Genomic DNA, 1,153,433 nt, shown 5'->3' with positions numbered 1-1,153,433 from the left:
TTCCCTGGTGGAGGAGCAGTGGTTGAGAGTCCGCCTGCCGATGCAGGGGACACGGGTTCGTGCCCCGGTCCGGGAAGATCCCACATGCCGCGGAGCGGCTGGGCCCGTGAGCCATGGCCGCTGAGCCTGCGCATCCGGAGCCTGTGCTCCGAAACGGGAGAGGCCACAACGGTGAGAGGCCCACGTACCGAAAAAAAAAAAAAAAAAAAAGTGCCTCCCAGGTTTCTGGTGGTACTACTGGGTGGTACTAATCAGGGAGAGGGGAAACACAGGAGAAAGGGCCGGTAGAGGGGAAGAGAGCATCAGGAGAAACAACTTGGATATGTTGAGTTTAAAATACAATAGAGATCCGTGTGGGGAACTCCTGAAGGGATGCTAAGGAGGGACGACTCACCCAGAGGGTGTATTTAATATTCTTTCAGTATTTTAAGAATTTATTTATTTTTTGGCCTCGCCACCTGGCATGCAGGATCTTAGTTCCCTGACCAGGGATCGAACCCGTGCCGCCTGTAGTGGAAGCGTGGAGTCTTAACCACTGGATCGCCAGGTAAATCCCCCAATACTCATCAGCATTTTGATGGTAACCAAGTCAACGGGATATGATGATTATTCAGGTCTTTGGCTGGAGCACTAGAATCTACTCCTTTAATCAGTGCCCCCAAGATGGTTCTAATAATCAGATATGTTTGAGCAGCACAATTTAAAATCATTTGAAAGGGTACCTGTAGTAACATAAGGCTGAAGCCTATCTTATTTTCCAATTGTATTACTCTTCCACAGCATATTCAGAAATTAGAAAGCAACCACAGTGCAGCGTACTGTAATATGGGCCTAGTTCCATTCAATTGGAACTAGGCATACTCAAGAAGAGAAAATTAAAAATTCTTAAGTCAAATGCAAAATCCAAACTCCAAAAAATAAACCCACCTAGTCCCAGACCCCACACAGCTGAACAAATATATTTCAGAAACAAATACATGTCAAACAAACATATCCCGGGATCTGGCCTGTAACTACTTCTATCCTCTCTGTTGGTCTCATTAAAGACTCAGGACTCTACAATATATACGCTAATGATTGAATGAAAATTTCACAAGACACAACTAAATAAATTAAGTAGTATTAGGTATCAGCAGAAACTACTCCACTGTGTTAGGCTCCATGAAGGAAAAGAGAAATAAATGATTTATGGTCCTTAACATCTGGTGGGCATGTTTGACATGCGCCCAAATAAATTTGGGCCAAGGATGAATAAAGTACGTGTCATGATGATGGCACAGGAAGAGGATACATGGTCAAGAGAAGAGAGGAAGCTTGACTTACACTCAAGAAAGAGTGAAATGATTGCATAAGAGGCTTAACATTTAGTCCTGAGGAATGAGTTAGATTTGGAGAGATGGTAGGGATCGTGAACTCCAATTTTATAATCCAAGGAAACTGGGGTTCATGGCATTTAGTAAATTTTCCAGAGTAAAATCAGAGATAAGATTTGACTCTAGGACTATTTGACTCCATACCCATGTTTTTCAACCAGGAGGCTAAAAAGGAAAGTGTGTTTCAAGGCTATGCCAATGCAGATCGAGTCGCAAGTTGGGGCTGATGTGAATGCCTGACTAAAGAATCTGGACTTTACTCTTTGGGTTTTTAGAGGGAAGTGTGGGAGCTTTGAAAACAGATGAAGTGACAAGATAAACAGCCAACGATCAGATCCTCCTCTAGGCAATGGAGGATAGAAACTGAACACCGGAATATCTGAGGAAAGTGGAGAGAGAAGTAATGAAGAGAAGAAATTTTTTTCTTTTTAATGAAACTATTACTTAAAAAATGTCTAACCATTGCCCCACAGTAAAAATTCTGAAAACTCTGATGTGATTAAACACAGACTTTAGAATAAATGAACGTGTTAACACCAATCTTCTAAATCTCCCAAATTCTTATGGTTCAATGAATATACTTTAAAACTGCTTGTAAATATATAACACATAATACACAAAGATTCTTTGAAATGTCGAAAGTATTTCTTTAGTCCACCTAGGATTCTGGGGGCAGTTATAGTCACAACTACTGATTAGGAGGAAGGGAAATGTCTACTAAACAAATCATGTAACAGTAGTTAAGAGCAATCCGACTGGAATAAATCATTCGCATTTTCATTGCCACCTACAGACCAGGTTTCTTTGTGGAGCACAAAGTAGGACAAGATTGTTGACTGTTTAAGTATCAAATAGCTATCCATTTACTTTTTACTAGGAAATTTGTAATAGTTCAGGGATAACTTCAATAGCAGAGATAATCACTCACTGTAATTATTAGATCTCTCTCCCTTACCTCAAATATATCTCATGCATTTGCCAGAAGTTTAATTAAAATGAGATGACTGGAGTAATTAATATCATAGTAAACATAAGACAAACTAATAAAATTGTAATTCTTCTTCTTTCACTCTTTCTGGCTATGCTAAAAGAGGCCATTTCAGTTTTCAGTAATGAGTTTCCTAAAACAGTTTCTATGATATTAAAAGTCTTCTTGATATTTGTCTTAAAGAGGAACAAAATTTGATGTGATGTAAGCTTGACCAGTGTGGAAAAATGACACTATGTGATATGGAACTTAAAGATATTTCCAGTAAATGAATAAAGCAATTTCTGTCCCAAGTTACTACAAATTCTTTATAAGGTTTTATTTTTAGCAAACTTTAACTGACTAACCTAACTCTCTAAACTATTCAAAGGCATATATATATATATATATATGTGTATATATATACATATATATGTGATATATACACATATCACTTAGAAATATATACAGTCCATTTCAAGTTAAACAAGAATAAATGAATATATATTTAATGTATGCATGCTGAACTATTTATAAATAACATATTAAAAATACAGAGTTCCAAATGGTCCCTTTTAAGATAAACTTATTAAAGCAAAAGCAGTTTGAAATACAGTATGTGCACCAACTTTCTATCTCCCTACTTCTCTAAGAAAGAATGAATAACAGTCAAAAACAAGAAGTCATTGAAAATATAATGTCACTCTCACAAGGCCATTCTTTGGGAATCCTGGTTTGTTCTCTTCACCTCTCCCAGAACATATTAAACCATAAGATGCAGTACATAAGAACTATCAAAAGGGAGCACTTTTGAGCCACCAAAATTGTATGTTAACCTAAAAACCACAATCTCCTAAACTACAGACAATGATACTATCTCAGGTATTTTATGTGCTAAAATGATCATTAAAAATTAAGCACCACATATAAGCTGCCATTTAGAATATTAATTTACCTTTGCTAATCATCTTTTTAACTTGAGGCTAAAAGAGTTCACTTACCATTTGGATATTCAGGCTCAGTCCAGGAGATGTTAAAGGAGTGAGGTGAATCCGGGTGCACTTTGGGGGCTGGCACGCCTTCGGGGGCCCTCTCCTCAGTCAGGGCCTGGCTGGCCTCACTCACCGTGCATCCACCCCCGGTGCAAGCCTGGACAGAGAGACAAAAAGAGCACATTTCACTTTGGGGTCCCAAAGTTTAGATGAGCATTGAAGAAAGAGAGTTCACCATAAAGAGCTCCAGATCCTTTAAAAAAATGCTCTCTTTTTTAACCTCCCATCCCCCAAATAAATTTGTTTCATTGCTGAGGTTTGACATTTAATTCGTTTGCTTTTTAGGACACGAGACATCCATCTCCAACAATCAAGCAATAACCCAGAATGAAAGAATGTATGGATTATGAATACATCTAAGTTAGAGCCTAGAGATGGGGCATATATTGACTGTGTGAATAGCCACGATGAAGTTATCCTCACACAAAGGTCCTTAGAATGAATTACACACACACACACACACACAGACAACTGTGTACACCATATGAGAAAAGTACTAGAGATTGAAGACTACTTCAGGACAAAACAAGTGATTTCTAGGGAAAAAAAGAGCACAGGAAGTATAATCGCTTTCTACTTACTGTAGCGTGAGCAACACGTTTAAAGAACACAATGTGAAATGGAATAAAACCGTATTTCTCATAAATTGACAACAAAGCAGCTGTTGAGTGAATGTTTATGGGCTTTAAGGGTCAAGTCATTTACTTACGTGCCGGGGAAACTGAGCTTCAATACGTGGCCAACAAACTGAAAATGCTCACAGAACCCCCAAATTCCCAAAGGAGGGAGGTACTACTAATTCCAGAAATGGATTCATGGATATTAGGGATATTCAGAAACTTCTGTGTACATTTTCATCATAAACTGCCAACAATTCCAAATAAATGTTTCAGTATATGAGGAAAATATCACCCCTACCTATGAGATAAGCACTTCTCCAGGAAATTGAGACATGCACACAGTTTTTCCAGCCTATGTCTGCTAGTAAATATCAGCAATTATGTCTTTACATAACACAGCTATTTGAAAACTACGCTAAAGCTTTGTTCAGTACCTCTTTAAGTTACAACTGTAATTTACACAATAAGATGTAAAGATCTTTCAAAAAGCACGAAATTTTACCACGAGCATTAAGAAAATGAAGCGAAATCATAGGACAGTGTAAAAGGCAGGCATTTTCATGGAAGGTAGATATGACTAATAGTAAAACACCGAAAGCCCTCTCTATTTTTTCGGGGCTGTACCAAGCTTTCCAGTTTGATACTGAAGGAATGACCTTTTGATACTTAAAGCAGTTAGTATTCTTTTTCCTAAAGACAGAAGAAAGCTGACCGATTTTAAAGGTATTTTCTTATACTGAAGTACACTACCTGTAAAGTTGCCGCAAAAGAGCTTCAAATTCTTCGCTCTAAGTAACAATAAATGGTCCGTAGACTCGGAGATCAATTTTACCTCTTATTGTAAGAAGACAACAGTAACCCATGTCTTCAGGATAATTTCTCAGCGTAAGCAAGTTTCAGATGGGCTAAACTGTGGCCTGGGCATGAAACTGCATTAAGATTGGGGACCTAATTAACCTCTGCGGGCTTCCTCTAATGCTCAGCTGTGGCACGTGCATATCTCTGTAAGAGATAAACCATACTCATCCTGAGAACAGAATCTTGGCAAATAAGGAGAAATCAATTGAGCTCCTGATTCGAAGCCCTAGGACATGTTGCTATTAGCCCAAGAAATAACTACCTGAACGTTAAAACAGAATAAAAAAAAAAAAAAAAAAAATTTCCAACGTGCTAAAAGTCCACCAGAAAACGTGGCAGGAAAAGAGGCTGTATGAGACAGCTGAATTATCGAAGGAAAATGCTCAAAGGAGCATACTTTCCAGTCCTTAGAGACAGATAAATCCATCCACTGGCATTTCATAGACTTTTTTTTCCTTAGGAGGGGAAAAATGTTGTGGCATGTTATGCTGAAACTCAAACCACACTGGGATGTAATTCTGATAGTCTCTTTGTCACTATTGTTTTTCTTATTTGTGGCCTAAGAATTCCCCCCGCCATCTCTCCCAGAGAAATACTGTATGTACTATGTGACATTTCACTATGCATTTTTTTAAAACAGAGCGTGAATTAAAATTCACTTCGTTTTGAGAATTTTATGGAATGGGGAATTCTGGAATAAATAAAGACATCCTCTGGTTTGGAAGGACTGTTTGTTGGGCTGTGTCATGGAAGACCCATAAACTAGCAACTTGATAAAAAGCCTCTTAAGGGTCCAAGGAGTTTATGAGAGAATTTTTCTTGGAAATGAACCCGAATTTACAAAGGGGTTGCTGAAACAACAGAATTACCTGCAAGATATTTTATTCTGTTCTTTTTCTCCCACGTTCTTTCTGTATGCGTTTAGAGGCGCTAGGTGAGTGGGGTATCTTAGTTCCTTTGATAACGTAATAAATGTTCTTAAAGTTGTTTCTGGGTATAGCTTTTATCAATTACAAATATACTGTTTTAAACTGAGAAGTCATACTACCATCCTGAAGTGATGAGTAACTGGTCCAAATAGGAGATTCAATTTTGGTACAGTAAAATGCATAACTAATAAAAGCGTATCAATTATTTTTGAAATCATGACTATTAAGAACATCTAAAACTAGCATTCTCTTTTCTAAGAGGTTGTTTTCAGATAAGTAGCATCTGACGATGTTAAGAACGCAGCATATCTTTAAAGTATGAAGAAAAAGAAGAAGGCCATGTTAGCTAGAAATGATCTTTAGAAAATTTAAAGCTCATCAGTTCCAAGAACCTTTCCAGGAAATATACTTAACATTCATCAAGAGGCAAATGTGACTATTTTTAATATGAATTTATCAAACTATCAAAGTAATATGAATATTATCAAACCATACATATCTCGATACCTGTCTTACAAGCTTCCTTATTTAATTGCTGGCTTATTATCTTAACCAGGAGCTACCACACTTTGCAATACCACTTGTTGAGTGGAACAAAATATTATACTGCTTCTTCTAGGACAAAGAGCTTGTATTTTGAACCACACAGTCCCTAACTCTGACATTTTACAGCAAGTTATTTGATTCACATCGGAAGTCTCAGATTCTTTATGAAATAAATGTACTCAGTGTTCACTCATTCATTCATTCTTTCAAGAACTGTTTGCGAGCTTCCAGTTTCCCGACACCTTGTTTAACTCCGCTGATATATGCAGTCTCTACCCTTTAGGAGTTTCTAATGCAGGCAACAGGGGAAATTACACGAAACCACATGAAGTAACATACCTGCTCCAGTCTGGAGTAAATCATATGGAATGCCCATGTATTTTTCTCTAATGCCTGCCTAAATGCTTTGTTATCTGTATGTGTTGTTCCTTAGCACTTAGCATGCTAAGAGGCAACTCCACTTGGCTGAGAACCTGATCTCCACCTATTAATCTCATGACCTTGAAAGCCAGTTATTATGTTGAAACTGTAAATATACACGAGTTCCTCAATTAACCAAGATGAACCTAAAATGTTCTGGTTCATTAAATTTATGGGTTAACAGAGTTAAAGTAAAAAACCTTTTAGTTGAATACTTCCTGAAGATGTATCAGTGTATTTTCTGCCCTAACAAATACAGTGAAATCAAAAATAAGATGAGCAAATTTACTTCCCTAACAAGAGTTGGGACAAAGACTTCCACGTCTTTATGACATCTTGCACCAACATCATTCAGTGGCTGACAGGTCTCCTTTGACTTCACAAAATATTATTTGGGGTCACCTTTTTAGCATCATAGAATTTTAGGGCTCAAAGAGACATTAAAAATCATTTAATTCAAAGTCTTACTTTTAGACTTGAAGAACCTAAGACTCAGTGCAGTTAAGTGAATTTGTCTTAGGTCATTCAGTTAGTGGCAAAATCTGAATTAAAACTCAAGAGAGCAGACTCCCAATCTAGTGGTATTTATTTTTCAAGGTATTACAGATTTATAAAACATAGGAGATTCAGGTGGATTTTCATTGACTGCGCAGAATATCCTAAAAATCGCCTTGAAAGTAGAAATTTGTCTCCTATCCTTTGCTTCCTTCTAAACAAAACCAAGAGTGACACAATTCCTATTTAATTTTAGCTGCTTCTAAACCATAGGGACTTTTCTTATTTTGATATCACCACTGTTATGAAAATAGTGTGGATTTCTGTATTAGCTTTTGAAAAGCAGGTTCATACACTTCTTATATCTTGGGTAATAAAGCTAAGTAATCCAATCGCTGATTCAGAAACCCATCTGCGTGCTGAACACCTAGGCACATGAAGCCAGTTCTGAACAGGATTTTTAACATTGTCTGATTGCCCTTGTTTGATGGTGTCAGGTCAGACAGCAACAGTTGAATGCAGTTTATTTTCTTGTGGTATAATATTTAGAGCATTCAAGAGCATGTTAAGTGAAATGAATGCATACACAGTGTCTACATAAATGTAAATTTATTCATAATCAAGAGCAGAATATTTTCTATGGCATTTATCAAAGCAAATATCCTTATATAGGTATTACTATAAAATGAAGAGTGTGTTTAAAACAAATAGGGACAATCTCATGTTTATATTCAGTTATTTTCAGATGTGCTATTAAACTTAAAAAAGATTATATTTCTTCAAAAAACAAAAGGAACTACTGAGTATAAATCCCACAGTAATATCAAGGTCTTTTAAAAGACCTTTGTGTAAATGTGCTGTTTTGCATTAAAAAATGCTATCGCCTGTCTAAACTGTGTTGATTCTAGGGTTTTATTAAGTGACTGTTCTTTTGAGACAGAAGTGTAATGTAAACCAGAATATAATAATAATCAAGAATATCTGGGGGTCATTTAAACCTTCATTTAAAAATATAAGACCTATATTTTCATACTGCACATCGCTTTTCAAATGAGTACAAGCCCCATGGGGAAATAACTTTATTAATCCAAGCATTTTCTAAAAAGCCCTCAACAATTATGACATTCTACAAACAATAAAAAAGAAATAATTTCTGATAATCCCAAATTAGATTTGGAAAAACCTACTGATTCAGATGGTTATTCTATTGTTTTGCATAATATAAAATAAATATGTAGGTATCAGATCAGCAGAATTTTCACTTTGTATTTGAAGTGAGATTTCAGTGTAAATAGCAATACAAGAGAATTTTGGTTTCTTTTTTTTTAAGTGAGGCATGGAGAGAAGATGAGACAAAAGAAAGGGAAGCAGCAAGGGGAATGATGGCGACAGAGAAACTGATAAAAGTAAAGTGAACTTACTCCCAGCTTGATGAAGTATTTATTACCAGGGAAAAGGTACTGTAGCACATGATCCTGAAAAAGTTCTGTACTATTATAGATGACATCCCAAATTGTAAAATCATGCGTGTGATTTGAAATATATAGTATATAGCGCTCCAGAATTCCATTTACTTTTCTTGGTTGTTTCCACCTAGGAATGAAAAAATATAGCATTATTATCATCATACCTTCAAGTCCAATCTGAAATGTGCGGGATTTTTAAAGGACACATATGAACTTGGATTTATGCCACTGTAAAGAAACACACTGAGAGCTCAAAAGTGATTCACTTAAAAAACCCAAGTAGTCATTAAATGTCTATTCTGAATGGTATAAAAATATGACGTAGTACCTGCTCTCTAGTTATTTATATTTTTAATTAGCTAATAATACAAAAACGTATGAGTGAGTACTTGATTTTGAGCTTAAGCCACAGAACAAAAATTGGGAAAAGTACTGAGAACTTCTGAGAAATGAGAGGGAGAGATAATTGCATAATTCAAGCCATAATTGTCTTGAGAAATGCAGCAATCTAACACAGAGGTAATATGCAACTATAGAAGAAAAGCTGAAATTGGAAAGGCTGAAGTACTCAAATAAGACTTCTTGAATGAGGTGACAAACTGCCTGGATACATACGATTGTATACTTGATAGATGGATGGGAATTGGTAGGCAGAAGGAAAAATATTCCAGATGAGGGTTACAAAGTGTCAGTGGGAATGAGTAGGACAAGTCGTGGAACAGACAGGAATTGGTAAATTGAGAAATAATTATCATAGTGGGAAATCTTTTAAGGTAAATAAAGTGGGCTCAGCTTGGGACGCTCTGAAAGCCAATGGAAGAGTATAGACCTGGAACAATGGGATATAAATCACAATGTTTTTCAGCTTAAATGAATATCATAATCTCTTCAGTTCAAACTCTTTTACCGATGAGAAAACAGAGACTAAGAGCGATGAAAAGTAAACAAGTATTAGCTAGTGGGAAGAGAGGTCTACTGAGTTTTAATTCAGTACTGCAATATACCTTGTACCTCACGTATTAGGAAATGGATCAGTAATATCAAAAATAATCTGAATGTGCCAATACGTGAAAGCTTCTCTCTGACTTCAAATGCTGGGGAACAAGATAGTCTTAGTTTGTAATCAAAAAGAAGAAATATGGGTTTCCCTGGTGGCGTAGTGGTTGAGAGTCCGCCTGCCGATGCAGGGGACACGGGTTCGTGCCCCGGTCCGGGAAGATCCCACATGCCGCGGAGCGGCTGGGCCCGTGAGCCGTGGCTGCTGAGCCTGCGCGTCTGGAGCCTGTACTCCGCAACGGGAGAGGCCACAACAGTGAGAGGCCCATGTACCGCAAAAAAAAAAAAAAAAAAAAAAGAAGAAATATAATTATGCTCTCTAATTCCAAATCATTGCAAATAATGCCTCACATATAAAAAGCCCAAGGTAAGTAAGTGGTCAGTTTTTCCCTTATTGAAGTTTGCACAGAATCTGCATATGTGTGTAGCTCAGCCTGATTGCATAAAGACAAAATGGAAATTAAGTTGGCAAGTGATAATCAAAGGTTCCCAGAACCACTGAACTAATCACCTCTATGCATTTAATCACAATAAAATTAATTTTATGTCACAAACCCTTCCCTTGATTGAACTCACTGGGATTCTTGCATGAACCAGTGTGTGACAGTGACAACATTTCTACTTACTGTACGGATATAGTTCTAGAATCCAGGACGGTCAGAATTGGGGGATCCACATGGTCTGGTGGCAGCTGTGCCGTGTACAGTATGACCACGGAACTGTTTGTACATCCCACATATGTGCAAGCACTGAGTAGAAACTGGTGGGGCGTAAAGGCCACTAAATCTAGGGGGTGGAGGAAACAAGAATGTATTTACCATCATAATTTTGATTCAGGAGATCTCACTTATTCTCTACTTTCCTACTTCTTAGAACTGTTAAAGTTTAAAATAAGAATTAATAGACATACAAATCAATAGAAATAAAATATAGGCTGTTTTATCCTTTAAACATACTATGGTCAGCTGTAAATAGAGAAGGGTCAGTCAAACTTTTTCTTTTAACAAATTTGACTGTTTTCTTGATTGTCTGCGACCAGGTAAATCATTTTCTGAGTTTAGAGTTAGTTCAAGGGCTCTGTTAAAAAATAAATGAGTCATTTAAATTATTTTAGAGACATATTTGAAGACAACAGGTCTGGCTTTTGAAATGCAAATAGATAGCTTGTAAGAGTGACTTTGCTCTTGTAATTCCTTTTGTTGAATTTTTTTCTTCTCCTGTCCACCTGACCAACTACATATTATTTGACCCTCAAGTTGTCCAGGCTCAGTGCAAATGATAATTTCTTTCTTAAGATTTCCCAAATGCACTGGGCGTGGAGCTATCATCCTCTCCTTTGTCTCCCAGGGTTTCGCTTTTGGCATAGCGCTTACAACCCTGTGTCATAATGATTTGTTTCCATGACTATCTGATCCATCAGACTGGACACTGTAAAGGAAGCAATGGTGCTATATTCATTTTGCATTCTCAATATCTAGCACAATGTCTGGCGCATTGTAGGTTCGAACATATGTGTGAATAAATGAAGAAAGAATTAATGAATGAGATGATCTAGATATAGTTGAGCTAGGTATAGTTGATCAAGAGAGTGGGTTAGTACCCGAGCCAGCAATAATCTCTCCCTCCCCTGAACTTCCCTGGTACTTTATACCTATCTGCCTCTCTAATGGATACCATATTCCCTTGCGTTAAAAGAAACTAATCTGTAATTTACTAATTTAATTCTAAAATACCCCAAACACTTCTTTCATAAAGGTACACAATAAGTAGTTTGTTGAATGAATCTAAGCAAAGTTCAGTCAACTTTACCAAGATTTAAACATCAGTCACATTTTTATACTACTAGAAATAATCATTATTTTCTGGAATACTTTTGAAATAAGGTAGTTACAAGTTACAAGCAACACATCTTCTTTAAAGATCATTAACCTTGAACCATTACAATTTCATGTTTAAAAGATGAATGAAATGCAGCCTAATTCAGGGAAATAGATACTGCATTGCACTGACAGCAAAAGTAAACTGGGAAGAGAACACTTTGATTTTCATGCAAAGTATAATCAATTGGTTAAACATGTAGGCCATCAGAAGAAAGGCAAAAACATTTTTTACACTAAATATAGTTACTCTAGAACAAAAGGTGATTATCAAGAAGAGACTTGCAATGCTTTGATTAAGGCTTGTTTGCTTCACAACTTTATCCTACAAGTACTTGATGGTATCAAGTTAAGGGGGGGCACCCTCAGGCAATGGGGTCAGAAGATAAGTTATAAGGACACTTTGAAGTTGGTGTTAAAACTTTGGGCTTGCCAGGGACTTCTGAGAGATGGCAGGAACAGCTACACCCTGTGTGCACAAATCAGACAGAACTGGGGTACTTTCATTTGGAGAAACAGTCTATGAAACTTATAAAGTTAAAAATCATGAGAACAGTGGCCTCAGATGCTACAAAGAGAGCAAACTATTATTTACTGTGGGATAACTTCAGGCACAAAACATGTCCTACTAGCAGGTCCAATCTTGGCCAAAACTATAATGTGTTAATATGCTAACATGTTATATCTGTCATTTCCCTGTTTTCGTCATCTTCTCTTTCTGATTCTCAGGAACTTGGTGACCGCAGCCTCTCGTCCCTCCCACTTGTCCGAATTCCTTGCATTCCTGAGAAAGGGAAGCTGGGGATTTGACTCAAAAACCAGTTTCAGGAGCAAAACCAAGGAGGACACAGAGCCTAGAGGAAGGGGGAATCCCAGATGGGTAAGTCAGTGCAACTAGGGAAAAGCTGTAGTATTTGAACATGAGAATACAACAATCTCCTCTGAAAGGACATGCCCCAGCAAGAAATTGTATTCCATGGGGCTGATTCCAAGTGACTTTGGAATATATTACATGAGAATCTCTCCCAGCCATACCAGAGTGTCTTGGTCAGCTGCAAACCTGACTGGATGCTACAATGCTCTTTTGCCAGTGAACTCTTTGTGGTGGGCAGTTTTCTTGCTTTCTTGCATTCTAGCTTGTGGAGGCAGAGATCTGGCTACCTAATTTGCAGGTGGTGAAGAAGTTGTAGCGTTCAAAGGTGCCCTGAGCCTTACCTGTATGTGGGGCAGACTTGCGTATCTGGGAGTCCTTAGTTATCTTGAGCTGGTGGGGTCAGAAGGCATCATCATAGTATCACCATATCAAGTATCTCCTTATCATAGAATGCCCCATTCTCTTTTACACTACAGCCTCCATGCTTTGAAGGTGACCTTAATCAAGGAACTCCTAAACTCACCCAGAATGGGAGTAACTTCCTGTATTAGTTCCAGGATTACTGTCTGTGCCGGGATTCTACTCTGACAAAATAAGCTCCTCCATAGATTGGGAAGCATCCATGTATGACAGTCAGGACTGGGGGAGACCAGGATGAGGAAGTGAGCATGCTTAGAAGGGTCATGTTGCTAGAGAGAGCCGGTATGACTGGTGACCCAGGATTGAAGTAGAAAATACCAAATCTTGTCAAGTCCTCCATTCATAGTTAGGGTTTACCCCAGACTACTTATGGGTGAGCAAGTTGTTGCATTTTCGGCGATACAGAGTGAAGTAAGCCAGAAAGAGAAAAACAAATATCGTATATTAATGCATATATGTGGAATCTAGAAAAATGGTACAGATGAACCTACTTCCAGGGCAGGAACAGAGATGCAGACATAGAGAACGGACATGTGGACGTGGGGGGGAAGGGGAGGGTGGGATGAATCGGAGATTAGGACTGACATATATACACTACCATGTGTAAAATAGATAGCTTAGTGGGAACCACTATAAAGCACAGGAAGCTCAGCTCGGTGCTCTGTGACAACCTACATGGGTGGGATAGGGGATGGGTGGGATGGGGGTGGGGTGGGAGGGAGGTCCAAGAGGGAGGGGATATATGTATACATATAGCTGATTCACTTCAATGTACAGCAGAAACCAACACAACATTGTAAAACCTTTATACGCCAATAAAAAAAATGGCTTTAAATTGAATGTTGACCAGGGTTTAAGGCTGTTCCTGCTGTAAAATATGAAAAGTGCCACAGAAAACAAAGAACAGACAGAGAAGAACCAGGAGTGCTCAGTAATTTTAAAGGTAAGAGTCAGCGGTGTTAACTAAATTTATTGTCATAATCATTTTGCAATACATGTAAGTCAAGCCATTATGCTGTATACCTTAAACTCATGAAGTACTGTATATCAAGTATATGTCAATAAAACTGAAAGAAAAAGAAAGGCAAGAAACAGTGGAGGCCACAGCAGCAAGATGATATTTTTGGCAAAGACTTGGAAGGAGTGAGGGTAAAAGTTGTGGGGATTTTAAGCAAAGGACCATTCCAGGAGAGGAAACAAGGATAGCAAAGACTTGAAAGGAGGAACATCCCCAGAATGGACATGGCAAGGAGGTCAGTGAGGCTGGAGCAGAGGCAGAAAGAAGAGATGACATCAGACAATTAATAAGGGACCTGATCACATGAGCCTTATAAGTCTTTGTATGGACTTTGGGTTTTAATCTGAGATAACCTTCTTAGGAAGCCACAAGACTTTGAACAGAGCAGTCAGATATAGACTTTGTGAATATCACTCTGGGTGCTGGGTATAGATTACAGTGAGCAAAGAGCATATACATTCTTAGTGTACAAAAACGCAACTGCATTTTATATACTGATTTTGTATCATGCAACTTTATTGAAGTCGTTTACTAGTTCTAATAGTTTTTTGGTAGCATCTTCAGGATTTTCTACATATAGTAGCATGTCTTCTGCAAACATAGACAATTTTACTTCTTGCTTTCTAAGATGCCTTTTATTTATTTTTCTTGCTTGATTTCTTTGGCTAAGACTTCCAGTACTATGTTGAACAAAAGTGGTGACAGTGTGCATCTTTGTCTTGTTCTGATCTTAGAGGAAATGCTTTCACTTTTCACCATGGAGTATGATGTCAGTCTTGAATTTGTCATATATAGCCTTTACTATGTTGAGGAATATATCTTCTATACCCAATTTGTTGACAGTTTTTGTCTTGTTGAATTTTGCCAAAATTTTTTGCATCTATTGAGATGATCATATGATTTTTATTTTATTAATGTGGTGTATAACATTTATTGATTTGCATATATTTTGAACTATCTTTGAATCCCAGGGATCAATCCCACTTGATCATGGTGTATGATTCTTTTAATGTGCTGTTGAATTTGGTTTTCTACTCTTTCGTTGAAAAATTTTGCATCTATACGTCAGGAGTATTGGCCTATAATTTTCTTTTCCTGTAGTGTCCTTATTTGGCTTTGGTATCAAGGTAATGCTGGTCTCGTAAAATGAGCTTGGGAGTGTTCCCATCTCTTCAATTTTTGGAAGAGTTTGAGAAAGACTGGTGTTAAGTCTTCTCTAAATGTACAATTCACCAGGAAAATCATCTGGCCCTGAGCTTCTCTTTATTGCAAGGTTTTTGATTACTGTTTCAATCTTCTTACTAGTAATTGGTCTGTTCAAATCTTCTGTTTCTTCATGATTCAGTCTTGGTAAATTATATGTTTCTAAGTTATATGTTTCATCTATTTCTTCTAAGATGTCCAATTTGTTGGTGTATAATTGTTTATAGCAGTCTCTTATGGTCCTTTACATTTCTTTGGTATTACTTGTAATATCTCCTCTTTCATTTCTGATATTTCTTCTTTTTTTATTAGTTAGTCTAGCTAAAAGTGTGTCAATTTTGTTTCTCTTTTCATAAAAGCAGCTCTAGGTTTTGTTGATCTTTTCTACTGTTTTTTAATCTCTTTTATTTTTATTTATTTATTTATGCTCTAGCCTTTTATCTTTCCTTCCTTCTGCTAACTTTGGGCTTAGTTTGTCCTTGCTTTTCTAGTTGTTTAAGGTGTCGGGGGAGGTTGTTTATTTATGATAGTTCTTTTTTCTTAATGTAGGCATTTATCACTATAAACTTCCTTTTTAGAACTGCTTTTGCTGCATCCCATAAATTTTGGTAGATGTATTTTCATTTTCATCAGTTTTGAGATTTTATTTGATTTCCCTTTTGATTTCTTCTTTGACTCATTGGTTGTTCAGGAGTGTATTGTTTAACTTCCACACACTCGTGAAGTTTTCAGTTTTTCTCCTGTTATTGATTTCTAGATTCATACCATTTTGGAGAAGAAGGATATTTGGTATGATTTCAGTCTTCTAACATCTTCTAAGGCCTGTTTTGTGACTTAACATATGCTCTACCCAGGAGAATGTGCACTCGGTAAGAATGTATATTCTGCTGCTGTTGGGTGGAATGTTCTGGATATGTCGATTTGGTTTATTTGGTTTAAAGTGAAGTGCACGTCCAATATTTTTCTTTCGATTTTCTGTCTAGCTGGTGTATCCATTGTTGAAAGTGGATTATTGCAGTCCTTTACTATTATTGTACTATTGTCTATTTCTCCCGTCAGATCTGTTAGTATTTGCTTAATATATTTATGTGCTCTTATGTTGGGTGCATATTTATTTATAATTGTTATATTCTGTTGATGGATTGACCCTTTGTCATTGTATAATGACCCTGTCTCTTGTTACTGTTTTTGACTTAAAGTCTATTATGTCTGATATTGATATTATTTGTCTGGTATTGTCTGATATTCTCTGATAGCTATTCCTGCTGTCTTTAGATTTCCATTTGCATGGAATACGTTTTTCCATCCCTTCACTTTCACTCTATGTGTATTGATGTGTATCCTTAAAGCTGAAGTGAATCCCTTGTAGGCAGCATATAGTAGGATCTTGTTTTTTAATCCATTCAGCCACTCTATTCCATTTACAGTTAATTATTGATAGGTAAAGACTTACTAATACTATCTTATTAACTGTTTTCTGGCTGTTTTATAGTTCCCTTATTCCTTTCTTCCCCTTTTGCTGCCTTTCTTTGGGAGATAATGATTTTCTACAGTGGTATTCTTTGATTCTCTTCTCCTTAACTATTGTGTAACTACTCGTGTGTTTTTGCTTTGTAGTTACCATGAGACTTACATAAGACATCTCATGACAGTCTCTTTTAAGTTAATAACAAGTTAACTTCAATCACATACAAAAACTCTACCCTTTTATTACCCACCCATATTTTGTTTTTGATGTCTCAATTTACCTCTTTTTTTTTTTTTTTTGCGGTACGCGGGCCCCTCACTGTTGTGGCCTCTCCTGTTGCGGGGCTCTGGATGCGCAGGCTCAGTGGCCATGGCTCACGGGCCCAGCCGCTCCGCAGCATGTGGGATCTTCCCAGACCAGGGCATGAACCTGTGTCCCCTGCACCGGCAGGTGGACTCTCAACCACTGCGCCACCAGGGAAGCCCTACCTCTTTTTATATTGTGTATCCATTAAGAAATTATTGTAGCTATAGTTATTTTTTAAACTTCTGATATTTAAACCTTTATATTAGGGTTAAATGATTAATGCACCACCATATCACAGTATTAGGGTATTCTCAATTTGACTATATACTCACCTATACCAGTATGTTTTTTCATATATTTTCATGTTACTAGTTACCAGTTTTTCATTTCAACTTGAAGAACTCCTTTCATCATTTCTTATAAGGCAGGTCTAGTGATGATCAACTCCAGTTTTTGTTTGTTTGTGAAAGTTTTTGTGCCCTTCATTCCAGAAAGACAACTGTGCTGGCAAAAATATTCTTGGTCAGCATTTTATTTTTCTTTCAACACTTTGATTATATCATCCAACTCTCTCTTTACCTATAAGGTTACTGCTTAGAAATCCACTGGTAGACCTATGGAAGTTCCTTTATTTGTGAGAATTTTTTCCTCTTTTTGCTTTTAAAATTCTTTGTCTTTGATTTTAGACAGTTTTATTTATAATGTCTCAGAGAAGATCATTTTGGATTGAATACTTGGGGTGACTTATTACCTTCATAAACTTCTATGTTCTAATCTCTCCCCAGATTTGGGAAGTTCTCAGCTATCATTTCTTTTAATAAGCTTTCTGCCCCTTTCTCCCTCTCTTCTCTTTCTAGGACTCCAGTGATGTGTAAATTGATTCTTTCAATGGTATCCCATAATTCATGTGAGCTTTCTTCACTCTCTTTCATTCCTTTTTTGCTCCTCTGACTAGATGATTTCAAATGACCTGTCTTCTAGTTCACGAATTCTTCTGCTTGGTTGAGTCTGCTCTTGAATCTCTCTATTGAATTTTTCAGTTGAGTCATTACATTCTTCAACTTTAGGAATTCTGTTCATTTGTTGTTGTTGTTGTTGTTTTAATGATTTCTATTTCTTTGCTGAGCTTTCTATTCTGTTTATCTAATTTCATTTAGTTTTCTATCTTTGTTTTCTTGTAGTTCATTCTATTTCCTTAAGAGGATTATCCTGAACTCTTTGTCAGATAGTTCATAGATCTCCATTTATTTAGGGCTAGTCATGAGAGTTTTATTAGTTTTCTTTGGTGGTGTCCTATTTCCTTAATTATTCATGATCCTTATGGATCACGGTGTCTGCTCATTGAAGGAAGTAGGCATCTCTTGATTACCTAGGACCAGCCTAATGCCTGGATCCACTGGGGCAGCCCTGGCACATGAGTCTGTGGTGATGGCCCTGGGACCTGTATCTATGTGAGCTGACATGGATCCTGGTTCCAGGGGGCCAACCAGGTGCCATGAACTACTGGGTGGGCCCATCATCTGGGTCTGTAGCAGCTGATCCAATATTTGGATATTCCACGAGCCTGGTATTGTGAGAGCAGACCTGGAGCCTGATGGCATGAGGGCTGGTTTGGAGCTAGGGCAAGCCTGGACCTGGAACTACATGAATCAGCCTGTGACCTGGGGCCTCAGGGGCTGGCTCGTAGTCGTTGGGAGCTGGTTTTGCACATGGTCAGGCCAAGGACCTGGGTATGTGTGCTGGAGCTGGACTTAAAACTGGGGCTGTAAAGGCTGGGCCTGGTAAACGGGATCTGCTTGGGACCACTGGAGCTGGCTAGCATATGGGTGGGCCAGTGGCCTGGTTTCCTGTTGGACTGCTGAGAGCCTGGAGCTAGGAAAGACATCTGGAACTGGAGGAGTCACCTGGGGCCACTGGAGCCTGGTGCAGGGTTGAGCTGGGGCCTTGGGTTTGCAGGGGCCTGCTAGGAACCTGGTATTGTAGAAATTGACTAGTGCTACAAAACCTGCTTGGGGCTACTGGAGCCAGAAGGTGCAGGGTAAATCAGGGGCCTGGATTCATGGGAGTACACATGGAGCTACCTGGGGCCTTAGGAGTCAGCCTGGTGCTGGGACAGACCAGATCTATGATCTGTGGTGAAGTCAGATGCTCACTTTACTCTCCTTCTCCCATGGGGAGAGTGTCTCTCTCCATGCTGGGCTGCTTGGGCTTGGGGGAGGAGGGATGGGGATAATGTGAATCTATCTTTCTTACCCTCCCCAATGCATCTTTCTTATTTCTGTGCTTCACCCATATGCTATAACCCCTAACCTGGAATCCTTGGCTCTTATGAAGATATTTCTGTGTGTGGATAGTTGTGATATTTCTTGCAGGGGGAAAGGCAAGAAAGCCCTGTGCCACCATTTTGCTAACATCACTTCAAGAGGATCTCTGGATATGTTTTAAAGGCAAAGGTATTAAGATTCCTCAGTGCATTGTAGGTAGAGGGCAAGAAAGAAGAGCCAAAGTTGACTCCAAGTCTTGTGGCTTGAGCAAAGACAAGGACAAAGTAACCATTTATTGGGTTGAAGATCAAATACAAAACAGGTTTTGAAGGGGAAGATTAAAAAGTCATGTTTTACGGAGCTGAAGGAAATCAGGCTTACTGACTTCAGACTATACTACAAAGCCACAGTAATCAAAACAGTATGGTACTGGCATAAAAAGAGACACACAGCTCAATGGAACAGGACAGAAAGCCCAGAAACAAACCTACACACCTATGGTCAATTAATCTATGACAAAGGAGGCAAGAATATACCATGGAGAAAAGACAGTCTCTTCAATAAGCGGTGCTGGAAAAACTGGACAGCTACATGTAAAAGAATGAAATTAGATCATTCTCTAACACCATATACAAAAATAAACTCAAAATGGACGAACAATCTAAATGTAAGACCAAATACTATAAAACACCTAAAGGAAAACATAGGCAGTACAGTCTTTGACAGAAATTGCAGCAATATCTTTTTGGACCTTTCTCCTAGAGTACTGAAAATAAAAACAAAAATAAACAAATGAGATCTAATTAAACTTAAACGCTTTTGCACAGCAAAGGACACCATAAACAAAATGAAAAGACAACCTACAGAATGGGAGAAAATATTTGCAAATGATGCAACTGACAAGGAAATAATTTCCAAAATATACAAACAGCTCATACAGCTCAGTATCAAACAAACAAACAACCCAATCAGAAAATGGGCAGAAGATCTAAATAGACATTTCTCCAAAGAAGACATACAGATGGCCAACAGGCACATGAAAAAATTGCTCAACATTGCTAATTATTAGAGAAATGCAAATCGAAACTACAATGAGGTGTCATCTCACACCGGTCAGAATGGCCATTGTCAAAGAGTCTACAAATAATAAATGCCGGAGAGCGTGTGGAGGAAAATAACCCCTCCCACACTGTTGGTGGGAATGTAAATTGGTGCAACCACTATGGAGAACAGTATGGAGGTTCCTGAAAAAACTAAAAATAGAACTACCATATGATCCTGCAATCCCACTCCTGGGCATACATCAGGAGAAAACTCTAATTCGAAAAGATACATGCACCCCAATGTTCACTGCAGCATTATTTTCAATAGCCAAGACATGGAAGCAACCTAAATCTCCATTGACAGACGAATGGATAAAGAAGATGTGATATGTGTATGTATATGTGTGTGTGTGTGTGTGTGTGTGTGTGTGTGTGTGTGTGTATGCGTATATACATACACACACACATCTCTATATATATATAGTGGAATATTAGCCATAAAAAAGAATGAAATAATGCCATTTGCAGCAACATGGATAGACCTAGAGATTATCATACTAAGTGAAGTAAGACAGACAAAGATAAATATCATATGATATTACTTATATGAGGAATATTAAAAAATGATACAAATGAACTTATTTACAAAACAGAAATAAACTTGCAGACACAGAAAACCAACTTATTGTTACCAAATGGGAAAGGTGGGGAGGGATAAATTAGGACTTTGGGATTAACATATACACACTACTATATATATATATAATAGACAACCGACAAGGACCTACTGTATAGCACAGGGAACTATACTCAATATTTTATATAACCTACAAGGGAAAAGAATATATATATATTTAACTGAATCACTGTGCTGTACACCTGAAAACTTACACAACACTGTAAATCAACTATACTTCAGTTTAAAATAATTCATGTTTTAGACATGGCGAGTTTGAGAAGTTGATTAGACAACCAAGTGAAGAGGTCAATTAGGTAATCTGAATACAAGTTTGGAATTTCAAGAAGAAGTCATAGCTTGAGATGGAATTTGGGAAGTCATCATCTTATAGATGGCATTTAGAATGGATGAGAACACAAATAGAGTGAGTACACACAGAAAAAGAAAAGGTATGAGGACCCAAATCCTAAGATATCAACCTTAAGCTGTTAGGGGAAAAAAGCAGAAATCAACCAAGGAGACAGAGGAAAAGCAATCAGTAAGCTATGAAGATATGATGTCCTAGAATTCAAGTGAAGCAGATGTTTTATGGGTGATAGGTCTAGTAAGAGGAGGACTAAAAATTGATCACCGAGTTTAGCAATATGGCAGTCACTGGTATTTGTGCGACAGAAGTTTCAGTGAAGTTATGGGTGTCGAAGCCTGACTCCAGTGGCTTTGTGAGGGAATGAGAGAAGAAGAATTAGAGACAGTGAATATAAGCAACTTTTTCAAGAAGTTTTGTTGTAGAGGAAAGCAGAGAAGTGAAACAATAGATGGAAGGTGAGTAGAGCCCAGAGGGGATTTTTTTAAATAATTAAATGAGATAAAAATTATGTTTCCTGATGGGAATGACCCGACACAGAGTGCAGAATTGGTAATGGATGTAAGAGGGGAGGGCTGCTGGAGCTTTTTCCTTGACCATGTGAAAGACTGGAACCAAGTATGAAAGTGGAGAATTTGTACTTAGAAGGAGCAGGGACAGATAACTTATGGTAACAGGAGGGAAGGCAGATTGTGTGGGTACAAATGCTGGTAGGTAGGAAGATGGTGGTGGGGGTGGGGGTGGATTTATCTTATAACTGCTTCCATTTTTTCAGTGAAGAAGGAAGCAAGGTCATCAGTCCAGAGTGATTTCTTGATTCCCCAGAGTAACACCCTGCAGTGGCCACCTGTTGCTCTTAGAATGAAACATACTTGTGGTCAATGAGATCCTACGTCATTTGACAAATGCCTACTTCTCATGCCTCCCATACACTGGACGTTTCTGTTCCTTCATGTTCCTCCAACACCACAATCTTGCACCTCCAGGCCTTTGCAGGTGCTGTTTCTTGTAACTAAAATCTGTTTTCTCCTTCTTTGTACTTGGCTGAATTTATCTCATCCTTCAGGCTCATCCTCCTCTGAGTGGTCTTTCTTGATAATCTAACAGCATGGCCACCACAATCCATCCCCAGGTACTCTCTGTCATAACACCTTGTTTAGTTACCTATTATTATTACCAAGACATGTCAGAAATTGCCTTGTCATTGATTTCTTGATTTATATCCCTCCCAGGGGAAGGTAAACTCCTTGAGTACAGAAAGATATTTTCTATCATGTTCACCAAGATGTCTTCAGGAGTGATGAGAGCTAATTAGCACAGTTTTACTTGTTGAATAAATGAATTGGGCAAGACCAGAGGGAGACCTCTATCTATGCCCCTTACCCAGATTGCCAAATTTTCTCAGAAATAGAGTAATATCTAAAAGTCTCCAAGAATCTATTGAATACAATTTGTCAGACCAATGTAAATGTAAGATGGAGATGATTCACTATTAAAAGACAAGAAAAAGGCAAAGTTGTACTTGTTTGAATGCCAAAACATAATTCTCAAACATGAATACTTCATTAAAAAACCCAGAAGATAGAGATACACCAAAATATTAAAGAAGATGTGGTAATATATGCAATGGGATATTACTCAGCCATTAAAAAGAATGAAATAATGCCATTTGCAGCAACATGGATGGACCTAGAGATGACCATACTAAGTGAAGTAGGTCAGACAAGGACAAATATCCTATGATGTTGCTTATACGCTGAATCTAAAAAAAATGATACAAATGAACTTATTTACAAAACAGAAACAGACTCACAGACTTAGAGAATGAACTTATGGTTACCAGGGGGAAGGGTGGAGGAGTGGTTTGGAACTGACATGTACACACTGCTGTATTTAAAATAGATAACCAACAGGGACCGACTGTATAGCACAGGGATCTCTGCTCAATACTCTGTAATAAACTAAATGGAAAAAGAATTTGAAAAAGAATAGATACATGTATATGTATAACTGAATTACTTTGCTGTACACCTGAAACTAACACAACATTGGTAATCAACTATACTCCAATATAAAATAAAAATTTTTAAAAACTACAATCGATTATGGAGAAAAAATTTTAAAAATATATTAACAGTGGTTTTCTCAAAGTGAGGGCATGCAGATCAGTTAAGTTTTTTGGTTACATATATTTTTCAAATTCTGTGATATACGTGTATATATTAGATGGAGAAAAGACAGCCGTAGTTTACCAGTATCAATTCATTATTTAAGAAGATGTATGCCCAAGACCTAGTTGACATATGCTCTATTACACTTCCTGTGTCATCATGCTTCTCCTTTCCTCAATGACTTCAGCATTGGCTCAGTTTTCTTTTCAATCATAATCCCTTTTTTTGGCAGCTCCAACATCCTCAAGGATGACTCATCTCTGGACCTGGCTGCACTTAACTTCCTTAAATGTAATGCCCTTCACTTCTGCTTCATTTATTCAACAGGCAGCATAGTTATACCCACTCCTTGATCATCTTTGGAACTATCTCCAAGATTATTAACCTAAAATATGCCCTCTCTGACCACAGATTGTTAAATTCCCGCCTCTTCCACTGGTCATATCCCTACAGTCACTCCTTTGCCACCACATAATGTACATACAGCCTCTTAGTATCTTCTTATTTCCAGAGTATTCGAATATTTGCATTCTCCTTGCTATGACCTTTGATCACCCATTTGAAAGCCACTCTCTTGGGTCCCTAGAGGTTTCCACCTCCCCAATCCTCTTCTGTATCTGCTTTCCCAATTCCTAGCTCTGGATAAATCTCATCATCTTATTTCTCTAACACTTCTCATGTCTCTGAGATGTGACTGAGAGGCACTGCTGAAAGAAGCTACTATAATTCTAGGTTTTCCAATTTGAAACGGATCCTTGTCACTCCTCAGCAGTAGCTGTCTTGTTGCCTTGTTTCTCCCTTCATCGTATTGACCTTTTATTTTTCTCCTTTCATGGTTTGGCCAATTCTCTGGAGGAACCAGTGGGGTCTAAAATTGGAGCCCTCAGGGATAACTTCCTCCTCTGAGCCTCTGTCATGCTTGGTATCTGTACCACAGGAGCCGAGATCAATATGGTTGCCATCCTAACCTGTGTCTTTTTTTCTTCTGCTCTTCTGTACCCCTGACCCTCATTTAAATTCTCATTTAAATTTTCCTCAATCAAATTATACCTTCAGGGGCTTCCCTGGTGGCGCCGTGGTTGAGAGTCCACCTGCCGATGCAGGGGACACGGGTTCGTGCCCCAGTCCGGGAAGATCCCACATGCCACGGAGTGGCTGGGCCCGTGAGCCATGGATGCTGAGCCTGCGCGTCCGGAGCCTGTTGCTCCGCAACGGGAGAGGCCACAACAGTGAGAGGCCCGCGTACCGCAAAAAAAAAAAAAAAAAAAAAAAAAAAAAAAATTATACCTTCAGAATTTATCTACAAAATAGGAACTCCTTTATAAAACAGAATGTGTCTGCTCAGGAAGCAGAAAGAGAACCCTCCCGGACAGAGAGGAACATAGAGGGTTCGAGGTTCAGATATAATGTTTGGGAGATACAAGAAGTGCATAGACCCTCCTCTTCTCCAACTTGGGTTCCCCATATTGATGGAATAAAGATAGAAGGAAGGAGAAATAAATGTGCAGGCTCTTGGGAAGAGGGGCTCTGATCCCTGTTTCCAAGGTAGAGTTCCAGGGTGGAGACAGACCCCAGCCAAAGTAAAGAAAACACTGCAGACTTCAACTTCCCAGGTGTGACACAGAAGCACTGAAGATATGTGCTAGATCTGAGCGGGTAATATCAATAGTGATCCCTTTGCATAGAGGAGGAATGCACCAGGTATGGTCACACTCCAAATGCCAAGAAACTATGGAAGACCCTGGAAGGTTTCACACCATAACAGGAGGGGAGGGGACCCCCTGAGAGTGACTGTGTTTCATTTGCTACTAATTGTATGGGAGTAAGTCAGATATTAAGTCGAGCTATAGAAATAAATATGTAGATATTCACAGAAATAGAGCTATATAGGTAGATGTCTTATCAACTGAGATTTATAAAGCTTCCACACTCAACTGGCACTTCATTTATGCCTATGACGACCATACAGCTAAGATTTTCAAACCTACGCAGAATTAACATTTTCTCCATTTTTCTAAGATATATTAATTCTCACACACAAAATAATTTGTTAGGTCATATATCTGCTTTGGGAAATATGATTGCTATGTCTTTGCTACAATAGGAACTGAGGCTTTTATTTTGATTCTGAAAAGTTAAAACATATCAACTCAATAGTACAAAGAGAGCCAGTCTGATTAAACAGCTTTTTTGACTTTCCAGTCATTTTTATGCTTGTCCTGTCCACCCCAAAGTAGATTATTCTCAATGTATTTCCATAAGAAGATGAAGTGTCACTAGTGTACTTTGTATGATGAGGGATGACAAAAAAGAAGGAGCTAGAACCTACCATGATACATGGTAGAAGAAGCTGCCCAGGTGACCTGGTTGGGAAATCCTTGGTGAAATGGGAGGAGATGGTGAGGATGAGGGGAAAAAAAAAATTAGAGAAAGAAAAAAGGAGACAGCATCAGGTGGGGGGAAAGAGTAGCTGTGTGAAAAAGGAACAAATGGAATGGGGGATTTTTATAAAAGGAATCAACTAAAAAAGTGAAAAAGTTCCCGGGGAAGCAGACTAAGGCATTCTTTGGGAGTGAAGCCATAGACAAAACCACCAATTTAAAATTTAAAGCAAAGAGGAATATAATGATAATTCTCTCCTCCCTGCGTGACTGCAGCTGATTTGGTAATACGTCTGTAGAGATGTGAGTAGGTCTTTCAAGGGCAACGTAATGGATCAATGGATTCAAACAATTGCAGGTATGTACACAAATCTGAGTCAGTAAATGGAGGGTGGGGGAACCCTAAAAACATAAGGCCACTGTTTGTCAGAGCCCCTTAGCAACAACATCTTGTTTCCCATTTGCTTGATTGCATCATTTGCATGAGATCAAACACAGGGAGTTGTGGACAGGGAAAAACAGACCACTCTACTATGCATTAGAAATGGATCCACAGGCATTATCCTGAGACGTGTTACAAGGCAATGCATCCTGGTGCATGGAAGCCTCGCCGATTACTGTCAAGCAAACTATAATTTACAATACTGGCCGTGAATTATATGCTGTTTTACCACTGATTTCATGCTGTTGTTCGGAGAATTTCATTGATCTCAATTTACAAAATGAACCAATAAATAGGCAATGATTTGAACTCCTGGTGTAAAGTGAGGAATTTCTATCTTCTCATTGGTTTCTCCCATCAGAAAATTAAAGAGCAGTTTTTGCTTATCATCTGATGCGTGTTCTCTGGTTCTTTTTCTGAGAACTTCCTAGTATTATTTCACAGAGGAAAAATGCAACTTTTCCCTGATTTTTCTCTCTTCTTTCTGTGCATCCTGCCCACAGATCATCACCTGGATGCTGAAAAATGTGGGAACCATCTAGGTAGTTACTGACCACCTCTTCTTCTGTCATTTGGTATTCCAACTTGAAAACCAGCGCTAGGGCATCGTTCAGTGAGAACACATCTTAGGCAGCAAGACCTAAAAGGTGCTGTGTTTTCCACAGATGCCTGCAAAGCAGTGAGCTACGCCAGAGCGCACGTGGTATATCAGGGTGCGTGCATCTCTGCCAGTGTATAGACCCTGCTCCACTCCTGCTTCTTTTGATTCCAGAAAAATCAGATTCTGACCTTATACTTAATAAAAAGCAGAGGCTTTCTTTAGCCTGAACATCATTGCTCTTCTGCTCCTCATAGAAACCTTAACTTGAAACACGCTTCTCTTTGGCCGGGTGAGCAGTTAACCACGATCAACATCCAGTGCTGTGCTTTCAAACTAATTCGCAGAGCTGGAATCATTTCACCCTGGTAATGACTCAGACATAAGACCACACCCAAACGGCATTATTAAGCTCTACACATTTTCTATATGTGCTTCCAATATTTCCCACTTCATCAGAGAAATGCACATCCCTCCCTTTCATCAAAACCCTATTCAAAGATTATATTATTCATGGAACATCTCCTGATTCTCAGCAGGTGCTTTGTTTACACTCTATTTGCCCTTTTAACAAATCTCTGTTGTGAGCATCTTTATCTCAGTCATAGGTATTCACAGTGGCGGGGGGTGGGGTGGGGGGTGGGGGGTGGGTGGGGGTGGGGGGTGGGATTACACTCTATTGGAGAACAAGGCTGCATCCCCTTATGACTCCTAATACTTTGGACATTCCTGATGGTTGAAGAGTGAAAACTTCATCGCAATAAGACAACTGGAAATGAACAGAGGAAGACCTGGGCTCTCCCACCACATGCCGTCAGGATAGCAGCAGGTGGCATGTGGTGGAGGAGCCCAGCTTGCTGGGAGTTGTCAGGCACTAGTTTGTCTATGAGGGATGATGCGTCCTCATTTTCCTCTTTCTCTCTAGCTGGTTGGAACAAAAGGCTTCCATGCAAAACTCCTTAGGTTGACAGATCTGAGTCTCTCTACTACTCAATTTGTAACAGATTACAGTATATTTAGCCCAACGTTGTTTTTCTTTTTCTTGTTTTGTTTTTTTTTTTTTGCGGTACGCGGGCGTCTCACTGTGTGGCCTCTCCCGTTGCGGAGCACAGGCTCCGGACGCACAGTCTCAGCGGCCATGGCTCACGGGCCCAGCTGCTCCGCGGCATGTGGGATCCTCCCGGACCGGGGCACGAACCCGCGTCCCCTGCATCGGCAGGAGGACTCTCAACCACTGCACCACCAGGGAAGCCCCTTGGTTACTTTTATAAAAATATAACCTAGAGCAGAATCACCTCCCTGCTCCACACTAACATCCCACCCACTCCTCTACTTTGACTCTGGAGAGTGAGAGACAGAATTAGGAAGTCAGTATCTGGCTTTCAATTTTCATAAATGCTTTTAACTCACAAACCAAAGAGAGAGACTTGAGATAAGATTCCAGGAATATTATTTGAAAAAGTTTAGACATATAACATCTAAATATTTCTTGCAACACTGGGGAATTTCCCCCCAGATTTAGGTGGAAATTTCCTACTCTCATATTCTTTAGTAATGCGTGTGGATTCGTTTTTGGGAAGCAGAGATCATCTATTCGAGGTGAGGGCAATGAACAAGAGAAATATGCGTATTACAACTAATGAGACTTATTTGTATATTCAGATTAATGAGATCTATGAAATTTTGAGATAAATCTATCTATATCCATCTATTTATCAAAAAGGAGATAGCATTTAAATTGGTTTTCAAGCAGTGGGGACAGAGGGAGAAGACATCCTGGATGGGAAGAGTTGGCAAAAGGCGTTGTTGTAGAATAATTCAGCACAAGCTTGGTGAGAAATGTTTAGCTTAGGTCAACAAAGTTCAGTTTAGCTCAGGCGCAGGACACACGAAAGAAGTAAAAGAAATAATGCTAGAAAGACAGGTTGGGGCCAGATTGGAAAGACCGTTGGATTCCAGGTTGGTAACTTTGCAGTGATGATGCAATGGACCCAAATATAATGGAACTGGGGGTTAGGAAATCTTTATCTAGTTCTTAGTTAAAGAACTAAGAACTGCCATTAGTCTGCATGAACTTGGGCAAAACACTTGCCCTCACTGGCTCTTGGTTTCTTCATCTGTAAAGAGAGAAGTTTGTGTTCAGTGCTCTCAGAGGTTAAACTCTCTACTGAATGTCTATTTTTCTAAGAAAACTGACATTCAGAAAATTGTGATAAAAGTTTTTCCTTCTTGGATGTTTGCTGTAATAGTTACAGAGGCTTGGAGAAGATCACCTGTTTAATTCATCATAAAATGCTCTTGCAATTTCATTTGGAATGAAATACTAAGCAAGTTATCCTGCATATAAGAAGAGAATGTGTAACATGAGCACAATGGATTCCCAGAACGTAAATTGTAATGTTAGGGTGCAAATACCTTATTAAAATTATGTTTCAACATCAACTTGTGAAAATACAATGCATCAAAAGCAACCACTGCATTTTTAGAAGCTGATGAAGTCTTCAATGAAGTCTAGTCTTCACAGCTAGAAGTAGTTTGGCCCATTATAAGAACTGTCTAAATGTCCTTTGGCCCATTTTCCTGAACTGTCTATCCTTGAATCACTTCCATACCATGACAGGTTTTTCTCTTTTAAAACAGTAATTTTCAAAGAACAGTCTTTTGACATTCCTTCAGAAAAACACTTACGTTGCAAGTGTTCACATTATGACAGCGTCTAACTTTTTCCCTAAATTAATTGATATTTTACTGATGATTCCTTAAAAGTTGTATATCTGTGATGATTAGTTTAATGTGTCAACTTGGGTAGGTTATGTTGTCCACTTGCTTAGTCAAAGACTAGTCTAGACGTTGCTGTGAAGGTATTTTTTAAATGGGATTAATATTTATAATCAGTTGACTTTAAGCAAAGCAGATTACCCTCCATAACGTGGGTGGGCCTCATCCAATAATTCGAAGGCCTTAAGAGCAAAGACTGAGTGTTCCCAAATGAGAAGGAATTCTGCCTCTAAACTGCATCATAAAAATTCTGCCTGAGGTTCCGGCCTGCCGGATTTTAAACTCAAGACGGCAACATGAACCCTTCCTTGGGTCTCCCACCTGCTGATCTGCCCTACAGATTTCAAACTTGCCCACAATCACCTGAGCCAATTCCTTAAAATAAAAATGTATCCTCCTCTCTCTCTCCACCCCTGCCCCCTCTCTCTCCCTCCCTCCTTCCCTCCCTCCCTCATTCATTTTCTCTCTTTTTCTCACCCTAATACAAAGAGGGCCTCAAATGGAGTATAAGATACATTTAGATTTCTCTGGATATATCTGGCCAAGCGGGTAGCCAGCACTCCATGAGAACATTCCCAGCACTAGAGGTGGGTTTGGCAGTCATGGAAAGAGGGAGCAAATGTGCGTGTACTATGGATTCAGATATATCAGAGAATTCAGAACAGCTCATGTGATGGCCCAACAGAAGTCTGTCTGTATTGAAAACTGGGAAACATTCTGAAGAATTTACCATTAAAGAAGAGGCTGGGCATGCTTTGGTTCTCAGAAGAGAGAGAGCATTTTAAGAAGAGCCTTGTGTTTGTTTACTCAGATGTCTTCCAGGTGAGAGTAAAAGCAAAAAGACCTATTTTGCTAAACTTTTTAAGATACTGGAATGCATTCAGTATTCCTTTAGGACTCAAGAAAGAGTAATGCAAGGAAGCAAGCCATTCTTTTACCACCACTTTGGTACCAGGAGGATGGAGAACTTCAGCAAAGTACAGTAGTAGAGGGGTATAGGATCCAGCCGGGACAGCCCAACCTGGAAGAGCAATCCTAGTGCCCACCTGGCCTGGGGGAATTTAAGGTGGTCCCTGATGGGAAACTACCCGCCCTGGCATAGCAGTGGGAGGGACTCAGGTGCCTGGTAGAAGAGCAGTGGAAGAGTAGCAGTGTTCCTGATGCCTGGATATGGGCATATGGGATATCTAGATCAGGGCCATGGAAATGTCTAATGGAGTTACTATGGCACTTGACCAACTGGTGTCAGGCTTGATCCTAAGGGCATGTGAGAAAATCCATATGGCTCCATAAAAACGCATGCGGATTACTTTGCAGGAGGCAGAGATCATCTACCAGAGGTGAGGGCAATGAAAAAATGAAATATGAGTCTTAGAACTAATGAGAATTATTTGTATATTCAGGTTAATGAGATCTGTGAAAATCTGAGCTAAATCTATCTATCTACCTATGTATCCATCCATCCATCCAATCATCCATTAATCTATATCCACTTCAGAGTATACTCAATGGGTGCTCACTGTGTCAAACCTTGTGCTTTGGGAATCTGTATGTTTCTTAGATGGACAATGTCTTTAGAGCATGGATTCAGGAGAGGAAAGTGAAAAATGGTACAGTTTACAGGTGATAAAAGACAGGAGAAATGGATCCCTTTCCTTCTTTTATATAACCCCCAAACAACCTTCTCCCCTTTTCCTCTCAAAGACTGTTCAAAACAAACGAAAAACCAAACCAACCAACCAACCAAACAAACAAACAAAAAAAACCAGGTTAAGACATGGTTATTGACCTTGAGGAGAGAAAATAACAAAACCTTATTTGGGTAATGAGATAGATAGACAGACAGGCAGACAGATACAACTTAACCGTATTTTATAAAAGTAAGAAAATATGATATAGTGATACAGATGCAAGGCAATATACCTGAATCCAGGATGGCTGGGCTATACCTAATATACCAAAAACATACGTTAGTATTACATTTACATGTTAATCATTTAAAACAATACCTGACATAGAATAGTATTTATTTGATAATTAGAAATAATGTTAATAAACATGATTATGTCCTTATTTATATAATTTGCATTTTCCTAGTTTTTTTCATTGAACTAGTTATTTACATTTTGGGGGTAATTGTATGTATTCACACATTAAAAAGTTAAACTAGTACACTGCAAAAGAGTACAACATGAAAAGCGAAATCTCCCTCACATTTCCAATTCATAGTACTTAAAATTTTAAACACTGGGATAGGAGACTTTGGAACAAACCAAAATTGTTATGGTGGATTTCACAGATAAAGCTGGTATTAACTGTACCTGAGTTTGGTTAATAATCATCTGATCAATTTCTTTTTTTGTTTGTTTGTTTTCTTTGATATAGTTGCTATTGTATAAAGCTAAAACCCATTACAAAAGCAGGGAGGCAAAACTTGGAATACTATTGGATGCATCATGGTGCAAGGAAACAAAAAATAGACAGAAAAGAAATCAGCAAAGACTTGGGTTTGAGTTTACAGTCTTGATTTGTATAAATATGAGTGAATCACTGAAGTTTTGGCTTTATAGTATATTTTTGTAACATCTCTACCTACAATTATTTAAAAGATACAATAAGACAAATAGCCACAAAAGCATTTTATAAAGGACAATGCATTACACAGGTAAGACCAAACAGTTTTAAACCATCAACAACAGCAGAGGCTAACAGATTCTTTTAATTTAAATGCACTTCCACTAACTAACTAATGCTCATATATACTGCAAATAATGTACTTTAAAAATGTTTATCCTGTAGTTATCTAAAGGTCAGATAAAAATATTCAGCTAAATCTAAAACATATAGTCAATTTTGGGGAAAGAAAGTATATTTATATGACAATATACACCTTCAGAAATAGCTTTTGTGTCATTTCTTTATTCATTCCATAAATTTTTGTCGTACATCACCTGCTATGTGCATCTACTATGTGTTTTATATGCTGACAAACAGCAGATAAGATGTGTATAAGATATTTTCAGATATCTCTTCTGAACTACACATTGCTTTGGGTTATGTTTTTCAAACCTCAAAGATGCTGTGATTTTTCTGGTGTAGATATTCATTATATACCCGTGATTCCAAACCACTTTTTTATTGCTTCAATAAATTACAATATAAAACGGTGAGTGATTTGAGAAGAATATTTGTGCAAAATTATAAATGATAGTGTCTCTCTTGCGATGAAGACAGATACTTATAAGAGGAACTAATTTAGGGAAGAACTAAAATTCCACTGATTAACAACAAATTACAATGAGGATATTAGCACCAAAACACTTAGACACAAAATTGAAGATAATGTATTAGCATTAATATTTTACTATTAATTCCCAAATGCTCACATTTTCAGGCTCTTAATTTTTCATATTACACAGTAAATCACATATAAAAATTAATTATGAGAGTATTGATAAAATGTAAATCCAGGTATTTGTTTACTCATGCTACTATACCCATCAGACAAAGGGAAAAAATAAATTACTATGTACCTGTTTAATTTTTCTTAGAGCCATCACCTCCTTGTCTCTTTATTTTGGTGAACAGCTTCGCTATTACTGAAATTATAATGAACTTTTCTTAGACTTTTCGTGATAGTAATTTTACAAGATTTCTATTTCCTTAATTACGCTCTGAAACGTTCCTTAAGTATCTTGATTTTACGTTTGGTTAATGTTAGTATCTATGAGCTAATTTTATTTTCAGCACATCTTTTAAAATAGTCTAGCTCTTTAAAATGATAGATCAGAATACTGTTGTCATTAAAACAAAATAATGGCAAAAATGAGAAAGCCAAAGTTCAATTTTTATAAAATGTTTTTTCAGAGGAAGAATTCGATAGATGCTGAATTTGTGGAATGTCTACTCAAAAGTTTGTGGTAGTTCAGTTTACACTAAAAGTATGTAGTTTTATGAAAAACATTGATTTATATTTTAAAAACCAAGCTTAATTTTTTTTTTTTTTTTTTTTGCGGTACACGGGCCTCTCACTGTTGTGGCCTCTCCCGTTGCAGAGCACAGGCTCCGGACGCGCAGGCTCAGCGGCCATGGCTCACGGGCCCAGCCGCTCCGTGGCATGTGGGATCTTCCCGGATCGGGGCACGAACCCGCGTCCCCTGCATTGGCAGGCGGACTCTCAACCACTGCGCCACCAGGGAAGCCCCCAAGCTTAATTTTATAGCAGTGATTCGGCTGCAAGGGAGCTCTCTTAAAATTATCTATATAGTCTTTTCAACACCCCGAGTTCCAACCTAATAGAATTTATAACAAGCATCCTCTTGATTTTTGCGTAATAGAGCTACACAAGTGGCAGAAAGTGACTTTCTAATCTCCCCACATGAAATAGATATCCAAATATTTGCATATTTGGTAGTATATCCCTAGGAGGTGCTAGACTTGTACACATTTCCACAGTAGGGTGGAGAAAAAGTAGAGAGGGCAGTACAAGGATATCAACTTTGCAAAACAGTCTTTAAAAGTTGGGATATATGAGACGAACTTCCCTAAGCTATTGGAATTATTTTTTGGCAATTTTTTTCCTACGGTTCTAGGTTTGAATGCAACTGGGAAGTACAGTAAACACAGGGATGGATGGGATTTTTAGTCAAGCAAGCAGGATGCCTTTGTTGAAGTCATAGGTCATTTACTGACACTCATATGAAGTTTCACACTCATAGTAAAACAACAATTTTATGTTTAAAATATATATCCGTCTTTTGTTGTGATTACATGGAACTGAATTGCATAACTACTTCAAAGGTTTAAAATGATGGATTTTTACATCCTCTAATATAAGCAAATGAGTCGTATTTATAGCCATGGGATGGCACCTCTCAGGGGTTTTGCACAAATTGTGTACTTATGAGCTTTGCATAGTCTGTGTAGTTGTGTGATACAGTGAAAGAAGAAGCAAATATTTACCCAATGGATGTCAAGCACTGGGGTCATGTGTCACTTCTCTGATACCAATCAGCTTGTCTGGCTGTCAGTTTCAGATAAATTAGTCTGTCTCTGAACAGCCCTCTGAATACCAGTCTGGTATCCTGACACATTGTCTGCATAATCATATCTAGTTTTCATATAAATGAAAAAATTGATTTCTTCACCCTGAAAACAATGTTTATTGTTCATTTACTATATGTTGATAGCCTCCCATGTCTTCAGGATAGAACATGAAAGATAGAGTTCCAGCACTCACAATCTAGTGAGAAAGACAACTAAGTCAACCAATAACTCCAGCAGAGTAGGAGAAATGATATGAGAGACGGGAACCCAGAGAGGAAAACTGTACGTTACATGTCTATATGTGCCAGGTCAGTCCTTAGTCAAACACTATTTTGTTGTCTGGGTCTTTTGCATAAATGGATGAATGAATGAATAAATGAATGAAAGAACCACAAATCAACAGCCTTGAAAATATTTTGTTCTAATATTCTTTAGGTTTTACTTCCCAAAAAAAAGAAGGAAGGAAGGAAGGGAGGAAGGAGTGAGGGAGGAAGGAATAGATATTTGTCTGTTTAATTTTAACTACCTTGGTATGCAGTTGTAATACAATCATTGCAAAGTATACGTACTGTTATGGGCTGAATGACATCCCTCCAAAATTCATACACTGTCTCCCTAACCTCAGTAGCTCAGAATGTGAATACATTTGGATACAGGGTCTTTAAAGAGGTGATTACATTAAAATGAAGCTGTTAGTGTGGGTCCTAATCCAATTTGACCAGTGTTTTCATAAGAAGAGGAATGTTGGACACAAAGACACCAGGGATATATGTGTAGAGAGAAAAGACATGTGAGGACATAGCCAGAAGGTGGCCATCTGCAAGCCAAGAAGAGAGGCCTCAGGAGAAACCAAACCTGCTGACACCTTGATCTTGGACTTCTAGCCTCCAGCACTGTGAGAAAATAAGTTCCTGTTATTTAAGCCACCCAGTCTGATATTTTGTCATGGCAGCTCTAGCAAACTACCATTTCTGTGAGTGGGTTAAAAGGATATATTATTCTTTCATGACCATAGTTAACTGAAGCAGGAATGACATGAGGTCACGCAGCAGGACAGTCATAAAAATCCCGGTTTACATCGCGTAACTTTTCATTACTGACTTTGAAGAAATGGCCCCTCTCTTATCAATACTACACTCTGCAGACCTATATTTTCTACATTTATCTCCTCAATCCATGAGTCCCCAAAATTAGTTCCCATTTAACATAAGTAGGCTTGCTTTAAACTTTAAAAACTAAAGCTAACATCTGATGACACATTTTAATTGACATGCTGTCTTTAAGAATACATTGATGATGTGATAAAGATATGAATGTTGTATTAATATTTTGACACCACTGAATATTATTAATAATGTAAGAGAATTTCCCATCATTCTCTTACTTTAAACTTAGCTAGCTGAGATTTGTGAGCTGGGAGTCAGAAAGTTACAGCACCAAAATTTTAGTCCTAGCTTTGTCATTAACTAGCTTTATGATTCCAGGCAAATCAATTCAGTTTTCAGAATCTCTATTTTCTCATCTGCCAAATGGGAATAAAACTTTAACCTTTATACATCATCAGGTAATTGAAAAGGCTCATAGAAACTGGTACATACAAAAATATTGAGAAAATATAAACTATCAAGAAAAATATCAGGAAAAATTTATCTGTTCTTGGGATGAGGAAAATCTATCTAGTTTTCTTATCTAAGGAAGAAACTATGAAGGAAGGTATTTCTAGATTTTACTACAAGTTCAAGCAAAAATGACTTCATTGAAAAACCACCATAAATGAGGTTAAAAAAATATGAATGATAAAAATACAAAAAAAAAAGAATTATAGTGCCATGAAAATGGTAAGCACACTTAATGTATGTTAAAAATATTTACAAAATATGAAGAAGAATCTTTAACTTTAAGCAACGCACAAAACATTTGAGGAATCAATTGTAAGAAATTAGAAATGCACACATACAAAATGTTACATAAAAGGATGTTGAAATTGCAGTGTTGTTTACAATAGAGAAAAATTAGAAATAATCCAAATATTGTAATGATTTACTTAAATACATTGTGAAATATGTAAAATTACTGTGCAGTCATTGAAAGCATAATTTAGAAAAGAATTTAGTAATTTGGTATTATGATCACTATGTATTATAGTGGTAAAAGACTATAAAACAGTCTGACCCAAAGATATGTGTATATATGTGCATTAACAAAACAAGATTAGAAGATAGCAAATATATAAGTCAAAATGTAATTAGTCATTGTCTCTGGTAGGTGAAATTGTGGGCAAATTTTCTTTTACATTTTTTTCCAAAATTTTTTTTAGTATTTATAATTTACCATTTTGTAATTATTTTATTTTTGTATTATACTTAATTTTGAATGTTATCCATTCATATATATGCATGATACAAAATCTAAAAGATGGAAAATAGCTTATATCAAAATTGTCTCCCTCTACTCTTGTTTCCCAATTATCCACTTCCTTCCAGGAGCTTAGCAATTATTACACATCTATGTGTACCTCCAGAGGTAGTCTAAATATATAATCAAATATACAAATGTTTGTATAGATATGCTTTTCTGCATGAGTATTTCACATTATACGTTGAAGAAGCTACCCTATTGGTAAAAATCTGCTCTTTCCATTAAATGACCATACAATATAACAGTGTACATATTATTATTAGCCATAACTTGTTTAACTAGTCTTCTATTGATGTTCATTAGGCTTTTCATGTATATTATATTGTGTTGCATTATGTTATGCTATATTACATTATATTATATTAGTATGTATGTCTGCATGTGGCTAGAAAAATCCGTAACCTTGGAACAATGTGGAGCATAATAAAATGTAAAAGTCGTCAAGATGTTTTGGAGACTACCTATTACTATGTTTTGATTACTTCTATTAGTGTTATATAGCCACTAGGTTTAAACTAGCTAACTGAAACCAAAGTTAAGGCAATGTATAACTGAGAACTTAAAGGTTCTGTGAAGTTTACCACTCTGTCTTCAGCAATTCTTTTAGTGCCAGAAAAAAGTAGGCGACATTTTAAAGTATATACATTGAATATACACGAATGGATGGAGATAGGGCATCTAAGCTTTTTAGACTTGAGCTACAAAACTGATAACACAGGTGTGATGCTCTGTTACTGGTACTAGGAGGGCTCTGAGATGTCCTATGCAGATGATAAAAATCAAGAAACGAATGGCCTTCCTTCAATACAAAAATGATAGAAAAATATTCTAAAAATTCACTTCTTATTTTGGAAAAAAAATCCACGCACTGACGGATTTGAGGGTCTCAAAAATGGGAGGAAATAGATCGACAAAATAGAGATTCAATTTTAAGAAAACAGACAGGACTTCACTGTTGGCGCAGTGGTTAGGAATCCACCTGCCAATGCATGAGACACTGGTTCGAGCCCTGGTCTGGGAAGATCCCACATGCCACGGAGCAACTAAGTCCCTGTGCCACAATTACTGAGCCTGAGCTCTAGAGCTCACGAGCCACAACTACTGAGCCTGCATGCCACAACTTCTGAAGCCCGTGCACCTAGAGCCCATGCTCTGCAACAAGAGAAGCCACCACAATGAGAAGCCCTTGCACCGCAACGAAGATTAGCTCCTGTTCACTGCAACTAGAGAAAGCCCATGCACAGCAAAAAAGACCCAATGCAGCCATAAATAAATAAACAAAGAAACAAAAAAACAAATAAATAAATAAAAATTAAAAAAAAAAAGAAAATAGAATTTTAGGGAAATTCTCAAAAGGAAGAACACAGGAAGACAGCAGAGCTGAATGATTTCCAAGGAGACAGACGTATTACTAACTGCATTCACACCAAAATTACTGGCAGTAAGATTCTAATATTTGTAAGTACAACAAATATCGGAGCCAAATTTTAGAGTTATTAAGAGTCAACGTTTCGGGTAGTGCTCAAGCTCATAATGATTTCCCCTGCGACTGTTTTTTGTGGTTTTTTTTTTTTGTGGTATGTGGGCCTCTCACTGTTGTGGCCTCTCCCGCTGCGGAGCACAGGCTCTGGACGCGCATGCTCAGCGGCCATCGCTCACAGGCCCAGCCGCTCCGCGGCACGTGGGATCTTCCCAGACCAGGGAACGAACCCGTGTCCCCTGAATCGGCAGGCGGACTCTCAACCACTGTGCCACCAGGGAAGCCCTATGGCTGTATTTTTCTTTCTTCTCTTCTTCTAGTACCCATAGCCTGCCTCTTTGGTCCCAAAGTTGGACATAGGATCCAAGATGGAACAACCAGCATCCTTCCTCAGTATTTTTCAATCTGGTCAGGGAATTTCTCCAGGCATTATGGTATGAGCTCAGAGCCGCTGCTGACTATGTTCTCTAGTCCATGGAGAAAGCCCACAGTTACAACAGGGAAAGAATCCCATTCCAGAAAGAAACCAAAATGAAATAGTTGGACTTCTATCATTTGCAATGGGAAGACTCAGGACTCAGGACTCAAGTATATACTTACTTTGTAAAACCAAGAATGAATAATAATCACTGTTTTTGAAACAGTCAAACATTTGCTGTGGATAAAATCAAATATATTGTAAAAGGCATTTCTTTTCCAACTTAAGATAGCTATCAAGCACTTAGGAGAATGAATAAAAGCATTTTCTTTCCAGTTGCATCACTGAGTCATTCTTTTACTAAGAGAAGTAACGTTAAGCTTTCCTGGGCATTAATTTTTTGTATCTGTGATACAAAGATACTATTTTGAAAATAATTTACAAAATTATTAAGGGAATTTTATCCTTTAGGGAACTGAAGCATTCATATAGACAGTGAAAAATATTGACGGAAGTACAATATGAGGAAAGAGTACTTTGAATTTAATTTCTGCCTCTTTTTTCTTAATATGTATTCAATACAACTAAATTCCCCTAATATCCCCGATGTCTGTGTACTGGGTACTTCTTTATAGCATTTACAGCTTTAGAGCTTTTAATCCCTCCTGGTCTCTATTTTTAGAGAAAGGACACCCTAATAATCTGAGAATGTAGTGTCTGTTAATAGAGGTATTCTCCCAGTTTGTTGAATTTTCTAAATCGGATAGAAAGACAAAGACTCTAAAGCTTATCCAGATGTGGTTTTATAATGATGTCACTAGGCTTTATTCCATAATCAGGCCCCTAAAAATATACAGTTTTAGCCTTTGTATCAGCAACAAGGTTAATGGAAATATGCACCAAGGATAAATACTTTAGCAGATTGTGTCATCAGGAAATAAACACCATTTAAAAGGATTTAAAATAAGTAGATTTTATTTTACACTGACTAATGCACAGAAATATAATACAATAGAGCTGTTAACAAATAAACTTAATGCTTTTCTCTTCTCCTCATCTTTTGCCATCTGTATTGTTAAGACCAATTAGCTTTTTGCATCTAAAGTTCTAAATTACTAGTTCCTTCACCTACTGAACGGAGACAATGGTTGCATAGGTTCAGCTGTGACTATTTCAGAGTAAAGTCATATTTCAATCATTTACTTTCTAAAATGGGTTAGCTCATCCTGTATCATTACTTCAATGGCTACAGCACCTCTGATGATCTGACTGCCACCTTGCCTCTCACTACTCTTGATCACTTACCCAGGGTGCTCAGTCATATTAAACTGTGGGCTATTTAATTTTCATGAGGTGCACATTCACAGCTCTGTGTCACTGACTATTCCACTATGGTTCTTAGGTTTGCCTGTCCTTCAGCTCTGAAACGCTACTCTAAAGCCTGCAAAAATTCACCTCCTCCATGCTACTTTATCTTCCTGATGAATTACCTCTTTCTTTGTTCTCACACCTGTTACAGAAAATACCACAGAGTGAACAGCTTCATGTTTAGTTGAGTATGTTTCCATCAAAGCAATTGAACTGGGAATGTTTTGAGGGAAAGATGAAAATATCTTAATCACGTATGTAACATCCAACCTCCGATGTAGCAACTTGTACACGGCAGATGCTCAACTAATATTTCCTGAATTAAAATGAATATGTACTGTAGAGACATGCCTGCAAGGGATGTTTGGTATTAAGAGTCCTTATTATGATTTAACAATACTTGTATTATTTCTACAACTAAAAGCACGTGTTCATCGATCATTTGCTATTTCCACAAAAGCGTTGTGAGCATTAACCATTTTTTGCATGTATTATCACACATAATTCTCACACTAAGTCTCTGAAGTAGGTACTGTTATTTCCATTTCACCAGGAAAGTAAGGCTCAGCAAAGTCACACCTGCATGATTAGGCCTCTGAACTTTGCTGTAGGAATTCTAAGGATGACTCTCATTGACTCTCACACTTGTAGGAATTCCTCTCCCTTGAGTGGGGGTGGAAGCTGTGAATTTGGGGAGATACCACTCCCATGATTACCTCACCTTATATGGAAAAAAGAGATGATCCTGGTGTGCCCAATCTCATTATGAGCCCCTTTTAAAATCAGAGTTTCCTCCAAATGCTAATAGTGGAAGCCAGAGAGATTCAAAGCATGAAAGGGATTTTATGCAAGAGATGATCTGCATTACTGAGATGAAGGCAGCCAGGTGAGTGCGGCCTCTAGAAGTTAAAAGCAGCCCCAGGCTGACAGTCAACAAGGAAACAGCGACATCAGCCCTACCACTGCAAGGAACTGAATTCTGTCAACAACCTGAATGAGCCTGGAAGCAAATTCTTCCCCAGAGCCTCCAAAAGAGAGCCCAAGCTGCCCAACTCCTTGATCTTGGCCTTGTGAGACCCTAGTTAGAAACCCAGCTAAACCCACCCAAACTTCCTACTTACAGAACCATGAGCCAGCAAATGAGTTTTATCTTAGGCTGTCTACTGAATGTCCCTGTCAGTTAGGTGCTGCTGTGAGACTGAGTTATGGCCGTTAGGATGTGGGCAGAAGTGAAATATGTCACTCTCAGGTCTAGCCCACAAAATTCTCCAACTTATTATCCTTCATTCTCTTTCCTCACCTACTACAGCAATGGAGAGAACTCCAGAGCGTCCTTGGGATTCGTGTTAAAGATGGCAGAACCTTCATCTGCCTGTGTCCTCTAATGTGTAGAGCGAGGAAGCTCTAGCAACCAAACTCTTCGGCTGGTAAGTGAACAAGAAATAAATTTCTATTGTGTTTCTTCTATTAGAAACTAACGTGTGTGTGTGTGTGTGTGTGTGTGTGTGTGTGTGTGTGTGTGTGTGTTTACATCATCTAGGGTTATTCTAACTAATATAGAGAAGGTTTTATCTGATCTAAGAACTCAAGGAGAATGATCCAGACATATAAAGACCTGGAAAAAGAGAACTCCAGTCAGAGTAAGCAGCCAATTCAAAGGTCCGGAAAAATAAGAAGGCTTGCTGTATTTAAACAAACAAATGTAAACAGAAAGAAAACCGACGTAGCACTACAGATATAAATGGTAGTGGGAGAATGATCTGAAATAAGGCTAAGAAAGTAGATGAGAGCCAGATAAGTGTTGTAAGCCAAGAGAAAGACTTTGGATTTTATTTTAAGATTGGATGTGAACCTGCGGTACAACACAGAGAGCTCAGCTCTGTGACCACCTAGATGGGTGGGATGGGAAGGGGAGGTCTGAGAGGGAAGGGATATAGGTATACATATAGCTGATTCACTTCGCTGTACAGCAGAAGCTAACACAACGTTGTAAAGCAATTATACCCCAATAAAAAAATAATTAAAAAAATAAAGATTGGATGTGAGAGATGAAAGGAGTCCAAGATTCAATCCAGGTTTTTATTTCTGGCAAAAGGGTGAGGAACATTATTGTTAGTAACACTGATACTAATAGTGTTTATGTTCTCAGTAGTGTTTCTGAGATGGGAAGCTCAGGCAAAGGAATGCATTTTATGGGAGGTGGTAGATACAGTGAATTCAGTTTTCAGGAGTTGAAGTAAAACGCCTGGAGCAGGAGGGTCCGATATGTGGATAGAAAAAATGTCCATGGCTTAGGAAGAGTGTCTGAATTGGAGATGAGGACTGAGTCATCACAGAGACATTGTGCAGAGTATTCCAAGAACAGCCCTGAGATAAACCAACATTTGTGGGTGGAAGGAAAAGAAGAGGCTAACACACCAGAGCTTGAGCAATAAGAGGGAAACTGAGATGGTGGGTGTCACAGACATCAGGAGAAGAATGTTCTGGGATGGAAAAATGATCAACAATCTGTCCAAGTGTCATGAACTGTATGGCCTTCATGTTGGCCCTGAATTGGCTCTACAAGAATTTGGATAGCCCAGCAAGAATGGTTTCAATTGCGTGGTGAAGTCATTGTGGAGTCAATGGAGGGGGAGAGGGTTGCGCTTTGTTCCCCCCAAAGATATGTTCAAGTCCTAACCCCTGTACCTGTGAATGTGACCTTGTTTGGAAGTAAGGTCTTTGCAGATGTGATCAAGTTAAGAGGAAGCCATACTGGATTAGGGTGGACTCTAAATCCAACATGGCTGGTGTCCTCATAGGATAAGAAAAATCTGGACACAGGGAGGGCCCCGTGGAATGAGAGAGGCGGATACTGGAGTGAGACAGTGGCAAGCCACGGAATGTCACGGATTAGCCACTGAATAACACCAATTAGCCACAGAATGCCACCAACTGTAGTGACCACCAAAAGCTGGTGTGGGCTAGGAAGAAGCCTCCCTTAGAGTTCTCAAAGGGAGCAGAGCCCTGCTGACACCTTGATTTAGGACTTCTCGCCTCCAGACCATGAGAGAATAAATTTCTGTTGTTTTAGGAATCTGATTTGTGGTATTTTGTAATGGTAGCTCTAAGAAATACACAGGAGGTTAGGAGGCAAAGCAAGTGAGCCAGTGGAGGTAGGGAATGTGACCGTGAAGGTGAGAAAGGCAAGGCTGGGACCATAAGTGGGAGATGAAACTCAAAGCCTGTTTTTCCCATGTTTTTCCCTCCACATGTAAGAGTGTTGAGCCTATCAAATGCTGATGGAAGGAGTTAGTGCAGGAAGAGAGAGAAAGACACAGGAAAAGTAAGGCTGAAAGAGAGGTCCTCACAAAGGTAGGAGAAGATGATCTAGAGGGGGAATTAGTCCTCGACAGGGGAATGAACACTCCTTTGTTTCCTAAGAGAAGGAGGGAAACACTGGTTCTAATGTAGGAAATGTTCCATGACAGCAAACTGAGGAACCCCATCCAAGAGCTTCAATTTGAGGTGAAAAGCCGTCATCTGCTGAGATTCAGGGAGATCAGAGCTTGAAGAACTGTGGACAATGACTGAAGAACTGGCACTGGCAAATGTGAGACTAGGGAAATAAAGAAAGGTTGAGAGCAAGTATTTAGAAGCCAGTTGGAGATTGGAGAACACTAGCTATCAGAATGGCACCCATCTGTATGCTTAACCAATTCTCTTTGGCAGAGCTCAGGAAGCCCCAGTGTGGGTGTCAAAAACACAGACAAATATATTGATCTAGTTTGGGTGGGTTTTCACTTGAATATATTGTAATAATAATGGGGCAAGAAAGTCGAGAGAATTGAAAAGAAAACAATTCAAGCTCTATACTCTGGAGCTACCTCAGAAGGAAAAGAAAGACAGGGTCTAATAAAGCAAAGAGATGGAGGGGTTAAGAAACTGAGAGTTTCAAAGAAGAACCACAGATATGTTCAGTGTGAGTAAATGAGTGAAAGAGCTGGAAAACGGTTGTTTGTAGTGGAATAGTGGAATATGTGGATTTAATGTGTTAGACATGGAGCATTTCTAAGTGATGGCAACATCCAGAGTACCAAAATGAAAGCAATTAACTTAAGACTGCGATTAAGTTTCCTATAGATGAGAAGGTAAAGGATCTGAGAGGCTGAGTTGCCAAAGGATTGTTCCCATGACAGTTGAAACAGCACAGGATGCTGGCAGATTTGGGGTGGAGAATGAAGAAAGGGGAAAATCTAAGTGCTCAAGTCTTTACTGAATCAGGGAACAAGGGTAAGATGTTAGTAAAGATGATCAAAACAAAGAAAACTTCTACAGCCAAAGAGCATGGGTCTCATGGATCAATGAGTATTAAAGGAAGGTAGAAAAGCTGGGATGATGTTTGGTAGGAGAAGCAGAGGATGCCGACCCTGTCCCCTTGACTTCTGCATTACATGGGACATCAAAGACTGATTCACACCTACTTAAAATGGCTGAAGAAGAAATTTCTAGCTTTAGGGGAGGGTCAGTTTTCATTTATTTCAAGAAGATATAATAAATATAACACGAAGAGTATGAAGCCTTCTCTAACCGTTTCCCACTGAAATAGAATCTCCATGAGGGCAGGGCCTTTGCATCTTTTGTTATCTATTGGATCTTCAATGCTTAGAAAAGTATTGAGTGTCTACATAGTGTCTACAGAGTAATATTCACAATAATATTCAATAATATTCAACTAATGGATATTATTATGAATATTACTCAATAATATTGAGTAAATAAATGTCCATTCCAGATAAAAGTGATTATCTCCTTTCTAAATAATTTTTATTACTGACATGGGATATATCAGTTTCTAAACTGATTTTGAACAGATGCCTTATATTTTCTAATATTTTTTAGGTATTTGAGGAAAGTTTTATAATGCTATTAATCGCAGCATCAAATAAATAGAACAGAATTACAGGATGAATTGTGTACTGTCAAAATTCATATGTTGAAATCCTAGCCCCCAGTGTTTGAGAACATGACCTTATTTGGAAATAAGGTCATACTGAGTGAAGTAAGTCAGACAGAGGAAGAGAAATATCGTATGATATTCCGCTTATATGAGGAATCTAAAAAAAGATATAAGTGAACTTATTTACAAAACAGAAACAGACTCACAGATTTGAGAACAAACTTATGATTACCGGGGGGAAGGGTGGTGGAGAGGGGTAGTTAGGGAGTTTGGGATTGACATGTACACACTGCTATATTTAAAATGGATAAACAGGAGATTTGTTCAAGATGGCAGAGTAGAAAGATGTGCGCTCACTCCCTCCTGAGAGAGCACTGGAATCACAACTAACTGTTGAACAATCATCGAGAGGAAGACACTGGAACTCACCAGAAACTATATCCCACATCCAAAGACAAAGGAGAAGTCGCAATGAGATGGTAGGAGGGGGCACAATCACAATAATTATACCACAGAAGTCCACCCACTGGAATGAAGCTTCTGAGCTCCACATCAGGCTTCCCAACGTGGGGGTCCAGCAACGGGAGGAGGAATTCCCAGAGAATCAGACTGTGAAGACTAGTTGGGATTTGATTGCATGACTTGGACAGGACTGGGGGAAACAGAGACTCCACTCTTGGAGGGCACACACAAAGTAGTGTGCGCATCAGGACTCAGGGGGAAGGAGCAGTAACCCCAGAGGAGACAGAACCAGACCTACGTGCTAGTGTCGGAGAGTCTCCTGCAGAGGAGGGGGGCAGCTGTGGCTCACCATGGGGACAAGAACACTGGCAGCAGAAGTCCTGGGAAGTACTCCTTGGCATGAGCCCTCTCAGAGTCCACCAAAGAGCCTGCAGGCTCCAGTGCTGGGTCGCCTCAAGCCAAACAACCAACAAGGAGGGAACTCAGCCCCACCCATTATCAGACAAGTGGATTAAAGATTCGCTGAGCTCTTCCCACCAGAGCAACATCCAGCTCTACCCACCACCAGTCCTTCCCACCAGGAAGCTTGCACAAGCATCTTAGAGAGCTCATCCACCAGAGGGCAGACAGCAGAAGAATGCAGAATTACAGTCCTGCAGCCTGTGGAAAGAAAACCACATTCACAGAAAGAAAGACAAAATGAAAAGACAGAGGACTGTGTAGCAGATGAAGGAACAAGATAAAATCCCAGAAAAGCAACTAAATGAAGTAGATAGGCAACCTTCCAGAAAAAAGAATTCAGAATAATGATAGTGAAGATGATCCAGGACCTTGGAAAAATAATGGAGGCAAAGATTGAGAAGATGCAAGACACGTTTAACGAAGACCTAGAAGAATTAAAGAACACACAAACATAGATGAACAATACAATAACTGAAATGAAAAATACACTAGAAGGAATCCAAAGCAGAGTAACTGAGGCATAAGGATAGATAAGTGACCTGGAAGACAGAATGGTGGAATTCATTGCCATGGAACAGAATAAAGAAAAAAGAATGAAAAGAAATGAAGACAGCCTAAGAGTCCTCTGGGACAACATTAAACACACCAACGTTCACATTATAGGGGTCCCAGAAGGAGAAGAGAGAGAGAAAGGACCCAAGAAAATATCTGAAGAGATTATAGTTGAAAACTTCCCTCACATGGGAAAGGAAATAGCCACCCAAGTCGAGGAAGCACAGAGAGTCCCAGGCAGGTTAAACCCAAGGAGAAACATGCTGAGACACATAGTAAACAAATTGACAAAAATTAAAGACAAAGAAAAATTATTGAAATCAACAAGGGAAAAACAAAAAAATAACATAAAAGGGAACTCCCATAAGGTTAACAGCTGATTTCTCAGTAGAAACTCTACAAGCCAGGAAAGAGTGGCACAATATATTTAAAGTGATGAAAGGGAAGAACCTACGACCAAGATTACTCTACCCAGCAAGGATCTCATTCAGATTCGATGGAGAAATCAAAAGCTTTACAGACAAGCAAAAGCTAAGAGAATTCAGCACCACCAAACCAGCTCTACAACAAATGCTAAAGGAACTTCTCTGAGTGGGAAACACAAGAGAAGAAAAGGACCTACAAAAACAAACCCAAAACAATTAAGAAAATGGTAATAGGAACATACGTAATGACAATTACCTTAAATATGAAAGGATTAAATGCTCCAGCCAAAAGACACAGGCTTGCTCAATGGATACAAAAACAAAACCCATCTATGTGCAGTCTACAAGAGACCCACTTCAGACCTAGGGACACATACAGACTGAAAGTGAGGGGATGGAACAAGATATTCCATGCAAATGGAAATCAAGAGAAAGCTGGAGTAGCAATACTCATATCAGATAAAATAGACTTTAAAATAAAGAATATTACAAGAGACAAGGAAGGACACTACATAATGATCAAGGGATCAATCCAAGAAGAAGATATAACAATTATAAATATATATGCACCCAACATAGGAGCACCTCAATACATAAGGCAACTGTTACCAGCTATAAAAGAGGAAATCGACAGTAACACAGTAACAGTTGGGGTCTTTAGCACCTCACTTACACCAATGGACAGCTCATCCAGGCAGAAAAGTAATAAGGAAACACAAGCTTTAAATGACACAATAGACCAGATAGTTTTAATTGATATTTATAGGACATTCTATCCTAAAACAGCAGATCACACTCTCTTCTCAAGTGCACACAGAACATTCTCTAGGATAGATTACATCTTGGGTCACAAATCAAGCCTTGGTAAATTTAAGAAAACTGAAATCATATCAAGCATCTTTTCTGACCACAATTCTATGAGATTAGAAAAAAATTACGGGGAAAAAAAGTAAAAATCACAAACACATGGATGCTAAACAATACATTACTAAATAACGAATATGTGACTGAAGAAATCAAAGAGGACATAAAAAAAAATACCTAGAGACAAATGACAACGAAGACATGATGATCCAAAACATATGGGATGCAGCAAAAGCAGTTCTAAGAGGGAAATTTGTAGCAATACAATCCTACCTCAAGAAACAAGAAAAATCTCAAATAAACAATCTAAACTTACACCTAAAGGAACTAGAGAATGAAGAACAAACAAAACCCAAAGTGAGTAGAAGGGAAGAAATAATAAAGATCAGAGCAGAAATGAATGAAATAGAAACAAAGAAAACAACAGCAAAGATGAATAAAACTAAAAGCTGGTTGTTTGAGAAGATAAACAAGATTAATGAACCTTTAGCCAGATTCACCAAGAAAAAGAGGGAGAGGACTCAAATCAATAAAATTAGAAATGAAAAAGGAGAAGTTACAAGGGACACTGCAGAAATACAAAGCATTCTAAGAGACTGCTACAAGCAACTCTATGTCAATAAATTGGACAACCTGGAAGAAATGGACAACTTCTTAGAAAGGTATAGACTTCCAAGACTGAACCAGGAAGAAAGAGGAAATATGAACAGGCCAATCACAAGTAATGAAAATGAAACTGTGGTTAAAAATCTTCCAACAAACAAAAGTCCAGGACCAGACGGCTTCACAGGTGAATTCTATCAAACATTTGACAAGAGCTAACACTCATTCTTCTCAAACGCTTCCAAAAATCGCAGAGGAAGGAACACTCCTAAATTCATTCTCCAAGGCCACCATCACCCCGACACCAAAACCAGACAAAGATACTACAAAAAAAAAGAAAATTACAGACCAATATCACTGATAAATATAGATGCAAAGATCCTCAATAAAATACTAGCAAAGAGATTCCAACAACACATTAAAATGATCATACACCATGATCAAGTGGGATTTATCCCAGGGATGCAAGGATTCTTCAATATATGCAAATCAATGTGATAAACCATATTAACAAACTGAAGAAGAAAAGCCATGCGATGATCTCAATAGATGCATAAAAAGCTTTTGACAAAATTCACCACCCATTTATGATAAAAACTCTCCAGAAAGTGGGCATAGAGAGAACGTACCTCAACATAATAAAGGCCATATATGACAAACCCACAGCCAACATCATTCTCAATGGTGAAAAACTGAAAGCATTTCCTCTAAGATCCGGAAAAAGACAAGGATGTCCACTCTCACCACTATTATTCAACACAGTTTTGGAAGTCCTAGCCATGGCAAACAGAGAAGAAAAAGGAAATAAAAGGAATACAAATTGGAAAAGAAGAAGTAAAACTGTCAGTCTTTGCAGATGACATGATACTATACATAGAGAATCCTAAAGATGCCACCAGAAAACTACTAGAGCTAATCAGTGAATCTGGTAAAGTTGCAGGATACAAAATTAGTACACAGAAATCTCTTGCATTCCTATACACTAACAATGAAAAATCAGAAAGAGAAATTAAGGAAACAATCCCATTCACCACTGCAACATAAAGAATAAAATATCTAGGAATAAACCTACCTAAGGAGGTAAAAGACCTGTACTCAGAAAAGTATAAGACACTGATGAAAGAAATCAAAGATGACACAAACAGATGGAGAGATATACCATGTTCTTGGATTAGAAGAATCAATATTGTGAAAATGACTCTACTACCCAAAGCAGTCTTCAGATTCAATGCAATCCCTATCAAATTACCAATGGCATTTTTTTACAGAACTAGAAAAAAAATCTTAAAATTTGTATGGAAACACAAAAGACCCCAAATAGCCAAAGCAATCTTGAGGGGGAAAAAAAAAATGGAGCTGGAGGAATCAGACTCCCTGACTTCCAACTATACTACAAAGTTACGGTAAACAAGATAGTAGAGTACTGGCACAAAAACAGAAATACAGATCAATGGAACAGGATAGAAAGCCCAGAGATAAACGCATGCACGTATGATCAACTAATCTATGACAAAGGAAGCAAGGATATATGATGGAGAAAAGACAGCCTCCTCAATAAGTGGTGCTGGGAAAACTGGACAGCTACATGTAAAAGAATGAAATTAGAACACTCCCTAACACCATACACAAAAATAAACTCAAAACAGATTAAAGATCTAAATAAAATCAAAACGGATTAAAGACACTATAAAACTCTTAGAGGAGAACATAGGAAGAACACTCTTTGACATAAACCACAGCAAGATTTCTTTGACCCACCTCCCAGAATAATGGAAATAAAAACAAAAATAAACAAATGGGACCTAATGAAACTTAAAAGCTTTTGCACAGCAAAGGATACTATAAACAAGACGAAAAGAGAACCCTCAGAACGGGAGAATAATTTGCAAATGAATCAAAGGACAAAGGATTAATCTCCAAAATATATAAACAGCTTATGCAACTCAATATCACAAAAACAATCAACCCAATCAACAAATGGACAGAAGACCTAAATAGACATTTCTCCAAAGAAGACATACAGATGGTCAGTAGTCCCATGAAAAGCTGCTCAACATCACTATTTACTAGTGAAATGCAGACCAAAACTACAATGAGGTATCACCTCACACTGGTTAGAATGGGCATCATCAGAAAATGTGCAAACAACAAATGCTGGAGAGGGTGTGGAGAAAAGGGAACCCTCTTGCACTGCTGGTGGGAATGTAAATTGATACAGCCACTATGGAGAACAATATGGAGGTTCCTTAAAAAACTAAAAATAGAATTACCATATGACCCAGCCATCCCACTACTGGGCATATACCCAGAGAAAACCATAATTCAAAAAGACACTTGCACCCCAATGTTCATTGCAGCACTATTTACAATAGCCAGGTCATGGAGGCAACCTAAATGCCCATCGACAGATGAATGGATAAAGAAGAAGTGGTACATGTATACAACGGAATATTACTCAGCCATAAAATGGAACGAAACTGGATCATTTGTAGCACTGTGGACGGACCTAGAGACTGTCATACAGAGTGAAATAAGTCAGAAAGGGAAAAACAAATACCGTATATTAACGCATATATGTGGAATCTAGAAAAATGGTACAGATGAACCAGTTTGCAAGGCAGAAATAGAGACACAGATGTAGAGAACAAACGTATGGACACCAAGGGGGGAAAGCGGGGGTGGGGGGTGATGGTGGCATGAATTGGGAGATTGGGATTGACATATATACACTAATATGTATGAAATAGATAATAAGAACCTGCTGTATAAAAAAGTAAAATAAAATTCAAAAAAATAAAATACAATCGATAACCAACAAGGACCTACTGTATAGCACAGGGAACTCGGTTCAGTATTCTATAACAACCTAACTGGGAAAAGAATTTGAAAAAGAATAGACACATGTATATGTATAACTGAATCACTTTGTTGTACACCTGAAACTAACAACATTGTTAATCAACTATACTCCAACGTAAAAGCTAAAAAAAAAAAAAAGATGAAGTCATCAGGGTGGGCCCTAATCCAATATGACTTGCGTTCTTATAAAAAGGGGAAATTTCCACACAGGCCGCACACAAGGAGAATGCCATGTGAAGAGGAAGGCAGAGATCAGGGAGATGCTTCTACAAGTCACAGAACACCAAAGATTGCCAGCAAACCACCAGAAGCTAGGGGAGAGGCATGACACAGATTCTCCCTTACGGCCCCTAGAAGGGACCAACCCTCACCAACACATTGATACGGAACTTCTAGCCTCTAGAACTGTGAGACAATCAATTTCTGTTGTTTAATCCACCCCGCGATACTCTGTTATAGCAGCCCTAGCAAATTTACACAAGTAGTTTAGCCAAAAAAGAATTAGCTACATATTGGATAATTAAAAGAAAAATTCTAGGAAGCTACAGGAACAGCCTACCTCATTAAAACTGTTTACCACATTTAGCATATTAATTACTTCTGAATTATGCATCGGTGTTTGTTGTCATTTACTTTAAAATATTAATTTACTGATTCTCAGTGTTCGTCAATTTAATTCATTTCAACTCAATCCAATAAGAGATTATTAGAGGCCAATTGGGTTCTTATTCCTAGGCTACCTACTATAGCGATCATGAACATAAATAACATGATAACTGTACTCAATGCACCTACACTCTTATTTGGAATCGAGATTTATCGCCTTTAAAATAAGTTAATACCGGAGCCTCTGCTCCGCAACGGGAGAGGCCACAACAGTGAGAGGCCCGCGTACTGTAAAATAAGTTAATATTGCAAGACAGAATGTATTCAAGTGACAAATTTGTAGGAAAATGATAATCTGTGGATCAAAGGAAGATGTGGGAATTGAGCTAGACCATCATATATGGGTAACATTTTAATGGGGGTAGATCGTGTTAGAGGTATGGAGAATACCACACTTGATACTGGCTAGAAGGAAATGAGTAAGGTGATCTACCTGATTAAATATCAAAGTAAAGAGTAGAGAGAACTGACAGATAAGTACTGATAGGTGAATGTAATCAGATTCCTGAAATATCCATTGTACCAATTATATATATTAAAATTGGGAAAAATACTACAAAAATGCAGATGATATCCAAACTGTAGTAAATTTAAAAGATAAAAAGACCCCTTCAAAAAAAGGAAAGTAAACACTAGAATCCCATTACTGGGAGATAAGCACTGTTAAGACTTTGGTGTATATCCCTAGACATACATATTCATATACGTACGTATTCACATCCATGTATACATACACATGTGTACACACATATATTTTACTAAAATAGATTCACATATTACGTGCTGTTGAAGTGTTTGTTTTTAACACATTTCCACATTATTAACTATTCTTCTACAGCATCCCGAGTTGTATGGCCACACAATATTCCATTAGTGGACACTTAGAAGTTTTCTGCTGGTGAACACAGGCCAGTGATTCCATGTGCTAAGTTCTAACTTCATAGATGAAGCTTCTCTAGAGTTAGTTCCCAGTTCTGGACTTGGAGAAGGAGGTAGATGGTTCATTTTACAAATATTCCAATGGCTTTCTGGAAGGTAGCACTATAACAGCTGACACTGTCATAGCAACAGTTTGGAGGTCAGAGGGTTCAGGATATATGTGCAGGAATACAAAGGATTGTTCCACTGATTCACTCTCCCTCCTCCATTCTCCAAAAGAAACCAGTGAAGAAAGAACACACTGTCTGATTCCATTCATATTAAATACAAAACAGCAAAACAAACAAAAAAAATCTATGCTAAATGATCAGGAAAGCAGTCACCTGAGTCGAGAGATAAGACATGAGGGCAAAAACGGGGGGCCTCTAGGGTGCCAATAATGTCCTGTGTCTTGATCTGGGCACTGGTTCCATAGATGTGTTCAGTTTGAGCATATTCATCAAGCTGTATACTTAAGATATATTTTTGGTGTGAAGTTATCATTCAATTAAGAAGCTTTAAGAAATAAATTTAAAATAATGGCAGTTCTTAATGCTCAAAGTAGCAGGCAGGTTCTATTTGTAAAGCTCTCCATGGAAGTAAGACTCATAAGTCAGACAGAGAAAGAGAAATATCATATGATATCGCTTATATGTGGAATCCAAAAAGAAATGATACAAATGAACGTCTTTACAAAACAGAAACGGACTCTCAGACTTAGAGAATGAACTTATGGTTCCCGGGCGGGGAGGGTAGAGGGAAGGGATACTCAGGGAGTTTGGGACTGACATGTACACACGGCTATATTTAAAAAGGATAACCAACAAGGACCTACGGTATAGCACAGGGAACTCTGCTCAATGTTATGTGGCAGTCTGGATGGGAGCGGGGGTCTGGGGGAGGATGGATACATGTAGATGCATGGCTGAGTCCCTTTGCTGTGCACCTGAAACTATCGCAACATTGTTAATCGGCTATACTCCAACATAAAATAATGTGTTTTTTTTTTAAAAGAAGACATCCCATCACCTTTTTCAGGATTTAACTCCACTACTTTTCTAACTGGATCTGATTCCCACTATTCCTCTGAAATTCCTTCAAATAGAGAGCCTTTTCCTACCATTTAAGAGTATATAATATTCATCAGCTGGGTTAACAGATCACAGGTAATATTTGAGTACAGATCTTAAAATATAAATTTAAACGTATTTAAGTTCTTCACATACTTGTGCATTGCAGAAGCATCTTAGAGTAAGAATGACACTTTGGTTGTATTGTTTACAACCACAACTGATATTTAAACATTCTGTACAAGTCATTTCACTTCACTTGACCCTTTGTTAGTAAGTGAACAGAGCTTTTTAAAGTAAAGCATCCATTGTTTATTAACCCAAGGATCAGGGCTGTGGCTAAACCTTAAGCAACTCTTCTGGAGTCTTTGATCACAGAGTTAGCAGCCTAGTAACTTGGCCTCTGAAGGCTTTCACTTCTTTCCATTATTTGGACTTTTTTCCTTGTATCCTCAGGTTTCTTAGACTTTGTATAATTTAACGCTATATGTCAGTGACATCAAAAGGGCACAAAGTATGAATTAGTTTGTAATAGGGAGGCACCATCACTCATAGATGAGATCACTGCCTTCCCTGAAAACCGTCACATGCTCTGTCTTATTAATACTCTGCCTTATGGGTTAGAACACAAGCATGTTAACAGCATTCCCCTCAGTAACATTACTTCATGTAAGAAGAGTGATTTAGAATCACTGCATTGTGGTATTCAAAAATGCAAAATGAGGGCTTCCCTGGTGGCGCAGTGGTTGAGAGTCCGCCTGCCGATGCAGGGGACGCGGGTTCGTGCCCCGGTGTGGGAGGATCCCACGTGCCGCGGAGCGGCTGGGCCCGTGAGCCGCGGCCGCTGGGCCTGCGCGTCCGGAGCCTGTTGCTCCGCAACGGGAGAGGCCACAACAGTGAGAGGCCCGCGTACCGCAAAAAAAAAAAAAAAAAAAAAAAATGCAAAATGAAAGAAAATATCAAGGTTAAAGTGAAGTTTTGTCTTGCTAAGAAAAGATGTTTTGTAAGCCATCAGTGTGAATGAATACAATTTAGCTCAAATTTGTAGTGTTGATAAGGTTGCTTATAATGCTTGGTTAGAAGTACCTAGCCTTTGAACACTTTCTTTTATTGTGCCATAAGCAATACAGCTTCTTCTATCATAAATGTCTCATCGTAAGACTTAAGTGTTTGGAAGTTTCAAGATGAACATTTCTATTTTGCTGTTTATACATGGTTCTTTCTGACCTTGGCAAATAAGACCAAAAAAAAAAAAGTTTTAGCACTTTTAGTGGTTAAAGATATAAATACTTACTATCTGACTTTACCAGAAATTCATCTGCTTTTCCTCTGTCTCTCTCTGCCTCTGCCTTTGTCTTTCTATCTGTCTGTCTCTCTCTCATACTCACACACACACACACACACACACACACACACACACACTCCTTATACCACTATTATCCTCGTCTTACTGGCTCAGTCTTAGTGATAGAATCTCAGGTCCTAATGGTGATGGGAAGATGCCACCAATGGTGCTAGAAATCAGTCACTCTTATTTAATCATAAGACTACTATAGATTTATGAGATAATACACTTGAAAATGTTCATGTTTTAAGGTTTGGTGTCAGATATAATTTTTAGGGAATCCTTTTTGACATTTCCCCCTTTGAAATTTTCACATTCGTAAGCAGCAAAGGTATAGGTTGGGTTACTAAGAACCATTTACATAGTAAGAAAAGAGTTGTCCTGAGGGAACCCTATTCTTTCTTCACTGGTCAGCACAACTCACATAAACCTCCTTGTCATGCTCGTAGTATACTTCTTCAGGTTACCACCATCTTGCTATCCTTGCTTCCAAAAACTTTGTAGGCTTCTGTGAACTATCTCACGAACTTCTTAAGGATTGCCAGTTTCTAAGTAGGGTTCTCATTTAAAATGAGAATCATCTGGTTGGCTACAGTTTGGATGGTCATCATCAATCAGGAATCTATCTAGCCTGAACTTTGAAACAATCCCAGTATGTTGTGAACAGACTCACAAAAGGTTTCTTTTTTCCTCCCCGTTTATGAACATACGGTATACACACATCTTAAGTGGCACCACAATAGCTCTGCTGGTGATATCAATATAGGTCCTTCAATCTTTCAATAATGTTTTTAATCATAAGCTTTAAAGCACAATTGTTTTTACCTTGAAATTCTTAAAAATCTGTTACGAGACAGAAATAAGAGATTAATGGAGATCTTGCAAAAAAAGATAAATGGCACCACCAGAATACCACAAAACTGGGGGGAAAATTAATTGAACCTATACTTTTGATAAATATTTATTTTTTGCAGGAGAAAAATGCATACTAGTTTAAGCTGTCATTATACTAACCTACAGCCTATTTTTCATATTATTAGTAATACATAATGTGGTAGTTTATATTCAAAAATAAAACTAGAATGTATATACCTCATGTATTTATCCAGAAATACCCCAAGGTTACTATGGTTACGAAAAATCCATTACCTTTGAATACAGAATGAAAAAGTTTGACTTCAAGTGTGTGCTATTTATTATAGCGAACATCAACAGCCTTCGGGAGGTTCTCTAACTGGATTCATTTTTCAGTGTCATAACTGACCCACCATTTTACTAGCTTATGGCCTATGCAAGGCAAAAATTTGAACTGTATGCATTTTTAAATATATTTTGTACTAACTCAAGGTGCAGCACTGCCTTTGACTTTTAATGCTTCATATTTAAGAGGAAGAAGAAAAACATTCCAGCCACCTAGATGCTAAGTGGCTTTTGAATTGAAATGCATTTACTTTGACCTGTATCCACCATGGAGGCAAGATCCATTTTTTTACGCATAACGGAAAAATGTTTGTTCTGTGTGGAAACTTAAAAGGAAGCTATGAATAAATGGAGTAGGAGTGAGAAAAGAAAGGTTGACACCTTGAATATTTAGGAGGGGACATTAAGCCAAGTCATTAAAGAAGTTTTTGATGGTGTAGAAGACAAAGAACTGTAAATAGGGCAGGTGACTGTAGCCAGGAAAAACAGGGTATGAAACACAGCTCTTAAAGTAGTTTCAAACTGAATCCTTACCCCTATTAAACTTTTGCTCATCCATACTATGATCAGCTGAATCATATAAATCGCTAATCATCATACAAAAGTATGCAGTAAACTAGTAGCTAAACGTGCAAATAAAAATAATATTTTCAGGCTGTAAAACTGTCAAAGATGTAAGGATGTAACATTCACTGTTTATGAGCTTTTCTGGAAAACAATGCAAAAAATGTATATCAAATATTCTGAAAAAGTTTGCTACTTTGATTTAGCTATTCCCCATTTAGAGATATAGCAAACAAGCATTTATGTACAGTAATATTTATCATAAAATATTTAAAATGAGATAAATTAGAAATTTTGAATTTTTAAGTGGTTAAATGCATTAATGTACATTCATAAGATGGAATATAACATTATTAAAATATTTCAAGATACTTTTAGAAAAATCCTTGTGGTGTGAGATATATTCATAATAAGGGAATATGCAAGGATTCCAAATTATACATTATAGCTCAGTTTTGTTAAAATGAATAAAGTGCTGGAAGGAATTACATCAAATACTAAGAGTTTCTATCTGTAAGGTGGGATTATCAGGTATTAGATATCTGCATATTTTAAATTATCTTCAGTAAGCATATGTTACTTTTATAACTAAAAAATGCTATCAATTATTTCTCTAATAGTAGACTATATCTTTCATTTCTCAGTCTCTCTATGAATTGACATTTTAGCACTGGAGAGATCCATTTCATTGACCCTAAACTCTTGCTATTACTGACAGCACCAGCTAGAATAGAATAGAATAGAATAGAATAGAACAGAACAGAACAGAACAGAACAGAACAGAATAGAATAGAATAGGATAGAATAGAATAGAATAGAATAGAACAGAAGTTCTATCCACAAGCTACTCAGAATGGAAAGGACATTATGCCACAAATATCCTGGCACAAAGACAAGCAACGAGTACCAATAGCATCGTGGATACATTTTATGATGAAAAGGGGCAGGATTTAAAGTGTCTTTAGAGGCTAAAGTGAGACCCAATGCTAGAGCAGTTTTCTCCATCAGTTTTCTCTGGGCTGACTTCAACCAGCCAGATTCCCCTTCCCATTCTTCTTTTCTGTGATTCCTAGTGGACAGGTGAATTCTGAAGACATAAATGACCTAAATGTAATGTATATCACAGATACAAAATCTTGAAAGAGTTGAAAGAGATCTAAAAGACCATTTTATTTAACCTGCATGCCATTGGAGAATCTCAAGAAAAGTGGACATTCAGAAAACACTCACTTTTGGGTGCTGTTACAAACTGAATTGTGTTCTCCAAAATTTACATGTTGAAGCCTTAACCCCCAATGCGACTACATTTGGAGATAGGGCTTCTTTGAAATTCAATTTTTATTTTATACTGGAGTATAGTTGATTTACAGAGATAGGGCTTTTAAAGAGGTGATGAAGGTTAACTGAGGTTACAGGGATAGGGCCCTAATCCAATGGTTCTGATGCCCCTAAAGGAAGAGGAAGAGACAGCAAGGGTGTACACATAAGAAACACCACGTGAGGATGCAGGGAGAAACTGGCTGTCTGCAAGGCAAGGAGAGAGGCCCCAAGAGAAACCAAACCTGCCAACACCTTGATCTTGGACTTCTAGCCTCCAGAACTACGAGAAATAAATTTCCGTTGTTTAAGCCATCCAGTCTGTGGTATTTGGGTATGGCAGCCCTAGAAGATTAACGTGGGTGCTCTGGGGTTTGTAATCAAGCTTCCATATCCCTTTCAGAGTTGTCGTGAGGAATAATAAAATGTGTTCAATAAGTAGCATGTGTAGAGATGAAACGTTTGGACTTTGAGGCCAGAGAGACCCAGATTTGAATCAGTTTTTCCAATTACCGACTAGGATTTCTTGGCATCTCTGGGCCTCAGCTATGCTGGCTATGACACTTGAATCATCATGTACAACTCTGAACCCCATCGTAACGTTTTTGGCTTAGCTCCTCTCCTTAGTGACCAATACCGTATTCCTTCTGTACTTCACATCTTCTGCCATTTGGAGATAAAAGCAACAAGAAGTATAGTTGCCTTTGAGATGCCAAGGAGGACACAGGAAAAAATGTTATGAGTCTTATCAGAGAAATAATCTTTAAAAATCTACCTGAAGGATGAACACCACCGAAGAAACCATTATCACTGTAGTTAGAGAAGATGGTTAAGGACTCTATAAAAATATTCCACTTTCTTTATATTTGGGGCATCTCTTATACTATGCTAACATTTGCCATGATCTTTCAATGCAGATACTATAGTCACATGGGTCTGTTAAGGATTTGAGTCAATGGAATACAGAATTAGTTTCATTTTTTAGGTGGCATGAGAAGTCAGTGTGAATTCTAGCCTCCTCTCCTCCCCACCCTGTTCTTTTTCTGGCTTTGGAGTGTCACCTCATTGGGCATTCTGCACATTTTGGAAATCTTCAAGGTCCACACTTTTTTTTTGGGCGGGTGGGGTGGGTACGTGGGCCTCTCACTGCTGTGGCCTCTCCCGTTGCGGAGCACAGGCTCCGGACGCACAGGCTCAGCGGCCATGGCTCACGGGCCCAGCTGCTCTGCGGCATGTGGGATCTTCCCGGGCCGGGGCATGAACCCGTGTCCCCTGCATTGGCAGGCAGACTCTCAACCACTGCGCCATCAGGGAAGCCCAAGGGGTAATCTATTTTTAGTTTTAGTATTTATTTTTTAGTTTAGTTCTCTCTACTAAGTTTACTAAGAACGTGCTAGGTGTTTTTCTAGTTCTAGTTCCCTTCAAAATCCTGAAAACTGCAGTTAATTCTATTTTACTGTTTCAGAAACTAAGTCTCAGAAGTTAAATAACTTGTTTTAAGACCGCATACTCATCATTAGTCAGAATACTTGAGATGGTATCAAAGTCTACCTCTCACAGGCTGTGTGGCCTGAAGGAAGTCGCTTAACCTTTCTGTGCCTCAATTTCCTCATTTATAAAATGGGGGTAGCGGTAACACCTACCTCACTGAATAAGTATTACAGAATTCTATCCAACCATGATGAATGAAATACAGAAGTAATAGTTCTTGTGCTTTGAAGCCTCTCAGACTAGAGAGGATACAAAAAATATAAATTCAGAGAACTCAATTAGATGAATGCCATAGCCCTGTGCCAATATGCCTCATTCCTGCATCTTTATGTGTTGCCATGAAATCATGAGCATCAAGGGGCTGAGGGGAGGCGGTGTCTGGCTGGTTCTCTGTTACAACCTTAGTACCTGGCATTAATGTGAAGGAGTGAATACATAAACAATTAATCCTGTCTCTGACGCTAACCTGTTACGACCTTTCATGAAGAATTTAAACTCTCTAAGGCCTCAGTTTTTCATCAATCAATATTTGATTAATGATCTCTCACCTAATAGTCACATATAATATCTAAAATATCATAAAATATATAACCACTATTACCATACAAATGTAAACACCATTTAGGCACCAGACAACGTACATAATACAGGCCTCGTGTTTCACAAGGTTTCCAACAATTCACTTTTCTTAAGTGTCATGACACTTTATAATATGATCTAGGCAGATATACTATGTTTCTTCCCAAATGGTCTCAAATTCAAACCACACTGAGTCACACTTCTGAGTCTTAAGCTTATTCCACATTCATGAGGATTTTAAAGTGGTTAATTCACGTGCCAGTGGCATTTGTTTGAAATGACATCATCGCCTCAACTGGATTGACATGACATCAACTGAATTGAAATGACATCACTGTACTGCGAGCACGGCTGGGGAGCACACTGGGTCCCAGCTTCAATCTTGTGATCAGTTAGAGGCAGAGGAGTCATATGCTGAGCTGTCTGTGTTGTTATCATACATTTCCAAACCCCCCTCTGCACCTGTGCAAAGGTATATTAGTAGAAGGATTCAGGTAAGGAGTGGTGGGACAATGGTAGAGAACATGCAGTAAGACAGCCTTGGGGGAGGGGGAAGGGAGCCAGCGTGAGCCCTTTTCCATTTTTCCAGCTTTGACTTCACTGTAAGTGTAATGTAACCACAAAAGTCATGGAATTCTAATGATTTAACAGGAGACAAAACTAAGTAACCCAACTTTCGAAACTGCATTCTCAGATAACTATTTATATATATATATAAAATATATATATAATATATATATACTGAAATATGTATATTAATTTTTAGTATATATAATATATACTAATATATAGTCTTTAATATAGACTATAACTATTTACTGATACCTATAGAAGTCTTACCTGTGACTGTGTAGTTCTCTCCATTGCCTGAATAAATTCGTATCCCATCCATATATAAGGAGTACTGAGTTATAATACCATTTGCCTTTTTGGGTGGATTCCAGGAGAGTAACAAAGAATTGGGAAGGGATTTGGCTACTGGTGGCTGAACCTCTTGCGGTGCTGTGGGAAAAATTAAAAAGATATATAGAGTCTAATTTTAGTTTACTTTTCTAATTCAAACTTTTCACACCCAAACCAATAAATCATGGAATAAACCAGAAATCCCATGCATGGGAATGTTCCTGATTCGTGGGCAGCTTGTCAGTAATTGCTTTAGGAACAGTACTAAATACCTGTCCTGAATTTATGAGAATTTGCCTCAATGATGGACGGGGAGTATTTACACTAGTTCACTTTACTGATGCTTGTGTTACTTCATCACAAGTATTATTAACCCATAATCCCTACTTGGGCTGTGCCTTTTAAAGCAAATTAGACAGAATCCCTACCCTTGAGGAGCTTTTGATCTAAGATAGGCAATGCTAGGGAGAGCGGTTCATAATCGATTTAAAAAGACCTATATGTAGCCATAGAAATAGCCAGAAGATACAGAATTAATTACATATGAAAATTACAATGTATGTGACGTTTTTTTTTTTTTTTTCAGTAAAGGGGGCCTGTTCATTTTCTGTAATGGTCAATGAACTGGAGTCACAGGAACTAAAAAAACTTTTAGAAATTGATCTTAAACACACCTATCGTTCAGTAAATTAGTAGTAAATTTAAGGGAAAACTAGAAATTGGGAAATCCTGAAATAATGGGAAGAAAATGGTGAACTGAATGAGCAGGAATCCCTCTGGGGTTGAGCTGTGAAGTAGGTTTGGAGGGTACCAGGCAAGACATGGACAGAGGGGAGAAAAGAGTGAGATATAGGACAATCTGTGCCATATGGAAGTTGGTGGAAGTAATTGGAAAAGGGAATAATGATATATGTCTCAGCAGAAGCAAAGACACAATAAGAAGGATGGAGAGAACATTGAGAAAACACGGAAGATGGGTCGCCAATGCTGTAGCCCAGGTGAGGGTGGTCTGGTGAGGTCAGGTGCAAGGCATGAAGAACAAATTGTCACAAGAAGGATTTTACAGACTCTTGTTTTCTGTCCTGGTTTCATCAGATGAGCCGTTGTCTTCTTTTTTTTTGGCTACCTGGTGTGGCATGCGGGATCTTAGTTCCCTGATCAGGGATAGAAGCTGTGCCCCCTGCACTGGGAGCGCGGTGTGTTAACCACTGAACTGCCAGGGAAGTGCCTCCATTGTCTTTCTTTACACATTTTCTGTGCGAGTGGTATTTGCTTTAAGGATTTAAAAGAAGGAAGGGGGAAGAAGAGGAACTGGGTAAGGGGGGTGGAGGGATAGTGAAAAAGAGAGAGACTGGCAGACTCTTTTTCCCTAAAGATCAAGGTTTTAAGTCTCCTGAATAACTTTACAACCAGACAGTAAGAGAAATGTGTTAATCCCTCTCATCCAGGAGGGAGAAATACGAAGTAACAACACTTTAAATGTTTTGAGAGCTGTTATTTCTTGAAGAGATGCATTCTGATACTCGAGCAAAGCTTTCGCTTTACAGTGCTAAAATATTTTCTCTTTCCCACTGCCTTCCTAAATGTATGCTTTCTGAAACATTAATTTATGCCAACAGTTTGTAAGTTCCAGGTACAACAAAAGTGCGACTTGAGGCGGAAGGAAGCAGGTCGTGATTAATAACGCCTCGATCGGCGTTTGGAGGTTCTATCACACTGAAATAATTGTTGCTCACGCTGGGGTTTAGCAGTTAAAAGAGACCGTGGAAATCAACCGTTGGATTCTCAATTTCATACTGTGCCATACAATCAATTCTTTTTAGTCAGACTGTCTCTAGATTTACTTCTGAGCCACAGTAAAATGAGGAAGCTTTCATTAATCTTTCAGATGTTTCATATTAATGACAAGGCTCTTGCATGAACAATGTAACAGCAATTAAAAAGCCCATTAATCTGCATTACAGCTATTAAAGATGCATGTCATTAAAGGGTATGGAGTTTGATTCATTTTCACTCCCCCCCCCCCCAAAAAATGGAGCAATTATGGCCTGGCAATGCACTTTGTCATCAAATTAGGTTGGGGTTTTGTAGCAAATGGCCTTGCAGCATTTAGCTCTTCTCCTATTTTATTATTCATGACTGAAATGTGGAAGTCAAGACCTTTGAAATTACTTTACCTTCTTGTGGAGTAGAGACGTTCAGTGCGTGCGAGCTCTCGGTACAGCCAGCCAAAGTGCAAGCAGCTAGGGTTACTGCATAGTTTTTGAAGGGTAGCAAGCCTGTCAATATGCCTGTAATAAAAGGGGACAAAAAGAGGTTTGCGTGTTTACCAGAAGAAGCTATACAGAGTATTGTGTGTGTGTGTGTGTGTGTGTGTGTGTGTGTGTGTGTGTGTGTGAGAGAGAGAGAGAGAGAGAAAGGGGGGTAGAGACACAGAGATATAGAAAACAAAAACATATGCTCCTTTAATTCATTTTCCTGCTTGTGTGCTGATTGCAGAATGGTGTGACTAGCAAGAAAAAATTTAGTCAGAAAGAAACAGATATCGTGTCTTAACACATATACGTGGAATCTGAAAAAACTGGTATAGACGATCTTATTTACAAAGCAGAAACAGAGACACAGACGTAGAGAACAAACATATGGATACCAAGGGGGAAAGGTGGCGGGTGGGAGGAATTGGGAGATTGGGATTGACATATATACATTATTGATACTATGTATAGAATAGATAACTAATGAGAACCTACTGTATAGCACAGAACTTTACTCAGTGCTCTGTGGTGACCTAAGTGGGAAGGGAATCCAAAAAAAGAGGGGATATATGAATACGTATGGCTGATTCACTTTACTGCATAGTAGAAACTAACACAACATTGTAAAGCAGCCATACTCCAATAAAAATTAAAAGAAAAAAAGAGAGAGACCTGCTTATTGTTAAGACAGCTCTAAATAGCATTTTCCCAAATGTGCTTCTCAGACGCTAATGCCCCTGAGATGTTTCCCCTGTAAAAATGCGGGATTCCACATATAGTTCGTAAAGCAGAGCCCAGTGTACGTGATAGTGAAGACAGCCATCATCCCATTTCAGGATACTAGACCTCCTGCAGAAACAAAACTATCTCATTTTCTTTTACCTCACAGTTTTCAACCTTATTTAACTAGAGAGTCCTTCTTATGCGACATGTATTAACACACATTAGGAGATGCTACTCCCAAGAGTTACTTCAGTATTTTAACGGTAGGGTACACGTATACAAATTATTTATTCACGTTGCAGCTAACAAATATGCAAATCAACATAGTTGAACAATTAGCCAATTAAATAATTATGCTTTTGTACTTCTTGCAAAATTATTAGTTTATTTAATTAAGACACCTGTCTTAAACAGAAGCACTGCCCACGGAAGTGTTGAATTAACCTGACTTGGTGGTGGATATGTAAGATTTGTTCCGCAATTAAAGGTGCCTGCAGAAACTAAAACACATTTTGTTTACTGGTGTTTATAATCAAGTCAGAGGCTCTTTATTTAGTTAATCCTGTGAATTAAAGAAGTATCAAAAATATAATTTGTGTATTTGCTCGCCATTGTTTTCTGTTGCAGGTTTTAGAGCTGTTTTAATCCCTAATCACATAGACTGTCATCGTTCTTATAAAAAGATGGTCTTACTCGTAGTATCCCTTTATCGAGTAAACCTTGATTGTTTTAATGAACTGGTATTGATGACAGCTTGCATCATTCAACAACAAATTTTAAAATACATGTTTGCCTATTCCCTTTCCCCAGGAGAAAGGATAAAATATTAAAAGAGCAAAGATCAGGATGAAGCAAAGACCACAGCCCTTGTTTGTTTTGGCCCTTCTCACTTGCCCTCAGTTCCCAGTGTTGCCTGCAAGTCTCTATTCTAGCAGCTCCCCCAAGCATCCCCCTGGGCTACCCAACCCTCTCGGCTGCACCTGGCACCAGCATCTTAGCCCGCGGCCAAAGAAGACAGCAAGCCAATGAACTAACACACATACACGTTGGACCATCTCATGCCAAATGCAGCTCTAATTTCAAAACGCCTTCATGTTGTCACCTTCTGCTTTCCCTCACTCCTGCCACTGTGACTGTCATTTCCTCTTGAATCTCCCAGATCATGACCCACATTCTGAGCTCACTTTTTAAAAAGAGGTTATTTCTCCTTCCACTAAAAGTCTTAAAGGAAAGCTTACAGCATCACACATGCATCTTCATCATGTAGTGATGTCGTGGTTAAGAGCAAAGATGCTCACGCCAGATCGCTCGGGTCCAGATGCCAATTCTACTACTGATTTGTAGTACGGGTCGGGGCAAGTTGCTCAGACCTCTGTGCCTTAGTTTCCTCATCTGTAAACAGATAATGATCGTATCTATCTCGAAGAAGAGGCCTCCCAGGGATAATATAGTATCATGGGGATATGAGAGGGGGATACTACAGTATTCACCTTGAAGTGTTACTATCAGGATTAAATGAGTTTGGGACTATAACATGCTCAACGCAGAGCTGTGTAAGGGGAGAACTCTGGCACAGAGCCTTGGTAGCCCAAGCTATGCTACCATTCCGACTCAGTTTCTGCCTTCACTGTACAATTAAATATTGATTTTTATCTTGTCAAGATCGCTAGTGATCCCTTCCACACCAGACCAAGTAACCCTTCCACGGTCCTTCTTCTCCTCTACTTACTGGATCTTGCCTTGTTCAGCTGCCGTCTAGGCCACAGAATTTTCCCAAGGAGTCCTCCTAAATTACTGAGGGCTCCTTGCTTTTCTTGAACAACTCATCTTCCTTTCACAGTCCCTTAAATTTTTTTTTTTTTTTTTTTTAACAAGGTCGGGTCCTCAGGCTTCTTTCTTCTTCTGAACACTTGCCTTTGTTAGTTCACTTCTTCTAAACATTTGCCTTCATTAGTTCATCAAGCCTCATCTCTCATTTATATCTGCAGACTTCACATCTCTCCTCCAAGCTCTGGTTCTGCATTTCTACCTGCAGGCCGTGCATCCCACGTGGATGTTCAGCTAGCCCAATCCAGACCCAACAGTCAAAACTATTCTGTGAACTTCCCTCTTCCTATTTCTTTTTTTTTTTTTTTTTAATTTTTATTGGAGTAGAGTTGATATACAATGTTATGTTAGTTTCAGGTATACAGCAAAGTGGATCAGTTATCCATATACACATATCCATTCTGTTTTAGATTCTTTTCCCATATAGGTTACTACAGAATATTGAGTAGAGTTCCCTTTGTTATACAGTAGGTCCTTACTAGTTATCTATTTTATACATAGTAGTGTGTATATGTTAATCATGGATGGACCTAGAGATTATCATATTAAGTGAAGTCACTCAGACGGAAAAAGAGTAATATCACATGGTATCACTCATACGTGGGATCTAGAAAATGGTACAAATGAACTTATTTACAAAACAGAAATAGAGTCACATGTAGAAAACAAACTTATGGCTACCAGAGGTGAAGCGGAGGGAGGGATAAATTAGGAGACTGGGATTAACATATACACACTACCATTTTTCCCATTTCTTAATACCTCCGTCATGATCCCTAAATTCCGGGTTCAAAACTAACATGTCCTTGTGAGATTTATCCCAGCCATTTTATCCTTTGAAAATCGTTGGCGTTTGTCACGTCTTTCCTATCGCCAAGTCCAAATCTGTCAATACTGCAAGTCTAAATAAGATGGGTTGCATGTCTGAATTAGTATAATGCCATGTTAACAAGTAACGAATCAGCCCCCAGAAAATAAAATTTTTAATCCTACAGTGAGCAAGGAAAATATGTTGGGACATGAAATGTTTCCTTCGTTCATCACCTAAAAACCTAGGTGGCATTGCCTCTCATAGGTGGCCCTGACCTAGCTGGGGCACAGATATATTGTGTCACAAAAGGCACAGTGGCTGTACACAGTTTGATGCTCTGCAATCTTTAGCATGAGGGTGTATCATACATCCAGATAATTATCATTGGGAAACATAAAAAGCAGTTCCATTATGTTACAAAATACCTTCCCTGAGACATTCTTTGTTTCCAAATCATAGCTGAAGTGCAATGTTGGAATTGTGACTATTATACCAACTTAACAAGAAGGTTATTAGTGGAGACTTTAAGAAGGATCATGTCAACCCAGATACTGAGTTCACATTCACTAAACGGTCTTTGGTGTTTTATTTAACCTTTCTTGCCTTCATTAAATGAGGCACTTTGTGTGTATAGGTTTATCATGAAACTCCTTTGCTAATTTCTTCCCCCCTTTAACCTTAAGGACCTTAAAAAACAGGCAATATTCCTCTCAGCAAACTTGCATTCTTCAGTTTGTGCTTTGGTAGAGAAGTTTACCAAATTGCATTTCATAGAAAAATCCCAATATTCTGAAAGAAAGATGCTGGAGAGAAACCGGATCATCTTCCAGGCCATTTATCAAAGTGCTCACATTTCCTATCTCCAGGCAGGTGAAACAATAATAATAAACACTGAGAAATGAGAGCTGCAAAATAGAAAACAGAAAAGGAGGAGAAGAAAAAGCTGATGTTTGGGCTCTTGCCAACTTCGAATCGCAGGTAGAAAGTTTGGGGTGGCTTGTAAATCACATTTTCAAAAAACGTGCCGTACTTTCTGAGTCTGAGGTGGCCTTTCTTTCCTATGTGCAGTGGGGATCTTGCTTATAATGTTGTGTCTCAGAGACAAAGTTTGTCAAACCATTGCAATAATTTCCCCTAAATACAGGTTAGTATCATCGACTTCAGTAAGAAGAGCAGTGTAAAGATTGAGCATTTTCTCTCCTCTTGTCAGGTTACACTGAGGTTGGGGTAGAAGGGGCTGGTCAACCAAGTGGTCCTCACTAAATCAGAATAACGACCAAGTCATCCTATTGCCTGAGACATGCGGTTTCTCTCTTTTGTTTCTCAGTATGGAGAGTTTACCAGGATGGATTAAAGTTAATGCTTATAAAAAGTTCTGCTATTACCAAAAAATAAACATATTCTCCCCAAGACTAGGCAAGGTAGCCTTTCTTTCTTGGATATATCCCTAGAGACCATTGAGTGATTGGCCAAATGGTCTTCCTTTAAGTGTCAGAGTCAGACTTAGATTATATACTCTCCAGAAGAAAAAGTGGTACTACTATGACAGCATATCATTACCAAACAATTATTTATCAACTTTCCTTCTATATGCTTCTGGGAAAGGTGCTATAGACTACAGCTGATCTTTACAAGGTTTCTAATCTAAGAAAATATTAGAGCTAGAAGGACCCTAATGATAACGATAATACACACATTAAATACATAAAGCAAAATGCTTGCATACATGTCAAGTGGACAAGGGCATTTATAAGATCCATGGCTGCCAGTCCAAGATAATAGAGGATCTATATTTAATTAAAGGCAAAGAGAAAAAAGGGATAATCATTGAAAGTATATTTCAGTATTATACTTAAAAGAATACTGAAAAATGTACAGAGTGACATATTTATAAAGGAATCCCAGAGAGAAAAATATGGCATATACACCATATTCTGTGTCCACAGAAAACCCAATAAGGTAAAATGGGGTCATCTCCTTGATGATCCTTAGGGTGTTTAAATTAAAGAAGTATATCCTGACGGTGAAAACTTTTAAGATTGGTTTGGATATGAGCCCCTTTTCTCTGGCAGACCACACAGAGGAGTCTTTTTACCCTTTGAATTTGAGACTGTTCCTACCTCGAGGCAGGCCAGATGACCTCTCCAATTCCCTTTCAGCCGCAAAACTCTGTGAAATCAGAAAATGGTCCCAACCATGTCAGGAAACCTGCCAGTCTCTTTTGATAATGGAAGAGGGTGAGCTGAAAAAACATTCCATAAGCATAAAGGAAGCATTATTGATGTCTTAAAAGTGTTAGGATCCCGTGAAACACAGGAGTATCCGGATTAAAATCATTGGCACCAGCCCGACCAGGACTCTCACTGCTAAGCGATAATGCATTTTGCATTAATGCTTAACATTGAGAAATCCTGATGGGCCACACCAAGGGAGTTGGAAGTAAAGTAAGTATAGTCCCTTTGAATTGCAGTCCTGTGGACCTCGGCGGGTGCAGAAAGCCCAAGCCGAAAGAGCAGGGACAGGAACGTGATTTAAGGGGTGGCAGCACATCACAGGAGGAAATTGAAGAGCCCTAGTGCGTTAGGTTCCAAACTGTGTGCTCTGAGGATTTCTGCCTAGCAGAGGGGAAGAGCCTTCTCCTCGAGAATCGTGCAGTTTAAAGCCCCTCGCAACGATTTTGGGAGCTCCTTGAATGCAGAGGGTATGACCTTTTGCTTCTTTACTTGTCCTATTTTCCAGCAGTTATTACGATGGTTTACCAAAGGTGGACCCTTGACGTTTGCCCAAAACATAAAGACCTTTCATCCTCTTAGCTCACTCAGCTGTCTGCCTCACGATAAGAGATGCTCACTCCCGTCCTACCCTTTCCAGGGAGCTAGCAAAGGAACAGACACGGTTTCTTTTGACTGATAGATGATTATTTCCAACACTTGGTTTCCCATGCTCTAACCTCGAGTTTTAAAGGAGCGGAAGAGAAATATTAATAATTGGAGGTGGCCTGACTACCTAAGAGAAAATCATTGTGGAGCGGACACCAGCTGTGCAAGCTTTTGTGCCTCTAATAAAACTGTATGCTGAGATGCAGCGAAACAACAGAGGAGTCGGCTTTGACACTGAGATTTTTATGATTAACTCTGACTCAATGCAGACAAGTATAAATGCTCAGCCTGGAAACCGAGCCTGAGACACAAGACAAAATGGCATCCTTTTCAAAGCCCAACACGTTTTGGAGAAGAAAAAGTGACTCTGTGTCTATTTACATCCTTGAGCACACTCCTCCCCCCTCCTCCACCCCACCCTCAGCTGCCAACCTAGGTGTTTGGCTGGCATCCACTGTAATCTGTTCTCCTTCATTATGTTAATCTGTGGGCGGAAAGATTTCTGTCATCTTCGAACCGCTTGTACAGCAACGGTAAACACCTTGGCCTGTCTGTAATTGGACAGGTGTCTGCATTGATGTCACCCAGCTTTTAATTCAATTAAAGAACTGGCTGCTCTGCTCTCATTACCCACCCATTTCTGTTGCACTCTGAGTCTGGCGGTGAAATCCGCACACAGCCATCACCTACCCCGCGTCCAAAGTCTGTGGTCCCCATGCAAAGATCACACAGAATATTTCAAACGGACTCCAGCAATCCAAGTGTACTTTCCTGTGAGCAAAGGCATTTGGAATAAGATGGAGAATTTGTTCTCTCTCTCTCTCTCTCTCTCTTTCTTTACCTTTAAATTCTCTGTTGTCTAAACGGTGTCTTCTACCTACTGGCCAGTAATTAGGAGCTGTCCAGCAAAAAGAAAAGCAGTCTCTAGCTTCCCCTCCCCAGGGCTTTCCTCCGTCTCAAGAGAACTCATCAGAGTACAATGTTCTTATTTATTTGCTGGCATTTCACATTTGGATCAAGAAAGTGAGGGTGGGGAAAAGCAAGGCATTTATTAAGAGGGCCATCTGGTAAGGGATCCCACACAGGCAGAGCTGAGACTGCTACCTAGGGACACAGTAGAAGAACCCACTTTTAACAGAAAGCCAGCCAGGGGAAGGAGAGCTGAAGAGAAGGGGACTTTTCTGGCTTAAGATTCTGCTGCAGTGCTGAGAAATCCTAAATTTTAAGTGTCCTACATCTCAGAAAGAGTTTTGAGCCACAAACTAACCCAGTGGATGGATGAAAGAAACTAAAATCAATCCAACATGCCGTGATTTCTGCCCATTTAAAGGAACCTCTGAAAATAAAGTTCTAACACAGACATTGTGACACAGTAACCTCATGAAACTGAATAATGGCATTTGTTAAATATGGATGAAAATTCAACGGTCTAACAGACATCTGGAAACGCACCCAGGATGCTTCTCCTCTGGTTCTTAGTAGCCTAGGAAAGTGGCATTTGTTGTTGTTGTCTTTGGGGTAATGGTTTAAATAAAAATAAGGATCTCTAGGATTTATAAAATGAAAGTCAATTTTAATCAAAAGGTAGAACAGCAAATGAGCTTACCCCAAACCTAACGTAACCCTTTGGAAACTAAAACTAATGTTTTACATATAATTTCCTGCAAATGGATTTTCTGACCTTACTTAAAATTTCTAGTACTAGGGAACACCCTGGATCAAAGACTAAATGGATTTCAATGTTTACAAATGGGAGAAACAAAATTGTTTATTCTTTCATTTTTTAACATAAAATATAGGGTCTAATCCTAGTCTTAGAGAATGGTTGAAACAGTGATTTTAATTGAACTCAAAGCATTATCCAGTTAAGATTCTCTCAGTAGGCTTATAGCTAACCTCACATTTTTCATCAATGCCTTCATGGTTGGTAAGAACTACAGAGTCTCTGTCATTTTCCTTCTAATTCTGCAATTGATTTGAAGCCACCCACTCATGTGAACTCTTTAGGGAGCATAAAGGGCCGTCACTGACATCATTAGAACTCTCCCAGAAAATATCAGACTTGACTAAGCAGGGAGTCAGGCAAGGAGACAGGAGGAAAAGAAAAATAAATGAGAAGGGAAAGTCATCCCTTATTGACCAGTGTCCTAGGTCCCCTGCTGAAAGCCTCCGATAGGATGAGCCCCTTGTACAGAGGGGGCTGCCGTTGGGCAGAGTGTAAAGGTCACTCAAGTCCACAGCAGAGCCAAGGTCAGAACCTACATCTTCTGACTCCAAGATCACTGATCCGCTTACTAGACCTAAGCCCCAGTTCTAGAAGAAGAAAGAAGGCGTGTTGAATAAATATTACTAAAAATAATAGCACACTTTTATACTAAATACTTGATTTAAATATATCTGAAAACGTGTTAATAGGTTCAAAGTTATTACTAAAACCTACTGTATACAAACAGTAGTAAAAGTAAAGTAAAGTAAAGTAAAGTAAAATGCTTATCCCTCCAAATGAGTGAGCGTATATGCCTATAGTATTCCCTTACAAAAACAACTGATTCATAAGAAACTCTACATCAGTGTATATGTGCTTCTGTGTGGTACTGAGCATAACACTTTATATGTATATATATTTGGAACTAATCAAAAACTTTATATATATATAACACTTTATATATATATATGTTTTCGATTAGTTCCACATATAGATACAATACAAATATAAAATGGTCATAAAAGTGAGAAAACAGAAAACTTGAGGTGACTGTTCCCTTTCTTTATCAAATGTGAGTAGTAACCCTTAAGTATTTATATCCAACACTATAGCATGGCCAGCATGCCCAGTTGATTACTACACTACAGCAAAATTGATGTATTACCATCATTTTTAACCACCACACAACATGTTACCAAAAAGAAATCCAAATCCTGCACCGCGAATTCTTACTGCATAAAATAAAATGAATAACTTGTAAAAAGCCCCATCTGAAGCTTTCACAATGTACCAGGAGTTCAGGCACATTGTATATTCAGGAGAGTTAGACAAAGCTATTAACTCATCAACAGTGCATTACCTGATGAAATTCTTCTACATTAGCTAAGCAGGAACATGACATCATTTCTATTTTTACTATTTATGTCATAGGCCATATTTTTGTCCTGTAAGTTTTTTCAGAACAATTTCTTTCAAGATTTACATTTAAAGAAATAGTTTGTAATAAACCACAAATACGGAATATTAATCTACGGGGTACTGTGAAAAATAGCAGAGACTTCCTCAAAATTCATCTTTTAACAATACCATCAAAACGAATTTTTCAAATTTACCTCTGATGTTTGCCTATTGTGACAGAGACCACTAAATGCCCTCTCATTGTATATTCTCTTCCTCCACAGTAAAATAAAAAAACCCTTTTAGCTGGGCAAATGGCCACTTTGAATAAGGACATTTCCAGCAATCTGTGTAGCTAGGTATAGCCATGTGGCTAAGTTCTAACCACAGAATGTAACCAAAGGTGGAGGAATAACTTCCAAAATATGTCATTAAAGTGAATGTGTACATCCTTGTTCAACCATTCCACCTTCCTGCTGAACGGAAACCAAACTAGATGGCTGATGCTCCAGCAGCCATTTTGGACCATGAGGCAGAAGTCTTGTCTCTAAGGATAGCATAGCAAAACGATGAAGAGTGTGGATCCCTGGCACTGTGAACATCTACCCCTACAGTGACCAACTGTGAACACCTATTATCAGAGAGAGAAAAACTTAATTTTGTTGAAGTCACTGTTATTTGGGGTTCTCTGTCTCTCAAGAAAAATATAATAAAAAATGAAAAACTTATCTCTACTGCTTTTGCCCCATAAAACTCATTTTTAATATAATATTATACTTTAGAGAAAGTACCGCTTGTTACGTATATTTTACCATTAATTTTAAAAATCAGGAAAAAACAAAAGCAGATTGTAACAGTAGGATCTAGCACTAACCCAGAACATAGTAGATAATGGTTTTGTTTTTAATAAATGAATAGTTTCTGCTCTGTGTCATTATCAGCTTTGCAGCAGCATGGCTTCCATTATTTTAAATTGCAAATATATAGTCCCTGAGCTTCATTATGAGGTGTAAGTTTTGGAACTAATTTTTAGATTCTATTCATCCTATCAACATTTTTTCCCCGTTGGGAATATGTATGTTAAGTTCCAAATATATATCTAAGTTGTGGTAGTTCTGCATATTATTTCATAAAATTAGAGAACTATAGAACTGCAGAACCAGTAGTTCAAAACTCAACTCAGCATGGTAAGACAATAGTAACATTACGTTAACTACAGGGTTAGCACCAAAACCCTGCATTTGTTTCTTTATCTCTTCCTTCATTCCTTCAAGAAAAGTGTATGGATTACCTACCTTGAGCAAGTTACTAAACAAGACTTAAATATAAACCATGATACTTGTCCTCTGGGAGCTTACTGTCTAATGCAAAAATAGAATGGGTGTACAAAGAGCAGCCATAGGCAGTTTTAACAACTGTGGAGTAAGACTTCTCAGCTGAATAGAAAAAAACGTACAGGGCAGGGAAGTTTTTATTAGTTATCTCTCTACAGGCTTCTCAGGCAAGTATAGTAATTATACATATATATAATATATAGCAAATATAATATATACGTATATGTGTGCATATACATACACATAGAGTAGAATCTTACTTATGGATGGACTAATGGTTGGGGTTAAGTTCCAAAGTCGGGCATAAGGCAAAAATCACTCATGATTTAAAGTCCCCTTGACAACTCCTTATACTGCCCATAAAGTACAATGCATTTGACTTTGTGTATGCCTCTAATTCTTCATTAATCAATGATTCTCTATGGCTCTTAGTTCTTCATTCTTTTTGTAGACACCCCAATGGTGTCTACAAACAAGAGTTTCCCTTTTCTGTCAATAGTTGGGAAACCCTAAGATTATTCACACATTCTTTCCTTCTAACAGGTATTGATAGTTTCGGGATTGGATAGCATCCTTTGCCTGTAAGATTACTTTAAGAGTCTTTTCACTCTTTTTTTTCATGCCTTCCCCACTTCCAAGGTGTGTGGTTAAATGTATGTAACTGAAATACACAGATGAGACTTCACTACGAGATTAATTGTATGCGCGGAATTGCACTGGTCTCCTTCTTCTCTGGATCTAATGGGCATTTTGCATTTTGTACATAAATAGAGAACTCTCTGCCCTTCTAATGGGCATCGTGGCCTGGGGGCTGAGAGGGTTGGGTTTGTTAGAAATGCAGAATCTCACACCACAGTCCCAGACCTACCGAATGAGAATCTGCAGTTTACAGAGATCCCAAGTAATTCTCACTTCCTTTGCACTAGCAGCTTTCAGAAGCACCACCCTTAAGGGTCAGAGGCCCTACTTACACTGCCTCTATTTCTTCACTTGCCCTACCACCGTTCTGCCCACAAAGCTAATGCTGTTGGAACAAGGGGCAGGAACAAACAAAGCAGGAGTAAATTCAAGCCCAGCAGGTGAAAATGATCCCTTCTCACCTGGCCACGCCCCTCACCCCAGTGGTTTTTAATATGTGGTCCACTGACCTCTGCAAGAGCATGGACTAGAACACTTGGTAAAGGCAGATTTCTCAATCCTAGCCCAAATACACAGACTCTTGTGCACGGAGCCCAAGAATCTGCATTTTATAAGCAATCCAGGAATCCCCTTATGACCAGTAGAGCTGAGACTCACTAATTATTACTACTAGCTGTGGAAGAGACAGAAAAATGAGAGACTTTCAATACGGAACCCACTTGTTTCAGGTAGAAGAAAATGATGTCTACTGTATATGAGGACTGAACCAGTTTTCACAGCAAAAGCTATATTATCAGTTGCATGATAAATTAAAATGTCTTTCTTTTTTTTTCCATAAATTTAGATTTATGTGGGTCATCTGAAAGATTATTACTACTGGTTCATCAGCTAAGCTATAGTAAATAATAAATATGATTATCATTACCCGAAGAAGGAATATAACTCCTAGAGCTTAGCTCAATGTAATGTGACAATAAAACTGAGAAAATATCTTCTGCGTACCAAGTACATTCCTAGCACTATGCCAGGTGCTGTACTAATCATGCCGATAATTAAGTCTACATGTTTAAGCATCTTCAAGAAAGAAATTAAAAAAAAATTGTATATGTGCAAATTCTTGAATGCATTCATTCTTGATAGAATTTCAAATCAGATTGGGAAGGGTCTTTCTGAGCAGCCCTGGGTTTGAAGGGAAATGCCAGGGCTGTCTCTCTGGGCAGCAGCTTTGGACGTTGAAAGTGCTGGAGGGAAAACCAGCAGGAGCTACGCAGAGTTAATTGGAGCCCTTTGCAACTAGTCTAAAGATACACTGGAGTGATAACTGCAGGGCTTTCTACCCTGAGGCTCCAGCTGAGAAAATGAACTTTCAAGAACTCCCTGCTCTGAACCCTGGCCTTCCGAGGGCACAGAATCCAGACTCTGTGGCCCAAAGGGGCCCATTTGTACCTCAGTGGGGCTGTTAACCCTTGGACTCTCCATGCTACTGGGATTTATCACATTTAATCCTCCAGTAGCCAAATTCATGATTGGTAAATATTCTGTCTCACGCTTCTATTGTTCCAGCTCTCTTAGTTAATATTCATCTTTTTATTTTCTTTTGCCTTCTGCATTTTGTAAAGTCTGACCATAATTTCCCACTTCTTCCCAAGAATCATTTCACTTAATTTTTTGTTGTCCTGTGATTTTCCTTTGCTAATTTTATTACTTACTTTTAATAGCTCATCATTTTTTTTTTTTTTTTTTTTTGCAGTACGCGGGCCTCTGACTGCTGTGGCCTCTCCCGTTGCGGAGCACAGGCTCCGTATGCGCAGGCTCAGCGGCCATGGCTCACGGGCCCAGCCGCTCCGCGGCATGTGGGATCTTCCTGGACCGGGGCATGAACCCGTGTCCCCTGCGTCGGCAGGCGGACTCTCAACCACTGCGCCACCAGGGAAGCCCTCATCATTTTTATATAAGCATTTCTCTTTCTTTTTTTTTTTTTTTTTTTTTCCTGTATTTGCAAGTTGCAGTTGGGAGGTGGAAGTTGTCATAAGAACTTCTGGTTAAAATAGAGACTTGATCACTGGTGTCAAACAGTGATCAGTGTTTGAACAGTGTTTCCCAATGCTGGCTGTACAACAGAGTTACCTGCTGACACTTTTAAAACACCAATACCCAGGCTATTATTCTAAACCAAAACGTCAGACTCTTCAGGTGAGACCTGGACATCAATATTTTTTAAAGCTCCCCAGGTGGGTCAGTGTGCACCCATGGTTGAGAACTACTACCTTATAAGAATACCAAGGAGGGGCTTCCCTGGTGGCGCAGTGGTTAAGAATCTGCCTGCCAATGCAGGGGACGTGGGTTCGAGCCCTATTCTGGGAAGATCTCACGTGCCACAGAGCAACTAAGCCCCTGCACCGCAACTACTGAGCCTGAACTCTAGAGCCCGCAAGCCACAACTACTGAGCCCACACGCTGCAACTACTGAAGCCTGCGTGCCTATAGCCTGTGCTCCACAACAAGAGAAGCCATCGCGGTGAGAGGCCCGCACACCACAACGAAGAGGGGCCCCCGTTCACCACAACTAGAGAAAGCCCACGTGCAGCAACGGAGATCCAACACAGCCAAAAATAAGACAATAAATAAATTTTTAAAAAAAGACTGAAGTAGAAGAATTAAGTACTCATCTCAGAAGATTCAAACAGCAGAATCAATACTGCCAAAATCAGAAAAGGAAAAAGGAAAAAAACTGTGAAGCAAAAACCCAGAATTCAGAAACTGAATAGTATAAAGATAACAATTAATTCATTGAACATTTACTATGTGCCTGTTTATCAGCAAAATATTCTATGGAGGTAATTCATTGTTTTTTTTTATCTTTGCAACAATTCCATAACATGAAGAAGGTTTTTACCCCCAGTTTATGTATGAGGAAACTCCAATATAGTGATATGTTTTTAAATTTGCCTGAGATCAGACAGTTGATAAGTGACATAACTAGATTGATTTGACTCTGCAAGCTGTGTCCTGGACTGCTAAAATGAGGACAAACTGGGAAGAAATATACAATATTGGAAACTGTTATTTCTTACCAGAAGTAATGATGATATACACAATAGCAAACTTTCCAAGCCAAAGAAAGACCCAATTGTGAAGAAAGAAGAGCTCATTATATAAAAGAAGAAAAATGTAATGAAAAGAAACCAACACATTTTATGATCACTTACTTGGTTAAGGACCCTATGTGAACCAACAAACCTAAATTGTCTTATACATCCAATATCAGTATTGTTCATTCAAATAAATACCACTCAAACAACCAAAAATTAAACATAAAAATCTCAACAAATGTCACCTCAGAAATGCTAAACGGGGATTACTTTCAAGATCAATAGCAAAACTACTCATGAACTACTTTATTGTCCTCTCTCTTGGTACCCTGTTATCTCAACTAATTGGCAAAGCAGCTGCCACCAACCAATCTCCACACTCCTAACATCTCCACCAAATCCAGGTTTCTGGCTCTCTACTTTCTCCCCCCTCCCCCCTCACTTTCTAGTATTCTTTTTTCTTTACTGTGAAATCTCTGACTTTGATACTTACTCAGCCTGGCTTTGGGGCTTTTCAATTCACACTCCCCTCCCTCAATAGACTGATTCGTCACAATAAAAGTCCACCTGGCAGTACCAGAGTTCTCCACGATCTTTAAGATTACCTCCTATGTACTTCCTTGTCTGTTCATTTCACAACTGTGAGCAACAGATACATCTTTAAAACTCTTTGGGGGAAAAAGTTGAAGAATTCATAGTCCACACAGGCCAGAACAGAAATAAAGGAATAGCAACAACAACAAAAAGTACTGAAACACAATAACAAACAAAACTGGAAAGCATGAAATATGATGACAGAAATAAGAGCAATCAATTGTATAAATCATAAAAATAAATGTGAGTTAAACTCCTCTACTAAAGTACGGAGAATTTTAAGTTGAATGTAAAACTAAATCAAACTAGATTCTATTTACAGAGATACACTGAAAGCAATGTGACTTTAAAGGTTAATATACAAATGATGAATGTAAACGTAAAAAGAAAAAGAAAAATACAAACAAAAAGCAAGTTACCAAAGAAACTGATAATTGACAAATCCAAGAAATTGACCGAGTTGCAATAATTGAGAGTTTTTCCTTAGTTTTTTACACATTGGGTATATAAAAATAAGTAACAGGTGGTCAGTGGTACTCTAATTTCCTTCTCTGTACACCATTCACATGCTTGAAATATCCTACAGTAACATCCAATAGTTTACCATACTGGTTTTCAATCTCAGGGGTACTCTCCTCCAGAAAGATACCCTTCAGAATCTGGGCAAGGCTGGTGTAATGTGAGAAGCCTCCCTGCCCCGTTTCTGATTTGATCTTACCTCAAATTTAGAATTACTAATTCAGAGAATATGCATCATATGTATGTATGTATATATATATATAATCAATATGGTTTATATAATCATAATATATATAATATATATTATTATATTATTATATATAATACAATATAATTAATAATATAGTAATTATATAATTATAATATAATTATAATAATATAATAATTATTATATTATTCTGATTTGATCTTACCTCAAATTTAGAATTACTAATTCAGAGGATATGCATCGTATGTATGTATGTATATATATATAATTTATATGGTTTATATAATAATATATATATAATCAATATGGTATATCTAATATAAACAAATATTAGTCTACCCTGAATGGCAAGGATAGGCTTTTTTTTTCATATTACCCATAGAAAACCAACAAAAACATTTAAAGGTGTTATATTAACTATAGAAAATGTTCTTTAAAGTCTGCACATAAAAATGTAAATCAAAATAAATGAAAAACGGGGGCATTGCCACACATAAAACAAACATAAGTATAATATTCTTCATATGTAAAGAGATATTTAAATCAATGAGAAAAATGTGACTCCTCCAATAGAAAAATTGAGGGTGAAATGTGCTACGTATGTCATAAAAGAAGTACAAATTACCAGTAAACAATGAAAATACTTAATGCCTCTAGTAATCTAAATTTGAAGTAAGATCAAATTAAAGTAATATTCTGATATATTTGGAAAATTTACAAAGTTTCTTTTACCTGTAAAACTTGTCAACTAGGATGAAATGAAAAATAAAATCCTGCATTCTGCTTGCTGGTGGGAGTATATTTGTACAGTCTTTTTGGCAATTATTTGGCAACATAAAAATAACTAACCTTTGTTAAGAAATCACCATATGTTAAGCACTGTGCTACATGCTTTAAAAACATCTGATATTTAACATTTATACAGTGCGATCCGATCCGTGTGTCACGTGCTGTCCTGTGTGCTTTACATATACATGGATTCATTTAATCCTCACAGATATGCTATGAGGTGGGTAGTTATTTCATTCTCAAATTACCCATATGGAATCAGAAGCACAGAGATGTTAATTAATTTGTCCAAGTTTGCACAGATGAAAATTGTTAGACTTGGAATATCATCTCACTTAATACCTTTAATATTCTTCTGAGGTTAATATTATTCTCCATTTCATAGGTTAAGACACTAAAAAAAGATCCAGGAGAATACATAATTTCCCCAAAGTCACAGGGAGGGTAGGCAGCAGAGGTTTGCATCAATGTGTGCTTGACCTCAAAGTCCAAGACTGACTAATGCTTTAAGAGAATTTGACCTAGTTGTTCCATTTCAAGGGGTTTATCCTACCGTCATTGTCAGGAATTCTCCCAAAGATTTACATACAGACTTCTAAAAAATCATATTAATTATAACAGCAAAAGTTGGAAATCCAGAAAATAAGAGGAGACTGAGACAAAATGAATTTGGGAGAGAGGCAGTGGAAAGCAACTGAAGAATTCTAAAGAGAGAGCCATGATGTTTGGTTGTGCAGTGGATTAGAGTCATGGGCGGGGGGTGGGGGGGGTGGTGGTGTTCATGAGATAGAAGAGTACTGTAGTTGTCCAGGTAAGAGATTGGAATGGTTTGGCTTGGACAGTAGATAGGGGAGAGACGGATCAATTTGGCACATAGTTTAGAAAATAGAATCAATAAACAACATGGATATATGAGGTATGAACAGAATTTAAAAGTTGAGAAAAATTCTCAAGCTTAATTAACTGGGTGGCTGGAGGTGTCATTTATTGATATTGGGAATGCAGGAGGAGGACTTCAGGTTGGAGACGGTAAATTTAGAGATTACGAGAAATCAATTGGAAATGTCAATTTTTCCAAATGTCTGCTGGATACACACATTTGGAAGTCTGGGTAGGACGTGGCTTTAGGAGTCAATAGTGTTTGTAGGATACTGGATGCTTTGTGAGTCAATGATTTTCCTGGAGCAAGATTGTAGGCAAAAAAGAAATTAGCAAAAGAGAGAGAGAAAAGGTCCCAGATCTAAACCCTGCGGTTCTCCAAAATGCAGAGTTAAGCTTCAGAGGGAGTGGGCAAAGGACACTGAGAAAAGGGGGCCCAGAACCAGAAGGGTCAGAGAAGCGAAGAAACATTTCAAGAGACAGTAAAAAATCCACAGTGTAGAATGCTATCGAGCTGTGGAACCAGGACTGTAAAGTGTTCTTTGGATATTTAAACATGGAAGTTGTTGGTGTCCTCAGCAAGGCAAGCGAGTGGAAGGCAGACCGCGTGAAGAAATGGGAACAAGGCCACAGATGCTTCTTGGTAGAGGCATGTTTGGGAAGAGGAGAGAAGGCACAATAGCTGGATGCGACTTTAGATCAAAGGAAGATTTTTGTCACTGCTTTGGGTTTGTTTATGTTTAACAATGGGTGTTGACAGATGGAGTCTGAATGACCTTGGGCAGAATCCAGCTGGGCAGTGGCTCTAATTTTGGCATGCACCAGCATCACAAGAGGAGGGCTTGTTAAAATGGGGATTGCTGAGCTCTACCCCACAGCTTCTGATTCAGCAGGTGTGGGTGGCCTGGAGAATTTGCATTAATAAAAAGGTCCCAGGTGAGGCCGTTGATACAGATCCAAGGACCACACTTTGTGAACGACTGCAGGAGACAGAGGTTAAAAATATGTGAGAGGAAGAGAGACCACCAGTAACAGGTCTACAAAGGCAAGAGGAGTTGGGGTCCAGAGGACTTCTGAAGATTTTATTTTTGATAGGATAAGGGAAGCTCTGTGAAAATAGGAAGGACAAGAGAGGAAGGTAAAAAGTAAAAATAATAATGATGGCAGGGGGGGACCTTGAAGATGGCGGAAGAGTAAGACGCGGAGATCGCCTTCCTCCCCACGGATACACCAGAAATACATCCACACGTGGAACAACTCCTACAGAACTCCTACTGAAGGCTGGCAGAAGACCTCAGACCTCCCAAAAGGCAAGAAACTCCCCACGTAACTGGGTAGGGCAAAAGAAAAAACAGAGACAAAAGAATAAGGACGGCACCTGCACCAGTGGGAGGGAGCTGTGAAGGAGGAAAAGTTTCCACACACTAGGAAGCCCCTCCGCGGGCGGAGACTGCGGGAGGCGGAGGGGGGAGTTTCGGGACCGCGGAGTAGTGCACAGCGACGGGTGCGGAGGGCAAAGCGGGGAGATTCCTGCACAGACGATCGGTGCCGACCGGCACTCACCAGCCCGAGTGGCTTGTCTGCTCACCCGCCGGGGCGGGCGGGGCTGCGAGCTGAGGCTCGGGTTTTGGTTTTGGACGGAGCTCAGGGAGAGGACTGGGGTTGGCGGCTTGAACATAGCCTGAAGGGGTTAGTGCACCACGACTAGCCGGGAGGGAGTTCGGGGAAAAGCCTGCACCGGCCGAAGAGGCAAGAGACTTTTTCTTCCCTCTTTGTCTCCTGGTGCGCGAGGAGAGGGGTCTAAGAGCGCTGCTTAAAGGAACTCCAGAGACGGGCGCGAGCCGCGGCTAAAAGCGCGAACCCCAGAGACGGGCGCGAGCCGCGGCTGAGGGCGCGAGCCCCCGAGACGGGCGCGAGCCGCGGCTGAAAGCGCAAACCCCAGAGACGGGCGCGAGCCGCGGCTGAGGGCGCGAGCCCCCGAGACGGGCGCGAGCCGCGGCTAAAACCGCGGACCCCAGAGACGGCGGGAGACGCTAAGGCTGCTGCTGCCGCCACCAAGGGGCCTGTGTGCGAGCACAGGTCACTCTCCACACCCCTCTTCCGCGGAGCCTGTGCAGCCCGCCACTGCCAGGTTCCCGGGATCCAGGGACAACTTCCCCGGGAGTAGCGCACGGCGGGCCTCAGGCTGGTGCAACAGTCACGCCGGCCTCTGCCGCAACGTCACGCTGCCTCTGCAGCCGCAGGCCCGGCCCCGCACGTAGTGCCCCTCCTTACCCCCATCCCCCAACCCCCGGCCTGAGTGAGCCGGAGGCCCCGAATCAGGCGGCTCCTTTAACCCCGTCCTGTCTGAGCTGAAAAAACAGACGCCCTCCAGCGACCTACACGCAGAGGCAGGGCCAAATCCAAAGCTGAGCTCCTGTGAGCTGTGAGAACAAAGAAGAGAAAGGGAAATCTCTCCCAGCAGCCACAGAAGCAGCGGATTAAAGCTCCACAATCAACTTGATATACCCTGCATCTGTGGAATACCTGAATAGACAAGGAATGATCCCAAATTGAAGAGGTGGAATTTAGGAGCGAAATCTATGATTTTTTTCCCTTTTCCTCTTTTTGTGAATGTGTACGTGTATGCTCCTGTGTGACATCTAGTCTGTATACTCTTAGCTTCCACCATTTGTCCTAGGGCTCTATCCGTCCATGACTTTTTTTTAAAAAATTCTTTTTCTTAATAATTAAGTTTAATTGTAATAACTTTATTATACTTTACCTTCGTTCTTTCTTCTTCCTTCCTTCCTTCCCTCCTTTAGACAACGAATCACCCCAAATTGAGGAGGTGGTCTCAGGGAGCAGGATTTATGATATTTCCCCCTTTACTTCTTTTTGTGAAGGTGTATGTGTATGCTTCTGTGTAAGATTTTCTCTGTATAGCTTTGCTTCCAACATTTGTCCTAAGGTTCTATCCGTCCCTTTTTTTTTTTTTTCTAAATATTTTTTAATTCAATAACTATATTATACTTTATTTTATTTTTACTGTATCATCTTTCTTTCTGTCTTTTTTCCTTCTTTCCCTCCTTCCTTCCTTCCTCCCTCCCTCCCTCCCTCCCTCCTTTCTTTCGTTCTTTGCTTCTTTCTTCCTTCCTTCCTTTCCTCCTTTCCTTCTTTCTTTACTCATACTTCTACTAATTCTCCCTACTTTTTCTCCCTTTTATTCTGAGCTGTGTGGATGAAAGGCTCTTGGTGCTCCAGCCAGGAGTCAGGGCTCTGCCTCTGAGGTAGGAGAGCCAACTTCAGGACACTGGTCAACAAGAGACCTCCCAGCTCCACATAATATTAAACGGTGGAAATATCCCAGAGACCTCCATCTTAACACCAGCACCCAGCTTCACTCAACGACCAGCAAGCCACAGTGCTGGACAACCTATGCCAAACAACTAGCAAAACAGGAACACAACCCCACCCATTAGCAGAGAGGCTGCCTAAAATCATAATAAGGCCACAGACACCCCAAAACACACCACCAGACGTGAACCTGCCCACTAGAGAGACAAGATCCAGCCTCATCCAGCACAACACAGGCACTAGTCCCCTCCACCAGGAAGCCTACACAACCCACTGAAACAACCTTAGCCACTGGAGACAGACATCAAAAACAACGGGAACTACGAAAGTGCAGCCTGCAAAGAGGAGACCCCAAACACAGTAAGATAAGCAAAATGAGAAGACAGAAAAACACACAGCAGATGAAGGAGCAAGATAAAAACCCACCAGACCTAACAAATGAAGAGGAAGTAGGCAATCTACCTGAAAAAGAATTCAGAATAATGATAGTAAGGATGATCCGAAATCTTGGAAGTAGAATGGACAAAATGCAAGAAACAGTTAACAAGGACCTACAAGAACTAAAGATGAAACAAGCAACGATGAACAATGCAATAAATGAAATTAAAATCACTCTAGATGGGATCAATAGCAGAATAACTGAGGCAGAAGAACGGATAAGTGACCTGGAAGATAAAGTAGTGGAAATAACTACTGCAGAGCAGAATAAAGAAAAAAGAATGAAAAGAACTGAGGACAGTCTCAGAGACCTCTGGGACAACATGAAACGCACCAACATTCGAATTATAGGGGTTCCAGAAGAAGAAGAAAGAAAGAAAGGGACTGAGAAAATATTTGAAGAGATTATAGTTGAAAACTTCCCTAATATGGGAAAGGAAATAGTTAATCAAGTCCAGGAAGCACAGAGGGTCCCATACAGGATAAATACAAGGAGAAACACGCCAAGACACATATTAATCAAACTGTCAAAAATTAAATACAAAGAAAGCATATTAAAAGCAGCAAGGGAAAAACAACAAATAACACACAAGGGAATCCCCATAAGGTTAACAGCTGATCTCTCAGCAGAAACCCTACAAGCCAGAAGGGAGTGGCAGGACATACTGAAAGTGATGAAGGAGAATAGCCTGCAACCAAGACTACTCTACCCAGCAAGGATCTCATTCACATTTGATGGAGAAATTAAAACCTTTACAGACAAGCAAAAGCTGAGAGAGTTCAGCACCACCAAACCAGCTTTACAACAAATGCTAAAGGAACTTCTCTAGACACGAAACACAAGAGAAGGAAATGACCTATAGTAGCGAACCCAAAACAATATATAAAATGGAAATAGGAACATACATATCGATAATTACCTTAAATGTAAATGGACTAAATGCTCCCACCAAAAGACACAGATTGGCTGAATGGATACAAAAACAAGACCCTTATATATGCTGTCTACAAGAGACCCACCTCAGAACTAGAGACACATACAGACTGAAAGTAAGGGGATGGAAAAAGATATTCCATGCAAATGGAAACCAAAAGAAAGCTGGAGTAGCAATTCTCATATCAGACAAAATAGACTTTAAAATAAGGACTATTAAAAGGGACAAAGAAGGACACTACATAATGATCAAGGGATCGATCCAAGAAGAAGATATAACAATTGTAAATATTTATGCACCCAACATAGGAGCACCTCAATACATAAGGCAAATACTAACAACCATAAAAGGGGAGATCAACAGTAACACATTCACAGTAGGGGACTTTAACACCCCACTTTCACCCATGGACAGATCATCCAAAATGAAAATAAATAAGGAAACACAAGCTTTAAATGATACATTAAACAAGATGGACTTAATTGATATTTATAGGACACTCCATCCAAAAACAACAGAATACACATTTTTCTCAAGTGCTCATGGAACATTCTCCAGGATAGATCATATCTTGGGTCACAAATCAAGCCTTGGTAAATTTAAGAAAACTGAAATTGTATCAAGTATCTTTTCCGACCACAACGCCATGAGACTAGATATCAATTACAGGAAAAGATCTGTAAAAAATACAAACACATGGAGGCTAAACAATACACTACTTAATAATGAAGTGATCACTGAAGAAATCAAAGGGGAAATCAAAAAATACCTAGAAACAAATGACAATGGAGACACAACGACCCAAAACCTATGGGATGCAGCAAAAGCAGTTCTAAGGGGGAAGTTTATAGCAATACAAGCCCACCTTAAGAAGCAGGAAACATCTCGAATAAACAACCTAACCTTGCACCTCAAGCAATTAGAGAAAGAAGAACAAAAAAACCCCAAAGCTAGCAGAAGGAAAGAAATCATAAAAATCAGATCAGAAATAAATGAAAAAGAAATGAAGGAAACGATAGCAAAGATCAATAAAACTAAAAGCTGGTTCTTTGAGAAGATAAACAAAATAGATAAACCACTAGCCAGACTCATCAAGAAAAAAAGGGAGAAGACTCAAATCAATAGAATTAGAAATGAAAAAGGAGAAGTAACAACTGACACTGCAGAAATAAAAAAAATCATGAGAGATTACTACAAGCAACTCTATGCCAATAAAATGGACAATCTGGAAGAAATGGACAAATTCTTAGAAATGCACAACCTGCCAAGACTGAATCAGGAAGAAATAGAAAATATGAACAGACCAATCACAAGCACTGAAATTGAAACTGTGATTAAAAACCTTCCAACAAACAAAAGCCCAGGACCAGATGGCTTCACAGGTGAATTCTATCAAACGTTTAGAGAAGAGCTAACACCTATCCTTCTCAAACTCTTCCAAAATATAGCAGAGGGAGGAACACTCCCAAATTCCTTCTACGAGGCCACCATCACCTTGATACCAAAACCAGACAAGGATGTCACAAAGAAAGAAAACTACAGGCCAATATCACTGATGAACATAGATGCAAAAATCCTCAACAAAATACTAGCAAACAGAATCCAACAGCACATTAAAAGGATCATACACCATGATCAAGTGGGGTTTATTCCAGGAATGCAAGGATTCTTCAATATACGCAAATCTATCAATGTGATAAACCATATTAACAAATTGAAGGAGAAAAACCATATGATCATCTCAATAGATGCAGAGAAAGCTTTCGACAAAATTCAACACCCATTTATGATAAAAACCCTCCAGAAAGTAGGCATAGAGGGAACTTTCCTAAACATAATAAAAGCCATATATGACAAGCCCACAGCAAACATCATCCTCAATGGTGAAAAACTGAAAGCATTTCCACTAAGATCAGGAACAAGACAAGGTTGCCCACTCTCACCACTCTTATTCAACATAGTTTTGGAAGTTTTAGCCACAGCAATCAGACAAGAAAAGGAAATAAAAGGAATCCAAATCGGAAAAGAAGAAGTAAAGCTGTCACTGTTTGCAGATGACATGATACTATACGTAGAGAATCCTAAAGATGCTACCAGAAAACTACTAGAGCTAATCAATGAATTTGGTAAAGTAGCAGGATACAAAATTAATGCACAGAAATCTCTGGCATTCCTATATACTAATGATGAAAAATCTGAAAGTGAAATCAAGAAAACACTCCCATTTACCATTGCAACAAAAAGAATAAAATATCTAGGAATAAACCTACCTAAGGATACGAAAGACCTGTATGCAGAAAATTATAAGACACTGATGAAAGAAATTAAAGATGACACAAATAGATGGAGAGATATACCATGTTCTTGGATGGGAAGAATCAACACTGTGAAAATGACTCTACTACCCAAAGCAATCTACAGATTCAATGCAATCCCTATCAAACTACCACTGGCATTTTTCACAGAACTAGAACAAAAAATTTCGCAATTTGTATGGAAACACAAAAGACCCCGAATAGCCAAAGCAATCTTGAGAACGAAAAAAGGAGCTGGAGGAATAAGGCTCCCTGACTTCAGACTATATTACAAAGCAACAGTAACCAAGACAGTATGGTACTGGCACAAAAACAGAAAGATAGATCAGTGGAACAGGATAGAAAGCCCAGAGATAAACCCACGCACATATGGACACCTTATCTTTGATAAAGGAGGCAGGAATGTACAGTGGAGAAAGGACAGCCTCTTCAATAAGTGGTGCTGGGAAAACTGGACAGGTACATGTAAAAGTATGAGATTAGATCACTCCCTAACACCATACACAAAAATAAGCTCAAAAGGGATTAAAAACCTAAATGTAAGGCCAGAAACTATCAAACTCTTAGAAGAAAACATAGGAAGAACACTCTATGACATAAATCACAGCAAGATCCTTTCTGACCCACCTCCTAGAGTAATGGAAATAAAAACAAAAATAAACAAATGGGACCTAATGAAACTTCAAAGCTTTTGCACAGCAAAGGAAACCATAACCAAGACCAAAAGACAACCCTCAGAATGGGAGAAAACATTTGCAAATGAAGCAACTGACAAAGGATTAATCTCCAAAATTTACAAGCAGCTCATGCAGCTCAATAACAAAAAAACAAACAACCCCATCCAAAAATGGGCAGAAGACCTAAATAGACATTTCTCCAAAGAAGATATACAGAATGCCAACAAACACATGAAAGAATGCTCAACATCATTAATCATTAGAGAAATGCAAATCAAAACTACAATGAGATATCATCTCACACCAGTCAGAATGGCCATCATCAAAAAATCTAGAAACAATAAATGCTGGAGAGGGTGTGGAGAAAAGGGGACACTCTTGCACTGCTGGTGGGAATGTGAATTGGTTCAGCCACTGTGGAGAACAGTATGGAGGTTCCTTAAAAAACTACAAATAGAATTACCATATGACCCAGCAATCCCACTACTTGGCATATACCCTGAGAAAACCAAAATTCAAAAAGAGTCATGTACCAAAATGTTCATTGCAGCTCTATTTACAATAGCCAGGACATGGAAACAACCTAAGCGCCCATCATCGGATGAATGGATAAAGAAGATGTGGCACATATACACAATGGAATATTACTCAGCCTTAAAAAGAAATGAAATTGAGCTATTTGTAATGAGATGGATAGACCTAGAGTCTGTCATACAGAGTGAAGTAAGTCAGAAAGAAAAAGACAAATACCGTATGCTAACACATATATATGGAATTTAAGGGAAAAAAATGTCATGAAGAACCTAGGGGTAAGATAGGAATAAAGACGCAGACCTACTGGAGAACGGACTTGAGGGTATGGGGAGGGGGAGGGGTGAGTTTTGACAGGGCGAGAGAGAGTCATGGACATATACACACTAACAAACGTAGTAAGGTAGATAGCTGGGGGGAAGCAGCCGCAAGGCACAGGGATATTAGCTCGGTGCTTTGTGACAGCCTGGAAGGGTGGGATGGGGAGAGTGGGAGGGAGGGAGACGCAAGAGGGAAGACATATGGGAACATATGTATATGTATAGCTGATTCACTTTGTTATAAAGCAGAAACTAACACACCATTGTAAAGCAATTATACCCCAATAAAGATGTTTAAAAAAAAAATAATAATAATAATGATGGCAAATACCTCTTATATGCCCAAAACCCATTAAAATGTCTTAGCATTCATTAATTCACTTAACCCCTAATAACAACCCTGTCAGTCAAAAAAAATGCAATTAATGCATATATTTGGTAGTAAGAAAGTGACAGAAATTCTTTATGATAGATTCTGGAGTTTTTTTGGTATCTAAGATGATCTAGTATATAAGACTACCAGCTGAGTGTGATAAGGAAGACAGGTTAGCATTTAGAGAGTTTGAAAAAATATAAAATATTTAATGAGGAGAATGGGAGAAGGCAATTACAGACATATGGTAGGACTGGTGTCATTACTGAGTGTCCATCTGAAAATGGGGATTGAGACATTTTAGTGATAAATTGCTCATTGTTTTCCAGCCCACTTAGCTGCAATGCACAGCCTGGGCAAAGGCTTAATCAGATTGGGTTTTTATTGGATGGGTAAAATGAGGGAGGAAGGAAGTGAAAGATACCAGTTTGTTTTTTTTTTAATCGGTTGTGTATTTGGGCTGTAGATTCTAAGGAATCTAAAAAAAACTGAAGTAAAGTTTGAGAGAGTTGACCGATAGATGTGTTAGAAAGACAATTAAGGCTACTTTATAATCCATCAAATTTGTCAAGTTATGAAAGCCTCTGACAGAGGAAAAATACTTTTTTCTATTAAATCTGTTGATGCATTTTACTTTTTTTTTGGTCAAAGGCTTAAATTTGACTTTCCATTTAAATGGGCCTTAACATTTCATGAGGTTGAAAACTGCTGTCTTACTACACGTGCGGGACTTCGAGCACGGCACCGTGCCACGCCGTGAGAAATTGATTCGCTGGTTTGCCCGTCAAACTGCCGGTGCTCTAGTACTCCTCTACCTTGACATAATTAGGTTTAATCAACAATTTTACAATAAATAACAGTGCTGTGAACTTGGGCTAGTCCCAACGAGCGAACTTTTGCATGGTGAAATAGGTCGCTGGCCCCATGTGTACACGTAGGAATGCTAAAAGATACATCTTTTTAGGATGTATAAAGATCCTAGGTACAAGGACCTGATTAAGGGCACGAGGGCCCTGTGACCTAATCTTTTGGGGATGGCGAGAATATCATCCTTGTAATGAAGCTATCCATAAGAGCCCATAACCATTATAGAATTATCCTTTCCATCCGAGATGGATAGAGGTGTCCATATCATTAGATGACCCTTGTTGGTTTTTTGTTTTTTGTTTTTTTTTTGCGGTACGTGGGCCTCTCACCGTTGTGGCCTCTCCCGTTGTGGAGCACAGGCTCTGGATGCGCAGGCTCAGCGGCCATGGCTCACAGGCTCAGCCGCTCCGCGGCATGTGGGATCTTCCCGGACCGGGGCACGAACCCGTGTCCCCTGCATCGGCAGGTGGACTCTCAACCACTGCACCACCAGGGAAGCTCAATCCTTGTTGTTTTGAATCAGGCAAAATATAGGAATCTTTAATGCGTTGGGGAAAAAGCCTTGAAGGACGCTTTTACTTAAAGTCAAACCAAAAAGAAAATTAATAAGACTTACTCCCTTGAGGAGTCGCCTTTACCTGTGAAGGTGCTGGTATCAACAAGCTCAGAGCTGGCAGAGGGCAGGCGGGGCGGACCGGTAGCATCTTCACTGTAGGCTCTCAAAATGTACTTCTCAATTACACCTCTAACCACAACAGGTTCATCCCAGGTCACCTCGATGCTATAGCCGTTTATGCTGCGGACTCTTGAGGGAGTTGGCACACTTTGTGGAGCTGTGAAAGGATAAAAGAGAAAATAGGGGAAACGGCAGTTCTGAGAAGACTATTGCTCGTATTCTTCACTTTTAATGGCCGCAGTAAATCAGACTCGACCATTAGCATAAATACAATTTATTAGAGTTGTAACTTTTCAGCACTGATTTAATATGACTGCACATCTTGAGCCATTCAGTTTAAGCGATATTTCAAAACCATCAAAACTCCATTGACATCATGTTCTTTCAAGCCCAGTCCAGGTTTTCCAAAAACATTTAATGTATCCGACATGTTTTAAACATCACTCATAAAGAAGGAGGTGGATGGTAGGCAGATAACAAGTTCAAACAATATAATTATGTACTCCTTTGAAGCAAGATAATTAGACTGTTATTATACATAGTGTTTTGACACTTTTATATTGTCGACGTATTAGCCAAAAAATATCACAAATGTGGTGACTGTATTGTACTTGAAGGTCTGATCCTGTTTGCCAAATTCAATTGTTTTTCCAACTAATTTTAAAAAAGCAAAGTTCTACCAGATAGGATATATTCCTAATTGCATTTAGGCGGGGTAGAGGAGCTGGTGCCCTTGAGATTCTACAAAATCATTTTCCTTGGAGCATCACAAAATAACACCACCAAATATTGAGGCAAGTTTAAAGGAACTTGCTGCAAAACCTCACTTATAAGCCAAATGCCCTAATTTTAAAAAGCTATAACCCTTAATTATTAATTAGATATTTCTACGGTTCTGATCAGTAACGACTTCAGCACAGCTGACTGCACTGGGAACACTGAGAAAAAGCCCAAGGAACTTCAAGGCAGGATGATGGATGAGAGACAGGCTCTGACCGCTCCTGGACTCCTGAGCCCTGTGGATGGAGGATCACTCTGGTTTACCCCCATCAAATAGCCTCCTTCTCTGCCTTTACTGTTCAGGCCAATAAAACAGGACAGTTTTAAGGGAAACAATGTGACCGTAAGGGATATGAGGAAGCACAGAGGCGGAGAACCACTGTCTGAGCAGGTAAAACACCACAGGCACTTCTGGAAACACACAGGCTACACAATCAAGTTGCAAGTAATGGGACAATGGGAGTGATTTTGATTTTATTAGTTCTGAAATGTGGTACAGAGCAAAGTAGAGTCCTGTCTAACAGATGGTCTTCTCATAAGGGACAGAGCAAAACTGACTCAAAAATAATTAAATAGTGCAATTATTCTCCAACCCATGGGAGCAGGTAGCTGCTTGGTGCTGTGGTCAGATTGTAAATATGAATTTATGGCATAAGACTTTGTGGTCAGATCATTGCTATAAATTCAGAGCTCTATTTGCATACTTTCTCGGTGGTACTCAAAATGGAGACTATTAAGCTATGTAAGTGATGCACTTTCTAGACACCTATTTACGTTGTTGAATTAGACTGAAAGCAGGCTTTATAGTATATTTGTTAATAAAGTAGAGAAGTGTGAGATAGGGGCAGAGGACATGCCAGTAACGAATGAATATTTTACATCAGAGCTTTTTCCAAGCTCTAAAGTTGAAAAGGATTTTAAGGGATCATTCCGTTCATTGTCTTGCCTATAAATAGATGATGATTTAAATCATCCTGGAAAAGTGTCAAGTTGGCCTCTTCTGGAAAATCTGTAGGCAGACAGCTTTGAAAATTCTTATTAGTAGCCCATCTCAGTACTTAATTATCTTTTAGATTAAAAAGATTCCTCAAAGGATGCCTGTGTTAGTAACCCGTTATTGATAATAAGTATGAGAGGGTATCGTGGTAAAAAACACATCTTTATAGACAAATCGTGACTTGCTAAGGATAATCTTCTTCAAGAGGCACAAGTGTCAATCATATGGAAATGTATTTGTCTTTCTGACAAATAAATATTTTCTCCAAAATGGTAGAAGGCTACTGATCTCACAAAACTTTTTTTAACGCATGCCTCCCTGTGATGGTAATATGTGAAAAGATTCTGTGGTCACTGTCAGAAGGACAAAGCACTTATAAATCACTTATCTGAGATTAGCTCTAATATAGTAGTCCGTTTCCTCTTTGTTTCCCCATTCAACTCAAAACAAACAAACAAACAAAAATTAGACCACTCAGCAATTTCTATCATGGGAGAGTCATTCTAAGACCCTAATAGTAAGCACCAAGGCAAACACCTGCCATGATGTGATAAAAGACACATCCGCTTCCAACCAGTGTGCAGGTTTCAAATGTGCTCTCCACTGGGGAGGCAAGGGTCTATCACCCCTACCTAAAGGTAATCCTGATTTTAGCTTTTCGGGGTCTGAGCAGTTGGTAAAGATTTCCTATTCTTAGATAAATTACAGTCGATGTGGGCCCATTTCATCTTTAAGAGCAACCTGAACTTACTTTCTTCTGCATCTGAAGAGGAAAGAATCAAGCCTGAAAAAATCCTTATTAAATACTTGAAAAATCAAAAGCAAGGATCTGCTAAGCATTTTTACCAACGACGGGTGCCTTTGCAAACCAGAGCGTGCTCTGTCACAAGATTACAAACGTACTGCTTGCTTCACGGGTGAGAGCCCTTCCTTTTCTTTACGTGCACCGACGTGTGCATTTGTGTGCACATACACATGTTAAGATAAGTGGTATTTACCTGCTCCTGTTGTACGGCCCCGACTCCAGTCGCTAGGTACTGAACCTCCTTCATGGGAGGCTATTACTCGATACAGGTATTCTTAAATGGAAGTAAAAAGTAGAAGGTTAACATATGACTCGCGTAGGCTAGTGGTGGGCTGGCAGGGAGGGAAGAGGGGACGAGGAGGGGACGTGGGACATCGAACGTGGAGCATTTCCACATTACCTGTGAAAGGCTGGAGACCACTCTCGTAAACGCTCTGCTCTTCTCCCCGATAAACCAGGATGGAGTCATTTCCCCTGCAGTTAACGGCACTGTCAGTTGACAGGCACCCATCCAGATTGACTCTGATAGCACCGCTGGACACAGATGCCAAGTTAACGACAGCACCCTGTGCAAACTGCACATCTTTCATGCAACCACCGAAACCTAGCAAACAGTAAGGGATGAATGTCACATAACGGGCTTGAATCATTAATTACCAATCATTTTTTGCCTCCTGTAGTACTACGTTTTGATGAAATTGTGCAAGGGGGGGCTTTAAACACAATTTTTAAACTTCCAAGCCTCGTTTGGGAGATCCTTTATGCCTCCCCCTGCTTTTTTTTCAGGCTAAGCCGTTGCAGGAAATAGTTATATTTATGTTATTTTGAAAAAATATATAAGCTGATAATTGTAATTTGACTGAATTAGATTCAACTGAGAAGTATGTATTATATCTCTTTAGGAACACATTTTTATGTTTATTCCCATGAAATAAAATACACATTATCGTGAGGGGGTATCTACACGTCCCTCAATCCTGGAAAATTAAGTTACCTGTATAAGTCAGTGTCTAAGTGCCAAAAAATAGTATTTTAATGAACATGATTATTCAAGAAGCTTACTGGAGAAAAAAAATAACATTTTGAGGTTCCTATGAATAGTAGGAGGAAGAATATAGTCTCAAAATACACTAAAATCCTGAGATATTGCTATGAATTCCGTAACGATCATTTCATAGACAGAGAACGAATCCCAGTTAAGTCAGGGAACAAGGGGGCTACGACTGTGCTCTACCGTTTTCACTGAGTTCCATAATCTCGACTGTGCAAAACGATCACCAGTTTTAGGTTCACGTTCTCGTGACAGGGACCAAATTCAGCTCTGGCAACAGCAACACGGGAGGTTTCCTGGAATGTGTATTCTACTCAGTCAACTTTAGAATGACCATGGGGCATTCAGTTCTGGGAAGTTTAACAGAGAATGTGGAGGAGGTGGGTTTGAAGTGCGCACTGCTTTTTTTTTTTTAGAGAACCATAGGGCAACCTGTCAGCCGGGGAACAGCAGTGGCTTTGAATAACTTGCTATTTTGTGTAAACAGAGATCAGTTCTGTGCGGTTTGGCAGTACTCTGCTCAGAAAACTGCCCACAATTGTCAAAGAAGGGACAAACAGACTGTGTTTGAGATCGCTGGAGCACACACTCTCTTTCTTGAACAAAACACTGTCAAGTCTAAAAGGCCCCAAACACACGATTAGTTCTTTTCAAGATGAAAGCACGTCGGCAGGAAATGGAAATAAAACATAATGCAATGCCGAACAGTAAAATGAGTTAACGGTAACAATGACCATATTGTTCTCTTCAGCATTTATATGGTGTGTTATTCTGTCTTCTAACACTTTAAGTCGAAGCCTATTTCCTTTCAAATGCCTTTGCTATTATTCACGTTCCTTTAGGCCCGACTGACCAATACTGCTAGTCTATCTTCAACACACAGTAGATACTCAGTAAGTTGGGTGAATTGAATCGAAAGCAATGAAGCTCAATATAAAAGCAACTTCTTGAAAATTCAGATGCTAATTTCTTTACCAGTAGTAATTTTCTGATGGCCCAGAGCTGAGTCACCTAACTTCTCTGTCCTCGAGTTTCCCTATCAATAAAATGTGAACAGTGGAAAGATAGCTTTGGCAAACGTCAGTGTGCCCTTATAAGAAATGTCCCATTATGGCTCAAGAGGTACAGAATTTCAGGTTCGTAGGATGAAAAGAGTTCTAGAGATCGATGGTGGCGATGGTTGCTCAAAAACGTGAATGTACTAGATGCCTGACCCGTACACTTAAAAATGGTTAAGATGGTAAATCGTACGTTAGGCGTACTTTATTACAAGTAAACATGTTAAAAAGATTTTTTTTAAAGAAATGTCTTAAACATTAATACACAAGATGCAAATTTAAATTTGGGAAAGGTCACAGAGGTAGGCTTCCTTCACGCTGGAGATAAAGAAAAAAAGGTCCAGAAAGTGACAGGATGAGGTTTCTAAGTAGGAATCCTCCTTAGGAAATGGGACTCTGGCCTCAGGCCTTTGGGGGTACAGATGCCTGGGCTCTAGTGTGGGGTCCTCACAGTACTACCCTCAGGGCAGTCAGAGGGTTTGGTCAAAATTTGCACCATTCTTCCAACTCTGCACCGTCAGAAACCCTCCCACCGGAAATACTCCCCAACGAGTATATGAATGGGCTGCGAGGATAAAAACAGGGGAGACGGCCTGTCTGTGGGAAGACTAGGGATGCCTCCTTTTCTTGCTTCCCTGCCTTTGGGAAAATCATAAGCGACTTCCCACACCTATCCTACCCCCAGGTCTCTAAGTAGCTGGAAGGTGGACAAGAACCCTGAGTTGACAGATCAGAGAGACAGTAGCTGTTCAGGGGGAAGCGGTCCAACGATGGGACACTTGGGCTCACAGGATGGCTGACTCTCAGCCCCACTCCTGACCTCTCTGCTCAGGGCTTTGGACAGACCATAACCTGGGAGACCACATGCCATGGCCTGCTCACTTTCAACCCAGAGGTGAGTGCTGTCCCAAGTGTTAGTCCTAGATAAATGCCCATGATCTGAGGTGGTACCTCTTCAGCAAATTATGTTGCCCAGCATCTCCAAAACACAGAGGAAAATTCATTTGCATTGGATTTAAAGGAAGATTGCAACATTAATGGATATAAAAAATAGCCCTAGTAGGACCACAAAATAGAGCCTTTGAAAAAGGATGCTAATGGAGAAGTGTAGAAAGGTTTTTATGACTACTGATAGTGGACTGAAAAAGCTACAGGTAAGTGAACATGACTGGTTTTAATTGCAATTTACTACGTGCATGAAGCACCTCTATATTGTGAATATTCTCCTGTTCACTGTATAAAACATGCAGTTAGGGCTTCCCTGGTGGCGCAGTGGTTGAGAGTCCGCCTCCGATGCAGGGGACAGGGGTTCATGCCCCGGTCCGGGAAGATCCCACATGCCGCGGAGCGGCTAGGCTCAGCCATGGCCGCTGAGCCTGCACGTCCAGAGCCTGTGCTCCGCTGCAACGGGAGAGGCCACAACAGTGAGAGGCCCGAGTACGGCAAAAACAAAAACAAAAACATGCAGTTATTTACATAACTCTTACTATTCAAAACATCTGAGTCAGAATCTTAGAGGATAAAGGCATAAAATCTGCATTTTAAATAACCTTTCCATGCAATTCCAATGGATCCTGAATAGTAATAATAATAATAGCTAATTTTATTGCGTTCTTACTATATTCCAGCTACTATACTTCAATATTTTATAAGTGGTTTGAGAACCACTGATATGGATGATATTGCAATGATAAAAATTTAGTATTATCCATAAATAAAATATCTTTCAGTATCACAGTCTTAGTCATAGTGTAGATTTTGTTGTTCGCCTTGGATCTATGTTGATGTTTTAAACTTCCATCATTATCATCTTATAATTCCAATTTTAGCCCTGTCTCTAGGACCACCATAACAATGGGTTTTGGTGTACTTTGAGAGTAAAATGCCCAATATACAGGGGATTTTTCCTAGATGTAAACAGAATCAAGTAATTTTGCTCCTATAAAGAGTTTTCAAGCTCTTTCTAACCTCAGAAGCCTGAAAACCAGAAGAAGCCCTTATATGAATGTAATATTTTTAGCTGCTGTTACATCTTAAGTGCCTTGAAAATGTCATTACTGTCTTCCACCCCAGATATTCATTAACTCCTACTAGTACCCTTCTAAACGTCTCCTTAGAGCTTGCCATATATTTTCTATTCAAAGGCATTTAAATCTTTATGTACTTACCAAATAGGCAGAGACTGCTTCGTGGAAATTTTAACCATTCAGGGTGCATAGATTTTGAAATACAGAGAGAACATTTTCTACACAGGAACATGCTTGGTGGCAAGCTGGAAGTTTCTGTACTTTCCCCACTTGATAGAAAGGAACATTGGCCAATGCCCATGAAAGAGAGCACTTGACTATAATAAGAAGAGTGGGCTTTGACACCAGGCTGCCCGAGATGGGTAGGCTTGCCACCTGCTTAGTGGTCATTGACCTTGGGCAAGTTACCTTCCTCCCTGCCCCCAAGTTTCCCCATCTGTAAAGTGAGGATACAGATAATAATACCTGCCTCATGGGCTTGTTATGAAGAACTGACCCACTTATTCCCACATTAGGCTCTCAGAACCATGCCTGTCACACAGTATGAACTCACTGTTAGCCTTTTTTAATCAATAATTTCTCTGATTACGTTCAAACTCCTTACGTGAGTTAAAGGCTTGCTTTGGTTGTAGGTCACACATTCACATACTTTTCCTTTCCTTGATGGTTATGGATAATAAATGACACACAGACTTTTCACAAGTGTGTTTGAAATTCAAGTAAACCCACACTTTCATGTGCTTTGCTGCATGAGAGCTCCGTGGAAATGCATGGAGACAAACAGCATTTACGTCAGGAAAAAGCCCAGGGAATTGAAGGCCATTTTTCTTGGCTGTACACACCAACCTAATTTATTTTTTAATCTGTAAATACAGATAATGATCAGTATTTAAAAGAACCAGAACCACGTGAGTTCAAGAAAAACATGAGTAAATATATTATATATATATAAGAATTATAATATATAATTGTAATTTATATATATACACATGTGTACACACATACATACATATATATAAATTACAATTATATTTGATGAAGATATGTTAGAATAAATATATTGATTATAAATACAGATGAGAGCACACCCTTAAGGGCAACATACAAAACTATTTGAAGAAGTGTTTTTTTTATTTTTTATTTTTAGAGCTTAAAATTCTTCCAGAAAAGGGGTGAGTAGGTATTGCTTTCAGCCTGATTTGACTGCTTTGTCTTGAAACACAGAACCACCAAGACCCGGTAGGACCAGGGCTGTACTAACTTGGGAATTCCTCCCGATGGAGTTTACCTTGTTCCAGCTTCAGGTGTTTATAAGAGTCGTGCAGCTCCTGTGGGGTTCCTCCCACATAGACGGGGGAATTCACCATCAGTGGCTGAGCTCTGGATTCTGACACGCGCTCTATCAGTTCATTCATACTTGTTGATAGGACGGAACCTTTTTTTTTAATGATCACTTTATTCCACCTTCCGTCACAATAGGACAGCCCCAGCCAGAGATCCACTTGTGTAAAGGTAAGACTAGTATTTAACCGGAAGCTCAATATTCCACTCTTCAGTTCCATCTGTATTTCATATTAAAAAGAAAATAGGTATATAAAAGGACTGCAGAATGGCAGTTTGGAAGAGAACAGAAGGTCAACTTCTTGAAGAGAAGCAAGAAATTTCCCTGAAAGAACTCTATAAAAATGTCCCACTTTATTCTAAGCAGAACTGGAGTAACACATAATGAAGTACTCTGCAAGCTTATAATTGACATGACGGATGTTGTAATGAGTCAAACAAATTTATACCCAGTAACGATGATACGATGTAATGCAATACTACATAGGCAAAACCATTTTTTTTTCTTTTTGATGCAGCATAGGTAAAAGATTAAACCCTAGCATAAGTGACTGAATGACTGAAGAGAACAGTTTAAACTATGACTCTATTTTTATTTGAATCTTTAGAAAATGAGAAAATACTACTTCATATATCAACTTAATTTCAGGGAAAAATATGACAAGACAATAAGAAAATGAAATGTCAAGCCTGATTAAGCTTATTTTAACTGGCTGGTGAACTCAATTTCAAATTTGTAAAATGTATTTTGATTCAATATTTCAGTGTTACTATTCTAAATCTCTAACTAACCTAATTGCTTCTATGTCTGTTCTTTCAGGTTAAAGTGCCATTTTCTAATACGAACATATTTTACTCACATTTGCATGGCAAAGGAAATGCCTCCATGTTTTTCTTCAAAATTTTACTCAATAATTATTTTACCTACTATGCTTTTATTTTGTTAGAAGTCAAATTAGTGACCATAAGGTACTTAAAAATTTGAGATCATGTCAATGAAACAAATTAAATAATATATTAAAATTATTACTTTCCTATGTAAAAATCATCTTTGTGAAGTACATCGGGTAAACAGTCATTCACTTTTTTATCCTTTCATTCAATAAATACTGATTCCCCTACTATGGTCTGTAAACCTGCTACTACAAGAGAAATTGCCCCCAAGAATTGCACTGCCTTAATAGCAGAGGCAAACATGTGCGGTAATATTATAAACAAGATGGGGATGGGGTACAAAGAGATCGGAGAGAAGAAACACATTTTGTTCCCTGGCAATTGGCAAAGGTTTGAAGTAAGGTTTTTGGAAGTATGTAAGATTCATGGAGAATCTCCAGCAGGAAGATTAACACATTCAGTGGCATGGGGACATGTACGAGCACATTAGGTTTAGAAAAAGATACAAAATTAGATAAAAGGATACATATGGGGGAAAGAAAAAGAAAGGGTTCTGCCGGATATGGCAGAAGCAAAATTTTGGAGGAATTTGATGATATGGAAAAATAATCATTTTTCTCTTGTCTGTCTGATGCCAAAAGCCCATATTCTTTCTACTAATATCTTACACTAAAAGTTCACCCTGCTGGTCATAAGAAGTACATCCTATAAAAATGTTCAGAGTAGCCTTATTCACCATGGCAAAAACATGGGAACGACCACTACTTCGTTGAAAAGAGAAGAGATATATTATTACCCAGCCATGAAAAATACACGGAGAACATGAATAACTCAGAAACAATGTCAAGGGCTAAAGCAATTGCCTAAAGATAGAAACTTATACAAATTTCTAAAACTAAGATTTTTAGGCATTCACTCATGATGTTCAAACTACAAAAATGCAAGGAGATAATAAACACAAAATTATGATTACATATTACCTCTAGAGGGAGACAGGGAAATGGGCTAAGAGATGGCCTGGAGGTAGATGCAAAAATTTGATAATATTCTAGTTCTTGGGTTGGGTGGTAGGTTCATGAGTGTTCCTTGTACTATTATATTTTATTTTATATGTGTGTGTGAAATATTAAATATATAATATATATTCTTTCAACACTATTATATAAAAGATAATGAAGGAACATTTTTCATATACTGGGAAGGTAAATTGCATTTCCTCAATTCCTAATAATTAGCCTGTTTTGTTAAAATTATAATTTTCAAAGTATAATGGTCATTTAAAAAATCATCATGGTCCTAAAATACAAAATGTTTCACAGGATTCCAAAAGTGAAAGTGACATGGGGGTAAAAATAAAAGCAAAAGTGAATTTGGAAAGAAACCCTAATTAAGTATAATGTAAACACATGGTTTATTGATTTTAAAGTTGGATCTAACATTTTTAAGTAAATTAGTTAACATACAGCAAGAAAATCAGGTCCATCTTTGTTGTAAATGAAAAGAAGCAATCCATTCAATTGGTCAGTTCTGAACTTAAAGGAAATTTCAAAGTCCATTCCACCATGAAACAAATATGGATAAAGTTCCAGGAACCCTTTAGAGAAAAAAACATGTACAGATTAGCATGTGCAAAGCAATACTGTTAGCATCATAAGGGTGTCATGAGACAACCTTAGGACATATTCTGTCGTTAAATAAATCTCTCACAAAAGAGGATGCAGATCAATGTTAAGAAATTCACCTTGTAATGTACGGAAGTAGCAGAATGAACTTGACATACCTTTTAAGAGGAAGCAAGTTACTAAGTCATGGATACAATTAAGACTATTACTAGTTTATCTAAGTATTAACAATAAGTAGTTGCAACTCTGGATAATGACAGTGATGAGGAAAAGCAACGAAAAAGTGCACAGGGTATAATATTATTTAGCTTTCTGTTCTGAAGGTAGTTTAACGAACCTAATATCTAACCAACTGAGTTATAAATGTAGCAGGCAATAGTGGGCCTTTATTCCAAAAACAAGCCATGGTGGCCAAGTCACCATATTCCCTTCCACTCCTTACCCTGGGTGGCCGCTAGACAGGGACTGTAGGTGCCACGTATGCCGGGCACACTATGTCTCACCTTTGCCACAGCCTTTGGAGCAATGGCAGTGATGGTGGTCATATTCTCTAGCTCTCCCTTAAGGCCCTACTTACCCCATCACGCAGCTGAAATTTTACTCTTAGGAACGCTGTCAGTCTATATCATGGGATAAAACAGATATTGTGTGGATTAGCCTGACAAAACTCCTTTGACACATCTGAGTAAAACTATATTCTAAATAAAAAAGTGGACTTACAAATGGACATTAGTGGCACTACCATAGGTAAACCCCAAACTGCCAGAGATCTTACACATGAATATGTATTTATGAGTCTTACTACTTATATTATATATTCAGACGTTGAGAATATATGTATGGGCATCATGGCATAACTAGGTATTTCTGAGATAGCAGGTTCATATGAGGTCAAAATAATTGTATCAGGAGAGATTAAATTACACCAAAGATAGAACATACAAGCTAAGCAATGACCAGTGTCTATTTTAGAACCTTACCTGTCCCTAGGAACTGAGCTCCCTCTTGTAATGAAGTGGGGCATCCCTCCCAGTTGTTATACACGTTGATTTGCTCTTCAGAACTCTGCCAAACCAGACGCCCCCAAGCAGCAGAGGGATTATAATTCTTCATAAAATATACATCCTTGAGACAGCCCACAAAACCCTTTCGGATTATGTCTGCAGGGGTTGAGAGATATCAAGAAATATGTATTCTGAGAAATTCTTTTCAAGCAATGAATTTGATGTGCCATTAAAATCAAAGAAATAGTCAATAGCTCTCACTACCTACTTACTACAAATTTTTTAAAAATTTCTTCTTTTAAGTTTTTTTTTTTTGATGTGGACCAATTTTAAAGTCTTTATTGAGTGTGTTACAATATTGCTTCTGTTTTATGTTTTGGTTTTTTTGGCTACGAGGCATGTGGGATCTTAGCTCCCCGACCAGGGATTGAACCCGCACCCCCTGCATTGGAAGGCGAAGTCTTAACCCCTGGACTGCCAGGGAAGTCCCCAAACTTCTTAATAACTCATGTAAACACCACACCATCAGCTAGGGTAGGTGGTAACAAATGTAATGTTTCGCTCTGGTTCAGACTCATCTTATCTGCAGAAACAGTTGTTTGCACAAAAACCTTGGTTTTATAGTAATAGCAAGACTATTGCCTCTTGAACTAACAAGGGGATCTCATCTGCCACTGGTCTTAAAAATAAATGTGCAATAACACATTTCAAAAGTAAGATTTAAAGGAAGTCTATCTATTAAATCTACAGTTTATAGTTTAGTTCCCTCGCCATTTTGACCTAGTCTGTTACACAAGTAAAGCAATAATTTCATTTCATTTTTAGGAATTAATGTAATGTTAAGCTTAATTTTTGAACTCCCCAGACCAGGTAAGTGTGGGGCTTATGAATACAGTAAGTAGGGTGGTCATAAGAGGTTGGGAAAGAGAGAAAGTGAGCAAATGAGAGAATTAGAGAGCAAAAAAAAAACACCAAAAAACGCAGAGAGGGCGAGAAGGCACCTGTAGCTGAGGTTGCATTTCATATGGCAGTGTCCTTACAGGTCAGTGGAAAGCTTAGCTCTCAGCTTTTGAGTTCATGACCTGATGTCAGGGAAGGTATTCACCAGCAATCAAAGTTTTACAAGGTCAATTTATATGCGCAATGTCCAATTATTTATTTATAATGGACAGATGTCATCTACAGGAGGGATACTTGGTATTGGGGTATACTCTCCTCCTGATGCCTGGATATACCAGAGACAAGAATTGTGCTTGGTGGGCAAAGAACTAGGACAAAGACTCTCTTCTCTTTCTTTCAATCCGTGCGTGTGTGTGTGTGTGTGTGTGTGTGTGTGTGTGTGTGTGTGTGTGTGTGAATGTTTTCAAGAGACTTCTCCACCAGTCTACAGTAGCCAAATGAAAGCCGTCTCTTCTCTACAGGTATTTCTAAGGAGGTAACTATAACCAGTCTTGAGGATTTAAATATATCCTTCTCAAAAAATTCACTGAAAGTTTTTGATCCCTAAATAACATAGCTTTGACTGAAATTAGTATAATTCATTTCAGCAAAAGTTTAATGAACTGCTTTTACATATCAAGAACTGGGTACTAAAAATTGAAATACAAGTAGTACATGGTTCCTTTAGAAAAGAAGATACCTAAAGGAAACTTTTGACATACAGATGTAGGAAATACAGCATGAGATAGAAAATAATACTATTACCCATACTTTAAAATAATGCAACTTGATTCTAAAATGTGGTGACAACATATAAATTCTATCCCTTTCCCAAACTCACCAGAATCCTTCCTGAGGATGGTATAACCCTGCGGCAGCCCTCCCACAAACACTCCTGTGTTCTCTCCAATAACAGTACTACCATTCAGGGTGGCCGAGGAGCCTATGGATGAAAAAGGAGATGAGAATTCCAACTTCAGCAGGATAATCTATTTCTACTAATTTAACAAATGACTAAACCCTTCCCTGGGCTTCTAGACACCACTCTTTCTTGGTTCTCTACATATCGGTTACTTTTCTTCACTGGTTCTTCCTCATCACCCCAACATCTTGATGCTGGAATGACCCAGACTTCCTCCGTTCTCAGATCTCTTTCTCCACCTACACAGATACCCTAATCCCCTCTAGAAGGATGAAGAGAGGGCTGGGTACCTGTGCTAACTCCCAGGACCAAAGATCAGAAGGGGCCTGGGTCCTTGACTGTGTTGCATAACAATGCAAATCTGTTAAAATGTCTATCTTACTCCATCATTTTTTGGGAGAAGGGGGATTTTTTTTTTCAGAGCCCAAACAACTCTAATTAGCCCTACTTATATCTGGGACCTTGGCTTTAAATACCACCTTTAGCTGACAATTCCCAATTTTTTTATCTCTAGTCTGGAACTCTTCCCTGAACTCAGATCCAGGAATCTGCTTGATATTTCCACTTGGATGCCTCATAGGTAGCTAAGACTTAACATGTTCAAAATGAAATCTGAAAATCTCTCTTTGAATCTGCTTCTCTCACTAACTTGCCCACCTTAGTTATGGTAGTTACAGTCTAAAGGACCCAAACATTGCAGTCATGCTCTACATCAGGGGTTAGCAAAAGTCTTCTGTAAAGAGCAAGGTAGTATGTATTTTCCTCTTTGTAGACCACACAGCCTCAAGCAGCCATAGACAATACCTAACCAATGGGTGCAGTTGTCGCCAATAAAGCTTTATGAACACAGGCATGGGCTGGATTTGGCCCACATGTGGTAGTTTGCCAACCCCTGCTCTACCTCAATCAAATTCCTTAACATTTACAATACATCCAGATTTCTCATTATATCCACAATTCCTTCCCTGGTTCAAGAAACGATCATTTCTTATCTGGATTATTTTAGAATTATTGCAGAAGCCTATTCACTGGTCTCCATGCTTCTGTAACAAATTAATAAGCAGAAACCTCAATTAAATAGAGTTGGGAGACCAGAAGGTAGAGTTCTCACACCTTGTAATGAAGGCAAACCCCACAGGAAGAAGAAAGACTCTTCTTTCCTGGCAAGGACTCAGCCAATGAAAAATCATGAACACTTTGTTTACTATAGTCCTCCCAGCTTCCTGTTCACCCTCTGTAAAAGTTTTCTCCCTCCCTTGCCATGTGGGACTTGCACTTGGCTTGCCATGGTTGTAGATCCTGAATTGTGATTCTCTGCTGATCCCCGATAAACCCATCTTTGCTGGAGAAATATCTGACAGTCCATTTGTTTTAGGTCAACATTTTGGTGGACCCTATGGGGATCAGAGAAAACCCCTGAAGGCTCCAGTTCTGGTGAACAAACAGGTGTGGTACCCACAAAGAAGCCCACTGTGCTCACTGCTTACCCACTGTGCTCACTGCTCTTACCAACTCTGGAGTTTGAAGGTAAATCTTTCTCCTGGATCTGAGTTCACACCCTCTTTGCGTTTGAAGCTCTCCAGCCTTTATGCAAGTTCTGCTTAAAGGTTTTTTCTGGTTAAGGCCTTGTTCTGTACCTGAGTACTCATTTGGAACTTCAGTCTAATTTTGAGATCAGACTGTTTCAACCAAGACTGGCTGAGAAGTCATCAGCCCGTTCCTTCAGGATCGAGGCTGCTTCACTGAAACTCTGCTGGTTTTTCAGGCTTCAGCCCATTCCTTTGGAATTAGGGCTGTTCTTTGGAAATGACTGAAAAACCTTGGGCCTGGTTTCTACAGGACCAACCTGTTTCCCTAGAATTGGCTGGTATTAATTTGCATGCTGTTTGAGTTGTGAGCAGTTTGATTTGAACTGTGAGCTGTTTAAAAATTATTCTTTCACTCTGGAGACAAACTTCTGAGTAATGAGATACCAGTTATCTACATATTTTGAGCGAGCCCCTGCCGACAGGGACTCTGGACAATTTTGTTTAAAAAGTGTGGTCTTTCCTCATGTGCATTTCCAACTAAATGGACCAAACTGACCTAAGGCAATTTAGCATATCAATGGCCATTATGGGGAATTTTTGGAATCCTCAAAGTTAATTGGACTACAATAGCTCAGAAATTCCCAGAACTGAATAGTATGCCTATTTTGATTGGCATGTTGAGATTTCTAAATGTAATTAGGAGCTTAAAATTGTCTCTCAGCAAAATGAGATTTTAAGATTAACTGAGGCAAACGTGGATAAAGAAAGACAAAGTGGCTCTCCACACCTCAGGCTTTTCTTCCTTGGCTTCTCTGTCTCAGGCTCGACCTCTGATACCATCTTGTCTCTCTTTCTCAGCTCCTCATGGCCAGACTCATCTGGAACCATCTTTCTCCTTTCCTTCTCTACTGCCTATGCCTCCTCTAGACCCTCAGTCCCCCCCCCCCGCAATAATTCTCTCACCAAACTTCCCCTTTCTCTGAAACTTTCCCCACTCCCTTTTCCTCTGAACTTATCAGAACCTGTCCCTTTAAAATTAAGCCTTCTAAGGTTCCAGAAGCTAAACCCTTAATTTCTTATATTCCCTGGACTAAAGCTGAACTGCAAGCCACAGTCAAAAATATCCCCAAAGTAACTGAAGATTGTCACAGATTTGATGAGGAATTGAATGTAGTCATTCAAACTTATCAACTTGGTTTCTCTGACATACCTTAGCTAATTCATGGGTTTGTTGGTGATGGCCAGACCCAGCACTGGATCAGAACTGCTAATTGGGAAAATCCTGAAAGGTCTCTAGGATAACAACCAGGAGATCAGCCCTCTAACTTACTATATGATCAGGCTTGAGCAATCACTAGGGGACTTCACTGAGCAATTCCTAGGGTTTTTCCAAAGACTGTCAACTGGAACAAAGTTCAGTCTTGCACAAGAAACTCTGATGAACCTGTTCATTATGATCACAACTGAATTCAGATTATTTTTATGCAAAGTTTTGGTCTTCTTCCAGATGTTGATTCCACCTGGGTAGCTTTTAATTCCATGTTTATTAATGGGCCAAACTGGGATCTCTCCTTTCTAATGAAAAGGACCAGGATGGAATGGAAAACTATGTCCCATCTAGTTTTGATTAATCTGTCAAAACTGCTCTCTCACACTATAGCTGAATCACCTAAAAGGAAGACTGTCTAAATTCTTAAACTTCAACTACGCAAATGAAGGCTCCTAAATGAAACTAAAATCCTCCTAGTTTCTGGTATTATTGAAAATAGCCAGGATATTGGAAAAGAGACTGTTACAAATTTAAGTGCTTTCAGTGTCTTCAGCCCTCTGACTAACCTTTCCAATATCCGCCAACTACTCAATGACAGGCTCTGAGGAACTATAGGGGCTCTTCCCAATTCTCCGTCTTAATCAGCTTAAAGAAATGTTTCTCAAGATTGGGGTTGAATCTCTTCCAGTCCTAATGGTCACACACTCAGTGCTCCAACCCATTACTAAAAAGCAGCCTCTGCCTCCGAGTACCAACACAGTTCAAATAGTGGCAATCTCTAACGAATCTCAAGAGGCTCTTGTCTCTGAACCTATTCCCTGTCCTTTAGGCCCTTTGAGAGACACACATGTATTTTTCTCCTTAGTTCCTCTGCCCCTACCCATTTATTAGGCTGAGACTTCTTGGAGAAGTATCATGCTGGAAATTCTTTCTTCCAAAAGGAGGAGATAATCTAGAATTTGACAGTAGCCATCAAAATCACCAACCAGGTAAATTAAATGACCCCTCTGACATCTTTTATTTGTTCTGTCTCCGACAGTTCTAGAGCGGATTTTGGAAACACTGATCATGTGTCCCTATTGAATCAGCCACCACCATCTTTATAGGCAAAATCTCCAACTGATATTGGCAAACTTCAAAGAGCACCCCTTCCCATCAAGATTCAAATAGATCCCTCAAAACCTCTTCCCAGAATTAATCAATACCCTATAAGTAAAGAAACCCTTCAAGGCATAAAGCCTATCATAGAAGATTATAAGGCTCGAAAGCTCATTATGCCTGTACTAATTCCTGTGAGGATGCTATTTTACCTGTGAGAAAACCTAAGGGCTGAGGGTAGAGGTCTGTCCAGGACCTCTGAGCAATAAGCAACATTGTTACCCCTAGATGCCCTGTTGTTCCTAATCCTCAGACGTTCTAACATCCATTCCCACTGGAAGCAAATTCTTTACTGTAATTGATTTATGCAGTGCATTCTTTAGTATTCCACTTGATGAAGCTAGCCAACACCTTTTCACCTTTACTTGGGAAGAAAAACAATTCACCTGGACAGTAATGCTCAGGGTTTTACTGAGAGTCCTTCTTATTTCTTGTAAATCCTGAAGGCTGACCTGGATGATATAAAGTTTCCTACAGGTCTACTTTGTTGCATATGTGAATGATTTGCTTCTTTGATCTTCTAAAGCCTACTCACAGGAAGACAGCATCCACTTTCTAAAGCTTTTAGCCTTAAAGGGACATAAGATTGCCAAGGAAAAAACTGTAGTTTGCCCAAACCCAGGTTTGATATTTAGGGCATCTGGTATCAGAACAAGGGCTACGCTTTGATACAGATGGACTTCATAGTGATTGAGGAACCTGTTTTACTGGCCAGGTACTTCAACAAGTCTGTGGCATCAATCCTCTGATTTAGTCGATCACAGTAATGGCATTATTAGACCCAACTGACACACTGTGTAGAGGTCATACAAATACCTTGGCCCAAAGCATTGCTATTGGTCCCTCTAAATCTCAGATCCACACTTTTTGTAACTCAAAAATTCTCACCCATTGAAACAGTCACAGGACACCCAACACACTTGGTTACTGCTTTTTTTTTTTGACCTACAACTGAAAAGAGGAGAGATGCTCCAATAACACAAGGGCCAAATTGCTCCTATTAAAAATAACCATGTTTTGGTAGAGCAATCTCTTTACAGTACACTCTCAGGAGACGAAGACCTTAAGCATCACACCTTGCAACCTGAAGGCTTTATTTACTGGAAAAGACACCTCCAGAGGAACTTTCTTCAACCTTATTGGAGAGACCCCTATCAGGTACTGCTAACCAACCCTTCTGCCGCCAAAGTCCAAGGAATAGATTCTTGGACTCATGTGACATGCCTAAACAAAGCACCAAATTCTGAAGGGACTTCAAAAAGTCTGGTGAGCTGAAAGTAAATATTTCCCAGAACTGAAGCAGACAACACCTGGTGAGGCAGCTTTCTGAAGATATCTGGACCAGGTCTTTAGGAAGTGTATTGCCAAACCTTGGACAATGACATATGTCCATAATGACATAATGCTTCAGATGATCTCCAATGTCTATGATCTTGATAACATATGGAATTGAGACAGAAAGTGTCTGAGAGTTCTCCGTTCTACCTTCCCTTGTTACTCGAATATGACCTCAGTAGGTTTCCAGTCTGTGCATTCCCTTCTGATATGAGACCCCCCACACAGGAAAGGTCCTTCCTGGCACTGAGGAACAAAAAGCCATTGAAATTAGAAAAGCTGACTCGATCAGTGATGCTCTGAGAGAAAGTTCATGATCAAAAGGGGGACATATAAAAAATTAATAAACAGAAACCTCAAATAAATAGATCTGGGAGACCAGAAGGAGGTCTCATGCCCTGTGGTGAGAGCAGAGCCCAACAGGGAGAAGAAAGACACCTCCTCTTTCCTGGCAAGCACTCAGCCAATGAAAAGCCATGGACTATTTGTTTACTACAGTCCTCCCAACTTCCTTTTGCCCTCCATAAAAGCGTTCTCCTTCCGTTGCTGTGCGGGGACTTACAAGTGGCTCATCATGGTTGCAGACCCCGAACTGCAGCTTTCTACCAATCCCGAATAAACCCATCTTTGCTGGAAAAGCATATGGCAATCTATTTGTTTTAGGTCAACACTTCCATCCTTGTTCTCCTTAAAACTTATCTCCAAAAGAGCAGCCAGAGTGTTCCTTTTAAAGAAAGAAGTCATGTCATGTTACCCTTCTCTCAAAATTCTCCAATGGCTTCCCTCTTTTCAAGTAAAAACTCACAAAGCCCTATGTAATACAGCCCCAGTGGCTTCTCTGATTTCACATTGTAACACTAGCCCCTTCAACCTCTCTTTCCCACATTGGCTTCCTTGTTGGTCCTTGACATGGCACATATCGTATGCTCCCATCTCAGGGCCCTGGGACCTACTGTTCACTTGACTTGAAACATTCTCCTAGACATTTGCCTGGTTTGCCCTTTTGTCCCCTTTAGGTCTACACTCATATGTCACCTTATCGGAAAGACCTTCTCTAACAGTCTTTTGTAAAATCAAAACATCCCTTCCCCAATACACACACACACACACACACACCCCTTTTCCTCTTATCCTGTTTTATACATTCTCAGAATGTACCGCGACCTGATATTTGTTCAATATTTATTTATTCTGTTTCCTGCCCCTCTCCCACCTAAAGTGTAAATTTTTCTCCTTGTTTCCAGAGTTCCTAGAGCAGTAGTAGGTGCTCATTAAAATTTCATATTTTCTGAATGAATTAATAAAAGCCTGCATCATCGTACTGTAACTTTTACAATTACATGGGGATGGTAGATAGGGAAGGACAGAAAGAAAAAGAAACTTAGAATTGCAAAGAAAAAATACATGTCCCAGAATGCTGCCTACCAACTGTCTTAACTGGAAGAAGTTTACCTTTTGGAGCCTTAGTTTCCTCATCTCTAAAATGCATATAATAACCGAGGTCATAATAGAGGAACATAAGGAGAGAACATAAGTGAAAGGGAAGTAAAAGCCCTTGCAAATTGTAAAGACCTGAAAAAGATACAAAATTGCTATTGATGACTTTACTCTTATTTTTGCTTTACTGAAACCCTGCGTAGATGAGAAGATAGTTGCCAAGACTTCATCATTTTAGGAGCACCCCAAAGGCAAACTCAACAGCAATTTAGATGAAGTTGAGTGGAGATAAAGGTGAAAGAAGAGACGAACAAATATAAACAACAGAAGAGTACGGTAACATCAGCACATCAATAGAGCCCTTCATATATGTCAAAGAAGATCTTACCTGTATATTTCCCATCAAGTGTGATTTGGCCGAAATCCTGATGCCTAATCGCGATTATCTCATGCCATTTGCCATCACTATATTGTTTACCATCATCATTAGTTGTGGTAACTTCTACTGCAGACCCCTGAAGGGAATGAATGAGGGAAAAAAATCAATGAGTGAATATACATGTTACATACACACACATATATATTTGTATATTTGTTAAAAACCAATTGGCAAATTTCAACATGATCCAGATGCAAGCATGCACACATTTTAAACAGAACTCAAAATTAAAGTTGATACATCCTTCTGGCTTTTCTCTGATGTGCTTCTGTGTCACCTCAGTGCTCAAATCTGAAAAGAGCTTCTCTTTGGAATAAAAATCTCTTAAAAGTACCCTTGGATTTTGAGTAACTATACTCATCAGAAAGGTAATGAATTTTCTATTCTAATATTTTAAATTTGGGGGCAGAAATATAAAAAAGAGAAGCATTTAAAACTAATAAAATACTATTCAAATAATATTGTTCTAAAGATAAGGAAATGTCTGGCAAGTTATTTTCTTTTACCTTCACTACACTACGTAAAGCAAGAAGGAATAAGGTTCACACTAAAAATTAGTCAGTTACTAATGCCTTGAGCACAAGTATAGCGGTTAAACTTAACACTCAATGCTTTGTAGTCTAAATTCTAACATTTATACTTTTGCCTAAGGTAACAGTATAGTTAAAAATGAGTTCCTAAGTGGATAAGACTAGGAAATGGCAGATATTAAGAACAGATACTAGCTAAAAGGAGGTGAGGATAAGGAAACAAAGAAAAGTAGAAAAGAAACATTTCATCTTAACACTTTAGTGGTATGTATATTCTGGTTAGCACAATGATACTCTTTTAACGTTAGTGAACACTTAAGACTAAGTAAAAGATATTTCAACTTTGTCACCATCATCATTTGCTACTACTGTGGTTAAAATAAAAACAACCAGAAAATTACTCTAAACCTTCTAAATGAAAACAATTTTTTTCTTTCTTTCTTAATAAAGTAGATCTCTTTAGCAATACTTAACTTCAATCAATAAAAATTTTTTAAAAGCTAAAAATAAGATTTGGTAAAATATTACAAAATATATTTTTCAATTACTTGGACTGTTTCACCAAATTCTAATAATCTTGGTATACTGTTTTTCAAAAAAGACAAAACTGACAATTATCTGATGCAATATGGTGAAGATTTATGTCACAAAAATTGCAACGTTAATCACACCACCTTCAGTAAAACATTTCTGTTTATATTTCCCTAAAATAGCTTCAGCAGTATACCATGTCCATTCTATGCATTTAATTGGCTCCTGTCGGCCCTCATACAGAGCATGACAACATGTGTGACATACAGAATTTCATATTACCAAAAAAGAGCTTTTAATTTCCCATGAGTAGGAGTGGGTTGCTTCTCACGTGGACAATATCCCAACTTTTACAGGCAACTCGATCAGCTAGAAAGATGACCATTTTGGTAAGTCCTCGATTCTTTGTAGGTTGATTTTCCTTCTACCTCTTTCCTCTACATATTCTTTTATTTTCCTCAACCCTATTTCAACATTTTAATATTTTACAAACACACATTACATTATCGTAGTTTAATAATTAAAACCAGAACTGGTGTCGCGCCCAATTAATGTGCCCTGGTAGCATGCCCATTAGTTTTTCCATTAGTGAATTCAACAATACTAATGGGATTACTAGCATGGGATGCTAATTGGGCGTGACATAAGAAACTGGCTTACTTCTTAGCATACCCTTGCTAATGATGAAATTAATGAGCATTTTATTAAATGCTGTCTCATCAAAGTGTACTTAGTTAGCGTTAAAATTGTTACAGACGATGCTGCATTCTAAAGATCAGGTGTCTGAGTAAGTGGTTCTTCGTATCATGCTTGGCGATAGTCTGAAGCATTAATAGTTCTCGACATCGAAATCACATTGACTGGCGACACATTCAAGTACATAACACACAGCCTCAGTATGCCAAATTTTCATCATACTTAGAGGAACTTAGTGTATTATTCTTTGATGATCATTTTAAGATTATTTTACCTCACCAATGTTAAGAGAACAATTCTGTGATCAATTCTGATGTCATATGATGCAGTTTATTTTTTCCATCTGGAAAATATCAGACATGTTAAATAGATGCTATTCGGAATTTTTTTTGAAAGCTTTCACTTTCACCATTTCCCTGAGTGAAGTCAGAATGTTATGTGCATTTCCTGTTAATGTCACTGAACATAAAAACATTTAACTGAGAACCACGAGTCATTACTGGTCAATAAAATATCATCTGATCAAGTATTTCCAAATTGAAATTAATCTAATGAAAATAGGAAGACTCTAGCTAATTGTTAGAGAGAACAAAAACATACAGCAATTAAAAAATAGAGTAACTTTACTGACTCTTAACAATAATTCTAAGTGTTCAGTTTATGATAGGCAAACATATGCCCTGTTTTAAATATTATGAAGAATCTTCCTCCTTTCCCCCAAATATTTTTTCATAGAATGAATCGGATAGTTGGAAGGAATGCCAAATAAGTTTTTATGCCTCTATGTAGAATTATATTGTTATGTAAAGAATTCGTTACTTAAGTTTATTAAGATATTTTAAAAAGAAGAAAGTACACAATGACTTCAGTTATTTTGAAACTACGTGTTAGAGAGTAACTTTAAATTCCTACAAAATGCTCTTTCCACAACTCAAAATTTAATTATTTTGAATGGATTCAGGAACACTAATTTGAAAATAACCATCGGTATAAATCAAAGTATCTAACTGACAGATGAAAACAAATAAGTTAAATTGTTAAATTATCATTAAAGAACTGGAAATTTTATCCTAGAAATTGGGTAATTTCTGCAATTATGAGTACTATTTTTTTTTTTTTTTTTTTTTTTTTTTTTTTTTTGCAGTATGCGGGCCTCTCACTGTTGTGGCCTCTCCCGTTGCGGAGCACAGTCTCCGGACACGCAGGCTCAGCAGCCATGGCTCACGGGCCCAGCCGCTCCGCGGCATGTGGGATCTTCCCGAACCGGGGCACGAACCCGTGTCCTCTGCATCGGCAGGCGGACTCCCAACCACTGCGCCACCAGGGAAGTCCATGAGTACTATTTTACCAATAGCTATCAAGCCACTCAGTCAACCAATCAGTCAACGGGCCTTTATTTATTTATGAGTATAGCTACTATGTTCCAAGGACTGTACTGAGCCTCAAGGGTGTATGTGGGGACTAATAGACAGACCTGCCCTCACTGGATTGTACACTCAGATAAGAAAGACACAAAGAGCAAATAACTACTTGTCTGATGAGTACAAAAAGGTGTTCATTAGATAATCTCGTATCCTTTAAAGACAAAAGGAAAGAAAACTGGCTTAAAGTGGTACCTGAGTTATTTAAAATATAAATACTTTGAAATGTCAATGGGGGACATATAAAACAAACTCCTAAGCTTCTTTAAAGTTGGGGTAGCTCTAACTTTGTTCAAGAAGTTGTATTTATGACACAGAGTACAGACTTGTGGTTGCCAAAGGGGTGAGGGATTGGGGAGGGAAGCATTGGGGGTTTGGGATGAGCAGATGCAAACTATTATATATAGGATGGATAAACAACAAGGTCCTACTGTATAGCACAGGGGACTATGTTCAATATCCCGTGGTAAACCATAATGGAAAAGAATATGAAAAAGAATGTATATATATGTATAACTGAGTCACTTTGCTGTACAGAAGAAACTAACACAACATTGTAAATCAACTCTACTTCAATAAAAAAAGAGAGAAAAAAAAAGCTGTATTCATATTCCTACCCCAAAAGAGAAAAAAATGGAAGAATATTCCAAATATTCTCCATTCCTCAGTTTCAACAGTCTCTTTGCCTGATAATATGTTGGGCTTTCATTAAAAAGTTAGCAATATGTCCAGTTAACCTGGATAAATTCCTTTGTGGTGAGGAAGGACCAGTCCCAGCTAGCTTGAGCTCACGGACTCATGTATAGACAGCATCACAAGCACTGTGATACATCTGATCACATTTTCTCAAATGTATCTTAAGGCAGTCCGGCTCAACCAACACCTTACTTTCTTTTGTATAGATTAATTATCACTTTCCTGAAAATGCAGGTAACTTTTGCTTTATTAGAGGGATATTATTATTCCAGGTAAAAATGCACTTGTAAGCATCATTAAACCCTCTGCATTCCCCTGGTCCTCCAACTTTGGCTATAACAATTTCATTAATGCTTGCCTAGCAGGTACCAATTTTGTATACAGGTTACGATTTGGGTATATAGGGCAGGGACAGGCAGAGGGAAGCACTCTAGGCCACTGTCTGAGGGAAGAGGGGGAGGAAGTGGTTGGCAATGCCCTTGTGAATGTTTCCTTGAACTCTGCTCTGGTCTACACCAGCCTGTCTATCTGATCATTGAAAAGGCGATGAAAAAGATGAGATGGAGGGAGTCTTCTGGCAGCCAGTCTCAGGATCATAATGGCAATAATGGGGCTGAGTGGAGTTAAGCATTATTTAACTTCTTCCCCTTCCTATTCTGCAGAATCTGAAGCAATCACATCTTTTAGAAAGAGAAATAACAAAGAGATGGCAGTCATGTTTCAGTGCTGGTGGAATCATTTTTGGAGTAGTTCTGCAAAGACTTTGCCCCATATGTTTAGAGTATATTGTGGGTGTGGGGGGGCGGGAGGCAGGCAGGGCACATTTATTAAATACTCAAAACCTGTGAACAAACCCGTGGCCACTGTATGATTACAGACGTAGCTCTGGGGTGTGAATGGTCATCTGGAATCACACTCACAGACACCAGGATGGATGTTTATGAGGGTATGACCGATTGTATTGTAAGTGTGAGGCAGCGTGAAGCCACCCTGGCACACTGCCCTGTTCAAGTCCAGCAGGACTCTACTCCAATCTTGGAAGGGGGGTTGTCTAGAGAGAGGACGGCAGGAGCGGCATTTTGTTCATTTCTCATTTCCGTGTTTCCAACTCATAACTGCCCAGCACAGTGCCTGGAATATGACACATTTTTAACAATGTTTCATTGAATGAAATAAACTAAATCCAGTGCCAGTTCTATCACTAGATCGCTATGTGACCCTAGTTAAGACACTTCATCTAAAGCGGGGAAAAAAACAATACCTACTTCAGGTGGCTACTTCAAGAATGAAATGAGACAATCAACATGAACCCACTTTGTGTACTTTGAAAACTCTATGAATAAATGGCTATATGATTAAAGTTTTTCTCCATCTGGCTTGATCTCAAATATACCTAGATATTAACAGGTTGAGGTAGAAGCAGCAGAACCAGATTTTTTCTTTCTCATTGATATTCTTCTATTTTTCTGGATTGTTTCCTTTCTTTTATGTTTTTTGTTGATATTTACAATTTAGCATTTAGTCTTTTTTTTATCTTGTTAATTGTTCTTGGAACAATTAACAATTTTCGTTCTATTAGTAATTACTTTCTGTTGTCACAACATTTAAAATCAAATATTTTTGTCCATTTATTTTATGAAAACAAGAAACCAATATAACCTATACCCTTAATGCCCCCTCTACTAAGTTGATACCTTTAGAAACTTTTAAGTCACTCATTTTTCCCCCCCTCCTTCAACTCTTAGTAATTTTAGCACCAAACAATTATCAGGGCTTTTTTTTTCCCCCTTTGCTGTGTGTCTCTTCTATGTCAAAGATTCTTTGGCACATAAAACACACTTCTAGTCATTTTGTCATCAAATACTTAGGTTGAACTTAATATCCTTAGGTTTATTATTTACCACTACTTCTCCTCTATATTTCAAATTCTTTATTTTTTCCTTCTGATTAGAAGCCTTGCTGAAATATTTCCTTCCAATATGGCGCGCGGATGGTATTTAAACTGAATCTCTGGACATCAACAAGCATTTTTGTTTCATGTTGAATAGCTTGGTCACAGATTAGCTGTATAACTTTGGGAAAATTAATTTAACCATGATTCAGATGTTCACCTGTAAAGTGGGGATAGTGAGTACCTGCTTTATAGAGTTGTTGTGATGTTTAAATACGTGTGTGTGTGTGTGTGTGTGTGTGTGTGTGTGTATTTATGTATAGAGAGAACACTTAGAATAATGGCTGGCACACAGAGGTCCTACAGAAGAACAAGCTTTGCTTAATCTTGACTAGAACTTGATGAGCCCTTTCAATAAATTTATAATCAAGTCTATTAAATCATATATTCTCTCCTATTTTAGATTTCATTATCTTCTCCCATCCTTCTTTACCTTGTTCATGTGTTTTCTGTTCTCCTTTTGAATTTCTTCTTAATATTAGCACCTTCCTTCATCTTTATGTTTTCATATTTTTGTCATGTATTTTGACCTAGCAATCTGAGGCTCAGCAGTCTCTCTTCTAATTAATCTACTTAAAGGATTCAAATGAAAAATAATATTTTCAGTTCCGTAACTGAATCAACGTCAGTGTGCTGTTTTTGTTTTCCCAATGCCATCTGCCTTGCCTTTGGAAACAGCTGCTTCTCAGCCCTTTCTCTCTGGATGCTGGATCTGCTTAGGTGTGATGCTATTTCTTTTTGCTTACTCATTGCCCACCTCTTGGCATCCCTTAAGAAGGTGCAATTCTAGGGGACACCCAGGGGTCCTTGTGCCTGAGGACCTATAGTGGTCAGGCCAGGGGGTTATCAGGTCGCTGTCAAAATACCAGGAATAAACCTTTCTTTCCCTGGTCTTGTCAGTAGCCAATTCATGGCTCTAACACTTCCTAACACAGGAACGACTCCGTCTGCCTCTTGAGGGCTTCTGCAGGGATCCTGGGTGATGCTCAGACACACTTGGTCCAGCAGGCCCTGACTTTCCTCTCAAAGGTGAGTGGGTCTCCAGGATGTAGGAAGCTCGTGGCCCATGATCCCTTAGATACAGAGGGGAAAAGTTGTGCCTCCTTTAATAATATAACATTAAACATTTATTTGGCAAGCATAATTTATGTCTTAGATCAGCAGTTTGAAGTTGAAAACCTGAGAAAAATCTTTGAGGTAGTCTTATATTTCAGTTACTCACAGGTTCAACACAGCGCTTAACAGCAAATGTTTACGAACCTTCCTTTAACTAAAGTGAAGACAACTAGGCAATAGTTTCCCATTGTCCTCAGGAAGAATTTAAATCCTCTCAAATCCTTCCCAGGTCCTAAGTTACTTAGTCTCTACCCAACTTTTCAACCTACCACTGTTCTCTTTGTTCTCTACGCTACAGCCATATTAGACTCATCTCAATGTATTGAATATGCCACGTTCTTGTCTAACTCAGACACTAAATATTTGCTGTTTGCTCTGCCTGGAAATTTTATTACAGATCCTACCCTCATCTCCCATCAGTATTTCCTCTGGCCTGCCCCACCTCAAACACATGTCTTCTTGTATAGACATATACTCTTGTCCTGATCAACTTTTCCTCATTGTTTTGCATCTCAGTTAAATATCACATTTGCAGAGGAGACAGACAACTTAAAAGAAAGACTTTACTTTATTCTCTCATAATACACAGCATCATACTTGTCTTTCGTAACAGTCGTGAATATTTTATTTTTTTTAACTGTATACTACCTAGATTGTTTCATAGGGGCATGGTCATATTTGACTTTAAAACTAGTGGAGTCTGCAATACCCAGCCCGATAGCACCCGAAAGATGCTTAAATATTTGCTGGTGAAGAAAGGAAAAGAAAGAAAGAGGGAGAGTGAGGAAAAGAGAGAGAGATGGAGGGAGGGAGGGAAGGAAGGAAGGAAGGGAAGAAGGAAGGGGGGAAGGGAGGAAGGAAAAGAGAAAGAGGAAGGGAGATAAAGACACAATTTTACTCTCAAGGAAAATAAAAACAGATCTATTCAAATGCATTTAAAAGTTTTAATCCTCATTATAAGGTAGCATATGGTTGTTAAGCATGTAGATTCTCAGACTATGTGATTTTGAAGCTCTGCTATTTTAGCTGTGGGCAAGTCAAATCGCTTTTGTAAGTTTCTTTTTCCTCATTGGTAAAGTGGAAATAATGAGTACTCACCTCTAAGGTTTTGGCGAGGATTCACTGTGAAAACATAAGCACTTGGTACCTGGTAAACTCTCAAAAATATCAACTCTTATGATTACTCATTTACCTGAGGATCAAAAAGAAAATAAGGGCGTCCATTCTTCAACTGAATTGCGAAATACTCTTCCTGATTGCCAGGTGATGCCGCAAAGACAATCAAACCTTCAGGCACCCTCGTTCGAAAGCTGGCCTTAATGCCTGGGGAGACAAGTGCAATCAGCGAATCAGTGCTGGGTTTTGTTGATTCTTTCTGATAAACGTACATTTACTTTCATTATTATCTATGACGTAGTGAGTACAGTCAAGGAATTATACACAGCAATGCACTGGGATGGTCCCAGCCATTTGGTTTTAACTGTATCCCATTAGGAATGCCAACCCACACTTGGAAACTCAAGCCTGCACTCCGCTAATCAATATATAATGAAGTTTAAATATATGCAAAACTCATCAACATAAAAAGATATGTTGTCAACCCAAAATTGGACACCAGGGGATCAATGTGGTAATATTATCAGAGTCATAAAAATAAATGCGTTTTTGACATGAGTGAAAGAAACACAAGGAGCTTTGTTTAAAATACTTATGAAGTTTAAAGAACTTGTCCAGAAGTAGAAGCTAAAAACGAGAAAAATCTGCTATGAAGTGGTCCACAGAGCCAATTTTCTGGGATGCCATCCTGTAACCAAATGGTCTGCAGCCTTTAGAATTCCAGGGGCTCCACTCACCCTTCAGATCACCTACCAGCACTGCCCATGACACACAGTGCTCCTGTCTCTCAGAAATTACCCCTGCTCAGGAAGCAGGGGGAGCATGCAATAGTTCTCTATGATGTCTTCGCACTACCACCACCTGGCCCAACCTCCATTCTACGGGTGTCCCACCCACTCAATGCGTACTATCAAGCTCTTCCTCAGTGTAAGACATTTTGTTAATGTACTGAAACTTGCAAAGAAGTTTAAGATCTTTGTTCTCAAGAGTGTCCAGTTTAGCTGGAGATATAAAATGTGTGTGTCTTAACAGACACGACGTACAGGGAGAATCAAATAAGGTCAAGAACATACATGAGAACCAAATGACAGCTCAAGAGCACAAAACTGAATAATTAATGGCTATTGATTTGATTAGTAATATAGTCAACCAGGATTGTGTAAGTTGGAAGGGGACAGAGCTGCCTTCATGCTGGGCTGGTAACCAAAGTTCCTACGTAGCTGAGGGATTTACCCTGGATTCAATAGACTACAACAGGTTCCTGCAATCAGAAACCACGTCTGATTCATCTTTCTACCCCCAGAAATCACATGGTGTCCTGGTGTACTTAGTAAATGGATGTGAAGAAAGGAGGTGGGAGGTACAATAGTGGTAAGGAAGAAGTTTTAACACAGGTGTGGAGGCAGGAGGTCAGAAATCATTTTGTGAGCATCCGATTGCCATTTTATAAAATACGTTTTCTGTGGAACATTAACATTTGTTGAGTACTCTGATACACAATAAAGAAGAAAAACTAACAAGCCAGTGCCTGACATTAAATTCTAGTTGGTGAAAAAGAATTAAAAAAAAAACTGTGGTGAGGTGTGATAAGTGATACAGACCTGTTTACAACATATAATTTGATTCAAAGGGGTTAAGAAAGGTTTCACAAAGAATAAGATGCTTGAGCTTGTTTTCAGAGAATATGAAGGACTTTGGATGAAACTGTATAAAGGCCTGGAGGCAGGGAAAATATTAAGGAAAGCTGGATGTGGAGGAGGCAGTTAAGAGATGAATCTGGAGAAATAGGCAAGACCCCATCTCAGGCCATCTATAGAGTATCTGGCTTGAGAAGTTTGAGTAGAAGACAAAGATGGAAAGGAAGATTGTGTCATAACTATCTTTAGAGTGAATTATTTTAATACCAGCAAAGGCAAGTCTGGCATGTGGGCTTCAGACTTTCCAAAGAGGCAACTCAAACTTCTCCTGGCCTTCTTAGCTTCTGCGTCTTTGTCTTCTAGATTTTATGCTTTTGGTCCTTTTCAAACATACCTGTCCTACTCATTTTGATATTTCATTACTTCACACTCTCTGATTCTCTTTATCCCACCTTCTAGGATATTACATTCTCGCTGTTAGATTCAGTACCTGCTCCATCCCGGAGCCTCTGTCACTTCCTAGAATAAGATCGTTTGTCCCTACACATCACTTTTCAGTATCCAAACTCACTAGAACCCCTGATACTAGCTTTATTACTCTCACCTCTCCTACTAAGTGGACTAAAAAAGTTGGAATTTATCCTGTAGACAAAAGGAAGGCTTTAAAATTTGGGTGGAGGAAGGGAAGAAGATGCTCAAAGTCAAGCTAACAGTGGAATGTCTGGAGGATGTAGATAATTTAACTACAGAAGAACCAGCTGGGATACTGCTGTGCTTTGGGGGTATAAGATGATAAGGATAATTAAGGACTGACACATAACTCAATGTATTGAAAGAATGGAGTCTATATATTTCAGAAGAGAATCCTTAAAACAAGTGGTTATGAGGTGATGATGGGGGTAAGATGGTCAATTCTTTTCACCAATTACTGAGGGAAAAGTAGCATTATTAACAGAACTAGAAAGGTCAGGTACCGAAGACAATATGGGGTTGAGGATATAAGCTCCATCTGGGGCACAGTGAGTTTATATTAATGATGTAAAGGAAAAAACTATCCATCGTTTGGAAATGAGAAACTAAATCTCAGAAGAGAAAATGGGGCTAGAAAAATAAATTGGCAATCACCTGCCAATAAATCATGTCCCTGGGAGACAGAGCAAGGACCACTGTGAAAAATGCCCCAGACTTAAGGAAAGAATCGGTCCAATAATAAAGTTAGAACAATCAGGATCACATTGTGAACTGGAAACATAGGTAGGAGAGAACGTTAAGAAGGCAAAGTTAGTTAACTGTGTAAACATTTCCTATAGGTCCAGAATAATGAGAGCTGAAGAAAAGCTCACAGAGCTGGTAATTACTATCTTTTTCAATTGAGTAGAACGAGCAGAGTCCAAACTGCTGGGTGATCATTTTTCATGGAATGCGTGAGTAGGCAGTGGGTATCGAGGTCTCACTAGAAAAATCTGGTAGAGAACGAAATGAGAGACATAGAAACAAATTATTAGGGTGGCGCAGTCAAATATAAGGAGGACACATCTGCCAACAAAAGCACAGACATGGCCAAAATCTGGTGTACCTTCTGACCAGAGAAAAATCATATTTCTATCAACTCTTCTTCTCTTAAGTGTCTCTCCTTTTGGTTCAGAGTGGCTCTCTTCTACAGATGGCTTACCTTTCTGTGACCATTTTAAAATTTCATATGTGGTATCAAATCCTATAATTAAGATTATTGCTTTAAAATTAAACAACTGAAGGTTATTTCATAAAAATAGCTACGATTCAGAAGACGAAGACAACAACACTCTCTACCAGGGTGCTGTAGGCATCTACATGGTGGTAACCAGGGGAGCAAAAGCCAGGATTTGAATGAGGGAAGAAAATAATAATTGCTCAGTCTGGGAATACAACTACTCGTCCCCAGTTGAAGGGAAATTTGATGAATGAAATTATGAATCACAATAAGAATTGCAGAAATATTTAGCCAAGTTATACTTGGGGAAAAATCAACTAATATCATATGTTTTTCAAGAATATGCATGTGTTTTTCAGACACACCATTTAATTTCCAGCTTTTACACTTCCATAACACAGAAATGTTAGATAAAATTTAGCCCAACTAAAATAGAATACACAGATCAAGGGGTATTTCTTGTGAGAAATGAAGATTTAGTAAAGTAACTTGATTTGCTGTTGTATGGTCAAATTGTTTCCTTACATTACAAAGATTTATAATGAATGAGGGGTTTTTTTGCAAGTAAAGAAATAAAAATATGCACACTTCCATTGAAACATCATGTTCTTGACAATTAATGCTGTAGACACTGATAAATCCTATCTTTTGAGACAAATGCCTTAAATCATGTAGTCAGTCATATGCTTATACATCCCCATCCGCTGACTTTAGGCTCAGCCACGTGATTTGCTTCGGGCAAAGAAATGGAAGCAGACATGTGGTACCATGTTAGAGAAGAAACTTTAAATATATGCTGTGCGACTGATCTTGACTCCTATTTTCTCCTGTGCCTCACGAGTGTGCTTTCATCCTGGGCTCAAGAATAAGAAGACATGTGGAGCAGAGCAGAGCAGTACCAAAGCATTTTTCTTTTTAGAGGTTTGCGTTAAAAAGCCATGCTGGGGCTTCCCTGGTGGCGCAGTGGTTGGGAGTCCGCCTGCCGATGCAGGGGACACGGGTTCGTGCCCCGGTCTGGGAGGATCCCACATGCCGCGGAGCGGCTGGGCCCGTGAGCCATGGCCGCTGAGCCTGCGCGTCCGGAGCCTGTCCTCCGCAACGGGAGAGGCCACAACAGTGAGAGGCCCCCGTAACCCAAAAAAAAAAAAAAAAAAAAAAAAAAAAAAAAGCCATGCTGACTGAACTGGGCAGAAAAATAAATATTTCTCACTTGCTAAAATTTAGATTTTGATGCAAAGAAAACGGGAGATGTTCTGAAGTTCAATTTTTTGCTTCAAGTATTTGGGGAAATGATAGAGCATTTTTCTATCTCAATAGAAAAATCTATTCATTCATCCAAGGAATATTTTTAGGAAAATATACTTTGTGCAGCCACCCTTCTGGGCTATTGGGATACAGAGATATATAAAAGAGACATACATCCATAGTCTCACATTTTTAAAAAACCTGAAAATCCAAGATCCACATGGAAATACTTAGCTTTATGTAAATGTGTTTGCAACTTTAAAATTTTAATCATAAAAACAGTACAATGACAAGCCCATGGAATAGGTAAAGAGTTCTTAAACAATACAGGTGAAAGTATAATAGAAAGGGAAATGGTTATAAATTGTATTAGGATTAAGAACTTTTGTCTAAGAAAAGGCACAAATAAGAGAGTGAAAAGGTAACTAACATAACAGGAGAAGATATTTATAAAATATATTTCTGATAACATACATATCCAATAAAAATATATATAATTCCTAAAAGTAAATAAAAAAAAGATGAATGACTCATTAAAAGAATGGGGGCAAATGGCTCTTCAAAAAGATGATGTCCAAATGACAAATAAATGTATGAAAAAGATGCTCAGCATTGTCAGTCATCAAAGAAATGCAAAATAAAATGCAATACCACTAAACGCCCACCAGAGTGGCTAAAATAAAATAGAAAATACTAAATATACTCAAGTACATAGAGCAACTGGAATGCTCATAACTACTAGTGGGAGTATAACTGGCACCACCATTCTGAAAAACTGCTTGGCAGTACTTATTAATTTATATCTCCTAAATATATGCATACCTTTTGGTCTAGCCATTCCACTCCAAGTTATATATCCCACCACACACACACACACACACACACACACACACACACACACACACACACACACACACAAACACAGCTTCAGAAAAATATACAAGTATGTATATAGAAATACTTATTATACCATTAAAATGGAACATACACAAATGCCCACCAACTGCAGAAAGGATAAATAAATGAGGTACAATATAGCAATGAGAATGAACAAAATAGAGCCACATGCAACTACAGGCATGAATCGCACAAACAAAACATTGGATAAAAAATGCTAGGCACAAAAGAATACATACTGCATGATCCCTTTTACATCAAGCGTAAAACCACGCAAAATAAATCTATGGTTTTAGAGGTCAAGATAGTGGTAATCCTGGTTGGGGTTTAGAACAGGGCACAATGCAGAGGTTCTGGGGGATCAGTACTGTTCTATCTAGTAATTTCATGCTGGCTACATAAAGCTATTCAGGTTTTGAAATCTGTCAACCGGTACACCTATGATTTTCGCACTTTTCTGTTTGTATGTTAAACTTCAATACAAAGGTTTGCTGAAAATGAAGAAATAATAGAATTACATAAAATTCAAACTATAAAAGCTGAAAGTTTAAATTCTCTATAGGTTTACCTGTCACCCTCACAGAAACTACTGCCAACAATTTGGCAAAGTTTTTCTCAGAAATATTTATACACATGTATGTCATTGTTTATCTGTTTTTTCTTTACTGAAATTGGATTACATCACGCACACTATTCTGTAAGTTTTTAAAATTTTTCAAAATAAAATTGCATATATTTAAGGTGTTCAACACGATGATTTATACATAGTGAAATGATTACTACAGTCAAGCTAATTAACATACTATATCCTCACATAGGTACTAATTTTTGTGTGTGATAAGTGCATCTGATATCTATTCTCTTAGCACCTTTCCATTCAGTATTATTATAGTATTATTAAGTGTAGTCATCATGCCTATACATTAGCTCTCTAGGCTTTTTCATCCTACATAACTGCAACTTTATAGTCTTTGGCCAACATCTCCCCAGCCCCTGGTAACCACTATTCTACTCCCTGTTTGTATGAGCTTGATTTTTTAAAAAAAAATTTATTCCACATATCAGTGAGATCCTACAGTATTCATCTTTCTCTCTCTGGGTCATTTCACTTAGCATAATGCCCTCCAGGTTCATCCATTTTGTTGCAAATGGTAGGATTTCTTTCTCACGGTTGAATAATATTCCGTTGTACCTGTTTGTGTATGTATGTATATTTTCTTTATCCATTCATCCACTGATGGACATTTGGGCTGTTTCCATATCTCAGCTATTGTGAAAAATGCTTCTGTAAGTGTTTTTCACTTTGTAACATAGAGAAGATATCTTTCCACTTTAGTTCACAAAGATACGTGATATTCTCTAATAACTAAATACATTTACATACTTTATTTTATAATTTTATCTTAGATAACATTTAGTTGGTTTCTGATTTTTTGATATTAAAAGTAGTATTGCAACAAACGGTTTTGCTTGCATATTGGTAGGCTCTAAGGTAATGTTCAGTCAAAGAGATTAATCTCTAAAAATTCTACTCATATTGCCATATGGTCTTTGAAAACTAATAATTGATTCAAATACTGGGTTGGCAAAAAAATTCGTTTGTTTTTTTCTGTAAGATGGCTCTAATAGCGCTTAGTTGTCTTTAACATCATTTGAAACAATTTTGTTAGACTGCATGTGACAGCTGTCATATCAGTGCGTATTTAAAAATAGACATCAAAATTGGTGAATTTTTATGTAGGCATTTTAATGTTGAAGATGGAAGAAAAAAAGCAACATTTTCTGCATGTTATGCTTTATTATTTCAAGAAAGGTAAAAATGCAACTGAAACGCAAAAGAAGATTTCTGCAGTGTATGAAGAAGGTGCTGGGACTGATCGAATGTGTCAAAAGTGGTCTTCGAAGTTTCATGCTGGAGATTTCTTGCTGGATGATGCTCCATGGTCGCGTAGACCAGTTGAAGTTGATAGCAATCAAATAGAGATATTAATTGAGAACAATCAACGTTATACCACACGGGAGATAGCCGACATACTCAAAATATCCAAATCAAGCGTCGAAAATCATTTGCACCAGCTTGGTTATATTAATCACTTTGATATTTGGGTTTCACATAAGTTAAGTGAAAGAAACCTTCTTGACCATACTTCCCATGCGATTCTGTACTTAAACATAACAAAAATGTTCCATTTTAAAAACAAATTGTGATGGGCAATGAAAAGTGGATACTGTACAGTAATGTGGAACAGAAGAGATCAAGGGGCAAGCGAAATGAACCACCACCAACCACACCAAAGGGCGGTCTTCATCCAGAGAAGGGGATGTTGTGTATATGGTGGGATTGGAAGGGAGTCCTGTATTATGAGCTCCTTCTGGAAAACCAAACAATTAATTCCAACAAGTACTGCTCCCAATTAGACCAACTGAAAACAGCACTCGACAAAAAGCGTCCAGAATTAGTCAACAGAAAACGCATAATCTTCCATCAGGATAACGCAAGACCAAGTGTTTCTTTGATGACCAGGCAAAAACTGTTACAGCTTGGCTGGGAAGTTCTGATTCACCTGCTGTATTCACCAGACATTGCACCTTTGAATTTCCATTTATTTTGGTCTTTAAAACATTCTCTTAATGGAAAAATTTCAATTCTGTGGAAGACTGTAAAAGGCACCTAGAACAGTTCTTTGCTCAAAAAGATAAAAACTTTTGGGAAGATGGAGTTATGAAGTTGCCTGAAAAATGGCAGAAGGTAGAACAAAATGGTGAACACGTTGTTTAATAAAATTCTTGGTAAAAATGAAAAATGTGTCTTTTATTTTTACATAAAAACCAAAGGAACCTTTTGGCCAACCCAATACTTTTTCAGAGTTTGAATGACCACATCCACATACTCTGGTCAATAATGGATATTTCAAAATCTGAGACGAAAGAATGAGAATTCAGGTTTGTTTCAATTCACTTTTCATATTATTGGTGATAGTAAAAACTTCATATATATGTTAGCCATAAAGATAGCCATATACATTTATGGGAGCTGTGCACGCAAATGTCTCTTGTCCAATTTCGAAGGTCTGTTTATTGGTTTCTACTTGACTTATTTGAGTTCTTTTTTTTTTTTTTTTTTTTTTTTTGCGGTACACGGGCCTCTCACTGTTGTGGCCTCTCCCGTTGCGGAGCACAGGCTCCGGACGCGCAGGCTCAGCGGCCATGGCTCACGGGCCCAGCTGCTCCACGGCACGTGGGATCCTCGCGGACTGGGGCATGAACCCTTGACCCCTGCATCGGCAGGTGGACTCTCAACCACTGCGCCACCAGGAAAGCCCTTATTTGAGTTCTTTAAATATTGTGGGTCATCATATATTATGAGTCACCATTCTCTGTCTCCTGGATTATTGTAATTATCTCCCCTAACATTTTTGACCTCCCTTTTTCCATCCTTGCTCCATGCCCCCCACACAACACACACACACACACACACACACACACACACACACACACTATAGTCTATTCTAAAATAATAGAGTCATCCTATCAAAGGACATTTCTGGTCACGTCTTTCCTCTGCCTGGTGACCACCAAAGGCTTCTTGTCTCACATCAAGTAAAAGCTGAAGTCATCCTAATAGCCTACAACATCTTAAATAATCCAGCCTTCACTATGTCTCCCATTTCCAATTATGTTTCCCCTCCCTTTCTCCACTCTGGCTACCTCAGTAATTGTTCTTCCCTCTGCCTGCAAACATCTTTCCCAGGTATCTGCATGGTTTGGTATCTCATTTTTTTAACAGGCCTTTTCTCAAATTCAACTTCTCTGAGAGACCCATTAAGACTGGTTTATTAACGATTATAATCACCCGTCTGCTTTGCCTTTCTGCATAGCACTCACCATCTCCAACCCACAGTATATTTTCATCATTTATTTCATTTACCTCCCTTTATCTCCATCCCTTAAAATATAAATCTAGAACAGTGCCTGCTTCATTCTAAGCCCTCAATAAATTTTTGAAAGATTAAATGTTGATCCTTTTTTTAAAAACCCTTGTAATTTATTCCTCCCCTGCTCCCCTTGGTAACCATAGCTTTGTTTTCTATGTCTGTGATTCTATTTCTGTTTTGTAAATAAGTTCATTTGTATCCTATTTTTAGATTCCACATATAAGTGATATCATATGGTATTTGCCTTTCTGTGTCTGACTTACTTCACTTAGTATGATAATCTCCAGGTCCGTCCATATTGATGCAAATGACATTATTTCATTCTTTTTTTTTTTTTTTTTTTTTTTACAGCTGAGTAATATTCCACTGTATATATACACCACATCTTCTTTATCCATTCATCCATCAATAGATATTCAGGTTGTTTCCACGTCTTGGCTATTTTAAATAGTGCTACAAACATCGGGTTGCATGTATCTTTTCTAATTATGTTTTTCTCTGGATATATGCCCAGGAGTGGAATAGGAGGATCATATGGTAGCTCTAGTTTTAGTTTTTTAAGGAACCCCCATACTGTTCTCCACAGTGACTACACCAATTTACATTTCCACCAACAGTGTAGGAGGGTTCCTTTTTCTCCACACTTTCTCCAGCATTTATTATTTGTAGACATTTTTGATCATGGCCATTCTGACCAGTGTGAGGTGATACCTCATTGATCCTTTGTCTAGATAGATGTTTCAAATACTTTCTCCCAGTTTGCTGTGTGCCTTTTAACCTTATGTTGTTGTTTTTCATTATTCTATAGGCTAAAATAAAACGACTCAATATTTTAAAACATTTTTTCTTAATTTCTTCTAGAATTTGTGCTTTAATTAGAAAGTACTTCCTTCCTCACAAAATAATAAAAAGTAGTCTTTAATAGTTTCTTTTAGCATATTCATGACTATAACATTTAAAATTTTAGTCCAGATGATTCAGCTTCCCATTGGATAATGATAGCAGCCTAATATTTCCACATTTTTCTCTAAAAACCATTCTGATCATGAAGGAGAACAAATATAATCACCATAACCCAAGCCACTAGGGCCATAGAGTGGCCACTAGGGCCAAGCCATAGAGTCACTAGGAGACAGAGAATTCTAAAAACTTCAATATGTGAAATAGAGAAATAAACATTCTAAACCAGAAGAGTCAGCACCAGAGTTCACACTGGAGTTGAGAGTGGAATAAAGAATGAACAGAAAAGGGCAGAGGGCAGCAAGGACCCAGCCATGGCAGAAGTCAGACAAAATCACCCCCTGAAAGTCAGTTCCTCCCTGAGTTAAAGAAACAAGCAAGCAAGTAAACAAACAACAACAACAACAACAACACTGAGAACAAAATATTGGCTACTGAGATATTCAAAGAAAGAGGCCTGAAAGGGTCCAGGAAAAGAAAGAGCGATCTGTGGAAGGCACTGCTTCCAGAAGAAAGGGAAGGCACTACAAGGAGCCCTATCTCTTAGCAGCAGAGAAGGAAGCAAACAGGAAATTAAGAGTTCTGAATTAACAAAAGAGAATCTCAGAAAACGCGCAAATCAACACAGAGCGCACCATCTATCACCATTCACAAAAACAACAGGATGTGTCTCTCTTGAACCAAAAAACCTACCCCAAACCTTCATCCTAACTGATACACCATTGGTACTGCATATTCAGCAAAAGGTAAGACATTTCAAAATGACTGGAAATTATCATATAACATCCTTATACAGCTACTGTAAGAACAAAATGAAATTGAGAACCAAAACATTTTAGCTGAAGAAAATTCTTCCCTCCAAAATCCAAGCACAGAAACTATAATTAGAGGAAACTATAACACAGCTCCCCAGCATGAATACAAGAGCTGCTAAAAAGCAATTACAGATATGAAAAAAAAATCTTGAACCAGAATTTCAAATTCTCATAACTGACATGGATATGCAGAATATATAAAGAAATCCTACAATGAAATCCTACAACTCAATACATTTTTTTCAAAGAGGAAATGAAACTGGCCAAGAGGCAAATGAAAAGATGCTCAACATAGCTTAATCATCAAGGAAATGCAAATCAAAACCACAATGAGATATTACCTCACACCTGTCAGAATGGCCATCATCAAAAAGAACACAAATAACAAATGCTGGCCAGGATGTGGAGAAAACGGAACTCCTGTACACTGTTGGTGGGAGTGTAAATTGATGCAACCACTGTGGAAAACAGGATGGAGTTTCTCAAAGTACTAAAAATAGAACTACCATATGACCCAGCAATTCCACTCCTGGGTATATATCCAAAAATAAATAAATAAATACATATATAAAAACACTAATTCAAAAATATACAAGCACCCCAATGTTCAAAGCAGCATTGTTTATAATTGCCAAGATACTGAAGTAACATAAATGTCCACTGACAGATGAATGGCTAAAGAAGATGTGGTATATATACAATGGAATACTACTCAGCCATTACAAAGAATGGGATTTTGCTATTTGCAGCAACATGGATGGTCTTGGAGGGCACTGTGCTAAGTGAAATAAGTCAGAGAAAGACAAATATTGTATGATATCACTTGTATGTAGAATCTAAAAAATACAAAAAAACTAGTAAATATAACAAAAAAGCAGCAGACTCACAGATATAGAGAACCAACTAGTGGTTACCAGTGGAGAGAGGGAAGAGGAGCTATACAGTGGTGGAGAGTGGGGGTACGAAGCGTATAAGATACGCTACAAAGATACATTGTACAACACGGGGACTATAGCCAATATTTTGTGATAACTGTAAATGGAATGTAACCTTTAAAATTGTATAAAAGAATTTTAAAAATTAAAAAGTTTAAACAGTCATGACCAACAAACCCTGATATGTGAATAATAAGGTTCACAAGGAAGATGCTCAGTTTCATCAATCATCAGGGAACTGCAAATTAAAACTACAATGAGATACCATGTTATACTCATTAGAATGGCTAAAATTAAAAACACTAAATTCTGCTGTATGTAAATGTAAGATGGAACAACCATTTCAGAAAATTGCTTGGTATTTTCTTACTAAAACATAAACGTAGCCTATGACTCATTCTGTGGCTTGTCTTTTCATATTCTTAGCATCTTTTGAAGAAGTTGAATTTATCATTTTTGAATGGATAGCGTTTTTATATCCTAAGAAGTCTTTACCAACATCAAGGTCACCAAGATATTCTCTCATTTTTCTCCTAAAAGCTTTATAATTTTAGCTTTTATTTTTAGGACTTTGACTCCATCTCAGATTAACTTGTATGTATGATGTGAGGTAGGGATCCAGCTTCATTTTTTCCATATCACTCCAGATTATGCAATATCATTGGTGAAAAGATTGTGCTTTCCTCATTGAATTGCCTTAACTTCACCAAATTTAATTGACAATGGAAATTTGGGTCTATTTCTAATCTATTTGTCAGTACTTCACAAATAATACAATCTCTTGATTTTTGTGGCCTTATTTTAAGTCATGAAGTCAGATAGCATAAGTCTGACAAATTCATCAGACTATATTCAATCTTGTTTTCAAATATTCTAGACCTTTTGAATTTCCTTTTAACTTGTAGAATCAACTTGAGAATTTCTTTTAAAAAGCTTGCTGGGGCTTCCCTGGTGGCGCAGTGGTTGAGAGTCCACCTGCTGATGCAGGGGACACGTGTTCGTGCCCCGGTCCGGGAAGATCCCACATGCCGCGGAGCGGCTGGGCCCATGAGCCATGGCCACTGAGCCTGCACGTCCGGAGCCTGTGCTCTGCAACAGGAGAGGCCACAACAGTGAGAGGCCCGCATACCGCAAAAAAAAAAAAAAAAAGCTTGCTGTAATTTTGATTGAAATTACATGAAGCCTATAGATTGACTTGAGGGGAAGGACTGTTTTAACAACCTTTTGTTTATCATCCACAATCATGATAAGTCTTCTCATTTATTTATATTTACTTTAATTTTCCTAAGTCATTTTACAATTTTGGGTGTAGAATCTTTTCACTTATTTTGTTAAATTTAAGTATTATGTTTTGGATGCTCTTTTAAATGCTACTTTTATACTTTTTTCAACTATTGTTAGTATATTTGATTAATTTTATCTAAGTTTCTTTCTTTTTATTTAATTTTGTTTCAGTAATTTTTACTATAATATGTCTAAGATGTGATTTTCATTGTATTTATCCTGTTTGAAAGTCACTGAGCTTCTCTGATCCATAGGCTGCTGTTTTATCACAAAATCTGAAGATTTATCAGCAGTTGTTTCCTCAAATATTTTTTTCTGCCTATTTTCTCTTTGTCTACTTCCTGGAACCCTGTCTCCACGTAAGTTAGAACTCCTGATATTATCTCACAGGTTACTCATCCTGTTTTTCTTTCAATCTTTTTTCTCTTTGTTTTCATATGGTTATTTTATAACTATCTATGTTCAAATTCATTAATCTTTTGTTTTGCACTGTCCAGCTGCTGTTAAGCTCATCCAGTAAAGATTTTGAACTTCTTTTATTTTATTCCTTTTAGAGCAATCATTTCTCTTCTAAAATGCTGTATTCTCTTTATCTACTACATGTATTTTTACCTTTAAATTCTTTAGAATATTTATAATATTTGCTATACTATTTTCATTCTAATTTTAATAATTTGGTCATCTGGAAATATGCCTCTACTGACTGTGTTGAACTGAAATTGGGCTCTAATTACATTGAGTTCACTTGTGATTATCCCAACTCCCAATGACTGGTGATGTCATTGTTTTGATTTTATTCATATTTAAACTGGCAGGAGACTGTAGATTTTTTAGTTCAAATTTGGATTCAATCCTTTCATATCTCTGGAATCAATCACTGGAAGAATGTGTAGGAGTCCATTTCTAGGCCCTCTTCAGCAGATACTTTCTTGGCAAAATATGAGTGGAGAGCATAATAGGATTTGGGAACTGAGCTACTTGTTTTGGCATTTGGACTTCTTCTAGATCTCATGTCATGTCACCAGGGCACACTGACAGTTGACAGCTGATTTCTTCTTGACTCTGAAGATTTTCCCTATATATATATCAGGCTTATACCTCTGGGACCAAGTACCCACCCTCAGATATAGAAAGTTCCACAGCTCTCTCTTCAACTATGAAACACTTGTTTCTTACTAAAATTCAGTTTGTCCAGGCTTTTCTGCATTACCTGCTCTTTGATAGCCTCACAGAAAAGTATGATATTTATTTAGCCTAGATTTTTCTTGTTGTTACCATGGTAGTGAAAGTCCTTCTCACTCTTCTACCTCCAAATTTGAAGCAGAAGTTTCTATTAATTTTATAAGTGTTTTTGTGGGAACAGTAAAGCAACTGATTTACATATAGATCCAGTCACTTGTAGACTGTTCTATTAGTGACATATTTTTAGCAGATTGTCTTGGATTTTATAGGAGATAATATTATCGGAAAATAATGATTATTTGATCATTTTAAGTCCAAGTTTTATAATTCCTATTTCTTATTGCATTGATAAGACTGCTAGAACAGTGACATGTGACAGCGACCATAGATCTCTATCTTTTTAGTGCTACTTCTATATTTTTCTAAAGATTGATATATTTATCCACTTATTTGTTCAACTGGTGAATCACCTTTATATTGAAAAATTTTCCTTGTGGCAAATCCTGAATCTCTCTTGCTTGAAAGTATGCCTATATTTTCTAAATCTATACTTTACGTATAGATAACTATGGTCCTCTCATAAGAATCCTTCAAAAATGCAGAATAGCTTTTAGGTCAGACATATTTTCCTTTTAACCTTCAATTATAGCGGTAAACATTTTTTTCCCTTTAGAAATAGATATTGATCCACTGGTTGAGAGAAGTCAATCAAATTTTACATTAAATTTAAAAACCCCAAACCAATTAACATGAGATAACTTTTAGCAGGAATAAAAGAATACGAAAACAACAACTTACTTTAAAATATTTTAACTTGTAAACATAGAGAAAATTAAATAGACAATAATTTAAACATAACTTGGTTCCATTAATTTACCTTTTCTTTCACCAAAATATACTTTTTTTCTGAGAAATAAAGATAAGAAAGACATAATACTCATCTCATATAGAACTTATTCTACAGTAGATGGGCCAAATGAATACAAAACACTACAAATGACATACTTAAAGAAGGATATGCAATTCACAGATGTTAAATAGCAAAAAAAAAGAAAAAAGAGAGAGAGAGACTAACTGTTAAAATGAGGGCAGAGCAGCATATGTGAAAGTTCACAGAAGCTGTGATGACTGAGCTGGATTGTGAAGGATGAATTATAAGTTAGCTGGTGGACAACGTTGTAAAGAGCACATAGGGCTTCTAAAGCCAAGTGACAGATATAGATAAACGTTCATAAAAAAAGAAGATATTGTAGTAGAAGACAGGCATTTTCCCGAAGCTTTTTAAACTACTGTCACAACCAGTATCTCTCTTTCTTGTTGACTTTAAAAAATATCTGCTAGAATTTAGCTTTTACAGTCTGCCTAGTGCCCCTTCCTTGTATTGTAGAAGGAAGTATCAAACCAAAACACTGAGATGAGGATGAAAGGTACTAGAATCCGGTGTCATCACTAAACTCTCCTTCAGATGCATCACTCAACCAAATCCATTGATCCCGATGCTAAGGATGTGACAGTCAACAATTTTTTCAAATCCTGCTAGGAGCCATATGAAAGAAACAGGTATAGCCTGGGATAAGAGTTACTTGTCTCTGACATAAGCCACATTGTTCATCTCTCATTCAATAGAAAATTCCAATAGAATAAACAAAGATATGACTCAGTTTTAAAACAAATCTATGAGAGATCAAAGGCGCCTTATAGATCAGTATATTAAATTGGCCAAAGATTTATAAAGAACTGCTGTAAAACAACACAAATTAAATATGTTAATGTAATAGTCAAGGTGTATTTTGTCAGGAAATTTACTGGGGTGTGGAGAATGGAGTCTTGATGCATGAGCTTCTAAAATTAAAATAACTCTTCACATTTAATGCATTCTATTACATAGATATTTTCTTATCTTTGCCCTCATAAAGAAAGCAAAAATCCTTTGGCTTCATTCTAAAATATCCCTTCTGCTTCATTCCCACTCATACCACTTGCTTGGGGATGGATTTCTAGTTGCCTGTTTGGTACATTAGGGAATGTAGAAGTTCAGTTTCATATAGAAGCAACTCTAGCTGTACAGCTTAATTTGAATTATGCAAATAAGTTCTAAATTGGAAAAAAGTTTTTCTTTTTACTTGACTGCCATTAGATGGTGCTAAAAATGTCTCCATTCATAAAATATTTATGGCTAACCAGCCCTATAAATACATGAATAACAAAATCTTCATTGACTATAGTTAACAAAATAACAATTGAAAACTAATCTGAAAATAATAGAAATGGCCTGGAATTAATCCCCAAACGGCTAACTCTTTATTAGAATGCCAAATGTGTTATTTATTTAAATATGTATTATTTCTTAATTTTTAAACTTAAATTGTTTTTCATCTGCTTACTACTAAAGAACTTGGGAAACATTAGAGCAGCATTCTAAAAATTACATTGTAAATGAAGATTAGGATAAAAAGTAGGGAAATACTAGAGAAAAATAAGAATAAAGAATTTTACTGTGTAGGAAGTTTTGAGAAACAGTAGCTAACCCTAATCTTTATAAAACAAAGAATGCTCTCTTTCATCTTTTAAAATAATCCTCCAGGGCTTCCCTGGTGGCGCAGTGGTTGAGAGTCCGCCTGCCGATGCAGGGGACACGGGTTCGTGCCCCGGTCCGGGAAGATCCCACATGCCGCGGAGCGGCTGGGCCCGTGAGCCATGGCCGCTGAGCCTGCACGTCCGGAGCCTGTGCTCCGCAACGAGAGAGGCCACAACAGTGAGAGGCCGTGTACCGCAAAATTAAAAAAAATAATCCTCCATTTCAACCTAGGAACAATTAAAAACTGTGACTGCCTGAATGTCACTGTTATAAGGACCAATCATGCTTTACAATCTCCAAATGATAAGTATACAAGGAAGAATTATCACCAGATACTTTCTGAAACATACATAAGCCAGGATGCTTATTTCCTGTACAGAATAGGCCTCAGTTAATAGATGTACTGGATTAGGTGATCTCTAAAATCCTGTAGTAGTGTGTGACTTTATAAATTAATGAACTAGAATTTTCATCTAACTGCCTTTTCAGTTCTGATTTTATAGCAAGAGACTTCTCAAGTTGCTTATCTTCCTTTCCATTTCGTACAGATAGTCTTGCAATCACTGTCAGGCAACTACTTCCACTGCCTTAGATACTTGGAATCTTACTCTAGGTTTTTGGGGGGGTTTTAACATCTTTATTGGAGTATAATTGCTTTACAATGGTGTGTTAGTTTCTGCTTTATAACAAAGGGAATCAGTTATACATATGTCCCCATACCTTTTCCTTCTTGCGTCTCCCTCCCTCCCACCCTCCCTATCCCACCCTTCTAGCTGGTCACAAAGCATGGAGCTGATCTCCCTTGCTACGCGGCTGCTTCCCACTAGCTATCTATTTTACATTTGGTAGTGTATATATGTCCATGCCACTCTCTCAGTTTGTCCCAGCTTACCCTTCCCCCTCCCCGTATCCTCAAGTCCATTCTCTAGTAGGTCTGTGTCTTTATTCCTGTCTTGCCCCTAGGTTCTTCATGCCTTTTTTTTTTTTTTTCGATTCCATATATATGTGTTAGCATACGGTATTTGTTTTTCTCTTTCTGACTTACTTCACTCTGTATGACAGACTCTAGGTCCATCCACCTCACTACAACTAACTCCACTTCGTTTCTTTTTATGGCTGAGTAATATTCCATTTTACATATGTGCCACATCTTCTTTATCCTTTCATCTGTTGATGGATACTTAGGTTGCTTCCATGTCCTGGCTATTGTAAACAGAGCTGCAGTGAATATTTGGGTACATGACTCTTTTTTTTTTTTTTTTATTAAACATCTTTATTGGGGTATAATTGCTTTACAATGGTGTGTTAGTTTCTGCTTTATAACAAAGTGAATCAGCTATACATATACATATGTTCCCATATGTCTTCCCTCTTGCGTCTCCCTCCCTCCCACTCTCCCCATCCCACCCTTCCAGGCTGTCACAAAGCACCGAGCTAATATCCCTGTGCCTTGCGGCTGCTTCCCCCCAGCTATCTACCTTACCACGTTTGTTAGTGTGTATATGTCCATGACTCTCTCTCGCCCTGTCAAAACTCACCCCTCCCCCTCCCCATACCCTCAAGTCCGGTCTCCAGTAGGTCTGCGTCTTTATTCCTATCTTACCCCTAGGTTCTTCATGACATTTTTTTCCCTTAAATTCCATATATATGGGTTAGCATACGGTATTTGTCTTTTTCTTTCTGACTTACTTCACTCTGTATGACAGACTCTAGGTCTATCCATCTCATTACAAATAGCTCAATTTCATTTCTTTTTAAGGCTGAGTAATATTCCATTGTGTATATGTGCCACATCTTCTTTATCCATTCATCCGATGATGGGCGCTTAGGTTGTTTCCATGTCCTGGCTATTGTAAATAGAGCTGCAATGAACATTTTGGTACATGACTCTTTTTGAATTTTGGTTTTCTCAGGGTATATGCCAAGTAGTGGGATTGCTGGGTCATATGGTAATTCTATTTGTAGTTTTTTAAGGAACCTCCATACTGTTCTCCACAGTGGCTGAACCAATTCACATTCCCACCAGCAGTGCAAGAGTGTCCCCTTTTCTCCACACCCTCTCCAGCATTTATTGTTTCTAGATTTTTTGATGATGGCCATTCTGACTGGTGTGAGATGATATCTCATTGTAGTTTTGATTTGCATTTCTCTAATGATTAATGATGTTGAGCATTCTTTCATGTGTTTGTTGGCATTCTGTATATCTTCTTTGGAGAAATGTCTATTTAGGTCTTCTGCCCATTTTTGGATGGGGTTGTTTGTTTTTCTGTTATTGAGCTGCATGAGCTGCTTGTAAATTTTGGAGATTAATCCTTTGTCAGTTGCTTCATTTGCAAATGTTTTCTCCCATTCTGAGGGTTGTCTTTTGGTCTTGGTTATGGTTTCCTTTGCTGTGCAAAAGCTTTGAAGTTTCATTAGGTCCCATTTGTTTATTTTTGTTTTTATTTCCATTACTCTAGGGGGTGGGTCAGAAAGGATCTTGCTGTGATTTATGTCATAGAGTGTTCTTCCTATGTTTTCTTCTAAGAGTTTGATAGTTTCTGGCCTTACATTTAGGTCTTTAATCCCTTTTGAGCTTATTTTTGTGTATGGTGTTAGGGAGTGATCTAATCTCATACTTTTACATGTACCTGTCCAGTTTTCCCAGCACCATTTATTGAAGAGGCTGTCCTTTCTCCACTGTACATTCCTGCCTCCTTTATCAAAGATAAGGTGTCCATATGTGCGTGGGTTTATCTCTGGGCTTTCTATCCTGTTCCACTGATCTATCTTTCTGTTTTTGTGCCAGTACCATACTGTCTTGGTTACTGTTGCTTTGTAATATAGTCTGAAGTCAGGGAGCCTTATTCCTCCAGCTCCTTTTTTCGTTCTCAAGATTGCTTTGGCTATTCGGGGTCTTTTGTGTTTCCATACAAATTGCGAAATTTTTTGTTCTAGTTCTGTGAAAAATGCCAGTGGTAGTTTGATAGGGATTGCATTGAATCTGTAGATTGCTTTGGGTAGTAGAGTCATTTTCACAAGGTTGATTCTTCCCATCCAAGAACATGGTATATCTCTCCATCTATTTGTGTCATCTTTAATTTCTTTCATCAGTGTCTTATAATTTTCTGCATACAGGTCTTTCGTATCCTTAGGTAGGTTTATTCCTAGATATTTTATTCTTTTTGTTGCAATGGTAAATGGGAGTGTTTTCTTGATTTCACTTTCAGATTTTTCATCATTAGTATATAGGAATGCCAGAGATTTCTGTGCTGTGCATTAATTTTGTATCCTGCTACTTTACCAAATTCATTGATTAGCTCTAGTAGTTTTCTGGTAGCATCTTTAGGATTCTCTACGTATAGTATCATGTCATCTGCAAACAGTGACAGCTTTACTTCTTCTTTTCCGATTTGGATTCCTTTTATTTCCTTTTCTTGTCTGATTGCTGTGGCTAAAACTTCCAAAACTATGTTGAATAAGAGTGGTGAGAGTGGGCAACCTTGTCTTGTTCCTGATCTTAGTGGAAATGCTTTCAGTTTTTCACCATTGAGGATGATGTTTGCTGTGGGCTTGTCATATATGGCTTTTATTATGTTTAGGAAAGTTCCCTCTATGCCTACTTTCTGGAGGGTTTTTATCATAAATGGGTGTTGAATTTTGTCGAAAGCTTTCTCTGCATCTATTGAGATGATCATATGGTTTTTCTCCTTCAATTTGTTAATATGGTTTATCACATTGATAGATTTGCGTATATTGAAGAATCCTTGCATTCCTGGAATAAACCCCACTTGATCATGGTGTATGATCCTTTTAATGTGCTGTTGGATTCTGTTTGCTAGTATTTTGTTGAGGATTTTTGCATCTATGTTCATCAGTGATATTGGCCTGTAGTTTTCTTTCTTTGTGACATCCTTGTCTGGTTTTGGTATCAAGGTGATGGTGGCCTCGTAGAAGGAATTTGGGAGTGTTCCTCCCTCTGCTATATTTTGGAAGAGTTTGAGAAGGATAGGTGTTAGCTCTTCTCTAAACGTTTGATAGAATTCACCTGTGAAGCCATCTGGTCCTGGGCTTTTGTTTGTTGGAAGGTTTTTAATCACAGTTTCAATTTCAGTGCTTGTGATTGGTCTGTTCATATTTTCTATTTCTTCCTGATTCAGTCTTGGCAGGTTGTGCATTTCTAAGAATTTGTCCATTTCTTCCAGATTGTCCATTTTATTGGCATAGAGTTGCTTGTAGTAATCTCTCATGATTTTTTTTATTTCTGCAGTGTCAGTTGTTACTTCTCCTTTTTCATTTCTAATTCTATTGATTTGAGTCTTCTCCCTTTTTTTCTTGATGAGTCTGGCTAGTGGTTTATCTATTTTGTTTATCTTCTCAAAGAACCAGCTTTTAGTTTTATTGATCTTTGCTATTGTTTCCTTCATTTCTTTTTCATTTATTTCTGATCTGATTTTTATGATTTCTTTCCTTCTGCTAGCTTTGGGTTTTTTTTGTTCTTCTTTCTCTAATTGCTTGAGGTGCAAGGTTAGGTTGTTTATTCGAGATGTTTCCTGCTTCTTAAGGTGGGCTTGTATTGCTATAAACTTCCCCCTTAGAACTGCTTTTGCTGCATCCCATAGGTTTTGGGTCGTTGTGTCTCCATTGTCATTTGTTTCTAGGTATTTTTTGATTTCCCCTTTGATTTCTTCAGTGATCACTTCATTATTAAGTAGTGTATTGTTTAGCCTCCATGTGTTTGTATTTTTTACAGATCTTTTCCTGTAATTGATATCTAGTCTCATGGCGTTGTGGTCGGAAAAGATACTTGATACAATTTCAGTTTTCTTAAATTTACCAAGGCTTGATTTGTGACCCAAGATATGATCTATCCTGGAGAATGTTCCATGAGCACTTGAGAAAAATGTGTATTCTGTTGTTTTTGGATGGAGTGTCCTATAAATATCAATTAAGTCCATCTTGTTTAATGTATCATTTAAAGCTTGTGTTTCCTTATTTATTTTCATTTTGGATGATCTGTCCATGGGTGAAAGTGGGGTGTTAAAGTCCCCTACTGTGAATGTGTTACTGTTGATCTCCCCTTTTATGGTTGTTAGTATTTGCCTTATGTATTGAGGTGCTCCTATGTTGGGTGCATAAATATTTACAATTGTTATATCTTCTTCTTGGATCGATCCCTTGATCATTATGTAGTGTCCTTCTTTGTCCCTTTTAATAGTCCTTATTTTAAAGTCTATTTTGTCTGATATGAGAATTGCTACTCCAGCTTTCTTTTGGTTTCCATTTGCATGGAATATCTTTTTCCATCCCCTTACTTTCAGTCTGTATGTGTCTCTAGTTCTGAGGTGGGTCTCTTGTAGACAGCATATATAAGGGTCTTGTTTTTGTATCCATTCAGCCAATCTGTGTCTTTTGGTGGGAGCATTTAGTCCATTTACATTTAAGGTAATTATCGATATGTATGTTCCTATTTCCATTTTATATATTGTTTTGGGTTCGCTACTATAGGTCATTTCCTTCTCTTGTGTTTCGTGTCTAGAGAAGTTCCTTTAGCATTTGTTGTAAAGCTGGTTTGGTGGTGCTGAACTCTCTCAGCTTTTGCTTGTCTGTAAAGGTTTTAATTTCTCCATCAAATGTGAATGAGATCCTTGCTGGGTAGAGTAGTCTTGGTTGCAGGCTATTCTCCTTCATCACTTTCAGTATGTCCTGCCACTCCCTTCTGGCTTGTAGGGTTTCTGCTGAGAGATCAGCTGTTAACCTTATGGGGATTCCCTTGTGTGTTATTTGTTGTTTTTCCCTTGCTGCTTTTAATATGCTTTCTTTGTATTTAATTTTTGACAGTTTGATTAATATGTGTCTTGGCGTGTTTCTCCTTGTATTTATCCTGTATGGGACCCTCTGTGCTTCCTGGACTTGATTAACTATTTCCTTTCCCATATTAGGGAAGTTTTCAACTATAATCTCTTCAAATATTTTCTCAGTCCCTTTCTTTCTTTCTTCTTCTTCTGGAACCCCTATAATTCGAATGTTGGTGCGTTTCATGTTGTCCCAGAGGTCTCTGAGACTGTCCTCAGTTCTTTTCATTCTTTTTTCTTTATTCTGCTCTGCAGTAGTTATTTCCACTACTTTATCTTCCAGGTCACTTATCCGTTCTTCTGCCTCAGTTATTCTGCTATTGATCCCATCTAGAGTGATTTTAATTTCATTTATTGCATTGTTCATCGTTGCTTGTTTCATCTTTAGTTCTTGTAGGTCCTTGTTAACTGTTTCTTGCATTTTGTCCATTCTACTTCCAAGATTTCGGATCATCCTTACTATCATTATTCTGAATTCTTTTTCAGGTAGATTGCCTATTTCCTCTTCATTTGTTAGGTCTGGTGGGTTTTTATCTTGCTCCTTCATCTGCTGTGTGTTTTTCTGTCTTCTCATTTTGCTTATCTTACTGTGTTTGGGGTCTCCTTTTTGCAGGCTGCACGTTCGTAGTTCCCGTTGTTTTTGATGTCTGTCTCCAGTGGCTAAGGTTGTTTCAGTGGGTTGTGTAGGCTTCCTGGTGGAGGGGACTAGTGCCTGTGTTGTGCTGGATGAGGCTGGATCTTGTCTCTCTAGTGGGCAGGTTCACGTCTGGTGGTGTGTTTTGGGGTGTCTGTGGCCTTATTATGATTTTAGGCAGCCTCTCTGCTAATGGGTGGGGTTGTGTTCCTGTTTTGATAGTTGTTTGGCATAGGTTGTCCAGCACTGTGGCTTGCTGGTCGTTGAGTGAAGCTGGGTGCTGGTGTTAAGATGGAGGTCTCTGGGATATTTCCACCGTTTAATATTATGTGGAGCTGGGAGGTCTCTTGTTGACCAGTGTCCTGAAGTTGGCTCTCCTACCTCAGAGGCAGAGCCTTGACTCCTGGCTGGAGCACCAAGAGCCTTTCATCCACACAGCTCAGAATAAAAGGGAGAAAAAGTAGGGAGAATTAGTAGAAGTATGAGTAAAGAAAGAAGGAAAGGAGGAAAGGAAGGAAGGAAGAAAGAAGCAAAGAAGGAAAGGAGGGAGGGAGGGAGGGAGGGAGGAAGGAAGGAGGGAGGGAAAGAAGGAAAAAAGACAGAAAGAAAGATGATACAGTAAAAATAAAATAAAGTATAATATAGTTATTGAATTAAAAAATATTTAGAAAAAAAAAGGGACGGATAGAACCTTAGGACAAATGTTGGAAGCAAAGCTATACAGAGAAAATCTTACACAGAAGCATACACATACACCTTCACAAAAAGAGGTAAAGGGGGAAAAATCATAAATCCTGCTCCCTGAGACCACCTCCTCAATTTGGGGTGATTCGTTGTCTAAAGGAGGGAAGGAAGGAAGGAAAGAAAGAAAGAACGAAGGTAAAGTACAATAAAGTTATTACAATTAAACTTAATTATTAAGAAAAAGAATTTTTTAAAAAAAAAGTCATGGACGGATAGAGCCCTAGGACAAATGGTGGAAGCAAGAGTATACAGACAGGAGCTCACACAGAAGCATACACGTACACATTCACAAAAAGAGGAAAAGGGAAAAAAATCATAGATCTCGCTCCTAAATTCCACCTCTTCAATTTGGGATCATTCCTTGTCTATTCAGGTATTCCACAGATGCAGGGTATATCAAGTTGATTGTGGAGCTTTAATCCGCTGCTTCTGTGGCTGCTGGGAGAGATTTCCCTTTCTCTTCTTTGTTCTCACAGCTCTCAGGAGCTCAGCTTTGGATTTGGCCCTGCCTCTGCGTGTAGGTCGCTGGAGGGCGTCTGTTTTTTCGCTCAGACAGGACGGGGTTAAAGGAGCCGCTGATTCGGGAGCTCCGGCTCACTCCGGCCGGGGGTTGGGGGATGGGGGTAGGAGGGGCACTACGTGCGGGGCGGGCCTGCGGCTGCAGAGGCAGCGTGACGTTGCGGCAGAGGCCGGCGTGATGTTGCACCAGCCTGAGACCCGCCGTGCGTACTCCCGGGGAAGTTGTCCCTGGATCCCGGGAACCTGGCAGTGGCGGGCTGCACAGGCTCCGCGGAAGAGGGGTGTGGAGAGTGACCTGTGCTCGCACACAGGCCCCTTGGTGGCGGCAGCAGCAGCCTTAGCGTCTCCCGCCCGTCTCTGGGGCTCGCGCCCTCAGCCGCGGCTCGCGCCCGTCTCTGGGGTTTGCGCTTTCAGCCGCGGCTCGCGCCCGTCTCGGGGGCTCGCGCCCTCAGCCGCGGCTCGCGCCCGTCTCTGGGGTTCGCGCTTTTAGCCGCGGCTCGCGCCCGTCTCTGGAGTTCCTTTAAGCAGCGCTCTTAAACCCCTCTCCTCGCGCACCAGGCAACAAAGAGGGAAGAAAAAGTCTCTTGCCTCTTCGGCCGGTGCAGGCTTTTCCCCGAACTCCCTCCCGGCTAGTCGTGGTGCACTAACCCCTTCAGGCTATGTTCAAGCCGCCAACCCCAGTCCTCTCCCTGAGCTCCGTCCAAAACCCTACATGACTCTTTTTGAATTATGGTTTTCTCAGGGTATACGCCCAGTAGTGGGATTGCTGGGTCTTATGGTAGTTCTATTTTTAGTTTTTTAAGGAACCTCCATACTGTTCTCCATAGTGACTGTATCAATTTACATTCCCACCAACAGTGCAAGAGGGTTTCCTTTTCTCCACACCCTCTCCAGCATTTATTGTTTGTAGATATTTTGATGATGGCCATTCTGACCAGTGTGAGATGATATCTCATTGTAGTTTTGATTTGCATTCCTCTAATGATTAATGATGTTGAGCATTCTTTCATGTGTTTGTTGGCAGTCTGTATATCTTCTTTGGAGAAATGTCTATTTAGGTCTTCTGCCCATTTTTGGATGGGGTTGTTTGTTTTTTTGATATTGAGCTGCATGAGCTGCTTCTAAATTTTGGAGATTAATCCTTTGTCAGTTGCTTCATTTGCAAATATTTTCTTCCATTCTGAAGGTTGTCTTTTGGTCTTGTTTATGGTTTCCTTTGCTGTGCAAAAGCTTTGAAGTTTCATTAGGTCCCATTTGTTTATTTTTGTTTTTATTTCCATTTCTCTAGGAGGTGGGTCAAAAAGGATCTTGCTGTGATTTATGTCATAGAGTGTTCTGCCTATTAGTTTTTAATTTTATTTCTAGGATGAACCCTGAAGTTGAACTTTCATCAAAGTTCTTCATCTGTGTATTTCAAAATTCTTCACCGTTTTTTTTAAAGTTGGGTAGTTTGTCTTTATTATTGATTTGTAAATTCTCTTTTCATACTAAGGGTATTATTTCACTGTCTGTCACATATGTGACAGTCATTTACTTTCTTTTCTTACAGATTTTTTAAATTCAAAAATATTTTACTGTGGACAGATATTTTTAATGTTATTTCTATTATAAAAATTGTGTAAATTTTTATGTATTAAAATTTATTCTTTTCCAATAATGGTATATCCTTTTCTGTTGCTTTTATAATTAGGTTTCTCAACTAAAAATTTGTTACTTAGTTACATTTTCCCATTCATTTCCTATATTTACCATTATATTCCATTTGTAATCTATTTTGACACGTAGTGTGAGATAGCGATATATCCAAGTTTTGCTTTTTGTTCCTGGACATGTAAAAATCATGCATTCCATGAGGCAGGAACTTTGTGTTATTTACTTCTGCATTTCCACCACCTTGAACAATGGCTGACACATAATACATGCTCAAAAATATTTGCTGAATAAATGTTTAATGGCTGCAATCCCACCTTTAGCATATTCTATTGACTCAATATCTGTACTTTCTATTTCGTTCCACTGATATATTTTTGTAGCAGTAGTATCTGATAATATTTCTAGTATCTGACAATTTGTTCTTCCTCTCAGTATCCTTCCCTTCTGTTTTTTAACTACTTCTCCATTCATTCACTTTTTATATTAACATTAACATTTTATATTAACATTATTATGAGTGTGTTTTCTCTTTTCCTTAAACTGATCCTGCACATGTCCTTTTAACTTCGTACAAGATTTTATATATTTTATTCGCATTATGAATAAGATCATTTTTAGATTCATTATTACTGAATCACAGAAAAATACTTAGTACATTTGTTTTTAATCCACCATCTTATTGTAATGTTATTATCTATAATAAGTTTTGGCGTTCTCTCCTTTTTTCACATATATGCTTATATTTTCTGGAAAAAAAATAATTTTGTCTACTCCTTTCCAATAATCCTACCTCTTAATTCTGTCTTAATACGTGGGCTATATTTTCCAAAATAATATTAAAAATCAGTATAGATGATAAACATTATTTATTGTTCCCAACTAAATAAGAATTGATACAGTTTTTTAACCATTAAGGTGAATGGTGAATGTTGGTTTGTCCAGTTATCACCTGTTTTAGATTACTATGCTTCTTGCTGATTTTTTAAACACTTTTTATTCCTTCTCTCAAATTATATTTCTTGAGTTACTCTGTAGAAGGTAGATGGACCTAAACATGAGTATGATGCATCTGAAACATCTAGGAAACTTTAGGCTAACAGAGTGTGTAAGAGCAAAGAATGTTTTCCAAAGGAAGAATCGTTTTAGGTGACTAGTAAACCACAGTTTCTTGGAATTCTCATGGAATGCCCCATGGAAGGAACCACCAAAATAAACACTCTATTATCGAAAGCAATTAATAAGTCAAATGCTGTAAAATGTAACCAATGTCACCAAAGAACATCTAAGATGATTTCCTCTTCTGAGTAGCTTTATCTTAATTACAAAAATATAGACCTATATTGCATGAAGTTTTAGGTAAAAATGCTTATACACATACAGAAAAATAGATCTATTTATATAAATCTATCTGTCTACATCTGTGTCTATTTATCCATCCATCCAACTCCAGATTATTCCCCCAAATTGCTCTTGCACACCAAAATATTTACATAATCATTAATAAAAAATCAGAAGTTTACAAGAAAGATAAGTATATTATGAGGAAGATATCATTCTTAATTAAAAAACGCTTCCACTAGTAACCAATAATTGTAAAGTATCATCCCTCCTCTTTATACATACTATATACATTCAATTCCAAACACCTTAAAGTTGTATTTCATCTACTACATAAATACACTCCACTTTGAGCTCATTTTTGAACATTGTTGTGTGTTGGATTGAAGTCAGATAATGCAAAATATGACTGAATGCCATTTAATGATAATTGGACTGTGAATTATAATCAACATAATACTTAATCATTTTATAGAGCAAAAAATAGAAAATTCAGCATGTATTTTGGTTTCCTGAAACAAATAATATGTTTTACCTTGACCTCTTGTAAAATGGTTGACATTTTAACAAGTGACTCTAGCAAATAAAGTGTTTAAACTTAGGTTAAAGTAAAAGGTAGTTATGAAAATATTCTTTAATAAAATGAATTTGTATCTTTTTTTTTTTTTTTTTTTTTTTGCGGTACGCGGGCCTCTCACTGTTGTGGCCTCTCCCGTTGCGGAGCACAGGCTCCGTATGCGCAGGCTCAGCGGCCATGGCTCACGGGCCCAGCCGCTCCGCGGCATGTGGGATCCTCCCGGACCAGGGCACAAACCCGCGTCCCCTGCATCGGCAGGTGGACTCTCAAGCAGTGCGCCACCAGGGAAGCCCTAGTTTTTGTTTTTATACAACTGAAAAAATAAACTTTTGGACATATATCTATAAAGCGTATCAGTTCTATTTTCATATATTATACCTCACAGAAGATCTAGGTGCATGCATATACATATATAATTCATATATACAGTTGCACATATACATGCACACATATGCATACACGTTTCATTGAGTTACATTTATATTGATTCATGTCAAAAAAAGGGATTTCAAAAGTTTATTTTAATATAAGTATACAAAATGTACTGAAATATGCTGTTTTATTTTGTAATACAAGCATCAGGATAAAACAATTAAATTCCACTCACTTGCAGCATTAGTACAATTTCTGAGTGACCTTGACCTTGAAGTGATTTAGTGTCTTTCATGTCAAATCTAACGGTTGAAAGTGTTCAATGACCCCAAGCAGCACTAAAAAGAATCTGCTTTGGAAATTCTACACCGAAGCCTTTCTGTACTAACAATCTCAGCTGATCCAAGCAATTGGACCAATATTAAAACATATTTCAGGCTCCTTTGGAGCAAACTAGAATCCTAAAATGTAATCAAATGAGAACATTTCTCATGTTGCACTTTCAAATAATACATTGTTAGCTCAAAATGAAATCAAAACATCTACTTCTGATTCTGACCCTACATTTTGAAGAGAACGCTATAACCACATTACGGTTCTTCAAGAATCCTGTCTTTAAGAATAAAGGAATCCAAGAGGAAGGAGCTGGCTATACTTCCAACTTTGTGACAAATGAAAAACAAAAACAAACAAACAAGAAGCATCCCAAGGGCTTAGGGGCCTCCTGTAGATCAACACTTAAACACACATCTAATTTTGGCATAATCACTGATTATGGAATCACAGTCACTGAAGGTTCATGGAAGCCAATTTAGAATAACCATGAAACCCATGGCCATTCCACCCCTGTCCTACCCCACTTTATCTTTCTTGTCAGAAGTAGGGCAAGGGTGGGGAGCTCTGCTGGCTGCCTAGATTACCTTGTCTTTGGTAATCTTCTACAGCTTGGGCAACCATGGTGTGTTAAGGATCAAGTGTTTTCCTACAATGACATTTTGGGGTACTTTCCAGAGGGAAAGGATATTTTACTAAAAGGGACCAGTCTTCTCCTTCCAGGCCAAGGAATAGCTAATGTACAAATGTGATCAGATTGCACTATTTATTGTCTCTAAAAATGTGTTTTGAAAATACTAGAATGCCTATAAATGCATGCTGGATGAATGAAAGGGTAAAATTTCATAATCCTCTTAGCAGTCCATGTCATTGTATAATCACTCTTACTGTCATGAAGTGAATCCTTATATGTAACTGAGTCCATTCTTACCACAACTTAATTCCATTTTCTTTAGTTCACACTATTGTAGGAATTGAGAACAACAGATTTGCATGGTAAAGATGCATGTATTTGAAATTGGTTACTAAATCATTTCTAATACTTTATCACCATAAGACTAAAATATGAGGTAAATTCAATTCAGTAAAAATAAGTTAAACTTGTTTTTAAAGTCAGAGAAATGTTTGCCTGTGTGCAGACAAACCTGTTCATGAATGAACATTTTTGCTTTAATCAGGTAATATAATTGCATAGCTTCTCAATTAAATCACCAAAAACATACTAACCACTTTTGGAGAAGTATTGAGAACATCAGAGGGTAAAAAGGAACTGACGGCATCTGCCATGTACTTAAAAGAGGGTTCAAGGTAGGACCCGTCCCTCTCCCTGGCTAAACAGGAGGCAGCTGCCTGGCCTTCACCCTGTTCTCCAAGTTAACAGCATTGCAAGAGTTAAAACAATCTTTCTTTTTTTCCTTCCAAAGGTCCTATATCATTTTGTTAAGATATTTCTTTGGTGTAACTCCAAAGAAGGGGAATTTGGTATTTGGCTTAGTGATTAAAGATAGATGCTAGAGTGTACTGCCTGGATTCAAATACCAGCTCTAGAACTTAATTTATATGTGACCTTGGACCTTATTTAACCTTTCTGTACCTAATTTCTTCATGTACAAGTGGAGATAATGATAGTTTCTTCTTTCACAAAATTCTTGGGAAGATAAAATAAGAAGTTAAAGTGTATAAGGTATTTAGAACCATTTGGCCCTGTATAAGTACTAGCTATTATTATTATTATTATTATTATTAAAGTCCATTGATTTTTGCTTGCTTTGAGATGCCCTTGATTTGGTATTAACAACAGAGGGCTATATTGTACCTTTATTTTACAGTTTACAAAACAGAAAGCTTGTAATTAGACACATCTTGAATACCTGCCCAACTCCAAGAAAGAAAGTGTCTTACAAGTTGAGCAATCTCAGGGCTTCTCTGGGAGAACAAAAGTCTCAGCATCCTCATCGTACAAGCTTCTCAGAGTCTAACTTCTCACAAGCACACACAGTCCTTCATTATATGGAAATATATTTCTGTGTAAAATTACAGTAAGTTCTTACTCTATTTAAGAAATGTATATTGATGACAGCCACATGTAAAAGAATGAGATTAGAACATTCTCTAACACCATACACACACAAAAAAACCTCAAAATGGATTAAATAACTAAATGTAAAGCCAGATACTGTAAGACTCCTAGAGGAAAACATAGGCAGAAGACTCTCTGACATAAATTGAAGCAATATTCTTTTCGGATCCGTCTCCTAGAGTAATGGAAATAAACAGATGGGACCTAATTAAACTTAAAAGCTTTTGCACAGCAAAGGACATAATAAACAAGACAAAAAGACAACCTACAGAATAGGAGAAAATATCTGCAAACAATGTGATTGACAAGAGAATTAATCTCCAAAATATACAAACAGCTGATGCAGCTCAATACCAAAAAAAACCCAAACAACTCAGTGAAAAAATGGGCAGAAGATCTAAATAGACATTTCTGTAAAGAAGGCATACAGATGGCCAAGAGGCACATGAAAAGATACTTAACATCACTCATGATTAGAGAAATGCAAATCAAAACTACAAAGAGGTGCCACCCCACACCAGTCAGAATGGCCATCATCAAAAAGTCTACAGATAATAAATACTGGAGAGGGTGTGTAGAAAAAGGAATCTTCCTACACTTTTGGTGGGAATGTAAATTGGTAAAGTCACTATGGAGAACAGTTCGGGTCTTTCTTAAAAAACTGAAAATAGAGCTACCATATGATTCAGCAATCCCACTCCTGGACATATATCTGGAGAATACCATAATTTGAAAAGATACATGCACCCCAATGTTCATAGCAGCTCTATTTACAACAGCCAAGACATGGAAGCAACCTAAGTGTCCACTGACAAATGAATGGATAAAGAAGATGTGGTATATATACACAATGGACTATTCCTCAGCCATAAAAAGGAATGAAATGATGCCATTTGTAGCAACATGGATGGACCTAGAGATTATCATACTAAGTGAAGTAAGCCAGACAGAGAAAGAAAAGTATCATATGACATCACTTATATGTGGAATCTAAAAATAGGATACAAATGAACTTATTTACAAAACAGAAATAGACTCACAGACATAGAAAACAAACTTATGGCTTCCAAAGGGGAAAGGTGGGGGAGGGATAAATTAGGAGTTTGGGATTAAAATACACACACTACTGTATTTAAAACAGATAACCAACAAGGACCTACTGTAGAGCACAGGGAACTATACTCACTATCTTGTAATAACCTATAATGGAAGAAAATGTTAAAAAAGAATATACATATTTATATATATAACTGAATCATTTTGCTGTACATCTGAAACTAACACAACATTGTAAGTCAACTAAATTTCAATAAAAATTTGTAAAAAAGAAATGAATACTGAGTGTCTCTTACAGACAGTGCACATTATTGGGGACACTAATATGGAAAAGATGTGACAACTGATGAGCCCCCAATAATTTAGAGTTTAGAGAAAATGTTTGTTTTTTGTTTCAACCTTTAATCAACGTGTTTCTTTCTTGCTTTCCCAAAATCCAGGCCAAAAACCATTCCTGACCTCCACATTCTAATGGGACATCCCCTTGCTACCTATGACACCAAGCTTTAATAATGAATGAACCAGTTCATCCTTTTACCACTTTTTAAGGACCTCACCAACAGGTCCCTGGAGTATAGCTACAGGAAAAAAAAAAAAATCTCTACATGTATTAGAGTCTTGGCTGTGTTCAATTCAGGACAAAACAAAAATGTCTCATTTCTCCATTTTTCTGAACCAGTGATTGGAAACACTATGAATGGTGGTATGAGGATAGGATACCCAAGCCTGCATACCTTCTTAGAAAAAAAGGTCTGGCTACAATCTAAAAAGACTGGTTGTTTCATCACTATACAGAAATAAAGAAAAGACTGAGATATTGTGTAGCAAATAGATTCTGTTCCATATTATTTATTAGGATGGTCTTATACAAACTATTCAAAGAAAGCTTATTTATAAAAAGCTCTCCAAAACTCCATCACTGAATAGTCCAGTAATCACTAAGTAGCCATTTATTCAATTTGGTAATGGTCTGATTAAACAGTTCTCTAGTGCACTAAAACCCACAGAGGTGAAATAAAATATTAGAGGCAAATGATTTTACCCAATGATGCATTTTCTCTCTATTCCTAGGTCTTCCCTTTAAAAAATAAATAGAAAGCTGGTATACTTCAGTAGAATTTACTTGCTTAGTTTTGTAAGTACCAGTTGGCTAGACTAATATAATATTGTACAGATTATATATAAAGACCATTTTTTCTCTAAATATGTTGCTTTAAATTTCTACTACAACTTAATTTCACACATGTCCATTTGTGTGAAAGATGACATATTTAAATTAAGTGAAATAGTCTACATACAGGATTTTAAAGAAATCTTAGAGAGATTTTGACAAGACTCCTAGTTAAAGAAAATTGAGCATGAGTACCGCTTTATTGCATTTATAGAGGCTTTTCTCCTTAAAAATAGACTATCCTGTGAAAGTCTTTTAGCAAATCCACTTGTCCCACAAATAGTCATGATTCAAGCCACTAACAGTGCCATCTGTTGGTAGCAGTAATTCTGATTTGTTTTCTACAGTGCTATTTTGTTCCTAACTGTTGAAATTCTTAGGTGGAAAAGAGCTTCTCTACAACATGGTCATTTTCAAGTCCAGATACCACAGGACGGATTCACTTTGCCTCCTCAAGACCTAGCCAAGAGCCTGGTACCTAGTATATATTCATTTGATTTTTAAAGAAAAAATAAAATCATAAACATTTTCTTATTGCAGAGGAAAACAAGCACAAGAAAGCTGATATACACCATTTTTCCCCAATCTTTCAAGATTGCTTGACCTGAAAATGCAAGTTTTGTTTCAGGTATTATAAATGACTCCTGACATTTGACTACAAGACGGAGAAATAAGTCATTTAAAGTTTAGAACATGGGCTTCCCTGGTGGCGCAGCGGTTGAGAGTCCGCCTGCCGATGCAGGGGACACGGGTTCGTGTCCCGGTCCGGGAAGATCCCACACGTCACGGAGCGGCTGGGCCCGTGAGCCATGGCCGCTGAGCCTGCGCGTCCGGAGCCTGTGCTCCGCAGCGGGAGAGGCCACAACAGTGAGAGGTCCGCATACCGCAAAAAACATAAAAATTAAAAAATTAAAAAAAATAAAGTTTAGAACAGCTAATAAAGCAGACTGTATCAAATAGAAAAAAAAAAAGTGCTTCAATATGACTAAATAAGAGGGCAAGAACGACAAACAAGACTTTTACAGTTGTACCTCCCAAAAGACTATTGACTATTCAATTATCTAACGTGTAATATATGGCAAATAGGTCGTTTTGTTGAAATACATGGAATTAAAACGATAGTATCTTATAAAGTATTGAACATTGACTTAAGATGGTAATACAGTGAGAAGGGGGCATAGTACGCAACTTTTACGTCATTAGCAGCAGATCCTTTAATTATTTGTTGAAGCCAATAGTGTATATTTGCTTCAAAACAAATGTGTAATGTACTGGTCAAAGATTGGTATAATGTAAAGATTTTTCATTGTAAGACTGATAATATTATATTAAAGCTGCTGAAAGATTAACTAGGTTAAACTAAAAGGCTGAAGGAACTTACCTTTCGTAATGATAAATTTATGAATAAATGAATAAATGGAAAAGTAGAGAATATTTTATGCCCTAAATTTTAGGGTTAAGTGAAAGAGGAAGTCACCTTGATTTAAATTTTGCTGTTTTTTCCCCTATTCTAAAACCACTAATTTGATACCTGTTTTTATTTTATTTATTCTTTTGCCACCCTATTATACTTACCACTGGTAAAACAAACAGGACATTTTAGCTTTAATCTTCTTACTACATAACCCAAATAACTTCAGTCATGTTTGCATTAATGCTGCATTAATCATGTGGTTGCGTATTAATGAGTTTTCAGGCTATGCTAATTACTGTCATAGATTCTGCAGCAGCCCATTAAATATACAAATTACAGAATTAAAGAGCCAGAGCTCTTCATGATTAATCTCTAAATGGAGAAAAACTAATGATGTCTGTACAAAGTTTCTCTCTACTTTTGGCTGAGTGAGCCCAATGAACAATCAATTAGGCTATTTAAGGAATAAGAATAACATATTATAGAATTTTATGTAGATGCTTCATTGTAACTGTGGACATTGCTTTAGAGTTCATAAAAATTCGGCACCCTTTATCTGTCCTGTTCTAAATATGGGTTACCATGTTGTTCCATATTGAACACGGTTTGGAATAAGGTAAGTTCGTACTGAATCCATTCTGATGAGGATCTGAAGGACCCAGAGGGCTACATGAAAAAATATTTTGATCTAAAAGGGCCTGTCACACCAAAAAGCCACAAACACAAACATAAAGAAAATGTAGGGTTGTCACAGAGCAAAGCCATAATGTTACATGAAGTCTGCATGAGATAATGGAGTAAAGCTGCCCAGCACAGCAGATCAGATCTGGAATGAAAGGCAGAACCCGATGTAGGTGTATTTACATAGGTGGGTAGGTAGTCTGAATACCCAGTTGAAAGCTCAGGGAAAAAGTACGTTCTAATTGTATGGGTTTGTATGGGCAGGGCATAACGATAAGCTGGTACTCAAAACATGCCACAGATACATCAGAGGGGCACAGGCTAAAGGAAAAGGAAAAAAAGATAAGGCTGGAATAGAGAGATTTGGACAGACCGACAAGAACAACTGGGTTCATCTGTGAATAGGTAGAACTTGGAAGGCCAGACAAGGTAGCACAATTCAACACAAGGGCCTTGTGTATAGTAAGAATCTAAAGTCCCAAGAAGAACGCAGAGTAGGTTTTAGTCTCGGAGGGCAGCCTAGTAAGAGCCAGACAGCAGCACAGGTTTCAGGGTACCGGGCAAGTTTCCAAGAACACAGAGGAGTCAATTACCAGCATTAAGAAAGAAGACGAGAGTGGTGGGTGTGAGTCTTGGGAAGGTGCTAGGAGGTTCTTTGTCAAAAGTATGCACAAAGTCAAGGTCAGATTCTTTAGTAGGATTGACTTTCTGAGAATCTTAACACAAGAGTCTGCATCTCTCGTAGGTGAGTTCAGCACTGGCCCCAGGGACTAGGGGATGGTGAGCGTCAAGGGAGAGGTCATGTGGCTCCAGCCCTGGCAAGAGAAGGGCCATAGGGTATAGGAAGCAGAGAATTTACCGGTGTACTGCTAGGCAATAAACTAAGGAAAATCATTTTCTATCAAGGTCAAGTGTGCTAACGTAATATGTCATCATAATCTTGGCTATGAAATAGATCAGAAATTTAGTTTTATTTGATAGAGTGAGACGATTGATACTGACAAGAGGAAAGCAGAAGGAAAATACCTTTCCCTGACAGAGCTCTCACCCTGTGACACATTCTGATCTGAATGCTTTGGCAATGTTATGTTTTTTTTCCACATTTCAGTTATCCCCATGATACAGGTGAGAAAATTGAGGCCCAGAGAAATTATCCAGTACGAGAGAAATGTTCTTACCAAAAAGGAACTGACATTTTCTAAAAAAAATTTTTTTTTCTCCTTAGTAAATGGCACAGTTCTCTTGAGCACGGGGGGCTCAACAACAGATCACTGTGGGAAATACAGTATGATATAAACAGAGTGAGTGGAGAGTAAGTTCTTGTGTATGTGTGTTAAATACCTGTAAAGCGGAACCAAGCAACTGAGGGGAGAGCACACTGGCTGGTCATATTCAAGGGCCAACTGATGACATTTATCTATAACACTTGTTCGGGCAAGCCTGTAAGCCTCTGCCTCCAAAGCATTTCCGAGCACTGTTGCAATGCCTGTAGGAGGTGTGCAAATTAAACCCTAGAAATAACCAACCATGGATTTATTGTGCTGCTTCCCCGGCTCTACTTTCAAAGCTGTATTTCTCATATGCATTCCCCTGCTTTCCCCATTAATGGAAATTTCTGAAAACAGGAAGAGTTACCATGTTTCCCAAGTCATTTGTTTTTCCATCAGTTGCTATATCTCCGTGCATACAACGGAAACTCAAGCAATGCTTCTGACTTACAAACTCAAATGCAGAATTATTAGAGAAAGACCGAGATTCAAACCCAGGAACTTAGAGATGATGTATATACCCACACAGAAAGATGAGAGCCATAGCTTGGGTAGTCAAGTTAAATATAAGTTAAACACTTAAGAAAAAATTTTTTTCCTGCTGTAAGGGCATGACTTGTACAGAATAGAAACTGGTTATATATTCTTTTCTTACAAGGAAGCAGTACGGTGACCTCATAGTCCTATCTTCATCTCCTACATTAATGACTCCATGGCTATAAACCAGGCTTGACTAAGTTATATAAAGAAGACCTTCTCAATATTCTAGATTTCCTTTCCCTCACAAAGGTAAGACATCAATCAGAGGTGTTCCGTGTATCTTTTAGACTGAACTGCTAATGTTCTGGGTGGTAATTTAAATAGAACCCTTTTGTCTGCTTTAGCAGCAATTGTATAAACACAATGTTGCCGGGGCAGAAAGTAATTAAATTCATAGAGGAAAGAAACATGACTTGACCTGGATAAAATACAAATACATCAAAATTAAAGTCAGTGTAATGAGCTGAAACACTGCAAATTTAGACAACAGCACATTGGCCAAAGCACAGAAACCCCTCTCAGGCAGTATCAAAGCCGACAGCAAACACAATAACTTGGAATTCCTGCAGCAAGCAAGGAAGTTTATTGATTAGGTACTGCATATACTAAATAGGAAAATAACTTAAAAAAAAAAAAGCTAATGAATGGCCCAGAGAAATACAATAGGCCAAACTAGAAATATAACAAGAAGAAAGGGGGTAGAGGAAAGCACTTCCAGATAGGACTACAACAAGACAAAGCAAAGCTCAGCAAAAAAAAAAAAAAAAAAAGAAAAAAGAAAAAAAATAGAGCAATTCAAGTCAGAAACTCAGCAAGAAATGCAAGTCATGGCAGAAATATAAGATCAGGATAAGAGCATATTCAACCTAACCCCAAGTTCTCAATCAGAACAACAAACTCAGCAACAAATCTGCCAAATGCTAATGATTCAAACAAGGAGACAATAACTGAAAGTAGGAAATACACCACGTCTCACCCGGTAATGTTCACAATGCCATTTCCCCTCATTATTCTGGACATGGTGACCTTCTCCTGAAGAGACACACCAAAAACTCAGTATAATTAAGGGTGACCAGTGTAGAGAAGGGTTTTTCTCGTCTCTACGGAAAGACTGTGGATAGTAAGACCTCATTTATCTGGCATCACCAGGTTACAAGGCATTCTGCCTACCTAGGTTTCCAGTTAGCAGGAGTTCATTCCTTTAAAAGCAAAATTATTGTAACTCTGGCACTAAAAATTTTATAAAATGTGTCACAAATTTCCTTGTTTTCTAGAATATGGCAAATATGCTTTAAGCTTTCTGTGATTCAACGTGCTCACATCTAACCAACTATTTTTATACTGTCTCGGATTAGAATGGTATCTTCAGGAAATCTTGAGCCTTAATATCAAAATGGCTTCAGATATGTAAGAATTAAAAAGGATATCTATGTTTTCTGAGGATTTGGTACCATTGAATAAGGTTTTACTTCAACCAATAAACAAAACAAAATTCATAGAGTCTGTTAGGCAGAAAGATCATTAAATATCATCTTGCCTCTAGGCAATATTTGGGTCCATTCTCCTACCAGCGAAGTCCCTATTAGCTCTCTTCTCTCCACCCCTGGTACCATGAACTTCCAATCTGCCATGTTCTGGAAATAAGATGTTAGAATTTTCACAAAAGTTAGAGAAAATTGGGTACACACATAGAGAAAATTAGAGTAACTGTAAAGAACAAAATGAGTGAGGAAAATTACACTGGGTCATGTAAAAGTTTTAGTAGGTGAGATTCAAATATCTATTTTGATAACTCAATGGCCTTTTTGCCTCAAACCACATTTTTCAACCATATTCCAAATAGTCCAAGTTGTTGTAGAAATAGCCTCTGATAAACACATTGTTAACTTATCGGTGATTTTTTTTTTTTTTTTTTACTAATGGTTTCACTTCTTCAATCTTATAGCCATGGGAAATCAAATATCAAGACAAAGAGATGTGGTAGAAAAATCACTAGACTGGAAATCCTGACTATCCACGTGGATTCTACCCCTGATGTAAATAAATCACTGTAAATAAATCTTGGCCTCTGTTTCCTCATCTGGGGAAAGAGGGGTGGGACTAGTTGGTCTCTACCACAAGGCTTAATTCAACTAAATGTCTGGCGTCCGGTAGACTTCATCTGAGAAGGGCTTAGGTCTTTCATCACTATGAGACAGCTGCCAATTCAACGGATTCAAAAAGCAAATGTATTGGGCTAATTTTTGCAACTTTGGAAATTTACATTAAAAAATGTGTTTGGATTAACAGATACATGCTACTGCATATAAAATAAACAACAAGTACCTACTGTATAGCACAGGGAACTGTATTCAATATCTCGTAATAACCGCTAATGGAAAAGAATCTTAAAAAGCATACACACACACACACACACACACACACATATATATGTAACTGCATCCCTCTGCTGTACACCTGAAACTAACACAACGTTGTAAATCAATTATACTTCAATAAAAATTTAAAAAATGTGTTTTGGTGCCTTTCCCCTTGTTAAATTAAAAATGCAATGTAATGATTACAAATACATATCTATTTTTAGAAGACTTCCTTTCAGAGTCCTGCTGACTGCTCGTAGACCCATACTCTTACAGAAGAGAGTGACTGCATGCACGTGGAACAGTTGTAGGAGGTCTTCTTTCCCCACATTAGTAGCTGTTGTGTGTCAGACATTAGTCTAAGCATACGTATTCTATCGTCAATCCTATAATAATTATTTTATCCCCTTTTAATGTAAAAGAAAACTGAGGCCAAGAGATTGTCTAAGTGAAATAAAAGTTATTGCTTTTAACTAGCCTACAAAAAATTCTACAAAAAAATAATAATGCCATGTAACACTCATAATACATGTGATCCATGATTATCTTACCAAATTTGGTTACCCAATTTTACTTAAAGTTGAAACCTTTATTCCAGGCAGTATTTAGTTTGTCTAATCTGTGGGGGTAGTTATCATTTACAAAACTATGGTTTCTACTATAAGAGATGCAAAGTCACATAGGAAATGCATTTCATGATCATGTGATTAGCTGGAGTAAGTTCTGATTCTATAATGTTTGAAACGGTGACTCCATACATTATAGCCCTTACCACGCCAATGATTACCAACAGCACTGCAGAGAAGCAAGTGCAATAATTTTCAGATGTAATGACCTTAGCTATGGATACATGTCACTATAGAGGCAGTTTGCATTAAGAAATATTTTAAATGCTTGGGTCTCTTAACAGTCCAAATTATTACTGTGAACTTTCTGAGAAGCACTGAAGGTCATAGTATTTTTTTTTTTTTTGTATGAACAGTGTATTTCAGAAGAAATAAACGGGTGAGGGTGAAAGGAGGGAAAACGTTAGGCTATAGTTGAGTCCTTTATAATGGCATGAGAATTAGAATTCTGTTTTCCTAACATCAGCCAGTCTTTTCACAAAGTATTTATTGGATGACCGAGATGCAGAGAATAGTGTTCCCTTCCAAGGAAGCGAGTGGGGAGTGGAGAACGATCTTCTCGGCATCTCGTTGGACTATGTTTCCTGTGAGTGAGTTTGAAAGGAAAGGTCACACCATATTGAATCATCTATACGTATTCACTGAGATGTCTGTTATTGGATCCACTTCATCTGTCGTGGCCAGCCTTGGCCATACTTTCTCTTCTTTATCTGATTTGTTTCATGAGAAAGCACTTAGGACAGTGTTACCACCTCTATGGCTGGCACTTATACAGAAACCTTCTAATATCCATCTGTGCTGCCTGCCACTGACAAAATAATAAAGGTGATTCTGGAAAATTAGCCAAATGATATATCATTCCTCAATCTAAAACTAGGAGAGAGGATGCAAACAAAGCATCAGTGAACCTAGAAATCAATGAGTGAAGAATAAGTATGAAATAATTCAAATGAAATGCTGTTGTCGCAAAACTGTCAATTACACCCTGCCTTCTTTTATTAATTTCGCTTTTATTTGTAGGACGGTTTCTGTTCCTTTCTCTGGAGCCATTAGAGAGCATCAGCACGGCAGAAGAAGGATTGGAAAAAAAACTGCCAACCAGATTTGCTATCTACAGTCTAAGAAAAATATGCTGATTCAGAAGTCAGTGTATATTTAAACCTTCTGTAGTTGTTAGCCCAAAAGATGCAACTCAGGATGAACATACTCAGGGACTCTGGAAACTCTGGAGAACTTCACTGTAACCTAGAAATGAGATGGGGTGTTTAATGTTGATAACTTTGGGTCCAAAAATTTGAATAGCACACTGAACAGTCTGGTAAATTGTCATGAGGAGAATTATTTAGATTTTATTAGGGTGGAGACCTTACAGTCAAATATTTTTCCAATTTTATTCTTCATTTGTTTTGATGAGATAATATTACATAGTTAAAAACTGAGTAAATATCTACCTGAGCCCAGTACTGCAGTGGGTCCTTTTTCAGCTAATTTATTTAATCCTATAAACAACTGTGATTTAGACATTGTTCTCCCTACTTTAAAGATTAAGACACTGAGGCTTCGAGTGTTTAATCCTAAAGGTATAAAGTATGGTTCTGAATCCATGTCTTCTGACTCAAGTCCAGGGATTTTTTTTTTTCTTTTTTACTGTAAGACAATTGGCTATTTACAAAAAATTAATGTAGGGAACTATTTTGAGATTACACTTGCAAAGTTACAGTGCCTTTCAAATCACCCTCCTGTGCAAACATTGACTAAACCCCATTTGAAACAAAGTTAGATGGAAACACCTCTTCCTATCTTTCAAAAACGTACAAACCTTACCTTTCCCAGAATCATCTCCTACTGTTTTCCCACAAAATGGGCAAAACGGCCAGTAAAGGACCAGTGCTTCATCCAAACTGATGGGTTTGCTATTTCTCAAACTTGCCCTTTGATTTCTCATCTTGAGGTCTTTATGCATGGCTGTCCCTCTCCCTAGAACACCAGGCTCAATCTATTTGTATCTTTAAAAATTCACCTGTTTACAGATTATCTCATTGCCATTTTCCTTCTGAAGCCCCCTTTGATCATTCTCATTGGATATAAGTTGTGTTAATAATAATAAACACTATGTTTGTTGTCATATGTCAGATACCCTTCTAGATGCTTTACACATGAATTTCTCTCATCGTCACAATGGCTCTACCAGACAGGCATGGCATTTACCATCATAACCACCATTTTATTCATGACAGAACTGAAACGCAGAGAGGGTAAGAGAGAGTTAACGTGAGATCACGGGCTTAGTGGGGTGGTAACAATGGAAATTGAACCCAGGGAGTTCAATCCAGGAATCTGGACCAGAAACTCTAGAATCCAGGGCTGTAACCCCTCTACGTATCACCTCTCATTCCTTTGACTATGATATGCCATATTTTATTTTCTGTGTTTATATATTATTTTTATTATCTTACTTGTCTTTCTAGCCCTTTGACCTGGGAAGACTGACCTTTCAAAAAAAAAAGAAGAAATAAATTTTCCTCATTACTCTCATACTTACAACATTCTGTTTTCTTACAATGATCCATCCAGTTGCTTTATCTTATGTCCAACTCCGTTGCTTAGAGTCAGAAGCAAAGGACATATACTGTACACGTCGTGTCTCTTACTAGTATTTGTGGTCACTATAGCACTGAGCATCTGACAAATAGCTTTTTGTGAGATTGGGCTGCTTTGGGAGATGAGAGCCATGAGCTCCTGCAGAGCCGGCCTTAGACAAACCATCACTGATGCACCATCCGTTTCCAACCCTGCTTTTTATGGCCTCCACCCTTTTACTTCACTCGGTCCCCACCCTTGGCTATCAAGGTAACCAGATTCACTGAAATATTAGAGCTAAAAAGTTAATGATAGCCACTATCTAGTCAGTTAATTTGTTCTCATTGAAGGAACTGGAGCAAACATAATTTCCAATATAGTTAATGTCAGTGGCCTGGCTATAGCCCTACACTGTACCATGTTGTCCTCTGCTGGCCTGGGAATGTTCATAATGGTACTCCACTTGGAAATCCCCTGGGATGTATGGCACTTCAGAGCATCTTTTCCTCTCCCCTTAATGAAAGCCTATTCTCAACTGCTTATAATCCAGAAAGAGCAAAACGTCTAATCCATGTTAAGATGTTAAAGACTGATAAAAGCTTAGTGTGTTTTCTCTCCCAGAGGGCTAAGAATTCAGTTTTAATGGGGAAAACATATCTTCTTCCTCAAATTCCCAAAATGCTTATATATAGGACCCTGCTAAATGCAACATTCAGATAAATGTAACGGTGGGGTTAGGGGGGAGAAAAAGAGTTCCAAGGTTAATGAAGCATAGAAAATACTCATTCTTTTAAATTCACGGTGACTATCTACTTGCATGTTAAATAACCTAAGAAATCATGCAACAGCATTAACAAAAGTGACAATAACAACATAAATCAGGCTACCTTGATATAACACAATGCGTTCCAAATTTATTTCAGCATATTAAATCTATTTTGCATTCAGACCACTGGAACAGCAGTTTGGGAAGCACAAAATATACTCTATTGGCTAAACAGCTTGTGTCAGGAGACCAGCTCTGTTACCCACTGAAATCACGCCCAGCTGGGAAGTCTCAAGTCTGTCTATTTATAGGGGTAGCTGAACTTGGGGAACTGACACAAAAAAAGACACAGATGGAAGTCACCAGAGATGGGGGTTTGTGATGACCCTCCAAATAGAGAAGCTCTATTAAGCAAAAGGGTTTCAAGGCTCAGGAAATCACAGTATAGGATACACGGCTCCTCGACTGTGATTGTAGACTGATGATCTCTTCCCCCAGCTGAGCAATCAGAAGCTGAGGAAGGAGGAAGATGGGCTCAGGCATGAAAATACAAGGCAAGATTAAACATAAGCCCTTTTCTAGGGCTCAGGCATGGAAATGTAGGACAATATTTATTCCTATATAACGCTCTAGAAACCTATTATGTTGTTAACTTAAAAGAGAAATTAGCACATAGGTCTATTTTTTTTCACATCTTAGAAAAATGAAAACACTCTTCCTTTCAGGGCTTTATGTTGATTTTCATATTATTGCTGAAAATATGAATGATTACCATGTATATGTCTGACTAATTGTGAATGATGATAATCAGGAAATCTCTTTTCTTTTTTCAGTAAACTCGCTGATAGCTTAATTCCTTCTTTCTTATCCCTTTCACAGAATTGTGGATTTATGGAACACTGAATATTATGACTGATTACAATATTTGTATTACAATGAATCAGATGATTGGATCTATCATGTTGCTTATAGGATATCTGCTCCGTCTTGCCCATGAACACTAAGGCAGAGTTGTTTTGACTCAGAAATACTGAGAACTATAAACAAAAACAGTTTTCTGTGCTTTGTAAAAACAACTTTTATGAGACTCAAATTATAACACCTAATATAGAGAGCTAGTCATTTCTAAACCAAAACGAAATACGTAGAACATAAAAGTTTTGAAAATTCCTCCCATATTTTTCTATCCTTTATGAAAAAAAATGAAGTCAAATTACACATACAGTTTGATGCAAGAGTGATTTCACATGAGAAAACCTTTAAAATATATCCTAATGGACATAGGCAAAAGTAATGAAGAGAACAAGAAGGCAAATTTAGGAAACAACATCAATTAATTAATATGGAGAGGCTAGCAGTGTCTCAGGGAGCAGAACAGGGCAAGAAATACTCACTTTAAAAAAGTGAGAGGGAGAGGCCACAACAGTGAGAGGCCCGCATACCGCAAAAAAACAAAAAACAAAAAAAAAACAACTAAAACAGAAAACCCTGAAATTCCAGTTGAGGCAACTGTATTAGTTTGATAAAAGGATTTCATGGCAATTCGTAATTAAAGGTTTTCAATATAGTGCATGTGGTTTCCTATGAAACCAGTTTTGTCAAAACAATTCAAAATCTATCCTTGAAGGAGGAATTTTAAAAACTAGATAAAAATTGTCCACCCAGGGCTTCCCTGGTGGCACAGTGGTTAAGAATCCACCTGCCAATGCAGGGGACATGGGTTGGAGCCCTGGTCCGGGAAGATCCCACATGCTGCGGAGCAACGAAGCCCGTATACCACAACTATCAAGCCTGCGCTCTAGAGCCCGTGCTCCGCAACAAGGGGAGCCACCACAATGAGAAGCCCGTGCACTGCAAAGAAGAGTAGCCCCTGCTCACCACAACTAGAGAAGGCCCGTGTGCAGCAACGAAGACCCAACACGGCCAAAAATAAAAATAAATAAATAAATAGTCCACCCAGTGGACAAGCTTTTTATACGGTACTTTTTTATCAACGTTGAATGCAACTCAGTGTCAGTATTTGTGGCTGAAAGGCGACATTTTGTCCATAAAATGGATTCTATTGCCTTCAGAAAAAGCCAAATATGTTCACAAACCACTGCTTGACTTTATTGCAATGAAACAGACACTGTGTTTGTAAGAATTCTGTAAGAGGGGTGTCAAGAGTGAAGTAAGTCAGCCGGAGAAAGATAAATATCATATGATATCGCTTATATGTAGAATTTAAAAATATGGTATAAATGAATCTATTTACAAAGCAGAAATAGAGTCACAGATGTAGAAAACAAACTTATGGTTACTAAGGGGAAAAGAGGGGGCAGAGGGATACATTGGGAGATTGGGATTGACATGTACGTACTACTATATATAAAATAGATAACTAATAAGAACCTACTGTTTAGCACAGGGAACTTGACTCAATACTCTGTAATGACCTATACGGGAAAAGAATCTAAAAAACGAGTGGATATATGTTATGTATAACTGATTCACTTTGCTGTACAGCAGAAACTAACACAACATTGAAAATCAACTATACTCCAATAAAAATCAATTTTAAAAAAAGAATGGATAACAAGTAAAGAGCTATGCTAAAGTGAGGTGGTGATTAAGGGTGATCCCAGCCCAATAACACACAGGCATATGACTTTAAATGACTTAGTTTAGCTGTGGTTCTCTGGCCAGCAAAGGTTGTATCCTGAAAATGGCGAGTCACAACCTAGCCACTGGGATAGCTGTATCTGATTCAAAAAAAGAGATAGAGTAGTGAGAAGATGAAACTCATAGTTGTATACCATTGCCATAGTTACATAACAAAGGCAGTCTACCATGAATATACAGCTTGGAGCCTGAGATTTAAATACCCTCCTCTAAAATACACTACCTGTATGACTTTGAGCAAGTTACTTATCTTCTGTGAACGTATCTTACACATTTGAAGAGGGGATGAAATTAAAAAGTGCAAGTGAACTGCTTAGAAGATTGTTGGGAAGGAAACTAAGCTATTATATCTAGCATAAGATTTCCATGATCAAGAAACTGCAGTTTACGTCCAGTGACTTGCTGCCATATTAACTCAACCCTTTTCTCTACACATAATCAATTTCACTCTTACTACGATTTCCGATCTCAATGATAATAAACTCATGCTGACTAAACAGTCACCGATTATCATCATCAACAAAAACATCATAGATGTTAGAGCTAAAGGGGAATCCTAGTGATTATTTAACTGTAACTCTTACATTGTGCAGTTAGAAAATGCACCAAAAGGGAAAATGACTACTGTCAAGGAGCGACTTTTCCACCGGGCTTGCACACATATGAAAACAATTGAACAAGACTGGCACTTATTCAATATTAAGCCTTATCAATAAAAGCATAACGAATAGCATAAAAATAAATGATTAGAATTTTTACTTGTTAGGATTCAGCATTTATAGTCCAAGATTGATCTTAAGTTTTGAGCAATGAGTTTCTGTCGAAGCTACTATTAATGGTTAGCTTTTAGGATATCCATGAAAAAAAAAAATCCACAAAGTCCAGCATTCTATGTATTTAAGGGATCATCAGACTGTAATAGCTGTGATGACAACTGTGTATCTTTGATTAGTATAAAAAAATGCTCTTACGTATTAGGACAACCATAAAGTCACATAAAAGAATGGCGAACAACAGCTCAAGTTGGTGAATTTGGTTGTTGCTATAAATGTACTAAAATCAGCAGGAGTGGATAAGAAAACCATTATCTCCACGCTCTTAAGGTCTCAGCTGAACCCAAGCATTCTGAGAGAAACTTAAAGCAAGACTGCTATGCTCTCTCTACAAATATAAGAAATGTCATGCAAAGATAAATGGTCCAATTAATTATGTTGCATTTTCCAGGATCAATTTTAAGTAAAAACACACATCTCTGATAAAATATTAGTTACTAGAGTTTTTGACTGGTCATTCATTTGCTTTGGTTATCATACCATGCCACACTATGTTTACAAATTCATAATTTTCTATTAAATAAATTAAATGTGAGGAATTTGGTGGGGGGGGGGGTTGTATCTCTTTTTGATTAGGTTATCTCCTCCTAGACCAAATCATTTCTTTACTTTCTCATCAGTTATGCAGAGTAATTGTTAAGGGTTGAATTGTATCCTCCCAAAATTAATATGTTGAAGTCTAACCTCCAGTGTAACTTCAGAATATGGCCTTATTTGGAAATAAAGTCTTTACAGACATAATTAGTTAGGGTGAGCTCATATTGGAGTAGGATGGGTCCCTACTCCAATATGACTGGTGTCCTTATAGAAAGGATGCCGTGTGGAGACAGAAACAGGCACCTAGAAAGAACGTCAGGCGAAGACGGAGTCAGAGATCAAGGTGAGGCACCAGAAGCCAAGGGTTGCTAAAGCTTGCCAGCTAACTACCTGGAGAGTACCTAGCTGGGGAGAGGTCTGGATAGATTCTCCCTCACAGCCTTTAGAAGAAACCACCCATTCTAGCATCATGATCTTGGACTTCTAACCTCCACAACTGTGAAACAATAAATTCCTGTTGTTTAAGCCACCCAGTTTGTAGTACTTTGTTATGGGAGCCCTAGCAAACTACTGATAATACCGGACTAATTATAAGGATAAATACTAAGTTGTGTCAAGTACTGCCACAAGTGCCATAAGGTATAACAATATGTTTTGCACAATAAATTATTTTTTAATTTAGAATGTTAAGTTTTGAGATACATTTATGTACGTCCTGTAGCATGTGATGTACATACGCATGTATATCACATGCTACAGGACGTACATATAGAACACAAAGTTTAAAAAACAAGGGATTAGTCAATGCAGAGTCATGCCAGAGAGAAATTATCATATAATTTATTTTGATTACGACTTGCATGTCTATTGGATGAATGATCCCACTGAGAAGTGAGAAAGAGCTAGATGTAGAATAATAATGTATAAAAACCTCAGAAACGACAACTCTGACTTCTTAAAGTTGCTGACCCAATTTTTACAACACTCTTTGTTGGCATGTAAAATATGTTTCTTTGAACTGGGAAATTATGATCATTTGGAGATATGAGAGGGTCAGACTATTAACTCAAATTTAAATAATGAGTGACTATTTTGCCCTATTCATTTTATGTACAGCATTTTATTCAGGGTAAGAAATTATATGTTTATAGAATCAAATGGCAATCAGTTTACCAGAGCGATCTGTCCTCTGTTCTCACATGTGGACAAATTTTGCTAATGTGGTTGGTTTACATCAATTAAAGATAACATATTTGGGATGTAAAGAGGAAAAAGATGAATGTTTTAATATAAAGGGGGGGGGGTCAAATCCACTGGTAAAACATTGATGAAAGCCTTACAGGTTTATTCTAGTTTCTTTTAAGTAATTTCCCAAAAGAAAACTTTTTGTGTGTGAGATATAGAGAAAACGTGATTATATCAGAGTCAGATTGTTATAAGCAAATCGTATGAAAATTTTAATCTTATACTGTTACCAGACGATAAATGTTTTGAAAGCCGCTAAGATATATTACTAATCTTTGTATCCCGGTGTTTAGGATAATGGCTTATACTTAGTAGACCTCACAACAGATTGTTGCTCAAGTGAGCCAATCAACACTTTGTATTGCTCAAAAATGCAGCATCAGTTGAATAGAGGCAAAAAAATCAACAGTTTTGGCTCAGCATGTTAAAAAGCTCCAAATCTAAAACAAAAATCCATTACCTTTGTCTTCAGTTAAAGAACCACCACTGTTATGTAGTCAGTGCAGCTACTGCTCCAACTGTAGCCCTTTTTCATGGGTGATGAGCTTCAATTAATTTTATCATGCACTTCCCCAAGGCCACAGGGAGAAGATCTCGCCACAACGTTTGTTTCTGCCTTTTATTTTTCCTGGCATTTTCCAGCATACCAAGTCCTCTCTTTCGGCTCATCCTGTGCTTTTTATTGACCCTTTTATTGACTTCTACCTGATCACTTGATGGACTTTTAATTTTTATTCGTCTGTTATAGCAATAACATGTAGATGTTATATAACCTTATTTTCTCCCTGCTTGTGACTCAGGGCAGAATACCCTTCTTTGATGAAAGGAATGGGCATGGCTTCAGTGCAGTCATCAGCCCAGAAAGGTTTCAGAAAGACCACGCCAGGCTGGGATGGCAAAAGGAGAAAAGAGGCAGGAGACCAAAACAGTTGATGAGTTTTCCTCGTTAAAATTCAATATAAGTAAACTTAAAAAGAATTATATATATATAAATATATGTCACAGATAAATACAAATATTTTGAATGAGCATATATATATATACATACACATATATATATACATATATATATATATATATATATATATATGTTCTGCCTCTTGCTAAACCAAACCTACAGCCACCATATCCCCCCATCACCTTAACACAAATTGTAGCCCGCTTCGTCAGAAGCACCCCTACTATGTTTGCCCCATCTTCTTATCTATAATATTCCTTATTATTTACATATCTTCTAATTCTGATTACCCTCCCTCTTTATTCCTTCTTCATCTTCTCAACTTCAGTATTCCTTTAATTACCAACTGCTGAGGTATATCAGCCAAGGTCAGGAAGCAAGTGTGGGAATTCCATCTTCCAATGTTCTGTCCATTTCTGCTTAGATCAGACTCTCAATGTGCCTGAAATTGCTCCCAGGGGTTTACCCTTGCCCATGTCACCACTTTGGAACAAAATTCATCTCCCAAACCCCAGACACGGGCTTTTAAAAAATCTTGAAGTTATAATGGACCCTTGAGTCACAGCTGATTCAAGGTGATGATTTTTTTTTCCCTCTCTATAGAAAAAAAAAAAAGATAAAAATTCATTTTATTTCCTTCTAGTCCTAGGACTGCATGCCTGTGTATCGCTGTTAGCTTACAGATTGTTCAATATGCTTGATGATAACACTAATCACAGTCAGTGTTTTATCACCTGGAAAATAGACAAAGCAAGATCCTGACTTAGAACAGGCCACAGTGTTGACGTTTATTTAGTCTTCCTAAACTGTACTTCTAAATAGATTCAGCTCAGTGACTTCAAAACCTATCAGCCAGATTTTTGATAGTATGATCCTGCTGTTCAGTACTTTTCCTGAGTTCTAATGTACACGAGCATGGATCTGATTACATGCTTTACCTTAAAAAGCTCTGCAGAGTCATGCCCTATCTCTTTACTCTTCTCAACTTTGGGGAACACATACACAAAATTAATTAGAAGGTAATTAACTCACTTTATGAAAAATTCAAAACCAAATTCCTTCAAATAGGGCTGCTTTACATGTATTCCAAATAACACGGAAAAGTTATTCTAACCCATATCAAACGTGATCAAAGACAATTTGAATTTCTTAAGATGAGGTTTAAAAATGATCATTTTAAAATAAACCTAAGAAGATATAATTTCATTTTGGTGAATCAACAAATAACATGGATTCCTGCTCACCTGCTGAGCCCTATTAGAATGTAGTCCCCATGAAGGCAGGGATTTTGTTTATATTGCTCCCCAGAGCCATACACAGGGCCTGGCACATAGTAGATGCTCAATAAATATTTTGAATGAAGTTGAGTGATTTACATGAAGTAATTATACAGAGTATGTACCTTCTTGACTCAAAGTCATGGATTATACCTTGTTTGCTTCGGCATCTTTATGCTCTAACACAGTGCCTGGTACTTTGTTACTGTTCAACAAATATTTGTTTTTTTAAACAAAGAATGAAACTTTCACATGTGGGTGGAAGCATAATAATAATAATAATAATAATAATAATAATAATGCCTGCCAGTTCAAAACCTTGTCTCCCACAGAGCTGCGATGTGATCTCATGTGTTCACTTCTATAATTATCCCTAGAAGGCCTCTGAGTAAGTGCACACACAGTCCCGGTGAGGGCAAGAGGAGGCCACAAACAGGCTGCTTCCATTGACATCCTAGCAAAGTGACATCTGTCAGATTAGCCTACTGTCCAGAGCAGGGGCCTGAAGGGATGGGGCACGAGACAGGTACATCTCAGCTGAAGAGAGGCAGGCAACTCCCCCAAGGTGATCAGACTGAAGAGTGGGCCTTGGGGAAAATCCTCAAGAAGATGCACCAGCAGCCTTGGGTGGACACTGTGTCTACAGGCCCCATAGAGCAAGGGCACTGAGCTGCGTGGTAGGGATGCCAACGGCAGAGGGCCTATTTCAAGTTTTTCCTGGGGTCGCTCTGCTTCTACAGCAGAGGTTTCAGCAGTAACAACTTCTGTCTTTCCTCCACAGATGAAATAGAATGGCCCCCTTAGGAAATTTACTTCTTGCATTTTAAACTTTGCAACTGACTTAAAAAAAAAACAATGGGGGCAGGGGCAGAGATCTCATTTTCTCAAATTACAGTTTTCATTCTCCATCGGCCTTCAGAATTTGGCAAGTAGATTCCATTATTTGGTGTGCTGGAAAAGCCAGTCGTGGGGCATATGATGCAACTTCCTGCAACTCATTAAGATTCTTACCATTCCGAACTGGAAATATACACACGTTAATCTCAGGAGGAAACAAAAATTAGAGCTTCTTTCAACACTACGCACAGGGGGCCATTCAGCTTTCTCATATCCTCCTAGTAAGCATCCCTGCTGCAGCCTTCCTGCAAGAAAGCTGCCGGGTGTACTCTGGGCTCCGTGGGGGAGGATGGCACCCTAGTGAGCATCGTAGGAGCCTACAGAGGCTGGAATTATCCCGAAAACTCCTTCCTTCCCTCCAAAGCTCAGAATACATACTAAGAGTCTTTCAATGCCTGCCTCCTGGATTACTTCTCTGTGCAATTTGTATGCAAGGTTCAGAGAGTCCCAAAAGTCTTTTCGGACTCAGTGAAGTTCTTGGCAGCCAATCAAATGGTCCTCCTTTGGTAAAGTTTTGGTGTTAGCTACCTCCCCTTGCTGGGAAAACAATTCTACTCATACAAAGTAGTGTAATGGTCTGCAAGTCTGTTTCCCCTACTGGATTTTGAGTTCCTTGTATTCACAGGATCTGAGACTCTGACATACAATGGTATTTATATTATATATACTTATTATATATATTATATACATATATAGTATGTATATATAATCATTAGATCATTAAGGAATACATCAAGATTATTACATATAGTACTATTAACCTCTTGTTCACATCTCAGCATCCTAAACATCTTTATTCAACCATTCCTTCGTTCACTCACTCACCACACAATTACTCAATGCCTACATTAGGCTAGTAAATTTTAAATGCTAGAACAGACACTGGCTTTGACCTAAGGGATCCGAAATTAGAAAAACTAAAAGATAAATAAATAAAAAAGAAAGGTTTGGTTGAAATGAAAATAGAAAAAAATTACCAAATTAAAATAACCACAACACGCCAAAAACAGTATATATTTTCTCCTACTCAAAGTTAATGCTAAGTTACAGCCTATAGTTTATTTCCTTGAACAGGTAAAGGTACTTTGACATCTATTTTCTCATTTGATCCTCATTGTAAGTCTGGAAGAAACCAGAAGATATTATGGTTTTCATTGTATAGATGAGGAGTGTGACATTCATGAAAGATAAAATGGAAAAGTCTCCACTAGTAGGTAATGGTAGAAACGGAGTCTCACCATATCACACTACCTCCAGAGACTGTATTTGCTTTGGCAAGGATTTGTCAAAACTTAAAACCAAAATGTTGAATTCATTCCACAATTGTAAATACAAGATATAATAGATATAAATAAAATAGATGTAAGTTCAATTATATTTCTTGTCCCTTTATGTAATCAAAATTGCTAGTTGGTCTGTAATTTATGTATTGCTCAATTCTCACCTTAGCTAATAAATATGCAAAAAAAAAATAGGAAACTTATGGGACATATTTGACACCTTAAAAGCCAAACAAACCCCAAAATCCAAAAGCTCAACTGATTCAACAATAATTCACCACAATGAAAATCATATTACAAATGGAAAGGTAGCAAGATTTGATGGGAAACATATTGACAGAATCTGAAGAACTGCCTTCTATTCCTGCTTGTCTAATCGCAGACCACTTACCAGTTTGGTGCAATCTGGGGCTTGGGAGTGGAAGTGGGGGGAAGGAGGTGGGAAAGCAATGATATTTACCTCTCTGAAATTTCATTTTCTCAACTGTAAAACTAGTTGATACTCCCCCAATGACTTCCTAAGATTGTCGAGAGATCAGTAAAATGATATGCATGAAAGTATTTTAAAATATGTTATCATTTTATGCAAATATCAGCTCTTTTAATTATTAACCCCCTTCATTCAGATCTGATTTGTTTTCACTCCCACATTCCTATGCCAACTCTAACTTGATTTAGTCTCCACAGTTTAATTGTGCTTGGAATCCAAAATTTTTTAATATTTAAATTTCACCTAATTTAATCTAATATTTAACCTGCATTTTCCCCCTCGTGTTTTAAATCCATTACTTCTTGAAGTGTCTTTGTTGACTAATGAGAAAAATTGGTCCCTCTCCTCTCCATAACACCTCTTTATGCATCTGTAAACAGTTACCATGTGTCCCCTCTGTCTTCCTCCTTAAGATTGAACATCCTCAGGTCTCTTAGCCTTTTCTTAGAGGCCCTATTTTCAGAGCCCTTCATCATTTATTGTTGCTCTCTTTTGAAACCTCTGGCAAACGTGTCTATGTTTTAAAAAGTGTGCCATCCCAAATGGAACATGGTACTCCTATCAAGGGCTAAGGATTACCAAGCGGAGTCCAATAATCACGTTATTTATTTTGTCCTTGACAATTCTGCTAATACAACACAGGGTAGCAATTGCCTTTTTTCCTTCTTTCTTTCTTTTTCTTTTTTTCATAACAGCATCACACTATTGACTTTTTCTAAGATGTTACTAGCGTAAATTAGAGCTCCTAAAGACAAGAATTGGTAAAATTAACTTACTAATCTTTCTTTTAGTCACATTACCTACAGCGGCATTTCATAAATATTAGGTGCTTAATAAATATGGAGTGAGCCAATAAATACTATTTGTACCTACAAATGGTAATGTTTAAACATATTTTGATTTGATGAAACATATGATCCTTTCATTTATGACTGAAACATACTGAAGAGTAAAAAATCTGCATCTGACCCCTATGGGATTACTTAACACAATTAGATTGAAATGGGTAAAAAAAGATTTTACTGCATTTAATTTACATAAAACATCTCTTCATTTACATGAAAGTTTCTGGAAACTCCACCAGAAAACCAGAAGCACAAACCATGAAACTAATGACCAATTAACTTAAAATCAATTACTGTATGTAATATAATAGAAGACCTTATAGAATTTAACTGGACTGTCAAACTTGCTTAATATTTAATTTCACAGGACCAAATCTAGAGAAAATATTAGAGGATTTGGCAAAGTCAGTGACTAGAATGCAGGAAGCCTTGATCTTCTAAGCCAGTAGCTCTATCAAGACTTCCTTTTGGGGGAACTGGTGAATGAGAGCAAATAAATGTAATCTCATGCAGCTCAGGAGACCGGACTTAAAGGGATCTGAGGTAGTGATGATACCCTTTTATCCTCTAAGTATTATGAACATTTTATCCTATCAGACTGGCTAAGAATCTGTTGCCACAATGCTACACAGTGAGAAAATATCAAGTGCATCAGTAACAATGTAGCTAATCTTCCTTGGCTATTCAGATGAGAAGTGACCCATAGTTTAAATACAGCACTTTCAGAGGATAAGGGAAGAAAGAGCAAGGAACGAGCAAGGGATTCTTCTAGAATACTAACCATTGGAGAATAAATGATGCCTCTTGGACTGCAGATTTTTTTTAATACTTGGCAAACATATCTTTGGGATGGATGTTCATGGAAAATATACAGAGCCAAACTAACCCGAACACCTTTCATAAAGCTTAAAGACTATCACTGGCTAAAATAAATACATATCTTTTGAAAATAAGTCCCAAGAGATTACGACTGTTCAGTTATCAAGTATGTATTGGAAATTCACATTATACTGGAAATTTCAGGAAGGGCCTAAAAATTATAAAATACATTTAAAAGATAGTTTAGTCAGGTAGCAGGACATAGAAATACAAAAATGATAAAGTCCAACCACCAATTTCAGCTTTTAGCCTACTTGACTTGACCACAGGGCAACATTTTATACTGGTGACTGTTACATAATTCATGAAAATTTCCTAGATTCTCAGGCAGTTTCTTCACCTACATATCTGGCTAATCCTTCTTGGTTGTCTTGTATTATCCATCACTGAATGCCTTTCATCCCCACACCCCACCCCGAGGTGTATCCTTGACCCTGGGTCTTTTAACCCATTCTCATGGCTCCAACTTCCATCCACATGCAGGTGACTTCTTTCTTTCTTTTTTTAAATAATTTTATAACTTTATTTTTTTTAACTCCTTTACTGGAGTATAATTGCTTCACAATGTTGTGTTAGTTTCTTCTTTTTAAGTTAAGAATCTCTGGTTGCATATTCAGACTCAAGCTCCCTTGAACAAAGGAAGGAAGTTATTATCCAGAGATAATGGTACATTCTAAATTCAAGTCTAGGGACACAGCCCAGACTAGGGAAAGTCCTTGGATACAGAGGGAGTGGGAAGGCCTTCAGGAATTTCTCTCTCTGCTGCTTTCTGTTCATATGCCTTAATTCTCTCTCTCATTTCCCCGTACCCCTGCAGCAGTACACCTCTATCTGCTTCTCAATTAATGTATATGTTTCAACTAATTTGCACATCTTATTCAAGAGATAAGAGAGGCTAATTGGTTATCTCTGAATTTCAATTCCAAATTCCTGTGAGACCTGGATCAGTCCTGCTCTGGTCAGACATTCATTCTTGTCCTAACTGTAACCAGTGGAGCAAGGGTCCATGGTCCAAAGAATGTGACTTCAAAGAATGTGACCTCAGACTTCTTTTTAAGGTTAATTCCTTTTTTTTTTTTTTTTTTTTTACTTTAACTGACGTTAGAATTTATTTTAGCTTTTTGTTTTATGTTGGAATATAGTTGATTAACAGTGTTGTGTTAGTTTCAGTGTACAGCAAAGTGATTCATTTGTACACATACACATATCCATTCTCTTTCAGATTCTTTTCCCATTTAGGCTGTTACATAATTTTGAGCAGAGATCCTTGTGCTACATAGTAGGTCCCTGCTGGTTATCCATTCTAAATATAGTAGTGTGTACATGTCAATCCCAAACTCCCTAACTATCCCTCCTCCCACCCTTCACTCCTGGTAACCGTAAGTTCGTTCTCTAAGTCTGTGAGTCTCTGTTTTATAAATAAGTTCATTTGTATCATTTTTTTAGCGCCTGCCTATAAGTGATAAATATGGTAGTTCTCTTTCTCTGTCTGACTTACTTCACTTAGTATAACGATCTCTAGGTCCATCTGTGTTGCTGCAAATGGCATTTCATTCTTTTTAATGGCTGAGTAATATTCCATTGTATATATATACACCACATCTTCTTTATCCATTCATCTGTCCATAGACATTTAGGTTGTTTCCATGTCTTGGCTACTGTAAACAGTGCTAGTTAATTCCTATTCCAGTATTTGATGATTTTCAATTGTTGTTGCTGATTGTTTGGTTTTGGCTATCACACGCTATTGGGCAGAAAACAATAGCAGTATATAATAATGGTTAAGGATAGTCAAACGGCTATGGGTTCTATTCCCATAAGGCTTGTGAGAGCAGGAAACAAGTCTCCTGGATTCCAGCTATGTCCTCAGAGTGAGTGTCTCATGCGTAACAGACATTAACAACAGCCGCAGCAAGAACAAAGCAAGTGGAGAAATTAATCACTTTGGAAAACAACTAACACACTGCTAGTATCCTTGCCTGGGATGTGATGTTTAAAAAGCTTCCATTTCCTACATGTGGTTTAGAAGAGTATTCCTAACTGTACGGTCTTACACAGTCCCACAAAATGGAGATACTGTTGCATATTAGACACAAGGAAGAAAGGAAACTTCAAAATAGGTTACTCGCTGAAAGTTTTTAATGAGGCATTAACAGCTCTGTAAATTAAAGTTCTAATTTGCGGTTTTATGGAGTAAACAAGGAGAGAACAGCATCAGATGTAGGCTGCTGTTGCTGCCTCCTCTCAACACGTCTTAAGGGAGTGTCAAATTGATTTTGCAATCCTTAATTATATTTCTCTAATTTTTTTTGGACTACTGAATTTATCAGTATGCAGAAACAATCAGTTTTCAGCAAACTATTTTTCTCAGTTAAACTTAATAACAGAGCATATTAACTCCAATTATATGAGCTATGAAAAATATATTATAGAGGTACAACAGCATCACAGCAAGAATTGGTCAACTGAGTATGCAAATGTGTATTTCATATTTTAACTGATTAAATTCTTTCCTGTGAAAAAAAATACCTGAACAATAGAAAAACTACAGCTCTCTGTGTTATAAAAGTTTCTGTCCTAATGTGAATGAGTTCCAAAGAAACCCTATTCTGTAGAGAAAAAAAAATGTTATTTTGTTGACATTATAGATTTTTGCTGTTAACATAGTTTAACATAGTTTAGTAAATCTCGTTTTTCCTATGCTTTATAATATGTAGTGGATACCAATTTATTTCAGGTAAAATTGAGCTTAAATCTAAAGTATATACATTGCTTAAGTCTCTATCTAAAGGAGTTCAGGACCAGTAAATTAAATAAAAGACAAATTGATTGATTTTTCTCTACATAAAGCCGTTTTTCCATCACAATGTAGATCAATGGTTTTCATGCTAGAATGTTGCAAGAATCACCTGGAGAACTTTTTCTTTTATCCATTTTATTGAGGTATAATTTACATGCAATAAACTGCATCCACTTAAAGGGTACAGTTCAATAAGTTATGAGAAAATCAAAAACACAATGAGATATCTCATACTTGTCAGAATGGCTTTCATCAAAAAAAAAAAAAAAAACCCACAAATAACAAATGCAGCCACTGCAGAAAACAATATGGAGGATTGGCAAAAAAACTAAAAATAGAGTTACCACATGACCCAGCAATTCCACTCCTCGGTACACATCCAAAAAAAAAAGAAATATACACACACCCCAATGTTGACAGCAGCATTATTTATAATTGCCAAGATATGGAAGCAACCTAAGTGCCCACCAACAGGTGAACGGTTAAAGAAGATGTGATATATATATATATATATATATATATATATACACACACACACATATATATACACATATATACATATACACATACACACACACACACACACACACACACACACACAATGGAAAACTACTCAGCCATTAAAAAGCATGAAATTTTGCCATTTGCAGCAACATGGATGGACTTGAAGGGCATTATGCTAAGTGAACTAAGTAACACAAAGATAAGTACTGTATGCTATCACTTATATGTGGAATCTAAAAAATACAACAAACTAGTGAATGTAACAAAAAAGAAGCAGACTCACAGCTATAGAGAACAAACTAGTGGTTACCCATGGGGAGAGGGAAGGGGGAGCAGCAATATAGGAAAACAAAGTTATAAGGAATGTATACCTCTGAAGCCCCCATTATGAGTACTACACAGCACTTCCATCATCCCCTCTTCCTCAGCCCCAGGCCATCATTGACCTCTTTTGTCACTAGAGATTAATAATTTAAAAAATTTTTTATGTCAATGGAATGATAATTAAGTAGTCTTCTGCTTTCTTTAGTCAGCATGTCAATTGAGGCTTGATCCATATTGTTGTTCATATCAGTAGTTTATCCCTTTCCATTGTTGAGTAGTATCCCACTGTATGGATATACCACTGTTTGTTTATCCATTCATCTATGGATGGATATTGTGTTGTTTCCAGTTTTTGACCATACTGAATATAGGTGCTATGAATATTTATGTGCATACTTTTTCTGTGGACAAATTATTTCATTTCTCTTAGACAAATACCCCTGAGATGTATAGCTGATTCTTATAGTAAGTATATGTTTAACAGAGTACATATGGAGATCTTGTCAAAATGCAACTTTCCAGCTATTTCTCCAGCTATGTGGTGGGAATCAGAGTTTGCTGCTTTCTTTCAACCACTTATCCAGGCTAATTCTTACAAAGACAGGTCTTCTAACATTTTGTGAGACATTGTGTAGGCAAAACCAATAGATGACTGAATAAAACGGTCACTTTTAAAGAGGCAATCTATAAAAATACATACATATAATCTTAGTAAAAATATCTATTTAATTTAGGAAACCCAGTGGTCTTATAAAGATGACAAAATTAAGATCAAAAACCTTAACGTGGTGGTCTTAAAGTGCAAGATTTGGCCTCTTCTTATATATCAACTTCATCAAGCACCATTCTTGATTTCTGTGCTCTGGCTTTATTGAATTCTTCCAGTTTTGCTTGTTGGTTCATGTTTGCTTATTTATATACCATGTCATCTCTCACATCAAGGCACTTATACATGCTACTTTCTCCACCTGAACTGCTATACTTCCTATTTTTTGCCTAGCTAACTCAAATTACATTTTTCAGATTATAAAACTCTTCCTCTGAGAGGTCTTCATGAATCCTCTAGACTGGGTTGAATCCTCCTACTATCCATTACAACAGTTTTCTACATCTTATTTTCAGACTTATGGAAATCTTTTTTTTTTGTAACTTTTCAAATTGAGGTATAACATAACAATAAAGTACACAAATTATCAGGGTATACTTTGATGGACACACACAAAGTAAATCCACATGCATTAACACTTTTCAGACTAAAGCATAGACTAATTCCAGACTCTCAGAAGGCTCTGTTTTGCTTTCTTTCACTTATTATCCCATCTTCTGCCTTCCATCATCACTGATTCATTTTCCTGTTCTTGAAATTTATATAAGTGGATTATTAGACTTTTTTTGCTTCTAGCTTCCTTTGCTCAGTAATAGGTCATGAAATTTATCCATATTACTATTGTGAGAATAGCTGGTTCATTTTTATAGCTATACATAGTTCATTGAATTAATACATTACAATTTGTTGTCTATTTTTGATGGAAATTTGGGTTGTTAACAGTTTTTGATTATCAAGAATACAAAGTTCCTAAGAACAACCTTGCACATGATTTTTGGTACACATATAGATGCATTAATTTTGGATATCTATGTGGCAGTATATCATTAGTCTATTTTTGTTTATGCTTGTGCCAATGTTATACTGCCTTACCTACTGTAGCTTTACAGATAGTTTTGATATGTCATAGTGTAAATCCTCCAGCCTTGTCCTTCTTCAGTATAGTCTTGGCTACTCTTAACTCCTGTCCTTTTCCATATAAATTTTAGAGTTAGCTTGCCAATTTTCACCAAAATCCTGAGATTATGACTGGAACTACATGGATTATACAGATAAAGTTAGAAAGACTTGTTAATGATATTAAATCTTCAAATCCATGAACATGAATATCTCTTCATTTATTTAGGTCTTCTCTAATTTCTCACAGTAATACTTTGTAGTTTTCAGTGTAGAGGTCTTGTATTTTATTTTATTTTTTTTACTAGATTTGTTTCTAAATCTTCTATGCATTTTGGTGATATTATAAGTGCTACTTAATTTTTTTTTTCCTTTTCCACTTGCTTTTTGCTATTCAACAGAAACATTTGATTTAGGCATATTGATCTTTACCCAACATCTTTGCTAAATTCACTTATTAAATTGGATAGCTTATATATTATTTTGATTCTTCTATATATATAATCATCACATCTGCAAATAAAGACAGTTTACTTCTTCTCTGACATTCTTAATGTATTTATTTTTTTGCTACATTGCTCTGCTAGTACTTCCAATACAATGTTGAATACAAGTGGTGATAGTGGACTTCTTCGTCCTATTCCTGACATCTGGGAGAAAACAGTCAACATTTTGCTATCAGTAGTTTTTTATAAAAATATATTTACCAGGATATTTCATTCTTAGTTTGCTGAGAATTTTATCAAATATATTTATTGAATCCATAGAGATAATTTAGGAGGGTTCATCTTTATTAGGTTAATGTGGTAAATTACAGAGATATTTTGGCCTTACTTTCTTCATTATTTTTTTCATGTTCTATTTCATTAATTTTTGCTTTTATTTGTATTACTTCCTTCTTTCAAGTTTGGAGGGTTTTATTTGCTTTTTTTTTTTTTCTGGTTTCTCCTTGAGTTAGAAGCTTAGATACTTGATTTCTAACTCTTCCTTTTATTTTTTTTCCTAATATATGCGTTCAAACGTTCATAGCTTAAGATTACCATTTACTCCTACAGGGACGGAATTGAAACTCCACCTACTTAGATCCTAATTTAGCTATTATTTTAATTCTAGAACTCCTAATACATTCTAATTCTCTGTTTAAATTCTGCATCTTTTCATTTATTTTATTCACAATTTTAATCACAGTTATTTTAAAGTCTGTGTCTGGATATTATATATATATATATTTCCAATATGTCTAGATTACTTGAAGATCTGTATTTTTGTATTTACTAGATCCTATTTTTTGGTATTTCTGGTAATTTTGGATTGAATAGCAAACAGCGGGTATTGAAAACAATGTAGATTCTTGTTGATGTTACCTTCTTGCAGCAAATATTTAAATTATTCTGGCAGACAGACAACTTTTACTCCACCAGCAGTTGAGATGGGTTGAGGATTTACTTCCTGCTTTGGGATGACCGCTCTACTTCTCATTTGCTCTCACTGCTAGAGTTTCAGCTGAATGCCTGCCATATTTACCAGGGCCCCTCCTCCTTGGGCCCTGAACTCTAATTTTTTTTTTTTTTTTTTTTTGCGGTACGCGGGCCTCTCACTGTTGTTGGCCTCTCCCGTTGCGGAGCACAGGCTCCGGACGCGCAGGCCCAGCGGCCATGGCTCACGGGCCCAGCCTCTCCACGGCACGTGGGATCTTCCCAGACCGGGGCACGAACCCGCGTCCCCTGCAGCGGCAGGCGGACTCTCAACCACTGCGCCACCAGGGAAGCCCTGAACTCTATTTTTTTTTGCCTTTCAAGCCATGTTTCCCCTCTGCCCCTAACACTGAAATATAGGAAGTAAGAAATAAAACAGAAGGAAAATGCAAAGATAAATAAAAAGCTCACACAAATGGTTTTTCTTATTTCTGTGATCTTGATCCCACCAGGCCTGGCACTCCTAATTACACAGTAATGTCTTTAAAGTACCATATTTTTAAGAAATTTTTATCCAACTTTTAATTTTTTCTCAGCAGGAGGATCTTTTGAAATACTTCACAGCTGGAGTCAGAAATCACTTGTAATTATTTAATTACATGTTTGATGCCTGATTTCATTGCAAGCTTTCAAGCTCCCTAAGGTTAGGGACTGTGTCTGCCTTACTCAATACCCTTTCTAAAACACCAATCATAGCACCTGGCAAATGCAGTGCAATTGAGAAAGATTCACAATACACCCACTAAGTGACTGCGTCCCTCCACTTAAAGGCAGAAGTAGACAGCAGAGCCAAAAGGTTTGAAAAAAATTTGCAGAAAATAGAAGGGGAAGCCTGTTGAGAAATATTTAGTTTCTTTGTATGTTTAAAAAGATATGATAACACTACTGTTTAGGGACACATAGGTTGAGGGTTAAGAAAGCGCTCTTGTTTTGAAAATTATTGATAATCTTGAAGGAAGCATTTACAGGAAAGAAGTGGGCAGAAAAAAATGTAGATTGAGGAGTGATTGGTAGATGAGAAAACCTGTAACCATTGAGAAAGTCTTCTTTTTTAAGAGGACTGATGATGAGGAAAAGATAAAAAATAGATTTAGATTTAGAAGCACATGTTGAAATGTAAAGGTAGCCACCAGAAATGCAGAAACGAGAGGTAGAACATCTAAGCCTCTAGACAGAGAAGAAAGGCAACTAAAAAAAAAACCAAACAAAGGTCAGAACTTCATAGACTGAATAAAATAAAGTGAACGATCGGAGGGATATGAGGTAGAGGTTATAAAAGAATATCATCAAGATTTATGTGGTTTAGGCATATAAAATATATGAATGAATGGAACAGCACATAATTCAAAATCCCAAATTTTAAAATGTCAGCCATAAATGCATATATAATAATGACCATTATGATATTGTGTGCTAATTCCTGCATTGAAACTTTACAATAATCCATTTTAGAGATGAAGAAACTGAGCTGGAGAGCGGGGAAGTGACTCATGCAAAGTTAAACACCAGCGTGTAGAGGAGCCAGATTTTAAACTTGGGGAGTCTGACTCCAAAACCTGCACTCTACCACTGCCATTGCTGCCTTCCTTCTGAACTAGAAGGTCGACGTCAATACCTCCATTGCCCTTGAAATAGAATTCAATCAATTTGGTGCTGTTAATCCATCCATAGCATTGATCACTGCTGTTTATAAAGCACTTTCAAGATTAAAAATGTTTTTTATTGTACTATATATGTTTATTATGACTGTCATCCTAAACCTATCGCAATAAGCCCTAATGATATGTATAGGTAAAAGTGTCAAAATATTCATTAACCTCAAAATTTAATAAGCCTAAGGAGATCCTGTGTCTAAGACACGTGCAACATCTTGTTTCCAGCAATACCATGTGACAGCTGCAGTGGGACAGAAAACGACTCTAGCTATAATAATCGACAGAGAAGTAACTTCACCAGCAACTAAGGGTCATTAATAAGAATTTTTTTTGTCTCTAATACTATATAGCTTAAAACATACTTTCTTACACATCTGAGGCCAATAGAGACTAAACAAATTGAGTTATCACTCTAAACTGTCAATACTTCCAAAAAGGTAGCTCTCAACATTTTGTGGTGTATTCTAACGCATTGCAAATCTCATCATTAAGTAATTCTCATAGCTAAGCAATCTTTCTTATGGATTTTTCATTTTCTATCTAACTAACTCCTTTAGTTAATTCTCTATTCAACATTTATTGAACATCTAGTACGGATCCTATGATGTGCAAGGCACAAATGTTATAACTGAAGAAAACAGTCATAACTTCAGCCTTTTGGGGATATAGATAAGTGAACAAACAATTGTAACGGCATGCGATAAAGGTTAAAACAGAGATTCTTGGTTTCTGTGGTAGTAAGTTAGAGAGGCCCCTAACCTAGGTTTGGCATGGAGTCGGGAGAGGTTGTTGGGAGGCTATTTAAAGGAATAGCTCAGTTGACACTTCACTGATGAGTAGGAATTAGCCAGGTAACAGGAAAAAGAAGCACTTGCAAGTAAAGGCAGGCATTTCAGGGAAAGGCATCAATATCTTCAAAGACCTGGACATTCAAGAGAGTGTGGTAGATTCAAGCAGCTGGGACCGAAAGATAGCTGTAGAGCTGGAAAGTAACACAGGAGGTATATGAAGGGGTGAGGCTGAACGGTAAGCAGGGAAGCAGAAGAGACTTCATGCAGGGCATCTTTACGAGAAACTTTTGAAAGGTTTTTAGCAACACGATAAGAAACATTAGTAGTTTAAAAAATAGCCTGTAAAAGAATGAAACTTTTGATTTAGAGACCCACACATAGACCTGGACAAGGAAGTAGCTATAGGACTAGTGGATATTTCCAAGACATGTATCAGAGGCATAATGGCTAGTGGAGGACCAATTGATGGAATGTGAGGAAGGGAGTGAGAAGTGGTATTCAGGGACATCTCCCAGGTTCTGTCTCAGGTACCCAGTTATATTCACTTTGGTAAACACAGCAGTAGACACAGAAGAAGGAACGTATCAGGGGAAGGGGTGGATGTGAAGAGATGCAGAAGCCAAGAAAGAGGCATCTACAGTTGTTTTCCATTTTCTGCCTTGGTGGATGGAAGGACCATTATTCATTCTCATGAACTTCCCATAAGTCCTTATCTTTCCTTCATGAGATTCTCCTAGGGCCCATTTTATTTGTGGGGATGACATGGCCACCACTGCCAGAGATGACTTAAATGACCCGAATGATTAAGCAGGCATTTCTTCCCCCTTCGGCCTCCTCCTGCACACCTTTAGAGGTTGCACTTAAGGTCAAAGAACCTCCAAACAGAGACTGTGCCTCAGTCAGGGGAATGTACGTAACTGAGTTTCCTTTCTTGAAACTCCAAACCAGCCTGAGGGTGATGTTTGTGAGCTTCCTACAATGTACACACCTTAAATAAGGTCTTCATAATATTTCTTGAAATGTCCCCACTCCGAAGGAACTCTTAGTGCATGATCTCATAAAACATTTCTTCAGGCCACTAGAATTCGGTTTTGAAAGATCCAGAATTTTGACAATGATATTACTGGAATCCTTTCTATCTGACTGGAAATGGAGTTAATCTTTGTTTTTTTCCCCAAACATTTTAACGTAAAATTACATGTGTGTTTTTTTTTCAAATTTCTTAAATTGATGTATAGTTGATTTACAATGTTGGGTTAATTTCTGTTGTATCACAAAGTGATTCAGTTACACATATACACACATTCTTTTTTATATTCTTTTCCATTAGGGTTTATCACAGGATATTGAATATAGTTCCCTGTGCTGTGCAGTAGGACCTTGTTGTTTATCCATCCTACCTATAATAGTTTGTATCTGCTGATCCCAAACTCCCAATCCTTCCCTCCCCCACTCCCCTCTCCCCTGGCAACCACAAGTCTGTTGTCTATGTCTGCGAGTCTGTTTCTGTTTCGTAGATAAGTTCATTTGTGTTATACTTTAGATTCCGCACGTAAGTGATATCATATCGTATTTGTCTTTCTCTTTCTGACTTATGAAGTTAATCATAATACTTTTTTATGGGTGTTATATTTAACCTAACTGATACAACATAGTTGTAACTATAGATCTTTAAATATTTTAGTTATTTTTTCCCAAGAAAATGTATACAAAATTTTTCACTTTATTAAATCAAAAAGCAATCAGCTTCATAGGTGCTAGTTTCACTATCACTGCTGACCACTATGATTCTTTTTCTGCTTGAAGTTCCTCTTTCTACTCATTTAAATTGGATGAAAGGAGAACTAAAATTAGTCCTTTTTTTGATGCAGAATGTCATTAAGAGACAGAAACATTTTTCTTTCGCAACAAAGCCTTAAATGAGATTCCAAAATGGCCAATGTATTGTAAGAAAAAGACACTGGGTAATTTAAGTACCGTAGGTAAATTTGAGACTACTAGGAAACCCAGGGACAGGGTGGAAAGCCTGTGTTTGACAGTATGGCACGAGTGTGTGAGAACACACGTACAGTTGTATAGCAGGCAACAATACATCTTTTTTTGGTAATAAAAGAGATGGGGAAAGCAGATGCTTTAAGCTGGTTAAAAGAGTGTTAGCAGCTAACAACAGTTTGTTTCAAGGAAAAGATTATTCTATTGTATTGGCATGGTCAATGTTGGGTTGACTTTCTGGCCACCTAAGGCTCTGCTGAGCAGAAAAGATGCTATTTCAAGACACTTTCACTTATCAAGCATTACCACCTACTTTGTTGTGTTGGTTTCTCTCGTTTATTTTATCTGAGCTCCTTTCTACTTATCTTTAGGCTTCCTGGCATTAGGGCGGGAGAAAAATGTATCATTAATGATGAAATTATGTTAATATTATTTTTTAGAACTAGACTTTAGACCAGGGATAGGCAAGCTACCAGTCTGTTGCCCATTTTTGCAAATAAAGTTTTATTGGAACCTGGTTACCCTTATTTTTTTTAACATATTGTCTATGGATGCTTTCATGCTACCATGACAGAGCTGAGTAGTTGTGACAGAGATCTCTTGGCCCATAAAGTCAGAAATACTGTTTGGACCTTTAAAGGAGAATTTTGTAACCGCTGCTCTAGATTGACTTTGTGAGAAGTTTACAAAAAGGAAAGGGTTCTTCATGCAAAGGCAAATTTGCAATTGCATTCATTTTGACCACCTGAGCAATATCAAAGCCCCCAAAAGGTCTAAAAATTTTGGCGAGAGAAAAATCCCTGTGCTGAAATGATTATTTTGTGCAATCTGAGATAAAATTCCAAAGTGAAACAACTTACTTCCAGACCAACCCGACCATTAACTTTCCAAACACAAGGCAACATTACAGAAATGTGCTTCAGAATTAGTCACCTTAAAGATGCAAGGTTAAAACAAATGCAGCCCTTGTAAATTGGCCTTTCTGATGAAGTTGATGAATGCGGAAAAAGCACGGTCCTCTGCCACCCTTCAGTGTCATCTGAAAGCATTTCCTAAGAACTTACTTGGACCTCTCTACTAAAGGTAATAAAAACTAAACAATCTTAATATTCACTTCTGAATATCTCTAGCTATCAGAGGTTAGTCTGACTTCTGTTATTCTAAGAAGATATGTATTTGGATCCTTGTCTCTCTCAGTCCATAAAGGCGAGCTCAACCAGACAGTCACATCTCTTCTGATTCAGTTGCATCAGAAATACCCATGGATCCTCGGCATTGCCCAAGACCCACTTCTTTACTTTGCGCTCAAGTTCCGTGTTCTTACTCTTGCCTTTGTTTTTCTATATCATTATTGCCTGTTTGTTAAACTGCTAGGCCATATAGTCGATTCATAGAGCTGCTTTTCAATAAGTGTGGCCAAAATCTAACATCAAAGCTTAAAGAACTTTGTGGTTTAAATGTGCTTTGAAAAGACTTGGCGTTTTATTTAGTGGTTTTTTTTTTTTTTTTTCTAAGTACTTTCTGGCAAAACTACTTGCTCCCAGTCAGAGGAAAACAAATAGTGGGACACCAAGGGTGTTGAAGGTCAGAATTAATATGCTTTTACTAATTAGTGTATCTGAAGGAGTTTGCCCTACTTATACCTGTACTGTAACTGCTTAGAATCAGCTTTCCTTTAATGCAGTGTTTTAGTGCCTCAGTTCACTAAAAATAATACAAAAATAATAAAGCATAAATATCATACAGTAAAATGTAAAATATACGCTTTTAAAAGATATTGATTTGGGGGGTTGCATTTCTCTTTTCATGGGTCGGTAATTAATTGTATTTCTGGATCATGAGGCATTTTAGTTCAGCCATTTTGGGGAAGGCAAATACGAAGAGACAAAAATGTAAGACAATCATTTGGTGTCCTTGAACGGCATTATTATGAAGAAAGTGTACAGAGTTCTCATCTGCAAGATATTCAACATCAGTCATCACATTTTTCATGAAGACAAATAAAAGGGAATTACATCCAGGTGCACATGTGTGTTCATCTCCCCAGTGGGTTGCTACAAAGATCTCCGCAAAGGCAGTTCCTGATTTCTGGGCAGGGTCACCAGTAAAGGCAGTTTAAAAGGCTGGTGTGATTGGCGTCCGGATACTACAATAGTCAAACCTTCCCCCAAATTATCATGGACCTGTTTTCCACTAATAGGAAAAACAAGTGACAAGGAGAGAGAGGGTCACCTTTGGAATGCCAAACTGAGCAGTAGTTTAGTTTGCTGTTTTTACCAGCTTCCCTTTGATTACTAGCGAAATTCTTTGTGTACGTGGATTTACTCTGCATTCCTGAAAATAATAAGCAAATTTTTTTTTCTCTCCAGAAACAGGGTGATAGCTCCTTCCTGTTGTAGGTGGGAGGGATGCTCTATTTGCTATTCCTGTTTTGGAAGGACAAAGTACTGTTAACCCCGTGTAATCAGGGGACTATTTCATTATGAGTGTTCACATGATTTTCTAGTTCCAAGATCATGAAATTATGTTGAACTTGTGTCTTCTTTACACCCTCTGACACAACTCAAGAACTGAATATCCATTTTATATTGAGTAATTTCCCCCATATCACTTAAGTTATCCCTAGAAGTTAACTTATTCCCATAAATTCTTCAGATTAGTAGAGAGAAAGCTTACATTTCTGTAAATCTTAAATTGTGAATATATTATATGAAAGAATCATAAAACAATTAAAAATCTAAGTGTTTTTAAACTCACAGATGCCTTGGTGATAACTTCTATTTTGAAATTTTGAGGCTGCTTAAATAACCTGTGCTAACTGATTTGGAATTTTAGAAGTTAAAGGAATTGGCCATTCAGTACAAGCCTCAGTTTCATAGATGAGCATGATAAGACCCAGAGGAAAGTAGTTTATATAGTGTCTCAACACTAGGTAGATTAAGTTAACTGTTTTCAATAACAAAATTAAATATCACATTTTAATATAGAAATTGCATATTACTCGTACCCCAGATACAACATTTAGGCAAACATATCTTGTATGTGCAGCAGCAGACGAATTAATAGAATGTTGATTTTATGAATTGCAGAAGACTTTTAGAAAATCTCCTGTCTCATAGTAGGCACTTAAATAAAAATAAATATTGAAAAATAAATATTTGTTCAATGAGTGATAGCTGATAGCTAATGTTTAAAGACTATAAAGTAATCTGTGTGGCAGATACTGTGCAAAGTTCATTAGGTGAGCTATCTCCTTTAATCCTTACCTACCTGCTAGATATCAATATTGTAAGTCGTATCATTATGCCAATTTGAAAGAAAAGGAGACAGAGGCACACAGTGATTAAGTGGTTTGTCTAATTACATTTAACTAATAAATAATGGGGCATAGATCTGAAACTCCTGTTAGTCTGTTCCCAAAGCCCTCATCCTTAATCATAACGAAATGGGGGAGTTATTTATACTATGATGTAAATGACTGATAATACACCCTTCCTGGAAATTAGATTTTTGAAAGAACACTCGTATCAGAAAGGAAAAGCGATCAAACGTTGATCCCACAAAAGATTCACCTGGTTCATTTTTCGGTCCCAAAAGTAGATTTTGACAGAGTACATTTATAATACTAAGCTTACTGATTTATACAGTAAGCGACATAGACATATATTCATATGTTTGAATTGTTTTCATTCTATCATATGAGGTAAAATATTTAAAGCAAATATGGAAGAGGGGGGAGTTATATGAGAGATTCTTTTCTTGAACTGTAATAATGAGATAGTTTATACCTAGACTTTCAACATATTGCTGTGACCATGGAATGAATGTATTTACAAATCCTGTCATTGATGGGTGAACTCTCACATTTTTTCCTTACATAAAATATGCATAATAATACGCATCACTGTATATTTGTTTTTGAGTCATTTGATATCTCCATTCATATTTCAGGAATCATTTTTAGTTAGAGTTTGAGATTCTGAAATGAATCAAAATAAAAGATATCTTAGTTCTTCTTATAACTATTCATTTTAAATATAATTCATCATCTTAGAGATGATCAGGATTTGCTCATTAAATTTGCCTTAGAATATAAAAACTGCATGAAATTTATAGGAACGTGAGTTGAAAGCACTGTCTGACACACAGCACTTCAGCCCACTTAAAATAATTTTGTTTGATGTTAAAAATCTAGCTTTAGGCACACTCTAGATTTAATTGCTACAGAAAAAAAAATCTTATCCCCAGATGTCTTTGGAGATGCAAGTAATAAATAATGCCAATACTATTTCTGTTTGCTACCTGAAAAGCCAAAAAACCGAAAGACAAATCCAAAAAGTTTAGCAGTGTCGAGTAAGGTTTATTTGGGTGATCATTATTTCATCTTCCATCCTCACTTATTACTTTTAGATACTTATTATTCCACAACTTCCAAACTACTGTCCACAGAATTATCCCTCCCGCTCTGTGGCAAAGCACCAGCTTTTGAACCAGAAGCTTCCAAATTCACATTTCACCTCCAAAATTCAGTAGCTGTGGCACCATGTGGCAGCCAGTTATTGGAAACTCACTTCCTCATGTTCCATGAGGGGGAAAATATCTACCTTCTGATGCTGTAGAGGGATTGGATGAAAGAATATACAAGTAAAACAAATGCATGATGCTAATAATACATTTACCTTTCTACATAAGAAGATCCAAGTTGAAGGAAAGCTACTGATTGAGTTGGTTTTGTAAACTTGTCCTGGTTCATTAATTGGGGAAATTTTGTTAAACCATAACCTGGCTCAATAAAAGTATCCAGCCGAATCTGCCAGGTGAGCCAAAGGGTCAGACCAATAACTTGATGGAGACCTGGTTACTTTAACAGTTAAGAGAGACTCGAAAGTAAGCCAAGCTTCTCATAAAAAGGAGGTAGCGAGGCCCCAGAACATGGCTGAATGCAGAAGAACTGCTTATTCTCCAGGAATCGCCAAAGCTCTAGGGAGTCGTTCAAGCCCAAACTGTGATCTCCCTGTCTTGTCCTTCAAATGCTGTGGACTCCAAACACATTTTCTGTGCAGCTGGAGGCTTTGTTATAGACAGAAGGATCCTGCTTAGTGAGGCCAGTGTTTACGGCCTAACTTTCTTAAAGAGGAATTTGGAAAACTTCCCAGACCCTGCATCTGCCCCTAGCCCTTGCACCTCGGAGTCTGAGGCCGGCTAGGGAGACAGCACAGACGACTAAATTTATTAACAGCCGACGGGCCACTCTATCTTTCACGGCAACAACAGTAGGTGATCCCATCAAAAACCTGTCTGCTGGCTAGCCAGCAAATCCGAGCTGACATGCCTGCCGCAGCGAGACCCAGATGAATGGAAATGAAGGCTGTTTCCTCGAAGAAACACATCACAAGCCAAATGTTGGACCAGGAAGTCAGTTCTAGTTCCAGTTGAGAAAAAGTCTTTGACTTTTTATCCATAGGTTCTTTCTCAGATACTTATGTTTTCTTTTCCTCCCTTTCTTTGACTTTTACGAATATTAAGTAGAAGTCGAGTGTTTTAGGGGAGCTCAATGGCTGAATTTCTAATACTCAGTGAGGAGTTGGATATACTAGTCCAGTGGTTAAGCGTGCATTAATCTTAATATATCACAGCTAGAACATAATCATGATTCATTACAAATATACATCAGCAGCCAGCCTCACTTAAAAGCAAATTATTTACCATTTTAAGTAAAAATAAAATATGTGAGCTACGTTTTATAGTTCAAATTCCATTTCATTGTCCTCAACATATGCAGCATTGGAAAGACTAGCTATTTGCTCCAAAATGACTTTCTCATGGATTAAATTAATATCATTATGAGTTTACAGAGTAACATACTATATACTTAAAAATTTTTTTAATGGGAAATAAAGTGTGTATCATGAATAATTAGAGTTTTCTATGTCTGTAGTGAAATAGTGCTTTAAAAAACTGTAATTCATAGAGATAACTGGACTTCCAGAATATTGTAATACCAGTCAGACCAGAAATTGAGTGAGACGTGTGAGGTTGGCTCACACAGTGAGGATCGGATCCTGTCTTTATTTAAAATTTTTATATTTTACTGGGGATTTTTTTGCATTGATTTTTATTTGAAAAATATTGTATTAAAATATTATTTACATGGATTACTGAGTTTTGGGTGCCTTTAAATTTTGTGCCTCACTTGCCTTACTCTACTCCTGACCCATAGAAGGTATGCTTTCCCTGAAATTACTTTTTCCCATAATGCTCTCCATAGAACATGGGGTATTAACAGTTTTTACGCTTTAAAAAGAAAAAAGCTACATCAAATAAGTGTTAGGAATAGTTAAACAAAGTTAAGTAGCTTTCTTATAATTCTTTTCAGAGACCGGAATAAGCTGACGTGTACTGAGAATCTCCAATAGCATGGGGGCATTTCTCAAACTCATTTGCCCACAGAACTCTTTTCCACAAAGGAAGTGAGGAATACTCCGAGGAACACATTCTGGTAAATAGCGTCCAAGCGTCAATTCCAGCACATACTTTGATCTAATAAGACTGCCTTTTCAGGGAATTCCCTTGTGGTTCAGTGGTTCAGACTCTGTGCAGGGGGCACGAGTTCGATCCCCAGTTGGGAACTAAGACCCCACACACCACGCAGTGTGGGCAGAAGAAAAAAAAAAACCAAAAAACAGCACTGCCTTTTCACATCTATTATATATATATTTTTTTTTCTTTTCTTTCCTCCACTTACCCCACTTATTTTTTTCAGAATACTGAAGAGATAAATATGTCGACACAATCAAGCTAAAGTTATAAAAGGGCTACATTAGTATCTCTATAAACAGGTGTAGTAAAAATTCATTGTAAAGACATATCAAAAGCATTAAAAACACCCCAGGGCTGAGTGCCTCATAAAGAAAGTGATATCAAGCACACTTACCGGTAAAGTCTGTATTGACTGGGTGAGTGGAGCTGGGAAATCTATAATATCCATTTCCTATGAAACGAGTTCCTTTCATCATTGTGGCCCTAGGAGCTGGTAGAGCTGCCTGTCTCCTTTCCAGCTGATATGTAGGAGAGGGTCCATTCTGTTCTTCAGGTGCCTGCCACCTAAGATGGATGGTTGTACTGTTGATTCCTTCAACCAGAGGTGGCCTCAGTTGGGCTGGTGCTAAATATTAGAAAACCCTTGTTACGTTCAAGAATTTGGCTCCTATCTCTAGACACAGATATGCACACATATGTTCACATGCACCTGTGTACATTACACTCAAAATCAAATCAATTATGGTCTCCAGTATTTCTATGGTCTAGGAACTGAAAACAGAGTTAATATTAAATGTGACTAAACGAAATTTTGAATTTTGAATACACTCTTATCATTAAACAAAGTTTTTTTCTTACAAATAATTTCTCTATTCTTTCTGGCGACCTGACGGATACTACATATTATAGTCTGTTGGAGCACCACCCAGATTCTCTTTACCAAGCAGATGCTTCATTGCTCTAGCTTCTGTGCCTGTTGGTCTCTAATGGCTCATGGATTCTCCATTTTCTAGAGAATACCCCTGTCCTACCCAGGAGCTACAAGATCCCTTGTGAATCTTGCAGCCGGTGACTACTAAGCTAGCAGCTACCGATCACAAAGGGCAGAGTCCCTTGTCTTAACATGGTATCGAGTCAGGGCTGCAATTCACAGAGGCCAAGCAGGAAAAGGAAATGGTTGAAATGGGCTAGTTAGGGAGACAAGAGAAAGTGGGGTTTGAGAAAAACCGGTGAGCGGGGCGGGGGTGAACAGTCACTAATTCGCGCCAGCCCACGGATGATTCAGGAATGACAACCCAATGTTGTCAAATCTTTTATTTTGTTACCTAAAAAAAAATCATTTTATGTGTAATTTTCTGATTTTTAAAGCTTAGCTACTGGTCTAAATTAAAACAAACAAAAAAACAAACACCACTCTGAAAGCCAAAGCATCCACGGGAAGGAACGAGCCTGTGATCTCAGTGGTTTGCAAACTCCTGTCCAGGCACAACAGACTCAGGCAGCCTCGGGGGCCCTGGAGTGACCACAGCACTCCCAGCAGTGGCCTGAGCCTTGGGCAGTGAGGGCCCAGGGCTCACACGCACACTGGGGCCACGGTGCGCCTTGAGGTCCAGGGACACTGGCATTTCTTTGGAGCCTCCTGGGAAACCCCAGGAGTGACAGCTCTGAGACTTCCCCTAAAACCTACTGGAAACAGATCAGATTAACAACTGAGTTGCTGAAAATGAAGACCTGTTTCGATTTTCATTTTCTTAAGCAGTTGGGTTTGTAGGACGAGATTCATATCCACTCGAAGTGTGTCACCTGGGTTTGAGGGGTGAAAATGAAGAAAGGAACACATGTCATAATCGCCAAGTCTATTTATTGAGGACCCAGACTAAGGCTGTGGATCTTAACTTACACCTGTGTTAACACAGCCTTGTGCAGACACAAAGTTTTTGCCTGTTTCAGTAAATGTAAGATAAAATGGTGTGAATACAAAAACTAATATTCTTAAACCAAGAAAGGCAATTCACCTTAAATCAGCTTCGAACAATGACCATTTGTTACTTTCTAGAAAGCTTGGCCAGCTTTCCAAAGAGAAACAATTCATTGTGATTCTATTTTCATTTTTAGTAAAGAAGAGAGGGCAGTGAGTAAAAAGTTCATCAACTAAGAAAGATAATTAACAATTCTGTTCATCTTCCGCCAGTGTGAGCCATGTGATATTTTTATTCTTATATATACGGATCTGTAAATTTTATGCATGATTTCCTTTAGTATTCTTTACCAAAAATTAGCTAAATGCTGGGTTCTCAAAGATTTCATTCTACAAGCTATGATCCCTCTTCAGAATAATCCAAAACAAAATAAAAAGCTAAGCCATGCAGAAATTTCTTCTCCCACTAAGCACATCTCCAGAGTTTGGAGTTCCATCTTTGTAAAATTTCAGGAAGCCATCACTGGCTATTAGCTTAACTGGGGAAGGAGGACTGCCAAAGATTTCTGAGTCTTGGGGTCAGAGAAGCAAGTAATGGAGGACCGATTATATTTTTTTCATTTGTTTAAAATTTTCTACTTAGGAGCAGACAACAGGAATTTTGAGCTTTTCTGTCACTTTCCTGTATTCCACTTAAGATTCCCTAGTGATCTGGCACACAAAGACTTGAACTTTTTAGTTTGAAGAATAGCATCTATTCCAGTGATATCCAAATATCATATGATATCGCTTGTATGTGGAATCTTAAAAAAATGACACAGATGAACTTGTTTACAAAACAGAAATAAAGTCACAGGTGTAGAAAACAAATTTATTCTTATTTAAAAGCAGCTACTTTCTCAAGGTCGCATTTGTTTGACATCTAATACTCTTTCACTTTACTCCAATCACCCATCTGGATGGGGATAATGAAAATTTGTACCACTACTGTATTCAGAATCCTTTCCCCATTGATGTATCATCGAAAATCACTTCTTAGTCAGGAATATGATTTCAGAGTCAAACAAAACAAAATCAAAGGAATTCCAGCAACTCAGTAGGTTTGCTTGTTTATTTGTTTTGTTTGATTGAACGTCTACTAAAAGTGAGAGCATGCAATTTTTAAAATATGACAAAATGATTATAATCAATGAGGACACATGCATTGAGAATCCACTAAAATTAATGCTGACTATTTAAAGTCTAACAAGTCGTGGAGCGCTTCTAGATTCACAGGGGAATTGCTCTGCTGAGCAATTATACCATTCTTAGGAGGTCAACCACAGAGAACGAGTGGAACTAGAGTATGTACATGTGTGTGTGTTTGTGTGTGTGTATTTTATTTACTTGCTTAAAAAAAAAAAAAAAAAAACAACTCTCAGCTGGTGGGTTACAGTTTCACTTTTGAGTCAACCCAGCCCACTTGAAAGGGTGAGTACCTACTCAGTCACTACCTTCAGAGTTCCCCTAAGACCAGAGAGGAACTTTCAATCAATTAAATGAGACTGGTCTCATATACATTCACAAGTAGAATAATGATAAGAAAAACAGATACTCCTGAACTATTAAACACATACACACAAACACAGACTCACTAAGAGACAGGTGAATTAAAGATTATGGCTCAGATCATCAAAGTGAAGGGATTATAGGTATACATTTGTTCATCACAAGACAGTACATTAAGAGACAATATGGGGCTTCCCTGGTGGCGCAGTGGTTGAGAACCTGCCTGCTAATGCAGGGGACATGGGTTCGAGCCCTGGTCTGGGAGGATCCCACATGCTGCGGAGCGAATAAACCCGTGTGCCGCAACTACTGAGCCTGCGCGTCTGGAGCCTGTGCTCTGCAACAAGAGAGGCCGCGGTAGTGAGAGGCCCGCACACCGCGATGAAGAGTGGCCCCCGCTTGCCACAACTAGAGAAAGCCCTCGCACAGAAACAAAGATGCAACACAGCAAAAATTAATTAATTAATAAACTCCTACCCACAACATCTTCTAAAAAAAAAAAAGAGAGACTATATGGAATAATGTGAAAGTCTCTGCAGACTTCTAGAGATATAATTTTCACTTTTCATCCAATTCTGTATGATTTTACAAAAATCACTTCAAACCTATATGCCTCAGTTTTCCCATCCAACATGAGGATAAATTTTCAGTGGAACACTTTGAAAATAACTGCTTTTAAAAACAATATAACTGCGTTAGGTTTTACAAAGCAAACTTCTATTCAAATACAGGGCACTATTTTTACTAGCCAATAAAGCATCTTTCAAATTGCGTATTATAAAATGATTCAATTCATCCACATTTAGAATCTGTGTTTACTTAGAAAATCCTCTTATAAGCATAAAGTATAAAATGGATCTTCATAGGATACTTAGGCTTTTAGATTCAAAGACTAACAACATACAAAGTCTGTTTCCACTTGGAATAAAATTACGGTGCTCTTGTATTTTTTTGCATTAGCTCTGCGATCCAATTTCTAGTCTCTCCTATTTACAAGCATTCTTTTATACAACACTGTGTAATATACATTCTTCTTTATGCAGCATTTATTACTTTATAATCTGATTAACAGCATATCATAATGCATAAGTTTACACTTGCAAAATTTACGTAGTGTGGAGTTTGACCATCTTAGGATAAGAACTGAAGACCAAATGAGCAGAAGTCCTTGCTGACAGGTTTTTAAAATCAAATCTGTTCCCAAGGAAGAGTTCGTTGTCTATGAAGACTGCATGGCTGTGTCAATATCGTAAAGCATCATCAACCATTAGGAAGACAGCAATCTAGGAACACACATCGTTTCCTCATTTCAGGGGTGTGAGGGGGGGAAAGACTAATATGAGACATCCTCAGGCATCTTGTCAGTGGAAAATGATCCTGACTTGGTCTCAGAGATGCAAACTGTCACAGGAAATGCGATTTGCCAAATGCCGTTAGGCCCGAACACCTGTGAAAGGGCCCTGGAACTAGGACTCAAACGTACAATCCGGGCTCACGAAGCCATGATTTCCCAGTTGGCAAGCGCTCTCCATTCAGCGTCTGGAAGAGGAGAGGATTCTCCCCTCAGACTCTCAGAGACTTCTCAGTGCTTTCTTGTTGACTATCTATTCTCTGACTGAGGAAAGAACAACATCAATTTTCCCATTTTCTTCTTTGTTTAATAGTCCCCTTCAAGAGAGAGGATATATAGTGGAACTGATCTGGAAAGGAGAAAACTTAGGTTCTAGACTGCTTCTTTAGGACCCTACTTATAGAACATTGGCTAATCCATTATTTGGCCTCTCTGTTCTTCAGTATCTCCCTCATTCATTTATTTTTTTTGAAAAAAAAAATTTTATTGAAGTATAGTTGGTGTACAATATTATATAAATTACAGGTGTACAACAGAGTGATTCGTCATTTTTAGAGGTTATGCTCCAGTTACAGTTACTGTAAGATACTGGCTATATTCCCTGTGCTGTACAACATATCCTTGTAGCTTATTTTATACATAATAGTTTGTACCTCTTAATCCCTTACCCCTATATTGCCCCTCCCCCCTTCCCTCTCCCCGCTGGTAACCACTAGTTTGTTCTCTATAGCTGTGAGGCTGCTTCTTTTTTGTTGTTGTTGTTACATTCACTAGTTTGTTGCAATTTTTAGATTCCACATACAAGTGATATCATACTGTCTGTCTTATTTCACTTAGGAAATACCTTCCAAGTCTATCCATGTTGTTGCAAATGGCCAAATTTCATTCGTTTTTATGGCTGAGTAATATTCCATTGTGTATTTATATACACCACGTCTTCTTTACCCATTCATCTGCTGATGGACACTTAGGTTGCTTCCGTATCTTGGCAACTGTAATAAGGATGCTATGAACGTGGGGGTGAATGGATCTTTTCAAATTAGTGTTTTCATTTTTTCCAGATATGAACTCAGGGGTAGAATTGCTGGATAATACCTCATTTACTGAAGAGCACAACAGACCCAATTGTGCCTAGGGTCTCTTCCATTTTCAAAATTCTGCTCGAACATTTTCAAGCAGTTCCTCTCCATAGTAAACCAAGAAGGGATGCTGGATACATAGATCCCCTCAGCCCTCCAGGAAGCCAGCCAGCTTATCTCCCACAGCTCTGAGCCATCTTGTTCTTTACCCCAGCACGGCAGATACATATTATGATTTTTCTGTGTGTTCTATGATATAAACAAGGCCAGAAAGCAGTGCTTTTAGAGAATTTAAGGGGAATCACCTCCTTGAGGAATAAACACTACCTTAACCAGCTGTCATACAGGTGATCAATAATTTGCACGCACCTCACGTCCAACACATAAACAGTGTGAGGATCCATGATTTCTGAACTGTACATATGGCAGCAGCGATGACAACACGTACTGTTCCCTAAAGTCCCCTGTCAATAAAAGGTAGTTGCTTGGACTGTAATTATGGCATCCTTGCTACCCAAACTTGAAGCTTTTATGGGGCTTATACAATTAACTACTTAAATACATAGTAACACTTGCTTCTCTGACAGAAAAGTATTGATTTTTTAATCATTTTCAAGTCTCCTCTAGCACAAATAAATGTACTACAGTTACAGTTAATGCACTATGTACATGCATTAAACGTTGGTGTGACAAAATTTATTATTTTGTGATATATAGAACTGAAGTCGGGCTTCTCAGAAAGTAGCATCATGGATCCAACATCAGTGTGGAAACTACCATTGTCCTTGATACTCCAAATTCTCTAACTTCTACAAGTTAGAGATCTGCTTTCATAGGATACTTAGGCTTAAAATAAAGGAGGGGATGCTGAATATAAATCTTTCCTATATGTCAGTGTAGGAGAAAATTAGAAATAGTCCAACAGAGAAGATAACAGTTTATTTTTTCCCAAAGCTGTGGGTGTATGGCAACTCTGTTCAGATGAATTTTTGTCTATTTAATTTTTTTCCCCTTGCATTTATTTAGGGCACATCTATCAAAATATTTTGCACACAATAGTCTTTCTAGTTCAATTCTTACACATTTTAATTGTGTTGTTTTAATGCCTTACTATAGTTAATACATCGGAAAACTAAAATGGTGCTTTAAAAAGTGTGATTTCTGCCATGACAAAAGGTGAACAGAGGCCCCGTGAAAGTCACATATCTAAATACAGACCTGGCAACAGTGTATGAACAAGGGTTTACCTTGGGTGCATCACACATTCAACATTAAAGTGGGTGAGTAAAAAGCAGTTAATTTTGTTTTGTTAGAAATGATATCATTTTAGTTTTAGCATCTAAGACAGATGCCAGCATTTCACTCTGAACAGATGGTAATTCCATCTAATAGTGCATCTCTGTATTAGTAAGGTCTGTTGTGTATACAAACAGTAATAAACAGTAGGTAAGGATCAAAATAAATTTTAATTGTTGACATTAAATTCTGGCAGCCACAGTTCTAAGGCTGCAGTATTCCTTTTTCAAGTCTGTCAGGTTTACTAATGCTACAGAAGCTTTGTCGAAAGCTGCCAGATTCCAGTTTCCATACAAAGATGTTGCATGCTACCAGCTGTTGGTCTGCACCAGGATTACCTGTTTTCCTACACTGAAATAATCCTTCAGGAATAACATGGGATTGGTGCTACCACTGATGCACTGGTCCGCCATGATTTCTTTTAGAATGCTCCTGAAGGACTGAACCTTTAATTAAGAGGTTGATTTTTAAAATGTTGTGTCCAATTGTTACAATTGGGGTCATGGTGCTGTCACAGCCACTTTCCTACCCTGCTAAGTAAGGGTCTCTCATTCAGTTCACTCTATTCTCTTTGCAAATCTGGGCATTCCTGAACGTCTATGAAACTGACATCATCCTTTTCATTTGGTTGGCCTTATCAGGAGTCTGAAGGATTTCCCTAACAATTGCAGCTCTCGTCAGCTGAGCTCTTCTGTAGACTTTGCTGTGGATCAAGCCTGCCAACAAGCACCAATCTGGTTCTCATAATGTCTCCTACGATCTGGTATTACAAGTAGTAGCCGCTCTATATTTGGGGAAGCTGCCATGTCAAAATCATTATAAAAAACCCCAGTTTGGCATTCAAGTTCAATAACAAACACGCTTTGCCATTATATTTCCTTAAAAACAAGGATGTATTTTTTTGAATCATGAGAAATATATTGCTTCCACCATATGGGACAACCAACGACTCACCAACCGATCTCAGATGCAGCATATTGAGCTGACCATATGTTACTGTGCTGTTGAATGGCTGAGTGATTCATGCCCGTCACATTCTAGTATATCAATTAAAGCTCCTTGAAGTCTGCATGATTTGTGTCTCTGTTATTAAACCCTGCTAATTCATCCCACTTACACATCTGTTATAAATCTCTAGGAGTGCTGCATGATTCATGGCAATCTGTGAGCATGCTACAGCAAATTCTTCTCCTTGTAATTAACAGTAAATTGTTTTACTGCCATGCAATGAATTTTTCAGTTATATTGCAAATGAACTCCTAAATGTGCGGTTCTTTCCTAAGAACTGACTTATATCATTAGGCAATTAAAAAGTACCGCTTTGAACCAAAAGCTTTTAATCAAGAGAAATACAACTTCAACATTGCCTGAGAGCCACGGAAATTTGACACGGTGGTTAGAAGGGCAAAATAATTTCTGTTGTCAAAAGAGCAAAACAAACAAAACCAACCCTTCCGCGTACTCAGGACTTCCCTGATGCTAAGACGTGAGAGCGTTGCCTGAAAAGACTGGGTGAGACAAGTGTGCACAGATACTGTTTATCTTAGAAGTGACTTAAGTCATCTGTCATTACCAAATTTCTCAGAATGACTTACACTGCTCTAATTGTAAAACAGTGCCTTTATTCTTGAAATAAATAATTGGATAATTAGCCAAGTTGAATCCGCAGAGGATTTCACTGCTGTTCAAGTGCTCCTGTCAAAGGTGAAGCAAATTCATTTCAGCTCGCCTCTGCAGCTCTTCGAAGAGGCTTTGATTTTTTTTTTTCCCCACTTTCCTGGCAGCAGCCTGAGATTCATGAGTCCATACATCAAGTCGATAGTTTAACAACAAATGGAATTAAATTCAAAGAAGGGAAACTAATTGAAGGACAGCAACAAAAGTGTTTGGCAATGTGCTTTTTAATATGGCATGCCACATTTGCATGATAATTTTTCCTTTTTAGCATGGAGCAGAAAGTGACTAGCTTAATGAGGGATTATTCAAGACAGGAACGAACAAAATACATTCATAACTAAGAACAAAGACTGTATTATGAAACAAAAACAGGCAACCTCAGAGAAGTAACTGGATGATTGGTTTATGCATTATGAATAAAAAGGTAGAAAAATATTTATATTAGTATTCACTAATGACTATATATACAAGATTGTTGTAATTAAAATTATAAATTAACATATTAAGAGTGCTTGTTTAATCACTCTGGGTCCTATTCACAATGAAAAGACTTATGTACCTGCATACAAAACAATGTGTATTTTCAACCCAGCCGCAAACATACATTCTACTTCGGATTCAGACAAAATCTTAATGCACCACTAATTACTTGCTTAATGGGAGATGGGCACTTCTAAGCTTGTAGTGTAGAGGTCATTTTATGACAGGTAAAGGAAACAGGACATTTTTCCTCCAGGAATGGATCTCCAAAAGGAATTTCTCTGAAGGAAGGTTTAATTTGTACTTAATTCACAAAGGGCGGAAATGTACAAAGTTATTAGATTAAAAGGGTAATCTTCAAGAAAAGTATAAGAAGGGTGCCCAGTCCATCAGTTTATGACCCTTATATACCCAGAAGCAACTCCAAAGCCACCCATGACAGTTTCCTGAAGATTTTGCAATGGAGATGCAGCCGCTCCTGGGAGAATACCTCTCTCACATCAGCTCTCAGACTTTTTCATGGGCACCAAAACTAAAGGTGTAAAGCAATAAATATTCTGGACGAAATGTGTAATTCTAATAATATCTAATTGAAAAAATACTTCAAAGAGAGCAAATTATAATTCCCAAGCTTTTCAATGAAACATACATCTTTACAAGTATGTTTTTGGTTTCTGTGACTGAGATTTAAGGGAAAAAAAAACATGTTTAAGTGATTCAGTGCTTCAAAAAGGCTGACTACTAATTTTAATTTTGGGTGCCCTTCTTCAAAATTTTTAAATGGTCGCTGGCTTCTTCTGATTCCTGACACTTCACTTACATGAACTACATTTAGACTTGAGTTTAATTTCTCACAAATCCAAATTGTAACTTTATTACTAGAAGAAACAGAGCAGGAAGAATCATAGCTGCAACTTAACTTTTATTCCTTTCCTACAATGGTCAACAAACCTGTTGACCATTCAAAAGAACTGACCTTCTCACTGTTTATTTCTATGACTCAATATCTATCAGTTACACACAGAGGTTTAATCCTAGGAAAATTTTAGAAAAAAAAACCCTTTTTCACCCATTAAAAACAAAGGAGTTAAGAAGGATATTGGATCTGTAATTGCTGGGGTTTTCTTTGTATTCTAATAAAAACAAGTCCATTCTCCCTGATCCAAACACCCCTGAAAACGGTATATTTTATAATAAATCCAGTGGCAAGCAAAAATTTTTTTTTTATACTTTTGTCATGTAAGTGACTTTATTCCCTGCTTGGCAGATGAAGAGTCAGAGAGTTCTGACAAAATAAATTAAGGGATAAAGAAATAAAAAATTTCCCAGAAGAACGCTAAAATAATTTTTCCTTCAGAAAAGAAAGGATTTCACATGTGAACAAAGTTAATATGTTCTTTTTTTAATGTAAATTGAGTAGAAGGAACATTTTGGCAAAGGACAAAAAACTACACATTTTAAAATTTACTATCCCATCTTCTCCTGCAACTGTTTAATTTTTTACCTTCCAGCTTCTGCTCTAACCATGTTAATCAGAGTGCTGCCCAGAGAGTCATCAGTGACCCCACGTTCCTTGCAGTTTACATTTTTCCTACTTTCCCTACAGCATGTGACCCTACTGACAACATTCTCCTTCCAGAATTCTCTCTCCCCTTGAGGTTTTGGATACTGCTTTTTCTAGGTTCTTTTTCTAACTCTGACCACGTCTCTGTTCCCTTTATTCCTCCTGTCCTCTTCCTCCCAAAATGTGAGCATTCACTGCGATGTAAACTTTTATTTTGTATTTTCTCTGCCTTCACTAATACATTATCATCCACAGTTTCGCCTCCTTCTACATGCAGGTGACTATAAAACCCGCATCCTTCTTAAGCTCCAGATTTGCATTTTCTGCTGTTGGCTGGTTATAATTGTCATGGATGTGTTTCCATCAGATAATCAAACTGAAACTCATGGTTTTATTTCTCCCATATGTTCTTTCTTCGTCTTTTGCATTAGATTTAGTGGCATCACCACTGTCTAGGATATTTACTGTCATCTTCAATTTCTCCCTCTTCTTAACCTGTGGATTTCCCTTCCTTGATCTACTCTATTCCTCTCTTTTTTTTTTTTTTTTTTGCGCTTCGAGGGCCTCTCACTGTTGTGGCCTCTCCCGTTGCGAAGCACAGGCTCCGGATGTGCAGGCTCAGCGGCCATGGCTCACGGGTCCAGCCACTCCGCGGCATGTGGGATCTTCCCGGACCGGGGCACGAACCCGCGTCCCCTGCATCGGCAGGCGGACCCTCAACCACTGCACCACCAGGGAAGCCCCTATTCCTTTCTTTAAATCTTTCCTCCTATTTATCTGATTTACTTTCTCACGGCCCCCTTGGAATGTCTACCAGTCTCTATTTCCACACTTTAATCTATTCTACACTGTACTGACAGAGACATCTTTATAAACCTCAGCTTTCATCATGTCAGGATGGAACAGTCCCTCAAACAGCGACACATGGTATAATAGCTGGAAAAATCTTTACCAATTCTTTATAGTCCATTTCAAGTGCCATTTAACCTGAGCTCATTCCCCAGTCTCCTAAATCAAAGCTATCTATACCGTATTCTCCGTTCCCATAGCTTTCTTTTATCCTTTCCCCCAAGGTGTTAACCCTACCTGTTATTTGTCAGTACCTTAGTGCAGACACCATTAAGGTATCCTTGAATGGATTCTACTAGAATCCCCTCCACCCAGGGCTTTAAATAGTAACCTTAATAGATGCTTACTGAATCGAGCACTCAAACACAGCAACAATATGGTTAGGACACATTATTAACTCTATATTGCAAACAACAAACTTGAAATGTGTAGTTTTTGATCAAAATCCTGAAATGCATGCCATAATTCTGAATAACATGCTCCTTACAGAACTGAAAAATGATGCTTTTCGATGTTAGCCCCCCTACAGTTTACTTTTGCCATTCAATCCTTAGTTTTAGGACTCTCCATTGTTATATTTATGTTATAATACTGTTACGGAAACAAAGTTGTAAAATAAATTGCATGACTTCGATAACATTCGATTAGACATTCTATAACATCTACATTGTGACTGAGAAAAGTATTACAAAACAGTTATGATAGAAATCTTGATTAAAAATAACCATTTTTTTTTTGAGGATTTACTCTGTGCTGGGCACTGCTTTAAATACTTAACGTGTATTTACTCCTCGGGAGAGCCCCATGTAATAGGTTATCCTTATTTATAAATTGGAAAACTAAGGCACAGAGATCATATAATTTACTCAAAGTCACAAAGCTAGTAGATGGCAGAGCCCAAATTCAAGTTGCAGCATTCTGGCTTATCATTTTCCCCTAAAATACACAAATAAACTCTTATTTGAAAAAGTCAATTCACTTGCACATCTCATGGCTTTCGGAGACTATGAGAGGTTTCCAAGTTCTGTTTTTCAGGGATAAAGAGGCAGGGAGAGGACTCAGAGGGCCTAGATGAGTTCTGCTCCACTCAGCTTCCATTGGATGGAGTGGACTTAAGCCTCCTCACCAGTGACTAGAAGAAGAGCACATAGCACTGGGGCGCAGTGAGTTCCACGCCACAGTAACTCTTACTGCAACCAATGAGGATGATATTCACACAGACGTGATCATTGGTCCATTAAGCAGGGAAGATGCCATTCTATAGACATTTTCCCTGCTTTTCTCTTTCCATGTCCAGGGTCTGTCTAGTCTCTGGGGACCGGCATGTCTCCGTTCAGTTCTTTTACTTTGTGTCTATGAAAAAACAGAGTAAATCCTATCTAAAGGAGAGAAACTGTCCTAACAGTGCTGAAAACTAGGGCATGTGAGGTGCAGCTGGGAGGTCCCTCAGTACACAGCCGGGAGGAGAGAAGACTTGGCTGGGGGTATTGTTACTGAAGATGTTATTGGAAGTGATGTCATGAGGAAGGTGAATTAGAGTGAGGACAGCCTGCAAGGGAGTGGAAGGAGAATGTTCAGTAGGAACCAGAGGGAGGTATCTTGGATTAGTATCACCTTTGAAATTGCGTTTCAAAGAGGTCTCTGAACATGGTAGGATTTGCCAGAGAGGTGTAGTTCCCTCAACACTAAAGGATCAAACACAGGTCGGACAAACACTTGGAAGGAATGTTGCATAGGATACATTAATATTGGCTAGACAGTCACCCTAGGTGACACTGAAATGTTTTACAACCCTAAGAAGCTGTGATTTCAGTTCTGCTTGGTCACATCATCGGAGTCCCTTTATCCTCCCCTAGATCTCAGGCCAACCTTTGGTTTCTGTGGTTTCTGTTTTCAATTTCTCCAGCCCCCAGGACAGATTCCTCTTTTAATTTTTATCCTCTAGTCCCAAATTATGTCATTTTTTCTAAAAGAGACAGGGAGTCTTCCCCTGTTATCCACACTCTGTAACTCTCTAATAACATAGTATATAAAAATAAATAAATATTCTTTTAGGAGCATGGCGTTTTTTGTTCAAGCTAGGTACTCTATAAATACTTGTACATATAGGTTAAATATGTAAAAACGCAAAGAGTTCAGTCAGAGATAATAAAACATAATTACTTGGAACTTTGGAGTCATTCTCATTATTGAAAAAAAAAATTTTTTTTTTTTTTGGCCGTGCCACATAGCACGTGGGGATCTTAGTTCCGCAACCAGGGATTGAACCCGTGCCCCTTGCACTGGGAGCACGGAGTCTTAACCACTGGACTGCCAGAGAAGTCCCCATCATCGGTGGACAATTTGAAGAAACAAAATTACTTGTTATATTTGAAGTTTGTTGTATATTGATACAAGATAATTTGAACCAAACAAGTTTTTCCAGAACGAAAACAAAATAAAACAAGACAAAAACTATGGAATTGTATATGAAGACAGTAAGGAAGAAAGTCTAAGGAGTATTTTCATAGCTAAACATGTTTGCATGCTATCTGTCATTCGCCTAGAAGTCTCTTAACCTCCTCACATCTGGACATTTCCTTAAAGAGCACCAGGAATCTAAGCCTTGTTGGATGCTGACAGAAAAACTGATTTGAAAATATCCTAAATGGTAAGTCATTGGGTTATATAGGTGTTAATAATACCTGTAATCAAGTTTGTGTGAACCTCATTTGTCGTAAGTGAAGGAAGCAAAAAATTATACAAACTATTTCCTGGTAAGATTATACTTCATAACAAGTCGTTATTTTAATTTTATGTACTTAGGAGCTTCATATTCATAATAAACAGATTAATAAGCACACTACTGCCTATCCAATAAAGGCAAAATATGACACCAGGGCAACCCAGTAATTTCTGGATGTCTGCTGTTAGCTCCATGGGGCAGGAGGGGATAGACCAAATCCCACACAAAAAAAGTTAGGATTGAGAGGAGGAGTATTGTGAGTCCTCAGAAGAAGCCTGCCAAACACTTCAAACAACTGTTGGGACACCTTTAGGACTTAGGGTGGTGGGAGCCCTGTAGTCACTCTGCATCTAATTATGTTTCTTATGGTGACACAGTTGCAACTCAGGAATGTTCAGGGCTCTTAAGTTTCTTTTTCTGTGTCATCTTTTTCTATGTCAAGGTCAGTAGCAATAAGGGCTAGTGAGGGAGAAGGAGAAAGCAGAAAAGACAAATATTAAGTCCAAACTAAAGAAGGTATTGAGCTCTGTAGGTGTTTTGTTTATAAATACACAATGTATTTTTCATGTCCTTTAGAACTTGCTTACCTGCTGCTAAAGTCCGTCCTCCTCCCGAAGCACTGGTTATACAACCAATTGAATTGCACAGAGAAATGGTAAAGTTGTATATCCTATAAGGTTGTAGTCCTTTTACAATGTAAGACAGTTCTTGGGATTTAGCAGTGTACAACACCTGTGAAGCAAAAAAAATAGAAGTCAGATAATAGATAATCCGTGTGAAATATTAGCTTGACAAGCAAAGTTCCAGGAGTTCTGACAGGGGGAATTATTGCCAACCATGATTAGGAAAAGGAATTATTTTTGAAGGGCCTCACCAAGCTAGGATTTAATTGATAATTGTACAATCACACTGCTTTATGAGGTAATAATCCAGTTCCTGAGTGGATAAATGAGGAAACCGAGTTATTGCCTCATAAAGCAGCATGGTGGTGCAGTTCGTGTCACTGATGGTACAGATAAAGAATGGTGACACTGTCATTGTTATCATGAAAAAGTCCAAATAAAACCACGGGGCTTGGCCAAAACGAACCCAGTGCAGTAATGCCCACACGCTAGGTGATGGAGCTGGTACAGAAAGATGTCACTATGTTCAATCAATCCCATCATTTGTTTTTTTTAAAAAAAAGCCACAGGAAGGAAAAGGGGAAAAAAGGAAAGATTACTGAGCACCCACATGAAGTCAATTCTCAATTATCTTTCTTGTACAACTGAGCATAAGCCGATTGATCAGCTACATTTTTTTTTGAAATACTGTCTTTATCACACATTTTCAAATGAAAATAGCAGATTTGAGCAAAGGAGACTCTATGGTCCATAAACAAGTAATTAAACAATAAGCACTGAGAGCTTGTCCTGTCATTATAACTAGAATTGATCAAAAGCAACCATGTAAATTTGCTTAGTCTGTAGATACAAAGACCACTGGTGATTATATTCAGGAAAAAAAAAAGTCATTAAAATGGATAGTCTGACAGCAAGCACGAGTACGAAGCTATTTTTCTAAGGGATACTGATATACATTCATATGAAATAATCTTCCATAAATATAAATACTACGGCTAACTGTAAAGATTAATAACATTTGGAGTCAATTTCTAGATTTTTGTTTTCCCTTTAGGAGTACAATAAAATTCATTTGGAATATGTGCCTGGGTACTGACTTTAAAATTTCATAAACTGAGTAGTTCTAGAAAGCAGTGTGTTTGGAATATAAATTATATTGCTTACATAACATTTTTCAGAAATAAAGGTGACTTTGGAGATTCAAAATATCTAGGAATAATTTCAAACACTGGCACCATTTTCTTGCAATTACATTTAGAAATCAGAAAAGCGTCAAACACTGAATTATTAATCTTTTTTCCAATTTTAAAATGGCTACTTAGGTTTTGAAGATATAAACTTTTTTCTTTTGTGCAATGTGATTTAAAATTTTCTAAGAAAAATAAAACTTTGAAATGAGTAAATCTTACTTAATATTGCTATAAGATTTATCTCATTTAGCACAGTCTTCATGGGATTTAATGTAGATTTTTAGAAAATGAAATTGTTTTTAAGATAAAATACATTAAGGTATTTCTTATTTAATTTAAAAACTTGAATCATTTTTAAACAAGTTACTCTTTGTCTCAAGAACACATCATGAGGGAGGGGATGAACAATATGGAGGTTCCTTAAAAAACTAAAAATAGAACTACCATACCACCCAGCAATCCCACTACTGGGCATATACCCCGAGAAAACCATAATTCAAAAAGAGTCATGTAGCACAATGTTCACTGCAGCTCTATTTACAATAGCCAGGACATGGAAGCAACCTAAGTGTCCATCAACAGATGAATGGATAAAGAAGATGTGGCACATATATACAATGGAATATTACTCAGCCATAAAAAGAAACAAAATTGAGTTATTTGTAGTGAGGTGGATGAACCTAGAGTCTGTCATACAGAGTGAAGTCAGAAAGAGAAAAACAAATACCGTATGCTAACACACATATATGGAATCTAAAAAAGCAAAAAAAAAATGGTCATGAAGAACCTAGGGGCAAGATGGGAATAAACACACAGACCTACTAGAGAATGGACTTGAGGACACGGGGAGGGGGAAGGGTAAGTTGGGACAAAGTGAGAGAGTGGCATGGACATATATACACTACCAACTATAAAATAGATAGCTAGTGGGAAGCAGCCGCATAGCACAGGGAGATCAGCTCGGTGCTTTGTGACCACCTAAAGGGGTGGGAGAGGGAGGGTGGGAGGGAGAGGTAAGAGGGAGGAGATATGGGGATATATGTATATGTATAACTGATTCACTTCGTTATAAAGCAGAAACTGACACACCATTGTAAAGCAATTATACTCCAATAAAAAGGTTAAAAAAAAAGAGGGAGGGGCTATGGGGACGTGTACGCACAGGGCTGATTCACTTTGTTGTGCAACAGAAACACAGTATTGTGAAGCAATTATACTCCAATAAAGATCTATTTAAAAAAATTTTTTAAAGAACACAAAATGAAACGTAATAAAGATAAAATGTAGACTAATACTAATTTTGATGAAATTTTACTTCTTCTCTACATATAGTTGTTATAAAGTACATGATTTTTAAGAGACACTTATCCTAGAGCTTGGGGCATGTAAAATCATCACTCAGATAAACTGTGTCTTTATCGTGTACATAGACTCATCTTAACAAGTCTTAAAGGATGTACCTAATTGAGAGTTTTTTGTGGGATTAATCTTTAAAGAGGTGAGAAGAACTTTGTAGGAGTTTAAAATACTACAATGATAATAGCATCACTTCTATATATGTCTTCTACCACATTCTTAGGTAAAGATCCTTTAACAGTTATTTTTACAGTAGGCTTTCCCCAGAAATTTTGGCTATTTATTTACCAAGATTATAACAAGACATGCTCAGGTCAGTGTGGATACAAATTTAATTGTTGAGAACATAAAAAATTTGACTTTGCCACTTGTGATTTCACTTTCTTGAATATATGGTTAGGTAGATGAATATTTGCAGGAGAGGGTATAAGAGAGAGAATAAAATGACATATCTATATTCTTATTTTAATTCAGACACAAAGAAAAGACTTTTAAACAAACAAAAGATTTATATACATAAATTTTGTCAATATAAAAATTTTCCTGTCCCATTGAGTAATATTTTATAAAATGTAATGTAGCCATATCCCGTTAATAATCACTAATAATAACAATATCTAATATTTGTCAAGCTCTACAAAAACTGTATAGATAAGCAGAAACCGTTTTCCCATTTTACACATGAATAAAACCTGAAGCACAGAGATGTGTGATACGGCAAGTAATTGGTAAAAGCGGGATAAAAACAAGTTGATTTCTGGGATGTGTTGTATAAACTATGTTTTGTTTTTTTTTTCCTTACCTTAGTTCCTTGGAATAGAACATTATAATACAAGTAACAGCCAGAACGCATAATATGCTGTGCTAGCTGGTAATCCAAACCCACATGTCATCCACCATTCTGACACTGCTGGCTCAATCTCAACTCCTACCTATGACTCCTCGGAGGAACCTTAAGACTTGTGAGAGTAGAAAAAGGTGGTTTGGTTTGCAGTTGGGTTGTCTTAGTATGTGGTTAATGAAGTCAAAAATGGGTGCTGGCTGCTCTATAGCTCCATTCAGGGATGGTCCTAAAACCCAGCAATAAAAAGAAATCCTTTCAATGGGCAAAACTTTAGGTAGTGCACCTGGTGATTTATTCTGTGTGGAAAGGGAAGGGTCCCTGAATTATATGGCTGTGGTTTGGTTGTATTGAACATGGCCATAAAAGAAAAAAAGACTAGAAAATCAGGAACTAGGATGTCTAGGGAAGAAGAATGTGGATAGGCCCACGGGACAGGGCATCAAGTAAGTGCGAAGATCTTTCCATGTCCTGTTAATGTCTTCCAAAGAGCATCTTCCTCAGAAGAGATGCTAAACAGCCAAGTATGCAGAATGACTTGTCCAGTTGACATCAGCCGGTCTTTGTCATTGGTCACTCTTATGCTGATAGAAAGGACACTGGTCACACCATAAACTGGAGGGTAACAAGAGCCTCCCATCCTCCAGGATTATTATACATATCAAATGAATTAGTCTATGTACACAGTAAAGCCTCAGTAATCTTTACCTATGATCATTATTCTCATTACTGCTGGCTGGATATAACTCACTAGAAGGAAATATGTCACTACATATCCCAAACCTTGAACATGTTCACAGCCTTTGCTATAAGCTGTGATAAACTGCATCCCTCAGAATTTATTCTTAGGAAACAGAAATATGCAAAACGTGCATATAAGATGTTCTTATCAATGTCATTTAGATTTCCAAGAGTATTAATACAATAGACATTTCAATTGATTGTGGATTGGCTGAATCATTATTGTGTACCCATATGATAGTACACAGCTACTGAATGTCAGCTTCCTGCAAGATATTTAAGGATATATGCTAAGTGGAAAAAGCAGATTTCATGAAACAAAGTTATGCCAACTTTATTTCCATATACCATTATATTAGGAAAAATGAGTGATGTAAGTATTTAGAGGCTTGTATATATAAATATTATATTAAGAAACGAATTGCCCCCTTTAAGGATTGTATTGGGTTGGCCAGAAACTTCATTCGGTTTTAAGTAAAAATAAGACATATTTTTCATTTTCACCAAGAAATTTATTGAATGTATTCATTAACTGAGCAAACATTTTGGCCAACCCAATATAAATGAAAATTCTGTCAGAATTCTGCAAATACAGAAAACGTCAATATGAAGACATAATTCAATTCTGAAAGGTCGTTAGTTGAAAATAACAATACCTGTGAAAACACCACCGGACTAGATTGTTGAGGTGATTGTTCAGAAACCATACTGACGTTATACCCCACAACTTTTCCTCTTGTCACATTATCTGCTGGCATCTCCCAGGACACATTGAGCGAGTATGGTGAGAGGGCGGAGACTGAAGGAGGGGTCATGAATATGGGCGCTGTTAACAACGACAATAACAACAGCCAAGACAATGAATGCTGTATTCACAGGTTTTCAACCTGAATTCACACATTTATCCTAGTTTCTGAAACACCTCACTCCTTACGTAATATTCTAATTTTTAAAAATCAAAGAAGATGCTGGTGTGTATAAAAGCTACTCACTCACTTATTTTTATATCTGCAAGGATGTTCTCCACCTTCACATTACTAACAAAGATATTTTCCAGTTACAAAATTAAAAAATAGGAATTTGCTTGTGTTCATAAAGGTAACTAGTAGATAGCTGGAGAGGAAACCATAGGTCTCATGACGTCTTTGAAAGGAGAAGCCACAAAAACAATATGTCTCAGTCCACAAAGTTTAGAACAATGCATAGTGACATACTGGACTTCTTATGTAGAGAAGTAATTCACTGAGCTCCTGGGAGAATATTACTCTTTAGAGAGAGGGAAATCGAAAATGTTCTAAATAACCCCGAAGAAATTCGAAAAGTTTTCAGTAAATCTCGATTGAAATGTTCAGGGACATACACACATACATTCTCCCCCTGCCATCCTTGAGATCTTAATATGGATTTTAAATGTGCTAACCAAAGGTGTATTATCAAAGGACCTCATTGCACTTTCATTAGCCAGTGACCCATACGATTATGAGGGTCCAGTATTGCTGTTTCATCCATTACCTTTCATTTCTGACCTTGACTTTCCCCTTCCGGAATGCCATGGCTCATCACTTGTGCTATCATGGCCCTATTATTTGGACAAGATGGCTGGGAGTCATTAAGAGATGCTCAAGCACAATGCACATTTTATTCATGAAGTGATTCCCTTGGACATCAAACTTGAAGCTACACTCACCCTCCACAGTCCGAACAGATCCAATTTAAAGCGGGATGTGGGTTTCTTTGTATATCTATAGATTCAAAGCATAACAAAAGTGTAGTTTTCTTGTCAAGGGCTCATGAAATTTGAAGTGTTTATAATATAAAGAATGAGGTGGAGGATTAAAAATATCTCATTTGCCTTAGTAAAGCTATCTTAAGAAAATTAAAACTTTTCACCATCTTTCCTTACCATATTGCCAACTGCTTATAAACACACTTGTGAATTATAGATTTTGATGTCCGGGATTATATTTTAAGGTACAATTTGGTACCTAAGCTATTTGTTTTGGAAAGAGAAAGAAAAACAAAAACAGATTTGTGAAACTGGTAACAGTTATATCTTTCACTGAACATAAATTGTACTAAATTTGGAGGAAGATGGGACATATGGCCAGCCCACTTCAAGACTGGAAACCAATTGCTATTTTTGACAAGCATTCCCAAAAGACTATAACTACAGTTAAGTCATTTTGGCGCCTTGAAGTAACAACTAAAACATTATTTTTTTCCCTAGAACTTACTGCAAGAACTTTGTGACCTTGAGTTATCTATGGAACCAATCTATGCATTCAATATTTCCTTGGTTTATGTAAATGTACAGCTCTTGATTTTCGAAAGTATTTAGTGCTGTTGACTTTACTTTGAGGCAATATTTTCATTCAGGAGTTTCCAAAGTAGAGTTCAAAGCATTAGTCTTCACCTGATTCTCCCGTTCTTCCTGTGGTCCAGGCAGAAGACACACTCCCAGCCATGTTCACAGCTAAGACTCTAAACTTGTACTTGGTGTACGGCTCCAAGCCAGTGATGATTGTGGTTGGTTCGGGAGGTTCTAATGCATTTTCATTGGCTGATTCTGCAAGTGGGTAAGGACTGAGCCAGCCACTGCTCTGAAAAACTCGACTTTCTGCTGACCTGGTTTCTCCATTAGATCTCAGTCTTTTCATGTATAGTTCATATCTTATAATTATGCCTAGAAAAGTGAAACGGTGAACAAAGAGGACTTATTAGACAAATGGGCTATTTAGGGGTGGGGTGATGTTAGGTTATGTAACGAGTCCTGGCTTTCCTTGTGCTTCTGACTCAATTACCTGTCTATTTTCTTGGTAATCCACATGATAGGTACTTATAAAAAAAAAAACAAACTACAAGTTGATAGCTACATGAATGCATATTACTGAAAAGCATATTCATGGAAAATGAAAACTGAGTGCAAAAGGTACAAACACAAAATAACTATAATTTATGATAGGTAAATTCAATATTTTTCAGGATGATTGGTCATAATTTATACTAAGAATGGCTATCTCTTCAGAAATTTGATCACTGTACCTTCAATTTGTATAGTTTCAAATTTGGGGATTTTGATTTGATTATCTGCTTAACATAAGCCTTGTTTACATAAATATTAGGATATTACAGTTCATTTCCACCTAGTTTTATCAAGTAACTTAAAAATCCTAAGAGAAAAGCTTTTGTTATAATACGTACATGATATTAAATTACTAAAAATCTACGAAGGTGTGCTGGCCTGTATAACCAAGGGTTCAATTATATAAGCCCAGAAATTAACTTAATGGAGTCAGCTAGCCTATATACATATTTTTTGTATTATTTCATACCTTCTTCTTGCTTAAAAGAAAATTTACTGCTTATGGGTGCCCTCACTTGTGACACAGTCAAATATAATGCATTTCCTAAGTGAGTTTCAAATTAGAAACATCATTTGTGTTATGGCAGATGTCACTAAGAGCAAAGATAATATTAGCCTTCTAGAGGGCAATTTAAATGAGTGGAATTTGTTATTAGATTAAAGAAATATACTTATTCTACTAACCAGGACAAATAGTATATCTTTAGAAATTGTTTCCCAATTATGACATCATGCAGTTATAAAACTGAAAATGGCTGTCAGAATCTTATTGCACAATTCCAAGTACCCAGATTCTCCTTCGTGTTTTACCCAAGAATGGGAAATCTCGGCCTTGAATTCCTACCATTTGGTTCCACCGGTGGAGCCCATTCTACGTGAAGCTCTGTGGAACTGATCTTCCGCACCTCGGGTGGACCCAGCCTTTGGGGAGGTGCCTGGGCTGTGGTCACTGTCAGAGGGGTGCTGTGTAAACAGCCTCCACTAGTACACGCCTGTACAGCAAAACGGTATTTGGTGAATGGAACCAGATTCCAGATGGTAGCGGTTGTTTCAAGACCTTCATAGGGAACACAGGGCTGGATGCCATCTAGAGGAGCACAGGACAAAATATATTTCTCGATAGGACCAGAACGATTTGAAGGTACAGCCCAGGTAAGTGTCACAGAGTCTGAGCTAATAGGACTGATATAACTTAAGTTCAGGCTTCCCTCTGGGGCCCCTGGTTTTGTCCTGTAGGTGACAGCTGCACTCCTTGTTGAACCACTCAAGCTGCTGGTCTCGAGGTAATAGGAATAGGAGGTATATGGTGACAGCGCAGTGTCTAAGAAGTACTGAATATCTGAAATTAAAAAAAAAAAAAGAAAAGAGTTACATTCCACAAATTGGCAAGGAAACATTTCTAATTATTCTTCTGTTATATAACATAACTACATTAAACTACACCAATCCACTCTTTTGAATAAGAGTATGGTTCATATTTTTAAAAATTGAGATGAAGCAAATACTGGTTACTTTTGTTGTGCAGTACAATATAAGAAAAGTGCCTTTTGTAATGATGCATATTTAGAAGCTAAAGCTTTTGTTTTGTTCTTTGTATGATACAGCGTCCTTTTTTATATGCTAGAAACCTAATGCCCAAGGTGATGGTATTAGGAGGTGGGGGGACTTTGAAAAATGATGACATCATGAGGGTGGAGTCCACACATGGCATTAGTACCCTTGCAAAAGAGGGCCCAGAAAAATCCCTCATCCCTTCCACCGTGTGAGGACACAGCGAGAAGTTGGCAGACTGCAACCCCGAAGAGGGCCATCATCAGAACCCAACCGTGCTGGCACCCTGACTTTGGACTTCTAGCCTCCAGAACATTGAGAAATAAATTTCTGTTGTTTAGAAGCCACTCAGCCTGTGATATTTTGTTATAGCAGCCTAAACAGACTAAGACAGTGACCATCTGAGTGAAGGGTTATTTTGACATTCTGTTACATATGTCATTGCAAATTCTTCATGAAAATATGTTGAATATCAGACTAGAGTCCAGTCAGGTCACAGAAAGCACAGAGTAATCTGAACAAGGAAAGCGGAACACACAGAATGATTGAGTACAAAAGGGTTTTACTTACTTAGGGGACCAGAAACCTCTAAAGAATGCAGGAAGAGAAGAGACAGAGATAGGGAAAAGTCACTACCCCCAGGGCTGAAGCAGAGCACCCAGGGAAGGAACAGAACTGGAAGAGATAAGACCTGGGATGAGATCAGACTTCGTTGGACAGGGTGCAACCGTGACCCACTTGACGGTGAAGTTTGCTGAGGTTCCATGAAGGCAGAACTCCCTTGGAATCTGGCTTCTAGCACCTCAGGTGCTCTACCACAGAACTTACAGAGAAAAAAACTTACTGGCAGAGTGCCAAGGAAAGCTGCCCATGATGAGAGCCTGTACCATGGAACTCACTGGAAAGCCACCATCTGTGGTACGAGGGGAAGATGCCACCTGGGCATCAGAAGAATTTACTGGGACTGCCATGCACTGTCTTCCGGGGTGCATCTTGTAGAACTCACTCTTATGGGGCCAGAGCTTGGGAAAGCTGCCCTTTGGGGTCCCGGGGAAAAGCTGCCCAAGGGTAGCTTGGCAGCTGTGTACGGCTGAACATCACTTGGTGAGTGATCTCCTGAGAGGGGTGCACACCAGAACCAGGAAGAGAAACCTCCATCTCCTGCAGGATCCCTCCAACACCCTCTACTGATAGAGTAAAGGAGAAATGTTTACAGGTTCCAGCTCCATTACCACAAAGCAGGCAATGAAGCCAAGGTTTGAAACGGAGAGGCAACAAATTGATAACTTGTACAAGTATACACTAAAAAATCTTTTATGAGACCATGATCTTTAGCCATATTCTTGGGAAACATTTCCTTGGGAAGCATATAAAATGACTGATGTGTTATTTATAATAGGAAATGTTTAAATAAATTAAAGTTGAATTTCTTAATGAGTTATATTAGTCTAATATTACATTAATAGGATTCTAATATTATTAGTTAGTTAAAACAATAGTGATGAAGACCATACAGCAATATGAGAAAAAATATGAAATGTAATACTGCATAGACTTGATTATTATGCAAAATAAACTGAAGTACATATTCTCCCAGAAATTTTCCAAAATGAAATTCGTTTTTGCACTAGAATGCTGGAATTGTGACGCTTTAATTTTTTTTCCTTTAAATTTTCTTAATTGGATATACCACTTTTATAATAAAAAGTTACACAAATTCAAATCAAAATCAGGTGTTTAGAGAAATTATTGCACAAGAACATCATGAAATTCCTCTTTAGAGATGCACTGGGTCACAATATTGGCTGACCCCAGCCCCCGTGTGTGGCATTCTCACCCACCAGAGCTACATGGAGCTGTGCAAGTTGCCTGAATTAACCTTATTTCCTCACACACACCTTCATGCCTTGTCTTGTACAATTTCTTCCATGAGAGTAATTCTTCCTCTACTGTGGTATCTGGTTAATTCACCTCACATCACCCGCTTTTGTGGAACTTTCAATGGTTCTCAATCACTATCTCTGCCCTCACAGGCATGGTTGCTTCTTACCCCTCCTCCAGTTATAGGATACTCAGAAATATTCTAAAAATATTTCTTAATACTCTTAAGTCTATTCTGGTACAATATTTAATATATTACTTTGTAATCTTGGTTTATTTATCTATATCTCTTTTCAATAATGAGAACTGTTCCTTCCATCCTTGTATTTCTAGTGGCTGGTACTGTTCCTGGTCTGCAGTAAGCAATGAACAAAGCAGTGAACAAAGAATGAATGAATGATTCTTCATATACATATTTTTTTTCTAGGAAATAGTATTAAGACCCTTATAATAAAAAACATTGATTTTCATCCATTCTGTTTTCATTCTTATCCCCCTGCTTATATTTTCTGGGTTTTTTAGGTTTATTTCTCTCAGAGGTAACTGAACCATCTTACCCTTGTTACACTGATCCTTTGATGTGGTATAGAACAATAAATGATAATGACATTAAAGGTAGAAATGAAATCCCAGAGTTCACTAAGATACAGTGTTGTTTAAAACTCTCATCTTAAACTATGTTAATGTCCCTAGTGACGTAAGCAATGGTCACACGTAGACATAATCTTCCTCTAGTTTCCCTGTGAAAGCATTTCCCTGGAGTAACATTTAAGGACTATCTCCCCACTCATGGTGACCCAAAGGAGGAAAGATTTAACCGATTGTGAATTTGGGGGGGGGGGGAAGGAAAGCATCCTCAGCGCACTGATTTCTTTTCTAATCTGTCTTCCTGCAGGAGAAAATGAAAATACCGGTGTGTTATGATCTTAGGTTGGAAACTACTGCCCTGGAGAATCCCTTAGTGCATCAGGCCAGCTAGGAAAAGTTTTATTCTAACAAGGAATTCTATAATGGTCTCAACCAAATGGTCAAACTTGCTTGGAAGACACACTATTAATTTTCTTTGAAAAGTTCAATGATTCTCCACCTATAATTCCAAATGCCTTCATTTAACCCAAAGGTTTGTGTTCATACGACTGGATATAAGTACTGTTTCCTCTTCATATTACACATGCTATCCACACACTGGAAATAGAGTAATAAACATGAGGGTATTATTAGAATGATACAAAATTCTGAGAGCATTAACCAATTGTTCTTACTGTTCAAATGCCATCATGCAGATAATTTGCATATCATTAATTATAGTGATTGTCAAGAAATGCCAGAAGTGGCATTTTTTAATGAAAAATAAGGATTTAAGAAATAATACCTGTTTAATAGGATTATATAAATTTCTGATTAGTGAACAAGCACACATTTATTGTGTAAGAAACTGTTATTTGGATTCTGTATTAGTGCAATCATGAAAAAGAGCCAGAGTGTTGTACTCACATGTAATGTTCTATAAAATAGATCACTATATGTTACTATGTAAAACATGCCTCTGGGTTGAAGGGTATAATTGAGGTTTAATTTTACTATTGAATTAACCTATATGGAAAATAGAGTGACCCTAATATACAACTTAAGAAATAATTCAACCAGTAATAGTGCCATCTTCAAAATCACTTTCAATATTTTAATAACTCTCTCTTCTTCTATCACAAAAACTCAAGTTTCAGGACACCTGGATCATGCTGACATTTGGAAGAAAATAAACATTCTAGTAGCAGGTTTTTAGGATGCTTTGCCAACATGGCAGATGTAGACAGATGTTCCTTTCCCTTTGCAATCTGCATTATAAAGTTCAGAGCTTCCATTAACTTCAAAGAAGACTAGAGGCACTGAAGAGACATTTAGAGTTAACACAGAGTACTGAATGTAATAACATAAGTCATACAGAACTGGGTGCAAAATGTAACCTACTATAATATACACAAAATAAAACTGTATGCTATGCAAAAGTTGTAACGCCAATCAATATGTCAAAACAAGGGCACCTTCCTAATCTTTTTCAGAAAGATTATGGAACTTCAGTGTTTTTACATAGCTTTATATACTTTTCTAATTAATTAATCATGTTAAACTAGAATTTGGAAAACTGGGTCTTAAACAAAGAGAACAGCATGGAAACCTGAATTGGAATCACTGTTTCAATGTTTCTTAAACTAGTTTCTTTTAAACTAGTTTCTTAAACTAGCTTGTAGCTAAACATGACCAAAGCAAACATCAGAGAAGACAGGGCTGGAAGAAAATTTCCAAGTTTTCCTTCTGTCTTTAGGGAAAAAAGTATCTAAAACATCTGAGTAAATCTTTTTAAGATAATGTGTCTAAATAGTTTGATTTCTACAAGCTCCTTCAAAATCTTCATAATAGTTTCAGGTGCAAAGATGGTCTTCATGGTTTGTTCACATCCTTCTCTCAATTTAGTTCCATGTTGCTGGGTTTTACCTCTGTGGAAATGGCAATGTATGCATATAATTATACTATTTGCTTGCATGTTAGGACTCTGATTTCCCTTTTTGAAAAGTCCATTTTTCAACCTGAGAATTTAAAATGTGAACCCCTTATAATAGAAATATTTGATAAATTTTCTATAATCCTTATACCCAGAAAAATGATAGACCAGTTTGTTGTAAGTCTTCCAGTATTTTTATATATTTTAAATTAAAATATAATTCATAGATTATTTTAATATCTTTTAGTTACCTTAAACAGTATTTCACGGACATTTCCCATTCATTAATAACTAAACTAAGAGAGTACTTTATAGGTGACCATAGTCTACAATTTACTTAATAATGCACCAGATCCTATTATGTCATGTACCATGATTTACTGAAAGTTTTTTGAATGTCTGACTTTTTCCAATATTTTGCAATTACAAATAGTGCAGGTTTGGACATATTTTGTGATTTGGTGTCCCTTTATGACTATTCATTTGAGATACATTTTCTAAAGTAGGTTTGCTGAGTCAAACGGTTTGCAAAAGGTTTCTCATATATTTTAACAAGTTAGCCCACGCGAAAAGTCATACCAATGAACTCTCACAGATAGCCCAGCAGTTTATGTAAGTTCTAGCTTCTCCATATCCTCATTAATCCTGGAAAGGGTAATTTGTTTTCATCTTTGAGGATTTGATAAGCATTCATGTCTAACAAATAATAAGCATCTCATTTTCACTGCATTTCTTTGATTACTAGTGAGATGTGTAGTTCTCTCTCTGCTGAAACACTCCATGCTAGACAACAACACGTCTCCTCAATGTCAAAGAACTTAACTAATGTATCAATTTTCAGAATATTATATCTTTCCATCACCAAACCTTGAAACTCACTGTATGGGTATTGATCTTCAATTGTGTAGATTTCAAAACCATCCCTGAATAAACTGTAAGTGAGCCAGTGGGCATTTGGAGAATCAGGTGGACTCCAGGAAACACTGATAGCAGAAGAATTTTGAACTTTTCCTCTGGGTGGAGGTTGCTGGGATGGAGCTAAATTACAATGGAGAGAGCATGTATCAGCAAAGGCAATCAATAAGGACACAAGTAAACTTAAGTAAGATATCCAGCAAAGAGGTCTTTCTGATTCAGGATTACTTTATCAAGAAGACATGTGGTTTACCAAGACATTAATAAACAAAGGGCATACATCATGAGTTCTCTAAAACAAAGCTTTTTATCTATAAACATAAAATACGTTTGTAGGTCAATGCAGCTGACATGAATATGGTTGGGGGAAAAAAACCACAGAAGTTTACATAAGCACTTTTTTTTTATTGAAGTATAGTTGACTTACAATATTATATTCGTTTCAGGTGTATAACATAGTGATTTGATACTTGTATAGATAATGCACCATACAGAGCTATTACAGCATTATTAACTATATTCCCTGTGCTGTACACTACATCCCTGTGACTTATTTATTCTGTAACTGGAAGTTTGTACTTCTTAATCCCCTTCACCTATTTCACCCATTCCCCACCTCCCCTCTGGCAACCATTGGTTTGTTCTCTGTATCCATGAGTTTGTTTCTGTTTCGTTCTATTTGTTCACTTTTTTTTAGATTCCACATATAAATGAAAACATACAGTATTTCTCTAACTCTCCACCTCTTTCTTTGAATTTTTCAGAGACACTATCCAAGGATGCATAATATTTATTTTCTACTTAATTAAATTAAAAGTTGATACACATAAATTGTGTTGAAACTTGAAATAAGTCGTGTAATTTCTGGATTTTTTAAAAGGAAGTTTTCCATTCCATTAAGCACAATGTGTCATCTTGCTTCACAGAGCACAGTGTAAAAGAAAGAGTAATAGCTGATGATACAGATAGCTGTGGATGCTAAGGATGTTAAATAGTCTAAATATTAGCCAGAAACAAATTAAATGTATTACGTGAACACCAAGCACCTGTTAGAGTTGCTATGATTGTTTATAACACCTGTTAACAATGCTGTGATTGTAACATAGAAAACAAACTTATGGTTACCAAAGGGGAAATCAGTGGGGGGGGGAGGGGGGAGAAGGGTTAAATTAGGGGTTTGGGATTAAAAGATACACACTACTATACATAAGATAGATAAACAACAAGACCTACTGTTTAGCACAGGGAATTATATTCAATATCTTGTAATAATCTCTAATGGAAAAAAATCTGAAAAAGAATATATATAAATATATGTATATGACTGAAGCACTCTGCTGTACACCTGATACTAACAAAACCCTGTACATCAACTATACTTCAATTTAAAAAGTGCTGCGATTCAGATGTAGAGAACAAACATATGGACATCAAGGGGGGAAAGCAGGGCGGTGGGGGGGGGGTGAATTGGGAGATTGGGATTGACATATATATACTAATATATACAAAATAGGTAACTAATAAAACCTGCTGTATAGCACAAAAAATATAAAATAAAAAATGCTGTGATTGTTAGAGATAATATGTTTGCTTCCATCAGGCACGTAAGAGCATTCACGTCACTATTTTAGTGATGTTTTTAGAGCATAAATATATACTATGAACACACTGTTTCTTATCACTATATTTTTCATAGCCTCCCTATTTTGGAGAATCAGTCTACATTTTTTTCCCCAGAAGATAGAAAGGTAAAGGAGAAAAACAATATCTAACTATATTTTAAGGGCAATCAACCACCAGTTTATTTACCCGTCTCTGGTTTAAGATGCATAAAACCTTCATCCATTTAGAGAAGCATAATGTAATCGGACTTTCTCACTGAATAAAATGACAAAGGCACAGTTTGCTGTGTTAACTTATTTTGTAAACCATTAATCTTTCTGTTGAGAAAAAATTTTAAATCCTGAGTCGATCATGAATCGATCAATTATCAATATTATTATATGAAATACCTGCAGTCACTAGGTGATAGTCAATGTTTCAGAAGAAAAGAAAGTGCACACTCAAGTGATTTAACAAAGAGCTTAATAAAGAAACTCTTTTCAAAAGGGTGGGGAGAATGTAAAGGAATCAAAAGACATGGAGCAGTACTCTGGGCATGGTAATAGCAGAGCTCTTCTACTACTTCTGTCACGGGTCAAGACCAATCCCAGGCTCAATGATTCACTAGAAATTCATTCACTCATTATATAGTCCTACTCACGGGTAAGATTTATTACCGCAAAAGGATACAGAGTACAATCAAAGAAGGGAAAAGGTACATGGGTAAAGTCTGGGGGAAACCAGGCACAAGCTTCAAGTTACAGAGGATGGGCTTAATTTCCCTAGCAACATATAAAAACACACGTGAAATGTTGCCAACCAGAGAAGTTCATTAGAAACTCAGTGCCCAGTGTCTATACTGGGGACTGTTCATGTAGGCAGTCTCTGCCTGGCACACACCAAAATTCCAAACTCCCAGAAAGAAAGCAGGTGTCAGGCATTGTATGGTCAGGCCACTCAAGAGGGCTGTCCTCTTGCTCTCTGTACATCCCCTGTTCAGCCAGCGCCTGCTTCACCTACATCCTACTCAGAGGACTGACCTTCCTACATACTTGCCCCAGGTCCCAGCTAATGATTGTTCTTATCAGAGGCAGTGAAGGGCGTGGTCCACTGCTGGTTTCCTTGGTAACCGAAGAGCCAGCCAGAGGTAATTCCCCCTATAACTGGCAATCCCTCCCACCCCCCAGTGAAGGCCACAGCCATGTCCTGCCTGCTCTCCCCTGCATACGGTCGGGTGTCACTCCAGGACCTTGCTTCAGACATGTAAGCTTTCCCATCCATTAAATCATTCATGTCTCTGTCATTGACTCCAGACTCCTTCTTTGGTCTCAAAACTGGGGAAATGGAGGCCAGTATTTCCTGTGGGTTGCAGCCCAACAAGCACAAACCATGTAATCTGTACAAAATTTAAGGGACAGTGAGCCCTTCTTAATAATTTTCAGGATGGTGGGAGTCATCACACAATCCAAATCCCAGATGCCAGCCAAAGGCCAACTTTGTAAGCAGGTCTTTCTAAAGACAAGCATTCAGGCCTGCTATGTTAAGTTTTTCTCACACGTTATCCCTAGCTTGAAGGGGCACAGCACTCAGAGACGGAAAGGGATGTGTGGAGAGCATCATCTGACCACTCACTGAAGGACAGAGCCAACTCCAGGCCAGCCTCACACTGAGACAGGGAGCTGGGGACTAAAGGCTCTGACTTCCCTTTCTGCCAGCCCTCCTCCAGATGACCAGAAGGTTCCTACTTGTAGCTGAAGCCAACCGAGAGTCAGGGCACAAGAGAGCCTGCTGACACAGAACATACAGAATCTCGGGGAACAGAGCAGAGTGAGAAGTATGGAGTAGTAACGTGAAGTTATCCTAACACACCAGGCAAAGACTTTCAACTAAGAGCTATTACTAATTCATCAGTACTCATGAATGATATACTCCATTTTAAAGACATGAGATAATCCAACAAAAGCATTTTAAGAAAGTATATCAAGAGCACTGAATTTGAAATATATAAAATTCCGTATCTTATGCATAGGCTTCCTGAAGACAATGTCTCTAAACCTATGGTAGATAATATTAAAGTCACGTTTTTCAAGAAGAATATTCAACCTAGATACATTCTCACTCTTCCCCTTTATCTTTTTTTTGGAGGGGATTTTCATCGTTATGTTAAAATTCTAACTGTCCATATGCCTGTTTAGATATAGGATAGTGAGTAATAACAATCTCAAAATGACACATGAAGAGAGAATTACTTCCAAACAGCACCTTATATTTTTGAATTCAATGATTTGCCATATTTTGCTATGGTCACTTTGGTTGGTTGAATACTGACAGTACATTTGATCTTTCAGTGAATTTTAATTTAGGGCTCTAAATCCTGTTATGCTTAGTGGAACTTCAAAGACTCATAAACTGTCTCATCTACAGCACTCTCAAAGAGCCTCGTAATCCATGGCAATTTAATGTTTTTTAGTGAATATTAGTGATTACATCTAAAACTCCTCATGCTCTCAGGAACACAATAGATTTCAGAGTTAGAGCCATCAAAACTGACCATTAAACTATTTTCTAAGATGGCAAAATACTTTTGGGATGATTGAAAAAGAAATAGATGTTTCAGTCCCGTGTCAAAGGATGTAGAAAATGATTTGCATTATGTGAAAATTTCCTTGACAACAAACACAATCATACACATATATACACACATAGGCTCTTTCAAATGTTTAAAGTTGATTACTTTTTATGACCATCTCTAACCACAATCTTGTCTGCCTTCACAGTGTGAATGAATAGTGCTTGTTTGACATTTAATGAGAGTTTTCTAAGACCTGAAGGTTTAGATAGTTCAATACCACTCTAAGAATAAATATTTTGAAATCCTGGGCATGAGATAACTTGAACCCACTTTTATGTGCTGAAAGTAGGATTCTGAGAAAATGGTCATACACGCATTAATCAAAATTGCCAAGAATGGTCTTTGTATAAGACTCTCTTTTAAGGAAGCAAAGTATAATATTGTGACTACATCCATCAGTTTGGGATTACATCCCAGCTTGGGAACTTTGGTAATTGTATGATTGCAGTCAAATTTCAGTTGGATGCTCTGACCCTTTTCTCATTTATAGTAAGAAGATGATAATGTCTACCTCTGAAAGCCAAAGCAACTATTATAAGTGTGTTCTAAAAATTAAAGAAAAGTATGATAATTTTGTTTCAACAAAAAGGGAATTTCAACAGAGAAAGAGAATGTATAAAAACACCAAAACCAGAGTTGAACAGTATAATAACTAAAATGGAAACTTCTCTAGAGAGGGCTCAATGGCAGATTTGAAATGAAAGAAGAATCAGTAAACTTGTTATAAAGCAACAGATGGAACTTAAATATACAACAATATGATTTATCTAATCCAAAGAACAGAGAAAAAAATTTAACAAAAGTGAAAACAGCCTCAGAGATCTGTGAGTAAATGTCTTATGTATAATGTGTCAACATACGTGCAATGGGAAGCACAAAGGAGAGAAAAGACAGAGAAAGGGGAAAAAAAATATTTGAAGAAATATTGGCTCAAACTGTCCAAATTCAATGTAAAACACTTATCTCCAATTCCGAAAAGCATAATGAATTCAAGTAGGATACACACAAAGTGATTCAGACCTAGACATAGTGTAGTCAGACTGGTGAAAGACAAACTCTTGAAAGCAGTAAGAGAAAAAACAACTCATAACACAGTTGAAGGGAAATACAATTAAAGGTTTACAGAAACAAAGGAGGCCAGAAGATAGTAGAATGACATATTTGAAGTCCCCAAAAGAAAAAAGAATAGTTGGTACCAAGAACTCTATATCTAGAAAAATTACTCATCAAAAGTAAAAGTTAGGGGCTTCCTGGTGGCGCAGTGGTTGAGAGTCCACCTGCCGATGCAGGGGACACGGGTTCGTGCCCCGGTCCGGGAAGATCCCACGTGCCACGGAGTGGCTGGGCCTGTGAGCCATGGCTGCTGAGCCTGCGTGTCCGGAGCCTGTGCTCCGCAACAGGAGAGGCCACAACAGTGAGAGGCCCGCGTACCGCAAAAAAAAAAAAAGTAAACATCTACCACTACTAAGAAATGTAGGCCAGGTTTCCAGTGACAAGACCATCCACTTTTGCCTGAGGTGTAATTCCTAGACTGTGTCTCAGGTGCAAGAACAGGTAGCAAAAAATGGAGCAGAAGCCAATATTTTCATACAGCATTAGTGGCAGAACCTATCAAAAAATCTCTAAGATTCCATATGTGGTATGTAAATCTGTCACAATTCTATTATAAACAATGATCCACAACTGACATCCAAAGAAATATGCTGGAATTTCTGCTGCACACAAATCAATCAACTATATAGCTAACCAGTGAACAAAAAATATTAATTAAATGTTCAATGAATCCAGATTGGTGTTTAGACTGCATTTATACACAAAGGCAATTGTGACAGTCCTTTCCCAAGAGTAGCGTAAGTACCTACAATTTTACTTTTCCTAAAATCCAGAGAGACCAGTGAAACACGGGATACTGAAGATAAAACACACAGGTACAAAAGCTGAATATGTCTTGTTAATCGTTAGCTACATCTTGCTTTCCACTACTTCCAAAACTAGCACAGTTGCTGTGGACCCCAATATTTTATTACTTCTCTCTCTTCCTTAAATATAGATAGCACTGCTCCAGGCATGCTTACTTATGATGATGTGTCCAGACTTGTGGCATTTCCTAACATTGTGACTCATGACAATCTCAGGACACCTCAAGGAGGAAACGTATTGTACAATATATTATAGAGGGCTCCTTACCACATGTTCTTAGCAGGCATTTCTTGGGAATTCTGGAAAAGGTAAGGATAGATGATCTTGAAGTAGATACAAAGAAATCATCAATATGCCATGAAATTGTAGGGCTGCAGGTGACCTTGAGAAGTCAGTTCAAGGCCCTCGAGAATAGTGTTGAGAAGTCAAAAGACACTATGATGTAACCTTTGGCTTCCAAGAGTTAAAAATGTGAGAGGTGTTGAAAAAACTAATGCAACTTAAAGTAGAAAGACAGAAATATCAAATACAGGAGTAATATGTGGTGATAAATCATGATAATAACTGCTACAATATCAATAAACAACTAATAGTAGCATACTGTCCATATAATGGTGGGGGCGGGGTGGAAGGACACAAATCCCACAATAATCTTCCATTTGCTATAGAAATTACCTGGAAATGTTCTTATGTGGTGAGGCGACCACGCACTTTGGCTTAACCAATGTTGTCCTAAATTTTACACTGACAAGTCCCACATTCTGGGAAAACCCTTAGTCTGGGGTAAACCAGGACTTTGGTCACCTTGTTAGTGATACCACTGCAACAAACGATTGTAAATTTCCCACTACTAAGGTAATCGTATAACCAGGTTCAATGATCCAATCAAGGGAAAGAACCCAAATTTCATTTAGTGTAATTTTTTTTCCATTTCTCACTTAAATTCTCCACATTGTACCTAAGTCTTTCTGATGAGTTCTCGGTGGAGAGAGCAATTAAGGAGACAGTGCCCTGTATGATGTTGCCTCCTATACCAGTATTGGGCCAGAGGTCACTTACTTTTGCTGCAGCCCAATGGATTGTTGATATCCAAATGGCTTGCACTGGGAACACAAGTATCACACTTTGAGCCAGTGACAAATCGTTTACAGAAACACTGGCCAGTGACTGAGTGACAGGTTTCATTCAAGGCTCCTGAGAGATGACAACTGCATGGCTGACATCTGAAAAGACAAATAAACCATCAAAGAGAATAACGTTTCGATTAGTAATTCACAGTATAAGTTACATCTATCGATAACACTGTGGAATAAAATAGTCTGTTTTAGCCAGTGTATTGAAAAGGATTGCTGAGCTAAAAAACACAAAATACAACAAAACAGAAAAAACACCTTTATCAAAATGCCACTCACTATAAAATCTCTATGAAGCCATCTCTTTGTACACGAATTAATGCCAAGAAAGTGTTATATTGCTTTTTTATATGCCATGATGCATCTTATGGTTTATTTTCCATACACTAGTTGCTCAATTAAGAACACTGTAAACTTTCCATCCTCACAGAAGCAGTTCTCCTGACAGCTAAAAATTAAGATGAGATACCCATAAAATTATCTCTTCAAGTATCTTTTAAGTTGTGAAATACAAAACTGGGTACGATAATTATTGCTCCCCCTAAAAATCTTGTAATCCTATAGTTTTATAAAGAGTAAAAATTATATAGCTTTCTAAAGACTACATTTTGCTAAGGAAACAGTTTGAGGAATATATGCTCAAATACTGTTGATGCTTTAATATATGTTATGTTTCACTTTTTATTTTATGCATTAAACTTATTCACCCAAAATAATTAAAGAATAGAGCATTATTCTGATCTATGAAAAGATACTGTTGATATAAATATAATGAAAGAACTTCATTTTGACTTAGATTTCCTGAACCCAAAGTTGATCGTAAAAAATCACTGTTTTGGCATTGTGCCATGGTAGAAACTAAAACCTGTTTTCTCAGAGTGAATTATTCAAACACTCACTCCATGTCAATGTCACAGATTAGGATAAGCAATTCGGGCACCATGAAGCCTCAGAGAAGCAAAACAGCACACGTAAGAAGACTACCACCTTTAAACAGAGACTTTCCATAGGGTACATTTAAAACAAAAGTATGGCTTCCCCTATATTTTCTAATAAAGATGCTGGGTGGATAGAGTTACTTCATCTCACTGCAACTTTTACGGTGTGATCTCCTGGGTAATCATTCAAGACCCTTTAAAAAGCCGATAAAAGCTAAGGCTACTAAATAAGCTGCAAATTTGTTTTATGGACTAATATCACCTTGGGAATAAATAAAGTACAGTTTGTCCTGAAACCCACTATACTGTAGTTTGCCCTTTTTATGTCATGATAAAAGGACATGTTTCCCTCCAAACAGCTATACTGTATCCTTTATGTATAGACACTGCAGCAGAACTCCATCTCAAATAGATATTTGGTTTAGGTGTTTAAGGATTAGATCCGAAGAAAATTATGCATGGAAATTAAAATGGAATTACAGAAGCAACAAAATATTTAATTTGCTCCTAACTTCATTATATGCTATTACTTAGAGTATATTGTTTGTCGGCTTTTAATGTAATATTGGTAAGCAGAAGCAATAAGAGACAAGCTTCTCTCAATGCATATATATATCACTGCACCACTCATGAATAAGTGTGTGTCAAGTATTTCAGCTTTATTACCATTCACTCATGGAGACAATTCACATCTATTTTACATACAGTACATTTAGAGTAATAGTTTCCAGTGTATAACATAATTCCTTTCCTTGATGGAGATCTATTTCTTCACGCTAACTGCTACATGCTTAACTCCAAGTCAGCTCTGTCAATATACATGGGATATTAAGTTCCAAATCCAAACGGAATAAACCAGTTCTTAGGAAAGCATGCAGTGTCTTGAGTAACTAAATGTGACTCTTCCTGATTTCATAGTCTTTTTTATCCCAGCCATTGTTATATGCAACTTCTCTGACTTCTTATAATGGCTTAACTTTAGTAAGAGAGATTTTAACCTGGGGTGAAGTTCATAGGCGACTTTTCCTGAATATCATAGTTGTTTCTAGCCTAAAGGACGCTGGGGATAATTCTGTAATTAAGGTTTAAGTAAAATGATTCCTGTAAATTTCTCAGCCATTCAAATATAATTTTAAACATTTCCAAGACTCTTTAGCAGATAAGCTACAAGTTTGATGTCATTTTATTTTATAAGTTATCCTTCCTCAAGAGCATCTCCTAAATGCAATACATTTCACGTTTATTAAAACAAAATTATACATAATGAAGGAAAAGACATTTTAAGCTTAGAAAGAGAAACACCAAACTAAGATGAATTGTGATATTGATTTTGTGAGGATAAATGGTTTTTGTAATATTAATATAGAGAAACCTTTATTACACTGGCTCTCCTGGTACAGCTAGGGCTTCTCCCGCAATCTGTTTAAAATCTTCATTTTTCATCCTTATGGGAAAACCTCACTTGCTAAATGGATTTCATAAAGAGTAATCTGTCAAGATTTATATAGATAAACAATTTGTGATGTTTATTGACCAGTTCATTATGGTTACCATTACAGTTCTGTTTGGGCCCTTACATAACTTAGTGTTTACTGGATAGAATGGGAAAGAAGGTAATTAGCTTCTGTCTCTTAAATCACAAATCTCATATATTTTCCTTTCCAGAGAGCTTCTTCCAGTTGTGCAAACAGTAAGAGAAAGAGTTATCCTACTTATTACTATTGTGGAAACATCACTATGAATGAAGGGAATGAGTTTCAATAGTGCATCTCATTGTCAGAAACTTCATCATGTGAGGAAGAGCTACCACAATAGGAGGCCCACGGATACGGTCCAGGATATAGGTAACTTTACTGACGTTTCTCTTTGGACACCTCTCTTCTGTCTGGAGCCTCAACTCATAGGTAACATCAAATTGAGTTAAAGATATTGACCAACATAGGTAACATTCACTGAGGGCTAATTATGTCCCAGGACTGGACTAGGCACTGAGCACATAAAGATGAACAAGATAGAATTGTCCCTGTCTTCAAGAGCCCTCAGTCTAGTGAGAAATGAAACAATGGAAAGAGCATTAATAAAGATGTGTACAGACTCTTTGGGAACAAAGAAAAGGACCAACTACCTACTCTGGTGGAAAAGGATCGGGGCAGGGAAAGGAGTAGTAAGTAAGAAGGAATCCTGGAAGAGGATGTTTGGGCTGCATATTAAAAGATGAATAGGAGGGCTTCCCTGGTGGCGCAGTGGTTGAGAGTCCGCCTGCCGATGCAGGGGTGGCTAGCTGATGAGAGGCATGTTGCCCTTTAACCCCATCACCCTAGATAAGAACTAGCTAACAAAGAGTCATAGAGGAGAATGAATCTGTGAGGAACATTCCCCAACATTCCACTGTGATACCACCAACGGACAAGAAAGTTATCTGCTTCCCTTTGAAGTCATTGATCTGGTTCTCAGAAAAAGAGACCAATTGAGATCCCTCGGAAATATGCATGTGAAAAGACTGCCAGACCAAATCTTTAACTTAGTGGTGAAATGGAGAACTTGTGCAGTAAAACCGAAAGTAATCTGGTCACAGAAGAATTTTACTTTATGTTTTAGAAGTCTGAGCCTTTCGATTCCCTGGCCAGCCTAGATCCCAATTCCCTGCTATCTGAGGGAAATCATAGTTCACTGTATGTCAGCTGGTCAGTAGAAGATACATAGTGATACTTCTCGCTCCTTAAGGCTAAAAAAAGACATTATACCACTGATGAATGTAAAGAAAAGAAGTCATTATGGAAAAAATCTTTAGGGGATTGTGAGGTTTGGATGGTATGTGAGAAAATGGTGGTGCCCCAGATGAACTGGAACCGTCTTGTGGGCTGTGAGAAAGAGGACTCGTAGTTACAGGTCAACTTGCGGACAGTGCTAGGGAGTGCACTGTGTCAAATATGGGTCTCAACTACCCACTGAGACAAACTGAATGTGGCCCATTTCTGTCTCACTGTTTTTGGTTTAGACAAATATGATATATTTTTATTCATTTTTTTTGCTTTATTGATTTTTTCAGTGGGCAGACTTTTTTTTGCTTCATTGTTTTCAATACTGATTAAATCACATTTGCCTTATGTGTCCAAGGTAAATGGAGTGGTTTTTGCCCTTGGATCAGCTTTTTAAAAACACATGCCCTTTTTTGTGATAGGGAGCTTTTGAAGAATGGACAACTTGGATGAAAACAGGCAAATGATTTTCCAGCTTGTTACTGTTGTGTTTGGGGCATTTTTTGTCACTGTTGCTGTAGTTTAGGGTCAGGCCCTATTTTATGTTATTTATTTTGCCCTTGGGAGTATTGAAGAAAAGTATATAAAATAAGCCAAGAGAAAAATATAGCAAACACAGCTGTGCACAATAAAAGAGAAGATGGAGCAGGGTAAGGGATGTGTGTGAACTTCACGGAGGGGTTAAGTAAAATCCCCTGAATATATAAATGGAGAAAGCAGATGAGAAAATCAATTTATTTTCAAAATCAATGAAGAGATACAATGATACTTGTATCTTCTCCTTGCTTAAAAATAAAATACTTATAATCTTTGTAGAATTCTAGAAATTAATGAAATAAATTTATACTTATAAGTACCTACAAGGTACATTCAAATGATCTTAGATGATTCAAGGTACAGTCAAATGATTTTAGATGATTTTCTTTCTTTTTTAAAAATTTTAACATCTGGGCACAGTTATTTTCCTAACTGCATGTCTGTATACATTTAGACTATGAGTGGATTTTTTCCTTCAGAAAACAAAAATTCCTTATACTAGATGGAATCCCATATGTTGTAGCCATCTTTGTACACATCTTCAAAATAGTCAGTGTTAGTATATATCCACAAGAACAACCAGAAGTCAACAAACAGATTTCAATATCATTCAGGAAAGGAATGGAAAACATAAAAAGAATAAAATCCATTTTTATCTCTTTTCAGTGATGAGCAAAAGTATACATTCAAGCAGTTCTCATTGTCACATTTTGAAACATCTTTCTCTATGACCTTCTGTGCTAGAGGATTTCTTCTCTATCATCGATGTTAAAGTGAAATGCGACAGTAGAATTCATCAGTGGAATAGAAGGGTCAACTCTAGACAAGGGCATTCCAGATGACTGATTTAACAAGGGACAAATCCTGCTGATTTCTTTGGGTCTTTGTGGTTAAGGGAGGCTTTATTTGTTTCAGAGAAGCTGCATTACACATGGTGGCTCTTGCTTTCAATAGCTCTTTCCAGCAGCAGCGTATGCTAATATCAAGAGCCAACCCTGCCCAATCTGAGAGCATCCTGAGTCGCACGTGGGTGGTGCAGACTTGAATAGTTATTTTAAGATTTATATCCCTTTCACTAAGATGATGACGGCATGAGACTTTTATTTTTTTAATTTTTGGCAGAGGTGAGGAAAGTAATGCAAATGAGAATTTTTTCTGTGTTGGTTATATTAAGAATGGGATGCATGAGAGGCATGCAGATTTAAAACTCAGAGACACAACTAGCCATAGGCCTAGAGCCCATGATGGAGATCTGAAGATGTGACAATATATTTGAAAGTCATTTACAGGCATGTAGAGGTTGAAATCACAGACGTTGATATGTAAGTTGAAGGGCCAGATTAAAGAGGACTAATCATCAAAAGAAATAGAAAACAAATCAGAGAAGCAGAATCTTGGGAGTCAAAGGAAAAGATGATTTTAAGAAAAGTGCAAACAATAAAATAATTAGCACACTGGAAAACCATTAGTCATAAAAAGCAATCATAAATTAATTTTACTTTCATCTTTCACTGATCCTTTAAATATATCATATGGGGCTAATTCCCCTGTCTGCCACCTGGATATAAAGTGAGTCAACTGTACGGCGTTTCTGGTCTTTCTTAGGTAACAGAAAGTCCTACAGCTATTTTAAGTTGCAAAGCATGGGTTCAACAAGAAGAACCAAACTGGAGGCATCAGATTTCCTGGTTTTAAAATATATTACAAAGCTATTGTAATCAAAACGGTATGGTACTGGCATTAAAAACAGACACACAGACGAATGGAACAGAATAGAGAGCCCAGAAACAAATCCATGCATATCAGTCAACTGATCTTCAAAAAGGGTATCAGGAACACACAATGAGGAAAGGATGGTCTCTTCAATAAATGGTGCTGGCAAAACTAAATATTCACATGCAGAAGAATGAAATTGGACCCTAAATCATCATATACAAAAATCAACTCAAAATGGATTAAAAACTTAAAGTTAATATCAGAGTCTAAAACTACTAGAAGAAAACATAGGGAAAAAGCTTCTTGACATTGGTCTGGGCAATGATTTTGTGGTTATGACACCAAAGCTCAGGCAGAAAAGCAAAAAGAGATGAACTAAAAAGCTTTTGCACAGCAAAGGAAGTAACCAACAGAGTGAAAAAAGACAACCTACAGAATGGGAGAAAATATTTGCAAACCATCTATCTGATAAGGGGTTAATACCCAAAATATATAAGAAACTCATACAACTCAATAGCAAAAAAACCTCCTAATTTAAAAAAATGAGCAAAGGATATTTATAGACATTTCTCCAAAGAAGACATGCAAATGGCCAACAGGTACATTAAAAGGTGCTCAACATCATTAATCATCAGGGAAATGCAAATCAAACCACAATGAGATATCACCTCACACCTGTTACAATGGCTATTATCAAAAAGCTAGGTGTTGGTGAGGATGTGGAGAAAAGGGAAGCCCTGTACACTACTGGTGGGAATGTAAGTTGGTACAGTCACTATGGAAAACAGTATGAAAGTTCCTTAAGAAACTAAAAATAGGACTATCATATGATTCCAGCAATCCCACTTCTGGCTATATATCCAAAGGAAATAAAATCAGGATCATGAAGAGATATCTGCACCCCTATGTTCACTACAGCATTATTCACAATAGCCAAGATAGGGAAAAAACATAAATGCCCGTAAATGGATAAAGAAAATATGACGTGTGTGTGTGTGTGTGTGTGTGTGTGTGTGTGTGTACTTCCTTACTTGACTCAATATAATTATCAGTCACCTAATATGTAAAGATATACAATTGTATTTATATGACACTTGTCATAAGTCTTTTGGCTTTGAACTCGCACTTGTTCTGGATTTTTTATGCTATAGAAGCTACTAGCTTTTCAAACTTGGCTCTATCTCCTAGACTACAGCCTGCACTCATCCCTTTTATTTTACTGAGTTCTGCTTTCCTAATTTTAACCTTGGCACCTTCTAATAATGTATTTGTTGTTGTGGTGGTGGTGGTGGTGGTGATGATGATGATGTATTTTATACCTACTTTTCTGGCTCTTCCTATTTATTCCTCATCAATTTAGGTTAACATTTCAAGCCAGCTTTTAACCCAGGGAGTCTGATTCCCACGTTAGCCAGCCCAACGGCAGGGTGATAGGTGATAGAACACTATCTGTAAGCAATTCTTGGCCCTGGATTAGATTGGGGTGGGTAGATAAATGAGGGAGAAACAGAATGGGGTGAAGGTCAGCCTGAGTTTACAAACACTGAAGGGTACGGGAAGCCATGTAATGAAGGGAATCAGGTTTCACTTAAAGAAAGTTAAGTGAAAAAGCCAAGACAATTAGACAGCTTTTGGTCATTAAGTAGGGGTTTTGGTGACAACACTGGCAAGAATAACAAGGGAGCTCAGTAGAGGGGAAATGGGTAAGCGACTGCTGGCACAAAATGTCATAGATAGGCATGAGTATTCCAAGGACAGCTGAGTGGGGAAGATATTTTTCTCTTGGTAATTAAGTGTTGTCAGAAAGACTATGGAAAAGACAGGAAATCTAAAGACAGAGGCTGTCAGTAGTGAAACAAACCAACCCCAGAGTTCCAACTGGGAAATTTGTGAGATGGTCTTTCAACAAAAAGTATGTAGAGGGGGTGGTAGGTGCAATAACTGGCCCTGATTTTACTATCAAGATCCTGGTAATACTTTTTATTTAACATCTACTGTGCCATGTGTTTTCTATACTCATTCAGAGTAATTTCATATTTGTACAGAAGAGTAGTAATGCTCTCAGACTAACCGAGATGATAGTCCAATGGTAACAGAAGTGGAGCAGCATGGATTTGAAATATACGATATGTAATAAGAACATAAAGTTGTTTTGATAAATATTTTAAATATTATATTAAAGTTTTTAATCAAATTGAATTTTAGTAGAAAGCCAAATGAACTAGCTTGATTTCTTTTTCAATAATTTACCCCGTCACACTGTCCACACTCTAATCAAGCTGCTAATGAAGAGTGTAACAGCCAAAAGGCAGGCAGCAGGGTGATGATGAGTTGAAAAAATCATCTCAAACCCTTGAGCACTTAGCCTTTATATTTATAAACACACACAGACACATATTGAGAAACAGATTTGGTTGGTGTGTGCAGACACAACACTAGTTTCTTGGGGATAGGAACGTCAAAGAATTCATGGATACAGTCCCAATCCTAGACAGATTTATTACCTGACCAGACCAAGAAAACACACATGGAACTGGCATTCCAGCACACCTTCAAAAGTACAGCAATGAACACATCTGCATGAAAGCAAATGCCCACAGATACACAGGAAGTAAGAAGTAGAACATTAAAGACAGTGTAACTTTGAAAAGTGGTTAATTTACTTTCAGAAGGTACTTTACACACTGGGAAAAAAAAATCTTATCACTGAATTCAAAGATATGTTTCTCACCTGCCAGTCTTTAAACCTAAATTAGAAAGGCAAAAGGAACATAAATGAATGCAGTAATAAATTCAGGGGCCATGTAGAACAAAGTATATACACACATATGATACCTGTCTTAGCCTGTGTATGTGCTTGTGTATTTGCTTTTATGGATATTTCTTTACCTGTCTTTCTCCACAACCAAAATTTGATATTCCCAGGTCCTAATACTGGACACATTTATCAATGTACAGCAACCCATACATTGGAACTCTAGGAGATATGCAAAGATTACTATTATGTTTAATAAATGCAGACATCAATGCATAAAAGAATATATCCACAGACTAAGGGGGACAGAAAATATTCCTTTTTACAGAAGATACTGCCAAAAAATCACTGTTAGTAAAAAAAAAAAAAAAATTACAAATATAATTTAGTAAAAACATTTAATTATTAATTCTTATAAACACTTACCTTCCAGCTAGAGGATCAAATCCAAAGTAAAGGTCTTTACAATGGTCACAACTTTGCCCGGCAATGGAATCATCTTGGCAAACACACTGACCAGTCCAGCTATTACAGATGTGATTAACTGCACCAGTCTTGTGGCATGAACATGGCAGGCAGCCAGTGGCATTGCCTGGAGAAGTATAAAAACCTGGAAATGAAGCAATGAAAAGTTTTTATTATACTTTCTACCCAGTCTTTTCTTTAAAAAATAACATTTTGATCACATTGAAAAACAGAACGCTCTAACACGGCACTATCTAAGTCCCTGTACAAACGTGGCTGTAGCCGTTCTTTATCAGTATGTCAATTACGGCCAAAGAAAAGCTGAGTTGTAACTGGGTGTCTTCCTGGCACCTACGATTCAGTGTATGCAAAACCTATTTCATGATCTTTCCACTAAAGACTGGTCCCTCCTCTAATCATCTCTGTTTCAGCAAATAGCACCACCATCTATTGCTTCAGTTGCTTCAGCTGGAACTCTGAGACATCTTTGGTAGGATAGCCTAAAATACAGGATGCCCAGTTAAATTTGAATTTCTGCTAATCAATGATTATTTTAGTAAAAGTATGTCCCATGTGATATTTGCTTGTATTAAAAAATTCAAATTTAATTGAGCATCCTATATTTTGCTAAAACTGGCAACTCCTGAGTCCTTCACTTCCCTGTGCCCCTACATATAGCAAATTACCAAGTCGTATGAATACTGCCTTCTAAGAATTTTAAATCTTCTACTCTCCATCCCCACTGCCACCTCCCTGGTTAAAGTCACTACCAAGTTTTCTATAGTTAACACTATGTACCAGAGGCTATGATAAAAGCTTTATATTCACTGTCTCATTTAGTTCTCACTGTTAGCAATGTTAATAATTCAGGCATTATTATGTCCATTACATAAATTAGGCAACTGAAGGTTAGGAAGGTTAACAAACTTTCCTAAAATGATAGAGTTGACAAATAGCAGATTCAAACCCAGGCATCTCAACCACAGAGGCTGTCTCACCTCCTAGCGTCCCTCTTGTCCTCCTCCAACCTATTCTTCATAGTGTAGCTGGAACCATCTTTTTTAGAGTGTATATTGAACACCTCATTGCTCTGTTTAAAATTACTTCATAACTTCCTATTCCCTTTAGGAAAAAAATAAATCCTAGCACAGCTTCCAACCATCCAGTAAGGTCCTGCCTATCTCCCTAGCTTCATTTTACAGCTCATCCCATCTGCCCCAGTCATACTTCATTCTGTTCTTGATGCCTAAATGCTTTTCCTGGGCAGTTCTGTCTGCTGAAATGGTTTGGACCCACCTTTCCTGCTTAGCTCACTCTATGCATATCAGGTCTTGTGACTCTTCCTCCAGTAACCTATTCTGGGCTAGTTCAGGTATGCCTGTTAGTTTCACAGCATTCTATTTCCTATAGAGTGCTGAGGAAAGTTACAATTAATCTCAGTTCCACCAGACTGTAACCACCCTGAAGGCAGGAACCTCATCTGATTAATTCATCACTGTCTACCCAGCATCCAATACAGTGCTTGCCACAAAGGAGGCACTCGAACACTGGAATTCACAAAACTGCACCAAATTATTAGGTAGGCGTTGATCCCAACAAGTACTATATTAAAAAAAAAAGACAAAAACAGAATTTAGATTAATTATAAAATCTGTATTTTTTCTTATAGAAAAAGAAGGGAAATAAAATATGATTCAAAAATATCTTCCAGTTACTTAAAATTTCTTGGACCCAGAAGGTGGAAATCAACAGTTATAAAATTAGAAATGCATTGGACATTTGGATGATGAAGTAGGCATATGAGGGAGAAATGGTTCTGGGTGTGGTGTGATATGTGTTTGTGCATGTACATGTATACACACATATATACGCATATTCACATATATACACACACAAGCGTGTGTACAATGTTACAAGGAATTTTATTGAAACAATGAATGAAGCTCTGGCGAACGAAAATAAGTTGTATAGTTGTCAGGATCACTAACTTACATTTATAAAATATCAGTGATATGAAAGAGAGAAAAAGCGTGAGCACCAAGGGAAGCACCATGTGGTATCTCTTCTTTAGGGGAAAAACCAGAAGTAACTGGAACACTGTAAAATTCATTTGAGGCTCTAGTTGAGAACAAGCCATTCTTTTACAGCTATCAACAATTAATTTGTTATTCTTCTCCTAGGCCCTGCATATTCTCTCTTAAAACGTTTCAGGAGGAGTAAAATGAAAAGAAAGAAGCTCAAAATCTGTGCCATTCAATTGGAGAGAAATAAGACTATCATTTTTGATAATAATTTGCAACGAGATTCTGCCCTTTGCTTCTTTGCATTCACCAACAGCGATTTGCTTTATACGTGTTGCCAGAAATAGAGTATGGCCCTGACAGTTATTACATAGTTTCCTATCTGACTCACCATGTGATCAAAATCACAAACGTAGAAGGCTTCTATTTTAGACTCAAGACCATTGTGGCTGGGATTCTATGTATTTTCCCTTGTGTGAAGGTACCTAGGTCCTTAAGGTTCATGATGATGGCATCATTCATGTACTAACAGCTCTCCAATTTGGATAAATTCCCCATTAGCACAGATACTTAGAAGTAGAATTAATTTGGACTTTTTGCAATAGGTTCAAGCCACAGAGAAATCTAGAACAGCTAGGAAGGATTTTTACCAAAAAAAAAAATGATTTGTTAGGTGAATCTGTAAAGACCAGGAGTGTAGATTTTGGTGCAGAAGATTGGGTTGCCCAAGTTTGGGAGACTAAAGAAGGGCACAGAAAAATCAGAGGTATCAGCAGAGGAGAACAAGAAAGGTAGTAAAGCAGCCAGGGAGGCTGCAGCCTGGAGGTTAGGGCTTCAGGGAAAAGACTACATCGGAATTTGTCTTAGGATTAATTCCCCTCCTCCTCTCAGCAGCACGATTATAAAGGTTAATCCCACCAGTATTTCAGCTGTCCTATTTTTAAGCAGTTCTGATCAGGATGACTCAGGTACTTTCCTGCTCAACGATTACTTCCTGCCTTACTTGAATGTGCCAATTCTAGACCATTACCTCTCCTTTTATGACTCCTAACTACAGAAATAGTTCTGTAGTTAGAACTTCCCTCCCACTTAAACTTCAGCTCCTGAGTGTAGCTTAAAGATAACTGACGTTAATTTTTTTTTTTTTTTTAAACAATAGATTTCTGATCTCCCTCCATTAGGTCCACTTCATCTTCCCCAAGTACGTGTCTGCATCATTTTAACTGGTCTTTTGGAGATTTCTTTCCATGGGTGATTTTGTACCACAGTTTAAAGCACGGTCATCAGGACAAAGGTATTACCTTCCATTATGCAGGGCTGAGAGCTCACACCCCCAAATCAGCCCACTAAAGTTTCTTCTTTTCTCCAGTTTTCTTTCTAACTCCAGTCCCAGACCAGACAAGTCTCATGTGGGAAACAATGTGTTATACGGCTAACGCAAAAAGTCACCCGTATCATAAAAGAGTATTGCTTTATCCAGGAGAAGGCTTACAGCATCCTTAGAGTTCAAAGTTATTAGCCAGGCAGCTGGTATCCTCTCCTATAGTGGCTATTTGCACAGCAGAGTACCTGCCCTGGGCATAAAAGAAGAGCCCATTTCCTAGCAATGTCCCTCCTGAGGACCGTGAACAACTAGGCTTTGCTAGGGTTTGGAAATGGGAGCGAGAAAACAAGTTTAACCTCTAGGCCTTATTCAGAAAAGGAGGGCAGAGCTGAGGCTAAGCACTGATTATGAGCCATTTAGAAGAAACAATTCTCATCTTCAACCAGAGAATGGACACCACGTTAAGAGAAAAGTCTAGGGAGGAATTTGTGGCTCACCTACCCCAGGCAACAAAAGACTATTTGAGAAATGGTTTTGCAGGTCAATCTTTTCAAAATGAAGTGTAGGAGATGATGCTAATTTTCAAATTAAAATAACAATTTTCCTCCATTTGATGGTTTTGTATAAAAATCATGCTAAAATTATTATTCATAGATTTGACCAAATGTTAACAAATGCTAAATAAATATGATTATTCATCTCAAGCTATCATTTCTCTTTAAACATTTGAAAAACTCGTTTTCGACTAGTTTAGATGTATTTTAAATGCCCTCCTCCTCCTATTGCTTCTTCCTGGACTGCTTCCCGTTTGAATACCTTGCCGAATCTTATTTGTTTTTAAAACCCAGCTCAGGAAACACTACTAAGTTCTTTATGTCTCCCAGCCTTCAAGAAGTAATCAGTCCCTTCATTTTACTACTTCTCTATCTTGTGCATTTCTAATACTGCACTTATTACAAGTATGTTGTATTTGCACGAGTCAGTTTCCCCTACTAAACTGTAATGCCTTAATATATTTCTGGTTGTATATCTTACAGCAGCACAGGCTCTGGTGTATAGTAATTTATTCAATAGACGTTAACTGAAAAAAATGGATATATGAAGGAAATGGATAGATGGCTGAAAGGATGGATGAGCAGACGGATGGGAGGATATCTGTTACTCTTTACAATGATCAGATGATATCTCTAATACTGAAAAGAAAATGGTAAACATAAATCTGTGAGTCATGAGAGTGGTTAGAAGAGGTAGGGTATCAGGGAGGATTAGTAGGAAATGTATATGGATAAGCACGATAAATTCAAAATGTAATCCTTGCCAGATCAACGGATGGAACAGGGCTTCAGAAAGAAAATATCACTCCAAAAATATGTCTCCAGCTCGTAGAATGAAGGATAGAATAAGATGCTTATATGAGGGAAATTATCCTATCGGACTTTCTGTTTTATAAAAAACCTGGTTTTCCTATTGGAGTATCCGTGAGGAGCCTTCATAAGTATATTCTCTAAGAATCAAATCCAGTAACAGCAATGAATATAAAGAAGCACCGCTCTGATTATGTCTTAGAGATTACGGTGTGCAGATACACATGTACACGCATAATCCACGGCACAACTTTTCCTTTGCTCTCACTTTTCTCAGCCTCGATACTTTTCAGACGCATGCTCTAAAGTCTCTGTCCTATGCCGCGGCAAACACCTCAAACGCTCCTCTAACTTTGTCCGTGGAGCAAGCCCACGTCTAGACCTCTCGGTCGGCTCTCCATTACTTGAGCACTGTAGCCGCTCACAGCTCTGTTCATTGTTATTTTGTAACTATTATTCAGATTCAGCACAACAAATGAAATATCCCAGGACCTGAAGCAGTAGCGAGAAACATGGGTTGAGATGAGTTTGAGCATCGGGGGGAGGTTACAGACACTTGGAAGAGTCTCTATTTCAACCCACCCTCAAATATTTGTTAAGTGAATGTTTATAACAAATAAAGAGTTATTCAGAATAAGAGTTTCACTCTTTCAGAGTGCAGATTCTGGGGTCAGATGGACTTGGATGTGTAAATGGCCCTTCTACTTAATGAGACTGCATTTCCCCGAAGGAAATAATACTGGTCCTTCCATCATAGAAATAGTGTGTATATTAAATGGAATTTTTTTAGATAAAACACTATTCCAGGGTCTGGCATACAGTATACACTTGGTAAATAGTATCTATTATCATCATTGTCATTTTTACTAGGCAGTTTTCAACAAAGTGGGATTTTCCTAAAATTTAGGTAATGACCTGTCAATATCCTTTTTTTTTTTTTTTTTCCCCCAGATGTGAGTAGGATTGTGATCCGTATTTCCTATGACAAGATTCTTTCCTGGTGGTTCATTAAGGAAAAGGCTCTTACTCTGTGGTCCTTCTGTGAAAAACATGCTAATCTGGAAAAGCCGTTTCACCGAACACTGGGGCATGTGTCATAATCGGATCTCAATTTTGATGCACTGATTTTTAATGGAGTATCGGCCATCTAATTCCAATTCCATTGGCAGGGTCTTGCATGCAATGCTGGTTGATGAGCTCATTTCTTGACAAATACGATACACTTCTTAATGAAACAAGATACTTTATTTTCTAATGGTCTGCATGAGTTACAAAAGCAAACCCAAAGTAAATACCAGAGGGAAGCATGAGGAATTGTCCTATTAGCGCGAAATGTGTCACGTGAAGCTGTTTTCATTATAAATTAGCCTTTATTTTATTCCAAAGCTGCAGGATCCTCAATAAACCCTCTCTGCCTCTAGTTCTCAAGGACAAGGGTGGGTCACTGGCTGGGGACACCTTGACACCTTTCTCCGCCCGGCCTCTGATTAAGTGCCTCCTGCCAAATGTTATGAGGTCATCCAGTCCTGAAAAAACGAACCGGGAAAACATATTCAGTGCTCTATTTATGAGTGTAGGTATGTGTCCATCCATATATGTACACACACTCCAAATAATTTTAAATTAAAGCATTTTAAAAATACTTAATGGAGGTTAAGCAGCATTCTTAACCTCTTTTCGAGTTATTGAATGGCATATTAAAACCAATGTGGCTCTAATGTACCTTCTAATGTGCACTGCTGCTTTAACAAATTGCCTATAAATTTTTGTTGAATTAAGCCTATTCCTTGTACATTCCTAGTAAGGTTAAGTTAATAATACATGAGGTTTCATTATATGCACCTTCCTTAATAATGCTTTTTACGAAAGTAGGACAAGAGTCCATGTGTACTAGTCTAGGATGGTCGGTGATATTTACAATCACGGATGAAAAAGGCAGGCTGGAGTCCTTCGGCTCCTTCGTTCACCACCACTATCCGTACTGCTCCCTCCGCGGCTCGATGCTCGCACACATCGGTGTGGTGTTCCCCCCTGTAGGATATAACCTAGTTCTCTCAGATGTGTTTAAAGAAGTAGAAAGAAAGCTTCCAATTGCAGCAGTGCATTTTAATGTGCCCATTGCCATGCTGGCTACCATGAAGCATCCGTTTATAATAAAGATACTTCAGGATCAAGGTTTCTTTTTTTCCATCTAAGTTTCAAGGGCAGAGACGATAAAACCCAGAAAACAAAATTCAAAGTAGTTTCTGAAGCTAGAACAATGCAGAACAGGAAAAAAAAGAAGAAAAAAAAAAAGAGGTCCACAAACACACTTTGACTTTTCCATAGGCTATGCATATGTGTACAGAATACCTTGTGCTGTCCATAAAATGCATCAGGTCCTTAGGCCACTAGTGTCTTTCCTCCCTTGCAAGGTAGAATGCCATATCCTCCCTATGTGTAGCTAAAGAGACACTCACAGGCTTGCACTATGCCCATGCCTAAAAAGAGGAGAAGGGCATTGAGATATTCTTCAGTGTAAGTCATTCACTAGTTCAGGAAATATATATGGACCCCCCACTATGGTGATGTGCTCCATGTCCTGGTATAGAGCACTGAACAACCTGAGAAAAGCAATGAGACTTGTAGGCTGGAGAGGAACAACCTATGTCTGGAAATGAAGTCATGGAGGTCATGGGCATTATAGATCATGGGGGCCATTAGAGTCCATCAACTTTGCTGTTTCCTTACAATGATGGAGAGCCAGTGCAGGGTACGGTGGTATGATCTGACCGAAGTCTGAACACATCACTTTGCCTGCATGTTGGAGAAGGATAAAGGGGAGAAACAGGGAGTTCACGCAGCTATTGGGAAAGTCCAGGAGAAACGTGACCACGGCTTGGACCAAGATGGGTAAGTGAGGCGGGTGAGAAGTGGTCAAATCCTGGATATATGTGAAACCAACAAGATTGATTTTGATAGAAGAGACAAGAATTATGGGAAAACTCAATTTTGACTGCAAGGATTTGATCTGAAAAGATTAAACCCAGAAAATACTAGGGTAACATTTTCAGTTAAGCTTGGTTGATTGGACAATTTTTCCCTTCTAAGTCTAAAATATTAAATAAAAGGGAAAAAAAAAGAACAGAAGAGGAAATTGTCACTCAGGACAAATGTCTACAAGTAAAAGCCAAGCACTTGCAGGGGGACAGGCCAACCATAAGCTAATTGACACAGGTTTTCATAACTCTGGGAAAAAAGTGAAACTGAAGGCTTCAGAGATTTCTGAAGGCAGGTGTGACTTTCCCCAAACAGAAGGTTTTCCCTCTCACACTTTGGGAAAAGGAAATGAGTTTTCTCTTTAGAAATTATGCCAGAGGGGGTCTGTACTCAACAGGTACAGGGATGAAGTGCTACAGTGAACAGGGGGATTATATGAAAGGGTACCTGTGATGGTTAATTTTGTGGGTCAACTTGGCTAGATTTGTTGTCCAATTGTTCAGTCAAACACTGGTCTAGATGTTGCTATGAAGGTGTTTTATAGATTTTCCCAAAACATAAGAACATTAATCTACAGACAAAATGCCCCACTGAATTACCAGCGAAAGTATTTATCAAAAAAGCATCTCATCATGAAATTTTCTGAAATGAAGGATACAGAAATGGTAAAGCTTCTGGAATGTAAAAAAAATGAAAGAAACAAGAATCTAGTTGGTACTGCTAGAAGATAATGGTGAAATAAATTTATTGAGTGAAAAGGATTCTATATAATGGTACAATTTCAAACAGCTATGAGTATGGAATAAAGATAATTTCAGGTGTTCAAAATTCTAAAAAAAAAAAAAAAAAAATCACTTTCCTCCCTGTACTCCTTTTCAGAAGCTACTGGAGCATTTGCTCTACCAAATACACAAATAAATCAAGAAAAAAGAACACATAGGACTCAGGAAACAGGGGATCCACCACAGGAGATGTGAAGGAAATCTTCAGTAAAGCTGCAAAGGTAAGACCTAGGATACAGCATGCGACAGAACTATAGATCAACAGGCTTAAATCAGAACAGGAGGGTCAGGAGTTCAGATCCTCCCATGGACTAGTATATTCAGTGGAAAAAAAAAATACATATATATATGTATGTATGTATGTATATACACACAGACATCTCCTATTGGTTCTTTTTCTCTGGAGAACCCTACCTAATACAGATGTCTCTGTTAAAACTCCTGATTATTTCTCATTTCAGTTAAACAAACCACTTACTGACTGCATGCACTATACAAGGAATTACATCAATATTGTGGCTATGTAAGCTGCATAATATAATCCTTACTGTCAAGATATCAAAACTCAAAGGAAATAAGACAACTGCACTAGTAAATAAAATACACGGTAACTTTAAATATGATAATTACTTTCATTAACAGTGATGGTCCCCATTCTATATCCTCCTTAAAAGAGAGGACAGTTTGCCATACACCTTTGGAGAGGAGTTTTGTGTCATCTGTACTTAGGCAAATAGCTACTGAGAAATTATCCTCCTAAAAAAACAACACTCTACCACATAAATCCCCAAGCGAAAAGGGGTCAGGAGACCATGAGAATTGAGTATGATTTTTCCAATAATTTTTAAATTTTATTTCTATCAAAATTTACACGCAGATAGTTTTTAAATCAAATAGAACTTAAAGACTCAGAATGTAAAGTGGCAGCCTGCAGCTTCGTCTTCTCCCAGGAACTTCCCTGCCTAGAGCAATCACCTTCAACTCCTATAGATGTTTCTTCTGGCTTTCATTTCTCGATTTCTGAATAACATGCATGTATTGTTACAATCTCAACGCTTAAAATTCAGACTACTGTCTTTCTACTATAGAAAATGAATATTTAGCTCTTTCTACCTCCTCCTCAATAATCCCCTTAGTTGGTTAAATCACTTTTCAGAGATTATCTTATTACGACTACATAAATCTATTTCACAGTTATACCCTATAATATGCTTGATTATATTTCCTTTCTTGAAAAATCTGCCTCTGCTTAGTTTTCTAGGAATCTCTTAGATATTTCTAGGAATCAAAACTCTCCAATAGAACCCTATCCAAGCAACATATCAGTTTCTTTTTTCCACCCCTGGTCCTCCTGTTCTGATTTGAGCCCACTGGTCTCTAGTTCCGTGGCATAGCTATATTCTAGGTCAGAATGAAACACTCAATAAATTTTAACCATGGATAACGACTCAAAAGCATATAACATTTGCTCTATTAATTTTTGCTGGTTTATTTACAAAGTAGGTTATACACATCATGGTTATTTGTGCAGGAAACTGACTACTTACTTTCCAAAATTAGAGATATTAATAAATAGAGAAAAAAGTCATCTTAGGATATAAAAAATAGTAATTGATTGCAAATTTGGAAGGATAAATCTGAAGCTGAAAGAACGCAGTACGTTGCAGCTGTCAACACTCAATGATCTTCCTGTTTTCTGGGATACTTACCACCTTGCTCCTACCTGAAGGAGTGGTCCCTAGAAGCCATGCTTATGTTATGTGATCCTGACACCACTGGCCACAGTGAGTTGGCTCAGACACGGCCACCCCGACAAAACTGAGTCAATTAGAATCTCACTCTTGGAATTGTAACCAAGCAGCAGCTAATGTCTCTCTGTATAGCTGCAACTAGAGCTGTAAGCAAACTCAGGAGACAGGGGTGGCTATATAACCACGCAGAGAGGAAGAGAGAAGCAGAGTGCCCTTCTGCAGAAAGAGACGGAGGGTGGGAATCAATGAATGAATATATACCAGTGAGAGTTTTCTAGTTCCTGAGTCCCGACTGTGTTGCTCCATATAAGGTTTTATGGGACATTCACTGATAATATAGCCTCCGTTTATGTTGAAGCTAGTTCAAATTTTTTTCTGATATTTTATCTCAAAGAGAATTAACCATTCATCATTTCTTCTCTGTCTCTTTGGATTTACTTGTCACACTGACCAATGCCAAGGGAGAGGTTTGGTTCAATTCTACTAAGCTGAATTCCTTGTTATGCAAAACAAGACTTTAGTCCTACCCTTCCCTGGCAGGCAAATCACCCTTTCGAATTTGCATCACCCTCGTTTTCACAGGTTCAGATAACTCAGAGCTGATATTGCTAGACAGGACAACAATTAGTACAGCTGTTAAACAACCGATATTTATATTTATCATAACATCACGATGAATGTATTATAAAGGAAGTATATTGCTTTAGTTAAATCATATAAAGTCAAAGAGAAAGTGATGGATAGGGTCCATCTTTCTTCCAACTGGGAAACCTGGAAAGATGGGTACAGTAGGACTAAACAGTAGCCTATTTTATTAATTTAATGGCATTTAAAAATTATTTTAGATGTTTCTATTTGATGCCAGAACATATAGCTCATTTAGTAAAAACACTTGGTCAGCTTTTATTCAGAAAATCAGTTCATCATCTGAATATTTGGCACTGTGTGGATGATCAACTCAAGTTTCTCTTTCTCTAGAATATAAAAATGTATTCTTGCTTTTCTTATTTTTTTTCAGTTGTTAAAAGGGGGACTTACTTCAAGTTGAGAAATTAAATAAAAGTCTCAGTTATGAAACGTCTGATTGGCTGGCATTCATCTAAAGGGTCACTCTCAAATACAGCAACACAAAGATGCCACATAATCTTAAATAAACTAGTTACACCTCATTAGATAATGATATAAATGCAACAAAGGTGTTGGAGATTGATGTTTTAGAAGTCCTGAAAGAGAAGCAAAGAGGAATCACCTGATATGGGATAAAAAGAAAACCTTCGTGTACTGAAAATGTAACACATTTCTCTCTTACCTGGTTGACACTGATTACACCTTCTTCCTTGACGACGCGGCAAACATAGGCACTGGCCACTGATTGGGTCACAAATGGTCCCAGGTAACGTCCCCCAGGGGTCACACTCACACATCTGGCAGCCTTGAAAATTGCCAACGGTCAGATGATACCTGTGAGGCTCACACTGATTACAGCGAAGACCTGTTACTCCTAATTTGCAGAGACACTGTCCTGTTGATTTCTCACACAGCAGAGAGCCATTTACTGTCCCAGTCCTATCACAGTTACAAGGCAGACAGAGGAAGGAATTGTTTCGCTGCAGGTAGAAGTATCCCTCCAAACATTCACTGCATCGTCTGCCTCCAATATTGGGATTACAGATGCACTGTCCTGTTCGAGCATCACAGATGGTCCCAGACCGGGACCCAGCTACGTCGCAGTCACAGGCCTTACAACCGGTGGTGTCCAGTCCATAAAAGTGTTCTCTGCAGGTATCACACTGAAGTCCTTTGACTTCTTGTTTGCACTCACACTGCCCAGAAAGAGGATTGCAGAGTTTGTTCACTGAGCCGTGGAGGTTACACTGGCAGGGCTCACAGCCGTCGTCATTAACACTTTGGAGAAATTTAAATCCAAATCGCAATGATCACATCTAAGCCCTAAAGAGGAAAAATGTGCAGGCACAATAAAACGCTGAGTGTTTTTTTTCACAAGTAATGCCAAAGAGGGGCTGATCATATACTCAAAATACAATGGCAATTCTTAACTTGCACTCACGTACCACTTTATTTTTGCGATGGGCTCTATACAATTTTATTCACTACTTAATGCGAGGAGAAATGCTTAATGCAAATACTGCTTCTGTTGCACATACTGGAACTCTTTTCCTCTTTAACAAATATCAGAACTATTATTTTAAAATTATTTAACTATATTAAAACCATTATTCTTAGTTATGTCATAGTAACAAAGTATGTTCGTTTAAAAGTTGAGAGTGAAATACATTTTCAAAGCCATACAGAAGAACTGCATATTACCACATAAGTTATTTTCCTACAAATCAGCATCCTCCCAAAATGTTTAATAAATGCTAAGCTATAACTATTTTTGTGAGAACAGTACACATATTCACTTCTGAATCTCACACAATTAAATAATTAATATAAATAAAAGTTATCCAGAGCAACTGCATCTCAATGCTTTTATACACTCCTATATTTTATCATTTTCAATTAATATAAATTATGCTCTCCTCGGCTCATAAAGCAATCACATCGCTTGTCATATTGTGTGATTCAGAGCATACCTCTTTAAACACGAAGTAAATTCTGCTGTTTACATGACTCCTACTTAAAGGAGCACAAACATATATACATTTTACATACAGAGAAAAATGTTTTATCACCTACACTTAAATCTGACAACTTTCTTTTGTTTCAAAAAAGTGCTACAAGGGAAAGGAATAAAAAAGAATTGAATAGTAAATGTTGAGAGGCAAAATACTTTCTTTAGCTAGTCTTCACATATCCATGAATTTAAATAAGTGACTATGTGAAGTTGAATCCATTGAAACATTTATTTCAAGCTATAATAGCATTAAAAAAAATTAGTCAGGAAATAACAGTCAAAAACACACTCAGGAAACCATATGCAGAAAAGCATTTCCTAAACTGGAAGGAAACACCTAATATATATGTATACATATGGATAAAAATTCAAGAACTCCAATGGAAGGCAAGTTCTTTAACAGTGATGAATGACTCACCTAAGGCATATCATTTAATTTCAATAAGGAAAATAAAAAAGGACCACTATTGCTGCAAATTTTAAAAATAACTGTATTGTTAACAAGAATTATGACTCATTTTGAACTATTAAAATTGGTCTACATGGATTCACATCATATCAGTTTTAAAAATATGCGCAGTGCTTATTTGAATATGCCATACATATTCCTGACAGGTAATCTATTCCTAACCGTACTCAGGAAGGCCTACAGGGCATCACATTCGGTGTTAAAAAGTACAGGCGAGCTAGCACACTTGGCATTTAATTCACATTCTTCTCCCTTTTTATTCTAGATGAATGACCTACTTTAATAAAATTATTGGTGCTAATGTATTTTACTGGTGATAGAATCATTAGTAAGCTTTAACAGTTTTGTTAAATCGAACAGTTTGCTTTCTGAAGCACATACAACATATACTTGTATTTTCTGTTGTTTTTTTAATCATACGAACAAGGTAAAATTGAATAAGGTTACTTGCTAGCCCCATTAGGAAAAGAAATACATATACATATCAAGTTTACATTTCTATTAAAAAATACTGTATGTGCAGAAATCACTCTAGAGATGGTAATATTAAACTGATGATTTCATCTTCAAAAAGTATGTATTTATATTTTCCCGCAGAAAACTACCTGGTCAACCAATAACACAGGTAAATGGCAGGGAGGCCATAACAAATTTTAAGTAAATAGTAAAGTTTGATTCTTTGATCCTTCCTTAAGCTCTGGAATCTAACTACCACAGGAAAGATTTTATTGATACAGAGCTGTAACCATTTGATTGTCCCTAAAGCCCTTTCTTTCAATTTTGTTTTCACAGCTTGAATTTAAAGGATATTTTATATCAAAGAACAAAGGATGCTGTATGGACTGAACTTGGAGGACTTCATTCAATATCACAGATAAACTTATACAAAAGTGTGCTTCTATTTATGTTAGTTGTTCTTTTCTTTTTGTCCCCGAAAAGTTAGCTTTTGTATGCTTAAAATGCAAAAGGGCAAGTTTTGGTAAAGATTTTGATTTAATCTTCTTTAAACCAGAGAAACCTTGTGTAATACCATAAATTGTGTAATACTATAAATCTTGTGTAATTCCATCAATATGTGCAAGCCCATATTCTTTTCTATTAAATTAAATGAAATGCTTGTCTAGCTGAATTGTACAAAATGATGCACGAGTACCAACATATATAAAAGATAAAGAATTAGCTTTAGTGTTATATCACAGAAATGAAAATGTTACTCCAAATGATATGTTCGTATGTTTGTGTATATGCACGTCTGCGGGCACGTGTGTGTGTGTGTCTGCCAGGCATGTTTTTATTATTATAAGGTTCAGGTCAGTGTTAGAAAAACCATGGAAGACTTGGTGTCTTGAATGACAATAGAAAGGTAAAGGTCTTTTTGAAACTTCTTATATGAACCAAGACGTGTTCAGTTACAAGGCTCACTTTATCTGGAAACTTTCCTCTCATAATATTCTCATATATCAAAATTTCAAAGTGCATTATGTACATAGTGCATTTTGGGCACTTGATAAATTTTGTCCTTATATGGCTGTGGTTCCCCTCAAAAATGTTGGATGTAATAAATTGCTATAATCAAATCTAATTTCTGAAAAATACCTGTGGGAGTAACAAACAAAAAAAGCACGTCTTGTATAAAAAAAATGATAAATAACACCAAAGGTAGCTGTTTATTATAATCAGCTTGGTGCTGAATTACAAAATTAAAATTATGTGGCCCTTTATAACTAACCCTAGCAATATACATGATCTGTGGAATTATGTTGACTTATTTTGCATTTCATAGGAACAGTTCAAAGAAATATAATAGAAAAAAATGGAAAGATTTATCACAAAGGACCCTGCAGCACAGAATATTTCGGAAAAAATCCATTTATTTTGGTCTGTTAAGAAAACTAGCATGGAAATGAGTTGCTTAGAACTCATTAAGTGTAAAGCATTTTGAAAAAGTGCTAATTTTCTAAAAGAAACATCTATGCAGTAAGCAAATTATATTTTTCTATGACTTATTAGTGTGGGACCATGTGAACTAATGCATCTACGGAATAAAGAAACTTCTAAAGGGTTGATTAAACTAAGCTTCAAGCTGTAGTTTGAGAGAATTATTAATTTAGTCATTTTTAGACAGTTAATTTCATCCAAATTTTTTTTTCCCAGCCTGCCTTGAGCAAGGAAATTTGCTTTACTCTTCAGAGAAGAAATCAAATAGAGGATTTTATTCCAGATGGTAATAGAGATGTGACTGCAAACTTTTGCATTACACATACCAATAACATTTGCTTTGCACTTGCACTGGCCTGAATTTGGGTGACAGGTAATATCTCCATCCACTGTCCCAGAGGCATTACAGTTGCACGGAATGCAGCCATCAGGATCCCACTCTTGTAGGTTGTAGAATCCGTTCTGGCACTGATTGCACTGTCTGCCAGACACATGTCTCTTACAATTACACTGGCCTCCGATCTAGAGAAGATACAACATTTTGTAGGGTGATGAACATTTCTATTTTTAGATAATTTGCTCATTAGGTACAAGACAGAGAGGGCAGGGAGGGAAAACACTTTAAATGTGAAACAGACAAGAAGGTAATAAGGTATTTCCCCTCCTGACACAGAAATATGGGAGAGCTTCAGCAGGGTGAATATATAGAACTGAATGGAAATAAACCGCATAGAAGTCAGTAGTGTATGACTAAAAGGGAAGTGGAATTAAGCCTTAAGCACCATATAAAGAAATCAAAATACAGTCATGGGGAGACTGAAAATAGAAAAGGGCCAGCCGTTAATTTAGTCTTTAATCTCCACCTCTCTGTTTCACTCCTCTCATTTACTCCTTGATCCAAACTTGTTCTGCACATGCCCAGTGCTTCAACTGAGGAAGAATCTTTCTATAATAATATCATCCCACCAAGGTTTTAACAATGTTTAAATAAAGTTCTTAATAGTATCCATTTATGCCTCCTGATAATGACCCTAATAACATTCTTTTACACAACTCTACTCTTAGGAATATTTCAGCATATTTATGGTTCATTTATATTATGAATTAATCACATCAAGTATATTTAACTGACTTACATTGTGGTAAAAAAAAATGCAAAAAAGTTACTTGTTTTAGAGCACTGTCAACTAAAATAACAGCTGAACAAAGGAGAATATTTCCTCTTCAAGCTGCTGTTTGAGAATGAAAATACATAGACTATATAATGCTTATCTACTCTATGCACAGATAATGCTATGTTGGTTAAAGAAACAGCTAAAACCTTTCACTAGGGAATATATACATATAACACGTGAAATAAATCTGAGAAATTCAATAATAACTTCGGACTTTCACAACAGATGTGAATACAGACATCAGATCTCTCATAAAGTCACTGGCCTGTCTCCCCATGATTTCCTTACACTCAGACTGAATCCAGCATGCCACATTTGGAGGCAAGGTTATCACAAGGGAAGTTACCTACCTGTGGAAAGGCACAGTTTGATTTACCTTTAATCTCAGGGATATCCAAAAATATCACATGAGGTTGGGATTCAGTTACAAAGAGGTAGAGAAGGGTTTTTTAATTAAATAGTTGTTAAAAATCTATCACTGCCTCATTTTTCCTCATCTGGAAAATAGGAACTCACTGGAATCATTACTTAAGGGTAAGATAATGATACAAAATGTCTAGTACTCTGAAAAATAAAGGTTTATACACGCAGGACAGAGTTGTAGACAATAATGCACATCAATATCAAAGACACATACAGGTCAGAAAGATATGCAAGGACTGTGACTTGCCCCACAGTGTCTGGCTTTGTTTCACACCCACACTCTTACCCCACCCCATGGAAACCAGATTATGACTCAAAACAGGTATTGGATTTGGTCTTCAAAAATAAATGGCATTTATTGACGGGTATGTTACTTACAGCCATGAGAATCGAATAGACCTCTGATTACATACATATAACACTTCAAGTCCATTACCATTTAATGAATCCCCTATTTTTTTGTGTGCTTGTTTCACATATATTAGTCTTGTTCTCCAGATGGCAAGCACCTTCAGGAATTAGACATACTTTATATTTCTCTCAAAGAGTAACCTTGCATACACCCCACATGTAAAATGTACTCTTTCAAAAATCTAGAGCAAGAAAGAGTGAAAAGGCTGAAGAGAAATAAAGGTGTATTCTGTGCTAAAACTTTATCTTCTATTTATTTTGTTATATTCTTATTCAGATGTAAGGCATGTATCACCTGGAGCTTCCCTTCCTCTTGAAATCTAGATAAGATTGCCTGGAACCCTCATTCCACTCCTGTTGAAGGACAAAAGTTCTCCTTCAGTTTTTAAAACTTCTATGTGTACTGATATTCTCATGGCCACCTTGACCCTAAATTTCTGCTTCTTCCATTTGGGAATCTTCCTGCCACCTGAGAGCTCTGCCCTGTATCATTCTAGACACGAAACTTGAAATTTCAGAAGAGGAGCTCTCATTTTTTAAAAAGTAATACATTTTACTAAAGATTTGGGGTGAAAGAAGAGTGAGAACTTTACTTGGCAATTTATAACATCTATTTAGTTTCCCCTAAAACTAGACATCGCCAAAGGCTTCTGCACCCCAGTTAGTCACCATTTAACTGTCTTGTCTCTCCCTACTCCTCACTCCTCCCTAATGTGTGTCTACTTTTCCTCTTTACACCTAACTCTTAGTCATCTTTTACATAGATCTAAAAAGTGTTCATTATTGCCTTGATTTGTGCAACATTTTGGTCTTATGGGATATTTTTTTCAATAAAATGAAATGTCTCCATATGGGAAACTCGGCTGCAAATAAGATAACACAACTTTACTCTTATTTCATTAACCTAAATGTTTGCATAACACATATAGCCTATAATTTCTCTATATTAGCCATACCTTAAAATGTGGTTTAAAAGTAAATGATAAAAGGCTTTATAGTTTATAAATGAGTTCATTGTAATCAGTTTCTCAAAACTCACCTGAAAATACATGTTCACTTCTGTACAACTCACTGTAGATTCTCTCCCTTTTATGTGAGGGAATATAAATCTATTCACACTCTAAGACCAATTCTTGTCCACCAAGAAGTAGAGAGAAGAGTGTGACTCCCTCCCTTTAAAAAATACACTTCCAAAAAGTCATATACAACACTTTTCTGTTTCCATGCTATTTGATAGAATACGTCTAACCCTAACCCTCGGCTGACTTATTTGATTTTATCTGGCCAGTAGTAAGTCAGCAAATATGATGCAAGCAGAAGTTTGAAATGCTTGCAGACTTGGAGTTCTCTCTAGCTGGGCTTAGAACCCTGAGACCACCTTGTAAAACAGGCTCAAGCTATCCTGTTGGAGGATTTGAGGACATGTGGAAGAGAATTAGAAGCCCCAGCTAATAGCCTCTCCTATCACCCCAGTTAACCTTCTGCTTGACAACCACTAGACACGTGAGTGAGGCCTTCCTGGATCATCTGACTGCCAGCTGACAAGCTAGCTAACCACATAAATGAAAGAGCTCAGGCACGTTCAGCCAAGCTAGCCCAGACCACCGCTGAGCCAAACCATAGAATTCTAAACCAAGTAAATGGTTTTCGTGGTTTTAAGCCACCATTTTAGAGGCGAAAGTTAACAGAAACAACACCACTGACCAGAACTTAAATTACGTTTCTATACATAACTGCCAGGGAGGCTGAGAAATACAGTTTATTCTCTATGATCGCATGGCCAAATAATATGGAAATTTCTATTAGTAATGTAGAAGGAAAACAAATAATGAGGTACAGTTACTGTTTCTAACAACAAACAAACATGTTCATACTTTAAGCCAGAGAAATTTTCTAGCTCTTTAAGGCTTAAAACACAATCTTGGTTTTGTAAGTTTTGGTCTCGCATGCTTTCAGCCACATGAACAATGAGGGAAAAGGGATGCCCCTGTGAGCTCTAGTTAGAAACTCGAAAATAATTTTGATTAGCCTGGCTTGGGTCGTTTCTTTTCATTTTCTAGTTTCGTAAGGAGAAAGGTTTTTCTCTGAATTTTTTTCTTTTCTAATATAGACAATTTAGTGCTTTTAATATCTTACTAAGGACTGCTATACCAGCCTCCCACAGTTTTGATATGTTGTGTTTTCATTTTCATTCAGTTCAGAATACTTTCTAATTTCCCTTTCATTTCCTATTTGACCTTAGGTTATTTAGATGTGTGTTATTTAGTTTCCAAATATTTAGGGATATTCCAGAGATTACTCTGTTATTGCTTTCCAATTTTATTTAATGATTATGGTCAGATAACATACTCTACATGACCTGAATTCTTTTCAATTTACTGAGGCTTGTTTTATGGTCCAGAATTTGATTCATTTTGATAAATGCTTTGTGTAGACTAGAAAAATATGTGTATTCTGCTGCTGGAGTGCTCTGTAAACATCAATTAAGCCAAGTTGGTTGACAGTGCTGTTTTAACCTCTATACTTATGATTTTGTCAGTTTGTTCTATTAATTATTGAGAAAGGGGTATTGAAATGTTTGCCTACAATCTCGGATTTTTGTATTTCTCCTTTCATTTCTATCAGTTTTTGACTTGTAGAGCTGCACAGACTCTGTGGTTTGGTACATAAATGTTAAGAATTTACGTACCAAACCCTTTTGATGAATTGACCTGTTTTGCAATGTGACCATCTTTACCCCGGGAAACACTTTTACTTTAAAATCTATATTTTCTGATATTAATAAAGTCACTCCAGCTTTCTTAGGATTAGTGATTGCATAGTATATCTTTAATCATCCTTTATTTTTAACCTATGTGTGTCTTATATTTGAAATGTGTTTCCTGTAGGCAGCATATAATCCTTTGGCAGGGTCTTACTTTTTTTTAATCCAATCTTCCAGTCTCTGACTTTTAAATGGAGTATCTAGAACATTTAAATTTAATGTGATTATTGACATGGTTAGTTTTAAATCCATCATCCTGCTATTTTCCTTATATTTGTTTCAACTGTTTGTGTTCCTCATTTCTGCCTGCTTTTCTTTATTTTAAATTTTCTAGATTCCATTTTATCTTACTTTCAGTTTATTAGCTACAGCACATTGTTTTATTATTTTTAGTGGTCTCTTTGAAGTCTATGGTGTATATCTTTATCACAGCCTACCTTGAAGTGATTAGCTTTGGTAATAAGAACCTTACGATATTATAGTTCATTTTCTCTCTTCAAACATTGTGCTATTGTTGTCATACATTTTAATTGTAAATGTATTATAAACATTTTAATACAGCATTATTGCTTTTGTTTGAACTGCCAATTATTTTTAAAGAGAATTAAATAATCAGATAAATCTTATATAATTACCCATGTAGCTACTCTCTCTGGAGCTCTTCAGTTCTTTGTGTAAATTCATGTTTACATCTGGTATCATTATACTTCTGGCTGAAGGATTTCTTTTTAACATTTCTTATACTGCATGCAGGTCTGCTTGTGATGAATTCTTTCATTTGTATATATTGTAAAAAATTTCTACTTTCCCTTTATCTCAGAGAGATATTTTTACTAGGTATAGAATTCTATGTACACCATTTTTTTTATTTCTGTGTTTTAAGTATGTTGCGTCATCGTCTTTTTGCTTGCGTTATTTTTAATAGGAAACTCTTATCATCTTAATGGTTTTTCCTCTGTAAATAATTTATCTATTTCCTCTGGCTGCTTTAATATTTTACCTTTATCATTAAAGAGAAAATTATCACTAGTTTGAAGCAATTCAATTATGATGTGCTTTTTGCAGTTTTCTTCATGTTTCTTCTTCTTGGCTTTTCTTGAGTTTCTTGGGTTGGTGGTTTTTTTGGTTTTCATTATACAGTATTTAGAATTTTTCAGTTATTATTTCTTCAATTTTTTTTCTGTCTCTATCTTCACTCTTCCTCTTCTTTGGGCACTCCAGTTATACATATATCACAACTCCTGAAGTAGTCCCACAGCTCACTGATGTTGTTTCAATTTTTCTAAATTATCTTTTCTCTATATGTTTAATTTTAGATGGTTTATATTGTTATGACTTCAAGTTCATTACTCTTTTCTCCAATGTACAAGTACCATTAATCCCACCCAATTTATTTTCATTTTACACATTGCAGCTTTCCTCTCTAGATTTTTGATTTGTATCCTATTTGTACCTTGTATGTCTCTATACAACTTTTTGAACATCTGGAACATAGTTACAATATCTGTTTTAAGGTACCTGCCTGGTAATTCTAACATCTGTGTTAGTTCTGGGTCACTTGTGATTAATTGATTTTTGTCCTCATTATAGGTTTTATTTTCCTGCTTCTTTGCATGCCTGGTATTTTTTTTTTTTTAATTGGGTGCTAGATTTTGTGGACTTTCTCTTTTTGGGTGCTAGATATTTTAGTGTTCCTATAAATATTCCTGAGCTTTGTCCTGGGATGCAGTTAAGTTACTTGGAAACAGTTCCTTTGGGTCTTGCTCTTAAGATTTATTAGGTGGTCCTGGAGCAGTGATTAGTCTAGGACTATTCTCTACTCTTGAGGCAAGATATTTCTGTGTACTCTATTGGATATCCTGTGACTCATGAGGTTTTTCTAGTTCAGCTAGTGGAAACAGGCACTATTCACAGCCTTGCATGAGTGCTTAGCACGATTACATTTAATTCTTTCAGGTTCTTTCCCCAGCCTCACACACACGCAATAACTGATAGTCAGCTGAGGACTTAAGAAAGATACTCTATAGAGCTCTGGGATTATCTCTCTGTGCTGCTCTCTCTGCAAACTCTAGCCACTTTGGACTCCCCACACTGTCAGCTCCACCTCTTCAACTCAGAGAATCCCCTGAGCTCTACCTCCCACTCTGTTCTTTGGCCTGGAAATTCTCTCAAGGTAAAAAGCCAGAAGATTAAGCATGTGCCTATTTCCTCTTTTCCTGATATTTTACTAAAATAGGAATTTTAAAAATTGTAATCCATAATTTTAATGATTAATTTAAAAATTATAATCCATAATTTTAATGATTAGAGAGAGCAATAGAGAACAAATAAATTTTCCCAAAAAGTTTCAAAGACAGAGAATGGAAGGAAGAAATATAAATGAATATTGACAATACTCTCAACTAGTAAGAAGCTACAATATGGTTGTCAGGTGAGTTGTATTTCTAAAACAAGAAAACTGATTTTTCCTACAGAAAGGAAAACCTTAGCCTTAAGGCTCTGAAAGCCTTAAGGTTTACAAGTGATAAAACACTGAAAAAAGCAGGATAAGTTCTGAAATCAGAACAGTGGCTCTCACCTGGGGGTGATTTTGTTCCCCAGAGGACTTTTAGCAGTGGCTGGGGACTTTCTGGTTGTCACAATTGGGAGAGGGGTTCTACTACCATCTGGTGGGTTGAGGCCAGGGATGCTGCTAAACATCCTACAATATACAGAACCGTTCCCCACAACAAAGAATTATCCAGCCAGAAATACCCATCGTGCTGTGGTTGAGAATCCTGAATTAGAAGAGTTCTACAAAACAAGTATTTAGAGTTCCAATTCCCTTTTTAATCCTACACAGCCAGGTACACTCCTATTCCATGGCGATATTGGTCTTATTGCCAAAAAAAATTAAGATAACCAGCTCCATTATATTAGACCATCAGCAGTGGGTGAACAGATAGGACAGAAATTGGAGGATTAAGTGAGAGTGTATGTACACCCTCACCCCTTGCCACCACTCCACTTCTCTCACACTGCCTTCTAGAAAGCCAGGAGCCAGACTTATTTTCCATTTAGGACCAAGGAAAAAAAAAGGGGGAAGAAATAATAATCTATAAGGGAAAGGAGGAATGCAGAGAAGAGAAATATAAGAAGTCATCAACCAATAACAAATAAAACACTGCTATAACTATTATCCCCAGAAAGTTATGGTAAAAGTTGCATTCATTTAAAAACATAGAATGGGACTTCCCTGGTGGCGCAGTGGTTAAGAATCTGCCTGCCAATGCAGGGGACACGGGTTTGATCCCTGGTCCTGGAAGATTCCACATGCCATGGAGCAACACCACAACTACAGAGCCTGTGCTCTAGAGCTCACGATCCACAACTACTGAGCCCACGTGCCACAACTACTGAAGCCCATGCGCCTAGAGCCTGTGCTCCACAACAAGAGAAGCCACTGCAATAAGAAGCCCGCGTACCACAACGAAGAGTAGCCCCTGCTCGCCACAACTAGAGAAAGCCCGTACACAGCAACGAAGACCCAATGCAACCAAAAATAAATCAATAAAAATAAATAAATTTATTAAAAAATAATAATAATAAATAAAAACATAGAACAGAAAAAGCCTTAGGAAGCAACCTGTGAAGGAAAGAACTATTGAATATTAAAAATACAAGAGGCAAAATAAAAATCTCAATAAAAAGACTAAGATAAAGTTAAGAAAATTCTTCAGAAAGAACAACAATAATAGAAGAAAAATGACATAAAAATATAGAATTTCCAGAAGGACAAAAAAAAGAAAAATGAGGAAATTATCAAAGCATTAATACAGCATAAATGTTTTTCCTTACATGAAGCCACAGTTTAAAAAGGCTCACCATGTGCTAGCAAAATTAATGGGTAAAAAAAGAAACTACAGTAAGGTACAATCTCATGAAGCATTCAAATATCAGAAATAGAAAGAAGACACAAAAATTTCTAGAAACCAATAAAATAAGTCACATATAAAAGAAATATAGAATATCATTGAAGTGTTCTGTAATATTGCTGCAACCCATAAAACTATATCCTACCTTCCAAATTATAAATAAAATTGTCTTCAAATTATTGGACACGATACCTTCTAAATTATGAATAAAATTATTTTAAATTATTGGAAGCAATACCTTCTAAATTTAACTCCCATTCTCAGGAAGGTACTGGGACATAAGATACCAGCAAATGAGAAAGTCGACAATAATAGCAACAAGAATGCAAGGCATGGGATCCAGGAGATGGAGATTCAGGTATGTGGCAAGTCCATGCTAATAGCTGAGCAGGTAGCCCAGAGGGCCATTGGTCCAGACTAGGTCCAAAAGATGGAACATTCTGAGAAGAAGGTGGGGCTGTACAGATGATGTCATCTGTTATACCTGAGCATGTCAAAAAAATTTGTTTTTATCTTGTAGATATGCAAGCAGCAGAGATGTCAGCATCTTGGGGGAAAAGAAAAAACTAGTGGTATATATAACTATTACTCTGTATATGTCACACTGCTAATGATTAAACAGTAGGTAGTAAACTCATCAAAGGATTGACCATCCAACTTTCTTCAACCTTCTAAAGCACCTAATGGCTGCGTAGCAGGCACTGGCAAAGTGGAAATGCCAATCCTTTGCATCCCAACCCAGGATTTCCAAGGTTCTGGATGTGCCTTCTCCTCTCTTTTGCTTCCACTCTAGCCACATGGCCTCTTTTCTGTTCCTTGAACACAACAGGGATACCCACAGCTTAGGGTGTTTGCATAGGCTGCTCTCTCTGCCTGGGTCCCTCCCTACAGACTTCCAGACAACTAACCCCCCTCACCACCATCAGGGCTCAAATCAAATGTCCCCTTCTTAATGAGCCCTGCCTTGACTATGTATCTAAATGGCAGCTCCCTTCCTTCAAATGGCACTCCTGAGGCCTTTTACTTTGTCCTGTTTCTTCCATATCAATTAACTTAGTAAAGAGATTTACTTATTTTTACATTGACTGATGATTACCTTCCCCCTCTACTCCCCAAACCACCTGACAATGTAAAGTCCATAATAGCAGCAGTTTTAGTCATTTTCCCATTTGGGAAATGAATGACTCTTCATTTCACACAGCAGAAGAAACTGGATCTTAGATCAAGTTACTTCTTGAGGGCCAGACAGTTAGCTGGACAAATCCATGCTCATAACCACTGTGCTAAGTTCACTCTGCTTGTGATAAGCTACAAACGTAACAGCAGCAATGGCAAGAGTGCTAGACCTAAGGAAGGTCAAGGCCATGGCCAATACCTGTGAGGAGCTGGACCCACAGTGGAAGAAGCAGGTTAGCAGTCCAGTTACTAATTTGTAAATTTCTCTGAACTGCCCCGATGTTTGCTAATGGGTGCTGTCTACTACCCAGTGACCACGCTCAGGATCTCTCTACTCTGGACCATACTGCAAAAGTCTGCTGTCCCAGGCTATGTAGCAGTGGTGGATATGCACAGTCAATTGTGTAACAATTGCAACAACGAATTTGGCAGGAAGATTAGTGACAACACGAAAGAGTAAGACTGCAATCATTATCCTAGTCAGCTTTCTCACCCATCCTCTACATTAAGAGATGGAGTTCTATCATGGTGACTCGAGGCATCAGATAATCCATACGTGATTTCTTTTATGTGTGTGAAAAATATCACTTAGAGATAATGACGTACGAGTTAAAGATGAATAAATTAGGTGAGAACAGTCAATATGTATTAGAGGTTCTCGATGTAATAGACACTACATTTTAAGTAATTCAAAGCAACACTTTTAAAACAGGAGAAATATCTGTCTTCTTAAGCACTCATTTGGCTGGTGGTAGAGGAAAATCTAATGTTCTGTAGATTACATCTCCTCACAGAACTCACTAAAAGCCAATGAGGTTATGTGGACGTTGCCAAACAAAGTAAGAATTTGAAAAGCAAACTCAAAAGTTTAAGAACGGGAAGTCTGCCCTGGAAATTAAATTAGATTTTTAGGGTTTTGTTTGAACAGAAATACAAATGAGGGCAAAAAATCTTTTAATTAATGAGTAGATTCTTTAGAATAATCTTTTCTTTTATAGAGATGACTACAGATTTTTTTGAATAGAAATTCTTCAACTCCTACTCCTCCTTGCTGGAGAACTCATTCATTCATGCTGTTATCAACAAATGTTTGATCACATACAACCACACACTATGTACCCTGTGAGTTGCATGAGGTCATAGTATGCGAGCAATACCTCTCAGTTTCTACCAGTTCTTCCCTCAGAATTGCCAGCATTGCCCAGGAATTGTATGCAGAATGACACATGAATTGATCACCAAGTACTAGCAGTTCTAAGCAATGCCTGTAACGCACTGCTCTCCCCTGACTTGGCACACCACCATGCCACTTCCGTGCTCAAAGATATTCAAGAGCTCCCTATTGCCTACCGAACAAAGTCCAAATTCCACGATGTGACCCCAATATGCCTTTCTAGTGTCATGTGACACTACTACCATACCTCAGTGATAGCCCCAGAGTCTCTACTGGAAGGGCTTGATGGCAGCAATCTGGATGGCACTGCTGCTCAGGGATTGTTCTGTAGCTACATCTGCATAGCAGAAACACTATTCTTCTTTAGATTATTAACCAATTTTTAATGGCCTTATGGAGGACAACGGTAGGAAGAGAAAAGTGATAATATGGGGTGAGGGGCTTGATGTCTGCGCCCCTCACCCCACAGAAGGCAATGTCTTCTGTCTCCACTGTCCATCTAGTATCATGTTTCCTGCAAATAACAATAGTTTTGCTTCTTTTTTGACATCCGTGATTTTATTTTGTTCATTTTGTACTCCTTTCAACCTCTGTTACAGCTTTGAACAGAAGTTATAAGAGCAAGGATCCTTGTTTTGTTCCTGATCTTACAGGGAAAATGTTTAACATTTATTGTTACGTATGATGTTAAGTTTCTTTGAAGATGCGCTTTTCAGATTGAATAAGTTTTCTTCTGTTTCTAGTATGGAGAGGGTATTTATCATGAAAGTGTTCTGAATTTTTTCAAAAGTTTTTCAACACTTATTGAGATTATTATGAGATTTATGTTGTTTATTGCACTAACTGATTTTCAAATGTTAAACCAGTCTTGCATTTTTGGAATAAATGCCAATCGGTCATGATGCATTACCTTTATTATATATTTCTGGATTCAATTTGCTAAAATATTGTTAAGATATTTTACATCTATGTTCATATGGAACATCTGACTTGTTCAAATGGACTTGTTTTTAAATGTTTTGTCAGGTTATGAGATTAAGGTTAAGTAGCCCTCATTAAACACTCTGGAAAGTACACATTCTTCCTCAGTTTTCTAAAAGAGTTTACGTAGGACTTACATGATTTATTCCTTTATGCTATTGGAGAAGTCACCAATGAAGTCATCTGGGCCTGAAGTTTTCCTTGTTGAAAGGAAATTTGAATTCTGATTACAAATTCAATGTCTTTATAGGAAGCTATTTAGGTTTTCTATTTTTTCTTCTGTTAGGTATGTATTAATGTTCTGTTTCTTTTTGTGTTCGTTTTATATTAATTTGTCTACTTCACTTAGGATGTCAAATTTCTTAGGAGAGAGTTTTTCATAATATTCATTAGGATCCTATATAGGTGTTTGTAGAATGTGCTGTGATGTCCCTTTTTTTTATTTCTGATATTGGCAACTTGTTTTTCTCTTCTTTCTACTGATCAGTTTGTCAATGTTATTAATCTTTATGGAAAAAACACGACTACTGAGTTTTTTCATTTTCACTATTGCTTGTCCAATTTCTATTCGGCTAATTTTGTCTTTTCTTTTCCCTTTTGCCTACTTACTCTGTGTTTAGTTTGTTCTTTTTTCCTCCCCATCATCAGTCTTCTGGCTCAGAAAACAATCAGCTTCTCTCAGTGCCTGGCTGCTACTTGCTGATGCAGTCATTTTGCTGTTCATCCCCACTTGTCTTTATTGCCTCTCTTACCTGTTTCATAAGAGACTTAAACTATCAGAAAATAAGTGGGTGTGGAGTGGGTGTAGGGAAAGTTGAGTGAGTACAGTTGAATATTGTGGTGAGTAGGTGAAAGTGGAGGAAAGGACAGTCACTGACGGTGAAATAGGTTGAGAAAGAAGGAGAAGGAGAAGGCATCACATAGGAAGACAAACAACAAAAGAGCTTGGGCTTACACTTCTGCCATGTATTCTATATATTCAGTTTAGGTTAGGCAATACAAGTCAAAAGAGGCTCCAGGGGAATGAGGGACAATGATTACATGGCCACAGAGTTTGTGAATTTCTCCAAATCCCAAAATAAAAACACAACTAAAAAGCAAAACCAGAAGAAGCCAAGAAAAATATTTATAACAGAACTAGGTGACCAACTATCCCTAGAAACCCCCAAAGAGAAGCAAGTGCAAAAAAACCAAGTCACAAGACATGTATGGCATCAGTGTCAGCGTAGGACAAAGCAGATAGAAGTCAGAGGGCATCTGACTTTTGAAAGACCTGAAAACTCGAACCCCAAGTGCAGTACACTTGAGAACGTTTGGAGAACGGGTGACTACAAGTGGGAGGGGTACTGCTGATCCAAAACAAGTGATGGCGAGCAGTCTACAGTGGGAACTGAAGGGATTGGAGTAGCCTAGCTTCTGGGAACTCTCAAAACTGATGGACCAGGGCACACATCCATGGCAAGACCCCACGCTGAGGAGACACTATGGAAAGTGGATGGGCAGAATGCTGTTTAAAAGAATATGCTTAAAGACAGAAATTCTGAGGCTGGGGTGGGTTTATCACTGGCAATGAAAAAAATTCAATCTTTCCAAAATTTATTCCTAGATAATATTAGTAAACAATACATTTCAGGAAGGTTAAATTTTATTTACCAGTCCCTGAGTGATTCGTTCATTCACTATTATGTAACCTTGATTAGCACAGTGCCAAGTACATAAGGGAATCCCCTAAATACTTGTTTATTGACTGGATAAGTTATTTAAAAGTAATTGTTATAGCATTGAAATGTGCTCAGGAGGTACTTCAAATATTAGAGAACTATAAATCACAAGTTCTACTCGGTTTTGGTAGATTTAGTAATATCTAGAATAGGCTCTGAGAAAATATTTACTCCAAATTCTCCTTCATTCAAATGTAAAAATAAAACATATTCAGTTTTAAAAATACTTGTCTCAAAGAAGGATACATACCTTTTTGAAATACTGAAAATTTTTGAATATACAAACCTATATCCAACATATGTTTAGTATATTCCAAAGTTGAGTCCTTTGACTGCCTATGACCAAATCAATCAGACCTATAGAAATAAAAGTCCCTGAAGGACAAGCCCAGGAATCTTCATTTTTAAAAATTTCTATTGGTGATCCTTATGAACACTAAGATTTAAGAATTAGCTCTTTAAGTACTTGCTACCTATTTTGTCACTGCATTATCAGTTCCTAGGGACTCGCTGTTACTCTCTTTTCTTCTTAGTCTTGTATCTCATCAAATTATTGATAGGTCCATCACTGAGCATCAGAGAAACACGGTCTTTCTGAACCGATTTAACACTGGAGCATTTATATTATTAAGCATCTAAATGTAAGCTCTGGAAATAGCCTGGTTTTAGCATTTCAAAAAAAAAAAGCATCTATGAAATACCTAATCATTTGCAGCTGCTGGTGTTTCTAAGGAAAAAATGTGTATATCTCTATTTGTCTATGTATGTATCTGCCTATCTACTTATCTACCTGTCTATCTATTTATCTATCTTTATACAGTATATTCTCCCTGCTAGGAGCTCATCAGCCCTAAGAAGTGGACCCTGAGAATTACTCCATATTTCTAATATAGACACAATGACTTCTTTCCTTAAGCTTCTGCCTCTCTAGAGAAGAAAAGTCCACATGAATGTAACAGGCTACCTTTGTAAGGTATTCATCCCACTTCAAAATTAAATGAATCTGCAGTGGTTTCTGCCTCATATAAATGTCACAAACTGGAGAATGCCAGGTGAATAATGTACATCATAATACTTGTTTCCGTTTAAGTGTTTTGTGATACTGCTGTTTATCACCTTGCTCCGCTATCGAAAATATTCATTAGAGAGGAAAAGCTTCCACACTGGTGTAAAACCAAGATGTCTTTTCTTTTCCATTCTACAATGCCTGTCATTTGGCAGGCTGGTATATTTTTATAGCTCCCCTCCCCCTCCAAAAGGCATTTCTGAGAAAGTGCTTTCCAAACTTCACCACCATAATCTCTAAGGAGAGTGCAGAAAGGTAAAGTTCTGAAGTATGCTCAAACAAAGTGATAGTAGGAACGGAATACTTTTTTTTTCTCAATCTTTTGAGTATTCAAGACGAAAAGTGTGTAAAGAGATTCCCCACGTACTGCTCTTCCCAGCGATGGTTACATACTTGAATGGGGTAGTCCTTCTACTTCGCAAAGGGGTATAATTTCATATTGCATCATCCTTTCCCCCGCTGGTTTAGGTCTACTTCACTCAGAGATTATAAGCTATAACTTGTAAAAGATGCATATGATATACGTCACACCATGTTAAATTAAAGCATTCCATAAATGTCATCTGAATGGCACAACTGTACAGTGTGGTCTTATTGTAATTTGCTGCAAAATTACTATAGTGGTTATTAACGGGATGGGGTTTTGACTTTATCAAAATGAAAGATCTCACAGTAGCATTTAAAAAATACTTCCAGCACGAAAAAATACATTCTCCACGTGTTTAGTTAATTTTGTACAGAAATAGGCTTTTAGGAAAGTTAAATCATTTGGTTTAACAATCTTTTTTGTTTTTAGTAAAAATGATCAAAGTTGCTGTGAACCTATAGAGTAGTATGCTTGCCTACTGTACTGTTAGCTTATTGAACCAGTGAAAATGTGAATTCCAAATATATTGAGATGTTTATCTGAGATGATAAAGAAACTAAGTAAATCAGGCTTGTAGAAGGTGCCTTTACAAAATATTCAAATTAATTTATGTGTAAGATAATAACCTGAATCCTTGGTACACATGAAGCACCAACGGGGCTACATTAACTCGTCAGTATCACCTGAATCTCCACTGGAGAATTGTATTGGTTCTAAGAAATTAGTTTGCGACTGAATTATATACACATTGTTATTTCCTAAATATTTAGGATTTTTTAATAGAATTAAATTAATAAGATTTGGAATAACAAGCCTAAAACAAATGGATGTTTCCTTTCTACTTTTGGATAGTGTACATAAATATCCAGTTCAGCAACCTGTTATGGATTTCTTTTATGCGCCAGGCACTGTAAGAGCCAGTGTTTCTAACCTCAGGTTGGACTCTGGAAACAGATAATACAAGTTTCGAATTTCTGCTCTACCCCATTATTACTTGTGTGATCTTGGAGGTGTTGCCTCATTTCTCCGAGGTTCATTGTCCTTAACAACCCAATGGATAAATCGGTAACTACTTTACCAACTTTGGTAAGGACTGAATTAATTGACCAAACATCCTTGGCATAATACTTTGTACATGGCAAGTGCAAAACAAATGGAACCTATGAGATTCTTACTGACTAGTTTCTGTCCTCATGCACTTTTAGCAGCATGTCATCTGTCTGCCAATCTGTCTTACACATTTCACAATGTGGCACTCCGATGCATGGCACCTAACCCGCATGTGGGTAGATCAAGGTAGAGACCAGTTCTGCGGCACACCGGGATCTGAAACACTCCCCAGTTCTGCAGAAGACTGGAGGGCCTAGTGCCCTTGCCACGGGTTTGCCCTTGATCCTGGGAGCACACCTGCCTCTGGAAATGCTCAGCACATTGGGTTGGTGTGCCAAGAAGAAAGGAGTCTGGCTATGTTCTGTTCCTGAATAAATCAGTATCATCAAAAACACATAGAAAGGGTCCTTATGATGCACTGACTAATATTTGAAACATACTTACTATATCTATATCTAAATAGATAAATTCTAAGTGAAGAAAGTCAGACAGAGAAAGAATATCATATGATATCATTCATATGTGGAATCTAGTTTTTTAAAATGATACAAATGAACTTAGTTACAAAACAGAAAAAGACTTACAGATATCGAAAACAAACTTATGGGACTTCCCTGGTGGCACAGTGGTTAACAATCTGCCTGCCAATGCAGGGGACACGGGTTCGAGCCCTGGTCCGGGAAGATCCCACATGCCGCGGAGCAACTAAGCCCGTGCGCCACAACTACTGAGCCTGCGCTCTAGAGCCCACAAGCCAAAACTACTGAAGCCCGCGCGCCTAGAGCCCGTGCTCCGCAATGAGAAGCCACCACAATGAGAAGCCCACGCACCGCAACGAAGAGTAGCCCCCGCTCTCAGCAACTAGAGAAAGCCCGCGCGCGGCAACGAAGACCCAATGCAGCCAAAAATAAATTAATTAATTTTTAAAAAAGAAAACAAACTTATGGTTACCAAAGGGGAAACGTGGAGGGGATGATAAATCAGGAGCCTGGGATGAACATACACACACTACAATATATAAGATAGATAACCAACAAGGACCTACTGTAGAGCACAGGGAACTCTACTCAATATTCTGTTATAACCTATATGAGAAAAGAATCTGAAAAAGGATGAATATATGTATGTGTATAACTGAATCACTTTGCTGTACACCTGAAACTAACACAATATTGTAAATCAACTATACTCCAATAAAATTTAAAAAATAATAAAGATGTACTTTTTATTTATAATCCCAAATAAATAAGGTTTTACTTTTTAATCATAATGTACATATGTATACATTATATCTATCCATATATACATACATATACATATATATGTATCGTATTGTGGCTATCTCGCTAAAAGCCTTAAAATACTCCTAGTTTGAAATTGCCTTCAAGATCTATGATCCCTAAGCTTCATCCATGCAGTTTTGCTCTTTGCACTTGGGAGCACCTAGAGGGGCAGTGATTATTGTCTCACTTGCTTGTCCCTGGGGCCTCTCCCTCATAGGTGCTCATGAACGAGACTTCCACGTTGCATGCAAGCTGGTTCTCCTCCCACCCACGTCCAGGCCTCTTTTGCTAACACGTGCTGACACGGTTGAAGCAGACCACTTTCCACAGCTGCCTCTGCCACTACACAGGATCCACCCCCAAGCAGGCACTGCCATCAGTATTGGTCTGGTAACCCCAAGGTGCTGAGGAGGTACTATATTCTCAGGGATTCTCGTTAAAGAGAAGCCACTCTGTTGTGAATGTATCAATAGAAGAAAACATACTTCTCACTGTTGGGCTACCTTCTGTCACATGGGCAACGAGCAGAGATGACAGGTTCTGCATCCTGATCCATTCTCCTCTTCCCTAGTCCACAGCTGTAGCTAGAAAGTGGCTCCCTCACTAGGGACTACCTTTGTCCAGCCCTCCATTAAATTAGTGTAGCCATGTGACGTGCTCTCCCCCAACAGGATCGTATCAGAAGAGACATGTGCCTCTTTTGGGCCAAGACCTTTTAAAAGGCGGGAGTTGTTTCTCCACATTGTCTTGTCCTTTCCTAGTGAAAGGCAGAGCTACGGAGTGGAAGAGGCTGTGCCCTGAATTGTCGTATGGAGAAGAGCCACCAGGCAACCAGGAACAGCTGCCTTGGAGGGGTTAGAGGAACAAGGAATAAACTCCTATATTGTTTGGGTCACTAGACATCTCGGGGTCTATTCATTACATGCGCTTAGCTTATCCTAACTACTGTCAGGAGCAATGCAGTTGCAAACCTTGTTATTACCTCATACTTGTTAGTTAAATCAACAACCACTTATTACCTAACATGTCTGCCCAAACTATCAGCACTGTTGAATCTGACCTTAAATGCCTGAGGTATTCTTACTCGGCCAAGTTTGTATATCCTGGCCCTTGGGATGAGTTCATTCCCAAGGAGGTGCCAGATGTATCCAAATATGTGGTACTCAACTTAGGCTGAGGCTGGGAACGTCACCGTGGTCGCAGCTTCATCTATTTTACCTTCAGTTTACCACAACTTTGAATCTTGGATAACGTCTTCAGAATGAGCCTTTCCACCAAGCTCAGCTCCATTTCCTCCTTCTCTTCGCATGTGCACCCCAGCACCTTTATCCCTATCTTTGTATCTGGCCCTCTACACTCTCAGGTTGATCACTTATCACTCAGCTTACCAGCTGCAAGAGAAATGTTACTACCCATCTCTCCTTAAGCCTCTGAACGAGGTACCACATGACTTATGACCAAATCTTCATGTCTTTCTTAAAGCTCCACATAAACTCCTCACCTTTCAAATCCTTCAGCATCCTAATGCTTACAGCCAATACCCATACATCATACTATTCAAGGTCAGTCTCCTTATAGGTCGAAGAAACCTGTGCATTACTTCTCTTTGTACACTTTAATATTGGGGTAACACAAAATACAAGGCAATATGTTTCTGGACTTTTAGATATGTTGTGGTAATTAATGACAAATACTTAGTTCTGAGCAGAGGAGAGAGTTGATGAATTGCAGGAGACATTATGCAGAGAAAGTATATCCTGCTCCATTTTTTAATGTATTTCCTTGACAATTATCACCCTGGCAGATCAATCAATTTTCACAAGTAGGATTCTTATTCCTTACGATTCCATCTTCCATGGGTCAAATCTGGAAATACTTCCGTCACTGATGCCTTTCCATTTCATCTAATTCATCTCAACCACTCGACTCCTGCCTTATTAATTTCTTTTTTAATGTCTCTTAATCATTTCTCTCTCTTCTGGCTCTATTACAGCCGTTTATTGATGCCTTCTTGAGTATTGCAATCAACCATTCTTCTCTCTTTTCATAAAATTACAACTATATTTTGGTTTTCAGCCAACTTTTAGATTCCTTCATTCACTGTTTTTTATTTCCATTGTTTTAAAAAAAATGGCTTAGGTTAAATCTTCTGATTTTGAGGACATAGTTTAGGGTACACTTTGATTGCAATTTAACAGGGGCTCAGCATTGTGGAAAACTTAGAAAACCAGTTGGCTTTAAGGTGGAATTCAGAGGATAGGAGAGGGTGAATCCACTCCTGACCAAGTGTGTGCAGAAGGACACACTCACATTTACCACTCCCCAACACAGGTCCACATCCAGATTCTTTTCTCTATGCATCTTTGATAGACAGTTTTCTAGCAACTTGGTTATTAAAGACTGGTCCACATACAGCAATGAGGCATCACCTGGAAACTTTCACAAATATGGAATCTCAGTCCCTGCTCAAGACTTTCTGAATCAGAATCTGTCTTTGAAAAAGCATCTGAGAGATTCACATACACATTAAAGTTTGAGAAGAATTGCGCTGGCCGACCTCCTACATCTTGTCTGTTGTGGCTTCACTCTCATGGTTTCCTCAGCCAGGGCCAAGAACACGGCAAAGTAAAGGAGAAAGAAGGGAAGAGAGATGGAGAAAATCCCAGGCAGAAAAGCACTCAGACAGCATTGCCTGAATGCCTTCTGCATGAGGCAGGCCATACGTTAGGGCCTTTCTCTCGAATGTCCTCACCACATCAGCATCACCTGTGCACATAGGTCAGGAACAGCCTGGGATCTCTACATAAATGTACTTCAAGTAGGACCTTCATAGGTCCTTCCCCAAATACCTCAAAAGAGTTTTTTAAAGCATCAGCCAGGCCTGGGGCTCTATCTGGTTCCTTCTGGACCTAAGTCACACTAGATGAGGAAAAGGGAAAGAACGTTCAACCTCCAACTCAGGATATATATCCAACACCTCAGGCACTGAGTGCAAAGGAAACAAGAAGTGCAGTGACATTTTGGGAGACACATTATGTGTATCTCTACCATTAGCCAAGGCTGCTCATAAGATGAATGGATTTATTTTCCCCAGTGCAGTAATTTTTCTTTTTTTTTGGCCCCGATATATCTTTTGGGTACTGAAAGCTCTCCCTTTAAAGATACATAAACAAAACAAAAAGTACACAGATACACTCCCACATACAATCTAAAGGTATATATGGATGCCCTAAAACTCATCCATGGTAGCCCTAGGGATCCCAGGACTCTATATTAAGGAATCCTCAATAATAATAACGACTCTTCTCCATTGTCTCCTAATAATATTAATATTATTATGTGCTTTAGATGATCTATGACTTTGATGGTCTTGACTTTGGCATCAGCAATTTTAGGGTTTAGTGACTCAGAGCATTACTTCATGCCATTTTCAAGATCTTGGCATTCACAAGAGGAACAATTACAATATTTCTTATGGAAGAATACGACAAACATGCCATACCTTATGAGACTGGATGGAGTTTCAAATGACAACTGCCAAAGGGGAAGTTTCCTTTCAGAACACAGAATGCACAGCACAGTCACTCAGGCCATTTGGGGCTGGCTTGGTTCCTAAGTTATTATAACAAAATGAGACTTGAACTACTGCCTAATTTCCTTGTATGCTCCCTAATATTATTAAGGATTGTAATTGCATGAATTTTTAAAAATGGGCTTGAATTTAATTTTACAGTTTATAATTCTGACATTGTTGACAGCTTTTTTAGGGTGTATTCTGTTGTCCCACTGAAAATGACGGTAAGCAATTTTAGAAATCTTTTATAACATTATTTAGGCAAAGGTGTACTTGACGCTATATTTCCACATATAATAGTAATCCGTATAATTTGTGTCTGTACGTGGAGCATGAGAAAACAAAATAAAAATTAGGTAAAATGTAAATGTGATTTAGAGGTGGAGAATGTGGAGGTTTTAAATTCACGAAAGTGTTCTATCACTGTATCTACCTTCAGATTCCTATATGTAGCTCTTTCTGCCTACATGTCAGATTTCATGAAAATCCTCTTTATTTTTTCTGAATATAAAAATTATCAACAAAGCAAATTAGTCAGAAAAAAAGAAAAAAAATGTTTTTAAAACAAGGAAAAATGTTAATTTTTAAAAACATCTTTCCTTTCATGCATTTTTAAATTAGATTTTTGTACGTAGAAAATGACACACAGAAGCCTCTTTTTATTTTTTTTATTTTTGCAGTACACGGGCCTCTCACTGTTGTGGCCTCTCCCGTTGCAGAGCACAGGCTCAGGCCATGCAGGCTCAGAGGCCATGGCTTACGGGCCCAGCCGCTCCGCGGCATGTGGGATCTTCCCAGACCGGGGCACGAACCCGTGTCCCCTGCATTGGCAGGCGGACTCTCAACCACTGCACCACCAGGGAAGCCCAGAAGCCTCTTTTTAAAAACGCCTTTTCTATTCTTGTCTCTCTTTTTCTCCTATTCTCACTCCTGAGATCAAAGTCCATGTTGTAATATATACTTTGTACGTTGTAATATGTCCGTACTTTTTTCCTCTTACTACTGAATAAAATTCCACTGAGTGGATATATTACATTTTATTTATCCACTCATCAGTTAATGGACATTTGGATTATTTCTACATTTTGACTATTATGAATAAAGCAGCAATGGACATTCATGAATAAGATTGTATGAGGATATATTTTTTCTTTTTGCTTGGATATATAGCAAGGAGTTAAAGTTGCAGAGTCGTATGGTAACATACGTATGGTAACAGTCGTATGGTATTTAATATTTTGAGGAACACCAGACTTTTCCAAAGTGGGTGCACATTTTACATTCCCACCAGTAGTCTGTGGGAATTCCACTTTCTCCATATCCTCATCAAGACATGTTACTATCTGTACCTTTAATGATAGCTATCTAAGTGAGTTTGAAGTGGTGTCTCATTGTGCTTCTGATTTGCATTTCTCCTAAGACAATCTCCACAGCATTTTTTCATATGCTTATTTGCCATTTGTATATCTTCCTTGGAGAATTGTCTATTTAGATCCTTTACTCATTTTTTAATTGAACTGTCTTTTAATTATTGAGTTGTAAAGTTTTTCTACAGACACTAGAGACAAGTCTCTTATTGCCTATACGCTTTGCAAATATTTTCTCCCATTGTTTGGGATGTTTTTTCATTTCCCTGATAGTGTCCTATGTAAAACAAGTGTTTTAAATTTTAATGAAGTCCTATTTATCCATCCTTTTGTTCCTTGTGCTTTTGGTGTCATATCTAAAATGTCACCGACTAATCTAAGGACATGAAGATTCACATCTCTATTTTCTTCTAAGACTTTTATGGTTTTAGCTCTTACATTTTATTCTTTGCTCCATTTTGAGTTAATTTTTGTATAAGGTATGAAGTAGAGAATCCAACTTCATTTTTTGCATATCAGTATCATTTATTGAAAAGACCATTGTTTCTTCATTTGTCTTGGAACTCTTGTTAAAAATCAACTGACTGTAAAAGTGATAGTTAATTTCTAGACTCTCAACTCTATTACAGTGATCTGGGTATCTCTCCTCAAGCCACATCACACTGTCTTGATCACAACATTATAGTAAATTCTAAAATTGAGACGTGTGAATCTTCCAACTCCCTTCTTTTTCAAGACAGTTTTGGCCTTTTTTGAGTGCCCTGAACTTTAATATGAATTTTAGGATCATCGTATAAATGTCTGCAAAGAAGCCAGTTGGGCCTTTAACAAGACTGTGTTGAATCTATAGACCAGCTGCCATCTTAGCAAAATTAAGTCTCTGATACATGAATATAGGATGTTTTTCCATTTATTTAGTGCTTCTTTAATTTCTTTCAACAATATTTTGTAGTGTTCAGAATAAAAGTTTTGGACTTATTTTATTAAATATATTCCAAAGTGTTTTAGTATTTTGATGCTATTTAAATAAAGTTGTGTTCTAAATTTCATTTCAGATTGTTCATTGCAAGTACATAAAAATACCACTGATTTCTGTGTATTGATCATGTATTCTGCAAACTTGTTGAACCTTATTAGTTCTGACAGACAGTATTTTAATAAATTTGATAGGGACAGAGTAAAGGGACAAAGTAGGTGATGAAATAGCTAATAGCTAAGGAGAGAAAAAAGTATGGGAGACATCTGTAAGTTAATGATCACTCAGGAAAGCTGGTTTACTTAGCCACAAAACCAAGCAGGCTTGCTAGCAACAAAACCATGCAACAGAAGCATGAAACATGCCCCCCACAAATAAAACAGTGGTGGCATGAGACCCACATCCTGCCCAGTGAGTTCAGTAAGTTCATGATTCCTTGGACATGCTCCTCTGTGCACACTGAAGAAAATAAAAGGAAAAGGTGACGTCATACTAAAACCTGAGATGATTTACCATTTTTAGCATATGTTACCGCCTTTTTGCTCATTTCCATTGCGCCATGACAGTCCCGGCTTGACCATGTAGGGACAAAAAAAGTCCCCCACCTGACATGGAGGAGGAACTGATGATGGAAGCCTGATGTCTACCCAAGAAAAAGGAAGAAGGTGGTCTTTCCCCCACTTCTCTCTTTTCCTTTGATTGTAGAACCGTAGCCCACTAAGTTCTTGGGGCACGGCACCCTCTCATTAGCCCGCTTGTAAGCCTCACAAGCATCCTATTCTAAAAATTCCCTTATCTATCACTTTGCCTCTCACTGAATTCTTTCTGCACTGAGACATAAAGAACCGGAGCTCCTCAGAGCCACCCAAAACACCACCTATCGGTTTCAGATTCCTTGGAATCTTGGGATTTTTTAACCTACAAGATCATGTTATATACAAAGACAGATAGTTGTACTTCTTCCTTTTCAATCTGGATGACTTTTTTTTTTTTTTTTTGCGGTACGGGGGCCTCTCACTGTTGTGGCCTCTCCCGTTGCGGAGCACAGGCTCCAGACGCGCAGGCTCAGCAGCTGTGGTTCACGGGCCCAGCCGCTCCGCGGCATGTGGGATCTTCCCGGACCGGGGCACGAACCCGCGTCCCCTGCACTGGCAGGTGGACTCTCAACCACTGCGCCACCAGGGAAGCCCTGGATGACTTTTATTTCATTTTCTTGCCTAATTTCCCTGGTTAGAACCTGCAGTACAATGTTGAATAGAATATTGTTGTCTTATTCCTGATCTTAGGGAGAGAGCATTAAGTTTTTCACTGAAAGTTTTCATTTATAAGTAGGAGGTCAGTTGTAGGTAGGTACTGTGTAGATGCTTGCTTTCAAGTTGAGGAAATTCTCCTCCATTACTAGTTTTCTGAGAGTGTTTATCATGAAATGGTGTTAAATTTTGTCAAATACTATTTCTGAATACAGTATTATAATCAGGTGACTTTTTTCTTTAGCCAGAAAATAAGGTGATTGTATTGTTTGATTTTCAAATATTGAAACAGAATGCATTCCTGGAACACAACCACCTTAGTCTTTAATTATTTTAAAATACTGCTGAATATCTATTTGCCAAAATTTTGTTTAAAACTTTGGCCTCTCAATTTATGAATGATATTGGTTTGTGGTTTTCTTTCACGCACTGTTGCTGGTCTTGTTTGCTATCAGGATAATATTTTTTTCATGGGCAATCTTTAACTTTCAATTGGTTTATCAGACCAGTTACATTGAATGGTATTATTGCTATATTAAGGTTTAATAAGTCTGCCATTTTATTTTTTTGGTTTTTATTTATTCTATCTGTTTTTCAGTCTCTAGCTACTTTCTCCCTGTATTATTATAGGTCATATGAACATATTTTATTTTATTATATCTTTATTTTTTTTACATGAACATATTTTAGAATTCCATTTTGATTTATCTGTGGTGTTCTTGAATACATCATCCTTATAATAAGCCTTTTTAGTTGTTGTCTAGATATTACATTATATACACAGATATCAAAGTCTGGTAGTTTTTTTATTTTACCAATTCCAGTTAAGTATAGAAAAATTACTTCCCTTTACATTTCTTACCCTCTCCATTTCTGATATAATTGTTTTAAATATCTCCTCTAATATATTGAGAACCACATTAGATAGTGATGTAATTTTTCAACCGTCAAAAAATTTTAAAAACTCAAAGAGGGCTTCCCTGGTGGCGCAGTGGTTGAGAGTCCGCCTGCCGATGCAGGGGACATGGGTTCGTGCCCCAGCCCGGGAAGATCCCACGTGTCGCGGAGCAGCTGGGCCCGTAAGCCATGGCCGCTGAGCCTGCGCGTCCGGAGCCTGTGCTCCGCAATGGGAGAGGCCACAGCAGTGAGAGGCCCGTGTACCGCAAAAAAAAAAAAAAAAAAAAAAAAAAAACTCAAAGAGAAGGGGGAAAACGTGTCATATTTAGCCATATTTTAACTCTGATTTTTTTATGCCTTTCTGATGTTTCAAGATTCCTTCATTTATCATTTCCTGTTTAGCGAAGTTTCTTCAGCCAAATTTTAGAGTAGGTATATGCTGGAGACAAATGGATGGATGCTTTAAAATCTTTGCATGATAATTCTTACATCTATATCACCTTGATGCTGGTATTGTTGATTGTCTTTTTTCATTCCATTTGATATTATCCTAGTTCTTGTAATGATAAGTGAAATTTTATTGGAACCTGGACATTTTGGTGTTATGAGACTCTGAATCTTACTTAAGTCTTGCTTTAACAGTCAGGCCTCCTATGAAACTCTTCTGGTGAGTGAAGAGAGGATGTTGCCTCACTATTGCCTGGTGGGAATAGAAGTCAAGGTCCTCCACTCTGGCTCCACTGACTCAGTAGGCAGGACTTGGGGTTCTGACTCTCCACTAGGACTCTGAAAACACTGGCCCTAGCTGGGAGGGGAGAAACACCTCCATTTCAAGGAGATCTCAAAGAATGTTTACCTATATTGATGACATCAATGATCAGAGAGGTCCTACCTTCTGAAATGTCATTGCCCTGGGTATGTTCATGTACAATTCCACCCTAAAATTAGATCCACCCCATGAGAGCTGGAGAAAGAGATCCAGAGCCAGTAGTGTACTGGAGCCATCTCCACTGTATAAGACTATTCTTCCCAAATTCATATTTGGTGACATCTCATTGGTAGCTTAAAATTGATGATGTGGGCTTTTAATTTTTCTCAGATACCCCAATGTTAAATATTTACAAGCACAGAATTACTAAAACTGTCTCCTACCCTAATAAAATGGACTTGAAATAGGAATTTGAGAAAAATTAGGTTTTAATTTCTTGCATACTTGAGTTGTAGAATTGAGGGACAAATCTGCTACCCTTTACTTCATATGGGTAATGACATATAAATGAAACTTTGGGAGCTGTAACTTTAGTTCACAGTTTTTCAGTACTATATACCAAAATTACTTTACCTTAGATCTTCAGGGAGAAAATGTATTTAAGTGAAAAATTTATGTAATGCTTAGATTATTACAATAACCATTCTAAATGACCATCCGACTATGAGATTAGTGCTCAGACAGAACCTCTCTTCATTTACTTAACACTTATTAAATAAGTATTTATGGGGTGCTTATTATGTGACTGAAACTGTACTGCTTGTGTTGGACAGAGAAAAGACAATGAAGTAAATAAGTGAATTTATTTAATTTGCTGAAGCAAACAAATGAATTTATTTAATTTGCTTAATTAAATAAAGGCTACAATGAAAATAACATGGGATGATGTAAAATACAGTGATTTGAAAATGTTCTACAACTGAGTGATCAGTGAAGAAATCTCGAAAGATATATCAATCTTTGAATTGAGACTTGAATAACAAGCAAAAGACATCCATGTTGAAAATTCAGGGCAAATGTGTAAGGGTGAAATGTGTAAAGACAAATTTTACTAGTCAACACATATAAAACTGTAATATGACTCTCAGAAAATAGTGCCTCAATATCACAATATAAAAACAGTAGAGATTGCCTTTTTAGTCATTTTTCAACCTCCCAGCTTTCCAATGAAGCATATCACACACTATGGTTAATCTGAAGGTCTTCAAATCCATATTAGCTCACTTTACATTTGGCTTTTATTTGTTAAAACAGTTTTTAATACATGCCCCAAGTTATATGACAAATATATTTTGCCTTGGAATAATTATCATTCCATTGTAACTTAAAAGAATTTTTTTTTCTTTAACCAGACTGTGATTTATGCTCTTGGCCACTGCATTCTCAACTATTTGCAAGAGAATATGTAATTATTAAAAATTAATACAATCATTGAATTGATTCTCCAAGGTAAATTTGCCTTTTATCTACTTTCATGTGGTAATATTATCAGAACAGGTAAAAAGCTCCAGCTGAAGACAGCACATTTAAGTATGGAGCTGCTTTTCCTGATGTATAATACAGTTACAATCTGTGTTCATATAGGTCAGACATCAATATTTGTGATGTTAGTAATTAAAATTAATAAAATGATAAAAACCCATTGTACTGTTAGATAGAGAAAAGGTTAAAAGAAATTTAGACCAGAGCTACCATAATTTCCATTTGGACCTACGTGTAAGTGACTTTTGCTATACTATCTTCTATGGAATTTGGGAGGAAAACTGTTCTTGTTTACTTAATATCACTTATTAATATTAATTCACCAGTTATTCCAAGACACATACTTAAATTACTTCATTGTTTACTTGGAACCCCAAGCTTCCACGTTTTTTGTTTTTTTTTGCGGTACACGGGCCTCTCACTGTTGTGGCCTCTCCCGTTGTGGAGCACAGGCTCCGGATGCGCAGGCTCAGCGGCCATGGCTCACGGGCCCAGCCGCTCCGTGGCATGTGGGATCTTCCTGGACCGGGGCATGAACCCGTGTCCCCTGCACTGGCAAGTGGACTCTCAACCACTGCGCCACCAGGGAAGCCCCCACGTTTTTTGACAACTGTAAAATGGACCACCCAAGTAGCCTTATATTTTATATTCATATTAAAAGTTGCACAGAAACACCCCGAAAGCAACCACCTCTTTGAAATGTAAGCACACACACAGAGGACTTCCTGATATAGCCCTCAGTATCACTGATAGACCATCTCCTAAATTAGTTTCTGGAAGAGAGCAGTTCTTTACCTTCAATAGTGAGAACTTACCTGATCACACAGGAAGCTATTGTTTTTAGTGCCAACTTTATCACAGTCACAGGGTTTGCAAACATCTATGGCTGAAGGATCTGCACCAACTTGTCGGAAAAAGTAATCCTTACACAGCTCACAGTTCCTCCCTGCATCGGGGAAAGGTTATGCATTATGACTTCCAATTCATTAAAATCAGCTGCATAATTCAAAATTAAAGACTGTATTCCTTTGAGGGAATTCTATAATTTTAGGGATGTCCATTTTAATGCACCTTTCATCTCTACCTGCCAATTTAGTGATCCACAGCATATGAAACAATGAACCTGTTACAAACTGTGCTCTACTTCATTAAACTCCCATCTGTTATATAATACCACACTTCTAAAAAGCTGTGCTTTGTAGGGGCCCATACATTTTGAAAGAGCTTGTTTCCAAACTTAAAATTCTTATTTCTAAGACCAGGTACTGAATCTAAATCAAATATGAGAAATTTCTACATTCGTGGCAGATGATAGCTCTACAGTTGGAAGCAAATAAGCATATATTATTCAAATATTTTTCCAAAACTAAATCTTATAAAATAGAAGACTGCTTTTAATGTAATTTATTATTTCATAGTTAATGTGATTAAAAGCAAATGCTTCTGTTAGTACTTATGGCCATTATTTTTCATTTCAAATATCAAAATAGAATTTTATATTTAGCTACATCAAATAAATTTCATATTAAATATTAGAATATCTTGACACATTAGAAATATGAGGTAATTCCTATTGTTTACAATTTATTATTCAGAAAATTTCCCTTTCCATTTTATATAAGAAAGTAATCTAAACTACAGGGAGTTTCTAAACTAAATGTGAGTAGCATATCAGATCACTGAAATTGAAATAAAACTGAAGGCTATCAATTCCCCCTTTAAACATGATGCACTCTTCCTCAAATATTGCTGAAACTGGCCCAATATTAGAAAACTATGAAAACAACTTAATCAAATGAAAAACTCACACTCTAATGGATTTTGGCTGTGGACAAATTAAATGGATTTATAATATGTCTAGAATATTTCCATTTCTATATGCTGAGGACTCCCAAATTTATATCTCCAATCTGAAATCTCTCCTTTATTTATCATTCAATGAATATTTATTGAGTGATTACCATGTTCCAAACTCTGTGCTAAGGGCTGAGGAAAATACAAACTGCACCCTTTTCACAGAGTACCTTATAGTCCAGCAGGTAAGATGAATCCTAATTAAATTATTACAGGAATAAATATATATTTACAAACTGTGATAACCATAAGATGCCACTAAAGTATATAGATTATACTGATCCTCTCTGAAGCATCATGGAAGTCCTTTCTTTAAGAAAGGAGCTTCAGAACTGTGTTTCTGACTGCCCCAGAGAGAGTTTCTTCTTTGTTTCTTGGAAACACACAGTGAACTTGTCCAGAACAGAACTTGCCATCTTTTCCTTCAATTTGATCCTCCTGTATTTCCTATCTCAATGGCTGGTACCAAGGTTGATCGTGTTGCTCAAACTGGAATGTTAGGCATAAGTCTTGACTCTTCTTCCTTCCCTTACCTACACTCTGCACCTTGCTCGGAAAATGCTGTCACTGTCTACCCTAAGTGTCTATTGGATCCGCTCATCTCTATCCACACCACCTTAAATGTTTTCCCGCATTATTTCTCATCTGGACCACTGCAATATCTGACTAACGTTTTTTCCCAAAACACTTCTGACCCTCTTCAATCCATTCTCCACTTTATAACCAGATGGGTCTTTAAAAAACACAAAATTCCTTTCCTTGAGTGCCCTGAAATGGCATCTCCTTAACCTTAGGATAGAAGCCAATCTCTTTATCATGGTTTAGAGAGCCCTCCAGTATCTGGGCTCTGCCTTTCTTCCTAGTGCCTTTTCTAACAATCAGCCATTTGCACTTTCAACAGTTCTTCAAGGGCGCCATGTTTTTCTCTCCTCTAGGCCATTGCACAGCTGCTTCTCTTACTGGAAAACTTTGTTCACGCTCCTAATCCCCAACCCCGCTCCTTCACCTGGTTAACTCCTACTATACTTCCCCATCTTAGCACTCATCAGGCAACTTTTTAATTGTTCCTTTAATAGGGTGCCTTTACCACCATGTAATAATCCATACAAAGACAAGAAAATTCATCATCTTGTTAATCCTTATATTCCCAGCACCTAGCCAAGAGCCTGTCCCACTTTAGGTTACCAGAAATTATCCAACAAATTCATTCATGCTTCAGAGTAGCACACTTTCAAACCCATCAGACTTGGGCCATTATATTTTACAAATTCAGACATTGTCTATTTCTGCTTGTAACATATCAGTCTTTCAGAAAATAGTAATTTTTCAATGACTAGTCAAAATGCTGGATGGTTTTGGGGACAAGACTCTAATAATTATTTTATGCATTTAATGAACATTTTTAAAAAGAGTATTCCCTGATTACTAGAGTCCATACCAAATCTGAATGATTGTAATCCTCTCTACATGGGAATCCAGACATAATGGAAGATCAGAGGTCACACAGAAAACTTATTTCAAGGATATATATACTCAGAATAATACAGTAATTCCTGATGTATCCAAAATATATTCACGATCTAATCAAATGATGTGAACTTATTTAAAAAGAAAAAAACATTTTCCTGAAAATATATAGTCTAAGACTAGAGTGTTATATCTGAAAACTACCTAATCATTTGGAACATGAAGATTCAGTAAACCAGAGTGGTTTTCAAGCTTCATGGTATGAAAACACTTTCTTAAATAAGATAGCAATAACATAATTTAAAATAATATGCATTATATATAGAAGCACAAGGGCTTCAAGACCAAGTCAGCTTCTCTTATTTGTGTTATTTGCTAGTTACCTGTAGTGTTATGCTCACAGTCATCACAAACTCCTCCACCTCCTCTGTGGTGTTCAAATGGAAAGGGATCCACTGAGATGTTGTAATGGCAGCTTCTGGAATGGCTGTTACATTCACAGGGTTTACAATTGAAGGCGTGAACTTGATCACTTTGGCGAAAAGGCTTGTCATTATAAAGAGGCAGGCAGTGATCACACTAGAACAATAAAGTAATATCAGAATGATAAATATATAAAGTTGTGCTTTGTTTCTTCTTATTTACATATCCGGCACTTTCACTAGATAGAAAGCTAATATCAAATAGTTGAAAATCAGCAACTATTGTATTTTTCAAAGTACTTTATAAATCATAAATTAGCATATTACAGTCATGGTAGTGCAGAATTGTTAAAGTGACAATGCAAGCTGAAACCATTTAAAGTGATCTTAATAACCAATGGGGAAAATTATGATTGTTCCACAATCTGAAATTTTTTGTGAAAACATTAAAAGCTTGACTTCCAAGTCCTGCTTCCACAAATAAAGAGCTTGGAATTGCCACTCCATCATAACAAAAAATAAAAAGTTGAACAGACTGAAAAATCAGCAACTCTCCCTGGATCCCTAAGTGGAGGACACAGGGCAAACATCTGTCCCCAAGATTGGAGAGACAGGCAAATAAAGGGAGTCTCAGCTATAGGATCAAAGACTCACTAGCAGAAACTTCCATGGGAACCAATGCTGGGGTAGAAAATCTGAATTATAAGTGATATATTGCTGGAAGTTCACCATGAACAAGTCTGATAATTGAAAACTCCAGGGTAGTGTAGTTATAAGGGGCCCTCACCATTCTGTGAGATTTTCTTCCAGCGGCTTGACCAGGTTCTCATAGTAAATGAACTCAGGGGAAAATCCCTGGGTGCTTCTGGCAGAGGGAGAAGAATGGAAGCATTTCGAAGTACATCAGAGCACTCTGTTCTTAACGATATCTCCCTCAGGATAAATTACTTAACCAGAGCCTAAGGGACCTAGAGAAAGGAAATACTCAACTCCAGCCCCCTCTTGTCACTCTATCCCACCTAAAGGGGAGGTGGGCAGAGGGGACAAGGAGGCACACATGAAGTTCACAGTCCAGAGGCAAAGGCTTACTAAAAGACTGAAAACTAAAGGGAAATAGAAAATAGTAAAACTAACATTTAATAATCATAAGACTATAGAACACTTGCCCTCTCCTCACTCCTCACCAGCACATTGCTAAAAACCTATTTACAGCAGTTCCTCTCACCTGGCACATCATGTCTGGCTTTGAAGAAAAAAATTACAAGGCATACCAGAAGGCAAAAAACACAATTTGAAGAGAAAAAGCAAGCATCAGAACATGACAGAGATGTTGATGTTAGAATTATCAGGCAAGGAATTTAAAATCACAGCATGCAAGAACAGATGGGCAATATAAGCAAAGTGAATGGAAATTCTACAAAAGAACCAAAAAGAAATGCTAGAGATCAAAAACACTGTACCAGAAATGAAGAATGCCTCTGATGAGCTTAGTAGTAGATTGGATAAGGCTCAGGAAAGAATCTCTGAGCTAGATGATATATCAATAGAAACCTCAAAAACTGAAAAGCAAAAATAACTAAGACTGAAAAATCAGAACAGACAATCCAAGGACTGTGGAACAACTACAACAGGTGCAACATATGTATAATGGGAAGGAAACGAGAGGGAGAATGGAATAGAAGAAATATTTGAAACAATAATAATTGAGAATTTCCCCCAACTTAATGTCAGACACCAAACCACAGATCCAAGAAACTCAGAAAACACCAAGAAAGATAAATTCGAAAAAACCCACTATACCTAGGCATATCATTTTCAAACTACAGAAAATCAAAGATAAAGAAAAAATTCAGAAAGAGAAACCAAAGTTAAAATACACCTAACCTATACAGTAACAAAGAATTATATCTAACTTCTCCTCAGAAAACATGCAAGCAAGAAGAGAATTGTGTGAAGTACTTGAAGTGTTGAGAGAAAAAAAACTACCAACCTAGAATTCTGTACTCTGCAAAATTATCTTACAAAAGTGAAGGAGAAATAAAGACTTGTCAGACAAACACAAATTGTGAAAATGTGTCGTCAGTAGACCCTACTTGCAAGAAATGTTAAAAGAAGTTTTCTAGAGAAAAGGAAAATAATATACATCAGAAACTTGGATCTACATAAAGGAAGAGTATCAAAGAAGGATAAGTGAAGATAAAACTGTAAAAACTTCCTATCAGTTACAAATGTAAAGGGAAATAGAAAATAGTAAAATTAACATTTAATAAACTGTAATTTAATATTAGAAACTTTGAGAATTATTTTCCTTGTAAAAAAATCATTCAGTATCTTGAATAATGCTTGCTTTCTTATTCTGTAAATTTCCATATTGAGCAAGCATCTTTTCTAAGCCTTGAGAATTGTCATACTCCTTTCTAAGTATGGATCAGCCTGCTTCCATCATTTTCATGTTTTTGCTTTCACTGACATGCAATATCTCTGAGATTCCTTTAATGTAAACTTTTTGTTGGCATCATTTCCTCTAGGACATCATTACCTATTCATCACAACCAATGTCCTCATTTATGCTAAATTCACATTCATTAAGTTGCCCTGGCTGCATATATAAAGTATTCCAAATGGTGACAGTGTTCAGCTATCTGTTCTCTAAAAAGAAATGTTTAATTGAAATTTCACTCCCAAAACATTCTTTCTTTCCATCTTTGTTGGCCAATTCTTCTTTTTCCAATATTCATATTTATAAAATATCACATGGGTTTATCACTTAAAAAGAGGTTAGACCACTACAAGCTTCTCTGTGAACGAACTGATTAATGGATGTGCACTGACCAGTCACCAATAGAGTGAAAGAAGCTGCGTGATTGGTCACTGATCATGATGTGCAACAGTTATACATATAATTTGTAGACTGACAAGCCAGCAGCAAAATTTGTATTTTATGAAGTTACTTACAGGTTATCATGATAACTAATATTTGAACCATGTTTTTAGAGGATTGGTGTTTAACTAAAACAGACCTGTTATGTACTGGATCAATTAAAGGCTAGAATTTTTTTAAATTAGTGCTTTTAGCATCTAATATACATAGAATTTATGGAAAAAGCAAAATTTATTCCATAGATTAAGGAACTATTCATGGGAACTGTGTTAAACTTTTAGCATAATTATGTACTTAAAGTAATACTATCCTTTTCATAAAATAAATAAATGAAGTAGAAAATAAAAATCACTGCTAATTCAACTGCCAAATGATAAGCTACAATATTTTAATGATTTTTTCAAAACTTATGTGTATTTTTTTCCTTTTTCTCAAAATTAGGAATACACAAAAACACACATATACACACTTATAACCCATACTATTACATAGTCTCTTATCATTAAATATCATGAATTTTATTGCATTACTTATCATATTGTTCATAAAATAACTTATTTAGCCAGTCTGCAACTACAGCAGAAACATTTTGCTTCTTCTAATTTTTTGTTTTTCTTGTGGATATTACCTTAACAAAATTATAAGTGATAAAGTTGTATCATAAGAATGTAAATATTTTAAAAGATTTTGTGAAATATGACCACTTTCTTCTAGAAAAATTAAACTAATTTATAATCCCACAAGTAGTATCTGAGAATGTCCATTTTCTTGTGTTCTGCTCAACTAAAGTCTATGATTATCTCTTCACTATTTTGATTTTAGAAAAGTATCAATCACTATTTCAGTATGTATGTTGCTGATTACTAGTAAGGTTTTATATTTTTCATCTAGTTTTGATAAAATATAGTATTTTTGTGAGAAAATTGCTCATTTTTATTTTGCATATTCATTTTTTCTTATTGCTTTTAAATATCTTTTCATACATTAGGTACATTTTTCTTTGCCTGTCAAATAGTGAGGATTTAGTTCATAATTTTCAATATATACTTATATTTTATTTTCTTTTTCTACTTCACTTCTACATTAATGGCCAAAAATTTTAGCACCATAGTTAATAAGCATGCCACAGTGGTGAACGTGGATATATTTGTATTATTTCTGACTTTAATGAAAATGTCTTTAATATTACAACTTTTATAATGATGTTGACTATTGATTTTAGGTAGATGATCTTTATCACTTAAAAGGAGAAATCTCTATTCCAAAATAAACAAGGTGATTTTATATAAAAACAAAATATTGTCAATTTTATTAAATGTTCTGAATCAACTGACCTGTTGAACTGAAAAATTATGTTACAGGTTAAGAGGTTAATTAAAATCTATGCTTGCATTCTTAGAATAAACTCAACATCATTAATGGTAAATAATGGTTAAAGTTATGTAGGATTTCTGCATTTATAGTCATAAATTCTATTGCTCCATGTTTTTATACAGACATTAAAATAAAGCCTTAAAGCTTTAATAAGGAATAAATATGTATTTGTATTTATCAAGTTAATTTCAATGTCTGAATGAACAAATTTTCATTTTGTACCTAAAACCTATTATAGTTTGTCAAGTTACACTGCATTTAAATTATGATTGATTCTAGATAAGATTTGAAATAAATATGTACATACCAATAAATATGTACATTCTTACCTTTTTTTTTTTTTGGCTATAAAACACTTAACGTGACTTCTGAAAGTACCCAACTTTTTCCATAGTCACATACATAAATTAGGAACCAGAAGAGTCAAACCATGTAAAATAAAGTATCAAAAAGTCTCCCCATATGTTCACAATAATAGCCCTTTGTTTTTTTTTAATTAACATTTTTTAAAACTATTTTGGACAACAAATGTCATTCCTTTTTCTATTTTCTGCAATAAGTATCTACTATTTCAGAACAGTTTGACATATTTCATAATTATCATTGGAACAAACTCTAGTCAAAAGCATTTTTTTCCAGTATTTATTTTGCCCTACTAGTTCATGGCTGAACAATTTCTTCCCTTAATATTTTTAAATGTAGAAAGAAAAAATATAAGAATTTAATTGTCCAATGCGCTGTTCTTTTATGGTATGCTGAAAAGTTTAGCATGAAAATGCATTGAGTCTTTCTACTTAGCTGAGGAGGAAAAGAAAAAAGACAGAGAAGAGAATGTAATATTAAGTCAGTTTTCATGTCAGGTAAGGCTGCATTCTAATTATTGATAAAGTATGCACGCTTACATTTTGGCCTATTAAAAAAATCGGTATCATATTTGTCTTGGAATGAAGAAGACTGTTTTCCGCAAGATCATTTATAACCCTTTGGGCTGGACAGCTGTCCCTCTTCTCTTCTCTCCCTGCACTCTATTAATACCTTGACCCTGCTCCTATCACTTTGAACTCAAATGATCGGTTTGCTTACATGTATCTTTCAGGAAATGCAAGTTACTGATTTTTATACTCCTGTAGTCATCCTCACAGTAGGAGTTTAATAGACAATTGCTAAGCTGCTAACTGAAAATTCACTTCTAATGATACTTATTTCGAAACAAAGTCATTCTTGAAAAACTTTAGACAGGGGTACAATGGGAACAATTAATAAACAGTAATGTTTATGTAAAGTGTTCACAATTGCATGGTATTTGATGACTTGCAATAAACCACCTAAAAATATAAAATGAAACACATTTTGTAAAAGATACGTAGCATTCAGTAGGGTATTGTCAACTACGGGCCTTTGGCCAAAAAAAATTAAAAGTGGGGGAATTGACCTCTTTAAGTTTTCTCTCATCAGCAATAACCATTTGTAAATCAATTTATCTTGTATAGTCAAAAGTTAGAGATTAGGCATAGGCTGAAGTCAGACATCTTAGATCAATTATTGGTACTGCCACTAACTGTGAAAAGTAACATGAACTGCATACTTTCTACGTTCTGGGAACTATATTAAGCATTTTAAATGAATTATTACATTGAATCCTCTAGGCTTTGTATTATATGGTATCCCACATCTGATTTCTGTTCTTGATTTTGCTAGCCCTGTGTTTTTGTATAATTAATTCCAACTCTTTAAGGCTTATTTTTCTCATCTAACATGGGGGGTAATAATTCCTGCCTCTTAGAGATGTTGTAAAGTCCAAGTACTTAGCAGAGTGTCTGTCACATCATAAGCCCTCAGTAAACATTGTCTACTACTTTATTATTAGATTAGCAATTGAGGATCAAAGAGGATAAGTAATGTGAAAACTATCATTGAACAATAAGTCCCTGAGTCTACTTTAACTCTGAATCTCAGATTCCTCATCTCTAAAAGGAAGGCAATGTAACACAACACCTTAACTGTTACTGACTCAAAATAATCTGAGGGTAAGTGGCAATATTTTAAAAATGATCTACAGCAGACAATAACACAACATTGTAAATCAACTATACTCCAATAAAAATAAATAAATAAAAAATGCTCAACACAAAGCCTGGCACATACTACGCTTTCAAAATCTGGAAGTTACAAGATGGAGGAGGAGGAATGAGAAGGACAAGCAGGGTAAAAATCCAACAGAGGTGTTGATCTCAAGTTCAAATGACACCAGCAGCACGTAAGACAGTCCCTATGTAATATATTGTCTACAACCATTGATAGGAGATTTTTGTGATCATAAACGTACTGGTCTGATTTAGACGATGTAGCCTACAGAGTGGACCAAGGAGCAATTTATGACCAAAATGCATTTCTGGTTTATCATCTGTAGCTACAACTACTGAGGAGGTCCCATCTACACTTCATTCCTAGTAGCCATCAGACATCACCAGAATATCATTTCTAGTAGCCCTAAGTGTGGATAAGAAGGATAGATGAATACTCACTCTGACCTCCTGGCTTTGGAGAAGAGAAATGCGCTTATTACATTTTCTTCCCCACGTCAATTAGCCATGCAATTAACCTCATTCCCAAAGTTTTAAAAACTCTATCCCACTGCAAAACCTTGGCCAAATGCAAAATTTTGCTTCAATGCCTGAAGTCTATTTTTTTTACTTCATTTAAAAGTATTCTTATTGACGTCTGTGCTCTCCCAATGATGGTGTTAATATTATTCAAGTTACGCTTTCTTGCATAACTTGGTGGAAGTGATGATATGCAACCTGTGGTCCTGTCACACTGATTACAGATGCAGTTTGTCTTCAACAAAGCAACTGCCGGCTGTTGGAGTTTGGGACGTTGCCTACATGAATTAGTGGAGTGAATCCAGCAAAAGCATTCCTTTGATATTCTTACGGACGTTTATGCTTTTAGACTGTGATCTAAAAAGATTCCTTTGAGATTTCATCCTTATTGTCAACTTAGAAGCCATTATCAAAAAGCCTTTTTGTAAATGATACTGAACTAAATACTTTATTGATATTCTAAAGATACAGTCCTCGCTCCTTTAATGTTTAAAAACAAAGAGGAATTTGCTACTAACCTAATGGGTTGGTTTGGGTCTGACCAAATAGTTGTTAGGTGGCTAGCCTTCTTTTTATGGACAATAAAAAACCTACATAAATATTGGTAAGATTTTAGCCTTTTCTAGAGAAAGCAAGCATAGCTATCATTTTTCAACTCTCAAATTTTTTTTGGAAAAAAAAAATTCTAACACTAGGGTGCAAGAGTTTGTAGAAAGGGCCAGGACAGACAATATTTTTAGGATGGGAGTTTGTCCACAGCTTTCAGGACAGCATATGTGTACATTCCACTGGACCCAACAATTCCACTGGGAATTCAGAAAAGTACATTTTTTAAAACTATTTGAGAAAGAATTTTTTATAATGTGGTCTTTATAATAGGAAAGAAAAGGATACAAGATAAATGTCCAAAAGTAAAGAAATGGCTGAAAAATATCATATATCTGTGTTTTTATAAGCTGTGTTTTTATCATTTTATGTAGTTTACAAAGACAGATAACAGAGGAGGAATACTCTGTAGTCTATTTTTTGGTTACAACATTTCAAAGAAATATAATGCAACCATTCATAAGGACAAATGTAGATAAGTATTTATAATACAATTTGAATTTAAAAACCAAGTGAAAAGTAGTACGTAGAGTATAAGCCTATTTTCTAGATAAAGGTAGACTCATCTGTGAATATGAATACAGAGATAAAACTTTAAGAAGACAGAGATAGATGACACAGATTTCTTTAGTAGAATATCAATAATAAAATATCTGAAAGGATGTAAACTATTTGCCAAGGTTGTCTAGGGGTGGTAGGGTTACAGATGACTTGCTTTTTATAACATTTCTTTCCACAGTGTGCATTTATTACTAATGTATTAAAAGTTGTGTTCAAGTAAAATGCAACTGCATGTATGAATACAGGAAAATTATACATTATTTGCATCATTTGCATGTACCATTTTGCTAAGAAAAGCTAAGAAAATTTAAATGTTCTTATTTTAAATTACACACAGATCAATAAGATACTACAGAGGAAATAACTCTTTTTGAGTATAATGTAGGCTGAAAGAGTACATGAATTACCAGTAAACAGAATATGATTTTTAAACGATAGAAAATTTTCAGAATGATGAGATTAACATATAGAAGAAGGATTTTGAGAAATGACAGCTTAAATTTCTGTTTTAAAGTTTGATTTAAAACATACACAACTATGGCACCTTGACACACATTTTGGCCTCTGATATTAAGCATGAAGCTGTGTTTTTATCATTTTATGTAGTTTACAAAGACAGATAACAGAGGAGGAATACTCTGTAGTCTATTTTTTGGTTACAACATTTCATAAAATTGTTACATTTTTCATCTTATAATTCTGTTTCTCACAACTCTTTTACGATAATACAAAGAATATCATGACAAAATGGAAGAAATAATAATTAAGGGCATGATGAGTAAATGTTTGAATTCTCACAATTATTTCTATCTTTTCGGTTAATGACTTTTAAAGTTTCATTTAACATCTAGAAATAGTTGTATATCTTATATTTTGGTTCTGAACCAAATGTTTTTCTACCTAACATTCTCCCAATCTCCAGTTGATCATTTGTCACTTTTGATTATGTTTCAGTTTCTTCTGTACCAACTGGATTCCCCCTGATATGTCCCTGGTTGTTCAAATTATAAGGTTAGACACTGGTTATATCAGGGTGAGGACCTTTATCAACTGATTCATTTCATTGCTTTCATTCTGATAGCATCTTAAAGGCTACTAATCAACTCCCCTAAGTTGCAGCCAAATACTTTGACATGTTCAGGTAGACAAATCACAGAATAATCATTGAATATAGAAGACACTGATGACATTTATTTTACTACATTATGTATTAATATTACACAATGACATTTCTCTCTTCTAGACCATTAAACTGGAATAGTGTTCTTTTGTTACTATTACAGACTAGCAAAGACAGTCTTTCAAAGATTATCCACAGGTCCAAAAGCACTTTTATCAACTCTATTCCCATCAGTCTCAATTTTGATCTACTACTGCCAATATTTCAAATCTGATCCAAATTTACAGAAAAAGTACAAACATACATACAGTCCCATTTTCAAAAATATAACTATAGCAGCAACACATTTCTTCAGTCACTTATCCAGCAATCTTAAATGCTCATTATGTCTTTGAAGGAAGGAAGAAGAAAATGTCCTCTTAGCCAAAAATACATAAAGGCCATGGGAAGATGGGAGGTGGGTGGGGTCATCCCACAAGTTACTAACAGAAGAGTTCAACAGACTCAACCGTCCAACAGACTCAATGCCCTGTGAAAGCTCAAGTTCATAATGATGACCATGAGTCATCAAAAACAACTTGTCTTTAACAGTCACAGGTTAAGAAAACGAGGAAGTGAACAATTTGTTTTTGAATGATTTCAAAAAACAGATTAAAACTTCTTTTAATGTTCATTTTAAAAGATCACATCTGGAAAATTTACAAAAAGTAGTTAATTCCACAATTCTGGTAAATAAATGAAATAATCCTTTTTTTAAAGTCTAGTGCATACCACACAAGCTAAAATTTTAGAGGTGCAAAGAAGAACTATGGGTACTGACTTATCTCCTTAAGCACGCATAGAGAAAAGAGCATTTTGTCTATGCTTTTAAAATCACTGCAATTATCATAGAATATTATAATAGTACTTAACTTCTCTGTTGTCCTTGTTAGATTCTGAGCTTCCTTAAGCAGGAACCAGATTTTATTGATCTAATGAATCCCAGCATAATGGCTGGAACTTTGTAACTGCTCAATAAATGCTTACTGGGTGAGGGAATGAACAAATGAATGTATGAATGAGTGAATAAATCAATGAACGGTTGATGCAATGAAAGCTCATTTCTATCAGTGAATTCATTTCTTTCATTCCTGGCTCTAGCAAAAAAAACAAAAGTGAGACAAAATTATTTCCCTTTCTACCCTCAACAGTAAAATGCCCACAGATGTCTTTATCTAGGCAATGCTTCCCATGTACTAAGAATAGCTAAGGCTTATGGTGTCAGGCCTAAGTGCTTCATATGTATTTGATGACTAAATCTCTCCAACAACCTATGAAGTAGGAGTTGCTATTACCTCCATTTTACAACTGAGAAAACTGAGGAATAGGAAAGAAATTGAATAAATTTCTAAAATCATCCAGTAGAATGTCAACTAGTATAAACTAGAATGTAAAAATTTCTAAGGGCAGAAAAGTTTGTTGGTTTTTATTCATTACTATATTTCCAGGGCCTAGAGGAAGCCCTAACACATAGGAGGTATTCAATTTAGATACACAAATGATAGATACATATGTACATACATACATAGGTAGATAGATAGCCCTTGCTCCTAATCACCATGCTAGACTGTCTCCAGGGATAGAAAATGACCTCTGAGGGAGGGAGGTGTTGAGTGGATTCACTATGGCTAGATGTCCATTCTTACCTCCTTCTGTTCAGTGTCTAAACAGGATGGCAGAGCCCAGGAAACCCAAACTAGGAGTCACCCCACTCCTGGCTGGAAAATTCAGAGGTATGTAGGCAGCCCCTGCCTCTATGGGAAGGGAAACAAGGCAATCTGTTTCAAAGTGAGAGATTATAAACTGCTCACTTTTTAGTCAGTATAGTACTACTTACTGAGCTAAAAGAGGTTATTTGTTACACTATTCCCAAATGGCCTAAATGAATTAGAGATCTTTGGAAGGTCTGTAAATTGCTCCTTTCCCATCAGTAGAAGCCAGACCAGTATGTTGGAAATTTTGTCTTAAATCTCTAATAATAATAATTGTCCTCAGGCCCTACTCAAGCTTCCTCTTTCCTTTGAATGTAGTGGTAGTTGTAATTCAAATGATGCCATTTCGTGTAATTTCTTTTGTCTACTAGATAGAGAAATCATCTTTACAAACATAAAAACTTCAGGGTACTCATGTAACTATTTTTTCCAATAGAAGTTTCTCTAGGTATCTCTAACATTCCAATCATAAAGGTATTGTTACACAAACTTGTTAATTTATCATCATGTTAGATTGGGTGGGGTGGGTGTGGAAGCAGAGATAAAACTTCCAACTCTGGAGAGAATCTAGACAGAAAATGGCTGAATGCTTTGCACACAATAAGTGATCAATATATGTTTGATAAATGCATGAATGTATGGAGGAATGACCTAACAGATTGCTTACATTTGTAACATGCTGCTGGATGGTACCTTAGTATGTGCAGTATTTAATTAAATAGTAACATAAAAGGTTTCAAGGTAAATGCAATATTTTACCTGCAGAATTTTACCTATGGATTACTATGTAATCTTAATTAGCAAATTTAAAACAATTACCACGCTTCACCATTGAGAAGACAGAAATGTTCATGTATTTAGCCTTCAATGATATATTCCTTTCTCGGTAATTATCTTTCCCCTAGTTAGAAATTCTCATATAATTAAAGTGCCCACAGAAAAATTGTACTTACCTGCTTTCTAGGTGCCAAAATTAATAGCATCAATTAAATAACTACTAATACTATTCGACAATACTCATCAGACAGTGGCGGCGATACAATGATTGTGAATACTTAATACACAAAGCCTGTCTGGCAATTCAACTATTAATATGTGGTGGCTACTTTTAGAAACTTTCTAATTCATGCAATGCGTTGTCTGTACCTCTACAGGCACTGTGCAATGATTAGAAAATCATCCAATAAAACAAATTTTAATAATGTGTGAAACAAAATCTACACTTGCAAAAGTAGACTGTAGGCAGAATTATTCAGACAACTGATTCAGTTCTACACATCGTCTCTGTATAAATATAACTGATAGCCTACGTACTTTTAAGCACAGGGTTCTTTACCATGTGATTTGTGAATACAGACCATCTAACTACGGCTAGTCGTTGAATGAAGCAGAAGCACCTGGATGATGGGCTCCAGAGTTTTATTCATTAATTTTGAACACTGATGGTGTTTGATATTTGATTTCTCCCTTGAGCTTTCTGTTCTTTTTCTCCCCCTTTCTTTTTATCGTGTGACTTGTTCAGTGCACTAAAAAGACACATGTGAAGATACAACAGGTTCCCCCAAGAGTCCAGAAGGAGGACTTTAAGATTTGCTCAAGTTTGTGGGTAGTGGCCAAGCCAAAGCAATTCTACTGTGTAATATAATAATTTAACCCTGTTTGTAGGCCAGAAAATATGGCCGGGAGTAAAGAACACATTTGTATAGTATAAACTGCATATTTTGAAAAGAAACTTAATGAAAAGGAAATGGATTATATTAAAAATGTTCTTTACATGCAACTGTTCCAAATAATATACATAATACAAAATATGGATTCATATATTAAGAAGCATAATCCATTATCTCTGTCGTTTAATGAGTAGACATAAAAATACATTTGAGTTACTATTTGGATATAAAGCCAACTTATATTCCAAATTTTATCTAGTGCTAGACACGAGTACTACATTAGTAAATTAAAAATCCTTTTATTAGTATAGTTGCATTTAATTTTTCCTTTTAAGATTTAAAATGTCAACAATATTTGTTGACAAATTGTCAGCCTGAATCACTTGTTGTATTAAAGTCATCTCTATTTATTATAGTAATTAGTGTCTTCCAGGGAATCTTTTTTGAATTTCATAAATGAAAGTCCGTCAGTATTTTCAAATACTTGCACCTATAATCAAGATTTTTATGGTTGTACTCTAGCATAAGGCTCTACACATAGAAGGCATTTCATAAATATTTGTTAAATGAAGAGAGCAAATGATGAACCTTCACTTTAGAACAATAAGGGTACACAGTAATCATTAATTTTGTAATGGTTATTCCATGCTGAAGAGAGTAGCATCACCTCCACTGTCTTTACCGATAGGATGAATACTTAACGTAGATAATATGTTCCTAATAGATTAATAAATCAAATTATTATATTTTAGGAAAATTATGTTGAGATATTTAAGACATGCAAAATTTATAAAAACAGCAAATAATTGTGTTCCTTATTCACCACCTGACGAAAATAAAATAAAATGCCGTAGACATTCCACCCTACCAATAACATCTGAAATTAGTAATATTCATTCACAAGTATTTCTTGATACTTGTACTTTGTATTTTTGTATTACTTGTAACATAGTATTGTTCTACGTGGTTTTAATTTTACATAAATGGTATACTGTATGTATTATTCTAAAACAAGCTTTTTGCACTCCATTGTTCGAGAAGTCCAATGTTGACACAATACTTATATTCATTCAGATCCACTGCTGTATTTCATTTAAATATTTGCAAATTGTTTTTCCACAGTGGTGGCACCTTCCCATCAGTGGCGTATCAGTGCTCAGTACGTAATTCACATCTTTGTCAGCATCTGAAATTTTCAGATTTTTTCATCTTTACCAACCTCATGGGTAATAAACCGTTATCTCATAGTTTTGGTTACTTTATCAACAACCAGTAAAGGTTCAGATGTTTTCATATGTAGATTGACCATTTAAGTTGCCACTTCTGGCCTCTTCTGTGAATTACCCATTCCTTATTTTACTAAGTTTTTCAATTAGTTTGTATGATTTAAAAGTTCCCTTTGTTATATGCATTGTGTTGCCAATATCATCTGCCAGTCTGTAGTTTTTCTTTCTTTTCTTAAAAAGGTAGCTTTGGATGATTAGAAGTTTCTAATTTTAACATAGCCACATTTACCAATTTCTTCCTTTGTTAGTTTGTGCTTCATGTGCCCAAAAGTCCAAGGGAAAAATGTTATTTATCTTCATAATAAGACATTATTGCGAAGGGCAAGACCCTACCACTATCTTCCCCAAATTTATTTCCACTGTTTTCACTCCTCTAATCATCTTTACGCTAGAATAAGTTTGTCAAGTCACAGAAAAAAAATCTGTTGTAATATTTTGATTAGAATTAAACTGAATTTACATTATGATTGGGGAGAACTGACATCTGTTATATTAAATCTTCCTCTACATGAGCATGGTGTGCTTCTCCAATAATTTAGGTCTTTTAAATATTTTTCAATGATGTTTCCACCATACACATCATTTGGTAGGTTTTGCCTTGGATATTCCTATTAGTCTGATCCACCAAAATATGTACTCCTATATACACTTATAAAATATCCTCCCACAGTTGGAACCAAGTGGTCTGAGAGCACACATTGTATGATTTCTTTTAAGGTTGTTCAGGTGCGTTTTATGGCCCAGAATGTGGTTAATCTAGTGAATGTTCCAAGTGAGCTTGAGAAGAATGCATATTCTGCAATTGTTGGACAAAGTAATCTACAGGTGTTCAATTATATATCCAGTTGATTCAAAGTGTTGTTGAATTCAACGATGCCCTTACAGATTTTCTGCCTACTGGATCTGCCCATTTCTGAGAGAGGGGGTGCTGAAGACTCTAACTATGACAGTGACTTCATCTATTTGTACTTCCTCTTCTACCAGTTTCTGCCTTGTGTACTTTGATGCTCTGTTGTTCGGCACAAGCACATTAATGATTGTTATGTCTCCTTGTAGATCTGACCCTTTTACCACTATGTAATACCCCATCTTATCACTAATAATTTTCCTTACTCTTAACTGTGCTCTGTCTGAAATTAATATTTCAGTATTTACTCTAGTGTTCGTTTGATTAGTGTTAACATGATATATCTTTCTCCATTCCTTTACTTGTAATCTATATGTGTCTTTATATTTAATGTGGGTTTCTTGTAGACAATGTATAGTTGTGTCATGTTTTTGATCCTCTCTGACAAACTTTTTTAATTGATGTTTAGGCCATTGATGTTTAAAGTAATTACTGACATATTTGGAGTAATGCCTACTGTATCTGTTACTCTTTTCTATTCATTGCCCTCATTCTTTGATTCTATTTTTGTCTTCCACTCTTTCTGCCTTTTGTTGTTTTCACTGTGCATTTGATGTGATTCCATTTGCTCTCTTTTCTCAGCATATCAATTATCCTTTTTTTTTTTTTTTTTTTTTTTTAATTTTTAAAAAAGTGGATGCCGGGCTTCCCTGGTGGCACAGTGGTTGGGAGTCCGCCTGCCGATGCAGGGGACACGGGTTCGTGCCCTGGTCCGGGAGGATCCCACATGCCGCGAAGCGGCTGGGCCCGTGAGCCATGGCCGCCGAGCCTGCGCATCCGGAGCCTGTGCTCCGCAACGGGAGAGGCCACAACAGTGAGAGGCCCGCATACCACAAAAAAAAAAAAAAAAAAAAAAGTGGATGTCCTAGAGTTTGTAATATGCATTTCCAACTAATTTACAATAATTTACAACTAATCTAAGTCCACTTTCAAATAACACTACACCACTTCATGGGTGGAATAAGTACTTTAACAAAACAAAGCACCCCTGGATCCTTTCTGTCCCTTGTATCACTGCTGCCACTTGATTCACTAATACATAAGCTATAATCATCAAGTATGGAGTTGGCCAAAAAGTTCATCCAGGTTTTCCATCTTACTGAAAAATCTGAACGAACTTTTTGGCCAATCCAACATATCGTGCAATTATTTTGAACAAATTTTTATCTTTTAGATCAATTAAAATAAGAAAAACAAGTGTTTTATTTTATCTTCACTTATTTCATCTCTAAGTCACTTCCTTTCTTTATGTAGATCCAAGCTTCTGATCTATATCATTCTCCTTCTCTCTGAAGAACTTCTTTGTTCTCTGAAGAACTCTCTGAAGAATTTCTTGCAAACAAGTCTACTGACAACAAATTCCCTCAATTTTGTTTGAGAAAGTTTTCACTTCTCCTTCACTTTCGAAGGATAATTTTGCAAGTTACAGAATTCTAGGTTGGTGGGTTGTGTCTCTCAACACTTGAAATATTTAATTTTCCTTGTGTGCATGGTTTCTGAGACGTCAGAAGTAATTCTTATCTTTATTCCTCTATAGGTTAGGTGTTTTTTTTTTTTTCTGGTTTCTTTTCAGGTTTTTTCTTTATCTTTGATTTCCTGTGGTTTGAATATGATATACCTGGGTGTAAATTTTTGGAATTTATTTTGCTTGGTGTTCTCAGGCTTTTGGGACTATTGGTTTGGTGTCTGACATTCATTTGGGAAATTCTCAGTCATTATTGCTTCTTCTTTTCCATTTCTTTCTTCTCTTTCTAGTATTTCCATTATGCATATATTATACCTTTTGTAATTGTCCCACAGTTCTTAGATATTCTTCTTTTTTAAAATAATTTTTCTCTTTGCTATTCAGTTTTGGAAGTTTCTATTGACATATTCTCAAGCTCAGAGATTCTTTCTTTAGCCGTGTCCAGTCTACTAATGAATCCATCAAAGACATCCTTCATTCCTGTTATAGTGTTTCTGATCGCTAGCATTTTTTTTTTTTTTAGAATTTCCATCTTTCTGCTTACATTACCCATCTGTTCTTGTATATTATATCATTTTCCCATTAGAACCTGTAGCATATTAATTATAGTTGTTCTAACTTCCCAATCTGATAATTCCAACATTTCTACTATATCTGAATCTGGATCTGAAGTTTGCTCTGTCTCTTTAAACTGTACTTTTGGTCTTTTAGTATGCCTTTTAATTTTTTTTTGAAAACTGTACATTATGTACTGGATTAAAGGAACTCCATAAAAGTACGCCTTTAGTGATGTGGTCTAAGGTGTGGGGTGTGGAGAAGTGTTCAATAGCCCTATAATTAGGTCTCAGGCTTTTAATGAGTGTGTAACAGTCCCTCAGTCTGACCCCTTAGACACAGCAGGATGACTAGAGGGGGCTGGAGTCGAATATTTCCCTTTCCCTTAATTGTATTTTAATGTCCATTTTAGGAGTATCTTGCTATTTTATACACTCCACCATCTATAATGCTATTATTAATAGAGTTTACATTTATTATTAAATATATCATTATTAAACAATATTATTATTTAATACAGCTTATATATATTTACTGGTTCACTTGCTTATAATTCCTTCTTGCACATCAGGCCTTTTTTTCTGAAATCATTATATTTCTTTATGAAGTACAGCCTTTAAAAATTCTTTCAGTGAATCTACTGGTGGTAAAGTTGATAAATTTTTGTTAGACAAAAATGTATTTTTTCTCCCTTGTTGTTAATTGATAGTTCAGCTACAAATACAATTCTAGGTTTGTTGGTTACTTTCTCTTTGGAATTCAGAGGTATTGCACTATTCCACTGTCTTCTGGCTTCTATTGTGGATTGAGATATCCAATGTCACAGTTTCTTATAAATTCAGATCTATAAGTAATTTATCTTTTTCTCTGGTTACTTTTTAGTATCCACTCTTGGTCTTTGATGATCATCAGATTCATTATATCTTACCTATGTATTTTTTTCATAGTCTACTTAGGATTCAGAAGAATCATGCCATTCCTCAGCTTTGGACAATTATTTACCCTTATCCCCTTAGATATCATATTTCTTCATTTGTATATGTTCATCATCTCTATTTACTTCTTGTATAAAGCTGTCTCAATCTATCCCCCTTTGATCCTAACCTCTTTTTCACGTATTAAACTTGCATTTTAAAGACATTTATGTATATACCTATCTCAGGGAAACAAGTATAAGTGTTTTTCAAAGATTAATAATATCATCCACGTGTAAGATAGGAAATGAAATTCTTGACCTTGACTCACTAAATGTACATCTAATGGAGATTCTATAATACTAACTGCCAGAATGCTAGTTACATGAAAATGAATTAATTCATTAGTGTTACAAAACTATCATATAAAATGAAATACATTTACAGTAAAAAAATTTCTGTGAGCAAAAAGAAAACATAAGAAGTCATAAAGTTTGATGTGTAATAAAAATATGACACAAGTTAGTCATGATGACTCATACTTCTGGACTTCAGTGCTCTAAAGGAATACACTCTCTCAAATAACAGGAAATATCCATTTACATAAAAAGCAATGTAGAGTGTGACGCTGGCACCATTCAAATTATTGAATGGTAGGAAAGTTTATTATATAAAATGCTTTAAGCTGGCTCTGCTATTTATAATACTAACAAAAATGCATACTGATGGTGTGATTTTAGTTAAAATTCATAAAATCCATGATTAATGTTATAAAAGGGTCACAAATCAGAGCCACAGAATAAAGGAAGTATTCATGGTTCCTAATAAATTGCTCTGTGAATGCCTGACCACCCCTGCAGACAATGATGTCACACGATGATGAAAGACTAGTTAAGTAGCCAACAAAGTGCCCGTGCTTGGCAGAGGCAGTGGTCAGCGCATCATTCTTGGCCCAGAGCCCTTGAAAGGTGCATGCAGCTATTAAAAGAAAATGAAAAATTCTAAGGATGCAAGTTTCAATGGGTAACACTTTTCTTAAAGCTAGATTCTATCAATACTTGAACTCTTAGACCAGGTAAAGAAAGTGCCAGACAGGAGGAGAAAAGAAGTAAGACCTATATTGTAGCTATGCCACCATGTTAGTTGACATAGACTAGTTAGTTCCATATACAAGCTTCCAATTCCTAGGTTGTATTCTGCCATGATCTTAACACATATTTTTTGATAGTTATAATGGACTTCCTGAGCAGGTGGACCAGAGGTACTTTATTACAATAAAGCTAATAATACGACTAGTTAGGAAATGATCTATAAAGTACAAAGGAGTTGTGGGGATGGGATGTAGAAGCTGTCAATGACAAATTGGCCCTTGCCATGGGCACTGGCCATCTACCTCCACAAGGATTAAATTATGTGCTGCTGCAGCTGCTGACTTTCAACACCCCCCTGAAAGGAGCTCAGGTGGAGAACAGCAATGAGGCACTCTGTGCTCTGGGAAAAATGGGTAGAACAGGTCTTCAGATAGGTATTTTCAGGAGCCAATTTTATGAGCCCAATTCTTGTATCTCCTCATATCTAGAAAAGCAGTAAAATCTTTCATGGTGATGTCTACCCCTCGTGACTAGCAGAAACCTTCTGCAAAACAATATGCGCTTGACTGCATGTACTCCCCCTTCACCAAAATCACATATATACTGACCTACCTGCCTACCTCTTTGGAGCAGTTTCTCAGAGCTATCTGGGATGCTGTCTCCCAGGCTGCAGTCCTCATTTTGCCTCAAATAAAACTTAACTCACAACTCTCATGTTGTGCATTCTTTAGGTCGACAAAGCCTATGTACCAAAATAACACATATTGAATAACTCCATGATATGAAATTTTAGAACAGGCAAAATTAATCTACAGTGACATTGAACAGATTGGTGGTTTCCTGGGATTGAGGTTTGGGAGGAGACATTGACTATGAAGGAACACAAAAGAGTGGGGAGAGGAAAACATTCTATATCTTGATCCTGGTGGTTATTACATGAGGGGATACATTTGCCAAAACTCATCAAACTATACTTTTTTTTTTTTTTTTTTTTTGCGGTACGCAGGCCTCTCACTGCTGTGGCCTCTCCCGTTGCGGAGCACAGCCTCCGGACGTGCAGGCTCAGCGGCCACGGCTCACGGGCCCAGCCGCTCCGCGGCATGTGGGATCTTCCCGGACCAGGGCATGAACCCGTGTCCCCTGCATTGGCAGGCGGACTCTCAACTGCTGCGCCACCAGGGAAGCCCCAAACTATACAATTTTAAATGGGTATACTCTATTGTACTCAAATTATACTTCAAGAAAGTTGATTTAAAAAGGAAAAACAGTAGTTCTGCAAGATGTTCCCATGAGTCATATTTGGTAAAGGGGACAAGAAACCTCTTTGTATTATTTCTTACACTAGTATATGAATTTACAATTATCTCAAAAAATTATTTAAGTTAAAAATACATAAATGAAAATAATTATCCAAATAAAATAAAATTACTCATTTTAAAACAGTATCAACAATCATATGATCCATGCAAGTTCAATGCCATGTAATCCTGAAATCTACTTTAAATCATTCAACTCTGCTCAAAAGTTTTTGAATAGCATCCAGTCTATTGGGATTTGTTTTTCCATAGATTGATCCTAAAATGGATCAGTAAATTAATTACTCACTGCTTCAGTCATTTGGAGGGAAGAAATGTGGCAGTACGCAAAAATTATTCTCTATTAATGAAATATGCCATTCTTATTTATTGCATACATAATACATTAAAGTCAAAGCCTTAAAATTGCCAATACCATACCAAAATATGTCAGAGTTCCCAGTCCAACAGCACTGAGGAGAGTCAGTCAGCCTCCTGAAGATAAATGCTTTAGGTTTCACAGAACGTTTAAGAAAAAGTAAGTGTGCCTTGAAGTTCATCTTAGAGTCAGTGGTGTTTTTGGTAATAGATTTTCTTGAGTTGTTTTTGGTTATGTGTTAGTTTTATAATTTTATGAATGCACAAAATAAATAGGAGCTATGAAATAGACTGCCAATCCAGCTATACCCAAAATAATTAATCATGTATTCTGGCTACTAGTGTAAGTGTCAGTATTAGTGAGTTTTGTTTTTTAGGGTTCAGAAGTTTAAAAGTGTCTGAAGACAGGTAGTTAACGTGGATGAGGTCACCTAGATATAAAGCTAAGGACAGTGGTAAATTTAGCAGCAACTGAACAGTGATAATGTTCTGAAGATGGTAATTGCTACCCTGAGTTAGCCAACTGTTGCCATGGGGAACATGGGCATAGTATTGGACTACTTTCTAATTAAGAGAACTCAAAAAAAAAAAAAGAAAGAAAGAAAAGCGAAAACTTTTGTTGGAAATTAAAGAAAAAACTGTTTAAACACTGTTCCCACCTGAGGACCACCAGCTCCTAACATCAACTTTATAAACAACTAAAGAATGTTTCATACAGAAAATTCTCTAGAATGGCTCCACATATGAACTATGCTTCTGAATTCACCATTCCATTCCTTTCCCCCGACTTCATTCATTTTCACCTCCGCTAAAAACACTTTCTCATAGGACTGACAATTGCCCAGAACTGGCATATTCTCAAATCTTACGTTTTCATCTGTTTACCAAATGGCTGTAATATAATTCACAAAAGCCCTGTTTATTGAGTAATATTATTAATGGCTAGCATAATACTGTGAAATTGAAAACATTCTTTTTGGATTATGTCCAGATCTTTAAAAAGAACATTGGTTCCAATAGGATATGAATGGCTTATATACCAAAACTTATTATTTTAAAAACTGGAACAACGTGAAAAGCATTTGATTAAATATATTTTCAAGTTATTTTAAGACAACTTTTTCAGATACCTAAGTCCCACATGTATTAAAATATCTAGAATGATAACAAAAGAGAAGCTCGTGCTATCAATGCATTATAAAATCATTTTTTATTTTCAACACACGGTTGAAAATATCATAAGACTGAGAAATCATTCAACTTAACCGTCTATTTTTTCCCTTCAGCTGCATTTGCCAAACTTTGGTAAGTGAATGATATTTGTTGCTTTTTTATTTATGGCTACATTCATAAATTATCAAAATATGACAGGAGGAAAATAACAGAAAAGTCAACTTTGAAACTTTTGTTTTCAAAAGGCACTTAGTGTCGAAACAAGAAGCATTAAAACATATTCTCAACCTAAATTATAGTTAATTATTTCACTAGTTCATAATCCAACAGTCACCACCTGAGACCAAGTCTGAAAATCCCAACTTGACTTCTGAAACCAATCATAAGCCGTGATACATTTAATGGCTCTATTTTTAAGGGGAAGCATGAAATCATGCAAGAATCTTAAAATATCAATCACTTAACCGTGAGCAGTTAAAGAGAGAGAAAAAGGAAAAAATGGAATGAGGCATGGAGAGGAAGAGAGATGGGGGTGAGGGCGGAGGAGAGGAACTAACTAGTCAAAATAAAGCGAGAGAAGCTCAGATAACAACATATCAAATGAATGTATTAGCCAGTCCTCAGTTTGCATTTACTAGACAGATTCAGATCAAAGTGCCCTATTCAATTCATCCCAGAGCATTTTTTAGTTAGGTAATTAATAGGTTTGGAGAGGAAGGGTGAGGTTAATGAAAAAAATCACTGACTGCCAGGAAAGAAGTGTCTATCTTAAAGGATTAAAAGGAGAAGACACTAAGAAAAACCAAATAAATGTCACTTTAAAATCAAGAACAAATCAAAATCCCCAAAATTTAAACACACAATTATGGCTGAATGAAGAGTGAGTCAATCAAGTTAATCCAATTAATTTCCTTTCTGCGACAACATGATAAGCCATACAATGAAACATTAAAATCAATGCTTTTTCAAAAGATTTGTTTTCATGATATACTAATCAAATCAAACTCAAAGCCTCCAGTGTTAGATATCCAAAAACTGTAGAAGATTCCTTTTTTCAGAGGGATTATCAACTAATGGGGAAGACTAAATATATAAATAAATAGATCAGCAGTATAAAGCAATGATCTGGAGAAAAAGTTGAAAGGGGCCTCTGAATTAGAACATGGAAGTTTTGGTTTGAGCACATAGAAAGAAAGGTGGCTGTAACCAAATCAAAGACCATGAGTTGAAACTGAAGATCAGCATTACATCCTAAATGTGCCAGAGGAAGCCTGCATTTTAGATAATATTCTTGCCATTGAACTATATGCACTAATGTTGTAGTCAAAAACAAATTAGATTAAGAATCTCAGACGACAGAAATGGAGTTTGCCAAATCCTTTACAGATGGTTTTAAAAGAACAAGGTATTCCATGAAATTCTAAAACCAACTACACAGAGAAGTGAAGTGACTAACGAAACAAGTCAGGGAAAGATCTAGGAGGCAAGGAAGCTCACAAGTCATACAGGAGTCCAGAGGCAGTGCTATTATTTTAAAAGCTAAAATACACTAACCTATAATCCCATGTTTATGTAACCACAGATACAGATACAACCATTCCATACTCTTGTCAATGCAGAATTGCTTTTTAGAATGACAACTACATAGTGTAACTCATTGTATATACAACTTTACTTTAATATACATATGGCCAAATTACCCTCCAAAATTTTTGTACCAATTGGTAGTTCCATCAATGATATATAAAAAGTTCACATTCTCACAAACCTAAATGTTACCAGTTTTGAAACTTTTTGCTAATTTGATAGGTTAAAAACAATATTTTATTATAATTTGCAATTTTCTAATTAAAACTGAGGTTGGGTAAACTTTCATATGTTTGTTGAAAATTGTCAGTTCTTCTTTGTAAATTACTTGTTAACATATTTGCTCATTATTATTATTTTTCTAATTATTCTTAAAGTGTTTTTGTGTATTAGGGTTTGTGACATAATAAAATATATTATATTTTTGGGTTCTGGCACACAGCTCCTAAAACTCTCGTAATTTCCTAACTGATAAGAATGATAGGGACATTATCTTGTTATAATATTTGGTTTTTGTCCCCAGTTCCTAAAATAGCTCCAGAACAAAAAGGTAAAAGAGCATCTTTTTTTACTCATAACAAGTCCCTTTCAACCCCACCTGAGTTTATTTTAATGAGGTGATTTTTGGAAACACCCTAAGAACAGGGGCTGGTCGCCAGGGTTAGAGGGTTGGAACTTTCAGCCCCAACTCTGGATCTCCAGGGAGGGAGAGGGCCTAGAGGTCAAGTTCAATCACCAATGGCCAATGATTTAATCAATCATGCATAATGAAGCTTCCATAAGAACTCTGGCTGAAGAGGTTCAGAGAGCCCACAGATTGATAAACACATTGAGGTGCTTGCTGGGAGGGTGGCATGGTCAGAGAGGACATGTAAGCTCTGCGCCCCTTCCTCCTTACCTTCCCTATGCATCCCTTCCATCTGGGCTGTTCCTGAGTTGCATCCTTTTATAATAAATGGTCATCTAATAAGTAAAGTATTTACTTGAGTTTTGTGAGCCATTCTAGTAAATTATCAAACCAAAAAGGGGATTGGGGAGCTCCCAATTTGCAGCTAAGTCAGACCGAAGTTGTAGTTAACCTGGGGACCGACTACTTGCAGCTGGCATCTAAAGTGAGAGCTCCTCTGGTGGGACTGACCTCTAAACCCATGGGGTCTGTGATACTTCCAGTTAGTGTCAGAATTGAATTAAATTGTAGGACACCCAGTTGGTGTCCACAGAGAAGTGAATTGCTTTGTGTAGAAAAACCCCATGCATCTGGTGTCAGAAGTGTAAGCAGTAGTTGTAGAAGAATAGTGCGTTTTGCCTTTTTAGAGGGCTCTCAAATCTTTATCTGTTAACACGATGTAAATATTTTCTATCAGCCCCATCACTTATCATTACACTATAGTTATTTTAGTCCTTACACTATAAAGAATTTTAAATATTTATATGAAAAAATATGTCAATATTTTTTCATGACTCCTGATATACTTCTTTATTTCATATGCTACACTTATATAGACCCCCCCACCTGAGATTTAGAAATACTGTTCTAATCGTTATTTTAATAAATTTAAAGTTATTTTTACACTTAATTCTTTAAGCGCCTAGATTTTTGTACATGCCATGAGGTAGGCCTCGAACTTTATTTTCTTACAAATTGGCAGCCAATTGTTTCAAACACCATTTACTGAAGACTCCATACTCTTAACTTTTATTTTTGGTATGATTGTTACTGCTGCTGTAACCCTCTTTCATATGAGCTGTTACTGATGTTTATGCTGAATATTTCTAACAAATCGCTCTCAAATTTTTTTCATTTACCTCTTATTCCTAAAGATGTAGCTAAATTTCCACTTCAACTATGAAACTTACCCTGATGATCATAGACAAGCTAAAATAATGTAATTTCTAAGTAACTTTACTGTCGATTTTCAAATTAACTACTTAAAATTCCTGCTATCAGTAATGAATTAAACTTGATTGATGCAAGTACATAAAGATCTCTCTATGTACCTTTGCACAAATTTACCCTTTAGGTCTAGTAACGTGACCCTTTTTTTTTTTTAGTGCCATCTATTCAGATACCTTAAAAATTGTTTTATAAAATATGATAAACATGATAATGCTGATGAAACAAAGATGAAAAAAGAAAGGGAAAAGAAAATCTCAGGGTTTAGTATTAGTTGTTATTTCCCTCTTAGAGTATTTTTAAATGAAATTTTCAAATTTATTGATGGCTTTAATTTTTCTTTATGAAAAAGTTTTCTGAAATAATTAACATTTTAAGTTCATATCAATTTACTTTCATTCATACCCAGAAATTAGACCAAATCAAGTTTAAGAAATTTATATTCAACATCCCAACCCCTCTTTTTTGAGATTCCCATGCATAAACAGAGAACTCACATGAAGTCCTTCAGTGAAACTTTCCCGAGAGCAGAGGCATCTATAGGGCTGGCTTTTCGTGTCACAGTTATCAGCATGACCACAGCACTGACACCTGTGAACATGAGCGTCAGACAACTCCTTAGAAACACCAGCTCAATCATGAATATATTTAAAGATCTACATATATATATATATATATATATATATATATATATATATATATATATAAATCTCCACTATGTGAATCCAACAAGGGAGACAAATGTGTTAACACAAAAATTAGTTTCTCTTTAATCATGTATACATTCATAACAGTTTTAAATTAACTTAAGTACGGGAAGGATCGTCATTAATATCCAAACCACATTGACCATGAAGGTAATTTTCAAGCCCATCTTGGGTTGTTTACACCTATATTAACCATGTGACAAACCTGCCAAGAAAAGGCATTTACTGAAACTACTGAAAACACAGTTAAGACTATACAGTTCAGAATAAACTGGAAAATAAAGTTAACAAATTCCAATTTTTTCCCCAAAATTAGAGGGTGAAAATTTAATAGTATTATTTTTTCATTGTGCTATGACTTAAAAAATAACACTTACATGTTGATATTCTGATCTGTTTTGAAAGACGTTCTTTATTCACAAGATATATCATTCTTCCAGCACAAACCAATTTTAAATATTGTCTATATATGCACAATTTCCATACTAGGGAGTATGCTGCCTCCTAGTTCTCCAGCTATTCATTTGTTTAAATTTGTTCTCAATTAGATCAGGTATCTATAAATTACTTAGAGTATATGAGATCTTTCCTTTAAAGGAAAACAGATATTCCTCATAAAACTGTGAATTGTGGACTCAGGGAGACCAAGCCCAACACTTATAAACTAGCTGGTACTATAGTTGTAACTCTAAATCTAGCTCCTGCTCTTTGATTTCAAGAATACTTGAAAATTATATTCCAGAACAAACCAAGCAAAATATTTGGTAAATATTTTCTCAGTTGGATTCATAGTATAACTTCTAAACCAAACAGCTTTTGAAAATTGATTTTTTAATAATGTGATATTATGTACAGCAAAGACTCGCATACAAATCTCCCCGCAAAATCTTAAGAGTATGAAACCAATTCAGTACATGAAGATTAGAATCTGGCTTGCTCTGAAATTTTAGTTAATGTATTTTAAAATAAGTATGACAAAAGTCTAATTAGAAACAATATTCATAATGAAAAGCACACTCGAAACCTTGGTAATGAACACTACCTTCCAGTGATGGTGATTTCATTGACCCCGTAGTATCTGTGTCTGGGGCTGACAGAAGCCTCAGTTGTATGGTACTGTCCATGGAAATGAAGTCGTACTTGTGTGGCCTTTACAAACTCTTGAAGAGATGGGGTATTATAGAAATTATTGTATCCAGGACGATGATTTGGTCCAGGTGTTAGGATGCTAAAGGTGACATTACCACGGGAATATGGAGTAAAACTGTTGATGAAATTTGAAATCATAAGATATTCATATTTTTGACAAAACAAAAATCACAACACAATATTAATAATAGCTTAAATTCTTCATGCTGGGAGAACAAACGTATTCCATATATTTCATATACAAACAATATAAGAGCATTACAGAAAAATATAGTAAAACATTTCCTTGAGGACATAATAAAAATCCTATTAATATAGGATAACTTGGTAGACAATCTGAAAATCAATTTTAAAGCACAAGTGAGACTGTAAGCAAGAGATACTCTAACGTTTTACAAGAATTTTAAACATTGTTTAAAACTCAATTTAGGGAGGAGTCCTAGAAAAATCTGCCTTAAGAAAGTTGGTGGTAGAAGGAAGTCTCTACCAACCTGGTTAGCTTATATGTAGGTTACTACTGCTCATTAGTCTCTTAAAATTAACTCCTAAATACATTCAAAGACAATCATTTAAAAATATTCATACTTGGGAAGCTGAAGACAGTTGACAGAATCAGAATTTTCCAATACTCCATTGTTTTTCATTCCGAAAGTGCTGCAATTTCTAGCAAAATACTGCCAATCCTCCCAGTCTAGGCTGCTGTCTTTCTTCCTTTGAATCCTTACTGCTGTTGGTTGTGGACTAGAGAACTGAATGATGATGTAAAACACCTGAAAATGGATGTTAATTATTGTCACTGAAGTTTTAAGTTTGACCCATCAGTATAAATCATGGAATTGTTAGATTCAAATATAATAACTTACTTCCTTATAATGATAATTACCAAATATTTATTAGATATCCAGAAATTTCATAGCCATATAGTAAAGGCCACACATTCTATAATTGCAGATATGTCCCTCTTCTCAAGAATTTTATAAATTAAGGTGGAAATATTAAGTTTGTTATAAAGATGAAAAAGGAACATTACTTATATGAAATAATTGTTATATATTTCTTCTTAAGTAGTAATTTACAATAAGGACCTCAGTTTTTATTAATTTGTGCTACTTAATATTGAAAAGATGTTTCAATATTTCATATAATTTTGACACAAATCTCTAATTTTTCTCTAAAATATTAGGTCCTACATACCTTCTTTGAAATATTTTTATTTCATACATTATAATACACTACTTTAGTAAGGTAATGGTCAGTTGCCTAATTCAGTTTTCACTTTATAGTTGAATTGTGTCCCCAAATAGATGTGTTCAAGTACTAACTCTTGGTACTTGTGAATGTGACCTTATTTGAAAATAGGATCTTTGCAGATGTAATTAAGTTAAGGGTCTCAAGGGGAGATAATCCTGGGTGTAGGATGGTCCTCATGAGAGAAGAAAGAGAAAGAACTGACATACACCCAGAAACAAGGAAGAGGGCCATGAAAAAAGGAAGTAGAGGTTGGAGTTATGCTGCCATGAACCAAGTAATGCCAGGAGCCACCAGAACCTGGGAAAGGCAAAGAAGGATTCTTCCCCAGGGTCTTTAGAAGGAGCATGGCCCTGTCAACACCTTGATTTCACACTACTGATATTCAGAATTATAAGAAATTTCTGTTGTGTAAAGCCATTCAATCTGTGGTCATTTGTTGAAGCCACCGCGGGAAACTAACACACATCCCACTGTTTCAAATTACCTGATACTGTCCATTTTCCAAATCTATTGAAATAGTCACTCCTTGATTAAGTTGGGTCATGTCTGTAAACACATGGGAAAGCCACGAAGTACCGATATTGTTATCATTGACAAAAGAAAGAGGATGGGCTTCAGGATTCAGCCGTAACACCCTATTATTGGTTGTGTCTTCTGCATCATTAGGAACACAGTACCGCTGTTCCAAACGAGGAACCCGAGGGTGGCTGCCAGGGCAACGGCAATGTGACTGGGTATGCAATCTGGGCAGATCTCCAGAGAAAACTTCCTGAATCTCTCTGTGGGAGTCAAGAGGCAGACGGTAAGGACCAATAGCTCAACAGTGACAGATCTTCTAAGAGGTGTTACCAATGTCTATCGCTATTTTGTTTTGATTTGCAGCCATTTAGCTTTAATAATTTTCTAAACAGAACATAAAAACAGAGTCATTCCTGGCCAAATAAACATACTCATACATCAGTACATTTTATAAAGTATAGTTGGTTACAATGTTGTGTTAATTTCTGCTGTACAGCAAAGTGATTCAGTTATACATGTACATACATTCTTTTTTATATTCTTTTCCATTATGGTTTATCACAGGATATTGAATATAGTTCCCTGTGCTATACAGCAGGACCTTGTTGTTTATCCATTCTAAATATACCAGTTTGCATCTGCTAACCCCAAACTCCCACTCCATCCCTCCCCCACCCCGCTTGGCAACCACAAGTCTATTCTCTGTGTAAAAACAGTACTTTCTTAAGTGTTAACTTTGTACATCAAGAAGCATGAACAAGTCCTTGACTGATTATCAAGATATTTATTAAGATATAGTATTTTACTGGGCCTATTTGTAATAAAAAGAAAGGCAACATTAACTTAGGTTGTTAAGCCGACTTACCACTGACAGCGAACAATAATGTACTGAAAATAATGAGAGTTATAGATAGGGTCTCTCATTTATCCATGGGAAAGAAGTAAGAAAATAAGTATCACTTTATCTGCTGCTGTTTTAGGCAAAGGGACCGAGGCCAAGACCATTTGTCAATGGTTTCCTGTGAGTCATCAGTACAGATTCTGGCACCCTAAGATGCTTCAGTGGCTTCAGATCATATCGCCACTGCCAACAGTCAAAGAAGAACGCCAGTTTCAGGCAGATATATTTAATTTTTCCATTAAGGGCAATATACTGATCTAGAGCAGAATCCATCATTCTATTTATAGGCATTCTTCCACATAGCACCTTTCCAGACATTTCAGATAGGCCAACACCAGCAACCCAGGTCTAAGTAGAGAGACTAGACTTCTCTCCAACCCCACCGAAGGCAATGGAGGAGGTAGGAAGCTTTTTCATTCACTAAATTGCATAAAGGCACGCCTTCTTCTTTAAATCTCATTCATAGTTTTCAATTGATATCACATGTTGCATGGGGCCAAAAGTGACCATCCAGTAAGACCTTTATCTCAGGGAAATCTTTATTTGCAATGCTGCTCATCAGAATTTTAGACAAAGGTGATCTAAAAGATGGTGAGGCTAGTGGCAGTAAATCTCCCCAAGACTGTGTTTCAGTGGTACAGCATCCTACATTTAGGCATGTCTAGATCATATAGACAAATAAAAAAAAGTGTATATTGCTAATGGACATACCACTGACCACTGCAGCACCACAAGAGCAATGCTTTTCAACTTTATAAGAGCTAGTCCTGTCATTTGGAAATTCACCATTCTAATCTACATTTCCCTTAAAGAAATAGGAATAAACATTCTTCTTTTTGAAGTGAATAAGAGCAACTCATCCGTACAACAATTTACTATTATGTCATCAAATCATAACTTGGGAAACAAACTTCAGAGGATGTCTCAGGCAGAATTTCACTTGAACCTTCTGAACAGAAGGGAAGCCTACATGTCTTGAAAAATGCCTAAGAAAGAAAGATTTCCCACCTATTCTCAAGATGAGGAAATACTTCATTAAATATAGTCCAAGTCTACGTAATTATTTGTTCACTGGAAATAGAAATATATAACAATACTTCAAATTACTCACTCTTTTTGTCTCCAAGCCTAATAGCCCAGTCTCTTGAGATCTTTCCATATATCAAAATAATTAATCATTTCCATTGTTCTACATTCTCTAGCACTTACAAATTCAGCAAAGCAATTTTAAAAGGCAGATATAGAAGTTTCTTTTTTTAATTTGAATTTTATTTATTTTTATACAGCAGGTTCTTATTAGTTATCTATTTTATACATATTAGTGTATATATGTCAATCTCAATATCCCAGTTCATCCCACCACCACCACCCTTCCACCCCGCTTTCCCTCCTTGGTGTCCATATGTTTGTACTCTACATCTGTGTCTCTATTTCTGCCTTGCAAACTGGTTCATCTGTACCATTTTTCTAGATTCCAAATATATGCATTAATATATGATATTTGTTTTTCTCTTTCTGACCTACTTCACTCTGTATGAAACTTAAAAGCTTTTGCACAGCAAAGGAAACTATAAACAAGATGAAAAGAAAACCTGCAGAATGGAAGAAAATATTTGCAGATGAATCAATGGACAAAGGATTAATCTCCAAAATATATAAACAGCCCATGCAGCTCAATATTAAAAGAAACAAACAACCCAATCCAAAAATGGGCAGAAGACCTAAATAGACATTTCTCCAAAGAAGACATACAGATGGCCAGGAAGCACATGAAAAGCTGCTCAACATCACTAATTATTAGAGAAATGCAAATCAAAACTACAATGAGGTATCACCTCACACCCGTTAGAATGGGCATTATCAGAAAATCTACAAACAACAAATGCTGGAGAGGGTGTGGAGAAAAGGGAACACTCTAGCACTGCTGGTAGGAATGTAAATTGATACAGCCACTATGGAGAACAGTATGGAGGTTCCTTAAAAAACTAAAAATAGAATTACCATACGACCCAGCCATCCCACTACCGGGCATATACCCAGAGAAAACCATAATTCAAAAAGACACATGCACCCCAATGTTCACTGCAGCACTATTTACAATAGCCAGGTCATGGAAGCAACCTAAATGCCCATCAGCAGATGAATAGATACAGATGTGGTACATATATACAATGGAATATTATTCAGCCATAAAAAGGTCATTTGTAGAGATGTGGATGGACCTAGAGATTATCATAGAGTGAAGTATAGCAGTTTCTTAAGTATCAGAAACAACTTCATACAGAACATTTAAACAAATGTATCCCAAATTCTATAATACAACTTGTTCAAAAGTCTAGTTTTCTTAGAAGAAATCCTTTGTACAGAATTTGATCAATTTTATATTATGAGGAGTTACCCAATAGAGTAGCACTAGTGAATAACAACCATAGACTGAGCCACAGCAAACACTGTAAACATCAATTAAATGATGTTTCCCAAATACTGCAAAGATGGAAAATGCTGTAATCTTCATGATACTCTTACTTAAATGAATTTATCATTTACCTTTACACTTCAGGTATAAAGTTTTACGATCTGCTTACCTGTTTGTAAGCGCCACTTGGTATAATCGAAAATCTTGCATTCTTCCAACAAATTGCTCTAAACCTGCAAAATACATATATGTATATAATATGAGAAGTCTACCAAGCAATGGTTGACAAATGTTCAAGTAAAATTCTTTTAAAGCTATGAAACTTTTTTATTACATTAGTTTCAGGTGTACAGCACTATAATTCACCATCTGTATACAGTACAAAGTGGTCACAACCACAGGTCTAATTACCATCCATCACCATATGAGTTGACACACTTCATCAGTTTCACCCACTCCTAACCACCTTCCACTCTGGTAACCACTAAACTGTTCTCTGCATTGATGGGTTTGTTTTTATTTGTGCATTTGTTTTGGTTTCTTTAGATTCCACATATGAGTGAAATTATACAGTATTTGTCTTTCTCCTTCTGACTTATTTCACTTAGCATAATACCTTCAAGGCTCATCCTTGTTGCCACAAGGATGGATTTCATTCTTTTTTATGGCTGAGTAGTATTCCATTATATATATACATGCATATATATATATATATTGTGTGTATATATATATATATATAGGCATCTCTTGAATATGTAGACTAATAAAAAGAATGTCACACACACACCACACATCTTATTTATCCATTCATCAATTGATGGAAACAGGTACACAGGTAGTTTCCACATCTTGGTTATCGTAAATAATGTTACAGAGAACATAGGGGCACACACATCTTTTCAAATTAATGTTTTCATTATCTTCAAATAATACTTAGAAGTGGAATAGCTGGGTCATATGGTAGTTCTAGTCTTAATTTTTTGAGGAATTTCCATACTGATTTCCATAGTGGTTGCACCAATTTACAATCTCACCAACTCAGAAAAAGGTTCCCTTTTCTCCACCTCCTCTCCACAGTTGTTATTTCTTATCATTTTGATAACAGCCATTCTAACATGTATGAGGTGATATCTCATTACAGTTTTGTTTTGCATTTCCCTAATAATTAGTGATGTTGAACATCATTTCATGTGTGCCTGTTCGCCATCTGTATGTCTTTGGGAAAATGTCTATTCATATCCACTACCTACTTTTTAATTGGGTTGTTCATTCTTTTGTTGTTGTATGAGTTCTTTATATATTTTGGATATTAACCCGTTATCAGATATATCATTTGCAAATATCTTCTCCCATTCAGTAGGCTGCCTTTTCGTTTTGATGATGGTTTCCTTCACTGTGCATAAGCTTTTTAATTTGATGTAGCCCAATTTGTTTATTTTTGCTTTTGTTTCCCTTGACTTTGGAGTCAGATCCACAAAAACATTGCTAAATCGGATGTCAGCAAGGTTACTGCTTATGTTTTTTCTAGGAATATTATGGTGTCTTTAATCCATTTTGAGTTAATTTTGTGTATGGCATAAGATAGTCATCTAGTTTCATCATTTTACATGTCCAATTCTCCCAACTGGAAAGAGACTATCCTTTCTCTTGTATGTTCTTTCTCCTTTGTTGGAGATTAATTGTCCACATACATGTGGATTTATTCTTGTGCTCTCAGTTCTGTCCCACTGATCTGTGTATTTGTTTTTGTGCCAACACCATACAGTTTTGATTAATAGAGCTTTGTAGTAGAGTTTGAAATCACGGAGAATGGTACTTCCAGCTTTGTTCTCCTTTCTGAAGATTATTTTGGCAATTCAGGATCTCTGCGGTTTCCTACAACTTTTAGAATTATTTGGCCTAGTTCTATAAAATATGCCCTTGGCGTTTTGAAAGGAATTTCATTGAACTTATAGGTTGTTTTGGATAATATGGACATTTTAGGATTATCAGTTCTTCCAATCTATGAATAAGAAATATCTTTCCATTTATTTGTGTCTTCATTTTCATTCAGCAGTGTCCTATAGTTTTTAGTGTACAGGTCTTTCACCTCCTTGGTTAAATTTATTCCTGTTAAAAAAATTGTTGTTTGTTTATTTATGGCTGCATTAGGTCTTCATTGCTGTGCATGGGCTTTCTCTAATTGTGGTGAGCGGGGGCTACTCTTCATTGTGGTGCATAGGCTTTTCATTGCAGTGGCTTCTCTTTTTGCAGAGCACAGGCTCCAGGTGTGCGGGCTTCAGTAGTTGTGGTACATGGGCTCAGTAGTTGTGGCGCACAGGCCCAGTTGCTCCGCACCATGTGGGATCTTCCTGGACCAGGGATCGAACCCATGTCCCCTGCATTGGCAGGTGGATTCTTATCCACTGCACCAAGAAGGAAGACCCTATTCCTTTTTCCAATGCAACTGTAAATATGATTGTTTTCTTAATTTCTCTTTCTCATGGTTCATTATTTGTGCATAGAAATGCAACAGATTTTTGTATATTGATTTTATATCTTGCAACTTACCTTACTTATTAGTTCTAACAGGTTTTGGGGGGAGTCTTTAGGGTTTTCTATATATGTCATTTGCAATAGGAACAGTTTTCCTTCTTTCTTTCTGATTTGGATTCCTTTTGTTTCTTATTTCTTGCTAATTGCTGTGGATAGGAATTCCAATACAATGTTGAATAGAAGTAGTGAGAGGGCATCCCTGTCTTATTCCTGATCTTACAGGAAAAGCCTTCATATTTTTCACCATTGTTAGCTGTGGCTTTGTCATACATGGCCTTTATTATGCTGAGCTACACTCCCAGTGTACCCACTTTGCTGAGAGTTTTTGTCATAAATTAATGTTGAATTTTGTCAAATGCTTTTTCTACATTTATTGAGATGATCATATGGCTTTTATCCTTCATTTTGCTGATGTGATTTATCACCTCAATTGATTTGTGGATATTGAACCATCCTTACATCCTTGGAATAAATCCCACTTGATCATGGTGTATGATCCTTTTAATGTCTTGTTGGATTCAGTTTGCTAATATTTTGTTCAGGATTTTTGCCTCCATGTTCATCAAAGAAGCATTTGAGAAGACTAGGTATTAAATCTTCTTTGAATGCTTTGTAGAATTCACCAGTGAAGTCATTTGGTCCTGGGCTTTTTTGCTGACCTTTTTTTACTGTTTCAATCTCCTAACTAGTAATTGGTCTATAGTTTAGAAAACTTTTATGTTTATATCACAGTCCTTTCAAATTCTTACAGACCAATATATATTTTGCTAATTACAAGTGAATAACAATAATCATAGTTATCTTGATATACATTATAGGACTTAAGTCAGTTAATATTTTGGCCAGCCTATTTTTTTTTTTTTTTTTTTTTAAAATCTTTATTGGGGTATAATTGCTTTACAATGGTGTGTTAGTTTCTGCTTTATAACAAAGTGAATCAGCTATTCATATACATATGTTCCCATATGTCTTCCCTCTTGCGTCTCCCTCCCTCCCACTCTCCCCATCCCACCCTTCCAGGCTGTCACAAAGCACCGAGCTAATATCCCTGTGCCTTGCGGCTGCTTCCCCCCAGCTATCTACCTTACTACATTTGTTAGTGTGTATATGTCCATGACTCTCTCTCGCCCTGTCAAAACTCACCCCTCCCCCTCCCCATACCCTCAAGTCCGTTCTCCAGTAGGTCTGCGTCTTTATTCCTATCTTACCCCTAGGTTCTTCATGACATTTTTTTCCCTTAAATTCCATATATATGTGTTAGCATACGGTATTTGTCTTTTTCTTTCTGACTTACTTCACTCTGTATGACAGACTCTAGGTCTATCCATCTCATTACAAATAGCTCAATTTCATTTCTTTTTAAGGCTGAGTAATATTCCATTGTGTATATGTGCCACATCTTCTTTATCCATTCATCCGATGATGGGCGCTTAGGTTGTTTCCATGTCCTGGCTATTGTAAATAGAGCTGCAATGAACATTTTGGTACATGACTCTTTTTGAATTTTGGTTTTCTCAGGGTATATGCCAAGTAGTGGGATTGCTGGGTCATATGGTAATTCTATTTGTAGTTTTTTAAGGAACCTCCATACTGTTCTCCACAGTGGCTGAACCAATTCACATTCCCACCAGCAGTGCAAGAGTGTCCCCTTTTCTCCACACCCTCTCCAGCATTTATTGTTTCTAGATTTTTTGATGATGGCCATTCTGACTGGTGTGAGATGATATCTCATTGTAGTTTTGATTTGCATTTCTCTAATGATTAATGATGTTGAGCATTCTTTCATGTGTTTGTTGGCATTCTGTATATCTTCTTTGGAGAAATGTCTATTTAGGTCTTCTGCCCATTTTTGGATGGGGTTGTTTGTTTTTTTGTTATTGAGCTGCATGAGCTGCTTGTAAATTTTGGAGATTAATCCTTTGTCAGTTGCTTCATTTGCAAATGTTTTCTCCCATTCTGAGGGTTGTCTTTTGGTCTTGGTCATGGTTTCCTTTGCTGTGCAAAAGCTTTGAAGTTTCATTAGGTCCCATTTGTTTATTTTTGTTTTTATTTCCATTACTCTAGGAGGTGGGTCAGAAAGGATCTTGCTGTGATTTATGTCATAGAGTGTTCTTCCTATGTTTTCTTCTAAGAGTTTGATAGTTTCTTGGCCAGCCTATTTACTGACCCAACTTATGATCTCTATCCAGAATATCTTCACCAAATCAAATTTCTCTGTAGTTTATAAACCTATAAATCTATCATCTCATCAGCCCTAAATGTGATTGTCATCTGTTTTGCATCCTGATTTTCAGAGCATTCACATTACCAAGAACAAGACTCCCCACTTTTCCATTCCACCTGTTCTATCCCCAAGCTCCAGGGCATCAGCTTGTGTCTTCTCCAAACTAAGATTAATGCCTCATCTACAAAATCTCCAGTAAGTGAGGATAAATTGAAAACCTCCTATTCATGAATTCTGAGTTATTCACATGTATCAGTGGCATCCTAGCTCAGTCTCAAAATTCCATCACCTCATGAGAATTTTTCTAAGACAAGTCAGGTTCAGAGCCCAATCTGCTTTGAATTAGGTGACCTTTCAAGGTGTGTATATATCAACTTTAAAACACACATTATTTTATTAATTCACCAAATATTTATTTAGGATGTACTAACAGATAAGCCCAGGGAGAGTAGGAATAGAAAAATGCAAGAAAGTTAAGGTATTTTTTGTTTTTAATAATGAGAAAAACAATGAAAATGGTAAAATTCTAGCTAGAGTTTAAATCATGGGGACACAACAATGATATGTTCTAAAGTACAATGCTAATTCCGTAACTTGTGTTTTTTAAATTAAACCTGGAGCAATGGCCAATCACCAAATGACTATTTCCTTAAATGTGTTTTTTTAACAATTCTATTTTTTAATTTTATCTTAATAATAGAGTTTTAAGGGATGTCTGATCTATCTTTGCTGCAGTTTTTTGGTGGTGCTTCGGAGGAACCTGGGGCAGAGTGAGGTTATGGCAGATGAATAAAAGATGTAGAGTAGAATTAGCACACCAAATAGTCTGAGACGCTGATCTCAGAAGCAGCAGATGTGAGCAAAGAAAGATGGGACTCAGGGGCATAAAAAGAGTAAGTGTTTATGTGTGAGTTTGTGTGAGTGTGTATTTTATCTTTCTTCTTATGATTATATTAAAGGCTGTAGTTAAGAAAATAACAATATTTCATATATGAATATTTCTTCATGAATCTAAAGGTTTCCAATTGATACATTCTAAGAAAAAGTATATCCGTAGGCCCCCTCTCCACTTCTCTGCCTCTGTTTTCCACACACCTCACAACCCAAAGCCCAAAGAAAACAATGCTCAATGAAGCCTAATGCTCTGACATTCCTGTTAGGAAAGTTCCTCTACCCTTTGTCGAGAAATAGGCAATTGAGGCAAGTGCAAACTAATTATTACTTAAAGCAGTGTTATGAAGAAATAACAACAATAAACCAAAAAAACCCACTCTATTAAAATGTCATAGAAATCTTTAGATTTCCAATACAAATTGCTTTAAAATTTATAATTAGTGAAAAGAAGAAAGAAAACATTATGCACAGTTCATTTGACAAACTGGCCATCCAGGAAATTTGGTAAATTGCCCTGGATCAAAGAGCTGAAGCTAAGCAAGGTAGGAAATGATATAATGAAGGATACACCTTTCTTGGACATAGAGGAAAGACAGGAAGAACAGGTGTGAATACATTTAAGTCACTGTGGTTTTGTTTGAAGAGTAGGGAAGACAAACAGGAAAATCACTCCTCATGGTATGAATTTTCTTTCTGAGGAAGAGGTAATGTCTGCCTGGAATGAAGGAAGTTGGATCTGTCCCCTATTTATTTCTTCACCTTCACCTACCCCACTCACACCCAACCCTTCTCCTCCAGCATCCTTCATATGCCATATGGTGCAGGTCTACAGACTACCTGTAGTACTCCACAAGGACCAAGGTGTCTCAGCCCTGAGGTTTTGCACATGATTTCGCCTCTACTTCAACGTTTCTGCTCTATCCCAGCCCTTAATCAGCTTTGAAATATTTCCTTTGGGAAACTTTCTGTGGCCCAGCAGGATCCTATATGTTCCTGTGGCACTCTGCACTTCTGATTCTGTTCTACAAATGCCTATTTACTTCTCTACCATGCTTATGAAATGTAAAAGTCTTCCCTAGAAAGACACACAAAGTAATAATTGGTCTTATCTGCTGTTCTATCCCGAGCTCATAGCCAAGTTTCCTGGCAAAGGGTAAAACTGTTCAAAAATTATTTACTAATGAAGGAGGGAAACAAGGAGGAATAGCGGTATTTATACCTGTAATAAAGATGTATAATGAACGCTATACAAAATGAGTGAGAAGGTTGACCAGGGAAAAATACACGGATCCTCAAGAAGTATTTTGAGGGTCATCTGAAATCAGAGACTGTAACTTTACAATGGCACGAATCTGAAAGCTCAGTGATTTCCCCAAACATGCTGACAACTCAAGAGAAATATCAAACGATTAGAGGTAGCCAGGGTTGAGGGTTTTCAGGTACAGTATATCACACAAGGAGAACAGGAAGGTAAGATTCCAGTAATATAGAAGAAATAATGCACCACAGTACTTAAGAGAACAGGAAAGTGAAACAGGGTGAGAGGTAATAGACCAGAAAAAAGAGAGGAGTCAAGGTAGTGGGCCTCGGATTAAGTAAAAGAAGAGTGCAGTAGAAGTGAGGCAGCAGGCTATTTGAAACAACCATAGTATTCACTTCAGTGCTGCCTGGGGACACAATAGAGATAAACACTGGTGCTGCTTTTGGCAGCACTGACTAATGAAGCAACAGGAAGTTTCCCATCAGACTCGAAGCAATGCTATGCCATCAAGAAACACCCCCCAAATAAAAAAATTATGGTTATGGGTTGAATGGTGCCCTTCCCAAATTACATGCTGAAGTCTTATCCCCCAGTACCTATGAACATGACCTTCTTTGGAAACAGGGTCTTTGCAGATATCATTAAGGTGATGTCATTAGGGTGGGCCCTAATCTGACTAATGTCCTTATAAGAAGAGGAAAATACTAATAAAAACACATTCACACAGGGAGAAGGCCATGTGACAACAAAGGCAGGGATTAGAGTGACAGAGCTAAAGAACATGGAATACCAAGGACTGGCAGCCACCACCAGAAGTTAATTAAAGACAAAGAAGGATGCGCCCCTTGAGGTTTCAGAGAGAACATGGCCCTGTTAACACCTTGATTTTGGACTTACAGCCTCTAGAACTGTAAGACAATAAATTTCTATTGTTATAAGCCACCCAATTTGTGGTATTGTGTTATGGAGGCCCAGGAAACCAGTTTGGTCATCATTTCCTATGGTTGTTAAGATAATGAGTTATCAAAGACAAAAAAATAGTGGCAACATGTATTCCACATTACCTAATTTATGTTCGTAGCATATAAAAAAGTCTAAAATGTTATATATACAACCTCTAGGGAATATTTTAATTCAAAGTACCCAGAAAATACAGATCACAATGAATAAGGGATAATGACTTCTGGTTTTGAAAGCCCTAATATAACTGAAGGCAAAACTGTTGAACACTGTGATTTTGTCAAAGCCTGAATCACGTTGTTGTTTTTTTTAATTAATTTTATTGGCGTATCGTTGCTTTACAATGTTGTGTTAGTTTCTGTCGTTCAGCAAAATGAATCATCCATATGTATACATATATCCCCTCTTTTTTGGATTTCCTTCCCATTTAGGTAACCACAGAGCACTGAGTAGAGTTCCCTGTGCTATACAGTAGGTTCTCATGAGTTATCTAATTTATACTTAGTATCAATAGTGTATATATGTCAATCCCAATCTCCCAATTCCTCCGACTCCCTCCTTACACCCTTGGTATCCATACATTTGTTCTCTACGTCTGTGTCTCTTATTTCTGCTTTGCAAATATGATCATCTATACAATTTTTCTAGATTCCACATATATGTGTTAACATACAATATTTTTCTCTTTCTGACTTACTTCACTCTGTATGAAAGTCTCTAGGTCCATCCATGTCTTGACAAATGACCCAATTTCATTCCTTTTTATGGCTGAGAAATATTCCATTGTATACATGTACCACATCTTTTTTTTTTTTAACATCTTTATTGGAGTATAATTGTTTTACAATGGTATGTTAGTTTCTCCTTTATAACAAAAAGTGAATCAGGTATACATATATATATAAACCCCATGTCTCCTACCTCTTGCGACTCCCTCCCACCTTCCCTATCCCACCCCTCTAGGTGGTCACAAAGCACTGAGCTGATCTCCATGTGCTATGGAGCTGCTTCCCACTAGCTATCTATTTTACATTTGGCAGTATATGTAAGTCCATGCCACTCTCTCACTTCATCCCAGCTTACCCTTCCACCTCCCCATGTCCTCAAGTCCATTCTCTACATCTGTGTCTTTATTCCTATGCTGCCCCTAGATTCTTCAGAACCATTTTTTGTTTTTTTGTTTTTAGATTCCATATATATGTGTTAGCATATGGTATTTGTTTTTCTCTTTCTGACTTACTTCACTCTGTATGACAGACTCTAGGTCCATCCACCTCACTACAAATAACTCAATTTCATTGCTTTTTGTGGCTGAATAATATTCCACTGTATATATGTGCCAATGTGCCACATCTTCTTCATCCATTCATTGGTTGATGGACACTTAGGTTGCTTCCATGTCCTGGCTATTGTAGATAGTGCCGCAATGAACATTGTGGTATATGACTCTTCTTGAATTATGGTGTTCTCAGGGTATATGCCCAGTAGTGGAATTGCTGGGTCGTATGGTAGTTTTTTAGGGAACCTCCATACTGTTCTCCACAGTGGCTGTATCAATTTACATTCCCACCACCAGTGCAAGAGAGTGTCCTTTTCTCCACACCCTCTCCAACATTTATTGTTTGTAGATTTTTTGATGATGGCCATTCTGACTGGCGTGAGGTGATACCTCGTTGTAGTTTTGATTTGCATTTCTCTAATGGTTAGCAATGTTGAGCATTCTTTCATGTGTTTGTTGGCTATCTGTACCTTGTTTGGAGAAACGTCTATTTAGGTCTTCTGCCCATTTTTGGATTGGGTTGTTTGTTTTTTTGATATTGAGCTGCATGAGCCGCTTGTAAATTTTAGAGATTAATCATTTGTCAGTTGCTTCATTTGCACATATTTTCTTCCATTCTGAGGGTTGTCTTTTCTTCTTGTTTATGTTTTCCTTTGCTGTGCAAAAGCTTTTAAGTTTCATTAGGTCCCATTTGTTTATTTTTGTTTTTATTTCCATTTCTCTAGGAGGTGGGTCAAAAAGGATCTTGCTGTGATTTATGTCATAGAGTGTTCTGCCTATGCTTTCCTCTAAGAGTTTGATAGTGTCTGGCCTTACATTTAGGTTTTTAATCCATTTTGAGTTTATTTTTGTGTATGGTGTTAGGGAGTGTTCTAATTTCATTCTTTTACATGTAGCTGTCCAGTTTTCCCAACACCACTTATTGAAGAGGTCTTTTTTCCATGGTATATTCTTGCCTCCTTTATCAAAAATAAGGTGACCATATGTGCATGGGTTTATCTCTGGGCTTTCTATCTTGTTCCATTGATCTATCTTTCTGTTTTTGTGCCAGTACCATACTGTCTTGATTACTCTAGCTTTGTAGTATAGTCTGCAGTCAGGGAGCCTGATTCTTCCAACTCCGTTTTTCTTTCTCCAGATTGCTTTGGCTATTCAGAGTCTTTTGTGTTTCCATACAAACTGTGAAATTTTTTGTTCTAGTTCTGTGGAAAATGCCATTGGTAGTTTGATAGGGATTGCACTGAATCTTTAGATTGCTTTGGGTAGTTTAGTCATTTTCCCAATGTTGATTCTTCCAATCCAAGAACATGGTATATCTCTCCATCTGTTTGTGTCATCTTTAATTTCTTTCATCGGTGTCTTATAGTTTTCTGCACACAGGTCTTTTGTCTCCTTAGGGAGGCTTAATCCTAGGTATTTGAGTCTTTTTGTTGCAATGGTAAATGGGAGTGTTTCCTTAATTTCTTTCTGATTTTTCATCATTAGTGTATAGGAATGCAAGAGATTCCTGTGCATTAATTTTGTATCCTGCTGCTTTACCAAATTCATTGATTAGCTCTAGTAGTTTTCTGGTAGAGTCTTTAGAATTCTCTGTGTATAGTATCATGTCATCTGCCAACAGTGACAGCTTTACTTCTTCTTTTCCAATTTGGATTCCTTTTATTTATTTTTCTTCTCTGATTGCTGTGGCTAAAACTTCCAAAATTATGCTGAGTAATAGTGGTTAGAGTGGGCAGGCTTGCCTTGTTCCTGATCTTAGTGGAAAGGCTTTCAGTTGTTCACCACTGAGAATGATGTTGGCTGTGGGTTTGTCATATATGGCCTTTTTTATGTTGAGGTAAGTTCCCTCTACGTCTACTTTCTGGAGGGTTTTTATCATAAATGGGTGTTGAATTTTGTCAAAAGCTTTTTCTGCATCTATTGAGACGATCATATGGTTTTTCTCCTTCAATTTGTTAATATGGTGTATCACACTGATTGATTTGCATATATTGAAGAATCCTTGCAATTCTGGGATAAACACCACTTGATCATGGTGTATGATCGTTTTAATGTGTTGTTGGATTCTGTTTGCTAGTATTTTGTTGAGGATTTTTGCATCTATGTTCAGCAGTGATATTGGTCTGTAGTTTTCTTTCTTTGTGACATCTTTGTCTGGTTTTGGTATCAGGGTGATCGTGATCTCATAGAATGAGTTTGGGAGTGTTCCTCCCTCTGCAATTTTTTGGAAGAGTTTGACAAAGATAGGTCTTAGCTCTTCTCTAAATGTTTGATAGAATTCACCTGTGAAGCCACCTGGTCCTGGCCTTTTGTTTGTTGGATGATTTTTAATCACAGTTTCAATTTCAGTGCTTGTGATTGGTCTGTTTATATTTTCTATTTCTTCCTGGTTCAGTCTCAGAAGGTTGTGCTTTTCTAAGAATTTGTCCATTTCTTCTAGTCTGTCCACTTTATTGGCATATAGTTGCTTGTAGTAATCTCTCACGATCCTTTGTATTTCTGCAGTGTCATATGTTACTTCTCCTTTTTCATTTCTAATTCTATTGATTTGAGTCTTCTGCCTTTTTTTCTTGATGAGTCTGGCTAATGGTTTATGAATTTTATCTTCTCAAAGAACCAGCTTTTAGTTTTATTGATCTTTGCTATCGTTTCCTTCATTTCTTTTTCATTTATTTCTGATCTGATCTTTATGATTTCTTTCCTTCTGCAAACTTTGGGTTTTATTTTGTTCTTCTTTCACTAATTGCTTTAGGTGTAAAGTAAGGTGGTTTATTTGAGGTGGTTTTTGTTTCCTGAGGTAGGCTTGTACTGCTATAAACTTCCCTTTTAGAACAGCTTTTGCTGCATTCTGTAGATTTTGGGTCATCGTGTTTTCATTGTCATTTGTTTCTAAGCATTTTTTGACTTCCTCTTTGATTTCTTCAGTGATCTCTTGGTTATTAAGTAATGTATTGTTTAGCCTCCATTATTTGTATTTTTTACAGATTTTTTCCTGTAATTGATATCTAGTCTCATAGCATACCACATCTTCTTTATCCATTCTTCTGTTGATGGACATTTAGGTTGCTTCCATGTCCTAGCTATTGTAAGTAGTGTTGCAATGAACACTGGGGTGCATGTGTCTTTTTGAATTGTGGTGTTCTCTGGGTATATGCCCAGTAATGGGATTGCTGGGTCATTTGGTAATTCCACTTTTAGTTTTCTAAGGAACCTCCATACTGTTCTCCAAAGTGGCTGTGTCAATTTACACTCCCATCAACAGTGCATGAAGGTTCCCTTTTCTCCACACCCTCTCCAGCATTTACTGTTTGAAGATTTTTTGATGATGGCCATTCTGACTGGTGTGAGGTTATACCACATAGTAGTTTTGATTTTCCAATCTATGACAAAGGAGGCAAGAATATACAATGGAGAAAAGACAGCCTGTTCAGTAAGTGGTGCTGGGAAAACTGGACAGCTACGTGTAAAAGAATGAAATTAGAACCCTCCCTAATGCCATACACAAAAATAAACCCAAAATGGATTAAAGACCTAAATGTAAGTCCATACACTACAAAACTCTTAGAGGAAAACATAGGCACAACACTCTTTGACATAAATCACCTCAAAATCTTTTTTGACCTACCTCCTAGAGTAATGAGAATAAAAACAAAAATAAACAAATGGGACCTAATTAAACTTAAAAGCTTTTGTACAGGATAGGTAACCATAAACAGATGAAAAGAGAACCCTCAGAATGGGAGAAAATATTTACAAATGAAGCAACTGACAAAGAATTAATCTCCAAAATATACAAACAGTTCATGCAGCTCAATATCAAAAAAATAAACAACCCAATCAAAAAATGGGCAGAAGATCTAAATAGACGTTTCTCTAAAGAAGACATACACATGGCCAACAAACACATGAAAAAATGCTCAACCTCACTAATTCTCAGAGAAATGCAAATCAAAACAGAATCATGGCTTTAAATTATCAGGTTGGATTAATTCTTTTACGCATTCATTGACTCAACAAATGTTTACTGGGAACCGTTTACATGCCAGGAACTTTCATGGGTTTCAGGAATACATCAGTTAACAAAACAGGCACAAAAGAAACTCAAACAAACTAACAAACAAACAAAAGAAACCTGCTTTTATGGAGCTTGCATTCAGGCAACTAGATTAATATAACAAGTAATTTATGTAGTATATTGAAACAAGTTAAATGCTATGAAAAATGGGAAAATATAAGAGCAGCTTGGAGAGCATGGCTGGACTTTAATTTGGATAGTATGTTAAAGAGAGGTCTCATTGAGAACACGGTATGACAGTGGAAAGGGAGCAATCATATATATAAATCGGGGCAAAATATTCCAGACAGCAGTCACTGAGTGCACAGACCTAAGGCAGTATGCTTGGCATATGAGAAGAACTGCAAGAAGCCAGCATCCTGGGGCAGAATAAGAGAAGTGAGGCTATTGGAAGATTAGGTCAGACAAGTAACTGGCTGCCAGGGGTAGGGCAGTGGGGGGTGGGGGTGGGAATTGGGTTCAAATTGTGAAAAGCCCTGTAGCCTATTGTAAGGACTTCAGTTTTTATTGTATATGAAAGAGGAAGTCACTGGAGAGTTCAGAGTAGAGAGTGACATGAACTCTAGTTTATTCCAAAGTGTTAAAAGTAGAATATAGGGGGCTTCCCTGGTGGCGCAGTGGTTAAGAATCCGCCTGCCAATGCAGGGAACACCGGTTTGAGCCCTGGTCCAGGAAGATCCCACATGCCACAGAGCAAATCAGCCTGTGCGCCACAACTACCGAGTCTGCTCTCTAGAGCCCGTGAGCCACAACTACTGAAGCCCATGTACCTAGAGCCTGTGCTCTGTAACAAGAGAAGCCACTGCAATGAGAAGCCCGCGCACCGCAACGAAGAGTAGCCCCCACTCGCAGCAAATAGAGAAAAGCCCTCGCGCAGCAATGAAGACCCAACACAGCCAAAAAAAAAAAAAAAAAAATCAGAAGCCCTGAGAAAATTATATATATATATAAAAAGTAGAATATAGGATGACAAGAGTAGAAGCAGTGAGACCAGTAAGGCTATTACAGTCATCTAAGAGAAAGACAATGGTAGTCAGAAGAGGGTATAGAAGTGGAGGTGTACATCTCAATACTGATAAATTTGAATTCTCTTCCTATATTTTAGTAATAGTTAAAGGGAAGCTTTGCTGCAGAGGGATTATGAAATCTATTTTACCACCTATAAAATAAAAGGCCTAGGCTTTATGACCTTTAAAAACCATTTTAGTTTTAAATTTTGGAATCTGAACATAAAACAGTCACATCTTCTACCACAGAATTCATATTTGAAGAGAATTTTTAAAGTTAAAAAAGTTCTCTAAAGACCTAGAGTTAATGTGAATCATCCACTCCAAACAGGAGAATTATGATTTGACTTTGGGGGAGAATATCATAAAATATTTCAAGGACATAGTCTTAAGAGTGAATTTGACTCATTTTTTTTGCTAGTTGCCAACTTTTTGGCAACAGATATTCAGTGGAATAAACGTTTCATAAAGAGATTCTTCTTTGAAAAATATTCATATGGTAAAGACAGGTCTAAATTATATAAATTGATCAAGTAAATAGATATGACTCATACCAGAAAGCCCTCACAGTTGTCTATTTAGAAAATATGTAATCACTGGTAAGAAGCAGTACAGCCACATTATGATTGGTGGCACAGCAAAATTAGTTAAATAGGAAAACTCTGAGTAAATAACCTAATATATAAATCAAGATAAAAACAGTTTTGCTCTAAGGCTAATTTTTTAAAGCGTCACAACAATTGGAAAGGAAGAAAAAAATTTGCCGCTCTTCATGGGTAATATAATTGTCTCCTAGGAAATCCCAGTGAATTTACACAAAAGCTACTAGAAGTAATAAAGAAATTTAGCAATTTTATGAGATACAACTTGAATGTATAAAAATCAATTCAATTTCTATACACTAGTGATGAAACACTGGAAATCAAACTTTTTAAAGTAACATTTATATTAGCCCCAAAACATGAAATACTAGTTATAAATCTAATAAAGCATGGCAATGTCTGTTGATAAAAGTGCAAGATAATGATGAAATAAATTACAGGATGTCGTCAGGAATGGCAGAGTAAGAACAACTGAAAATTCTGCCATAAAAGCAATGATAACACTAGCAAAGAATGTCAAATCCAGTTTTCTAAAATGATGGAAATTGACCAAAGATTTGCAACAATCCAGGGAGTGTTTTTCCCCCCATGGGTGAATAATAGTAAGAATATCATGTTTTGTGGCATTTTAACTTTCTCTATTCCCATCCTCCTCTATCTCTCAGCAGTTAACCTTGAAATTGGATATTCTACAATCACAGTGAAAAACAGCAGCCTAGCATCCACTGGAGGAATGAGAATGGGACTGGAGCTCTTTCAAAGCCCCAACCTCAGAAAACTGTCATTACTTAATCTGTCTAGCGGTACTCTAAAATTCCCACAAGTATGGCTTATACTGACTCAGAGTTTGCCCAGTGGAAATAGTCATTTCTTTAGGATGTTTGTTGAAAATAACCAGTGGCAACTGCTTAACACTACAGTTGCCTAAGGCAGCAATAACAGCTGGGGAAAACAACAAACAAACAAAAAAAGGTAAAAGGAAAGCTGAGAAATGACATGTCCATAAGCAGCTTTGCAAAGCTCAAACATATTCCCAGAAATCTAGAAGGCCATGATCATGCAAAGGGATGTGTGTACACACAGGGACATGTGCATTCCCAAGAGACATCTGAGAAGAACCTAAACTCTCACCTCCTTTTGACCTTGTGGTTCTGCTCAAGCAGCAAATGGTGACTAAAGAAGAGTGCTCATCTGTCTGACTGAATGTTAAAGGTATGCTGCAACACACTAACAGAGCCCTCAAAAAAGGCTAAAAAAAGTTATTGGCTCTAGGAATTTATGAAATTCTCTGTTCCATTATTAGCTCAGCACTAAGCTAACTGGACAGAGATTTTAATGACCACATATGACAAAAATATATATTTTATGTAACTTGCTTAGGAAAGTCACTAAGCAAACGAACAGCAGCAAAAAAAAATCCTGAGGAGAAAAAGACTCTGATTTCTATATTTGCTACACTATATTATTTAAAATGTCCAGTTTTCAACAAAAAAATTATGACACATGCAAAGAAACAAGAAAGCATGGCTGATATACAGTTGGGGGGAAGTGGCCATAGAAACTGGGCCAATTAAAATCCCATACATTAAACTTACTAGATAAATACTTCAAATCAACTATTTAAATATGTTCAAAAAACTAAGGGAAACCATATCTAGAGAACTAAAGGAAAGTATGAGAATGATGCCTCAGCAAATAGAGAAGATGAGTAAAGAGACAGAAGTTATAAAACGAAGAATTCACTAAAGGAGCTCAACAACAGGTACAAATGGGTAGAAAAAAGAATCTTAAAAGTCAACTGAGATTATCTAGTCTGAAGAATAGAAAGAAAAAAATACAAAGAACTAAACAGAACCTCATGGACCTGTGGGATCCCCATCAAGTGTACAAACATAAGCCTAATAGTGATCCCAAAGAAGAGGTAAAGAAAGGAGCAGGAAGAATATTTAAAATAAATAATCACTAAACCTCCTCAAATTTGATGAAAACCATAATCTACACATCCAAGAAACTCAATGAACTTCAAGAAGGATAAATTCAGAGATCTGTACCTAGGTATATCATAATCAAACTGCTTAAATAAAAAGAGAAAATTATGAAAGCAGTGAGAGAGAAATTATCCATCTCATACAATGAATCTTCAGTAAGATTAACAACAGATTTCTCATGAGAAACCATGGCGGATAGAAGGTAGGGAGATGACATATTTAAAGCACTGAAAGAAAAAAAGACTGTCAACAAAAATTCTCTTTCCTGTAAAACTATTCTTTAAAAATGCAGGACAAATTAAGACATTCCAAGGTAAACAAAAACTGAGAGAATTTATGACGTATAGACCTAATTTACAAGAAGTACTAAAGGAAGTCTTTAGGCTGAAAGAACAGTAGACAATAGTTCTAATGCCCGTAGAGAAATAAAGAGCACTTTTAAAAGTAACTACATAGTGGCTTCCCTGGTGGTGCAGTGGTTGAGAGTCCGCCTGCCAATGCAGGGGACATGAGTTCAAGCCCTGGTCCGGGGAGATCCCACATGCCATGTATCGGCTGGGCCCGTGAGTCATGGCGGCAGAGCCTGTGCGTCTGGAGCCTGTGCTCCGCAATGGGAAAGGCCACAACAGTGAGAGGCCTGTGTACCGCAAAAATAAATAAATAAATAAAGTAACTACATAATAAATATAAAAGATTATATAAATATTTCATTTATGATTCTTTTTTTCCTGATTAAAAAGAGAATTGAATTAGAAAGGAGAAAGGAGAAGTAACAACTGACACTGCAGAAATAAAAAAATCATGAGAGATTACTACAAGCAACTCTATGCCAATAAATGGACAATCTGGAAGAAATGGACAAATTCTTAGAAATGCACAACCTGCCAAGACTGAATCAGGAAGAAATAGAAAATATGAACAGACAATCACAAGCACTGAAATTGAAACTGTGATTAAAAATCTTCCAACAAACAAAAGCCCAGGACCAGATGGCTTCACAGGTGAATTCTATCAAACATTTAGAGAAGAGCTAACACCTATCCTTCTCGAACTCTTCCAAAATATAGCAGAGGGGGAACACTCCCAAATTCCTTCTACGAGGCCACCATCACCTTGATACCAAAACCAGACAAGGATGTCACAAAGAAAGAAAATTACAGGCCAATATCACTGATGAACATAGATGCAAAAATCCTCAACAAAATACTAGCAAACAGAATCCAACAGCACATTAAAAGGATCATACACCATGATCAAGTGGGGTTTATTCCAGGAATGCAAGGATTCTTCAATATATGCAAATCTATCAATGTGATAAACCATATTAACAAATTGAAGGAGAAAAAACCATATGATCATCTCAATAGATGCAGAGAAAGCTTTCGACAAAATTCAACACCCATTATGATAAAAAACCCTCCAGAAAGTAGGCATAGAGGGAACTTTCCTCAACATAATAAAGGCCATATATGACAAGCCCACAGCCAACATCATCCTCAATGGTGAAAAACTGAAAGCATTTCCACTAAGATCAGGAACAAGACAAGGTTGCCCACTCTCACCACTCTTATTCAACATAGTTTTGGAAGTTTTAGCCACAGCAATCAGAGAAGAAAAGGAAATAAAAGGAATCCAAATCGGAAAAGAAGAAGTAAAGCTGTCACTGTTTGCAGATGACATGATACTATACATAGAGAATCCTAAAGATGCTACCAGAAAACTACTAGAGCTAATCAATGAATTTGGTAAAGTAGCAGGATACAAAATTAATGCACAGAAATCTCTGGCATTCCTATATACTAATGATGAAAAATCTGAAAGTGAAATCAAGAAAACACTCCATTTACCATTGCAACAAAAAGAATAAAATATCTAGGAATAAACCTACCTAAGGAGACAAAAGACCTGTATGCAGAAAATTATAAGACACTGATGAAAGAAATTAAAGATGATACAAATATATGGAGAGATATACCATGTTCTTGGATGGGAAGAATCAACATTGTGAAAATGACTCTACTACCCAAAGCAATCTACAGATTCAATGCAATCCCTATCAAACTACCACTGGCATTTTTCACAGAACTAGAACAAAACATTTCGCAATTTGTATGGAAACACAAAAGACCCCGAAGAGCCAAAGCAATCTTGAGAACGAAAAAAGGAGCTGGAGGAATCAGGCTCCCTGACTTCAGACTATACTACAAAGCTAGAGTAATCAAGACAGTATGGTACTGGCACAAAAACAGAAAGATAGATCAATGGAACAGGATAGAAAGCCCAGAGATAAACCCACGCACATATGGACACCTTATCTTTGATAAAGGTGGCAGCAATGTACAGTGGAGAAAGGACAACCTCTTCAGTAAATGGTGCTGGGAAAACTGGACAGGTACATGTAAAAGTATGAGATTAGATCACTCCCTAACACCATACACAAAAATAAGCTCAAAATGGATTAAAGACCTAAATGTAAGGCCAGAAACTATCAAACTCTTAGAGGAAAACATAGGCAGAACACTCTATGACATAAATCACAGCAAGATCCTTTCTGACCCACCTCCTAGAGTAATGGAAATAAAAACAAAAATAAACAAATGGGACCTAATGAAACTTCAAAGCTTTTGCACAGCAAAGGAAACCATGACCAAGACCAAAAGACAACCCTCAGAATGGGAGAAAACATTTGCAAATGAAGCAACTGACAATGGATTAATCTCCAAAATTTACAAGCAGCTCAATAACAAAAAACAAACAACCCCATCCAAAAATGGGCAGAAGACCTAAATAGACATTTCTCCAAAGAAGATATACAGAATGCCAACAAACACATGAAAGAATGCTCAACATCATTAATGATTAGAGAAATGCAAATCAAAACTACAATGAGATATCATCTCACACCAGTCAGAATGGCCATCATCAAAAAATCTAGAAACAATAAATGCTGGAGAGGGTGTGGAGGAAAGGGAACACTCTTGCACTGCTGGTGGGAATGTGAATTGGTTCAGCCACTATGGAGAACAGTATGGAGGTTCCTTAAAAAACTACAAATAGAATTACCATATGACCCAGCAATCCCACTACTGGGCATATACCCTGAGAAAACCAAAATTCAAAAACAGTCATGTACCAAAATGTTCATTGCAGCTCTATTTACAATAGCCCGGAGATGGAAACAACCTAAGCGCCCATCATCGGATGAATGGATAAAGAAGATGTGGCACATATATACAATGGAATATTACTCAGCCTTAAAAAGAAATGAAATTGAGCTGTTTGTAATGAGATGGATAGACCTAGAGTCTGTCATACAGAGTGAAGTAAGTCAGAAAGAAAAAGACAAATACCGTATGCTAACACATATATATGGAATTTAAGGGAAAAAAATGTCATGAAGTACCTAGGGGTAAGACAGGAATAAAGACGCAGACCTACTGGAGAACGGACTTGAGGATATGGGGAGGGGGAAGGGTGAGCTTTGACAGGGCGAGAGAGAGTCATGGACATATACACACTAACAAACGCAGTAAGGTAGATAGCTGGGGGCAGCAGCCACAAGGCACAGGGATATTAGCTCGGTGCTTTGTGACAGCCTGGAGGGGTGGGATAGGGAGAGTGGGAGGGAGGGAGACGCAAGAGGGAAGACATATGGGAACATATGTATATGTATAACTGATTCACTTTGTTATAAAGCAGAAACTAACACACCATTGTAAAGCAATTATACCCCAATAAAGATGTTTAAAAAAATAAAAATAAAAAAATAAAAACTAGATGTGTTCTTTGCTAAAAAAAAAAAAAAGAGAATTGAATAAAGCAATAATTATAAATCTGTGTTGATGGGCATCTAATAACACAATTTGAATCAAAATAACAAGGGGGAGGAAAACAAACAAAATATAGGCACAGAGTTTTTGTATACTATTGAAATTAAGTTGGTATTAATTCAAACTAGGTTATTATAAGTTAGGATGTAATTGTGATAACCTGAGAACCTACTAATAAAATAAAAATATATAGTAAAAGAAATGGCAAGGGGATTAAAATGGTAAACTCAAAAACATTTATTTAACACAAAAGAAAAGAGTAATGGAGAAATAGAGGAACAAAAAAGACATAAGACAGAAAACAAACAGGCAAAGTGACATTACAAAGGTAACCATCTTATCACTAATTGCATGAATGTAAATGGTTTAAATACCCCAATAAAAAATGATATTGAAGAATGGAAAAACAAACCACAAATATGATTCAACTATATATTTTCTATAAGAGACAAGCTCAAAGAAACAGTTTGAAAGCTAAAAAATAGCAAAAAAAAATACATATAATAATCACATAAACTATAACCGAACACATTCCCAATAACCAATAGGTCAAAGAGGAAATTACAAGAAAACCAGGAAATCCTTGAGACAAATAAAAATGAATATAAAACGTTATCACACTTCATGAGTTTCAGGTAAAACACTGCTTAAAGGGAAATGTATAGCTATAATCATCTATATTAAAGAAGAAAGTTATCAAATCAATAGCCTAATCTTCTACCTTAAGAAACTAGAAAGAAGAAAGGAAACACAATCTAAAGCAATCCAAAGGAAGGAAGTTATAAAGATTAGACACAAATGAAATAAAGGGAAAACAAGCAAAATCAAAAATTGGTTTTTTGAAAAGGTCAACATATTTGACAAATCTTCAGCTAGACGGACAAAGAAAAAAGAAGAGAAGACTCAAATTATTAATATCAGGAATGAAAGAGGGGACATTACAACTGACCTTACAGATATAAAAAGATTATAAGAGAATCCCATGAACAATTTATGCTAAAATTAGATAATCCAGATCACACAGACCAATTTCTAGAAAGATTACAAATTACTGGAAACTGACTCAAGAAGAAATAGACATCATCACCAAAAAACTACAAGAGCTCATCAATGAATTCAGTAAAGATGCAGGTTACAAAATTAATATACAGAAATCTGTCGCATTTCTATACACTAACACTGTTAAAATGACCATACTACCCAACAACGTACAGATTCAATGCAATCCCTGTCGAAATACCAGTGGCATTTTTCACAGAAATAGAACAAATAATTCTAAGTTTGTATGGAAACACAAAAGACCTGAATAGCTAAAACATTCTTGAGAAAGACCCAGAGGTGTCATGCTCCCTGATTGCAAACTACACTGCAAAGCTACAGTAACCAAAACAGTATAATACTGGCACAAAAACAGACACATAGATCAATGGAACAGCATAGAAAGCCCAGTGAAAATGGACTTATATGGGCAATTACTCTATGAAAAAGGAGGAGGCAATAATATACAATGGGAAAAAGACAGTCTCTTTGACAAATGGTGCTGGGAAAACTGGACAGCTAGATGCAGAAGAATCAAAGTGGACTACTGTCACACTACGCACAAAAATAAATTCAAAATGGATTAAAATGTAAGACCTAAGACCATAAAACTTCTAGAAGAAAACATAGGTATTTGCTCTTTGACATTGGTCTTCATAATATGTTTTTGGATATGTCTCCTTGGGTAGGGGAAACAAAAGCAAAAATAAACAGGACTATATCAAACTAAAAAGTTTTTCACAGAGCAGGAAACTATCAGTAAAACGAAAAGGCCACCTAGGGAATGGGAGAAGGTATTTCCAAATTATATATCTGATAAGTGGTTAATATCAAAAAGTATATAAAGAACTCATACAATTCAACAACAAAAGAACAAACAGCCTGACTGAAAAATGGGCAGAGAATCAAAATAAACATTTTTCCAAGGAAGATACACATACACACATGGCCAACAGGCAGATGCAAAGATGCTCAACATCACTAATCATCAGGGAAATGCAGATCAAAACCACAATGAGATATTACCTCACACCTGTCATAAAAACTATTATCAAAAAGGCAACAAATAACAAGTGTTCGCAAGGATGTGGAGAAAAGGAGAACCCATGTGCACTGTTGGTGGGAATGTAAATTGGTGCAGCCACTATGGAAAACAGTATGGAGATTTCTCAAAAGATTAAAAATAGAACTACCATATGATCTAGCAATACCACTCCTCAGTATTTATCCAAAGAAGCATAAACACCAATTAGAAAAGATGTATGCACGTCTATATTCATTGTAGCATTATTTACAATAGCCAAGATATGGAAGCAACCAAAGTGTGCATCAATAGACGAATGGATAAAGAATATGTTGTGTACATACACACACACACACACACACACAAATAAAATCCTGTCATTTGCAACGACATGGATAGACTTAGAGGGTATTATGCTTAGTGAAGTAAGTCAGACAGAGAAAGGCTAATAATGTATGATTTCACTTAAATGTGAAATCTAAAGAAACAAAACAAGTGAACATAATAAAACATAAACAGAGTTATAGATACAGATAACAAATAGGGGTTTGCCAGTGGTGGGAGGGGGAAGGAGAAGGAAAGAAATAAGTGCGGAAGATTAAGAGGTACAAAATTCCAGTTGCAAAATAAATGAGTCACAGGTATGAAATGTACAGTGTGGGGAATATAGTTAATAACTATGTAATATCTTTGCATGGTGACATATGGTAACTGATTTATTGTAGTGATCAGTTTGAAATACACAGAAATTTTGAATTAATTTGCTGTGTAACAGGAACTAACATAGTGCTATAGGTCTATTATACTTTAAAAAAAATAACAAACAAACTTACAGAAAAAGAGATCATATTTGTGGTTACCAGAGGTGGAGATGGGGTGGAGGGATGGGGAAGTGGATGCAGACAGTCAAAAAGTATGAACTTCCAGTTATAAGATAAATAAGTACTAGTGATGTAATGTACAACATTATAAATATAATTAACACTGTTGTATGTCATATAAAAAAGCTGTTAAGAGAGTAAATCTCAAGAGTTCTCATCAGAAGAAAAAACTTTTTTTCTATTTCTTTTCTTCATATCTGTATGACATGATGGACGTTCACTAAAATTATTGTGATAATCACTTCATGATGTATGTAAATCAAATCATTATGTTGTATACCTTAAACTTATACAGTGCTGTACGTCTATTATATTTCAATAAAACTGGAAGTAGAAACAATAAAAACAAAGAAAATTGATAGTGAATGAAAAAAGAAGAAATAGACATTCTGGATAGAGTGATAATAAAAAAGATTAATTTAGTAAAAAAAATTTTTCCACAAAGAAAATCCAGGATCAATGTCTTCACTGAATTCTTATAAACATTTAAGAGAGGAACAATGTCAATCCTTCACAAACTCTTCCAAAAAACGGAAAAAGTAGAAACATTCCCAAATAATTCTATGAAGTTATCTTACCCTGATACCAAAACCAATAAAGACATTACAAGTAAAGAAAGTTACAGATCAAAAAATCTTCATAAAATACTAGTAAACCAAATTTAACATCATAAATAAAGGATTATACACCACAAGCAACTGGGATTTATCCTAAAGATTCAAGGTGGGTTCAACATGTGAAAACCAAATAATGAACAATATGATAGAATAAAGGACAAAAACAAATGATCATATCCATAGGTGCAGAAAAAAGCATTTGTCAAATTCCAACATTCTTTCACTATAAAAACAAAAAACATTGAAAAAATAGAAATTCCTCACCTGAGAAAGGGAATTTATAAAAATCAACAGCTAACATCACACTTGAAGGCAAAACACTACTCTCCCCCTATGATCAGGAACAAGACACCAACATCCACATTTACCACTTCTAGTAATATTGTTCTGGAGGTATTAGCCTCCAGGGCAATTAAGCAAGAAAAAGAAAAGGCTTCCAGATGAGAAAGGAAGAAGTAAAACAAATGTGCACAAGAAGAAACATACAATATGTTAACTATGAAATTTCCTAAATTATAAAAAAAAAATTCTTAACATGGGAATTAACACATAACATATACTTTTATTCATAAAATGGAATATTAATAGGGCAGCTAAAATGAATGAACCATATCTCAAAATTTTAAATTCTCAAAAACTATTTTTATGAAAAAGCCAAGGTGAAAATACACTATAAAGCCACTTATGTAAATTTTAACATGAAGAAAATAGCATGTATATTATTTAAGTGTACTTATAAGCATATTAGGTTGAAATAGTTAATATCTGACAATTTTTAGTCTGTAAGAATGGCAATTTTATATGGCTCAACCTTATAATAAAGGTATAAAAAAGACATGAGAATGATAATTGTAAATACAGAATAGGATGGGGGATCTTCAAGAATCTTTAAAAATTGTTTAAGTACATTTTGATATTTCAAGGTCATAAATCTCCATTACCTGGAAAAAACCACTGATGTAAGGAAAAATTTCTAAATTATTTTAGAAAGTTAGATGTTACTAAAAATGCTGAAGTCAAATAAAAGGAAATCGCAACAAGTTATTAAGACTAGATCTGTCCTTGTGAACGAAAAAAATTTTAGAATTGGAACTAGAAGTATAGTGATTGGCATAGTTGCTTTTAAATAGAAGTACACACCTACAGGCTAAAAGAATTAAAGATAATTACTGTAAATTTTTGGAAAAAATATCTGGTATAATATCAAACTGAGAATCATTTTTTTATAACTTTTTTTTATTGTTTTATTTTTTTAACCTCTTTATTGGAGTATAATTGCTTTACAATGTTTTGTTAGTTTCTGCTGTATAACGAAGTGAATCAGCTATATGTATACATATGTCCCCATATCCCCTCCCTCTGTGCCTCCCTCCCACCCTCCCTATCCCACCCCTCTAGGTGGTCACAAAGCACCAAGCTGATCTCCCTGTGCTATGCAGCTGCTTCCCACTAGCTATCTATTTAACATTTGGTAGAGAATCTTCATTTTTGAAAATAACAAAGCTTAAAGACTGAGCATTTTGACAATACCATTAATAGACTGATATAGGTAAGAAACAAACTGCCAATGCAGGAGAACAGAAAACAAATCTGTGTCCATTCCACAAAGACTCAGATAATGGCTTTTCCTCATTTCTATCAAAAGTTTAAATTGAAATTAAAATTATGCATGATGGGGTTAGGTTAATTATCTGATCTCTAGTCAGTGTGACACAAAAGAAAACATTTCACTCTGAAACAAATTACAAAAACAAATCATAAAAATCTAGAACTTCAAACTATGCTGGCTCTAGAATGGAGAGTCAAAGGAGCTTGTTCATTTATTTTTTAATGCTCACAATGGTAAGGATTTTATGCCAGAAAATTTAGAATGTGTTTTCTGTTTTTGTCATTGTTAATGTTGCTTTTAGGTATCAATAGCAAAAAGAAAGAATACACTCCAGCTGTCATGGAACCATAAAAAGGAAAATAAAGTTCTAAATAACAGTATCGTTGCAGACAACAATAACAAAAAGCACAAGCATTCCATATAGAGTCATATACGATTAATACAGGCATTTTATACAATTACACGATACATACACTATTATAAAACTCCTTGAGGTCTGAAAACTCACCTCCGGAATCAGTAGTTAAGATCAGTGAAAGGCAAGGTGTTATCCTGAAGAATTAACAGATGACCGCAAAATACTCAAAAGTAATAATCAACCACTAGAGAACAGCAGTTTGTACTATGCCAACTTTAGCCAATCTCTTTCCTTCTCTTCAGACCCAGCCTTCTACAGTTATCTGCACTCAAGGCCTTCTGTCCTTCACCATCCAGTCTCATTTTAAAATTATCTACAGTCCCTTTTCAACCATCATCATTAGACTGAAAGTGCATTCTTGATGGCCACCCTAGGTATCATTTTCAGTTTTATAACTTCTCATTCTCCTTGATATTCAGCTGCTTGATATTATTGAAGAGCTTCGTGAATTTTTCAATATCTGTCTTCTAAATCCTAATCCTTCCAGGCCACATCTGTATCCCCTCAGCTGCCTCTCTTCCATATCTCCATTTCCCAACCTTCTATCTATAGCTCAATACTCTTTTTTCTACATTTCTGTCCTTCAAGAATTTCACCTGCTTCTAGAGCTTCAAAAATGACCTCTATGAGGAATATTCTTACCTGCATATCATTAGTCCTTAAATCAATCCTCAAATCCACTCTCTTGTCCCAAATGACCTTTTGCCATTTCCACTTGGATAATTCTTTACTATCTCAAATAAATAATTTAAAACTCACTCCCCTAAGCTTACTCTGTCCCCTCTTCCTTCTCTCTTCCCCTCTGCTCCATTAACCTTCTCCTCTTCTCCCTCCCTCTTTCCCCACCTCACAAGCATGCACGCACACAACCACAACTTCCTTATTTCCCTCTATACTGGTATATCTAGGAAACATCTTTGAGTCTTTCTTTCTCCTTAGTCACAATGGCTGCTCAACTACTTCTTTGTAACATTTTCTATTCTCACAAACCTAGTTCATAAGGCATCACTTCTGTAACATTGCCAAAGAGATGAGGCTGACAAACTGATTGAAGCTGTAAAGACTTGTACCCATTATATTCTATCTTTCAGATCCTGCCGTCCATTTATGTATTCAGCAAATATTGAATAGCTACCGTGGGACAGGCAATCTTCTAGGCTCTTGGGATATATCAGTCAACAATGCAAACAAAAAAATCTCTGCCTTCATAAGACTTATATTCTAGAGGGGTTAACACATATATACAACAATAATAAGTAACGTATAATATGTGAAAACAGATCATGTAGGTCTTAGAGGCCATTGTAAAAATGGTGGCTTTCATGCTGGGGAGGCAGGGAAGTAATAGAGCATTTTGAACAGAGACGTAATATGATCTGACTCATTTTTAACAGGGAAACTCTGGCTTCTGTGTTGAGAATAAAGTGGAGGGCCAGAGTGCAAGCAGTTGAAAGACTGTGCAACAACAATCCAGTAAGAACAACGATCATGACTTGGATGGGAATGATTGTAGTGGAGCTGGTAAGAAGGAATCAAACTGGATATATTTTGAAAGTATGATCAGCAGGATTTTTTCTGACACTTGAGGTATCAAACGGGAGAGAAAGAGAACTGGCAAGGATGACTCCAAATCTTTTGCTCTGAAGTAGTGGAAAAATAGTTGCCCTCACCTGAGATGGGGAAGGCTATGGGAGAAACTGTGTGAGTCAAAGAGAGAGGTCTAAACACCAGGATTTCAATGTAGGAAAAAATAAGCTTAATTTTTTTTTTTTTTTTTTTTTTTTTTTTTTTTTTTTTTTTTTTTAAACATCTTTATTGGGGTATAATTGCTTTACAATGGTGTGTTAGTTTCTGATTCACAACAAAGTGAATCAGCTATACATATACATATGTTCCCATATGTCTTCCCTCTTGCGTCTCCCTCCCTCCCACTCTCCCCCTTCCCACCCTTCCAGGCTGTCACAAAGCACCGAGCTAATATCCCTGTGCCTTGCGGCTGCTTCCCCCCAGCTATCTACCTTACTACGTTTGTTAGTGTGTATATGTCCATGACTCTCTCTCGCCCTGTCAAAACTCACCCTTCCCCCTCCCCATATCCTTAAGTCCGTTCTCCAGTAGGTCTGCGTCTTTATTCCTATCTTACCCCTAGGTTCTTCATGACATTTTTTTTCCCTTAAATTCCATATATATGTGTTAGCATACGGTATTTGTCTTTTTCTTTCTGACTTACTTCACTCTGTATGACAGATTCTAGGTCTATCCATCTCATTACAAATAGCTCAATTTCATTTCTTTTTAAGGCTGAGTAATATTCCATTGTGTATATGTGCCACATCTTCTTTATCCATTCATCCGATGATGGGCGCTTAGGTTGTTTCCATGTCCTGGCTATTGTAAATAGAGCTGCAATGAACATTTTGGTACATGACTCTCTTTGAATTTTGGTTTTCTCAGGGTATATGCCAAGTAGTGGGATTGCTGGGTCATATGGTAATTCTATTTGTAGTTTTTTAAGGAACCTCCATACTGTTCTCCACAGTGGCTGAACCAATTCACATTCCCACCAGCAGTGCAAGAGTGTCCCCTTTTCTCCACACCCTCTCCAGCATTTATTGTTTCTTGATTTTTTGATGATGGCCATTCTGACTGGTGTGAGATGATATCTCATTGTAGTTTTGATTTGCATTTCTCTAATGATTAATGATGTTGAGCATTCTTTCATGTGTTTGTTGGCATTCTGTATATCTTCTTTGGAGAAATGTCTATTTAGGTCTTCTGCCCATTTTTGGATGGGGTTGTTTGTATTTTTGTTATTGAGCTGCATGAGCTGCTTGTAAATTTTGGAGATTAATCCTTTGTCAGTTGCTTCATTTGCAAATGTTTTCTCCCATTCTGAGGGTTGTCTTTTGGTCTTGGTTATGGTTTCCTTTGCTGTGCAAAAGCTTTGAAGTTTCATTAGGTCCCATTTGTTTATTTTTGTTTTTATTTCCATTACTCTAGGAGGTGGGTCAGAAAGGATCTTGCTGTGATTTATGTCATAGAGTGTTCTTCCTATGTTTTCTTCTAAGAGTTTGATAGTTTCTGGCCTTACATTTAGGTCTTTAATCCATTTTGAGCTTATTTTTGTGTATGGTGTTAGGGAGTGATCTAATCTCATACTTTTACATGTACCTGTCCAGTTTTCCCAGCACCATTTATTGAAGAGGCTGTCCTTTCTCCACTGTACATTCCTGCCTCCTTTATCAAAGATAAGGTGTCCATATGTGCGTGGGTTTATCTCTGGGCTTTCTATCCTGTTCCACTGATCTATCTTTCTGTTTTTGTGCCAGTACCATACTGTCTTGATTACTGTTGCTTTGTAATATAGTCTGAAGTCAGGGAGCCTTATTCCTCCAGCTCCTTTTTTCGTTCTAAAGATTGCTTTGGCTATTCGGGGTCTTTGTGTTTCCATACAAATTGCAAAATTTTTTGTTCTAGTTCTGTGAAAAATGCCAGTGGTAGTTTGATAGGGATTGCATTGAATCTGTAGATTGCTTTGGGTAGTAGAGTCATTTTCACAATGTTGATTCTTCCCATCCAAGAACATGGTATATCTCTCCATCTATTTGTATCATCTTTAATTTCTTTCATCAGTGTCTTATAATTTTCTGCATACAGGTCTTTCGTATCCTTAGGTAGGTTTATTCCTAGATATTTTATTCTTTTTGTTGCAATGGTAAATGGGAGTGTTTTCTTGATTTCACTTTCAGATTTTTCATCATTAGTATATAGGAATGCCAGAGATTTCTGTGCATTAATTTTGTATCCTGCTACTTTACCAAATTCATTGATTAGCTCTAGTAGTTTTCTGGTAGCATCTTTAGGATTCTCTATGTATAGTATCATGTCATCTGCAAACAGTGACAGCTTTACTTCTTCTTTTCCAATTTGGATTCCTTTTATTTCCTTTTCTTCTCTGATTGCTGTGGCTAAAACTTCCAAAACTATGTTGAATAAGAGTGGTGAGAGTGGGCAACCTTGTCTTGTTCCTGATTTTAGTGGAAATGCTTTCAGTTTTTCACCATTGAGGATGATGTTTGCTGTGGGCTTGTCATATATGGCTTTTATTATGTTTAGGAAAGTTCCCTCTATGCCTACTTTCTGGAGGGTTTTTATCATAAATGGGTGTTGAATTTTGTCGAAAGCTTTCTCTGCATCTATTGAGATGATCATATGGTTTTTCTCCTTCAATTTGTTAATATAGTTTATCACATTGATAGATTTGCGTATATTGAAGAATCCTTGCATTCCTGGAATAAACCCCACTTGATCATGGTGTATGACCCTTTTAATGTGCTGTTGGATTCTGTTTGCTAGTATTTTGTTGAGGATTTTTGCATCTATGTTCATCAGTGATATTGGCCTGTAGTTTTCTTTCTTTGTGACATCCTTGTCTGGTTTTGGTATCAAGGTGATGGTGGCTTCGTAGAAGGAATTTGGGAGTGTTCCTCCCTCTGCTATATTTTGGAAGAGTTTGAGAAGGATAGGTGTTAGCTCTTCTCTAAACGTTTGATAGAATTCACCTGTGAAGCCATCTGGTCCTGGGCTTTTGTTTGTTGGAAGGTTTTTAATCACAGTTTCAATTTCAGTGCTTGTGATTGGTCTGTTAATATTTTCTATTTCTTCCTGATTCAGTCTTGGCAGGTTGTGCATTTCTAAAAATTTGTCCATTTCTTCCAGATTGTCCATTTTATTGGCATAGAGTTGCTTGTAGTAATCTCTCATGATTTTTTTTATTTCTGCAGTGTCAGTTGTTACTTCTCCTTTTTCATTTCTAATTCTATTGATTTGAGTCTTCTCCCTTTTTTTCTTGATGAGTCTGGCTAGTGGTTTATCTATTTTGTTTATCTTCTCAAAGAACCAGCTTTTAGTTTTATTGATCTTTGCTATTGTTTCCTTCATTTCTTTTTCATTTATTTCTGATCTGATTTTTATGATTTCTTTCCTTCTGCTAGCTTTGGGGTTTTTTTGTTCTTCTTTCTCTAATTGCTTGAGGTGCAAGGTTAGGTTGTTTATTCGAGATGTTTCCTGCTTCTTAAGGTGGGCTTGTATTGCTATAAACTTCCCCCTTAGAACTGCTTTTGCTGCATCCCATAGGTTTTGGGTCGTTGTGTCTCCATTGTCATTTGTTTCTAGGTATTTTTTTTATTTCCTCTTTGATTTCTTCAGTGATCACTTCATTATTAAGTAGTGTATTGTTTAGCCTCCATGTGTTTGTATTTTTTACAGATCTTTTCCTGTAATTGATATCTAGTCTCATGGCGTTGTGGTCGGAAAAGATACTTGATACAATTTCAGTTTTCTTAAATTTACCAAGGCTTGATTTGTGACCCAAGATATGATCTATCCTGGAGAATGTTTCCATGAGCACTTGAGAAAAATGTGTATTCTGTTGTTTTGGATGGAGTGTCCTATAAATATCAATTAAGTCCATCTTGTTTAATGTATCATTTAAAGCTTGTGTTTCCTTATTTATTTTCATTTTGGATGATCTGTCCATGGGTGAAAGTGGGGTGTTAAAGTCCCCTACTATGAATGTGTTACTGTTGATCTCCCCTTTTATGGTTGTTAGTATTTGCCTTATGTATTGAGGTGCTCCTATGTTGGGTGCATAAATATTTACAATTGTTATATCTTCTTCTTGGATCGATCCCTTGATCATTATGTAGTGTCCTTCTTCGTCCCTTTTAATAGTCCTTATTTTAAAGTCTATTTTGTCTGATATGAGAATTGCTACTCCAGCTTTCTTTTGGTTTCCATTTGCATGGAATATCTTTTTCCATCCCCTTACTTTCAGTCTGTATGTGTCTCTAGGTCTGAAGTGGGTCTCTTGTAGACAGCATATAGAAGGGTCTTGTTTTTGTATCCATTCAGCCAATCTGTGTCTTTTGGTGGGAGCATTTAGTCCATTTACATTTAAGGTAATTATTGATATGTATGTTCCTATTTCCATTTTATATATGTTTTGGGTTCGCTACTATAGGTCATTTCCTTCTCTTGTGTTTCGTGTCTAGAGAAGTTCCTTTAGCATTTGTTGTAAAGCTGGTTTGGTGGTGCTGAACTCTCTCAGCTTTTGCTTGTCTGTAAAGGTTTTAATTTCTCCATCAAATGTGAATGAGATCCTTGCTGGGTAGAGTAGTCTTGGTTTCAGGCTATTCTCCTTCATCACTTTCAGTATGTCCTGCCACTCCCTTCTGGCTTGTAGGGTTTCTGCTGAGAGGTCCGCTGTTAACCTTATGGGGATTCCCTTGTGTGTTATTTGTTGTTTTCCCTTGCTGCTTTTAATATGCTTTCTTTGTATTTAATTTTTGACAGTTTGATTAATATGTGTCTTGGCGTGTTTCTCCTTGTATTTATCCTGTATGGGACCCTCTGTGCTTCCTGGACTTGATTAACTATTTCCTTTCCCATATTAGGGAAGTTTTCAACTATAATCTCTTCAAATATTTTCTCAGTCCCTTTCTTTCTTTCTTCTTCTTCTGGAACCCCTATAATTCGAATGTTGGTGCGTTTCATGTTGTCCCAGAGGTCTCTGAGACTGTCCTCAGTTCTTTTCATTCTTTTTTCTTTATTCTGCTCTGCAGTAGTTATTTCCACTACTTTATCTTCCAGGTCACTTATCCGTTCTTCTGCCTCAGTTATTCTGCTATTGATCCTATCTAGAGTGATTTTAATTTCATTTATTGCATTGTTCATCGTTGCTTGTTTCATCTTTAGTTCTTGTAGGTCCTTGTTAACTGTTTCTTGCATTTTGTCCATTCTACTTCCAAGATTTCGGATCATCCTTACTATCATTATTCTGAATTCTTTTTCAGGTAGATTGCCTATTTCCTCTTCATTTGTTAGGTCTGGTGGGTTTTTATCTTGCTCCTTCATCTGCTGTGTGTTTTTCTGTCTTCTCATTTTGCTTATCTTACTGTGTTTGGGGTCTCCTTTTTGCAGGCTGCAGGTTCGTAGTTCCCGTTGTTTTTGATGTCTGTCTCCAGTGGCTAAGGTTGTTTCAGTGGGTTGTGTAGGCTTCCTGGTGGAGGGGACTAGTGCCTGTGTTGTGCTGGATGAGGCTGGATCTTGTCTCTCTAGTGGGCAGGTTCACGTCTGGTGGTGTGTTTTGGGGTGTCTGTGGCCTTATTATGATTTTAGGCAGCCTCTCTGCTAATGGGTGGGGTTGTGTTCCTGTTTTGCTAGTTGTTTGGCATAGGTTGTCCAGCACTGTGGCTTGCTGGTCGTTGAGTGAAGCTGGGTGCTGGTGTTAAGATGGAGGTCTCTGGGAGATTTCCGCTGTTTAATATTATGTGGAGCTGGGAGGTCTCTTGTTGACCAGTGACCTGAAGTTGGCTCTCCTACCTCAGAGGCAGAGCCCTGACTCCTGGCTGGAGCACCAAGAGCCTTTCATCCACACGGCTCAGAATAAAAGGGAGAAAAAGTAGAGAGAATTAGTAGAAGTATGAGGAAAGAAAGAAGGAAAGGAGGAAAGGAAGGAAGGAAGAAAGAAGCAAAGAAGGAAAGAAAGGGAGGGAGGGAGGGAGGGAGGAAGGAAGGAAGGAGGGAAAGAAGGAAAAAAAGACAGAAAGAAAGATGATACAGTAAAAATAAAATAAAGTATAATATAGTTATTGAATTAAAAAATATTTAGAAAAAAAAAAAAGGGACGGATAGAACCTTAGGACAATGTTGGAAGCAAAGCTATACAGAGAAAATCTTACACAGAAGCATACACATACACCTTCACAAAAAGAGGTAAAGGGGGAAAAATCATAAATCCTGCTCCCTGAGACCACCTCCTCAATTTGGGGTGATTCGTTGTCTAAAGGAGGGAGGGAAGGAAGGAAAGAAAGAAAGAACGAAGGTAAAGTATAATAAAGTTATTACAATTAAACTTAATTATTAAGAAAAAGAATTTTTAAAAAAAGTCATGGACGGATAGAGCCCTAGGACAAATGGTGGAAGCTAGAGTATACAGACTAGATGTCACACAGGAGCATACACGTACACCTTCACAAAAAGAGGAAAAGGGAAAAAAATCATAGATTTCGCTCCTAAATTCCACCTCTTCAATTTGGGATCATTCCTTGTCTATTCAGGTATTCCACAGATGCAGGGTATATCAAGTTGATTGTGGAGCTTTAATCCGCTGCTTCTGTGGCTGCTGGGAGAGATTTCCCTTTCTCTTCTTTGTTTTCACAGCTCACAGGAGCTCAGCTTTGGATTTGGCCCTGCCTCTGCGTGTAGGTCGCTGGAGGGCGTCTGTTTTTTCGCTCAGCCAGGACGGGGTTAAAGGAGCCGCTGATTCGGGGCCTCCGGCTCACTCAGGCCGGGGGTTGGGGGATGGGGGTAGGAGGGGCACTACGTGCGGGGCGGGCCTGCAGCTGCAGAGGCAGCGTGACGTTGCGGCAGAGGCCGGCGTGACGTTGCACCAGCCTGAGACCCGCCGTGCGTACTCCCGGGGAAGTTGTCCCTGGATCCCGGGAACTTGGCAGTGGCGGGCTGCACAGGCTCCGCGGAAGAGGGGTGTGGAGAGTGACCTGTGCTCGCACACAGGCCCCTTGGTGGCGGCAGCAGCAGCCTTAGCGTCTCCCGCCCGTCTCTGGGGTCCGCGGTTTTAGCCGCGGCTCGCGCCCGTCTCTGGGGTTTGCGCTTTCAGCCGCGGCTTGCGCCCGTCTCGGGGGCTCGCGCCCTCAGCCGCGGCTCGCGCCCGTCTCTGGGGTTTGCGCTTTCAGCCGCGGCTCGCGCCCGTCTCGGGGGCTCGCGCCCTCAGCCGCGGCTCGCGCCCGTCTCTGGGGTTCGCGCTTTTAGCTGCGGCTCGCGCCCGTCTCTGGAGTTCCTTTAAGCAGCGCTCTTAGACCCCTCTCCTCGCGCACCAGGAGACAAAGAGGGAAGAAAAAGTCTCTTGCCTCTTCGGCCGGTGCAGGCTTTTCCCCGAACTCCCTCCCGGCTAGTCGTGGTGCACTAACCCCTTCAGGCTATGTTCAAGCCGCCAACCCCAGTCCTCTCCCTGAGCTCCGTCCAAAACCAAAACCTTAGCCTCAGCTCGCAGCCCCGCCCGCCCCGGTGGGTGAGCAGCAAGCCTCTCGGGTTGGTGAGTGCTGGTCGGCACCGATCTTCTGTGCAGGAATCTCCCCGCTTTGCCCTCCGCACCCGTCGCTGTGCACTACTCCGCGGTCCCGAAACTCCCCCCTCTGCCTCCCGCAGTCTCCGCCCGCGGAGGGGCTTCCTAGTGTGTGGAAACTTTTCCTCCTTCACAGCTCCCTCCCACTGGTGCAGGTGCCGTCCTTATTCTTTTGTCTCTGTTTTTTCTTTTGCCCTACCCAGTTACGTGGGGAGTTTCTTGCCTTTTGGGAGGTCTGAGGTCTTCTGCCAGCCTTCAGTAGGAGTTCTGTAGGAGTTGTTCCACGTGTGGATGTATTTCTGGTGTATCCGTGGGGAGGAAGGCGATCTCCGCGTCTTACTCTTCCGCCATCTTCAAGGTCCCCCAGCTTAATTTTGAGGTATAAATTAAGCCTCCAAATGGAGATTTTGGATAGTCTGATGTATATAGCATTCTGGAGTTTAGGAAAGAGGCCTATGGGGAGGGCGATGGGTAGATCCCAATTTGGAAGTCAAGTCATTCAGATGGTATTTAAAGCTATGAGACTAGAGGTGATCTTTAAGGGAGTGAGTGTGTATATAGACTTGGAAACAAAGTCAGGGTGTAAGGCCTGGAATACCAGTATTAAGAAGTCAAGTAATAGATAAAGAGGAACTAGGAATCAAAGTGATAAGTAGCAACTAGAAATTCAAAGGCAAACCGGGAGATGATGCAGTCTTAGATGCCAAGTGAAGAAAGTCTATCAAGGAGGAAGGAGTGATCTCAACTCTATTAAATGATGTTGATGGGTCACATAAATTATTGAAATGAACTATTAGATTTATGAAATGAAGGTCAATTAGTTTAACTGTGGTGATGAGCTAAAGCCTGACAGTAGTCGGTAGAACTTGAAAAGAGGAATTCAAGACAACTATCACTGACAATACTTTGGGGGAGTTTTGCTTAAAAAGAGGAACAAGGAAATGAAACAGTGGGCTGGTGGAGGAAATCGGGGTCAAGAAAATGTTTTTAATGGAAGAATAACAACTTATCTTTGAAAGTCCCATTTAAAGAGAAGACTTTACAATATAGGAGTAAGTGGGGAAAAGGCTGGGAAAATTTCCTGGATAAGATCGATCGTAAGACAGAGGTGGGTAAATATAGCAGTGTGAATCTATAGACATTCTTTTATGATTTTTTTTTCATTTTCATAGTGAAAGAGGAGGTAATATCAACTTAGAGGATAAGGAGTAAGTTTGAGAAGAGAACAAATTATGTATATAGTTGTCATAAGACGGGGAAACTGCACGGACGAGAGAAATATGGAATGATTGCAGGGCAGTATCCAGGGCACATATGAGGTTTATGATCATAAACTTAAGGGAGACCAGGCATCCTGATTGGGTACATTTAACCAGTACTGTGGTGTTGCCAAGATAATACTAGAAAGTGAAAAAAAAAAAAAAAAAAAAAGGCAGGAGAGTCACGGTGTGTGTAAGAAAGTGATTATAGTATTTGACCATGAAACTTAAGCTGACTAACAAGGGAATAATACACATCAAGGGAGTGGGGAACAGTGAAAAGTTGTTCAGATCAATTGATTGAAGGTCCCAGAGAGGTTGAAAGATGACCTGATTCAGGGTACCAGAGAGTACAAGGTGATAAATACAAGTGTATATCAGACAGAAAAAGGAAATGCAAGAAGTTTATATGCTAGATGAAGTGATGAAAAGACTGCTGCTTGACAAAGGGAACTGCTAAGAGGCACTGAAATAAAAAGTAAAAATATTGCTCAGTAGAAGTCACATGATCACAAGTTGAGATCGTCTAACAACAAAAATTCAGAATCCTCAATATGTTTCAGGTTTAAATATTGGCAGTGAATAGATTTCAGGCAAACCAAAGATAACTGATGTAAAATTGAAAAACAAACAGACATAAGCTTAAGGCCCACAAAAGCCAAAAATCTCCAGGAAAAATGAGAAGGTGTAACTATCAAGTCAATTCTCGAATTCTACTAAAATAATCTTTTGGGCTAAGTAATAGGTACCTTCCTTGGCCAAAATACCTGAGACCAGCAATAGTTAAGGACCAAGAGAGCTGCAGAGTTAAGGTACAGAGTTGGTCAAAGAAAGAAAATGTTATATCAAGTGTTACAATAATAGTTGGACTTTCACTTCTGCTTCAGATGTAGAAAGTTGCAAGAGACCATCACTTTGCTATCAAAATAAGCCAGATAAGCTATAAAATCATTTTTAACCCATCAGAAAGTAGAGGACACAGAGAAATCCGAATAAATTAAATTCTAGAAAGTAACAAGCCTTTCACAGGAGAACTGAGACTGACATCTGCTCTCAACCCTAACAGAGAGGTGAGAAGTAGCAGAATCAGTTACAGAGTAAGAAGAAAGCAGCCCCACGTAGGCTGGGATGACAAATCCCAAAGAGTACCAACCACAGAGTCTGAGTCCATCCTGATTCTAGCCTCAAATATCTGAAACCAGTGGTGAACTAAATTATATTAAAACTGAAATAAAGCTCACATCCAGGTCAACTTCAAATCAGTTTGATGCTGTTATCCTCCCACCATCCTCCGACCCTCCACTAACACACATACTCTAGAGGCTTGATAGACCCAGCAGTGCTCTTTTCTCTGGTCACTATTATTTACTTCTCTCTCTTCTGTCCCCTTATACGAAATGTCTGGTAAACAATAAAAACATTTAAAGACACATGAAACAGCAAGAAAATGTGGCCCATCATAAAAAAGGAAATAGTCAATAGACATGGCCCGGATGTTGGAATTATCAAATAGGGATTTGAAAATATCTATGGTAAAAATACTAAAAGATCTAGTGGAAATGGTGACAATACATGTGAAAAGATGGGGAAACAGGAGCAGAGAGATGGATCCTAAAAAAGGAGCCAAATGGAAATACTGGAAATGAAAAGTGTGCTGTTAAAAAATGAAGAATTTTCTAGATAAGCTTAACGGCAGCCTAGATACATGAGAGAAAATAATCAGTGACTATCAAGACAAATCAATAGAAAGTATCCAAAGAGAAACACTAAGAATAAAAAAAGAGTAGGGAAAACAAAAACAAGCAAACAAGTAAAAACTGTGCTCAAGATCTGTGAGATACTATCTGTGCTCTAACATAAGTGTAATTAAAGTCCCAGAGTAAGAGGAGAAAGAATGTGGAATGAAAAGAAAAAGGAAAAGCAAGAAAAGTTTAAAGAGATAATCATCAGAACTTCCAAAAGTAGTGAAAACCTCAACTTATACATTCAAGAATCTGAGCAAACCTCAACCAGGATAAATACTATGAAAACTATATCCAGGCATAACTTAAACTATTAACATAAAAGAGAAAATTTTAAGCAACAAGAGAAAAATGGCATATACCTTACAAAGGAACACTGATATGAATGATGGCTGATTTCTCACCAGAAACAATGAAAGCAAGTAGACAATGAAACAACAATCTTTAAAGTGCTGGAAAAAATTACAATTAGCTATGTAGAATTCTACAGCCAGTGAAAATATCTTTCAAAAGCAAAGACAAATTAAAGACATTTTTCATAAAAGCTGAGGGAATTTGTTTCCCACTGACTGAATTATAAGCAATGAAAAAGGAAATTCTTCAGACTAAAAAGAAATAACACCAGGTATAATTCAGGATTTGTAAGAAACAATGAAGAGTACCAGAGAGGACTAATCTTTGAAGAGAGAAAGAAATTATTTCATGGGACCTTCCTACACAAAATACAGCAGTTTTAAACATCTAGTACATCATTGCCCTAAATTGAACATTTTTTTCTTCCTCGCTCTAAGAAAATTTTGCTTTTCAGCCAAAAAATTAAATGTAGTCCATGACCATTATTTTTAAATATTTAACTTTCACAAAGTCAATAAACTTAATATCTAAATTATTATAACATTAATATTTATAATAGCAAAGTTTCATTGAGTACCAAACACGAACTAAGTATACATTATTCATAAGTTTTATACTTGCTTTGAAAACTCTATCTAAAACACATGTTACATATGAGGAAACAAATGAGGAAATTGGATTGAGAAGCTCAATTCTTTGCCAAAGTCATTGGCTTCTAAGAAGCAGAGCCAGATTCAAACCAAAAACTGTCCGACTCTAAATTTCATGCCTTGTTTCTCAGGCACTAATTATTATAACAACAATAATCTCTATGTACAATGAGTTTAATATCCAGTGAAGATTTGTATTTCTTCAACTCATGTTAGAGTATAGTGTACCTCACACTCATGCTTTTCTCATGTAATAACACATCATGAACCTGTTGCCAAGTCTCTACCAACAGACATTCTATTTCTCTTAATGGTACACATTTTTTCATTGTTAAGTATAAACTATCATCTGTTTAAGCAATTCCCTTTTGAAGTTTTTAACTGGTCCCAATTATTTGCCACTTTAAGTCATTCTGCAATGAACATTTTTGTGTACATACTTAGGGCCTTGTTTAATGGTATTCTTGAGATATAGGCCCTGGAAGGAGAATACTTGGATGATGTAACTTCCACATTTTTACTTTTCATAGCTTGCCAGGTTATCACAAACTCTTTCCAACACTAGCATTCTCTCTTTTTATTCCTTGCCAAACTGAGTACAAAATGATAAACATTGTTTGAATTTTAAATTCTCATTTTATTAGTCAGATGTTTCAATATTTTTCCTTTAGTGTTTCTGGCCACGGTATGCTAATAAAAATCTTTCAATATGCCAGGATTATGGAAACATTTGCCTTTACTGTCCTCTACTACGTCATGATTACACATTTCACATTTTAATAAATTTTAACTCATCTGCAGTTTTTAGTTAATATGGTTGTAAGGTACACATTTAAATTATCTTTTTATTTTTGTACCATAGTGGGCCACTTGTCCTGATAGCATTGCTAGATATCTCTTCTGCAATGCTCTGAAAACCAATTTCATCTTTAATTAAACTGCTCTATACCTTTATATACCTTGTTCCTATACTCTTCTTCCATTCCATTTACCTGTCTTAATCCATCCATTTCTATACTTTTCTATTTCTTGTCTTTTTATCTAATTCCCCCCCAAAAAATTCTCTCAGAAAAATTTAAGCATAATCTCAACGAAACTAAAAGGAAAGCTGACTTTCTATACCCTCGCTGAAGTTAGAAATGTTAACCTTTGGGACACTAGTAGAAAGAAAAGTATTCCAACTCCAGAAAGAACAAGCAGGTGAATTAAGATACAACACACGGTAGAAAACATGAAGGGAAGGGAAGCTGGCATCAGCTTCAGATGATTATCGTTTTGTTCCCTGTATTTTCACTTTCACAGCTACATAACAAACATCCACTGATTTCTTAATGACCAATTACCTTCTTAAGAATGTGCTACACACTTTAAAATGCATCATGTAGAGATGCCCACATTTAAAAGGAAATTAGAATTCTGTTGATAAATGAATTCAGAAGTAGCTCGGGAAAGTTTTGATTCACATGATTTTGTATTTTTAAATCCACAATGTGGAGGGCTATTATAGTTCATTATCACAGTGACGTTAGAGATTGCTTACAATTACATGTCTGTTACCACAACTCCTCTAGGTTTTACGCCCAACTGGAGGCACTGAAATACACACACAACTGGAAGAAAATATTCTAAAAAGAAACAGATACATATTGGTTGATATGGATGGCCTAAGGTGTTTCTATTTGTATATTTAGAAATCAGTCCAAGCAAATCAGAGTACCACGTTAATATGTACACATTATACGTATACATATCCCATTAGTACGGATACAGGGCTCAGGAAAAAGCATTCATCTGGTCCACTGATTAATTTCCTAGGTGAGGCAAAGACAAGGCTTGCAGCAACAGAAAGTGTCATTGGCAACATATTTTTCTAGAAAGTTATGCTAGTTAGAAATGAGACTCAAAGAAAAGGCTCTCTAGCGGCCAATACTCATGTGAAAAGTCATTGCTTCCTGGGTACAGAACCAAAGAAACCAATTAAGCCTAACCAGAGAAGTAAGAAAAGCCATCTTGATTTCCTAAAGGCCTTCGTTTGATATGCCCGTGTTTGAGGTAGTATCTGTTCCAAAGCAGAGACAGCCAGCCAGGTGCTGCATGAGAGCACCTTTAATTCAGCTCGCAGTAATCTCTTGCACAATTACCTCTCCTGAATGAAACCATCTTGGATGTGGACAAAAGTATGGAGGACAGGGACTTAATTTTTTTTATTGCAAAAAGGAGCAAGTGAGAGAAAGAAAATGATTTATAATAAGTCCGTGGGAACATTCTGTACCTATCTCTTTTCTGATTAGAGAGGTGGCATGGAGCCTGCCTCATTAGGCAGAAGTAATGAGCCAGTCTATCTGCCATCTCTAATTAGAGAAAAGATACAGTAGGTACAACCGTACCTATAAATTGATGGGAAAAAAGATAAAAATTATTTTAAAATATTCTTTCCTCCTGTAGTTCTCCGACGCTCAGAGCTTAAGGAGAAAAACTGTAATAAAAACTAAGTAACATTGGAAATAAACCCTTTTCCAATGATGTGTTTTCCAATCAGAAGTTGAATCAACTTTTTTGCAGTTTAAAAACAAATATCATTTTCAGTCCACACAGTCCTTTGGAAGCATTAATTCAACATTTATTATACTGAAATAGAATAGGAGCAAATCATTTCAACCCCACAGTGCAGAGTGGACAAATTTATGGCACTGTCTACTACTCTGAGCAACATTTGGGGCAATAAAACACTTTTAGAAGTGCTAATGGGAGGTAAATATTGAAATAAGGCTCACAAGATGTAATGTGTTATTAAGAATTTCTGCAGGCAGAGTACTTTAAAAATTTTTCAATATACTAATTACTCAAACCAAGCTTCTAAATATATTGGTTCCTTAAAATATTACTTCTTCACGTAAGTTTAGCTTGATCTAAAAGAATATACAAATTAAAATAATAGAGTCATGTTTCTTTGGATCTCTCAACAATTCTATGGAAAGTAATTGTTATCTCTGCTTCACAAGAAGAAAATAGATGTTCAAAGAGGTTAATAATAGTTGTCACTTATTAACATTTACAATATGACAAGCAGTACATACTACACATACACAGTCTCATATAATTCTTATAATTTTCCCATGAATCATTTATTAAAACATTATTTAATAGATTAGAAACCTAAGACTTAAAAGGGATACATATTTTGACCAAAAATACACAACTAAATTGAATTCAACCCTAAATTTATCTGACCCCAGAGCCTGGAAATTTAACCACAGTATTTTAGAATGTTTTTTGAAAATTAAAAATATAAACTTTTTTCTTTAAACTAGATAACTCAGGTCATGGGGGGAAATTAAAATTTTACATTGTTTCAAAATTATTAATAACAGCACCCATAAATATCTATGTGACAACTCCAAAGCCATGACTACTTATTCCTTTATTGCAAACATCTGAAAAGATTTGAGTGCCTACTATGTATATATGATAGGACTGTATAACTATAAGAATTAAAATTTAGCAAGGTCATTGGACTTAAGGTCAATATAAAAATTGATGGCATTTTATATAACAGAAAGAAAATTAGAGAATAAAGTTCCAAAACAATTGAAGTAAAATTACATGAATAAAAGGACCAACAGATACACAGGACTAAGTCTTACAAATATGAATGAGATGCTATACAGAAAACTAAAAACATTGCTGGGAGAAAGTAAGGAGTATATGATGTTCATGGATTGGAAGACTTGATATTCTATAGCTGTCTATTCTCCCAAAATTGAGTTAAGGATTTAAATTCCCTCAAAATTTTATGAAAAATGAAAATCTCCTTCTAGAATTCATATAATAGCCAAGACAATCTTGAAAGAAAAAAAAAGTTGGAGAAATTAAATATTTCTAAATATTAAGACTTTTATGAAGCTACAATAATGAAAACTAAATGCTTTAATGATAAGTATGGGCAAACATGCCATTGAAACAAAACAGTGAGCTCAGGAACAAACCCATCTTCACATAACAGATACATAATTTGTGAAAAAGTTACCACTGCAAAGTAGTAGAGAAGTGATGAAAATGATTAAGTGTAAGGGAACATCTTTATGGTCTTCATGGTGTTCTCCTACACTTTATTCTTTCAGGATTTGCAAAGATATTCTAAACAGGACATGAAAAGTATTAAGTTTGAAAGAAAAGTTAGTAAACTGGACTTCACTAAAATTAAGAATATCTGTTGATCAAAGGAAAATGATAGTATACGCCATAACCCAGAAGGTGATATTTGAAGTCCATGTATCTGTCAAAGAACTCATATTCAAAATACTGAAGAGCTCCTGTAAGCAATAAAAAGACAAACTATCCAACTAAAAATAGGCAAAAACGTAAATAGGTATTTCACAGAAGAGCATAGCCATGACCAAGAAGCACGTGAAAATGTTCTCAACATCATAAATCATCAAGAAATGTACCATACAGCCACCAGAATGGCAAACAACAATAACATATGACAATACTCAGTGTTGGTAGGACATGGATCGCCGAAATTCTCAAATATCTTTGGGTAGAATACCCACTTTGAAAAAGTAAAGAAGTATTTCCTAAAGCTTAAAGAAATAGCAACACACAATATAGATAAATCTTACAGGCATAGTGCTTAGAAAAGGAATTAGACACAAAAGAGTACCTACTGCATGATTTAATTTACATGAGAATTCAAGGATAGGCAACACTAATCTATGCCAATAGAGGTCCTTACTAACACTATTCTTGTTTCCCTTTAGAGTCGGTATTCACTAGGAGTCTTTAATACAAGAAATGTTCGATGATCTCATTCTGGATGAGAATTACATAGGATTAAAATTTTATAAAGCTGTACCCCCTTAATATTTATGCATTATGTTACATGCATGCTTTGCCTTTATTAAAAACTTACAATATTTTTAAATTTCTATAACGCAAAGTTATCAGACTATCTAAAAACTAACGAAACCGTGTGTAACATAATATTCTTAGCATTAATGAGCTTTTACAAGTAAGAAATTCCAGACTATATAGACACACAACATGTATGAGGAATTAACAAATGAAATGCAAATTATCAAGACATATGTGGAAAGCCAGTGAACCTCACTAATGGCCAAATAATTCTAAGGCAGTGTACAAAAACATTTTTCAATGAGAGGAATGACAAAAGTGAAAAAAAAAACAAGGATAATTTGTAAGGTCAGTTACTGTTTAAGGAGGCAGATACTTACCTGTATTTTTAAGTGAGGTTGTAAATTTTCACAACCTTTCTGGAGATTATCTGTTGTTAAGCTTTAGGGTAATCAATCTCAGATGTATTAAAATTTTAAAATGACCATATATTTAAACCTATTTAACTTCTATTGATTCATGTTAGGGAAATAATTATAATACTAATCATAGTATTACATATCAATATGAGTTCGTATATACAAGGTACAGTATTCATTCATTCCACAAATATGAAGCAACTACTAGGTACCAGATGCTGGAAAAACAGTAGTGCTTTTTATGACATAGCCTCATTTGATCCTCACAATGGGACTGTAATATCATCATCATCAAGATTTTAAATTGGACGTAACTACAGTTTAGAGCCATTAAAAAGTTATTCCAGGTCACAGGGCTAGTAAGTAGAGAGACGGGATTTGAAATCAGGGAAATTGACGCCAAAGTAAAAGGTCTTAGGGAACTGCACAGGCAATTGTTCAAACACATATATATGTATATGCGTATAGGCATGAGAGCTATAGACACACATATAATATATGGATATATATATTTAGTGTTTTCTATCAAATAACTGCTAATAATATTGAAATAGTAGAAATAACCTAAATGCTCATCAATACAATCTTGTTTAAAAAGTTTTGGTTACAGCTATACAATTGTGCACAATGCAGCCATTTTAAATGAGAAGGCATACTGATATGTTCCTCATAACATTTGGAGCGGAAGTATTTATTTTTAGAGGGCTCAGAGAAAGCATATGTATGACAATTTCATTTTTGGAAAATTATTATATTTATAACCATATCTCTAGCTATATGTACAAAAATGATGGAAGGGTATAACAAAGTTAACTATATCTATCGATGAAGGTCAAAAAAGGAAAATGCTTCCTATTTTATAGAGTTCTGTGTTGTATGGATTTTCTTATAATGAGCATTTTTTAATAATATAATTCACATTCCCATTTTAAAGTGTAGACAATTTTATCGACCACTGTGATAGTTATTTCAAGAGAAGTCTAAATACAACTTCTGCTCTTTTCAGGATGTGATGCATATTATCTTCTTAATCTACATGGCCCATTTTTAGGGTGGGAAGATATGAACACCATTAATCCAGTTTATTCCATGTTGACTATTATTTTCCAGTTTCTGTCTAATACTCTAAGTCCTACTTTAACAATAGCCATACAATAAAATACAAACCTGAAAAAAAAGAGAAAGAAAATACAGTTTAAGAAGAAATACAGGTGGCCAGGAGGCACACGAAAAGATGCTCAACATTGCTAATTATTAGAGAAAAGCAAATCAAAACTACAATGAGGTCCCACCTCACAATGGTCAGAATGACCACCATTAAAAAGTCTACAGATAACAAATGCTGGAGAGAGTGTGGAGAAAAGGAAACCCTCCTACACTGCTGGTGGGAATGGAAGTTGGTGCAGCCACTGTGGAAAACAGTATGGAGGTTCCTCAGAAAACTAAAAATAGAATTACCATATGATCCAACGATCCCACCCCTGGGCATATATCCAGACAAGATTATAATTCAAAAAGATACATCCACCCTTATGTTCATAGCAGCACTATTCACAATAGCCAAGACATGGAAATAGCCTAGATGTCCATCAATAGATGAATGGATAAAGATGTGGTACATATAAACAATGGAATACTACTCAGCCATAAAAAAGAACAAAATAATGCCATTTGCAGCAACATGGATGCAACTAGAGATTATCAAACTAAGTGAAGTCAGAAAGAGAAAGACAAATACCATATATCACTTGTATGTGGAATCTAAAATATGACACAAATGAACCTATCTATGAAATGGAAGCAAAACCACGGACATAGAGAATAGACTGGTGGTTGCCAAGGGGGAGGGGAGTGGGAGAGGGTAGGAGTGGGAGTTTGGGACTAGCAGATGCAAACTGGTATATATAGAATGGATAAACAACAAGGTCCTACTGTAGAGCACAGGGAACTATATTCAATATCCTGTGATAAACCATAATGGAAAAGAATATATAAAAAAGTATGTATATATATGTGTGTAACTGAGTCACTTTGCTATACAGTAGAAATTAACACAACATTGTAATTCAACTTTACTTCAATAAAAAATAAATTTAAAAAATAGGGCTTCCCTGGTGGCGCAGTGGTTGAGAGTCCGCCTGCCGATGCAGGGGACACGGGTTCGTGCCCCGGTCTGGGAGGATCCCACATGCCGCGGAGCGGCTGGGCCCGTGAGCCATGGCCGCTGAGCCTGCGCGTCCGGAGCCTGTCCTCCGCAACGGGAGAGGCCACAACAGTGAGAGGCCCGCGTAACGCATAAAAAAAAAAAAAAAAAAAAAAAAAAATATATATATATAGTTTATTACATAGTATTCTTACTTTAAAAATAAACGATAGAGACATTCTAATTTTAAAGATTCCCTGATATAGTGGGTTGAATAATGGCCTCCAAAAGATAAGACTACCTGCAACCTGCAACTGTGAGTTTATTTGGAAAAAGGGTCTTTGCTGATGTAATTAAGGATCTTGAGACAAGACAATACTGGGTTAGGGTGGGTCCTAAATCTGGTCACAAGTGTCCTGAAAAGAGAAGGGGAAAAGGCCAGGTGAAGATGGAAGCAAAGATTGAAGTTATACAGCTACAAGTCAAGAAACACTAAGTATCGCCAGAAGCCACCAGAAAGAGAGAGGCATGGAATGAATTCTCCCCTCAGAACCTGCAGAAGAAACCAATGCTGAATCCTTGATTTCAGACTTCTACCCTCCAGAACCACCAGAGGACGAAATCTGCTTAATTAAGCTGCCACCCAGCTTAATTAAGCTGTTACAGCAGCGCTAGGAAACAATGACACCTGGGTATTTTAAAATATTATTTTTGACACAATTTTTAAGAAACAGTGTAATTGGATAAAATAAATAATTTTCTGAAGTCGGACTCTTACCATTTAAGCTCTGTCCTATTTGCATAGTACCAGAGGCAAAATCTGTAATTGAACCACTTAGAGTTCTTGCATCAAAAGCTGTATTATCCTCTTCCAAACCATTGACGAAGAAACTGATTTTTGTCTGATGTACCTGTAAGAAATTATCACCGTTATTATTTTGATTGCATAACCTTTTATTTTATAATAACTACACTTCAGCAGGCTTTCTCAAGTTAATTTCCTACTTCTCCACTTCCCTCAGCTGGAAAGACTGGAATTTTATTTTAGTGGCTCAATAATATGTCTTGTGTTTGTATATCTAGATATAAACCTATATGTTATAGTTTTGTGCTGGGGTCATGTCTACCAGGGTATTCACGGGTATGCATAACTGTTTGTCCCATATATTTAACAACTCTGACTGTCATGCCTTTATAAGTGTTTTTGGAGACATGTTGTTTCTTTAGCTACTAGTTAGATTTGTTACAGTCATATTTGGAAACAAACAAATGAACACAAAGGGCAAAAATATTCAAAACCAGATATACCAAAAATACATTACATATGGATATAATTCAATTTAGGTTGCTAGTACAAAAGGCTCCTTGTAAACATTTACTTTCTTAGGTGATGGTATCTAGTCGGTAATTTTCATCTATACTTCTCTAATACAGAATAACGTAAAAAACTGACAATCGTGTTCCAGGCTAATTCATCAGGCAACCTAACAATGCTCTACATCAGGGGTAAACAAACTTTTTCGGTAAACAGCCAGAGAAAAAATATTTTTTATTTGTTTGCCAAGTGATTTGGTTTTGTGGTCCAAACGGTCCAGGTCACAACTGCTCAACTCTGCTGTAATAGGAAAGCAGCCAGAGACAACATGTATGTGAATGGGCACGGATGTGTTCCAGCAAAACTTTTATAAAAACAGGTAACCAGCCAGATTTGTCCCGTGAGTGTAGTCTGACCACCCCTGGATTACACCGTAAAAAGTTATGAAATTTTTGTCTGTGTTGATCCCTGAACAGTCAATTCAATCAAACTTTTATGCAGATTACTTCACTGAGAAATTTAATGCCTTGTAGTTGAAGGTCAGATGCTAACATTTTCATTTAAAAATATCAAATCATAGCATTCAAAATGAAATTTTATTAAAATAGCCTTACAAAAATTGACAAAAATAACCAGCCTCTGATATATTTAAATCATACGAGTGAACTCCTTTCAAACTGCTTCTCAAAACAAAAAAAAAGCATACACACACACACACACCTAGAAATTAGCATCATAATTTATTGAAAAACTTATTCAATATGGCTTTTATCCACTCTACCCAACCTGCTTTCATTTAAAACCTGCTTTCATGTTCTTTCCTAAACTCACTGACCCTGTGTTGCATTTTACTTAATTATAAAACAAAGCTTTAACATAAAGACCTAAAATCACACACTAGCTCCTCACAGACCTGGATATACACTGTCACTGTGGGTTTTTTTTGCATCCCATTTTTTACAACCTGTTACTGTCATTTGGTGTTTGACTGTTATCATTATAAAAGATACAGGCTTTTCTGCTTTGTTATTTGTAGCATTATCTCATGTTTTACAACATCTTTGCGCAACATGCAGGCACATGAAATATAACTCGTGAGAAGTTCTCGACGGTATTAATGCATAAAAAAGAATGTGGCTCCATCTCTACTGTCTTTACCCGGCCAAAAGCTGATGAACAGCCAATTTACCTTTATCACATTAGCACAGCCATGAGGGAAACACATTTGTTCTAGTCAGCTACACTAAAGATACTATTACCAATCTAACATACACATGTTTTATATCAGCAGTATTCTCAGAGCATGAGAGAGCCAACAATATATTAACACTAGCATGACAGTTTATTTAAGAAAAGAAAATTGTCTCTGTAGAGGGACAGAAGTTAGAAATGTATGGCTAAAGCTCGGTGCCACTGGTCTAATAAAGGTAATAATTCTTTGGCTTTCTTTACAGCAGGTAACATCCTGTGACACTTCTGTCATATCATTCAAATAAAAATGTTGTCTTTTACAAGTTTAAGTGCACCTTTATTTTGAGTCAGATAGAAAGCATGCTTTTGATTTTCTGTATTCACTGTATTATATCTGTAGTCAAGAGTTCAGGGCCTTTCTTTCTTTTTTCTTTTCTTTTTATCAACTCATCACATATTTGCTTAGTAGAAGGATTCAGTGTCACTGCAGTGAATTCCGGAAGAATGTTTTCACTTTGCTGGTCCTTAAAACATGATTAATGATGATCCCGAGTCACTGTCGCCTGTTTGTGACACCCCCCTGCAACCACCTTTTTATAAATAAGATTAAATCCTCTTTGGTGTTCTGTACCGTGTTTTATATTCCAGGATCCTCTACGCTACTTTGCAGTTCAGGTTTGGGGCCCCGTCACACTGCAACTGTAACCGTGATGGTGGTTCTTTGCAGTAGCTCACCATGATAATCCCCTTGCCAGTTATTTAGGGGAATAGGAATATATACGACAGAATTTCTCACCTGTGAAAAGAAAGCCTTCTCCTACAGTGCCCTTCCCACCTCTCTTTTTCTCCACCTCTCTGAGGATTAGAGGAGTTTGTACGTGTTTATTGGTGTGGCTTGAAGGAATGAATTGGCAAAACCAATAGCAGCTGTAGAAAAAGCCTTAAATGCCTTCATAAGACGTCCAAAAACATTTTGGAAAGAAGATACAGGGGAGCAAGTCATTCTCCAGCCTTCATTCTCTCAGGGTTTCAAATGTTATTTTAGCCATTGTTTGGGGGAGCCAAATTTGGTGTCCCTGGGATAGGCTGTACTCGTTCCTTTGAGCACAAGAGTGTAGTAGACTTAAAAAGGTAGAATTCCTAACCATTCTCATGCCTGATTAGAGAGGAGCATAATTCAGAATTCCAGAAGGTCACACAATTGCTGAGAAGCTACCAAGGGAAAACATACACCCAAGTTCACCTTGTAACTGTCAACAATCGCTTGTTCCACTGAAACGCCAAATGTCTGTTGCTATGCTACTCCTGTAGGCCACCACCACCAGGAACAACAACAAAGAAAAAGGAAAACAAGAAACTGCTGATTCAGGTTGGGAAACAAAAAGGCAGAGTACCTATGCTGACTTCCTCATTGGAGAAATAGTTCTATAGTTTTCCTGTTGCCAATATCCTCCTAATTTAAATTTAATTCAATACGGCATTAACCCAGCGCCCACAGCGGCACTATGAGTTACACCAAGAAAATAAAATCACTGTACTTTTTCTCAAGGAGCTTGTATGTATGAAACAACAGGGTAATTTTAGCGTACTAAATAGTGTCTGAGTCACTACAAATGATGACGGTTGTTTTTTACTTAGGTACTGAATCTTCGTGCAGTTAATGCGGTGTTGTCTTTTTTTTTACGGAGTTGCTTTGAGAAGTTACACCTTCATCCATGAATGTGTGGTGTATAAACTACTTTTGGACCTTCTCTGTGGGACTTGTCTTCCTAGAAGCAACTTATAAGCCTCCCAAGAATATCAGTTTCATTAATGTGATGGGTCTCATTTTAAAACAAAATCATTTTAAGCCTTTTGAAAAACACCTTTTTCATAGATTTAACACAAAGTGACCTGGCAACAGATCGTGAATTCAGATTCACTCTCAGATGATGATGGATGATACAAATACAAAAAACATTCTGAATGCTAAGGATTTCAAACAAAAAAGAAAACCACTGTGATATGAATCTGAAGGGAAAACTTTATGGAGGAGAAAGTGTTTTGGACTTTCTGAAATAGAAATTGCCCTGAAATAGAATTTCTATTTCTAGGATAAAGAAGGATTTGCATAAAAGATTCAACTATTCCATCTATAATTTTTAAGCATAAGGAAGGCAATTTATTCTGAAAACTTCATAAGGTTATTTTTAAATATCACATGTATGTTTCATCCCCTACCTGAAAGCATGTGGAATGCCACTCTGCTTACCGTCCCAAACCAAAGGTCTTCCGAGGTTTTCCCTCACTCATTCCATCCACTTTAATTTCTAACTGGTCACCAGTAGCCAACCTCACCTAACTGGTGAGGTTTCTTTACTGTCTGATGATCCCACAATGCTTAATTCCATCTCCATGTTTTATTCAAGCTATTTCCATATGGGAATAACCTTGCTACTGCTTTTCATTTACCTAAATTTTTAATATTTTTCAAAACATATATCTCAAGTCCTGTATCCTACAACGATCCTTTGTTGAATACTTCAGCATTATAAAAGTGCTCTCATTTATTGAAAAACTAGCATGTCAAGCATTGTTCTAAATTATATATATATTCATTTTTTTATCCTTACAACAGCCCAAGGCAGGTTTGGCATTATCTGCAAGTAATGAAATGGAATCACAGAGAATTTTTTTTAAAAAAAGGTTACACTCTTCAAAGTCACATAGAAGAACAACTGGTTTCAGAGATTGCACCCAGAGAGCATTTAGAAATAACCACCATCTAGTGTATCAGACCCACCCATTGAGTTTCTTGACTTTAACTCAACACAGCGATGATTCAGGCTTTGTATCAACACCTCCCATAATAAGAAGAGTAACAACTCCAAGGAGCTATATAATCACTTGCCATTTGCCAGGCAGTGCGCTGAGTGCTTTACTTATAGTATCTCACTGGGCTCTCAGATTGCCCCTCTACCGTGTTACTATCCCCAAAATGAGGGCACTGAGGTTTACCTACTCCAGTATTCTGCTTCTGCAGACTTTGGGAACCCTTTCTTCTTTGAACAGCTTTTACTATTATAAATGATTGAACTGAAAGATATCTCCTTATAACTTCAATTTGTAGGCCCCAGCTCTAATTATTGAGACCACGTGCAAAAAATCCAATCCCTTTTCCACACGAGAGTCCACACATATCATTTTTCTCCTAAGTCTTCTTCCAGATAAACGTGTTTAGTTTCTGTGGTGTTCTAAATATGACATGGTTCTGGGTCTCTCTCTTCTTAAAATGTGGCTCCAGAAATACTACAATCTCTACATGTGGTCTCCCGCCAAACTGAAATAAGATTATCACCTTAATATAATCCAAAACTGCATGCTAGATTTCATGACATCATACAACTAAAACTGACAAATTAAGTTGAGCTGACTAGTCACTAAGACACTAAGTCTTTTTTTTTTTTTTAACTTACATCACTGTTAAAGCATATCTACTCCATCCTATACATAGGCAGTTAGTTTTTTGGACCAAAGGACAGGAATTTATATTTATCCACATTATATTTCATCTTGTTAGATTCAGCCCATTGCTCCAGGCTGTCAAAATCTTTTTGGATGCTATGTCTGTCACTCAATGTATTTAACATCCTCCAAGATTTGTGTCATTTGCAAATTTGATGAGCATGCCCTACATGCTGGGCAGAAGCTCAATAAATACTAATTGATTGACTGACTGATAGATACTCCAAAAACAAAACCACCAACACAATCTGCACTCTTCTGCAACTGTAAGCAATAAGAAAAGGCACCATTTTCTAACAGATAAAATACATCGTACAGGGATTCTTCACCTTTGTAAAGTGACCTTATTTACTAACATGTTTTTTTATGGAATCATATAATTATGAATAAATACGCCAGTCTATTAAATATTTTCTATGCTATGTTTATACAAACAACATGAAAAAAAGAGTTAGGTAACTGTTCATGGAAGGTTGGTTTGGTAGAAATTAACCACATGAGTTGCCCACAAGTACTTGCAATGTGCCTGCGTTCCCACTACTGGTCTGATTTACTGATAACATCTTACATCTCATTCTCTTTGTATGAAAGATGGCTACAGGGAAATGACTTCAGACACAGCAATATTCCTCAAGATTTTCTTGCTTGTTTTTGTTTCTTTTTTTCACTTCCCATGAGCTCATACATTTCATTTCAACACTCCTCTCCCTGGCCCCTTCTCCCTTCCTCCCTGCCCCGTTCATCCCCCCACCCCCTCCCCACCAGACCCCTGTCGCCTACATACAGACTTTTGTTTTTTCCTCTCTGAGTAACTCAGACAAGCCAGGCCCTGGAAGTGATCCATGCCTAAGTGTACTACATTTTCACCCTAAGTATGATGCTTTGGATTTACTACTCACCCTTGATATCCATTAAAGTTCTCTCTCCATATACTGCAACCTCCTAAGAACAAGCCTCCAACTTAATTAATCTCTAGAAATTTAACATAGGAATCTAAGTAGTTTTCTTTGTCCTATCTTGAGTAGATGTAAAACCCTCATGGCCACTTCTTCCGAAACTATTAAATCACTCTCTTCACTTCAAAAAAAAGCTATTAATTTACACAGACACACACATACACACACACACACACACACACACACACACACACATATATATAAAATAGAGAAATCTGCCAATGGTTTGATTTACTATTGATTTCCTAGGGAATGGGAATAGAGCCAGCCCATTTTCTGTAGATACTGTCTAGGAACATTTCATGCACAATTTCACATTTGGTACAGAGATGATCACAATGTTCTACGCTCTTAATTATCTCAATGCACCATTAGTTCTTTTTTCTATGTAATCCATATGGAACAGATGACTTTGAAAAGATTATTAGAATTAGTTTTAAAATACTTAGTAACATTTTCAGCATTTTATATCCCCAAATCTGGAAGTTGTTTATTTGTTATGCCTACAAATTCCCCTACTTAAAAAGTCAACTTCTTATTTTGTCTTCCATGTTTAGGAAGAAAACTGTTCATCACACCCTTCATTTAAAACCATAGTTTTTTTGAAAATGTTTCAGTTGTTTGAATATTCAATGAGTACATTATAATATGCTAAGTGTTATGCTACATATAAAGCATATATAAAACACAGACCTTTTCTTCAAGGAGTTTGTATTCTGTAATGGAAACTGGCATATAAAAATATTTTCAATGCCAGGTGGGAAAATGTAATAAAATAAACATGAATAAAGTGCTTAGGGACAAAGATGAGAAAGAGAAAAATAATCTTAGAAGTCTTCTCCTCCAAATACTTCCCCATTTCTCTTTTTCCCACTGTAGTGGAATTCCTATGAGCTGCCTATACTTGCTTTGCCCAGTTTATCTTTTCCTATTTCCTAGTCTCAATTAGTAGTTTCTGGTTTTTATTACTTACAAAAAAACAAACAAAAAAAACCCCCTCAATATTACAGGAAAGTAGCAGGAACAGTACAAGAAGTTTTTTCTGAAACATTTGAGATTAAGTTGCTGACTGATTTACCCATTATCCCCAAATACAGTAATGCATTTGGTACCAAAAAAAAATAAAAGATATTCTCCCAAATAATCATAATACAACCATCAAAATCAGGAAATTAACACTGACACACCCTTATCACCTTATCCTCAGACACCATTCAAGTTTTGCCAATAGTTCCCAAAATGTCCTTTGTAGATTACAAACCCAGTCCAGGGTCACACGTTGAATTTAGTTGTCACAACTCTCAGGTCTCCTTTGATCTAGAACAGTTCTTCACTCTTTCCTTGACTATCACGATCTTAACACTGTTGAAGACTACAGTCTAGCTATTTTGTAGACCGCCTCTCAATCTGAATTTGTCTGTTTCCTCCTGAGTAGATCCAGGTGACTCAGAGATCATCTTATTACATCTTACGTGTTACATAATTTCTAGTTGTTCCATTACTGATGATGTTAACTTTAATCTTTTGGATTAAGATGGTATCTGCCAGGCTTCTTTATGTAAAAAAACAAAATTTCTCTTTGCAATTAATAAGCCTTCTGTGAGCAGACACTTTGGGCAGATATCCTGTTCTTTATTAAGCTTTCATTGCCTGAATTTACTTAACTGTATCTGTATGGACTCATGAATCCTTATGTTATTCAGTGGAATATAGTAAATGTGCTCAATATGTATTTCAGCGCTCAAGCTGTTCCATGTTTAGACAATGAGTGACCCATACTTCCCTGGCCTGGCCCTGAAATCAACCATTTCTCCAAGGAATTCTCGTTCCTTAAGTGACAAGTGGTTTTAGGAACAAAGAATCAGTGCTGTATACTCATCCTATTACTCCCACGCCCTCCCACTCCCTCTTAGTGGACAGAGGTAGAGAATACGAAGATAGAAAGATAGATTAGAGCGATACAGACACCTACACATTGACTTATATAGTATTTCTATGTCTATCTATGTGTGTGCATATATATATATATATATATATATATATGCACACACATACATACATGAAATGGGATTACACTGATAAGTTCAATTCTGATCCAATACTCTAAGGTTCATTCTAATTTCTCTTTTCATATTTGCAACTCCCTTCTCTGAAAGGGAGAAACCTGGCTCCCATTATCTTCAATAAACATACTTATTTGATTCTCTTACACATAACCAAAATCCAGTTGCCATGACCAGACACACAACCCCAGAGACCTCTTCATCACACTTAGGTCCTGACACCTGTGCCAGGCTACTCTCTCCATGAAAGCATTCCTCCAGCCACTCAAGCTCGAACACATCAACATTTTGATGCCACCTGCATCACCACAACTCCCCTATCACGGTCACCAATGAGTTCCATGAAGCTAAAAGCAAACAGTAAATTCCTGGTTTCCAACTTACTTGAACCATCAGTGGCACTGACAGAGCTGATCATTCCCCCCTCCTTGAAATACCTCTGTCATTTGACTGCCTGTACATCAGACTCTCATAATATTCCCCTTTCCCCTCAGGCTGCTTCTCTCAGTCTCCTTCAATGGATCCTCTTGGACCTGTAAATGTTGAAGTGCCCCAGGATTCAGTCTTTCCATCTCTTCTCCTTTCTGCTTATAAGTAAGTACTCCCTTGATAACATCACCTTGCCTCAATTCTTTAAATACCATCGTTAGGTTGATGACTCCCAAATGATTATCTCTAACTCAGACTTCTTCTAATCTAGACCCTATACCCATCTTTCTATTCAACAACTCTTCTTGGAAGAGTATTAGATCATTACCCATCTTTCTATTCAACAACTCTTCTTGGAAGAGTATTAGATCATTCAAGAACATCTCTGCCCCAAACCTGATTCTTCCACAGCCTTCCCCACCTTGGAACATTGCAATTCCCTTCCTCCAGTTGCTCAGCCCAAAATCCTTAGGGTCCTCCCCAACTTCTCTCTTTCCTTCATGCCTCTCACCCATTCCATCAGCAAATCCAGAGGCCCTCCTTTCAAAATATAACCAGAATCCACTCACTGCTCACCACCTCTCTCACTACAACACCAGCCCAAGCCCTCTCTTCCCTAGATTTTTGCAATGGCCTCCTAACTGGCCTCCCAGATTCAATCTGTGTTCCCCTTCAGTATATTCTCAAGACAGAGGCCCAAGGATTCTTGACAAAACAAAAGCCGATTATGTCACTCTTTTGCAAAAGACTGTAAATGGTTTTTTTTTTTCAATTGAAGTATGGTTGATTTACAATGTTGTGTTAGTTTCTGGTGTACAGCAAAGTGATTCAGTTAGACATATATTATATATATATATTCTTTTTCATATTTTTCCCATTATGGTTTATTACAGGATATTGAATATGGTTCCCTGTGCTACACAGTAGGACCTTGTTCTATATTTTATATATATAGTAGTTTCTATCCACTAATCCGAAACTCCAAATTTATCCCTCCCTCACCCCCTTTCCCCTTTGGTAACCCTAAATTTGTTTTCTATGTCTATGAGTCTGTTTCTGTTTTGTAAATAAGTTCATTTGTATATTTTAGATTCCATGTATAAGTGATATCATATGGTATTTGTCTTTCTGACTTCCTTCACCTAGTATGGTAATCTCCAGGTCCATCCATGTTGCTGCAAATGGCATTATTTCATTCTTTTTTATGGCTGAGTAGTATTCCATTGTGTATATATGCCACATCTTCTTTATCCATTCACCTGTCAATGGACATTTAGGTTGCTTCCATGTCTTGGCTATTGTAAATAGTGCTGCTATGAACACTGGGGTGCGTGTGTCTTCAAAATTAGAGTTTTCTTGGGATATGTGCCCAAAAGTGGGATCACTGGATCATATGACAACTCTGTTTTTAGTTTAAGGAACCTCCATACTGCTTTCCATAGTGGCTGCACCAATTTACATTCCCACCAACAGTGTAGGACAGTTCCTTTTTCTCCACACCCTCTCCAGCATTTATTATTTGTAAACTTTTTGATGGCGGCCATTCTGACCAGCGTGAAGTAGTACCACACTGTAGTTTTGATTTGCATTTCTCTAATAATTAGCAATGTTGAGCATCTTTTCATGTGCCTCTTGACCATCTGTATGTCTTCTTTAGAGAAATGTCTATTTAGGTCTTCTGCCCATTTTTCAGTTGGGCTGGGTTTTTTTTGTTATTGAGTTATATGAGCTGTTTATATATTTTGGAAATTAAGCCCTTGTCAGTTGCGTTATTTGCAATGATTTTCTCCCAGTCTGTAAGTTGTATTTTCATTTTGTTTATGGTTTCCTTTGCTGTACAAAAGAATGTAAGTTTGATTAGGTCCCATTTGTTTATTTTTGCTTTTATTTCTATTGCCTTGGGAGACTGACCTAAGAAAACATATTGGTACAATTTATGGCAGAGAATGTTTTGCCTACGTTCTCTTCTAGGAGTTTTATGGTGTCGTGTCTTATATTTAAGTCTTTAAGCCATTTTGTGTTTACTTTTGTGTATGGTGTGAAGGTGTGGTCTAACTTCACTGATTTACCACATGTAAACCAATGGGTTTTTACACTGAGTGAAAGTTCTACAGATTTCTACCCAATCTGTCTCCTTGCTACCTCTGGCTTATCTTTTATTAGTATGCCCCTGTGCTCTCTGATCTAGCTACACTGTCCTCCACAAACATTCCAGGCACCTATTTTCCTCAAAGCCTTTGCATTTTCTATTTCTTCTCCTTGACGTTGCTTCTACAGACACCTGCTGGCTTATTCCCTGATCTCCTTCAGATGTTTCCTTAACTGTCATTTTAGCAAAACCCCTCCTAATACCCTATCTAAAATTGTAGCCCGATCCATGCTAACCCCCTTCCCTATCAGACTATTCTCTTTACCCACATCAAACATACTGCATATTTTATTTATTTTTCTGTTTTATTTAGTCTCCTTTTCCTGCCTAAAATCTAAACTCCATTATAAGAGGTTTGGCTTTGTTTCCTTTACCATTTTGTTCACTATTCTCCCCTCATTCCCCAGAATGGTAACTAGCAAATATTAGGAACTTATTAAATCTTCATTGAATGAATGAAGCTTCATCTAAACTAAGGATTGAAGGATTAACTAAACTAACTTGAAAGATGAATAGAAATTAGCAAAAGGCAGACGTGGTAGAAGATAGGGAATAAGTGAGTTGCGGGAAGGACTACAGAAAACGCAAGAAATAAGAAAATGGAAAGAGGCTTATAAGTTATCCCAAGCCTTCCATGTATACTGATCAATCCTTTTTTAAAATTATTTTCTTTTCAATGTGTTGGATTTAAAGTCATCTTTCTCACTTTTTCCCGAAATCTTTTCCAGATTTTTAAACCTCTTTAAATTATAAAGTTGCATATAACTAGGTCAAATCGTCCAACAAAAATGTTGGACGCTGGATTCCTGTTTATACTTTCAGGGAGTAAGACAAAGATGTGAACTCACTCCTGACCCAAAGTCCGAGGGTCAGCAATCCAGCCCTCAATATGTAGATGAATATATAGGCAATCATTTCTGTGTACAATCCAAAAACTCAACTCCATGCCAATATTCAACTGATTATCTTAAAGATCCTAAGCAGTAATTTGTAAGTTGAAATGGAGTCCTGCCGTATAAAGAAAACAGAGGTAAAATGCCTGCTTCCTCTCTGCAGGAGTTACTCCTACTAAAATTATCAACAAAGGTGGAATATTCCATTAAATAATTAATGGATTATTAATTTTACATTCCTAAAAGAAATGCATGCTTTTCTACAAGTACCTGTCGTCCTGCCATTGTGTGTCCTTTTAATTTTTTTTGTTTTCGTTTTATTTTCCAGCTGTAGGAGTACTGAGCAAAATTTATTGAAAATGTGTCTCATAAACTAAACGAAGAAGAGCCATCTTAGGCCAAAGGAAAAATGTGAATCTCTTTCACCTCCTTTAGAGAACTAGATCATGAAATCTGATGTGAATTGCTTTATCTTTGAAGACGCTCTAGAATTGAGAACAAGGTCTTCATGGTGACCCTTGTTTAAAGGGGGTGCTCTCTGCCCTAAACCTGGTGAGACAGTAATTGTCTAAGCAGTTTTTTCTTCAATCAGTAATGGAGAAGCACACACATTTAATTCGGTTTAGACAGAAAAATGACAGCAGCAAATAGGCATTCTTTTAAGGTAAGGATTATATCAGCCCTAAAAACAGAAGTAGCTATTTACGGGTCAAATGTAGAACATTCAGCAAAATTTCCTTTCTTTTACCCCTTCACAATGAAAAAACACTAAGATTGTGTCATCAATTTGGGCAAAATAAACGAACACTTGTATTATCATCTGAAGAACTTCGTATTAGCAATTGGATCACCAGATTCAAGTGGTGCTCTTGAAAATAATATTCAACTTGTCTTTTTATAATTCACATTTATACAGTCCAATTCTTACATATTTCTTTCCAAACCATTTTCCCCCAGGTAAGCAGCAGCTGTCAAAAAAAAAAAAACCCTCTAAATTTGGTGGTGTATTTGGAATAGAGTTCATCTCTTTCTGCAAAGCCTGGATTAACCTTCTCCAAAGGCTGACAGGCCCCAGGATCGTGAGACCCAGGACAAATATAACCGGTGGGAGAAATATTTGCGTGTTGATTTAACTCGTTAAAGAGAATAACAATGAGTTTACCTCTGCTTCCAATATATTTTTAGAAAGAGCAAATCAAGAATGAAGGTGACTATTAAAGGGTAAAACAATTGAAAGGTTAGGGGGAGAATTGCTAAGTTTACAATAGATAATATAAAAATCAGCATAATATCCATTGTCTCCCACGCCATACTGACTGCTGAGGATACTTCAGTAGTGTTTTGTTATCTCCTAATACTTGTAAACAATGGACGTTTGTAAATGACTGTAACTTTCCATTAAGTATACTTAGGTAGTAGTTTACCTCTACCTTCCACAAATTCACCTTTGAATTATAATGTTTAAATACTCAATTTAGGTTGAGATTTTAGGACTTCTGAGACTTTTTTTCTAATACAGGTCGTCAGGATGAAGGGATGCAGGGTTAGCTGAGTCCTTATTGCCACTCAGATCTCACTTATATATTGCCACCTCAGAGAGTCCTTTAATGCACAAGCCAGCCTAAATAATCACTTAATAACTTTCTATCATGTTATCATATTTTAATTAACTTTTCTCTCAATATATTTATGATTCAGTTTTTCTTTCCTTTCTGCACCCATCCCCCATCCATGCATACACACGCGCACACACGCGCACTCACAAAATAACATCAGCTCTAATCAGGTCATCGCATTAGTCCCAGCACCAGCACAAAACCCTTCAAACTCGAAAGCATTTCTTTCCGCAACTTTAACATAACTGTTTCTACTCTCTGCGATTTCTCCCCATGCATTCTTTCTGTTTCCATCTCTGAAACTCCTCTTAGGGGGAGGTTGGATCTCCCTGTGGACATGTTTCTGTTCAGTCTAGATCAGATCCAAAAACTACAGGGCAAGAGCAGGTAAGCAGCACAACTCATTTTCTCGCTGCAAGGATCCCCTTTCACCCGGGTTGCCTCAGCCTGCCTTCTTCTGGCCTAGAGCCCACACTCTACGCTCCAAACTGAGGTCAACCGTCTCCACTGCCTGATGCCATCTGATGGGGAAAAGTGGGAGAAGCTGATCCAGACGGTCACTCCAGGTGCTGTCTGCCAAGTCCTGTCCCCGGCAGTCGTCCCCACGTATCCTCCTGCCCACAGAGTCTGTCAGCTCCAGGCTTACGACACCCACGACTCAGTTCTCTCATCCGCCACGACTTTTCTCTCCTATGTGTATTTTGGGCTGTGGTTTCTTCTGCCAACCCGATCTCATCTGCTTTCTACTTTCCTAGATTCCTACAACACGTGTGCTAATCATTGCGTTCTTTTCCCTACCTCCCAATAGCAGCATTGGTGATCAGCTGCTACTGGGTCTGGGCGCGTTTAAATGGTCAATTTCTTTCCCTAGCAAAAAAGAAACGGCAAAGACCTAAAAAAACTCGCTGGAAGAAAATAAACATGGGGAGCTGCCTAAGTACCTTATCCTTAATGCACTTGAGAGTGCATTACACTTCTCAAAATTTCACTTCACCATTAGGCTTTCACGCTCCTCGGAATCAGCGTCTAAGTCATTTATACCATGAGACCAGCTAGATGACAGCAAGTTGTCAACAGATTGCTCAAGGATTTCTCTGAGGAGCCAGAGACTTACAAGGGGGAGAAAGTGTCACTCCATCTGGATCCAACCATTACACCAATTGACCTGAAAGCTAGAAAGGTTCTGTTTCTCTAAGGAGATAAAACAATTGAAAAGCTTGAGTATCCAATCAAACAAATTACATTTACCCCCCCAAGGGGCTACGCCACTTGCGCTCCAACCAGAGTTTAGAAGGACTGTCTATTTTAATGGACGAGCTTAGCAGAGGCTACTGCAAAGGAGCAAAACCAAAATGAATAAAACTGAAATATAATGGCACTGAGGAACCACATGGGTCTAAAAGCTCAATCTTACTTGAAATAACATTTTATATGAATTTGAATTCAAGCCGTGTCATTTAAAACTACATATTTATGGAATTAAGCGAGGAATTCCAATTTTACTTAAGGCTGTCGTTGATGAGCCACGAGAGGAATTAGTCTGTTCATGAAATCTGCAGAAGACACTAAATTGATAGGTATTACGAAAGTCGCTAAGAAACAACCTAGAAGAAAATGCAAGAGGTTAGATATTGGGCAGGAATGGAGTAGGAAATTCATTCTATTTAAAGGGAAGATCATTCAGAACACACAGTTTAAATAACATCTCTTTCCAAGTAGCTGAAAATGTTTGGTTGTCATTCTCACTACCTCATATTTACTAGGGAGCAACACTGTTTCTGATACCAGACAGAATACAGAGACAGAACCGTGAAAAATCAGAAAGATCAAAAATGCCAAACGCAAAAGAAAAAAGAGTTCTAGGGAATGCAAGAGAAAGCCAATGTTTGTGTATTTATTTTCCTTGATATGAAAAGTGAAGAAAATGTGTATTATTTTTAAGGAAATGCCAGTTATCTTCTGGGCTTTAACAGAATTCTGAAAAGGCTGAATGTGAGTACATTTGTGAAGAGCAAACGGTATTGTAGAATTCAGCGTGAGACAAAACGTGAGGGAAAAAAAAGAGAATCACTAATTTAAAGCATAGTATGATTTTTTTTTTTAACTTATTGGAGCAAAGAGAGCAGTGAGCTATACAATCACCATCAATGGAAGAGACTACAAAGTGATCAACAATCATGGGAGAGAGAATTCTGTTCAGGATAAAGAATGAGAGGATTTATGTAGAAATCAGCAAAGTTGTAAGTGTTCCCTCATCATTTAAAAAATATATTGAGCTTTTCAGTCTATCATATATCACTTTTTTCTCAATGTCATCATTCTTTACCAAACTCACTCAATTCCATTTGCTTACATATTTATTTATATTAAACATCCACCATGCAGCAGGCATTTTTCTATGTTCTTGACACACATAAATGAAGAAAGTATTTGCCTTCAATAAATTCAAAATCTACTTAATGCAAAATCTACCTATAAATGTCTAATGAAATCTACCTATAAAGAAAATGTTGTATGACCAATAGGAAAAAAATGCTATAGGAGCACAGAGGAGAAAAGGGGAAAGGGATTTAGCGTGCTTTTTACAAAGGAATTTGCATTTGTGCTGGTCATTAAAATGTGTACAAAAGAACTAGGGGTTAAGAGGGAGAGGAAGAAAGGTACAAGGCAGAAGGAACCATGAATGAAGGCACGCAGGAAGAACTTGAATGAAGATCATTAAGCATAGTTTTCAGAGACTCAGAAAACATTGCAGTTAAAGCTCAAGATACTTAGAAGGACAAGAGGCTACATGGACAGTCTAGCACATTGTAAAGGGTCTTGAAAGAGTTGCTCAGAGGAGAATTCATTCTCTAAAGTGTAAGTAAGGGTGAGCATAGAGTTGATTTAAACAAAGGAGGCATGTAATCACATTTGTATTTTGGAAAGAAAACAGTTTTCACTCCGAAGGTTGTCACTGACGGAAGTCACTGAAAACACTAGGGGTAAGGGGTGGAGAGTATGGGGTAGGGAGTAGAAAATGAGCTGCAATACACAACCCAAATGTTCAGGAAGCCTCCTGTTTCTAACTCCTACCTGCAAACCAAGTTGTGAAGAACTTTGTTCAAAACTTTGGGGTCATCTTTACTGCTCCTCTAAACTTCCCAATTACTAATGAAATTTTCAGTTTCCTATTTATTTGCCTCATAAACCTGCTTTTGCCTTTAGTTTTCTCCTGCTGCATATTCAATCCATCAGTACCTCTCATCTGTGTTATCATAGGAGCTTCCAAACTGACTGCCCTATTTTCCAAGTCTCTTTATTACAACATTGGATGATGCCATCATTCATTCATCGCTCCATTCACTCATTCATAAAAATATTTATTGAGAATTGACCACAATCAGACATGATGCCAGGCCCTGAAGGGAACATCAGTAAATATGGTACAGTCTTTGATCTAAAGTTCCTTGGTCTGGCTGGGGATACAAATGTAGAGCATTGAGTTAATTGTGATGATTTCACAGAAGGATTAAGCACATCTCATTCAGGGTTTGAGATGAGAAAATGTTTCCTGAATAATCTGATGCCAAATGGTTAAGGACAAGTAGGGTTAAGCTGAATAAATAGTAGGGGGGAGAGGAGTCCTGGCAAAGTCAGGAACGTGTGTGGTTATACAAATGCAACAAAGACTGATTCACGGCAAGACCCGAGAGTTCAGCATCACTGGAAGGAAAGGTACACATGGAGGATTTACAGGACATGAGGATGTGCAGCTGTAGGAGCTAAGTCATTGAGCATCTTTGCTCCATACTCAGGCATCTTAAAACTTAGAAGAAGAACACTTGAATTTTGAAAGATCACTGACAGCACTGTGACAATATAAATCTAGGAATTAGAGATTTCATAGTCACGAGTATAGAAATAGTTCTAGAGCGAATCATGGTTGTGAATGAGGACTCCAAGGAGGAGTGTGTGAGATGAAAAGTGAATACAGTTAAGCAAGTGGCCATGAAAATACCAAAATAAAGAGCCTGAGTGGAAGAAGAAGAGCTCTTATAAAAGAGGCTTGAGGTGATCGGAATCCGCTGATGAATGAATGGACATTAGAGCATATACACGTTCTTATTTAACTTGGATATAAAAGGAAGAAACTAGAAACGTTAGTTTTGAAAAAACAAATAATTAGGATATAAACACAAAGACATACCAGAAACCAGCATTTAGTGATTAGAAAAGTTTTCTGAACATTCAGCTAAGAACAGCTTACTGCATTCCAAAAAAAAACAAAGATTCATTAACACCATGATATATGCTACTTGTCCCGGGACTTTAAGGATAAAGAAGGAAACCTATAAAAATCCCCACCCCCAACACACACAGGACACACACACAGTGAAAAATAATTCTCAAGGTCGTCTCAGATTTCTCTTCGGAAACACGATGCGTTGTATTAAAGGCTCAGAAATGAAAGAGAAGATGAAGAGAAGTTCATCCTCATCCAAGTCACTGTTCATGAAAACAGGCCTTAAAAAGATATGCCCAACTCTACAAGGATTCAGAAGGTACATCACCAGCCATGTTCCCTTTGGAAAACAAATACTCTCACCAAAGAGAAGGCTTAATTCAAATTAAGAAATTAGATAAGTAAGTTACAAAAGGACGGTCAATGAGTATTGAATCCATTTAAACATATTACTTTTAAATAACAGTTGTGAACTGTTATGATAATGCTTGAAATAAAAGTAACAACATTTCAATATAATGATTTTGTTATAATATATTGGGATAAGAATGCTTATTTATACTAATAAAAACTAGACTGTGGGAAGAGAAAAAAGAATCGTGAAAGCAAAGGTATGATAGCTCCCTTACTTTCCTATGGGAGTTGATACATAGTTTGATGTCTGAAAATCATGACTTGAGAAATACAGGCTTAAATTATTTTTACATATGGATTTTTAAAATAATCACTAGCATAAATGAAACCAAATTTAATTCCTTCCAAATTACCAGAGGGAAACAATTACTAATACATTAAGATTTCTTAGTACTCAACAAAAAAGCAAACCCCTTTATTTAAAAAAATAAAGCAAGAAAGCAATGTACAGGTATTACTCAGAAGAAAAAAATATATATTCGGCTGGTCAATAAGCCCTAGAGAAGGTAAGACGTGCACAAGTTAGGGTAAGAAATGCAAAATGAAACAAGAATGCATGAATATTGTTTTGCCCATCAGACTGGGGAAAGTGGAATAGATAATTCTCTGTATTGGCAAGAATTTAAAGGACAGGCACTCTGATTTACTTTTCATAGGAGTCTGCATTAGTCAAACACTTTCTGAAGGCAATTTGTCAATATGTACCAAAAGTAAAATTATGTACACCCTTTGAATCAAAACCTGCACCTCTGTAATTGACCCTGAGGCTGCACTGAGAAAGCACCTCCAGCTGGAAATCATTAAATCAGTCCACACACCTGTTTGGTTTTTCTTTTTTTTTTTTTCCCCTTCAGTATTAGCCAGCAGTCTATACATAGGCAGTAATAAGAGACTAGTGAAACCATGTTCTTCGTGGCCCCTCCGCTAGAAGTGGAGGAAGTGAATCCAGAAGAGACTCAATAGATTCAAAGACGAATACAAGGGTCCAGAGGCTTAACTTAGGTCTGTAGCCAAAAGTTACCATTCACAATAGATACGACATCAGAAAGAGGGCTGTTGGTGTGACTAAGTGCGTGGGATGGTAAAAAGGGGAGAAAATGAGGTTACACGGTCATTGACCAAAAGATGCTGGGTCTTGTAAGCTGTGACAAAGCGAGAGAGAGGCATGGACATATATACACTACCAAACGTAAGGTAGATAGCTAGTGGGAAGCAGCCACATGGCACAGGGAGATCAGCTCGGTGCTTTGTGATCACCTAGAGGGGTGGGATAGGGAGGGTGGGAGGGAGGGAGATGCAAGAGGGAAGAGATATGGGAACATATGTGTATATATAACTGATTCATTTTGTTGTAAAGCAGAAACTAACACACCATCGTAAAGCAATTATACTGCAATAAAAAAAAAGATGATGCTGATGTTGAGAAACCCTAAGAGTTAGGGTGAGATTTTCCTGTGTTCATGGCGAGGTTGCCCCAGATTCCAGCTGTGGCCAAAAATGAGGCAGCTGTTGAAGAAAGTTAGATGCTTAGTTAACATGAGCTTAAAAGTACTCTTTCTTTCCAATGCAAGGTTAAAAAAAATAATAATGTCAATCTTTAGATATCCACCTGCCCCCAGCACTGAGATGGATGAAAAGTGAGGAAATGAGTGCCCTCCACTTAAAAATCACAGGAGAGGGGTGCCTCCAGGGAAAGAATCAGTGTTTGTAAGGCCAGGGTTTTGAAGAACTGTTGACCAAGAGGCTGAAAGTGTACGTAAAGTAGCGTGTACAATGAAAATGCTGCCCAAATGTTGAAGATGAAAATAAAGAAAGGACAGAGAAATGACGGCACGAGAACATGGGAGAGGACACATAATTGAAGGGCATGAATTGTAACAAAAGATGACAGGGCTCTTGGACCCTGCAAGATTAACTGCTCCACATTCCACTGGAATTCTGGGGTGAAGGTGGCTCTGTGCTGCCAGGTTGGGGGAGGGATGGAGTGGGAGTTCGGGGTTAGCAGATGCAAACTGGTATATATAGAATGGATAAACAACAAGGTCCTACCGTATAGCACAGAGATCTGTATTCAATATCCTACGATACACCATAATGGAAAGAATATAAAAAAAGAATGTGTATATATATATGTGTAACTGAATCACTTCGCTTTACAGCAGAAATTAACACAACACTGTAAATCAACTACACTTCAATACATAAAATAAAGAACTGTTTTAACCCGATTCCTTCTTTGTTCAAAACTGCCATTTGTTTCCATTTGATTCTTGGATGGTATTCCCAACTTCTCTCAAGTTTCCATCATCTAATATCCAACATCCTTCAGGCTTTCGTCTTACTATGTTCTTACACAAAATCTACCCAAGGCAAACTTGACCAGTCACTCTAAGCATTACATGAATACTCCAACCTTTGCGCCTTTCCACGTCCCTGTACAAAACCCAGAATTCTCCCCCCATTTCTGCCTCTTGAGAACTTTTTGAAACTCAAGGCCGTAGTTAAACTCATCAGGATCCATGAAGTTTCAGAAGATACTGCAACTTCAACAACTACAACCACTCGTATTCATCACTCTATCAGTGTTACAGTCACCACTGTTTACGTCTTATCTCCTCTACTAAATTCCTTTTACCAAGACTCTTTTTAGTTGATTTTTGTCACTTCCAAAACCTCTACACAGTGTCTTTTACATAGTGTTTAATTTGAAAAATAAATGAAAACGCACAGCAGTCACAAACAGAATAGCAGTCATCAAAAAGAATAACAGGGCTTCCCTGGTGGCACAGTGGTTGAGGGTCCGCCTGCCGAGGCAGGGGACGCGGGTTCATGCCCGGGTCCGGGAAGATCCCACGTGCCGCAGAGCGGCTGGGCGCGTGAGCCATGGCCGCTGAGCCTGCGCGTCCAGAGCCTGTGCTCCACAACGGGAGAGGCCACAACAGTGAGAGGCCCGTGTACCGCAAAAACTAAAAATAATAATAAATAAATAAATAAAAATAAAAAGAATAACAGCTCCTGACTTTGTTCATGCTTTAGCTTTGTGGGCGGAGCTTAAATACCAATACACTACCCGCACCCCTGACATTTATCTTCTCAGACTCTGAGAATTTTGTCATAGGACAACTTGAAAATCCTGACAGGTCGTAAAGGGATTTTGAAGTAACGCAGGAGGAACTCCTTTTAAAAACGTAATTTAGGGCTTCCCTGGTGGCGCAGTGGTTGAGAGTCCACCTGCCGATGCAGGGGATACGGGTTCGACCCCTGGTCCATGAAGATCCCACATGCTGCGGAGCAGCTGGGCCCGTGAGCCATGGCCGCTGAGCCTGCGCGTCCGGAGCCTGTGCTCCGCAACGGGAGAGGCCGCGACAGTGAGAGGCCCGCGTACCGCAAAAAAAAAAAAAAAAAAAAAAAAAAGACAGACAAAAACGTAATTTAATTACTTTGCATAAAGGAGAAAACAATCCAAAGTATGAAGGACCCAGAGTGTGGATAAACTTCATACTTCTATGAATGTAAATAGGATGTAATTTGGAAAAGACAAAAAAAAAATAATCTGAATATGAAAAACATTTATAAAACTCATATCAACTTGATAAAGACACTGGTTACAAGGAAAATGGTTAAAGACACTACTCAGAATACATAAACTTGTTTTTCCTGAGCCGTAGAGTAGTAAACTCCGATGACAATAACATTCTGGCAGTCAAAACAAACTATGGAATCCATTGTTAAAAATTTAGTTTCCATTTTCCATTTTCACAGTTGAGTCTCGTGTATCTGACCTGATGAAAGAAGTCTTCAATAGAGACCAAATTTTTTCTGCATGGATTATTCCAAGACCAATATTCTGGCATTCAGACAGTTTTCTTCAGATGCTGAACATTTTATAATTATTAGACAAGAAGAAGCCGGGTATAAAACTGGTTTTAATACAGTACATACTCTCCAGGTGGGCCAAAGTACTTTACAAATTAATGAGGTAGATATTGGCCATGTGGTGACTTCAGTAGACAAACACAGAATCCATTAAGTACCCAATAGTTCCCTTTACAGATCCTCAAACGTAAAAATCTATTTTAAAGCAACACTTCCAAAATGTGTCACAGGGTCTTTAAGGCCCTGTGCCACCAGAGACAGAAATAAAGGACCTTATTTTAACTTTTAACCTGCAAGGACACCTTTACCCGCCCTTCCTCTTTCTCCCCTCCCCCCAACTCTGACACTGTCTGAATTCCGTATGATGCAAAATTCTGGTGTGGAAATTCGACTCAAATATCTCGTTGAATAGCACCAGGCTCTCCTGACCCTCTAACCTTCTCTTTTGTCCGAATCTCCTGAGAACCAGGCATGTGTCACACTGTAAGTAGCTTCCCCTGGAATAGCGTTATTGGAAAGGGGGAAAAATCCTTGCCCAGGACTGACTACATTCTGCCGAGATCCAGTTACACGGCTGTTTAAAGTTAAAATCAACAAATTTCTATAAATTTAACTCAGTGAGTTTAATTATAACTGTTATTTTCTCAGGAAAAAAAAAAATCTACCTTTTATGTAAAGCAAGGGGGTCCAAAGGTGACTCCAGTTTGAGAAGACAGTGAAAACAAATGTCTGGCAAGAAATGATGCTTTTTCCATAATTGAGATTGTTTTAATGTTCTCCTTTCTTCAGAGCTCACTTTAAAGTGACCCTTAAGAATCTCCTCCTCAAGGATTTCATCTTTCACTGGAAATCCACTAACTTTGTGTGTCTGGGTTATGCTGTCTTTTGACTCTCGCTGCCGGTAACCAACTAACTTTGTTGTTTTGTAGTTTGGAGGGGAAAAAAGTCATTTCCACTCTTTGTATTTTAATATTTTGACTTAAAATGGAACTTGCAAATGCAAAGGAATTCCAGGTGATTTAAGGCACAGAAGCTGAATCTCTATGATGGGCGTAGTGAACAGAAAAACAGCTCGCTTTGCACATAAAAGCAGCTTTTTACACGCCATGAGGCATTTGCACAGGGTCTTGTTCTCAGTCAGACCAAAATGCTAATGCCATGTTAACAGAGGGAGGAATCAAAGAATGACATTAGAGGGCAAGCCAGAACCACGATTTATCTGCATAACGCTCCGCGGTCCGGTCCGATGGCAACTTCTAACCTGGGGACACCACTGGCTGAGGTTCCTGACGAGGAAACTCCTGCTGCTTTTCTGTGAGGAAATTCCTGTCTTTTGTAACTTATCATGCAGGTCTTTCCTTGCCTCCCCCTATGTATTCTTCAAACAATCAAAGGGATATTGGAACTCCTATATCTAAAGGCAAATCAGTTTTAATCTTATATGACAAATTTTCACAAAGCTATATATAACTGTAGGACAAGGATAAGGATTTAAAAAGCAGTGATGGAGCAGAATAAAACAATGAAAAGGAACTACAGGCCAGGCTTCCCTGGTGGCACAGTGGTTAAGAATCCACCTGCCAATGCAGGGGACACAGGTTCGAGCCCTGGTCCGGGAAGATCTCACATGGCACGGAGCAACTAAGCCTGTGCGCCACAACCACTGAGGCTGCGCTCTAGAGCCTGTGAGCCACAACTACTGAGCCCACGTGCTGCAACTACTGAAGCCCGCGTGCCTAGAGACCATGATCTGCAACAAGCCACCGCATTTGAGAAGGAGAAGCCACCGCAATGAGAAGCCCGTGCACCGCCAACAAAGAGTAGCCCCCGCTCGCCGCAACTAGAGAAACCCTGCGCGCAACAACGAAGACCCAACCCAGCCAAAAATAAGTAAATTTATTTAAAAAAAAATAGTATTGGGACCCATAAAAAGGATGAACACCATCTAAATTATAAATAAATGGACACTACTATTTATTTATCTCCTTGTGCTTGGAAACTCAGCTGTTATTTACAACATAGCGAAATGACAAATCACTTCTTAAAGTAAGTAAGGAATCAGTCCTATTATGATAAAAGCATTGGTTGGGGTTGGCCCAACTTACTTCTACCAATTCACCCACTTACATAGCATTTCTTCCAGGGATAAATTTACTAAGTAGGATTTTTCTAATGACAATAAAGCAATTTTAAATCTTAACTCATATTTAAGCAGGAGAAATTCTTAATCTGACATTAACTTCTTAACCTGCTTTCTTTTCTCCATTTATATACCCTCCATTCATTTCTAAAAGAGATTTATATGCTGAGAAGATTTATAGCTAATGGAACAGAAAGTAAATGCACACCTTAAATAACTGGGCTATTTTCTTCAATACAAATACTTGTCCCATCCCTAATGAGGAAAGTATGGTATTTCTAAATACGTTAAAATCTTGCCTCAAACACATTTTTATTTACAGAGAACTGTTTTTCTATACGTCTTCCCTTCAGAACCACTGGAAATGATTCAGTTTTTATTTTAAAATATAGCCAAATATTTCCACCAACACTCAGGCATCAGGTGGACAAAATAATAGTGACTTACATTTACATCTTCTTCTCAGCTGTCAGTACATTTACTAGCTGTCAGTAAAAGAGGAAAATTTAAAAATTGACTGTCAGTTTTTAAAAAGAGTAAGAAAGTATACCAGCAAATGTAGAGAAAATAATTTTGAAAAATATTCTACCCGTTTTCAGCATGAGTTTTTCTCCTCTGTGAAACGTATAACTGTATAATTTGAATGGTTTGATGTCTTACAATCACAGATTCTAGAGAAAATGGAATTGCATGGGTGAAACATGTTTGCTTTGAAATCACTATTTCCAAACTAGCTTGGGGCTGATGTAAACACGACTGCCATTCACCTAGTCAAATAAAGGGATTCTGGAGCTTTGCAGTGTTATTTGTATAGAACAGGAGACTTAGGCTCAGATTATTAGATCTATATGTCCCTTAAATTTCCCAACCAGAATCTTAATGAATTTAACATAACTGAGAAGTTGAGCATGTGATACCATAATGAAGAATGCACCTCTTCCCGAACATAAAACCCCAAGTCTTAATTATTTTCCCAATCTCGATATTCAGAAATGGCAACAGAGCTTTTCTTTTATAATACATTGGGTTATATGTGTTTTATAGTTCAATGCAAGTATTTTAGAATATGTGATTTACATTATATTCACTTTAAAGGGCTAAATGGTCTTGAAATGGATCATTCTATACCTAAGCTTTTAAGAGAACTCATGGATCTAAATAACTAACAGAAGATAAAGGAATAATGATATGACAAATTAACGTGTGCCTATGCTATTGGTATTCATAAGCACACAAAACTTTGAAGATTTTAAGCTTATTAGAGATGTAAGGATTCTCCCATCGCTTGGGCATTTTCCTGGTACTGTGGTACAATTGCTCATCAAGGAGACTCCTTACATTTAATCATCACTCATCTGACTTAATGAAATTAAACCTGGGTGAAGGCACGTTATTTTTATTCAAATAATGAACCTGAATCGTTACAGCATTCTGTCCAGAGATAACCAATGGACAGACGAGAACATCTACTGTGAATATATTTAAATATAGATTTACACATGCAGTATTAGGGAAGGTAAAACAGGCTATGAAATAAACATTAGGCATCAACTCTAAGCTCACTGTCAAGAGTACGTCCAAGCTTCGAACCACAGAGTTCAGCTGAAGGTAACTATCTGTCAAATGTAATCTGTGCAAGTGAATATGCTTAAGCTGGTGCTATGAATCAACCAAAATTGCTTTGGTCTTATTGACATTCAATTTTGAGAAGTTGCAGCTCATCCCGTCCAATAGACAGTCTGACAACACCAAGAGTCCTTCCAGTGACAGAAAGCTTTAAATATAGATGCAACTATCATCAAAATACACATGGAACTAAACTTTATGATCCTTCAAAGCATCTTCTGAAATTGGTCAGGAAGTCATCAGCTGGTCATAGATGCCCCCAAGAGCTCATCTCACTGCTCTAACGTCTGCCAGCTGGCTCAGTTAACAAACCATTATTAAGCTTGAAAAAAAATAATGAATATAGATTTGATTGACAGGTAAAGTCCTCCTGGATTAGTAGGAGAGTTCCTGTTGCATTGCGCTCAACCCCACTTTGTCACTTTGCAGGTCTGCCTTTTATCTTTTCTACCATTCGAGACCTGCCCCCAGTACATCTTAATAAATAATAACCAGGCATGCAGGAAGAAATCCAGAGGGTCAGTTTTAGACAATGCCTTGCAGATATTTTTTTTGACATGTACTGAGTTTGCATAAGCACTGCATTATACCAACAAGAGAACGAAGGTGAGTGAGGTTAAATGACTCGCTTGGAGTTGTTTCCCCTTGGGCACTGTGACCGCTCAAGCAGATTCTGCTGGGGCCCATATGCTTTTGTTCCAGGTCTTAATCCTGTATTGAACAAACTTTCCATTTCTTTCCTGTCTGGGCATATTTTCTTCTTTTTTTTTTTTAAATAAATTTATTTATTTATATTTCATTTTTGGCCCCGTTGGGTCTTCGTTGCTGCGCATGGGTTTTCTCTAGCAGCGAGCAGGGGCTACTCTTCGTTGTGGTGCGTGGGCTTCTCATTCTGGTGACTTCTCTTGTTGCGGAGCATGGGCTCAGTAGTCGTGGCGCACGGGCTTAGTTGCTCCGCAACATGTGGGATCTTCCCAGACCAGGGCTCAAACCCGCGTCCACTGCATTGGCAAGAGGATCTTTAACCACTGTGCTACCAGCGAAGTCCGTATTTTCAACCAAGAAAAATATGTTGAGTTCCAAATAACTTGTGATGTTCTGCTCACCTCTGTTCAATACCCTCAACTGCTCTGTGCCTCACTGGTCTCATCTGTACCTTCTTCACAGGGTAGCTCATAAAATGACATGTAAAACCCTTGACTCCGTAAGAAACCAATCGACATAGGTGGGTGGATTGACTTTTTACTTTCTAAAGTACTAAGTAAACACTTTCCTGTCCCTCTAAGACAAATTGCACCGCTAAGAACAAATCTTTACAGGACATAAGGACAAGTACCTGACTTGCAACATTATTTAAAAAGAAAAAAATCTAGAGTGTAGTAGATTCCTGAACTCTCACGCTAGTCCTGTTTTTAGCAAAAGCGCTTGCCTTCTTTCAAGGAATCTCTATTATTGATACTTCCCTCAAGACCTACCTCAAACTATGAAGCTATGTGGAAATAAATTGTGATGCAATGTTAACTTAAATAAGAGGAGGAGTAGACATTATATATGCACAAAGGGTGTGCTATGGTTAGATCTAAAATATGTATGTGAGACTAGAGAGAATTACATTAATATTATAACAAAGTTACTGGAGAGGTTGGTTGGGTTCGTATTTATTTTCTAAGTATTCTAAAATATTGATTCTATCACAGACAGAGAACAGACTGGTGGTTGCCAAAGGGGAGGTGGGGTGGGGGAGGGATGGAATGGGAGTTTGCAGTTAGCAGATGTAAACTAGTGTATATAGGATGGATGAACAACAAGTTCCAACTGTACAGCACAGGGAACTATATTCAATATGCTGTGATAAACCGTATTGGAAAAGAATCTGAAAAAGAATGTGATATATATATATGTGTAACCGAGTCAATTTGCTGTATAGCAGTAATTAACACATTATAAATCAACTATACTTCAATCAAAATAAAAATTTTTAAATGCTGATTCTATAACTTAGGTGATTTTTTTTTTTTTTTTTTTTTTTGAAGTATGCGGGCCTCTCACTGCCGTGGTCTCTCCCGTCGCGGAGCACAGGCTCCGGACACGCAGGCTCGGCGGCCATGGCTCACGGGCCCAGCCGCTCCGCGGCATGCGGGATCCTCTCAGACTGGGGCACGAACCCGCGTCCGCTGCATCAGCAGGCGGACTTCTCAACCACTGCGCCACCAGGGAAGCCCGGTGATTTTTTTTTTAATCTCATTTTTATCCAAAAATTATTTTCCAACAATCTCTACCCAACCTCCCCACACTGTTTCTTTTCTCCTCTGTACAGCTCCTTAGGGACAGAGGCCACAAATTCACCATCTTTGCTCACCTTAAGACCTTTCATGAAGTGGTGTGTGCATAGCAGATGTCAAGGGTGTTTACATTCATAAAAGTAAAGTGTTCTAGGCAAGAGGATTTGACTTGTTCACTAGGGCCATGGCCACAGAGGTTCTTTTCAAGTATTGCATGTGAAAAGGGAAGATACATTTGCCAATGCTGACTTTTACACGTGCTCTTTCCTTCAGTACACTGTGGCCTTGCTCCAGTCATCTGCTTTTGTGTCACCAAAGACTACTGGACAAAAAAGTTCCTTCTGAGTATGGCTAAAAGACAAGTTTTCTTGAAGATTTTATTTATATAGTTCTTACAATTTTCTTATATTCCAGCAAATATTTAAATTGAAAATTTAATGAAAGGAGTTCCAAAAATACTAAAAAGAATGTGTATAAAACAAAGATGAGGTTCATAAGTAAAACAATTTGCATTTGGGGGGCTTGTACTCAAAAAACACATTAAATAGGACTTAACATCTTCAGGCTTACTTGTTTCAGGTATTTTTGACCACTAGTTATTTCCCATATGGCTATTTATTTTTGAATTTTAAAAACCTTATGGCTTTTGATTTTATCATTGAAGTATACTTGATTTACAATGTTGTGTTAGTTTCAGGTGTATAGCAAAGTGATTCATTTATATACATATACATATATTCTTTTTCAGATTCTTTTCCCTTGTAGGTTATTAGAAAATGTTGAATATAGTTCCCTGTGCTATACAGTAGCTCTTGCTGTTTATCTATTTTATATACAGTAGTGTGTATATGTTAATCCCAAACTCCTAATTTATTCCTCCTCCCCTTTCCCCCTTTGGTAACCATAAGCTTGTTTTCTACGTCTGTGGATTTATCTGTGTTTTGTACATAAGTTCATTTGTATTTTTTATTTTTAGATTCCCCATATAAGCAATATGCTATATTTGTCTCTGTCTGGCTTACTTCACTTAGTGTGATAATTTCTAGGTCCACCCATGTTGCTGCAAATGGCATTATTTCATTCTTTTTAATGGCTGAGTAATATTCCTTTGTATATATGTACTATATCTTCTTTATCCATTCCTCCGTCGATGGACATGTAGGTTGCTTCCACGTCTTGGCTATTGTAAATAATGCTGCAGTGAACTCTGGGGTGCATGCATCTTTTCGAATTACGGTTTTCTCCAGATATATGTCTATGGTTGGGATTGCAGGATCATATGGTAGCTCTACTTTTAGTTTTTTAAGGAACCTCAATACGGTTCTCCATAGTGACTGCACAATTTACGTTCCCACCAACTGTGTAGGAGGGTTCCTTTTTCTCCGCGCCATCTCCAGCATTTATTTGTAGACTTTTTGATGATGACCATTCTGACCTGTGTGAGGTGTTAACTCATTGGCTTTTGATGTTTTTATTTTCTTACATGGAAGATGTCAATCATAAATATTATTAATGGGCTGAAAATAATGTTTATGAAATACTGAAAATTAGAAAGCATCATACAAGTCTTCTGATTCTGACCAACATGGAGTAAGCCCACTTCAGCCTATCTTTCCTTACAATTACCACCAAAAAACCCTGAACAAAATACAAAAAGCAACTACCTGAGGATTCTGAAAACTGAACCAAAGCAAACAGATTGTGAAAAGGAGCCATAACCTAAAGAACTGAAAACCTCCGATCTGTAAAAGGCATTGTTGAAAGAATGGCAAGACAAGCTACAGACTGGGAGAATATTTGGAAAACAAACAACTGTCAAAAGGCTTATATGCAGAATACATAAAAAGCCACTGAAAGTCCCCAGTAAGAAATCAAAGAACACATTTTTTAAATGGGAAGATTTTGGACAGATACTTCACCGAAGAAGATACATGGAGGAAAAACACAGAAGCCTCTCAATGTCACTGACCACCAGGGAAATGCAGATCAAAACCACAATGAGATATCAATAAATATCTATCAGAAGAATGGCTAACTACGTACAGGCAGGTAGGTAGATGGGTAGGTAGACAGACCGACAATACCAAGTGCTGGCAAGCAAAGCAACTACAATCTCACATCTCGCTGGTGGGAATACAGAAGGAGACAGCCACTTTGGAGGAAAACTTGGCAATTTCTGAAAAATTTACGCATACACCTACCATAGGAGCCAGCCACCCTACTACTAGGTATTTACTGAGATAACAGATCAGAGGTTGACAGGGTGTTGGGGTGGGAAGAGGGCAATGGCTATAAAAGGGTACCAGAAGAATATCTGGAGGTTCCATATCTCTTCTATTCGTTGATTGGTTGGTGGTTACATAACTATTATGGTTGCATGATATTTTATGCACTTACCAAAACTAATAGAAGTGTACATAAGAAAGGGAGATTTTGCTGTATGTAAATAAGTTTTAAATGAATTTTAAAAATGTAAAAAAAAAAGCATCATACAAATATGTAATAAGCCTTTTCAAAAACCTTTACTAGAACAGATAACAGACTTTTCACACAAACGTCAAATATCACCTGCAAATGTCTCTCAATTGTCAATGCGGCAAATGGTTTCGATCACCAATCTGAGGCCCTAATAAATGATCCAGACATTTTAAATTCTAACTATCTGATCTCACACTTAAACTCTATGTCACCTCAAAACACTTTGAGACTTCTGCAAGGTTGTTTCGCTTTTCAAATCGACCATTTACTGATATCCTATTATTTTCATATAAATGAAACTCCTCCTCTCTTAAGCACAATATTTCTGATGCTAACAATTCTATGCACTTCCTTTAAATAGACATTTTTAACAATCAACTTTAACTTGGATCATCTTTTAAGTCAAAATATAGTATGTCACCAATTCAGAATTCTTATCAGCTATCCTTAGAAATTGCATAAGCCAATTTTAGAATTTCCTTTCTGTCCCCAATTTTCTTATTTTATGCTTTGATAAACTTCCCTCAATTAAATATGGCTAACCTTAAGTCCAAGTCTTTTCTGTACAGGTTTGACATCACACCTTATACCCCTCAAAAAAAGAAAAAAATACCTTGCAAATTATAAGGAAATAGCGAAAGATGAAACTCTAAAGCAGTTTTTCTCAAAGAAGCGTGGTTTTGCCTCTGAGGGGACACTTGGCCATGTCTGAAGACACATTTGCTTGTCACTGGGTTGGAGGGAGATGGAGAGATGGGAGGTTTGCTACTGCTATCTAGTAGGTAGAGGCCAGGATTGACACTATCCTACAACGTACAGGAAAGCCCCTATGACAGAGAATTATCCTGTTCAAAATGTCAAAAGTGCTGAGATTGAACCCACAGATGCAGAGAACAAACTAGTGGTTACCAGTGGGGAGAGAAAAGGGGGGAGGGACAATATAGGGGTAGGGGATTAAGAGGTACAAACTATTAGGTATAAAATAAGCTCCAAGGATATACTGTACAACATGGGGAATATAGCCAATAGTTGATAATAACTATAAATGGAGTATAACCTTTAAAAAGTGTGAACCGTTATATTGTACACCTGTAATTTATGTAATATGATATGTCAACTACATCAACTGTACTTCAATTTAAAAAAAAAAAGTGCTGAGATTGAGAAATCCTGCCCCAAAGAAATCAACCTATTCAAGAATGACATATACTAATGAGAACGTGAGCACAAAATCGAAACTTGGGGTAATTTCTAGGCACTCCACTTATTCTCTTTCCAACGACTCCACAGCAACATACTGATACTAGATTTTTCAATATCAAGGAGAAGTAACAGTACATTATCACTTGTTATACAAAGGCATAAGACTGTAGCAGTTTAAGAAATACATCAAAAGTTTGCAATAGAAAGAAATATATGTGATTTAAGGAAACAGCCATACAAAAATAAGTTGGAGTGCAAGGAAATCTTGAATCAATGACTTCCTGCATGGGAACACAGGTCTGGTTTTTAAGGTCTGGCTCAATAAAAGAAAACCTAATACATTTCTGTTTATGCTAAGTCTAAAACTCCACATGAATTTTCGATGATTCTGTGTGAAACAGTATAAAATCTGCATTTATTAGTATAAGTTTTGCATGAGAGCTTCCACTGTCCATTTAAAAAGCAAGTCACCTATCATTAATGCTCAGTTACACTAGAGTTAATGATTTAGGACAGGATATCTAATAGGTCGCAACAAAAATTAACAACAGCTTATAATTATAGATGCTAATTTGGATAAGCTCTCACTAATTAATAGAAGAATTTATCCTTGGCATTTATTTTAACCACGATCAAGCATTGCTTATTATTTTAATCGACTACATGAACCAGTTACACACGGTGCAAATGAACATCAAACTACATATATTAACACAAGAAACTCTCAATCGTGAGATCTGCAAATAGTGACAATTGCTTTTGCATCATAAGACAGCTATGTACCTCTTTCACAAATCAAATATAAACCAAGATGATGGTCACTTTAACATGGAAAGAGACAAATCTTGAGGGGTCACAAGTAGCTTTTCGACACCTAAAGTTGCTACAAAAGACATACCTGCCAAAATTAATTGAAACATAATGCGAAAAAGTACAAACTACCTTATCTCTCCAAGCTCCACTCTGTATTTAATATGAAACAGCAATCTCTTTCCTCTGAAGTGTTCATGGTCACCTAAATTGGCTGAAATGCTGACACACTGATGCCAAGTTAAATGTTGCCCTTGAATCAAGTCTCTATTTCTAATTGAGAATTAATCTTGGACTTGCCCACATGAAAGGGATGGATCTCTGCCAGCTGCAGTAGTTGCAGTAATCACAGGCAATAAAGGACACACCTTGTTGGCCTATGTAGTTATTTTACATTTATCTGGTGTGATATTTGGTTCAGAAACCATTTCAACCTTTTAACTTCTATTTTGACAAAAGAGTTACTGAGAAAACGTTAGGAGAATTTGCAAATGCTCACCCATAGGTTCCTCATAAAGCATTTTATAATTCGTCAGGACACCTGAACACTGCTGCAACGCATGTGAAATTTTTATTTGTAAATAAGACCATGTCTAGCTTTGTCCAAATTGACTTTGCAGTATTTGACCAGTGTATCATCTTTTTCCTATATCCGATTCATTCTGTGAAGGATTCTTCCTTACTTCCCACCATTTTAGCCAACATGTTTTAAACATAATGAAGAGTTTATGGTAAAAAGCATTAAGAAAGGGTAGACAAGGTCCCCTTTAACACATGGTGACTTCTGGTTCTGACAACGATGGAAGAGTCCTATTCCTCTCAGGTCCTCTTTCCATAACTTAAAAACCCTAGGCATAACATGATAAACAAGTATAGGAGGACTCTTCAAGGTGGGAAGAAGGCAAAAAAAAATTAGGGACCTCAGGATTTGAGAAACAACATGGCAGTTAATCCCCTAGTATTCTTATTGCTGCCCATATACCCCAGACAGAGCATTCCAGAAGCATCTATCCTAGAACTGCCAACAGGCACAGGTAAAATACATTCCAAGAATAGTCTAGATAAAGGACAGGGAAAATGGTGGCCTAAGATAAAAGGCCTTTTAGGCAATGTCTGCCCTACTTCAGCCAGACACCAATGGAAAAACCACAGAGAAACATACAGACACTCTCTCATGGTTCTAACAGAGCCCATCAGGAGGTCAATCTTTCATCTCACCCTCCCACCCAGCAGAAGTAAGCTGCAGTACCTTGAATCCCCTACCTGGTAGAACTGACAGGGCCATTCAGAGATCTCATCTTCCATTGCCCCTGGCAAAGCAGGCAGTGTTCTAGTTCCCTGCAGAGTGGTGCTGAAAACCCAACAAAGAGCTGTTCTTCCCTTCTCCACTTGGCAAAAGCAGGCAACTCTCCAATCTAACGGTAGGGGGAGTATTGCTGGCAAAGAGTAAGGAACTTATTTTCTATACCCTGCTCCACGGAAGGAGGTGGCACTCTGATCCCCTTTCAAAATAGTATTGGCGGGGTGAGAGGGGAGCTGATCTGCCATCGCCACCTGACTGAAGCGGGCTGTACTCCAATTCCTCACCAGGGGATTGTAACCGCAGCCCAGCAAGGACTGAGACTCCAACTCCACCCTCCCATCTGACAACAGGGAGACCTAATGAGGAGGTACAGAGGCAGGGCGAGTCAGCATTCCACTCCCCCCACCGCCCCCTGCCAGGGCCTAGCAGGAGCTGACCCTTCCTACTCACCAAGCATCAGTAAGACTGAACAAGGAAAGGAAGTGTGAGCCAGGTCTGGTGAGCACTTTATCTCCCCCAATCCTTGGTGTCAGGGGAACCCAGGTGAGAGCTGTACCTCTACACCCACTTCACGGCAATGAGACTGAATGCAGTGTTGTGTATCAGCGCTAGTCTGTATTCTGTTTCACACCCAACTCCCACCAACTGAGCCTAATGGGGAGCTGAGCTGGGCCCCCAACCCAACCTGTGTTAGTGAGACTGAAGGATGTGGTATGAGGTAGGGCTGGTCAGTGTTCCACTGTCCTCTTTACTTCCTTGTGAAGTAAACCCAATGGGAAGCTGAGCCTCCACTTACACCTGGCACCCACGAAGCAGAATAAGGTGACAGGAGAGGGGTTACTTGACACTCCACTGCCCCTTCCTTGGTGTCAATGGGGACCAGCAAGAAGCTGAGCTTCCACTCACCCCACAGTCACAAAGGGGTGTGAGCCAGCAATGTGCTTCCCCCTCCTGGTGACAGTGGGGCTCAGCGGGCATATATCTGGAGAAAACCATAATTCAACAAGATACATGCACCCAAATGTTCATTGCAGCACTATTTACGATAGCCAAGACATGGACACAACCTAAATCTCCATCGACAGAGGAACAGATAAAGAAGATACGGTACACATATACAATGGAATATTACTCAGCCATAAAAAAGAATGAAATAATGCCATTCGCAGCAACATGCATGGACCTAGAGATTATCATACTAAGTGAAGTATGTCAGACAAATATTATATGATATCACTTATGTGTGGAATCTACAAAATGATACAAATAAACTTATTTACAAGACAGAAAAAGACTCACAGACTTCAAAAACAAACTTATGGTTACCAAAGGGGAAAGGTGGTCAGGAGGGATAAATTAGGAGTTTGGAATTCACATGTACACACTACTATATATGAAATAGATAATCAACAAGGACCTACTGTATAGCACGGGGAACTCTACTCAATATTCTGTAATAACCTATATGGGTAAAGAATCTGAAAATGAATAGATATATGTATAACTGAATCATTTTGCTGTACACCTGAAACTAACACAACATTGTAAATCCACTATACTCAAATATAAAATAAAAATCAAATTAAAAAAAAAGAATCCGGGCTTCCCTGGTGGTGCAGTGGTTGAGAGTTCGCCTGCTGATGCAGGGGACAGAGGTTCGTGCCCCGGTCCGGGAGGATCCCGCATGCCGCGGAGCGGCTGGGCCCATGGGCCATGGCTGCTGGGCCTGCGCGTCCGGAGCCTGTGCTCCGAGACACGAGAGGCCACAGCAGTGAGAGACCCGTGTGCCTCAGAAAAAAAAAAAAAAGAAGAAGAATCCATCAGCACTTGGAGATGACAGGTGGGTGGGTAGGTGGCCCACTTTCACAAAGGAGGTGTTGAAAATGCTAACCTTCCAACCCATCATCTGCAACAAGGCCACCAGTGAGGTGATGGTGACAGGGACAGGTGGGAAACTGAACATATACATTCACCTGGCCATCGTGTCAGATCTCAATAGGGGGACAGCCTAATGATAAAACGAAAAGTAAACTGGAGCCAGAGTCTCATAATATAGTATCCAAAATGTCTAGGATAAAATAAAAGTCACATGTCATACAAATAACCAGAAAAACTATGACTTGAATGAGAACAGAAAATCTACCAATACCAACACTGAGATGAATCAGATAGAAGAATTATCTGATAAGGATTTAAAAGCATAAAAATACTTCCACAAGAAATTGTGAATTCTTTCAAAGCGAATGAAGGAAGAAGAGAAAATCTCAGCAAAGTAATAGAAGTTATAATAAAAGATCCAAATGGAAATTTAAGAATTATTTTTAGACAAAACTTTGAGACAATTAAAAAACTTGCTATATGGACTCAAGAGTAAAGTTAAGATAATGGAATAGAAACTGTGAACTTGAAGACAAATCAATGGTATTTACCTAAATTGAAACAAAAGAGAAAAAAATATTAAAAGAAATAAAATGAAGTGAGCCTCAAGGATCTGTGGGACAATAACAAAGAGATAGTATCTCTATAATTAGAATCATAGAGGAGAGTGACATTGAAAATATATTGAAAGGAATATTGTCTGAAAACATTGAAAAATGGCAAAAGACATAAACGTACAGATTCATAAGGCTGAGCAAACTCCCAATAATAGGATAATACCAAAGAAATTCATGCCAAGGAATTCAATATTAAACTTCTGAAAACAAAGCACAAAGAGAAACTCTTCAAAGTTGCCACAGGAAAATGATGCAAAACTTATAAGGGAATGTCAATTCAAATTACAACAGGTTTCTCACCTGAACGATAGAGGCCAGAAGGAGCGGCACAACATTTTTCAAGTAATGAAAGAAATTAACTCTCAATCACAAATTTTACATTCAGCAAAAATATCCTTTAGGAATGAAGGGAAAATCAACGCATTCTCAGCTGAATGAAAACTAAGAGAATTTGTTTTCATCCAGCTCACTCTTAAAGAGGGACTAAAGAAAGTCCTTTAAAGAGAAACAAAATGACAACAAAAGGTTTAGAATTTCAGGAAGAAAATAAGAACATCAGAATGAGTAATATTAGGAGTAAATACATAAACTATCCTTATCATGAGTTTATTAAATGATATTTGATGGTCAAAGCAAAAACTTTAACACCATTTGCTATGGTGCTCAACGTATGGAGAGGAAACACTCAAGGCAATTATACTTAAAAAGCAGTGTAGGTAAAGGGACCTAAATGGAAGTAAAGTTTCTACACTTCAACTGAAGTGACAAAACATCAATGTCAGTAGACTAAGTTAATTATATATACTGTAATACCTAAGCCGCTAAGAACGTTATACAAAAAGATACACCAAAAATGTTATAAATAAAGATGGAACCCTGAAACGTGTTCAAGTAACCCACAGCAAGGTAAGAAAAGCGAAACAGAAAAACCAAAATCAGAGAACTAATGACAAAACTGCAGACCTAAGTCTATCACATCATTAAGAAGCTTAGATGTAAATGGTCTAAATACACCAAATAAATGACAGAGATTGGCAGAGTGGATTAAAATTAGATAGATACATAGATAATTGATACAGATACAGAATATAAATAAATATATACAGAATATATATATGTATATATATATAAAACACGCTATGCAACAGCAGAATACACATTAATTTCAAGTGTTCACAGAACGTTCACCAAGAACGTGGGACCATTTTTTTCAAAACTCAGCAAATTTTAAAGAACTGAAACCAGTGTTTTTTCTGACCACAATGGATTCAAATTGGAAATCAATATCAGAAATATAATTTTGTTAAATCTTCAAAAGCTTGGAAACTAGACAACCTACTTGTAATTAATGCATGAGTCAAAGAGGTCTCAACAAAAATAAAAAATACGTAGAACTGAATAATAATGAAAATACAACATACTAAAATCTTTGTGATACAGCTAAAGCAGTACAAAGAGGAATATTTACAACACTAAATTAAACATTAAATTAAATTACACACGAAATCACAGCACTAAACCTACTGCTTGCTTTTAAGGAGAGAAAAGGTCTGGAAATATCCATCTAAGTTCTTACCTCAAGAAACCCCAGAAAGAGAGCAAAATAAGCACATATCAAGCAGACAGAAGGAAATAATAAATGTAAAAGCAGAAATCAATGAAACTGAGGATAGCTAAACAATAGAGAAAAATCAAGGGAAAATGTGGCTTTTCAAAAATATCAATTAAATTATAAACTTTTGGCAAGACTAACAATTATAAGAGAGAAGACACGAATAATATCAATAATGAAGCAGGTGATATCACCTTAGATCCTATAGCCAGTAAAATGATAATAAGGGGTAATAAAAGATAAGATGAATAATATTACAGTCACAAATTCAACATCTTAGAAGAAATAGACTAATTGTCTGAAAACCACAAACTACCTAAAATCAACCAAGATAAAATAGACAATCTGAATTAAAGAAATTCAATTTAATTAAAAATCTTCAAATATGAGATCTCCAAACAGCTTCACTAAACCTGGAGATGCCTACCAAACATTTAAGGAAGAATTAACGCTAATTTTACATAATCTATTTCAGAAAACAGAATAGGAGGGAACACTTCCCAACTCATTTTATGAGGACAGCATTAACCTAATACCAAAAGATAGTACGAGAAAGGAAAATGATGGATCAATACAGCTCATGAACATAGATGGAAAATTCCTCAGAGGAGTACTAGTAAATCAAATCAAGCAGCATATAAAAGGAATCATCATGACCAAGTCGAATTTATTCCAGGTATGTAAAGTTGGTTAAACATTTGAAAATCAGTGTAACCAACCAGATTAACAGGCTAAAGAAGAAAAATCACATCAACTGATGTAAAAAAGGACTAACAAAATCCAACACTCATTATGATGAAAATTTTAATAAATTAGCAATAAAGGGAAATTTTCTCAACGTGATGAAGAGCATCTACAGCTAACGTTATACTTATTCATGAAAAACTGAATGTTTTCTCCCTAAGATCAGAAACAAAGCAAAGATGTTTGTTATTACCACTCTTATTCAACATAGTATTAGAAATTCTAGCTATTGCAACAAAGAAATAAAAATCACACAGACTGGAAAGAAAGAAACTGCTCCTGACTGCAGGCAACATGACTGTCTATGTAGAAAATTCCAACAAATTACAAGAGAACTTTCAGAACTAATAAATTAGTTCAGCAAGGTTTTTAAATATAGGATCAAGCCCCCCCAAATCAGTAACATTTTCTGTATTATAACAAAAAATATGTGGGAACTAAAATTTAAAACCTATAACCAATTTCAATCACTCCAAAGAAAATTTAACGCTTATGAATAAACTTAGCAAAACATGCACAGGATCTGTATGCTGAAAATTACAAAATACCAATAAAAGAAATCAAAGATCTAAATTGTTCATGTATTGGAAGGTTCAGCACAGTAAAAGATACCAATTCTCCCCAAGCTGATCTAGAGATGCAATGAAATTCCTAACAAGATCCCAACAAGACATTTGGTAGACACAGGTAAATTTATTCTAAAACTTATATGGAAAGGCACAGGCCCTGAAATATATTAAAAATATGAAATCTGTGGTGAAGTAAGGAACAGGTTGGGTGTGTTTATAAAAGGGAAATTTGGGGTAGCCTTATGGTAATAGAACTGTCCTTTATCTTGACTATGATGGAGCCACAAATCTACATATGTGATAAAACTGTATAGAACTGCACATACAAACAAGTCCAGAAAAATGGAAATTCTAAATAAAGTGGGTGGATTGTATCAATGTCAGTATCCTGGTTGTGATATTATACTATAGTTTTGCAAGATGTTACCCTTGGGTAAGGGATACTTGGGATCTCTCAGTATTATTTCTCACAAATGTTTGCAAGTCGACAATTATCTCAAAAAAAGTTAATTAAAAATAAACAAAGAAGCACTATCTACACTGGACCTCTCCAAGTTTAGTGCTCCCTAGTTTTCAAAATTTCTTGGGTCTCACTTCTCTTTAATATTTATAAAAGCCTCTTCCCACAACTTTGACATGTTCTGTCTGAGACTGCTACAGGTATTTTAAGGGATTAAATAATAATGGTCACCATTTGTCCCAATGTGTATTCCCACAGAATTCATCTTATTTCCAGTTTACTGCTACCTCTCATTCAACCCAAACATTGAACCCCACTCTTTTATATAAATTCCCTAAGGTACCAAGCCCCTCAAAATAGCTACCTGTAATCGATTTTGGCCAAATAACTACAATAACACAGTGGATTTGCATCCCAGAAAACAACAAACTTAACATTACATATTATACATCCATAATCTAAACTTTCTCGGTCAACCCCACTACAGTGAAACTGGCACGAGCTGGGTCTCCTCTTCCAGCCCTTCGTCTCTGGCTCTCCTCTCCTCCCCGACCCCCAACTGGAATGCTTTATGTCCTTTCCCTGCCCTTTCCTTTTTCCTTTCTTTCTTTTCTCCCTAGATTGAGAACCATGAACACAAATCATAAACAAGAGAATCCAACTAGTTTTCTACTTCTAGAATATACAATGTTTTTCAGGGATTATCTCATGTAGTCTTTAGAAAGCAGAATGACTGCTTTTCCCGATATGAACACTTACAAAAAATATATATTGACATACATACACACACAATTATATATATATTATATATATAAATATCATTTTTTCTCTGCTGTAATTAAATAATTGGAAGATTAACAAATCTATTAAAGCCTTTCCATTCTTGGAAAAGATTTTATAATTTGTTTTATTTTAACTGTTCTTTCTTTGGCTTAGAGATATCTAAACTGGTATCTTGAACATATGCTCTTATTATGCATCCAGAACAATACAGCTGCTTGGAATATTTTTGAACGTCGCATTTGAGAGAGAGAAATACCAAGGGAAAATATATGGGAAAAGAAAACTATTCAAGGCCATGTTTAAAGAAAGTCATATTCTCTCTTCCATTACCAAGCGATACATACCATAGGCCAAATTCTGCCCTAGGTTATATGAGCGCTCTTCTTTTTGACTTTAGTGGGAATTGTTCATGTATAACTGAAGGCTTCAGTTAGCCCCGTGGACACAAAAATGCCTACCCTCAAAAGAAGCAAAAATGATCTGTCTTATTTGGCTTTTAGATGAAAGTGATATAATATAAATGACAATTCCATTAGATAATATAGGTTTTAAAAAGCACTACCATCAAGTTTTAACCATTACAAATTTGAGAGAATTACCATAGTGGCATTGGCAAGACCAGAGATTGTTGAAACAAATAAGACGACGTTGGAAAATACTTTTCTTTTTATCGCAATTTTCAGTTTTAGTAGTGTATGGAATAACTGTGCAATATTTGTATATATTTTCCTTTTGTATATATTGTACATTTTCTAGCTATTGGCTGAGAATCAACCATTTCCTAGCAGAAAAAAATTGCTAAGTTCTTCAAATATCGGTTTCTAAGTTTAAATGTTAATTTATCCATAGCTTGCATTAGATTTTGATTAGAGGTTTTTTCCAGAGGAAAGGTCTTACTGAACTTAAATTTTTGCCATGAAATATTAGACTGATAACATTCAGACTTGTAAAGGGTAAACACTACAATGAGAGGTGTGTTCATCTTTTTGCATACATCAGCTAGACAAACCTTTTCTTTTGGTGTGTGTGTGTGTATATATATATGTATATATATATAGTGTATATACTAATGGAGAATAATAGTTATGAAATAGATTGGATTAGGAGCAGGTGAAAAAACCTGGGTTGTCTGTCAGAGGGAGAAACAAAAACAAAAGACTTCATAGCTCTATGTAAAACTCTAAGCCACTTTTTCCAGCCTTTTTCATTTAACACATGATATATTTCTTTCTAAGAAACTCAGACTCCCTGAGGCTTACCAACATCTTTTGCTATTTTCATCTTCCAGGCATTGTTCACCTATTCCTGGTATGTAGAATTTCTTCCTTCCTCCTCTTCTCCACCTTAAAAGCCTATTTTTCCTTCAATAGTTAACTCAGATCCTACCTTCTTTATGCATCTTTCCTGACATACCTGAATTGGAATGAGTCATTTCCTGTCTTAAATTCTGATTATTTTATTTTGTTATACACTTTGTAATCCATCAAGGTAGGAAGGAGAACAAGAAATAATACTTGGGCCCCACCCCAGACCAATGAAGACACAATGGAGTGTGGGCATCTGAATATTTTTGAAAGCTTCTCAATGATGCTAATGATCTTTAGAGTTGAGAATTATTGCTCTGAGCTGCAGTCTAGCTTGTAAGTACTAAATATCAAAATTCTGACTCTCTTCCAGTACTTCTCCTTGGGCAAATGAAACCATTAGTCATACAATCATCCAAGCCAGAAATCTGGGATTTATCATCTCCCTTTACCTTAACCTCTACTTCCCTTCCATCAACAAGCCCTTTGATTTTAATTCCTAAATAGCTTTCAAAGCTGACCACTTCTCTGTGTATCTGCTATTGCCATCATGGTTCAAGGTATCTCACTTGGGCTCTAAGAGTAACCTAACAACACTTTTTTCTTGTCCTCACGCAAACTGTTCTCCTTCAGTGCAACCAACATGGTCCTTCTGAAAAGATAATCTGCTCGGGCCATACATTTTCCTTACTTCCCCCCACTTCCTCCCTCATCCCCTGTTCCCTGCATAAAGCATCTCAGTAGAGTTCTCTTGAAAACACTTTAACACGGCCAACAGTGATCTTTAAAACATAGCATCTTCCAATGGCTCTGGCTACATTTCACACGCTGCTCCACTCCACCTCCACTGGCCTTTCAGTGTCTCATATGCAACGAAGTCCCTTTTACAAAAGGGCATCTGCAGTATTTGCTATGCACGGATGAAATGTTCTCTACTCTGTTCACCTAGTTCAATCCTGTATGTTCTTTTGAATATATACTGTTATCAGTTAAATTCCATCCCCGCACAAAAGACAGACTGAAGTCCTAACCCCCCATGTCTGTGACTATGACCTTATTTGGAAACAGAGTCTCCGTGGATACAATCAAGTTAAGGTGAAGTCATACTGATTAGTCGGATCCTAACCCAGTATAACTGGTGTCCTTACAGAAAGTGGAGACACTCACACACACACACACACACACAGGGGAGGAGATGGCCATGTGATATCGGAGGCAGAGATGAGCCTGATGCATCTAAAAACTCAGGATTTCTGGCAAACACCGGAAGCTAGAAGAAGCAAGTGAGGCTACTCCTCTAGAAGTTTTAGAAAGAGCATGGTCTTGCAGATACCTTAATTTCAGACTTCTGGCCTCCAGAACTCGGAGAGAATACATTGTTGTTATTTTAAGCTACTCAGCTGGTGATTTTTTAGGGCAGGCCTAGCAAACTAATACTTGTGTCTAACACAATTTCTTCAAAGTAAGCTTTCCTTGACTTCAGAGATTTGATCAAATTGGCCTTCAGATGATCCCACAGAACATATCACAGTTATAATTCGGTTTTCCTTGGTCTGATTGTCTTTTCCTTCCAATAGACTGTAAGCTCCATTACAGCAGACTATAAAGTACTTTATCAGACATTATTTTCTTTACGTGTCATTTACAGTAGAAGCTAAATAGGCTGGGTTTATCTTTGTTCCCAATTGTCACAGGTATCTATCATTTCAAGGAGCTACATAATTTTCCTAGGGTTGTACAAATTTTAAGTAAAATATCAAGAATTAAACATTGCCTTTTGGCTAAATATTATAGTTTAAAGTCTCATGCAAAAATGTGCAGAGAATAATTTTTATGTTTTTACTTGGAGGGTTTTACCTTTCTCCATAATCAAGTGGGAAGAATTCCCCCTTATTTTTAAGGTATCCTTGCAAAAGGCTTGGTTCTGTATGCCATGGATCAGGTGATCAGGGTGGGTTAAGTGGATTATTCTTTCTTTAATCCACTATAGTCTTTCCTGACTGTCATAAACCAAAAAGATACTGAGAACTGTATATAAAATCATATTCTGTTATGTATTTAAGGCACCTGTATCCCTGAGAGATATAACTGTAAACTATATTGATTTGAATTATTTGTACAAATCATGTAAATATGTGAAGCATTACAAATATGTACAAATGTATGAAAATTCATTTATATTTTATTTACTTTACAAATATGTCTTGTTTCAGTTCTTGGTTTTTGTCAGGGGGAGTTCAGAGAACTTTGATAATTAACTACTTCTTCTGTCTTCACAGTGACCTAGGTTCACAGCAATTTATTATTTTTTTAGGTAAAGGTCAGAGAAAATTGAGACTGTAAATTCCGGCAGATAATTTAACCTCTCTAAGGCTCCTTTTTTAATCCAGTTCACCTAGTCAGTGCTCAATAATCACAGCTATTATTATCATCACTTTCAGCTGATTATTCTGAAAAGCTTTGTTAAATTCTATTGATCTTTACTTCATTTTGAATAACAAACTATTCCCCTAACTTGGGTGATATTCAGTCGGCTAGCTACAAACAGAAGGCTTTCATATACATGTAAATAGTTACAGTTTAAAGCAATGAAAATTATGAAAGGAACGATATGGATTGATATCCTCTTGTGGTGGGAGTCGAGGTGGTGCCCCCAGGAGAATCCCAGTTCACAGAGCTTCCTGAAATGAATGAGGAAGCTTCCATAAGGCTGCAAGGACGTTTTATGTTCCCTCAATCAATAGAGACAAGGCAATACCTTTATAAAGTGTGCACATGGGCATACACTCCAGAGATTCATTGAGAGAGTTGGTTTATCTATTCTAACAAATGTTGGTTAAATTGCATTTTCTTTTTCTCCAGAACCATCAATAGTTTCCCTTTTTCAGACTGAATACGTAAATCAAAGAACATTTTTCATGAACAAACTATGATTGTGAAACTCCTATTCTTCATCTGTTGATCCCTAAAACTTTATTTACCCATGCATTTTTTTCCTTCACTGTATCAGATTAGAACTGCTCTTTTTCACTTTATTGTAGCTAGGACCATCTGTGGCTCTTGACTTGTCAGTGTATCGAGGAGCCCTGAAAAGAGCATAGATGATGTGAAAAACCCCACCGCTAAACTATTTCTTGCGTCCATACTTGCAGTATTTCATCAGCTTCGAATTATAGTACATAATTATTTTAGCATAATTACTAATGGGTTACTATACTAATGATCCTTTGATGCCATTTGTCCCATAAAATGTGTAGAACTACTTAAGGGAAAACAGTTTTCAGAGTTTCATAAAACTCTGAGGTTTTACTTTTAAACGATGTGCAACTAAATGTCAATATACTTCCAAGTTGTACTACCCACAAGCCCTAACAAACTGCTGAAGTAAAATCCTTTTACATATTTTCAAAACTTTTTTTAAAAAAAAGAAAATCCGAAGAGGTCTCTTAAAATAACTATAACATGTGCTGATTCAATATGAAAACTAAGCTTTAAAAAAAATCTGCTAATGTTATCAGTGTTCCCCACTCGATAATAAAAAGTCTGAATTGATTTTTTTCCAGTTTTAGTACAAAATATATGACATAACGAATTTCAGCTTGATATAATTTGAAATAGCCAATATATTAAACTCCAAAGTGAAATTTAAATTGGCAATCATGTCAGGTTCAAGTCCCTGAATGAATATTAATTTAAAAACTAATCATTTTCCAACAGGTTGAAGCTTCGAAATGCTAGTTCTTGAATAAAAGCTGTTAGATCCATTACTGTAACATCAGGCATTTTTTGTTTAGGAAACTAGACCTCCAACATTTGGTATGTCTGGCTCTTCCTAGCATCTTTTTTTTTTTGCCCAGGGAGTTAATTATTTAAAACTCATTTCTTTTTCTGGATTTGGTAAATTAGAATTCTGATTTTACTGATGGAAAGCTGATACTCAGTGAACTGTCTGAGGTAAGGTGTAAGGTCAGATCGGTTAATTAATTTTATGTCACTGTGACTTTCTAAGTTAAATTCTGAGCCAACTCCATGAGTAAAGATGTTTTATTTTTATATATACACACGCACATACCACGTAAATTCATTGATTGTGGCCATATTGGAGGATGAGTAAAAATATATGCATACACTACAGACTTGCAATTTTAAACTTGACTAAGCCAGATTATCAAGTGTGTGTTCTAGCCTATGCCCAGCATTATGAAGTCCCTAACCTCAAAATCAAACAGAATTTGGATGCACTATATTATAAGGCAGCAGAGAATAAGTTACATTTCATATTAAAATATGTTCTTTGCAGTTAAATAGTGAAAGTTACAAGCTGCATCTGTCAATATCTTGGCTATGAAATCTACCAAAAACATGTTTGTGTAAATACCAGATAGCAGGGGGAAGCAGAAAAAAGCACAAACCCGATCGTCATTTCAGGACGAAGCTCTGTCACTTACCATCTCTGTCTAGACAACCCTACACAACTTAGAAGCTTTCCATACTTTCAAAGTCACTTACTTTTTAACGTAGAATTCCAGGAAGTCTGGTTTTGTTCATCTAGTCCTATCCTCTTAAACATAAGTAAGAAAACTGAGTCAAGTGTATTCGTTAAAACTACTGAGTAGCATTACCTGAGTCAGATTTCTCTACACCTCATCTCTTATCCTTCCCACTGCTTTTTGTATTAACTTCCAAGGAATGAGCACATTCTTTATTAAACATCTATGAGTTATTATAAGTATTGTAATATCTCAAATGTATTCAGACTTGTTTCCAGTTTAAAGGAACCCTACGCAGAACTCCAATTTAAATAATTGCTCTTTAGTTTTTATTTGAATGAATCCAGGTCTCCATAATGCTGGGTACCCCCAAATCTATCAATAAATGCCAGACGAATAAATAAGCGATCTGCACGGCTTTTCTAATGATTTAGGACTGTTTCATTCTGTAGTTTTAACGTAAAATGTAGAATTGGGGGGGGGGGGAACTTATGTAAAAGTAAATAAGTAAAAGAAGACCACAAATTGGATAGGACAAATTTTCTCTTGATAGTCGGTTATGAAATAAAGCAGTCTCATTAAATCATAAGTACTTTAACTGTTTCTTGAAAGAAGGGGAAGATTTAAAGATTTATAAAGAAATGTCGCCTAGACTAGGAAGTGACTCACGTTTGACATGTATTGAAATGATAATGTTGATTCCAATAGGCACGCTAAGAGCATCTGACTCCCAGGGGAGTAATTCAGTCATGGTTACCTCTCCACATTTGGAATTTTAAACTTTCTTTGTAAAGCTTTTAATGTACTACTGCCTGCCAAAACATGGCACATTTTCACGGATAAGGCAAAATAAAGGCAAGTAAAAAGCATTTTTTTCATCAGCGTTGATATAAAAATATGCGACAAATATAGCTATTCAACATCGTTTCAAGATTCCATTTCTTCAGTCTTCAGTGTTTTTTTGTGGGTTTTTTTGGCCACATGGCGGCACGCGGGATCTTAGTTCCCCAACAAGGGCTCAAACCTGCGTCCCCTGCAGTGGAAGCGCAGAGTCTTAACCGCTGGACCCCCAGGGAAGCCCCTCTGCAGTGCTTTCTATTTCCATTTTTTATATGTCATAACACAATTCTGTTGGTCTGGTCAGTGGGTGGAATGGACAAGATATAGAACAAATCAGTCCCCTATCTGCTAACTACTGAACAAATGAGAGGCAAGCATGACACACTGAATCCATCATATGCTATAGATGTCAGACGTGACCTATCTTTTTGTAGGTCCTTTCAACCCTGGTGGCATGGAAACCTCTGCGTCCTGACAATCAAATTTTCTAAACTCATAACCTAATGAAAAGCAGAGTGGGGAGGGGGAAGGGTAAGCTGTGACAAAGCGAGAGAGAGGCATAGACATATATACACTACCAAACGTAAGGTAGATAGCTAATGGGAAGCAGCCGCATAGCACAGGGAGATCAGCTCGGTGCCTTGTGACCACCTGGAGGGGTGGGATAGGGAGGGTGGGAGGGAGGGAGGAGGACGCAAGAGGGAACATATGTATATGTATAACTGATTCACTTTGTTATAAAGCAGAAACTAACACACCATTGTAAAGCAATTATACTCCAATAAAGATGTAAAAAAAAAAAGAAAAGCAGAGTAGGTAAGTCTAACATGATGAGTGAATATCACTGTGCCAATACCATCCTATGGAAATCAGTCATTGCTAATTCTCTGCATTTCTATTGTAAATGTTCTTCCTAAGTCTTTTAATGCATTGCAGTGCACATACATGGCAGAATTTCATACTACCAGGCCAAAGGTATGTTTCAAGTGTATTTACGTCCTCAATAACGGTAGCTATGCTGAAAGAGACTTTAAAATCCAAATAACAATTTTCAAGACCTTCTAAGTGAGATAGGCTGGAACCTGGGACCCTTTGCTGCAGTGTTTACACCTGGACAAATGTTTCCTGGAGCAACAAAATATAAAGAAAGAAACTATAAGGGACTAAAAGTAACTGCATGCATGTCCAGTTGGGGCAAATTATGGTACCAGAGCAAAAGCAGGGTACCGCACATGTCCCCAGCACACAGCACCGCCAAAGGGGTGGGCAGAACACCTAAGCCACCACTCTGGCCCAACCCCTGGACACACCCCTACCCTACCCCATATAAGTAATCAGCTCCACCCCCTTCAGGGAGCGAGCAAGGGAATCTGTTACTTGCTTTTGCTCCCCGCTGCTGCAGCAGGGGCCCCAGTAAAGCCTTGCCTGAATCTCTCGTCTGGCCTCTTATCAATTTCTATTGATTAAGGAGGCCAAGAACCCTGGTAAGTAACATAAGGAAGTCCACCTGCTTCAGGGTGAGGGAAAAAATGTGAGAAATCAAAGATTATTTTCATAAAGTGCATGAGGGTACAAATGTCCTCTAGGGCAAACGGGGTTGGCGTGGACCACATCTGAGCACACCTTTGAGAGCATGTACTGAGAACTACAGCACACAGTACCTCGGGTATAAAAGGCAAGGGTGACTTAAGCTGCACTGGACCATTCCAGAGCCCTAAAGAAACCAAAGAATAAACTGTCTCCATTCCTGACAACCATAAAATACCAACCATCTCACAGTTATCTCAGTCTTGAGCAGCTTCTAAGGCGAATACAAACTGTGGTTGACAACTGAAGTGATAATATAACACCTTTTGAGTGTCTGATGCGTGAAGTTCATTAGTTCTGAGGTCAACATTTTAACACAACAGCCGAATTGCATTCATATCATCAGATGCCATCCACCAAAAACCGCTGTAAAAACCAGGCAGGGGTCTTAATACTGCCAAGACTAGTAAAATTAGAACTAGACTGCAAAAGAGCCCTTCCACATTTCTGAACAAAATAAAATACACCAAGCAAATAAAACAAACATTTCCTGAGGATATTACCCCAAATGGGATCGTCCTAACCTTCTGTGGGCATTTTCACAGTAATTTTGAGGGGGAAATTCTGGTATATCAAGAGATACACCATTAGGTCACTCAAATATTGTTTTTCTTTAGTTGCCATTTACACATAGTTGAAATCTAAAAGGTAGTGCTTCAAATCTGATGGGAAGACACCATTTAAAGGAAAGAAAGGAAGATGGATCCCTGTGTTTAAACAAATGTTAAATATTTTTTATTTTACTCACCTGCACACTGAGATGAATCCATTTCTTCACAAGAATTCTCCCCAGTGTCATTACTTTTATTGGAGGCTGCAAACCATTTACTGTGCGGTAATAAAACAGGGTCTCTTTCTCAGATATTGTAAGTTTGAACGCAATCTGCCCATCCGCTGTCTTCTCTATAACACACCTTGGGAAGCAACCAGAAAAGAGAAAAAGGGTCAGCCTGCAACCAAATGAGAGGCTAAACCATCATCCAGTGATGGTGATGTAACTGACCCCAAACTCCACTCAAAGTGTCACAATGAATGAGTACCTGAATGTTATCAAATTCAGGGCAAGCTTTCTCTCAATTAAGAAGCCCTTTTATTTCAATAAAAAATAGAATTCTTATTTACAATATATTCCCCCAGGACCTCCACTCCCTTTATTGGAGATGCATGATGGGAGCTAAAGTGGTCGAATCATCCTGCAAAACCAACATGTAGCCTATTGGCTCATTAGTTCCTCTGCTATTTCTTTTATAGGAAGCGGCACAATACACCACATCCGGCTTGGGTATCGAGTCACCAGCGCAAATCTTTTTTCTTTTCTTTTTTTTTTTTTAATGTAAAGAGAGGTTAGTGTCCATAGAAGGCTCTAAACCGCTAACCCTGAGGTCAGAATCGCTCTATTTAATTCTCATGATGAAATGGAGAATGGACAACTATAGCCTTTACTTCGCTCATCATCAACGAGCCAGAAGCCAAAGCCAGTGTCTGTAGCTCGTCATGACCACACGGCCCAACTGAGGCACTGAGATCATGGTAACGATCCTGGAGGAAAGGTCATCCAATCTTCTAAGAGTACAGTGAAATGTTTTGATAAAATAGAAGAATTTTCAGAAAAATTTTAGGTCTGTGTAGGGCCAGTTATCAAATTATTTTGTTTTAATCACTTCTATTCTGATCACAATGGCACTCTTTTCCCATCCCTTTAAACAGACATTTTTATTTTTTATGTCTTCTAATTTCTCTATTGATTTATGTTTAATATATTTTATTTTATACTAATTATATCATTGCATGTGCCTAGCCACTCTGTACCCACTGAGCAGAAACAGATATGAACTTAAGCAACCCTTTCCTATTACATTTCAACCTAGCAACTCAACTTTTTAGCAGATGAGAGAAGAGCCCCCTGAGTAGATTACTCCTCCAAATCTGCTATTTAAAGAGAAATATCATGGACAGTAGCCATCAACATCCCCCCCAAATAACTAGCTATTAAAGATACTCATCAGCCTGCATCTCACAGACAAGAGCTCAAGAAGGCGGTACATCCCAGGAAGGAGAATTTTATCAAGTCCTAGAGGAGTCTGGGTTCCTTTCTTCACCTGGTTGCCTCCTACTCAGCATCTCCAGGATAATGCCTGATCCTAGAATCCTCCCTGCTCAAGGTTCGTAAGGGGCCTTCCCTTGAGCTCACTTATCGTGCTGCCTTGGTAACAACACCCATCCATCCGTCTTCCCATTCGATCATGAGTTTTCTGACAACAGCACCATAGCCTGGTTTATAGTAGAGCCTCAAAAAAATGAGTCAGTGATCTGAGTAGGAAGAATCGAAGAGGCAAAGGTTAAGACTGGGCAAACCAAGAATTCTTGCTAAAAGTGTTTTTACAACTTTCCTTAAAGGGCACGTTTTTTCACAAATCATTCCTTCTCACTTGCATTTATTCTTTTTGAGAATTGAGAGGTAATATGACCGGAGAACACTTACCAGTCACTATTTCACTGTCACTTTTTTACTCTATCTGTACATATATTTGGTGATAAAGTTATGAGGCCAAATATATATATTTTATATAAGGCAAATAGGTTTAGTTGACATACAGATTTTATATAAAGTGGAAATACGATTTTATGGAAATTCTATTGTGATTGTTTTTAACCCTTTGGTAGGTGAATATTTCTAAGTCACTGGAATGAAAGAATTTCTCTCTATTCCCTGTCTCTAGGTCTTAAACAATCTAAGAAGAGTTTGCCTCTGTTCATCTCTCTTGAGTTAAATCTACAAGTTAGAATTTGACCATTACTCAAGGATGTATTTGCCACATGCAGGCTTATTTCCCCAAGCTTACTGAAAATGCATTTCTTAATATGTTATTGATTATCTTCCTTGCTATTTTGTTTGCTTGTAAACATACTAGCTTGGGTAGATAATGAATGTGAGAGGAAGGCAGGTAGCAAAATATTTAGGAACTGGATTTATCTTGCTCCTGAATAAACAATAATTGGATAATCCATGTTTTGTTTGTTTTACTTATCTAGTACAAACACCCTGAAATTCCCCCAATTCCCACAGGTATTTCAGTTTTGAGAATGGAAACGACCTTGATGCATGGAACTCTCAAAACCATATACCATGTGCTACTGCCTCTATAAATACTCCTCTGTCTTATTTATACAAAATGATACCAATGGATGAATTTGGTAGAGACATATCCCTTGTAAAAAGCTTGGAAAAAAATATTTCATCCTAGCCATATTTGTCAAGAGACAATTTTTTAAAACTCTTTGCACGTTAGTTACATAAACTAAGTAGGTTGGATTTACTGACATTTCCAACAGTAAGAAAACAGGGTTTTCTTTCAGGGCACATACAGAAATAGGGGTAACGGTTTGTGACGATTTTCACTCCAAATAAAACAAAATGAAAATATGCCAACTTTCACTTGGCACATTAAAACTAAACACCAAAGATATTTAAGTCATATTTGCTTATGAAATTATAAGACTCTTCTGGTTTGTTTCGTGCGTTTTTAGATATTTGGCCAACATCCTCATACAAAGAAAACTTCACAAGGAGAAGAGGCAAAAGCCCTACAGGAAGATGAAAGATGAGCAAAACATGCCTCAAGACTGTCCTACTCGTTCCAGTTTCCAGATTGTTTCTAAACACTTAGGGGAAACATTAGATACCAGCTTCAAAACTATTACAGAATGAAAATCAGGTGATTACAGAAAATAACCAAAAACGTTAAGGAAGCCCCCCTCCGAACTCACTGAAGGCATTTCTACTGGGATGAATGGCATGAATGCTTTTGAGAATCTTTTATGCTTTTCTGTATATTTCCTAACAGATGAAAACGCCAGGAAGCGAAGGGCCAAAAGCGACCTCTTTTCAGAGATAGGGTGTCATTCATTTATTCAACTCATTATTGAGCATCTTCCAAGATGAGTTAAACAAACATCTCTTCCTGGGAAAATAAGGATGCAGACAACACAGTCCTGAGCCCTCAGAGAACTACATGCCGAATGAAAATTGTATACTCTAGTAAGGGCAAGTTGTTTATACAAACCTGGACCAAAACTTTGAAAATATCCATTATTTGTATTACTAGTCCCCATGACTTAAAACTCACACTGAGCCTGGTTGAGCCTCTGAAAACTAAGACCAAAAGTTTAGCTAAACTGCTGGAAAAAAACAAAAAAAAAACAACAAAGAGCCAGGTGTAAATATGTCTGCCTGCCATGAAATTATTTTAACACACTCTTCTTTGAGGGTTTAGTTCATCCATAGAAAGGAGAAAAATACTTCGAATTGAGGAAAAATTATTTGGAATATAAAGTTGACCAGGAGAGCCTAATATAGGAGTAGGTCTTCAGTGGCATCAATTCCAAAGTGCCTTCATTTCTAGGTTGGAATTCAAGTTGCAATACCCTTGACTCTTACTGATTTTGCAGGACCCTAGGAAAGCTTACACTCCCTCTGCTACTTACATTACACCTTCTTGCTCCGGTTTCAACCACACAGCTAGAGTAAATGACGCCGCCAACCTGGCAGCAGGAGGAGAGGCAAAGCAACTCTGGTGATTTCCAAAAATGAAACTTGCAGAAGGGCCGTGGGCATCGGGACTCAGATCACGCCGGTCTACGGTGATGCAGCCCCTGAGGCCTGCTGAGAAGAGGTCAGTGTAGGTGGGGGGCGACGATCGGTAAGGACAATCTTGAATGCAGAACCGCTGGGGACAGACCCGAAGGCCTTCAGCTGCGGCAGAGCTCTGACAGAAGGTGCTTCGGGCTGGGAGTCCACACGTCGCTTGGGTTGGCACCACCGAAACCTTCTTGAAAGCTGCCACGTTCTCCAGCCTTGGGAAAAGGCCCTGCGAGTCAGCCCACGATATGGAAGCAAAATAAGTAAAGAGCCATGTTTTAGGGGTGGGAAACAAGAAGCCGAAGCCCAAAGAAAGTGCCAGGCAATTCATGTTTACACAAAAGCATTCTCCTTCCAATCAAGCGTTCCTAAATAAATAATCAGGCCGATGGCGCTGGCCAGCGACTCTTTAACACGGCGTGCTTTAAATAACATTGAGATAAATCCATTTTCGGCAAACCGCAGACGGCTTTTCACACTGGGGTAACACCGGAGGCCTCCTTAGTGATGGCGAAGACATGAGTAGCAGCTGGTGTCTGGGAATCAAAAGCAGAGAGTCAAGGAAGAGCTGTTACTGTTACATCTTTAAAACTTTCCGTGCATTCTAAGCAGGGGGATTCCGAGTCCCCAGGAAACATTATTAAACTTCTTAAAAACATTTTGAAGTACACTCTCTAGAGTAAAACACTCATTCTTTTGGTAACTCTCTTCATCGGGCAAATCAAGCACTCGAAAAGCCCACAGGACAACCAGTTGGACATATACATATGTGCACATACTTTTATTAGTATATTTCCCCACACAGTAATTTCAGATTGCTACTCCACCCCAGGGAATTAGCACTAACCACTCTCCTTCACAAGGTTAAGAACTATATAGATTTCCTTTACACACGCACGGGACGTTGTTAACGCAGAGCTAACTTGCAGATGTCCCGAATAAAGCTGGCAAAGCACTTTGGGCCTTCCCCCGCCCCCCGCCCCCCCCCCATCGCAGCATGTGCGGCAACTTTAAGCTCACGGTAAAGCTGATTAGAAACCCAACACCATCTGTCCGTCCCACGCCTCAGTATTTAGCAAACGTTTGTGTGTTTCCTCATATGACTATGTGTAGGTTACATATGGACCCCTGATACTGTGTAAGTAATTGTATTGATAAATAAGCTGAGTTACCATTTCTTTATAGCATTTCAACCAGGCCCCTCAGTGTGACAAATGGCTCTTCACGGGACCGCTGTCCCTGGTTGCCTGGCAACGCTGCGGTAACCTCCGGAAAGTCTCAGCAAATAGGCCACTGCGGCAGGACGGCCGCATGGAAGACTTGGGCGCCCAAGTCAGGGATTCTGCGCAGCGAACGCTTGGTTACCTGAAACTCAGAGTGCAGTCTGCTGGCTGGCCTGCCTGGAACTGAGCTCCTCGAGCCTCCAGCAGGTGCCTCAAGCAGTGGGAGGGACCAGAACGGGGCCAGGCATGCATAATTTTAAAGTAGCAGTGCACCTTATCCTCTAATCCCTTCTTTTGCCCCTCCCCTTTCCCTGGCTTTCATGCACCTCAATCCATTTAATCATGTCATCAAAATGACCTCACAGAAGCAAAAGGACCGCTGACTTCTTAGCTGCTTGACTGGATATGAATATGTGTGTATTTACGAATGCATGTTTGATGTCAATTCTATGTAGTTTTATTACATCCAAAACTCTCTTCAACCGTCTGGGACGTCTCATCCTATAGGAGAAACATTCTAAAGCAACTGATGCTTCTATCCCTCCACTGTCTTATAAATGGAAAATTCCTTTGGGAAACAGCTAGCCAGTTGGGCTTTTTCTATAAGTTATCATATTTAGAGAAATGTTTAGAAGTGAGAGAAATGTCTGTATGGCATTTCTTGTTAGTAAGGCAGGCAGAGACAACTCCAGAATGTCTTCACTCAAATTTCCTTTCATTTCTCTTCTAAGAGAGACCTGGCCATAACTTTTAAGTATCAACCTTACCAATCAGAACTAGGTGCTTCCAGAGGAAATCTTCATCTTTTGTCAAATTATCCTATTCTCTCTACTAGTTGATTATTATAATCTTGCAAGGGCAATTTTTATTTAAAAGCAAAGTTTAATGTAAAACCAGCTAATATGTAAGGAAAATCTGGAGAAATATGTTTGGAAATAGGTACATAGGACACAGTGAAGTAGACAAATGGATTACTCACACCTCTACAAAACATGCAACCAATATTGGTCTTCCAATGTGTTATTCAATGTCTGGCTCCTCTTTATGCCTTAAGAATCCAAAGATTAACTTTAATTTTTAATTGTGGTGCTTCAGTATATCTTTTGGGTCACCATTCTGGTGATAAAAAATCATCTCCACATAACAACTCCTGCTTCGTAGTAGGAAGTCATGACTCAAAGGAGACGATCTAAGATTAGCAACTCTGCTCCACAACCAGAAATGCTGCCTGTGATTTGCAAGGGCAGACAATGGATTGACATGGCCCTCAACTTTTGCAATTCCGTACTATCAATCCTGAAGATGTATCTGGTAAATGATGTGGGCACCAACAGTTCTACCACCACTAGAAGTGCCTGAGAAATACATAAAGGAAAAAAAAAGTAAGAGTGTACAGGAGGAAAGTTTAGTTCAATACAAGTAACTATGTGCTACTATTTTTCTCATATATTTTCGTGGATTCACTGGGTAGTTCTGTTCTAGACCAGCTTGGCTGGGGCTGGATGGTCTGATTTGGCCTCACTCTCTCAGCTAGCAGTTGGCTTGACACTCATGGGAGTCTAACCCAAGCTCATTCTGGTGAGAGCAGGAAAATTCCAAGCAACATAAGATGGGACAGCCTAATGTAAAAGTATTATTCAGGCATCTGCTTATATCATATTTGCTAATGTTCCCATTGACCAGAGCAAGTCACATGGCCAAGCCCAGATTCAAAGGCTGTGAAGTTGACTCAGTTCTTCAAAGAACAGTTGAGAATTGCTAGCAATTTCTTCTTCTAGTGGTAAAGACATCATTGAATCAGAATTTCCTTCCTCTGAAAAAGTCCAAAAAATGGTCTTTTAGTGAGACAACTGTAAGTAAGTTCATACTCATTATTGTGGAAAACGTTACTATAATAAGCTTAGTGTTTCAAGTCCTTGAGACCTAGCTCCTATTGACGGACAAAATCAAGGGATATCCTTGGGTTTTTAACATCCCTTAATTTACTATTAAAATTGACTAACCTCTGGCATAAATGATCTAGAAAAACAGTGAATGTATAATAAGTACTATTAGATGTGAAAATAGAGGCATAAACTACAGAGGCAATGTGATTACAAATACAAGAAAAAGTAGACAATTTTATGAGAATTAAACTTGAGTTCTTAGGCAAATTGGAAAAGTTGCTTAAAATATTTCCAACTTCGACTGATTCAAGAAGAAAGAGAGATGGAAACAACCCAGATGTCCATCAGCTGCAGGACAGATAAAGAAATTGTGGTATATGCATAGACTGGAAGGAGAAAGCACAATGAAAGAAAAGTGAACTACCATTACAAGCAACAGCGTAGATAAATCTCACAGACGTGGTCGTCAGTGAAATAAGGCAGACACCCCCAAGAACATAGTGTATGATTCCATTTATATGAAGTGCAAAGGCAAAGCTAATCTGTGGTGACAGAAGTCAGAACAGTGCTCTCTTTAAGACAGAGGAAGAGACTGGAAAGTGTTCAAAGAAGCCAGCAGGAGTGCCGGACATTTATCTTGATATGGGTGGTGGTTACACAGGTGGATACATTTTTTAAAGTTCCTCAAGCTTTACACTTAAGGTTTGTTCACTTTGTGCAAATTATACCTCGATAAAAAAAAAAGAGTAGTAAATTTTAAAAAATTTAAGATGAATAGTTCTATCTGTTATAGTCTGCAGTTAAATGTCTTCCCACAAGGAAAACGGTGGGCCTGGAGAGTTGTGCAAATCAGTTATACCACCCATCTGGGAAAACTGTAATTCCAATTTTTACAAACATTCTTGCAAATTGAATAAAAGAATATTTCCCTTCTTTTTTGAGGCAGTATAACCAAAAGAGAGAGAGAGAGAGAGAGAGAGAGAGAGAGAGAGAGAGTGTGCGTGTGTGTGTGTGTGAGAGAGAGAGAGAGAGAGAGAGAGCAAAAGCGTGAGCGAGAGCGAGAGAGAGAGGGAGAGAGAGAATATGATAAGGGAAAATTAAAGACCAATCATGCTCATATACATACTGCAAAAAAAAATTCTGAATAAAACATAAGCAAACTGAATTAAGAAGTATATAAGAAGCTTAAATCTTTTAAGTTGGCTTTATTCCAGAATTGCAAAATTGGTTTGAATTTTAAAAATATATTAATTCACCATAAAAATAGTAAAAATTCTTGTGAGCTTTTAGGACCAAAATCCTTAACAAACTAAAGAAGAAAACTTCTATAACTTGACGGTTTACAAAAGCAACATCATAAATAATAATAATAATCAGGATAAATAGCACTTTTGTTAAAACCAGGAGTAGCGCGAGAACACCTGCCATCACAGCTTCTAATCAACATTTTACTAGCCAGTGCGTGAAAATAAGGAAAAGATAAACCAAAGCATAAGTACTGAAAATGATTATCAAATGTCACACATTTCTCTAAATAACAAAATCTAAAGACAAATATTTGACCTAGATTCTGGAGAGAAGATGTACATATGATGAATGCTGCTCATCAACTTGGGGCTCTTTTTTCTAGGCACATACTACTTGACCCCTTGTCAAGTTAGAGGTGGCCACGTGACTTGCTTTAGCCAATGAAATATGAGCCACTGCCAGGGGAAAGCTACAAGGACCCGTGTGCAATTTCCTGTGCTCACTCTGCCACGTCCAGATGGTGCCTGCTCTGTCAGCCTCTTGCCCTGGCTGGGAAGACATAGATCAGAGTCTGCTTGCCGGCCCTACTGGACACATAGCATGTGTGAAAAATAAACTTTTATTGTTTAAAGGCATTTTTTGAAATCTTGGAGTTCTTTCTTACTGCAGAATAATTTAGTTTAATACGAGTGATGCAAAGATCAATAAACAAAAATCAACTGCACGTCTCTGTGCCAGATAGAGGATGAAATAAACAAATTAGAAAATATAACTAAAAGATGCTATTCATATTATAAGGTACTTAAGAACAAATCTAAAAACTGCATTACTACTATGAAAAAAGTCAAGTTTTACTGAATAACATTTAAGAGACCAAAAACAGAGAGAGAAATTATGTTCTTGGATTCAACGACTATCACGAGGATGAAGTTTTCATATAGTTGTCTATTAATCCAATGCAATTCCTACGTAAAGCACAGCAGAGTTACTCATGGAACTTGACAAACCTATTTTAAAACATATAAAAAAGAGCAAACAGCTGACAGTATCCAAGGCACTGCAAACATAGAAGATGAGGGACTTTGCTAACAGATATCAAGATGTGTATAGGGCCATATAAACTAGGAGTGTGCAACATTAATGCAGAGATGGGGAAAAAAATCCGATAGAAACATCAAGAACCACAGGGAAAGACTCACATATATAGACTTATATTTGTCCCTGCATATCACTAAAAAAAGGATGAACTAGTTAGTAAATGTTACAAGGAAAATCAATTCCACTTACTGGAAAATAAAATGAAATTGGATCCCTACTTCTCACTATATACGAAAGTTACTTCGAGATAGATTGAGACCTAAATGTTTAGAAACAAAACTTGAAAATCTTTTGAAATTAAAGAAGATGCTTTAACCACCTTAAGATGGGAAAATATTTCTTAAACTGGACACAAGTGCAAAACATAAAAGATAAATAAATGGGACTACATTAAAATCAAGAACTTCTGTTCATCAAATGTCCCCATAAAGGGAAAACCCAAGAAAACCTAAGCCACAACATTAGAGACATGTCACACATGTGATGGGAAAAGAATGAACACAGAGAATGCTTAAATAATTTCTGTGAATCAAAAGACGAATATTCCAATTCTTTTTAAAAAGACAGATGATATAAACAAGGATTTCAGAGAACAGTAAACAGGAGGGGCCAATAAACTTACAGAAAGTATTGGACTTCATCAATATCTACAGAGAGGCAAATTAAAACCACAATGAAATTTTATTTTACACACGCTAGATCATACAAATTTTATATTAGGACAATGCCAACCATTATGAAGGGTATGTAGCAAAATGAACTCTAAATATTTCAGGTGGAAGGGTAAATTAATGCAAATGCTCTAAAGAACAATTTGGCATATTTAGAAAAGTTGAAGCTGCCTATACTCTAAAAAACAGCACGTTCACACTTATGCACATTCATTAGAAAACCTTAGTGCTGTGCACCAGGGGGCATATTCTGTATGTTCACAGCAGTTGTTTCTGGTAATGCCAGAAAGCTGGAAACCATTCAATGTCTATAATAAATATCAATAAGTCACTGACATCTTCCTATGACAACAAATTCTGCTATCTGTTGATCTCTTTCTCACTCTTCTTATTTCTTCTGCCTTTTTGTTCCCCCTGTGATTCCTGATTTTCTATAAGTTGACTGTTGACACAGTTATCCAACCAAGTAACCAACCACAGGTTACAGTGGGCAAGCACAACGCATTGAGTATAATATTCTGATTCTAGGTTTTTATCTTTTCAACAGTTCTTGGTATCTGAGAACACCTAGCATCTATCATCGGGGATTTTTTCCAATTATATCCTTACCCTTTTTCACATTTGAAAATTCAGATGGCTAGTTCTCGGATAATTAAAGATTGGGTTAGAGTCATGACGGTCATCACAATAGATGCTGTATACTGAGTGTCTCACATGTAGCAGGCACCATACACGTGATTTATACACGTGTGTGTATTTACGTATACACACATAGCCATCTCATCTTTACTATAACTCTAGGAGGTAAGTGCTCTTACCTCATTTCACAAATGTGGAAACTGCAATTTGGAAGGGCTTCATTCTGTTTGTCTTTGCATCTTGAGAAATGAGCATGTCTAACAGGAGGGGCACTCAAACAATGTTTGATATTTTAATTTCGTGTTCTTTATTTTTATTATATTTCTCTTGCCAGAATTGAAAACACTAGCTATTTTATAAAGACTATATTAGTTTTGCCAATATAGAAACAATCTTTGTGCTTTCAAATTATAAAGAGATTAAATGACAAAAATGAATCTATAAAGTCATCAAAGTGCAATGTTTCTGACCAGTGTGTCCTACTTATAGTGTAACAGCAGCACCAATATCAAGTGTGACTAGGATACAGGGGTGTCAACCTCAGGTTGTGGCCTGGGCTGCGGTCCTGTCAACCTGAAGGACTGAACCAAGATTATAAATCAAACAGGGTGGTGGTTCAGGAAACATATACTACCCAGTAAGGAAGGTGCAGGACATAGAGGCCTAGAGAACAAGAGAGATGTTAAAAGTAAATGACTCAGGCTTTCCTGGTGGCGCAGTGGTTGAGAATCCACCCACCAATGCAGGGGCAAGGGTTCGAGCCCTGGTCCAGGAGGATCCCACAGGCCGCGGAGCAACTAAGCCAGTGTGCCACAACTACTGAGCCTGCACTCTACAGCCCGCGAGCCACAACTACTGAGCCCGCGCTCTAGAGCCTGTGAGCCACAACTACTGAGCCCGTGTGCCGCAACTACCGAGCCTGCCCTCTAGAGCCCGAGCTCCACAACAAGAGAAGCCACTGCAGTGAGAAGCCCACGCACCACAACGAAGAGTAGCCCCCGCTCACCACAACTAGAGAAAGCCCACGTGCAGCAACAAAGACCCAACACAGCCTAAATAAATAAATAAGTAAATAAAATTTATAAAAAAAGAAGTAAATGACTGAGTTGGTAAGTGGGTACGGTAACTCGGATAGAGAGGACCATGGCTGCTAGCATTAGCAGACTCTTCCTGAGACAGAGGACAGTGTAGGTCAATACCCAGTCTGGAAGTAGACATAGCCAGGCGGAGGAGGACCCAATCAGATGGATATGCCCTGACATATGTTTAAAGTACATTTAATAAGATGAGGAAAACCTGAGTTTCTTCTCTCCTCCACTCCATACATTTTCTTTCTCTCTTAAAATTACACAATGTGTGAACACTGTAAAAAACATTTCTTAAGCAACATGAGGAGACAAAATTGAAGACTTCATCCACACCCTACCATCATCTCTTCATTAAGCCTCTGTTAGAATTATTTTGACCTTCTTCTACAAGCATGAAGTATGTATATTCTACACCAATCAGATTCCACATTGTGAAAATTTCAGCAAAACGCTTCCTATTTTTGGAAAATTCCCATCCATTTTCTTTTGCAATTTTCTGAATCAATACAATCCCTTACAATGCTTAAAATTCAGAGCATAAAGTAAATCATTTTCCTTGAATAGTAATAGTTCACACATTATTTGATTTCTAAAGTCTTAAACTAAGGTACTCACTGACAAAGTAAGAATAAATCTAAGTAACATGCGAGTCAAAGCGACAGGTGACCTAAAGGTGAAAGTTTAAAGAGTCAGTGCTGGAGGGGCCCTCTCCTCTGATTTTCTGGTCATATTGATATGGAACAGTCATCATCCAGGTCTCTGAATAACTACACCTAGATCACACAGATAACCTGCAATGGACATGTAACATGCAGGACATGTAGCATGAATGAGAGATAAACCCATGTGGTTTTAAGCCACTGAGATCCTTGTTATGACAGTAGGGACTACCCTCTGTGATACACAGGGCCTGCTGCATTTTCTTATACAGCTATACCTGCAGCAGGAAAATTGCCGACACTCCTATCAAATGTACTCGCAAACAAGGCTGGTGCATTCAATGGACAACTAATGACCTAACTTGCATCCATAAAAACCCATATCCTTCAGTCAGTGAGCGCAGTTGACCCCGCAGAGTAAAAGCATCTACCTGTAGTGCCTGGAAGGGAGTGACTGCATCTTTAATTTTTCAGGCATACTGAGGAGGCAGCAGCTCTTTGGCCCCCAAGAGGCTAGAAGTCCTTGAATAATGTTGCATCCAGTTGGTTGGCAAACGGGTATCAAAACAAAAACACAAAAAAAAACTGGTCGCAATCTTCTCAGACGGGTCTTAGAAAAGGAGACAGTTTATTCCAGCAAGGAAAACTGTTTGAGAGAAAGAGAAACCTCCCCCAAGAAAAGGGCCTGTAAGAAGAAGACTACAGGTAAGGACACGCTGGAATGTAAGGATAAAGAAAGTACGTAAGGCAGTAGCAAGTGAGATCAGAGAAGACAACCAGAAACAGGGGGATCGTTTGTGAAGCAGCGTTACTGCCAGTCACACACCCCATCTAGTAGGGCAACTAGGAAGGCCCCTTTATACCACCCCCATTAGTTCAGTCTTAGGCAGAAGCTACATCTTAATTCGAGGATACCACCGATAACCCATAGAAGGGAAATCTCCTTCCTTGGAGTGGGTTAGAGATTCACCCACGGGCTCACCCACGGGCTCAATGGAAGTTGACTTCTTGGAATGGTGTGATCCTCAAGGCCAGGCCTAAAATCCCCAGAATGGAGCATTTGCCTCCTAGAGAATGACAGAAACGTCAGAACCTCTCACTTCCAAGAAGAAAACAAACCACCAGGAGATAAGGCACGCCACAGCACTATCCAATAGAGAAGCTAGTAACCTGCCCTGAGGGATGCGAGCCCTCGGACTTCGGAGACCACAGTGGAAGATGTTTCACAGTCGGAAGAGGCAGTCACTGAAAAGATGAGCAAAGCACCACGCCTTGCTGGTGAGGCTCAGCCCTATCCCCGTAAGATGTTGAGAAGCTGGTGAGGGACACGGTATGTCTTAGAGGTATTTCAAAAAAAAAAAGATAAGGTTAAATGAACGGACCGCATACCCACCATCACCTGGAGCATTGTGACAGGTAGGACCATTTAGAGGGTAAGAATGCAAGCTCCAGAGACAGCCTGGGTTAGAACCCTGACTCTACCCCCTATATTTGCTGTGTGTTCTTGGACAGGTTACTTAACCTGTTTTTCAGCTTCCTCATCTGTAAAATGGGAATATTACCTACCTCCTAGGGTTGTTGGGGGATTAAATGTAGAGAACATAGACTAGTTTTTCACTGTTAGCTTTTTTTATATATATATATATATATATATATTTCCAATTTATACCTACTGAGTTTTTCTGTAATTGTACATCCAAAGACAATAGAGAGAATAAGTACATTTGGAGAAAATACTACCATACGTTTTTCTATCATTAGATTTCAAACACTTTTATAGATTATCTCATTTGATCTTTATAACAACACTACAGATTGGACACAGACAGTATCACTCCCAAAATACACATGAAGAAAAAGATAATCTGGGCTTACATCGCTTGATGGGCAAGTGGCAAAGCCCAGATTAACTGGATCGGACCTAGTACCTGTCAGCTTATTCGAAGGCCGAACTCAGAGGTTTCATGAAATGCTGGGGTATTGAATTATGTCTTGAGAATTAATGGTTTTTATAGATAGAGGAGAACACAATGAGCCTTTCAAGTGATAGGAACAACATAAGCGAAGACACCTAGTTTAGAATAAGATTGTCCTACATTTACAGGACATGTATTTCCTATAGAAATACATAAATACAATTCATTGCTCTAAAGTAGATTATATCAGATTTCCAAATTTTTCTGAGAATGTTCAAAGCATTAACAAGGGTATTATAAATAACTTTGGGAGCCTCCGGTTTTTATTCAGTTTCTAGGTCCTAGCCATTCTCATTCTACTGCCTTGATCAAAATTGTTCAACACGTGTTCTTATAGATCGTAAATTATGCACACTCTCAGATGGCCCAGGAATTGCATTTGTTTGAGGCATAAAAGCTTCACATGGATATTTCAGGTTGTGCTGGGACACGTGGGGAACTTGATACCGTTGATAGCGTGTGGCAGGCCATCTAACTCCTGTCCATTCTTTCTCCTCGTGCTGGGCAAGGGCCAAGACTGAGCCTGGCAGGTGAATTCAAGATTGGCTTCCTAGAGCTGAGCCTGGCAGGGACATAACAGCTGCCAGGCCATACGGGACAGGTAGCGGCCGGCAAGTTAATAGCTGGCGAGCAGGACAAATAGGTGGGTGTGGGTCTGAAAATGAAAATGACACAGTGTGAGGGAAGGACAGCAGGCAAGCAGAGCACAGGATGGAGCTCCAGCCAGACAGGCAATCGGCAATAATTAAGGCTCAAGTTTCTGCAAAGAGCCCCGTTCCTCAGAATCAGGTGCCTCCCTCTTAACAAGGGGGAAAGCCCTGGATTGCCTGAAACCCACGGGTGTGCTATTTCAACATGCTTTTGAGAAAGTGCCATCGCAGGGAGGGAGGAAACATGAAGACACAGCAGGTTTCAGGGCACAGCGAACTAAGCAGGGAGGGTGGTACATCTGGTCTTAGAAACTCAACCCAGCTGAATAACCCCTAAAACACTCCCAAAGAGTAAAAAAAAAAAAAAAAAAAGTGTGCTACACTTAGAATGAAAGAGAAGATGTAAAAGTCGTGATGGGAAGAAAAATTATTTTGCTTAGGAGAAAACGCCAATATTATGTGTTTGAGAGCTCTTTTGTCTTAATTTAGGGAAAATAATATGGAATCTGCTGCATCAGTGGACTCTTCTAAAAGGTCTCTGTAACTCTCCATGTAATTTACTTATGTGGTTTATTAGTATAATTTTTAGGTTCAGAAGTCAAAGGCCTCAAGAGAAAAGCAAGAGTTAGAAAAATGATGAGGATCATAAAATTTGAGCAAAATACATTTGCAGAATAGTTTCTAAAAGTTATGTAAACACTATCATTATCAGCAAAACTGAAACAGATAGTTTGAGAAATAAGCGATTTTACTGAAAAGAAAATTGCTTGTGAGGGAGGTGATGTGAGGCTCAACTCTGATGGGACTCACTATTGTTAGGGTTTGAACGCAAACCCAGGTCTCCTGATGACCAGACCAGAATGATGTCTACCTCGTTCCATACCCAAGAACAGACTTGATTACATGTGATGTTGCATATATGTAAAATTACAGGTTTTGCATATACACAAAATCAAACAGTTCATGAAGAAGAATTAAGGAACATGAGTATGTGAGCAATCCCTTTGTAATAATAACAATACTAACAACATTATAAGGGTTAAATGAGTGTACAGTATGTATCAGGCTGGAAAAACCATCTCATCTATCGATACAAAAACCTCCAGCAATAATGAACATTACTTGAGGTATCAGGATGCTGGGACCTGGATATTAAGGAATTTATTAAAGAACGACAATATTTAGGAAGAAATACAAGATTCAAATCGAGCTCCCTCTAAATCTTTACCAAATGCCACATTGTCACTTAAAGCAATGATCTCAGAACATTCTCGTATTAGACCTTTTCTTATATTCTAAATGTACCCGTAAAGTAATTTAGGAGGTACTGAGCATCTACAGTCTACCAGGCACTGGGCTTCACTGACTGATGAATGGATACCAATTCTAAGAAAACCCTTGAAATTAAGAATTGGCCTTTTGCTTAAAAAAAAAGAAAAAGAAAGGATTTTATTTTAGGAGAGAAGAGAAAGTCCTTAGTTTAACTGAGATCCACAGATGCAGCCCCTTTTGGCTGTAGGGTGTTCAGATGCCTCCAATTCTGTTGTTTGAGAATCACAATAATAGAGCACATTCAGAAGGATCATCTGGGAAAAAGCCAGGAAGTTGGGGGATAAAATGAGGAGTAAAGCACAGTTTTAAATGAGTACTTGATAAGATTAAAGTCATCGGCAATAAGGAAGCCACTTTATGTAGGGGCAAATGAATCGACTCTAATTTTAACCTAAAATACCACTATAGGGGCAGTAAAATTCTTTCTACTTGGATAAATACTCTTTATTTGAATTACAGCTTGCAGTGAAAATGTAATAAAAATGTAACGTGACAAGATGCTATGACCACAAAAAAGGAGCTCTTTGTCAGGCAGCTGCAGGACTGGCCACCAGAATTGAAATGGAACTAGAGTAAAATCTGCAAATGATCCATCAAAAGCAGGGTAGAGGGCTTCCCTGGTGGCACAGTGATTGAGAGTCCGCCTGCCGATGCAGGGGACACAGGTTCGTGCCCCCATCTGGGAAGATCCCACATGCCGCAGAGCAGCTGGGCCCGTGAGCCATGGCTGCTGAGCCTGCACATCCGGAGACTGTGCTCCACAACTGGAGAGGCCACAAGAGTGAGAGGCCCGTGTACTGCAAAAAAAAAAAAAAAAAAAAAAAAGCAGGGTAGAGTTCAAGAGAAATGAGTTGTATGGGCAAAGCCCAATGAGATATTTAATAGGGAAGAAAGTGGGCTACAGGAAAGAGTCACTTGAAGACTGATCGTGGGACTTACTATCTCCTTAGTAACCATGCCACTAGGTATGTTTGCATCTTGTCTGGTTATATACCTAGTAGTTAGTGATTTGTTAAATGAATGAATGAGAAAACAAACAACCCAAATCTATAATGTAGCTCATGTCAACCCTCATGTTAGGCGGCCATTCTCCATGCTCCAGCTTCAGCTTGGGGAGGAACATACAACATCCAGTACTATAATGAAACTCAGTAGCCTTGAGAGCTCCTAAAAATGCCAACATAAGGGAAAGTGGGATGTGGCAGATTGGCAGGTAGGAGGAAAAAGAGAAACCAAAAGAGTCAGCGGGGAAAAAAATAAAAAGAATTTGAACCAGGCTCAGAAATTCAAAATGGACTTTTTAAAAAGTCAATATTGTATTATGTTTTTGTTAACATGTAAGTTCAGCTTGCTCTTGTCAAGATAAAGTCTTGAAAAATAAAGCCTATGGAGTTTGCCTCTGGGAGTAGTGAGATGACACCCAAGCAGCAACTGCTCTGCACCTGGTCTTTCATGGTTTCATTCGGTTTGGACACTCCTCTCTTAAGCCTATTCTCTTAAATTATCTTTAAAATTTTCACTTCACTTATCTTTAAAAAAGAAAAAAACTGAAAGCTGACTTCTCAACAGAAACAATGGAAGTCGGAAGAAAACAATATTACCTTTGAAGAAATATAAATGACAACATAGAATTGTTTAACTATCAAAACTAACCTTCAGATCAAGGATGAAATCAACATATTTTCTAATACACAGAAATTGAGAGACATTTTTGCCAGTAAACCTTCACTAAAGTAGAACTAACAGAAATCCTTTAGTTAGAAGGAAAATGAACTTGGGGCTGAGCAAGTGGGTAGGGAGTACAAGAAGGAATGTTAGAAAAAAACATAAAATCAGGGAGACCTTCAAGATGGTGGAGGAGTAAGACGTGGAGATCACCCTCCTCCCCACAAATACATCACAAATACATCTACACATGGAACAACTCCTACAGAACACCTACTGAAGGCTGGCAAAAGACCTCAGACTTCCCAAAAGGCAAGAAACTACCCCACGTACCTAGGTAGGGAAAAGAAAAAAGAAGAAACAGAGACAAAAGAATAGGGACGGGACCTGCACGTCCGGGAGGGAGCTGTGAAGGAGGAAAGGTTCCCACACACTAGAAGCCCCTTCACTGGCGGATACGGGGGTGGGGGGTGGGGAAGCTTCGGAGTCACAGAGGACAGTGCAGCAACAGGGGTGCAGAGGACAAAGCGGAGAGATCCCCGCACAGAGGATCGGTGCCGACCGGCACTCACCAGCCCGAGAGGCTTGTCTGCTCACCCGCAGGGGCGGGTGGGGGCTGGGAGCTGAGGCTCAGGCTTCAGAGGTCGGATCGCAGGAAGAGGGCTGGGGTTGGTGGCGTGAACACAGCCTGAAGGGGGCTAGTGTGCCAAAGCTAGCCGGGAGGGAGTCCGGGAAGAAGTCTGGAACTGCCTCAGAGGCAAAAGACAATTGATTCGGGGTGAGCAAGGAGAAGGGATTCAGAGCACCAACTAAACAAACTCCAGAGACGGGCACAAGCCAGGGCTATCAGCACGGACACCAGAGATGGGCATGAAATGCTAACGCTGCTGCTGCAGGGCTCCCTGGTGGCGCAGTGGTTGAGAGTCCGCCTGCCGATGCAGGGGACATGGGTTCGTGCCCTGGTCCGGGAAGACCCCACATGCCATGGAGCGGCTAGGCCCGTGAGCCATGGCCGCTGAGCCTGCGCATCCAGAGCCTGTGCTCCACAATGGGAGAAGCCACAACAGTGAGAGGCCCGCATACGAAAAAAAAAAGAGCTGCTGCTGCAGCCACCAAGAAGCCTGTGTGCAAGCACAGGTCACTACCCACACCTCCCCTCCCGGGAGCCTGTGCAGCCTGCCACTGCCAGGAAGCTACAGTGTTGGACCCCCTATGGCAAACAACTAGCAAAACAGGAACACAACCCCACCCATTAGCAGAGAGGCTGCCAAAACCCATAATAAGGTCACAGGCACCCCAAAACATACCACTGGATGCAGTCCTGCCCACCAGAAAGACAAGATCCAGCCTCATCCACCAGAACACAGGCACCAGTCCCCTCCATCAGAAAGCCTGCACAACCCACTGAACCAATGTTAGCCACTGGGGGCAGACACCAAAAACAACGGGAACTACAAAACTGCAGCCTGCGAAAAGGAGACCACAAACACAGTAAGTTAAGCAAAATGAGAAGACAGAGAACCCACAGCAGATGAAGGAGCAAAGTAAAAACCCATCAGACCAAACAAGTGAAGAGGAAATAGGCAGTCTACCTGAAAAAGAATTCACAGTACTGATAGTAAAGATGATTCAAAATCTTGGAAATAGAATGGAGAAAATACAAAAAAAGTTTAACAAGGATATAGAATAACTAAAGAGCAAACAAACAACAATGAACAACAAAATAAATGAAATTTAAAGTTCTCTAGAAGGAATCAATAGCAGAATAACAGAGGCAGAAGAATCGATAAGTAACCTGGAAGATAAAATAGTGGAAATAACTACCACAGAACAGAATAAAGAAAAAAGAATGAAAAGAATTGAGGACATTCACAGAGACCTCTGGGACAACATTAGACACACCAATATTCAAATTATAGGGGTCCGAGAAGAAGAAGAGAAAAAAAGGGACTGAGAAAATAGCTGAAGAGATTATAGTTCAAAACCTCCCTAATATGGGAGACGAAACAGTCAATCAAGTCCAGGAAGCACAGAGAGCCCCATACAGGATAAATCCAAGGAGAAACATGCCAAGACACATATTAATCGAACTATCAAAAATTAAATACAAAGAAAAAATATTAAAAGCAGCAAGGGAAAAGCAAGAAATAACATACAAGGGAATCCCCATAAGGATAACAGCTGATGTTTCAGCAGAAACTCGGCACACCAGAAGGGAGTGGCAGGACATATTTAAAGTGATGAAAGGGAAACACCTACAACCAAGATTACTTTACCCAACAAGGATCTCATTCATATTCGACTGAGAAATTAAAATCTTTACAGACAAGCAAAAGCTAAGAGACTTCAGCACCACCAAGCCAGCTTTACAACAAATGCTAAAGGAACTTCTCTAGGCAGGAAACGCAAGAGAAGGAAAAGAACTACAATAACAAACCCAAAACAATTAAGAAAATGGTAACAGGAACACACATCAATGATTACCTTAAAGATAAATGGATGAAGTGCTCCAACCAAAAGACATAGACTGGCTGAATGGATACAAAAACAAGACCCGTATGTATGCTGTCTACAAGAGAACCACTTCAGACCTAGGGACAAATACAGACTGAAAGCGAGGGGATGGAAAAAGATATTCCATGCAAATGGAAATCAAAAGAAGGCTTGAGTAGCAATTCTCATATCAGACAAAATAGACTTTAAAATAAAGACTTCTACAAGAGACAAAGAAGGACATGGCGTGATGATCAAGGGATCAATCCACTAAGAATATAACAATTGTAAATATTTACGCACCCGACATAGGAGCACCTCAAAACATAAGGCAAAGGCTAACAGCCATGAAAGGAGAAATAAACAGTAGCACAATCATAATACGGGACTTTAACACCACACTTTAACCAATGGGCATATCTTCCAAAATGAAAATAAATAAGGAAACACAAGCTTTAAATGACACATTAAACAAGACGGACTTAATTATAATTTATAGGACATTCCAACCAAAAACAACAGAATACCTTTTCTTCTCAGGTGCTCAGAGAACATTCTCCAGGAGAGATCATATCTTGGGTCACAAATCAAGCCTTGGTAAATATAAGAAAACTGAAATCACATCAAATCTCTTCTGACCACAATGCTATGAGAATAGATATCAATTACAGGAAAAAAACTGTAAAAAATACAGACACATGGAGGCTAAACAATACACTAATGAATAACCAAGAGATCACTGAAGAAATCAAAGAGGACATCAAAAAATACCTAGAAACAAATGACAATGAAAACATGATGACCCAAAACCTATGGGAAGCAGCAAAAGCAGTTCTGAGAGGGAAGTTTATAGCAATACAATCCTACCTCAAGAAACAAGAAACATCTCAAATAAACAACCTAACCTTACACCTAAAGCAATTAGAGAAAGAACAAAAAAATCCCAAAGTTAGCAGAAGGAAAGAAATCATAAAAATCAGATCAGAAATAAATGAAAAAGAAATGAAGGAAACAATAGCAAAGATCAATAAAACTAGGGCTTCCCTGGTGGTGCAGTGGTTGGGAGTCCGCCTGCCGATGCAGGGGATGCAGGTTCATGCCCGGTACGGGAAGATCCCACATGCCGTGGAGCGGCTGGGTCCGTGAACCATGGCCGCTGAGCCTGCACGTCCAGAGCCTGTGCTCTGCAACAGGAGAGGTCACAACACTGAGAGGCCAGCATACCACAAAAAAAAAAAAAAAAAAAAAAAAAATCAATAAAAACTAAAAGCAGGTTCTTTAAGAAGGTAAACAAAATTGATAAACCATTAGCCAGACTCATCAGGAAAAAAAGGTAGAACACTCAAATCAATAGAATTAGAAATGAAAAAGGAGAAGTAACAACTGACACTGCAGAAATACAAAGGACCATGAGAGATTACTGCAAGCAACTATATGCCAATAAAATGGACAACCTGGAAGAAATGGACACATTCTTAGACAGGCACAACCTTCCAAGACTGAACCAGAAAGAAACAGAAAAAACAAACAGGCCAATCTCTAAGATCCTCTATCTGTTCCTCTAAGAGCAGGAACAAGACAAGGTTATCCACTCTCACACCACTATTATTCAACATAGTTTTGGAAGTTTTAGCCACAGCAATCAGAGAAGAAAAAGAAATAAGAGGAATCCAAATCAGAAAACAAGAAATAAAGCTGTCACTGTCTGCAGATGACATGATACTATACATAGAGAATCCAAAAGATGCTACCAGAAAACTACTACAGCTAATCAATCAATTTGGTAAAGTAGCAGGATACAAAATTAATGCACAGAAATCTCTTGCATTCCTATACACTAATGATGAAAAATTTGAAAGAGAAATTAAGGAAACTCTCCCATTTACCATTGCAACAAAAAGAATAAAATACCTAAGAATAAACCTGCCTAAGGAGACAAGAGACCTGTATGCAGAAAACTATAAGACACTGATGAAAGAAATTAAAGATGATACAAACAGATGGAGTGATATACCATGTTTTGGATTGGAAGAATCAACATTGTGAAAATGACTATACTACCCAAAGCAATCTACAGATTCAATGCAATCTCTATCAAACTACCAATGGCATTTTTCACAGACCTACAACAAAAAATTTCACAATTGGTATGGAAACACAAATGACCCCAAATAGCCAAAGCAATCAGGAGAAAGAAAAACGGAGCTGGAGAAATCAGGCTCCCTGACTTCCAACTATACTACAAAGCTACAGTAATCAAGACAGTATGGTACTGGCACAAAAACAGAAATACAGATCAATGGAACAGGATAGAAAGTCCAGAGGTAAACCCACACACATATGGTCACCTTATTTTTGATAAAGGAGGCAAGAATATACAATGGATAAAAGACAGCCTCTTCAGTAAGTGGTTCTGGGAAAACTGGACAGCTACATGTAAAAGAATGAAACCAGAACACTCCCTAACACCATACACAAAAATAAACTCAAAATGGATTAAAGACCTAAATGTAAGGCCAGACACTTTAAAACTCTTAGAGGAAAACATAGGCAGAACACTCTATGGCATAAATCACAGCAAGATCCTTTTTGACCCACCTCCTAGAGAAATGGAAATAAAAACCAAAATAAACAAATGGGACCGAATGAAACTTAAAATCTTTTGCACAGCAAAGGAAACCATAAATAAGACTAAAGGACAACCCTCAGAATGGGAGAAAATATTTGCAAACGAAGCAACTGACAAAGGATTAATCTCCAAAATATACAAGCAGCTCATGCAGTTTAATATCAAAAAAAACAAACAACCCAGTCCAAAAGTGGGCAGAAGACCTAAATAGACATTTCTCCAAAGAAGATATACAGATTGCCAACACCACATGAAAGGATGCTCAACATCACTAATCATTAGAGAAATGCAAATCAAAACTACAATGAGGTATTACCTCATACCAGTCAGAATGGCCATCATCAAAAAAATCTACAAACAATAAATGTTGGAGAGGGTGTGGAGAAAAGGGAACCCTCTTGCACTGGTGGTGGGAATGTAAATTGATACATCCACTATGGAGAATAGTATGCAAGTTCCTTAAAAAACTAAAAATAGAACTACTATATGACCCAGCATTTCCACTACTGGACATATACCCTGAGAAAACCATAATTCAAAAAGATTCATGTCCAGAATGTTCATCCCAGCACTATTTACAATAGCCAGGACATGGAAGCAGCCTAAGAGTCCATTGGCAATTGAACGGGTAAGAAGATGTGGCAGGTATATACAATGGAATATTACGCAGCCATAGAAAGAAATGAAACTGATTTATTTGTGGTGACGTGGATGGACCTAGAGTCTGTCATACAGAGTGAAGTAAGTCAGAAAGAGAAAAACAAATACTATATGCTAACACATATATATGGAAGCTAAAAAAAAAAAAAGAAAATGGTTCTGAAGAACCTAGGGTCAGGACAGGAATAAAGACGCAGACGTAGAGAATGGACTTGAGGACAAGGGGAGTGGGAAGGGTAAGCTGGGACAAAGTGAGAAATTGGCATAGACATATATACACTACCAAATGTAAAATAGGTAGTGGGAAGTATCCGCATAGCACAGGGAGATCATCTTGGTGCTTAGTGACCACCTATAGGGGTGGGATAGGGAAGGTGGGAGGGAGACACAACAGGGAGGAGATTTGGGGATATATGTATTTGTATAGCTGATTCACTTTGTTATAAGGCAGAAACTAACACACCATTGTAAAGCAATTATACTCCAATAAAGGTTTTTTTAAAAAAAAAAGTCTACAAATAATAATACACTGTTGATGGGAATGTAAGTTGGTGCAGCCACTATGGAGAACAGTATGGACTTTCCTTAAAAAACTAAAAATAGAATTACCATAGGATCCAGCAATCCCACTCCTGGGCATATAACTGGACAAAACTATAATATGAAAAGAAACATGCACCCAAGTGTTCATAAAAACATTTTACAATAGCCAAGACATGGAAACCACATAAATGTCCATCGACAGAGGAATGGATACTGAAGATGCAGTATATATACACAATGGAATATTACTCAGCCATAAAAAAGAATGAAATAATGCCATTTGCAGCAACATGGATAGACCTAGATATTATCATACTAAGTGAAGCAAGTCAGAAAGAGAAAGATAAATACCATATGATATCACTTACATGTGGAATCTAAAATATGACACAAATGAACTTTTATGCAACAGAAACAGACTCACAGACATAGAGAACAGACTTGTGGTTGCCAAAGGGGAGGGGAGATGGGAGAGGGAAGGACTGGGAGTTTGGGGTTACCAGATGCAAACTATTATATATTGAATGGATAAACAACAAGGTCCTATCGTACAGCACAGGGAACTATAATCAATATCCTGTGATAAAGCACAATGGAAAAGAATATATAAATATAAAACCGAATCACTTGGCTGCACAGCAGAAATTAACACAACACTGTAAATCAACTATACTTTAATAAAATTTAAAGAACAAAAAAAGCCCATAAAATCACATGTATGGGTAAATATAAATACATACCTAGTGTACAAAACAACAGAAGTAATGTTTTGTGACATTTAAATTGAATAAAGTAAATTAGCTTAATGACAAAAGTAAAACAAAAATTTGGATGGAATAAATGAAGTTAGAGTTTATCACTAACTGAAAAAGTATTAATTTATATTTGTGAAATCAAGGATTCATATTTTCATTTGTTGGTTGTGTGACTACAAAAAGAATAGAAAAAATGTAACTATAAGCTGGTAGAGAGAAAAATGGAATAATGTAAAATTTTCAAACAATCCAAAGAGGGCAAGATAGGAAAAAAAAGAACATAAAACAAGTAGGAGAATATAAAACAAACTGCAAGAAGAAATGCGTAAGTACATACATGTTAAAGGATTATATAGTTAAATTAAAAGACCATGATTATCAGCTTACATGCTACTTACAGGATATTTTAGTAAGATAAGAAATAAAAAGATGGACAAAGATATACCAGCAAACACTAACTAAATGAATCTGGGGTAGTTATAATAAAATTTTCAGAAAATGTAAACTTTAAGAAGCATTTTTAGGGATAAAGAGGTACATATGTGATACTAAAAAGTCAATTAACAAGAACATAAGAAATTATAAATGTATATGTTTGTAGTTCAATTCCCAATATAGATATTTGACAGAATTAAAGGAGAAATAGGCAAATGCACAGTCATAAGCAAAGGATTTTACTCTACCTCTTAGTAATTAATAAACATATCAGTAACAATTAAAAAGATATTTTTAGCAAAATTAATAAACTTAACCTAATCAACATATAGAGAGCACTGTGGCCAATCATGCTAGCACTGATATTTTCAAATACAAATAGAATATTTACCAAAGTTTTTCATATGTTTGGCCATGAAGCAGTTTTCAACAAGTTTCAAGAGATTCAAGTAAACCAGAACGTTTATCAGACTACAGTAAAATTAAGCTATACATCAATAACAAAGATATTCAGAAAATCCTTAAGTGTTTGGAATTTACAGACCAAAGATAAATCACAAAATGGATGTTAGAAAACATTTTGAGCTTAACAATAATGACAATAAAACATCAAAATCTCCTTAAAGGGAAATGAAGAGCCTAAATGCATATATGATAAGATTAAAAGTCAATTACTTAAGCAATCAAGCTCAAGCAATTGGAAGACAATAATTTGAACACCCTCCCCCAAAAGAAAAAGGAAAGTAATTAACCAGTGAGCAGAAATCTATGCAAAGAGTATTGTACAACAGAGAAAAATCAAGAAAACCAAAACTCATTTCTTTGAAAAGACCAATAAAATTGATAATTAATGGATCAAGAGAAAAAGGAAAGATGAAGAATTTACCAATAACAAGTGAATACCCTGCAAAACCTACAGATACTAAAAGGAAAATAAGGTGACATTATTAATATCTTTATCCCTATAAATTTGGGAAATTAAACTGAGAAAATTCTTAGAAAAAATCTATCTAAAAGCTGATACTCTGTATATATTAAAGAAAGTGAATCTGTAGTTGAAAATTTTCCCACAAAGAACTTTCCATACACTTTACCAGGAAATTCTTCTAAACACTTAAGATATATCATCATTCTTACACAAATTCTTCCAGAGACTAGATAAAGAAAGAACATGTTCCAACTAATTTTAAGAGGCTAAAACCTTCAAGGATATAAAAAAAGGAACTCTGCATGCCAGTCTCTCTCCTGATGTGCAGAAATCTGGAAAAATATTAGCACACATAATCTAAAGTGTGTATGAGGTACAAAACATCAGAATCAAGCTGAATTTATTTCTAAAATGCAAATTGATTTACCTTTCTGATAACTAATCAACGTAATTTGTCATATTAACTTAATAAAAGAGAAATCCCACGCGATCAGTCACAGATAAATCATTTGATAAAAATGCAATATCCATGCTTGATTTTAAAAAAAACGAAAAACTCTTAGCTAGGAATAGAAGAGAGTTTCTTTATCCATTAAGAATACCAACCCCCCCCCCCAAATGTAAACTGATATAGCCACTATGGAGAACAGTATGGAGGTTCCTTAAAAAACTAAGAATAGAACTACCATATAACCCAGCAATCCCACTCCTGGGCATATACCCTGAGAAAACCATAATTCAAAAAGAGTCGCATACTACAATGTTCATTGCAGCACTATTTACAATAGCCAGGACATGGAAGCAGCCTAAGTGTCCACTGGCAACTGAATGGATAAAGAAGATGTGGCACATACATACAATGGAATATTACTCAGCCATAAAAAGAAACGAAATTGAGTTATTTGTAGTGAGGTGGATGGACCTAGAGTCTGTCATACAAAGTGAAGTAAGAGAGAGAAAAACAAATACTGTACGCTAACATATATATATATATGAAATCTAAAAAAAAAAAAATGGTTCTGAAGAACCTAGGGACAAGACAGGAATAGAGACGCAGACATAGAGAATGGACTTGAGGACACGGGGAGGGGGAAGGGTAAGCTGGGATGAAGTGAGAAAGTAGCGTTGACATATATACACTACCAAACGTAAAACAGATAGCTAGTGGGAAGCAGCCTCATAGCACAGGGAGATCAGCTCAGTGCTTTGTGACCACCTGGAGGGGTGGGATAGGGAGGGTGGGAGGGAGACGCAAGAGATATGGGGATATATGTATATGTATAACTGATTCACTTTGTTATAAAGCAGAAACTAACAACACTGTAAAGTAAATATATTCCAATAAAGATGTTTTTTAAAAAAAGCCAAAAATATACACACACACACACACACACACACACACACACAAAGAAAACACACAATACTGGAATGTGGGCACTCAATAAACTCTGGTGGACTGGTACAAAGAAAAAAACACCAATCCCCCAAAATAGCAATATAGCAGATACCTACTTAATGATATGTACATTTTCATTGTCACCATTTCTGTTCATCATTAAACTCAAAATCCAGGCCAGCACAACAAGGTAAATGAAAGCAATAAATGGTATCAATGTGGGAAAGGGAGAAATACACCTGTCAGTGCTCACAGATATTAATGAGTGTGTGGAAAATCCAAAAGACTCTACAAACTATTAAAAGTAATGAGTAAATTTAGCCAAGTGACTGGATATAAGATCAAAACATAAATATGAATTATATAATTAATTACAAAACATAAAAAATCAAATTTTATATAACAGCATGAAATTAAAACATAAAATTTAAAAATTAGCATTAGAGTAGCTTAAACAAACCAGAGAAACAACTTTTAATGAAAAACACAGAAATTCATGAAATGTTATTTTGATAAGTCAAATAAGTCAAATAAATTGAGAGCTGGACCATGTTCATGAACTGAAAGACTCAATATTACAAAGATGTCAATTCTCCACAAATTGAGCAACAAATCCAATGTAATTCCCATCAAAATCCCAGCAGGGTTAATTGTAAATGAATGTAATTATAAAATTTAGCAGATGATTGGGAGTTTGGGATTAGCAGAGACAAGCTATTATATATAGTATGGATAAACAACAAGGTCCTACTATATAGCACAGGGAACTATATTTAATATCCTGTGACAAACCACAATGGAAAAGAATATGAAAAAGAATATACGTACATGTATAACTGAGTCACTTTGCCATACAGAAGAAATTAACACAACATTGTAAATCAACTATACGTCAATAAATTTTTTTATATGAAACTGAAAAGACAAATTACAAAAGAGAACAGTTGACGTAAAAATTTGGAGAATGCAAAGAACAGAGAACACTACTGGACACTAAGATATAATAAACCTGCAATAAGATACTGTGGTGTGGGTGAAAATAGACAAATATACCAAAGGAAACAGAACAGAGAGCCCAGAAACTCATAAATATATAGAAATTTCATTTATGAAAATATTTGACTTCAGAGCAGTAGGAAAAATTTGTTGTTATTTTTGGGTTTTTTGGTTTTTCTTTTTAATAAAGGATTCTGGGTCAATTTTCTATAATGAAAGAAACAACAAGTATCTTTTTATAAACAGAAATTTCCAATTTTAATATATCACTAAGAGTAAAAAGTCAAGTGACAGACTGGGATAAAACATTTGCAGTATCTGATAAATAATTATTATCCAGAGTATACAGAAAACACCTGAAAATCAATGAGACACACAATATAGAAAAAATGGACAAAATTCTTGAACAAGCTTTTTGTAAGAGGTCAATATACATGAATAAACATAAATTCATGCTCAACTCCTCCGTGATCAGATAATTGAAAATCAGCAATAACAATGCAACTCTACCAAAATGGATTAAAATTTAAGACAAGAAATACCAAGTATGAACAAAAATGTGATGCAGTTGGAAATCTTATATACTGCAATTCCACGTCAAGGTTTAAACTCAACAAAAATGTGTATGTGTTTACCAAAGGACATATATTTATAAGCATTAGGATTTTCACAGCAGTGCTTTCACAAGAGTCAAAAACGGGAAACTATCAAATGTCTATCATCAATGGAATGGCTAAATCATAAACTGTTGAATATCCATACCATAAAACTCTAGGCAGCATTGAGAATGAACAATCTAAACCACACATGCAATGACATGTTTCCATCTCACATACATGACGTCGAGTGACAGAGCCATGGGAAAAAAAGGACATAATGTAGACTGCATTTACATCAAACTCAAAATCAGGCAAGACTAATCTATCCTAAGAGAAGTCAGTAAGTGTTTTCCCTTACAAGAGGTAATGCCTGAACGGAGGTAGGGATAAAGGGGTCGATGGAGGGGAAGGGGGGCTGCTTTTGAAGGCCCATAAGTGTTGTTTCTTGATTTTAATGCTGCTTGCACAGTATGTTCAACTTGTGAAAACACGTTTCATTTGTATAAAATACACTTATGATTAGTCCACTGTGTACGTTATAATTCAATAAAAAATTAAGAAAAGGAAGAATCAGACAATGTTTTAATAGGTGAGCTTAATCCATGGACATTTATTATTTCTGATACTTTAGGATTTATTTCTTTAAACTATTATTTTTCCGTTTCTGCCTTTATGTGGTTTCAAGTTTCCTAATCCACTTTCTTTTCCTCACTAGTGAAAAAATTACACATTTTATTCATACTCTTATTATCACTTGATGTTTTACCTTCCTGTTATTTTTCTTAAAATGTGTAGTCAGAATTTCTATCTTTTACCTGAAGAAGTCAAGAATTTCCACATAGTTTTACTTCCACTTCCTTCTTTTCTCATCTGTCACATAGCTATTGGAATTTTAGTTCCCAGTTTTATTTTAAATTGTCAACATCTACCTGGAAGTATCCATGAATTTTGCTACCGTAACTCAATCTTTCTTCTTACATTTCATTTCTGCCTCCTACATTTATTTTCTTATTGCTGAAGCAATATTGTTTTTCACAGAATGTCTATAAATGATCAAATTTCTGATTCTTATAGTTGAAAATGACTATCTCACTCTCATATTTGAATGATACTTTGATTTTGTATTGATTCTAGATTTCAAGTTATCGTCCCCCAAAACTGCCTTCTTGCATCCAGTTTTACTGATGAGAAACCTAATAAACGAATATGAAAATGATTAGCATGCCTGTGCAGCTTATCAGGTTCCTCCCACGCCCACCTTTGGGGTTTGCAGTTTTTTCTCTCTGCAGTTTCCATATGTTGACTCTAGATGAGAGCTTATTTTTAGAATTTTTTTGCTGCCAGACACAGTTAACTCTTTCAGTTTGAAAACTCCTATTTTGCTTTAGAAATTATCTTCTGTTTGTATTTTGGATATTTTCTCTCTTCCATAATCACTACATTAGACAAATTATTAAACCTTATGTCTTTATCTTACATATTTTATACATATTGCTCTTCAGCTATTGCTCTGCATCCGGGTAATTCTTTACCCTTCTTGTTGATGAATGGTCTTTTGAGCTATGTCCTTTGGACTCATCCAACCAGATTTTAAGCTTTTCATTTCAACAGTACAGTTTAACTTCTGACTTTAGTTAATCTGTTCAAGCGTCTTGAGTTTTGCTCTGTGGATATTATGTTTATTCTGAAGTCATGTTGTTCATAGTACAAATTCTGTTAGAAACTCTTTATTCTCTCTCAAATGGTGAGTTTTCCTGAAATATTTGATGACTCCTGGATATGCAGTTTTGTTTTTATTTTTCTTTTCTTTTTTTGCGGTACGCGGGCCTCTCACTGTTGTGGCCTCTCCCGTTGCGGAGCACAGGCTCCGGACGCGCAGGCTCAGCGGCCATGGCTCACGGGCCCAGCCGCTCCGCGGCATGTGGGATCTTCCCGGACCGGGGCACGAACCCGCGTGCCCTGCATCGGCAGGCGGACTCTCAACCACTGCGCCACCAGGGAAGCCCCGCTGTTTTTTAATAGTAGAAATTGTCCATTAGACGGCCTGCGATTTCTATTTGGGCAACCTGATTGAAAATACATGGAACTTAAGGCTACACTTTATATTCCTGCTTATTTAGATTTTTTTTAAAAATTCAAGGAGATGTCTTAAGTTTCTGGTTTTGTGACTGCAGTGTTCCCTGCTCTTCCCGATCTAAACAGCCTCTGGGTGCACCGTCTTCCAATCTGTCTCAAGCGCCCGCAGCTTACCTCTCTCCCTGTTGCTCCTCCCTGGCCTAGGGAAAAAGAAGGCGGAGGGAGGAACGTTGCGAAACTCCACCCAGTAGCGCAGCTGGAAGTCATCAGCCCGCGGACTGGCTCTCTGCACCATCCTGCTCGCAGGTGTTCTACTTTTGGCGGCACTAAGGTTCCATTTAGCTTTCAACTATGATTTACCTCTTCAGTCTGGAATAAACTGCTTATCATCTCTAATTCTGTCTCCTCGTTCCTGGCACTGAGGTTTCTCTTTCTGTGTCAGTGTGGTTATGGAATTGATTTTTGGTCCTCTTAGTAGCATGTTTAGAGGTGGGGTAGGAGATGCTATAGCATGACCTCAGTCATCCATTTTGAATTATAAGCCTCACAACTTTCCAACTTGCCAAAGTTATGAATAAAAAGGTATTTCAGCTCCACCTTCAGCAGGTGGTGCATCAATTATACTTTTGTTTCTCTTTCACCTATTTTTTAATTGAGGTAAAATTTTGTATATAACATTATGTAAGTTTTGAGTTTAAAGCATAATTCAACATTTGCATACAATACAAAGTAAAATCATGCCCTAATTGTCTTTCTCTGTCTTATTTCACTTAGCCTAATGCCCTCAGGGTTCATCCATGTTGTCACAAATGGCAGGATTTAATTCTTTTTAAGTTTGAGTAGTATTTCCATTGTGTGTGTGTGTGTGTGTACACACACACACACACACACACACCACGTATTCTTTTTATTTTTTTTTTTTTGCGGTACGCGGGCCTCTCACTGTTGTGGCCTCTCCCGTTGCGGAGCACAGGCTCCGGACGCGGAGGCTCAGCGGCCATGGAGGCTCAGCGGCCATGGCTCACAGGCCCAGCCGCTCCGCGGCATGTGGGACCTTCCCGGACCGGGGCACGAACCCGTGTCCCCTGCATCAGCAGGCTCTGCTCCACAAAAACTTAGCTGCATTTTGAGAAAACTTCTTGGGCTGAGTTTTAAGAAAAAAGTATGTTTCTTACGTATCTCACAGAGTTTGATAGTACTAGAATGCACTTCCTAAGTATCTGCTTGGTGGCCTCTCAGACTCTGATTAGCACAAGAATAAAGGAAGTTGGGGGATTAGAATGAATGTTTCATGAGCATTTGTATGTATTAGAACCTGTGCTAAGTGCTTTGTTTTATTTATCCTAGAAATAAACTATGAGGAGATAGTTTATATAAACTACGTTTTTATAAATGAAAAAGTTGAGGCTCACAGAAATAGCTTGCAGTATCCAGTAGCACTGTTGAACACCGTCCAGTAGTGTTTAATGCAAACAATTCCCATGCCCTCAAGCCCTCCAATGTCCCCCAATCCCTCTTTCACAGCACATGATAAACATGCTCCCATCCCTGCAGACTGTCCCTTCTTTTCATCCTTGCCTCTAATTCTCAGGGAGAGGACTGTGTCTTTCCTCTCTACCTCTAAAACTCTCAATTTCTTCTCCTTCGAGATTTTGCTCCCTGAAATATGCTTTAACATGATGGCTTCAACACTTCCTCTGGCACTTTTCTCAACTACAAATACCCTGTTTTTATATATCTATATTCATTTATTCATTCATTTATATATAATATATAGAGAGAATAGTAACCTTGCTCTTGCTGTAAGCTGTTCTATCTCTTCAAACTCGGTGAAAGCAGAGGCTATTCTTTGTGTCCTCAGTCCTTTCTCTTGTTCCTATACCCATTCCACTCCACTGAAGATACCCTCCCTAAATCACTCATCTCCTGTTGCTCAAATACATTAGCTTATATTCAGTCCTGTTTCTCCTCTGTCAACATCTACCAAGTTCAGTAATGTTACCTATTCCTACTTTTAAGAAACCTTTCCTCACCTGACTTCCAGATATCTTCATTTTTGTCTCACATGAATCCTTTTCAGATCTTCGGGTCTTTCCTCCTGCCTTCAAGTATTCTTTTTCCCCTTTTAGTTCTTAGCTGCAAATGAGAATCACCTGGGGTACTTTTTAAACAGGCTGAAGCTGTGTAGCCCTACCCAAGACCAATGAAGTTAGAATCTCTCAGAGGTAGAGCCAGAGCCCAGGCAGGGGCGTTTTTTAAAGTTCCCAAGATGATTCTAATGCACGGCCAGAACTGGAGACTTACAGGTTTCCCAGAAGCCAGCGATTCTTATATGAATAAGCATCCCCTAGAAAGAGCTCTTAAAATGCAATTCCTCAAGGCCTGCTTGCTAGGTACTATGACTCAGCACGTGAACGGGACCTACAGATGTGCATGTTTCACAAGAGCACCAGATGATTCTCATCAAGAGTAGTTAAGCATTATTTAAGGATTTTTCACCCATTCCCTTTCCTTTAGCATGCCTTCTAAACCGCCTTCTAAGCTTCCTGACCTGCATGTCGCAGTCAGTTTTAACTTACCATGTGTGAAATAAAACGTACTCCCTGCCATACCACTCTCAAATCCCATTGCTAGTCGTATATTCCTGTTCTCTGCTGAGTGACATATCTACTGCGTAAAAGCAGAAATCTTTGAGCTAACATCTTCCCTTTTTTCCTAACTTTTCACATCACATTGATCAATACAGCCCCTTGATTCTACTTAAGAAATATCTCCAAAAACCTCTCCTTCCTCCTCACTACATTATTAGGACTTTTCCTAAAACAAATGTTACTACTTTACGACTTTTTTCCAACTCGGTATCTCCACACTGTTGCCAGAGTGAATTTTTTTTATTAATAAAACGCACACTAGAAAGTAAAGTAACCTTCAATGAAGAGCCTAGTCTATGCCAGACACTGTTCTAAGAATTATACCTGTTTAATTCGTTTACTTCTCACATCAGTGCTTTGCCTATATTATCTCCATTTTACAGATGAAAGGTAAATGAGAAGAAACTTGCCTAAGCTTACATACCTCATAAGCAGCAGAGCCGGGATGCAGGTCCAGGCAACTCGAGCTCTTAATCACTCCAGTGTACTGATGCCCGGTTATGTTGTTCTCCATCTTAAAGATCTTGGCTTCTTCTAAATTGCCTACAAAACAAAGACTCTTTAGCATGGCATACAAGTCCTTTCAGATTATTTCCGCCTCCTAATCCCTCCACCTTATTTACTACCTGTTAGGCTGCACCCCGCAGGCCCGTAAGCGTCGTAGTTGTGAGTCCAAGGAGCCAGGAAACAGTGAGAGAAACACCAATGGTTTATTGGATGGGGGAATCCTACACGTCTGAAGCTGAAGAGTGCCGAAGCAACACTGATGATAGCAGAAAATGTCGCTAATGGGGGGGAGGAGTCTACCTCCCATTTATAGGGGTGATTGACTTCTAATTGGCTCGTCAGTTACCAGGGAAACCAGCAGCTGGGCGTGGGCAGGGACAAGCCTGTAGGCAGTTACTGATTAAGCCCTACAATTAAGAGGATTGGAGAGTCCTGTGAATGAAGGAGGGCCTGGCCCAGCAGGGGATGCACAGAGAGCAAGAGAAGAACCATCTCGAAAGGCCTGACCATACACTAACCCCCCACTTCTTTGTTCTGTGAGAGTCACACTATTTTCATCCCCACCAAGTCCTCTCAGGCCCAACAATTTTGTTCCATCTGCTCTGCTTATCCTGCCTCTCTGAAACTTCTTCCCACCCTCCATCTGACCAGGCAATGCTGACTCATCCTTTCAAAACTAATTTCAAATATTACTGATTCTGTAAAAGTGTTGCAGATGCTTTCAGCAAACAGCTCTCAGCTTATTTTGTATCATCACTCTTTGAACTTTGTATAGACAATGCATATTATTTATTTCAGTAGACAAAATTTCCTGCAATAGAGTCTGTATTCATTTCCTAGAGCTACTGCAACAAATTAACACAAACGTGGGGTCTTTAAACACTAAAAATGTATTCTCTTACACTTTGGGAAGCCAGGAGTCTGCAATGAAGATGTCAGTAGGGCCATGCTCCCTCAGAAGGTTCTGGAGAGAATTTTTCTTTGCCTTTTCCAGATTTTGGTGTTTTTGATTTGTAGTACATTACTCAGATCTCTGCGTTCATCTTCACGTGGCCTTCTCCATGTTTCTACATCCTCTCCTCTTCTTATAAGAACACTGGGCATTGGATTTAGAGCCCGTCTTATATGGAGGCTGACTTCATCTTGAGATCCTTAATGAATTACCTCTGCAAAGAACCTATTTCCAGATATTGTCACATTCTGAGGTTCTAGGTGGAGTTGAATTTTGGAGGGACACTATTTAACCCACTAAAGCAATACAGAGGCAATAAATGTTTATTGATTGCTTGGTAGGAGGCTGGCAGAATGAATGAATGAAAGAGCTTATATCCAGCATATATAAAGAAATCTCAATGATAAGACAAACAATCCAAAGTTTTTAACTCTCTTTTTTCCTTTACTTTTGTAAACATCTTATTTTGTTAAAGCAATTTTAAGTTTACAACAAAATTAAGAAAGAGGTCTAGGGATTTCCCATATACCCTCTGCCCCCACACATGCATAACCTTCCCTATTATCTATAACCTTCCCTATTATCAATGTCACTCACCAGAATGGTACATTTTTAACAAGGAAAAACCCTACTTTGACTCATCATAATTAACTAAAGTACATAGTTTACATTACAGGTCATTTGATGTTGTATTGATACATTCTATGGGTTTGGACAAATGTGTATTAATATATATCCATCATTATGATATCATACAAGTATTTTCACTGGCCTAAGCATCTTCTCTGCTCTGGTTATTCATCCCTTCCTCATCTCCCCAACCCTGGTAACTACCTACCTTTTTATCGTCTCCACCGTTATGCCTTTTCCCAAACGTCACATGGTTGGAACCCTTCAGGGTGTAGCATTTTCAGATTAGCTTCTTAAACTTAGTAATAGGCACTGAATGTTCCTCCATGCTTTTCATGGTTTGATAGCTCATTTCTTTTAGGCACTGAATAATGTTCCATTGTCTGGCTGTACCATGGTTTACTTGTATATGCACCTACCTACTAAACTGTGCTTCCAAGTTTTGGCAATTATGAGTAAAGCTGACATAACCATCTATGTGCAGGTTTATGGGTGGACATAAATATTCAACTCATTTTGGTAGATACCAAGGAGCATGATTTTTGAATCACATGGTAAGAATAGGCTTCGTCTTATTTCTTTTAAAAGAAAAAAAGGCAACTTATCTTTCAAAGCGTCTCTACCATCTTGCATACCCACCCACAATGTGTGAGCGCTCCTGTTGTCCACTCCAATCACGAGGCAGCAGTTTTCCATTTCATCCCTTCTGTTATGGACCCAAGAAGAGTTCTTGATTTTTCAGTCTGTGGAGCTTTCCACTGGCTGTCAGGATGGAGGGGCAAATTCCAAACTCCTTACACGCAAAACCAGAAACTGGAAGTCCGATCCAATTTCTAACAAATATTTCAGCAAAGAAAATATACAGATGGTAAAAAAGGATAAGAAAAGATGTTACATCATTAGTCATTAGGAAAAATACAACGTAAAATCACAGCAAGACACTGCTACACCCCTATAAGAATGGTTAAAAGTTAAGAGATAGACAATACTAAGTGCTGGTGAAGTGGAACAATGCGGACTCATCAAAAATGGTGCAGCCACTTTCGAAAACAGTTTGTCAGCTTCTAATAAAGTTAAATACACACCACGCAACTCGGCAATCTCACTTTTAGGTATTTACTCAAAAGAAATGAAACATATGTCCATACAAAACCTGTACACAAATGTTAATAGCAGCTTTATTCATAGTAACCCAGGACTGGAAGCAACCCAAGTATCCATCAAGTGGTGAATGAATAAGTAAATGGCGCTGTATCAGCAACGGAACGGCACAAAGTGCTAATACCCGCAACATGGATAAATCTAAAAATCATTGTTCTAAGAGAAAGATCCAGAAACAAAGGACTAAAACTAGATTCTTGCATTATGATGATATTCTGGAAAAGGCGAAACTAGAGAGGCAGAAATCAATCTGATGACCGCTGATTGTGTGTGAGGGAAAGGGATTAATTGCAAGGGGCATGAGGGCACTTCTTGAAGTCACAGAAATATTCAGATCTACATGTCAGTTGGAGCAAAGGTTACGTGATTGCAAAGACTTGTTAAAACTCGGACTGTACATTTCAAATGAACAAATTTTACTATATGTAAATTATAACAATAAAGTGGACTCAAAACAATAAATAAGTATATAAATGACAAGGTAATTTCATGGCTAAGTGCTAGTTTCAAATTCTCCCTCTCGCAGTCAATACCTGTATAACCTTGAGCAGAGTCACCAAGGCTTTGTTTCTTCACATGTAAAACTGGAACAATAATAGCAATACCGACTGCTTAGAGTTGCCGGGAGGACAAAAACGAGATCATGCATGTGAAAGTGTTAGCACTGGGCCTGGCACATAGTAGGTGTTCATCAGAATCAGCTATTATTATTACTTAATGCATATATGTGGAATCTAGAAAAATGGTACAGATGAACCTATTTGCAAAGCAGAAATAGAGACACAGATGTAAAGAACAAGTGTATGGACACCAAGGGGAGAAGGGGGGGAGGTGGGATGAATTGGGAGATTGGGATTGACATACATACACTACTATGTATAAAACAAATAACTAATGAGAACCTACTGTGTGGCACAGGGAACTCTACTCAATGCTCTGTGGTGACCTAAATGGGAAGGAAATCCAAAAAAGAGGGGATATATGTATACATATAGCTGACTCACTTCTCTGTACAGCAGAAAATAACAACATTGTAAAGCAACTATACCCCAATTTTAAAAAATCAAATCAAAATTTTAAAATCCCAAGTTATATAAATGAAATATAAAATTATGGGGGAAAAAAGCCTTCCAAGAAAAATGAAAGCTCTGGCTCTGAGCTATAGCCATTACGAGGCTTCTAGCGTAGTAGGGGTTTCCCTTGGCTTCACTCTCTCTCATTCCACAATAAAGCAAAACTCTTCTCAGCAACTCACTAACTGTTGGAAACTGATCTTCCACCAACTCAGTGACATAAACAGTACTTCCTCTGAGGCTGTTTGTTGACCTTGTAGCCATCTTCACTGGCCATCTCATCTCTTCTAGCTGAAGCCCCTGCTGTCATTCAATTAAGCCTCCATTCCAGACCAGAGGCTCCCGGACAGAGAGTCCCCAGCCCAGATCTCCTGTGGGCACAGCACACAGCTTACACAGGCAGGGCAGAGCGACTAACAGTTGGATTTAGAGCTTTCTGGTTCACCCTGCACCGCGGGCAAAAAACAGTATTCCTTTGGGTTTTCACAGTGTCTGGATGCAGTGAGTCATTTAGTCCCATAAGGTAAATTAAATCACATCGCATTTTAAATGGAACTCATTAAATACATTCATAAAACAATTAAGATATTTCAGTAACACCACAAAGCATTTATGCAACTTATAAAAAAAATACCGTTGTACTGATTCCCAGCCTTCACACACAGCTCTGAAATGGCACATTTATCCTTGGCCTATTGATTAAAGAAATACGACATGTTGCAACCAAATTTTGGCAGGTTTCTAAATATTTTGTGAGCATTACAGATACTTTTTAAAATATGAGTTTTGTGAGACAATCTCCATAACCAACATTATATATTCTAGAATCGTTCAACGACTTACGGAGGAAAAACAGGTTAAAATATAGGGTGCTGTGGTTGCATGTCTAAAAGAGAACCACCGGGAAGGAATCCAGGTGATTGTAAAAACTGTTTCCTAAAATCATACAAATTATTAAAAATACACATAGGCTAATGTTCCTATGGATTCACTGTCTCCTCTAAAATACACAGGCAGAAATATTTCCTCCTCTGTTTCCATGGCATTTGGAGAAGCTTCTTACATATCACCTCATAGTGAATCTAGGAACAACTGCTCCCACGGGTCTTGTAAGACAATGGGTGTTAGGGGACAGGACAGTATAGCGGGGACGGGGGTCAGACTCGCAAGTCCAACAACCTCGACTTCTGATCTCAGCCGTGCTGTTTATTAGATGTAGATCCTTGAGCAAGTTATTTAACCTTTCCGTCCTTCCGTGTTTTCACAGTTGTTGGGAGAATCAATTAGAAATATAAGTGCCCAGTAAATGGTGACTACAGATGACATGGTTGAAAAGGTGTTATTATCTTTGGGGCATTTGACCTTGTAAATGACTTTGTTTTCCTCTTTACTTTGGCCTCTGGGAAGCTTACAGAACAAAAATTTTCTGACCATCTCTAGTGATCACAACTGGATGGACCCACATGGTCTACATTTCTGGGTGCAAGTTTTGCTCTTTTTTTTTTTTTTTTTTTTGAGGTACGCGGGCCTCTCACTGCTGTGGCCTCTCCCGCTGCAGAGCACAGGCTCCGGACGTGCGGGCCCAGTGGCCATGGCTCACAGGCGCAGCCACTCCGTGGCATGTGGGACCCTCCCAGACTGGGGCACAAACCCACATCCCCTGCATTGGCAGGCGGACTCTCAACCACTGCGCCACCAGGGAAGCCCTTTGCTCTGGTTTTATTTGTTATTATTTTACTGCTCATAATTTTCTTTCTCCTCAACTAACTCAGTTATCTATGTTTACTTTTGCAAAAGTATGTGTGTGTGTGTGTATGCATTATATCAAATCTCCTGTGGAATAAATAAGTATGCAAGTGAAGAAATAAATACATTTTAAAAATTCTATCTGGTCTAAATAATTATGGTTATCTCATGATATCTTGTTGTTTTGTGTTGTCTCCACAGTGGACCGTGAACTAGGAATCCAAACTCCTCAAGGGACATATCTTACTATTGCATTCGTCATCCCTGTCACAGTTCCTAAAACACAGAAGAGACTCAATGACTGTTAAGTACAGGAATATATTTCTCACCGTTGTGTGTATTACTTTGTCTTGACCCGTAAGGAATCTGCTCAAATTTTAGAACAAGACAAGAAAAATCGCATGAACTTTACCTGAAAACTATGAAAGCATGTAGTCTTCACATTAAGGTTGATTCAGGTTCAAGTAAACCCGACATTCACAGGGTCCATGGTGAGCAAATCCAGGATTATTACTCTGTACCCTGAGGACTCAATGATCTTTCCATCCATATTTCAGCATGTTAACTCTAAACTTATGAATAGGGTAACATATACTCTGATTTTAGAGAAAACAGTAACATCATCTTTTTAACCAGTCTCAGCAAGTAAATAATGAATAAAAATAGATGGGGGTAGTGAGGCTGGAGAAACTCGGACATTTCGTTCTCATTTCATAAACAAGCTCAAAATTCAACTAAGGCTCTTAATAGAAGCTAAATAGCTGTCATGTGTCTCGGGAAGGGATAATAAATGAATGGTGTGAGCAGTAGCCAGATTTATATATACATTAATGTCCTAATTTATAAAAACCAATTTGTGTGCTAAGGGTAAAAAGAAGCCCAATGCATTTCTTAATTTGTTCCCACGATCTCATTTACCTTATTAGTATTCGTTATTATTTGTAAAATTAATTGATTTCCCTTTTGCGCCACACTTTCCCTGATTTTCTAGAAGGGGCAACAGCTGCTTTCTAGGTCCTGAAAGACACGGTGGGCGGGTGGTGACTGAAATGCTGACTAATGACTTTGTGCCTGTAAGTGTGGCGATCTCCCCTCAAAGCTCTGTCATGTCAAAATGACCTGGAGAACGGCAGCAAGGTGGACCCTGCTATTCTCAGCGCAGACCGACAATTTGTGGTAAACTGTATCGAATTTGGAGATCTGGACAAATGCCCATTAGGGACGAGGTTTGACTCACCTGGTCTCTCTGAGTCGTAGATAACTCCCAAGAGAGAAAACAGCCTTCAAAAAAAGAAAAGTTGAAATTTTCTGATCCCTTGGGATTTGTGTAGATGCCCCCCCTACCTCTCCTCCGTCTCCGTTTTTCTTTCTGGAAAATATCTTATGTTCTGACTTAAGTTTGTCACTGTTTTCTCTAGTTTTGTCTGATCTTAACAGAAAACCTGTGTCATTAGTATTACTTTGAAAGGTAGAGTATGAGGCAAAGTATTCACCTGGTATCAATAAAAAAAATAAAGATAATATTAACATAAGAGAAAAAGGTAGCCTCTTTGTGAAAAGTATCACAAAGCACCATCGTATTCGAAATATTCATTAAGCAAAGTTAAATGGCACAGTCACATTAAACCAGCTACTGACAGTATTTGAGTATTATGATCAGTGAAAAGTCCAAACAGACTGAGAAAAGAATTATATTCAGTAACTCCAATACATGACATTACTCAGTGCCCCAATGAACAAGAAATACCCAGTTGTACTTCTTCCTGGTCCTCTCTTAATTGGCTGTTTTTTTGAGTCTCCCTCTACCATATTTTTAGCTCCTCTTTGGATCTTTCTGTACACTTCATGATCCTCAAAATTCCATCCTCATGTTCTTTTTCCTCTCAAATGTCATTTATAGTCTAATGACACCCACTGCTATGTCCCAAAAACCCAACTTTTTCACGTGACTTTCAGACCTATGTCTTTTACAACTTACGGAACATCTCTCCCTGAAAGCTACACAACTTCAAGGGCCACTGGTCTGAATCAATTGCTCAGCCAGTTACCCTTAACTCTCCACTCCCAACAGCCAAATGTCAGCAATTATCTGTTGCTTCTGCTTCATATCTAGCTCTTGCTTCAGTACTCTTTCACCTTGGACAAAATTCTCCTTAGAACTTCTTAGCAGCCAAGTGTGTTGCTACTTCAGTGACCTCCCTGACCCTAGTTAATCCCTCAGTTATCCAGCCCACAAATTCTTCCATCTGAGCCATACATCTGGTGTCACCATCCTGTTTAAAATTTTCAGCGACCTCTCCTTGTCTATAAGAGAAACTAACAGTCTCATTATAATATTCGTTCCATGTAAGTTGGTGCAGCCACTATGGAAATCAGTAGGGAAGTTCCTCAGAAAACTGAAAATAGAATTACCATATGATCCAGTAATTCTACTTCTGGGCCTATATCTGGACAAAACAATAATTCAAAAAGATACTGCACCCCTATGTTCATAGCAGCACTATTTGCAATAGCCAAAACATAGAAACAACCTAAATGTCCATCAACAGATGAATGGATAAAGAAGGTGTGGTACATATATGCAATGGAATACTACTCAGCCATAAAAAAGAACAAAATAATGCCATTTGCAATGACATGGATGCAACTAGAGATTATCACAGTAAGTCAAGTGAATCAGAAAGAGAAAGACAAATACTATATGATATCAGTTATATATGGAATCTAAAATATGACACAAATGAACCTATCTATGAAACAGAAGCAGAATCATGGACATAGAGGACAGACTGATGGTTGCCAAGGGGGAGGGGGTTGGGGGAGGGATGGAGTGGGAAGTTGAGGCCTTTATATACAGAATGGATAAACAACAAGGTCCTACTGTACAGCACAGAGAACTGTATCCAATATCCTATGATAAACCATAGTGGAAAAGAATATATAAAAATGAATGTAAATATATATCTATACGTGTATAACTGAGTCAATTTGTTGTACAGTAGTAATTAACACAACGTTGTAAATCAACTACACTTCAATAAAAAGTTTAAAGGTATTTTTAAAATATTAAAAAATAATATTCATTCCGTTCATCTCACCATTCATTTACTCAAGAAATATTCATTCGACCCCTATTAAAAACCAGGCACTGTTCGTATTGAACGTGCCATAGGGAGTGAAATACAAGTCTGTGCCTTCTCCGAACCCTGGCCTCCATCTTCCAGCCTCATCCCTGCTCTCTCTCCCTACCCTACTTACACCCTACATATTGTGTTCACACCAAATTTCTGTCTCCTAAATATGCTCTGCATTTTGTCCTTCATGTATCTCACAAAATAGGCTCTCTATTTCAAAATGAACTTTTATCCTCTAAATTGTGACTTTCTAATAATATTTAAAGACCCAATTTCAAGAGTCACCTCTCCTGAGAAACGTTCCCGGTCTGTCCCAGACAGTGTGGACCACTCCCTTAGAGCTACGAATAGGATTTTATTCCTATGATAGACATTCTTCAATTAGTAAACCGTTCATCAACATCTACAACATAACAAACAGCTATGGGCTAGATGATTGACTGTAGTTTTCTATTTCTTTCTCTTTTTTTTTATTCCCAGCATCTTACACAGTGCCAACCAAACATATGTATGTTGGGCCAAAAAAATTTTTTTCCAGTAATAAATGTAAAATAAACATAAAAAGTGAAGTCGTTTAGTCAAATGAATTGTCTAATTCTAATGGTGGAAGAAAAACAAGTTAATCTCAAATACAGACCTATCTGTTTTGGATAAGGGAGGAAGGAATGTTGCCTTTTGACCATTCCAACTATTATTTTTATGACTCAGTTAGGAGGTAAATACATGCCTAGATGAAAAACCTGATATAGGTGAATGTATTAATTGTCTTCAGAACTGGAAGACAGAGGGTTTTACTCACATGTGCAACTTTGAGATGCTCTGGGAAAACAATGAGCTTCCACATAATTTACTCCCAGAAGTTAAGGATTTTAGGAACACCTCTCTAATCACTCTTTAAGATGTAAGTGTGCTAAACGATCCCTTTTGACCACATCAGCAGTAGCTGTCTAATTCTCAACCTGCCACTTCTTGAAAGAACATTCATTTTTACCAATGGCTTCTCTTCACATAGTTTAGAATAAATATCTCTACGGTCCCCCAGTGTAACTCAGGAAACTGACAAGGTACATAGTCTTTTCCTACCCAATTTCTCCTTTGCTCCCTACCCCTCCACCCTCAATCCCTTTCTAAGGCACCAAAGTAAAAGCTGACTGATAACATTCTGTGTTCCTCACCAGGAGCTGGTCTATTCTGATCTAAAACTGGGCTTCTTCTCACTGCTGGGTGGAAATCCCATGAGCACCTATTGCTACATCATTCAAATACCAGCAACCAGGGATTCTGAAACAGAGGAATGGAGCAGCAGGAAGAGGCTCTCATGGGGCATTCGTTTCATGCAGATCCGTGAAGCGAAAGTCTTTCTGGCTGCTTTTCACGCACTGGTTCATTCTCTGTTAAAAAGATGTGGCATAAGGCTTAGCGGACGTACAGGAACTCAAGCTGTTGGATTGTATAAAAAGGGGGAAGGTATTTTGTCAGCTTTTGAGATTTCCTTTTTCAATGTGACCAGACATTCATATACATTTACAGACTTCCCTTTTAATCAGCAACATGCAAATTGCTTATTCATCTGGCTAGACGTGGGGCAGGCACTGTTCATGGAGATAGGGCTGCACATTATAGGCACAATTCTGGTGAAAGGAGATCTTTGTTTAAAAAAAAAAAAAAAGAGTACTGGAGGTGAGAAGAAATAAGTGTTATAAAAGCAAATACAGTCTGGGACCAGGACTCCCAAGGTATAGATCTCGTTTCCAGTTGCCTGGTACAAAGCCAACCAAATTTCTCCTAATTGTTTTAATAATATTAATACAAATTCCACCATAACGTACCATACAACTATTTGATTCTTAAATGTTTCTGTTTGCCGTATTGGTGCAGTTTCCCTACCAAAAACCTTTTAGTTGATTTTGAGTCATATTTCCATGCTGGTTTATTTTTAGCAACAAATTCCGATGTAGTCAGGACTATTTTTCTGTATGACTAGGCTGAGTGTCATTCCAGAATCTTTTGTCAGATTCATCAGTATCATGGTACATATCTGCATGTTTAATGTTGAAATAAAATAATAAAATGTATTTATTTATATACATTTTATATTTCTTATATAATTAAAGAAACTGTATTTTCATCATACGTCTTTCTTTACTCAGTGTTTATCTCTTTAGCATCCATTGAAGCATCAAATTGGTACTTACTCAGTGGTAATATTTTATAAGTAACGGTGAATCTATCTTAACATTTTCACCTCCATACCTACTTCTGAGTGATAGGGAATGGTCACGGAATGATTGAACTTCAGTTTGATCCCAGCTACGTAAGATGACTCTCTTTTCTTCTATTCTTATAACACATGAAAATTTTGAAAAACTACGGCCGTAACAGAGTCAACCCCCTTTATTTCACTTTCCAGCATACACCACCTTTTACTGTTAGTACCTAATAATCATCTTCCAAGAGAGGCTACAAACTCCAAAAATTTGTCTGCTTTGTTCATTGCTATATCTCCAATGTCTAGAACAAGGGTGGCACAAAGAATTACACAGGCACATCAATAAATATTTGAAAAATAATATGAAAAGAAACAATCAGTACATTGTTTAGATCTTTCAGCCCTCACTTATGTGTTCTTATTTGTTAAAATGTTAGTAGTTAAGTATATTTTGGAATTAAACATGAAATTGCTAATAAAATGCATGTAAATAATTGAACAAAAATGTAAATGGAAGGGCAGAATAGAGTCCAGAGCTTCCAGAGAGGAGAGCGAATGTGAGTGAGCCATTGGGATCAAGGGTCCTGCAACTCACAGTCAAAGGACACAGCTGGAGAAGGACTTCTATGGGGCAGAGAAGCAGAACCTCAGCCATTCCTCCTTCAGCAACGCAAGGTGCTCCACACTTCTCACACTCATCTTTGAAAGGAAAGGGAAAGAAGAGGAGAAAGTGGATGAATGCCCCACTGCCGATGGCACTGACTTAGATTTGGGAAGTCCGGTTAAGTACCTGTGGTGAGATGATGTTACCACATCTCCCGCCTAGTCCTACACTCTGTCTCACCTAGACCCCCTCTCATTCCAGGAGCACTCAAAGCCAGGGAAACATGGACACTTGATCCTTGGACAAAACCATCATCCTCTTTTCATTCAAAGTGCTTAGCCCAGGTATAAATCCCTTTTCTATAAGGAAAGATTTGTAAGGATGTGCCATCATACAGAACAAATTTTGTACTGCATTTCTCCCACCTCCAAAGCCCCACTCTCACCTCAAGCTGGGAAAAAACATGATCCTTGTAGGAGGACAGAGGGAGCAGATTTGAAGGGAGACAAAGAATCCACACACAAGTTTGATTCCACAAAAGTAGGAAGGGCCTGAACTCATTAGGTGGAGCCCAATAAAGTGAATGAGGTCCTGGAGCAGCAGAAGCATAAGTCAGGGTGTTAAAGAGGGACGGGTAGAGGAGACACGAGACAATATCCCTCCAAGCCTCCCCCTCCACTCCTGCAAATCTCCAGAAGCTTGGAGCGCACAAGATAATCTCCCCAAGTTCCCCATGCCCACAAAAAATTGTGTAAGTGTTGAGATTTGTTCCATGGAAAGAAAGGAACCTTGGGTTCAGGACAAGGAAGCCGCCAAGTACATAACTGAAGACCAGAGGCCATACAGAACTGTGCCCGTCTTACCTGATGGCATCATGGCCGGACCCTTCTCCATGACGCCATGATGCTATGTGACCCCCAGGAATTGGATGCTGCTCGAGGGGGTAAAATGAAGAAAGGACAATTTTTAATTAACTGAGTTAAAATCTAGAATGACTGAGAAAAACAGAATGGACTACAACACATTCCCCCATCAGGGAGAATGGGGACTCAACAAAGAGATTTGCGGCATTATGGACAAAGTTTCACAGCACGGCCAGGAAGCATTCACATCTCTTAGCATATATTGTAACTCCATTTGGCGAGCTACATGCTGGGGATGACAAGCATAAGTGTAACTAAACAATCTTTAAAGCGTCATGAATACCTGAGAAGAAATAAATACAAGTTTAATGCATTTTATCTAAACTGAGAACAACTAAAATAAAGAAGGTGGCAGAATACATTGTAGACAAAGACGTGACCAATAATTTCCTTGAAAATATAGTTGAAACTCATGATTAATATTTTATATCAAATGAAAAGATTGTATTACTATTTAAATTTAGCTGTTCCTAACAACACTGTCATCCAGAGGGGAAATGAGATGTTGACCCACCGTATTAGGACATGTATGTTAAATTTCTGCATGCTGAGTCATTCCCTTACTTTACAAAAAATATTTATTCAGGAGCTGGGTCAATGATTAAGGAGTGCATGAAGATCAGAAAAAAGTCCAACTTACTGATCCATAAAGAAGGCTTGTACATTATAGTGCTTTGATGTAGTAGTTAGTAGCATTCTCTCCATTAGCATTACGGTCATTAAAGAAGCAGTGTAATACAGTAACATAATAATATGTTATGAACATAGAGCCCAGAGTCAAATCCCAGCTCGTTCATTTATTAGCTGTGTGTCTCTGCAGCAAGTTGCTTACCTTCTTGGTTCACCCATCTGTAAAATGGAGATTTCACTGTCCGCACCGCTCGTGGCTGTTAGGAAGACCAAAAGGAGTTTAATGTAACAAAGAACTTGGAACAGAGTCTGGCACATATTACACTCTATTAAGGTGTTGACATTTACACGGGTTATTGACGGTAGTAAGTGTGGTGACATCTAACCTTAAATTGGCATTTTTACAGTTTATAAACCAGATCGAGGTACATTGATCTATTTTAATCTTCATAAGAGCCCTGAGAAGGAGGTGACATTGATATCCATTTTTAAGCAAGAACACTGAAGTTTGAAGGGATTAAGCAACCACTCTAATGAACAAGGATTTGAACTCCAGGCTCCTGAATCCAAATACAAAGCTGTTGCCAAGACATTTGCATTCTCAGCTACGCTTGACATGAATCATTCTCCTTTTAGGAAAACAAAAATAAAGGTAAGAGGAACGAATACTACTTTATCCAGAGACAACATATAGAGTCTGATCACTGATGTCGGCATCAGAGTGGGGAAGGGCAGGGTGCATTGGAGGAAGTGGTGGGTGCCCTGGGTCACTGATAGGAAAGCCCAGTTTGGCAGACGGAGCTCATCCAAGGCAGCAGAGCCACTTAAGGAGTCCACCCCTGTGCGGAAGGTATGTTATGCACAAAGCAACCTCACTTCTGTGGATTGAAGGCTGCATAAAGTAAAATCTTGGCGTGGAAAGCCCTTCTCTCCAATCGTTGTAAGTGATATTGGATAAAATTTACAATGACCTTATGTTTCAGCTATTACTAGGACCTTAACAGGCACCTCACCAAAGAAGAGATACAGATGGCAAATAACCATATGAAAGATGCTCCACATCATACGTCGTCAGGGAAACGCAAACTGAAACAACGAGATACTGCTACACGCCTATTAGAGTGGCCAAAATCCAGAACACTGACAGCATCAAACGCTTGTGAGGATGTGGAGCAACAGGAACTCTCATGCGTGGCTGGTGGGGATGCAAAATGGTACAGCCACTTTGGAAAACAGTTAGGTGGTTTCTTAAAAAACTAAACTTACCATATGACTCAACAGTCCCACTCCTTGGTATTTACGCAAAGGAGTTGAAAATTCATGTCCACACAAGAACCTTCACACAGATGTTTATTGCCGCTTTATTTATAATTGCCAAACTTGGAAACATCCTAAGATGTCCTTCAGTAGATGAAGGGATATATGAACAGTGGTACATCCAGAAATGAAATATTACTCAGTGCTGAAAAGAAGTAAGCTATCAAGCCACGGAAAGACATGGAGCAACATTAAATACATATTACTAAGTGAAAGAAGCCAATCTGAAAGTGCTACATGCTGTATGATTCCAGCTATATGATACCCTGGAAAAGGAAAAATTATGGAGACAATAAAAAGATCAGTGGTTGCCAGGGTTGGTGGGGGAAACGTGAATAACCAAAGCACAGAATTTTTAGGGCAGTGAAAATATTCTGTACACTATTATAACCATGGATATATGTAATTATACATTGTTTATATCCATAGCACGTACAACACCAAGAGTGAACCATATAGGTTATTACAGAATATTGAATAGAGTTTCCTGTGCTATACAGTAGGTGCTTGTTGTTTATTCTATATATAATAGTGTGTATATGTTAATCCCAAACTCCTAATTTATCCCTGCCCCCCGCCTTTCCCCTTTGGTAACCATAAGTTTATTTTTGAAGTCTGTGAGTCTGATTCTGTTTTGTAAATCAGTTCATTTGTAATAACCTATATGGGAAAAGAATCTGAAAGAGAATGGATATGTGTATATGTATAACTGAATCACTTTGCTGTACACCTGAAACTAACGCATTGTAAGTCAACTATACTCCAATATAAAATAAAAATTAAATTTAAAAAAGAATGAACCATAATGCAAACTTATGGACTTTGGTTGACTATGATGTATCAATGTAGGCTTATCCTTGGCAAAGAAAATGTAGCATTCTGGTGAGCGATGGCTAGGAGTGTGTAGGGACGGGGGTATATGGGAAATCTCTGTATCTCCCTTTCAATTTTGTTGAAAACCTAAAACTGCTCTAAAAAAATTAAGTCTTTTTAAAAAACTAAATAAGTAAGGATATATAGCAGTATTTTGAACGATGTCCTGAGAAATGTCCGAGGTTAAAAATCAGTCTGTTCAAAGCAATATGGAGGCCAATATTTGCAGAGATTGCTCTGGAAGGTAATGGAAATAATCCTCACAATTAGATAATAGAGCCTTTCCACATTAACATAAATGATATTTAAAAATTGAAACATTAAGCCATGGTAAGCATAAGCTCCAATATTAATGGGGCACATAAACAGGAAAAAAATGGTTTTGTGCTATTTAATCTCAAAAATGGTTTAATGACCCTTATCTGATTATGAAAACAGCACAAGCCACTGTATTAGATAAATAGGACATTAAAAATACTGCTAACTGGTAAGCAGCTTGAAAATACACAAATGAAAGTATTTTTAAATCAAATTTAATAGTCACTGAAGGAATATTAAAGGGATGTCCTGGATACAAGTGTGACATTGGCAAACATGAACATGTATAAAGAACGTTGAAGAAAAGCAACAGAAGAACAGCTAGGAAAACAAGTCACAGATTGAAAGTTAAAAATTTGGTTAATTTAGTTAAGGCTTGGTTTCTGCTACTCCAGATGCATTAATCCTCAGACTAATAAGAATATTGACTAATACAGTATGCTTTAATGCATAATGATACCATCCTAATACAACAAACATGGTCAAATGCTTTTCTCTGGAATTTGGTTTTATGTTGAAAGTCAACCCTTCCACTAGACTGGACAGAGCTTAAGCAAATGTATGTAACACACTGTACTGAAATCTGCCACCATTTTCCTCACCACTCACCTTGACATTAAGAGTCATGATCACTAATAAATGATCATGTCCTTCAGTATTTGAGTCTCGGTGGGCTCGGCTTGGGATGATTCTCTGGCTCCCCTTCTAAGTGCTCATTCATCTTCCCTTCTCTCTTCTTAATATGTTAGTATAATGAAGAAGGACTTCACTTCACCCCAGAGTCATCTTACTAAGTGTAGGGTCTCCTAGGCTTCAATTCCCTAACTTGAAAACCGGAGATAATAATGATACCTCACGAGTGGTTGTATGATAGGAGGGGACCAATAAGCTCAGTAAGCATTACTGTTATGTTCCTCACACTATAGCCCTTGTTGCTCACCTTTACGAACTGGCCCCGACCCCAAGGCTTAACCTCCTACTGATGGTCCTCTGGGAACCTCCTCATTTGTACCATGGTTCATCACATTGCTCTCCTGGTACTACAATAGTGCATCTGAAATCTGTACGTTAGATTAATTGTGGCTGGAAATACAAAAGAGGATTATGTCAGAGACAGTCCCAAAGAACCAAGTAATTACCCCAAAACATTTGTTTCCATCCCCAGAGCAAAATTAGAATCACTAGACATTCTCAGTGCCATAGCGCTCATATTCCACAGCCAGAAGGGAAATCTGGCTGATGGTAGTTGGCTGGAGACTGTGCCCGCGGTACCAGACACTGGGTTATGAGGTTTTGCGCATTTGGTCCAGCTCTGGATCCCACTGGGAAAAAGATGGTTGTAAAGGGAGCTGGAATCAGAAAGGGTCAAGGAGCTCCCTACCTGTCATTCAGCGACATGGCACTTAGATATATTTTCCCTTGATGCTTACCTCACAGAAACACAGCAGTCTTTTCTCTCCCCATTTATCATGGTCTAAACTTTTGAACTGTAATTTTGAGAAACAGACCAAAAATAACCTCTGTAAATAAAACCTTGTTGGTTTGCTTTGTTTTGTTTTGTTTCTTCAGGGAGCTTAATGTTTGCCTACGTGTCCCCAAATGAGAGAGCCATCTTTAGGAATCCGTTTTCCAACTGGAAAATGGGAATGAATCCTAGAAGAAAGAGAAAGGCAGTGAGACAGCCTAAAAAGGAAACCGGGTGCGAACTCCCAGGTTTGCCTTCCCTTCCCTGAGTGCTGGGAACTTCTCCAGCCTTTCCTGCAAGAACCCCAGTTGCACTGTAGACCACATCCAGCAGCGGTGGGTGGCATTTCTTAGAACTTGCACTGTTTTATATGATTACTTTTCCTTTTCCTTAAGAACACCTTAACACCTAACAATACACACAGGTGTTTGCTAGCAGGTACAATGTTATTGAGCATTTACTATCTTGCAGGTAAAATCCTGAAATGAAGAGCATAGGACGAAATAGAGAACACTATAGAGGCCACTCAATAAATCCTATCATCTGTATATTCCTACACCTATACCATGAAATTATATACAATAAATGCAGCAACCTATAATTTCTAACTGTGAATTTTGTGAATACCGTTTTGATTTCCTTACTCTGTCTCTGAACTACTCCATAATGTGAATTCATCTGTTTCCTTCATTCTTGTTCAAGTTCTTTTTGGAACACAGCCAGTTACAAAGAAATCACTTTATTTTTCAAATCAGCACTATCCCCTATACCACCGTTGGCAAACGAGGGAAAGCATCAGATTGTTAAGCGAACAATAATTGGGTGCAAAGCTCAAAAAGATAGGAATGGCTGTTTTCTTACACAGGCAGGGCAGTTGGAAGCTTTCTTTACTGGTAATTACAGATACGCTGCATCAAGAGGGCATGTGAGAAGTACCAGTGCTCACTTGACCTACCAAATATATTTGTTTGGGAAAATATAAATGACAAATAGACCTTCAGATTAATGGCTACCATATTGGTAAAGTACAAATCACTTTTAAAAGCCACATTACTTTAGTAAAGAGAAGCTTGCTAACTGCTCTTTAATTAAGTACAGTTAATGACCTTAAGGGGATTAGTAGTCTTGTCTGATAATCAATAAGCATGGCAAGATTGCCACCTCATAAACTGGGGTGGGAGAACCAAATTAATCTGCAAAGATTAGTTTCCCCTAGTCTCTTCCATTATGAGTTGATTCTATCCAACCCTTAGGAAACTCATAATCTCAGGCAAGAACACACCTGTAATCCATTAGTTCTGAAGACATATATTTATCTTAGCAAACATGGTTTAAAAAATAGTGCCAAGAATCCAAGTGACAAATCATAGGTCTTTTCTTGCAAATCGTTGTTTGAATAATGCTCAAATAAAATCCTCTGTGCCCCACTTGATGAGTGATTGGCTAATGGATTTTAACTGGCTGTGCCACTGAGGGGTACAATTTCTTCATTTATAAAGTGAAGGAGGAGGCCTCGAAGGTCCTTTCCAGTTTCTACATTTTATATTTTGAATAGATAATAATTATAGATTTACTTTGTGAATTATCCATGTTTTAGTAACCAATCAGTTTTGAGCAGTAAGACGTTAACCTTCTGGGCTAAGCCTTGTCTTCATTTGCCCCTACACACTTAGCAAAAGCAAGCATGGCCGACCAAGAGAGAATATTTGAAATGCGTTATCAAGGCAAAAGCAAAACAAACAAATTAAAAATGTGTGGTATTTGATGCCCTATGGTGCAGTGAAGACAGAGGAGAGGGAGGATGAGGTGGAATTTGGGAATGATAGCTTCGGAGTCACACACGTTCTGTTCAACACTTGATTCTTCTGCTTCTAAGATGCATGGCTCAGACAAATTGTTCTTCCCTTCTCAACTTCAGTAGGGCTTAGAGGGCATATCATCAAAATCACAGTAAGTTAATATCCTGCGTACACATCATAGTACTTTCCAGATTGTACTTGTCTATTCCTATGCCATTCTCTGATGTTTCTGGGTGACCTGTAGATAAATATCATATGCGATCTATATGATCCAGAAATCCCACTCCCGGGCATATATCTGGAGAAAACCATAATTCAAAAAGATACATGCACCCCAATATTCATTGCAGCTCTATTTACAATGGCTGAGACATGGAAGCAACCTAAATGTCCATCGACAGATGAGTGGATAAAGAAGGTGTGGTACATATATACAATGGAATATTACTCAACCATAAAAAAGAATGAAAGAATGCCATTTGCAGCAACTTGAATGGACCTGGAGATTATCATACTAAGTAAGTCAAACAGAGAAAGACAAATATCATATGATATCACTTATATGTGGAATCTAAAAAAGGATACAAATGAACTTATTTACAAAACAGAAACAGACTCACAGACTTAGAAAGCAAACATATGGTTACCAAAGGGGAAAGGTGGTAGGGAGGGATAAATTAAGATATTGGGATTAACATATACACACTACTATATATAAAATAGACAATCAACAAGGACCTACTGTAGAGCACAGGGAACTATACTCAGTATTCTGTAATAACCTACATGGGAAAAGAATCTGCAAAAGAATGGATATATGTATAACCGAATCACTTTGCTGTACACCTGAGACTAACACAACATTGTAAATCAACTATACACCAATATAAGATAAAAATTTTAAGAAAAAAAATTACATGTAGTCTCTATGCAATATGACTCTATGCGATATATAAATCCTATACTTGCCCCTGAGTGCCCATCAGACCTTTTGAAAATAACACTGTGCTTTTTTGTCTGTGGTTTTTAGCTCCACCTGTAGTACCTGGCACACACACATACTGATCAAAATAAAGTACACTTTACAGTAGTTTATTCAATCTTAAATCTTCAATATCTGGGCCCCCGATGTTGTGTTGAGGCTACCAGGGCAATCAACCTACTCACTAAAACTAATAAGTAGTATCTGATTTTCTTTAAATATGGCAGTGCTATCAATTTTATGCACAGCAGTTTACTTATACAATAGTTAAGCTCACCTATGTCCCAGGGATTGTGTGAAATGGTTTTAAATATTAAATGATGTTAATCACAAAAGTTATACAGCTATTTAATACGTGCAGTCATATTAGAAAGGCTTTTTCTTAAGGCCTTTTCACAGTCACATTTAACTTATTATTATAAACCTGTTGATTATTATCCAAGCAACACTGGTAAGACCTGGTAACTTGGAAGCTGAAGTTGTCAGAAAAAGTCATTTTGCCAGCATGAGATAATGTTCTATTTACTAAGAATATTAAGATAATGTAATAGAAGTTATATTTGAAGAATAATCTCAAGAACTTCAAAAGCTAAAACATAAAAACAGAAGCAAAAAACCCACTGAACTTCTAGTAACACTGCTGATACTACAGAGACCCTTTCTTACAGCTTGGTTATTCAACTTCTTAAGGGTTCATCTTACAAGAGAGCCTTCTAGGTGAGGAAATGCACAAAGTTCTTTAGAACAAAGTCTCTGAGCAAGGGAAAATGTCTCCTTCACTAGATGTAAAAACTGTTAACATTTCCTATATTCTAAGAGTAAAAAAATTCCATATATTGTATGGGAATGAAGCCCATTCTGAAATTCTTACGTGAGATGCCAGATTTCCAGCTTTGCCACCGAACATTGCTGTCCATATATTTAGATTCTATTGCAGTCTCATTTTTTTCCCATTTGTGAGAAAGTACACAGAAAGGGCAGCCTGTTTCCAGCAATCTGTTAGAGCCTCTGATGCTTAAGGGCTATTGGATTGGTCTCGGGAGAGCTTGTGATTCTAAAGCTGGACCTCATCTTGCTTACCGGTGCCCGAGGGCAGCTCCCCACTTGGAGGTGGTCTGGGACCCCTGCGCTCTGCCCCTGGGGGCATTTTCTGTCACACCTATTCTGGTCAGTGAACAGTTCCCACATCATCTACCCACTGCTGGTGCTGGTGGACTGACTGAGTTCCAGGGTGCTGCACTTGGGGATCTGCTCTGCCAATTGACCTTTAAAATGCTGAAATATGTGTGCTTCGGGGGTCACTCAGGAGGTCCTATTCTCAGAACCACGAGCCACCACCATCCTTTAAGTCATCGATTAATCCACAGTGTCATTATAAGTGGCAAATACTTTGTTCAACTGTTTCCCGTGGACATGCCGACCTGAATATCAATAAATTGCGGTAGGTCAGGAGATTTTTTTAATTCCCTTCATCTGAACAGCCATGGCCATGAAGACAAGTAAACATCAACTTTTCGCACTCATAGAAAGTTTTCTCAAAGTCCCTAGACATGAGATAAAAATATAACAACTACAAAATCAACCTAAATTTCCACTGTGCCTCTCAGTCAAGCCCTACAAATTCGAGATGTTCAAGAAGTACTGTTACTACTTCTCCAAACTTTCAAGGAGCAGCTAAAAGAAAGGAATACTGTTGGGACTAAGATTTTATTCTTCATAGTATTAGGTAGTTAGTCAGACGTGGGCAGGTCCCGCCCCATCCTGGACCAGGTCATCTTTCCCTCCCCCAACCTGAACACTGCTGATCAGAACACACCCAGAGATCCTCTCTTTGCGGTCAAGGACTGCTAAGTTTCCAGCCTTATCAGGACCAACCATGATAAAACTTGCCAGCAGAGGCATAGTGCACTAAGACCTAAATGGTGACTCAGAGTAACCCAGGCTTCCTTACGCCATATTTGTAATACATTAGCACTACCGTTTCTGCCTCCCCTAACCCCCATGTGTTTCTCTTGGGTGCTTATGGGCGTCTGTGCACAAGGAGAAAAGTTATGTAACTTAAAGCTGTCAATCAACTTGTCAGTCAAATGACACAGGACACAGGGAGGGACTTTCCACCACTCTGAAAAACCAACCCTAACCCCATTGCAAGGCTGCTTCTGGTTTCCAGACAGCCTGCTCTCATTCTTTGTTGTTTTTTTAGTTTTAGAATTTTATTTATTTTTTTATACAGCAGGTTCTTATTAGTTATCCATTTTATACATATTAGTGTATATATGTCAATCCCAGTCTCCCAATTCATCACATCACCATCTCATCCTTTCTTGAGAGCGTACTTTTGCTTTGCTTAATAAAACTCTTGCTACTTAAAACTGCTCTATGTCTCTCATCTGAATTCCTTCCCTCCATAGGAAAAGAACGGAGGAAATCCCCATTCCACCGGTAACAACAGAACTGAAACAATATAACAGAGCGTTATACAATTGTAAGACAGTATGATAGGGTATAGGCAGTAGTAGTTGTAGTATAAGAAGCAGTGGTAGAAATAGTAGAATTCTATTAGATGCTTGTAGACAGTGAAAGAAGGAACAAGGAGGACAGAACATTCCAGAGTTCATTCGGTTGAAGAGAGGTAGACCTGCTAAGCACCCCTCTTCCTGTCTCACTCAGCACATGGGTCAACCCAAGATGGAGAAGCCAAGCATTTTAGCATTATCTCCAACGGCCTTGACTAAAAGGTCACAGGGAGGAAATGTAGAATAGTGAGGAGAGCACAGGTTTTCTACCATCGTCTCTGGCTGAATCTCCATGGGGCCTTGAGCAAATCCCTTCTCTTCGCCGGGCCCCCATTTCTCTCCCATAAATATCCATCTCACAGGGCTCCTGGAGGACTTATAACTCGTCGACACAAAGCACCTAGCATGATGCATAGGTTAGAGTAGTCATGTTTTAAATAGATACTTTATTTTTCAAGAATTAATAATTAAAAAGGCAAATAATTCAGTGGTGCCCATGCCCATTCATCCAGATTTAACTTACTTGTACTAAGGAACCCCAATGAGACCCAAATGGAGAGCAAAGAAGGTTCAGAGAACAAAATTTGTCCCCTGGGGGCCACTCGGGAGAGGACATTGTGGAGATCAGTGGAGCAGCAGACTACAAGCCGTGAAGATGCTCGAAAGGACTGTTCCAAGGCATCAAAGAGTTTCTTTTACAGTTCTGCTCCGGACTAGTCCTGAGCCCAGACAAAGATATTTAATCAGGGCTTCCCTGGTGGCGCAGTGGTTGAGAGTCCGCCTGCCGATGCAGGGGACACAGGTTCGTGCCCCGGTCCGGGAAGATCCCACATGCTGCGGAGCGGCTGGGCCCGTGAGCCATGGCCGCTGAGCCTGCGCGTCCGGAGCCTGTGCTCCGCAACGGGAGAGGCCACAGCAGTGAGAGGCCTGCGTACCGCAAAAAAAAAAAAAAAAGGTATTTAATCAGAGAGCAATTAAGTGTTATTAACATCAAATCGCAATTTTTACTTTGCAATAGTCAAGTTTTCGTTTCTGTGTCTTTCTTGCAGGAAACAGTTTCCTCAGCATTTTCTCAAATGGGCATGGTTCTTTTTTTCTCACAATGATGTTGGGGGTTTCAATGATGGGAGACTTGACCCAGGGCTCGTCAGAAGTGTAGCCCTGGTTTCTATGTTGCTGTTGGACATATTGATAAACAGCTCTGGAATCAGGTTGCAGATGTCTTGTGCCACAGATTATGAACTGGGGGCCAGGCTTGTGAAACTCTCTGCAAAGAGCACTTTTTACATTTTTATTGCCTACAAAATGCCAGGAGAGTTTCCAAGTAAGAGCAATCACTGTTAAAGAAAATAGGACATAAAATAAACTGTTATTACCTGCAAAACAGCTGTATTTCCTTTTCTTCCCAGAGAAGCACATAAACCCTCTGTATACTCTGACATGAAGAAATGTAATAGAACTTTTATTTCTGCAAACACTAGATATTTGTTCTTTGATAGGTAACATTGGGGGGAAAGTTGTGCTTAAAATTTTATCAGCTGTTCCATGATCACAGAATTAAAGAAGGGATCTCACAAACAGATCTGGCCCATTCTTGGTCCAGGACAGGGTGCTGTCAAGGTTAAGAGTGAGTGTTTTGCAGTAGGACAGACTGACGTCCGATCCTGGCTCTGTTTCTTGGTATATATGGGACGTGAGGAAAGTTATTTCAGCTCTTCAAGTTTCACTTTCCTCATTGCAAATGAGGAAATAGCACCTACCTCATAAGTCTTGAGTATTAAATGAAACAAAATATGTAAAGTGTTAAACATAACACTTGACCCGTTGGAAACACCCAAAAAAATGGTAGCTATTATGCCAAAACTGTCCCTAGAAAATAGTTGTTTGATGTAATTTTATAATATATAAATAGGGCACCTAAAGTATAATTTAAGGAAATGAGAATATTTTTAATTGCATCCTTTCTTTTCCTTTCATTTAAATCCATTGCCTTTCCTACTTGTTTTCTTTGAATACAATGGATGATTTCTCAGCACCTGTCTTATAAACGCACTCTTCAATGATCTAGAATTATGATTTTACAGCTGCGAGAGGTTTCATATATAATTTAATGCAACTCCCTTGTTTTCTAGATAATGGAACAAAGCGTTAAAAAGATGACAAGACTTGCACAAATTCACAGGTATAATCTTCAACAAAACGCCAGCTATTATGGGCCTCTCCCAATGCTCCTTCCAAGCAAAATTCTAAATTTGAAGCTAACTCTCATCCTTTCCAGCTCTTGTTCCCTGTCATGAGTTCTTCCAACTGTTCCTTATTGTCATTCTATCCTTTTTATGATACTTCCTAAGCACCTTCCAGGTCCTCTGAACTTTTTTACAATTTGAAGATTCCAAGCTATATGCCTTACCCTACTGGTGTCTAATTACAGACAAGAGTTACCAAAGGATTGTTCCCTGACTCCTGGTTTTTGGTACTGCCCCTGGAAGAACTTTCTCTGAGCATCCCTGGTAAAGGTCATCCTCTCTTTTGACCTCTCATAGGTCCAGATATGTGTGCATTTGCTCCTTCTTGGATTCTAAGTCCTTGTACAGAGGGATTCTAGCTCCCCACACAGATTACCCGACAGATCTCCGAGGAAGAATCACAGAACTCCTCTTTCTTTGTCTGTGGTAGAGCAACTCCCAGAGTTAGATCAAGGCATGCCAGGGGCGGCCTCTGACTTCTGGGAAGTAAAGCAAAAGGTAGGAGACTTTGAGTTCGGGGTCTTCCTCCCATCTAACCGCTCACCAGTTGTAAATGATCATATCAGACTGTCCTGTTGTTTTTCTTATTGGTCACTGTCAACTTTTCTCAGTAGAAGTGTCTTCACAGCCCATGGATACAAATATTCAACTACATAATTTGGTATAAAGAGGTTTCCACTGACATTGTGATTTAATTTCCAGCCTCCTTTTCTTGTAACTAAACTTTAATTCTACCTCCTTCTGATGAAGCCAAAGAAGTGTGGATTTGGTATGAAACTTTTCGTACATCAGTTACACATCCTTAAAAACAAGGATACTAAATTTGGAAAACTGCTTTCTGTATAACTTGATTAAAACTAGCCCGAAGTAGTCATTTACTCTGTCTCCAATCCCATCGGGCGGGTTTGCAGGGTGTGTATGGAAGACTAATGATGACAGAATTGCTTTCAAGAAAAATACTTCTACTTTTTAACCTGGGTTAAATGAATATAAAACTTACACTGAAGGGGGGGAGGTGGCAGCCAAAGGGATGAGCACCAATTCCCCATCCATAAGAAGCATCTGGCACAAGGAAAACAGTAGCAAGTCCAGATGGTACCCAGCTCTGACACAAGCCAGGGAATGCTCTATGGACAGAAGTGCCATATAGATTGTGTGTGAGGAAGCACAAAATACAGTCTTAAAAAATTAAAAATGGGAACTTGCATGGTTGGGTAGGGGGAGAGAATGAGAGTTTAGTCAATATCCTAATAATAAGGACTGCTTTATAAGACCTTCTCTTATTCCTTTATGTCTCCACCTCTCCTTTAAAGTGTATTTTAAGGTATATGGCAGTTTTACGCTGGGCAATCACACTGGGGGGGGTGTGTGGCCAATGCCGCCCGGGGTTGAAAAAACCAGTTGGAAAGGCGAACATCCATGGTGCCCAACTGGTGTGCGTGCTGTCTAATGTGGTCTAAGGTCGGCAATTGGCCTTCTGTTTTATCATCCAGCAGGAATTTGGTGCACAAATGCCTGTTTTAAGATCTGCTGAACCAGACATAGAAAACAAACTTACGGCTACCAAAGGGGGAAGGAGGGGAAGGCTAAATTAGGAGTGTGGGATTAACAGATACACAATACTATATATAAAATAGATAAACAACAAGGACTGACTATATAGCAGAGGGAACCATCCTCAATATTTATAATAACCTATAAGGGAAAAGAATCTGGGAAGGAATCTATATATAGAGAGGATAAATATATAGAGAGACAATAAATACATATAAAAGAATATATATAGAGAATACATATAAAAGAAAAAAATATATATATATAAATAGAATCACTGTGCTGTACACCTGACATTAACACATTGTAAATCAACTATACTTCAATAAAATTAAAAAAAATTTTTTTAAATATCTGCTGAATCAATTGATTTCCCCTCCCTTCACTCTCTCCTCAGAGAAGCTAAAGGCTAGTTATTCTCAGTTCAAATATTTCTCGTTTAGAGAGGCCTTCTTCAACCAGGAGAGCCTGGATCAGGGCTCTCATTCCACACTCCTTAGCAGCCAGGACTTTTTGTAAGGACCCACCACAGTTGTGGTCATTGGCTCAAAGCCTGTTCTCCCTCTAACCCCGAACTGTAGGAATGCACGGAATATGCCTGCGTTCACGTTCACCCAGCTCATGACCGACTCTGAGTCTACACACCTTCGGTCTGTGTAACAGACATTGTCCTAAGCACGTGTCATGAAGCGATAAGCAAGACATACAAAACTTGGCTTCACGGAGCTTCCTTTCTATGAGGGGAGACAAGCAACAAGCGTGAAAGAGATTAGCACGGCTCTCTAGAAAGAAACGTTTGGTGGTGCTGACTGCTCTGGAAGAAAATTAAGCAGGAAAAGGGGAGAGTGAGGCTGAGGAAGGCATTTTCAGTTTTAAATAAAGTGATTGGAAAAGCCTCACTGAGAACTTGAAGGAAGATCTAAAGAAGGTGACGGAGCAACGACATGCATCGGAAAGTTGTTTACTTGTTGAGGGAACTCGTAAGTGAAAGGAAGAGGGAAAGAAGGACACAGTCGCTGGTCTAGGGCTTCGTCAACCACATGGTTCCAGCCTCTGTGTCCAGTACCACTCTGCTAGGTTAAAAATGATCCACATAAAAACCCAAGAAAGGAGTTCTGGGATTGAGTTCTTTGCTTTCTAGTTTGAATTACATAAGAGAAAAGAAAAACTAGATGATGTGGTTCAGATCAAAAAGTCAAGGAAAGTAAGGGTGAAGGTTAGCCAAGGGCCGACTTCCCGGAGACGAGTAGGAAAAAAAACAGCATGAGCAGAGGTGGGAAAGAAGAAAGGGACCCAGTGCACTGGCGGCATGGAAAGATCCAGGGGCAGGTTTGATTTCTGGAGCATTTGGAGATGAGGCTGGCTTGAAAGGTGGTTCAGAGAGAAAGTCATTAATGCCAAAGAAAGAAATTTTGTGCCTGATGTGACAGACAACTGTAACCAGCAGATTCGGTGATATCTGATCTGAGACCCAAGATCGATGGCAAAGGAGGAGAGAGGAAACGGAAGTCGATTAGTGCGAGGCAGCGTCATTTAAAGCATGGAATGATGCAGGCGTGGCACAAATAGGGGAGAGATGAAACAAAGAAGAAAAAGCGAGTCACTAACTGCAGGACATTGGGAAAGACTCACAGCCTCTCAGCCAGGTTTCATCTGGAACAGAAATGAATTGGGCCCGATAATCTGTGCAGTGACTTGCAGCTTTATTTGGCTATGACTTCGTTTATATTATAAAATGATAGTATAAAGAAAGATATCTCCAGTCTGGATTGACTGGGCTACAATATTGCCTCATTCCGTGGTTCTACTGTTACCTATTGCGGATGTACCTAGAGCCCCATGCCAAAGTATTCATTGGAAACTTCACTTAGAAAATCTTGTTCCTTAGAAAAACTAAAAATAGGGTCACCATATGATCCAGCAATCCCACTCCTGGGCATATATCCGGAGAAAACTCTAATTTGAAAATATACATGTACCCCAGTGTTTACGGCAGCAAGACCTGAAAACAACCCAAGTGCTCATCAGCAGATGATTGGTTTAAGAAGATGGGATATAAATACACAATGGAATATTACACAGCCATAAAAAATGAAATAATACCATTTGCAGCAACATGGATTATCATCCTAAGTGAAGTAAGTCAGACGAAGACAAATATCACATGATATCACTTATATGTGGAATCTAAAAAAAAGATACAAGTGAACTTATTTACAAAACAGAAACAGACTCACAGACATAGAAAACAAACTTACGGTTACCAAAGAGGATACGGGTGGGTGAGGGGGAGGGATAAATTGGGAGTTTGGGATTAGCAGATACATACTACTATATATAAAATAGATGAACAACAAGGACCTACTTTATAGCACAGGGAACTGTATTCAATATCTTGTAATAACCTATAATGGAAAAGAATCTGAAAAAGAATATATGTATATATATGTGTGTGTGTGTATATATATATATATATATAACTGAATCATTTTGCTGTACATCAACTATATTTCAATTACAAAAAAGAAAGTCTCCAGGATTCTTCTAAAAGTCACATTCAAATTGCTTTGCAAAACACAAAAATTCATGTGTGAAATACTGCAAACTTTCGGAAATAATTTCTTTTATTTTATTGCCATTATGTAGAATAAAAGAAATTATTCAAAAGTAACCAAAACATATAAGCAGAAAGAGAGAGAACTACCACCACTGGCAAATATTTAAGTCCAACACTTAACCACGTATGAAACCACAAAATGAGGCAGATGTTAACTGGAAGAGCCATAGATCATTTAAAAGACAGCAGCACACAAGCAACCCCATCCCTTGAAGTCAAGAATTCTCTGTTTTCCTTTCTCTCGGCTTCATGGATTTTAACCTAAGTCACACGGGACCTAAGAGAATTTGGTGAGGGGATTGACAAATGTTTCTACAGAGTGAGGAAATCTCAGGCAAAAATTTTATATAGGCAAGTAAAGTGAAATTTATTAAGACATTCATTTTGTGACTACCTTTACCTCAGTTTGACCCTGCATAGGTTATTCTGAATTCATACCCTAAATCAATAGTTTTGTTCTGTTTCAATCTTCCCACATGGTGGGGTAAAAGAACTCTTCCAAAGAAATGTAACAATTAATTTTGTGATTTTATTTTCATAAAACCCAAACACATTTACGACTAAGCCCACTTTGGTACGTCTGGATGCCCGCCAAACGCCACCGTAATCTCAGCGCCCATCTGTGTGTGTGTCCACAATTACTTTGGCATCAAATTGTTGCAGAAATACAAGAAAAGTCTAGAGGTATATTTAATATATAAAAATGTCTGGGCACCAAATGCATACTGAATGATATAACAATGTGCTTTAGAACTGCGGCTTCAAGTCATGTATTCGGAGAAAAAAAAGGTAGAATCAATTTCACAAGTAGGGCCAAATAGATGAATTGCAGGACTTAGTAGATCGTGAAAATATGGAGTTTTTGTTCAAATAGCAGAAGGGGAAAAGCATTTTTATTCCCCACTCCACACCCTTGCCCTGTTACGGTGTTTTTATCAGTTAATTGATATCTCGGTCCCTGGAGTGTAGAGATACTGGCCAGGCAGGTTCAGACCCTCATGGACATTCATGACTCAGATCATGTGATGAACGCTCACCACAGGCCTCACCACACCTGCCTTCACAATAGCGCCTCAGTGCCAAGGCCATAAGACCCGTGTTTTAGTGACACTATATTGACGACGTTATACTAAACAGCCTAGTTTCAAGAAAATGGCATCATCTGTCACATACTTTGTTTTATTCATCCGTTTTGTATTTACTTTGTAGATTTTTTTTTGTTGTTGTATAACTGTAAAAGGAGTGCCCTTAATTTTGCATTTGTAATTATTTAAGCACCATTATTATAAAAAAGGAATTAAGTAAATCTTGGAGATCTATGAAACTTTTTTCCTTTAAAAGCATCAAGACGATTAACTAACATGAGCTGCTTATATGTCCCCTTACACTCAGCTCTGGAGATGCCACAAAATTCAGATGAAGTGTTTAAAAAAAAAAAAAACTACGAGAAATGCTTTGGGTACTGTGTGGAAGGAAAATAGCACCAAGACCATGAGGAGTAGATAAAACACGGGAGGAAAGAGGCTGGAGAAGTGAGGAAGGGCTTTCCCACCGGGCCTTCTTTCTCCCCTGCATCTCCCCCTCCTCCCCTCCATCTCCCCCTCCTCCCCTCCCCTTCCAATTTGTCATCGTGGAGCAGGAAAAAAAGGAGATGGAAAAACATATGTTATGAAAAGATAAATAACACTAGTAGATCTATATGATGAGAAAAAAGTAGACTTAAGGGAAACGTGGATCCCACAGCTAAAGAAGGAAAGTTCATTATGATAAAGGTGTCATTTGCCAAAATCATATTAACAAGTCACAAAGAATACAAAGCATATATTGACAAATCTACAAAGAGAAATAGACAAATTCATAATCATATTGGGATACTTAAATATACCTGTCTTAGTAACTGGTAGAACAAGAAGGCAATATCAATACAGTTTTAGAATTTTTAAAAAATTGTAGAAGATTTGATCGATACAGTTGACGTAATAAAAATATGCATAACACTGGACTTGGCAATGGAAGAATATGTATTCTTTTCAAGTAAATATGAACATTTACAAACACTGGCCATGTAATGATCCACAAAGTAAGCCTTAACAAATTTCAAAGGATTGAATTTATAAAGAGTAGTTTGTCTGACCATAATTCAATGAAGATAGAAATTAATAACCAAAGGAAATCAAGAAATATACTTCTAAATAAAATATGATCACAGAATAAATAGCTTGCAATATTAAAAATTATTTTGAATTTAATGTTAACAGAACACTAAGTGCTGAAATATGCGGGTGATTTCATAACATATATTAAAATGAAGGAAAGATGAAAACTAATGAGTAAGCAGATATCTATATCAAGATAAAAGAATAAAGTAAATGAATCTAAGGAGCAAATAATAAAGGGGAGAGTAAGAATGGGAATTAACAGATCACCAATCATACAATAGAAATGGAACCAAAAAATTTCAAGTTTGTTCTTTGAAAAAACCATTTAAAATTCATAAACCTTGGAAAGACTGATTAAGAAATGAATGAAAGGATGGAATAGCCATCATTAAGAAGTCTACTAAGAGTAAATGCTGGAGAGGGTGTGGAGAAAAGGGAACCGTCCTACACTGTTGGTGGGAATGTAAATTGGTACAGCCACTATGGAGGACAGTATGGAAGTTCCTTAAAAAACTAAAAATAGAGCTACCATAGGATCCAGCAATCCCACTCCTGGGCGTATACCTGGAAAAGACAAAAACTCTAATTCGAAAAGATACATGCACCCCAATGTTCATAGCAGCACTATTTACAATAGCCAAGACCTGGAAACAATCCAAGGGCCCATAAACAGATGAATGGCTTAAAAAGATGGGCTATAAATATACAATGGAATATTACTCAGACACAAAAACAGAATGAAAAAATACCATTTGCAGCAACATGGATGGACCTAGAGATTATCATCCTAAGTGAAGTAAGCCAGACAGAGAAAGACATATGTATGATATCACTTATACGTGGAATCTAAAACATAATACAAATGAATCTATATACAAAACAGACACACAGACATGGAAAACAAACTTGTGGTTACCAAACAGGAAAGCCAAGCGGGGGAGGGATAAATTAGGAATGTGGGATTAACTGATACAAACTACTATACATAAAATAGATAAGCAGCAAGGATTACTGTATAGCCCAGGGAACTATATTCAATATCTTGTAATAACCTATAATGGAAAATAATCTGAAAAGAATATGTATATATAACTGAATCACTAGGCTGTACACATGAAACTAACACAATATCATAAATCAACCATACTTCAATTTTTTAAAAAAAGGAAATGAAAGGACAGTATACAAATATTCAATATAAAAGGAAATTCCAATGAAAAGGGAAGTACCACTGCAGTAAGCTAAATAATGCACCCCAAAGATATCAGGTCCTAATCCCTGGAATTTGTAAATGTTACCTTATTTCAAAAAGGATTTTTTACAGGTGTGATTAAGTTAAGGATCTTGAGATGAGGAGATTATACTAGATTATCCAGCGGGTCCTAAATGCCATCCCAAATATCTTTATAAGAGAGAGGTAGAGGGAGATAAGACACAAGCAGTGGAGAGGGCCATGTGGTGATGGAGCAGAGAGAGATGTGAAGATGGGAATAATGTAACCATATAGCAAGGAATGCTAGCAGCCCCCAGTAATTGGAGGAGCAATGAATGGATGCTCCTCTAGAGCCTTTGGAGGGAACTCAGCCCTGGTGACATCTTGATTTTGGACCCGTGGAACTTATTTCAGACTTCTGGCCTGAGGATAAATGTCCGTCAAACATAATACAAGAAGAGATTTAAAAATTTGCATGATGCCATAATTGTTACAAAGTATAGTCCTAAGGAAATAACTTTATCTAGAGAAAACATCAGGCCCACACTGTTTCTGTGGCAAATTCAATGACGCCTTTACCAAAGAAATAACGTAATAATTGAGATTAGCACAATAAACGAGATTGGTTCTAATACAAATTCTTCAAGAGAAGGAAAGATAAAGAAGGTACATTTCTTCCATCTTGTTTTATGATAACCTTTATATCATAAACTGAAAATTATATTATAGAGAAAAACTATAGGATTTTCTTGTTCATAAACAGAGATGGAAAAACTCTTAAACAAAACATAAGAAAACCAAATTCAGCATAATATAAAGAGATTAATGTACCGTGATCAAATTTGGTTTCTTTCAGGAGTGCAAAATTAGTTTTATTTTAAAATAGCAATCAAGGGCATATGGGGATATATGTATACATATAGCTGATTCCCTTTGTTATACAGCAGAAACTGACACAATATTGTAAAGCAATTATGCTCCAATAACGATGTAAAAATAAATAAATAACTAAAATAGCAATCAATATAACTTGCCACGTTACCAGCACAAAAAAGAAAAATCACAGAATATCTTAGCAGATGCAAGAAAAGATATTTGGTAAAATTCAAAGTCGATGCAGTATAAAAATTCTTAGCAATCAGTGGAAAAGAAGGAAACATCCTTTATCTATTAAAGAATGTCTATAAGGAGCCTACATCAAAATTAATGGTGAAAGCCAAAACCATTTACTTTGAGACAGGGAATAAGGTAAGGGTTCTTGTCTCACTAGATTTATTACCATGGAATGAAGGTCTTTGCTGGTGCAGTAGGACAAAGGCAAGAAGTAAAAGACACAAGGGCTAAGAGGAGAGAAATAAAGCCTGTGTGAAAGATACGTTTGAGCATGTAAAACATTCAAAAGAACCCGCCAACAAAGTATTAGAATTAATGGGTAAGTTTACCCAGGTTGGTGGATGCAAAATAAATATACAAATCAATTTTAATTTTACATGTTGGCAAAAAACAAAACATAAAATAAAAACGAACTATAGACATAACCTTTACAATAGCACCAAAATATTTCTAATACTTATGCTATAAGCACTCAAGATCTTTTGAAAGATGCTATATTGTAAGAACATGAAAAAGCTCAAAAAAAATAGAATTGAGGGTTATAGTGTACTCACGAATTGGAAGTTTCAAGGTAACATAGATATGCATGTTCCACAGACTGATCTAGAGAATCAATGCCATCCTAACTAAAATATTAACAGGTGTGTATATGTGTACGTGTGTGTAAATTAACAAGATGATTCTATATTTTATAGAGAAATGCTAAAAGCCAAGATACTCAGGGAAAAGATACCACGAAGAGGAGTTGCTGTGTCAGCTATTCAGCCTTAGGATAAGTATTTTAGGAAGTAATTAGGAGTGCTCAGGATTGGCACAAAGACTGACAAATGAAAGAATAGAAAAGCAGATCCAGAAACAGAGCCGTGTATAGCAGAGGTGACACTGGAGCTGCAGAGAAAGGTCAATCTCTTCCACTGAGCGTTTAAACAACTGGATGTTCATATAGAAAAACAAAAAGAAAACTTGACCTCCACTTCATGTCATACACAAAAATCAATTCCAGGTAGCTGGAAGACTTAAAAGAGAAAGGTAAAACAATATAACTTGTAGAAGATAATATTTGAAAGTATTTTCATAACCTCAAAGAAGGGAAAGATTTTTTTAAACAGGGCACAGAAAGCACAAGCTACAGAATATGATTGATATAACTTGGATTATATTAAAATTAAGAACTTCATCAAAAGATAGCATTAAGAGAGCAAAAATGGAAGCCACAGAGTTAAAGTTATTTGTTACACATAAAACTGACAAATGGTTCATAGCCAGAATATGTTAGAAAAAAAAAAAAAAAAACCGACAAATCAGTAAGTACAGGCCACCAGAAAGGTGAATGGGGCAATTGCTTACACAGAAATTTCATAAAAAAAAAAAAAGGCTAATAAAAGTATGAAAAAGTGCTCAATATTATTAGTCATCAGGGAAATGAAAAACATTATAAAATATAACTACATAGTCAACAGAATGACTAAAATTTAAAAGTGTGCAATAACATTCAGACTTTTAGAACTTTCTCCCACACTGTGAGTAGGAAAAGATATGGACGCAATCACTTTGGAAACTAGCTTAAAAGTATCTATTAAAGTTGAACTTACATAGTCATGCTACCTTTTAGAACATAGTAACAAATGCATGTACATATAAGCAGGTGATGTGGCAAACTAGCTATTAATAGTTTATAGAAGCATTATGTGTACTAGAAAAAACTGTATATAACCCAATGTCCATCATGGATGAACTTCTCAAAAGTAATACAGATTGAAAGAAGCCAGTCACAAAATATTATGTACTGTATAATTCAATTTATATAAATGTCAAAAGCAGACAAACTTCTACTATGCTATTTAGAGATACATGAGTAGAAGGAAAAGTAAATCATGATTATTTCTGTTGTGGGGAAGGAGCATGAGTGTGATGTTTGTGAAACTCACAATGTTCTTTCTTGACTTGGTCGCTGCTTTCGTGAATGTTAGCTTTATGATCATTCATTAAGGAATACCTAGGTTTTAGGCACATTTCTATGTTTAAAAAGATTTTTAAAAGGACATTATTTACTGGTAAAGAGAATGATCAATTAAAAGGTCATGAAGGTAATGAACGTATATGTAATTGGTGATATAGACTCAAAATATATAAAGCATTAACTGACAAACATACAAATAAATCAATACATAATTGTTAAGTGGGGATTCTAACACATTCCCCCTAAGAAATTCTAATATCAAGCAGATGAAGATAAGCAGCAATGAAATATCTAAATAACGTTAATAATGTGCTCAAATGAAAATGTCACCCCTCATTCAGAGTATTCACATTCTTTTTTGAGCACACGTAGAACTTTCTCAAAAGGCAGATCCTAGCTGAGCCACAAAGAAAGCTCTTTTAAATTCTGTGATTCAACCTCATACAGACTGTGTTCTCTGACAGTAACAAAATATCATTGGAAATCAATGACAACAAGTATTTAAAACAAATATTTAACATGTACCTGAAATCTATACACATAACACACCATGCTGGTTAAAACCTCTTGTTTAAAACGAAAATCATAAGAAAAATTAGAACTAAATGCTTGCAAAAGCATTACCTGTCAAATTTTGTGTAATAGTATTAAGAAGGAAATTTGTGGCTTTGAATATAGTCATTAAAAACGAACAATTGAGTAGAAATTATCAAAGCACTTATGATATATTGAATTATTGTCTCCATTTCTTTATTTCTCTTTGTATCTACGTCCTTTGTCATGTAAATGTCAAGTTTCTCCCACATAATTGCAGAGCACATTGCCCCGTGCTTTGACCTTGGATTTGGCTACATGACTTGCTTGGGCCAATGGGAGGCCACAGAAGACAGATATGAGCTTGAAATGAGCTGGTGCCTTGGGACTTGCTTTCCTGTGCCCTCTGTGATCATCATGAAAAGAGGATCTTCTGAGTAGCTGCTGCCCCTCCAGCCTGGCCCCCAGAGGGAGACATGAGATGCAGAACTGGCCCAGCCAGATCCACAGGTTGACATAGAACCACACAGTCAAGCCCCCTCTAGACACTCCAACTCCAAGTAATAAGTACCTATTTTATTCCACATCGAGGTTCTCTGGTTATAATACACCAAAAACCGACTGATAGAAAACTCGGTACCTAGAAATGGAATTTCTGCCATAATGAAAACCTAAAACATGTGGAAGTGGCTTTGGGACAGAGACAGTGGGAAACTTTTATAGAAAGCTGGAAAAATGTTACTGAAGGCTGGAAAAATGGCAATTCATGTTATATACTGGCAACCCATTCACAAAATTTCTGCCTTTAGTTACTTGGAAGAAAGAAAATGAATCTAACGAATGTATGGACTTGGGAAAGAAGGTTTACAGTCAGAATGCTAAAAGCATGAGTCGATTGCTCCTACCTGCCTATTAGAAGGTACAGAGAGAAAGAGACGGACTCAGAAATAAGCTGATCAGTTCGCGATCTGAATTTAGAGGGAATGTAGACCATTTACATAGAAAATCCAGGACTGTACACAAATTATTAGAACTAATAAGGAAGTTCAGCAAATTCCCAAGTTTAAGATCGATATGTAAAATGAAACAGTACTCCTTTATTCGAAAGACAAAGCATAACAAAACAATCACTAATAAAATAGATAGCAAGTTGTAATTTGCAATAGCTACAAATCTATAAGGTACCCAGGATTTGACTCAAAAAAGCATGAGACTTTACGGAGGTAATCTCTACTAGAACATAGGCAAAACATTCTCTGACATAAATCGTACCAATGTTTTCTCAGGTCAGTCTCCCAAGGCAATAGAAATAAAAGCAAAAATAAACAAATGGGATCTAACCAAACTTATAAGCTTTTGCACAGCAAAGGAAACCATAAACAAAATGAAAAGACAACCTGTGGAATGGGAGAAGATATTTGCAAACAATGCAAAAACAAAGGCTTAATTTCCAATGTGTACAAACAGCTCATACAACTCAATAACAAAAAACATACAACACACTTGAAAAATAGTCAGAAGAACAAAATAGACATTTCTCCAAAGAAGACATACAGATGGCCAATAGGCACATGAAAAGATGCTCAATATTGGTAAATATTAGAGAAATGCAAATCAAAACTACAGTGAGGTACCACCTCACGCCGGTCAGAATGGCCATCATTAAACAGTCTACAAATAGCAAATACTGGAGAGGAAGTGGAGAAGAGGGAACCCTCCTACACTGTGGGTGGGAATGTGAATCGTTGCAGCCACTATGGAAAACAATATGGTGGTTCCTCAAAAGCTAAAAATAGAGTTGCTATATGCAGCAATCCACTCCTGGGCATATATCCCAATAAGAGTATAATTCAAAAAAGATACATGCACCCTATGTTCATAGCAGCACTATTCACAATAGCCAGGACATGGAAGCAACCTAAATGTCCATCAACAGAGGAATGGATAAAGAAGATGTGGTACATAAACGCAATGGAATACTACTCAGCCATAAAAAAGAACAAAATAATGCCATTTGCAGAAACATGGATGGGACTAGAGATGATCATACTAAGTGAAGGAAGTCAGAAAGAGAAAGACAAATACCATATGATATCACTTACACGTGGAATCTAAAATATGACACAAATGAACTTATCTATGAAACAGAATTAGACTCACAGACATAAAGAACAGACTTGTGGTTGCCAGGGGGAGGGGGGATTGGGGAGGGATGGAGTGGGAGTTTGGGATTAGTAGATGCAAACTATCATATATAGAATGGATAAACAACAAGGTCCTACTGCATAGCACAGGGAACTATATCCAATATCCTGTGATAAACCATAATGGAAAAGAATATGAAAAAGAATGTATATATATATGTCTAACTGAATCACTTTGCTGTACACCAGAAATTAACATAACATTGTAAACCAACTACACTTCAATAAAAAAAACTCTTTTAAAGAAAAAGCCATAATTTGAAAAGATACATGCACCCCAATGTTCATTGCAGCACTATTTACAATAGCCAGGACATGGAAGCAACCTAAATGGCCCTTGACGGAGGAATGGATAAAGAAGATGTGGTACATATATGCAATGGAATACTACTCAGCCATAAAAAAAGAACAAAATAATGCCATTTGCAGCAACGTGGATGGACCTAGAGATTGTCTTACTGAGTGAAGTAAGTCAGACACAGAAAGACAAATACATATGATATCGCTTATATGTGGAATCTAAAAAAGGGGTACAAATGAACTTATCTACAAAACAGAAATAGAGTTACAGATGTAGAAAACAAACTTATGGTTACCAGGGGGTAAGGGGGGGCAGGGATAAATTGGGAGATTGGAATTGACATATACACACTACTATATATAAAATAGATAACTAATAAGGACCTACTGTATAGCACAGGGAACCCTACTCAATACTCTGTAATGGCCTGTATGGGAAAGGAATCTAAAAAAGAGTGGATATATGTATATGTATAACTGAATCACTTTGCTGTACACCTGAAACTAACCCAACATTGTAAGTCACCTGTACTCCAATAAAAATTGATAGAAAAAGAAAAGAACAAAAGAGAAAGAAAAGAAGATATGAATAAATGGAGATCTATAATATGCTCACTGAATTTGATTTATAAAATGTTAACTTTCTCCAAATTAATTTGTACATTAAAAATTCTAATAAAATTTATAGAAGAAAATTGAAAAAATGTTCAATTTATAGAGAATTGAAAAAAATTTTGAAAAGTATGAGAAAGAAAAAATTCTCTAAAAAACTAAGAATTTGATAAATAAGACAAGGTGTGTGGCGGTGAGTGGAGGATACATTCTATAAGATATTAAGACAAACTACAAAACTATAGTAATAAAGTAATATAATATTGTGGCAGTAACATATACATTGTCTGAAAAGCATAATAAAAAATTAAGAAGTAGATTTCTTTATACATGGTAGTTTGATATAATATAGATTTGACATCATACATTGGTAGAGAACAGAGAAGTAGAGAATAAATTTCAACCTTATATCACATTAAAAACATCCAAACAGGATTTTAAAAGACCTAAATGTAAAACTTAAATTATAAAAATAACTGCAGAAAATTATAAACATATATTCTTAACTTTGAAAGCACAAGGATCAAACTGATGCATCACCATCACAATTAATAATTTCTAGTGAACAAAGACAAAGGTCAAAGTTACTAGATGCATGACAGACTACAAGACATTTGCAAAAACTGAAACTGACAAGGATCAATATCTACAATATACAAAGAACTCCTGCAAATGAACAAGAAAATGATAGGAAATCCAATAGAAAAAAGATCAAAGGTTATGAATAGGCAATTCACAGAAAGGGGAGCCTGAGCTGGTATAAGAATAAGAAAAGATGTTCAAAGAAGTGTAAGTCGAAAAAATAATATGCCATTTTAAAAGTAATCAAGTTAGTAAAATTTAAGAGCAAAATAAAATTATATGCTGCTGAGGGAAAATGAAACAAAACGTATTGCTGGTGGGAGTTCAAACCTATCTAATTCAAATTATATTGGTCCATAGGAAAGACATCCAAAGATGTTCACTGCATTATTGATTGTTTTAAGGAATTGAAAACAACATTATCACCAGCAGCAAGGAAATCACATGCCATAGAATCCCTGTGTGTAAAAACATCCACACATCTAAACATCATTTTACTTATTATCCATCCCAGAAATTATGCTCAACTACGTATTTTCTTTTTGTGGAGGAAGGGATTTTTTTCAATACATACACTTGAAAATATAGGCTATATATTTATTTTGATTTAGAAGCATAAAGTTGATACACTAGGGCTGGTCAATCATTTTGTTCACCAAAGGAAAACCAAGGCAAAATAAAAGTCTAGTGGAGAGGAATCTCAAAGGGATTAATATAGAAGTATCAGCAGGATTTTTTTACATTAATGTTTAGTATTTTTCATTTGTAATGATATGAAATCTCATAATTTAAGAAGGAAAAAAACAAGACTTGCATAGCTCTAGACCTCATTTTGGAAATTGCTCTTATGACTTTAGCTTTCTGTGCTTTTTTTTTTTTTTTAAGCTACCAGTTCTTCACTTCCTAACAAAACTGTGAGATTCGACTAAGCATGGCAGATTGAATTGGAGTGTGAATAGTGTGATTTAATGCTCCTGCTAGGCTGAAATGTTTTCCTGTTAGGTTCTCATAGTGACCCCTCCCAACAGTTTGCATTTCTCAAAACCAGCTCTCCAAAGTTCAGTCTATTATGAAACACACAGGCTACTATGATTTTCACAAAGCTAAAACAGGCATTTTTTTTTGGTAGAATAAGATCCAGTTCCAATTTGACTGTAACAAAATTTGTATTGATTAAAAACTTCACTGTTGGGCTTCCCTGATGGCGCAGTGGTTGAGAGTCCGCCTGCCGATGCAGGGGACGCGGGTTCGTGCCCCGGTCCGGGAAGATCCCACATACCGCGAAGCGGCTGGGCCCGTGAGCCGTGGCCGCTGGGCCTGCGCGTCCGGAGCTTGTGCTCCGCGGCAGGAGAGGCCGCAGCAGTGAGGTGGCCGCGTACCGCAAAAAAAAAAACCCAAAAAGACAATAAAACAAAAAAGCAAACCAAAAAAAAAACTTCACTGTTTCAAAATCCTTTGTCAAGGCTGCATTATAAGGCCTCTCGCAAAATGATCCAAATAATTCCGTATATGTTAGGACATTCTTTCCAATTCTTTTAAAAAAGAATACTGGAAAAGGTATATTATGCTCAAAGAGCATTTTCATTCATGCTTGAGGCTTCTGTGCTATGTTGACTATGCTGCTGTTTAAAAATATTTTTGTACACACACATACATACACATTTGGTTTATGATCTTAAGTTTAAAAACACTTGTGACTTGGAGCAAATTTTCTCACGGCCAAAATTCTGTGGCATGTTATGGCAATGCCATTAGTACATTGGGACATCTTTTTTTAAGGTTGTACAATTGATGGAATAGTTAATTATTAATCTGACTGGCATCTGTAAAGAAAAAGGGAGTTCTCTTGCTTTCAGGCCATAGACTCAGTATGTAAATCTCTTGTGTGGCTGCAGCCCTAATATTCCTGCAGCTATAATGTCACCTACCGTAATTTTCCTGCTAATAAACAAATTTGAACTAGCTAGGAATCCTAAATTTTGAGACTCGTTGTTTATCTCAAATATACTCCAGAGAAATAGTAATGCAGTTCTGCTTTGAATTTAATTTAAACAGGAACAGGCAAAACAAATCTCTATGGAGGACATTTGACAATAATAAAATATTTCTCCCAGCGGGTGAGCTGGTAGCAATTGTATTGTTGCAATCCAAGCTCACGTTTCAGTAGGTCATTACCATCATAACAAGCCCTTGGACCAACTGGCATGGACATGCAACATTGAGCCCCTGATGGGCACATTATTTCAGACCTTTAACTTCACGGAGAACAAGACAAATACTCCAGGGAAGGAGGGATTATATTTTGAAATCCCTTTCTTTTCTGTTTTGTTTCATAATAAGATGCAGTGTACAATCAGTCTACTGCTACTTGTTTCATTGTTTTTCCACACTACCAAGGGGCACCAGAAGCTAGACTGAGAGATCTGAAAGTGCCAGAAACACTGACTTAAACCCTCTATGTGTATTAGACTATGGAACTTTCCGTTCAATGTGTACACCATTGTAGGTGAAACAAAAACCTTAAGCATTTCTCTTTTCTTTGACAGTTTAATCACAAATTAAACAACAAAGTGTACCTCAAGTTTTTGCATAGGCCCAAGAATGAAATATTCTATCTCAGTTCTATTTCATTTCTACCTCTTACCTAAATCAGCAACTTGCAAAATATAGGTAACAGGAATCATTCCAAGAAATCAATTTTGTTCTAATTGTGTTGCTCTTTTGTTTTTTTCAGTAGGGAAAAAACAGGCATTTTGAACCACACCTAACTTAATTTTAAAGCACATGAAAGGGCCAAATGAGTATGATTCAAAAAAAAAAAAAGATTGTGTGATATTCTGTGCAGGTGTTTAACAGGTATCTCCATTTTCACCTGGGGCATAACCAGAGGGTGTGGCTTGGGAATCATTGAAGAAAACGTGTGTTCTCCACGTGTGCTGGGGCAGGATGGAGGTGGGAGGGTTGAGGGGGAGTAGCTGGGGTGGGGGAAGTGGAGGTGAAAACCTTCCAAATGCATTTCATTGGCTTTGTGAGTTAAAAAGTAAAAAGGTTAAGTCCTTTTGTCTTGATATTAAAGAAAAAGATAGTCTAAAACTCTCACAAAAATTCAGAGCCAATATCTGAAAAGGTTCTTTTTAAAAATTTTTTAGAACATTCCTGGCTTATTTGAGAAAAGTATAAAACTTTAAAGCAATGGTTTCCTCATTTTGTCTTCACATTAGAATCACCTGGAGATTTTTTTAAACTATTCCAAAGCCCAGGCCAATTAAACCCCAATCTTCAATATGAGCGCCAGGGATTTTTAACATTCTTCACATGATTCCAATATTCTGCCAAGTTCGAGAACCACCACTTAAAAAATAAAAAATCACTTATACACAACAGGTAAAAATAAAAGTGACCCTTTAACATAAATACGTAACTCATTTGTCAAGTCTACTAGTTGTTTATATACCAAGAAATGCAACAAATGTCAAAATCTTACTTTGTTATTTTCTTTTACACCTGAGGCGACCGTGATAAATACATCAGTACCAGCAAAAGTTGCTCTGTAATAATTCTAAATTATAAAAACCAGAATTCTGACATAGAAGTTCTCAAAAAGTATGTGTGTGTGTGTGTGTGTGTAGAACACATACTTTTAAATGAGGACCTACTGGAAGATTACAGGCATGATTTTCCTTCTTAGGTTTGTCTCTTGCATGGTCTCAGTTTTACCCAAATATTTTGAAACTATCCATAATAAAATATGTCAGATTCTACATTGGGCTACTGCCACTCAAAGGACACTCGAATAGGAAAGACAAGTCTTGAGTTCTGTGGCCAGCTAGTGCATCTTAGTGATTTAGGTAATCTCACACCCCTAAATCGGATGCAGTGCCGGGGAGGGGGGGGGGGGGGGGAGGGGCTTTTGTGTCACCAGCTTGCTTCTCTAGAGAACCAGCCAACTTGGAAAGGTGAGAAACACAGTGGGCAAACACAATGACAGGACACTGTCCGGATAGGCAGAGAAGCCAAGAAAGCACATATTAGCACCTTGGTGATGGCTCCAGGAGGGGCCCGTGGGAGAACAGCTGACCCTGAGCGGCAAGGGCCCTCGTCTCTCCCGGCAAAAAAGCCAAGGGGAAGCCACGTGCTGTCAGCAGTGCTGTTTAACCCTCCTGGGTTCCAGGACAGCGCCCCGTCCTCAGGCTCACCGATCTAGAAGCTCTGCCGCTGCCCTGTTCAGGAAATCCTGCCGGCCGCTCCGCTCAGCGCTGCTCCGAGGACTCTGGAGCTCAGCTGGCTGCCACGCTCAGAGCCAGCGCCTGATTTAATTGTGGATGGAGGGAAATAATAGGTATCTCTAGCAGATTTTAATAGGATCTTAAAATAGGGGGAAAGTTTTCTGTTATGACATTGACATAGAGGCGACAATTTGGAGTAATGCAGAATGATGTGGGGATGCTTTAAGATTAAAGAAGCGCTATATAAAGGCTTGTCAGAATGAATTCTAATGTGCCTGAGACACTTTGCATACTCTTAAATATGCAAAATGTCTCTTGGCACCCTAGAATTCATTCTGACAAGCCTTTATATAGCTCTTCTTTAACCTCCCACTTTATTTTTAGGGAACAGGTTCTCAGATACTCTTTGAATGCAAGCAACAAAGGGCAGTGTTTACTGATTTGGTTCTTTAGTGGGGGAGGGAGCGTGAAAAAAGAAAACACCGTACAAAGGAGCAATCAAAAGTGGAAGCATGTTTAATATTGCTCTACCGTCATCCTGAAAGGCATAATAATTTGAGTTACACATCTGAACTGATTGGAGTTACAGAATCATATCTCCCTTTTGCATTTAACAATATATACAATATAAAATAAATACATTTACACAAATGGACATTTGCTGGAGCACACAGTATGGTACACATCACAAAAATATACAATTGATTGCTTTACAGATGTGAAGCCCATCTACAGCTATAGACAAGGTTTTATTATTATTATTCTTTTTACTACTGTCTATAATGCAACTCCTGGATTATTATAAGCAGTGTAAAATTTATTTTGTCCTTTTAACGATCTTGTGCACATAAGACTGCCATAAAAATGTTTCCTAGGCAGGTAAACAGAGACGCTTAAATAATTAAAATACAATCACCAACACTCATTTTCTCTTCTATAAGAAAAATAGCAGTTTTAAATTTTTTATATCTTTTATGTTATCATTTAAATGCAAAATAGTGGAATAAATACAACAATCTGATCTGATTGAAACACAAGTGTAAACTACAGGTAGTCACACAATCATATTGCCTTTAAAATAAGAACAAACCTAAAAGAAGCAAAATAACATTAAAAATCATACGGCTAAACATACACCTTGATAACTTTCCAATACTTCACATTAAGTAAATGGTCTTGCTTGAAACTTGAGAAAAACTTACCTCAAGCGAGGTTTAAGATGAAGCATTTACCCTAAAGCCCGTGCAGTTCTTTTAGATCTAAATTTTAGTTGTGTTTCCTATTTGTGAGATACTTGTTCTCTTGCAATGCTGAGAGTCAATTAAACTGAAAACTAAAAATTGTTCTTCGTTCTTTTTACATCTCTCCATCTTGCGTTTTCAGTTGGTTGGCTTTTACTCCTTAAGCCCAAGTACTTTAATGTGATACAGTGAAAACAATGTATATATTGTATATATTTTATTTATATATATAGTGTGGTTGAATAGTAGTAACTTAAACCCTGCACAAACTGTCTGGAAAATAATCTTTTTTAAACACTTACATATATAAATAATCTTAGAGAATCAGCACCTTTTTTTTTTTTTCCCAGGAGTTGTATTTTCTGTTGTTATTTTTCAAGGGATGTGCCAATTTCTGAACTCCTATCACAGCTATAAATTTCAAGTTATTGACCATCTGAATGAATTGCTAATGATGATTTATCTAGAATCACACTACAGTCACTTCTCTACTGAGAAACCACAATCTACAATTATAGTCCCATATAGCTAATGATAGATACACAGTATTCCTAGCACTAGGCTGATGAAACATCAACCCAAGGTATTTTGTTTAAAGCACACAAAGTAGCAATAGTTTTGGAAACGTGTCCGCACCAAAATGTTTCGCAACAACACAGAGCGAGTTTATAACAACATCTGAGAGATGACTGAGTGAAAGCCATATATACAGCATTTAAAAATTAGACTTATCTATATTCTTGAAATATTCAAAGTTTTATTTCTAAGCTATACATTGGTATTCTATAATAAACCATTAGAGAAATTATTCCTTGTTTTGAAAATATCATTATGATTTTGATGTGTATCTGTTCATAATGAATACTTGTTTGGAGTTTCAATCTCTTAATTCTTATTAGGAAGAACCTTATTAATGGTAAGGAATAGAATATACTACTGTAGTCTCCTGAGGAATTGTACATCCAATATTGTCTCTAATTCTACCCTGTGTCTAAAAGCACACACCACAAGAATCCAAACACCACACGAACAACAAGACAACAGTCTTTGAATGCAACATAAAATTCAGGAAAGCACAGCAAACATGAAACATTGAAAAGCTGAACTACATTTCTTTTGTTTGTTAGGATTACAATTTTAATTACATCTGTGTACATAGAATCAGACTGTTCACATAATACAGGGAGCAGCTACTAACACTGGTCCATTGGTATAGCATTTGATGGAGGTTACTGTTTATCGGTTATTCAAGCGATTGTAGATTTTGGGGGTGTCTAATTGATTTCTTCATTAGATTACACCTCTTAACAGTCTGGGACCTGACTGACTTTCTTGCTGTGACGATACTGGTTGAAAAGCACATAGATTGGCTTAGCTCTTGGTTAAAAACTGCAGATTAATTTAAACAAACATTCCTAAATGAATCAACCCATAGAGATTAGGTTTTAGCATTTGGTCAGGCGTCTGCTGTCTTTGATGTTTTTGTTTTTTTGTTTTCAAATTCTGGCATTTGCCTTATTGCCTCTTGGGTGAATACTGGCTCACAGCTCCTTCTGAGAAAAGGTCTGTAACTTTGCAACAGGCAGTATCTCATTCCTAACCCACCGTGGCAGCTAGAAATCCTACGGCAACTGGACCTCCCAGGTAGAGAGGGGCGCTCCTGATCATTCTACGGATCTGTATTCCATGTGTGGTGCTTATATACGTGACCACTCGGAGCCACTGCAGGTGTAATCTAATCCTTTGTGTCAGTGAACATTTAGGTAAACTGGAGTTCATGTTAAGAAATTGATGTTTGGGACCAGACTGGCACACAACATAAATTGCATCCGTGATAATATGCACCTTCCCTTCAACTATTGCTTGAGTAAGTTAAATTCCCATATTAATAAATGGCTGAAAAGTGGTAAAGCTGGTACAAAAAAATCTCCATTTGTAAGAAGAAATGAAACATTTTTAAAAAATCTTCCTTCAGGATTCATTTGTCCTTCATTATTGTTCATAATTGTTCAAAGCCAGCACAGAATTGCAGTATTCTTATTTCTCTTTAGTATTGCATGAATGAATAAAGCTTAAACTATTCCCTGAAAAAGTTACATAGTCGCTAAACTAACAAATACCTGGAAGACTTGAAAAAACAATTAAGGAATCAAATGGCTGTAACTGATCTAGATGGAAAAGCAATGATAAGAGGCAGCTGATGCGACGTTGCGTACGTCGTCTAATTAGAGGCTGCTCCAGTGGAATCTAATACTGCACTCAGTCAGTTTGTGTATGTTGCAATTTGTGTATGTATGTTGTAGGTACCATGGTTCTCTCTCTTTGATTCCTTAGTCATTGGGGATGTTATGGTTCACAAGAAGTTCACTGGTATCCATATTATGGATCTCCATCCTTTGGCAGGGCTGGCTTCCATCACTCTCCAATTAGAGACTTCTTTTAAAAGTTCAGCAGCAGAAGGAAAGACGGAAGGAAGGAAAGAAGGAAGGAAGGAGGAAGGAGGAAGGAAGAAGGAAGGGAGGGAGGGACGGAAAGGAAAAGAAAGGAAAGGCCGCAACATTTTCTTATAACCAGAGCTATTAAAACTTAAAAGAAAGGGGAAGAATGAGAAAAGAGGGAGGAAAGTAGAAGAAAGGAAGGAGGGTGGGAGGGAAGGAAGGAAGGAAGGAAAGGAGAGAGTGGGGAACCAGCAATGAAGGAAGCAAGAAACGAAGGAGAAAGAGAATAGGGCGGGAGAAAAAAAAATAAAGAGCAAAAGAAACGGAGAAAAGATGAGATTAAGGTAGAAAAAAACTCATCAGGATACAGAGGAATCTGAAAGCTGCTTCATAGTCTTGCTGCTAAATTATCAGTGCAGTCTTACTTGATTTTTGATGTTGTTAACTAAACTCTAAGTTTTTTTGACATCACTCTTGGGTTTATTTTTCCCTTTTTCGGCGTGCAGGATAGGATGCCCGGGGAAGCTTTTAGTCAGACCTTGGCCTCCAGCATTTCCAAAAAAAGTTTGTGCATGGGGACTTTGCCTTCCAGTTTGATGTTGTAGAAATGCTGCACGGCCTTGGTAGAGGTCTGCCTCAGGAGCGGCAGCGTCATCAGCATCTTACCGGCCCTGCGAGGGTCTTCCATGTGCTGGCCGGCCTCATAATCCTGCAAGGCCTCATGTAAGACATCCTGAAGCTTCTGAACGGCTTCGACGTCTTCTATGTGCATGGAGTCTGTACAAGGCCAAAAAGATAAACAATATTAACAATAATAAAAAATACGTTGATTCGAGTTATGAAACTTAAACCTTATTACTGAACTTCTCTACACTGTGATTTGTTCAGAGACGCTCACATTTCCAAAATCTCCATTTTGTTTTTCTAAATTTCACTGCAGTAGATCATTTACAATACTGGCTTAGAACACGGGAATTACTACAAAAAGCCTTTATTTCAAACATGTGGGTTTCTTTCCTCCGGAGACTGAGCAAGGGAACACTTTAACAGATAACAGTCTTGGCTGTTTTATTCATTACCTCGTCCGTGTATTTATTCATTCATTCAATTATAAAAGGCCATCTATTAAAAAATTATTCTATGTAGCGTTGTGTAAAATTCAGACCTTGTGCTCAAAAAGCCCATATGTCCCAAAAGGGGGAAAAAAAAGTTGATAACCAAAATTTTAAGAACTCCATGTAAACACACTGAATCTAACATTATGCTCTGCTGTAGACTGTACAGAAATCGCAATACATTGCTCATCTCTTTAGAAGTTTTAGTGTACTCTTAACAGTTCATTAAAACATCCTGACATAGCCTGCTTCTCTGCAGACTTTAGATTAATGAATTCTGAAATACTTTTCACATTTGTGAAGGTGAACTTCGCCCTTAAGTGACTAATTTAAAAATCTAATTCAGTCAAGCAAGGAAAGGGTTAACAGGGTTGCCGCAATTATTCTTGCGAGAAATGTGAGATGTGGGGAAAAAAATAAAAGTTCCAGTTCCAGCTCGAAAACAGACACTTAATTATATACAAGTTTGAATCATTTAGCACGTTTTATTGATTCTGATGACAGTTTATCTGTTAATTACACATAACGGCGTCTTTGGGGGATTCTTCATGTTTAATAATTCTAGTTCTCTGAGAATGCAGAGCTCTGAGATATATGTACCTAGCCTAATCTTTCATATCATTCAAATATCAGATCACATGCCCCAAAAGAGAGAGGAAATGTAATTTAAAATCAAGTAGCTAAACATACGATTAAAAAAATTACGGCAAGGTACTTAAAAGATCAACGGCTATAACCAATAAAGGTTTTTAAAACTTCTTCATATTTTCTTTACTGCTTTTTTTTTAACATGGTCATTTTAAAATCATTTCATCATATCATTGGCGAACTGACCACCATTTACATGAGGTGGTTAATAACACGTTTCTTTAAAAGAGTTTTGAATATTCTGGAATAGAGTTACTTGTAAGGGTTTACTGCTCAAGACTCGATTCCTGCCTGGTGGGGCCAAAAGAAGGAATTCTTCTAGGTGGGAAACGTTGACAGTGGTGTCCTGGAGTGGAACTCCAGACATTCTCCAACATGAACCCTGGCCTTTCCGAGGGACTGTTTCTACCTAGGCTTTCCTGCAATCTGGTTCCTTTCAGCAGAGCAAATCCATCCACTTCCCGTGTGTCTTCTCTTAGAAACAAGCACACGGAATTTCCAAAGTTGTCTAAGGGGGCGGTAATGAAAGTGACAAAAAAACAGTCACGGAGGTGACAACAACAACAACGGAGGTGCACTTAAATACTGTCAGGGGAAAATGGTGGACATGGACACACAGTAACGGTGAGCGCTTAGATACACAGAAGATTGACCTTTGTACATAAGGGAACCGGGATGAAGTGGACTCACCCAACCTATCTGGGGACTAAACGTTAACACTCTAAGTGGAAACAGTGGGGAAGAAATGGATGAGGAAAAAAGGAACTGCAGTCTTTACAGATAAAATTAAATCAAAATAGCGGTTTTCCAAACAGATTGATTTTTTAAAAAGTAGAATAAATATACTGATTTTAAAAAGCAGAATAGGGACTTCCATGGCCATCCAGTGGTTAAGACTCTGTGCTTCCACTGCCGGAGGTACGGGTTTGATCCCTGGTCAGGGAACTAAGACCCCGCATGCTGTGCAGTGTGGCCAAAAAATTTTTTAAAAAAATAAAGAAAGAGAAAAAGAAAAAAAAATTTTAAAAGCAGAATAAATATAATAAATATACCATTTCTTAAGTACCTGTTTTGGGTGACGCCTCTGATAAGCATTTTATGAACATTGCCTCATTCATCTCCCAACAGCCCTGCAAGGCAGGTGACTGCTAGGAAGTGTCAGAGTAGGCTTAAACTCTGGTGTCTTTGAATCGAAGTGTGCAGCCAGAATTTATAACACCGGACATGGCGTTTCCTTTTTTTTTTTTTTTAAAGAACTGAAATCGTCCTCCTAAGCTCATCTCATTCAACTTTGCGTCTTCAGCAAGAATCTTTCCTACAACATTTCTAATAAAGACATTGCCAGTTACATGGAGAGCATTCTACTTAACAAGGGACAGAACTACTTGTTAGAAGTGTCCTCTTCATATTTTCCCAAATCTGCCTCTAACTTCCATCCTTTGGTCCTGGTTCTAACTACCGAAACAATACAGGATAACTTTCTTCGACATGGCAGGTCTTGAAATGCTTTGAAGTACGGTCACCTCAGCCCCGACTCCAAGTCCTGCCTTCCCCACTGCTCTTGCCTGGCGGGAGATATATTATAGGATGTCACAGGAAATGAGGCGAGAACAAATAGCAGAGAGATATGCTCACAAACAGCAATTAAGACTTCAAACTATTCTTTAAAGGCGGTGATTTAGCTTGAGAGATTTAAAAATGATTTAATCAAATTACTATGATAATTTAACTTCCCATTTACAGAAAAGATTCTAACTCATTTTAGCTTTACCCATTCTCGGAGCTGCTAATACTTTAAATGCAAACTCACTAGATCTGAACTATTTAATTAGACCATGATTCAGCTGGCAGACTGCTGAAGAAAATATTAATCTCCATTAAGGATCCTAGTTCAAGTTCTGGCTCTGTGGCTTTAATCTCTGTTTTGTTCTTCGGGCTAAATTTATACATTTATGCAAAGCTCAGTAGAACTGGCATTACTTTATATAATTATTTAACTCTAGTTGTTGGTACTGGGTTTTTTTTCAACTTTATGTTTTAAAGGAAATTTTCCCAGTATTTGTGCTAACGGGAACCAGATAAACTTAATAATGGAAATCACAGGTTTATGAACTAACCGGACAGTGCAAAGCTGAACATTAAAAACACCGAGTGAGTTGTTAAGAAAGAAAAAAAAACTAGGATTTCTGGGTCCAAGCCCAGACTTATTAAATCAGAAAATTGGACTGGATGCAGGACATCAGTATTTTTTAAAATCTAGGTGATTCTATGGTCAAGCCAGGGTTGAAAATCACTAAACTAGACAATAAGACAAACAAATGCTATTCTAAAATGATCAAGATTCCAAAAGATTACCAAAGTTCCAATGATACGTATAGTGTCACCCATATATTAAGTTTCAACATCTAATAATAAAATAGAACCCTTTTGTTCAATTCCAATATTTTCCTCCATGAAGTACGACCCTAAAGGGACATGTCTAGCTCAGATCACTTACTCTGGGAAGACAGCTAAATATCCTTATACCAATAGCCGCAAAATTCAGTGATACTTAGAGCCGTTGCAAAAGAAGATTTTGTTTTTACTTCTCACCTGGAATAAGGCACTGTCCTTCTCTATGGTAAAATTATCCATTACGGTGGCAATAGGTAAAGCTACTCCAGAATGCCCACGCTCTGTTTAGGAACTGTCTTCAGGACTTGCAGCTCATTCTTGGCACTATTTTCTCAATGATGCCAAATCTTATTTTGAGGACGGAATTGAATATTAGACATAAATAAAGCATATTCAGAGTCAAATCTGGTACATATTATAAACCAACACTCAGAGTAACCTTTTCTGTGGGACACAGATGTTGGTTTTCTTTAGTGTTAGTAAGCTGCCTACATGAAGAAGGGCAGTAACGATACAGCCGACGTGACTCTAATCACCAAAGGAATGAAACACATACGATGAAGAAGACAGAGAAGTGAGCAAAAGTCTATTTTCTAAAAGATAATTTGCGTCTCCACATTTTTATATACAATTTTAAGGAGTCTAAAACAGTGATCTTCTCAGTTACAATCAGATGAGATACCGAAGAACCCTGGTTGACTGTCATGGCACAATGGCTCTTGATTAACATAGATAGTCAAACTTAACGTTTTCAAAAAGGTGCCAATCATAAAGTTTTGATTAAAAATCAGTAAACTGTATTCCAGGAGGATGGCAGTGGTGACAGCAAAAACTTTTAATCTCTCCAAATCTGCACACAGAAGAACAGAGCGGGCTTCCCTGGTGGCGTCATGGTTGAGAGTCCGCCTGCCGATGCAGGGGACATGGGTTCATGCCCCGGTCCGGGAAGATCCCACATGCCGCGGAGCGGCTGGGCCCGTGAGCCATGGCCGCTGAGCCTGCGCGTCCGGAGCCTGTGCTCTGCAACGGCAGAGGCCACAACAGTGAGAGGCCCGTGTACCGCAAAAAAAAAAAAAAAAAAAAAGAGCAACTAGATGGCAAAATTAAAAATCCATAGAAAACACTTACCAAAAAACTAAGTAACAAGATATCCCCAAAAGACACACACACACACACACACACAATCAGGATTATAGTGTGTGTGTCTGCATTCCTAGCTCTGTTTCCACTGAAGGGGTTCAGGAAGCACGGCCAACCCAGGTATGCAGTATTCGGTACCAGTAGCACCCAAGTTGTAATCAGATTCCAGGCCCCAATCAGGAAACATTTAGGATGAATATAAACACCTTGTCAGAATAAATAGGAAGGAGAGTATGTACAACTATTACGTCATTCAAAAAGATTCCAGACGCTGACTTGAAGAGGTTCCCGCTGACTCAAATGGGACAATTTAAACTTTAAAAAGAATTACAATTACAATTGATTGAAATCTATTGATTATGTTTAAATACATGTCTTTATAATGACATTAAAAGAAGATAGGGTGCTGATTCCTTATCTTGAAAACTGGTGAATAAACAGAAATAATCAAGCATTTATCCCACATTTCCCATTCAGTCTGTATCACTGGTAACCAAATAAGAGAGGAGAGAAAGCATCTCTGTGTATAAGTATCCCAACTACTGAATGAAAAAAGAAAGGTTAAAATTACAAATCACCACGGATTTAAGGAATGAGTACCAATGGCTGCTAACATCACAAAAAGTGAGACAACCAGACATTATATGTCTCCCAAAGAACAGCACCCCACCTGTAGGTCTAGAAACTGAATCTGATTAAGCCCTTTGGATCCAGTTGCTGGTTTGCACAAGACGCAAAGGGCAGAGAAACATGATGAGCTGCCCCTAGAGGATATAAACTGCAAAGTCCAGACTCTGGGGAACTGTGCAGGGCAAATGCCCTGGCTCTTGCAATAGATAAACTATAAGAACACAAAAACTTAAAGAGGAACTTTTAGAGTAAAGGAGACTTTAAAAATCCATAAGGAGAAAACAATGTTTTTTAAAGGGCAAGATTAAACTATCGTGTCTGGGGATACACATTCAGTAACAAAACCACTATAAAACATATGGAAGTGATGACTATAAAAGTCAGGACAGGATAGGGGTTATTTTTGTGAGAAGGGAAGGGAGAGTGACTGGGACAGATGCAAAGTTATATTTCTTGACCTTGCTTATATATTCATTGTGGTAGGCAGCAAAATGGTCCCAAAGATATCTGGGTAGTCCAACCCTGCAACCTAAATGTTACCTCGTGTGGCAAAACGGACTTTGCAGCTGTGATTTAGGATCTTGATATGGGAACAGTATCCTAGATTATCCAGGTGGGCCTTCAGTGAAATCAAAAGTGTCCTTATAAGAGGGAGGAAAAGGAAAAAGAAGGCAGTGTCGCCAATGAAGCAAAATGGTACAGGCCTGGCTCTGAAGATGCAGGAAGGCGCCATGCGCCAAGGGATACCACAGTAGAAGCTGGAAAAGGCCAGGTATCAGATTCTCCCCTAGAGCCTCCAGAGGGAGAGTGGCCCTGTCCACACGTTGTCATTAACCTGGTGAAACTGATCATGGACCACTGACCTCCTGAACTGTAGGAGAATAAGTAAGCGTGGTTTAGAGCCACCAAGATGTGGTGATCTGTTAGAGGAACTAATACACTTATTAAGGCACACATTTCGTTTTGTATGTGTGTGCGTTTTAATCTGTGTTTTTATTAAAACGGTGAGAGAGCTAGAGAGAGAAGTAGTGAGAAACTTGATGAAAAGGTTCCTTCTAGAAAGTAGTGAGTTGAGTAGAATTCCTATCAAGACTACAGAAACACTTGTCAGAAACACCAAGGAACCTGTTCATATACCAAGTAGGGTGTTGGATCATAAAATCTTTTAGGCCTTTTCTAACCCAGAGAAGTCAGAATTCTAATATTGGAAATAGACATAATAATTCTGATTTTGTGCCTAACCATGGTGAGAAAAACAGGACTTCTGATTTTACAGCTTTCCACTGAGACACACATTTTTTTTTTTTTTTTGGAGGACTTTTTTCCTCATTTCTTGCTCTGGCTATCAAGTCTGCTTTCTCTTACATTTCTATCAATCACACAAATCACTCTCCTACTGTATTTATATAAAATGTTGAATCACAGAAAACCCTCGTGGCCCATAGTTTCTTTCCTCCAGGCTTCCCTCTCGAATCCCAAATTATTGTTGTTTGTTCTGTTGACCTCACATAATTTCCCTGCTAGGTCTTTTCTATTACGCTGCAAGTACTCAAGACCTTCCCTCTCCCTCCAGTATCTTACACTTTTCTAGAACTTTCTAACTCCTGTTACTAGAAGTGAATCTTGATACCAGCTTGGGTGGTAAATATTTCAACCTTTCACAACATCCTAAATGCTCTGCACTATGCCGATGACCTTTTATAACAGACTGCTCCTTGTCTTAAGACCTGTACGTGACATGGTGCTGTATTATGTCAACTCCTAGAAGTAAAGCAACTATAGAGCATTTTATGTGCTTATAATGCAGGATGGAAGCACAGAGGTACTCGTAGCAAATATTTCCCATGTTATATAAAGGCATAGTGATCATTGAGCATGCTAAGAAACGTTCAGGAACCAGCCTTATTTTCTACATAAAGTTTTGAAATATCACGGTGTGCATGAAATGTAAGGGTTGCATTAAATTAAAAAACAATCCACTTCCCAGATATATCATCTAAAATAAAATTAAAATAATTCAAGCAGCGATGACTGATTTGAGCAAAAACCAAAGAGAAGCAGACTAGGAGATGGAAAGGCAGAATTCTGATTTCTTATTTATCTTATAGAATAAGATACTGGTTTGGGTAAAAGTTAAGAATAAATTTCTACCTGCCACAAAGGACCTATCCATATTCATTTCTTAAAAAATGTTATAATCTGGTAAACATTTTGTTTTCGATTCTTTTTGTCACTTTCCTGAGTGGCTTTCTACCACTATAGCTCCACGAAGATAAAGGAACTGGGGACAAAATTCTAAACTAAACTTAAAATACTAATTTAGGGTGGCAGATGTGAAATTGCACTGGCTAACGTCTTATTCATTGACTCTTTTAAAGACATGGTATACACATTATTTGTGAAATAGAAATATTAATAGCTTATTGATAGCAAGGGACTGAGGGTCCAACCCTCTGCCTCAAAGCAGCCACACATCTTTATCAGCTCACTTCCATTACCTGTAAAATGATACTGGATATGTCTACCCAAACAGGCATGCTGTGGAAATCAAAAGAGATTCCCCAGCAGAGGCTGAAAACTAAAACAGAAATGTCTACAGAAAGATTCTAAAAAAGGATCATCTCTTGACCAATAGCTAAAACTATCTCCTGAGTATCAAATCAGCAAACTCCAAATTTCAGTAAAATTGTTTGAGGGCCCAGTAGCTACTAAAGAACTGAAGAGGTGTCTTTACTTTTATACTAGTTGTTTAGATCCGTGAAGATGTTAATATTTCTATATTACCAATTTAGCACAAACACACACACCACACACAAAATATACGACCAAGCCACACGCAAAATATAAGACCAAACTCACCACCCTCTCTTAAAAGTAACTGAGATTAACATTTTAGGCCAGTTAGGAGATGTTAGATGCTATTAAATTCATCTACCTCATTTTTCAGAGAAGAAAACAGTTACGTGGATAAACCATGCATTCTCAAAGGAGGTGACATTTGGAATTGGAGAGTAGAAAAAACCCTCTTTTTTTAGGTAAAATTCACATATACGCAGTACATAAACAGATGCATTGTATATCTGTGATATTAATACTTCATTGGGGACCTATTAGGAAAAACGTATCGAAAAAGCCTACCCTAAGAGGAGAGAGAATGAAATAAGATTGAGGAATACTAGTCCAAACTTGTATGAGGGTCCAAATATGCTGATTAAATACGGCCCCCATTCCACTCCCCAACAGAAATCATAGACTTTTTAATCCCTTGAAATTACACCACATTCTGCACATATACCATTTGTCCTTGAGAACAAAATACTGTCATGAGATGAGCATAATGACTGATGATTTAAAATTGATGACCAAAATATTATTTGCAGCTTTATATCAATAGATGCTATTACTCCAGAGGTACTATGCGGAAGTAAAAAGAAAACTCAACTTAAATATGTAGATTCTATCTATTCTCACGTGGGCTGTGCTCACAGGGCTCTAGGTTGGGGGTGGGTCTGGGGTGGCAGCAGTCGGGTTGTGAGGGGCAGCTATGGAGTTGAAGGTCTTGTGTCTTAAGCCAAAGAGAATGATCGGACTAAAAGCAATTCTTAATCTTAAACTGCTTTTCATCTTCCACTATGTAAAGGTGAGTATATTACCTTGGGGCCAGTGATAATAGTTTCAAACAAATTTTAGACATAAGAATCAATAGAACCAATCGAGAGAACAGAACCAAGTGCTATAATCTTACCCAAAATGCTGGCAGTAATATTTCACTATATTTTCCCATAAAGACATAAAATTAATTCTAGAATCATAGAATTCCCCAAATGGAAAGAATTTTAGAGATTAGTCTAAACCTCTTGTTGTACGTGTGGGAAAGCCGGGGCCTTACAATGACAATGTTAAAATTGTGACCTAGATTTTCCTCTTTAAATTCAGTCCCACAGAGATGTATCGGGGATGCAGTATTTCTCAAAAGGCTGTTGGCACTCCAAAATAGAGAATGTGTAGTTTAGGTGAGTCAGTTAGTTTCTTACCTTCAAAAATCAGTGGAACGATTATTTAGGGTTTTCAAAGATCTGAATGTGATAATTACAGTATTAGCTCATGATATATTGGTTTTTTTTGGCTATATACCTGAAGATAGGGAATACACTTCCAATGGCTTTCTGGTGTTATAAATATTCCTGAATTCATATGTGACAGAAACATAGCTACAAAAAACATGACAGCCATTATCAGGAAGCCAATTCCCTGTTTCCCAAGCATAAGCACGACATTTATAATTATTGAATAAAGACAGATGTTTAAAATAAGCTGAAATTTAGATTAATGAGACAATGGTTGTTTACACCTACAGCCATACGGGGAACGCTGAGGTACTTATATAAATCACACTAAAGTAGGTTTCTTTTTTTTCTCCGCCAAAAGTCTCTTATGTTAATCTAAAATTTCTAAATCCTGAAAGAAAATCTACAAGCTTTTTGGTATGTTTATGAAAAGCATTAAAATATTTTCATATTGCTGTGTTTGAGCAGCTTAAGAAACACAGGTTCCCGGCAAGACTGAATCTGCAACTTTATTGCTGTCCTCCAAATAATGGTAAAAAAATGGAATAAAATAGCATCATACTGACAGTCTCAAACAAAATGCCTTTCTGAGTGGTTTATCCCAAGGTAAAATGGTGGGGCTTGCAGGTTGGCTGGATGAAAGGCCATATTTATACAGCACAGGAGAGGTGGCACAATTTAGACATTAAAATAGTCCCTATAGGACTTCGTTGTTACTCCTTTATTATGGACTCTGATTCAATTAATTTTCCTTGGTATTGAGACGCTGAAAAAATGTTAGAATCACTTACAGGAGAATTTTGTGAGGTGGAGAAATTTTTAAGAAAAAAAAATGCTACAGAATACTATGCTAGAAAAAAAGAGAGGGTTTGTTTGACTAGTTCTGGCTGCTAGTACAAGAAAAATAAACTGACTAGTTCTATAAACTTTTTAATCACCAGTCATTGCTTGAAAGTAGGTCACCTCCTCTGCCTCACAGCAGAGAATGTGGAATACAAATATCTCTATATAAAAACATTAATGATTATACTTCTAAACAGCAGCAACAGAAATGCTGCTACTAATTAATTCAGGTAAACTGAATAATAATCCATAGCCATAAAGTATACGTCTAACATCCAAAAGTATAGAATTTGAGCAATGTTGATGATAAAGTTTTAGCATTGCTCAGCATTCATGACTAATTAATAATTCACAAAAAGCAATTTGAGACACGAAAGATATAAAACACACTGGCTTCATTTTAAAAATAATTAACCAAGTAAATGTTTTACATTAGAATCACTATATGGTTTCCAAATAAAAATTCTTCCCAAACCATCACTGCAAAATCTTTCATCTAATTATGAGAGGTGCTCTAATGGGAAGTCCATGCAAGCTAATAAATTCTCAGAAAATTTCTATCCCATCTCCCACTTTGGTTTTCCAGAGAGCAGGGCACGGGGTTCCTCAGGGTTTGTGACGACGATGCCATTTGTCACACAGAATCATATTTTACAGTTTCACAGGGGAGTAAGCGAGAAGTGAATGGTGTTATAAGGAAGAGGGGTACATTCGCCATTAAAAGTGTGAAATGTTAAATGCCATCATGAAGACAAATAGGAAAGTACAACTTCATTGTTGAAAACAATCCCCCTCCTATCAGTCCAAGGATTCATGCATCAATATTGTAGATGAACTGTTAATTACAAAATCAATTAAAAATTATTTCTAAAAACAGTCACGCATTCCTGGCTCTCATGGGGGCAATTTGGGCAGAAGGTCTCATCTCACTAGGACCACGCCAAATCACGAAGTCGTCATCCACAAGTAAGCAAAAGCAATCTGGTTTTTCATTTTTCAGCGCGGCTGAGCCCAGTCTGAGATTGATCGTCACATATGGCCCCAGAAAACAAACTGTCAATACCTTGAATGCTGCAGAATTTGAACAAATAGCCGTCCGCCCATTCAAGCCACTCATTGCATCCCATTTAACAGATTTTATTGACAGTTTCCTTCTTGTAATTAAAGGGAAAACTACTGGCCGGCAACCAAGATAAAGTTCAAAGATAGGGTCAAAACAAAAGCAGATGGAGGGGCACGGTGTGACTGTCAATGGTACATAGCATCAGAGCGTGTTATTGACATGCAGGTATCTAAAGATCAGCTCGTCATTAAGGAGGGATCTATCCTGGACTTTATGCAAATGCTAAGAGAGACTTAAGACCACAATCAGGCATCAGGAGAGGCACAAAGGGAAAAACAACAAAGCACCAACGATTTTTACTTATCAGAGGTTGCTCCCTATTTTAGTACATTTCAGTTCTCATGTAAAGACCAATTTATTCTCATAATTCTTAACCCTTACTGCATAGGTAATACCCTTGAGGGAAATACTCCTTCAGCAGAACTTGACTTTTAGAGAATTCCAGAATGGAAGAAAACAGAGTATTCTCTGATAACCAAAGTGAAAGGCAACACTACATATATTATTCCAATTACAAAATTTGCATTTTGGGGGAGCGGGGGAATGATTTGTATTTGTAACTCACACTTATTTTCTCTTGTGCAAACAAGACACAGGAGCTAATTTGGTCCTGAGTGTCCATTTACACCACATGCACATGAGTTTTTGCTGTGCCATGGTTCATGTTAGTAAGTGAATTAGGTGGTAGAAGTGTCACAGCTTTTAATAAACAAACAAAATAAAAATAATTCCCTTTAAGTTGATATTCCTTTTCTTCTAACTTTTCACTAGAAAGCTACAATGACTATAATTTTGCTGCCTCAGAATTTACAACTGGGTCTAGCAAATCCCTGAAGAAGAAAGAAGTTAAGGGAAGGGGTAAAACCGACATATTAGAAAATGTAACAACGGGCCATTGTCAATATGCCAACCTGAATTAGCAAGAGCGATTGCTTTGAGGGTGACAAATTCTTCTTTCTCCAGCTTCATGCTCTTGTATTTCTTTACCAGCTGCAGGATAGCATTATTTAGGTCAAGAAGGCCTGCTAATTTAGACTGGTCTTCATCCATTATATAATCGTCTGCATAGACAAGTTCATCCTCAAAGGAAAGAGATCGGTACACGACACCAAGGATCAAAATTTCCATCCAAGCACTCTGCAGAAGGCTCATCTGGTCCGCCAGGGACAGCGTGGAGAAGCCTGCATGGGAAGATGGGCAGATCGAGTTACTTTAAAGCCATCATTTCATAATACAACGCTAGTTTCATACGGTAGTCGTCTTCTGCATCGGTGCTCAAAAATTTGCTGAGCTTTGATTAGCCACTCTTAAAATTTCCCCTGATCATTTTGCCAATGGCAAAGTAAAAGTCACAAACCAGCTTCAACTTGTTGGCATTTTCTCAAGGTTTTATAGACACAGCTGAGAGGAATATAATAGAAAAGAAGTAGTTTTGTTTCTTTCACTTGAGAAGGAACTACTGTGTAATGTTGAAATATACTTGATTTCTAGGGGAAGTCTTCATGACTGTCTTACAGGGAGTCAAACTTTCAACTACCTCATCTCTAAAAACTACTATTGATAAACACCATGAAAGTAAAAAACCAAAAGCCCCAAATAAAGGAAAACAAACAATGTAGGCCACACAGCAGAGTGCAGTTTGGAACCATTTCTCTGTAACAGTCACAAGCACAGTGAGTATGGAGTATGCTTACACCCAAAAGAGCCTTCTTAACTGGGTCTTTTGCCCCCCTGATATCTAGCATGAATTCCTTTTTTAAATGGTGATTATTGGTATAAAAGAGGGTAGAATCTTTTGTAGCCTGGCCTCCTCACCAAATAGAGAAGCCACAATTTATTCTTGATATTAAGATCCAGTTATTAAAAAAAGTTAAATATGGAGGCAACAAGGTGTGATGGACAGAATATGAGCAGAACCTGATCCTGAACTTAAATACTGGCTCCACTGAGCTACTGGCTGTTTCACCTTGAGCAAGACAATTTGCTTGTACCTTAATTTTTGTTTTGGGGAAGTATAAAAGAAAACCCAGCAAAACACTAATATATAGTATGCATTCCATAAGTGTAGCTGTATGATATATTATTTTTATCTGAAATACCTGGATGACTGCTTCAATCCTTTACAAAAATCTGGTCTGTATTTATGCATAGATGTCTAAAGTCCCTTCTGAACTCGAGGAAACACAAGCAAAAGAAAAAATTAAAAAGAAAACGTGGTTCAAGAGGGAAAGATGAAGTAGTACAATTAAACTTACTTAGGAGTAAAGATATATATGTAAATTTTAGAGGAATTAGACCCAGACTCTAAAAGGAAGTCTTAGTGGAGAAACCTGATGATCAACCACATACGTTTTCCTAAAAAAAGAAATGTTTCTTAAAACTTCACTTTCATTTCCAAGGTTATGCTCAGGAATTCCAAGGGTGACCAACCATCTCTATGGTTTTTGAGGACAATGGGACCATGATTTAAGGTCCTGCTACCAATAATTCTACAGAAGGAAGGAAATATTAATAATGCAACTTGTGATATTAGCAACTACAGCATGGGAAAGAAAAGGAAATGATTTCCTGGCCCGCTGGAGAAAACTAGTGGTTTGCCATTTGGCACCATTAACTACAAGCGTTTAATAAAATCATCAAGAGGGATTAAGTCAAGCTTTTCTTAAGGGGTCTTAGGGCCTGTGTAAAAAGCATTTCTTTCATTTTTTTTATCAAGCCGCTTACATATTACTTAACTGATCTTCTTTTAGACTATGTCTTTTTTTCCATTCTTTTTTTTTTTTATCATTGCCATGTGAGGTTACATTCATAAACATCCTCTTGGCATTAGAGATGTAACAACTTTTAACAGGGATTCAAAAGAGAAGAATAATGATCTAATCTGAGTAGGTGCCGTTCCATTTGCTCTCGAGGTTGTTTTACAACAAACAAACCAAAAAACAAACAAACAATACGGCTCTTTTTTTTCTATTCCCCCATCGCAAGAAAAAGACGTCACGCAAATTCAAATATCTAAGCTAAGAAAAGGGATGGAGTAGGGCTTTCTTTTGTAAATGAAGCAGACAAAAACATAATCGTCTAGAAAGTTCCGAGCAGAAAGGGATGGGTATTTTCCATTTGCCTTCGTTTCCTTGTTCCTTTTCAGGCTCCCAAGCAGCAGTTTTTCTGCAGCAGCAGATGGACAGAGCGCACGGCCTGCAGCACCTTCCCGTGACAGCCCTATTCTCCCTCCCAGACACTGCTGTTAGTAAATAGATTTACACATTCTCCAATCTCCACACATCTTTCTGCTGAATAATTAAAAGCAGGATGATTAGTTTATTGAGTGGAAGGAGGAACTTTTTTATTGAGGTCCATCCACGATTTTATCAGGGCCAGCACTTTTACGGCTGTCAGGAGGATGCAGGCCTCCAATTCTTCTTATCTGACTGATTAATACAAACGCTGTTTCAGGACGCATTAATTAACAGATACAAATCTACGTTCTCATGGAAGGATCAATACGGAGAAGAAAAGAGGCATCAATGTGAATTTAGTGCTGATGATGGAGAAGGCGCGCTATCGACATTTACGCGCACGGAAACTGTAAAGTTGCACGGGGTCCCCTTTGTCCCTGTGATTTACAAATGAACAATTTTTCAGCCATAACAATGTTTCACACATTTCTTGGGGGTTTAATTAAGCAAAAACAATAACATTTCATTTTTTTAGGTTGATCCTGCAATTTGATTCTTCTAGGTGGATGGCTCTGTGTGTGTGTGAGAGAGTGTATGTAAACCAAACTTTTCCTTTCAATTCTTAATGAAACAGAAAGAAGGAAAAGGGTAAAGAAAAGGTTCTCCTTTTGGCGGGGGGGGGGGGGGGGGGGGGGGGGGGGGGGGGGGGGGGGGGGGGGGGGGGGCAGGTTGGGGAGCACATAAAGATGGATATAGCACAAAAGGTCTGTTGGATCACCTCAAGTCTATTTCAAGCTGATTAGAGGAGGTATAATTTTTGCAAAACCATAGGGAAAAGAAGACAACCCATGCTTTACACAATATAAAAAAGCCTGAACTTTTTTATCTCTTCTTGGTCTAGAAATAGCTGGATTCCAACAGTTTAACCCTTTCCTCCCAAACCTCTGCAATCTAGAAACTGTCACAAAGAGCTGTCCGGCCCAAATGCCTGGATAACAGCCTTGTTAAACAGCCTTGTTATGAGCTAGCCGTGTTCACCTGAGCACTAAGGAGGCTGAATACCTAATCGAGATGATATTTTAATTCCTCAAAAAATTTCTCCCTGGCCTTGAGGAGTGCTAGTTCTATTTTACATTCATAAAGACACGTGGATAAAATGATAATTTTATCAGTAGTCCTGAGCAAAGTATAACAACCTAAGTGACCAAGATCTAGATGAAAATGTATATTTTAATAAACTGAGTCTAAGGAATTTTCTAAAAACGCTATGGCTCCATTGGCACACGCATGCTTGCATCCAAATGATAATTACTTGTTTGTGCTTTTACTGGGCATTTAGTGGTGTTTTATAGCTCTTGGGCTACAAGTTCGAGGTCCTCAGCATCTATAAACTTTAGCTATCTTTGGAGAGAAACCCCCTTCCGAAGTGAAATAAAACATGCTTTGGGGCTTCCCTGGTGGCAAAAAAAAACATGCTTTGCGGTGGTGTCATTGGAACTTCATGTTTTGTACATCCCAGGATCTTAATCTTTGGTGTGTGACAGGTTATAGTTTTAAATGTTCAGCCATATTACAGCTTTTTAAAATACACTGGTATCATGGCACCTTTTTTCTTCCCCAGCTCCAGCCCATTCCATGCATATCGCTGACAACCCTGATCTCTCTTCATCTCCATCCTAGGATCAGTGCCCTTTAATGTATCTCAGGCATTCTGCAGGCAGAATGACTCGCTACCTTAACCCACAGTTAAATAGCGTGTTTATCTGCAATACAGTGTGCTCCAAATAAACCAGATGACGCTGGGGCATAACATCATTTGGAAGGATTGGAAAGCTTCTCAAGAGGCAGGTACCCCTGAAGTAATAGGCTGGAAGAAACCACGTTTTGTGCCAACCCTCTTTCCTTCTTCTACTGGAAACTTCGGAGGTTGACAGTGGTGCTATGGCACTTGTCAACCGTTTTTATTTATTTATTTTTTCTTAGCCCAGCAAACGGATGCACTTTGCAGTCAACTTACAAAAAAGGGCTAAGCATTTGAAAGTGTGAAGGGCAAAAAATATCTGACGGCTAGTCTTCAAAAATACACTTTCATTTCAGAAAGCGTAAATGTTTATTTCCTGAACAGAGTGTTGACAGAAATAGGCTGCCGTGAAGGCATTTGGGTTTAACCCCTGCTAGGCATTTTCTTCTCAGCTGCTTCCTTGAAACAGAACAAGGCTTTTACATCTTCAGGGTGTCTGTTAATATCACTTAATCATGGCACTGATTTGCCCGCCCACAGTTTTTTGAACTGTAGGGTCTCTGTTCCACCAAAAATGGACACTTTTCAGCAAATAGCATAGCATGCTAAAATTATAATTCTGTCATAATGACTCACTGAGACGACAAACGAAGTTCGCTGAGAGAAGCTGACTGAGCAACATGGCGTCAGCTAGATGCTTCTTCTCCCATATAAATAAACCTAGTATGGACAGGAACTAGGGGAGAAGAGAGAGAGTAACAATAGCACGGAAATTTGGTCTCAGTTATCAATAAATGCACAGATGCTTCTTCTCCCATATAAATAAACCTAGTATGGACGGGAACTAGGGGAGAAGAGAGTAACAACAGCACGGAAATTTGGTCTCAGTTATCAATAAATGCACAGATGCATAAGCCTTGTTAGTGATAAACTTTCTCTTTTTAAGTCAGCTGCTCTTCTCAAATAGCAGCAGACATATCATTTGTTCTATGATTCACAAAACACACAGCTCTGGGGCTTGTAAAATATATATAAACGAGGACCTTTTTTCTCTTTTTTTTTTTTTTTTCCATAGAGATGGACTTCACGGACTAGAACTCAGTAGAGGCTAGAGGCAAGCAACTACAGATGGTCCAGTGCCAAAGTGAAAGCTGGAATATCCACTTGGATCTACCAGCAGCATTTTCTTTAAACATTTTCTTTATGAAAGATGATAATAATTATCTCTATTATATTATAATATCTCCTTATTATATTAGTACCTAAGCATTAGATACAATACATACAATGCTACCCTTTGAACCTTTATCCCGTTAGCCTGACCCAGATATTAATAATTGAGATTCACTAACAATTGGTTTGGGTGAAATGTAAGAATAACTGACAAAAATGGGATCACTCCTTTCTTCCCAATTTGATCATTTGTTTTAACATTTGTGGATTCCGTAAGATAGCTGTTTCTTTAATTCTGTTTTCATACTCCAAGTGGGGTTCACAGAGATGTTATGGAGCCATTATTTTAAAATAGTGGCTTCATGGGACAAATGTGAAAATCTGAAAGACAGAACTCAGATTCAAAAATTATATCTATGTGGGAGAACTGATCACCATCTATATACAGTTTAGTATAAGATCTGGATAGTTGCGATAAACTAAAGAAGGAGAGAGTAGAATTGGACGGGTAGCATCCGCCAGTCCAGGGCACCATTATCACTGTTCACCGAGCTGACAGCTTTGACTGGCCACTGACCAGTCATGCTGATGATGTGAACAGCCAAATAAGTTTGCAAGGGCACCGAAATTGAAAACATGCCCCCCTACCCCCATGGCACTGGTGAAATGCTGTCTTTTATAAGAAACAATTGTTTCTTATTTCCCAGTCCAGCTTGCTAGAAACATTAAAAGTGTAACAGCAGCTAAGGAAAAATGTTCCCAGGTGGTAGCATTGGAAAGCCTCAAAATGATGACAGGAATTTTTTGTTGGTTTGTTTTTGTGAGTGGGCAGTTTTAAACAACTGCCAAGCTTCTTTGAAAAAAGGACCAGAGAGAGGGCAGAAGAATACAAAATAAGAATACAGAGAACATCTACAGGGAGGGTACAGCTTCTCTTTGCAAGTCCCACTTACCTACCCGCTCTGAATGCCTACAGAGGAGCAAATAATTCCCTTAGTCTTTCCCAAACTCCTTCTGACCTGGCCTCAACTTTACTTCTCTCCTTTCATCTAAACCAAGAAGAAAGACAAATTGTGGGGGAGCATGGAGGCGAGGATGGAGAAGCTGCTTTCAAGGAGGGACATCTAATAGCTTTCTTTTCCTACAAGCTTTTTTTTTTTTTTTTTTTTTTGGTACTAGTTGAAAACAAGCAAGTTCTGCCTGGAACACTCTCCTTTTTGATGTGACTTAAATTTGTTTGGCCATGAAGAAAAAAGGAAGGCAGCACCATATAATATAGGACTCTTAAAACAAAAATCTTATAAAAGGGTACTGTCAGTTTCACTTTGGGATTAGATAGATACAGAGGAGGGAAAAGCATCATTCTGAAGCTACATTTCTGATTTGGAAGAAAAAGAAACTGTGCTTGAATCTGCCTTGCTTTCCCCAGTGGGACTGGTCAAGAAATACCATCATCGTGCATTACAGGGCATGGACCAGTTGTCCAAGGAAAATCAGTCCAGCCTGGGCACCAGATGTGCAGGCACCATCCTCTTCAGGAAATTCCCAAGGAGTCTTTATCAAATTGGGTCTAATTCTTGATGTAAAAGTCAAACTTCCAAAATAAACACAAATCGACTCTGTCTTGAACTTCGGGGATCTGTAAGGCTGATAGACATTTCCGCAGACTTCTGAAGAGTATGTAGGAGACTTATAATGTCAAATACCCAAAAGCTAAGGGTTTACTGCTGTGGCGTGATAGATGAGGGAAGAGGCTGGTGTGGGGAGCAGAGACCTTGAGGTCGGGGGATCTGGGTTATGGTTCTACCCTCGCTACGACCAACGGTGTTAACTTGGTCCCTGCTGTAAGCGGACTTGTGGCCCTCCAAAAGCTGTTGGAATCCTAACTCCCAGGACTGTGAATGTGACCTTATTTGGAAACAGGGTCTTTGTGGGTGATCAAGTTAAGATGAGGTCATTAGGGTGGGTCCTAATCTAATCTGACTGTAACTTCATAAAAAGGGTGAAATTTAGACTCAGAGACAGACACAAACAGAGGGAAACAATGTGAAGATACACAGGATGAACGCCACCTACAAGCCAAGGGATGCTGGAGGCTACCCGAAGAGAGGGATGGAACAGATCCTTCCTCATGGCGCTCAGAAGGAACCCACCCTTCAGACACCTTGATCTTAGACTTCCAGCCTCCAGACACCTTGATCTCAGACTTCCAGCCTCCAGAACTGGAAGACAACTGTGAGATAGTTGTTTCACCCATCCAGTTTGTGGTACTTTGTTATAGCAGCCCCAGCAAACAAATACAGACCCACAGCTGACTCTTCATCTGTCAAATGTGAAATGTGGACCAAACATCTCTGAAGGATCTTCCAGCTCCAATGCCGTCTGACTCAGAATAACAAACTGAGAGCTACTTACATCAAGCACGAGGCCGTGTGGGTATCGGTGAGCACTTCCCACGAACATCGCTGGGTTGGGAGTAAGTCAACCTAGCATGGGGTGCCACCTCTGCTACCAACTAAGCATGTGACTCAACTTCTCCAATTCCTGCTTTCCCATCTGTAAAATGGGAAGGTGGCAAAAATCTTCCCAAAGTTTGGGTCTAGCCCTACGTTATTTAGGTTTCCAATGGTTCCACTGTAACCACTGATAGTTAGTGCCTCTATGATAAGTCAAGCACCGTGCTCAGAACCATGAGATGATACAACGCCTGCCCTCTACAACTTTACAGTTTAGTAAAAGTAGATTAAAGCACAATGAGGAGAAGTAGGTAGGCGCCATAAAGAATGATCAAAGTGAATGTAAATGCAGAGGAGGAAAGATGGGTGTTTGATTGGACACATCCTCCCAAATGTACCCAACACTTTCTCTCCTTTTCTTCCTCCAGGGTTTTGATTTGGGCCCCCATCGTCTCTTTTGGGATACAGGGACACCAAAATCCTTATGTCTGGTGTTTCCTTTTTCCATCCTACCTGTGGCTATTCAAGCATTCTTTCAAATATGAAATCTAATTATGCTATTCGCTGATCAAAACGCTTTACTGGCTTCCACTTCTGAAGGACAAAACTGAAACTCTCTGGCACAATATGAAATGTCTTTCACTATGTGGCCCTTCTCTCCCTTTCCTGCCATACTTCCTGAAAAATCCTCCCCTGGGAAGTCCTCTGTAGATGGCTTAACACCTTGAAAATTGAGCCCATTTTCCCAACCCCAATGACAAATCCCACAACTTCACTACTTCCCAGATTAACGGCATCACCATCCACCAGCTGCCTCGCTCCTAGCCTTTCAGGGATCTGTCACCAAGTTTTCTCTTTTTGTAGTTCCGACATCAAGTGCACACATTTCTTTCCATCCCTACTGTCCTTATCAGTGTTCCTGTGTAGCATCCAGGGGCATTGACAGTTGTAAGTTGTAAAACAGGATAGTGGAGCTCAAGGTAAAGACATAAGCAAGTAAAGGAGTGGGTGTGATGATGCGCTGCCTAACAGGTATGTCTGTATCCTCAGTGTGTTCCATGATCTCTAAGCTCTTAACAGTGGAGACCTCCTCTTCTTTGCTCCCTGCTATATCCCCAGCACCTCCATCACTGCCTGCCACATAGCATGTGCTTAATAAATATCCCAAGGAATGAATGGAGAGAAAATTCCTTAACAACTCACGGACTGGCTTTCAACAAGAATGGAAGGCTAGCAATAATATTCCAGAGAAATAAAAATTCCAGATACCAGGTCCCTCTCCCTCTCCACAAAAATATCTGAATGCTTAACAAAACAACTGCCTAATGTTTTTTCATAATTCAGCAAGCGTTTATTAAGGCACCGATTATACAAAAAGCTCTGCTTACAAGTGCCTATATAGTATATAGGATTTTCTCTGGAGCCACTTAAACTCTGATAAAGTCCTGCCTAAATTTCTCAACCTCAGCCAGTTCTTTTTTAATTTGTAATTAAAGTTCACATTTTAATCATATGGCCTAACTACTTCCTCCTATATTTACAAGCAATTATTCATAACAGATTCTGTGATAATGTCATGACTTTTTTTCTTTTATTATTTACAAGTATCTGTAATTGATTTCCCTACTTTACCTTAGTTGTATACTTATTTTGACAACGTGTAAATTTATGATCTGGAGCTAGTATTTTAATCCTCTGAAATCCTAACTTAGGTCAGGAACGAAAGAAAAAGCTCACTGCTTCTTTCTACTTGCAGGAATAAAAATCTGTATGTCTACAGTTTTTACATAAATTCTTAGGAGACTCCAAATCTAGCTTTGGTAAAGTCCAAGTAACTCCTAAATCAAAAACAGCAAAGAAAAGGCAATGCAATAAAAATGCATTCACATGCGGCATCTCCGTTTCAGTCCATTTTAGAACAATGGGTTCTCACTAAGTAAATACTCACTTGTCAGAGGTATCTGCAACATGACAGCCATTGGGCAGCAACGAGGGAGCGAGATGGCTTCCCACTTTAAAGCAGCAAATTAGGCATTTACAGGGCTTCCCCGGTGGCGCAGTGGTTGAGAATCCGCCTGCCAATGCAGGGGACACGGGTTCGAGCCCTGGTCCGGGAAGATCCCACATGCCGTGGAGCAACTAGGCCCGTGAGTCACGACTACTGAGCCTGCGCACGTCTGGAGCCTATGCTCCACAACAAGAGAGGCCGCGACAGTGAGAGGCCCAGGCACCGCGATGAAGAGTGGCCCCTGCTTGCCACAACTAGAGAAAGCCCTCACGCAGAAACGAAGACCCAACACAGCCATAAATAAATATAAAATAAATAAATAAAAATGTTACCATTCTTTAAAAGAAAAAAAAAGACATTTACAAACAGCGAAGATGGTATTTGTTGGTTATGACCTTTCACTGTGTCTGTACAAGTAGGTGCTAATGTAATTTAAATGCCATTTAGACGTGTTTCAGGTTTATCAAACTGGTTTGTATAGCCATTCTTATGTAATAATTTTGAAGGGGAACCATTTCCACCTGCTGTAGGAACAAGAATAGCTAGAACCAGCCCTGTGCAAATATCTGGGCAAGTGAAGGAGGATCATTTACGTTAAGAAAAATCAAGTTGGACCTTGAGGAAATCAAGCAGAGGGCTAAAAATATTTTTAATAAGTCACGTAGTCCGTTCACATTATTTTTGTGTGAACTTTGTTTTACCATTTTTTGTACGTAGCTATTTAGCTGAGAGTTTGGATTAATGGGCACACAAATTATGTCCCTTGGAGACCAAAATTCTTCATTTAGAATAGAAATATGGGAGGAAACACAAGATGAATTTTGCTAACATAAATTTTCAGATCAAAATATATGTTTTCTTCACCATCCAAAGTTTTAATAAACTAACAAATAAGTTATTAATAAAGTATGTCATTTGTCAGAGTTTAGCAAGAGAGAGATGTGCCTCTAATCCTGTTTAGAATTGTTGGAAAAACAATCCCAACTATAATTTGGGGTTAACTTTTTTTGTTAAACAACACATTACTGGCATTTTTACTTTCCTTTATAATTTCTAATATTTGATGTTTAATCTGTGTTTCTGACCCCAAAATATAGTTTAAATTAAAAAGAAATTTTTGTGAGTTTTTCTTTTGCCCACATGGAATGTAGTAACTTTTTAAAAAAGGTGAACTGCTTCTCGTGGGAACATTCAACCATTAAAGGAAATCTATAAATAGCAACTTAGCCATGGCTACTTTGTTTTGTTATTTGTGACATAACATAATAATCTTATATTGAAGAATCTAAAAGCATATTCCACATATTGAATAAAATAGGAGTAAGCTGTTGCAGTAGATATATATATTTATATACATTAAATAACTCAGTTTTATATACATATATATATATATACTATATACATATAAAACTACACAGAGTTCATATATATATGAATGAGTTAATAAAATGAAAAAATGAGAAGGGAAGGAGAAATGGTCAACCCACCCTAATCGGATTTTGAATTAAATGCTTCCTATCCAAGAAAGGTAAGTGTTCAAAGTTTCTCCCAATGCACCTGCTTGCATAAATGAAGGCAGAGTTGCTGCCTTATGGCTCAGGGTATTTAGTCAAAGGAGTCTTTTTGTTACCTTTTTCCCATTTGTGAAGGCCACACCTACACACACGTGAAGGCACAGAATGATGGTGGCATTGTGAAAAACTGGGTGATTTCCTGAGCTCACCTAAAAATTTGCAAATTTTATTTCAGCTACCAAATTATAAAAGAATAGAGTTGTGATCATCTTGTGTGCTTTCACTTAAAGGACCAAGAATTGATTCTCTCTGGGATCTCTATGAGAAAATCACTTCTGATTTCTATATTAATTTTATACAACGTGCCCTCAAATCTTTTCAAATATACCTAATTAGTCCCTTGATATAGAAACACAAATTCCAACAAGAGCCCTAATTATGAGAGACTTGTTGTTTGTGGAATTAACATTAATTTCTCCACTTTTCTCACATTTACTACCTACAAGTGAAGCAGAAAAAAAGGAAAAAAAAAAGAAAATCCTTCAGGTGTGCTTTTCTTGATTTTCCCCAAGTAGAAAGATACTACAACTCAGTGTCTCCAACATACGCCCTGGAAGGAAGAGAGGCAGAAAAAAAAAAAAAAAAAAAAACCAGACCCGGGAGGTCTTCTGCATAAATGCAAGTTAAAGGATTTACAGCTCAGGCCATTAAAAACAAAGTGTCATATGTATTGATGAACAAACTTAGAAGAAATATGTTCTCCATGAGATGCATGCCACAGATGTGAAATTATAGCACCCTGACCCTGAAAGTCCACATTCAAATAGTATTAGAAATCCTCACTATCTATGCTTAAAGACCTGGGCATAATTTGTGCTCTGGACAGCATGGAAAAACAGCAACTCTGAATTTCTAGCCCTGAGAGTTCGGTTTAAAGTCAGGCTCTCACAATATTTTTCTCTGGGGCTAATGAAGATCTGTTTACAAATATTTACTCCCAAGTTCACGGCTGGTGTTTGCTGGCTCAAGCCGAGCTAAGTCATTAGGGCTTCGGTACAGGATCCACTGGGGAGGCTACCAGTTATCTTCTCATTGACAACAGAGGCAACCCCTTCGATTTCTCTCTGCCTCCCCTTCTTCCTCTCTACACTGCCCCCCCCCCCCCGATTTGGATAACTGGCCAAGTTAAAAAGAAACGAAAAACGTGAAACAACACAGCTCTTGGAATTTCTCAACCACATGAATGCAGAATTGTTATCAGTCTTGAAATGCTGCCTGTCCTATTTACCACGGATACATAATATACAAACCAAACCTGCAAACCTGCACCTCCTATAATAACTCTTTCAAGACACTCTTCCACTCAAAAGTAGAATGGAGGAGGGAGATGTAGCTGCCGTAAAAGGCTCTCACATTGTAATTCCTCTCCTCCCGAAATGAACGAGAGCACCCACTGCACAGCCTCCCTGTCTCCCTGTTTTGATCTGTTGGGAAGGATATTTATCTTTGTATTCACTATCTCACCTCTCCTCTTTGCTGTGACCAATCCCTTTCATGTCACTGAGATCCTGCAAACAGATCCAGGAAATCCTAGAAATTCCTGTATGAGGTTGATTCAAGGAAATAAGCAAAGGGTTATTAAATAAGAGTTACCATCCAGGGATGAATCTTGTTGGAAGTTGCACCGTTTCCTAACTCCATTTGAGTAGCATTAAGGCTACCTCTGCAGGCAGAGACTCGTAAACGTCTGCAACAGTCCAAAATGAAAGAGGGGGAAAAAAAAGGAAGAAAAAAAGCTGCTTGATTCTAATACACCTAATTAGCCATCGGCAGACCCTTAATCGCATACATTAGGATGATTCCATAGTGGAGATTAATTCTAAATATACCCAAGCAGCTGGTTAAGATGCCATGGATTACAGTGTGGACTGTACTTTTCCACTTAATTAGATATCAAAATTAAGCAGCAACAAGCATTTTGACATAACGGGGATCAAGCCGCTGCTTGGTATCCCAGAGCTGCACTAAAATGACCGCTAAACAGAGCCGCACAGATGGAGAGATATTAAATGCCGCACTGGAAAGTAATTTCAAATAATAAAATATCAATATTTACATTTTAATTACCCCTACTGAGAGCCGCTCTGTCATTTTCACTATTGCCGACACAGCAAGGGGTAGTGAAATGACATTGCAGCTCTGGCTGCAATGACTATTTTGTTTCCATTAAAGAATGACAAGTGTTTTAGAGGCAGTGACACTCGGTGTGTGAACAAGAATGACAGCAGATCAGAAAATTCCTATTAAGGGACTAAATGCCTCAACAAGAGAATTGACTCTGAGCCACAGCACTTCCTTGAAGCACATAATCCCTTCCAAATTTTCTGCTGAAAGTTTATTATTGGGGATGCCCAAGGGAAGTTTTAGTCTCCCATGAAATATTTAGATCGGAAAACGTTATATGATGATTGCCAATTTAAAAACAATAATACTTGACGTGAACAAATATCCAGGAGTTCTGTGTAAATCACAAAGATGTTGGGGGTTTCCTTTTAAAATTTTCTGTCATTGAAATTGACAATACCATTGATCACATTTCCTTGGAACGTATCTATTTCCTATCAAATACATGGATGAAAGCTTGGGATATGGCTTAGAATCATCATAATAAAAATGCTGGGCTTGTTCGCCCTGGGTTTTCATTAGTATTTGGTTGTAGGCAGCCATCTCGATCACAGTTTTCTTGACATGGAAAATAAAGTAAAAACGGGTCACAATTTGTATGGGTAAACGCATACCCATGTGCATGGATGGTACAGATTTTTCTTTAGCTTTTATTAGTATTTAAAAATGGCAAAGTCCTAGCGGCTCTTAGAGACCCTCCCCAAATTTAATTACTCTTTATGGGGTGCAAAGATGAGATTATGGAAAAAAAAAATAGAAGGTATATATGAGATGTGACATGGCTGCATTCACAGGATAATAAATGAAAACAGTAAACTCTTCCTTTGGGGATGACTGTCAAAACTGTAGAGCTCTTGAAAGAATTTTAATGCCTCAGGATATGAGAGAGTGTATAAGAGAAACTCCTTGGTCACTACAGCGGCAGTTAACTGACCCCCTATCTCAGAGCCTGCGTTTATTTAATCTGTAGAGATGAACAACCATAAATGTGATGAATGGCTATAGCGGGAGCCTGAATAGAATTTTTCAAAGAAGAGAAAAGGGAAGTTGGGGAGTGATATAGACCCTTAGCCCTCTTCTACTCCCAATCCTTTTAAAATACCAGTTTTGAAGTTGGAATAAAAACTTGATAACAGGCATGGGAGACTAATGCCAATTCTCTGACTAGGAGATGTTCCTCTTAACACAGAAATGAAAGTGCCTGGGAAAGTATTTCTTAAGCATCCCTAATGCTTTTAGGACAAGACAGATCCCCATTTCTCAGCTACCTGCACCTTTTAATTTCTGAAAGAGCCACGGTTGAAAATCTTAATTAATTGTTCCATACTGCTTCAGGATCATTATGCAATGTAATAAAGGCCGTGTAATTATGAAATTTTACAGCCATTACCAAGGCTGATGGCTCGTATTTCATCCTCAGCTGGACCCGATGGCTTTTAGGCACTCGGCTCCCCTTTGATGAACTACAGACAGATCTATCAGGCCCAAACAATATCCAGGCGAGGCAGCTATAATAGCTACCTACAGATGAAGCCATAGATAAAGATAAACTATAAATCTACACACACAAATGCAGGCACATCGCCTGGGGAGGACAGAGAGAGGATGACACTTGGGAAAGGCAGGCGCTCCCACGAAGGTGGCCTCCTGCGCTTCTTCTGCACTCACTCCAGAATGGGTTGGATTTCATAAAAGACAGTGAAACCCAAGTGTACGTCTCCTTTATTCTCTGTATTTCGAAATAAAGTGAGAGAAGGCAGGGGTGTGAGAGTATATCCATGAGCATTGTACTTAGTGCCTTATTTAAAGGGCAGAAGCTACTCAGATATGCTAACGTCCATTTCAGTGGTGGAAAAACAAAAGGCTAGATATTTAGCATTCTTTTTTTTTTTTTTGCCCGAATATAGCACTAATACGACAACTCAAAATAAGCACACTACAACAAATCAGAGTGTAGCTCATGAGTATCTTTTTTAGAGATATGAACATTTAAAAACACAAGTCAAGAACAACAAAGAGCCACACTGAAAGGCAGACAGGGAAGATATAATTATATTCATGTATAACTAAAACTTCTGTAGCTCGAAAGTGTTTTTCATTTTGGCATGTAATAATCCATATAGCCATAAAACTATGGTCTGCTTCCTATATCAGTATTTCCAACATCTCTCTTTTTTTGTGAATTACGCATTTATGTAGTTCCTTTTAAACAACAAGTTAAATGGAAAAGGTCCACCGGGGAGGTTCATTCGACAACCGTAAGTGCTACACTCCAGGGAGCACCGAGTTCAACTCTGCCTTTGGGATATGGCGGCGACTTCAGTTCTTACGATGGCATCAGCTTCATGCTGGCTCTTTTCATGAATATGACCAGACAGCCAGTCTGTAACATATCCGGGGCGGGGGGGGAAAAGCCCATCGAGGGTCAATCCAACTCGTGCTGCAAGCTACAACGGTGGACCATCTCGGGCAAGAAAGAAAAGGAGAAGGATGTACCTAGGGTGATTTTGAGATTGAAAACTGACAGCCGGGTAGGGTGTATGTGTACAGAAGAGGGCTGGTGCACATAAAAGAAGATGTAAGCTAGGTTTAAGTGGCATCGTTAAGTCTCTGGAAAGCACAGCTTGAAACCGTTCACTAAAAGTATGCATTAAGAGTGAGAAAAACTGGTTTCAGTACAATCTCATCTATTAACTAGCTGTGTAACCTTGAGCTAGTCACTGCATTGCTCAGTTTCCTTATTCCAAACAAAGTTCATTGACCAGATGATCTAGTCTACTGTACACTCCAGATTGGACATTCCAGTATTTTTGATGTTCTTTGTTTTGGGGCAGAAAAAGTTATGGACCCAAAACATCCCTTCCATATACAAATGGTTGGTCTCCCTGCCTGAATTCCTTTCTAGGCTTGACTGTATTTTATTTTGCCAACGTGATCTCACCTCCTTTTTTTGAGAAATAGAGAGAGTTGGGTATAGATACCCTTGACCTACTTCTCCTTCTTGTCTGTACGAGGACCAATTCCTAACACCTTCCTGCTTGTCTCTAAAGAAAAGAGATTGCTGTTTCTTCCCAAGGAAGGAATTTAGTCCCTTCTGCCCCTCTCCTCCTCCCTGAAATGCTCCACATACCCTCTCGCACTCGTAACACATCTTTCTCTTGGTCTTCCTGCCTTGTTTTGCGTCTATCCTTTCCACGTGATACTTTCCATAATTCTGTTTGGCTTTTCCTCTTTTCCCTCTACCTGCTCTCCATTTCTATGGGTGTAACAAGCCTGGAATACCAGCATACACTTCTCCCAAAAGAGCTAGACTTTTACAGATCCAACTCCCTGCAGCCATCCCTGCTGAAATACACCACAGGCAACTCACCTCAAAATATCTACAACTGACCTCATTCCCTGTCCCCTCTAACTTATCCCAATGGATTCCCTAGAGCATGCCCATCAAATACTCAACAAGATATAATCAAAGTTTTGGAGCGATATTTGACTCTTCTCCTATGTCCAACTGTTCCTATGAAATATCTTTGGGTTCCACCTCTTATTTCCAGTCCTACTGCCTAATCTCACCCTTCATTATCTTCCCCCTGAACTGAACTTGTGGTTTCCCTGACTCAAATCTCACCCCTTCTACATCTACATTCAGCAGGGATCATCTCTTCTCTGCTCTTATGATTTCTCTCTGTGAGGTTCACGGAATCCTTCCTAGTCAGGGCTCAATTTACCATTCTTTATTTCTTGTTAAGAATGATGGTGAAGATAAAAATCTGTAAAATTTATTCAGGACCTACTATGTGCCAGGCATTATGCTAAATACTTCCATTTATGGAGTGCCCAGGCATTAGGGATTCAACAAAAGACAAAGTACTTGTCCTCTGGGGGTTTACATTCAGGAGGGCAAGGGGTGAGAAAATAAATAAAAATACAACAGGTGGTAAAACAGTGGCACAATGGAGGAAATAGACACAAAACAGAGGGAAAAAATAGGCACCAGAGAAGGGGTGAAAGGAAGGAGTTATGTTAAGCAGGGCTGTCAAGGAAAGGCTCCCCGACATAGGACCTCTGAGCAGAGCGCAGAGGAGAGGAGAGAGCAGGCGTGCATGCCTCTGTGGAGGATGGAATGGCAAACACACCCTTGCTGGGGGAGGAAGCTTCTTTTTGTGATTCAGAGAATTGCAGAGGCCAGTGTGGCTGGGGACGAAGAGGTGGAGACAACGGTGTTGGTGGGGTCATGGGAACTGGCATGTCACAAAGGCTTTGCAACTTTTTGCAAACTTTTGCAGCTTTTACTTTGAGTGAGAAGGAGAAGCCACTGGGGGCTTTGGGCAAAGAGGAGACACAACCTGACTTGCATTTTAAAAAGATGACCGGGTGCAGGAGAGCAATGAGGCTGCTGCAAGCATTTCATTCTCACCTTAAGGGGCAAATGCTATTCTCTTTCCCACTTTCCACATGAGGCAACTGAGGTAGCAAACCCACTCCAGGTCACGTGGCTAAAAGTATTAGAGTTACAGCCATAAAAAAAGAATGAAATAATGCCATTTGCAGCAATATGAATGGACCTAGAGATGACCATACAAGTGAAGTAAGTCAGAAAGAGAAAGACAAATATCATATGATATCAGTTATATGTGGAATCTAAACTATGACACAGATGAACCTATCTAGGAAACAGAATCACAGACACAGAGAACACAGCTGTGGTTGCCAAAGGACAGGGGGCAGCAGGGAGGGATGGAGTCGGAGTTTGGGATTAGTAGATGCAAACTATTATTTATATGGATAACTGAATCACTTTGCTGTGCGCCAGAAACTAACACCACATTGTAAATCAACTATACTTCAATAAAACTCATTTTTAAAAAAAGCACTAGAGCTACTATTTGCACACATGTCATCTGAGTCCAGAATCTGTAATTGAGCCACCATGCAGCGTGCTTTTCTTCCTATGTTCCCATCATCATTTATTCTTTTCCAGACAAGCCACACTGACTTCTGTGCTTTTGTTATTTCTCCCTCCCTCCCTCCCTTCCTTTCTTTCTTTCCTTCCTCCCTCCATTCTTCCTTCCTTCCTTTTCTTTTCCTTCCTTCCTTCCTCCCTCCCTCCCTCTCTCTTTCTTTCTTTGGCCATGCCACGCTTGTGGGATCTCAGTTCCCCAACCAGGGATTGAACCCAGGCCATGGCAGTGAAAGCCTGGAATCCTAACCACTAGGCCACCAGGGAACTCCAGATATTTCTTTACCTTAGTGTAGAATGCCTTTTCCCTTCCTTTCTGTAGGGCAGATGTCTCTTCAACCATCCATACCTCTCTGAAATATTTTCCTCTAAGTATTTCCCTAATGACCTTAGGGAGAGCGATACCTCCTTCTCTACAGTTTTCTCCTCCACGACTTGGCCCATCATCCTATTATATTGACACTACTGAAGTCATGACCTTTTCTGTGATATCAAACCACTTATTCATCATGGTATCCCCAGGGCTTAGTACATAGGAACAGTTTTGTTTTTCTAACTGAAATATTTGTGTATGTGTGTGTGTGTGTATGTGTGTGTGTGTGTGTGTGTGTGTGTGTGTGTGTGTGTGTGTACGCGCCCAGACCTTGCATGGTCTCAGGACCTAAATAGTCTTAATCCACGTTTGGGAAATAACCAAAGAAATGAGTGGTGGGAAGGGCGAGTGGTCACAGCTTGACTCACTGCACAAGCAGTGAGTGTGTGAGAAGAGCTAAGAGCAAAACGGCTAAAGAGCTTCCTGACACCTATGCCCCACCCCCGTCCCATTACTGCTCCCACACTTCCCCCAAAAGGCTGGAAATTAGAACACAGTGAAGGCTTTCCTCCGCTGCTGCCCAGCGAGAGGTGACTCAGACAGCTGAGTAATTCCTCAAGGGGAATACAGGATAAGCTTGAGAAGCTGGAAGAGTCTGAGAGCGAAAAAGCAGCAAATGCATCCCTTCGCCCAGAAAGAACATGCTAAAAACCTCTTAAAAGGACCCTAACCATCGTCCTATTCCCCAGCTTAACACCAACCTACTGCTCCACATGCTTGGGTTTAATTCTCCAGCGTGCCAGCCACCCCCATTAACAGCAAAACTGTTTCAAGATAACTCTGAAAAGCTGAATGCCACAGCAGGACGATGTTACCAGGTGTTTATGGAACAAAGTACACACGAGCACAGGATACGAAGCCCTGGAAACAGTCTTAAAAATTATCTTACTGAAAATGCTCATTTAAAAGACGAGGAAGCTGACAACCCTTAGGAAAACAAATTCCATCATTATATGAGACATGTCAGTTAACAAAGAAATTTGAAATAGACGCTATTTCCCCTTCCCTAATCGTTCTGGGATATACTGTCTGGCCACATTGCATGTAGAATTTATGCATTTTCATATTTCTAGCGTATCTCATCCCTAAGATAGAGGAGCCTTGTAAGCCCTCTCCCTTATTAACACTTCCTGTAGAATTCAGATACTGCTATTTTCATGTTCTGAAGAATCTCGGCAAAGTCAATGGACTCAGCAATTCCTATAGAATGAAATGGGAATAAACTTCCAAATTCTATGCAAATGAAAACTCATAGATTTGTTATACATATTTTTCACTTATCACCTATTTTTAATTAGAACAAAGAGGTATTACAGACTCATCATTTAAGCGTCCAACTGAGGCTGCCATGGCCATGCACAAAGGACCGTATTTAATTTTTCAACTGGTCTATCTTTTACACCACAAAGGAGGCGCTCAAATATTCACTAAATGTATAAACTCACAAGAGCAAGCTGTCTATATCAGTCAATACCATGTTTGAAATAATGATGTGTTTTCAGACATCTAATTTCTAAATTCAATTTTAATATAAATAAAATTGCTATTTGCAGCAACATGGATGGACCTGGAGAATATTATACTGAGTGAAGTAAGTCAGACAGAGAAAGACAAATATTACATGATATCACTTATATGTGGAATCTAAAAAATAATACAAGTGAATCTATATACAAAACAGAAACAGATTCACAGACATAGAAAACAAACTTATAGTTATCAAAGGGGAAAAGGCGTGGGAAGGATAAATTAGGAGTATGATAATAACAGATACAAACTACTGTACATGAAATAGATACGCAATAAGGGTTTACTGTACAGCACAGGGAACTATAGTCAATATCTTATAATAACCTATAATCAAAATAATCTGAAAAAATATATATATATAACTAAATCGCTTTGCTGTACACCTGAAACTAATATTATATTGTAATCAACTACACTTCAGTAAAAAAAAAACTATTCACAAGGAACTTGGCATTTAACAATTAACAGTAAAGGTATCACTGTAATGGTGCTACACGCTAAACTCCGTTTCAGTTTCTCTGGGATCAAGGCCTGGGAAGTATTTGAGCAACTGAACTAGAGGAGAAACAATAGCTAGGAATAAGGACTCATTCAAAGCCTATTCTATCCCAACGCGAACCTTATTTTATTCTGGTGCTTTTACTAAGGTAAGTTCTTTAGGCAGAATAATTCCTGTTGTGCTCGATTAGGATTTCTTGCTACTTAAAATTTAATGGTTGACGATAGCTAGTGGGAAGCAGCCGCATAGCGCAGGGAGATCAGCTCTGTGCTCTGTGACCGCCTGGAGGGGTGGGACAGGGAGGGTGGGAGGGAGACGCAAGAGGGAGGGGATATGGGGATATATGTATGCATACAGCTGATTCACTTTGTTGTACAGTAGAAACTAAGACAACACTGTAAGCAATTATACTCCAATAAAGATGTTAAAAAATTTTAATGGTTATTTCTTAAAAAAAAAAAAAAATCGAAGAACTTGCTTTTTTATTCCTATTGAAATCTGGCAGTTTTTGAAGGGGTTTCTTTATAACCAGGAAGATGACATTTACTACTGGGGGCGAGGGGACAGGGATTCTCTTTGGAGGCAGCAGCACTAATAAAGGTATGGTCCAATGTCCAAGGTATTCGTCCACGTTTTATTAATTAGGTGGAAAGCCTTTCCCACTGGAATAGTGCAAGGTATTTATTAACACTTCAGCCCACAAAAAGAACAAATGTACAGCAAAGGAGGTAATTATGAAATATACCAATCCCTTTATCAACTTGGCAGGGACAACCCAAAAGACGGTTTCTGATTATGATCTTTTTCATGGTATTTTAATTGTGCTTCTTAACCTGCTAAATTAAAAACTACAGGGCAATCTCACTTAGATCACAGACAAAGGAGATCACATCAATTTGCAACAAAATGTATGAATGCTCTTATCTGCTTTAATTACACCCAGAACTTAACAGGCAAATTCAATAAGATCACAGAAGGATTGAGAGCTAAATGTTATCTCTTAGCCAATGGCATTATCATGCCCATATGTTGTTACACATTATGGAGTGTGAACCTTTGTTTAATAATATGTTTAGGAAATAAGGATACTGAAAGTAAAGGATTGTTCTGAGATTTGAGTCTGTCGGTTATTTTTGTCATCAGCTATCTACGTACCTATTTTTGTCATCAGCTAGTCTACGTACCCTGGCCATGAAAATAAGATGAGAGACAGACAATAAAAAAGACCTAAGTCTTCCTGCCTCTTAAACAAAGCCAGGATATGGATTCGGAATATGTTTTTGAATTTTTATTTTATTCTCTATCTGTAATCATTTTTCGACCAAAATCCTGCCAGAATTAATCTCAGCCAAGCCTTTAGTTCTTCTCAATTAACCCGTTTACTTTTATCCTAAAAGCCCTCACCCCAAACCTTCTTATGATCCCAGAGTGTGATTACAGAGCAGGTTCTTGAGAACTTCAACTACTAAGGATTTGAATTTTTAATTCTGTCCACATCTTTGGAAGCCTAATCCAAGGCCAATGTCCTGGTAATAGTTTGACCTAAAATGTGCTCTTTGGTGACTTCAAGAACTGGAGCTACTACATTCTGTGATGGTACCATCTGCGCCTTTGGGGCTGGATGAGGGGCAGAGAGTTTTCTGATTCTACTACTAATCCTGGTGGAGCAATTCCTATCCCTTCTACGCTACGTGCAAAGGAAACCACTCCTAATGCTCACATCCTACTGATCCCCATGTTTTTTTCGTTTTTCTTGAACTATTTTCTCTCTCCCTCCCAGAGGTGGAGATTCTTATTTAATCACTTCAGCAAGCTTCAAGCTTTTTGCTCTCCTGGAGGAACAGAAGGATGCACCTTTTTTTTGATTCCTTATGAAGTCATCCTTAAAAATTATCAATAGCTCTTACATACACATGTAAGTGAGACATCAACATTTAGTTACGCAAAAAGAGGCACATCCGAGTAAGGATGGACGATGCGTCATGTAGATCCTTAGCGTTCTCTACCAGCAACCAATGTAATGGGACAGTGAAGAGATGGACAGCCATTTGGAAGCTTACGCTTCGATATTATTAAGGAAGCTACTCCTTTACCGTGAGTTAGGACACATCGTAGCATTTATTCCACAATGTATCTTGATTTGTCTTTGACACATCTTTGTTTTTTCCAAATTTTCAAATTTTTATACTGTTTTCCCAAATAGATTTTGATGACTGGGATGGTATTTTAGAAACAGTATATTCCAGCCCCGCCCCCCCAAAAAACTCAATAATGTTGGAGGATTAAATGTTTTCTATCTACTTATTTATTTATTTGCTGATGTAGCTCTAGGTCCACACTTTTGTACAGTTCATATACTCTTGCATGTGCGATGCAGGAGAAAGCCCATTTGAACTTGTACTGGTCTGAATTTAATGTTTATTTCCACTCAAATTATTCTCAGCCAAAGGTAAAACCGCTCTGTCTCCCTCCCCCCACCAAATGGCATTTGGAAATATGGTATGTCTAGAACCAAGGCTTTTATTGGGAGGACTAAAGGAGGCTGAAAGTTCTGCAAAATAAATAATTTCCCACTCAAAATGACAAGAGCACCCGCATTGAAAAACGTATGCGTTAAGTCCATTGGACAAATAAAACTGAAATTGACTATACAGTTGCCATGTGCCAAAATGCACACGGGACCGTCTTCAAATCACTGACAAGGAACTGTATGTTCTGGAATTTCCCACGGCACTCTGATATCCACCCCAAATCCATGTAAGTACATAATTTTTCAGGTTGTAGCATTGTTTTCAAATCTGCCTTCAAGAATCTCATTGCACATTCTTTTATCTGGAATTTTTGGAAATCCTCTAACACCACTTTTAAAAAGCTTTGGGATTAAGATATATTTCTTTCTTTAGCACAGACATTCAGGAAATTTCTTCTATGCTTCTACGAATCCCTGATAGCTCTAAAAGAGAAGAGAACTAACTTCCTTGAGCCCCAAGGCAGAAAGATCATCTTGGGAACACAGGTATGTATCACGTTTGGATTCTGACAAGCTTCTAATTTTGTTTTATTATCTCAATATTAATGTCTAATTGTTGTCTTCTGGAGACTTACTAATAAAATTTGAATTGGAAATACACTGCATTTCAACATATATTAACATGATTTCATTTATTTCTATTGATTCACTATGAAAACTATGAAAACTGAACAGTGCTTTAACACCATTCTAAACGATGCAGGATTCCATCTATACTTAACATCATAGTTGTAAGTAAAGTTACTTAAATATTTTTCAGAGATTGACTCATTTAAAAAAATAGAAAGAAGAAAATATAGAATCACATTGTTTTTGTGTTTATGATCAATATATGTTAAAAATGAAAAAAAGCTTAGAAAATTGTTTCAAATATCAAAATAGCAGAAACTTTTGATAACCTGAATTTACACATCTTGTAAGATGGAATAGCAATTACCTGAGTGACACTTTTCAGGACATAGATATGCATACAGCGTCAACTGTGTGAATTTAGAGAAAAATCACTTAATCTTTGGGTCTTGGTTTCCTCATCTGGACAAAATAAGAGGGTGGATATAACAACCTCACAAGGATGCTGTACCTATCATATGCAAGTGAGCATCAAATTTATTTGGAATCACTTTGTAATCTGAGCATCACTACGCAAATGATAAACATTGTCATTATTATTCCTTCATTAATAGTAAAAATAGTTCAGATTTGCAAAGGCAGGAGGCATCTCATCTAGGTGAATTTCATTACATAAAACTTCCAAACATGTTTTAAAGATTTTACACACCTTGGGTAGGTTCCTTTAAAATGATTACATATTTCTCAGTCTTCTCAAAATAAGTCTACTAAACACATTTTTAATTTTCCTGATCATCAGAAACAGCATGCCAGGAAGCATCAGGAGATCCAAGCTGCCCTGAGTTGCCCTCAGAGGTAACTGAGGAATGTGGGGCTGCCCAAACCCACGTTACACAGCCTCCTGTGCTGGGCTTCTTAGCACTCGATCTGCATTTTATATTTTTGCCTGCAGACTCTCACTTTCTATTGCCATCCATAGGATTCCCTTTGGCGTCAATCTCTCCAGAAATTTGCTATGTATCAGAAGAGTTAAGGTAGTTAGAATGGTTCATAGAAAGGGTTGAATAGCCTATGAGTGAGGGACTGAGGGACTTTACAATTACAATACCTTTGGAAATTACTCAGAACATTTTTTTTCTGTTTGTTTTCAATTATGCTATAGGGAGTTGGGCTGTTCAAAATTTGATATATTATCCCTAGATGGAGAGAAACTGAGTGGAAAGATAGTGACATAAAATTTACTTAAGCGGAAATTTCTGTGTGAAAATATGGATATTATGGTTCATTGTTTTTCCTCTGAAATGATTAGAAAAACAGTTTAAGAATTAAAAAATGCCGGTAAGAGTTGAATTATATAGACTCACGCATGTATAAGAGTAACTGCCAAAGTATTTATGCAACAAAACAATACATTTACATATAAAGGTTTTATATAGACTTTATATAACTCATTGACAAGCTTATGACATATCCACCCCAACTCACCAATTTTAAGGGTGTCTAGATTAATATTAACATCTTTACAGTTATTCTGAAATTAAATGTATAAGTTCATATGAAAGGTATCTCTGTCAAAAACTAAAATGTCTTTAAATATACATAGCATTGACTTGAATGCTTAGAATATTTACCACTGAATATTTATAAATTTTTATAAAAATTTATAAACACTATTTACTTCCAAGTAACTCAGAAACTGTTTCTGTTCGATGAATAAATACATATTTATATATTTGTTAAAATGCATATTGCTTATTGGATGTGCTATAATGGCTCCTTTCTCACCATTATATGTGAATGTGTAATTAGCCACATAATAAATATCTCCAATGAAATTTTCAAGAAAGTTCTTAATTCAAATATGTCATAGTCACTTTTCAGAGTTCACGAACCTTTCTGATTTATTTTTAAACACTAAGGATAAACTTATGGCTTGGCCACAAAATGCTGGTGCAAACGCACCTGGGCTCCCCAATAAATATGTATTGATCTTGTGGATGAATGGGGCTTCTTGGGAAATGAGGCCTTCTCTTTGGTAATAAAGCTACCGTATTTATTTACGTATCCATTTATGAGATTTGCAAAACTGAATACTAAACTCAAAAACCTTATGAGTGTGAGGGTTTACAACAGGTTTCTCAATTTCAACACTACCGGTATTTTAGGCTGAAAAATTCTTTGTTTGAGGGGCAAGGTGTGGGGGGATGTCCCGTGAATTGTAGAACATGGAGCAGCATCCCTGGCCTCTCTACACTAGATGCTCCTCCTTCCCTGTTGTTTCCCTGACTGTGACAATCAAAATGTCCCCAGTCACTGCCAAATGTTCCCCACGAGGCAAAATTGCCCCTGGGTGGGGACCATTGGTTAGGGATGATGAAAAAACCTCCTTTCCTTCCTAAGTGAGTAATTAGTTGTTGGGAATCATGGTATCAAAAATAGCTCGTCTCGGTCCACGTAGCATTTTCCCAGGCCCAACCAGAGACTTGAATAAGAGGGATTCCTCTATTTGCCAAACTTGTCCCCAAGCAAAGTTTCTGTCTCTCCTGGCAATACTAGGCCTGCTTCATGGGTGTGTGCTCTGTGCAGGGAGCCGCATGTAGTTGGATGCTCTGCTGTTGTCATCTTGAAATTCTTAATCCACAGGTTCTGCATTTTCATTTTGCACTGGACCCCACCAACTATGTAGCCAGTTCTGTAATAACTATCAAATCAACATTATTGGGATGCACCCATGAAATCTGTTTTGCCAGCAGAAGTCTCTGAGGGTCCCATTGTGCTAAACAAAAAAATCAGTTTGGAACGTAAAAAAATGAATTAGTTTATACCAGGAATTTGTGTTAGCATAGTAGATAAAAATCAGGGTTTTGAATGCAGACCTGAATTTCAGACTCATCGTCTCTATTTTACTAGCTTCATGATCTCAGGCAAGTTGTTTGCCTTCTCTAAGCTTCAATTTTCTCAATTATAAAATGGTATCCAATCGACAAGGGGAATGGAATATTATATAATGGAATACCATTCAGCCATAAAAAATGAACTAGTGATACTTCCAGCAACACAGATGGAGCTAGAGAATATTATGCTTAGTGAAATAAGTCAGACAAAGACAAATATTACATGATATCACTTATATATGGAATCTAAAAAATAATGCCAATGAATCTACATACAAAACAGAAACAGACTCATAGACATAGAAAACAAACTTGTGGTTACCAAAGTGGAGGGGGGAAGGGAAAAATTGGGGGTATGGTATTAACAGATAAAAAATACTATATGATAAACAATGAGGATTTACTGTATAGCACAGGGACTTATACCCAATATCTCGTAATAACCTATAATGGAATGTAATCTGCAAAAATACCGAATCACTTTGCTCTACACCTGAAACTAACACAGTATTGTAAATCAACTACACCTCAATTTAAAAAATGGTGTCAGAGGTGATCCTCAGTTATAGGGTTGCTTTGAAGAATAACTGAGACGATGTATACAAAACAATGAGCACTGCGCCTGGCACCTAGTAAGTGCTCAATGAATGTAGCTCCATGACGATGATGATGTTGCCAAAACCCATCCTAGATTGGGACGAGAAAATAAAATTCAGCCTCAAAAGTGTCATCATACTGTTTTTGAAGGCAGATTTCCAGAGTTCAAAGTGGTAGTCCTTTAGGTTGAATCTTACTCTTCCAGTATTTTCCTATTACTATTCACCCAAAAGTCTCAAATCTAAATTTTAAAAACACCTATCAAGTGCTTAAAACCTGGCTCCGAATTTACACAGCCAGGTCCAAATGTCCAGGGGAACACATCTGAACGGGGCTCTATGTGCTCCGCTGCTGACATTACCTGAAGTCGATGGTGCAAGCGTGCGTGTTGATACATTTCATACATTACAGATGTTAATTTTATTCTTCGAGATGAAAGCCAGGTGATTAATTCTCATAGCATAGTGATCAATTGGTGCAGGTGCTCCACCTGTATTAATGTTTGTTTTTGCACGCATTAGGAGCGGAAGCTCACCAATAACACAGGTGTCGTACGCAGAGATGCGCGAGGTTGCCGTTAGCCGGCAAACACTGAGATCAGTACTTAGGTGGCACGTAGCACTGCCAATTTTTTCAATTAGACCCATTATTGATTTGATGAAAAAGCAAATTAAACATACCATGGTGGTATGTAAATCGGTTAGAGAGAGCATAAGGTTCTGGTACAAAGCTTCAAAGGCATGAGCTGTACGGCTTTCCTCAGCTGTAACTCATAGGGGTTCCTGGCGACGCCGCTCTGTATGGGGTTCCTTGAGCTGCATGTGCTGGCTGGCCAAACAATCGTCTGGAAAGAGCAGAGCTGTATTTTCAAAATTCACAACAGTTTTGCAGAAAGGGAAAGGCTGCTGGAAATCGACTAACTTTGAAAGGATACGGAGATAGGAAGGGTTGCAGAAGCGGCCTAAAATGGTTTTCGTCAAGGGATAGTCTGTTTTGCCTGCCCGGATGTATGGCCATGGAGAGTGCATCCCGCAGGCATATACGTGACACATTTAAAAAATCGATTTTGCTGATTTGAAAAGTTGTCTTGACCACTACCTCAAGCTACTGCTGCATGTTTTCATGGTCTAAAGTTGAAAGCTGCTGTGCTGTCTAAAATCAAAGTCTAATCAGCTTCTATATTATAATTTCTTAAAATCTGAAAGAATGTTCTTTGTACGTCAATGAATGATGTTCTCCAGTCCTGCTAACAAATGGGCAGAGGTACTGAAAATGGGCCTGTTTAACCTACAACGACTGGTTTTATTAACAGAAGGAAGGTAATGCTCACCTAAAACGTCTTGATACCTGCCCTATGCATTTATCTTCTCTGGATTATCTACACTTCTTGATACCTGCCCTATGCATTTATCGTCTCTGGATTATCTACACTTCTTGATACCTGCCCTATGCATTTATCTTCTCTGGATTATCTACACAAGAAGCCTTCAAGCCTTCGAGAGGCCTTCCCTGATTCCCGAAGTTAGGGTTCCCGCCATGCGGTACCCCTAGTATGCTGTGTTGTCCCATCAATGCACTTAGAACACCACGTTATAATTGTCTCTTTGCTTGTCTGTGTCCCTCAAAAGATTCTGAGCCTTACGACCGTGTGACCATCTCTGCTCTGTTTACTTTTGTATTCCACTGTCTAGGAGAGTGATTACCATAAAGGTACCCAACACGTTTACAATAAATAAGTCACGTGGTCAAAATTCAATTTTGTTAACTTTAAATAAGAGACCTTATTAACTAATATTCCCAAGAGTTTGCTCTTCTCATGGCAAATAAGGAAATCTAGTAGGCCAAAGGACTGGCATTGCCAAATCTTAAGCTCTAAGTTCTAAATATAAAGCCTATGATAAATCTGTCAAGATCAACTGGAATCAGTCAGTGATGATTGGAAATGCCATCAAAATAAGTAGCAAGTGCATCAAGGTCATAGAGATGACCTGTCATCCTCATAGGATGACTTTCACGTCCTATTTAGCAACTTACACTGAGAAGGCAAATGACTTTTGCAGAGAAGAAAGAGAAAGAACCAAAGTGATGGCTGTAACTGGAGATGAGGTTAACAACAAACCAAAATCAAAGAGAAAATGTTGCAACTTTTAAATGTCATCAGATCAATGACGTAAAAGAGCTTTTTATATGAGCACTCAGAAGAAAGAGAATTGGACAAGAGAAAAATATTGGGAAAGGATGGAAAAGTATGCCTACTGATTGCATTGAGATAAATAGAGCCGAGAGGGATTGGGAGGTGGGGTCTTGCATTTATGGTAAGACAGTTTCTGTGGATGAATGAATGGGCAATTGTCACAGTTCATCAGAAGTTACCGAGTTGCTAAGCAAGTATAATTAGGGAAAAGACATTCAGATCAGATATTCCATCCAAACAAGTTCATTTCATGTCCTTTGAATTATAACATTTTATATACACACATATATATATATATATAGAGAGAGAGAGAGAGAGAGACATTTCCCTATTGTGCCCCGAATCAACACACCCTTTCTTCCTGGATCATATCAGGGCACTGCAAACATGCACATCTTCGCAAAGAGCCACTTAGGTGAAAAGAATACGTTGCCCAAACAGAGAGGCTCTAAAGATGTGAAACTTAGAAAAACAAAGTTTTTGTCCACTTTTTCCCCCTGAGGGAAACTGTCCAAAGAGATGTGGATGGCATAAATCATCTGAAGAGTTCTTGGTTGTTTTTGTTTTCCTTTATTTTCACATTCGTGAGTTCATTTTCTTTTTAATCGAAAATCTAGAAGATTGGAGCTGGCACTACCAGCAGTGTCTGATGGGAGAGAGCATATGTTTCCTGTCATACTGGCATCTGACTATAACAGCCATGCGGAAGTCAATGCAAGTCCTTACATCAAAGTTTGATTGCCATTGTACGGACGTTGCTAGAAGTTGAAAAAAAGCAATGTCCATTTGAAGCTCGTCTGTGAACTTTGCATGAACCGCTAGGGATAATGTAGTGTGATGACAAGCCAGTTATACCTTCCACTAAATTTGCTGTCTGGAATGAACTGAAATAGTGTTTGGTTTGTGTAATTACGTCCATCTATCTTTATATTCCAGCGGCATATCGCAAATTGAAAATACTAAAAATTGACTGTTGGTTCTGATATTTAATGATTGCCAAAGACAAGACGATGATTTATTGGTTACTTACCGATGTGACACATTTGCATCTTATTAGACGGAGATTACTATTCCTTAAAATGCGGACGAGGCCTGATCATGTCTGATGGATTGATTTGATTTGCAAATGTAATCAAACTAATAAGAGGGAAAAAATGAGCAATAATGCCTTGTTTTTCAACTGGCAATCACTCCCCTGCCAACAAGGCTGATATCCCTGACTAAGCAGCCTTTACACCGTCTTCCTGTCGTCTCAAATAAACAAAGGGATGCTAAGAGCTTGATAAGAGGATAACAAGCCAAGTACAGATGCAGCATGGAGCCCACACCCCTGAACTGTGCTGTTGCACGCGAGAACAAACGTTAATGGCAGGAGATGCCACACGACCTTAGCAATCCTGAGAAAAGCTCTCGCTGTAATCAGCTCTCTATTCCCATATTCTTAATCTCTCTTCAAAGTACATGAAGAACCTTTCCTTAAAGTAAAAAATACTGCCATCTTCCTTCATGCAGTAAGCAGGCCTCTACTCATACAGAGACTCTGTTTCTGAGATAGTTTAACCACGTAAAATCCAAGTGGGTTCAGAACAACCACACATACATGGCTTGAAAAGAGCATAAAAACCCTGTCAGGCAGCTGCTGGCCCTCGGTTTATTCCCTAGAATATCACTGATATCCAGAATACAGGGAGGGGAGCTACAGAGTGGGAAACTCTGAAATACTGGACCAGGAGGTGTGGTTGACACCTGACTTTGATCTTTCTCAAAGCATTCCTTCAAGACTCTTGAGTACGTGTGTGACGGAAAAATAGAAACCATGATCCTGAGTGAGCTGCAAAGCAACCATTCTTGAGACAAAAATTCAAAAAGTGTTTTGATAATAGATCAACTATGCCTCAAAGTCATATAATAATGACAGAGACAGTCTCCCTAAAACAGAACTTTAGTATAAGGCCTACCACAGAGTAGGCTTTTAATATATATTTTTTGTTCAGTGCACGAGTGAATAGGTATTAGCTTGCTACAAAAATATATTACACACGGTATTTTTGTTGGGGAACTGAATATTACAAAGTGTGCAAAAAAAGTCAAATTGAATCTAGAGAACCTACTACCGTATTCAGATATCTCAAAAATGATCATAGTTGATGTTTCAAAGATAACCACGTCATCCATCTTCAGCCCATACGAAATTTATTAAACTACAAGAATATAGTATGGTCAGATTCACATTAAATAATAAATAATTCTATTCGAACTGTAAAAAATTGCCTTGGAAATTTGACTTAGACTTTCATGGCACATACAGAAATGTGAGAACCTAAAATCCTCACTGAGTATACTGGGTTGGATAACTGACCAGATTAATTAAAATCCATGGATTATCTACAAGCTAATTTTAATCAAACGTTATATACTGATCTGTCAGTGACATTGTCTTCAGAGATAGCAACACATATATTTACACAGCAAGTATTCAGAGATGCTTTATATATAAGGTGCACCTCATGTATTCCTGTTACTTTGTCTTTATGTTATCTAGACACTTAGCTCTGTATCAAGATCCTCCATTGAGAAACTCTTGGCCACTTTAAGCTGTTGGCTATGTTTCCCAACCTCAAGCCTCAGTGAAGGAATTCTCTCTACTATATCCCCCTGCGTGAAACAGAAAGATTCTGAGCTATACCTTTAGATTAATAATTCTTCAGAAAGGGGTTTGATCTGAAATATCCAGATATTATAGCCAAGCTATATCAAAGAATAACAAAAGAAAGATGGGTCTATTACTTATAATTTGGGGTGTACAACTTAAAATATACCAAAATAACTTTTCTATAACATTTTCACTACTGGTCTATCTTCAAAAAATATGCTGTCCATATAAATATGTGCATGTTTATATATGATGTAATATAATGTGGTATAATATAGAACAAAGAGGATAACTTGCTAATATTTAATACTATGCATAAGAAGATATACTCTTTTCTGAAAAACTGGTGGTGACGATGATAAATATCAACAGTGCTCAACTGTTAGATGACTGAGTTTTAGTCTCAACTATGTCCTGAGTAGCTCATGACCTTGGGTAAGTCATTCAGTTTTTCTGGCCTTCAACGTTTTTATCTGGAAGTGAATGTGCAAATAAAGGCATTTTACTGAACACTTAGCAATTAAAAGATTGGATTGGGCACTTTACATACGTTAACTCCCTGAATTGTCCTAGTAGCCTATCAAGTTGGTCACTTTATTATTATCATCCCCATCTTATACATAAGCAAACTTAGTTCATGGCACGAAGCAATATCAGAATTTGAACCACGGTCTCTAACTCCAAGGATGGTACACTACCCACTGCAATATCCTCTTAAAATGAGAAGTTCTAGCAATTGAATTCTAAGGTTCATTCTGGTTCTATCATCCAAGAATTAATTTTTAAAGAAAGAGATCTCTATTTGCTATCCTTCCATTTATTTTTAAAAGGGTGTCAAAAAACTTCCTGTAGGCATGTTTCTGAGTAAGCAACCATATTTTTTAAAGTTTGGGAAAATCTATCATACAGCACTTTGCTTCAATATCACAGCCATGCACAGAAATAAATCTGAAATGTTTAAGTAGAGATTCCATGCTTTTCCACAAAAGGTTAATCTGAGTAATATGCACAGTTGAAAGGACCTTTGGGAGGGTATTCCTCTTTTACGTTTACAAGTCTGCACTGCAGACTGGGTTCTGCCATGACACAGAAAATCACAAGATTAAGTCGAGCTGGACTGTTCTTTTTCCTAAAGTGCTGACCAGGTCAGGAGGAATCAGTCCTTCCTTGAACCCGTAGCTGTTCCTTCTCCCTCTCTCCCTCCTCAGCCCAGGCTACCATGTGCCCTGCCATAAACATGCCGCCTGGCTGAGGGGGCCCAGCACTTCAGGGAATTAATCCTTCCCTAATGTAGGTTAAGCAGGTGTGAAGCCCCCTTCATACAGAGAGGAGGGAGCTGCTCTTCAGAGACACCCCTGGAATTACGGTGTTTCACTGGGCTCCGATGACTCTCTAAATCCATACAGGCTGTGTTGCTGACCTGGACGGCTGGTCATCCACTGGCTTAATCTGAATCCAGTGGAGGAAACTGGTCCTTTCCCCTTCTTGATTTTATAATATTAACAATATGTAGTGAGGACTTAATTGCCCATTCTGGCAATGGAAATATAATTTCCTTATTGGAAGCAAAGTTCTGTGCTTAAATGGAGACATGTAAAATTGTGGGATGAACTAAGTTGAATTAACTCTAGAGCTTAGAATTACCAAGAGGTGCTACTTACCCACTATATGTTTCTCTTTAACTAAATTACGATGCATTAGTACTTTTAACTCATATAATAATAGCACAGAATTTCACATTAAGATATCCAAGTATAAAATGAAAGCTGAATATCCCTTTGACTTGGGGTTTGTGTACTTTGTACGTCATTCCTGATTCTTGGTGGAGGAAAAAATATATATAACCTGGCAAAAACAAATAAAAAATAAAAGTGGTTGATTGCTTCTGAGAAAATTGTTGTTTGTTTTTTTCTTTTCTGGGGATAAACCAAGAAATTTTTTTTCTTAAGAGAAATATCAAGGTATTTATAAACAAATGGAGGTATTATATCTGTTTATCATATACCATAAGCTTCTTAGAAAGTTTGGTCAATTAAAGGGATTTTTAGCAGGTTAAATACATTCTCCTAATTGGGTTCTTCTAAGAATCATTTATGAAGGTTGAAAAGTGGCCTGAATTGGGGAGGAAGCAGCTTGGCGTTAGGGAAATTCTATTCCTGGGGACATGTTTGGTATAATGTTAAAAATATTATCTGATTGGTAAGATGCCACTGATGTGGATGGCTTGGGTCACTTTGGACACTGATTTGTTGAAAATGAAAAGAAAGAGAATAATGAAAAAGTATAGTCAAAGGGAGGGCAGTGCCTTGACTGTGTGGACCCTGACTTTGGTTAATAAGGAAAATTCACACGGAAGAGCAAAAAGGTAAATGAACAGCAAATTCCTTCTGTAGATTTCCCCTCCCCCTTCTCCTTCCACCCCTCTGATAACCCCCCTCGGCGGAGGCAATTCAACAGTCTACGAGATCCGCAACATCAAAACTACTCCTCAGTCGTCCTCACACCTTTCATTCCTCCTCAAGTGTCCACAGTGAATTCAGTTCAACCCCCTTTCCTCTTTGTTTCATCTACATCAGCACCATTTCTTTTTATGCATCAGAACCACACTTTGTATCTTGAACCTGATGGTCACTTATTCACCGAACCTTGGTCTAACAAGGAAGTAGACTGACTTAGTCACATTAAGGAATACAGCCAAGGCAAACATTCTTGGGAAAAAAGGCAAACAGAAGAGCAAAGTTACATGGCTTTTCTGAGGCTTGTGATCCAAAATTATTTCAAATTCTTTTTATGGTGATGAAAAAGCTCCATCCTTTACAACACACACACACACACACACACACACACACTACTACACAGCACTTACACTTTCACATTAACTATTCTATTTCATGTGGGATGACTTGACTATTTCTTTTTTCCAGTGTAATTAGGTTATGTCCTAGCTTTCATAAACTCATTTAGATATAGGCAATCTTGGATTACGCAGCTATTTTTATCTACAGAATATAATGCATTGTACCAGAAATTCTGAGTTCAGCTGAGTAATACTTACACCCTCATTCAAAAAGAAAACTCAGCATTTTTTTTCATTTTTTTTTTTTTGAAGAAACCACTTCTCTGTGTGCTTTCAAATTACTCTGTATTCCACAGAAAACTGTTCCTCGGATGCTTGAAGTCTCCAGCTGCCACACAATTTATATCTCTTTCCTCTGCTCTTTGTTTTTCAGCCATTTTCCCTGAATGTCAAAGTCAATTTAGTGCATTTCACTTTGCTGAATAAATCAGAGGCGAAATCCTTGCTAAAAGTGAAAATTTGATTTGCTAAAAGGAGCTTAGGGCAACTATTAATCAATATATCCAGAGTGCCAAAGCCAAGGCCACGATAGACATGCATTCATTTGGAGATTGGCTGAGGCAGAGCAAGGGGGACGCAGGGGAAAACGTGTGACCAGCCCACGGGAGGGAGGTGGGATTAGGGATGGAGAGAGGGTCAAAGAGGAGCAGAGGGAGAAACAAAACACGCCAGCATCACGTTTAAACTTCTCTCTCCAATTCTTCTTTTAGAGGTGGAAAAATATTTTAACGAACCATTTAAGCATATATGGGTTATGCTAATTAAATCAGCTTCCATATAGAATTCTTTTCACAAGACACAGAAGTCTTTCTCTCGAACTCATCAAGTAGCCTCGAGAAGAACCTAAAAGTCAGAAGTAACAGCTCTATGAACAAACAGAATTCCAGAACAGAAAGATATGAGCTGGGCCAGGTCTATGGGATGTCAATATTTTGATAACCCTCAGGTAGAGTGCAGGCTTGTTCAGGCTTCTGATATAAATAGTGAACCGAATGATGAGACTCATCCTGTCACCTTATCATTCAAAAGAGTTTCGTGATTACAATTACTTGCCTGAAAATGATACCATCTTTTAGGACTTGATGAATAGAGAAATATTCAACCCAGTGAATCTGAACAGAATTGGGGAGGAAGAGCCTTCAATTTTAGCAACCAATCATTTAAAAACTTTTCCAACCATTCAGCTGAGTAGCTACACAGTGATCACCTTGTTTCATTAAAATTTGTGATCAGGGATATAAAGGGCACACTATCAACCACCTTGATTTTTATTGATTTTAAAGGTGTGTCATACATTTCCTCTTTGATTCAATTCTCCTTCATTTTATAAATGTGGAGACAATATTTAAAGACAGGGCAAATATTGTTCCATTTGCCTAAACTTGTATGAAAGGCAGGTAGGTAATCTGGAACAAATGACAAAAGATGTACGGGGAAGTAGAGGAGGATAGGGGAGAAGGACCTACTGAAGCTACTGGTAAAAAGTCATTTAAGTTAAATATTCCATGGTTCAAGTAACACTTGAACCATGTGTGAATCAAACTTCCTGACTCTAGGAGATAATAAGAGTTAAACAACTGAATTGTTATGGACATCAAGTAAAAGTTCATGAAAGTGCTTTGTAAACAATAATAAACTCTACCGATGTTAGTTGTTTTTGTATTGAAAGCTTAATCGCACAAAAAAGAAGATTACCACATAACAATGCACATACGTATGCACAGATATTTATGCAGACACAGATCCATGATTCAGGGTGGAGATCAGGTCACCTGTAGCTTGAATAAGCCCCACAGTACCTAGCATAGTATCAGGTCCACAGCAGACACTCAAATACTTAAATTGTATTCATGACTGCTATGAAATCATGATTCCTTGTGGATCAGAGGTACACAGTGGCATGACGACGAATGGATGGCAGATATATTTGGGGGATACCTAGGAATGGACCAGAATACTGGAACAGAGCTTACGTGAGCACAGGTAATTCAGCATGGTGACGGCACTGTGCATCAGGTCACAAACAATGGCACTGAGTGGTGTGGAGAGGTCTTTGTGAGCATCTTTAATAACATTTGGGGGTGTCTCTTGAACCAGGTCTCTGTCTGGGAAACCTCAAACCTTCTTTGTTGGTCTTTGGCCTTTCTAGCAAGGGTAGCTGCAGAAAATGAACAAGCCTGTAGGGGAATCTTTCAGATTATTTTTTTCACAACATAGTTTTCAACTTGTTCCTTTCTCCATATCACAATCGTGACTTCAGAAACTGATAAACGTTCAGTTATTTCAGGTGTGGCCGAGGAGGACGAACCTGACTATCTAGAAGCTAATGGTCTTGTTCGCCTAGGACAGAGTGATGGCAATATCCATACAGTGATCCTCTTGGTTAAATAACCTTTCCCTCCCTTTCTATTATAATGGATGTTTGTTCTGAATATTTTTTGAAATAGCTCTTATGAATACTAACTTTTTGGATCACTTGGCTCTAATTACAATAAAATGACAATCTATGCACAATTTCTTAGGCACTAAAATGAACACTGAATATTTTACGTTTTTAGATCATTCTTGATAATTTGCAAATTAATTATGCATATGTGTATAATTTGCATGTGTGTTTTTTTTCCTCATTTAATTTTCACAATATAACTCATGGCCAGACCAATTACATAACTTACAAAATATTACTCAACTATATACAAGCTCAGGTTTTCTGATTTTACTTTCAGAATTATTCTACCTTTTATAAACCACAACTACCGGTACACAGGTATACAACTCCCAGGTGCATTAAACATAACTTCCAACTATCTGATAATTGAATATAGTTGTAATTTAAATAGTCTTACTAAGTGCCAAGGCATTGGATCTTAAATTTAAAATTTCTCCACTTGGGACTTCCCTGGTGGCACAGTGGTTGAGAGTCCGCCTGCCGATGCAGGGGACACGGGTTCGTGCCCCGGTCCGGGAAGATCCCACATGCCACGGAGCGGCTGGGCCCGTGAGCCATGGCCGCTGAGCCTGCGCGTCCGGAGCCTGTGCTCCGCAACGGGAGAGGCCACGGCAGTGAGAGGCCCGTGTACCGCAAAAAAAAAAAAAAATTTCTCCACTTAACTAAAAGACTCAATGACTTCACAGTTCTGAAATCATTAAGTTACATGCATATAAGAAAAATTAATCCTGAGAAAAGAGCTGTAATCGCTTTAATTCACTTGTAGCAAAGTAGAAATTACAACTACGCGTAAATTCAGTTATACCATGGGGTGGAGGGCGGAGCCTCAGAGCCAATTAATAGTTTTGTGCTGTGCATATTTTTAATCAACTAATCAATAGTACATTTTTCAAGTGCCAATGATATAGAAACGAAACAGCATATTAGATCCTTTTTATATATAACATAACTCTCTTAGTTAACTATGCCGTTTCCTGCATGTGAAACCATAATCACATGCATACACATGAAAACTTACCTGGTGTTACAAATGGAAACATAATCTTAGAGTAATTATTTCCACCACAATTTTTTGTGCTTTTTCACACGTCACAATCATGTAATGGTGCCAGCAGTTTAAGATAAGTAATGGGCAGTTAAAAAACAAAACCTTCACAACTTTGCCTGGGGAATGATACAATCTAAAAAATGGATCTCTATGTAAAATGCATTGGAACAATAAATATGTCTTTAAACAGTATCATTAGCCATAAATATTAGTTCAAAATACTCTTGGGTATTCTCTCACAAAATTTATATCCTAATATATAGAAATAGTTTATCCATGTTCTTTAGAGATTTCTGTCATTTATAGAAAATTCTAAGTACTTCTGTCGAGAAAACTAGAAAAAGCCAACTCGCTGAGCAAGTTTTAATACATTTTCCTAAGTGAACGTTTTAGAAAAAATGTTTCAGAATAAATGGAGAATACTGGTTTCTATACTTTAGACTTCTGTTTCTTACATGAATAACTATACATAAAGACTGTTTTATCACATCTCTTCCGAGTGTGGTTTTCTTTTTGAGCTTAATAGTTCCTGCCTTCACTTGGTATGAAGAAAAACTATAGTTTTTTGTGTTATTTTTCCTGTTTTAAAAATGTCACTAAGAGGCTCCAAACTTGAATGGAGTCCTCCTTCTTCAGCAGGTAACTGTTCGATCTGTCATGTCAAAAATAAACAAGCCCACCTGATAATCTGCCATATTTGATAAAGGAAAAAACAACTTCTAACATACATTCATTCACTGAATTGTTCAAATACCTTTCTCTTAAAGTCATCCGTCTGGCAAGATCCATAAATATATTTAAGCCACTTATATAGGTCAGCTAATATGGGTGATGCTTTTCTAAGCACCATCTGACGAAGCACATTCTGCATTTTGCTAACAAAGTTACAGTACAAAATAATATTTTAATCAACCACAAAGAACAATAATAGGTCTGACTGCTGGGCTGATAATCGTCTTATCACACCCTGTGAAACCTAGCTCTAATATTTGACGGAGCCTCCATTACTTGGCAGCCCATTCTAAAAAAAGGCCAACAATGGAGAGAGAATGAAGTGGAGTGTGCAGGACCTCCGTATCTACATAAAAGAGATTAGAGGCGACAGTGGTCCATTTTACAGCTCAATCATATTGTGTTAGCATGCGCTTATCCGAGCGCGGACGAAATTGAAAGAGAAATAAAAAAGAGTCAGGCAGATAGGAACCAGAAAAGCGAGGCGTGAGCAATTTCCAAGGATATAAAAGGATGCTAATGGTGGGGCCCTGTCATTCTTAAAAAGGGCTATTAGGGCACCATCATCTGTTCTGGTGCCCTTATGCTCCTTCAACTAAAGTCAAGCATTTTCTAAAGCCCTTGTGATCTTTTTGCTTCTAGAGATAAAGTATGGTCATGTTTCCGAACTACACACTTTTCCATTTATGTGATTTATTAAAGTAAGTCAACAAATTCTATTTACTGATAAAAAAACCCCACTCCCTATGTATTCTTCTTTAATATTTTCTTTTGTTGAATTTGTCACTTTTTTATGTAGCAAAAGCAAGTATACAAAAGTATCTTCCCAGGAGTGCAGAAAGGCTACTGATCTGATCTTATATGCTAAACTTAATTTTTAAAAAGTGTGTGTGTGTGTGTGTGTGTGTGTGTGTGTGCGATTCCACAAACTGAGAGCAGCATAAAGAGAGCAAAGGCTTGGATTTTAGTACAAACAATTTTGAAGTGAAGATTAAGACGTGAAATTTCCGTTCTGATTTGGCTTTAATTCCAGCTCCAACCCCAGTTATGAGGACTAGGTCATGGTATCAAAAACACATTTTTACTTTTATCAAGGCAGAAATGAGACTTTAATCTTTATATTCTCTTTGGCTTTACCCCCTCCCCATCCCATGCTCCATGTTGCTGCCATGCCCAGGCTCCCTGAACCCGGCTATATAGACCAGCACGCTGGTATCACAGCATCTTTTACTTCTACCTCCGAACACTGCACGGCACACTTACTGTTATGAAACTTAAAGGCATTTCAGTGAATTCGTGTTTTGCTAATCCCTCTCTGAAAAGCCAACATACTCCTTGCAGTCATTTAAAACACCCTCCGGGTATCACGAAAAACAGAGCTGTGAATCATCATTGCACAGTAACCTCCTCTGGCATTTGCTGTGGAGAGAGAATAACGTCAGCCCCTACCAATTCTAAGCCTCAGCTTAAGACTGAACACATAATCGTATAGCAATTGTTTCCACCACTGGAAATGCTGTTACTCATAGTTATTTAAAGTTACTGTCTTCACAAAGGTCACCAGAGCCCCTTTACTGTGACAAGTTCCTCTGTAAGCTGACATTTCTACTTAGATACACAACTGGACCCACAAATTTATCACTGACTTTTCCTTTCCAGAGAGCAGCAGCAGGAGTCGTTGACTTTTCTTGATTGTTATTATGGAATGTCTGTACGATAACAGAATATGGGCTTAACCAATTTCTTAATTCAGGGAGAACTTGGGCAGAATTCGTGGCCTCTCCTGTTGCAGAGCACAGGCTCCGGACGCACAGGCTCAGCAGCCATGGCTCACGGGCCCAGCCGCTCCGCGGCACGTGGGATCTTCCCGGACCGGGGCACGAACCCGTGTCCCCTGCATCGGCAGGCGGACTCTCAACCACTGTGCCACCAGGGAAGCCCTGTGCAAGTGTTTTTACCTCTCTCTGCCCCAGATCTCCCTATCTTTGAATTAAGGATAATAATATCTGATTCCTGGGTTAGAACAGTGGGTCTCAACCGGGGAAGAGGGGCATGATTTTGCCCCCCCAAGAGGACATCTGGCAATGTGTGAAGACATTTTTGTTTGTTACAACTCAAGGATGTTAATAGGTAGAAACCAAGGATGCTGCTAGATACCCTACAAGGAACAGGACAGGCCCCATAACAAAAGATTATCTGGTTCCAAACATCAATTGCGTCAAGACTGAGAAACCCTGGGTTAGAATAATGCTATTTTAAATCTGTGAGTATGTATGTCTGTGTACTTGTGTGTGTGTGGATAAATGTAAATGATATAATATATATTGATTATTTTTTAAAGTATCTGTGGACACTTCAACATATCTTAGTTTTGTTTCTTTCTAAAACCCTTCATAACACTTTCCTTCCAGAAAAGTTTTCATACACTGTTTAGGTCAATTCTGGTTGTTTCCACCGCTACAATTTCCAATGTCTCACCATCTTTCAGCATATTCTATTTCGATTTTTTTTTGCTTTTTCTAAAAACCTTATAGATATGATTACAATCCAAATGCAAATCAGCTATCCACACAATCAAATTCTCATCTTTCTTTTAGATGTAGTGACCCTTGTGGAGGTATCTTCTAAAGAATACACTCCAGCTCACCTATTTAAACTAGTTTTGACTTAATTGGGGGTGCTTTATTAGCAAACAGTGTAAGACAAAGTAGCCGGTATAATACAGTGATGCTTAAATTAGTTTACAATTTGCTTGGCCTCATCTAGAACTGCAGTGAACAAAGCCATTCAGAAACGTCAGCTGTGTTCCCAAGCACTGTAACAAATTGTCGCCTGAACGCTGCACACCTAATGACTTCAAATTAGCTTCACTGCGATATCGCCTGACAGTTCGTTACGACTGTTAGCAACATAGCTGGCGTATCATGACCGATAAATTGGTTTCAGTGTGGGCTGGGAAAGGGACTTCCATCAATTTGATTAAAGAAATTACTGTAGCATTCAAAGCATAAAGACAAACTAGTTTAAGGAGACAGAAATAAGTTCACTGTACCAGAGAAACACGGCTCATCGTCCAAAAATTTGTTTGTAAACTATTTGAAGATCAAAGTTCAAACAAACAATAATTCAAGTAGACTACTAAAATTCTTAAACCCTGTGATCAGGTATATGTTCACGGATCTAAGGACAGGCCTGGAGAGAAAAATAATTGGATACTTTAAAATACTACTTTTGGGACTTCCCTGGGGGCACAGTGGATAAGACTCTGCACTCCCAATGCAGGGGGCCCGGGTTCGATCCCTGGTCAGGGAACTAGGTCCCACATGCATGCTGCAACTAAGAGTTCACATGCCACAACTAAGAAGCCCGCCTGCCACAACTAAGACCCAGCACAATCAAATAAATAAATAAATACTTTTAAAAAAACCTGAAATACTACTCTTAAGTCACCATATGAGAATATTTACAATGTCAATTTAACATTTATCTTCATAATTTATGTATAAATTCATGGTAAATATCTAATTGTAAACCAAAGCAATATGCAAATATGAAAAACAATTCAGTATAAATCGCCACTATGAGCAACAAAATAAGTGATTTTTAAAAGGAAAAAAGATATCTAGACTACTCCTGACAAAAACTTTTTTTTATTACGATATTATAGCTTTATTTAGGGTTTAGGAAGCTAAGATAGAGCAAGCTCGGGAAGTTGTCCCATTGGCAGGCCAGGCAGGACTTATACCCAGGCTGTCTGCCTTAAAGCCCCCAATTCATAAACATTTATTTAAAGTGAAAAGAAAAAACAGAAGTATTTCCTTAGGAGAAAACTCGGACTTTTTAAAAAAATAAAGAAATATTTTAACAAGTTATATTCTCTTTATCTTAGGTTGGCAATAGTACCTTCATATGCGAAAAAATAATTAACAAGCATTCAAGATGGTACAGTTATTAAAAAGGCATATGATTCTATTAGGACCAAGAAAGCACTAAATTAAGTATAACAAAAACAAATGTAAAGGTTTAAAAAAATCCTAATGAACGGGAATTTCCTGGTGGTCCAGTGGTTAAGACTCTGTGCTTTCACTGCCAATGGTTTGGATTCAATCCCTGGTGGGGGAACTAAGTTCTCACAAGCCGTGCAGTGTGGCCAAGGACAATAAATTAATTTAAAAACTACAAATAAAAAAGCAAATTAAAATAAATAAATAAAAATGTAAAATCCTAATGAGAAAATTGTGAATTTGCCTAAATCAACATATAAAGCTTAGGGAATTAATTGCAAACTTTTCTTTTTCATTTCAGGAAAGGTACCTGGAATATGCTTCGCCCATCCAATGATAACCACCAATTCTCGATCGGCCAAGTCGCACAGTGTAGTGAGGGCTTTGATGTCACTGTCGGGAACAGTAGGGTCGGGCATGGCATAGATCTTCTCCGGTTCAGCCACCAATAAATGTGAGACAATCTTGTTATCTGCAGAATCAGACCAGAGCGCTACAAGATCACTACATCATCCCTCTTTCGCACGTTCTAAACTAGGTGGTGTTTTGAGCAAAAACAAAAAACAGAACAAAAACACCCCACAAACACCTATAATCAACCCCAAATATTCCATTTACGGTTCAACATATATATATTAAACAGCGTTCTGGAAAACCCATAGCAGTTGTAATAGTTCTTTGTTTCTTCTTGGCTTTACCTGCCTTTGCTGGAATGAAGCATCTGTCCTGTAATGAAATTTTTTATAGCAAACAGAGAAGAGAAGTTAGAGGCTTTCTGGGTCTGCTCTTTGATTCTTAAGTGGGATCTGGGGAAGCAGATTAAATAGCATACAACAGCTTTAAAATAAATATCCACATAAGCCACTGAAATATAGAACATAATGCAGGAGGCAAAGAACTCCTACTGCCCATAGACATAATGGGCATGAAAGTCATTAACTGTCCTAATTCCTTTAAAGAGGAGCAAAGGTCAGAGCCCTTCTGCCGGGGTGAATTACTGACTGTATAACTCTGTCTCTGTGGGATGCATTCAATACAAACGACTTGCCTTTCTCCCCCTCCCCACACACCAGGCCCATCTTCCAAATACAGCCAGTGTCAGTTTCCAGAAAAATACTCCAACTTAAATGTGACTATATTTCCTCTTTGGAGCGTCTAATACTTTAATCCTCTATTTTCATCTGTTGTCTTTAGTTCATTCTCTGGTTCAGATTTATCTGTCTGAAATTTGTGATATATGTTTTTAAAATCCTTCATAAAATAAACACTAGAGACAAATGGAAAGCATCACATCAAATGTGTTTTATCGCTCAGGGCCATGTGAGAGTTTATGGAAGGGGTTATAAAGCCTTGCTAACAGAATGATTTTTCTTGTTGGCCCCACTTTCAATTTCTACACGTAGCTTTAGATTTGATACTTTCTTCTAAGTGAGGAAATACAAATAGTTAAGAATAAACTCAGATATTTCAATGTCTGTGTCCTATTACTCTAGAAAACTAGGGTATTAAATGCGATCTTTGTGAGCCAAGTCAAAGGTTCCTCTACGTTTACTAGACCATTTGCCTTTCCCTATACATTTTTAACTTTTTTAACTCAAAATGAAAAGACTTCATATACCTTAGAATTGAAAACATAGTTCTTTTTTTGTCTGCTGTAACAACATAACAAGGATACCTACCCAAGCTATAATTTGTAATTTTTCTGATAGAGTTTAAAATTTTTACTACTATGACTGCCACATGAATTCTGTTCACTTCAAATTATCAACAGATAACCATTCAATGGCAGTAATATTCAATTATTATCAAATTAAAAATACAGATTTGGGAGGAAGTATTCCCAAATATCGTATTTTCTAGAAAAGAAATTAAAATCAAATATTCTTTTTTTTTTTTTAATTTGTAGGATCTGAAGAGAATGACATTTGTTTCTCGTATATGCTATCGAAACAACACCCTGTTTTTTAGCTACGCTTGGAAAAGTTTCCACTTTCATTGCTCTGACAATGCAGCAAAACCTCTCAGCAACTACTAGATCCCCAGGATTAGAAGAAAATGCAGTAATAAAGGGTACAAAAATGTAACGGAAGGAAATCGTGATTCGACTCCTTTTAGTACAGGGAAAATGCAACCTGTTTTACCCAAGCCACTGGATACCTGACTGGAGGGGGGTCAGAGAAATTTGGTGGAAGCTTAGAAATTCCTATCATTCAGAAAATGGAATAGCCGGCAGCACTGTTTCTAGGTGAATCTTATTTAATGTTTCCCTAATTAGAATCAATAGAACCCAATTTTCATTCTTGGGCTTTTGTAGTACGCAAACAATCAGTCAGGCTCCAGAAATCTCCCCCAGCCACTTTCTGAGCAAAGCCCATGCCTGGTCTCTTGACATTTGTCTGACAGGATCTGAAAATTAAGTTTTATAAATGTTTGTTACCAAAATACACTAATTGGATAGACTAAGGAAAATGAACACAGAGGCCTTAAGATAATGAGTAATGATTTATTAGGAGTCCTCTTTCATCTCAGACAAATGGAGCTCACTGAAATTGCTGTCATCTTCTTAAAGGTACTTGACAAGTGTCTTCCCAATTTCTCAGGTTTACGCCGAAAACCATAGACGTTTCTTTATCCATCCTGTGGACTTACGAGTGGGCTGGTGCTCATTTTTCTCTCGGTAGAGGATATCATCAATGGTGTCAGTCGACTTCATATAAAATGAATGAGAAATGCCCAGTCTGGATATTAGTGAATCCAGGAAAACGAAACCTCTAATGAAATTAAGCATTAGTGTTTATTGCACTTTATTGTATTATCAGAAAGTTTTTTTATTCTAATGTGCAAAATCTGCCTAATGCAGTCCTAGATTGTATTTGCAGAATGCCAGACAGCTTATGCAGGCTGAGGAGAAGATGCCAGATTGGACAATTGAAGGTATAATCAACATAATGTTTTTTGGAAAGGCAAAAGGAAACCATGCCATATGTTCACTTAAGCTTCAATTTTATGTAAAACTGGTTGTTTTTCCTTTGACATAGCTAAAGTGTCCTTTCATTTACAGTTCAGGGTCTGTTTTATGTATTTAACAGATGCCCATATGCTCACACGGATGCAGCGACTCCTCCTGGAGAATCTGAATGAGAAGAGGACACTTCTTCTCTTCCCTCGAAAGCAGATCAAAAAGTACCCGTGTCTTTTCTAGAACTGCTATGGCTGCAACTTCCTCTGGTGAGGGCTGGTTGTGTCTTCTGAGACAGAGACAGCTAAATGTGAGAACTGTTTCCACCAAAGCACTTTCAGTGCCTCGTATAAACTCTATGCATAAACATCCTAAAATGTTAGCTCTTTTGCACTACAGCCATGAACTGATTTTTCAGAAACTGGAACGCAGTTAACTGCCTCAATCTACATTCTAGCTCTTTTTAGCTAATGACAAAGAGAATGGGGTTTGCATTTTAGCTACGTACCTACCATTGCTTCAGATTACAGCCAGGCATGATCAAACCACGGGCTTTTAAAAAACAATTCATAATGCCCATAAGGGCATCTGAAATGGAACCACCAACCTATGCTTGTTATCAGTAGGGCCCATCCTTGTTTTAATCTATTGCTAGCGAGTGTGTTAACCTTCTATAGCTCTAAATTAATGAGGCTCCTAATGTATTTTCATTGGGAGGTTGAACAAACTCATTTAGCTAGTGGAAACTACAAAAATCACTTTCTTGTGAAATCTGAAACTAACAGCTCCAATGAACTAATGATCATGGTACGATCCATTTTATGTACCTCTGAAAATAAAGATAACCCGTAAATGTAAAATTCGCACTACATAAGCTATGCCTTGGTATGCTTATGCTTCCACAAAATGACTAGGTGAAAAAAAGGTAGAGGGGGAGAAAACCACAGGAAAAAAAGATAATTAGCTGAGTTGTTGTTGCTCTTCAAAGGCAATCCTTGGGAATAAAGCCACATCTCCCCACCCCCGCCAACAAAGAGAAGTCTCGTTGGAGTCAGTAGGGATGGGCATGCCAGAAGTGATGTACCTAGAGCCAGCTGGGAGGATGTCGTGTGCTGGAAAGCCAGACATGTCTGCTGTACTTACATGGCTTTTTGGCTGGCTGAACCAACTGAGGGTTCAGGTACGGGCTGTTCTCCGCATCTATTCTGCGCTTGTACTTCTGCCGACCTCCACGTACTCTGTCAAGACGCACTCCTGTGGGGAAAGACAGGCACTTCCTTACTGTTGAGGTAGCTACCTTTGAGACCAATCAAATACATAGAGACTATCGTCCACGGGTGCTAGGTAAACAGAGAGTAGATTGCAGAAGGGTCCAGGGGAAGGAGAGGAATGTAAAAAAGTGACGGCTGAACCAAGACTGGTACAGGTTGGAAACCAAACCTGGCAGAGATGACCAAGCTGAGAGACATTTATGCAAGGCCATCAGAGTCACCTACATACCAAAGGAAAGGCACCTTTCCTTGAGAATTAATACAAAGAAACTGGAATTTGGTGCTAACACGGTTTCTCAAATTAAAGATGCTGGCAACGTGTATCCTCTTCATCAGTCACCCCTGAGAGCTCAATGTGTGGGCTTGAGTAGATCAGTAGACCCAGAGCTGTTCAATCCACGCCAGTCTATCAGAGGACTCCACATGGACCTGTGGAACTGAATTGAGTTGAAAACCCCTACATGTTGTAGAGAGCTGGAACCCTACTACACAAGATGAGATGCGAGGATCGTTCCGTGTTCTAAGTCAACATGTCTCAGAAGGAGCATGTTCTTTACATTTTGGCACAAGTTTGTATTTTCCTTCAAATGAGAGGAAACTGAGAGCAGGTTTGGACTGAACGCGGGTTAGAAGGAGGAGATTCCTGAAAGAATTCAGGAGGCTAGGATGGCAAAGGAGGGATTTGTTAGGAGGGCAGAGATGAAGCGTGAAGCTAGAAAGTAGGCGAAAGTAGACCGGCATTTAGTAATACTTTTTCCCCATGAGTGATGGACTGGGTCAAGATTCAGGGAGGTATTGCTGGTAGTGGATCTATAACATTAGGGAAAGGGGCAAAAGGGAAAGAAAGGGATTAAAAAGAAAGAAATGTTTCATTTACATGGGGCAGTGGGGAGGGGCGCTTGTTAATAACATGGTTTCCAGTCTGTAATTGTAAAGTTTAGAATAGAAACATATAAATCTTTATCAAATAAAGAGAAGATTACTTGGGAGTAAGAGAGAGGTGAGAGATTCGCTTTGTGGTCTTAGATTGTACCTTAATTGATAAGACAGTATTAACATTATCCACTAATAAATTCACAACCAAGTAATTCATTGTACATATTTTCATATTTCTCAAACTGTCCGGCAAATAGATTTGGTTTAACAGTATCCTCAGTATTGTTAATTTACTGAAGGCCCTCTCAGAGCCTTTAACGTGCAACTAATAGAACTCTCAGAGGGAGATACAGCCTATGCAATGTTTTGCAAACCAATTTAACCAAGGATCCTGCTTTGGGAACATTTGTTAATACCATGTGGAACAGGTGAGTTGTGGGGTAACTGAATTATATGAAACAGTCTGGGAAAGGCTGATATATTTCTATGTGAATCCTGAAGGTGAATATATATACTCATATGTTAAAGATGACTATCAATCCATGAGCTAAAGAAACACATAACTTTTCATATTACTACTACTTTAAGAGTTGATTTCCTTTGAGTGATAAACACAAACATACACTTGGTTCCAGATAAACCCTGAAATGTCAAACTGAAACATCAGAGCAGAGTTTAAGTGACATCAGGAGGCAACTTCAAGAGCAAGTAAGTAGGTTTAGACAAACAAATATCAAAAAACGAAGAGCTTAGGTACAGTCTCTAAGTATTCAGTGAAAATAGAATGCTTGTGAGTCATGAAGAAACATTTCTTGACTGCCGCTTTTAGAGGAATTTTGCACCTAGAGTTCCACTCCTTCGTTTATCTAATTTTTATTGTGTCTATATTTAATTTACTAAAGTTTAACACCTTCCCTCTTTTCCCCCCTTTAGTCGTGTTTTGTCTTTTTTCATTTCTTTCTTTCTCCAGGGTATTTTTCCAGTTTATATAATGTGGTCACATTTTGTCTGTTCATCTGAGATCCATTCAAATTTGTTTCATTATAAGAATTTTAAATTTTCCATTATAAGAGTTTAGAAAATTAAAAGCATATATAACTAAAAGTGGTACCATAACACATTTGGCATCCAGCTCCGACGCAATGTGAACATTAATGTGATATGGTTAGAGGTGTGAAGAGAAGGCAGGATGAAACAGAGACAGAGAAAGACAATGACAGACGAAGGCTAAAAAAAGGAGGAAACGTTTAAAAATAACTCTGAAATTGTTAGAACCAAGAAAGCCTGACATACACACACTACTATATATAAAACAGATAATCAACAAGGACCTACTGTACAGCACAGGGAACTCTACTCATACTCTGTAATGACCTATATGAGAAAAGAATCTAAAAAAGAGTGGATATATGTATATGCATAACTGATTCACTTTGCTGTACAGCAGAACTAATTCAACACTGTAAATCAACTATACTCCAATAAAAATTTTAAAAATTAAAGGAACCAAAAAAGCTCACAGAATGCATCTTGATTAGGTTTGTAGACTCCAAACTTTGCTTTTGGTGTCTGTCAGGGCATGAGTTCACCATGAGCAATATAGCCTCACATGCTCAAATACTGAACAATACACTGTGTATTTTCCAACACAGGAGTCAGAGCTGGTGAGTTTCTGACAATGGATTTCGTCCATCCTGAAGGCCTATGGAAGAGGATTGTGGCTGAAAGACTGGATTCAAGGTCTTGGCTGGACACAATTCTGACACAGTTATATCACACTAAAGCCACCAATCAGCTTAGCCAACTGGCCCAAGTTTATGGGAGAAGTGCAACACTGAAAACTAGTTATTAAATATCATGAAGAAAAAATACATATACTTGATTGACAGAATTTTTATTATGCATTATGGGATATTTTTTGTATCTGTAGGAATATATCCTTTAAGTATTGTGAAATAATTTTATTACTGTGCATTTCCTTTCAACTTTGAACAATGAATTACTGAAATATTCATATTATTTTTACGTGCTCCTCCAAAATCTAAAGGAGTGTTCTCACTCTTATGTTCATTCTCGCTTTCTCTTTCTCCTTTTCCCTCTTTTTCTTGCTTTCTTCCCTCCCTCTCACCTCCTTTCAGTGTGTGGGTAGATAAACTACTATCTATCCAACCACCCATCCATACCACCTACGTATATATCCAGTTTCTAAATATTCAAATACTTTTTTACAAAAGCCATGACTTAACGCTTTCTTACTTCCTAAAATAAAGATCAGTTGGACAAAGCATTCATTTATGATTTATAACTTTATGTATATGGTATTCAGTAGATGACTGTAGAGGGAAAAAATAGATATTAATACTACATAATTAATACAATTATGTAGCGAAAGTTGACGGGCAGTCAACATACAGAAAAATTGTTCCTGCCAAGTTTAGATAACAATTAATGGTAAAAATTTCTAGAGTCGATATATTTTAAAAGATCATAATAACTTTTATGTGAAAGTTTTATTCCCATTTTAGGGGGTTAAAAATAGGCAAATATCAACAATTTCAAGTAGAAAATATTTATACTGCTTTTAACCTCTTTTCAAAATCTGGAAAATCTTCTTTTTATGCATCTTCTAGAGACATCATGATGATGATAATGATTTAGTTTAGCTGACTTCATACTCAGTGAAATGTTTGAACTCAAATCCTAGTAACACACCTGCAACTACTTCTACATCATACTAAAATTATTCACCAATTTATTCAGTTCTGTTGGAGAAAAAACATAGTCAGTAAAACCAGTTTTTTTCCCCCCAAGGACAATCATATAACACGGAAATACACAAGTGACCTAGGTTTCAAAGTTAAATCAGCCCAAGCTATGTGTTCAAACATGTGGACCCAGCTTCTTTATCTGTGCATCTTTGAAAATAAACAGATTTATTCATCTGAGTCATAATAATATATGCACTGAAACTTTAATAATGTGATTTTAAAGGGTCTGATAAAACAATACTATACAGATATCATTAAGAAGTCTATTTTCACATATATACGCTACTATGTATAAAATAGATAACTAATGAGAACCTACTCCATAGCACAGGGAACTCTACTTGGTGCTCTGTGGTGACCTAAATGGGAAGGAAATCCAAAACAGAGGGGATATATGTATATGTATGGCTGATTCACTTTGCTGTACAGCAGAAACTGACACAGCAGTGTAAAGCAACTATATGCCAATAAATAAATTTAAAAATAAAAGAAGTCTATTTTCAGTATATTTCTAGTTTCAAAGTTTTTCCAGAAAAATGTTTCCAACTGTAATAATATAAGAATTTATTCTTAAATATTATATGAGGAACATGGGAAAAAATAAAGCACAGTTTGCAAATCAGAATGGTTTCTTTCTGGCTCTTTCATTAACAAGCTCTGTAAATTTTGTTGAGTTCCTTAACCTGTTTGCTTTTCCAAATATAAGATGGATATTAAGACAATAACCTCCCTGGTGTTTTGCTGTAATGATCCAATTATATTAATATAAGGTACTAGTATATTTGGATATTATACTAATGTACTAATATATTTGGATATTATACAAATGCATTATTAAATATCTTATAAACCTTAAAATACCAATTGAAATATTGCTATATTATTTATTGAAATATATTTTGCATCGTGATCATTTATTGAAAATCTACCCCCATGGAGTGTGACAGTCTACCCTGCCTCAATTCTGTAGGTAAACAGATTTGAGGTATGACTGAATGGTAAGATAATACAAAGGGTAAAACCCAAGTAATGACATTATTTGATGTCTAAGTGATTACAGAAATATTTGGTATCCCATTCTATTTGCTGTTCACCCCATCACTAATAATATCATTTAGACTTTATTTTAGAACACATACAGAAGCCAACCCAAAGTCTACCAAAAAGAAAAATGCTATCTCTGAGTTTAGCTAGAAACACACAATACAAAGTTAAGTAGAGAATTGATAATTATCCAATTAACCTAATACATTTCATTTAAAAGTCTCTACTTTCAGCAGAAACAAACAAAAAAAACACAACAGTATTTACGATCAGGACCTGGAAAATCCAGATTTGCCTTAAACAAACATCAATCTAATCCAAATATTTCCACTTACAATGGCAAAGTCTGTCTCTCTACATCTTTACGATCTTAAATACCAACAATTTCTGTTTGGACTCCACTTGTAAACCAGTTTTGAAAAAGTTTATAAAGAAGATTTCTCCCAGTAAATAAGACACCCACAATGTTCAATGTTTGACAGGATTTGAAGTTAATTAAGGCAACTGGATTTTCTATTCATGTGGAGACTGCCATTACCCCTTTCATTTTTTAAATAAAAAATTTTAATATTTACATTACCTACCAAACAGAACGTTTCACATTGCTTTTTCTGTCAAGTACTGCATGTGCCTACATTGCCACAAGGGAATCACAAATCTCATAAGTTGTCAGAATTTACAAAATTGAGAAAACAGGAATAGGACAAGAAGGAAAAAACAAAACCAAAAAAAACCCCGCTATGAGGCACATAAATGCCAAAAGAAGTGAAACAGTTCAGCACAAGGCCTTCTTAGGTCAGCTAATTTTAAGTCTACATTTTAGGCCCAAATGCAAATTTTAAAAATATTATATAGTCCAAAGACAAAAGTATTTTTCACACTTTTAATAGTACAAAGTCGTTCCATAGGATAATTAAAGATCTCCCCTTCAGAGAATTACACAAGGCTATCCTAGCCTACTTTGCTAAATTAAAGAAAAGGCTTTTTATAATATTGTTCCTAAACAAAGGTTTGCTAAAAACGTTGATTACACAGACCCCTGGAATACTTACGAAAGATGCAAATAGTCAAATTAAAGTAATGATAATTTTTTAAAAGATAGTGAAATAATATTTTAAAAGATTAATGACTTTAGGGGCTTCCCTGGTGGCACAGTGGTTGAGAGTCCGCCTGCCGATGCAGGGGACGCGGGTTCGTGCCCCGGTCCGGGAAGATCCCACATGCCGCGCAGAGCAGCTGGGCCCGTGAGCCATGGCCGCTGAGCCTGCCCGTCCGGAGCCTGCGCTCCGCAACGGGAGAGGCCACAACAGTGAGAGGCCTGCATGTCACAAAAAAAAAAAAAAAGATTAGTGACTTTAATGACAACTAAATAAATAGTTGGATTATTGAAATGTTATCCAACACGACTTGTACTTCAGAATGAGGAGCTGCCTGGGAAGGTAAAGCTTATGACACAAGAAGGTGAAGAGGGCGGGAACCTTCTCCTCCACGATGTCTCTGCTACTGCCGCTCCCTCTGCTGTGGAAGGGAATCCAGCTCTTTCCGTTCAGGAAAAGAAGTACCTAGAAGTGCCCTTGAATTTGCCTGAGATTTCTGTGAGGGAACCATCATAAACAGAGGGTGGAGAAAACCCCTTTGAGGGGCTGTAGGAAAGGACGCAAAGGCAGATCAGCAGTATCAAGACACAGTGGCGAGAAGTTTAGTGGCAGCCTGTGATGGGGTTCTTCCTCGTAGCAGCGTCCTTACAGAGAGGACCAGTTTTACCTAGAGTATTTGTGCATATTTATAGGTACCCCAGTAAAGGGACGAGTGAAAATTATTTGTATACTGACGCAGATACTCCAGGGAGAGTCTAACCATATTAAATTCTGGAGGATCATGAGAGACAATAAAACACACCAAGCCCTAGTTACCTTCTCTTACTATTATTGCCCTTTCTCAAAATAGACAGTGATACTGTCCAACATGGCTTCATGATTTCGTTCCTTTCTTCCTATCTCAGCAAAGTTTTGACTCCTGATATCTGCATCTCCTTAACAAGCAATGTCTTCATTGATAATGGAATGACTTAATCTCTGTATGAGGTGTCTTGCAATTAACCAAAACACCCATTGGTTATTGAGAGCTTCTTCTATTCCAGGCAATGGGTTAATTGTTTTACGTACATGAACACATTTAATACTTACAGCAATCCTATGAAGCAGGTGCTATTATTATCCCATTTTACAAATGAGAAAACTGGAACGGGGAAGAGGCTGAGCCAGGAGTGGCAGCGGGGGGCCACGGCTGCCGAGCCCACGTTCTCAGGGGACCACGGCTGCAGAGCCCACGTTCTCAAGCCCTATGTTTATACTGCTTCTCTGTCATCAAATTCTATGTTTGGAAAACAGCATGTGGTATATACTCCAAAAGCAGAAGCGCGGGCAGATAAAACGCAATTACTGTAGTAAACAATACTCGCACCCTGATAGGGGGTGCATGTAAAGAGTAAGGCAAAATGATGAGCTAGCAGGAGGAGAGAGGGATACTTTCACTCCACTGAAGGGCCAGGCATTTTGCATCTATGACTCTATAAAGCATCTCCACTTAGAAGAAGTTTATAGCTATGAGACTGTGGGTAAACCAAAAATGATAAAAACATTCAGTCAGTCTGCTTTGCTCTTGAGGCAGGGACCCAGAGATATTCATTTCCTCGCTCCTTATTCCTCTTTAAAATGTCACTGAAATAAGACAAGGACTGTTTTGCCAGGACCATGGAGGCAAAGCAACATTCTGGCTGAGTTTTACAGTTCAGAAGGAGACCCCGATGGCGGCTTTTCAGTTAGACACCTTGACGAATGGTTACATTTACTTCCGCTGAAATAACATGACAACAATTCAGGAACTTTGGAAATAGCTTGGTTGCATGTGGAAGCGCTATAAGATCTGCTGAAATAAAAGGGAAAAGTCACACAGGGCGAGAAAATGCATATCCATTAGGTGGGCTTTTTTTTTTTTTTTTTTTTTAACTGAGTCCTCAGTCACGAAAAGAGATAAAAGCCAGGACTCACATTAAAGCTTCCTTGCTCTACAGATGAATTAACAATTAGCAAAGGGAAGTCTTTCGTTTTGGTCTCCTGGTAGCTATCTGGACTATTAAACATGTGAGGCTTGCATAGGAAATTACAAAGGCTTCCCTCTGTTTCAGATTCAAGCTGCATCCAAAATACATTTGTAGATTTCTGTGCACAGGACATAGCCACAAAGAAGTCCCTCCTCCTTTTTTTTCAAGGTGTGATTCACTGCTCTTGGCTGGTTCTGAGGCGTATGTGCTAAATGTATAATCTGGCTGAGAGCCGAAATCAAAATCATAGAAATCTGAAAAAGACATAGTTTACAAAATATTTTGCAGGGAAAATATTATTCCACCAGGGGTCCAGTTGCTTCATCTGCAGCATGGAGCCCTAATCTGTGACACATAGAAGTACAAATTAGGTCATCTGCAACAGGTGACAAGTTTTAATTGAATGTCTTCTGTCTGCAATTCTGACAAAAGGTGAATAGAAATAAATGGGTCTTGGCAAGACGGCTCTGAGCCTTACAATACCCAATATCTCATTATTTTTAAACAGCTATCTATAAACTGATGCTGACAAGCCTTGAACCTTTTATTTCTGCTCAAGATGAGGTGGCTGTGAAGGGGTAAAAAAAAAAAAAAGGGAAAGAAAAAGGGGCACCCAGAACATTACATTAAACATGCAATACCTACCATTATCACTTCCCCAATGTAATTAAAAGAAATCTCCTATTCAAAAGGTACTATTTCTTACTTTGCTTGATGTCAGAGAGAAAGAGAAAGAGAGCGGGCGAGCGAGCTTGCTTGGCCTGTATTTGCTAAACATAGAGACTGCCTTTAAAGAAAAAAATGAAAATCTTCCCTTTCTTTCTTTTTTGCCTGTGAAAAATTTCATAAACTATTGAAAGAGATACTGCGGTGACTTAAACCTATCTGAACTCTATTTTGTCTGGTTACTGTTTAATACTGGTGACTCTTCCCTTTATCCTTTTTGAAATTGCCTTCTCATGTGAATAAAGTTGTGAATTAGCGGGTGAAGACATGAAATGTGGTTGCACATCACCATCAGGAAAAGTGATTCTACTAATTCACAATTAAATGTGACACTGGCAGCAATAAGTTTAACACAATAATAACAGTAATAACGGTGCACAGCACCCCATGGGGATGCTCTGTAAACAGAAGCACAAATATTATTTATGCAAAATTCAATGCCCTGTAAAAATGAATTAAAAATGAAATCAACCAGGCTGGTTTATAAGTTGCGGGTTGAAAGTCATAGTCACTGTGTTTCATCCAGTGAAGAGGAATACAGTGGAGTCTAGTGAACAAAAAAACCACGCGTGGATTTCAAAGAGAATATAAGTTGTGGGAGAAAAAAAAAAAGGAAACAGGTGACAGAGAAAGATGGTGGTGAGTCTGGAGGTCATTTGGTTTTAGCATGTGTGATTCTAGATCACGTGGGCAACCAAAGTAGAGTTCAGCTCAAAAGAGAAGCTTATGGTCACTTTAGTAGGAGAAAACTTTAAGTCCTGGCCAATTTGTTCGGAACTCAGCACAGTTAATAAAAATGCATTACCAGACTCAAGCAGAAATTCCAAGAGCCAATTCTAAGATACCAAAGTGACACATGGTGCTTAATTAATATTTTTCTGGTGATTATGACTTTGCAAAGTTGAGACTGGAAATAAAGTAAATCTAGCAGAAAGAACATATGCCTGGGTCATGTGAAAAAGAAGAATTGTACCAAAACCACAAAATACATAGGGAAAAAAAACCAGTTCAATAGAGATCAAATGTGAACATAACATTAATGTATACACGTCCAAATCTCATATCAGTGAGAAATTTTCTTGCGACACTGTGACGTTTATTTCTTGTTTCTTATGACACCGGCAGCAATAAGTTTAATACAATAATAATAGTAATAACAATGCACAGCACTCCATGGGGATTCTCTGTGTAAACAGAAGCACAAAGAATATTTATGCAAAATTCAATGCCCTGTAAAAATGAATTAAATATGAAATTAAGCTGGTATTCAAGTAGCTGGAATGAGAGCCATAGTCACTGCGTTACATTCAAGGGAGAGGAACACAGTGGAGTCCAGTGGCCTCCCTGTAAGGTTTTAGTGGAGTAAACAAGAAATGCCATGGACTGAATGTTTGTGTTCTCCAAAAATTCATATGTTAAAACTGAATCCCCAAGGGGATAGTATTTGGAGGTGAGGCCTTTGGAGTGATTAGGTTATGAAGGTGCAGCCCTCGTGATGGGGTTAGTGCCCCTATAAAGGAGTTCCCAGAGAGCTCCCAGGCCCTTCCCACCATGCGAGGACAGCAAGAAGGCTATCCATCATCAACCAGGAGACCCTCACTGAACTCTGAATCTGCCAGTGCTTTGATCTTGGACTTCTCAGCCTCTAGAACTGTGAGAAATAAATTTCTCTTCTTTATAAGCCACCCAGTCTATGGTATTCTGTTATAGCAGCCCAACTAGACTATAACAAGAAGAAATGAAGGAACATTTAAAAAAAAAAGACTCAGCCATAAAAAAAATGAAATAATGCCATATGCAGCAACATGGATGGACCTAGAGATTATCATACTAAGTGAAGTAAGTCAGAAAGAGAAAGACAAATACCATATGATATCACTTACACGTGGAATCTAAAATATGGCACAAATGAACATATCTAGGAAACAAAAACAGACTCACAGACATAGAGGACAGACTTGTGGCTGTCAAGGGGGAGGAGGGCAGGAGGGAAGCATTGGGAGTTTGGGATGAGCAGATGAAAACTATTGCATGCAGGATAGATAAACAACAATGTCCTACTGTCTAGCACAGGGAACTATATTCAATATCCTGTGATAAACCGTATTAGAAAAGAATATGAAAAAGAATATGTATAGATGTATAACTGAATCATTTTGCTGTACAGCAGAAATTAATACAACATTGTAAATCAGCTATACTTCAATAAAAGTCTTTTAAAAAGGAGGACATTTAGAGAGATACTCTACAATGGGTTGATTCAAGGTCTAATATGAAATAAAGAAAATACAATGGTTTCCACCCCCTTCTCATCCAAATCTATATACCATCGCTAACCTCCATCCATCTGCCAACTGTGCTGCTAAGTATTTGTGAGGAAAGGTAATGGAGAAAAAGAAAAGAAAACCAAGAGAGAACATGAGAGCATGGTCTAAGTCTTGTAGAAATGCAGACATGGAGAACACGGCATGGCAGATTCAGAACACAATCCCAGCTGCCTCGAGTCCACAAGAGCACACTTTCAAGCCAATTAAAATCCAGTTTTCCTCCCCCAAAGTTGACAAATCAGACTGTTGGGGAATTTAAGACCTCGTGAGAAAAACTAGGGTAGAATAATCATGAGTGGCAGTGATAATAAAAAAGCACTTATACATAAGTGATATATTCACTAAAATTAAAGACAAATATGAAAAGACTATCAATGACAGACACACTAAATAAGTCATGTTTCCTGTACAATTAATTTCCATTTATCATCCTTTGATCTCTTGAATATTTCTAGGATCTTCCTTCTAGCTGGTTTCAGCAAGATGACTATAAATTCAGTCTGAGTCGCTGTAGATAATAGGCATATGAAAAGACTTTTTTAAAAACATCTGGTTTGGGGCTTCGCTGGTGACGCAGTGGTTGAGAGTCTGCCTGCTGATGCAGGGGACACGGGTTCGTGCCCCGGTCCGAGAAGATCCCACATGCCGCGGAGCAGCTGGGCCCGTGAGCCATGGCCGCTGAGCCTGCGTGTCCGGAGCCTGTGCTCCGCGACGGGAGAGGCCACAACAGTGAGAGGCCCGCGTACCGCAAAAAAAAAAAAAAAATCTGGTTTTTAAACCAAACGTTTAATGACACTCTTATGTTACTACTCTGAGCATCTTGGTTCTAATACGGTGCTACTCCAGGTTCATGCTTAATTGCTATATAATGTTAAAGATTTGGTGGAGAGTTATACATAAGTAAATGTAAACATATCAAGATTTTCAGTCAAGGAAAATAACAATTAGGAAAGTGCTTATTCTGAGGCCAAAAAGAAAATTGTACATTTAAGTGCTGTGGCAAGGTGAGGTCCATAGGCTGTACTTTTATTCTTAAATTAGGATGTGTGAAGAGTGTGTAAAAAAAGAAAACACCAATGACATTTCCACATGCCAAATAGAGTGGGTCTTGGCTGAGGAAAGCCTGTATCTGTAGCAGGTCATAAATTTCCTGAAAGACTTCCCTGTGTGTAACTGTTACAGGAGGGGTTAGCTGGGAGGTACTGCCAGGATGCTCGCAATGGTCCTCAAGGCCAGGAAGAATCTTGAAATCCTAAAGGCGCCAAGAAAAGAAAAACACGCTTTTCCAGCCACAAGGCAGCTCAAGGCTAGATGTTGGGAGTAAGTCTCTAAGTGTCACTGCCTCATAGAGAAGGAGGCAGAATTTCCCACAAAAAACTCCTTGCAGTACTCCAAACCACATTTTCTTACTCTTTCCTGCCAACAGGCTTGCTCTCTATTTTTAAAACATAATCTGGGTTAGGGACCTCCCTGGTGGCACAGTGGTTAAGAATCCACCTGCCAATGCAGGGGACACGGGTTCGAGCCCTGGTCCAGGAAGATCCCACATGCCACGGAGCAACTAAGCCTGTGATCCACAACTACTGAGCCTGCCCTCTAGAGCCCGTGAGCCACAACTACTGAAGCCCGCGCACCTAAAACCCGTGCTTCGCAGCAAGAGAAGCCACCGCAACGAGAAGCCCGCACACCGCAATGAAGAGTAGCCCCCGCTCGCCACAACTAGAGAAAGCCTGAGTGCAGCAACGAAGACCCAACGCAGCCAAAAATAAATAAATATATATATACTAAAAAAAAACATAATCTGGGTTAAACTCAAACTTCCAAATATTTTATTTATTATGTATATTTATAATTCCACCACAAAAGTTGAGGGTTGAGGGCATGGCGATAAATGACACTCTAACTGAAATAGCTTCAAAGGATCAAGATACAGCCAGATGATTTTGACGTATATTTTAATTGCATGTTGCTTTGTCATGGCCCATGCAGTATAAGTTACATTCCTGCCACATAGCAGACACTCAAAAATACTAAGTAAGTGAATAAATCAATTTACAACATGCTTTATAGCCATGTACTCATCAGGTTTTTTTGTTTTCATTTGTTTGTTTTTCTTTTGATATTTCTAAATCTGGAATGTATACACAGAAAGATATGGACCTCTTGTCAATTCTCTCAGTAATTCTTGCTTATCATGTCTTTCTTAATGCACTAGTATATTGTAACTTTAGAAAGGTATAGAGAGCTTGAAGGTGACAAAACAGCAGGAAGCACTGAAAAAAAGAGCGTGTTGAAAGGTAGGACATACGAATTTAATTTTTCAATATTCATCCTGGTAGTGTAAGAGGAAACAGCATTTGATTTGCTGGGAAAACCTCAAATAGATATTAAGAAACATTTACTAATCAGAATTATATTTAGATACTAATTACTGAGCAAGCAAGACCAAGGTCCCTATACCTGGGAAATTTGATAAATGGAGAAAACCATTCTCTTTCCTAGACACTTTGATTACTCTCCTGCCTGGAAGCAGATGAATGAGTTTGATCACGTGTTGAGCTCTCTTCCAGTTCTAAGATTCTATGAATGAAATGGTGTACTTAAAAAGATGGAATTGACCCACAGATTCAGAGTACAACAACTGCCTTGGCAGTGGGAAACATCAACATACTTCATATCTTAAATCAGGAAGACCAAAGCCAAATGGATAGCATTAATGAACCAGAAGAGCAGAAAGCTTTCTGGCACAGGCCTCAGCCTTCCCCTCACACTGACCTTGGCCAAATGCATTTCCTTTTGTTCTTGACAACAATACAGCAAATAAAGTGCCCACGTTTGAAAAAACGCTTCTAACTTATTACTGCATTAGGAAAAGATCAATGCCTGTTGCATATGGCTGTGGAGACTGGAGGATGGAAAATTAGGAACAGCCTTAGATTTGTGGGCATTTTACAACATAGAGACTAGATTATGCTAAGGAGAGGAGAATATGACCTAATAATGGAGATTTTGAAAACAAGCAATGAGTAGCTAATACCTAGGCTGTCACTTAACTGAATTTCATCTGGAGTTTTCAAAATAAAAAGGCATTTGGCTAAATAGGATCAGATTTCAGTAAATACACCACAACATAATGTTTCATCTCAACATCTATAGTCACCTTTTTTTTTCAGAAATTACAGTATATATATAATATAAATATGCACACATATACATAAACACATAGATATAGAAATAGATAAACACACACAAATTCTAAACCAATGATACATAGTTCAGTTTCTGTATCTTCCTGATAATGATTTGGCTGGCCAAATGATTCTGTGAGAACTACTTGTTTGCAAGATTTTTCCATCCAAAGAAAACCCATGTTACGTGAGTTTATATTGATATTTATATCAGGAGTTGCAAATTCAAACAACTACTGCAATGTCAAATGAATAAGTGAAATGGACTGTGTGTTTAAAAAGTTGGTAGCTATTTAGAAATTATCCTTTTATTTTATTTAGGCCTTCATTATGTATGAGCATAACCTAACTGCATAATTGCTTAAGTTGTTCTATAGGCTATACTTTGAAGTTCTATTTTAAAAATGCTATTATCAAAAAAAAAAAGCTATTATCCGCAGACACAGAAAACAAACTTATGGTCACCAAAGAGGAAAGGAGGTGGAGGGATAGATTAGGAGTTTGGGATTGACATACATGCACTACTGTACATACAATAACCAACAAGGACCTACTGTACAGCACAGGGAGCTCTACTCAGTATTTTGTAATAACCTGTAAGGGAAAATAATCTGAAAAAGAATATTTATAAACGTATGTGTATAACTGAATCACTTTGCTATACACCTGAAACTAACATAACATTGTAAACCAATCATACTTCAATAAAAAGATAAAATTAAAAACTTCTATTTAGTAGGGTTTTAGGTAAAATAATGTATAAAAATATTAGGATTCTCATTGAAAATCATTTCAAACAAGAGTAAAAAATGAATCATCGATGCCCACACATAGCACCTGTCAGTTAAGAACGCTGACATGTTTTGATCCACACAAGCCCTCTTAAAGAATCTTGCTTAAATAAGCACAAGTCTCCATTGTGTTTTATAGTAAATGGCAGCAAAAGCTTTCTTGAAATTCATCCATTATGTTTACTAAATATCTTGACTTTCTGAAGGAACATCTTTCTGCCTAGTGAAATCTGTTGGAATCTGCAAAGTCAATTCTTGTAATACCACTGTTGTGTCTCGATTGTCACTAAGATTACACCAAATTAACCATCACTGGGAATTAGCTGACAAAGAACCACTCTTTTGTTGGCCTAGACCCTTCCTCCCCCAGCTTTTTGCCTTATATGGAAGAAAAGGTCTTTGATGTGGCGAAAGAGTAAGATGTTGCTGAATGCTTTCTGGAACCGTCCTAGGAGGAGTTTGGTTTCAACAGTGCTTTCTTTGGGTTGGTAGGTCACAGAATACAAGGGACCAGAAGATGCTGTTGATGGCTGGAGGGGGTGGGTGTGGCTGGGAGATGGCCAAGACAGTGTTACTATCGAAGATACTATGAGAAAAGGGAAAGAAACTGAATTTGAAAAGACTCTTGAGTGTTTTAAAAATAAAACCTGTATGTTTAAAAGAAGGTGGTCAGGGGACTTCCCTGGTGGTCCAGTGGTTAAGACTTTGCCTTCCAATGCAGGCGGTGGGCGTTCCATCCCTGGTCAGGGAGCTAAGATCCCACATGTTTCGCAGCCAAAAAACCAAAGCATAAAACAGAAGCGATACTGCAACAAGTTCAATAAAGACTTTAAAAATGGTCCACATCAAAAAAAAGAAAAATCTTAAAAAACAATAAATACAAGAAGGTGGTAACAATCACTTTTCCATTAAGCGTTTAAGAATATGCAAGCACATTATGGAACTTTCCATGAGCCAAGTAACATAGTACACGGGGCGAAAAAGTGAGTCTTTACACAGGCCATGACATACACTGGGCTGCCAACAGTAACATACCGTTAAAGCCAGGATCAGTAAAAATATAAACCTATTCATGACAGGGGAAAATCAAATCTGTACGCCTGCTGAACTAAATGGTTATATCGTAATTCCTACAATACCATACCACTCGAACAACGGGGGCCTCTGACAGAGAGGTAAGGGCTTCTTCTAACTCTGTGTATTTCAGAAACTCACTTTTACAAGCTTCTTATCTCTGCTGCCAACAAGAGAACTGGATAGGAGTCCCCTGGAAGCTGTCGTCCCAGTGGCCTAATCGGTCAAGAAGGTTGCTGTTGGGCAGCAATGACCTCCCACCCTGCCCACTATCCACAGGGGCTTCCTGCTAAGCCCTCAGGGTCCCTGCTGGCCAAGGAAATGGAAGACCTTGAAACTGAAGCCAAGCCATGACGTGGCAGGTCAAGAAAGCACACACAACAATAAAGAATATCCTTTAATGTCATAATAACATTTCCATCACAATGCTGAGACTGGAAAGAAGTACAATACTTAGATTTAAAAGAAAGTTTTAGATAGTCACATATCTTGGTTTACTCATGCCTTTAGCCGTGTCCTAAGGGGGACAGTCAACACAGTCGAGAATTTATGTGGTTTGGGGGGAGGAAACATAGAAAAGTCACTCTTCTCATCATTCTTCCTTACTTCTCTCATCTGGCCACCCAATTTAATTTTATATGTATATTCATACACACACATATACACATGTATGTATTATGTAGATAGGTATAGGACCGATCAGAACTTTCTAAAATAAATGATATATTTTGCAAATCAAGGTACTTTGTTGTTAAAACATATTATAAATGGGAGAAACATAAATGCATTAGTAAGCTCTTCTGAGCATTTTTTTTTTTTTTTTGCTGTGTGGCCACGTGGGATCTTAGTTCCCCGGCCGGGGATCCAACTCGTGCCCCCTGCCTTGGAAGCATGGAGTCTTAACCACTGGACCACCAGCGAAGTCCGTCTTCTGAGCATTTCTTGCCTGGCCACTACTGGAATTATTCCACAGATTTCAAATAATTTTCCAGCCATGATAAAAAAAATTGCATGTTTTTAAAATGCTCACATTACTTCATGTATTTTCCTTGCTGCTTATAAAATCAAGGAAAATAACAAAAGTAGTGTTTAGTATTAAGATGGGAAAAAAAATAGAGCTCAGCTTAGTAATTCTCTGCACATCTTCCATAATATGATGCGCTTTTTAACTGCTGAGGGTATGATTCAAGAATACCAGCATGTAATGGAGTGGTTTTAAGACCAGTTGTGTGCTGAATACTTGAAAGACCTCAAGGTACCAAACATACTCAATAAATGTTCATTGTTAACAAGAATGAAACTAAAAATAACTGCAATTATTTTAATTATTGGTTCTAATAAAATGACAGTTCATTCATCTATTAACACATATTCAGTCACAAATTGAGATAAATTTTAAAAGTTAAACAGGATACAAAAGGGGCCTCAAATGAAGGTAAAGAGAAATCATCTACAGAAAATATTGCTTGGTGTTTTCTATGTTTCCCTGGTGCTTATTATGGACTTTTTTTTCAAGATTGAGATACACTTAAAGAAAATGGGGAAATTAAAAATATGGAATGGACTCTGTAAATCTAAACTGCCACATTTAGTAAACTGCTAATGTATACTGAATTTCCATGTGAGGTTTTTAGCATAGGATTACACCAAACATTGTACTATCTCTAAATTTGAATCATATGTTGCCTATTTAAGAGAACAAGGTGGCCAGGTCTGGATTTAGAATATAAAATTATAAAATTTCTCTTGAAATCAAGGACTTAAGCACAGAATAAAGGAGTAAATACATTCTAAGATAGTCCCTGAAAAAATGGGGGAGGAAATCTAAACCTTTGAGAAAAAATACTTTCAAAAGTGGATGTTAACAATTTCAAATAATGTCAAAATAAATGTTTGTAAACAGTTGTTCATAATCTTAAAAGTATCACCATACATGTTGCTACTAGATAATGCAACATAAATAGAAACAGAGGACCAATTATATAAATTTTATCAATCCAATGACTGAATCCAGTGAACACACATAAAAATAAAGCTATTTTATATTTTAAAAGTTACTTTACTTTTTCAAGAAATTCCAGTAAGTAACAACAGTCTACTTTTCATATAATGAAATGTGAATATATACCAAAGATAATTCAGAACCACAGTAATAATTCCTTAAACTTAAAATTCAAATCTTTACAACTTTTCCACTTTCTTGTATGGCTTAAGTATAGTTTCTGAAGCTACCTGGGTTTCAGCTTCTTTAGCAAAACAAGCTTTAGCACAATCTTTCAAGATTCTGGAATGAAAATTGCTTTCAAAACATTTGAAAAGAAGAACTTTGAAAGATAGTTTTGTCATGGATGAAATAGCTGTGGTTTTGAAAACCAATAACCAATGTTTTCTTTTAAAGCAAAATAATGGCAAAGTTAAAAGGTACATTAACTTTGGCCATTAGAGGGATGTGTTAACTATTTTTAAAATATAATACCTAATAATGATACAACTATTAAATGAAATCATAAAGAACTCTACCTCAACTTCTAATGGTCCAAGGAAGCTAATAGCCTAAGTAACTTTTGGGTTTCCAAAACCTTCCTCTATTAGCACTTTTGTAACCCTTGAGACATTTTATCCTACTTACAACTTCTACATCTGCTGTCCAAACAATGCCCATATGATGACTGAAAGTTTAATAAACAGTATCATATTATTGATATTTCAATATGGATTAGGTATTATAAATCTCATATAGATAGCAAACTGGCAATGGAAGTAAAATAACTATATATTTAATGTAAACAATTCAGACATGCATTCCATGGAATTCTGAGCAAGAAAATCATTTTTGAAAAATTATAATTAATTCCACAATCCATAATTTTGCTTCAAATCAATGCTTTGGATCAAAATGAAACTACATTCAGGAACTCTAACGCATTTAGTAATAGACAGACAATCTACACCTCAGTTGCAGTGTCCCCACTCTGAAATTTTAAAAGAAAGCAGTAGCAATTTTACTGTAATCTGATAAAGAAGCGTTTGGACCTTTGAGGAAGGAGTTAATGAATTATAGATCTGAAACCAAGTTCCACGGATTCACCGTGGACTTTTATTCTCATAGTTAAAGGACATGTCTATCAAATTGCTTATGAGGACAAATTTATGGAAAATAAGCAAGAATAAAGCTTTGTTCTTATTAAGAAACATGAATATGTATGTAATTTTTGCCAGACTAAATTAACCCAAAAATGAATGAATAAAAAAAATAATAATAAAGACAATAATTGTCACCAGAGAAGCCTTGCTTCCCTTCCTGCTCTTACAAAAGCATTTACGTTTAGAGTTTCAAAAAAGAACTCATATTTTTCGAAAAACTATTTGGAAAGAGACAAAAGAAAAGGAATCTGCGAGGAAACCTTTACAGAGCAAGAAACGTGCGCAGTGTTACCCCCTTAGTAATAAACCTTTTTGAAGCAGGGGTAGCCTGCAGGCTTGCTATGAACGTAATACATGATAATTAGTGTTCGTGCAAGCAGTACACTATTGCTGAGGTGTGTCCATTTCCTAAGCATGACTCTATTTACAAAGGTTACATTGAGCCATTAATCCAAATTTTACATTAAACATCTTTTGAAACTTCATGAACTCTGAACAGAGTAAAATCCCATTTTAGCAGCAACAGTACCAATATGAAATGAATATGAAATATATCATAGATAGTTGTGCAAATCCCTCCCCGTCTTTGTGGGCATGTTTACATGTGTTACGCCTGGCGAATGCTCGATCATCAATTCATCTGAACCAATATCAATACATAAATGGATTATACCTGTGATTTTACCTTTATTTTCAATCTAATGGTTTAACTTGATGTCAGCTAATCATTAGGGATTTTAGAATGTAAAATCAGTACAATTTGACTTTAGCAAACTTGCAAATTATACTGTTCTTATCTTTCTCATCTTCTTGGGCTACTGTTTCTTCTATAACATTTTAATATGTGAAGACCTGAGAGCGAGGAACTAATATATCAAACAACAACAACAAAAACCAGGCAATCTGGTTCATTTCTATTAATAAGTTTATTACTATATTTAACTCTGGCATTGCCTTATATAAAATAGAAATGAATAGCTATAATTTTAATATCTTTATGTTCCAGACATTTCAAATATATCAATTAACTCTACCTCAAAGACTCTGGAATACAGTAAGTAAAAACACCCAAGTGAATTATTAATGTCTACAAAGCACTTTCACGTAGATCATCTCATTTAACTCATAACTCAGTGTTGTAAACATAGGATTCATATTATTATTAATAATAATATTTCAGTCTCAGAGGAGATAAGCAAATTGTGATCAAGATCTTGGACCTACTTTTCTAATTCCAAGTGCTCTTTATACTCTTGTATATATATATCTCCATTTTCCACAACTCTAGCAAATTTATAAAATGTAAGAAGAAATAGAAAAAAGAAAATAATAATTGCAGATAATTTACTCATTGATCTCCCCACCACTTTGCCCCCCACAAACAAGCACTTTGAGTACCTCCTGGGCCCTTCTCTGAGAACTTGCAGTCGATGGGAACAAAGTGAAGGGCAGGAATCTACAGGACATGAAGTGTGTTATCACCAAGGTTCACGACTGAGGTTGTGGCAGGGGAAGAGAAGACAGAGTCAAAGGAAGAGTCAAAATTTAGATCCTAAAGGAAAGGAAAACACTGCTCTTGGCCAAAATGGGGAAGCCGGAAGAGGGAATCAGTTTCTAAACAAAGAAGTATGGTGTCATGCTTGTCAAGTTTCAGACGATTTGGGGAAATCCACGGTACATCACACGGAACCCCAAACTGAAGTTCAAGTGAGAATGCAGACCTGGTGTTGTAAACTTGAGCCACATTACAGACACATGAAAATATAAATGTAGATTTGTTTTCACAAGGTATAGAATGGAAGGGCTAGGACCTATCTTGGAGACTTCTCATAAATATAGTAGAGAAACAGTAAGTGAAACCAGAGAAGGAAACAAAGAATGGGTGATTTCAAAAGCAGGAGGGGGAAAATTGGTGACTACTGTACCATGTTAACCAAGGGAAAGCAAACCATTTAAGAAGTGCAATTCATATAAGTTTAGCAAAAAGAGTGGAGATCGTAAAATTGAAGACATTATATAATGTCAACTTAAGGAACACATGGCAACATAACTGTAAGTTATGACAAAATTGAGTATCTTAAAAACAGTGTGAATGTATACTCTTCAAGATATTTTTTAATCAACCCTGATGAAAATATATGCAGTATCACAGATTCTTATCTAAACCAAAATCCTCTTAAAGGTAATCATTGTTAACAATATGATTAATATATAATTATAATGCACCATATCAAATGGGAAACTATTATATCCTATCATACTGCTCTATTTGTGTCTGTGTGTGGGTGTGTTTAAAGGTGATGTTTAGTGTTTGGGTTGTAGCATATCTTTGCATTTTCTTTAACACACTGTAAAAAAAAAAGAGTAGCTCAGAGTCAAAGGAGTAAATACCAACACAGTTAAACTACAGGAATTTTAACAGTCTTACATCTTCTAGAAAAACCACAAAGCTCCATGCTACCTACAGTTCTAAAGTCCACGGTATGGGACTGGATTAATTTTGCTCTTTCTGTTATTTTTTATTAAATCTCAAAGACCTCAATTTCATATGAAATTTCACTCTAGAGTACTCTGATGTACTCTGAAAGTTATGAACTTAAAGAACTGTACAATCCACACTGATTCGGATGTTGTTTATGTTAAGGATGGGAAAAGAATTTCGATAAACACATAAGAAGAAGTTCAAACTGGCTTCTTTCCTCTCTGGAGTAAGGAAATAAGAAGACTCCTGCAATCTTACACCACGTAAAACTGTGTTTCACTTGCAAAGATCATCGATATGTTTTCTGGGCTGAAGATTCCGTTACAGACTTTTGGAGAAAATGAAAGCAGAGGGCAGCAGAATTGGTTCTAATGATGAAAATCCAAGACTGAATAGTATTCTGAGATTTCAAGTCTTTAAACAGATACAGTATTGTCTGATCCCTCAACAGGGAGCATGGAAGAGTTAACAGGCAAACTAGAAACCCAACTTCATTTTACCCACGAGAGTATAGGTCACAGACAGCATCTCCATCAGACTCATATTCAGTAACTAGGAATGGGATGACAGCATACGTTCATTCTATTGTCTCTTAAAGCTTATGATGCTTTATTGACACACTACTCTATAAGGCTTAAGCTTTATTGACACATGACCACTACCATGTGGTAAAGTGATATTCCTTTTATACAAACACTCAAACAACAACTGTGGTATCGCAGAAAGATATCGTGTCTCTGTCCCCATTCCTGACTCACAGCTCCTAAAATCTTTGGAACTGTCTGAGTGGATAAATAAGGGTGACAGGAACCTCTTTGGTTCTAATGGGGCAACTCTTCATGACCCCTAGATTACTTCAGGATGGGGGCGTGTTGGTCAGAAAGACCAAACCTTGATTAGAAGCTTGGAACTTTTAACCGCACCCCCTACACACAACCTCCAGGTAGGGGAGGGCGGCTAGAGATAGAATTCATGGCCAGTGGCCCGTAATTCAATCAGTCATGCTTATTTAATGGAGACCTCCATAAAACACCCTAAACAATGGGACAGAGTTTGGAGAGCTTCCAAGCTGGTGAACATCAAGGTGCTGGGAAGACAGAGCATCCAGAGAGGGCATGGAAGTTCTGAAACCCTGCCCATCCCTTGCCCTATGCATATTTCCATTTGCTGTTCCTCAGTGTATCCTTTATAAGAACCTAAAAGTAGGAAGTGAAGTTCCTTCCTGAGTTCCATGAGCCATTCCAGCAAATTAGTGAACCTGAGGAGGGTCATGGGAATCATAGGAATCTGTGTGCTGCTTTTTGGTTTATGAAGCACTGCACCTACCTTACCTCACCTGATTCTCATATCCACTCTGAGAGATAAGTATTGTGGTTTCCCCTTTTACAGATGAGGAAACTGAGGCAGATTCAATCCATTACAAGGTTTGTGGATTCCAGTGACACTCCTACCTCAGTAGCACATGGCTGCCTTCCTTACATACAAGGGACGGTCTGCATTCCAGCATTATTTAAAACAGGAGAAGAAATCAATTAGACAAAGAGCTGCCACTGAAATAAGTTGGTATTGTTCAGATTGCTCAGTCTGAATGAATAACAGTCACTATACCATCTCAATTAATGTAGGCAAGGCTACAGCCATCTATCTTCTTTTCCATTGTTGCTCAGCTTTTTGACTAAAATGGTCAGTCCCGTATTGTTAACTGTGATTGTTTTTAAAGAAGTGAAAAGAAAAAAAAAAAGAAAATGAACAAAATCAATTATAGTTGTGGGTGAATTCCATATATATGAGGCCCAACTTTACTGTTTCAATTAAATGGAAACACAGGCCCATTGTTTTAAAAACATTAAAAGACAATTCTAACACTGACACTGGCCCTCACCCACACCCCAACCTTGTCTTCTTAAACTAGAACACCTATGACAACCAAGCCCAACACTGCCTAGAAGACTGGATACTGATAATGGCCAACTGTAAATAACTATCTGCATTTTCATTATTCCTCTAAAAAGTCAACTAAGTACAAGTCGACCACTTTGTACATTTCTATAAAGTTTGGAAATTATCTAGTTGAAAGCAACTTGATAGAGTTCCCAGATGTGAAATCGAAAGTAACTATGTATAAGTTTGTGTAAATTCCCAGTGAATAATTCGAAGATTTATTCTACTCACACTGACTGAAGCTCAATAGGAGTTCGAATCCTGAAACACAAGGGACACCTCTTAAAATTGGTGTAAGGGAGCACTTCATGGGGGTGGCATTGTGACTTTAAAGTTATGAAACTGGATCCAATCCCAGCTCCACCACTTCCCAGATGTGTGATCTTCATCTCTCTTGGGGCCTTATCTCGCTCATTTGTAAAATGGGGATAAAACCAGTAATGTATCTCCCAGACACATGATGACAAAATGAGATGATGAGTCTCCGGTACAAGACATGTCAGCCATTGTTAGTACTCACATGTGCATTACAAATACACTTTACTATCCTTCAGACTTTTAGTTTTTCAGCTTTTAGCTAGAAATTAATGCCTTTTAGGGACAATAATATTACTTATACCTTTTTGAATACTCTTTTAAGTAGGAATATTTTGAGGATAGCAAAATGTCCACAAAAATCTATTTGCTCAATGGTTCCATCAGTCCTATTATGCGGCCAGCCGTCCAGTCAAGGGGGAAGACCTTGGGCAAACTGTCTTCCATCACTCCTGCCTTTCAAGACTGGTCCTCTCCCTCCATCCCACCAGCTGACCAGAGCGTTCAGTATCCTGGAACCAACTAATGAAATCTGATCACTCAGTTCACAAGAAAGTGAAGTGGAAAAAAATGACTGGTTTTAGCTTGAATCACAGCTCTACCACTTTCTTGTTGTGTGATCTTTGTGCAATTCATGAACACCTTTTTTTTTTTTTTTTTTTTTTTTTTTTGGGGTACACGGGCCTCTCACTGCTGTGGCCTCTCCCGTTGCGGAGCACAGGCTCCGGACGCGCAGGCTCAGCGGCCATGGCTCACGGGCCCAGCCGCTCCGCGGCATGTGGGATCTTCCCGGACCCGGGCACGAACCCGTGTCCCCTGCATCAGCAGGCAGACTCTCAACCACTGCGCCACCAGGGAAGCCCCATGAACACCTTTTAGTATCTTTTTTTCCTCTCCTGTAGAGTTATGAATGAGGAATTAGAAAAAACAGCATCTCTAAAAAGCCTAGCTCGGTACCAGGCACATAGCAGGTACTCAGTAAATATTCATTCTCTATGGCTTTCATCTAACTCTGTCCCAGGAAGAATGAACACAGCATGTAAAGGAAACAATTGCAAGGCAAAAAAAATTTAGCCTTTCTTGGTGGAATTTCAGGACTCAGTAGTATCTTGGTAGAGAAGCTATTTTGAGACCTGGGGCATTTTTAGCATCTGTCACATCACAATAGGCAACCACTTAACCTGAGCTGCAGAGAGTAGACTATGGCTAGAGGTGATGTTTCCATAAACTCCTCTAGGAAAAATCCTGCAAGTACTTGTGTGAGGGTGAGAAATCTATCTCCCCTCTTTCTAAGAAAGATGAGAGGGACATTGTTTTCTAGGCAAATGTTTGAAAAGAGAAAACTAGTATGATTAGAACAGAACAGTATGTAGCACAGTAAACAATGTTTAATGACAGAAAACATGGCTTTTTTTCCAAGGTTGATATTATTACTTGGGAAGGCTTACTTGATGTCTAAAATTCTCACGGCACTCAGCTCTCATTACTTTAGGAACTCAGGTTAGCTCAAAAATGACAGGGCCACGATACCTATAGAAAGAGGAAAGTCCAATTCGGCACAATTGCTAGTCTAACATAATCATAATTGGCCTTATTTATTTTTTCACCTGACAAAATGCATTCTGAAAATGTGTGGAGAAGCATGTATAGCAAGCACCTGTTTATTTCAGAAAACTAAATTTCAAATAATTAAAAAAATAAACGGCTAGCGTCACATGTCAAATGTCAAATGCATCAAATGTCAATTTCTTGGGAAGGGTGCAGCACAGATTTCATTTCCGTTATGCTTTTACCACCTTTCCTCTATTTCTGGAGACAAATACATTTTGAGAGAGCCTAATTAGCTGTCTGTTCAGGTACAACTCTGTGAAAAAGCAGACGGCATTCCTGGCCGTTTTTCCCCAACTTCAAATTTCTTAGAATGCCGAATTTCTGCTTCAACTGCCTCAAAGCCCTTGAGATCAAGTGACGATTTTATTTTCTGCAACACCAGATTACGAAAACAATTATACAAAGCATCAATAGCATTTCTTCTCCACATAATTTTGGTAGAAACATGGGAGAACATTAAAAAAAATCTGTAACAAGTTAGGTGTTTTAGTAGTGTAGGGGAAAGACAAGGGTTTGTTGCCATGTTTCATATGCATTATTCTGACGCACGCTGCCCAAAGCCAATTCAAAGAGCAATCAGGGATGACCCGCAGCTCCGTTTTCTCTGGAGAAGAACACACGTTCTTACATTGCTTCCAACCTTTACGAGCCCCATCCCTGGGGTCAACTGACTCACGGAGAAAGTCAGATGAGGAACAACAGAAAACACGATTACTGCTCTAGTTTTCCCTAAATGCTCTAGGTAGCCGTCACTTTACCCTGTGTACACCACATTCCACTACTGCCCAAAGTAATAAAGACTTCTGTCACCGCGAGAGCTTTTCATCTTCAGAGCTCCTTTCTCCTCTCCTGATAAGACTGCCAACTCCACTCTCAGTAAATGAGCTCATGTGAACACTTTATTTTCAGTGCGTGAAAACAAGAAGGGCCACTGCCCAGATTCAGAGATGGAGGGGGTGATGCTCTGTCTTCAAAGTCAGATGAGGATGTTTGAAAGGGATTGAAACTGACCTAGGCAGCCTCCCTTGGAATTCAGGACGTTAAAGCTGAGCCATTATATTCCTCCACTAGCCTCACTTCTATTTTACAATGAAGTAAGATTTGGGCGGGAAGGGAGGGAGGGGGGCAGAGCAGCTACCTCGAAACCGGTTTCTGTTTGTGAACATTAAACATTTGCATTCACGTTGGCCAACACCACTAGCCAATATCAATGCCTCCGCGAGTATATGTGAGCTGAACGTGTGGCACAGATGGCTAAACCGTCACAACGCAGTCAGTTCCGAAATAAGTGAATCGCAGCTAGGGCTTCCTCGTCCAAACAGTAACTAAATTTAATTTTTTTGCAATCAGTGGCATGTGTTTGCATCTGTGTACAATGTGACTTGGGCCAAATCTGATCTGGCCATGGCATCCTGAGTACTAAGGCTATATAATTCCTAGGGTTAACATGTATTGCAAATACCAGAGGGGGACATGTTAACGAATTAAGAATATACATGGCTTCTTTGGTCCCTTGGATATCTACCGTGTTTGTATAAAGGTAAGAGCTGCTGACCAGCGGGAAGATCTTCACTGATGTATTTCCAAAATGTTTAAACTTGCCCCATCTAAGAATAATAATACTATGTGGAACACATTTAATTTCCTGTTTTTTCTAAAAGGGATTGGCTTTATCTGTCTGTCTCATTATATTCGCCCAATTCAATGTATTCAAATATGTAAAAGGTGCTTATTATGTGTCAGGCTCTGAGGCAGATAACTAATTACAGCTGTGTAATGTTTGTTTTCTAATAAAAGCATGAGCTAGACCCTAGAAGGAACATAAGGAAGAAAAGTTCTCTGGGGAAGCCGAGGAAGGTACTTGCGCATAACTACATGCGTCCCACAAACAGGTAATACGGCATTCATGGAAGCGCCAATAAAAATCTCTTGAGTCACATGAACGGGAACTTCTCCCGATAGAACATTCAACTTGAAAGCCCTAAAATAAATTGTTCATATTGAAAACCCACAGTATAAAACCTGAAGACAACAATTAGAAGCAACCCACGAGCAATGAATTCTCCAGTGACAGGCATCTCACTTAAATGGTGAATTGTGGTGGCTGGATGTCTGGCCAAATCATTTTCACTTTCTTCATGTTCTTGGGTAGGGTGTTTTGCTCACCATCTGTGCCCCCACAGTAAGCTAGTGAAATAGGCTTTTTTCCTCAATGGCCAAAATCTGATCCAGATTCCAATGGAAAAAAAGAAGCCTCATACGGTCCGGGGCCTGGATCTCCTTCCAAGCTAGACCCCTAAAGCCCCTATCACTTTCCCGTAATTCACTGAGTGGATCAGTTAAAAAGAACTAATTCAATGACTGCTGTGTGCAAAGAAGAACTCATGACATGTAAACTTTCTGACACAAAGATTTTAAGCTATAGTTAAAAGAGACAAAATATACATAGAGGAAATAATATGACAACAATTAAAAAGCCAACAAATAGTCAATGCTGAAAATAATACGTTATAAGCTAAATCCTTGAGCGCTATGGACATTTGGGAATTCAGGAGATAGTGATCAATATAGTGATATGGGGTTAAGAAAGGAAGATTACCCGAAGGAAACTGATTCTGAACCAGCTCATGAAGGGAGCGTTGGGGAACTAATCACATTATGTTTATTATAATGGTTCCCAGTGAATTCTTTCTGATTTATTTTACAATAAAACCACAATCAAAGGTTTTTAATGTCTGAAAAGAAAAATAAGAGAGAAAGTATATGGAAGCTAGTATTGGTTCATTAGGCATTTTTAAAGAAAGAAAGAGCACATTAGAACTTACATGGTCTTGACATCTCACAACAAGAGAACTTTACATGATGTACTTTCCTTACAATTTCTTAAAACTTTGCTATTTACAAATTCTAATATAATTAATGGGGAGTGTTTATAATGCTTAATGCTGAAAATCCTCTGATCTAACTCATTTTTAAAATGAATTATTGCACTTAACAAGGAAAAAAAAATCCTTTCGATTTTTCCCCACATGCTACAGTTCTCCAAGTATTCCATATTTTCAGCTATTATCCCTTTCTTACAAAGAGCCCACTTAATAATGTTCACTCTAACAACCTCATTTATTTTCCAGAAAATTAACTCAGTTTCAACCCTGATTAATGATTTCATCTAAATGAATCAAATTAAAAATTGAAAATTATATTTCAAAAGCCAAAGAAAAAAAAATTGACCATTTCCAGTTAACAAATGATCCTTTCAAATATTAAAAGATGACCATGAAGAGTGCGTGATAGTAATGAAATCTGGCTCGGGTCTGCTGCTTATCTGGAGTTCATAGAGGAGGAGAATTAAAGGAAAAAAAAGAAAGAAGAAGAAAGAAAAGGAAAAGGTACCCTATGCATTTTTAACACTGAAATCCCTTGGGAATCCAAACTGACTTCTACTTAGGCTTTGCCTGTAATCGGTGTACCAAAATAATATGAGCATTTCCCTGTTAATTAAAACTGGTTGGGCTGAAGATGCCCCTCAAGCAGAAGGGGGATTAGGAAGTCACACACACACTAATAGTCCCTGTTAACAAAACCTAACTCGTGAAAGAACGCTTCATGCTACACTGCCTTCTCCATGAGGCAGAAGAAGCCCATAAGGAAAACAAACAACTAATCAGGGAGAAACTTCTCTGTTATTTAAAAAAAATCTACCTTGGGCCAGGGATTAAGGAGGAGGGAGTAAATGGGTGAAACACAGAGGTTTTTAGGGCAGTGAAACTATTCTGTGTGATACTGGAATGGTAGATAAACCCAGAGAACACTAAGCATGAACCCCAATGTCAGTATGAACTTTGGGTGATCGTGATGTGTCAGTGTGCGTCAGTGTAGGTCTATCGTAACAAATATATCACTCCTGTGCCTGGTGTTGATAGTGGGGGAGGGAATATATGGGAACTCTGTGCCTTCCACTCAATTTTGCTGTGAACCTAAAACTACTTTAAAAAAAAAAAAGAAAAAAGATAGAATTCTCTCCGCAAAATCTACTTTTGGGGTCTATGGGATTACTGACTTTACCCCCAAGTCCTGTGAAAGAACTTTAGAATAAAGGATCATGTCACTTTCTGCTAGATTTCCTTATTTAATTCAGTTGTTTAAATGTGTGCACATCAAGAGTAACCAACACAGAACGAGGGGCCTTCCCGCAGGTCTCAGAAAACAGAACGGAGGCGTTCTGGTTGTACACAGGATGCATCCTGTTTCTTTGACGGATATATTCACTTCAAGCTTTCCCTTCGGAGCGCAGATTGTTAAAGTCAGAATACCCTCTCAAACGATGAGGGATAAAAAGCCGCTTCTGCATTCCTCCCCAATTCTCCGCTGGGATTTGACTCGCAGAGGTCGTTGAGGGCTTCGCAGAGACCTCCCAAGCCGGCCAGCGGAGGCAGGATGAGGGATGTGGGACGCGGCACGCGGGACACGGCGGCTGCAGATGCGGGCGGGGGATGCTCGGCTCCGACTGCCAGTTCGGCCTTCCCCCCCACCGACCCCGGACCCCCGCAGGCTGTCGGCCCGCCCCAGATGGGCGTGGGGCCAGGGGCTCTGCTGGGTGGAGGGGCCGCCCTGGGAAGGAGCCCTAGCCGGCAGCCCGCGCACCCCGCCGCCGCCCTGGGGCCTCCCTCCGCACACGTGCGTCCGTCCGGGGCGCCTCGGAGCCACTGCATCAGGAGCCAACCTTAGAGGCAAAACAGAAACGCAGAACAGGGAAGGAGGGGATCTCCCAGAAAACTGGAGACCAAAACTATAAGAAACACATCTCGAGTGTTATGGGGAAACAAGGGGGCCTGTGCCTGAAAACATTTACTAAACAGTATTCATTCTCATGACTTGTTTGGGTTCTGACAGAGAAACACGACTTCAAATGGAAAAAGCAAGGATGGACTTTTATTTAGGGCAAGAATGTGGTGGGTTTGGGAGTTACAGGTTTACCGCAAGTTAGCACTTCGCAGCTGCCTTCTCTTCAGCGGCTCGTTTCCCATGTCCCTTGTCATAGCTGTGCCCACACCCCCCTTGCCCCCAGGTTGGAAAATTATTTCATTAATCACCACAACAGGAGGCAGATATTATTACTTACAATTTAGAAGGGAAAATAAAGACACAGAAGGAAGTGACTTGTGTCATGACCCACCACCCCAAAAAAAGTATCATGTTATATGGTTCCTTAACTACTATGAATCTGCCAGACTTTCTGTAGCAGACTTCATAAAGTTCTAGAAAAATTTTCAGTACCCCGCATAGTTTTAAAAACTGAAATCTATTCAAAGCCCTTATGATTGAAACGGGCCCTTGGGCCCTTCTTTAACAAAGAAATAAATGAAGGCTCAAAATGGGTGAATGACTTACCTAAGGTCACACGGCTTAGTAAGTAAACATAAGAGAAAAATGTATGAAAATGTCTGAATCAGTCCTAGTCTTTTTGCGTTCTGCTTAAACTTCTGGTGCTTTCAAATAGAGTAATTGTTTCACACACAGTGAAGGCTATTATCTGAGTTAACACAGAAAGTGCCTGGCTATGCCATACATGTGATTCCTCTTCCATTACATTTTCCCAAGGAGTCTAAACGTTCACAGACCCTACCTAGCTTGTAGTGAGCCTGCCAAGACTTATGACTATTCTAGGCACATACCAGCTTTTGTGATGAAACATAATACAAAAAATAAAATTTGGCTTGTGAAAGCAAATATTCTTCAACACCAAATATAATCTTTGCACTTTTCAAACAAGAAGGCTGGGATAGGAAAATCAGAACTAGGGCCAACTATAACAGGTGCTAATAAAATTTTTCCGTGAACCATTGTGTCCGACTAATCCCTACCCTGACCTGGAACACTTTGGCCATTTTAATGCCAGGCCTCTCTGGATTATCTATTCCAGGTTAAACATTCCCAAGTGGATTGCTGATTCAGTGCGATGGAGAGAAGTTCTGGAGGGATTATTCTAAAATTGCACAAGAATTTCTCTGACAGTCTAGATGAACCAAGTTTTCAAAACGATGATCCAACGAATTACCTAGCTGAGCAACATCTTCCCAGCTTAACAGGACACTGAAATGATTTCCTCATGTTCAAGGTTCAGGAAATAAATGTAAACTTGCTGTAAATTTAAATTTGTCTTTAGTAACTGATCAATAATCTGACATTGTTTTCATTGTATACATGAAGAAAATGAAGACAAAATAATTTTTCAGCTGTATCATAATGGTGTTAAACTACATCTATATAGCACAAAAGAAAACAATAGGGAGAGATAATCTTTAATTTGGTTGCTACAGATAGCAAAATCTGCTAATAAAGATTTCAAAACATTATCTTTTTGAATTACTGAATTTAGCCGCTATCTACATTAATCAGAATAACCACATTAATGTCTTGCTTTTATATTTGATATCACTTAAAATCCTATTTTAATCATTGTGTATACTGAATGACATTTTTAAAGGAAATTAATCTATGTAGTTCTTAAATATCATTTCATTTTCATTAACAGTTCCTCTTGTTCATTTTTCACACTAAACTCCTGTTTACTTTAACATGTAACTCAAAGCCCACATTCTACACAAACTTTTTCAAAATGTATCTTATTCATCCATTCTCCAAAAGACTGACACAATCCATGAATCGACCCTAATTTTCACTGAAGTAGTTTGCAAATATTTGTTATAACTTTATTTACCTATCTGCTTTATCTGGTGTGACTACTTGCTGGATGAGGATAGATTTCTATTTAATCCTCACCATAAAAGGACACTACTGACTGCTAAGGAGCCTGTGAATACTCCACAAAAGATCACTGGCTGCAAATCAGTATGCATAAGTCACATCATAAGTCACAGACATATAAGAAACGAAACGCAAGCACAGTGATTCAGCGATCTCAGTAATTTCAAACGCTTCTATAAAACTCTGAGATTTCCAATAAAGAAAACAGAAAATTCTTTAATTTATGCCATAACATTCTAGTTACAAATTCTACCCCCCAGTGAGGAAATGAGGATGTGACATTAAGAGAAATAATGCATATAAAGGAGGAAATTGTGGTTCTACCTTTGTCAGAGTCCAGATGGGAAGACAGAAACCATACTAGGCATTTCAACAGGGAGAATTTAATATGAGAAATTGGTTCAAAGGGTGTTGGAGAACTGCAAGAGCAAAAAGAGGTCAGAGGGGCTTCCCTGGTGGCGCAGTGGTTGAGAGTCCGCCTGCCGATGCAGGGCACGCGGGTTCGTGCCCCAGTCCGGGAAGATCCCACATGCCGCGGAGCGGCTGGGCCCGTGAGCCATGGCCGCTGAGCCTGCGCGTCCGGAGCCTGTGCTCCGCAACGGGAGAGGCCACAACAGTGAGAGGCCCGCGTACCACAAAAAAAAAAAAAAAAAATAGGGCCGAGATCCTAACTGCAGGAAGCTTCTGGAAATTGTGGGAGCACAGGAAGATTCTGTACTATCAGAATCTGGAAGCCCAGCAAAGAGGTCCCCATTGGACTAAGATTCAGATCTCTGAGCTTATGCTAATGGGGCTGGAGCGGGAATGCCAGAAAGAGCTAGAAACGGAGCCAACTGTCAACGCCAGGGCAAAGGGTCTTTGATGGGATGGCACCGTCAGGAACAAGTCAACAGGAAGCAAACATAAAGATCCAATTTCTTCTCTCTCCTCCTGCCTAGAATCCCAGTCACTGCATCACACACACAAAAAAGAGTGGGCTTAGAGCTGAGAGACAATAGCTTGATAAAGGGCACTAGGCTTAAGCAGGCTTTCATAACTGGATCATCAACCACACCTCTAAGAAAGAGTAAGCTTTCTATAGAAGTGCATCCTGGGGCATTAGAAAGGGATCGGGTCACTTTCATGAGCCAATAATCTGTCTCTAATACCTAGCGTTCACCCGCTAACTTCCACAGTTACATTCTTCTCCATGGCCTGTATCACCAAAAATATTTAGCTGTTGCTCCTTGATCTAAACCCTTACTCTTGACCTTTTAATTTTAAAAAGGCAAATTATATCGCTGTTTGTCACCAAAGATACAGTAGTGTTTCCGTGCAGGATGACTACATCTTTGCAATATACTGAAACCCTACCCCTGTGGCCTTAGGGCTGCTTTGGCTTGTTCCCAGGTGGACAGGTGGATGGAAGGGCCGGGGGAGATGCCTGTATGTGAGGGGTGGATGGATATGTGTGTACAATGAGGCCGCTATTGTAAAGAGAAGCACGGCACAAAACTAGGCCAAAAAAACGTAACCAAGAAACAAAGCTCAAACTGGAACTGGATAAAGAAGTTTCTTTTCTTCTTCTTCCTTTTCTTTTTTTTCCCATTAACGTTTTTGGTCAGATCCTTAATGTTATATGAAAACAGAACTAGTGCCTGTGAACCAATTTACTAAACAAATAGCAGCTGTAGTAAGACATCTGTTTGGGAAAGAGGAAATATAAACTCATAAAATCAAATGAAGGCAATGCGATTCGTACTTTCACAGATATGTGAATGTTGGACATATGGTGCAGTCTGCAAAAGATTATCAATCATTCTATTAAAAAACAAAGTGCAAAACAGGTATTATTGTGATTTCCACACAACATAATAGCCAGAATCTGAATAAGATTTTAGAAAATGGTATATGAATATTTCTCAGGAACGAGAGGCACCATTCCCGTCTCCCTTGCGAAAGAAGTGTTTAAAATGAAAGATAGCATTATATCTAAAAACATTTCTACATATCTATACTGTCACCAAAAGTGGAAAGATTGGTATAAGTAACATAATAAGAAACGTAATATAAAGACTAAATAAAATAATAATAACAATAGGCACGAAAAATCGTATGTGGAACTTGGGAAAGGCATTTGCTAGATTATGCACAGACTTGCCCTCTAGTTCATTAGGGTCAAAGCGATTTGCTTTCTGAGATCAATCATTAGAGAACCTCTAATAAAAATTTCAATGAAACTATGAAAAAGAAAAGTAAGGGAAAGACTGGGTTTCATCCTTATGTACCCAGCCTGGAAGAAAAGCACAAATCAATAAAGAGAGCTTAGATTAAAAAAATGAAACAAAACAAAACACAAAAACATCTTCTGAAGAAGTTGCTGCTCTCTTCATAGGAAGGGAAAAGCTGATCTTCTGGTTTGTTTGTACTGCTTTGCTGCCCCCTGTTCTCTTCTTTCTCTTTGATTCACAGAGTTTAAGTTAAAACCAAAGAAAGACATAATACATCCGAAACCAAAATCACATCACTAGTGTATAGCAAATCTGGGAGTGGTAATAAATGTCAGAGCTGTAAAAGCAAAGGCAAGCAGCTAGGTCCCTTTTTTTTTCTCCTTTCTTTCCGTACTTAAAAGTGAAATACCTAGCTGTTATCTTGGTGCCTGCAGAGCCTCCCCATTGTAGATTCAATAATACAAGAGGCTTCTTATCAGCAGCTGGGGTGACTGATTGGAGCTGTGATATGTTTAGACAATGCACTGTATTTAACTGAATTTACAGATGCCCCAACTCAGGCGTGGTAGTAAACGCCAGAGACTAATAGGAAATTAAACATGTACAATGGACTAACTCCATTTGCTCTCACAGTGCAATGTGTTTAGTTAACTTACTCATAGTCACATTTTATCTTTTTCTCTACGGATTCCCTGGGATATGTTTCAAATTGGCCAGAGATTAAATCTTCTTTTCAATTTTTTTGTTACCATTTTATTGCCGCTTTCCCTTATTATGGGCCCCTCTTTCTCTTGCAGAGATAAGCTAAACAAGATGACCCTCAGTCCTCCCCCACCAACCCAATTATCAGATAGTCAGCAAGGAATGCCAGGCTACAGGATTCCATAATATTAATATTAACATGAGGGGAACAAAAATCAGTCACTTATTTGAAAGCAATGGTGTATTTAACTCATTTGAAATTTAAATGTGAATTTTAATGTACCTGGTATGTAACACATACATACAGCATGGGAGCAGCATGTACAGGCCATTCGGAGAATTGTTTTAACTCTTCATTGTTTCATAGATTTGCTCACAAAAACAGCTGCAAGTAGACGTGTGTCTACGTGCGCACACAAAGCCCAACTGTTGAGGGGGAAGGAAGAGTTGTCACAGTGCTCTAGTACTTTCCATCTGGTTAACAGAGAAAGAGAATTTATCGTTAGATAAATCCTCAGATGGTTCTGTAGATCTTCTTTGAAAGAGGTTGTTCAGAGAGAACTCTGTCGTTACACGACAGCCACTGAATCTATAATGGTTTTGTTGTCCTTAGGAAACTGTAAAGAATTTCTACATTCATGAAAGCATGTTACCTAGAGAGCATAATGGAAATCTCTAGTCTATTCTGATCACATGTGGACTCCTGAGAGGGTTAAAGATAGTCCCATCTCAACGCTGACCACATCCCCACCTGCCCATGACCCTGATCTTGAGAAAAGTGGAGTTAGATACTGAAAAAACTGGTGACGAAGGTTGACATGAGGCTACATCATGGTGACCTCTGGGTCACTTGTTTATATTTATTATGTGGACAAGCAAAAACATTTTTTGCATCAGTCTTTCTTACAAAGCAAAGAAGTAAGGAAATCTAGAGCAAACACAATGGTCTGGGAAGGTGGACAGAGTGGATGGCTTCCTGGCAATTTACATGCTTCAAAATCTAAAGAATTAAACTGGACAGAAAGAAGTTACAACATAAACCCTATGTGTACATATTCACACCTACTTCGGAAAGACCAACCCCTGGACCCTACCACTGAACAGTCCCATCTTGATATACAGGAGACCCAAGCCAGTGACCGTGGCCTTAATTTTACATCATCTTCTCCATTCTCTATTTCCGCAATAGCCCTTATTACTGAGTGCACAAACTATTTTATCAGAATCTTGCATCTAATGAGACATATAAATATTTAAATAAAATGGAAAAGAAACATGTGACTATGATGATCAAATGCTAAGTGTCTGAATATGAGTCCTTTCAATTTTTAAATCAGCTTTTTTAAAAGCAAGGATGGCACCAAATGAAGACACTAAAACCACACATAACCACACAAAACCACTATAACCCCAGCTTATAGAATTAATCATCCCAAAGCATTATTACCCTCACGCCCAGATCCAAACTTAACTCTATGGAAAGAGCAAAATGGCATGGAGTACTAATGTCATTTGAAAATCAAGTTATAATCAAATAACCCTTACTCAGTAAAATGGACTTCATAGTAATATGAACTGAGCAGTCCAGTAAATGTTACTTCTCTTAATCAGTTCTGATTGGTATTTGCTATAGGAGACACAGACAAATCTTTGACCAATCTTTAATTAGTATCACTGATGAAATATTTATTCTTTTAATTTGAATTTAGAAACCCAATAAAGCCATGTTTGCATCTTTTATCAACTTAAATATTATCCTCCTTTATTGCTTTTGTCATGACTGCAGATTCTGAAAACGTTCTCCTGAAACAATGCGTATTTCATATATGCATAGTTGCCCTGGTCTCGTTGCTTTTAGGGCAAATATTTAATATAGGCATTCAGGTCATAAATTCATTTCAGTCCTCTTTCTGAGGGGATCATGAAGTAGATTGCCTCTAAGTGTCAAGACAGAAAAGGAAGATATTTTTAGACATCCTAAGACCTTCTTAGGGAATCACAGATTCACCAAATCGTACCTAATCCTCCCTGGATCTCCAGGGGTTCAATTGACAGAAACGGTGGGACAGGACAACATTACCGAGCCCTTGTGTCTAGGGCCCAGACACTGAACTCAGAAGCCAGTGTTCTATATTTGGCTCTACAACTGAGGAGCTGCCACCTTTAGCTTAACCCGTCTCCCAACCACAGACACAGTTTACACAGTTCCCAAGTCTGATGCTTCAAGGGGATTGGAGATCATTTAAAATAGCAGAAATCACCAAGCATATTATTAAAATCTACTGAAGCAATCAGATCGCACCTTGCTACAAGAACACCTTGACCAATTTCCTCTAGTCCACAAAACACCTCTGAAATTAGTAATACCCAGAACACTCTAGGAAACAAAACAAAACAAAACAAAACACAGGAGGGACTGTATCCTCTGAGAGTTACACAAACAAATAACATAGATGTCCTCTGTATTGCTCAGAGGAATTTCCAGGACTGGAATATCTTTCCTAGTTACTGGTTTTGAATTTTCTTTCACCTTCTCTTTTGCATTCTAGAATCTCCAATGAAAGCTACCTCTTTGTGACAAATCTATCAAAAATGGGTGTTTGTAATGTATAGAACATCAGATGTTCAAACAAGCTGTGCTTGTTAATCTACTACACGTACTTGATTAACAGTGTAATGTAGTTACACCATCTACTCTGCTACCTAGAAGTTTCAGTTATACTTACCATCTACTCTGCTACCTAGAAGTTTCAGTTATACTTACTCCTGAGATTTTTATGCATGAGATTATAAACTTTTTTTCAGAAACTGGATCATACTAGCTTTTGTTTGCTATTGTATGTTTAAAACCCAGCACAATGCCTGCACATAAACATCAAATGAGGAGAACACAGATCTTTTCTCAAGGAAGCCAACACTCAGTGTGTACTTGTCTCTAGGGAACCTTTGATGGCGTCTACCTGGGAGACTGAGCTTCATATCCTTGACACAGCTTCTGCTGAAGAGTCCTGACCTCCAGGTGGGTGCAGACTCTGATACTCCTACATTCTTACTTCTATCCAGAAATCACAAAAACAACAACTGAGGTTTTCATGTTTCCGCAACATCTGTTTTGTGAAAAACTGCCAAGTAGGATCCCTAACGCTTTTAATCAGATTCAATAAAACAGAATACTCTGGGATTCAGGAAATAATCTTCACTGAAATCCATTTTAGAAGTAACAAGCCTACCTTTTTCTTAAAATAATCTGTCATGAAAAGATAGGAGACACAAATATAAAAATAACCTTAGTATTGATACACTAGCTAACGTGAATGTTGTGTATGCTGGCATTTCCTGTCAAAATCTTCATTAGTCGCTAATTCTGTCAAACAAAATCTGGGCCCACAATTCTATTTGGTGGTGGCTGTCAGGTTATATTTTGCACGTTTCAGTATTATTTAAAAGTACTTTTCCATATTTAATATATGATGGCTTACTGTACCTTTCCACCAGCATTTATCACCTCTCAAGAGTGATCAGTTTCAACGAAAGTGAAGTTCACTGTCACAGAAGGGCCTATAGCCCTCATTTATTTCCCTACACAGTATTTGGTACAGAGCCGAATGTACAATAGTAGATGTGCCTTCCATGTAAAGGTCACACACTTAGCAACAGAAATATAAGTTATTAAAATAGACTTATAATCTTTAAAAACATCAAGTGCCCTTAAAGTCTACATAATTGTACAAAATTCAACGTGTACATTTTCTTTTGCTCCAGGTTCCAAAATGATCCTAAAGATGCTGCCATCGCCCAAACCAGAATTCCAGGTGTTGGCAGGATTCGCCACTGAGTTTAGAAAAACACAGGCTTATAGATCCCCATCAACGAACTTTATCCTTGCCTAACTTACCCATCTCTGTAGTAAGTTAAGTCAATGTAGCTGATGGGGTCTTGAAGGCATTTAAAGGATATTTAGAGGAGTACTTTTTTCTCTCCATTTGGTTTAGCTACTGCATGATAAGACCATGTTAATTTGTTTTTCTTCTGCATCTCTTTACTAATGATTAGGACAGGCTCTAAACATGAATGCTGGAGAGAGAGGTGTGCTGTAAGTGCCTAAAGGGGTGAATTTGGTTCCCACCACCCCCTGTCCAGCTCTGCCACTTACTATCTATGTGACTTTGGGCAGGATACCCAAACACTCTATCTCTAAGGATATGAGGATAGTAAGTGCTGCTGAAATACACACACACACACACACACACACACACACACACACACACACACACAATCTGCTTACAGCACTGAGTACTTATCAGGTGCAAAGCATTGTTTTAAGATCTTTACATTTACTAACTTATTCCTTACACCAATCCTATGAGGAAAAAAGTAAAGGCAACAGAGCACATAGTGGCTAAGTAAATGCCCATGTTTTCTCAAACAAAAGTGGTAGAACTGGGATCTAGCTGTTTTACTGCCTCTGAGGGATATAACTAAGATTATAAAAAGCATCTAGGACCAAGTTTGGCACACAGTGGGTCCTTAATATAAATGGTAGGTTCTTCTTTCTTTCTCTTCCTTGTGTTTCCTTGTCACAGAAATCAATCACCAGATTCTCTTAGACTAGCCTGAAGGATCAGTTCAACTGGTATAAAGCGCCTAGCCTAGTCACTAGAGATAAAATCTCATGAGTATATATAAATATTAAGCCTACTAACAAATATAACGCACCTATAAACACACACACGCACACGCACACAGACACACACACACACACAGCTCAAGTTAAGCCTCCAAAGAAACTTCCTGGAACAACCCTTGCCAATGAGTTTATCATCAATACTGATGGAGAATGGACTCAGGTCACAAACACTGTGCTGGGTCTAGGGGCACGAAGGGAGGAGGTCAGACAAGAATAAAACTCATTGCCTGCCTTCGAGGGCCCAGAATCCACTGGGGGACTCTTTTCAATACCTCACTGTAATATATTTTGCACTACACTAGAGGTATGTACAAAAAACAAAACAAAACAAAACAAAACAAAAACTATGGGAATGTAGAGCAAGAAACAATTCTGCCAGAGGATTCAGGAAGTCTTCACAAAATGGAACTGATTTCTTTTAGACGTGTTGAATTTCTCTAGACAAAGACACAAGTGAGAAGGGCACTCCAGGTTGAGAGAATGAATAGGCAGAGACACGGAGGCATGGAAAGCCTGCTATGTGCCAGCAGTCGTGAGAAAGCAGGGAGGCTAAAACATACGGCACCTGAAGGAGGCCAGGGAGATCAATTAGGTTCTAAGTGTGAATGGCCGCTTAGACAACTCTATCCTGTGCAGTGCAAAAGTCCGGAACAGAAGGCACCGTAGACACATAGACCAACGGAGATTACTTCATAGCCCGGGTGATAAAGGAAAACAATCTACACTAAAGTAGCAGCAAGGGGAGACTTCCCTGGTGGTCCAGTGGTTAAGACTCTGCGCTTCCACTGCAGCAGGCAGGGGTTTGATCCCTGGTCAGGGAACTAAGATCCCTCATGCCCCATGGCTCAGACAAAAAAAATAAAAAATAAAAAAATACAGTGGCAAGGGGGGATGAGCAGAAAGAGATGCAGTCAAAGGATCTTCTGTAGGCAGAATCCACTAGGCGTAGTAACTGAAGAGATGGAGGGGGTTAGAAAAAGACGAATGCCAGGAGGTGTCTGATGACAGTAGTCTATATACTTGATGCTCTGAATATTTACTCTTGCTTGAAAAGGAAGGAAGGGAAGAAAGAAAGAAGGAAGGACTTGCCTTTGAGGAACTGATTCAATTCTGAGGTGCTGTGAAATGGAAGCAGAAGAGCAGACATCTTGAGTTACAGTAAAGGGCACCCAAGGGCACTTGCTGGTGGCCCTACATCACTTCCCGAAATACATACGCAACGTAACACAACACCCTTTATCTTCTTTTCTGCATTCCTCTTTCTTCTACCTCCTTCTTCTCCTTCCCTCTTTCCCTTCCCTCTTCTCTGTAGTCTGTCCTAGGCCCAAATACATCAGCAGAGCTTAGCTCTACAAGGCGGGAAGAATCCATAACACTCTGCTCTCTCGTCTCCCTCACACTAACATTAGTGTCACAACCACAATTTACTTGACACTCCTCAGAATCCCATTATAAAAATTCAGGTTCTTCCAAAACTGCTTTGTGGGACTTATTGAACCTAAAAGCTCAGCTATGTTTACCCCTGAGCCTGCGGCCTCACAGTGGAATAACTTAATAAATGGACGCAGCAGAGACACCTTTATGCTTCCTATGCAAATAATGCTTAGAAAAGCCATTAATGGGAATGATGGAAGGAGAAAGCCAACTAAATACATGGGCCAGAATAAGCAGGATGACTCAGCTGGGCCTCAGGGCCCTTCTCCTCTGCTGGTAATTTTATTAGAACCAGTGCCAGTGAAGAAATTTGGAGCTTTTCGAATTGAACTGTAAACTGTTTCTTCTTTCCATGGGATCCTAAAGGAATTTCAGGGGGAATTTTTCTTTGGTTTGTGGAGTGATTCCCTGTGGACTGGGGGAAGTCTTTTGGAAATTTCTGGGTTACTCCTGGGGATTTTTACCAAAATGGCTTCTTCTTTAGAAATATTTTGGTTATTAATTTTTTTAAATATTGGAAAATTTTTGTATAAAAATGTGTAGCATGTCTCCAAGTTTCTGTTCACAGGAGTCACAAAAACATTATTATAATGGTAACATCTTATAATGGTGGAAATGTTTATACTCAGGGTTATAAAACCCTGTGAAACTGCTTTGATCTCTGCAGTAAGAAGTTATTGTTTTAAAAACAAGACACTGAATGTGTTTTAGACAATTCTTCATTACCCAATTTATTTTTGGCAGAAGTGCTATAAAGTGTTTCCTTTTTATTTTTAAAAATATATTATTTGTGATTCTCGGAAAAAGACTATGAAATGACACGGAAAGCACCTTAAAATGTTTGTCTGTGAGACCACTTAAAGGCTCATAAGAACTATTTTGATGTAACGTTTATTGTGTTTAATCATCACGTCATTTATTTTATTTAAAAGTGCATGCCTCTTTTCACAACCCAATTTTAACAAAATCATCTTTTACTGTTCACATCATCCTCAGAAAACTTCAGGTGGCATTAATAATGCTGCCCATTCACACCTGAAACTAACACAATCTTGTAAATCAACTGTGGTTTAATAAAAATAATAAAATAAAATAATGCTGACCGTTCACAGTGGCAATATAAAAAAACTCCTTTAACCTTCTCCTCTGTTGTTTCTCTTGCAGCCAAAGTTCCAACACTAACAACAACAAAATGTTGTTTAAAAGATGACAGATATGGGGAACGACACTCGATACTTTGTAATAACCTATAAAAGAATCTGAAAAAGAATATATATATATACACATACATATATATGTAAAACTGAATCACTTTGCCATACGCCTGAAACTAACACGACATGGCAAATCAACTATACTTCGATAAAAAGATAAATTAAAAAAAAGATGATAGATATGAATGGGAGAGTTGCTTTTCGTTTTCTAAGAACGGTATCTCATTACACTCATAAGCTTTCGTTTCATTGTTAGCCTCTTAACCCAAATAGGTTTCCTTTTGCTATTTTCCCTGCTCTGCCACAAGTTTCCCAAGCGAGTCTTTTCTTGGTTTGCAACTCCTGTAGAGTAAACTATCACTCCTGGTGTCTCCATAGGGCCACAATGTCCAGGCTACACTAAATTTGAAGTCCTTTCTCCCTGACTCCACACCCTGCTTTACAAAAACACACCATTTGCAGATCAAAGAGAGACGATTTATGCTTTCATCCAGCTGACGGACGATTAAATTAAAACAGATCAGCAGTGCAGTACACGGGCAGGTGGCTCCCACCACCACTGTCGGCCTCAGAGCGATTAAATTGTGGCGGAGATGGAGGGCCTTCCGCTCCCATTCCCGCACTTACAGATCAAACGGTGACAAATGAGATGTTACTGCTCTTGTAAAGCAGGGCGACAATCTGTCAAAATCCAACATAATTTGTGACCCTCTGTGACATCCTCTTTCTCTCTTTTTTTTTTTTTGACATTTGAATACAGTGATTGTACTTGAGTCAAGTCCATTTAAGTGAATATAGTCAATTCTATCTAAAGGAATACAGCCTGTTAGCTCCAACACGGTAGCTGAATATGTATCTGGTGAGTACTCCAGCGACCCTTTGTGTTAAGTGCATACCATTAACAATGAATTCTGATTTTTTCCAAGTTATATAATTTGATGTCTTGACAGCCCAGACACTTAAAGCACTACTATTTGTTTTAAATGGCTTTATTTTATTGTTTAAATGTCAGTATCAAAATAAAGTAATGCATACAGCCTTGTCAGTTCTAGTACAGAAGGAAGTATTCCTCCCGTTGAGGAGAGTCTTGAAAGAGTTTGCTCTAAAAATGGACTCAAAATTCAATTGCAATGTCTCTTGGCTGAATCCTGAAATGACTCATGAAACATATTTATACCACATTTTCTGTTTAGCTGGTGCATTTAATAAGGCACCGAAGCATAAACAGCAAAGGGAGCATAGCATCTTAACTTACTGAAGTTGACATCATTGCCAGGTTAAAAAAAAAAAAAATTACTGACTATGGAAAATGACTGAGGGATGCTTGATAGAACCCACGGCCCAGATAAATGAACAGACCTCTCCGTGGGCTTTAATTGTAACATCTGCTGGATTATTATAGGTGGCTTAGTCTTAAAGGAAGAAAATAAAAGATTCAAGGCACTGATGGAGGATAGTTTCCAATATTTTAACTACTAGAATGACAGGGAGAATTGATTCTCTCACCCCTCTACTCCATTCAGACATGTTTGGGGTTTACGAGCCTGTCACATTTCGGAAAAGCCGTTGACTTTCTACGTCAAAGTGGCTAAAGACTTTTCCCCAAAGACTTCTGTTGACCACAAACCTTTAGGCAGGGTAATGCCAAACTTCAGGGAAATCACTCTGAAATAACTTTGTTTACAAAGAATAAAAGCATATCTAGACTCTTTGAGCACTTTTTTTTTTTCGTGTTATACTTTAAGGTTCTTGGGCATAAAATGTTTTTCTGCTGTGTAGCTCATTCTGTGATCTACCAAAATGGGCGTGCTCAAGTTACAATGCTCATCCTGGTTTATTTCCTTACCTCTGGACTTGTTGGCCCACATTTTAAAGTAACTGTCCGGCTTGATTACAATCCCTGTTAATGACATGGCTTCAGAAACCCAGCAGGCTAAAGAGCAGACCCCAGTTTACGGCATTTCAGGGTAATGAGCTGAGACAGAAACTTCACCTCCATTTTTGGCACATAGCATTGTGATATACACTAATCTACCCTCATTATGATGGACCTTTATATCCTCTCTAGGCTTTAATGCCTGTCATCACCCTATTGCTACCCAGATGAGGAAAGGGAGAATATGAGCCTCAAGACCTACAGACCTTGCCTATTAAAGCCAGGGTCTCAAGCCAGTCTGAACACATCAGAAGAACCATGCATTTGCTTTTTACAGCCAGGAAAAGGCATTTCACCCCCAAAAAGGGATCCAGGGTCTATGGCCAGCAGCTCTACTGTGTCAGGAGTTACCAGAGGGTCGCTGCAGTGGATGATCACAGAAGAAAGTCTACAGTAAGTGCCCTACATACGAACCTTCAAGTTGCGAACTTTCAAAGATGTGAACGTGCATTCGCATGTCTAACCACGTATGGCATGAGTGAAACTGCAGCTTGCCCTCCGTCTCCTATTGTTGACGATCCTTCAGCTCTACCATCTCCCACCTCCTCTCCCTCCTCCAGTCAGGAACTCTTCTTGCCTGTTCACTCGATGCCAGCCCCTGGATGCCAGCTGTTGTACGAATACTGTGCTATTGTATTTTCAAGGTACTGTACTGTACTGTAAGATTAAAAATGTTTTATTTCTTGTGTTTGTTTGTCTTTTATGTGTTATTTGTGTGAAAAGTATTATAAACCTATTACAGTACCGTACTATACAGCCGATTGTGAAATTGTGATAGTTGGGTACCTAGGCTAACTTTGTTGGACTTATGAACAAATTGGACTTACAAACGCGCTCTAGGAACGGAACTCGTTCATATGTAGGGGAACTTACTGTATTGGGGTTTGGCTCCACTACTGTGTCTGTAGATTTCTAGACTGTAACTACCACAGAGTTACCCTAACCTGCGGTGTGAGTGGCTTTTGTTATCACTGAAAGACTACCAACAGGTTGGTAGTTAATATCGTGCTTAGTGAAATAAGCCAGACAGGGAAAGACAAACACTATGATGTCACTTATACATGGGATCTAAAAAAACAATACAAATGAATGTATATGCAAAACAGAAACAGACTCACAGATAGAATAATCCAGTGGTTATGAAAGAGGAGAGGGAAGGGGGAGGGGCAAATTAGGCGTATGGGATGAAGAGATACAAACTACTGTGTATAAAATAGTTAAGTGACAAGGATATACTGTATAGCACAGGGAATTATAGCCGTTATGTTGTAAAAACTTTTAATGGAGTATAATCTGTAAAAATACCAAATCACCATAGTGTACACATGAAACCAACGTAACATTGTAAATCCCCTATACTTCAGTTTTTATAAAAGTATGTTCTTCTCTGAACCAGTTGGAAAATGGGTATAAAAAAATAGAAAATGCAGGTTTGGCAAATGTTCTCTTCACAGTAATCCTTCTCAAGTCAAAAAATGCCATGTGAAAAATTTTAGAAAGACTGACTTTTATTTTCCCCTTCATCGCATCTCGCCCTTTCTCCATATTGCTTATGCATGCACATAGGTTAGAACTGTGTGTGTATCTGTACCTATTGTGACTGACAAACAGCAGTCATCGGGGTGGCCAACTGGCCTGCATTTGTTAACAGATTACTTCCACTCCTGTGAGTCCTGTCTGGCTCCTGGGTCTGCAAAGGCCTTTGCTGATTTTATAACCTGCCACAAAGCCACGAGCTGATCTCTATTCCTCACTTTCCTCTCTCTTCTCTCACTTTCCTGCTTTTGATGTAGATTCTCTATTAGACACAGGGGATATAAAGCAGGTTTTCACCCTTGCCTGGAAGTAAGCACAAGGGGAGGAAAGAAGGTGGTTGCGGAAATATTCTGTACTTTAAAATCTTCCCTCTACCTCCAAGATGAGGATAAATGTCCCCCAAAGATTCCCTGAGATACACGCACAGACTCCCCCGACAGGGATCTCCTGGCACCTCAGGGTTTTTTTGGTTTTTGTTTTTTCTTTTTCTTCTTTTGATGGAATATAAAACTCTCAGTGTATGTAGAGATCTTTTCAAGCAAGACTACCGTTCTGTATCTGTCAAATGACATCTTCATAAGATAAAACTCATCTGATCTGTTTCTTTTCAACGTCTTCAATGTTTGCTATAAGACGTTAATTATATCTGAACTTTCCTACCTCTAACAGTTTCTCAGACTTTCCTTAGCTACAGCTCGCATCTTCCCGTGTAACTTTTCCAGCAACAGAACAGAAGTGCATCTGAGTGGCTGATGTTAACCAAACTGGAGACCACTTGAGAATGCCACTAGAAGAATAGTGGCTGAAGGTTATAAATAGGTGACACTATTTATAAAGCATCAACAAAATGCTTCATGCTGTGAAACATAAAGCCCAAGTAGTCACATTGTTAAGAACCTGTTCCTGTGTCTAATGTCTACATAAATAGCATGAATGCAATCTCATGAGCTGCTTTGTTTGGGCTCAAGCTAATCATAGGCGCAGGAGAGGAAGCTTTTCCTACTAATTGCTGGTCTGCTTTAAAAACAACAACAACAAAACAAAAAAAAACGAAAAAAACCTTCCGGGGTGTAGGAGACTTACAATGTGAGCAAACATAATATCACAGAGCAGAATTCAAGAGAATCCCAATTATTTGAACATTGAGCAATAATCATATATTGTGGTCCTTGAGTTTAGACCAATAACATTTTGATAACAAAAAGGCTCAACTCTTGGCCTTAACCTCACCCGGCACTTGTTGCTACTGAAAGGTTAAGGTTATCTCTCTATGTAAGTAACCCACATTTATGTCCCAAATTAGACTATAAAGCAGGAGACTTCTTGGTTAGAATAAAATGGTTTTTAACATCAATTTATTAGTACTCTGAAAAGGCAGGTCCCTTTCCCTCAGCTGAATGACTAATGCATTACAAGATTCTGTGATACCCAGACCATTGACTGTCAGAAAGATTTAAGTTCAAATCAACATGCATTTATTCTTTGGTATAGCAATATGGAAGGCTGATGGCATGAATATTTTACAGTAATGTTTCAATATTAAAATCCCCATATTGAGATTCTGGAGTAGCATACAAATTATATTTAACCATCAAAAAATTCATTGAAGTACTTATTAGAGTATCAGTAATAATAGTCATTAAAATTTTATGATCACTTAAAAAAGAGCACTAAATAAAGACAGTTTAGCAAATGCCCTATTTACATATTTTAACAAGACTTCATAGTAATATCAAAATCACACTGAATGTGAGAGTAAAATTAAACTTGCCCTCAAAAGAACAGATACATTATGGATCTACCCTGATAAATTTGCTTGTTTTCCCAATAGTGGGGTGAGTTGCACCCATTCATTCACTCTGCCTTTTTGGACCAGCTGGGATATTACACAAAATAGGACCAAGGGTCAGGGGTTCCATCTATGAATTAAGAACAGAATTAACTAAAGAGGCTGTATAGGAATTGAGTCTGCAACCTTAGCCTCCTTTAGCACCAAGTCTCATTTTGCTCGGCTAAACACTTACACATGGACATCACCTGATTTTACATATATGTATGTAAAGAATATGTATATAACTACTCCCACACATATATGTATATATATAGGTGGCTCACTTTCATTTAAAACCTTTTAGAATATTTATGCAAGTTCAAGTCCTTAAGCATTTTGATATATAAAATATGAAGCTGATTTTTCACAGCATTTTAGAAAGCTGATGAAAATCATTTTCAAAACTGTGGGCCCTCACACTTTGCACCTCGATCCAGTGTAGACCATAAAACTAAAAAATTAGTGGGATTCGCTTTCTTTACCTTACATGTGTAAGGTTAAGAGCGATCACTGTAAATTCAATGCACCTGAGTAAACAGTAGGCCAACAGAAATTCTCAAGGAGAGATATTTGTAGGTACCCAGGGAAGATGGGTGGCCTGGGGTCAACAACCAAGTCTGCTGAGAGTAGCCGTGCCACTGACACAGGTCACTTTGGTTTCCTTGGGGCGAGTGATTTACTGGCAAACACATTCAGTAGAACCCATTAGGCTCTATCAGAATTTGAGGCTCATGGTGGCCAATTCATTCGACAAGACATGCAGCACCACAAAATCCAATGAGGAATAAATAAGCCACGCCATATATGAGTCCTTAGCTATTTTCCTTGTTTTCCTGTTTAGTGCCTTTATAAAATGTCTAACACTATCAAATCAGAAAAGTGAAAGACTTCCTAACATCATACTGTTCTGATTACGTGTGTGTGTATACACATGCTCATGTGTATGAGAGAGGGAGATAATTATAGAAATTATAGATTCTTATAATCAGAAGTTTATAGAAAATATGAAATACAAAATGTCAAGTGATGCATTCTGAAGTATTATCTAAATAAACAAAGAAAAAATATCAGAACTTTTTGGGACCATCTCCATTCTACGGTGGTAACAAATTCATCAAAAAGCCCATGATCACCATCGTTCATGTTTCCCTTCTTCAAAGAAATAGGAATTAAGGTCTCTCACTGTCACTGGCTGCCAAATAAGTAAGTTTCAGCAACATCTTATATGGCAGCTATATGAGCTTTAGATGTAGGACATTAACTTTTTCCTGCAAGAGTCTAGCTAACGCCAAGCAGGAGTTCTGTATTCTGAAAGGCATGACTGGTGACAGAGGACAAAAGACCACAAACAATAATTTGCAATGTATTTGGGACCTTCTCCTGAAGCATGTTCAGCTTCCCAATGATCTTTTTTTGAGCTTAATATCAAAATTCAATTACATCTTTCATGACACAGAGTGGTTTGTTTAGTTGAAGAGTTAAAAGATATCCAGAATGGGGCTTCCCTGGTGGCGCAGTGGTTGAGAGTCCGCCTGCCGATGCAGGGGATGCGGGTTCGTGCCCCGGTCCGGGAAGATCCCACATGCCGCGGAGAGGCTGGGCCCGTGAGCCATGGCCGCTGCGCCTGCGCGTCCGGAGCCTGTGCTCCGCAACGGGAGAGGCCACAACAGTGAGAGGGCCGCGTACCGCAAAAAAAAAAAAGATATCCAGAATGACTTGATAACTGAATAACCCACAGAGAACACCCAATACATGTGGCTAGCAGAGAGTCAAATTTAACTCAAAATATCTAGTCAGTAAAATACCTAGAAATGTTTTTAAACTGAAAAGCTCATTCAATTTGAATTAGAGAAACACTGAATATATAACACTGACTCAAAAAGATCCAAAGCATACAATCTTCTTCATCTCATGGTCCTTCCCAATGTTTCAAAAATTAAAGAATAAGCCCTTTTGATATTAAAAAAAGCTCTTAATACATGTAGAATTTTTTTTTCATATAATTAGGAACTCTCCACTCTATAGTAACAGATGGTAGAATGTAGTCTTTAAAAGCCTGGGCTGGGAAGTCAATTTCTGGTTTGAATCCCAGCCCTGTAATGTACCCATATGATTCTGAACAAGTTACTTAATATCTCTGTTCCCCAATTTTCTCATCTACAAAATGGGTTAAAAATAGCACCTGATCCTTAGTGTAATTTTGAGGATGAAATGACTTAATATACATAAAGCTCTAATTGTAAACCATCATTCATTAATACATTTTAGATCAGCCCATCACAGAGCCAATTTGCCAGTTTAAAGGCTATGCTGCCCCCAGAGAGTCCTACTCAGTCTTTTATATTCATTCATTCAATTGTTCTTATTCTCAAAGAGTTTGGAAAAGGACACACCACCAAGCTAATGGCGAACCAAGAAAAAGAACTAATGAGGCCTACTCTTGACAATAAGTGTGTACTTTGGTGGGGTGGAGTAATTACTTAAATAATATAAGTCAATTCTTCCTTCACTAATTCTAATTCATTCACATTACACTCTGGCACAAAGTGAATAAGGAGTTTAAATCACGTATATGTGACCTAGGAAAATGTTGACAGTGTTTGACCTCAAGGACAAAAAATATAAATATTTACAGGAATGTACACTTTTATAGTAATCTCCTCTCATCCATGGTCCTTTGATCTGTGACTATAGTTACCATTTGGAACATCTACTGAAATATCCTCCATTTTCAGAAAATAGTTCAAGGCAGAGCAGTCACCAATCTGAAATCTGCTATTCCTTGAGATAATATCAATAGTGACATAAAGTTTGGACACCAGATATCAAGATGCAGGGTGTTTTCCAATGAAGACTCCCATCTTATTTTGCTTTCACATCAGCCAGTGAATATGGATAAGACTGGAAGCAGCCCTGGATATGTATCCACAGCAGAAACTCACTGGAAGTGAAATTTACATATAAAATTTTGCACACTTATTCTAGTCTAAAGCACTCAAAGCACTAACCTTGACCTACCCTATTCAGTTGGGCAAAAATCCAATTTACTATTCAACTTCAAGACTTTTCTTTTCTTTATGTTTCATTGGAAAAGTATGCCTGCCTACCTCATATAGTACTAAAAGATACATCCTAGTGATATGTGCTTAAAAGACTTGACAAAGAGGTACAATATTGAGGGCCACATACAGTAATTATTCCATACATCCAATCAAATATACCATTGGTCGCAGCCTTGTGTGCTGTTACCAGGTGAGGGGAAAGGAGAGGCAGAAGGATCTTAACCCACATGTTCAGGTAACGTTATGATAAAGCCACGCCCCTTAGAAAAAAGGCTTCCCTCAGATAGTTCTCATCTAGTCAACACCTGAAGTTCTCAACAATGCCATTCCCTCACTGTCACCTTGAGGAAGCAGAATGTCTCATAATTAATCAGGCCATTTGGGGGCAGGTCACCAACCACAGAAGACAAAATTTCACTCTCCCAAATCATCTTCGCTTTGTTGTCCAGAAATAGAGATAGACGGCACACAAGGATCAATCAATTGCAGTAGATGGCTCCACTGATTTTTCTGATGAAGTGATTATTACTCCTTCCAGGAATATTCCCAAATCCCGTCGGGCTCCGAGTGGGGGTGAATTCTGCCTTTGAAATGCTTCCCAAGTCCATTTCTTTCTAGTCCTACTGTCCTCACTCTCGTGCGGACCCTTACTGTTCGACACTTGAAAAATCCACAGTGATGTGCTCACTAGATTCCATGCCTTCCCTCCATCCATGCTTCTACCTTAAACACATCACTTCTCTTAAGGCACAGAAGGCTTAATTGATGTCGACTGTCTACAGGATACAGTGCACGTATTTGGCCTGGAATTCTAACAACACCCTCCATGATCTGGGCCTTATCAACTCCATCCTCATCTCCAAATTCTGCCTTTCCCAAAACTTGACTTGAGCCAGAATGAGGGAACTTACCGTACCCTGAAAATCACTTAGACCTGTGACTTAAGTGACACCTGTATATAACTGGCCACAGTTACTCTTCTGAGGAAGGTTTTTCCTCTTGCCCTCTGAAAGTTCTAAGAATTAACATTTCTTTAAGAATGGGAGAAGGTCCACTTCTAAAGGACTTCTTAAAACACTCTGGTCATCTTTAATTAGTTAGGAACTCAACTCTGATAACTAGTGTCTGGCTTATTTATTCAGGACCTCTTCTATGCTCTTGAGAATTGTCATATTTCCTTTTAGGTGTTCTTTGATCCTTCTCAACTAGATCAACAGCCCTTTAGGGGCACAGGCCCTATACCTGAAATTCCCTGAACAGATTAAAGTGACCTATACATAATGGAAAATTGGTTCACTATGATATTAAGAGAAATGTGTGTTTCTCCCTTCTATTAAATAGCTCTAATGGAACACAAAGAAGAATTCTGTATATTTACAATATACAATTATAAATAAATATAAATGTAAGTAATTATATAACACATAGTTTTATTTATAAAATATATAAATATATTTATATATTTAAATATATTATATAGATTTTTTCCCATAAAATAGTGCACACAATCATTTCCTTAGTAGGCTATGCTTTTTATTGGTGTTTGCATCTTGTAAGCTCAATTTATAAGGTCAGACTTTTCCTGAAGAAGAAATTTAGATGCATATGAACCGCTCTGATTACAGGTTTCTCTTTTTCAATATGCTCTACATTGATTTGAGCCTTTTGAAGTCTCAAAATAAATAAATTACTAGTGTATTTGAAAGGAATTTCCATATTTCTAGATGAAATTGGCACTTTTAAAGATATGCAAATAAAGAAAGAAGGGGGATCTAGTCATGTAAACTAATCTAAATCCCTCCTGTAGAAGATAGCATTTTAACAATATTATTCTTTTTTTTTTCCCTAGGAGTTCAAAACATTAACTTTCATAGTCACAGTTCAATGCAACTTATGACTAAACTTGACATCCATCAAAATCAATTAACTCTACCTTTTAAGAACAGGGAACAGGGCAGATTTTTTTTTTTTTTTTTTTTTTTTTTTTTTTTTTTTTTATGCGTTACGCGGGCCTCCCACCGTTGCGGCCTCTCCCGTTGCGGAGGACAGGCTCCGGACGCGCAGGCTCAGCGGCCATGGCTCACGGGCCCAGCCGCTCCGCGGCACGTGGGATCCTCCCAGACCGGGGCACGAACCCGCGTCCCCTGCATCGGCAGGCGGACTCTCAACCACTGCGCCACCAGGGAAGCCCCTACAGGGCAGATTTTGTTTGCAGCATTATATAGATTAACATTACCCACATAGATGATATCATTATTATCTAGCTAAATTCCTACATCCTATGAGCAATACATCCATACAATGAGGCCAGAAAGTACTAATGTAAAATATTCCCTGCCCCTGTTCTGACAGAGCAGGAAAGGTGCCACGGACAAAGCTCCGCTATTGAGTGTCTGAGGAAATTGAAGAGTTACTTTACCAACTCTGGAAGGTACAGGGAAGGAAGCAAGACATCTGAAAACTAGTCAGTTGCTTACAAATCCTTACAAGGATATCCCTACAAGGGTCACTAGACCATATAGTTCCGAAAAGGTATCCATGTCTCATTAACAGACAGAAAGATGCTAAAGTTAATAGCAACTCAATGTGACAAATAAATTGAGGATCTGCTAGTGTTCTCTGCATGCTGGGATGGTCATAAATAACTTGTGTGTGCATGTATAGCAAAATGCACAGAAACACAAACAAATATGTAACAAAGGCAGTATATAACAAAGGCAGATCTACACAGAGAGTATATATTGTGCTCGAGGGTGTATATCCACGTGGTCAAATGTACTGTTCTAGCAGGAGCATCATTTATAAATCAAACTCTACTAGCCAAGCCCATATTCCCAGACTACTTTTATTTACAAAAGATCTGAAACACTCTCCCTTTCCCCAAAATATGCGAGGCCAATATCATTTCCGCTAAGACCTAGAAAAAAGCCCAGAGAGATACAAAAGCCCCATGAGTGACCATCAAATGCCAGCCTTGGTCTCTTTCTCCCAAAAATCCTAGGCAATAGGGTGCTAAGCACTAAAGATCTAAAGAGGAATAAATTCCTAGAACCATGAATAGAAACTTGCCTTTGCTCATTTCTAGCAATACTGTGAGTTTCTGTTCCTGTGTTCACTTATCGTTGCAAAGATGAAAAAGCATTCGGATACTTAACAGTGTCTAATAATAGGAGATGGTTTAGAACAGAAATAATTCCAGACCTCTAAGAAACCTGTCAAAATTTCCCAGAAGTAAGAAACAATGACCTACAGTAGACTGTGGCCATGACCCTGGGGTCTAAGTGCTAACTCTAAAAAAGAGCCATGAGATATTTGATGGCAGGTGATTAAGACATCATTTTTCGCCCTATCTGGAGCAGATAATATACTCTGAAATGAATATTCGGCATACTGCCTTCAATACCATGTGGAAATTCACACAGAGACACAAGAAAAAAATGACATTCTTTTTCAAGGCTCTAATTGAATCCATACAAGACCCAACCTTCATCTTTAGGCTACTATTCTCAAGTTAATAACTCGGTCCCTGAAATTCTTACCCAGACTCCAGCCTTGTGGTTTTAACTGCTGTGAGTCATTTTGATTTGGAACTAAGCATATCTGAACTCAACTCATGCTGAATCCATGTTCAGTACTTATGAGAGGGCTCGGATCACAGGTCAGAGAAAGCACCCAACAAAAATGCGTTTGGTGGATTATTTTTTCTCATACCAGTTTCCATTCCACATCCCCCAATTCTGTTTTTTTCCGCCCACTGGTTTCTTACTTTGTGAAATAACTGAGTCTCACTGAGTTGTTCCCCACCTTCCCCCCGCCCAACTCTCATTCAAACACTCACCAAATGTCTCCATCCTTTCTTCACAAGCTCTGTCAGAACTGCCTCTTTGCACACACTACAACTCTCAACCAGACGCTGTGCACCTTATACCTGGGCCCATGAAACTGTCTTCCAGCCTAGCACAATTGACATCTGTCTCTTTCCCCCTCTCATTTGATCTGACTACTTCTACAGGATTAGAATTCATAAAAATAATAGCTTTGGTCCTTTTTTAGGAACCCATACTGGCTCCCAGCTGTTTGTTACATTAATTCTAAACTACCTCGGCGGTCTCTCAACGTCTCTCTAAACCGAGTCCACCCTACCTATCAATCCTTATCATGTAGGGAATGTCCCATAGCATCCTTTGGTCACTTTGGTCCTAACTACACTTAGGCAAACTCTGTACTGTGGTTTTATAGGGGAAAAAAAATCTATATTAACATTTGTTCTCTATATGAGGTTCATACTTACCATATCATCTTGCTTCTGATTTTTTCACCTGAGAACATTCATGCTTCCCTAAACAAAATTCTGGGTTGCTAGAGATGGTAATATCAGAGGCAATATTCTCTAGTGATTAAGATCTAAACTCTGGAGTGGACTTCTCAGGTTCAAATCCCAGCTCCTATAGTTAAAAGTTACATGATCTCTGGGAAAGCCTTTTAACTTCTGTATCTCAGTATTCTCATGTGTGAAATGAAGATAATAACACCTACTTTATAAGGTTGTTGCAAGAATCAAACGAGCATACACACACACACACACACACACACACACGTACGTACATACACACGTACACACACATGCACACACGTACACATACACCTACATACATACACACATACCTACACACATATACATACACACATACACACAGATACATACACACACATACACACATACCTACACAATACATGCATACACACATACACACAGATACATACACACATACACACACACATACATACAGAGTGCTTAGAAGAATACATGAATGACATGGTTAATAACTCAATTATTTTTTGTTACTATTACGTTTCTTGTAGCCACTATTCTTCCTTCCCCTCCCTTTCTCCCTTAATGTCAAGATGGGGGGACATCTGTCCGTGCTCATCCCTTGTTTTACCCATTCCATGCAATCCTCAAAGTGCCACTACCTGGTTCCTGCCCACACCATTCTAATAAAACTGCTCTTGCCCAGTTCAGCTCTGACCTCTTTGTTGTCAAGCCCCAAAGTACTTTTCAGTTCTTTTAACTGAACATTCAATGGCTTTTCACTTTTTTGGACCACTCCCTCCTTAAGCCTCCATTTCCTTGGCCTCTGTGATGCTACATTCTCCTGGATTTCCCTCCCACCTATCTGATCTTCTTAATTTCCTATAGATTCCTCTTCCCCTCTCCTTGACTTCATATCAGCCACCCCAGGATTCTGTCCTAAACTCACTCTTCTGTTTTAAAGAAATTTCCCCACAGCTTCTATTATCATCTGTACCCTGACAGCTCCCACGATCTCATCTTCAGCCCAGATGAAGATCCATTCTGCCTCCTGGATGTCTTTGCTCATCTATCCCACCTCAAACCAGCATGGCAAAAGCTCTATGCATCCCTCTCCCACTTCATCCCCAAGTATTGCTCCTCATATCTTGGGTTCTCTAGGGCCAGGAAGTGCAGCATCATCGACCGAGTGGCCTAAGTCAGAGATGCCTGTGTAGGTCCCTGCCAGGCATCTCTCTCATCACGTTCTGTCCACTGCGTTACCATCCTCCTCCAGATTCTGTTCTCTTCTCTCGCAACAGGACTGATCTCTGATTTCACTCTGTCATTGTTTCTACCCGGGATTACTGCAGCAGATTCCTAACTAGTATCTTTGCAACTGGCCTTGCCCTTGGCCACACTATATATAGTTCGACGATCTTTCTAAAACTGGAAACCTAATCATATCAGCCCCCAGGTTAAACCCTTCACTTTGTTTCCCTACTGCCTGGATAAAATGGAAACTCTTTAGAGACAACCTTTCTTTATTTTTAATGTAAAATTTTTTTTATTTTTTGAGGATTTTCTTCTCTTATTGACATACAGTTGCTGTGCGATATTATATAAGTTACAGGTATATAATTATTCACAATTATTAAAGGTTATACTCCATTTATGGTTATTATAAAACACTGGCTATATTCCCCATGTTGCACAATATATCACTGAAGCTTATTTTATACCTAATAGTTTGTACCTCTTACTCCCCTACCCCTCTTTTGCCCCTCCCACCTTCTGTCTCCCCACTGGTAACCACTAGTTTGTTCTCTATAGCTGTGAGTCTGCTTCTTTTTGGTTATATTCACTAGTTTGTTGTATTTTTGAGATTCCACATATAAGTGCTATCATACAGTATTTGTCTTTCTCTGTCTGACTCATTTCACTTAGCATAATGCCCTCCAAGTCCATCCATGTTGCTGCAAATGGCAAAATTTTGTTCTTTTTTTTTAATGGCTGAGTGGTATTCCATTGTATATATGTACCATATCTTCTTTATCCATTCATCTGTTGATGGACACTTAGGTTGCTTCCATATCTTGGCAATTAAAAATAAGGCTGCTACGTACACTGGGGTGCACATATCTTTTTGAATTACTGGGTTTTTTTTTAGGTATATACTCTTTTTTTTTTTTTTTTTTTTAGGTATATACTCTTTAGGGTCAATCTTCAGCAGGACCTTGCTTGCCTTGCCAGCCTCATCTCTCATCATTCCCTTCTGAGATTCTAAACTGAACTACACGTGGTCCCATAAAGGTGCTGTTCTCCTTCATAGATTCTACTTCCTCTCTTTGGAATTCTCTCGCATCCCCCTTCTCTGCCTCCCTAACTCCTACTTGTCCTTTAGGGTGAGATACGGGTGTCACCTCTGCAATAAGCCCTCCCTAACTTGCCAAGATTAAATCAGGCAATCCTTCTCGGTGTTTTGTTTGCACCTTCTGCATACATATAATATCCCAATTCTTGTTGTCTTATTATTACTTGCTGTCCTTCATACAGACTGAACTCTTTGGGGACAGGATTCATGCCTTATTCATCTTATCCCCAGAACTCAATAGAGCATGTTTATTAGTAGCTAATAAACATGCATTTATTAAATAAACATGCATTTATTAAATGAACGAATGAATGAATGAAACTAGCTGCAGTTCTCAATGCGTAATGTGCATCGTTATCATATTTTTGGTCCAAAAAATGTTTAAATTCATGACTAGCTTGCTGATAATGTCATGTCTCAAGGAAAGAGGTAATATTAAGGGAATTAACAGTGCCATTCTTTACATTAAAGAAGCGCTGTTGGTAAAAATATTGGTGGGTGTGGAAGTGAAAGAAATCTCAAGAATAAGTGATCATGTAATCTTGCAGTTTACAATAGTGAAAGAGGCAATGCACAGCCATGTACCTTAAACTCTAAGATATGTATATATAGATATAGATGTAAAAAAATTCAGAGTGATAATTATGTCATATCAAGAACTACAAAACTGCCCATACAACTTGACCCAGTTTTCCCTTCCTCATGGAATCATCTTAAAAGAAATGATGCAAAAGAAGAAAAATGCAGGACTTCCCTGGTAGCACAGTGGTTAAGACTCCACGCTCCCAATGCAGGGGGCCCAGGTTCGATCCCTGGTCAAGGAACTAGACCCCACATGCACGCCGCAACTAAGAGTTCGCACGCCACAATTTAGGAGCCCATGTGCCACAACTAAGGAGCCCGCAAGCCACAACTAAGGAGCCCATCTGCCACAACTAAGACCTGGTGCAACCAAATAAATAAATAAATATTTTTGAAAAAAGAAAAAAAGAAAAAAATGCTGCAAAGTTACATAGGATGATCACATATATAATTGAGGGAAAACAAAAAATGACCCTCATGAAACAAATAATTAGGTGTCTGATAACACTGATTTTTAATGACATGGCATTTAAGAATGCTACAAAAGTATATGTAAGAAATAATGTATGCACTATGATTATAACTATGAAACATATGTGTGACAAAGGGATCACAGAGAAGTAAAAATAAAAATTGTATTTGCTCTAAATTTGCTTTCAAAATGGAAAAATTGAAAGATTAAAAACAGAGCTGACTCCAATAAGAAAGTCAGTCTTTAGATAATTAATTAGCCTTTACATTCTTGTTATAAATTGCTAACAACCTCAAAAGGGAAGAAAAGAATACGGTATCTTCAGAACCCAGTGCGACTAACAGTAATGTAAAGCTATCATTTATTGAACTTCTGCTATACACTAAGTCCTCTGAAACATTTTCTCTTTAGTTCTTACAATTACTTTACAAAATAGGTACTGTTATTTCCACTTTATAGATGAGGAATTTGAGTCTCCGAGAGGCTTAATGGCTTATTCAAGGCTCAAAGCTACTAAGTGGTACAGTCAAAAGTCAGACCCAAGTATACTTTGGTTCTGGCCCAGAAACTTTCTAATACACCATCCCCACTGCAGGCCATTCTTTCACAAATTTAAATTAAAAACAAAAACAGAAACAGGGCTTCCCTGGTGGCGCAGTTGTTGAGAGTCCGCCTGCCGATGCAGGGGACACGGGTTCGTGCCCCAGTCTGGGAGGATCCCGCGTGCAGCAGAGCGGCTAGGCTTGTGAGCCATGGCCGCTGAGCCTGCGCGTCCAGAGCCTGTGCTCCGCAACGGGAGAGGCCACAACAGTGAGGGGCCCGCGTACCGCAAAAAAAAAAAAAAAAAAAAAAAATAGAAGTACAAGAAGAAAAAAATGAAAAAAAATCAAAAAGAAATTATAAATAAGAAACACATACTCCCAAACTAGCCAAGGCTTATAAAAGACGTCCAAGTACCAAATATCTTATAGTTTGTTTTCATTGTCTTGCTTTCCATTTGCTCAGGAATGATGGTTATAGTAAGTATGCACTTATTTACCAACAGTTGGCACCAGCCACCTATATTTCAAGCATCCACTAGTGTGTGAATCTTGGGGAAGAGGAGAATCCCAACTCCCACTCCGCAACGCCAGACAATTTGCTAACCTGAACCCCAGCAGTAGGGGGTGGGTACATGCTCAGCCAATCAGAACCCCTGCCTGATCTCCTAATAGGGAATATGATTCAAAGAAGGGACTGCTGAGAACTCACTCCAGGGCCAGTGCAGCAGCATCCAGTACCTGGTGGGAGCAGCTCCTGTGGTGGCCACAGCAGTGTCCTTTAGGGGATGTTGCCGGACATGAACTTGGCTGTGGTCCAGTCATTCCACTGCCCATTTGCTGAGCCTGTTTCTCTAGCATTCCCATTGACTGCTGAGCTACCAATTTCCCTGCCTATGTATATTCCTTTTCGGTTTAAGTTCACTAAAGTCTGTTTCCGTCGATTGCAACCAAGTGCCCTGGCTGGTAAACTAATGTAACAGGAACAGATGACCAAGTGATAGTAAACTGTATCGCTGCTGCTTTTGCGTTTGTTTGCTCTTGCCTGTTTCCTCCATCAAACAAAATGCTCCTCTAACCAGGGCAGGGTGAAACTGAATACACCACGAAATAAAATAGTAAGAGAGCATTTACACACTTTAATAAAAGTCAAAATGCTAGACCCAAGGAGATCACATCCAGACTACCAGGAAAGGGTCCTTATGAAACTAATGATGTAGCTTCTTTAATATTTGAGAAACCATGGAACTAGAATCACCCTATCTATAGATGTGAACATGTCTAGACTCTCCAGAAAGGGGAAACAGGATTTTAGAAGCTACAGATCCTGATGTGTATCCCTTACTAAATTTTAGACAGAATTAGGTTCAAGGCCGTATAAGGAACCACATGTGCACTCAACCACACAATATAAACAGCAGTTGCCTTTGGGTGGTGAATTTCTTTTCCTCCTCCTATTCTGCACTGTCCACATTAATTTCCTATAATGAACAGTTAATCCTTTTAAAATGGAAAAAAAAAACAAAACTTAAAGGTCAAATCATGTCCTACCATGAAAAACCTCATACCCTTCTTCGATGGGGTTATTCTCCTAGTAGGTGACAGGAATTCCACAGACACCTTGACAGTGCTTTCAACAACATACTTAACAGAATCACCATGAAAATCCTGTGGACAAGACAGAAACATGTGGGGTGGATGATAGTAAATGTAGGAGAATTTGTGCTGAATATTAGAGTCAGGTGAACTCACAGCTGGAAGTACTATCACACTCAAATTATGTGTATTAATGAATTGGTGTCCGTTTACAAGGAAGGAGGACTCCAGAGGTGGAGTGGGAATTTTTATGGTGAGTCTTACTCCGTGTTAGTTACAATGGCGTGAAGACAAATATCGCAAATTTATTATAGTATTTACAGGTGAGCCAAAGAAGATGTGTATAGGTTATACAGGATGACAAAGTGATTCCATAAGATCCAATTCAAGATATTTTTCAAAAAGTCTAATCAGGCTAGAAGTAAAATTCACGATTAGGCTGAAAAGTCAGTTAAGTACTAAAGGCTGAGGGAATCAAAACTAGATAATGATTTATGAAAAAACACCTGAGGATTAGAGCTGACAAGAAGGTTAACAGTATCAGTGGTCTGGGAAGAGCTTCTATAACATCCAAGGGATCCGACAGATCTGGTGGGCAGTATTTAGTCGTAAAACGTCAGCACTATTCTGTGCAGGTCTGAGAACCATACTTTTAAGAAGACTCTTACGATTACTTTTACTTATTAAGTAAAAAATAATTTCAAAAAAAGCAACCAGAATGATAAGGGGCCTGAAAGTTATTTTAGGGAAGAATTAAAGATTCTTAGCCTGGAAAAGTGTGAAGGAGGGAAAAGGAAGCACTTTCACATGCATGCAAGTATCCATCTAAACTTCTGTGTGATTCCACGAGGCAAAAGCAGTGATCATCAGCTGATGCTCAAGAGAGGCAGTAAAAGAGCTACTAATATTGAGACAGAGTCCGGGCAAGGAGAGACAAGTAGGCTGCAGCTAAAGCAGTAATGCTGTACCATGAGTTTATTCCATGAAGCTAAGCTTTCTTCTTCCGTATCTTCATGCCCAGTGACTCGGCTAGAGCCTAAAACACTTAAAGCATGAGAAAAGCAGCGAGCTTGTGGCCACTAATACATATTGAAGGTCAAGGAAATCCTCAAGAGTAGATTTTCTAATGCATTTCCAAGGCACTGGTTCCCAGAACTGGGATATTACATTGGGTTTTCATGGTGTGATTTCATATAGAACGACTTGTTCCTTGTGGGTGCCACTAATAACTAAAATGTCTCTAATCCATACAAAAATAACTAGTTTGTGGCTATGGATTTTAAAACTGGAAGTCCCTTCATTCCCAGGTGCCATTCTTTTTTATTCACAAACATCCTGATCGCTCATAATGCTTCCTCTTTTACCACTCCCCTCTACCTCTAGCTGCCATGCATTCTCACCCCCTAATTCCCTTCCTTTCCGTGCTGGTCACATTGTAGCTGGTCCTTGCCTTCTCAGATGCCAACTCAGCTTGTGTACACATCCCACTGCTGCTTAGTTCTCCTTCTACTCTGCTCCATCTAGTGGAATGCTTTTCTTTACAGCATGGTGCCAGCTTTAAGAAAAACTAACTCAACTTCACTGTGAGGGGTTAAGAAATAAATGTAGGAAGCAATATCTATATAAAGGTATGAAAACTTTAATTTTGGTTAGGTAACTTATGTTTTCCCAAACCCCTGGACAGAAACCTAGAATTCTGACAACACGTTTGCTTGAAGAAAGTGGAAATGTTCAGTATAGTAACAGCATAAGCAGTATGCTCAATGAGGGCTGTCCCGTCAAGAAATAAAAGACAGGCAAATGACTATCTTCTCTAGTACGGAAGCTTCGTTAGTACAGTTTTGTTCAATATAAATCATTATTTGATAATTGTGAGATATGCTCTACGGATCAAGAAGTTTTTTTTTTTCTTATACTGGGTGATAAAGTTTAAAATATTAGGGAAGTGAAAACAGTCCTATGTTTTCTTTTATATTTACAGAATAGAAGGTGTGCCTGGAATTATGTGAAAATTTCAATGCAGCATTATATATTCCTGTATGAGGATAATTATTTTACAATGTTCACAGAATATGAACTTTACTATAAACCTAGAGCCTGATGGTATACTTTCTTCAGATATACTGATTAATCTGTATATGATATCCTTATGATTAGAATAATGGACTTTTAGAGTTGGAAAGGATCTTATCGAGTCTAGAGCCACAAATGTTAATCCGTGCCCTTTCTACACTCGCGGTGACCACTCTGTGAATACAAATAATCCATTGAGCCTGACAGGATCAGATCTTAAGGACTCAAGCTACAAGCCAATTTGGAATAGTCTCTGATAACTTTTGGAGTTGAGAAGCACATGAATGAGCCTGAGTATTACCATCATATGAATAAAAATTCCTATTTTTGCATTTGATTGGGTAAAGATCACAGAAATAAACAGAATAAAGGACAGGAACAAAACGCAACCTTAAAAGTGACAGCAAGTCTAGGCAACACCACTGGCTCATTCATTCATTCCCCAAGATGTAGCTACCGAGTTCTTTCGGTAATATACATCTAATCCTATGCAAAACAAGAACCAAACCTTCAAAACTCATTAACTTCGGTCAAAGTCTAATATCATTAACGAGATTTCAAGATCCTTCAGTATCAAGACCTTGACTCCATCTTCAACATGACTAGCCTGCCATGAGCCTTTAGCCATACTTAGCAACTTTCACTTCCTCAAAAGAGCAAAACTCTCTCAAGGCCTCTGAGCTTTTTGCGTCAACTGACTCTCTACCTGGAACTCTGTTCTCCTGTCCCCTATCTCTCACCAGGTGCGCATTCCTCTGATATCATCTTATATACCACTTTTTTCAACAACCCGAAACTGGATCAGATACTCCACCCGTGTGCTCCCGTGCCCCCTTGCTGTCATCAACCCTCCTTCCCGCCACCGGCTAGACAGTAAAGTCCTTAACCTCCTGTTCACTGTTGATCCTCTTCCCCTAGAATCCTGCTTGAAACAACAGAGGTAGTTAATACACCACTGTCAAGTGGGTCAATGAATAAACGATGGAATGAAACTAAGATGCCAGGGAAACATTGGCACGTAAACCAGTGAGCTGACAGAGCACATTTCAGGGTTCTGTTTTCTTAAATATAAAAATAGGAAAAAAAAGATATCTTTTCCCAAACATGTTTGGATGCCAAATAATTTTGCTCATCGGGTATGTATGGATATAAGAGACCACTGTGAGAAGCAAATTTAAGACACAGTGAGTTAAGTCAGAATGGAGTAACTCTGGAAGGGAAGTAAGATTCCCCTATGGGACTTATTACCTCCAAGAGCTAAGTCACTCCCTGGGGAGAATTTGATCCTTATATAAGAATGCTAATTTTTTTTTTTCACCAGAGCAGAGTCTAATCAAGTGTGTAAATGTTGCAATACACCGAGCAGCAGAAGAGAATTAATGTTCCTCTTGTGGGTGGGTTCCTGAAATGTCTTAACCACCAGGAAGTAACATAGGCACTGAACAGAAACAGGGGTCATTAGAAACAATTATACAAGACTTATGAAGAGAAAGACCCTTGTTTTATGTGAACACAAGAATTTGATCATCTTTTTTTTTTTTTTTTTGGTGCCCTTGAAGTAGAGACTTAGGTAAAATACCAGGTAAAATACCAAGTCATACCCACATCCACAGGGCTCAAAGTAAGAAAAAAAGTCAGTTTACAATTCCTTTGGTTGTCTCTTGTTGTATTCAAACACTACGTGAATAATATTATCTTAGATACTCTAGTGAGTTCATTCTTCCCTTGCTTAAAAAAAAAGAAAAAGGCCACACATACCCACAAAAATGAAAACCCTGACACCACTATTTTAAGCAAAATCCTGGTGAAGTGGTGAATGGTGAAGTCACTGGAAATACTGGGGAAATAACTTGACTTTTAAGCACATATTGTTTTATCGTGAAGTCAGAAGCAGATGACAAATAAACAAGAGGAGTGAAAGACAATTTGCTTCATGCTCTGTGATCAGAGAGCCTTCGATGTCCCAAATCACAATCACAAATTATCAGCTTGAATTATTCTTCCAACACAGAATGATCACTGAATTACAGTAAGACTTCAGAAGTCCTGTCTACCTGCTCATCAAATTTCATTTTTGGCCTTTTCTTTAACTGTTAGTAAAAACTAACACACACACACACACACACACACACACACACACACACACAGACACTTAAACCTTATAGGAAAAGGCTTTCACCTCTGCCAAATTTCAGCTGGGAACAAATTTTTATGGCCAGCTAATAAACCTGCTGAAAACAGGGCTTGATAATGAAAACCCTCCCGAGCCCTTAACTACAGTGTGCGCGGCTATAATAAAAAGAATTAATGCAGTCAATTTGTACTAGTGTTCTCAGAACAAAAAACCCTATTTCAACCACAGCCTTTTCAACAGCTGATTGGCAGCCCTGTCCATTTCCCCTCTGCAGTGCTGTCAGGAGTCTTCAACATGATAATGAGCCTGTCACCATATTCAAATAGCCCTGTGACAGCAAGTTTTGTGAGTGTGACGTCCACTGCAAAGGGTCTGTCAAAAAGCACCTTTCAGAAAATGAAAAGAGAATGCTTTCCTGATGATAAACCTAATTTCTCCATAGATAAAAGAGTGAGATTTTTCATCAGATTTTGTCAGTGTTGTGTTGTGATGCATTTATCCCTTCAAATGTTCCTGTTTTCTTTTTTTTTTTTTTAAATATACCTAGATTTAGATTTGTCAGTGACGGGGTAAAAAAAAAAATGATGATGAAACACAACTTTGGTTCCAGGAAGCTGAGTCCATCAGGTTACCACAGAGGGGAAAAGGGGAAAAGGAGAAAAAAAATGGATGCTTTTTCTAAAATGTTAAAAATTGGCAAGAAGAGTGAGAGGCTAACTTGTTACCAGTTGCCTAGTCAGCTTCCAAAATTCTGTAGGCCTCCCTCACTGAGGCCACTTGTCTCCCCAGAAACACCCACAGGAGATTGCTCTGTTCCAACTGTCTCCCACAGAGAAAGCTCCTACTTCAAGATCTGAGGGTTAGATCACCTTGGTACATTGTGTTGGCTTGCCAACAACTGGGAAAATGTGTTTTCATCACACTTGAACACATTAGGTAATTTGGTGTGTGACGAACATGTTAAAAAGTATTATTGTTGAGGAAAAAGCCATTTTTCCCCAGTTATGAAGACTGATTTTATAAAGAGCCCAGGTCTCTAGAGCATTATTTAACTTCCTACTATTTTACCCCCCAAACTAGACCAAATCTCAGTGTGTTCAGCGTTAAGACAAAACTCTAACTCAGGTATTTTCTCAGAAGGGGTAGGTACATGTGTATATGTGTAGGTATATTAATGTGTATATAAAATACACGCCCCCTATATATACATACAGTGTATGTATATAAAGCACATAAACATACATATGTAGATATATTAAATGTGTATAAAATCCGTGCACCATACATACATACTGGGTGTATAGAAAATGCATACACATACATATATATGTATTATATACATATATAATGCAAATATGTACACACGCACATATATACACACACCAAGTAGAAAGAATGTCAAGCTGTTACTCTTCGTGAGACACTAACAAGTGTCTCAGATTTTAATAAAATTCACACACTTGTACCCAAGAAAAACAGGATGGCTCTCTGGCTTTGATAGTGGGAGAAGTATAAAGAAGACCGGCATGAGGAAGCAGGGGGACAAGAAGCCAGCAGAGAACTGTCATTCTCTCACTCCCGAGGTGCCCTGAATACCACCTTTAGCAAATAAACACATGCAGGAGGTCCCAAAGTCTTCAAAGAAAGAAAACCGATGTCGGAATTTAAATCCAACACCTACTTTATCTCAGGCTCTGTGACAGTAAAAGAACCTTATAGAAAATACATATACTCTGCCCAGTAAACTACCATAGGATTTAATTCCTTAATATTCCTATATTGAACTATTTTCAATCATTTAAAAAAGATATTACAATACATACATAACCACGTTTCACTAGTCTGACTTTAGCTGATGGTTTACTGATACAAGTCCCATTTTTAAAGCAATGTTTCCTTTCAATCCTCTGATCTCATGGCCACTCGTGTATCTAGATGTGATGAGAGCATTTGTGAAACCCTTTGGCTATTCAAAAGCAGTGGAGTCAGTGGAATTTTCATTCTCTCCGTTTCAAGTGAATACAGTCCTAGTTATGTCTCGATTTGGTTGAGATCTGAATATGCCAAAAAGGTCTACTGATTAAGGAAGCTGACGATTTCATGTTTTTATATGTATCATATATATATATATATATATATATATATATATATATACACACACACACACGCACACATATGTCAGCTTACACGACTAGAGAATTTTCCTAATTAAAAGTTAATACGTTTTGGTGTGTGAGTTGGTGAGGGAGGGTAGAACCTTAATCTTTGCATAGAGGTTATTCTAAATACACCAGGATGATCAAAATTAAAAATACAAATTAGAGGTATTTAAGAAAACAAAAAAACCATGATTCACCTTTACTAGTCAACAGATAGGGAAGCTGAAATTATTAAAGAGTTTCTAGTTTTTAAAGCCCAGAGTAAGAAAAAGAGGCAATGGGGAAACGTGGGTGGAGTAGGGGATGGGGTCTCCCCAACATGCGTAAAAGCAACTCCTGAAAGAAGATAAAAGTAACTCAGGAAGGATCAGCCACAAATCTGACTGATCCTAAGTTCATCAGCTGGACGGAACTATTATAAAGCCAATAAATAGAGCTGTAGACAGCTGGCCTTGTGTAATACCCTGCCTCTTTGCCTAAATGTTTAAACCATGATTTACTTGGGATTAAAAAAAAAAAAAAAAAAGAAAAAGAAATCTCAAATCAGCTATCCCCAACATACAAAGCAACTTCCAGAATCTTGAAGACTTTTATTGTCTCTGAAAGTCATTGTCACCACCCTAATCCCCTCATTAAAGCTAAAGAAAGGCTGGGATGGCATTAAAATGAATGCAGACGATTTGCAGCAATCTCCTGCTCACACCACCTCCAAATGAAGGCAGGCACATTGCATAATCCAGGCAGCAAGAGCTTCTGACAGGTGGATGATTTATGGTCATAGTCAGAAGAATCGGAGGGCCTGCAGAGGAGACAGCATGAGCTAGGCGGTGGCGAGACAGATGCTCTCAGTGGGCTTGCGGGGCTGGCAGGCTCCAGCTAGTTCAGGTGCAACCTGGACACTTTAAGTGCTGAACTCTGATTGCCTAGATTCCAACACTCTGATGTGCCATTTGCAATATGATATGCAATGTACACGAATAAACTGTCAACGGCAGGCAGGCACTGTACACACGCATGCACCCCTTCCGTGCATAGATGTTATGGACACACGCCCCAGCACACAGGAGAAAGGAAACCCACTTTTTGTCAAACGATTACTCTAGGGCAGGTGTAAATGTTATGAAGCGCAAGGATCTTCAGTCCTGAAAATGTTTAGCCCAGGTAGGGTAAGCGGAGAGTGACAAGATTTCCTAACAATTAGATCAATATTAAAGACTGCACAGCGGGATTAGGAGAAACACACCTCAGCAGAAAACCGACATTCCTGTCAATTATATTAATTATTTTTCAGATACATGACATGCCTTCATGACATTTCCTTCTGAGAAGGCATTTGACTATTTGAGAGGAAAATGAATAAGGGGTGGATAAAAGGAAGGATCCCAAAAGGGTTGAACTGCTTTGAAATCAATCTTTAGAACGTTTTTTTCAGAATTTCTCTCAATAGCCCCAAACAATAACAATCTGGTAAAGATTATGGTATTGGTTAAAAGGGTAGATAAACCTAATTATAGCTATCGACGACAAATTACGGCTACTCCGATATCTAATAGAAGGCATTAGCCAGCATTTGACTGGTCAGCAGTAACCCACCAGTGGCTGGAGAAATTCACTCCATAGATCTACACGGAACTGCATAGATCACTGTTTTCCTGCTCAGCCCAGTATCTCTGAGGCACAGAGCTCCAGGCATCAGTGAAAGGGCTAAGTACCCAAATGGACAAGCTTCGGGTTATCTTGGATGAATGCGACTTTACTTTTAACTCCTAATACTGCAGGGTCAAAGGTAGAACTGCCAATGAGAATTAAAGACACAGCCATCCCTTTAATTAGATAACAGTATTCAAAGACTGGTAAATTCCCAAGAAGCCACTTTGCAAAGCAAGAGTTACAGTGTTCTCCTGGGGGGTAAGGGGGGAGGTGGGCAGTGGGCTTTTTTCAGCTCTGCACCACTAAAAGAGAAATTTTTAAAAGAACAAAATGGAATACATTGTAAGTAATTCAAAGTGCCTCCAGACTTTACAGTTCTCCCGAGAGAAAAAACTCAAACAATGTGAAGTCTTCACAAACTGCATCCAAATCCTTTTTCTAACTTCATTAAGCTCCGGTGCTTAAAAATTGTTCATAGCAAGTACTTTAATTAGAGACGAGCCAGTGCAGGAAGAGCTGGACAGGCAGTGCATCCGCCCAGTAATAACACTGCCTGGGGTGGTAGTTTCTTACTCAATGATGCAGGGACAAACTGTAAAGGGACAAACCAGGGGCTGATACCTTTCCTCCTCCCCCAAAAGGAAACTGGGGAATGTGGGTAGGCAGGCTGCAGAGAGAGATTCAAATGTCATTCTGGCCTCATCAGTATTCTGCCAGGTTACCACTGTATATACAGAGAAAGAATGCAAAATGTATTGAAGAAGGCAAGTTTTAAGAGAAGCAGAGAACTAAGTCATCTGTACCGTGTAAGCCTATTCTTCCGTTTTTGTTGCCCTTCCTTCCTCTCTCCTCCCTGCTTTCTCTTTGTTTTCTCTTTTTCTCCACGCCAAACCTTCCAACCCCCATACTCTGGGACCAAAACCATTGCCACGAGATTTGCAGTACATGGGTACAAAACCAGCTTTAAAGCTGTGGGCGCCATACAGAACTCTGAGCTGCTGCCATTGATGTGATGTTCTAAGGTCAATAATAGGGTAGGGAAAGGAGGTAGGGAAAAGGGGAAGGAAGGGAGGACATTCCTATGCAAGAGTAATTTATACTCTCTACTTTCCCTGCCGGAATAATGGCTTCGAGGCAGAACTTGGGAAGACAAGTAAAGAACTTGCAGGCTCCCAGCGACCTGCAACCTTAAACCCAAGTTATTTAGAGACCTAAAACCACAAAGACAACAAACCTAAAACAGCACAGGTTTGAAGGGATGGCATGGTTGTTAAAGCTCGAGGTGGAGGCGGAAGCCCTTTCTTCACTAATGACTCACATATTGTTCACCCTGAAAAGCTAGAAGTGAACGAACACATTAGCATGTCCCAAAGTAACTGTAGGTGCCATAAATTACACTCTGGAAAACGTTAGCCATGATCTGGATGAGAAGTGATTCCATGGCTGCAAGGTCATTCGTTTCTGGTCCATGACAGGCTTGTGTGCTGCTCTCCCACAATCCACAGAGGGGTCTCTGTAATTCTGGCAGGTTCTGCCGACCCTGCCTGTCACCTTCAGATCTCATACCCACGGGGGAGGGTCTTGGGCTGGAGTCACACAGAGCATTACTGGGGACCTCTGACCCCAGTAAGTCATGGAGAGCAGCAGTGTGAAGACAACCCAAACCTGCTGTGAACACAGCGCTTGGTCATTTAGAAGGGAAAAAAAATTCCAGGAAGATGACATTTGAGACCAAGCAGAACAGATCTGTTTTGGGTTTAGCCAGGCAGTGTCCTGAACACTTAGACAACAAAATAATAGTGATGGTAATGATACTGATGACAGCTGACATGAACCAAGGGCTGAGATTTACCAGACAGGGTGCTAAGTATTTTAAATTTGTTATCTTATTTAATCCTCACAGCAAACTCCATAGGGTAGGCATTATTATTATGATCACTATTTTATAGGTGAAGAAACCGAGGCTGGAGACATTAAGAAACTTGTGAGTCATCAGCCCCCTAACAACAACTCAAGGCTGCCTACCAGAAAATTCTATGATCTTAACACGCTATGTCAAATGATGTGTTTATAATACCATTCCAAATGTATTCTCTTTATTTTGCCCATATAGGAAACCCGTGCCTTTTTAAGATATCACACTACCTAATGGAACTTTGCAATGTTAGAAACTGAGGATTCAGCATTTTCCCCTCTACTTTCCTCAGCCTAGAATTTCTTTAAAATATCCAGCCGTGAAGAAAAAGGAAAGTGAAAATAAAGCAAAAGAATGAGGTATAGGTACCTTAGCAGGTCACATGAGAAGACTTTTTATCTCTGATCTCTCTCACTGTGATGGAGGGGAGGCATAGGAAAGGCCTTGCAACTAACCTCTGCTTCCCTGGCCCATTAGCTGTTTTCCAATGTGCAAATGACTCTGGTCTCCCAGGACCGTTTAAGAGTTCAGCCGACTTCAGCATTCACTCCTTCTGGGTTTCCAGTTAAAATCAATGCATTAACTGCAGCTGCTAGTGAGATTCTATAACTGCAAGTAAGAAAGGTGAGGAAGGGAAGAATTCCCAGCTTCATAAGCTTAGGAACTTCCAAAGAGTCCAGTTCCCGAGTGGCATTAAAATAGAAGTAGAGGGCTTCCCTGGTGGTGCAGTGGTTGAGAGTTCGCCGCCGATGCAGGGGACACGGGTTCGTGCCCCGGTCCGGGAAGATCCCACATGCCCCAGAGCGGCTGGGCCCATGAGCCATGGCCGCTGAGCCAGCGCGTCCGGAGCCTGTGCTCCGCAACGGGAGAGGCCATAGCAGTGAGAGGTCCGCGTACCGCAAAAAAAAAAAAAAAAGAAGTAGAATTACTTGTAAAAGCTGGGGGATTTTGTTCTTTTCTACCTTAACAAAAGTTTTGATAGATTTCTTCTGCTGGAGCACATAACCAAATAGTTAAAGATTTGTGAGATAACCAGGAGATTCTCTATCTAATATTTCCTAGGCACACAGAGTTTGAATTGAATCGCTGTTCCTTTTACTTTGTCACCATTAATGGAGCTTTATTTTTCTACACTATCCCCTCCAGATTCTAATTAATGACTCCCTGGGAGACCTACAGACATATACAAAATCGTTGCAAAATACATTTGTTCACAGACCACAAATTTGGACCTGTTGACTGCAGAGCAGGAAAGTGATACTACCAACAGAAAATGAAATCATCAGACAATGACCTGGACTGCCTCTTGGGCACAGATGCTAGGCACTGGCAGTCTCTTCTGCTAAACAATAGCCCGTGATAGCCTACCTGGAAAGGGTGTAGTTCAGAAACACCAGCGGCTCCAACATGATTCAAACCGTTTCTAAAAGGTAAAAATAGTCTACATGGAAACATTAAGAAATAATCCTGTGGTCCTACAGAGAGCAACATTTACAGAAATCAGAAAACGGTCCTGTGATTGCACAGGCCTCCTATTTTAGAGTATCTATAACAAGGAATGATTCTGGAATTCTACTATTTCTGGCAGCAAAACCATTCCCTGAAATCAAGTTCTCCTTGCTCACAAAAGGAAGTAATAGCAGAGAACGGTGGTTTCCATGTGCCCTGAAATAATATTTTGCCTCAACACTCTGGTTAGATCAACTAATTAAGAGAGAAACCAAAAGACTGCATTATGAATATCAGTAGAGCATATGGGCTTCAGCATCTGAGAAATCAGGAAGGAATTCTGGCTTTGCCATTTACTAGTTGTACGACCTTAGGCAAGTTATTTAAAATGGGTCTTACATAGAAAACAAACTTATGGTTACCAAAGGGGAAAGGGGTAGGGGATAAATAAGGAGTCTGGGATTAAGAGGTACATACTACTATATATAAAATAGATAAACAGTAAGGATCTACTGTACAGCACAGAGAGCTACATTCAATGTCTTGTAATAAACTGTAATGGAAAAGAAGCCGAAAAAGTATATATATGTATAACTTAATATTTTTCTGTACACCTGAAACTAACACAATATTGTAAATCAACTATACTTCAATTTAAAAAATAGGTCTTAATTTTCTCATTTATATTCATTAACATATCAAATGTCTATGGGCAAGACAGGTGAAAAACAATGGCATTTCTCATCTTCTTTTCTTTTTTTTTTGAGACAGGATATATCTATTGCTGTGTCATCAGGGTATTCAATATAAATTCAGTACAACATGACTTCTGAAATACCATTCTGTCATGGTCACACACATATAAAGGAAAATGTAGAAATGACTTATATATGATGATAGCCCAGGAATTGTTTCTAAAATCATTATTTACGACAAAATTATTTCTATATTCAGGTTTTAATAATGGAACTCAAAGCCTACTAAAGTAGACTAAAAAAGAAGAAATAATTCATCAGTTATATTTTATTGAGCAACTACTATGTGATCATTGTTATGTTAGGTGCCATGGTAGACTAAAATATAATCAGGTAGAGTCCCTGTTCTGAAGCTGTTTATGCTTTGCTCTATGGTAAATACTAAGTGACAAATAGAATAAAAAAAATTAATATCCATACGAACACAATATTTTCTGATTTCTTATTTGTTTACTAGACACTCTGCCAAAGAATATTACAACTATTACCTCATTTAAACCTCAAAACAACTCTCTGATGCAGTGAGAATTACAACCCCCATTTTACAGATAAGGCTTAAAAATTTGGGTACAGCAATTTGTTTGAGATAACACAGCAAGTAAGTAAGAAAGTTTGGATTGAACTCAGATTCTATGTCTGCACTGCCCAGCAGGTTAATCACCAGCCACATGGGGCTATTTAATTTAACTAAAATTAGATAACATTAAACATTCAATTCTTCTTTTGCATTAGACATATTACAAGGGCTCGATCCACAGTCACAGACTCCATCTGATCTGAGACACCAAGCTTTTCATCTTTACACTCTACTTCCCTACCTGAAATTAAAATGCTAAGTTGTATGAAACAGAATATAAAGGCTGGTAAAATTCAGAAGGGAGAAGAATCTATATAATTGTAAATAATCAGGCTTATGATTATTGATGATGGATCATAAATTCCATGAGGGCAGAAACTTGTCTGTCATGTTCACTTTTTTATCCTCGGCATTAAAAAAGTGATTGGTAATCGAGCCATGCCTCAAAAATATTCATTGAACGGGTGGACAAAAAGTGGATGAATAAATGTTTGAAGACGGGTTTGGCGAATATGTATGATTTCGGTCCATAAGTTGCTAGAAAGCAGCTTACAGAGGAATAGCCTGACCCCAACTCTAGATGTTATAATGAACAGGCTGTATTTCTTGGACAGCACATAGAAATATTTACACCGATTAGACCATAAGGTCAGAATCCACATTCCTTCCAAATATTTCCAAATTATGCATGAATTGATAATAACCTAAGACTGGCTAAGGTCAGAGTAATTGCCATTTAATTGGCTTCAAATATACTAATGATTATGATAATGTTGATACTGAAGAGACTTAATAGGCCTGGGGATAAATGTAAGAGAGCAGGGGGTGAATCCGGGGAGGGGGGTGGCACAGGGAGGGGATAATTACAGAGGTCATAAGCTTGGAAACCACCGAATGGCAACCCACTATGGTGGTGAAGAAACTTTGCTTTTAGAAGAAATTTTGGAACAAAAAAATGTTCAAAAGGTAGGGTGGGGGGAGGGCAGAGGAAGGAAGAAGAAGTTGTATGCCCCAAAAAAGTTAGGTATGAGGGAAAAGTTTAATTGGGCGAAATTAACTGGACATAGAGAAGCCACTAAACAAGGGCTCAGGAGGCCACAAGGAAATCACTTGTAGCTGAGAATTGAGAGGCAGGCCGGGCAAAATGAACTTCACTTCTTAAGTGGGTAACGTGCTGGCTGGAACTGAGAAACAGAACCGGAAATTTATACAGAGCTAAGCAGAAACACATGCTAAGTGAAACAAGGTAACGCAAATGATCTCATTCTTACATAGTCTACTCCTTCAATTTCCCGCATCCCAAATATACCTAAAAAATGCTAATCAAACAGTCCAGGCACCTAAAACTAGGACTACGCAGCCTATGTAGAAAAGACTCACAGTTGAAAATGTCATCGTTGAGAAAAATAGGGAAAGGATTATGACTTTAGATACACATCATTTTTGGAGAGACAGGGTAACCCAAGGGCAATCACTAAGAAACCCTCCCTTTGGGTTCTGACATCGGACCCATGATATCCCAACCGCCGTGTAGAAGCAGGGGCTCTTGCAATTGGGGCTTTAAGAGTGGAAATCCTCACACTCCTGTCAAAGGTCTCTATAAAGCTTCCTGCTTCCAAAATCATTTCCATGTGCTTCTCTTTTAACGGCATGATTCACAGTCACGTCAATATTAAATAGCGTAGAAGCTGAAGTCAGGTAAAAACAAAATGAGGATGTGTGGCTACTCAGGTGAACTCCACGGCACCTGGGAAGCAGCTTCGAAGGCGCCTGGGCCGTGCTGTCTGCCCGGGGCAGGCTGGGTGGGAGCGGCAGGGCCTCGATATTTGTTCTCGTGGCCACAAAGCCGCACTGGCTCTCCAACAGCACAATCTGCCGTTCACTTAAGTCTGGTTCGCCAGGAAGCCCAAGGATGGACTCCCCACCAGTACCATCAGGCTCAGGGAACTTGGCGAGCACCAGGCACCCCAGACTTCTGCCAGCTAATTGGCTTTGGGGAAGCCGCTGACCTACTCTCCACTGAGTGGCTTTTGTGAACCTGGAACCCAGCCTGCCGCTCATCATTGATCAACCTTGGCCGAGCCAGCTGGCTTATTCTTTTGCAGACAGCTTGCCTCAGGGAAGCTGGTTGGTGGCTCGACAACCTACTAAGAGAGAGAGACTTCAAAGCGAACGAAATCACGTCTGATGCCTTGGATAACACAGAGGGAGCAGAATTCTGCGTAGCCTCAACAAGTACGGTAACTAACACGTTAGAAATGGTGCCCAAAGGAAATAAAACCATGGAGCTCTTCATTAAACGGGCCTTATTCAAATATATACCAGAATTCCTTTGCATTAAACTTAAGCACAATGTCTTAAACAACAGGGCCACGTTGATATATGCGGGTATTGGTGAAAAGGAACAAAAATCTGTTGTCTGGAGGCTGGTGGGGAAAAATTCCACATCCAACAGAGTCCTATATGGCGGGGGCGTCCCCTCCCCACTTACCATGCTGTCACTAGACTTCTAGTGCAAGAGCAAATGTTGAAGCAGGTTCTTTCCCCCTTGGGGCAAAATCCATTGGGGATTTTTAATAATCCAAAAGGAATAAAAATTGGTAGCATATTAGATAAATGCTGGCTTCCTATTTCAAATTCACAAATGGAAATGACAAATGAGGACAATCAAATAAATGATTAACTATTAATAGTATTCCCATTAAAGCACGAGGAAGGAAGCTAAAAGAACCGTTCCTTATAATTGCAATCTTTCTGTCTTCTCTCACACTAAGGCAGCGAGCGAGGGTAGATGTATTCAGTTCAAATAATTCTCAGTGCTGCGTTTGGTAAGATCACACGAGAGAATCTCTCCACTTCATTTCTACTGTAATTGTTATTTTCGAAAAATATATAAATATAAAATGGCTCCAGAGAACCAAAGGTCCACAGGAAATATGTGATAGACTAAGATTCACATGGGTTAGATACAGAATCATGGACAAATCTTGAAAACATTAGTATTTCAATTTTCCCCATTTATAAGACAGATAAGATTGTAATATCCCAGCGGTCCACTACGGCCACATCCTCAAAACAACTGAGGCAGATGGTACTCACAGTCAGTGACTCAGATTCACTGCTCTCTACAAACTTACAAGGAATTTGGTTCTGAACTTCACTTAACTAAAAACTGGAGCCAGAGAGTAAAACTATGTCACCAAACAAAACGTTCCCCTCTGCTCCAATTGGGATTTAAATAAGATGTCACACACTGCTTGACACAGAGACCCCCGAAATCGGGTTCCCAGGAACCGAACAGCTTAAGTGTTGTTGATGTTCATTCACACAGTTTATAACTGGCAAGTTATTCCAAAGTTTATGTTGAGATCTCAAGAATCTCATAGTGGGAAGTCACCATGAAAGATCTTCTAGTCTAATCCCCACATGACACTTGAAATTGTTCTCTACATCATCTCTCATAGTGATGGGAAACTTACTGCCTTTCGACACAGTTCATTCTATTTCCGGACGTGAAGTAAAGAACTCAAAGCAATCAAGTGAGCCCTGGTTCGGAAAAAAACTGGTTTATTTAAGTAATCTTTTAAGAGCTCAGTATCTCATAATACCCATAGCCGCTGAAGAATCCCAAGCTAAATATATAGAATATTCCTACTGTATTAAACAAATACAGAGAATAAGCAGTAGAGCCAGAAAGCCTGCTCTAAAACCCAGACTCCATCATGCATTGTGAGAACTCTGGCAAGTAACATAATCTCTCTAAGCTTTTCTCTCCTCTGTGAAATGGGGAAATACCCACCTCTGGAGGTCACCGTAAGGCTTAACAAAAAAAATAAAAATCCAACTAAAGCACATAGTACATAGCCTAATGCACACTGAGCTCTCACGAATAAGTGTTATTACTCTTACCCTCAAAATCTTTGCTATTCATTTGAAGACTATTCAGGCTTTCATACCAACAAAGCATGACAAAAAAAACCCAGAAGTCATCATCTGGTAGTGCAGTACCTGTACACGAAATAAGTTTTCGTGGCACCTTAAGTATATTCCCAACAGCTTAATGTCAAGACAGAGCTCACGAAAACGGTGCTCTTTGCTATTGCTTACATTATAACTTGGGAGTTTTGTTTAATCCTCTGCATTAATGAGGGAGCTTCTTAGGATACTATTACAACAGAGAGTGCGAGAAATACCGGTGAGGTCAATGCAGTTCTACTAACTGTCATCTAACAGAGAAATATATTCCTTGAATACCATTAAAGCTTTCTCCTTTTCTTTGTTCTCCTTTTTGAAGGCAGTAGGAACCCAAATTTCCCTACCAATAATTTCTGTTTTTGACTTGGTAGCATAATGATATTAGACTTGGGGGAAAAAAAATCCACCTTGGCAACATCTTATTCAGAGGTTTTTACAAAAGATATTTTGCTAGGATAAATTGCTCTAAGCAGGTTCTTTAAGTAAGCAAAAACAAATCTGTTTGTTAATAAATGGGCTGAGTAGTTTTTGTATTTTTTAAAGAGAATCTACCTGGAAAAATGCTACAGCCTTTAAATGAACATTTTATTAAAATGGAAGATATGAAACAGAAGGGTCATTAGATAAGTTGCTCTTTGCTGCTTCTGCTGATAGGGTAAACCCAGAAGACTCTGAGTTCCCACTGCCATATATAAATCAAAACACAAGCTGTAGTTGCAGCAAAACAGTTCTGGGATAAGTTTTCTTTATAACCTGGGGGCTCAAGACAACTGACTGGGGAGATGTAATGGCAGCTAAATGAATAAATGCATAATCTGTGCTCTGTCTCATATGTATGTATAAATGTACACACACACACACACACACACACACACACACAATGCCTTCTCCAAACTAAAAAGTAGAAATAGGAAGTATACACTATGGATTATGATAAGATAGCTCAGAATAAATAGGGTCTCTGGACAAAGAATCCTCTACTGTGGAGGAATCCTCTATACTCCTATCATTTTTTCCACTCAAAGATTTCCTAAATATGAGGTAGGTCTTATTAATCGATGAGACAGAGCAAAAGATGAGGGCGTTCCATTCTACACAGACTGGCAATGCTTGATGGATTTTAAATGATTTGGCAAGCCAAAAGATTTACGCAGGGCATACATGGCATGAGCCTTTTAAGGTACTAGAGAACCAGGAAATGAAAATGAAAGAGCATTCTAGATCTTCATACTTTTTCAGGTTAATTTCTTTCCCAGGGACCTATCTAGAAACAGACACTAACTCAGCTTGACCAAAATGAACGGACCTGAATGCATTGTTCTATGCAGTGTCTTTTTAAAAATTAATTAATTTTATTTTTGGCTGCGTTGGGTCTTCGTTGCTGCGTGCGGGCTTTCTCTAGTTGCAGTGAGCAGGGGCTTCTCTTGTTGCGGAGCACAGGCTCTAGGCACGTGGGCTTCGGTAGTTGTGGTACATGGGCTCAGGAGTTGTGGCTCGTGGGCTCTAGAGCACAGGCTCAGTAGTTATGGCGCATAGGCTTAGTTGTTCCATGGCATGTGGGACCTTCCCGGACCAGGGCTCGAACCTGTGTCCCCTGCATTGGCAGGCAAATTCTCAACCACTGTGCCACCAGGGAAGTCCCTCTATGCAGCATCTTTAACCTTGCCATTCCCCACTCCACAGCTCCTGGTACACAATGCCTTCTCCAACTCACTCTATGCCCAATATTCTAGCTGCTCGGTTATCCTGTAAAGACCTTTCCTGGGCCGAGCCCCACCATTATCTGTATCTTCAGTGGCCTCATTAAACTCCAGGTGAAAAGTCTGGTTTCCCCATTCAGAATCCTAAGGAAAAGTCCCTTCCTTATGAATGCCCTTTATGCATGTATCATAGGCACAAACCCCTTGTTAAACCCACAAGTTCTGCTGCTTCCTGGGAGTGCCAGCACTGTTTCCCATTTTCTCTACCCTTAAATGAATACTTCTGGCCACTACTGGCCTGCTGTACTGAGATGGTGGGCAATCAACCCACAGCTGGAGCAGGAAAGACCCCTTTTTGGGCCAAGCCTGCAACATGGCTTGATAGAGCTACAGGAGGGGTCTGAGAATATGACATACCTGACTTTCATCTCACTCCCACTGATCTGCAATGGGACCTTGGGTTAAGTTACTAAAACACTCTGAACCTGGAGTTCCTCATCTGATTAATGAGAATCTGGCACTCAGGGTCCCACTATTTTCCTCTCAGTGAGGTTTTAAGGTGATAATAAAACTGTAATATCCTGCACCTTTCCACATTATTTCCAATGCTGATTCCCAACCACTGCTTTGACTTTACCCTGAACAGGAAGAATCACGATTATACCATATCTTGTAAATTGTCAGCCTAGAATCTTCACCCTTCTATTTTTTAGACTTTTAAAAAGTGGAAGAAAATATTGAGCACCTCTGTAATAGAAACTTACTTTAAAGATGTCAAATCAGATATGAAATGTAAATATGGTTATCGACAAAACACATATAACATCGTTATGTGTTTTGTTTGTTTTAATGGCTCATTTTCCCCCAGAAGGCACTTAAAATTATATAAACTCGCTCTTCTCCTCTCCCACTTATGGCAATGTTTTTATTTTAAAAATCTAACAACAAAACTTCAAATATATCTGACCAGTAGCAACACGGCAACCCGTGATGAGCCTTTAGATGCCCACAGAAATAAAACTCTACTGACTGCACTTCAATTTATTAACAAGAGATGGTAGGGGCTGTGAGGAAATAAAGAGGAAAAGTTTTTCAAACACTACAAAAATACATGATCAAGACTTCAAGTCCTAAGTATTTAAATACCTATTAATTGTTCTACTGTTCCTTCAACTCACTTCTATTAACTTTGACAAAAATAACATACCTCCTGCTTTTCTAGAAAGATGGAAAGCATCCAAAGAATTATTCAGTTAAGACAAAATTTACAAAGTAGCACAATTCATTAGCCATGTCTATCGAATCATAGCTCTTACTGTATTTTCAAACTTATGGACATAGTCATCAGCAGCGGTAATAATTATAAGTATCTTTGTGTCATATATTGGTACTATGTTTCTAGAGACATTATATCATTTTTAACAAAACTTATAGAATTTTAGAATAGAAGAGATGAGAAAGAAAGTAGTCTAACTGCTCCCGGGCACATACGGAAATAAAGGCAGAGTTGAATGGACTTGCTTAAAATCACAATGCAAGGTTGTGGAAAATCAGAATTAAAAGCCAAAGCTTCTCCCACGTGTCTGTTGCCAGACACGTGGGAGAAGCTCAGTTAATATTTATGGAGGTGTGCTAAAACTTATTTCTCTCCTCTGATTTTTATCCACGATGGTCTGATATCAAAGTTACCTCAGTAAAATTTAATGTACCTATGAAGTTAGTAGAATTCTTATATTTCTTCTAATGTACCTATGAGGTTAGTAGAATTCTTATATTTCTTCTTGTTTGAAAAGGTGTGTGATTTGTCCATTTGCTTTGGTAGACAAAGGATTAAGTTCCATATTTATAAATAAATAGGTTGAAGCAAGTGAGTCCTAGAGGTCATATACCTTGCCCCAGGTCCAGGAGGAGACAGAGCCAGGGCTTGAATCTAGATCCACCTGACCTTAAAGCTTGACCCCCTACCGTCTCCAGCAACAATAGCTAACCTTGATCTGGTCCTTGCTCTGGGTCACATGGTATGCTGAGCACCTAACCTGCAGTATCTTATTGGCTATGCACAACATTTTCTTTGCAAATACTATTATCGCACTACCATTTTGCAAATGATGAAAGCGATGATTAGAAGGGTTAAGTAACCACCTCTTTAAAGGCAATGTGACAAGCACAATTTCTTGGCATGAAATAACTAAACCAGTCCGCCAGGCTGCCTGGGTTCGTCTGTACTACGGCATGCAGGCTGGCCTGGCTGGGGAATATAATATTGCACACAAATGTGCATCTCTTGCTCTCATGTGTAAGAGTCAAAGAAAAATACTTGAGTCACCAAGGTGAAACCCATCACGCCAATAAAGAGCAAAAAGCCTCTCTTCAATCTTCGGATCCATGAATTCTATACGTAAATAAAATAATTATTGCTTTCATAAAATGTCTGTTTGCCACTGACAGAGAGAAAACCGAACCAGTATGTCCTACAATAGCCTTTAAATAACTAAGGAGAAAGATCAAAATAAAAATAAATCTTGACTAGATTTATAGGTACACGTTGATTAGTTCTTGTTTTTTCCTTCAAATAAACAATACCTGAAAAAAATGAAAAGGGAATGTTGAGACCAGATATCTTGTAATAGATGGGTTTTCTCTGACATACAGTATGGTATAATGCCAAAAAAATAATGCTGGCCCATCATTCGTGAGGCTTGGCAGAAAGGGGAGCCCAGAAAAAGCGAAGGGGATTTTTCAGGATGCGGAGTGGTGCAACAACTTGGATTTGAACAAAGTACCATTTTTTTTAACTGTACTTCTCACAGTTTTATGTTGTTGCATTTTGTTGTTTTCCCCACACAACTGTTTCTTTGCTTCCACTGGTAACAATATTTTGATTCAAATATTCTAATATTAAAACCAAACATGGTTCATCTGGATATGATTCTGGTGCTGTCTAATGATAAGCCACGTCTTATAGGAATTTAATTACACACACTGCGATGTAACTGGAGTTGTTTACCCACTAAGCCACCACTTCCATTTCGTACCTCACATCATTAGTAGAAATGCCACTCAGTAAAACCAAGACATTATTTTTAAAAGAATAAAAGTCTCATCTTTTTATAAATGCCCTATTTAATGAAAACATCTTCATTTCCCTCAAGCAGCATTTTATCTAAGATGCACATGGCTAGGTGAATAAAAATCCCTGTGAAAGGAAAGAAGATTCCCATCAAAGCTGTTGAAATCTGATTTCATTTCAGATTCTAGAACTCATGTTGTTTTCTGTTTAAATAGATTTGGTCTGTCAATTTCCCGACCTGCTGTGCCATCAGCCTGTATGGACTGCTGTGGCCAACATGGGGGTTGTACAGACAAATATTATTACGGACCGGTAATCGAATTGAACAGGTTTACATTGGAATAGATTTACAACATCATCATCTCTGACATACTGCATGGGACTGAAACCCCTCTCCATCCATAAAGATACATTTAAGACAGTATCATTCTCTCCAGGCTGAGAAGGTAAGCCTTGAGCCAAGGAGATGGCCAAACATAACTGTGCATTTATATGCAGGGTGTAATGCAATATTTCATTGTATTTTTTTAAGGACAGAAGAAAAAGAGTATTCCGTATTTACTCATAACTATCATCTCCTTTCTATTTGGGGGAAGGGGCGTAGAGATATTTTTCCACCAAAGTGGGCACAAGGAAGTAAAGGAAAATAAATTATTTTTTGAGTATATCAGCAACAGCAGCAATTCCCTTGAAAACAGTCCCTCTAAAGGCTTGATAACAGCAACTGAAGAGGTGTGAATTATAGATAAGCACCCGTTCTATTTACTTTCACCAACAATGTTTAATTAAACACAGTTCACACCTTTTCAGTCACTCTAACCACCCTTCAAGATTGCTCCTTCTTGAAAACACAATGGGGAAAATTATTTAGGGGAAAATGTTTTCTACTTCCTCCTTAAAACTGGAAGGGCAAATAGGTGAGTACACTAGTAGTAAAATCAAACTGCTCAAAAAAATCCTATTTACCTGGACATGGAGGTATATCTCCATGTAGTTTAGTTTTTAACAATAAAATCCAAATCTAGGACATACCCATTCAAAGTGTTAATTGATACATTACTTTTATAACATTTTTAAAACATTGATTTGCTTTTGGAAAATAATGATTCCTCAAGTCCAAACTCTAAATTAAGCCTTTTCAAATGAGCCTAAGTTTGGTTTGAGTCTCTATAGCTCAACTAAGTGGCAATATAAAGATAATTAAGACCAAAAATATTATTGTCAATCACTTGTTACACTCTGAAATATGTTTTGTTTGCTACTCTGCTATGAGGTTTAAGGCAATTACTAAGGTAATGTTTCCACCACAAGAAAGTCAGCTATCACCACTGTCCTAACTCAGAGGAAAACTCTTTGTCATATGGGTTGGGTTGTTATCGTTGGGTTATTATTCATATGTTTTCCTTTGTTAAAATTGTTATCCTTTTAGTATCTTCCACATAAGCTTTCTTCTAGCAAGAGAAACCATATCTGTCATTTTCACTGTGGCATCACTGGAGCCTAGAATAGTGCTTGGCACATGAGAGGAACTTAATAAATATTTAGGAAATGCATTATAAATGCAAAACGTGTTCACTGTGGAAAAATCCTAACAGTGCCAAAAGCTATAGAGTAAACAAGAAAAGTACTCCCTACCCTGACTTTTTTTCTAGGTACTAGTGTTAACACTGGTACCAATCTTTATCCTTCCTTCTGTTTCTCCATGCATATACCATCGTAATGTGCATGTATTAATATAAATTATTACAGTACAAATTTGTATAAAATTTTTATTTAATATAAATTTAATAGCATATTTTATATAAAATATATTTATATGTAAATTGAATCATCCTACTAGGCAATTTGTTTTCTTTTTTTAATTATTGAATTAAAGTTGATTTACAATGTTGTGTTAGTTTCAGGTGTACAGCAAAGTGATTCAGTTATACATATACACACACACATATATATCTTTTTCGGATTCTTTTCTATTATAGGCTATTACAAGATATTGAATATAGTTCCCTGTGCTATAGAGTAGGTCCTTGTTGTTTATTTATTTTATATATAGTAGTGTGTATCTGTTAATCTCAAACTCCTAATTTATCCCTCCCCCCTCAATTTCCCCTTTGGCAACCACAGGTTTGTTTTCTGTGTCTGTGAGTCTATTTCTGTTTTGTAAATAAGTTCATTTGTGTCATTTTATTAGATTCCACATATAAGTGATATATATGATTTTTGTCTTTCTCTCTCTGACTTACTTCACTTAGTATGATAATCTCTAGGTCCATCCATGTTGCTGCAGGCAATCTGTTTTTTATTTTATTTTTTTACTTGGCAAATATCTTGGTTTTCATGATATGGCTTTCATGATAAAGTTACACGCTTGTTTACAATTATTTTTCAAGTTGAGGATGAGAAGACTTTGGGAGAATCTTCTTAGTTCCTAGCCAGTGGAGGAGTTAATCTTAGTGGACAAGAGAAAAATAGCATGAATTCCACGTACCCAAATACAATCTGCTTCATTAATCTTCCTATGACATGGTTCACAGTAAAAATCTTGGAATAAGAACAAGCCAGGAAAAATTATGAGATCTGGTGATGCCATACCTAATTAAAGCTCTGGTTCATTCATGAGGAATAAATACTTGGATCTACTTGGATTTTGAAGTTAAAAAATAGGTGATCTCGGGACTTCCCTGGTGGTGCAGTGGTTAGGAATCCACCTGCCAGTTCAGGGAACACGGGTTCGAGCCCTGGTCCGGGAAGATCCCACATGCCATGGACCAACTAAGCCCGTATGCCACAACTACTAAGCCTGCGCTCTAGAGCCCGCAAGCCACAGCAACTGAAGCCCACGCACCTAGGGCCTGTGCTCCACAACAAGAGAAGTCACCACAATGAGAGGCCCACGCACCATGGCGAGGAGTGGCCCCAGCTCGCAGCAACTAGAGAAAACCCACGCACAGCAATGAAGACCCAACGCAGCCAAAAATAAATAAATAAATAAAGTTACTAAAAAAAAAAAAAAAAAAAAAAGCCTGTAAAAAAAATAGGTGATCTCCAGTAACAACAAATTATACAAACTCATAAGGCCGACTCCAGGAACAAGATACAGTCTATGACTCAACAGAAACAGTACATTTAAATATTTAATTTACCTCATATTCTTTCAATGACCATATTTCCATTTTGTTACTGTATAAAATTATCATATTTATTTTAAACTCTGGCAAATTTTCTGAAGAGAAGGAAACAGTGAAACCTAAATGCAGTATATAAAATGCACATCTACAAAGCACATACCTATACAGAAATATATTAAAAACAAACCCAAAACTAAACCTAGGCCTCCCACAGAAAAGAACAATTTTTCTCCATCTCCAAGCTAAAATGTTAGTTTCACTAGACATACTGAAATATACAAAGATTTCAGGAACTTTGATTTAGGTGGGGGACTTGAGTGAATTCTAGAATCTATTTGGGTTCAGTTCCTGGCTCTACCCTCATCTGCTGTGGGAACTTAGGCAATTCATTTAGCACGGAATACATGCTCATCGTTATTATTTTGTGTTTGTTGTTGTTATCCTCAACTGAAAGCAACAATTTTAATATCATTGTTACAAACTATAATAGAAGATAAGTCCCAAAGATAAGATTAGAAAAGAATAAAGAGTACTTTAAACGTAAGATGAATTTTTAAAAAAGAAAGAAAGAAAACGGTACCCATATGAAGTGATGGATGTGTTAATTACCTTGATTATGGCAATTATTTCAAAATATATATTAATGAAATACAGGTCATCTACCTTAAAAATACACAATTTTTATTTGTCAGTTATACCTCAGTAAAGATGGGGGGGGGGATCCCTCTGTAGACCTAGTAGTGAAAAGAAAGCAAAAAGACAATGACAGTAGCCTCTTGGCTACCATTCATCCTTTGCCTTCTGCAAACAGTAAAGATGAAAAGAAACCGAACTGCCAAGCATACCTGGTGGGTTTAGCTACACATCAGATGTGTCCTACCTTGTCCCTTCCTGTTGATGTCAAGCAGTTAGCCACGAGAGATCAGCAAGTCCAGGTATAAAGGAGGAGTATTCTGCTATCAGATTCAGGATACTTACTGTGACCCCAGAGTTGCCTGGTTTCTCTAATATTTTTGTAATTCCCTGTATATCCCGCACCCCCAGCCTAAAGTACAGGAGCAGTAGCACACAGCCTTACCTTCTTTGAGCATGCCCACTTTTAAACACTTCATGAAGCGGCAAGCCTGGCAGGATTTACGTCTGCGCTTTGTGATTTCACATTCATTCGTGGCAGGGCAGCTATATTCTATATTACCTAAAACATAGAGTTTAAGAAAAGAAGCTGTTAGATTTGCAAGACCCAGGCAATCCTAGCATCCCCAAGGCAACACCAACTCTGCTACTCCTGCCGTCGTCCCTCAAAAAAAAGTCAACAGGAGTCATGAGGATGTCACAAATATCATGGAGCCAGATGCTCGCTATAACCACTGAAGATGCATCAAACAATGAGAAGATACATGGTGAAGCTCTTCAAAAGATTAAGCTTAGAATCAGCCTTTAAAATTGTGCTTCATCCACTCATACAAAGTAGCGGTCTTCCAGAATTCGAGGATCCAAAAGAAATCTCCCAGCAGATTATTTCCATAAAGACATCAACATCAAAACCGTATTACAGGGCTTCCCTGGTGGCGCAGTGGTTGAGAGTCCGCCTGCCGATGCAGGGGACATGGGTTCGTGCCCCAGTCCGGGAAGATCCCACATGCCGTGGAGCGGCTGGGCCCGTGAGCCATGGCCGCTGAGCCTGCGCGTCCGAAGCCTGTGCTCCACAACGGGAGAGGCCACAGCAGTGAGAGGCCCGCGTACCGCAAAAAAACCCAAAACAAAATAAAACAAAAAAAAAGTATTACAGTATCATCCATCCTGGATTTCTTTTGGTTACTAATGCCCTGATGCATCAGACTTTTTGTCTCTCTGATACTGAACAGTACAAATCTCACTGTGAAAAATCATCAGCAGGCTAATTTGGGACTGCGCAGTAAGCTCCTTGAGGGCAGGGACTGAAGTTACATGGTTCTTGCTTCATCACTTACCAGAGCTTTACAATACAATTTTACTCTTGGAAAATGTTTACCGATGATGATGATCACCACCGTCATCACTACCATCATCACCACCATCACCATCATCACCACCATCACCACCATCACCACCATCATTACCATCATCATCACCATCACCACCATTATTACCATCATCACCACCATCACCATCATCACCACTATCACCACCATCACCATCATCATCACCATCACCACCATCACCATCATCATCACCATCACCACCATCATCACTACCATCATCACCACCATCACCACCATCATTACCATCATCATCACCATCACCACCATCATTACCATCATCACCATCACCACCATCATTACCATCATCATCACCATCACCACCACCATCACTATCTTCATTACAACCGTCATCATCACCATCTTCATTACAACCATCATGACCACCATCATCACCGTCATCATCATCATGTTTATTAAATTACTTGCATAATGAATTCCAAACACTCAAGCTGCATGGAAGTGTTATAAATAAATGAGATTATATTCTTAATATTACAGTTTACATCATTTACGTTAGTAACAACAGATCTGAAGTGATAAGGATGTCACCAGAAGATCCAAACTTTAACTTGCAATTTTTCAATTAGTGCCAAAGACTATGTGTGGGAAGTGCTCTGGGGCTGCCTACAGCTTTGTAGAGAAGCTGACTTTAAAATAAAGCCTCTCTCCCCTATCAGCTCTGTCACATAGTGCTTGAAGGTCTTTCGTTACTTCCTAACCCTTTCCCCTTGTGATTAAGTGCATTAGTATCTTAATGAAAATGCATTCTGTTTATTGCCCTCTTGGGAAGGGGGAGGTCATCAGACCAAATGCATAAATTGTCATCAGAGACGGTCCGAGCATAATTGCAATTTTGCTGCTCCATGTTTGCAATACCCAGGGTCCATCCAAGTCCCCTGAAACATGCACAGATTCTAGTAATTAGCATAGAGTCTGCCTGGGACCACAGCATTGATGAAATATTTCAGAGTTAATCACACTTTGTAAACACTGATTTATATTGACTACCTTTCTCCAGACTGATGTCTCCTCATTAAATATCACATTAGTGGATTGCAGGATTGTAGAAAGACTCAACTACTCAGCAACTGCTAATTCAACAGGAAGTAATACCTAACCACTCATAACTACGGGGAACTGGTTAAGTATGCATGACTTCAAAAAAAAAAAAAGCCTGTGCATTATAACTTAAGATAATCCTATCAAAATTGACTAAATTAGCATTCTAATTCAGGGCATTTATAGTAATAAAAGCAACTACTTTTTAACATAATAGGTGAAATATTAAGAGTAATATTAATTGCATCAACAGAAGCACATACCATCACCTTCCTCAGAGATATTACTGTGTTACTGTATTATTACACTCACAGAAAACCAAGGATAAGTCAAAGGAACCAAACTGGCTGGGTCACGGCTGAGAATAAAAGGATTTAGAATCTGAACTTTAGATGAATAATTTTTCACTGTGATTTTCACTGAAAATTTATTTTGCATCAAGAGAGTGTTGCTAGCCATTTTCTAGGGGTTAATTAGTATTCTACTACCAGATCCTTCCAGTCTACGTGGCTCTCCTTATACTTATTTAAAAAGAAACCCAAGCCTCTGCTTTCTTAGGAAGAGCGGAACAAAAACTAGTTAGAAAGGGAAAAAAAAAATGTTTTCCGAACAGCATTACTTCCCTTTTTTTGTTCCTCAAAAGTCAATACAAAGTCATCATTTGTTCACTTTCTAGTATCAAGGCATGAGCACAAGTTCCCCTGCCCCATCCCTTTTAACCCAGTGCTGGAAACTACTGGGATGACCCAGCATCACACACACACACACACAAAATAATCACCTTTCTTTTCAAACTAGTTCCTCTTCTTCTTTGAAAATTATATCCTCATCCTTCGCAACAAGGCCCTCTGACAGGCCCCTAAATGAGGCCTGTGTGAGCCCACACCTGGACTATGGTAGTTATCTCCTAACTGGGCATTTTGCCTCCGTCTTGTCCCCCTCTAATCCACACTGCATACCACGATCATATTCCTCCTCCTATGATGTTTTTGATAATGTTGTTAACTCAACTTTTAAAAAAATCAATAGAGGGCTTCCCTGGTGGCGCAGTGGTTGAGAGTCCGCCTGCCGATGCAGGGGACACGGGTTCGTGCCCCGGTCCGGGAAGATCCCACATGCCGCGGAGCGGCTGGGCCCGTGGGCCATGGCCGCTGAGCCTGCGCGTCCGGAGCCTGTGCTCCGCAACGGGAGAAGCCACAGCAGTGAGAGGCCCGCGTACCGCAAAAAAAAAAAAAAACAGAAAGAAACAATAGATTCCTATGGCCTCTGGAATAAACATAAAATATTCACCTAGCCAACAAAATCCCTGCCCCATGTGACTCTCATCCACTTTTCCAGCAACATTACAATGATTACCTTATATGAACTTCCTGATGCACCGATCTGATTTATTCAGTTTTTGCTGTGTCCTTCAGACGTCCCTCTGAGGATGATCTATCTTTGCCCCTCTTTTCTTCTTAAAATTACTTCCAAGGCTCAACGTTCAACTCAAATTCCATTCAAATCTTTCATGAAAACTTCTCAAACCACCCTAGCAGAAAATGATTTCTTGGTTCTCATATCTTTTCGGGTACTCTCATCATATACAGACGTGCCAGATTCTTTTATACCTTTTCACGTGCATATTATCTATTAGATGGTAAGACCCTGGAGGCAAGGATTATTGCTTACGCAGAATAGAAATCCTCCACCCAAACGTAGTATATAAGTAAAATGATACACTTCAAATTATGAGATATTTTTTGGTATCTCAAGGTCATTTTTCTGAACATCAATTATGATGCTGTCACATAGTACTGTCCACAAGGTCAAGTGAGCTAGATGGCCTATTAGGAAGCAAAATGAAGCACACTAGGAAAACCATTCCACAAATCAAATTAAAAAAAAAAAAGTAGAAGAAAATCTAGTTAATTTTTCAACACCTTACAAAAATACCTTTGACAAAAATGGAAATCCATGGCAAAACCAGGAGAGCTTATCAAGGAGAAAATAGAAAAATACAAAGGTTTCTGGGGAGTTAAATGTGAAAAGAGAAAAAAAACCAAAACAAAACTGTAAGAAGTTTTAAAGGAAATAAGAGTACATCTTGATATAAATAAGAAGAAAAATAATATAAAATATGAAAATACAGATAGGTGGCACTAAGAGAGCTATTTAATGTTTATCTTATCATAACACTTACTATTATTTGCAAAATGGGTGCCCTAAGAATTGGAGCCACGTTGCAGAAAACACTCGGGAGTGATTCAATTATAGCAGCTGAATCTATAGATGCCCCTTCTCTGAACGACTGTCTAAAGATTTCTATATTTCTTCAGAAACAGAAGAGAAATTGTCAAATTGACATACGAGGATTTTAGATCACACACAAAGAAGAATTCCAGTTTCCTTTCTAACCACTACATTCTATAATTCTTCAATGACAACGAGAAATGTAAAGGCAGAAGAATTTTTAATAGTGCCTTAGGATGAGCTCCTGAGGGCAGAGTTCTGTCTCATTTACAGCTGAATCCTCAACGCTTATCAATAAGCCTACCATTTTGTACATGTGCAGGGCTGGGAAAGAAAGAGGAAGTCCCTGGCCCTTAAGGAACCTACAGTTTTACAAGGAGACAAGACATGTCAACAAATCACAATACAGCTGAGTGTGCGCTGCAACGGCTCTGGATTCAAGTCAGCACCAGACACCCGTGTACACAGATGCATCCCCACAGCGGCTGAGATTGTGCTTTGGAAGGTCAGTGAATTCTTCACACAGGAGCAAATGATTGAACTGTGCTGTGAAAAATGAATAAATGACTGCATTGGGGTAAAGGAATCTTCCCCAAGCTATAGAAAAAAACACCACATTCTTATAAAAATTTCACTGTGAATGGAAAGAAAATACACTGGTCCCGAGTATTTTCATAAATGATAGATTTTCAGCTAAGCATATAGACATGGTTTACGATGAATCTGACATCCTTCTGCCAAATGTTCTCTTTCAATAAATTTGTCTTGACATATATGGATGATAACCTTGATTTCACTAAGTAACACTGTTTATACCTTGAAAAACAAATCAACATCATTCTAAAGAACTTCTTGGCTGGAGGAAAACCTCTCTAATTTCCCAGCCCTCCCACTGAGTTCCTTAGTTCATTGTTGTTGGCTGTGATCACCCACCCAACAGTCTTTGATTCATGTCAGAGTCCACAAAGATTCTGCCCTTGAAAAACCTTCCCTGGTGCTTTTTCTACTCAATGAAGAAAGCATTTTATCCTAAAAATATGCTGCCCCAAGCACCTAGGCAACACTGTTACATCTATTTTGATAATGGCTCTAAGACACTACTCCCAATAGACCCTATGATCTCCATGGGGCACTTGTTTTCCTTCGATTCACCAAGAGGAAACAAGACAAAAATATTTCCAGTAGCAACTGCCGGCCTCTGGAATGTTAACACTGGACAGTCATTCAGGGGAACGCAGAAGTTATTGTTCACAGCCTAGAATTCTCATTTCAGACATGGAGTTTTCTTGGATTATAGCTCGCTATTTTCTGGGCCACGTTTGTTATAAGGCACCAGGGACTGTGGATGACACGACTGGAATTTTCCCAGTTTTGTCAATAGCTGGGGAAATAAGCTCAGCTTCAGAGGGAACCAGATCCACGTGGAAGCTCTGGGTTTTTTAACCAGGCTGACAATCGTGATAGAGCAATTTATAATATTTCTTGGCGTCTTTTCAGAAGGTCCTGGGCTCTGATGACTTATTGCAGAGTCTTTTGTACAATCAGTTTGCAGGCAATATAATCTTCTCACTTACTCTTAATAGAATCTTGCAGTTAGCTGGCGGATAGAATAACAGGGTGTATGTAAAACTTCAGCCTGGAGTGCCGGTGGATAATTTGTATATTCCTTTCAGTCACTTAATGGACTTTTACAGTTTAGCAGTGAAAGGGCTGAATGATGTAAATTAGCACGGCATCTCAAAATAAAAATATATGTCAAATCTTTACTTCCGACTCACATCTCTTGCACATAGTAATGAGGCATTGGGCTTTATGTAGTTCCCAAGAGCTGTCCTCTTTTTTCATACATACAGACATCATAATTGTAAAGCCAATTTGAAAGCATCTGTATATTTTCCCCCAATTGTTTTAATTTTATTAACAGAACAAATGGCTTGAGATGACCCACAGGGCACTCCAAGTGGGGTTTATCCAATTGTTTTCCAACATTAAGTGATTTAAAAATAATGGGATTTGCCTCAGTACACAATTACAGAGCATTAAAAACGTGAAGGCAATAATCTGTAGTATTTTTGTTTTATGTGTCCAAAAGCAGAAAAAAGAAAGAAGGAAAACCCCCTCTTTACTGTATGGGAGTAAAGGTTTTTCCATACACTGATACAACTTCCCTTTCTTTCCTTTTCTTTTTTTGTGTTTAAAGCTCCTTTGTTTCTAGCTCCTTTCTCCTCATTCTACCTGAAATAGAAAATAACAGTATCTATAGCTGGGATTATATAATGTGGGATAATAACTCATTACATACCTGTGGCAAAAAAAAAAAAGCCAAGATTCTATCAGTGCATAATTAAGTAAAGGATGCTACTTTATTTTCAAAGAACGCACCCGAAGTTAGACTTCAAAATAAGTTACTTAGGGACGCTCTATCCGTTCCCAGAAGACTGCTCTGAATACTTTTTGAAACTTCCTTTAAACTGCCACTAGAGTTATTTCAAAGCTGTAAAGCAGAGAGGGGAAGGAATCAAATGACACTTTGCTCATATTCACCCCCAAATATCTGACTGGCCAAATACAAGACATGACTCCGAACGATGGTTGTCTATCATGAAATGTTAAGTCTCCCCTCAAAGGTCAAAGAACTGCCATCACTGAAGCTATTTCAAGAATCTGCCTCAGGTTCTCAATGCATTTGCCCCAGACTATGACAAGGAATGACAGCCCCAGGCAACCAAGGGGACCCCATCCACTTGCGAGGTATAAGACGTGGCAGATAGAGGAGGTGGGGGAAGAGGGCCACATCTGGTTAACGGTCACATCTGGCTCTTAGCAAAGCAATTTCATACACAGGGTTATGCCAGGGCCCCATATTCTTTGTCTTTTTGCTGCCCCTCTAACCCTCTACAAAATGAGGTGGGAGACAGGCGGGTCTAGAAAAGCTCATTTGATATTTGGTTCTTTAAGGTTCTATTGGATTAAATTCTGATCATCACAAATGTAATTTACAAGAGCCCTAAAAGTGTGTGGGCACAAATGACTGCCTTTTCACAGAGAAGATCAGGCCTTGCTCCCAAATGGGAGTGGATGATGCTTTGCCTTTAAGGAAAAAAGATCAGGAAAAAACCCAGAAGCAGGCAGGTTTATTTATTTTTATTATTTTTTTAATTTTTGGCCGTGCTGCACAGCTTGTGGGATCTTAGTTCCCTGACCAGAGATTGAACCCTGGCCCCCACAGTGAAAGCTCAGAGTCCTAACCACTGGACAGCCAGGGAATTCCCCAAGCAGGCAGGTTTATAAATCCTAGTGATTGGAGACTAAACCACAGACGCTGGTCTCATCCTCCAGCCATCTGTGTTGGGAGGGCCATTGAGCCTACAGTGGGTACCAGCATTGACTGCCTCCATGCAAATACGTGTATCTAATCACAAGATTACATTTCCCCACTGTATTCAGTGAACAGTGATTTAGCAGGAAAACAGTGCTGTAAAATGGGGAGGAATTATTTAGCCTTAATTTTTTTCCAATTTAAACAAGACATACCCTGCCTCAGTTTCCCCCAAACTTGTAAACATGGCCACTCCTTTATTGCTTTAATTGCACAACTGTTAACACTGAGCACTGTGCGTGTTCATCTCAAAGAGAAGATGGGAAAAAGTTCTTGTATGCCCACGTATATCCATCCTTAGCATACTGCCTTGCATATGGGTCAGGAAAACATCTGAGGATGAATAAGTGAGGGAAGAAGGAGAAAGGAAACGGTGGGTCTCAGTTCAAATTCCAGCTCTGCCCTTTCTTCGCTGTCAGAATTCAAACTGGTCACTTCACCTTCATACTCTCAGTTTGCTTACGTACAAAAGAGGAATCATCACTCCTGCTTTATAACGTTGTAAGCATTACACGGGATATAGGTATTAAAATCATATACAGTTTTGTTCTCCCTTTTGAGAAGAAAGGGAAGAAACGCTGTAAGATTTTCATCGATTATGAAACATTATGAAATACTTTGACTCAAAGACCTAAGCCTGGAGTTTGGGAATAGTATAGAAACAGCCTTCTGCAGATTTATGCGAGAGTATGAGAATGAATACGCCATTCACCCAGAGAACTGGAGAGAGGATTGTGTCTTGCCAACAACTCTCGTGTACACAGCTATATTTTACAGATACCAGGAGGAAAGGAAGAAGTGTAATAACTCAAGTCATTTTTTAAAGCACCAAACTGTCTATGAAGTGAATTTCCAAGACATCAACCACCTCTCCTCATGAACATTTCCTGTCACTTCCCTGGAGCTCGTAAACTGCCCATCACTGGGTGTAATCTGATTATAACTGAGGGCAAAGCATTTGCAAAGCTCTTCAAAATCTCACCCCAGCCTTATCTCTTGCCGCAGTTCCAGGTCAATCCCTACCCCTATCCCAAGTCCACCCCCTTGTCTGACACCCACGCTGAATTACTCCCAGTTTCTAGAAAGCAGCATTGTCTTTCCTGCTGGTCCTAGATGTGCTTCTTTTATCAGTTCTTCAATGAAGCTCTCCCAGGGCCCACAAGACTGGGGTCCAGGGGTCCGTATGGGTATAACTAGTTCATCCCGCACTTATCTTCAAGCAAACCTTTCTCTTAGCCTTTAAGGCACTTTATTACATGTGTCTAGTGAATTGCCCACCTCTTGTCCCAACTGTACAACTGTCCATTCCTTGAGGGCAGGGACTTACTCCCCTGGAGTCCCCAGCAGAATGTTTCATTACCTGTCCACTTGATTTTTACTTATCCTATTTCTCATTCCTTCATTTTAATGTTCAGCTCCAAAGTACGCATAAAAATAAACTACGTACAGTCAATTAGACAGAGCATAACTGATAGCAGCCCACCAATAATATATCATTTGTCATAAAGCAACACAGATTTTTAGGCTGTTAGACTTGGGACAAATCCCAAATTCCAGTAGGTTCAGGCTCCTGGTTTTATGTAGACCTGAAAGAGGTGAATGGGGTACTGACTTATCTATGATCACTCAACCCTCTTTACAAGGATAAGTGCTAGTTAATTGCAGAAAAGAAACCAAAACACAAATTCCTGACAACCAGTCCAATGCTCTTTCAATGCACCTGTTAAAACTTACATACCAACACCTCTAACAAACACTAAGAATGCGGAGCATTCTTCTATGTGCTCTACATCTATGAACCCCCAATTTGCAGATGAGAGAATTAAGACACAGAGAGAAGAGGTAACACACCCAGAATTACACAGCTTACAAGCGCCAGAGCTAGGATTGAAACCCAGTCACTCTGGATCCAAGTCTCTCCTCTTAACTAAGATGCAATGTCACCTGACTCTAATCTTCAAAAGAACCTGAGTGTTGTAATTGAGTGCTGTTTAGAACAGAAATGAAAAATGAAATTCTTATCTCCTGAGAGGTTGCTTTGTGTAGCTGTTGTTGTTGCTATTGTTGCTGGTTGGAAAGGAAATTTTGATGCCTGGGAATGTGGTAGGATAGGGTGGATCTTGGCATTGTCATTTGCTGTTGTCAGACTTGTGGTGCAAGACCAGCTGTGGGAGAGGATAGGGTTGCTCTTGGAGAATGGAATTCCTCAACACCTCAAAAAGAAATCCCTCAACTTGTCTCTGTACCAGTACGGTTTGTGACCAGTTTAAGTCCACAGAAACCAAACAAACCGTGGCACCAAAGCAACAGGTGTTAGGTTGTACACACGCATTTTACAGATCCCCAAACAAAGCTATTGTTCATGATAGGAAAAAACTCAGAATCCGGAATCGGCAGGGTGTGCTTTGAAACGCATTTAATAGGGAATAACAGCGTATAATAAAAAATACTTATTGACGAAAATGATGGAGAATACAAATCTCTCTCATCAAGGTATGCAGAAATTTAATGTTTTTAGCTTTGACAATGACATCTTCTTGGAAAGGGCTACTGCTCTTTTGCAGTGTAGAAAACATCGCCTACATGATGTGTGCAGCCACTCATCTCTGTCTTTAAGCTCCTATGGTATAGGGATCGTGTCACAGTCTTCATAAAAGAGCTCAGAAACGACCACTGCCACCTGAAAAGCGTTATATCTGAGCTAACCGTAACTCCCCAAATTTGCTGTGCTCAGTAACCAACTCCAATTCTTATGTGTTCTTTCTCTACTTAGAAATTTTAAACAGCCTTGATATGAGTCTGCCTGTGTCTCTTTAAACATACAATTAAAAAAAAAAAAGCTCTGTTAACATAATACTCTTGGTGAAAGGAAGAAATGCTAATTAAGTCTAATGCATCCACTCCATTTGGATAGAAAGTTTCAACGTGTGCGTTTTGCAGTGGCAATTACCGAATGGTACAGTAAGTCCATATGACAAGCGTGGAGGCATTAGGATCCTACCCTATGTGACAAAAACAAATGACTCAAAGAGGAATTTGACTTCATGCCAACCTTGAGATTTTCCTTCTACCTTAAACAAGTCAAAACAAACATACCCTCTCCTAATACTGCCCCTAAGTGCTTTGTTCTTGAGTGCTACCAGTGTGCCCAGAGCTCCTAAGAGACATCGGTATTAGATTCTTCCTTCCGGATCAAGTTCGGTATTCAACAAGTATCTACCTATGTCCTCCAAAGCTGGTATGGATTTGGGGAAATCCTGCTTGACACAAGTGACGGTAATTGATCTATATTTAAACTGCAGAATAACTGTGATTATAAGATGCTAGAGTCAAATGGGTTCAAGTCCCAGTTCTATCATTTTCTGTCTGAGTTGTGGCAAACTTTTTTTTTTTGCAGTACGCGGGCCTCTCACTGTTGTGGCCCCTCCCGTTGTGGAGCACAGGGTCCGGACGCGCAGGCTCAGCGGCCACGGCTCACGGGCCCAGCCGCTCTGCAGCATGTGGGATCTTCCCGGACCGGAGCACGAACCCGTGTCCCCTGCATCGGCAGGCAGACTCCCAACCACTGCGCCACCAGGGAAGCCCTGGGGCAAACTTTTAAACCTGGAGTTATTTTCTTTGTAAATGAAGTGGTCACGGGACCTAGCAATTGATACCTCATGGGGTTGCTATGAGAAGCAAGTGGGATCCTGTATCGAAGGTACTGAGCAGAGTGCCTCATACAGAGTGAGCCTTGATTATCAGCCATCATCACAGCAGGGTAATGATGCTCGGGACCGGGGCTGGGATGCAAAAGAAGAGCTAAGAGGGACCTGGGAAGGGCCCGGTGCTGGTCTCGGCCCAGAAATGAGGAAATGCTGGGCAGACAATTCCTCCTGGCCGGCACCAGGAAGCCAAAAGGCTAGGAGCACATTGGTCTGTTAAATCAATAGGCACAGTAGGAGAAGCATAAGCCAACGTTCAAAAAGGAGTAATGGGCTTCCCTGGTGGCGCAGTGGTTGAGAGTCCGCCTGCCGATGCAGGGGACACGGGTTCGTGCCCCGGTCCGGGAAGATCCCACATGCCGCGGAGCGGCTGGTCCTGTGAGCCATGGCCGCTGAGCCTGCGTGCCCGGAGCCTGTGCTCCGCAACAGGAGAGGCCACAGCAGTGAGAGGCCCGCGTACCGCAATAAAAAAAAAGGAGTAATGACTAGTCACCCCAAGAGTCAGGGGACGCCAACAAGGCTGCCAGCTGGATTTAGAGTAAAACAGAGAAGCTCAGAGGAGAACCACTAAAGCTCGGACCGTGTAGTGTGTGTGCCTGAAGACGCTCCTCTCGGAAAGAAAACCTGGGCACCTACACTGTCTGCTCTGACAGGGTGGTCAGCAAAGGACCTGGCGTCTCCTCAGGGAGGAAAAGTACAGAGGGAAACTTAGCAGGGGAGAGTGGGGGGCTTCTTCCTGTCGGATGATGATCCAGGGGAGGCAGGATAAGGATTCCTCTTCCAGGAAACACTTAATTCTACCCCTTTATAAAACAGCAGGGGTCCACAAGCTTTTTCTTAAAGGCCCAGATAGTCAATAGTTCAGCTTTGCCGGTCCTTCAGTGTCTGGTGCGACTCCTGTAGAAGCAGGAGAGCAGCCACAGACAACGCAAGAATCGGTGCAGCTGTGTTCCAATTGAACTTTCTTTAGCAAAGTGGATTTGGCCCCCAGGGCCTTGGTTTACTAATCTTGGGTCTAAAACATGTGGACAAAAGGTTGCAATGATGAGAAATACTTTACAATCTCTTATCCATCATTTTCTCTCTCTTTTTTTTTTTTTCTCACAACCCTGTAAAGTAGCTTCTTCTAAGTTAGGTTCAGATATTAAAAATGAAATTTCAGTAAACTGAGACGAACAGGTGACAGGATGAGTTGGAGGGCTTTTGCTTGAAATATTTGCAAAATTTGAAATTGTTATCCATGTAAAACATAGTCTGAGGACTCTGGGGACAGCGAGGGTGTTCCAGAAGCAAGGAAGCAGTGCAGACACTTTGGGAGCGAGAGAAAAAAAAAAAGGTGCAGTCAAGGACAAAATCTTGGGTTAGATTCGTTCCTTTGAAGATTCTTGTACTTGCTTCTGATCTTCCTCAAATGGAAACTATGTTAATAGTATGCACTGAAAGAAAATGGGTATCAGAATGCAGATGTAGGGTATGCTTTCAGATTCATTCTAAAGCATTCAGATCTCAAGCTCTAAATTTTAAATTAATCCAGATTTTCTTGTACTAAATTCTCTTCTTTTCTTTCTAGGATGACTCAGTGATGCCCTTCTAAAAAAAAGCATATAAAAATATGGTTGTTTCTTTAAACGTTTTCAAACCAAAATAAAACAAGTGTTAATTCCAAAGAATGTAATTTTTTCCTATAAACATACAGATTCATTCATATAATCACTTAAAAGAAAAAAACCTCCTTCGGACTAGTATTCATCATAAGAAAAAAAAATTGATTCTGAGCTGCCTTCTGTTGTGGTCACAAAGTTTAGTAAGTGGACAGGAGAAGAATTAAGCCTCTTTCCTCCTGCAATCAAGAACGAGAGTCTGGGAAGTGTTATCAGTGGTGAGTGTACACTTTTAGGATCAATCTAAGACCAGCAACTAAAAATCTAGTGGCAAAATGAGTGTCAGCAGATAAAATCCAAGGGAACTGAGACAGAAAACTGATATGGTGGTACTGAAGGGCTGAACTCTCAAACTTCATATTTAGGGGATTTCAGAAAATGAATGATAAAAAAAATTAGATATTTTTAAGACTTACTTCTGCTGCCTCCTTCTTACAAACCTTTAATATCATCTAATCATCACTGAAAATATTCTTAATTCCCCTTTTTTATTATATTTTAACTTAATGGAAAACTTTGCCCATGAACTAAAATCTCTTAAGAAAAATTCAGTCTAAAATTGTTCAATGCTTGAAAAGCTTTTAAAATATACAAGGCAGGGTAATGAGGGGGTTAAGAGAAGAGGCTCTGGGTTCAGACTGAGACCCAACTGTGTCTGGGCAATTTGTTCTCTGTGCCTCTCTGTGAACTTTATAGAAGTTCCACATCTATAAATAATATAGTAATATCAGAATGGTAGTATCTACTTTAATGGAATGATGGAAGAATTAAATAAGATAATTAATGTAAAGCACTTAGAATAATGTGTGGCACATTTTAAAAACAAATATATTCATTATTATTATGACAAATTAACAAATTCTTCATCTATTACTGATCTAAAGGCACTGTATTCAGTTCAAGAGGATGAAACCAACTATTTACATTGTCCACATATATAATTATTTATGGATAAGCATTGGCCGGTGAAAGATTAGAACTTCAAATTTGAGAAACATCTAAAATGCCTCAAAAATATTTAAATATTCACCTCATACTCATTAGAATGGCCATTATTTAAAAAAAGAAAGAAAGAAAGAAGAGATTAAGTGTTGGAGAGGATACAGAGAAATTAGAACCCTCATGCACTGCTGGTGGGAGTGCAAAATGGTGCAGCCTCTATAGAAAACAATACGGAAGGTCCTCAAAAAATTAAAAATAGAACTGCCATATGATCCAGTAATACCACGTCTGGGTATTTTATCCAAAAAATTGAAAGCAGGATCTCAAAGAGATATTTGTACACCCATGCTTACTGCAGCATTAGTCACAGTAACCAAGAGGCAGAAACAACCTAATGTCCATTGATGAATGAATGGAAAAAGGAAATGTGGTATATACATATAATGGAATATTATTCAGCTGTGAAAAAAAGGAAATCCTGACATATACTACAACATAGATGGACTGAGGACAGTATGCTAAGTGAAACAGGCCAGTCACAAAAACACAAATACTACATGACTCTGCTTATAGGGGGTACTCTAAAGTAGTTAAACTCATAGAAACAGAAAGTAAAATGGTGATTACCAGGGGCTGGGGGAAGGGGAAGATGGGGAGTTGTTATTTAATTGGTATAGAGTTTCATTTCTGCAAGATGAGATAATGTTGGAGATCTGTTGTACAATAATACGCATATAGTTAGCACTAAGGCATTGTACCCTTAAAAATGGTTACGATGGAAAATTTTAACATATATTATGTTATGTGCATTTTATGTTATGCTTTTTACCACAATAAAAAATAAAATGAATTGGACTTCCCTGGGGGTCCAGTGGTTAAGACTCCACGCTTCCAATGCTGGGGACGCGGAGGTTCGATCCCCGATCAGGGAACTAAGATCCCACGTGCCGCATAGTGCGGCCAAAAAAAAAAAAAGAGAAAGATGTAAAAAAATAAAATAAATAAAAAGTATGTTGGAACATCATTTGTTTTACATATAAACTTATATTTACTTTTCGTATAAACCAGAATACTTTACCAGCATCCATTATCTAATTTTGCTTTCAGGTAAAACTTCTGAAATGGTGTAACAAGAGAACTCCAATGACCAGGCCTGTTGAATCCCAACAACTTAAAGCAACTTCAAAAGAAACTTAATCAACGCCCTGTGTGTACTTTATCACTTCTATGATGTTATCTTAATATATCAGAAAAATGAATCATTGCCTTGGGCTTGACCAGTAAAGAAAAAAATTTCTGACCCATGCCACTGAACGCCACCCTGCCATTCCTCACAACCTGTCTCACAGCTTCCGAAACCTGAATTCTAACAAGTAACAAATCCTCAGGATTCAAATCATATTGAGACATATACTCCTGCAACTGATTACCCAAAAAAGTGACCCACATTCGCATCAATAGGAACTTTAGACAGCAGAACCCTCATCACTCATTTTTTCCGTTTCCTTTCCTACCTTTAGGGTGAACATTTTAGTGTATCCTAACTGGATTCAGTCAGAACCAATTCTGAATTTATGCGAAGAAGGATCTTATCATGTAGTTAACATATGTTAAAGCATGCACTTTGAAAAATAAGAAGTGCAATGTATCTTTCCTACTATTTGTGCTCAAGCATTTAATATGATGCTCTGTAGACGGAAGCCATTCTAACAATGTAATTTATTGGTTATTCTCTGAACGAAACAGCATTATTCGTCAGGGCTTGGTTCTGAGTGAGGGAGAACCAAGAGGAAAGAATGAAAGCTATTAGAATGTTAAGAGAGGTACTGATAACTTTTCTTGGGAGTTCATCTTGTCCTCAAAGAACAGCCTCCAGCCTCTTCATCAAAACAGTCATCAGATAATACTAGGGTGACCTGGGTGCAAGTCCAGTTGTCTGTAGGCAAAGTATCAGCCACACCCTACTACCTAAGAAGTCCCATCACAGATGCAAAAATCCACTTAGCTAACAGATGAGAAAGTAAATGGGGTTTTTAAAGAATTAACTGGAACTAATCCATGAAGTCCTTCTGACCTGAGCATGTAAACAACACAAACTTCCTTCTCACCAGTGACTTGCTGGAAGAGATGGTGTGCAGTGCTGGGAGAGGTTGTGGATTTGACCCGTGGTAGGCTGGGGCAGGCTAGGAAAAGAGAAGTATTCGCCAACAGATTCCCTGGAGGAAATGGCAATGCACGTGCTTCCTTTCCCATAAGAAAGTGACTTTATCAGGAAGTATGGATGGCACAGGTGGATCAGGACATCCAGGTAAGTATGGGTGGCACAGGTGGATCTGGACACTGGAACCAGTTCTCAGGCCAGATCCACCTACAATCAGCACCTGGGAGCCCCTTTCCTTCCTGGCTGCTACTTCTGAGGACCCTGGCTCAGGTGAACCATGGGAAATGGATTTTATTTTCTGAGTACAGAGGGTTTTTTTTTTAAGAAAAAAAAGTTTACAAAAATTTAGAAAAGAGAGAGAGCATAGCCTCTTAAGTGTGCATATGTAAAGATAATCCAGAATAACATTCTTATTTTCTTTGATTCTATAACATAGGCCGTATCAGAGTAGAGTCAATGGAGAATATACTAATATTACAGATATATTAGAAATTTAGTTAAAGTGTGAAAATAGAACTAAGTTTAAAAAAATTACTAACAAGCTTGTCCTTTTATTAATTGTAACTATTGCACTTTTAAGAATTAGCAATATTACTACTACATCTTTTTTTAATAAATAAAAATAAATGCAATATCATTTACCAGAGAATCATAAAATGCAGACCATAATTTCTTCCCAACCACTGTGAAATGACAGTAGAAGAGAGGGTCACTCGTTTTGCAAATATATTGCTTAGGAAAGTGAATTGTGTCTGCTTAACTTGACTAATTATTCAATCTCACTAATTTGACAGTGAACTACAGCTGGACTTTTTACCATGGCATAAAAAAGTTTCATTGCAAATTCTTTTCCTCCTTGAATGCCACTGGCATATACCCCTTACATGGGATAGGTTCCTATCTACTGTCACCCAACTGGACAATATACCCTCTCAGGAGGTTAAAATACGTTGATTTTAAATGACTTTCAAAATACAGTAACATAATGCAATGTGTTTAATAAACATGTAAATGATACCAGAGACGCCAGTGTTGCACATGTGAGTTCCTAACATCTGAAGGACAAAAGAAAATAGTGGGGATCATTAAATTTTCTTCTCTTTTCTTTTCCCTGATCAAAGACCAACCATGCAATTTAATCTCTGAAAATTAATCACTCTTATTTTATACAACCAAGATCCAACTTTTTGTCAGTGACTCTAAATGTTACTTTATTTTCATTTACATTGATTCTGTTTTCTGATTAGCGGGCTGATACACACATGTGTATGTCATAGTGAACAGTGAAAAGAGGCTAGAAACTTTTAATTCCTGGGAAAAAAATATTCTGAAAACTGAGATAATAGGCTAAAAAAAATCATCACGATAGAGACCTTGCTTTCAATTTAAATAAATGATATGCATGCAAAGCTGTCCAGAAAGTCCTCTGATATGAAAATCCTGGTAGTCATTGTTGCCTACAAGGAAGATGAAATGAGGGTGTTTTAGTCTAGCAGCTACCCAAACTAGGGCCAGCCTTCAAATCTAGCCCTAGGTTTGTTTTGGTATGACCTCAAGCTCAGAGTGGTTTCTATATTCTTAAACAGCTTAAAAAATAAAACAAAGCAAAACTGAGTACATGACAGAGAACGCATGTGACCTACAGATCCTAAGATATTTACTGTCTGTTTTACTCTCTGGTCCTTCATAGAAGAATTTTGTTACCACTAGCTCTTCAACAACCTGAGAAGTGATGACAATTTAGGCCAATTCCTAAAAGTCAGAACAAACCATGAAAAAGCAATCACTACTCATTTATCCTGAGAAGTGGGTCCACTAAGTCAAAACTGAGAGAGATCAAACTGTAAACTGTGCTGTTTCCTAAAATATCAATTCGCATAATACATATTCTTTACCCGCAAAGAAAGTCTGCAATACTAAACTTTACTATTAACATAAACACTGAAGCTAACAATTAAAATAGCAGGAGAATAATATTTCTCATTGATAACTTGGCAACATTCATGCATTTCAAAAACTCAGACAAAATTGGCATCAAATGCAAGGAAAAGTGGAAAAGTCAATTAAACATAACAAAAGCAAGCTCGGAGTTAAAGCAGATGAGGTTTAGACAATATTTCTTTTGAAAATATCACCTCAATATTTAATTTAATACTGCATCCAAACTGATAATCACTGAGATTCATTAAGTCAATTCCATATTATTTTGGATTTTAATTTTAGAACTTATTCGTTTTAAAAGATGCTACGTACAAACCGGGAGAGTGATTTTCTCTAAATGCTATTTAAGTTAAACAGATAATATCTTATTATTTTCCTTGCTAAGGTTCATAAGATGCACAGACACTCAATTTATAAGTTATTTCCGCCAGTGCTGCAAATATTCTATTCTGAGACTAAAATAGCACATGGACGGCAAAGAAAATGCTACATCCAGGAAAGGTCCTCTAGGACTAAGCCGTCTACTTCAGGAAGGAGTCAACAATTCAGGGTGGAAAACAGCAGACCCACAGACTGTGCCCATTCACCTTTAGCATACGCCTTCCTCCTCTTAATGCCCTATGTTTAAGGTGAGATTTAGGCTCTTATCAGTGTCATCTTTAGACTCAGACTAGGAGGGCCCCCTACCTGAAAGCCCTGCGCTTTAGAAAGTATCATGGTGCAAGCCCTTCCACAGGCTAAGGAGACAAGCCACCCTTGTACCGCATGATCCCAAGTACCCAGGACTCCCGAATTCCCAGGATAAACCCCTACAAAACCTGTTCCAGGACCTGCGTGGCCCTCTCCCCTGGGTCACTCCTCTGGAAGATGGCCTGGGCTGGACCGCAGTGCCGGAGTGCACGTTACAAGGCCTGTGCGTGGTCAAGGTGCAGCTGTTAGGAAGGGGTGGATGGGTCTTGGACATGGGGGCAGGGGAGTCCACACTATGTACCAGACATGATGGAAGGCAGAGGGGAAGGAAGGGAAATGCGCTGGACTGCAAGCTAAAAGCTGGCTCTCCTTCTACTGCCTCTTTCTGACACAAAACTCCTAGGAGTCTAAGAATTAAAAATGCCAAGCTAGCCTCCCAGGCCACTGTGAAGGCACATTTGTCAAATAAGAGAACAGAACATATTTGACTTAGCAGTTTGTTATCTTAATTCACAAACGCCTACATATTTACATACACAATATGTGGGTGTACACTGTATCAGGTCCCATGAACACCGGAAGTGGACTTGGTTCTTATGATGGTCACTCCTAGATTTCACGCTGCAAAGACATTCTGCTCTTTTATTTCCTGAATCCCCCATTCAAAGCTTAATTGGGATATTTTACTCAAGTGATAAGATTCAGGTTCCCTTTCTGATTTACCTAGTTTCCCATCCACAGTCACAGAAAAAAAAATTGATCACCATAAAACTACATAAAACCAGGGGAATTCCCTGGTGGGCCAGTGGTTAGGACTTGGTGCTTTCACTGCCGAGGGCCTGGGTTCAATCCCTGGTCAGGGAATTAAGATCCCACCAGCCGAGCAGCACAGTCAAAAAACAAAACAAAACAAACTATATAAAACCAATCAAATTTCCAATCGGCCCGCCTAAATGTCTTCTAATATAAAAGGGCACTATTGTGAAAAATGGCTACAGGGAGAGAAAGTTTATTATCAGAGCAAAAGGGGGGTAGCTGTGAGCTGAGAAGCTCACAGGTCCTTCTAGTTTAGCATCAAAGGCATCCATTTGTCCTAGAGTATTTGAACCACCCAATGCTTGAATAGCCCAGTCATACTGCCAATAGCAACCACAGTCAATCGATTATTGAGCCCTTACTATGGGCCAGACTCTTTGATAGTCTCTTCATTTAATCCTTACCACCTGGGGAAGGGAGGCACAGAGAAGTTATGGCTTCTCAGCAGGTAAGTGGCTAAGACTTGGACCTGATTTTATATGAATCCAAAACCCATGCTAGAATGAATATCTTAAAAAAAAATAATCCCCTATTTTAAAAATATATAATATCCTCTTTTTTTTTTTTTTTTTGCGGTACGTGGGCCTCTCACTGTTGTGGTCTCTTCCGCTGCGGAGCACAGGCTCCGGACGCGCAGGCCCAGTGGCCATGGCTTGTGGGCCCAGCCACTCCGCGGCATGTGGGATCCTCCTGGACCGGGGCATGAACCCATGTCCCCTGCATCAGCAGGCGGACTCTCAACCACTGCGCCACCAGGGAAGCCCATAATATCCTCTTTATAAAAGAGGGGGGGAATGCCATATTTCTAGCACAAAATGAATGGTTGAAATGGTTATGTTAATAAATATATACAACTTATTTTCCATACTCTTATATAGGCATAAAAACTTCAGGGGGTTAGTGTTTTGTGAATTAAATAATGAAACATATATTGACTTTGGGGGGATATAAAGATATTTTCCTTCTCTTACCTCCTTAACAAGAATCCAGGGAAAACTCTTAATGAGAAGGTACCAAAAACAAAAACAAAAAAACCCAAAAAACCCCCCACAGAAGTTCCCACTCATTTATGAATTAAGGCCAAACTAGAATTAGAAAAAAAAAATCAGAATAACGATATCACACACAAAAACTAATAAGCCTAGAAAACGACAATGAAATCATTGCTGCCATTGTAACCCTGTGGGATGACAGAACAGTCAAAATCCTCTAAAACGTTTTTGGTCAGGAAAAGAAAGAAAAAAGCAAACTAAAACCTTCCAAAACTTTGACTATTACCTAAGTGTTGACCTAATTCAATAGTTTTCCAATGATAACTTAGAAACAGTCAATAAGTAAAATATGCCTTTCTGGTTGACTTTCACTGAAATTTATGATTAATTGCCTTTCGCAACTGGAATATCACGTTCAGCTTTGAAAAGAACAACTCTCATTACTTTTCACAAGAGGTGCTCTGGATATATGTTCTTTTGGCTCTAAATTTAAGAAGTATTTTGTCCAACTATTAAAATGTATTACATTTTGGATAACCACTCTTAAATTGTTATAACAAGAAATAAAAATTCTAAAGAGGAAATATTCCCATGACTATGGCTTTGAATATCTATGTCCCTTAGTCAAGTCAATGAGAGCAGAACCAGGAAGCCACACTTACCCCCTTGGCCACAGGGGCTATGAGATGGTGGAAAGATTTGTTCTTAAGGGCAGTTGCATAATCCTTTCTCATTCTGTGGGAGAGCTTTAAGGGAGGGAAGGGAAAGACTACCATCGGTCAAGGAGAGTTTGGCCGCAATGCTGCCTCAAGGCATGAGAACGGATTCCATGGTCCCTTCCACATCAGACTAAGCATCTGTGATGATGCAACAGATTCGGCCACTTTCAACATCTTCCGAGTTGAATCGCTATCACTAGTTGGCCAGAGGAAGGAGGGGCTGTTCCAATCTCCCTTACAATTACCACCCTAATTATTACATTACACTTTCACAATTTAATCCCTTTATTTGCCTCACTGCCTTTTTGGGGCTAAGTGAGCACCACGGCGCGATGCCCGCTGATGTAGCTAGCAGGGTAGCAGGGCAGCAGGAGTACCACCCAGCTGCCAGCTACAAGCACAGCCAGGTGGGCAAGCCCAGAGTGCTAATCTGGACAGTGACATGTCTGTCTGCTGCTCAAAGCCCTTGAAAGTTGCTGTCTCCAATATGGAGTAGAACGGAGCACTATACATCAATGCCAAGAATCACCCTGTGAAGCTTTTGGTAGCATTTCAGCATCCTAAGGAAGAATCAGCGATAGAAGTCCAATTGTTCTATTCCAGGGATCGCTCGGTAAGTAACTATTGCACGGCTATTAATAGCTAAGCGATAGGATTTCTTTTTTTTTTTTTTTTAAACAACTGTCAGGAAATGTTTTCACATAGTTGTCCTATCTTTGGCAAACATACTAAGGACCACGTTGTTTCAACCCCCCCCCCCAAAACAAAAAACTTTGGTGTTCCCTCAAAGCAGGAGACATTTATAGGAGGAATTCACTGCAATCCACAACCCTTTGGGAACCAAGCTTTCGTAAAGTGTTGCTAAGCTGAAACTCAGGCCAGCACAGTGCCAGGCCCACAGTAGGTTTTTAGTCAGTATTTGTTGAGTAACTGGGAATGGTTTTTCATATTGAGACCATTTTGCTTACACCAGTGTACACAGTATTTGTTAATTTATCCCCAAACACTCCCTTATCTTTGTGTAGTTAGACCCCGAGCTGTGTAAACTGAGTTCACAGAATCAAATTACTAACAGTTTAAATTTGAGATGCTCTGTAGCATCTGTATTCTAATACTGTTGGACAATGGCTGGTAAGAACCCAAAGATTTGAAGCGTGTTTTCATTCTCAAGTTTTGCAATCTAGTAAGCAGGCTGAAGAGATACTTTCAAATGCCCCAAAGTGAGAGGAAGCTTCGCATACAGATCATCATTGTTCTTATTTACTCACTTTACATGTGATTTTGTATTTCACTTTATCCAGAAGCATTCCTTGAGGTAGGTATTAACGCCTTCAGTTTATAAATGAGAAGAAAGACAAGAAAGGTCCAGTGGATGAAGCATTTTTGTAAGAAAATGCTAATTAAATATGGCTATGATGATCCATTAAATATGAAGATACAGCTATTAAAATATTTAGGTAATTCATACATACTCCACACTAACTTGGCTTGTGTTCTTCCGTTAAAACTATGAAAGGCCGTGAAAAGATTAGGCTGATAGATCCACTCTATTATGTAAGAGTTATGATACCTTGAACAACTGTGCACTTGAACTCTTTAACTGTGTATTCATCAGCCATACATCAAGGAAGTGATTATGTGATAGATGGCACAAAAGCAATGGGAGATGGTACCACCTGTTCCACTAAGGACAATCACTAAGATCTTCAGTGCTACTGGGTGAAAAGACTTGCCTGCCCACATGCTCTTGAAAGGAAAGAGTAGAAGATTACTCTCTGTGCTCATAAAGGGGTTCAGAATCACCTTTTGTTAAAACATTTAGAAGGAGTAGAGTTTAACACACATCATCCCCTTTGCACTTTAAAAGCCAGTAAGCGTGTCACACAATTATTAAACTGATTTCAGTTATGTCCAACAAGGGACCAGTAGATGACAAAGAAGAGTTGTCAGCGGTAAATCAGCAGCAACACGGTAACAGAGCTGTGGTTCTCAAACTAGGGTGAGCATCAGTTACCTGGAGGGCTTGGCAAAGCACAAATTGCTGGGCCCTCCCCCAGGGATTCTGACGGAGGTAATCTGGGATGAAGGATGGGAATCTGCATTTCTAACAAATTCCCTGGTGATACTGATAGCGGCCACACCTTCAGAAGCACTGTCACAGAACACAGCACGGTAGGGTGCAGTGGTTCTTAACCTCGGCTTTAGATGAAGCATTAACTAGGAAGCTTTCATAAATCCCCGCTTGCCCTGGCTGCACCCAAGGCCAATTAATTCTGAATTTGGGGGTATGAGCCTAGGCATCAGTATTTCTTTTTTATGTCTCCAGGTGACTCCAGTGAGCCTGCAAGGTTGAGAACCACTGACATGAGGGAAAACGCACTTATCTCTATAACTGGTTAAGAAGATACATTTTGGGTATTTTTGTTTTGGCCATGCTACGTGGTTTGTGGAATCTCAGTTCCCCAACTAGAGAGTGAACCCAGGCCCTCAGCAGTGAAAGCGTGGAGTCCTAACCACTGGACCGCCAGGACATTCCCAGAAGATACGCTTTGTAAACCACGGAGCAGAGCAGAATAGAATCACTGGTGTGCTGGGGATCCTCAATAAACAATGATTCTTTCCTTCCTCTATTTTCTTCAAAAGTGTATCACAAAGGATCTAAACAAGTGAAAAATAATTTTCTGTAATTATCTATAGCTTTGAAAAGGAGCTGAGTTTTGTATTTGTAGACTCCTATTAAAGGGTCACATACAAATTTTAGTCATGTTTTTCTACATTTTTCAGTGGGAAATAATATTGTTATTTATAAATCCGGAGATCTATAAACATTTGGGTATGTCTTACATATGTTGGAGGCATATTTTATATTTTGGTACAGTTTGGAAGCTTTTTCATACACATTTATTAAAAAGGTGGGGAAAGTACATCCAACCACAGGAAAAGAAGGAAGGGCGTAGAAAATTAAATTTGTTTAGAGAAGTGATTCTCAAAAGTGTAGCTCCTGGACCAGCAACATCGGCATCATCTGAAAATTTGTTAGAAATATAAATTCTCAGACCCCCTACCTGAGACAGGTGTAATGAATCAGAAGCTCTGGGAGTGGGTGATCTGCATTTTCACATGCGCTCCAGGCGGGTTTGATGCACACTCTAGTTTGAAAACCACTGGTCTGAAGTATTTATCATTTTAGCCATACGAAGAACAGAAGAGGTAAAAGCACTATTTATCCAGTGCGCATCGGTTCAGTTGCTATCCAGACCCCCACTGCTCTAATAACAGCTGTGTTCTTTTAAGCTCCACCCAAAGCTTATTATCATTCCATCTTTAGAGCTTGATAGTAAACGTGGAATTGATAGGGAACATATGGGGGTGGGGGGGTGGAGTCTATTCTACAAATCCTCCACTATCAATTTTAACCTATTTCTATTTTGTACTCAGGATAGAATTAAGAATGCACAACTTGGGTTCCCTGGTGGTGCCGTGGTTGGGAGTCTGCCTGCCGATGCAGGGCACACAGGTTCGTGCCCCGGTCCGGGAAGATCCCACATGCCGCGGAGCGGCTGGGCCCATGAGCCATGGCCGCTGAGCCTGCGCGTCCGGACCCTGTGCTCCGCGACGGGAGAGGCCACAACAGTGAGAGGTCTGCGTACCGCAAAAAAAAAAAAAGCACAACTTGACTAACAAGGACTAGAACCACGAAAACCAACCAACCAACCATCACATGAGGCTGGAGGAGGGTGGGTATCGCCAGGTGCAACCCTCACTCACCTTGAATTGTCCTCTTGAAGAATGCCTTGCAGGCTTCACAGGATGCTACCCCATAGTGGTACCCAGACGCGATGTCACCGCACACTAAACACAGTCTCTTGGGCATCGAGTTGAGCATGTATTCGCACTTGGTCTGGGGGTCTTCAACAATGGTGCTGGAGCAGTCATCGTACAGTTTCCGGACAGGCCCACTACCTCCTAGGATAGGAGCAGAAGGGTAGAGAGGTGGCGAGTCAAGTCCGTTCTGATGGCCATTCATGGTTGAACTGTAGCTCCCGCTGGCGTCTGAAGAGCCACCTGGGCTGTGGTGGTTGACGCTGTCCGTCAGGGAGGCCGGGCTGGAGGGTTCCGTCTTGATGAAGGACGAACAGCTGGAATCAATGTGTCGATCTTTGTTTGACATTCTGCAGAGAAGCCTGAGGTTTAGGGAGGTGCAAACAGAGAGAGAAAGAGGAGAGAGTGTCAAACAGAGATACCAAAATAGGTAGAAACAAAGAGAAGGTGAAAAAATAGAGAAAGTGCAAAAAAAGATCGAAAGGAGAAAAAAAAAAAGAGAAGAATTCATACGTTAGACATTGCTCTTTGAGAGTGCTGCCTAAGAACCAAGGACTACACATCATTCTCTAGTCAATATCTCTTGTTCTACAACAAGGCAATCAGCATAAGGGCGTGACAGGGTTACATCAAAGTGCCCAGACAGGCCATAAACAAAAGCTCTAACTGATCCAGTTCCTTTCATTGTACCTTTCTCTTGGAGAACCACTGTCAGTATCTAAATCAACTCTCTAGATTCTAAATGTATCCATGGAAGAGGAGTAATTTGTAAAGTCCACATCACTTCTAAAATTACCCTTATCCTCACTCTACTTTTCTCTTCCATTTTCTGATGTTGCAGTCATTTTATTATGAGCAGAACTAAACTTTTATTGTCAAGGCCGAACAGATGATTCCTCAGCTCTGTAATTACTGTTTGTCAGCACGCTTCCATAAGCATAACTGTGTCTTTTATTGATCTAAGATACACAGGGAATATATCCTCAATCACATTGCCTCTTTAATTAAATTGCTCTATTTCCTAGACATTTAGCGATACAGAAAGACATCAAGGATAAAATGCTAGCCAATATTTAAGGATTATTTCCTAGAGCCCACAAAACAGTGAAATGATCACCAGCACTGATTAATAAACATGTACATGTGTTTACAGGTGTCCGTGTCTGCATGTGCGATTTGCCACTGTTGGAGAGGAATCACTAAAAGCCATTTGAGCCTTCAGTACACCTGTGAATCCATAAACCTGATACTTCATATTCAGCAAAGTAAGGATGTATCAAATTTTGCCCTGAAAAAATGAGATTTGCGATGGCCTCTTTTTCTCCCCTTCCTTTGGTCTTTTAACATCATACCTCCTAAAAGGAAATATGATGAAGCATCTAATCTAACCAACTCTCTCTCTTATCTAGAAGAAACAGACTGCCCCTCTTACTTTGTCAGACCCGTAGGTGATTAAATTTCTGAAGAGGTAATTAGATGAAAAGATATAATTGGTCCCATTTTCTTTCTGGTTCGCCATAGTGCAAAACCCCTTTTAGCCAAGTCTCTAGGAACCTTCTGAGAGCCCACTATAGAAAGGAGAGGTGACAGTTGAGAAACAAACTTAGATAATTGCTTCCGGGTGGAAAGGTGATTTATGGGAATCCCACAGGGTAATGGTCATTCACTCGAATTTGGGGGAGTAGTCACAGGATAACCGAAGGGATGCAATTATCTCTTTCACTATAAATCTAATGATATTTTATCACAAATTTCATGCTCTCCTCCGGGTGCCCCCTTCCCCCACTGTTCTGCTACTTTCAAACGAAGGGAAATATGGTTATTTCCTATCAGGGAATGTTCACTGAACGGTTCCGAGAAGGCGGTCTCAAAAGCAAAGCGTCCAGAGCAAGAGTTTGCCTCTTACCTAGCAGATTTCCCATCGGAAGTTCTGTGCTGCTTTCTAAAGTAAAGCAAACTCAGGATGTGAAGAGAGCAAACAGGAAGGAGAAATCCACAAAAATATCTTCTTGCTTTTGCCCACCCACTTGGGTTGTCCTTTCCTCAAGAGCTTTCTTTTTCAAGAAAGAAAAAATATCCCCCTCCAGCCTGAACCAGGCGTACGCCCCCTCCCGCATCTGCTGCCTTGTCCCGTCACTGTTAATGAGCTCTGTAATTAATAGATCGCTCTCCTTGTCTCCCAGCTTGCACCCTGGGCTAAGCACTTTTCCTCAAGTCAACGTTTGAAAGAAAGCGGGTCGGCACTGACTTACAGCAGCCCTGCAAATTCCTTTTAATTTAAAGCACTTACTCTACCACTTCACTTATTACCTTATAATTACTGGACTGCTCGCACATACATTATGATCTTAGACTACAGTTAGAAGTTATTAGGGTACTAAAACACAGTTGCTCCCCTTTCCTCTCTCTGGCACTGAACTTCTCACAGCCATGACAATTAACTCTTTCGCCATCTGCCTGCGAGGCACCATTTCTTAATCATTTTTTCTTTTTCCCAAGGAGAGTTGCTCTGAGCTGCTTGATCACAAAACTGACCACCCTTTCCCTGGGCCCTGTTTTCTCTCTCTCTCTTTTCTTGGATTGTCTCTGTTCAGTTTTATCCCAATTTTCTTTCCCTCGGGCTTTTTCTCATGGACTTCTAAAATGTGCAGAACTCTTGACTGAGAAACAAGGCGAGGAATCACCCTCCTATTTATGGAAGGGTTATTTGCAAAGTCACCAAATGTTTATGTGTCAAATGCATGTTGTTAAGGTCTTTGAAAAATTGGGTGTCTCCAGCCAGCTGTCTCCTCGAAATTCTCAGCCCCTAACTTTGCAATAATCTGGATGGAAGCAAGAAAATTCAGGAAGTTCAAGTGGTCAGGGAAGCCTTTGGACAGGGGCAATCTCTTCTCCTACACAAGTCTGGCCATTGTAGCTGTAAAGGAAAGTGAACATGCTGGATCAGTGCTGTAGGTTTTACATGTTTCTTCTCAGACATGAACTGCTTCCTTAATGAATAGCTTTTTGCCCAGTGGAAATAATAATAGAGTTGCCATTTATCAGGTGCTTACTACATGTCAGGCGTTGACCTGAGTACTTTACAAATATTACCTCATTTAATCCCCAAGACAACCTTATGAGGGAGGTATTACTCTTTAGGAAACAGAGCCTCAGACATCAAACAATTTCCTGAAAGTCATACAGTTTGGAAGTGTTAGAGTCGGGATTTCAACTCAGGGCTGACTCCAAAGTCCAGTGCGGAAATGTCCTGAAGCCAACAGAGAGTTTTTCAAGGTGTTCACTCATGTTTTTGAAATAGCCAAGCAAAGAGGGGTAGTGCTAGCACACACAGAGGCTCTATGACATTCACACTCACCCATGAGTGGAAAAGTGGCTGAAGAAGCCACCACGCTGGCTACAAGGCTACCCTGTTGAGTCACCCTCCCCAGGGTCCGGAGTGACACCAAAACAGACTCTGAAAGAACACAGTTGTCTCCTAATTACTGCTTAACTCGTTACACTGAACGTTTCCTAGATACCATTACATTATACCCTAAAACTACAGTGGGTCTTAATTCTCCCCCTCTCTGTCTCTGAAATTCTACAGCTCTATTATTGAAGCCTGAGATATTCACAACTATCTATAAATTCAATTGTCAGCTGGTGGGTTTTATTCTAGACTTCACTTCAACCTAAAATTAGAGGCACTAAAATTCACATTAACTCTAAGAGGAATGTAGTGAATAAGACTTTATTTCAAAAGAACACCTTTTTGTCAGAAAGAGCCATTTTCAAGATGATGGCTTTATCCGGAGCCAAAGAGAGTAAGACCAATTCCACATTGTGCTGTTAACGCAGAAATTTTAGGTCACGTTGGATTAATAAAAAGCTAAATTTAGTTAAGAATTACGAATAGAAATAACATGTGTTGGAAAAATGTGGGAAATATTTATTTTAAAGGCTACGTAGAGTTGTTTTTATTTTTTTATTTTAAGAGAAATGATGGGAGACACAAGGGAAAAAGAGAAGCAACTTTCTAAACATCTTCTCTGAGTGGACACCCTGAGAATAAACTGGAGGGAGAAATAACCATGTCAAGAATAACGTTTATTTTCCATATAAGAAACTAAATTTGAGGGATATAACAGCCTTTCAGAGGCCAGAGACATTGCAGTGCTTTAGAAAGTATTTTCAATACAGTTTGAGGTATAGTCTTCTGTATTCTATATATATTCTATATATGTTCTATTATATATATTATACATATATACATATATATATACATTTATATATAAATTCTGATGATCCTGCTTCAACATAGGAACTTCTTGCCCAGCCTTCCCTAAGGGTTAGCAAGAGTAAAATTTATCTTTGGTGTTAGATACTCATGATCAGGCAAATAAAGCTTCTTGGTTGCTGGACTATTTAAAAATGTAATTTTTGACAGTTGATTAATTGTACGTACAGGTGTTCATGTATAGGGAGAAAGTGACAGACAAAAAGAATAAGAATCAATTAAAGTTGCTGCTGGAGGGGAAAACAAGATAATCTGTAAGTTAATATTCCATTTATATTATAATTATCAAGCTTGTTTTCAGAGAGGCTACCTAGATCCAGGTAAATGTGTGACTGTGAGTGAATTGCTGTGAATTTCTGGGCAATGTGTAAGTGTCCAGAGTGGTCTACATTTCCCAGAAGGGACTTAAGCCTACGTTCCATAGGCTTATATATGATTAAATATTATTAATCCTTTCACCAAACTATTGGGTTGGCCAACGTTCGTTCGGTTAGTGAATACGTTGTTCAACATTTCTTCGTGAAAGTTAAAAATGTGTCTTTTAGTTTCACCTCAACCCGAACGAACGTTTTGGCCAACCCAATAAAAGTTCGTAATACGCAGCTGCATTTCACCTTTTGAATTTTATACCAAACCTGAGTTCATTTGCTACTTTATTTCCCTCCTAAAAAAAGTGGTGCATCAATGCAACACACGTGTACAGGTCTTCTTTGGCCTTCCTGATTTTAACACCAAGGCAAGATTGTTTTGAAATTTTATTATACCGATTTCAGTGACAGACACCTAAATAGGCTAAATAAGTGACAACTCAACAACTCACTAGTTAATTTTCTTCCTTATCATCCTTAAGGGCCAGAAAAGGTACCCATCATCATTATAAATTCCAAACACTTTATCAATTTATATCTCAAATTTTTACATAACAACAACGGAACCAGCAAACCTGCGAGTTTACAAATATGAGAAGAGAGAGAGAGAGAGAAATAAGAAGACAGAATCCTTAGTTCTCTCACTGAATCAGAGAACTTCAGGGCTGGAAAGGAAGGTTATCAAAAGTCCTACTGCTCATAACTTAACCTATCCAAAATAGGAAGGAAGCTATAAGGATTGGTCGGTTTTCTACCTGCCGAAATCACCAGATTGAATATTTAAGTATTTTTGTTTCAAAAAACAAGAAGCTTTTATTAGCCTACAGGTTTTGGGTTTTGTTTTAATGCTTTTAGAAGAAAACCTCCGAGACTAAGGCAGCGGCTCCCCGAGGCCCAGGCTTCAAAGCTCATGACCCCAGCAGCCCCGCTGGCAGTCTGAGTTACAACTCCAAGCACGCCACTTTACAATGAGCTTTTTTTTTTTTTCTCTCCTGCTTCAACTAATTGCACTCTCGTAAAGTGGCAAAATGTGAATCACTTAGTAACAAAATGGGCACCAGCTGCTATTGTCAAAGAATGGTGATGCTGAAGAAAGAGAAAGCAACCGAATGAAGTGTCATGTCAGAAATCAACGGTGCAACGTGTGATTTGAGAAAACATGACTACTTTACAGAGACAGGGTGTCATTATGGCATCACAGTAATACGCTGCTTTGACAACTGCTGGGTCTAACATATCATCATTGCATTAAGGTACACTGGCTTAGTTGGGGAAGGAAGAGAGAGGATTTTTTCTTTTAATAAGAAATATCTTCAGGTCTGCCTGGTTAACCTAACAGAAGGAGACCATTAATTGTAAAGAAGGAATTGTAAATCCTGACCCACACGCCAGAAAGATGAAAACACATGCACACATATGCACACACACTTAGATATTATTTTAGGTCTTCTTTAATAAACGTGGAGGCCCATCTAATGGAACAGAGGTCTGCATAACACGATCACAGTGATTTAGTGATGCCGCTTCTTGATTCTTTGAACAAATAACTTGTGCGTATAGTCTAAAAGACTCTTTGCAACTTACTCTGTCAAGAACCAGAGTAAGCAAACAGCTCCCCACAAAGCTGATGCTTGAGTTGTTGACAAGAGATGTAGCTAAGTTGTGTGGGAAGCAGGGACCAGCTCCTTCAAGTAACAAATCGGAGCCTCTATGTAAGCTGAACGCTTTCCCAGTTCTGTCAAGGGCCACGTGTGCTACACTAAGCAAAGAAGTTTAGGACAAATAAAAACAGGACACTTGGAACTCATTTCTGGCCAGTCGTTGAAAGCACCCCAGGAATATAATTTCATACCTAGGGCTAAACCATGACCAGGAAGGACCTTGCTGAAACCCTATCTGCTTTTAGGGCTCCAGTGTTCAATTCTGCTCTGAAATTAGGTTGGTCGATTATCCTGATTTAATCACTGAAATCTCATGTCCTGGGACTTCCTTAGTCCAGACAACCCGGGATGGTTGGCCATCCAATCGGATATAGAGAAAGACCTATAAAACCTTGTGCCTCTCCTCCTGCTGTTGTCCCTAAAACAAAGGAAGGGAAATGGATTCCATTCCTTTTCAGCAAAGAGAAGTGCACTGTTCACACTGGGGGTGTTCTAAGGGTACGGGTTAGAAAGTGCCTGCATCCTTTCTTACTGTGCCATTCCAGCCAGAGGCCACTGCCCAGCGCCTTGTTAAGTTATCCAGACTATTTTAGATGTTGGCAATTGTAATTGCTTCAGTTTGCATTACCAGGTGATTTCTGATGCTTCCTGGTTGATAAACTTTATTAATGGGAAAAGAAATGGTCCTGTGATATCACAATTACAGTTGTTGACAGTTTCTGTATTGAAGGATTTGATCTGATGCAGGAGCGTTTACTAGTGTAATTCTTCCTTAGCTTGTTTTCTTGGACCTATGTCAATCTGGGGGTGCGCATCCCTTGTTTATAGCTCTAAATACAGTAAGCGAGCTACTGGCAAATCAATAAGACTGTTAAATGCATAATAATACTGGGTAATTGCATACATGATGTTTTGCATAATTAACTGTCTGAGCTTTTCTTTAATATAATGGGCTCTCACGTAATATAGAGCAGCTATAAGTCTATAAAATATACACAGTTTATATGAACCATGATTCTGCTTAAAACTCTGGCTAATCACCTACATTGGCTTTGAAGGGAGAGCTCTCCTCCACTGCCAAGTCCAAATCAATTCTTATGACATTACTTTACAACTAACATGATATTTAACTGATGATGGCTATTAGCTATTACACAGATTGCATGCAAGGACTGTAGCAGTAGGGGAAAAAAATACCATTCAGTTTAAACAAACTTCTGTCATGTAATCAATATTACTGAGGCAAATTAAGTGTTTTAACAAGTGTGTATATTTGCCTTAATGCAGCTTAATTAACTATATCCTCACACCTGCCCAAGTCCAGGACACCTATGGATATTAGAAGACAACGTCAAGAACTGTCTAGTCAGCAACTCAGATGCACAAGGGATGCAAAAAAAGCATTTTATCTCCAATCCCTAAGGAGCGTTCTTTCCTCACACAAGTTACTCCCCTGGGACCAAAAGCCAGAGGCCCAGAAGGGCTTTAGAATCACGTGCTCTACATCTTGATGTAGGATATGTCCAGGTGTTGACCGGATCACTATCTCCAGGGTAGAGTGAAACAGCCCTGGGCACAAGGTGGGGACCCTGCCAGAAAAAAAAGGTTAGTATGGGGTAAAAAAACTACCTAAGATAAATCATCAAAATGAAGCTTAGGATATATGCTGAATGTAACATTTATTCAGTCTTAGAGATTTACTATGCCATGAGCAGACCTCCTCTGCAGTAAGCTTTCTAGAGAAAAGAAACAGTCTCCTCCTTCTACAAATCTCTGGTCTTTCAAACAGAAATATGGATCAATAAAGTTTGCTTGTGTTCAGACAACTCTGTTTTCAAGCAGTCAAGGAGCACACGGAAGAGAAAAAGCCGACACAACAGCGGGGGGACTGACAGCTAAACGAAGACCTTCTAAAGGCATCTCGCTAGAGGAGAAATAAACAGACATTCAACTCATAGAAAGTCTATGCACTGATCTTTACAAATTAAAAATCGAATATAGATGCTTTACACACACACTCCAGTGATGGAGTTCACAAATCAAATCCAGGTCAATGAAAACTCAGGCTGCCTGAATCTCCCTTTCCTATTCTCTTTGCTACGCTGGAAGAGGAAATAAGAATGCTATCAAGAGTTGATGTAAGGATATTGAGATCATAATACTGATGTCACCCATTACTCATTAAGAAAATGTTTTGCAAAAGCAATTACAATGACCAATAAGCCAGCTGCCTCCATAGAGACAGGCCAGTTCCTCTGGAGTGGAACTCTGAAACACTCCCGGAAACTGGGTGAATCACAGTGGGGAGAAAGCTGAGACGCTGAGGAGGAATCACTGTTGAAATAAATAAGCATAAATAAAATGCTTCGAGCATTTTGGAACATTTCTATGTTAGAGGGAGATTCATAGTACCACCAGATAATAAACCACATCTTCCCCTGTTGGACAGTGGTTAAACTATATTTATACTTTTAACTTAATAGCTTAGTTTGCAGTAGTTAACATCTGGATGCAAAAGCAGCTGGTCTGGGGGTGATCTATGATAGCAGAGGTTACCATGATATTCTGTTGGTATTAGGTGTTGTTCAGCTGAAGTAGGAGAGTTGGGGGGAGGTGTGGGGGAGGGGAAATCAGCTAATTATTAATCCTAAGACTCCTTCCTCTGTCTTCTTCCTTTAAAAGAAAACATTTCATTGAGCTAGTTGCCTGAAGAGAAGGTGAAGCTAAAACACCCAAGCCACTACTTGCGGGCAATGAAAAATAACATATATATACGCATGTATTTAATTCAAGCCATGGAAATGACGAAGGATTTGTTCTGCAGCATTATGGGTATTGTAAAAGAGATTATTCAGCAGTGAGACACCATCCAGCGAAGACAATAGAAGCCACCGAGAGGCCAGGATTTCAGATAGGAAGGATTCGCTTGTGGTTTGTCATTCAAAGGTCCAAAGATAAACGCACAGAGAAAAATTTCTGAATCTTAGTCTCAATTCTGAGTAGGACAGGGCTTCCCTGGTGGCGCAGTGGTTGAGAGTCCGCCTGCCGATGCAGGGGACACGGGTTCGTGCCCGGGTCCGGGAAGATCCCACGTGCCGCGGAGCGGCTGGGCCCGTGAGCCATGGCCGCTGAGCCTGCGCGTCCGGAGCCTGTGCTCCGCAACGGGAGAGGCCACAACAGTGAGAGGCCCGCGTACCGCAGAAAAAGAAAAAAAAGTAGGACACCAGGGTTCCCACACCTTGTCTGCCTTCTCCTTCATTTCTCAGCAAACTGTGTCTTCTTGCAGCGCTAGAGGGAGGAGCGCTGTGGTTCCAGCTGGGGTCTCAGTGCTATGTGACTGGAGGCAGGCCTCTACCGCACTCTGACCCTCATCCTGCCTTGTCACATGGCAGGATGAGCCCACGTGCTTTCTAAAATAACTGCTGCCATTAAAAAAACACAATTATACTGGGTTGGCCTGTAAAAACCCAAACGAACTTTTTGGCCAACACAAGATTTTACCCAAATAAAACCCACGCTGGCTTGTGACTCAGATGAGACTGAGAGCAAGGGCTACTGCATGAAAGCACACTTCCCGAACTTCCTTTTGTTTCCTTGGCTGCTACTGCACTTAGCCAAGCTTCACGGTTAGGGCAGTGCACGTGTTTGTGTGTGTGTGTGTGTGTGTGTGTGTGTGTGCCCACGCGTGTGCACGCGCGCATACGCGCATGTACGTGCTTCAGGAGAAAGAAAAAGTACGTAGCCAACAACCTGCTACATAACAATGCAACCACAGCAACTACAGTCAACTGAGGAATCCTTCCCAGCGGGTGACCAAAGGCCAAATAGTGCCATGATCATCTGGTGGGATCCAGGGAGCAGAACTCTTGGTTTTTTCCTAGAAATGGCTCTCTTTTTGCTCATTACGTTTTTGGTGGGAGGCGTTGGCGGAATGGGCAATTCTCTGCAATCAGTGTTTAAGTGAATGTTTGTCCCAGTGTGTGACACCACGCTGTCAGCAAGCAGCGGGGAGTCCTTGAGTTGTTACTACATTTGATTTGACTGCCAGTAGGAAGCTTCATTTCTACCGACTGTTAGTTGCTCGCTCAAAGAATCTTTGTTTCTGGAGTGACTTTTTTCCCTCCTCTCTTCTATTTCCTTTTCCTTGATAGGTTGTGTACCCAAATGCCACGTGGATGTGTCAGAGGCAGCTTTAGTTCTTTTCTCCCGAGCTGGTCAGACCTGAGGGCCTGGCTGTAAAGAGTCCACCCAGTGTGTTCGGAATTTCTAGTCTCTCACTTAGATTCTCTGAACTTTAATTCACATTTCCTAGATCCTCACCAGGTCAACACAGACGCAAACCGGTTCGGCCACGTTGTGGTCACATGATTTACTTGGTGGGGTTTATTTCAGCTGATGGAGCAGACATTTCTGCAGCTCTTATCAGCCAAAAAGAAAAAAAAAAAAAAGCCTTGTCACTCACCTTTCCATGCAATTTTGTTGAAATAACTGCTCTTTGGGTGACTGCTTCCAATACCTCTAAAATTTTTTCTGATTTGATAACTTTACTACTTCCCATGAAAGCCTTTCTCTTTCCAAATGATGATTTTTGGTAATTAGGATTCTCAGATAGTGCCTCTGATAAGAACTTCTGACAGTGAAAAGCATCTTTAGAAACAACAAAAGCATAGGCATGAGTAAAAACGGTGGGGAAATAAAGAGAAGGAAAAATCCCTCAGAGATATTATGAAAATTCAGGCTGAATGGAAAATTAATTAACACTAAAGAGCTAAAACTGTAATTATGAAAAATTTCATTAAGGAGAGGCAGGTGAGTCTGCTTTTCTAAATATGACAAGGTGCTGCATAAAAATAAAGTAGAAGCGGGTTTTGGGGAGTGGAGCACGAAAGTCATGTCTTTAACCAGATCAAATTCTCGAAATTGGCTGTCAAGACGGGATTGTTGTGATTTATACCCGTCTATCAAGTGCGCGAACGGAGAGACTGAGAGAACAGAAACAAGCTGCTGTCGCTTCCATTCGCAAAGAACCTTTAATTTCCACAGCACCATCTGTTACCAAATCTAATTCACATTCCCCCCTAATCTGGTTTAGTTCCATAATACTAATTCTTCCCCAACCCCTAGGAACACAAACCACCACCAAAAAAAAAAAAAAAAAAAAAAAAAAGGCTTTGGTTCTTGGTGAGTGAGAAATTGAATATTACAGAGTTAAGGTGTAAAGGCTCTGGTGACTTAAGTGAAGCATACTCTTCTCCATTAAAATGTCTTCCTGGCAAAGGGATTTGTTTTCAACCAATGCAGAGATATGAAACTGTTCATATTTGGGATAAAAAAAAAAATGCTGATATAAAAGTAGGCCGGGGACATGAAAGCAGAGGTTGTCATAAAATACAATTGTCAAGTTCAGTCACTTTCAGAACTGGCTATAAAATCACTTTGTCATGGTTTTCACATAGAGAAAGCCTGAAACTGTATTTTTGTTAAGGAAACTGAGAGTGATGTATAAATTCAGAAAAAGTAGAGAAGACTGGGCAGGGGCGGGGAGGGGAAGCTGGGGGGAAACCTAGGAGGAAATGAGAATGGAAAAAAATCATATATAATTTAAAATAAAGGGATGTATATAGGTAAACACACATCCATCTCTCCCAGTCCGAGATTCTATTAGCACATAGTTTTGATTCAACATCACTTCTGCTCTTAGCCAATATAATAACTGGCATTCACAATAATGAAGCTGTGGGGCTATAAAATTATCAAGTGCTTTCTGCATCAGAGAAAGATTAAACTACACTCAGTAAAGATTTACTGCTAAGTGTATTTCATTGCTTTCTAACTCTGTGAAAATTTGTTATCTCTAAAGGCAATAGTACATAAAGATCCACAGGCATACATTACAAAATGAAAAAAGCCATTGTTTGAATCCTAGGATGAGAAGTGTTGATTACACGTTTAGTCAACTAGCTTACTACCTAATTCTTCTATGAACATTAGAAGCATTACCCTTTTGATCTCTAGCCCAGTCACATAGAACACTAGCTGGGTTACAGGATATCAACCCCTCAATGTCAGTAAGTCACTGGAGAGGTTATGATCAAAATATTTATTTTCACGATAGACATGATCATCACCCATAAATACATTTTTTTGTAGAAAAGACTTTAACTTGTAAAGTCCATCACCGAACTGGTAGTATCTTTATACCCAATTTAAATAATCCTAAATCTGTTATATAAAGATGTACATTTTCAGGAAAGAATCTCTCATTTTACTGATATAATCCTCTAACTAGGTAGACAGATATTTTCAACTATTAGCAATAATAAGAGCCTGCTTTTTAAGAGACATGGTAGATTATGAAAGAAGATAAGTCGTTCAGGACATTGTAACAAACAAGAAAACTGGAGATGAGAATAAATATGCTTATACACACACATGAGCATATATATATACACATGTGCTATAGAAACATCAGTGGGTGTCATACACACATATCAGTGATTAGAGATTCTAAAAATGGTAAAATATAAAATAACACTTAATATTTTCAATATTCATTAAGCAATATGCTAATTCTGATATCCCTAAATCATACACAGTAATTTGTACTGCATAATTTTTAGAGTTTCTATTACAACTGCAAATTAAAGAGAAAATTTTGTTTTCTTCACACTCCTAAAAATGGCTAACGTTCCCAACACTGACAACACCAAATGCTGGTGAGGGTGTGGTGCAACCAGAACTCGCATACATTGCTGGCAGGGTATAAAATGGTCCAACATTTTTAGAAAAACAGTTTGGAAGTTTCTTATGAAATTAAACGGATACTTACTACGTCACAACAATCCACTCTTAGATATTTACTAAGAATGAAAACATATGTCCACAAAAAGAACGATACACAAATGTGTATCATCGCTTATTCAATGGCCCTAAGCTGAAAACAAATCAAATGTCCATCACTGATGAATAGAAAAACAAATTGTTATCATATAATGGAATTATAAAATTATACATATGTATGTATATACGTTTGTGTGTGTGTGTATATATATGTGTGTGTGTGTATATATATATATATATCCTGGTCAACAATAAAAATGAAACAAACTGTGATCGTCCACATACAATATCAGAGATACTCTGGTGAGCAATAACTAGGTAGATACAAGAGTGCTTACTCCAAGATTCTGTTTATGTGAAGATCTAAAACAGGCAAAACTGATGTGTAGGGACAGAAATCACCAGTGGTTGTCTGGACCAAAGGGTGGGGAATGGCTAAAGGGGGACATTAAGGAAATTTTTCCCACTAACATTTTTTTTTTTTTTTTTTTGCAGTACGCAGGCCTCTCACTGTTGTGGCCTCTCCCGTTGCGGAGCATAGGCTCTGGACGCGCAGGCTCAGCGGCCATGGCTCACGGGCCCAGCCGCTCCGCGGCATGTGGGATCTTCCCGGACCGGGGCACGAACCCGTGTCCCCTGCAAAGGCAGGCGGACTCTCAACCACTGCACCACCAGGGAAGCCCTAACACTTTCTACTTTGTTTATACTTATGTCTAAGCCATATTTTTGTATGTGTTATATGGATCACTTTTGTCAAAACTCATCTAACCATGCATGGAAAATATGTGTTTTGTTATATGTGAATTTTATTGATAAAATTGATCTAAAGAGAAAATTTTGAACAATAAGTTTAAACATAATGGGAGTTCCCTGGCGGTCCAGTGATTAGGACTCTGCACTCTCACTGCTGAGGGCCTGGGTTCAATCCCTAGTCAGGGAACTAAGATTCCACAAGCCACGCGGTGCGGCCTCCCCCCAAAAAAGTTAAACATAATAACTTTATATTACTAGAAGTTTCTATCGATTCCTATGCCTTGTACCAGGTCTTAAATAGCCAGACCTAGAAAACTCTTCATCAACATCTAGCTGTACTTCTGATTTACACACAAGGACCCAGGGGATCTGGGAAGAGAGACAGATGACTTATTCAAGGACACCCAGAATTAGAGGCAGAACTCAGTCCAAATTCCAGCTTTCCACCTCTGAGGCCAGACCTTTTTCTAACCTATTAACGGGACAAAGGATGAAATCAAGATGAGGCCCGTAGTGCATAATATTCTACTGATCTGAATGATGAACATCCCTCTGTATTCTGTTTTTAAAAACATGAAATATGTGTTACTGTAAACACCAAATAATTCCGTGCCTCCATGTGCACATTCGGGAAGTAAAGAAAGCAAACCTGACTCCATTCCTCATTTTCTTCATCTAAACATGGCGCATGATAGAATGGCTTTAGTAAATAGGCAATACGTGAGCAGCGATGTGGTCACGTGTCACTGTAAGTAATGCACGGTGGGCTTTTAAACTTTTTTGGTTTGCTTCGGTTTTGTGTTTGGAATAAGGATGTAGATATTATGGGAGACAGAATACGGAAACAGGATTTAAAAACGTGGAAATCGGAAAAAGAGGAGAATCACCTGATTTTTAAAAATACGATTTAGATGTCAGTATGAACCCAATAAAAATGTGTCAGGGGAAAAGTACAATATATAAAACCTCAGTTGGTACATTTCAAAAGAAATGTATAATTCTAAAGGAGCTTCCAGGAAAGAAAACTTGCAGAGTAACTTCAATCAACTTAAAAATTATTTCATCACCAATGTACCAGCTGCTTCTCAAGTAGGAAGACGGGATGGTGTTCCTTAGCAGGAAAGGAAATAAATCACAGAGCACATTTCTTTCCCTCCTTTAACTTTCATACACATGAAGGTTACAGCATTCAGTACTTCGCTAAGGAGAGATGACATGATTATATAGCTAATTCATGTTTTCCTGAAAAGAGGATTCTGCAGAATAATAAAACTGTGCACATTCCTGAAGACAAATCTAGCCAAGCTTACAATCTCTCTCTTTCAATGGCTCCACAACACTCTACAGGTCGACAACCAAGCCCCTTAGCCAAGGAGTCCGGACCTTGCCCTCACTGGCTGGCCATCCTCTCTGACCCCAAATATCACTTCTCCCCGCCTTGTACCTCGTATATATACAATGCTTGCCAGCTTGTAATTCCTCCTACCAACCAGCTTTCCCTTCTCTCTGGAATGCATCTCGCTTTCCCTGTCCCCCTAACAATAAGCCATTTCCTATCCATTAGTAAAACCTCAACTGAGTTATCACATGTCCAGCGAGTCTTTCCTGACACCTCTTTCCCTAGATATTCCCATAATTCCGTGAGCCTATTTCTACAACCGCACTTAACACACTGTCTTTCGTGTGCCCGGGCTGGTGAATGAAGGAAGAAACCATAAATTCACATCCGCAAAAATCGGTGAACTTTAAACACTGGGGCACAAATTTTCTAAATTAGAGCGTTGTTCACACAATCTTGAGAATCTGTGAGATACAGCAATAAACACAGAAAAGCTATTTTTATATCTCCTTAGGTCAAAGTAAACCTGCTAAGAGATTTGATTTAAACAAAACAAAACAACCTACAGGGTGAACTAGGAAATGATTATAAGAGTTTTAATTAGATGCCCCAGCTTTGAGTTCACCAACATTGTTATTACTTAGTTAGTGCCAACTAACTGTGGGCGCTGACATGTTATCTACAAACCTCAGTTGCTGAATCTGTTAAATGGGAACTGTATCTCATAGTATAGGAAGACTGAATAAAAATTATTTGCAAAGGTGCCACTGAGTTCAGAAAGGTATCAATGAGCAAAGAATGAGAAAGGCCATTTTAGGATGAAGGAGGATGACCCAGAAGTGGGCGAATGCAGGGGAGGCTCAGAGAATGAAGGAGGGGTTAGTTTTGCAGAACGCTATAGGGGATCTGGAATTTGCTATGGGTTCAGGAAGTAGTTTGGGGCCACACTGTGGAAGGTTTGAAATACTATAGTATGCAGATTAGATGTTATTTTGTAGATGGGAAGTTACTGAAGATTTCTAAGGAGAAAAGACATAACCCGATTTGTGCCTTCTTTAAACACACTTTTGAGTGCAGCACTGCCCATGTACTCACTCATTCATCCCTATCATGTTTCAGGCATAGAACCTGATAAAACAGACCAGACCTCTGAACTCACAGTGTTTAAAGCCCAACTAGGAAGCTATTCTATCCAGCAAGATAAATGATGAGAAAAGCCTGCAGTAAGATGGTAGCAAAGAAAATGAGAAAAAGAGGAGATAGATATTATAAGCATCATCAAAAGAAGTTTTTGCACCCCCAGTGATCCATAAATAATACATGAGCATCGGTCAACCTGAAATTCCTTTGACGAAGTATAATTTCTTATAAAGTATAATATCAAAACAAATGAACACCTTATGATGGAACTGTTCTTGATCTTGACTGTGGCGCTGGACAGAGGAATCTACACATACAGTAACAGAACTGAACACACGAACTCACACACACAAGCACAAACGCATGTGCAACTTGTAAGTTCTAAGGTCGGTGGACTCTATCGATGTCAATTTCCTGGTTGTGATATTGTATACTATAATTATGCAAGTGGTTACCACTGAAAGAAACTGGGTGAAGAGTACCGCATTTCTCTGCATTATTTCATACAACTGATTGTGAGTCTACAATTATGTCAAAAAAGGTTTTTTTTAATTAACATTTTCCTTGAAGACATGGGCTACAGCCTATTTGACTTTGTATCCTCAGCACTTTGTACTATGCTGAACTCATATTAGCTACTTGAATTTGTCACTTAATAGACGTTTGTTGAATGAATAAATGAATGAACTGCAGGGCATTATGTCAACTATAGCCATCATTATTCTTTATAAACCTTGTTATAAACCTCATCACAATAATTTTCTATGTCTGGCTTACAAGTGTGGGACATAACTTGAAATACCAAACCTCTGACACCAGACACCAGTTAGTCAAGGACATGAAGCTGATGGCATAGATGGTCCTCCATTCTGCCACTTCTCAAAGAGTATGGTGAATTCTCAAGATAATGTTCTTAAGAAACATTGATATGACTGCATATATCCCAAGAAGATATCGGGATTTTTTTTCTTTTTCTTTTTAACAGTGAGAAAAGGAGTTACAGTCACACACTGATTCTCAAGACAGAAAGTGAGACAAGTGTTTTCTCCATTTTACAGATGAGGAAACAGAACTGTGACAGAACCGGAACTTGAACTTGAATTTTCTATATCTAAATTCTGTCCTCTGAGCTACAAAATGCTGAACTGCAAAGATTTAATAACAATACTTTATAGCAGCCAATTAAATATGCCAACTGTCATCACACCTATAACTACTATCTTCTAAGGATTTTATTTTTCAATGCTTTAATTTTCTTAAACAACTGTATACTCAGTTAAGTGCTACGCTCTATCTGTGATGACTATTTGAACCCACAATACCAAAGATGGGACCAAGATACAACAAAAAGAAAATAAAGTAGCTCATTCCCTTAAATGTCTAAGAACAAAGGATAATAATGTTGAAAAGTCAAAATCACTAGCAACTTAGAAAATACTAGATTATTTATATTATTATACCATAAAAAGGATGATTATTATTTAATTGAGACAGGTTTAGAGCCTTCTAATAAGGAGAAACTAACTTATTTCACAGCATGGAAAACTGGAGCTAGATACCAGGTAGAACTTCCTGGCCAATTAGCTTTTGTCATTAATTAACTGTATCAATACATATAATTAATATACATTAATTAATTTGCTATGTCTCAGTTATCTAATAATTAAAGTACAGGTACTAATTAATGCCCACACTATCTAATGCACAGGAATGTTGAGACCCAAAACAGAAAATAAATACGAAAACCTCTGAAAAGTTTAAAGTGTTATGCAGATCCAAAGTGCTACTATAAATTTGTGGGACAAAATATTTTAATTTTTGGAATAAATCTGAACATAAATCTGCACCCAGTTTTGAAATATAAATCCATACTTACCTGGGCTTTCCACAAAAAATTTATTCAACTTTGGGGATTTGCTGTGAGTTACATTTGTTTAAACACTTTGATAATGCATTCTGACTTTTACTGATTTTTCACCAACATTAGCTCACACCGTCACCCAAAATGAGCTCCTTAACTTCTTAGCACCTGAGATTAAGAGGTGATGCTAGTTGTTTATAGCAAAGCTTTAAATGAATCAGTTCACAAACTTTAGTGAGTATCTACAAACAAACACCGTATGCTAACACATATATATGGAATCTAAAAAAAAAAAAGGTTCTGATGAACCTAGGGGCAGGACAGGAATAAAGATGCAGACGTAGAAAATGGACTTGAGGACACGGGGAGGGGGAAGGGGAAGCTGTGACAAAGTGAGAGAGTGGCATGGACATATATCCACTACCAAATGTAAAACAGATAGCTAGTGGGAAGCAGCCGCATAGCACAGGGAGATCAGCTCGGTGCTTTGTGACCACCTAGAGGGGTGGGATAGAGAGGATGGGAGGCAGATGCAAGAGGGAGGAGATGGGGGATATATGTATAGGTATGGCTGATTCACTTTGTTATACAGCAGAAACTAACACACCAGTGTAAAGCAATTATACTCCAATAAAGATGTTTAAAAAAAAAAGTATCAGTTCACAAACTTTAGTGAGTATCTACTATGTGCCAAGAATGATGTGGGCGCTAAATAATAATGAAGTTTTTCCAAGGAAAATGTGATGTGTTTCAGAGGTCAACATACCATGCTAAGAATGAAGGCTGCATGGAAGTTATGCAAGAAAATAATGAGGTTCGATCCCCCCCCCCCGATTCCGCCAATCAGATTCCCCATGGATAACAACTAATTTAACACAGGTCTGGGGGAAAATCAAGTTAGAGGTAACGTCTGAAACTGCTTAACTACATTGGACCATCTTAGCCACTCACCACAAGAACAAGACAAGAGAGTGTAGATAAAGCTATTATGACCGCTTCTGGGGGAAAAAAAAAAGTGATTCCTATCACTAGAGGCATAGTCTTCATGCAAGAACCATGGGAAATGTCTCTCTGGAGTTACATCAACCACGCACAGCATTCGTCATAATGGTTCTCAGTCTCAGCAGCCGCTGGGCCGCACCCTCAGAAACCCAAGTCCCTGCCTCCTCTGTTTGCTGCTAAGGCAAGGCTGCCCTACGACAGCTCATCTTTCCATCTTCCAGAAGGCAAACAGACAGGGCAGGATCAGTTCTTGTTCTTATCCGAAGTCCAGGAAGGAATATTGTGGGAAAACAGGAAAAGGGAACAATTAGTGCTGTCCATCTCATAAAACACTCAGTCACTCTTACCTAGTAGCTAACTAGTTAAGATGTATAGGATTTTAGGACTCCTTCTGGAGCATCTATGTCTGCATGTGAACTCCACACTCACATCTAGGCCTATTTGTTTACTGGAAAATCATAAAACTCACAGTAACTGATGGTCAGTTATAGGCACGAATTTTACAGACAAGGAAACTAGGGTCCACAGTGAGAAATAAACTTGGATGGTGGGGAGATCCAAGAAATGGGAAATGGAGTAAGGAATTTGGTTTCATCACTTCAGAAACCTCTATAGGAGAGATGGAGTGATACCTCTCTTCCATTCCTAAAGAACCAGAGATTCTGGTGATTCAGGGAACTGAGGTTTAGCAAAAATGGGTCTCTTGAGAAATGGTCACTCCTGTCCTAGGCTTCCCCCACATGTCCATATTTCTCCCCACTCTCCAAAATTCAGCTGACAGATTATCAGACTCCGATAATAACACTGACTGACGTTGGAAACTTTATTCATTTATCCATCTTTCTATCCACGGAACCTCACAAAGCTGAAGGCTGCATGCTGAGGTCATAGGTAGCACATAAATAAGGTGATCTGCGTATTTACCTGCACTGCTGTGTCAAATGTGCTGTCAAATTTAAACTAAACGGTCTACTAAAATACCTGCCGCAAAAAACCCAAATAATGATAGTCAAATGACGGCGTATGATTGGTTAACTATACTGAGTACAGGGGGTTGTCACCCTAGTCGTTTCATTAAATGTGAAAGCCAAAGATTTATGTCGTGGGTGATAAGGGCAAGAATGCTGCAGAAGTGAGAAATATGGCAACAGTATGCTGTACGTCACCAATGGGATAATTATTTATCTAAAAAGTTGACGTTCTTAGACTTCCAACAGGCAGCGTAAGAAATTCATATATTCAAAGGAGACATCATAATAACCTGCCGGCTGGTGGTGATGGATATGTTTTTAATCCAAATGACCACAGTCTTCAGCCTGCCTGTCATGGAGGGCCAGGAAAAAATGGAATTTTCCTTTCATAACGCTTGATGTTGAAAGAGGAAAAACCTGGAAGCATGATAAGTGGCTCATTCCAATGGACAAATGGACATGGCGCTGAGAGAATGACTGTGAATAAAAGTCATTGTTCCTGAACTAATGCCATTTTCAGTTGTTACACCAAGAAAACGGAGCAAGGGATGATTTCTGCCTCCTTCCCATCTGGAAAGCACAAGTTCAAACTGCAACAAAAGCTGGAAAATCTTCAACACTGTGTGGATTCGTTTACAAATTACCTCTTGCTGGAAAAAGTCAGGGGGAAGGCTGGTATAATATTTGTCTATTAACTAAAACTTATTGTACAAACACAGCAAGAAGAGTTGATGCCGTAGTGCTTTATTGACTCGAAAGCCTCGCCTATGGATTTCCTCCTTTGAGGTTTAAAGGAATTCCTATTTCTCATTTACAGTCTATCAGAAAAGGTATATGACCTGTATTTTTTAATTTATATAAATCCACTCAGTCAATCAGCCTGGGTTGAAATTTAATGGATGTATCAGTCATTGTTGGTCCAGGGAGAGAGAACAGGCAGCAGAATCCACCATTCCATCTCTCTTCTTCCATTACCTTCCTCCCCCAACTATTTTTTTATTTAAACCTCACCAGCTCAGATGTCTCCCTTAACTTCAAGCAAGGAGTCTTTCAAAGCTGTTGTTTTTAAAGGGAGAAATTCAAGTAAATATAAACTGATGGAAATACAGGAAGACCCTTTGGCTATTTTGGTTTTAAAAAAAATCTTCATTTTCCCCATCCGTGTTATGGCAATTTTATTACATATTCAGCAAATTTACAGGAACACGATGTTCCCCTGACAAATTAATCACTTTCCAAGCATTTTAACATATAAATAAAATATCACCACAGGAGAGTAAAATCATCAGCTCAACCAGTTGATTTAACCCTTCCTTCAGGAAAACTGACCTGAAATAGATTAAAGACTACCTCCCAGACACACATACAGACACACACACACACACACACACATACACACACACACACACACACACACACACTCTCTCTCATAACTATGAGCTAGGCACTCAGACTACTGGTAACAAGGCTTTTAGGGACTTCTAACTTCAGAAGCCAGATTGCAGTGTTTAAAAGATAGGAGAAACTGAAGACAAAAGGACCTCTTCAAATATCTTTAACCTCACAACAATCTGCTAGAATCTATCTTCACTCCTTCATAGTTTTATTTCTGCATTTCCTCTAATAATAATCATTAAATACTATATTTTTATAGTCCTATTCTTACCCTGCCATTCTAGGCAGGGAAGAAAAAATGCAAGGGGCTAGGTTTCTGTCTTTACTTTGCTTTCCCCTCTGCTAATTTCAGAAAGTGAATCCAGCAATTATAAGTAGTAGGAGACTGATAAGGAGTCACACATGCAGGAGAAATAGGTTCAATTCAAGCTTCCCTGACTAATCCTTATTATGACTCATTTCGACTTCAGAATTTGTCGGTTGAGGTAAGAAGCTAATTTGGCTTTGAGAAGTGAAATCTCAGTTTTGTACTTTCCTTCTAGTGCTTCTAACAACCCATTATTAACAGCAAAGTAGGAGGGGGCATGAAATACTTATCGAGTGCCCACTCTCACCAAGCGTTTTTTTTTTGCATGCTATTTTATTAGATCATTAAACTTGACATACTTTAAGTAAGAGCATTAATTTCTTTGGCTTCCAAACCCACAGTCTGTATCACTGTATCTTCCATGCGAAAATAAAATGCATTATTCTTTAAACCTATACTCAATATGGCTCTCAAACTCTGATCCTGAGATGAACAGTAGGACATTCTGCCAGATCAGGAAATAGTAGAGGAAAGGGCCTGGTAGATTTCTCTGAACTGCTTCATCGCTTTGTATGCACAGATTATGCTCCTTCTGTCTGCACTCGTCAGAAGACCTGTTTCCTCTCTCATCACGGGTTCTCTCACATCAAATACAACCAAGGTTTAATCTATATTTTAAGAAAATAAAGAAATCTGGCATCATGCCTGGGCCAGTTGTGATACCCCAAAACAAAAGACGAACGGGCCATGCTGACTGTCTTCAGTGCTTATGTAAATACCATTCTATTTATTAGCTCTGCTTTGGGGAAACCCCAAATGGTCACCTTACCTCCCTACTCAGGAGCCTGTAAAAATACTGGTGATTTATTATTACATCCTTCTTCTTCCCTATGAATGGGGTAATGAAGTTTTTTACGGAGGCTATTAAGAAGCAACTTGGATGCTACTATTTGCTACTTATCCCATATAATAATACCATAACTGCTATTAGAGGGCAGTACTTCAAGCAGCTAAGACTTCCATAACTATAGCCGATTTGACGAAACTGTCAATAGCAAATTTCAGGAACAACCACTAAAAGTAGATTTACTTTTGAAATACATCATGTGTTACACAAAGGCTTTTATTATTTTATTTATTTATTTTTATTTATTTATTTTTTTATTTATTTTTTGGTTCTAATTAAATCCTTCTGGGTAGTTCCTTGACAAATTATGAAATTTCTCTTTTAAATTTCCCGACAAATACTTGGGCACATAAGCTTTCTTTACCAGTTGATGCTCATGTCTTTAAAAAACACCTTCAGTGAAGATGCCAATCAAATAAAAATAAAATTAACATCCAGATTATGGACTTTCTGAGAGAAGATGAAAGAATACATCTGTAAAATGCTAAAAGGAGATGTTTAGACCAAGTACATGTTCATTTACTAAGTTTCCATTGCCATTTTATGGAAATAAACATACTCTAAACTCTTCCTATCAAAACAAATATACATTTTTTCATGATCTTAAGAAAAGTAAGTTATTACATATCCCAGGCAAAGCTGACACAGGTACATGGTCTGATGAAATCGTATGAATGTAAATTATTCAAAGATAATATAAAGCTGGCCCTGTCCAGATGAGATCAGAGATGTTCTAACACCCGAACCTCAGAATACAAAAGGAGATAAAACAATGCTCAGGAAGCCTCATGCCTTAAGTCTTAAATAAGAACAAAACTTAAAAAACAAACAGCCACTCAGGGTGAATAAAAGCAATTAAAGCAATATGTAAAAAGCCCGTGTTCTTGTATAGATATTTAAATGTTTTTCTAAAACATTTCATTACTTTGTACATTGATGGAGCCTAAAATGTCTATAAGCGTTCCCTGAAGTTGCCAATTAAACACTGTGTCAACTCCTGCTCTTGTAGTTAAACCACTGCCATCACCATGTACATGTTATTTCTAATTAATTCATGTCTCTCTCAACTTTGTCCTTCTTTGCCTGTCAAAAGAGTAGGCATTCAATCATCAGCCAGCAGTATCCAAACTCCAGGAGCAATAGATTACTTCCAGGAAAAGATAATTTAAAAAGTTACAAATTCTGGGAAAATATAATCTTGGGGAGGGGGCTTTATTTTTATAATGGTATGATGCAAAGCTGGGGGTGAATGCTGTATTGTTCAGTGTGGGGCTGGGGAGAGAGAGAGCTGGGCTGTGAGAGGAAGAACTGTGGAGCAGCAGAAGAAAGATTAGGGGAGAGAACAAACCAGGTATGGTCTAATGCTCCTGAATTTTATTTAATGCCTTTAAATTTTATGGAGTTACTTGGCTTACGACAAATAGCTCATTTTATTTGGCCCTGGAAAATGGATTCAAACGCAGATAAAAAGGAATCATCTCAAATACTTTTTGGAAAGTGACTGGTTATAAATAAATTTCCTTGAAATAAAAAGTGTTTTATTTGAACAACTATGAATTGGGCTGCTGCTTATCTTTTGAATGAACAGTATGTTTCATTTTCATACATATTTCGCTCCAAATAGACATTGCTTATTTAAGTGAAGGCTACAGCTTTACTGGCTCAAAGAAACAGCTCCATTAAATTTACTTTGCAGCTGAATTGAGTCAAGTGGGATGGAGTAAAGAAACCCTAAAGAATCTAGTCTATTCTAGAACACAAACACCACATGCCTTTCTGGACAGATACAACCAGGGGAGCTATTCACGAACACGTTCTTTTTTTTCATGGCTCTATCATAAGCTTGTCCCTTAAAACATAAAGAGGTTAGATGTAATACATAACATTACCCATGTATCTGTAAGAATCTATACAGTAAAAAGGAAGGGAGTGCATAAAAAAATCATAAATTAATTTAAATGAAGCTCCTACCCCCTACCCCCAAATTATATTACCCCCTAAATGATTCTCAGGAAAGAAAACAGGAAGTTTGTTTCAGTCTGGATACTACTAATGCCATTCATAGTTCTAAACCTTCACTTAGAATTTAGAAATCATTTTCATACAGACTAGCTCTTCCTAGATTTCAATGACAATTTCAGCCTGGTAAGTTTATCTTGTTAGATACCAGGAAGTCTTTTAAAACCATTTCCTTAAAACTTTGCTTATTTCAGTATAAATGGCTTATTTAAGCCTGGTTTACAATTTCTTTAAGTATTCAGTTTTTGCATTCATCAGGTAATTCCTAGAGGACATGCCTGTCCATATGGTTTATCTAGACCCAAAGCACACAAAATCCTACAAAGATTTCTACGACTGAGGGCTTTCATTTCATATTTAAGATATATTAATGGATATGTTGAATTCCATAACAGGGTTTTGTATACAGCAACTAGCCAAAATATTTTTGACTGGCCACCTATACAAATAAAATTAACCTAAATTATTTTTCTACTTGTTTTTATCTAGTAGAAAAAAAAGAACCCAATATGTATAAATCACAATTCACTAAAAAGTCAAATGCATTATCCCCGCCTGCCCCCACCCGCCACGAACAAAATCAACAGTTTCAGAAAGGACATAGAGTTTTATTTCTGTTAAATCAATGCCTAAAAATATTACATTTTATCAGTTTCACTTATCCTGTCAAGTCCCCAGAGGTTCCCTACCCAGAGCTGGCCATATTTTCAGTGCAAAACAGGCCAAGCACTGCTATCCAAATCTAGATAAAACTCATGGGTTTGTAATCTGCACAATGATCTATACATCTCTATCTCTATGCAAATCAAATGCTTTTCTGCGTTCCTTTGAGCATTCCAAAGCACCCAGGGCTAAGGGAGCATGAGGTTTTTGCAGATTCTTCCCCTGCCCCTCCTTTCCTTTCCCTCTATGGATTTACACTAGCTACCTAAATAATTCACACCGCCTGCTTTTCAGCCCGAATGTTCCTCGGAAGAGGCCTACAATGAGCTACTGCAGTCACCAGATGGACTCGTGGATGCAGCAGGTGAGGCAGTTGGCAGGACGCCCTGTCTGATGCTGCTTGCTTCGGCACGGGCCGCCTTTCTTTCCAGGTACATTATCATCCTCTGAACACTGAGCGGTGTGCAGTTTGGGGGTGGGGTGGAAGTGGGGCACTGGCAAGCCCTCTACAAGCATTCCTAGAGGAACCGTAAATTACCAGCTGCCCTCCTCCCTGCCCCTCCACCTCCAGCAACCCCGGATACTTTACGCTGTTGCTTTGTTAGTGGGTTTTTGAAGACTACCGTGAAGCTTTGGCAGTGCATTTTGGCCCTATGCATAAAGAAGGACGCGTCCGTTTGAAAATTCCACCTCGGCTTAATAGAAAGTGAAGAAAAGAGGATTCAAGGGGATGGATACCGGAAAAGTCAGGAAAACTAGGAGGGAGAAATGTATTCTCATAGATACTTTGCAAAAAAACACAAATGAAGGGAAAACACAGGTGAGATGACTCAGCTCATGTCTGCAATGCATTTGTATAAAGGTAAGCTGCCCTTTGCATATCTAGTGAGTGGAGAGAAAAACTGCATTTTTCTAGCTTTTCAGTGTTGCAGAAAATATCCCCTGTGCCCAAGTTTGAGACAGTTCTTTGTCTCATATTTCTAGTGTCATTTCCAAAAAGCATAGCATTTCCCTTCCGAAGTTCATAATTCTATAGGACTGGAAGACAAAAACTGCAATGCATATCACTTGAAATTGGAAGTTTGCAAACTCACGGTGCCAAGCTATCATGAGACGATCACTCGGTAACATGTCGTATAAATTTTAATTGAGTATAAACACTTCACAAAAATTCTCCTGAGTTATTTCTGGCATATTCAGATGACACCATGATTTTAATCTTTCTATAAACTTAACTGATGCCAACATAAATCTTATTACCTAACTTCACTAATCATCTAATTATAAACATCCAAAACTGCGACAGAGAATCATTTTAATGACCTGAAGCAAACCAAGCTGTATCTTCCAAAAAATAAATAAATAAAACACTTGAATAAAATGCATTCACTGAAAAGAGGCTGCAAAGACAGAAAACGGCTTTGAATTCCATCATCGAGTCCTCGGGCAAATTGAAATCCCAGGCTTTGGGGAAGAGCATTGGGTAGTTTTGCAGGACTGTTGGACAAAGACAGTAGCTGTGAGATTATCTCAAGATTAAGGGCAAGGTTTCCTTTGAAAAATTACCTTTCAATAGTCATTTACTTTGATTAGAATGAATTTACTAATGCACACCTTTCCCTCAAAGTCAAACTACACTAACCTTCTAGAGTTCACATACATCCCCCTTCCTTTTCCTATGACCTCGGAAATATCTTTTCTTACCTGATCTTTTAAAGCATTTTCCCCCTTTCATTTCCAGTCTAAGAAACAAACCACACACAAGTCATTTAGAGCATTTTAAGATGTAATGGCCGCTTCCGGGATCAAATCTTCAAAGGCTTCACAAGGAAGCAGGCAGGACCAGACTTGACTGCTCTAAGACCCCCAATCACACTTTTGCAATATTTGGGATCTAAATGTACCATTTCTAATTGTGTTCTTGGAAGTCAGCTCTAGAAGGCCCAAATCAGAATGGAAGCTCCAACTTGCTTAAGTTTTAAGTAAAACCTCTGCTACCTAAATTCCTGAAATCATTTCCTGAAGGTTGACCCAAGTATAAATTGAAAACTTAAGTATATAAAGTCCCATTTTAGAGTGTTTTTTTAATGCACTCAAGATCATTTTATATTTTTATCATTTATTTCAGGATCTTCGCGCCCAGGACAGGGCCTGCACACAGTCAAATATTTTGGAATGAATGATCAAGAAAATGCAGTTTAATGCACTAAATATTGATTACTTTAATGATTTAAAAATTGCAGAGGAATGCATGTAATCATGTTGATGCAACGTGAGAAGTTACTATAAGTAATCAATTGGACGCCAGAGAGTTGGTTATAAAAAATTCACTTCAAAAATCAATTTTAAACTGGTATCTTCTAAACTTGATTTCATTAACTCTCATTAAGCTATTTGCCCACAACCCAATTAATGTACATAACCAAAGGTACTTAATAATACTAAACAGAAGGGACTGGATGTTTCTTAGAAACATATTAAAAGGCAAACGGTAATAAATTAACATTTAAAGATAGTAACTGTAAAATTAAATATAATTTTTAGCATTTATATATTTTATAATGATGTAGATGTGTGTTCAGATTGCCACAGTTAAACTGGCAGGCAAGATTACTTCTAAAAAAAAAAAAAGATTACTTCTAAAATAAAAGTAGTAGCAAAGTCTCAGCTAAAAAAAAACTGCCATTTAAAAAATTAAAAAAGAGTAAGTATAAGCAAAGGGTGAAGGAATGAGTGGGTAATTACAGTTTAAGCCCTGGATATAAAAGACAATACAGGTAATGTATGGTATAAGATGCTGCTGAAAACGAATGATATTTGATTTCTGACATTGCAAAATTATTCTTTTAGAAAGTCTATATGATATTCTCAAACACATCCACCTTATATAAATATCTATATTTGAACATACTTTTGGAGTATCAGAAATTAGTGTCATACTATTATATACATATGCAAAAAACTCTACATTTGCTTTGCCTGTGTTTAAAGAAGAGTTAGTACCTGTGTGTGTCTGTATTTGTGTGTATGTGTGTGTGTGTGTGTGTGTGTGTGTGTGTGTGTGTAATACAATTTCTGTAACTGATTTAATTGTTATTTCCTTTATTTCAGATGTCTTTCTGGATGTGACTGTCTTAAAGTTTCAAAATGCAAGTTAGTCTAAACTTAATAGAGAAAACATAGATATCTAAATTTTAGCCTGATATACAGTATATACTAGAATTAGCATAATTTAAAGAAAAACATATTTATAGGCAACCTTTCTCTTTCCTAAACGAAATATCGATAAAGTGATTCAAATGCCATAAATTCAATGCAATGCCCAATTGGTTAAACTCATGCAGTCCCCTATGTTAACTATGATCTTTTTTTTGACAGCTTTCTTGCCCCTATATAGGTAGTGCTGATTGAAAAAAAAAAAAAATTGGGTGCATAGTGTTTATAATCTCTAATGAAATTACTTATTTTATTTATTTGTGGTTTACCTACCTAGGTGAAAGTATACATTGAGTCACATAATTAAACACAAAAAATATCTTAGAATAAACCAACCAACAATATTCTTAAGAGGTGGGAAATACAGCACCCTGAATGACTATTGACTTTAAATTTGAAGTAAAGGCAGTATGTTTGCAAAATTCACCTGTAATCCTGGTTCAAGATTTACCCAGACCACTTTTGTTCTGTTTTGTTTTTCCTCTCTGAAAGTCTGAGAAGAAGTGTCGACATAAGTTTTGCGTTTACAGTTTAAAAACAGAGAGAGAGAGAGAGAGAGAGAGAGAGAGAGAATGAGAACCGGATCCCTAGCATGCCTCCTGGGCACCTAAACAGAATTATTTGCATAGCCCTTGAACACTGTTTAGAAAACAAAGAATGGACAGGACCAGAGTGGCTTCTATCTTCCAGTCCTGCCGTCCTTTTTCAAAGCAAGGCAGGGGTGCTGTTTTTAGTACACACTTTGGTTCAGCGTTAATCCTGTTTTATGTTGTTCACACCTGCTGCTGACTAGCAGCCTGCTGATGGGTCGGGGCTCATGCTGCTCAGACAAATCCCACTAAACTGAGAAGCCGGACAAAAGCTACTGGACAGAGCTGGAAACAAAGCCTGATCAGGGTCGTGAATACTGGAGAAGCAGACCCCACCAAAATCTCTCCTCTCATTTGCAGACAAGCCTCCGATGTCCCAAATTTCCCACCCAACAGTAAATGCAACCGACCGCTCTTTTTTGAAAGCCTGAAGCCCATTGGCTTATTTATATTCCTTGGCTTTTTATGTCTTTTGGTAAAATGAATGCCAATACAGTAAAAAAAAAAAAAAAAAAAAAGAAAAAGGAAAAAAGAAAAAAAGGTTGCTAGAATCAGATGATTCTAGCCACTCTGTGTCCTTACCAAAAGAATCTGTATCTGAAACAAACCTCATTATTAATTTAAAATATCCTATAGCTCCACCTCTCTATTCATAGAATCCTACATCCAAAATGAACAGAGATAGAAAATATATATTCTGCCATCAGTGGCCACCGGGTGACCAGGACAGTGACTTGTATGCTAAGACGGCTCTCCCCCGTCCCCTTCCTGCACTGCATGTGCCTAATAGCACACATCAAAAGGAATGAATTCTTTTTTGATCTTAGTACCAGCGATAAATCAAATTCAGTGACACAGACAGGGGGGAAATGCACCACTAAGGGAAAACTCCAAGACTGACGGTGGCACCAGTCGGAGGCATTCGCTCAATCAAGTTCCAGTAAACGATGCCCACCCTCCCTCTCTCGGAAACAAGATGTAAGCTGTCATATGCTTACGCAGAGTGAGAAAAACTTACCCGGTCCTGATGTGACCCTAAGTCAAGATGAACTTTCTGCTGACATTGCCAGCGGTGGCCCCGGAGCCCCTCCCTCCCACCTAAAGAGTCAATTTCCTTCCTTTCTGGGAGACGGATTCTTCCCGCTGGTGGGCACCGAGAGCTCCTACTGGCCAGCACAGCGTGGCTCCAAGATGAGCTGCACATCTGGGGGGTCAAATGAAGACTCTGGGATCATTTTATTACATCTCCTGAAGCACCTTTCCTGCCTGCCACAGCCAATAAAGCATCACGGGCTCCACTGCCGACACTCGGGGAGCTGCACGTCTGCCTAACCCACAATGGTGCATAAATTTAATGGAGCACAGTTTTAATACTTCTCTGGGGGGAAGCGCGCAAAGCGCTAAATAGCCAACTAACGTTCTGTTAATGAATGGATGCGGGGATGCCATAGTTGAGGTGTTGGCATCTTCTTCCCAATTTGCTTTCCAACTATTTACCCTGAGCAACGTGCTGTTTTGGAGGGTCAGTCCTCGAGCCTAACTCAGTTGTTCGTGCCATACTCTCCCTCGGCAGGTGAGAAATTTACAGGGATGCTCAGAAGCAGCTTGGCTACAACAGGTGAGAAGCCAGATAAACACACACTTTTACAGTGTGTATAAGACTGTGTCCTTGGGAACTTTCTACCGGTGTTAAAGAAAAAAGTAGTTGTCAAAAAATGATACTGTAATATACTGGCTATAATTGCAGACAGAATTCATGTGTCTTTCATAATCGGACACAGCCCACCCTAAAATTAAAAATATAGTTTTTGCTTTCAATTTGTTTATGGGATATGGACAGTATAGGAATAAATTCCATTATTATGTGGAATCACACAAAATTGCTTATAGTTGACCATTCCTTGACCTAGAAAAATGGCCATTTCATGTGGTTCAACCTAATTTAATTAGAATCCTAGTATCTCACTCTCATGCAAAAAAGCCTGAAGTTTTGGCGGGGAATTTCATAACTCCAAACTTGACTTCCCTCCTCATTTTCCCTCAGAAAGCCACCTCAGATTCATTTTGGGTTTTTTTTAAACCCACTATCAAAATGAGAAAATTTATCGAAGTATATTTCAAGACTTGAGCCTGTTAAGATTTGGGGCACACAAGCCCTAGCTGTCAAAATTTCACTGCAAATCAAGTTTTGCACGTTAGACCATCCACTCATTCAATGGAGTGTTCACTCTAAGGCTTGCCTTTTTGAGAAGCAACTTGGCAATCCCACATAACAAAAGAGCAAATGCTTCATCCCAAGGGCCAAGACTACACATTGATGGAATAGGATGGAAAATCTCATCCTTGAGGTCCTTCGCTAAAGGACTTGAATCATGGATGATCTTTTTTCCCCCCAGCGACTTTGTAAGTTTGCTCAAGACAGAAAGATTTCAGTGTATCAGCAGCAGTGGCAGCTCTCAGATCAGATGATATTTAGTGTTTTGCATGTAGTACTGGCGATGTGATGAATACCCTCAGATAGGATGGGGAAAAAAGGAGCCTCGGCTGTGCAATTGATCAAGGTGTGCCACCTGCCGCGGCCTCCCTGTGCTGCTCCTAAGTTCGCCCACTTCTGAAGAAGGTGAAGACCACCTTAGTTGGAGGATAGTGCTTTCCTCAGGCAGGAATTTTCATTTCAGTTTGAATCTTAAACCATTACATTGCCAGTGATGCATTTTTATGTTGACAATTGACATCTTCGTAAAAGAATGAAACCTCTGAGCGACGGCTCAAAAGCATGAAGGTTGCCTGCAGTAAGTACTTAAATTATTTTACATCTTAAATGGAGCCCAGTTGTTTTGAGTTAAAATTTAATAAACCTTAAACAGATGACCTTTCTTGCACAGAAAGGCCCAGAGTTGCAAAAATGAACTTTCCAATGAAATATATTTTAAGGAACTAGTGCTGAACAAAGGGCTAGTTAAAGCTGAACGTTTTGTCAATTTATCAGCTTGTGAACATTCTGTTCCTGGATTCCCCACCGCTGCTGGATGTATAGAACGGTGGTGCCTTGCTTAATCGAATACTATTGATTCGAGTGTGTCACAGTGATCTCATGGAGAGTAATCAATAGTAATCCAAAATCAATCAATCTGCTCTTGCACTACCATTTATCAAATCTGAATACGCCAAATTATTTGTAGGCATCAAATTACAAAGAAGAGAAAAGGGGAAAGCCAGGGAAAGTTCATGGTTTATACTGAAGCGCAAAACCAATCTGTCTCTTTTTTAAGGGGAGGTGCTTTAAAATGGACAACTACTTGGCCAAATGCATTTATCTTCTCATTAACCTATCCTAAATTTATAATGAATCTCAGTCCATTCCTAAGGAAAAAAAGTAAGATTTCTTGTATAGGAGTTGGCTGCTTCAGCACAAGTGATAGAAACGTAAAGATGCCCCAACTTACATAGTAGGTCACACCAGCATTTTCCAAGTCTGATAAGCTAAGTTTCAAATGCCTGTCACCCATCTGCTGGTAAACAAGGAGACTCAACTGGCACAGGACGTAACTGCATCTTCGAACATCAGAAACGATGGTTAATGGAACTGGAGGGGAAAAAGAAATAATTTCTCCAGAGAACGTACACATAGATGCACCTGCTTATCGGAGAAGCTGCTGCCGATGCTGAGGGTTCCTTTATCAACAGATTCACCTGTAATTTCGTCCAGGTAATAAATCCTTCTATTCATTATAGCACGCTCAAAAGCACCCCTACTATTTAACTTGAAGGAAAAAAGGCACAGAGTGTCTAAAACATTTACTTTCGCTAATGTAAAAGTGTTGGCGTTTTACTTCATTCCCGATAAGCTGGTGCCAGTAGAAGTGATTATCCTTTTCTTATTCAAAGCCTATCAGCATTTCGAAAAGCTCTCTCCATCTTATCAGGTGTATGAACAGCACAGTTACTGAAAACAGTTTCTACGGCTCCTCTCTCTTTCTGCCAAGCTATCTGATAAACCCCCAACTAACTAACTGTATTTACACACAATCAAACAGAAGTTGTATCTTCCGCGCGCTGTCGCCAGATTCCAGTTTGCTATAGGTTTTTCTGCTGTGACATTAACTAAACGAAAATGTCAGTAGCAGTACCCCAACCTGACAACAATCAAGAAAACACTATAAAAGCACTCAACTAGAATGCACGACAAACAGAGCCGAAAGAAAAACAAATATGAGAAGTTCAAGGCAATCTCTTTGGAATTCGGGGTGGGTTGGGGGAATAAAGTGTACTGTGTATGCAAATCGGCATGAATATCGTGCACTTACCTTTCACTAAAGTAAACGATCCTTTAGCAAAACAGATGAATAGAAAAACAGAAATTTTAAAAGAAAACGCTGCTGGGGTGGAGGGGGTTCAGGAAAGTTTTTAAGAACTGAACGGGCAGTTCCCCACATTTCAGGTTATTTCAATGCGGGGCAGAGAGGTTCTATAACGTAAGCAATGTAAGACAACAGACAGTATCACCGAACTTACCCCATACACTGAAGACATGACAGAAAGCAAGGCTGTAACATATGGTGATCACATTCTCAGGACAGATTTTCCAATCATTAAAACCCTCATAAATGCTTTAGACATTAAAGTTTTGTTCACTATAAGGAAATTAAAAAATACAATTTGAGTGTTTAACCTCATCATTTTTCTCATTCTTCAGACTTAACCAACTGAACAGTTCCATATAAAGGTATGAAAAAAGAATCATCCTCCAGACTAACATAAGTGGATGATCTGCTCTCCATTTCTCTCTGGTACAAAACGCTTACCCTAGTTCACGGTTCACACAAATTGAGAGACATCCCTAATCATTTCTGGGTAGCTCTTTGGAGCATGAAAGACAACAGTGATATTTCTAGAACATAAGAGAAATATGAACTTTACTTCAACGACTGAATAATAAATTCCTGACCCTAGGAAAGAATCTCTGCTTGGGCTTCTGTGCATGAATTGCCCATTTGTTCCTCGCCTCCCTTTGCTGAATGGCTAAGAGAGAACAGAAAGAGGCAGCCACATGGTCCCACCTGAGCCCAACCCCTGATTCTGTCTAGACTCCAGGAACAGAATGAGCCTTTCCTTAGATGAGGAGGGCAGTAAGATGAATTAGCCAAGTGGGTAGTTCAGTACAATTCAGCTGATGGTTGCCTTTCCATCTGTGACACTATAATCCCATGACTGACGAGGCAGGTCTCATTTAAGTCTGTGGATAAAAGGGATGCTTCTGTCACTTCATAGGACCCAGAACCAACTGTATACAATCACTTTCTCCTATATATCTTTCCCTTTCTTTGGCCATGAGTAGTTGGTTACGGGCATGACATTCTTCCTCAAAATATCTGATCTGTTTTAATAGATTAATGGCTGTGAAGAAAGCATTGTTAGAGTATTCTTTCATTTATGGAAAAAATGAATACAATTTAACACGGCCATCTCACGTCTGTGGAGAAGTGAAAGTCCTACAATAATTTGGAATTATGGAGGGCAAAGGGCCATTGATTGAACAACCTCACATTTGAATTTTTCTCTTAAGTACCTTAGTCTCTGTAATTTTTTATATGACTCACTATTTTTGCTCACTCTGAACATCATTTTGGATATTCTTTTCAAAGCAAAAGAAATTCTTATAAGTATGAACTGTAACAACAGTTTAACTGCCTTGAAAAGGACACCTTTTCAAACATTTTTACTCACATTGTATTAAAAAGAAAGTAAATGTATTTATTTAACGAGTCCTTTGTTTAAATTCTCAAAAGCATTTTAAATGGGTAACATCTTCCTAGAGCAGATGAAAAAGGAATTATCACATACAAAGATACCATGCTGATGATGGAGGAGAAAAAAAGAATTCAGTATGCTTCTGCCTATTTTCTGTGCCTAAGTTCTTGATTTACTTTTTTAAATTTCATTTTTTTTTTTTTGCCTATTGAATAAGCCAGATAAAAAGAAAGAACAAGATTTTTTTTTTCTTTCTCAGAAAATGTATGCAAAGTGCAACAAAAAAGAAATGTCCCTTGTTTAAAGTGGCCTGGCAAGGCTGCTGCTTCTGACTCTCCACTTGTTAAAAGTCTTCATATACATCACACATAAGAGCAACCAAGACTCACCACTTCAGACTTTTTAAAAAAGTAAATCCCATTATAATCCCATTCCTTCCAAGGTAGTAAAAAGATTTGAACAAGCTTCAGTTATACTCTTTTTTTAAAAACAAAACTCATTACTGTCTACGCTTTCTGTATTCCCACAGTTAGAGTTTTAAAGAGAAGTAAGCAAACACGCTGGTTTTCACTGCACTTCTACTAGCCATCAATCTCTAATACAATATGAGAATTTATTGGTAGCGTCCCTTTTATTTAGTACCACCTTAAGCAACTGTTTGCGGAGGTGTATGAGGAAGCAAGGTTCAATTGATATGTCTGTGATATGCCTGACAGCCCTTAGTGTGGCTAATATTAATTTGTTTTCTTCGGCTAGGTAAGTGCTGCCAAAGCATATTATACATAATGTGTACTTCCAATCAAAATGATGAAAAGTATATATGCAATTTTGTTTCACTCAAAGCAAGATGAGAAGGCCAGAGGAATGTATATGACAGAGACTGCCTTCGATAATCAAAATATAAATTTGCTTCCAAGTTCGTTTTTTACAATGTAATCTCATCTTAGGTAGGCTCTCCATGAGTTTAACACTTTAAACAACTCTTTTAATAGATTTTAAATGCCCAAAGCCAGTGTTTTTATTTATGATATTGTGTGAAAGAATTCCACATAGCCAGAGGCTGCATTTCTAATGGCTAGTGTTGCGTGCTATGTATTTATATTCAAATGCACACATAGATCTATGCCAGTATATTGAAATGGACTTTAATTGGCCAGTGAGAAGCCAATTTATTTAAAACTGTACTTTTTCTTTTATTGCTTTGCCTTAGTGAGTTATCTTCCAAATATACATGTATTGCCATCAATTAAAATGGCAGAATCTTTGAAAAATCAAAACATAAAAAGCAAGTTCCCTCCAAACGTTTAAAAATTTTTTTAAAAAATTAAAAGGGGGGGATGCAATAGTACACATACACAGCACACACACAATCTAAACCTTCTCAAGCTGATGGTTTTGTATAATTGATTAGAAAATACATTTGGAAAATACTGAGAAATAGTGTCCAAATCAGAGGAAAAGAAACATCTGGCACTTCTGTAAAGAAAAACATAGAGAGGAAGGATGTGTTTGTTATAACTGAACGGAAATTATTCTTATTAGCTAGGTTTCCCAGACTTCGAAAGTAGAAGTCTAAAATGAACTTGAAACAAGAATAAGATGCCAGGTAAATCCTTCAAAAGGCAGAAGGCTGTCACTTGACACCCTCAGATAATAAAGGAGCTAACTTTCAGCAGACGGATTGGCATAAAGAAACAGCAGGATTTTTTTAAAAACGAGAAACATTAAATTTGCTAAAGTACTATACAAACAAATAAAGGTAGGAAATGAATCTAGGAATTTAAACAAAATATGAATTAGAACAAGAATTTGAATAGAAAGAGCATTTGGATAAGTGGTTCCTCTCAATGCTCATTCAGATTTACTAATCAAAATCACAGACCTTCAAACTTACCTCTTAGAATAAAATTCAGAAATCTATGATGTACTTTATATGGATATAATACTTATTAATTTTCTTTATGAGCTTTTAGCCAAAAAAAAAAAAAGAAAATGACATTTATGTAGTGAGGATGAGTGAAATTTATATTTTGCATTTATTTAAAAGTATCATGTTTACATTTAGATATATTTGTCAGGCCCAACTGTATAAGAAAACAGTGTAGCCAAGAGCTGATTCAAAACTGTTTCTTGGATATGGTCCCAAACCATTAAATTATGTATTTAGTACTAGTGGCTTATTTCCTATTTTACAAATTATTTATGATTTCTAGATATTGAATTTTTAAATGATAATAATTAACAATTTATAAAATCAGAAACAAATTAATGTATTAGGTTACCTGTTACCGGTCTGTTACATAGTAGTTAAACCAATTTAATTTAAAATCAGACTTGGTAAATACCTGAAACACTAATTCCAGGTTAAAATTATGCCTGGCAAATTTAACTGGACACTTACTGATTAGAAAACTACTTGAGATCCACTTTATTATATAAATATACATGAACACTCTCAGCAGCATACCTATATTCTACATACATGCCTCTTCCCGTGTATATATATGTATTTCACATGCATACTATACATGCACACAAAGGCACACACGTGTGTGTGGTATATTCTATTGACTGCTTTGGATTTTAAAGTAGCGTATGTGTATCTTTATTTATAATGGTATAGACCGTGGACATCCATATACACACGGCTATGAAAACAATAATCAACAGCAAAACATACAAAATACAGTAAGAAAAAATGTCAAGCAGCAGAGATGCTGGATGTCATCCCTGGACTATCAAATACACACATAAGTATGACTGGAGAAAAAGAACCTAAATATTTCACTGTCAGAGAATGTAGAAAACAGCAATTCACTTCTACCTCATGTGCTTTAGGACAATGACAATTTAATACAAGGCCAGTGGATGTAAAAGAGATAAAAACTGAACAAACTGGGCCAGGGTAATCAAAGATTTTCTCCAGAGAGCTGACTAGGGCCGGAGCTCATATGCACTTATACCAGATCAACACTGTATTGTTTCTTTCTTCCATGAATTTGCTATGAAGCAAAATTCAGAGCATAGCTTATCTGCTGCAATGACTTTAAAGTTCTAGTGAGATGCTGTCCTCTTATTTCAAAATGCTTGATAGGTGATTCTCAAAAGTTTATTTGATATTAATTGGTGTCATAGAAATCACGGCTATGAATTTCCACTTGTATGACAAAGTATCGACCATAAGCACAGATTTTAATTTATTTTATGAAATAATATAAGCAAAACATTGAGTGCTGAAGAGCACTTTAGAAGTCAAACAAAGAAATACTTTGTTTAGTCACTAGGCTAAAACAAATGTTGAGGAATTTTTCACAAGTGATACAGACTTGAGGTTCGGCATTATGCCTACCTTCCCAAAGAACGTCCTCTTCTTTGTCTGCAGTTCTTGCAAGAGTGAGGTATTGTGAAAATATTGTTAAACAGACTCATAGAGAAGTTACCTGCCCCCTTTGATGAATAGCACCACGGACCTAAAATTAATTGCAAAAGTATGGCCCCAGCTAATGAGATGGTCCTTATCTTTTTTCAGCACAAGAAGCACAAGTATTTTTCTGCTGGCTCCATATTTTACAAAAATGCCTAAAGTATTCTTAACTCAGTAGAAATCTGATTAAAAGACTTCAAAGGCACAAAATAACATAAATTCTAAGATCTGGAAAATTTGAAGTTAAAACTAATTCCCTGCATTATTTTCTTTTTTTAAACCTTTATTTTCTTCTTTGCCTTGAAAAGAACAGCAAAAAATCTTTTCTCTGGCTTCTGTTAGCATTTCTTAAAGCTGAATTACAATACCATTCTTTATAAGATGGCCAATATACATCCCAGGTCAGATTAAATCAAATAAATATATCAAAGGCCATCAATTTAGAATTTAAAAAAAAGAAAAAAGAACAGTGATACCCTATTGGGGGGAAAACACTGGAAAAATGATCATCCATGCAAGAGAATTAATGGATATTCACAAGGGCTTTGCTAATAACATGGGTTAATTACCGCTGCAACACACTAGGCTCAGTAAATAAAGCAGCAGTGCCATAAACACATGAAGATGAGAAACCCATCGCTATAAGAACCAGCCAACGCCATCACCCTTGCCTCTGACCAGGAAATGGGAAGCTGTTTTCCAGCCCTTTCTGTAAAAGGAGGCTTTCTAAACTTACCACCCAATCTGTACAGGGTAATACATAAATACACTGACACAAAGGGCTAGTGAATTCAGCATGGGGTGCTCAGCACTTACTCACCACTCCCATCCAACATTGATTCCATTAACTCAGAACACTTTTTGCTTACTCGAAGGAGAAAAATCATATGTTACATAATCCACACTGTCTGGCTATTTCGCCTATACATAGTTTGGGATATGTACAGTAGTTATTTAATTTTTAGAGAAATAGAATTAATCTGTTCACTTTAGTGATGTGATGGGCAAGGTTACGAGACTCTACAGCTTAGGAACACTCACCCCTAAGTGCAGCTGGTTGTCACTTCCAGCAATTCACAAAGAAATCATCCGAAAACCCCTACCTTTAAGGCTGCAGGTGTTTTCAACAGATGTACAGAGAAGAAACAGGAAGGAAAAGTAATATGAGCTCCAAGTCTGGACTTTAAGGATTCCTTCTTAGAAAAATAAACTTAAAGACTCTGTCCATAGTTCTCAAATAAAATCACATCTCAAGTGACTTAGGCAAGCTCCCATCTTTTTAAAAAAATTGCATCCACTGGTTTAGGCTTTTTGTTGTTGCTGTCATTGCATACATTTTTCCTTCCTGCCTATTTTTATCCCATGTATTTTTTGACATTATAGTATTACTTTTGGATAGTTGTATTTCAATTTACTTTTAGCTTTCAACAGGGAGAGATGAGGCAGAGAAAAGAAGCAAAACCCTGAAAAAGAAAGAGGAAACCTTACAAAATAAAACTTGCATAGCTCCAAACAGGAATCTTAAAACACAAATCTGTTTAATTTTGGATGTCTGTCTTCCCTTGATCAGGCTGAAATTTACTGAACTGTTCCCTCCTCGCCTTGCCTGTTTTGGAGTGTTTCAATTGCCTTTCCTTCTTCCAGCAGCTGTGACAACTGTTAAAACAGTCAGTAAAATTAAGTCCGCTCTATAATCCTGTAGTCAATGTTACATTTTAATCAGAGGTTGAAAGGGAATCATGTGATGAGCACACTCATTTAGAATGATTAGACTGACACATATGTCAAAATGAGCAGATATATTATTTTCATCTATTTATGCTATCAGTTATTACTGCTATTAAATGTGAAACAAGCTTTCAAGTATTATGCTCTTTAATGTGCTGGCACATTTTCTAAAATAAAAAAATACATAGTTATAGGTTAACATTTTAGGCTCTCCTAATGGTGGCCAATAAATTGCATGAATCTTTTTAACAGCTTCCAAAGCAGAAATTGTCCAATATTCTCCTCTGAAATTGCATAACTCTGGTCTCATTTCCATGTATACTCACACGTGATGGGGTTTAACCCAGCACACTTTACTATGAATATTAATAGCATGTATAAATTCTGTGGTTTATTAATTGAGACAGAGAGGCAGATGCATTACTAAGCATTAGATCTTTCTGTCTGTCCGGTGAACCACGTAACCATCAGAACTGCATGCAAACAATAAATCTGTATTTTTTAAAGATGACTTTTAATTGAGCCAAAAAGAAAGCTAGTTTGAATCTTGCGCCAAAGCCAAAAGGACATGTGTCCTGATTTCATTTAAATGTGTCTGCTTTAAGAGGCTTATCTAAACTAATTATTCAAATTAGCTATAAGAAGTTAAATTCAAGGAAACTACAAAGAAGCCTGGGGGTGGGGGTGGGGGGTTAAAGTTTGTTTTGTTTATTTATTTATGAGAGAAAGTTCAGAATTGGGTGAGCTTGGATAATGCATTCTTCCTGACATGAAGACACATGAAATTCTCCAGTGGGACAGCCTCCGGTGCGCTCACCTTCAAACTTCACTTGAGTGGGCAGTCCTACCTTTGTTTATTTTTCATTTATATTTTCACACAATTTAGGGTTGTTTCTTCCTTGGAGTGTTTACTACTGACGCAAGCACTGCCTTCCAACCTTTCAGTTCTTCCTAAATCCATCCCTTGGCTAATATCCCTTGTGTGAGTGTGTATGTGTGCAAGCATGCATACACACGCGCGCACACACTCACACTCACACACACGAGGAGCCACTGAGACTGCAAGTCACTTTTCATCTCTTGCTTAATTACAAACCAAGGCAATATGCAGTCACTAAGGACCGCTAGTGGACATCTACCTATAATGCACGACCTTCTGCTCTGGAGAGTTTTATATTTTCTTCACAATCTGTAGAGAGAAACGTTTGCCAAGAGCACTCTTTTCAGAATTATAACAGTTGGTATTACTGTAATGGGAAAGCAAAGCCATACAACTGACTCAACAGAAACAGGAACCAGTGACAGCTCCTGTGATAAACTAATATTTCAACGGTGGGTTGAAATTAAGTTTATGACCCACTCATTTACACAAGAATGCCTAATTTACTCCTTTTACCCCCTACTCACATGTCCCCCACCTTGGGCGATCCAAATATGTATATTTCCATGTGCATAAAGATATTAATAAATAACAATTAAACTGCATCTAAGGACAAAAGTACTTTTCTGCATTTTCTGGACACGATACATGAAACAAATCCACAATCTCAGCATTGTCTATTCAAGGGGAAACTTAGAAAGTCACTACTGTTTCTTCTTTAGTTTTTTTTCCCTCCCCTTAAATATTTATAATGTGTTAAAATCTCATGTTACTTAATGGACTGATTTGTCAGTTAAGTGCTGACTTAATGCTAACCATGCAAATAACATTATTCTAGCCCCGGACTGCACAGGGCTAGTTTTTAAATTGTTCTCTGAAGGAGAATTAGTAAATGTGCAATTTTGCCTCTAACTCTGCGTGGTAAGAAATGACAGGGAGCTGAAAATATCTGTCAAACTGCAAATACATAAGAGGCACTCAATAGTATAAATCATTTTGAATCCTGTATTTTAAAACATTCTTCCTTGGGAAAATGGGTCCTAGTAAAAGATGCATTTTAACAGTTCACTAAGCATTTGTGCCAAGTGCCTATTCTTAGCACCTGAATAAGAAGTGACTGTCACCCAGCTGTTTTACTGACAGTCACTGAGCTTTGCCTCAAAGGTAACACTGTAGTCAGAGAACAATTCTCGACTTACTGAATTAGGAGATCACCCTCAACACAAAAGGCACAAGACAGACACAAACAAGCGCTCGTGCGCACGACATACCCAGGGCATTACCTGAATCCGTGCGCCAAGATCCATTCCGTTCACCCCACACTCTCACCCCCAGGACGAGTTTTAAAAAGGAAAGAAAAAGGTACCTACTCTTCCTCGTAGTGCAGGGAAAAAGATTCAGGAAGGCAAAGTTCTACCGAATCCATGTGCGACCGGCAACCATTATTTGCGCACCCCCGCTATAAATCAAAGTTTCCTTGACAGAGCAGAGCGCAATTAACACAAATGTTCTCCTGGTGACAAGCCTATAGGCACAGCCAGTTGGGACCAGAGCTCTCACACTCTCCTAATCAAGGACTTAAAGCCCCGATTGGAGCTTATTAATATGAAGTAGAGCTTAACATATGCAGTCCCACCGGCCCAGGCGCGCAGCCGATTGGGGGGGTCTCCGCCCAATCAGGACGGAGGCGACTGGAGGCTGAGAGGCGCCGCGGAAGCAGGCAGGTACTGAGGGTGCAGAGACGCGAAGGGGCTGGCGACGGAACGGGAGAGAAAAAGAGAGCGAGGACCGGAGACCGAAACGCTGCCCGTAGATACTGGGCTCTGCCTTTTCTTTCTTTCTTTTTCTTTTTTTTTTTTTTTTTCTTATCCTTTTTACTCCCTCCCTCACCACCCCCCCCCCGCCCCGGGAAGCAAGAAAAGAAACCTAATTTAACCCTCTAAGCACTGGAGGGATGTGTCTTGGGTTTCTCACCTAAGATCTCTTTTGCCTTGCACAGAAGAACTCACGCAGACTCTCAGTTAATTTGGGAAAGGATTCTGCGGAAGGTAGAGAATGAAGTTTGTCCTGCCGTAGTCTGTTTTATTCCACGGGAGGGGGCTCCTTCTTATTTAGTGCTGTACTTTCTCATTGATCCGTCATCATGTCGTTGCCTGTTTCCCTGATCTCTACTGGGCATTAAAAAAAAAAAAAAAAAATCCAAGACATGCTTTCTAAATTGTTCGGGCATGTGAAGTGGGATCGTCATCTCTGAGGTGGAATGCAGTTTCACACAACTACAGAAGAGGAAAGCGTGCCTCAATGCAGTTTGCGAGAATGCCTATGTAAATTCTATGTGTAAACATTGCTTTACCTGCTTCTGTCTCTCTACCTATAGATATACAATGCATAGCTTTTCAAAACAAAGGTTAACAACTGCAGAACAAATTCGCTGCTCCAGTTTCAGGGGTGGGACCCTGAGGGCCGTAGGGTAAGTAGTACATTGAAACCGTCTCAATGCACTTTGACAAAATAAAGACTGCTTTTTTCTTTTTTCTTTTTTTTTTTTTGTAGGGAGAGCATTACTAACTGGTGCACTAAAAGTGTTCTTAATCATATACTTATTTCAATGTAAGCTTCCAAACTGGGAGACATATACAAGTATATATGATTTTTACCCCAAACGTCATCTTTCAAATAAAATGCAGTTTATATAATTATAACATATAACACACGCTGAATGCTTTAAAAAATTAACCCAGAAACATTTTGTAAATTATCACACAGTCTGGTCATTATAAGGACTAGTTTCAAACAGAAGTGCTTTTTAAAGAAAAGAGAATATAAGAGAAGGGTCTTCTTTCTCCAACAGTGTATAAGCCTGTTTTTACTTTCCATATAACAAAGAATTTTCTTAAGTCCTATTTTTAAATACAGGATTTTTTATACTAGCAAATGTACAATGGAATAGCTACTAGCTATTTATGGCAAAGAGATAACTGCTACCTTATGACCCGAAATTTTGATATAATTCAGCTCTACTGTATATTAGTCCTATATGATATAAATAGTATAATCTTTGAGATCAAAATAAATTAGTTGAGATATCCAGTCTGTGTTAAATTTACTTGATCAGAATTCAACTCCGTCTTTCAGCCTCTCAAATGTTCTAGGCCTTTAAAAAACAAAACACTAAACTAGAACAGCCGCATTAACATTCAGAATATAAAAATGCCAGATATGACTTGGTCCCCCCAACAGAAGAAAGCGATTTCCCTGCCATGTATTTAGCCATATCTAAGATATGGGCCTGATGCCTTTTATTTGTGGTCTAAATGCATACAAGTTTCTAGTGGAGAACTCACACAGCAAAAACTGTGCCTAAGAATACTATACAAAAGCAGGTAGTAAAAGCTTAATTACCAGTAGCATTATGCTGTCTATATTGTTAAATGTGAACTCAGCAATTAAGATGTAAATTTGGTTGTGAGCAGTGAATTAAAAGAGCTTTGAGATGTAGAAAATCCAAGCATTCTGCAGACACCTCGGAAGGAAAAAAGAGATTTGTCTATTCAATTGAAAATGAGACATGTAATCATTTTATAATTTTAAAAAAATAAATAAAAAGGCATTTGAAAAAGAAACATGATTTTTCTAAAATACAATAAAAGAAGTAGGGAAATATTGCTTCACAAAGACAGAAAAACATCTTTGGTTCAAAGATTCCTACCTTGATTTGTGAATAAACTAAAATTCTCAGGGTAATTAATAAATCCAGTTGCATACATTTTTTAAAAAAGATACAGCAAATAAAAGTTTCATTCTTATTTTGTCCAGGGACATTAAAAAAATAAAAATTATTTAGTGTAATCAATGGATCTTAATGTACTCAGCACATTCAGACCTTGTACCTGTGCAGAATACTGTACTCTATTCAGTTTCTTTGCGTTATCGTCCTGTGACAGAACCTGCTTATTACGCCTTTGAAATGGCCTTTTAAAGACAAGATTTGTAGTCAGTTATTTACAGATGGACGTGGAGTCACCACGTTTCATGAGAGTTATCTTTTATTTCCCAGAATTTTCTTACTTCTCGTAGGGTACTTATTTGACCCATCGTGAACCATCTGACTGTGTTGGTATCTACTTTTAAGCATATTTAGACTCATATTCATGTGTAAGTCTTTTTTCTGTGCTCACAGAGATCCATGTACAAACATACACAGTGTGGTCCCCACAGACCTTTCGCTAACCGTATTTCATCTATGCAAGGTGCAGTGTCCATTGAACTAGCTTTCTGAATGACCAGAGGTGCACTAGGTTTGTAGAGCTGGTTTATTTTCCCTCAGGATCAATGTGTCACCTCTACAAGTCAAGGACCTAAGATTACACCTACTGTCTTGAATCCAGTTTAACCAATTTAAACTAATATCGACTGCACTAAACTTGTGAGACAGCTTCCAGAATATTTTATAAACACACAGCATAGTCATCTCAAGAATCTTCCCTAGTCACAGAGCTTTTTCACCTTGAAGGAGGAAAGAGTGGATAATCACAGGAAATAAACACACCATGTGCAATATTGAGCATAAGCCTTTAAGAATCTCAACTACAAAGGATTTGGGGAAAATTTTAAAAAAAGCGAAACAAGTGAACAGATAAACAGCCTAGAATAAACACTTTTGCCCACCAGTCTATACACTTCACAATCTTACCACAAGGAGTCTACCCAAAGCAGGATAAATGGAACCAGATAAAAGGATCCCTATGAGTGTTCCACAAAGAATATTCACAAATTAGTTAATATCAGTCTATTAGGCATCAGACCCAGGGTCCACACGCATAGTTTCAATCTCTTCTTCTTTAAACAATGCAGCTTAATATCCAAACAACTTCATTCTCAGGCCCCAATGAAAGCACAGACACCAAGCAGAAAATAGCCTTCATTTCCATTTTCTGAAAGAATGAAATGGCAACAAACAAAACTCAAGTGCAAACAAAAGGTAAATTCCTGTTGTCCATACCAGACATTTTACTGTATTTGAGTCCGGAATCATTTCCTAAAACATTCTAACAGTGAATTCTTATGCTGCTAGAAGGTGATGAGAATGCTTAGTCCTGCTATCACTGCATGCTAATAGCTATTTTTAGTCCCCATCTTCCTTCTCTGAAAATTAACAGGACTCATCTGTATGAAAATGTTTATAGCTGCCACACTATTTCTGCAGCAAATCTTGATTTTATATTGCACATTTGCCATTTGTTAAATATTGCAAACTAAACAAGGCATCACGAATCTAGATTTTCAAATTGCCTTGTAATCTACTTTTGCGTATCTTTTCAAGACCATAAAACCTTTGAAAAGCTATTTAACTTTTGGAACCATCTTCCCTGCTGCCTGTGATATATCATGTGTAGTATAATAGACTTTTACAAACTACTATCTCTAACTCCAAAAGAAAACCCACAAGGAACATCCCTGGAAAAAGAACCCTGAAGGACCCCAGGTTCCCCTCTGCCCCTTCATGAGCTGTGTGCCTCTGTGTCGCTAGTTTCCTCATCTGTGCTTTGGGATTTTTCTTTTTATGCTATAAACCTGCTTCAGAAGATACCTTCCCACTGGGAACATAAAGACATCTTTCGAAGTCAGTATGACTACTTTATATCACCACCAAACCTCTATCAATTCATCAAACCTCATTTTCTGTTGCCTTTCATTTCTAGGGCACAGACTTTGATATTTAAATTATTGTCTCGATTGGCAAGAAGCAATCATTTCTACTGAAAGTGATCACTTCCACAGAAACACTAATAAAAACCTTTCCTTTTGACAAACATCTTGTCCTATAAATCCATCCCATTCCCAAATTACTGAGTCTATGTAAAAAAAGCCCATTCTCTGGGGAGCAATTACCTCACCTCCATAATACACCAAACTCTTTTCCCAGTGTGTTTGTGAAAGTGTGGTGGTGGTGGGGGCAGGGGGAATCAAAGGAAGACAGAGAAACTAAAGAGGCAATTCGGTTTCTGTTTAATTAATTCAGGATTACTTCATTTTCATTTTGTCAAGCTAATCATATACATGGTAAAATGTCAGTAAAAATTAAAGTATAAACTACAGTAGCTCCAACGGGAAAACTGACTCTAGTTACGTTGTATTTCCAACATACTTACCCTGATAAAATACCAACTGCGTTTTTTCGTATCCTACAAGCTTCCTATAATCTGCATGGCATGTACTTCCAGAGCAATAGTTAACGTTTTGAGATTACACGTAAATAAATGAGTTGCAGTTATATTCTTTCCTGAATGTTAAGCACCATGAGCTAAATGCAGAAAACATTCAAGGTCAATGTCCCGTTTTAGACCTTTTCAGGCAGCTGTAATATTATGATAATCAAGCTTAAAATATTCCTATAGAAAGAGTAAATTAGCCTTTTCACTTGAAAGATGATTACGATAAACAATAAACCTAAGAGAGGATGAAATCCCTATTTTTAAAAGCCATAAATTGTTGACTCAATCATGTGTGTGATCCTGTTGTCCAAAATAAAGGGTAGCTTAACTCTGAGAGGAAGGCGGGGGAGGGATGGAGAGAGAACAGGAGCAGAAGTGGAACAAATATGACAGATTTCAGAGTAAGCAATACTTGCTTTGATACTGGTAAAATGATCAAATTATCCATCTTAATCACTCCATTCAATGTATATTTGAAGCTAAAAAATGGATATATCCATGACACATCAAAAAAGCGCAAAAGTATTTTTTTCCTGATGTATTTGAACAACACTGTTTGAAACTTCTCTTTTCTTATTTGCTTCCATGGACCTTTTTGTCCATATTTTCCAAGGACCAGCTTTTTTTTCTAAAGTGAGATATTCAGCATCTGGTGTCCATATAAAGAGGCTTAAAGAGGTGATTATGCTTTATTTGGATCTTAGAACTCTCTGACACACTTCTGAGGTTCCTTTTCATAAATGAATACATTTGATCAAAATCTGCTTCCCCCAGCAAATGCGAATGAATTAGGACTGTGTGTGTTTGTCATGCCTGGCAGAAGACAGGTGACTGTGGAAAGCCTCTGGCCAGGTGGTAATGAACTACTCTGGAGTCATGCCTTGGCTTCAGATTCCAACTATGAGGGATAAGGCTTTGGACTTAAGAGTCACATCACCCACCTAAGTCTCAGTTTCTTCAGCTACTGAATGGGAGGAACAATAATAGCACCTTGTAAAATCATTATGGGGATTAAATGAGTTAAACCAATTTAGCACAGTATCCAGTCCTAGTTGGGGGGACCAAATGACTCAGTGGGCCAAGGACATTCCGGCTTGGGCCAGTTTTCCTAGCTTAAAAATTTACAGTACTCACTCCTTACACTTTCAAAAGTGCAGGGAACAATGCTCAATATTCTGTAACAACCTAAATGAGAAAAGAATTTGAAAAAGAATAGGTACATGTATATGTATAACTGAATCACTTTGCTGTATACCTGAAACTAACACAACATTGTTATTTAATTATACTCCAATAAAAAATAAAAATTATAAAGAAATACCCAGCATCCAGCCAATAAATAAATCAATAAATAAATTTCTATCAAAAAAGAAGGGCTCAGTTTAGAGCATTCATTTTACTGTCATCCTACACACAGGAAGCCCCCCATAAATGTTAACCATATTATTTTTAAATCTCACTAAATGAAAAAAGAGATAGAAGAGACTGACATTGACAATTCATTTGGCCTTCATCTTTGACTAGTTCAAGGTACTTAATATAGAAAAGAAATGCAAATATTCCTCCAGTGACACTATCAGTAACTTTTGCCATAAAATGATATGAACTGCTTGCTATAATACTGCCTCATATTACTGTTTTCATGTAATGAGTGGGAAAAACTAAGGTTGCCCCCTTAAAGCTACCATCACGTTTTGGGCCTGAACATGAGGAAGACAGACTTGAAAAGTTAAGTAATTCTGCCGACTCGCCAAAGCATTCAGTTGTACATTGTTTACCAGCAAGAAGGGGAGAGAGAAATTGCTCCTCCTTTTCTCTTTAAGACACTTCTTCCACAACCCTTCACCCTAGTGGGCCCATCAATAACAGCTGTTGATTTTATTACTATCCCTGGTACAAGCTCATTCACCCAGGAGTTCCTTTGATCAGATACCCCAAGGACTCAATTTCTTCACAAGGCTTTGCTCTTGTTACATTGAATGGCCACTAATCTACAGCAGAACTGAAGGTCTGGGCCACAGGGAATTACAGGTGGGGGCGGGGAGACAGTAGGGATTTCAAGTTCAACCCGATTACCTTACAGGTGGGGAAAATAAGGCTCAGAGTGGGTAAGAGCCTTAACCCAGGTTACATACCCAGGTAGTAGAAAAGCTCCTATTAGAAAAGATTCCATTTTCTCCCCTTTCCAGTGCTAACATAGTAACAAGCTACTAATGTAACTCTCACAATTGTTGACTATATACCAGTGCATAGAACTCTGGCTGAGATCGGAGCCCTCTAAGGTCAAAGGTCCCAAGTAAGAGCCAAGGGACATCTGATCCCAAGAGACAAATACCCAAGTGTATGTCCAAATTGTCCTCTACTTTCTCCAAAAGCTTAGAAAGATAAAAAAGAGTCACATATTAAGAAAAGAAGTGGGGACGAATTAGTAGAGAGAAATTCTCTTTCTTCTCCCCAGGTAATTAGGTGTCCTTTTAGAGAAAATTTGACTATCATTTCTTTTAGGGATCCAGTTTTTATTAAACGGCCACTCCTTTTCCCACTCTAACCCCTACCTAACTCTCATTAGTGGAACTGTACCAGCTTTGGTGGTGTCCCCAGGGCCAGTAATGGAACTCGGTAAACATTCCTGTCAATGTTATAGGAACACAAAGAATATGTTTTGGATGAGCGAATGAATGAATAAACTGGTGACAAATGTTATTAGTCAGTTTATTATTATTCAGTTTAAGAGAGGCTGCCAAATGGAAAGATTGGTGGGCAAAGATGCATGCTGAGGAATGCTTTTCTGTACTTCTTTTCTGTACTTCTTGCTTTTCTGTAATCCAGTTGGATTATTAGAGTAACGTAGGGAAATTTAAAAAGATAAAGTGATTTTAAAACAGTAAATGGAGAAGAGGGAGGTAGAAAAAGACAAAAGGGAGGTAGAAAAAGATTTTAAAACAGTAAATGGAGAAGAGGGAGGTAGAAAAAGACAAAAGGGAAGACAGGATGAGAGGTCACAGCCTGCTCTACCAACGTATTCTAGCATTTCCTCACCACTTATTCTTCGAAGAGTTAAGAAGGGGCAACTTGGAATGATCACTTTCTTTCTCATCTTTCTATTTTTCTGTTTTCCAGAGATTCATATTGACTAAGTACTGGACAGTGAAAAACAATATTTATTATCAAAACAAAAGCAAACAAATAAAGCTGCCATATTAGTACCTAAACCTGTGCCCCTTACCAGGGTAACATGGAAACATTTTCTTATTTAACCTGACAGAAATGCATTTAAAAATCATGATATCCCAGATATGTCCTGAAAACAAATACTTCTTTTATAAAAGCATTCAAAACTGGCCCTTGTATGCAAGATACAATTTTCGATATTAAGGATTCCAGGGTTTCCTTGGTTGGTTAAATGTGGACAAGGGTCCCATGAAGGGCCACATATCTTCTATTTCTATGTGGTCTTATGCTGGAGCAGCACAGAACACTGAATACTTCCAGCAAGGATTTCTCTTCTTACGGGAGAGGAAGAAGGGAATTAATTCATCAGCAGAAAAAGGCAAAGGTCTTGCCTCTAGGCCACGTTCTACCTCTCTTTGCTGCCCATAATTCTTTAACCAAGTCCTGTGTGTTCTGTTTGGTGGTTTCATTCCAAGAGGAAGACATAGATGAGAACATACAACTTTGCATCCTATCAGAGACACCCAAAAAGAATCTTCTAGCAAACCACACTCTCGATGCAAAAGAGAGTGAGACAAAGAATTGCTTTCTCATCTGCTAGTAGATGATAATAACAGGAATGGTGACAGGGAGGCGGACATGAGGACAATACTCACATTAAAACCCCGGGGGCTCTTATCTCACCTGTAGTTTGTCCCTAAGTGCACAGCTATTTGTAACACAAGCTTTATCCAATCAAACTTTGTGTTACAGAAAAGCAAGTAACATAATTAAAGACACCGTTTTTTTCTGGAGTTCAGTTACCACTCGAATTAGAAAACTAAATAAATCAAAGACGATTTTCATTAGTGAGAAAAGAAACAGATTAATTCGCCCTTCGATAAGTTGGAACACCAAATAAAGAAGTAACATTTAACAAAGGAAGAAGGTTTTTCAATCTTCACAGCTTTAAAATACAGCCAGGTAGAAAAGTTTAGCTGTTGAGAAAATCTTCTAATATAATAGGTAGAATAGCTAATATTTTTGCTATAATTTAACATTAATAAAAGCTGTTTCACACAAGCATCTTTTGTTCCTCACAGCAACACTGTGAAGCAGGGAGAAACTCTATTATTATTATCCCCATTTTATAGATGACAAAACTGAGGTCTGAAGAATTTATTTGATTGCCCAAAGACATTTGGTTGTGAGGCTGCAAAGTCAGGACCTGAATTTCTTGTTTTTTAACTTCTACATCTCTTGTGCTCCTAATCTGTTTCCCATAAATCTTGATGCATCCTCTTAAAAAAGACACGCAGGAAGTATGGAAAATCATTCACTAGTATGCATTTTTGTCCACCAACAAATAGTTTTGTTTTAGGAAAGTGGAAAAACTTGCTTCCACCAATGATACACCTTATTCTTCCTTTCTCATTGAGGAAACACACCTTTTGGATGCCTGATCCGTACTGCCCTGTGGAAGTTTCCTGGGATAAACACATATAATGCTGGTGAGAATTTAAAGTGCAAAAAGGAAAACTGAAGTCTCATTTTCCCTTCTCTGTCAACTGGTTTCACTCAGAAAGCTTTGGTCTACCTCCTCATTGATTAGTTTCTCTACCTCAAGTTTCACAGTAATGCAACCATAGTCTAATTCTAGAATATCTAAGCCAGGGAAAAGAGACCTAAGAAGGAGCAAAACGATTCTTCATTTAAAAAGAAGCAACAACAATTTGTAAAGATTTAAATGAAGTTTAAAAATCACCTTATTTGCCTGGAATGTTTCCAAGATTTCCTCATTAGTAAAGAAAGAACTGTGATCAACCTATATAATGTAATAGCGTTATAAACATCAGCATTCTCTTCTGAATTATTCTATTTTATCTCTCAAATCTTTCGAGAATTCTGTAGAAGGGGACTGCATTGCATACTGCCAGGTGCTCCTGGGCCTGCGTACATTATTGCTAAGAAGATCTTGGAAGGAAACATGGCCACATTTTGTTTTCTCTATTAGCAAAGATGATTAAATGAGACAATATTAGCTTTAATGGGCTCTTTCTGTGGTTAGAGCTTTCCAGTTCAGCCCCACCATTGGCCTCATTTCCATCGATTGAGCAGTTAGTCCAATTCAATTATTCAATCCCAATCAATATTTTGAGATGTACAGAATGTAAATGTAAACATTCTGTTTATTTTTCACCAGACTTAATTCCTGTACTTTTACTGGGGGAGAAAGTTACATATTTATAAATAAACTCTCTAGTATTGCAAAGAAAGTGTTCCTTTCCTTTAATTCTGGCTCTCATTTGGTCAGCTACGGTGTTTAGCAAAACCATCCACAGGGTAGACAGAACACCCTTCCAGTCCTCTGAGGCTACCTGAGATGCCTCTTCCTCTCTAAGCCTCCTTCAGGGGTCCCCAGGCAGAATCAATGGCTCTCTTCTCTGTGTCCCACAATGCTTTGCACTAACGGGTCTAACTGGCTTGTATCAAGGTAGGTTGTCCTATGTCTCTATGCTTCCCATTTAGTAATTTTCTTGATGGGCTTTAATCATCTGGGCTCTGTCTAGTACTGTAATCTGGACATTTAAGGCCTCAATAAATATTCTCCCAAGAGATAGCTGATTTGGGCAAAAACTGTCACATTCATGCTGATTGATTTTTTTCTTTTTTTTTGTAAATGAGTTTCAATGTTTCTCTAAAGAAATCCTGCCACTATTTTAATGGGGCTTATATATTTATTCTTCCACAATGAACTACTCATTAAATGAAACTGTATTTTGACTTATGAGGGAAGGAGTATTGTTATTGCTGAATTCCAGCCCCCTCACCCCACCCAGTAGATAAAAAGAAAAGGTTGACGGTATTCTTTAGTATTCACTTTCTACTTAAGAAAGGATTGCACAGTGGTGGCAAAACCCTGCCTTCTCCTCACCTTTGCCATCCATGAGAAAGCTTCTAGAACAACTGTGTACAAGTTTTGAATCCTTACAATCATATTGATAAATAAATCTACAACCTTAGGTGATACTGAGTGGTCTCAGATAAGTGAATTATTTACCGAAGAGCTTGATTCTCTGCGCCACTGTACTCATGTCTTCTTGAGAAAGACAACAGGAAGAAAAATTCCCAAGGGGCAGGTCCTGCTGTATTAATGAGTCACCTTTCTAGACTGTATAATCCATCCAAAATCTGATGCTTCTAAAGCGCTGAAGAGAATTTTAACACCAGTGTTTATCCCTCAAGTTAAAGTCAAGCTGAATTTTAGGGGAGGAGTAAGAATAAGATCTCTGAAGTTCCCCCATCTTGCCCAGAGATGTGAGACATTGTGGAAAGAACACTTGAGGAGCAAGTGTTCTTCTCCATCATCTGTGACCTTGGGGCTGGCCTTTCATCTCATCGGGCTTCCGTCAATAACGGCATTGGATTAGTGCAGTGGTTCTCAAAGTGTGGAGCCCGGACTAGCAGAATCTGCATCAACTGCAAGCTGGCTAGAAATGCAAATTCTCAGGCCCCGCCCTGGACCTACTGAACTGGAGATCTGGTGCAGGGGGACTGGACCTGAGAAATCCATGTTGTAACGAAACCTCAAAGTGATTCTGGTACCTAAACGTGAGGGCCACTGGGCTAGAGGATCCCTATCGGGTGCACTGAGCCTAATGAATAAAGTCACACAAAACAAAGCCAAAATAAGCAAATAAATACACCGCTGCTGACTACTAAGGCTAATGCCCAGACACGACCGCGGCTCTCGAGCTTTCAGAATACTCTAAATTCCGTTCTCTTTTCAGTTAGTGTAGGTAAACTTTTTTTACTCGGCAGTTTACGCTGCAAGATCTGCAGTAAAAACCTTAAAATGGTGAGAGAACACGGGCTTCCCTGGTGGCGCAGTGGTTGAGAGTCCGCCTGACGAGGCAGGGGACGCGGGTTCCGTGCCCCGGTCCGGGAAGATCCCGCATGCCGCGGAGCGGCTGGGCCCGTGAGCCATGGCCGCTGAGCCTGCGTGTCCGGAGCATGTGCTCCGCAACGGGAGAGGCCACAGCAGTGAGGGGCCCGCGTACCGCCAAAAAAAAAACTGTGAGAGAACAATATGGTGACTCAGAGAGGAAGGGTCTATATATATCAGTGGTTTGAAAGCTCTTGATTCCTCAGGCTACACTTCAGCCAACCAACTTATAATCTTTGGCATCAGGAGTTTTTAAATCTCCTGGTGAATTCAATATGCTGCCAAAGTTGAGACTGGAGAACCACTGGTAAGTTGCTTAGCACAGGACCTGGAATCATTATTTTACCATTATTGAACCATATAAAGGAAATGTAAGTGAAAGCATCCAGTTGCCTATGGGATGGCTCAGGTGCAGTCCTGGTTCCTCAGCTTATTGACAAGCACCTGAATTATTTCGTCTTAGCGTTATCACCTGCAAGAACAATTAACAAGAGGGGAGAGAAGATAAAAAATACCTGCCCTGCTTACTTCACATGGTGATTGTAAACACAGACGAGATCATGTAAATCCAAGGCCACTGTAAACTACGCACATGTAAGAAAAGATTATTCTTACATACACCCCGTACACACGATTTCTAACCTACAGACATCTCAGTGGCCTATGTTACATGTCAAGTCACTAAATGCAAGTGACTTCTAGACCTTCAGCTGGTCCTGCCGAAGAGGAATCACCTTTTTTGTTGTTGAGACCATGCTAATATCCCAAAGCCCAAGGATAATCATAGAAGGAGAGAATCTGGATCCACACTAAAATCACCTGGGGGGTTGACAACTATAGAAACTTGAGTCTCACCCAAATTCCCTGAGTCAGAATCTCTGAGATCCACACAGTGCTATTTTGGGGAAGAGGTCCACTGGTGATTCCAAACTGCAAGCAAGATTGAGAAAGAGAGAAAAAAGAGGTGCCATTAAGCAATGGGAAAGTGGCTTAGGGTACACTGAAAAGCATTTGCGGGCCTCGAATTTTGTGTGACGTAATGCCGAGGAGCTAAATTTTCACAGATCCATCCGTTTATGCAATTTAACTAAAATGAGTACAATACCGCCAAGCATCTAGGAGAAAACAGTGAACCACGTGTTCTGTCACTGAGGTGCTCAGTATCATTTAAAAGTCTACCTTAACACAGTGCTTCAGAATAAAAACAGATGTGAAACGCTTAAAATATTAATGTGGGATCATAAACAATAAAATTTATTCTTCATTTTCTTCCTTAAATTCTTAGGCATCGTTTGAATGGTTTCACAGCAAATGTGGATGATTTTTCTCACAGATGATAACGGCCAAATGGAATTTAATGTGGGAGAAAAAAAGTAGAATGAGTGGGGGGCACAGCAGTAAACAGAGATACCAGATGCCAGAGCTGAGAGGTAAAAAAACAGCTCCCTTATAAGGAAAAAGTTCTAGAACTTTCAAACTCCTGGCAGATTCCTGAACATATAGCCCCATATCTCACTTCTCTCTGCTTTTCCCCAGTCCTTCTGTTTAGCAAAATCCTACTTATCCTTAATACTTAGTTCTCCCTGGGGAGATCAGAGGAAGCTTCTTATGGGACAGAGACCCCACCATTCTTCTAACACCTCCAGTAACCAAATGCTGTTGACTTTTTCCTTCTATTTGCCTGATTTTCCCATGACTATAAGCTTCTTGAGAATAAAACTTGTGTCCTATTCATCTTTATAAATAATCCCAGCTTCTTAGGACAAGTGCACAAAAGGTGATCTCCAAAGACTCATTAAACCAAACTAAAAAGCTGCCTGGCTGTGTGAAACATGAAGGAATTCCTAAAAGGGCAAGAATAAGATGTCGTAAAATTATGGCTTTAGTTTTTAAAATAATTTTTAATTATTAAATTAAAATGTTTAAGACTTTTTTGGATGCGGACCATTTTTAAAGTCTTTATTGAATTTTGTTACAATATTGCTTCTGTTTTATGTTTTTTTTGGTTTTTTGGCCATGAGGCATGTGGGATCTTAGCTCCCTGACCAGGGATTGAACCCGCACCCGCTGCATTAGAAGGCGAAGGCTTAACCACTGGACCTCCAGGGAAGTCCCTAAGTTAAATTTTTAATAATTTTCTTTTAGCAAAGAAGCTTCCTGTACATAAAGTGCCTTCGGTGATCTTTTGGACTTTCTACTTGAGGTTGAGGAGCAGAGCTGCCCAGGGCCCTTGCCCAGTGGATTTAAATAGTAGGTGCTTTGAGATGCTAATTCTTGATTCTCTAGGGACTGGCATATGTGATCTATACAGGTGGTTCTCAAAGTGAAGCATCCCTGTTACTTGGAAACTGATCATGACAATTTCAGACCCCAACTGGAGAAACCCTGAGCGACGGCGAGGAGCGGAGGGGGGGGGGGGGGGGCCAGCAATCTGTGTCTTATCAAATCTTCCAGGCGATTTTAATGCATGTTCAAGTTTGAGGCCCCCCCAGTTCAAAAGAAAGGATTTCGAAGAAAAATGAAAAAGCAACCTCTTTTCAAAGTCAGTTTCTATCTGGGCCATGGAGTCCCAAGCTCAGATGAGCAAGTGTTTCAGAACAGATGAAGACACAGCTGCACTTAAAGTTCCCACTTCTGGCCCCTTAGGAGAATGCAAATAACAAACCTGTCTCTTTTCGGCACTCTATCCAGCCAGCTGTCTTCATCCTTCACTATTTTTCCCTGTAGATTGTCTTGTAAATGTGGCCACATCTTAAGTCTTCACTGACTCCTGACCTCGGGAATGTTAGCCCCTTCCCGGCTGAAGAACACCCTTTGGATCACTGACTTGCTATATTATTCTATGTTTAATAGGCCTGACCTGTGCAATATTTTTTATCTGGCTATAGTCCTATCTCTAAATTCTCTATTTTGAATGAATACTGATATTGTGACATGAAGCCTGCTATATAATGAAATGCAAACAATGAAAAGACTAAATCAGTTTACAAAAAATCTATTTGTCAAACAGCGTGGCAATGTTCCCAATTTAGTCTGGGCCGTTCATGCAGCTCTTGATAAGGGAGTTAAAAACGTAGCTGTTCGCCAAATGAAAATAAAAGCATCTGCACCACAGATATATTTTCCTTTCAAAAGTCTTTGTTGTAACTTGTAGCTAATTAAATGCCCTCACATGAGATGTACACACACAGCAAAATCAGAGAATTTTCTTAACAAGGGAGCTTGGGTTAAGAAAGAGAGCAACGCTAGCTTACTACATACATCCTTATATTACATTTACATTTCTATACAGCTTCATCAGCCTGACAGAAAAAAGCAGAAGGGGAGGGCTTTTTTGTTCAATTTTGGACTAGAGAGATTTCTAAGCCCTGCAAAGGAACGTGCTTAACATTTTTAAAAAAAAGAAGAAAGAAATAGTAACCCTGCCTTAGATTTTTGTAGAAAAATAATGCTTTCCACACACCTTTCTACATACCCAGCTGAGTAACTAAAAAATGATTGAGAACTTAAAGGGTTCAAATTTTTATTTGTAACTATTTTCTTCACTCCTAGAGCTTATTTGCAGGCAGAGGTGTTCCGTATTAAACTTGACATTTATTGGAGTGGTTTTGAACTTACCATGTCACACTTATCAATATGGGATTTAATATAGATTGACATTCTTTAGTTTTTCCACCTTCTGAATGTAACTGTTTCATTGGTCAGAATTTAAAGTGTTAATTTTCAGTTGAAAAATATTTGAATCGTATAAAAAATGGATTCTGCAATATAACTGGCACTGAGTTATCACAGTTTCTAGCCTGTGCCTTCTCTCACAATCCTGTCCCCCTATGGGAAGGCTGTCCCACATAACAGAATCACATGGAACATAAAAACAGAACACTGTCCACACAGAGAAGCTGTTACTAGAGAACTGAATGCTCTTTGGGGTCAGTGTAATATATAATTATTTCTTTATATCTGGTCACCATCCTATGTCACTACACACGTGGATGCCCACAGCCCTGGCCCAACACACCTACACATCTTTTTTCACCTGGAAACTCAGAAAGATCACCTCCTCCCTGGAGGCATCTCTTATTGTGCCATCCTTTTGTGTTTTCATATCTGTTTGTACATAAGTGTATCTCTCCCGTTAAACTGTGAGCTCCTTGAAGGCAGGCACCCTGTCTTAATCATCTCCAAAATGCTTGGAACACAGTTCAGGGCCTGGCAGAGAATAGATGTTTAACAGCTGTCTATGGAATAAATGAATAAACACAAGCGTAACAGGGCACCTGCCCTTTGAGCTTTGAATTGTTACTGTTACGAGAGACAGTAATTTATACAACCCTTTTAGTCATCAAAAAAATACCACGATTTTGCATATGAGTGCTTGGAATAAATTTGTATGTTTGTAAGACCTGTTGATTCCAACCTTAAATCATCTCTGTGTTCTCAAAGCTTTCTGCCTGAATCTCCTAACTAGTGGTTTAACTGATCTCCCTCCCTCCATTTTTCTACATCTTTCTAATCCAACTCATGCTGTTCCCAAGCACTGCACCCCATGTTATCCATGGCTACACAACAAAACCAAGATTTCTGTAACCTGAGATTCAAGTCTGTTCACAATCTGACCTAAATCCTCTTTCCTAGCTTATTTCTCACATTTCTGCTTCTAGAAACCTAGGGATGACAATCCCGGATTAACCCGGACATACGGAACGCACTCCTATTTCCAGGAGTTGTTTTTTTTTTTCTTTTCTTTTCTAAAAACTTATTTATTTTTGGCTGTGTTGGGTCTTCGTTGCTGCACGCGGGCTTTCTCCAGTTGCAGCGAGCGGGGGCTACTCTTCGTTGCGGTGCATGGGCTTCTCATTGCGGTGGCTTCTCTTGTTGCGGAGCACAGGCTCCAGGCGCACGTGCTTCAGTAGTTGTGGCACACGGGCTCAGTAGTTGTGGCACGTGGGCCCAGTAGTTGTAGCACATGGGCTTACTTGCTCCACAGCACGTGGGATCTTCCCGGACCAGGGCACAAACCCATGTCCCCTGCATTGGTAGGCGGATTCTTAACCACTGCGCCACCAGGGAAGCCCCTATTTCCAGGAGTTTTGCCCCAGCTCTTCCCACCACCCCTCTGCAATGCTCTTCATAGATGTGCTACGTCTTTCCAAAGTAGGGTTAGAGCCTTAGGAAAGGCCATGGCCAATTCTCCTTGCGAGAGAGGAGAGAAGGTAGCAGGTTTTCTGAGCTAAGCCTTAAAAGATAGTTGGAGGAGGAAGGATTCAGGGTACGTGTCTCTTTAAAGACAGAAGAGAAGCATAGATAGAATCACAGTTCTTCAACAGACTGGAAGCTCCTTGAGGACAGGAGCTGCCTGGCTCATCTTAATAGCCCCAATAGTACCTATCAGAGTGCCTTGTATGCAGAAGTTGACCAACAAATATTTTTCTAATGAGCCTTTATCCATTCCTGCACTAACTCCCTCCAAACCTTAATATGATATCTTGCATATAGTAGGTACTCAATAAATATCAGTTAAATGAATGAATGACTTCGTAATCTTTCAGTTCTTTGAAAAATGCAAAAGTGGGGAAATGGACAGAGTGAATAAAATTTCAGTTGCTAGAAAAAATTCTTAAGAAGAAACGTTAATGGTTAGGAACACAAAATATGCGTATTTTGTTTACACACCAAAAATAAACTGTATTTAAAAACTAGTTAAAATGTTGTATTCACATCGCCCTCTGGTGTTGGACTCTCCCAGAAAACAAAACAAAACAAAACAAAACCTCAAAATTATAGTTTGGGAAAATTTTTCTCTCAAAAAAAAGGATTCTACCTTTCGTGGTAAATGCAGCATGTAGTGTTGAATGAGAAGAGTAGTGTCTTTCAACTTTGCTCCAGTTATGAATTCTTAACTCCAACAAGGTGTGGAGCCTCCAGTATATTTGCTGAATGGAGTGAATTTCTCCTTTTGCCAAAGTCACAAGCTTACCATGAGAGTCATTAGAGTCCAAAGGAATAAGGCTGCTAGCTGTACAACAAGGCTTTGCAGGAAAGGTGTGCTTTAAAACCGCATCAACCCCTTCCCTGGTGGCACAGTGGTTAAGAATCTGCCTGCCAATGCAGGGGACACGGGTTCGAGCCCTGGTCCGGGAAGATCCCACATGCTGCGGAGCAACTAAGCCCGTGCGCCACAACTACTGAGCCCACGTGCCACAACTACTGAAGCCCACATGCCTAGAGCCCGTGCTCCGCAACAAGAGGAGCCACCGCAATGAGAAGCCCACACACTGCAACGAAGAGTAGCCTCCGCTCGCCGCAACTAGAGAGAGCCCGCACGCAGACAAAAATTAAATAAATAAATAAAAATAAAAATAAAACCCCACCAAGACATGACTGTGCACCAGTAGCATACAATGAAAGTTTATCCCTTTGGCAAATTTTGCCAAGTATGAGAAAAGTTGTTGGGCAGAGAACAAAAGTTCCAACACAGGAACAATCTATTCATCTGCTATTAGTTTTAAGAGAGAGTGCCAAGGTGGCTGAAATAAAACAAAACACCATCCTCAAAGTGACTCTTGGTATCACGAAGAGAACCCTGGAATAAATATCTCATAAGTATTACAACCATTTTTTTGGCTATGGCATAGAGTTCAGTAAATCCCTCATATTAAAAATATACAGTTATTGGTCTTCAGGGTAATTTAAGTTGGAGAGCTGGTTTAAGTTTTCCCAAAACTAAGAGTATATTTGAAAGAAGTCTTAGACCCAGAAACACAAACTAGAAACAGATCTTAGCATGATTCCTTTTCATTGTTTGCCTAGGAAGCTGATCGCCACAAAGAGCTTTAACCACCTTTATCGTCTTCACTGTCACCGCCATCATCATTACTGTGGGTACCGGCATTGTCATCACCATCAAAGTTGCTAAGTATCACAGGTTTATGACGTGCTAGGAGCATGCTCAACAACTGACGTAATTTAGCTCATCTGAAGCTCACAATAATCTTCATAATATGCCAATTTTATCGAAACTGAGGCTGCATAACTTCCTGCACCTTCCGTATGAGCTAAGCGGCAAAAACAATTCTAACCCTGTTCATGGGACTCTTAACCTGTGCTATTAACCGTTCTATTTACTACCATTAGGTACCAGCCCTGCCTTTACTTGCAATGGCTCTGAATATGGTGCCACGTGGAGTGTGGTTCTGTTCATTTATTTGCTGCATCCCTCCTTTTATCCAAGGTGCTGATAGGAAGGCTCGAAAGGGTTAAGTGCTTGAAGGGAACAAAGTTAAAGAGATCAATCTTGGGGGTTCCAAAAAAAAAAGAAGAGAGATCAATCTTGGGTGGAGAAGGAACCATGAGGGAGTAAGAAATGCACTGTCTGCTAGAGTCTCTTTTACTTTGTGTCTGAACAAATGGCAATACAATAAAGAATACCAAACTTCAGGGCATCAAATCAATTGACTTATTTATACTATATTCGGCAAGCATTTATCACATTGTTGTTAGCACTGCACTAGGCACTAAACAAAACATTTTCACACCAGAGAAATGCAAGCCCACATCCCTTCCTTAGAAAGTAAACATCAACAGTACTATATTCATAGAGTAACTCCTCGGATGTTTGAATCAAATCTTTGATCTCATCTGAGTCTGGTCCTGAACACTTGGGTATGCACACACACACACACACACACACACACACACACACACACATACCCCTCTCAACATACTCCTGGAAGCAAAGGTCCAACAATGCCAGGAATCCATAAATTTTAGTCGAAGACTTTCAAAATACCTGCAACAATTTTTAAAAAACCGAGTTTAAGAAATGCACACACACAGGACGTATAGAGGTTACTCCTACCTCTCACCATCTTTATTCCTGGCAATGCATGCTGTGTTACCTACGAGTAGTCTCTTTTTGGCTACAAATGTGTCCCATCTTCCATCTGTTCTTCTAGCAATGCTGCTGGCCTACTGCCACTGCAGCGACATCAGCCTTCATGATGTCATCTGACTAGGTTTTCTCCGGTACCTGTTTGTTTCACTCTCCAGGTGAGATCAGGCAAGTATAGTTTTCTGTCATTTTCTGAGCAGGTTTTAAATGGGGTTCCATATTAGCAAAAGTTTCTGCTCTATTACCAGAGCTTGCAGCCTACTTAGCTAGGGTCAAAAAGAGAATCTAAAGTTCCTCAAGAAATCGTTGGCTGAGCCATCAGAGGACTTGGCACAGGGCCTGAAGTTTCCTTTTATAACCAGTTATCATTTAGAGGTGTGTCTATTAAAGATACAACTCCCTGAACTGTCCCATCTTTTTTTCAATTTTGCTTTCCCTTCTTTCATTTATTTAAGACATATTTATCCAGTACCTGCTCTGTTCCGGACACTGTGTGAGACCCAGGGATCTCTACTCCCCTTGAGTTGAAGGCTGGGTTCCCCGCAACTTTCCCTCTTCAAGGATCTCACTGCAAATAGCCGTGCAGGCTGGGTAGACAATTGGTTAGAAGGTTCCTAAGTTTCCAAGTCAGCTCTGTTCCTTACTAGGTGTTTGTCCTTGGGAAAGTTACTTAACCTCTCTATAGTTTCCTTACTTATAAAGGACATTTCTATTTCAGTCTTCCCCATAGGACAGTTACCTGTGTATTAAACTCATTCTGTAAATTATAAAGAAGTATGCAAATATAAGGCGGTATTACTATTTAATACAGGGTTTGATGTAGGTTTAATATGGAGTTTATGTTAAAGAAAAATGGAAAACGTTTGTCCAGCACCTACTATGTCTCAAGCACTGAGCTGTGTGCTTCCATATATTATTTTGGTCAACTGCAAAAAAGTTCAGTGAGATCGAAATAACAACAGCATTCTTTTATTGTGTGATTACCTAATTTAATATGAATAGTATATATATATGAGTAGATATTATGATGATTCCATTTTACGAAGAAATGAAAAGAGGGAAATGAAGCGCAGACATTAACTTAGCCAAGAAAACCCAGCCAGTGAGTTTCAGAACCAGACTATGGCCCCAGGACCTCTGTATCCAGAGACTACAACTCTTTCTGCTACAAAGCATGCTTATCCTGGATGGGAAAAGAATGTAAGGTAGGCCCAGGCTAGGCTGAATGACAGAAAAATAATACCAAACCGATAAAGTGTTAATCCTTACAGGCAAAAATGCTCTAACTGGCAAAATATTAATTTCATGTATACGGTGTTTTATACCCCAAAGAGTTTGGTATTCACGTAACTGAAAATTGAAAAATATCAAAGCCAACTTTTAAAATAATTCTTTGCTTAAAGTTCTTAATTTTCATAGCATTCTTTCTTGCCTGATAATAGAACAAGAATTGTATCGTTTGAAAATGTAGATAGATTTACTAATTGTAAAGGTATCACTTGGAACATTATATAATTTATTTACATTCTGTAGCTGACAACTGGCCTGTGTAAAGAGGCCTGTGGTAAACTTCTGATGAAAGAATAAAACTTCCCAGAGTCCTCACCCTCTACTTTGGAGATCTTTGAGAGTTATCAAATGCTAATAAATAAACAAAAATTGGTCCCTAATTCCAAAAACTGTATACTTATCCAAAAAATGAACAACACACACACACACACACACACACACACACACACACACACACACCCCATTTTGCTTTGTTTTGTGTCATGCCTGTTTATATATAATTCTGAACATTTTCCTTCAAATAGCCTAATTTAACTTAAAATTTTTTCTTCACCGTATTCAAAAGGCCTTAGATTATTAGCAATACTTATCAGTATGACTTCGCAAAGGAAACCTCATCTGAGAACCCATAAAAGGAGCTTAATGGAATTGATACATTTAATAGTCCTAACGTTTCATTTCATTCATTTCTAGCACAAACATATCACCTTAAAGCTTCCAAGATCCTTGTTCACACATAATCTCATTTAGTCCTTTTGCCTATTTGTGAGATTCACAATGTTAGTTTTCTAGATTCTGCAATAAATATTCTGAGAGGTTATTTAAATTGTCTTGGAACATACCAACCTGTAAGTGGCAGAGACAAACTCCAAGGTAATGACCCCGATCCCATCAGGGTCCCCCTGTCTGCCTCTGCACCCCCTTCACGCTGCCACCCCACTCTGTGGCAAGACCATGTGATAAAAATAAAAATAAGGACAATGAAGTATACCTCTTTGTCCCAGTGCTGGGTCCTCACAAGATCATCCACACAGCTCCATTCCTTTGCAGGGCGTCTTTATATCATCACAATGATGTGATGCAAGGCTGAATCCCTTTCCCCTCCCCCACCCCCAACCTCACACCTACCGGCACAGTTTCTCTCTGATTTCTCCAGATATGTCTGATACAGGAATGTAGAAGAACTGGACCTTTGGGTGCAACCACTGAACTTCTTTCTAAACTATATATTATAATTTTGTCAAACAGTTTATAAATGCTTAATACCAGAATATCTATGAGTAGCCTCTCTTTAATTCTGGTTCTACTATGAACAATTTGGGTGAGTTTGGGCAAATTATTCAATCTCTTTAAGCCTCCGTTTACTGACTTCACAGTGAGAAAAATGGATCAATTTAGACTAAGAGTCTAAACCCCCAAATATTATTAGCCTTTGAAAGTATATTTGGCATAATTCAAGAAACACCAGTGCTTGGGAGGCCAAAAAACATGATTAATGAGAAGAGTCCAATAAATGTTTACCTTTACTTTGTGTATAATGTTGCTTAATCCATCAACCCCATTTTGCTTCAGTTTCCTGCAACTGAACTAGAAAGGGGATTGTATGAAGATTAATTCTATGATGTCGGTAACGTGCGCTTTGAATAATAAATACTACTAAGATACAGAGTCGTTACTCTTCGAATAAGGAAAACTTAAATCTGTGCATTGGAAGAGGACTATATTGGGATACAATTATTGATTTATAAATATGGGTTAGAAAAGAAGAAGTTTTTTTGAGGCAGAGGGTAAAGCTGAAATTTATCATAAAGAATGAAGCCTCAATTCATCCCTGTAAATGTACATCCTTGATCAAGGCCTGCTCAGAACACGTTACAAGTATCACGTTTTCTTAATCCGCATTACCCGGATAGGAAAGAAATGGCCATACTGTGATACCAAAATGCCAAACTACTCTAATTTGACTGGGACCTTATTTTTTTTTAATCCAGAATTAGCAGATGATGGAAAACATAGAGAACAGTCAAACGTTTTCCCAACTGCAGAAGTAAACATTTTCCCAGTAATTTCAAAGAATTTAAAATGTGGCCTTGCTTCTCTTGCTCTAATTTTTTTTTTTTTTTTTACTATCAGTACCAAACCAAGAGTCTGAACCTTAATAGAGCTATTTACATAGGCTGCTTTCCAGCTTAATGCAGATTTTTCAAATTTCTTCTGCAATGTGCTCTATCTAAACACACAGGATCCTCTAAGTCTTGCTCTAGTGCTTGCTTAGGGTACGCATTTTAAGTTCATGAACTTTTGGCCAATTCACAATTTCCTCTTCCTTATGGGAAACACAAGTTGTCCCTGGATTAATAAAGTGATAGGATTTGGGAAGATGTTGTAGATCGACCAACTTTTTCAAACTGACTTTAATCAAGTGTTGTTAATGTGGGGAAGGGTGATCCCGAGCCTGGCAAGGAGAGCAAGCCCACAAGTAAACAAAGTGGGGCTCGCAAACTAGAAGTAATCATGAGATGTTCCATGGGAGCACCGTTCCGCTGGGGCGAGCACCGTCCCGCTGGGGCGAGCACCGTCCGCTGGGGCGAGCCCCGCATTCTTGCAAACGAGGGCAGAACCGGACAGTGACACATCCAATTATGCCTACGCTTATGCGTTGGCAATCTTCAGCTGCCTATTTTCAAAATAGGAAGGCACCTGCTTAAATAAAATCTATCATGCAGCCCTTCTAACTCTGAACGGGTCCATGCTCCTTATTCCAGCCCGTGCTGTTTCTAGCATTCTCCAGAGCAGGGGGGAGCAGGCGACAGACATCCGACCGCAGTCTCTTTGCAGGGGGCTTGCGCAGCTAAAGTGTCTAAACATTCTTTTGCACTGTTAACGCCATCACTTAAGGATCAATGAACTGGCCTCTGCGGGGAACTGCTGTTCAGCGACTGATGCCACCCCCTGCACCGGGGCAAAGAGATGCCGCTGCCCAACGTCCTTCATTGTTTGTCGTGTCTCTCAGGTTCCCTAAGACCATACCGATGGCACCTGTTAAAGCTGCTTCTGCTAAGCTGTTCTGCATTTGTCTGGCTGGATTTGGACTTCCTGGATCTCCGGCTGAATACAAAGTGATTAGAAAGCCCAGTGTTTGGCAACAAGCACGATGGGGAGGACGCTGTGTGTGGGTCTAAAGGAGCAGGGTGTGTGTTTCAGAACGTGGGGCACGGAGCGCCCTGCTAGAGCCCTCGCTGGGGGATCACGGCGCTCTCTGTTGCTGTCAGCTGTTTAACAGCAGCTGTTTCCTGTAATTCCAAATGATCCGCTTGAATGAAGTTGTCATTCTTGCCTTAATCTTTAATTTAGTAAAACACATAGCTGAGCAACGTTAATTTGAATGTTAGTTGAGCTCCCCCAAAAGTTTCCAATGCCTGTATTTTTCCATGTCGACACCAGGTAAAAAATCATTACTCAGAAACAGAAATTGTGCAAAGGAGAACCCTCGATAACATCAGTATTTGTCTATCAAAGTTAGTTAAATGCTGATGTGTAGGGAGTTTGGGATTGACATGTACACACTGCTATATTTAAAATGGATAACCAACAAGGACCTACTGTATAGCACAGGGAACTCTGCTCAATATTATGTGACAACCTAAATGGGAACAGAATTGGAAAAAGAATAGGCACATGTATATGTATAACTGAATCATTTTGCTGTACTCCTGAAACACAACATTGTTAATCAACGAAATAAAAGAAAAACTCAAAAAAAAGATGATGTGTAAATAGAGGTTTACCAAAACAAACAAACAAAAAGTATAATGAAGTTAACCGAAGAACTTTTTTTCCATTATTAACCTGTCTTCGTCCATTGCTTGATTAAAATTGCACCTTTCTTCTAAGGAGTACTTTCTATGTTAATAAACTCAAATAGCTAGGACAGAAACAACATCTAACACAGTTCATGTTTTAAACATTAGACAATCGTGAGTGCTCACATAATACAAAGGTGACCACAAATCAATCAGTTTTCCTTTCCTTCCTTCCTCTCTCCCTCCCTTCCTTCCTTCCTCCTTTCTTACCTTCCTAACTCTACTGCTTTTCATCAATCAAGGTTTTCAGAAAAGTCTGTTTACAAGGCAAAAAAGCCTGGCCTGTTCTCAGACAATTCTGCAATTCTCTTGCGGACAATAGAGGGCGCCGATGCTTCTGATCTGGCAGATGTAGCACCTCAGAGAGAACAAAATCGCACCTCTGCTTGTGGCTTGCCTTCCAGCTCGCCTACCTCTCCTCTGGAACCACATTCCATTTGCTGTAGACGTTCTCTCTCTCCCAAGAAAGCTGTCTTTATTCTTTCTCTATTAGTCTATGTTCTACTTCTCCTTTTCAAAGCACTGCTTCAAAAAGCTGTTATTCGGTAATAGCTTGTGATCTTTTTTTTAATATCTCTCGGCTTTTCTGATTATGAATAGCATTTCTTCTCAAAGCATTTCTTCTTAACTTACTGCAGTCTTCCTAACCCTATTTAAATGCAGTTCATTCAGAGATGATGCTACTGCTGGTTTCTTGGATTAAAAAAAATGAAAGCTCCATAGACTATGATCCTTTAGTATATGTCTCAGCAGCCTACTGTCCGGTGACAGAGTGGCTATCAAATGCCACAAATTGATACATTGGTAGACACCAGGCCACCCCCTGCAGAAGAACATACTGGAGATACAGTTCTTTACCAAAGAGAGCTATTTCCTATTCAAAAAAAAAAAAAAAACTCAAAGCCATAACAATTTAAACTGTTTCACTTGGATCAAATGAGATGCATCATCCATTTCCCTGACGTGCTTTCAGTAAAGAGGCAAAGCGTTCACAGAAGATACCTTTGGAGAGTGCTCTGTGTTCAGCCATTTTCTCACCATAAAAGCACAAATCACCTAATCAGAAAACACTCTATCATTTTACACTGAATGGTTCATAAGAACATAAAACTCCATTTAGCACCACTGCTTGCTCTCATCACCTACCCTTTTAAAATGCTTACCCATCTTTCTCATTGCTATTCAAAGAAACAGATCTATTTCTCACCCTGGAGTTGGTAATTTTGGCATGCCAGATTGAAAATGTACCCAATGCTGAGAAGTGGATGGGTTATTCTTAGTCTCCTGACACGCTTAAGAGAAAATGGGGCAGGGTATGTCTCTAAATCAAGCAAAGTTCTTTGGAAACTATGACTTCAGCTAGAGCTAGATTAGCGAGGCCGTTGTCATATTGGAAAAAGAACCGAAATCGTGAACGATAGGAATTTTAGCTCCAGGAAGAGAGAGAGAGGAAGGGGCAAAGCCATACAGATGGAGAGCCGAAGTTGCAGAATTATCACCGTATTCATTGTACATCTGATTTTTTTTTTAAGTTTTGGTTACGGAAATGAAAGGAATTTCTCCAATGTCTTTCTGACGTTTATCATTTATAATGGAAAAGGCAGCAACTGACGGGGGTATTTTGCCTCAGCCCAGCTGTGCAAAGCCCCTTCATCGTTTCTCTCCTATTCCTTTCAACCATCCTTTATTCTTTCCCCATTTTTCCCTCCCTACATAAGCATCAAGGCCTGGGAGACACAAGTTACGAGTGTGGCTAAAATGGTTGCTGCCTCTCCCTTTAGAAAGCCAGGGGGAAAGTTATCCCTGGATAGCCACAGCCTAGCCCGTATCTTCTTTCCTCAAGGTTTCTGAAATAAAAATCAGAATGGTCTTTGTTAATCTTGTGCTTTAGACTATTTATCATACGAAGAAGACGACTGGGTAGATGGTATTTTTTTTTTTCTCTTTGGAAGAAGCTGTTTCCATGCTGTGGCGGAGCTCTTTGGCAGCCAACAGAGCCTCTGATTAGAAGGCTACTTCATAAATTACAAACCACCAGAGTGAGAGTCATTATGTAAAATGGGCTCTGCCATCTGGTCGTCCACTCTCTACATGAGAAAGACCATCATCTTTGCTCTGTGGCTTGGTTACTTCAAGGAGCCCTCAGCCACAGCAAAAGAAAAGAGATATATCTTCATTCCAAACTCACTTGGCCTTTTAACCCTGGAATATCCAGGCACCTGGAAAGGCTATAATTCCCATTGAACAGATGGGGAAATTGAGAAATAAGAGTTAAGTGTTTATTTGTAAGTAGCCTTTACAAATCAAGTACAAAGAAAAAGAAGGCAGGATTTGCTCTTTGTTTCAACAGCAAGAGAGCAAAGAGTCCTTTCTTTTCCTGCTGTCTCTCCATATAAGCAGTTTCAGATCTATTTCATTTCCATTTTCGGAAAGGTTCTATCAATGGAAGTTAGAGTGCATGTGACAGGAGAGAACAGATTTCTTATGGAACAGGTAGGCACTCTGCAACAATTCATCCCAGCTGCCTCTAGGGACAAAAAAATAGAAGTTTTTAGTGAAGTTGATAAAATGCCAGACAGGAACTACTTCTTGACTTTTATGTATGTTTCTTTCCTGAAGCAAACAGGAGAAACACACCTCTCTTTACCTCTGGCAAGCAGTTCAGAATACACTGCCAGAGGTCCTATTCTCTTCAGCAAGAACCACTGGGCATTCAAACTAAAGCCAGCCAAATCAAAGAAGCGTTTAGCCCAGCATGGATTCGGTATGATGGAAATTACTAATTCAGTCTTTCACCTTTCTTCCTTTACCTATAGCTTTCCTGCATTGTGGTATTTTAGCAGCAGTATAGCATCCTGATCCAGAGCATGAATTCTGGAACCAGTGTCTGGGTCCCACCAATGCTTCTTATTAGCTGTCTGGCCTTTGGCAAGTTAGTTAAGGTTGCTGTGCTTCCGTTTCTCCCCCCTGTAAAATGGGTTTATAACAGTCATGACCTTCACTGGTTGTTGGAAGAATTATGAGTGAAATTGCTATGATGCTTAGAACAAAACTGTTTAAATGACAGTATTCTGTGGTCTTTTCACTCAATTGTGTTTTTTATCTAAAGATTGAAAAGAAATGAAAGGCAAGATTAGGAGCTAGAGGTAAGTTTATACCAGGATGATGTCTCACTTTTATTACTGGAAATTATGTATAATATTCATCTTTGGTCTCAAAACCTACGGTCATTACTTTCTTTTTTTAAATAATCTGGAAAATTTTATTTTTTTAATCTTTGTGGGGGTATAGTTGCTTTACAATGTTGTGTTAGTTTCTACTGTACAGCAAAGTGAATCAGCTATGCCTACAGGCATTACTACTTTGCATGGGCGAATAACTGAAGGCAAAGGGACACAGACACACACAGACACACACAGACACACACACACACACACACACACACACACACCCCAAAGTATCATTAGAAGTTCCTATGCATAAGCATGTTTCTTGTATGAAGAGTTTAAAACTGCACACTAATGCTTATAGATATACTTCCTTGCAAAGATGTTTTCAATTAATGCACAGATGTTTGCCTGGTCTGTAATATCAGACTTTTCTTACGATCAAAGGAGACTGGTATTTATGAGATATGGCAAAAGAAAGCCATCAAAGGATATTTTTAAAGTCTACATTAACTATTATCGTTGCCTTCCTTCAAAAAAAAAAACAGTAAAAGAAAATATCACTAAAGGAATTCAACAAACTAATTCAACTACTGCTTACAGGTTTCCTTTTATCTTAAGTCAAAGTCCTATTTAAAAAAATTAATCTCAGATGTACATTGGGTCTTCTACATATTTTATCATAGTTGTGCAAACACATTAAAGTATATATAATATTCTTATATTCATGTACTGTAGTCCTTTAACAAAGGCTGTAGGTATAGTCTAAGTAACCTGAAAGCATACATAATGTCTTAAAAGCTACAAAACAGAGGCTGTTTGGAGATGTTCAAGATTATGCATTACGAGTTCATGTCAGTATGTAAGAAACCCGGTTGCAAATCTCACAGGAAGGTGAGGGTGGGAGTGAGGGTGGGGAGTGGTAGGAAAGAAGGCTAGGTGTGCACGTACTGTCTCCATTTTCTTTAGAGCAGGAATAAAACAGTCACCGGTGATCCTGTACGCAACATAAAGCTGGGTTTCCTGGGCCTGCACCCCTCAGCCACGACTCTCCTCCGTGTTAGCAACTCTGCGTGGCATTTGGTTATCCTACCACTGCTGCTCGCGGGCCTTTAGTCAGAAACCGTGCTGATTTTACTGCCACTTTTTTCTTCCCAAACCGTAAGAGCTTTCAAAAGTAACTTAACGGGAAGCAGCTAGACATTTTAAAAGAGAAGAAAAAAAAATCCTTCTTCCCAAATCTTCTGAAACACAAGACCAAGAATGAATGTGACCTTCAACAGAGATGTCCCACCCTAGAGGGGCACGTTCATATACACACCACCTGCACTCCCCCCACCAAAAAAAAAAAAAGAATGAATGTGACCTTGACACAACAGAGTCACTTCCCCAAGGGGTCTAGGCTCTAGGGAATCCCAAGCCTTCCCTCCAGGGCACACATCTACATTCACACACACAGTCCTACCTCGGGATTTACCTTTTTTGGGTTTTTTTTTTTTTTTGCGGTACGCGGGCCTCTCACTGTTGTGGCCTCTCCCGTTGCGGAGCACACCCTCCAGACGTGCAGGCCCAGCCGCTCTGCGGCATGTGGGATCTTCGCGAACCCGTGTCACCTGCGTCGGCAGGCAGACTCTCAACCACTGCGCCACCAGGGAAGCCCGGGATTTACCTTTTTTGAGATATTCACAGAAATAGCTCACACTTTACCCCCGAGCCTAGTATCTGAAAGTACTCCCTGGAATACTGAAATCGTGTTTTCCCTTCTCTATCCCCTAGCAGATGGGACAGTCAGCTTTTCTTGTTCAAGATCCTTTTGGGGGCATCTTTCCTCCTGCTCCCTGAGTTCAAGTTTACCAACAACTCTTAAAAAAATCCTCCCCTGAACTCTACATAGGGAAAATGAAGTAGGCCTAATTTATTGGTATGATTATTCAGAGATAATCTTCCAGCCTCTGGGCGGTATCTGGATACTTGTTTGAGTCCTTAACTTAGAATTTTATCCTTTAGTATCTAAGGCAGCAGACCTAGGGAAAAGAGAAAGAACTCATGTGTAGCCATTTTCTGCCACATTTTAATCAAGTTGGGTAAAAGATTTGTTGGGAAACTTTGAAAGTAATGGCTCACATGAACTTTCTCGATGATTTGTGGATTTCACTCTCAAATGTTCCTTTCCTATTTCGACTGCATTATAATGGATAATAGAGAACTGACTACACAGATGGGGAATGCATCCATCCATTCATTCAACAAATATTTCAAGACAGTGACAGGGACATCAACTTTGCTAACATGTAACAAGGCCTCCTTGAAAGAGGCAGATTATGAGAGAATATGGAAGATGGACAGTGTATCTTTTTTTGTTTATGTATTTCTGGTATTCCCTGCACATGTTTACAAAGAACCAAAAAGAAGGGGGGCTGCATTAAGAATATTTTTATGGGTTCCAAAGCAATTCATGTCTTTATCTCTTCTACTGTTTTTTTAACATGGCAGGATATTTTAAAATAAAATGGCTTTACCATTGAAAGCAGTAAACTGGTGAATTTTTGATGTTTTGTGACTTCCTAAACGATGGTTTTATATTAAAATCTCACAGTGATAGCAAATTCCATGACTTGTCTTCAAAGGAGAAATTAATTTGGGAATTTCAAGTTTGTTTTCATTCTACCTAGACCATAACCCTAGATCTTAGAGCCCCCAGAGCTCAGGTGCTACATCTTATGTTAGGAAAAGGGAGCATTTGGTTAAATAAATGACTAAGTGAATTGTCAGAGTGACTACATCATGCATGTTTTATACAGAATTTCTTATCTTGAATTATTGGTTCTATATATATTGGGTTGGCCAAAAAGTTCATTCGGGTTTTTTCTGTAAGACCTTACAGAATTATGTATATATATATACCTTTATTATAGATAACTGCATATTATACTATTATTGGTGAAAATCAAATTCACCTGTAGTCATATTTACTTATATTTGCCTCACATGGTCCCCACATATCAGAGAAGAATGACCTTGAACTCAGCCTCTGCGGTCAATCCTCCCACACCCAGTCTCCAAGTCAGTGGGTCCTCTGTGGCTCTATCAGAGCACACCCTCAGTAGGTGTTGATAGAACTGACTCCTCTTTAATGTAAAATGATCAATGGCCTGAGACAGCAAGAAGTAGTATGCAATTTTATGCCAAGGATTTACTTTGCAAAACATCATGTGAAAAACAAATATCATATGATATCACTTACATGTGGAATCTAAAAAAATGGTACCAATGAACGTATTTACAAAACAGAAATAGAGTCATAGATGTAGAAAACAAACTTATGGTTACCAGGGGGGAAAGCGGGGCGGGGGGTAGCGGGGAGGGATAAATTTGGAGATTGGGATTGACATATACACACTATTACATATAAAATAGATAACTAATAAGGACCTACTTATTAGTACAGGGAATTCTACTCAATGCTCTGTAATGACCTATATGGGAAAAGAATCTAAAAAAAGAAGAGATATAGGTATATGTATAACTGATTCACTTTGCTGTACAGCAGAAACTAACACAACATGGTAAATCAGCTATACTCCAATAAAATTTAAAAAAAAAACAAAACTTTGACCTGAACAGCCATAAATACCATGCTAAAATTTGTGGGATACAGCTAAAAAAAATCATGTTACATGGTAAAAAGCTTTTGGACTTCTGTGCCAAGGACTATTTGCGTCTGCTAACTTCAAGGATTCTAGTTAAGTAATGAGTACTTTCCCCCTCGATGATGGACTCCTGTAAGTAGCAATCGAGAGACGCTTCCTGATCCTGGGCCACTGCAGGTTACAGGGAACTAAGCAGACTAACTTTCCCCAGAAACCTGAAGGGGTTTGGATCCCTGAGTAAGATGCCTTCCCAACTCTCATATACCCCAGATAACTCCAGCTTCATGCTGCCAGATCTTAAGGAAGCCTGTGTGCTTTAATTTTCTCACCTGAACAAAGTAGAGAGCATCTGCTCTAACTTACAGGCATGTGTGGGAATAGATGCCATAAAATGGAAATCTCTGGCATTCAATACAATCCATTCTCCCCCAACCCCATCAGAATTGAACTACTAAGAAAAAGTGAGGTATAAATAAGGTTTCTCTCTCTTTTCCTCTGTATTCTGGGATTTCAGAATGGTATGTTACAGTAGATGGGTTCAAAGATCTCTGGAGATAAGTCCTTTCTTGGTCCTGGAATAACAATGATTTGGAGTCAGGGACTTGAGATTATTTTAACCAGCAAAACATCTCCCCTCACGTCTCTGCATATCAGCACAACTTGGACACAACAGGAGCTTCAACAAGTGGAATTTGTACTTAGAATCAAGAAAATCAGGTTGTTCCTCTTTGACAGATAGAGCTCTCAGAATGGGTCTTGATAAATCCTTTCCCCCGCCCCTCGCCCCTGGGAATTGAGAGATAGCTCCTTTTGGATACTTCAAAGGAGGACAAGGCAAGAAAGGGGAGTATGCGTAAGATTTCCAAAGGTAGTGAACCCGCAGATATCTACAGAAGCCAGTATTTATTTCGAGAAATTCAAGAGTGAAATAATGACAACTGAAATAACAAAGTTAAAAAAGAATACTCATTGTAGGCTACCATCACTTTAAATGTATACAATTTTCTATTTCAAAAAATGCTTATTATTTTTAATTTTGAAAACCAACTTGGGGGGCAAGAGGAAGAGATGTATTAGGGCAGAGATTGAAAGATGCTATCATAAACCTATATCTACTAACTGATGGGTTTCTAGGGTATCCACCCCTACTTCCCCAAGAGCAGAGAGAGGCAGGTACCCAAGAGCCCTCTCCCTCCTCATAAAGGCATTTCTACAGCTTCCTGAACTCCCATCTAAAGGTTGTCATTGCAACTTTGTGCCATGCTTGGCTCCAAACAATTCACTAATTCAAACTGTAAATCTTTATTATAAAGATTTCCTCCTCCTAAGCAGTAATTCTCTCTGCTCTGGTGGGGAGAGGAATGATTTGTTTTTTTTGTTACTGGTTATTTCTAAGATATCTACTCTAGATTAGTCCTGCTTGAGTGACATCCTAAATGGCTCCATTCCCCAGCAGTACTCTACTTCTGATGGGAGACTGACAACCGCTACTTAGAATGTCTTTCATGGTACACAACGAAGTGTAAAACTGCTGTGAAAAAGCCCATGTTTCAAAACAAACCATCTCTATAATAAGCACTTAAAACACTTTTCATTAATATATTTCTTGTGGATAAAACAAAAGCTTAATGCTGCAACGTGGCCTTTGACAATTTAAAAAAAAATAAACATTATTTCAATTTTTAGCTGGCTCAAAATAATGGAAATGCAAGTGAGGCTTGTTTGTGATGTTACCCACATACATCCTCTTAATGCTGGGGTAAATTGTGTTGTTTTCAACCAAAATATTGAAAGTTCAATAGAAATCCAAAGGTGCAAGCCTGAATAAGTAAATACAGAATCTAACAACCTCTGTATCTCAGGTATTAGCAAATACCTTTGGTGGAGAGAGATACAGTCCTGTCTAATCCTTATCCGAATTTGCAATTAAGACTTCAGAGCGGCAGATATCTGTACACAGTTCTGCTCTCTTAATTTTATTTGGCTGGACCCAAATCAAATCGGGCTTCAAACAGATCGAAAAGTAAATGTCTAATGTCTAATTGAACTAATAGACAGCACTCTTTAATACAGCTAATGTTTAGTGCCAGCTTAAGGCTGCCAGGAACTGGAGGGGTAGGAGAAATGAACAAACAAACAGCATTTAAAAAAAGAAAGAAAGACAGAAAATCCTCCTTGGAAAACTTGTCAGGAAATGATGATTACTTAATTCCTTAATATAAATATAAAAGCCAGCCAATTCACACTGATGCTTGGCTGCGTTCCCCCCCTCCTTCCATCTCTGTGTGCTCTGAATTAGGTCTCCACTCATTCCCATTCACTGTCACCTCCCATAGAATATCGTAAGAGCCTCAAAATGATGCATTTATGAGTTTTCTTTTTCAATCTCTCTTGAGCTTCTCTCAGTTTATCGCAAATGAACAATCATGTTGGAAGGGGCCCCGTCTGTTTAATGTCATTAGCGATTGTTTCATTAAACAAACAGCCGCTCCACCATTCGGCTGCAGTTAATCTTAAATCTAAATGTGGCAGCACTCAGGACGGGTTTGTTCTCACCAATGCAGGTCTCTTAATCTACTTCAAGTCAAGGCGCTTATCTCTGCTCAGTTCAGGGATTTCTTTGTCCAAATACTAAACCAAACCCAGTGAACGTTGGGAGTCCAGAATTTTCTTTTTTTTTACCCTCTGGGCAATTTTTTTAAAAGCGACTCAAAGTCTACAGTGTATTTATTTATTGACTGTACTATTTTACAAATATTTTCCCAATACTGACAAAGTCAAATACTTTTGCAGGTTGGCGCCTCAGAGCCAGCCTAATCAGTGACTTTGGGAATACTGATAAAAGGCTAAACTGAGAACAAAAACACAGTTACCGACCTGGGAGCGATGGGTACTTGGAAAGTCAAAGACTTCAAGTGGTTATATACTCGTGGAAGGGTCTGATTATCTCCAAACATTAGGCTAATTTATTATTAGTATCTTAACAATATTATTATTTAGTATGTATTTCATCACAGGCGTGGTCCCAAGATGCACTGGATGTTCATTTTTTTCATTGACTCAGCCAAATAACCCTTAAGGAGGAATTATTATCCCCATTTTCAGATAACAGTATTATTATTTAGTGTGTATTTTGTTACAGGCGTGGTCCCAAGACTCACGGGATATTAATTTTTTCCATTGACTCAGCCAAATAACTCTTAAGAAGGTATTATTATCCTCATTTTCAGAAAAAGTCACTAAGGCTTTGAGAGGTGAAGACATTTGCCAAAAATCACACTGTTGGTACCAGCAGACCCATTATTTAAAACAAGGGCACGCTGGCTTTAAAGCCTATGTTCCCAGCCATAAGGCCCCACTAAAACTGGTCATCACATCAATTTGAAAATTCATGTCTATAATGATCATATATTCTGGAGTTCCTGGGAGGGTTCTAACTTACAAATTTTTGTACCTCTGCCCAACAATGTGCCCGAGATTTTTAGTGGAAATATTACCATGGTTCTAGGTTAGAGTTTCCAGGAGTAGAAAGCTACCTGTGGGTGCTTCAGGCCCAGAGAGTGAAGGTCACTTTCAAGTTATAACAAATTACCACCCAATTTCCTTACCAGAGCTTACTTAACAGAGGGGATCATGACCAAGTTGACTTAATCTTCATAGGTGGAAACTTTCAGGTCCCAGTTACAGCCCTGTTCACCACACCAACCCCACCCGCCCCTCGTGTCTCTTCCACTCACTAGTTGGCCATCCACCCACTCAGGCATTTTAACCCTGCCTGCCTTCTGTTGACTGCCTGTACGATTTTTAAAATCCTTTGGTTGTTTTCAAGTTTTTCTCCAGTCCCACAATACGATGAAAAGATACTGAAAGGCAGAAATCAAAGTACGAAGCTCTTTACATGGTATCGAACAGTCATTCTCACAGCCAATCAGCCAGAAACATTTTATGCTCCAAGCACTAGGCTACACGCCAGTATCCCAATATTTGCTGCCTAATACACCTACTATACTAATATAAGAATTTTCCCTTGCGGTAATAATTTGTCAAAGAGAATTTGAAGGTCATCTTCATTCACATCTCTCCACTCTGGCCTTTGGGAATTACTTTGAGGTCCTCAGAGAGGACAAACACTTTTGCATCTAAGCATTCACACCTACAGTTCCCTCAGCCTAGTATGCTATCATCCCTCTCCTCACTTGGCTCATTCCTGCTCAATCTTCAGATCTTAGGTCAGAAGGCACTTCTTCAGAGCTATGTCCCCATTCAGTGCATCCCTGAATGGGCTAAGTATCCACGGTTTCCATAGCATCCAGGGTTTTCCCATATCATAGCACTTAGAGCCTATGCACATCCCGCACAGGACTGTAAGCATGGCGAGAGATGGAGGTGGTCTGCCTTGTTCACTGCTGCCTCCCCAGCATGAAGGATGATGCCTGGTATGGAGGTGATGCTCAAAAATTTTTGCCTGCCTGGATGGATGGATGGATAGATGGATGGCTGGGTGGACAGATGAATGCATGGATGGATGTATGGATGGATGGATGGAAGGGTGTCTATTTTAGAATTATTTTATTCTCATAACCAATCAAAAATATCTCAGATCTTCTCAAAATTAAATATATATCATCTGAAGAATGGCAGTTAATTGAAATCCATGGGATTTTGTTGTTTTAAAATTAGAATTAAGAGCAAATAAAGGACATTCTGAATGAAGTTTCAAACTTCCCAAAGAGGGTAAGGTAAGGGCAGACTTCAGCAGAGGAATACAGGGATCAGAAGACAGAGGACATGAACATTCCTTGTGTTTTGCAATTTTGACCAAGGAAACTGATATTTTATGAAGATATGTCAATTCATTTGACAAATCATCATTTGGTCTCAGCTGATAGGACAAGCACACCAGTAGGCATTGTGAGGTCATCAAAGATGATAAAACATTCTAATTCTACGGCTGTATGAGCAGACAATATTGCTGATCGTTAGAGAAATGCAAATCAAAACTACAATGAGGTATCACCTCACACTAGTCAGAATGGCCTTCATTAAAAATTCTACAAATAATAAATGCTGGAGAGGGTGTGGAGAAAAAGGAAACCTCCTACACTGTTGGTGGGAATGTAAATTGGTGCAGCCACTAAGGAGAACAGTATGGAGAGTCCTTAAAAATCTAAAAATAGAACTACCATATGATCCTGCAATCCCAACACTGGGCATATACCTGGAGAAAACTCTAATTTGAAAAGATACATGTGTCCCAGCGCTCACAGCAGCGCTATTTACGAGAGCCAAGACGTGAAAGCAACCTAAATGTCCATCAAAAGATAAATGGATAAAGAAGATGTGGTACATATATACAATGGAATACTACTCAGCCATAAAAAAGAATGAAATATGCCCTTTGCAGCAACATGGATGAACCTAGAGATTATCATACTAAGTGAAGTAAGCCAGACAGAGAAAGACAAATATCATATGATATTGCTAATATGTGGAATATAAAATAACGATACAAATGAACTTATTTACAAAACAGAAATAGACTCCCAGACATAGAAAACAAACTTCTGCTTACGGTTACCAAAGGGAAAAGGAGGAGAGGGATAAATTGGGAATTTAGGATTAACGGATACACGCTACAATATACAAAATAGATAAACAACAAGGACCTACTGTACAGCACAGAACTATACTCAATATCTTGTAATAACCTTTAATGGAAAACAATCTGAAAAAGATTCCATATATATATATATATATATATATATATATATATATGAATCAGTTTGATGTACACTTGAAACTAACACAACATTGTAAATTAACTATACTTCAATTTAGAAACAAATGTATGAGCAGAGTGAGAGAGAAAAAGGCAAAGGCAGGAAAGACACATAGAATTTCCCTTGAAGGGCTACAAGGATGTTATTTGTTCAGCCTCTTTTGTTCATAGCCTAGCAGCTCCAACCCACTGTTTCCCCTTCCAAAACCCACTTGATCCTCCTACTAGGAAGAGACCATAAGGTCCAAAAGAGGGAAAAATATAAGATTTGTAAAGTAAGTTCCACCACTTCATACACTTTCTTATCAATACCTGACATTCCCCTTTTGCCAAGTCTGGATCTTTCAGGATCAGCTCTGAGTAAATTGATTATTAATTTATTCAGTTCATGCAAAGAGAACACTGGTCTTCAGAATCAAACAATATTTTAAAGTAGCAAACGTCACTAATGGAAACCAGGAAAAAAATTAAAATCTTACAAATAATCTTGATTCCTGACTTAAATGTTCATTGAGTGAATGAATGATCTACGATTTCATATTCACTGCAAACGTCTACAAATCTTTAAAGCAGGATGGCTACAAATAACCAAATGTGCTGACTTGGATTCATTGCATTCTCCCTGCCCCTGCCCACTGCCTACTATCTAAAGAGAACAACACTTAAAAACAAGAACAGTAACAATAAAATACGTTGCAAAGAAGCAAAATTAATCCTTTACCTGTACTTTCAAGCCCTGAAAAGCCCACGCTTTCTGTAATAGGCTTAAGTATGACCACCATTTGAAATACTTTAATACTTGTCAAGTAAAGGAAGAAAAGCAACTGCACTCATTTACAAAGCCTTTCTTTGAACTAGCCTGCAAGCTGGTTCATGACTTGAAGTTTACAGCTTGGAGCTGTCCAGCTCTTCAACGCATTGCCCAGTTTTCAGGGCATCAGTTTTGTGGCTTACAGCCCAAGGGTGTATATCCAGTTCTCCAGCTGTCTGACTCTCAAGTACTAGATAATGACCCTTTGTAGTGGCTGTTAAGGAAACAATAATAATACCAGCATTCTGCCAAGTGCCATAGACGCATTGCTTTATTAATTCCCACAATAACACTAGATCTAGGATGGTTGTGATTCAATGCCCCTTTTTCCTATACATAAGGAAAATGAAGCTTGGAGGGCTATGGAATTGCCCAAGGCCATGAGTGAGCAAGAAGTAGTGCCCTGTAGGAACTAATCAGCTCAGGGAGGACTGTTTCTACAACAATTCTTAGGCCTACAAACTTGACATAATTCTTGAGCTCAAGACACTTTCCCAAAAGTAAATACTGAATGACAACATATAGTATAGAAGTACCTTATACAAATAGATCCTTGGATTATTATTCAAGTGAAATTCCCAAGATGGTAAATTTTTGACAGCTTATGTGGTAGGCATTTAATAAATGCTTTTTGATTAAACTTACAAGTTACCTAAGAGCACCAACTTTTACAGTAAATTTTTTCTGATCCATTTTCATTTGTAGTCTACAAAAAGCAATTAAAAATAGATTAGTGGGGCTTCCCTGGGGGCGCAGTGGTTGAGAGTCCGCCTGCCGATGCAGGGGACACGGGTTCATGCCCCGGTCTGGGAAGAGCCCACATGCCGTGGAGCGGCTGGGCCCGTGAGCCATGGCCGCTGGGCCTGTGCATCCGGAGCCTGTGCTCCGCAACGGGAGAGGCCACAACAGTGAGAGGCCCCCGTACAGCAAAAAAAAAAAAAAAAAAAGATTAGTGGAGGCAAGAAGGGGGAACAATTATATTGGGGACCATTTACACGGGGACATGGCATTCATGTGAGAAAATCAGTTAGCTCATTTTCCTCATGTCTTCATTTTGGTTTCTTTCCTAAATACATTGAATACACTTTCATATAATACTTCATAAAAAAATTGGCTAGAGTATGAATACTTTCAGGCCTTAACATGCTCTCATTGGTCATGGGGCCTCTTCAGGAAGTACTACAATTTTCAATAAATCACTAAGAAAAACAGAATCTTTATTACTTGGAAAAACAAAATCCTTTCTCTTAATTGTGATGCATATGCTTATTTTGAGTACTTTCTTTTTACAAATCACATGTTAGTCCAGATTACTGATCAGTAGGGTATAATGGATAAACAGAAAGGGAGAGTGAGGGCAAAAAAAAAGAAAAAGAAAAAAAAAAAAAGAGGGAGGAAAATGAGAGAGGAACCTGAAAAAAAATCATCAAAGAGAAAAGTGGTTACAAAATTATTGTATGCCTAGCGTTTTGGGCTGCTTAAAATCAATTATTTCTTCCCCGGGTATTGTAAGGCTGAATTTAATTCTATGTTTTGATTCGTGTTTCTGCTTAAATTTGCTCCAACATTAAGTTGGCAGTTTTCACCATGCATGGATAGTAGCACACCCATGAGAAGAACAAAGCTTTTGGATCCCAACAAATGTAGAGGTGGACTGATCTCAAATAATTACCATCTCTGAGTATAGGACTCAAGGTATCCTTAGTTTCGTCATCTATAAAATAAGAAGAATAATGCCTTATATAGGTTTGTGATTATTAATTAGAATAAATGTAAAAACTGGCACATAGCAGCTATTCAGTGCATTACAGTCTTGTAGAGAAGACAGATCTGTAAAAGAATTAAATTCAAAACGTTGAAATAAATGCTAGGATGGTTAAAAGTAATGTCTTCCAAGCCATGGTACTTCTACAGGTATCAGAATCCCCTGAGGCTCTTATTAATCATGTAAATTTCTGGGTCCCATGTCAGACCTGCAGGACGGAGTCTCTAGGGTTTAGATTCTGGAATGTGTAAATTTGCATTTTCGAAACACCCTTACTCATTGATTCCTATGTTCACGCATGTTTGAGAATTTCTACTAGGTAGAAAGAGTAAATATATTGGTAAGGGGCCAAAAGGACACAGATGACACACTCAACCTGGATGATTCCAGAAGGCTTTACTGGCAGAGGGACCAAATGTCAGGGAACTAATGACAGTAAGTAGGGGAACCACAAGAGATCACGCAGAAACCCAGGGTTAGGAGCGATGGAGCTGTCTCCACCCCAAGGATGGATGCAGACCCGGGAAGAGGGAGAGTTGTACAGAGGAATATTCCTTTAAGAGAAGCAGTGACCTTAGTTGAGGAAGGCGGCCAGAACAAGGCTGGTGGGGAGTGGTCTTTCAGAGAATAAATACTTTGTTCTCGCTTCTCTTCCTCTCTCCAATCTCCTGTGGAGCCTCTGCAATGACTAGAACCTACTGGAAGCCAGAGAGCCCAGAAGCCCTGTTGATATGGTCTCTAGGGGTCACCTCTTGGAGCAGAAGCCAGTGGAAAAGTCAGAGGTTGACCTGGAGTGGAAGATCGTAAACAGCAGGGACGGGAAGACTTGACAAATGAAACAGAGCTTGAGTTTGAGGATGACTAAAGGTTAACAGTAATAATGATGATTGTAATAGCCATATTAATGGAGTTTTCACTCTGCATTACTTTTCGAAGGACTTTACATGTATTCAGTTGTTTAAGCCACACTACAGCCTTGTAAGTCAGGCCCTGTTAACATCCCCATCACAGATCAGGATGCTGAGACACGGAAAGGTTAACTTACCTGCCTAAGATTATAGCTAGTTAACACAAAGCAGAGTTTAAGGTTGGCCAGCTGCCCCCTGGGACTGAGCTGGGGGCTTTACAGCTCCACGGTCTCCAAAGGTGTCTCTGAGGCAACCTATTATCTACAGGATGGATAAACAACAAGGTCCTGCTGTATAGCACAGGGAACTGTATTCAGTGTCCTATGACAAATTATAATGGAAAAGAATATATATATATATTTATTTATTTATTTATAACTGAGTCACTTTGCTCTACAGAAGAAATTAACACAACATTGTGAATCAACTGTGCTTCAATAATTTTTTTTAAAAAAAATTAGAAAAAACAAGGTGTCTCTGAGGGAAAGTGGGTTCTAAGCTATGGGAAGAACAAAAGAATAAGAGATATGAAAGTGCCCGGTCCGGCATGGGAGGAAACCACGAAGAGGGTGGTGTGGCCATACACTACGGGATCTGGAGAGGGAGAAGAAAGCCTTGAACATCGTCCCTTGACGTTTCTTTTTTTCATCCTGGCAGTGGGGAGCTCCACGAGCCTACGAAGCTTTTGAACATGCTGTTCCTACAAGCCGGGCACTGAGCTAAGCCCTGGGCTTTCGCTGAACTCCGCGTGCCGAGGTGGAAGACAGCTTTATTGTTACTCACAAATGGAGTATTACGGATCCCTGGTTCTTTTTCACCTTTCATTGCTTGCTACTGATATATAACTTTTTATAACAAGAGCCATAGAAACACAAACTCAAAATATCTCAAGGCAGTAGAGGTAAAAACAGAATGTAATAGTAAAGCCAAGCAATCTTGGAAACAAATCTTGTAAAGCGAACCTGTCGGGTTTTGATGTCTTCATTTAGCACACTTGTCCTCACAGAGGTGCACTCAGATGGAAAACTGGGACAAAAGAACCCGATCCTTATTATTCTGTTAGTATTATGCCTCTCTCTCTTTTGCTCCATCAATTCTCAGCCCACCACAAGGATGAAGATAAGTCCTCCCCCAGGACATATGAGTTTATAGCTGCTCCAGTTTGGGGCACCCAGGAGGTAGAATTAGGCAAAGAAGCTGTGTGTATAGGTAGGGAATGACTTGCAGAGGAGAACTGAGGGAAAATGTTACAAGAGCAGACAGAAAACAATCGGACTTGCTCTTCTTAGCCACTTGATTTTTTTTTTTTTTTTTGCGGTACGCGGGCCTCTCACTGCTGTGTCCTCTCCCGCTGCGGAGCACAGGCTCTGGACGCGCAGGCTCAGCGGCCATGGCTCACGGGCCCAGCCGCTCCGCGACATGTGGGATCCTCCCGGACCGAAGCACGAACCCGTGTCCCCTGCATCGGCCGGCAGACTCTCAATGACTGCGCCACCAGGGAAGCCCAGCCACTTGATTTTTATTGTTGCCCCTACTCCAGTCCAAACTTGGGGATTACTGAGATGATGAAAAAAAAAAAAATCAGAAAGCTGTTCATTCATTCCCTGGAACTTTCCCAACACCATATATGAATTGTCCTGGGACAGCAGCCCATTCCGCGGTTTCAGTGCTAAAACATGTTGTCACTTTGAAAATCCGTATCTGATGTAGGAGGAAAAGTAGTGTGATATTTGATGGGATGGCAATGAGTACGTCATTAAACCTCCAGAAGAAGTTTATCTTTGATATCAGAAGTCACACCATAGACACTGACTTATTGTCAATATTTATATAAAAGGAGAGTCATGCAGCAACACGGATGGACCTAGAGGTGATCATACTAAGTGAAGTTAAGTCAGACAGAGAGACAAATACCATAGGTGTCACTTATATGTTGAATCTAAAATATGACACAAAGGAATTTATCTATGAAACAGAAACCGACTCACATAGAGAACAGACTTGTGGTTGCCAACGGGGAGGTAAGGGTGGAGGAGGGTGGACTGGGAGTTTGGGGTTAGCAGATGCAAACTATCATATATAGAATGGATAAACAACAAGGTCCTGCTGTATAGCACAGGGAACTATATTCAATATCCTGTGATAGACCATAATGGAAAAGAATACGAAAAAGAATATATATATATATATATATATATATATATATATATATATGTATAACTGAATCATTTTGCTTTACAGAGAAATTAATACAACACTGGAAATCAACTATACTTCAATAAAATTTTAAAAGAGAAAAGAAAAAGAGTCAGAGTCTCCTTAGAAGCCTCTACTTTGTCCATCCTGATCTCAACAATTCTGCCCTCACGGGTGAGACATGCCTCAAACCAATATGCCTCCGGCCGTTGATTCGGGGTTCTCTGTCCATTATTTAGGTAACGTAGATGTCATATATTTGATTGTGGTTATTACATACTCTCTTTTCAGATCTAAACCAATTTCTCTTCCACTACAAATAAAACTGGTGAAGCTCAACCATTTAGAATCACTGAACTTAGGAACTAGAAGGGATCTTCCGATCATATAATCCAACTCCTCGTTCTAACAGGTAACTGATGCCACGGCAAAGGGAAAGACACTTGTCCAAAGTCATAAAAAGTGGTAAATCTGACCCAGATCGTTGCGTTCGAGTCTGCTCGACATGCTGACTCAGCAAACTGTCCCCGTTAACAAGATTTTCCTTTCTTTCCTTGTTCCTTATATTTTTAAAGTCACATTGGCTTCTAAAAAAAGAAAAGAATAAAACACACAAAGGAGTGGGTACTGGCCAAAGTTTCAAAGACATGATTTCTGAAAACTAAGGGCATAAGGAAAGAAGGGGGGGGGATTTTTTGTGTCTACTGCCTAAAATGCCATCCAGATAGGTTAACCGTAATCTAATCACCTGCAATGTTTATCCTGGGTTATGGTAACAGTGAGTTTAAAGCTGTTTGAATAACAAGATACTGGGGTTTTGTCAGCTCTAGCTCCATGATGTCTGTAATTTTCAATATATCTCATGATGGAAAAAATATAAGCAATCATTAAGCCTGTGATTGCTGCTAGTACAGTTTACTCAGATAGATACATAACTTATACCACGCCAAGCAGATAGCTGAGTAACTATAGAGCAGTCACATGCGTATGGCTGTGTGAATGTCTAAATGGCATGGAGAGCCCTTTGCGTGGTTTTCCTCTTCAGATGATTTTCTCATTATGACATTTTATATTTATTCTGGGCTTTGTTAGGTATGCATTTCGACAAGATCTGGGGACAAGATAGGGAAAGAAAGTTCGGTCTATTAAAAAAAGAAGACCTGATTAAATTGTCGGTTGATTTTATTGGCAAAACAGTATTTCCATGAGAGGACTGTAAGCTGTTAGGGAATTACACCTCAGCTTATTGGTTAAAATAAAATTTTGAAAGTCAAGGTCAAAAGTCAACAAAGCCTTTGCACCTGCCCAAATTGCTGGCCGGCTTTATTATTGAAGGTGGCCCATGATGTGCTCGGCATTTAACATATATAGATATATGTATATGTATAACTGATTCACTTTGCTGTACACCGGAAACTAACACAACATCGTAAATCAACTGTGGTCCAACATAAAATAAAAAAATTTAAAAAACATATATTGTCTGTGGTGTGATGAATTGGGAAATTGGGATTGATATGTATACACTAATGTGTATAAAATGGATGACGAATAAGAGCCTGCTGTATAAAAAAATAAATAAAATAAAATAAAATTCAAAAAACACCCAAACATATATTGTCTGTAATCCTCACAAAAATCCTGTAAGAAAGGTATTTTAAGCCCAGTTTCCAGCTGAGGAAACCAAAGCTCAGAACTCTCCTATGACCAGAGCCAACAATTTCAGAATCTACACTCAAATTCAGGAATGTCTGGCTCCAAAGTCCAAGCTACATCCTTGAAATATGCTGCCCCCATATTGTCTATAAAATACCCAAGCACCATTAAGGAAGGACTGGATTGAAATGACTTCAGGTGAACCAGCTATGCTTTAATATCCTAAGAGTATTCTACAATATCCTAATATTATCCTGCCTTAAAAACATTTATTTTGGAGAAAGGAGGAACCACTGTTATTTACTGACTGCCTAAAATTATCCTGAGGTAAATATTATGTAAATAAGTTCAATACGCAAGGAAGCTCAGTCTCCGAAAAGTTACTATCTCCTCTAGGATCGCCAGAACTGCAAAGAACAGAAACCAGGATTTAAATCCCACCACGTCTGCCTTACAGCCTATGTGGTAACTACTGAATTTTAAGCCTCAAAATCTAGCATCAAAATAAAACCCACTTCTTTTGGTAGGGGTGGGGACTCCACTCCCAGCTCTACCAAATGGACCGCCAAGTTATCTTCTCTGAGCCTCATCTATTTGATATAGTTTGATGTCTACAATGTACAAAGCCCTGTGCTTAGTGTCTTAGATTCTTCAGATTCTCTGACAATTACATGAAATGAATGTAAAGTGCTCAACGTAACGCCGAATATACAGTAAGCCCTCAAATATCTATTATCACTTATTAATTCTCATGTTTATTTATTGTTATTATTACTATTATTTTGCAGGTCATACTCTCTGAGCCTTAGTTTCCTATATGCAAAATAAGGACTCTTACTTGGCAGCGTTATTGAGAGCATTAAAGGCAATGTACTAAAATACCGATCATAGTCAGTATATAGCCATATATCCAGGGCTTAGTAAATGATTAGCTACTAGTAATCTGTCATAAATACTATATTGTGGGATAACAGAGTCTGCTCAGCTAGCCTTCACACAGAACTGAAAATCCTAAGATTTTCAGGAAATATGCTCTTATTAACAATAAGTGCCTTACGTAATGAAGTACACCAGCTCAGATGGGGCCAAATATTTCATGAAATCTTTTATTTCCCTTGTCTGCAAGAGTCACAACTACTCTGTCATACTTTGGTTATCTGTTCACCTGTCGAAGGACATCTTGGATCCTTCCAGGTTTTGGATATAGTGAATAAAGCTGCTGTATATATTGCCTTATCTTTACTTTTAATATTCAAATTCATTTAAATTAAAAAAAAAAGCTAGGTCACCCATTTCTCCCACCCACCCCCACCCCTGCCCTCTGGCAACCAACGATCTGCTCTCTGTATCTATAAGCTTCATTACTGATTTGTTTATTTATTTGGATTCTACATATAAGAAGATCATACAGTATTTATTTTCTAAATAAGAAGGGACTTATTTTAAACCACATTTTTATCATGAAATACTTCCAAAAATGCCTAATATATGCATTGACATGAGTAACAAGATACAGATGCTTTGGGAAATGGAGACAAAACAATGATTAAAACATCACCTCTTGATCTGAGAGAGTTTAAAATTCAGTAGGAGAACCGAAGAAAGTGATGAAAACCACCATGGTAGGCAATGTTTGATTAGGGTCCCGTGAGAGGAATAAACCAAGTGTAGTTCCATTTCAGAGGAAAGACCACTCTCAAAGGGAGTGATCAAAGTCTGCTTCCCAAGGGTGTCCTCTGAGGTAGTCCTTGAATAATGGCTTTTGACAAGACGTTCCAGGTAGATGGACGGGCATAGGTCACCAAGGGTTAAGAGGGAAGGAGTGATTGGGCCAAATTAGCTTAAGTATGTTGTGTATGTAAGAAAATAGTGTTGCATGACATTGGAAAGATCGTTTATGGCCATCAAAACTCTCTACTACCAGGCTAAAAAGTATGGGCATCACTGTAGGTCTTTTTTGTACATAACTATTCAATAATTCCTACCCTTTCTGAAAAAGCTGATGATAGATCCACTGTCAGGGTCCTGCTAAAATGGCCTGTTCATCCAACCACTCATTCACCTGTCCATTCATTCATTCATTCATTCATTCATCAAAGATGCCTATTCTATGCCAGGTACTGGATAAGATAAAGCATCAGCCTTGTTTTCTCATCCCATTTTGTTACACACAACTTCAAAAATATAGTCCTTTGTCAAATAAACCAAACACCAGATTTCAATTAATGGGAATTTCTAAAAGTCCAGACAAATACGAGAAGAAAATGATACTTGCCTTTCATATTAATTTTACTCATCTAATAAAGATGCTCCACAGTTCTTTAACATAAATACACATATGCTTATAGCAGTATGAAAAAATTCAATTGGAAAATTTAAATTAGGCACATTTCTAATTTAATGCCTTATTATCTTTGCCATAGCATGTGCAGACAGTAATCTAATAAGTAAAATATGTAGAACAAGGAAAACGAGCCCTGCCCCAAGGGAATTTATAATACATTCTAATGTATTCTAATAGTGTGTGAAATATACATCTAAAGTCAGAATTTGTCAAAATTTTGTAACTGGGACATGCTGATAACTATGTCTAAGTATGCATCTAAAATATTCCTGCCATAGGAAAAATGTCTTATTCTGTATTTAAAAGCTTCCTCATGTACTGCTAGAAAAATAATTAATAGGCCTATACCTAGAAATATTTTGAGAAAATAATGTGGAATAGCCCTCTTGAGTTTATTTACTGCACTGTGTTTCTTCCCCTGTGATATCATTAGTTATGCAGGTGGTAAATTTATTTATAGTATTTATTTTTAAAGCTGTGTGTTTTCTTTTTTTTGAAAGACACAGCTAATGAAGTAAATTTGAATTTCACACCCCAACCTTTATGGTGAAAATGACACTGCTCTAGCAGTCAGGGGCTTGAGTTCTGGTTTTAGCTCTACATGACCATAGGTGAACATAGCCTCTGAGACCACACCTTTATAAAAAAGAGATGATGAGTTTTTGGATTAACAGATACACACTACTGTATATAAAATAGGTAAACAGCACAGACCTACTGTATAGCACAGGGAGCTATATTCAATATCTTGGAATAACCTATAATGGAAAAGAATCTGAAAAAGAATACGTATACATGTATATGTACATATGAATATATATGGATGTATAACTGAATCACTCTTCTGTACACCTGAAACTAACACAACACTGCAAATCAACTATACTTCAATAAATATATTTTTTTAAAGGAGATGGCATCAGCATAAAATGATGGCTGTTTCATAAAGGTGGTACTTCCATAAACTCTAATGCTGATAGGGAGGGTCCAGGTTGGTACCAGGCAGGTGAAAGCATATGGAGAAGTGGGATCCATAAGTGAACCAGGGAAAACAGGCCCCATCTAAATGCTTCAAGTTCTAATAACACAGACCAAGACACAAAGAAAGAAACAATGCATATGTGCAGCCCACATACAGCAGCCGGTCAGCAAAATCTGCACTGGATGAGTGCAAGGGTAAGTTCCAGGTCAAAACCGGGGGACCTATGATGTTAAAGTCCCCAAAGAACTCTGCCCTCTTCAAGCCCTCACTGCTCTCTAACATCCCAGAGGAATTCCGCAGCTCTGGCAGAAGCTGCATATGACGAGTTCCAGAAGTTCTTCAACTTCACAGCATTTCAAAAACTTGTGGCGTTATACAGTTCTACCTTCATCCGATAGCTAGAACGCAATGTGAGAAAGACAGTAATTCTGACACTAAGGTATAAACTCTGAAGTACTTAAACTTCCTCTCTCCAACATAATTTTTTCAACTATCAAAACATATTCTTTGTCATTCCTCTAAAGGCAAAATCTTCAGTTTGAAAGGTGTGTGCTATTTGCCAATGACCTCAGAGAAAGTTAGTTTTATAAGAGAGAATGACATACTGAATTATTTTTCGGTTACCAACACCTTCTGGCTTTGGAACTCGATTCCCAAATAGCTTAGTGGATCTGACCCAGTGTCAGATTACCCAAAGAGAGGCTAAGAAATGTGCTTGTCCAGCAGCAAAGCTTTTTTTTGGGAAAGAAGCTGATATTTGATGTTTTCAAAAAAGAACAAAAAAATTAAGTACTCTCTGTTGAATAAAATCAGAATTTCGTTGATCTCTAAAACTATCTTGCAGTTTGGTATTGCTTTTGTTTGTAATTACCTTTAGGTAGGAGATGAAGAGGTGAGCGTCCTTTTTAACGCCCAGCAGGATTTTCTAAAGGTCTTAACCTGCCCTGGGTTTCAGCATTTGGATGAATAGAGAAGTCAAATAAGCAGAAGATGGTATGGAAAAAAATCTCAATCAAGGACACTGTGATTTTAAGTACAGAAAATTTGGACTTAAACTACATAAGCTTTTAAGCTTTTCTGTAATATTCATAGCAAAACAGTACAAACTGTTTTTGTTTTCAAGAGAGTGGATTAGAAATCTGGATGGTTTACCAAGCAGATAAGATTTACCAGTGAATTCATGGATTTTTCCACACAGTTATAGCTTGCTTTTGGTTTAAAACTTCCACCAGAAACACAATGATGTAATTTAAACAACAAATAGTTGTATTTACTCCATAGACTGCTCTTGATGTAGTATCTCACTTAGGGAATTTACTTCTGCCTCCCTTATTTCACTGACGAGCACCAAACACCTTAAGGACCACCTCATTCTTGAGGAAATTGTTCACTGTGGTTAACTATGAAAATGCTTTTGTATAAGTGGTATTTGATAAACTTAGGAGTACGAAAAGAAAAAAGGAGATATTAGGGGTTTACTAAATATTCAAAGGGTTAAAAAAAAAATTCAAAACTCTCCAACAGGCAGCCTCTAAGTTCTTTCCTGAAGAAAAAAGATAGATCCCCCGAAGGGAAAAGAGTCAGACTTGGATCTATTTGAGTAACCAGCTGCAGATCAAGGCTAAAAAGGATAAAACGAACAATGCAGGGTAAAGGCTAGGACTAGGCTTATGATAAGCCTCGTGACAGCTTCCTCCCCACGGATACGGTTTCAGTCATAATACCCCAAAGTACTAAAGGGATTTTTGTTTTGTTTTGTTTTGTTGCTTTTATCACATCAAGTTTATTTTATTTTTTTATTGGAGTATAATTGCTTTACAGTGGTGTGTTAGTTTCTGCTGTACAACAAAGTGAATCAGTTATATGTATACATGTATCCCCTCCCCCTTGGACCTCCCTCCCATCCCACCCCCATCCCTCCCATCTAGGTCATCACAGAGCACTGAGCTGATCTCCCTGTGCTATATCGCAGGTCCCCACTAGCTATCTATTTTACACATGGTAGTGTATTTATGTCAAACCTAATCTCCCAGTTCATCCCGCCCTCCCCTTCCCCCGCCGTGATACCTACAGAGTACTAGATGATGATGATAATAAAAATAATGACACGTAACTAATATTGAAGAATGATACCGTTTATATATTATTTCATTTAGTCCTTATAGCAATTCTGTAAAAGGATATTTGGCCACAACTTAAAGATGGATGCATTCACAGCCACCAAGACGGTATAGCTTAGGAGTGGTCAGGCCAAATCTGAACCCACACACAAACTTTCTGGCATAAGGACCTGTGCAACTGGACCCTGTGTTTCTTTAAATACCTCGGTCAGATTTTGTGCTGAGAGGCAACAGAATTGGCATTTTGTCGCTCTCCCTGTCTCCCATTCCTTTGGACTTTGGAAGCTGACTGTGTAGGGAAGCACGAGGGAACATTTCGGTTCCCTTCGAGATGGTGATTTACCCCATGTCACACGTCTGCGGCAGGGGCCACAGTTTAGGCTGCATGAGAGCACGGCTCATGTCACGGGTGTGAACACACATGATGTTCCATTACACAGTGTGGTCGGAGGTTATGAATTGCAAAAGCAACATGAAATCCTACACTCAGGTCTCCTCTGTACATCAGTCATGCTGTGCCATCGTCCTATTACTCTCTCACTTTATGAATGAAAATCTTCACTGCTGAACCCTCCAAATCCGTCTCTTTTTTTCTCCTTCATGTGGAGTACCGTGCACTCTCCTAAAGGCAACGTCCTGTTTCAAAGCCATTGTTCGTAGATGAAGCCTCCGAAGTAACGTGAAAAATGCTGGTAATATATTAATGAAAAGGGCTAGAATGAGGCACTAAATCCACACTGATTGAAGGTGTATGAAAACTGTGAATACATGTGAATGAGATCTACAAAGAAACATGGAAACAATTAAGGTCATGGGACAGTGAATGATTTCTCTATTTTGGTTTTTAATCGTTATTGGAAATGTTATCTGTACCATAGTAAAGATGTGAATGCAGAAATATTGCCTAATTTCCAGTTTGCCCTCTGCCATCTGTTGTTCATTTACTTATTGTGTAACAAGCATGTTTTCAGGGTCCCAAGATCAGTCGCCTCTCCGTTTTTCCACGCTTCCTGTGTGAATCCGTCCACCCCATCCCTTTAATTACTTTGTAAAACGGTAGTGGTCTTTGTTTCTAGCTCTTGAGCCCTGCAACCCTATAATCAGTGGCCTAGTGGCTAACACGACTTGCATGTCTCATAAGCACCTCACCTGTAAACATCGCCACCCTCTCCCCACACCTGTCCCTTTTCCTGGGGTCCTCCGGCTGGTGAACCCCACCATGCTCCTCTGATTGCCCAAACCTGACACCATGGAGCCTTTCCTATATAAACAAACTGTCATCTCTCTTTAAAAAAAGTATCAACCTCAACTTATCACCCATCACTCTTCTCACTGTCACTGTCAGAAATCAGGCTACCCTCACCTCCCAGCAACGCCACTCAAAAGGCCCAATCTCACCTTCATTCTCTCCAAGGAAGCCAGAGTGATCACTGTAAAACAGGGAGCCCCTCCCGCCACTCTTCTATGTAAATCCCTGTAATAGCTCCTTGTTGCTCTTAGGATTAAGGTCAAACTGCTTACTATGTTTGATAAGGTTCTTTTTGACACAGCCTAAGCCTACATTTAGACTCCTTTCTCACGGCTTTCACCTCTCCTTTCCCTACCAACCTTATTAATACCCACGACAAAGCCTAATAACCACAATCACTGGGTTACAGTCCTCCAATAATACTCTCCTTTGAGCAACAGAGCAACCTCTCCGCACCCCACTCCAGCACAAATGTCCCGTCTAATCCCAGTGCCTCTCCTTTAGGACTTTTCCAACCTCCAAAGGCTGACTTAGATGCACCTCAGCTGATATGCTCAGGACCCTGGGCCTGTCCTCATCCTAGCACTTACCACACTCTGTTACAATTGCCTTCTTCTGGGTCTACGGTTCCTCACTGTACTTCAGACTCTTTGAGGGTTGGGACTGTGTCTTATTTATCATTGTGTATCCCTGGTGCAGTCCCCCATACAGTTTATTATAGCATAAATAAATGCTAAAGGTCAAGATCTATTCAAACATCCAACGGATTCCCATAGACAATATTTAGATACATTTATATTATACATATTTAGATATACATAATATAGGACTCCCTTAAATATGTTAGTAGTGAGAGATTCTATAGAGTTTAGGAGGTAAAGGAACATTGCAAGACTTCCAAAAAGATGTTACGAGAGAAGGGGGCAAATTCTCCAAATCCTGCTGAAGTTAAAGGAGAAAGGGTGACAGTCATGGATGTTATTGAGGGATGAGAGGCAGTGCTAGGAACCTGGCCAGCCGGGCGATGAGAAACCACGTAACGTTCTTACACTAAGTGATATAAACTCAAACTAGACTGTGATGAGTTAGAAATGTATATTGTAATCCCTAGAATTACTACTAAAAAAATATCAAGAGGCATAGCTAAAACGTCAACAGAGGTGATAGAATGGAATACTAAAATGTATTCAATTAACCAAAAAGAGGATAGGAAGGAGGAACAAAAACATACAGAAGTGATAGAAAAAAAGTAAAACACAGCAAGATGTAGGCTTAAAACCAACCATATCAGTGATTACATGTAAAATAAACAAATCAAACATTTCAATTAAAGGGAAAGATTATTATGCTGAATTTTAAAGAAAAGCAAGACCCAATTATATGCTGTTTATAAGAGATTCACTTTACTTTTTTGTTTTAATTTTTTTTTTTGGTGGTACATGGGCCTCTCACTGCTGTGGCCTCTCCCATTGCGGAGCACAGGCTCTGGACGCACAGGCTCAGCGGCCATGGCTCATGGGCCCAGCCGCTCTGTGGCACGTGGGATCTTCCCGGACCGGGGCACGAACCTGTGTCCCCTGCATTGGCAGGCGGACTCTCAACCACTGCGCCACCAGGGAAGCCCCTTGTTTTAATTTTTAATTTTTTTTTTTTTTTTGGCTGTGCCATGTGGCTTGTGGGATCTTAGTTCCTTGACCAGGGATGGAACCTGGGCCCAGGTAAGTGAAAGCGCCAAGTCCTGACTACTGGATCACCAAAGAAGTCCCAAGAGACACACAAGTTGAAAGTAAAAATACGGAAAAAGATATCCATGCAAACACTAACCCTAAGAAAGCTAGGGTGGCTCTATCGACTCAGACAAAGAAGACTTAAAGACAAGGAGAATTACTAGAGATGATTAGGGTCATTTCGTTCACACCAGTTGGACAGAGCTTGTTCAGAGCTTGTTCTGAGGAGAAGAAGGCGGAGATAAAAACTTAGAAGATAAAAGAGGGCACCTCTGGGTGTTTTTAATGTTTGTCTCCATACCCTGTCATCTCTTAACCTCTTGAAGCGCATCCATCACTGTTTTGGATTTATCCTCCTCTCTTCCCAGCCAGGTACCACTGGCATGATCTATGGGAAGGGGCATAATTCACCAGCATGGCTTGCCCACACAGGCTGTAATCAGCAGTGACGTATTTTGTGACAGTTCTGTATAAAAGATGACTAACATAAATAAAACACGTTGTATATTATGGGGTAATAGAATATAAAGCACCACAGATATACTCCCCTAGCAGAGAGGATCCAGGACTTAAGCCTGTGAGAGACAGCATTCCAAGGGAAAGTTAACATTCTGCCTGGCAGCTCACCCCATCACCCAGTGGCATCCAAGCTGTCCAGCTACGTGAAGACCTTCTCCACAACAGGCAACGAGAACTTTCTACAGATATTTATGACCTCAAGTCAAGCACCCAGAGTGCGATTTTAGTTATCATTCAACACACTTTGTCACAGAGGCTTTTCTTTTTAATAGGTTATAGAGGACGGAACACAATTGAGAAGAGCCAGCGAGGCCTTGCGTAAAGGACAACCGTACTGGCGTCAAGTTAACGTCTGAATTCTGACCCCACAGCTGAGTAAATTATGCTACTATTAGATAATCATGGAAACAGTTTCTTAGTATTTAAAATGGGGATCTGTCATATCCATTTCTAAAGTCTCAATATCTAACACAATGAAGTGGACCTATTGAAAATAGTTCACATCCTCTCTCTCTTCTCTTTCTTTCTCTCTCTCTTTTTCTCACACACACACACACACACACACACACACACACACACACACACACACCACTTTGCTCTTGTGAATGCCCAGACAGAAATGCTTCCCTGAGATCTCTAACTGTGGAACGATACATGGACTTTCTTTATTATTATTATTATTATTATTATTATTATTGGAGTAGAGTTGATTTACAAGGTTGTGTTAGTTACAGGTGTACAGCAAAGTGATTCACATATATATATATATTCACACATGTATATCTATTTTTTTCAGATTCTTTTCCCATATAGGTTATTACAAAATATTGAATATAGTACCCTGTCCTATACAGTAGGTCCTTGTTGGTTATCTATTTTATACATAGTAGTGGGTATATGTGAATCACAAACTCCTAATTTATCCCTCCCTGCTTCCCCCGATACATGAACTCTCTATTCCATGATCCCTTCTGTGCAGACTTAGGAACCAAATTAGGGCAGCTTTCAACAGTCAAGTCCAGAGTTGCCCGCTGCCTTAAATTTAAACAACAACTGCCTTCACCCACCTGGTACCTGTCACTGCAAACTAATTCTCAGACGAGCAACATACTGGGACTCATATTAATGAGTAACAATCTAGGCACCATTCAGGGAATCCGGTCTCAGATCTGTGGAAATTATAAAACTAACACAACAGAGGAACTTGTTGGAGGTGGTCAGAGCTCAACTCCTTGAGAAATAGATTCTGGGATCTGTGTTCCAGAGGGCTCATAGGAGGTGCTCTTAGGAGCCATGGGGGTGCAGGAAGTGGAGTGCGCAGAGGGAGGAGGGGAAGTGAGACAATGTGGATCCCACAAGAATTATGGGGCTCAAAAAGCCCTTCAGAGTTGTCTCTATTGCAGGTGAGGGAGCCAGGCCTTTGGACCTCTGCACACACAAATCATGGAGCCCTGGGAGAGTGATTTCCTGACCAAGGAGTGCTTAGCAGGCCACAGGCTGTAGACACACAGGAGGAGCTTGCCTTTGGCTGAAACATGGCACACCTACTGAAAAATTTAATACTTGGAATAAAAAGAATAAATCTTCCTCTACTTTAAGGGACATCTACATGGGATTAAAATCATAAGGAAGAAAACGCTAACCTCATTGTTCTAAAAGGAGGAAATATCGACAACAGAGGCTCATTACTCAATCCTGATAAACACACTGGAGCTAAAAGAGAATGTAAAAAAAAAAAAAGAGAGAGAAGCAACAGTTCTGCAGCCCGTCAAACGAAAACCACATTCACAGAAAGATGGACAAAATAAAAAGGCAGAGGGCTATGTGCCAGAAGAAGGAACAAGATAAACCCCAGAAAAACAACTAAATGAAGTAGAGGTAGGCAACCTTCCAGAAAAAGAATTCAGAATAATGATAGTGAAGATGATCCAGGACCTCAGAAAAAGGATGGAGGCAAGGATTGAAAAGATGCAAGAAATACCTAGAAGAATGAAAGAACAAACAATCAGAGATGAACAATGCAATAACTGAAATGAAAAATAAACTAGAAGGAACCAATAGCAGAATAACTGAGGCAGAAGAACAGATAAATGACCTGGAAGACTGAATGGTAGAATTCACTGCCGAAGAACAAAATAAAGAAAAAAGAATGAAAAGAAGTGAAGACAGCCTAAGAGACCTCTGGACAACATTAAATGTAAAAACATTTGCAATATAGGGGTCCCGGATGGAGAAGAGAGAGAGAAAGGGCCCGAGAAAATATTTGAAGAGATTATAGTCGAAAACTTCCCTAACATGGGAGAGGAAATAGCCACCCAAGTTCAGGAAGTGCAGAGAGACCCAGGCAGGATAAACCCAAGGAGAAACACTCTGAGACACATAGTAATCAAACTGACAAAAATTAAAGACAAAGAAAAATTATTAAAAACAACAAGGGAAAAACAACAGATAACATAAAAGGGAACCCCCATAAGGTTAACAGCTGATCTTTCAGCAGAAACTCTGCAAGCCAGAAGGGAGTGGCATGATATATTTAAAGGGATGGAAGGGAAGAACTTAAAACCAAGATTACTCTACCTGGCAAGGATCTCATTCAGATTCGACAGAGAAATCAAAAGCTTTACAGACAAGCAAAAGCTAAGAGAATTCAGCACCACCAAACCAGCTCTACAACAAATGTTACAGGAACTTCTTTAAGTGGGAAACACAAAAGAAGAAAAGGACCTAAAAAAACAAACCCAAACAATTAAGAAAATGGTAATAGGAACATACATATCAATAGTAACCTTAAATGTGAATGGATTAAATGCTCTAACCAAAACACAGGCTTGCTGAATGGATAAGAAAACAAGACCCATCTATATGCTGTTTACAAGAGACCCATTTCAGACCTAGGGACACATACAGACTGAAAGTAAGGGGATGGAACAAGATATTCCATGCAAATGGAAATCAAAAGAAAGCTGGAGTAGCAAAACTCATATCAGATAAAATAGACTTTGAAATAAAGACTGTTACAAGAGACAAGGAAGAACACTATATAATGATCAAAGGATCAATCCAAGAAGAAGATATAACAATTATAAATATATATGTACCCAACATAGGAGCACCTCAATACATAACACAACTGCTAACAGCTATAAAAGAGGAAATTGACAGTAACACAGTAAGAGTGGGGGAATTTAACACCTCCCTTACACCAGTAGACAGATTATCCAGACAGAAAATTAATAAGGAAACACAAGCTTTAAATGACACAATACACCATACAGTTTTAAATGATATTTATAGGACATTCCATCCAAAACCAGCAGATTATACTTTCTTTCCAAGTGCACACAGAATATTCTCTAGGATAGATCACATCCTGGGTCACAAATCAAGCCTCAGTAAATTTAAGAAAACTGAAATCATATCAAGCATCTTTTCGGACCACAGCACTATGAGATTAGAAATCAATTACAGGGGAAAAAATCGTAAAAAACACAAAAACATGGAGGTTAAACAATATGTTACTAAATAACCAAGAGATCACGAAAGAAATCAAAAAATACTTAGGGACAAATGACAACGAAAACACGATGATCCAAAAGCTATGGGATGAGGCAAAAGCAGTTCTAAGAGGGAAGTTTATAGCAATACAATCCTACCTCAAGAAACAAGAAAAATCTCAAACAATCTAACCTTACATTTAAGGGAACTAGAGAAAGAAGAACAAACAAAACCCAAAGTTAGTAGAAGGAAAGAAATCATAAAGATCAGAGAAGAAATAAATGAAATAGAAACAAAGAAAACAATAGCAAAGGTCAATAAAACTAAAAGCTGGTTCTTTGAGAAGATAAACAAAATTGATAAACCTTTAGCCAGACTCATCAAGAAAAAGAGGGAGAGGACTCAAATCAATAAAATTAGAAATGAAGAAGAAATTACAATGGACACCGCAGAAATACAAAGCATCAAAAAGGACTATTACAAGCAACTCTGTGCCAATAAACTGGACAACCAGGAATAAATGGACAAATTCTTACAAAGGTACAACCTTCCAAGACTGAACCAGGAAGAAATAGAAAATATGAACAGACCAATCACAAGGAATGAAATGGAAACTGTGATTAAAAATCTTCCAGCAAACAAAAGTCCAGGACCAGATGGCCGCACAGGTGAATTCTATCAAACATTTAGAGGAGAGCTAACACCAGCCTTCTCAAACTCTTCTAAAAACTTGCAGAGGAAGGAACACTCCCAAACTCATTCTATAAGGCCACCATCATCCTGATACCAAAACCAGACAGAGATGTCACAAAAAAAGAAAATTACAGACCAACATCAATGAGGAATATAGATGCAAAAATCCTCAACAAAATACTAGCAAACAGAATCCAACAACACATTAAAAGGATCATACACCATGATCAAGTGGGATTTATCCCAGGGATGCAAGGATTCTTCAGTATACGCAAATCAATCAATGTGATACACCATACTAACAAATTGAAGAATAAAAACCATATGATCTCGATAGATGCAGAAAAAGCTTTTGACAAAATTCAACACCCATTTAAGATTAAAACTCTCCAGAAAGTGGGCAAAGAGGGAGTCTACCTCAACATAATAAAGGCCATATACGACAAACCCACAGCAAACATCATTCTCAATGGTGAAAAACTGAAAGCATTTCCTTTAAGATCAGGAACAAGACAAGGAGGTCCACTCTCACCATTAATATTCAACATAGTTTTGAAAGTCCTAGCCACGGCAATCAGAGAAGAGAAAGAAATAAAAGGAATACAAATTGGAAAAGAAGTAAAACTGTCACTGTTTGCAGATGACATGATACTATATAGAGAGAATCCTAAACATGCCACCAGAAAACTACTAGAGCTAATCAGTGAATGTGGTAAACTTGCAGGATACAAAATTAATGCACAGAAATCACTTGCATTCCTATACACTAACAACAAAAGATCAGAAAGAGAAATTAAGGAAACAATCCCATTCACCACTGGAACAAAAAGAATAAAATACCTAGGAATAAACCTACCTAAGTAGGTAAAAGACCTGTACTCAGAAAGCTATAAGACACTTATGAAAGAAATCAAAGATGACACAAACAAATGAATTGATATACCATGTTCTTGGATTGGAAGAATCAATATTGTGAAAATGACTATACTACCCAAAGCAATCTACAGATTCAGTGCAATCCTTATCAGATTACCAATGGCATTTTTTATGGAACTAGAACATAAAATCTTAAAATTTGTATGGAGACACAAAAGACCCCAAATAGCCAAAGCTGTCTTGAGGAAAAAAAACAGAGCTGGGGGAATCACACTCCCTGACTTCAGACTATACTACAAAGCTACAGTAATCAAGACAATATGGTACTGGCACAAAAACAGAAACATGCATCAATGGAACAAGATAGAAAGCCCAGAGATAAACCCATGCACCTATGGTCAACTAATCTATGACAAAGCAGGCAAGGATATACAATGGAGAAAAGACAGTCTCTTCAATAAGCGGTGCTGGGAAAAATACACAGCTACATGTAAAAGAATGAAATTAGAACACTCCCTAACACCATACAGAAAAATAAACTCAAAATGGATTAGAAACCTAAATGTAATACCGGACACTATAAAACTCTTAGAGGAAAACATAGGAAGAACATTCTTTGACATAAACCACAGCAAGATCTTTTTTTGACCCACCTCCTAGAGTAATGGGAATAAAAACAAAAATAAACAAATGGGACCTAATGAAACTTCAAAGCTTCTTCACAGCAAAGGAAACCATAAACAAGATGAAAAGACAACCCTCAGAATGGGAGAAAATATTTGCAAACGAATCAACGGACAAAGGATTAATCTCCAAAACATATAAGCAGCTCAATATTAGAAAAACAAACAACCCAATCCAAAAATGGGCAGAAGACCTAAATAGACATCTCTCCAAAAAAGACATACAGATGGCCAAGAGGCCCACGAAAATCTGCTCAACATCACTAATTATTAGAGAAATGAAAATCAAAACTACAATGAGGTATCACCTCACACCGGTTAGAATGGGCATCATCAGAAAATGTACAAACAACAAATGCTGGAGAGGGTGTGGAGAAAAGGGAACCCTCTTGCACTATTGGTGGGAATGTAGATTGATACAGCCACTATGGAGAACAGTATGGAGGTTCCTTAAAAAACTAAACAGAGAATTACCATATGACCCAGCCATCCCACTACTGGGCATATACCCAGAGAAAACCATAGTTCAAAAAGACACATGCACCCCAATGTTCATGGCAGCATTATTTACAATAGGCAGGTCATGGAAGCAAACTAAATGCCCATCAACAGATGAATGGATAAAGAAGATGTGGTACATATATACAATGGAATATTACTCGGCCATAAAAAGAAACGAAATTGGGTCATTTGTAGAGATGTGGATGGACCTAGAGACTGTCCTACAGAGTGAAGTAAGTCAGACAGAGAAGAACAAATATCATATAGTAACACATATATGGAATCTAGAAAAATGATACAGATGAACCGGTTTGCAAGGCAGAAATAGAGACACAGATATAGAGAACAAAGGTATGGACACCAAGAGGGGAAGTGGGGGTGGGCGGGTGGTGGTGTGATAAATTGGGAGACTGGGATTGAGATATATACACTAATATGTATAAAATAGATAACTAATAAGAACCTGCTGTATAAAAAATAAATTCAAAAAATTTTTTTAAATTAAAGAAATTAAAAATGAGAGAACCCAAACTTTTGAATAGAAACTCAACTTATCCATGGCAATACATCCTCAGAGGGACACGGTGAAGCAGTAATATTAATCTGTGAATTGATGGGCTTCCTCCTCAAGGTCACCCCGCTCAACTCTAACATGATCCCACTAAACAATGCCAGAATACAAACCTGAACTGGGAAGAAATCTCTTTTTTAGTACTTATTCAAATGGTATTTGTATCTCTGTTATCATAAGGAGACTTAAGCTTTATCTATGTATAAACTTCTAGGGCAAAACATTTACCCAATTCACCTTCAAACGACTTCCACTGTCAGGGATTCCCAGGTGGTCCAGTGGTTAGGGCTCCAAGCTTCCACTGCAGGGGGCATGGGTTCGATCCCTGGTTGGGAACTAAGATCCCTCATGCCATGCAGTGCTGCTTAAAAACAAACAAAAAAAAGACTTCCACTATCTTTAAAAAGCACTTTTGGTTACACTCTTACTTTTTGAACCATAGTGGAGTTAAAATTATCTTAATACATCTTTCTAACAATCTAAGTCACAAATGTTAAGATAATTAGAAGTACCTTTGAGGTCAGAAAAAGGGAGGTAAGATTCATCTGGGCAGATGTTAGAAGAACATTGTAATAAAAGGTTAGGATTCAGTATTTGGGGAATGACCTTGGCCTACTGGTTTATTCCTCCTGAGACTCAGTACTTTCACCCGTACGAAGGGCACAATATGCACCACTGGGTGATGTGAAAGATCAAATGAGACGCAGATATAAAGTCACTAGCACCCAACATATTATATGCACCAAGCATAGAACAATGTTAGTTTCTTCTGCTTTGTCTCCTTCTACATAAACTCACTGAGAAATTTTCTAAGAACATGAGGCTTCAACTTCTTTAAAAAATGATATATGATGTTTCCATAGCTCACATCTACAGCAAAAATTTAAAAAGTGTATCAAGAGGGCAAGTGCAAAGAAACTGTGGCTCGTGCTATAGCCGGTGATTATATCTTAATACACCTTGACAGTTTTAATTTTTATATAAATACCACCAGGGCCAATCATTCACATTACGGATTTCAAGCTTAACAAATGTAATTTAAAAACAACAAAGCTACTTTTAAAGGAGTGCTGTCAAAGCCCTGACATTTGCAAAACTGGAAATGCTCCATGTATAAGATTTGAAATGGAAAACCTGGCAATTCTTCTCTCTACCTGACAGAAGTTATCAGGATGGACCCTGGGAATGCCTGGACATTTTTTACGTTGACTTATTGATAGGTTGGGACAATTTCTCATGAAACCATATATATTTAGATATAGAATAAGAGCTAGTAATTGCTGGGATTTGCTCAGTGCTTATTGAAACAGGCTCTGTGCGTAAATTCTCTAATTGTCACAGAAAAGCTATGGGTCCATTAATATCATTATCTTCGTTTTGCCAAAGACAAAACTAGAGCAGAGAAAAATCTGGAGGCCCTTATTCCAGATTGCTCTCCTCTTATCTATATTATCTCTATAATATAACAAACCACATAGTGGGAGTGGGGTTTACAGAAGAGAAAACAGAGGTTCAGAGAGGAGAAGGGATGTGCAAGGTCCTACAGCTAGTTAGTGACAAGGCAACGACTGGGACTCGATACCCAGACTCATGTTCTTCCTCATGAAGCTTATGTTACTTCTGGATTGTGGCTCCAACACAAAAGGTTAGAATGTATTCAGCAAAACAAAGCTTTATGTTCATGACACAGAACCAAGTATCATGACTATTGTGACTCATAGGTTTATCAGCAACATACATAGGTGCCATACCGTCCTACTTCAGTACTAAATTCAACTAGTAAATTTCAAAATAAATAATCTTGTGATTCAGTCTCAAACTGCTAGCTACGCACTTATTACTTTAACCAAATTCAAAATAATAACCAATATTATTGTCTTATCGAGAGTTACCATATGATCCTGCAATCCCACTCCATGGACATACATCTGGAGAAAACTCTAATTCAAAAAGATATATGTACCCCAGTGTTCATAGCAGCACTATTTTCAATAACCAAGACATGGTAACAACCTAAATGTCCATCAACAGATGAATGGGTACAGAAGATGTGGTACATATATACAATAGAATATTACTTAGCCATAAAAAGAATGAAATAATGCCATTTGCAGCAACATGGATGGGCCTAGTGTTTATCGTACTAAGTGAAGTTAAGTCAGACAAAGACAGGTATCATATGATATCACTTATATGTGGAATCTACAAAATGATACGAATGAACTTATATACAAAACAGAAAAAGACTCACAGACATAGAAAATAAACTTAGGGTTACTAAAGGGGAAAGCAGGGGAAAATTAGGAGTTTGGGATGAACATATACACACTACTATATATAAAACAGATAACTAACAAGGACCTACTGTATAGCACAGGGAACTCTACTCAATATTTTGTAGTAACCTGTAAGGGAAAATAATCTGAAAAAGAATAAAACTGAATCACTATGCTGTACACCTGAAACTATCACGGCATTGTAAATCAACTGCACTTCAATTGAAAGATAAAAGATCTGAAAAAAAAAGCAAATACAAAATACACCTGGTTCGTGGGTAATAAGTCTATAGAAAAGGACAGTATATTACTATTTTAACTTCTCCACTATTTGCATAACATATTCATTCTTTCATTCAAATATTTATTAAACACCTACGATGTGACAGACACTGTTTTCAGCACTAGGGATACATCCCTGAATAGCAAAAAAAAAAAAAAAAAATCTCTTGCTTCAATCTTTGCTGGAGAGTAAGACCATAGAGAAGTCAAGGTAAATTTATTTAGTTGTTGCTGTTTTTATTTTAAGAGCAGTGATGAAAATGGTAGATAATAAATATTATATTTGCAAGCTTCTTTATATAGCATTCAAAATTTTCTTATTTCTATTTTCTTATGTTCAACAATGAGTTTAAACACGTGAGCATATGCCGAAGTCCACCAGCAAATCAGTTAACATTTATTTAATGTCTTCTGCATCCCAAACACTAAACGAAACGTATTGTCACAGTTCCAAAGAGCTTATATTTTAGTGGACTAATCAATGCAAGCAAAAAGAGTCAGGCAACATACATACCACTCCTGGTGCCCTAATGCGGGGGAGACCAAGTTTGCAGGTACAAATATCCCTCTCTTTACTTCTGTCTCTGCGTCTCAGAAAGCCAGGCATGTAACCAGGTAAGACAGAACTAAATCACAGGGGAGTGGCAAGCCCAACTTTCTAGCTCATTTCCAGACGATTCCTGGGAATCGTGAATGTGCAAAGTAAGAGCCAGACTGGCCAGATTCAGATTTATGTCCTGCACAGGGGTATACAGACAGGCCATGTGCAAATGCTGGTGATTTCAAGGTGACAAGCCTCTGATTGAGAAGTCTGGAGGTCGATAAGTCTCATTTGGGGTCACCTGGCCTGGCTGTCACCTTGGCTGACAAAGAGGAAATTTTTAGAAAATAAACCCCAATAAGCTTTGAACAGCTAGGCCTCCATTTCCAAAATAATTATGACAACGCACCATGTCTTCCAGCTTAAAAAAAGAAACTGATTTCACATTTCTTTCTGTTAGGAGCAAGTCTCACGTGAGTAAATAGTTACAGCCCCGATTACAAAGGTCTGGGTTTTCAAGCCAGACGCAAGAGCACTTAAATATAATAGAGCTGGTAGGTGCCTTTTAAATCCCTTTTCTCTTTGGTCAGAGAGACAGATGTGCACTTGTTACAGGATGACTGAGTAAGTCACTCATGGCATTGCCACTTGGAGTAATGGCACGATTCCTTCCTTCTTGGGGTGTTAAGTATTTTCTCTCTGTCTCTGTCTTTCCCTGTATATATGAATATCTAATTTTCATGTTGGAGATGAAAATGCAGGCAAGCATTTTCTGCTACTGCACTGGGAAGATAGAGGACATCTTAGAAACTCTAGAGGAATTCAAGCCTCAATCATGTTCTAACTTATCGATTTATGTGAATCAATATGCATTTTTGCAAACTATCTTTCAGCTTTCATTTTTGGTTAAGTTTCGCGCTTAGCAGCAGAATTAGGTTATTTTCATTAGAAAGAGCTTCTAATTGACTAGTTCTTTATTCCAAAGAATACAAATTCTGCTCTCAAGAATGCTATAACATTTTGTCAATAGTTCAGAACAGGTTTAATGATCCTCATTAATGAAAGCCCAGTGTGAGTCTGAGATCGCCATTTGATTCCTTTTATCAAAGTATGGGATCCTAGGCAAAAAATAGCTTTACGGTAATCATTTTCTACTGCACAAATAAATAAAACAAGAGTTCCAGAGAAGGGGACAAGAAATGTGGGGTGGAAAATAAAAAATATCCCTTGTCAGTTTTAACAGGTATTCAATTTTTTAGACCAATGAGAAATTGGGGGGAAATATTTTCTCATTCTTTGTTTCTTGTTGTCTTAAAAAAAAAATCTATGGGAACATATGTATATGTATAACTGATTCACTTTGTTATAAAGCAGAAACTAACACACCATTGTAAAGCAATTATACCCCAATAAAGATGTTAAAAAAAAAATCTACTCAGATGTCCCCTGCTGATTATAAATAATCTCATGTATAGATATCAGAAAGTGGAATAAAGAAGGAATGAAATAACTCCAATCTTACATTTCTCCTAAGAATTGAGGGCATCTTAGAATCTCCCAGGGAGCTGGGCTTTGAGGGAGTTCGGGGATGGGCTTGTGTGGTTCAAAAATGCTTTTCAGGTGATTCTAATGTAGCTTCTGGTTGAGAATTTAGAATTTATTACCTGGGTTTGCCTGATCATATGTCTCAATTATATTATGAATGGCTCCAATCTCTATTCCCTTAGAAAAATACATCCACTAGGAGAGGCCCTCTGCGGAGTGACTGTATCTGAGGAAGCAGGGCTAATTAACTACTGTGTGTTTGTGTGTGTGTGTGTGTGTGTATGTGTATGTGTGTGTGTGTATAGTATTATTAGTAATTGTGCAGCTAACAAAGTAGCATAGCTTTTATGAACATCCTCATGTATGTTTTCTTGTTTGTTTATTTATTTGGTTGTTGTTTGTGATATTGATATTTATTGACATCAATACAAAGCAAGGGAAGACTAAAAGTTGATAGCTAACAGGAACAACGATTGGTGCAATTTCTTTCCTGGAGAAGGTATGCATTCAGATCGTGAGACCTTAAATAAAGACTGGATTGTCAGGGACCAAATAAGGGTTAAATTTTACCTATTAATATAAAAATTTCTAAAGGCAAAAAAGCAGAGGGTTAGAAATATTCTTTATGCTAAATCACATAAGCAAAGCAAAAAATTAAAACTCATCTTAATCCTAACACTGTAGCACATATGATATACACTTACACACATATACACAACACATATGGGGATGTTTGTAAAAGCTATGCTGCTTCATTAGCTGCACAAGTCTTAATATGGACGTACTTAACAATAGCGCAATCTACCTTACAACAACTACCTCCCTCAGAAAAATTATCTCTTAAAGGTCCAATCTTTTCATCACTCATTTTTAATTAAAATTAAAAAAAAAATAATTTAGATTATTTTACCTCCTAGGAAATCACATTTCCTGATCCTAGCTTTAGTTTCTGCTTTACACCTATAAATATATCTCCTCTCACTACAAGACTACTGGCTTAGGTATTCATAGTTTCCCAACCTCAACTAATCTATTCCCTCTTCAATTTGTCACAGATTCCCAATGGGATTCAAATCCTCCTGTGTCCCTTTCCAGTGTCTGGACAATCCTGTCATGATATCTAGGGTGACACAACTTCATTCTAAGGGACCGTCCCAAGACCATGTTCCCATGGGAACTCCTGCCTGAGCTTTGCCCTGACTCTCCGAATATTTCTAGTCAATATTATGTTCAAAACATTTCCCAGTATGGATTTGTAAAATCTTTTGCAGTCTCTCTCAAAGAATTAGAATAAAAAAGAACGTATTTGATTTTTAAATTCAAAATCACCTTCTCTTGCCTTCTTTTGCAGTGCTGGGCCAGTCCATCATTTGGGGTACTGTTGACTTGTTCTGCACCCTCTGCCTTTTGATTTCATTTCTTGATCTCTGAGTTAATAACAGTTCTTCCTGAGCGAGTTACAATCTCATTAGATTAAGCGAGGTCCTTAAAAGCAGTGTTTATCCATTCATTACACTAGCTAAAAGTTCCTGTCACCCCATCATACTCCTCTGAGAGCTTCTTTTTCACAGTTTACATCTTAGTTTTCTCTCTTTCCAGTGTTGAATGTTTTCTCAATCATTTGCCACTCTTCTTCGTTTGCCATGCTTCCCCTAACCTGTTTAAAACATCCATGATTTGATAGCTAATTGTAGTCAAGGATTTTCCCTTTTTAGCTAAGAATAGCTTTTGCTAGAGCTTAAAAATAAGTTCCTTGCGGAGGCTTTCATTCCATTCCACAGTAGCTCTAAATCTAAGTTACATCTCATAAGTCATAATAAAAGAAACCCTTATTTACTTTATTTCTATGAACATAGAAATAGAAACACAAACACTTACCCTAGAATTTATGGAAAATACATATATGAAGCCCTAGATTCAAATTCTGAGGTTCAATAAAAAAAAAGAGTTCCATAAAACACTACAATTATTCCAGATGATCTAAAAACAAAGGTATACTAGAAAAAGAATAGACACATGTACATGTATAACTGAATCACTTTGCTGTACATCTGAAACTAACAGGACATGGTTAATCAACTATGCTCCAATAAAAAAATAAAAATTTTTGAAAAAAGGTATACTAATGAATTTCTCTGTGATTCCATTTCCTTATCTTCCATGTAGTTAAGGAATTATCAAACAGATGATTACATCAATGTCTTACTGAACACACTCCATCTCTAAAAAGTGACTATTTGGCCCCAGTTTCCTTTCTTCCTTTCTCCTCCCCCTCCAAAAAGCTTACCAGTTGGTTAGTCTGTGTGTTATTAGTCCATGGAAATGCAAGTATTATTTAACAATAAAAATAAGAATCGCACTCAAGCGAGTCCTGAATTATTCATGTACTCTTATTTTACATAATTTGGCCATCCCTCTTTTTATTGCTATTTCAGTTTCTATCACTAAACAATTCTCCACTAGGTCCACCTTGGATTCCTGTGAACAAGGAGATAACACTTGCAAAATGTTCCCTCGGAGACGATATTCTGAGCTGATGTCCAAACATTTACAGCCAAAGCCTAAACTATGAAAAACAGCAAGGAATACCCTCAGTGCCCAGAATGAAAAGTAGAGTATTAACGAGACTTTTTTTTTTAATCAAATTTCTTTAGCATTTCAAAATATGTAGTGACACAAAAGCTAGCAAAATTGAACCATCACAGGAATAGACTTTTAAGACTGCCATTGTCACTCTATATTTTCATCATGAGGACACACAAACCCAAGACATCATTTAAAACACAATTAAGGCACTTAATGTGGTTTTGCCATTAAAAGTTTTCATGGGCAATGTCAGGCTCCCTGTTTGGTAAGTAGCAGAAGGAAGGGAAGGAGGGCATCTGAACAGGTGAGTGTTGGGAAGATAGGATATAAAGCTGGGAAGCAGCTTGCACCCTCAGCAAAATGTCAAGAGCTGGTGAGACGAGCCCTTATGATGGTCAATATTTTAGACATCACAGTGTCAGGGTACAGTTTGTGCAGGCCTGTATCTTACACCGCAGGCCCTCTGAACTTCATCAGAATTTTGCTCAGAGTTGGAGGGAAAAGCCAGTTTCAGTGGCAACCTCCAGACAGAGCTGAAAAGAGCAAGAAGAGAAAGCAAAGAATCGTGCTAGGCGATTCAAAATGGGCATGAGAACGGCTTTCTCCAGCAAGAGAAGGGTCTCCTTTTTCAAAAATCGCTGTTTATTGTTTTGCATATTTCCAAAATATCATTTTTAGCAAGTCATTAATGCAAGGGACTGGAAGTGTAAACTGAACCTTTGTGGTAACATTCTTGAAATGTTTGGGGTGAAGTGTGGGAAAGGGAAAAACACACACACACACACACAGATGGAAAATACTGTCGTGAACTGACATGTTCTATTTAAAAACTGTTTGTCAGCCGTAGTTAAGTTGACGCTGTCAGCATGGCAACAAATCATAACATTTTGCATGTTTTGCTGCACGCTTGAAGCAGAGATAGCACATAGCACGTGGTGCTAGCACACAGATCATGGTGTGGGGAGTTTAGGAACCGTGCAGTTAGTGGAACGGAACAGAACAAGACTGATCTGCTAGTCCCTAAAGGTCAGCCACCAGGGAAGTGGACATCGCCTGGTGTGCTATTTCTTTGCGTCTGTGAAAGAAAAGTGCTGCTTCAGAGAGAGTTTTTAAAGTGGGATGCCTGTAGCCCAGAGGTACTAAGGGACAGTCCCTCCTCTACTTTGCTTAACGTCTGCAGTTAACAGAGATTCATGCCCTGTCAGGACAGCATGCTCCACCAGACCACCCTCCTTTTTGGCTTTATCACAATGGAGGAAAGGGCCACGCTGAATAACACCAACTAGAAACAGACTTGGAGGCATAAGATCTGTATTCCTGCTCTGGGACAGACAGGGCTACTTGGCCAGCCCAATCTGCTCTTTCCTGTATCCTGGATCCGAGGGGAGACTGCATTCCCCAGGCCAGCAGCTGACAAGCCACATGACTAAGCTCTTGCCAATGAATTACGAGCAAAAGTGCAACTTCCACCTCACTTACTCACGAGAAACTATCTGGACCTGGACTTTGCTCTTTTCCCCTTTCCGTGGCTGGGATGACCAAGGTCAGGGCAACCTTGGAGGCCATGTATTGGAGATGGCAAAACTACTGGCAAGCCGGGTTTCCTAAAGACCTGTGAGGGTCAGTGCCACCTATCCACCTAGAGCATTCTCTTCAGTCTTTCACATGACAGAGAAACAAACATTTTTATTCTTTATTCCACGCTATTTTGGAGAATGTTTGTTACAGAAGCTTATTACCCCTGACTCATTCAGGTCCTAAATCTAACACTGGACAGTACGATACCTTGGGAAAGTCACTTAACCCTTTTGAGCCTGTTCCCCCTCTGTAAAACAGACACGATCATATTTGCCCTTTTTTAACCTAATGGAATATGGACATAAGACATTCTGTAAAATGCTGTTATACAAACATAAAATATAAACTAATACAGGAATTCAAAGGAAAGAGCAACTCCTTTTAGGTGGAGTGATTGCAGAAGATTAAAGAGAAGAAGTTGAGCTGAATCTTAGTAATGCTTGGATAGAATTTTAACTCACAAGGAGGATGTAAAAGGATGGAGAAAAAGCATCCAAAATGTTAAATAAAGACTGCAGTTTTCAGAGTATGGTAGAAGACAGTTTGGCTATCGTTAAGGAATCTAGTAGAAGGGTAATGGGAAATAAGGCTGGAAGATAGGTTTTAGAGCTGGATCGTAGAGGGTAAGAAACACTTGAACACTAGAATAATGAATTCTGATTGATCTTGGTTAGTGGGGGTAATTTCATTCTCTTTACTTATACTTGGTTGAGGATAGTCAATGGCTTGAGACACTGCTCTGTAGAGACGCACTGCTTGGATCTGGGAGAGTTAACTTGTGATCTGAATGGAAAGACCAAGAGAATCAGAGATGCCAACCCAGAATCTTAACATCGTGGAGCCACTGAACAAACCTGGAAGCATTTATCGCTAATCTTCCTGTGATATGGGATAACTAAATGCTTATTTTTCATCCAACGTTAATTGGCGTTTCTGTTACTTGCAGCTGAAAGCATTTTTAAAGAGTAAGCTGTATAAATGGTTCACCTAGAATCACAGAGAACAACGTATCTGGAAAAAGATTTGATCTCTGAAAAGATTACTTGCAAAACCATCACTGTAATTTCTCAGACATGTGCCCTTCATGATCAATACATTGGAGCCACAGACCTTCACAAAAACATTCTGAGATATGTTTACAAAAGTAATCTAAATATTGACTTTATTAGAAAGAAATTTTTTTGTTATTGATAATTTGTACTTATTTTATAAGCATATCACTTTTATATAACCCTGGTGCATAAAAATTATATATATTCAAAAGAAAGTCAGCCAGTAGAAAATTTTTGGTAAAACTTCAGAGCTAGGAAAACCCTGATAACTCAATTAGATCTTCTCCACAGTTTACAGAGGAGAAAGTTCAGGCCTTGGTACTATATTACATGCCTTGCTAAAAAACCATGACTAGAACCCAGCCCTTACTTTTTTTTTTCTCTCCACAAAAAATCACAATTAGTTCCATTGCTGTCAACATGATTTTCTTTTTGTTCCCAGTATAAGAAATACATGAATATTTTATTTTAAAGATCAAAGAGGGAAGGTCAAGCTTACCTGGCATTACCTATAATTACTGGGCATTTTAACAGCAGCATATGTATCTAAATCTCAAATTTGAAATAGAATATTTGAATAATATTTAGACCAAAAGGATCTATCCAAGCACATACACAAGGGTCAGAACCGTGTCGTCAGTATTATTCATTATCTCTCTGACACCCATGCACGATTTGCTAAATATCTTATTTCATATCATGTCCTATATCTGGCCATTTCCATAGATCTAGTCCTAAATTAAGCAAGGACTGGAAGTCAGTCTGAGCATAAATACAACACTAGAAAGTAATACCAATGTAATTTACTCTTCCTCTCTCTAGCTATTACTCTCATACACTCCCAAGGTTTTGCCAGGTTAAAGCAGGGAAAGGCCAGGGGAGAAAAGGTACTTTTGAGATTTATAACCCTCAATCACTGCTTCAGAAACAAATATTCAGAAGAAAAAGGGAGGTAAGAATCAGATCTGCTTAGGCATCTTTTACATATGTGAAGTAAAGATGGGGTGGAGGCCACAGGAAAAATGCAGAGTACTCTGGTATATTTCCTCAGATTGAATAAATGCTATTTAATACGTGTCTTTATGTAATATAATTCAGTCCTTAAGAAGAGAACTAAGCAGCAGAATTTGATACTTCAGTCCAACTCAGAAAAATTTTTTCTTAGATGATCTTACAACAAACCCGGCACTGGTTTATAAATATAGTGGTGCACAAAGAAAAGCTGCCTGGCTCTGGTTGATTTTGATGCCATACCACAGGAGCCATGGAAGAGACGCATTCAAATACAGCCTCTCATGCTGTTCCCATTTCAATTTTCATAAGGCACCAGGATCCCTTAGTGAAAAAGAATTGCTCCTCGTCTGCTGCTGATAGGAATATGATCAGTGACCTTAAATCCTTTTCTTTGCAAAATCAGAATCATGTCAGACAGAATTCAGAATTTCTGTCTAACTAAATTTCTAGACAGACATTCTAGGCTGCTGTCCCTGTTGGCTGGCCCATCTTTATCTTCCATGTTTACCACCTCAGCTCTAAATACTGCCCTTGCTTCCCATGGTGGTTGTTAACATCTGGATTTTTTTTTTTTTTTTTTTAAATTAAGGGCTTTATCGACTCTATCCTTTTTTTCTTTTTAGAAGATGTTGGGGGTAGGAGTTTATTAATTAATTAATTAATTTTTGCTGTGTTGGGTCTTCATTTCTGTGCAAGGGCTTTCTCTAGTTGTGGCAAGCGGGGGCCACTCCTTTTTTTTTTTTTTTTTTTTTTTGCGGTACGCGGGCCTCTCACTGTTGTGGCCCCTCCCGTTGTGGAGCACAGGCTCCGGACGCGCAGGCTTAGCGGCCACGGCTCACGGGTCCAGCCGCTCCGCGGCATGTGGGATCTTCCCGGACCGGGGCACGAACCCGTGTCCCCTGCATCGGCAGGCGGACTCTCAACCACTGCGCCACCAGGGAAGCCCCAGGGGCCACACTTCATCGCGGTGCGCGGGCATCTCACTGTTGTGGCCTCTCTTGCTGCGGAGCACAGCCTCCGGACGCGCAGGCTCAGTGGCCATGGCTCACGGGCCTAGTTGCTCCGCGGCATGTGGGATCCTCCCAGACCAGGGCACGAACCCGTGTCCCCTGCATTAGCACGCAGACTCTCAACCACTGCGCCACCAGGGATGCCCCATCTGGATATTTTTGATCATACTTCTTCACTGCTAATCTTGGAGAATGAGGAGCTCAGTTTGATGGCTTTTTTTTTTTTTTTTTGGTCACGCTGCATGGCTTGCAGGATCTCAGTTCCCTGACCACGGATTGAACCCAGGCCATGGCAGTGAAAGCCTGGAATCCTAACCACTAGACCCCCAGGGAACTCCCAAGCAGGTCAGTATTTGGATGGAAGACTGTGATGGTAAGCCTCCAAGATGCGCCCCACTCCCCAAGTTCCCCCTTCTATATTCATATCTTTGTATAGGCCCCTCCCATATTGTACCAGGATCAGTCTGTCCCAAAGAACACAGCAGAAGTAATGGTATGTCACTTCTAAGATTAGATTATAAAAAACACTGTGGCTTCTCTTTTGGCCTCTTTTTCTCTCTCTCTGATTGTGAGCTTTGGGGAAAGCCAGCTGCCACGCCACGAGCAGCCTTCTGGAGAGGCCCACGTGTAAGGAACTGAGGCCCTCTAGCTGGTAGCCATAGGCCGGAACTTGGAAGGAGACCATCTTGCCCTGTCATGCCTTCAGAAGACCTCAGCCCTGGCCACCACCTTGAGTGCAACCTCATGGGAGACCCAGAGCCAGACCTAGACCACAAAGCTGCTCCCAGACTCCTGACTCTCAGAAGTTGTGTGAGATAACAAATATCTCCTGTCTTAAGTCATTACATTTTCAGCTGATTTGTTCTGCAGCTTAATACATACTAACAGGCACTGTAGGGTTTTTGGTTTTTTTGTTTTTCTTCTAATCTTTAAGTGACTTGAGGATAGGAGCCATATCTTATTCATCTTCAGGTTCAGCAGAGTGCCTTAGGACACAGCAGACCCAATAACCATTTTCTGAATGGATGATCATCTCCTTCCTGTTTTTATCATTAAAAAGTAAATTCAATGACAATTACACTTCCAGACTTCTGGCTTAACTAAAGATTTTTTTTTTTTAAGTAATGTGGTTTAACCCAGAGAATATATAAGAGGAAAATAATTCTGAAATGAGATCAAGCTTTCAAAAGCTCCAATTTTTTTTAATGCTCCTACCATTAAGAGTTGAATATAAATTTACAATAAGGCTCAGTGAGCAATTTAGAAAGACTTGGCCTCCTGCCTTATCAGCATTCTTGATTACAAACTAAAACTTGGCCTCACCAGCTAAGACATGACAGCACGATGGGAAAGACTAAGGCTGATGTAAGTGTGAAAGAAATAAGCTGCCAGAGGTCTTGGGTTTTAGGGAACAGTAGAGTGATTCCCAAGATGACCTGGGGAAATCATTCTGAAAGGTAAGTATCCCTTGGTAACTTGACAGCCTGGGGAGAATCAGGGATCAAACACCTTCCCAGCTTTTTCTGTAGGTGGGAACTACAGATACTTAATGATATATCCATCCCTCCAGATCCACCAACCACCAAATTCTAATACATTCCTGTTGGGGAAAAAACAGGTTAAAGAAAGGGGTACAATAACCCCACTACCATGTCGAGAAATGAAGATGCATCCATTTGGAAACATCTCAGGAGACATGCGTGACATTTACTAACAGGGCATCATTTCTCTTTTTTTTTTTTTCCATTGACTAAGCCTCTTTCCTAGACAGTGATCTCCTCTGGGAGAGAGTTATTGGAATTATCACTTATGTATATTATTAAGTATTATTATTACTTTGTACTGAGTACAAAGAAGAGAAGCAAAGGTTTTGCTCAATACAGCTGAAGTTTTACTAGAGGAAAGTTCAACTTACATAAATGAAAAGAAAAACAACAATGAGCATTTCACTGCAAAATCATTTCCTTGGACTGCATGAACTATATCTTTAGGGACCATGAACCTGGGTAATCTCTAACCTTCTTCTTCAGGGAAAGAAAAGACTCAGGAAAAGTTGTCTCCCTTTTCTTCACCCTCAACTAGCTGACAAGTGAATACATCTCAAGAAGCCAAGAGCCAGAACCATTTTTTTGTCATTTAAAAAAAATCACTAAAATATTAAAAGAGAAAAGAACCAAAATAAACAATCAGACTGTGTAATACATTAATTTTTAACATCTCTTTGTAAAACACAATCACGTATATAAGAAAACAAAGGTGATTTTAAATGTCAGATCCTGGAATTTTGATTTTAAGAAGGTAAAGACTTTTCTGTCCCCTTCACCTTAGAAATTATCAGCAAAACAACAAGAGAAACAGAAACACATTCTCCATCGTTGATAAAAATAGGAGACATACTTGAGCCTGAACCATGGTACATGAAGTTGAAAAGCAAAGTTCAGAGAAGTAAATGTTCAAGAGAGATGCAGGAAGTAAACTGCAAACATAGGCAAAGTGGGAAACCAGCGAGAGGACTCTTCACTCTGAAAACTCAGAAGTCAAGGGCGTTGGGTATCAGGTACTGGTGTAAGGCAGGGGAGACGCATGGGACTAAAAACAGATGGGGTTGGCTGAAAGTCTGCACCCACACCTTCTACCTACTCCCTACAAAGCACAGCGCCCACTCTTTCTCCTCACTCTGTCTTTGGAGGAACTGAGCTAGAGAAAGTTTACGATGGGAATATAGGGCACAGTGGGTGAAGGGAAAGCAGAGGGGTACCTCAGAACCCCTTGCTGAAAATGAGGGCATTGCAGAAAAGCCTGTGCATCCTCACCCCCATCCCCCCCACCCCGGGGTCCCAGAACACCCTCAAGCAATTGTATATCTGCAAGCCAGGACATTGGGGGACTTTGGGAGAAATAGAAGGTTCCAGAGAAAAGACCTACAGACACCAATATTTTGGGATTCTCTCAAGAACAAAAAAAACTGGCCTACAGAGTCACCCTAAAATAAAGCCAACCCATCCACGGTCTCCAAGCATCATCTGATCATCACTTTTTTTTTTTTTTTTTTTTTTTTTTTTTTTGCGGTACACGGGCCTCTCACTGTTTTGGCCTCTCCCGTTGCGGAGCACAGGCTCCGGACGCGCAGGCTCAGCGCCATGGCTCACAGGCCCAGCCGCTCCACGGCATGTGGGATCTTCACGGACCGGGGCACGAACCCGTGTCCCCTGCATCGGCAGGCGGACTCTCAACCACTGCGCCACCAGGGAAGCCCTAATCATCACTTTTTTTAGGGCCTTGCTCTTAAATACAAATAGGACAAGCATTTGAGCAATTTCTTCTCTTATGTTATGGATAAATACACATTTCTCCAAATCTTATCAAAGCCTTTCACTGGCATCTATGCTGTCTTCTAGCTCCAATCCAATTCCGTTCCTTCTTTTCCCTGCCTGACTTTCTGTGGCACCTCCTCTTCCTCAGCCCCTGGTATCATCTCCTTAACCCAGATTTCACCACCAGCCCATTCCACACTTCCTAACGCTCCAAGCCAGACAACTCTTGGCTGTCTTCTGACACTGCTAACTCTTTTCCAGTTATTCAGCCTCAAAACTGAAGCAGCTTAGGGTTTTTTAAAAATAAACGTTTAATTTTAGGATACTTTGAAATTTGTAGAAAAGTTGTCAAGATAGTACCAGAGAGTTCCCTTCCATACATCTCCCACCCAGTCTCCGACTTTCAACATGTTACATTAGGTAAGGGTACGTTTGTCACATCTAATGAACCAGTGTTGATACGTTATTATTAACTACACTCCATATTTACTCAGATGTTCTTAATTTTTGCCTATTGTTCTGCTGCTGCTCCAGGATGTCACATCACATTCAGCTGTTCTAACTCTTTTAGGTTCCTCTTGACTGTAACACTTCCTCAGACTTTCCTTGTTTTTGATGATCCTGACAATTTTGAGGAGCCCTGGTCAAGGACTCTAGAATTCCTCAGTTGAGATGTGCTTGATGTTTTTCTCATGTTTAGACTGGGGTGATGGATTTGGGGGCAGAAGACCAACAGAGGTAAAGTGCTATCACATCATATCAAAGGTACATACTATCAACATGATTTATTAGGGTTGGGGCCAACCTTGATCACCCAGTAAAGGTGTGTCAAGTTCCCCACCATCAAGTTACTCTTTCCCACCCCTCTTTCCACATGGTACTTTTGAGAAGGCAGTCACTATGCACGGCCCATACTTAACAAGTGGGTGGCTGTGTTCCTCCTCCTTCAGGGCAGAGTATCTATAGAGATAATGTGGAATTCTTTTCAGCATCACTTTTGACTGGTCTTTTGCCCTTGGTCTCCATTCCATGCATTTTCCCAAAAAGTAAGTGGGGATCCAATTCAGATACTGTAACTCCAAACCCTGACTATTTTGATGGAAACAAGAAAGACATTTATTCCTGGTACCTTAGAGCTTCCTTCCTTCTTTCTTTCCCTCCTTCAACCAACCCATGTGGTCTGCTATGCACTAGGCCCTGCATCAGCTTTCAGAACACAGAGCTAAGTCAAAGGGGGACGGACCCTGAGGGCTCAAAGGCTTGGGACAGTGGCATCCAATTTAGCTAAGGAGTCAGGGAAGGCTTCCTGGAGGCCATGACTTCTGAGTTAAGATCTGAGTGGTGGGGGGAAGTCAGTCCATGAAAAGGAGATATAAGAAAGGAGAGAGCATTCCAGATAGAGGAACAGTATGTGCACATGCTCTGATAGGTGAGGGAGTGTGGGGTGAAGTACTGCAGAATCGTGAGCAGCGGGGACAGGATGAAGGAGGCCTCCAGGAAGCCCGGAAGGGCTGCCTCCTGAGAATCCTACAAGCAGCTTGTGGCCACTAAGAGTAGGGCCGTGTCCCAGACAGGAGTTTTCAATTGATCGTTAAATTTACCAAGGCCACGATCTACTTGGGCAGAAAGAATGGATGCAGGATGGCCAGTTAGGAGGCCTTTACTGAGTCCAAATAGGAGCTGATGGGAGCTTGGCCTAAGGCAGGGACAAAGGCGGATAAACAAATACCTACTTCATGGAGTTGTCGTGAGGTCATGAGTTAACATATGCCTGGCTTATATTAATTGCTATTAACAATACTGCTTATACGCTCTTGAATAGGTATCTAAATGGGAATCAATCCCCTCACTGACAAAATGAGAAGGTTTTGCTGTATAATTTCCAGGACCTTCTTCAGCCCTAAAGGGTTAATTAATATTCTTAACCATTATTCTTTGCTAGTCCAAGAGGACTGTCAGCTCTTATGCATTCTGTTCCCCAAGAGCTCACTCAATAAATGTTACCTTATCTTACTTAACCTATACCACTGTAATACCATTAGACCCTTTTCAGAAAACAGACGATAGGCAAAAGGTAATCTCCTGACGAAGTAATTCTGATATATGAAACTGATTTTTCATTCCTAAACATTTCACATTCTGTAGACTTGGTCTTGCATTTCTACACATCACTCTATCTTGTTATTTCTTCCATGTTTAGAAAGTATTTCAGGAGTAAATCTACCCCAGGAAACTTAAACATCTGAAGACACCATCAATACCTGCAGAACCACAACTTAAATGGCAGATCTGATTCCTCAGGGTAGACGGGGCGGGGCGGGGGGGGGCAGTCATTATAATGACTGAATCAGTGAGGTGTGAAAAGCAGGAACAAGGGGTCTGGCATTGTGCTAGGATTTACTGTCAGTACAAAGAAGACGGGTCCTTGTCTCCCAGAGCTTACAGTTTACCTGGGGGGAAAGGCCGATCCATACACAAGAAGACTGAATATAAGATTATAGAAATTATGCATGGTTTCTCAATTCGGACTCTAGACAGACTGGAAAGGATCCAGAAGAGAGGGAATGAGGGCTATGTAATGACCAAAAACAGCCAAGAACATTGAGATATACTATCACAGTGAGGTTTTAACATCAAAAAGTTTGCAAACTCTCAACCAAGAGGACAAAATTTTACTTCTACGACCCCTGTAAAAGCTTACATCCTTGATGCAAATGAGAAAAAGCAAAACAGACATGTTCCAAACTCTTTTACTAAACTGGGTGAATTTATCTGTAATGATAACTGAGTTATGTCTCACCTGTCAATAATTTAGAATTATCACTTACGTAGCCTGAGAGCCATGTAATGTTCTTGAGGAAGGGAGCCCTCCCAAACCCACATTTATTTGTAAATAAAACTACCTTAATTTATTAAGGGGAGGGAGGAGGAGTCTTAGTATCTTTCACATAAAATTACACTAAAACAAAGAAAGGAAACGGAAGTTGCTAACGGTGAGAAAAATAGACTAAAAATTCAGTTGTAAATGCGTTAACATTGTAGGTAAATTTGAGGTAATAAAAACAGATGATTTTACAGAAATCTTAACACCTCTCAACACAGCTGTCTGCCCGATGGTCAGGAAACCATTAACATCTTGTCACCAATGCCTCAGGCATACCAATGATATAAATTCTAAACACAACCCAGAACAACAAAAGCAGTGTACCACTCGTAGCCACTGGCTCACAGGCTTTCTCAACTACCCTTTCCTGGTGCATCTCTACACATTGAGGGATCTGCAAAAGGCAGGATGAATACAGGATGGAGAGAAAAGGAGGGAGACAACACAGATAATTTTGAAAGGCAAGCAACAAATATTTCAACCAACTTGAAACATTCAAGAAACACTTTTTCAAAATTATAGTTGATAAACTGGGTTATATGTGGAGGGGTTATTAAAAGTCAGGAAAGTATCCCTTTAATAATAATGGTAAGTCCTTATATACAGTGTTCTATTTTAATAAGAAAGAAACATCATTTTCTCAAATTAAAATACCAAAGCAGGGGTCTTTAATTACATTTGGGCCAGAGGCTCCTTTGAGGATCTCATGAAAGCCAAATTTTTTCATTAGAAAACTGCATATGCTCACAAACTTTAGCATTCAATTTCAACAGACTTTACTGACTCACATCTCTGCCTACCATCAAATCCATCCCTCTCTGGGTTCCCCATTGTCTTGTGGGCACATGTGTTGAAGGCTTATAAACCCCTGAATTTATAAACTCTTGTGCTACAGAAACATGTTTAAGACCTTGGAATAAGACATTAAAAGTCTAAATTAGGAGTTTGAGATGAACATATACACACTACTATACACAAAATAGATAATCAAGAAGGACCTACTGTGTAGCACAGGGAACTCTGCTCAATACTCTGTAATAACCTATGGGAGGGACTTCCCTGGTGGTTAAGAATCCACCTGCCAATGCAGGGGAAACGGGTTCAAGCCCTGTTCCGGGAAGATCCCACATGCCGCGGAGCAACTAAGCCCACGTGCCACAACTACTGAGCCTGCACTCTACAGCCTGCAAGACACAACTACTAAGCCCACGTGCCACAACTACTGAAGCCCGCGTGCCTAGACGTCGTGCTCCGCAACAAGAGAAGCCACCGCAATGAGAAGCCTACGCACTGCAACCAAGAGTAGACCCCACTCACCGCAAATAGAGAAAGCCTGCACACAGCAACAAAGACCCAACGCAGCCATAAAACAAAACAAAACAAAACAAAAAAACACCTATATGGGAAAGTATCTGAAAAAGAATGGACATATGTTTATGTATAACTATACCACTTTGCTGTACACCTGAAACTAACACAACATTGTAAATCAACTATACTCCAATATTTAGAAATTAAATTTAAAAAATTTTTAAATATTATCAAATAGAACAGGAATTCCAAAAAGCATTCCATTTTACTGATTGTGTGGTATACAATGCTATCCATTTAATTTGTTACCAATTCTTGGTCATTCAGAGCTCATTTCTACCTATCTGTTTTTCCGTTTGGTTCCTATTGCATATATTTGAGGCATTCCGTTGCTCAAAAATATTTTTCAGGAGGAAAGCAGAGAAAAAACTTTTAGAAGGTGACACGAAAACGAGTCAGTGCTCTTGGCAGCTCTGGTCATTGGTTTGGTTGTTCGTTAATTCAGTCAACAAACTGAATGCTGACTACGTATCAGATGGTGGGAGGCAGCAGATTTGAAAAAGAGAAAGCCCCCCCCGCCCCCCCCAAAGAGCTTGCTATCTATAGCAGTGGCTAGAGAAGTGGTTAGAATAGGTGGATATATAACGAGGTGCTGTGAGGACAAGAGGACACTGCTGAGGAAGGGTTCTTTCTGCTTGGAGAAGTGGAAAAATTGAGCTGGATGGAGGAAAAAAAAAGGAAGGCTTATTCAGGAAGAGCAGGAAGGGCACTGGAGACACAAAGGAATAGTAGTGCACATCTTCTCTCAGGAATGGGATGCTGGGGCAAGAGAAGGGTGAGGATTGCACTGTGGCTGGGACACACCAGGCATTAATGGAAGGAAAGTAGCAGCAAGAAAGTCAAAAAAGGGAGAATTAATTGAGTGGTTACTTGGTGCCTGATAACGCCAAAACCTACTTTAAAATATCCAATTAAAGTTGTAGTTGGAAAAGAAATAAAATTGTGAGCAAAATCAAATACCTGTATTAGGAATCAGCTGTGTAATTTGGGGGGCCCAATGCAAAATGAAAATTAGGAAGAAGTGTTCAAAAATTATGAAGAATTTCTCCCTCTTGCGAGAGCACCAGAATCACAACTAAATGCTGAACAATCATCGACAGGAAGACACTGGAACTCACCATAAAAGATACCCCACATCCAAAGACAAAGGAGAAGCTGCACTGAGATGGTAGGAGGGGTGCAATCATGATAAAATCAAATCCCATAACCGCTGGGTGGGTGACTCACAAAATGGAGAACAATTATACCACAGAAGTCCACCCACTGGAGTGAAGGTTCTGAGCCCCACATCAGGCTTCCCAACCTGGGGGTCTGGCAATGCAAGGAGGAATCCCCAGAGAATCAGACTTTGAAGGCCAGTGGGATTTCATTGCAGGACCTCGACAGGAATGGGGGAAAAAGAGACTCCACTCTTGGAGGGCACACAAAAAGTAGTGTGCGTACCAGGACCCAAGGGGAAGTTGCAGTGACCCCACAGGAGACTGACCAGACCTACCTGCGACTGTTGGAGGGTCTTCTGCAGAGGCGGGGGGCGGCTGTGGCTCACTGCAGGGACAAGGACGCTGGCAGCAGAAGTTCTGGGAAGTGCTCCTTGGCTTGAGCCCTCCAGAGTCCACCATTAACCCCACCAAAGAGCCAGGTAGGCTCCAGTGTTGGGTCACCTCAGGCCAAACAACTAACAGGGAGGGAACCTAGCCCCACCCATCAGCAGAAAAGTAGATTAAAGTTTTACTGAGCTCTGCCCACCACAGCAACACTCAGCTCTACCCACCACCAGTCCCACCCATCAGGAAGCTTGCACAAGCCTCTTAAAGAGCCTCATCCACCAGAGGGCAGAGAGCAGAAGGAAGAAGAACTACAATTCTACAGCCTGTGGAAGGAAAACCACATTCACAGAAAGACAGACAAAATGAAAAGGCAGAGGACTTTGTACCAGATGAAGGAACAAGATACAACCCCAGAAAAACAACTAAATGAAGTGGAGATAGGCAACCTTCCAGAAAAGGAATTCAGAATAATGATAGTGAAGATGATCCAGAACCTAGGAAAAAGAATGGAGGCAAAGATGGAGAAGATGCAAGAAATGTTTAACAAAGACCTAGAAGAATTAAAGAACAAACAAACAGAGATGAACAATACAATAACTGAAATAAAAAATACACTGGAAGGAATCAATGGCATAATAACTGAGACAGAAGAACGGATAACTGACCTGGAAGACAGAATGGTGGAATTCACTGCCACAGAACAGAATAAAGAAAAAAGAACGAAAAGAAATGAAGACAGCCTAAGAGACCTCTGGACAACATTAAATGCAACAACATTTACATTATAGTGGTCCTGGAAGAAGAAGAGAGAGAGAAAGTACCTGAGAAAATATATGAAGGGATTAGTCGAAAACTTCCCTAACATGGGAAAGGAAATGGCCACCCAAGTCCAGGAAGCATAGAGAGTCCCAAGCAGGATAAACCCAAGGAGAAACACGCTGACACAAATAGTAATCAAATTGACAAAAATTAAACACAAACAAAAATTATTAAAAGCAACAAGGGAAAAACGACAAATAACATACAAGGGAACTCCCATAAGGTTAACAGGTGATTTCTCAGCAGAACCTCTACAAGCCAGATGGGACTGGCATGATATATTTAAAGTGACGAAAGGGAAGAACTTACACCCAAGATTACTCTACCCAGCAAAGATCTCATTCAGATTCTACAGAGAAATCAAAAGCTTTACAGACAAGCAAAAGCTAAGAGAATTCAGCACCACCAAACCAGCTCTACAACAAATGCTAAAGGAACTTCCCTAAGTGGGAAACACAAGAGAAGAAAAGGACCTACCAAAACAAACCCATAACAATTAAGAAAATGGTAATAGGAACATACATATTGATAATTACCTTAAATGTGAATGGATTAAATGCTCCAACCAAAAGACAAAGACTGGCTGAATGGATATAAAAACAAGACCTGTGAATATGCTGTCTAAAAGATACCCACCTCAGACCTAGGGACAGACACAGACTGAAAGTGAGGGGATGGTAAAAGATATTCCATGTAAGTGGAAATCAAAAGAAAGCTGGAGTAGCAAAACTCATATCAGATAAAATAGACTTTAAAATAAAGACTGTTACAAGAGTCAAGGAAGGACACCACATAATGATCAAGGGATGAATCCAAGAAGAAGATATAACAATTATAAATATATACGCACCCAACATAGGAGCACCTCAGTACTTAAGGCAAATGCTAACAGCTATAAAGAGGAAACTGACAGTAACATAGTAATAGTGGGGGACTTTAACTCCTCCCTTACACCAGTGGACAGATCACCCAGACAGAAAATTAATAAGGAAACATAAGCTTTAAATGACACAGTAGACCAGATAGATTTAATTGACATTTATAGGGCATTCCATCCGAAAACAGCAGATTATACTTTCTTCTCAAGTTCACACAGAACATTCTCCAGGATATACCACATCCTGCGTCACAAATCAAGCCTCGGTAAATTTAAGAAAATTGAAACTGTATCAAACATCTTTTCCGACCACAATGCTATGAGCTTAGAAATAAATTGCAGGAAAAAAACCCGTAAAAAACACAACACATCAGGCTAAACAATACGCTACTAAATAAGCAAGAGATCACTGAAGAAATCAAAGAGGAAATCAAAAAATACCTGGTGACAAATGACAACGAAAACATGGCGATCCAAAACTGATGGGATGAAGCAAAAGCAGTTCTAAGAGGGAAGTTTATAACAATACAATCCTACCTTAAGAAACAAGAAAAATCACAAATAAACAACCTAATCTTTCACCTAAAGGAACTAGAGAGAGAAGAACAAACAGAACTCAAAGTTAGCAGAGGAAAGAAATCATAAAGATCAGGGCAGAAATAAATGAAATAGAAACAAAGAAAACAATAGCAAAGATCAATAAAATTAAAAGCTGGTTCTTTGAGAAGATAAAAAAATTGATAAGCCTTTAGCCAGACTCATCAAGAAAAAAAGCGAGAGGAGTCAAATCAATAAAATTAGAAATGAAAAAGAAGTTATAATGGACACCGCAGAAATAGAAAGCATCATAAGAGACTATTACAAGCAACTCTATGCCAATAAAATGGACAACCTGGAATAAATGGACAAATTCTTAGAAACGTACAACCTTCCAAGACTGAACCAGGAAGAAATAGAAAATACGAACAGACCAATCACAAGTAATGAAATGGAAACTGTGATTAAAAATCTTCCAGCAAACAAAAGTCCAGGACCAGATGGCTTCACAGCTGAATTCTATCAAACATTTAGAGAAGAGCTAACACCCAGCCTTCTCAAACTCTTCCAAACAATTGCAGCGGAAGGGACACTCCCAAACTCATTCTATGAGGCCACCATCACCCTGATACCAAAACCAGACAGAGATGTCACAAAAAAAAGAAAATTACAGACCAATATCACTGATGAACATAGATGCAAAAATCCTCAACAAAAAACGAGCAAACAAAATCCAGCAGCACATTAAAAGGATCATACACCATGATCAAGTGGGACTTATCCCAGGGATGCAAGGATTCTTCAGTATACGCAAATCAATCAGTGTGATACACCATACTAACAAATTGAAGAATAAAAACCATATGATCTCGATAGATGCAGAAAAAGCTTTTGACAAAATTCAACACCCATTTAAGATTAAAACTCTCCAGAAAGTGGGCAAAGAGGGAGTCTACCTCAACATAATAAAGGCCATATACGACAAACCCACAGCAAACATCATTCTCAATGGTGAAAAACTGAAAGCTCTTCCTCTAAGATCAGGAACAAGACAAGGATGTCCACTCTCGCCACTATTATTCAACATAGTTTTGGAAGTCCTAGCCACAGCAATCAGAGAGGAAAAAGAAATTAAAGGAATACAAATTGGAAAAGAAGTAAAACTGTCACTGTTTGCAGATGACATGATACTATATAGAGAGAATCCTAAACATGCCACCAGAAAACTACTAGAGCTAATCAGTGAATGTGGTAAACTTGCAGGATACAAAATTAATGCACAGAAATCACTTGCATTCCTATACACTAACAACAAAAGATCAGAAAGAGAAATTAAGGAAACAATCCCATTCACCACTGGAACAAAAAGAATAAAATGCCTAGGAATAAACCTACCTAAGTAGGTAAAAGACCTGTACTCAGAAAACTATAAGACACTTATGAAAGAAATCAAAGATGACACAAACAAATGGATTGATATACCATGTTCTTGGATTGGAAGAATCAATATTGTGAAAATGACTATACTACCATAAGCAATCCACAGAGTCAATGCAATCCCTATCAAATTACCAATGGCATTTTTAACAGAACGAGAACAGAAAATCTTAAAATTTGTACGGAAACACAAAAAACCCCAGATAGACAAAACAATCTTGAAGGAAAAAAAAAAAAAACAACGGAGCCGGGGGAATCAGACTCCCTGACTTCAGACTATACTACAAAGCTACAGTAATGAAGACAATATGGTAGCAGCACAAAAACAGAACTACAGATCAATGGAACAGGATAGAAAGCCCAGAGATAAACCCACACACCTATGGTCAACTAATCTATGACAAAAGGGGTAAGGATATGCAACGGAGAAAAGACAGTCTCTTCAATAAGTGGTGCTGGGAAAACTACACAGCTACATGTAAAAGAATGAAATTAGAACACTCCCTAACACCATACACAAAAACAAACTCAAAATGGATTAAAGACCTAAATGTAAGACCAGACACTGTAAAACTCTTAGAGGAAAACATAGGAACAACACTCTTTGACATAAACAACAGCAAGATCTTTTTTTTGACCCACCTCCTAGAGTAACGGAAATTTAAAAAAAATAAACAAATGGGACCTAATAAAACTTAAAAACTGTTGCACAGCAAAGGAAACTATAAACAGGACGAAAAGACAATGCTCAGAATGGGAGAAAATATTTGCAAACGAATCAACAAAGGATTAATCTCCAAAATATATAAAACAGCTCATGCAGCTCAATATCAAAAAAAGAAACACCCCAATCCAAAAATGGGTGGAAGTCCTAAATAGACATTTCTCCAAGGAAGACATACAGATGGCCAAGAAGCACATGAAAAGCTGCTCAACATCACTAATTATGAGAGTAATGCAAATCAAAACTACAATAAAGTATCGCCTCACACCAGTTATAATGGGCATCATCAGAAAATCTACAAACAATAAATGCTGGTGAGGGTGTGCAGAAAAGGGAACCCTTTTGCACCGTTGGTGAGAATATAAATTGATACAGCCACTATGGAGAACAGTATGGACATTGCTTAAAAAACTAATAATAGAATTATCAAATGACACAGTATCCCACTACCGGGCATATACCCAGAGAAAACCATAATTCAAAAAGACACATGCACCCCAATGTTCATTGCAGCACTATTTACAGTAGCCTGGTCATGGAAGCAACCTAAATGTCCACTGACAGACGAATGAATAAAGAAGATGTGGTATATACATATATATATATATATATGCAATGGAATATTATTCGGCCATAAAAAGAAACGAAATTGGGTCATTTGTAGAGCTGTGGATGGACCTAGAGACTGTCATACGGAGTGAAGTAAGTCAGAAAAAGAAAAACAAATATTGTATATTAACGCATATATGTGGAATCTAGAAAAATGGTACCAAAGAACCAGTTTGCAGGGCAGAAATAGAGACTCGGATGTAGATAACAAATATATGGACACCAAGCGGGGAAAGTGGGGGTAGGGGGGTGGGATGAATTGAGAGATTGGGATTGACATGTATACACTAATATGTATAAAATAAGATAACTATTAAGAATATGCCGTATAGCACAGGGAACTGCACTTCGCTGTACAGTAGAAACTAACAGAACGTTGTAAAACAACTATACCCCAATTAAAAAAAAAAAAAAAAAAAGAAGGACTTCAAGATGGCAACAGGAGAACATTAAACCAAGGGCAAGGCCCTTCTGAGCACTGGGCCCTGCGTGACTACACAGGTGGTACATCCATGAATCTGGCCCTGTTTATATTAGAAGGAAATTTCAAATGTTCACCATGATTCTTTATTACCATAGATACACAACCCATATTCCCAAAAATGGTGACCGTGAAGCAGTTAATATGCTAAAGACCAGGCTGGGAGGCTTAGAGTTACATAATTTTCTCAGCAACTCTGTGAGTAGAGGTAGATATTACTAACCCTACTTATAGATTATGAAACCAATGTTAAGAGCAGTAATCTAAAGGGAAAAGTGATCTTATATATATATATATTTTTTTTTTTTTACTTTTTTGGTTGTGCTGGGTCTTAGTTGCAGCTTGCGGGCTCCTTAGTTGTGGCTCACCAGCTCCTTAGTTGCAGCATGTGGGCTCCTTAGTTGTGGCTCACAGGCTCCTTAGTTGCAGCACATGGGCTCCTTAGTTGTGGCATGTGAACTCAGTTACGGCATGTACGTGGGATCTAGTTCCCTGACCAGGGATTGAACCCGGGCCCCCTGCATTGGAAACGCAGAGTCTTATCCACTGAGCCACCAGGGAAGTCCGATCTTACATATCTTGAAGATATTCCCTCAATACCTTGAGCCATGCTGTATGACAGTGAGTGCTCGATAATGACTTGTAACTAAGTGATTTTATGTCTCTGCCCTGACTTCGTCTTTGGCTGAGCCATCAAAGTCCAGACTCTGTGCGGTCCACCAGAAGGTCTTTGCTTATAGTGGGGAGTGAAAGACTGAAATAGGAAGGGCCACTGTTCACCATTCCAGTTACACCAGTTCATGGAGTCCCGAAACATCTACCTCTAGCAGGAAAATGAGGTGTGGACCTGGGGGAGCAAAATGCCAGCACTCTCAGAATTGTCCTTTTATCAACACAGACACAGCTCTGAGCAGAAATTCCATAATTTCCGGGAGAAATTATGCATTCAAATAGCACATGCATACTACAAGAGTACTGAATCTATTTTAAAAGAAGTTATTAAATCTTCAGAACCTACAGTAATTTCTGATTTCTCCCAGCAAACCTCCAATTAAGAGTTTCTTGAAACAAAGGCTTCCTAGAGGGTTCAGGTTCCTCAGCATGCTCGCCCCTCCCCCCTCCGCTCCCCGCTCTCATCAATGCTGCTGAACAACCTGAATAATCTACTGCCATCAGTGAAATTCACTTTTTCCGCTTAGGATGAGAGTAAGAACTGCCTTGACCACAACAGACCATTAACTCAACAGTGAAAAACCAAAGACTCTAAATATTTACTAAAACTCCTTAGATTTTTATATCAATCTTTTAGCCTATTTGAACAGGTCATCCCTGTTATACTTTTGGGAAAGGGGGAGCTTTTGATGGTATATTCAGCATTTTCCATGTCCTCTGGTCTTAGTGGGGCTCACATAACCCCTGTAGCTCAGAGCTCTGTATGATTAATAGCTCTGCCAGCCACTCCTATTTAAAAACTGTTCCTACTTTATGTCTTTTTTATCCTCCGTCCCTGATTTTCTCTGATCCTTATTTTTCTCCTCAGCAGAAATTACCCACTGCCAGAGTTTTCTCCCTACCCCAAAGCCTTGTCACTTGATTCCACAGTGTCTTGTTTGGGGGAGCTTTTATTCAGTAGATAATAGGCCTTATGTGAATTTAGCAACAAGTATAACTGGCCAAAAGGTTCTTTTTTTAAAAAACCTTTAATTAATTTATTTATTTTAAAGTTCTTAATTTTATTTATTAATTTATTATTTATTTTTGGCTGCGTTGGGTCTTTGTTGCTGTGTGTGGACTTTCTCTAGCTGTGGCGAGCGGGGGGCTACTCTTCGTTGCGGTGCGCAGACTTCTCATTCTGGTGGATTCTCTTGTTGCGGAGCACTGGCTCTAGGCGCACAGGCTTCAGTAGTTGTGGCATGTGGGCTCAGTAGTTGTGGCATGTGGGCTCTAGAGTGCAGGCTCAGTAGTTGTGACGCACGGGCTTAGTTGCTCCACGGCATGTGGAATCTTCCCGGACCAGGGCTCAAACCCGTGTCCCCTGCATTGGCAGGCAGATTCTTAACCACTGCGCCACCAAGGAAGTCCCTTAACTTTTTATTTTATATTGGAGTGTAGTTGATTAACAATGCTGTGCTAGCCGCAGCTATACAGCAAAGTGATTCATCCACACAGGTACATGATCCATTCTTTCTCAAACTCCCCTCCCATCTAGGTTGCTCCATAATATTGAGCAGAGTTCCCTGTTGGACAAAAGTTTCTACACATGTTCATCATCAGACAGTATCTCTCTTTCCCCGCCCCGCCACCATTCCAAATCCACATCCTAAGATGGAAAGAAAGAAAACAAGGCAACCGATCAAAGGAGACACCACCTCGCACCAAGCGAAGCAGTAGTTTCCCTGTTCTGCTTGTACACTGGAGGTGTAAGTGGCATTTTCAAAATTATCCTGTCAGCCCCATGACAATTTAATTAATTTATTTTTTTATCCCGTTTCTCAAATCTGTTGTTTGGGTAGCAATGTCCTGTCAATATCTCATTCAGGTGTAGCAGGGAAAGGCCTAACAGCCCTGGGCCGGCAGCCAAGCTTACTGGTGACTGACGCTCGATTAACTGAGCAAAGATTTGCTCTGCACGGAGTGGGGCTTGCCTGTACAAGGACCAGTGGTGACAGCCAGGGTGCCGGCTGGAATTCTAACAAAGCTGCTTCCAACGTGTGCTCAGGCGAGTGGAACCAGCATTTAAACTGAATGTTAAGGGGCTTCAATCTCGGTGCTTTTTTTTTTCCTCCATCATTTACCTTCGGAAAAAACCCTGGGATTTTACAGGGAAAACAGCACATTAGCACACTTAAATCACAAATCCTTGTACCTTTTTAAAAGGCTGTTGAAGATGTATTAAGTTATAGGAGCCATCATTTAATTGCTTGCCTCTGCTACCCCACACGGTATTTTTTTTTTTAATGACCAAATTAAACCAGCTGCACAGATTTGTGCTTTGAAGTTCCTGCCAAAGGATCATTCCTTTGAGGGCGTGAGGAAAAGGAACTGAAATGCTCTCCTTTGGTACCGATGTCCGCAGACCCCCGCCTTCTCCGCCCGAGATGCCTTCATACACAGAAGCAAATCAATGGCATTTAAATGTTTCAAATTCATTTTCCAAGCCAGGTTCAAATGTCACTGTCATAGTTCCCTCTGTCATTTCAATGAAAGCCCATTAGCATTTACAAATGGAGGAACATCGTACTTACTGTTTGGGGATGTGTAATGCAGCTATGTAACTTATGAAAAAAACTGTTATGTTTATAGACTGCTGTCCTTCCTGTTCAAAGAAAACACCACTCTTGGTACAGTTGAAGAAATTAGTGAGAAACAGAAAGTCCTTTCCACACTGGTAACGTGTGAAAACTATTCTGCTAGCTGCAGAAGCAGTTAGCAGAGTCTGTTGTTTGAGACTTTGTCTCTTAGGTCAAATGCAGCCCAAAGCCAACAAGATGACTTACCGTCTCACCACATTGAATTTGATGATATGCAACTGCAGAATGAAATATTTATACGAATTTCCCACTTCACATATAAAAACAGTAGAGACACGGATAGGTACACAAAGGACAGAGAGCCAACGTGCACATTTGTTTAGTTAGCTAGCAACATTCAGAAGTTGTGTGTGGGTAACCAGATAGCGTCAGAGTGACAGAGGCAGTGCATCTGGGTTTTTAAAGCGCTGGATGCCTTTTCCTTGGAAAAGAGCTCTGTTCCATTGCATCAGACGCCCAGTATAACACGATCTCATCAACCTACGTGAGCATCAGGAGTCCGGGCTGGTCACAAGTCAAATTCTCTTCATTGCCAATTGAGACTGACTTGTGCTGTTGTCCTAAAGATCACATGGTCTCATTTGGCCAAATCGGTGGCCTCGAGAAGAAACCAAGGTACAGTCTGTCAAACTGAAAGGCATTTGCAGGCTGGAGTGTTAGGTTTCCACAATGACAGTCTGGTGAATCTCTGTGGGTTTTTTTGTAATTGGGGAAAAAAAAAAAAAAAAAAGGTTTTTATTTCCTTTTTGTATTGCTTTGGCTTTGTTTTGTTTCAGTCTGGTTTTTAAGGCATGTATGCACAGAATACTACAAAGGGACATTAGCTGGGCCTCTCTGGCAGGGACACAAGAATGTCTGGGTCTTGAAGGAGAGAAGGCTTTTACACTCCATCTAACCCAAACCGAGTTAGCTGAGAAACAGTTCTTCGTTCCTCTGTGGGACTCAGAACCTGGATGCTATAAGTGAAAGCCAGTGTATTAAGCATAACACATCAAACTACTGTTAACACCCAGCCTCCCGCAAGGCAGCCTCCTAACAGCTCTGCTTTCTGCCTACAGTCTGTGCAAGCAAGTGGAACCATCACATGCGCTGCATGCTAAAGGCCGCAGCCTTTGTGTTCTCCAAGTTCTGTCTATTTCAGAGGCTAACTTGCAGCAATTAGTCTAATTAATGTGAAACAATGAGCTGTGTTACCACTTATCAAATTGATTGTTCCCCTATCAAAACAAAACAGGCTGGCTTTTTGATGTAATTTCAAGAGATGATTTGAAATGTCATGTTGCTGGGAGCCAATTACCTTATGACTAGAGTCACGGTCAACAGAATACATAATCAGCAGAAGTGTGGGAAGGCTGCTTACTGCTAGTATGTTAATTAACTGTCTTTTGTCATAAAACAAAAAGGTTGTACGGAAGGTTCTGAAATAGGTCTTTTTTCTTTACATTTCTCTGTGCTTTTCATCGCAAGGCATGACAATGCAAAAGAATAGAAACTTTGAACTCCCCTACTTCAAATGAATACCCAGCTTGCAAGGTCAGGGTCACGTGCAAACTGCCACGCCATTCACCTGGCTCCAGTCCTGCCCCAGTGTATTATATGACTCGTGGAGTTAAATTAGGTATCGGGTAAAACTCAAATGTAAGAAATACTAAGCCCCATGAAACACATCCCCTAATAGACTTCTTCGAAGCTTCACTTGCTTTTGTGCATCTTTTGAGGGCTGGACAGAGATTAGCTGACCTGGGAATTATACTCAGGTGTCGTCTTTCTATTTCAGTCTTGAAATTTGGAGAGAATAAACCAATCATCAAGTGATGTTATTGCCTTTACCTCACTATATGGCAGAGAGAGGATGCATAACAGGCTTGTAAAGGCATCCTATCTGTGGGTCCAGGTCTCTGTAACTCATCTGCAGCTTCCTCTCGTCTGGGAGAGCCTGGCAATTCCACATTCTTGATTAAGGAACCAATTCTGGATTTCTTGAGCCTAAATGCATTCTAGAGGTAGCTATAATCAGTAACGGACAATTAACAATCAAGTTCATGGCAGCCTTGAGTCATGGTTTGACACACATGTGAGTAAACCAGCTTCTGGTCTGGAAAACAAGTTCAAGTTCCCAGAATTCGAATACAACTGTTCCACTGCCTAATGATGGCATTGTTTTACATGCAAAGGCTGGGGGGGGGGGGGCCTCTCTTAGAGATCCCACAATTTTCCATGAGAAATGTGTTATCATTTTGTAAGGGTCTGCAAACTCTTTTCTTCTGTTTTTTTTCTTAGGATTTGGTTCAAGTCTTACAGTCACATTAGAATGGTCCCCCAAACAAAGCAAAACAAAATACAACACGTTGCTATTAGAAATATTGTTTACTTTGCAAATAGGATTTTCCATACTAATTTGTTTCCATTTTTCAACAGAGGTTTTTTTTTTTTCCTGTTTCTGACATCAGTAAAAAGACTATAAATGTAGTATAAAAAACATTAAATGGATGGGGTGCAATGCTTTTGAGGTTTGGGTTTCTCATTTTTGTAGGGAAAGGAACCCTGGGGTACGGACAGTTGACAGAAAGGAACCAGGGCTCAGCTAGGTGGGAAAAGACAATGAGTTTCTGAGAAACGCTCCACCCCTTGCAGCAGCTTCTCTTCTTCCTGCCAGTTTGAAAGTTTATCCTGAACTGTGATTACAGTTTTCAAAGGCATGGATGGGGGAGAGAGAGCCAAGACGAGGATGGCTATCTGAGAAATCTGGCTCATTAAATAGTAACAACAGCTAACCATTGCTAAGTGCCTTTGAGGTACGAGGGCGGTACTAATCCCAATACAGTCATGGGAAAAAACTGACTAATTTCATAGCTGGGCATGGAGTTTCTGGAGTGCTTGGCACATTCCTTCTCGGGACTCAAAAGGTTACAGAAACCTAGAGGTGAATGAAATCTTACAGGAATGCCCTCCGCCAACCTCCCTCCAAGTGCAATTTCTTCCTACACTGGCCCTGACCACTGAAATAAGATTCCTTTCAGAGATGAGTCTCTTTGCGGGAATTGAGGGACACATGCAAATATCCTCCAAAAGTTCTTGGATGCTTGCCGGCAAGAAAACTTAGGGACTTCCCTGGTGGACCAGCGGTTAAGACTCTGCGCTCCCAGTGCCGGGGGCCCAGGTACAATCCCTGGTCAGGGAACTAGATCCTGCGTGCCGCAGCGAAGACCTGGGGCAGCCAAACAAATAAATATTAAAAAAAAAAAAAATGAAAACTTAGAATTCCTGATGTTTGGGTGCTATTATTGCTCTAAAACGAATGCCCAGCTTATAGATAATGTGACGTGTCACAACATCTGGGCTCCAGTCACTTAAGAGGATGACACAAAGTCCTAGTGAGGTCTGAAAACAGGTCCCTCCTGAACTAGAAACTTGGATGAGTCCTGATTACAGAGGGAAGCATGCATTCACTTCATCAGTGAATCCAAAAGGAACAATTTGGAGACTAAACATCAGGTTTGGTGACAAGAGCAACCGTTTACTTGTAATATTTATTCCCAGCTCTGGTCCCACCCTAACCGTTCCTCAGTGCCTGACATCATTACGTATAATACCAAGTTTCGTCACATATGATTCTGCCAAAGGATTTTTTTTTTTCCCTCAAATGCGAAGGAAGGAAGGAAGTTAAAAAGAAGGGAGAACAGGAGGAAGAGAAGAAACTGTAGTTGCCAGGTGCTGTGCTGGTTTACGTGTGTATACTGGTACATACAGGGTGCTGCGTTAAATGTACGTATTACCTCATTAAGTTCTCACAAGGACCCTGCAGGGTGGGTACTATTTTTCCAACTATATATATTTCTAAATGTTAATGATAAGTCAAGAAGACTTAGAAAGAATCATTAATTAAGCCAAGGCCTTGGAACTAGCATTGACTCTAAATTCTACTACTCACCATGCAAAGCTGTTTGGTGTTTTGTGATGGTTTTAACATTTAAGGTAACATCTGAACTGAATAAGGGTCTGCTTTGTTACAGTAAAAGAAAACAAAAAAGACTTCTGGGTGTCATCATTAAAGACAGAACACCGTGGGCATCTACAAAATGGAATACTACTCAACCATAAAAAAGAATGAGACTTTGCCATTTGCAGCAACGTGGATGGATTTGGAGGGCATTATGCTGAATGAAATAAGTCAGACAGAGAAAGACAAATATCATATGATATCACTTATGTGTGAATCTGAAAAACATACAACAAACTAGTAAATATAACAAAAAGGAAGCAGACTCACTGATACAGAGAACAAACTCGCCGTTTGTTACCAGTGGGGACAGGGAAGGTGGGATATAGGGGTAGGGGAATAAGAGGTGCAAACTGTTAGGTATAAAATAAGCCACGAGGCTATATTGTATTGTACAACATGGGGAATATAGCCAATATTTCATAATAACCATAAATGGAGTATAACCTTTAAAAACTCTGAACCACTATATTATATACCTGTTAACTTACATAATATTGTACAGCAACTATAATTCAATTTAAAAAATAAACACAGAACACCACGTATTAGGGCCAGTAACAAGCACCAACTGCAAAGTAGTGTGATGGGTTACCTTTCTATCATTTGAAGTCTTGAAAATGAGAGATTTAAGGAAAACTGGGAATAGCAACATTTTTGTGCTGCACCCAAAATGTTTTCTTGAAATTTAAGACACGTTTAAAGCAAATCAATGCGTTCAGAAAAAATAGGGCATTTTTTTTCTTTTTCTCCTTAAAAGCTAAAATTCCTCAGGCATGTTTCCCTCAGGCTTGCAACAAACCTGAACACCTCCTGCAGAAAACAAGTGCTAAATGGAAAACAGTGTCTCTGGCAGCAGATCCAACAAGGAGTGGAGCATCAAAGCCTGAGGCACTGCGGCCCTTCTCACGGGGAAGGTACACCAGAGCTCCAGAGGCAGGAGATAGCACCTAGAAGGGGCGTGGAGCAAGTAGCTCCCACAGACGCGCTGTTGAAACGTCAGCCAGGCGTTCGTCTTACCTCCATCACCTTCCACAGAGCTAAAACCTCAGAATACATTGGGCAAAGCCTTTCTTCTTTTCTCTAACTTCAAGACCATGAGCACCAGGAATGAGGAACAGAGAGAGAAGGATGGAAGGGAGGAGAGGGCCAGTTCAGTTCACAGGAAAGCACTGGACCCAGCTCCATGTCTGAACGCTGTTCCTGGGAACTCTTAGAATCTTTCCTGAGAGTGGCGGCCGTGAAAACAGAGCAGTTAGCAGATCCCTGTCACCCACCCACCACATTCAGATCATCAGGGCTCGGGCCCCTTTCTCAGACCCCTCAGACTCACACGGGATGCTTCAAGACGTGCACTGATGCCCTGGTGCAAATGGCAGCAACACCTGATTTTTCCCCAAGCCATTTCTGGCCCTTTCTGTTCCTACTTACAACCTGCATACCTATGTTCAGAGCATGAACGTTATAAAACAATCCTCAACACTGTAAATCAACCACAGTTTAATAAATGATTTTTTTTAAAAGAGTCACAGCTGGAGCTGAAGGCAGCATGCTTGCTCTTTCTGTAGTCCTCTTGGAACCTGACAAGAGCACCAGGCTTTAAAGAACAAGCAGACCTCGGAGATGTTGTGAGTTTAGTTCAAGATCACCACCATAAAGGGACTATCACAGTAAAATAAATAAATTAATTAATTAAACACTCTTACATGACAGTGGCATATATGTCAGTGTTCCTATATGTTAAGCCTCAAAGAAGAAGTAAAGATTGGGAAGGGTCCAGCTGAGAAGAAGGCAAGATAGAGCTTGAGGGAAGAGATACAACCTTAGAAATACAGGCTAGGCTACAAACAATAAATGCTGGAGAGGGTGTGAAGAAAAGGAAACCCTCTTGTGCTGTTGGTGGGAATGTACATTGATACAGCCATTATGGAGAACAGTATGGATGTTCCTTAAAAAACTGAAAATAGAACTACCATACGACCCAGCAATCCCACTACTGGGCATATACCCAGAGAAAACCATATTTCAGAAAGACACATGCACCCCAATGTTCATTGCAACACTATTTACAATAGCCAGGTCATGGAAGCAGCCTAAATGCTCATCAGCAGACGAATGGATAAAGAAGATGTGGTACATATATACAATGGAATATTACTCAGCCATAAAAAGGAAAGAAATTGGGTCATTTTCAGAGACGTGGATGGACCTAGAGACTGTCATACGGAGTGAAGTAAGTCAGAAAGAGAAAAACAAATACCGTATATTAACACATATTTGTGGAATCTAGAAAAATGGTACAGATGAACTGGTTTGCAAGGCAGAAGTAGAGACACAGATGTAGAGAACAAATATATGGACACCAAGGCGGGAAAGAGGGAGGTGGGATGAATTGGGAGATTCAGATTGACATATATACACTAATATGTATAAAATAGATAACTAATGAGAACCTGCTGTATAGCACAGGGAACTCTACTTCATTTTGCTGTACAGTAGAAACGAACCCAACATTGTAAAACAACTATACCCCAATTAAAAAAACAACAAAGAAAGAAATACAGGCGAGGGAAAGCCTCAAAATGCAGCTGATGAAGAGACAGGGGTATACAGAATATGAAGGTCAGTGGTGGACGGCATGTATCAGATATATACATGTATATATGTATGTAGTTTTGTTTAACAATTAGCCCACGATCCAAAAAGCAACGCTTGGGAACAGACAAATAGAGATACACGTCAAAACTAAAATGTCACCTGCCTCTATGCACAGCCCTGATCAAAACACACTAGATCACTGAGCTTTATTTTGAGAAGCAAAATAAATTTCAGAAACTAAAGAGGGTCCAAATGAGTCAAATATTGGACAACTGGCTGTACTGGAGAATGTGAATTCTACAAAGATTTCTTTTTTAAACAGGAGGCTAAGGTGGCTCTTGGGGAAGATGTTTGGTATGGGAGAAGATGGAACCTATCAAATAAAATGAGATAATATAAATATTTCATTTAGTCATTATCATCTCTCTTTATGATGATGAGAAGACATTATTATCATATTTTTTATTCTAACTCATGAAAAATGGTCAATCTTCCACATTTGTAATGGGCTACAGCACACTAATCTTAGTTTGGCATAAAGCTCATACAAACCACTCAATATTTTCAATATAAATGTAATGACTTCGGATTTTAGGGGAAAATAACAACGCTCAAAAAAAAAAAGAAAAAAACCCATCACTAGTTAACTCTAACCTCTCCCATTGGTCAGTCATTTCTATAAGTATGTGCATTTGCAAAAAATAAAATAAACCTTCTGCATATTCATTATGAAGAAGACGGATGATAATCAGTAGGATAGACAGCAAATTTCTTCTTGAGGATTAGCCTCCAATTGGTTGAATTTCAACATCAACCTGGCAATTTTACTATTAAGTCAGCAGAAGTGAGTTACTACCAGAGAACATCAGGCAAAGGGAAGGGAACACGCTAGAATAAATTGTGCATTATTTCTGGCATTAGTTAAAGGAACAGAGCATTATAAGAAAAAAAAATACAGTACCATTGATTTTTACAGGTGTTTAATACAGATAAGCTGAAAAAAGGGTTTCCATTTTAAGCCCAGTGATGGCTAAAGATGCATTCAAATATGTTCAAAAGCAATCTAAAGTCTTCTAAAATGGTGTTTAAGCTATTCAAGCAAAACGTAAATAGTTTTTGTCGTAGTACTGAGGAAGGTAGAACAAAAACAGAGTCCAAGAAGCTGACCCTGGCACACTGCCGGCCACTGTAAAATAAGGGGGGTCATTAAAACAGAGGTAATACTATTTATCCATTACATGATCACAGGTTATATAGTGAAAACAGTAACAGACTGTTCTTAGGAAGGCAGGACGCATAATTACCGTGAAAGTCTCCAAGGCCCCCTCTCTGAAGAGATGGAAAAAAAACAATCAAGCTGAAGACATATATGTTTAAGAGAGTCATTATATAAAGAAATTAAATCTAGGGTGTTTTCCCTTGTCTGTTTTAACACATTTCTTTAAAGTTCATTTATGAATAGGGAAACGTTTGCTTTTATCTAACACTGAAAGGATACATTTAAGTGCTTTGCAAAAACCAAATTATAAAAAAAGTTTATGTTGGCATAATTTCTGAATGGATAATGTTTCTATTTCACTTATTTTGGGGTGCCATTGGCGTCCAATTTCTGCAGAGCTGTTTGTTCACACAGTAGACCACACAACAAACAAAGCAAAAACTATAGCAACAACGCTTAACCACATAATCAGAGCATTCATAAATGCTATGAGCCAGGGAGAGAGATGTTTGCTTTTGGCATTCTTCACCACATGCTATGATTTGTCTTATTAGCAATCAGCCTTTCTTTCTTAGAAACATATTTTGATAACTCTGGTTCAAACGTAAGTCTAATTTTAAAGTTTCAATCCCTTGCACACCTTTTTTTAAAATTTTTAATCTACTCCTCTCTTGTCCATGACATTGGCTGGATATCATCTTCTCTTTCCTAAGTGTTATGATCATATCCTAACTGACCGCAGGGTAGGTGCTCTCGTGTGAACAAAAAAGAGGGAGCGTGGTTAGCCAAAGCCCCTCTGGTCAATTGATCGACAAACACAAATTTAGTGCCTCTTTCCTGTGCATCTAGCATTGAGAACAGGGCTGATATAAATGAGGACAGAAGGGACTCGATAGACAAAAATATCCCTCCCACAACAGGTATTAGAATAATTACAAAACATCATGTTAACTGGGATGAAAGAACGCTGTACAGCTGACCAGTTAAGTCTAAGTATTGTGAAGAATGAACTTCGGGAGAAGCCAAGCAAAGTTGGAGAGTTTTATTGTAAAGATGCCCAGTCACTAACAGATCCCGTGAGCTGCGATGGCTGACTTGTGTTCTGGAGATGCTAAAGTGGAAATCCCGGGACTCAGAAGCTGCTGTTTGTTAAACACATGATATGATCAGCCACCAGTCAGAGGACCTGGACAAGTTATCTTGACTAGCCTGGTCAGTGATACTTGGGGACACACACTGGCTCAGCTGTGATCATGTCTCAGAGTTTCCATAGGAAAAATGTCATGAGACTCCTTTATGTCATCAAGTCTTAGCAATATCAGGAACTTGGTAATATTCTGGAATTTGGTTATATTTGCAGCATTATGAAACTTTATCTAAAATGGATAGGGGAACACGACTCAACTCAGACATGGGAATTTATATTATATAGAGTTACACTACCAATTTTAATTCTACATAGATGGGGTAACAAGAACACAAGTGTTTTTTTGAAAACAAACAACTTTTTATTGAAGTACAGTTGATTTACAATGTTGTGTTAGTTTCAGGTGTAGAGCAAAGTGATTGTTTTACATATATATATTATATATAAAATACATATATTATATATATATATTCCTTTTCAGACTCTTTTCCATTATAGGTTATTACAAGATATTGAATATTGTTTTGCAGCCAGAAAGTCAAGGTCCAAATCATTGCTTGACCAACATCAAGCAACATTTGATAGATCATTTAACTTCTCAGGTGTCTTGCCTGTAAAACTGGGAAACAGGAAAACTCGCCCCTCCCGGGGATGTCATAGTGAAGCTCACACAGGTGGATATGCACGAGACTGCCCATAAATCACTGTTATCGTTATTCACCTGGGTTTATACCAGGACATCCTGCTTGCATAGGAGGAAAATCACTTGGTAAACATGCTCACTCCCTTGGGAAAGAATTCTTACCACTCTTGTGAATTTGAGGAATAACGTCTGAGTTGCTTTAACTGGCATTTATTAATGTATTATGAACCACTGCCGTGGCATCTGATTCACAATAAAAAGATTAAGCAGACTAATTTGTCATTTATTTTCCAATGCCTGCTTTCCTGCCCGAAGCACCACTAATATCCCAGGAGCTCGTCAACCCAATTATTTCCCATTTTGCATTACTTGCTGAAAATAGTGCTAATGTGCCAAAAAGGCTTTGCTCCTTGGTGATGAAAAAACAAAACAAAACAGAGCAAAACAAACAACAACAAAAAAACCCTCCTACTCTACCTACCTCAATACTGTTGTCATTGGGTGAGGAGAAACACCCCCAGACCACTGGGCTATATCTAGTAATCAAACCAAATTAGCAGCCTGACTGCACTGTGGACTCGAGCCACAGACCTGTGCTTATTGAGTATTTATTTTGGGGGTGGAAGGGAATTCCATCTGTAGAATGAAATTCACAAGCTAGAGGGAGCTGAATTATACTACGCCTATATACACAAACAGTTTTGTTTGTTTGGGGAATTGCATGTCAAAATCACTCAAATAACTGGTGAATTCAACTTTTTTTTTTTCTCAAACATTTAATAACCAGCTATTTAGCCAACTCCAAATATTAATTTGCAAAACTAATTTGTGAATGTAGACACAACTCAGTATTAACAGAAGTATAAAGATACCTCGTTGCCTATGCTTTTTTAATTCAGCCTTATAAACAGTTTTTAACCTTAATATGTAATATTTCTGCTACTTGCTTCAGTCTGTTTCACTTTGAAAATGTGCTTTTTGCTTATCCCAGGAGTGTCTGTATTGCTTAGAGCAAAATGCTCCAGCGTACATTCACAGCTATGAACTGTAAACACTTTTCTACCTTATTCTGCCCAAGGCTCAGAGCCAGTTTAAATGTCTGTGGATAATTTCAGAAGCCTACAAGACTCCACAGAGTCATGAAAAATTATTATTTTTTAAAACTTGCCAATTTTACCAGCAATGTAAAATTTCTATTTAAAAAATCCGATCATTTTAGCTGTGGGGAGACACTGACTGAAAACATAGTGTTTTTTTTCTTTCAAGTAAGATCAGCTTCAAGGATGAGATGCAGCAGATTAAATTAATCTCTATGAGGTTATTTCTTACCATTATTTTCTTAAATCCTTCCCTCACTTTAATCAAGAACAGGAATGTTAAGGGCTTGATGCAGGGAAGAAGCATAGATTAGCGGTTAGCAAAATAGCCGGAAAGCCAGGAAACATGAATTCTATTCTCGGCCAAATGGTCTTAGGTGAGCTCATGATTTACAGCCTCAGTTTCTCCATCTATAAACAGAAAGTGTTGCACTTACCGCAAAGGAAAGCTTCACAGTGGTAATGTTGTGGAGTGCTGGCTGTGTGCCAGGCACAGAGCTAAGCGCTTTTAAAGGATTATTTTCTTTAATCCTTCGAAGTAGATAATATCACTATCCTAACTTTACAAATAAGGTAACTGAGGTACAGAGACGTTGAGTAACTGACCCAAGGTCACACAGCTGGGAGCCAACTGCAAAGGCTGAGCTCTAACCCTTCGGCCACACTGTTCTCTACATCCCTGGCCCTGAGGAATGGGATAGACCGCACACCAAATCCAGAAAATTGTCAGAATAGGGGCCCAGATTGTCCCTCGCCTCTCGGGGCTCCGTGGCTCTTCTCCCTAATCCACATGCTCTGGGCCACTCCCGCCACCTGCCTTGGGAGGAGGACCACCCAGGCTCGGGCCTCTCTGGCTGTGCTGCCCCTGGCAGCACCCACCCACTGCAGCTGTCACACAGCAGAGCTTCATCTGCCAACCGAACCCAAGCAAGACCTCTGGGCACGGTCAAGTGCAGCTGGTGGAAGGAGGCTCAGATTTCCAATGAACTGAACACAATGGAGCAGCTCTGTCACGCGACCATTACGAAAGCACATCTCGCTGCTCATTTTTCTAGCAGAAGTGCGTGGGCTATTTAAAACTACCTCCCCCCAACCGCCCCCCACTCCCCAGCTCTTGCATGTCTTCCTAGGGGTAAAGTTCAGCCAGGGGACTATCTGCCAGATGTTATCTGGTGTCACTATTTTCTTTGAAAAATGAGGACCAAACACAACACAGAAACTGGCTTCCAGAGGAAAACTGTCACTGTTGCTGACAGCACGGATCCCAAATGGCACACTTGCAGAGTGTAAAGGGGCAACGCTGGGACTCCTCCATTCGAATCTGGTGTTCGCAGGAAAAGCCAACTTGAACTTGACTTACCGCAGAGGATAATGAAATGCCTCATTCACTAACAGGATTCATCTTCTGTTTCAGAGCAAACTTGCCAAAGCTAGAGCAAAGGTTTAAAAGGTCTCACCACACCGTACCTTTGGGGTGCTGTACGAAACATGGTTTTAAAATACACCGTATCGGTGGGTGTTCATTAGAAACTGTGGTCATTTAACACATTTTATAATTGTGAACTCAGTAAGAGCTACTGATCTTCACATTTCACGACTCTGATTAAGCAGTGAATAGTAGAATGATACCTTTTGTACTTGAGCCAAAAATAAATAAGCAACAAATAAGGAATGTTACAGTAAAAGAACCAAACTTTTGGAAACGCCCTAGGACTTTAATGTGTCTGGAATAAGAATGCAAATGGTATACACCTAACTTTCCTGAAAGTCAAGAGTGTTTACATGCAATTGCTAGATCAATATCTGCACATTTAAAAGAACTAAACTGGCTTAAGAGAAGCCTGGTATACGCTAAAATCTAACTGGAAGGAACAGAAGAAAGGAATCATACATATGACTTAAAGATATTTGAAAAGCTCCTCCCTATAAAGAGGCCTTTCAAAGATGGCAAACACTGAAGATTTGCCAATAAAGAAAGTAAATCTTTCCAAACAAGTCATTTAAACAATGTGGAACATATATCAAGGCTTCCTTATCTTATTCATGGTTTAGAGAAACATTTTGTGAACTTTTTAAATTCAGATAGTCTCCTTACAAAACGTTGCTTTCTTTGGTTCAAAATCAAAACTAAATTTCAACAGTTTTGTAGTAAAGCATCACATAATGCAAACTGTTGTTATTGAGGAAAAAAACAAACAAAAATATAGGAGCTTAGGGAGTCAATACAGAATAGACTTCCTTAAAAGAGGAAATACTTTGGGAAAACTTGCCCTAGACATGCATCAAATAATATCTGGAAGTTGTGAAAGACCCTGGGAAATAAACTCTTCTTCCTATAAATATTGAAAAAACAGCTACAAGATGCAAATGAACTACTGAACTCAGCTCTGGGTCTTTAAAATGTATTTCAATAGAATAGCCAATGTATCACCTCAGTATGAAAAAAGATACAGAGAAATAGCATTCTGAAAAATGAATTAGGAACACATCAACTCCAGCAAAAATAATAAAGGTAGAGAAGATTAAGAGGCAAGCATATCTTTCGGAATTGTAAAATGGGTTTATAGGTCTTCTAATAACAACTTTTACTCAAGCCTTACATAAATAGGCTTAGATGATACAAATATTATGTGGGCTGTGTGGACACTCCCAGGTTCCTACTCATGTTTAGGGATTACTTGATAGAACAGGGACATTTCATTCCTATTGGGCCGAGGGATTACCGCAAAGAAACATCTAATATTCCATTTTTTAATTTCCTGCATTTTTTATTTACCTTTAATGATGCTGTATATATTCATCATCCTGAAATATTAAAACAGTATGAAAAAAGTAATAAATTGGTGGAAAATTTAGGGAATAGGAATGCAACAGCACGCAGATCATACACTATCAAGTGCTTGATACACATTTAAAATTACTGCCGACTACGGCAAAGCCAAATTCCTAGCAGATTTCTGAAGCACAAAGTCACAATAAGAAGATCAGCAGAACAGACTGAAATAATAGAATATTCATCCCTCTAATCCATATGCAATTCTTTGGGGCTTTTTTTTTTTTTTTTTTAACGATGCATATGAGGCCTGACTGTATTCAGGATTTAAATAAGTTGTCTCTCTCCTTCCTGCTCCTCTCTATTTTTATATAAAAAATGTATATATAGTTATCATTTCTGCATTTCTGCACCAACGAAGACAAGGTTAGCACATTTCCTCACACCTCAAATGAAACCATACTGGTTTTAAACAACAAAGGTGTTAAAAGAAATACAATGTATTCATCCCACCAAAATCTCCTGAACCAGATTTTTGGAAAGAAGGAAAGTTGGTGTCATTCATAGGGGAAATGAAGTGATGTTCTTGTCACTTAATTACCAATTAATGAATTGATATAATATTGCATTTAAATATCGACCAGAAAAGCAAAAAGCTGGCGTTTCATCTCTGCTTTATTCACCTTCCCTTGCAGACAGATGAGATTGTCTGTCTGTTGGGCATTAAGAAATATTGTAGCAACAAATAGAAAATTACAGAGGAAGAAGCCACCATCACCTAGTTTGGGACGAGCTCTTCTGGGAGAGAGCTTGGAAGTCTGCGAAAGGGCAAGGACACGCTGGACATCAGATGACCAGCAGTCAGTTCAACCGTCAGGCACCTGGCAGTTGTATCCTCACCTTCGAAGCCCATGTTTTAGTTGCCCCCTGTTAACAAAAGTTGTCTTCCAGCAGGTATGGTGTTTATATTTATTATTATTTTTTAAAACAGAGTCACAGATTTATTTGTTTGTTTATTTATTTATTTATGGCTGTGTTGGGTCTTCGTTGCTGCACGCAGGCTTTCTCTAGTTGCGGCGAGTGCGGGCTACTCTTCGCTGCAGTGCATGGGCTTCTCATTGCGGTAGCTTCTCTTGTTGCACAGCATGGGCTCTAGGCGCACGGGCTTCAGCAGTTGTGGCTCACAGGCTCTAGAGCGCAGGTTCAGCAGTTGTGACGCACTGGCTTAGCTGCTCCGCGACATGTGGGATCTTCCCAGACCAGGGATCGAACCCGTGTCCCCTGCATTGGCAGGCAGATTCTCAACCACTGTACCACCAGGGAAGTGCCAGGTATGGTGCTTTTAAATTACCTTCTTTTGCTTTCTTTGTATATTCTGATTTTTTTTCTTTAAGAACCACTTACTGACTTGTAACAAGGAGGAAAACCAACGTAACAGAAACTACTTAAAATGCTACCTATTTTTTAAAGTCATACATCTCTTCTTCTTTAAGAGGCTTTCTTCCATTCACCCAACAGATTTGGTCCCTCTTCTGTACTAATGCTGCTAGCAAATGCCTTACGGCCCAAATCACATTCTGCCTTGTGGTATGGCCCTTCGCCTTCTAAGCATGGCTTTTGTAGGATTAAGTCCCTTCAGGGCAAAGGCTGCGTCTTCTTTCCCACTATTTCCTCTCTTGCAGTACTGATCACAGCTCCTTGTACCTAGTGGGGATTTAGTAATCTGCTGTTGTTATTGAATGAACTAAAACTAGTTTTATTAAGTGTTTTCTATTTCTGTGATACTGTTTTTCAGCTCACTACTACAATTAGACAATTCTACCAGTTGTGAATGAGGTTAGTTACCGTGAATGACACTAAATGCAGAGATAGAACACGTTTCAGAAAATGAATTGGAGAGGATGTGCATGTCCTACCACCTCAAACAATGAGGCTAACAGAAAAGAGAGTGTGCAGCTCTGCGGAACGATGAAAATATTTACAGGAAGTGGAGCAGATACAAACAATACAATGTTGGAAATAAACATTCCCATTCACACCACGCAACAGAAAAATGTATAGGAAATGAAGGGGGTATATGGCAGAGAGAAAGAAAGAGTTCTTCACCCTACTTAGGAGAGAAAAATGGGAATTTCTTCGGGGAAGATATGCCACCATACCCAAACTTAATAAATATAAAAGCAAGGCCTGCTAAAATTTTCCGTGGACAGGGCAGTCTTCGGGAAGTTCCCACAGCCCAGACTACAGCTCTTAAGCTCCTTTGCCAACACCTCTTTGCATTTGCCTGGCTGTAATGCACCTCCATTTCTCTCTAACCCTCACAACGCATTCCAGATCAAGGAGAGCTGAGAATCTATCCAATTTTAATCCAATTCCTTCTTGAAAAGTTTAAGCTTATTCCTTCATTCCTCTTTAATGACATTAAGACACTCGAGGAGGGAAAAATATTCAAAACGTGGAGCGATGAATGGCAAGAGGAAAAGAGGGGAAAACAACTTCTTAAAGCTGATTTAAATTGCAGGAAAAACCAAACCTAATGTCTTTGTACACACTTTTGTCTTATGTCAGGACTGCCTTCAATTATAATTATGACAGGATGATCCTATCTATTACATGATATCATCTTTTTTTCAGCTCAAGTTCTCATGCCACTAAGCCTTTCAACTCTAGGCAATCATTCAAGAATTCAGAAGTGTTCTCAAGTTCTTGTGTGAACCAAGATGTGTCAACGCATGGCAGGTGGTTCAGCGGCTCTGAGATTCTTCGCTGAGTCCATCCAGCGTTTGGCTTAAGCCCCTTACAAGCAATACGTATCCTGCTTTGCAGTTAGCCACCCAGGCTTGCTAGGGTTAATAAATTCCCTGATATTTATAACTGGCGACAACAGGTCAAGGTGTCACATACGATGGGACAGAGAGAGTGGTAAGACGGCTAGTTTTAAATTCTGTACCAAGTGCCAACTCCATTCACAAAAGCTTGTCTTCCCAGAGAAGCTGTCCTCCCCTTGTCTACCCACTCTCTCTTTGTGGTTTCATGAACTTTGCTTTCCCTACCTTTGTGGGCTGCTAATATTTGATCAGAGTTTTTTTGGAACGTATTTCTAAAACATGAATAAACTACATCATGAAGTTTTTAGAGAGCCTGACTCCGTTTTATAGATTCCGTTTTATGTGTGTCAATTCATATAGAAGTCCGAGCTAACAAGGGCATACCAGGGTTAGGTCACTGGTCATAGACGCTTGGAAAGTAGAGCCACTGGTAACTACTGCTGTCATCCCTCTTACCTTGTCTGCTCCTTCCTCCTGGGACAGATGTGTGCTTACTTTCACGAGTAAATTCAGATTTTCCTCCTTCCAGCCCATACTGACTTTTTTGGAAGTTGCTATTTAGTAGGAGTTTCAATTTCTGGAAGATACTAAATGTGTTACCCATTCAGCTGAACCATTTGAAATTGTTCGGGTTTTGCAGGGCCAAGTAAGGAAAATTCCGTATCATTCAACCTTATACATTGCCTCATCTGAGTCCCACAATGATATTTTGCGGCAGATAATATTATTTCCATTTTACTATTATTGTGTAGTGTCACACGACTACTCAGGGACGAAAGCTGGGCTTGAAAACTGGGTCTATATGGATTCAAAGCTCAGGCTGCTGATCTCCTGGTGGAGCTACTGTCTCTACCACCTGGCTGACCAAGACGGGAGTTAGGACTCTGGCACAAATACGTCCACCTTTTAGAAACCTTGGCATGATAAATTATACGATCTTAGAACGGGACCATCTTACTCTTTCTATCAAGATGGTGATACATTTTTTAGAGTCATTTGATAATGACATTAACTGATAGTGAATTTCAACCCAGACTTAGATATGTCCTACGCTCAAGTAGCTTTCAAAGTCACTGACCTACAGACTGGTGGTTGCCAGAGGTGGTAGGTGGGCAAAACGGGTGAAAGAGATCAAACAGTACAAAATTCCAGTTATACAATAAATAAGTCACGGGGATGTAGTGTACAGCACAATGACCAGAGTTAACAATACTGTCTTGCAGCTGTGAAAGTTGCGAAGTGAGTAAACCTTAGAAGTTATCTCAAGGAAAACATTTGTAACTGTGTGTGGTGGTGATGGATGTTAACTAGAAAATAAGTCACTGTTCGAAAACAGAGTTTCCTTAAGAAATAATGATCTTCTCTGAAAGTCCGAACAGATGAAAAATTATATAAAATAACACTTGGAGGAAACCAATTTTTTCACAAACCCAACTAAAATCATCTCCAGCATAAAAGGGATGACCAAGAACAAAGGAAAATGTACTTCCTGGAGACAGATAATGGTATCAAGGTAGTAATTACACTTTGCCAAGTGCTCGCAAATTAATAAATTTCTAAAACATCATGTTCTTAAAGTAGGAAATACTTTTTCCCAGTCCTTCCCCCTTAAGCCATTTGAACCTGATGGCAAACACCTGTTGTTGTCTAGCAGCGTGAATTAAGCAGGTGTGTGGAAGGCTTATCTTCAAGTCATCGAGGATTTCTGCCACTCAGGCTTGGGCTGCTTCTGGGTATCATGGATTATCAGTGTGTGTTCCTTCATTTGTTTATATAAACGGACCAATGGCCGTTGAAACACTTCAGAGCACTTAACTAAAGCAAACACAGCTCTTGAATTTTAAATATGCAACAAGAGGAGCTATTGACAAGTAGGACTTAACTTAGCCAATCTCAATATCATTTGGAAACTTAATACAAACTTCCAGATTTACAAAGAAGGCACACAACGCAGACACTTATCTTAACTTTGGCTCCACACAGAAGATACCATCCTGAGTTGAGACAAGATTCAAAAATAATGCTGCCACCTAGCAGTTTCGCATGGTTCTTTGTTGGAATTGAAGGTGAGGCTACCCAATAAGAGAAGGGGAATAGGGTCTTTCGCTTCTATCTTAGCCTTCCTGCTTTTGATTCCCTCCCATTCTTCACTCTCTAAACTCAAAGATATATCTGAGAGAAATCCTGTGAGGAAAACCTCAGATTAACATCAGGGTACCTGGACTTTCATCCCAACATTCCCATCATCTGAAAAACTGTGCATAAGTCACAAATCCTCCCTGAGAATCACGTCTCTGAACTGGATGCAAAGACCCTTTCAACTCTAATAGCCAATTGTTCTACTTTTTAAGGAATTTACAATGATGAAATCGACTGATTTACATCAGTAGCTAGAGAAAGAGCGCCATAGTATCATTGCATGTAAGGTTATATAAAATATTCCCAAATAGTGGCAATGGATTCATTGTGTTGCTTCCTTTAGGTCTAGAAAGAAACTGCACATTTCTCTGATGATTTTTAGAAATGTTAATATTATGATGGCATTTTAGATGCTGGAGAGTTATTCTATGTATTCCCCTTTGGAATTCCATAATCTTACTTTAGTTATTGCTTGGATATGGCTTTGCTTTAGTGCCAGGAGGAAAAACACAAAAGAAAACACATTACTTTTAAGAAATTTAAATCACTTAACCTTATTTCCATTTGCCTTTCTAGGCTGACCAATAAGTTGGGTTCCCGTTCTTCCCAACTGTTAGGTTTTCTAATTCAACAGACCTGTTTATCTTTTCTTCTAGAATGTTAGAGCCACCAGGTTTCTGGTGGGAATGTAAGCTGTCTTTACAGGATTCAAGGCATTAGACTAAAAGAAAATTTTCAGGGAAATATGAAACTTCTACTGGCTACTGGCCTATGATTTTATATATAGTACAAAAAGCATTAAAATAATATTCACAACTTTTGCTACTGATCAACTGTCTTCCATTACAATAAAAGACAAGTCTGCTTCATATGCACCTTTTTACAACACACACCTGGCTGGAGCCCATGGAGATAAGTTTCCAACTATAAGATGTTTCTCTTGTTTATCCCTTTTTTTTGATAAAGTCATATGCACATTTAACAAGGGAGCAGAGTCCAGAAAAGCTGGAAAATGACATTCGTCCCTCTCTCCACCCCCTGCATCCCTCAAGAACTGTCATTTTAGGGAATAATGCCCAATGTCTTGTCAAGTGCCTCTCTCTGTTTTAAGCTTCTTCTCCTTTTTACATGTATTATTATTTTATTTATTTTTCAAAAAGCTTGGATTGGAAAGGGTGTGAACTACTGAATGAGAAAATCTTAGGCACAGATCCTACAGGGAACAGCTTTTGAAACTCTCCAACATACTAACTCATAATTGGGTTTTAATGCCTAAAAAGGCTGAGTAATTTAAATGTTTAGAAAAGAAAACAGTCTTTCCTAGAGTTTATGAAGTGCTAAGCCTATTTCTTATAATGATTAACTGTGATTCATCCTTTCAAACACGAGCATCTTAGAGCATACGCTCTGGAGAAGGAAGGGATGCTGACGACACACGCCAAATTACCAAACTAGTGTCTCACTGTGACGGACTTGTAGCACATTTTTGTGAAGTTGGGGAAGTAACAAACCATGAACCCTGCTGAGATGGCTGTCTACCTGCCCCGCCTTATGAAATGAAGAATAAATGTTTTAGAAACATATATTCAGTATCTGTCTGCATGTGGTTCTGCATGATTGTACTTGGTCAGGAAGGAGGTCAGTGGCCAGTAGAATGTGCCACAGTGCCACAGAGGTCTGTTCCTTTTTTGTTTGTTTGTTTGTTTTCTGGCTGCGTTGGGTCTTCATTGCTGCACGTGGGCTTTCTTTAGTTGCGGCGAGCGGGGGCTACTCCTCGTTGTGGTGCGTGGGCTTCTCATTGTGGTGGCTTCTGTTGTTGCAGAGCACGGGCTCTAGGCACACGGGCTTCAGTAGTTGTGGCACGTGGGCTCAGTAGTTGTGGCTCACGGGTTCTAGAGCGCAGGCTCAGTAGTTATGGCACACGCGCTTAGTTGCTCCGCGGCATGTGGGATCTTCCTGGACCAGGGCTCAAACCCATGTCCCCTGCATTGACAGGCAGATTCTTAACCACTACGCCACCAGGGAAGTCCCCAGAGGTCTGTTCTTGATAACTTGATCCATCTGCCTCTCTGTGTCATCAGGTTCTGACCCCACACCATGACAATTATGAGACTAACGGGCAGAAAATGTGGGCATTGTTATCTCTCCACGTCAGTTCTGAAAGTGCTGGGGGCCCAGAGACAGATCCTTGTGGTACATTCTTCCTGCCCCTTCAGGCAAGGTTTGGATGGCGAAATCTCTGGCCTGAGCCTCAGAACAGTACGTGGGACTGAGCGCCATCACTACTGCTTCTATATCTCTGTATGGCTTAGATGTTCTCCTTGTAAAAAGAAGACAGTAAAATGTGGACAATAGTACCCACGTTGGGTTGTTGTCAGCGTCCAAAAGGATAGTGCAGGCAAAGATGTATTGTAAGGAGCTCTACAAATTCCCTCTGACGTTTTTCAGCAGGTAATCGGACCTCTGAATTTGTTAGTGACATTTCAGAAACTCAAAGAAGGAAGGGACAGCCTGAAAATCTGGGATGGTGGATCCTAAGTTACATTTAATGCAAAAGACAAATAAGCTAATAAATGCGTTTGGTTCCTACTGATGCTGGAAGTGTGCATAGTGGGTAGAGCTAAGCAACCCTGGATTCAAATCCAGTCTCTGCCACCAAACAGCTGTATGACTTCAGCAAGGTGGCTTATACTCTATGAAGCATTTTAAAAGGAGAAGGACTTAAAGTAACAAGACTCCTTGGCATCAGCACCTCAACAAGGACTCTCTGGAAATGTAATGATATAGTATCATCAGCCCAGTACTGAAAGGGTACATAGTCTAGGCAGATAGGTCTCCCAACTACATCCTAAGTCCTCAGATTTAAGCCGGATCCATTAGCTCCTCTGTGGCAAAACCTTCCCAACCAATGAAGCCAACCCACTGTCTGAGTTGAAGTGTCAATCAATGTTAATTCTATAGCATCCAGTTGGGACTATGAACTCACACTCAAGTTTCTTACATTTCCCTTGCTAACAAAACTAGGGGAACAGCAAGATTTACCTAAATATTCTCATATGCTGAGATGTAAAGGGAGGACAGGTGGAGTGAATTTGAATTTAAGCTCAGTTCTAATGACAAGGTGCCCAAGTCACCCGGATCCCAGGAAATGTGAAAGGAAAACACAAACACAAGCTTAGAGACAGACAGACAGTGTGCAATCAGTAAGCGTACGCACACTGGCTAAGGGTACAATTCTAATACAATACATTTATCTGGACTTGTAAACAAATAGTACCCTGAAATGTAGTATCAGAATCAAAAGTACAGTGTGGACTTATACGTGCTGGCACGCGTACTGACCTTGAGTTTTTTTGCGGTACGTGGGCCTCTCACTGTTGTGGCCTCTCCCGTTGCGGAGCACAGGCTCAGGACGCACAGGCTCAGCGGCCATGGCTCACGGGCCCAGCCGCTCCGTGGCATGTGGGATCTTCCCAGGCCGGGGCACGAACCCGTGTCCCCTGCACCGGCAGGCGGACTCTCAACCACTGTGCCACCGGGGAAGCCCCTGACCTTGAGTTTTAAGTACTAGCTGTATGATCTGGGCTCACCAGCCACATCGAGTACAGTTTACCCCCTGGCTCAGAAGTCAAGAGATGTGATAAGCAGAGGTTAGTGATAATAATGCTATTATACTATTAGAACATTATTGGATATCATGTGAAAATTGTTTTATAAACATTTCCCGATTTAATTTCATCCTTATACTAAGCCTTTGGTTTTGATGTTACTGATCCCATTTTACGGAGAAGGAAACTGAAGGTAAGAGGCCTAATGTTGCTGAAGCCAAGGGCCTTGTTCTTAATTTTAGGCCATACTCACATAAGTTCAAATTTCAGATTGGATCCCAGAGTCTTTAGTAGAATGACACTGTCATTGCTTCTGATTCTCAGACAGGAACTTGAAACTGTTCCTCCAAAATTTTCCATACTTTGGTTCCAGAAGGGCTTGGAAAGTTCTGCTATCATCAACGGACCAAGTAGATACTTTAGAGTCTGCAATCACGCAGAATTTTCATGAGACTTCCTCTCTCGTTCCCAGCTATACCATAAGGAGGGTGATCCTGACGGATCTCTCACAGACACTGACATTGCAGTACTGACTGCTTCAAAACGGAAAGAAAATTAGATCTCAGGTTTATAGATTATGACCATAGACAAAGCCTGGAAGCATGATTTATCTTAAATGATAACAGTGTATAGCTCTGTGTATTAATGGAATGGTGGTGATTTTCATTTTCTCCTTTAGATTTGTCTGTATTTTAAAAATATTTTACAACAGACATGCTTGACTTTGTTACTGAAAAAATACGTTGAGAATAACATGGTGATATACGGGTCTGATGATCTTATTTAAAACAATGTCTCTAGAATACTCTTTCTTAGAGTACAGTCATCTTATTTTGTCCTGGATTTTAAAACTTATTAAAATGTTATCAGGGGACTTCCCTGGTGGCGCAGTGGTTGACTCCATGCTCCCAATGCAGGGGGCCCAGCTTCGATCCCTGGTCAAGGAACTATATCCCACGTGCAGGCCGCAACTAAAAGTTTGCATGCCACAACTAAGGAGCGGGAGAGCCGCAACTAAGGAGTCTGTGAGCTGCAACTAGGGAGCTCGCCTGCCACAACTAAAACCTAGTGCAACCAGATAAATAAATGAATAATTTTTAAAAATGTGATCAGCAGTTATACCGTACAGATCTTCCTTGATTTTACAATGAGTCTACATCCCAATAAATAAGTTGAAAATATTGTTAAGTCAAAAATGCATTTAATACACCTAACCTACCAAACATCATGGCTTAGCCTATCTTAAACGTGCTTACATTAGCCTACAGTTGGGCAAAACCATTTAACACAAAGCCTATTTCATAATAAAATGTTGAATATCTCATGTAATTTATTGTAAACTGTACTGAAAGTGAAAAACAGAAGGGTTGTCTGGGTCCAGTATGGTTATCACATGTTCACCCATGTGATCGTACGGCTGATTGGCAGTTGCGATGCCCAGCGTCATCAGAGAGCACTGCCCGCACATCGCTACCCCAGGAAAGGATCAAAATTCAAAATCTGAAGCACAGCTTCTACTGAATGCGTAATGCTTTTACCTTATGGTGAAGTCGAGAAACTATAAGTCAAACCATCTTAAGTCAGGGACTGTCTGCATTTATTCGATGCCCTCTGGTTTCCCCTCTAGCATCTGACAGTAACTGGGAGAAGCTCTGATAAAACCCTAGCTCTGTCCCTCTCTACCTACATGAGCTGGAGTAATTTAACCTCTCCATTTCCTCACTTATAAAACAGGAATAATAACACCTATCTCGTTGCGTTGAGGCGACGTTTCTTAAAATTCTCTAGGCTTCCATATTTTTTCTTCCCTCTTGATAAATACAGAACTTATTTCACATAAGTCATTTGACAGTTAGACTCTCTTAAATTGACTTTATATGTATAATCCTATTTCACCAATTGGCCAAATGAATAAATGAATGAAAGTGTATCCAACTGTGTACACAGGGTTGGATGTGTGGAGTGTATGAAAGGACACCCATCATCAAATAGGATCTAATAGCTCCATATAAATAACTACAGTACAAGTTCAATGCTAAGGGAAATTGGCAAAGTGTATGGTTAATTCCAAAGAGAACCAGAAGCCAGAAAGACTTCAGGTATAAGGTGGTATTTGAGTAGGGCCTTGAAAGATGAGCAGACTCTCATAGGCTGGAAATTGGGGACATGATGAAGAAAAATTAAGAACTTTAATTCTCTTTACATCTCTTGCTTTTACTATTGTGCTTACGCAGATCATTTTCCGTTTGGTGGTTCACTGTTCTCTGCTTAAAACATAATCCTTTCCTGGGTGAAATTAGCAATGACCAAATATCTCACACGCCCAAGAAAGAACCAGAGCTTAAATTTGGGGGCTGTTTCCCAGAGGGAGGAGAGCTGGTCTGGAAACTGAGACCTTCAGAGCCCTCTTAGCTATGAAGAAAATGGATTCCTGTGACACATGACAGCAGTGCACTTACAAAGCCAACTTTTGATACATGTTCGGCAAATTTAAGGATTGAAAGCCATTGTGTTTTTGTTTGCTTTTGTTGTGTTTTCACAGAAGGAAGGTATGCAGAGGCAAACAGAGACCACATTATCTAACCTATATATCTAACCAGATATATTTCCATATCTGCCAGACGGGGATGCTAAATAGTACCTACCTCAGAGAGTTAGCATCCGAAGTGCATAGCAATAGTAAAAGCTTCATAAATGTTTAAAACAAATGCAAATAAAAATCACATTATTAGAGCACACACCCTCTTAACAAAATTATCTAATTATTCTTGGGGGCGCACACACGTGCGTGCGCGCACACACACACATCAAGCTCTTTTCCTTAATATTTTAGGGCTTGCTTGTTGTCTCTACATGTGTTAGAATTTGTATTTTCTATAAGTAGAAAACCTAGCCACAAGGCATTAACCCCAAAAAGACAACTGGTCATAAAAAAGTTATTTAAAAAAATTTTTCATGTCTAATTAACAGATGAAACCAAAAACTATATTTCAGTGACCAGGAACTTCATGACTGTGTTTTCAGTGATGTTGGACCCCATATGTGAAGAACGATGTCCTTTCACCAGTGGCACATCTTTTAGCCCATCATCTTAGTCTACATTGTTTTTATAACAGTTGATCGTGGTACATAGCTCAGTTAATATTTGTCAATTCACTACTATCTCAAAGCTCTATGCTTAGGGATACAAATGCAGTGTTAAGGGTCATCTTGGGGAATATGACCAGAGAAGGGGCTCAGATCCTGTGAAAGACAGGAAAAACAATGGGATATAGGGACATAGGTATATGCTTAAATGACACTTGTTTCACTCTTTTATTTTAGAAGAAGATGAAGCTATCTCAGTAAATGTGCTTTGCATTGACAGAATGGCTGTGGAATTCAATGTACAATCAACAGCCTCTTGGTATTATTAACCTGCGAAGTTTATTCTTTCTCCAATAGTATAACCATTTCTCAAAGAGCCCCAGAGCTCCTGCCATGCCGAAGGGTGTCTCTGAACATATATGCAAACATGAGAAGATATCGCTGAGGATGGAGGGGTTAGGCTGCTGTTCATTATCATCAATCATCATCACCATCATCATCATAACAGGACCATTCACTGGCCACTAACCAGACACTGTGCTAAATTCTTTAGAGATGTTTTAATTCCTTAGAGCTACACTATTCCCATTTTACTGGCGAGGAGACATAACAAGGTCAAGTAACAAGTTTAAGAAGCTCGGAACTAATAAGCAAGGAAGTCAGGATTCCTCCAAAAAGCCTGGTTCTTAACCATTCTACTTCACAGCCTTCTCACCTTTGAGAGGATTTACGGGATGAAGCAGTGGCTAAAATAGCGGCCAGCTCCATAACGGCACACCCTGTGGGATCAGCAAAGGCCTCAAAAAGGCCATGTTTTGAAATGAAAGCCTCCGTGTGCCCACAGCAAACACACCGACACACACGCGCTCGGGAATTTTATTCGCATTTTCTCCTCGCTGAAACTCTGACCGCCGCACGACAATGTATTCATCGCCAGGAGCCATTAGGGCCCGGCTCACTTCAAGTGTCACCAATTCCGGGCACATTAAGAACATAGTTAATATGAAGGGTTTAGAGCCTCCCCATCGGTGACAAATATGACTCAGCCAAATTTCCTGACCACCGAGGCCACGGAGAGACAATTTGGTAGATTTCATCAACAGTTCTGATTATGTTCCTGTCAAGTGGAGAACGAAGTAATCCATAACTGGGGGGTGCTCGCAAACAGTGGCACAGAAGAGCAATTTATGCCCCAGACACGGGGTCCTTTCTGTAGCTCCTGTGCACAAAGCTTGACTAACAAGTGGGTTCAAAAAGGAATTGATTAGGGAAACACAGCCCTCCCGCGTGGAGAGGCTTGTCAGGCGGAAGCTTATGAGGAGTTAGGAGGGAACGAGTTCTAGGAAGTCTTGTTTATCCAAGCAACCCGAGTTCAGGGCTCTCGGCAGCCTTAGAACTGCAGGTTGTAAGACACAGGATCCTGGCTCCAAGCCTCTCTGGGACTTTTTTCAAACTGCTTGATTTGAGTCGCATCTCTGGAGAGGATTTTAGGGCAGACTTTTTCAAGTGCGACAGGAGGGAAGCTGAAGAGGGTGAACCAATGAGCAGTCAACTTAGGAATAGATATTTGAAAAATAATAGTTCAGTCTTCAGAGAGCATCATCAACGGAGATACAGGGATATCATTAGAAGGAAAAGAAAAGGACCCTCTTACGAAGCTATAAATAATGTGCTAATGGAATGTGCAAAGGAATTGTTAGGAACAGTAAACTGAAACGTCGCAATACCCCCGTGCACGCTCTCCCGCTTCCCACAACGAAACTATGAGACCCACAATTAGAAAAAACTGGGGGAGGAGCTTCCCTGGTGGCGCAGTGGTTGAGAGTCCGCCTGCCGATGCAGGGGACACGGGTTCGTGCCCTGGTCCGGGAGGATCCCACGTGTCGCGGAGCGGCTGGGCCCGTGAGCCATGGCCACTGAGCCTGAGTAAAGGGGTGGGAGGGGAGGCTGGGGGAGGGGACGCATCACGCAATTTTGAGTGATTTTCCACTGCCCTCCATATTGGAACGCAGCGCCTGTTCCCTCCATGTGGGTAATTTTATACCTGGCATTCTTATTAACTAGTTCGGGGGGCGGGGAGGGGAGGAGGAGTGATGTGTCTGCTGCCTTGGTTTTTTTTCCAAGAGTTAAGGCTGGTAACGTTAGCAGCTGCTTGGTTATTATTACCGATCAGTTGTTAGTTAGAATAAAATGAAGCTTCTTAAACTTCAACACCGTATTGCAAATTATGCAAAAGACACAACCAATTGCATTATTAGCAAAAGTTACATTTACAAATAGCTCCACGTAAAGAACTAAAATTCATTAAAATTCTAAAACTAAAATCTAATCTAAACTCGCTTTTCCCAAATGCAGCCTGAGGAGACAGAACTGTGGGGAAAAGGGGTTTTTCTGCCTCATTCAACAAGGAGAGAGAGAGAAAAAGACTTCAATTTTATTACTAAACAATAACAGAAGCAGTAAAGACATTTGAAATTACCTAAGGTAAACTCTTAGGTAACAAATTTAGATCATTCTCACCCGGTACACATCTGGATCTAGTTAATTCTGGGTCATGCTCAGACAATTTTCCAGGCAATGAATTTAGGAAAATCAGGACTCATTATTATTGCTAAGACCTTCCTCGGTTTTTAAATGTAGGACCTGGTCAGAGATGGGGTAGAAATAAGCCCAATATGATGAGAAAGATATTTGCTATTCACTGGGCACTTATCTGAGAAATACATATACACATTTTTTAAAGTTAGAAGACTACGATCCATTGTTCTTTCTTCCCGGGTTGCTTCTACCCTTCGCCTCGGGGGTCAGCCGAGAGCTGCCAGTGTCTGCAAATGATTCTTTGTACTTAATTTTGCTACATGGAGACCAAGGTATACACAGGGCACTTGGGGCTCTCTCACGCTGCATCAGTGGCAATAAACAAATGCAAGACAAGACGGTGCATTCGTCTCTATAAGCAAGAACTGTGAAATCGCTCATTTGATATCCTTGTGCATTTAATATCACTTTGATTTTCCCCCCTTATTTGTAAAGCTACCACCATCTCTACTCAAGAACAGGGAGGGGCTCCTTTAGCAAAAAAGTAAAACACCGTACAGAAAAAGAACCATTATGGGGAATTCCTTCTTGCTCAACATTGAAACTCCTAAGCTGAATGGAAAGTTCCTCTTGACTATTAGTTTTGGCTAGGGTCCTACCGTAGGTGGAAAACACAAGCATCATTCTCCTAATCCAGGAGAGACAGACAAGTTTCCTACTGAAATGTCATCCTGCTTCAGGGTCAAGTATAGAACCCTTTGCATAAACAGCTGGGGCCTCAGGAGCAACGGACAACTCCGGGAATGAAAGCCCACAAGCTGATTTGGTAAAATGGTCATATTAACTAATAGAGTAAATTATCCCATCTGATGGTGTCCCCCAACATACCAAAGTCTGGGGAAGACAAGTCTATTTCAGTTCATTATACTTTTTTTCTAGTTCCTTCACCGCTATGTTCACTTTATAATTTAATTTCACTTTTTCCCTGTAGGTCATCCACCATGATTCAAGAGAGGAGGGGCAGTACTGAATGACTGAAAGGCCATCACTGCACTAACACAGAGACAATAGTGTCCACGTCTTCCTGATTCTTCACCACTTTGCTCTGAAGCCGCACAACTGATTGGCCCAGAATTTTTCACTAACCTCAAGCAATGCCATGCATAGAGTAAGTGCTCCAAAAATTGACCTTTTGCAGGGAAAGGGGCAGCAATTGAAGGGGCAGTGGTGAGGCAGCACCAGATCACAGGGGGTCAAGGAGCAGGTTGTGACGACGCTATGCACATCCCGTCCTGGAAACATTTTATGAGAAAGTTGATGGTGAAGGAAACGAGAAGAGCCAGGCAGCTACCTGAGCAGTTATCAAGGTGTTGGGAAAGTTGTCTGTTTGCTTTCTTTTCCCTACAGTAGGAAAGGCGTCGTTGGAGGTGGAAGAATCCAGCATGTTGGAGAGATTAACTAATGGAGTTGAATCCTAGAAAACATAGGAAGTACCAGGATCAGCTTAGGCAGAAAGACGCTTCTCACCAGAGATGGGAGAGAAAAGATGCCTGAAGCTCTGATTAACTTGACAATGGAAAGGAGTGGCAAGATGAAGCGACTAGAAAGCTAGTGGGAAGCAGTGGCATAGCACAGGGAGATCAGCTCGGTGCTTTGTGACCACCTAGAGGGGTGGGACAGGGAGGGTGGGAGGGAGGGAGATGCAGGAGGGAGGAGATATGGGAACATATGTATATGTATCACTGATTCACTTTGTTATAAAGCAGAAACTAACACACCATTGTAAAGCAATTATACTCCAATAAAGATGTAAAAGAAAAAAAAAAGAAGTACGGAGCTACCAGTAACAGGAGTCATGTAAAAGGTCAAAGCTCAAAAAATATATGGCGGTGATACATACAACATTTAGTGAGAGAAGTAGCTAAAGAAATTCTTTGATGTCTTGCAAACTAACTACTTGATTTATTGAAGTTTCTACTTTTTATCCCATTGTTCTAGAATCATGTGGATTTAGCTCAATAGAGTCACATTGTTTCAAACAGCAGAGTTTAAAAAAAAAACTGTGCACGCTCAGTTATGTATTTGCCTCCCAAACAAGTGTAATATTCTGGGAGTTCTATGTCCTGCTTATACAGAGTGAAGGAAGCAGCCGATGTTGCTATTTTAACAAAAATCTGGACTGGAATATTAGAAAAACATTTTTATCACCAGACTGATTTTCAAACCTAACAAAAATAATGAAGGTGTCTGGTAAGTTTGTGATAACATGGAACCCCAACTCAGACATAGTAACAGCAAATCATTTTAGAAACAAAAAACTTCCTTGTCCTCTAGTTTACTTTATTGTGACTATGCCTGTGAGCTTTTGCATGGCAAGAATCAGTTCTGTTAGTCTCTCCAATAAGTGAACTTGAGGACAGGGAGAATACAATGAAATAAGAAAATGAGGTTTCTCTCTCTCCAGTGAGTTAAAACCCATCAGCAGTAAGTCACTGAATTTAACTGCACATCCCTTATTATTTTATTTTCCTTTTTTACTGTTTTTATTTCTACAATCACAGGCCAAGAAGCCCATAAACTCCCATCAGGAGCCTGGCACCGGCACAACGGGACAACGGGACAGGCAACAGGAAGGCAGGTGATTTTCCTCCTTGGCCCTTTCTGTTGTATAAAAGGGGCTTGGCATGGAGTGGTTTAACAATGGCCACTGACCATTTCTTATTTTTTTCTGAGCAATCATCAATATCAAAAAAGCCTCAAGGGGTACGGTGGTTCTGTAACACATCGTGGCAGCAGAGTTAGCCCAGCAGGCAAACGTTTTGGCTAATTTGAAATCCTCGTGCAGCCGAATCGAACATGACAAGACGATGGCAAAAAAAGAGAGGCTATTATCTCCAATGAGAGCCGGTAGATGGCTGAAGTTGGTCTGAGTGGCAGAGATAAAAGAGGGGGAGAGAAGAGAAATAACTAAGAATGATAATCCCAGATAACACAGGCTGCTAGGTACACAGGTACACACATACGCACGCACGCACACACACACACACACACACACACACACACACATTCTCAGAGAAGAAAAGGCAAATACTTCCAAGCTTTAGTGCTGGGCAGATCAAGCATGAGACCACCTCATAATAAGAAGAAATACCAAATAAACTACTCTATGAAAAAGCATTGGTCCAGCCCTCAAGTAAAGATACATTTAACTTTGAAGGGACTTCCCTGGTGGCGCAGTGGTTGAGAATCCACCGGCCAATACAGGGGACACGGGTTTGAGCCTCGGTCCGGGAAGATCCCACATACCGTGGAGCAACTAAGTCCGTGCGCCACAACTACTGAGCCTGCGCTCTAGAGCCCGCGAGCCCCAACTACTGAGCCCACATGCCACAACTACTGAAGCCCACACACCTGGAGCCCATGCTCCAGAACAAGAGAAGGCACCGCAATGAGAAGCCCGCACACTGCAACGAAGAGTAGCCCCTGGTCGCCACAACTAGAGAAAGCCCACGTGCAGCAACGAATACCCAACAAAGCCAAAAACAAATTAAAAAAAAAAAATTTTTTTTAAGATACATTTTACTTTGAAAACAGTAACCCTTTCCATAGACATCTCTGATTTTTAGAATACTAAAACTGTCATTCCCTGCTTGAATGAATGTGATGTCTAATCATCATTACTGGGGCAATCAGTGATTGAAGACTGGCAAATCCCGGGGTAAGCCGATGATGGGTTTGTGCCTTGGACCCAAAGGTTCCCTCTAGTCGTCAGGTGGTCTAGAGAATTTGATATTGTGGGCTGAGGAAGATGAGGAATCATCCTGGAAGGCAACAGGAAGCTAAAAAGCAGGCTGATGGGGTCCTCCGCCATGAACTTTGACCAAAGCATACAGCACGCTGGGCACCAACGAGAGGAAAGATGACCTGTGGGATGGGCTGGGAGCTGTCCTTTGTAAGATTCACAATTTTAAAAGTGCTGAGATGAATTTTGTCTAACAGTTATGGGTGCAGACTTCTTAGAAAGTAGGTTACAAGGTCAGCCGGCTTCCAGAAACTTTACATTGCAGGGATATTTATATATATATATATATATATATATATATATATATATATATATATATATATATATATAGGGAGAGTAGACTTAGGTGGCATATGGTTAAAAGCCCTACTACAACCGAGGCTTGGGAGACGAGTTTTTTTTAAGTCTGTTTCCCCAAAATTATCTCTTCACTTAACTGTACCTGAGAAGGCATGAAATGAAGAACAAAGCCGCTTCTACAGCTAGCTTTTGCGTTTTTTCTATACCCACTGATGAAACACCTTTCTCCTTCCTTAGACCTGCCTCCTATCTGAGCCCCTGAAATCAGATATGGAAAAGAAAGAATGAGCTCATTTCCCATTTATTCATATCATAATTACTCATTGTCATCAGGTGAAAATTCGTTCTGATTCTGGTAATGGATGAAAGAAGCAGTGGTATGACATCAACAATTGGTTTGTTTTTCAATCTACAGAACTGCTGTCTTTAGTATATGAAGATCATACCACTAACTAACAATTAGCACATGTACACTGTCATTTTTCTCCCCAGCTTTGATAGTGACTTTGAAACCCGGACACTTCCTTTTTCTGATAACGCTGCAACTAGAGGCACACGTTGTTAAGACGTTGAATGCACTTTAGAAGCATACTGTGACATTACTAAAAAAGAATGACTGGCCTAGACAGGGATAGAATACATGACTTTGGCCTCAATTCACTGTGCTCTAACCACCTACGTTTACCGTAAACAGCATTTCTTTAAGGTTGAAATAATTGGTAAACAGTTATAGTTATCACCAACGGATCCAAAATTGAATGGGTAGCCTCTTTGTTAAAGGGTACTGTGGATCTTTAAATTAAACAGGATTTTTTTCTAATTTCTGGAGAAGGGGCAATAGGAGGAGACGTAGGGAGGGGAGAGAGAGAGAGACGGAGATGGACAAGGGGATATGGGGATGGGGATGGAGATGATGGAGATGGAGACAGAGACAGGGATAGAGATAAAGGGAGAGGGAGAGGAAGTGGAAAAAACAGACACTCAGGGTAGATTCCCATCAGTGGCCTCCCAGCAGTCCTTTCCCCCTCTTAGGAGTCTAAGAGCACAGAAACAGTCCTGTCTTCAGGGTAAACATCTCAGTCTTTAACTCAGGGGCTACCAGTCTGGTCGACCCTGGTCTGCACACTGTCCTTGTCCTGGGGAATTCTAGAGGAATTCAATCAGGAAGGAAAGTGTAGAGGTCCATAACACTGGGCAAAGACAGCTGCCGGCTTCATTTAGGATGGAATTTAACACGAAGGAACAAGGCCTGGGAGCATTTTGCCGCCCACTTTGGAGAGGAGCTAAAAAGAATGCCTCCTCAGGGCTTACCTGGTGGTGCAGTGGTTGAGAGTCCGCCTGCCGATGCAGGGGACACGGGTTCGTGCCCCGGTCCGGGAAGATCCCACATGCCGCGGAGCGGCTGGGCCCGTGAGCCATGGCCACTGAGCCTGCGCGTCTGGAGCCTGTGCTCTGCAGCGGGAGAGGCCACAACAGTGAGAAGCCCGCGTAACGCAAAAAAAAAAAAAAAAAAAAAAAAAAAAGAATGCCTCCTCAGGACAGTGGCAGGCCAGGTGGAAACCTAAAACAATTAGACAGGTCGCTTATGGCAGGTTCAGTTTATCACGCTCATACCTCAACTCCCCTCACCCTGCAGGGGCATATGTGCTCATAGCTTGGAATAAAAAACAAAAAGGCAGGGGTCTGGTTCTAACATAAAACCTTTGGGAAATGCACAAGCTAGTTTATCCAGGTTCATCAAGTAGTGCAAATCTAACTTTTTAAAAAATTAATCTTTATATCTTCAAATGAAAAACAAGAAGAAAGTATGTGGGCTTAGGACGGTACAGACGATTTTTTTTACAAAAGGAACGTATTTCTCATATTGAGGTCCAGTTTTCATATCTAGTTTTCATTTTTCAAACTTAAATTAAGAAATCCTCTTAATATAAAATAGATTTTTGGCCATTAAAGAGAATAAAATTAATTTGCCTGGAAGCTCATTGCCAGATTGAACGAAGTAAAGCCAGAAGATATTTTTCTCCACTATTCATACTGGCAAGAATGACTAAAACAGAACACCCCACAAGCAAAGATCATTCTTGATGTAGGACAGTCTCACTTAGGAAATCTATGCCATAACCCTATTCGTGGGGCCCAGTTCTATGTAAGGTCGTAACTTCCCTTCCCTTTTCTGTCTCAGAGTTGAATTTATATCCTCACACGGCAGCTTAAGAGAACCCTGGTTTATGGTTCAGTTAAGACATCGCTTACAACGGAGGTCCGGTTCAAGTCTGCGGAGTACCCATCCATCCTGTGCTTGCATGGGGCTCGCTGTCAAGGGATCCCGTTAGGAAAGGACCACGTGGAAGTGTGAAATGAAAGCTGTCGCAAAGGGACACCAGGGCAACTATGTCTGCGATTCTGTTTGTCTTCAGAGCATGAGAAGCCAGCAGAGTACTCTGTCACAAATTCCACTTCTCTCTCCAACCCTCAGTATCCTTAAAGCAAGAGGCAGATGGACTTCCTGCCTGGAGATGCAGCACCAACCCAACTGTCACCCAGGACTCCAATTAAGTGTATGTGATGCGCTTACAAGATAACCCAGGCAGAGACTAAACTGTCCATTTTACCAGTTGTAAATGGTTTTCATAGGAAGACGTGCATCTTTATCTATCCATTGACAAGAAAGCACCACTACTAATCCAAGAAGCAAAGTGCTATGGATTTGACATTGTATTTATCCCATAAAACTTTGACGACGTCAAAGCTGGCTGAAGACTGCTTTATTGCCTCACGTGCCTGATGTGAGCTAACATACACAAATGCAGGGGCGGTATTCTTCGTTGACCTGGTGGAATTTCATAAAAACCCACTAAACTGGAATCCAGACTTTATACCTGTGAAATATGCACCATCAAAAAACCATGCTAGTGAACAGACACTAGTAGTGATTCATTCTTCTTTCTTTCCGCCTTGAAAGGAATAAAATTACCTTGTCCTCAATTCATGATGACCAGGCACTCAAACAGACCACCTCATTGCTTCACAGCTTAAACAAGGATGAAAAGAAAGGAGACAGATGAGACAGGCTCATCCTGTTTTTGAATTTTTGTTTCCATACATCTTTTCAACCCTGTCCTAACAAAGGGACCTATTAAGAAATAAAGTTGTGCTTTATTGTTTTTCCTGAGTTTTATGAATGTTTTTTTTTTCCCAACAATAACATGAAAAGCAGGGAGTTTCAAAATTGTGATTTTATTAACGAATGGAAGATCACCTTTTTCAACGGGGCTTTACAAAACATTCCATCAGTGGTGTGAGGCAGGTCGGAGAGACCAACTTTTCCAAGGTATTAAATTAAAAGATGTTGAATTAAGTTAAATGCCCCACACTGAATTGACATTTCCCCTTTTTTAATGCAAGCTAAGATTGATGAAAAATACCACTTATCTACATTAAGGGTCAAAATCTCTAGCAAAAGGAGCTTCTGGTTCAACACGTCAGAGCAGAGTCAGTCTTCCATAATCCAGGGACCAGGACGCAGATCACATTCTGATGATCCAATTAATGGTGGGATACTTTGCAATCATCTAGCAAGCAAGGCCCCTAACAGATTGTGGGGCTGTAACATCAATTTCTTAAGTGCATTTAAAGGATTACAAATGTTAGTCCTGGCTTGAGATTGAAACACCTATTGAGGTGCTCTGAACCACATTACTGTAATTGGGTACCTTAAATTAATGCCATTTCTTCTGATGGGTGGGTTGAATACATTGGAATTAAGGGTTCTTTCAGCGGTATGTCACTTTCCCATTCTTTCTTCCTTTTTTGTTTCCTTGCAACATAAATCCAAATTGAAATAACTTTTTTTTTTTTTTTTTTTTTTTTTGCGGTACGTGGGCCTCTCACTGTTGTGGCCTCTCCCGTCGCAGAGCACAGGCTCCGGACGTGCAGGCTCAGCGGCTATGGCTCACGGGCCCAGCCGCTCCACGGCATGTGGGATCTTCCCGGACCGGGGCATGAACCCGTGACCCCTGCATCGGCAGGCGGACTCTCAACCACTGTGCCACCAGGGAAGCCCAAAATAACTCTTTTTGAATCCAAGTAGATTTAATTACAGCCCTCAGGAATTCAAGTATTGTCCTAATTTTACCTCACACACTGTTTGGGTGCTTTCTCCTTTGGCTTGTTATCTTAATATGCAGTGCTTAGGAGATGAAAATACAATTATTTTCTTAATAAAACTAAGGGAATGAGGGGAGAGGAAAAAGGAGAGGTAGAGTACTTCTGCTTCTCCTTCCTTCCAGCCAGATAAGCCTCTTTAAGAACACAGAGGATAGCACTTGAAATTGACCACAAGCCTGGGGAATTAAGAACCAGATCCTCCCTAATTCTTTCATTCTTTCTCAGGTCGGTTTAAGTGAAAGTTCTGATAAGGGGAGAACTGGATAACTGGGCACTGTCTAAATATTTTAAATTCTAAAATAAATATGGGTACCTTCTTTCCCATCTTTATCTCTACTAAGTCCCTCAACTGAGGGGAAACTGCATGGCATCACTCCATGGCTCCAAACCACCCCAAACTTGCTTATGATAAAGTGAATAAAATCTGTACTTCTCCCCTTAGTCTAAAAGGCTGACACACTCTACCCTGCTCAATCTGGTGCCATATTCGACCTCTCTCCAACCTATGCACGGAGCTCTGGCCTCATGGGCCTTCTCCCCGTCATCCAAATACACCAAGCTCCTCTCCCCCTCCATTAAAGCCTGCTAGCTGCCTGGAAACTACTCTGAAACATTGCCCTAACTTTCTCCAGGTTTCTACTCACATACAAACTTACAGGTTTGTATTGTGTTACTACTGTATTACTATGTATTGTATTACTCTGGCTCTGTCATAAAATAACACTCAGGCATTCCATCCTACTCAAGTCATATGCTCTCCCTCTCTTCATAGCATAGTGTGTGTGCACAAATAGTAATATATGCACCACACATGTATGCATGAACACACATATACACACACACACACAAATGACAACTCCAAACAAGCAGGGACTTCGTTTCATTCACTACTATAGCCCAAGTGACCAGACAGTACCTGGCACAATTAAATATTTGTTTAGTTGAATGAAACTGAATTTTTGCATGGTCGATTCTGTCTGCTTCCTTATTCCCAGCTCAGATCAAATGTTTTCACCACAGAAGACCCCCCCAGGTGACTCTTAAATAAAGTGGGACTTTCCCAGCCCATCCTCAGAGCCACTAGCTTATTACCTTGTTTTATCATCTTCCTATCACTTATCAATATCTGAAATAGTATATGCATACCTACATGTACGTATGTACATGTTTACTGTCTATTTCCCTATCCTATTACTCAAGGATAATAGGGCAGAACAATGTCTTTCTGTCTTGTTCACCTTGGTGTCTTCAGTGCTAAGAATAGCATTTGGCATGTAGAAGCAGTACCACAAATATTTGCTAAATGTGAATAAATTTAATTCAACCAAAGATAGTCACATGTGCAAGAGCCGTTATCAGAATAGGGCCACAGGTGATGCACATTTTCTTCACCTAATTTTACTAGCAATACAATAAAGAATCTAATATAAGGATAACACTCATACAGTGTAATTTATTCCACCCCCTATAGAAAGACCAAGTTGGTCATGGTAGTTATCATCAGCTTTGGTGGGGAGACAAAGAAAGATTGGAAAAAACCAAAAAAGTTGGAGTCAGCAAAGCTGATTCTGGGCAAAATTGGGAAATAGGTGATGCCTGTCAGAGCTCCTTCCGATCTTCTGTTCTGTGCTGTTTCCCTGCTTCTAAACTGTACTGTTCCCCTTACTCTACCCCAAAGCACCCAGTGGCCTCCTCTCAGTATCTAACGCAAGTTTTCCCCTTCCCCTAAAACACTCCACTTCTGGAACTTTCTGACTCATCCTTGTGCTTCTCCTAAAATATCCAAGTTCAGGTATCACATTCTCCCAAGTCTCTACTCTTAGACTTAAGCTAATCTGATAAATTTCTGGATCTAAAAAGCAACAGCAGGCACTAGTAGTGAACATGACCCCATTCTCCTGGGAAAGTGATGTGCCTTCCACCTGGGGTGTCTCTGCTTCTCCCTCCCTCTGGGAGGAAATCGGGATGGATATCGGGTTTCCACTGTTCCGAGAAGGAAACAATCTACAGCAGGATTCCTAGTGCCTCTTCTTTTCTTTTCTTTCCTTCCTTTCTCTTCCTTCCTTTCCCTCCCTCCCTCCCTCCGTCCCTCCCTCCCTCCCTCCCTTCCTTCCTTCCTTTTACATTAATCATTTAGACTTCTTTTACTCCTGACAGTAAAAGAAACTTTATTTCAAAAATACAGCAGAAAATTGAGATCATATACAAAGAAAAAAATTTTAATTACCCATAATGTTACCATCCCTAAATAACTAATTGGTGGTTTGTTTGCATTTAGTCTATTCTCTTTGGACATCTTTACATAGTTAATATCTTATTTTAGATACAGTTTACAAGCCTACTTTTTCCCACTTACTGTACCATGAAAATATTTCCATGTCTTCAGATTCTTAAGAAACATTTGGGCACAACAGAATATTTAGAACAGAGTATCTCGTTAGAGGGATGTATTGCCATTTAGTTAACAATGCTCTATAATAAAATATACTTATAAACAAGGAAACAATACACATATGTCTTTGTCTTGAGGGGTTAGCAAACTTTCCCTGTAAAGGGCCAGATAGTCAATATTTTAGGTTTTTCAAGATATATAGTCTCTATTCAATTCCACCCCAGTCATAGGCAATATGCAGATAAATGGCTGTGACTCTATTCCAATAAAACTTTATTTACAAAAATAGGCATTGGACAGGATTTGGTCCCAGGACAGTGGTTTCCCATCCCAACCCGTGATCTAGAGCTCTGATGCTTTCTCAGGATTTCTCAGGAATACCTGAGTCAAAAAAGGGTGTGAACATCTATCACAGATTTTTTACACCCACTGGTAATCTCCAATATGGTTTCTTGCTTGATTTTTCACAATAGCAAAATTGTTTATTTAGTAATTTAAGGGAGTCCTCACCCAATTAACAATCCTCAAAAAGGAGAGAAACTGAGTCTCAGATAAGGCTGAGCTTGGGTCTTCAGTTTCATTTGACATTCCCTTTATGCAACTGTCTTCAAAGATAGACCTTTTATGGGAACGTAAGTTGGTGGGGAATGTAAGCCACTATGCAAAACAGTATGGAGGTTCCTCAGAAAACTAAAAATAGAATCACCATATAACCCAGCAATACCACTCCTGGGCATATATCCAGACAAAGCTCTAATTCAGAAAGATACATGTACCCCTATGTTAATAGCAGCACTATCTACAATAGCTAAGACATAGAAACAATCTATATGTCTATTGACAGAGGAATGGATGAAGAAGATATGGTATATATATACAATGCAATACTATTCACCATAAATAAGAATGAAATAGTGCCATTTGCAGCTACATGGGTGGACCTAGAGATTATGATACTAAACAAAGTAAATCAGAAAGAGAAAGACAAATACCATATAATATCACTTATATGTGGGATCTAAATTATGACACAAATGAACTTATCTATGAAACATAAACAGACACACAGACATAGAGAACAGACTTGTGGTTGCAAAGGGGGGAGGTGGGGTGGGGGAGGGGTGGATTGGGAGTTTGGGGTTAGTAGATGCAAACTATTATATATGGAATGGATAAACAACAAGGTCCTACTGTACAGCATAAGGAACTATATTCAACATCCTGGGATAAGCCATAATGGAAAAGAATATAAAACAAGAATGTATATATGTGTACAACTCTGTCACTCTGCTGTACAGCAGAGATTAACAAAACATTGTAAATCAACTATGCTTCAATAAAAAAAAATTAAAAAATACAGATCTTGGGGAGGTCTTCAAGATAGTGGAGGAGTAAGACGTGGAGATCACCTTCCACCCCACAAATACAACAGAAATACATCTACATATGGAACAACTCCTACAGAACACCTACTGAACGCTGGCAGAAGACCTCAGACCTCCCAAAAGGCAAGAAACCCCCCACGTACCTGGGTAGGGCAAAAGAAAAAAGAAAAAACAGAGACAAAAGAATAGGGACGGGACCTGCACCAGTGGGAGGGAGCAGTGAAGGAGGAAAGGTTCCCACACACTAGGAAGCCTCTTCGCGGGCGGAGACTGTGGGTGGCGGAGCGGGGAAGCTTCGGAGTCATGGAGGAGAGCACAGCAACAGGGGTGCGGAGCGCAAAGCGGAGAGATTCTCGCACAGAGGATTGGTGCCAACCAGGACTCACCAGCCTGAGAGGCTTGTCTGCTCACCCGCCAGGGCGGGTGGGGCTGGGAGCTGAGGCTCGGGCTTTGGTCAGAGCGCAGGAAGAGGACTGGGGTTGGCGGCATGAACACAGCCTGAAGGGGGTTAGTGCGCCACGGCTAGCCGGGAGGGAGTCCGGGAAAAGTCTGGAGCTGCCGAAGAGACAAGAGACTTTTTCTTGCCTCTTTATTTCCTGGTGGACGAGGAGAGGGGATTAAGAGCACTGTTTAAATGAGCTCCAGAGACGGGCGCGAGCCGCGACTAAAAGCGCGGACCCCAGAGACGGGCATGAGATGCTAAGGCTGCTGCTGCCACCACCAAGAAGCCTGTGTGCAAGCACAGGTCACTCTCCACACCTCCCCTGCCGGGAGCCTGTGCAGCCCGCCACTGCCAGGTCCGAACGCACGGCGCACCTCAGGGTGCTGCAACATCACGCCAGCCTCTGCCGCCGCAGGCCCACCCCGCACTCCGTGCCCCTCCCTCCCCCCGGCCTGAGTGAGCCAGAGCCCCCGAATGAGCTGCTCCTTTAACCCCGTCCTGTCTGAGAGAAGAACAGACGCCCTCCGGCGACCTACACGCAGAGGCGGGGCCAAATCCAAAGCTGAACCCTGGGAGCTGTGGGAACAAAGAAGAAAAAGGGAAATCTCTCCCAGCAGCCTCAGGAGCGGTGGATTAAATCTCCACAATTGACCTGATGTACCTGCATCTGTGGGATACCTGAATAGACAACGAATCATCCCAAAACTGAGGCGATGGACTTTGGGGGCAACTATAGACTCGGAGTTTGCTTTCTGCATCTAATTTCTTTCTGGTTTTATGTTTTTCTTAGTTTAGTATTTAGAGCTTATTATCAATGGTATATTTATTGATCTGGTTGCTCTCTTCTTTTTTATATATATTTTTTTCCTTTTTCTGAGTGTGTATGTGTATGCTTCTTTGTGTGATTCTGCCTGTATAGTTTTGCTTTTGCCATTTGTACTAGGGTTCTGACTGTCCTTAATAGTCAATTAAGCCCAGGAAGCACAGAGAGTTCCATACAGGATAAACCCAAGGAGGAACATACCAAGACACATGTTAATCAAACTATCAAAAATTAAAATACAAAGAATAAATATTAAAAGCAGGAAGGGAAAAGCAACAATTAACATACAAGGTAATCCCCATAAGGTTAACAGATCATCTTTCAGCAGAAGCTCTGCAAGCCAGAAGGGAGTGTCAGGACATACTGAAAGTGATGAAAGGGAAAAACCTACAACCAAGTTTACTCTACCCAGCAAGGATCTCATTCAGATTTGATGGAGAAAATAAAACCTTTACAGACAAGCAAAAGCTAAGAGAATTCAGCACCACCAAACCACCTCTACAACAAATGCTAAAGGGACTTCTCTAAGCAGGAAACAAAAGGAAAAGACTTATAATAACAAACCCAAAGCAATTAAGAAAATGGTAATAGGAACATACATATCGATAATTACCTTAAATGTAAATGGATTAAATGCTCCAACCAAAAGACACAGACTGGCTGAACAGATACAAAAACAAGACCCATATATATGCTGCCTACAAGACACCTACTTCAGACCTAGGGACACATACAGACTGAAAGTGAGGGGATGGAAAAAGATATTTCATGCCTATGGAAATCAAAAGAAAGCTAGAATAGCAATTCTCATATCAGACAAAGTAGGTTTTAAAATAAAGACTATTACAAGAGACAAAGAAGGACACTACATAATGATCAAGGGATCGATCCAAGAAGAAGTTATAACTATTACAAATATATATGCACTCAACACAGGAACATCTCAATACATAAGGCAAATGCTAACAGCCATAAAAGGGGAAATTGACAGTAACACAATCATAGTAGCGGACTTTCACACCCCACTTTTACCAAGGGACAGATCATCCAAAATAAAAATAAATAAGGAAACACCAGCTTTAAATGATACATTAAACAAGAGATCGACTTAATTGATATTTATAGGACATTCCATCCAAAAATAGCAGATTACACTTTCTTCTGAAGTGCTCACGGAACACTCTGCAGGATAGATCATATCTTGGGTCACAAATCAAGCCTTGGTAAATTTAAGAAGATTGAAATCGTATCAAGTATCTTTTCTGACCATAACGCTATGAGACTAGATATCAATTACAGGGAAAAAAATCTGTAAGAAATACAAATACATGGAGGCTAAACAATACACTACTAAATAACCAAGAGATCACTGAAGAAATCAAAGAGGAAATCAAAAATACCTAGAAAGAAATGACAGTGAAAACACAACGACCCAAAGACTATGGGATGCTGCAAAAGCAGTTCTAAGAGGGAAGTTTATAGCAATACAATCCTACCTCAAGAAAAAAGAAACATCTTAAATAAACAACCTAACCTTACATGTAAAGCAATTAGAGAAAGAAGAACAAAAACCCCCTAAAATTTGCAGATGGAAAGAAATCATAAAGATCAGATCAGAAATAAATGAAAAAGAAATGAAGGAAACAATAGCAAAGACCAATAAAACCAAAAGCTGGTTCTTTGAGAAGATAAACAAAATTGATAAGCCATTAGCCAGACTCATTAAGAAAAAAAAAGGGAGAAGATTCAAATCAACAGAATTAGAAATAAAAAAGAAGTAACAACTGACACTGCAGAAATACAAAGGCTCATGAGAGATTACTACAAGCAACTATATGCCAATAAAATGGAAAACCTGGAAGAAATGGACAAATTCTTAGAAAAGCACAACCTTCCAAGACTGAACCAGGAAGAAATAGAAAATATGAACAGACCAATCACAAGCACTGAAATTGAAACTGTGATTAAAAATCTTCCAACAAAAAAAAGCCCAGGACCAGATGGCTTCACAAGCAAATTCTATCAAACATTTACAGAAGAGCTAACACCTATCCTTCTCAAACTCTTTCAAAATATAGCAGAGGGAGGAACACTCCCAAACTCATTCAATGAGGCTACCATCACCCTGATACCAAAACCAGACAAAGATGTCACAAAGAAAGAAAACTACAGGCCAATATCACGGATGAACATAGACACAAAAATCCTCAACAAAATACTAGCAAACAGAATCCAAAAGCACATTAAAAGGATCATACACCATGATCAAGTGGGGTTTATCCCAGGAGTGCAAGGATTCTTCAAAATACACAAATCAATCAATGTGATAAACCATATTAACATACTGAAGGAGAAAAACCATATGATCATCTCAACAGATGCAGAAAAAGCTTTCGATAAAATTCAACACCCATTTATGATAAAAACCCTCCAGAAAGTAGGCACAGAGGGAACCTACCTCAACATAATAAAGGCCATATATGACAAACCCACAGGCAACATCGTTCTCAATGGTGAAAAACAGAAGCCATTTCCACTAAGATCAGGAAGAAGACAAGGTTGTCCACTCTCACCACTATTATTCAACATAGTTTTGGAAGTTTTAGCCACAGCAATCAGAGAAGAAAAAGAAATAAAAGGAATCCAAATCAGAAAAGAAGTAAAACTGTCACTGTTTGCAGATGACATGGTACTATACATAGAGAATCCTAAAGATGCTACCAGAAAACTACTAGAGCTAATCAATGAATTTGGTAAAGTAGCAGGACACAAAATTAATGCACAGAAATCTCTTGCATTCCTATACACTAATGATGAAAAATCTGAAAGTGAAATAAAGAAAACACTCCCATTTACCACTGCAACAAAAAGAATAAAATATCTAGGAATAAACCTACCTAAGGGAGACAAAAGACCTGTATGCAGAAAGTTATAAGACACTGATGAAAGAAATTAAAGATGGTACAAATAGATGGAGAGATATACCATGTTCTTGGATTGGAAGAAACAACTTTGTGAAAATGACTGTACTACCCAAAGCAATCTACAGATTCAATGCAATCCCTATCAAAATACCAATGGCCTTTTTCACAGAACTAGAACAAAAATTTTCACAATTTTTATGGAAACACAAAAGACCCCGAATAGCCAAAGCAATCTTGAGAACGAAAAATGGAGCTGGAGGAATCAGGCTCCCTGAGTTCAGAATATACTACAAAGCTACAGTAATCAAGACAGTATGGTACTGGCACAAAAACAGAAATATAGATGAATGGAACAGGATAGAAAGCCCAGAGATAAACCCATGCACATATGGTCACCTTATCTTTGATAAAGGAGGCCACAATATACAATGGAGAAAAGACAGCCTCTTTAATTAAGTGGTGCTGGGAAAACTGGACAGCTACATGTAAAAGAATGAAATTAGAACACTCCCTAACACCATACACAAAAATAAACTCAAAATGGATTAAAGACTTAAATGTAAGGCCAGACATTATAAAACTGTTAGAGGGAAACCTAGGCAGAACATGCTATGACATAAATCACAGCAAGATCCTTTTTGACCCACCTCCTAGAGAAATGGAAATAAAAACAAAAATAAACAGATGGGACCTAATGAAACTTAAAAGCTTTTGCACAGCAAAAGAAACCATAAACAAGATGAAGAGAACCCTCAGAATGGGAGAAAATATTTGCAAAGCAACTGACAAAGGATTAATCTCCAAAATATACAAGCAGCTCATGCAGCTCAATATCAAAAAAACAAACAACCCAATCCAAAAATGGGCAGAAGACCTAAACAGACATTTCTCCAAAGAAGATATACAGATTGCCAACAACACATGAAAGGATGGTTAGCATCACTAATCATTAGAGAAATTCAAATCAAAACTACAATGAGGTATCACCTCACACCGGTCATAATGGCCATCATCAAAAAATCTAGAAGCAGGGCTTCCCTGGTGGCGCAATGGTTGAGAGTCTGCCTGCTGATGCAGGGGACATGGGTTTGTGCCCCGGTCCGGGAAGATCCCACATGCTGCGGAGTGGCTGGGCCCATGAGCCATGGCCGCTGAGCCTGCACATCCGGAGCCTGTGCTCCGCAACGGGAGAGGCCGCAACAGTGAGAAGCCCGTGTACCACAAAAAAAAAAAAAAAAAAAATCTAGAAACAATAAATGCTGGAGAGGGTGTGGAGAAAAGGGAACCCTCTTGAACTGGTGGTGGGAATGTTAATTGATACAGCCACTATGGAGAACAATATGAAGGTTCCTCAAAAAACTAAAAGCAGAACTACCATATGACCCAGCAATCCCACTACTGGGCATATACCCTGAGGAAACAATAATTCAAAAATAGTCATGTACCACAATGCTCATTGCAGCTCTATTTACAATTGCCAGGACAAGGAAGCAACCTAAGTGTCCATCGACAGATGAATGGGTAAAGAAGATGTGGCACATAGATACACAGAATATTACTCAGTCATAAAAATAAATGAAATTGAGTTAATTGTAGTGAAGTGGATGGACCTAGAGTCTGTCTTACAGAGTGAAGTAAGTCAGAAGGAGAAAATCAAATATCATATGCTAACACATATATATGGAATCTAAAAAAAATAAACTAAAATAAATGGTTCTGAAGAACCTAGGGGCAGGACAGGAATAAAGACACAGATGCAGAGAATGGACTTGAGAACACGGGGAGGGGAAATGGTAAGCTGGGACGAAGTGAGAGAGTAGCGTGGACATATATCCACTACTAAATATAAAACACATGGCTAGTGGGAAGCAGCCGCATAGCACAGGTAGATCAGCTCGGTCCTTTATGATTACCTAGAGGGGTGGGATAGGGAGGGTGGGAGAGAGACGCAAGAGGGAGGGGATATGGGGATATATGTATAGCTGATTCACTTTGTTATAAAGCAGAAACTAACACACCATTGTAAAGCAATTATACTCCAATAAAGATGCTAAAAAAAATACAAATCTTTTATAACAGATTCAGTTGCAAAACCCAAGTTTCTGGGGGCCTGTCACCGAACCAAGGAAAGACACAGTTGCTCTAATTACTCCATATTCCTTCCACGTAAGTATTTCAATGGCCATCAACAGCAGGACTGACCACTCCTTTTTTATTTTTAAATAAGCAACACAAGAGGGCTGGTAATCACCTATTATGACCACTGCTTAGGCCACAAGGCTGAGTTGCAAATGCACTTACAGAACATCAAGGCCTTCTGTGTGCAACGCCTGCTACCAGAATGCGATATTATTAAAGTCTGAAAATGTATGAGGGTATAAATGTTTTCTGTCTCAAGTTTTCAAGGAATGCTTATATTTTCACTATAAATCTGTCACATGGCATTATGTTCCAATTTTAGTTTTACTTAATAAGCTGTATGGGGGTGGAGAGCCTCTTTGCTATTTGTCTTCATTCTCTGCAGAGATGGAATCTCAAGAAATACCTCAAAGGAGTTCAAAAGGCACCATGATTTAACTGGAGTGGAAAGGAAAGGGATACATTTTAATCCCTAAGATAAATTTCTTTAGGGAACTAAGAGCAGTTTTTGTTTTTTGGGTTTTTTGTTTCTGCATTTTGTTGTGTTTTCTTCCTAACTGTACAAATGCATCCCTTTCCCCACAGCCCATCAGGGATGATGGGTCTGCAATGAATCTCATGAGTCATTTCAGTCCAAGCTGCTTTGTCAGCAGAGCAGTTTTCATTATTCTTCAGCACAGGGTCTTCCTAAGTTGGGCATGTCCAGGTCTGCGATTCTACTATGGGACAAAGTCGTACAAAGCGCCTCTTCATTTGTGGCCTTTTATCAAAACTGTTGAGCTGAAGGGTCCATATACAGACACTGGGCATCTGGTTGGCAGGAGACACACTTTGCCCACTAAAGCTCCAAAACACAATTATCTGTTTGGGGAGTGAAAGGGTGACAACTCCCTTCTTGCCTCCTTCTGCAGCTATTATATTTTTTTAAATATCATAAATAAATGCTGTTTCAAAGTGTTGCAGTAGGACAGCATTTTTCGACCTCAGCACCACTGAGCTTTGGGGCCAGATCATTCTGTGCTGTTGGGGCCTGCCCTGTACATTGCTGGATATTAAGCAGCATCTCTGAACTCTACCCAATAGATGTCGGTAGCAGCTGCTCAGTTGCAACAACCAAAAATGGCTCCAGACATGGCCACATGTCCTCTGGGAGGTAAAATCACCCTGGTGGAGAACCACTGGATTAGAGGGACCTAGCGTCCAGAAAAACCCCGCACTCGGTCATTCCCTCTGCCAAATATGGTTCTGGGATGGCAAAGGCAGAAAACCATGGAGCCCTAAAAAGTCTCCAAGTCCAAGTGGACTGAGCCATCCATGACCATTTGAACTGTCTCTCTACCAGCAGGCTGAGGCAGCTGGTTTGCTGTGTTCAGTAGTCCTTACAAAGCTAGATAGGAGCTTCTTGGTTGTTTTTTTGTTTTGTTTTGTTTTTTTGACTCATTAGATCACCCTGCTCAAAATGATATATACACAGATAATTAAACTTAACCCCTAAGGACTAGTTAACTGTTTAGCAGTGTATACATTTCATAAAACCATTTCCATACCTCTAGCTTTAAATTCATTAAAAAAATTAATAGCTACCCAGTGCTCTCCATTGTGCAGCAGGTTGCTATGGGATGCTTGCTAAATTACCCCTTTCTATCACTCCTCCAGCGATCTCAGAGACAGTTAAACTTTGCTGTGCTGGAAATGTTGCCTACCAATTTACAGCAAAGCTCATATTTACCATATTTAGTGTGAATCATTGACTGAACTTCAGAAAATATGTGTCTCTGTTTGGTGTACTTCTGGAACATTCCATCAGCTGTAAAGCACAGCGCATGCACTTTTGTCACTCTTGGAAAAATGAGGGAGAAGCATTTAATAGGCAATATTGGTGTTGAATATGCATTAGAAATATATTTTTTACTCATATATATTTCATCTTTAAGTCCCCTAAATGCGCTTAAATGTCTTGTAATTTTTTTCCTCTTGGCATGTTTACATGAGGAGAAAAATGCTTTTCTGCTAGGACTACCTACGACCCATTCATTATCACTTTATTTCTGAATACCAGTATAACAAGACAAATTAGACAGTAAATCTCTTTTCTATAAACTTATTGTGACCTTTATATGCATGTTAGGATTTTTGCTAACTTAAAAAATATTTTCTATTAAATATAACCTTCATACTCTGCTTCAATCATATATCACCATAGTTACAGCGTTCACCTCAGGTTTGAAAGGAGTCAGGGTGAACTAATTCATTGTTTACACTCAGAATCCTAGGTGGCCCAATCCCATAAAGGTAGTACAAAGCACTGTATCTTTCGTTCTTAGTACTTATCTTAATCTTAATAACTAGTCAGACAAGTGACTCCAGAGTCTGGGGCTTATCAGCTGGAATTCGTCACATGAACCCAACAGAAGACAAAAAATGTGTTATATAACCATGCTATACAGATTGTTATCTTTTTTTTTTTTTTTTTTTATGCGTTACGCGGGCCTCTCACTGTTGTGGCCTCTCCCGTTGCGGAGGACAGGCTCCGGACGCGCAGGCTCAGCGGCCATGGCTCACGGGCCCAGCCGCTCCGCGGCATGTGGGATCCCCCTGGACCGGGGCACGAACCCGTGTCCCCTGCATCGGCAGGCGGACTCCCAACCACTGCGCCACCAGGGAAGCCCCAGATTGTTATCTTTTGATATTTAAAGTTATTCGCTCAAAAGCCTATAGGAGATTTTCATTTATTTATTTATTTATCCTTTGCTGAACCCAAATTCCACTTGTTCATATTAAATTGGATAGCACAGGAACAGAAATGCTCTTGTTGGGTGTTATCTGTGAACAGTGTTTACTCCCAAGAGATCAAAAGGATTCTTCCTGCTTCATTTCAGAATTGGCTATCAGGAACAATCTGCTTGAAAACCTAGCTTTGATACCGATTATTTGGGAAACAGATTAAAAAGAAAATTAAAAGGCCCATGTTCCTTAAACATTCAGAAATGTCAACTGCTTTAGTTGAACTTTCAGTGTCTTCCCCATTAGAACGCTCTCTGGATTCCTTCAATATAGGCTTACACAAACAAGGGCAATATTAAGCCAGCCACACTACAGTTTTCCCAGATCATGTCCTGAGTTAAAAATAGGACGTGACTCTTAACTGTACACATTGAAGGTATCTTCTTCAAGAGCAGCAAGAAGCTTATTTAGTTTCTTTTGGGGCAGATGATTTACGATGAATCTTTCTAATTATACCTTCAAAACTTTCATTCTAAATAAATGGGGTCTCTGAGAGGTGTAATGAATTTTATTTTGCCTCTTTCCAGAAGACGTATTTATCAGTTTTACAGAACATTTTATTATGTCTATAATGAGCTACATATATTTACTCAGATTTCAAACAGAAATACACACACAGTTTAAAAATGTAGATGGCCAAATAATCAGCATCTTTCAAATGAATTATTTTCTTTAAAATCACTCTTTTTGCCTTTTTTTCCAACTAAAATGAATTGTGAAGACACCTATTAAATGGCAGCTGGGTTTTAGCTTTTTACCTATGTTGTCAAGCCCAATATACTTTCCAATAAATGCTACCTTATTACCTTTCCTCTTTTTTCCAGAGAAAACACTAATTCATTAGTTATTTTAAGAATTCTTAATGTTAAGACCATATTACTTTTGGTGGGATTGGGATCAAGTTCATTAACATTTGCATCCTTAAAAGAGATGCAGTTGCTACTCAATTCACCATAGGTAGTTTCAAAACAAAGACCTCATCTAGAAATTGCATTATGTCTGGAAATAGGCTGACAATGAGATCTGGTGACCAGACATATGTATGTGAATCTTTGGTTTAGTAATTATGTAATTTACTGGGTTTCTATCTCCTTTCTCTCAATAATCAAAGGCGCATTTTTAAGACATTTCAATACATGCAAAATGAAAGGTAGCAGAGTTTAATATGAAAAGAGTATATATTATATATCATTTTCCCTAGGGATTAAACTCTTCCTATGTAATAAACAGCCTGCTGTTTTCCAAAATGGGAATGAGAAAGATTGATGGTATTGATTATAGGTTTTCTACTTCTCACTGATTCTATTGATGAAGGAAGAAAGGGTCAGAATCTAAAAAAGAGTGGATATATGTATATGTACAATGTAAATGATTCGCTTTGCTGTACACCTGAAACTAACACAACATTGTAAATCAACTATACTCCAATAAAAATTTTAAAAATAAATAAATAAAAATACAGTAAAATAGATAACCAACAAGGACCTACTATATAGCACAGGGAACTCTGTTCAATATTCTGTAATAACCTAAGTGGGAAAAGAATTTGAAAAAGAACAGATACAGGTAAATGTATAACTGGATCACTTTGCTGTACACCTGAAACTAACACCACATTGTTAACCAACTATGCTCCAACATAAAATAAATTAAAAAAATAAAGTGATATAAGTGAGCACTATTTGTACATTAAAAAAAAAGATTTTAAAAAAGGTCAAAAAGGTCTATGGAAATATCACTTTGTAAATATCTTAGTGCTTAGATATCAGTGCATTTTATCAAGACTAAAACCTGAAATGTCCATGGATGTTTTATCTTGGCTTGAAAAGCGGCCTTCTAGAAATTTGTATATGAACATAAAAAAGGTAGTGGAGTGGTAATGTGCCTGTGGTTAGGTGTGTAGTTTACTGAACTAATATGATGTGTGTAAAATTCTCTCCACCAATGTGATAATTTGCTTTTTACCTAATGCATTTTATACTTGATCAAATATTGTGATATAATCTTACTTTTCTAGACCCTTGGAAGTCCTGGGAGGACAAGCAAGAAAGGTGAAGGCCCACACCTAACAAGAAAGATAATTTCTTTGTAAAGAATGAATAAATGCACTTTCCAGAGAGCCCACTCATTGCCAAAAGCTGCCCGCTCTGAGTCAGTGTGACCCCTTAAGCCAACAAGATACATTTCCTGCTCTTCAGATTTGGCATCAAAATGAGTTCTGAAATACAGCAATTTATCAGAGGACTACTGCTGTCTGCCAAATTGCACAAGTACGCATCTCCCACTGCCCATACGAAGGGTCCTTTTATCTTTTCCTGAATATAATAGAAACTAATAAGACAAATATTAGGAAGCCAGCATTTAAAGAGGGTAAAAAGTTGGGCCACACTGATTTTAACTTTGCATAATAAAGAAGTATTAAGAATCACTAAATGGCTCAGCTAAAGCCTTGACAAAAGGACCTCAGAATGGTCAATAAGAAAGAGAAGCGATCAAGAAAGAACTAGATGAACGTATTACTGCTGAGAAGTTTACCAGATAAATCAATAAAGATTCAAAGCAAAGAGAAAATAGTAAGTGTCTCAAAAGGGGTGCTTTATACTTGGTCTACTTGAGACTTAAGCAACGTCCCTTTTAAATATTTTTTAGTCTGAGTCCTTCACCCTGGAAATTCACTGGTCACCAGCTTTAAAGAGGTTGGTGGTAAACGCTGGCTTCTTCATAGACACTACGGATATATGCTGGCTTCTTGGCACTCTTTCTTACAAGGATGTTAATAAAGAACCAATATTAGCTGATCAAGATAACGAGCACAGCAATGGTAAGCAGGACGCTGTAGAGGAAATTCCTTGGAGTAGAAACCATGGTAAGCAGATTAGCAATCAGAGACCAAAATAAGATCAGAGTTCTGATAGAATTGTGAAAATAGCTCATTTATCTCCTAAGCATTTTACTGCTTGTTACACATATTTTGGCAATTTAACACATCTTGTGGTTTATTTCTACAATGAGATGGTTAACTCCCGGAAGTCAAGAAAATATTTTTTGCTACCTTGTTTAATATCATTCAAAATTGAACACAGGTGCACTTATATGTTATAATTACACTGAATTTGGGGTTTATGGGATTCTCGAAAAAAATCACAGAGTTGTCGAGAAGAAAAATTTAGTTGAATAATCTGATGTTTTTCAAATTAAGAAATTGAGGCCGTAAATGGCTGAGAATCAAATTCAGGGTCAGGAAGTTTAGCTCCAAAGGTGGAACTCATTCGCCTTTGTCTTCTGATTTCCCATCAGAATTCTTTCCAGATCAAGATTTATTTTGTCCACTTTATGGGAACACAGTTAAGTCCTTCTAACAATGGCCCTACTCGCTATTTTAGGAGATGGCATTGCACTAGACACAACCCACACATTCCACATATTTTCTCTAAGTGGGATTTTATTTTTTAATTTTAAAAAATTTATTTATTTTTGGCTGCGTTGGGTGTTCACTGCTGCGCGCTGGGCTTTCTGTAGTTGCAGTGAGTGGGGGCTACCCTTCATTGCGATGTGCAGGCTCTCATTGCAGTGGCTTCTCTTATTGTGGAGCACAGGCTCTAGGCGCGTGGGCTCAGCAGTTGTGGCTCAAGGGCTCTAGAGCGCAGGCTCAGTAGTTGTGGCGTGCGGGCTTAGTTGCTCCGTGGCATGTGGGATCTTCCTGGACCAGGGCTCAAACCTGTGTCCCCTGAATTGGCAGGCAGACTCCTAACCACTGCGCCACCAGGGAAGCCCTCTAAGTGGGATTTTATAGGACTGCCTTTAGCTTTGACTATCTAAATCCATTAGAACTCCTGCCCTTTACAGCCAGTTTCCAAACTTGGTAGCACTCTACATCTTCACCAAGGACACAACCATACATCAGAAACACTTAACCCTGACAGGTGTATATTATGCTAAAGTAATGTGTCAAGTTAATGGTGAAAATAGCCCAACTTCTTTTGTGGAGCAGTGTCTACAGACCAACTGTCTGACTGGTTTCAAAGAGAAATGAGAAGTCCTCCAAATCCAGGCTTAATTTCAGAGTGGACTCTACGTCTTTATCAACAGTCCCATCACTCACATGCTGCCAGTGGGCTTCTAAACACCCAGCGTGGATCATGTCACACCCATCCTCAAATATGTCCAATAGTACGTGTTCCTACGTGACAAATCATAAAGCCCAAACTTTTTTTTTTTAACATCTGCATTGGAGCATAATTGCTTTACAATGGTGTGTTAGTTTCTGCTGTATAACAAAGTGAATCAGCTACGTATACATATATCCCCATATCCCCTCCCACCCTCCCTATCCCACCCCTCTAGGTGGTCACAAAGCACGGAGCTGGTCTCCCTGTGCTATGCAGCTGCTTCCCACTAGCTATCTGTTTTACATTTGGGAGTGTATATATGTCCATGAAACTCTCTCACTTCGTCCCAACTAACCTTTCCCCCTCCCCGTGTCCTCAAGTCCATTCGCTACGTCTGCATCTTTATTCCTGTCCTGCCCCTAGGTTCATCAGAACCATTTTTTTTTTTAGATTTTTTTTAGAGTATGTGTTAGCATACGGTATTTGTTTTTCTCTTTCTGACTTAATAAAGTCCGAACTCTTGAACCACATATAAGATCTCTCCCATTTTGTCCTCAGTTTAGTGTTCTATTTAGCAATCCCACTCAGTTTCTACACACACCTTTACTGGAACCCGTCCATTTTTCTCTTTCTCACACCTCACTGTCTTTATCCACGCAGTCCCAGAACTCTAACCCCCCCAACACACATCACCCCCGCCTGCACACACACTCCTCTCCCCTTCACCTCCTCACCCACACACCCAGTACATTTTACTTCCCTTTCAAAGACCAGTGAAGCTGGCTGGTCCTCCCAGGCGCCGTTCCCTAGCCCCTGAGTCCCAATGAAACATTTGATCCCATAAATGTCCACAGTGTGTTGCACTGATCTCTAGCTCTAGTTTTCATGATTTTATTTCCTCTTTCCTACTTTTCAACCACTTCATGATAATTTCTTGGTGAAATCATTCAACGGATTCAGCTGCTTATCTTCATTGGATACATATTTTTTACCATCAATGGTTTTTGTAATTCTGCTTATACCTTCTAGGACATGTATGCTTTCTACTAAATCTGAAACACTGTGATAATCCTTGCTATAGAGGATGAGCCCAGACACAACTCCATCAATCACTTTGTGAAGAAGGTGGGGCTTTGACTCCCCTGGCTGCTTCTGCGGCTGCCGCAAAAAACTTCTGTCTTCCTTATTAGCCTGTAATCTCCTTAAAGATCAGAGGGCTGTCTTCTCCACCTCTGCACATGTTAGAGCATCTAACAAATACCTTAGAGGTACCCAAATGTATACACAAATCCGAGCATACGGGGTACTCAGTAGATGGTGTTGAAATGCAATTCAATCAACTGCCCAGTGTAACAAGAGTACTCACTCTTCCCTCTCCCACGTCTCAGGATAGAACAAAGAAAAAGGGGTGTATATATTGCAAATTGTAATGTCTACATAAAGCTGGGGGTTGCTACTTATGGCTGCCTGATAGTCTCAACCAACGGATACCAGTGATGGCAATTCACATTGTCCAATGCGCTAGAAATATCTTGTCCTCTGACAATAACTGTGGACCAACAGAGAGGTCCTGGCTGGGGAGTCTTGTCAAGTTCTCTCTCTCTCAGTCAATGTCAGGCTCCATTCGGGGAGAATTTGTCCTCCATGTATTTTCATCCTGAAGGAAAAAGGTAACCTATTTTTTTTTTTTTTTTCAAAATCTCTTGGGACCTACGGGCAACTGGTATGATACTTGGATTCAGTACTCTGAAACAAAAACAACACTCCTGTTAAAGTTGGCTTAAACAATCACAGGGCTTAGGGACAAAGCGAGGTTCCTGGCAACAGCACCTATGAAGGAACAAACAGTAGCCCCGTCTTCAGCCTAAAGTTACCTCGGATATTATTACAGTTGACTTGAACGCTTATTTGGTGCCAGAGACTGGGGTACATGCTTTTGGTGAATTCTCTCATTTAATTCTTAGAAAAATCTCTGTGGGTATCATTATTTCTCCATGTGATAGATGAGAAAGTTCAAACTCTGAACAATTTAAAAAGATGGTATATAATAACCTAAATGGGAAAAGAATTTGAAACAGAAGAGATATGTATATGTATAACTGAATCACTTTGCTGTACACCTGAAACTAACACAACATTGTTAATCAACTATACTCCAATAGAAAATAAAATTTTTTTAAAAAGACGGTATGAAATCAAAAGGGAAGTTAGGCCTTGTGGGCAGCTAAAGTGGAAAATAAAATGCTTTTTTAACTCAGGGTGGAAACCATAATGCAAGGTGGCAACAAGTCTGAATACGGGACCCATGGAAGGAAGGGCTCTCTCTGCTACACAGCTGGACTCAGCCACCCCTGCCACTGGCTCATCTGCTCACAAATAAGCCAACACCTGTGAACCAACCAGGTAAGCCCAGGTGCAAAGATGAGTCCACCAATGCACCTGCAGAACGTGCCTCAAAACAGTTGTCAACTTTCAAATCCAGTTAATCAAGAATACCCCCTTCCCAGTCCCTCCTCCCCCACCCCCCCTATCCAGGATGTGCCGGATGTGTGCCTCCCCTGCTCTGCTTTCCACTCTTATTTCTTTCTCTCGTGTTTATGGACTTTCTCTCAATCCAAGTGAAGGCAGCAGTACTGAATAATGATGAGATGCTTCCCTCAACCCTGCCCAGTGATAGCCTGATAGTTTCAGCCAGCTTGGAATTCTTCAAATATTTTCTTTTTATTGTTATCAAAAGAGATGCCCTAATACCTGGGGCATTGTGTGGACACCTAGGATAAGTGTCCTAGGATAAGACGCCTAGGATAAAGCCAAGGATTACAATTTTCTATTTTTTTTTTCCTTTCTCCTGTCTCCCCTGGGATCATCATTCAGTTGCTTTGTTTTTCATAAAACACTTTCCGTGAAAAGAAAATATAGAGTTGAGTTGATACACAGTAGGTTGAGTAAAAGGAGAAATGGGTGAATGGTTCTCAAACTGATGTAAAGGGAAATTTTCTGGGAAGCTTGTTCTTTATTTTCCCATATAGATATGACCAGTTGCTTAATCAGTCTCTCTGTCTCTATCTTCCTCTCTCTCTCTCACTCCCTCCCTCCCTCTCACCCACTCACACCCGCCCACTCTCTATCTCTCTCTCTCTCTCTCTCTCTATCACACACACACACACACACACACACACACACACACACACACACACTCTGGAAACAACACAAGCCATTTGAGAGTGAAGAAATGGATCCTGATCTTGACCTGAAACTGAATTTGAACCAAGTCCATCTCTAACACCAAAAGAGTTTCTGCTACATAGGGTCTGGGTTCAAGCAACCTACAAAATAGCAGTTTATTTAAAAACCAAATTCAGTCCTTATTAAAGTGGTGATATTTGAAGCATACACAAGTAAAACTAATTTAACCTTTGGAAAGTCACCTCTGGAGGGAAGGGTCAAAATCCCTTTATAAGATTTTTAAGCACTGCAATTATTCTTTATTTTTATTTTTTATTTTTTTGCGGTACGTGGGCCTCTCACTGTTGTGGCCTCTCCCGTTGCGGAGCACAGGCTCCGGACGCGCAGGCTCAGCGGCCATGGTTCACGGGCCCAGCCGCTCCACGGCATGTGGGATCCTCCCGGACCGGGGCACGAACCCGTGTCCCCTGCGTCGGCAGGCGGACTCTCAACCACTGCGCCACCAGGGAAGCCCTAAGCACTGCAATTATTGATGAGGAGTATATTGCTTCAGTTTTCTCTGATCAGGAAGAGAAAAAAAAAAAAAAGAGAAAAACCCACAATTGACATCAGCAGCTGTCAGGCTGTTTTCCAACTGCAAAGAGGTAGTTTACAGTGGGCTTGTGCCAGTCTCTTAAGACGAGGTTAAGAAGCCTTTTTTAAATGCCTTAAAAAGCCAACTCATACATTAATCAAGTTGAACCCTCATCCATACTTACTGCAATACATCAATTACTATGTCTTTTTATTTTAAAATAAATTCCAGTTGACAGCAGACACCTTATTAAGGCCTACTAAAATGATACAATAAGTAGAAGGCTATTAATATTGCTCTCTTTTCTCTCCCTGCTATTGTCTGGCTGCACTGGTCTGCAAACAAATTCAGGCTGCATTACAATTAATGCCAGTGGAACTCCTTCTAACGACTTCCAGCTTGCTAATTTTTTACGCTAATAGTAAAAAAAAAAAAAAAAAAAAAAGGCATTGCTACGCAAGAACGACCTCCTTTTATCATGCGAGCATAGCACACCAGAGAGTGTCTGCTATTGTTCACATGAAAGGCAATTAAACCCTAGAACATCAAACCTAAAAATGACAATCTGCTATAACCAGCACTGGGCATTGCTCAATGCTTTCCTCTCTTTTCTGAACTGCTAGAAAACAATTCCCTGAAGACCTTTCTTTCCTGTTCTCCCTTAACCACCCTTTGGGGGAAAAAAAAAAGAGTTAAAAAATACCCTTTGCTGATTTATGCATCTCTGCTTAGAATTTATTAACTGTCCAGGGACAATTTCACTACTGCCCTCTTATTGCCTGCAGGTTGAAATTCCGGACACATAAAAAGAAACGCACCAATATCACCCACATAGTATCCCATTAAAAAACAAATATTAAGGGTTCTTCAAAAATGCATGCACTCTGAAAGTCTGGAAGGAGAGAGAAAAATCTAATTCCTCAGCTCTGTGTATCTCGTCATCTCTAGGGATTATGCTAGAATCACATGGGTATTTGGAAAACTCTCTGGTCCAGACGCCAAGTTTCCACAAAGCCAGAGTCGAAACCAACTAACTCCCTTCCGTTTTAGCAACATAAGGACTCCTTCACCAAACTGCATGCCCATTTACTGGAAAAATACCCATGATTTGGGTTTTAGTTATAATATACAGAACATAAATACCACCACTCATAAGTTCACTAACTTTCCCAAAGCGTTTTTCAAATATCGGTTGACATTTCGTCCACAGTATAAAAAGGACAGGATACAAGTCAAATCTGAAGTGACAGCCTGGGCTCAGTCAGCTGCTAATCTTGAGGTTTTGACCAAATCTTCTAAACTCTCTTAGTCTCAGTTTCTCCCTTTGTAAAATAAGCAGGAAAAGTAGCTCTTTCTTCAAGCATGATGGTAAAGATGAAATGGGAAGATGGCTATGAAAGCTCTCTGAAAATGAAGCCGCTATACATTGTAATGAAAAATAAATAATTAAACGGAGTTGCTGTAGGTCCTCACCAGAGCTGCACTAAAAGCTTTATTATCCGATTAGTAGTGAGTGATTCTCAAATGCTGAGCATGACCACATCTTATATTTAACCCACAAGTTTTCAGTAAAGGGGCCAGGCAATATGCTAGGTTCTTCACATCTTGTATTTTATTTCATTTTCACAAGGACTCTCCATGGTAGCGATGATCATTCCCTACTTACAAATGAGGAAACTCAGGCCCAGATAAAGTTAATAATTTGCCTAAGTGACAGAGCTGAGATCTGAATCTCAGCACAAGCCATGACTCAATCCTAAGACACCTCCCATGGGGAGCTTCTTCGGTGGGAGAGCAGGTCTGTGAAGCAAGGGGAAGAGATGAAACCTGTGCTGTTACATCAGCTCTGACAGTTATTGGCTCTGGAACTTTGGGACAGCCATTCAGCTTTCAGTTTTTACATCTGAAAAATACAGATTTTTCATTTCTCTCCGGGGGTTGTTGTGAGGATCAAATAAGCTAGTACAATGTTCAGAGAAATAGCTGGTTAATATCAAGCACTTAATAAATGTGAACAAATATTACCCTTATCCTCCAGTACTGTGTAAAAAGCTTTAATATATAAAATGAGAATAAAATAGGATCAGTAACTTCTACATTTAGCCAAGGTGGAGAAACAGGGACTGTATTGACTCTACCACTCAGAATAAACAATTTGAAAGACACTGAAATGAGGGAAGAAGAGACAGTGATCTCTGAGAGATGAGAAACATGAGATAAGACCTATGTTCATCTTAACTTACTGCCCTGAGAGAGTGAAGGCTGTATGCAAAAAGGTGAAGTCCAGTAGACACCTTCAGTTGAGAGTCTAGAGAGATCAAAGCAGCTGGAGTTCGTAGGATGGAGCTGGAGAAGACAGTGCTACACAGAGAACTCTGCAGACCTGCAGATGGTCCTCTTCAAATATTCAGCTGAAATACCAATCAGCACACGTATGTAAACAAAGTACCAAAGGCTGGGAAAGAGCCATTCAAAAAGATTAACGGTAACAGTGCCCAGTGCTCACACAAGGTCAGGAATTTTACCTGTTCCCGTCAGCCAGACTGGAAAAACCTCACGATTCGCGGGACATTATAAGATATACAGAAAGGTTTTCACTCAATAGTGGGGAATAATTAGCTCTAGACCGACCACTGTTCCAAGTAAACAAATCTTAAAAGTAAGATCCTAGAGAATCAAACTTTTTCCAAATAACTGAATTGCATCTCAGACAGAGTTCAAGAATATTAATTGAAATAAAAATACATAGCACACAACAAGGTAAATTCTCACTGTCTGGTATCCAATCAAAAGTTATCAGATATTAAAAAAAAAGCAGGAACATAAAAACCCAAATGAGAAAAAAATCAATTAATTGAGACAGACACAAAACTGACCCAGATGTTAGAATTAACAGACAAAGCCATTATAACAGTTATAATAACTATAGTTTATATGTTCAAAAGTTGAGGCAAGGAGGATTTATAAGTCTACAGATCAATGAATCTCCACAAACCCCAACATAAGAAATATAAAAATCTAACCAAGATATGTCATAATCAAGTTTCTCAAAATCACTGATAAAGAGAAAATCTTAAAAGCAGTCAGAGACAAAACACACTAGTACAGAGACATAAAGGTAAGTATGACAGCAAGTTTCTCACTGGAAACACTGCAAGTAAGAAAACAGTGGATCAATATATTTAAAGTACTGAAATAAAAATATCTTTCAAAAACAAAGCCAAAAAAATACTTTTACAGACATACAAAGGCTGAAATAACTTATCACTAGCAAACTAGCACTACAAAAATATTAAAAGAAGTCCTTCAGACAGAAAGAATATGATATCAGATGGAAATCTGGATTTACACAAAGGAATGAAGAGCATCAGAAATGGTAACTATATAGGTAAATATTTTTTTCTTATTCTTTGCATCTATTTAAAGGATAATTTACTGTTTAAACACAAAATAATAATAACAATGTAGTGTGGGGCTTATAATAGTTATAGAAGTAAAATATGTGACAATAGCACAAAGGTCAAGAGGAGAAAAATGATAGTATACTACTGTCAGTCTCAAACTATAAATAAAATGGTATAATATGACTTGAGCATAGCCCATGATAAATAAAAGATGTATACTATAAGTCCAAAAGCAATCACTAAAACAAATAGTTATAGCTAATAAGCTAACAGAGGTAATAAAGTAGAATCATAAAAATATTCAATTAATCCACAAGATAGCAAAAAAGAAGAAAGGAAACAAAGAAAAGGTGGAATAAGTAGGAAAGAAATAGCAAGATGCTAGATTTAAACCTAACCATATCAACAGCCACATTAAATATAAGTGGTCTAAATATCTCAATTATAAGGTAGAGATTGTCAGTTTGGATTAAAAAAAAAACAAAATCCAATTATATGTTGCCCACAAGAAACATATATAGGAGAAAACTTCTGTGACTTAGTCAAAATGTTTTCTTTTAGTTACAAAACCCAAATCACAGTCCATAAAAGATAAAATTGATAAAATTAGACTTCATAAAAATTTAAAATGTATGCTCTTTGAAAGACACTGTTAAGAGAATGAAACGACAAGCCAACTTTGGCAGAATATATTGCAAGTCGTAAAATCTAATAAAGGGCTTGTATTTATAATTTATAATATATAAAGAACTGCCAAAACTCAATAATAAGAAAACAAAAAACCTAATATAAAAGTGGGCAGAGATTTGAGTAGACGTTTCAACAACGAAGATATACAAATGACAAATGAGCACATGAAAAGATGCTCACCGTCATTAGTCATTAAATGCAAATTAAAACCACAATAATACACTAATACACACTTATTAGAATGAACACAATTAAAAAGCCTGAACATACTGAGGATTTAGAACAAATGAACTCTCATGCACTGTCACTAAGAATGCAAAATGGTACAACTGCTTTGGAAAACGGTTTGGCAGTTTCTTTAAAATATAAACATACATATGATCCATCCCTAGACTTATACCAAAGATAAATGAAAGCCTATGTTCATACAAAGATCTGTACACAAATGTTCATAACAGCTTATTTGTCAACGTTCCAAACTGGAAACAACACGGAAGTCCATCAACAGATTACTGGATAAACAGAATGTGGTATATCCATACAATCATATAGTTCTCAGTAATAAAATGGAACTATTATTGCAACAACATGGATAAATCTTAAAATAATGATGCTGAGTGAAAGAAAGTAGACCAAAAAGAGTACATACTCTATGATTCCATTTATTTAAATCTCTGGAAAATGTGAACTTATCTCTAGAGACAGCTGATAAATGGTTGCCCTGGGATGGGGAGAGGAAGTCTATAAAGGGCCAGAGGGAAGGATTGCAAAGAGGCACAAGACAACTTTTAGGGCGATCTACCTGTTCATTATAGGGCGATCTACCTGTTCATTATCTTGATAATAGTGTTGGTTTCATAGGTATGTATGGATGTCAAAACTGATAAATTGTACACTTTCAAAATGCAGTTTATTATATGTCAGTTATATCTCAATAGGGCTACTGAAAACAAAGATAGGATGATTGCCCACAAGGAATTAAAAATCTTATTGAAATAAAACATATACACAAAATTAATGTAATGAATGAGAAGATAGTGTTTCCCACAGAAAGCATGACTAGTACACAACAGTGGTTCTCAAACTTTCACATGTATCAGAATCAACTGGAGGGAGTCTTAAAACACGGGCTTGCTGGGTCCAATTTCCAGAATTTCTGATTTAATTATGTCTGGGATGGGACTTAATTTATATTTTAAACTAGTTCTCAGGCCTTTCAGGAATAGCTCATACAAGTTGCATTGGCTTAGAGAAACCACCACCCTTTCAGAAAACAAATCTGAAACTCATGAGTAAATTAAGAATCAGGCAAGGGTGTTTCCTAGTAGTCAAACCCCTAATTCCCAGTTTCTGCTGTATTCCAGCTACTCTTCTCTTACATCCTGTTGAGAAACAGTTACTATGGTAGGTCAAAAATGATAAAAATAGTCATCCCTCAGTATCCATGGGGGATTGGTTCCAGGGCCCCCTGCAGATACCAAAATCCACAGATGCTCAAGTCCCTTACGTATTTACTACCTCTTTCTCTATCATGGGCTTTGGTGCTCGCTATTCCCTTTGAGTGTAACACCTTTTATCCCCTGTGCTTGCTTTTTCATCCGGCTAATTCTAATTCATCCTTTAGGTCTGAGCTTAGACATCAGCTCTTAGACATCAGAACTTTCTCTGGCACGCTCCCACACCCACCCTGCTGCTAAGGCAACGCTTCTGCTCCCCTGGTCTCTACTGCATGCCTCCACCTAAGGTTTACCCTTGAGTGTACCTTCTAAATCAGTTTACCATGCTCATCCCATTTCTTTCTGCTTCTCAAAGAAATAATTTATTTCTCTTTAGTTGACTACAGCAGCATTTGGGACATTCCAGCATTCCTGATTCTCTCTGAGTTACAGAGCATGTCAGGGAGAGAGAAGGAGGGAAAGAGGGGTAACAAAAATCTATAATCATAAAATGGGAGAAGAAGAACATGGGATAAAATTATAACTCCACAACGTCACATGCATACATGCACACAAACTATTTGGGGGAGACTGGTGACTACTCTAAGGGTAGTAATTGCAAGTGGCACCAATCTTTAGCCCAGATTGGATCGTGGGACAAATCAAGTTTCCCAATTCCTACTCATGCATTTGACATATTTATGGCTTTTATAGCTTTTGATCACAATTTCTAGGAGGCAGCTGGTCCCTAAATCAGCAAGTCAGTAAAAAGCAACCAAAGCCCAGTCCTGTTAACAGAACTACCAATGAGGGGATCAGTGCTGTTTTGGAACACATTTAAAACATTTCTGAGAGCCACTGAAAAATGTCTGCTCATGAATTTGGGTTACGTTTAAGGATCCTGACTGTACTTAACCATGATTCTAGACTTCGGCTACAACAGCCCAAAATAAGGATTCAAGCAAAAGAATAAAAATGATCCAGGACAAAAAATTGTTCCTGAAAATTTTTATTCAACCAGAGGGAAGGAAGTTCCAAGGACAAAAAGTAGAGGACACCCAGGCATTTCTCTCTGGAAGACAGTGGTCATTTCACACTTTCAGGGGTTGGTAGTCAGCATGGAATAAGTGGTCTGACTTCAGCAGGGAGCAGCTATCCACTTAAGGTGATGCTGCCTAGAGGTCCAGCCTTGGAAGGATACCCCGAGTTCTCTGAAAAGGTAGGCCAACATTCAGAAAGTAGGATGGCACTAAATAACTCCAGGCCATCGAAGAAGCTAACTTGGGAAACGGGCTCCTGGCTTCCAGGTTCTACCACCACTGCAAAGACCAACAGTTGGGGCCACACCCCAAAGAGCATGACAAATCCGAGCTTTCTGCACAACAGGAACTGACCTGGAAAAGTCTTTATTCCTCTGACCAAAAAAAAAAAAAAAAAAAATCTGACTCCCAAAAGAGTACTTTGACTTCACACTGTTTCTGGTGAACCTATATTTTGATGACTATATGCTAATGGATGAAGAAAAAAAAGTTGGACTCTGACTAGGAAAATTTCTCATAAGGTTTCCAATAGGCTTTTTTATGCTATGCAGAAAAAAATATTACCAAAAAGGAATAAAGAGCACTAAACAAAGAAATTTCCCTCTCCCAGATTTGCAGCACCTCAGAACTTCCTTGAAAGGGAAGGACAAAGCGGCCGTTTGCTCAGCTTAGATCATTTTGATTGAGACTCATATGTTATTTTAAATGAACATTGCTCAGGTAGTTAAGCCTTAAAAACCAACCATCCTTGACAACTGTCCAATTCTCTTTTTTTAAAAGTCTTACCTTAAGGGTTTCAAAAACACATTTTCAAGTCTGCTCTAGTGGGAGGGGGCTAAACTTCCTACCTGCTTCACAGCTCAATGGGGCTGCTGGACTTTGTTCATTTTTGTCTTTGAAAACTTTATGGTACAATTAAAAAGGAAAAAAAAAAAGAAATGGGGCAAACTTAAAAAGCAAACACGGTGCAACTGCTTTAAGCTACTGGAACAATACAAAATTCCAATGCACATTAAATATATAATCCAACAGAATGCTAAATTTTTACGATTTTACTCTTATTACTCAACTAATAATGTTAAAAAGGAAAGAAAAGGGCTACATTTCTCCGGTGACACTGGGAGGTTACTTACATTGATTTTTTTTTCGGGGGGGGGGCGGTGGGAGGAGGATGGCACCATAGCAAGGGAAGCAGAGAGAACAAGAGCTAAAGTCGTCTTTGCATTTTCTATACATTGACTCCCAATGTAAGATAATGTTTGCAACTTTTACTTCCATATTTAATACAACATATATATTTCTTACTTCGTAGAAGCTCCAGAGTCATCTTACATCTTATAATAAATGCCAACAAAAATATTTAAGGAAAGATCATCCAAAAGAAGACATGATGTTTTGCAGAGCCTTCAGTTTATCTTTAGAAAATGCAATTATAAAAGACGCTTGAATCAAGCTGCCCAGACATTTGTGTCAACACAGAAAATCTGTTACCATTAGTTCTTGCTCAGTAAATGCAAATACTGTGAACACAGTGTTTAATGGCAGCGAATGTCATATCTACCACTTTTATGACCAGTAATAATGTAAAACACTCTCTCAAGTAATAAACATATTTATTAAATGGACCGCCATTCAAGCTAGGTATATATACATACAAACACACATTGTATTGGACAGACTATTAAGTGGTCAGAGCCTACGTGTTCATATACAATATATGTACGCACATCCCCTTTACGTTGTGCAACTATAACAACTCAATGACATATTTTAAAGAATGCTTTCATTGTTATTTAAATATATATGTTCTTATCAATATTGAAATATGCATTTTTTAGGGGAAAGCAACAAGCGTGCATCTTAGTTTCTACTGAAAGTCTGCTTTAAGCTTTCCTAGGACAACCATATTAAAATCACATTACTAGCTCCCCACTGTAGTATATATATTTTTTTCATGATATCTTTATCTTCTAAAGGGGCTAGAGGTATGTCCATATTTCTTCTTCCACATCATTTTTACAGCTTTAAACTCTGGCATCTATGATTAAATTTCACTCTTTGATGTGGGTTTTCAAACTTAAAAAGAGAGTATAAAGCAATCTCTTCCTTTTTTTTTTTTTTCTGCAACAGACATTTTTCAAACTTTAAATATTTTTGATATCCCTAATTACAAGTTTCTGTCATTTTCTCCATCAGTGTTCAAACTGTGAAATGAGAAGACATATTTGGTTTTAAGAAATAAAATGATGAAACTTTGTAAATATCGATGCTCTACTTCAATGGTCTTTAAGGGTCATGCTGAAATATGGATGCCATATGTATTCTGATAGGGTCTCAGGAAAAACATCAGCTACCAGAATAACTATCCTCATATTATGCACATGGGGAAACTAAGGCATAGAACACAATTCCCTGTCCAGTAGCTTATAAAGGATGTATCTACACGTACAAACTGATTGAGGTAACTGAACAATTTAATTCAAATCATTTTTCAAAATAACTCTCCTTTTGCTTTAGTAATATTTTTCTTACCTTTCATTTTTACACACAGCCAAATTCTCTGCCAAAAATGGAACATCAATTCAAATATCATTATCTTAAATTTATAATAATTTTTATAGCTTGGGCAGAATTTTGCCTTTATATATCTATGAAGAAAAAATTCTCTAAGTAAATTAACAGCAAAACTAATTTGCATAGAGGATGTTTAACTACGTAAGATAAAATAGCTTTATGGGCTGCTGCTGATTTAGAGACAACCATTTCACTACAAAAAATTAATAAGCAAATAATTTAAAGTTTATTTTTAAAAATATCTACCTCTATTAGCATGCTTTGTAAATCTAATCCCAATTCTGTTTAATTTTATTTCTTGTCTGTCTCCTCCCCTTTCCCCACTATACTGTAACTGCCATGATGGCCAAAAAATTTATTTTCCTTTCCAGTATAAAAAATTTTTAATTTTATTTTCTAAATTATAATACTCCTGGCAATCATTGATCAGTCTTCAACACTACAATTTTGTCTTTTTGTGAATGTCATATACAGTTGACCCTTGAACACACAGGGGTTAGGGGCACTGACTCCCTACACAGTTGAAAATTCATCTATAACTTTACAGCTGGCCCTCCATATCCATGGTTCTGTATCCTTGAGTTCAACTAACTGTGGATCGTGTAGTACTGTAGTATACATTTAATGAAAAGTACATGTATACATGGACCTGCACAGTTCAAACCTGTGCTGTTCAAAGGTCAACTGTAAATGGCACAATATAGTATGTAACCTTTTGAAACCAGCTTCCTTCATTCAGCATAGAGATTCATCCAAATTTTTGTATGTATCAATGGTTTCTTCCTTTACAATACTGTGTAGTGTTCCATTGTATGGATATACCACAGTTTGTTAATCCATTCACCCTTAAAGACATTTGGATTGTTTCCAGTTTAGAACAATTATGAATAGACCTGCCATAAAGAGTCAGGTACAGGTTTTTGTGTGAATATAAGTTTACATTTCTCTAAGTTAAATACCCAGAAGTGGGATTTCTGCATCATATGACGGGTGTATTTTAACTTTATAAGAAATAGCCAAATTGCTTTTAAGAGTGGCTATATCATTTTGCATTTCTACCAGCAATTAATGCAAGTTCCAATCACACCTCATCCTCATCAACACTTAGTATTGTCAGACTTTTTAAAATTAGCCATTCTAATAGATGTGCAGTAGATCTTAAAAAGGTTTTAATATGCATTTCTCTAATGACTAATGATGGTGGACATTTTTCGTGTGCTGCTATCCATTCTGTATATTATCTTAGGTGAAATGTCTGCTCATGTCTTTTGCCTATTTTAAAAATTAGGTTGTTTTCACACAGCTGAGTTTTGAGAGTTCTTTACTTACTCTTGTCACAAGGGCTTTGTCAGGTATGTGCTTTGTAATTCCATCCACCCCCGCCCCCCCCCCCCAGTATGGAACTTATCTTTTCATGTTCTTAACATTGGGAGATCAAAAGTATTAAATTTTAACGAAGGCCAATTTATCAACTCTCTCTTTTGTGGATTATGTACTTTTGGTGTCATGCCTGAGACTTTTTGCCTAACCCGAGATCAAGAAGATTTCTTCCTGTGTTCTCTTTCAAAAGGTTTATAGTTTTATATTTTACTTGGTATTGTTCAACTCTGAGTTATTTTTGGTATCAGGCATGAAGTTTAGGTCAAGATTCTTTTTTTTGCATATTGATGTCCATTCAATTGCTCTAACACTGTTTGCCGAAAAGACTAAATTACTTTTGCACCATTGTCAAAATCCATCAACCACATTTGTGTGGGCTTATTTCTAGATGCTCTGTTGTGGTCCATTGATAATTGTCTATTTCTTTGCAAATACCACACTGTCTTGATGAGTGTAGTGATAGAGGAAGTCTTAAAATCAATAAATGTTATTCATATGGGCTTTTTTCTTCTTTTTAAAAATGATTTTAGCTATGCTAATTCTGTTGCCTTTCCCTAACATCTTGAGAATCAGTTGTCTATATCTACAAAAAAAAAAAAAAAATCCTGCTGGGAATTTTATTGAAATTTCATTAAATCTATTTACCAAATTGGGGAGACTCAACATCTTTACTCTTTTCAGTCTTCTGATTCATGAACTTAGTATATCTCTCAATTTAGGTCTTCTTTGATTTCTTACATCAGTATTTGCAGTTTCAGCATACAGATCCTGTAACAATTTTGTTAGATTCATATTTATGTATTTTATTTTTGGAACTATTCAAAAATTTAAAAAAAAACTTTTAAAGTTCAGGTTCCAATTGTAACTTGTTAGTATATAGAAATGTAATGATTTTTGTATGTTGATCTTTTATCTTGTAAACTTGCTGAATTCACTTATTATCTCTAGGAGCTTTTTTTGTAATTGGGAGGGGGGATTTTCTATGTAGACAATAATGTTGCCTGCATAAAGAGACAGTTTTATGTCTTTCTTTCCAATCTATATGACATTTTTGTTTGTTGTTTTCATGATATACTCCTTTGACTAGGTCATCCAGTTCAACATTGAATGGGAGTCATATACTGGACATCCTTGATTTGTTCCCAATCATAGGGGAAAGGCATTTAGTCTTTAATCATTAACTGCATTAGCTATAGGTATTTTATAGATGGCCTTTATCGGTTGAATTTCATTCTATTCCTACTTTGTATATAATTTTTATCATAAATCGATATTAAATTTTGGCAATTTTTTCTGTATCAGTTGATGGGAATTCATGGTTTTTCTTCTTTAGACTATTAGTATGGTGGATTACAATGATTGATTTTCTAATATTGGACCAGCCTTGCACTCCCAGAGTAAGCCTCACTTTATAATTGTGTGTTATTCTTTTTACATTTTGATATTGATTTGATCTGCTAATATTGGTTTGCAGTTATTTTATTTTACTATCTTTATCTGGTTTGGGTATCAGTGTTATTCGTCTGATCTCATAAAATGAGTTGGGAAGTGTTCCGTTGTCTATTTTCCAAAGAAGATTTTGTAGAATTGGCCTTAGTTCCTTTTTAATTGTTTTGGGCTAGAGATTCCTTTTTCAGAAAAATTTTAAGAGGAATTTGATTTATTTAACAGGTATATGAGTATTTAGGTTGCCTAAATTATCTTGGGTGAGTTTTAGTAGTTCATGGTTTTCAAGAAATCAATCCATTTCATCTAAGTTGTCAAATTTCGATGCATTGAATTGTTTATAGTATTCTCTTACTATCCTTTTAATGGTTGTAGGATCTTTAGTAACATCCCTTATTTCATTCCTGATATTGTTAATCTGTGTATTTGTTTTTTTCTTTGTCAGTCTTACTAGAATTTTATCAATTCTATTGATTTTTTAAAAAGAATCAGCTTTTGTTTTTATTTTCTCTGGAATTTTTAATTTTATTAATTTCTGTTCATTTTTATTATTCTCTTCATTCTGCTTCTTTGGGCTTACTTTGCTCCTCTTTTTCTAGTTTGTTAATGTGGAAACCTAGAGTACTGATTGAAGATCCTTTTTCTTTTCTAATACAAGTGTATAATGCCAGAAATTTCCCCTAAAGCACTGCTTAGCTGTATCACACACACATTTTGATATGTGCACTTTCATTTTCATTCAATTCAAAATATTTTCTGATTTTCCTTGAGACTTCTTCTTTGACCAGGAGTTATTTATAAATGAATTCTTTAATATTCAAGTTAGGATATTTTCCTGTTCTTTTTGTTATTAATTAATAAATTCTTTATGACCAGAGAACATTTTTTGTATTATTTCAATTAAAAAATTTTCAAATTGTTTTTATGACCTCAGATATAATCTATCATGATGAATGTTCTCTGTTCCCTCGAAAAGAAAAGGTATTCTGCTCTTACTGGGTGGAGTGTTCACATATGTCAATTATATCCAGCTGGTCGATGCTGTCGTTTAGTTCTATAATCTTGTTGATTTTCTTTCTATTAATTTTATCTATTATAGAAAGGGTAAGTGTTGAAGGCTCCATCTATAATTGTGGATCTGTTCACTTCTAAGTTCAGTTAGTTTTTGTTTCATGTATTTTGAAGCTTAGTTTTTAAGTTCATACAAATTGTTACATCTTACTGGTGAACTGATCTCTTTCAAAGGTATATCTCTCTTTATGTATTTTTTTATTCCTGATATACTTTGTGGTTTTGAGGGGGTGGCTCTAAAGCTTTTTTACCTCATTAAGATAGCTGCTCCAGGTTTCTTTTGATTAGTGTTTGCATAGAACATCTTCTTCTAGCCTTTTACTTTTTATCTACGTATATCACTATATTAGAAGGGAGTTTCTTATGGGAAGTATATAGAGTAGGGTCATGTTTCCTTTTACTCCTTTCTGATCATCTCTTTTATTTATTGCATTTAGATTATTTCTATCTAATATATTTATTGATACATTTGGATTTATATCTACCAATTTGTTATTTGTTTTCTCTTTGTTCTCTTTTTTATTCAGGTCTCAGTTTCTAAGGAGAAACTTGGGTTACCTGAACATTTTTTAGCTTTCTATTTTAATTTATCTATTGTGTTTTTAATTATCTCTTGTATAGTTGTGTAGTGGTTACTCTAAGGAGTATAATATATATCCATCACTTTTCACGGTCTACTTAGAATCAACTTTACCACTTCAAGTGGAATATGGAAACTTTACCATCTAAGAGTTCCCTTTATCCTTCTCCATTATGTTATAGTTGCCTCAAATATACATTTAAAACTCCATCATTCAGTGTTAAAATTTTGCTTTTAACTGTCAATCATGTCTTAAAGAACTCAAGAGAAGAATAGTCTATGATGTGTACCCAAATATTTACTATTTCTTTTGTCCTTCTTCCATTCTTGATGTCCCAATTTCCTTCTGGTGTTATTTTCCTCCTATCTGAAGAACTTCCCATAGAAATTCTTTTAGAGGTGGTTTGAATTCTTAGGTCAACAAATTCTTAGTTCTCCTTCATCCAAAGATGTCTTTATTTCACCTTCATTTCTAAGCAGTACTTTTTCTGGATATAGAATTCTGGGTTGGAAGTTCTTTTCAGTAATTTAAAAATATTGTGTTGCTTCCTTCTGCCCTCTGTGGTTTTTTCTGAGAAATCCATAGTCATTGAAATTATTGTTCCCTAATAGGAAATGCATATTTTATCTCTGGCCACTTTTAAGATTTTTTTTGTGTACTTATTTTTATAGCATTTTGATGATGATATGTCTGAACACAGACTTATTTGAGTTTATCCTGTTTGGTTTTCACAAAACTTCTTGAATCCATAGGCTATTTTCTTTCCCCCAATGAGGGAAGTTTGGGGCCATTATTTATTTCTCTTCTCCTTCTAGAACTTTAATGACACAAATGTTAGAACTTTTTTTTTGTCTCACAGGTCTGTGGGGCTCCCTTTATTTTCCCCCCAATCTTTTTCCTTTTTGTTAACTGGTAAGGTAATTTCTATTGACCTATTTTCAAATTTACTGACTCTCGGTTTTTCATTTCCATTCTGCTATTGAGCTGATCCAGTAAGATTTTTATTATGATTTTTGTACTTCTTAGTTCTAAAATTTGTATTAAATTCTTCTGTATATTTCCTATTTCTTTGTTCAGACTCTGTATATCTTATCATTTGTTTCAAGAGTGTTTGTGAATGCTTGATAGAGTGTTTTTTAAGTAACAGCTTCTATAAAAATCTTTGCCAGGTTATTCCAACGTCTGTATATTCTCATCATCAGCATCTGTTGATTGTCTTTCCAATGGAGGTTGAGATTTTCCTGGTTCTTTATATGCCAAGTAATTTTGGATAATATCTTAGACAGTTTAATAATATCTTGAGACTATGTATCTTGTTTAACTCCTGTGGACAATGTGATATTTTTATTTTAGCAGGCAATCAAACTAGTGAGGTTCAGCCCACAAGTTCCACTTGTCTTTCGTGGGCTAGGGTTCCAGTGTTAGGTCAGTTTTCAAAGCTTTGCAGTGCTATTCAGATTTTTCCTATGTGTGTGCCACCCTGTGGCCAGTATGGACATAGGCAGTGGTTTATCTGTTTAGTTCTCAAAGTTTTGATACAATAAGTTAGAATCAGATTTGTGTACAGCAGGTCAGGAATGAGCCCAGGAGTACATAAATATCTTTATGGTGTCACTTTCCCAAGCCCTTAACCTACTGCATAAACCCTGGTATTTTCTATTTCCTTGGGCTCCCATTTTGAGCCCTCCATCTATAAATTTGGAGCTTTAGTTATCTTACTCAGTTGCCAAGTAGTTCAAAAGCAGAGAGGAAAAAAGCAATGTGTATATGCTCCACCCTCTTGGGACCACAGATCCACTGATGTGAGAAGAAGGCTCCCGTCTCTCAGAAGTTTGGCTCCTGTTGACATCATTACTGATATTGTCCTGGAACTGCTTGAGGCCTGGCTACAAGGAAACAGAGAGAAGAAAAAACACTTGCCTTCACCTTTACCACTCCACAAGCTGAACTAGAGGCCTTCTCCGGGAGCTCTCTCTGTCTGAGCTCTGGTGCTCTCTTCTGGGCTTCAACTCCAATAAGATTAGGACAGAAGATACCAGAAGGGGAACAATGGTAAACTCACCACCAGTTTAGGGGTACTTTCAATTCTGATCTACTTTCCTGATCCATCTGCTACTATTTGCTTTTCAGTATCCTTACATAGTGGCTCCATGAATTCTGTCCAGGTTTCATAGATGAATTCAGTGGGAGACACAAGGTGGATTGTGCCTATTCCATTTTATCTGGAACAAAAACTCTGCTAAAAATTTTTTTCTCAGGGACTTCCCTGGCAGTCCAGTGGTTAAGACTTTGCCTTCCAATGCAGGGGGTGCAGGTTTGATCCCTGGTTGGGGAGCTAAGATCCCACATGCCTCGTGGCCAAAAAACCAAAACACAAAACAGAAGCAATATTGTAACAAGTTCAATAAAGACTTTAAAAATGGTCCACATCAAAAAAATTAAAAAAAATTTTTTTTCATTGTGAAATGACTGCGTCAAACACAAAAAATATAAAACACATATGTAAAGTGAAAAGAATAATATAATAAATACCAGTATACCCCCACCTATGATAAAAACTGGAAGATACTAACTAGTCCCTGAAAAATCCCCCTGTGTGCCCTTCCCATGCTTATATTTCTTCCCACATAGAAGTAATCAATAACTCGACCTTAGAGGAATCATTTTCTCACACCCTTTCATAATTTTATCACTTAAGTATATAACCCTGAACAATCTACTGTTTAGCTTTTATTTATATTTTCATAAAACCTTTAAAGTATCACATATATACAGAAAAATACACAGATCACTCATATGCAACTTAATTATCCCAAAGTCAACATATTTTTAACTACCATCTAATCTACATATAAAACACCACCTGCACTCCAAAGGCCCCTCAGACCTCTCTGGATCATCATTTCTCCTACCTTGTTCCCCAAAGGCAACCATTAACCTGACTTCTAATATTCCAGAGTATTTTTATCTGTCTTAAACTTTATGTAAGTAGAATGATACAAAATATAAGTTTTATGTCTAGCTCCTTCACACTGATATTATACTTATGAGATCTATCCATGTTGCATATAGCACTAGTGGTATACTTTCACTGTTATACAGTATTCCTTTATATGAATTCTATATTGATACTATATTTATTTATACTCATTTATTTCTTCATTCTCATGTTGATGGACATTTAGGTCCCTTCTGCTTTTTTGTTGTTATGAATGATGTTATGAAGATATTTTGTGCATGTCTTTTGGTGCATATATGTGTTCATTTTTGTTGGATCATTCCTGGAGAGGAATTGCTGGGACAGAGGCTATGCATATGTTCAGCGTTAGTAGATATTACCAGTTTTTCAGAGTTGTTTAACAACCTACGCTTCCACCAGCAGATATGAGCACTCTAGTTGCAGGAGGAAGGTTTTTTTTTGTTTTGTTTTGTTTTGTTTTTAATAAGCAGCCATTGTTAGAGAGAAATGCCATCATATAAATAGACAGGTGAAAAATCAAAAACTAGAATTACAATGTTACCTAGATTTAAACCTGGGCCTTCAGTCTTGAGACTAACGTCATCACTGGAAGATACACTTCTAAACTGATAAAACTAAAAAAACAAAAGAAATAAGGGAAGCTTTAAAATATGAAAATAAAATAAAGGTGTACATTCCCTGGAATAGTATAATCTTGGATTATCCTGCATAGAGATTATAATGCTATTTTTTAATAAGAATTTTTTTTTAATCTAAGGGCTCCAAACAGTAAACAAATGCTTTGAAGAGTTCCTGATATTTTTAAATATATAGGTAGTACTAATATTTTTGAAAAGTTTTATACAATAAATAACCAAATATATAAAGTCATAAGTTATCTTTCATTACTGACCCAAGTTCTGTAGGAAATAAAGAGGCTGCCTAGGGAATGTTGTGAAAGCTTAAAAGGCCCTACCTGTTAAAACAAGAATCCCCCACAAGCCCAATATAATGTCAGAAATTCCCCCTTAGAATGGGAATAAATATTTATAATGTTATAAATTCCCCATTTATATTAAAGACAAGTTAATCATTATATAGAGAAATACATAACTTCCGGGGAGGTAAAAGCAACTAACAAGGGAAATCTCCTTTTCAATTTTTTTTTTTAAACCATGGCATCATTTCCATCATCCTTCAGTTTTTAGAGGAGTGATCAATTCGTGCTGAGGCATTTGCATACTTGCATCATACTTTTTTTTTTGCGGTACGCGGGCCTCTCACTGTTGTGGCCTCTCCCGTTGCGGAGCACAGGCTCCGGACGCGCAGGCTCAGCGGCCATGGCTCACGGGCCCAGCCGCTCTGCGCGGCATGTGGGATATTCCCGGACCGGGGCACGAACCCGCGTCCCCTGCATCGGCAGGCGGACTCTCAACCACTGTGCCACCAGGGAAGCCCTGCATCATACGTTTTTGATAACAAGTCGCTAGAAATTGTGAGATGGTTGATCATGGCCAGTATGATTCACGTCAGCCACAGAACCAACTGTTGTCATGAAATACCTGATCTGAAGCAGATTTAACCACCACCATGTCATAATGTTTTAGTCCACTGAGCAACCTGTAGTCAAGTTACATGCTCAACATGAAATAATATGCACCCGGGCTAAAGCCTCTATACATTTTAATTGAGTTATACTCAACAAAACCAAATCCATAGTGTCAATGACAGGAAAGTACTTTTCAACTTTTCCCAGTGATTCAAAGACCTCTCTGCTCTCTATATATACATATATATATATATATATATATATATATATATACACACACATGTATGAAGTATGCAAGAACATAAGAGTAAACAAAAATAACAACAAAGAACAGTATTTGCCCTAATGGAAACCTTAGCCTGGTAGAAAAGTCATACATGTTAATACTCTGTACAGATCCCTATAAATGTACATACCACATTTCATTATAATTATTTATGTGTCTGTCTCCCTCACTATACCGTGAGCTGCTTATGGACAGAGATAATTTCTCACCCACCACCCAACTATTATCATTCTGAGCAAGACCCGTCTCATGTTCTACATGTTTCTATTTCTCATACCCCTCCTGTAAAACTTGCAAGTACTTTCATTCATATATGTTAAATGTTCTTGCAAAGTATGCGTTGTTATTTTGTGTGCATGTGTTTTTAATATATGTAAATTGTATCACGTTATATAATTCATTCTGTTTCCCTACTTTTTTCATTCAGGACTACATTTTACAGATCCATCCACATTGCTAGGAGCACACCTAGACTACTGCTCCTTAGGACTCCAAAGAATACACCCACCATTTTTTATCTATCCAGTCTTCCAACGACAGACACTCCAGCTCCTTGCCACCACCACCAACATCCATACTGCAATAAGCATCCTTGCATGTATGTCATTATGGACAACACGGGAAGTTGTCTGGGAGGCAGACCAGAACAAATCTGCTGTGCACAGTTTTGCAGCATGCAGTATGCCTAAATCGGCTACATCAGTCTATAATTCCACCAACCATACGTGAGGAGTCTCAAATCTCAGTTTTTTGCCAACACTTGGCATTACGCAATTCTAATTTCTAGCTTTTGTCTATCTAATTCATACTGTTAGAATCTGCATTTCTCTTATGGTTAATGAGTTTGAACACTTCTAACTATGCTTGCTAATTCTTTGGGTGTTCTCTATAAATTGCCTGATCATAACCTTCATATCTGTCTTTTCAGTTGGGATTGCTATCTTTTTCTTCTTAATTTTCAGGAGTTCTTTTTATAGCCTAGATATTAATCACTCATCGTATTAGACACCATAAGTAATTATTTTATTCTATTAACTGAGCATGAATTTTATTTTGTTGTTGAACATAAATGTTTAAATTCTTTATAAATAAGTTAATCAATATTTTTTCTTAATTTATCCTTTTGAGGTTTAAAAAATATTTTTCTATCTCTAGGTCACAAAGCTATTCTCCTGTGTTTTCGTCTACTATTTTTATAGTTTTACTTTCCACATTTATCTTTATAGAGATTATCTTCATAAAAGGTTTAGGAAGGGATCCAGTTTTATATTTCTCCAGGTAGTAAGCATTTTCTAAAAGTCACATAAAATGCAATCTGTCCTTTCCCCATTACTTTTTTGATGTCACTTTAATACGTATTAAGTTTTCACAATTTAAGTTCTCTGTGCTTTTATTGCATACTATTGGTCTCTCATCTGTTTGAAATATTCAAAATAAGTCGTTGAATAAACACATTTTTATTTTTAAAAATTATAATTTTACAGAAGTATGGATAGTTTTATAAAAAGTATGGATTATATTATAATTTTACCAAAATATGGATATTATAATTTTACAAAAGTATAGAGAGTGCTGGGAGACCTCTATTCCTCCGTGTACATTTTGGATTTGCTTATCTTATTTATCCTTGTATTTCCTATTATGTAGCATCATGCCTGGGACGAAACAGGCCACAGAATACATTTTAATACATAAAGAAATGATTAAATTACAGCTCTATAGGCATATAAAAAAGTGCAAAGTGAGCATAGAGGACAAAGACCAAATGGGAGATGAGAGAAACTGGATGTGAACCAATCCTGGCTTAAGCACAAACAGTTCAGTTCTAAAGGCAAATAGGTGAACATATAGCCACTGGAATATAGTCCATTTATATAATTCTCTAGCAAATCTGCTTTGCCATCTGTCTTCGTCTCTAAATAACTTGGAGTTCAAGAGTTTACAGGGGGTTGCACTCAAGTTCAACTTTTTGGTAAATGGTCACGGGGCACTGAACTCACTCTCCAAAAGAACTAACGAACAAAACAGTGCTGATTTCCTGCGCATTGCAATTCATCTCTCTCCGCAACTGCCATGACAGTCTCTGATTACTGATATTATTATCCCCAGAAGATGGTTCAAGGAAATTCTCGTCCCCCGCTAGGCTGTCCCAGTTTTATGAAGTCAAAATCTGGTCAGCTTACTCTACAGGGGAAAAAAAGGCCACCGGAAAAAAAAAAAAAAAAAAAAAAAGGCTGTTTGAAAGAGAGCAGCTGCTACGATGCCACATTAATGCAGACACAGCAGAGTGAAGAGAGGATGTCTATTTTGCTGTTTTGCTTCTCTTTTTTTTCTTTCCCGCTTACCCCTTTAGTGACAATATCACTAGAGAGTTAATGGAAGCACTGTCATGGAATTTTCTGAACAACAAAATGGTTAGTCTCCCTAATTATTTCAATCCCAATGCAGCTCTCCTTCCAAAGCAGGAGAATTTAGCAGCCGTCTTCCTGTCTCTAAATTCATCCTCGTCTCCCAGCGTCCTTTCCAAGTAAGGTACATTTACATCACATTTAAGCTAGCAAAATGTCTTGATGGCACCATTGAAATCAAGTAAAACAGCATTAATTAGGATTTCATGAATTCTGAATTTGTGACCTATATAGTTATTAATCTGAAATGACTCTGTACTAACAAGGTATTTATTTACACATTATTGTAAATAATATTAAACTACTTTTAAGAAGCTATTTTCATGCACCTTGAATACTTTGGGTGCACCCATTAATATCTAGAAGGTTGATATGTTACAGCCAGAAGAAACCTTTTTTTTTTTTTTTTTTTTTTTTTTTTGCGGTACGCGGGCCTCTCTCACTGTTGCGGCCTCTCCCGTTGCGGAGCGCAGGCTCAGCGGCCGTGGCCCACGGGCCCAGCTGCTCCGCGGCATGTGGGATCTTCCCGGACCGGGACACGAACCCGCGTCTCCTGCATCGGCAGGCGGACTCCCAACCACTGCGCCACCAGGGAAGCCCCAGAAGAAACCATTTTATCTAACATTTATCTTACAGATGAGGAGCCTGAAACTTAGAAAGGGGCAGAGACTTGCTGTAATCATTTAAAAAGCCACCTAAAGATTTCTACTAAGCAAATTTCCATTAACTTAATCCAAATATAGTTCCAAAACTGCATTCACAATTGTTTAAAGTATTTATTAATGTTTTACTTGACTTTAATCAGACAAATCCTTCTAACTTTAGTACTGCATTTGTAACACCAATATCATTTACTCTCTACTTTTATTTAGTTTAGGAAATATTTAACATACTGAGTTATAATTGTGTGACAGTAAAAAATTAACTATGGTGGGAAAGTAGATTATTAAGGAATATGAGGTATGAATCCACCATCAAGAGAAAATTAGAATTCTCAAATATATCCTCATTTGTATTAAAAGTATTCAATGGAAGGACTATTTCGCAAAGATAAAAAGCACTGCTGATCCATTATTACTGAACACACACTAGGATAATTATTGCCTTTTAATATGCTCTCTTTCTACCTTAAAACAATTGAACCTACAGATAAAAAAATAAATATTAATTGAAGTGGAGGTCGTTCTGCGGCGAGCCACAGGGAACTTCCCTAAAATGCAACATAAAAGAAAAAAAAGCATAAATTAAATCAACGAAGTTCAAATGCTTCTACTCTTATGCCTATTAAATGCTTCTTACGATGAGCACGAAAAAAGGTTACCAAAGAAAAAAGGTTACCAAAGAAAATCCTGGTAAAAATTATTTGGAGTGAACCAGTTCCTAAATAAACTGCAAATTTATTTTCCAACATTTTCCATATATATGTATTTTTTTTTTTACTAAAGAAGGATACTGTCCAATTATATAAAGACTCTAGAAAACAAATACAGGGACTTCCCTGGTGGCGCAGTGGTTAACAATCCGCCTGGCAATGCAGGGAACACCAGCTCAATCCCTGGTCCGGGAAGATCCCACATGCCGCAAAGCAACTAAGCCCATGCACCACAACTACTGAAGCCCACACACCTAGAGCCCGTGCTCTACAACAAGAGAAGCCACCGCAGTGAGAAGCCTGTGCACCACAACAAAGAGTAGCCCCCCGCTCGCCACACCTAGAGAAAGCCCACGCACAGCAACGAACACCCAATGCAGCCATAAATAAATAAGTAAATAGATAGATAAATAAATAAATAAGAAAGCAGATACAGGTTATTCTGAAAACAACTGAAAATTGTGGTAGCTTATCAAATATTGCAACCTATCTGAAAAACCTGTATCGATTAATTAAAACTGATACAATTAATAAGTATCATTAGTACTGGAAAGTCATTTTTCAAAGATATTAATAGATGCAAATTACATTTCCTCTGTCCGTGAATTGGCACACAACTTCCCTGGGTCCTCTTCTAATATTGCACGGAGTTACGGGGTAATGGAAGTGGAGCTATAGGGATTTGACGGGAGAGAGAGGAACAGGAACCACATCAAAGGAGATGTAAAAAAAAAAAAAAATCAAGACCAAAAATAAATTTCCGTATTTATCTAGGTTTCCCGTTGTTATCGCAAACCCTTCTGCCACCTTTATAAAAAAAAATATTAGGGATTAATTTTGCCACATAGATCAAGGAAAACAGTACCTGACCCTAATTATAATCTAATGTTAAGGAAGCCAGATGTGCACTACACAAACATATGAAAGGAGGATAAAAAGTTATGGACACACTGAAGCAAACATTTCAAGGGGAATGAAGATTTACTGCATAAATCTAACAAGAAAGATGTTTGTGAACCATCTGGTAAGTGACTTATATAGCCCCATACATTAGCATCTGTTGTCATGTTTTCAAAGTACAGAATTTCCAAACTGTGCTTATGAGTCTTCTGAATGCAGTGAGTTTGCAGCAATGGATTGGAAAAAAAAAAAGTCCTAAAGAAAAGGCTTGCACCTGACCTCTAAATAAAATTCTGTATGGTGTTTTAGAGGTTAACATAAGCACTGTCTCTATCACACCCTTATTCAGCCCTCACAATCATCTTACGGGTGGGTAGGTGGGCATTAGGATGATAATGGCCATTTTACAGATGAAGTAACTGAGAGAGTTTCAGTGACTTTCGCAGGATTACCTGGGTGATGGCTGCATAGTCAGGACTACAAATTCCTAGATCTCTTCACTTCCTTAGACTATTTGTAGGCTTTGAATGAGAATGCAAGTCTTGTTGGCTATGAGAGCATCCACCTTCTTTTGGTTTACCAGACTGCTCATGAACTAATGTAGGCTCCTTGAGGGGAGGGACAAAGGAATCCCAGGGCCAGGCACACACCCTGCCTTTCCTGGGAGGAGAACAGTGAATGCTTGTTGAATGAATTAATTAAGAAAGGATAAAGAAGATGTATATATGTATATATAATGGAATTACTCAGCCATAAAAAAGAATGAAATAACGCCATTTGCAGCAACATGGATGGACAGAGAGATTACTTCATATCACTTACGTCATATTAAGTAAGAAAGCAGATACAGGTTAGTTTGAAAGCAATTGCAAATTGTGGTAGCTTATCAAATATGGCATCCTCATCTGAAAAAACTGTATTAAGTAAGTGATACTTCATATCACTTCATATTAAGTGAAGTAAGTCAGACAGAGAAAGACAAATATCTTATCACTTACAAGGGGAATCTAAAAAATGATACAACTGAACTTATTTACAAAACAGAAATAGACTCACAGATACAGAAAACAAACTTATGGCTACCAAAGGGGTTATGGGGGGTGAAGGGAAATAAACTAGGAGTTTGGGATTAACATATACACACTATTATACATAAAATAGGTAAACAACAAGGATCTACTGTATAGCACAGGGAACTATACTCGATATCTTGTGAGATATACATATATATGAATATATATATACGTGTGTGCATATATATATGTATATATACGCACACACATATACAACTGAATCACTGTGCTGTATGTACACTTGAAACTAACACAACATTGTAAATTAACTATACATCAATAAAAAAAAAAGGAAAGGGATGCCAAACAATTCCTAGTACCCAGAAAACACTCAACAACATGATAGATGCTGGAAAAGGTAAACAAAATATACATTTTTGTCCCAATAAGACTAACACAATGGAAAATGCAAGGTCCAAGTTATTAGAACTAAACTGTTCAGTGCAAAGCATAAGCACTACAGAAGTGTGGGAAGGTTCACAAAAAGTTAGGATTTCAGTTGCACCTGGCAATAATTAACTTATTAATGGTAGAGAAAAATAGGAAGGGGTAGAAAAATGGCCTTTAAATAGACAAAAATAAAGTTGAAGCAAAATAATAGAGCTTTAAAAATTAGCATTAAAAATAACAATGGTAAAACTGAGAATATATTTGCTTTAACTTTAATTTCTGAGATGACATAATAAGAAATTTAATCCTATTCATACTCTGTCAGCTGCTGAAGAGTCTGAGACAAAATATGTATTGCTTTTTACTATTTTTTTTAGAGTCACAATTTTGAAATCTTTGTCTAGATAAAAATAATGATATCAAAAAGCATAAGTCTTGACTAAGTATTGACTCAGATCTACCTCTTTCTTAACTTAAACTCTACATAGAGGACCATCAATATGCTAAGACCACAGCAGACCCGGAGGCATGTCCAATCTTCTTAAGCCCAGTTTGTTTCTAAGACGCACTGTTCAAAGTGATTGCCATGGCACACTTATTTAAAATTAAAAGTTAAAAAATGCAGATTACAGAAAGGCATCAGTAGTGACTAGAGAGAGAGAGATTCTACTGCTTCAGTGTGGCCACGAAGTTTAGACTTAATCCAGCCAAGTGGATGGAAAGGTGAAGCTCGATGGCCCTCCCATGTGGGTTCTTTTGAATTAGGCATGACTTCCGGCTCCAAGCTGAGGTCCCTGCAGTTTGAGGCTTCATCAATGGCAGGTAGAACAATTAATTAGCTGCTTCTCTGCCACAAATACACCCCCCAACGGTAGGACCACAAGGATTCAGGGGCACACCTGTCACAGCATTTATTTGCAGGTAGTTACCATGAGGAATATCACTGCAAATGAGGGTGGATGTCCCACACCACTCTGGAATAGTAATTTCTTAATTCTTATTCAAATCCGGTAGGCAGGACAATATAACTTGATCTCAATTGGCCATGTGGTCCTGATGGTGTCCTGCTAATGGGCTGTTCACTTAATTTATGTAATTTTTAAAAATTAAATAGTCATATTTTAAATCCCCACTGCAGTCCTTCAGACTGAAAGTACACGTTTAAAAGTTACAGTGTCTTTATAGATCAGCATCACCAAACTTCTTAACTTGTTTGACTATGCTCTCCTAAAGTTTTCCCTTTTCTTCGCTCCTCTTCTGGTTTGTGAGAAATAACTCAGAATCCCATCCACAAGTCACTTAAAGCTCTGCTTCGGGAAACTAGGTTTGCCAATTTGGTTTTAAACTGAAACGTAAATCTGTTGCTTTATGAATATAAAGTAAGAATCCAGCATGCTGGGTTATAGATATATTTGCAAAAAGGACTTACCCTAGTAGGGCAAATGCGGTGTTCAAATGTGAACAAAATCAAATTTACTCTTTGATATACATACGATTCCAAAAAACAATACATCTCAATTCACGGAACACTTACTGACAGCCTACTATGCCCAAGATATTGTGCCAGCTACTGGTAACTTTATCTTTGTTTTAAAATCAATTTCTTTACCCTGGTCTGTGCATATACTGGCTGCCTGAACTCTCCTCAGGCTCCCCTTGGATTCAAGGCTTAGAACAACCGCACCAACAAAAAGAAAGCTTCTTAGAGGCATGCAAAACTTCTCACTGGCTATTAAAATCTTTGCTTTGAGGGCCTGTCAATATCTGGAGCGCCTCAAGGTTTTCTCCAGTCTAGAACAGCACATCTTTCTCTGGAATCTTCCATCAAGGATTCCGAGAGAAAAATGGACATTACGTCTCAGAACATATCTGAAGGCACATTTACTACTTTCTATATTAGGGGCTCTGATCTCATTGTGGTGAGGTTCGTAGTTGTTTTATTCTGGTTTATAAAGTATTTTCTAACAAACTAAACTTTTGGTGATAGTCACACAGTACAGTAGTTAATAAAGAGGCTAGCTAATAATTCCAGTTATTTTTATACCTTGTTCTTTTTGTTTTTCTTTTTCACTTTTGAGGTATGGGGCACAGGATGAAGTCCAATGATTTTGGATTCACCTAATTCCCTTCCCTCAGCTCTTCCTGGGTCCCTCGAACAAAGGGAAAATCAACCACTATATTCTGAAGTCCAAAAATTCCAAGTGGAAGGAGAAAAGTGGTGAGATGATTGTATTCAGAACAGATTTCAGGAGGACAGCAGGAGACATGACAGACAGAGAGCTTGGGGCTTCCCTGGTGGCACAGTGGTTGAGAGTCCGCCTGCCGATGCAGGGGACACGGGTTTGTGCCCCGGTCTGGGAGTATCCCACATGCCGCAGAGCGGCTGGGTCTGTGAGCCACGGCTGCTGAGCCTGCGCGTCCGGAGCCTGTGCTCCGCAACGGGAGAGGCCACAACACTGAGAGGCCTGCGTACCGCAAAAAAAAAGAAAGAGAGCTTGACTCATTTAAATATAAATATGAATATATAATTTGTGTGTGTTCGTTTTATTAATCATGTAAATAAAATACATAATATACATACTAGCTATATACTCTCTGAATATATATAGCATAATATTATACAATGATAGGATATACATTAACTATTAGATCCATAATGATGCGTGTGAATAGAAGTATGAGTCAGAGTAGCTCAGGGCACTTCTGAGGCTGTCTGGGGAGAGGGACGGGGTGGGAACGCTGCTGGGGAGGCACAGCCTATGAAACCACTGACCCCAGGGGATCCATTTTACCTGTTCTATAAATCAGGTCCCAAGTTTCCGAGTTAGATTTTGTTTGGGAAAAATCTCCTACTCCCTCACTACCTTTTTTTTAATTTATTTTTTATTTTTGGCTGTGTTGAGTCTTCGTTGTGGTACGCAGGCTTCAGTAGCTGTGGCACACAGGCTCAGTAGTTGTGGCTCGCAGGCTCTAGAGCACAGGCTTAGTATTTGTGGTGCACGGGCTTAGTCGCTCCGCGGCACGTGGGATCTTCCCGGACCAGGGCCCGAACCCATGTCCCCTGCGTTGGCAGGTGGATTCTCAACCACTGCGCCACCAGGGAAGTCCTGTCATTTCCTTTTCAGGCTGACTTTTCACTGCTCCCCAAAGGTACATGCTACCTTTTCTTCAGATAAGTTGATCTTCACATGGCCCTCCTCCCTCCCCTGATAAAACAAACTATGTTTATTTCCAATTCTGTTTCTTTCCACCCATCCAATTACTACTCATTCTTTAAGGCCAAACTCTGGCCCCATCTCCTATATGAATCCCTTCCTAGAAACTCTAGTCTATAACCACCTTCCTCCCTTTTCCTAACTCCTTTTCCTCTATTTGACCTTTTAATTAATGCTACTGGTATATATTCCACTTCTTCTAACTCACTTTCGGTTTTGAATTGCTAGACTAAACCCTGTATGGATAATCTCTGAATCCCTTAGGTATGCACAACCAGCTGAACACAAGTATCAATAGGATCCTTTTTCCTCCCCCTATTCCAGTTAACCTGAGTTTTACCCACTCCATTTTACATTTCACCCAACACAATGCACTGTCCCTGTCTATAGTGTCAGAACAGGGAGTAATCCCTCCTTATACCTCACTGGTCAGAGCAAAGACAATCTCATGTATCCTACTCTATTTGGCTGGTTAACATAAGAATACGTTTGTATTTAAAGTGGGGAAACATTAACATAAACTGATGGTTACAATCTAATATTTTAAATGCAGTGTAAAACATATTCCTAGAAGAAGCATATCTAATAGCAAAACATAAGAAATAAAACTTGGGTCACATTTGGATATGAAAAAAATATAATAAAGAATTGGCAACACCAACATAATCCATGAATGTGCTGCACATGGGTCTTTAAAAGTTTCCTCACCCCCCCCCATAAACCTGTATTCTCATAAGAATCCATTTAACAGCTAAAAACTACTATTCAATTAAAAAACAGTGTTTTGTTCTTCTACTTTCTTAATTACTAGCTCACCAGGATCTAAATGTAATAACCACTTTCATTCTTTGGGTATTTACCCATAGCCCTTTAAGAAGGTACCATTTTCCCCACTTTTCAGATTAGAAAACTAAGGGCCCAAGTGACGACATAGCTAGTCCAGAGTCACTGAGTTGGCAGAAAGACTGGAACTTGGTTCTGGCTCACTCCAAAGCCCAGGTTTTCCCACAGGGCCACTCTGACCAACTGAATGCAATGTTTCATATGTACAGTATTTCGGCTACGTATCAGTTAAGTAAGCTTTCCTGAAATAGTCCAATTGCCATATATTATATTCTTACTATGGAGAAATACCTTCTAAGTATCAAGGAACTGATTTTAAATTTGAACTATCAGAACAGAATCACTTTTAATTCTGAGATTTCCTATCCTAATTCATGTCTGACTTAGGTCAGAAAAAGGGGAAGATTTACTCTTATTCCTTAACTAGGATGTCACTTTTATTAAAAGATACTGTAGGTATTAATACATCCTAGCATGCACTTGGAATTGTTTTACAAAAGTGATCATGTTTTTTTTTAAATTAAAAAAACATATATACTATGGTTGTGTTTATGGAACCCTGCATTTTTCTATCTAACATAACAGACCTATTCATAAGTGTTTTTCAATTTTCTGCTACATGCAGAAACACTCACCCCCTTCCTCTGAATGGCTGATTTTTCCTCTCTGAATACACTACAATATAATCATCCTCACTGAACTGTATTAAGAGATATACCTAAACACATTCATATCTCTTCATAGACCTTTTACATGAAAAGAATAGGAAACACTCTTTCAATGCCACAAGTAGGAATATTTTCCCCATTTAGAAATGTTAGTTTTCAGTCTCCTGTTAAACAATGGAGTTAAATCCTAGATGCAGTGAAGTTCTATTCACTTTGAGTATTCATTCTTATGGTGGCTTCTCTGCCTGATTGGTTAAAAAAGACAACACAATTTGTAATTGATTTTTTTTTTATTGCTAAACAACTAATTTTGTCTTCCAAAAAAAGCTCTAGGGTTTATTAACTGTGCAATCACGATTTACTGAGGCCCCTTCATCCAATTAGCCCTGCAACAATGCAATTTTTCCCTTATTTTACTTCTGTTTCAAGAAGGGCTTTCCACTATGACTCTTATTAAGACAGACAAGTCACTCTCTTCTAATTTAGGTGTTTTTCTCATGGCAACAATTCATTATTACAGCTGAAGGATTTTTTGTAACCCAATTCTGGGCTTCCCTTTCCTTATTTCCTATTTTCTACAATGTCATAAAATGAGTTATCTCCAAATTGTAGCAACCACTGGTTCTCCAAACGAATGGGTTCTATTGTTTAGAAATAGGAATTTCAATTTAGGAATAATACAGTAAATTCCTTCCATTCTTTGTTTATTCACTTATTTTACACTTAGTTCTAAAATAACAAGCTTCAATGAAATGACTGCGTCATTAAATTTTTAAGTGTTTTTTTCCTTCAGCATACCCAAGCAAGATACATTTACTATATTTTACCTTTCTTCGATTTACTTACAGGAGTATGGGATTCATATGGACTCTCATCAATAGCTATATAAAAATCTGCTCCTACATCATCAAAGAAATATTCTTTGTCTGGTTCCTAGCACCCAACTTAACTCTGGTCCCTCAAAGGCACAGTCAATATCCCAAATGCCAAAGGAGTACGTGAATGAGAATACAGAAATAGAGCCCTGGAGATCAATAGATGTAACAGAGAAAGCGTTTACATTCTCAGGGGCAAAGCTCACTGTGTTTCTAAGTGGATCAGAGATATGATCCTCGGCCACCGTGAATGGAACAGAAACTAGATGCCATCAGAGGGAGACACAGGTCCTAATGTGGTGAGGTAATACGACAAGAATAGAAGAGTCAAGGAAGGAAGTGCAGCCCTGAGGAATCTTAAAATAAGCTCGCACTTGCATCCGGACCCTCAGAAGAATGAGAAAAGGCGCAAGGCAGAATTTCAGTGTTCCAACCCTTGGATCTGAGAGGCATTGACTTTTACTTTCTCTGCTTCCCCAGTGAAGTTACACACTGAGAACTCTGAGAGTTATGTCAGCATGTTTTCCTAGGAATAGAATAAGCGAAAGATTGCTGACATCTTTCTAGGTTGGTGGGATGCCCTCATCAAAATGCTGACTCTCCACACAGAGAGATATCCAACGGAGGTGGCCCTGACACATGCTCTGAGTGGACATGTCTAAGATGATTGCTGAAGCACAAATTTCAAGCCAAAATGCCTGGGAAACAGTCAACGTAGAGGGATTTTGCACATGCTAGGCACACTGCAGCAGCCTTTTTTTGCAGAGAGCAATTCAGCAGTCTGTCAATCAAAGGTCCTGAGGCTGACAGACCACGAACACCCACTTCTGACCTTGCTGGGCCACCAGGACAAGGGGGATAGAAACTGGCTGACAACAGAAATTCCCCCAGTGGAACAGAATGAAACAAAATTATTGCTAAAAGGAACTTCTCCACTCTGGCCTCCTCTGCAAATCCACTGTACACCATCCTATGCGTTTACCTCAGTCCCCAGATGGCAAATGAGATGGTGTCACAAAGAAAAAGCCACTCTTGAAGCTCTCCTCTTAGAAGCAGGTATTCATAGTTTTGTTTTTTGTTTTGTTTGTTTACTGACAGTATTTCTCATTGGGTAGGGCAACTCATATATCCATTGGCTTTGCTTTCTTGGTAAGCCAATTTTCGACACATCAAGAGTTAATTCTATGTGAATTTCTATGAGGTTAAGTCCAATAATTATTTTATTGTGTATAGAAAGCAGAAGAAAAAGATGAGAAGGTCTCTTTTCATTTACTTGAGGCTAGAGTTGAAAATATTAGATGGGCTCTGATATGGAGATAGCCCAGCACGCAGACTGAATAAAATTAATTTTATCTCCATGTGAGATTGTTGTAATAAAGTGAGTTTACTTGCTTGAGGACTTATTGATCTGGGGGTTTTTATAAAAGCTGATATCGTTTTTTTCCCTGGTGAATAAACATTTATAGATTAACGGGTCTAAAATCTTTTCCTGAAATCCAACTTTAAGCTATGAGTTGGCGATGCAAAACTGAGTAAAAATACAATCCCAACTTTATCCCCCAGGAGTTCATGCCCTACAGGGGAAGTCTTATACATAATTGGACATTTATGATGTAATGAATTATGTGCCCCTCTCACAGCCTGTTGGGCTGGAAATAACAAAATCGGAGCTCTACAGTGAATATTTACTGGGCAGTTCCAATGGACAGGAGAGTATACTTAGCCAAATACATCCCTCTCTGCCCCCATTCTAAAAGTATTCTTCATTGTTCAGCTGGACACATGGATGTATCAACCTGAGACAGACGGCCTGTGATATCAAAACCCAACCTGTGGGAGTCTTACCTTGACGAAATAGACATGATCCTAATATTTTAAAATGAATATATATTCACACACACACACATACACGAGTCTGTGTCCCTCCTACAGCACGCTTCTTCTCCATGTCTGTATTTTCAGTATATGAAACAGTCCATTTGCTTTCCTACCCTTTCCCCAATCTTAGAGTAATAACTTCTAGGAAAGAAGAAATAATAAAGAATGATTACACAATCTTATTTGGGCAAAAAGCTAACATATGCGTATCAAGGCCAAAAATATGGATTTCAAGATAAAACATATGGATGCCCATATGGAAAAAAAGGTTTCCTGGCCGGAAACTCTGCTGTTGCATTTTTTATGCCTATATGTGTGGTATGTTTTTTTTTTTCCTTCTGCTGAATAACGCTGTCTGCCGACAGATCCAAATGTTATAAATTCACATGCAAATTTTACAAAATGCTCCACTGTTATCATCTTTATTAGATTTTTTTTTATTCTCCTAATCCTTTTCATCGCTTAATAGCTCAACAAGTAATGGATTTTTAGTAAAACGGTGAGGCTTATTACAATCAATCCTGGGACTGAATCTTTTCTTGATGCTTAACAAATGAAACTTATTTTTCTTCGAAACCTCAGTAAGAAAATCCTTCCCTTCACACACAAATGTGTGTTCGTGCGTGCACACACACACACACACACACACACGCACACACACATATAAAACAGGTGGTGCCCTTATGACCCTGAGTAGCCATCAGACAGTTGGCAACAGACACAGATTCTATCCTGGAGAGACACATCCCATAGAGATCATAAAACGTGGGTCAGTTAAGAGATAAAATCTCAAGAAAGTTTCCATCTTAGTCTCTTAAATTGTATTCATCGAGACCTTTTTTCTTGTAAGGGGCAGAGGGAATGGAGGTATCAAGAGAAAAACAGGAGACTTTTGAGAAAATGTGTCCTTTAATGCCGTGCCTCCTTTTAAGTCAGTGGATTCTTTGTGAGCAGATTTTTAAATTTGAAGTTATCATAAACTTTACAAATGAAAACATTCTTTCATGAAGAACATTTAGTGTGCCTCTTCTGGCATTCAGATAACTAGACCATAAATTAAAATTCTAGCCTTACAATACTCCAGGGGCAAGTATCTTATCAGCTAAGACATGCCCACCAAGGAGCTCCTCTCACTGGATATCTGGCTATGTTGCAGTTTCACAGGGGAAGGGGCATACTTTCTAGATTTGGGGCTCCTGGAGCTCTAGATTTCAAGAGCATCACCTTCTATCCTGAAGGTTCCTTATGGGGTTTATACATTACTTCCCACAGGGGAGAGAAAACTAGCTCCTATTTAAGAGAAAGAATATTATGGGGAGCTTATCTGTGGCATTTAAAGTTATAAGGTACTATTTAAGTTCTTTTTAGTCTCTTTAAGGAAGCAAAAGTGGATACTGGGCCTTTAAAGGACCTCAGATTATCCAAGTGGAGTCTGTTGGATTCTCTTTGAATCCACTTATACCAGTGGTATCAAAGGCAAAGAAAATAAGGAGAAGCTAAATTCCCTGAAAGGGTGAAGCAGGGGCAAAGCTGATCTATAGCAACCAACACAGCCCTGCTCTTGCACACTTTCACCATGTTCAGCTATTACAGCAATAATGGCCAACACATCTAAATCATTAAATCGTGCTCTCTACCACTTGTCCTGCTTGGTATCTCTAGAACCAGAATAAAAGCCAACTCTTTATGTTCTTATTATGTGATGGCCAAGCTTACATTGTTTTAAGGCAATTTTTTTTAACAGAAGGTCACAGTTAAGGTCAGTCATTAACTATATGCAGTGTCTGCCTTCAAGTATACAGTTCAAATTCCATAGCTGTGCATTGAAAACTATTCACAAGTTGTTGCCAAGCTACTCTTCCCAACTATGATATATATATATTTTTTTGAGGTATACCACACTCAACAAACTATTTGCTCTTCCTTGTAAAGAACACATCCAGGGACTGCCCTGGTGGCACAGTGGTTAAGAATCCACCTGCCAATGCAGAGGACACGGGTTCGATCCCTGGTCCAGGAAGATCCCATATGTCGCGGAGCAACTAAGCCCATATGCCACAACTACTGAGCCCGCGAGCCACAACTACTGAAACCCACGCACCTAGAGCCTGTGCTCCGGAACAAGAGAAGCTACCACAATGAGAAGCCTGCACAACACAAGGAAGAGTAGCCCCCGCTTACCACAACTAGAGAAAGCCTGCACACAGCAACAAAGACCCAAGGCAGCCAAAAAATAAAAAATTAAAAAAAAATTTTTTTAATTAAAAAAAATAATAAAAATAGACATCCAGCTTCCAAGCTCGTATTCCTTCAGTTCTTCCCTCCTGGAATGTTCCTTCCCATCCATTTTCCTTCCTTCAACAGCACTGATTTAGTAAACAATTTGCCAGGCAATATCACAGACAATGGAAATCTATTGGTGAACAAGCAGAAACAGTTCCTGAGTTCAGGAAGCTTACAATCTACTCGATATCTAAACCATCCCCTGAGGCTCAGCAATAATTCCCCGATGTCCTCCTGATGCTTAGGCCAGTAAACAGTAATTAACCCAATTCTCTATCAAATCAGACTAAAATTCTACAGTGCCTAACAGAATGCCAGGGCCTCACTGGGCACACAGGAATAAATATGAACTTTAAAGATATACATACAATGAGCTTTCAAGATAAATCTTGAAGGGATGATGTTACTATTAAAGGAACATTCAACCCCATTTATTTAGCTGAGTGCATCATTTGTCCTAAGCACGGGGTTTGGCAAGTGGAAAGCCACCGACACATCCTTATTTAATTGTACATGTGAATAAGACATAATTCCTTCACTCAAGGAGCTTATAATCATATAGAGGTGATAAGATGTAAACAAACAGGCAAGAAATACACAATAAAATGTCCATCGGAAAAACGGTGACAGCAAGGAAAGCTGACCGCTTGCTGTAAAGCAGAAGCAGTGTAAAGGTTGTCTGTCTAGTGACTGCTCCTCAAAGGTGCCTGAAGGAAGCCTGTTTTGTGACCGCTTAGGGGATATAACACAGCAAACTGCAAGAATCAAAACTACTTTGAAATTATTTTCTAAATGCAATGTATGTAATGTTCCATTCAATTAAAACAGATGATTTGGATTTGAGTCAATACAACACATTATTCAATGATTCTGGAAAGGCTTTTCCAAAACGCATGTTGGCTTGAGTTTCTGGAAATGCTGACCTCCCGACCTGGAACAGAAGCAAGTGGTTTTATTACGTTTGTACTGTGGATTTCGACCATCCCTAATCCTGAGTTGCCAAATCGTGTATTCTTCTGTGATTTGATTATTACCTATGTTCTACTTGACTGTGGATCATTTTACAAAAGCTCTGTGGGTCAGATCAGGAAACTCAGACCTGACAGTGAATTTCATTTCACAGACTCAGGAACCACAGAGTACAGATGCCTTAAAGCCAGTGGTCCATTTCTCTTTTAAAGGTCTTGGTCTTAACTCTCTGAGTCAGGTAATTTGTCCTGTAAATATTCTGAAAAAGCCTGAATCCATGAGACAAATGCAAAATGAACCAAGCCAGCTATCTCATGTAGTAGCCTGAGTGAATCACCTGCATTTACCCAGTGCCTCAACCAGATGCTTGAGTAGACTGGCTGTGTTTATCTCCCTTGCTTGCATATCATCTCTTTATTAAGTTTGCTGTCTTTACAGAGGAACTCACAGGCTCTAACTTAAAGGCTGTCTCCTTCCCTCCTAGCTTAAAATCTTATTTTTAGGAGGAAGGAAAGATGAGAGAGCTGAAGACTGGGGAAGGAGGTAGTAGGGGGAGGGGAGGAGAGAGCTATTATTTGCCAAACCAGCACATGTTCACCAGAGAGCGCGGTCAAGCGGTCAGAAGAAGCAGTGATGTTAATTAGCAATGAAATGGGGAATAAACCAGCATTAGCCCTGAGACTAATCAATGGGAAAATCACTCCAAGAAGCAGCTTAATGAAGTAGTATACAGCTGTTTATTTTTAGTCCGTTTATCCAGACCAAAAAAAAAAAAAAGACAGAGAGAGAGAGAGAGAGACAGAGAGAGAGAGAGACAGAGAGAGAGAGAGCCAGACAGAGAGAGAGAGAGAGAGAGAGAGAGAGAGAGAGGAATCTCCAGTAAATAATAGAAAAAAAAACTTGCTGAAGTATATTTTTTTCAAAGCCCGGGTACTGCTCTGATGTACGTATTTATAGCATAACCCCCTATACTTATTTCTTTCAATTAACAGGACAAACCATAAAAATTAGGTAGGTATAAGCACCTGTGCCATACCAGAAATACACTTTTTTTAATCCTCTTTACATAGGTGTTCATACTCATTTTGATTTGTAAAAGAATATTACTTTTCCCTGAAATGTACAACTGCTGTAATTTTTTTGCAAGTGGATTATGAAAAAAGTGCTATTGACAGGAAATAGGACTCTTCTCTCATTTCTTTCAAGTGTGAGGGAAATTACCTGGAAAATATTTTTGCTTGTTTTTCACTTGTAAAAAATATGACTGACATCTATCTACAAGCAAGACCACAAAGCCTATTAATTAAGATCTACTGATCTCCGGGGTTTTTCGATAGAAGTACATCATACTATATATGGGGATCAAAAACTAGAAGCCCAATTAGGGGGAAAAAATCTTTGTCATTTTATCAGGATGGTGAGAAAACAGAGTAGTCAGTTTCAACAGAGTAAGTCTCTCTTTGAGAATCTCTTCCTCGGCTCTAATTGGAAGATAAAATTTTCTTCTGAAGGATATAAATGTTCTTCTACCTTAGCGCATTCCAAATAAACAAAAGGGACTTCTCAACTGAGAAAATCTTACTCACCAATCTGGAAACAAGCTTAGAGTCAACCTTCCTCCTAATGATGGAGATATTACCGAAAGTCCAAACACTAACTACAGCCAGAGAGACTTGAATTAAAATACCATTTGGTCGGGGGATGGTTGGGGGAAGGAAAAGGGGAAAAAAAAGGAACCAAAAAGAGCTCCTCTGTCATGCCTCTTTTCCCCCCTCGTTTTCCTCCCTTTCCTTCTTTCTATTTAGTAATTTGGTAAGTGGTAGTAACCCCCCATGATATAGGAAAATTAATGTTTGCAAAATATGTCCAGGTAGAAATGAGAACTTAACTATAAAGAAGATAAACAATGAGCCTCCTTGCTTTCTTTTTAAATAGGGATTCAAAATCCTAAGAGAAGAAGCTTCTCCTTTTACCCCTTCTTCCAAGTGTAAACACTGACTTTGTTTATCCCTTCTAGTTTCCAACGGGTAAGAGTATACAAATGAATTTTTTTTAAATCATGCCAAGACTAGTGAAATGAACACACATTCTCTTGCAAAGAAAGTCTATGCAAACCTCTACAAACACCTGAAAAAAATCAAGCTCTCATTTCAACAGATCCATGCTTAGGTTTGTGGCTATTAATCGGGAAGAAAGGAACTCCCGTTATTGGAAGCATCTTCTGACACTTGGCCTGAGCCTCGCTGTTCAAGGCCATTGCAATTTTTTAAGCATACTTTCCATATGATGAAGCATCTTGAGAAAACACAAACAAAACAACAAACCAACCACTGAAGGCAAACCCGGGAGACAACAGCGCTCAGGTAAATCCCCTTTATAGGATGATTTGATAGCTCAAGGAAATGGAAACAAAGCACCGAGTGCTAGAACACCAACAGCTGGCTGGGAAATTGCCACAGATTGTTAGGGGGACCTGCAAACTAGAGATAGGCAATGAAAAGGTTAGAAATGATAGTTAAAAAAAGACAAATTACTCCAAAGACCATATTCTTAAATCGCTGAAGCAAAACATGTTTATTCGATTTGTTTGTACGCCTATTACAAAAATGCTACTTTGGGATTCTAGGAACCCAGTCTGTCAATTTTTCAGTTTCTGCATTTTCATGGTTGCCTAGAGCTGTTTAATGCAAATATGCTTCCAATAAGAGATTTCATGCCCCTAAATTACACCCAGTTAAAAGCGAATGAAAATGTAAGGTAAATAACTATAATCAGCCATATTGTCTTTCTCTTGGCACTCCTCACTTTATAGACATGTTTAAAGACATCTCTGGGGTCCTATCGTTTTTAACAAGCAGCAGTGTATTTCCTGGAATATTACTTAAGATGCTGTGCAGTGAACATTACACAGGTTAAAATGTTACCTAGAGACCTAGAAAGAATTGCATCTGTTGCAAGAGCCATCTTTTTCGCCACATTTTGGAACATCTGAGAAGATGAATGGGCATTTTGCTGTGGAGGGGATGAAAAGAAATGAGAAGAGTTTACGTTTGTCTTTCATGTGTTCGTCCGTTGATCAGTCGTTGTGGAAGTCTGAAGAAAGTAACTCTGGGAAGAAATGAATGAGGGGGGAAGGAAATGTACAAATGAGAAGGACCCTCTGGATTTGCCATACAAAGAAAGCTCTTCAGAGTGAAACCACTAAATTAGCTCTCTGAGAAGGAGTGTGCTCCATGCCCCCGAACATTTTTGCCTTCGATCACTTTTTTTTGGCATCATTGGCTCTTAAACATCAGCATCCTGCAGGATGACCCTGTGCAGTGTTTAAAATGCAGAGTTCTGGGCCACCCTGAGAAATGTGGATTCAATACCTCAAGGAAGGAGCTCAGGAATCTGCATTTTTTAACTGAAGTAGCGTTGATTTACAATATTGTGTTAGTTTCAATTATACAGCAAAGTGATTCAGTTATACCTATTCTTTTCCAGACTGTTTTCCACTATAGGTTACTACAGGATACTGAATATAGTTTCCTGTGCTATACAGTAAGTCCTGTTGTTTATCTATTTTATATATATATGTGTGTGTGTGTGTATATATATATACACACACACACACACACACACACATATATATATATATATTTATTAGTGTGTATCTGTTAATCCCAAACTCCTAATTTATCCCCCTCTCCCTCCCCTTCTCCTTTGGTAACCATAAGTCTGCTTTCTACGTCTGTGTGTCTTTTTCTGTTTTATAAATATCTTCATTTGTATCATATTTTAGATTCCACCTATAAGTGATACCATATGATATTTGTCTTTCTCTGTCTGACCTACTTTACCATAGTATGATAATCTCTAGGTCCATCCATGTTGCTGCAAATGGCGTTATTTCATTCTTTTTTTTTATGCCCGAGTAATAAGGTTCTGCATTTTTAACTAGCACTGCCAGGGAGTTTGTGGACTACCCTGCGAAAATGGCTCTATGATGTTAAGAGCACACATTATTTTTTTTAGATGGCATTGCCATTTCAAAAAGACTTCCCACCCATTCATATAGGCTTTCTCTGCAAAGCACACAATTATGACTTATAGACAAGCCTTCAGAAGTGTGATTAGCAAGGGAGCAAAGGGGAGCAAGAGATTAGAAGAATCGATAAATGGCTCGAATATGTGAAATTACCTTGTTCGTCCAAAATACAGGATGGTATTGTTCTGTCATCCTGGGGCTCAACTGTCTCACTCCAATTTTAGGAAAAGTGGTAATCATGTCCTTTTGTGGGGAGAGCAATTTCTGAAGAACCCAGTCATTTTAAAAAGTGAGATCTCCCCTCTCTATTGACAGAGCAGTCAGTGTCTCGGTATCGCGGTACCCACGTGGGCGGCATGGCAGACAGGGAGAGAGCTGGATCCAAGTCCTGTCCCATTCTGTCACTTATTAGGGGTGCCATCTTGGGCAGTGTCTCACTCATTTCCTGGCACACAGAAGACATTCTTCATCTGCACAATGAATATACATTCTAGGCAAAAGCAGACTTCTGCACCATAAATATAAAACTACCTCTTCACAAACGATGAAGGTGAAATGAGATAGTAAAGCTGTGTCCTTTAGTACAGAGCCTGAAACCTGAAAAATGCAGACCAAGTAAGATGGTGAAATAAGCTAGTCAAATCAAGCCTCAGAACTTAAATTTCAGTGACTCAGTTTGGGGTATTCATTTCCTGACTCGATTTATGAGACCTGGCATTCATTTTATTTACTTAAGGAATTATTAAGATCTGATAGTGGGAGGAGGGGTTCATTGCATGTCCTCTTACTAATCAAGCTGAGGGGACTACAGGAAGTTAGTGCATTGTCACCCGACTTGACCAAGAAGTAGTCACAACTTGCACACTCTGAAAGTGTGTATGAATTTCATAATTATTTAGAATTTAAAATGATGTTTTCCCATAGACACCAATTCACAGATGGAGCTTAGATTTCTAGGCCATTCCACCAAAGCCTACTTAACTTGTAAATAAAAAATGAACTACTGTTTTGTTTTTGTTATTTTGGGGGTTTTTTTTTTGCGGTACGTGGGCCTCTCACTGTTGTGGCCTCTCCTGTTGTGGAGCACAGGCTCCGGACGCACAGGCTCAGCGGCCATGGCTCACGGGCCCAGCCACTCCGCGGCATGTGGGATCCTCCCGGGCCGGGGCACGAACCCGCGTCCCCTGCATCGGCAGGCGAACTCTCAAACACTGCGCCACCAGGGAAGCCCTGAACTACTGTTTTGATGGGAAGACATGTCTATGGAACATTAGGACACATCTTCCTCTACTTCTGTCTAAGGTGGAAAAAATATCTTTTTAGCTTGGCACTGAACAAAGCCACCCCGACCTGAGCTTCTTTAACTTGATACAGTCCCATTAACTCAAGCGCCTCAGAAGTAGAAGGGCACGTGCTTCTCTTTGGCAGGGTCCTGGGTCACAGACAGAGCTGGAAAGGACTTCCAAGGGTCTCAGGGGAAGTAGGAGGGCACAGCAGACTGGTTTTCTGTACTAATCTGTACTATCTGTACTGTTACTAATTCCCTTAAAAATATTGGGGACACTTTTAGGCTATGAATAGTTAAAAAATGTTATAGATAATAACAAGAAAGTTTCAGGGCTGAGAACCAAAGACACATGAATTATAATCTGGATTTTCTTTTCATATAAGTACTTAACCACTATCATTAATAGTACTTTCTGGGACATTTGCGACTTATTCTTTGAATAAATACTCTCATAAACACTACATTTTAAGACAGTGTTTATGTTCTTCCATATTATTGAGCTGTGCTTTGAAAGGAATGAGTCCATGCTATTATTTCCACTTCTTCAGCCACTGACTTTATCCTTGAAAATGAAGGTTCTGGAACAGGTTCAAAGGCAATGAGTTGCCTGCTCAGGGCCACCGAAGAGGCGGAAAAGAGATACGTAGTTTACACTTCACAATTCTGGAAGATCATTTTGGAATTTCCACTGGAACACACTGTCTTTTGACATTCCTCTCTGACTTCAATGTGCAAACACCTGAAGGGACTCACCAGCCATGATGAAAGCTTTAGGGACTTTGTACATGGTCTCTTCCAGGGTGCTTGGCTCTCCTCCTGCATCGACCGTGGAATATACACAAAGCATATACAGAAGCTGGCAGAGATACTCAGGAGAGGCTAACGTTGATATGCTTCTGAAGGAAGAGAGGGAAAGGCTGGCTAAAGCCCAAATAAAAGGTAGGTGGCAAAACTAGCAGAAGCCAATCAGCCCACCTAGATGGTGAGTCTGGCAGGTACTGGTAGCCACACTAGCCCAGAAGGTGGCTGGAGGACCTGCCAAGTCTTTGAATGCAGAGTCAACACCCGACAGAGTCATGCCTTATGCCTAAGACTCGTGTATCAGAATCGCCGATTTCAGTAGACCCAACGGGGGTTTTCCCTTCACCTCTTTGCTTTTATAAATTGAACAATTCTGTCCTCTCTATATGGTATCATAAAGCTGCTAAAGAAATCCCAATTCGTTTTTTTACCCTTCAGAATCAAGAGCTTTAATAACTTCGTTATAAAAGATTTCCATAACAAGGCACAGAATACCCTGTAAATAAGCATTAGTTGCACTTAACACCAACCTCAATGGTCAGGAGCTACAGAGGAGAGTCCACAAAGATGAACTAAGGTACCTCTCTAACAATACACCAAATCTTCCAGGCTGGCAAACCACAAATCTAGAATTCTTAGAGCTTTGCCAAAGACAAACAAAACATTCTAACTATTTGGGTTTACTGTTTTTTCAGAAGGGAAAAGAAGGTATCACCCACTCAAGTTGGTGTTCAGGTTGCGGGCATTTTGGAAAGCTCCCAGAGTAAAGCAATAATGAGAACAGAACTCCCAGCAGCAGTAAGAGAACTGAGCAAAATTATTTATGGGGTGTGGGTGCATGAGTGGTGTGTGTGTGTGTGTGTATGTGTGTGTGTGTGTGTTGCACTGTGTGGTCTGAAACAGTTCGGTCTGGTTTGAGGGGAAAGAACTGTGACCTAGTGTATAAATTTTATCCTAATATACACACCACGTTATTTCAAACCTTTATATAAAGACTTAGCCTTATGTTCTATCTCTTGGTCCCAAATCATAAGGACCTTGACACTTTGAGTGGACCAAGGGTAGGTTATGCAATAAAATTTTACACCACGGCAGCTTGATGCCCTTTAGTTACACTAAGGGCTCACGGGTAATCACAATACATTTACTCTATCTGTATCTTTAAATTGCAAAGTGTACACTGGAGAGAACTCGAGGATATGTAACCATATCCAGTTCTCGTGAATCTCAGATAACGACAATGAAGAGAAACAGCAGAAGTTAGAAGTGCACTCAGGGTGTCACACTGCCAAGTGAAATATGCTTCCAGAATATTCATGCAGAGAGCCCAAATTTCTCACTCCCTTGCTCCTGCTGTCACGCCAGAGGAGACTAAAGCTAGACGGTGAGAGCCCTCCCGGATTCACCGCTGCTGTGGTTTGCTTCTTAACCCTGTGATTTTGTGTCTGTGTGAGGAAAACATGATTGGAATTGAAAGAGCACATGAGGGTGGGCTGGGAGAGCCAAGCAATGCAGCTACCTTGTTGTGCAAAGGGGAAGGGGCAAGACCAGAACGTCTAGAGCTAGGAAGACCCTTGCGATTTGCTGCAAGGCTCCGAGCAAAGCTGGAGTCACCCACGTGGAACTGTTAATCCCCCTTCCTCCACTTCCTGACACAGAGGATACTACGTCTTGGTTCCGAGAGATTCTTCTCAGTATATAATTTGAGTCATCCCTCCTCTTGCTAAAATGTGAATGCGTCCTTTTTAGCTATGTAGCAGAATTCTCACGAACCAATCAGGAACGAGGTGCCTACGGACACCATTTCTATACCTGAAGTCTGTCAGCATGATCGTCACAAGGCTTATCTCCCAGCTGCTGTTTTCTAAACTTCTAATTCCTGAACCATCGCTTCATCCTCGATAGCATCCTGTTTCATGGTCCAGGGTGGTTCTGACCTTGAATATAATGATAATCATTCCTGCCTCCTTGGAGAGAGAAGGGGGAGAAACGTGAGTCCGCTCTGTGCCTTCTCCAGTACAACTGCTTACACACACCTCCACACCAGACCTATTTTGAACTCCTTCTAGAGCTCAGAGGTGAGTCAGTGAAGGTTCCCATCTCTTCCGATACTTCAGCAGCTAAGAAAACATGAGAGCTTTTGAAATGGCTTTGTGGCCCCCTATTGAAAACAATACTACTGGCTGAAACAGTACTCAAGACATTCCACCTCCCAGGACGTGCTGAGATATTACTGCATGGGCAGCAGCATGGGATCTGCCAGCCTTTTTGGTGACTGTTCTCTATTATTATCACATTTGGCCTGAGGTCCACAGTGATCACCGGCCAACGCAACTTCATTCTGTTTTCATCTTCCCACTTGCCCACACAGTACAAGGCCGTCATTGTCTCATCAAGCGTTTATGAATAGCCTTTGTATGAAGAGCATCGTGTCCTGGTCGCTTCCATAGCCCAATGTGAAGGGAATCCCCTGGGTATAATTGTATGTATGTGTGTGTCTGCCTATTTGTGTGTCTGTGTATGCACGTGTCTCTGAGCTTGGCAAAACATACCTAGTGCACTCATTCTCTTAGTCTATCGTGTGTCCAAGGCCCATGTCACCAAGCGTGCCTTGTCAGTACTACAGAATGCTGTACAGTGACAAATCCCTGCCCCAGGAAATGTCCACAGCACGTAATTCTTCATGGAGTGCTTTTTTGAAAGACTATGACTTAACTAGCATGAGGGTCAATCTCTTTTTTAAGCTAAAAGGCACTTAGGCAAAGAGATCTCTGTGTGTGTGTGTGTGAGAGAGAGAGAGAGAGAGAGAGAGAGAGAGAGAGAGAGAGTGACCAACTGCACGTGTGTATATGTGCAATTGTGTGTGTGTGTGTGTGTGTGTGTGTATATATATATATATATATATATATATATGCATGGGGGGAGGGGCTGTGGAGGAAAGAATGGAAATAACAAGATTATAGGTTTGGAGGGTAGGCTTAGGCTCTGATTCCCCAGCTGTAAGGCATAGAGGTTGTGAAAGTGACTCAGAGAGGCAACAGCAGGCAGCAGAACCCTGAACAGCTAGTCCCTGCTGGCCTATATACTCAGGGGAGAGACCGAGCCTCATGGGGAGGAATATCCAGAGATGCGGACAAGTCAAATCCATCCGACAAAGTGAGAAGTGCCTTGGAGCTGAGGACAGTAGATGTCCCAGTTAAATTAAATGCCACTTATATGCCATCGACCCCTACCATCTTCCATACTCGGATGCATCCTCCCAGGTACTAATCATTATTTTATTAACAAGACAAGAGGTAACTCTACACAGGATGCAATTAAATCCTTGCTTGGACACTTGAATGTTTACTTCAAAAAGGGTGTTACAAAGCCCAGAGCACAAGGGAAGGAAGCAGAGGGTCTGGTGCAGAGGCTGGCCTCAGCTCTCTGCCTAGGCGTATTACTGAACCTCTTGATGGCTCAGTTTTCTCAGCTGCAAAACAAGGATAGTAATTGTGCCTGCCTTGCGGGGTCGAAGTGAGCAGCTTTTAAAAATTTAATATTTATTTATTTATTTTTGGCTGCGTTGGGTCTTCACTGCTGCATGTGGGCTTTCTCTAGTTGCGGCAAGTGGGGGCTACTCTCCGTTGCGGTGCGTGGGCTTCTCATTACGGTGGCTTCTCTTGTTGTGGAGCACGGGCTCTAGGCGCGTGGCTTCAGTAGTTGTGGCACGCAGGCTCAGTAGTTGTGGCTCGCGGGATCTAGAGTGCAGGCTCAGTTGTTATGGCGCACGGGCTTAGCTGCTCTGCGGCCTGTGGGATCTTCCTGGACCAGGGCTTGAACCCGTGTGCCCTGCATTGGCAGGTGGATTCTTAACCACTGCGCCACCAGGGAAGTCCCCGAAGTGAGTATTAAAGATGATTTCAGCAAAGCATCTAGCACAAAGTAGGAAGACTGAGGAAGCAGTGACTTACGAAAACTCAACAGAGGGCTGGGAGTTCCAGAATATTTACTGCAAATATTGAATACAATCACTCCCCCACTAATAGTTAGTTACATTTATTTCCTAATTCTCTAAAAAAGATAAACAACAACCACCCCGCTCATGGATGACATTTTGCAACTTACATTCCTAAAACAACTCAAAGCCTGCTACCTACAGATAAAATGGTTCTACCAGAGACAAGAAGCTAAGTCAAATCCTTTGTTCAACTTCAAAGTTTATGGGATATTCCAGATATCCTGGTAAATGTAGTGTGAGACTGCAAAAAATTAAACTAAGTCATTAAAGAAGTGTACTTAGTGCCTGTTATAAACAGAATCAGCTTCTTTTCTCCCAAAGATACTTATGTTTTTTCTCTTTCTTATCTCTTTACTACTGGGAACTGCTGAGCTTAACAAAGCAAACTTGGCTTTACTTATCAGAGTGAGCTCAGGAACCCCTAAGAGAAGGAGTTACCCAAACACCAGAGATGCTACGCTCTACAAGAAGCCCAGAAGATGGTTTGATGCCAACAACCCCCAGCAGCTCCATGCCTACTAGGCAGGCTTAGATTTTAGAAACACAAATGGGCCATCTGCATTTTATGTGGCTGCAAAGCCCAGCCACTGCCTGGAAGTTTATGACAAGGCAGACATTCTGGGACTCTAAGCAGTTTCTGGGATCTTAGCACTGAGCAGAGCTATAAAGAGAATACATGTAACAGAAAGCCACCCTCTTCTGAACTGCTCAAGGAAAATTCCTCACCCCAAATGAGATTAAGCGCTCGGCGCAGATAAGTGTCTGTGACATCCATTTCAATGCCGTCCTGCACAAAATGGCATTTTATGTCACTCAAACTGGAATCATTTCAGAATTCTCATGAAAATCCAATATACGCTGATTTTTTTCTTCATACTACGCATAAAGAAAGATTAGTCAAACAAATTAAAGATGCAAGGGATATTGCAGGGAGTGTACTTAAATGAACTTCAGAGGTTTCAACATATTGTATACAAACAGGCGGTCCATCACACAAGGGAAGAACTGTGGGCTTTTCACGGGGGCCCCAGGGTTCAATATCATGGTCTCACTCACCCTCAACATCAAGGCCAGGTTCTTTGCTCACTAGGCTCTGGCTGCTTCAGTCTTTTTTCTGTTCCTTGAGCCAGCCCAGTTCATGCCCACCTGAAGGCCCTTGCTCTTTTTTTTGTTTTTAATTTTTATTTTATATTGGAGTATAGTTGATTTACAATATTGTGTTAGTTTCAGGTGTACAGCAAAGTGATTCAGTTATACATATACATATATCTGTTCTTTTTCAGATTTACCCATATAGGTTATTACAGAATATTGAGTAGAGTTCCCCGTGCTATACAGTAAGTCCTTGTTGATTATCTGTTTCATATATAGTAGTGTGTATATGTGAATTCCAAACTCCTAATTTATCCCTCCCCACCACCTTTCCCCTTTGGGACACCATAAGTTTGTTTCTGAAGTCTGTGAGTCTGTTTCTGTTTTGTAAATAAGTTCATTTGTATCATTTTGTAGATTCCACATATAAGTGATATCATACGATATTTACCTTTCTCTGTCTGACTTAATTCACTTAGTACGATAATCTCTAGGCCCATCCATGTTGCTGCAAATGGTATTATTTCATTCTTTTTTATGGCTGAGTAATATTCCATTGTATATATGTACCACATCTTCTTTCCATTCATCTGTTGATGTACATTTAGGGTGCTTTCATGTCTTGGCTATTGTGAATAGTGCTGCAGTGAACATTGGGGTTGCATGTATGTTTTCGAATTATGGTTTTCTCTGGGTATATGCTTAGGAGTGGGACTGCTGGGTCATATGGTAGCTGTATGCTTAGTCTTTTAAACGACCCCATACTGTTCTCCATAGAGGCTGTACCTGTGCTTGCTGATCTGTCTGCCAGGAATATTCTGCCATCAAATCCTTACAGGATGGGGTTCTTCTCATTACTATGCTCTTGGATCAAAGATTATCCCTTAAAGTTCAAGCCTTCTCTGACTGTCTAGTCATTCTCCATCATACCTTCATTTTATTTTCTTCCTAACACTTATCACCATCTGAATTCTACACAGTTTTCTTTGTATACTTATTTAACAATGGAACACTCCACTAGACTTGAAGGTCAGTGAACACTTGGACTTTGTCTTATCACCACTGTAGCCCTAGCATCTGGGGCTGTCAGCAAACACACATTTATTAAAGGAAAATTAGCTAAAAAATATCTAATATATTTGTTTTAAAAGATTCTGAAAGACCTCTAATTAGAAACAACCGAGAAGCAGCACAGTATGTACTAGAGAGTAATAAAACATCATACTTTCAAACATTTTACACTTCAGGCTCTTACTAGTTTCAACAGGCTACCTCTCCCTGCTTTCCCAGTATATATGCTCCCCCATTCCATTTTATTTATTCAGCCTGAAAGAGAAAAACTGTCAAACTCTGGAATAAACATAGTAAACTGAAATCAACAGTGCTGCTAATAGTTTTATATCCGTAGCATCATTGTGAAGCAACAGAATATTCTCTGGAGAAGTCTCAGCCTCCAGTCTAAGGTGAAATGAAGAGAGAGGGAGGCTAAATTTGACATGGGCTCACTCAATACACAGAAACCTCCAGCATCCATGGTCTCCTTGGACCTCTGTCACTGCGCAGTGGGTTGGGAAGTACGGCCTTAACTGAATAGTAAATTTCTCCTGTAACCAGCTCTGAGGATGCGCACCGCCTTCTACAACCCATGATACTAGCCAACCTTCCTCAACAACTTCACAAATTCCAAGACACGTTAACCTCCTGGAAACAAAAGATTCAAATGCCAAAATGATGCTTCTCAAAATGAAGAGATGATATTACACATGGGTGATGGACCTGAATGAAGGTAACTTCCTAGGATAGGGGACCAGTACCCAGAAGAGAGAAAGGGAAGGAAAGATCCAGAGAATTCTTGCCATATCTCTGTTATATCACCCGCTACCAAATGACTCGTGGGGGACTTCTCTTCCTCTCTGGAAGAAGTAGCTACGTATAGTGTTTCCTTTTTTTTTTTTTTTTTTACATTTAGAGATAAGGAATGTTTTCCCAAAGAAATGAGATAAAGAGTCAAGCACAGGTTCATGCACTGTATCTGGAAATATCCCCAAATGTTTCTTGTGCACTTCTGTAACTGTCTGCATACGTGTGTGCATGTGTCTATGTGAAAGTACGTATTTTTGGGGGGATGTGTGTGTCCACGTGCACCCCTGAGGAACACTGAAAAAGTTGATGTGGGACCTGTCACACTGGGAGAGACTCAGAGCTGGAACATTCTGAGTAGGTAATACTCCATGTTGTAGACTGCTCATACAGCAGGACTGAGGAAAAGGCCTCACCTAGCCACCGGCTGTTACTGACTCTGGGAAAATGAAAATACAGCATCTCTGCACCTGTTCACCTGATGGTGAAAGAAGGAAAAGCCATTACCGAGTGACAGGAGACAAAACACCAAAATCCACTTCAGCAACTCATCTCACGACTGGTGATTAATCTCGCACTCCCCCAACCCGATGCCCATTAACCAGATAATTAATAATTTCTTTAGGGATTCTGGCTCGGCAACTGTTTTATCAACCTGCACAGCATTGGGGAAATGCTGCATTGGTGATCGAACGTCTGGAACCAGGCAAGGCCCATAAAGAAACAGTGGGGGCTTCGCAGCCATTTGTAAGTCTCTTTCAAAATGAGCAAGTACGGCGCGAGCAGTCCAGACTCATTTTTTATCACTACTGTTGGCAACCCTGCATCGCCAAGGACCAGTGATCCCCGTACGCCCACCCCAGGAGAAGACCCCCTTTGCACTGGGACAGCTCAAAGACTTGGGATCGCATGGGCTTCCCTACTATGTACACAAACCAGAATAAACCAGACGTTTATAAACTTTGGAAATGCATCTTTTTAAACAGTGCATAATCTGAAACCTCCTGGAATCAGAAGTTTCAAATAAGTATTTGATTAGAACCATGCCGGCTGATATATTTCTTGTTCTCACTGGCTCTCATTCACATCCATCTCATGAAGGAAGGCACAAGGAAACAAGAGCACCCTTTCTGAGTCTCCTGTGTACATTTATCCTCCTTCTCTCATGTTAAAATTTGTTCCACAGGCAGAAACCAGCTCCTCTTTCTTTTACCTATATTTTTATTAAGACTTTAAGACTGTGAATAAAATCCCAAGGAGAATAATAAGTCATGAGGATTGCTATTAAAAAGGCTCACCAATGGGCTTTCCTGGTGGCACAGCGGTTGAGAGTCCGCCTGCCGATGCAAGGGACACAGGTTCGTGCCCCGGTCCGGGAAGATCCCACACGCTGCAGAGCGGCTGGGCCCGTGAGCCATGGCCGCTGAGCCTGTGTGTCCGGAGCCTGTGCTCCGCGAAGGGAGAGGCCACAACAGTGAGAGGCCCACGTACCGCAAAAAAAAAAAAAAAAAAAAAGGCTCACCATTAAAATGTCAACTGATTCATTTTCTTTCCTAATGAGAAAAACACTACACTGAAAATATTATTAGACATTTCTCTCAGCGCTATACAGAATGCAATTTGGATGGAAAAGAAACAAGAGTGTAATCCGTCCTCGTCAGAAATCACAGTGGACTTGCAGGCAGAAAACCTAGGTTGAGGCCTGCCTCGGTCACACTGTATTTTGGTTTTGTCTCCTCTTGCTTTTTCCAGGTGAGGTTTGCCATGACAGTGTTAATCAGGATGGTTGGCAATCAACAAGGTGGAAGCGTGTCCACCTTATGTGGACCTCAGGCTTCAGGGCTAGGATAACCTGGGCTTCTCCTAGGTGTGGGTTATACAGACAAGGCAAAACTTCAGGCTGAGAGCATCTGGGCTGGGAGGAAGCTGAGAGCTAAATCAACTGTCTATTTCTAGAAAATCTGCAGGACCATAACATAGGCATCTCTCCCCAACACACATTCCAATTCAATCTTGCTAGGACAGCCTGGTTTTTCTTTCACTCTTTCAGACATTTTCATATTTTATTGTATGTCCTTATGAGAATCCCCTCAAATCATTTTTGTAATAAAATAGTAGGTAACAAATTAGATAGACAAAAAAGAGAGAGAGAGAGAGAGAGAGAGAGAGAGAGAGAGAGAGAGAGAGCGAAAGAAAAACAGACTGTAAAACCTTTGGCTAAACATGAGATTATTAAGTCTAACATAGAGTAGTTGAAACTGGAAAGTTGGGGATTTACCTAATCTGATTGGGTACCCCCAGTGCAAGGCAGTGTGCCATAGAACTCTCCCCAGAAAAGACCATGGAATCCCTGTAGCACAGATATTACTCTGATTTGGGTTTGGGGAACAAGTTTTTATATTAAAGCATATATTATGGAGCAAAATGCAAATTTCACACACACAGTAAAGATAAGCCAAAGACTTAAAATAAAAAAGTTTTGGTTGCTACTGGCCATTTCAGGCTAGACCTCTGCTGTTATGTAATGAATATCTGTGTCCCCCGCAAATTCGTATGTTGAAATCTTAACCCCTAATGTAATGGTATTCAGAGGTGGGGCCTTTGGGAGGTAATTAGGTCATGGGGGTGGAGCCCTCAGGAATGGGATTAGTGTTCGTATAAAAGAGAATGCGTTGAGGTCTCTCACCCCTTTCCAATATGAGAGAACACAGAGAGAGGATGGTCATCTATAAATTAGGAAGTGGGCCTTCATCAGACACCAAATCCATCAGTGCCTTGATCTTGGACTCCCCAGCCTCCATAAATAACTAAATTTACTAAATTAACTTTCTTTAAATAAGTAAATGTGATCAATAAGTGTTTGTTTCTTAAGCTACCCAGTCTATGGTATTCTGTGACAGCAGCCCAAATTGACTAAGACACTGGAAAATCACACGGACCTGTTTCTTGGCCTCTGCTTTTGCAGTACATGGGTAGAAATTTTCAGAAACTTTCAACTGGATCACGTTACAGATAAGGAAAATGAGACCCAATCCTTTGACTTTGCACAGCCTTAGGCTCATCATCTCTAAAACAAGTGCAATAAAATGGACAACCTGGAAGAAATGGACAAATTCTTAGAATTTTTCCAAGACTGAACCAGAAGGAAATAGAAAATATGAACAGACAAATCACAAGTAATGAAATTGAAACTGTGATTAAAAATCTTCCAAAAAACAAAAGTCCAGGACCAGACGGCTTCACAGGTGAATTCTATCAAACATTTAAAGAAGAGCTAACACCCAGCCTTCACAAACTCTTCCAAAAAACTGCATAGGAAGGAACACTCCCAAACTCATTCTATGAGGCCACCATCACCCTGACACCAAAACCAGACGAAGATACTACAAAACTAGAAAGTTACAGATGAGTTTAGATGCAAAAATCCTCAACAAAACGCTAGCAAACAGAATCCAACAACACATTAAAAGGATTACACACCACGATCAAGTGGGATTTATTCCAGGGATGCAAGGATTCTTCAATATACACAAATCAATCAATGTGATACACCACATTAACAAATTGAAGAATAAAAACCATATGATCATCTCAATAGATGCAGAAATAGCTTTTGACAAAATTCAACACCCAGTTATGGTAAAAAAAAAAAAAAAGTGGGCATAGAGGGAAACTACCTCAACATAATAAAGGCCATATACCACAAACCCACAGCAAATATCTTTCTCAATAGAGAAAAACTGAAAGCATTTCCTCTAACATCAGAACAAGACAAGGATGTCCACTCTCACCACTATTGTTCAACATAATTTTGGAAGTCCTAGCCATGGGAATAGACCCATGGAAAAGAAGAAGTAAAACTGTCATTGTTTGCAGATGACATGATACTACACATAGAGAATCCTAAAGATGCCACCAGAAAACTACTAGAGCTAATCAATGAATCTGGTAAAGTTGCAGGATACAAAACTAATGCACAGAAATCTCTTGCATTCCTGTACACTAATGATGAAAAATCTGAAAGAGAAATTAAGGAAGCACTCTCATTTACCATTGCAACAAAAAGAATAAAATACGTAGGTATAAACCTACCCAGGGAGACAAAAGACCTGTATGCAGAAAACTATAAGACACTGATGAAAGAAATTAAAGATGATAGCAAAAGATGGAGAGATATACCATGTTCTTGGATTGGAAAATCAATATTGTGAAAAAGACTATACTACCCAAAGCAATCTACAGATTCAGTACAATCCCTATCAAATTACCAATGGCCTTTTTTACAGAACTAGAATAAAAAATCTTAAAATTTGTATGGAGACACAAAAGACCCCGAATAGCCAAAGCAGTCTTGAGGGAAAAAAACAGCTGGAGGAATCAGACTCCCTGACTTCAGACTATACTACAAAGCTACAGTAATCAAGACAATATGGTACTGGCACAAAAACAGAAATATAGATCAATGGAACAGGATAGAAAGCCCAGAGATAAACCCATGCACCTATGGTCCACTAATCTATGACAAAGGAGGCAAGGATATACAATGGAGAAAAGACAGTCTCTTCAATAAGTGGTGCTCGGAAAACTGGACAGCTACATGTAAAACAATGAAATTAGAACACTCCCTAACACCATACACACAAAAAAACCTCAAAATGGATTAGAGACCTAAATATAAGACCGGACACTAAAAAACTCTTAGAGGAAAACATAGGAAGAACACTCTTTGACATAAATCACAGCAAGGTCTTTTTTGATCCACCTCCTACAGTAATGGAAAAAAAAAACAAAAATAAACACATGGGACCTAATGAAACTTAAAATTTTGCTTTTGCACAGCAAAGGAAACTATAAACAAGACAAAAAGACAACCCTCAGAATGGGGGAAAATATTTGCAAACGAATCAATGGACAAAGGATTAATCTCCAAAATATATAAACAGCTCATGCAGTTCAATATTAAAAAAACAAACAACCCAGTCAAAAAATGGGCAGAAGACCTAAATAGACATCTCTCCAAAGAAGACATACAGATGGCCAAGAAGCACATGAAAAGCTGCTCAACATCACTACTTATTAGAGAAATGCAAATCAAAACTACAATGAGGTATCACCTCACACCAGTTAGAATGGGCATCATCGGAAAATCTACAAACAACCAATGCTGGAGAGAGTGTGGAGAAAAGGGAACCCTCTTGCACTGTTGGTGGGAATGTAAATTGATACAGCCACTATGGAGAGCAGTATGGAGGTTCCTTAAAAAACTAAACAGAGAATTACCATATGACCCAACAATCCCACTACTGGTCATATACCCAGAGAAAACCATAGTTCAAAAAGACACATGCACCCCAATGTTCATTGCAGCACTATTTACAGTAGCCAGGTCATGGAAGCAACCTAAATGCCCATCAATGGACGAATGAATAAAGAAGATGTGGTACACATATACTATGGAATATTACTCAGCCATAAACATGAACGAAATTGGGTCATTTGTAGAGATGTGGATGGATCTAGAGACTGTCCTACAGAGTGAAGTAAGTCAGAAAGAGAAAAACAAATATCATATATTAACGCATATATGTGGAACCTAGAAAAATGGTACAGATGAACCGGTTTGCAGGGCAGAAATAGAGACACAGATGTAGAAAACAAACATATGGACACCAAGGGGGGAAAGTGGGGGGGGGGGCGGGTGGCAGTGTGATAAATTGAGAGATTGGGATTGACATGTATACACTAATATGTATAAAATGGATAACTAATAAGAACCTGCTGTATAAAAATATAAATAAAATAAAATTCAAAAATTTAAATTAAAAAGAAAAGCTGTCTGAAACACACACACACACACCCATTGTAGGTTTTTCTCTCTCTCCCAGATGGCTTGATTCCAAAGCAAACTAAACCAAGATCTTTACAAACCAGAAACAGTATTTTAAAATAACTACATACCATCTCAGCCACTAATTATTTTTAGGATTTTACTATATGCAACAAACTGAAAATGTTCAGGCTTTCCATTCATTAGTTTTATTATAAGCACTCCAATGAATTAAAGAAAAATGCATCATCACCACCTTCCTTGAAAAACTTTCACTGTCTTGTCACAAAGGCCTTGACCTTACAAAAGCAATTCACATTCAATCAGCACAAATCACAGGACTGGACAGAGGATGAAAATTTGGCATTTCTAATAAATAGGACATCATTGAATAAGTTTGACAGGACACTATTCTACTCCTGACGTCAGGAAACAGGGCAGACAATGCTTTCCTTGTTACGGTGAGGTGTATTATACATCACTGACTGCACAGAGGCTCTATGTGACCTGGAGCAAAACCAAATGTGTGAAGTGAGGCACTCCGCAACAGGATCCTTACTTTATTAAAAACTCACGTACACATATTTATAAGAATGGAGCCCTGGAAAAAAGATAACTTACAAAGATATTTGCTAAGAAAATTGTGAGACTGGAGGCATGTCCACATTAAGAAGCAGGTACCGAGGCACCCTTGACTATATCCCTTGTCACAAATGGTAGCTCTATACATCAGATGCTTTTATTTATTAGTAATAACCATTTATTGAATTATTTTTTATGGACAGTGCACTTTATTTAGCATTCATTAACCAATATAAATCATGTTATCTAGTAAGTTTTGTGTCATCATTTTACAGTTGGGAAAAAAAAATAAACATGGAAAAGGTATATTCATAGACCCAAAGTCTTACATTTATATGTGGCAGAAGTGGGATGCAAACCTAGGCCTACACAAGTTTAAGGCCTATGCTATTCTGCACGTTTACATTTTAAAGATACATGGAGGATACACACATATCTTTATTCAAGTCAACCTCTTTGACGTCTGTCTCTCCCAAATATCACTGTAATTATATTCATCCTGGTAAATAATATATAATAACATTCTATTAAATAAGCACCTACTACATGTTCAATTCTCTACTGTTGATGACACTACAATAATTTTTTTAAGTTGAAGTATAGTTGATTTACAATGTCATGTTAGTTTCAGGTGTACAGCACAGTGATTCAGTTATGTGTACATACCTATGTATACATATATATATATATATATATATATATATTATTTTCAGATTCTTTTCCCTTATAGGTTATTTAAAAATACTGAGTATAATTCCCTGTGCTATATAGTAGGTCCTTGTTTATCTATTTTATATATAGTAGTGTGTATCTGTTAATGCCAACCTCCTAATTTATCCTTCCCCTCCCTTTCCCCTTTGGTAACCATAAGTTTGTTTTTAATACCTGTGAGTCGCTTTCTGTTTTGGAAATAAGTTCATTTGTATCTTTTTTTTTTTTTTTTTTTTGAGATTCCACATATAAGTGACCTCATATGATCTTTGTTTTTCTCTGTCTGGCTTATTTCACTTAGTATGACAATCTCTAGGTCCATCCATGTTGCTGCAAATGGCATTACTTCATTCTTTTTTATGGCTGAGTAATATTCCACTGTATATATGTACCACATCTTCTTTAATAATTATTAAAAATCATAAGGTATATCCATAAAAATACTGGTACAGTGTTTACATATGCACCCTTCACATTTATATTTTTCTACTCAGACCAAAGGAAAGTATATAGAATATTATATTCAGTATTTAGGGTTTTCTTTTAAAATGTGCCATTATTGCTCCAAATCGTCAGTGGATTCTGCCTTTGGAGTCATGAGATCTGGGTTCAAGCACTGACTCTATTATTTCAAGCTTACTCACTCTGTGGCCCTTGAGGATCTCTCAAGTGTGTTGAGTCTGTTAACTATTTCTAAGATAGGAATAAAAACATCTGTCTGTCAACTTCAAAGGGCAGTTGTAAATATCAAATAATATAATTCAGGTGATAAGCATTTTACAGTGTATACAAAAATTATAAACTTTGAGGAGGCGGATATTAAAGCACCAGTTGTATGGGTTTTGCCCTTTAATGACTTTGAAAGGACTACAGTTATATCCTGAGAAATGAGGAAAAGGAAAAAATAAAGGCACAAGGCATTATGTTTATATACTAATAACAGCCAACTACAAGGCTATACCTTCAAACAGAAAATGACAAAATGGAAAGCACCAGGAAAGTTCATTCTAGGAGGTCTTGGTCAAGAAAAATCAATTTCAAGTCCTTAAAAATCACATCAACTCTCTCTGCCATTTAAAAAAACTCTACACTATATTCCTATACTTCTGCTTCCATGAGCTCTGCTATCATCATTGGATAAAGTGAGTCCACTGGCAGGCGAGAGCTTGAGTTCTAATGTCAGCTCCGACACAGCGGATTAATAAACAAATATTTGTAATGTTTCCTGAAGAGGAAAATTCTTGGGTTTTTTTTATTAGTATTAGCAGCATATCCCTATGTGTACTTGGTCTCAGCATAGCATCACATATTTAATACTGATTACTGTATGAGCTTCGTTACACAAATGAAATAAAATGTTACTTATAAAAATGCTCACTCGTCCCCTACCATAATTTAAACACATGGCTAAGAGGGCATTTCTCAAACCATTAGTGGCCCTGCAATTTTCTAAAATTTTGAACTTTTCTCAGAAGCAAATGCTCACATAGAATGTCTCAGTAAAAAAAGGGCTTTGACCATGTAAACACATCTGTCAGCTGAAATTGCTAGAAAACTGAATTGTACAATTTCCATGAGGGCTCCCTTAGCTAGCAGTGAGACTGGCTTGCTCTTGGGCACATTAACCCTTGATACTTCCTCTGTAAAACCGGCAAGATGCCCAATGCCAGCGTTCCTGGTGCTCAACTAACAGCGTGGCAGTGGTGACCCCATGTAGGAGGTCACCCTAAGGTAGCCTCTTGTGCCCTAAGGCAGCCTGTCAGGCACTGGGAAGCCAGAACCGCTGCTCCCCTGGAGGACACAGGGATTCAACAAATAAACAGATAAATCGTTCACCCCTTACCTTTCCCCACCCAGAAACTCCAGTCCTAAAACAAATGTTCAGAGAACAGGAGGGATTTATTTCCAAGTGCTGTTTCCTAGATCTTTGTTCAAAGATCCATATATAAGTTGAAGAACCTGGAGGCAGAAGAGGACTGACCACTAGTGTGTGAAGACGTATGTATATTCAAATTTCCATCCGTGAACACGGGAGGCTCCTCAGAACCTGTTTCATCTGCTCAGTCTAGTTTAGTCTGGCAGCTGGAGGCTGCCACCACTCCCCACAGGGCTACGGTGAGTAGCCTGGGATCGCTCGTGATGCAGGAAGCTTCCGGCTCACCATGTCATGGGGCGGCATGAAAAGACAGGCTGCACAAAGCAGCACGGTCCCCTCTGCTCTGCTTCTGGAAGAATGCCAGGAGGAAAGCTGCTTCCTACCCTCTCATCCCCGGGCTGGCACGAAGAGGCCATGTAGGATGCCACACCTTGAAACACCTCAGAGAAAAACCACCACATTCTACTATCTTCAAGGAGGTGGATGGGTGGAGAAGAAGAAAGGGAGAGTGTGCTTTTAAAACATGCAGATTGTGTTAGCACACAAGTAAGCTGAACTACCATCCAGCCCCAAACAGCCAATACAGCTTTATAAAAACAAACGAACAAACAAAAAGAACCCCAAACACCTGGAAATGTGTACTTGATTACAAAGAGAATCTAAACTACTGTGATTGTGCTATACACGTAGGATGCCCAGGTAATCTACTCAAGATCACCTCCAAAGGAGGACTGGAAAAACAACAAAAATAACACTAACGTATCGTGGTAATGCTAAGAATAGATCTAGTAATGGCTATTTTGGCAAAGCAGGACCTTGGCCGTGTAGACCGCAAGGGCTGATGGTATACTCCTTTACCATCACAAGCTTCCGAGGGAAACAGCCAGTGGCCGTACCCTCGTTTGGTATGCCCTGTGCCGGTCCAGGCGACCTTGGGAGCTATTCATCAGGGATGGAAGACAGCTATTTTCCTTTACATCATACTTTTCAGAACTTCTAGTCATTTGTGGTTCTCTGTCTACCTCTCACGTGTGTGTGTGACGCAAGCACATGTGCCCACCCACCTCCCTCTTCCTTTCAGCCTCAATTCAAGCATTAACCTTTGACATAACATTTTTGCTGCTCATCAGAATGGAAAGAATGAGCTTCAGAGAAGCAATTGAGTTGAGAGAATCAAAAAGATGACATCACTTCAAACACGGACTTGCCAGAAAATAATCCTTTCAAGTGCTCCCCTGTGTGACCAGCCGGGGACCCTCAACTCTCCCTGACCCGCTGCATGCTGCCCCTGTTTCATATCTTTTGATCACCATTTGTTTTATGTCACCGTTTGTAACATCTCCCGTGTGTATATGTGTGTGTTACACCCGGGTACTTTTTAAAGCTCCTGTCCATGTTCACTTTATAAACTCCCAAGTGAAAGAAAGGAATTCATTAGCATCTGTTATTAGTTTGATAATTCTCAATAAAGTCAATACAAACATTTACATGGCATTTACCCAGGAAGAGTAGCAGGAATGAGAATTTTTGGCCATCTGCACATGTTCTTTCTGATACACGCACTAAGAGGTACACACAGCAAAATGGCCCTAGAGGTGGGTCCTGTACTACTGGTATGTTTCTCTCTTTCTCTAAAATACAATTAAAAGGTCTTCTAATTTTTTCTCCTTTTCCACAATGCAGGAATGTCAGATGCAGAACCACTCTGAGAGATGCTCAAATATCACTGGATTCCTTCCTCTCCCCTATCCCCACCAACTCATGAGCAAACAGTGAGAAAAAATATACATTAAAGTCAGACAGACCTGGGTTCAAATCCTGCTCAGCCACTGCTTCGCTGTGCAGCGAAGCACAGCTTCTGCTTTTGCTGTGTAATTAACCACTCAAAATTCCATGACTGAAAACAAGCACCGTTATATCCTCACAACTCTACAATCTGGCTGGGCTCAGCTGGACCGTTCTTCTGTTGCTCCTACTACCAGTCACTCATGTGGATGCATTCAGCTGGCTTGTTGGCTATGGACTGGTCTCAGCTGGGGTGATGGACTAGCTGTATCTCAGTCTCCCCGTCTCGCTCTCTCTCTGTCTTGTTCTCCCTGCAGTCACAGGGCCTCTCCCTTCCCATGTGTCTCTCTTCACAGTCTCAGCACAGGGTCTCTCCAGCAGGGTAACTAGACTTTTTTTTATTGGTGACTCAAGGCTTTTAAGCCCATGAAAGTGGCAGCTGCCAGGCCTGCTTAAGTCTGGAACTGGAACCATCTGGCCAGTCCAGATTTGGGGGAGGATAGTAACTACACATGTTGTGAATATAGAAGGTGTGAGTCACTGGGAGACACTCACATAGCCGACTACAGTAGCCAACTACTACAGCCACTTGACAGAGCACTGCATCTTTTCATTTTGATGTGTTCTGTTGTAACATCAGTTTCCGTATCCGTCAAGAGGGAATAATAATATTCCTATATTTATGGAGATGTAAAAATTCAATATGACAATGAATACACAGTGGTAAGCACAGTGACTGACATATAGTAAATAAACTCTGTAAATAGTCTCTTTTGTGTATCCCAAAGTACTTGGAATACCAAGGAATTTGCAAGCCCCTTCCTACCACTGTGTACCTTCCCATGAGAGCAGAGTCCACAGTTCACATTAGCCATCTGAGAAGTCATCTCGGTGCCTTGTACACAGCCAGGCATTCATCAAGTACCTGGTAATGAGTGCTAACTGACTGACTCTGTGATCAAACGAATTGGTATACACTGTCCCCTAAAACTCACTTCCACAACACACAGATTCAGCTATTTCTCGAGAATTTCTTATACGCAAAGCAAAAGTTATCAAATTCAATGTCATGAGCAGTCATAGCAGTCTGGAGTTCATCTTCACCACTTCTTAAATATAGTATATATAGCAAATTCCCCAAAAATATTTTGCCAGATTTTTCACTGCCACAATTTTAAAACTCAGGCACACTATAAGAACTATGTAATCCATATGTCTGTGATGCATTTTTACCCGGTTCATCAAAATTCCATTTTTGTATTAAATGTCAAAATGCCTTTTATGTCTTTATTTATCAGCCCTTGAAAGTTGTTATTTTTAAATGATGGTAGAACATGGTTTGCAAAATCTACAAAGGCATTTGTAATTGTGTTCCAAACATCGGCTTCTGGGAGAGTTCATTTTGTTTACTCTTGGCAAATTCATATTTTCAGATATAGACTTCTAAAGTTGATTTTATGTACTTCATTTAAAAGGTACTAATTTTAATGTACTAATGAATGTAATCACCTGTGTGTACACAGAGTGTGGAAAACCACTGCCCCTTTGAAGGGAAACCTTGCTGTCTCTATCATCTCATTCTACCTCAACTTTATATCTTCATGAATAAGAAAATGAGACTGCCATTGTCACCTATTTGGAAGAGTAAAACAAAGCACAAATTTTCCTCCCCACAGTGCTAGACTGTGCACCCTTCTTGACACAGACACACTATAGGCTCATCTCACTCCTGACATTCAAACTTCATCAAACCCTCTTCCTGTCTTCTTCCTGTCTCTGTTATTGTTTAAATTTTTCACTAGGAGATTTTTAAAAAATGATAGCAATCTAAGGGGCCTCGCCATAACTCAAATTTCTGTGATAAGCCAATTGTGATTTGAATTAAAATAAAATAAATACATACCATAAAGCAGAGTGTTAGCTAAAAAAAAAAAAAATCTATAAAATTCAATGTTATAGATTTTCAAGTCCTATGTTTTAAATAAGAAAATCTGGGAATAAAAGAAAAGGGAATCTGAAAACCAGAGGAGGGTCTGTGACCTTAGACCAATCAAACTGTGGTTTAATTTATTCATCTGTAACATTAAGATAATGAAGGCTGTATTCCCCCCATCACAGACTTATCATGAATAGCAAATGAATAATATAACATTTCATAAGCCACAAACAATATTAATGATAATAATGAAATATCTGGTACGAGCTGTGACCTATTTTTTTCTCTGTTTCAAATATAAGCTGGTGTAAATTCACTTTTTCTCTAACGTTTCCATGTAAGAGTAAAACATTTATATCGAACCACTGAAGAAACGAAAGAAAATTAGCCTGGCATAACTCTGAAGATCACAAGTGTGAGGCCTGTGTGCTTACTTGTCCAAGCGCCAACGGTTTGCCAATTCCAAGTCACCTGCTAATAAGCAAAGGATGGTATTCTGTCCCTCCGTAACGGAAACGTCATCCGCTTGACCCCGATACTTTTACCTTCAGTTTGTCACAATGTCAATCAGTACGGGAACAGCATTTCTGGGTTTGAACTGAGAAATACTCTATTTCCCAGGCTTTGGCGAGGAGACCAATCACACAGCTAGACCTCTCTGCTCAGGCTGAAAAGCAGCTTGGAAATTTGAACACCAACCAGTGTAAATCTGTTGCTAGGTTAACAGTGTTTTCTAGTAAACAAAGTCTGCTTTCTCAATAACTTGTTAAAATGGAATACATTCTTTTTATTCTTCTCTTAAAAATGCAAGGAAAGAAAACAAATAGGCTATCACGGAGCCTGGCCTCTTCTCTAGAAATCAGATAAGAGCAATTCCTACTGCACACCCGAACTCATCCTGCATGGACGAGAAATAGCATGTGTCTATACCACGCCAAAGCTGACCCGGGTGTTAATTTGAATTTTAAGCAGAATCGAGCTTTTCCTTGTGCCCGTCCCACCTGTCAGCGTATGGTTGTATAACAAGATAATTACTTTCTCTTATTTCAAAATGCCAGACACCCAAGTAAGACTTCCATGGAAAATGAAGAGAGCGGCTGTATTAAATTTTATTCTAATGAGTCTAAGGCTCAGTCTCACCAGTATCTTGTTATATGATTCACAGAAATGGTGGCAGATGCCACATACACCCTACAAAGAGGTAGAACCAGAGTGTGTGATGACTTCAGAAATATACTTGGGGAAAACTTGCAGGAAGCAAGATGAAGTTGTGTATCATTCATTCCTGTAGCAGTGCATTGTGGGTAAAAAAAAAGTACAAGGTGGAAATCCAAGGTTACTTAGAGAAGGAAAATAGCAATGCGGTGCTTGTGCTATAAAACTATTGTTTATTTAGTCCAGCGAAATTCTAAGGATTTTAGATGTAAAGGCTTCTTTTAAAAGGCAGGTCCAGGTTACCAAAGGGGAAAGGTGAGGCCAAAGGGATAAATTGGGAGATTGGGATTGACATATACACACTACTATATATAAAATAGATAACCAACAAGGACCTACTGTATAGCACAGGGAACTCTACTCGATATTATGTGACAACCTAGATGGGAGGGGAATTTGAAAGGGAGTGGATACGTGTATATGCATGGCTGAGGCACTTTGCTGTACACCTAAAACTGACATGGCATTGTTGATCAGCTATACTCCAATATAAAATAAAAAGTTAAAAAAAAAGAATTAGTTTAGAATATTTAATGATGCCTATTTACCTTTCAAATTCACCAAGAAAGAAGAGACCTTTGCTGATATCCAATGAGATCAATATTACTTAGCAGTGGTTTATAGGATTTGGAAAAGAAATTCCTTTAGACAAATGAAATCTAGGGACAGCCCTCAAGTGTCTGCTTTTATGCAACCCTATGTCACTTATTACACTGCTGCTTTCCCCAGCTACAGGCTTTCCACAGCCGCCCATCTGGTAACTGGAAATCTATCCCAAAAAGATCTGTCCTGGATTGCAGGAGAACAGGTTCAAAGAAGGAGCCGCACAGAAAGGTCACAATTACGGGCATCTACTCAGGGCCAGTAGGGTACAGCACCTCATTCCTGTATATGTTGAATGAAGCTTTGTGTCTGAGGTTATAAATGCCAGACAGTCAGCAGAATGACGTGAGCAGGGCGTGAGATTCAGAGTCGGGCAACAGAACTAGATTCAAATCCCAGATCTGACACGTCCTTCTTCTGTGACTTTGCTCAGTTTACCCAATTTTCAGATTTCACCATATTCTGCTGTCTTGTTTGGAAACTGAATTTAGAGATGCAAATGGGATCCGGAATGGCCCCTCGACTCATGACTTCAAATCCAGATTATATATATAATAACGTTGACAAAATTTTTCCCATCTGATGGTAAGGAAGACATCGCGTAGACACCAGGCACGTCTTCTATCAGGAGGCGGTGGGCAGTATTTGTGCTGAGGTGTAGGACACAGCATGCTCTCTGCGTCTTAGTCACGCTGTAAGTTCTTGCAACTACTTAACTGAACTGACTCTGCGCTCTGCATTCCATCGGTGAAATGAGGAAATGCTTCCATCTCTTAGGGTTTGAAAATGTAAGGCAGATCCTCATTCCTCTGTCTACAACTCCCCTGGGGCTTCCCACCTTCTGCCGGGTAAGAGCAAAGCCCTTACGAAGGGCTGCAACATCTCTCAACTCCCCTGTTTTCTCCCTGTAGAACCGACCATCCCCTAATACAATCATTTTTTTTAAAATGTATTTGTGTTTATGGTCTTAACTCCTTTCACAGGAATAAGAATTTCACACAGGCAGGAATTTGTAGCGATTTTACTCCCTGCTATATCTCTACTGCAGAGCCCGGTACTAGGGATGCTCAAGACATATTTATGGATAAATGGAACTGTTGTAAGGTATCAGCATGTTATCTGTAAAGCACAGAACACAGTGCCTGGCACATGGTAAGAACTTAATAAATGACAGCTATGGGTTCTTGCAGGTGTCTAACCGTGGGTAAGATTATGATCGTTGGAATCGTGAGGGGGCCTGTGCTTTTGGCCAGTCAACAGTGCAACTAACACCTGGGTTACCCCAGGGTACTGGAAGGCGACTGCTCTATAGGTGGGCCTTGCCATGACTCATCTGTAGGCCTTGGGCACACCAGTGTCTGCATCTATAAAACAAACACAATAATGTCTACCCTCCAAGGGAGGAAGAAGGTAAAAAAAAAAAAAAAAAGCTGCTTGTCAATTGCTTAGCCATCTGTGATGAAGTATCCACAGCATGATTTAAAACATTTGATAAGAATAACAATAGGAAAAAACTGGGCTTCCCTGGCGGCGCAGTGGTTGAGAGTCCACCTGCCGATGCAGGGGACACGGGTTCGTGCCCCGGTCCGGGAAGATCCCACGTGCCGCGGAGTGGCTGGGCCTGTGAGCCATGGCCGCTGGGCCTGCGCTCCGCAACGGGAGAGACCACAGCAGTGAGAGGCTCGTGTACCACCAAAAAAGAAAAGGAAAAAACCATAGCATTTACATCGGAGTTTTTCTGCCATCTTTCAGCTGGCACTCACACATCCCACCCAAGAGGGTTTCAGCCACAACCTTTTTTCTTCAGGTTAAAATGAAGCAGTGATGAGGGAAACACAGTCAGACCTTTCTGGGGACATCTGAGGATCAGGTTTACCAGCTGGGGCAAGTAACTCTTTTCATCAAGGTAGTAAAATACAGGGAAGGATAGATGCTAGTCGTCTGTTAATTAACTGGGTAGAATTACTTCAGCGAGAAGGTTAATAATTACACAAGTAATTAACACTTCCTTGATTTTCATACTCTAATCCTCTAGTTTCAGGATTTCGACCTCTGGTCCCAGAGTCCACGGGAAGATGAGAGCAGAATGGCGATGAATGGCATTGGCTTTGGAGTGGGGGCTGAGAAGCCAGGAGAGTTTCTCTGGGTTTCTAACCACTTCCTGATGAGATACAACTACAACACAGGTACACTGGCAGTCAACATTCGAGTTTTTGTAACCATCGGGTGCCATGCAGGTATTTGCCACCCTATCTTCCCTAAGCTGCCACTCCCACCCCTTCACACCCGCAGGCAGCATATTTGGTGTCACTGTTTATTAAAGATAACTAATGCCCTAAGTCTTTATTTACTTCTGTTTATTGCTATTTTCGCAGGAGTCACTGGAGAGCAGCTATGCGTCTGGTCCACTCGGGCTCTTTAATCACTGTTAGTAGGTAAAATCATCTGTGACAACTAATCCAAAAAGCAGATTATATTTATTTTGGCTACAGTGGCTTGCAATTCGTTAAAATCAACAAAGCATTTTCATTAGCCCCCTGCTGATGTCCTAAAAACAGACGTTTCAAGGGTCTCAGAGCGCTGAGCAACACATATGCGGCCACGCTCATTCTGACAGATTCTCAGGGCCATTCTTAACACGAAATCTTATTAAGCTAACAAACAAGAAACAGAACCCTTCTGCTTTCATACAAAGGCTTAATTAACATGCCTAAACTCCAAAATCACAATCATAGCTGCAAAGCTTCCTGAATGTGGAAGCAAAACAAACACAACAGAGACTGTATCATTAGTTAAGCAAGACTTACCAAAAATTGGGACCTTTTTTTTAAAAAAAAATAATGTGGGAAAGGATTAGAAATCAGAACCATGATGTCTATTTCTAAACAGTTCTGCATGGGCATTCTGGCCTTCAAAAGCTGGGATGGTGATTAACTGGACGAGATCTGGCAGCAGATCTACTGAGCAGAGGATCAAGGTCTTATGTCGGGGGCTGCCAGAGGTTAGAAACAGTTGCATCATGTTTAAGGTCAGCATCACTCCAGCAATGTTCTATGTATCTTCCCTCTCCCACCCTCACTCCTGTGAACACATTGCTGCCTTTTCCAGGTGTATTTCTTTTCCTTGCTACCATCTGGCTGTCCATCGCAGAGAAGAGAGTCTCTTCAATGCTGAATTGGATGTTAAGGCTCAGTGTCAGAAATGGGGGGCGTTCCAGGAAAGATGCTCACAGCAGTGACTCAGCCATCACTGTGCCACCAGGCAGCAGCCATAATTAATGAATGTATCAAAAGGTCTACTCAAGGAGCAAAGAAGGTAGACGATGATTTATGTTTACCTAGGGGGAAGATTATTTAGCTTTGCAAGAGCTTTCAGAAGGAGGGAGCCCAGAAATATTTAGATATGGCGTGGTACCTCTCCAATCCTGGAGAGAAACTCAAGGAACAGGCAAGCAGATCCAGAAACAAAGGGCAGGGGGCACACATGCCAAGGGTGATGTGCTCTCTCTTGCAATTTTCCCCTCCATGGCTCTGACTGGAAATCTGCTGTGATTTGTTTATTTCCAAGACCGCTACTGCAATGGAATGACTTGTTTGCCCCCTCCAGCATAATCCTGAACACTGTCAAAGATGATTACCAGACGATACTTCATGCAAGTCTCTATCCTAACGTGGATTTCCACTGGTTGAAAGGGGAAGCCAAAAGCTGCCCTTGAGAGCAATGGCTCGTTTGGTTCTTCAGTTCACAAGGGATGAGTGGGTCAGGCTGCCTCTGGGACACAAAGGTCCAGTTCATCTCCACGAGGGCCTCTGTCCAGTAGCCCCTTCAGCCAGGACTGCAGCTTCCTCTGGTTCATTCCATGAGCAAAAGCGCTGTCTGTTAGAGCAGATAATAAAATCTAGCCTAGAAGGAAAATCCACATACAAAGCTTCTCTCCAATCAGAGTTCTGTCCACAGGGAAAAGGGAGCCACATCTGATAGACAAGTTGTCACTTGGGCCCTCCGTAATTAAAATTATTGTTGCCATAGCAATCCAAAGAGTGGTACGAATATACAAAAGGTTAGTGGCATGGCTTTTTGGTGGTTGTTGATATTGTTTGCAGCCCCAGTTTGGGTTTATTTATGGCAGCGCAGAAATGTGACTTGGACAAACAGCAGAGCAACATCGGGTAAGGTAAGAAAATCTAAAACTCAATTATGGACCCAAGATACTGTTTGCAATTGTTCCTCAGCCCCTGGCCTGCCTTACTCAATAGGTAATAAAAGCGCACTGCCTTCCTTACGTAGATTTACATCCAGCAGCTCTCTGCAGCACACCCCAAAGCTTCCTGATTCTCTTCTCTATCATCTCCCGCTATCCAGAGGATTATACTCAAGAAGATTTCCAGGTCATCACAACAGGTCACTTTTCTAAGCCACCGTATCAGGGAATAGGACCACATGCCGTTCTCACGCAGGGAAACAAAGAAGCCACTTGGTTTTGGGACTTAAACAGGATGGCGAAACAGCCTTTATTACTGTTGTCATATAAAACACGTTGGGACAAGCAATACGGCGGCAGTCGCCCCAAGGAGTATTTCAACTTTATACCTCCTAAGGTTATTCTCAAATAAAAGAGCACACACCCTTCAGTTTTTGTTTTGGGTTGGGTTTTTTTTTTGTTTTTTTTTTAAACAGACTCCCTCTTTTCCTGGTTCCTTCAAAATGAGCCTGCTATTCAGTGTTCACGATCTCCTTAGGACAAAAAGGTCTGAGCAAGGCGAGAGCCAAAGGCCACACAAACAACTCCCCACTTCCCCAGACAACCCCAAGATCCGGCACACCTCTGCCAGCCAGAAGCGGGAACGAACGGGCCAGTGTTTCCCAGCCTGGCCAGACCCAAAGAAGCACCTCAGGCACTTGTTAAACCACAGCATGCCAGCCCCCTGGCCTGGAGACTCTGCTACAGCAGGTCTGAGCGCATTTGGGAAACATGGGTACAGAGGAACTCGGCCAAATGCTCTGAGGGACACGTCGCACGTTCATAACTGTGTAGAGGATCCAATCCAGAGGCGAAGAACCCGAGGAGGTAGAGGATTCGTCTCTGGCCTTTTCTGCTACACAACCAGCTACTGCAACACAGCCAACCTCCCTCCCAGGAATACTGAGAATACCCATGGGGAAAAAAATCACTCCATGTATGTTCTTGTGGCTCTAACACACCTTGAATCCAAATATTGAATGGTTTGGTCATGTTAATGTGGCAGAGGAAGGGAGGGGAGGAAGTTCTGTTGGGCTTTTAATTTGATTTTTCAACTGAATAGAATAGGAGAGAAACTAGCGATTTAAAATTCAGGAAAATGAACTGGTTACTTACTGATTGATTGATTTGGCGGGGGGTAGTCAGAGTGGGACACTGCCCTGGCAGCAATAGTTTAGAAATCCGGGTGGGGGGGAAGTAAAAAGTATAATGTTTCACTTAATGCTGGGGACAGTAGCTCAATATGTTGAAAGAAGCATATAATATTTCCCCTGGGGGATCTGAAGGTAGCAGTGTAGGTGACAAAAAAGCCTGGAGGACTGAGGTAGAGACGGGAGCTTTCATCTGATCAAATGAGTAGTGGACACAGCACGCTGTCACCAAGCTAGCTCCCCCTGCAAGAAGAGTAGCTCAACACAGCCCCCATTACTATATTTCATGGACACTCTGTCTTACCGGAATACAACTTGCTGGGGGGACTAGTGTCTAGAGAGAGACTCTCAAATAAGCTTTTACTAAAAGATTAGATGCCTAGCTGCGGCAACTGCTTCTCTTTAATTCCAAAAGCAATCTGAGCCGTAACCCAATAGTTCTGCCCTCTGATAACTGAGTAAAATCTAATACTGTTCCTGAAATTTTATAGACATTCCTCTCTTTCTAAGGACATGAATAGCGTATATACACTCTTCAAAGGCTCGATCTTTCTCTTTTGTAGCAAAATGGCAAGAGCCTATGGGAGCGCGGTGCCTGGGGCAACGTTCCTTTTCTCTTAGAAGCTACCTGCTAATCACCTGCAAGTAATAACAGACTACAAGGGACGTGGCCCCTCACCCCCATGAAGGGCAAGGGTTAAGGAGAAACAAAGTGAGGGAGGTATTCTTGGCCTGAGGGGGCTCTGCAAAGCGACCAGTGAGATTCTCCAGAAGGATTGGGTTCAAGGGGCTGAGGGGCAGCCGCTGAAGATCAGAGGCCGCTTGAAATGGACCAAGGAGCTGGACTTCTGAAGCGGAAAGAAAAAAAATAACACTTCCAGAAAGGTAATACAGTCTCAGGGCCAACAATATCTCAGAGGGTTCCTTGCTCTGCCTCTAGGCTGAGAGGTTGGGCTTGATGGGCCTGGCACACAATGGGCTCCTTCTCATCAGGCTGCTTTCAAAAATACGGCACCCTCTCACTCCACGGCAAGGCCAGTGCTGCACTGGGTACTGGCACCAAACAGCGTTCGAGAAAAATCTGCCTATTCCCGCTGGTGTACAGCTGTCCCTCAGTATCTGCAGGGGATTGGCTCCAGGACCCCTGCGGACACCAAGTCCCTTATATAAAATATACGTAAGTATACACACACACACACACACACACACACACACACACACACACACATATAATGGCATAGTATTTGCATAAAACCTACATACATCCTTCCGTATACTTTAAATCATCTCTAGATTACTTATAATACCTAATACAACGTAAAGGCTATGTAAATAGTTGCAAATACACAGTGGATGCTATTTGAATAGTTGCTGGTGTGCAGCAAATTCAAGTTATGGTTTTTGGAACTTTCTGAAATTTTTGGGAATATTTTTGATCTTCAGTTGGCTGAATCCACGGATGCAAAACCCATGCATACACAGGGCCGACTGTACTTCTACCCAAGAGAACTTAGAGCAGACAATTCAAAGGGCATTAAAGGCTTAGAAAACTGTAACTAAGAAGTTGTTAAGGGAAAAGAGTTTAATCCAGTTCTGATCTTGAACTGAGAAAGAATTCAGGCATGTGAGGGATTTTGATGGAATGAGTATGAATAATTCTTTTCCAGCTACTGAAAAGTCAAGAAGAAGAAAAGATTTCTGAACTAGTCTGGTTGAAAAGAAGAAAGCCTTGAACATGAGAGATTGGTGCCTAATGGCAGCTGTGGAATCACTGTTTTCAGACTGTCATTAACTAGAATATATTCACTGATCTCCTTCCTACATGAAGATTGTAGGATGGCTTTGAATTAAGACTTGATTTGCTCTCCTTCACCATTACATCTTGCCCCTGTGCCCTGTGGAATGCCATTACACTGGCCAAATTCCCCTTTATCCTCCATCTTTCTCTCACCTCTTTCCCCCAGTTTCTCCTCTCAAATGAAGCCTCAGTATTTTCTGCCCCTTTGCATTCATCCTGTCCCTCCATCTTGATAACAAGGAAGAGGGAAAGAATGAATCTCTCTCAAATCTACTTCTCAATATTTACTATCATTTGAAATTTATGGCATCCATCTTCATCACCCACTTCGTATCAAGGCTGCTATGGTCCAGCTGAAACATTTCCTCTCCCTCCTGTTCAAATCTCCATGTTCTTGGGTATTTTTGTTAACTTTGCCATGTACTTGATGATTCTTTAATATCTATCCTTCCTCCCCTGCTTGAAAACACTATCTTCTGCACCAATGACCATCCGCCAGGCTACTAGATTACATGATAGATGATGCATTTCAAGATTTAAAACACTTTCCTCCTGGGACTTCCCCGCAACGGTCCAGTGGTTAAGACCCCTCACTTCCACTGCAGGGGGCACAGGTTCAATCCCTCATTGGGAAACTAATATCCCACGTGCCATGTGGACAAAAAACAAACCAAAACAAAAACTGCTCTCCTGTGAAAACAACCCAAATGTCCATCAATGAATGAATGGAAAAATAAAATGTGATGCAGACATACAATGCAATATTATTCAGTTTTAAAAGGAGTAGCATTCTGATACATGATACAACCTGGATGAACTCTGAAAACATTATGCTGAATGAAACAAGTCAGGCGATGTCATACAATTCCACTTACATGAGGTATTTAGAGTAATCAAATTCATAGGGTCAGAAAGCAGAATGGTGAATGCTAGGGGCTGGGTGGAGGTGGGTATGGGGAATTATTGTTTAATGAGTATAGAGTTTTACAGTTTGAGATGATGAAAAGTTCTAGGAATGGATGGTAGTGATGATGACTACACAACAATGTGAATAGACTTAATGCCAATGAAATGTACACTGAGAAATGGTTAAAATATTAGAAAAAATTAACCCCCGGTCTCCCAAATCTGCATAGGAATGTTCAAGTCACACTGGAATCAAATCTGATTGTACTTAGTTTCAGAAGACACATGGTGGGCTTGGTCAACGATTGGTGGTGAAAATTTGTCACTTAAAGGTATATTTCTTCCTTCCTTCACTCACTCAAGAGATGTTTACTGTGCAACTACTCTGTAACTGGTACAGTGCTAGAACATGAGACTGAATAGAACTCACAATCTAGAAGAGAAAAGAGACAGTCAAGAAGTAACAGTGTGTCCCACAAATGTTAAGAAATAGGAAAGAAATGCTTAGAAGGCTTTACTTAGCGTGTGGGGAAAGGGGAAGGGAGGATGCTATAAGGATGCTTTTAGGCTGAGACCTAGGGTTTGAAGAGGAGTTAGGCAAAGAATAGAAGACTGTTCCAGAGAGAACCACAGGAGTGAATGAGAAAGGACATAAGGCTTAGGGGATAGAATGGAGGTTGGCGTGGCTGAAGTTTAGAGAAAGAACAGAGAGGCAGGTGATGAGGCCTGAAAGGCAGGCAGAGAGTGGACTGTGGGGGGCCTGGGAGATGACATGAAGCATTTTAGACATTTTTTCCTAAAGACCAAACGAGAAGATTACACCAGATCTCCCAGCCCCCTTCCAGACTGGGGCTGCTATTCAGCCGTGAAGGTGTTAAATCTGTGATCTCTGTCCAAGCCTCGCCTGTTACGCCCTCATCCTCCCAATGTCCTCCGAGAAACTGCGACCCATCCCCCAACACGTCCCCACCCACACATGTCACCTGGACCTCACTCAGATTATTAGGCACCACGTGGCTTCCTTGGACATCTTTCCTCTCCAAGTCCAGGGTTGACATTGTCACCACTATCCTCACTTACAACACACTGCCAAGTTTAGTATGTAATCTTCCTTTCTGACTCACATGCCCTCTGAAGAACCTCTCTCTGACTCACTTCTCCCTTGGAGCAAGCATCCTTCTTTTTCTCCTGCATCTTTAAACTCTCTTCTCACCCCTTTCTTTCTGCTTTAGATATTCTCAGGTCTCTTCTGTTAGCATATCACTCTTGGGTCACCAAAGTTGAAGGAAGATGTGAATGTGGCTCATTAGCTGTTCACTCTGTCTACCTTCAACTTGGCCGTCCACCAAGAATACGAGGTAATCCATTTGCTCGTCCCCTGTGCATTCCCAGGCTCACTTCCTTTGAAGGTTTCTTTAGAATTATTCTCTCCTCAAGTTCCTAACCCCTATCTTCAGAAAATGACTTGACATTCTGACTATCTATTCAGTGACCACTCTCACCTCTCATCTGTCCTTGCCTTTGTGGTCCATGGGTCTGTTTCTACAGATGGGCTTGGTCTTCCAGTCTTTCTTTAGGGAAGATGGAACTTCACCATGTTAAAGTCGAGAACTGCCAAGAAAGGTAAGACGTGGTTCTTGCCTTTCTGGAAATTTTCATCTACTTAGGAACATGGAGGACTGTATCACTATAGTTTGTTGTTTGAGGATGAGTCTTAAATGGTACCAGTACACATTTCAATATCCAGGGTTCTTCTAGCTGAAGAGGTCTGGGAAGGCTGCAGGGAGGAGGTGAAGTTTAGGCTGAGCCTTGAAGCATAAGTGGGATCTCGATAGGCCTACCAAAGAGTGATGGAGGGCAACCCAAATAGAAGGAATAAGTGTGAAGCATGTGGGTAGAGCACACAAGTAGTTACGCTTTTTTTTTTGAGATATCTTTGATAATAGAACATTACATTATATTAGTTCTAGGTGTACAACATAATGATTTGATATTTGTATATATTGTGAACGCAGTTATACATATTAAAGTGAAGATCGGAAGAACACAATGGTGTGATAGAACTAGAAGTGTGTATGGGATAATGCTGTGGAGATTTCAACTGCCCAGTTAGTCAGGAAGGACCTCATTACAGATAATAGGATCGTATTCTAGAGTGGCCCGCAGTGAGGCTTGAAAGCTGAGAGGTTGGAGGCCAAGTTCAGTTAGGAGGTACCTGTCACCAGCTGGTCCCAAAGTAAAGCATAAAGAGATCAAGGAGGACATGTACGATATTTTTAATCTTCAAACAAGGATCCCTCTCCCCCTTTGTCCCATCCCTCATACTTTTGGGGGGAGGGGCTTCTCATCTGTATTGATTTATTATTTAGTTTGTTTAATCCCACTCTTAGAGTTTCCTTTCCTTCAGCTTAAAATTCCCTTTTCTCATAAAGGTAATAACTGTGCTTTGTGGAAATTTTAAAGAATTCAGGAAAACACTTTCCCCCTCATATTGAAAATGCTTTCCCTTGACCCACCTTGAGAAACCACGGGGCCTCTCTTTCCCTGCTCTGTAAAGCCTCCTGACTTTTCAAAGTTTTCGAGTCTCTTTGGCTTGTCATTTCCCTCAGCTGGAAACCCTCCCACCCCTGCTGCCTCAGCCTTAAGGGCTCAGCTTAGATATCAACCCCTCGGGAAGCCCAGCCACACCTCTCCTCCCCCTCTGCCCAATGTCCTAAGAGCCCACCTCTGGGGCCCCATGACACTTGGGCATCGCCCAGAGCACCAACTGAATGACATGGAAATACCCATTCTCTGCAGCCATCTTTGCAACTAGTCTATGAGCACAGGGCTCCAGAATCACACTGAAAAATGTATAAAAGATTTAGAATAAAATAAATATTGCTTTTCTTTCTTTTGGAGAAGGATCCAATCTAAGCTAGATGAAGCTACAAGAAAAATCAAAATAAACATACTTGACTACTTCTCCTAGCTGAAAGAGTATCAAAAGCAAAATAAAAAGGTAAAATAAAACAGGGAAAGACTTTTGTGACACATTTAAGAGAAGAGGGGTTAATATTCTTAGGGTGCAAGCAGTGACAACAAAGAAGGAAAATGATGACGATTTTAATACAATTGCCAAGAGAATATGAACATGCAAATTCACTAAAAAAGATACAAATGACCAATAAAAATCATAACAGACGCTTGACTTCATTCATAATTTTTAAAATGCAAGTTGAAATAACTCTAAGACACCACTTTTCCCAATAGTAAACTGGCAAAAAATTAGAAAGTCTGATAGAACCATGGCTAACCAGGAAATGGATAGTCATACAATGCCGGTAGATGTGTTCATTTATACAATGTTTATAGTGGTTTATAACATTGTATAAATATAATTTATGTAACTTTTTAATGATCCACTGACAGTTTCTTATACAATTGAGAAGGTAGATACACTTTGGCTCAGCAATCCTAATTTAGATATCTATTCCACAGGAATAAAAACACAAGAATAAAAAAATTACATAGCATTACTGGAAACAGAAAAAGGTAAAAGGGTTAAATGCGTATCACTAAGGGAATGGTCATATATGTTATGATATGTGTTATGATATGTCCATCTAAGGGGGTACTAAATACATACTCGTGAAAAGAGTACATATGTTAACAAGTAAACAGAAGACCTGTATGTGGCATGGCTGCATTTTTTCGTTGAAAACGAAACTAGTTAGATCAGTATCTCTATAAACATTGGAATTCGTAGAAAAAGCTATTAATAAACTGTGAAGAGTGACTACTGGGTAGGCATGGATTATGCTTCTGTCTTTTTCCCTCCACAAAATACTTTTTAACTTTGCCATATGTCTCTTTATCCTCAGCCCTTAGCAGTCCTCATCGTAGACGCTCAGTAAATGTGTCTACGAGAATCCTTTCTCGACCATCATGAACTCTTAGAAATCTGCCAGTTTTGTGTATCTGAAAGCCTAGCCTGACCATACGTCACTGTTTGCTGGTTATTTCTGTATCTGGTCTGATTGTCAGTAGTACTCCTCCCCCCTTCACTCACAAAGCGATTCAATTTGCACAATAAATTATATGGTCACCATTATAAAATCTCACTGAAGCCCTTGGCACTGTTAATTCACTACTTCCTCCCCAAATGCTCCTTCCTTATCTTCAAGCCACTGTCCTTTATGCCTCTCATCCGCCCCCTCCCTTTCTACGTGTTCATTCTCTCATTCACTGCCTCTTTTTCTTGTTTTTCTTCCTGAAGTTTAGTTTTCGTTAAGGCTCTACTTTCTATGCTTCATCCCTGTAATGACCAACCTTTTCTCACGACCACACACAAGGGCTGTCTGTCTCTGGCTCGGGTATCACTCCTTCTCCAGGCTGATTTGCTATGGGAGCCTCATGCCTCAGATTCCCTACAGCTCAAATCCTAACTGTCTACAACGAAAAGAGTTCCCGTCTCCCTCCTAAATGATCCCACTCTTGGTCCAGTTTCTCAGAGATGCTCCAGGCGGCAGAGTTATGCTGGTATAGTCGTTTGCTCCATCAAGTAGCAGTACAGCAAAGCAAACTCCAAGATGGGGGCGTCTGCCCTCAAATCAAAGCTCCTGTATTTGGCCAAACTTCTGAACATCTCTGTACCTCAATTCCCCCTTCTTTGAAATGGGATAATAGCAACTACTTTATAAGGCTGTTTCCAGGATTTCATGATTTATTATATTTAAAGCACTGAAAAAGTGTGGGGCACACGGAAAGCATTATAGAAATGTAAGCTATTATTCTATTTTCCAAATATGCCAGAGTGAACATATGCTATAATAATAATAAAAAGTATTAAAACTAGTCAATAGCTCCCAATGATTTCTAAATCACCCACAAACCATTTGGCTAGCTGAATGCCCTGCTCTCCATGGAGATGAAACCATTCTCCTTATGTAACCCAACCTTCTGACATTTTTTTCCACTCAACACTTCCCAGTTCTTTAGCCCCATCTCCAGAGGTAAGTTCTGAGTATTTATTACTTTTATTTTTAAGATAATTGCTTTACTGTAAGTTTATATAATTTAAATTTTCACAATATTTCATGAAAAACTGGCTCACAAAACTCCTAGAAATGTAACGCTCAGTCGTCTTGGGATGGGCAGGCTCCTGCACACCAAAGAGCCCCCTCCCTCAAGCGTCCTCCCTTTGACTCCACCTTCGCATCCCTCCTGAACTGGTCCTCCTTGCTTCTTCCACTGACCCCTGGGCTACCCATCCTACAGTGCAGGAGGACAGCACCCCTCTGGTCCTTCCCTTGCCCATGCCATAAACATTTTTAAGGAACACTGTACATTTAGCACCCCAGTGTGCATACTTTATTACCTTTTCCACTGACTATTTTGAGTATCATCCTTTCTCCCACCTCCGAATTAGATATTTGTTTTATGCGAGTGATTATCAACCGAGGAAAAGGAGGGGACCGCATATTTGAGAATCATTTGAGAACCTGGGTACCTTTACAAGCCTCTTCTCCCAGCCAATGGAGGCTGAAATTCCATCTCCAATGTCTTACCTCACTTAGGCTAGAGAGCTACCATCTTATATTTGCAAATCTTAGCCCTATGAAGGTCTGGCACATAGTAAGCACTCAGTAATTATAATACTTGTAAATTGAAGAGATCAGCTATTTTAGGATAAAAACAAATTCTATTAACTAATTTAATAGTTATCTAAAAATTTGGATTCCCTGTCAAGGTAGGTTTTTGGTTTCTTATAGAAAGAAATAACAGTATAGTCCTGGTAGTTATATTAGGGTACAATAGTGAGAAAACAGGTTAAAAATTCAGGATCTTCTTTCTTATAGAGGAAGATAAATAAATACCTTCGATCAGAAACCTAAAGCATAAATAAGCACATTGCTACTAACATGGTAAAGTGGTTGATGCCTTTATTAATGTAAAAATGACTGGAAATTCCTGCTGTCACATTCTTGGAGACCTTGGGGACATGTAAAACACACATACACACACATGTGCTTGCACGCAGGTGTGAGTATAAATATATGTGGCCTGATCATACACTTACTGCAAAACATTTTTAAACTCCAAGTTTGAGGGCTAACTAATTAGAACTTACTAAGTTAGTTCTAATGAACTAACTTCATTAGAAATGATAGTGTTTAGAGATCTAATTGTTTTACTCCTACTTACTTTGAAATAGCATCATAATTAATTTGTCTCTCATGAACCTCAACAACAACAAAAGCAAGAGAAAGCTCATGGCCTTCGTGTTCCCATGGAAATTTTAGCTAACACTAAAACAGTCAAAGATAAGCACCAGTGGTAAAGCATAAAAGCTACATTTCAGAACCAGAATTGCTTTATCACATCCTTTCCGAAATCAGAGGAGAGATGTCAGATTATCCTGTGTCCCAATCCATTTGGATTCCCCGGGCACACACCCAGTGGCAGAATTTTCCCGAGAGGCATTCTCGAGACATCCTGAAACAGCCACCCTGTAAATAAGTGGATCTTTCTCTTTTAATTGGTACTTAAACATTTGCCCCAAGAAAAGAATATTTTTCAGGCAGTCTGTTTAGTAAAGAAAAAAAACTAAAAATTTTGGCCACACTTTGCCAGCAGTAAGCTTTCTGCTAATTCCCAGTCATAAATAAATAACATTGACAAAGACATTAAAGATGGAAACAATAAAAATAGTCAGGAAGGGCAGCAGAAAAGATTGCCATAATCTTCTGTCTCAGTTTGCAAAAAAGGTAGTAAAATCCCAACGATACAAAAATAGACTTGAACAATTATCTTCTTTACAGGGAGGGGGAAACTGCTCCCAGACCTCATAAGATGGGTGTCTTCAAGGTTTCATTGATTAGTTGATAAGTTTGCTGGTGAATGATGAGTCGATTAGTCAGAAGGGTTTGAATTAGTTACTAGAGCTGCGTCTCCCATGAATAAAATGCAGGACTGTCCTCTCTCCCACCCTCTGTGACAGATGATATCTGTTTTCTCCTGTGAGTTTGAATTTAAGAGCCACTGAAGCTCAGCCACAGTATATTCTGGCTCAAATGAGCTGAAAATTGCATTCAATTTGAATTTCAAAAATGGAGGGGAAGAAAGGAAGAAAAAAAAAAACGCTCAGCACCCATCAAGTCTCCACACTTTTCAACTATTTCCTGCTGCTTAGCTGCATTCCGCCAGGCTAGGGACCTGAAACCAGGATGTACTATAGGGGGAAAGAGCATCGCTGGATTCCTGCCCAGCCTGAGTTTAAAAATAAACTTTTAATAGTCAGGATCAAAGCAAACCTCACTTTTACACACATGCATAATGCAGAACGCGACCCGTCGAAAAGGTAGATTTATTTTTTCCAAACTCAAATTGACCTGCTCTTTTTTTTTCCTCTTTTTTTTTTTTTTCTCTTATGTACTTTGGAGGTGATAAAGGTGAAGGTGTTTTCCCTGGGAAACTCTAGAAAAGCAAATTCTTCTCTAAATTAAAATTAATTCCTCCTCAGCTCACTTAAGCCCCTCATTCCTTGTTGCTTGATTTTCCCCCTTCTCCTGCCTCGCATTACAAAGCAGGTGCACGTTGTTGAAAAATTGAGTGAGTGGACATCGATTTTTTCAAATCAAATCATATTTTAAATGCTCTAAGAGAGCTAGTTATTTAAAGGAATCTTGTGATAAATTATTTTATAAAGCCAACTTATTTTTAGAGTGCAAACACTCGCCCCTTCGTGCAAAGGCATCCATCGTAAGCATGCATTGGAGGCAGTTTCCAGTTTTCTTAAAGCAGGGCACACCCGCAGTTTTGAAGAAGCACAAACTGAAGTATCACCAATAATTAAAACTAAACCAATGTTACACAAAGCAACAGGTGACAGCCCAGAATCATGTCACTGAATGATTTGGGGCCAGAACTCCATTACATGGTCATTGGACCTGAAGGAGCAGAGAAAACACCAGACTCACTTCAACCCACTTGGCACATGGAAAAGTACTCTCCCATTGCCTAAATGATTCTCAGTCTGCAAGCGAAGCAACTTGGGTGTCATGAAAAAGGTAATTCAATTCTGAAATGCTTTCTTCCGCATGGAAGCAGGAATCTGCTGAATGCCGTTCAGGAAGTCCGACTGACTCCAGAGGGTTCAATACCAGGCAGGATGGAGAGCATGATTTCCTGCACCCTTGCTCTGCCTCTGGTACTGCAGCAGATGGGGGAAGAGGGTAACGGATGACTCACCCATCTGCCTTGGAGGAGCTAACCATGCAGGGCAGTGGTTTGCCTCCTTTCCTGAGATGTGAACCTGTTTGGAAGTCTGATGGAAGCACAGACTTTCCAATTTAAGAACCCCTCCATACGGTGATACTCATATGACAATCATTACCAAGGGGTTCACACATCCAAGGGGAGGAGCTGGGTTTAGGAGACCAATTAAGTAATTGATGATAGCCTAGAAAAGTAGGCACTAGGTGACTTTCCTTCAAAAACGGAGTGAAGGAGACTTAACATTTAGATACATTTGGAAAGGACCACAGGCACCCAGTTGGTAACTGACAGCACGCCGAGAACTTTTAGTAAGTTCACGGAAGGTAGAACTGAAAAGAGACGGTTTCCTATCCTAAGTACAGGACAAGACGGAAAGAACAACAATATTTTACTTCTTGCGCATCACCAAAAGACAAAAATTAAGAAATAGTCTGACCCTGACAACCATGGCTTAGTGGCCAATACAGGGAATTAATAGAAACAAGAGTAAAACTTTTCAGAAAGAATCACATGATCATTGCAACACACACTCCATAAAGTCCCATTTGTCAGAATATCCCATAAAATAAAATATGTGAAAAGCTTCAAAATGCTGTTTTTGCCTTTTAAAAGACAGAATGAGGGAAACATGGGAGCCTCTTCACATACTAACGAAATCCTTGCCAGGACCACGGGGACAGTCAAAGATGTCAAGAGGCCACTTAACTCTTTAGCATATAACACATGGCATTATATTCTGTAAGTGTTAAAGGAACATTAATGTCTCCTAATCTTATAGGGAACAGCTTACCTTTCAAACTGCAACAACGTTAGCGTAGGATTTTTTCCTTACATCTTCATAATGTAATATTGTTTCACTGATGAACCAGTAAATTGTCAGCTCTATTCATTTGTGTGACGTGAGCAAGGATCCAACCCAAAAAAGGAAAAAAAAAAAAAAAAACAACAAAAAGTGAGGTCAGTTTTCTCGGCTGCTGAATTTAATAATATCTCCCAGGCAAGAGAGTTAAGTACGCGCTGCCTTCTGCAAGTCTTTGATTTTCCTACATATATACTCAGGGCTGTATTAACATTCCCGCTAAGGGACAGTCCTCATTACTTATTTTAAGTTTTCTTCCTTCTCAGCTTTATCAGATGTATTAATCTTCCGCTCCTCTCTTATTTATAGTGCATGCTCTGGTTAAGGTTTGAAAGCATTTTCCATTATAACACCCATTTATAACTTTCAGAAAAAAAAAGATTCTTCTATCACAGGGATCAAGGGACTTTACTTATTTCACTTTGGTCTCAAAATATTCGAGTTTCTTCAAATCAGAGGGGTTTGTTTCTTATTTCTCCGATCCTCAAAAAAAAGATAAAAAGGAAGCAGGTAGAGGACAAGTTTCCTGATTGGAAAAACTCAAAGCTTCGGTTTTAAATAAGCCCACAGTGGATTTTCACCAAATATGCTTTTTTTTTTTTTTTCAAAATGCTGTTTTTGGTAGAATGTTTATCAGAGGAAAACTATTAGACTGACCCTCAGGAAACTGTCAATATTTTACAAAAATGGCAATTCCATATGATTTAACTTAATACCTCTCACATCTTTATCCTTATGTAAAAGAAAACTGTTCAGAGCAACACAGTGATCCCTGGGATATCCAGGGGAATTCTGTGCCAGACTTGCAGCCTAGGGAAGGGAGAAGGGAGGGGAAGAAAACAGTTGTGACCAACAGATAACTGAAAGGCCCTAACAATTTGTTTGGTGCATACTCTCATGCAGTTTGTTCGATAAAAAATTGTGGGAAAACTCATTAATCTGATGGCACCAGGCCATTTCCATCACACCCCTTGAGGCATGAATGTGGTAACCATAGACTTTGGGGAGTGAACACTTCAAAGAGATGCCTGTATTGTGATTAGAAGATTCTCAGAGGGGCTCTAAATCGTATTCACTCAAGACACCCTTCAAACCCACAGCTTTTTCCCTTTTCTTTAAAGAATGAAGTTAAAAGTAAAATGCTTGACAATTAAACAAGACTGAGGTTTCATTTTCAACTTCGTCTTAATACCCTAAGACCACAAGAAGCAATTGGAATCAAACTTTGATCATTTGCTTTCATACTCAAGATAAACTGTTAGAGTACGAGAAAACAAAGGGATCATTTTTAAAGTTCTTGCATAGAGGGAGAGCTGAAGATCAACTAAGCCCAGAGGCCAAGGAGGCTTCCAGTACAGATTGGAATTTGATAGGGTCTAGAATCAAGAAAGGAAGCTGCTAACAGAGCAAGACAAATATCATATGATATCACACATACGTGGAATCTAAAAAAATATGATAGAAATGAATTTATTTACAAAACAGAAATAGACTCACAGATATAGAAAACAAATTTATGGTTACCAAAGGGATCAGTGGGGAGGGTGATAAATTAGGAGTTTGGGATGAACAGATACACACTACTATATATGAAATCGATAAACAACAAGGACCTACTGTATAGCACAGGGAACTATACTCAATATCTTGTAGTAACCTTTAACAGAAAATAATCTGAAAAAGGATACACGTATATAATTGAATCACTTTGCCGTACACTTGAAACTAACACAACATTAGAAATTAACTATACTTCAATAAAAAAAGAACTCGCCCCCCCAAAAAAAGGAAGATGCTCTGCAAATAAAAATAGGTGTATTTGGTATACTCATAAATGAAAAAGAAGGCACGATGACTCAGATGTGAGAATCCAACTCTATTTATTTTCTAGGACTGTGAACATAGGAGGCCTTATTAAAAACCTGCAATTTGTATAAGTATAATGAAGCATTAGGAAAGAACCCACCCAAGTGACACTACAGGGTAAGATGCCTGAGGGAAACTAATTTAGGCTGTTACTTTTTTTTTTTTAAGAAACCTTAGGACTCCAGAAGTACAAAAGAAGGATCTGAAGGAACAAAAAATCCTTCAGGTGCTGATTTCATCAGATAATAAGTTACTGTCCAGGTAATCATGCCAATGGTCATGACTGATGTGGCTGTGACTTCAAGTTAACATTTAAAATACATAGCTGGTCAAACCCCAGCTCTGAAATCAATGAAAATTCAAACTAACATTCACACTGTTAGTAACAGCTTTGGGAACAGGTTCTCCTCTGACCTCACCTATAGCACTCATCTCTGAGCAGAGGCATTCAACTCAGGATCATCTTACTGTGACCTCCCACACCTGCAGGGGCAGCTCAGGTCAGGGGGCAGTGGGACCCTGCTCTCAAAGTCTTGGGGAGGAAGAATTACTACCTTAGCCACTCAACTCCCTTTTTTAAAAAATAAATAAATTTATTTATTTATTTTTAGCTGTGTTGGGTCTTTGTTTTTGCGCACGGGCTTTCTCTAGTTGAGGTGAGCGGGGGCTACTCTTTGCTGCGGTGTGCAGGCTTCTCATAGCGATGGCTTCTCTTGCTGTGGCGCATGGGCTTCAGCAGTTGTGGTGCACAGGCTTCAGTAGTTGTGGCACACGGACTCAGTAGTTGTGGCGCACAGGCTTAGTTGCTCCGCAGCATGTGGGATCTTCCCAGACCAGGGCTCGAACCCATGTCCCCTGCATTGTCAGGTGGATTTTTAACCACTGCGCCACCAGGGAAGTCCCGCCACTCACCTCCCTTTTAGACATGCACAAAACCTTTAGGAGTTGTTGCAAGAAGAGAAAAGATGTTTGCCTAGTGCTTCTAGAATTCCTGACGGAAAAATCTGGAGCCCAAGGGGACATGAGCTAGTTGTCCATGGGCAATTGGGGTCTTGCTATTTGGGAGTTCTAGGGAGGTAGGGGTAAAGGAGGAGTTAGAACTTAGCTCTTTGACTGTTCTTCTCCCGCCCCAGTTTCTGCGTATTTTTGCCATAAACCCCTCATGCCCATTCCATTTCAGGCTCTGTACCACTCAGGGACTGGGAGTGAGGGAAGACAGATGGGCATGAGAAGGGTATGTGGGATTTGCTCCTATTACCTCAAAGGTATCCTCTTACTACAAAATGCAATATACACCTCCCCAGATCAATTTCATTTTAAATGGTGACAACCAACCCAGGTGGAAGATTTCTTCTTCAATATAGTAGATAATGTACTAAAGAATAGAAAGCAAGACTGTTGCAGACCTTTAGAAGTTGAGTTACAGCATGACTGAGACTTTTTCTGGTAATCTAGAAACTCACTACCATGTATCTCATTTCTTTTTTCTTGTTTGCAAATAGTCTGAATTACAACCAACCAGTTTTAAAATGTACACTAGGACACTGCTGTTTTGTAAACTAGGAGTTGCCTATACCCAATTCATTATTGAGATTGGACATATGAACTGACAAAAAATTAATTCATTCCAGGATGGAAAACTACCAGATACACTCACATAGATTTTGCTTTGCAGAACTTCACTGGGCATCTTTCACACGGATTATAATGTGTGTATAGTACCACCCCACCACGGTTGCATAGTGTACGGTTGGGGAAGGAAGCATCTGGATTTTTTCCCTAATCCAGAGTATATTTTTAAAGGAAATCCAGAGAACCAAGTTACCAGTTTCTCTACTCACAAAGTCACTGATGCCAAGGCAAGAGGACTGGTACCACCCCCATCCCTACCAGCCTCTGGGTTGCTGCATTCACCTCCTTAGAAGATGGGGAATTACCTCTCTACCTTCAGAGGGACAGAGATCTGTTCTTCAGGTCCCAAGAACTAGGAATGGATATTCCATTAAAAAGAGAAGCCATTTAGCACATAATGTTCATGGATCATGGTGGCACTACAGTGGAACCCAACAATTAACAGCTTGGCTATCCTTGATGAAAAGCACATTTTCAATTCCAAAGCTTAGGAGTATGTCTTACTAGGAGGAGTCACCTGTAACCTACTTACAGATACCAAAGCCTGTGCATCATACACTGCCAAAACGTAAATGGATGGCAAAAGATTTTTAAAAGGGGGAACAAAAATGGTTCCACTGATCCAACTGAATATGACTTTAGTGCACAGTCAGATAGTAGATGATAAACAGAAGAAATTCCGAAGCTTTCTAGATTCCCTGCCATAGGTTTGTTCATGTGGGTCTAAATAAGTTTGATTATTTGAAGATTTTTTTCAAGATTTTTAGAAAAGCAATCAGAAAAGATCATCCTGGGCAGGCATAGGATATACAAACAAGTTACTGGTTAATGGGAAGATCTGGGGCAAAGATGACTTCAAACCCTACCCCACTCCCCAAAACACACACACACACATACAACCAAGCTTGCTATAATAAAAGAGAAACAGGGAACAATATAATTAACATGGTATTTAAAAATGACTCTTGAAAGGAAGAGTAGGTCAGAGACTGATATAGTTTTGAAAATGGATAATACTCCAGCAATGTAATAGATACAGCGTTTTCAGTGATGGATACAAGGTAAGGCTTTCCCCCAGTTAAACTGAACTCCAACTTAGAATTCCGGAGTTAGATGTCCCCATGGTTGTTACTCTACAGTTAGTTTTCACAAGTTCATTAATACTGGCTATCTTCTGATGCAATTTCTGAAGGAGAAAGCTCTTCCGTAAGAAGAACATCATATTTTTAAAATAATTGACCAAGATCCTGGATTCTAGCACATTGCTGATCATTTTTCTTCCACTTTAACCCTAGAAACATGGAAAGTCAGAAAGGGAAAGGAATAAGGATAAGTAGCAGAAGAGAAGAAATGTGAAAAGCTAAGAGAAAAGAAAAATAATGGAAGGAAAGAGGAAGATGAAATGTGAGGGAACACATGGTCCATTCACTCAAACTCGGAGTACCGTTAACACAGTCAAAATCAAATGGAGGGCAACTTCCCCTGAGTTTATCACCCCTGGAGGATGCAAGAACGCCATTGCTGGCAGAGATCTAGAAGATGGTCCACTCCGAAGTCCTCATGTCACCAGTGAGGAAAATGAGGCCCTGGAAGGACAGGTAACTTCAGGACAGGAACCCAGGTTCACTGTGGACCAGTCTAAGGTTCTACAGACCACAGCTGTCTGAAAGTCGTAAAGGCTTTTCCGAGTCATAGACAATTGCTAATGACCCCAGGAGTGAGGTAAGATGGAGATGCCCTTCCCTCTCTGGGGGGGGAAACACAGATCAGCTCACAGTATTTGAACCCACAGGAAGAGCTGGAATTGGGCAACGTCACAGCTGACCCAGCTTCCGGGGTAATCTGACCCTTGGAGACAGCACACTCTGAATTTAGAAGTACAAGCCCCAAGTCCAAGTTCTTACATTCCCAACAAACTGTCTCTGGTGGTGATTATGCCATAACATTTCTGAAGATTAATTAAGAGCCTTTCATACATCACTTGGCTTATAATTAACAGCTCCCCCTGTCTTTAATAAAATAGATAGCATGAAATAAACAAGGGAGATCATGCAGTAGGTAAAACCTAAGCCCAAATGATATCATCGTCCTCTACCCATCAAGACAGAGGCAAAGAAGCAAAAGGGGATGGAAAAGATGAGAGGGGCGTACTGAAGAGGGAGGTGGGGGGAGAAAGAAGGCATTTGCTCAATCAGTACCTATTTTCAGAATTTCCTTCAAGCTGGCTCTGACTGAGAGCCATCAATTATTAAAAGATGTAATGTGATGCTTCCTTTGTTAAGGCAAATCTGCAAGCAGACCCCGAGAGAAAAAAAAAAAAAAGCATTAGGCAGAATGTATTAGTCTGCTTGAAGAAAACAAAGATTTAGCTATTGGGACGGATTCCTTTTAGAAATAATTCAATTTTGTCTCCAAAATCCACAAACCATTTTTCCCCCCTCTCCTTACCTATTTATTTATTATTTTCTACAGTAGACCACAAAAAGGGGGATGAATCATTTCCTAAACTTCTCCTTTCTTTTCAGATTCAGCTTGATGTATTGTCTTCATTTAAATTACAAATACACTAATCTGAAACACTGTCTACCAAGCAGCATTTTAAATGAAAGATACAAGAAATTGCATCACTCACATTTAAAAAATGACTTTAGACTCCGGACCTCATAAAAAGCAGCCAACGGTGTTCTCTGTCTTGGCTGCTATATTTCAGTCCAGCTAATGAAATTCAATTAGTGAGCTTTGTACTTAGGACATTATGATTCTGATGGTTGGTCTGATCAAAACCGGTGTGCCAAGTCCTAGTCCTGTTTTTTGGCAGACTACAGTTAAGAGAAAAATTCAATAGGGTAGATTGGCGTGGGGAAAGTCAGTTTCAGAGGAGCTCACTTCTCACCATCATTAAAAAATATGAGAGGAGGAGAGCTGTTCCCTGTAAGGGCTCATTATTTACTAAGTGACTGGATTAGCTTTTAGGGAAACCTCAATACCTAAGTCTGTCATTATCAGTTTTAGTACTTTCCAAAAATAGTGATTGACCTCAAATAAACCAGTAACCAACTAAAACCAATAAATCACAGATTTAACTTGTTTTTAGGTTTTGATCTGCCTGAGCTTGTGTTCCAAATAAAAAGTATGGAGACTGGACTCTTAGTGATGTCTTTTTTTTGCGGTACACGGGCCTCTCACTGTTGTGGCCTCTCCCGTTGTGGAGCACAGGCTCCGGACGCGCAGGCTCAGCGGCCCTGGCTCATGGGCCCAGCCGCTCCGCGACATGTGGGATCCTCCCGGACTGGGGCACGAACCCGCGTCCCCTGCATCGGCAGGCGGACTCTCAACCACTGCGCCACCAGGGAAGCCCTTAGTGATGTCCTTATAAACCTTCCCAATTAAACAAAGCAAGAAGTATCAAACAGGAAACTCTGAGCCTTTACAGTATAGATTCAGACTACACCATCAGTTCAAGAGGTGCTGTATCTTTAACACTTGACAGACTTTAACACTTGAAAACAGACACACACTTAGCAAAAACCACTGAGCTGAAGCCTAGTACATTACATTGTCTTCATCCTCCATCTGGACCACTGGCCTTTGATTCAAGGGTACCACACCTGCATGGATAAAGCCGAACGGCAAGACAGAATCAAAATGATCATTATATGGCCTGATTCTCTGGACAGTAAAAGTAGACAAGCAGAAACCAAAAATTTCAGAAGGATGTACAGCCACTGGTCTGTTAATAACAATCCTAATTCATTAGCCAACTGAGAGCTGAGCATCCATTTAATTTTCAAAGTTGTTTTCTTGAAACACAAACCAGCTCATACCAGTCCTTTGCTTCTCTCACAAGGAATGACATCACCATCCAACCTGAGTTACAGACAGAAACCAAAGAAAACATCCTTGGCATCTCTTTTGTGCCATCACCACTATCCATTCCATGTCCAAAATCTTTCCCTCTTTTTGAAAAACAACTACGGGAACAATCATATGAAATTCCAGAAGTGGCATCTGATGTCTTGGTCCACTCCTTGGAAAGTTGTTCTAGAAGCTTTCAATTTTACCTGAGAGCGACCCAGGATTGAGTACAGATGCTCAGCCTGGACTCCATGTGCCCTTGGTGTTATTTTTCTCGAACTCAAAAATGGTACAACCCCATCTGTTCTTGATAGGAATACATCATCACATTGATGTTTTTTTCGATGATAAATCCATTCTGAAGTGGACCTTTCCTTGTGTCAAATACGAAAGGGAAAATGCACACTCACTTCCTTCCCACAAATGGGCTGACTCTGATGTGTTTTCTCAGAATTCATTAGTAAAATACCCTGCTAGACTGCCTTGCTCCAGCTTGCTAGAGCAGTCTGTACCTCTCTTCTAAATCCACGTTGAGTGACTTCACATTGGTAGCTTGAAATCACCCACAGCGGGAGTATCTACACCAAGGAAATCAGCAAATGTACAACTCAGGTGTTTTTTAAACATATGGTTACCAAAGGGGAAAGCTGGTCAGGGAGGGATAACTTAGGAGTTTGGGATTAACATATACACACTACTATACATAAAATAGATGATCAACAAGGACATACTGTATAGCATGGGGAACTCTACTCAATATTCTGTAATAACCTATAAACCTATATGGGAAAGGAATCTAAAAAAGAACGGATATATGTATAGGTACAACAGAGAGAGAGTTTATCAGCACATCACTGAAAAAGGATTTAATTTATTGTTTTCTTCTATGCAAATAAAAGGTACTATAGAGTGTCTTGTGTCAACACCCATCTTTTTTTTTTTTTCTCTTTCCCTCTTTTGGGGGAGGCTAGCCAGAAGTTCACCACCTCTTGTTCCTTGGCACAAGGCTAGACCATATTCCCCAGCGACCTTTGCAGGTAGGTATGGTCATGTGATTGAGTTTCCCTCATGGGAAGAGACTAGAAGTGACAGAAGCCTCTCCATACTTGGCTGGAAACCACGCCCACCAATATTTTCCGCAGTATTTCCCTTTCTGGGGGCTTTTGCAGATGCTACGGACAACCCTGGATGCCATCCATTGAAGTCAGACAGCAAGAGTATAGAAGGAGCTCAACCTTCAAATCCCCACCAGAAAGAGATTCACCCCCATCAGGAATACCCACTGTGAACTTTAAATGTGAGAGAACAATGAATTTTTCTTCTATTTGAACTATTTAGTATTTGAGGGTTTGTTTGCTTCACCAGTCACCATCACTGTTAACTAAACCCTCTTCCAACTCTTCTTTCAACCATTGTCTTTCTTCCCCCCCAGCTGATGTGATAAATCTAGGCATGAGGACTGGTCAAGATGGAGAAGACAGAAATAGGAGTCCTAATATAATATTTTATATTATAATATTTTATTTCACTTAAGAGTTTTGGGTTCTATGTGTTGTTCATTTCAACAGTCAACGGCTAGAAACCTGTGTTATTTCCACGTGCTTGTGGTGCCGTGTGCGGCTTATTCTTTTTCCCTTTAGTGATGTCACCTAAATGAAATGTTCCAATTTAGAACCATTTCCACGTTAGAAATATATAAAGAATTCAATCCATATGCCCTACGCCTTGTCAAGAAAATTAACTATAAAGACAGTGTCGATATTATACAATTAAAATGAGAGCTCTTAACATATTTCATTTCCCCCGACCTGACTTTCTTCACTCATTAGGAACAAAAAGTATGAATTCATTATTTGCAAATAGTCCAGATCGCTTAATGTATTCTAGGAGGAACTAAGACACCCCCTTGTGTGCACATGCACACACACACACTCAAGCATGCAAGTTTCTGTCTCTATCAAGGGTAAAAATAATACTTAAGCTAAAGAGAAGGGGCCATTCTAAGTCACTGACCATGTAGGCTTAGTGGAACTATAAGTGTATTTTTAGTCCATATGTTTGTATCTTAAGGCTTTCTCTTTCTCTAACGCTCATGATGAAGACAGAAAAGGAGGGAGGGAGGGAGGAAAGTAGGGAAATTTTTAAAAATTGTTTTAATTTCCCCATATTATTTACTATATAAAGCAGCTCAGGTTTTCCTCCCCGTAAGCTTGTATAAGGAGTCTATTGGGGGTGTTTGGAATTGCTGTGTTTTAAAAAAAGTTAACAATCATAGCTCTGAAGCTTAATCACTTGTATGTGTTACAAGACCAGATGGTTCAAGTGGGTGTTTGTTTACAAGCTCTTTGTATAAGGTTTTTAGCTGCTTCTTAGACCAAAGCTGGTTATTTCAGCTAACAAAGGAGGCAATGAGGAATTGACGAGAAACCCCTGGATTTCACAGATCCCTGGACTGTTAGGCTTCACTCCACCATTGTCCTGTGCACGTTTACAAGGATGTATTTAGGACCTAAGAAACATAACATACGCTTCCCATGCTCTGAGCTCTTCATGGAACTCTGGCAGACTCTGGGGGAAGAAGATATCTATCCCGGGTTCAGCGCTGCTGGATGCTGGCAGTGGACCATCCAGAAAAGACCAGAGCACCCTGACTTCCCAACGTCTTTAACCATCTTGAAGCTCTAGAATTTTAAGGTGCTCCCTGTTTTCTACCGGCTTCTGGAGCTGAGCTGTTTCACCAGCCACATCCTCCTCTAGCTCCCTCCTTCCTGAAGTGGGTGAAAGGAGAGCAAGGAAACTTCCTTGGCGGCTGCCCTATTCTTTGTTTCCTCTGCATTAACCACATAGCCAATATTGGCAAACGTGCAAAGGATGCAGGTTTATTTACCACAAAATAAATCCAGTAATATTAAAAGTTCCTTAAGGGAGAATGAAAAGTGTCCTCAAGGCACAAACTTTAATGGCTTTGAAAAGGTGAGCATATATTTCTTGTATTTTGGATGAGAAAATCCCCTTCTTCTAGCTCCCCGTCTACTCTGGACAAGATAAGTCAATGCTTGCTTATCTTCATTCTTCATAAGATTAATGATGTTTGGCATCGTTATCACACCTAGAATTAGTATCTTACATCACTCACTAGCTGTCTATCCTTTATGGGTTACCCAAACTGGCATCCTTCTTGTCACCATCCAATCAGTTCCAAGAAATAAGATATGTGAGGCGAAAGGGGCGGGAGAAGTACCTGAATATCTTAGCATTTCAGTGAACTTGCTTCTATCATATTCTATAACAACTAGCAAGAAATTACAAACTAACAAAAATGGGTTTGATCATTATCATTTAATTATCATTCCATGCATTTAATTCCTGTCTTTTATTAGTTAAGGGAAAAAACCTTTTCCATAATTTCCTTGGATTAATTTAGCAAGAGGCAACATCATTTGACTGTGTCTTTAGGATAAGGAATGTGCATCATTTATCATTTATTCTCCAAAGAGCCACACAGTTTTTGGCTCATAGCTGGTGCTCAATAAAAGGATGCTCAATGAATGAAGACATAAATTACTGGCTATGGCTATTCTCTTCCAATCCTAATGAACTCAAACCTTAATTTAATGTATGCCATTAGCCTTTGCAAAGTAAAGTGAGGAACACCTAGCTAAATTAGCATATTCATGACTTACATTACCGTTTTTTGTCTCCTGAAGACCACTCTTAAGAAAGAGCATTTTCCCAAAACAAACAAGCTAAAAGAACCAACTGATATTTTAGATGAGAATATGCAGTACGATTTCTTTTCTCCATTTTCTCAACTCTTGATAACCATTTGTTCATAAAACTAGCAATAAAAAAAGAAACCGATTAAATCAGGGATGTCTAAAATGATCTCAGAAATCGGATCGTCTGTCACCTCCCTATTATCAGGACAGCGTGAATCAAACTAATATGCTCCAGATTCTTCTGTGTATTTATCTCTACTCTGGAACCCAAACAAAAGCTGTCAATAAACTTTGAAATTAGGGGGAAAAAAAGAGCGTTTTCATTGTTTACAGCCTTTAGTACAGGAGAATGTGTAGAGTCAAATACAAAGAGACTTGAAATATTGTCTTGATTTTTAACAAAAGGAATCAAACTTAGCACATATGCTTTCTATGGCAAGTGTCCACTGTATAGTAGTTGCTACAGACTGAATGTTTGTGTCCCCTTGAAAATTATATGTTGAATCCTAACACCCAGTGTGATGGTGTTTGGCCTTTGGGAGGTGATTAGGTTATGAGAGTGGACACATGCCTCCCCAAGATGGGATTAGTACCCTCACAAAAGGCCAGAGCACACTCTTGCCCCTTCCTCCATGTGAGGTTACTGTAAAAAGACAGCCGTCTAAGACATGGACCTGAATCTGCTGGAGCCATGATTTTGGACTCCCCATCCCCCAGAACTGTGAGAAATAAATTTCTCTTATTTATAAGCCACCCAATGTATGGTATTTTGTGATAGCAGCCCAACAGACTAAGACAGTAGTCAACCTTCAACTAAAATTTGTTAAATGAATAAATCAGTAGCAACCAGTTTTGTATCAAGGTAAAGACGTAGCTTGGGTGTAGAAAGTTAAACCAAAACTCAACTCCTGATTTGCTAACTATCCTTCCCTTACTGTGGACCATGATCATGTATTCTTATTTGTGACATAAAATGAGTGGTCAGATGAAATAAGAATGTTTAAAATCAAGATGTGGTTTTCCTCTCATCACATCCCTCTAATAAACCCTGGGAGAATCTAGCTAAGTTTCTGCACGCATAGGACTCCTTCTCTGCAGACCAAAGCAGGTAGGAACACCAACCGTAGCCGTGAAATAGCACTCGTGGTCACTATTTATGTTTCATATACTGTCAGCAGCAACATGCTGACAGTATATAAGCATCAGACACAGTTATCCAGGCACTTAGATAATGCAGCAAGTGTCAATACTGATGTAACTATTTATAGCCCAATAAACTATGCTTTGAACAATATTAGTAATGTTAAGCTTAGGTAGCACTCCTAGTATTAATGCCTTAATACAGATATATTGCTATAAGCATAGTTTACAGCATGGAACATACACACAAATCCAGTGACACTGATAAATCACTTTCTTGACTGCTTAAAAATGTACTGCCAAAATGAGCTTTATGCACCACACAATGGAGCAGAAGGCGGCGATGTATATTTACATTTTCCATTTTTAAGCTGTCACTCAAAAACTTTTCATCCTTTTTTAGCTTATTGATCTTACCGGCTGGTGATAAGACTTCAGCTGCTTGGTCGGACTGTTTTTAGCTTCCCTTTCTTATTAAAAGAGCTAAATCAGGAATCATAAAACGCTACTAATTTAGCGTTTTTCAGTAGAAAGGGAAGTTACGAACAGCACCAAAATAGTGTGACTCTCATGTCTTATTGCCCTAGAATCCCAGATTTAATTACCATGTGGCATAGCATAACGAAGGGTATCGTGATGCCATGTATCACTATATACACACTGAAAATAAAAACTGGTATTAAATATGCTAAAATACTTGTTCTAGGTTCTCTGATCCTTTCAATTAAATGTTTTTGCACAGGAATGAATTATACATATGTATATATAGGTTTATTATTATTGTACATAGAATAGATTCTGTGCTATTATTTCCCTTCTTTTTCTTTCAGTTACAAAGAAACCTCCATTCTTAAGGTTTTGACTACTCCTTACCTTACAATATATACATCCTGCATCAAAACAACCAAAATACCATCAGCAGGTCAACTGAGGTGATTGGCTAATTACGTGATCCACCAACTTGCATCATCCCCTCCACATATGCACGCTCAGTGGGCTTAGAGTGGCAAACTGTAGACCACAATCAGAAAACTTCCCAACTCAGAACCTTGTCCTCTCAAACCCATGTCTGCTCTCACATGAGATTTCCTCTGAGCTCTTCAGCAAATTGTGATTTGTTTCTCCCCTCCCTTTTAGCCCCAAAGTTCAAGGCTCAGTATGGAAGAGAGAGCGGTCCTCATAGTTAATATCCCCTATATTGCAAAGGGCTGCATGGAAAGTGGAAGCCATAGCCTTCCAAGGCCAGGATCCATAATAAATACCCCCGTGATGAGTGAGTTGTATGCTCGTTATTGGGGATCTTAGTGCAGTCCTGAATCTCACCCACTCAGATAGGACGAAACCCCGGATTCGTTCTCACCACTCGCCCAGGGCACCCTCCCCTGATGGCCTCGCCAGAAGGGCTGATGGTGGCGACTGTTAAAGAGCCATGAAATTTATTCTCAGCGGCAGGGACAGCTGGGATTTTAGTTACTATCATTATATCTAGCTTCTGAGAGAATCGTGAGAGCATGCAAAAGAGCCACATTAGTTTAAAAAGTACATATGAACGGAGGGAAGGTATTTTTCTTTTAGTGTATCTAAAATCATTGGTCTTCCATAAATATTTCTTGCTCACTTGACAGCTCCTAACATCAATAACTTTAAACTTCCTGCACCATTTCAAACTGAGCCCCCAAATCATTCCTGGCACGGCTTTGGTGTCAGCTCCTCGCACATGGACACCAAGAGTCATCAATTTTCTACAGAACTCACCATTTTGTTTTCATACCCCTCATTTCCATGAACGTTACTGCTTCTCTGAACGTGGCCTCACAATCACACACATCCTGGCCCTCTGCTTTGTCCACAATCTGCATATGTACATGTATGTGGGCGTGTGCACACCCAACCAGAGAGGCACATTTCCATTTCTCTTCCACGTAAATATGGCGATGAACTGGCCGCTTAGAGCTTTTCTGACAGCCGGGAGAAATGGTAGCTCCAGTGACCAGGGATGTCCTGGCTCTTCCTTCGAAAGGTATTCAGCACACGTAATAATTATCCATATATCTCGTGCACTCTAAAGGCATGGCAATGCAATTTTGGCCTTAAAACAAGACCATATGACAAAAACTAAGGCCATTAGGGACCAATTTCGAGGATTCTCTGCAAGACAGTGATTTTCCAACTGCACTTACATATGCTGAATAGTTACCTCTGCACGACCGCACCTGCTCTCATTTATGTAACCCCTCTGTTTTCTGAAGCTTTTCTTAATAATGAAATAGAGGAAAGTTTTAAAGGCTTGCTGGCTTTTTTTTTCCTTCATTAATTTGTTTTTTCATTTCCCAAAGCACAGTATGAAAATGCTGAGGGTGAAATTTCTGCTCACGTCAATGACCATATTTCATGATTCGCTAGCTCCTCTCTTTCTTCTTTGCTTGCCCCTCTGCCCTGACTTCTCCATCTTTACTTTCAGTCCTGCTCCCTCTCTCTGAACTGAACCCTGGTCTTCCAGGCCCATAAATGCTGACCTCCCCACTTGAGGTTCAGTGACATAATAATGTTGTCTCTGAGAGGATGTGATGTCATCATAAATCTAGGAGCTGTCCCGGCAAAGGCTACACTTGTAAAGTAGAAAGATGGCCAAAGTTATTTTGAAATAATATAAAATGTGGCTCAAATATTCTTTCATCTCATATTTTAAAATGTTTAGATAAATGAATAAAGCCATGCCATTTTGACAGATAAAATTATAAATACTAAAATCAATAATATGGTCCATCATTAATTATTTATCAATCTGAGGGGCAGTGGGGAAAAACTCATAAGACTAGTAAGAAGAAAAACATTAAAAAGCCTCCACAGGGCTTCCCTGGTGGCGCAGTGGTTGAGAATCTGCCTGCTAATGCAGGGGACACGGGTTCGAGCCCTGGTCTGGGAAGATCCCACATGCCGCGGAGCAGCTGCGCCCGTGAGCCACAACTACTGAGCCTGCGCGTCTGGAGCTTGCGCTCCACAACAAGAGAGGCCGCAACACTGAGAGGCCTGCGTACCGCGATGAAGAGAGGCCCCCGCTCGCCGCAACTGGAGAAAGCCCTCGCACAGAAACGAAGACCCAGCACAGCCAAAAATAAATAAATAAATAAATAAAAAGCCTCCACAAAATGAAAAATACCCAAGACACTAGATTTTACTACCATTATTTCGGATTCTCTATAGAGTCTGCCCAATTCTATTTTTTAATTGTTCAAGGAAAGAGAAATTATCTCTAAATATCAATTAATTGTCATTTGGTTCTTTAGCTTGTAAGACTGCATTGTAATATCTCATCTCTGGACATTTTTCTAAAATTATGAGATAATGGACTTTTAATGCAAGTCCATTGCTAATTTTTTTAATTACAAGGCAACATGGATAAATGATGCCATAAGCAATAACTGAGTTATTAAAAACCTCCATACAGGCCCTCTCCATTGAAGAAATAATCATACATTGCAGGAGGCAGTGTTCAGGAAAGTTCTGTGAAGACACCCAATAAAAAAACCCTTATGCCTGCATTGGGGCCATCAAAGCCAAGTTCAGTTTGCTTCATTCTGTACTCTGGACATTCAATTGTTATTCTACTTCTGGCTGCTTAATTTAACAGCAGTGAATCTCGGCCTGTTCTAAGTAAACAAGGGCAGAATGTATTGTGCAATTTCCAATATAATGCACTCAGAAGTTCCTAATTACTTGATCAAGGCATGTGTAATAAGGGGACCTTATATAAAATGAGCCAATGATCATGGCTTGAGCATTCCACCAGGAGAACAATGCTCTGATTATCTAACCAGGTTCTAAATACGTATAGCTAATGTACGCTGCAGAATATCAAGGGTGTCATCTATAAGTGGGTGTGGTTCATGTTAAAAGCCGAGCTGTGTTTTCTCAATTCAGGTACTTGCCAGCTGACAGGCAGAGGAGTAAGTTATGACATCTCAGGAGTGATCCTGCCTGAGCATGTGTGAAGTTAGCTGTTCCTCCGATTGTCGCCTCATTGGAATTATTTGCATTGGCAATAGCACATGGAGTTGGTTCTAACTTAAATCTGAATCTCTTAAAATGCCTTCAAAAAAGCTTGCCCAGTGGTGTTGCTCTGGAAATAAAGCCATTGTGTACATAGAAGCTAGCCTGTCACATGCTTGACAACGCAGTTTCAGACAACAGAAATGGCCAAGTCTTGCAGAAGAAATCATAAAATTTTGAAAGCTAATAGATGTGGGTGTGCACAATTCCCGTGTCACTCGTGCCAATCACTTATCTGTCCAAAGCGTTCAATCAAGGAATAAACAGGGCTTCCCAGGTGGCGCAGTGGTTGAGAGTCCACCTGCCGATGCAGGGGACGTGGGTTCGTGCCCCGGTCCGGGAAGACCCCACGTGCCGCGGAGCGGCTGGGCCCGTGAGCCATGGCCACTGAACCTGCACGTCCAGAGCCTGTGCTCTGCAACAGGGGAGGCCACAACAGTGAGAGGCCTGCGTATCGCAAAACAAACAAACAAACAAACAAAACCAAAATTTTAAATAGAAAAAAAAACCCACAACAAAATAAACAAACAAAGAAACCAGATGAAACCCTAGTATTCTACAATAATCTTAAAATTATACTTTCAACCCTAAAGGTGATAAAGAGTACAAGATTATGAAAACAGATTATGAAAAGAATCATATCACTGTGATGCCCAAAGTACTGAGCAATAGATAAAAGTCATTCTAAAGAGGGACCTCCCTGGTGGTGCAGTGGTTAAGAATCCGCCTGCCAATGCAGGGGACACGGGTTCGACCCCTGGTCCGGGAAGATCCCACATGCCATGGAGCAACTAAGCCTGTGCGTCACAACTATTGAGCCTGCACTCTAGAGCCCGCGAGCCACAACTACTGAAGCTCGCACACCTGGAGCCTGTACTTCGCAACAGGAGAAGCCACCGCAGTGAGAAGCCCGCACACCCCAACGAAGAGTAGTCCCCGCTCACCACAACTAGAAAAAGCCCACATGCAGCAACGAAGACCCAACGCAGCCAAAAATAAATTAATTAAAAAAAAAAGTCATTCCAAAGAACCTAGAAGTGGAAAGGCTCGGTTACATTCTTATATTTCTTTGCTGAACTTTGGGGATACCTCTTTCTTTTTGCTCTCTTCCTCAATGGTTACTTCCTCAGAGACTCCTCTGTTGATTATTCCTCATTTTCTCATCCCCTAATTGTTACAGAAGTTAAATCCTTGGACCTCTTTTCTCTTCTACACTCACTCCCTAAGTGGTCACAGCTGGCCTCTATAATTTTAAATACTGTACATATGCTGACAAATCACAAATGTATGACGTTAGCCAAGATGTTTCCTCTGAACTTCAGACTCACTGATCCTACTTCCTAGACAATTCATTGGGATGTCTATTATGTATCTCAAAAGTAACATTTCCAAAATGGGTACTGATTACCCTTACCCTACTAAATCTACACGTCCCCAGTATTTTCCATCTTCTGGTTGTTCAGACCAAAAACTTTAGAGACATCTTGATTCTTTCTTTCTCTAACACTGCTCACGAAATCCACTTGGTTCTTCCTTCAAAAGATTGGGTTGGTTCATAAGATGTTATGGAAAAACCCAAACGAACGTTTTGGCCAAACCAATATATCCAGAGGCTGGCAAGTTCTCCTCACCCCATCCTTACTGCCCTGACCCACACCACCACCATCATTCTCCAGGACCACTGCAGTGGCACCCTGACTGGTCTTCCTATTTTCACACTTGCCCTCTTCAATCTACTCTCTACAGAGAAGTCAGAGTGATATTAATTTTTTTTTTTTTTTTTGGCGGTACAACGGGCCTCTCACTGCTGTGGCCTCTCCCGTTGCGGAGCACAGGCTCAGCGGCCATGGCTCACAGGCCCAGCCGCTCCATGGCACGTGGGATCTTCCCGGACCGGGGCACGAACCCGTGTCCCCTGCATCGGCAGGCGGACTCTCAACCACTGCGCCACCAGGGAAGCCCGATATTAATATTTTTAAATTAAAGTACTGCTACTAATTACTCTCTAATGAAATGAACAGATTTTAAGAGTATGAACTGATGAATTATGACAAATGTATACATCCCTAAAATCATCTCAATCGAGGTATAGATCATTTCCATCACCCCAGAAAATTTCCCTTATGTCCCTTTCTAGTCGATTCCTTTCCAAATAGAGGCAACTAAATTTCTGATTTCTATTACCAAAGCTTAGTTTTGCCTGTTTCAGATGTTATTATGACCAAAACATATGGATGCTACACACTATTTTTTGCACCTGGTTTCCTTTTGCACAGTATTAGATTTATGACATTCATCCACGCTGTTGAGTGTATTAGTCGTTCATGTTATTTTATTCATGACTAGTATTCCACTGTATAAATATACCATAACTGATTCATTATTTGTTGATGGACATTTACAGTTGGTTCCAGTTTTTAGCCATTATGAATAAAGATGCCACAAACACTCTGTACAAACTTTTTCTGGACCCAAGTTTTCATTGTTCTTGGGTAAATACCTGGGTGTGGAATTACTGGGTCACAGGATAGAAATTTTGAATTTCATAGAAACTGCCAGTTTCCCAAAGGGATTGTTCTATTTCACACACTCACCAGCAATGGATAAGAGGTCACGTTGCTCTGCATACTTCTAAGCAGCGCATCCTTGTCCGCTGGGTTTGTTGTTTTTGTTGTTTATTTTAATTTTAGCCATCCTAGTGGGTATAAAGGGGTATCTCACTGTGGTGTTAACTCACCTTTCTCTGATAACTAATGGTTTTGAACAAATTCTCGTGTACTTGTTGACCCTTTGTCTATGGTTGGAAATGTCCATTCAAGTCTTTTGCTCACTCTTAAAGTGATCTTTTAAAACTAAGTCACATCTTGTCACTCCTCTGCTCAGAGTTCAACAGTATGTCAGCTCATTTTGTAAAAGCTACGATCTTAACAACACCCACTAAGGTGCAACACAGTCTGCCCTCAAGGAACCCTGTGACCTCCTGTCACCCTCCCTCTGCTCCAGCCACTGCGGACTCCTGTGTCCTCGAACAACTGAGGACCATCTCAGAGCATCCTTGCTGTTCCCTCTGTGGGAAGTTTCTTGTCCCAGATACCTGCCTGCCCAATTTCTCACTTCTTTTAGTAACTTCTGGAATATTCCCACTAAAAAAGTAACCACATGTCCAGTGTTCTCTATTCTCTGTATCTAGTTTTATTTTTTCCATAATATTTAGCATTAAGATGTGATTTTTTCATTGGAGTATAATGTACAATGTTGTGTTAGTTTCTGGTGTACAGCAAAGTGATTAAGTTTTATATATATATATATATATATATATGTATTTTTTTCATATTTCTTTCCATTAAAATTTATTACAAGATTTTGAATATAGTTCCCTGTGCTATACAGTAGGACCTTGTTGTTTATCTCTTTCAGTAGTGTGTATCTGCTAATCCCATACTCTTAATTTATCCCTATCCCTCCTTTTCCCCTTTGGTAACCATAGGTTTGTTTTCTATGTCTGTGAGTCTGTTTCTGTTTTGTAAATAAATTCATTTGTATCATATTTCAGATTCCACACAAAGTGATATTATATGATATTTGTCTTTCTCTGTCTGACTTTCTTTAGTTAGTATAATAATCTCTAGGTCCATCCATGTTGCTGCAAATGGCATTATTTCATTCCTTTTCATGGCTGAGTAGAATTCATATATATATACATATATGAATCATATACAATAATCATATATATATATGATTATTTTTAAACTTATTTTTTACTCACTTTGCTCCCTTTCCTTCCTTCGTCTTTTTTCTTTCATCTTCCTCTGTTTCTTCCTTTCTTTCCCTTCCTTCCTCCTTTCCTTTCTGCTCCCTCCATCCCTCTCTCCCTCCCTCCCTTCCTTCCTTCCTCTCTATAGTTCATTATTTATCTCCCACTAACAAAATGTAATAAGCTCTATGAGAACACAGAGCCTTTGTTCACTGCCGTATGTCCATTCACTCCACAAATATGCTCTTCACTACTGTATTCCCAGATCCTAGAACAAACTTTTAACTGTTTAAAAGTATTGAGAAGACTGTATATTTGGACTGTTTGCAAATTTAAACACATGAATTTTTAGTCTTCAACTACGTTTACTTAAAAAGCTGCAATTATATATTTAAGAGAAAAAAAAAAAAACCTTAAAACAGAGCTAAAATCCATGACATTTTTTTTAATGAGGCTGAATAACACATGAACCAAATAGACTTTCTAGAACAAAGTGAAAAATTACACAGATAGATTCTATTAAGTACAGTAATAATAAAGTAGATAAACTAATCTTTGCTGACTGCTTACCATGTGCCAGGAAGTGTTAATCCTAACAAGAACCCCATGAGGGAAAATTGGTTCTTAGAGTGTTTGAACAACTTGCTAAATTTATATAGGTAGTCAATCACAGAGCCAGGATTTAAAGAAGGGAAAAGGTAACAATTCCAGTCCCTTAATACGCATATGCTTTTATAAAATTATCACAATGTACATACTTTTATAGTTTTTAAATTTTATTTTTATAATAGTTAATATAAAATAATCTATGTATCATATATGTAAATTATGAAACATAATAATAAAATGAACCTTCACGAACCTTCTTTCACAGGAAGGAAAGGAAGGGAGCAAAGTAATAAGCAATGCCAAAACCGATAAGGCTATCCAAGGACCCTTCTTCAATCGTGCTCAGCTCCACTCCTTACCAGGAGTAAACACTATCTTGAATTGTGTGCATATCATTCCTTTTGTTTTCCTTGGAAATTTTACCACAAGAATCTGTCCCTAAATAATATATTGTTTAGATTTATTTCTACGTGATATTTCGAGATGGTATCATGCGGTATATAGTCCCTTTTGGTTGTTTTACGTTTTCTCATTAAATATTACCTTTCTATGATTCATCTGCGTTAATGCACATAGATGATTTCACTGATCTCACTGCTCTATCATATTCAGTTTATTAATATACCAAATTTATTTGTCCAGCCTTCTGCTGACTTCTTCTGTAGACATCAAAACATATTGTAAAGCTACTATGAGACAGTATGATATTTATACAAGGATAGACAAATTAGTCAACAGAACCAAACAGAGAGCTTAGAAACAGGACCACACGGGATGGTAACTTGGTAGCTAACAAAAGTAAATTGCAGATCTGTGGGGAAAAGATGAACTATAGTAACTGGCACTGAGACAACTGATTATCCTTAAAAGGAATCCTACCTTATACTGCATATTCACAATAGCAAATTTCAGATGGTTTAAAAACTATGAAAAGCAAACCTCTACAATTTTTAAAAGACAGTATAAGAGAATATCTTCATGACTTTCAGTTAGAAAAGAAAATATTTTTGACAACACAAAAAGTGTCAACCATAAAGAAAGATTGATAAATTCTATCAACTAAAAGTAAGAAAATCTTTTCATCCAAGAATACCATAAAGAAAATAAATGGAGAAGCCACAACTCTCGGAAGATATTTAGAATGCATTTATCTATTTCTTATTAAGGATTTCTTTTTTAATTATAGTCCTATCTTCCCTGAAATAGTCACTACTTGATCACCTTACTCTTACTGTGTCTTTTTCTAGTTCTTCCTACTGCTCTGAAAATTAGGGACTCCATAAAAGGCGACCCTCTTGCACTGTTGGTGGGAATGTAAATTGATACAGCCACTATGGAGAACAGTATGGAGGTTCCTTAAAAAACTAAAAATAGAACTACCATACGACCCCACAATCCCACTACTGGGCATATACCCTGAGAAAACCATAATTCAAAGGGAGTCATGTACCACAATGTTCATTACAGCACTATTTACAATAGCCAGGACATGGAAGCAACCTAAGTATCCATAGACAGATGAATGGATAAAGAAGATGTGGCACATATATACAATGGAATATTACTCAGCCATAAAAAGAAACGAAATTGAGTTATTTGTAGTGAGGTGGATGGACCTAGAGTCTGTCATACAGAGTGAAGTAAGTCAGAAAGAGAAAAACAAATACCGTATGCTAACACATATATATGGAATCTAAAAAAAAAAAAAATGGTTCTGAAGAACTTAGGGGCAGGACAGGAATAAAGATGCAGATATACAGAATGGACTTGAGGACACAGGGAGGGGGAAGGGTAAGCTGGGATGAAGTGAGAGAGTGGCATGGACATATATCCACTACCAAACATAAAATAGATAGCTAGTGGGAAGCAGCCACATAGCACAGGGAGATCAGCTCTGTGCTTTGTGACCACCTAGAGAGGTGGGATAGGGAGGGTGGGAGGGAGACGCAAGAGGGAGGAGATATGGGAATATATGTATATGTATAGCTGATTCACTTTGTTATACAGCAGAAACTAACACACCATTGTAAAGCAGTTATACTCCAATAAAGATGTTAAAAAAGAAAAAAAAGAAAATTAGGGACTCCATAAACACTTCTGACTAACAGACTTTTATTTTAGGCTGTCTTCTGTTTCAGTACACGTAAAATTTTACCTTGCTTTAAACAAAGGCTACTAGCTATAGGTGGCATTGTTGTAGCACAGATCATGTTCTCAATTACCTGTATGACAGCAAAGAGTGATACTTGTAAAACTTCATTTAAGTTTTTTAATTCAATTGAACCAGAAGGTCATTGACACTTCAGTAATTGCTACTGAAAAGCATTTGGCTAAAAGAGAAAAACACACACACACATATACATACACTGTGAAATAAACTGTAACATAATCTGTAGTACAGATTATTCATTTTAAAAGAATTGCCTACTTCTTGTTACAAGATCATTATTGCAATTATTTTACCTAATAAAAATTTTAATGACTCTGAAACAATAGTCAAACATGACATAATTTATACAGCCCAACTAAAGAAAACTGTCAGTGCTTTCTACTGTCTTTTTGACCACAAACAGAAAATTCCAATTTTTAAGCTTTGTTCTAGTTTTAAACTATGGAATAAACACAAAGGAATGAAAAGAACAAGAGAGGAAGGAAGTGGTTTGCAAGGGGAGCAGTCTTCTTAGTATAGGTGGGCAACACACAGCATGTTGTCCAAGTGCTACTGAAGGTGGATGATGAGGCCCTTTCCTCCCAACTAGGGATGTCTGGGAAAGTCTTTGACTTTTCCTGATTTCTTCTCTGTTTTCATTCCAAGAAGACAGGGCTTAGTATTACTAAGTATTTAAAATTCCCTTGTCTGTAAATGTTTAAAAACGTGTTCCCACCTAAAAGTATGGCAGAGAGAGGGGTGTGAATGCACATCTCAGACTAGATATTTAATCTGTCAAGTCTGGCGTCTGTCATCTCATCCATTAAACCTTGAGTTCCCACAACTAGGAACCTTCTTTTTTTTTGTTTTTGATTGTTTGTTTGCTTGTTTTTTTCGTGTGTTTTGTTTTTGTTTTTGTTTTTTGCTAAATAAAAAAAAGTCATTGTTAGGCTAATAAATCCTTTCATTAAAAAACAAAGCCATGGGCTTCCCTGGTGGCGCAGTGGTTGAGAGTCCACCTGCCGATGCAGGGGAAACGGGTTCGTGCCCCAGTCAGGGAAGATCCCACATGCCGCGGAGCGGCTGGGCCCGTGAGCCATGGCCGCTGAGCCTGCGCGTCCAGAGCCTGTGCTCTGCAACGGGAGAGGCCACGACAGTGAGAGACCCGCGTACCGCAAAAACAAAAACAAAGCCATACAGCAACATGGACGGACCTAGAGATTATCATACTAAGTGAAGTAAATCAGAGAATGACAAATACCATATGACATCGTTTATATGTGGAATCTAAAAAAATGATACAAATGAACTTATTTACAAAACAGAAACAGACTCACAGATCTCAGAATCAAACTTATGGTTACCAAAGGGGAGAGGAGGGGAGGGATAAATTAGGAGTTTGGGATTAGCAGATATAAACTACGATATATAAAATAGGTAAACAATAAGGTCCTACTGTACAGCATGGAGAACTATACTCAGTATCTTGTAACAAACTATAATGGAAAAGAATCTGAAGAATAATATATAGATATGTATAACTGAATCACTTAGCTGTACATCTGAAACTAACACAACATTGCAAATCAAATATACTTCAATTAAAAAAAAAAAAAAAGCCAGCACAATACCAGAATGTATGAGTAGAAGTATGTTATTTAAGGAATCACTGAAATCTTATCATTTGAAAGTTTCTTTTCAAAGACACTCTATTTTAGGTCTATATAACCAATATTATACACTGAAAACTTAGAGCTCAGAAAAGAACAGTGAAAATAAACACAGGTGTGGAAAACAGCAACTGAGAAAACATATACATTAGTATGACAAGATGGTGATAAGCCAGAGGAAAAACTAGGTAGAATCTCACTCTTCTCACAAACAGATGGTGGTTCCTGATATTGTGAAAACAACTTGGGGTTTGAAAACACAAACACCTGAGTGTGAGAGCCATCTGTCCATCTGTGTCATGGACAAGCCATGTGATTGTGAACAAGTTCTATCCTCTCTCTGGGCTGCTTTGTGAGAGGACAGGAAATAATATTCAACCCTCCGAGCTACTGGAAGATTCAATGAGATGACACAGTTAAAACACGTTGTAAACTGTAAGTCACTACGTAAATGTGATTCATCTATTTAAAGAATAATTATCAAAATAGGGCTTCCCTGGTGGTGCAGTGGTTAAGAGTCCACCTGCCGATGCAGGGGACACAGGTTTGAGCCCCAGTCCAGGAAGATCCCACATGCCGCAGAGCGGCTGGGCCCGTGAGCCATGGCCGCTGAGCCTGTGTGTCCGGAGCCTGTGCTCCGCAACGGGAGAGGCCACAACAGTGAGAGGCCCGCGTACCGCAAAAAAAAAAAAAAAAAGAAAAAAGAAAGAATAATTATCAAAATAGATTCTCCCCAAGGAAAGAACAGAGGAAATGGGCTTATTAAATTATAGCAAGAGGAATTTCTATTAGGCAGCAGGAAAAGCATCCTGACTGTGACACTGTAAGAGAGGGAACAGAGTTACTTTCGAGGTAAAACCACCACTGCTTGAGAGAATTAAAACAAACTTGCCTGGTGATAAAGTGATGGAGTATGTGACACCTTCTGGTGCCACCTCGGATAAAAGTTGAGCTCAAAGTTAATAAAATTCCTTGTCCAGTTCAGTTTTCTAAAATCAGTCTTCTACCATGTTTCCTGGGACCCGAAAGAATCTAACTGCATCAAACTGTGTAATTCTAAAGCATGTGCTCGCTCCCTCTTGTAAAAGTTGAATGAAGATCTGTCTGTCCCCCTCCATTATCCCCAAATAAAGCATTTTTAAATGAGCCACCAACCGATAAAAGTAATTGGATGGAATTTTGCCAAATATTAAACGTGCAGGGCTGTCCTTAGGGCAACCCAGGGAAGAGGAGGATCACCTTGCTCTCTGATCCTTCCCACAAGGGATATTAAGGGCCCACCCACTCTGGGCAGGGTTCTGTGGTAAGTGCTAGGAAGACAGAGGAAGAGCTAAAGCAGACAGTCTCTGCCCTCAAGGAGTGTCAGTGCAGTGGGAGAGGTAGACATTACTCAAAGCCTCATTCTTGAAAATGAGTGCCTTGAAAGTCTACAATAAATGGACTTGACCAACTCAGAGCACCCAAGCCGGGTCACCTAAGGATGAGAAGCAGCAGCAGATACCTGAGGACACAGTAAGTATTAACTAGCAAACATAGGACTTGGAGATTTCTAAGCAGAGAGAAGAGCAGGTGCAAAGGTCCTATGACAAAAGGAAAATGATGAGTCCAAGCATCTAAAAGAAAGCAGCTGGGCAGACGCACAGGGCAGGGAGCCTGGGGTGAAATGAGGTGAGAGAAGTGGGTAGGGCCAGACCAGACCAGGACTCTTAGGCCATGTTCAGGATTTTGGCCTTTATCCTTAGAACAAGGTGAAGCCACTGGTACAATGGAGGTTAAGAGAAAAACAGATCACAGGAGCTAAGAATTCCTTGTGGGAAAGATAAGGAATGGCCTTAACTGCTTTGTGATGAAATGGAGGGAGGATCAAAAAGCACTGGATGGTTCCTTAAGTCACCAGCAGTCTTATCTCCCCCCAGAGTGGACCATATGGCCTGATCATCTCGATTTTTGTACCCCATGGGCAGCTCTGCTGGGCAAGTTATTTATCTCCCACCCACAGAAACTGAATGATGGGCCCTGGGGAGTTTAGGTGCTGGCAGTACCTGATGGAATATACATGTGGAATGAATGAGGATGCAGAAGGGTGAGGGGGGCAGCTGACACTGAATGTGAGTCAGTATGTGTCTACGTAACCCTGAAGGTAGATCTGGAAGGAAATACTGTCATCCAAACTTACTCCTTTCTGCTCTAGATAATGACTCTCTCTATTAAAAATGTCCCTAGTATTAGTAGTTCTGTATTTATAAAAGGAGAAGAGAAGAAAAAAACTCTGGCAGGGAAATAATAACAAAATGTATGATCCACAGAGGTGGTGGGAAGATATAATGTTATTTTACATATTTGATATAGAGCCTAAATTAAGCCATAGAAAAGAGGCCATGAATCTTGAAAGCCTTATTAACAAGCCTCCCTAAACCTCAAATACAGTAAAACACATTTCATAAACAAAGACCCAATAGGATTTTAATAGTACAATGAATTTCACAGACGTCTGCACTAATCACATTTCATTACATTTTTTTTCAAAAGAAATTCCATTTGATGGAGAGTCAGCTTTTGAAAGAGGGTACAAAATACCTTTTAGGAAGCTGATTTTTTGACTGACTGTGAAAATGCAAGTCAAATTTGCTAATGGACACATCCAATATTATGCAACTGAAAAGCAGCACATATGCTTTCCCCGCCCCCTCCTCAGATTCACTGTGTCCGGGTCATTGTCTTAAGTTTCTAAGGATACATCTTTCCTCTAAACCATCCCCAACGGTAGGAAACTCAGACCTCAGAGCTGTCAACCCCTCAGGTGTTCTATGACCCTGGATGCCTTTCAACAGTTGCATGCGTTTTCAACGTGTAGATGAGTTTTCTAATGCAAATGTCCATCTATTCAACACCTGATTTGGATGAAGACACTCGAGCTCGAATGCCATTACCACAATAACCTTATACGCAGAAAGAGAGATATACATTTATCTACTCCTACCCTTAGACCAGAGCAAGAGGAGCTTTTACCTGGGCTCTGCACTTTAGCGGTCCCTTCTCTGGCCGTGCCCTTCTCTGCAGTATGAGAAGTCTATAGGGCAGGAGGATGTGTCTCCCTAGGGCCCATGCTCCACCTCTAGACCCTCGAAGTCTTGGGATTCTGGATTCCCTTACCCCAATGTTCCTAAGGTTACTTTAGGTTGGAATCCATCCTCACAGTGGCTGAGTGTTCTGCCAGTGGTACGTTTCTGGGCCCGAGGGCAGGCCAAAGAGCAGCTATTTTAAAGGGATATGATTGTGTCCACTGGAGTATCCATTCATTTGAAGACAAGGCACCTTGAGATGCTGGAAGAAGCTGGGGGCGGGAAAAGGAGGGGGTCGGGATAGAGGTTCGGGGCTGAGACACAGTTCTTGTCATGTTGCCATGTTCTGGGGCAGTACTCCAAGAAATCTGTGGGTTCTATACTAGAACTTGGCCTTTCAGGTCATTCTGAACGGTGCTTCTCAAAGTTCAGTGTGCTAACAAAGTACCTGGAGGTCTTATTAAATGTAGATTCTGATTCAGTAAACCTGAGGTCGAGCCTGAAAGTCTGTACTTCTAATAAGCTCTGAGATGATACCGACGCCGCTGGCATGTGGACCACAATTTAAGTAAAAAGGATTGTGAAGGTATATTTCTCAAGATAGAACAATAGAAGATGTTTTATTTAACCATTTATTAACTTGATTTGTAGCTTTCAAACATTTGTGGTACGTGGGCCTCCATTTGTACTCTTGTCCTAGCCCAGAAAATGCTAGAGACAAGCCTGCATTTCCTCTTTCATCAGTGACCCGCAGAGTTCATAGAAGTCTCATCATAGGGGAAGAGTTAGGATGAAGAACAAAAAGTCTCCACCAGGGATTAACTGCTTCTAATAACTGTGCTTCAAACAGTGCACCAGCGAGTTGCCCAGGCTGCCCACAGTTTCCATTCTGATGCTGTGAACAATGTGAGGATTCACCCTTCCTTGGTTATCTTCACTCTTCACGAGCCCTTGGCTGCATCTCTACTTCGCAGTAGTCATCTTTTTTATTTTTTTTAACATCTTTATTGGGGTATAATTGCTTTACAATGGTGTGTTAGTTTCTGCTTTATAACAAAGTGAATCAGTTATACACATACATATGTTCCCACATCTCTTCCCTCTTGCGTCTCCTTCCCTCCCACCCTCCCTATCCCACCCCTCCAGGCGGTTACAAAGCACCGAGCCGATATCCCTGTGCCATGCGGCTGCTTCCCACTAGCTATCTACCTTACGTTTGTTAGTGTATATATGTCCAGGCCTCTCTCTCGCCCTGTCACACAGAAACCGGGAGAACGGGATCAGAGAGTAGTTGCCACTCCTATCTGGGAAGATGTATGCCTTCCATGGGTGCAGGCTCTCTTGTGAGTTAGATACCTAGCTGCCCTGAGATACAGTCTCCTTCCTTGCCCGTCCTCTCTCACGTGCTCAAGATTCTGGCTCTGGTTTCCTCATTCCAGCATTTTCCTAAGTCCCCAGGAATGAGCATGGGATGTCTCTCTTTTTACTTAGTTCTTTGATTTCTTTTTATCAGAGTTTTGTAGTTTTCCTCACAGAGTTCTTGTACATAGTATGTTAGATTTCTACCTAAGTATTTCATTTTGGGGGATGCTAAGGTAAATTGCCATCCACTTTTTTTTTTTTTCTGCAAGGAATCTGCTCCTTCTAATTTTACTCTTCAAGCCCTCTTCTTAGGCTAACCCCTAATGAACCTTCAGATCTCAGACTACCTGTCATTTTGAGAAATCTTTCTTAAGCACATATTTAATCATTCACTCAATCTCTCATGCATTCATTTAACAAATATATTTAAAATTTCTACCACGTGCCAGTTGTTATTCTAAGCTCTGGGGATAAGTTTAGAAACATAAAGTTCTCTACCCTCGTAGAACATAGTCTAATGGGAAGGGGTCAAAACAAACAAATGTAAACATAAAAAAATCTCTTTGATAGCGGTAACCCACTTGTTGAGGTACTCATTAAATAACGAATGAAGGAATGTTGAATTCCCTTATGAAGACCAAGGAACTTTATTTTTGGTTAGACTTTTCCTTCAACAAATTGAAAACCAAAAAATTAGATAGAGGATCTGTTTTATGTTTCTATTGACTGCAGCCCCTGAACGAATTCAATGATGAGTGTACATTCAGCGCTTAAGAAATACTTAAATAATTGACTGACTAATGTTTCAGGAAGCACATTTTAGACTCCTGGCTCTTCTATAGAAATCTGCAAACAAGAATGTTAAATCTGAAATGGAGAATGCCTTTCAAAACTGACATGTGTGGATTCCTTTGAATCTGAAGGGAAGGAGCATGGGCACCTAAAAGAATCACCACTTTCTTTATTTCAAATTAAAGTGTATCCTATTCCCTACCCCAGATTCTAATTTGAACAGCTACAATCTATAGCCTTTCACCAAAATCAGGTTCAATTGATCAGGTTCCAAAATCATCACTGATGGTGATTTTTAATTTAATCCTTAGGGTATTGCGTTCACCAGAAAAATACTGGGAACCACTAGTAGAAACGTTATTGAAGCCACCAGAAGTTTTACTATCAACTGGAAAATCCACACATAAAAATGAAGATGAGAAAATGCATCACTAAAAATCTAATGGGCAGTTGGCTAAATGATAAACCAATTTGAAGTAGTGAATTCTAATTGAAAAACGGCATGACAAAGTATTTTCCCATTAAAACAGGAATTTCCTAAAGGCATTTTCAATTATTTATCACGCTTCAGTAAAAAGCTTCACACATCCTAACAGCACACTGTCTTCTTCAACTCTGCCTACTGATCGAATTTTTAGCACAACGACACCTAGCTCGGATGACTTTAAAAATTATATGCCAATGACCTTGACGATGTTCTTTAATTTTTATGAGGTTCTTTTTCTCCCTCTCTACAGTCCTCACACCTAACTGCACAGATGCTTTTAACTTGATAATCTAATTATTACCTTATGAGTGTTAATATTTTTAACCTTATCAGGGCTTATCTGCATCCCAGGAACTCACAGTTCACTGGACTTTACTGGACAAGTGGAGTATTTGGAAATTTTGACCATCTAAAAGGACATTTTAGATGAAGGACTATCTCCCTTTGAAGTTCACAAATATTTGAATGTCCTTTCAATTGCTTAGATAACTTACTCTTCTCAAAATCAGGGCAGAGGTGACTCTGGGAGCTAAAATTGTGGATTCCAAGCCTACAGGGAAGGGAATATATTTGGAATATAATACCCTGTTGGTGCTCAATAAATGTTTATTAATGAGCCCCATTTTTTGACCCAGGCATGGAGAATAAATCCAAGGAAGGAAGATTATGCAAATAGACAGAAAGGTCACCCAGCCCTACATGGGGGTGTGGCCCAGGGTGAAGGCAGAACCAAGTCATTCAGGCGACAGGACATTCTCCTGGGTGTACAGCAGTGACCCTGGCAACCCCCGTTCCAATAGTTATCTATTCCGTTATAAAGTAATGTAGAAGAACATTCTAGTCAGAGGCTGCAAAAATTGCTGTTCGAGGGAAAAACAACCACAACAAAAATAAACAACGGTCTCTTCTCATAACAGTTTAAAGAGATTCTTGGGACAGAAGACTCTTGATGGAGAATGGAGAGTGAAGAGAATCAAAACACGACCTATAAGAATTATTAGTAATTCACCCTTATCCACTGACTCTTGGAAACCCACTGGCCATTGTAATTAGCCCACACTGTAAACTTGCAGGAGAGGGGAGAGCTCTCATGAAGCCAGGCTTCAAAACATCTTTTCAAAGAACAGATTTATCCTGAAAGTGACATGTTAGGAAAACGTACAAGGACTGGGAATTCACGCGATGCAAACTGATGACTATGGGTAAGGACCACTCCAAAGGCAAAATTTACAAAATGATATCACCTTCTCTGATATAAAACAGAAAAGGCTTGAAACAGTTACCAAAATGCCTTATAAGATTCATATGTCCTTCCTCTCTAGTACTACAGAGAAGAATGTCTGTATGATTTGACATCAGTCATTAGCCATTTTAAATTATCGTTTTTAATCTAGTAAGTAAAACAGAAATCTGCTATGGTTTATTTTAATAAAATATTTATGATCTTCAGGAAAAGAGCTAAATAGCTCTGATCTGAAAGTGAACAATGAAACTGAACTAAATTGGTATCTCCCCAGTAGGACACCCAGCTCAAAACACACACGCGTAAAAGATCGTCATGTCTCAACTAAAATGTTTATATTTTGTAGACTTTCTCTTCTTTTAATTGAAATCTTATCTGAGGTGGAGATTACCTCTTTTCCTTCAGCTACGCTCACGTTTTCTAGCCTGAAGGCCCGTGACTTGTGAATTATTAATCATATTTGTAGCAGCAAACTGATTTTTGAGAGAATCCATATTGATTGAGATATTCCAGACTAATGATTTGAGGTTAAGGTATTTAGATATTATTACCTCTGATGAATTCAATTGGTAGGGCTTTTCTTCTATTTACATTATTTTCTATTAATAGATCGTCCAACTTGCTCTTCAGCCTTGGTTCCATCCATCTGACCAATAAATGTGGACAGCTGACTTTTGCAAGCGCCAAAGCACTTGATATGCTAAAACAATGTCAGTTGTCCACATCCGTAAAAGACTGTAACTGTGATTGGTTAGTCAGCTGGTCAGCAACCTGTCAGGGCTTGAAGTCATATTTTTAATTGTTGGTTAGGTTAATTCGTCTTGCTCTATTCCAGTAATTCAGAAGGCATCTCTAAGCCGCAAATAATGGACGATGGGTTGGTTACAGAAGAGTCAGTGGATAAGAGTGAAGTGGCCAAAACTGGGTAAATTAATTGCTAGTTACCAGAAAAAAAGAATGCTAAGTGCATGGCCAAATGTTCTTCTCTGTAGGTCAGCACCTCTCTCTTCATACACAAAAGATTATATATTTTCAATACTATAATAACTCCTAACAACAGTATTTGAGATGTTTTGCACTGACTCAACTCCTCAAAGGACCCTTTGGATAACTGAAATGCTGGAACCCCATAAGCTATGGTCCCAGCACTTAATAAGGAAGATGATCTTTATGAGAGCAATTCTGCAGGAGATGAGTTTAAGTGTCTGCTCTGCCATTGACAGGCTATATAAACCTGGCCAGATTATTTAACATCACAGGGCCTCTGTTAGTCCGAAAGATGAATGAATACCTACTGCATGAATACCTACTGATAATATAAATGAAAGCATTTTAGTTTTTAAAATACAGTCCAAGGCACATATATGTTTTTGTTGTTATAGTTGATATCAGAGCGAGAAATTGTTTAAGGTTTTGATGGTTGTGGAATGAGAGTCTGCAAATCAAAGGTTTTCTTTCTCTCCGACCTCACATCTAAACCATCACACGTCCTGTTGGCACGACCTTCAAAGTCTATCCAGAGACCCCCCAACCACTTCCCCCAGTGCCTCCATGTGGACCTCAAGGGTCCTAGCCACTGTCACCTCTCCCTGCATTGTAACAGTGGCCTCCTAGGGAGTTTCTCAGTCTCTGCCCTTGTTTCTCTCAACAGCTGCTGGAAGGATCCTTTATAAATGTCAGATCATGCCATTCCCCTCCTCAAAATCCTGTAATTGGCTTCATCTCATTCAGAGTACAAGCCATAGCCATGACAGTGACCTCAATGACCACGGAGCCCCGCCCCCATGTCTCCCTTGACACCCCCTCTCACTGTTCTTCCCTGAGTTCTCTTCACTCCCGTCCCATCGCTGTTCTTGCTTTGCTGGAAAAATCCAGGCACCACCCTTCCTCAGAATGTTTGCATCTGCTGTTCCCACCACCTGAAATCACCCCTCCCAGGCATCCACGTAACCACTCACTCAGTGGCTTCAGGTCTTTTTGCAAATGTCACCTCAATGAAGTCTTCCCTGACCACCCTGGGTAAATTCATATCCCAACTCTCCTCCCCTCACTCTATTCTTTTCCATTGCACATACTGTCTGCTATCTTTCCTTAGTTGTTCTCTTTCTTACTAGAATGTAAGCTCTATGCCGGCAGAGGCTCTGTCTCTCACATTCCCTGTTCTTTACCCAGATCAGTGTTGGATCAGTAAATATATGTGAAAGAATAAAAGAAGAGAAAGAAAAAAAAGAAGGAACGGATTCCAAATCCAGCTCTGCCTTCTAACAACATTCTTTTTTTTACTGAAGTATAGCTGATTTACAATGTTGTGTTAGTTTCTGCTGTACAGCAAAGTGATTCAGTTATACATACATATATATTCTTTTTCATATTCTTTTCCATTATGGTTTATTACAGGATATTGAATATAGTTCCCTGTGTCACACAGTAGGGCTTTGTTGTTTATCTATTTTATATAAAGTAGTTTGTATCTGCTGATCCCAAACTCCTAATTTATCCCTTCCCCCCCCCTTTCGCCTTTGGTAACCGTAAGTTCCTAACAACATCCTTGTTTCTCATGAGCCTGTAGGCCTATGAAAGTACCAGTCAACATATGGCTAGTTTTTAATTAATTTTTTTTTTTTGCAGTACACAGGCCTCTCACTGTTGCGGCCTCTCCCATTGAGGAGCACAGGCTCCGGATGCGCAGGCTCAGCGGCCATGGCTCACGGGTCCAGCTGCTCCGCGGCATGTGGGATCCTCCCGGACCGGGGCACGAACCTGCGTCCCCTGCATCGGCAGGCGGACTCTCAACCACTGCGCCACCAGGGAAGCCCCATATGGCTAGTTTTTAATGCACTATATGATCAGTGCACTTTCCAAAACTCTGTTGCCGTGACTATTCCCACCCCACTGGTTATAAACCCCAGTGTGACTCTTGAGCTTAAAGTGCAAAGGAATTATTACTGTAATTGCAATCATTATCATTAACGTTTCTGTTTATTTAAAGAAGAAAGTAGGTAACTTCCATCTATGTTCATCTTTCCAAAAACTGCTAATTGACTTAAGCCTCTGAAATTCCTTATTTGACAATAACCTGAACTTGACCCTTGCCGATAATTCCTTTTTCCAAAGAGAAAAAGAACAGCCGTAAAAATATTTCAACATTCTGTAAACTGAGATTCATAATAGTTCTATTCCTAAACCACATATATATTACTCTCCAAATCATGGTAAAGAATAAAAGAGCTGGTTTATAATTTTTTAAACAGAAAAATGGGCAGCAGTACTTTAAAACTTCTCAGTTGGAAAGGGATATTTTTGGTCAATGATCTATTTTTATTTCTGCTCTGCTGTTTCTCGAGGAGTCCAATGACAAGGACCTGTCCTTCAAAATTGTAGTCTGTGGGCACAGAATTAGCATTTTCAATTACTTTCCCCTGGACGAGGTACACAGGTTTCTTTCCCTCCCCACCCCCCATCATTCTCTTTCTCTTTTCTCTCCCCTCCGAGGACAGGGAGGGCAGTTTCTGGGTTACTCTTCCTTTTTTTTTCCAGAATTTTCTCAGCAGGCTACCAACATACTTTAAAAAGTAATTTATAGGTTTTTTTTCCCCAAAAAAGATAACTGCAGATAGGATTTAAACACCATATGATATTTGCTTAAACTATCGAGACTATCTGTTTTAGTTAACAAATTTGTGTCATTCGTAGTCAGCAGATGCATATTTTTGTTCCTCCTACCGATTCTGCAGCAAAGCTAGTTAATTATCATCTTGGAATCTTGGGTAATATACTCAGAACAGTTGCCCTTACAGACATATTTAATAAAAACAAACACTGAGTGGGGACTCAGAAAGGAGACCGGATTACTTTATCACCCAAGGAATAATCATTGTTCTACATTCTTCTTTCCATACCCTTTTACCACCTTTTTAATACAACAGTATGGTCAGATCAAGGGCAGATTTGGAAAGGGGGAGACAAAAAAGGCAACTTCTGTTTAATTTTTGGTAAAGGCAAGATCCCAAAGGAAGCAAACCAGAAAGCCTGGAGCAAGGGTTGAGCTCGGGTGATGGAAGCCATAAATTCTTCTATAGTGATGTGGTTGCCCTGCAATTCAGAGGAGGATCTTGGAGGGGGCCTTCCTTTATTCTGGCTCTAGTCTCTACTTAGAGAAATCAATGATTCTCAGACACGTTGGAAATACGCATTGCTCATTAAAAAGGCACACACAGAATTCTGAAACTACTCACTTCAATACTCAACATTTCTGTATCCTGCCGCTCCATGTTTAAGCCTTGAGAGGAGATACCAGAGACACAGAGGTCTGGGATCTAGTCTCTTTGATTACAAAGAGCTATCCTTAGCCTAAGGGATTCAAAAACAGGCAACTGATGGAATAAGGACTCAATATGAAAGCACCACGTTTGTTGAGCATCTACTGTATGCCATCCCCTGTAAGATTCTTTACATATTCCATTTCAAGGAGCAGATTCATGGGACAGATCACCTTAACCTCCTACCCCGAAAGCTCAACATCAAATCATCTTAGCCTACAACAAATACTGCAAAAAGGACTGCTCTCCATGAGAGAGCCAACCATCTTTTGGAAGTTCACTGGCTCTGCAGTTCTCGCAGGGATGAAATCTACTTCAGAGCATGTCTTGCAATTTATCTAACACCAGCTAATAGAAACATCCAATCCAAGTTACTTGGAAAAGTGTATCCAACAAAATTGCTAGTGCTAATACAAAAAAGTATGAAGAAATTGTTAGGAACTGAAGATGTACAAATATGCAAAATAAAGATCACTTTAATAACTATAAATTAATACTCACTTTAAGCTATATAAGTATCCCTCAGTATATCCAAGGAGCAAATGCTCCTAAAAAGGCATGTACGTGTGTGTGTATACCACACACATATTACTCCCCTCCCCCATCCACTCCAACACTCCCAGCTTAAAATAAAAAGAAGTTGGAAAGAAACTAGCATGCTACTCCATGAGGCTGCAAACGCTTAAGCTATTGGCTGAATCGCTAAACCATGTCAGTGCCATTGGCTGTTTCATTAAGCTTACCTTTGGCTGTTGTAACCTTCATAACCCAGCGTCTCCACTGGTCTGACATTTACACAGCAATATCTTTTTAAAGCAATAGGCTTCAGTGTTAAACACCTCTTAATTATGGGCTCACTGAACAAAGGTAGCATTCATCTCTTCATGTCACAAAGACAGGCAACAGCAGCGCTGGTGGCAATTTTTATTTGTAGGAACCTAACTGCCACATAGACTCATTTTTATTACTCTTCAATAATGAGCTTTGTGTTTTGTTTTGTGCTTAAACGATGGATTGGACTCACATGAATCTGTCTTTCTTCCTTATTACTCTTATGACTTTCATAAGGAAGGAGAGTGTGTAGGCACGTCCCATTCTGTATCCTGCCTTAAATCAAGTGCACTAGAGGGGAAATAAGCGAATATGGAGCTATCCCCTCTCTCTATTAGACTAATCACGGTGGACCCCAGAGGATATAGTATCTAGAGTGAAGATGGAATCATTATCTGTCCTATACTATGTTCAGTACTTTTTACATTTATATTCATAAAAGGGTTAAAGGCAATGGAATGTCATCTCTTTTTCTTTTACGTCTGTTTCTTGTACTGTTTAGAGAAATTCTAGGAATACTATTGAAGCAAGTATGCATTATTGGCTTAAATGTTTTTAGGAGACACTTTCTTTGCCATCCTCCAGACTGGCGCATTTCCTCTGCCTCCTGCTAGGGAACTGGATCTTATCTGTCAAGCTCATAGGAGTCAAGTTCTAATGCAACCTAATGATATTAGGAGGAAAAATTATTACAAATTAAAGAGTACACAAACTAATTTTCTAGTGAGGATTATGCTTTTTAACCTAAGGAATGAGGTGGACTAGCTTTTCTGTTTGTTTGGTTTTGGTTTTGGTTTTAATTTTTTGGCTGCACTGTGAGGCATGTGGAATCTTACGTCCCCGACCAGGGATCGAACCCATGTCTCCTGCACTGGAAGCACAGAACCGCTGGACCACCAGGGAAGTCCGAAGTGGACTAGTTTTTTAAAGAAATTTTTAGCGACACTTATAGTTTTGATTTTACTTTATATTTGCAAAGCATTTTTTTCAAACTCTTCTACATAGAATGTGAGAGCTGAAAAAGTCCTCAGAAACTGAGAGTAAGTACAAGGCCAAGGTCCCACAGCTGGCTGCCACCTCTGCATCCAGCCTTCCTTCTTTTATGAACTATTTATTATGCCAGGTATTTGCAACCTCCTGACTTGCTGGGTGAGAATAATCAACCAACTGGAGGAATGAGGGGACTGAGACACTAGGGAAGTCAAGTCCTTTGCCTAAAACAAGGGATGGCAAGACTATGAAGTCGGCCCAAATCTGCCTCTCCCATCTTCCATCCTCCCATCCCCCACCTGCTTTTTAAAGTAAAGTTCTGCTGGGACTCGGCCAAGCTCATTCATTTACATACTTACCTAAGGCCGCTTTTGCACTACAATGGCAGAGTTGAAGAGAAACAGAAAACATTTACCATCTGGCCTTCACAGAACAAGTGTGCTGGTTGCCAGCCAGTTAGAGTTAAACTTGGTACTAAAACCCACATCTTCCAACTCTTGTCACACAGGGAATAAAATGGCATCTATTCAAATGTGCTACACTAATTTTACCAGGATCATGAAAGATCTCCTGGACATCGTGGGCTCAGCTCTGCAAAGGCACATCCAATATCCATCTTTTAATCTTCATCCACAGTTCGGACCCCGTGGCCAGCCCCACGTTGGGCTTAGTTCCCCAACGCTGTGTGCAAGGCTACTAACTGCCAATCTCCTTGATGACAGGGCAGAAAGAGCCATCCTGGTGCATGAACCCCAAGCTACTTCCCTAATGTACAGGTACCTTGCACTGAAAAGGAATTTTTTTCTGTGTAGCCAATGATGAAGTGAGACCCTGTGGGCCATTTGGGCTCCTTGAAGAAGTCCAAAGTCCTTTTCCTTTATTGTCTTCTCTCCTCCGTCTTTTTCTGGGGTTGATTAGGCTATGTGCTTAAAGAGGCGAAAAACTCAGGAGGAGTAAAGGCCACAGCGACCAAGTACACAGGGGCTGGAGCCTCTTTTCCTCTACTGGTCAGGTCTGAATAGCCAGCCCACCTTAGAGAAGAGAAGTCATCTCCCTGCTCTCTCTCCCTTCCTCTCTCCCTTCCCTCCTTCCTTTTCTCCTGGGAGCTAGCCAGGTATACTGAAGATGTAGCTTAGACTGGCTTGATCTTGACAACGGAAAAGCCCCTCTAGCACTCACTCCCCTTTCTCTGGCACTACCTCCTCCAGCCCCTCAGATCATGGTGAGGACGTCCCGCACGGGCCTTTCCTTGAAGGTGGTAAAGGTGTGATTCAGGACTGGCCTTATGGGCAATCAGCCTCTCCCTGGACTCCCCAGAGTTCTGCTTTGAGATCTGGCACCATACATACGTCCCAATACAGTATTACTTAGTCCCACTAGCCTGTGGTTTGCCAGGCGTAAGTACCACTTGGTGTTCTCAAGAGATGGAAAGCTCGGTCACAGCCAGATTCTTAAGATTCTTCGGTCTTCGGGTCATGATATCAAGGAGACAATACAGTGTACAGTAGTGGAGCCAGAACTTCCAGATCCAAAGTCCAGAACCAGCCACTTAGCAGCCACTTGGCAAATCACTCAAACTCTGTGCCTCTGTTTCCTCATCTGGAGAATGGAGACAATAAGAGTCCCTACCTCACAGGAGTGTTGTGAAAACTAAATGGGTAACAGGTGTAAAGTACTCAAAACTATGACTGGCACTGTAATAAGAACTACAGTAAACGTTTCATAATTGGGATGAAAATTGAAATTTTGTTTTAGAGGAAAACCGTTACCAACGCATTACACATAGTCAGCTGTCCAATTTCAGAGAAAGGTTTAATAGTGATTTAATACACATACATGTGTTTCACTGAGGCCCTACTTCTTTTTAAAGTAATCCCTAAAGCACCCTCCAGAACCAAACAATCCAGTATTTGAAATGTGTACCTCCCAAGGGAAGCTTCTAAAACATCACTTTGCTAAACCTGAGGACTTTTCCATACAAAATTATTATTTCCCCTTCTTTTCTTTCCACCCAGTTAAAGTCTAACTTTCTAGTCCCAAATCTCTTCTTTCATGAAGTCCTTTCAATAACCCGGTCTATCGGCTACTAAACCCTATTCTGTCTTGCCTGTTGGTGTAATACTAATGCCTGCCCTCTGTGTTACTCCACCATGCATGGGATGATAACCTTGCTTAGTAAAATTCACTAGCTGTGACCTCCATGTCTGCTGATGGCTGTTGTTCAAACACAGCCCTGTTGCCTAATTTTGGGTTGTGTGTGTTCAACTGTCTTAGAGATAACTCCAGATACATGTCCCAAAGGAAGCTCAAACCTGACCAAATTAAACGCACAATTTTTAACCCAAATCTGTTCCATTTTTTATAACCCTCATAAAATGAATGACTTTTTAGGGAAAATATTAAGATTCTAAGCTTCCTGAAGGCAAAGACTCAGTTTTACGTTTTTGTTTCCCCAGTGCCTAGCGCAGTGACCGACACAAGTAGGTGAGCAAGACAGGTTTAATGGTACTGAAGGGGAAACATGGCAAGATATTTAACCACACAGAACAATCAGCTTTTGCTGATTTTCCTTTAAACATTATTAGCTATCTCCAAAGTTAAACTGTAACTGAAAATATAACATCTTGATATATACAGATAGAGAATTCCATTATACATGAGCTCTAAACCAAGCTTCCTATAAGACTTTACAGGCTCCCCAAATTTCGAAAGGGCACACAGGCCCCATTGTTGTTGAGGATAATGATGATAGGAGTTATAACGATAGTGACCACTGATTAAGCGCTAACCACCTGCCAAGCACTGTGCTAGATGCTTCCCTATACCCTTTGCTTTACCCAGCAGGTCACTACATCATGGCACCTCCTTCCTCAGAGGCTTCCCCTAATCACCACGTCTAAAGTAGCACCACTTGAATGTAAATTGGTGTAGCCACTATGGAGAACAGTATGGAAGTTCCTTAAAAAACTAAAAATAAAACTACCATATGATCCAGCAATCCCACTCCTGGGCATATATCTGGAGAGAAAACTCTAATTGGAAAAGATACATGCACCCCAATGTTCACAGCAGCACTATTTACAATAGCCAAGACATGGAAGCAACCTAAGTGTTCATCAACAGATGAATGGATACAGAAGATGTGGCGCGCACACACACACACACACACACACACACACACACACACACACACAAAATGGAATACTACTCGGCCATAAAAAAGAATGAAATAATGTCATTCGCAGCAACATGGATGGACCTAGAGATTATCATACTAAGTGAAGTAAGTCAGACACAGAAAGGCAAATATATGATATCCCTTATGTGTAGAGTCTAAAAATAATACAAATGAATTTATTTACAAAACAGAAACAGACTCACAGACATAGAAAACAAACTTATGGTTACCAAAGGGGAAAAGGAGGGATAGGGATAAATTAAGAGTATGGGATTAGCAGATACACATCACTGTATATATTATAAAATAAACAACAATTTACCATATAGCACAGGGAGCTATATTCAATATCTTGTGAGAACCTACAATGAAAAACAATCTGAAAAAAATATGTATGTATAACTGAATTACTTTGCTGTACATCTGAAATTAACACAATACTGTAAATCAACTATACTTCAATAAAAAAATTAACGGCTTACTAATTTGTTTTCAAACCAGAAATCAACCTTCAGTTCCTCCCATCTCTTCTTTCCTCATATCTAATGAATGACCAGTCTCTCTGAAGAGTGCTTAAGCATATCCCACCACTCCAACTCTGCAGGCACCATGCCAGTTCACACCCACATAACCTTATCCAAGACTATTCCAATAGACTCCATTCTTGACCACGCCCCCAACGCTTCAATCCATCATCCAAGGCACTGCTTCCCTAACCTCAACTGGACCACTCCTCCAGAGACTCACATGGCTTCAGTGGTATCCCTCACTCCTCCAGGTACACCCACAGCCCATTGCATGGTACACAATGTCAAAGGCAAGTCTGCCTGTTAAGTGAACAGTCTTGGTTCCCTCTCTTGCCTCCACTCAGCCATCTTCCATTGTGTACTCCAGCTCCATAGAACCAGTACAGTTTCCAAAACACCCCCCGTGCTCTCCTGTCTTTACACCTGTTCTTCTCTCATTTTGTAATGCCTTTTCTCACCTTGTCCATAGGAAAACTATTCTTAACCCATAAAATCTCGGCTCTAATGTTATGTATTTGCTTCCTTTCCTGACTATACTATGTATTGAGTACCTAGTAAGATCTAGCCAGATAACATGCTAGTCACTGGTTATATAGCCACGCCCATGAAAGCAATTCCCAAAGATGAGCTGACTTTTCCTCCATGCAAACCCTGGCCCCGATGCACCTTTCCATTACAGCAGGAACAGCACTACGTTGGAGTTACAGGTGTGTCTGTCTTTCCACTCTACCATAAGCACAATATTCGGTAAAATGTATGTTGAAAGAATGAAAAAGTACACTATGATGTCCCTTTGACTAACTTGTCCTCTGGTTTCAGTGGATTTCTCAAAGGACATAATCGAATACAAGGCACAGTGGTCAACAGTAGAGGCTTCAGTGTCAGACAATCTCAGTTCCAAATTTGGTTCCGCTACTCATTAGCTATGTGACCTTGGACAGGCTACCTATCTTCTATAAAGTGGACACAATTTTGGTCCCTACTTCATAGGGCTGTCGTGAGGACAGCCTCACGACAGGTAAATAACTCAAAACGGTACCTGGCACGAAATCAACTCTTCAATAAATGTTAACTATTATGATTTTACATTGAATACTACACACCTACATATATAAGAAACAACAAATTGTGAAAATAAACAGAAATTAATCTCTTAGTTCAAGTAGTCACTTACTCCACAATTTTCTACCTCCCATATGATTTCCAGTTGGCTTGAACCTAAAGAGTTAAACATACAGACACATAAGCATTTTTCCCACTAAGGCTTGTCATCTGAGGATGAGGGTCGGGGAAGGCAATGCTGCTGGTTATGGATGTTAAATCAACAATTTTTTCTTACAACAAACCCCTGGCACCCTGTTCTCACCATGTCACGGCCTGTGACGACTTAGTGTCTCCCAAGCATGACCAAGCGATTAGCGGGGCTGTGTCTGTGCATCTCAACAGTAATGGGAGCTCTCTTTCCATTTGGCATGTATTGAAGCCTGAGCGCTTCACTGCCTCGTGCATTTTCAGCTTGATGAATTCATTATTCCCCATATTTTTCTCCTCCCTCCTTCAGAGAAAACCTGTCCCTAAAAATGCCAGGATTTTGCCCCGGTTTTAAGAAAACGGGTGTTTCTTTTTAAACATGCAACCTTGACAGCAAGTCTGCAACAGCTTAGCTACACCCAGTACCACTTGAAGAAGAAGAAGAAGACAGTGAAACGTTAAATTCTTTAATACAAACCCCACAGTATCACCTTTCGCTGGAAAGAAAACACGCAGGTGTCAGTTGGGTATTTTCTAAGAAAAGTGTATTTTTTCAGCTCTGAAAAGGGACACGGCTAAAGTTATTTGTCCTAGATGAACAACGATATGCTGGTCTCAACAGAAGACCCGAGAACTTATCTCTCACTGTTTGCTTTTTTTTTTCTCCCCCATAAACAAAGCCCTCCCCGACTCCCCCTGCCATACCTGGAGTGTATCCTTCCCCACTCCGGCCATACAGAGAGTGTCGGCTCATCCCGATGCTGTACTCATGGGCAGGGATGCAAATGAAGGGTGACAAAGGCAGTTTCTGCAGAGCTGTGGTTTTATAAAGTGCTTTCAGGAGAAAAGGGAAAGAAAGGAAATTATCCTAATGGAATAAAATCGTAGATAGCAGAAGAACACCTTACTTAAAACCGATCTGTGGCTTGCAAACTTATTCTTTTCAGCCATATGACTGGCTTTCAGTAGCAAGAGAATGTAGGAGAGAACTCTGTTCCACCATAAGCAACAGACAAAGAGGCTCTGCTGATACTTCTGAGTCAAGACCTGGAGTTTAATGAACAATAAGGACTCTGTTTTTATAATGGGTGACATCACGTGCACTGGCCTTTCCAGCGACCTGCAGATGCCTAGGTCACAATCGTCATCAATGCTACCTTCACACACACAGATAACATGAGCCATCAGAGAACTGCATTTAAGGGCATTAGGAAAATAGTTACAAGCACTGGCCCAGGAGTCAGGCCACCTGAGCCTGAAACCTGGCCAGCTCAGCGACCTTACATAGGTTGTTTAATTCTCTAAACCTCAGCTTCCTTATCTGTAAAATGGGAATGCTACTACACGCCTGGTATGGAACCTGGTGATGAAACAAAGTAACACATGAAATACGCTTAGCACTTATTTAGCTATTATTAAAATTAGTATCAAACCCAGTATTGTTTTGTTTTGGTAATTTCCTGATATATCTTCAAATATCTCCTTTCTCAGGTATCATAGATCTTTCTGGATGAAAAATTTTGTTGTTGTTAACTAAAATTTTTATTTTACCCAAATATGAATAAAATAATGCCTCTCTAGTGGACAGACATCCATTTTTTAAAGAATCTACTCCAAAAAAGTTGGTAATATATGACAGCAGTGCTTTTTTGCAACAAATACCAGATTGTGACAAAAATACGTCCTTCTATAAAATAATGTCAAAGAGATCCTGCCTGCTAGTTGGGTTTCTTACACAGAGCCAAGCCTTATCTCCCAGAAGGTGAAAATATCCCAAATGGTTATCTCCTCCACTAGGCAAAAAAAAAAAAAACAGAAAAAACATATCCTGCCACGCTTCTCAGAGGCACAACCTTGCTGTGGTCACACAGAGTCTGAAGATGACGCTTCAGATCTAAAAATGGCATGGTTGGGGGGAGAGGGCTGGGAGATAATAGAAGGGAGGGTGGGCGGAGCCCATGGGCTATAAATAACCAAAGAGCATGACTACATTTAGAGCTTCCCAGTGTGTAGGGCTCCGGCAAATCTCCTGCTTTGTTTCCTGAAACAAAAGAAACAACGGCTATGTCCAGGTTTCTCTGAACCTCTGGCAGGAATATACTCTTCTGTATATTTTTTTCTTTTGAACAACTGGGAGCTCAAAATAAATCCTTACCAGCCCTTTAAGACCTTCTCATCCCCAAGCTGCATCCACACTACGTAGGGAATGACCCGCACACACTCTCCAGGCACTAGCTTCATGCAAAATAACTCCCTAAACATAAAAGGTTTATCTGGCCAAGTCTTAACAAGCCGAGTACACCTTTCAGCTGCAAGGATTTGTTCCTCTAACATCTTCAAGATGGACGCTCTTTACAGTGTTTTGGCAGAAATAAACATCTGTTTGGGGGAGGACACCTGATCACTTTAACCATTCCTATAATGGGAAAGTGCTGACTAGAGGAAACGTTTACAAAGATTCTTTGTGCAGAGAGGATGGCCCAGGTGTCTCTAAAATCGTCTGTTCAGCAAAAGCACAACCAACCAACATTGCCGCAAACCTCTGAGCTGTCTTCCTTCAAAATGTTTCTAAGCTCTACGCTACCAAAGAAAGTCCCTTAGTGAGCCCACTAGAGAATTCTGAATAATCCTGGGCTAGTCACACATAATATTTGGTGACTAATCTGCACTCCTGTCAAATGGAGAGGGGTCTATATGCACGTGGATTTGTAGAGTCCCAAGAGAAGTTCGGGTCCATAAACCAGTGAATGAATTCCATTAATACATATATGTGGCTTTTTCATCTGTGACATAAATGACGTTTTTTACTTGCCTATTTCTGAATGTTCTTTATTAAATAATAAACTCAAGAAAAATTTCATACAAATCACCAGTGTCTGTAACGATTATTCCTTATTATTACAACGGCTTCCTCACCGGCAAAAGCGAGAGTCGAATTTCAAAATCATGGTGGAGTTTGCCAGGGTGGAAGCCTTTTATGACAGCTCCAGATCCCAAGGCTACTTTCACAAAACCAAATCTCTAAAAGATCACTTGGAGAGATCTGGGGACAATTCTGAACTTTAAAATGTATTTATTAGTACCAGAGGCTGATGGGGTAGGGCAAGAAGTCCTTTTGGACAGCTTTCTAAATCACCTTCTGGTTTCTCCCACCCACCGCAGGAAAGAGATTCTTGACCTCACAGATGCACCTCCCTCAAAGAACCTCCACACCCTGGAAGAGCCTGGTAAGACTCAGAGGAATACGCTGGAAACTTCACCCTCAGACCCAGGCTGGAGAAGGAGGAAGCAGTTTAAATTTCTCCAAACATTTCAAAGGCCATGTTGCTCCCTTGACGACTGAATTCCAAGCTGTCTGGTCCAGCTTCCTCTTCCTGCTTGGAAATATCTTTCCAGTGCTAAAGGTTTGGAACTTCTGAGTGAGTGTGTGCTTTAATAAAAGATGGGATTCCGTTACAATCCTATTTCCTCTTTAAGGGTAAAATCTAATTTCAGGGGAGAAAAGCATGTGAAGGAATCTCGAAGGTTTCTTCTAAGCTTTCCATCTAGACCCAGCAGGCGAGTCCAGGTCAAGAGTTTGATGAGGATACTCACTTCCTATTTACCATATTTTTGCTATATGAGCTTAAGACCAGGACAGTTAGCCAAAGCACTCCCTGGGTATAGCAGAGGCCACCTTGCCCATACCCCTTCCCTTACCAATTCCGTATAGGCTGGTTTAACTGCCATCGTCTGTAGTTTTGGGGGGGGGGGTGGTTTTGGCCAAGAGGCATTCTCTGGCGGCCATGATTGTTTTTGCCTGCTTGACTGCATGGCAGTGGTGATGTACCAGGGGATGAACATCCTATGGCAGCCCTGACCAGTGAGTGACCGGAGAATTGGTGTATAAATATTCCATTTCCATCACCTATCACAGGGATCACTCTGAGGCCTCCCAGTTTCCCAGCAGGACTGAATTCTAGTTATAACTTCCTTGATAATGAAAATCTTTATTGGCTGCCTTCTCTTCTCTGTCTTACTTCCTCACCTTTCTACTGAGATTGCCTCTCCAATAAATTACTTGCCCTTGAATCTTTGTCTTGGCGTCTGTTTCAGTTGGAATTCAAACTAAGGCTCTGAGATAGTTAAGCCTCTAGAAAGAAAACACATTTGGAAGAAAGTAAAGACACGCCCAGAGTTGCATAATTACTACTGCATTATCTATTATAACCAACTCCAGGGCTATATGTGTCTATCATTATCTGTTTGAATAAGAAACTCAGGGGGGAAAATGACTTACCAATAGGATTTAGGGATTCCATGAAAACTGTAAAGACTTTTTGGACTACCTGTGAAAGACTATTTTTTAATCTCACCCCGACTTCTGCCCACGATCCCTCATACTTGCCTTTTGCTTTCCTCACTGTAATTTTCAAGGCTCAGGCTATGCCTGTGCCCGTGGACACAGGAACTAGGCAACAAGCCCACTGTCTCCCACCTCCTGCCTGCGTTACGGGGCTCAGCTTCCCCGTCTGGCTAGCACTTGGTTCTGGCCTCATTCTCAGCTGCCGCCCTTTTTGAGAACATCACCCCTCATATCCAGTGGGTTCTGATTTGATGGCCTGACTATTCAGTTCATACCTGTCTCCTCTTCTTGGGTAACTCTTTGTGTTTGGTAACCTCGTGTTTGTACCTTTCCCTGGCTCAGATTCTGGTCTCTACACTTGGCTACTCCTGGAATCTTCCCAGCTGACCTGTGCCTTTCAGAGAGCAGGATAAGACACCTCTGGACAGCCCTCCTGTTTATCCCCAGTAATTTACCACATACTCAAGGGAAACGTCTATTATGCATACGTATTCAGACAAAAGTGAATGAGAAGATAAACGGGCCTGCAGAACAAGGAAAAGCCTTCTAGGCGTTTTTGCAGTGCTTCAAGTTTTCTCTTCTGCTAGCGTGAAGGCTAAGAGTAAACGGTAGCCCCTCAGTCATAGCCCTTTAACTGGAAGGGCAACAATCACACTTCTGCCACGAGACATGAAAGGCAGAAGTTGCAGATGGAGTCTTTCTTGTCCACCTGAGTGTCTATTGTTTGTATTTAATTACTCGTCTGAAAATGGAGGAGTGGGTGATTTCTGTCAATGAGATGAAACTAAACATCAGATATGAGTATCTTTTTATGCACAAAGAGAGATTTATAGATTTATGTCATGTATCACCCTTTCTCCAGTTAAAATCTTTGTGCAATAGGTAAAACTGTGGTTTCAAAGATACCACCAATCAAAAAACTCAACTCAAATCTTTGATAACATGTATAGATGAGTGTGTGTTTAAATCCAGCACCAGATTTCCTTCATGCAGTGTCGCATTCCCAGTCATTATTCATTTATACCAAATAACTCAGCAATGGCTCACACTTTCCTTCATATTCAGAAGTAAAAGGTGTTCTTGCGGTTTTCTGCTTCCAGGCAGGATGTCTTGATTTTCATGGGTTTCTACCTGTGCTTCAGTAGTAGATGTTTACAAGACATTCTCCACTGGAAAGAGTTAGTGAGAAGAAAGTTCTTCTGTATCAGTTATGACTGAGATGTTTGAACAGTTTCCTGAAATTTACTTTCCGAGAAAGGTGGTTTGGCTTTAACCTAGATGAATGATGTGTGCAGGGGTGAAGTTCAGGGAGAGAAGACCTATCCTGAACCCTTTATAATGACTCTTAGTTGAAAGAGTAATTGGAGTAGTTGGATGATTAACAAGCTACGTAAATAATCTACAGTAACATTAAGAAAATCTCTTATATCCAACAGTTCTCTTAAAATTATCTGAACTCACAAAGGAATGTCACTGGAGATTCTTCCAACACGGGTCTACTCTTAGGTCAAACCATCCAGATTTTGTCCATAGTGTCAGTGAAGCATATAACCTGAAGGATAGCGTGAAAGGCAAAGACAATGTTTCTAGAACAGCAGGTATGTTGAATCAGTGTGTACCCCACACCCCGGAACATGGATGTTTTGCAATCTGCATCAATGAGTCTTATTGTTAAAGCTGAATAATAACACCCCTTATCCAAATTTCAAAAAAAAAAAAAAAAATTTAATAAAAGTATACATATTTTAAAACAATCAATAAAATACAACTTACTAGCCTCGTCCCTATAGTTCCCTTAACATTTGGCCATAGTACCGCTTTCCTACGATAAAGTTTAGAAAGATAGTTAATTTCATGCATCACTACGTCATGTGGTCCTACACAGAGCATCAAGTTCTCTGCCATCTAAACAAATGTTAGAAACCTTGCTCTGATTTCACAGTTTTGACTGCTCTCCTGAACCTTAAGGGTTTTATTGTTGTTACTGTTGCCGTCATCAGCCATCACCGCTACAGCTCATGAATTCAGTAAATATTCATAGGGAGTCTACTCTGCACCAAGCACTGGGCATACAAATGTGAACAAGAAGTTCCTGCCCTCACAAGGCTTACACACCTAATGGGAGAGACAGCCAAGGAATATGCAAACGCATACCTAATAGGGAACTACAGAATAGGATTGGGTAGGATAGGATAGAGTAGGGTAGGTGAATAGCACAAAATGTTCCCCTGAAGAACAAAAAGCAGAGAAAGGAGGTAGAGTGTGAAGAGCAGTGGTTAAAAGCTGTAACCGAGCAGGACCCTATGGGGCCTTCCCAGGACAGACCCCCCCCCCCACCATGTCCTCCACCTGCCTCTTGTCTGTAGAAGAACTTTAGCCTGCCAGGCTTTCCCCAAGTTCCAAAGAATAAATTTAGGCAGAGAAAATGCAGAAGCAGAGGAGAACAGTCAAGCAAGAAAAAATAATAGTTTATCCATTAAACAAAGTCCTTTAGTTCCTCCTCAAGAGCTATAGATAATATTCTGAGCCATATCCTTGAGCGGTTTTGCAGATACTGAAACCACCACCAGGTGGAAGAAGTTAACTGTATGTTGCCCACAAGCATGGAGGCCCCAGACCGTTTGGAACCAGAAGGTTGATGATGTTGACTCCCACCTACCTCACCACCAACCAATCAGAAGAATGTCCATGAGCTGATCACACACCCTGAAGGCCCCTCCCTCACCCCGTCTTTAAAAACCTTTCCCTGAAAGCCATCGGGGAGTTCGGGCCTTTTAAGCACTAGGTACCTGACTCCTTGCTTGGCGCTCGGTAAGAAATACCGTACTTTCCTTCACTACAACCTGGTATCAGTAGATTGGCTTTACTGCGTGCAGGAGGGTGGACTCAAGTTTGGTTCAGTAACAGGGTCAGTATAGGCCTCTCTGAGTAGATGCCATGTTTGGTCCCAAAGTAAACTTATAGACTCACAACAAAAATAGACTCCGGAAAGCAATCTCCAGGTGTGTTTTATGTATGCCACTTAATGCACCGCATATATGTCTCTCAGGTGTAAATCACTTCTCCCAAATCCCACTTCGTTCCATCACTGAAATATACCTAGGCTGAGATTTTTATCCCTAACTTTCCCCAGACAGGGTGTGATATGCTGCTTATAAAGGCCAAAGGATAATAGAGTGTTGCCAAGTGGATTGTAGACTCCCATGCAGTCTGGACTTTCCAGACCAAATGAATCAGCAGGCCCTGCATGACCTCAATTAAGATGGGAATGGGGGCTTCGCTTTGGCCACACATCCTAAACCACATACTGTGCTAAGTTTCCGAGCTGTCAGTCTTTGTGACTCCCCTTTAGGAATACTTAACGACGACTTGTGACATGAGATTCTGAAAGCTTTTTGAAAGTCTTACTCGCTAATGGAAAAGCCTCTTACATATTTTATAAAACTAAACAAACATCAAAGTTAACACTCAAATGCAGCTTGTTTTTTCTAAACTCTACAGAGCCTTGTCAGCATATCAACTCTCCTGCAGGTTCGAGTCAAACAAAGAGTACATGAGTCCTGAATTTTTAGGGAAAATATTAAGATTCTAAGCTTCCTGAAGGCAAAGACTCAGTTTTACGTTTTTGTTTCCCCAGTGCCTAGCGCCGTGACCGACACAAGTAGGTGAGCAAGACAGGTATAATGGTACTGAAGGGGAAACATGGCAAGATATTTAACCACACAGAACAGTTTTTGCTGATTTTCCTTTCAACATTATTAGCTATCTCCAAAGTTAAATTGTACCTGAAAATAAAACATATTGATATATACAGATAGAGAATTCCATTATACGTGAGCTCTAAACCAAGCTTCTTATAAGACTTTACAGGCTCCCCAAATTTCGAAAGAGCACACAGGCCCCATTGTTATTGAGGATAATGATGATAGGAGTTATAATGATAGTGACCACTGATCAAGCGCTAACCACCTGCCAAGCACTGTGCTAGATGCTTCCCTATACTCTTTGCTTTACCCAGCAGGTCACTGCATCATGGCACCTCCTTCCTCAGAGGCTTCCCCTAATCACCACGTCTAAAAGTAGCACCACTTGAATGTAAATTGGTGTAGCCACTATGGAGAACAGTATGGAAGTTCCTTAAAAAACTAAAAGTAGAGTTACCATATGGTCCAGAAATCCCACTCCTGGGCATATATCTGGAGAAAACTCTATTTGGAAAAGATACATGCACCCCAATGTTCATAGCAGCACTATTCACAATAGCCAAGACATGGAAGCAACCTAAATGGCCATCGACAGATGAATGGATAAAGAAGACGTTGTACACATATACCATGGAATATTACTCAGCCATAAAAAAGAAATGAAATAATGCCATCTGCAGCAACATGGATCGACCTAGAGATTACCATCCTAAGTGAAATAAGTTGAGAGAGAAATACAAATGCCATATGCTATCTCTTATACGTGGAATCTAAAATAGGGCACGAATGAACTTATTTACAAAACAGAAACAGACTCACAGACATAGAAAACAAACTTATGGTTACCAAAGGGGAAAAGGCGGAGAGGGATAAATTAGGAGTTTGGGATTAGCAAATACAAACTACTATATATAAAATAGGTAACAAAGTCTTACTGTACAGCACAGGGAATTATATTCAATATCGTTTAATAAACTGTAATGGAAAAGAATATGAAAAAGAATATATATGTATAACTGAATCACTTTGCTGTATACCAGAAACTAACACAACATTGTAAATCAATTATACTTCAAAGAAATAAATTAAAAAAAAATAAAGTAGCACCACTCTTTGGTTCCTCTTAGTCCTTACCTTGCTTTATCACCCACCTGCTGATATTGTAAATATTTATTTGTTCAACTGTTTCTTAACTCTAGCTCTACCCACTAGAATGTGAGTTCCAGGAGAGCAGTGACTTCATACTATTCACTCTTGGTTCTTGAGCAGTTTAGTAGAGCTCAATGAACAGTTGATTAGTGAATGAATGTATGAATGATTTCATTCACCCTTTAAGACAACTCTGCAAATTAGTTATGTTTAGACCCAAGAGACTGCAACTATATTTCCCTAAGTCTCACGCTCTTCTTGGTACCCCATACCGATACACGTTGGACAAACAAACATGGTGAGGGAAAGCCATCCCTCCCTCCCCCCACCCCTGCTTCTCCTACCTTTCCTCGGTAGGACCAAAGTCTCCCAGTTCTGTCCTCCCTGGCACGTTCTCAGAGGAAGGCAATGAGCAAAGTCGACACAGAGTAACCATTTCCCATGTTACTTTTATATAATGTATTTGTAACCCAAGAAGGAAAGGTTATATCACTTGGAGTCTGGGAGCAGAGATCGTCAGATTTATGAGTCCTCTCTGAGTCACCCGAAGCATCACTGCAGCACAGACCTGGCCTAAGGCATGAACCGGAATCGGGGAAGTTGATTTCTGTGAACTCACCGGGAGATGATGACGGCACATCCAAGGTTAAGGTGACGGATTTTCCGGTACCGAAGTCTTGCCCATTTATATCCACGACGCTGCATCTCTGAGGTACCCTGTTGAATGACTCACTCCTGGCTACGTTTGTGCCTCAAAAAATATTGGGTAGAGACTGTGCTCACTCTGGCTCCAGTTCCACAATGATCTCACTCAGGCTCCTGGTCCATAATGATGAGGTTCTGCCTGAATTATAACGTACTGCAGGTTTTCAGTTACTTCTTTCAGAAAAATGGGCTTTTATCTTCCTTATCTTTTAAATTTTTTCTCCAGGTAAATATAGCTTTTTCTCCAATATATTTTTATTTCAGGAGGATGATGGATGCAAACAGGAGCCAATGTTTTAATTGCTCTAATACAATGAATCATCTCTATCATGCGCGTTTTACTTCTTGCAAAGATTTTTTTTTCTTAAATCCGTAAGTGCATTTCTGCGAGTTCTGAAATGGAAGCGTATCTCTGAGCTTGCTGACTACATTTCCCATAGTAGGCTATTTAAATGTATCTTTAAAGTGGATTACACATCTCAGGGGACTGGTAATGGGCTATGGAGTCACCTACTTCAGAGTCACCAGTTCACATTTAGTCCAGACTTCCGGCAGTGAACAAAAATCATTGTAACTGACCACAGTTTGGCTTTCTTTTGTGGAAATGGATCAGTGGCTCCCCTCCGGTTCCCAGTTCCTAGTTCTCCACAGCACAGGGACCACCAGCATCTCAAGGCATTAAGTGAGATCCTCTCAAGTGATGGGGGAACCGGAAGAGAAGCATCTGTGTAGAGACACACAGACACACTCACATGCACACTGTGGATGCACATATATAAACACACGTGTGCACACATCCACACATCAACACACACACATACACACATACTGGTACAACTATTTTGACCGAACTCATCCATAAGGAACAGTAAGAAACGTATTGTAACCACTGATCTCCCAATACTCAATTCAATCCAAACTGTTCCAACAACTTAAGAATGCGCCTACACCGCCTGGGGTCCTGCTCTTGGTGTGCAGGATTTCTGCAAACAGATGAGAGCACCTTCGGAAGCCAGCCTGGCTGTTCACTGTGATGAAACACAACATGACATTAGTCTTCAGGGATGTCCATCTGGAAGCTTTTAGGAACAAGCCTGCACTTAAAGATCAAAGACAACTGAGATGACTCTTCAGAAATACTACCTTTCCTCAGAACCCAGGAGACTGAATGCCGTTCTTCCCCGCTGCCCCTCCTTCATCTCTTGCCTCCAACATATCATCACGGCTTGTCCATCTCCACTCTTCATACACCATGAATCCATCACTTATTCCCACCATCATCATCACCCTCTTAGGGACCACCATCACTCCCCTTGAATACTGCAACCTTCCCCTGCGTCCTTGTCTGAGATGTTTACTCCACGCCTTCTCTCTGAACATTCCAGATCACCACTGCCCTGTTAAAACCCTTCAGTGGCTCCCCGTTGCTTCATATCGAGGTCCGTACTCCTAGCACAGCCAATAAGACCTTGATGATTTCACCGCCATGGCCTCCTTCTCCGTGTTCACATCACAGAAACCATAGACCCTAGCCATGTTGTTCCTGTGATGCTTCCATCAACCAGGTCTGCATTGCTGCCTTCCACCATGTTTCCTCTTTACTATTAAATCATCCTTCTTGACTCAGCATAACTGTCATTTCTTCCCAGGGGTGTAACCTCAGCCTTCCAAGTTCTGGGTTGGGTGCCTTCATATAGCCCTATCATGTCACTCACCACACTACAGCAGAATATCATCCCCTTTAGGAGAAGCTGAGTCTTGTGCACTGTTGAATCCCTAGTCACTAATATGGTACCTGGAGTCTATTTTGGTGAATAAATAAATGAGTTCAGAATTTTAAGAATGGCTTATAGCATTTTCTCTCTTTCATGACTACATTCCTCCTATCTTTTTTGTTCTATTATAAACCAACCTTGTATCCTGAGCACATTCTATTCTTATTCTTTTTTTTAACCTTGGTATGGACCTCTCTGCATATAAAACAGAGAACAACAGAAATAGAGAGGGGAACTCCACTCCAAGCCAGGGTTCAAAAGGTAGGTTAGGGCTTCCCTGGGGGCGCAGTGGTGGGGAGTCCGCCTGCCGATGCAGGGGATACGGGTTCGTGCCCCGGTCCAGGAGGATCCCACATGCCGCAGAGCAGCTGGGCCCATGGGCCATGGCCGCTGGGCCTGCGCGTCCGGAGCCTGTGCTCCACAACGGGAGAGGCCACAACAGTGAGAGGCCCGCGTACCGCAAAAAAAAAAAAAAAAAAAAAGGTAGGTTATTAAGGAAAATCAAAGGCTAGCCTTTTCGGGAGGGCTTTTATTTACCTTTTTTTTTTTTTCTAAGGACAGTTTATCCTGTGCTTGAAGAGCTGTAGGCAAGATCTTACCTGAAGATGATGGAATCAATTGGATCACTGTTTGTTACAAACAAATCTAAGCCAGGTTTTGAAATGAAGGTAAAGAGCCTAGAATTATTGCTTACATGACTATGTCTCTGCTTCTTTGGACCTGACAGAGAAGGAAAAAAAGGAAACGAGAAGAAACAGGTAGATAAGGAGACGATAGGATATATTTCTAAAAGGAGAGTATAAGAAATATATAGATGCAGAGGATTGGAAGTAGAAATGATAACTACTAAAGGAGCTCAAGGAAAGAGAGTGGGAAGCATAGAGACAGCAAGGAGAAGAGTAAAAGCAGATGAGCGGGAGAGGTAATACCCAAGGGAAAAAGAAGAGTGAAAATCAAAAGATATGAGCAGATAAATCAGAGGAGAAGAAGTGAAAAAGAATAGGCAAGAAGAAAAGAGGAGACAGTGTAATACGGTAATTTGTTTAGAGTAGGGGCCTTACTTTGACAGTTGAATAAATCAATGAATGGATGAGAAATAAGAAAAAGTCAAGGAATATCAAAAAAGCTTAAAATATTTGGACTTTGATTTCCAATCTATCACGTTATGTATTCACTACACCCCCAAAGTACTGGGCCCATCCACAGCCCAGTCAACTGAGAGCAAAACTCGATTTTATATTAATGTTAAGAATAGAATGTGATTAGAATGCCGGTCATTCATTCATTCAACCAACAATCACCAAGCACTCTCAGCGGCCAGACCCTGTATTAGGTGTGAAGGACCTGACTGTCAGACACATCACCTCTGCCCCCAGGGAGAATGCAAAAGAAAGCACTAAATCTCTTTTCAAATTGGAAAGAATCTTCTACTTTATACTGCACAGCCTACATAATCTGTGAAAAAAATATATATATCAGAATCAAAAGTAATAGTGTGGCTTGGCCAAAAGCCACAGGAAATGGGGGCGTCTTTCTCAACAGAATTAAATGACATTATAACATGTGTCCATTTAGAATAGAACTGCAAATCATAAAAATGCCAAAAACATGGAGAAGAAAAACATTAAAGGAGCTAACAGAAGAATATTAAAGACAGACATTATTAAAGAGAGAAAAGCATAATAAATACAGGGTACTTGAAATTCTCTTTGTCATAGGGCTAGACTGCAGTGTGACTCCCAATCCCATTAAGGTCATTCTAAATTGAGTCCCTTGGTATAATGAGTCCCTCTTGATAACAGCAAAACACATGGCCTCTCAAGAGCTCCTGGAAGGGGCCCTGCAGAGCCAGCCACCAGGAGGATATTCACGGAGGAAGGCAGTGGCTCCTTCACGTGGCAGCCCTGCAGACAGAAACACAGACCCACGTCCCACTCTTCCTTCCCAGATCCTCAGCACAGGAGTAAACAGCATCCCTTTGCTGTTCACCAGGAGACAGAAACCAGAGCTTTTAGATGCATATTTCAGTAACAAGGTCCTGCTGAATCCCCAACTTTTGACATTTGCTGGCTATAAATGTCTTAGACTTGAAGAGTTGTGATATTACATTAGAGGTTTCCTGGAAAAAATACTCTTGACTATTTTATATTTGGACTACAAGTTGTAGCTTCCTATTTAATTTGAATAAAAGAGAGAATAATGTATACAATTTCCCCACTGAGGTCGTCTTTCCTCACACACTTTGGATGATTCAAAACAGAAAGGAGTTTCGAATAAGGACAGAGGGATTCCAGATACATTTTATAAGCAACACCACCCTCCTCCACCATACAAAATGCCAGCAAATTTGAGGGACATACACTATAAGTTAGTGGGACATCCAAGAAACCCAAATTATTACATTACCATTTTCCTGGACCCCATTAACCTTGAGAGAACTGTAAAGGTCACAAGATTGCATGGCTAAATAGCATTCAGCAATTTCTCTAAAAATGTAAAACCAATAGCTCTTCCACCCATGCTCTTTTTTTTTTTAATCACTAAAGGTATTTGCATGAAAACAGGATCTTTGTTTCCTAAGGATTGATCCCCTTGCTACTTACTGCTGCTGCATCTCCACCTTGGTGGCATCAGAGCTCCTGGTAAAGAGCTAATTGTAATATCACAAAGGATTGTGATTTCAAGTGGAAGCAGCTAACCTCTTATGAAACAAAGACCCTGTTTTCAAGCAACAGTTTCTTACAATAAAATGCAAGAAAATCTAGATATCTAAAATGTGAAATAGATGATTTATCTGAAGAATAGATACTAATATTGTCTATGACTCTCTACTTCTTAAAGCTGCAGGAAAAAGTGAGACAAAGAAAAAAAAAGAAAGAGACTAAAAATGAACTTTCAGATGTTAACAACATGCTTTTTCTACACCTTTGCCAGTGTCGTTTGCCTACCAATGTGGGACAATTATATTCTTATTATTTTACTATGCTAACCTCATTTCACTGAGCAATACGGGTCTAAAATTAGGTTTGAAAATGGCATATTTTCTCTAGACACTACTTCATTTTTGTAACTATAAAGCCACTTACAATAATTTCTATTTTCCATTTTCCCTACGTAATTTAGCATTTTGCTCACATTTTACTATTTATATTATGACAATTAAGCATCAGTTTTCAGTGATTTTAGTCTCAGCAGTGTGTACAGATGAGTATACTCCTAATCACTCTGTAAGAGATAAGTAGAAATATTCCTTCCTACAGCATGAAATGAACACCTAGATCTCATAATCTGTTTCATAAGAAAAATATAAATGGATTTAGAATGCATCCTGATAAATATATATAATTTATGGAAAATACATGAGAAAAATGTCAAATGACCGCTAAGAGAACCTAGGTGATATCCAGCCTTTGAAGCCTAGTTCAGGAAAGATAACCAAACGTGGACATTCATGCTTACATGCTTTGTATGACCCCTGAACCGTGGGCGGAGCCAGGGTGCTGCTTCCTCTCCTATGGGCTGCTCAAATAATCACACACAGCATGGCCCCATTACCTGTGATTATTTGTGACTCTCTCCTGTGGGTGGGCACAACATGTCAGAAAAGAGAAAGCTGTGGATAGGACTCTTGTGTGAACTATTCAGGTTTGCCCTCTCTGGACCTCACAGCCCCAGTACCTGCATAAGAATGACCAGATCTTGGATAAAGAAAAGATGAGGGGACGGTCAGAGCTGGAACGGGGTTCACACCTCCTCATTATTAAAAAATTAAAAGAAAGCTGGATCAAATGCGCTTGCCGTATCAACAGCATAGTTGAGGTATGTAAAGATACTGTGCTGTGTACTGTCTTTAAAGACGTTTAAGTCAGTAGAGCCACTATTGAACACTTAAACGTGAAAAACTCTGCTTGGTGCTTTACATTAACTCACATTTAAAAATAACCTTCCAAGGTATTCTTATCTCATGTCATCTCTTGCCAGGTGTACACAGCATCTGAAGATGATGGAAGGGTGAATTTGCCCAGCTTCACACAGCGAAGTGTGGGCACACTGGGATTCAAGATCAGCCCAGGCCCGATTTCTTTCCTATTCTAAGAGGTAAAGTTCTTATCAACTTAAACTAATGAAAAAGATCTGGTAGTTTACCAAAACTCTAAGCCTGGCTCAAAAATCTTTAGCTTCATTTATTCATTCAGCAAACATTGGTTGAGTAGCTCTTCTGTGATGATTCATACTTTGTAAGAGAGGAACTTTAGTTTAAAAAAAGAAGAGTGGTTGGGAATCTTGGATCAAGCCTCCTTCCTAGCTCCTCTGGTCCCACTAAGGCTAACTACTCAACTCTTCTTCTGTAATATCAAGACATTAGACAAGATCATTTCCATGTTTGCTTCTAAAAGGGGGTAATGCCTCTACATGCCTCTGTTCTAATACCCAGATAATAACTAGTCATTTCATAGCAGGTATGTCAAGATCAAGCTATTGTAATTAACAAATAGCACTGCATGGAAATGTGGGTTTAATAATTACCTCATTATATGAACATAATCTACCCCATACATCTTTGCTTGTACCTAAGGTTTTTCACACGTAAAATGTGCTAAGTAGATTGTTGTGGTGTCATCTGAGCGCTGCCTAATGCTTGCATTACGATACATAAGTGAATAATTACTGTATTAGTTTGCTAGGCCTTCTGTGACAAAGTACCACAGACAGGGTGGCTTAAACAACAGAAATTTATTGTCTTACAGTTCTGGAGGCTAGAAGTCCAAAATCAAGGATGTCACCAGGGCCGGTTCCTTTGGAAAGCTGTGAGGGTAAATCTGTTCTAGTCCTCTCTCTGAAGCTTCTGGTTTGCTGGCAATCTTTGGAGTTCCTTGGCTTATGGCTGTATAAACTCATCTTCACGTGGCATTCTACCTGTGTCTCTCTCTGTGTCCAAATTTCCCCCTTTGATAAGGACACCAGTCCTACTGGATTAAGACCCACCCTGCAGACCTCATCTCAACTTAATCATCTGCAAAGACTTTATTTCCAATTAACGTCACATTCTGAGTCCCTAGGGGTTAGAACTTCAACATCTTTGGGGGGGAACACAATCTAACCCATGATAGTTATCGTTCATAAAGTTTTGATTTCTTTAGATGTTTCATAAAATTTAAAAGCTCAGTTGTCTCCTGTTGCACTGATTCCACATGAAGGACCAGTTAGGGACATTTCACTGGAAACCCATAGAGAAGAAGGCAAGACACAAGTTCGGGGTTTGGGAAGGCAGAAGCTCAGCAAAGCACTCAGCCCACACGGCGAGGGTCCACGCACTCTGTTCCCACTCCATGGAGACCCACAGTAATGGAAAGTCCAGCCTAGAGATGGCTCACACTGAGCACATGTCAAAGATACAGCTTTCCATTCAATCGGAGACAGTTCTGTTCATGGGCAACAAAATGGACCCTGCCGTGTCATGTAGGATGGTGGTCTCAATGAGATATATCTTGATTTAATAGAGAAATAAAAGCAATATAAGGTCATAAGCTAAGACCATCATAAAGTGCATTCAGGCACCCTATACTACCAAGCTGCTTTTTAACTCTGAGTGAAACAATTTCCCCAATGTCTACAGCAATGGCTCAGTTAATTTCCTCCCTTAAGAGAATATCAACCTGTCCCCTAGAATACATCTTAGTAGAAGTGTTTTTCTTTTCTTCTGTTCTTTTTTTATATTAGAACTCTAAAGGTATGAGGAGGGAAACAGCACTGGTTTCTGAATGACAGGAAATCTCCCGCAGAAAGAAAGTACATTCATACTTGATTACTGTCTCTAGAGACTCTGTAAAAGACCAAGCATCAGTATTTGAAAATGAACCAAGCGAAAGGTACCAAACTGCCTTGGGCAGAAAAAAGCAGTATTGGCATCTCCCTACACCTTCACTAATAATTCTTTCATTCAATAAAAAAAAAAATCTGAGCACCTACTATGTTTCAGGTTCATTGTTCTAGGCAGAGAGCAGCAATTTAAAATGGGATGGTCGGGGTAGATCTCATTGAAAAAGTAACATTTGCGGAAAGCCTTGAATATGGAAGGAGTGAATCACAAGGATATATAAAAGAATACTTCAAGCAGCGCCAAGGCCCTGGATAGCTCAAGGGATAACAAAGAGGTCAGGTGTTTGGAGCAGAGACACCAGGGGAGAGGAGAGAGACCAGGTGAGGGAGGAGATGGGGTCAGCCCAGGTCAGTCTTCTCGAACATTCTAAATACTCTGACTTAAAATGGAAATGGACAGCCACAACAGCATTTTGAACAGGGGTGAATAACCAGGCTTATGTTTTGAAACCTCTCTTAGCTCAGAAAAGTCTCCTGCTCATCAAAAGCAAATGACTGAGTACTATCTTACCACACGTTTAAAATTTACTCAAGATGTATTAATGACTTGAATGCAAGACTTGAAACCATAAAACTGCTAGAAGAAAACATAGGCAGTAAGCTCCTTGACATCAGTCTTGGTGAGGATTCTTTGGATCTGACTCTAAAAGCAAAGGCAAGGCAACAAAAGCAAAAATAAACAAGTGGGACAACTTCAAGCTAAAAAGCTTCTTCACAGCAAAGGAAACCAACAACAAAAGGAAAATGCAGCCTACTGAATGGGAGAAGATACATGCAAATCATATATCTGATGGGGGGTAATATTCAAAATACATAAAGAACTCATACAACTGAATAGCAAAAAAAACCCGTACAATCTGATTAAAAAATAGGTGGAGGATCTGAGTAGACATTTTTCCAAAGAAGATACAGATGACCAACAGACACATGAAAAGATGGTTAACATCACTAATCAAGGACTAGCAAGGAGGCAACGGTGGTTATATACATATGTATATATACGATGGAATACTACTCAGCCACAGAAGAGAATTAAATCCCGCCATTTGCGACAACATGGATGGACTCTGAGGGCATTATGCTAAGTGAAAAGTCAGACAGAGAAAGACAAATACCGTGTGATCTCACTTATATGTAAAATCTAAGAGCAAAACAAATACAAAACTAATAGACGCAGAGAATAGAATGGTGGTTGCCAGAGGCAGATGGTGGGTGGGCAAAATGGGTGAAGGGGGTCAAGAGGTACAAACTTCTAGTTGTAAAGTGAATAAGCCATGGGAATGTAACATACAGCACAGTGACTATAGTCAGTAATACTTTATTGCATATTTGAAAGTTGCCCTAAGAGGAAATCCTAAAAGTTCTCATCACAGGAAAGAAAGTTTTTTGTAAATTTTTTGTAACTTTGTATCAGGACTAATTGTAACTGGACTTTTGTGGTGGCTAAAGCCAGCTCAGCACCTGTAAATGGCTCTTCACAACGAATCTCTGCTAGAAACAAGCCAACCTCAAACCTCCAAATCAGCACCAGTGTGTATTTTTTTCAAAGAGAGACAGAGATTACACACATTGTGTAATAGTCAATTTAAGGCAGATTCTTCCCTAAAGTTACATGAGCTAGGATAAATCTGGATTTGCTTCCTACTCTTTAAAATTAAGGGATGAGTACCAATAAAAAATTATCTGTAAAAGTACATATATACTGTATTTTTCAAGTCTGGTAGCCAGCCTCCATGATGGCCTATGATGACCCTTGTCTCTTGATACTCACATTTTTTTGCATGAGTCGTAAAGAAATAGTGAATTAGGGCTGGCCAGTGTGACCACTTCAATAAGGCTGAAGTGATGATGTGTGACTTTCAAGGCTAGGTCATAAAAGACATTGCAGCTTCTGCCTTGTTCTAGAGAATCACTTGCTCTAGGGAGATGCCAGCCACCATGCTATGGGGAGAGGCCCACATGGAGAGACACCAACATGCCAGCTGTTATAAGTAGCCATCCTGGAAATGGGTCTTCCAGCCCTATTCAAGCTGTCCTTCGGCTGTAGCTCTGCCCAGAAACCCACTGCAACTTCCTGGTGACAGACAACCTCATGAATAACCCCGATCCAGAATTTCCCAACCAAGCTCATCCTAAATTTCCAAGCCACAGAAAGCATGAGAATGAATATGCCCTTATTTTCTGAAGCCACTAAGTTTCGGGGTTATTCATTACTCAATAGATAACTGCGATGCTTTCTAACATCCAAATATCCTAGTGATCAGCAGTGAGCTACTGTTTACAACATTCAATTTTATCTGAACTCAACCCCAAAATCAGTATTAAGATCACAACCAGATAAAACTATATTGGGAAATTACAGAAACATACACTGAAAACCTTTACTTGACTGAAATACCAAAACTAAAACGTACTCATTTGGAGTGATATTAGAATGCTGGAGGAAGGATGGACTTTGGAGTCAGTAAAAAAAAAAATGGGTATGAAAAATGGCTCTGCCACTTATTAGCTTGAGCACATGACTTAAACTGGTCAAGCCTCAGCTTCTCAATTGGCAGAATGGGAAAATAATGCTTAGTTTACATTGTTGAGAAAAATAAATAAGCTAATATGTACAAATAATTTTATTCACCAAGCATCAGTTTCTCTTTTATTAAAATGAATCTGGGCCAGGTTTGTTTTGAAAAGGCAAACCTCTAAAAATAATAAATTGACATGTGTGTATAAGTTTTATTTGCTTGTCTCATGGCTAATGTTAATTGTAACATGAGTCTTGTTTTGTGTCTAATATTAAGCTAACCAAAACTCAGAGTGTTTATAATCAGTAATTCATTTGTTACTGGCCACTGCAATGCCATTTAAATTTTGGAAAGGGGAAACAGCTAAGTACTTTACAGAACCAGGTCAGAAAAGAGCTTAGTGATTTCTACAAAGTAGAATTGAGAGACAATGAGGTATGTTTTACCCAGTTTATTTATCCTTTCTGTTTGAGCAAGTTTTAGAGAGTATTTAAAAATAAAGTAGAATGAATTACCGACCAAATGGTACCCAATTCAAGATTTCCCCAAATACAGTAACATGGGTATATAATCTAATGTTCTGAAAGAAAATAGATTGTGCTGGTTAAGAAATTAATCTGTATAACTGTATCAACCAATTGATTTATTCCAAAAATATCTGTTTATTCTCATGAATGATGCTGTCTGACAATTTAGATATAGTGCCTGTGAAGTGAGAATAGTATTTTGTTACTTCTAGCTGCCATCATAAATAGTGCACCACTTTGAAAGTACTGAACTAAAAATAGTAAAAGGGACTCTGCACTTTTTACTACCAAGGACCACCTGACACCTTTTAGAGTTTTTCCCCCATGAGTCCTATTGCTTTGTGTTGGACAATCAAACTGCATTTAGTTAATAATAACTGTTCTGTTTTTATTAATAAAAAGCTATATTATGGCTGGTCAGAAATTTGTAATTTATATAAGATAAACCAATGTTGCAAAAAAACGAAAACAATAAAGGCAGGGGTGGAGAGGATAGAGATTATGGGATTTGGGGATTATGTAATCCCAAAAGCAAAAGTAAAGAGATATTTAGTTAGTTTGTTTACACTTAGATTTTATGTCTTGTTTTCATTAGACTTTTAAAAATCCTGAAAACGAGTCATTCCCCCCTTACCTCCTCCAAGGATCTAAATTGAGAACTATTTAGACCTAAATGCCGCCTTTTTTTTTTTTTGCGGTACGCGGGCCTCTCACTGCTGTGGCCTCTCCCGTTGCGGAGCACAGGCTCCGGACGCGCAGGCTCAGCGGCCATGGCTCACGGGCTCAGCTGCTCCGCGGCACGTGGGATCCTCCCAGACCAGGGCACGAACCCACGTCCCCTTCATCGACAGGCGGACTCTCAACCACTGCGCCACCAGTGAAGCCCTAAATGCCTTCTTTTAAAGAAGATCAAGACCAGAAATGTTCTGTGATTAATCCAAGGACACACAGTTTTAAAATGACATAAGCAGGCCTGGAAATTTTTAAACACAAGACTTGTGACTTTGCCCCACTATGCTAAGACCACTCTGAGCTTGCACAGGACAACAACCAGCTCCGTTCATCAGATCAACAAAAATTTCTATCACAATTTCTATTTGGCATTCACAGCATTCACATTCAAGAGTAATAGGAAACTCTTAGGACTTAAGCAAGACTAAAGAGATGGGCCAACATACAGAAGGACTTGCTAATGTTTTCCTTCTCAAAGTGTCAACGTCAACCAAAGGGAAAGTTCTGCTGTCTGCTACATTTAACTCAAAAGATAACCTGACATCTACAATATCCTAAATTCTCATTTAATCTATTATACGGTAACATTAGAGGTGGTTTTTAAACGGCTCTTCTGACCATTACAAAAAAAAAACTTTTAATAAAAGTTCAAACCCACAATTTTTCTGTATCAAAATTCTCTCTTCTTTTTTCCTATCCCTTTGTAAGTCAAGTAGCCTATGCAAGTTTATAGGAAAAGTACTCTTTTGCTTACTTTTAACTCATCAGCTTCAGAGCCAGTAAATTCATCACCCTGAAAATCATGGTGGTCTTTATTGATGGATATATTTTATCCCCAAGTATGTTATCACTTGTTTTCAACAGAGCAACAATAATAATTAGGGATAGAATTGGTTCACTCTTAAAACCCGGAGACTATCCTTTAACTCACATAGCTGAGTCCAGTTTGAATTGGAATGGCTTTGAAGCCAAGGAGTTGAATCCTTTGGGATCATCATCTGACTTTTTTTTTTTTTTGTATACTATGATGCAGTGTAGAAAAACAAACACACGCTCAATACTCAACATAATTTATGGTGCCAAGCAGAAATTTGTAAATCATTTTAAAGTATGTTAAAAAGTAAAATATAATTGAATAATATAACAATTTGGCAGTGTAAAGATTCAGTGCAAATTTTATTTAATATTACTGGTGATATACTAACCTGAATGATTGCTATATATACAACTTAAATTTATTCTATTAATAATATCATTGATAATTTAGTTTATTCACACCACAGGAAGTGTGGAGCCAGTATTATACTATAGTTACTTAATAACAATGGCTTAATAACAATGGTTGATTTTAATTACTTAGTAAACAACTAGTGTCGAAATAATTTCTTAAGCTGTGTGCTATTTTACTTATTGTCATCAGTGATAAAGGCTAACCGCCCCACCTGTATTTGATAAATCTTATCATCAATTTAAGGCTTCTAATAACTACTGTAATTCTATGTGATTAATTATTCTGAATAATCCATCAAGATTTTTCTCTAGATCTTTAAGAGGACTGTAATGAGTTCAGAGATAATAGAGATTAAACACACAGGACACTCACAAGAAGGGCAAAAGGGATATTCAATCATCCTGTATACATATATATAGGATTCCAATATGGGAGAATGTCCCACCATGCCAAAACATTAAGACTTGAATGTGACTTCTCAATTATTGGGGGTAGGGGGGTGGGAAGGTGGGGAAGTTGAGTGGTTGGTTGAGAGAGAGAGACAGAGAGACTCAAAGAGAGCAAGCTATCACCATGTGGTCCTATGATTTCAGTCTAAAATTCGTAAGATATTTTCCCATGATACCATGTAATTACTAACTCAATCATTTTATTCTCTCCTGCCAAAGCGGGAAGACGGGACAGGAAAGAAACACTAAGCCAATGGCATTTTCATAACAAATTTCGGAATACTGTAATTGTGCTATTGGATAATTCAAGGATATTATCCTTATCTTCAGCTCAACGCCTGAAAAATATCAGCACTTGTAAGGATTATTGTCAAAAACCATTTACGACTTCGGAGGATTAGAGAGTGAAAAACTTCAGTCTTGTAAATATCTTTATCAAGTCAGTCTCCACAAAACTCTTACCCTTCCTGCTCTATTCTTAGGTGATTTTCTTTGGTGAAACCAAACTTTCTAAGCCTATCAAAGAAGTTTTACTTGGACTTCTTTCCTTCCTTCCTTCCTTCCTTCCTTCCTTCCATCCATCCATCCATCCATCCATCCATCATCCATCCAGGTGTTCATTCAGTATATATGTACTGAGAATTTACTACATGCCAAGGTGCTGGGTAGTCAACAGTAAATAATAATAATTATAAAGCCCCAGCCCGATTACGGGATTGAGGTGGGAGCAGACGAAGAGTGTTAAGTGATCCATAGTGCATCCAAGAGAGGAGCTGTGATATAAGCAAGAAGAATGATCTACCAAAGGGAATAAAAAAAAACCCCAGATCTTTTGCCCCATGGGTCTAGTCCCACATCACAATCTCACCTTTAACCCACGCTGCTCAAACATATCCTAAAGGAACTAGGCACTTAGATAAAACAGCTACAACACCAGAACCACAAACCCAGCACAGCAGATATAAAAATCTTCACCACTACTAATCACTCATACTTTTTAACTCCTTTGAGCCTGACAGCCAGAATGTAATATGGGCAAGCTCAATCTCATTATCTCCAAATGCAGCAAGTTGCAAAGCGGTTGTTCAGGGTTACAAAGCTAAACAGCAGAGCTAAGGTCTTAAACACAGACTTCTGATTCCAGTACAGAGCTTTTTCCATACACCGTATTATTTCTCTGCCATCAGACTACATCCTCAGTGGAAGGATAGAGCAGCTGAATCCAAACCCTTGCCTCCAGTGACTGCTCTAGAATATCCACAAGATGCTGTAGTTGATGGCAACTGATAGGGAAAGAAGACTGCCTTCAGGTAGCATGGGAAACACACTAGATTTCTTTAGACTGTGTGCAGTCTCTAGGCTGGTGCTACTAGGGACCGTCAGAGCTCTTGGAGTAGGGAGTAGGAGGGTAGGGAAGACAAGTACTGATAAAGAATTCAACCCCAGGGGTTCCCTGGTGGCACAGTCGTTGAGAGTCCGCCTGCCGATGCAGGGGACGCGGGTTTGTGCCCCGGTCCGGGAAGATCCCACGTGCCGCGGAGCGGCTGGGCCCGTGAGCCATGGCCGCTGAGCCTGCGCATCCGGAGCCTGTGCTCCGCAACGGGAGAGGCAACACAGTGAGAGGCCCGCGTACCGCAAAAAAAAAGAATTCAACCCCAAAGGCAGCACAGATGACTATCACAAGTTGTCATGTGAAACAGCAACCCAACTTCTACCTCCAGAAATTTTATCAGTCTCATTTCATTAACCAGGGACAATGGCCCTTGATTTATCACTTAAGTCCACTCCTCCAAGGTTCTGCACTGTGGCTGAGTTGAAACAAATCCCTGTTACCTTCTGTGGCCCAGAGACTTACTGAAATGGACCAGTGTCCCCCAACAAACTGCTGGCTAAAGGAGCATCTTCCCACCAAATACCAGGAATACTTCTGCAGGATTTAGAAACTCAAGAAACACCTTTCTAAAACTTTGACCAGAGACATTAGTGGCCAAGTTTCTATGCCACCTGATGGGAACATAAGGCGGGAGGATTATCTTGAATATGTCCAAGTTTGCATTTGAAAGCAGTTAAATCATCCTCATTCTTCATGGTAAGAGAAATAGTTTATGTCACATTCATTTCCATCTCTGTAATTTCACCCTGTTACTAAATGCTTCCTGCTCAAGTCAATCTGATATAAATTCTACACGTTTAAGACTAGGTATTACTCCCCTTACCTCTCTGAGCGCACCTAGCACAATGCAAGGCTCACGGGGCATGCTATGTACTGGCTGACTTATTCCTTTAAGGAAGACTGCTCTTTAAAATTCCTTCCATAGGATGGTAGATCAGATGGTAGATCTGAAACTGGCCTAGAGTAGATGCAAATCGAATGGTGTTCAAGTCACTGGCTTTGGGGCTTTCAAAGCTCTCAAGTCCAAAAACATCCAAAGACACAGCTCCAAGCAACTCAAACAAGCCCACAATTTTATTTGAAAAAGAAACAAATAAAAATGACAGGCTATATAAAACAAAGGTAAACTTCCCATTGCTTTATGATGCTCTGCTGTCAGTTCACTGTCTACTGTTAATGGTGTTTGGCATGAATTCTTTAGATGGGAAAGTTGTTTAAGGAACGTTCAGAATGCCAGCCCTGTGTCTCGTGAGCATAGCCCATTGAGTACAGTTTTCAAATTTTCAGCTGCTCTAACTTACACTTAAAGCATAAACATCAGACCAACCATGGGTTTTTTTTTATTTATGGGGTACAAAACGAAGAGATTTCACGGTAGGGGGGGACAGCAGCAAATCAGATGAGCAGAGATGAACCCAGTCAGCCCCCAATGAGAGGGGCAGATGTAGTCATTAACACAGTTCCTGATGAATAAACATACCCTTTTGTATTATTTTGATGTCTGCCTGTTCTTACACGCTGTGTCTCTCTGGCAAAGGAGAGCCAATATCTATATCTGAAAATGACTCTTAATCACATTTTTGAAAAACATATTTTAGCAAAGGACAAAAACACTCACAAATGCAGCTGGAAAGCAAAGTGAGAGAGAGAAAAGCAGCCATCCCTGCAGCCAAAACAACTCAGTGTGGGTACAGTGTCATGTGGACGCATCTCTGAAGCCCGACTGATTTGTAAAATCATCAGAAATGAGGCGGCTGGCTCTGATTACCATTGTGATTTGGGGGTGTATTCAGCCTCCGATAGAAAGTCTGTTCAAATGAATTCTCCCACATAACACGCCATCCGTCAGGCGACGCGCTAACAGCGATCTTCATAAAGAACTGAACGTTGTCAAAGGTTATCTTTCCATTCAGAGGTACGGCATGAGAGGTGGAGATACAGCTTCACACCAAATTTTGTCCTGTGAATAGAAGTCATTGAATGACTGTCTGAAGAGGCCAGGAGAGTTTGAATAAAATAGCCAACGACCAGGGAAACAGTGACCATGAATGCAAAATTATGCGAAATAAGATTAAGCAAGGTGTGTGGTGGAAACTGGGAAGCCGAGGTAGAAAAGAGGAAGATGGGGAAATTCGATTCTCTTCTCTATGATAACAGCCCCTTACCTCCTTACCCCTCCCTCAAGACAGATTAGATCTGAAAATGCCTTTGATCTGCGGTAGACAGGTTTGAGCACCAATAGGTTAAAATATTTATGGGCAACAGCTTGAAAATTCCAACAAGCCACATTCAATAATTAGATCTACTGATGAGTCCAAGGTTACCCACCAGACGCCACCAACTCCATATGATCTGCTTACTATGCAAATATCTACATAGTGCAAAGTCTTATTATTATAAATAACTCATCTCCCAGCTGCACACACACTCCACAGAGAAAATGACACATCGCCTATCACTAAACGACGCCAAGTGAAAGTGATGGAAAATGCTGGCCTCCAAACCTGTGTCTCCTGATTTTAGGTTTTATTTGGAACATAAAAGGAAGTCCCAAGTGAAATGAGAACTCCCTGGCATTCAGTAAACAGGTTTACAGGTTGCTACTCCAATGCCAGGAAGCGAGGCTGGCCTTCTCAGAGCCTGAGTGGTGACGTGGAAAACTGTGACATTAGCTGAATCTTTTCACTGGCTCTGGAGGGAACAGAGGCTGTGACTCAATTCTTGTGTACTACCCTGCTTCCTCTCTACATTAGCTAATTGGTTGAGTGCTTACACGCAAGGCACTTTGCTGGATACTCTCCAAGGGGTCTAAAACCCTCGCTCTTCATTTTAGTTGAGTTGACCCTCTCCTCTCCTTGCTTTGGGACTGCTTTTGTCCTGGAAAGGATACGAGAGATTTCCTTATACGCACACACCGTTCCGCAGCATGCCTGTCACAAGCACCTCACTTGTGGATACCTCATATCTAGTTCTTTTTTAAAAAATTTAATTTGTATTTTATATATTGGAGTCGAGTTGATTTCCAATGTTATGTCAATTTCAGGTGTACAGCAAAGTGATTCAGTTATACATATACATACATGCATTCTTTTTTAGATTCTTTTCCCATGTAGCTTATTACAGAATACGGAGTAGAGTTCCCTGCGCTACACAGTAGGTCCTTGTTGATTACATATTTTATATACAGTAGTGTGTATATGTTAATCCCAAACTCCTAATTTATCTAGTTCTTAATCTAAATTCTCCAGGGAATTCTCCTGTGTGGTCCCTGGCCACCCAGCTTCAGACCCAACCCTGATTCCCACACCCCTCACTCTCTTGCCCAACTCAGACTTGTTACTTTCTGAGCACTTGTCTCATTTGGAATATTCGTATCTTTAGTCCTGATTTTTGTATTCAGCCTTGTTTTAACTTCCCCTTGTTCTGGCTTCCTACCCCTTGCGGGATTTACTGTTTCCTAGAAGCCCCACTATCATTAGAACCAGAGACATATCCAGGTTTTGAGGTGCCTGAAACTCATGCAATTGGAGAGGAACTCTCTTTAATAAAAATAATATAAATGTGAAACTAAAAACAAAGCTTTGGAGGGGGGCCAGGCAATGGAGATGATCTGGTGCTTAAATGTCATCAGCTTCTCAGTAAATCTGCCCCTGACTAGACCTCCGTAATTCTAGCAGATTGCCCTCAAAGGTTTTTGGCCAATCTTCTGAGGAGGCCATTTATTTCTATTATACTTAAGACCTTGTTTTCCTTTAGAATTTGAGAATTTAATAAAACTTTTAAGTGTTTATGTTCACAAGAGGCATGCAATCCATATCTGCTAATGTAAAAAATAAAAGTGATTTTGAGATGGGATCATAGAGGTCCCAAACCCCAATGCATAAAATTTGAGAAAAAAGAAGCTCATGAACCCAACTGATTATATGGAAACAGCTACTGATGCACACCTTATGTGTCAGCATTCAAAACAGGTCCTAATCTGTTAGCGTTAGAAAACCCTTCTTTTGAGTTACTGATAGTAAGAAGTTGACACTGACATTGGCAATGTAGAAAAGGCAAACTCCCAGGCTAAGTTTAGGTTAAAGGAACTTGGGGAGTATGGGTGCATTTCTCTCCTTTCTCCCACAGTTTCCTCAAGCAACCTCCCCTCTGGGGCTTCCCACATCTGTCCTGCCAGGAAGCTCTCCAACCCCCTCCAGGCACTGACCAGCAGAAAAGGCTCTTTGCTCCCTTATCCCTGTGTTCTCTGAACACCACTGAATTAGACCCTTGGCATTTCCATGGGATCCCCATGGAAAAATCCCCAGGGATGCAAGGATTTTTCAATATCTGCAAATCAATCAATGTGATAGATCACATTAACAAATTGAAGAATAAAAACCATATGATCATCTCAATAGATGCAGAAAAAGCTTTTGATAAAATTCAACAGTCCGTTTATGAGAAAAAAACCTCTCCAGAAAGTGGGCATAGAGGGGACATACCTCAACATAATTAAGGTCATACATGACAAACCCACAGCTAACATCATACTCATACTTTTCACCCATACAATGGTGAAAAGATGAAAGCATTCCTTCTAAGATCAGGAATAAAACAAGGGTGCACCCTCTTTTATTCAACTTAATTTTGGAAGTCCTAGCCACAGCAGTCAGAGAAGAAAAAGAAATAAAAGGAATCCAAATTGGAAACTGTTTGCTGTTGACATGATACCATACATAGACAATCTTAAAGATGCCACCAAAAAACTACTAGAGCTCATCAATGAATTCAGTAAAGTGGCAGGATACAAAATTAATATACAGAAATCTGTTGCATTTCTATACACTAGCAATGAAATGACAGAAAGAGAAATTAAGGAAGCAATCCCATTTACCGTTGCATCAAAAAGAATAAAATACCTAGGAATAAACCTACCTAAGGAGACAAAAGACCTGTACTCCGAAAACTATAATATGCTGATGAAAGAAACTGAAGACGACACAAACAGATGGAAAGATATACCACGTTCTTGGACAGTTTGCTAGGGTTGCTGTTGTACCACAGACTGGGTGGCTTCAACAACAGTAATTCAGTGTCTCAGTTCTAAAGACTGGAAGTCTGAAATCTAGATGTCAAGAGAGTCGGTTCCCTCTTAAAGCTGTGAGGGAGGATCTGTTCTAGGCCTCTGTCCTTATAGCTTTTGGAGTACAGGTCTTTTGCCTCCTTAGGTAGGTTTATTCCTAGGTTTGTAGATGGCCCTCTTCTTTCTGAGCCTCTTCACAATGTCTTTCCTCTATAAATGTCTGTCTCTGTGCCCAAATTTCCGTTTTCCATAAGGACACCAGTCATATTGAATTAGGGTCCACCCCAAAGACCGTATTTATCTTAGTTACTTCTGTAAAGACCCTGTCTCCATACAGGGTCACATCTCTAGGTGCTGGCGGTTGGAACTCCAACATATCATTTAAGGTGTGGGGGACACAATTCAACCTATAATGAACAGGACCGTCACAAGCTCTCTTTATTACACTCTTAGGAAAAAGATGTGCAGCTAAGGTGACCATATATAAGCAAGTTCACTGAGCATATATAACTTTAGGATGCCAAAAGAGTGTTTGAAGAATGCACTTCTTTAATAGCAAAAAATAGAGGTTTAAGAACTGATACAATGATAATGACAATTATACTAAATTTGGTAAAGAACAATGTGAGACTGCATAATCCCTTGTGAACTGATTCCATGCTCGTAGACATTTTAACAAGTTAACATGTCTCCAATTTTTGGAAAGACAAGCAGTCTGTAGTCTCTAATAAACCAGAGTTCCTTAAAATGCTCCACTGCTAGATAATTCGAAACTCCTAGAAGAGGTAAGTCAAGTCACATGACTTACCCTCCAAGTGCGGTATTAAGCTTTATATATAGTTTATCTGGGTAAAAGACGTGGAAATTACTTCCTGCTAACTTCTTGGAGGACGCTTTAGCAACGGAAGGACCTAAAATGGCACGTGAGGTCATTTTCACTGTCAGGAGTTCCAGTCCGTGTTAGTTTCATGTCAGTCCCCTGAAAGAGTGAGCAGGAACCCCCTTCCACCTGGAGTTAGCCACCTTGCCCTGCCTTCATACCGTCAAAAGGAAGGGCTGAACCATTAGCACACCAGAGGGATGGAGAGGGTGAACACGATAAGATGATCGTGAAAATGAAAGCCAACCATCAAAGCCAGAGGAAAAAGATACGGATGGGTTACCATTGACACTCCTCTAGATGAAATCGTACTCCATCAAGTAACGCTAAGAAAGGGCGAAGGGCACCTAGCCTCCCTTTCCTTCTTACATCTGCTTGGAGAATTCCTTTGGCCTTTGTGTCCTTACTCCCTTTTTCTCTCCTTCCAAAATAAAATTTACTTTTGTGACTGCTGTGGGTGTTTGGGTTCTTAGTTTAATTTATTTTAAAGTTTGATTTAAATTTGGAACCTGCATAAGACTTTTGACATTTATTTCTGGGGGTGTTTTCTGAAGCTCCATGAAGTGGGTGTTGATTGACAAGCAGGTTGCTATGGAAATAGCTGTCACTGCAGAGACTAGGGCTTTATTTTGTACTCTTCCTTTGTCAGACAGAGGTTTGTGGGATATTTTAAAAATAGTATAAGTGCCCCAGAATTAATAGGAAATCGTTCAGTGACTCTTTCCTAACATACCTATCAAAACCTGCAATTGTTTTTCATTCTGTAGTGTTCTGTTCTGCATATGTATTCATAACTTTCTGCTTTATAACAAGTGCTTTCTAATATTGTTTTCTCCCATTGGTTACTTGTTCTTCACATTTACCCTATGATACTGGCCCTCTGTGAAATTATATAGGTAAGGAAATTGAAGTAATAAAGAGCACTGAACAGTCTTCCCAAAGAAATTCCCAACTAGTACAATCATGGAGTTGGAGAGCCTGCCAGCTCAATACTGGGGCTATTTTTACTGGGCAAGTTCTTCATCCCAGGCTTTTAAAGAGGAAATTCCGGAGATAAGAAAATGCATATATGATGTTTAAAGAGGAGCATATTAGTTACCTTAGATTTAAGTTGGGTTCAATTATTCTTAGTTCCACTCATTTATTTATTCTCCATCTTTACTAGCTTATCGGACAGTTGGGTATACGATTAAATAAGATGCAGGACTTCCACACCAAGTACTAATGAGACCCAAATCTTCTATTTTTTAGGACCCTCACTCCTCAGACATTCATTACAGCCCAGAAAGCAACTGAATTCTGAATACTTCTCAAGCATCATTAAAAAAAAAAGCAGAAACCCCATGGAAAAATACGCTCTACAAATAATGAAGAGTGACCCTCTTCTAAACTCAGCTTCCTAGGAACTGGAATCTAATCATCTATTTTCTTTACAACAGGTACCTCTCTACACTACTCCACATACCAACACAGCCCAGGACTCCTTATAGGTCAGCTCTTGGATTTCTGAAAATAGTGCAAGGGATGAGTGTTTGCATTACTTTGTATTTTTCTGGCTGTAGTCAATTTCTACCATCTCTTTATTGGTCTTAGTTAGCTCCCTTTTATATGAATGTCAAATTTTGCATTTGTTAAGGGCCATCATCCAGACCCCTGCTGGGAAAGCAAATTTTTCCTCTTGGTAATGTTTGAGATTTATATCACCTAAATATGAATTAGACCCATAGTTTGGAGAAAGTAAAATACATACAAGCATTGATTTGTTTTCTTGAAACATGGTTCAAACTCACACAGTTCCTTTAATCATTCCATTGGAGGGGGTTTACTGAAAGAGTTTTTTTTCTACCCAGTATCACTAAGTGTTTATGTCATCTTGGTGTATGTATGCAAACTTGTTTAATAAACTAAAATTGTATACTCTTATTATATTTCCTCACTAACTGAAAAAATATATATATAAGATCCAAGATATTAGTGAGGATCTTGATTACGCACGACAAAGAAGGTTTGACATTTTAGGGACCTCAGATTTTTTTGGCCAGATTTAGAGTGAGAATGGGAAGAAATATATCGAGGTGGAGACTAGTTGATCTTACCTTCTTTCTATGGCTCAAACAGCTGATTTGGGGAGTAGACTGGAAGGCAAATCTATCTCTCTGATCTTACTGTAAGAAGTCTAGTAAGTCCAGTGAATTACAAATCTTAGAACATAGATAAAAATGGTGGGAAGATGAAAGGGGTTAGGAAAGGGAAAGAGTGATGGCACAGGAATCAAATTCAATCCAACAAAATGTGAAACAGGACAGAGATATGTACTATCATGATATAGACTGAGATGCTATCAACTTACTCATCACAAGCACAGCATCCTTCACATATAATATTTTATAAAGATAGGTACCATTTCTTTTTTTTTTTTTAAGATTGTATAGTGGGACAATTACTGAACTTTAAGTCAGATGAGCTAGAATTTGGCTTCCCAAGTCATTGGGTAAGTGACCTTATGCAGGTATCAGTTTAGTTGAGACTGAATCTCATTTTTAACAGAACGCCTTGCCTACCTCACAACTTCTGAAAACATTTAGTGAAACTGTAAGCTGCTCTTCCAATCTAAGTTATTATTGTTGTTTTCACCCTTTTCCCCTTCTTCTCCCTCGTCTCCTCCTCCCCACTGTCATCTTCATCATCACTGTCATCATGATTCCTTGGGGTCAATATTTAGGCTGGAAATCTCATTTCAGCATTTATTCCCTGCAGAAAGAGAACCCTCAAAAGATATTTCCCTTTTATCCCCTCTCTTTGACTCCCCTGATCATGTCTCCGAAGCTAGGTGTTCTGTTAAATTTTGCTATAAATGGAACCAGTTTGGCGAATCTCATTAAGACTTTATAATCTGAGTAAAATATTTACATATTTTTTGCATGCTTACAGAATTCATTTGTAAAGTCTAATTATCAACTCAGATGCCTGATGCTTTTATACCCGGGCATATGTCTACGTAGTTTATCCTCATACAATACAGGAAAACTGAAAATCCAATAAGTGAACTCTTTCACTGAGAGACATAACCAAAAAAGCCTGTTGTCACTTTTTAAGAGACTGTAAATCAATAAGTGATGTAGGGTTTTATTCTTTGGTAACATTAGGATGTTGACTTCAGCAATAAGCATGCTACAGATCAGAAGTTGGGACAGAATGTTCTGAAATGATACACAAGTAAAAAGCTTCTTTTTTTAGAACTGTAGACATCAGTTATCTTATCCAACGACCAGCTCTACACTTGTACTATCTTGAGGAGTACTCTGTAATCTACGGCCACTGTGCTGGTCTTTCCACTACAGTTTCTACCCAGAGAAGGGGAAAACAGCAATACATTCTAGTGAAAATTACCAATTCACAAATGGAGAAGAACATAAAATAATAAAAACAACTCTTCTCAGCCTCATTCAGATTGAGAATAAATGAAAGTGTTATTATTCATGCTGCTGTCAGACAGGATCACATCTGAGTCACATCAGACACAACTGAATCTAGCTTGGTTTTTTATTTGCAAGATCCATGGAGAAAAGAGAGTCTACAGAACTCCAAAAAAGGGGGGGAACCTATCCCACTGTTTGCAATGTCCACTGTCTGGACATTCTTGCTCATTTTGTTTAAAGATCTAGAAAAAAAGAGAAATTGGAATTTTAATTTCCAAGTTGACTCTTTCCCAAATATGTTATTTTAGGCAAGTCCCTTAATTTTTGGGGGCCTCAGTTCTTTTTGTGTATTTAGAATGAGGTAATGATAGTATCTATCCCATAAGGTTTTTTTTAATCAATTGAAATTGAAACATATTAAATATCCTAAAAACTGTATGATGGTGCTTCCCTGGTAAAACAGTGGTTAAGAATCTGCCTGCCAATGCAGGGGACACAGGTTCGAGCTCTGGTCCGGGAAGATCCCACATGCCGTGGAGCAACTAAGCCCGTGTGCCACAACTGCTGAGCCTGCGAGCCACAACTGCTGAGCCTGCGAGCCACAACTACTGAAGCACGTGAGCCTGGAGCACGAGCTCCGCAACAAGAGAAGCCACCGCAACAAGAAGCCCCCTCTCGCCGCAACTAGAGAAAGCCCGTGCACAGCAACGAAGACCCAACGCAGCCAAAAATAAATTAATTTAAAAAACTGTATGATGCTATATAGTTGAGAGTAATATATTAGTTGACAGTAATAGTTAATAGTCATAGCAGTAAAAGCAACACCAACATAAGGCCTACACCACCCATCACATGACCCCTCAGCAGGGCCACAGTCAGATGCACTACTATTTCTATAGCAAAAGATACAAATATTCATGCAGTGGAATAAACAAAAGAATATAATTAGCCTGACATAACTGAAGGTCAGATTTTGCTGCCAAAATGTTTTGAGGCCAAATTTATAAATATAAATTGAAACATGAAAGCCAACAGCAACTTTTTTGGATTTCAGAATTGTGTATAACAGATTTTAGATTTGAACTAATAAACTGATATATATGAGCCAAACTTTACTATGGAAATATGGTTATTAAATTTTCCCCCAGCCTTTCTGCATCTTGACTAAATTATTCTCATTTCAATTTCCTTCCTGATCTGATCCCCCCACTCTTTCATCATCCCACTGCCCTTCTATTAAAACTCGCCAAAGTCTCCATGTTGTTGGGCCAGCAACATAGGTTCTGCAGCACAATAGGAAGACAAACTCTCAAAAATATGATGGACAGAAGTATTCTATTCTGACAGCCTCCTGGACCCGTCTTCCTGTTTCCATCCAGGGGTGAGTGATCCTTTTACAATGAAAACTTAGACATGTCGCCCTTCTGCAAAAATCTTTCAACGCCCTTTCAAGATTCTACTCAACAGAGATCAAACTTTTTAACATTGTGCACAAAGTCCTCTGTGGTCTGGTTCCAGCCTCATCCTCCTGCTGGGTTTACTCGCTCCCAACCCACAAGGCCCACATCCCAGTCCCGCCAGATGATTCGCAGTTCTCTGAAGATGCAGGAACATCCTACCTCTGCCTTTTGCTCACCCTGTCCCTTCCGCTATGACTGCCCCTCCCCAGACGGGTCTGCCAGGCGGCTATTACTCACCCTTTGTACATTCTCCCAAGCAAAACTTCACCTGTTAAGTCGACCCTGACCTCTTCACATTTCCTCTGAACTCCGGCTGTATCTTAAGCCTGCTGTCACCACGTGGGCCACATTGTGGCACGATGACCCGCTCTAATTATGTGTCTACTCATCTTCCCCGACTCTTCATGTAGGCATCCTCAGTACGGCAATCACCACAGTCACTTTACAAACTGTGTGCTCAGTACATATTTCCTTCGTGGATAAAAGTGCTTCATGTAACCTTCCACCAAAACTCTAGATGTTAAAGGTATATAAAAAGCCACCACCCGCTAACTTTAAAGTTGGAGAAAAGTTCCTGTATCTTTTGTTTACAAGATAAAATTTAAGTTTGTTCTCTATCTGTGGTTCTCATGGAAGAATTCTACATAGTTTAGTGCTTGGGTTAAAAAAAAAAATCTCTACTTTTGACCCTGCTCTATTAGACAAGCTAGAAATACACAGCATTTCAACAGGCATCACCAACACTAGACAAATATTAGAATGTGGCCAATGAAATCTTGATTTAAAGTTGGAAAGCTCTGCAGCACAGAAAGATTCAGAGGGAGGACGCAGGTCCCTAGAACTTTCCACAAATGCGTGACCTTCCCACCACTTCAAAGGAGTTTTTGTCTATGTTGATAACATTTGCTTACACGCCAATGCTGAAAAACCCCTGACAAATATCTTACAAGCATACCCGTGATAAGAAGAAAAATGTCCCAAGCAGAACAATGCTTAGAATGTACAAGGTTACTACTTAAACAACAGCCTGCCAGGACAAAAACCCATGTCTGAGATATTCAAATACTATTCAGTGAAACTAGTAACTCGTACATTCCGAGCGAATTTGGGAAAAATAATTAAAGGAGATGCTTTATGTATTAAGAAACATTGAGCATGTCACATTTGTCCTTCTCTTTTACTCATCCTTCTAGAATTGAGGTTTTCTTTTATATTAAGAGGGCCAGGGCAAGTGCTGGTAGGGGTGCCTATGTCTTATTCATCCTCAGTGCCTGGTACAGTGGCTGTCCCATAGAAAGCTCTTGATATTTGTTTACTGAACAAAACCAGAAACTTTCATTTAGAGAACATACTTAAGAAAATCTCTTTCTACTTCTTAGTTCTAATTATAAAGTATTTCTGATTTACTGATTTCTCTGGTTGCTTAGAGTAGGGCAAGACCATACTGTGAATAGTTCATGATTAGGTGCCTGGATAAAATGGGCAGAACTCTGGTACCTAATACTATTCTTCGTGAACCTTTGTGCCTGGGCTAACTCGAGGCCACAGAATAACTACATGACATCTTTCTTTCCTGCTTTTTCCTACATCTCAAAGGTCCTGGGACACCCTCACACTGTTTTGCTCAAATCAGTAAAGAAGCAGGGGTAAAAAAAAAAAATCCCAGGGGAAAACAGCATCTAAGCGGCTCATGCTGAATTTTAGGGGATCTTTTCCTCTTTATTTTGAACCTGGGTGCTAAGCACTAAGGAAGGCTGGTATCATCACATGGCCACATTTAAAAAATAAATATGAGATTGCTGACCTAGAGATGATCATACGAAGTGAAGTAAGTCAGACAGAAAGACAAATATTATGTGATATCACCTTTATGTGGAATCTAAAAAATAGTACAGATGAACTTATTTACAAAACAGAAACAGACTCCCAGACATAGAAAACAAATTTACGGCTACCAAAGGGGAGGGGAAAGGGATAAATTAGGAGTAGGGGACTAACAGATGCATACTACCATATATAAAATAGATAAATAACAAGGATTTACTGTAGAGCACAGGGAACTATATTCCACATCTTGTAATAACCTATAATGGAACAGAATAAAAAAAAGAATATAGATATATACATATATAGATGTATAACGGAATCACTTCGCTATACACCCGAAACTAACACAATATTGCAAATCAACTATATTTCAGTAAAAAACAAAAAGACAGAAAAAAATAATAAATACAGAACTATGAAATCACACAAAAAAAAATACAACCAGTGTCCAAAACTTCTGTAAAGTTTTGAAAAGTATGCACTGACGCATCAAACACAGTCTATCTTCCACCTTGGCCTAGAGCACTACTATTAAACTGTCAAGATTACCTACTGTAACATTTTACAGTGAGGAAACCAAGCCTCGGACAGTAACTTATGCGAGTTCACACATTCTAATATCCAAAGGGAAATACTGCTTCCTCTTCTTTTACATCAGAGTTTTGTCACTGATAACAGCCCTTCTTGAAATGAAAAAAGGACCACGGTCTTCTACTCTCCACACATAATCCTTCAAAGATGCGAGCAAGAGGATGAATTTTAGTGGGGAGGCAAGGACAAGGAAAGCACGGGGTGAAATGGCACAGAGGCTCTCTTTCTCTTGTTCAAGCCTCATAAGGTCCTGTTGAAAAAATCTACAGATAAGCAGCTGAAATCACGGTAAATTACACACTGCATGCTGGTGACTCGGTCATGGAAAATTACGAAGCTACGTGATGTCTCATTTGTTGTGCTGAAAACAAATGTAAATAAATTACTGGGAGAATCTCATTTACATTTAGAAATCCATCCTGATGCATGACATGACTACCGATTGTTTTTAAAGATACCTTCAGAAGAAACGCCACTCATTAAACTCAGATCATGAGGATCATGTGTGAGTGTGGTCTGGTGCAGGCTTTTCAAAACAAGGAATACCTACCCTTTCGTAAGCGTAGAAACACCTACCCTACACCACCACCTCACCCTCAGCGCAGGGGAGGAGAAGCAGCATGAAGCTCACGGTTGTTACCGTTTCTAACGCCCCCTCTGCTGCCATGCAGAGAGAACACTCCCGACCCACAGTCAGTGGGACCAGCTGGTTACCTAGCAGTGGTGATGGTTTGCGGTGAGCCTTTCACGCTCCCTCACCCCACTGCACCCATGACCTAAGGCTGCTGGCTGGGGTTAATGGGACAGAATGGACTTAACTGGCTCCTGGAGGGATCAAACCCATGACCGATCTCATCAGCACTCTGCTTTGACCAACTGAGCTGCAAAGCCAGGGAACCTCATTGACCAGGAATTGGTCATCCAGTGGCACAGATGCCCTACGCTGAGATGCGGTTGACCTGAAAAGGCAGATATAAAGTACGGGAGATGGATACGATCTGACCAAAAAACCTTGAAGGGCTTCGTGTCTAGGGTGACCGTTCGGCTTGCTGCCATGCTTAATTTATCCCATCCACCTCTCCACGACTCCATCAGATAACCCAGGGCAACAGCAAGTACTTAGGAAACGGGGACAGAGTTACTGCACATTGAAGGTAATGAGAACAAATCAGACAAGCACTTACCAAAAAGTTCTGAGAACCGTTACAAGTAGACTAGACTGCTGTTCCCCGTGGTTATGATACCCCACGTAGCAATGGTCCAGCATACTCTGTGCAATACACCTCCCTCCACGTCAGATGCAATCACACATCCCAATGCCCTGCCTTCTAAGTGACGGCCTGGGACTCAACCTTGTTTTCTCTGCAGCTGTGACTATGGGCTCAGCTTCCAGCCATTAAATGTCTTCCCATCTTTTTTCTTTTCCCTCACCCTAAATAGATATCTCAAAAAGTTGTTGAGTTTTGCTTTCTACCCCACAAGGGTGAGATACACCATTTCCTAAATAGGGTTATGATGGTGTGCGCGGCCTCATCCACAGCTGAATATTTACATAAGCCTGAAGAGGTCTCAGAGTTTATTGGTTAAGGGAAAAATAAGCAGGCCATGAAATAATTATTTTTCATTGTGCCCTGCCAAAACCATTCAGCCAAAGGCTAAATTGAGCTGCTATTGTGATTATCTGAACTGTGGAGCCAAAAGTCTTTGCTGCAAAGCATCCCAGCTGTCCTAAATTTTGTTCTGATGGCTAGTTTTCATTCTGGCTCAGACCCTGCCAAAAAAAATGGTCCCCAAAATAGGCGGGGGGAAGAGTGGCTTTATCCAGACCCACATCAATTACAGATTTAGGGCCATTTGGAGAACTTGATTATTAACAAATCACTTCCTGAAACCGTCATGACAGGATTCCCACATGCAAATGGTAGGCCGCTCGTATGCACACAGTGAGGCGAGGAAATTAAAACCAAGACTTCCTCAATTTACTGACAGTCATTTCTTTCAACGCAGATTGTACTTGACGGCAAATGAGTTCTTCCCAGTGGTCCTCACGGCGGGGAGGCTGCAGCAGTTACACAGGCCGGCTTAATGGCGGCATCGACCCTGTGCTTCCCTGGCACCTTGACAGGTGTGTCTAGCGACGGAAGGATTTCTCCACTGAGTGAAATGGCTTTAGGAAGCAATGTAAGCCTCTAAAAGGGCCTTAGCAAGGAATGTAGACTCTGCTTGTTCAGTGTGATGTCCCCAGTACGTGGAGCCATATTTGCCCTTTGGAGGCACTCAACAAACACGTGTCGTAAGAAAGGAAGCAGAGAAGGCAGGTGAGCGGAGAGCATAGTGCCACTAAGTTGTTAAGTCTGTTCCACCTTCTAAATAAGTATTCCTTTCGTATGCTAGGATGGACACATTTTGGAAAACTAACATAAAGCGGAGGCAGGTTCTTAATAGTTATCTGCTATAAGCAGGTTCTTAATAGTTAAGAACTATTAACTATACAGCAGGTTCTTAATAGTTATCTGTTTTACACATATTAGTGTGTATCTGTCAAATTGATCATCTCTTATCCAACCGTTACTTTTTCCTACTTTGGCCAAGATCCATTCCCAATGGAGAAAAGCAGCAAATCAACGTTTTAATTGAATGCACCGCTCTATCAAAATGTACACCAGGCTTGAACAGAAATCAGAGTGCCTCTAGAAGATCTCCTAAGATTTTCTTGCAGTTTACCACTCGATATATTTTAAGGTATGGAACCAGCTGCAATTGTATATCAATTTCAGGTAGACCAATAAGGCTGACCTGGAGGGTAGAGGAGGGAAAGCAGAAGCTCAAAAACCAAAAGGAAAGCCTGCAGAAAAGCCCTGGGAATCCTCCTGCTGTCTGCGTCCACATGGCATCCGGGGGGCGGCGGGTAGTTTCCCAGAGCCTCAACTTACTCTCACTTGCGGCAGAACAAGTTTGATCTGTCCTGAAGCCAGTTTCAAGGTAGGGATGAAGCTTGGAGACACTGAAATCACCACTCAGAGTGAGGGTGAGTTTTTACCGTTTCTTGGACCTGCTTGGAAGAAAAGCAAAATCCCTGCTAGAACTGATTTTATGTAATATCAATTACAATTTGGAAAGTCACCTTCTTCCCATATTCAAACAACTCTGGAAATCCCCTTCTTTGTGATGTCTTCTGGGAACTATGACAGGAGTGGGGACTTCCTTGGTGTGCTTTGGGTGTGATATGATTTACTCCCTGTCCACTCATCTCCCCACCTCCCGGAACTCAAACTAAAAGGTGGAGGCGAGGAGGTGAACGCGTACCCTTCCAGCAATGGAGAACCTCTAACTGGTAAAGACGATGTCTGTCATACACCAGCTCTCCTGTTGCCTAGCAGGACTAACTAGTTCTTGATCGATCCGTGAAAAATTAACATGGGTGGTGAAAGATAAGTAGCTGGGTCATCTTTTAAATAGAGATGGTAGCTAGGAGATGCAGTCATGATATCTGAAAGGCATAAATCTAAAAGATGCATCTGGAAAACAAAGTAGTTTGGGTGACTAATGGTGGGGATATAACTATATATGGTTGTCAAGGGGATTTGAGGGCTGTACATACTTCAGGCTAGAACAGGTGGGTTGTCTTTGTCATGACTGCTTCATGACACCACCAGAAATTAGAGCCAAGAGGGACCTTAGCGATCACCCCCTCCACACCCACCCACGATGATACCCACTCCAACTGCCACGAAAAAGAGAAGACGACACAGAGGCCTGGAGATATGAGCATCATTCAATCATTCACCATCAAATGCAATTTTTTTCTTGATTCTTAACCTCTTTCCCTCTCTGCTCCATCATTCCTTTTATTCCTCTCCATTTCTACGCACCCACTTCAACATTTATTATCTTTTCCTTCTCCATGTGACTTAGATCTTCCTTCCCAGCAGCCGTAAGAATAATTTTAAAAACCAAAGATTTATACAGCACTTATGGTGCTAGGAATTATTCTGAGTGCTTTGATATTCACCACCTCATTTGTTCTTTCCAAGAGCCCTATGAGGCAGGTACTATCATGATCCCATTTTATTATAGATGAGCAAACTGAGGTGTAGAGAGATTAGTTAACTGGTTCAAGAGTACTCAGTTGAGGGACACAAGCAAATCTGAAGTGCGGGGGGCTTCTGGGAAGATGGCGAAAGAGTAAGACGCGGAGATCACCTTCCTCCCCACAGATACACCAGAAATACATCTACATGTGGAACAACTCCTACAGGACACCTACTGAACGCTGGCAGAAGACCTCAGACCTCCCAAAAGGCAAGAAACTCCCCCACGTACCTGGGTAGGGCAAAAGAAAAAAGAGAAAACAGAGACAAAATAAAAGGGACGGTACCTGCACCACTGGGAGGGAGCCGTGAAGGAGGAAAGGTTTCCATACACTTGGAAGCCCCTTCGCGGGCGGAGACGGTGGGTGGGCGAGGGGGCAGGGAGCTTCGAAGCCGCGGAGGAGAGTACAGCGACAGGGGTGCGGAGGTCAAAGATGAGAGATTCCCGCACAGAGGATCAGGGCCGACCGCCACTCACCAGCCCGAGAGGCTTGTCTGCTCACCCGCCGGGGCCGGCGGGGCTAGGAGCTGAGGCTCGGGCTTCGGTTGGAGCGCAGGGAGAGGACTGGGGTTGGCGGCGTGAACACAGCCTGCAGGGCGTTAGTGCACCACGGCTAGCCGGGAGGGAGTCCGGGAAAAAGTCTGGAGCTGCCGAAGGGGCAAGAGACTTTTTCTTCCCTCTTCGTTTCCTGGAGCGCGAGGAGAGGGGATTAAGAGCGCTGCTTAAAGGAGCTCCAGAGACAGGCGCGAGCCGCGGCTAAAAGGGCGGACCCCAGAGGCGGGCGCGAGCCGCGGCTAAAAGGGCGGACCCCAGAGACGGGCATGAGACGCTAAGGCTGCTGCTGCCGCCACCAAAAAAGCCTGTGTGTGAGCACAGGTCACTCTCCACAACCCCCTTCCGGGGAGCCTGTGCAGGCCGTCACGGCCACAGTCAAACGCACAGCGCGCCTCAGGCTAGTGCAACGTCACGCCGGTCTCTGCCGCCGCAGGCCCGCCCCACACTCCGTGCCCCTCCCTCTCCCCCGGCCTGAGTGAGCCAGAGCCCCCACGGCAGCTGCTCCTTTGACCCCGTCCTGTCTGAGTGAAGAACAGACGCCCTCCAGCGACCTACACGCAGAGGCGGGGCCACATCCAAAGCTGAGCCCCGGGAACTGTGAGAACAAAGAAGAGAAAGGGAAATGTCTCCCAGCAGCCTCAGAAGCAGCGGATTAAACCTCCACAATCAACCTGATGTACCCTGTATCTGCGGAATACCTGAATAGACAACGAATCATCCCAAATTGTGGAGGTGGACTTTCAGAGCAAGAGTTATGATTTTTTCCCCTTTTCCTCTTTTTGTGAGTGTGTATGTGTATGCTTCTGTGAGAGATTATGTCTGTATAGCTTTGCTTCCACCATTTGTCCTAGGGTTCTATCTGTCCGTTTTTCTTTCTTTTTCGTAATAATTATTTTTTTATTTTAATACCTTTATTGTATTTTATCTTACTTTATTTTATTTTACTTTATATTCTTTCTTTCTTTTCCTTCCTTCCTCCCTCCCTCCTTTCTTTCTTACTTTCTTTTTTCTACTGCTAGTAATTCTTTCTTTCTACTTTTTCTCCCTTTTATTCTGAGCCATGTGGATGAAAGGCTCTTGGTGCTGCAGCCAGGCGTCAGGGCTGTGCCTCTGAGATGCGAGAGCCAACTTCAGGACACTGGTCCACAAGAGACCTCCCAGCTCCACATAATATCCAATGGCAAACATCTCTGAGAGATCGCCATCTCAACACCAGCACCCAGCTTCACTCAACGGCCAGCAAGCTACAGTGCTGGACATCCTATGCCAAACAACTAGCAAGACAGGAACACAACCCCACCCATTAGCAGAAAGGCTGCCTAAAATCATAAAAAGTCCACAGACACCCCAAAACACACCACCAGATGTGGACCTGCCCACCAGAAAGACAAGATCCAGCCTCATTCACCAGAACACAGGCACTAGTCCCCTCCACCAGGAAGCCTACACAACCCACTGAACCAACCTTAGCCACTGGGGACAGACACCAAAAACAACGGGAACTACGAACCCGCAGCCTGCAAAAAGGAGACCCCAAACACAGTAAGATAGGCAAAATGAGAACACAGAAAAACAAACAGCAGATGAAGGAGCAAGATAAAAACCCACCAGACCGAACAAATGAAGAGGAAATAGGCAGTCTGCCTGAAAAAGAATTCAGAATAATGATAGTAAAGATGATCCAGAATCTTGGAACTACAATAGACAATATGCAAGAAACATTTAACAAGGACCTAGAAGAACTAAAGATGAAACAAACAACGATGAACAACACAATAAATGAAATTAAAAATACTCTAGAACGGATCAATAGCAGGATAACTGAGGCAGAAGAACGGATAAGTGATGTGGAAGATAAAATAGTGGAAATAACTACTGCAGAGCAGAAAAAAGAATGAAAAGAACTGAGGACAGTCTCAGAGACCTCTGGGACAACATTAAACACACCAACATTCAAATTATAGGGGTTCCAGAAGAAGAAGAGAAAAAGAAAGGGACTGAGAAAATATTTGAAGAGATTATAGTTGAAAACTTCCCTAATATGGGAAAGGAAATAGTTAATCAACTCCAGGAAGCACAGAGAGTCCCATACAGGAAAAATCCAAGGAGAAATACGCCAAGACACATATTAATCAAACTGTCAAAAATTAAATACAAAGAAAACATATTAAAAGCAGCAAGGGACAAACAACACACAAGGGAATCCCCATAAGGTTAACAGCTGACCTTTCAGCAGAAACTCTGCAAGCCAGAGGGACTGGCAGGACATATTTAAAGTGATGAAGGAGAAAAACCTGCAACCAAGATTACTCTACCCAGCAAGGGTCTCATTCAGATTTGATGGAGAAATTAAAACAGACAAGCCAAAGCTGAGAGAGTTCAGCACCACCAAACCAGCTTTACAACAAATGCTAAAGGAACTTCTCTAGGCAAGAAACACAAGAGAAGGAAAAGACCTACAATAACGAACCCAAAACAATTAAGAAAATGGGCATAGGAACATACATATCGATAATTACCTTAAATGTAAATGGACTAAATGCTCCCACCAAAAGACACAGGTTGACTGAATGGATACAAAAACAAGACCCATATATTTGCTATCTACAAGAGACCCACTTCAGACCTAGAGACACATACAGACTGAAAGTAAGGGGATGGAAAATGATATTTCATGCAAATGGAAACCAAAAGAAAGCTGGAGTAGCAATTCTCATATCAGACAAAATACACTTTAAAATAAAAACTATTACAAGAGACAAAGAAGGACACTACATAATGATGAAGGGATCGATCCAAGAAGAAGATATAACAATTGTAAATATTTATGCACCCAACATAGGATCACCTCAATACATAAGGCAAATACTAACAGCCATAAAAGGGGTAATCGACAGTATCACATTCATAGTAGGAGACTTTAACACCCCACTTTCACCAATGGACAGATCATCAAAATGATAATAAATAAGGAAACATAAGCTTTAAATGATACATTAAATAAGATGGACTTAATTGATATTTATAGGACATTCCATCCAAAAACAACAGAATACACATTTTTCTCAAGTGCTCATGGAACATTCTCCAGGATAGATCGGATCTTGGGTCACACAAGTCAAGCCTTGGTATATTTAAGAAAATTGAAATTGTTTCAAGTATCTTTTCCGACCACATCACTATGAGACTAGATATCAATTACAGGAAAAGATCTGCAAAAAATACAAACCATGGAGGGTAAACAATACACTACTTAATAACGAAGTGATCACTGAAGAAATCAAAGAGGAAATAAAAAAACACCTAGAAGCAAATGACAATGGAGACACAATGACCCAAAATCTATGGGATGCAGCAAAAGCAGTTCTAAGAGGGAAGTTTATAGCACTACAATCCTACCTTAAGAAACAGGAAACATCTCGAATAAACAACCTACCTTGCAGCTAAAGCAATTACAGAAAGAAGAACAAAAAACCCCCAAAGTTAGCAGAAGGAAAGAAATCACAAAAATCAGATCAGAAATAAATGAAAAAGAAATGAAGGAAACGATAGCAAAGATCAATAAAACTAAAAGCTGGTTCTTTGAGAAGATAAACAAAATTGATAAATCATTAGCCAGACTCGTCAAGAAAAATAGGGAGAAGACTCAAATCAATAGAATTAGAAATGAAAAAGGAGAAGTAACAACTGACACCGCAGAAATACAAAGGATCATGAGAGATTACTACAAGCAACTCTATGCCAACAAAATGGACAACCTGGAAGAAATGGACAAATTCTTAGAAATGCACAACCTGCCAAGACTGAATCAGGAAGAAATAGAAAATATGAACAGACCAATCACAAGCACTGAAATTGAAACTGATTTAAAATCTTCCAACAAACAAAAGCCCAGGCCCAGATGGCTTCACAGGCGAATTCTATCAAACATTTAGAGAAGAGCTAACACCTATCCTTCTCAAACTCTTCCAGAATATAGCAGAGGGAGGAACACTCCCAAACTCATTCTACGAGGCCACCATCACCCTGATACCAAAACCAGACAAGGATGTCACAAAGAAAGAAAACTACAGACCAATATCACTGATAAACATAGATGCAAAAATCCTCAACAAAATACTAGCAAACAGAATCCAACAGCACATTAAATGGATCATGCATCATGATCAAGTGGGGTTTATTCCAGGAATGCAAGGATTCTTCAATATATGCAAATCAATCAACATAATACACCATATTAACAAACTGAAGGAGAAAAACCATATGATCATCACAATAGATGCAGAGAAAGCTTTCAACAAAATTCAACATCCATTTATGATAAAAACCCTGCAGAAAGTAGGCATAGAGGGAACTTTCCTCAACATAATAAAGGCCATGTATGGCAAACCCACAGCCAACATCCTCAATGGTGAAAAACTGAAAGCATTTCCACTAAGATCAGGAACAAGACAAGGTTGCCCACTGTCACCACTCTTATTCAACATAGTTTTGGAAGTTTTAGCCACAGCAATCAGAAAAGAAAAGGAAATAAAAGGAATCCAAATTGGAAAAGAAGAAGTAAAGCTGTCACTATTTGCATACGACATGATACTATACATAGGGAATCCTAAAGATGCTACCAGAAAACTCCTAGAGCTAATCAATGAATTTGGTAAAGTAGCAGGATACAAAATTAATGCACAGAAATCTCTGGCATTCCTATACACTAATGATGGAAAATCTGAAAGTGAAATAAAGAAAACACTCCCATTTACCACTGCAACAAAAAGAATAAAATATCTAGGAATAAACCTACCTAAGGAGACAAAAGACCTGTATGCAGAAAGTTATAAGACACTGATGAAAGAAATTAAAGATGATACAAATAGATGCAGAGATATACCATGTTCTTGGATTGGAAGAATCAACATTGTGAAAATGACTCTACTACCCAAAGCAATCTACAGATTCAATGCAATCCCTATCCAACTACGACTGGCATTTTTTACAGAACTAGAACAAAAAATTTCACAGTTTGTATGGAAACACAAAAGGGCCCGAATAGCCAAAGCTATCTTGAGAACGAAAAACGGAGCTGGAGGAATCAGGCTCCCTGACTTCAGACTATACTACAAAGCTACAGTAATCAAGACAGTATGGTACTGGCACAAAAACAGAAAGATAAATAGAACAGGATAGAAAGCCCAGAGATAAACCCACGCACATACGGTCACCTTATCTTTGATAAAGGAGGCAGGAATGTACAGTGGAGAAAGGACAGCCTCTTCAGTAAGTGGTGCTGGGGAAACTGAACAGGTACATGTAAAAGTATGAGATTAGATCACTGCCTAACACCATATACAAAAATTAGCTCAAAATGGATTAAAGACCTAAATGTAAGGCCAGAAGCTATCAAACTCTTAGAGGAAAACATAGGCAGAACACTCTATGACATAAATCACAGCAAGATCCTTTTTAACCCACCTCCTAGAGAAATGGAAATAAAACAAAAATAAACAAATGGGACCTAATGAAACTTCAAAGCTTTTGCACAGCAAAGGAAACCATAAACAAGACCAAAAGACAACCCTCAGAATGGGAGAAAATATTTGCAAATGAAGCAACTGACAAAGGATTAATCTCCAAAATTTATAAGCAGCTCATGCAGCTCAATAACAAAAAAACAAACAACCCAATCCAAAAATGGTCACAAGACCTAAATAGACATTTCTCCAAAGAAGATATACAGTCTGCCAACACATGAAAGAATGCTCAACATCATTAATGATTAGAGAAATGCAAATCAAAACTACAATGAGATATCATCTCACACCAGCCAGAATGGCCATCATCAAAAAATCTAGAAATAATAAATGCTGGAGAGGGTGCGGAGAAAAGGGAACACTCTTGCACTGCTGGTGGGAATGTGAATTGGTACAGCCACTGTGGAGAACAGTATGGAGGTTCCTTAAGAAACTAAAAATAGAACTACCATATGACCCAGCAATCCCACTCCTGGGCATATACCCTGAGAAAACCATAATTCAAAAAGAGTCATGTACGAAAATGTTCATTGCAGCTCTATTTACAATAGCCCGGAGACGGAAATATCCTAAGTGTCCATCATCGGATGAATGGATAAAGAAGACATGGCACATATATACAATGGAATATTACTCAGCCATAAAAAGAAACGAAATTGAGCTATTTGTAATGAGGTGGATAGACCTAGAGTCTGTCATACAGAGTGAAGTAAGTCAGAAAGAGAAAGACAAATAACGTATGCTAACACATATATATGGAATTTAAGGAAAAAAATGTCATGAAGAACCTAGGGGTAAGACAGGAATAAAGACACAGACATACTAGAGAATGGACTTGAGGATACGGGGAGGGGGAAGGGTAAGCTGTGACAAAACGAGAGAGTGTCATGGACATATATACACTACCAAATGTAAGGTAGATAGCTAGTGGTAAGTAGCCGCAAAGCCCAGGGAGATCAGCTCAGTGCTTTGTGACCGCCTGGAGGGGTGGGATAGGGAGGGTGGGAGGGAGGGAGACGCAAGAGGGAAGAGATATGGGAACACATGTATATGTATAACTGATTCCCTTTGTTATAAAGCAGAAACTAACACACCATTGTAAAGCAATTATACTCCAATAAAGATGTAAAAAAAAAAAAAAGAGTACTCAGTTGATAAGCAACAGAGGTATATTTTAAAACAGTGAGGTGGTCTCCAGACACCTTTCTTTTAACCATTATACAAACTGCCTCAACTACTAAATGTTACTGCCCATCTATGATGGGCCAGCCATTGTGCTAAGGACTTTATGGGCACTGTTTCATGTATTCCTCGAAACCACTAGATGAGGTATTTAATAGCCTCCTTCCCACTTTACGTGAGGCAACTGAGACATGAAGAGTTTTAGAAACATGACCAAGGTCATTGTCTAGGAAGAAGCACACCAGGTTAGGAGCCAGGTCACCTGACTATGGAACCTATCCTTCTAAACAGGCTCCCAACTTTCCCTTCACCCTGCCAGAGACCCAGAGGCTAGAATACCCAGAGGCTAGAAGACTAGGATCAATGATGAGAGCAAAGAGCTATGCCTGGCGGGTCCTGGAGTCTGTCATGTCATCAGGTTCAAAAAATCTTTAGAAACCTAGGAAATAGGGGAAAAGCCTCCATGGAGTGCTTTTGTTTTGTGAAAACAAGACAAGAATTATCTAGCATGCATTCCTGCAGAATGATTTTTGCCAGTTTCAGTTATTAAAAAGTACAAGCTCAATAAGGTGATGTTAATTTTGAATAACCGTGACCAAAAATAAATCTCTCTTTTTAAAGATCCTAAATAACACCAGTCTAGGGCTTTGGGTCTAACTTCCAGGGTAAATCATATTTGTGGAAAAAGCATACACAGTTTAACAGAAAATTAACTCAAGTGTTTGTGGTCAAGAACAGCAGAGAAAGCAAAGAATTGAAAATTCTATTTTAGTCATTTTCAAATGCTAAGGTTTTCCCACCATCTACTAAGGATGTTCCCCAGGAAAACAGTGATCTCTACAAGCAAGACCTCTTATACTTGCCCACACCCTCACCTAGAAAGGTCCAAATGCAGTCTGTAGTTACTTTACGTAGAAACACAGGATCAAGATGTTTGATGTGGTAGGAGAAGAATACAACTGAAGTCAAGTGTTCTAAAAAATACTGGAGGAATATTCATTACGCTAATCAATCATTTCAAAGAGGGAGGATCATGCCAACGTCTTAGGAGATCCCTATCCTGGAATACCACTAATATGAGGTTATATGGTTAGGTACCATTTAACTACCACAGTCGTGGTAGGTCATTTTCATTCTGATTTTCTATTCTCCCTTTTACATATTATTCATATCTGGAATAATACACAACCTAAGATGAGAGGAGAAATAGCCAAAAAAGGCAAGTTCTTGTAAAACCATAAAATGTTAAGCCCACAATCCCCAGCAGAGAACAACCTCTGCCCCCACTACTCCCCACAGAGGTCGGCCGTGCATGGTGAGCTAGTTCCTTTAGTGCCTTTAGTTCTCTGACCTTTCCTCTGGTCTGCTGAGCCCCATGGAACTGGCAGCAACTCGTGATTTCATTCCTACCTGAGTTGGTGGCATGAAAGGAGCCCTGCCCTGTGACCTGTGGGAGAGCCATGACTCTACCCGCTAACTAGATCCCCTCTGATCCAGCCCCTTGGCCCAAGGAAGCTATACAACATCTTTCCCTTTAAGGCAAAGAAAGAGATGCCAGACAGGCTTCATTTCAATGAAACGGAGCAGAGAATCAGAATAAAATCGGTCATACTTATTGGAAGACCCTGCAGATGGCAAGAGTTTTCAAGACATCACTCATGGTTAATTAAAGAGTACGAAAAATGTACACTACTCACTCAAGGCTATTCCCTTCTTCCCAAAGAGTTGTGGGTTCAGGGAAGGCCAGGGCTCCAGCAAAAGGGTTATTAAACAGCACCTCTGCCCTGAGTTTGGCTGATTTGGTATAATGTTTTACATGTGATAACACATGTGGCTATCCACTGGGGGGTGTCTGATTTGGAGGGCGATTAATGTGTAGCCTTTCCTAGTGAATCCGCCTGAGGGATCAGTAACACCCCCAAAGTTCAGTTGAATATTAACTGCATTAACTTTGCAGCCTGCAACATCCTGTTACACACAAACAGCCCACGGTACCTTATGGATGGCTCACTTCACAAAAACCATTCCAAGCAGAGCCCCACTGATGGAGAACTGTGTTCCATCCAAAGGGGTGCCCTCCCAGCCAACCTTGGCCAAGACCCAACAGAAAGAGCCCAGTCTAGGGTATTAATGGTTTTACTCAGCTGCCAGAATGCCTCTGACCAGACAGCACCCCTTTCTTTTAGGTCTTACTGTGGACCAAGTCCCTGAGGATTGTTTGAAAAGATGCATCTTGAAAGAATGTTGAATGTTCCACATAATTTTTTTTTAAAAATTATCCAACACAAGGGCCACATGTTCATCCTGTTCCCAAAATATAAAGTCCCCAAGAACAACTTCCTACCGACCATAAAATTTCCAGAAAAAGCATAGAGAACAATTCTGTTACTGCCCCCAGGACACAAAAAAGACTGAATAAAGCTTGAACCCATCTGATAAATGAAAGAAACCGTCGCTCATCTTCTGCCCAATGGCAGGCACTACCTTAGAGAAGATCAGCTCACCAGAACCCCCACTGAATGAGCGCCCCCCTCTCCTTACACTCTAGTTCTTTGTTACATGCATTCTTGAGCCCTTACAAGTCACCTGTACAGGGGTGGGTGCAGCGTAACTAGAAATCAAGTTAAATCTCAGGGTCTGAAAACTTTATCTTTTCATAATGCTGTACACTTAATCGCTCCTGCCAATTAGCCATGCAATTATGTTGTCTAGAAATGGAGAAGACACACAATAGATCTTAGTATTTAAACAGGAACTGAAACTGCAAGCAGAGAGCCACAAACCACACCATTACGCTGGAATTAAAGCTCTATGTGAAAAGAAAAAGTTTCACTCCCAGCCACCGGCAGGCACCATGCACAAAGCAGCCACCCACAGATCACAAGGAAGGTGGAACATGAAGGCAAACCTTGGATTCCCAGGTTAGGCTGGGATTTTGTGAAAACCCCAGGCATGAAAATATGACAGAATAAAGCAGAGAACAATACGGCACAACACTTGCCCTTTAAGGGTTAAACAAATGAAACTCCTCTACCAACAGCGTCATTCATGCAAAATTGTGGTGTCAGTTTAGCCTTTCTCTAATCTTCATGCCTACCAAGGTTTTCTAAAGTCATGCCTTACTATCAGAGTTGGGAAACAGAACAAGCAACAGTCAACTGACATTTATTCCCATTTTCTAGAAATTGTGACGAGAATCACAAAAATTCAAACGTATGAGCAGATTTGGCCTTGCATTTCCCTCTGGATCCTATTCCTAGAATCCTTATAACAACCTCTGCACCCATGTCACCTCCATCAATACATGGACCTTCTCTTAATAGAATCTATAAGGGGATACAGACCTTACAGAATAGCATCTTATTTCAGTTTTATGGAAGGAATGAATTCAGCCTCTATCACCATTACCGCTCCACAGAGAGGCCTGGATGGTCTTCAAACATCCATGGAGGAAACAACTAGAGGAAACGTTGCCAGAAGACTCTTCTGCTGGGAAGGTTTTGCAGAAAACAGCAAGACTAAGAGAACCCACATTGGAGACAGAAACTTTATTTATACGCTCAAGAACTGTGGCCAGCGGACACAAGCCTCATGTGCCTTCTGAGGACAAACTTATCAAGACTGGACGCCAAGTACAGAAGAGGCCTGAGCTTTGCCTGTTTAGCTGAATGTGCAAAAATTGTAGAACCTCTAGTGGAAATAACTCCTCCCAAGAGAGGGGTGACAGAAACTTCTGGGTTGAATTTTGCATCTTTAAGAACAGCAAATTTCAGGAGTCAGCCGTCACTATGTCCCCTCAAATACACAGTGTATCTGAAAAAATAAAATTGGTGAAGAACATTTTCCAATTCCTGGAAATTAGCACAAAATGGTTAAAAAAAAAATGTAATTAATGGGTTTGTACATACATGTAGGTCATATACCCAACTACATGAGTATATAGTACCAATGTTCATATAGAATTTGTTGATGATTCTATTTAGCCTCTATTCTGCCTCTGCTTGTATTAAAAGAGCCTCTTCACAACAGTCTTCCTGGCATTGCCTTGAAAAAATACTAAGTATTGACACCCTATTCCACTGCTTTCTGAAAATCAAGGGTTGTTCCACAAATCGCATTACCCATCCCTATACTACAGCACCGGACCCTCCAGAAAAGTACTCCCCTCCATTTCCTCTTTAATTCAAAAGTAATTGCGTACCACTAGAGCTCAGAGTTTAAAACGAGTTCTCTAAAAAACTCAAAAAAAAAGAAGAAGAAATTAATTCTAACCCTTACCTTTGGCACCTTATAAGACTTTTGGCCATGACTTACCTGTATAAATAGAAAGAACTAATTTACTACAGAAATGCCCATGGGCGAACATGTACTGACTAATGAAGTGTTCAGCTTTTGCATGATTAACCAGATGGCAGGGGGGAGTGTAAAAAGCAGAGGGCATAAAATAATAAGAAAAATTGATTAGCAGCCCCCTTTTAAAGTAGTCCATGAAAAATCCCTTTTTTGTACTCACTAGCTTGGAAACTTACTGCAAGGGACGATAAATGTGAATGGTTTACCAGGGCACTGAGCAAGCCCCAGGGCAGCTGTGTGCGTCTTCAAAATTCACTAAATAGGGAGGTTCACGTAAGAGGAGAAAAGACACCAAGCTGCCTCCAAACTGATCAACTTACACAACAGGTCCTGCCAGCTGTCATAAAGTTAATTTTCTAAAAATTGTGAAACACATTACATAAAGTTGAAAACTATGATTGGGCTTTGTGTCCATTCAATTTTCTCTCTGGAGAACTCTCCTAGACCACACTTGGCTTTAACTCCCGCCAGACCAATTCATTAAGAAAAAAGGGGATAGTCTTGAGCCAGAATATTTATACACTTGACTCAGAAACAATCTATTCTAAGGGACATTTTCCCAAGCTAAATGCACTACAGGGCTCTCCTATTCATAAAATTCTTGAGCTGGTCTGCCACTCCCTTAAGTGAGGAGAAAAGGAGTCAGATCCAAAAAAGAAAAATGCACACGGACCAAAAAAGAAAGGAAATGTCCGAGGAGATGCATGGGTTTAGGCTACTTATAAAGCAATGAAACCTCTTTCTTCCACTTACTCTGATTACACAACAAATATTTACTCAGCTTAGTCCTCCCTTTAGCACAAGGGACAGGCATTTCCCAGGCAAAGAAAAGAGAACAACCAACGTTCAGTATCCTCGCCACCACGCCAGCCTCCAACCCCCAGATCCTACCCTTTATCTAGGATGCTGCCTCAGTTAAAGAGACACTAGGATGGGCCAGAAGTAGTAACCTACAAAGACGCATGCGTACACGCACGCTCACAAGCCCGCGCACGACGCACAAATGCACACACGTATATTCTTATCTACAAGTCCCTTACCCAGGTGTTGGAAGTACAGGTCCTTCCTTCCCTATACTCTTCTCTGTGATCGCAGACAGCACCCCTTTTCCCCAGCTGACTTCTCACAGGTTTGCCACAGATCGTAAGTAAGACCTAACACTGAACTATATGCAAAGAATAAACACATCATCATGACCTGTTTTCCTGATGACCCCAGGCAAGAGGCTGTTTATGCCAACTTTACATAATTATGCCAACTTTACATAACAGTGTGGTGGGAAGGCCACTGTCCGGTGCTGGGATCTGAGTTCTAGCAAGGGATCTACTGCTAAACTAGCTGCGCGAACTTGGCTGGCCAAGCTACTTAGCCCTCCTGATCTTCCGTTTCCTCATTTACAAAATGAAGGGTCGGAGCAGTTGATCTCTAAGCAACCTTCCAGTTCTAAGATCTTCTTTTTTTTTTTTTTTTTCCTGTGCTCATTGACAGGTTAATGGACTAGAGGAGATTGGCTGAACACTCATCAAAGTTACTCCGGAGCTATGCTGTCCAATATGGTAGCCACTGGCCACATGCAGTAATTGAACACTTGAAATGTGGCAAGTCCTGATTTCAAAGACTTAGGATCAAAAAATGCGAAATACCTCATTAATAATCTTTATCTTGGTTACATGTTGAAAATGGTGGTTTTTAAGATACATTTGGTGAAATAAAATGCATTATGAAAATTAAATTTATGTGTTTCTTTTTACTGTTTTTAATGTGGCTATTTGAATTTTTTAAATTAAAAATGTGACTCACATTATATTTCTGTTGAACAGCAATGCTCTACGGGTGACTTGGCATGGAGTCCAAATCTGGTCCACAGCCTATTTTTATATATCCTGAAAGCTCAAAAGATTTTTTACATTTTCAAAGGGTTGTTTTAAAAAAAAAAAGAGAGAGATCATGTTATAGACACTATGTATGGCCAGCAAAGGTTAAAATATTTACTATCTTGCCCTTTATACAGAAAGTTTGCCCACCCACCCTTAGTTCCCTCCTTACAGGGTTTGGTGCTACAGTAATACTCCAATCTTGAATGCAGTGCCAGAAAAATTATGCTTGGAATTCCCCCACCAATTTCCATATTCCCACCATTGTCCTAAACGTGGTGGCAAGGATATGAAGAGAATTCCAGAAGGAGAAGGAAGGGATGGTCCAGACCCCTCTGTGATTCCCCCCTCACCCCCGTCTCACCTATAGTAGCAGCAAAGCTTACGTACACTGCTACCTTACAGATCCGTTTCCCTGTTAAGAGAAAATATCTAAACATGAAACAACTTAGCCTAGGGGGGAAATATGACAATTTTAACCTAATATTATAGCTTTTGCAGGGGGCACATTCAGTGTGATCAACCGTCCCTTATTTGCCCAGGACTGAGGGGTTTCCTGGAATTTGGGGCTTTCTGCAGACTAAAGTACAAAAATCAGGACAGTCCTGGGCAAACCAGGATGAGCTGGTCACTTTAAATTTAACCATTGAGGGGCTTCCCTGGTGGCGCAGTGGTTGAGAGTCCGCCTGCCAATGCAGGGGACACGGGTTCGAGCCCTGGTCTGGGAAGATCCCACATGCCGCGGAGCGACTAAGCCCGTGAGCCACAACTACTGAGCCTGCGCGTCTGGAGCCTGTGCTCTGCAATGGGAGAGGCCGTGACAGTGAGAGGCCCGCGCACTGCGATGAAGAGTGGCCCCCGCTCTCCGCAACTGGTGAAAGCCCTCGCACAGAAGCGAAGACCCAACACAGCCAAAAATAAATAAATAAATTAAAAAAAAAAAAAATTTAACCATTGAAAACGATGTTACTATATTAGATAAAGAATGTAATGCTAATCACATTATCCTAATAGAAGTAGCTTTTTTTAAAAAAAAACAAAGCTGCACGTTGACGTTTTGCCTCTTGTACTTTCATTGCCTTTTAATTATTGAAAATTAAATTTTCAGTACATAAGTTCTCCCTTGACCATTCAGTTCTTTCATTTTATGATCTTGGATCAAATCCCTTGACCTCTCTGGGCGTCACTTTTTCCTCCATAAAATATCCTGAGGAGACAGTGCACTCTTCCCGGTGACTTCTGCTGGAGGATAAAACACCAGCCATTGAGGGAAAAGAGAATTCTCAATTCAGGATTCAGGTCCAGTTCTGGATAATGGACAACAGTTGTTGATAGGATGGGTTCTTAAAAGTGGTTAAACGGTTCAACAGTGTAATCGCTTGAACTGGAGATAAAATATAGAACCCAGCAAGATTCGACTTGCAAAGAGAAGGGGATATAAATGATATCTCAAATCCAGAAAAGTTATATCTCCCATATTCATGAACCTAAATGGCAACATTTTATCATTACTTGTGTCATTATCTTGAGGTGATTGTTTTGAAAATCGTGGATGAAATGATAGGACATCCACTTTCACAAACTGAAACTTGAGAATGGAATTCCCCGAGAGCGTGGAAACGCTCTCGTTGTTTAGGAGAAGCGTGTCACTCATTGCATATTAAACACACACTGTCTATGTTTCATCGGGGATGCTCTATTGTGCAATAATTGGTCCCCATTGTTACATGCACAATTTGGCTGCTCAGACGTAAAAGTAAAACCTCTTAAATAGCTATCTCCACTGATAGCCTTAGGCGTCGAAGGTCCCCTGTGGCCCCGTGCCTGCAGCAAGCCATGACTAAGGCTTTGGGGAGGGAGAGATAGATGAAAAGGGGATGCACCTATAATCCTTTATTTATATTAGAAAAGCACCCCTGAAACCTCATTAGCAATGGCCGAGTGCTGTGGCAAGTCCCCGGCAAGGACTCTGCCCTGAGTGGAGTCCACTAGGGGAGAGGAAGTGGTCCTTGCCTAGAGCAGAGGGAAAGGAAATCAAAACCCTCCCGGGTCCTAGCGCTTCTCCCCACGGAAACACCTGTCCTCCTTTCCACCTGGCAGCTTTGCTCCTTACATCACCCCTTCAAAACCCACAAGTCACAGAGGCCATTTCTCACCTAAACGACCACAGCATCCCTCTGAGCCCTGTGAGCTCAGCTGGGTTACAGCTGAGATGGTCTGAATATGGAAGACAGCCCTGTTTCCCCCATATTACTGAAATTTCCCCTTTTCAATTCTGAAATCCTTTCATGTCAAAGACAGACCTTGGATTTTTTTTTTTTTTCCATTATTGTTTCAACCTGTGTCTTTTTGAAACCTCTTTGTTCCCTCGGTCTGTCTCAAACCCTGCCCCCTGAAACTCTGAAGTTCAGAGACGCCTGGAGGGAACTTTCCTCCCCACTTCAGTCCTAGGAACCACTGGGGGATCTGGCCGCTCTCTAGTAAGTTTCACGCTGACCACCGAACAACGAAGTACATTGTTCTACCCTCCAGGGTGCTGACATCTGAACCACAAGACAATCGCTGCTTCCCCTGGGTCAAAGCCAACTTTCTCCCACAAACCCTTTTTCACACACATCGACAAAGATGGGAGCAAACCAAGGGCATGGAAGCGAGGTGAGTCGGCCTCAGTCCCCCCTCCTTCTCTTAGACGCGCTGCACTCAGAGGCTCGTGAGGACAGAGCAGGACCTGGGCCGCAGGGCACGCGGTGTAACAGCAAGATCTCTGTGTGCTTAATGTTACTTTTAATAACATGGAGGAGTTGGCAAGCAACCCACAATGGAAACGAAAGGGGAGAGAACTGTAAACGAAAGGGGAGAGAACTAGCATTTCCTACATTGTATGGAAAAAAATGGAAAACGACACCTTCCATCTACCTACAAATTATTTTTAACATGTCCAAAGTATTTTAAAAGGTCCTCTGGCAAAACCTCCTTGTCAATGAAGGACAGGAAGGTAGAGCAGACTGGTCCTGAGTTCAAATCCCAGCCATGTGACTTCGGCCAGTTTCTAAACGTGCCCTGGTCTCAGTTTCATCACTGTTGAAGTAAGGCTAATAAAACCTATCTTATTAGCACTGCTGTGAGAATTAAATGGATGATACATAAGAAGTGTTTGGCAAAGTGCTGATGTACTTTTTGTTTTTTATGTTAATTTTTTATTGAAGTACAGTTGATTTAAATATTGTGTAAGTTTCAGGTGTACAGCATGGCTATTCAGTGTGCTGAATCAGATATTTTTCCCTTATAGTTTATTACATAATATCGAGTATAGTTCCCTGTGCTATATGGTAGCTCCTTGTTGGCTATCTATTTTATACATAGTAGTATGTGCATGTTAATCCAAGCCTCCCAAGTTATCCCTCTCCCCCAACTCACTTTCCCCTTTGGTAACTGTAAGTTTGTTTTCTGTGTCTGTGAGTCTCTTTCTGTTTTGGAAATAAGTTCATTTGTGCCTTTTTTTTTTTCTTTTAGATTCCACATATAAGGGATACCATATGATATTTGTCTTTCTCTGTCTGGCTTACTTAGTGTGATAATCGCTAGGTCCATCCATATTACTGCAAATGGCATTATTTCCTTTTTATGGCTGAGTAATACTCCATCACACACACACACACACACACACACACACACACACACACACACACATCTTCTTTATCCATTCATCTGTTGATGGACATTTACATTGCTTCCATGTCTTGGCTATTGTAAACAGTGCCGCTATGAACATTGGCGTGCATGGATCTTTTCAAATTATGATTTTCTCTGTATACATGCCCAGGAATGTGATTGCAGGATCATATGGTAACTCTATTTTTTAGTTTTTTAAGAAACCTCCATACTGCTGATATACTTTTTAAATAATGACTAGCTATTGTTGTTACCACTGGTCCTAGTAGGTGTACAGAAAATCACAAGTTGAGGAATGAGGCCAAGGTTACTCAGTTTGCTGATCCAGAAGCAGGACTGTGTGCTTGGTAAATTACAGACAGTTTGTCCACAAGGCCAACCCCTTCCAAATACCTCTGGCCACAGAAGTGAGATATATATAGAAAAAAAAAAAAATCACTAGGCCCTGAAATATTTAACAGGATGTTTGGGTTCGATATAAAAGTCAAAAAACTTGACTGAAGTAAGAGCTCTAGCGACTCTGTGCAAAAATTATGAGCTGAAGGCAGAGTTATTCCAAAGAAATACCAAAGTGTTTCCTAGAATTTAAAGAAGACCTAGGACTGCCATATGGGTCCTAGTCATGTCTGTGCCAAAATCTGTCCCTGATTAGTAAGAGTATCAGACAGGATAAGGAACCAGCCAATCAGGCAACATCACAGCACTGCTTTTCCCAACTGGTCCCCACCTTGTTCTGTTTCAGCTCTCAGTCACGCCGGGGTTGTTAGCCAAGCAGCATCCTTTCTTTGAATCCCAGCTGGAGAGCACAGACCATAAAAGAAGCACCTCTCCTCCAAGACCAAAGGAATTATGTCCAGCCACCTTGCCTGGGGGCCACAGGCTGAGCCTGTTCTCTAGAAACCGGGTAAGGTATTGACAGATGTCTCAAGGAGCCCGACTCTGCTCCCCGAAGGACACATATTTTGCTTTCCCTTTTCCCTGTGGTGTCCTGAGATTCTTGTCTCATGCCTGGGTAGGGTCGATATTTCACATCCCCCCTCCATCTTTTTTTAAGAAGACTATTTTCACCGCTCCAAAAGTTGTGTATTTTTTCTGATTTAACTAAATCCACCATGAGTTCCCTTTCAAAGCACTTAACACACACACAGCCTTCACCCTATGACTTTGTACTTGTTTACACAAACTTCTGAAGTCTTCTTAAATTGTTTGTACCTTGGTACGTTCTGTACCTCCACCATTGATGTAAGCTCCTGCAATTTGAATAGTGTCTTTTTTTAACTGAAGGTTTTTTTTTTTTTTGGCAAGACAAGATTTTTCTTTTTGACCAGCAAAAGGAAAATGAGGACAAAACAATTAAGTGGAGACTTTGATTTCCAGTTCAGTCTGGGGATGGTGACATGTGGAGATGTCCCCACATAAGGTCCCCCTGCAAGGGGACTCCCCATTTTATGAAAGACCTGTGACCAGGAAGAGCTGGTGGGAATTCAGTGTGCAAATCCACATGCCTTTGAAAGAAGGCAAGGTCAAGGCTTCCTAGTGAATCTTTACCCTGTAGACTGGTCCATTTGGGAAGCCTGTGTACATAAGGGTTTGCTGAAAGCAAGGCAGAGACAGAAACAACTCACTGCTGGGAGCGGGGCACCTGCATGCAGCTGTAATTGGACGTGTACACACAATCTGTGTTGTGTGGATTCTACAGAATGAGCCGATGGTGGGCTGGCAACTACGGTGTAAACATACACACCACCTTTATTCTTGATTGACCATGTTGTGTCAGGGTCTGGTGTACAGCAAAGTGAGTCCGATACATATATACACACATATATATTCTTATACATATATTCCTTTTTAGTTTCTTTTCCATTATAGGTTATCACAAGACATTGACTATAGTTCCCTGTGCTATACAGTAGAACCTTGTTGTCTATCTATTTTATATATAGTAGTGTATATCTGTTAATCCCAAACTCCGAATTTATCCCTCCCCCGCTTTCCCCTTTGGTAGCCATTAGTTTGTTTTCTATGTCTGTGAGTCTGTTTCTGTTTTGTAAATATGTTCATTTGTATCATTTTCTTTAGATTCCACGTGTAAGTGATATCATATGATATTTGTCTTTCTCTTTCTGACTTACTTCACTTAGTATGATAATCTCTAGGTCCATCCATGTTGCTGCAAATGGCATTATTTCATTCTTTTTTATGGCTGAGTATATATATATATATATGTATATGTACATATATATAGTCCATTGTCTCTCTATATATATAATATATACACCACATCTTCTCTATCCATTCACATGTTAATGGGGGTGTCTCTTTTTTTAACCCTGTCTCAATGCCTCCTGAATAGTAATATTCTGTAACCAGTCACTGGGTGATCAACAGCACCCCGTCAACTCTGTCTTAATCTTTGTAGGCTGGGCTCCATGGGAACATGGGGAAATAAACACCACATGCACACACACACACATACACACACAGAGGAGAGGGAAGGGAGGGGACAGAGAGAGAAAGGCGACGATGGAAAGAATTACTAGCTTAGCTTGACTGTGGTGAGATCTCCCACAGCAGACGTAATTGCCCTCGTATTCCTGGCCTCTGCTTCATAAGAATTGTGACATTCTACTTTCAAAAAATTTCAAACTAGCGGTCTCAAAATGGGGCCGTGGCAATTGAAGAGAGTTTGGAGCTGGTCATGGCAGAAAAAAGTCCTCAGGCTGGTGAGTTCAAATTCTGTCTCTTCGGCAGCTTGACTGAGCATGTTCTGAAGCCATGGCCCTATTTCCTGTCTCACAGTTACAGGCCTATGAAGAAGGAAACTGAGAGGCTGCCTGTGTCATCTCTACGCTTGTCCACCACAGAGAAGGAAATACCCCCTTTTACTTTCCACATTCACCTGCCCTTGAACTGGAATTTTTAAATTCTTTTCAAATTATTCAACTTGTTCCTTTGAGATTTAATAAGTAAAGCTGTTGCTTTAGTTAAACTTTTATGGCAGCGAGTTAGCAATCACACACCTTTTTTTTTTTCTTGTTTGGCTGATGAGGGTTTCAGGTTTGGAATAGTTCAAGATTTTTCTATCAACGGTTAAATGTTTCCCTCTCCTGCGAAATATCTTCACAAAGCTAGTATACCTTTTCACCTTCAAATGAATCCTGTAAGATGGTCTCTTTTGATTATAAGGAAACTGTGAATTAGGGAGGTGAGGTGGCACAGTGCTTAGGAATCCACCTGCCAGTGCAGGGGACACGGGTTCGAGCCCTGGTCCGGGAAGATCCCACGTGCCACAGAGCAGCTAAGCCCTTGCGCCACAACTACTGAGCCTGCGCGCCTTGAGCCCGTGCTCCGCAAAGACAGAACCCACCGCAATGAGAGGCCCGCGCATCGCAAGGAAGAGTAGCCCCCGCTCGCCACAACTAGAGAAAGCCCGTGCGCAGCAACAAAGACCCAACACAGCCAAACATAAATAAATTCATAAAAAAATAAATTCATAAAAAAAACCAGAAACGAAACGAAACAGCTTGAGCACTAGTTGCTTTAAAAGAAAACCAACCCTTAAAAAAAAAAAAAAAAAAAAAAAAAAGGCAGCACATCCTCAGCAGGCATTGGGGTTGAGATTCACACCAACCTAATTGGACTCCAAACCCTACTCCCTATATCTGTGCTAGGTACACAGTGATACTCAATAGATGCTATTGGCCCCCATCCACTCAACCCAAATGGAGGATTCGAAATTTGCTAGCCTTCAAGGAAACACCTACCAGATGAATTCTGTCAATACAGAGCCCACTGAGTTTTATTTGTAGCTTCTGGCAACACATCCCACTGTCCTATAGTTTATTCAGCTACTCGCTTCTACACTGGGCCCCCTCAACAACTAGGCTAGCTGCCTAGTCCATTCCCGCCCCCTCAATCTGGGCTTGAAACTGTACAGAGTGTGTGCTTAGTAAAAGCCTGAAAAAATATTCTCATCCTTTTTTATTAAAAAAAAAAATGAAATCACAGAGACCCAGGGATCTCTAGCTAAGAGGCCCCATTGTCAGAAACACTGAAAAAAGATCATAGCTGACACCACAGTTGGTGAAAATAACAGCCTACAAGCTGTGCCCAAAGTTCTTTTTCCTCATCTAATCTCCCCCTCATTCTTCTGACACACAACAGCAAATGCATGAAATCCTTTAAACATTCATCGCAAGTTGGTATAAAGGTAGTGCATTTCAAAAGTTGAAAACAAAATCTATATACAAACACACACGTACAGACGTATCCATCCATATATAATACATTACACATACTTTTAAAAGGAATTGGCTCAGTAGATGTTTAAAACCATCGTGTAATCTAACTGATCCCCCCCATAACAGGAAAGAAGTTAGCTGCGTCTAGATTCGATTTGAGAAGTAAAACTTCCATCTTTCGCTTCCCTGGAAAACTCAAGTTTCCACAACAAGCCTTATAGAGATCGTTTTGTTTATTGTTTCTAGTTTGCTTCCCCCCCTGGAACATTAAGTGGCCTTGGATATTAGAAAATAAACAGGCATCTGACTGTCACCCTACCAGCTGGCAGACTCAGGTGTCACAGCTAAGTCCACACCTGCTTAGTTTCCTACAGAATCTCCACTTTAATTAGAATTAGATATTGGTCTGTGAGTATGTGTTCTACTTTTACTTTTCATTTGAAATCTTGCTTTGGCATGCAATATCTTGTTTACCTTCTTGGAAGGGAATACCTATGCTTGTCCTAAGGAAATCTCACAGTTATATTCAAAGCCATCATCCACTAGGTTCTCAGCTGACATTTTATGATCTAGAAACTGTAAGTACCAGGTTAAACTTTATCATTGGGCTATCACTGTGCTACTGCCATCTTTTGATGTTCCCTGATAGCATCCCATTTCAGTTTGAAAGAAACCATCACTTCAATAGGTGGTCTCCTTCTAACCACAGATATGTATTTCTGCTTTGATAAAATGTAGAATTATTTATATTATGGAGCACTCCCTCTATTTGTTTTTCTTGAATCACTCAGCTCTATCCTATGCTGAATGACATATAAATATAGAAATTATGGAAATCGAGAAAGCATTTTCTCCAATGCAGATTCTGAGCTGCTCAAATGAGTTGCTAAAATTTCTCTCTAGTGTGTCATTTAAAGTCTAACCTTGTCCCAAATAACAACTGACCACCGATTTCTTTGATTCCCAAGAAAGGAGAACTCTGCAGTGTGACGCAGGCGAGAGCATTTGGGCTTGAGGCATTCAGCCAGGAGGAAAGTAAAGAAAAAATTCACACACAAGCAAACACACACACGTGCATGCACACACACTCTGGCACACTGCAGGCATCCAGCAGAAGTAAGAGAACACACAAACAGTGCCACCCCCATTTTCCACACCACCACAGGCCCATCCTAAAACGGCAAACATACAGTACTGGGGCAGGTGTTTGTAAACAAGTATGTTTGAAGACGTTTCTAATTATAAGCTGTCACAGCTAAAATTAGAAACCCGATCTGCTCACTTTGAAAAAAAAAAAAAGCTCTCCAAAAGGGTTTAAATGAGAGCAGCCAGCCACAAAAGAGGGGATATATGTACATGTATAGCTGATCCACTTTGCTGTACAGCAGAAACTAACACAACATTGCAAAGCAACTATACTCCAATAAAAGTTAATTTAAAAAACAAAATAAAATAGATGACAGCAGCCAGTAAGCTTTGATTTGGCAGAGTGATGAGCTCTGGTGACACAGCCAGGGAACTGCTGTGTGTCAGCTTTTCTGCTGTATCAGGAGGGATGCTTCCCAGGTCCTAGTGAAGAAGGGTACAATCTGCATCCATTGTCATGGAATGATAACGTCTTCTCTGGATGCGGGTATCAATCACCCCATTCCTCACTGGCCTGATGTCTCCCCCTGTATCCTAAAAAATACACTCTTATAACTTCCTGTTTCTCCCTTTACTCCCAGCTCCAGTTCAAATTCAATTGCAAACATTAAGCATTTCTTGGCTTTCTCTCGCCCCCCAACCAAAAGACACTCCATAATAACCTATGTCTAGATGCTCAAGCCCCAACACCCATTAGGAAACTCAGCAAAGAAGACAAACTTGATACATCAACAGGGAGATCATACAACATTCCAGTCCTAGACAGAGCAAAGTGAGCGCCCTCACCGATCGCAGCTAAATTGGACCGCAAAGATGCTTTCCATAAGTGGAAAGAAGGAAGCTGGGTTCAGTTACGGAGAGGAAGCTTCTCTCTCCCATTTACACAAACAATATAAAATCACCAGCCTCAACCTGAAAAGTCTGTGTCATTTTTAAAACCCATCAATAATAAATGAATATTGCACAACTCAGCCCCAGTTAACCAAAATTCTCAGTCACACTTCCTGAAATGAAACACATCTTTGTTGACCCTTTTCAGTCTTACAAGAGCCAAAAAGTATCTCGTGACAATAACGGGTCTCAATGCTTTCATTTAAAGAGCCATTATCTTACCCCAGAGTTTTAACTTCAGCTATTTTTGTTCTTATTTTTCATTACTCTCGCATTGAGCCAGCTTCTCAGGATAAGAGGCAAAAGAATAACCGTTATTTGTACCCACATCCTGGCTCTTAAAGACACGTATAGACAGAAAATTAAGTCATATTTCTAAAGACGAAGCGCTAATGCTCTTTATATAGATTTTACCCATAGAGGAACAAAACGGAAATAACAATTCAAAAGGGAGAGCTGAAAATGAGTTATGTGGGGTTACAGAAAATAGGGATAACTGTTTTTACTGGATAGTCACCCCCTGCACTTTTGCAACAGCTTCAGTCTCATCCCTTCGCCTCTACAGACCATCACCCAGAGTTCCAAAAAAAAAGAAAAAGAAAACCTGCCGAATTTTAATTTCACCTTTCTCTCTCCAATTTCTAGAAAAGATATCACTAGCATTAAAATAGCCAAAGACAAGAAAAAAAGGAAAACGACAACTATGGATCCTTTGACTATTGCATTCTGAAGGATCTGCCTTAAATAATCAAGACAATCGATTCTCTAATAAAGCAATAATTAGCTTTTAAATTTGACTGCACCAGGTAGCAGCCCTTGAAATTCAGAAGCTCAAGGCAGTTCTTCCCCTCCACAGGACGTCCAGTAGATGCTGCTGAAATTATTCTGTCTGCTGAGTACCCCCTCCCTGCCCCTTTTGGCTACATAGCATCCCCTACCCAGATGCTTCTGTGAACCACTTAACCATAAGCCCAGTAATACCCTAGGCTCTCTTGCTTTTCTAACTTTCTTAATCACGGTGCCCCTTCCTTTTGTCTAAATTAATTTTATTGGAGTGTAGTTGATTTACAATGGTGTGCTAGTTTCTGCTGTACAGCAAAGTGAATCAGTTATATATATATCCACTCTTTTTTAGACTCTATTCCCATATAGGTCATTACAGAGTACATGGGGCCCCTTCTACCATCTGCATGCATGTACTCTATTCATTAACTACAGGACTGGACAAGAAAGATCACAATTCCATCCCAGGTTCATTCTATATAAATTAATGTGGCCCCTTCCTGGAAATCTTTAATCCATCTCTTATTGGTCCCTAATACAATCCACATATTAAGTATTCCAAACCTAACCCATACACCTCACATCCCCATGCTGACCTCCAACTCAGGTTACAGGTAAGACGTAAGGTGATAGAGAGCTCCAGGTAACTTAGGAAGAGGCACGCAATCACAGACTGAAACTGACACATAAAATGCTAGTCCATTTTCATATTTTCTGACTGGTACTTAAAAAAAAAAAAAGACGAAAAACAGCTCCACAGGAAAATGAACTTCCTGCCGAAAGCTCAGCAAAAACAGCCACCAGAATAATTCAGCGCTGCTGGGTTATTAAAATCCCTGACAGGTATTACCTAAGATGTTAGAAAATTATTCAAGCACACGTGTACACATATATCTACCTTCTGGGCTTGTGCGCTCACACACACACACTCACCTTTTTAGTAAGTACTCATTAAGGTATCTGAGATATTAAAACTAATCACAGCAGTTTTCCTTTAATGTTATCCTCAGCGTAAAGAGAAATGAGCCCATTGTCATTTATTTCAAAATCATTCTTTATAAAAAATAGCTAATCTCCAGAAGCACACCTGGTTTATTGAAGTGAATACAAAGATGCAGCATATAGCTTTAATGCGCTCAGCTGGGGAAATATATTTTTTTAAATGATCATTTGTTAGGCCTTTATTTGCAAATGCAAAACTATCCACGGCACTCTTTGTGCATGGAGGGATTTTTTTTATTTCAAAAACCACATTAATATAGGAGGATTCACTTCAAACACTAACGGCAGCAAAGAAAATTAACACTTGCAGGACTGGAAAAACAAACAAACAAACAAAAAACAATACCAGGTTACAGGAAATCTAAAACCCAGGAAACTATGGACACAGCCCTGAAGTGTATCTGATAGAAACTGTTAACATAACACTGTTCCAACAAAACCTCCTGACTCATACTTAAAGTGCAAGTATCTACAAAGTTGACTCAGGTATTAAAAGTGGCAGAAATGAGGCAGCTGCTAGGTTAAATATTAGAAAGAAAAGATCACCCATTAACTACACTTGGGAACTTCCAAGGGAAAATAATGACAAGTCTAGAGCTTTCCCTAATCTTCTGAGCTGGCCACTCTCCATAAGGAGACACGAGGTTGTCCCAGTTGCCAAGGAGGGGCTGTAGGAAGGTTTTCACAGCAAGGCCATGTGGGAAGGAGTGTGTAGCTCTCAGCCATGTTTGCCGGGTGTTTCTTAGATACGATGGGAGGTGTCATTTTTTTTTCCATTTGATCAGGGAATGTAATACATCTTCAAAACAGTTTTCACCCAACTGGTCAGAGATGTTAAAATCCAACCCTAAAAAAAATCCCTTTGCCACTTTCCCTCAGAGATACACTCGCCTATCCTGCTGGGTTTCTTTTAAAATTTGTCATTTTCACACAAAGGTCACTGATCTGTTCGCTTCTTCAATTTTCTTGTACTTAGAAATAAAATCAAAATATACAGTTAGTATATTCCATTAGGGATCTGAAGAAAAACAAAATAATTCTGCTAAATGACAAAATGAACACCACAAGAACAAGTGGGCTGGCCTTTCCAGCGTTGAAAAAGGTAATGTCTACGGAGCTTATCATGACCTAAAAGAGTTGAGGTTAATAAAAGGGTTTATGTCAGGAAACTTTGACATCTTATGCTCTGTTTTCCTTTACAAATCAAACTTAAAATTAGTGCTAACTTTTTCTACCTATATCCAAAATGAATACTAGGTCATAACTGGAGACATCTTCTTTTTACCTTTTAATTTTGTATCTGCATAGCACCCAGCAGAGCATCTTATTCAAAAGAGATGATCAATAAATAGGTGTTATACTGAGGGAAGTAAGTCAGATGGAGAAAAACAAATATCATAGGATATCACTTACATGTGAAATCTAAAAAAATGGCACAAATGAACTTATTTACAAAACAGAAACAGAGTCACAGACGTAGAAAACAAACTTATGGTTACCAAGGGGGAAGGGGGGGGAGGGATAAACTGGGAAATTGGGATTGACATATACACACTGCTATATGTAAAACAGATAAACTAATAAGGACCTACTGTAAAGCACAGGGAGCTCTACTCAGTACTCTGTAATGACCTATATGGGAAAAGAATCTAAAAAAAGAGTGGATATATGTATATGGATAACTGATTCACTTCGCTGTAGGGCAGAAACTCACACAACATTGTAAATCAACTATACTCCAATAAAAATTAATTTTAAAAATTAGGTGTTGAATGAATCAACTTGCTGGCATTAGATAAAGGAAGTCGTCCTAAGTCAAGCCCACGCAAGTTATGTTATTCCCCCCTTGGCTTAAAACCCTCAATGGCTCTCCATTACCTACCTTAGGATAAAGTCCAAACATCTTCTAGTGATTTAGCTCCTGCCCACATTTCTAGCTTCCTCACTTATCAACACTTTTGCTAGTATGTGGGGAATACGGTCATCATAGAAATAAACTTGACTTTTGAGAGTAAAATCTTAAGAGCAACACAGAAGGGGATCAGAACAGAGATAGGCAACATCATTGGAAAGAGACAAAATTATCCCCTAGTTAAGGGGATAATTAATAAAGGTAAGATTTGCTGTAAACTGACTGAATACATTAACATGTAAATGAAGGCTGTGTTCTTCAGAAAAGGAGGCAGAGTGATGAAGCATGGGCTATACCATGGAAGAGGGAATGTTAGCCAATAGATTTATTTCTCATCTGGTCTCATCGGTAAGCCTCTGCCTACAGTGAGATGGTTGCATCAAACCATTTATCATTTGTTTCAGCTAGTTATCACTCTTCAAATTTCATACTCACCAACTAACCAACTAATCTTATTATAATAAGATTTCCTAGGGAGATATCAATTTTGGAGCTATAAATCGCTACATCCTACTAATTACTAGATATCTCCACTTGGATGTCTCACAGGAACTCCAAATTCACCATGTCCAAAAGTGGACTAGTCCCCCCAAACAATTCTTTTCCCGGTATTCTGTGTCTTAGTAAATAGCATCCCCATCCGTCCATGCAAACCAGGAACCTGATGTCCTCACATTTGATCAGTTCACCTTATTTAATCAAACAGTAAGCACTGTCAATCCTACGATCTAGGTATTTTCTAATCCATTAATTTCTCTCCATTCCCATTGTTATCACCCAAGTCCAAGTTACGAACATCTCTCTTAGCAGACCATGTTCCTACTTTTAACAGGGAGAATATTTTTAAAACATTCCATCGATATAATTAATCAAAATCCTTTGCATCTAGCCATTTCTACAGCTGAACCGTGAGGATTATTTTTCTAGTGGGGGCAAGTCCACGAGAGTGACTGAGAAGAACACTGCACGGCTCTGAGTCTCAAAGCTGACTTACTTGACCTCTGTAGCTAGACAGAAGCCTCTAAACTGAATCTCTAGAGAGCAAGCAAAGGGATTCTCAATTCCATAGTAAGATCTTTGGCTTTGACACTAAATTTTAGTGTTTGCCCATAGGCTGAGAGAGAGAGAGACTACCAAATGAGGTTAGAGAAATGTACCAGCCCACCTTTCCAGCCCAGGGTGTAGAGGAGGAAGAAGACAGGCAGAGGTAGCAGTAGCAGATCATGAAAGAGGTCTTGACCCACTTCCCTGGGTTGCAGTGCTGGAGCAGCTAGACATGTAAAGAATTTTTCTCCACTTCCTGTCCGGAAACATCTTACCAGGTGTTCCCCAGTTCCCAGCCTGGAGCAACTCAGCAGAATAAAGGCGGGGGGTGGGGGCAGTGAGGGATACGGATAAGTGGAGAGAAAGCCTGGGTCTAGCTCCCTAGTGGCTCCCTTGTCTTTAGTGTAGTTCAGAAGGACACAGAAGGTCCTATGTGCTCTGTGCAGGGATATGGGCCGTCACTGATGGTGCTGGCTGGGAGGGGGTGGGCATCACACCAGAATCCAGGTGGTACACAGAGCCAGACTTCAGACAGTCAGGATGCAGAAGAGGCAGAGAAGAGGCTCCTCAGGCCCTAACCCAGCTGAAACAGAACAGAGAGCGAATTCATCAGGCCCAGAGTTCAGCAGCAAATGGAGGCGGGGCAGCAGTTACCAGGTGGGCAATGAGGTATGATTCCTGCAGAGGGCAGTAGTGAGCACCCCGAGAGCTGCCCAAAGACCCATAGACAGATATCAGGCTCCCTTCCACCACTGTCTGAGGCACAGGAAGCTCTCCCATTGCTCCAGTGCCATCCTGGAGAGAAGGAGACTATGTGGAAAACTCTGAGCAGTTACCCAAAAGGGACTATTTCAAATGAAAGAAAGTGATTGAAAACTGAAAGAGACTAGGACATAATGTATTTCGTGCTACCCACTAGAGCAGGAACTGAAGTATGGGTAAATTTTCCTCCCTACGACATACTCTGGCCCATCTCTTATGTGCTTCCAACTTGTAGCCAGGGTGGTTTTTTGACAATGCATATCTAATTGGACCATAGCCTTTCTTTTCCCCATTCAATAGTGACCAAAATCCTTAACATGGCCAATAAGTCCTCCATAACTAGGCCTCCCTGTGCTCTCCCCACCATCTCCTGCTTCACCAAGCTCCCCTCTTACTTCTCCACCATCCTCCAGGCATGATGGTCTTCAGAGTTTCTTGAACTTGCATTCCCTCTGCCCAGAATGTTACCTCCAATGTTCCTCCCCCACTCCAAATTCTGTTCATCATTTAAATCAGAATTTAACTATATCGTCCTCAGGCCAGCTTTTTCTCACCATAATTTTTACACCTGTGAAATTCTAGATGACACACCAAAAAACTCATTTTCTAACTGCACGAAATCTCAGAGTCTTTACTACGCTACTATGAATCCTCAATTAGCAGGATGGAGTATGCACAGTTTCCTAAACTTACCTGGGAACATTTTTCTTCATCTCACAGAATGAGCAACCTTCAGGAAATCATTTGGTAAGTGCTGGCGCACGGCATTCACAGAACCAAGAATCATGGCTCTATGAAGACCAAAGAAGAAAGTTAGTAAGGCTTCTTGGAGAAGAGGAGAGATATGATTCTGATCATGGGAAGAAACTTTTGAATTTCTTCTGAGGAGGTGATAAGGCAGTAAGATAGCAGAGGAGAAAGAAAAAGAAAGAATAACAGGTGCATCCATCAGCCCCGTCAACAAGAAGGGAGGTACATTAAAGAGTCTGCCCCATGTTGGGCACTCACAATCTCCCTGTGGCCCTGTGCCCTCCCCCCAACTCTTAGGCCCACAGACACAGCCTGAGCTCCAAGCACCTTCTTCTCCTGCCACAGGTACACTAGAGTTGGTTCCCATCCAGGCAGACCAGCTAGTGCCACTCATAAGAAGTCAAGAGCAGCTACCCTGGGAACCAGAAGAAAGAGGTCACAAGAAAAGAAAGTGAGCCAGAATGGGGTAGAAGAGAAAGTGAGAGCTGGTCTTCTCTGCTCCCATTTAGGAAGACTTATATGGAAAGGAAAAGGTCTTCTCTGCTTCCCATTTGGAAAGACTATGTGTTTCAGGAAAGAGGTGGCATCATTCTGAACAAGTAAAGTAAGTAAATCTACAAAGAACAGAAGAAATATGTGAAAACTTCCCATCAGACGATTCACGGCATTCTCTACATGGAGCAAACTTCACCGTAAGTCAGATGTGCTTGAACCCCATTCAAGGGAATTTAATAACTGAGATGTCAAAGAACCTTATTAGAAGGCAATCTTGGGCTTCCCTGGTGGCTCAGTGGTTGAGAGTCCGCCTGCCGATGCAGGGGACACAGGTTCGTGACCTGTTCCGGGAAGAACCCACATGCCGCGGAGCGGCTGGGCCCGTGAGCCATGGCCGCTGGGCCTGCGCGTCCGGAGCCTGTGCTCCACAACGGGAGAGGCCCCGGCAGTGAGAGGCCCGCGTACTGCAAAAAAAAAAAAAAAAAAAAAGAAGGCAATCTTACCTGTGTGCTCCTCTGACCTGGACCCCGAGGATCGTCTACAGTGACTTGCCAAGATATCTCAGCTGGGGGGGTGGGGGGTGAAAAAGAACTTCTGGCAACACAACTTAATAAATGGATTCCCTGGCCCAGGGAAGTTGCTAAAGTAGTAAAACTAGATGCAGTCCAACAAAAATTAGGTTACACATGAGAAAGATTGGGCTCAAATATAGACCTTTTCAGCAAAACCACATTATCTTCTATTAGATGGGAGAGACCACATAACCTGGGCAACTTTATCATCTGAGGTCATAGGTCACCTGGTGACCACTCAAGTTTGAATAACAGAGGGGGGCCAGACACTTCTCATGTGAATGATTCCTCATCTGGAGGCTGCTTGGCAGGAAAGCCAAGCGTCTCCTTCTGTTCAAAAGAAGCTCCACAGAGAGGCCGGTGATTGCAGATCAATGGAGGGAAGGCCAACCTCCAACAACCAATGGTGTCAGAATAACCTGATGGTTGGAAAAGCAGGATCTCAAGGGCAGAAGGAGGAGATCCAGGTTATCCACTGCCCAAACCTAGATGTAGATTAGTCACATCTTCTCCTCTGTTCTATTAGCGGCTGTCTTTTCCTCAGTTTGCTTGTTAATAAATGGCCACAGCTGGTGGGATTCCCACCAAAATAAATCAGTCATTAAACTAATAATCAAGAAGTCTAGGGAAAGTCATAGTGAAACAGGCTGGAACCTGGGACTCTTTGCTGCAATGCTTGCACCTGGACAAACATCTCCTTGAGCGACAAAATACAAAGAAACTATAAGGAACTAAAAATAACTATGCGAGGTTGAGGCAAATTATGGACAACAAGATACAAAAAGACCAAAAACCCAACTGCCACTTCTGAAGAGCCAGGAGCAAAAACAGGCTACCAGGAGCAAAAGCAGGGTACTACACATGCCCCCTGCACACAATACCACCAAAGGGGTGGGCAAACCTCCTAAGCCACCCTTCTGGCCCAACCCCTGGACACACCCACTACCCTTACTCCATGTAAGGAACCAGATTGCCCCCCACGCCCGGGGAGCTAGCAAGGAAACCTGTTAATTGTTCTCACTGCCCCTTACTGCAGCAGGGGTCCCAGTAAAGTCTTGTCTGAATTTCTTGTGTGGCCTCTTATCAATTTCTATTGATTAAGGAGGCCAAGAACCTGGGTCAGTAACAATAGCTCACTCCCTGTGTCACTAGGACTTGAGTGTCTGTGTCAGCTTTTAGAAGATCTTTCTAGGGCTCCAAAGGGTAAAAATAGTGCCATTTAAAATGACTGCTCAGGCTATGGAACACTGCATTGGCCATCAGGTTAGAAATAGCCAGGTGTGGGAAAGAATCAGTGCAGAACAGACTTCAAGATAGAAAGAGAAATTTTTTTTTTTTTTTTCTGGTGTGCACATAGGCTGACAAAGGGATAAATGAAATTCTGGAAGAAAGGTTTTGTGAAAGACTTTTTTTCCTCATCATTTCACACCCAGGATCTAAGACCTACGCACTGGCCAAGGAGCTGAAGTCAGCAGCTTCTAAGTCTTTAAGTGGTTCTGAGACAAGAGAGAAAGGAGTGGATCATGGGGGGGGGGGGAGGGGAGGGAAAGACTGAGTCATTTGATAATTCTGGGCTTGAACCTACAAGGGTTTCCCTTTGGGTACTATCCTGAAGAAAGCTCCGGGCAACGTTATGCTTATTTTTCACTTGTCACTTCGAAAAGGTCAATCAGTTCATTCTTACAATGGCTGACTCTGCTACATCTCAAGTTCACACGCACCTTCGAGTTATAAGAAACAGGCTTCTTGGGCTTCTCCAGGCAAAAGCTGAGAGGATGCCAGCATTATTTTTGTTGTTACTGCAGCATCCAAATAGTTTTCCATCTGCGAGAGCCTCAAATGAAAAGGGCAATGATTATGAGTCAACGCGTGGCCACTGGCCTGGGCCATCCTTATGTTTCCGGAACAGTCACTGTGCCACTTTCTGCATTAAGAGGTGAGAGAGAGAAAAGAGCCATATGGGATAGGAGCTGCCCTGAGAGACAAGATAGCTGGGTTACATACCGACTATGCTTTTAAATGGCCAAGAGGTAGTATGCAAAAGCAACTGGATCCATCAGGAATCTTATTTCCCATTGATGAAGTGCTCAAAAGTTCTGTGAAAATAACAATGGCAAGGGCAATGAGACCATTTTTGAATCAACTTTCCCATTAGGATCATTTTGAGGTGTCCAGGAAGACATACTAAGGATGTAGAATGGAATACACCTTGGATTTTGAGATTGAATTTTGAAACTGAAGAAAGCGCTTATGCCACTTTTGAGGAAGTGCCACAGAAAGAATTGGGGGTGATTCAAAAGAGATTTTGAATTTTTGGTACAGAAAATGATCTGCACGTAACCAAAGGCACATAGGGCACCCATGAAGCAGATGCCAAGGCAAATTTCATAGTGACTGAACACATCAACATCAAAGTAATCTCCCTCTGTAAGTTATTCCAAATGAATTCCTGGTTACAGCGTAATAACCATATATTACATTCATGTTAAAATGGTATTTAGTCCCTCTCCCCATCTTTCTAAAATGATCTAAGAGAGATCTAGATGTTTAGAACCAGGTGTTTAATAACATTTCTAACAATATATCCAAGAGTCCTTCAAACAAACCAGAAGCTCCCCTTGACCTGACTGAATGTTTCTATACATTTCTAGACTACCAGGCAAGTGCTAGTAAATGACCTAATAAGTCCTTTTAAAAGAGAACAGTTTCTACCTTCTCATTGGGGTGGGGGAAAATGAGGACCATAATCTGGTTGATGGGATAGTTAACCACAGCAGGGCATTCCTTAAATGGTTTCTCAGAGGCAATCTAGGGCAGTTGGTTAAGGAATCTTGTATCTTCCAGCCAGAGTCCATGGGCTAATCATCCTTAATCACTAAGATGGTTCTTGCATACTATAGGAGTTCTGATGAAAACAAATAGGCCCCCTGGAAATGAACATAGAAATCAAGAGGTACTTTTCTTTCATCTTCCTTCATTCTTCCTTAATCATATCAAAATTACATATCTTGAAATAGTTGCCCAAAAAAACCCTCAAATGCTATAGAAAAATAACATGTGTGATTCTTATTCTAGGCATTAGCCCTCTACAGAATTATTCAAGAATAAATATTAAAACAAAACTGTGCTCCCCAAATCATTTCTTTTATTCCAAACAATTTGAGTGGCATGATCAATACATCAATGGTCTTGTTCCTAAAATATAGTGGTGGTTTTGTTTTGTTTTTTTACTCTGATAGTACAGAAGAAGAGTCCCTTTGGAATGTTTCAAGAGCTACCAAAGTGCCATCGTCATGGTTATTAGCACCAGACATTGGGAAACGTGGTAAGGAGGGGTTGGCACATTTTTGGGGGGAGTAAGGGCATTTGGAAACTCCATAGTGGGTCCCAATGGCACAAAGGCTCTTGTGTACGGTGGTACTTTACAAGAAAGGCTCAGGCGATTCCTCGGCAGCTGCGAAGTTGTCAGCTGTGGCATTCCTTACAAAGCTGGGTGGCTACTCACTGCTGACATGTTCAGTTTTGAACTCTGAACAACCAAAAATGTAGCCTCCCTGGAATGTTGAGCTTGGCAAAAATAGCAGATGCCCCAAATGAAAAAACCCATCATACATCAGGTGCTTAGGAACCTTCTGGAAACTACTGAAAAAACATGAGTATTTCTCTACTAAGTTTGCAGTTAGCCATTTCAGGTGCTTGCCTTGAAATCCCCCCATTTCCCCCTTCTGCACCTTGACAGCCAGACTAGAGACAGTCCAATAGGTTATTGAGCACATGCTCTTCTAAAGGTCACTCTGGGGGGGAAACAGAAATGCTAGACAAACCACACGCCTCTCTAAGGAAGATGCATGTTTTATTTACCTTCCTATTTAACCTCCTACGGGCTTCTAGCAAGACGTGGTAATGTCTTGGAAATGTCCATGTGAGGTCTGAAACCATATACTCACGATCGTTTTCTCTGGTTTTCTCAAGGCAGGGCTCTACCCACAAGAAAGGACAAAATACACACGGCAATCTTTTTAGACTCCAGTCTAAGCAAAGAAGACAACTCAACAGTTCACTTTGGTATCTCCTAAAGGAAGAAAAGCCGTCTCCTTCTAAGAGCATTGCAACACCAGTTTCCAGGACTAGATCTTGCCACAATGGTGTCTATTTAGGTAGTAATGATCTGAACAAAGCGAAATGTATGGCTATAGTGGTTATTATAAGGGTGCCTGGCAATAAAATACTATGCCTTAGCAAATCAAGAGACATAGGAGGTGAAGAAAGGTCAGAGAAAAAAAAAAACAGATGAGAAATCAATGTCAAAAGAGGTCACTTTATGAGCTTCAAAGGGAGCTACCGTCATTGATTATAATATCACTGAAACAACACAGGCTCAGTGAGATCTGAAATTACATTTCCAGGCTGAATTTATAGAACTCACTACAGCCCCTGGTTGTGACTGTAGCACGTTAATGGAAGCCTACCAAGTAAGCATGATTTAGATGGGCGCAGGCAGAGGTGAATTCAGTTTTTCCTGGGTTTACAGCACGAGGCACATGATCAAGAAAGGTTCAGAATTGGTGTCTTCTTCGATTTCAGGGACACGTCTGGTAATAGTTGGGGGTCAGAATTCTCTTTCAAAAACACAAATTGGATTATGGCACTTCCTTGCTTTACAAACCACCAATAGCACTGTTTCTTATGCAGGATGAGGTTTGGAACCCTTAGGCAATATGCAAGCCCTTCTTAGGAAGCCAGCACAGCCTCCTTTTCTGACTTCAGCTGATGCTCCGAGCATACCAGAATTCTTTCAGTTTTCCCAAGCCAACCTACTCTTCCCTACATCCAGGTCTTTATACAATTGTTTTCTGGCTGAAAGGCCCTCTCTACCCTGAAAATTTATTCCTTATTCTTCTCTTTCCCCATTTCCTCACCATGGCAGATCCTGGGCTCACAAAACCCCATTTCTTTTTCTTCCTGGACACATGGTTACACTGCTTTTCCCAGCTTCCCTTGCCGTCATATAGTTCTACATGAATAAACTCTGCCCAGTGATATGTGGGCAAAAATGATGTATGACATCACTGATCCCTAAAATCTTCCCTTGAGATACTCTATATTCTCTCTCTTCCAGGGCTTCAGACTCGGAGGCTCTTGAAGATGGTCCTGGGTCCCTGAATAAGTATGTGGAGCTGAGCATCCAACTCACGCCAGCCTCCAATCCAAGCTAGACGGTGGTGTAAGTGACAAATACTTCAAGACATCAAGATGTTAAGAGTGTTTGTTTCACTAGTTAGTTTACTTTAACTAATACATTCAACCAGATACTATTATATTTTATCTTTTGTTATTGTGCTTATAAGTCACCATGTTTATTTTTGGAAGAAGTCTAGGTATAAATAGAAACTCATGTTTCATGAAGAAAAGAAAAGCTGAATGTAGACCAAAACCAAACCAAAATTATGCAAGACTTTTTTTTTTTTTTTTTACACTTCTGGGCTGACTAGCTAAGTTTCCTAGAACATGGTGCCACTGAAAATGCATTCATGGGTTCCACCCTATTGGGGTAAGTTAGCTTGTAGAGAAGAAAACCCTTCTGGGTATGCTGGCCACATCCCTTTTCCTGGGCTGTTGTTTCTTAGATACATGCCACTAATCATATGGGGCACTGTTTTAACTAAGCTGGGGAGAGAATTCCAGAAAGATGTTGGCAGCAATGGCAACATAGTTTTTCAATCCTTTGAATGCTATAAAAATAGAACTAGGGGCTTCCCTGGTGGCACAGTGGTTGAGAGTCCACCTGCCGATGCAGGGGACACAGGTTCGTGGCCCGGTCCGGAAGATCCCACATGCCGTGGAGCGACTGGACCCGTGAGACATGGCCACTGAGCCTGCGCGTCCGGAGCCTGTGCTCCACAACGGGAGAGGCCACAACAGTGAGAGGCCCGCGTACCGCAAAAAAAAAAAAAAAAAAAAAAAAAAATAGAACTAGACAACAAAACCTAAAACTCATGGACAACATTTAAAACAAAACTAGGGGACATAATTTCCTCATGAATCCCAAGCAAGTTGATGGGGTAAACCACCAAGAAGTCACAAATCCTACATGGAATCAGCATGTGGATGAGAGGAAGAAGGAAGTAATGGGCGTGGCATCTCATGGGCCTGAAACAGAAGAATTCTACAAATAGCCAACAGTACTCACTGGAAAATTCAATGGGCCAATTTGGAACAATAGCTATAACTGGGAGGGGTTTTATACTTTTCAACACCCAAGTGCAAGGACCCCATTGTACCTAGGATTGAAAGTAATAGATCAATGTAGTCCCCATGAGTTGTCAAGACACCAGGGCTCCTTTCCAAGTAAGCCCCCACCAATGAGACACTGCTACAAGTGACATTAAACTTGAGCAGTATTGAATAAGAGATCTGCAAGAAAGAGAGGTCTAGATCAAAGTGGGGGAGGGGAGAACAGCAGGGAATCCCAGAAAGCAATCTACCATATTTTTTAACCCCTAACACTATACACACACACACACACACACACAGACACACACACACACACACACACACACAGACACACACACAGAAGAGAAAGCTCTGTGAGGGCAGTGAGACTTCTTGCGCCCTACCTTGTTCTAAAAGGACAGGAAAATTAATGTCACATAAAAGTGAACAATGGAGAAGTATCAATGTCAAATCCCATACAAAATTATTATAGTAACATAAAAGAATAAGGAGCAGAAAAAAAAAATCCCTAAAGACAACAAAAGCATGCTGGAAAGACATTCTCACAAAACAGATCAAAACTATAACTTATCAGTTCAAAAGAAGCTTAAAGAAAGGATATAAAATACAAAAGAACACCACCATCAGGTTAAAAGAACTCATAAATATGGTGACAGGACTCAGAAAAGAAGTGAAATAAAAGGGAAAATAATATTTCATAAATGCCACCTAAACTAGAAACAAAAATATGCAACAGATAATCCCTTAATAAATATAAAACGTAAAAAGCAGGAAAGCTAAAAAAGAAAAAAAAAAAGAGATGAAAGGGTTTGAAGAGAGACAAATAGTAAAGATAGGCAAAGAAAACTGAACATAAAAATAATAAGAGATTCTGAAGAACAAACCAAAGCAAGGAAATATAACAAATACTAATAACTATAATTCAAGAAAATTTCCCCAAATACAAAAAAACCTGAAGTTACACTGAAAAATTATATCATGTACCTGCCAACACTGACCCCCCCAAAACAATACCAAGACATATAAAATAATAAAATCCTTTGGGTTTTTAGGCAAAAAGAGTACATGACTTATAATGTAAAGAAAATTAACTTAACATCAGAGTTTTCTAAAGCAATGCTTTAGGCCAGAAGAAAAAAGAGTTGTCTATTTGATATACTAAACAAAAGAAAAGAATTTTATATCCAGCAAAACTGACTTGCAAGTATAAAAGGTTCAAACAAAGTGGCATGGATATAAGCAGGAACTGAAAAAATATTGTTCCCATGAGTCCTTTCAGAAGAACATACTAGAGAATGACCTTCAGGCAATCAAAACAATTAGGCCATCAACATAGGGATTAGTGGTGGATATTAAAATATGTAGTTAGCTGTAGAATTAAGCCTGGAAGGAGGCTAAGAAGCAGAGGGCAGAGTATCTAATGGCTACATGCTCTGACAATGTAGATATAGCACAACTATTTAAAAATGAGGGAAGGATGGGGGTACTATATGCAAAAATAAGCTTAATGTTTTCAGTAACTACAATGGTCCTAGTATTAGCATTGTTCTCCTGAGACTATTGTGCACATAATATAGGATAAAACAAATGAGTAATTACATGATACTCTAATTCTATTATTCCCCTGTGTCCTTAAGAATCGACATTCTTGGACTTTCCTGGTGGCGCAGTGGTTAAGAATCCACTTGCCAATGCAGGGGACACAGGTTTGATCCCTGGTCCAGGAAGATCCCACATACTGCGGAGCAACTAAGCCCGTGCGCCACAACTACTGAGCCTGTGCTCTAGAGAGCCCGCGAGCCACAACTACTGAGCCCACATGGCACAACTACTGAAGCCCACGTGCCTAGAGCCCATGCTAAGCAACAAGAGAAGCCACCACAATGAGAAGCCCGCACACCGCAACGAAGAGTAGTCCCTGCTCGCCGCAACTATAGAAAGCCCACACACAGCAACGAAGACCCAACGCAGCCACGAAGACCCAACGCAGCCATAAATAAATTAAATAAATAAATAAATAAATAAATTTATATTAAAAAGAAGAATCAACATTCTTGGGGATGGAAGGATATATAAATGTAATGCAGAAGAGGTGAAATAAAACTCTATAATCTCAAATTTGGAGTATCAATATGAACTCATAAGTTCATAAAATATGTAGTAAAATAGACTATAAAATATATCTATCATTTTAATGAGATTTTGATAGAGAGATAGATAGATTCCCAATCCTGTCCTTTACAAAATGTTAGGAAACAATGACCAACCCAGCAGCAGTGAGCATCCTTAGCACTCGGACTGTAACATTTCTCACCTAGAGAAACTAGGGCTTCTTGCAGAAATGGGTGAGTCCAGATCTAGGGCAGGAAATGTGCAAGATAAACCTGGAACATCTTGTACGACCAGATAACAAGGAAGTTATCAAAGGCTTTTAAGGCAATGATCAAAGGACTCAAGAACCAACTTGTAGAGGTCCCCACTGGCTAGAGTGGGACAATTTGAGCTTCAATAATGATTGTAGCCTTGCCAACCACCACCAATAGTCTAGCCAAAGGGATCAAACCAGAGTCTGATCCAGTCTCTGGATCTAACTGCCAATTTGCAGGACAGGCAGGGGCTGAAGAACTTGTCTGAATGCACTATGAGTGTGTAGTTGTGAAAACTCAGGCTCAGTGAAACTCTATAGGTCAAACGGGCTGCCCAAGTTCCTCAACAGATAAATTGTAAGGAAATGAAAGGGATTAAGAAGGAACTTTACAGATTGAAAAAGACTAAAGTGTATACCAATTTTTTTTTTAATGGGCAAGACTGAACATAGCGTTTGCGGGTGCCCACTGGGTAATAAACATGTTTCTAAAAATATAATGAGGTGACTATTATAATGGAAAATGGTTACTTATGGGGGTACAAAGGTCTGTGATTGGGTGAGGCACCTGGAGGGGTTTCTGGAGAGGCAAAGTTCTACTTCTTGTCCCAGCTAGTATACAATATATATACAATATACATAACCAGCACATACACACACATATATGTACATATATTTTATACAATATATCTATAATATATAAATATACAGAGCATCAGGACATACATTTGACTCATGTCGTTTTCTCTATTTGTGTTTCATTTAGAAAAAAATATTTTTCTTAAAAAAGACTATGAGTTTCTCGCTGCCATCCAATCTCCCACTGAGAAGGCAATGCAAAGCACATGGCTGAAGTGGAAAAGAATGCTAGGAAATGATGACTGAGTGAAGGTCAACAAAAGCCTTTGCCGAGTTACATTTAATTTGAAGATACTATAGATCCACTTAAAGGTTTTTATGAGTCCAGTGATTTCCCCTTTCCTCTGAACTTCTTAAACATTTTTTTTTTTTTTTTTTTTTTTGTGGTACGCGGGCCTCTCACTGCTGTGGCCTCTCCCATTGTGGAGCACAGGCTCCGGAGGCGCAGGCTCAGCGGCCATGGCTCACGGGCCCAGCCGCTCCGCGGCATGTGGGATCTTCCCGGACCGGGGCACGAAACCGTGTCCCCTGCATCGGCAGGAGGACCCTCAACCACTGCGCCACCAGGGAAGCCCTCCTCTGAACTTCTTAATGTCTCCATCATTTATTTGATTCTCATATTTGTATAATTTAGCTAAGCGAGCTAAAGAAAGATGGTGCCAAATAAATCCTGGCCAGAAAACTGTAGTCTTACCTGGTTGCAGAGGGCTGGACCAGTGCCGTTATTGTGGGTAAAGCCACACTTACCCTGTTCACTGGAATTTAATAGAAACTTGCTTGCTGTGTCATACATATTAAATTAACTTTATCCAGAGATTTTTGCCTTTCTACGCATCTAAATTATTCTGTTTCTCAGGGAATATGCTAGGACTCAGGAGAAAAGAGTCAACTTTGAGTCATAAAATCAAAACCACATTGAACACTAGAGAGAGAGAGACAGACACAAGGGAATAAATACCTCTGAGTATGCCTAAACAATCAAAACAAATGTACAGGTATCTTCTTGAGACTGTGGAGAAGATATCCCTTAGAAATTATTATTTTATATCCATTATTCTAATTTAATATCTAACTTCCATAGATAGGCTATTTTACTTAGCATGCCAAATATTTTTAGTGACCATAAGAAATAATCATAAGAGATTTTGTGGATTTGTTCTTTTTTTCTCCAAAAGGTCTTAAGTTCTTCCATTCCAGATTATCCATCCAGTGGGATTATCAGGAGTTAATAAGGTGGGAAATGCTCCTTGTTTAAGACAAAGACGAAAACGAAGCTTTTAAAATTGCCAGTGTGTCACAGTTAGGATAAAATGGCCTGTCAATCACCAGAGTAGAATTCAACCCCATATCACAAAAGCACTCCTTCCCAGTCCTTTTAGAAATGGATGGGGTATTGAATCACAAATAAAAACCAAAATCTAACAACAACAAAAAAGGAAGATAATATAAATCGAAGTAGCTAAATGCGTGTTAAGAACCAAACGTGATAGGCATGAGTGTTACAAACCTTGCAAGAGCCCAGGACCGCATTCACACTTCCAATTCAGAGGAAATAAATGGGCTCATCCCACCCTTAACTCTGGAATAAAAAGACAGTGGCGCAGGACTGCAGAAGAGCCAAGCCCAAATTCACAGAGGTTTTATTAGAAACAGGAAAAGGTCAGTCCTCATCTCCCAAAGGAATGTCCAGGGCTTGTCAGAATTATTACTCCAAGATAGTTTCTTTATTAAATTCACTGTGCAGGAATACAAAGAAAGGCTGGGAGAACTAGAAAGACATGGAAAGTCTTACTTTAGCCCCAGAGTAAATGGAATGCAAGATACAAGGAATCAGCATTCTCTTCAATGAATCTACAAATCAGATATGTTTTGAAACCTAATCCTTAATGAACTAAGAAATCATGTCATTAAAGAACCCACTAATGATAACTACTTCATCTTTGTTCTTTCCCCAATATAAGAGTGATATGCCAGGTATGACATTGGTAACAACCTCGCTGCTAAACAAGAACATGAAACCACCATTTACTTTTTAACCTCTGCTCGCTTCTAGTTAAAATCAAGGGTTAGTTAATGAATTAGTTTGAGTGAATTTATAGATCGAGGACAGCCCAGCACTGCCTTGTTCAGCAAACATTTTTCAACATGGGCGGTCACGGGGGAAAACCTCAAGCCCAAGTTTAAGTGGCAACTTAAAATGGATTCCCGAGACACCCCCGGAGTGTGAATTAATTCTATTTGTATTAACATCACTCAGGGTGCCGCAGCTGGTTTTTCATGACGCTCCGGCACTCTCTCCCCAGCATTTTTATCATGAAAATAACCATGTTTTGAAAGCTGGGGCATCCTGTGTGAGAGACTTTTTACAAGAGTGAAAAAAAAAATGCGAAGCTGAACATGTCTGCCCTGGTCTCTGCCTAGGAAACATCCTAGCTTTTCAACGGCAAGCCACCTTTTGGTGGCAGAGCACAGGGCACCGTATTTCATTTCAGGGCAGTGAGAAGGTTGAGTCATCTGCTTTCTTTACATTTCAGATCACACCCATGGCAGAAAGATCAACAGATCCGGCCGCTCCAAAATAAGCCCATCACTCCATCGCTCAGGACACGAACCCAAAAATGCTCCTTGTAAGGAGGTAAAAAATGAAAGCAACACCTAGCAGGGAAAATCTGTCCTCGAGAGCTACCATCAAAGGGGAGTGTCAGAGGTTGAAGTCCTTCTCTTTGGAAAGCTGTTTGCAAACCAGTGCTACTGTTTTAGTGGTAACAGAGCTGAGGCCGGTTTGCAGCAGCAAAAACCAGGTAGAGACAAATCCTTCCTTTTGGTTTATAGTTTCAAATGTTACTTGACATCCAACACTCGTATGGCTTAGAAATGAAAACGTCATCTGGTTTGGGTTGTACTTCTTTCCCTTCTGGGCTTCTGACGGCTACGTCAATGAAACTAACATGGTTACAGAGAGAAGGAAAGAAGGGTGGTGAGAATCAGGACAGGCTCCCACTGCTTAATCAGCCCTGGACCAGCCAGGCACCTGTGCAACCCCCCCTTCCCTTCCTCAGCCGAGATCTAACAGCGGCATCCATTCTGGAGGAGTATCTGATGTGGGGCTCCGGGGTCTCACATGCTGTCACCCTTCCTCTCTTCCTCCTTCTCTAATGGGTGCTAGAAAAAGCCTAGGAGAGTGCCGTTTCCGCAGACAGGGAAAAGAGGGTTGATATGCTTTACAGAGTTATTTTTATATTTAATCCAAGAGCAAGAAAGGACTAAGCAACCCAGCTGACTCTCAAAAGCATTTTAGGAAGTTGGCAACGGAAGAGCCATCTCCTGCTCTCTCCTCCTGTGAAGGAACGGTATCTGGCGTACAGATATGCTCGTCAAAGATATCAATAGCACAGATAATTAAGTTAGCGCAGCAAACCAGCTCCATGCTTTGAAGTGTTGGTACAGTTGATGCGTTAACCTTTCCCTCACCTGAGAGGCTAAGCCTACAATCTCCTCACACATGTTAACAATCTTGTGACCTTTGGTCCACCCTCATTATCACATCATTTAGGTTACCCAACCACCATAGGGCCAACCATAAAAAGGGCTGCTTATAAACTGGGGGAGTGAGTTACTACGCTCAAAGACAGGCTCCTTCAAAGTGAGAAGAACCTTCAACTAGAAGAGTTAAAATTCTCTAGATTTCTCTCTACTGCTGCGGAAGGGAAAGGATATCACAGAGGGAGAAAGGATGTTGGCAAACCCGGCGCTCCCCAAACTCTGAAGTGTATCGGAATCCCATGAGGTGTTTCTAAAAATACAAGTTACTGGAGCCCACCCTCTAGAGATTCCTATTTAAAACATGGGGCTAGAGGCATGGAATCTGCATTTTAGTGAGTACAGAGGTTGAGTCTAACTTTGTAGACCTCAGATTTTTTAGAAAGCTAAGTAGTGAATGAGTCCAGTTTCTTAAGACTCCAGAAGTATGTACTGCAATACGCACATTATAACCCCAGTAATAGTAGCATTCCAGGCCTTCCCTCCACAGAAAACAAGAGTGGCCAGGAGCTTGAAAAAAGACTGAAGGTAACATGCGGATAGTATTAGAAGTTCTCCAAAGCATGGGCATTCCTTATACATTTTATTGAAACTTGAACAAAATAAACTATGAGTTGCACATAAGAAATCAGTCTTTAGGGCTTCCCTGGTGGTACAGTGGTTGAGAGTCCGCCTGCCGATGCAGGGGACACGGGTTCGTGCCCCGGTCCAGGAAGATCCTGCATGCCGCGGAGCGGCTGGGCCCATGAGCCATGGCCGCTGAGCCTGCGCTCCGCAACGGGAGAGGCCGCAACAGTGAGAGGCCCGCGTACCGCAAAAAAAAAAAAAAAAAAAGAATCAGTCTTTAGGCACAGAGAAGCCCACTATGAACAAATGAATGGTGACTATCCTTTGAAACAGAAAGGGATAAGGACCATGAGAACTGGGCCTCTTTCTATCCAACTTTCTACCCCACCCCTATTATGCCGGTCTCTCTGCATACTCTCCAAACTTGAATATATCCCTACTGCATTCTATTTTGGGTTTTCAATGAGGAAGAAATCAAGCACTAGAATGCCACTTTTCCCCAACTCTAGTACCAGGCTTGGGGACTCTCTGCTTAACAGGAAGGCCTTTTACAGTAAGAAAAAGACAGGGGTGTTTCAACTGCTACTAGAAAGATAAATAGCCTAGGATATCCATTAGTGCCCCATAAATACTGCTGCTCAGAATACTGATATATTCCTAGTTATTTGCGATGTTTTCCTTTCCGGTTTTCTATGGCAACTGAGGTTTAATACAACAGGCCAGTTTGGCAAAGGTAAGATGTGTAGCTATGACGAACTTAATTCACTGGACTCAGAACCCTCAGAAGGTGTGAAAGCAGCAAATCTAGCTAACTTCCCAAATCCCCCAGAAATCCCCACTGGGAATATGACTTTTGAGGTGGCATTTCTAGGGAAGATTCCATGGTTAAATGTGTTCTTGGAGAATCTACCGTGAGGCTTGCCTAGAGAAACTGTACTTATTTTTCTTTGAAACATGAGGTTTTAAGTGGGTCAAACCCACCCCGATGATGAAATTTTAAAGGGAGAGCTCATATCCCCACTACAAACTCTGGAGATAAGACAGAGAAAGCCAGAGAAGCTCATACGGCCACAAGTATGAGTGACCACTTCATAATTTACAAGGCTGAGCTGCAAGGGATATTCACTCTCTGTCAGTTACACACAACCGGAAGACCAGTTCAGTTGAGAATGGTTACTGGAGAGGAAAAGACAGGCGTGGAACCGGGTACAGAACTGGCAAGCAGAGAGTTATAAAACCTTTTTCGTTTTCTCCCTCTAGAAGCAAATATAAACCTGCTTTACGATGACCATCCTAACTTCTGAGAGAAGCACTTTGGCAATAACGGCCCCATAGAATAAAAGCTTGAGGAACCAGGGGCATTAAGAACGATAAAGCCTTCTTCTTCCCAAACGTACTGTTGTCAGTGCCGCCACTGCTCTGCTCCTTACAATTCCTTCCAGGAGCTCACCTTATTTCTACAGACTAGAGCACGGATGTGTCTGAGTACTGAAGGGCACAGTCATGATACCTCCTTGGTAGAGCTGCATTGAGGATGAGCTGAATCAGTAAATGGGAAGATGCTCTGGACAGCACCTGGTACACAGCAAGCTCTGTACGAGTCATAGCTATTGATATTGTCACGACGGTGGCTGTTATATGTAGTTCAATAGCCACAATGCATATATTACATTCCAAATATTTTTAAAGCAAGCATATGACTTGTTTGGATTTTTCATCTTTATTCTACATCCCATGGGGAAATTTTGAATCATGAAATTGTCCATTTAAAAAAAATCTGAGGGGCTTCCCTGGTGGTGCAGTGGTTGAGAATCTGCCTGCTAATGCAGGGGACACGGGTTCGAGCCCTGGTCTGGGAGGATCCCACATGCCACGGAGCGACTAGGCCCGTGAGCCACAACTACTGAGCCTGCCCGTCTGGAGCCTGTGCCCCACAACAAGAGAGGCCGCGATAGTGAGAGGCCCGCGCACCGCGGTGAAGAGTGGCCCCCGCTTGCCACAACTAGAGAAAGCCCTCACACAGAAACGAAGACCCAACACAGCAAAAATAATAATAATAATAAATTAATTTTAAAAATCTGAAATTTTGAAGCGACCCACTTTCTCCCCTACCTTTCAAATTTTGGAAGAGCAAGTCTTCCCAATCTCAATACTGTTGACATTTGAGGTTGGATAATTCCTTGTTGTGTAGGGAGCTGCCCTGTGCACTGAATAATGTTTAGCAGCATCCCTGGTGTCTACTCACTCCATGCCCATAGCACACTCTTCCCAGTTGTAATAATCAAAAATGTCTTCAAACATTGTCCTTTGGGGGCAAAACTGCCCCTAGCTGAGAACTGCTGGTCTAGAGCCATTTTAGAAGCAGACGAGTAAACTACAGACGCCAAGTTCTCTAAAATATGCCTCAAACGTAAGATGGTGTGCCCCTGCCGGGGATTTCATTCATGCTACAAATAGCATTTTACTAGCAGTGAAGTGAAACCCAAAGCCTGACGGGGACAGTGAGATACTTAGCACTAACAAACTATGGTGAGCAAAACAGTACAAACTTCTTCACATATGCAAACTCAACATTTAATTTTCTGCAAGATTACCCACAATAATTACAAAATTTCTATAACACAGCCTTAAAAGCTTGAAACTCTGAGATCCATAAGAATTGATCTTTTATCTTTTACCTTTGCCATGTACTGTGTCTGTGTAACATAGCAAATGAATGGAAGCAATATTTTCTTCTAATTTCTAGGAGTATGAAAGTGAAGCTTTACCAAAATTAACTTGATTATTAACTAATCCAATGGAGAGAAATAGAGAGCAAACCTCTAGCGTACAAACGACATTTTGATTTTAAACATGCATCCTTCAGCTGAAAATGTTTGTTGTCCATATGGTGATAGGAGTTTGACCTTCTAAAAGTAATGCTGAAAGATTAGCTGGTAGCTGCTTCTGGTTAAAAATGATTTGAAGGCAAAAAAGTCGGCATCTATAGGACACCAGTGTCTTCACTCTGCCGGTAACATACAGTACTTTTGAAGCATTATCAGTAGCTTGAATGGACTTCCTAGCAGGAATCTACGGTCAAATGCTGAGTAATGCCGGATCAACTTGAAGATTTCAGAGCCATTATAAAATACGTAACTTCCCTGTCATAGTCCTAGAATTAAGCCAGACCAAGAAATTCACCCTATTATCCAGAACTGGGTTAGGATCTTATTTACCTGATGTCAGTAAAATAGAGCTCGTATGAGAGAGGACTCACTTTTCTTTTCACCTTCTAATATACACATGACTTACAAGGTTTCATTCCAAAGGGAAAAAAAAAAATGACACCCATGTTTTAACAAAGTATCAGGCCAATGCAGTTTTATCCTCTGGTTATTAATCGCTCTGATGAAGGAATGTTGCACCGTCCACCCACATCCTGGATCTCATTTAGTTGTCCCTTCACATTGAAGACGATATTACTGACAGGGATTATGGTCCTATGACATGGTAAAGTGGGTGGGACAACAAATGAACAGGAACTAAGTCTGCGTGTACAAGGTCATTTCTCTTTTGCTTAGAGATGCCTCAATTCCATTTTCTGAGAAGCAGGGAGTGTATTTCCACTCAACTACCCGACCTAAGATAGGAAAGTCTGGGGACTGGGGCTGGGGGGTGGGGGGAGAAGACACCTGCATCCTTTATGAGCCACCCAGGGCGGCTTCCCTTTTCCTGCCCCCCATGGCCTTCATCTTCTTTTGAGGATAAAAATCAGAATCTTTGTACCATCCTGAAGCCATATGTACCACACCCACCAAAAAAAAAAAAAAAAAAAGACATCACGAGTTGTTTCTTCTAATATTTTCAGGACTGATTTTTCCTCTTCCTAATGTCCTTCCCACTAATGTCATCAGTCCTACCCCACACCAACCCTCTTCCAAGACTGGATTCTCTAAGAGGTAGGAGCGATCCAGATCTAGATGTCAGAAGACTCAATTTTGAGTCTTCTGCTCTCTTTTTAACAAGCTGTGTTAATCTCAAGAAGCCACTTAATCTTGCTAGGTTAACTCAGCTATAAAAGGGAAATGATAATTTGTGACATCATAAACTTTCACTACACAAATATCATGTATTATTAGAAGAAATACTTAAATCTAGAGGGAGTCATTCTGTATGTTATTTCAGTGGACACGGTAAGAAAACAATTGTTTATCAACAAGCACAGTTATTCTCAAGCAGCTTTTCTCAAAGCTGGTCGTATGGTTCCATGACCTTCTAAGGCAAAAGGTCAAAAGCCACCCCTTTTACCGCTTATAATCCTTCCTCTCCACCTCCATCATTTAAACACTGAAAAAGGGTAATTGGACAGTTACCATTTTTTTCCCCAAGAAGGACCCTGGGGTTTTTGCCCAACTAACTTTGGCCTAACTTTAGAGATTCTGCTCAAACTGATTTAGAAGGTGGTCTGACCTTGGCCTTAACCTTGGAAATTACAAAGATTTCCCTTTTCCCTCTTTTCACTCTGTCTTGGACTGCCTCTCATTTCTCACACAACAGTCTGGTACCTCCCTTTTTTCCTGGTCCCCTGTACTTACCAAAACCCAATTCTTCAAAACAAACATGCAGAGCAGGAAGTACCTCTTGGAAGGGAACTCCATCTGCTTTACAAACAGAGTGCCAGTCGGACATATCATGGGAGCAGCAGGCAACTCTCTGGGGAAGACACCATAGCATCTGGTGGACCCCAGGAGGCTAAAGCGCAACAAGGCACAGGATTCTCTCCAGTGCCCAGCCTGGATTCTAGGGAAGAAAAGAACGTTGTAAACTATAGCCCGTACATCATTCCTTAAAGACCAGTTGATGGTATTCCAGATTTGAAGGCAAGAGCAAAACCTGCATGAAAGGATCAACCCCTCTTTCCGTTTCCAAGAAAGGCCCTCATTATGTACACAGGTGTGACTTTTCCATCCATGTGTCCCCAAGTTCTTAGAAGTTGATTAAGCGATAACCATACCAATTAGAAGAGATCATCACAGGAAAGAGAAAAGTCTTTTTCTGGAGGGTCAAAAACCAGAGAATGACTTTCATATCTGTTATCAACTACTATGGTCTTAGGGAAATAATGTAACCTCTGCATAACTCATTTTCTTCATCTGTAAAATTGGGAATACAAGGTGACTGACATAGCTCACAAGTTTTTTTTTTTTTGAAAATCCACTCAATAAGAGAAGTAAAAACGAATTTTAAATAAAAAGCATTAAATATCTAATAACACTTTTAAACACCTAGTCTTCTGAATATAGATTAATCTAACTTATGTCTATAGTTGCAGAACCACAACAGGACTTTAGAAAATCTCCACGTTAATGTCTATAAAAGCTAAAAGACAGTTCTAATATTATTTGTCTCCGTGTCAGTGTACCTATACTTCTCTCTCTTTATGAGTCTATATCATTGTATGAATCTTTATGTCTCAAAAGGCGGCAAAATGTAGCAGAAAAATGCACTGGATTTAAAGGCAAAATACCATAGTGTAAATCCCCAATCCATTATTTCTGGTTGTGCTGTTTTGGACAAAAGAAGGTCTAAAATGAGGAAGGTGATTCCAGACCATCTACCTCCGTGACTGCTTGAATGTTAAATGACAGGCATGTACTTACGCCACTGTGTGTCTGTCTCTCTCTCTCTTTCACTCTCCTCTTTCTCCTTTTCTTTCTCCTCCTCATTATTCATTATCCTTTTCCACCTCTGTCTCTTATCTCTTCCTGTCCTTAAAAATCAAATTAAAGTATATTTCCAGATTTTTCTGATTATCGAGTAAATAAATTAAATTGCTTTTTACTGTGATCATCTTCCCTGTTTCTAGTTTGAGTCTTCTGAATGTCCTAGAAGAAAGCCATTTCATGATTCTTGGGTCTCTTTCATTCCAGAAAATACACTTTTCCCACCACCTCTGCAAACTGTCTCCAACTTAGTGAGCAGTGTAGGGGAGATACGTAAAGAAGATTTTAAACTGGAGGCTCTTCTCTGTCACTCACTAGCTGGGCAAGTTCTATCACCTCTTACAGGCTCTATTTTCTCATTTGTAAGATGGAGGTAACTATTTCGTAAGAATAATGGGAGAATTAAATCAATTAACATACCATTTAAAACACATGACATAATGCCTTTTTCAATGGTTAAGTACATGATAAAGGCAGCTTGTACTGTGTGAAAACTAAAACACAGTTTTATGTATTAATGATACCATGGTTAACATTAAAAATGACAATTTTCAGAGGGAAAAATTCTCAAGGTAGGACGCTGCCCCATCAGATAGCTTGGAGACAAAAACGTCTAAAAATTGCTAACACTAGGGCTTCCCTGGTGATGCAGTGGTTAAGAACCCGCCTGCCAACGCAGGGGACACGGGTTCCATCCCTGTTCCTGGAAGATCCCACATGCCACGGAGCAACTAAGCCCGTGCGCCACAACTACTGAGCCTGCGCTCTAGAGAGCCCGCGAGCAACAACTACTGAGCCAGTGTGCCACAACTACTGAAGCCCGTGCGCCTAGAGCTCGTGCTCTGCAACAAGAGAAGCCACCGCAACGAGAAGCCCGTGCACCGCAACGAAGAGTAGCCCCCGCTCGCCACAACTAGAGAAAGCCCGCACACAGCAATAAAGACCCAACACAGCCAAAAATAAATAATATTAAAAAAAATAATTGCTAACACTTACTGTGTGCCAGACATTTTTCTTAGTACTTTTCACGTGTTAACTCGTTTAATCCTCACAACAACAGTATGAGGTGGGTACCACTATGACTCCAATTAAAGATGAGGGAATAGAGACTAAGAGTGGTTCAGTTACTTCCGTAGGTCATCACAGCTCGTGAGTGGTTGAACCAGAATTCAAACCCATGTATTCAATAGTTCCAGGTCTGGGATGTAAAGCACCTTTCAAAATCATGTTTCTCCAGGAAAGACGGCATCTTCTAGGCCAACTGGTATTTTGCCAGTAATTTGTTACCAGTAACAAAGTACTAAAGTCTGCCGATGATTTTCTTTTTAATTTAAATGAGTGTAGATGCACTTCTAATGGCACCAACTCTTACTCACCCACATTTTGACTTCCTCTCTAGTGTGGGAAAGAAAGCAGTGCAATCCAGACTAAAGCTCTGGGGACTCGTGTATAGTCCTGGGCTCATCTGTGGTATGTACACCTCAGCGATCAGCATCTGTCATCACCACCACCACCATGATCATCACCACCATCGTGGTGATATTTATTGATCATCCTATACCAGGCACGCAGTAATTCTTCACGTACGTTTCTCTGTGTGTGTTAAAGCAGAAGAAAAAGGTTGAAAACCATTGAGCTACTCTATTCCAGATGCCTTCCTAAAGCCTTTCCTCATAATTCTACCCTACACGAAGACTCTACCACCAACCTTGAAAAAAAAAAGAAGAATGACGATAATATTTACTGATATCTATCTTGTGTCAAGCATAAGCTTAGGTACCTTCCACATGTAATCTTATTTAATCCACACAACCTAAACTATAAGCATTATTTTTATTGCTTAATTATCACCATTGATTAATTATTCTGATCTCAATTTTACAGTGAGGAAAACCACAGCTCAGATGGCTTGGTATCTTTCCCAAGGCTCACAGAGCTTCTAAATTATGGCTTCAGGGTTAGAACGAGACCTATATGACTCTTTTGAGCAATCTCTTTAAGATAGTCTTACTATTCCCTAAACCGGATTTTTTTTTCCCAATGTGATATTCACTGAAAGGCAGGAGCCCTCAAAAGAGTGCCATCCTGGGAGTCAGACACCCCAAGTTCTAGCCCTGGTTGTACAACTCATAAGTTGTGTGACTTTGGACAAGTCATTCATCCACCTAATTTTTTTTTTTTTTTTTTTTTTTTTTTTTTGGTCACACCACATGCAACATGTGAGATCTTAGTTCCCCAACCAGGGATCGAACCCACACCCTCAGCAGTGGAAGCGTGGAGCCCTAACCACTGGACAGCCAGGGAAGTCCCCATTCATCCATTTAAAATGAACAGTTTCCAGCTCTAATTCTACACTCTCTGATCTCCCCAAAATAGATACCAGACACCCATCCTCACTCATATGATATCGGATTCTAATCTCAGGCTTTCTCTCTGCCCTTTGAAGAGCAGATTACAGAGAGGGGCCCGCTGCATGAGTCCACTTGTTGACCAGGCCATCAGACGAGGGTGGTTAAAGAGAAAGTTGGCTGGGAAGTGTGAGAAAGTCATCCACCTTGCAGCTGTCCCGGCCTGAACACTACCATGGATAAACAAGAGCCCCTCTCTAGAGATTCCTGCTGGCACCTTGTCTTCATTCCTCTCTGGAAAAAAAAAAAAAAAATTCACATCCCTGTGAAGAATGTATTGCCTTCGACACGCAACTGCCAAAACCCCGACTGTAGGCAAAACCCATCTGACAAAATCCCTTAACTGCTTTGATTCCGATCTTAAAGGAGATTAGTTGTTGGAAGGTCACAGAGAAACCAACCTACTGCACATTGCAGCCTGGGGTTTCAAAGCTCTCACTACTAAGGGGATCTCCATACCCCATGCCCCTTCCCTCCATGCCGTTTAATCAATGAATCAACAAATAGCTACCGAACGAGGCTTCCCTGGAGTCTGCAGGTCACTTCAGATGTGCTTCTCCAGTTCAATAGCGGGAGAAAGAAAAACAGATTTTTCTGACTCTTCTTAAAGTTTCCATTTATAAAACCAGGACTAACATAAAAAGACTGTGGGTCTCCTCTCCCTCTTTTTCTGTTCCCTGAACCCTTCTGATTCACAAAGAAAAAGTAAATGCTATAGAGTTGAGAGAATATACAAGAGATAAAAGGAGGGCAGGAGAGAAGGAAGGAAGGAGGGAGGGAAGGAAGGAAAGAGGGAGGGAAGGGAGAGAGAAAGGAAGGAGAGAATCAGAACCTTAGATTTCAGGAAGGTCAAAGGACACAGTAAACATGTAGACAATCGTCTCAAGATAAACCATAATGGAAAAGAATATGAAAAAACCGTAATGGAAAGAATATGATAAACCGTAATGGAAAAGAATATGTATGTCATAACTGAATCCCTTTGCTATATGCAGAAATTAACACAACATGGTAAGTAACTATACTTCAATAAAATTTTTTAAAAAAGAAATGTCTCTTTGGTAGTGTCTAATTAGCTAGCCTGTTAATTATTACTGCTCTTTAGTAGATATGATTATCATTGAGAACTAGTTACCACTAGTTTTAAGCTTGTAGGATGTAAGCTTGTACGATGTAATGATGAATATCTTATACCTCTAGGTGTTTTTCTGCTCTCAACTCTAGCAATAGGATCATAGATAAAATGTGCATGTTACCGCAATAGCCATAGTTACTAGAAATCATAAATACAAAACAATTAATTGGTTTTCCTGCATAACTTGCATGAAAATGAAAAAATACATGGCAAAAAGATACTACTTTAGGCTTTTAGCAAATGTTATATAAAAACACTACACTAGGCTACAAACTAAATCACCATCTCCCGAGTGATGCCCAGTTACTGCGTGTACCAACTGTCACTAGAACAGGACCAACCCATGATGTGAATCTTGTCTTTTTCTGACCCAGCATTTAGAGCAGAATTCTACTTCCCCAAATGTTTCCTCAGTCAAAAATAATAATGAAACTAGGAACAGCTTATGAAGCACTTACTATATGCCAGACGTGGTGGGAAACAGTAATACTTTCTATGCATTAGCTCAGTTAACGCTTTCACCCACCCGCTGGTGTGCATTACCCTGCTCAATCTACAGATGACAAGGTGGCAGCTCAGAGAGATGGTCACTTTGCTCAAAATCTTAAGCATAACGAGGTCCAGAGTAAAGACTCTAACCCACGTCTGACTCCACCGTTTGTGCTTCTAACCACCTTGTAGTTGATACTTTATTCCTGTTCTTCAACGTGGAGAATCAAGGCTGGGAAAAGTAAAAATAATGTATTTTATTATCATTTACCCAAAACCTCACCTGGACTTGGTGTTCCCCTGTCAGCTTCAAATTGCTCCTCCCTGGCCCCCAACATGAATGACTACAGTTTCTTCTTTTGTTTCTTTTTGATAAGCAAAGCTAATATTAGAATAGCTAACAAACCATGTGACCACAGACAACTAAAACATTCTGAAGAATTCTTCAGTCTAAGCATGCGATGAGGCACTCCAACATCTTAAAAATCTCATTTAAAAAAAAAAAAGCTTAAATATAAGTACTACGTTAACACTCACAGGTATAAACAAAGAGTCCACTAGATAAAACTCCTGAGTGTATATAGAGAAGGCTGATGCTCTGATCTTACTGAGCTTCTACATTACAACCCCCATGCTTTTTTCATGTGCCGATGGGGTCTATCGTAGTGAAGGTATTAATAGAAAAATAAACGCCCCAAATTCTTTTATTCAGTATGACATCTATATGTGTACAATCACGCATCTATTCAGAAGTTCCTGCATGGTAAAAGGAGGTGAAATATAAACACAGCATGATCTTTTGTTCCAAGATGATACGGTGATTTCGACCATCTGTGCGCAGAAGGTGGTATGGCTCAAGAGACCAGTTCAGGTCTGTTTCACCTTGACACACAACACATATAGAGACAGACCTTTGCTCAAGGTGCCTGGGGTTGTCTGCGACAGTGACTCTGAGCCCCATTCACTCGTGCACACTAGGTACCAACTAGGGACCACCCTCCAAATCTGGCTTCTAAGCGCCCCTTTTTCTCCCAGACTCTGAAGACTAGAGTTTCTTCTTTCATTTCCTTTGACTAAGCACAGCTGGGATCAGTACCAAACAAGCCATGAGGGTAGCACTTGACACAGGTACAGTGTGCTAATGTTTCTTGGTTGAAGGCACGTTTACGAACGCTACAGTCATTTTCGCACACGGAAACCATTTCTACCAGAGAAATGCAAATTGTATTGTAAAAGCTCGTCCTTGTAGAACTCAGCAAAGGTCTGCGTGGATGCAAACCTAGAGGTTAGACACAGCACTTCTCCCGGTATCTGCGTGTGTTCATTACCATATTGCAGGAGTTGCTTCTAAAGCCAATAAGAGTTTTCAGAAACACCGAGGTTACGAAATAATCCAGAGGCTTCAGAAGGCAGAGAAAAGACAGTTGCATCCCGTAAAAGCTAAGGGACAAAATGACCTATTCCTCTTACATCAAAGCTTGAGGACTTCTAGAACACAATTAGCATGACCTTCCATGAAGGAAGCCCAGGAAGACGCAGATGTCCTTCTGGTTTCTAAAAAGGAAGGTACTTACCGTGAAAATCCACCAGTCACCACACTTTGCCCAGAATTACCCTGGCCACCCTTCTCCACGGAAGCAGAGCATGGGACCTGCCAAGTCTGTGGAGACATCTACTTGGGTGGGTTGGGAATAGGCGAGGTGGGGGAGAAAAGACAGACTTTCCCTTTAAAACTGAACAGAAGCTGATACCACATCACATGACCTTTTACCGTAATTTCTATTAAAATCATTTCATGTCTGGTTGCCTCTGCTCTCCTGGCTCATTTGTATTGTTTACAACAAGTCATTGCACTGGCAGTGAGTGGTGGCTGAATCCATGGTTACCCGTTTTTACATCCCCTAGTTAAATGGAATGCAGCTCTGCTGTGGGTTTCAGGGAACCAGCTCTTAAGAAACCACAGTCCAGCTATCAATCAGCCTAATCTGAGAGAAATTAATCTTATAAACCTAAGTATTGGTACATATTAAAAATTGATAGCAAGGGGGCACGAGCTTTTACTGGTTGGAGTTATGAAAGTGGACAAGCTGACATCTGACTTAGAGCCTCAGAGTATTCAGTCTGTGGTCTCCATCTGACAGCCATTCACGTTGTGCAGCTAAACAGCTTTCAAGGGTAATACGACCACCCTTTAAAACAAACCCACCCACCCCCTCCCAAATTCTGTGAGCGTTTCTTTCACTGGTTGTTCTTAGGATCCAGAGAGTGCCTAAACACAGGTTTAACCAGACTGCAATCTAGCAAAGTAACTTAAACGGATACACACACGCCAGTAAAACATCACACAGACAGCACTGGGTAGGATTCAATTAAGACAAAACCTCAGCGGAATGCTCTTTATGAGTAAATGAAAACTGCAAACTAATATGTTTTATTGAGAGCGAGAACGGTCCAAATTCATTCTACTGTCCATGAATTTAGGTGGTTAATTCTTTTAAAAGCATTCCCCAAAGCAAACTTGTTTCTCAAGATGCACATGCCCAGCAATTATCATTCCTAATCAAAATTTAGAAGTTTTATAGTTTAATGCCCACCATCACCATCCCACAAGTCACATCTCCATGCTAAATGAGAACAGCAAATAGTTAAAGCTAACATATTACATACAACCCCATCTACTGCAAAGTCACTGTATCAGAAGCTAGAATTGATTTGTTTTCTCAGAACGAATTGAAAATGAATGTAACAAAACGTCGGAAAAATCCCTCTTGCCCTGCTAATCGGATATTGTATAATGGTTGATTGCAGCTCTGCCCTGTCCTCTTGCTGCCTAAATCATACATACTTACACGTTCTGGGTTCTTCCAAGAGTTTGGTGCAGTTTCAAGGACAAATGTCTTAAGGAAGCCTCTCTACTGTGCAGCAGGGAGCCTAGCTCGGATCTGATGACAAGAGCACGGTGCTCAATCTGACAACAGAGAAGGAAAGTTCCTGCGTGGAGAGGAGGTCTTGGAAAGTCTCGGGGTTAAAAAGGCTGCTTTAAATGTGCTGGTTGATCTGCTCCCTGGTTGTGTATACACAGTAGCAGCTGATCTGTGTTTGCAGCCCTGCAGAAAGGAACCTTTACTGAAAACCAATGGCATCACATTTCAGCGGAGCTCGTGCCAAGGGCTGGAGAGCAGAGCCACCTTTGACAACTTCACACAGTTCAACCCAGCAGACTTACCACAGATCGGGGAGGAGCATGGAAAGCATCGCCCCTCCCACCCCACCCCAGGTTTCATCTCGACTATATTAGCGCAGTTCCTGGGAAACTAAACACTGTTACTGGCTGGACTCTGCTAACAGTGCAAGGTATTCTCTGGACTTACGTTAAATATAGTCCCTAATCTCTGCTGTCCTGACCTCCTATGTACTGTATTTTCACAGAATTTTTTAAAAATGAATCCCAATTTTTAAAATGCATTCCCCTCAATTTCTTATACAAACCTTCAGATCCACAGTGGGTTAATACTAGTCCTGTGTTGAGTATTTCAGGCTCCCTGGACATTGCTCACAAATAAACAGAGGAAAAACTAACATAGGATTGGGGATGGGGGTACCTAGTTCTCTATTCTGCTTTCCGAATTCAGAGGCTGGAGTTTTCAAATTCCTGTTTGGTTGGGGGCCATCTGATTACTGTTGATTCTAAAGTAGGCACAACTGTAAAATTTCACTCCAGTAGAACCTACTGATCGAATAAGGCTGGTGGGATGTTAGGGGCAGGCAAGCCATGCAGAACGTGAATATGCTGTTTGGTATTGGCATCACCTTCTTTACCACCTGATCATGGAGGAGAATGGAAATTCCAGACCTTGCCAACTCTGAGAGGCAAAGTTAAGAGAGTGTACGAGACAGAGGGGGTTCGGAGACTTGGTGCGGGTTGCCGGAGAAAACTTAATCCAAGTCACTGGTTAACCACTTCAGCATCTGTGTGTGCCTCACTGCCCCTCCTCTCCCTTCTGTCCCAATGACAAGTCTAGGTAATGGTATATTATGCGGTATTTTCTCACGATTGTGCATCTTACTTCAAAGGGTAGAAATCAGGACTGACAGTTCAACAAAAGGCCACGTTACATGTGTCAGGCAGTACAGGGAAGTATTCTCCTACTTCTCTGAAAGCTGGCCCATGAGCTGCCTGGGCAACTGGTAAGTTATCCAAGGCCTTTGCTTTTCATTTTGCCCACACTAAGGTTGAGGTGTAATGATAATTTCCGACCCTGTAGTGTAATGATAGCTTCCTAACCTGACCCTACTACTTTCTACCTACATGAGATTGGAGTTGCTTAAAATCTCTGAACTTCTGTTTCCTCATCTATGAAATGGAGACAATATATATCTACCATACAAGATTATTGGGAAGATTTAAAGAATAACAGAGGTCAAGGGCTGTCCCCAGTGCCTGACATGCATGCATTTGCCAACATTTACTGAGCCCCCTCTCAGAACCAGGCCCAGTGCCAGACTCGGGGGTACAAGGTCAGCTGAGACACGGCCCCTACTCTCAAGTGCAATGCTATCAGTGTCCTCCCTCCCCCCGCTCCTGGAATTTGTGTAATCTCTATTATAAAGCACAAAAACAATTTCAAATACTTGGTCTCATTTGATTCTCATGACAATCCTAGGAGACAGATGAAACTATGCCCAATTTGTAAATGGTAAAACTATGGCTTAAAGAGGAGAGTCACACAGCCAGTAAACGATAGCCTGAACCTCAACCCAAGCTCTGACTCTGTCGCAATACATATGACTCTGTCACATAGCATTCATTTTCTGCACCATTCTATACTGTACTGTTATCTTAATAGTTTAATGTGCGTTATTATATTTCCCTAAAGATAGTGTAATTCCCTTAAAGAGAGGAACTATATCTTAAAATTACTTTGTATTCTCTAACAGACCTAACCTGATGCTAAACACATTATGTGTTTAATAAATTTTCCTAAATGTAAAAGAAACTCAAGCTGGGTCCATTTTACTCTCTATGATCCATCTCATAAGAAGCTACAGCTTCTCAACAAAGAGTGGTTTGGAGGTTATTTGTGGCCTTCCAGAGTTCATGCTAGGTTTTCAGTTACTTTCAAATAGTTACACACATATCAAAGTTTTTAACACTGACTCATAACTAAATCACCCAAATATTGTTTTCTCCATTTGGTTAGCATATATTCTATATGTTGAGGACTAATGAATTTTGGTAAGAGCCATTGAACATTTACTTTTAGATTCAAACTTGATCTCAAGACATCTCTTGATTTCTAGGTTCACTTCAGTTTCTAGCTTTGACAGATCACAAAGTATAGAAGTCTGTTGATCATTATCTTGTGAATTAGAGCAGAGCACAGGACCAACCTCAGGTAAAGTCCAAGCAGATTTTTGAATCTGCTTTTTCAAGATATATTGTCTAAACAAACAGCCCAAATTTCTTGAATACTTCTTGATCTACTGCTTCACTTCAGGCTTTGAAATGTAGGCCATTTCTGATGGAAGAATTGGCTAAACATTTATCAGTGAACCCTACATAAAAATAAAAATATTCTTGAGAGATCTGTATAGAATTTAGAATTTGGAGTTCAGCTGATGTATTGCATTAGTTAGTTCTGTTATAGCCTGGAAATCTTTTTTTAAATGGAATTTATATTATTATTAATTAGTATTTACTGCCAAACCATGATTCCTTCAGCCTTAACAAAAATCCAGGAAGTTTAGATGAATATCAGCGTCCTGGCAAAAGTGGGAATGACAGGCAATGTTTGAGACAAAGAAAACAATTATTGGATACATTGTTTTTGTTTCCAAAGTCATTCACTTGTGTATTAGACAAGCTGTGGCCAACTGTAAAGCAAGTAAATATGTTCCTGTGCACTGGCATAGCATACATTAGAATTATCAGGCCCGCTCTATTCAACCGGCCAGCTGCATACTACTTCCTGCTTCCTCCCTAAATAAAAGACTATGTAATGAACCCACCACAGTTCTTGGGCCACAATGGACAAGAAACATGCCCACCAAAGACCACTCTGGAGCTAAACGAATTGGCCTAAGCCTTTGACACACCTGCTCAGCATGGAGAACTGCTTGACCCAATGACTTTTCCTCACCACCTAAAACTAGGTAGAACTTCCAAGCACTTTTACACACGAGTCTCACTCAACTCTCACAACCATCTCGGAAGCACATGCTTTTCTTATTTACACGTTTACCGATAAGACAAATTCAGAGAACTTAATAATTTCGCAAGATCAAAACAGGCAATGAGTGGCCTAGCAAAAATTTCAAAATGGATGCTCAAACTCTAATTCCAATGTTTTTCCACATAACTCACATACTGTACTTTCTCTTCAGGAAGAATATGCATGCCTTAGCTTCCCTCTTTTGCCTTTTGGTTTCCCAACCTACTGATCAGTTAAATGCAGACCAAGCCATCCATCTCTCTCTCTCTCTCTCTCTCTCTCTCTCTCTCTCTCTCTCTCTCATTCATACACACACCCACACACCACACATACCCCCATATGCCTCTTTTCTACCTTCAACCACCTTCCATCTTTTCTTCTCTCACATCTTGACCAATCACTTCAGAGCATAATTTTTTCTCTCTGTTTTTTCTCACTCTCTCACTTTTCAATACTGGTTGTCAAAAAACAAATCTTATTACAGGTGAGGAACTTAGGAGTACTGCTAATGTTACACTATGCCCAGGGAAAGAAAAACTTTGCAGCCAGTCTCTAAAAATCCTGGAAGTTTCTAAAAATCCCTTGCATAAAGTATTAAAAAAAAAATCCCTTTCAGATACTCTGCAATAGTTTCCACCTATCTTTTTAACTTCCATTTATATGTGTATTCTCTTAAACATCAACCCTCCAGAATTTAGATAAATGATAAACTATCATCAGTTTTATGGCTTTTCTGTTACGTTTATCACTTGTTTCATAACAGAACTGTTTTTCACATTTTTTTTCTCAACGATATACAATAATTCACCTCAGTAAGTAACATAAGCTTTTATGGTTTAGCCTAGAAAAATCATCTGCATTTAAGATTATTTTCTGTGAAAAAAAAGTATATATCTAATAATTAGTCTATAAACGAAAAATTTCAGCGTAAACTTGAGTGGCTAAATTTCATGAGGCTTTCATTTCAAACCCCTGAACCGGAGCTTACTTACTACTCTACACACTAATATCTCCAGTCATGGCATAAGGCCATACTTATGTAAATAATTAGCTTATAGAATAGAAATAAACAGGAGTATGATTAATTGGTTTATTCATTATTAATCAATCACTTAATTCAGAATCACTGGAGACCATCAAGTCATATCCCATCATTTCAGAAATAAAAAAACAGGGCTTCCCTGGTGGTGCAGTGGTTGAGAGTCCGCCTGCCGATGCAGGGGACACGGGTTCGTGCCCCAGTCCGGGAGGATACCACATGCCGCAGAGCGGCTGGGCCCGTGAGCCATGGCCGTTGAGCCCGCGCGTCCGGAGCCTGTGCTCCGCAACGGGAGAGGCCACAACAGTGAGAGGCCCGCGTATCGCAAAAAAAAAAAAAAAGAAAGGAAGAAACAAAGGGTCACGGTTCTCGGATGAAGAGGGCAACCAGATCATAGTATAAACTCTGCTCAGGACCATTTTGACTGTCCCTGAGCTGAAGATCGATGTTCAGTAATGTACACATTAGCTAAAAAACACAAATTTCTAACTTTGATGGATCCAAAGGGTCCTCCGGTATTTTGTCCCATTGTTTCAACTTTTGGAAAATAAATGTTCACCCTAAATAGAACATGGATTTCTAATAACTGAATTAAACTGTTCATCTAAATAGCCAACTTTGGATTTCTCTCCACACATAATAACTTGGAAAAATATATAGCCTGTGTTTACTAGAGCACTATAGCCACAGTCTCTAAGAAGAGCTATAACTCGCTAACAATTTTTCTGATTTATGTTTGAAAACATACAGGGCATGAAATGATTTCAGCAACCTTACATTTTCCTCAAGAACACTGGTAGGCAGAAGACAGATTCTAAAAATCCTGTTGGATTGCTTGTTACAGCTCCTTTTTTAATAGAAATGTGTCATAAGCAATTATACATGCCCCACTAAAAAAAAAAAAAGCATCATTAGCTTTTTCTCCATTAAGAAAGGAAAAAAGAAAAAAGGAAGGAAGAGGAGGGAAAGAGGAAGGGAGAAAGGAAAGGAAAGAGAAAGAAAACTCTGATAAAAGAATCTATTTTCATATTATGTTTACCTGATTGCCTTCTTGAGTAAGAAAATGCAATAGATATTCTTCCAAAGAACAGCTTATAGATAACGTATGGTTATAAACTGTAACACACTATACAAATGTTAGTTATTTCTGTTGTTAGTATTTAACATATATGGAAATTTACCTCACAATCTATAATTGTGCTAATGAAAACAAGTATTTGTGAATATGATATTGGTCATAAAATCAGCCTTATTAATCTAATATATCTTAGAGTGAGGTCAAATTGAAATGGGTCACTCTGGTAACACAGATATCTGGAAACACTGTTTATCCTACCACATATGTATCAGACTAGGAGTACAAAAGTTTTGCTGTGCTTCATATGAAGCTAGCATTCTGAATTTGAATCTTCCGAACAGTAAAAGATCACTGTGTCAGATACGCATATTTGCCAAGTTAAAAACAAAAATTCATTTGTGTAAGGAAAATAAAACAAGCGCATTCATTAATTAGCATCCTTTAAAGGGTCCTATCCAGGTTATTTATTTTAGCAGACGGGTCACTTGAAACAGCTATAAGTGTCCCTAAGTAAATAAAATAGCTTTGATTCTCCAGGGTCTTGCATTTTATCACAGGAATTCTAAACACATTTAACCCTCTTTTGGGGTAACTATGATCATTCCTTTGTTTCCACGAACAAAGCATCTTTCGTAATAGAAGTATAAACAGAGGCCTGATTTAAAACTATCAATGATTCTTCTTCACAACCACAGGAATTATCGAGCATAATGGTATAAATACATTATAAAATACTGTACATGGTGTACATATCAGAGGGAGAATGGGAAGTGGGATTTACACCCAATACGATGCAGCAAGTCACCTAAGGGAGGAGTGGGCCTTCACAATTAGAAATCATTCAGGGTTGAGTAAATGAATGGCATCTAATTGCCAAGGAAAAGAAAACTGTCCTAGCTATGTGATAAAGACACACAGGGTCTTAGCATCATCACAATGTCTACTTAGAGAACTTTTATTTAATGATTTGCAAAGATATTCCCAGTTACCTGAATCTGAAGATCCCAAATCAATAGGTTGTGTGTCTATATTCTATTTCAAAAGACTGAATTACTTTCTGCAATCATCTCTCAAAAGAAGGCCTCACAGGATCCGGCTCTCCTTTTTGGCCACCACTACCACTGATTCCAATACAAAATACTCTTACAAATTAGGTTCAAAATAATCAAAAGAAGATGGTTCCAGAGAAAGATCCTTCAACTTTCCTACAGCACCTGCCCCCATCTGCTAACCTGAGAGCATAAGAAGTACATAGAACGCCTATGTAATTCCCTCCTCTGATTCCTAAGGCCCGCTTACTCTACTGGAATGGTAATGCTAACCTTAAAACTAAATTGCAAAGCAGAATTATTTCACAGCTTTTAAAAAGTGACAAGAGAAAATTTCTTTGTTGGCACAAGAGGTACGTTATTTTGACTTTATAGAGATATTTTCAGTGAATTTCAAAAAATCACAGTACTACGAAACTCAGTCATCGTTTCTTCGAAACGACAGATTCTGTTGTTCAAGGAAAAATTTGCAGTTGGTTTCCTCATACCAGTGGTTCAACGGAAGGATTCACCAACTGCTCCCTGGAGGAAACAGATCTGCATTTAAATGGAGATATAGTGTTTCCAAATGCACAGTACCTAGAAGGCAGATACTGTCAAGGTTTCTTAGTGAGACTAACTCAAATTGTATTAGGTACGTTTCGAGGCTGTAGCTCTCTCCATCGCATAGGGCTCCGTCTGTTTCCATAACTTTTCTTTTTCCTCTGTGCATTCTTTGTCGTATTTGTCCCAAGAAGTTAAAATTAAACCTTTCTCCACTGCAAAGTCCCCGCACTAGCAGCCAGCCATTACTACTGTACACATCATTTCTGATGTGTACAGAAAAAGACCACAGAAGATAGGTTGGCCAGAAATGTTAAATAATTGAAAAGTATAATGGCTTAATAGAGGAGTAGGCTTAGTTGACAATGCAGCCAATTTAAAGCCATAAAGATACTGTGTAAGAATGTTAGCTTGTGGTTGACCATCACATAGCCTATCTATTATTCAAAAGTATCTCAACATTGTTTTTCTTCATTAACGTGGTTTTTGGCATTTCCCTCAAAATCCTTCTGTTCCCACAGTTTTCCAACAATTTTGAAACAAATACAAAATTCCTACTTTATGTCATAAATTCCCCTCACTGGGATAATGAGATCTCCAGTGTCTAATTGAAACCAATTTATAGATCAACCTGCAAGGCATACTTTAACTTCCTCGGATGTGATTTGTTTTGCATTGAACACAGTCAAGCATGCCTGCTGTTGAAAAATAAACAAATAAAACAGGGCTAAAGCTACTTGCATGGACACATCCGCAAACAAAGGAGAACCTCATAAATAACCTCCTTTCCTGTGACACAGTAATCCAGGGATTTGTCTATATTAGCAAATGTCATTGGGGCCTAAGGAAAGTTTTGCCTTGAGTGTTCAGTTAAGGTGCATAGCAAGTCCGTGAAGGAGAAAAAAAAGACACACTTAGGATCAATTTCAAACATAAGCCCATTACCTCTGGCAGGCTCTTGTGAAAATTCTAGCTGCTTCTGAAATGTCCCTGTAAACAAGGTTGCTGAGAACAGCCCCAGTTAGTCTTCTCAGCAACACTTTCCCTCCCAGCCCTTCCACTGCCTGCCAACGAGGTTAGTTATACCTCATCTTGCTGCCCTGCCATTCTCATGCTAATTCAAATTCAGAACTCAAAATGAGAGAGGAAATATCTTCCAGATCACTTAATATTGAAATCCTGTTGCAGTAATAAGTGGTGCTCAGTTGGAGATGGGAACGTGGAACTCTCTTGGTAACCATTTAATTTCTGGAAAAATTGTACAGAATAAATTGAGTGGCACAGACATGGAAACCAAATGGATTGATCTGCTCTCTGTTGTTAAAGCACCACCCATCAGAAGGTCTCTTTGCTCCCTTGGCAATCTCCCCTTCAAAAAGACCAGCAGGTTTCCGTATACATCATGCACAAAGATTTAAATGCTATTTTGATTTATTAAAGAAAAGAAATGATCTTATATCTACATTCATCTCCCCAGTCAACGGATAGTTCTGTGCTAATATTATATGATACCATTCTCAATATACACACTTCTAATTCTCTATAACATGAAAGAGTTATGAGAATTGTTTTAGTAAAAACAACAAAGCCATGCTTGACAGACAAATCTATATCTGAAAGATCACATAGGCCTGTTTCATGATATACTCAACTCTTTTTGTATTTGAAGGAAAAGAAACCCTACCACGTGACTCCATCTCCATCCATGATTTCAAGTACCTTCCTCAGCTCAGATTTGAGAACTGTTCAAATTTCCCTCTCTTGCCCACAAGGACAGAAAACTGTTTTCTCAGGTTGGTTAACTCATTTTGATAACATCAAATCTACTGGACAGGGAAAAAAAAAAAACAAACAAACCCTGACACCTCTCCCCCACTCCCCAATCCCATCCCCTGCCTTCCCTGGGAGAACATTTCTTCCTCTTTTCTGTTGCCTGCTGCTTCTGAATTTGGGCATTTTCCAAACACACTCCCTTATCTGGTCTTTGGGCAGCGTGAGAAACAAAAGAGAGTCTCTCTTCAAAACTAAACCAAGTCATTCAGCTGCTCGCAACACTTCAAAACATCCCCAGGTCTCTTGCTCTTGACTTAAAGTATTAAGCAGGAGTGTTTTGAAAAGAGTAGGAAGTCATATGTGGACCTAACAGCTGCACTTAACTCACATGCTGAGAATTTCTTTCTTTTTTCTCTTTTTTCTTTTCTTTTCTTTTCTTTTTTTTTTTAAATCGAGGGAGAGAAGGTGTTATTTTCAACACTGCCCTCTGGTTTAGAGTAGAAAAATCCTGTGCTTTCTGTGTCTGCCTGTGTCTTTTTGTGTGGCCACTGGTCCTGGTACTACAATACCAACACACAGCAAACAAGCCTCCCTAGCTGAAGCCAACCCATGTGGCAGTTCACAACATAACCCAAGCAAGCACAAGAAGTAAACACAGACATAATCATTCCACAGCAGTGAGGCATGCGAGGGGTTTCTCCAGGCCCTTCCGGACTTTTCCAGAATTGTTCATTAAGATTCTGAATGGGGGAGGGGTGCAGCTAGGAAAAGGTTGCCAGAAGGGAAGAGAATGGGAGGAGAGAGCTTTGCCTTCGGTGTCTTTCTCTGAGAACCTCCCATCACCAAGCATGGGGTGGGGGGGAGGGTCTATCCGACACGCATCGGACAGACTTGAGGGGTGGAAGGGGGTAGGTAGGTGGTTTGAAATACTTAAAATGACACGACGGTCGGGTGACCTCCGTGTAACTTCAGAGACTCCCACGGAAGGTGAACGGGTTGGGGAGACAGGGAATGAGGCGTAGAGGACAGGCAGGAGACACCTAGGACTACGGCAGCAGCAAGCACCAGAAGGATTTGCCAGCCCACGACAGCGGTCCTCAACTCCTGACACCACCCTCTCCCCAACGACCCCTTCCCCGGACCCCCTCGCCCCCTAAGACCGGAGGACTCCCCCCGCCTCGCACCCATCCCAGTCCCAGCGCCCTAACTCTGCCCTCACTCTTTGCCACTTTCCCAAGCCCTGAAGTCTCTATCCAGGAAGGGGGATGGGAGAGGTGTTTTAAAGAACAAATCTCATGGTAATGAAAATTGGTCAGTGTCCCTAGAACACGCGCTGACAGTTTTGCAGTCATGGTAAGGCGAGTCTACAACAGCGGGATAGGACTTATGGTTGTGTGATGGAGGGAGGGTTGCTTTTTTTTTTTTTTTTTTTTTCCTCCAAGAGACTCTAAACAAGTGAAGGGGGGAAGGCGAAGGCGGGGTGGGGGGGGGCGGGGAGCAATAGAGATTTCCACCAGGACTGCAAATCAAGGATGCCCCAGATGCAAATGTCTGTCTCCAGATGTTGATGATAAGGATTTGGACCAGTTACCTTGGCAGGGTCAGAACTGCAGCAGGTTAAGCAGGTGAGTCGTCGGGGATTTTAAAGAAGCCGAAGCCGGTCGCTTTGGCTGGGAAAGTCTACAAAACCCCCATGCAGGAACATTGCACATCTTACACACGCCTCCTTTAACTGGGCTCCCGCGACCTCGGGCGGGCGAGGGGGTGCCTGCCGGCACGCCGAGACCAAAGGCACGGCCCCCCGCTGGGCCCCCGCGGGTGCGGGGCCGGCCTGGCCCCCGGGGTCCGCGTCCCGCGCGGCTGTGCACTCACCGAGCCGGGCGGCCAGGGGCCGAGGGGCGCCCGCCGCTAGCCGGAGCGCCCGGGCGCCTCCCTTTGCTCTTGGTAGCGTCGGTCCGCACTCCCTGTGACCCAGGACGTCATGATGCCTGTCTGTTTTCTCAATGATAACTTGGCAGAAGAAGAGAGAGGCTGCCAGGTTCTCCTCGGGTGGTTACGTGGTATGTGCACGTTTCTGTTTGCATGCCTTTCTCTCTCTCCCTTTTGCAAAATAAATATCTAGATTTCCCCCCCGCAAAAAAAAAAAAAAATTCCCGGCACTGTCATGATTTGATTGCAATATTGCGTTGGCATAATTGACGCCTCTGGGTGTGTATTTATGTGTGTCTGTGCGTGTGGGGTTTTTTGTGGGGGTTTTTTTCCCCTTTAAATCCTGCTGTTGCTACTGCCGCTGCAGCCGCCGCTGCCGAACCGAAAGCAAGCATGCGTTCATCTTTTGTCTTTCATTTTACCTTCAGGGTGACATTCATTGCCAACGGCTCCCTTTTTACCGTCGCCAATCCCCGGCTGGGCAAAAGACGTTTTTTAAAACCTGGGGGGAGGGGAAGGAAGAGCCCCCTCGGCCCCGAATAATGGGGTTTCCATTCCTAACAAGGCCGGACCCCAAACCTACCCGACCCACCGCCCACCCCTGAAAAACCATTTTCCCTTCTACCCACCAGGCCCAGGCAGAGAAGCGGCACCCATACAGCGAGGAGCATCCACCCAGGGCCAGACACTCCTGTTGTCGGCTCGCACTTGCTGACTTGCATCTCTCAGTTGCATTCCCAGTGTGTAGGCCTCTCACAACTGGAGCTATTTTTGTCTCCCAGAGATGTTCTTTAAAGCCCTTTAAAAATGGGGAGGGGGCAGGGAAGAAAAAGAGAGAGAGACAGAAAAGGCCAAGCCCCTATAAGAGGGGCTTTCTGGACACATCCGGAAATCTGGGAGGGGGGCGGGGACAGGCATCTGACCCACAAGGGTAGTTTAAAAGGGCAGAAAGGATAACTAGCTTTATTTGAACTCTTCTACAATAGCAAGAAAACTTTTTTTTTTAATACAAAGATATTGCTGGTCATTCACTGTATTTGTCAGTTCTATAATTAGGTTCTCGGGAATCAGTAGGGAAGTTCTCAAAATTAATCCTTAATATTTATTTCTGCAAACATGAGAATGTATTTTAGATGGTGTGGCTACATGACAGGTAAAGCAGAGAGCATGTCTTTTTGTCATACCTAGTTTGTGTCCTTTGTACATTGTTTGGTACGTTTTCCGTAGCATCTATTAATCATGATATTGTGTATATCAATCACTATGTATGCATTACTGAAAAATAAATATCTAGCACGAGGTCTGGCAAATACATTGCCCTTCTTTACCGCTAATTCCCCATTTGGAGTAGTAGAACAGGCTGAGGAATTTTTTTTCCCCAAGCCTCTTGTTGACCTTGGTCACCATCATGTATAGGTAAAGTCACTGATTCAAATTCCTAAAAGATGACAGCAGAAGCCAAGGTTGCAAAACATAAAGCATGGAGGAGAGTATCATATCTGAAAAACAAAGCTGATTGGTAGAAAACTTTCGAACTCTTCTAAAATAATCTGTAGCTGCTATAGGTTTACAAATAGTTTACCTATTTGAGAGATTGGCTCAGTTTAACGAAAACGGCAAGTCACCTGTTAGGTCTTTTCCCTTTAGAGTCACAGACCACGAATCACTAGCAAATTCCAGAGGGAAGACATTGTAATTATGTAAAGACCATACAATCCGAATTGGAGAAGAGCCTCACTAAAGTAAACTGAAGGAGGGTCTCAGGACTACTGACTAGTAGACAGATTCCGGAAGTTAACTCTACCTCACCACCCTAAACAACTGGACATAGCTGTCTGGCTCTACTTATCTGTCTCCCTGGAACGCCTGAAGGATGAATCAGTGCAGACCTGTCTGGCGCTCAGGGGTTATCAGGGTCAAAGATGATTCTGAAGAAGGCGAGGGTCTACTCAGAATTCGAGGAGACATCATCGCACCATGTTACTGGTGACTTTTCAGTAACTCTCCAAGAGGGGCTCATTAATATTCAACCTACCAACCTGGTTCTCCAGCTTCTTTACTTATTAACCTCAGAACTGGACCCTTAAAGACCCACTGCCAAATGAAAGAACCATAAAAATTTGACTAACTTTAATCCCTTGAAATCCAATTTTTTTTTTTTCAGCCAATTGCCTTCTGTGCTGTTTGTCACCAATCCACATGCCAGTGAAGGCGACCAAATGGTTTCCTTCCCCAGGGCTGAAGCTCTTTGAGCAACTAGTAAAGTGTAGAAGGCAAGGTACTCAAGTTCTCTGGAGGTTTGAATAGATCCCTTCTAAGCCCAGCTTTTCTAAATCCAATTCTGCCTGAGAATGGCTCTCTGTTGTTTATTCAAGTTCAAACTCCTCAGACCACTTTCAGGTCTTTATTTTCTGGCTTCACCCTGACTATAATAGTTAATATTGTTGGAGCACATTCAGTTTAACTTCCCAACGAAACCAAAGTGTGTAAAAACGCTTACTAAGGTGGATGGAACACATTGAAGGCACTGTTCTAAACTTTGTGTTTGGAACTTGTAAATCTAATTAAATCTTCTCAACAACAGTATGAGAGAGGGATTACTGGTATTCCCATTTTACCCAAGGAAACGGAGGCACAGAGAAGTTAAGTAATTTGCCCAAAGTTACCCAGCTGGGATTCAAATTCAAGGGCCTTGAGCCCTCATTATCACGCTCTCTGCCTATCTACCCACCTAACCAACTCAACTTGCATCCTAACTCGTCGAATCTTGCAGTCAGGCTTGTCATACACTGCCCATCTCACACCCTCTGTTAACTCCTACTCCAATAGCATTGCCCAAGCCTTCAATGTCATTGGTCAAGTCCAAGATCAAATCCTATTTTGCCCACAAAGTCATTATTTGCTATTCTCGAGTGTACTGATCATTGTCTCTCTCTGTTCTGGAATGTTTACTTCTACATATGACATCACTGTTATTTAACCGCTTCAGGGGTTTGCTTTTTTAATCACCACCTCCCAATTCCTTTCTAACAGGATTATGGATTTCTTTTTTTCCTGTCTCTTCTGGCTTGCCTAACAAAGTGCCAAGTACAACACAGGCTCTCATAAAACAGCTTCTGATGCACTCATTGACACAAAACTGCCCTTTGGAGAGCTACAATGCCAATGTTCAATTTGACAGAAATTGAAAGTTTTAAGTAGCAACAGTTTTATCCTTTTAACTGGAGAAATGACAAGCTTATTTCTCCATATTTCACACAGGCCCTAGGAAAAAACAAGTAAGGCCAAAGGTGAAGCTATTTAGTTAGAGAAGCATATTCTGACGACATAGAACTTAATGAGAGCGTGTGTGCTGGAGGTGTCGGGGGGACGGACACATATAATTGTAGTATTTGGAAGGCAACTGTAAACTTGATTATGACTTTTCAGCTGTTACGAGCCTTTCTCTGTTGGATGTTGAATTTGCTACGTGTCAAGATATTAGTTCTCCTGCTTAAAAAGATAGGAAAATGGGCTTCCCTGATGGCGCAGTGGTTGAGAGTCCGCCTGCCGATGCAGGGGACACGGGTTCGTGCCCCGGTCTGGGAAGATCCCACATGCCGCGGAGCGGCTGGGCCCGTGAGCCATGGCCGCTGAGCCTGCGCATCCGGAGCCTGTGCTCCGCAATGGGAGAGGACACAACAGTGAGAGGCCCACATAGCGCAAAGAGTATATATATACATAGGAAGGTAAGTGGGGACAAGTAGTCCCCTGTGATCTTCTCTGGGTGTGCTTCTGATCAGCTGTGGGTGACCTCAGGCAAATGATTTCATGAAACTGGGCTTCAGTTTCCTTCTTGCACACGGAAAGATGTAAACAGCCTAGTAAGATTGGTTTTTTGGAGGATACCAAACATATGCTGGGTAGCTCAGGTAAAATGAACACAGATCGTATTTCTAACTTCTGAGTATAGTTAAGGGTAGCTCAGAAAAAAATCTGTACACAAAAATATGTTCAAACTTCTTAGCTTTTCCGAGATGGCCCCTTTTATATGAGATAAAATGATGAATAACTGAGTGTACCAGTAGCCGACCAAATCAGCCAAAATGTTATTAGTCATCATTCATGCCTGCCTACAACTTGTTTTCTTCCTGCCACAATCAATCAGATTGTTGCACAGACCTCATCTGATGTAAATTGGTCCAACTGTTTTTGCGTTGATGCCTTGATCACCTGTAACTTGAATTAAATCATGAAGTTAGTTGAAGAGCAGTTGGGGGCTAGAACCAGAATGGGACCTCTTATATATTTCCTGATGTAACTAATTTGGATCAAGCCTCTGTCTGTGTTCCTTTCCTTATTTATCCCTATGCATTGAAGACATAACTCATCGACCTTCTCATCAGGTCTTTGTTAGGATAAAGTGAAATAGCAGGAGTGAAAGCACTCTTCCAATACAACGAAATACCATCATGGCAGACGTGCCTCATTTTACACTAGAGTTGTGTTTCTAAAAAAAATTTATAAACTTAGCAGAGGATATAGAGACAAGAATTTAGGTCCCCTGGCTGAGGATCTAAGTTGATTTCTACTGTATCTTGCTAGTTATAGGACATCACAAAGTCCTACAGCTAGTTAAGGGCGTAATCAGGAAGACGATACAGGTAAACAGCCCTATTCCCAGGCCATTCTTGAAATCAGGGGGTGGGCAAGTATTACAGCTAATCAAATCGAGTGGGATCAACTTCATAAGAACATTTCCTTAAAATAGAAAGGTATACCATGCCTCTGACATGAAAGAAAGGAAACAATTTCATATAAGGCAGGGGTCCTCAACCCAGATTTCATGATTGTTCTAGGGATCCATGGATGAATTGAAAGTCTCGAAGTTGTAGGCAATATGTGTGTATGTGTGTGTGCCTGTGCGTTGTTCTCAAGACAAGACCCTTAAGTTTCACCACATTCTCAAAAGGGTTCATGACTCCAGAAAGGTTAAGAACCACTGATGTAAGATGTTTATTTTAAACCTGAACTTAAAAGAGAATAACACATCCATTTAAGCCAAATGTCATGCTGCCTATAACATGGGGAGTATATAATAACCACTAGTATTCAGAATGATGGCCTTGAGGCACAATAAAAGCTTCAATCATCACAGAAATTTATCTTCAAGGTATTTTACTTAACTGACAAGCGAAAATGGACCAGCCTTTTAGAAAGATGTGAGTACTGAATTAAAATAAGAAAAGCCTTCTGGTTTGGTTTAAACTGGCTGGACAGTGCTCTGTGTGCTAAGAAAGATGGATTCGTGTGGGAAAATACTCATTGTTTCAGGGAGTACAGTTAAGATCCATGGCAGCTGTTAGGTGCCAAAGAATGGGGGCTGCGGCAGAATTGTGGCAGTGAGGTGGGGAAGAGGGATGGGACGGTATTTGGCAGGAAAGCTGGAATCAACAGACCTTAGTGTCTGACTTGGGCAACTGAATTAATGATAGCACGTCAAAGGGATACAAATAAAGGCTACGTAAAGAAAATAATGAATTTGGTTTGGGATATACGAGGCTTAACGGCCTGTGGAACAGCCATACTCTACCAGCCTCGGGAAAGGTTTAGAAGAAATCTGTGGCTGGAGAAATTTATTTGGGAATCATTAGTAAATTGGCAATGGCTTAAACTGGTTAATATAGATGGGGTGGGGTGGTTAGAAGCATCCGAAATAAAATTGCATTTATTTGAATAAAACCTAATTTGTAAAATATGAAATTATATAACACCCAAGGCAAAAGGGTGTTGGTGATTTTAAATATTTATGGACATCTGTATTTATACCATAACTTTCTGAATAGGGCGATACATCTCAGATTTTATTTTATACCTGGGGTTTTCTGGATTTCTTTCATTTTAAGGCTCTATTTTCATCTGAGATATTCACTGCCCAGGTTCAGAAGGGAGAAAATTTTCCTTGGCAACCAGGTCCAACTGGAAAAAATAATCAAGATGTCACCTGATGCTACAAGTCACCAGCTATGTTCTCAGCTCTGCGGTCCTGCCAGAAGCTGAACCAGCAGAGGAAACTCGGCGTCATGGAAAGAACACTAAACTTGGAGTCAGAACACGGAGTGGGAGTCTAATTTCTACCTCCGATGGCTTTTGCGACTCTGGACAAGTCATTCAACTTCTTACAACCTGGATTTCCTCTTTAATAGCTTTCCTACCATCCTCAGGGAAGGATCTTTCAAGCATTGGTGGTTAGGTAATCACCAAAGGGGTGCATGACTGGACCCAACCACACGCTTCAAAAGTCACCTTGATGCCAAGATGCCAGCCCCCTCCCCTCCCTGCAAGAGCCCAGCGTGGCCCATCAGGCCTTCCTCTTTACTCCATCAATGTGCTTCCACGACTATACTTACCATATTTTAATTATGGTTACTACATCTGTCTTTGCTGCTGAGCTGTAACTGCCTTTAGTGTCACACATGTTTTACTTCTCTTTTAATTCTTAGTGCCTAGCACACAGTAGGTGCTCCGTAAATGTTCAGTGAATAAACTATTATTAAGGGAGAGTATTTGCCTGCATCTGTTCCTATTCCATGAAGTCTTTAGCTAATCTGGGAAATGGAAAAACAGGACCAGCCTTACTGACAGGCCTGAAGCTATAGGGTACGGGTGCTTTGCTTAGAAAGGGCCTCTCTCAGAAAACTCCTACATTTACTGTTAATTAAGCTGCCTTATGTGTACAGTTATTATAAGGGAATAAAGTATGTCATTTCCCCATCATATTTAAGCTTAAAATGCAAAACTGCCTCTCCCTCCAAAAAAAATGTTAACACTGACTTCATTTGCCATTGATACAGAAATGCTGCATACCAGGTTTTACCAGAAAGCTAAGGAGAGAAAAAACAGGGTGGGGGAAGCATTGTTAGCCTAAAGAAAAGTTGAATGGCTGTCATTGTGTGGTGGAAGGGACCAAGAAAAACAGGACCAATGTCCTGTTTCAAATTCCTTAGGAAATATCTTAAGCTCTTTAGGATCAGTGATTGCATCTTTAATGTGGGATCATACTATATAAGTATCAGAGTTATTGGGAAGATTAAATGCACATGAAGGCACAATGCCTTGTCCAAAGAGGCAACTGATAAACACAAATTCTCCTCCCTCCCCTCCATCCCTCCCTTTCTTCCTTCTTCCTTGTTTTCCTTCCCAGAAGAAAAAAAGAATCTAACTCACTGATTTGTAACAATGATCTACTTGGAAGCTTTTCTTTCTTTCTTTCTTTTTTAAAATTATTATTATTTTTTTTAACATATTTATTGGAGTATAATTGCTTTACAATGGTGTGTTAGTTTCTGCTTTAGAACAAAGTGAATCAGCTATACATATACACATATCCCCATATCCCCTCCCTCTTGCATCTCCCTCCCACCCTCCCTATCCCACCCCCTAGGTGGTCACAAAGCAAAGAGCTGATCTCCCTGTGCTATGCAGCTGCTACCCACTAGCTATCTATTTTACATTTGGTAGTGTATATATGTCCATGCCACTCTCTCACTTTGTCCCAGCTTACCCTTCCCCCTCCCCGTGTCCTCAAGTCCATTCTCTACATCTGCATCTTTGTTCCTGTCCTGCCCCTGGGTTCTTCAGAACCTTTTTTTTTTTTTGATTCCATATATATGTGTTAGCATATGGTATTTGTTTTTGTCTTTCTGACTTACTTCACTCTGTATGACAGACTCTAGGTCCATCCACCTCACTACAAATAACTCAATTTCATTTCTTTTTATGGCTGAGTAATATTCCATTGTATATATGTGCCACATCTTCTTTATCCATCCATCTGTCAGTGGACACTTAGGTTGCTTCCATGTCCTGGCTACTGTAAATAGAGCTGCAATGAACATTCTGGTACAGAAGCTTTTTTCTTGACCAGGCTGCTGAAAAGGAGGTTCACAGGGATTGGCTTAAATCAGTGGCCTCCAAACTTTGCCATGTACCGGAATCACTTGGAAAGCTTGTCCTGATGCTCAAGTCACAGCCCACAGCAAGAAAGTCAGAATGTCTGGGTTGGAGACAGGCGACAGTATGTTTTTAAAACTGCCAAGTGAGTCTGGTATGCTCCCAAGTTTGGGAACCACTAGCTCATGTAAAGAAATGGGCCTGTGATTCATTACTTTAGCTGACTGAAGCCTGATACTAATAAGGCTCCGGGTTTGGATTCTGGTGCAGGAGGGCAGCTCTTCACTCTCTCACAGACGCTGAATGTTCATTCTTTCTCCTTCAATGCCCCTTTGGCAAGCTCTTTATACATGAAGCCCAGACAGGGTCATATCCTTGGACTGACTCATCCCAGGTTCCAAAACAGTGAATAAAGAAGCACATAAGACACCTGTATTTGGAGGACTCTACAGTTCAGAAAGGCATTAACACTGGGTGTTATTTAACCCTTACAACAACCCCACCTAGTTGGCATTCTTATGATGCCCAACTTAGAGATGATGAAACCAAAAATAAGGAAAGTTCAATTTGCTGAGGGACAAAGTAGCAGATGCAGGTCTCATACTTAGGTCCAGGGTCCCAGAATGGAGGCATTTTTCCTGGACTGCTCTGCCTCGGAAGCCCTAGTGATCATCAGTCAGCAGGGTTGTGTGCACATTTGAGGGTTGGTTTAGAGCTATGGTGGCTGCTCTGGCTTATTAGGAAAGAAGGAGAGGGTGGAAGAGGGAGGGAGAGGGGAGGGGGGAAGGAGCGAGGGGGAGGGGAGGGGGAGGGAGGGGAGGGAGGGGGAGGGGAGGGGGAGGGGAGGGGGGAGGGAGGAAGGAAATATTCGTAAATATGTTTGAGTTAAATAGGTTTCTTTCTAGCAGGTCTTTTCAAATTATTTAATATGCTAACAAGCATTATAAATCTCTAAAATGTATTTCCCAACCTATTAAATAGTGAAACACTTTTTAAGCTCAGCATTTCTTAGGACTAATGTCCCATGGAATGCTATTCCATAAAAGCTGCCCTGGCTGTCCTCACTTCCCTCAGGATTTTGTTGAAGTGTTACCCTCTCAGAGAGGAGCCCCCTAAGAGAAAGACAAATATCGTATGCTATCACTCATAGGTGGAATCTAATTTTTAAAGAAGACTTTTGTTTGCAAAATAGAAACAGACTTACAGATATCGAAAACATACTTACGGTTACCAAAGGGGAAACATGGGGGGGATGATAAATCAGGAGCTTGGGATGAACAGACACACACTACTATATATTAGATAGATAACCAGTGAGGACCTACTGTAGAGCACAGGAAACTCTACTCAATATTCTGGGATAACCTATATGGGAAAAGAATCTAAAAAAGAGTGAATATATGTATATGTATAACTGAATCACTTTGCTGTACACCTGAAACTAACACAACATTGTAAATCAACTCTACCCCAATAAAAATAAAATTTAAAAAAAATGGAATCACCACCTGCTCCCCACCTGCTTTTCCTGCTTTGTTTTCCCTGTAGCCTTAACGGCTTCTCACATACTTTGTAACTGACTTATTTATTCCCTTTACTGTTTGCCTCGTCCTCTATGTCTGGATGCTGTATGAGACATGGCATTTTCTGGCTAATTTTTCCCAGTGAGATCTCCAGCACCTAGAAGCGTAACTGGCCCAAAGTAGGTGTTCAATAAATATGTATTAAAGGACTGAATGAAGGGCCAAAAAGAAATATGCCTGCAAGAATTCAAATGAAGGAACCTTCTCCACAGGTATGTCCCCTTTAAGGAAATCTTTTCTAATTCTAGTTATCGCTTACAATGATCTAATGAAGTGAATATGATCCCTACCTTATAGAAAGATAAAATGAGAATTAAAGCAATTAGACCTGTATGCAGAGCAAAAAAATGGTTAAGCCAACATACTGTGAAACTGGAATTGATTCTTTTTAATTTTCGGTGTAATTATTGTGAGATAAAGTATATATGGTGCATGTTTCCAACACTATATGTGAAATCTACTAGAAATGTGGACAGCCAAGAATTAACTGCACAGAGGTCTAATGTATCAGGCCCAGAAACCCTTTTGCATTTACCAAACCAGACCAAGCTAAGATATAAAAATTCAGCAGACCCCTGATATAGCAAGGTTCATCATTACCTGGATTCAGATCCTCCATAGGTCAAATCATACTCTGAGAAATGTTCTATAGAATTCTAATGGCAGTCAGGTGTAATACAGGTGTAGTTGGGTCCTCCCCCACCATTTCACAAAGGCTCTACTATATAATAACAACGCTTGGCATCAATGTAGAGCTGTTCTCTGGTAAAGGTCAAAGTGTTGTGAACAATTCAAATATACGCAGGAATGATGCTGGTCCATGGAGCTCAGAAAATGACCCAATTGACTCCTCTCCAAACACAGAGAGTAACGATGAAGTGGAGAACACATAGTAATAATGTCGGATGAATGCTCTGCTCCTCTGTGTTTTCCTCTTTATCCAGAAAAACCGTATTTCTGAAGGGACGCTGTTTTAGTAATGAAAGTGGATTTATTAAACACACCAGAAACTACAAATCCAAATGAGCATTTCCCTACAAAACAGTCACTTGGGGAGGCTACGTAATTACCTCACCGAGCCTGTGATTGCTCTAAACATTTGGGGAATTCCTCTTTTAAAGTCATCAGCTGGTTTAGGACACACACAAGAAAACCAATCTCATTCCTTTATGGCTGCACTTTATGTAACAAAAATACCACATTTCAATCCCAGGCAAACTTGGTTGGTCAGTGTAGTGGGTAACAAACTGGCTGCCCATCTGAATCTCCCAGGCATTTATTAAGGACACGGAATGCCAGGCTGACCCCGATTCGCTTTGCAGTGGGTCAGGGCTGGAAATTGGGAGTCTGTTTTTAAGAAACCACCCCAGGTGATTCTGATGCATCGGGTTTTCTTTGTGAACTGTGCGTTTGAGTACCTTGCTGTTAAGACAGCCTGAGCCAGTGAACCTTCCTCTAGTGTATGGCCACAAAGCCTGAACCTCTAACATCCAAATTATTCATTCACTCACCCAACATCTGTTGAGTCCTTACTATTTTGTTTTACAAAGAGGGAACTGTTGGCAATAAGTTGAGTAAAAGAAAGTGGAAGGTTAGGTCAAAACCATCCCTATCGGACACATCCTTTCTCACCATGCTCTCTTGGTCAACCTCATAGCTTCAGCCTTTGCCTTGGAAATAGTCCAAAAAAGAATAAAGAGTGTAGACTCCAGCATAAAATTGCCCGGAGTCAAACCCTTGCTGACCACTTCATCAGGTGACCTGGGGCAAGTTACTTGTCTGTTCTGGGCCTGATTTCCCCATCTGTGAGAGGAAGCTGATCATAGTACCTTTCTCCTGGGGATGCTGAGAGCCTTAAGTGAGATAAGGCATACAAAATGTTTAGCACAGAGTTCACAGTTTTCAATAAATATTAATTATTATTATTTTTAATACTTATACATTAATAATTCTTAAATCATAAATTCTACATCTGAAATCCCAACCTCCTTGCTTATCATTAATACATAAAAACTCAACACCATTTCAAACAGACCAGATACAAAGCTGAATTAATGTTGGCCCAACTTCTCAAATTTATTCTATTCTGCTCCCAATCTTGGTTCAAGGTATCAATTATCCATAGGGTCATTCAGCCCCCAAACCAAATGTACCTCAGATTGTTTCTCCTACCTTACTCTAGGCCAACAATTACATATCCATCCACATGTACTTCACTTGGTTATAAATTCATATTGATTCGCTCTCAACAATTTTTCTTTCCACTCTTGTGTGTATGTGTTTCAAATTAACGTTTATTAAGGTGTTGCTACATGCCAGGTCTGAATGCTGTACATGCATCAATTCATATAAATCTTACAACAACTTATGAATTAAGTGCTATTATTCTTTCCACTGTAAAGATGTAAAAACTGATGCACGAAGAGATTAGGAAATTTGCTGGGATCCAACCAGCAAGGAACTCTGGAAACTGAGAGTCAATCCTGGCAGCACGGCCCAGAGCTGTGATCCTCACCACTATATAGGACTAATGCTAATATTTTTAAAATAATCATATGTGTTGCATTCTCAGCATGGTATATCCTCATGACAATCCTATGACGCAGATGCTGTTAAAACTCCTCTTTTGCAGGTGAGGAAACCGGGGCCCACAGAGTATGAGCTGCCACTTCTCAAGTTCAGGTTTCCCTGGGGTATTGCCTGGGCTAATGAAATTACCTCCCACCCCTTCTGTGCAACTCCTAGTTGAAATCTGGCCAATTACTTAAACTCAGATCTCAGAATAATCTTTCCAAAGATTAGATCTTGTCATTTATTCTTTAAAAGTAATTTATTTAAAAACCAACTGTATTCCAAGCAATATTTTTCTAATCTATCATTCACATACCCAAGGTAAATCTGACATGGATGTGTCTACAAGAAGCTCTTGGTCTTTGGAGGAGGTTGGTGCATAAACAGATAACTTCTTCAATGTATATTATGTGCACTATACAGGCGCACAGAAGAGGGCCCCTAATGTAGCAGGGCATGGGATGGGGTCAAAGAAGGCCAAGCATGATCTTGGAGGATTAGTAAAATCAGCAAGGCAGCTGATAAGGTAGAGAAAAAGAGAATAAAGAAGAGAGGGGGAAAAAAAAAAAAAAAAAAGAAGAGAGGGCCTTGATGAATGAAACTGAAGAAGACACAGATAAATAGAAAGATACCCCATGTTCACAGAATGGAAGAATTAATAATAAAATGTCCATACTATTCAAAGTAATCTATAGATCCAATGCAATTCCTATCAAGATTCCAATAGCACTTTTTACAGAAATAGAAAAAAAAAAAAACCCTAAGATTCATATGGAACCATAAAAGACCCCTAATAGCCAAAGCAATCCTAGGAAGATAAAGATGGACGAATCAGGCTCCCTGACTTCAGACTGTACTACAAAGCTATAGTAATCAAACAGTATGGTACTGGTCTAAAAACATACACAAAGACCAATGCAACAGAACCAAGAACCCAGAAATAAACCCATGAATAAACAATGAACTAGTATTTGACAAGGGAGCCAAGAACACTCAATGGAGAAAAGACAATCCCTTCAATTAATGGGAAAATTCGATGTTCACATGTAAAAGAATGAAACTGGACCCCAATCTTACACCACTCAGAAAAATTAACTTGAAATAAATTAAAGACTTAAATGTAAGATCTGAAACTGTGAAACTCCTAGAAGAAAACATAGGGAAAAAGCTCCTTGACACTGGTTTTGGCAGTGACTTTTATGGACATGACACCCAGAGCACAAGCAACAAAAGCAAAAATAAACAAGTGGAACCACATCAAACTGAAAAGCTTCTGCAGAGAAAAAAAAAAATCAGCAAAATGAAAAGGCAACCTATGGAATGGGAGAAAATATTTGCAAACCACATATCTGATGAAAGTTAATTTCCAAAATATATGAGAAACTCATACAACTCAATAGAAAAAACAAATAATCTAATTTAAAAATGGGCAAAGAACCTGAAGAGACATGTTTCCAAAGAAGATATTCAAAAAGTCAACAGGTATCAATACAATCAATCAATATCACTAATCATGAGGGAAATGCAAATCAAAACTACAATGAGATATTACCTCACACCCATTAGAATGGCTATTACCAAAAGAATAAAAGGTAACAAAAGTTGGCAAGAATGTGGAGAAAAGGAAACCCCTGTACACTGTTGGTAGCGATGTAAATTGATGCAGCCATATGGAAAACAGTATGAAAGTTCCCTAAAAAAAATAAAAACAGAACTACCTTAAGATCCAGCAATTCCATTTGTGAGTACGCATCTGAAGAAAATGTAATTACCATCTCAAAGAGATATCTGCACCACTATGTTCACGGAAGCAGCATTTAAAATAGCCAAGACATGGAAACAATCTAAGTGTTTAATTATATATATAATATGTTATAATATAATAATATAATGTATAATATAAATACAATTATAATTATATATGTATTATCATTCAGCCATTAAAAAGAAAGATATACTGCCCTTTGCAACAACAGGGATGAAACTTGAGAGCATTATGCTAAGTGAAGTAAATCAGACAAAGACAGAGAAATTCCACTTGTATGTGGCATATAAAAACATGGACGCAAGAGGGAGGGGATATGGGGATATACGTATACGTACAGCTGATTCACTTTGTTATACAGCAGAAACTAACACACCATTGTAAAGCAATTATACTCCAATAAAGATGTTAAAAAAAAAAACAAAAAAAACCACCCCCAAAACCATGGAACTCATAGAAACAGAGGACAAACTGGTGGTTGCCAGGGGCGAGGGGTTAGTGATGGGGGGAAATGGGTGAAGGCAGTCAAGGAGTATGAACTTCCAGTTATAAGATGAATAAGTTCTGGGGATGTAACGCTTAGCGCGGTGACTATAGTTGCCAATAGAGTATCGTATATTTTAAAGTTGCTAAGAGAGTAGATCTTGAAAGTTCTCACCACCAAAATGAAAAAATAGCACCTATGTGAGGTGATGGATAGTTTAACTAAGCTTGTTGTGATAATTATTCTGCAATGGATATACATATCAAATCGTTACGTTGCACACCGCAAACTTATACAATGTTATATGTCAATTATATCTCAATAAAGCTAGGGAAAATTTTTAAATAAAATAAAAAAGAACAGAGGGCTTTCTTGGCAGAGGGGAAAACATGCTGTGAGTAGAGACTCCAGATAATTCTGTGCTGTTCAGCGGGGCTTCTGTCATTCTCTGTTGAAGGGTTTAAGGACCCAATCTGGAAGGTTTGGGTTGGAGATATGTCTTGAAGCTTGGTTTATACATAAGCACACAGTTCTGATAAGTTTCCTACTGTATTATGTTTTCTTGGGCTTGCTGATGGGAAGAACGGGCTAAAGCATCCTCCCTCTGCTGGCATTGCTGGAATCTGAAAGGGGAAGCAGAGAGTAAGAAATCCTCCGCCAGTTTACGGAATCTGGTTGTCATGCCGCAATGGGCAGCAGGTGAAGGATTTTAAAGGGGAATGACATGATTGTATTTACGTCAGAGAATGATTACATGCGTGACTAATGCCCCTCCTTGCCTCACAATCTTAAAGTGGCTTCCTCATGCCCAAAGAAGGAAGTGTAATCTCTTCTGCATTGCAGGAAGAAACCCCAAGTGTAAAGGCCTGGACATACCCGCATATTTGCTCTGTTCAAGCAACAGCAAGCGGACCCAAGCGGCTGAGGCAGAATCAGGGGTGGGACAGGACAGGGCACTGGAAAAAGACAGGGGATGAGATCAGAGAGATGAGAGCTCTGAGCAGAGGAGCAACTTGATCTGACTTATTTTGAAAAAGAAAAAAGAAATCCCTCTGTTTGCTCTGATCCTGGATGCTATCACAAAATAATACACAATGATTGTTACTAGAACAAGGCTCTGCACCCAAAACATTCTGGGACGCTGCTCTTCCCTCAGTGCCTATTCCCTTTTAAGCTTCACAAATTCTGACATCTATCACATACTTATCTTTGACTCAAGAGGAAAATGAAATCAGAGACAGGACAGCCTCTTTCATCCCCCGGAGCCCCTGTGAACAGTGCTGGTGTGGATGGCACATTTTGAGAGCTGAGTGCAGAGGGCTGGTACCTAGTGAACTGGCGAAAGCCCTGGAGGCCACTGTTTAAAACACAATGACACACACACTACTATATATAACACAGATAACCAACAGGGACCTACTGTATAGCACAGGGAACTCTACTCAATATTCTGTAATAACCTGTGAGGGAAAAGAATCTGAAAAAAAATAGATATGTATGTATATATGGCTGAATCACTTTGCTGCACACCTGAAACTAACCCGTTATTGTAAATCAACTATACTTCAATTTAAAAAATACCCCACAATGACACAGGAGGGGAGCACATAATAAGCCACCAGCAGCTTGCAGTCAACATGGCAAAGTAGAAAAAGTCACAGAGCTTCTATTCAGAAAATCTGGCTTCTGGATGTGGCTGTATCACTTTGCAGCTGAGTGACCTTGGGCAATTCAACTGTCTGAGCCTCATTTCCTCAATGGAGGTGATTCCTGCCTCACCAGTTGAGGGGGAGATAAATGAGATCAAAGGGGCAAAGTGCTTTGTAAATGATAATGGACTAGATAAGAGTGAGACTTCATTGTCTTCTCAGTTGATGAGTCCCCTAGCAAGGTTTTGAAGCCAGAGAACTGCAGTGTCTTGAAGTGGAGACAGAGGTAGGAAAAAGTCTGGAGCAGCAAGTGTTGGGTGGCACAGGACGCTGGGCTTCAGTATAAGGAAGAAAACAGTGACATCATCATGAAAAAGACAGGTATTCCCATTCATCATACTTTTCACATCGGATATTTTGAATTTTGCGATAAAAAAAAGTGTTATAAACACTGTGATTTGAGATTCATCTTAAAACTCTTCCTTACAGGTGAGGTTTCCTGGGCAGGAACAAATCTTGGGAAAAGTTCACATGATGGGTTAGTCTCTAGAAAAGTGCTTTTGAAGGATCACAGGCTAAGCATGGCTCCGTGCGACTTCAGTTGGATTTTAAAGTGCAATATATCCCATCTAGTTCCTCGTCTTTGTGACCCTCTCATTCCCAGAGAGACCCCATCAAATTCACATGCAAATTCAGATCCATTCTAAGCGTGATATCCATCCTGATCTCTAGTCAGGGGCAGTCTAAGAGGGCTCAATATCATGTCATAATAATCATTTTCCTGGTCTTATACTCACCGGGTATCCTACTTTCGGTAACTGAACCCCTTGTTTCTAAAATCAGACCTCCACTTTGCTCTAGGCATAACCCTAATAACCAACATTTTTTTAAAGCTATCATTTGTTGCACTCTTAGTGTGGTTCAGACATGTGCTAAGTGTTTTATTATTATTTATTTTATTTTTTATTTTTTTTGCGGTACGCGGGCCTCTCACTGTTGTGGCCTCTCCCGTTGCGGAGCATAGACTCCGGACGTGCAGGCTCAGCGGCCATAGGTCACGGGCCCAGCCGCTCCGCGGCATGTGGGATCTTCCCGGACCGGGGCACGAACCCGTGTCCCCTGCATCGGCAGGTGGACTCTCAACCACTGCGCCACCAGGGAAGCCCTGTTTTATTATTTTTAACACCACAATACCCTTACAAGGTAGGCACTATCTCATTTTTATAACTTTACATAAGTTGCAATTTAGAGAGATTAAATAACTTGGGCAGAGCCATGAGTTAGTAAAGGGCGGGGCCAGGATTTGGGTTGAGTTGTTCTCCCGATCCTTAATCGGCAAGTTCTGGGTACTTGAACCTGGCTTCTGAATGCTGGCCTTGTGCATGGGTCCAGGTTGCTAATGATTGGTCTTCCTTGGACTCCCTGGCTGGCTGGAATTGCCACCAACCATATACCACTCTCTGAACTTCTCTGACGCGCAGAAGCGCCTCTCCGTCTCCATGGTAACAGATTCTGCGCACTCGTCTCCTGCTTAGACTTCCACCCCCCCCCCCACCTACGCGCAATCAGCCAGCACCTGCCTCTTCCTAGTAGCCCACCTCTAGCCTCAGATCTCAGTTTTTCTGTCCCATGATTTCCAACCATGTGACGTTGTTGGGCTACGTGACCTGGAAGTCTCCTAGGGGTAAAGGCTAGAGGTTTCATGAAGTAGAAACTAATAAAAATACCTTCACCTTATTTCACATTCTAGATAGATAAAATAAACCTTGAGACCACGCACTTAACCATTTTAAGAACTAAATCAGTGACCAAATTAGATTATGGTGAATTCATCTGGCTATGTAAAAATTAAACATTAATGCAACATCCCCAAATTGAAAGACTTAATTGCTAAGGAATACAAAAATATGCTTTCTTCCAAAGACCAAAACAAACAATAACAACAACAAAAAACCCTGAGATTAGGTAAAAGTCTTCAAATGTAATAGACTCTGAGCAATAGATTTCAAACAATTTTCAAGCAAGAAAACCACTGTTTTTGAAAGTAGTAGTATTTGGGATCGTGATATATGAGATGAAACGGGAGCTTCTTTGACTGAATGGCAGTCTTCAGGCCAGACTTCCCCCCCACCCCGGGGTAGACCCTCTCTGCTTCATCACAGCTCAGGAAGCTCCTCGGCTTTACACCTCACCACACACACACTCACACCACCCAGTCTCAGTGGGCTTGTTTATAAGTGATTCTATGACTAGCTCCTGAAGGTATTTGGTTAAGTATCGACTGAGATGACAGTGTTGCAAAAGCCATTGATGGTTTTGGTTTAGGCACAGGTAATAACAGAAAAAGAAAAGCTCTGAATCATCTAGGATAAAGAGCCTCACTTATTAAGAGAGGGGTTTTTGGAAACAAAAATTCCCTTAGCATTCCTCTTGGCAACATCAGGTCTCCTGTCCCAAGCTGCTCGGCCAGCCTTAAGTTTGCTGACACGAGACACTTGGCTTTGAATTTTGCCACCCTCCCCCGTGATCATAACCCAGTCTCCAGCCTTACTGCCTTAACCTTGACAAGCTCCTTTGCCTGACTTTGAATTGTGCCAAACTCACTCCTATCACTCTGAAGTGGAAAACGCTGTAAAAATTATTTTTGGCAAACAATAAATTTTTCTGAGTTTTATGCTGTTACCACGTTCTGTGAGCCTATCATGGTTTAAAAATGGGTCTTCCCTCCCCTCCACTTACCATCTACCTGGAACTGAGAAATTTAACAGACTGAAACAATTAATACAGTTTTAAAAGATCTGGGTGTATTGATTAGACTGATCATTTTCCACGTATTAATCCGTTTTGCAAGCTAAGCAGAGATATTACAGGAGAACTCAAACATCAGTAATTTCAGTATCCTCTGGATGATGTTAACAGTCTGCCTTATTTAGAACTTGGAAGAAAAATAACTCTGTTATGTTACATCAGAAAAATTAAAGATAAGTAAATAACAGTAATTCAAATCTCCTCTTCCTAAAAACACTTGATAAGACCCCTTGCTTATGTTCACCAGCCCCTGCGTGACTCCGACTTTTCTGCCCTGGATTAATAGCTTAGGTGACATTAATTTATTAGTGAGGACATTACCCAGCATTCAAAGTACACCCAAAACTTATTCATGACAATCAAATGCCAATACTTCCCTGATAGAGAGTCCAGTATGATTTCTAGTCGCCCCCTTCTGCTTGGAAGCTGGCACTTATCTATAGATATCGCACTTTTTTCCCTCTTGGCTTAGTTTGTAAAGTTTGTTTCATTAGGCCACCGACATAGGAAAAGGTACAAGTTCTTCTAAATAGTTGCATTTAAATGCGTATATGAACATTTCATTGTACCTAGTGGGACTGGAAGTTCACAGAGAAGTTACCTATTAGATATATGGTCTGTTTCTATGTCCAAACTTAATGCTGAAATGTATTTTTTAAAAACCCCTTAAAATTCACTGTGAGCTACTTATGCACAAGGGCCATGGCACCGGCCTCCATACAATTATTTAAGACGTTATAAAGAGTGTTTTCTGTCTTTCTTATGCTTGGAAATAGATGTTATGACTGCTGAGTCAGAGCCAAAAAATATAATTTTATGCCATAAAATACTACCTTTTCCTTTGGCCGTGGAAATTTATATGTACATATTTATGTCCTTATATAGATAAAAATCTTCATAAACAGAGTGGCCCATTTGAGATGAACTCTATTTAAAGCATGTTGTTACCGACTCTGATAATATTACCGCTGTGCTTTAAAAAATTCAGTACTTCCCCATAACTTACCAAATTAAAAACGAATACCCCAAACTGGCATTCAGGTCTCTCTACAGTGTGTAAAAATCTTTCCTGGCTTTTCTCCTAAGCTTAACCTACTCAAACAAAACCAGACAGAGCTGCCACCATGTCCAAACCTTGGACTCTCTCTTATGCTCTAGCACTATTTCCATTCATCAAAATCCCAGACATCCTTCGATCTCTTCCTAAATGCTACCTCCTCGTGGTCATCACCCATCTCCTCCTATATGTATAATTTCTCCACCACTTGGACTTCCAGAGTTCATTAGAGCTTTCTGATGGTATTTGTCAGAACTCTTTTTAAATAAATCTCATGGATCTTCAAATAATTGTTACAATAATCTATTTACAACAGATTGCACGGGCACATATGTTAAATTGTGATATCTGGTAGCCCATACCCAAAAATGCAATGGGATAGTCTAAAAGACAAGGACTTTATCCATCAGACTGCTTTTGGACAACAGCAAGTGCACAAGAGAAAGGCATTGGCTTGATTTTTCCACCAAGGTGCTCGGGAATGAATGTCTATAAACCAGGGAAGAGAATATTCCAAGACAGTGACAGTCACCTTCCATTTAGATGCTATGCAAGGCTGCTTTACATGGACATAGAGAAAAGCCACAAAGGAAACTGGCTACAAACCTACACTCTGTTACAAATACTCCTTTCAACACCTACAGGTCCAGATTCAGAGACCATCTCAAGCACAGGCAAGAAGTATGAAGCCAAGGTCGTTTTCCTTACAATCAAATGCATTCAGATGTGTCTGCTTATGTTCTGGATTGAACTAGATGAAGCACCCATTAGTTCTGGATATATCAACAAAGAAGCTTGGGAAATAGCAAAAATTCCTAATTTTTAATGGTAGTGAAGGGGGATACTCTCACCAGGTACCGTATCAAAATCTACTTAAGCACTTTCCTAAACTACACATTTCCCCATATCACCAGACACACCCCTGCCTTGGGGCCTAGGGGAGGTGGCTTTCATCTCCTCCACCTGCCCTCATAGCCAAGGGAGCCAAGTATTCTAGGTGGAAGGAAGTCTTAAGTCATCTGGTGTTCAAGGAAAAAACTGGGGAACTGAGTTAGGTGAAGTTAGCGAAGTTAAAAAACATGAGTGGAAAAAAGGCCAAAAATATCAAAGAGGCTAGCAGCAAAAGAGCCATAGTTCATGAATCATAGCTCTGGTGTTAGTGAACTCTAAGAGATTTTAATTTCTGGCTTCCAGAACACACCATATCCTTCAAGGGTCTTTAAAATGAGGTGGGTGAACTCTGATCTTTTTAAAGGGTAAATCATCCCTGTTCAATTAGTTTCTAATTCCAAGCCATTTCACGTAGCCTACTTTATTACTCACTAGAGAGCCGTCCATGGCCACATCCTGGAGTCCGTGTGCCTGCCTCCTCTTCATCAGCTCAGACGGCAACCACATGGCGCACTGGCTGCCGACCCCACCCAGCCTAGGAATCCATGGAAGATGCAGCTAATCAATCATGGCGACCTGTCATGCACACACCAAACAGGGTCTCAGACTGCTCCACGTAGCACTCTGAACAGCAGCTACCAGTTGATCAGAGTGAGTTCAAACCACTCTACCGCCTCTGTGTTCAGGAAATCCCTTCAAATCACCTAGACTTGTCTGTTTGGGCTTCCAATACACAGCTGCTTTAACCACTCTGTGCTCCTGATTCACAGAACTACAGCTTGCTCATAACCATAGCAAACCTTTGCCTGTTTGGCTTTTCCTTGATCTCATCCTCCAAACCTAGCTTACTGTTGACCACAGGAAATCACACTTTGATTTTTGTCATGAATTCTCAGTCTCCAAGCCATTGCGTGCATCTGATCTTGAATTTTACCCAAGTGACTCCTGGTTTTAGTTTTTTCCCCGTTACTCAGCCCTACATCCATTCCCATCTTTTCATGAATGCCATTCAGGGTTAGAGGGAAATGTCCAAGTTCTTCCAGAAGAGTCCTGATTTTTCTTTGTCTGTTTGTTTTGTCAGCTCCAGTGTGCAGCTATACAAGAAAGTACCCTAGGGCCAGGTCCCTCTTTAAGAAGTAAGATGGAAGTCAGTCATTGGAGATGGAGCCCAGGATGACACAAAGACTGGCAAAGACAGACTCAATGAATTGCCTTGGGCCCCTTCTTTCTTCCCTTCCAGCATGCACCTGGAGAACCATTAAGCCTCCATGGATGGTATTAGCTCGGGAGCCTGCCACACCCCCTCCCACATGGGGTATGACCACGCCAGCCTTCTTAGCACCCAGCTCTCCAAAACAAAAGGTCAAGATTTTGATACACTACTGTTAAAAGGTCACTAAGTCCTGCTGGAGACTGTAAAATAGGGTAGACTGTCCACCTGAACTTAACAAATGGATCATCCCGACAGGGATTCACACAATTTCAAAATTTAGGTACAGATTAGTCCATGGCATTCAAAATGATGGCAACAATATAACTAAGCCAAAGAAGAAAAAAGAAAGGCATCTTCTAAAGGTTTACAAAATTTCATAAACTTCAGAACTTTTTCAGAGCAAAAAGCTTCTAGCAAGAAGACTTCTCTGAATTGGAATTCCTTAGGTACCTCCCTTGGGCCACAGATTCCCCTGAAAAACCTCCCAAATTTTTAGCTCCTGGCTCTAATAAACACACATACATGTCACCGATATCTCCCCCAAAGTGGGGTAGTTTCGGAGGGCTCTGAAAATCAGTGTGGAAAATTAAAGATGGCCACAAGGTATTTGTTCTTTTTCTCAATGAAGAGACAATAGCTCTACCCACTGAATAAGAGCTATTAAAATTCAACAGCAATGACATTATGGAACTTCCAAAGCTGAGTCATAAAAAACTTTGCAGCTTCTATCTAGGTCTCTTGAAACACTCTCTCTCGAGACATTCCCTCTGAGAATCTGGCCACCATACTATAGGAAGCCCATGCCACAGGAGAAGTCATACACAGACACTCAGGTTGACAGCCCCACCTGAGCCCCTAGACAACAGCCAGCATCAACTGTCAGCCATGTGAGGGACCCATTTGACCTACTTCAGGTAACCACAGCACAGCCCTAGCCAACCTCTGAAGGCAACTGCAGAAGAGACCCCAAGAACCAACCGCCCAGCCAAGCTCTTCCCAAATTCCAGTTCCACAAAATTATGAGTTAAACAAAGTGGTTGTCGAGGTGGGGGAGGGACGGATTGGGAGTTTGGGATTAGCAGATGCAAACTATTATATATAGGATGGATAAACAACAAGGTCCTTCTGTATAGCACAGGGAATATAATATATTCAATATCCTGTGATAAACTATAATGGAAAAGACTGTGAAAAAGAACATAGATATATGTATAACTGAATCACTGTGCTGTACAGCAGAAATTAACACAAGATTGTAAATCAACTATACTTCAATAAAATAAGTTTCTTTTAGAAAGTGCTTGTTTTACGCCATTAAGTACTAAAGTGAGTTTTCACATACCCATATATAATTGGAGTAGAATTTGTTTCCAAAAGTGGGATTCTGTCTAAAAAATTTTAAATGTGTGACATTGGCTTTGGGACCAAGTGGCAGGCACGAGTTGTTAGGGCCTTGCGGAGATGGTTAGTGAAAGCTGGAAGGGCCTCAAGGAGATGAAAACTTGAAGGACAGAGAGGAAAATACATGGAAGTCTGGAGAAAAGGACAGCTGAATTACATATGAGCAGAACAGTGAACAAACTATTGCCTATAGTAGTATGGAAAATAGAAAAGAGAGTACCTAATAATCTTGAGGATATGACTAACATTTCTGGGCCGAATGTTGAAAGTGCTATCTGGCTTTTTCTAGACATGCATAATAAAACACATCTAGAAACACACAGAGAGAGATGGATTAATGAAAAGATTATTCTACTTTTTTTTAGCAGAATTTAGATCCAGGATTTGCTGGGTTTCAAAAGAAACAGTTTCTCATCTCTAGTCGCTCTCAGAAAGGATTCTCAAAGTAAGAAAAGCTTAATTGCTTCAAGATAAAGATCAAATCTAGAGTCTTTGTTAAGACCTCAGAAAGATTTAAGATGGTACTCCACAGAAACTTTCAGCTATACAAGGGCTTTCTAAGGTTCCAACAGAAAGTGTCATAGACCCTCTCTGTCAAATAACAGAACTCCCAAGCATCTTAAGTGTTATTCTATAGCAGCCTCACACAGGACTCAAGACAGAGAAGGATGTATCTTGAAGAGATGTGAAGGTGAGGCTTTTGACTGATAGAGTAATGCCAATAAGTCATGAGAAACCCATATGTTTCAAGAGAATTGTATTGGTAGAAGGGCTCCAGATGAGACTAAAATGGATAGAGACAATAGAAAACGAAAAGAGGCCTTTAGATTCCCAACTTTTAACAAGCAGGAAACAGGCTGAGAAAGGTACTCACTTGAAAGCATGGGCCTTTTTTTTTTTAAGGAACACTGATTCAAAGGTGGAACCAAGACATTAAAGGGTAGAGGCAAAAGCCTGAGAATCATTCTGAGGCAGCAAGACTGGACCCTTATCAAGAAACTGGCAACACGGGACCAGCTCAATTTCAGAATTGCTATGGATCAGTGACTACTACATGCCCCAATTCCTCCTCCCCCTTTTAAAATGGGAATATTTATAGCAGTTATCTGATCCCCATATACACTATATATTGAGTGGGGGGTGCAGGTGGAGCAGAAACTTACCTTTTTAGCTCACAGGCCTTCAGATTAAGAGAAACCATTTTCAAAGAACTGCCCTCCAGGGAGCCACATCCACCTGTGGACCTGATTTACCTGACAAAATCTGACCTTAAAACCAAAGCTATAATGGAAAGAGACTTTGGAGGCCTTGGGAGGGAATGAGAGTGTTTTTTATTTGGGAAGAATACAATTAATTTGTTACCAAACAGCAAACTGCTGTTGATTATGGATGCCTGGAAATCCTTTGCTATTCCTCCCTTTAAGAATTTGGACTGGGAGAGAGTTCCCTGGTGGTCTAGTGGTTAGGATTTGGTGCTTTCACCGCCATGGCCCAGGTTCAATCCCTAGTTGGGTAACCAAGATCCCGCAAGCCAGGAAAAACAAAACAAAACGAAACAAAACAAAAACCTACAATTAGAAAAAAAAAAAGAATTTGGACTGGGAGAGAGTGGAACCTCTAACACTAGTTAAAGATAAGACCCACCACACAGATAAGGAATCTTTCCTTGCACTACATTACAAAAAGTAAAAATTATTAAACTTTGAAGTTTCCTGCTAGTCTGACATATGAAAATATAAATAAGTGCTAGGTAGTAAAAAATAACCAAGAAGAACTAAGAAAAAAATATCCCCCTGACCTGGATGCAATACTAACCTGTCAGCCAGAAAGATCTTACACTTTTGCTACACGGAAATTTGGGCAAGGCTAAAAAAAAATTAGTCCTTCCAGATTACAGCTATACTCTTACTTTATCAGGGTGAGAAAATTTAGCCTTACTGAAACATGAGGTACTTTTTCATTTCACAAGATGATATGTGATCGATTCAGTAGCACAGACTAATGTCTTAGAATTCATTCTGACTATAACTCACTGGACCCAAATTCAATTCATCTACAACATTTCAAGAACACTGTTATTCCACAGAATGGGGTGTCACTTGTGCATGGAGGTCAAAGAAGTTTTACAGTTAGCTGCATCATCTCTTCTCCAGGGAGATGTGTTGCATGTGAGGAAGTGAGGAAGCGGGTAGTCATTCCATGATGCTGAATGAGAGGGTCCCTTTGTGTGCCATTGTGAGCCTTCTCTTAGCTTTTAGGGAAAATACGGCTGGGCATTGTTCATACCGATGTAAAATTCTCCACGTGGGAGAAGAAAGTTTCAGTGCAGCATTTTTAAGTATTTACTTTTCTTTTTTTGGCTGCAGTGGGTCTTCATTGCTGCACGCGGGCTTTCTCTAGTTGCAGTGAGCGGGGGCTACTCTTCGTTGTGGTGCGCGGGCTTCTCATTATGGTGGCTTCTCTCGTTGCGGAGCACGGGCTCTACACACCTGAGCTCAGTGCTTGTGGCGTGTGAGCTCAGTAGTTGTGGCTCGCGGGCTCTAGAGCGCAGGCTCAGTAGCTGTGGCGCATGGGCTTAGTTGCTCCGTGGCATGTGAGATCTTCCCGGACCAGAAATTGAACCCGTGTCCCCTGCATCGGCAGGCGGATTCTCAACCACTGCGCCACCAGGGAAGTCCCTAAGTATTTACTTTTCTATCTCCTGTACGGGACTGAATAACTTGAGGGAGATGTATTTATCTTTCTTCTTTGAGCCTCCAGAGTAGAGCACAGTGTGTGCCATGTGGCTGGTATTCAATAAATGTCAGTTGAGATGAAGAGTCCCATCCATGCATGTTCCACAACAGCTCCTCCCCATCTGCCCCCACCCACCTGGTTGTGGCCTGATAGGAAGTCAGATTCTACAAACTCTCACCTACAGGGCCCCACAGGCTCTATAAGCCCCATAACCTCTCTGTTGCATCTCCTACACCCGTCTTCTTGTTCGTTGTGCTCCAGCTCCGCTGTCCAATTTGCTCAAACATGGCAGGCATGCTCCTTCTACCAGTCCTCTGTATCTCCCATTCCCTCTGCCTGAAATGCTGTTTTCACAGATTTCTGCAAGACTGGCTTCCTCATTTCCTTTAGGCCTGCCCTCAAAAGTCACTTTCTCACGGATGCCTTCCTTGTCCACTGATCTAAATTTCACCCTCCCAAACATTTTGTATCCCCTTCCTTTCCTTCTTTTCTTCATAGCAACTATCATCTTATAGCCTATATATTTACCTACTTACATTGTTCACTCTCTCTCCACTAGAATTTAAGTTCCATGACTTAAATTCCAGGGACTTTTGTCTGTTCCATTTACTACCTAGCACCCTGAACAGTCTCTGAAATTTGATAGCATCTCAGTGTACGTTGATTAATAAATGAATGAATAAATGCATTTATAGCAGGCTGACTTCCAGTGCAGAGGCTATTTCTTAGCAGTAATTTTTGGTATAAGTGGGTACAGAGAGGAGGGAAGACTGAATAAAAGATTTATTAAGCGTGTGTTTTTTTCAAAGATCCTGGTCCCTATTCAGCCTGTTAAAGTGTCTGGATTCTATGTAGGTGCTATAGATAAAATAGATTAAGATAGGCACTTTTGCATTTTATGGATATATGTACCTTAATTATCTTGAGAGGAATGTATAAAGCCATCACCACGGATAACAGTGATCGCTGGCAGGTCCTAACTCTGGCTGTCATCTCATTGGCAAGTTCCCAAATAGAGTATAATGATTTGCTACTAATTCAAACCAAACTAATAACAATCCATGATTTGCCTGATGCATTTAAAGAAGTGAGATGGCTTCCGTAGGATCTGTTAAACTTACTGACAATATTTAATCAAAAAGCTAAATGTTTTGACCCTAATGATGCTTCCTTGAAATATGACATGGTAATAGGGAGGATGAATATCCTATTTTACAAACTTAGGGGGAAAGCAATTCCCCATAATCCCTTAGTATTTTAACAGACAAACTGTCAGAATGTTCTTATTAAAGTCTAACAAAGATATTTTTCTGTTATAATTTTGATATCATTAGGGAAACACAGAAAATTAAAGGAGTCAGTCGTCATGTTACTGAGAATGTGACAGGCAAGTTAGAGATTTTTCTGATTTGCAAAGACAATGCAGGATAGTTATGGTTCTGCTTTTCTCCCCACATCCTTGCTGCTTTACTTCCTCTTTGAATTTCTTTCCCATTGGTGTTTCTGCTGTCTCTCTCTCTCTCCCTAGCTACATCAGCCCACTGGGTTGGTGGTAAGTACGGAATTAGCAAGAATCTCTAGTATTAGATGGTTGTAGATAAATTAGAAAACTTGGAGTCTTACAAATAGGATATGCAGTTACTGAATAATCCTGGGCAAATCAATCAATTTCATTAAGCTTCAATTTTCTTATCTACAAAATTGGGACTTCAAGAATGCTTAACTGGGACTCTGTGCTTCCAATGTGGGGGGCACAAGTTCAATCCCTGGTGGGGGAACTAGGATCCCGCATGCCACACGGTGCGGCCAAAAAAAAAAAATGCTTAACTCATAGAGCATTTAAAGTACTTTAAATGCCATGTTGATGATAGCTATTAATATAAATACTAGCAGATAGAGGGAAATTCATCATATAGGTTAAAAATACTGGCTTTGCAGTTTGTCATAAGTGGGTTCAAGTCCTGGTTCTGGTACTAAACAGCTTTGAAACCTCGAAATGCTACCTCACCTCTCTGAGTCTCAGTTTAGTTACATGTAAGATGGAGATAACAATACTTTCTGGAATTTTGTGAGAATTAAATGAAGTTAAATGATTAAAAATTAAATAAAGTTTTAAGTTTTAATTAAAGATTAAATAAAGTTCCTGTGACAGAGTAAGTGCTCAATAAACAGCTGATATTATTAAAATTGTTAATAAACCCATTTCTAGGTCCGGTCTGGTGAATTTTCTTTGGCTTTCTCTTCACTGAACTAAATCTTCTTGAGGTCTTTAACCTTCACTAAATGACACCAACTTCACTGGAATATTTTTTGATACTCATAATAATTTTAGAGAGTATTTATAGAAAGCAGTCTCTGAAACAATTCAGTTTAAAAGGTCAAGTAGATGATATGTATTTAATATTTCACCAAAAAGTTCAAAATTCTTTTCATATCACCAAAAGTTGCACGGACCTTGCTTTCACAAATCTATCTTTGTCTCTATAAAGCCCACGTCTTCAGCATCTTCCTATTGTAACAAAAATAAGCAAGAAATTATTTAGGACTTACTATGTGCCAGACCCCATTCAAAGCATTTTACTGATATTAACGGTTTTAATTCTCCCAAAAACCCAATGCAATGAGTCTATTACTAACCTCATCCTAAATGTGGGGAAACTGAGAAACAAAGAGTTGTATTACTGGACCAAGGTTATACCACTAGTAAATGGCTTAAGGAAGAAATGAACCCAGGAAGTCTGACTCTGGATCCTGGACTCTGAATCGCGCTATTAAACTTCTTAGTGAAAATACTGCCGGTTCTAAGAATCTGCATTCAGCTTGGCCATCTCTGTGGTCGGAAGTTACTGGATAACTACCAGATCTACGCTTTGTACTAGAGACTTGGCCTCAGAGTCCGTAGTTATATTTCGTCATGCTTGCCATGGCCAGTCATTAAAATCAATATGATTGGGCCATCAGTCGCATGCTACTCAATTCCCATTCTCATCATTAAGATTTGCAAGAAGAAGCTGTAAGTTCATTCAGGCCAGCCACTCTCCCCTCTGCTCACATTAGATATGGATGATACCATCTTCCAAGAGAAGAGAAGGAATCACACAAAAATGCATGCAAAGGGGAAAAAATACCCTTTGGCCTCAGTAATCTGCGTATGTCATGGGGTAAGAGAGTCATGGGACCTTAAATATGTAGATTTCCAATAAAATAATAAGGGATGATTTCTCCAATTTCAAGATTACGGTAGAAAAAATCTCATCCCAGTCTGGGTTAATGAAACTAAAAGCACCATTCATTACTGTGTACAAACTGAGTCCAGTGAATTTTAAGGGGCCCATACCCCAAACACTACATAGGGAATTTAAAGACTTAGCTTTGTTTCACCATAGATAGAGGCTGTTTATGTGGTCAGGACTAAATTCAGCAGGTTCAAAGTATTGTTCTGTCACTCTGACTCCAAGAAACAGCGAATGTGCTTCAGATCCATGCTGTGAAAAGAGCCCAGCAATGGACCATGTAAATGTCCGAATCCCTCTCTAAATCTGCCCTAATGACTGAATGCTAACCTCCAAAATAAAATGAACAGAAAGACAGTGGAAAAATAAATAGGCCTGGTTACATTTCTTTTGTATCTGCCAACCCTCTTTCTGTAGATTCATTCTAATTTCATTTAGTCCTGCAACATAAAGAATAGTTCATTTTTAGAGTATGATCTCTGTGTTGTTCTTGTAGCTTGACTGGTTTTGACTTACTTAGGAGAGAATGTCCCTGAGTAAACATTATATGGTTTTAAAAATAACAGAAGCAGTATTTGAAACAAAGGTTAGGTTGGAAAGTAGCTGTAAACTTAAGGCTTAATTACACCATGTGTCATAATTTAACTTCTTAGCCAGGGATTTAAAACACTACAACTGAGCCCCAGCTTGTCTTTCCAGTGTTTTCTTGCCCCTATTACTGGTGTGAGAGAAACTGTGTGGGCTTTGGGGTCAGTTAGATCATTTATTCACAAAGATGTACTGGGAAAATATTATGTGCAAATTACAGCAGTAGGTATTGAGGATACAAGAATGAATAAGATGAAGATGAAGGAGAATAAGGAGGAGAAGGAGGAGGCTGGGGGAGGGGGAGGGGGAGGGGGAGGAGGGGGAGAAGAAGAAAAGAAGAAGGAGAAGAAGGAGAAGAAGAAGGTGATGGAGGGAAGGGGAGGGGAGGGCGAGGAGGAGGAGGAGAGGGAGGAAAGAGTATATGCTGTTCCGACCCTTTGAGAAGCTCACAGTCTAATAAAGAGAAACACAAACAAAGGTAATTATAATACAGTATATGTGAAGCAACAGAAGTATGCTTAACATCCAGTGAAATGATTCCTTCTAGATATTCCCCAAGGCGGTTCACATTCAAACTCTCTCCAAACTAGTTTTCTTCTAGATAGTTTTCTTCTTCTAGACAAGCTTTATCCTCCATCCAAGAATATGGGAATCTTCCTTGATACCTCCTTCTCCCTCATCTACCATCTTTAATCCTAAATATGACTTATTCATCACCGTTATCACAACCCTAATTCAATATACCAGTACCTCTAGCCTGAACTAACAAATCTAGCATCATCTACTCTGCTAACCATCAAACTCACCCTTCTCACAGCGGCCAGAATGAATTCTTCAAAAAAATTAAACTGATTATATCTTCTCTACCTCATTGTAAATGGCTTTCCATTCCTCTTAGAACAAAGAGAAACCTCTGTTAACAGGCTCGTGAAGTTCTTCAGAGTCTTGCCCTTACTTCCTTCTCCTGTCTCATCCTGTTCCTCATTCCTTAAACCAACACCCTCCCTGAACCTGCTTTTTATTCAGTCCCTTCATATATCCTGATGGGGTTTGGGATGTGTGACCCCAAAATATGGCACCCTAGCATACTGAATATTTTAAGCTGAAGGAGTTTGAGAATATAGCAGAAGCAGAAAGGTCCCTCTGACCACCCCCCATCCTCTCCCCTGAAGCAAGTCTTCCTCACGTGAGAGGTTCCCTCTCTATACCCAGAGGGAAGGAACGTTCTTGTCTCCAAGATGGAGGGACACGAAGAAGAACCCAAAGGAACACTCCTTGCTAAGTTTCCCCCAGTTTACTCACTTAGCTCCCACTTTTTGCCCTCTCATACCTTCCCACGACTTTACACTCTTCAGCAAACCCAGCACAAAACCATTCAGGTCAAACCATATCTTTGGGTCTTCATTTCCTTATAAAGGTTCCCATGTCACATAAAAGTTAGATTAAATAAGTGTGTGTGCTTTTCTCCTGTTAATCTGTCTTTGTTTAATTTTCAGATCCATCCAGGGACCCTAAGAGTGTCAAGGGAAATGTTTTCCTCTTCTGCAATCCCAAATTTCCCCCTAACCTAAAGTTTTGATACACACCGTTACCTCTGCCTACAATTCATTTTTCTCACCTGGTTATTTCATCTTGTATATTTCACTTAAGCATACTTCCTGGGTGAAAGTCGCTTCTCTACTCCCTTGCTGGGTCAAATTCTCCTACGATGGGCTATCATCACACTCATTTTCCTTCTTCATAGCATTTGTCACAGTTGTTATTTTACATTTGTTTGCGGGAATATTCGATTGATGTCCAACTCTGCCACTAGACTGTAAGCTCCACAAGGGCAGGAACCATATCTATTTCTGCTCTTCACATCCAATGATTAATACAACGAGCCTACAATGGACAGATATTCAATAGCATTCATGGAATAAATGAAACACAATAAGGAAAGAGTGGAGAAGTGTTAGGATAATGTCACAGAAGAGGTGTCAGCTGTGTTGGGTCTTGAAAACTAGACAGAAGGAACACATGAGCAGAGAGCCAAAGAAATGAAACAGTCTGGCATCACTCAGTATAACTGAAGCTGTGGGGGTGATCTGTCGGGGGAGGAGAATAGCAAAGGGTCAGAAATGAGGCTGGAGAGATTCAGGGACTAAACCACAGAGGGCCTTTTGTGCGCTGCAAAGCAGTTTGGACTTCTGCCATGGGAAATCACTGAAGGGTCATAAAAAGGGAGTAAAATGATCATCAGATTTGCATTTTTGAAAAATCACTCTCACGGTAGTGTGAAGGATATCCTTGACAGGTTGCTGTTGGGGACAGGGTGACCAGTTAGGAGGCCACTCTACAAGTCTACGTGAGAGATGATGAAGGCACAGAGCAAGACGGTAGCAGGGGATTAAGTGGAGTGGGCAGTTTCAAAAGATATTTAAGAGATGAAAATGACTGGCAATGGAGAGTAAGGTGAAAGGACAAGTCAGAGTGCATCACCCTGGTCTCTGGGCATCTGGGAGGGGGGCGTGGTCATTAACCACGTGAGGGAATACAAGATACGAAGTCAATTTGGGTAGATGGCTGGTGTGTTTCTAAACCCAGTGGGATTTAATATCTGAGAGGCTTGTGCCAGAACAATGGGTATCCTTCAAAGTCTTCCTCCTCCTCTTTCGTCTAATACTGTTTCAGCTGAGCACATAGCCACCTACGAGTGACCACAATGCCCAGGCTCCCTCCATCCATGTGGCTAAGCTCTTGATAGTAGAAGAGGAACCAAAGTGTGCAATCTCTGTCATGTGCTTAAAAAAAAAAAATTGTTGCATTTCTTCTGGGATAACCAGGAGCTGGGTTAGTTTTAACTGTGCCAAAGGGACAACCCCTTAAAGGACGGCAGCAAAACACTATGGAAAGAACCAAAGGGTGAGTGAAACAGATAGGCCGGACAAGCACTCCACTCCAACCACTTATTCTAGGGGGGAAAAAACCTACTCACTTAATCCATTGTATCCTGGAGCCTTATTTAAGAGAGCTTACTTTATGGCCTGAATAACAGACTTTCAAGTAGGGAAAACTGGTAGGCAACTACCTACTGGATAATAGTCTGGACCTCCCAAAAGAGGTCTGGACCAACAATGGAGAACTGATACCTACTAGCATGTAGACAGTAGTTAAAACCATGGGAATAGAATAAGAGAACATTCTGAAGATGGACTTGGGTTTGCATCTAGGCCCCACTTGTTATTGTTTAAGTGACTTTGAGTCAGTTACATCTATGAGCCAGTATTATATAAGCCTGTAATAATACTTGTATTAATTAAGGTCACCTTAGCTGCTATAACAATAAATCTCTACACCTCAGTAGCTTATTTATTTATTCAAAGAAATTTACTTCCCATTTATGTCAAGTCCAGTTGCATGCTGACTAGGACCCAGGCTCCTCTATCTAGTGACTCTTTCTCCTGTAGGACCTTGAAGTCCTTTGTTTACAGCCTTTTTCCTTCTATAGTCCATGGTGGAAAGGGCACACATGCTCCTAACCACGTTAACCTGGAAGGTACATAAACATTTCATTGTTGAGAACAAGCATTTGGTCCCAACAAAGGTAAAGGGGCCTAGGGAATATGGTAGTACCCGCCTTGGCAGTCGCTCCCCAGCAGAAACGCTACACAATGGAAATGGTACCGGAATCTTGGTGAACAGCAACCTTGAAAGTAATGTCTTCTGCTTATTGCAAGGATGAAAAGTGAAAATGGATGGATAGTACACCTGACAGTATATCATGGCTAAAGGGCCCTCAATAATGTTAAGTCCTACCTTTTTCTCTGTTGGTTTCCCCTCTTCTTCCATTCCCACATACACTTCTTCTGTGTCCCAAACAGGCCTTATATGTTCCCACTTCTGTGTCTTTATTCACATTCTTGCCTTATATATAAAACCCTATGCCCATTTCTTCTCTTTGCTGCTCCACCAAAGCCATCTCTATCTATTTTTACAGACCAAACTCACAGCAATCTCCTGCAGTCAGTTGTTCCTAATTCTTCACGGCCAGATTAAACTCCTTTGAACCGCCATCACCATGCTTAAAACTCTTCCTGTAGCACTTACCAGACAGCTGTATGATATCATAACAATATAGGTTTTTACCCTTCCTGACTACCTCCCAGCCTAAGCTGTAACCTCCCTGAAGACAGCAACTGCATTTAACTCCTCTTGTTCAAAGTGACTAAAAGAGTAAACCGAATTTAGACTTTGAATTCCAGAGACCAACACTTAGAGATCTGATATCCCCTCATAAAGAATGAAAAGGTTAACATTTATTTAGGCAACTCTAGAAAGGCAGGGACAAAAGCAGTTTGTCTTAAGTATTTATATATGCAGGTGATGACCACTTGAATTATTGGGAAACTGCTCCATTTCTTTATTTTATTTTGTATATCCATGAACAAGCATACGGTAAGATCTGCCTTTAAATAAAGCATGTACTTAACGAACAATAAAGCAACATACCTTTAAATATTATGGTAACTAAGAAAAACAAACAATTCTGAAGAGGCTTCTTTAAGAACTCTCCACATTCATGAATCGAGGTGGCGATGTGGCAATTCTCCGGGTAATCTGATAAATGTCAACAACCAAACTATTTAAATCCACCCATCAGGTGAACTCACCACTGTGAGTTATCTGAGCCAAGTCACTTTGTTCTTTTTACATAGAGTCACTGCCTGAGAAAAAGATGAACAAGGAAAAACAAAAAACAAAAACCTGGGAGTCATTGGACTTAGGCAGCCTGCTGAAAATACCTATATTTTCCGTTTCCCAACAACTATCCTGGTATAAGCAGGCAATGCACAGAAAGGAAGTATTTTTCAGCAAATAATCTAATGACATACACCTAGTCAAAGGCTGGGTGCACCTCCAGTAATATCCAGTCTTCCATGTAGTGGTTCCCATTAAATGGTACTCGTCCTGCACCCAGTGCTCCAAGGTGGACTCAGAATCTCTGGAACGTGTGGAAACGATTCTTCTGCCTTCGCCACTCTCCAGTTGAGAGACCAGAGACACATCCAGGGATCCACTCCATGTTCAAATTCACACCTGACCCACCTCTGAAGACAGCCCAAAGCTGATCTATATCCCTGGACACTAGGTCTTTGGCCGAAGTCTGCCCATGGCTCATCCCACTGTTTACTAGGCTATCAGAACAATACTTCCCTGGGGGCTGGGGCTGCAGTGGGGGTCCACTTTTATAATATCCCCCCCTTCTCTACCAGTGACACAGATTTGAGCCTTCAAGGGCACAGGATTTCACTGGGATGTGTAAGGACAGTGTGTTCCAAATGGTGTTCTGTGGAGTACTAGACGTAGGAGGTGACCTTCACCCAAAGGATGCTACAATACGTCTAGAAGACATCACATACAATAATCCTCTCTCAGATATTTACAGCACATATTAGGTATGTTGAAGGCTCTGAAATGTACCTGTCTGAAGAAATCTGTTAAACCCATTATTTCACAAATTTTTCTACAAAGAAAGCTTTTGGGGCAAAACATCTGTTAACGTCTTTCCTCAATAGACCGGGTTGCAGGAGGTCGGTGTTCCTTCACTGTTGCTCATCACGTACTTCACATGGTATCTGACATTTTAATAAGTATTTGCTGAATTAATGAATATCCCGTGGAAGCAGGGTCCTACAGAACATGCTTTATAAAACGATGTGATAAAAAATCCCACTTCTATGGAATATTCCAAATAAGAACAACTTCCCCAAGTGGGAAGATCTCTCTGAATCTCTTATTTAAATCCCAATTTGTGAGGTAACTATTAAGAGTACGCTGAGGCTTCCCTGGTGGCACAGTGGTTGAGAGTCCACCTGCCAATGCAGGGGACGTGGGTTCGTGCCCCGGTCTGGGAAGATCCCACATGCCGCGGAGCGGCTGGGCCCGTGAGCCATGACCGCTGAGCCTGCGTGTCCGGAGCCTGTGCTCCGCAACGGGAGAGGCCACAACAGTGAGAGGCCCGCGTACTGCAAAAAAAAAAAAAAAAAAAAAGAGTACACTGGCATTTCTTGTTTGTGGTCAGAAGATTTCTTTTTTCTCTTCCAACGATCTTAGTGTCAAACTGACCTAACCAAATATTTCAACATTTTTAGTATCTAGACCTGCGAACCCTAACATATACTGTGTATAAATATATTGAGGGGACTATTAAGATTGCTGGATCCTAGGGATTCAGTATTTCTAAAGCAGGTCCTAGGATTCTACACTTTATCCAAACATCTCAGGACATTTTAACATGGGGGTTCAGGGGAAAAACACTCTCAAAAATGCTGATTAAGAGACGTGGAAGAGGAGCCTTTGACTTGGTATCAGAAGACTGGGTTTGAGGCCCAAATCTGTACCCTCACTACCTGTGTGGTCATGGGTAGTCACCTCTAAGTCTCACTTTCCTCCCTATGGGATTCACAATATTTCTCTGAACCCATCTACCTCGCTACTTTCCCACCCACCTCATAGCGTTAAAAGCCAGCCGGTAGTCAACACACACCGTGTGCTGAATCAGCAAGTTCACCATCATTCTACAGTAGTCAACAAACCAATCACAGGAAGTGTTCAACACATAAGGTGCTTCTGCTGATGATTTAAAACAGATAGAACAGGGCTGGACCAATAGTACTGTGTGTATCCATGTCAAGCCACCCGACAAACTTCCACAGAACACTTGACTCAGGCTTATGGACCCAATATTGGCCAAATCATGGTGAAAGCCCAGCTATGTGACACTGAACACAATGCACTGAATGTTAAAATACTTCCTCTGCTTGGTACCAGACCTCTGAAAAGTGGACTCTTCACTCTTAAGTTGGCAAACAGCTAGACTTAACTCTTTGGTTGGCATCTACACATTTACAAGAGGAAAGTTCTTGCTTACCAAGTATCCTCATTAATAATAATTAACCATGTTCAGAAATTAGGATGCAATGGAATATATATAATGATAATACAGTATTTGGCATCTTTAATTCTCTCTCCATTCAGAAGATTCTTTTGGAGCCTGTAGCATTCGGGGTAATCGCTATGAACACTCCTCAATCACACTGCATGAACCAGTCTTTTGAAAACCCAAGACAGAGGGTTGATTGTTTCCCAACTTTGTGGTATATTCTGAAGCCTGCTTTTTGGAATAGATCTGATATTGCTTGTTATTTACCTTTTGTGTCTAAATCAATGAAACAAACTCTTTCCTGACTGAAAGATACCTGCCTAAAAGACTAATGATTAAAGATTTCCAATTGGTGGTAAAAAAAATGTTTCCTGTATGTTAATTGATATTATTCTGTGTGTGTTGGTTTTTGTTGCCTTTCTGATTTTAAACTTCTAAATTTTACAAGTACTTGTTCCTCACCTCAAGTACTCAGTGGGTACCCAACCAATCTCTCTCGCTCACTGATCTGCAGTTAATGATAGCAGCAAGAGAACTCTGCAAAACTAAATTCATGCCATGATGTTTATTTTCTATATTTATTATTGCCTTCCTGCTTACTATTTTGATTGTGATCTATTTTCCTTGCCTGGGGCTCATGTTAGCAGTAACAAGTGTGATTGATTATAGGACTCACGCAAGTGAACAAGTGAATGAATCAAGCGAAGTCGGGTGACCCCATCAAAAGATGGCAGGGACCACTGGACCCCTGCTGACTGTTGCCGGCAGAGAATGCCGTAGTGCGGCCCCAGCATTCCTAGACGTTCCAGTGTTTCAAGAGAAGCCTGGCAAATAAGAGGTACTCAGTAAACACTGATTAAATCCATTAATACAGAGACCCCAATTTTCATCTGAAATCTCAAGATTTTAAATGTAACCAACAGGATGGAGTCGTAAGAACATGGACTCTGGAGCCAGACTACCTGGGTTTCAAAAATCTAACTCTGCCACTTATCAGCTATATGATTTGGGCAAGTTATACAAAATCTCCACGCTTCCCTTTTCTCACCTATAAAATGAGGGGAAATCGTACCTACCTCATAGGGTTGTTTGCGGACTTAAGTTTTTAACATTTATTAAATCTTAAGGCAATATCTGGTACATTGTAAGTGCTACACAAACAAGAAAACACACTAGAACTTCAAAATGCCTTATCATTTTCGCAAGTATTATTCCCTTTTTCCCCCACCATAACTGGGGGATGAAGGTGTTACCCTGCAGAGAAGGAAACTCAGTTTCCCTCAAGATCTTTCAGGGCTGTTCGGGATGACAGCCATGTATGTGGGTCATGCAAGAACTCCATGTGTGGACACTTAGAAAGAGTCCAGTGGTTTGCCCAATACGATATTCCATAACATGGCAGATGTCAGAATCCAGTCCATGAGTTCCAATGAACAGAATCAGAGATGTGTCCATCGGTGTTCATCATAAGCTTTCTTCCTCAATAACTAAACAAGGAAGTTAAATGAAGAGCTGGTTCAAATCACTGTTTGTTTTTTTTAACCCATAAATTAATTACCTAAAAACAGCCAAATTGAGAGAATTGGCAAAGCCTCAACACTTAATAATGTCAATTTCTATTCTTCCTCTTTCATTAATTTTTGTTTTTAACATGTTTTGCAATAATTTAGTTTCTCTTCTCTCTGACTCCAAGACCTTTCTCCCAGGAATTTTACAAGTATATCACCTGACTACACAGCCTGTGTGTGGCTGTGTGTTAAAAACTGCCAGGCTAGAAACACCTTTTCTTTGATCTTCCTGGTTGTTGTTGGTTTAAAGCATATCCTGAATGTTATTTAAACAGAGGAGACTATTTGAAATTTCTTGGTAGATGAATTTGATAATGATGATTTTTAAAAAAACTACTGTCATCCTGAGATAAAACATCTCATTCAGCAGGTCCTGAATAACACAGGACTTCTTTGAAGAAAAAGGTCAATGTAGCCATAGCTGTTTCCTTTTCTTGTACAACAGCAGTAACTTTACACACTCCCTGATAATCTACATTTGATAAAGTTGCTCTCTCGCATTACAGAAGAGTTTTCTCTTTTTTTAGGGTTTAGCATTAAAAATTTTTATTTTGTCTTGTGTTTAATCTGAGTTTTAGCATGGGTGAGGAATGTACCTATTGTTAAAAATAACTTCTACTAAATTGGACTTTATCAAAATTAAAAACTTTTATGAATTGCAGGGCGATACCAAGCAGGTGAAAAACAACCCAGAGAAAGGGAGAAGATATAAATATTTGCAAATCGTATATCTGCTAAAGATCTATTATTCAGAATACATAACAACTCTTATAATTCAACAACAAAAAGACAAACAACCAGTTTCAAAGGAGGCAAAGACAGTGAATAGACATTTCTCCAAAGAAGATATTCAAATGGCCAACAAGCACATGAAAAGGCACTCAGCACCATTAGTCATTAGGGAAATGCAAATCAAAACCACAGCGAGATACCACGTACACCCACTAGGGTGGCTTTAATTTCTTTTAATAAAATAAATAAATATTTAAATAAAAATAAAAATTTAAATAAAAAAATAAAGATTAAAAATAAATATTTAAATAAAATAAATGTTGACAAGGATGTGGAGAAGTTGGACCTCTCAGACATTTTTGGTAGGACTATAAAACTGTGTAGCCACTGTGGAAAGCAGTATGGTGATTCCTCAAAAAGTTAAACGCAGAGTTAGGAAACGACCGAGCAAAGAGCTGAAAACATAGGTTCAAACAAATTTTGTAATGAATGTTCACAGAGCATTATTCATAATAGCCAAAAGGTGGAAACAACCCAAATATCCATCAACACAATGTGGTATGTCCATAAAGTCAAATATTATCCAGCCATAAAGAAGAAGGAAGTACTAACACATGCTACAACAGGGATGAACCTTGAAAATACTCTGTTAAGTGAAAGAAGTCAGGCACAAAAGGCCAAATGTTAAATGATTTCAGACATAAAATGTGCAGAACAGGCAGATCCATAGAGACAGAATGCAGATTAGTGGTTGCCAAAGGTGGAGGTGGGAGAGGGAGAGATTGCTTAATGGGTGCAAGGTTTTCTTTTGGAGTGATGAAAATGTTCTGGACTTAAATAGTGGTCATGGTTGCACAGCACTGTGAATATAGTAAAAAGCCATTATGTTCTATGCTTTAAAACGACTTAAATGTTGGATTTTACAGTATCTAAAATTTTGCCTCCTTAAAAAAAAAAAAATACTGGCTTGAATCCCCAGTAGGTAAAGCAAGAGCTTCTTCTTCCCTGCAAAGTAACTTCACACGATACCTCACTCACATAATGTTAAGGAGTGAAATATTGCATCTAGAAGATCAGTGGCTGACAAGCTGTCCTATTTCCTCTATTTCACTAGGCCATTTGTCATTAACCCTTTTGCTCTTGAATGGCATTCTTGGTTCATCAGTTTCCCTGTAAAAACACCAACTTTTCCAATGTTACTTTTCCACTTCCAGATGTTTCCTGTTAATAGTTTAGCCAATTTAGCCAGCACTGACCGATTAATGAACATATGTGGGAACCTTCTCTCTTCGAAATTACATTAAAGTGCTTGATTTAAAATAATAAAATATTGATGACTCTGGTAAGAAGAGTGATGTGATTTATCATAAATCAGTAATTTGAATCTTAATGTACATGAGATAAATGAACAGGAAACAATGACATATAGAAAAAACTTTTTAAATTGGAGAAAAACTAATCATTCAGTAGGCCTCCCTGAAAAAGAAGATATATATTTCTTTTATATACATATGTTTTATATTTATAAAATATATATCTTTTCTTCCAAAAAGAAATGTCTTTTTAACTATTAAAATATAAACAATAAAATAGCAATTATACAAATGGGTCAGTAGAATGTATTATATGCTCCAAATTTAATTTTTCTGAGCTGCAAACTTTCATGTCAACTAGGTTATATAAAGGGAAATGTCGAACGAATTTTAAAGTTGGAAAAAAATCTCCTCTGAATCTATAAACAATCTGTATTTGTTAAGCAGTTGACAGCAGACACCGTTACGATCAGAGGATATAATTGTAAAGAAGTATGACAAAGTTACATGGAAAGTTCTGCAAATAAATCTAGCTGCCAATGGATTTCAAAGATACAATTTCCTGAAATTACGTTGAATACCTAAGCTATGATTTTTTAAATCTCAAAGAAAATTTCTACATAAAAAGCCACGTGTATCTTTCGTGACATGTCTATTTAAATATTAATATGACTGGGTTTATTCCACAGAGGCAGAAGGAAACAAAAGAGTAAGTATTTAGATAATATGAGTTTTAAAAAACGCCCCTCACTTTCATCTCAAGTAAGCCTCTCTTTCAGGTGAAAGCAACGATGGTTTTAGCCAGAACCGCCTGGAGAATTGCAGAGGGAATAACCCCGTCTCACAGAAGCTAAGCATATCTGGTTCATGTACTGTTATTGCAAGGAAATTTGAGAAATATAGACACTGAAACCAACTGTTGAAGGTGAACAAGAACCAGATGAAAAGAAATGTGGATATTTTATGTCAAAATTAAGTGAGATGGAAGAGTGCACAGAAGACTTTACAGATAGCATACGTATTCGATGGTCCAATTCTGAAAATGCTTGGCCAGAATATACATCTGAACGTGTGGCCAAAATAGTCACGTAAGTGGAGAATTCTTTTTCCTTATTTAAGGGGGGAAAGTGAGGTTAAACTGGTGAAACACAAGAGGCAAGCATGGAGTTAATGGAACTTGTTTGCCAAGCAGAGTCACTTAGATCTTCACTGGGTTCTCCTTAACCCCTCTTTCCGCTGGTGTTGCAGACCTCAGCTCTTTGCCCAGGTGTGTGCAAATTTATGATCAACTGCAATCTTGGAAGGAGACTGAACTCAGCTCCTCTAAGGTTTCACTTCTTCATAAGAGAAGTCTCGTATAAAGAACAGCACAAAAGCTAGGAATTGGAATTGCTGGAGTCCTGGGGTTACTGACCCGAGAAAGATTGGTGAAGGGCATAGGGAAAGGAACTGCTCCAGCTTTTAGGAAAAGTGACCCCTCCCTTCATCCATCCACACACAACCAGCAGAGTCAAAGGTATATCTGGGGAAAGGGATAGAGAGGCACTGGAGTGGGTCCTAACCTCTGCTTTAGGCCCCAGATGACCCAGTAGCGCAGCTCACGGCACCATGAAAAGCACAACTTAAGGGCTGTCAGGTGTTTATGATCTAAGATCATCTAAGAAGGGTAAGGCCTGCTCGCAGGTGGCCTTCTCTGCCAAGCCCCCCACCCCCGCCCCCGTCTCCATCACGTGTTAGGGTTTATAGGTCACAGACCTGAAGAATTTGTTAAGAGGACAATCCCTAGTCCTGTCTCCTTCCAGGGTTCCTTGAAAGTATGACCTATTTGGAGAGAGTGTAATTTCTTCTTCCATGCAGGTAAGTTCACTTGGAAACTAAGCGGCCTCCCCGTTCTCCGCCCTCACCTCCCCTTCCTTACACACAAAGTTTATTCTCTTATTTTGTCTGGATGGTGGAAGGTCATTTTTACTCAATCTGAGGAAGAGAACTGGGGGTCTTTCCTATCTAAAGCCCCCGCCTGCGGGTAAAGCCTCAGGAGTCTGGAGGCCCCGCAACAGAGGCAGAGCGTGGCAAGGCAGGGACGGGAAAGAATCTGCAGCCGGAAGGGAGAAAAAGAAGGATCCAGGGCTATCGCACGCAGAGAACTAAGCCAGAGCCCAGGACAAGTTTATTTTACTTCGCTGAGCCCCAAAAGCTCCCAAGTTCTAAGATCCCGTCAGAGACGGGGGGAAAAGCCCTACTGGTTCCCCAAATTCCTGAAAGCAGAATGATTTGGGCAAGTACTCCTCTCCCACTGGCGTCCCGGAGCCCGCGCGCAGCGCGCCCCTGCCGACCCCAGGTTCTGTGCAGAAGTAGAACCGCAGGGGTTGCGGCGAGCGCACGCTGGGCCTTCTCCGTCTTTGACTAGCTCCTGAGCGAAGCGTGTCGTACAGCCCCGGGGACAGGGAATTTGCATGTGGCTGAGGGTCGCGAGCTGGGGAAACTGCGCAAGTGAATCAAACCGCGGGCAGAGGCGCGTCCACCAGCCGACCAACGTCAGAGAACTTGGGGTGAGGGTGGATGCTCTTGGGCTAACTCCAACGCTCTCTCGAAACATCGTGCTCTTTTCCAAGGAGGCAGACAGCTAGCTAGAGCACACCTTCCCTTTTATCCTGTCTTTTCTCTGACTCATTTCCTCTTAACTTCCATCTTTCTTACTTTGATCTCGCTGTCTCCTCCCCTACTTTTTCTTCCTCTTAGGACTTAACGAAAAGCCTCCAGACTCACACAAACCCGTGACAGGAGAGCTGAGTGGCATTTACTCTCGGAGAATGGGCTGGGAGGAGAGATACTAAGACATCGCACCCCCAATCCCTGAATTCCTACCTTTATGGGTCCCTGCCGCTAGTTTCTGGCTATAAAATTGTAATCAATTTGCCATCTACGCATAACCCCGCCTGCGGCCCAGGGATAGAAGGAGAAACCTGCCAGTGCTTTTAACTTGGCAGTTGAATTTCTGAAAGCTGTTTTGGGCGGGCCGGGGTGAGAATCCGGGCAGCTCTGGGCCAGGGAGGGGCGGCCCCCATCCGGTCTGAGCCAGATGGTCCCTGCAGAGTGAGCAGAGGGGGGAACCTGTGCTCAGACCCCTCCCCCATTTCTGTGCCGGGAACCCTGGGTGCACGCACTTTGGAAAGTCAAGTCCCCTCTGGGGCACTGCCACAGACCGGTGCTGAGATTTCGCTCAACACGTCTATCCACAGGCAGACCGAGCGCTCTGGGGAGGTGGCAGCAGGGGGATTGTGTGCTATCCACCGTGAGAGGAGATATTGGTGGCGGGTAAGAAGCTAATCAGCGAGGGCACAGGGCCCTGAGCACGCGACCAGCGAGGCCGCAGTTGTTCCCTCACTGGTTCCTAACTTCTCTCCACTTCAGCGCTGGGGCTCAGATCTCCGGCCAAACGGTTCCGAGCCCCCGGTTATTTTCAGTCACAGCCTTCTCCACCCCCCAAATGTCGCACCTGGTCTCTGGGGGGAAAGGGTGTTTTGAAGAGTCCTGCGCGAGGCTCATGGCCGCCGCCGCGCGCCTGCGGGAAAGCCGGCCGGGCCGCGGCCCCGAGCGCATAGCCCTTTCCCCAGCCACGCGCGCGCGCATGCCGCTCCTCTCGCCCGGGGCTCGGGAACATTTCCTGCCTGCCAGGCTCCCCGCCCGCTTGACTTCTGGGTTCTAAAACCACAGAAGCATCGTCTAAGGCGCTGGCAGGTAGAAAAGGGAGACAAGGTCAAGGCCCACGGACGGCCACGATCCGCTTGCGCCCTTGCTGTCTCCGCAAGCTAGTCCTGTCCACCGCCGCGGGGCAGAAAGGTTGTCGCAGCGCCCAATTCTACCTGTAATTCAGGGACTTGAGTCTATTTGCCGACTACCCTCGGCCAGCGCCCACAGTCTTCCCTCCTTTCGTCTGGGGCGGTTTAAGTCATCTGCCCCCCCGCCCCCCATTGTAGAGGGATGGTTCCAAACAGCGAGGCTTCGTGAGCACCGCATTCCCATCCTGCAGTCGGTCGGTGCCAAGGCAAAAGGAAAGGTCTCGCTCTGAACGCGCCTCGTCCCCTTCCGCCGCGCGCGGGGCCGCGCTCCAGGCCGCCTCCGGTACGCGCCTCCCCCTCCCCCAGACCCACAGAGTTTTCTTCTTTAGGAAACAGACGTGCCCAGCCCACCCCGCCTCGCACGTAAAGGCCAGTCGCCTTTTTTGTGCCCAAACTCAGCTGGAAGTTGAGAGCGGGGGAGAGTCAGAGAAGCACGGAAATAGACAATGAGGAAGGACAATCAAAGCGGGAGGAGGGAGGAGAAAGGAGCTGGAGGTCGCAGGGGCAGAGGCGGAGGCCAGCCCTAGGGGCGCTGGGCCGGCGGCCGAGCGGCAGCGTCTCCCCCGCGTCCGCCCGCCCGCCCGCGCGCGCGCCGAGACCGGTTAGGCGCGGACTCACATGGTCGGACTGCAGAGCCGCTCTCTCAACTACTGCCAGTGGGTGGTTTCGGGGCTGCCCGCGAGGTGCCCAGCTTCCTGCGGCGTGAGGGCAGAAACAGAACAGTACAGATCACGGGACACGACCGAGACGGGCCGCTCGGCGCCGCGGGGACTTCTCCCACTTTGCAAAGGAAGCGGGCGCGGGGATTCGGGCTGCCGAGTGTAGCCTATAAATAGCGAACTTTTAGACCGAATCAACTAACAAATGAGAGGCGCGGGCGTAAATTTGCGCCGGATCCCCCTTTCCCGGGATGACCCTCCCTCCCTCCGCCTCCCCCCACACATCCCTCCGCCGCAACTCTCCAGGCAGGATTTGGGAGGGGGACAGATTGGGGGAGGTGGGATTTAGTTTTATTAGAATTTCCAGTAGTTCTGTTATTTTTGCAAGGAGAGGGGTTACTCCGCCTCTTTGGCTCCCCCCCACCGCAACCCCAGTTGGGCACTAGAGGCACCAGCTGGGAAGGGCAAAGGCCCGGGAGAGCGAGGATCCTAGGGGTTGGCTGTAGAAGCAGGGACGGGGAAGGGCACACGGAGCCGGGTTCCCCCTGGGATTACATGAGGAAAGCGGGATACTGCCAGGATTTGAGGTTTTCTTGAGCCGCCAGGACGGGAATTTAGATAACCCCGTGTTTGGGAGGGAACTGCGACACGGTGAGGGCAGAAGGCACAAAGGAGTTCGTAGAGTGTAGGTTTCCTCTCCCGTGGTCAACCATAACACCCCAGGGCTAGCAACACCCTCCCCCCGCAGCAACTTTACTTGAACCCTCGGTCATGACCCGCCGAGGTTACGGAGGCGTGCCCCGGGGTCACGTCCTCGCTCGCCCGGGGGCCGCAAACTCAGAGGCAGCGCGCGCTGCCCGGTGGCGCCCCGGGGCCGGCCGCCTTTTCGCCGAGCCGGCGCACACCTGCCAACCGGAAGAGATCCTTGGTGACTGTGAGTCCTGACGGCCACTCGCCGCCCACCCTCCCGCTTTCCTTGAGCCAGGGCCAGACTGCGAACGCTGATTGGGTTAGTAAGGTTTTCATTTTTATGCCAGGTGCTTTCTCAAAAATAAACCCACCCCCCCGAGAACGACAGACGCTAGCTCTCCACTCCAAACTCCCCAATTCAAGAGTTTGCTTCGCTAAATGTATCCTGGGTGTCTCACATCAACCAGAGTCAATGGTATGGTCTAATAGGGTTGGCTGTGGGGGAACTGAGAAATTGAGGACGCTGCAGGTGAAAGGAGGTTGCACGGATTCTCTTTGGAGGCTCCATAGTCGAGGCAAGGCCTGCAGAGCAGGGAGCCAAGCCCACCCAAGGGGCCTGAAGACGGCCTCAAGCTGGGGGAGAGGGGAGCCGGAGAACGGTGGCGCTCTTTCTTTCAACTGCCTGCCCCGCCCAGCGCCCCCGGGCACCCCCTATAAACAGAAATGGCTTAGGTCTCACCTCTACCCCTACCCCGGAAGAAAATCGAAGAGGGTCCTCCACGCAGTTGGGGGCAGGGCGTTGCCGCCCGCTTCCCGCTTCTTCTAATACTACTTCCCGCCGGTTACCTCCCCTTTAAACGGAAAAGTTATTTTGCTTTATCCCAGACTCCAGACGAGTTTGGCAGGACAGGAGAAAGACAGGTGCTAAGGGGGTTTCAGCGGCCGGTCTCCCTGCGGGGTGCGTCCACCGCCCTCGACTCCACGCAGGCGGGTGCGCGCGGCATTTTCAGCCATCCGAAGCCCGCGCTCCCTGGGCGGCGGGCAGACAGCTGCGCTTCCCTCGCTTCCCCAAGGGCCCCGAGCCCGCGGGGGGTGACCTCTCCGCCCCGGCCCAAAGCCAGCTTAAGGGTGCTCCCAGACGGAACTGGACGGAGCCCGGGCGTCCCGGGCCCCTCGCGTCTGGCTTAAGCTCCCCTGGCTACGTACCTGTCCTGGCCTTCCCGCTCCGATTGCTGACCCGGCTAGGGAGCCCGGCCCCGGAGCCTGCCTGCGCCTCCAGCGAGCCCGCCCCCGCCCTCTCCCGCGCGCCCTCGCGCTCCGGGACTCTCGGCCAGATGTGGGGCGGTCTCTCGCGGGCCATTGGCTTGGGCCACTGTTTCGAGCTGTCTTCGAGGATTTCCCCAGGCTTTGGGGCCCCTGTGTGGACTGGGAAGAGAGGGGCCAGGCCAGCGCCTCTCCTTTCCCCTCACCCACCCCCTCCCCACAATCCCTCAAGTTCCCCTTCATCCAGCCCCTGGAGCCCAGGGCTTTGAAACTGCGGTAACTCCGCAAAGAAAGCGGATGAGAACCTCCTTGCGGGCCGAGTATGGGAGTCAGATGGGGGCTTGCGGCGTTTCTGGAAGGTTCTGGGTGTTGGTACTGGGGGAACAGGCCCTATGGGGACAGAAATGACACACGTGCAGACAGCGTCCCCGTGGCTGTCTTCACCGCGAAGTTCACGTCTATTGTTTCCTGCCTCGGGGAAGGCTGCCCAGTGTGACAGATCTGTTTAGATCCCATCACTGGAAGAAAAATCCTGGTGATAACGATTATCTCCCGCTCGCGCTATCTGGCCATCGCCCCAATTCATCTCCCTCTCGCTCCAGCCCCTCGGGGAGGGTAAGAGGCTGGCGGGAGGACGGGCCAATCCGCTGCCCTCGGACGGAGCGGAGAGGCACGAGGTCACCTCATCCGTCCCATTCCGCTCCGGGCTGGGGAGAGAGGACACGGCAGGTTTCTTTCTCTGCCAAGCCTCAAGCTTCTTTCAAATGATTTTAGTCTGGTGCTCCGGTCTATCCATATACATTTCCAATCTCATGGCTCATAAACTATTAGCAAAATGGTTTCATTATTCACCTTCTGTATCCTACAAAAGGGAGAAAAGAAGGGAGCCGCACGAAGGCAGACTGGGGGTGGGGCAGTCATGGGACACTAGTTAACAGTGATACTGCCCGTGTTTAAATCACGGCTCAGTCTGCCTTCTTCAAGCTGACACTCAACAAATCTGATCCGTTTCCGAGGATCTATAGCCGACCCCTTGTCTTCCCCCCCTCCCCTCCCCTTTCTCTCTCTCCTTCTCTCCATCCATCACTATCCATCTCTCCTTAACATCCAGGTTTCTAGAAGGACCAGATGGATAGCCAAGATACTGCAAATCCATTATTTGCTTCATTAGGTGTCATCAATAAGGCACGCCCTTTAGATACAACACATACAATTAATTGATTAGAATGGTTACTCCCGTCCCCTTGTGTGGTGTTGGTGATAGAATCACATGCCATCTCTGAAACCAAATCATCCTAAGACACAAGTCTAGGATGATAACCAAGAAGTTTACTTGTGGCCTCAAGGTGGCCAATGGGGCACCAAGTCCTCACCTGACTTCTGCAAGCCCCGGGAAGTGAGGAAGTTGCAGAGTGGGGTGTGTGTGTGTGTGTGTGTGTGTGTGTGTGTACACGCGCGCATGCCCGTGTGTCTGTGAGGAGAATAGGGGGCTAACAGATCAGGGTCTTTGTTTAGCTCTGAGAGGTGAGAAAAAAACATTAAATGAGTCAACCCGAATTAAAAGACAAATAGAAGCAAACTGACTCGTGGAGGCCTGAGAACCGAGTGCAAGGGGCTAAAAACTAAGGGCAGGCGCGAGCTGGCAGAAGCAGCCTCGGGCGATTGAAATCTGGACCGTCTTCTCCGCTGGTGTCAATGATGATATTAAGTGTCTCCGCCAACACTTTTACTTTTCATATCAATATATTTTATCTAGAATGACTCTAACAACACACACACACACACACACACACACACACACACACACTCCCAGCACTTTTGAAAATATAAAGGACGCCAGGCAAGTGAGCGTGCGGTAATTATCCCTGGATGTAAAAACCAATCTTGCTGCAAGAGACCTCTCTGCGATCGGCGGCGGAGGCGGCGCGGGGACCTGCGCGGAGACCGGGGGACTCCCGCCGCTCGCTAGGTCACCGCGCCACGCGGCCGCCGCTCGCCGGCTGTTTAATATACATGGGGTGGGAACGCAGGGAAACGGATCTCGTGCCTGCACGTCCTGCGGGGGGAAAAAAAATCAATTTGCTATTTATTTTTGAAATATATAGATTTAGGGAAATTTTTTTCTAGCTCGACCCCCTTCAAGAAACGGCGGCCCACATTGAATTACGTCTTTTAATGACTTTTCCCTTATTTGCCATTGCGATTTCACGTTCAGGGCGGGGGCAGGGTGGAGTTTCTTTGGGAGGTCTTCAATTCTGGTATCTTCAAAAAGATTTGCCTTGTGTGTTAATTGCATGCTGTTAAGCGCCTCTGGGACTGCGTGCTGACCAACTCGCACCAACTTTTAATTAACACATTGACCCGGCGATGAAGCGGCCGCCCGGTCTCCCCCTCGAAATATGTATATGAGCCGCGCGGATACCGCTCGGCCCGCGCCGCCAGATGCGTGCGAGGAATCGCCTGCGTTCCAGGAGCGGGAGGGGGTGCAAATCGCAACAGTTCGCTCTCTTTCTGTGAATGTTTCTCTCGCCTATAGGTGTATGAGCAATACACAAAGACAAAGAGTAAATGACCGGCTCCTGGAGCGGGCTCCTTACATCCTTTAACGCCACTTGACCCTTGGCGTGGGAGTTGCGGGAACGGGAGGGAAGATCCCCAAGGCCATTGCTACCCAGCCTGCCTTGGGCCTAAACTGAAGGCTCGAGCCGGGGCTTTTCGAATGGACCGACCTCTCTGTTAGTGAAAGCGGTGGCCGAGAATCCCGGTGAAGAGAACGAGGAACCGCTGCCTTTCCTGGCTCCGGCCTTCCTCCGCTCAACTTCCTCGCCCTCGCCCCGGGCTCCCCGAGGCGAAACCACAAACTCCCGGGCCCCAGGTCTGAGAAAGAGGAAGGGGTTTCCCCGCTTCTTGGCGCGCAGAAGGCGAGCGTACAGGAAACGAGGGGCTACTTCTAGGAGGCTACGGCCTTTCACGGGAGACTAGGCAATTCAGGGAGCGATCTTGCAGCCAGGCCAGTCACATCCCGGCCGCGGGGAGCAAGAAACCCAGAGCGCAAGCAGGCAGACGAGGCCACCTGCAGATATGCAATTTCACCCTAAGTAATTTCATTCAGAATTGAGGGCGTTTCACCGGAGTGGTGCCTTCAAAGTGAATGAATGCCTAGCTTGCCCCCACCCCCCGCCCCGTAGAAGACCAACGCGGGTTAATCCCCAGATACGTACGCATTTTCTCTTTCCGCATGTAATCTCAACTGCCTCGCTCTTCTAAGTGCTTAGCTTCGGCATACAACCCTATGAAAAATTGTCAAAGTGGTATTCCTTCTCCCAGCCATAAAAAAAGTTGGAGTGAATCACTCCCAAGTTACCTTTTAAGATCCCCTCCAGGTAACAGTTGAAGTTTCTTGTTTGACATTTTTCATTCCTGAATACAGAACTTTTCCACAAATACGCAGTCGCAGCATGAGGAGGAGTATATGTCCCAATAACTTCACAGCTATATGTTCTAACTATGTCGATGCTTTGGAAAATTTAATGTGACGAGATTGCCTCCCAAATTCCTTCCACCTCTTTTCTTTTTTTTTTTTTTCTGTCCTTCCCTTGAATCTACTTCTCCTATCAACTTACCAGAGAATCTGCAAAATTTAAAACTAGAAGTATAGAAAAGATAAAGACAAGAGAACAACGTTCTATTACTCAGTATTCCTCTGAGTTCCTCTAGATCTTTTTAAAATTCAGATAGAGGTATAATCAGCACCTATCTTTAGTCAGGGAAAAAAAAAACCAATCAGTTGGTAAATTACGATATCCCTTTGCAAAGATAAGGCCTTTGGAAGGTAGCACAAGCATTACCCAAATGGCTTTATTTTGAGTTGAGTGGACCACAGCTCCTTATTTCAGCTCACAAATTGATCTGCAAAATTGCAGTACACACCTGATATCCAGGGGAAAACAAGAGTTGGTAACTCCAGCTGTTTCTTTTGATTTACTCTGCCTGGTAAGATGTATGCTGGGGTGTTTTGATAAGGAAAAAAAAAAAGGAGTCAGCAGTTTGATTTGGAAACTTTTATTGCTGAATATGGTTGCAGGTTTAAACTAAGGAATGTGTTTCTGCTGGGGACATTTGCATGACACATCCATATGCATTAGCAGCTGCATGGTGTGATATCATCAGTTCCTGTGAGCATTTATCTTTTCTTCCCCCTTCTGTCTTTCTCAAAGGAAGTAGGTAAGTGGCTTATAGGAGAACCACATAGCCTTTAAAGATACATGAATCTTCCTCTGTCCTTCAGGCCCTTGGCACCTAACTGGCCTACAGCAACCTGTTTCTTTTGAGAATTTTGGAAAATTTGAAGTAGTCAGCCTCCCTGGTCACACCTTTTAAATTATAATAATGATTTTCAATGTATAAAATATAATCGAAGAATTATTCAGAGAAAGGAGCCTTGGAGATTCAACTCTGTATTTAGGAAGAAGGTCTTGTCACCCACATTCTTCTGATCATTTGCTTAGAGACTTAAAAAGAGAAACTTTTCAGTAGATAAATTGCCTTCACTTCTTGATACATGATAGATGTAATACTGTTGAATCAAGAGAGCTAAGACCTTACCATACTGACATGTAGTGATGGTGTCAGAAACCACAAGAGAAGTTCTGGAAGATGTTTGCTTTTCCAAATGTTGTATGAGCTGTGCAAAGGCCGCTTTCTAATATCCACGGTGAGTTTTCTGCAACTAATCTTCCTTAAACTCTATTTCATGTGTGATTCTCCCTGAATCCTAGTGGTGTGTAAACAGCAAGAACCACTGTCAAATTGAAATCGGAAGGAAACTGCGTCTGATTCTGTCCAGTTACTCGGCCTATTTTTTGTTTTTAGAAAGAAAATTGTACATTTATATTGTGCTCATCAAGTCGGGCGACTAGGAAGCATATGGACTCCAAACCAAGAGATTAACATAAGCACATTTTTAAAAGTCACCTCTCATTTCTGCTCACATTCACTATTTGATGGAATTGCTGGAGAATAATCATGCTCAGATCTTCACAGTACAGGTGTGTTGCAGGTGTATTACAAAGAGAAACAAACATCTTACACACACATGTACAAACAAGCAAACAAAAAGGTGATCATTCTTATCAGGAATTGTGATGACCAATGAAAATATCCTACTAGAGATATTATGGCTTTTCCTCCATTTTTTTTGTAGCTTTTTTGGTCTCCAGAAAAGATATTTAAAGAAAAAAAATGAAATGACAATAATTAGTAAAGGACTGTCATTCAGTTTTCTCCTAAAATATTTGGAACTAATATACACTATTATACAAATGTACGTGCACAATGACACATCAATATGCATGTGTCTAAGTTATAATCTACTTTTATGTCTTGTTTCCAGATGTTTGCAAATACCACCAGTGCATTTATTTGACCTAACCAAAAGGGAGCTAAGATCTCTGCCATTCAGTTGAATCCTAGATGTTTTAGGCATCACAGAACAAATTTCTCCTATCCTCCATTGCACTAAAGTTGAGTTTTAAAACAATTATTTAACTTTAAAGTAGTAATTCAATATAATATGGATAAAAGTAAAAACAGTTGCTTGATATAATATAATGAAAAAATTAACCAGCTGCATATTTTATTCAATTAATTATTTCGGGGATAATTAGAACAGCCAATTGTTAGGGCTGGTTATCTTGGTTGTTTAGTTTAGAACATGGCCCAGAATTGATCCTGTGATTAATTGTGTCCGTGCTCAAGAGCTGCATATTACATCCCTCAAGCCTGACTGGCCCTGGACGATTATGTGCCAGAAGTGACAGGAAGAGCAAAGGAGAATGTGGATAAATTTGCACAAACCAAAGAAAAATGATTTACTTTTAAAAGCGCACATCTCACTTGTAGCATTAAGTACAGAAGAGGTGATGTATATGTCTGCAATTCAAATGAAATCTCTCTGGCAAGATTTATCAGAGAGCAGAGAAAAAGAACAAAACTACCTCATTGAGGCTACAAGGAGAGCTTAGACTTGATGAAGAAAACTACTGTATCTGCCTGGGTATTGGTATATCATTTAAAACGTTTTCAAATCAGATGCTACCACTTAATGTGTATTCTCTTTATCTTTAAGGTAAAGAATTTGTTTGCTTTCAGATTGGATTTTGATATTAAACATTTCTGGATGTATGAATAGTGTCAGTAGATTTTTGGATATGAGGGATCTGAAGGAATTACTTATTTGCTTATCCATTCGTCTCTCAGTTTATTTACAGAATAATTCCATTGTTTTCCTCAAAGACTTCTTTGGCACAGGTCACAATATCACAGGCTCTTTGAAATACAGTGGCAAACGAAGATAAATCAGACCATTACAATTGGTCACCCTTGATTCAGCAGATCCAAGTCAAAAAAGCAGGAGGAAGTTTTGTTAAGTCCTACTTAAATCTATGGCCGTTTATTCAGACTCATTTCCAAGAAGTATAAGCTAGGTAACACGGATATTCAAAAGCCAATGATTGTGATCCAGCACGAATGGAGCTCAGAAGTCATCGCTCCATCCTAACAAGTAAAAGGCTGAACAGACTGAAAAATCAGTTCTCCTTAGATTCATCAGAGAAGTGTGGTCACAGGGCAAAATGCTGTCCCCAAAATTGGAGACATAGACAGATAAATGCAGACAACGACAGCTTATGGGAGTTAGAAACCCAAGAGCTGAAACCTCCTCGGGAGCCAGTACTGGGGAAAACTGAACTGGAATTGACAAATGGCTGGTGACTCTGTGTGAACAAATCTGAGAGTTAAAAACTCCAGCAAGAGCCAGCCATAGACAGGACCTCATACCTCTATGAGTTTTATTTCCAGGAGCTCTACCAGTTCCTTGCTGTGAATGTCAGAGACAAATACTCTCATACTTCCTGGAGGAGGAAGGGAAAAAGAACCATTTTAAACATGCCGTAGTATTCTGTTTTTCTTAACAAGGCCTGCCTGCAGGAGAAACTGGTTTGCTAGAGCCAAACCTATTGGGATTTATCAGAAACTAACTACCTGAGGAAAGGGAAATACCCAGCTACAGCCCCTTCTAGCCATCTGGTCCCACCTATGGGGAGTAAAAAACTGAGATGCATTAGTGAAATCCACAGCCCAGGGGCACAGGCTCATCAAAAGACTGAGACGTAATCATAGGACTATAGGACAGTTCTCCCCCTCCACACCTCACCCCTACATCACTAAAAGCCTATTAGCTTGCAGTTTCTTTTACCCAGTGCGTCATGTTCACCTTTCAACAAAAATTACAAAGCATACTAAAAAGCAAAAAAATACAGTATGAAGAGACTGAACAAGCATTGGAATCAATCAGATATGGCAGGAATGTTGGCATTATCAGACCAGGAATTTTTTTAAATATATGATTAATACGCTAAAGGATTTAATAGAAAGAGTAGAGAACATGCAAGTGCAGATGGATAGTGTAATCCGAGAGATGGAAATTCTCAGAAAGAATCAAAAAGAAATACTGGAGTATAAGTCTAACAAACTATATGCAGGATCTATATGAGGAAAACTACAGAACTCTGATAAATAGAAATAAAAGAAAAACAAAATAAATGGAGAGATATTCCATGTTCATGGATAGAAAGACTCAGTACTGTGTCTTGCTGATAATCTGATAATGTCGGATTTTCCCAACTTGATCCTGTAGATTTGATGCCGTCCCAATCAAAATCTCAGTAAGTTATCTTGTGGATATCAACAAACTATTTCTAAAGTTTATATGAAAAAGGCTAAGACCCAAAATGGCCAACTCAATATTAAAGGAGAAGAATAAAGTTGATGGGTTGACACCACCTGACTTTATGACTTATTATAGGTACAATAATCAAGCCAGTGTGGTATTGGTGAAAGAATATACAAATAGATCAGTGGAACAAAATAGAGAGCTCAGAAATAAACCCACATAAATATAGTCAACTGAGCTTTGACAAAAGAATAAAAGCAATATGATGAAGCAAAGATAGTCTTTCCAACCAATGGTACTAGAACAACTGGACATCCACATACAAAAGATGAATCTAAGAACAGACCTTACACTCTTCACAAAGGAGCTCAAACTGGATCGTAGATAACGTAGAAAGACCTAAGGTGATGGTGATAACTTTTTACATATGACACTGGAGGCACGATTCATGAAAGAAGCAAGTGATAAGCTGGACCTTATTAAAACTTAATACCTCCACTCTGTGAAAGATAATATCAAGAGAATGAGAAGACAAACCTCACATCTAATAAAGGACTGTTACCAAAATATACAAACAACACTTAAACCTTAATCTTAAGAAAGCCAATGACCCAATGAAACCCAATTGAAAAATGGGTAAAAGACGTGACAGACACCTCACCAGAGAAGAAATACAGAGGACAAGTAAGTTCATGAAAAATGTTCAATGTTGTATATCATTAGGGAATCACAAATTACAATGAGATAACACTACACATTTACTAGAATGGCCCAAAACACTGACAACAACCCATACTGGTGAGAATGTGGAGCAATAAGAACACTCATCCCTTGCTGGTGGACACAAAATGGACACAAGCCGCTTTGGAATATAGTCTGGTAATTTCTTACAGAACCAAGCATATTCTTACATACAATCCAACAAATACACTCCTTGGTACTTACTTGAATGAACTGAGAACTCATATGTACACACAAATACCTGCACATGGATGTTTATAGGAGCTTGATTCGTAATTCTTAAAATTTGGAAGCGACCAAGAGGTCATTTAGTAGGTTAATGGAGAAATAAGCTGTGGCCCATTCAGAGAATGGAATACTATTCAAGGCTGAAAAGAAATGAGCTATCAAGCTATAAAAAGTTGTGGAGGACTCTTAAATGCATATTATTAAGTGAAAGAAGCCAATCTGAAAAGGCTACATACTGTATGATTCCAACTATATGACATTCTGGAAAAGGCAAAACCATGGAGACAGTAGAAGTATCAGTGGTTGCCAGGAATTAGGGTGTTGGGGAAGGATGAATAGATAGAGCACTGAGGACTTTTAGGGCAGGGAAAATATTCTGTATGATAACAATTGTGGATATATGTCATTGTACATTTGTCAAAACCCATAGAATCTGCAACTCCAAGAGTGAACCCCAATGTAAACTATAGACTTTTGGTGATAAAGATGTGTAGGTTCATTAGTTGTAACAAAGGTACCCCTCTGGGGAAGGGGGAGTGTTGATAGTGGGGGACGCTCTGCATGTGGGGGGCAGGGGGTATATAAACTCCATACTTTCTGCTTTTAGGTTTCACTGTGAACCTAAAACTGCCTTATAAAAAATAAACTTTATTAATTAATAAAAAAACAATTACTTCCTATAATGCCAATGGTATTAGTAGCATATCCCAGATCTTAAGCGCTAGGTCTTGCTGCTTTGCAAAATCTTTCCAAAAACATTTTTATTTCTATCCATTAACAATGAGGGAATGTGCATATGGCACTAAATGTTAAAATAGCCTTGTGAATAGCATGAATAAGTACAAGAAAATCAACCCTAAGAAATGCTTCCAAAACAGACAACAAACATAGTTTGGAGTATTTTAGTATTACGTTAAGTGGAACAATGATATGGGATACAACCGGGAAACATAAATGGTCTTAATGGGGAAGAAGGAAAATATGTTCAATTTTTCTCCATCATCATGGTCTCCACCAGTGCACCATCCCTGTCATTTACTGAGTACTCTCTCTGTGCCAGACACTGTGCTAGGGCTTTATACACAGCCTCCCAGACAGTTAGCACTCAAGTTTTTTTTTTTTTTTTTTTCTCTGCGGTACGCAGGCCTCTCATTGTTGTGGCCTCTCCCGTTGCAGAGCACAGGCTCCAGACGCGCAGGCTCAGCGACCGTGGCTCACGGGCCCAGCCGCTCCGCGGCATGTGGGATCTATCCCGGACCGGGGCACGAACCCGCGTGCCCTGCATCGGCAGGCGGACTCTCAACCACTGCGCCACCAGGGAAGCCCAGCACTCAACTTTTGAGGTAGGCTCTGTCAGCTCTGTTTTACTGGTAGGGAAACTGAGGTACAGAGAACTGCTTGACTCCTGGACACCTGCCAGTCTGCATAAGGAATCTGTGGGTACCATTTAGTTTGATATTTTAGAACAGATTTTTGTGTATGCGCATGCAAAGGAAAATAATACTTCTCACTTTCTAAAAATGCATCTGAAACACACTAGGTTAGGGAGAATCTTTATATATGACAGCTGTCTGGACTATTTATCTGGTCTGCCCACTCTATTTACCACAAAAATAAGTGCCACTCTCAGGTCAAGCCATCTAAGCCAGGTATCTATCTGCAAACATAACTAGAAGAGTCTTTAGCTAAGGACTACTGGCAGGGCTTGGGAGTAGGAGTGAAATTCTCCTAAAAAATTTGGAAATAAAGCAAATAAAGTCAGCTGCTGAGAGACTAAAATGTAACAATGTGATTAAGCCCTGTATCAATGGAAGATGCCTATAAATATGTCAATGTAGGGGACACCCAAGACTCCAAATAAGGTGACACAAGTATAATCTCAGAGATACAAGTCTGGAATGTGATTTTTAACTTAGTATGTACAAGCATTATCAATTATGTAGTTTTTTTTCTGAAGAAACACCTCCTGAACAAAGGGGGGACAGTCAGGTAAGCAAGGGCTAATGGTTCAGAAATTGGACATCTATATCCAAGACCTGGATCCTAGCACAGTCATAGCATCATTCATTGTAAAGTCATGTTTCTATAGCCACCCTTTATCAAGTGCTTACTGTATGACAGGCAGTTTACATATATTTCCCAAATGATCTTTTTTAAAAACTCTTTAAAGCAAGTTATTATCTCTGCTTTGCAATTGGGAAAAAAAGGCTTGTGTAGATAATACAGCTAAGTATCTGGCAGATCAGGATTCAAACACTAAGGCCACACTCTTAAGTACTATCCTGGTTTTATACATCTGTCTTTTGTTAGCTGTGGTAACATGAGTCTAACCCTTAGAAGTAAACACAATCTTGACAGTGTCAAAATCAACTTTCTGAATTTAAGGACCATATTCTGGACCTGGTGAGTTCTCTAAAGACTATAAACGCTACTCTGGGAGGTTTCTTGGTAGGCAGCTGGCTGACCTTGTCTAGTGATGCCTTTATCTCTCTGTATACTTTTATTCAAACCAAGTAGGAACTTCATAATGGCTATGAAAGGATTTTTTGAAAATGACTGGATTTAGGATTTATGTCATAGATGGGCATGATTTAGTATCAGCAAAAAGATAACACAAGCAATCACAAATGACCAAGTGGGGGGATTAAATTCCACACTTTTTTTTTCTAGCTATTAAACAAACTTTGAAACTCTTATCCATGGTTGGCTTTAGGAAATGCCATTATATTCTTTTTCCTTCATCCGTTTTTCCTGTGTGTCCAGTTGTCATGTCAGGATGGATTGAAACCATTTCCTTGTACAAGGGCTTTTAATAATAATTGCAAAGAATGCCCAAGCTCTCAAATCTTAGCTCTAATTCTCCAAAATGCACCCTTCATGTAAGATCTTTACCAAACTTATCAAGTATTGCCAAACTAGTGCTACTTTCTACACCTGTTCAAAGCCAGCAGTTAAGAGAATTGCTTTCCTTAAATGGGCTCTGCAAGGTGACTGCTACCTATTTATTACTAGGAAGTGGCTTTGGTTTGTGAAGCATTGCGTCGTCTCTCTGTCTCTCCTACCTGTGTGCTATGTTTTGTGGGGATACAGTTTATAATCTGCTGGGAAGGATGGTTCTAAGATTGGGCTTAAAAAAAAATAAAAGGCTTTCTCCTCCCTCCTTCCATCTTGAGGAAATAGAGATGCCTCCTTATATCTGACATGCAGTAACCATCCTTTTCAGCTGCAGCCACCTAACTATTTCACTGGCATATAAGTTACACGTACGTGCATATACCTCTATTTATAAAAGCATAATCATATTCCCTATGAAACTTTGGGCAGCTTGATTGGTTGATGGAGCCAAAGGTTCAGCTGTGCTGTCCGTACGGTTAGTCTTTCTCACTGGGTTCCCTGGTGACAGAGTAAACCTCCAGTCTCCACAATCTGGAAAATGTGTCTATCAGAGGAAAAAGCAGGGGAGATTACCAGCGATCACTACCCTTGCTAAAACAACTCAGGCTTCGTGCTTACTGCTGACTGACCTTCATATGACGATGGTAAAACACTGATACACTTAGTCTCACACACTTTTAGTCTGTAGATTTACATACTCTCCAGTCAGCGTGGTCCCCTGCGGGCAGGAATTTTTTCCGTATCCTCAGAGCCGATCGTGGGGACAGAGTCAGGGTGGTTGTGTAATAAATGTTTCTTCAATGAATTAAAGTTACAAAAGTAAACCCAGATGTAAAATAAAAGATAGCAAGTCGCATCGGTAGACTTTCAATTTAAAAAGAAGAAAAGGATGTGTTGTGACTCTTAAACAGACTATTGACTTTTGCTGGGGTGCACAGCTCACATCGCGATTAGGAGTCCGAACCATAATTGTTCTTGTCATCCACACACTCGGCTCCAGTCGATATCTTTTTATCATATACATTTTTAATCATGTATTAATAAATAAGAAGTCTGTATCTTATTGATGATTGGATTATATTATTGACTAACTCCACAATTCCACACATGGCTTCTGAAAATATAAACAAGGTCAAAATGTAAAGATCACGTAAAGAGCATCAAAGACACACATTAGGCTTTTCTCCAACTCTTCATACGACTCTTGTGGAGAATGATTCTAAGGAGAGCAGAGGAATTTTGAAATTATTTATCAAGTGAATAAATGATTCTGTCTAGAGCAGAGAGAATAATAGAAATAAAAATTAAATTACTTTATTGTACTGGAATACTGCAAGTGTTTTTGCTTTTCATACATTTTGGTTGTGAGCGATTTCTTGCAATAAAATTTGACCAAGGCTGCTTCAAGAATTCTCACTGAAGTTATAAGGAAAATGCACTCCTGGCTGTCGGCACACAGAAAATGTTACACTTGGAAAAATGGGTTTTACTTCATCACCTGCCAAAAGGATTAGGATTTTCTCCTCCCAAGTCTAAGCTGTTCGTATTATGATTCTTCCCCTCCTTCTTCCCATATACCTCCCTACTCTGCAATGCCATCTCCTCCATCCTGGTGTGGGTCGCCCAGACACTTCAGCTGTTGGCTAGACACCATTGGGAGAATCAACCTTGTGAAAATTAGACAAGATATGGGTGAAAAATAGTATGATCCAGCTCAGTTCAAATTCTCATGTACAGCGTACATTTTAACCATTCTTCTTTCTTCTTCACTCTTCATTAAGATCGCTGGTGTAAAGTTAACGACAGTTCTTATACCATCTTAAGTCACTGAGAAGCCGGAGGAAACATGTCTTTCTGAGCCCCACCTCAAATACCTTCTTTACACACTTGGCCTGTGAACTCTGACTTCTCTCTTCTCATAAACCATAGTGCAATTCCTTCCACTTGATCAGGGCACTTTGAAGACCTCTGACATTTTATCATTCTTTTTCTAAAAGTTCCCTTTAATTCACTGACACTCCTCAAACTTTTGACTTTAACTTTCCTTCTGTGGTCTGGTTAATTGCTCCAGTGTCAGTTTCTTGGTTTTGAGAATGTGCTATGTAATATAAGTTGTTACCATTGGGCAGAAGCTAGGTGATGGGTATGTGAGACTTCTTTCTATTGTTTTGCAACTTCTTTTGAGTCTATAATTGTTTCTAAATTACAAAATTAAATCAGTTTTTTAAAAATCAGGCCAAAATATCAACAGCTACTATTTACATTTAATATAAGTATTTCTACACTCTCTGGACATAACCCCCTAACTCACAATTACATTTGTGGTAGGGAGGGATGTTGGGGAAGTGAGATTACCTTCTTTATTACAGGAGTTATCTTTGATTTTGGAGTTTTAACTGCTTTTGGAGAGAAGCTTTTGGGGACAGGGTGATAGAACATGAGGGGATGGGAGGAGAGACAGACTTGAAGAAAAAGAATAAGAAAATGATTGCTTGTGAGCTAGACTGGAAGGAGATAGTCAAAAGCACAAATACTTTGAATGTTCACAAAAAATAAAGTCCTGTCTTTTCATTGTGCAATGTGTTCAAATAGAATTAATACTCCTTTGGAGCTCTTCATTTGCATCAGCTAAATATGATAATAATACCTTATGTATATAGTCATTTACTCTTTTCAAAATTCACATTTATTGTCTCTTTGATCTTCATAAAAATTCTGTGACACAGGCAAAGGAGCAATTATTATTCCCATTTAAATGTGTGTAGCTAGGCCTGGAACCCATATTTTCCAGTTCCTAGTCAGGTGATCTTCCTAATCCACTATATATTATTAGAATATCTGGTTTGGACTTTATTTTTCTCTGGTTGTGGAGCAAGAACCATGAACGTTGTTCACATTGCTTTAATCTTTGTTTGGGGAAAAAAAAATGAAGTCCCCCTGCCCTCCATCCACTATCTGCAAGGAATTGATTCCAGGGCCCACCATGGGTATCAGAATCCACGGATGCTCAAGTCCCATAATCAGGCCTCGAATCCAAGGCTTTGGATCCACCGATTTAACAAAGGATTGTGCAGTAATCCATGTATTAATTGAAAAAAAATTCGCATAGAAGTGGACCTGTGCAGTTCAAACGCGTGTTGTTCAAGGGTCAACTATACTTTAAATAATAACACTGTCCTGAAAAATGACAGGCCGTGTGTGTTACTTAATGAATTTTTTCCTTCATGTATCACTGTGACTTTCTGTAAGTGAAGCTCTTTGGGTCTATCTCTCCAGTTCTCTGCCTTTCTGGTAACATGACTGTCTTCTCCTCTACCTTGGGTATTCTTTACCTTGGTTTAACCGAGAAATTGAGAGTTTCTATATTTTATTTTACTTATTCAATAGAATTTTGTAGTCACACTTCTTGATGTAGAGAGAGAATCTTGAGAATATTTTTCAATTTCTCTTTTCTGTAAACCAAATCACTGATTTTTTCCTAAGAGGCCCTTTTTAGTCTTGTTAGTTTGTTTTTTGGTCCTGGATTCTATGGCCTTTCAACAATTTCCCTAATCAATCAAGTTTCCTTTTTCCCAAAAAGTTTATTTTGGGTTTTAAAATTGACATTCAAGGGTGCTTCCCTGGTGGCACAGTGGTTAAGAATCCGCCTGCCAATGCAGGGAACACGGGTTCAAGCCCTGGTTCAGGAAGATCCCAAATGCCGCAGAGCAACAAAAGCTGGGCGCCACAACTACTGAACCTACATTCTAGAGCCCACGTGCCACAACTACTGAAGCCCGCATGCCTAGAGCCCACGCTCCGCAACAAGAGAAGCCACCACAATGAGAAACCCATGCACCACAAGGAAGAGTAGCCCGCGCTCGCTGCGACTAGAGAAAGCCCACACGCAGCAACAAAGATCCAACGCAGCCGAAAATAAATAAAAATGAAAATAAATAAATTTAAAATTGACATTCAATATAACCAAATTACAAATTCAAAATTTCAGTTTTTTCTTGAGTTTGTAATATCAGCTTACACATATTATGTTATTTTTAAATCCGCAGCTTTTGATTAGTTACTTATTTTTTCAAAAATACTTGTTCCCTTTTACACACTTAACTGAATACCCTCAAGCACTTATATAGATTATTAATGTACTTATTCTAGTGTTATTTTAAAATAATTCACTTATTTTTATCTCAATTAACAAAAAAAACTTTTCCAAGGAATTAAATTGCTTTTACACATCCAAGAGACGTGTATATGTCTGGTGAACAAAAAATTTTCTTAAATATTCCAAAAAAAATACATTAGTAAGCTACCACTTTATATTCACAAGTCTAAATTGATTACTCAATTTCACATTTTAAATAAGAGTTAGAAAGCTATCCCTCCATTAGAAGGGATTATCTCATAAAAACACATTAAATAGCAAACATGTACATACCTCTTTTAACATGAAATTCCAGTGCTATGGCTTTTTAAATTTTTTTCTACTAAACATACAGTAAAAATGACCCTCTTCTGGTACTTCTATGAATTTTAACACATATATAGATTTGTGTAACCACCAATACAATCAGGATATAGGGCAGCAAAAGTTCCCTTTAATTCCCTGAAAGTTCTCTTGAATTCTGCCATTCCTCAAATGTGTCCTCAGGTTCCTTTCTGTTATCTGGTTAAATATGCCAATGTCAATTTCCTTGGTTTTTTTGTTTGTTTGTTTGTTTTGCGGTAC

At 39.0% G+C, this 1,153,433-nt stretch overlaps 2 protein-coding genes and 1 long non-coding RNA gene across 9 annotated transcripts in view; 1 reads left to right on the top strand and 2 right to left on the bottom strand.

Moving 5' to 3' along the window:
* Nucleotides 1–419,295, bottom strand: part of USH2A (usherin) — an 815,986-nt gene extending 396,691 nt beyond the window's left edge. The window contains 35 exon segments of the mRNA XM_032639255.1: nucleotides 3,342–3,489; nucleotides 8,682–8,853; nucleotides 10,409–10,568; nucleotides 61,555–61,716; nucleotides 63,795–63,908; nucleotides 91,700–91,894; nucleotides 94,513–94,593; nucleotides 94,720–94,923; nucleotides 99,744–100,017; nucleotides 102,154–102,284; nucleotides 103,293–103,472; nucleotides 105,097–105,198; nucleotides 112,295–112,421; nucleotides 120,479–120,609; nucleotides 194,207–194,437; nucleotides 208,887–209,031; nucleotides 213,707–213,876; nucleotides 215,464–215,733; nucleotides 216,758–217,252; nucleotides 222,725–222,883; nucleotides 229,974–230,137; nucleotides 239,179–239,362; nucleotides 250,748–251,368; nucleotides 251,371–251,388; nucleotides 254,810–255,005; nucleotides 283,179–283,309; nucleotides 286,068–286,263; nucleotides 311,715–311,808; nucleotides 312,967–313,188; nucleotides 313,659–313,843; nucleotides 314,809–315,103; nucleotides 318,330–318,393; nucleotides 365,747–365,879; nucleotides 415,074–415,239; nucleotides 418,811–419,295. Coding sequence (XP_032495146.1) covers nucleotides 3,342–3,489; nucleotides 8,682–8,853; nucleotides 10,409–10,568; nucleotides 61,555–61,716; nucleotides 63,795–63,908; nucleotides 91,700–91,894; nucleotides 94,513–94,593; nucleotides 94,720–94,923; nucleotides 99,744–100,017; nucleotides 102,154–102,284; nucleotides 103,293–103,472; nucleotides 105,097–105,198; nucleotides 112,295–112,421; nucleotides 120,479–120,609; nucleotides 194,207–194,437; nucleotides 208,887–209,031; nucleotides 213,707–213,876; nucleotides 215,464–215,733; nucleotides 216,758–217,252; nucleotides 222,725–222,883; nucleotides 229,974–230,137; nucleotides 239,179–239,362; nucleotides 250,748–251,368; nucleotides 251,371–251,388; nucleotides 254,810–255,005; nucleotides 283,179–283,309; nucleotides 286,068–286,263; nucleotides 311,715–311,808; nucleotides 312,967–313,188; nucleotides 313,659–313,843; nucleotides 314,809–315,103; nucleotides 318,330–318,393; nucleotides 365,747–365,879; nucleotides 415,074–415,239; nucleotides 418,811–419,295 — 6,805 coding nt within the window.
* A 74,619-nt stretch (nucleotides 419,296–493,914) lies between these two features.
* Nucleotides 493,915–1,137,144, bottom strand: ESRRG (estrogen related receptor gamma). Of its 7 annotated transcripts, XM_032604485.1 has the most exons (9): nucleotides 1,137,061–1,137,144; nucleotides 1,135,124–1,135,200; nucleotides 938,456–938,547; nucleotides 668,722–669,137; nucleotides 643,715–643,831; nucleotides 557,300–557,410; nucleotides 553,508–553,669; nucleotides 509,970–510,239; nucleotides 493,915–497,875 (listed from the first exon to the last, which is right to left on the bottom strand). In XM_032604485.1, exons 4-9 carry the CDS (start codon nucleotides 669,122–669,124, stop codon nucleotides 497,631–497,633), a joined length of 1,308 nt encoding a protein of 435 aa, XP_032460376.1. In that variant the 5' UTR covers nucleotides 669,125–669,137; nucleotides 938,456–938,547; nucleotides 1,135,124–1,135,200; nucleotides 1,137,061–1,137,144; the 3' UTR covers nucleotides 493,915–497,630. The 7 variants fall into 7 exon arrangements, with proteins under 7 accessions (XP_032460376.1, XP_032460371.1, XP_032460386.1 ...); XM_032604480.1 differs by lacking the exon at nucleotides 938,456–938,547; XM_032604495.1 differs by lacking the exons at nucleotides 1,135,124–1,135,200; nucleotides 1,137,061–1,137,144 and adding an exon at nucleotides 1,092,107–1,092,159.
* Nucleotides 1,089,824–1,096,742, top strand: LOC116739806. Its single transcript, XR_004345707.1, has 3 exons — nucleotides 1,089,824–1,089,913; nucleotides 1,090,237–1,090,348; nucleotides 1,096,136–1,096,742. It is a non-coding gene; the product is annotated as an uncharacterized LOC116739806 (long non-coding RNA).
* Nucleotides 1,137,145–1,153,433: the final 16,289 nt, after the last annotated feature.

This window comes from Phocoena sinus, chromosome 1, assembly GCF_008692025.1.
Source record: "Phocoena sinus isolate mPhoSin1 chromosome 1, mPhoSin1.pri, whole genome shotgun sequence".
Taxonomy (NCBI): Eukaryota; Metazoa; Chordata; class Mammalia; order Artiodactyla; family Phocoenidae; genus Phocoena; species Phocoena sinus.
This window is presented reverse-complemented; position numbering and strand designations above follow the sequence as displayed.

Bases quoted from the DNA above. Each gene is read 5' to 3' on its own strand.
- ESRRG (XM_032604474.1), bottom strand. From the start codon at position 711,295: ATGGATTCGGTAGAACTTTGCCTTCCTGAATCTTTTTCCCTGCACTAC. The intron at 557,411-643,714 runs GTAAGGCTGTGT...CTTTCCCCACAG, and splicing joins AGTGGGCATGCTCAAAGAAG to GAGTGCGTCTTGACAGAGTA. The intron at 510,240-553,507 runs GTACCTTTCCTG...CTTCCCATGCAG, and splicing joins ATGGGCGAAGCATATTCCAG to GCTTCTCCACGCTGTCCCTG.